Source organism: Lagopus muta, chromosome 20 (assembly GCF_023343835.1).
Source record: "Lagopus muta isolate bLagMut1 chromosome 20, bLagMut1 primary, whole genome shotgun sequence".
Taxonomy (NCBI): domain Eukaryota; kingdom Metazoa; phylum Chordata; class Aves; order Galliformes; family Phasianidae; genus Lagopus; species Lagopus muta.
Window position 1 is genome coordinate 1,950,671 of NC_064452.1, and position 1,132,066 is coordinate 3,082,736.

Genomic DNA, 1,132,066 nt, shown 5'->3' on the forward strand with positions numbered 1-1,132,066 from the left:
GGGGGAGTTCTAAGAACAAAAAAACCTGGAGACTTTTCCTGCAACGTGCCTAGTTTGAAGTGGGAAGGAAGTGAACTGACATGGATAACATATGAACCTTCTACATCTCCTTGATGTGGATATTAAAGGAACCTTGAATATAGTTTATGGGGAAGTTGTTGGAGGCTTCTAATTTTAAATTCCTAACAGGAAATCATTGAACTGTAGAGGAGCCAACATAACAGACTGTTACTTTAAAACAAGAGCTAAATGCAGAGCATTCACATGAACTTGTCAGATCTTTTTTATTGCTGGTTTATTTTTCCTTTGATGTTTACTGCAACCCAGATAAATACTTCTTTGGTTTTGGACTCTGCATCTACACCAGTTAATTAGTCACGTTTCAGATAAAATGTTAAAGCAAGGCCTCTATGGTCAGACATCAGTGAAAACGAAGAAATTGAGATTGTAATCCATCAGCTTCAGAGCTTAAGTCCTGCGTGGTCAGGCCCTGCACTCCTTCATTGACAAAAACTTTTCGAATGTGGGAACTGCTCGGTTTGGTTTTCTTTTTACCTTTGTCGTGCTTCATCTGATGTTGCTGTTGAGATGACAAATGCTTTTCACATGGGTTTTGATTCTATCAGCATGGTTTGTCGGAGCTTAATTAGGGGTAGGAAGAAGGAGAGATGATGATGTGTCTGTGAGCACTGAGACATGACGGCTGGTCACCAAACTTAGCTGAGGTGCTTTACAAAGGAAGGAGGCTTTACGAGCTTGCATTAGCTGCAGTCGGATGGGGAGTGCTGATCTCTGCTGCTTTGTGGTTATGAGCTGAGTATTAATTTTGTATTTTTCATGTCAGATGAAACTACTCGTGGCTTTTACAAAATGTAGCTGTGCATCTTTAAAGCATGCTGCTAGGAAGGGGAGGACAGGATGCTGGCCACCCAGTGCTGGCTTGTGCTGTGGAATTATGATGAATTTGAATGTACCTATGTTGGTTCATTGTTACTGTCTGATGTAGCTGAGGCAAACTGCTCTGAGTTAGTACTTGTGTGCACCTTCTTCCCTGCCACTCCTACTGAGAAGGTCGGTTTGTTTGCACACTTTGCTGAGTGTAGACCCATAAACTGACTTCACAGGCAGTGCTGTGTGACGAGCAGTGCAGTGTGTTGGTGTAAAATGCTTTCCTGCTTTTTCTGCCTCTGTGCCTCTCTTCTCTTCAGTACTTCAGATCCAGGCATGTGATCCCATCTGTCTTGCTCCCCTTTGTTTCCTCTTTCTATTTTGAAGCCTCTGAGCTTGTGGATGGGTGATTCTCAAGGATACTCCATGAGATCACCGGTGGCTGTCTGGCAGAGCATGTGGTGTCTTAGAGAACACCAAAAGCATTCCGTGGAAGCAGTGTCACTTCTGATGTCAGTAAACCTTAAAGATTCATTGTGTTAAACTTGGAGCTGCTTAACCTATTTTAACATCATCACAGCTTTTGGCTAAAGATGGTGTCATTTTATAGCCTGTTTAGCTTAAGTCCATTTGAGATTTTTTTTTTTTAAATACAGTTAAAAACTAACAATTCGGCATTCACACAAAAAGCTGTCATTTTATTTATGAGAAGTGACCTTAAATTAGCTGAACCAGACAAAGCAGTAATAATCTTTATACAGACACTCTGAAATGATTTCATTGTTTTCAGTTTTTCTTCCCTGGAAACTCAACTTTTGGATGTTCCTCTTTCTGCATGTATCTGACTTAGTTAAATCTCTCTTGTGAGCTAAAGGGCTTCACCGAGGAATAACAAAGAACCAGCAAGTTTTCAGTTGCTGGAGGACCAGCTGGTTGTGTGCCCTGGGAAACAGCAGCACCGTTGTTTTCCAGTGCTGATTTTAGGAATGTTGTTGCATCCAAAAAAATGTTAATGTACTGGAATTTGATTGGGCCTGTGAAGGAAGGTATGGTTGGTACATGGTGTTTGACCAGGAGTCTGCTGTCATAACTACCTTTTCCTCCCTTCATTTCCTTGTCTTCACAAATGACTTGTTATCTAGAATGCGGTTACACGGAGCACAGGGGGAGGAGTCAATCTGTTCTGGAGGGGCCTATGGTTTTCTGCTCTAGATTGGTTAGAAAATTATTACCTATTTTGAGCTGCAGTTCTTGGACTGGCTCCATTTATTTAATTATGAAATAGGAAGATTGCATTTACTCAGAAGTAATGCTGAGACTTCAGTTGTCCCTGCGATTAAACAGAGCTATAACACAAATTTAGCAGCAAGTGGACCTATTTAAAACACCACGTTATGAAGCTTAAAGGAGAGGTTTGTTTTCTTTTCAAGCAGGATTTCTCAGTTCTATATTTGGCTGTTGATCTGGTGATTGATCTGATGGTATAAAGGCCCGTAGAATCAGGGAGGGATAGTTATCTCATTGGATTACTGGGGATTAATTCATTTGTAACGGGTTTTCAAATCCCTACAAGCTCTAGAAATGCAAAGCTTTCTTGATATATTTCCTGTTTTTAAGTACTCTGACTTTGATGTGGTTAATGGGAGGAAATCCAAAGCGTTTGAGCACTTAGGCCGAAGAATTGTCACCGTTTTAAAGAGCGGGAATATTTTTGAGAAGTTCAGGGATCATTTCGGCTGCTTGAAGCTCATAGTGGGAAACAATATCTGGAATTTCAGCCACGAACACGACGCGCACGGGTCCTCCCGCATACAGGGGCTCCCATTACAGCCTTACGCTCCGCGAACGTCGGCGCCGTCCGGCGGGGCGCTGACGGCAGGGAGCGGCGGCCGGCGGCGCTCAGGGCCGGAGCCGCGCTCCCGCCGGCCGCCACCAGGGGGCGCTCGGGAGGCGCCGCCGCTCGCTGCCGCCCCTTCCGGCGGGCGGGGGCGCGGCAGGGGGCGCTGCGGCGCGGAGCGCGGCTCTCCCGCGGCTCCGACGGGGGATTGTCGGGGAGCGCTGCGCGGCCGCGGCCATGCCCGAGCGGCGCCGCCACCAGCGACAATAGCGCGCGGCGGCGGCGGGGCGGCGGCCATCGCGGGCGGGGAGCGGCGGGCAGCGCCGCGCGGAGCCTCCCGCCCCATGGAGGGGCCGTACTCGCTGGGGGTGAGCGTGTACTCCGACCAGGGCGGCAGGAAATACATGGAGGACGTGACCCAGATCGTGGTGGAGCCCGAGCCGCCGGCCGCGGCCGAGCGGGGCCCCGCGCACAAAGGCGGAGCGGCGCCCGGAGACGGCGTTCGGCGGAGGGCGGGCGGCCCGCGGGCGGCGGAGGAGGGAGCGCCGCCGCCCGGCCCCGGCTGCGGCTCCGGACGGCGCCCGCGGCGCTCCGTGGCCTTCTTCGCCGTGTGCGACGGGCACGGCGGGCGGGAGGCGGCCCAGTTCGCCCGGGAGAACCTGTGGGGCTTCATCAAGAAGCAGAAGGGCTTCGGTTCCGCCGAGCCGGCCGCCGTGTGCGCGGCCCTGCGCAAGGGCTTCATCGCCTGCCACCGCGCCATGTGGAAAAAGCTGCGTAAGTTCCCGTCCGGCGGCGCCTTCCAGCGCTCCCCGCCGAGCCCGGCGCTCCCAGCGCGGGGGCGAGGATCGCGGAGCCGCGGTTTGTTTTGAAGGAATCGCACGCCGGGTTTCCCGGTCGCGTTTATTGGGGGATTTCCGTCCTGCGGCCGCAGGGAGTCGCGTGGAACCCGTTTTCTTTCGCGACGGTCTCGACGAGGGAAAAGTTATTTTAGCGGCTGTGTGCTGGCCGGCACGGAGGCTTCTCCCGAGCTGTCCCGGCGTTGCGCTGCCCGGCTGCGCTGTGACTGCCGGCCGTCGTTGAGTCGCTCAGCGCTGCGGGTCGGGGGCGGCGGTCCGGGCGGTACTGGGCACCGCGGCTGGGCTGAGCTCCCAGCGGGATTCCCTTCTTCTGTAAGGTGAGAGTTACGGCTCAGAGTAGGGTTGGTTTTATGAGTGTACTTCTATATGTGGCTCGATAGGTTTGTTTATGAATTAACGTGTGTACGGTATAATGTGTGTTTCTATGTATTTGGAAGTCCCAGGAAAAGATAGTATGTGAATAGTGAGCGTATAGGGGCAGTCAGGAGGGAGCACGAAGTCAGATCAGAACCATAGGTGCAGTGCTGACAGCGGGCCAAGGGAGCAAGCAGAAAGGAATTGCATTTACAGCTGAGCGGGGTTTCGAGGAAGTCAGTTGGGCCCGGGGAGAGCTGTGCTGTCATAAGTTTCATTTTCTTTTTCGTATTTCTTGAATAGCAGAGCAGGAAAGTTGCGCAAGTGTCAGATATGGGATGGGAGTGCCAAGGTTGGGGCATGCTGGTGCTGGACCGAAAGGAAGAGGTGTGAGTTGTGGCAGCAGCGCTGCCTGCAGCTGGGTGGTGAGGGTGGCACACAGCACAGCAGTGTGGGCAACGACGAGAGGTTCTCTGCCTGTGGTGTCCCTGGGCTATTCTTTGTCACCGTAACAAGGTATAACTGCAGAATAGAGAGGGGTGGAGTGAAATGAGAGAATGCAGGAAATACTATTTTAGTTTGGTAACAGTGCTTTGGTTGTGGAACCGATTTAAGTTGTTGTCAGAAACAACAGAGCTCTGGTTATAAGTATATGGTGTCAGTTTTAGGTTATACAGTAAGCATTTCTATTGCGTGTTTGGTAACACTGATGTCTTCTGCATGTGTGGAGTTTAATGGGAGAAAAGGATGAGGACATGGACAGGGAGTCCATCACTTGTCGTGCTGTGCTTTGGAATCCTGGTGCAAAGGGTGGGCTGGGTGCAGGATGGGGCCTGGTGCTTCCAGCTGATGGCCCTGGAGGAGCAGTCTGTGCTCAGGTGCCCCTGGGAGCAGCGGGTCGTCCTGTGGCCATCTGTGATGAACAGCAAGTGTTGATGTGCTGGTGATGAGTATAGCAGAAAAACTGAAGCAGGAAAATACCCTTTGGTCACTACAGATGATTAGTGGGGTTAATTGTATTAATGACATTCCTAATTCTCTGAATGTTAAAGGGCTTCCAAGGTAAGAGTTATGATTTGAAGCCCGTTTCCACAGATGGAAGCAGTAGGGAAGCTTTCTGCATGAAGTGTGCTCAGCAGGTCCCAGGTCTTGACACTTTTAGCTATGTAAATAAACAATGCAAAAAGCTTGCTTTTAAATACACTTATCTTGATACTTTTAAAAGCTTTTTGTTTTTTTAACCACTACTAAAAATTTAAAATGTAAAAAGTCATACACTTCTGTTGTGCTTATAACTCTTCCTTTAAATTTAATTTGAGCAATAGAAGTTGAACAGTTCATTTTGTTCGTAATAAATAGAATTACTTTTTGAATTTTTGCTGTGAAGTCGTCACTTCAGAGTTGTTCTTGTGCAGGCTTACGAGTTTGTGAGCGTTCCTATCTGAAAGGGAGCTCTGGTACCTAAGGCAATACAGGCTTTCAGGATGATGCAAAAACTTCATCCTCTAGAGCTGAATTTAAAGTTCCTGTAGCATTTGCTTGTTGAAAGCTTGATAAGATTTTTGGCATCACCGTGATCTGAAATGAAATATTGTAGTTTGATTTAATGTCTTTAAAAACAGCAAAACAAAAACGAAATCTGTTCTCTAGCAATCTGTGATATACTGAATGCACATTAATCTCTTATTTTGTCAAAAATATGCAGAGACAGAACTTCCAGAGCTCTGTGTGGAAGCAGCCAATGTGCTTTAGGTCATCGGCCGCCCGTTGGAGGCAAATGCGCTGCTTCCACCGCAGCCACGTGCTTTGTTCTGTTGGAGATGGGCTCTCCAGGTGCAGGAGCTGTGTTCTGGTGTGGCAGCTGTTGACTGTGGGTTGTTAGTTTTATGGTAACTTCATGCCCTGTGCTTCGTCCCCTGCAGTAGAAGAATGGTGCAGGAAGCCATTGCAGTTTACAGTTCTGTGCACTGCGTGGTTTGTCTCTTCAAAGTGTCTGAGTATTTTGTGCACCCGCATCGCCTGGCTCCATTCATGCACTGTGCTGTCTCATGAAAGTTTTTTTCAGATCCAAGGCCCCCAGCTGTAGTGGAATTGTCCCATGCTGAGACATAGCAGCATTCCTAGGCCATAGCTTAATATGACAGCGAATACCAAACTGGGGATGTGGGCCCTGCAAGTGAACTTCTACAAACTTGTTTATCCCAGCGTGCTGCCCAGACAGGTTTTCCCTTACTGAAGGTATAGGAGTGATGTGAAATCCACAGGTGCTTCGTGTGTGGTGGTGAAGTGTGAATTTTGTTTTGAGGGCTCAGTTGTAACTTCAGGGTTTCTTTTAACTTGATAATCTAGTGCAGTATTACAAATTGTTCAGTTTATAGCAGTGGTAGAAACAGAATCCTGACCTGCGGAGGACAAGCTGGGCAAGTGGCTTCACCTGAGCTAGGGAGAAAAGTCAGGAGTTTTGATGCTTGTGTTAATTTCTGATGAGACAGTCCCTACAGAAAGGAATTTGCTGTGCTGTGTGTCGTGCTCGTTTCTAACCAAGGGTGAGATGTAAACTGCAATTGCTTCTGTTGAAGCCCCAAATTGGAGGCTGCTGTAGCAATCTTTTTCTCCTAAGTGGGTGCTTTTATTTCTGTGCTCCTCATTTCCCACAAAGACCAGTATGATTCTCTACTTTATCTTATTGCTATTGAGGCGTTGTTACACTGACAGAAACTCATTTTCTGTTCAGTCAGTTGTTGAAGCTCTCATTCCTGCTTGGCTTCCTCCCTCATTTGCTTCCATTTAGAGTGTGTTACATATACTAGCCACTGTTAAAATTGCCAGACAGGTGCTTCCACTGAGCTGACTGTTTGTGTCCTCAAAATAACGTTGCTTTTAAGGAGAAAGTGTGATTCAGTATTTACAACGCAAAGCTAGAAACCTTTGTTAGGGCTCAGAGGTTGGAATGATGCTGGATCTGCTGGCTGCTCACTGGAGGAGATGCTGCAATTGCCATCAGAGTGGCTGTGCTGTACTTATGCTTCCCCAGGCATCTGAGCAGCATTCAGTGGCAGTGGGGCTCAGTGAGTCGCTGTTCTTCTGCTCTGCATGTTTGTGGCTTTGGAGGAAGGCCTCATTTCTTTTTTTCTTGTGTGGTGCTGTGACACTAAAAGATGAGGAAAAGATAACTCAGTGCTTTGGCTGTCTGGCTAGGATATTTCCTGCAAGCAGTGTGTCACAGTGGAATTTCGGTGTTGTACAATAAGCACGGGTTGTGAAGAGCAGGAGGTAAAATGTGACGAGGAGACAAGCCCTTGCTCTTTATCTTAAGGCTGATGGGTGCAGTGAGGAAGGAGAGCAGGGTGCTGCTGGTGGGTGAGGGCAGCTGTTATCTGCGGGTGTGGGAGCAGGGAGGAGCACTGGTGTGCCTGATCGTTCTTAATTGGGACAGCCCAGTCATTTCATGGTGTTTTGGAAGAACAGCAACTTGGAAATGTAAACTTGAATAGACAAGGGAAGACAAGAGAGAAACTGGATGTGAGTTGTGAGAATAGTATAACAAGGAATTGAGATGTGTTTTGAGGGCAAATCATTTGAGTAAAAAGCAGCTTCCCCTAACTGTACACAGGACTTTTACTGTCCTGAAATCAATGGGTATCTTCTCTGCAAAGATCCAATGTTGGGTTACAATAACACGCTTAGTTTGCATTATTCAGTCCTCCAAAAGGAAACATGAATGAAACAGTTGAGATATTACTCAGCTTAAAAGTTGTTTGGCATATCAAAGTAAAATAATGTGTTCTGAGGGAACTGGGAAGGTCTGAATGGTTTGATTGGCAGCCAGGTGTCCAGGCAGGGTGACTCAGTTGGGAGCTCTTGCCTCTTCAGACAGGGAAGTGAGCAGCAGACCACTTAATGTGTGTCAAGCTTGATTGATCTGCTCAGCATTCGAGTAACACTTCTTCCCACACGTTCTCGTTCCTCTGGTGATGCTTGGAAAACTAAACCTGAGGAGACGGTTGTTGGAGTCCTATCTCAGTGTCTCCTCTTGGCTTTGTTTCCATGTGAGCTGTGGTTGTGGCAGTGTGGTATTGATGTAGGGGCCCTGTCTGTGCTGCTTTGCTTGTGGCCATGCCACAGTTACACACACCCTGGTGTAGCAGCATGCAAACCTCTCTGACACACCCTTGATCTTGAAAACACCTTTGGTTCCACAGAAGTAAAAACGAAGGTCTTTCTGTTCTCTTTTTTCCTCCCTGCAGCAGAGTGGCCAAAGACCATGACCGGTCTCCCGAGCACGTCGGGAACCACCGCCAGCGTGGTCATCATCCGAGGCTCCAAGATGTTTGTCGCTCACGTGGGCGACTCCGGGGTGGTGCTGGGAGTCCAGGATGACCCCAAAGATGACTTTGTGAGAGCTGTGGAGGTGACACAGGACCACAAGCCTGAGCTTCCCAGAGAGAGGGAGAGGATTGAAGGCCTTGGGGGCAGGTAACAACCTCTGTGCTTCTCGCTTCAGTTTTCAGTTTCCCTGGGTGCTAATGATGCTTTTGTTTCAGCTAGGCTTGGGCTTGTTAGTTTAGGGCTTAGCAGGCCAGTTGGTGAGTCTCGTGGCCTGCTTGTATTCCTTCAGTGTCTATGCAATTACTTTTCTTGTAGATAATCACAGAATGGTTATGATCTCTGCTGTGGCATATCTGTTTGTCAAATGGTGGAATAGAGCAGTTTTAATGGAAAAGACACTGAAATGTCTTTCCCCATGCATTCTTCATTGTTCCTGAGGTGATACTGGCAGCTGTTGAGTAGGCTCTTCAAAGTTTCTGTTAAAGGAATATAAAAGAGATAAAATTGAAACAAGGTACTGGTTTTGTTGCATTTAAATGCGTGCTTAAAATGTTAAAGTGCCACATCTGAACTTGTATCTCAATATTAGTACTTTCTTCACTGTCAGGAGCTGGCAGATGTTAGAACATCTCTGAGTTGTGGCTGATGAATGTTCCCTGTAAATGGGGAGGAAAGCAGGCAGCCTTGTCAGATGGCACTAATATTTTGAGACAAACCCCAGGGCTCAGATTTGGCATAGCTTCACAGGAGCTCGCTGTTCTTTCGTTCCGCAGTACTGCACCAGATGGATGGGCAGAGTTTCCTTCTCTTAGCAGTTCAGAGGGAGAGAGCACTGAAGGTTTTCCTGTTGACATCATTCACACAAGAACCCTGTCAGCTCGTTAACCTTCAGATATCTGTATCGCTAGCAGGTGGAAGCTGATCAGATATCTGTATTTGGGGTGGGAGCTTCTCAGAAAGGGCAACTTGCAGCTTTGCGAAGTTGGAGTTCATAGATGTGTGGGTTTACAGGCTGTTCATCTCAATGTCTGAAACAGGTTTTGAAGGAGTGTTCCCTGAGACTTTGTATCAGCAGGAGCAGTTAAACTTTTTTAGCTTTAACTTTTTCTGCTCCTGCTGCTTCTGGCTTTTTTTTTTTTTGTTTGCTTTGTTCATCTAGACTGGCTGGTAAAACCAGTGCAGGCTGTTGTGAGGCACAGGGTGGGAGTGTGGTGGAACTGTCACTATGCCTATTAATGTCTTCTCTTTTCTTAGAGAAAATTGGGACAAGTTAACGTGAGGGCGTGATTGTTTATTAAAAATGGAATTTTCAAAGTAACAGTCCTGGAATACAGGCTGAAATCTTCCAGATAAAGGCTGAAGTTAACATTGTGTAACTATTAGTTGTACAAATGGATGAGATGAATTTTAGGCTGTGGTGCTTGCTGCACTTTCATGCAGAAGGATGGAGCTAAACATGCCTTTGTTGTTAAGGCCTTTGAAGTCTCAGGAAGTGCATCTTGAATAGCTTCAGTATGAGGAATCTTGAGGCTGTTCCAGAGCGCCTCAGTTTCTAATTACCAATGGCTGTTCCTTGGATAAAAGTTAACTTTTAAGCATCTCCTTTTTAGTTTGACTGAGCTTTGGTCGTTTGTTGTTTCATTACCTTGCTTGGTACCTCGTGCTCTCCCTTCTTTCTTCCCTATTTCTTCCTGCTCCATAGTAGTGGGTGCGTTTGCATAGTAGCTTCTATTTTGACCCTTTTAATGCCATTTGTGAGAGCTAAAGCCATTGCTTGGTGCTATGGAGCAGGTGTTAATGCTTAAAGGCAGAGTTGTTTCTTCCCGTGTTGTGCTTCCAGCAGATAGCAACTACAAACAATTCCTCTTTTTATTTCTCCCTCATGTTGGTTCACCAGTAAGGAAATTCCTCCAGAAGACTACTCTTATCTTTTTCCTCTTCCCAACTGCACTGTGCTGCTCTTTAGTGCCAGACTTTGGCAGATGGAGAAAAGTGAAGGAGGAACTACATGATATTTTCACCCGAGTTTATGTTGATGGTCTTCATCTAAGGAAAGCAATTTGTCTTTTGCTTTTTTTGCTGGTAGATTAAAAAGATGCTCTTACATCTGGCTGTTGCAGCCAGCCATAATTTCTTCCAAGTTTTCATTCTCTTGCTTTTTCTTTTCTTCTGCCCTTCATCTCTTGCTTTTCCATTTATCTTAATGTGGAATGAGGCTACGCAAGCGGTACCAGGTGTTTTGAAGTACTGTGCTGTGCACCTCACTGAGGGCGCTGTCATTACTGACTCCGTATTTGCATATTTAATTATTCTTATGTCATTGAAACAAGCTTTCATTTCCAGTTCCTTTTTATATAACCCCTGTTCCTTTCTGGTGATTTTCAGTGTCATCAACAAGTCCGGTGTGAATCGTGTTGTGTGGAAGAGACCTCGCCTGACCCACAACGGCCCTGTGCGCCGCAGCACCGTCATCGACCAGATCCCCTTCCTGGCCGTGGCCAGAGCGCTGGGTGAGTGCCCCTGTGTGGGAGTGAGGCATCAGCGCGCGGCCCCCCAGAGCTGAATTATACCCTGCTCTGCCAAAACATTTGGCTCACAGGGAGTTGGTCACTTGCTGTGATTATAAGGCTTTCTAAAATTATGAGCCTTGGGGGTATTTTTAATACAGTGCAAACGTAACTTTTCCAGTGGAGCTGTAGGAGGTGGCATTGGGGAACACGGGAGTGGTTGTACGACGTGCAGTACTTCCATCTCAGTTCTGATAAAGACGGTACTTCCTCTTTGTTGCAAATGAAAATGTGGTGAGTGCCTCCAAGACATACAGCACAGTCAATTTCTTACTGAGACAGTAATTTTTGGCTAGGTGGTGGTGAGATTGTTTTGCTGCATAGCAACCAAAGCGCTTTGTTCTTGTGTCTCTTTGTAAATCTGTCGTCTTTCAAGACAATGTAGATTAAGAAAAGGGTAGAAGCCAGCCTGTGTGCTCTATCTATAACTCTCCTTTGCAATAGTGTTGGTAATGGGAAACTATTTTGAGGAACACTCTAATAGGGACGAAAATAAATACAACAGTGCCTAGCAAGCTTGTTAGGAATGCTTTTTTGGAAAGTACTTAATAACTTGATCTTTGGCAATCTCTTGCCCATGTGTGTTAGTATTTTCTAGCCAGTTGTTTTCCTGAAACCTTACTGCCAAATTCCAGTCTTTTGCTGTTTGCTTTCCTTCCTTCCTCCCTCAGTGAAGAATTGTCTATCCAGATTTATTCAGTATAGGCTAGATTCTATGAAAATATAGCATCGTGGGTTTTTTTTACCTGTGAAAACTGTTCTATGACTTAATTTCTTGGCAAGTGTGGTGGTTACGTGATAGTGCTGTCAGTGTTCCTAGATCAGCTGGCAGTGTGTCACAGGGACAGTCTGTTCCTGGGGCTGTGGTCATCTTGTGATAACTGCATAACCTTGCTGTGTCTTATTTCAGAGGCAGTCGTGTGTTTTGCATGGATTTGTCAGATGTCAAGAATTGTGCAGTGGTCTTACCTTGTAAAACATACAGCTATAGAGGCCACAGGTGATTGAATGCTAATCTTTTTCATAAAGAAATTTTTTTTTCCCCTCTCTTTATCTTTCAAATCTCACTGTGTATCATTGTAGACAAGGTAGCTGTTTATCTTATGAATAATAAAATCTACCTAAGATATTAAGTCCTTTGGAGTTGATGGATGGAGATCTTTGCTAGTTGTCTACCAAGTAATATCGCATTCTTTACCTCTTTTCTGCAAAGTGTCTGTGTTTGTTGTAGGTTACAAAAAGTGGAACAGTAATTTTAATAGATTTTTCATTTCTACACTTCTGAATTTGTTGTGTACAAAAACCTCAATGACTTTTGATCCAGTTCCTCTCAGCAAGTTGAACAAAAGGATTTGGCTGGGTTCTGCATGCAGATGGGAATTCAAGGAATGATGCATCTGTTAGCCCCCTAGTGCATTCTTTCCAGTTGTGTGGATGAGGAGGATTACTGGGGAGTTTTAGGTCTGAGGAACAAGAACACTTTGTAACAATACTTGGTGTCAAAAGTTAGATTTGAACACTCAAACGGGACAGTGTGCTCTGCAAATCATGTAGGAGAAACAGGTTTACAATGTGACGATATTTTGGTATTTGCCTGCTGGGGAGCCTCCAAAAGCCTCTTTGCATTCCCTTCTGAGGAGGTGTGACAAACCTCCTGCAAAAAGGAACGCAGCTGCTTTGCTCTGCAGGACCCAGATGGTGCACAGACGCTCACAGTTTGGAAACAGGATTTAACTTCTTTCTGAGGCCGACAGGCCCCTTCCACTGCTTACAGAAGACCTACCACAACTGAAACCATTTGCATTCAAGCTATTGGAGGCCTGCTCAACCTCTTGGCTGGTTCCCAGGTTGCTACCCTGATTGGCACAGCTCTGCTACGCTGGAGCTTCTCCAAGTGGAGTAGTAACTGGCAATGCTGCCATACTGGTCACCAACACTCTAGTCCATTCCCTCGCGATCTAGCACAGAGATTCTTCTTGTTAATTCCAAATTTGCTTGTTATTCTCAATAGAAACCCCATGTTGCAAAGGTCTGAGGCTTATTATGTGGACAGAAATTTTTAGGTGGACAGTGAGATTGCTGCCCTGCACCTGCAAGGCAAACAGAGTTGTGTATTTATTGTCTTTAAAATTATCTGATTTTTTTTTTTTAAAGGAAATATAAAACATAGCTGTTTGTTGTAAGAGAGAGGCAAAAGTTCTTCCTTAGGCCATAATTGTTTGTGTGAGTTTTTTGGCATCCATAACTTCGTAGCAATTGTCCACTTGATATGCTGTCCCTATAACAGATGTGTGGTAACTCACTTTACTCAAAGCCTCTTGTGTAATGCAGGGATGTGAGTGTGCAAATTGCTGGGTGCTATTCAATGTAAATAATCAGGAACAGGAAGCCATTGTGTAACTTGCTCGTGTGTTTTGAAGAGTGTGTGTCATTGCATCATGCATTACTGTCTCTCTGCCACAGATTTGCAAGTTGGATTTTTTCCAGATGGCATCCAGGAGGGTATTTTAGACTCCAGTGAGCATGCTTACAAATGTGTGTCTTGGGGAAAAGCACTGAGAGAGAAAATAACTGTGTATGTATAGCCTTGTAGTGTTCCAGCTATGCTAGCTGTCTAAGTAACGTAGCCCTTCAGTTTCTGGGACAAAACACAGGATGAAATACAGGAAAATTTTTTTATCCTTGGGAGCAAGTTTTGGATTTTGGAGTAATATCTAGCCTAGCATCTGTAGTGCTTTCAAAGATGGTATACAAAGTAGGGAAGGTATTAAAAGAAATCTATAGCCTGAGTTCTCAGTGTCTTACAGTGTAAATTGAAGCATCTTCCTTGGTTTTTATACGGATGACAGACCCACCCCCTTCTGCTTGTTCTTGGTAGAGTGCCTCCAAAATACAGAGTAGACTTTTTTGTATTAACACAAATGTTCTGCTGACCTCTAGAAGGAGCTGTGCACCAGAACAGTGAACTCTCAGTGTATGGCTGCTGTGAGGGTGCTGGCTTTGACAGTGACATGGAAGCGGTTTTCCAGAGCACTGGCTGCAGAATTGCTGCTGTAAAGCTCTCTGAACATGCGTGCTGTGAAGAAGGGTATGGCTGACCTCAAATGATCTGCTTTCATTCTTGTGTGAGGCTTTAATTCTTGGGGTGCACTTAAATGTGTGTGCATGCAAACCTTCAGAATCTGCTGCCAGGTAGAACAGACGTAGTTGCTTGATGGTATTTGCATAAGCTGGTAAGCGATATTTAAACACTGCACAGTTCTACTGATACTGCTTTCTATCCATGTGTGTCATACATATGGGTTTCTACTCTTGTTCTGGAGATGTCTTACTTCAGCTTGAACAGTTTTCTCCACCCTTGAGACAAACTGTGCATGTATGCCTGTACAGAATGCAGAGAATGCATTTAACTGTGCATACTTGTGTTAGTTACACACACAATGTGAAGGCACATGTGGATCTGTTTAGCTTAAAGGAGCAAGTTCAGGGCTTTTTTCCTGCTCGTTGCTGACTGGAGCTCCATGTTCCTCTTCTACTCTCTTTTCTTTGTCAGAATAAAAAAACTATGACGGTTGTTTCTCCTCATAGGTGGGACTTTATCCAGGTTTGGTCACTGTATTCTTCTGTTTTACCCCTTGTCTTCAGCTGAGCAAATGCTGTCTAGGGTTGAATGTCATTTAGAGACTGCAATCCCATTTTATTGTTCATTTGAAGATTTGATTCAAGGCCAGAAATAATGAGTAGCTTCCTGGGTGTCACTTCAGCTCTTCATTTCTGCTTTTGCATCCCACTTCTTGTAGGCTTTTCTCTGACACTTGGTCAGTGTGCTCTGGCACAAATACCTTTCTCCTCTCTTGCTGTGGTTTTGCTGACTTGTGAGCAGAGATGAGCACGCTTGGTGGGGCTGTCTTGTGCAGTTCTTAAATCTTAAATTTACATCATTTAGATGTAAATGTTCTGTTTGCTGTTGAAATGATGTCCTTGTCTGTGCTTTCCTTTTTTACATAGTGTTGAAGGTAAAATTCTTGCTCCTAAAGGGAACGGTGAAAGTTTTAAAACCCCGAGCACTTCTGGGAAAGTTTTTGGCTCGCTGCTACCCTCAGTTTTGTCCCTGCTCCTCAGACTGAACCTCGAGATCACCGCCGGGTCGTAGGAGCGGGGCACCGCGTTGCGTTATCGCTGCGCTGCTGGGATGACGCCCTCTTGTGGCTGTAGGGCCGGGCTGCCGCGAGGGCCGGTGAAAACGTTTTCCACCTCAGCTTGGGCTGAATGATCTGAGGTGGTTACTGTTCATATCCTCGCTGAGGTTTGCCTTGCTCCCCAGCAGCAACAGCTCACTGAGTGGAGAAAGGGAGTTCTGTAAGTCTTCTCTGTACCTAACAGGCCTTTCAGATGAGTTGTGACTTAAAAAGATCTGGGATTAATCAAACTGGGTTTTCCTCTCTCAGTGGGTCTTGTAAAAGTAACCTTTCTTCCCTCTAATAAAACCAAAAGGTATTTTGGTATTCAAAACAATGTGCTCCAGAAACGTAAATGAAGGGCTTGATTTATGACTTTTGGATGAACTGATGCTATAAGGTGGCTTTGGATTTGATCCAGTCTAGTCTCCACATGTGATGGTTTTTTTTGTTTGTAACCAGTAACTTTTCTGGCACTGTCTGAGTTGCAATTAGCTTTATCTACTATATTTTAGAGGGTAATAGCAAGCAGATAGGCAAACTGCACCCCAAAAGAAATGTTCCTGGATAGAAGTTTTTTCAAGAAGAAGGTTGAGTTTTATAGATGTTTGGTTTTTAATTCAGAATGAAAATAGTACAGCTCAAAGTGAAGCCTGAGAACCTGGGATTCCAGTTCCAGAATAGTAGCCTTTGGCATATCACGTCATCCTGCTGTCTTGGCTTTCCAGTCTGCTCAGGGGTCACTTGTTTGTCTGCTTGCTTTGGGACAGAATTAAAGACTTTATAACATTTCTGCAATGCCTGGTTTGTTCTGCTTTCTTCTCCCTTGTTTCCTTCCAGAATTGTAACAGGGAGGGCCCCGTGTCAAGTGGCTTCCTCCTGGTTTTGTCATAGATCCCTCAGCCGCTGCGGATGCTGTGTCCTCCAGCTGGCTGGGGGAAGACAGCTGACACAAGAATTCGATGTATGCAGCAGCTTTAAAAAGCATCAGCTCAGTCTGTGGTGCCCTGCCCCGTTTTAAAGGCAATAATTAAAGAGGCCTCGCCCTGGTAACGTGCCTTGGCCTTTGCTGGCTTGGAGTTGAAGGACCTGCAGGAAATGTTCTTTGTGAAGTACTCTATGCAGTGCCCTTCTGCCACGGCTCATTTGCCTGTTTGATTCATCTGTGGTGATACAACTTCTGTAGTTTCAGTTCCTCTGTCGTTTCCTGGGTATTTTAGGCCTTGATAAGTGCTGAGTACCGTTGAAAGTAAATCTCCTGGAGGTACAGCTCAGGGTTCCTCATGTGTCTTCACCCTCTGTGCACTCCAGCAGCTCCTTGCTGTCACAGCCCATTGTAACCGGCGTGACGTTCCAGGCTGTCACCCTGCAGAGCGCTCTGTCTCTTGGAAGAAGGCTCTGAGTCACTGGATTGTAACTCAGCTGTTTGCTCAGGAAGAGCAACAGATGGCCGTGATGACATGTATGTGGCTGAACCAAAATTAAATCGTGTTGGGTTATTTTTATCTTAGAGCAAAGTATTTCTAATCAAAAAATGATTCAGCTAAAAGCTTTTGTGGATTTTTCTAAACAAACATGAACAACCCAGCAAATAAAAGCATAAAAATATGAAGCTTGTTGGAAGTTGCCGCCACTATTTCCATGATCTGGCACGGTAAGATTCCAAGCTCTTGTTTATTTTATCTGCTGTGTTGATGACAGGCACAATGTGAAGAGCTGTCAGTGTATCAGGACTCTTTTTTGGTGTGATTAATGTACAATAACTGTTGTGCTGGAGCTCAGCTCTTCTGTTACAGTGTTTGTTTTGATCTTGTTGCCAGCTGGCTGGGTTTGTTGGACTCTGTAGAGGGAGAGTGCACCTCTCTCTATGTATAAACAGGGTTGGCTGTTAATTAGCATTTATTAGAAGCATGTGTTTGCTGCAGTGGAGGTGAATTGGTGCTTTAATGAGATTGGACCGTCCATGCTTACTGAAGTGGCGTGAGTTGAATTATTTCTTCTGATTCTGGAAGAGTCTTTTGAGCTGGTTCTTAGCTTAAGGCAAAGCTAATGGAAGGAAGGAGGGAAGACAAAAGCTTATGTCTTATCATTAAAAGGATGGTGATGGTTGCAGCAGGCAGCTACAAACATTTGCTGTAGTAAGTCAAAAGCCCAAAGAAAAAAACCTAACAAAATCTTATGGGAGTTCTTAAGCTTCTCAGCTCTGACATCTTCACTCATTTCTACTTCTGTAGCTGTATGTTCTGCCAGTGCTACAGATAATGTTATTCCTTTGTTGTTATCACTACAGGAAGTTACTTACGAGCCATTTCTGGAGACTTTTCCAGTCTATTGGTGCTATTTAGTATGTTGACAAAAAACAGATAAGGTAGAAGAATCCAGAATGCAGCATTAGTTTAGTAGAAAGGAGGAGGAAATGTTGGTGCAACACCACTCCTGATTTACAGGCCCAACATAAGAAAACCTTCCCTGATTTTCATGTAAACCTGATAAATTAGATTGCGTGTTCAGTTTGAATTTGTTTTGTTGTTCTGTTGGAGTGGCTGTTAATTGGGGTGATGTGGAGGAAGCAGAATCCAGGAGGTGTTTTGATTCAAACCTGACTGAAGTGACTGGGATTCAGTTCAGGCCTCCTTCTCTGCTGGGTGACCCCGAGCTCATTCACACAGCAAGAAAGATTTAAAAATAGAAAGGTTCACTGCATGAGGCCTTCCAAGGGAGAGGCTTTAGCTCTTATTTTCTGCTTTCCTGCTGGAACCCAGGCTCTACTTCTGTTCCTGTGGCTTCCTTCCAACTCCAAAATTTGGCACGTGGTGTTCAGCTGGAAAGGCACTGAGTTCTGCGTGGCTTTGAAAGTGATGCTGTGCAAGAGGAGAAAGGGGGGGAAAAAGAGGTTGATGAGGAAAAGGCTTCAGTCTCTTTCTTTGTCATCTTTGTTCTTTCTCCATGGCACCTGCATGGACAAATACACACAGCAAGAGATGCGTGTGCTTCTGCATTGGTTGAATGGCTGTGGGGGTCTCAGGTTGAAAGGGCAGGGGGGAAGGAGGGCAGTTCCACATCCTGACTGAAAGGTTTTGGATTTTTTTTTTTATTTTCAAGCATGTCTTTATAGGGTGTGCAGAGCAGCACATCATCATGGTGCAGATTGAAGTCTAATGCTGTGTGGATGTTGGGAAGAGAAGGGAGGGAAGAACAGTCTTCCTCAACTGAATTTTAGAAATGGAACTGAAACTGTAGAGACAGCAAAGATTTTGACCAGTGTTTAAGCTGTACCCGAAGCTGGAAAGGCTTTTTTTTTTTTCCTTTGCAACAGTTGAACAAAGACCTTAAAATATAATAAATTACATTGCATCGCTATCGATGGCATGAGACTGGTGGTAGTTGTTTTCACAGGCCATTTCTGGTAGTTGACAAGAATCATATTGTATGCAATATAGCAATTCAGAAACCTGTTCTCTTTGCTAGGTGATCTGTGGAGCTACGACTTCTACAGTGGTGAATTTGTCGTGTCTCCTGAACCTGACACTAGTGTGCACACCATCGATCCCCAGAAGCACAAGTACATTATCCTTGGCAGTGACGGACTGTGGAACATGATCCCACCTCAGGATGCCATCTCCATGTGCCAGGATCACGAGGAGAAAAAGTACTTCATGGTGAGGGCAGTAGGCATCAGTCACTGTGGAAATTTAATACTGTTTTCCTCGTAAAAGTTGCTTAATCTGATAGGTGTGAAATGTACCAATGTACCCAGCAATGGCAGTGCTGTAGAGGCATATTTCAGTAGTTTTGCCACAACTTACAGGTGGTGGTAACATGGCTGATAGCGTGCTTGCGTGTGCTGTCGAATACAATTCATGTGAACTCTGTTTTCAATTTACAAAGTGGACCTGATTGCTTTCTCTGTCTGTCTCTGAACATGAAGGGTGAGCACCGCCAGTCCTGTGCCAAAATGCTGGTGAACAGAGCACTGGGCCGCTGGAGGCAGCGCATGCTTCGTGCAGATAACACCAGTGCCATCGTGATCTGCATCTCGCCATTGCAGGACAGCAAAAACAACTTGGAAAATGAAGAAGAACTGTATCTCAACTTGGCTGAGAGTCCCTGCTATAGCAGCCCTGATACAAACGTCATGACGCCCTCACGCTGCTGCACCCCACCTGTCAAGGTAACTTTTTTCAATGTTTTTAAATGTTCTGTGTGCCAGGGTGGAACCCAGTAAATATATATCAATCTTCCCTTTTGTCTTCAAATGTAACTTCTCTGTGAGCAGCTTAGTGCCATGTGTAGGAGTTGGGGCATGGTGTAGCCGGAGCACTTGGAAACTACTTGTCTGAAACCATTATCAGTGATTTTGATCTAGTTTACTCTTCAAAATGTATAATTACTGTAACTTTATGCATATGAAGTTCAAGCATATTGAAGCAACTTAAAATACGCTGTTTTGTCAAGACAGACTTTCTGAGATCTCAGACAAAATCAAAACTTCTCTATTGAAAGAGGAGCCAGAAGTTTAAAAACAAACCCCAACCAAACGCAGCAGGCTGCCTGTGGAAGCGTTCTGTGTTGTGTGGGCTGTTTTTTAGGTTAATGCACAGGTTAATATAGTCAAATGCACGTTGCAGGGACAGTAAGATCTCCCAGTCTGAAAAGAAAACAGCCTTCCTCTAGTTGGTTTAATGTCCTTTGTTGGAGGAAAGGACATAATACAGAGTCTTTGTTCGGGTTAGAAACTTTACCCTTTAATATAAAGCAGATCTGCTTGGAAGCTTTTTTGCCCTAAGAACTAGAATATAGTTATGAGTGGATGTTTGCTTCAGTAATTACCAGCTGCTCCTGATTTAAGTAACTGTCCTTTGAAGTTCCACAGTATCTTTGGATAACGGTCCTTGGGGCGAAGTAGAAAAGAAAGCAAAAAATTAGAAAGGGATTCCTTCACATTCCCTTGGCAGAGAAAGCAGCTAGTAAAACGGCAGGCTCAGCCTTCCTCTCTCTTTCCCTTCCACTCAATATTGAAAAACATATGAAAAGAGCCTAAAATGGTGAATTTTTTTTGAATTCTAAGTATTCCAGAACTGAAGAAGGAAGGTAAGGGGAGAGGAAAAGAGGACTCAAATAGTATGGCAACTGAGAATATTAATTAGCAAAATAATATGTACAGGCTTTGATGCATAAAGCTAAAGGCAAATACATGATCTAAATTAGATAATGAGTTCTTAAAAACAAGAAAAAAAAGAGTTGATTTTTTCCAAAATGTCTGCAAAGAAATGAGAGATGGTTTAGCAGATCAGTCGCAGCTCCTGGAGGTCACTGTGGTGTGGCTATAGGCCAGAGCAGACAGAGGTAGCAATGAAAGGGATCTTTTCTCTCCAGAGAATGATTAGAAGCATGGATAGCTTGGATTTGTCACAGCTGCTATCTTGCAAAAACAATTTGGAAATAAATGTGAGAGTAAATTGAAGTTTTCTCAATTAAACAAAAGTATTTCTTAATTGCGTATGCTTCTGGCAGCTATTACTAATAAAAAATTAATTCAGTTGCTCCCGAGGCCAGTGATAGATAGGATTTGATTGACTAGGCTGAGAAATTACACGGGTGATTGTTTAAGGTTTCTGTTTTGTTACATCAGTTGTTAGCAGGCTTCTTGGAGTCTCTGTCTTACCAGAGCCTTATTCAATCCCAGTTATTCATCCCAAGCAAAAGATCTTGGCAATAAGAGCTGAAGTGTGAAGTGTCTTGCACAATAGGAAACGTAAAACCTAAATATTGGCTGGAGACACGACGTCAGAAGGGAAGTTGAGCTTAATAATCTTGCCAGTGCTTCTCCAACCACGTTGTCTTAGCTTTCTTATGGCTTCTGCAGGAACTGAGTTGAACAACAAACAAATACACATCTTTCTTGTGTTACTATACATGGAAAAATATTACCTGAATAGCTTTATCTATGTATAAGCAGCAACAGAGGAATAGTGGGAGAGGAAAACCAAATCTAGGTGCTAGAAACAATTCTGATACTCCTCCTTCGGAGTGAATTTTATTAAACTCTTGTATTATATTTTTCAAGAGCTGAGCAGTTGCAGATCTCTTACCAACGATGAGCTGAGGTTCCTCTGTCATGACTTTAAAAGCATGACTTCTTGATAGGAAACGTCTGGACTTGGTCTGATTCATCTGCGTGTGCATTTGAGTTTTCGGCACATGAATTTCTTAATGCAGATGGCAATAACTGCCTTACGTTCATGTTATGTACCATGGCCTTGAAATTTACTTTTGAAGGACTTGCTGAGTAGCTGGGGATTTCTTCACAATTAAATCTTTAATAAGGTCATAACTCATATCTTCAGGGCACTGCGTAAATACTAATTTTCATAATCCCCCTGTGAACAGTGAAAGTAAGCATCGTCCCCGTTTTTCATCTCAGTAAAACTGAGATTGAGGCAGAAACACTTATCAGAGGCTGCAGAAGGGATGGATGGCTGAAGGCAGGATTAGGAAGTCCCTGGTTCTCAGCACGTTGTGTAAACGGCCTCTCTTCAAAGTACGGAACAACTGCGCTTCGTGCAGGGTAGAGAGATGCGCTGTGATGGAGTTGCTTCCTCTGAACTTATAGAGCATGCAGCTAGGCAATAAAGCATGCTGCTCAGCTGTGAGGAATCAGAAACAGCAAATAGTTCTATTTTTAGAATAGCTCAGTCCAATGAATTTATGCTCCACCTTCTGGATGCGATCAGCACACCAGGATATGAAGTTTGTCCATCCTTCTCATAACCAAGTTCTGCAGTAACTGCAATGCCACCCATGACAAAGGTCAGGAGACTTCTGCTCATTGCCCTGGTTGCTTGGCTGTCTGATGAGGTATGAAATCTTCGGAAGTAATGTAAGGTGTGCACATCACAGAATGAGGGAAATCAGATATGCGTGTTGGAAAATGCCTTTAATGGAAACCTCAGGACATTGCAGGCTCTGCTTTCTCCATGGCTTCCTCAACAAACAGAAGATGTGTGTTGATTCCTTATGTAACTTGCTTTATAGCAGCAAAAAAGATGCACAGACCAAATAAGTCTGAGCAGCTCTCTCAGTGAGCAGATTGTCTGCATTGAGACATTCGCAAACTGAGCGATGGAAGTAAATGCTTTCATACAACTGTGTACACAGAGTGCCAAGTTGAGGTGCGCAGTCTGTAACTGTTTCCATCTCTCCATCCCTGCTTCTCTGGGGAGAAAAGATTGTCCTGTTTTGGAGCAGAGTTTTTCTGTCTCTGATTTAGGTTTAGAAATGTTTGTCATACTGTTTTCACCCACAGAAGGTAATGAAGGTAATATTATATTTATGCTTAAGTATACTTTTCTTTCCCCTCAGCTTTTAGAGGATGATCCGTGGCCACGACTGAATGCTTCTGAGTCTGTTCCTTCCCTCATGCATAGCAGCATGATCTCAGAAAAATACGCCGAGCTGCCAAACGAGATTGCCAAAAGCAATTTACCTTCATCAGGAGCGGCCTTGAAGGATTCAGGTCCACAGGACGAGAAGTGCAGCAAAGCGTTGGCTTTGAGGATACAGGAATCCTACAGTAATGGTTTGTCAGTCAGTCTATCCCCATCCAACTCTACAAATTCAGGCACGGACCAAAAAAGCTTAAAGGTGTCTCCTAACAGCCAAACAAAAGCCCAAGATGCGGAGAGGACACCCACAGCAAACTTTAAAAGGACATTAGAAGAATCCAATTCTGGCCCTGCTGTGAAGAAGCCGAGGCGCGGCCTGAGCCGAAACATGGGTGTCCAAGCAGAGGGCATCTCCACAACGCCGCAGCGCAAGAACTCAAACAAGCTGGCCATGCGGCGCAGCCTGCGCGGCCAGAAGAAGCTCAGCAGTTCGCTCTTCCACCCGCCCAGGAAAGCCGTCTGCGTTTGCTGAAGGGCATTTGTGTAGGGGAAGTGTATTTTATTCTGATGGGAATTTTAAAGTTGGTGCAGAAGTTTGAAACTCTTCCTGTTTTAACTTTTTTTAAAGTAGAAACTTTTTTTGGTATCCAACAGCTTTCTCCCGGCCTTGTACTTGCTTGTATTATAACTGTGAATTTTGTAGATGTGTAGGGTATAAGTCACTGTAAAATGTGTGTAAATTTGTATTCCTTCATATTAATGTAGTCTCTTTTTTCTTCCTTGTATAATTGTTAAAGCGGGGCTAAACCTTGTTTCAAAAAAAAAAAAATAAAGTCTTTTTTGTTAATTTACTAAAGTCTTGAATTTGTATACGCTTCTTGTGATGGGAATTTCACAACTTTTTCACTGAAGTAAATTATTAAACAGAATGGAAGATTTGTATTTTCATAGTATTATACGTCCCACTGGAATGTGTCTTTTAGAGAATACACTAGGTCTATATTTTGTTTTTAAATTTTAGATTTCTCTACTCAGAAACATGTGGAAACAGATGTTGAGTTGTGCTTTAGGCAGCTCGATGTCCACTTATTTGTTAATTGAAATACTATGCAGTATCTTATCTAGTTGCATTTTTGTAACATTAATAGTCAAAGTATTTAGCAAAAAATAATCGTGTTTTTAAAACTCCAACTCCCCAGTCATTCAATAAAGCCATTCCCCCATCCCTGCTCTCAGTGTGGCATTTCTACCCAGCTGTTCATGTCTGCCCTATGGAGGTTGAGTTCTCTGCTGTTCCAATACGGATGGTGCTGCTATACCTTTCAACAAGTTCTTAAGTTATTTTATGACAATTTGAGTATGTGGACCACATGTATGTTCACCTAAATAAAAAGTGCGAACTAAACTGAGTGCCTTTTATTTTTTTGCCTTCTTTAATTTCCAGCTTAAGTACGCTCACTTACTGCAATTAACACTCTTTCCTCCTTCCTGGCAACTGCTGTGTGCTACTAATTTCCATAGGACTTCCTTGGCAGCTCCGTGATGACACAGATCTGGCATTTTGCACGTGATGTGTTTGCAAATGGGGAAATGAGGAGCGACGCTTTGATCCAAGGGCTGGAGGTATTCCTAGGATCTGATTATTGCTGGAACAGTAAGGCACGGGCTGGAATTATCTCTGTGTTGCCATGGTGACAGAAATCCTCTCTGGGAATGTGTAATTCCGTTTCATCCGGGCAGTGAATGCTGCGCTAAGGGGGAAAGCAGCGGGCTCTGTTGGATTGCCTGCTGTAAGACTTCACAGGGACACAACCTATGGCTATCAACGCAGTTTTAAGCAGCATGGCGGTTCACGCCCGGATAAATATTTACTCCCTGACAGTCAGACGGTGCCTGCCGCTCCCCAGGTGCCACGAGCTGCCCGCGCTCCTCAGCACGTCGCCCTGAGAGCCGGGGATGCGAGGCTCGCGCCTCCTCAGAGCCCCCCGCGCGGGAAGGTAAACACGGCGCCTTCCCGCCAATGGGCGGCTCGGCACGTGACGCGTCACCCGCGGCCCCGCCTCCACCCACGTGCGAGGGACCTGCGCGGCGGCTCTCGCGAGATCTCGATGTAAACAAAGCTGACTGGGGGAGGAGAGGGGGCAGCGCCGGCTGAGCTTCGGCATCTCAACCGAACTTGGATGAGCGCAACCGAACCCTGCGCCCTCTGCGTCCCGCCTACTTTGGAGGAGAGGACCGTGGATTGGTCGGCAGAGGGGAGCAGCCCGCCTTCGGGGCCATCTGATTGGCTCGCGGTGTGAGGTGCGCTCCGTGTCACTCCCGGTGGGGGTCCCAAACACTGTCAGTGAGGAGCCGGGCTGAGGGGCGAGGCGGCAGGTGAGGGGTGTGGCGGGGCCGGTAGGACCGGTGTCCGGCCACGGCAGCCGGGGAGAGCAGTGCGTGAGGGCTTAGGGCGGGCTCGGGATCCGCAGGGAGTTGGTGAGGGTGAGAGCGGGGCTGTGAGGCCGGGCGGTGGCCGGGGCGCTGAGGGCGGGCGAGCTGCGCCCGGCGGGGCCGTGGCGGGAAGCGGGTAGGCCGGGGGCTGCTGGGAGCTGCCTGCCAGGGGCTGCGGCCTCAGCCCCTGCAGACGGAGCCGGGCGGGTCGAGGTGCAGCGCTCCGGTGTTGCTCAACCGCTGTGCGGCCGCCTCAGCGCTGTGGCCCGCGTTCCCGCTCGCGGCTCGTGCCGGTCGGGGCAGCGCTGTGGGCTCTCAGCCTTCAACTCCCGGTGTTGCGGTGATGGACTGAGCCATAGAGCCGTGCCGCCGGGTCGCTGCGTGTGTTAAGGTTGCTAAGTATGAAGCGAAGCTGATAACTCGTGTTGGAGCTGGATGCGGTGATCCTCATGGGTCCCTTCTGCCTTTTCTGTGATTCTTTATTGGGAGTTTGGCTTTTCCTTTGTGCTTTCTAAAACCATGGAAATGGAACGCGGTGCCTGGGAGCTGTGGTGCCTTACAGGTGTTGTTTGCCATTAGGAAAGGCATTCAGAATTCAAAGGGCCCAGTTGCATTCACATACTTTGCAGGAGGTGTATTGATACCAGTAGAGGATATCTCTATCTATCTGTATTTTTAAGAGTGCTGTGAAGGTGTGGTGCCTTATGGGTTGAGTCTGTTGAGCTTCCTTCCCCCGGAGGTTTTCGTAATCCTAAAAAAGGTGACGAGAGCTGGATTGTAAGCGGTCTTCATGCAAAGGGTTGTCATTAAGAGGAAATGTTTCTACAGGTAACTGCAGAGAAGCAATGGCGACAGAATCCCCGCGCCGCCCGAGTCGCTGCACTGGAGGAGCGGTGGTCCGCCCGCAGGCTGTCACGTAAGAATGTTCTGGAAGAAAAGGCCTTATGGGGAATGTGTTCTGTGGTCTTGCTCGTGAGGCACCTTGCCCAGACTCTCTTTCAAAGCTCTCTCTGAGAGATGATGTTGACAAAACATTGCTGTTGCAGTTGGTATTTTCCAATAAAAGGAAGCAAGCAGGTGTTGCTTTCCTGTCTCCTCTGCCTGTGCAGGTCAGACAGCCTCTCTGAATGAGATACTTATCAGCCTTTAGAGCTGTGCAGCTTAAAGATGAATACTGAAACAAATTCTCATGGAGAAGATTGTGCTGAGTAGCACATAGCTCCCTGCAGAGTTCTGCTTATGTTAAACTGAATTATTATAAGCAGAAGGTGGTAGAGAACTACAAGAGGAGTGATGCATAAACTGATCTTCTTTGAACTTGATTCTATAATGCATTTTAAGCCTCCCAATGTTAAGTGTTCTGTGTGTTTTTAGGGTTTGTTGTTTTTTAAGCAATTCAAAGGAACTTTAAGGGCTTTTTTTTTTTTTTTTTTTCCCTACATTGTGAAGGATTTAGTATACTATGGTGGATAAAACATTTCCCAAACATCAGCTTTGTTTCTAGGCATGCTACAGGGAGGAAAAAAGGCACCCCAGTACTCATTTAACAAACTGAAAGACAGAGCCATTATGACTATTGCTGGTAGGCATTCACACCAGAACTTCAGTCACCATTAATACTATACCTGTAAGATGTTATTGGTTGGTAACGAAGGACTCTGAAGGTACACAAAGACAATTTTTGTGACCTACATAAACAAAAGAAGGATCAACCCTGGAAAACCACACCTTGTTTGTAAGGCCTTTACTTAAAGCAGTAGGATGGTCTCCACTGATTCAGCCATTCCCTGGGTTGCTGAACAAAGCCTGGTTTTGTCATTGGTTGGAGTAAGCTTTCAGATATTTTAAGTCCTGTGGTTTTGATTCATCATTGTTTTCAGAGAGGAGCGCAGTAGTTAAGTTGATTGAGGTGCTGCAGCATTTGAAATATCTTTGCTGCCCTCGTTTAGAGGAGAGCATCTCAGTCTAACCTGCTGAAAGTTCCAACTTTGAATAATTTACATGGTTTTAGAGAATACAAAGAAAATGTGCATACCTTTGGCCATCAAAGTCCTTGACTGCTTGCTTTATGATTTTTCCTTGTTGCTCTTAGAAATCTTAGAGTAGCACAGGAAAAGTGCCTGGCAAAATGAAAGTGTGAGGGCTGCCAAAGCTTTGCACTGGAGGAAGTTGCTTTCTGTTTGTTTTTGAGTTTCCAGACTTTATGAACATAGGTTTGGTTGCCAGAATATTTCAGTTTTATGCATTTCAAAAAGCCCAAATTTTCTGTGTAGTTTCAACACTGTGTCGTGAGCTCAGCCAACGTTGTGCGTTGCTCAGCAGTTGCACAAGAGCCTCACCACTCGTGCGAGGATAAGCTCATAAAGACGTTTGTTTAAATCTAGCAGAACCAGTGTATCTTGCAGTACATACTATGCACTGCTGCTAATGAACTTCCAAGAAGGAATGAGCTTTCCAAGCTGTAAAACTGTATCTGGAAGTATCTCCTTACTCATCCTGGTTGGGGTTTTGTTCCACCCACTGCTGCTTCCATTCCCCTTGTCACTGTGCATTTGCACCTGAGGTCGTAAAGTTTACAGGCCCCACAAGGAAAGCTCCAGCCCTCGGTGTGAGCCCTCTTTCATGGCGTAAGATCCAGTTCAAGTAGAAAAATGCTGAGAAATGTTTTTTATGTTTTTTTTTTTTTTAAATGTTTTCCAAAAGCCTTTTTTGCTCTAATTGGTCTTTCTACTGTGGAGAATGTGGGTTCTTTCTCAGCTGTTATATTTTATCTTTTCCTGAGCAGTTGTTTCATAAATGGGTATCAATTCACATTTTACATACTTTTAGGTCACTTTGTATGCAGTCAGTGTGTGACAGCCTATTGAGTAACTACATCACATCCTTAGTAGTTTTGTGTTGTCATGTGTGTTTCCTCTGTCAATATGTCTTATTTAATATATCCCTAACCACTTCTGGACCAGTAGTAGTGAAAAATTCTCCTTCTGTTTTCAAGGGAACAGTCATATATGGAAAGTGTTGTTACTTTTCTTCAAGACGTTGTGCCACAGGTATGTGCATACCTTAAAAGTTTTTTCACTAGCAAAGCAGAAGTCTTCATTCTGTTTTCTCTCTCTCTCTGTCTTCTTTTGTCCCTTTTTTTCCCTCTGTGAGAACTGCAGTGCTTCTGTTTTTGTGGTTTTCACAGGTAGCAGCAGCATGAAATGGTCACTTCTGTATTGCTTGTGGGCCTCTCAGTAGCAGAGGGAAGGCAGTGCTGGAAAGCTGCAGTCAGTAGTGAAGTGTTGCAGCTAATTGCCCATAGCCTCAGGGAACTCTCTTGGTTCTTATTTGAATGACTATCTTGGATAACTGAAGTCAGGAATTTCTTTAATGGTAATAATAATAAGAAGAAATCCCCTTGCTGGTATTGGCTTGTGAAATGCATTTTTGGACTCATGGTCAAAATTAAATTAGTCAAACTTTCATTTAAAAGACTGCTGCATTCCTTATCCCCCCCCTTGCTGCCTTTGCTTTTCTCTGTAGTTAAAGGGTACAGTCTGTGTTTTGTTGTACAAATCAATTTGCCTTGGAAACATGGAATGCAGTCTGTTTTGAAAAGTAATACCCACACTTTTTAAATCTGTTTTTTTAGCTCACATTATTGCTTTTCTGGTGTGTATAAAGTGATTATATGGTCTCTTTTCATATTTATTCCAATATATTGCTCCGTATTTTGCCATAATTCATTTGGAAGTGATGGTATTTCTACTGCAGCTCACGTTCTTACTACCACAGTTTCTCCTGAGAACTGTAAAGCACGCAGCTTGGAAACACTGCAAGTCTCCCTCAGAGTTTCTTTGTGTATCTCATCTTATGGGAGTCTGTGGAACACAGAACTGAAACACAGATTTGTTCTGCTGGGATTACAGTTTATTCTCTATAAAATGTCTGTGATAAAGATGTCACAAATGTAACTATAATGTGTTGGTAAAATAAATTGTAGTAAAAGTCTGTTTCTTTCTTCGTTTTTGCTTAGCATTTAAGTGAAAGCATTGAAGTGAATAAAAAAGGTTTTAAGAATAAAAAGGCCTCCTGTGAGAACTTCTGATGTTGCTCTTAGAGGCAGTGTAGACTTGCTAGGAGTTAAATGTGGCAGAAGTCACTCTTTTAACCTGACTAAATTGCTGTAGGTCCTGTGGCAGTTCTGGCCTGCTGCAGAAGGCTTACTGCTGTGTGTCTGCTTCAGTGAGTGATGTTAGAATGTGTGAGTCACAGCCAGCATGCTGTGTGCTGATCATGGACTCGTTCCTTTTTGAAGCAAGATGACCCAGTAATCCTTGCTGCCTGTAAGGTGCAGGTATACCTGATTACTGATAAACTTCACAGTCTCTTCTGTGCTCTATAAAGGAAGGAAAAAACAGGTGTTACATTTTCTTATTTTGAGCCTTTTGCTTTTTGTCCAGGCCTACAGTGGCACTCCTCCAGCAGAAGAAAAGGAGAAGATCATTTGGGTCAGATTTGAGAACGCGGATTTGAACGGTACGGTTTCATTTTTCTCTCAGTATGTAAATGCTTTTGGTCAGTACCTTGCAAATGGAACAAGTAGGCCCTGCTACTGCATCTAAAGGCAAACCAACTCTTGCTTAGGAAGAGAGGCAAATAATAAAAAATCCTTTTGTTATGATAGTTGAAGACGAAGCATAGAACTGAATTTCTTTTGTGCACTGTTTGGTTTTAAAGTTAGATTATCTAACTGTGAATCCAGGTCCAAGTTGTGGATATACTATGTCCAGTGATGTGTATAATTCATAGTAACCTAGAAAGGATGAGCTGTTAGGGAAAAGGACCAGGAGATTCTATGATGTCTTTCTTCATATGATGGTAAATAAAAGCAAGGCCACAGCGTATTCTTTAAAAGCAACTTACTGCTTCTAGTGTGTCTCAGGAAGTCGTCTGCTAAAGCTGCTGACTGGCAACTGCTGTCCAGCATCAAGAAAAAATGGCAGTGGCCACAGGATTTTGCTAAGAGTGTTGAGTGAAGTGCATCTCCAGATACCATGTGAGATGTTTTACCTCAGCCCATCCCGGTCACCTTTTTTGAACAAGCAAGATTAGTGACTGAGTGGGAAGTGGTTGAACGCTGCTGTCAGGTAACTGCCCAAATGGACTGAACACTTGCAGTTGTTTGTAGTGTATGGCACGTGTGATTGCTGGAGCTGGGGGACTAAAGGATCTGCATTCCTGATCAGGCTTTTCTGGAGAGCATGAGAGTTAAGTTTTCCAGAGAATTGCTGTTGTCTGCCATCTTATTTTCCTGTCTAGAGCTCTATGATAAAGGTTTATTCTGGTCAAATATGAAGCAATAGCAGCTATAGCCAGAACCATGATGAGGAATTTTCAGACTCTCCTTAAAGTTAATAGGAAAGATTATTATGTTTTCCAGCTGTTGAAATGGCACAGAGGCTGGCAATTCATAAATTCATGGTTCTTAGAACAAAAAAGGACCTATCAACTCACGCATGGCCAGCTTTATGTCCAGCTTTAGGCTGTCAAAGCTTTTCATTGTGAACTCCTTGTCCTCTTCTGTTTATTTTTAAAAGTTCTTGGCCATTCCCTCTTTAGACTCTTTTTTACAACATAACAAAAATGGTTTATGATATTTTCCAGAATCCTTTGTATTTTGCTTATGCTTTTATGCCACGTAATGTGTTTGGACCTGAGTGTATCCTATTTCAACATCCTGAATGTTTTTCCTCTCTTTGATGCTTACGTATTTGCAGGGATCTTTTGTTCATCCTTGGAAATAAAGTTGTACAGGGCCTTACTCAAGAAAGGCTTAATTTTCTTGTTATGTTCTGAGGCACTTCTCTTCCTGTGGTTTTCCTTCTTTTCAGAAGGTTGATGCAAAGATTAGTTGTGCACTCTTTAGGAAGAGCTTTGATCAGTCTGTGCGTTTGTAGCTGTAGAATGTGTTAATGTTAACTTTATTGGTCTTCTCTCCATTTTAAAGATCTGCTGTGTTTTGTTCATCACAGGAGAGAGTTACAGAAGTTCTAGGTGTATTTTGTGATAACTCTTGTTTAATGAAGGATATTTTCCTCCACTGTTTTCCATTCTAGCACTCTCTAACTTCTCTGTGAAATTTTAATGGATCTCACCTAAAAGGATGCATCTCAGTGTTGTTTCAGCATAAAAAATGTAAACCTCATTGCTTTGCCTTTAATTACAAGAGCAGAAACATTGACTGGGGAAACACCATCCAGTACAGCTGGTAATAACCACGACCTGTTAACCAGTGGCTTTGCTCTTTAAACCCAATTTAGATACATCAAGGAATATGGAGTTCCATGAAATACACAGCACTGGGAATGAGCCACCATTACTGCTAATGATCGGATACAGTGATGGAATGCAAGTCTGGAGCATACCTGTAAGTACCAGCAAACTGCTCTTGTATGGCAGAAGTGCTGTTGTTTGTAAGGTGTGCTATTACCTGAAGGTTTTAACTTTTCCTGCTGGAGTGGCTAGAGCCAATGTTCACCATCGCTGCTGTGTAATGTGCCTGTGGTAAGGTGCGTGCTGAGCGTGGATCAAACTTGTAAATTCCAGCTCTCAGATCTGAGCGTTTTTTACAAATGATTATTTAGGTAAATTTTCAGAGGCTAATTGGGAGCAGCATCTGGCACTGCAATAGTTTATGTCCTGGAAAGACAAATCTTTTTAACTTAGGGAAAGGAAAAGAGAGCGGAAAAATATGAAAGGAATTTGTTTGTCCTGGGAATGCAAGTATGACAGTATGAATGGTATTTTACAATCACAGTGTTTGTCATGTACATGATTTGCAATTTTAATTTTATTAAAGTCTATGTGTGCATATGGGTTTGATTTTATGCTGTCATCCACACCCTGCAGTTTGTGTTTCAGAATGGTTTATGAGCACATGGTCTTAATTTGGGGGAATTTCTCCCAAATTTCTTGAACTATGGAATAAAGTTTAATACAGTAGGTCATAAAATTCTTAACTTAAAAAAAAATATTGCTCATAACACCTTGTCCTTCAAAATAATGTAGTGAGGATGGAGTTCTTTCTCTTCATAAAACGTTAGGCCTTTCTGAAATATATACATTTCTGTATTATGTAATGGTTTGCTGTGTAAAAAGGGTTTGTGTACCAGTTAGATGGTAAAACAGAAAATGCTCTTATTTTGTGCACCAAAAAGCAGGCATGTCTAATTGAGTTTCCTAGGGTGTGGGAGAGCTGGATTTTTCCCCTCTTCATTTTGCATGTTGTTAGCTGGAGCTGAGGAAGAAAAAACTGCTGAACTTTTGCATTTAAGAGAGGATTTAATAGAAGGAAGGGCCTAGTATACTTCCAAGAGTAGTAAAGTGTAATTTAGGAGCTTCTATTCTTGTGTGTCTTGAGAAATTGTGGCTAAATCTGACTTTCCTGGCTTTATTTTGGGGTTTTGCCTTCTACTAGAGTTAATTGAATACTAAAAATTATTTTACACTACCAAATTAGTTTTCTACAACGTTTTGAACGCTGATCAGTTTTTAGATAGTGTACAGATCCCCGAACAGGCTGTTAAAACAGTTCAGAAACTCATTGCTTTGTTCTTCAAAGTGTGTTACAGAAAACAAACATTAGGTGTCAGTAAGATACCGAGCTAAGAGAGGAAACAGGCCTTGAGCAGCACTCAGTTACGCTGCGAGCTGATTCCTTAAGGCAGTGAGCATTCACTTAGATTTAAGCCAGAGAATTTGTGCAGAGCAGCTTAGTTTGTCATGCTGAAGTATTCTTGCCCACATGCATGTTTCCTGAAAAAGGGGTTGGGATGCACTGTGTTGGCACTGGGTTGTTCTGGCTGTGTGATAGAAGAGCTCTGTATCTGGCAGTCATGGGTAATTCTTTGTTTTGTGTGTGTGCCCTTACTCTGTGCTTAGGTGAGAGTTCTGTGCATCCCTCTTAAGTGGCTTTCTGTGTCTAAATGGAAGCGTGTCTTTGTGAAAGCTGTCTCTATCAGTGCTCCTGAGAAATTCACCCTGCAATGGCATCTTACAGGTGTAAAGAGAGCGAGAGGGAAAGAAGCAGTGCGTCTCGTTTCTTTGATACATGAACACATTACCTCAGTGTAACCTGTTCTACATTAACTGCCTGCATTTAAGCTCTTACCCCGTGGTTCACTGCATTAAGCATGAAATGATTTGATGGATCTTACTAACAAATGAGGAGTTGAACTACTTCACGTTTATCCTGACTCATGTGAAGTAAGTGTGCTCCCTGGTCCTGACAGGTAGGCAGACGGGGTAACTTACCCAGTTTCCCAATGGGAAAGGCCTTTTTTTCTTTTTTTTGTATCTGAATGAGCCACAAGTGAGGCGACTGGATGCCTGATGTGACCTTTTGCAGGAGGGTTGCTGCTTAGTGCAGCCAGGTTGTATTTTCCCAGCGTGTTTCATTTCTTCATAACTTCTACATTTTGATAGTATTTCTTCTTTCAGAGGAATAAAGAAAATGAAATTGCAAGAAACTTACTGTAGTTCATTTCTTGCAGAGGTGTTTTTCATGGGTGGAGGGGAAGTCTGATGAATTGGAAGAAATCTGCAACTATGGAAATACTGTACCATCCATCTTAGAAATGTGAGCTGCAGAGGCAGCACGGTGCTTTGTCAGCCCTTGTTTGTTTAACCTGTGAAACTGGGAAAATGCATCTGAAGGGGGAAGCGTTGTCTTGTGCAGTGCTGCGGTCCGCATGTGTTGGTGTAATGCCAGTGCTGGGATGGGTCTGCTGTTAGTAGCACAGACTTGGATAGCTTCTCAGATTGATAGTCTTTGATATCGGTTTTTAAATATCTTCTCACATCTTATCTTACCTGATAAGCTTGGAGGTAGCACAGCCTGTATTTATCCATGCTTGTGTTTCTCCATCTATTTTTTTTCCTTACTTAGTCCAAGTAAAAGAAAATCTGGCAGTGGAGCTGCTGACTTAATAGTTAGGGTGTATTTGACAGTGCTTTGGTACTATACAAATGCATCTCTTCTTCTTGATCTTGCTGAGTGCTTAGCTCGTTATTACACAACATTATTCCAGTTATTAAGAATAAAATAGAATCTCCATAGTTTAAAAACCTTTCAGTCTGAAAAAGCAACAATTTGACATTTCTCTGAAAATCTCCTCAGTGAGGCTATTATCTGTAGCATTGTGCTATTTATTCGTACAATTGAGCCTCTATTCAGCACTTAATAAAATAATGTGTTGCAGGCAGCCCGGTTTGTGTCTGAGTGATTATGAAGTGTTTATGACAGCTCCTAAGCTGACACTCGCCGTAATGGTGTTACATTGACTTCTGAACACCTCGCAGGCTGCCTCCAGGAGTGTGTGGCTCTTTGCAGTCTGAGTGCTTTCACATTAACATCTCCTTGGAGTAAGATCTTTGACTACAGAAGTGTTACTTGCAAATGGAAGATACCATTAGGGCTGCTTCAAAGGGCTGGAATAGTGTTTGGACTGCTGGGTGCTGAAGTAACGGCTGGGGTTTTGAAGTGCAGAGTCTCAATCTGTATTGCATAAGAAGCGGAAGGTGTCCATCCAAGCGACTTTTCTTTGATCTTTGTTTTGAAATGGGGGTGGGAAGGTTAAAAGTGCTCTTAAAATATGCCTCCCTGAGTGGGGAGAAATTTGGGAATATACAAAAGTATGAGTAGAAGTTCCTATTTGATAATTGTGCCGTGTACTTTCTTGTTTTATTTGGACTTTGTTTTTCCTTCGCCCCAGTTTCACGTTTCAAATACAGTTGGAACTGGTCGTCGCCTTATGTGGTTTCCAAGTATCTGTTCTAGATGTTCCTGCTCAGTGAAACTCATGTTGGCTGCTTTTGTGGCAGATAATTTTTTTTTCATTGTATGCTGGAAGTTTCAGAAGTAGAAAATCATTGTAACGTAATGGTTCAGATTACACTTAAAAAACAAAATAAAAACTCGGCTATGAAGCTCAGGTTGAACAAAATAGAAAATGCCAAAGGGAAACTGATAATAATGGCAGCTGTCTGTATAGCAAGCTGTGAGAAATTTCTGTTTTTACACTCATTAAGTGACTGCAAATCTGATGGTGGTTTTTTCATTTATGTCATAACCTGCACTTGTGGGAGAAAAAGGAAAGTGCACGCAAAGAACTTGAGAGTGCTGCAGAGAGAGGTGTTGAAAGAGACCGAGCAGCATTTCATGGAGCTGCCCTTGGATGGGGTCAAAGCCGAGATGAAGGCTCACGGATGCAGTCTGTACCCACGTCCTGCCTGTCCCCAATATTGTTTGTGCTGTTCCTGTCCTAGTGCAGAAATGAAGCCATTAAAAAGAAACAAGAACTGTTTCCCAAATTAGGATTTCGCAGGGAGCCTGCAGTCTGATTGTGCTGAAGCTCCTTGAAATGTATGACAAATAAAATGAGAATATTGAGGACATTGTAACCGTTACTGAGCTTTCAGTGCTTTTTAAATTCAATTTGTATTGTCATAATTTTAAATGATAGATGCAGTTTGGTCACTTGAGTAGACTTGTGTAACACTCTGCACAAAGTTCTCATCATTTATAGATAATCAGATGTTCTGAATGAGAAGGGTGATTGCTTCAATTCCTAAACTGAAATAAGAATTCTTTATTTTAGGTCCTTTCTCACTGTCTCAGCAAGATGACCAGCAGGGCTCTATCCCAGCAGGATTATGTCCAGCACTAGTTTGCAGTGGTTTCAGTCATTGCTTATTGGCACGTTACATTGCTGTATTAAAGGTATACACCTGGAATTTTAAAACAGCAGCAGAACAACAAACAAATTGATGCTGATCCTCCCTGTGCCTTATGACATTTTATTAATATACTATCAGTTTACTTTTCCTCTAAACTACACAGTAGTTTAAGCATTGGCTTTCAAACTTTGCTTCTGTTTGGTGTACGTTTGGCTGATGTGAAAACCATTTTCTGTGGCTGAAAACTGTTAGTTATCCTTAGTGTGAACAAAACTTTCTTTGTTCTTATTTTTTTTCTTAATGGGTGCAAACTGGTGTGCTCCAAATGATAAAGCTCTGCCATCGAAAATGAAGCAGTGCTCCAGATTTCTGGTAGGTTGTGTTTTAAGCAGTAGTTGCACCTGGAGGAGAGGGTTCATCTTGTTCTTCCAATCTGTCCTGATTAGAAGTGAGTGATGAAGGCTTCATTGGGGCTGCATTTCGGATTGCTGTGTTCTTTGCTTGCTGCCTCCCACGTCGGTCTGTGGGCTGTGGTCTGGTACTGGGCGCTGCAGAAGCTGACGTGTGCTATCGGACCAGCTTGGAGCCGTCATCTTGGATCCACTCTTCTACAGAATGAGTGCCTGATGCTGCTTTTATAGCATAATATTCTATTCTTGAAACCTGTTTGGAAATAGTCTTGGCTTGTGGAATGGGAAAGAAAAACTTTCAGGAGCTTTGAAAGCTGCCACAGGGACTCGCTACTTAGCTGGATGAAATCCAAAATGGCAGCCACAGCCTATTTTCTTCACAAGTGCTTTTTGAAGAATTTAGAGCTCTGTTTTCAGTTCGTGAAGTCTATTTATATTTTGTCTATGCTTATGAGACTGTGTGGCTCAAGGGTCTGGTAATGAGGGATGTGGAACCTTTTACCTTAGACTTGCCAACCCACATCTTGCCCAGAGTGGCAGTGACAAAGCTGTTGGCCATTCAGCGGTGTTTGGCACATGTTAAATGTAGTTATTTGTCATGCTTTGATTCTTAGTGCAGTGAGTGTCCTGTTTGAGGGACAGGTTGGCTGTCAGCTGTTCCATCAGACAAAGCCTGAAGAGGCAGGAAGATCAGGATACAAAATTTCTCAGCCCTGAAGATGCTGCTTTTAGCCAAGAGTGATACACGTGGCCTCCACAGTGGTAATTGTGCTCTATGTTTTAGATACAACAGAACAAAGGGTGTTCCATATAAATGGTGTTAGCATTAACTGCAGTTAATTTTGAATTGTGTAAGACTGTAAATAGCAGAAGCTTCTGCAGAGAACGTTTAAAAAAAATAATAATTAATTGCATGTCAAAGAAAATCTTGAACTCTAAAGGCTTAGTGCATTTTTCAGTGCCCAGCAAACCAAAGGGGCAACCAGTACTATGTAGCTCATGGCATACATTGAAGTCCAATGACTTCCAGAATTTTCTGTTCCTGTAGAACAGTTAAGGATGTAAGATTGAAAAATAAAAATGAAATCCTTGCAAAAATGGTTCCTTTATGATAGATTCCTAAGAAGTGATGTTATAAACTGATCCATGTTGTGGTGTGATGTGCAGATTTCTCATCTCTTTTGCTGTCCATCAGTATGACTTTTTCTGAACAAAGGAGATGTCAGGGATTGGGTGGCATCTTGAATTTTCATTGCTCAGTCTCCAGTTGGGGCTTATCTTAAAATATCCTCTTTTTTTTGGCACCCTGTATAACGTGCTGAGTATGTGAGCTATACTGATGACTGAGCCCGCCTGAACTTGGATCTGTCTACAGTGTCCTCTTCCCTGGGGAAAGGCCCTGTGCACTGAGAGGAAAGGACATGTTGCACTGCAGCAGTGATGCTGAGTTAGGAGCTAAATACTTAGAACCTTCGTCACCAGCTGAGTCTCATAGCTTTGGTTGGTCTGTTCATTTTTTCTTTCTGTTGCTCCTGCCAGCAGAAAATAGTGAAGTAGTTACCTTTCAAGTGATGAATATTAATTACTGAACACTAAGAATTATATCCATGAAAAGAGCTGGCTCAAATTTTGTTGTTGTGTGTTAAGGTACAAAGAAACTTCATTTGTATTTATGCACTTTCAGGCCTTTCTGTGAAAACCTCATATTTAAGCTCTGCCAGGTCTTGGCATCCACAGGTTAAATAAACACGCTTTCTGGACTTCAGTATATTTAAGAGCAGCAGCTTGGTTAAGCAGGTTTGGCCTTCTTAGTGTATCTTACTTTTGGGACTACAACTGTATTTGAAGTAGATTGGAGTTAGAGCCAGTGTGCTGGCATACTTAAAAAGGAGGGGACTGAATTGGGTTGGATTGTTTTATATGAATCACTTATTCCGTGCTTTTGTTATGCTAGTTCTTTTCCCTCTTGTTTTCATTCATAGCCATTGATGTGTGTACACATGTGAAACAGCATTTTCATGATTTGGGGGAAAAAACCTTTAATTGCCAATAATAATAGTTCCAAAGCCTTCTGTTTTTCTTCTTCTCCATTTCCTCCTTTCTTCTTTCCCTGTGCTGCTGTGTTCCGATGAACAGAAAGCCTGTTCTTTTCATCTCTCTCACTTTCTGCTTTGCAGTGCTCTACTTTCCTCAGTCGTGTTCTCAGGATGCAGAGGTGCTTCCCTCACCCGCGTTTCAAACTCGTGATCACTTAAAAATAATCAACAAGTCTTTAGGGAGTTGATTTCTGATCTTATTTTCTATATCTGATCTAGGATCTGATCAGTAAGGTTCTCAGGGCAGAGCCCCTGGCTGTCCCAGAGGCAGAATTCAACCTGGTTTTTTCACAAGCTGGGGTGCTGCAGGGCTGTGTGTTGTTCAGGTGCTGCTGCTCACTGAGAGAGCAGTGTGATGATACCAGTGTCAGCCTGGTAAAATAAGAGCAGAATAGTAGGCTAAGGGGTTAATTCTCATATTGATTACAGTTTTAAAACTGTCTTGTCCATCAGGAATAATTCTAATCACGTCATTGACGCTAATTGACACCGGTGTGAAACTGCTAGATGCATGCAGAGTCCGAAATGGCAAAGAAAGGTATTTCCCCAAACTTATTGGGCTATACTGTGGCTTACTGTTACAGAGTGGTCAGCCATCTCTGTATCAGTGGTGTTTTCAGAATATTCTTTGGGAAGATGTGCTTGAGTGGGGTGAGCTTCACTGCTGTGTAAAGCAGTGCTGGTAAGGAGTTCGGCTTGGTGGTGAGCTGAAGCTCTGGGGCGCTGTGCTTTGGTTTGTTGTCAAACAGTAGCAGAATGTTGACTTTTTGAATGTGTGAGCTGAAGTGTAGAAAGAAATGGGAACAGCTATGAAATGACATTTCAGAAAGCAACTTGGATTTATAGTTCAGTAATTCCTAAGAACCTTGTTTCAAATTGTGTTCATTTCTGATATTCTAAGCTGCTTGCTTGGCAAAACTCTATCCAACATGTTTGCTACGTTCTTAGCCTCCTTCTGTCTGTTTTAAGTTGCTGGTTGTTTGGAAATGAGTTTCATTATGTTTGCCATTTTCCTCAAGTTTGACGTTCTGCATTGCATCCATTACCAGGCAGTTATGAAAATGCATTCTGACTGACCACTTAGAGGAAGTCTGGAAATTTTTCTTAACTACCTCTGATTTAATCTTTTCAAGATTGCTATTAGTGACAAACTTAATTAGTTTGATCCTTCTGCAATTATGGAACATAATTTTCACACCTGGTGAATATGGAATATATGTATATATCAAATTCCCTGAACTTCTATTGCCAGTGTTTGCCTCTCCTCATCACTGGCTTTTAGTAGTGTTTTTTTTTTGTTTGCTTGTTTGTTTTTAGAAGTACACACTGTGCAGAACAAATGCTGTGTTGCATACATGTGTACCTCCTGAGGTTTGGTTAGTTGGAGCCATCAGTCAACTTCAAGTGTAGTCTCTCCTAAAATACGGAGACATTCCTGGCAATGGTGCTAGGATCTCATTCACACACAAGACCCGTGTTTCTAGGGGCAGGCTTTGTTCCTGTGGAGTGTGTTATTGAAGGCTTCCAGGATATATTCATGTTCAGTGAAGTTGTGGGTGGTTGGTAAGAAGAACAATGTCTTTCCTGCCTGCCTGCCATACACTGTGAAATTTGGATTCAGCTAGTTGATCGCAAATGGAAATTGCTCAGTAAGGGGGAAGAGACAATACGAGTTTGCACCATCTCTGGCACACTTCTTGTTCCTCTGATCTGAGCCTTCCTGTACCACCACAGTTGCTGTTCATCTAAAGCAAGTCCAACAAATAGGATTTTTGTATCAAAAGTCAGCTAAGAAAGTTGTTTAAGTGAGTGTAATATGCTAGTATGGGTTTTGTTGTGCTAGATTAGGGGTGTTTACTCTGATGTTACTGTGTTACCGAAGAAACAAATCAGAAAGCTGGATTTATCAGTTTTTCAAGGAAAATTGCACATTGGAAAGCTTGTTGGATGTGTCATTATCCAGCTCCTATGAGATATCACTTGTTGGAGGGAGAAAAGAAATTTTGGAATATTTCTGAACTGACCTTCTGCCTCTGTGGTTTCTTCCCTTGAGAATCCTGTCTGTTTTCAGTATGTGTCCATTACATTCAGTGCTTATGCTCTGAAGAGTTTTACCTGTTGAATAAAACAGCAGCCCCCCGAATTAAGATGCAGATTTCAATATTCAGTAGCTTAGTGGGAATCCAGTTTATTTTTCACACGATTGTGGCTTCCTAACCATCGTTTGTGTTCTCATGGTTTGAGCGTTGAATGTTTCAGATGGAAAGTTGTCTGTATGGCAGTTTGATTTTGAGAGAGCTGACTGTGGAAAAGAACAGTTTTTTGTGGGGCTGTATAAATAGTATATCAATATATAAATATATAAATAAACAGTATATAATATATATATAATATAATAATAATATATATATTATATATATTATATATATTATATATTATAATATATATAATATATATTATATATATTATATATATTATTATATTATATTATATTATATATTATATATAATATAATAATATATATAATATATATAATATATATATAATATATTATAATATATTATATATATAATATATATAATATATATATTATTATTATATTATATATATATTATATACTGTTTATTTATATATTTATATATTGATATTATATATAATATAATAATATATATAATATATATAATATATATATAATATATTATAATATATTATATATATAATATATATAATATATTATTATTATATCATATATATTATATTATATATATATAATATATATATAAATATAAATATATAAATAAACAGTATTTTATGTGCATGTGTGCTTTTATATGTGTATATAGGCTTTTTTACATTGTACACTCATATCTGTATGTTTTGCAGATCAGTGGTGAAGCTCAGGAACTCTTTTCTGTCCGCCATGGTCCAGTTCGAGCTGCACGGATCTTACCAGCCCCACAGATCAGTAAGTATATTTCTAAATGGCTCAAAATAATCCATTATGTTTAATTATGTTATCTAATTTTTGCTTGAGCAGAACATACAGGACACTTTTATATAAGGTTGTGCTTTATAAAGAGCACAGTGTTGTCTCTAGGCAAGAGACAACATTTATTTATTATGGGCCAATTTATTATGGGCTAATGCTGTTTGAAGTAAAATAATTTACAAGCTTTTGTGCCTTTTGAGTTGTTTGGAGGAGCACTGTGTAATTTCTGTCCAGCTATGATTATTTGCTGATGTTTGTCACTACACGATGGATGGTTGTGCCTCTTCCTTCTCAAAGGAAGAAAAAAGAGGTGTTGATGGGATTGAAGTAATCAAAGTACCTACAAGCTCTTTTTTTTCCTGATGGCAAAATAGTGCTTTTTGATTTTCAGTCTAGTAAGTTACACTTTGTTACTCTTTTTCTTTCTCTAAATGGCATATATAGCATTTGACAATGATATTTGTTACATTAGAAAACTATTCAAATTAGCTCATATTAAATCAAACCTTTTAAAAACATGTTTTGGTCTCTTTTTACATAGCTTGGTTTAAATAAATCTTTGATTGAAAGTACGTGAATGTATCATTGACCAGTATTTGGAATCAGATAAAAGTAAAGCTGTAATAAGAGGCCTTAGATAACTAACACATGAGCTTTAATGATTCAAAATAAAAGGAATTTGTAAAGGAGAAGCTGATTATTATCAGTAGGCTGAAGCACTGTTTTACTGTAAAGCTGCAAAAAGGGAGTTATTGAAAGTGGGGCTCTCTGGGTGGATGCATTTGGCACGTTCCTAGAAACAGATCTTAGTTTGTGATAAGGAACTCATTCCCAGGTGTGAAAGGAAAGCTTATGGTTTTAACGTGGTGGCTTTACAGTAGCAGAACTTAATAGTTTGTCAACTCTTCTGTTAAAATACTGTAGTCTTTTGATGTTAGATTCTCTGCTGCATCATGTGCTTCACAGCATAATGAGGCGTTGTTTGAAAAGAGTTATTTCATGGAGGCTTACTGCAAAGGAGGCTGCCGATCTGATGTAACAGGTTACAGGCACTCCTGGCAGCCTTTGCATGCTGCCAGCTCGGGTCCACAGTGCTGGGTGAGGCTCTGTGCCGTGCTGGACAGCTTGGTGGCTCCTGGGAGTGCTGTGGCCTGGCTGCAGCTCTGCAGTGCTTTGTCTGAGTTAACAAAGCAGGAGGCCTGACCCTGCCCTGCATTGCAGCACTGGTGTAACTGCGGTGTGGCTGGGCTGCAGCCTGGAGAGGATGTCCATAAAGAATTGAGAGCTTGCTGTAAATAACACTGGGAAATGTAGGCACTTACTCTTCTCTGTGGACCTGCTATACATCACCCACAAAATTTAGGGTCAGGAACAGTGAGAGAATTTCTGTTTCTGATTCCCCTGAGGTTCACCTTGAGGTACCTAAAGCATAAGTAATTGGATGTAGCAGTTGCTACATTCAGCCTTTTCCATGATTCTACAGTAATATTGTGTTCTAGGTGATTGTCTCCAACCTCTTTCTTCCACTGCACTGGGCACAGGTTGCCTGATCGTGAGGCAGCAAAGATGTGATGGCTGGGGGAAAGGAAAAGGCTTTTGTCACTTGTGCAAATGAGAAACATTTTTGATCAATGATTCAAAGTGTACAAGGATCCCATTGACACTGGGAAGACTTTAAATTTCTTCTTATAGCGAGATAACAGCTATTAAATATTTTATGATGTTGTATTTGATCGTTGTAAACTCCTTGTTTTTATTGTGAATGAGATGCTTGCACTATCACAGGAAAAGAACAGCGTGCAGACAGTCCTTAGGGGGCAGGATGCAGGGAAAGGCTGGGCAGAAGGGATCATCAGAGATGGCATTTTCCAGAATTGGTGATGTCTGTTGCTGTCGACAGTGAGGATCAGAGAGTGGACATCGTTAATAATGAAAATGACAACCAGTACGGTGTGAATTTGACCATTAGCCATGCTAGCCTGCTCATTCATAGACTTTGTTCAACATCTTTTCTAATTTCTCACCTCTTTCTCTGGATGTTGTTGTTCTCGTCTTCCTGGGATAACTGATTTCATGAGTGGGAATTGTTGGGTTGAAATGATACGAAGTTTGTGTGTTGGTGAGGTTTCTGACTTGAGTATTCCTAGGTTTGCCTTGTGGTTGGTTGGTTTTTCTTTTTTTGTTTGCAGGTTTGTTTTTTATTATTTCTGTGATAACTTTCAGAAATGATATTTGCTTTTTGTTGTATGTTCTTTGGCTAAAGAAGTCATTAAAAAAAAAAGTTCCAGAACTTTTCCAGCACTTAAAAAAGCATATATTTTAACATTTTTGGAGTAGTATTGCTTTCTGAAGTGCTATGGTCTGCCATTTTTCTTTATTTAACTGAGGTCACTTTAAAACTTCTTGGCCAACTACCGGCTTCGTGCCTTGTGCTGTTCTGCTTATTCGGATAGACTTGTTTAGCTTAAAAGTCAACCAAGAAAATAGTGCTGCTTAGTAAGGGAAGTCCAAAGCCGAGTACTGGAATGGCAGCATGTGTGGTAATTCATGGTTCAGGTGTACGTGATGACTGGTTTGTGTATTGAAGTTCAGGTCAGTCATTATCTGTAAAAGCCTATTGCTGTGTCTCAGCATTATGAGAATAAATCCCTTCAGTGAACTGAATTAATTTACTGCCCTAATCTAGATTATGCCACTTCTAGAAAAGGTGATAGCATAGTCCTACGTTTTGCAGTGAGTTGATGGTTTGGTCAAGTTGGCTGATAAGACAGAAAAATAGAGCTAAGAAAGGAAAGAAAAAATAAACCAGAGGTTTTGTCTGCAACAGCTGTGACCAAAGGGAACCTCATGGACAAAGAGCTGAAGACTAGAATTAGCATGAAAAACTACAATTAAGACACAGTTAGGACACAGACTAGCTTTGCAGTTCAAAATCTAAAGCAGTAAAAGTTCCAATTCAGCAGATTGATCTCTGCTGTGTACTGCTTACGTATTTGATTTTGTTAAAATAAAATTTGAACCTCAAAAGCTGACTCAGCTTTATCTGCAGGTAGACTTAAAAGAATGGTAATAGTAAGGTTGCTTTCTAAGGGAATGCAGATGTGAGTCTTAGAGATGTTCAGCCACTTGGGTGGCTTGGTGGTTTTAAGTCCTAGAAGGCCAAAATAATTGCACAGGACGTGTGGTGGAGGAACTGCTCCTACGAGCTGAACAGGCAGTAGCAATTTGTAGCTGGGTTTATGTTGGTGTAATTGGGTCATGCAGGTGTGCGTTCAAGTTTGGCTGTTTTTTAACTGTTACATATATTGTTATGGTGTAATGAATGTTAATGTTGGTGGATTACAGAAATTACAGAACAGAGTTCTGAAGCAGAGGAAGTAACCCTTTTAATAGATGCCTTTGGGAAGAATTGCACAGCATTTGGAAATGCTGATTTCTCTGGAGCTGTGTGGACTGACCCCCACACTCCCATTTCTGTTCTGGTGACATTGCATTGATCCTTTAGGCCAGCAGACCTGAAGCCTTCACCACGTTACACTGCTATGTCTTTTAATTTTTCCAAACAGGATTTGATCAAATGAAATACTCCCATCTGTCTTCAATTAATGTATGACTCTTGAAACTTTGATCTCTCACAAATGTTTCACAGCCGTCTTTCATTTTTTCATGCAGAATGGACTTAGTTGTCCAACAATAAAGCTGTTTGCAGAAGAAGACAGAAACAAATTTTTATCAATGTGTGCAGCTCTGCCTCTTTGACCAAAATCTTTGATGTTGATGCTGAATTTTGAACCACTGTAGCTTATTAGTGATGGATACTGACATTCAGCTGGAGAGGCAGGGGGCTGTAGGGTGTAATGTCTGAGGGATGTGGGAAGCAGATCTGCTGCTGCAGGTACTGGGGAGGCGTGCTGATACTTGAAGTATCTGGGTGATGCTGGAAGTGGAGGGAGATACAGTGATGTAGTCTGGCACAGAGGTCCTAAAAGAGCACCTGAAGGACGAGGACTGGAGTCACAGCCCCTTTTTTCTTTCTGCTGAATGGAAGGAGCAAAATAGGGAGTGAAAGCCATGGGTAGTGAGTGCCAAACGTGTGGCTTCCTGTGTTCCCGGGTACTGCTGATGTGGGGCAGGACTGGAAATGCAACCCAATTCTCAACTGACAGAACTAAAAAGGGTCTGATTGAGCAGGAGATGCTCTGTGTTGTTGAATTGTCTCAATCACTGGAATCTCATACCAGAAAAATACACTCCATCATGCATGCATGCTATTGCTAAATAGGTCAGAATTTGACTTCTAAGTGGGGAATTTCTTGCTCAAGGGAACGAGGGTGCTTTTCATGGTTTTTAATTGGCTTTTGAGCTCCTGTGAAAATCAAGGGGGTTTCTTTTTCTTTTCCTCACAGGTATTGTTGTTATTGGCATTACTGCAGGCCCAGGGGATGGGATGGCTGCTCACACTCCCATCGCAAGCACCGAGCATGAGCTGCTTGGAGCTTACGTGTGGATAAACTTTTGACTTTGTTAAGTTCTAAATGTTGATCTGGATGAAATGACATCTAGCTGCAGATATTGTTTGTTTTCAGCTTAAAGTACACCAACTGAACTGATATTTTTTTTATATTAAACAAAGCACAAAGAGATAATTTATCTAAATGGAGCTGTAGATACGGTGGTGCCTGTTTAGCAGGAAAAAAAACAGTTTTCATTACTTTAATTGTGTGATTTGTCAGGATTTCCAGCTTTTTTATAAATGCTGTAGTGTTATATGACAGAATTAAAAGGATTTAGAATAAAAGGAGTTTAAGAAAAAGACTTTGCAACAGGATTTCAATACTTTTTGTATTTGAGGGATTTAGCTAGCTGCTTTTCATTTCAATCATCCTGCTGCATTGGGTTAAACACTGCGTGCAGCAGGTGTGTACAGCCTCAGTGCATTGCACATGCAAATAAACACAATTTTACAAATAAAAATTAATCCACCGCAACTTGGAAGATTAAATTCCAGCCCTGAACTGAATGGGTTTGCTGACTCCATTAAGCGCCGCAGAGAGCAGCACGTGGTGCTTTTTGCAATCTCATGACCAGAACCGCTATTAACCTGATTTAATGCCCTGCAGAGTCCTCAAAATAATGATCCTTTCCTGGAGTATTAATGTTTACGTTTCCAAAGTATGCAGTTAAGGTAGAAAATGCATTTTTAAAAAATGAGGGCTTTGGCCATTGCAGACTGAAGCAGGAGTTCCAGCACCTGTTGTGCAAATCTTGCAAAGCTGTTCTGTGGGTATTAAAACGGGTGCTGCTGTTTTTGTGCTGTTGTTTCTCTGTGCTCGCGGCCGCCTTTCTTACCCTTCATCCCTCTTCCTTGTTGTTTAACTTAGAACCAGACCAGTAATAAACAGGAATTTGCCTGTCTGATATATCCTAGTTAAGAAAATAAAAAAGAAAATGTAGTTAAATGCTTCAGGTAAACTCCTGTGTCCACTTAAATCAATGTCGGCGCTCCCAGTAGCCAGCATTTGTCAGCATTTCTCCATGAAGGCTGGAGAGCAGCAAGGTGAGCAGAAACAAACGGAGTTGGGCCGGTAATGGATCGCAGTAAACAAATTGGTTGCCAGATTCTTCAGAAGAATCTGTATGTTTCATTTATCAATTCACAGGTCAGTACATGCAGTACAGATCTGACTCATGAAAGACCTGGAAATAATAGGAATAAAAGGAAAATACGTTTGGCTGTTTTGGGTTGCTTGTAAAGCTATTGTTGGTGGTGAAATTATTGATGTGACCCATTTAACTTTGTAAATACCCCAGTGTGTAGGAGGGACGCCTTCTCCTTGTGTAGATGAGAGTTCTGGACAGTTACAAATTAATTGCATGTACCTGAGTTATTAATAATTAACAGAGGCTGTTATGTGAAAATGTATATTGTTAATTGTTGTGCCTTTCTGAATAATTGATTTGGTGCAGCTACCCCAGTATCTGGGAATTAGTTTGGAACACTAATATTCTTTGTAGATCAAAAGGTCTGATGTACAATGAAGACCAAAAAAAAAGTCCACACCTACAGATGGAGATACAGAGAGATAATTGAAAAGGCAAAGGCTGAAAGAAATTCGCTGGTCATGGTGTTGCTCTGTTTCTGTTTTTCAAGTCGGATTGGAAACATACCCTGAAATTTAGTGAAACTTTGTTACAAAGATATGTTTTCTACTCTGTTCGATTTGTGTTTCCTTATCAGTAAGATGAAGTTTTCAAAACTTTTAAAGTCCCCTTGTAAGAATAGCAGCATATTTAACAGTGACAGCTCTGGAGTCAGGGTGTAAGTGCAGCTGGGCAGCAGCTGCCCACTTCTGGTGACAAACATGCAGGCAGAGCTGTGCCAGCTGTACCTGTGAAGCTCTGCTCCTGGTGCCTTACCTTGGGGGTGCTGTCACCAGGTTGCCTGTCCAGAAGCTGAAGTTGCTTGGTGCCATGACTGTTTTGAATTCAATCCTGTATTTGCTGAGACGGGTGGTGTGGGGTGTCAGCATGGCCCTGCTAGGGCAGACACCAGCAGCATGCCTTGTAACAGAGAAACATGAGGGTGTCTGCTCTTCCACTGCATACTTATGGTTAACTCTCCTATATTCCACTTATACCCCAGTAGAGTAGATGGGAAACCAGTGTGGGAAACCCACACAGAGCTGGTGACAGTCTTCTTTCAGGCAACTTCTGTTAAACAATGAATAGCTAGCAGATGTTACTTGTCATTCCGTAGTTACAGAATTCTTTACCCCAACTGGAAAAAACAGAAAACAACTCCGAAATCCTGGCCACGTTGTGCTGCTCGTTTTGTTACTGCCTTCAAAAACAGCTCTCCCACTGTTCGTTGCTCTGCCTGTTCGTATTTCTATTACTAATCTTGCACAGGCTGTCAAGTTTTCCATTATGTATTAAATATTTTGCAGTATATTGCCTCCCAGCCCCAGTGCACAGGTACTATGAAAGGTGGCACAAATGATGTATGGTGACTTGCTTTTTCTTGTTTGCTTTCTCTTTCACTAGATGCTCAGAAATGTGACAATTTTTCGGAGAAGCGGCCTCTCCTTGGTGTGTGCAAAAGCATTGGATCTTCAGGGTAAGAATATTTTTTTGTGAATAAATTTGTGTGTAGATTGCAATGTCATCTGAAAATACAGAAGTAAACAATTATATCTTATAGTTCTATACTGTTTTTGCTCACAGAATAACACTGCAAATTGCTTTCAAAGTTTTTTTTCAGTGTGTCAGCACACATTTGTGTATTACTTTGGCTGTATAAAAAGAGTAAAAAAAAAATAATAATCTTGATATAAAATGGACGAAAAGCTATTTAATTTTGTTCCAGTAGTCACAAGTTTATGATCAGCCTTTTCTGATAATAATCCTAAAGAATTATTATTCAGAAGTGTCCGAAGCAATCTTTGTATGTTGAAAAGCAATTGGAAGATGCTTTCAAGCAGTGATTATGTTCTGGATGAATTACATGCGCCAACCAACCTCAGTGTTACAGATGTTCACTGCTTGTGATCAAAATCTGTGTGAAATCTACTTTGAGTTAGAGAATTAACAGTCTTGTTGTATGCACTCTGGACAGTATTGTTGCATCACTCAAAAGAGCCTTAAGATAGCTCATGTCCCCGTTAGTTACACTGTTCAATGCTAAGGATTTACACCTATGCCTAGTGGAAAATATTTGCTTTTCAAGGGTAATCCTCTACACCGATGCAAAGGCTAAAGAGTTGAAGTAAATCTTCTTACAACAGTAAGACTAATTCTGTGCCACACTTTTTTTTCTTTAAGAATTTAATCACTCTGGGTGTGAAGGATGACAGTCGGGTCTCTGTATGTTTCCTAAGGACACTTCTCACTCTGTTGGACTAGAATATTAATATTACTCCTCTTAAATCTATAAAACAAAAACTGTGTGGGTTAGAGAGATGCGGTTTCCATTCAGATTCCACCTGGCATACTGTCATTATATTGTCATTACCATCTAAATTGTCTTTTCTGTGACATTTATATGGAATTTGTTTTCTGTAGCTCTTCTAGGAAGTGTTTTGAAATTGTTGTTTTTATGGATGAATGTTGAAGAATAAGTGTATTTAACACCTGACTTATGATTTCATAAGATTTTATCATGAACTTCATTGCAGTTTAGCAATTCCTGTACATTACCACCTTAAGAAAACCTGTGTTTTGAAGAGTAATTAAATATATGTGTATATGCAGTACTGTGTGACAGATGAGCAATCGTACTTAAATGAATTGACATCTTTTGTGATTTTAGAGAATCGTGCATCTATTAAAATGCATTAAATATTTTGAGAAATTTAAACATCTGCATCTATTGAAATTGCATGAGGAAGTTTCAAGTGTTTAGGATGTTAAACCATTAAAGCAATATGAATTTAATAGGACATAGTGCAGTGGATGTCAGTATAAACCATCTTTTCATAATGGCATTTAATAGTACTTTATCTTTAGGGCTATATCAATGAGATACTGACACGTGTGAGTTAGGAGCTGGGACTTCCTGGTTCTGACCACTAGTCTGCATTAGTGGTTACTGTCAGGAAATTCTTCTCTTTTCCTTTAGCTGTAAAGTAGCTTAACTATAATGAGGAAAATAGGTTAAAAAGGTATTTTTTAATGCCGAACGTTAATCAGTCTGAAATACAAAGAATTTTCAAGTTGTAATTAATTAGTAGCTTCAAAAACACCACCAGTATCAAATAACTTCACTACTTTCTCTTATGTACCATGTACCTTATTGGAAAGAGACGTAATGAATAATGTGTGAGATGCAGCGCTAGGTCTTCTTTCCTTTGAAATTTTCCTTATGAAATACAGGTGGGTACACAAGTTTTATGCAAAACAATCTTTGCCTAAAATCAGCAAACTTATTTTTCAATCTTGACTTTTTTTCACTGTTGCACAGTGGAAGATTCCTTTGGTAACTTATTTCTGGCCTGCTACATTTCAGGATCTAACAGAGCTTAGCAGACCTCTCTGCTTTTAAAGTGAAGTGGTGATTTGTTAATGTCCCCTGCAGAGCCTGGTGTCATGTGGGGAAGGACTTTATTTGGGAATAAAGGAGGGAAAAAAAAGAGAGTAAAAACACTTGCACCCTTTTGGTGAAAGGGACCTTTTTTGTAATAAATTTCTTTGGACTGAAGTGCTAAAGCTGTTTTTGTGCTAAACTGAAGAACTGTTACACTGAAATTAATTTCTGGCACCTGCTTTTTGTAGAAGTGCTGCAGTAGTGCCACTAAGCTCAATCTTTGTATTCCTGGTGACAAGTATTTTACCAGGGAAGTAAAATTTTGTGTTTTCTATACTTTTTGCCTTATATCTAAATTTCTGACTAGCTTTCAGTACATACATTTTTGTATTTTAGAAGTCAGATTTTCCATCGATTAAAATGACTGAAATGTCTAGCATGATTTCACTATATAATCTTTTTGAAATAAATTTTCTCAGCCCCCCAGAAGGATGCAGCCTTGACACATAAATGGGAAACAGATTGTGTTTTTTGGCCAGTGCTGCATGCTGGTTTAGATGTTGGTTCAGTCAACTTCGGTCTTAGATTACAAGATTTGCAAATTAAAGGAAAACCAAAAAGGAAAGAACATCTGCATAGATTTTGTCTTTGTGGAATTTTGTCCAGCCATGCTTATTTTGTTCTTGCTGATAGGATCAAGGCCAGTTGAGGCCTAACCAGTAGGTCAGTAGGCTTCCTAACCTTGTGCTTATGGGGAGCGGAAGACTTCATTCACCTGACTGAAATCAGCCAGCCCGTAAAACATGTGCTAGGTTTTTAGTATATATTTTTAGAAAGGCGTATTAATTTAATGGCTTCAAGTGAGAGAAAATTTTGAATGACATGAAGAATTGGATGGAGGTCATTTGAGGGCATGAGAAGCAAGAGATAATCTTTTTTAATCGTGGGAGGGGAAAGGAAATAAGGGTAAGTTAAAGAAGGAGGAGTAGGTCTGAGCAAACAAAGGGTATAACTTCGGGTAGCCAGCATTTTTTTGCCCTGCTGACCAGTTTACAAGGCAAATCAATTGGCAGCAGGTTTTCAGGAAGCATACTTTATTAATGTGGCTACTGTAGATTAAAACCTCCTAACCTTAACACACATTTACCTCAGGAACCTTTTTATGGGGGTGTTAAAGTTTAGGGAGAAGGCAACTTTACATAAGTAAGAACTAAAACCAATGCAATTAAAGCATTAATGTTTTCTCAACTTCTTGTTTTAAAATCAGGGCCCTGTTCCTTTTCTGGAGCACTAACTGTTAATGCTGAAATCCAGCATGCAGTTTGAAGTGTCTGTGGCTTTCAGTGTTTAAAATTAGCTAGCTGCAAAATGATTTGTCAGAGACAAAGAGTGAAGCTTTCTGGAAGGATCACCCAAGAGAAGGAAATGGGCTATGATGAATGAAGTTCTTGTTCCCAGTTCTCACATTCCTCAGAGTAGCTCTCCCTGGATTATTTTTACCAGAATACCATTGCAAATGCAGTGGCTGTGCTGAGAGCTTGCCGGGTTTTGCCATGACTGAATCATGCCACTGAATGTGTGAAGGGTGCCTTCCTCATAATAAGGCATCGCAATTGGATGGGCAGCTGGTTGTGGTTTATGGTTGGATTGGACCCCATGACAAAGAATCATGAAGTTTGTGAAATATTTTTGGTCTTTTGTTGAGGACTTTGCAAAATGTTTTGTTTGAGCGCCGTCAAGGATGTATGGGCTTACATTTCTAGAGAGCAACCTTTATTTACTTTTGGATGTTTGGATGTTTGCTTCTTTTAGTGTCTTGTAATGTACCTCCCTTCAAAATAAAGGAAACTTACTGGAAAATGTAGGTTTGTGTTCCTTTGTAACATCTCAGCTTGGCTAGAACAGTCCAAACAACACAGATTTTTGTTTTGTGATAACTTCCTAATTTTTCAAATTTGTTTTCTGGTAAAAACAACAACAACAATTCCTCCTTCATCCCCTTGATTGTAGGGATTGTTTTTTCTGCAGGTTGGGATCAGGTTCTAAAGAGCACAGCAGAACCTTTTGGGCTGGCTCAAGCCCCCCGGTTTCTGTTACTTTGAGGGAGTGAGTCCCAGAGGCTCCTGCACTCATGGAAAGCTGTAAGGCATCATTAAATGCAAAGAGTGCTATCCTAACCCTGCCTTGCAAAAATTTCCTTCCGTTCTGGGGATGAAGGCCATTATCTCTGGTTAGGAGAGTAGGTTAGTGGGACAAATCAGTTTAGTTTTAACAGTTTGTGTGGTAGCTTTCAGTATCCTGAGAGACGCAAGCTCTGCGTAAAGCAGTTTAAATTCCTTCTGCTGATGCTGGATTTGATCGTTATGTTATGTGGTAAAGATAGCAGTGTTCTTTACTTTAGAAAGAGCTCTTCGTGTCCCAGAGATTTTTCTTGTAGCTTGTTTCTATAATTATATCAAAGTGCTTCAAGTATTTCTGTAATGTTTAACTAGCGGTTACTGGGATTTCTGCAGATTTTCTCACCAACTGAAATGCTTTAATGGTACGAGGTAATGCTTCTGTCTGTAAGCGCTAGGGCCAGCAAGATCTGGTATTCTTCTGATATACCGAGAGTTTGTCTGAACTATAGAAAGAAATAACCTTTGAACTACAATAAACTGCTAATCTTGGATCAAAACTGGAAGGAAGAAAATGAGTATTTGGGGTCAAGCTTTGACCAGTTGGTGAGAACTGGGGGTAGCGGTGACCTTTTAAAGCCTTGATTTATTAAGCTGTAAAAAGATAAACCTTTCCTAAGTGATCTCTGGGATTGTGCGGAGGTTCGGGAGAGCAGATTTCCGAGCTGAGGCACAGTTTCATTTTACGGCTGCTCCAACCCCCCGTGCGTGTAATGATACGGGGAGGAGATGGAGGGAAGGAAGTAGCCTTCTGCTAAATGCACGGCCAGATAAAACCAGCTGGAGCACATACCTTCCTCGAGTAACTTGTCAAAAGAAGCACTACAGGGAGAAGATAATGCACAGCGCCATTACAGGAGAGCTGCTGCTTCCAGGGCCACTTTAAATTCCACTTTAAATTATTAAATACTGTAAACGCTATAAAGTTAATTAGAAGAGGAACAAACTCTACAAAGATAAATGTGTTTTCAATATGTTTCTCAGGGAGGGTACAGTAGAAACCAGTGAATGAGAGGAAATTTATTTCTGGCAGCACTCTAGACATGGAACTGTGGTTGAACTTTTTACCCTAATTACGTCCCCGCTAATGCCTGCAGCGGTCTGGAATCAAAGCGGCCCTTCAGGCCCTGGAAAGTCTCTGATGTGGCGAGCGTTTGTTGTGTGATGAGGGTTACTTAAGAAAAAATGGAATATTGTGACAGGATTTTTCAAAATTTCTCAGTTACCACCCACCTCACTTGTTGCCTACAAAAATAGAGTAATTGTTTGCATCTGTGTGTTTTTGTCTGTCTTAGAAATAACTGTTGTAAATCAAAGTGACGCAGGCCCAGAGAACAGTTCAGGATTGTATTTTCTTTTCTTATATGTTCTACAGTTATTTCTGTTATATACTGTAAGAAGGGTTTAAAGTGCATTGCAAAGGTGTTAGAAATTTTGGGATGATTTGCTTTCGTTTTTCTGGGCATACCAACACGACAGTGGAGATCTGAAGTCAATTCAGAGATGCTGCTTAATATGTTTTTTCCTATATAATTGCTCACTTCACACTCATAGTGTGAGCAGCTAATTACAAACCGTGTTACAGCCCGGTATTTGCACTGATTCACAACTGCTGCCTCCTGACTAATTCGCTACAACTTGACAGTAGTTGAACTTTGTATCCCCTAATAAATGCCATTCACTCTCTTCCAGCAGCTGCTCTCCGCAGTCCTTGATTTCTTTCTTTTATCTTTTTTTCTTCAGTAATACTTAATATACAGAGGAAAAGTCAAATGAGTTTGAGCTCTAACATTCATGTGCAGGTTAGATTCTTTTACATCTCTGAAGTGAGAAAAAAGACCATTAAGACACAGTGGTTGATAGTAGTTAAAGAAAAGCTGATCTAATTATGCTTTTTTATTAGTTTTGATCTGGTCTGTGAAATGCAACAACAGGCATTTATTCAGCAGAGCATGGTAGCTTTAAAATGTTACCCTTAGAAACAATTTATAAAGCAAAAGACAGCATTTTTCTTCCTTAAATAATTCAGAATGCGTATTTAAAAGATTTCCTCCTTGTGAAGAAGCAATAGGGCTTGTTCTCAGAGCAAGGTCCTGCTTAATCCTCTCCTTCTTTCGGTTCTGACTAGGTAATATATTCACAGTATCACTCAGAGGAGGGGCTGTAAGGCACTTTTTGGATGGTTGCTCACAAGCTTAAAAATTATTTGTAATTTAGATTAATAAAATACTTATACAGTATAACTAATCCTACGTTATTTTTCAAGCCTTAAGAAAGTAACACTAGAAGTTGTAATCAGTGTCGTCAATGCAATTTGAAGGGCTTTATCTCCCAGAGATCAGGTTGCCCAGAGCCCAGTCTGGCCTTGGCCACCTCCAGTTATGGGACACCCACAGCTGCTCTGGGCAGTGCCAAGGCCTCACTGCCCTCAAAATGAGGAATTTTTTCACAGTATCTGATCTAAATCTCCTCTCTTTTAATTTAAAGCCATTATCCCTTGTTCTATCCCTGCGCTCCCCCATAAAGAGTTGATCAGAAGGTGCTGCCAATAAAATAATGCAGTAAACAATCAGACCAAGGAATAGAAAAACCTTGGGTGCAGATTTGGAATTTTACACACTTTCTCAATCTATAAAATCTAGAGCTGGCTGGGGCTGTGAGTGGCTCCACTTACAAAGTGCTCTGTTTGGCATCTGCACTTGCTTGGTGAAAGCTGGCTGTAGCTGAGATATTTCAGCATCAGCTCAGAAATCTGATATTTTTCTATTAAGCTGTGGCATGTGGCTGTCTCTTGATACACAAGATGTTTGTATGTTTTTGGTTTTAGTCCATCTTGTCCAAACTTGAAAATCAGTGTGGCATTTATTGCAACACAGATTGCATACCTTTGTGTCAGTGATGAGTTTTGCTTCATTTGACAGTGAGGAAAGGGAGGGCAAGACAACTCTTACATGTATTTTGTTCTGTATTTTTGGAGGAAACACATCTGGAATTTGAGCTTGATCAGCTGTTCGTAGAGATGTTAATCTTTGATAGAGGTATGACAGAAATGCAGTTGTATTCTGCACAGAAGTTAATCTTTGCTTATGCTCTCCAAGATTCACAGACATTTTTTGAGTTAAGCATATGCTCACAGAATGACCAAAGATAGCCAGGGCAAGTTCATCACTTTGGTGTAAAAGGACTGTCTGGTTGCACAGCAGAACAAAATCTGGTTCAGAATATACCAGAAAAACTGATCCTGCTCTGAAAAGCAGAGCTCCAGATGCACGTTTCCTCAGTGATAGCTATGGTCAAATAAGCCTTTTGATAAACAAATCTCTTGAGATGCTGCTTATCTCCCTGCATTAACTAACTCAAAATGCGATGGGACAGCTATATTTTGTAACATGTGGTATGTCTCAGTGAAGTGGAAAGTGTGTCACACTCCAGTCTCTCTGTTAAAGCGTGCCGCAGCTGAGAAGCCAGCTTGTGCTATATTTTACACTTCAGTGACAGGCATGCCACATGCCATGGAATGGAGCAATGTAACACAACATGCTGCACTACATGAAGGTAGGTTGTAGGCTGTTGTTTGGCTTTGTGCAGCTTCATGCATTTTGAAATTGAAAAAAACATACATCTAGAAAGTGTCTTCCAGCGGTGAGAATGAGTAATGTTATGGGCAGGCAGTGTGAGGGAGGAGGAGCGTGCTGTGTGCTGTCGGTAAAGCAGAATGTGGAAAGAGCATCTGCTGCTGAAACTGCAGGGTGAGGAGGTGGAGGTTGCAAGGCTTGTTGGTATTTTGCAAGGTTCACTTCCGTTTTGCTGATCTCCCTGAACAAAGGGTGCTGTTCTCATAATATCTGTTGTGATAATACCAACGTGCTGATAAAACCAGACGTTAAATTTTCCTCATTTTGTCACTGTACATTTAGACTGACACCTAGGCTACAAATAGAAGCAAAGGCTGAGCTATTGGTTTGGTTGAACAAAAATGAGCATCACAGTTATTGAACAGAACTGAAACGATCCATGACCTGAATAGTTCAATCTGTTCTGTGACTGTCAAGGAAATCTGTCTTTGCAGGTTCTTCCCCCACACCACCCCGCAAGTGGAAACAAGTTGTCATTCTGTATTTGGTCATGGGTTTTGCCTGTCTTATGAACCAGGGTACATGATTATATGGTATCAGTAACCTCCTTGTGTCAGCAGTGTGCACTGCTAGTTGGGAAGTGCCTGCCTGCACTGCCCTTTGGTAGGTTTGCTTTTTAATGTGTTGAAATGAACATTTTGATCTTTCTTATTTAATGCAGAGTTGTCAGTTCTCTCAGGAATTGAATCTGTTTTGCTGTCCTGCATGGCAAGCATTTAGAGCATCTTTTCTTCTGACAGAGCTGTGTTAAGTGTTAGGAACCAGGAGAATGTTGCTGCAGAGGCTGACTCCTGTCAGTATCCTGCTCCGGACCAGTTTAGAACTCCCTGCTGCTCAAACCATGTATTGAGATAGCTTCCTTCACCCACACCTCAGAATGAGTCCTTGTAGGACAAGGGTGGTAGTTGTGTCCTGGTATCTCCGTTTTCAATTGTTGTATAAGTAAACATCATGAATGGATGTCTCTTAAATGCCTGCACATGAAGTTCAGAGTGATAGCTCTTCAGTTAACATTACTGTATTGTATGATGTATAAATGCTTGACTTTTATATTTTCCGTGGAGGTAAATACTGCTCTTTGGCCCCGGAAACAAATCCTGGACATAATTATTTGTTTTGATCTTTCAACATTACGTAAAGTGTTAATTAATCTTTGTATTGGTTTATTTTTTGTAAATGTCTGTACGAAGCCTATTTATAGAGTGGCAGATCTGCCTACAGCCATCAGTCTGCTTTTAGCTTAATTTTCTTCGTTTCTTTGAAAAAAAAACAAAAACAAAACAAAAACTTAAGTAGCTTCCATGTGGACACATAGAAGCTTTGGTCTGGATAGGAAGAGCTGGGTGCTGCATGTTTGTGTAAAGTGTTTTGTATGTTCATGCCACTGTGCTGAATGCTGTCTGTGGCACACGTGTGCAGTATGTGCACTGTGCTCTGTTGCTGTGGTAAGTGGATGCACTTGATCTCCTGGAGGGGAGCACTGGCCTGGCCACTTAGGAGTGGCACTTGACAGCTGATTCTGGGGTGGTAATTAGAGCAGCTTCACAGGGGCTGGGTGTCCGCAGCAAACAGCAGCTTCTAGAGAACTGATGGATGCTGATAAAACAGTGGGAAAGAAGCCAGCTCAGAACCTAACAGAAAATAGGATTATTATTATTATTTTTAAAGAAAGGGATTTGATGGAAGAAACTGATGCTTTTAACCTTCTGGAAAAGAACAGACTGAAATATGTGTAGATAAAAAAATTTTTACCCCCAACCCCTTCAAAATAATGAATTTCAAATATTAAGCCAGTTCATTACTTTGATTAACCATATAAAGAACATAGATAGAATCAATGTAGCAATTCTCTGGCATGGTTTTTTTTTTTTTAATAGTCCTTAAATCTCTTCCAAAAGTGCATACTTTTGCTAAGGCAAGGTATCTTTTGCCATAGATTCTTAATTAAATTGATAAAAACTTAACAGATTGTGTGAGTGCCCTTGAAAAGAATGATGTGTACAGTCCAGTGTAGAACATCTTAGCATCAGTTGCCAGTGGGAATGTATTCATGAGGGTGGACGTGAAAAATAAGGCAAAGAATTTAATTGCTTTACAATAAGCTTGTTTTGATGCACCATTGCCGTTAAATCTTTGAATGATGTTGATTATGTCAGAGACTTTTGATTAAAAGTTCTGTCTTTTAATGCAGTTCAACTTCGTTAAGAATTGTATTGGTGAAAGAGTGGACCTAGCTTTGTCCTAATGCAGCACTGCGTGTGATCTGAAGCACACTGGTTTCCCTTTTAGCTATTTCCTTTTCCAAAAAAGGAGTAGTTTACTCGTATGTTGTATGGGCAGATGGCTGTACTGAATCTTGCCTAGTGGTCATTTTGGCCCAGCCACATAAGCCACATTTTCTTTATTTCACACACAGGTAACCAATAAGGTTTTCTTTTGGTGTCTTATTTTCTCACTCCTTGAGGTGGGACTTGTAATGTACCTCAAACAAAACATTTTCTTTGCAATTGATGACTTTCTGAAAATATTTTTCTTGTATTCTGGTGAGACCACAATGATGGTGAGGTGAGAGGAGGATGGAAATTTTATTGTAGACTGATGGATTTGGTCAAAATACTTGAGGAAGATGTAAGAGAGAAGTTTGTATCTTTGGGTATTTAACACAAATATTTTAGTGCCATATCAAATAATTTCCTCATTTGTATTTAAAGGATTGGATTTAGTAACATGTGTCTAGGACTGGTACAGGTTTTTCTTATTTAAAAATAAGTGCTTCCATGCTTTTTGCAATTTGTGGTACACTTAAAATGTCTGTGCTGCTTTGTGTTTCACTGCTGCACACTCATTTTTGGGAAGTGTCACTTTCTCAGAAATTCTACTCTGCTTTTCCTGATTCTGAATGAATTTCAAGTGCTGTGAATGCAAGTAAGAAAATTACTTACAGAGTTGAGTTCTCAAGTTTTCATTGTAGAAAGTTGTGATGCAGAAAGCCAGGGAATTTTAGAGGTCTACATAGCGAATGTCTCAGCAAGACCTTTTCTTCTGCAGTGAAGTTGTGAGGAATAAATGATGCCTCCTTGGATTTATTAAAAACAAAGCAAACAAAGAGAAAAAAAGCATTAACAAGGAACAGAAAAATGAATTTACTCTCCAGGGGGAGTCAATAAACTTGCAAGTAGAGTTCCATCCTGTTGTACATCCTTGAGAAAGAAGATGACAATGCTGCAGTACCAGAGAGCTCAGAGAAGCATTGCAAATATGTGCCAGGGCTGGTAAACAAACTTGCAACATAAGGCTTAAAATCTTTTCCATTTTATTGCAGATTAGCCAGTGACTGGACTGCCTTGAATACTTACTGATTTATGGAAAAGATATATGGGTACAAGTAGCTTTATTTATGTTGTTGACAGAGACATAAAGGCTGTTTTTTAAAAGCAGAATGTGTACAAATTCTGTCTTGAAGGAGTAATTTCATAAAAAAAATATTTTTTTCTAAATGTTGGAACAACTTATTTAGTGATAGAGCACCGATTGTTGCTCGAAGTCTTTTAAGACAAGGTTAGATTACTTGGTAAAAAATAAAAATACTTTGAGCTTCTGAGACATTGTGTGCTTGGCCTAGAAAGAAACGATGGTCCTTCTAGGTTTGGAAATCTGTTAATGTGAGCAAACCTTCATCGGGGTGCTCAGGAGAACAGAGTTGCCTTTGTGGTGTCAATGTGCTAAGAATTTTACTAAAAGATCATAACCTAATCTTGTGCTTTAACTTCCCAGTGTAAAGATTCAGGAACGACTTCTTCCAGTATCCAGTTAAGTAACAATACTGCACGCTCCGTTTCTGTTCTGCTTTCCTTCCCCCTCTCTGAGGTGCCAGTGCCACAGCTTGCAGAGGTTATGGGAGATCTCAGCCACTGCTGTGTCAGAGCGTGGAGCTGTCTCACTGGTGGGCTCTTCCACTGCTTTGAGGAAATGGAAACAAATAAACCATCACAAGAAGAATGTGCCAGAATAAGGAAGACAGTCTGACTAATTGGGCATCCACATTAGTGTGGAAAGTGTGTCTGGGAACACAGTGTGGCAGCTGATGTACACCTGAGGTTATATTTTTAGAAGCACTGAAAAGTCTTGTTGTTGGAAATTAAATGGCACTTCAGAATAGAATAATAACACCGTTCACCTGACCTCATTTTGAAACACTGTGATGAAAAAGGAGCTTTTCTACTGTGAAACAAAACTTCAAAGATGACAGATCTCGACAGAATAATTGCCATGTGTTTGAATTAATAATTTTATGTAAACCAGCGGTAACCGTGGAATGACTGCGTGGCAAAAGTCAAATTGCTTTTGACTGGAAGCCTGTGACCTGCTGTCTGAGGGTGGCTTAGCAAGTGCTGTTAAATTTACTGATCTGAATAGCTTGCTAAATATACTGTACTTAGAACAATAAATAATTTGTGCTAACTATATAATATAACTTGTAACTGGTACGGTTGCATGGCTCAACCCCATCAAATTCAAGTAGGAATTTGTTGAATGTTGTTATATAACTTGCCAGATAATACCTGAAAGTATCAAAACTGGAATAGTGATTAAATCAAAGACTAATTTTTTTATGGCTATATGTTAGATTATAATTATGCTGATGTGTTTTTTTACATCTCCACCCCCTCTGAAAACCTTAAATATTGTCCTGTGCATTAGGAACATCAATACATGACAGAGCAAGAAGGAATTTTCATTTTATTATGGAAACTATAAAAGAGAAATGACGATCGTTACTCTAGGAAACCTAGTACGTGTAATATTTGCTGCTAGTACGTGTAATATTTGTCCTGTGTAAACAAGGTAAGGAACTGCCTTGTGAGAGTGCAGAACAAGGCAGACGTAATGTAATTCTTTGTGTAATTTAGAAGATGGGCTGAATGTGGTGCAATTCCAGCAGGCAGAAAGAACACACAGCACTCTGCAGAATGGTACCTTAGGCAAAGATCAGTTCGTGCACTGCATCTGGAAAGAAGCTCTTTCCCCTTGTTCCATCCTACATTTTAAATTCACTTGAATTCATTTTGTTGCCACATTTGCTATCAATAATAACTGAACTGTTCTTCAGAAGAAATTTGCAGTCTCTATAAAGGACTACAGGTGATAGGAAATGGCTACAATGTGCTGTACAACTGTATACTTCTCCTAATGAAGGCTGTTTCTATTATTTTACTGATTTTGTTGCTATATAAAATTTGTTGAGATCTCCTAACTTGTCATTGTTCCAAAGGGGCCTCCCTGCACATCTCACTGTGCTTATATTGCATATAAGTAGAGCAAAAGGAGGTGGAGGGAGATGCTTTCCTTGATCTCATTTTCTAGAAATTCTGGCCTCATTGTCTGTGAAGAGAGAATAAAAGCTGTAGGGATGATACCTATGCCAGTCAAACACTGTTTGTCCTGAGGTGTTTTTTAAAATTCTTCAGTGAGATTTACATAGGAATTTGCCATTTGTAGGAAAGTACTGCAAAGGCTTTTTAGGAGCAGAAAATGACAGCCTCACTTTGGTTCCACCGATCTTGTCCATTCTTCATGGAAAAATTGTGTGTTTTGTACATTGTCTCCGTATGCAAACACTTTACATAGCTTTTATAAATTGTGAGTCATTGCTAACAAATCTGTGAAGAGGTGATACTTATGTTGTGATGCATAAGCACAGATGTAGTCAAGTGCCAGCTGTACAAGGCATCTGTTATTTTTCTTCTGTCCTTGCACTGCAGCAATCTAATACAAGATATAAGAGCTGTGCATTATTGTGTATTTATTAATGCTCATGTTTTGAAGTTGTTAATTTTTTTGCCCGTTATCTTTAAAGCAGTTGTTGTTATCTTTTCCTTAAGCAGCTATTTAACAAACAGGATACACAGCAAAAATTTGTTCATAATCTGTGGGAGTAATTTGCAAGAATTTTATTTGTGACAGACTTAATGTAATTACCAGACCGCAAAAACCAGCGCTGTCACATTCCTGTCTTAATCTTTCCTCTTTACATAACCATCACGGTACACAGAAATACGACCAGACTCTTCTCACCAATGAGATAAGCACGAACCATTGGCGCTGCAGATTATCAGAAGGAAAGCTCTTTGGCCAGAGGTCCCTCTGCTTTGTTTCCTGTTTGATAGCGGTGGTTTGTTGTCATAGGCCATCAGCTGGCTTATTTCAGGCACATTTACACTGTGGCTGTGTGAACCTTTGATGAAATGAGTGTTCATTTTGTATTCCTGAAATAGAGCAAGATGCAATATTTCTGGTTTCATACAATTCTGAGATGCTTTGCAGATTTTTTAGGCTCTGTCTGGCAATCCGTAGTGGTTTTGGTGCTTTTCTTTGGCAACTTGGATGCATCTGGTTTTGCAGCTGAAATTCATAACAGAATAATCAAACAAAATAGATGGCAGAAGTGATATCAAAGAAGACAAAATGCACTCATTCTCTATGTTTGAGTTTGGAAGATTTGATTTAATGTGCACCTTAAATAATGAGTTAAAAGGAGTTCAGATTTCAAGCTTTTAGAAATGGTGCCCAGATTATTCTAGATCTTCAACTGTAAGAACATAGAGAACATCATAGAGTCTACCTTCTTCTGCTATGTTGGCGATGGAAATCCCTGCATTCTCTGTTTCAAGAAGGTTGGGAATTACCAAGATGTCGGAGGAGCATCAGAAAAATGTGTTATGTGGCAGCTCTGTGATGGCAAGCCAGCTGCAGCTTTTGCAGCCCTGTTGCACATCCTTTATTGCTCAGTTCCTGTGCTCTTACTTCCTATCTTCCTTCCATGCTTGTTAGACATTTCAGTAAGCCCTTTTGGTGCACCAACCTGCCAGAGAATTTCCTGTACAGGGGAAAAAAAAGGACGAAGTGGTATTTGTCTGCTAATTTAACAAGCTAAAATGGGCCAGTATAGAATCCATTGCATATTGGAGTCTAGGAAGGGAAAGGACAGAACCCACCACGCTGACATCACTGAAATGGGGGAGGGAGAGCTCTTATTACTGACTGTGAGCAGTGTAGCCTAATCATGATGCTCTTATTATTCTCTAAGTGCTATGACACATAAATGAATGCTTAGATCAGTGTCTATAATCCTCATTTTCCTCTTTAGGAAGAACTGATTTTGCTGCAAGATGAAAGATATGAAGGAGGGTAAAGGAAGATCATTCAGAAGGCTCACATTTTTGGAGTAGTCAAAAAATAGTTTATTTGGGGAAGGAATTAAATTTTGAAGTGTTGGAGAATCCTTCTATTTGGGTTTGTTGAACAATGAAATTAAAATCTTGAAACTATTGATCTGACTTTTTTTTTTGGCTATTGCCATTTGTTTCTCCTCATTCAGTCCCACGAGCTTTCTGAAATCTATCTGACCTTGACTTCATACGTACTTCAGAAAATAATTAGACAAAACCAACACCAACAACCTGGCACATCATTTTCTGGTCACAGATTGCAGTGTACCAGGGAATGAAAAGACTGTTGGAAGGAGGAGTTGAGTTGGAGCTGAGTAGAATTTTAGAGTACTTTTGGCCCAGTCCACATGACCTACTTCATCATTAGCACCGAATTCAAAGGTTGCTGGTTTTTAGCCAGTGCAGCTCACAAAAAGCATTGATAGAATGTCCTCACAAGCAGCCAGAAGAGAGGTATGATGTAATAAAAATTACTCATCTGAGCGCAAGATTGATTGTTTCCAATAATTTTGAGGGTGCTGTGTGTATTTAGATGTGTGCTTTTGAATTACAGTCATGCAATTATGTACATGTCCAGTGGAACAGTTAGTGTAGTTATGTTCCACATGAGCTTTAATGGAAATAATAATGGATTTCACTTATGCAAATATAATTTTAGCTATATGAGGTTGTGTAATTCCTGTTTTTGAAATAACAATTGTTGTACTCTTTGTCAAAATAATAATTTTCTTTCAGTAGTCAATGTGCTTCTATGAGGAAAAGCTTGTACACAGACTGTCCGTGATTTTCTGTATTTTGTAGCAGCAATGAGCTTCCAACACAACGAAACTAAACCTGAGTCTTATTGTTTTAAACGTGTTTTTGAAGGGCCTTTGAAGTGCTTAAAAGTAAGAAATAGCACCCCTCTACTTATTAGCCTGAGTGTGTGCCTAGAAAAATGTATATTTTGGGAAGAATTTTCATAGGCAAAATGTCAAACTGATTTTTTCTATTATTTCTTTGGCTGTTGTCTTTTTTTTGCTTTTATGGTATATTGGCTCTCTGTTGTGTACGTATTGTGTGCAGCATTTTGTTGTCTCACAGCAGTTAAGGCAGATAGTTGGGGATTGTATTCTTCCTCTCCGGAATATTCTTGAACGACTTGAGTAGATCCAAAGGACAAGCGAGTGTTGTGTCAGGAATTGTGTTAAACTCCATAAAATAAAACAGATAGGGGTAAGGGGAAACACCCTCCTTTACCAATACTTAGCGTATGTTTGTACAGCTGGCAATTTGTGCTGCTTCATATTCGTTGACCCAGAAGAAGCCAACATTTTAATGTGTTCTTGGAGTGGAAGAAAGGTGTTATGGAAAAGAACTGCCACATCAAAGCCTCTCCTCAGCTTGTAAAATGGTTTCCACCACTACCTTCCTCAGCCCTATCGGAACACTCAGCACTTTCCCCTCTCAAAAGAAAGCAAGCCTTTTTACTAAGAAATGGCCCTATGAGTTTTATTTATATTTAAATGATAAAAGTGACATGAAGCAGTTGAAGAGATCTATATAACTCAAACAAAAGTTCATTAGAGATGTAATGTAAGTTCTGTGTAATGCGTCTCTATCAAATGAATAGTCATGTGGCTCAGCTGTTGCACAGAATGAAGTATTCCCTTAAGGGAAGTGTTACTCAGTAAGATGTTTTTAAAATGACTTAAATGTAGCCTAAAAACTTCATGTCTGTTAAACGAATAGTATTTTGTGTCGGATCTGATGTTCCAAAGTCTTAGTTTGGGACAAAGGAAGCTAAGTGCTTGCTAATTGGTTGCACAGTAAGGTTTTTGACCACTGTGGCTATCGTAACCCAGTTGGTCATCATGCCTTCCCTAAATGTAGGAAGCTTATAGTGGTCCCGTGTTCGGCAGCATTGTGCTTTTATTGCTAAATGTATGAAGGCTTGTCTTGAAGTAGTACGAAAATCACTTTACAAAAATTCCTTCTTTCTGTTAAAATCCCACGTTTCTTTATTCATTTTAGCACGAGCCCACCTTACTGCTGTGTGGACCTTTATTCTTTACGAACAGGAGAGATGGTCAAGTCTATACAGTTCAAAACTCCTATTTATGATCTGCATTGCAATAAAAGGTAAGGATGTTTACTATATTTCTTTCTATGTTAAAGCCTGCAGGATTTCAGTAATGGGTGCAGTTTCTGGTGTGAGCACTCCTTGGTTTTACTATTTTGACTTTGCTGCAAGCTTATCTTCTGTTTGCTGTTTCTCAAGTAATATTTTGAGTACAACAATATGCTTCTCCAGTGCCTTTCCCTGAAGCGCAAAACATTTTGCATATTAAATCATTTAAGCTTCCCTAAATTGTGATGAGAGTGAACAGGAATCATTGGAATCCTTTGTCTTCTGCCTATAGATGGAGAAATGAGATCACAGTTTAAATGATGTCCAACTTGGCAGTGTAGGGCTTGTCTCTTTTGTTTGTGTTTCATGGTTCTGCAAGATGTGTTACCTTCCTGCACATCCAGAAAAAATCCTAGCATACACTGTGCCCTATGGAGAACAATTCCTGAGTAAAGTAACAAAGCATCTCTTAGTTGGACTTGTCAGCTGACTTCTGACTTGGAAGATTGAATGTCAGGTTGTAAATACCTCGATTCTGTGCAGTCATGGGTTCAGATTTTTCTGAACTTTGGACACAGAAAACTGCACACTGTTGTAGTTTACTGTATATTTTTAAAGGAGACCAGAAAACCCAGGATCCATCTTCTGCATGATGATATTGGTGATAATCCTTTGGTACTCCTGGTAGAACTTCTTGACCCAAGTCCGTGATATGTGCTGCTTTGATGCTTCTTCCTGCCCAGTTTAAACACTAATGTTTTAAATTAGGTCAAGTGAAAGCAAACAGAAGAAGAATAGTACTGCTGAGCAAACACCTTTAATACCACAGCCAATTATATAATGAGATTTTGGTGGTGTAAACTTCTTTAAAGAAGTAAAGGATTGTAGTGCTCGTTATCCTCTTTCAATGTACATACCATGGGTGTGGGTAGGGTCACTGTATGAAGAAATAGATCAACTGCAGTGATTGAGTTGCTGAGTTACATGCCAGGATTTGGTCCCTGCTCCTTTAAAGGCCTGTCAGAAGGAGTTCAGTACTTATCTGTGCAACTATCCCTTGAAAAATTTAAAGTTCCCTTGTGTACAGTGTGATGATAGTAAATCTTTCCAGCCTGGCCTCCTAGCAGAAGAAAAATCCAATTGTAAAAACAGTCAAAAGGCAAATCATCATTCAAAGTCTCTCCTAACTAAAAGGTCTAATGTTTCTTTTCCTAAGTGGTAAAAATGGAAAAGTTACTTCAAAGCTGTGTGGCTGTATTCAGGGTAGCTGCTTTTCTGGAATGTATCAGATTCTGTTATTATCCACAGAAAGCTCACAATTTCAGATTGAAAATGCATTAAATGTGGCCAAGTGCAGTGCTAATGGTGCGTTAACCATACAATAGGCTAATGGAGTCCAAAGTTTTGAGTTTAAAATAAAACTTGAGTTGCAGAAGAAGGGAGAACTGTTTATTATTTATGTATTTATACTCTAGAATCATCCATCAGGTAGGTTTCATTTATAAGGAATGACAGTACCTCCTTCAAAGAGCAGAAAACAAAAATCTAACAAGATTGGGAAATATTACAATCAAATATACATAGTTTTTTATATATACATTACAGTTGCACATGCGTTGAAGGTCCTTCTATTATTCATTGAGTAACTTTTTTCTCAGCCTCTTGGAAGGAGTGAGAGTTGATAGGTTTCTGTTCTTTTCCTCTCCTTTGTTCTAGGAGATGGAAGATGCTTTGTTTAGTGAAAAAACTTTGTTTTATTTGAAGCAAATATTAAGTCATACGTGCAGAGATTATAGCATAAAATTTGAGTTCTGTAACTTGGAAAGGGATGGAGAGGCATCCTTTTGATAATAGAAGGGAGAAGCAAATAAAAAAATCCTCAGTCAATTACATTTAGGATATGTCAGTTTCTCTCATTGAGTTGTTATTTACCAAAGGAAATGTACTGAGAAGTTTCCACACTTTGAAGATGTTGCACTTTCCAAATCTACATCCTTGGCCCTTGTTCATTTGGGCAGTATGGTGTTTCATACATAGCTGTCATGGTTTTTCTCCAGGTGACGAACAGATATTTTACATTATAAAGGTGCACATGTACACCTCATAAACATGCACTTGTAATTTTTCTAATTGGCACAAATTTCTCACAGGTTTGTGCAGTGATGGCCTCGGCATGAAAAGAAATCCTGCTTTTAATAAAGAACAACATGGTGGTTTAATAAATTTGCACTGAGATGGGCAATGGGATTATTTCAAATTTAGCTTGTGTTCTACCAATTGTTGATTTGTTATTTGAGTCATTGAAAGTAATTCAGGATCCTTGCAATTCCATTCTTTCTTTCTAATGGAGCTTTTACTGCAGAAGGTAATCATAAATACGCTGTGTTGTTCTGTATCAGATCTGTGTACTTCCTGAAATGAAGGTTATGTGGTTGGGATGAGAGAGAATCCTCAATAACTGCCATGTATTGGTAACCTGGCACTTTATCACAGTAAAATTTATATTGATGCTTTTGAAATAATTACATTTAGATATTGAATCTTTAAACCAATGCATTTAATGTTTAAAGTACACGTTCCATTTCTTTGTTTTCAGGATACTCGTCGTAGTCCTGCAAGAGAAAATCGCTGCCTTTGACAGTTGCACTTTCACTAAAAAATTCTTTGTGACAAGTAGGTATCATGCTGGGTTCAGTCATTTTGCTCTAGAGGTGGCACAAGATAAATCAGATTTTTAAAAATTTCTGCTTCTAAATCCTGAAAGCATCTGCAGGTCTCCATGGCTACAGCCAAGGTTTCAGGAAATCTGCTGCTTCAAAAAACCTACAGGTGTTACTCTGTGAATCTGTGGCTCTTTTGCATGCTGTTTTGCGTTTATTGTTGCCATAATTAATTTCTCACAGTTCTGGCAAGCACCTGCATTGATGTCTCTGGGCGGCTGAAGGATTCTTTTGCACAAATACGTGCAGAGAGTTCAGGTTTTGAATTTAGGATTGTGTGTGAAAGCGACCTTTTGGAAACAAATTGGTAACAATTTGTACATTTGTTATTTTCTGTTGTTCCTTAAGCTTAGGTGTATTTGATTTTTGTTTATCCTTACTTCAGCAGGGCCCAGAGCTCAAGTAGGTCAGTAATGTATTGCAGTAGTAAAACCACAGGTAGTATTTGCCTGCAGATTCTTTTACATATATCCTGAACCTGAAGAACTGTTTGTTCTGACTCCTGTATCCGGCTGTAGCTTATTGCTTGCCTCTCAGTAGCAGGCAATTGATTGTAAAAGGGAAGGCTCTCCAACATCTATTCCTCTACAGTAAGTGTCCCTATGCTGCCCCAACATCTGTAACCAAGTAATCAATGTGTTACTAGAGAGAAGTGTATGTTTTCTGATGCTTTTGCTCTGACCTGTTGCTGATGTAGGTAAGATTAGGATGTAATTTACCTGCTAACAAACCCTGTGTCTTTGTAATACTGAACACTAAGGAGGTATTCACTGCAGAAAAAAAATATTTAATCTATGTAGATAGAGCTAGCATCTGTCAATTAGAATTGCCACTTAAAATGTGTAGATTATTAAAAGATGATAACTTAGTTTGGAAGAATTGGTGTTTCACAGTTAGAAAGGAAATTTGAAATTTCCTGGGTGTATTTTCAGTTACGAATAGAAAAGTTCTCAATTATCTTTCTGTGTTATCTGTGCATATCAAGAAAAACCCAGTTGCAAGAAGCTCTTTCCTGTAATAGTTTGGAGCACCACTATGCAGTAATATTAAAGTTGCCAATAGGTGTCAGTTTCTTCCTATATGTGGATGTAAGATGCATAAGAATCTGCTTGGGTTCAGTGTGGAGAGCCAGATGGGAAGGGAATTGTGGTGTCCTCCTGTTCCTTGCCCCTCTTTTTTATTCCACCAAAGAGAGGCAGAGTATGAGCCTTGCTTTGTTGCAGGTAACAAACAAGCCAAAACCCACATCTAGGTTAAATATATATTTTAACAATTCTTATGCTTTTCTAATTGAGGTAGCTGGTAAAAAGCAATCAAGCTAAAAAAAAAAAACAAAACCCTTCAGTGTGTTTTCAGAAATGAATTTAACTGTATTTTGAGGAATGGGGATATCCTTTCCTCGCTGTAACTTTTGAATTTCCACTTCCATGCCTTTCTGTGAAACAACAGTGGAATTAAAGAGGATAAAATAAAGCTTTTGCAGCTCCGATATGAAAATCCCAGCTCTGAGATGTCACAGCTCCCGCTGTATTTGTAACATGAGAAACCCAGGATATTCCCAACCTTTCTCCCTGCTGTGGGTCTCCATGTGCACCCAACATCCTGCCCTGTGCATGTGGGGACGCAGCACTTCCTGTGCCCACTGCTGCCCACCTGTGCCCAGGTAGCACTGAGCCATGTGTGCTGTTCCCTGGTGCCTCTCTGGAGCCAGGGAGGTGCCAGCATGTGATAAGAGTTTGGAAACTTCAGTGTTGCCCTTAATTGCTTGCACCATCAAGCAGGTGCTGTGCTTTGGCACATTAAAGGCTCCAGTAAAACTTTTGTCTGAGTTTTCAGATTATGGATGTGCTGAAATCTCCTTGACCTGGGAATACATCTTTAGAGGCTTAAGTTACTCTAATGTGTTTGAAATTTGGTACGAATGCTCTACCTGGTCAACTGCTTCAGTTGCTGACAGTCAACCAAGTAGCCAGCAGCTGAACTCTTGTGTCATTGTGGGCTTTTTTAGTTTTTGTTGTTTTTTTTTTTTTTAATATAGAAGAAGGGCAGTGTCAGTTTAAACTGGAGAAGAAGAAATCTCTGTAAAGGCAGCTTTGCAAAGGGCCTCCTTGTCTCCATGCCTGGAGCATCCCTGCAGTAGGGTTGGCCGCTTCCTCTGGGGCCATCCCAATGTGCTGCAGCCCAGGCAGTACGACAGCAGCACTGTCCACAGGATTCATCTTCATGGAGAAGATGCTTAGCTGTGTTAGCTGACAGCTTTTGGTCAGAAGTGGTGGCTTAGAAGGTCAGAAATTTAAAATGGGATCAGTAGGCCTTTGAAGATGTTTCCTTTACTGTGTAAACTACTGTGTGGAAAAAGAAAATGTTTTTAAAAGAGGACTTAGTGATGATGGGCAAATCACATCTTCCATTTGTATCAGCTGAGTAGCGTGGGAGCCCTGGAACCTCAGGCAGACAGCTAGAATGCAAACGTAATTAAGCAGAAGCTTTTGCCCGTTTTGTTGACTATTTACACATAGAAATTAAATGCAGAATGTACGGTTAAAAACAGTGTCAGGAATTCTCAAGTTTGATGTTCCTCAGCAATGCTAATGCAGCTGTGTTGCACATGAGTAGTATTTGTCTTTCTGTTTTTGTTTTTGTGGTTAAATGTGTAGCTTAATATATTGTTGTAATAAATATACCATAAAATATTCAGGATGTAGAACATAGTCAAGTTTGTGCTGTCGTTGGAATGCTTAACTCTTGTGCTTCCTGATTTTTCAGATCAACTGAGCAAATCTGATATAATTATCTTTTTTGTGTGTGTGCTTGTGATTAGATGCAAAAGTACTGATTTGCCAGAATGGCAGTCAGCCAGCAGAGCATTGTAAGAAGTATCAGTGTACAGGTGCAGCAGTCTCAGTGTTTTGAGTTACAGTTCCTTCAGCTTGATTGGAAAACCTCCTGTTGGTAGTCATAGAAAAAGACCAGGATGTCCTCTGATCTACCCAGCAAGATCGTCTCCTTTTTACTTGCCGAGGAAGGAAAGGCGTAGCTTCATTCTGCAGAGGGCTCGTGGCAGGGCTTTCCTATGGCACTCCATGCTGCTGTGCTTATGCTTGAATCCAGCTCAGTTTCATTAAGAGGAGATGTGCATGGAGGGGTGCATAAAGCCAAATAGCAGTTTTGTAACCTGCACTTGTTTTAAGTGCTCATGTGGCCAAGCATCAAAAAGTCATTGGAAGCCTATAATAAAAATACATTTCCTTTTGGTAGTTGTGAATGTCAAGGTGTGGAAAACAGATTTTTAACTGGTTAGGAGTTCACATAAGATTTCCTTCAGAGTCTTTTCTGAGTATTCTGTGATTGAACAGTCAAAGACAAAAGTGATGTACAAGCTCTTCTTCCTACTTTGCTCTAAAGGACAGATGCAGAAAAGCTGAGTTTCATTGATTTCTATTACATCAGTGCTCCCACAACCTCTTCCAAAAATGCTTACTTAGTGGAACATTGATGATTATGAATATGGCCTGATGGATACTTTCTTCTCTATAACGAATATCCTGCCCACCCCCTGGGCCTTAAGTAAGGATTATCACAGATAACATCATGCAAGTGGCATCATCTTTGTGTCCGATAACGAGTGCCTGCTCAGTTTCTCTGGCCCTTCCACTCCTGCTATTGATATATTCTCCATCCATTATTCTCCAGGGATGAAGACAGTTATTGCAGCCATTAGCAGGCACCACATTTCTATTGATGCTGTACAGCTAGAGCCTTAAGAGCTAATTTTCTAGATTTTAGTCAGAGTACTTTGTTGTATATAAAGTCTCAAAAGACTTGCCTAGCCACAAGCAAAACTTATTTGGTACATATTAAATACACCCTACCCACGTGTCTCAAAATAAGGAAAGAAGTGTTTGATACTCCATTCTGCAATTTGGATGTGGTATTCCTACTTTCATTGATGTTCACTTGCAAGAAATAATACATTGCTTTCAGTTTGTCACAGTCTGATCTGGAAATCATCTTGGCTTTTTTTGGAACATTTTTGTTAGCTTTGCTAGAATTCCTTTTCCCTGATAGGCACACAGGGAGCAGTTTGCTCTCTGCGCTTTGAAGTAAAAACGGTGGAGGTCTCATGAGAAGGTTTAATGCCTGAGGAGTTACAAACAGAACTTGCTGAGGAATGTGCAATTCCCTTCTCGACTGTGATCAGTAAGTGGCATTTATCCTGGACATCCCACATGGTATAATAATTGATAGGATTCCTGGGTCTGGGAAGGGAGGTTCTTCAATGCAAATCGAAAGTCCCGAAGCAGGTGGGAAGAAAGCTCCTGTTTCACAGTGTTTTTTGATCACTGAAGAGAAGCAAACATTCCTTTGAATTGTATCTTAGCAATTTATATATATATGTATACACACATGCAGGTATATGTGTTTATATCGAGTGCACTGCAGGTCTGAGGCTGTTGTGAACATGAAGTGGATCTGAATATTGCACTGCAAAGGCCCATGATAGCAGCATGTGGCTGTACTTTTGTGGCTGTACTTTTTTGCTTCACTCAAGGGTGGCTCTTTTTCTTTGGTGTTTTCATAACAATAAGGCCACTATCATCATCATCAAAAACAAGCCTCGGATGGCAAGCATGATTTCACAGTAGGGTGCATCCTGCTGGTTTGCTCTTTTGCTCAGTTTTTATGGGTGATATTTAAACAGAAGGAAGTACAAAAACAATAGCCAAGTTTTGGAAAGTATGTGACAGTGTGAGAGCACTAACATTTACATAGGGCCTTTCATCTAGATGGAACCCGAAGGATTTTATAAACAATATTACTTTATACAGTTTATAAACAAATAGATTTGGTTTGCTTGGTGAAGCTGAAAAAAAAAAGCACAAACAAATACAAAATATTAGATAAAACAGCTTATATGATTTGTTTTCCTTGGAATAAACAATTCCCTTCAACAAGGGTATCACTCTATCCATTATTTATTTTTAATACCCTTTCTATGCTCATTGTTATGGATCTGTTTTCTGACTGCTTTGGATTGCAATACTTAAAGTAATTTTGTAATTTCATTACTCCAGAGTCCTGTGTATTTTATAAAACCTAGAAAAAAATTATTAATTGGTTACAAGTTACAGCCAGCAACTGAAAATCAGCATTCCTCCCAAATATGAGGTGTGGAACATGCATTGAAGAGAAAAGGGCATGATGATAATAAGAATCATTCTTGTAGCTGATACCAAAAAGAATGAGTGTGTTTCAGTGCATGGAACATCATTAGAGCCAAGGAAAGAAAGGCCACCTCTGGGCACCTCTGATTTGACTTTTCATTCACTTTGCTTTATTCATTTGCACATTAATTTGCAACAGTATGCAGCAAGGTGTTTTATAACGTGCTGTAACGCAATCTGAGAAGGAAATACAGCAGTACCCTGTGGAAGGCACCCTGCTCAGCTATAGGTATGTAGCTTAGGTAAAAGAAAAACAAGTTCTGACTTAGTTCAGTCATGCTCTGACTTAGTGTCAGATTTTTCTAGAGAGAAGCATTGCTTTCTGGTGCACATTTAAACCTGAACACTTTGCAGCAATCAGAGCTGCCTTCACTCTTCATTTAGAACCGTTCAGGCGATGCAGGATGTTGCAGCAGAGGGACCAGACAGGAACGCTACAGCCGGAACTGGGGCAGTAGTCCACCTGCATGGTTACCTTTTCCAGCAAGCAGTGTTGGTTGCGTTCTATTTGGTTTGTGTGCAGCAATCTCTTAGAGTGGAGCACATCTGTGCTTCAGGATGCAGAGTGCCCGTGAAGGTGCTGCTGGATCTCGTGGTGCTATTTGTAAAAGTCTCCTGGAGAATGGAGCTGCTGGAGGCACATGATTGCCTGGGGGATTCCAAGGAATGCTTGCTTGGATGTGAAGTTCAAACTGCCAAGTTTTTATGGCCATCAGAAATCCTCGCAGCATTCAGTCCTCGACTTTGCATCTCCTACTGGGATTTTATTTCTACATCTTTTTTTTAAACTTTTTTTTTTTTTTCCACATGAAAAACCTGTGCAGCTTGATGGAGAGCTGCCTTTAATAGAGGCATGTTTGTGATTTATTGCCTTAATCTCTGTTATGGCTGACGTGACTCTATAATGGCCCCGTTTCTCCTAGCAGTGTTTCCCAACTTGCTATTTGTTTAAAAGCAAGAGGGGGAGAGGAATGTGTTGCTTTTTTCTTCTTGGCTGCTGTCTCTGTATTCACACGGACATTGTTGAAGCTAGGAGATGAGTCTCATGAAAACAATTTAAGAAACGGACTGGAGTTTTAATTTCTGTAGGAGTAAAGAGCAGTGGAAAGATCCAGATTGAGAGGATTGGATGTTTATGTGAATTTTCAGCCTAAGAAGATGAGGTGATTGTTTTTATGTTGGACAGAGCGGCAGATTGTCACAAAAGTAACTGAAAAATAATGGAAAATCAACATGCCTCCTTTTTGGTCACTCTTTAAGCAAACATTTGTATAGCTCTTTGGAGAACCTGAAGTAACTTCTAGGATTCCTAAGTAATCAGTTAAAACAAATATATAGATGCAGCACAACAGGAAGAAACCTTGGAATCTCAGATGCCAATTAATCACAAACTCTGCATTTTTCATACTGAAGTTTTATGCTAGTTTAAAAGAAGATGCTAAACAACAGAAATCGAGGTGTTGAAGAATCAACCTGTGGTACCACTTGAAGTAGGTCAGACCTGGGAGACATGGCCCGGAGCAGGAGGCTCTGGGGCACTTTGTTGTCCCTGCGTGGGGATGCAAAGTGCTGGAGCTGCTGTGCTCAGGGGTTTGTCAAGGCCACAGAAGGGCTTTTGCTTGGATTCATTTGGACTTTCAGAACAGTATTTTTCTAGTTTAGCCGTCTCACAGCTTTAAGTAGCGTATTTCTTGTGTGTGTCCTTACAGAGCACAAAGGGAGAGGACAACTGTGTACTTAAAAGCATTGTAAAGCATCTCCAGTAGTTTTTTCTTATGTTTTTGTGGGTGATAGTCCCCATAAGGCTCGCTGTAAGGTCTCGTGTTTTTTGTACTTGCTTGATTTGCTGTACTTTTGGAAGGACTTTCCCATCGTGATCTTTTCTTGGATGACCTCCCCATACTGTCATTAAAACTTGGAAACTTTGGTCTTCTTGACAGTTAGTTCTGCATTCTCATTATGTTCATTCTTATTGTAAACATGCTAAAGTTGCTGCTGTTGTTGCTTAGAATGGATTTTTCCTCAGTTGTTTTGAAGTTTAGTAGAAATAGAAGTTAATCTTTAAGAGAGCTGGGCTAGCAGGGATTGGGCAGCTGAGCCGGGTAGGTCACGCTGTGTCTGTCTTTTCATTTGCCTGGTAGATGATGTTCTGCTGACTCCAGCTGTTTTTTTGGAAAGCAGAAAAACAATTTGCTTTTCCTTCCCATAAAGTATAACCCTTTGTTTATCCTTGTACTGCTGCATGTTTCCAAAATGCATAGATTTGCAGAGAAAAGAAAAGGAGGAAATAGCTCTTTTTTTTTTTTTAACTCTGTTTTTTGTATCAGAGAGAAGAGTTTAGAACCGAGTTGAATTGTTGACCTCTACGGAGGATATTATTAGAATTGGCTGATCTGTGTGTGGAGCTGTATCTAATTGACCAAATCCAGTTCGTGGAACAACCCACCTACAATAGGTTTGGTGAAAACAGTCCATTTTTTAAGATAACTGCTTTTTGTATTTGATTAATTTTTAATTTGAAGAAGAATGCTGTTTTGTAGTTCTTCAATTACTTCAGCTCACTGCAATAATTGAGACCAGCTCCCTGTCCCAATATGGAAGTTTCTTCTTGCTGCACTGCTTGTGTTTTTCCATTGAGGCATCTGTTTAGTGATACCCTTTTGTTTCCTGCTGCATGGACACTGCAAGGTGTTTGCAGAGCTTGGGAAATACAAGAGACTGGTGATAAAGTGGCTGTAGAGATTTCAGTCATGAGAGTTTTCATCTAACAGCTTTGATGATCTATTTTATATATAATAAGGGAGAAAAATAAATAGAATTTGGGGAACCTGAATGTCTTTACTGACCCAGACAAGCACTGCTGAAGCAGAAGTCGGCATTAAAACCTTGCTGGTCGTGATCTATAATGTCATCGGAAGAATACGTTTGTATTTACAACCTAGGGTTGTATTTACAACCTTTTTTTTTCTTTCTTTGTTCCTTAAGAGTCTCTGGCTACCCACATTTTATGCACTTCTGGAATGCAATAACAATTGTGGCATCATCTCTTCAGAGTTCGTTTTCCTTCCTGAGATCAAGGCAGTGATAAGGCCTTACAAAATACTCGCTCGGTTTTGCTTTCCTGGCCTGAGATTGATGTAATTCGATGAATTGCTGCTTTTCCCTTCTCTTGCTTTATGACCTTTGAAATTGCTTGCTGTGATCTTCCAAATTTTGCAATACCTTCAGCACTCTGCTTTAAAAAGTGGAGATAAGGAGCTGTTTGTCTTTGCAGGAGCGGTAGAGAAACTGTTTGTACATGAGGACAGTGAAATGCCATCAGACATCTTTCAGTTTTGTCAAATTCCTTTTTCAAACTATACGTGCACACCTTAGGTAGCACCACCCCAGCACACCTTTCTGATTGTCCTGCAAGCCTGCAAAGTGATGCCACAGTGCCACAGGTCGAGCAGATGGCACTGTGCTTGTGGCTGGAGGCCTTTGTTTGCCAGCTGAAGTTGGAACACTCGAGCTCAAATCCCACTATCAGGACCCTAATCAGTAAACAGGTCTGTGGTTTCATCTCTGCAACTGCAGTTTGTGAACTTTCAGCCTCCCACCTTGGCGCAGCAGCCCCTGAAGTCAGCTTTTAATTCATGTTTAGCTGTTATCTAATTGTTTTTAGTGGTTTTAAATTTTCTATTTTTAATTTTAGTCGTTAATAGCATGATATTCCCAGTTGTTGTGCATTTTATTTTCATTTTATGCGTATGTATATATCTATTTCTAATGAAAACACAGCTAATAAAAAGCAGATGAACGATGGAAACTTTGCCACTGATTTTAAAGGAAAGACAAATCCATTGTGTAAGGTTAAGCACATGCAGAAGTCTTTTGGGAGGTTTGTATGTAGAAATATTAAAACAAAACCGAAGTACAATGCTTTGTTTTACACCACAAAAATCTAGAGGAGCTTGGAAGTCAGCAGAAAGTGTTGAGCAATTGAAACGTGTCAATGAAGCAAAATGAATTAGGATATGACGATACAGAATGGATAGAGTCAATCTTTTAAGTATCCCCCTCGCCTCACTGTATCAAAATGACATTAAAAAATGCCAGCATAAGGAAAAACTGGTATTTACACATAATTAACTATTCAAAATAGTTCATCTAACCACAGTTTTATCTTTCAGAACAAAAATGCAAGCATTTACTAAGTGATATTAGCAACTGAAAGGTTTCTGTTTAGACTTTTTGTTTTCTTGGCAATAAGTAAAATTCTTTGTAACAAGTCAGTAAGATATTTCTTAATGCTGCCTATTAAAACTTTTCAGGCTGCTATCCCTGTCCAGGGCCAAACATGAATCCTATTGCCCTTGGAAGCCGTTGGCTTGCTTACGCAGAAAATAAGGTAAGAAAGGACTTACTTTCTTTTCTTCCTATTCTATAAACAAAAGCTATATTGAAATGTAGAAACAATCTCAGAAATAAGCTATGTGAAAAAGATGATCTTTTCCTAGAGGACTTGCATAATGTGACAGACCTAATCTTTGACCTGCACTAGTCATGCCTCGGTATTCATATGTGTCATATCTTTGCTTTGCACATTTGATGTAAGTTCATGAACTTGGAGGGCATAAATACATAAATAGCACAGACAGAGACGAGAGCTATCAATGGCTACGGTCAGGGAGTGACTCAGTAACCAATGTGTTTTGCATTTGTAAACTTTAAAACTCCTCTGAAAGGTAGGAAGCAAGGATTCTTAAAGCCTGTGCTGGCAAACAGTCGAAACAGAGCTGTGCGTTTGTTTGATAGCACAGCAATGCATTCTGTAGATTAGGAAATCTGTCCTCGCTGAAATTTTTAAGTTCTGGGAGGGGAAAAAGAAAAAAGATTGAATTAATTTTTCTTATTTCTGGACAGAAGAAGGAAATAGATCCCAAACAAAACAATTACCACTTTTTCACCCTGCCCTGGGCCAGAGAAGGGACTGCGTATTTAAAGCTTGAAGTGTTAGGAAACTTTAAATTCATCTTCTAATGCCTTATTTTTACTTCAAAGCAGCTGTTTTTTCTCCCTTCCACCTGTGCCTGGAATAGCTGTTTTTCAGTGCCGAATCAGAAATCATCAGAGAAGCAGACTTTATAAACATGTTTGTTGTTAAGCTCTTCAGAGCACAGCTGATTTCTCTGCAAATTGGAGACTGTCTTTCCTTTAATGTCACACCTGTGTGGTTTTATTAAACACAATCAGTCAGCTTGGGATTCAGAAAGTGCTACTGCCAGTAGTGTAAACTGCTGGTCAACCAAAGAATTACATCAGAAAATGAATTTAAATAGCCACATGTTCCCAGGTATATCCTCTGTGGATTTTCCCTTTCTCCCTAGTTTAATTCTTTTCCTTTTTATCTAACTGTGACTCTAGGAACAAATATCTTACTAGCATTTTTAATTTTCTTTTAGCAAAAACAGTTAAACAGGCAATGTGTTCTGTGCACCAGTAACAAATATCCGTAGTTCTTTGCCATTTTATTTAGTAAGAAGCAGAGCTGCTATTGAGAGGCAGGGTTCAGTGACAAGAGCTGTCTTTGTAGGTTAATGGAAGGTAGAAGAGTCTTGTTTTGATTTATTAAATTTGATGGAAGGCAATATGCAGTAAACCCTACGTACATTCCTCTAATCTATTAAATGTAAAGCTTAAAGTAGCTTTCTTCCTTTGTCATTGATTTGCTTGCTTGTCATGAAAAGGAGAGCAAAGCCACATTCGGATTCTTAGAATATCAGATATTTAAAGTTACATTTACATGGCTAAAGCTTTTGATTATATTTATTTAAATTTATTTGTGGTATTGCTGCCAGACCCCAAATCCCACCGTTTCAAAGTTTATGAATTCGTAGTGACTGGTAATTGAAAACTGGAGTTCCGTACGCGACAGTCTGGGTGGCACCCAGAAGATTATAAAAAGGGGTTAAGTGTCTCAGCAGGGCTTTCTGCTGTTTGTAGGAAAATGCACACCACTGTACACGATAAACAAGAGTTATGGTAATGGGTTATGGGTTTGTGCAGTTTAATAGTAGTTACTTGGTTGCTGTCTTTCTTCTGTAGCTGATCCGATGCCATCAGTCCCGTGGTGGAGCCTGTGGAGACAACATTCAGTCTTACACTGCCACAGTCATTAGTGCTGCCAAAGTGAGTACATCATCTGCTGCTGGGAGAGGTTATCATGTAAGATAATTATTAGGTTTCCCTGCTGAATTGTACTATTTTTTCTGCCCTTCTCATTCACAAAAGAGGAAAAAAAAATGGTAAGAAGATCCTAGTGATGGGGCACATACAGGGCCTGATTCTGAACTGTTCTGAGTAGCCATTTTTTTGGATGAACCAGTTCTGTCCTTTAGAACCGATCTTTCATTTATTCAAACACGATTCATGTTAGTGACCCTCTTACAGGAAAATCACTGTGAAATGGCTGATGTTCTGGCTGTTCATAATACAACAATTTTACATGGTTGGAAATAGTGCTGTGTATTATTTGTCTTTCAGCATCAAGAAACAAACTTTACAAGTGCTTAATGCTTTTTGGACTCAGTCACACCAGCATTATGTGCTTTAATCTCTGAATGAGATTAAAGATCTCTCTGAATGAGAGAGTTTATTAATGACTGTTTATGTATAGGTTCCATTGCCTAGGAATTGTAGTTCTGATGACTTTATAACATCTCTCTGTTTTAAGAGAAATGCCTGCATTCTCGTAGCATCAAAGAATGACCATGGCTTGGAAAAATCCAAACAAGCCAAAGACCGTGCAGAGCTATCATTTGACTGCTTTCCCCCATCCCACCCTGCCCCATTCCTTTCCATGAGGTTTTGCCAAGTTATTTCTTTTTCACACACACACACACACACACACACACACACACAAGTGAGTTTTGTCATTGTCTAACAAACTTGGTGCTGATTACAAGCTTCCCTTGTAACCACTAGCCTTTTCATTTCTGATACACACAGCAAAACAAATCTAATAATAGGAATAAAATGACAGCACAGAACAAAAAGCTCAATGTCACTGAAGAAAACAACTGTTATAAATACCCACAAAGAGAAGAGACATAGGTCATGCCATCTCATGTAAAAACAAAACATAAACATGAACGTATTCCATCAGCATAGCTTTGGGTACAATCTTACTGTGGTTGAAGTGGGAGAAAAATCATGTGTTTGTACATCGTTGAGGGGAACATGCTTTTCTTCTGAAGATACTGTGTGAAATTAGCTGCATCCGTTCATTCTTTCACCATTAAGAGCAAAAAACAGGCATATTTCCCCAAACACCTTTATTCTCAACATCATTAACATTTTTTAGTAGCTTGGATAAGTTGGTAAATGTAATCAGCCGCACTTATGATCAGATGTAGTAAAAACTTACAAACACATCACTGTACTGGCAAAGCCAAACCCAGTCGTGACTGAAGAACAGTCCAAAGCTTTGTTAAACCATATAATGACTGTCAAAATATTCCAGTAGACATCTAAGACTTAAGTGCTACTCTCTTTAAATCTTTTCAACAGTCTGAAAGTCAGAAAAGGGGACATCTGGCAAAGCCTTTAGCCTCAGAGAGCGTGGATAACAGGTTTTAAGGTCCATGAAGCCCAAGACCTTACCTCCTGTTGCTGCTGTTTGAGCAAACAGAGTAGAATGGATGTAGAACGTCTTTCTGAATAGACCCTGTTACTACTGAACCATGTTAGTGATGAGAAAATCCAGGTGCTTGTTTTATTTATCCATTTTTGGATACAGCAAGAAAGGAGACATAGGAAAAGACATTCTTAGATCTCCTCACTCGTGGTCTTGGCAAACCCCTGGGTCAGTCGTGTTCCAGCGTACTCTACTCTGGAGGAGCCCATGCAGACCTACTTCCAAAATCATGAATTCCTTGCACTCAAAACTTTCCATGCTAATTAAAATCAATTTGTTAATAGTTTTCTTCCCTTTCCTGCTGCTTTGTAAGTGTGTGACAAGTGCAGGAAAGGGAAAGAACTTTGTGAAGACAGACATTTTGGCAAGTATTTAGTTTCAGTTTGAATCTATAATTGAGTGTATGTTAATTTTGTTTAGACTAAATATGAGGCTTTTAGTTATTGATCCCCAAGGCATAGCTTTTTGATATCTCTGCTTTCTATAGATTTTTTATTTATAAATAAATACATTTTATGTGGTTTATTTGTTACGTGGAATAGGAGCAATGTTCTGTTTGTCACTGAGAAGATGTAAGAACAACCTATCAGGCACTGAATGAGGCGTTTTAATTTTCTCAAGTAATTAAAGTTGTACTGATTTTTCAATTAAATGAGTTCTGAGTGCGTATATCTGATTAAATGATTTTCTTCATATTTGAATGAGTGTGAACAGCTCTTTTAAGTAGACTACAAATAGCATGCAAAGAATTTGCGTTTGCACAGTGCTTCCTTTTTGCTTCCTCATTGCTTCCTACAGGAATTGGATCAAGATTTTCCATTTTATTTGTAAGAACATTTCACTGAGCGCGAGTTGGCAGTTCCCACTGATGACAAACAAATTGAGACAGTGCAAATTTTAACATGTTTCAGTTAAAATTTACCTGGTCTGTTGAATATCCGGTATCAAAATATAAACCAAATTCTTCTCACCTAATAACTTCTTTGGTTGATTCTTTCTCCGTATCTTTTAATCCTGTGGCGGTAAAGTGATTTAGCAATGGCTGCATCTGTTTTCTCGTGTTACCTGATAACTTCTTAATGAGTACTAACAGCTTATGTGAGAGCAAGGTCATTAGCTCTAATGGATAGAGGGGACAGCTGATATGGCATGGGAAAGGTTAAAGATTACCAGAGAAGTTTTTACAAATATACACACAGCACGGAGAAGTAAGTGCTGTAATGGCTTTGCACTGATATTTCTGAGCTAATGGCCTCAGCCACATCTCTGTACACCTATTACTTCTCAGTAGTCCTGCAGTCACAGTCTGGTCTAACACAACAGTCATTCATTTTGCTAGATAAGCATGGTAATTTTTTGCTAGTGAGATTTGAAATGTATACTTGGCACGTTGTCACTCAGTTCCCATAGTTACAAATATTTTCCAAAACAGGTTGCTTACACTTTTTGTCTTTGAACTTGTGTAGGTATTTTCTGCACAGTACTTCTATGCTGAATTCTCTTTCCCTCTGTATAAACTGCCAGTGCATTTGGTTTGGTTTTAACTATTGGTCAGAAAGTGCCTTGTCAGTTTGGGTAAAAAAAAAAAAAAAAGCAAGCATCTGCTGAAATGTGCTCTTGTGATGGCACTGGGTCCCTTTTAGGGCTGCTCGTCGGATATTATTATCTACTTCGTGTTACATTTTTCAGTCTTGTCAATTTACCAGTGTTGATGTCTGCTTTATTGTCATTTGTTGCATCTGAGTATAAAAAGAAATAAGAAACAAATGGCAGGATGTTACTAAAGACTTCAAACCCCAAAGACATTCCTATGATAAAGGCATGGCTCGATTTGAAGCGGTAGCACCTCCATTAGCATTAATGGGGTGAGTCCATCAGCTGAGGCATCTGAGAGGTTAATCAGGCTTCCTGGCTGGATATTGCCATCAATACAGTGTGGCGCCTAATTCTGTTGGCCCTTCAGAGGTTTTCCTGACAACACACTAACAGACTTTGTGTAAGTCATTTCCTATGAATTATTAAAACAAACGTTTGGCTGCTAATTGATGAACACTAATGTGTTTTCTAATCACTGCAGTTTGAGATTTTAGCACTAAACAAAGCAGTTGCAATTGATTTGTGGCTGCTTCTTGGTTTCAGCCTGTGAGCTGAGCGTTTTTTCCTTTTCAATTTAGCAGGCAGCTTAGCTTGTCTTTTTAGTTAAGAATTGCCTTGTTATAGTGTCATTCCGTTCTGATCTCCTTTTCTATTTCTTATTTATATTGCATAATAAATCTGGACAATTCTTTATAGCAAATAAGACACAGTCCTTGGTTCAAGGAGAAAATATTTCAAGTTTATGCTTTGCGCACTTTTTGAATCTGTGCATTTTCCCTGATGTGTGTGTTGTCTCTCTTTCTCCAAATACAGAAAAAAACCCCACCAAACCATACAAAAAAACCCAGAACAAACCCATAAAAAAAAATCTTCAGCATCTTTAGAGAATGAAAGTGAGTGCAATTAGTATGTTTTCAATTCCACGTCTGGAAAACATGCAGGCTATGGAAAGTGACATTATTTGTGATTGGGATGGGTGTGCATTCTGGAGAGTTGTCCTTCCCAGCACCTTAGGGTCAGAGTCTTTAATTTTGCTGGCTCTGAGTCTCATGTTCAGTTTTAAAGCCTCAAGATGCATAATTTCTGAGAGAACAACATGTCTGTCCTGTCCATCAGAGGCTGAATTCCTTGAGTTTTGTACTGGAGGATATTTTCAGCATTCTCAATTACTGCACAATCTGTTTCTGTACGTAGCACTGTTGGATACTTACACGGCGGGTTCAGAGGATCAAATGGTGAAGCAAAGGGGAAAAAGCTAGAGAAAGGAAAAATGTTTGCACTCAGATAACACTGAAGTTTTGTGGATTTTTTGAGAATGTATTGGAAGCATTTGCATCAGAAATAAAAGCCAATACATCGAGTTGGTAGGATGCTAAATCTATACGAGATTTCTCTTGCATACAACATCTTGCAGTTAAAGTATCAGTAACAAAAACATTTGTGTGCTTCTCGTGTGCGTGTACGGTCTAGTTATAATGTTAATTGTGTTGAGGAAAGAAAAATTCAAAGTAGACCCACAGAAGAGCCCTAAGCATTATTTGCTGGTTCTGTTTCTTTTTACAGACGATAAAGACTGGGCTCACCATGGTGGGGAAAGTCGTCACGCAGCTGACGGGGACGCTGCCTTCGGGAGCAACCGAAGAGGAAATTTTAGCTCATAGCAATGTTCGCCGGAGCCCTCTGGTGCCTGGGGTCATCACCATCATTGATACGGAGACTGTGGCAGAAGGACAGGTAATGCAGTTTGTGCAGAAGCAGAGTGAGGATTTGTTTTGACAGAAGTCGTAGGAAAATGTATCTTATACGTCTGAAATAAGATTTTTTTGCTGGGTCAGGAACTTTCACGTGCACACACAGCTGTGACAGAGTCCTGTTTGGGGCTGAAACGACGCCAAAATATATATTGTCCTTAGAACATATTTATGTGGCACTTTGACAACATCGAGTGTGAAGTGTCAGATTTTGTTTCTCTAGCACTTGTTCCTAATTGACATTGATTTATGTTGATCAGTTGAAATGTGTATGTAGTCTGATGGTATTTATTAATATGTAATATGGCAGGAAAATGTGATTGTGTAGAAATACGGTGAATTGTTTAATTCCAATGTGAAAAGGAAGCTGGATATTAGATACAAAAGCTTGTAATTTAACATAAATTACATTTTACATACAGTAAAATATAATCAAATGTGATGCTGTTTTGTGAGGTATTTGTAGTGTTTCTCTAGTAACATTACAGTGCCCCAGCCAAAATTATCTACTGAAAAATCCATGCAGTTATCCCATAGAATTTGAATGGATGTTTTGAACTAATTGTCTCTGTGACAGACAGCAGATATCTGCTTCTTTTCTGCTCATCTCTGTCAGTGATTTCAGTTGTAAGTATCTGGTCCTGGAGACAACATTCATACTGACTCTCACAGACTTCATTTCTTTTGTAAGATTTTTTTCTTCTGAATGTTTACATTTACTGAATTTAAAAGAGAAAAAAACAATTTATTTTTATTTCTGTTTTTCCCTGTTTTTCTGTGCTTATTGCAGATAATTTAGTAAATATTAGTGTGAAGTCAGTAGCTGAATTACATTCTTTTCTTACCTTGGAGGAAAACGGAATATTTTACTTAAAAACAAACACACCAAACCACCCCAATATGCAGTGTGAAATGTAGTTGTTCTGAGGATTCATTTCAGAAGTATTTAGCCAAATAACACAGAGTCACGTTGGGATTGTTTGTATCAGAGGCCCTTCTTGCAAATATACGATAAAATGTATAAAAAAGAAAGAGGAGGAGAATGGGAAAAAGAACGTGTTTGACCTGACATCTCACCACGGCAGATCTTAGAACAAGTCTGACTTTTGGGATTTGTTTTTATTTCCTGGAAATAAAAGGTCCTTTAACTCTTCTTATCCTGCTGGGGGAAAAAAAAAAGAGAAAAAGAAAAATTCTGCTTCATAAATTTCTCATGAAGCTTTTTTTAATGCAGTCATTATTTCTGATGGTTGTCGTCTGTGCTTTGATTCCTCTTCATATACCTAGGGGAAAAAAATTATATATCTTTTTTTTTTTTAAAGGTTTTAAGCCTTCTTATGTATGATTTAAAGGTTTTATGAACTTGTCCTCTGACCTTAACAATAGTAAGGAGCTATCAAGCCTAGAGGGCACTGTGGAAAAGTAGTTGTAAAAATGATAACGCTTGCCTTGTCCAAATAATGCTGCTGTAACATAAATAAACTATCAGTTCTAGTAAAATAATTTTGGTCTTGAATCTCCAGGGAAGGAGACTCTGATTTAGATACCCTCATTGTTTGCACGTCTTACATTCATATTTTTGTTATTTGAAAATTTAAAATAGTATTAAATTAATCATTTATTTTCAGTGCTAAGATTCACTTTCAGAATTAATCTTACGGAGCTTTTCTGTGGAGAAAAAAAAAAAAAAAAGTTCTTTTGTGTTGTTGGATTTTTGTGGTACCAAAGACTTTTTACTTTTTTTTTCACATTAAAATGTAGGTCTAGGAAAGAGAAAGTTTGTTGAGAATAAACACGTTTTGGATATGCTCTGAAAAACAGCTGTCATCCAACCTGGTCCCAGTAATGAACCTCCCGGTGTGAGGAGCGCTGTGCAGCAATGCTCACAGTCCACGGAGCTGCTGTCCATCACACCAAGTGGTTTCCATTGCCGTGCAGAAATGCCAGTTCTGTGCACGCAGCTGCTCTGGAGGTGGCAGGGCCTGGCTTTGCCAGTGATACAACTTGATTTGTCCCCGGGTGCCTGGCAGCAATCCTGTGCAGGCCTGTAAGGAATGACATGCTGCTGTTTGGGTACTCCTGGCTTGTTTTTGTAGCGTAATTGGTTCAAACTTCAGTTCAGGAAAGCATTCTAGCAAGTCTGATCTTTAAATGAGGTGAGCAATCTCAATGCAGTGAATGTGATTGCCTATAAACCTCAATGTAGAATAGCAGCTGAGCGTCACAAAGACGTGAAATCTGTAGGATTGTTGGAGCTGCACTGGTTCTTTTTCATGGCATGAATTTCTGAGATTATTTTACTCTGCTGTGGCAGGTTGGTTTTGCTGCCAGTGGTCACCCAAAGTACAGTGTTGCTTTCTGTTAAAATAGAGAAGTGATGGAGAGGAGAATTGCAAGAAGTAGTGGTGCTGTCCATGTGTTCTCTGGACTGCACTTCCAGTGTGAAAACCTTTTATCCCTTGCAACAGAGGTTTGCCTAGCAACTATGTAAATGTATTTGTTTGTGCACATATGTCATTTTCAGAACTTGGCAGCCTAACTAAGAAAGGGAATTTCAGAAGCAGAGAGCTGTTTTCTTATCGGCTGTCTCCTAACATACAGGCAATGCCTCACCTCCTTTAGGTCTATAAAGATTTCTATCTACCTGTTATGATGAAATAAAATATTTCCAAGTAATAAAATATATCTTTGAGATAAAATATATAGCTGAACTAGGAAACAAAGCCATTTTTAAAAGAGAAGGAAAATGGAAAAGAAAAGCAGCAAATATAAGGCCAGTGAGTGAGTCCTTTTGAAGGAGAAAGAAGCACTTTTTCAGCGGGGGGAGATTTTTGTGCTGCTCTGCAGGTTTTGCTGCTAGCAGAAGAATTAAGGAACATGGTTTGGATGTGCGTAGGCCAAAAGGACGAAGTACAGCTTCAGGTTTTCACTCATTTCTTTATGCAGTCTGCCTTGTCAAAGATACCCAATGCAACGAATGCAGGATGGAACTCAGTGCACCTCATGGAATGCACAGTGCTACTGTGGTGTAGGTTCACATGCTACCTTACCTCTGAAAAATACACCATTAACAACCAGAGATGTCTCCTAATGTGGTTTTGCAGATCCTTGGGGAAAATATTTTTAATATTGTCTACAAATGTAGATATTGTAGTGAGATCTCATATCCCACAGCTGTATGGTAGTTCCTACTTTCAGAATTGAGGCCACTTTAAGAAAATGTGAAGAATGGTGCATTAAATAAATGCATAGGAATGCAGAAGTATTGGAGTTGGCTGTCATGATATATTTGTAAAGGGAGTAAAAATAATTACTGAGATGCCCAAGTAACTTTGTGGTAAACCAAAATATGTTAACAGGGCTGTGCGCTTGTTTAAACTTCCCTCTAATGAAGTGTTAGCAAACTTTTCAGTTAGATGTAATGACTATTTATTTGAATCCGTTAATTAGTTGAAATGGATAAAGCTAAAGCTGTACAGATGTCCTCTTTTTCAATAATTGGAATTAAATGTGTAAGACCTTAGTGGCTTGAGTTTAAACGAAGAATTATTTTCTTTCAACCTTTGTTTCTGTATCCTTAATTAATTCATCAAGCAGGCCACCCACATGTAGTCTGCAATAATGACCTTTCTCAAAAGTCTCCAGTTTTGTGACGGAATGTAAATCTGTTAAACATCCAACATTTAGTTGACAGAGAATATTTGGCCGTTTAAAAAATACAGAACTTGGTTCTCAGTGCTTTTGGTGGAGCGATGTGATGGATGGTGCATCGTTGTGTTGCTTCCTCAGATCATCCAAAATGCACGAAAATATTTGAATAAATATTTTTTAAAATAACTTTAAAAATCAACACATTATCATTTTTTTTTTTAAGTTTTAAAATGTGATTGGTCCTTTTTTTCTGTTCCCTATTAACTTTTTATTGCATTAAAGAGGAATTTTCAGAAAACTGTAGGCTGCTGCGGTTTCGAAAGTTCATTTTCACTTGCTAAGAAGCTGATAACAATTGAACCAAACAAAGATGCTTATCAGGAGCAGAATTGTAGTGAAAATTCATTCTGAAGGTAAAAAAGTATCCAATAATAAAAGTTTAACTACATACATAATTCCACAGATCATTAACACCAGGGCTTTTGTTTAGAAGAACAGCTTTCACAAAAGCTAATTTGATGTTCTAATGCTCATATATTTGGCATCAATTTAGTTCACTTTTTATATCTACGTGTATTACAGAAGAATTCTTTTTATATATAAATATAAAAAGAGCAACAGGATTCCCTCAGAGCATAATACTGTCTGCCTTACTTTATTAAAGGAGATCTGTTTTTTGTCAAGAAGACATTTTTGTCTCAGATAAATGGTTCAGGCTGAGCATGAGGCTGTTTTGAGTTTATGCTGGATTCTATTAAAAGGAGTGCAGTAGTTAATGCCACAGATTTATCACTTTTAGCCCTTTTCCACTGATGTTTGACCTTGGCTATAAGTTGGAGGAGGCTGTCTGGGGAGGTCAGCTGGAGGGGGCTGGGGTTTGTGAATGTGCCATAGGAACTGGGTTGGACACTGCCCCATCTTCAGCTGTCTAAATCAACAGAGATCTTGAGTGTATGTGCACAGATCTCTTTATTATATAATACTCATATTTATAAATATTGCCAAAGTTATTTGTTTTTATGATGCTTAGATCATGCTTTCTTAATTTTATTAAGAGTAGGACCTGCGTGATTAAATTTGTGTCCATTTTTATTTGGGTTACTTTCATGTTTTATTTAAAAACATGTCTCCACTGGGATAAGTGGTGTAATTTGCCTCTAAGGATTAAAATAATTGAAGTCATAATTACTAGTGGCTTCTGTTCAGCAGCATGGAAAATGCAACGAATGAAGAAAAATATTTCATAGGAGAAAAAAGCTTCGGCTTAAGCTATCTCCTGCCCTGAGTGCAAACATTGCTTTCTGATAGCAGATGTAATGATCCCCTAGGTGTATGTCTGTTTCTCTTTCAGAGTGAGATAAAGAGGACTTTATCCATCTCCTAACAACTGCAGTGGTCTGCTGGACTAAAACAGAGCTGGAACAAGAGCTCAGTGGGTCCAGCCAAGGCTGGGCTCCTCTTGAAAGCTCTCTCAGTGAGACAATGTTTGGGCAGAGTGGTGATTTCCATCTTAGGAGGAAAGTTGGTTTTGTTTTTGTTTGTTTAAATGGGGTTTCTATGTGTAATGATGGGAAACTCTGCAAGGAAGATACTTGAGCATCCCTAAGAACCTCAACGATGATGCAATTATAAGAGTAATGCAACAATTTATGATCTTTTTTTCAATGACAGACTTTGTAGGGCCTTTTACTGTTAATAGTACAGTGGTTAAGAGGCCTCTACCTTGGAGAACAGAGCCTGTCTGGGCTGAAAAAAAATTGCAGCCTTGGGATTCCTGTGGGATTTGTCTTTCTCTGTGCTTTGGGAAACTGAATGAGCTGCTTCCTTCGAGCTCTCTGAGAGAACGTGCACGTGTTATTAGGCAATTTGTACCACTGGTCTTATTTCCAAGAAGAATGTCCAGCTCCACTCTTTCCAGTGGTCAGAAGCCATGAACTGGTCAAAAGGAGCAAGCTGTGCAGTGTCAGCACTGGTCTGTGTGCCACTCACTACTCACTAATGCTGTTCTCTCCAGCACCTTCCCAGGAGCTTAGCACCCGTTAAGGGTGTTTTCTGAAAGCTGTGAAGCTGCATGGCAGAGGCTTTGAATATCTCCTCCATTGCTATACAGCTCCAGTCTTCTTCCTTACCTGCATGAAATCTGCACTATATATATCTGCACTATTTCATTGAGCTGTTGGAGCTGGAAAGGACCTTTAAAGGTCATCTGGTCCCACTCCCTGCAGTGATCAGGGACACGTATTTTGTTGATGCAGTTACATCCATATAAAGATCTTTAATACAGAAAATAATAAATTCTGATATAAAGCACGTATTGTATTACATAAACATAATTTGGTTTTCTTTAAGTTATATATGATGGTAAAAGCCAGTGCTGTGATTTTAGAGCTGGAAAGGCTCTGAGCTGGAAGGGACCCATCCAGAGAGGCTCTGGCTGATGGTGTGCTGAAGTCCAGTGCTGCAGTTCCTTTGATTTATTTTTTTTCCCCTCCATCCTTTGTAGTGTTGAAATTGTAAAAAGTGATGTATGTTTTGCCTAACTCTCCAGCGCAGAAGTGTAGGGAAAGGGCTTGACAAATCTTGCAGTACAGTCTGAGGATTTAAACACAAGTTGGTGATTTAATAGAAGAACGTTCCTGCTTCAGGAACAAGGATTTTTTTGTATTGCTTTTAAAAATTTGAAGACCACTTCTTTAACTTCATCCTGTGTTGCATAGTTGTGTTTCCACCTGTGTGCCTCACAACCATGTATTTGCACTCTGAGGCTGCAGTGGTGGGGAGGTCACAACTGGAGTGTTGAATTCTCCACAGTCCGAGGATTTCCAGGTTTTTTGGTAAGAAAGGTGGTTTTTTTGTTGCTTTTGTTTTGACTTGGCTCAGCTCATCTGGATGTTATGTCAGTACATCATTCTTCCTTTTTTTTCCTATCACAAATAGTGGAATTGTAGTGCAGTTAAAATAAGTTTGCTGCATCAGAAAATCAGCTTCTATAGTGAAAGTGTCAGATTTTTCAAAAACCTTGTAGCTTAAACATAAAGGTGTAATTTCAGGAAATTGATTGTAAGCAGTGATGGTGGGGGGGGTGCAGTTACCATTAGATTAAATACAACAGCAAAGTACATGCTAATTCATCCACTTTACAGTCTGTGAAAGGAGACACGCTGTGGTATGGATGGCTTTAGCAGTGACTGAGATGCTGCTGATACCTGCAAATCTCTACATTTCTTAGATTAAATAGTTTTGTTTAATGGATTGGACTTAGAAGCCCTTCAGTTTGGTTTGCACGGCTGGTTTATGTGCTACTTTATCACATGTTTTTAATTAGTGAAATGTTTTGGGTAAGTCTTTGTTACCTAAAAGTGGAGGTTGTGCAAAGACGATGCATAGAAGTTGTTATAGCAGTTTATGTAGCCTGAGAAAAGAGCACAGTTTCTTTGAAAAGCTCTTAGGAAGATCTCCAGACCCTTTGGTTAGTGGTTCTGGAATGAGCACGGAATGCTGACAACGGAAAGCAAAACCATAATTGTGCTTATGTGACAGTGCCAAGTAATTGGAACGTTTAAAGTAAGTCAGGCGCAGGCTCTGCATCCATATTACGTGACTTCTTTAAACATTTAAAGATGATTTCTCTTTTTGAAGCATAAAAATATCTTCAAATTATTCTGATATCTGTTAGGAATAGGAAGTATTAGAAACATTTTGGATTGTTTTGGAAGCAGCAAACAAACTATTCTGAACTTGAAATGGGGCATTTTGCACTATTATCTCCATATTAAGAAGGTGTTCTTGCTTACTGCAGATACCATTTTCTTAAGTGCTTTTCTGATAGTTCTTTCTCACTCTTTCTCTCAAGTTAGCCTATAACATAGTGTAACCAAGGAATAAAATACTTACTAAGCTCTTGCATATGTTACATCCACGCATCTTTTGGTTCTCTTCCACAACTGTAAGAATATATTTTCCTTTACAAAGAATTAGACACCAGTGATGCTTTTAGTTTCAGTCCCTTTCCATGGGCAGGGCTGCCAACCACTACGTCAGGCATCAGTCCAGGCTGCCCAGGGCATCCTCCAACCCGGCCTTGAGCTCCTCCAGCAGGTTATTTAAGTGTTTCTCACTCTTTATCTGACAAAATTGCACAAGATTGTATTTAGTTCACATGCAGTCATATTTCAAGTTCATTCCACTGTGTATATCCTATAAAACAAATCCTGTGCCAGTAACATGATATTTTCAATTAAGTGTATTTTAATTTACTAACCTTACTGCGCCTCCATTCCTATTACGCAGGTACTTGTCAGTGAGGACTCTGACAGTGATGGTATTGTGGCCCACTTCCCCGCACACGAAAAGCCGATTTGCTGCATGGCTTTTAACCCCAGTGGTAAGTTTCTTTACTAATTTGATACAATAGGTTTTTGTTGTGTTTTTTTTTAACAAGTAAACCACACGGACTGCTATTATAACTGACCAGTTCTGTTCAGTGTCAAATGTCATGCACTGGTGAACTTGAATTTTGTGGAAATTTCAAACTGAAATAGCTGTTCTGCTATGGTATAAATGAGACTAGCAATTCACAAAGGACTGAGGAAGTCTGTTTTGTTGGCTGTCCTGCTGGCCCAGTATCCAGATGTTCTGACATACAGGTATCCAGAGGATCAGCATGTTTATTAAATTATACTGCTTCATAAATATTAAAATAAAATGAGTGACTGCACTGACACCGGTTTCTAAGGGATCTTAATGCAATGTTACATGTTTTGTTCTTCAAATCTTCGCAGTTGTACCTCTTACTTCTAAGTAAAATCATCTCTAATCTGAAAATACTTCTAAGAAACTCATCAAAAATTCCCATTCCACTCAATAAATGAAGAATTACTGTGGGTGGCAGAGATCTCATCTGTTAATAAATCTTCCTGTGACAACTAACATGCTTATTATCCCATTTCAAGACAGCAAAAAACGGTTGATTGCAGGAGCAGCAGAAGAAATGGCCAGTGAATCAACAGCTTCCTCTGGCCAAAATGAATGGTTTCTAAAATGTAGCAAATGGTGCAGGGAACTTGGGGATGAAGTCACATTTCAAAGAATAAAGCTGAGTGTCTGTCATTTACGTTTTCACTCTGTGACCAGTTGGTCTTATTCTGACATCCCATCTGTTATGTCAGAACCCTTTAGTAGTTGTGTGCAGTTCACAGTGTTTTCACTGTGAGTTTTTGACATAAAAAACTGTATTCTCCTCTGGTTGTGTTTTCTTCTGTTACTTAAGAGATTTTGTTGTGGAACTCTTTGGATATAACTGAGAATCAACCGTGTCAATTTTTTGAACAGTATTATTTTTGCTTTGTAGTGTGGCAGTGTAGTGTGGTGTGTAGTTTTGCATGAACTCAGCTTGCCATACACTTATATGATCATAAAATTATCTTAAGAAATATGGCAAGCTGAGTTCATGCAAAAGCAAATTATCTTTTTTTTTTTAACTGAATATTTGCATGCTATTGGATTGCTAGTATCATAATCTGGTTCCCTTGCTTTACTCAGGTACTAAAATTAAGGTTCTTTGATGTGATGTAGCAGACAGTTACCTGAGGTCTGGTGGTGCAGTAACACATTTCAAGGGAAGATGCTTTTTCCAATCCTTTATTTTTGACAGCTTGCAAGTGATGCATTATGAGATGTTTGCTGGGGGGATGATTTACAGCGAGGTACTGAATCATACTGCATGTCTTGAGTACAGAGCAATACCAAAACAGTTGAAAACTATTACCTCAGCTGCTTCCAGTATGAAAGCAGCACTTCACAATGTATCCTGGGTTCTTTATTTAGCTTCAAGGCAGAATTTCATTTGAAGCCAGTATTGTAACATCATCTTAATCCATTATATCGTGGTGTATTGCCAGTCAGCTGCTTTCATTACAAAACAGAACAAAACAAGTGGCTTTTGATACTGTCATCTTCTGTTGGCTGCTTGGACTGGAAAAACACCTTTACTCATAAGTCGAAGTGCTGTCTGTGATGCTGCAATAGGACATGGTGAGTGCAAGCTGCTGCCAAAAAGGCAGACAGTGATCTATTTTAGTGAACTGCTTTATTATCTGTGTCTGATCAAATATCCTGGTTTCATCATGTCTCATCTGAAGGGCTCGTGGGTTCTTCAGGTCTGTAAAAACTTAAACATTATTTAAAAAAAAAAAGTCACAAAGCAGCAACGAACAGAAACCTACCACTGATACTGGAAGCCACTGATGTTCAGTGGACATAAAGTACAGACGTGTGTGATTTCTGTGTAGTAAAGCAACGGAACGGAGTGCCACGGCCATGAAGGTACTGATCCCCAGTCAGATAATGCTGGGGGTTTGTGCTACATGCTTTCATACCAATCAACGTGCTTGCAAGGGATGTGATAATAAGTTGTAAGGAATTAGCAGGACAAAATTTACAGATTCAGTTCTTGAGTAGTTCCTGAAAAGGAGTAATATATTGCTTTGTTGTAGAGAGGAAATCCAAGAGAAGGGAAAAGAGGCTCACTGATGTCAGTCAATGGCAAAGTCATATGTTTCCTCAGTTTTTTCTTTAGAAACAAAAAGAATTCTTTCTTATTCCTCTGCAATGCAAATAATTGGTGAGGATGTCTGAGCTGGCTCAAGTGGCAACCAGAACTTGCTGTAAGTGTGGCCCTTGGCATCAGCTGCATTACAAGGCCAAATCACGAAGGAACAAGCAGAGGTGTCTCTGCACAGTACTTCACTGTGCTCTGGAGACATTTTTGTAATGACTTACTTATATCCACCTTTTGTTCAGGTTCAAGACAAGCCACTGAATTTTTTCTTTTCTGTTTTAGAGGTATGCAAACACAGAGTAAACTTGGTGTACAGTCAGTTAGTTTATTTAATTAGGTCTATGGCTGCTCTGAAAATCCTGCTGGAATACAGCTAAGAAACTTCTGAAATAGCATTGCTGAGTGTGCATAGAGGGCACTGTGGGTGTCAGTGAAAGGCAGCTGCTGCAGGCTGTGGTAAGCATCAGGTCCACCCTTATATTTTTGGACAAAGGATGAAGGTTTCTAGCTTTTAGGAAGACTTTCATTAAAACCTTTCAAGAGGAGAGTTAAGTAATACGAGGAAGTGAAGTAATATTCATGGACTGGAGACTGTACCTCTGGCATATATGTTATGTAGTGGAAACAAGAAGTTTATACTCACAAAAAGACTCTAAGAATGCTTAGTTGAATTCACTTACTAAATGAAAATCACTTTAAGCTTCTGTGTGGGTGCTTTTACTCAGCGTTAGTATGGGATGGTTTATTTTAGCTTGAATGTTCACTTTCAGATGAATTGAGGGCTGGTTTATTATGCTTGGTGTCCACACAAAAATTGCTAATTAGCATTCAGGTAATTTAGATGAATTTTTCAGAATTCATTTGTGTGCATATCTTTCCTAATCACACTTTTTTGTGAGAAAAACATGGATAGCTTCAGTGTGGGTCCAGGAACAAGGCTGTCTTTTATAGGATCACAGCTGGTACACCTTGGCTGCACAAAAATGACCTAGGATGTTGCTAGATAAGCTTGAGTTACAAATAAGTCGTCTGAGTGATTGGTTTTATTTGATGAATGTATTGTGTGCTCTGTTAGTGTGCTTTACAGGACCACAGTCTTCATTCCAATTTGCATGCCAGAACTGTAAGATTTTAAAGACATGAGTTACGTACAAACAGTAACAATTGCACATCCTGTAAGAGTTTTATGTAATATAAAACAGCAGTACTGACACTAAGCTGTGTCTTCATCATGGTTGAATTTCTACTATATTTCAAATGTACTCAGGAGAAAAATTCTCACAAGATTTTTCGGGTTACTAGGATTTTTTCTGTCAGTATAATATTGTGCAAGAATTTGTCATTAGTCTCCTAATCCACACACACACACACACACATATGAAAAACAACAAACCACACCAACAGCTGACAGAGTGTCACAGTCAGTGCAGTATCACAGAAGAGTCCTATCTGCTACATGATGGAGATCAAGAGGAGTTTATTATGTAGGCTCTGGATGAAAATGCCATGGACTAAATTTTGGAAGTTCACAAAAGGAAGGAATACACTATAGGGGATTACTTACTTTGAGGAAAGCCTCCAAGCTTTTAAAATGATGGTGAAGGTCTGCCAGGAATTGTAAGTGTATGCAGCGTCTGAAATGGGGAGAGGAAATGAGTAAAGGGAAGGGAAAGGATTAAATGCTACCAATTAGAATCAGTTGCTCAATGATAAACTGGATTAAATCTAAAATAGAGTGTGTCTAGACTGGAGACTGAAAGAACAGTACAAACATCCTCATTTTTCATTATATTGTATTATTTGATGTTGTAACTTAGAGAGGAGGAAAAAACCTCACCAATTCTGATGTCAGCCATAGTCCATTAAAACTAATTCACTTTCTTCCATCGTAGACATTGAGATGGTTGTTAGTCACTGTTGTTAAAGTCAATAAATGCACTAGTCTGCCCAGGCCTCTGGCATGAGCTGCTATGGAAATTTCTGTATTCTGCTTCATTTAAGCGTTTTGGGGCTTTTTTGCTATTCCCTTTAATACTGGTCCAAAGCATTTGTTGTGTTACTTTCTTGTAAGGTCTTGGGACTCAAGTGAGGTTGTGGGTGCAAGTATCCCAGATTGAGAATTAAGACTGAAACGTGATCTGGGAGGCATGAGAACTGCTGCCTCTTGTTTTGTGTAAGCCATCCCAAATACAAACTTCATAGGGCATATATTATTTGGATTTTAGATTTCCATGATTAAAATAAATGCTTGTTATTATTATTATTATTTTTCAGTGAAAATTTGCTGCCCACCCCCGAGGGAAAGAAAACGTTTCGTTTTGGAGGGCAATGAGATTCTGGCTTTTTTTCTTTTCATGTAAGAACCTGAAAACTGAGAAGGGGGGAATTGTTTCATGTTTGAAAAACACATCAAAGCGTGTACTTTTTTTTTTTCTTTTCCAAAATACCATTATACTTTTCCTGTATAGCTGAGGAATATATTCCAAAATGAATTGGAAATTGTAGTTTTCATACTATCCCAATTTTTATTCATCTGCTTCTTCATTTTTATCTACAATATTAAAGGAATGTGGCCTCCTACCATTTTTAAACATATTACTTTCAAGTATGTTCAAGTTCCTGATTCTCTACCTTGTACGTATTTTAAATCCTAGGCATTCTGGCAAATTATTTGCATGGATTTTTATAAAGGCATAATGGGGAAAAAACCACCCGTGCTTTTATTTTTAAAGGTACATGAGTAAGTTTTGGGCACAGCAGGAGCTTTGTGCCGCACTCCCCGTATCTAGTTCTTGCATGGGGTTTTGTAATGCATCATTTCTATGGCATTAATCATCCCATCACTGGATGCACTTCAATGGGCTCCGCACTGACACACATGCAAATGCATTATACATACACAAAAAAATTCTGTGCCCCTTGTGTGTGAGAAGGATTATGGAAAAATTACACAGACTCTGTCCATTGCTCGAACGTGTCCTAATGAGAAACCACCAGCAAACAGTCATTGTTTACAGACCACATCTCGAAGGAAAAGTTAAAAACACAGTGAAATTTACGTGACGGAATAACGGAGCGAAGTGAACTCCAAAGCAAACGCTGCTTGGTCGGCTGGCTGGCACGCAGGCTGTGGTGTATGGCTTCTATTCATAGACGTGAAATTAAAGGATGCAGTTAAACGCAGTTGTGAAACGGCCAGTCCAACAGCTGCATTTAGTTTGTTTTTCAATTTCTCATTGCCTTTCTTGTTTATTAGCTGTGACTCTGAGGTCAGAATTAAAACAAATATTTTAATGGCAGCATTTATGATGTTGGCAGGGAGCGCTGCGGCTCAGCGCTGTGATTCGGACACGGCGATCTGGGTGGTGAGAGGAGTCCCCTCGAGTTGAAACGGAGTCACCATTGGTGAGACTCCTCCAATGTATAATGTCTGTAAATCACACAACTGATAAGCATTGGGAATCTGGGATCTGCCGTGGAGTTCTTACAGCAAAATGCACGTGCTGAAAGGATCTCGGTTTTAGAAAGGGAGGATCTTTATATGAATTTTTGCCACGTTAAAAGCTAACAAAATTCCTCTGTTCCTTTTGAGAGATCTGAGGTATAAAGGCCTTTATGAACTGTGATAATTAAAACCAACTTGTGTGTAAATTATACACGTCTCTCCGTCCTATCGAAATGGTTATATTTGCTTTTAAGAGTAATTTTAGAGACTCTGGGGCTGTGGTTTTGTTTTGGTAAATTGTCTTTACTTCGCCACATTTAAAAGAAAATTAGACCTTTTATTTGTGCTCGCACTGAGCATTAGTTGCTAAATACATTGCTGTCCACACTTGTGCAAGTTGTGTAAAACCATAGATAATGCAATCAAAATAGAATCCGTAAGGAAGGAAATAAGATCAGTGTTTCAGAAATCACTTCCATACAGATCGGGTTTTACATTATATTACCATTTCTACTAAGCACATTTTAGAATAAGCTTCCTCTCCACCCTGTTGGAAAACAGAGCATGTTATGGACACACCAGGCTTTATAAAACATTACGTATGGTGATGCTGAAAGCCTCCTTTTCTATTTTAACTTCTTATTTAAATGTGGAATGTTTTGGAGTTCAGTGTATAGTCTTACTAGTGTTTTGAAGGTGATGAATAGTCAATTACTGGAATTTGGGGAGTCGCGTAGATAAAGGGTTTTAATACAAAAGTTGTAGCGTTTGGAGTTACAGCAGTTCTTTTCACCTTCATCCTGATGTGAAGCCCTGAAATGATGCTGGGCTGCTAAGCGTGCTGGGAAGCAGTGGGCTCAGCCTTTGAGTCTAACCCTGCAACTCTTCTATTTGTAACACCATACCAGCTGTTATCAGGAGGCCTGGAAACACCCAAGCCCTCTGCTTTTTATCTCTGTACCTTTGTTATTTATTTTCACTTTTACTTTCGTAAATGTTTCCCACTGTGCTATCTTCCATCCACAAACGTGGGACAGTTTTTAAGATTATTTGAAGAAGGAACTTCTCAGTATTTACATTCAGCATTATAGCAGATAGGTAGCTTCTGTTTATTGGTACGGTTTGGGGTCCTAAAATTAGGATTTCTGTAAGATACAACTTCAGTCTGGTTTTTGACTGCCCAAGAACGTGGTTTCCAGTTGCAGAGGTTTTCTCACTGATACCTGAATGAAACGCATTCTCCAGGGCTGAGGTTTTCAGCTAATGAACGTGTGCCAGGCTTAGCTGCTTTCTTGTCATATCTAGGAAAATATTTTATAATCGGTTATAGGTATTTCAGTTTGAAACAAAATTTACTGTATGTCAAAATTATTGATCGTTGTACAGGTTAATGATGGTTTTTGGCAAGCTTTTTCTATGTTATATGAATGATAGCTGTGGTTTATAGGTTAAATTTCAGATTGTTGGTGACAGTTTTAATGAACACTTTAAAATCATATTCATTTTATTGTCTCTAACATAATTTCATTCTGTGCAATTCACTGGTTAATGGATAGTCTGTTCATTTATCTAGTGCACGGGTCAATAAGTTTCGTTCTCTCCTCCCTGTAGAGGGGAAGAAGGGCCAGATCCTCTTCTGCTTGCAGAGGAAGGTATGTTTTATATCATCTGCTTTCCCTGATGCACACTCTGTGGGAGCACAGCGGCAGCCCTGCGAGTGGAGGGTGCTGCAGGAGCGCAGGCAGCGTGTGCTCTGCTGTCTCCTTCCCAGGCAGCGCTAGCGGTTGCTGATAGGCTTTTATTCTTTCGTTTTTATTTTTCCCCATAGTGACTTTGTAAGCCTGAAGGGAAATTGCAGCCCACTTGTGTTTTACACCATGGCGTGGGCTGCAGAAGGAGAGTTTCATGTGAAAATTAGGTAGAAATGCCATTTGTAGGCTGTTGCAGTTAATTTGTACGTTCTGGCAGAGTAAGTTCTCGGTCAGGATTGTGGTGGAGTCAGCGGCGGTGGGACAAAAAGAGAATATGCTTTACCAAGCTGAGAAATCTCCTCGCTTTCTGGCTGCTGCATTCGTGCTGTAAGTGGGTGTCGGGGTGAATAACCTCCATGTCTGAAGTAAAATCCCCCGCCTCCAGCTGAACTCTGGTAGCATTTTTCCAGGCAGTGTGCTGTGTTTCTGCCAGGTTGCTGAGATACTTGCCTCTCGGCTCTTATAGAAATTTGAGACAATTAATTTTTGTTCCTAAAGCTGGCACCATTCCTTACAAGCGTTAGAGATGCCAGCTATCCACTGTGGCAACTAATCACGTGGCCATACTGCCTTTGATTTTCTGTATTCTTCTGTGCCATTGAATTGGGATAGTCTTACATAAGTGGAGAACAATTTCTGGCTTATCCCAAGAAGCAGAACCAGGCTCTCCTTAGCTGAAGATAATGTGAATCAGTCCTTCGCAGGACTGCCATACTTATCAGTTGTTTGTAACCTCTGCACAGAAGAGCACTTTGGGAGCTCTGTGCTGATTGCTGCAATGCTTCTCAGACATGAGGTCTTAAGGGTGCATAAGTGTGAGTGAGGAGAATGTGAAAAAATCATTTTAGCAATTTATTGATAAAAGCAGAGAGAAGTCAGTACTGCATTTTAAATATGTTCTCTAATTTGGAGCATATCGATGTGTGAGGTTTGATTCTGAGGAACATCTTCTGTCCATCTTCTTACTCTGCACTCTGTGGAAGCACGAGGTTAAGCACACTGATCTAGTGAATGGTTCTGTAAGCAGGCTGAGCTCCTGGGAGAGACAGAATGGGGAATGGGACGTAGGTCTGAATTCCCTTTTCCACCCATGTTCATCAGCAGCGCTGTGCCTGAGCGGCAGGCCCTGCTCCCACCTGCTTGGCATCGGGGCCTCTGTTGGCTGGCTGGCTGGCACAGCCCTGGGCATGGATTCCTGTGGAAAGCCATAGCTGCACAGTAATGCACTGGAATGGGGCAGGCCAGTAACGGATTGCAGCACTTCAGGATTTTGCCTGGTTTCTGCTGTTTGCTTTTGCTGTCCCCCGTCAGTCAGACACCGTGAGGATTGCTTTGGGAGTCAAGTTCAGAGCAGAAGCTCGTGCACCTACTTGAAATGTAAATCATTTGTGTCTGTTACTGCAAGCATTGTCTTGTTTCTCAGTTACGCTGAGGAGGGAAGGCTTCACTGCCAAGAACTGTATCTGCATAAAATCCAGTAGGTGGCTGTGGGTAGCTGGGAAAGATGAGAATTATCCTGTGCTGGATTTTTTATTTTATTTTTTGAGAGCTTGTGCTTCAGTTGCCAATTTTGTTGAGGCAAGTAGCTAGACTTACAGCCTCTGGGAAGGATGTTTTGTTACAGAAGCCTGGTGGTGGTCTTCTGGGACAGCCTGTTTGAGTACAGGCTTTTCTGTGCACATCCTATGTGTGTCCGCAGAAGTTTGTCAGCTGCAGGGTTCTGTCATGTTCTTCTTACCATCTGGGGGTATAGTTAAAAGCAATATTTTTTGGTACAAGCTCTTGAAAAGAAAGTGGAAATACTATAATTATGACATTCCTATAGCAATACTCAAATGCACCTTCAGTTTGGCAATAGCACAGCTTTTAGATTTGTAGGATGAGCAAGGTACATTCTGCTATATATATTAAGTAACATATATCGACAGTATTATATACAATTAATACATATTATGTACAGTAGTGTAAATTCATACAGCTACCTTGCAAGTTTTGGAACAGGGTGAATGTTTTGACCATGAAAATTTGTATGTACAGCAGGAAAGATTTTGGAAGTAAGACTTGATTGCTGCTGAGTTTAGAGCAAGTTTATTAATGTAAGAAAGATTCCAAAGAAACAGGTTAGGAGAGGAAGAAATGTTCTCAGTGAAAAAGAAGTGGGAGACTTTTCAAGTTGTGGGCAGTTAATTGAATGAATAGTGGCACAATTCCAGCAATGCAAGGAGAAGGGGCTAGAAAAAAAGTTTGCAAACAGTGTAGGAAACAAAGAGCAGAAATCAAAGCTATTGCTGCAATTTCAATCCAGTTTGTTACAATAGGAGTGCTTAAAAAGAAAGGTACACTGAAAATGAATTGTAAGAACTTCAGGCTCATAATGTTAAGGATTGCAAGCTACTATGTGGTAAGCCAAAAGGCTGAGAAGCTGTCATCCACTCAAGGTCATGCAGCAAGTCTGTATCAGCGAAGGATGTTACACGGGATTCTGACTCCATTGCTGAAGCCAGGAAGTGATATTCAGACACTTTTTGTACTTAGATTTGTTAGTTATGGTTATTTAAATGTCAGAGATAAAGTTTATAATAGGTAATTAAAGACTAGAAGTGCAATTCGTGATAAATATCAGGTTTTCTTTAAAATGTGGTGAGTAAATTATCTGCTTTCCCAAAGTGTTACTCCTACCAGATTAGTGACAGAGCTGTGAAGTGCAACACATCTAAATTTTAAATAATTACGCTTCTTTGGCTACAAAAGCGTTTTTCTGTCCATTAATAATAAGGAAATTAATGTTGGACCAGCAGTGAAACAGATGAAGCTGTATACTCCTTGGGATGCCTGACTGCACCTTTAATAGACCTGAAATTCCTCTGATTATTTAAATGTTCTATATTGAAATGCGATGGTGGCCTTGAGTTAATAGTTAAAGAGGTTTAAATTGGAATGTCCCTGCAAAAGGCTTTCCAATTGATCAGAGCAAGTGGGCAGAAAAATGCCTGATTTGATTGTTGGAAAGCATTGATAGTGCCATGCAGTTTAACAGATTTGGTTTTTTCTACCTCCTAAACTGTGCAATTGGACTTTTATCAAGCATGTAGGTTACTTAAAAGTTGGAGGTGTCTTTTATAATGGCACATTGATGTACTGAAGCACTGATTTCCTGCAACCAGGGCCTCATAGTGCTGGGACTTCTCTAATGAATGCAGCTTTCTTAACAAGTTTGCAAGATGAATCTTACTTTGGAACATCACCCTCCTGGATGTGTCATCTGGAGTAAAATAAGCTAACAGGTAGCTATTTAGTGACAGAATAATTCCTTGCTTTTTCCTCTATTTTGACTTCCAATTTTTGACTTGAATTGTTGCCTTTCAAGACATGTATTAAAAATAGCAGAATGGCATCGTATTCAGTGAATTGCAGATACAAAGGCTGTGTCACAGTATTGCACATGCCTGGGCAGAAGGTGAAACCCCCTGATTTTGAAAGCTATGTGGATATCAATTCAATTCATATTCATTTCAAATTCATATCAATACATAGCTTGAAAGCTTCGACAGGGGGTATTTCTTAGCAGCAAAAATGTAGAAAGGAGGACCTAGCAGTTTAGCACAAGGTGTGGTTTAAACAAATTGTCTCATAGTGAGTAGCCAGGTTGATGTCGGTGAGAATGGCCTCTTTCTGAAAATATTTCCATGTTTATTTTTATGTAGTTTTAAAATTCCAGTTATCTACATCCCTCCCTTGTTTTTTTCCCATTTTCCTTAAAGGCCACCCTGCAGGAAACCCATTTTCATTCTACAGACACATTCCTTTAAACCCACGGTTCTCTATTAAATAATCACTCTCCCTTCAAATAGCTGTGATTTAGGCAAGTATTGTTTTTAAGAGTCTGAAATAAAATCCCTCCTTGTTTCCTGCAGTTTTTACCCTGGAATTACACGGAAGAGGATCTCACACCTGAGGAGAAGTGTATATGAAAGTCTGTAATGAGGGCTTCCTGTTATGTGGATGAAAGAGATGTACTGAAAAAGAGGGCTAGTGTTGTACAGGGTGTTAATTCTCTATTTTTTAAATTTTAGAAAGATGTGATTATCAGTATTTCAAATTCATCACTTCTTAACCTTTTTGAAAGCTGCATTTATTAATCCAAGCACCAAACCTATTATCTCCAAATTTACCCCCAAGCCAGAAAGAAGTGGTGCAGCAGTAGGATTTCCCAGCAAGTTTGAAAGGAGCCCATTTCCTCTTTCAGAGTTCTGATATCTGGGAGGGGAAAGAACATACAAAACGTTTCTCAGTCATCAAATTCACATCGTCGTGCAAATATTTTACTGCTGGAATAGTACGTTTGAATTGATTCCTTACTGCAGATAGAACTTATAATACTTGATACCCACCTGTGTACCATGATAGGCTTTTCTGATTACTGCCAGCACTTCTCCCTTTGTTATACATCCCCAAAGAGGGGAATCTTGGTGTCCTGTCCTTTGCTATATGCTGTTTCTGCCCTTTTTCTGTTTCTGTGCTTTTTGTAGTCTCAGATTGCCCACCTTCAAGATCAGAGGAGTTTTGGGGCTTTTGTTTCTTTAAGCTTAAAAATATTGTCCTAATCTACTATTGTTTATAATCTATTTTTCCATAGCTAGTTTCATCCTACTGCATACAATCTCAACCTTCTTTACTGAAGGTTGCTCTGTTGTCACCTTTATATGGTCAGCTAACTTGGTATAGATTTTTTTCCTCACCTTTTTATAGAAGTCTTGCATTTTATTAAAGTTTGTCAGTTACAATTAAAACAGGTGAAATTTAATATAAGGCTGAATATATTGAAGAGACGTGTGGGCACTTGTAGAGGTTGATCTGCTCCAGTATCACTGGTGGTGAATATACTCTGTTTTGGTACTTCATGGGTTTGTAATTAATTCACAAATACGTTAAAATGATTATCAGAACACTCATTTAGCACAGCAGGCGTTGCTAATGAGTTGTTAATGTCCCTTAGCATTAAAGACGCACAAATATATAAAAAGGGTCGAATTATTTCCCATCTTGAATGTAGTGGCAAAAGCTCTGCAGACTTCAAGGAGGTCAGGATTTTATCCGCCCTCTGTAACATTCACTTTATTGTAATTCCAATTAAAAGAGAAAAACACAATAATATATTTCAGCAGTTAAATGTTTACTGCAGTCTGTGCGACTGGAGCAAAGCCTCAAACACCACTGTAATGGTGGTGGCTGTGGGTTTGTGTCCCTTGTGGAGGAGCTCAGAAAAGGAGTCTGTTCCCTTTGATCTTTTGCCCTCATTTACTCTGTTGCCCCCAGCGTGCGTTCTTTAGCTTAGGGAGGCAGAAACCCATCCTGCTCGAGGTTTACTATTTATTGGGCCATCAGCTGTAGTCAGTTAGCATTTGAAACTGCTGAGTAGGATTTAGCTCATAAAGCACAGTGCTGAGCCATCTGGTAGACATAGCAAAGGTCTGGTGGATTCCATACATCCACCCCAACCTCCAGATATTTGGATTAGATATATAACTGTCTTGATAGAGCTAAAGTGCAGAGCAGTCGCCAGAGTACACTCACTGGTAATCATTCAGATACAAGATAACTCGTTTTCTGTTTCTTTTGACTTGCTGATTCTTAATATTTATCTTCAATTTTTTTTGATATCTTTATGCACTTGACTTTTCTTAGTGAATTACAATAAAGTTAGGGTTTCCTTATTTAATTCAGCTTTCAGAGACCAAGTGTTGTAGTGATGGCATTTGTGTTAGAAGCATACGAAGTCTCAGCAGCACTAATAGTTGGGTATATTTTGATTAGTATCAGCCTCAGCGAGGAGTTAAGTGAGTAGAAATAAAGCTGCTGCTCATGGGTAGGTTGCAAGTTTCATAAAAACACAGACCAAATAAGCCTGGTCACATCTTCCATGGTTGGTTTGAGGCTCTTGGAAAGGAATAGCAGTGCACCCAGCAGTGAGAAGGGAAGGATGCGGAGTGAGTGTGTGGGTTGTCAGGAGCAGTGTAACAAGTGTGGTTCCTCTGAGTACTCTGATGCTGGTCTTTGGAAACTACAGAGCATGATATCTCAGCATTTCAAGGCATCTGTCCTCATGTTACAAATATACATATCTACCTGAGAAGTTGCTCTTATATTTTTAATACTATTTGTAAAATAGGATATTTATGCAGTGGCTGTGCAGGAAAATGTCAGAATTGCATACTTAGGTGTATCTGTCAATACCTGTGTTCTTTGTGCTATTGTATGGCTGCTTTCCTAAAACGTGTGCTCTTAGTGTTTTTAGAACAAATCCAGCACAGCTCAAATGCACTGAGCTCTTTGGCATGCAATTGCAAAATGACATTGTTTTGGAAGGAGGAAAAAAACTGCTGTTCTGAAAGATGACGTTACTTAACGTGAATTTACTCAGGAAACGTAAACCCAAGGTGAAATTGTGCACATGTCATTTGTATGCATGTAATAAACAACAATGCAGTTCCATAGGTGTTATAAATAGGATGTGGTGGAGATGCTCAGGCTGCTAAGGTTTCTCAGATTTTATAGCAAGTACCCAACTGGATTTGCTGCTCTCTAATTTTGCCTTTTGGGCTAACCAGCTGACGCCTAGCTGAAAAGAGTTATGTTCCTACAAGGCCACAGAAGCCTTACTATTCCGTTTCCTTCGGATTGTGGAGGACTCTGTGTACCATCAGCAGCTCCAATCCCACCCTTTCGGCCAACCCTCATCTATCAAACCCGGGCTGAGAGCTAGCGAGAGGAAGCTCCCAGATAAACATACAGCAGCGCCTCAACTCCTAATCACTCTGGGCTTCCGCTTCCAGGCCCTATAATTAGAAGTCCTTCTTTTCCTTGTATTCCCAGTTGACGCAAATGCTTTTTGTGGCTTGGCACCTCATTTAGGGCGTGGGCTTAGTTTATGGCCAGGCCAGAGTCTGGTTTAGTCTTCTGATACTGCATAAATAGCTCTTAACCCACAGTCTACATCTGTACTGGTTTTTCCTTTTATGCATATATTCGCTGCACTTTTTAATGTTTCTGTCCTGAAAGAAGCGCATCGTTTCCCAAACACAATGCATGGAAAGCAGGCAGGTGTGTGTCTGTCAGGTATAATGAAGGAATTTTGTTATTGTTTTTGCATCTAGGACATCAGGTCCCTTTAAACTGGGTTTTAATCATCTCTGTGGATTTGAAAAACCACATAGTAAAGCAGTCATTAACTTAAACTAACTGTACACCTCACATTACGGATTAAAATAAAGTCAGCTTTGCTGGGAGATGCGTACTAATTGCTGTCAGCTTGGTGCGTAGATTTCCGTGGGTTCTGTACATGTAAGATGTTCAATTGATTTCAGATGGTATCTTTTAACCAGGGATTAATGCCAGTTTGAAAAATAAGCAGGAAATCCTTGAGAATTACTCACTTCTCATCTATGGTTATTCATACATGAAGTACTTTGTACGAGAAAACATTTTGGAATGAGCTTATGACAACTTTAACCCCTATTTCCGTCTAAACAGCCTCTTGAGAAAACTGTCACAGTCTTTGAGAAAGTGGAGCTGAAGTTTCCTGCACATGAAAGAGAAAGTGAGGTCGGTGCTGAGTCCGGAGGTCAGGTGTCAGTGGGGTGGGCAGAGGAACGCCATTGCTGTGCTGTAGGAATGGAAAGCTGTGATCCTCTGTATGAAGCAATGAGAGGTGGAGAACACCATGCCGAAACATAGCTCCCATCTCCTAAAACGTCAGAGATTTAGTGTTTGAGTAACAGTAGTGAGTAAGATGTTTGGAAGTACAGTTTTATAAATGGGTTTTCTTGTGCACCTGTGGTGCTGTGCTTGGGATCTCTGTGTTGAATCAGCTCTGCAAGTGTATATTTGTCTTTCAAATGCAAATGTTTGTAGGAAATCATCTCCTTTAGCTTTCTGAAGAAATAATTGTTAATAGAAGTGAAGGGCCTGCTTTCTTTTGGCTTTCATCTAATAAATTGCATTTAATCCAAACAGTGGAAGAAAGGACTTTAGGTTAGACATGCAATATTGCCAAGTCAGATGCTGTTCATTTTTTTATTTTTAAGGCAATTTGTTTACACCCACAAATACAGCCTCTCTCACCTCAGTACTCCTTCAATCTAACAAAAAAAAAAAGAAAAAAAAGCATACAAAGTCCAAAATACTGCAAGGCAAGGACAGCACGTTACTGTGCAGCCAGGCAGTATTTACCTCATAGGGCAGTGATCAGAATTTCAGGTAGGTGAGCATGTTTTGCCACTTAATTACTTAATTTGTTGAGACACTGCATCTGTCATTGAAGGATGAACAGGTGCTCCTGGGTGCTGTACTTGTTTGCCTGTGTGCTCCCAAACAGCACCCTAGCACTGTGTGAATAGAAATTACAGAATTGGAAAAATACCTTTGCAAGAAGCAAGGTGAAATTATATCAGCCTGTGGGCTGCAGGGTTTATCAGTCCATCTGCAGACACCTGCATCTCCAGCCAGGATTGGAAACAGTGCTACAGAGCAGAGTGGTGTGATGGACAGTGCAGTGTGGTGATCCCTGTGTTCTCACTGCCTCCTAATTATTACACCGCTTTCTGTCTCCAGCTCCCAGGCAGATTGTTGGCTCATTCCACCATGTTTGTGTGATGGCACTGTGCCGTGTGATGGGATGCACGTGAGCGCTGCGCTCAGATCTCTGGGTGCATTCTGCACGTGCGTTTACAAAAGACTTCTGGACAAATAAGCCTCCAGGTTTGCTGAGGCTGTCTGCAGGCTGCTAAGAGAAGCCCTGTGGGCACATCTCCTGCAGCTTCTCTTTCTCCAGGCCAGAGGCCAAGAGGACAGAAAGCACACTCAGCCTCCCTGAAAAGTGGTCTAATGTGTGAGGAGAGGCAGACGGGGGGATGCAGAAAATAAATACTTTGAATTAGGTCTTTTGGAATATCCTCGCTCCAGTAATAGTGTCAGCCTAATTCTAGTGCACAAACCCTTCTATTTGCTTCCGACTTTCTCCACTGGTATCGCTATATATTATCAAGGACTGCACACTTCACTAGGAGGGAAGTGTATCTTGTGATGTTTCAGAACAGAATTAATGCAAATTGTGTGCATAATCCCACACTAAAGACTTGGCTCACTTGCACTTAAGCAACTTTAGCTGTATTTCCTATCAACACAGTCACTACAAATCAAGGAAATTGCCAGTTAAGCCAACATTAACATCCAGACCAACCTCGACTCACATGCCTTACCGCCCAAACACAATACCCAAATGCACTCATGGATTTCTGAGCTCCGTAACAAACTCTCTTTCATTTCTAACACTCGGCACCGGGGCAGCAGCCTGGAGTAGTAAAGTATGTCTCCTGGAGAGAATCTTGCTGAGGTCGGGTTTAAGATATTTAAGATTCTGCGTATGTGTGATTTTGAGGAAATAAATGTCTGTGAGCAATGTGGGTGGCCGCACTCTGCATGAGCCCCACCAGCACAGTGGTCAAGCTAAAAGGAGCTTCGTAGGCAGATCTGTTTCTACGTGCAGTTTAGATTTCTCTGCAGTTCTGTACCTTTCTGCTGGCGTGAATCGTTCTTCAAAGTATTGATATTCACAAGTTTCTTCTATCTCTAAGAGCTGTGAGGCACTGCAGTCACCCACAGGGTCCTTGCTGGTGCTGTGTCAGTGTCCGTGTCCCTGGAGCACCCTGGGGGATGCTGGTGGGTCCGGAACATCAACATTTTATCTCCAATCTGAGCTTAAAGGCAGAGAGATTTTGGAGCTATCATGGAGGAAAAGTGCTCAGAGAGTGACCTAGTGGTAGGGTGCCCTCGGTTCTGCTGAAAGATTAATTAAACTTAATCTGAACTGAGATGATTCCCTGCCGCTCTGTATGTGAATTTGCTTTTTTTCCCAGTCTAATTCTGCAATTTTAGAAGTGGCATGTACCAGGCTTCAGTGATAACATGTGGGGGGGTTGGAATTTGTACTGGATGTATTTGTTAGGCAGCAGTGAGTAAAATAGAGAGAAAAAAAAATATGAACCATGCAGTCGTGGGTAAATAAATTGAGAACATGAACACTCCTTTATGACAGAAGTAAGATAACTGTTTGTCCTTTGAAGAGGAGTCAGGTAAAACGTGGAGATCTAAATTCTCTTCCTGGAGTATAAAAGGATTTGGCTGTGTTTAAATGGAGAACCAACGCAACGTGAACTGTGCAGAAAAATCCTGGTTTCCTGTAGTGGATATGATACTCTGAAAATTATTTAGGAGGTGCTTTAATGTAGCTATTAACATGCTTAAAATGTTTTGCATCTGAAATTGATAAAGTTAGGCGTTTATTTGGGGTGATAATTTCCTTAATTTTATTAATAAGCGAGTTAATATGGACATTTATATGCAGAAAAACAGGTATGAAGTTTGCTTACTGTATTCTCAAATTATGCCATAATGCCATACTTCCATATGCAAAAACATTTCTTTGTTTGGTATAAAAACATAATGGCATGTTGGCTTTCAGTATGTGTTTGTAAATTATGAAATGCGTTACGGACTGCCATGCAGAGAAGAAGTAAGCAGCATATAGAAGTTACTGTGATTCTGCTGCTCTTCTAATTTAATCATTTCAGTACATCCATCAGTGACCCGTTTTCAATGAAGTTAGTACCTAATTTAATATTTCACTTGAAAGCTCTCAACTCTGATTTGCTGCCTTTCCAGCCATAAATCAGACAGTTCCTTTCACATGCGTTTGTAAAAAGATGCTTCTTCAGGATTGTTTTGGTATAGGTTGTTCTAGCTGTGTTTTCATAGCAATTCTACGTCCAAAGCTAATTACTGTGGAAACACCAATCTTTTGTATACAGACTCTTTCAGTGTGAAGAGCACTTTTGGTGATTCCCTGCAGTGCTCATCACTTCAGTGCTACACGATGGTCACTCAGACTCCCAGTGACTTGAAATTCTCACAGGTTCCTCGGTTGCCTTTCATAGCTTTGTGCTGTACTTCTTCAGCAGTGCTGGTGTTGTATGATGTAGGCTGAAGTTCTGTTTCATTTTTATGAAATGAATCTCTTTAAATTCAGTAATTTTCCTGCAACTGTTTTGTTTCCAGAAACCACAATGTAAAGCACTTCAGCTTTTTAGATAGACGTTCTTAAGCCTCTTTTCAAGTGTTTAATCTCTTGTGCTTTTCTTTTTTTTTTTTTCTTTTTTCTTTTTTACCCAGGGATGTTGCTGGTCACTACTGACACGTTAGGCCACGATTTCCATGTTTTTCAAATACTGACACATCCTTGGTCATCATCACAAAGTGCCGTCCATCATTTGTATACACTTCACAGGGGAGAGACTGAAGCCAAAGTAAGTGGAACTATTTGCTGAAGAATAATCCCCAGACACCTTATACATTTTGTGTATGTTGGCACTTTAATGTTTGTTTCAGCACAGAAAGAGCCTTTCTTGTGTTACAGCCGCAAAAAGGATAAGAGCACAGCGTTTAACCTGGACAATAATAAATTCTTGCCCTTTACAATGAGGTGCTGTCAGATTTATTCAGATATGACTCTACCTCCAAAGAGCCCAGATTATTAGCTGTGTTTGCACTTAACCTTTTCTCATGTAACATTTGTCTAGTGCCTGTGAAGCAACTGTCAGGGTTTGCTTGACTTTGGTGGTAAAAGCCAAAGAAAGGCGACCGGAGAGTTGAAAGCAAAAGTTAATCCAAAGACTGTAATTAACTTTTATCTACACTTCAGCAGAATGGGGGAACTTGCTGGAGATTGGAGGGATACAATTTTAACTTTCCAATTAGAATCCCATTCCTAAAGATGGGAGGTTAAAATGGGCTTGCTTATAATAAGGTGAAAAAACCTGAATGCACATTTAAAAAATGTTCAATAAGTTGTTTTAGTAAAGTTAGAGATGCCACTCAATTGCTATTTGCTAGCATTGCTGTGACAGCAGCAGTGTGATGTATTGTGGCTGGATCCTTCACTGCACTGCTTTTAGGCATCAGGAGAGCTTCACCTTTGTAGCACTGAGTAACTGTTGAAGAACCTGTTTTAAATACATAAATAAAAATGTCACCAGAGGGTAAGAAATGAGTATTGCACTTGCTGATGCAATTACACACTGAAAGCACAGACTTGTGACAGTCTGGCAGATGTAAGCTAGTGTGACAGGGAGAAGCCTCGGGCACTTTGATTGTGACCCTGATACTGGAAGCCTGGGTGGCTGTGGTACCCTGATTACAGTTGCTTCATACCTTCATTTTTCCTATGGGTTGCACAGTTGCCCTTAAGTTTGCCTTACCTTTAGCAAGCAAAGATGATAGCTTTATTTAATGCGGTAGAGGCTGATAATATTTCAATCTGTGTGAATTTAAATTCCTGGTAGTTTAAAAGGGCTTCTGCTACTGTGCTGGCAAAATGTAAGCACTGTAACAGGCAATGGTTTCCTTCCTGCATAGGGAGGAATAGCCAATGTGAAAAGTGAGATGAAATTAAACAAAATGGTTCTTTATGTGGGATCATACATATAGTAATTATCTTGTAAGTGGTTTTTATAAATAAAAAAGGGCAAACATTGGAGATCTGTGTATATAAATGCTTTGTTATCTACCAGAGTGTGATATTATGTCTTCAGTGTGTCGTTCTTGTTTTGCTTCCGTAGAAAAAATTGGAAATGTCCTGTAATCAATATTCAAAGTATCAGTGCAGTCAGAAGGAACAAAAACGTTCTTCTGTATTTTATAGCTGATGAATTTATTTTTAAAGGCATACACTGGAAAGCAAACATGTGTTTTGAGACTAAACCTTTATTGATGCAAGTCTCTGGGATATAGCATTACTGTCTGTGTGAAGGTATTGTGTTAACATTCTCAGGATCAACATAGTAAATTTTTTTCCACATTTGCCACATAATTTTCATTTGGGACACGAACAGTATAGCTTTTGGAATGGTATAAAACAGAGAAAATCCTAAGCAGTCCCACGCATATTGATGGATTTTACCAATCCCCTGATAATTGAACTATCCAGCAACAATATCACATTGGTACATAGGGTTCTCAATACACATATTTAAAACATTTACATAATATGATGCATATTTCTGCTTTTGGAACAACAGTGCTTTCAGTTTTGTAGTGAGAAGGGCAGTGTGTGGTGCTGTTCTTTTGTTCCATAAATTTCATTAGACAAGAATTTTGGAGGCTGCTCAATTTAAAATTCTCACTGCAGATATTCTGAGAGACACACGGAAGCCTCTGTACCTCCTTTCTTGAGCAGAACAGCATTTATACATTTGCAACCAGACTTTTTTCCCCCTGGTTTGAAGCTAATTGTGAATCAAGGCCAATGGTCTTAAAGGTCACCTTCTGTACTGGAGCTATAAAAAGTTCTAATTTTTGTTGATAGACATGAGTGATTATCAGTGTCAGAATTTGTTTCGTTAGTTCCCGTTATAAATTGCTTAAACGTCATCATATGTCCTTGTTATACGTGGTAGTTGAATATCCATACTGAAATAATCTGCTTTCGTATGTGAGATTCTGGGCAATAGTGCTTCACCATGTATTTCCCCAGATGCCCCTCTTCCTGATGCATGACTTTTTTTCTTGCTTTTTGATTAGTTTGCATGTTTTTAGCAAGTGCTTGCCACCAATACCACAAAGCCATTCAGCTCATGGACAAAGCACTGGCTCAGCATAACGGTCCAAGCAGCTTTGCATCACTCTGAGACCAAAAGTTTGGGAACGGTGTGCATTGATGTTCCAAATGTTGAGGGGTACACCCGGAGTTACAGCAGTGCTTGACTCCACGCATCAGCCCCACAGCCTCCCCTCCTGCAGGGTCGCCCCTTTTCCTCCACCCTGAGGGTCGCTGGGCAGGCAGGGCTCGGTGTGTCCGTCTGTCTGCCAGGAAATCTGCTCTGTCCTTTGTGCACAGGAGCACCTCAAGTGGATTACACTGCATGCTTGATGCTTATTGAAGAAAAAGAAGCGAGTGTTATGATTTAATAACGGTGTTTTCTGATGGATTTGCTGAGCTCGAGCAGTGTCTCTAAGTCACCAACATGTCTTTCTGCTGAGTTAGATGTATTGGTTGTACTCAGTTCCTGGCAAAGCCCCTGGCTTTTTTGTGTGACCGAGATCAAGATGGGTTAAGATGGAAAATGGACCTCTGTCTCCTGAGGGAATTCTGAGGACAACAGCCTGGAAAGAATGTGAAGTGCTCTGATACTTTGTTGGTTTGAGTGATGGGAGTCCTAAGGTCACAACTTTCCAAGTTACTTTCCTGCAAACACAGTCAGAAGCCACTCTGTCACTTAGGCTGGATTAAGATCTTTTAGTCTTTAAGACCTACTTATGCTTTAGAATTTTTTTTTCTAAGGAGATCAAAACCTGGTCTGTTTGATGCACTGTGTCACATCATGAAGGCCCATTGCAAGTGCTGGTTGCATGTAGCCAGACCCGAGGGAGAACTGAAGCCTTTAGAGAATCCACGCCGCACAGTTCAGCTGCAAAGGGAAGAATGTGTGTGCAGCACACCTCTTGGTTAAGGATACTTTCCCTTGCCTTGCAGTTCTTGCATTGTGAGTCAACACCTACTGCACTTGTATTTTTATCCAAGAGTGCATTAGAAAACTTTTAATGAAGGTATAGCTTGCTCTGAGCCAAGGAAGTTCATTTACTTGCAGATGAAAGTTAGGCTGTCACCTGATGATCCTTTCCTTTTGATCTTAAATTGTAAACAGAAAAAAAAATCCCCGAAAACAGTATTATCTCCACCTAGAACAAATAAACGTAACGATAGCATCAGTGGGCCGCTGGCCAGGGCCCTCTGTAATCTTTTACGCTGTCAGACTTTTGTTATTCTGACTCTCCAACTGCTGCTAGAGCTGACTGCAGGCAGCAGAGGTAAACAGAAGGAATGATAAAAACATTCCAGCATGGGCTGCCCCAGAACATGGGCTGCTTTACTCTTCTCTGCAGCATGCGTTCATGCTGTGGTTTCATGGGGGTGCTTCAAACCTGTGTCACATACCGTGTCCGGGTAGCATTGGTTAGTTAGCAAACATTGGATATCAACCCCATGGGTGGTTAATAGAAACATCTTCCTGTCTTGTGACATGGTTATGTATTTGCAGTTGTTGAAATAGTCTCTGGAAGAGAGATTTTCTAATTATTAGAAAACCTGGGGGAGTCATGAAATAATATTGATTTAGAGAAGGTGATCAGTCTTTGATGGAAGCAGAGAAAAAAGCTGAGCAGTCTGAGGGCACGGAGCTCCGGGCTGAGTGTCAATGCTTAATGCAGAGCAGCTCCTCTGCCTGAGGGACCTGGTGTGAGTGCCATGGTGTGCCCAGGTTCTGCAGGGCTTTGTAGGGTTGAAATCAGTTTTGAGTGCTGAAGGAGACAGAGTTATGTCTGTGTGGGTCTGATAAATCAGATCGTGTGGCCCATGATTGTATTATTTTTTCTTTTGTGTTTGTTGTCATGTTGTTCCCTGAATTTTCTTGACCAAAAAAAGTCAAATGCAGACCAGTTCTTTGATTAATTTTGGCTCTCCCCCCCTCCACACTGCTGCTCTCTTGTTGTATAGCACTGGTAGTTTCTTTAATTTCTGCTATCTCTCTGCTCAATATAATTCAATACTTAAGTCTTGTCCTTCAAATAATGGTATGCTTCCTGTGTGACACTGCACGATGTGCATGCAGTAATGCTGCTTGTGCTTCATTGTCATTTCACTACAATGTTGAGATGCAAGTTAATGCAGTGAAGTGCACAAGGATATACATATTGCTATTGGGGTAATTTACCATGCTTGAAAAGGAGAGATTAGGAAAGAAAGCACCAGGAAAATAGAAATGATTTTCAATTGCTGTTTCTTGTAATTGCTATGAAAATACATGGTGCAGAGCTGTGAGCTTTGTTTTCTAACTCTTGCCTCGTGCACACATCAGTGGATGTGCACAGGAAGGGCACGAGCCCCGGGTTGGCAGCTCTGCATCACAGCTGAGGGCTGCAGATTGCATTCAGCTCACTTATCTGTGCCCCATAGCTGCTGTGACAGCCCCTATAGCTCCTTCTCCTTCAGCAGAAAAAAAGGGATGGTATAAACATAAGCGTGGTGCAGCAAGTTAGTACAATATTAACTTTCAGAAGACATGAAATCCAGAGGCTGGGTATGGGCTGTCAGTCATTCCCAGGGGTAGTGGTAACCAAGGTCACTGCTGTCCCATGCACTTCCTTGTGTAATCAGCCATACCTCTGGCTATTCCACTTTAATCAACTGCTTTTAAAATAGGTTTTCTGTGGGCTGCTCTTGCTTCTGTTTTGCTTTCTTCCAGTTATGGCTTAAACTTTAAATATATATATATATATATTCTCCAATTAACATTATATCTATATTTGGACAAGCTGTGGGAATAAAGAAGAAAAGATAGCAAAAACTTCTGTGTACTTCCGTTGTATGAAAAAGTAAATGTGTCTCAGCTTTGAAGCCTCAGCTTCAGATATTTCCCTCCATGTTTTTATCATATCAGAAATAGCTGTTAGTCTTGGAAGCAGATCTTCAGTGGAGCTGTTGGTAAATGACCTATCCTTGCAGGACTCCACATATTGCATTGCCCTACAGCCTTACTCAGTTCGGACTGTGAAGAAATAGTCGTAAAGACAGGAGGAAGCACTGATAATCTCACAAAACTACGTGGTATTGCAATTTAAAGTATCTTAAGTACTCCTGAGTTAAATAGAATCACGGGTCTGCGTTGCCTTTTATTGGCATGGACGGAAGAGGACAGATTAAATTCTATAAAGGCACGGGTATTAAATCTGAGGTTGACCTTGAGCTAAAGAGTAAACTTTGCATCATGAGAGATCTAGTGTACTTTGTAGTTTATTAACATATATCTGTAAACACTATGGGGTCTTGATTGATCTTTGGTATCTAAACATTACATCATAATTAACAACAAATCCAGAAATATATTATAAATACATGAAATAATAGTCCATTAACCTAAAGGACAGCAATAAATTGCAACGCTTAGCATAAACTTGAAAACCACTAATGGGCCACTGTGCAGCTTGTTTATACAAGGAGCAGTCAAGAACTCTGCACAGTGTGCAGTAACAGTGTGGTGGATAACAGCAAGTCTGATACGATAATTTATATATTCTTTTCATGACACACACGGCTGATTGTTGAAGAGCATGCTGCAGTGAGCGTTCTCCTTCTGGCTTGGACTGCTGCTTTCATCCAGGTCTGCTGAAAAGGAGCAGTGGGCTCCTTCCCATCACAGAAGGACTGTGCCCTTCTGGTGCTAACACACTTTAACCTGGGCCTTGCATGAAGCTGGAAGTATTTTCTGAATTAACTCCTTGAACTGTGTGTGGTACTGTTGCTCAGCACGTACCTGTGGAAGTGAAATTAGGCCCATTTTGAGACAGGTAGGAGATGCTTGTGTACAAAGGCAGCTTCCAGAACACAGCTTGTTACTGCTGAGCAGGCTTCGTAGGCGTGCTTCTAGAGAACTTTGTTCATTTCACACCCATCTGTCTACACTTCTTGTCCCCCCAGTGTGTCTTAAAACCCCATTCTTAGCCTCAGTGCTTTCTGTTTACTGAGAGTCATCAGGACCATGGAAGGCCATGCCCAGCTGTGGTGTTCGTGGTCGTTATTTTAAGAGGACCTTTTGGATGACGGTGTTCCAGGCACATTCTTCCTGGAGATCAGGAATACTTTTCTGTGTGATGTTTACATTGAGAAAAAACATCCTGCTACGATTGTTTCCCAGTTTCTTGGCTGGAGTTGTCAAATGCCAGGGCCTTTGTATTTACATGTATTTATTTTTTCAAACGGCGTAATCCTAAGGATGCATGCTGACAGCAGAGTATTAATATGGAAACATACATTTCTGGTACGCAGTACAGTGAGATACATTTTCTTCTTTATCATCTCATAATTGGAAGCTGCATCTAAAATGAATACCAAATATTTGGCAGCCAGTTGTGCGTTCAGAAGGTCAGCATCTGAAGGCAGACGTGGCTGTTCTTCATGTTCTTACAAATTGAAGATAGGGCCTTTGATAGGATTGGAGATCTATTCCAACAGACAGTGATTTTATTGTGTTAAGGATCTCCCTATTGTAATTGAGAATGGTGATTTGTATGCAGTTCTTACCTTTGGTTTGGACCAGTCCACGTTGCCTCTTCACACTGCAGGTGTGCAGGCAGTCCTGGTGCCGTGGCTTTGCTCAGACCCCACAGCTTTGGGGTTTCTTTTTTTGCCTCTTGTTAATCCCCGTGGGGTCTCTAATCCTTTCGGAGCAATCTGTAAAGGTGAAGCACTTTGTAGACAAGCCAGGCTCTGAGTGCTGTGACTTCATGTCAGTAATACCACAATCACCATGAGTGCTAAAGCTGCCAGATTTCAGCTGGTTGTGGAGCTGCATCATTAGCAGATCATTTGGGTGCATCCCCGTGGTTGAAAGGAGCAGGTGTGTAGGTGTGCTTTTTAGTTTTTCCACATAATGTCGATGAAGCACTTTGTTGGTGGCAGTCTGTCAGCCAAATATCGTGTCACAAGTCACAAGGCTGAAATCCTTTTTTATCTCGGAGGCTCCGGGGCTCGGTTGGAAACTCGCACTTTGATGAATACTTGCAGCTTTTGTCTGGAATAGCTGGAGTGCATTTCTGGAATATTTGTCAAGATTTTATCAGTGTTTACTCCAGTTTGAGTACCTAGTGTATTGTAAAACTGCCTTCAGTGAAATCTTAAAGAATTTTATTTAGTTTATGCTATATAGTAATATAATGAAAACTAATCCTTCATCTGTATGTTTGTTTGCCGTGTTAAATCCCACTTGTGTATGTGGATCTTTTTAGTCAGCTTTTACCTTTAAAAACATTGTTGGAAGGATTGTTTTAAGACTTCTTTTCTATGATAAATCATTTTAGCCTAGACTACTTGTTTTCTTGAGTTGTCTGCCAGTATGGGGCTGGAAACAAAGTTTAATCTCTCTTTTAAAGCATTCCTTCAGCAACAAGAATTTGCTTTCCATCAAAGTGTTATGTAAAGCACACTTAAAAGGGAATTATATCCTTCTGGACTTCATATCTGAGATCTGTACAAGCAGTAACTATGATAGAAAATATTTAACTGTATCACTATATTTGCTTCCACGCTGACCATTTTAAGCTGAAATTAAGGGTTGCATTTTTCAAGTGGTGGATAAGAACTAGTATGTGTAAGAAGAATCCTAACTGGGGTCTTTCCTGGGACTTCAGTAGCCGATTAATGAAGATTGTTAGCTGTAAGATGGAGTGATTTATATTGAGAAATTACCAGAGTTACTAAATTTCTTCCTGACTAAATTTTAAAACCTAAAAACAGCATTAGTCCCAAGGTAGCTGAATGGATGGTAGTTCCACTGATGGACAAAGTGAGGGTAGCAGGAGACCATTAGAGACAGCTTTTGAAAATACTGGGCATTGATTTTTGGTTGCTTAAGTTACATGGTAACTTAGGACATGGTTTTTCTGTTAACTTTAAATACAGTTTTGGGTGCCAGTGTTTGCCAAAATCGGGCTCAGATGTATTCTTTCTCTTGTTCTCATCCTTTCCTTTTCCCCTTTTTGGGTAGTTTCTAAAATTCAAAGTAAGAAAGCAAATAACAAAGCATGTAATTGAAATGATTTCCCTGTTCTTTTCAGAAGTAAATTCTATTTGAAAATTATGCCAAGCTCTCGTGGCTTTAAGTAGTGCTTTGCATCCTGGTTTGTTTTGATGAGTTCAGGCCTGCTTATAAGAAAAAAAAAAAATCAGAATCTTTTGCTAAGTGCATCTGATTTGGAACTGGGCATTGTTCTGCTGCAAGGCTCACTTGGTATCGATGAGAATAAAACACTTGGTGGGTGCTTTTATTAACATTCCCAGTAAAGATTTGTCTTTTAAAACATGTCGCTGTTTCCTCGTGTGCGCCGATGACTACATTTGCATTTCACTTCTCTGCTCTCCAGGTACAGGATATCTCCTTCAGCCACGACTGTCGCTGGGTGGTGGTCAGCACGCTTCGGGGCACTTCCCACGTTTTTCCCATCAATCCTTATGGGGGACAGCCCTGTGTCAGGACACACATGTCACCGCGGGTGGTGAACCGCATGAGCCGCTTCCAGAAGAGCGCAGGGCTGGAAGAGATCGAGCAGGAGCTGACATCTAAACAGGGAGGCCGCTGCAGCCCCGTTCCAGGCCTGTCAAGCAGTCCTTCTGGCTCACCGCTCCACGGTAAACTTCTTATCTCCCTGCTGTGTTGTCAGGAAGCCTTTCCCCCGCTCTCATTAATGCCCGTGTCCCCCAGCACGTTTCAGCACTTGGTGTGTGGCTGCCCGACCCCAAGAATTTGGTCCCTAAATATCGTTGGACCTGTTGGCCTAAAGACCTTCGTGGTCTTCCAGCTTCAGAGTAATTGCTAGAAACCTGAAAAACAGGAATGCTGAATTTACTGGAGATTGCAAGAATTGATTAATTTCCTTCTGTTTGCCCGTGTAGATGGTGCCACTAAAAACTGAGTTTCATAAAATGAGGTGCAGAAATATTTGGGGTATGCAGGTTTTATAGGAATGAGTCAAGTATAAATACTTAGGAAAGACAGTTCAAGTTTTTCTCTTTTTTTGATCTTGCAGTGTGACTGCTTAATATACCAAGAGAAAGAAATCTAAAGAATGTATCTATAAATCCTACTTCTGGGTGGATATGTTTTTCATGGTAGTGAAAGGGAGCCTCTAAAATAAAGGCTCAGCAGTCATCATTGTCTCCACTTCTTCAGTTTCTCCTTTTTGTTGATTTGCCTTCTCTTTGATGAGGTCTCTACTGGCAGCCATTTGTTTGCCTTCAGAATCAGCTGCAAACGTACCCCCTTCTTTCTAGTAAGTCACAGCTTCCATTAAAATGAGAGTTTAAGTATCAGTTTGGGACAGCTAGCCACATTTTTTCCTGTGTAAAGGTATTAAAAGCCACAGGGAACAGTTCCTCTTGCCTAATTACGTGTAGGATAAGAAATGCTTGTGAAACCTCAACTATGTTCTGTCACAGTCCGCATCTTTATTGCTAGAGATAATCCTTGTGAGATTTCTGAATCAGAGGAACACATTTTTATACATAGACACATCTATGCAGCAGTGTGGACAACAGATCTTGGAGGACAGGCAACATGGAGAGCACTTGGGGCCTCCTCATAGACCAGGTGTGTTTGTGGGCCAGCTGCTGCTAATCCTGCTGTTATTTCCCTAGCATTACAGTCACTTTGCTGCAACCTTGGGCCAAACAAAGGGGACGTTGCGAGCAAAATCCTGGCTTGTTATCTTTCTTTTTTGATTCGCTGTTATAACCCCTCGATGTGAACTTGTGATTAAGCTTTGTTCTTGTAAATATTTCCAGACTTCAGATTTTGTAACATTTTTCTCACTTGTTTTTTTTTTTGTTGGTTTTTCCTCTCAGTTTCAAAATGGAACTATTTGCTGTGTATATAGTAGGAAAGCAATTTATTTACATCTTGTTCTGAGTCCCCCACAAACTGTTTACCCACACAATGTAAGCCTTCGCTGGGGGTGGGATGATTTCATTTCCAAATGAATCATAGTTTGGCTTTGTTCTCTAAACTGTTCAATAGAGGATGATAAAGAGATGTTTCCTTGCACCTTTTATAGCTAACCCGGATTTTGTTTGGGTTCTTCTGCCTGTTAATCTGTTAATCCAGCAAGGTTTTTTTTGTCATTCCTCTGAGTTGCCAGAGTGTGTTGTCAGTAATATCCAAGTTTGGTTGACATCCTTTTATGGGCTTTTTCTATTGTAAGACTGTCACGTCAGCGGGTTGTGGGGCTGGAATGGCAGTGGAACGGCCTCATGTGACCCCTCAACTTGTTTGAGATGGGGGAGATGGTGCTTACCACCTCCCAGGTACACAGCGTGCACTGATCAGAGAGCAGTCAAAACAGATCCCTGCCCTCAATGGTAGGTGTGTGTCCCCTGGAGTCCGTGTGGCTTCACTCTGACCTTTCTGTTCTTGTTCACTGCTGGATTTTCCAGAATCAGAACTAACTTTAAGCATAGGGAATTAAGCATACATTGGAGCTTTTGCTGCGCTCCAGCAGCGACTAGAAGCGCTCGGTAATATAACATTGTCTGATATGTCTTGTCATTTAAGTGGGGATTGAAGTATGTGTTTGGGTGGGACAGCTTTGCTGAAAGCACTCATAATACACAGCCATCCCGTTCTGAATGCGTTGCCTACTCTGAATTGCAGTACATCGACTTAGAGCTGTAAGAAACGAGCTGTTCTGTGCATATTGCCTTCAGACTCCAATTTCAGGAATATTTGAGTATAGCCCGCTTTTCTTGTTTAAGTATCAAAAGAGCCCTCTCACTTTGCCTTCGTTACGATTGCAACAGATTAAAATCCAGGCTTGAATCTGGAGCTTCGATAAACACACAGGCTGAGATGCTTTAAATATTTTCATGTTACTTTTCACTATTTCCCAGAGTGGAACTCCTTTTACTAGAAGAATTCTTATGGGAAAGCGGAGCTGAAGCACTGACATCATCAGCCCTTCCTGAAAAACAGATTGGTTTCCTTTAAGTAACACTCACTTAAGAAACCACCTATTTAGAGAAAGGCAGACAAAAATAGTTTCAAAGAAAATTAACTGTATGATAACTTAAGGCACTGGAGGGCAGATCCTTTGCAGTGTTTGAGAGCAGGCACTGGAGAAAGGTTGCTTCTGTTAAGGTTTTGGTTTCCTCCTTTTGCAAATCCCAATCTATCTACAGAAAACCTTTGTAACACATGGATGCAAACAGCAAGGCGTGCTGCGGGGCAGCCCGGCTTTGTGTCGCCCCTTCGCCGTTCCCGTTTGTTCCAACGGTGGCACCCATCGCCGTGCCGCCGCACGCACTGCCCCGCGCTGCCGGCAGGGGGCGCCGCGGCCCCGGCCATCCGAGCGGGGCGGCTGCTCCGAGCGCTGCTGCCCGGCACCGCGCCGTGTCCGCCTGCGTCCCGCTCTGCTCGCCATTCGTTGACTCGTGCGGGATCAGCTTTAGAAGTGAAATTAATCATGCTTCGGGAGAATTTAGAGTGCGGCTATGCATCCCTCTTTTTATGCTGCTGGCTCTTAGCAAACTCTGATGCGTGCTCGTGGTTGTTTGATGGTAGGTGTGAAACACCGAATGTTATAAGAATAGAGCTTTTCATTAACTCGGGAAGAGTCGTAGCTCTCCAAATCCACTGGGCAATGGGCTGCCTGCAGTGATTGCATTGGTTGCACACGCTCGTTTGGAGTCTGTCTGTACAGGTTGATGGCAACTGAAAAAAATTACCAGGTGGGAATTTTCTGCTAGCAACTTCTAGAATCCATTACTTCCGTCTGGCTGTGTGAGGGTGGGCAGAAGCCTCCCTCTGTGTTTGCAGCAGCCCCAGAAACACGTGTGAGCAGGGGAGCAGAGGTATGAACAGCCGACCTAAGCACTGCTTTGGGCACTGCTTAGCAGCGTACTGCTTGCCAATAAGCTGTGTTTTTTGCTGCTTTTCCTTTTTGGTAATGGATGGAGAAGCAGTGAAGTGAATGAAGTGGGTGGTATGCATTGGATAGTTTCTGAAGTGGAAGGAAAAGATCCATTCCCTTCAGATAAGTAGGGAAGCAGACTGATAAATTCTGACACAGGGGAAGTTTGTGTCTATACATAAAGTGTTTTAGAAGTGGGCTTGCAAACAGTGCTGATCTGAGACTGGGGCAAATATATATTTGCCTCTACATTTAGGATCGTAGAATATCCTGAACTGGAAAGGACCCGCAAGGATCATCAAGTCCAACTCCTGGCTCCATACAGAACCACCCAAAATTCACACCGTATTTCCCAGAACATTGTCCAAATGTTCCTTGACCATGGGGCTGTTCCCGTTATCCCAGAGCATTGAAGAGAACCGGCCTTAACACGGATCCCTGCAGAACCCTGTGAGTGTAGTGGAACATGGCTATAACCCTTTGAGCACAACCTATGAGTTGTTCACCCATCACACTACGTTTTGCCAAGGATGCCGTGAGAAATGGCATTGAAAGCTTTGCTGAAATCCAAAAGGATTCCATCAGCCTGCTTCCCTTGGTCAACTGGATGGACAGCTGTGCATTTGGAAAAGTAGTTGCAAGTTTTCCATAGAAAGTTGAAGAAGGCTGACATCAGAAGGGAATTGAAGTTCTTGAGATATGAAGAGTAAAAATATACGACTGGGTGATTTAGCACAGCAAATGCTGAAGTAATGGTCAAAGCAAACTGTCTCAGAAAGATTGTGGGTCGTCAAGCAGAGGGGAAGTAATAGGTGTACACAGGAGACTGCAATGTCAAAGCTGGATCATGAGGTGAAAGGAGAGAGGAGCTGGATTGCCACAGATGTGAGCGTCCCACAGAATGGATGATTTCAGTCTTGGTAGCATCAAACTGCAGAACATTTCTGTAGGTCAGGTATTGGAGACAGCATTGGGAGGGAATCCAAGGAGAAGTGGTAGCCAGATTTTTAAGAGTTTCTCTGAGAATGATTTCATAAAATTACCCTGTCTGATTCTTTCTCACCAGTTAACCAGGTGTGTAAAAGGCAGGCTGGTGTATTTCCTTCTCATATATTGTGAGTAAGAAGGACAGCCCTGTTGGTGGGGTTTTGCAGGCTGCTCCTGGCCACGGCCACTGCTGCTGGAGGGGAACCTGGGGCAGATCCCCCGTGCATGCAGGCTGGATCAGATTGCCTGTGTATATGATCAGTGATTGATTAAGCAGTAATGGATGCTGCTCTTGTTGTCTTGGAGTTTATTATTCTTAAGTAAGGCATTTAAATCAACCGTGCATTTTTAGGAGTCTGAGAAATGTAAACACTTTATGGAAGGAAACGTAAGCATTAAGTTTGGAAATAAAATATACTTGTATCTTTTAAAAGGTTTATCTTTACCCTTAAATATGCTGATTTGGCTTATTCTTTTTGCTTAGTCTTTGTGGGCTGTTAAAATCAGTTGCTTTTTCCCATCTCGAGGAAATGCATCTTTGACACTTCTCATGACCTGAGTCACGATGCTGTCACAGAGCCAGAAAACATCCTGAACGGTCATGGGTAAAAGAGCAGAGCTGCCGAGGGTGTGTGGTGGGTGGAAGAGGGAGAGAGATTGCTATGGCTTGCTTCAGTTCCTATTCTATGGGTGTTTCAGACAAGCCATTTATTATAATTATCCATGGATATTATTATCAAGTTCTCATATGCAGTGGTTCTCAGGGCACTTTTTTTTCCACATAACTTGCCATAAATGCTGTGTATTGAACCTGGATTGAATTCAGACATTAAACTATTAGTGCTGATTGTTGCAGGCAGAGCAAAGGAAAATACAGCATAGGGAACAAGGTGTAAAGAAAGAAAAATGAGCCACAGGTGTAAGATGTATTTTATTATAGGTACTAAATCCTGATAAGTTAAATTTGGGTAAAGGCCTGCTGTTTAACATTCCCTGTCTCCTCACCCAACACAACTGCATAGAGAAGCGTCCTTCAGAAATTTCTGGATTACTCAAATGTGGTTTTCTAACACAAACCAACCAGATTTTCTGGCTCTGCTGTCCAAACAGTAGAAAGCTCCATTTGTAAAAATAGTTTTATTCTGTATCACTTGGTAGAGAAGTCTGAGAGACCCAACTTTTCCGAAGTTCACTATTCTGAATTGCCTCAGAGTCACTCCTGAAAGAAGGCTTTGTGTTCATAACTGTGTTGATGGAGTCCTGACTGATAGACAGGGTGAGGAGGAGGAGTCCTGGGATGGCTACAACTGCACGGCTTCTGCTGCAGGAAGGATTTGCAAAATGCTCCATAGCGTAGAAGAACTCAGAAGAAGCCAATCTTGCAGTGCATTAATCTGTGTGGAGTTGGAGGTGCAGTGCCTGCTGCAACCAGCATGGCAACTGTCCGGCCCCTGCCTGTGGCTGGCATTTACTGGAGGTGACTTAAGAGCAGAAAGGCCACTTTGGCTCATTTTGCTGGTAACCAGCATCTGGAGCAAACCAGCCGAGGTGTTACTGCTGCAATGGCAATGCAAAGCCTGGAGCCAACTGGCCTGATTGCCAGCTGGCAATCAAGTTTTGCTGTTTTTACTTTAGGGAGAGTTTTGCCCATAAATGGTCTTGAACTTAGCACCAACAATATTTTTAGTTAAATAAATCCTGAAGGGTGATTATGAGGCCAGATTTGTATGTGTGGCAGAGGGGTTGTTTTCTAATGAAATGATTCAAGGCAGCTTTACCAAGCAGGTTTGTGAGCAATGTTAGCATAGCAAAGTGATATCAGTGCAAAATGAGGAGGGGAAACAGCAAGGGAAGAAGCAGCCATTTGTTTCAAATGTTCAAGGAGACGTTTTTTACACGAGGCAGCTAAGAATATGGATGTCCTCACAGCTGCTGGGAAGAGCTGCCACGAGCCTGGGACAGTTACTGCTCTGGTACAGGTGGCTTCTTCTCCTCCTTCCAAACCACACATGTAATTTCTTTTCTGAAAAGAAATAACACAGGTGGAGGAAGGAAAAATGTCCAGCTGTATGTCATTAGCTGTAGAAGTAAATGACAAGTTCAGATCCCAAGTAGAGCTTGCTTAAGGTTAGAACCATTCCTTTATACCTTTTGGACAGTAGAGATAACTGCAGCAAGGGGGTCTCTCATCTAGAGAGGAAAATCTTATGTATTGATGGGATCCTGTAGCTGAAGTACAACGTTTTTGAAACAGAAGGTGGTTGGAGAAAAAAAGCTTCAGACAGAAGGAAGTATTATGGAGAAACGTTCCAGTTTTGAGAGGAAGATGCTGACAAGGAGTTGGAGGAGATGCAATTCAAGAAGGTTGGATGAGAAGGCAGAGGAGCCTGTTGCATCTGTGGCTGAGACACTTGAACTGGTTCATGCATGCCTTGGCAGGGCATTCTCACTTAAGAGCGACTCTGTCACCATCACGTGCCTTGCCTGGATGTGGAAATACAGAAAGTTTGGCTTTCGTAGAGTCATCGTGAGATTTAGTGCAGCTGTGTTTCAAAAGGTTCAATATCAAGCAGTTTTCAGTGATATGAAAACAAATGCCTGTGTTATTTTCTCCCACCAGTTTGAATGGAATCAAGTTAGTGATAGGTTTTGGACTCGCATCAGTTCAGCTGAGAATTGCTCCAAGTAGCTAAAAGCTGTGTGCATACGTGCTGTGGCTAATTTGTAGTATTCTGTCTTTAATGGGCTTGATTGTATTTGAAGTACTGAGGTATGGGTGTGAAATGAAGCTAATTTTGGTAATATACAATTCAAGGAAATTGCAGTGTAACTTTAATATAGTTAGATTGATAAGTAAAATACTTTGAGTTTCCTGACTTTTTCTTGGAGAATGGTAACATCTTACAAATCAAGATAAACTTGTTTGACTGCGTGAAACAAAACAGAAGAGGAGAAGCCCATCTTGGCAGCAATCAGTGCTTGTGGTACTGAGTGTGCTTCTCTGGACGCTGCTGGGTTTGTCTGTCAGACTTCTGCACACCAGCCTTGCTTCCACAGGGTTCTCCAGTCAGGTCACAAGGCAGCATTTCTCACCAGGGCGCTGCTGTTTCCTCTTCCGACTGGAGAAGATTACGGATTATACTGGAACATGTCTGAGAGAAGGTCAGAAAAGAGGGTGAAAGTCTTGGAACTGTAGCTGGGAAGCTTTCCATTCTCATCTGTGAAACTTTTGGTACTGAATCAACAGCAAAGCAAAATAAACCACCACGTACACAACTACACAACACTTCTGTTTTTTTCTGCCATTTTCTGTTTGCAAGTTAGAAAGGATTTCATTTCTGTTGCATTATACGATTAGTGAATGTTTAATTCAGGAATCGTTGGTGTTACACTTGAACAGAACTAATGGCCAAGCACTGCTTGTTTTCTTAGAACTCAGCCTGCACAAGATTGCAAAGCCTCAATTTACTGCATTTTTACTTAGCAAATTAAAGATGTTTACATGTAGTGCTAATGACGTTAGACTTGTGGTACACTTTGAAATGCAGTCTGTTAAAGACTATAAGACAGATACAAAAGCTAATCAAGTGGGGTTTGAATTTTAATGACACTGCACCACTGAGCTTTTTGTATTGGAGTAATGGAAGAAAAAAAAACCAAAAAAATCAACACGGAATCATTTTACTGTGCAGCTGAGAGGTGCTCGATACCACTTCAGTTTTTTCATATGAAATGTATAGAGAAACTGAAATGCTTGTGATCATTACTTTCCTAGCAGAAAACCCTGTCTGGGCCAAGTCCTGTTGCCCTGCTTGCTAATTGAGGGAAATTTCACAGTGCAAGAGTGTCAGACAGTGCCGTGCACAACTGAAACTGCCAGGGAAAAGTCAGTGGGTAAAATTGTTTATTTTCAGTTTGGTGTTCAGTTGCCATTTTGCATCCCTTACGTGTTACAGAGTATAGCTTTGGTGCTGTGCTGGACTCTGGGTTGCTGACACCTTCCATCCAGTTGGCTGGGGCTGCTGCCTGTGTGCAGGGCCGTGCTCCTGGTGTGCTGGCAGCAGGACGCAGCGTGGTCAGGGCTGGGTCACCTTTGCATGGGGCACCGAGGGCTGCGGCACAGGAACAGGGCTGGCTTTACCTGGGAGCTCCTGCTGATGTCTTTTCCACAGATGTCCAGCTTTGTGACCAACCAGTAAATCTTGTGAAGCTTGTTTTCCTTAGAGCATCTGTGTTTTATAACAGCGCTTTTGATTTGTTTTTCCTTTGTCTGGTGAGGTTTCTTTGGTCCGGCACGGTCAGGCCTCCCTTTCTTCCTGGTGGATGTGAGCCCGCCGCTGATGGCTGCCCGGGGATCGCAGCACGGCCCGTGCTGTGTGCCTTCTTCATTCCATCCTCGCGTTAATCCGTTTTCCTTTGGAGCATTTGTGGAGTAAAAGGTCTGGAAAAGCGTGCCTCAGGTTTTGGGGGTGGTGTGCTTGTGGCAGGCTTTCAGCAAACAGAGCTAACGGATGATACTGCCTGTGTCCAGCAGGCAAAGGTTATCCTGTGTAATGCTGCACTTGTAAATAAAGCTCTGCTATCAAAGCACCAGGGCACAACACCCTCAGCTTTCAGCTACTTGTCTGCTTGATCTCTGCCTGCAAGTCCCTGAGTAAAATTAGTAAGAGATTTACCAACAGCTTAAACTGAGACATATTTTTTGCACTGGATGTCTAAAATGCTGAATTAGGATTAACTGTAGGGAGTTTGGGGTTTAGCTACGATTGGGATCTGTGACCTTGAGTCTATAATATTTGAGTGGAAATAATCAGAGTCATAGAATGCTTTGGGTTGGAAGGAGCCCTTAGAGGCCGTCTGGTCCCACTCCCCTGCGATGAACAGGGGCAGCCACTGCTCCATCAGGTGCTCAGAGCCCTCCAGCCTGACCTCGGGGCTGTGCATGGATGGGGTTAGCGAGTGGCATCCTGAGTTGTGGCCCAAGCTGGGAGTGTTGGCAAGTGATTGCAAAGAGAGAAAGTAAACTGGGGCCGAAACTGGCCTCGATTTGTTCCTTACACAGCACTTGAACTGCCATCTGAAAATCTCTTTTGTGGCAAACACTTGACCCAAAGGACTTGCCCTGCTGTCCTGGGGGCTGCTGATACCATGGCCTGGCTGATTTCCAAGGGAAGAGCCTCACTGCGACGGATGCTGTGTTGAATATGTTATTGTGGGGATACAATTGCCCCCATATAGCAATAGTGATATTGCTATGACAATTTTTGTTTTCCTAGATTATTTGCAATATAAAATAATCCTTGCAAAGTTGATATGTAGCGATTTATGTTTAACTTGCAATATACAGCCAAGTTAGCATTTAAAGTTCAATTGTCAGTGCAAAGTGAAACTATTCCTCTGAAGGTATCATTGTGAAATATGCTTCCTTACAGGAATTAATGTGCTGTCCACATGTGGCGAGGTAATCTGAGCACAGCATCCTGCTGTATGAGGAACGTTTGATATTTCTAGTGGACTTAAACCTTGGCTTATTTCTTGTGTGTCCTTTGACAGTGAATCCACAACTGCACCAAATGCAGCAATAACGTTGATGCTTGCCTGCATTCTTTGTGCTCTTTTGGCCCTGTGTGCAGAACTGCCGTTTCCTGAAGGAGGGGATTCACATTTGTGAGGGCTGCAGGCATGCAGGGAGACTTTGTGAATTTCTGGACGGGCACAATAGGTCAATATACAATTATGGGATTTTTAAAGGACCAGTTAAATGTAATGTGTGATGCTGTTTTGTTCCAATGAAATCCAGTCTCCAACATGGCTTCTGCCAAATGCTTGGTAAGGTAGCAATCCTGGGCACTGAGTGCCTTTTCTGGATCCCGAGGCAGTGCAGGTCTGGAAACTTGGATGCATGTCTCTGATAGGCCCAAGGCGAGATACAATGAAGATGTAAGAGCATAGAACATTTCCATCATAGAAATAACTAAAAATAATTCAGTGCAAACCAAAGCACATCTTTTTACTTCTTCCTGTTAAGCACAATATTCTTTAACCTTATTGTGCCCCCTTAACATCCCTGTAATCAGATATTCAAGAAAAACTTTACTGTAATTTATCTCTTTTTTGTAACATTTCGATTTTTAATTTTTGACTTCTACCACTGTTAATTACATTTATTTGCAACAAAGCAACTAAAGGTTGCTGCAGAAGTGATGGATTGGAGAGCAGTAGCTATCGGGATATGTTTGGTATTTTCCCTTTTATTGTAGCTGTGTTTTTAGACTTAGGATTTTAAACTTAATGCTGTAGTTTTCGGAGTGCCCTCGACTGCCTTGGGATTGGTCACCTTGTGTGGAAATGGGCTCATCCCCATGCAGGAGGCACAGCTGTAAATGCCCGGCTCTTCTGCGTGCAAACGATGTGTTGAATCAACAGATAGCTTTGCACGTGGAAAACAAGGTGATGTGAAGAGCAGAAGGCACTGGGTAATTAAATGTGCCTTTAGAGAGAGGGAAGCTGTTATGCCACAGTCAGTTCAGGAGTTCGTAGTTAATCATTATGTTCCTAAGAAATAAGAGAAAACAAATTGCAGCCGCCCGGAGCCCCTGCAGGTACGCTCTGTGTGCTCTGTTGCTCCTGGTGAATACAGGAGAGTGAAACACTTTCAGAGAGGCCTTGATTACATGCAACAGTGACTAATTAGACAATAAAGCAGCAGACTATTCATACTGCTTTCTACAAGAACCAAGAATGCATTATGAAACTAATCTTAAAAAAAATTAATTGCATCTCAGTCTTAATTTAAAACTGAGGGTTCCCCCCTCTCCCCCCCTCCCCCCTTTCCTGTTTCTTTTTATTCCAAGTTGGTCCAGGAAAATTGCTATTAATGAAATCTGCTCTCCGAGACTTCAATAGGCTTGTTATTCATTAAGGCCTCAGTATTTCTCTTAAAACGTATTGACCAGTGCTCAGGCCAGATACTTAACACAAAGTACACTTCGTAATTTCATCATTTTTGTTGTGCTCCTCTGAGATGCAGAGGTCTGCAGACTGCAGGAAAACAAATAAAAACCCCGAGCTTACAGTTATAGAGTATAAAAGAGGGGTAAAGGAAGCACTGAGTGTCTTTAAGATGATGAGACATTCATTAAGATTTTTCTGCCTTCCTTTTCCTATTTGCAGCCCATCTGAAGTATCATTAAAGCTTTTCAGGCAGCTTCCTGTGAGAAACCCTCTTCTGCGCTGTTTTTCTTCCTTGAAAAAAGGTGGCTGCTCTTCAGTCAGATTGTATGGATTTGGCCTGGGATTTGTATAATAACTATGGAGAATGCAGCGGTTGTTTAGGAACCTAATTCCCAATATGGCTCCCTTTTGATTAAGAACAAAGCAAGCATTTCACAGCATTATAGGAGCACAGAAAAACAAGTTAATGATCTAAACCTTTTAATTCATGGTTGCTTGTCTATTTAAAGTACTTCTGATTCTGCTATAAACAGACTGGCCCCTTTTTTGTTTAACTTCTTTCTTTGGTTTCTTCACATTTCTTTCTTTACTGTCCATGAAATTTGCAGCGAGTTTCCTTTTCTAACTGAAGAATGAGAGGCTGTGACTATAGAATGATACAGAAAGTAAGAAAGCGTATCTAAACCGGGCGTATATCCAGCACAGACCTCTTTGAAACAAGCTAAATTTAGGGTTGTTTTTGTTATGCTTTCTCCTTCCCTTTTTGAATACTGATCTTTTTTCATTTTATTTCTCTCTTTTTTTAACGAATATCAAGTCTTTGACTTTTTCAATACTTGATTTTTAGGTGATGCTGGGTATGGCTTTACTTGAAGCAGTTACTTGTGGTATTTGCTTTCTTCCTTAGCTCAGCAGATTGCTGTTCTTTGTGCCTTTATCTAGAGAGACAAGAGCGGCCTTTTCAGAACTTTCAATTACCAACACAGAATGTGGTCCTTCAGGAAGAAGTTCCCTTCCAGAATATTCTTTTTTTTTTTTCCTTTTCTTTTTTCCCCCCATAGAGATCTGGATCCAGAGTCTGTTCTTCAAACCTAACTCCCAAACTTTTTGGTGAACAAACCTGCCAGGGAAGCAGCAGCGGCATGAAGAATATCCTTGCCGTGGAAGGGCACCTTTCCCCCTACATCTATATAAATAAAGATTTGCTGCTTCCCTTGTCATGATGTCTTTTTTACCTGAATTGAAAGCGACTGTTTTAGGTTGGTTTTTGTTTGCAATAGGAGCTCATTATTTCCTTTCTTTGCCAATGGCTTATTTTAGATACTTGTTAGAAACGATAAACGAAGGAGCAAATTGCACTCATACGTTTTATTACGTCTCTGTCCCATCAAGGTAAATTGAACAGCCAGGACACGTACAATAACTTCACAAACAACAACCCTGGGAACCCTCGCCTGCTGCCGCTCCCCAGTCTGACCGTGGTGTTGCCTCTGGCTCAAATCAAGCAGCCAATGACGTTAGGGACCATCACCAAACGCACAGGGTAAGTCCACGTGCACAAACCTTTCTCAACCTTGCTATGTGTCGCTTCTGTGGAAATAATTTCTCTCTAGTTGTATTCCATTTAAATTAATTTATTTATTTGCAGTGGCAGTGTGTGTAACGTAGTGCTAACAGAGCACTTGGGTATGGGGGAAGGAGAGCTCAAGAAAAGAAAGCCAGCACAGATAGGCAAACAAAAACTGAGCATAGATCTCTAAGAATTCAGGAGCATTTCGGATGAGACGTTTTCTTGCAGTCTGCCATATGGGAAACACCGCATGCTGACATCAGGAGAAGTTTCACACCAGGAATTGGTATGAAACATAAGCAGAGCTGTATTCAATCAGAATAAGTTATGGGTTTACGTTGTTGGGTTTGGTTGTTTCTTTTTTGAGTTTGTTTCTTTTGATTTCCAAGCTGCTCAAGCAGAGATGCTTTCTGACTATCAGAATCTGAAAGACAGTGAGCCAGGTTGAGTGGAGAGAAAACTTAATCCTGATGTTTTCTTGGCCTTATTTTTCTTCTGGAGTGGCTGTTTTGTACTATGAAATTCACATGTGGGTTTTCTTTCTGGAATCAGTGGCACTTTGCTGCTCGCTGATGTGCTGTGATAAAGAACTGAAAAATGCTTATTCTGCAGAGCTCTACTAAATACATTTACATTGAAACTAGAAAGAAGATTCCCCGAGTTCCATGAACTGTACCAATTTTCAGGTTACTTCTTTCTGTTCAACCGTTATTTTTCTCTTGCTAAAATTCAGTTCTTCAGTTTTTCCAATTAATGCATAAAACCAGCAGGTGATTTTTTTTTTAACCCCTCTCAATTTTTAGTAGTTCAAATCCCTGAATATTTTCTGGTTACAATTTCTAAGGCTGATTCATGCATTGAGTTACAGACTGCTTTTGTATTTGCAAGAAAAACAGATCAAGTTTGGCGTGTGGTTGGGCAAAACAACTGTCAGTCCTACAAGTTAATAGCATTTTCCTGCATTTTGGTAAATGGGTGCAGGCACTGCTTTGCTTCAGCGTCTTCTTGCTTATCAATAATGAGGTGAATTCCACCTTGTGTTTCATGGTCTGGGAATTATTTTTTGGAAGGAGAGCTCAGGGATATTTCCTCTCCCCTTGAATAATTCCCACATTCTGTGCTGCAGCATTCTGTGAAATCTGTTACCGTTTCTTTAGTGCTCTAAATATGCATGATGGGCTTCCAAAACTGACATCTGTATGCATGTATGTCCATGAATGTCTGTGTGTCTGTCTAACAGGCAGTCCTGCTCTCACTGCTGCGAACAGCAATTTCATTTCTAGAACCAAATCATGGGCTGCAGACACTCAGTTGCCCAAAGGAAAGAGGCTACCTGCACCCATGTCCCTGACTCCCCAGATAATTGTAAATGAGTGCTAGGAAAGAGTGAAGTAGTGCGAGGGTAATGCTGTGATTTACTTCTTCTGCATATATATTTCAATGGTTTATGTTTGCATTTTATTTCTACTAACAGTTTAAACACTTGCAAGAAGAATAGATTGTGTCAGCAATCTAATTTTGTAAGTATAGAATGGTGAGATTTGGAATGTGGGCAGGAGGGAAAAGAAATTTAGGGAAGGTGCATAGAAATAAGCAGCAAGTTACAGCTCCTGAAAAAGGAAAAATGCACAAAGGTTTCTTAAAGAGTGCAGTCAGAGGAGAACAGAAACGAGGACACAAAGGAATGCACTCTTAGAGCTGGGTGGGATGAGATGTAGGAAGAACATAAGAAGGCATCTGATGGTCGGTAAGGCGGCGGCAGCAGCGGCGGTGAGGGGTGATTTAAACACAAACAGCCTCTGGTGCAGCTTTGGAGGTGCTTGGCTGCTTACAGAAGCTCACACAGCTGCCTTACAGAGGCTGCTTCTTTATTGCCACGATGATACCTGCACACCTCACAACGGCCATTACCAATAAATGGGCATTCTGTATGTAATGTTTTATCCTTATTTTTCTTAAATGTACTCAAAATAGCGTCCGTATCCATAGTTTTCTTTGATGAAATTCTACAGTTCTCAGCCCGCCCATGCCCTATTATTGTGTGTAATTTCTAAATTTAATTAAATTTAAAATACTCAGTGAGGTTTATGTAAGGGGAGGAAAAAGCAGTCATGGGAAATACCCTGCTGTGTAAATAGAGTTTTTGTGAATGAGGATCATAATTTTCAGCAAAGCCGGTGTAGATGTGTAACGTTCAGCTGAGTGCTTCCCTCATTTGTTCTGCATCCAAAACATTTGATGAAAGTACACAAAATTAACATGAAAAGCTGTATTTATGAAGTGGGGATTTAGGAGGAATGACTCGCATCCAAGAAGCCTGGCATGCCTAAAATGACCGAATTGAGACAGCAGCCTTAACTTAAACCTCCAGGGGGCAAAGCGTGTGTTTAACATATTTAACATCTGCCCTCATATTTCTGCAAACACATAGCAATGTAAGTCTGTACAGTGTAATATTTAGACAGGACAGGGACCATCTGCCTCACTCTGAGAAGTGTAGGAGGCATGTATTGCTGCAAATGGCAAAAGACAGATGTATTTACACCTACGTGGTCAGCACCTTTAAGCAGCGCTCCAAGGAAACAAGGCTCTTCTTTGGAAGCAGCTGCTTAACCTTGTGATTGTGCAGTGATCAGAAGAGGAGGAGGAACGGCAATCGGTTGGATTTTACCATCTCTGCTCAGTGGCCCTTAAAGCTGATTCCTTTTCCGTTGTTTCAACATTTAAAGAGTGACACATTTCTTCTGTTACAGTGTATTTTGAAAAGTAAAAAGCAAGCCAAAAAGAGCGCTGTATAATTTGCCCACTCTGGTTTCATCCATTCTATTTGCTTTTAGCTTCTGTAATACAAGATATCTTACTTAAGTTTTTCAGGTTTTATTAACCATGTAGAGGTTTGTTTTGCCAGTATCCGGGACAGCAAACTATTTTTCAGGTGAAAGGACCTATCACTGCCCTTAATAGGATCTGTCTCCAGCAGAGCTCAATGCGTGTCACTTTATTTGACAAGTGGAACGGCAGTAAATTCTTTACAAGTGGTCGCCGTAGCCCCGTGGGAATGAAAGACCAGAATCTGGAGCTGTGTCATGATGGTGCTGTTCATCACAGATATTTTTTTCGTGTAAGCTTGTATGTTTGGGAGCATTATCTGATGGGACATTGAGCTCTGATTCTGAGCAGTTTCCATTCTCAGCACTCAGTACCTCTGTGCAGTACCTCCCTTACCCATCACCATCACACGTTCCCTGCCCTCCATTTCTTTCCTTGCTTTTTCAGGTCTCCCAGGGCAACTCCCCCACCTCCAGAAGCACTTCATTTTTGTCCCTATGTTTTCTCATCTTGCTGACTCACTTTCCTGCAGTTTGTGCTGTCAGTGCATTCTGAGGAGCAGATAGATGTTCCCAAAGGAGCTCTGGCACTAATGAGGAAGGAAGCATCTAATGTTTTAAAGATTAGGGGGATGCAAGACAGCGAAGGAGATAGGTTTAATAAGTCCTTATAGATCCATGCCTCAGTTTCCCTCTCAGAATTTTAATAGTTATGCTGAATTCCTTCTCAGGTCTCGTGAATGGGTTAATTCATTGCTCCTGTAACAAAGAGCTTATAGATTGGAAAGAGGAAGAGCTGTGCGGTCCATCTCACGCTTGTCTGTAACAGGGAGTGCATCCGAACATGGCAGAGGACAGCTTTGTGCTGTGCAGCTTCATAAGCGTGCCTTGTGTTTGTGGAATGAGTTGTAGTTTGTTTCCAGTGTAAGAACGTGGGGACACAGATGCACTGTAATAGGAAGAAGGGAAAAAAACGATAGAGGAACGGCCCCAAAAGAAAAACCATTTCAGAAATGGAATTCTCTGGCAGCAGCTGGAGAACTTTCTGGTTTTAACTTTCTCGAGCCGTTCGGTCGTTATATTTGTATCATACTTCATTCTCAGATTCATTATAGATGTAGTGAAACACAAAGATGTGCCCTACATTCGTTGGGTCTTGTCACAGCAGAGACGTCCAATGCATCTTGCAGGAAAAGAAACAAACTTTTTATGTTTGCCATCCAATAACCATGGATAGTGAGCTTTTAAACATGAAACTCCATCCGTTCTTCATCCAACTCCCCATTTTCATTCCTCATTACACCCTGAATAAGAGGAGGAGTAGGTTAAGTGTCTGATGTTGAAGCAGGCTGAGATATTATCATTTTAATGTTTCTCTTTGCTTTTATTTCATGTACTGAACATCACTGGTATCCATTTATCGTATTTGGCTCAGAAAGGCTTGGTTAATCCCAGCTTTCACTACTGGGGCAAGCAAAAATAAGGTGTGCAAAGTCCTGTCGTCGCAGTGTAGTTATGGAGGTACAGGAACTAAAAATCAAGACAATATTAAAAGCAAATCTGAAGAATTCATTGAAATAGGTTGGCTGCTGTGCGTGCTGCAGGCACTCAGGCACATTTCTCAGGCGTGTTTTACGTCGCTTTAACATTTTATAAAATATATTTTGGTTGTAAAGCAACTACTGTAAGTGATACCAAATACAGTCAGGATGGCAATGAGGGTTTGAGTAAATGAGTGTCACGTGTTTTATTAAAAACTTAAATAGTTGCAAGTTTATATTAAATGTAACAAAGTTGAATAATATTTCAGTTTTGAATTTGCTGAAATTCAGAAAAGAAATTAAGAAAATGCTGTTGGAATTTTGAATCATAAATCATCTTCAGTTATTATTTTCCTTTAGAATTCCCCACTAACCACGAGAGCAGAGAACCTCAGTGAGGTTTCTGCCTTGGCATTGCTGTGTTACTGCCATCGAGCGCAGCCATCTGCTGCTGTCTTTTCAAGGTTGGGTTATCCTGTAATTTGTTCTCCCCCCATTAACATGCCATCCATATTGTGTGAAGGAAATACTGAAAAACAATTACTGAAATAAATGTCTTAAGAAAAAAACAGTCATTTTCAAAGAAAGTGGAACTCATGAATGTAAAAATCTGTGTTCATCTTTCTTATGGCTATAAATAAGACTATGGCTTAGTCTTGTGACTAATTACATTTCCTACATAACACAAGATTTTGAGTCTATGTATGGAAAAAATTGTTGCTAACAACAGCAACACTATAAAACAAGAAAACATCTTCTACTGAAGACTGTATCCCCCTAGGTAATTTATATTTAAACTGGAAAGAATTTCTTAATGTGCAAATATAACTGGGTCAGTATAGTATGGTGGGCTAAAAACCCAGATTTCCACACTGTTGTAATGCACTCATGTGAGCATCATGAGCCTGCTTTGTGCAGATACAGAAACTGAGGCAGGTGGAAAAGGAATTGCTTGCTAAATGTCCGGGGTCAAGCGATTCCAGGCTCCCAGTCAGAGCTGCCCACCTCCAGTGACTCTTTAAATACACACAGGATAGATTCTGGGAATTAAACTTGATTGGTTGTGGGCTGTACAAAAACCTTAGCTTTCCAGTCAGTGCTTAAAATGTGCAGCAGTGCTTTGCTGATGCGATGCTGAGCCATGAGAACGGCCCTCAGCTCCACGAGGCGCTGAGTGTTGCTGTATGGCACGTCCTACCACTCGTACACTGCATGCAATTCATACATTCCTGGCACTGTAGTTGGGGTTTTGTTCAATCACCATGCATTAGGTCTGGAAAGGCAGCTGGTTCCATCAAATGAGGAGCGGGCACAGGATTTTTTTCCACAGTATTCCATTCCGTATTGGATTTTTACATCCTAGAATGTAGAATATACATCTTACTTTTCTACCTTCACATTAAAGGTGTTCTTATGAGATGTCTGCATTCCTTGATGTTGCACTCGTGCCAGATTTAGTTTTTTCAATTCTTTTTGTGCTGCTCTAACTTTAAATGTTTACGCATAAGGCTGAGTGCACGACACCTCGCAGTGGTAGACCTGCTGGGTTTAGTTGATTGCCTGAAAATACTTCAGTTGTTTCAACTGGCCAGAATTCATCCCTGAGTCCAGGTATGAAAAGAAAGATGATGCATTGGCATTTACCAAATCAGTCATTCAGTACTTTTGTGGGTAACATTACATCCCAAATGGGAATCAAAGGAGCTGTGAGCACATGAGCAGCTCCACGTTTACCTCCTGTTTTGCTTTTCAGATTTTATGCAAATGTCAGTATGGCAATGGCTGGTGATGTAAACAAGGGGAAATTCCATGCAAAATGCTCTAAAATTAGTGGTGTGTGATACCACTCTCAGAACTATGCACTGTACCAAGTAGTTCAGCTGCAACCACATCATGGTACAGATACATTGCAGAGTGGCCAAAAGCACTAAGCTCTACGAATTGGGTGATTTTTAACATCAGGTGTATTTGAAGTAAGTTAGGATTCTCTTTCCTGCATTCTGTGCAAGCTTATAAATGGGGGAATAAGATTTCTGGGTCATCTAGTCGCTAGAGGTGATTAATTTGATAGTATCTTTCTATCCTAGGAAAAGGGCTGCAGAGGTTTCCCACACAGGAGTGCCTTGTGCTGCAGTCTCTCTTGCCCAGTGCATTCACCAAACTGTCCCATGCAGAGCTTCAGTGTTTCACGGGGAGCAGCCACACATTTGTTGCCCGTGTTGCTAATTTACTCTGTTTACCTGTTATGACTTCCAACGTCTATTTAAGGCTCTTTTGACTACATTTGCCTAAGAATCGTCTGCAGACTAAACTGTGTCTAACTTGTACTACCACGCCAGAGCCCACCTGCACGTGATGCATTGCATGTGTCGCAGCGTGGTGCATGGACAGGGAGCTGCCCGTGAGCCCTGGCCGTGCAGCCGCTCGCGCTGTGGCCGCGTGCTCTGGGCAGGCGCCGCTCCGTGTGTCAGCATGCTGGTGATGTGAGAGGTCTACATCTCTTTCAGGGCATCGTGAATGGTTATGACAGTTATTTTGTTTACCTTCTGCGTAAATCTTAATAGCATGATGTAGAGTGTACTTGTTGGTAATTGAGTTTTCATCTAATTTCTGTGCATTTTTCCCCCTTCCGTGAAGACCTTACCTGTTTGGAGCAGGATGTTTTTCCATAAAAGCTCCATGGTGAGTTCTCAGTTCAATCCCAGCATGCCTATAATTCATTTGCTGTACTCACTAAATATAACTCTGTGTTTAGACTTTTTGTTTGGGATTATTTATTTTTTTTCCACATTGTTCACTGCATGGCTGATCCATAGGTGGAAGCACTGCATAATTTCACTTTTAAGCTGTGGATGCATATTCACCATCGAGTGTTGTCAAGCAAATGCATTCTGTTTTTGTTGTTTTTTTTTAACCTTTGACGGTGCATTTAATTTTTAAGTAGCAAAGAAGCTGAAAAACTTAATTATTTTCCAACAGGCAAAAAGGATTGCAAGTGATTTTCAAAGCAGGTCTGCTTTTTTGTATAGCTTCCCTTCCTATAGTGGCACTAAGTAGCTCACAGGCAGAAATCATCAGTGATGACCTCCTGATACTAAGCCAGATTAGCAGTGAGTAGACAGTAAATATTGCAGTAAGAGACGTGGAGCAAGTCAGGTGGGCACTGCAAAAGAATAATAATTTACAAAGCTTATCACACCTGAGGAAAAAACAAACCACAGTTCCCTTAATGTAAGGATATTGGAAATAATAATGTATTATTTTTTATAACATGTAAAATGGAAGCATATTTCAAAGGAAGAACAGTTCATAAGTTTTGTTTTGCCGGGGCTCGGTTCAGGATTCATACAGAGCTTTGTAACAGCCAGCCACATTTTACCACGTGAGGGTTGGGTGGCTGCAGTTATAAGCATCAAGATTGGATGAAGTTGGGGGTTTTCTTAGGAAATGTACATGGTCTGTGTGTCTTTGTGAACGTATCACTTCAGCAGAGAGGTCTTGGTAGGAGGGAGGCTGAGGGTGGCTCACGAAGGGTGCGTAAGCTCTGCAAACTCTCAAAAAGCAAAGGCACTGTGAGACAAAAGGAAAGGGAACATTTCTTTACTCCTTATCACGAGTCATTATTACGTGAGCATTGCATGGGAAGGAATTAACAGCACAGTATTTGGCTCCCAAAGCAGTATTCCTATGGAGCGTTCCGAAATGCAGTCTCTGATGCACCCAAATTTCGTCTGGCAGTGATCTAAGGAGTGAAGGGCTCTGGAAGAGGAGTGCTGAGCACGGCATGCATTGGCCAGTGCTGCTGGGGGCTCCCTTCATAGCATGGGCTCCCAGCCTTGTCAACCAGAAATGACTTTAGATTGAAGCAAGATTAAAAGGCCGAGATTAAAGAGGGGAATGTATGAAATAGACTCAGAAATCGTTGCCTGTCTTTCACAAGACTCTCTTGTGGTTTGTTTAACGCCAGTGCTAGCTCACAAATATGGGCTTTCCTAGCCTACAGAGAAATTAGGATAAAAAACACACTTTGGGCAGGGAAAGAAGTCATGTTGTTCCCATTAAAGTCTTAATGAGACCTAAATTATGTAAACAGAATGAATGGAGATTTGACAGCTTATTGCCTGGCGAATAAAGGAGCCTGCTATTTCTTTCTTGCTTTCTCTTGTTTTATTCATGATTTGACAACTGGGAACATGTCTTTATTTTCCTTTTTTCGGCACAAAGATAAAGTAATGAAGATGTTTGTATTTTGAGGCAGATAGGAGTTTTCAGTAATTTTGCAGCTATAAATTTTGTGCAGTGTTTTTCTCTGGTACTTTTGTGGCCACTTATGAGAAAACTTTTCCCTTCAAAAATGGAGCGTGCCCATTTTGGTGGATTTCTCTGCGGATGATTTGTGCAGTGACTTACAGATCAGTGCTGTGGTTTTTATGAATCTGATGTGTTTAAAACCTCGTCACTGGTGATATAAAACCAAACAGGGGCTGCAGAGAATGAGAATCGCACTGTTTTGTAGATGATACTTCGTTTCATAAATCAATTTCTTCATATCGTGGATCTGAAATTTGTTTTTTACACATTTAAAGCCCTGTCACTTGTTTGCTGTCTGAAACTGAAGACATTGAACAGCCTGCAGTATTCTGAAGGACACGGAGCTCTGTGAGGCACACTCCATGCCTCTGTTGGTACCCTGTGGTTTTCACCAGTTGCCTATGATTTTCAGAGCATTTAAGTAGAATTAATTCTTTTTTCTTACCTCCATAAAGTGGGAAAATAATAACAAATGAGAAGTAGCTGAGATAAAGTTACAATGTTTTATGATGATCAGTTATGAGCACACTTCAGAAGCTGTGGCAGACCTTAGGGTTGGTTACAGAAGTCAAGGAGTCTTAGTGCTGAGTTGGTTCAGAAGCTCTTCATCTTTTGTTCTTTGTCAGCATGAAAAAAACTTGCACGCTCCTGCTGCAGTCTTCATTTTTTTAAGGAGATGACAGTGGTGCCTTAATTATCATCAGCTTCCTCTCAACTTTTGTGCCATTTCCATAGAAAGTGCACATGTGTGTTTTTTACTGGTTATGTACACATCTATTCTCAGTGTTCCTACATTGAAAATGGGAATCATCCTCCGAAATGATGTCAGAGAAGTTAGTTATTATCAGCAGCACGCATTTCCCCAGATGCCCTGTACTGAGCTGAAGATTGAGTTCTAGCGGGTGCCTTTGTCTCCATCTTCAAGTGGGACAGGTGCATGGGAGCTGCTGGAAACTGAAATTGCACTGCATGGCCTTTGCTGAGGCAGAGATCTCCCGGAGTGTGGGTGATGTAACGCCAAGGTTTTTGTTAGCACTGTTCTACAGCTCAGCAGCTGCATCGTGACAGAGAGGGGTCGGTGTGCTGGGCAGGAGGCACGGCCATCTCCGTTCCTTTTCTCCTCCGCAGTGTTCTTCATCCTTCCTGCAGCAGAGTTCACCCAATGGAAGAAGCCCCACGCCGTGCCCTGCAGTTCGCTGGGCCTTTCCTGCACCAGGGCCTCTTGCAGAGGGGCTGCACAGGACTTGGAGAACAGGGGCAGCTTTCTGCAAACCCAGCAGTGGAAGTGGATGGCAGAGCCTGCCTGAGGTCCTCAGCTCCCTGCTTTGATGGGCACAATCTGCTCGAGTGACAGAGGAAAAGCCCTTATTGCTCTCCTAGGGTGAAACAAGCAGAAATGGTTCTTTTTTGCAGATAAACTCTGGGACCGTTAGCTCTTTCTGTGTTATGTTTTTTCTTTTTTCTTTAACCTTCTGCTGTAGGTTTCTGCATCGATACCATTGGGATAATAACAGTGCTGTGCCGTGGTGAGTGCTTGGTGTAGGTGGGCAGACCCAGACGGGAAGAGGTCTGCCAGCAATTTATCCTCCACGTCTCTTATAGGGCCGTTGTGTCTCGTGATGGAAGACTGAAATTAAGAGCAGAGGTTTTGGTCAGATTAGTTCAACTTTTCTTATTTCTTCTGCCCTTCTTCCTGCATCATAAGCCTTTCCTGCAAAAAGATACAGCGTAATATTCTGAATGTCAGTATATTGTGAAGATTGCTTGAAATTAACTGTTTTTAAAAGTGAGCCCAAATGTGCCTTAATTTCAGCTTATGGAATAATTTACGAAGTGCTGACAGGCTGAGAGCAAGGAAAGAGCAGAAGTTCTTAGCAGAAAGCAGTCATTCACCACCTACCTTCAACATTTCTGTTTTGTTATCGTTTATAAAGCTGAGAGGGTGCTTGCATCTACGTAATGATGAGGATTTATAGTTTTCAAGTTGTTAAAATATCATAATGACATGAAAATATATTTTTCTAATGGCATTACCATTACAGAAAAATAATTTGGCTTTTGAGATCTACTGAAAGAAAGAAACTCGAGTTGGAACGTATTGATGAAAACTCAGAGGTTAAAGTGAAAAGGTGGGAAACCGAAAGGTTCCATAGTTAGAATAATTTCAGTGCAGACCTGTTGACATCCCTGCACTTATTTCAGAAATATGCAGAAACCAATGTGATGCAGCAGCAGTCCTTGGCTTTTGTTTTTTGCAGGACTAAGTTGAAGCACATGAGTGCTGATGTTTTGCAGGGTCTGCTCTCTCTGACTACAAAACACCACTCTGGGATGGAAAATGTTTTGTCACTGAAGCCAACACTTCAATGCACGCCTTGAAAGATGTACATCTTAAAGATACAAAGTAAATAGAGTGTAGTCCAGAGCATTTCCTCCAGCTGTGTATGCCTGTGTTTGGTTGAGCAGAGCTCTTTGGGACTCAGAGCGGCCCAAACTCAGCAGAGATTCTGTAATTTGTTGTTGATCTCAGGTTCCCTTCTGCTGAAAGGCTCAAAGCAATGGTTGAAGCCCATTGTGTCTCTGGTTTATGTTTTAGGATAGCATTTGCTTCTACTTCGTTGGTGGTTTTTTTCTCCTTTTTATATCATCTCAGTAACCTCGGGTGTGTGGTGAGAATATTTAGAATATTAGGAATATTAGAATAGCATAGAAAGATAATTTTCAATAGTTTCTATGAGGAAGCAAATGTGAGTGAATCCTGTTGGTACGCATAGTTGGCTCTGTACTGATTGAGGGGCAACATCATCCTTCTTAAATCTTGTTTAATGTTAAGAACAAACATTTATTGTTTGAAGCACGGATCAGTAAGAAGCCCGTGATGAGTGCACGCATTGCAGCATCATTTCTGCACTGGTGTCCGTGTGTGAATGCTTGGAAGCTGAGAACTAATAATAGTTTTCAACACACAGTTTGTCCCAGAACTGATGGGAAGGGCTGCTTGTGGGACAGATGACTATTCAAAGTGAGCAAAATCTATTCTGAATTTTTATGAGCAGCTGACAAGTAGTGTGTTAATATCAATCAAAAATTCTGATATTGTGGTCAGGAACTTTTTGGAACACAGAGTTTGGATCCGGTGGTCTGTAATTGCAGATGTAACAGTTGGATATGAAGTGCTTTGTGGTAGTTCAATATCGGAGTTACTGACTATAAATTGCAATTGCTCTTCGGGGACGTTCCACCTTCTGGTGTAAGCAGAAGAGCTTCAGGACTGGTCTGAGTCCATGAATGTTCATTTGAATATTACAGTCAATGTAACACAGTTCCTTTTGGAAGGTTGTTTTCATGCTGTTATTTTATTTTATTTCTTATTTTTTCTGCAATGAAACACGTGGCCACAGGTTTGCTGTATCTGTGACCTGTGGCACATACGTATCTGCACACACAATTAGGATTTAAGAACTTAAAAACAAATAAGAATGTGGCAGTGTAATCAGAGATAGATATATTATGGAATAGGAATTAATGAAAGAAAAAATAAAGCGGGGAAAGGTAAGAAGAGAAGGAAGCAATGACATAGAATATAAGAAAGAGAGAGAAAGCAAATTGCAAAGATGGAAAAAAGAATAGGACACGGATAAGAAGGAATCCTGTGTGAACTTCTCAATCAGTGTTCCTGCTGAGGAAGAAATGAGATCCAGGTTTGCTGGGCAGTGCTCTAAAAAGAGCTTTGAATTCATACAAATCTGGAAGGAGCCGAAGAAGAAAGTAAAAATGCAGTCGTGTTTCAGTACAACACAGTGACAAGCCACTCGATGTGCTACTTGTACATTGTTCAGTATCATAGGAGAATTTTTCTTACTCTTTTTATTTGGTGCAATTACTGATTTGTTTTAACATACAGCACGAGTGTGCACATTCTTTCCCTTCCCTCCTGTCCTCTGCATGCTGTTCCCTCTTACCTGTTGCTCACGTCATGTCTATTGCAGTGGTTTCAAGCCATCCTCACTGTCTGGGTTGTAGCTGAGCAGCAGTCAGTGTGAGTGTCAGCTGGATGTGGATCTCCTGCAAATGCTGGGAAAGACCAGCCGCCTTGGGTGGCTGCCCCAGACTCTGTGTTTTCATTCCCAAAGGGCTTCCAAATGTCTGCATTCCCTTTGGAATTTGTTTCTATTGAATGCAAATGTTCAATATTGGGTCTTTCAAACAGTCTAACCAATTCTGCATTATGAGCAGTGCTGTTCTTCAAGTTAATGAGTTCAGTGATCGAGGGGAATTTGGAACCTATTATCCAGAAACACTGAGCATCTGTAAGTCCTGCCAGATCATAGGGGAACTGCAGATATTCAGCACCTCCGAATTTGTACCTGAGAATGGCTGTTAAGCAAAGGACATCGTCATTTTTTAAGAATCAATTTGTCTAATTTGTTTTTTTTTTGTTTTTAATTTAAGCAAAACCAAACCGGCTCCACAAATTTCACCCAGTAAGTCTGTGGGAGGAGAGTTTTGTGTCGCTGCAGTCTTTGGATCATCGAGGTCGTGGTTTGCAAACAATGCTGGGCTGAAAAGAGAAAAAGGTAGGGAAACTTTCTGGAAATTAACTGTGCTTCTTATGATTTTCTTTTTGTCTCCCCAGCCCCTGCAGTTCTTTTAGTTGATGTATTTGACCACAAGTTTATTAAGCCAAGTGACTTCCAAGAATAGTCGGCGATTTCAGTAAATATTTTTTCAGTTTCTGTTCTGCTGTTGCAGTAAGATTTTCTTTCTTCTCGCCAACAGATCAATCAAAGCAGTTTGTAGTGGAGTCACTGTACATCATCAGCTGCTACGGGAGCCTCGTGGAGCATGTGTTGGAACCACGTCCGCTCAGCACTGCTCCCAAGATCAGTGATGACACCCCTCTGGAAATGATGACGTGCCCGAGAGCCAGCTGGACTTTGGTTAGGTAGCTCATTTCTTTTGCTTTCTGTCCTCCTTTTTGTCCAGTAAATGAGTATGAACTTCTTCTTTTTTTGAAAGGAATGAATGAACTGCATCAAGATTTTTGCTGTTATTTTTATCTGTTACGGACTTTCCATTGAAAGAGGACTCAATAGCAAATTCAAGCCTAAATTTTCATGCAGTTCTGTTAGTGCTTAGACACGGAGCTATGTGAACATGTATAAGATCAATAGAGATCTTTATCAGTTGGTGATTTTAAATGATCAGTTTGTAATTTAGTTTTTTATATATTTTATATTTATAAATACAGAATTCTGCCATGAGAGATGAGTGAGGTTTTCCAGATGAAGCATTGCAGAGTTAGGCGAGTTATGCTGTAAGTAGCTGAAGGTAGCATTTCTTGAGGTAGCTGAAGAAATTATTCCTGACATGTGGAGGAAAGTAAACAAAAATTGATGAGAAACTGTTGTCAGTGCTTTTGACGTTTTAAAATATTTTCTTATCGATTTTTCTTGGCTCCTATATTCCTTAGTGCTGCTTATTGCTGGACTGGATTGATCAATACTTGATTTACCAAGCTATTTAGGAATGGCCCACCCTAATTAAAATTACAACACAGACTTCTAGACCATTATTGTTGAAATGAGTAGGTTGTAATGGAATTGAAAATTCTAATTGGATCAATAGTCCATAACTTTACACAGCTTTATTTTCACAGTTTGTAAATGCTCAATGACTTTACAGTATTGAAGCAATGCTAGTTAACAGAACACAAAAGTTCCCCAGGTTCTGTAGTATGTTTATATTAAATAACGTTGCCGTGGTCCTGAACATATTTACCAGCATAATCTGAACTGCCTTCGTCGTTTTGGTGTGCAGTATTTGCTGCAGCTGACAAGCAAGTATTGTCTTCACAATCTGCACAATTTGGCCACGCTGCACAGCTGCCTGTGGTGTATTTCAGTGTTTGAACAAGCTAATTTAAGTAATTACAAACATTTTGTGAGCTTGTATAGATAATTACACGTGATGACAGAAATGCTGATTTACATTCTCTGTATTAGGCTTAAATATTAATAGTCTTGTGTTTTACCTCAGAACTCCTCAGTGGAATGAGCTCCAACCACCATTTAATGCAAACCATCCACTGCTGCTGGCTGCCGATGCAGTACAGTACTACCAGTATCTTCTTGCTGGCTGTAAGTAGCTGACAACTTTTTGTCTTATGTGCAAGCTGTGTGCTGAGCATGACTTTCTGAAAGGGATTTTCAAGCTGCATTCTTCAAACAAAATGACAGCAGTTGGCCAAAAGACTTTCTAAAAATTCATTATGAATGAACTAGGAGGGGCAGGGTTTTTGTGTGAGATGTAACTGAAATGTGATGAAGACTCAGAGAGAATTTACCATAAGGGATGAAGTTTTAGAAACGTAACAGTGTGCCAGTAATGATATAATTAGAAGGAGGTAAAATGTTTCCATGCATTTCCATTATAAAGTATAAGTATATATGTATACTTATAACATCTACCAGAAATAATGCTCTGATGTTCTTTATTCTTTTTAGTTTTCTAATATATATTCCGAAAGATGTACATTGTGTTAGATTGCAGCAAACTGTAGGGAGAGGACCAGCATTGGGATGCTGTACCTCCTGAGTAGTAGCTTGCACTGAACAAGTGCGTGTTACATCAGAGGTTGGGGATGGGAGTGCCCACCCATGGTTGTGTGTTTGGTAGTATCACAATGAGCTCTTCTGTGCAGCAAGAAGCTGTGCTGGTTTCAGTATGCGTTCACCTTCAGAAAAGAGCTTCTTGTAAGCAGCTGTGCTAGCAATGGCAGAATAGTAGATTTAGATTCATTTCAATATGAGTCAAGCTCTTCAGGCCGTTGTGTAGGCAAAAAGTGAGAGCTTGGCAGGCCTTGCAAGTGTGACCCGTTAGCTACCCTAAAGACTGAAGGGTTTCTTCCCCTTACTTCTCTTGCTTTCAGCCATTTCCTCATGAAACTTATATTCAGAGACAAACAAGTGCATCTGCATTTTCCCACTTCCCTGGAAATCCTCATTGCTGGGCTGCTTCCAGCTGCTTCCCTTGGGAGCCCTGGCCCCACTTCCAGGGGTGGCTGCCCACCATGCTGTGCTGCCCAGCCACGCGTTTACAGGGGGTGATACCCATCCTATGGCATATCCACAAACATTTGATTTATGTACCTGTATTTACAGATAATGCACGGATATTATACAGCTCTGGTATATATCACATATTTTTAATAGACAAATGAGTACTTTTATTTATAAAAGTCACATTTTTTTTTATTCTCACAATTCAGAGAAGACTGTTAGTAGTGATTATCAAGTCTCTTCTTTATTATCGAGGGTGTAGTCAAGACTGAAGTGATGTAACAGGCTGAATTCCACAACTCTTGGCATATGCAGAGGTACCCAAGGGGAAATCAGAGCCTCTGTGCAGTTGTCAGTGCAGCTAATGCCAGCAAGTTACGTGACACGAGCATTCAAAATGCAGAAAGTGGACACCTGGGCCGAGAGGCAGGATGGCTGAAGGTGGCTGTAAAAGCGACGTTGGCAGCAGACCAGATCTGTTGCCTCTACCTGTCCATCTGTTACGTGCACTGAGAGCTCAAAATGTTGGGAAACCTGCAGGTTCTTCCTTTTTCCACGCTGCATGTAGGAAAGGGAAGGAAATTCACACTGTAGAAAATAGAAGACAGAGGTAACTAACAGCACACAAAACTGAGTGAGCTGTGCTTTGTAGCCAGAATGTTTTCTGATATTTCTGTGTTGTTTTACTTTCACATACAGGTATGTGGGCTCTGCTTTGAGAGGAAAGGTCATTGCAAGGATGCATGCTGGTTGTATAATACTTTATGATACAAATTTAAACACAGATCAGTATTTTCAAAAGAGAGTGAAAGGATATTGTCCATTGCTGTGTACGTTTATTGTTCTTTAGGGCTGTCAGGCCTCTTGCTTTGCAGAATTATCTAACCAGGCTAACAAACACAGTGTCTTCAGGGAAAACAGCAATACTAAGTCATCTTGAAGTGCTCTCCAAAGCCAGCTTTTATTCACAGATGCTCGCTCTGTTTGTGAGTCCTTGCAGCTTGTCTGTTCGGCCAACATTCCATTCCCCCCTTCTCCCCTCCCCACATTCTCTGCTCTAGTTGTGGACATCTTTCTCTTCCATGCTGTCTTCAGCTATTTCTCTGCCGGCTGTCAAGCCTATAAATTATTGCATGTAGTAGGCAGTTATTGCAGTACACGTCCAAAAGCACAGAATGCTGTCTGGGGAATTTTGGACATTCTGTACAAGTATTTGTAAACTTTTTCATTTCTGCAGAAATGTAAGTAATACATGAATACCAGCTGAACAAAAGCCTTTCAGAGAGCACTGATGTGCAGATGCACAGATACACTTATTTATTTCTCTGTATTTCATTAACAACTCAAGGACTGTCTGTTTCAAATGTCTTCTGTACTGGGACCTTTTTAATGGAAGAGCAGTGATGGCTAGATTCCAGCAATATAATGAAGTTCCATTATTTGAATAACAGCAAATAATTTTAAGTCCGATGAGTTGGAATTGGGACAGTACAGAATAATAAATACTATAGACAAAAAAAAAGTGGAGAACACGGTAAAGTTAACAGTAACAGAACTTTGTGTGTATGTGATCTTTGAAGCTTTATTTGTCTTCTGGAATTGCTGTATCTGAAGCTACTCAGTGAAGTCTGTGAAGAAGTGGAGTCCAAACAGGATTTGCACACATCAGTCCCAAGCACCTGTTAGTTTTCCCCCCTCAAATACAGGCTGAAACGAAGTTGGCTGGCTCTGCTTACCTGGAGCAGCGTGATGGGCTCGCATTAGCTGCAGCCTGTGGTCTGATGGGCTATCACTTCCGTCAGTAAGTTTAATTGCCAGCAAATGGCTAAATAGGAGGCTTAGGGTGAATGTTACATCTGTCTGCCACGTTAGTGGTAAGAGGAATTCTGGCGCCGTTTCAGGGTCACTATTTGTATCTGTCTATCAGAGGTAGAATACAGCAGTTTCTCTCAGTTTCTGTATAGCATTTCTGCCAATTGTTTGGCTCCATTAAGTGTGCAGTGGAAATAAAAGCCTGAATGACCAAGTCACAAGGGGGTATGGATAGACCCTTTCTTTGTCCACACTCAGAACATTGCATTAGGTCTCATTATCCATTTATAATAAGTGACCTTTGCCCCCTGGGTCATTGAAAAATACTCAGTGTGCTTTTTAGCACAGAGTACCTCTGTCAGCAGACGGGCAGAACAATGAAACGTCTGGCAGGCTGCTTGGAGAGCTGTACTTTGCAGGTTTTCTTAACTATGCAGTTTGATGCCAAAACACAGAACCGAAATCTGTTTTAGTTTCCAAAAAGTATAAAACTCTTGTGATAAAGAGGTTTCAAAAATGCTGCGCGTAGGTATCCTTTATGCACGGTTCCACTTGTAATATTATTAAAGGATTTTAGAGTTATATTCAGAGCTGTTGAGGAAGGAACAAGGAACCATTGTTTGAAGAAATATTTTGTACAACAAGTGTCCAAGACCTTTATCCCAAGGGTATTTGTAAGTGGATTAGCACAGCTGTTTCATTGCTTTGAGGTCATCAGTGACATCTGCTGCAAAAACCTGGATCAGAGCATGCAGTTCTCATCTACCTGAGTGCTTCAGTGCAGCCATGGCTGGCGTGGAGAGGTGAGGGAGTGGGTAGTGAGAGATTTGAGCCCTCCTGTAAGTTTGTAGCTTGAAAGTGAACTTGCGTTTTAAGCTTCACAACCTGCCGGTCGGCAGGAAGCATCAGCATCCCGCTCCTATAACTGTTTTAGGCTTTTTGCAGTTGGTCTTTGTAAAAATAATAAGTCATGAGGACCTCCTTGGCTTCTTCTGGAGCAGATTTCAGACGTTCTTCATGTCTGAATTTATACAGACACGAGCGTGATATGTAACGAATTGCAATGAATTTGAATTCCAGCAGAAAGTATTACATCCTCATTTCATACTTCCCTTTCCCCTTCTTCCTTTCTGCTCCCCTTTGAATTTCATCGCACTGAAGGTGTTGTGGACCATAGTTCAGATATCTGACACATGAATGATTAACATGTTAATGAACCAAAGCTTGAAATCAGAGCAAAAACTGATCCCAAAAGATAATAACATTAATTACGATTTCTGTCCTTTGGCTCTGGAAGGGGCATCTTCATGTTCCTGGCAAGAGTTTTGGCTCCTCAGGACCAATTTTGTGGAGACGACCTGCAGTTGTCAGAAGCAGGCCAGTGACAAGAATTAATATATTAACTGGTATGCAGTACTCTTTGACAAATTGCTTACTAAATACATCAAAATTGATTGGACGTTCTGTGTTTAAATTGACAAATGACTGCATTAGGGGAAGGAGGGAAATCCATTAATTACAGCTGCCCTCAACCGTAGGAAATGTAATCGTATAAATATAGATTTTGTTAAAACAAAAGTCTCTACTTTACTGTAGTGTTGCTGGTAAGTGTACTTGCACCTCCTTGCTATTAAACTTCCAATAGGAGGTTCTGAAGACAGATCTTTGCAACTGGCTTTTAAAGCATCAAAGACCATTTCTGTTTTTTTTCTCCCACTCTGACCACTTCTGGAAATTGTGTTTCCAGAAAAATGGGCGTCTTGCTGAGGCTTCTGCTGTCTCAGTAGCTGTTTAATCTAAATGCTAGGTAATTCCTATTTCCATTTTAGAACTTGGAACAGGACTGCGTATTTTTGTTCTTCGTTCTTGCTTTGGTCTCCAAGTAATACTTGCATGGCTGTTACTTATTTCTGAGTAAGAATTTTCACTTGACTTGGGCCCGAAGATATGAACGGTTTTGTAGACTTCATTAAGGGATTCTTGAAAGGAGTAGGGTCTGTATTTATAGATGCCTTTGACTTTTGGCTGTTACTACAGATTTTCATTTCTGGACCAACTGTTGTACATATTTAGCATTTTACTGAAAATGGCTTTCATTAGAAGTCAGACTTAATAACTGCTTGTTGTCTTCAAAGGAAGGGGTTAAGCTCTCTTCACTGTTTGTTTGGGATAAATGATAACAAGATTTATACTGATAGTCTGAACACTGACATCATGTTTGCACTTCCTGCTCCCTTGAATGAAAGCTACGCACCCTGAGCGAGACTTTTGTCTCTAAGCAACGTTGTGGCTCTTTATTGCCTATTTTATATTCCTGCTATACATTCCATTGATGGAAATAAAAATTCCATACATACAACTAGCGAGCATAGCGCAGAGGAAAGCAGGACTCGCAATGAGAGCAGAGAGTGCTAAGTAACTGTGAATGTGTGCTATGAAGACCTATGAAAGGCCCATGAAGAACAAGTCATGATGCATAGAATCCCTCCCAGCCTGGAGCCGTTTGAGTGCACTGGGCAGGTACCAGGAGGATCTGGTTGTTCTGCTCCACAAGGCTTCTTCTGTGCCCAGCAGAGCACGTGGTGGAGACAGGGAATAAGATAATGAACTGGGGCTGATAATTATGTTCAGTGCTCTACTGCTTCTCAGCCTTCTGTTTTTTTGTTGTACTCTTTTGCATGGATGGTTTTAATAGTGAATTTAAGATGAAAGAATACATATTTTGGTACGTACCACACAGTGCATGAGTTGCTATAGCTGTACGTACCGCATGCTCTGTGGGCAAGAGCCGTATCTTGCTATGCGTATGTTCAATGTCTGTCACAATGCAGCTCAGTTTCAAATAATAAAACTGATCAAAACCAGAGCCTGTTCTGTAACAACAATTATGCTATCATACAGTTACGAGGTGTTCAAAGCCTTTTTGCTGTGTTTCTGAGACATCCCTGCATGCGGCGGTCAGAGGCAGTCGGGCTCAGAGCAGAGCTGGCTGGGCTGGGTGAACAAAGCACTCTGGCCGTGCTGGGGGTGGGCAAAGCCCACTGGAGGGTTGGGACAAGCGGCGGTCGGTGCACTAACATTCTGAACTGCCCAATTTCTATCTGCCGATCATACGAACGCTGCCTCAACAACGTAGCCGTACACCAGGGATGATGGTCTTTCCACAAGATCGTGTCAATTGAGTGTTCTGGGCTTAAATCTGCAGCTGCAGCACCAGGGGAGTACACACAATTGAAGGAAAGGCAGAGGCAGAGATGGGCTTTGCAGAAGTAAGGACAGCCGGCAGGGAGTCAGCAGGGAAGGCTCCTCTCTGCACTGAGCTGACGTGCAGGCAGCAATTTGGAAGCCTGAGTGATCATGGGCTCTGTTTGCTCTGAACGACTCCACCAGGAAGAGCAACCCTGGGGTGGTTGTTATACTTAAAGATGGGAAACAGCGTTATGTTGTTTTGGTATTTCGTGTACAACCAGCACACGGCTGAGATTTCACGTACTTACTGCACTACATATGTTTAACTTTATTATCCAGATGGGAAATTTTATATATATAATTTATTTATTTATGTTTTCTGGATTCTCAGTTTGCCATTATTATTCCTCCTGCTTGAAATTACCTCTAGTTAGTGTATCCTTCTCATTAAGTTCTATTTTGTTATTGCCATGTAATAAATGAATTCAACATACTTCTAAAAGGAACTTCCTGGATCTGTACACCAGTAGTTTCAAAGGAGTTGTTCAAATGTCCTTTAAAAATCCAGATCTTTGCAGAATGATTTTTAGTTCCTTTGAATTTTGTGGATGATTTTTAATATAGTTACAGGAAGCCTCATTTCAGAATTTCAGAACACTAATTCTTAATTGGTTATTGCGTTATTGTGACTGATGCATTCTCTCCAGCTATCACGTGAAAACCGTAAGAGATCTTAATGAGTGTTTTATGGCTATAATTAAAAAAAAAGAGACAAGTGAAACTATTTGCAAGAGCACATTTATCTTAGAGAGTTCTTTTATGGTTTACCCTCAATGTTTTCAAGAGTTTAGAAGCTAACAGCCCAAGAAGAGGGAGTTCTTGCAGTGGCAGCGCAGTGTTTCCTTAAGCAGTCACAGCTAATGAGGGAACTTTGTGCCCACCTCTCTGCTAATTCCTACTCTTCCGACTGCATTTCAGCAACTTTATAAACATTTCTAAGAACAGATTTTATTTTCGTGACGTCCAATTTTTTTAAATTAGGATTTCTATTTTCATGTAATGGGATCATTGAACAGGGATACCAGGCCTCGTTTTCTTCTGTGAGTATTTGGGTTTTGCTGGCAGGAGTTGCCGACAGTGAAAACAGAATTTTCAGGTTTGCTTCTTACATTACAAGGTGTAACAGATTGCAAGCTAATCTGTGTCACCTTCCTGCTCCAAAAAAAAGATGTTTCTAATGAAACTGCAGTTCATGGTGTTTCCTAAGGGGAAGCGAAGTTTCCCTAAAACTAACCTGTACTTCCTGCGCCCTACAGGAAACAGGATTAAGTGGTAAAGGGAAGCAAATTTAATTTCTGACTGAGCATTGGATTGATTGGGGTAAACAGGAACAGGGCAGATACCGTTTCATGGGGAGCTGCATCATTGCATTCGAGCAGTGTGCTGAAGCCTGATATGTTCTTCAGCCGCAGTCGCTGTTTGTGAAACAGTACTGGCAGGCAGATAAATGAACTCGGTAAGGTGTTTTGGGGGCTGCCAATCTGTGTTAATTTTTGGATGCCTATTGTATACCTGTGTAGGACTTTGTCAGATTAGCCGGGACTTGCCCGTCTTGATCCGTGTTTTATATACTAAATGCTGGAAACAGCACTGTGTATAGGAATTAAAATACTTTCAGATGTGTACAAACAACAATAATGAACAAGGGCACATGCTGAAACAGTTCTTTACTATTCTTACATGGTCATCTGGAACTTCTTAGAGAGGAGTCCATCAACACGGAGGGGTCAGTTTTCAAAGCAGTGTACAGGGATTTAGCCGCGCGACTCCTATTGACGTTAATGGGAGTCAAACGGGTAAATCCCCACGCACCGCTTTGAAAATTTACTACTAAGCCTCTTGACTTCTCACTACATACTTTGATTGTAACAGTAATCCATGGTTAACATAATTTTCCCGACAATAATGTCAAACATACTTTTGAAGTCAGTGAATTATAGAAATAGTTACCTCTTCCATAATTCCTTAAAGATGGCCATCAGATGGATTTCACCACAGGTTCATGCAGTTGAAATTATTTTTTAGCTCGGGAAAGAATATATGTGTTATCCTTAAGTACAGAGCTGATAGTCTGCTCACAGTCTCAGTATTTGAAGTGTTGAACGGCCTTAAGGTACTCCATCCTGAGTGTTGGGTTCTAGCTCTGCCCAGACTTAAATGCTCATTGTAGATGACTGCTTTCCAATGGGAACACGAGAGAGGAAGCTGGAACTTTAGCACAGAGAACATTTACCTGATTGCAGTGCAACCAAGAGTAACAGTAAAGCCTGAGTACCTGACCAGTACTGTTAGGGAAAACAAAACGTAGCTGATGACTGTCAGACCAGTGTAAGGTAAGGAGCAAGTAAAGCAGTCAGCCAGGCTGGGGTAAATCGAAGAATTCATATCCTGCTTAGAGTCCTGGCTGTTCCTGGAAGATTAAAGTTCTGATACAGAGAAAAGGATGGTCTATAAAGCACCCAGTAAACTGGAGTCAATATACAAATAATGAATAAATCTGTAAGTCAATTGGTGTTATGAAATAACTCATGGGCTGGGTAAAATCCTGGTTTACGGATTTTTTAATGTGTAATTTTATGATGTTTGTGCATATAAGAATCTCAGAAACAGTCGTAACATGAGAAAAACTGAGTGGGAAGAAGCTTTGTGTAGAAGAGGATATTTTAATTTGCATGGAATGCTTCTGCAGAAGTTCACATGCTAAAAAATGCATTGAAAACAGAACATCTATCACTAACGTGCAGTCATGAGTAGAAGTACATAGAGTATGCCAAAACAGTTTGTTTTAAACATGACTGTACGAATCCTGTTTGAAAGGAGAGCTTGGTCTTTGCTTTACCGTCCAAGATAGAGCAGAGGTAGAGCCAGCAGTCAGATCGGTGCTGGAAGGGAAAGCAGAGGAGTGTGCCTGCATGAGACTGGATCAGCAGTTGTCAGACTGGAAGTGCAAGGCCCTCAGTGACGTGAGTCACCTGGCTGTGGGACACCACATCCACCTCTGGTGGGAGTGAGATCACATTGTCAGATGGAGAAAAGTGGGACCTGCTGGTTTGGGGTGGCAGCACGCAGACCTGCATCACATTCTGCTTGTCACATGTGGCGTGGTGTCACCAGTGCGGCAGTAGTTGCAGCAGTGTGAAGTTGGTCATTCAGATTGAGGCGCTTAAGAGTAGTCCTGAAGTCAAGAATGTGGTTACTGCAGGTCTCTCAACCATCTCTGATCATTTTAGTTTTAACTTAGGAATCACAGAAAAAACATCAAAGTCAGATGTTAGCATGTGATTCATATGAAATCAGTGGTGTGTAATCTGTGTTTTTATACCTGTTTCCCTCGGACATCGCTACAGCCTGCATGTAGAGGAAGGTCAGGCTGGATGTGATGAACTGGTTAAGAGCACGTTGTGTCTGTGCCTACTAGATTTTACCATCTTATTTCGAACGATAAATTTTGTGTATTCAATTGGGAAAAAGAAAAGCTTTCTGGGTGTCTGCACATGTGTATGGCAGGCAGCACAGAACAGTCTTTATAGTCTGCAAATGCCGTTGTTTGCTCTTAATTTGGACGAACTTACATCCCTTGGAAAACAGCACATTGGAAATTTCATATATAACTCAATTAAATTGAATTGTCTAAAGCTTATTTATATAAATGAGAAAATTAAAACTTTTTGGTTCAGAAAGTACACACAACTGAGTAAAACTGGTGATTTATTGTTCACAAATCAAAACCATAAGTGTGCACACCAATTGAGCTGTAGTGTTTCTTTGTTCCAACACTTCTTTGCTGCTGAAAGATGTCAATTTGTAATGTTTGAATGAATAAAGATTTGTCTTTGGTCTAGGTATTTATCATATAATTATCCCATCCATGAACAAAAGCACCGTTTGTTAATTCCAGTATTTGCCAGGCATATGTATTTCTCTAGGTCTTGCTCACGCGTCAAAAATGCCTATGCAAGTTATTCCCAAGTTTAATATAAATTGTCTGTTTTCTAATTTATCAGTAATGGTAAAGTTTCAAAACATTTTTTTCTGTATTAATCATTGAGCTGTGCTAATAGGAATGGAGTTTCAGAGGACACTTTGTTTTGGCTCGTGAAGCGTTTCTCTCCACAGTCATTTCTTGCAGTTAACACACAAACTCCAAAATTTGACCCTTGCCTTTAGTGATCTTCAGTGTGGTAGTAAGATTAATCTTGCAAATGCAGAGAACGGAGTCTGAGGATTTATTTTGTTACTTTACCTTTACACTGATAACCACCTGCAGCTTTTATTTGGGGGATGAAAATGAGAGGGCTGTGTTCAGGTCAACAAAGAAGGTGAAGAACAATAATTTCCACTCCAGTTCTGATTTTCCTTAGTTGAAGGTGCAGTGGTTCAGTAGAGCCAGTCGGGAAAAGAGATGAGAATGCATTCCAGATTTAGAGCTGGTGTAGATCAGTCTTCATTGTAAGGAGGACGGAGTCTCAGGTCCCTAACAGTACTTCCGAGCAGCTCAGAGGTGGTTTTGCCTCTGACCAAATGTTTATGGCAAAGCTCAGATTTCTGCTGTGGGTAGTGCTCCAGTTTTTAAAGCATGACCTTGAAAGCATGCCAGCGTGCTTATGTTTTCTGTGGTTATGAATTAGCCTTAGAAAATCGTGTTCTGCTCTACTGCTTAAATAAAAATGGCATGTTTTAATTCTCACCTTGGATTTCTAATAAATGCTCAGTTTTGTTGTATTCTTCTTCAGTCTGCAGATATTTGTAAAAATTCCTGAATCTTTGTGCATTTTTAGAGTAAGTGAACTGAGTTGTATTCTGACATTTGGCGTATGTGCATTCCAGATGATGGAGCAAGTATGGCAAGAAGTTAAAAACTGGCGTAACTCAGACCCTAGATTGGATTGGATTACTGACACCTGAAATTGCCAGCAAAATATCTCTGGAGGAAGGGCTTGCTCTTTACGCACATGTGTTACACAATGTTTTCCCAAAGAAAGAAGAAGGACAAATGTGAAATTAAAAACACGGCTTAATACAAAGCTTTTGAATTATTGTGAACATTACAGAGAGGTTCTCTGAAAACTCAAAAGCTGTGTGGTACGGTGTAGGAATAGCAGCACTGATGTGTGTGGGGCGGTCGTATCTCCAGTTGGAACTCAAAGATTTAGGCAGGAAGATATTGCATTACTTTGGAGCTGAAGTTCCTGGAAATGTCCCCCTGACCGTGGACTTGGTCTTGTCCTGGAACTGAATGCTTGATAGCGATACAAGACGTGTGTGACCCAGAAACACGGAAAGAATCTCTTACATTTTTAGGTCGTATTTGCTTCTGTAAATTCAAGGCCATTTTTAAGCTGGAAATAAAAAAAGTCTGTATGTATATCTGTAATAAGGAGCACAGCCATGGCAAATCTCCAGTGAGGATCACTTGTCTTATGAGGCCATATCTCAGAAAGTGCTGCTTGCTCCACTCGGGCAGTGGGAGTAAGGCGTGCTTTGCCTGCGGCGAGGCCGGGCCCGTCATTATGGGATCCTGCTATCGAAACCAGACTCTCTTTAAATGCCTGCTTTTGTGATAGGTGTGGCGCATAAATGCTATTTTATTAAATAGCAAAATAAATTATTGAGGTTTGACCTCAGCTGAGGCTTTATCACTGTTGCCCCGCTGGTGAACTTGGAGGCAGAGCCGTCCCGTGGAATTCCGCATGTCGTCACTTCTCGGTGGAAAGAGTTAATGCTGCGTCTGAGCTGCACTGAGACGGGCGCTCCTGCCTACGCAGGGCCAAGCAGTGCTGTGCTTCCGCAGGGAGAGAAAGGCGGGAGTGGAAAACCAAACCTGTTGTTCGATTTGAACAATTTCTTTTTTACTCTGAAGCAGTCTTGGGCTGCCCTGCAGCTCAGTGTGCCCTGAGGGGCAGGAACGCACCCACAGCGCCCTGCGCTGCGCTTGGCAGCTGAGGCGTTGCCCCTAGGACAGAAAGAACAAAAAATTCACAGCAGTCCATAAAGTTCCTGTTGGTTGGAAAGCAGAAACATCTGCTGGAGATGTGAAGTTTGTTAGCAGAGCTCCATAAGGGAAGGCTGCAGCTGGCTGGCTGTGCCCTTGGAAGCAGGCAGCTCTGCAGGCTGCATTTCTTGTGGGGCGTGGAGAGCTGTGGGGAAGTTTGGGGCCACAACAGAAGGCGTCAAAATAATGGCAAGGAATTAGAATGGGCATTATGGTCGCGTTCAGATGCGTGCTATGAACCGCCAGCTGTTTGTGGTCCAGGATGGTACCTGTGTTTTCTTAATACCACGCATGATACAGGACAGACGGACCCATCTGTAATTACAGGACAGGGGCGGTGCTGCTTTGTAAGCGCGCACGTGCAGCGCTGTGTTGCCGCAGCTGAGGGCGCACCGCGCTCCTCGGCACCGGAGCCTTTCCCGCCCTGCGGGCCGGCCGCGCGCTCAGCCCGCCCCGCCCAACTCGCACCGGAACCTCTCGCGAGCTGAGCTCGCAGCCCCTTCCTGCGTTGCCGCCATTGCGGGTATCGATGTCGATGTGCGCGCGTTGCTGTGCGTTCCTCAGTTCTGCCACAGGTGAGACCTGGAGGTGACTTTGGTACATCGCAGCCTTCTGAATAAGGATATACTGCGATTCCGAGGTGTTCAGAACGGCTCCATAGCTGAGGCTCCGTTTAGAAAACAGACTGAGAAAACAGGATGGAAATTCCTGTTTTTTGTCACATAATAACTGGGTTTGTGAGAACGCCATGCTGTTTATGGTGTGGAGGCGCCGCTCTGTATTTACTGGTCCAGCTGTGTCTGCTTTGCCATCCCGCTGTTATCGGGGTTCCCAGTCTGTGTGAAGTGCTGGCTGAGCAGCTGCCGTGAACAGCTCAGCCCTGTAACACTGGGGTTCTCAAAACTCAGTTTTAAGAAATCAGAGTTACGCTCAGGTGATGCTTATACAACAGTACTGGTTCTAATTCTTGTTCACTCTCCGATGTGCTTGGGGATCATCCCATGGCAGCATGAAGCCGCCCCTTCATGGCCACACACTGCAGCCCCCTGCGCTCAGCGCTGCCTGCTGCCCTGTGCCACACACGGCTCTACCACATGGGGAGTCCTTAAGGCCGCGCAGTGCCTCCACCACAGACTGTGAGCTTTGCTGCTGTGGCTGAAGGACTCAAGGACTGTGAATCATGAAATATGTGTCTTCGCAATATTGACTCTCATAGCATCTCTCTTGTTTGCGGTAGTGTTTTCCCCAAAGTTATATGATTAAATGGTGGTGGCTCTCAAGGTGCTTTTGTATGTTATATGGTCTGCAGAGCTGAATGTTTAAAGGTAATTTTTTCCATTTTCTCATTTTTTAGTGGTTCCACCAGGGAGCCCTGGGCCTATCACTCGACACGAGTCCTATGACAGCTTGGCATCCGACCACAGCGGGCAGGAGGATGAAGAGTGGCTGTCACAGGTACGTTCTGGAGAGTTCCGCTGCAGGAACCAAACAGTGCTCATCTCCACTAGGAGGAAAACTCACAACTTCACTTCAGAATTGAAAATAAACTTTTAAATTAGCATGTTTAAGATGGACTTCGCTCCCCAATTAACGTTGAATGAGTTTGATTATCTCTGAATTTTAAACAAACATATTAAAAGCCATGTACAACCCGTTTTTCTCCTGACATGGATCTTTTCAGATGTGGGTACAGAAGTTGGCTTGGCAAAATGGAGATGTGTTCAGTGTTTCACATACTGCATTTTAGCATAAAAATAGTAGATAATCCTGCTTGGTGGGATAGTTTCTTATGAGGTGAAATTGTGGCCATTTTAGCCATTCTTGCTTTGTTTTAGTGAGTGAAGATTCTTTTAAGAACCCAGTAAATACTTGATGATGTGGCTCAAAGTACAGCTTCAGTTGAAGAATGTAAGTTGTGAATAATATTCTGAGAATTAGATCCTGTTAGAAGTAAAAGTCTTGACAGGAAAAAAAAATAATGTATGGCTTTACCAAAGCAATTCTAGAGTACCTGATATGTGGATTTCATTCTGATGAAGCAGGTGGGTTTCCTTCTGTTTAAGGACAACATTGTTATGGGAGTGGTGCGTTAAATATCTTGCTGGGGTTTGTCACATGGTTTAATGAATATGAAACATTTGTAGATGTGATTTGCTTCTCCCAGTAGTGAACAAATCACAGACATTTTCCTAAAAGAAGAAGTTGGGTTTCCACATGTGTCCTTCAGGATGTTGCATTCAATGGCAAATCTATTCTTGTGAATCCACTCACCTGGTCCAGGTTTTCAAATGCAGCATCTAACTTATCTGCCTAGGCTGTCTCTAATTTCCCAAGGCATAATGATGGTAAAACTACCAAATGGCTGCGTGCGGTGGGAGTTCTGTCACTGTGCTCGTTGGGTCCAAGATTCCATCTGTAGTTTTACTTATTACCTGGTAAAGCCTCTCCAAAACTCTTTAGATAGTTGTGCTTACATCACTGTTGTGGTGACTTTCCAGTGTATAGTGAGAAAAAGTAAACAAACCTACATGATGGGCGTTCAATTGTTATTATTTCTTGGAAAGTAGGCGAGTCAAAGGAATTTAAGAATGCTCAAACTTCATCACATCCATCGCTCTACAAGACTAAATATATTTGTAATATAAAATGGGAAGTGACATCACTCAGAACACGTATAATTTGGAGATTGCTTCAGGAATGTGAAATCTTTGCTAAGTGACACGAGCAGTGATACCTATTTTGAGCACGAAGGTGCGAGCATTCTCTAAGCAAGCCACTTTAGATTAAGCCTAAAGTGTAAGTATGTTTTTCAAAATTAAAGTGTTGTTATCAACAGTAACAGCATGCAGTGAAAAAACACTGCCCTTCACTTCAACTTTTCAATTAGAACAGTGGGTAATGTGTGCTGTCAGTGTGAAGTAGATACAATATGTTTGTCCTGCACACAACAGGAGAGTGAATAGGAACATCTGGCCATAGCCTCAGTAAAATTGCAGAGGCATCTGTTTACCTCTCGGCTCTGTGACACTGATGGTTTCAAGCTTAAAATATACAGATTACTTTATCTGTGGCCTAATTTACACTGCTACATAAAAGCTACTTGACTCAGAAACATCTACAGTCAATCTGAGTTACGCTAGGATAAATGCAGGGATGGAAATAGTGCTAAATAGGCTGTGCATTTGTCGCCTTATATTAGCAGAGAACTTAGAACAACGTTATCCAGTGTTTAAAATTCCTTCTTAAGGAATTAGAGTCAGTGGTACGTGTATGCATGCACAAAGAAAACCCTAAGATACATATCTGTGTCAAATAGATAGAAAAATATATTTTCATGGGTTTCCTTGCTAAATTGTATTCCCATCGTGGAGCTGATAGTTATTTTAATGTAGAAGTATAGGAAGTTTGCAGTCTATTTTTGTCATTGTAAAAACATGAGTTCAGCAGAGCTTAATATTTTCATATTGCCTGCTTCTGATCTTTAAAGGCAGATTCTTTATTCAGTTGTTACTGAGGACTGATGCTTTGTTTGCCCTTCTGATTACAAGGCCCAATTCTGATCACATACATTTTCAGCAGCATTACCATCTCAGTTTCACAGTTGTTCACACTCCTGTAGTTGGCTTCTTTAGGACCCTGCACAAATTTCTACTCAGCAGTTTATAGTTAATAACATGGTGAGACATTTTTCAAAATATTTTGGATGCTTCATTTACTAGAATAGTTTGTTTTCTCAACTTCATATCTAGGCTGTCACTGGTAGAGAAGATTAGTGTTTGTTAGGTGCACCTCCTGTATTCTCTGTGCCTGTTGGAAGTAGGGGTGGAACTGTGAAGCTCTGTGTGTGTATCCACACACAAACATGCCCACAGGTACATATCTCAGATACACCTATCATGTAATGGATGTGTGGTTGTTCAGTGCAAACAATCACCCCTACCTCTGTCTTAATTCTGAGAATTCATTTAAATGAAGGTGTGTATGTAACTGTCCTTCTAAACTCAGTAGCTGCACACACACACATCTGTATTGCATCTGCACAGAAATGAACTTGACCCGAGGTGCTCAGTGTCTCACAGTGCACGTCACATTGCTCCCTGTCACCAACCTTGCTGCTTTCCAGCAAGATGGTCTCTGCCAGTGCTATCCTCAGTATGCCAACACTAATTATGAGCTTCGGTTTGAAATACAGTTCACACTATATGCCTGTGAAACAGTGCTGTTTGGAGTGTGAACTTTGAGAAGGCAGCCGGAACAAAGCTGGAACAGCTTGTTTTTAGAAAGTGCATCCCTTAGACTGACACGAATATTTGGGGAATGCAGACTTCCAGTTCCTCTGCGCACTCCACGTGGATGCTGTCAGAAATGTGTTCCCCCACTCGCTGCCACAGCACTGGCTGTTTAGTGGTCGTGCTACAGCATCTATTTGGTGTGAGCCGTTCCCTCTGTTCCCACAGGTCGAGATAGTGACCCACACCGGGCCCCACCGGCGCCTCTGGATGGGCCCTCAGTTCCAGTTTAAAACCATCCACCCCTCAGGCCAGACCACCGTCATCTCATCCAGCTCCTCAGTGCTGCAGTCACACGGTCCCAGCGACACCCCGCAGCCGCTTCTGGACTTCGATACAGATGATCTTGATCTCAACAGTCTCAGGTAAAAATAAAATGAATTTCCAAGCTGTTTCACATTTGTTGTGTGAATCACTTATCTTATGCTTAAATGAGGCCATCTGTATAGAGCACGCAGTGCTTTTCATCAAGCTTGTCCAGATGAAAGTCTTAGAAGTGTATGACAGCAGCAATAAAGATTCATCCAGGTCAAACAGCTTAGATTCACTTTTGCCACTTCTTGTGTAAATTACAGTGAAAGATCATACAGAGTCTGGTGGCCTTGCTCAGCATCATCTTGGCTTTGCAGTTTCTGCATTGCTTAAAAAATTAATTCTCTCAGACATGAGTAGGAATGTAGTGCCATAGATCTAGGTGCTGACTAGATGAAGCAGTCAGAGTGTTGGAACAGTAAGGGAGAGTAGAGAGATTAAAACAAAATGAACATGTATGTATTCATGTGCACATACTACAAAAGGAGCAGGCGGTTACGAAAGGTGTCTCTTCTCCTGAACTGCTGAAGAAATTGGTGTTGTTCAGAAGGGCCTGGAGGAACTGTAAGCAGTTCAGGTCAGTTGGGTGTTTTTGTGGGGAGGCAGCTAACATCTGAGATGCAGTGGAGAGGTGCTCACTGGGTGTACCATCCTAACCTGCCTGCGGATGGGTTGTCTGTTCCTTGGCCCCTGAAAGCAAAGTAAAATTCCAGCAGGGCAGTTGATTTGAAAATAAATAGTTGCTCAATTGCTTGTTTGTTTTTGGCTTGTGATTTAATTACAGCCCATGTGAGCGCTGATTTGACACAGGTGGTGACTGTAACTTATCATTTAGGATTCAGCCGGTTCGTTCAGAACCTGTTAGCATGCCCGGCTCATCGCGTGCTGTTTCTGATCGCAGAGGAGTTTCAACAGTGATTGATGCAACTTCAGGTAAGAAGGTGCTGTTTTTTGTTTTCTTTGGTGCTCGTGGCATTCATCGATCTGGTTTTCTCTTTGTCTGGTAACACAGTCACTAACAGTGCTGTACACTTGAAGGGTTGTCACAGTTTTCAGCTGCGCTCACTGGTAAGTGCTGTCTTACACAAATGTATCTCAAAGATTGTGATGACTTTTCCTCTTACCACTCGTATCTGAAGTCACAGCATTGTCATAAAACGCAAACACTGTATTCACATTAAGCTAGAGAATGCTTAAAAATACCCATTCTAAAAAGCAGAACGTTTGCAAACATTGACACTGAAATGCTTTTATTAATGAATGCCTGAAGCCTAGGATATTACAATTCAATCTCATTTATAAAATACATTTCATTGAAATGTAATCATAAATGTAATTTATTTCTGTGAACGGTCAAGACAACATGGAAGTTTAACTGATGTTTGTCTAACAGAGGCACATTTTCACTGCTCTGCTCTGGAAGAGTGTGTGTAAACGTAATATTGCAGTGGTTCATTAATATCAACACAGCAATGTATGCGCTGTAAAGTTTTTCCTTTTTCATGGTGCTGGGATATAGTCTATATAAAGAAACAAAGACAACAGAGCTTTATATTCCAGTACAGCTGTATAGCGTCTGAAGGTTCCACACAGCAGGATTTTGTCAAATAAAATCTCTCACAAGTAGAATTATTAAACACACAGCATTAGTCAAACAGTCAAGTCAGAGAGGATTTTAATCTGTAGTGATTTGAAAATCCCTCGAGACTGCTGATTGGATTGAGGTTAAACTGTAAAAGGAGACTGTAACACATACAGAAACTGATTTCTGAAGGTTGTTTTAAAGAGTGTTAAAATAAAAGCTCCTGTTCCAGACTCTGTTTGCTGTACGTGTAAATTCCGAGTCCAAGATTCTGCATCGTTTGCCAAATTAATTTATTTGAGTATTACAGGATATTTCTTAGATCTGTTTATAACTGTGTTCAGTAATAACTGCATTTATGTTGGATATTGAGGATTGTCATTGTAAATTCCATTTTCAAGTATCGAAAACCAGTTAAATTAATTCCCATTGAGCTTGGACATCTGATGGTGGTTCTTTAAAGGGAATTATATTTGTTTTAGTGTATGTGAGTGTAATTTTGAAAGTTCTGATTTGCTGTGTAATCTGTGTGCATTACCTCTGGAAGCTTCAGTTACAGCAGTGCTTCTGTCTGTATCTGACACTTCAGATTCAGAGTGATTAATGACATGGCTGTCCCTTGCTATCAGTGTGACTCTGCCAGGTGATACAGATAGAGGCATCTGCATTATCAAGGTTGGCTTCTTTTGTATTTTTTTTTCCTAAGTGTGAATGGAGCAGTGCAGTTCCCTGGAACAGGGATATGTATTAATTCTGAAACACAGCTACTCTGTAACAGTACCACATTCCAAAGCTGTTTTGTTCCAACAACACTGGAAACAATGAACCACATTCGGACCCTACTTCTGTGCTGAGCAGCCTTTCCTATAGAATAGAGGGGCCTTAATGTGAAATGGCTCATATGAATGTGATGAAGCTCCACTGGTAATGCCTTTAACATGTGTGTCCATATTAAAATTGCCAAAGTCAATTTTATACATTGTTATGACACTAAAAATATATTTACTGTACAGCAGTGACTCCATTTTATTATAACACCTCATAAGTTTCTTATAAACAATACATGGGTTTTGTTAGAGACATGCTGATAGCAGTATTTATTTAGCTTCGCTGCCAGGCTGTTGCAGTTTGAATTGATTTTTGATTCAGGGACTTGAACATCGATTTGCAGTTTTCATATTGCCTGGTCCTTAGTTCCTTCCCATGCAGAAAGTATTTGTCCAAACTTAGGGTGGATGTGTGTGTGTGTGAAATGGTGTAGGAGTTCTACAGGGTCAAGGAGACATGAGAAAAAACACGTGTAGTTTTTTGAAATCTCGTACTGCCCTTGTAATAGAGTTGGGCAGCAGGAAGAGGAGCAGTGCTTCCTTTCTTCCTACCTTGGAGGCGTGTAGAGGACTGCATTCAGCTCAGCTCTGCATGTGAAGGTTTTATTTCAAAACTTTATATGCAGCATTGCGTTATTTTAATACTGTATCCCACTACAGTAAATATGCTCACTTCCTGCTAGTACTGAGGCATACTGTAAGTGGTTTGTGTTCTTTGTGGAAAATGAATTTATTGGAAAATACGTATTTAGGTTTGAAGCATTTTTTTAAGTAGGTCATAAATTTTTGCTGGCTAAGTTGAACCAGGAAGTGATCCTTCAGCTCTGCCCCGTGCATGCGAGCCTGGTGCACTTTATAAAGATGTTTATCTGGTGTTGCTTAGAGACACAACCAGCGTGGCGCCTCTCCTTATCTGACTCCATCGCTTGTTCTTCCTATCAAAAGATTTCAAGTACATGTTTATCATCTGTAATTTTTCCATCATTCTTTTTAGCTTCCTTCCGTCTCTCCGTTGGTGAGAACTTTGTCATTGCAGCTAATAAGACATCTGTGCAGGTTTTTTAATTGTGATTTGTGCACGTGTCTGTACAGTGATGCTGTACTAATGGCAACGTTCTCTCACAAAGGCATTTGAAAAAAAAAATACTCATTTGAACGGAGCAAAACTTAATTATGAGAGTATTTTCAAGGTGGATATCAGTATCTGTAAAGATAGTGGATACATAAAGAAAAAAGGTAGAGGTCAATATAATTATCTCAGTTTCACTTAAAATTTTTCTAAGCTATTGTTCTCTGTGTTTGTTTTTTTATCTTTAATCAGTAAGATAAGTTTGCAAAAATGCAGGCACCTGAAGCTGCTGGACGTGCATCCTAAGCACACACGTATGGGTTGGACGCATCACAGAGAACATACCCTCAGGGATTAAATGCACTGTAATTTCAGATGTTGTTCCAGAGCCACAGTTTAATGTTGAAGGGACAAAACTTGAGTTTAAAGCTTTGTAGCACAGGAAGTTTATAATATGCACTGAAGGGAAGACTTTACTCATGGCAGAAACACACTGTATATGGGAGAGGCGTGCAGTAAGTCAGGTTATGTTCAAGACTTCCTTTGGACAGCAGAGTGGAATAGAAAACTGGTAAGTGTCCATCTGCAGGAGATGCTGCAGCTGAGCATCAAACAGTTCAGACATCTAAACCAACAATCTCTGAGATCTGTAGGGCAACAAGAGGTGTCTACCACAGAATGATCTGGCTCTATTTCAAACTATTCTGCTGGCATGACTTTAAAACTTTAACTGTAGACGTTGATTGCTGTTCCTTTCTTTGGTGTGACTTGAATTACATATGATTTTTGGATAGCTGAGGTATCTACAAAATTACTGGAACTAATGTGGGAAGCAGCAGCATCGCCTAGGTAGGCAGCTGAGTATCTGCAGTGATGAATGGGTGCTTTTCAGAAGTTTTATACTCTAACCTGTAGCTGAGTAATGTATGTGTTACCTGAAAAATCACAACTTACAGAACTCTGTTACAAATAGCTAATGGAGGAATTGAAGGCTGCAGGAAGGCTGGAGAATCTGCATGGAACAGCAAATCTGAACTGGCAGAAATAGAAGAGCTCTAGAGCAAGGATGTTGCAGCTGTTCCTGATCACACAGCTGCACTGAGTCTGTATGGGCAGACATTTCCTTTAAGCTGCAACAAATGTGTTGTTGAAGGGCGTGGGTATTCAGGTGTGCTGTCATACCTGTAAATTCAGTCCTGCTTGGTTAAGAAATCTGTCTGCATCTGTCTTTTTTTTATGAAAAGCAGAGTGCATTCCCTCATGCAAACAAGTTTTTGAACACTTAGCAGTCAAGTAATGATTTTGTTACATTGTCAACTCAGCAAAAAAAAAAAAAAATTGGCCAGGAAGAAGCTGTCTGATCTTTCGCATCAACGTTTTCCTTTCCTACGATCCGTTTCTTTCTTGCCTAGTACAGAAATTGGTTATGGTAAGAAAATGTTGATGAATGAAATGTGGTTTTTTGTGCTTTTTTTCCCCTTTGGTTGTGTGTAGGCCAGGCAGAACATCTATATTCTCTTCTAAAACCTGGCATGCGCTGTGCTTCTTAGGGACGCACACATCATTTTTTAATGAGGATTGTTTATTACTGTTGTATGAAACACTGACAACACGAAGCTTTCTTCTGGTTACTTCAATCAATGCCCTCTTAAAGCTGGCTTATAGTTTAGTACTTCCCTCCTCTTTGTTTGCCACCAGTGTCTGTGAATAGATGGCAGTGGGCTTAATGAGCAGAACTGATGTGGGACTGGGGTTTAATGGGGGTGGGAGGTTGCCTCCCTCCCTCTGCCTGTAAGGGATCTTTCATTGTTCATCACCACACCTGTGAGACAGGGACCCTGGGACAGATTCTTACTGTCCAGCAATGCTCTCACTTGGAATTTAATAAACACTTCTGCTGTCACACCTTAAACCATCTGAGCTCTTTTCTGTTGTACGTGCGATCAAATATTTATTCCCAAACGCTGTACATCAGAAAGTGCTGCCTTGGAGTAGCGGAGATCAGTTATTCAGGTAGTAAAGATGTGTGAATGCAGCTGGCAGATGAAGTCACCAACATTATGAATTCCCAGGCTGTCCTTATTGCCACAGGCAATAACTGACAGGCCTGAGCGGGCGGCGGTTTCCCGTTACGGGTGCTGGTAGGGCCCGAGGATCCCGGTGTCATGGATACTTGAGCTGCCCTGCTTGAGTGGAGCCGGCCAGCGCTGCGGGGCCTCGCACAGAGCTGTAACCGATCCGGTCTGGAATCCTTGACCCGAACCTGTAATTACCTGGATGGTATAAAGGTGGATTGTTGTTGCAGGTAGAGATTGCGCTCAGATCCTCCGAGCATAATGCTGAGCTTTGAAGCCAGGGAACAGCTTTGGCCCTTGGTCTGTTCTTCACAGCAATCGAGAGGTTTTAATAATGGTCATATAACAAGCTGTTCTTAGGGGGCATCACCTGTGCAGTAACAGAACACATGCCCAGCACTTTTGTTCCTCTGCGCTCCGTCAGCTTAAATTTAAATGTGTTGAAGTTATGTTTCTTTCCTGTAACAGCTTGCAAGCAAATTATATTAATGAGATACCTATTTGAAACACTTAGTATGTTTCTCATTTGAAAAGTGTTTTTTGGAGTATTTCCAGGTTAATTTATACAGTTTGGGATATGCTCAGGTTTTCTTTTAGTGACGAAATATCACACGCCTGCATGTGTGTGTGCTTCCTCCATCCTATTTGGCTGCCTTGCTAAATGAGTGTGTGTGTGTGTGTGTGTGTGTGTGTGTGTGTGTGTGTGAGCTGAATACTACAGAATTCTGGTACTTAGATATTTTTTTTTTTTCAACTTGATCTAGTTCATCTAATTTGAGAAAATGTTATCTGATGATTTCTAAAGAGGGCCTTAAGACTAAAGCGAATTCATCAGGCTCCAAGATGCCACTGCAGTGTACGTGATTACATCTAGAAACAGCTATGCCCTATAGACTATGAAGATGTGAAGAGAAATTAAAACGACTTGACACTACGACTGGGCACTTGCTTCTGGATCGTTGCCTGGCTTGGGAAAAGACTCAGCTGCAGGGATACATGGAGTAGCATTAATGTCTTGAAACACCAGTGGGTGTTTACTGCAGGCAGGAAGAGTATACTGAAGAGGAAGTGCATGGGACAGTGAGCAGCAGCAGATTAGTTCTATAGTAATCTATTTTTGCCCCTCTGATGTTATAGGTGGATTTGCCTGCTGTTTGCTCTGTGCAGCATGGTGTGGGACTCTGCCCCATGCAGGTGACAGGGAAGGCTGCTGATCCTCATTCCATACTGCCTTGGGTTTTGCTGAGGAGCCTGGTGGCAGCTAAAGCAGTTCATCTCTTCTAAGGTGGTTGTGCTTTGACCAGTGTGTGTCCAATAGCTACCACAGGTGAGAAACTCACAATGGATTCTCCGAAACAATAAACGCAGTGCTTTCCACATTGCTGTCATAGCTGGATGGTAACGTAACTGTGACCTAAGCAGCATGCAGACCAGGTACTGGATAATGAGTTTTCTTCACATACAGAGATGAGTCACAGTGAGGCCTCCAGGGGTTACGTTAATGGTCATTGGTGCAGTCCTCTGCTGCTCAAAGACAGTTGTTCTCGTGTCACACAACCTGCTTGATGCGTGTTCCAGTGGTCCATTAATGCAGACAGCAGAGTGTCTTATTGCTTAAGTGTTACATACTGACTTCCAGCTGGGAAAGCCACCTTCAGTTCATATAATGGCTTGTCAGCTGAAAAATAGCAGTGTGCTAGAGCGTGCTCTATTCCAAGCACGTAAGTGCTGATTGTTTATCTATGGGGAAAAAAATCCAAAATGCACAGTGGTATTTTGCATATCAGTAGCTAAAGCACATTCATTCTAAATATTAGTTTGCCTTATATATCCTTTTATTGCCCTTCATTAACAGTTGTTGTCAGTGTTTTGCATAGATAGCTTTATAGCTCAGAGTAAGTGGAAAGTGTTGATTCTAATCATATCTGACACCACAATCTTCTGTGGAACAACACATGAGCTGAGAGTCCCGATGGGCTCCTGCAGGATACAATATTTATTATAGCTTGAGATCTGAGAGCTCCTAGCTACTGTTCAACTTACTACAGACCCACAAACCTCAGTGTCTGTGCTTGTGTTTTTCTAGCTTGCACAGAAATAATGCACTGTGCAGTGTTGGCAAAGAGGCATTGACATTTCTGTACTTTTTATACAGTGCTTAGAGAGGTAATTGTATGAATCTTAATGTTTTTATAAGTTAGTGTTGTATTACATGCTCATCTATTAATCTAAAGTGTTTGAAATGTTCTTAAAACGTTATTAGGTGGGCAAGTTAAAAGGCCATCCATTTGCAAATGAATTTTAGAGTCAAGATTTTTCATGCAGAGTTTTTGGTCAGGAAGTTGTCCAGTTTATGATAAGGAGGAGGCGCTCAGGGCATCAGCCCCTGTCCTCAGGGCTTCCTTTTGTCTTTCAGCCTCCTCTGCCTATCAAACACCCAGAGGCTTGATGTGCACAGCCCTGTAGCACGGCACCTGCCTCAGCATTGTGTTGTGTTGGTCATTTCAGAGTGACTAAATCTGTAGGTGTACGAAGCAATCTAGAAGAATGCTTTTTGGGGTTTACTCTTTTAAAGAGGCTTGGGAGTGGTGGGGCAGCTGCTGAGCGATGTCTCCTTGTTTCATACTGGCTCCTAATTTCTTTTTTTTTTTTTTTTTTTTTCAGTTCTCTTCATTAGAAGGCAAAAATGCACCAATTTTCACCATTGTTAATCCAAAATTAACTATTGTTCATTGGAGTGTAATATGGAGTGAGCAGAAGTGTGCCATCAGTTGAGAAATATGCCATATGAAACTGAGCTGGTGTGATAAAGTAGTCAGGTGTTTGGTGTGTCCTTAAAGTGGAGTTTAATACTTTGAGAGTGTGTTAATCACTGCCTCCTCACCGTCATCTTGCAGGAGTAGGGATGTCCTCTGTTGGAAATAAATATTTATATCTAGGTAGAAATACAGTCGGTTGATACGTACTTGTATATACATTTTATTGCCTCAGTGATGTAAGGAGTGAAAAAACAGATGGAAAATATTTTGTTTCTCTTAATTATCCAATGCTGTGAAATACCCTTCGGCTTGCTCTTGCCTTGGCTCCTCCCCCTGTCTTGGCCTCCATCCCTGGCGCGATCCCAGCCCATTTTTAATAGTTCTTTATCCACTGCTTGTGCTGCATTTAGCTTTCACTTTTCATTAGAACAAAAGCTAAATGGGGTGCTGGTTAGCAGCAGGGCTATGGGTGAAGAGCTGCAAAAAGCCAGAGCTGGTGCCAACAAGCAGCTGCTGCAGAGGGTGCCCAGCATGGGGTGAGCTGCACTGGGAGCAGGGTAAGGAGCCCTGGTGAGTCCCTGTCCTCAGCCTGTCCCCATCTGCAGGCACTGCTGAGTGCTGGGGATGGCCTGCCCAGGGCTGGCCTGCCATGACAAGGACACGGAGTGCTGGAGGGAGCATGTAAAGCCAAGTACTGCATGCACGTACATAAACCATGTGGTACTGTTCCCCTTGTAAAGGTGAAAACAAGCAGGTCACACTTAGTTAATGACAGAAAGCAGACTTGGGATTATTCACATCATTAGCACAGGATTTCTCCAGATAAGAGAAGTGGGATATGAGCCTCTACTGCCCCGAGGCTGTCTTTGGTTTGCTGCACGGGGCGTCGTCCTTTAAAATGGAGCAAGAACAGGGGAAAAGCAAAAGGTGGTAATATGTCTAACATATGGTTTTCTCTGGAGTTTGGCCACAGATTTTAAGGCCTTGGAGTGGATTCCTCAGGTCTTCATGTGCTATCCCAAAACCAACAGAAAAGCCTTTCCAAATATGATTTATAAGCTCTGTGATTGTAATAGTCCTTCTACCCAAAATCCCATGTCCCCTGGTCAAGTGGGGCGCAGGCCCTTCTTTTCCACAATCCCAACCTTGCTAAGTCTCTTTGCCTGGTGTTTCCCTCCTGCAGCAACAGGCAGCCATTTGTGTCTGATGTGCAGAGTAGCTGTGGGGCTGTCCAGCACAGCTGCTTTCCCTTGAGCCCACGTCTGCTCAGAGCGAGTGGGACCTCCATGCGCTCACTTACCCAGGCTTTTGTCCCAGATGCAGCTGGTCCTGGCTGTGCACAACCCACCTGTATTTCTGGATGATTCATAGAATTTGCTAGGCAGTGGCACAGAGACCCAGTGCTTGCTCATGAGTATCTGGTTGGGTTTGAGCATTAGTTTGATGACCAACTGCTGTCATGGTCTTCATTTTACTTTTCCATTTGCTGAGTTATGGTACCATTAATGAGAGAAAAATGCAGTGCAGGAAATGCACGCTTTGCAGTTCATTGCCTCTTGTTGTTAGGACTCTGGTTTCTGGTCCTGACTGTACCACTGCAGCAAACGAAGCCTGTGGGAAGATTGAAGCAGTAGAAGGCACAGATGCAGTAAGATCTTGCTAGCTTTTCACATCTTTAGCTGTATTATTGAGTGATTCACTTAGTGTTACACAGTTCAACCATCACTTAAAATATGCTCTGAAAGTACAACATTCTCTGAGTGTATTTGTGATTGAACCTTAAATTCTGTAATTGACCGTAGATCATCTACAAGGCTGTTTGTGTTCGTTGTGATATTTTTTTAACAAACTGAAAGTTGCCATGAAGGAGAGCAAAGGAGATGCTGTTGTGCTGGTCTTTGGTTTGTTTATGTGGTTCTTTTCTCCTTTTTGAGCCTTAAAAAAGCAAGTAACCAACCAACCAAGAAAACCAACCCAGCAACAAGCAATATGCAGTGAAAGATTTGCATGGAAGGACATTTTACCACTGAAGTTAGATAAAAAATTCACTATATCATAAGCGAACCATTTCCCCCTTGATTTGTGTCCAAAATATGAGGAAAAACATTGCAGATGCATTATGCATTTTACAAAAGAACATATGCATGCATTTAAATCATTTACATTTCATCTTTGCTTTCTCTTATTTTTAACCCATATTATGGTGAGTGACAGCATGTTTGGAAAACTGAGGCTGAAAGCGGAGCTTAAACTTTCATGCTCAATAAGCTGAACTGCAAGCAGTGCTTCACTATTTCATGATTTTATTTCAAAGTTTTGCTCTCTCCACTGAAACATGTGACCAAAACTTTGGGAGTCTGTGGGTTGTAAAAAAGATGATGTGTGCATGGTACGTGCTGGTCCTACAGAGCCTGCAAAGCAGGAGTTCGTCCTTGCTGAAGGAAAATACGTAAGCATGTGCCTAAAGATGTTCTGAATCAGGGCTCAGTGAGGCTATTAGTGGTTCAGTTGCTAGTATCGAGCCCTCTTCATATGCTATAAGATCCTTTTCAGTATGGGGATGAGGAAGGCAGCAGCTTTGTGATGCAGCACCCCAGCATGGCTGGTTTCCAGCACTGCCCTGCTGTGCATTCAGGCAGGAGCTTCTGACTGCCCTGCTTACATAGCTGGTAGGTGAAAAAGAGTTGGAATCGTGGATGTGGTGTTTTGGTGATGGCATCAGCAAGCACCACTTCCCCCATTGCTATGAGCGGACAAATAGAAGTCAGCTCTGCTGCCCTAACTGTAGCATTTAATCACACTTCAGTGCAAGACCCTGCATGCCATGGAGTGCTGAACGTGTGCTGTGCAGCAGTGCGGTGTGCGAGGAGTGCTGATACGTGTGCTGGCTGGCAGCCTGCGGGCAGGTGAGTGTGGGCACACAGCCGTGTGCAGGCAGTGCTCAGTGCTGCCCTGTGGCCTTCCCTGCACTCTGGCCCATGCTCTCCTGCTGTGGCTCCTTGCAGAGCTGTTCGGAAGCCTCAACACCAGCATCGCCAGCTCTGATGGGAACAGCAGCACCGTGCTAGGACGAGGGGTTCAGTGAGAGTGGCATCTGTGGAAGTTTTGTGTTTGATAACATAGATGTTAAAGTTAGATGTTTACACACCTCCTGACAGCTTGTAGAGATTTTTCTTCGTTGTTCTCACCTTCTTGTGAAGAGTCAAACTCAAGAGTTCTGAGTGACTTTTTGTAGTAAAGGATTGACTTGTAATTGTGGGCGTGATTGGGAGGACCTGTAACTTGCTTGTGTATCCATCCCTCCGCTCTTAAAGCCAGGACGTGAAAGTAGAGAGGTTAAAAAGATATTGCTGATACTGAAGCAATTATATTTGGAGAACATACACTTTGGTTTTACGTCTCTGGCTCTAAAAGGTGACATTTCCCCTGTTTGTCATTTAATTTAACATTCTATATATTTTTAAACGGCTGTATGATTTGAAATCTCCAGATGCAATGCTTTATGCTAAATGAGGTTGACAGTTCAGTGATGTGGAAGGCCATTATCTCACCTTTGTGCTTCTAAACTATAGCCACTTGCTTTTGCCTGTTCATAATGCATTTATTGCATTACAGCATAGGAATTTTTAACACCTATTGAAAGCATTAATTAAGTATGCCATACTGATGAGCACTTTGAGATGAGCAAAAAGCCAGAGCCGATCATGTTCTTCAAGTTTGTTTTTCTCCTGTTGCTTGCAGTGGGAGTCATTACATGACTGATGAGCTCCAGTAATACATCTGGGCTGGAATATTCTGTGTTACATATTTCTGTAATCTCAAATTTCACCATGGGCAACAATTACCTGTATTAACTATCATGTGCTGAGGCGATATCTTTAACGTGGCACTGCAGGATGAGTGCCTGGTGGCCCTGTGGCAGCTGGCTGAGATGCTGCCTGGGGGATTGAGGACTTCCAGGCCACACCACAGGAAGGCCACAGGGTTTTCAAGCGCACAGTCAAGTGATTTCTGTAAGTTCTCTGGTCACTCACGTTATGGCTGTTGTATCCTAAAACACTGTGATTTGGTTTTAAAAAAAAAAAAAGAGAAGTAGTAACATTGTAGAGGTTGGATTTGTAATTATAAACAATACATACGTTCTTATCTGATGTTTAATTATTAGTGAAAGGAATTTAATGTATTTTCACAAACTTGACATGTAAATACCTGCATAAAGCCTCAGCAGCTAGGAGTATAAAGTGATACATTTTTTGTTCTAAAGAGTCCAAGATGTTCCATTTTGATGTTTGGGGATTGATGGGATCCCATTCCCATAAACTGGCATCCCTCTAGGAATGTACCATTTCCATATGTTTTGTCCCCTGAGAGGGGAGTTGGCTCCCTGTCCTCAGATTATCATGAGGTAAAGCGACAGGATAAGGGGTACCTGTGGAAATAAAGCCCATTTCCCCAGCTGCCCTCCATGGTGAGTGAGCCCCACTGGCTGCAGTGCCTCTCTATAAACCAGTGAACCAGAATTCAGACTTTTGTATCCTGTGGTTGTTGTCCTGAGTCAGCAGGTCTCCTATCAAGGCATTTTTCTATAAACATGGAAAATGGATAATCATTACTTTGTCTGTTAGAGCTCAGTAATACAAGAATAGGTCATAAAAATGTCACTTGTGTCTTAAAACCTAACCAGCTAGAAACTCTCCCTCTTGTCTAGTGCGGCCTGCAGTGCCTTTGATCACCTTTTTCTCCTCTTCCTCAGTACCCCAGCTAACTTCATAGTTTTTCCCTTTTTCCTTTGCCATTGTGACAGTGCTCTGCTGCAGATTACAGCTGTGCTCAGACTCCATAAGGTTTATATGATTAGTCAGCATTTGGTTTCCATATATAGCAAAAGTGCGTCTGGAGAAAATATTCTTATACATATTTCCAGGCAGTAGGATCAAAGAGCTCTCTAGGTTCTCAGTTTTAATTTATCTCTTCATGCACGTTGTATAAGGAACATCAAAAAGAATCCGTGTTTGCAGGAGGGAAGGGAGGGAGCCCTTTGCTGTGTAGCTCTGGGAGCGCCGCTCTCCCAGGCCAGTTCAAATCCTAGCCTTTGTCCTCCATGGCATTGCTGAGATGCAGACTTGGTTTTTCCTGCCTCCATGTTTTGTGCAGGCAGGATTCCTTTCTCGTCTTGAGTCCTGTGACCTTTCCCATTCTTGTTACCCCAGTGCTCCTTTGGCCCCGACTGAGCTCCCCTTCCTCCATTGGGGCTTTTCCCTTGGCTCTCCATCCTCACGTTGGCTCCTCTCCTGTTGTAGCACATGCCAGGTTCATGTGGTTGTATCTAATCCTTTGAATGCTTGTTCCATCTCACTTTTTTATCTCAGTAATTATTCCTCGTACTCATAATATCTCTCAGTATTTGCTTCTACTCAAGAAACTCATCCTCCAGGTGTCAGCTCCTAAACCACACCAGGCCTCTCTGAGATTGCATCTGCTCGGATGTGTGCCAGGTAACCCACCATGCTGGGAGGGACTCTGCCATGAGCTGGGGGGGGCTGTGTTATTGTGTTGGGTGCTCTATTCATGTCAAGTTTTCTCTCACCTCAATTAGATCCTTTTTTTTCTGTACCTTTTATTGAAATTGTAAAGCAACAATTTGTAAACTTTTGTGGTTTTGAAGCACATGGCAGCATGGGTGCTGCTGGGGGCAGGCATACATTGTAGTTATTAAATAAGCAGCATACTTGAATCCTACCAATCCCTGCAGTGTTTTTCTATGAGATAATGTTCTGAAATATTACTGTGCATAATAAGCCAAGACATGTGAGTCTTTTTTACATCACATTTTTAGAAAAGTCTTTTTTTTCTGCTGATAGAAGATCTGCATTAAAAAAATGTAATGGTTTGATTTCAGTCATCTACTCAGCATTTCTAAGCTACTTGCCAAACGATCCCAGGTGTGGGATTGCAGCAGGTAATTTCCTGCGCTGTATTTGTGCGGATGATTTTCTGTGTTAGAAGATGATATCGGCTCACCTGGCCTCTCAGTGACAGAGAAATCCTTTGTTTATTCATTTAGTAGGCAGATTAACCCTAATGAATATGGCTTCCTGGAAATAGATACAGGGGACAATAGCAAAGTGAGGAGTGGGGAGAAATGGGGCAAATTCCCTTTTCTTTCTTCACTTGTAAATAATGGTAGCTTTCATGGCAAAGTGTTTTAAATGAGAAAGGAACGTGAAATATGTCAACCAGAAATTCTTGATTTTAAACAAAATGCTTTCTTTTATGGCTCAGGACAGCGCTGGGGATTTCATAGCGAGGTAGAGGATGTGAGAGCATGTTTCATGTGGTTGCTGTTCGCTCTTTTGTGGAACCTGTTAGGTTTTGCATTTTGTGAATTAGTAGTTAACAGTAGACTCTTCCTTCCAAATGTATTGTGAGTTTTATGAGGTGAATAGAGAAAGGTGTTAACCGTAATGCCTTAAATTACTTCCGTCTATTTCTTTTTGTTTCTTAGGAGAAATAAGTCTGGATGGACATGGCAACAAGTGCTCTGTGTGTGCTGTCTGAGCAGCTGTTCTACAGAAGAAAGCTGCGTTCAGACAAGGGTCACGCTGTGTTGGTTTTTTTTCCCAGTCATTCTCTTGCCGTGAGTTGACGCAAAGCTTCTTGCAGGCGTTTCGTACAGCACTGCTCGCTGTGCTCAGATGTGTGTCCTCTGCGCTCTGTCCGAGGCGGACAAAAGGCTGCGCCATCATCAGTTCCATTTAAATAAATGGGTGGGTTCTCCAGTGCTGCTGATGTGACACTGGATTATAGTTCCTAACCGAGTTGGAATCTGCCTGGAAAGGTGGTCAGCGTGCACGCAGAGCCCTGTGAAGCTGGGGGAAAGATGGTCCCTGACTTGGTGGGGTGTAAATCAGGCTGAGCAGTTCACATTGTGGTGTCGCACGCTGTGGTATCGCTCCGTCTGGTAGAGCGGCGTGACTGAATTATTCAAGCTCAGAGTGAATAATGCAGTGATGAATTAAGTTGTGTGCGTGTTAGTGTATGTTTTTATGTATACATATTGAATAGCTCATACTTTAAATGAGGGGAAAACACTGTAGTTTGCTAATTCAGATCGCTGCTACAAGCTACTGGTCGAAGTGTAGACATAAGTACAATGAATGGTTTTGCTATGTTTGTGAGAGGAGCGATTTCTTGCATTTTTATGTGACTGGTACTTGAGATACATTATTCCCAAGACATGAATGTGTAGACACAGATGTGAAAATCTCTTAACTTCCAGCCAAACTTTTCCAGATCTTATCACTGTAATTTATTCTTTACTCTCTGTAGACTAGAAAAATGTCTTCTTTCACATAACTTTATACATTGGAGGAAAAGGAAAGTTCTCTCCTACCACATGCAAAGTGTTGAAGATAGGATACTGTTGGCTTTACCGTGCTGACTTTTGTAGTCGCCTGTAAAAACTCCAGAGCCTCAGAAGGGAAGTGAAAAACCAGAATTTACCTTTCCATGAAGAATAAAAGTTTCCATTGTTTCTGAGTTACGTTGCTGAAAGTATAAATGTGCAGGAACAGATAATTTTTTGGAAGTATACATTTGTACGTGTGTGTGTGTGTGTGTGTATGGGGCGGCAATAAATTACAAATGAATTTGTTTGCTTTGTGTGGCGATTGTTTCATCCTTCTTAAAACTACTATTTATGTAACCTTTAACCAAGCGGAGAGTAGCCAAAGCATTGTCAGGAGTGAGGATTGTTTTTCTGGCTGGTGCTCATAACAACTCAGAGCTGAGCAGTTGTGTGGCACTGCCTGTGCTCGCAGTGAGCAGTAACTGAGCATGTTGAAATGAGGACAACATGCCAGTGTTTTTCTTTTCTGCATGTTAAAGATCAAAATAGACGTGTGTCATATTAGATGTCATTAGAATAGAGCTTGTGATAACTAAATAATAGATTTAATGCTGACTCAATATCTTCAAAGATGTCGGCACAGTTGCAGAAGAACGGTGCAAATTGCCTTTTGAAACATGTAGACTGTCTGCATTAGCAGGGTTTTTTTTTTTCCCTTTAGCAAAAACCAAAGGACAACAGTCATTATACGATTCTGTACTTTAAGTATTTTCATAATCCAACATAAATTGGCCCACCCAAGGATTATGTCTGTCTTATAAGGATGTGTTTATATAGTCATTGGGTGAAAGATTGCAGAAGTTGAACCACTAGTTTTGAAAGCTGAGCCAGACCAGGAAAAATCAGGATACAATTTGGCACTTATGGAGACTAAATGATTTCCTTTTTAGCTGCTGATTTCTACTGGGAAATGTATCCTTGGACTGAAAATTGCATCCGGAAAAATGTTTATGTAGTGTTTTTCAAATGACTGATTATTCCTCTAACCTTTAACACGCACTGTGTGTGATTTTTGTTCCTTATTAACTCTTTCACAACCAAAGGAATGATTTCCTTCGCTGTAAGTAAAATTGAGTGTATATTTCACATCATGCAATATTTTAATGCTGTAATGACACAAAAGAAGACAAGCCAGGGATTTTATTGAGTTGGTAGCACTGGGAAATCCGGCTCATCTTCTCTGTCAGGCTTTCCTGGAAGACGTGTATCCTCACACAGCAGCGAGTCAGACAGAGCACGATGACATTTTATCCTGATTACTGCAGAGAAGGAGAGCAAAAATGTTCTGAACATACCATTAGGTGCAGTTTTCTGGTGGCAGGGGGAGATTTCCCCATGGCTTGTGTCTGAAACAGGGGGAACGTGCTGCCAACTACTGGCTGTCACTTGCTGCTGAGTGCTGTGAATTAATTCAGGGTGGGCTTGGGGTTTGTTTTTGGGGTTTACTGATTGGTGCAGCCTTAACAGAATGGGCAGTTCCAGAGTAGCTCCACAGATAAATGCTGTTTGGAGTGAAATTGACTTCAGTGGTGTCGTCTTCACATAAGGGTATGCCAGAGCTCACTGTGATCCCTCTAGCGGGTATCTTTGTGCAGAGCCTATTTATGTTTGGTTTTCTCCTGCATCCAGAACCTCCGTGATGCAGGATGTGAATCTGCCTGCTGGCTGTTGTAATCCTTGCCTGGGCTGGGTTCAAGCTGCTGACTGTGCTGCCCATAGCAGAGCGAGGAAGCTGCTGGTGACCTCGTGAAGCCACGTGTTATTAAAAGGCATTCCAGGCAGTGAGCATGGAGTGAATCCCATGCTAACAAATGAGCGTGTCTACAACATTGTTTCATTGTGGCCCAGCTGTCTGTAAGTCATGTGTTTTTCTATGTAAAAACATGCAGAATTTCAAGATAAATAGAACTAGTTTCTGTAAAATATATCACCCAGCCCATCACAAGCAAGGTACTCAGTAAAAATCGCTAGAGTGGAAATGGGGACCTAAGACAAGCATAGCAAAGATGGTCTTATAATGGCTGTTCCTGATGGTCTCATCTGAAAGGACAGGTTTGTATCCTGAGAGAGGAAGCAGAGTTGGAGAGAAATGAAATCCCAGTCCCTCAGATCCCAGTGAGTTCAGGCAGAGATGTCTGCTTCTGCAGCCTCGCCAGGCGCCATGCCGATAGCACTGATGGTCACAGGGTGATTGTCCTTCTGACATCCACTGGGGAGTAGGTGGTGAAAAACAAAAGCTGGCATTCCTCGTGGCAGCAGTGGTCATTGTTCCTGCCCTGGTGGGGTTAAGTGGAATGCCTGGCAGCTGCCATTTTCTTTGATTTCTCCTGGTTCTTTTTGATCACTTCTCGTAGCTTTGTTTTCATGCACATCAGGGAAGATCTGCATTTATAAGCAATCAGAGGATGCAGCCCTGCTTGCTTCAGATGTCTTTTACCAGGAGCAGCAATTCCCAGGCAGTCCCTTTCATTTGAGGTAATAATGGTTTTAGGAAATACACAGAATGTATAACAGTCAAATGTCTTTTAACCACCTATTGATGGAGCGAAATTCGGCAGATGACAGGGGGACCTTTCATTTTATTTCTGAAGTCTAAATAGCTTGACAGCTGTGCAGAGTCCCCTGAATTTACGAGAGCTGAATGTTGGGGTTTGGGGTTTTTTTCATGTGGAACCCAGCAGAGACTCTGACGGAAACTGTTGACCCTTCTTTGTGCTGTTTCTTTACTGTCTCGTCAAACATCTGGAAAACAGCATGTTTGCAGTCATTTCACAACATAATTCTGCATTTACATCATGTGTTATCTGGTAAAAGTTTTCTTGTTTTTTCAAGGGGAAAATAAAAAAAAAAAAAAAAAAGGGAAAAGAAAAATCAGCAACTTGAAGGCTGCCGTAAGGTCAAGTGGTGATGGTGGATGCTGCCTGTACTGAACATATGTTTAACTCAGAAAAGCTAAGGCAGTTCCCAAAAATTTGGTAACCATTAGAGTACTTCCTAAGTCAGTTCCGGATGTCAGGCCCTAGGTGGAGGGGGATGGGGCCGTGCTGAGCGTTGTATGGCTTTCCACGAAAGGGATTTGGTCTGGCAGCCGATGCAGCCAAGGAGCAAATCACGCAAGGCAGAGCTAGACAGGAAACGCTTCTGAAAGTGCTGTTTTGAGAGAGGATCATGAGATCAGGCAAGAAGCTGTGAACTTTACATGCAACCAAGGGCAGATAGCATTGCACTAGCCACCTGAGGGCTTAGAAATAAGAAAGGAAATTAAAGGATCATTTAAGTGGAGTGGGACCAGACAACTTAAATGACAATTTTCATCTTTGAGAAAGGAACACTGAAGTATATTGAATTCTTTGAAGTGAAGTAGTGCAATTGAATATTTCTGTTACATTCCATGCTCTGATTTAGCAGCTCTTCTAATACAACTCATCTCTGACTTTACTGAACCACCTATTTATAGTACTAACAGATTGTTGGTCTCCCTGGACCGAATGCTGTGTGCTCCTTTTAACAATCTGAAGTTACTTAGGTAACTCCTAAGTTAAAAACACATTAATTAATAAGCATAGGTAGCAGATTTTTTTATTGTTACTTTGATTAACGTAAAGTAGTCAATGTTTTTAGGTTGCTCACAGTAACCCCTTTAAATGTAACAAACTTGGGTGTGAGCCTAGAATCACTTAGTAGTTCATGACGAGTGAACAGCAAAGGTTGTATCTCTTTCCTTGCCATCCATTTGGGATTCAGCCTACTCAGGATTAAGCCTTAGTGTCAAAGCTGCTCTGTACCTGTGGTTCTCTGCTGCTTGTGGAAAGGCTCAGCAGGGAGGGGTCAGAGCAGTGTGGTTCCTGCTGCTCTGGGTCCTGAGGAAGCCAGCCAGTACCTGGCAGAGCCCGTGCCTGATGGGGCCCTTGGAAAGCGGTGAAGCATACTGATGCTAATGCACGTGGTCATTATCCTTCCTTAATTTAAATCAGAGTTAAACCTAGAATCCGTAACCACATTAAAATGCTGTGTGAGATACAGAAATGGGGATGCTGTGGCTGTACACCCCACCACAGAATTACCAGGGAGTGAGGCGCACGAATGGCAGCAGAGCTGAAAGGTTTGGCCACGTAGCATTTGCAGGTGCCCTTCTTCTCCTCCCAGTTAAAACCAAAGACAATTTATACAGTCAAAAACATCAAGAAAATTAGTAAACAACAGTAAATCTGTTTTGTTGGTTCAGGATTGTGGAAGGATTTAAGGCTCAGCTTGAGCACAGGAGGCTGGGCACTGGGTGGGTGTGATTGCTGGATGCTGCTGAGCTGGGGAAGTAGGCGCGGTGCAAGATTCTTTTTGTGTGATCTTTCCTTCTATGGCCATAATCGTTTATCTACACGGGCCAGGTTTCCAGGTACCATAGAGATGACTCTTAACAAGGAAAAAATTGTGGATGGCTGCAATTGTGGTTTTGGAAAAGCTTGCTCTGGGATTTTTGTTTAACAGCTATTGGATACGAGGATGCTTAGTTTGCTAATTTGGATGCCAATACTTAGTATGGTTTTACAGCTCTCAGTTATTTCATAGTGGTGCTGGCATTCAAACTACTTGGGAAAAAGCAGAAAGGTTTTGGGTGTGCATTCAGGATTTTTTCTGTGATGTGTTTGGCAAGCGTGGATGTGTTTTTGGGATTTTGTACAATTCTAAGGAATAATAATGACTATTGAAATACTAATTGTTTCTATAGTTGGAACCTCAGGCAGTAGTTTGAAAGAGATCAGATGCAGGTTGAACGCTGTGAGTGAGGATACTGTGTGCTGATATTTTCCTTCTAAGATGGCAACAGCTTAAGAGTTTTGCTTGTAAATAACCTTTAAAAACAAAAGAATAATAAAGGAAGTGTCCTGGGAATAAGTCATCCTGCAGCGATTTCTCTTTCCACTTCTTTTGGTTTTATTACACGTGGATCTTCCTCTCCAAAAATTGTAGGTCTGCAGCACAAGGTGTCCATTACTGAGTTTTTTTTTCCTTGAGCGCTTTCTAGTAGGAAGTAGAGGTGAAATTCTCTGTATGAGCTGAACCAAGCACAAAGGTGGTGGCACATTTCCTCTTTATCAATAACCCTTCACACAGCCAGAACCATCTGTGCGCAGGAGGCTTTTAAACGATCGCTCTGAATGCAAGTCCCGCGGAGCCTGGAAGGTAGTGATGGTTCACTGCCTTGCTGTTTTTATGTAGGCCGTTCTTCCTTGAGGCCACTAAGCCCTCAGGTTTCTCCAAGCCTTTAGTGGTCTGCACTTCGCTGTTATTCTTTCCCTGAGAGTGCTGATTAGTGACTTGCGGTATGGATGCTGATTTATCGCAGCCCAGAGTTGCCCCTTGGGGGCTGAGCAGAAACACTCATGAAGGAGCCCTGATTAAAAAGAGTGGTAATGAAGACAAATGTTTCAGAGGGAGTCAAGAGCAAACCAGGCCTTGGCATTCCCACTGTTCCTCTGAGCTTTTGGAGAGGAGGTAACAGTGGCCAAAGGAAATATTTCCCCCTTGTTGTTTATTTCTCATGGCACTGGAAAAATTTTTCTTTTCCTCCTGGGTGTTCTAACTCTCACTTGTTAACTGCTTTTCATGCAGGGTTGCAATTAACCCTTGGCAGATACTTACCATGTTCCCTTTATATTCACTCTATACATAAAGAAGTTTTTATGTTTTGACCTGTTAACCATTTTAAGATTCTTTAAACTTGACAGTTTCATCTAATTTCTCACATCATTAAATTGTACTTTATTTTCCAACAGTCCGTTCACATGAGGTTTGGTGTTTGTTTGATATCTTTAATCATCTTTTTTTCTCCAACTACCTTCTTTAATAAGGAAAAGGAATGACAACAAGTAATGCTTACAGGCAAGTTTTAAATGAGAGAGAGGTCAGAAAGTTCCTATCTCGCGTTGGGTGCGTAACTCAGGCCAGATTTCAGAAGCATATTGGTAGGTGCTGGATGGTGCAGTGTTTCTGCTAAGTAGAAATTCAAAACAAAAATCAACATAATGCTTTTACTCTCTTTTGGATTTGGGGTGTTCTTGTGGTCTTTTGAGTTCCGTGGGATTTTTCATTTTTAGAGATCAGCATGGGCTGTAATTGGTGTACGAACTGAAAAGCTGAGTGCGTAGAAAAACATTCCATGGCTTTATTGGCTCTTGCACTGTGCATACAGGAATTAGGTAGGCCTGTTACAGTCCATCCTAATCTCCTGCTGTTGTGCCAGGTTTGTGCTTGCATGAAGGGTACCCATCCACCAAGGAAGGGTTTATCAGAGAAGTGCAGTGCTGTCGTGCCCCGGGGAGGCTGTGCTGTCTGCTCTCCATCCAGCTGGAGTGCAGGAGGAGGTTCCTGCATAGGGTGACAGGGAGATTTGGGCTGGAGGGGCTCCGAGGTCTGTGAGCCCATGTCCTGCTGGGAGCATCAGCTGCTGTTCACACTGGGCTCTGAAAGGCATACGAATGGTGCTTTGCATTCAACAGGAGTTTCAGAGTACTTTCCAAACATTAACGAGCTGTCGTGCAAAATTTTATCTCGCTCTTTGCCTTAGAATAGTGTTTGAAGCTATTCTGCAGAAGGTTTGTTTCTCCTTCTAAACTAGTGTGGCAAAGAAACAGTTCATCCAGGGAACGAGCAGGGAGAAGGGCTTTCCCTGATTGACTAGCCTTGGTCATGATGCACCTAAAAGGTCAGAGATTGTTTTGAGAAAGTATTTTAAAGGATAGGTCTGTGTTTTCTCTCTGTCTGAGAATCTACTTAGAACTTGCATGGTAGTGCTTGTAGTGTTAAATAAACTTACTGTACAAAGGCATCTACAGCTACTGTTCAGTTTCATACTTCAAAAATGTTAGAATTTTTCTGCACTAGGTCTGAAAAATGAAAGAAGATTCTTTAATATCATTTTGTGGAACATCTTTGTTTTATGGTAGTGACAGAGGATGAAACAACTCCAGGACAGGTGAAAGATCGTGTGTGATCTGCTGCTAACTTAACTGAATTGCTCCACAGTGGTGTGGGATTCAGGAAATGCTGGTTGTGTGTCTAAAGGAAAAGTGTGAGTCTTTTGACACTGACAGTTGTTGAGTGTAAATGGGAGCTGTATGTAGTTAGCAGTGTCTGGAACATTGGATGTTCCCAGCAACTGGTGCACACTTGATGGCACCAGCCTTTGTCTTTGAGCCATTGCACTGCTCAGAATTTTGGAAATTTTTGTTTCTAATTCTGATTAACTTGTGGGTGTTGTAGAGCTAGTTTGGGGCTGGCATTGCTGCACTAGTCAGACTGCATCACCATCAGCTGCCCACTAATTATCAGGAAATTTATAGCTGCATTAGGTAAATGTCACTTCACTGCAGTGGCCTGGAATAAGAGTGTTTTCTGCTCTGAATTAGCACCATCGGCACGTCTCACTGAGAGTCTATCCAAGCAAGCTAAGGGCTTTATTTATGCACAAGCATATTAGGGTTTTAAGAAAGGGTAGCTGAAAGATGTTGCATTGCTTTTTTTGAACCATAACGTCTCTCCATCACAAATGTGTATTAATTTATTCATTATGCATAATCACATGTAAAGTGTTTAAAACTGATTTGCTAATTTGAGAATGACAAGATCTGCGTTCAACAAAGTAACATACTTGCTGTGCAAGAAGTCTTCAGAAAGATAATACAGAACAGTGATTATTTGGTCTGCTTTCCTGCTGGTAAAATTCTTTGTTGGGTGATACAACACTGCTGGGAATACAGACAAGTGTTCTCAGAAGTTGTGGAGTGAAGAAATGTCTGTGGGATTGCTGTCTGTGCACCAGTGAGTCCAACAGGCATTGACTCAGCTTTGGGCAAATCATCACCACGACTTTGAGGTGTGGATGCAGGATCACAGTTATCTGTCCTGATGCACCATCTTCTCTCTTTGAAAAGCTGAAGGATTTTCTAAATCCCTAATTTCTAGAGAGCTGTAAAGAGAATATTTGGCCTTTCATTTGTGTTGTCGCTTGCTTGCACCTTTAGAGTAATAAAATTCAAATGGACAGAACTGGTGTAGTTTTTTGCTGTTTCTGCTCAGTGATAACCTGAAATTATGCATATTTTACATTGGTTTAAGGTATCTTTCCAAAACACTTCCTTATTTATATCTCCTTACACAGATAATGCTTGCCTGGAATTTTCTTTTCTTGCTTTATAAGATCACTTTTATCCATTGAGCCACAAAGCATTTTCTCAATGTTTGGGTGTTACCTGTGCAGCAAAGGCACTGCACGCTGCTGTTGCATAGCAGATTCACTGTAGTTGATTGCAACGTTGAAGAGATTTAAAGGAAGTTGCTGTCCATTGTTGAGCACTTGGCATCTCTTCTAGTTTTATTCCTGTTGCTTTTACAGTTCAAAGTGATAGAGATGAGACAAAGCTCGCATACTGAATTCAGCGGGCCTTTCTTCTAGGTTAGTGACACAAGCATTGGCACAGGCCAACTGAACCACTTACATCAAAAGGATCTTTTTATTAGATAAGAGCAGATACTTACACATCGTAGTGAGTATAATTTGTGCAAAAGACAGTTCTGCCTGAAGGTCTATTCCATGATTGTATTGGAGTTGCTTCCCTTTGTTCTCCATAAAATGCAAAACCCCACAACCTCCCTGCTGCCATGGCTCCCAGCTCCAGCATGCAGTGAAGAAATGAAATTCTGGGAGTCAGTTTGGTCTGAAACAGGAGCAGCAGGGCCTCATCTGTGTGGGTGCTGGGCTGGGTGAGCTGCAGCAAATGGCACAGCCGTGTGTGTGTGCAGCAGGGCCTCGTCTGCGAGAGTGAATTAATCAACAGCCAGCCTGCTCCTGCATAAAACTTTTATACCTCTACTTTTCTCTAAGAAATGACCTGATGCAATTAGGTACATTACAGTAGTATGAATTTATAACAAATATAAATATAATGTGGCATTTGTATATTACATGATTTAAAGTATCCTTATGTTGTAATTTGGAGGTATTATGACAAATGCTGACTGGGTAAAAGATGCTTTTCCCTCTAAATTTAATCTGATTCTTCACCTGGTGAATGTATTTATTATTGGTTTGATCCAAGCAGAATGGATTAAATAACTCCTCGTGCAAGACAAAAGCATTTCTGATGATAGTGACTTGTTGCTAGCTTTTAACATGTTTCGTGTAGCTCTGCTGGGTATTAAATAGAACACTTTCAAATATATTATACAGTATGCCGAGAACATACATAATTTTGAGCAATTTTACTGACAGTTGCATTTTTATGGGCGTTATGGAAGTGAATGATGGTTTTCACATCCTGGGGAGGCCGGCCTTTGGTTACACAGAGCCGCTGTTACCATTGCATTCCTGATGGAAGTGCAACCTCAGAACTTGTGCTGAGCAGAGCTGGCAGCTGACCTCTGTCCTCCGTCACCTGTGCTGGGGCTGCTCCTTGCCCCTCATCCCATTGCCCCATTTCACTCCTAGGTGTGAGCTGCAGCATTTCCTCCCCCCCAGCTCTTAAATCCTCACTAACTGCCTTGGCACAGTGCAAGACAGAGTGCTTGTAATGGGGTGAAGCTGCGTGCTTGCTGTCATGGAGTCTGTGCTTCTCCTTCCCATTTAGAGCAGCCATTCCAGCCGCGTTCAGCTCTCTCCGTGAGGTGAGGACTTTTGTCCTTATTTGTTGTTATGCAATATTGTGCTGCTTTCAGTGAAGGAAAGGGAAAAAATTGTCTGCCAATATGACTGTGATTTTTGGATGATTTATTCTGTACTTCTTCTGAATAACCTAACTTTGACATTATTTGTGAACTCCAAGCCTTGCTTGCGTTGTTCTTGCTAGTAGAAAACATAGCAAGGATGTAGTAGGTAATTGAACCCAGATGCACCGAGGGCTGCTCAGCCAGACTGTTATTTTAGCCTACACTAGTAGGTTTTTTAATACGAGTTTGACCTTACTTTGAAACATTCTCAAAATACCATTCTTTAATATCAATTTATATACTCCTGCTTTAAGATGGGGTAGAGTCACTTGAAAAAGTAATGAAACACTTTCTACCTGTTAATATAGGAGATACAGAGTGAGTTTTGGAGTTAGTTTGTGTACCTAAGGAACAAGGTTTACACGCTGCCTCTCTAATTGGAGCAGTACTGTGTGTCTGTAGTGGGTCGGTACCATCAGGGAAAGGCTGTTGGTCAGTCTGACCTGTGCCAGGTATGTGTGCCCACTCTGCCATGGGAGGGCCTTAGATGCACAGTGCTACAGAGATTTACCAACAGGCCGTCCCAGTAAGTCATTAAACAGAGTTTAATAACTGTGGTACATATTCATCTTAATTATTTTTAATGGGAGGTAAATGTTTAGTGTATGTGTTCTGAGAGGTTAAGCTGCCTTAGTTAAACAGCTTAGAAGTGCATTCCTGAGTTTCCCCCCAGAAGAGTCTGACTCCCAGAATGGTGGTTTGGTTCTGACATACATGTAATGTACTTTCCATATCCAAACTGTATTTTTCTAAGGGAGGAGCTGTGAGCAGCAGTGCAGAGCGGAGCTGTAGTTCCTTCTTCAATACAGGCTTTGTCAGCAACAACTGAGCACAAAAACCTTGGGTATAATTAAATTTCCTGTGAAGATAGCATGTTTTTTCTGCTTAAACAGAACTGGTTTTCATTCGTTACTGCTCTGGTCAGGTGGAACCGGGGTTGTTACCTTAATAACTTGGCTGTCTAGTTGTTCTTTGTGAAGTGATGGCAGCAACTTGCTGTGGTTGTGCATCAGTAGCTGGAGCTGAAGTGATAAATAAACAAGACTTTGGGGTAGATCTTGAAGTTGAATTCTTAAATTGATTAATCTTCTCAATTTCACTCCAGCATAGTGATTAATTCCCGTAGCTGCTGGTTGTGGAGCACAGTGGGTGCTTGCACGATACCCAAACCGAGCGGGCTGCAGCTATACTGAATTCCTGCCCACGTCCTGCTGCCATCAGCTTCACACCGGGTTCCTCAGCTCCGTGTGAGCGCGGGGCTGCGAGCGGCTGCTGGTGGCAAACTGCTTCCAACCTGGTTGGCTTTGGGCAGTGCAGCTTAAAATATAGAAGGTGAGAAATTAAAAACGGTTTGGCGTTTTTCTTTCTGTTCTCTTATCAGAAATGTTCATTCAGACTATAACAACTGTTAGAACAAGATAGCAACTTCAGGCCAGCTGTCAAATGTTTACCATTATCAAACCTCTCCCTAGGGGAAGATGCGACTTTGGCTCGCCTCACCGGCAGTAATTTAATTTTTCCTTCGTTCTGACTCGGAAATGGCAGCATTTTTCAAAGCTTCCTCCCACTGATGGCTGAAATTTTCCTTGTGAAATGATTTCCACCAGTCTTGAATCTTTCTTGCTTCTGCCGTCTTCACCTTTACTGATGGTTCTGCAACTCATCACCAGCTATGCAAACTGACAGTTCACATCCTGGGGCAGCAGCCGGGTCTGGCCTGCAGAAAGGAGCAGCCTGACCAAATTTACGCTCACAAGATCTCTTAATTCACAAAAGCATTTGCTCTAGTTCCTGTTCTCTGCTGCAGGGTCTTTTGGGGGGGCGAGCAGGAGAGCGTTCAGAGGGGAGAGAGGCACTCTTCACACTCTGCTGAGTACACAGGCTTTGAGATGAAAAACAGACGGAAAGAGACATTTCCAGCCATCTTGCTGATCTATGCAGGGGTTCACTGAACTGTGCAGCGTAGCACCAGACCCATGTATCATTTAATGTGCTAATTTCTTCTTTTTTTTTTTTGACTGAAGGAGTTTTTCACATTGTCAACAAACACATTAAAATTAAAAGTGGAAGCAGTTAAAAGAACCTAAGATGTAAATTCAGTACTCACCGGTTACCCCCTCCTTTGACATCCAGAGCTATGGAGAGATCTGCTTAGTTTTGAGAAGCCTCTGACAAATGAGAATAGTCAGAATAAGTTTTCTGTTTGGTCTGAACTGCACGTAACATCATGAGGTTTTTTTTTTTCCCCTCACAAGCTGAAACACATGCCATATGCTTGCCCAAATGCTTTCCCTTCTTGCACTTCCAGACAGATAGCAAACTTTTGTTACATTCTTCTCACAGGGAAATATTTTGTTCCTCCTCCCCTGCAGCCACCCAGGGCAGTCAGCAGCTGAGGAAAGTGACGCTTCCCCGAGGTCCGGCCGCAGCGCTCTGTAGCAAAAGGTCACTGCTACACTTTGGGTGCTGGTTGGCTCTCTATTGGAAGCTTTTCCTAAGAATAACCCATTTTACATTTCTGTGATTACTTTGGAGAAAAAATGTGCGCTAACACCAGAATGGAAATCGGGGGGAGGACATTCCGTGTAATCTGATCGCGCTCCTGTAGCGTTTGCTCAGTACTTTCCTATCATTAGCTATCCAGTTGCTTGAGGAGCAGCTGCGCGGTCTGGTAAATTAATATACGTTGTAGTCAAAAGTTTAGATGAAAGGAGAAGTGAACCGAGCTTGTGCTGACATAGAATAGCAGTTAGAGAGATCGGGATCTCATTGAAGGTGGAGGATTTGGGGCTTTTTTCACGTGTGAAGTTGTTCCCTCTCAGTAAAGATGGAGTTGTACAAAGTGGATCTACTTCTAATGGCATCCTCTGCCTTTAGCGTGAATTCTGCCTGCGTATTTGTTCCCTGAGCCTTTGGGTGTATTGAGAAATACGTGGAGATTGGCACGGAGGGGTGGGACGTGTCAGGTGGAGGACTCCAGCAGGCAGCGTTTCTGGTGCCATAGCAGTGTGACAGCATGGGCCTTGAGGAGCAGTGAGGGTATTTGTCATCTTAATAAACGGACAAAAGAGAAAAACAAACATGAATCTTATCAGTCTGCATTTTTTTTGTTTGGGATGAAAGTGTTTGAAGAAAAATCGTAAAGGAATCCGTGGTAGCTCAAGGAGGTTAAACTCAACAGTTGTTTCCTTTGAAGTGTATGACCACGAGGTTAATTGCCAAAACTGCTTGTGGAAAAGGTGGTAACAATTTAACAAGACTGTACAACTGCAGGACTCAGATGAGTATCAGGTGTTTGCAGATGGGTTTTTGTGTTGGTTTTTTTGTTGTTGTTGGGTTTTTTTCCTCTTTTTTTTTTTTTTTTTTTTTTTTTTTTTTTCTTTGGCCTAACAGGAAAAGGGGAGGGAAAAAAAAAAAATCCAGAATGAGAAACAGGGGCCGGAGCCGGAGAAGAAAAGCTCGATTAAACAGCCAATAATTCGTTGTTTGCTTTGCCAATGAGGCTGTAATTGGCCGGGAGGTTAATGGCAGCCTGTGGATTGGCGGCCAGGATCGCTTGCTGCCGCTCGCTCTGTGCTGTTAGGCAGGAGCCTGCAATTACCAGGGCCTGCACAGCTCTTCTTCAGCCTCACGACGACTGATTTATTAATCCCAGTAAGACTGCTGGGAGAAGTTTACAGTTCAAAGCACGGTTTTGGTATTTCTGCTGCTTGCAGTCAAGTTTACTCCAGGGTTTGCTTCCCAGCTTGGGATCGTTAGGTTCATTTGTCCCTTTCTGAAACTGCCATGTTTCTAAATCTTTCTTAATTTAGTGAGAACAAAGTTTTTAAACTCAGAATTCCCCACATCCCTCCGGAAACCCCGATAGGTCAATTCAGTATCATAATTGGAAAGCTGAAATCCTTTATCATTTACTCTGGGCACAGAGAGACTCAGAAGTGTGATATACAGGGAGCTAGAAGAAATTGTTTCGATAGACCTTATTTTTGTGTAATATTACTGGGGTATTTTAATTCAGTTTTGACATCTATTCCCAGTTCAGCAGTGTGGTGTTGTGTTTTTTTTTCCATTTTGTATCTGCAGCAATTTGTGGAACTTGGAAAACACGGACAAAGTGCAGCTTTTTCAAGCTTTCTATTTCTTGTAAACAGAGTTGGCAACTCCTGAGGGCAGTGAGATGAGGGAGTCTTTAAATAGTTAACTGCGCTCTTTTGAACCTCGAAGAAAGTTTGGTTTTGACAGAGAGATTGGTCATCAGCACTAATCCCCACACACAGATTTTTCTCTGTCAGATAACTTTAATGAACTTCATGTTGTTGTTAACAGCAATCCAAATGATATTTTTAGGGCTTGATGTTTAACTGAACAACAAGCAGAACTCAAACCTTTTTCCCACAGCGTAATTCACTTGCTCATCTGTGAAGCCAAAGCAGCAGCCTGGATCCTAAATGTAATGCACGCTGTCAGTTTTCTGTCTAGTTTTGCTGTTTTTATGTTGTGTGTATAAAGCAAAGCTTCTTCTGGGAAAATCCCTGCTTTGCAGCAGGCCGAGCTCTGTGCTCCAGCTGGAGAATCGCGGCGTGTTGCTGGCCACTATTCACAGCAGTCAGGAAATGTTGTGCGCTAATGTATGTGATGTAATTCAAAAGATCACATCTCTCTGGTCTGTTAGAAAACCATGAATTTGGATCCTGAAGGAATCGCCCAAACAGTGACACTTTGAAGTACATTACTTAACCTGTCATTTACTTTTTATAAACAGAAAGTTCATTAAATCGCAAAGGCAGGCCTCTCGAGGAGGTGGTTACAACCGAAGGGCAAGCTGTTTGGAAACCTCTGGTTTCTTCCTTTGCTATGGGATCCGACTGAGAAAAATAACTAAATTGGCTGCTGAACATCTATAAACCTGCTGTGAAGTTTATCAGTTTTAAGCTGTTCACATTTTCATGGCCAGAGTATGGCCCTGACACTGTTCTGTGCTGGTGACGTTCTGCAGGTGGCAGAATCCCCATTTCCAGCCCTCCCAAAGGTACCTGCTTTCATGCTTTGTATCAGATGCCGTGTTTGCTTAACACCCTTGCTATAAAATGAACATAATTCACAGTTCATAGAGCAAAAGAAATCATTTTACAAGCGCTACATCTCTTAAGCATTAATTTAGACTCTGCAAATCAAGACACTGGCATGTTGAGAAAATATGAAAAAGGCTTTGCAATCTGCATATGCAAATCTTGCCATGTTCCTCCAAGACGAGAGGAAACTCTAACTCTCAATAGGTATTTATTTTCTAAATTGGCGACAGACATGCAAGCGAGAATGTTCAAATGACTTCAGCTCTCTTTCTGCCTTCATTATGTCAGGCTAGCAGATCACATATGGCATTATGGAAATCAGTAAATGAAAACCATATTGATCAGCATTGAGAACAAATGTAAAAAAGCTGGACTAGAGGAGGAGAGGTGGAGAAGTATGCTCCAGTGTTCAACCTGATAGGCCCTCGTTAAGGCCTTTAATCATTTATTAATGTAAACTCCCTCCTTCCCTTTCCACTCAAATTACCTCAGCCATAGAGCATCCTGCTCCATTTATCTTTTAATGTTTCCTTTATTTAATTTATTTTTAAGCTATACATTATACTTTTATTACAAAATCAAGTTTTTTCTTTTCTAGAGGACAGTATTGAACGACCAGATTTGATATAAATGTCCCAGCACGCTTGCTTGAGCATTAAAGAGGAAGAGCAGCGAGCAAGGATGCTTTTCATGGGATGGCAGATTTGGAGTGCAGGAGGACCCGGAGTGAAAAGGAGTGTGTGTTACAGAGCCTCCCCCCCTTCTCGCTGTTGGCAATTAAGGTTGTGTCAGCATTTCCATCATAAACCCTTGTTTACAGGGTTTATAATTCAGCTGTGAAAATTTGCTCCAGGCCAGATTTGACATACAAGGGCTCAACCTCACAGAAAAGGAGACTTCAGCCCTCCTTCCCTCCCCCAGAACGAAAAGCTCCTCAGTCATTTCCTGAGATAGAAAAGGAAGAAAAGATGAGGTGGTGGTGTTTGGGGCAGTGGAAGAATAAGACTGTAAACAACAAAAACAAAAAGCAGTGGGACCAATAAGCAACCACTTGACTCCTGAAAAATGCAGCTGGGAACCCTGCTTTCCTGTGCTGGCTGCCAGTTTTAGCAGAAGTGAGGTTGGTTTTTGGGTTTTTTTTGGTCAGATCTCTAATTTTCAGTCATTCATCAAAATCTTGAGTGATGGACATGGTGCTCCCGGTAGCTGTTTGCCTGAATACTCTGTCATTCTCTCACAGTTCAGATAGAAATTTCCATGACAATAATTAGGGGGTTGTGCTTTGAAGTTGGTACTGTTTTATTCTCCAGACAAAGCCCTCAGTGGCCCACGGGGTATTTCCCAGTGCCATCTCTGCTGTGTACTTCAGGCTGTTCTTAGAGATAATCATATACTTTTTGCTCGGACTCCACATCTTTCCCACAGCAGCAATATTTTCACTGGCATTTCTTTAATCTGTTTGTTGCTTTTTATTTCAAGTCTGATTTTTGCATGTTTTTGTAGCAGTTGGGTGTCTATTGCACGTTTGTTTAAAAATAACTAATAAAAAAACATGAAGAGCAGCCAGCGTCGCATCCTCTTGCCCAGCTGGGATCAGGGAACAAGCAGGGCACTGCAGCAGCTCTGGGGGATGCGTGTCAGCCTGGGCTGGGGGTGAACCCCAACCGTGGTGGTGTATTGTGTGCTCCCAGTGATGATGGCCTTCAGGTGTCAGTCACGGCCATGGCACCCGATGGGTGCAGAGCCCTGCAGGGCTGTGTGCACCTTGTGTGTCCTAAGTGGTATTTGGGGTTTTTGGGGTGATATTCCTGAGGGGCAGCAAAGATACGTGTGGCGATGTATCTATGGAAGACGTGTATGAAGTGTGTTCTGTCCTTCCTCTTCCTTGCACACTCACCCACCTCCAACTTCTTTTCCTCTTTGACTCGCATTACAATTCTACTTTCCTTTCTCTGCTCTCAACATCAAACAGTATATAAATTACAGCAAGAGTGCTGTCTATGGCAGACATACAGCCCTTGTTTGTGGCAGAAGAGCAGAGCATTAAACAGTGAGTGGACTATGCAGAGAGCTCTCTCTCTCTCCCCGTTCCCAGTGGGAGTGTTGTTTATAGAGCATTATAATTTATAACTGAAGAGAGTGGATTTAATTTCAGTGGAGGGGGCTCGCCAGCAGGGCGCCAGCCTGCAATCATATGAATCAGCAAGCTGCAAACTCTATTGAATGGAAAGTATTATCGCTGGCCACAAACGGACACTGTTTCTCCTTAAACAACTCCCTCGGTGCAGGAAGACGTTGTCTTCATTCATCTATTTTACATATCTACTCGTTTTAATTTTGCTGTTTCCTAAAAGTATTTTCTTTTTCCAACGCGTCGTTTCTCTTACTGCCCGACTTCCCCATCTGACATTGGAAACTGATTATTGTGTGTATGTTGCTGATTTTGTTGCTCTTCAACTTGCCTTTCCTTTTCAGCGTGCCTTTTGTGTTTGCTTTTTCAAATGCTGTTTTCCTCCGATCCTGTGTACAAGCAACTTGTATGGAAACCGAAGTTAAACATGCAAACAAGAGTACGATATCCCATTAGCATTAATATTGTAAAATGGCAGTCAGATTCAATCACAGAAAGTTTTATTTAATCATGGATGTTTTGTGCGTTTCCTCAGCGTTTCTCTGCACAAATGGAAGATCTCTTCTCCCCGCTTTGCTCTCCTAAGCTCTGCTCTCTGTGCTCTGCGGGCCGTCGTTCCGCTCCGCGCGGTGCTCGCAGCGGCAGCTTTGGCCGGCCGTGCCGCGCGGTTGGTGCAGGGCAGGTTGGCGCGGAGCCGCTGCTGGTGCTCGCGGGTTCTCCACAACCGGGCTTATTTAACTAAATGGTTGCGAGCAGAGCTGCAGTGCAACGCAATAACGTCCTGTGTCAAACGGCGGTTTCACGTGAGGTTTTTTTCCCCTTCATCTTTTTGCAGACGGGGAGCTAAGATGTGAAAACAGCAGAGACTTGAGGGGCCGGACGGGCCGCTTGGCTCCCGGTGCCGCCTGCCGTCCTTGGTGGCAGCGCACCCGGCTGGGTCCCGGGCGGCCCCGCTCCTCCCTGTCCTACATAGCGATCTTCAGACCTGCCTAAGGAGCTTTGGCCGTCTAGCGCGGATGGCGGGGGGGCGGCCGGGCCGCGCTGCTGGGCTGCGGGAGCGGCGGGGCGGGGCGCGCACCTCGGGGCGCTGCCGGGAGGTGCCGACGGGAGCGCGGCCCGGAGCGATGATCCAGCCCTAAGCTTCGCCAAATAGCGGCTTCTCGAGTGTGTCTGAAGTAATTGTGGCTTCGTTTCGGTTACGTAAGCTCGGTCGTTTTGCTCCGTTAAAGGAGTTGCGCGGCTCCGCGGTAGCGCTGCTGCTGGGAGCTGCTGGAAGCGGGGCTTTTGTTCGGCGCGCAGGGCAGTGCCATCAGTCTCTGTTCGCAGTGCATTGCATTTACAGAGATAATAAAGTTATTGCCCTCGTTTTCACTGAGACATTGTCCTGCATTAGCAAAAAAAGCCACATAAATTATTTGCAAACGAGCGCCTTGTTTTTACTTATTGATTTCCCAGAAGTGGCAAAATGCTTCAGCTTCTGTTCACGGCTGTTTATAAAATGTAAAGTGTATTTTTCTCTCTGTGTGCAGCCGGCGAAGTTTGCAAACGGATTGAGGACTCTGTTGTGCTGCTCCTCTCTTCCCATTGCACAGCCCTGTAAGCAGTCTAACTGTATTTCCTACGATTGGCTTCATCCTAAATTCAAAATGTATGAAATAACCCTGTTCAATTCCGTATTGCCATATACGGCTCTTTTGGTCCCCTCGGGGGAAAAAGTGTAGCAAACCCCAAACCTGTAACTCCATTGGCAGGGCAGAGCTCTGTGCCTTCCAGTTTCACATCGCTACCTCTTTTGTGTGTAACTGTTTTACTGATCCTACTGGATATGTCTCAGATCTGTTTCAGAGCTGGTAAATATTTGGGGTGCTGGTTTAATGTGCAGAAGCAAAGATGATGCACAGTGCTTGTGTTCTCATTTCTTGTTTGCTCTGAATGCAATAGGAATCAATTAGATTTCCAGCTTTCTATCATTAAGGATTTAAGTTCTATTCTGCCTTTCTCTATCATTTTTTTTTTTCAGTGCTTCTTTTCTGAAATTGTAAAACACTGAAGTATTGCAGCCAGCTTGCCGTGAAGCTGCTTTTCATTCCGGTGGGAAGGATGCTCTGTTTCCCCACACTGTTATGTCCACAACAGACATGAGCACGAACTGCTATGCGTCACACGTGAGCCGGGGCTGCAGCACCTGAAGCACAGCGAGGTGGGCTGTGAGCAGTGCCTGCAGGAACGCCGGCCGGCAGGGCTGCCTGCTTTTATATAGTTCAAAATTACTCGATCAAAGAATCGTAAGAAGTAAAAAGCAGAACTAATGTTTATTGAAAATATATTTTATTTTACTAGGTGACTTACTACTGTATAACACTACTTATTTTCGGTTACGTGTGCTTCTGCTGTAGGTCTCGCTACAATAAAGACATTTTTGGGCTCGCTTTGATGAAACTTCACAAGAGCCGTCTGTAGGGTAGAAATATAATTTCCCCTCTGCTTTAATTGTGCTCTGTCGTGCATTTGGCTCGGCTAACCAAATCAAGGGAGCTGTGTTCGGCTGAGCCGAGCGTATCTTATCAGCACTGGACTCTGCCATATTTTTAACTCGTGCCCATTTGAGAATTAGGATTTGCTGTGCAGTTTTATTCTCCCTCTCAGCCCCTGCAGCCAGGATCGGTTCGGGGGAAGGCGTTTGCGTGAATATCCCCCTGTTCTGCGCCTCCAAAAAGGTCGTGTCCTTATCGGCGATTGTAATTGATAACAATGTGGTGGTTTCAGCCCAATCTGTGACCTCGGCACCCGGGGGCCCCGCGCCGCTCGCTGCTTTCCTCACTTCCCGCGGCTTTGATGTGATCCGGCGGTGATGGGGACGCGTGGGGCAGCGACAAGCAGCCGGCTGGCAGCGCCAGATTAAAATAGTTCTGACCCACAAAAGTAACCAACTGCCCATATTTCTTCATTTAGCGTAATTAATACCTTGTATTTCCAGTGACTTTGATAAACTGACTTTTTTCCCCCCTCTTTTTTTTTTTTTTTTTTTTTTTTAATTCCCTGTGGCTTTCAGCAGCGATTGCAGATCTGTAGTTAAAATGTTTTACAGGCTAAGAAGAATAACATTTCTAAAAAGCTAAGATCAAAAGTCTCAATTAGGTCACAGCCTAGCGGGAGGCGCGTGGCCGCGTTAGGGTGGGAAAGTTATTTCATTTTCGGTGCTGTCGGTAGCAGCTGTACTGAGCTCAGTGCAGAAGGAACATTTTGGAGCCCTCACCAAGGAAACCCTCTTGCTCTTATGAATTCTTAATTAGGGAAGATGTGTACAATTAGGAACAGTATTCAGCATGTAATGATGTCTTCATTTAAAAGTAATAAGAGTGGTGAAGCTGGGCAGCTGGGGGCTGTGGGCAGCGGGGTTCTGCTCTCTGTTCGTAGGGTTGGGAGCGCTGCTCTGCGTTCCTGGGGTCCGGAGCTCTGCTCTGTGTGCCCTGGGTTGTGGGCAGGCCGATGCACCCAGCGTGGCCGCGGGCAGTGATGATGGATGGTGTTTGCTCTCCAGGGGCAGGGGAGATGTTTTACGCCGTAACCAGATTTGATTCCTTTTTACTAATAAATGTAGAGTTGCATTTAACAGCCAGATAAATGTAGAGCTTGTTTTATTGCAGTTATGATTCTAGATATCTCTATTACATGTTTTTCTGTTGAACTTTATATGAAGCCCAGTAGCTGTTCTCTGCCAACAAATAAATTAGACCTGGTCCAAGTAGTATTTTCATACAGGTGTCACGGATCTGGTTTTGCAATGTTTTTTTATTTTGCAGTGATAGAGGTCATCAAAATACAGTGCCTACAGGGCATGTGTACCTTGAAGCACTCCTTAAGTGAAGAGGTCCTGAACTGCTACCCTCGGTAGAGCCCTTGCATTGCTGTTGGGAAATCGTCTTTGCCATAACCATTGCAGAAAAATATATATGTAAGTGGGCAATTAATTGGCATGTGCAGAAGGATGAATGCGGGGCCAGAAATCTTAGCAAGTTAATCTTGAAGGCATTGGGCTGTGATGAAACAAGGAAATCAATTGGCTTTAGTGTAGGCACAGTTTCAATATCAGAATTCACTGTATTTTACTTGTTTTGTGTATTTTGAAACAATAATTTTGCTATACTAAAACTTTGTTTCACAGATAATTGCAGTCAGGAAAGGTGATGGTGTTGTTTCTAGGTGTTATTGCTGCATGGGGTTACACATTAACTGTCTTTGTGACTATAAATATGATTTGATTATGTATGTCTTGGGAATTGCTATGTACTTGTGGGTACTTTCCATTACTGCTTAGTAATCCTGTAAGTGACTGAAAAAAGAAAAACAAGAAGATAGGTATAAATATGTCAGGTCCTTCCGTACCTTTACGTGGGTTTGCAGCGTGCTCTATTAACAGCAGCAGCATGCATGGTATTCCTGTAGCAATCCAGCGAGGCCGAGCACATGCTGGGTGCACTCACTCATTCCCAACATGTGCATCGCATCCAGGAAGCGTCCAGCTACTGTGTGGGGCTGCTGTGCACCACCGCCCTGTCAGCGCCGGCTCCTGGCCTGGCTGCGAGTCCCACGGCCTGCCTTTCAAAGCAGGGCCCTGCCCGCAGGCTGCTGTCACGTTGGCCGGGCAGGGCTGCCCCCACAGCACGGCTGTACCCCCGGCCTGCTCCCTCACAGCTCCTTGGGGCCCCGTCCTGAGGGGCCCTGTGGCTGCACCTCGAGCTCTTTCTTCCATAGCGGCATAAATACGCTTGCTGTGTTGAAAGAGGGAAAAATTAGGCTCAGATCTTGTGGACATCTTAATAAGCATCTCACTTCAAGTGTGAGCAGTTTTAAGTCTGTGAAGTGACTTTAATAATAACCATCTGTGTAGGTTTGTGTAACGAAGATTTCAGCCACGCAGCGGCCCAACAAGCTCACAGCCACCAGGTGGGTGACGTAAAGCTCAGGTCAGCATTCAGGCAAAGAAACATACAGAGCACTTGGGGAAGGAAAAACAAAAACATACAGGGAAACTATTTCAGGGATAGCATTAACAATTGCAACTCTGAGCAGCATGTGACATAGAAATGTTTAGAAAATCAGTTCAAGTGCAGAGAATCAGTTGAGGCTTGGTGAATCCACTCCTTAGGCGTGCTTAGTGCTAATTCTTTCAAACGAAGCCTGCATTCCAGCATGTCTTCATTCAGTAATTTAATTGGGATGTAGGTCTTTGAGCTGGTGGCTGATTAGAAAACATGACCTGCTTGAGAGATCAAGAAGGTAAATTGATAAATGTTGTAGCAAAGGTTAGTAATGTGTGAGAGAGTAGAAGCTGTTCTGGGCTTTGAATCACTGATCAAGGTCAGCTGCAGTTCATTAAAATCTTTAGGGATTTAGATTCATTGTAAATATAGCTGCATACCATAGTTTATCTTGTAAATCCTCTCCATTGGTTGTTCAGTAATATTGCATATTATTGCGACAGCTCTGCGGTGGCAGATTTACACCACAGTACAAAGTCAGAGCCCTGTCAGTGAGGTGAGATCCCACCCTGCCCCGTCCCACAGCTGTGCCTGAGCCCTTCAGAGGAGCACCTGGCGCTGTGCTGCTGCTGCCATTCGACTCAGATAGTTTTTCGTTCCCTGATGTTGGTGTCCCTGATGTGCTGGCTTGCAATTGAAATGGCAGAAAGCTTTCCCTGGAGGAGCCAGGCTTCCTGTTCCCCTCATCTTGCTGCTTTGCATCCCCTTTGACTTTCAGGCTTCCAGTCTGCCCACAAGTGATCAGCACATAGGCTTGAAGTGACAACGCTGTGCTGAACAGCAGGATATTTCTGCGTGTGTGTGATGTTGGGTGCTAGAGCCGTGCTGCTTCTGCCCACGGCTGCCCCGTCTCCTTCCCATAGCAGCAGGACTCTGCCCCGTCTTGTCTGACTGCTGGGCACTCACATTTCACATTCCTGACCTTGCACTTTCTGCTCGTATGTCTTTGTCCTTTGTTGAATGGAGTCCTCCCTCTCTTCTGCACAGTCCACCCTCACTGTGTCTGGTTTGGTTCTTTCCATTGACGTTGGTCAGCAGGCCCGTGCTTGCTGTGTCCCATGGCATGGCAGCACAGAGGTGGCAGCACAGAGGTGGCAGCACAGAGGTGGCAGCCTGCCGTGTCTCGTGGGCAGCATGCAGGGCAGCACAGCTGCCTGGGCTGAGCTGCACTGCGGGCAGTTGTACTGCTGAGTTAAATGCATCTGCAGGTGTTCTGTTCATTGCAGAGCAATGTTCTTTCAAACTCGCCCAGATCTCTTCCCTTTAGGTTATCCCTGATTTGAGTCTGTCGCCATGAGGTTAAACTGATGTTAAATCTACTAAAAAAAGTGCCTAACAGAAATACTTGGAAAGGACTTTTCTTGAAGCATAACTGTGAATCACTTTGAGCTTAATGGTTTTAAAAAATCTAGAACAAAAGAGTTTTTTTTTCCTGCAACAGCTGTGCAGTTTTATTAAAAATTTAAAGAAATCTTATGTGTCTAATCCTTTGAGCGGATGTGTAATTACTTGGCTTGGGCTCTTACACATGGATAACCTAGCTGTACTGTGAGACAAGATTCTTATGTTTAATTTAAAGAATCATGGGTGTGCTTTGGAGATTATCAACACCGAGCCTGGTGAAGGAGCACAAAACCAGAACAAGTCTTATACATTATCATTTGTTATGCAGATGTTACAAGCCATCTGACTAGCAGGTAGTGTCGTTTGCAATTGTATTAGCAAATGATGGCAGAGTATATTGGCAGAAAAAAAAATGAAATTCCGTTGTTTTGAAGAGGTTTCCCCAATTTTAGATTTTTCTGTGTATACAAATCTTTCCATTTAGTCTGTGTTCCCTTCTAGTTGAACCTGTTGCTTATATGGTCCATTACTCAGACTGTGTATCAGATTTTATCTGCACCTGATTCCTTTTTCAGCTTGATGGTGACTTTTTGATAGGGAGCCCAATTCAACAATGTTCTGGGGCTTGAATAAGCTGTTTTCTAAAGCGTGCAAAAGAAATTAGAGGCAGTGATGTATCTCTCATAATGTTACTGCCACAGGTTACATTTCTGTGTTGTAAAGGTCCAGGAATGCAGTCGTACAGAGGCAATGAGGAACCGACTCCTTAGCTTCAGGTAACTTTACCAGGACATGTAGTTGAAATGCAGAATATGTATGGCTCGTTATTTACAGCTGTGGAGAACGAACCTGCATCTGAAGTGAATTACAATCGCGTTCAATCAAGTTTGAGATATCAGTCAAAATCACCCCTAATGTGAGCAGGTACAACTCCATTGAAGTCAGGTCTGCTTACAATCAACCTGATTTTAGCCAAGGGACATTTTTTCCTTATTTCCCCTTCTTTCTCTCCCTTCCTCGTCCCGATCAGCGTTCTTCACATTAGTTGCATTTTTTTCTATTACATTTGGTTGTAGCCACTTTGCTAAGACAAACACATGGCATACAATTTTATTCCATAGAAATCACGTGTGCACGTTATTTTCAAAATCTGTATTACGAAGTCTTTCATCCTTTTATTAGTTTAGTCTTAAGCCCTAGCCATATCAGTGAAAATCAATTGAAATGCAGTTAGATACAGATCTGATGTACTGTGCGAGGAGGCTTAGACACAGCACAATAAAATCAATTAAGGCCTTTCCAGCCCCGTACAGTTTTACCCATCCAATCACTTTTCACACGTTCCCTCCATTAGTTTTGCAAGAGGTTTTTTTAATATGAATTATGATGAATGAGACCCTTGTTATCAATATATAGATGGGTCATTACCCTATGAAAACCAGACTGTGCTGGTGCTCAGTGATTAAGGCTTTCTGCTGCTACTGTCAATAAAGTTCAAATTCATCCGCCTCAATCTATGATAGGGAAGCTGTAGTCATTGTTGTCTAATTCACTTAACGACGTTGTAATTGTGATTTGTTTTTGTTCATCATAATAATTTACATAAACCCTTTTGTATTTGTTAATAATTTGGATTAGTCATCAAGCTTAAGGAATGCAGTAGATCAAATAAACAAAAGGGAAATAATAAAAAAGGCACCAGGCCTAGCCAGACAGATGTGAGGAGCAGATTAGATACTGGTTGTGTGCAGTGCCATAGGAGGGAATTGCTGGAGCGAGGCGCAAATCCGTACGAGGTGCAGGTCGGATCGTGGGGCAGAGGTGTGACACTGCGCTCCTGAAGCTGCTCTTCCTATGGCCGTGGGCTGCTTGGTTGTATTGGAGTGCATTGAAACCTGAAATTGTACCCAAGCCGGGGACAACTGGGCCGGCAGCTCTGTGTGAATGTGTATGCAAATGAAGATGCAATCAAACGAGGCTCCTTGAAAAATCTGCCCCAGTAAATTAGCGGAAAATGCACCGCCATAAACAGCTGTTGCATTTTAATCAAGCATCTGTAGAGTATATTTTGCTTTGTGTTACAAACAAAACAAAACAAAAAACACCCAGATTGTGGCAACCTCATTTTATATTCAGAAATTAACCCATTCTGCACTGCTGAAAACGAGTCACTCCGTTGTCAGGGCTTTAACTTGCTGAGGGGGCAGAGGTGCTTTTCACTCAGTGACTTCCAGATTGCTGCTTAATTTAAAGGCGACGTTTTTGAGTGGAAGAATAATTAGCAAATTTTACTTCTCCGTAATTCTTGGGAGGTTTTTGCTTGTGCAGTCTCGTAGTTTGAGGTACGTTTTAAAATGAAATCGATCCAAATAGATTTAAAGAGTGCTTCTTCTGTATTCCCGGCTTGGCACAAATTAGAATTAATCTTGCAAAACAGTTCAGCTGTCAGCTCTTGTTAGAAAACGTCCTTTATGTGCGTGTGATACACAGTCATACATTGTGGTTTTCAAAGAGTTAATAAACACCCCGAGCTGTGCTGATCTTGTAGCTTTAGCGAGCCTTAATCTGTAAGCTTGATTACCTCCTAACCCTCAGTCGCCTGCCTCCCTCCTAACACAGCGGGAGTTTTACGGCAGCATTAGTGGCATTTTGCCCAGCTCTGGCTTTAGGGAAATCATTCAGTGAGAAAGAAAAGCAGAAGGACTGGATCTGTCTGCTGCTGCGAGGTCATTAACACGTGGCACGGCAGGGTTGGAGGTGCGGTCCCACTGCCACCGCGCGGGGCACGGGGCTGTGCTGGTGCTCCGTGTGCCAAGGGTGCCTTGTGCCTGGCCCAGCAGCAGTGGGGGGACGGCGGCCGTTCCTGTGCGGCCCTCAGTGTGTAATTCCCGGTCCTCTAAGAGTAATAGCACTCCAGATTTATGTGCGCCGGGCGTTCTGTGCACACAGAGGCAGGCAGGAATATTTAGTGAAGTTTGCTCTCGCTCCAGGAAAAACTCACAAATGGGAATAACTCTTACCCGCTGTATGAGCTGCTGTCCCTTATGGACTGCGCCAACCAAGATGAAGAGCCCTCTTCTGCCTCCCTCCCCCACGAGGAGCATGGCACAGCTTTGTGCTGTCTGTGCTTGATGTGAGGGGCAGCGTTGGCCTCCTTCATTGGTGCGGTGTCTCCTTACAGCTGAAAGTAGTGCCTTCTGGCTGGCTCTAGCCACGTTCTCCCTTTGCATTCACAGAACCTTCATGCTTCTGTCACCTGCTAAACAGTGCTGGTTCTTCTCACTTAAACACATTAGTGCTGGTAGTCGTTGTGCTGGACGTGAACGGGGGCTGCTGTGAGCTGTTGGCTGGAGCAGGCCCCTGCAGCACAACCCCTGGGTATGCTACATGGTGAGTGATGTCCCTGCACCCAGAGCAGCTGCTGCCCAGGGCTGGGCACTGCATGACGTGAGCAGGGTCTGCTCCAGCCTCTGTGCTATGCAGGTGCCAGTGGGGGCTTTGGAAGGGAAGGAGGCTGTGGCTGGGTGCTGAAGAGAGGGGTATAAAAACTGTTGGGGTTTTTGTATTTTCAGCAACCAGTTTTTCTGCAGGAGTACAAACACCAACCTGATGAAAATGGGTTGCGTTCACTTCTACCCTCAGTATTTGTAATAGGACGAGTAACTAAGACCACTGCTCTAAAAAGAGCAAAACTACCACCCTTGGCTGAGGTGAGACAGTCCTCTTTCAAAAAAAGTGTTCTGGGAGAATGCCACGTGTCTTTTATTCCCTTCTTGTATCTGAAAAACAGAGCAGCTGTGTGCCTCTCCCACTCGGAATTTGTGCATTTCTCTGGTGGCCGGTTGGAAGTGCCCCTGGCTCTGCTCTGTGCCCCCCAGCTTGCTGGAGGACTTCTGGCATCCAGGAGGCTCGCAGGCAGAGAAAAATGACACAAACTGCAGCCGTGTTTTTGAAGTGAAGCAGAGCTGTTGTGCTGCTGATGTACTGTCAGGTGGAATGGGAGCGGGACGGACTGTCAGGGATCTGCAGTGACCATGAGCAGGACAGGTTTGGGGCCTTCCTGATAGGCAGGGTTAGCACATTCAGTTCTTTTTCATCTCTGATATGGCTGTTCCACAGGTGTGCAATGGGTGCTGATGTGCCCTGCTCTGCAGCGGGCATTCAGCCTCCAGCCCCTGCGCTCCGTGACCAGCTGGGTTCAGGCAGCCTTCACACCAAGGGCATTCCTCATCATCCTCACCTCACTGCTGCCAGAGCATCTCGCCCCTGGGCTTCTGTGAGGTTGTTGCCATGTTTATTTAATAAAAGTTCAGCCTTTGCTGCTGTTTTGAGACAGTAGGCATGTGTTTACCCTCATTTCAGCATGCTGTCAGCAAGTATTGCCTAAAAAATGATCCTTACTGTAATGTTCCCTCCTCCGTTATCTACTGTAGCACCTCTCCTGTTAAGCAGTGAGGTTAAGTGCAGTGTCCAGAAGGTGCAAAGGGTTTGATTCTGCAGGTGATAGGCAGCCTATCATGTTAATTCATATTTCTCCTCCAGTGGTCATCTTTGTCTGACAGTACTTCACAGGAGGTGCTGACACAGCCAGCGCTCCCCGCACCCTGCCTGCCTGCATGAGGCTGGTCAGCTCTGTGCTGTGATTTCTCCCCCTGCTTTCCAGTGCAGGAGCAGAAGGCTCACATGTGGGGAGAGGCTGAGGATGGAGAACTTTCCTCCTTGACGTGGAAACAAATGCCCTCGTTATCTTCACAACTTTCTTGATGTGTACAAGGTGGATGACACCATCTCCTCTAGATGCTAGGAAAATAATAGAGCGTGTTTAAATTAAGCATTGAAGCTGAAGATTCTTGCTTCTGTTCCACTTTTAACCTCTTTGCTGCCTTTAAATATATACACTGGTATTCCTGGGTATTCCAGGTCAGCATGGAGGCTGCAACTCAAATGTGAAGGTTACCCTGCAGTTCACAGCAGAACTCATAAGTATTGATTAGTGTGGAGACACGCAGGTGCTGACCCAGGACAGCTGCAGAGCACAGCCCATACGTTGCACCTTGTCTTTACACAAAGCATTTCAGTGCCACATGCAAAGAGGGGTTGCTTTTAACTTCAGCTACACCGAGCTGGGGCTAAACACAGAATGTCTGCGCATAAATCGCTCCTGAATTTAAAGCCTTTGGCTTTTGATGCCAGCCTGAAGTTCTGCACTACTATGGAATTCTTGCCAGCATTTTGTAGAATAGTTTTGCACCATTATAAAATAGTTGCCAGCATTTAATATCCTCTTTCTTTTCTGTGACCATGCCGTGACCTTTCAAAATAAAAGTTGCAGATCGGAAGTAACTGGCTGAGAATTAGTGGTTGGTTTACTCCAGTTTACATAGAAATGTCCTCAGTTAAAATATGGTTCATTCATCGGTCAAACCGTCCTTACTTCCTTTAATTGAATTAAGATGGGCAAATGAGAGATGTGTGCAAGACAGAAAAAAATTCTTCTGCAAATCACTGTTATCCTTTCGATAGTGTAAAACGAATCAATTAGAAGCATGTCAAAGCATCTTTTACACATGCACAACTTTGAAGCAGAGAATATTTCATAAAAGTGGAAATTTAAATTGGAAGTAGGAGAATATAAATTAGATTTTGCAATTACACGTAATCAAATTTTTCTTCTTGAGAAAGAGAGATGACCATTATTTGATCATGTTTTATAGGCTGTTACATCTACTATAATCATTTTTATAACTTGTTCATTTTGCAGACACACTCGTGTACCTTTTGTCTCATTGAATTGTAGACGCAGCAAACAACAAAACATAGATTTTATCTGTTCACCATTAAAATGAAAAAGATTCAGCATGTTAGAAGCAGAACCAGGCAGGCACCAGGCCCAGCATATGGCTGATAATAGCACTTGGGGAACTTCTTACATTCTGATGTTCTTCTTCTAGAAACAGATTATTGAGTTAGAAATCAAAACAAGACATGGAACTTAGTTTTAAAACAAAAAGTGAGCAGTTAGGGTCTGTCCTTTCTGTCTCCTCCACTATTTTTATGTCAGAAGTTTTTACTCTTCCAAAAAGGTAATTTATCATACAGTTGGCTTCTTGTGGATCCCTGCGGGCTGCAGGAGGACAGCAGCTCTCACAGCCCGTGCTGTGTTGCACCAGGAGCCGTGTGCTTTTCTTACCTGCAGGATTTTCAGTGTGCCATTCAGTTTGCCGTGTGTTGTGGTGGATTTTCACACTGTTTTGGAGTCTGTTGGAAGGTGGAAATTCTGGCTGCTGTGCAGTGCTACCACTAACCCTTATCCACAGGCTGACTTATTTTTGGCTGGTTTCCTTGTTGGAAGCTTTCTGTTTGTCCCATAAAGATCCGTGAAGAGGAAAAGAGGAAAACCAACGAAAATGACACGATCAGTGCAAGAAGCTCTAAACACATTAACAACAGATTTGGAGTTATTTATTGATGTTTTTGCCCACTGGCAGTGTAAAATGTGTGTCGGTTGTCATCACCAGTAACAATTTCAGCACATTGTGTTCCTTTTTTATTTACACCAGTGGCAACATGCTTATAAACACCGGCACCAGGGGTGGGTCAGGAGGTCAGCGCTCGGGGTTAGGAATGGGAAGGGTCATCGGCTGTTAACCCAGGGCTGGCAGCGGCATTGCAGCCCTGTGCGCGCCGGGGCCTTCGGGACTTTGTGAAACTTCGGGGTAATGTGGCTGTGAGCTACTTGCTAGGATTTGAGTTTGGGTGTTCCTGTAGGGGAGGGGGAAAAAGAGTCTGAGATTTTGTATCTTCATCTCTTCTTGGGGTTTCCTGGGGTTTTGCTTTGCACCAAATTTTAAACTATTAGGGCTGAATTCCCGCCTGCTTGGAAGCAGTGGGAGTTTTCCATTGGCTTTGGCTAGAGCTGGGTCTGGCCGAGCCGACTCATCACAAAATAAAAAGGATTGGTGGCAGCAGGGTCTGAAATGTGAACTGCGGCCGCCGAGGTAGAGGAGGCACTGAGAAAAGTGCACAGCTTCTCTTTCACACTCAGAGGGTTTTCCACTTCTGTCAGGGCTTTCAGGAACACACAGACCTGGGCTCTCGAGGAGAGCCTGGAGTCACAGTGTGCAGGAGGAACACGGGCACGCAGTGCAGCACATTGCAGGACCTGCTGCTGAGAAGCAGCTCCCCGGGGTGCTGCTCTGCGCCCCATGGGGACGGCGTGCTGCACTGCTCCATCCTGCAGCACTGCTGCATCCTGCACTACAGCTCCATCCTGCACTACAGCTCCATCCTGCACTACAGCTCCATCCTGCAGCACGGCTCCCTGCTCCTTGCTGAGCACACGCACTGCAGCTGCTGGGTGTGAGGGAGAAGGGTATTCCTCCCAGAGCCTTCACCTTCCTGCCCTTTGGAGAAGCTTTTACTTTTAATGCTCAAAAGCCAAAGTGACTTTTTTGTTATGTTCTTTATATACTCTGCTTTCTGGAAGCCAGTTCAAAATTCATAACCAAAAAGCCATGCAGGGCTTCACATACGTATTGCAGCGTGTTACCACAGTAATGAAATCCACCAGTGCTGTTAAAAGTGACAAAACTGTTCCCATTAACGTTGCCTGTATTTACAACTTACACTGTGTTTTGAATCGTGTACAGTCCTGAACATCTCTTTGCTCTGGCTGTTAATGTACCTGCCTGCAGTCCCCCTGCTCCATCCTTCTCTCAGTTCTCCCATTGCCTCCCTGCCATGCGCTGTTGCTGCACCAAAATACTCTGTTTAGAACCCTTTCAAGAAAGCTGAAAATTTACAGTTGCAGTTAAACACATTAGCTTAGTGTTTCCAAAGATACCTTGTGGATTTGAATACACAGATCTAATGAATTTTAATGGAATGAGCTTTGAATTATGTAAAATATAGTAAGATGTTCATCTTGAACCAAACTAAAATAATCTTTTAAAGTAACATTTTAATACACAATTTATCTAACATAGATAATTCATAGAAGTTTCTTTTAACCATAAGTTGCTTCTGGCAAGCAGTGCTCCTGCTGAACAGCTTTCCTGCTTTTCCATACAGAATCGTGGGTTTTCTGAGTTACTCAGTGAAGTTGTCTGAAGCCACCTTTGCACCCCCCCGTCCTGCCCTTTTGGTGTTCTGAGTTAGAGCTGTGCACAGGACGTGCTGTCTGCCTCTCATGCATCCTTTGCTCATGTGAGAACGTGTGCAGTATGAAAGAGCAAATGGAATTTGTAGGCCCATAAAGGCTGGATAGCACCAACAAGAGGACAAAGCCACATTACTTATAGATATTACATTTGCATAATACATGAAAGTAGACAAACATTTTTCCCTTTTTGTTCTGAGGGGGGTGCCCAGGTCGGGTGTTTCTCCCCACAGTTGGGGCAGCGTGGGCTGTGATGGAGGCACGGCTGACAGCAGCACCAGGCAGCAGCCCTCACACATCCGTTGTGTAACAGGGCCGCGTTGCTGGATTGTGGCAATGTGTGCACACCCGTGGTGTTGCTATTAATTTTCTGAATCAAATCCTGCGCGAGGGGCCAGATGGCTTGGGAGCATCTTGTCATCCCAACCGCTGCAAACACGGCTAGCCACAGAAAAAAGAAGATTGAACTGTGATTTCACAGATTTTTCATTAGTTAATCTGGGATAGAGAGGCTTCAAAGATCCCATCAGTTAATTCTCTCAGCACTTGTGGAAATTTCTGGCACATCGTGCTAAAGCTGGTTTGAAATCCAAGCTGAGAATCGCTGCCTTACAGGAGCTGATCTGTGCGTGCCGGTATTAAAAATTACAGTAATAACAAAAATACGTGTGTAAATAAAGCTCCTTTGGGCAGAACTGCACTGAGACTGATGCTGTAGAAAACACTTGGAATGCCCTCTGTTACTCAAAGTAACAGTGAGTCTGTCATGATCTGTAATCTGCTTCCTTCCAAACGCTTCTGGAAAGCGTTTGCTGGAGGCACATTTTTCTGAGCACACTGGTTATAACAGAAAGGATTTTTTTCCTTTTGGCTGGCTGCAGTGCCACCTTCACCTTTGCAAACAGACCCACTAAATAATAATCAGTCGCAATCTGTGAACTTCCCTCCTCTTATCAATTATTAAGTATCATAAACCTTCTGTTTGGATAATCTTGGCACCACTTTAAGCGTTAACAGTAAATTTATTTTTAATTAAATCTGTGCATTGAGAATAAAATGAGGCTCTTCTGCATACTAAACAGAACACAAACGCCACCTCTACTTACTATCAAAAAACCTGATAATGCTTATGAAAGTTGTAAGGGCTGCGGCTCATTGTCTGTGTCCCATTTAACTTCAGCAGTATCAGTTAATGAGGGAGCATTCGGAGCTGTGTTTTCCTTAGAAGCGTTGGTGAGGAGCATTCCCTCTCACACAGACCTTCTCTGTGCAGCTCAGAGCTCCTCACAGCTACAGGTGACCGGCAGGGAAGGGAGAGTTCAGCATCCTGCATGTGAGCGCTCTGGGATACAGAGAAAGCAGTTTTCCTTGTCAGAGGTATCGATCTGAAAACTTTATTGCTGTAGGTCACTATTGATTTTTTTATTGTTATTATTTTAGTGGATGATTTAACTACTATTTTTATCAAAGGTTTTGGTGAAGGCTGATCAGCTCCTCGTTCCGCAGGAGGAAACGCAGGTCGAGGAACACAGCTCTGCAAACTTACGTCAGTTCAGTGCAGAAACTTTCTGCTACCTGACATGAGACGTGGCCCAGAGAAGGCGCCTTGGCCTGTGCTCCTGTTGGCCTTTGGGCTGAGAGGAGCTCTGTCTGAGCCCCCGCTGCTGCTGGACGGGGCAGGAAGCCTCCCGCCAGCACTGTGAATCTCAGCATTTATTTTTCCAAAGCGGCGCTTCCAGCCCTGGGCCCTGTGACAGTCGCCCAAAGGGAAACACCGGTCGGCGGCTCACACTGGGCACCCATTGTCTCGTCTGCTCCGGCGAGAGCGCGTGAAGCTGTTTGCATAGCGTGCTGACTCTGTCAGGGTCAGTTCCAGTCTGTGGCCGCTAAAAATGAAAAACATGCCCCAACCGGGACAAGAGCAGGGTCAACAGCTGGCAAAGGATATGGCAATCATTTATATAAATATGCTTTCTCAAGCCCGCAAAAACAAAAAACCCGAACCCAACAGCTGGGAAGGGTTGGAAGTAGCCCCAAGGCTGGTTAGTTCCCTTCCAGATGGGGAGGTTAGGCTGGGGCTAGCCAGGCTGCTCCACATAGACTTCCGATTCGCATTAGGAATAAAAAGAGTGGAGGAAAGGAAAAAGGAAGAAAAGCTACAAGCATGACTGCTCTGTTTTTCACCTAACTTAATCAAATAAGTGAAGAGTTTCCGAGACGGAAGGCTTGCATTTATTGGTATTCACGCTCGGTTTTCTGTGTTTACCATGGTGTCTGATACACTCCTTAGCTGTTTGAAAGGGAAGCACATAGATTGTATAGAATAGTTTATGTGTAATGACATGGTCATTTGTAGACAGATTGAAGAATCATGTGAAGATTTATGCTCCATTCATGTCCCCATGTACCAAATGCACTGAATGTATTCAGATCCAAGGGAAGATAAGACAAAAGGTTAGGTTGGCTTTGCCTCTGAGTTCTAACTGACGGTTGCAGCACATTGCTGTAATTGGCTTTTACCTGTAATTCTGCTCTCAGCACGTTCTCAGCTGTCAAGCCAGAGGCAAATCCTAAGCAGAGATCTGTTCAAAACCCTGTCCACAAAGGTGGAATTTCCCTGGAAATTCAGAGTCTGCTTTCTTCAGATGGTACCATAATTTCAGTTATTTACCATCTTCTTCCTAAGAGTGATAAATTCTTAGTTTTAGTCTTTAAAAAGTTGGGGTTTTTTGATCATTAAACATTCTGTCCTTCAGTGTCACTGCCATCCACATGGTGGTGTCAGGCAGGTGCTACAGCTGCTGTTCTGTGATGGTTCATTTCACACGGTGGCTCCTACATCCCCATGGCCAGCAGGAGCTTTGCAGATCGTGCAGTCATGACTCAAGCACACGTGTTGAAAACAGGGACTTCACTGCTTCATCAGTGATGGGGAGAGGATTTCTGTTCTTTCTGCTGCAGACGTGTTAAATGCAGAGCCAAAGCTCTGATTTCCACATACAGTTCGTTGTACTTGTGCCTACACTTGCCAGTCCATGGAAAACAAAACTGCCCCATGGTCCTGCACATTCATCTTTTGCTTCTGTAACTGTTCCTGGGCAGACTGAGAGCTTCTGGATGGCTTTTCTGCACTGCAGTTTTTCCAAATGTGAAATCACAGCGACGTCGTGTGATTTTTCAGCTTCAGAACATTGACTGAAACTTACAGTCAACTACTTACAGTTAGAAAAGGAAGCAATATTCGTGTTAGCCCTGTGAGTATATTCACGTATGCAATATTAATCTTCTGCTCTTGATCTTATCTCTCTTCCTCTTGGAAAAGACCAGTAAAACAAGGTAATTTAAAACTACCTGAACACATCCTTCCACCTTACTGCTAGGCCCTGAAGTCATACCCTCTTGACCCCAGGGGTTATGGGTCTAGTGCCTTTTATCCTCCCTGATTTCTCAGTATCTGCCCACTTCCTGCCCAACATTAGAGCCTTGTTATATAAGGAAATTGGAAACACCACCCGGCCCGGCCCGGGCCAGCAGTCTGTGCTGGAGATAAGGCCAGCCTGGGTGAGAGCGGAGTGCTGATGTCAGGCAGACGTGGGCAGAGGGTGTCAGAGAGCTGGAGGTGCTTCGCAGCGACCACTGAAGTATTTACTGGAGAAATGAAGATTGTCTGGCAGCATTTTTACTCAGAAATTGTCGTTTGACTTTTAATGAAAATTGAGACTCTTGCAGGGTAATAGAACACATACTAAAATCAGATTACTTTGAAGGTTTTAGTAACGTAAAGGATTAACAGAGGAATTGTAAGAAGAAAAACTGATACAAGTATTAATAAGCTGCTTGATTTCCTTCTGTAGTTTCTAGCTTCGTACTTCTGACTTTTCTCTCTTAACTCTTGTCTTTCTGAAGCGTGCTTGCAAAGACCAGATACCACGGGTTAATTTTAGAGGGGGAAACTTGAGCCAGGGTCTACCTGCAAAGCAGTGAGCTCAGCAGAAAAGCTCAGCAGAGAGAAAGAAAACAATAATTTAAAGGGCGAGCAGCGACGTTTCCTCTGAAGGTTGCTGTTTGGTTTCTGTCTTGACAAAGTTAATTTTAATTTTTTCAAGTTTCAGTTCTGTAATCAAACTTCAGAGACTGCAGAGCTGGCTGGGGTCGAGGGAGTCTAAATAGGACAAGAATTTGAAGGCAGTGGGTGGTGGTGCACCGGATGAAAGGAGCGAGGGATGCATTTCCTCCAAACGTTGAAGCAGCCATTAGGCCGTTTGCATTGAAGCATCTCTCTGCTTACAAAACAACAAGTCAGATAAGCTTCTGTAATATTTATTGTCTGTAAATCTTAGTAGCCGTAAGAGAAATGTTGAGCATGGCAGTGTTACATGGCAGTGTTGCTGCAAACCCTCACAAGCAGCAGTAGTTTGAACAAATATTGAAACTCACTGGTGTGAATTTGGTTACTTACTGTCATGGTTTTGTGATTTTTGGCTTGACACTTACAGTGTTGAATAGAAGCAGAGAGCAAGGTGAGAGAAAATGTAAAGTATTTCAAGCATTGTTGAGTGAAGTAACTGGTAGGAAGTATTGGTAACATCCAGGAGATGTGCTTGAATAATTTCAGGTCCAGAATCCAAGTCAAATAAATACCTTTCTCTGGACTCAGTCTGCCTTACAGTTTGTAGGGGGGGGGGGGGAGGGAGGGAAGGGGATGTGAGGAGGGTAGACAAGGGGGGGCAGTGGTAATTGTTATCCCTTATAACCGGTGCTTAGAGGAACAAGCAGGCAACGCTGCTGTTCTGTCTGAGGGGAAGCTGTGCTGGGCTAAGGATGCACGCTTCCTGCTCTGGTGAAAAGAGGAGCACCCACCTGTAACAGCAGGGCCTTGTGAATTTCTGGACTCTGTCAGTTCCTTCAGAAGCATTTATCCATTCAGTTTTCGCTGCATTGGTAACAAATAAATTGCTGTTTGTGCAGACTAAAACAGTGTGGATTGGAAGGGGCTGCTGAGTGTTACAGCGATGGTACAGACACAAATGTCCCGTGCAGAAGTGGAAGGAGGGGTTGTGCATTAAACAGGAGGTGGCAACATAATAACAAGAGCTTTCCTTTGAACTTTTGGTAATTAAATGGTAAACGTATTGTCTGTTAATTAACATCTCTGGTTCTTGGAGTGCCACTCTAGAGCACATTGCATGGATTAAGGGAGGTAAATTTTAACTTATGTACCGGCAGTTTAAAACGTATTGTTGATTTAATCTCCTTGAACTGCTCAGCAGAGAACAACTGACCCATATTACTGAACAGAACTTGAGCATGCAATACCAAAGAAGAAGAAAAGACTGAAAAATAAACTGTACGGTAGCTGACATGCTGAAAACTTCATGTAATGAGCAAAGAAGAATCCATAAAATGGAACACTAATTCCTTTCCAGAAGATTGGCCACATGGAAATGTGCAACACACAGAACTGGTTAATTAATAGTCAGGGCCATCATTTCACTGTAGGATTTTCTCTTTAAGGAGTCTCTGCTTAAAACAGAGATGGGTAAAAGCGATTGAAGTTACACTACTGTGCTTAAACTCTCTTTCAAGTTTACATAATTAGGAACTGACCATCCTGACTTGGGATTTTTTATTTAATTTCCTCTGGAATGAGTTTTCCCTTCCTGCTGATGCACTGGTAGATGTGGTCAGCCAGACTTCTGTGGCTGTGAATATGATGTGCCTTGCCATAAACATACATGTACAGTAGTTGCCCTCAGTTTTATTCACTTGCTTTTAACTTACTTTTTCCTTATGAAGACCCTATCAGTGAAGCTTCACTCATGGTTTCTTCTTGAGTGCTTTTCCATATTTATGCAAAGGATAGCTTTTCTTTGTAACTACCTTTGGTTTTGAAGCACAAAACCAGTGAAGATACTATGGCTTAAGGCATTCCTTCTTGTAGGAAGGAGCCTGCATGCACTCCAGGGTTACTGATGCCCCAACACACGAATCTCTGATGCTGGGACATCTGTTTTGGCCAATTCTCACATCTATCCTTCTGTATTCCTGGTTTTTCCTGCTATATGAACCAAGAATGTGTTCTGCTTTGGCGTTAAACTCTAACGGTGTGGTGTCATACTGTAGCTCTTGCATTGAGGATGCCTTGATAAAATAATTTCCTGTTTAATTCCCCACCTCCTGTGGCTGTATGAGTGCAGCATGGCTGTCCTGTGCCTGCAGGAGGGAGCAGTGCCGTGTGGGTGCAGTGCGTTGGACCGCCCAGGAGACCAAGGTTTTGTCTCCCATTCTGACTCACACTGACGCATAATGCAATGAGTGGAGGAATGAGGCCGTTTGAAACCTCGTCGTAAACTGTGATTTAAAGCCCAACATTATAATAGACACTTAATATAGAATTAATTTGGAAGGCATTTTTTTCTTTATATCATGGCTATCCAGCATGTAGGCCGCAGTCCAACAAAGCACTTACATACATGCTTAACTTCAAACATGCGAGGAGCTGGAGTCAAGTATGTGCTTAAGTACTTCCTCTGCTCTGTGCTGCCTGCCAGTGACACACCGCAGGATGTTTGATTTCCACAGTAGCAGGTGAGTCATTTATAAATCTCTCCATATTATGAAGTGATTTCATGACAACTCTTCAACTTGAAATAATAATTCCTGGGTTTTTTGGCATGAGATGAATTACTCTCCCCGTATGCATACATGGGTTTGCAGTGTGTGTCCTGAAAAACGTGTAGTTTCACCTTCAGTCTGTGCCACTTCCCAGAGACACACGTTTGCTGCTTTTCTTCCCTGTGTGTGAGTGTGGGCGCACAGCTGAGCACACACTGGGATCTCTGCTCCGCTTTCACAGCTCACCTCCGTTGGGTAAAGCAACGGCGGTTCTTGACGCTGTGATGGATGGATGTGTCAGTCCTGGCAGACGTCCCCAGTTTGAAACCCTGTCGATTTTTGCTGTTCCTAAAGAAAAAGTTGTTTTTACAAAATCGAAAATCAGATCTGAAGAGGAGTAAGCGAGACAGGAGCCCGCGTGTGTGTGCGCCCTTTCACAGCTGGGGTTTTGGCAGAGTGTCATTCCCGCTGTTAAACACGGTGACCTTGCTGCCTGTGATTTACTAACTGTTTTACAAACATTTCCTCACTCTGTGAGGTTTGATATGTTCTCCATCCTCAACAGCTCAACAGAGCCGCTCCACCGCCGAGCCAAACCTGCCTTTGTTTACAGCTTTTCCGGAAATTTTCGCAGAGAAAAAAAAACTTTCTCCTTTTCCAATGTTTTATTTTTAAGTCAACACTTTCTGTGGTTTATTTGTGCAGAGCAGCATTTGGGTACAAGGTATTGCACCGTGTCCAAGAGGGAGCTGCTGCCTTTCTAAAAATAAGGCGGGGGTCATGTGAACCAGCGCAGAAAAATCTAAAGATACCAAATATTGCAGGACCTTTACATTTGGTGCTTCTTTTTTTCCATAGTATTTTGGGCCCGGATTTTTCTGAACTTTTTTTCCCACATTAGTTTCTATATTAGAACATAACGTAAAATGATGAAACACAGGAAGGAATCTTCTTTTAAACAAAATTATCAGTGTTAAAAATAACAATCTTTTTTTCCCTCGGTGTGCGTTTTTTTCTTGTAAGGACTTTATTTAGTCTTACAATTCGATGTAGCCAGGGAGTCGAGCAATACTTCAGTGGCATTTTACTTAGTTAGACCTTAATTTTCATACGTGCTGCTTTTGCCCTGTGTGCCCAAAACTCGCCATGACTTCATGCTGCTCTCTGGGCACTTGGAAAGCAATGCGCTTTGCAGGGGGAAACCCGACTGCTGTCTGCAGTGCTTCTTTGCATTGACTGAGTGAAAACGGAGTGCAGATTAAAATCGGAATGGGATGGGAATGTTTTTATGAAATGTTTTTGCAGTGGAGATACGTTTCGTGGAAATGTGCTTGTTTGGAGGACTGTGTTCCTCAGGGTCAGGATGGGATTTCTGCCGAAGGGAGGTGAGAATGCTGTGTGCTGGTTGGGAAGGGAGGGCACACGCAGGGCTCCTCCATGCCCGGTGCTGGTGGTGCTGTGCCCTCCGTTCCCTCTCTCCTTTAAAGCATACCTTCATTTAACCTGTTGTTTTCTACTCAGAATGCTCCTAGTTCCAGCATAGGAGACACATGCTGTGAAATAAGACTCCAGCATACGAAATCCCTTCGTTGTTCTCACGCTCTGGTGTTTTAGAGTAAGGAAATAACATGAACTGTTTTATTAAACATTTTATTGTGAACTTGTTATGGGTGATACAGGAGGTAAAGAAGTTTACAGAAGATGTGTTGGGTGTATGGGCCACAAAAGATGGATTATTGCACTATGAAGGTACTTGGTGACGAGAAACCTGCGCTCAGCTGTGTGTCCTATGAGTGTTTTCCGTACCCACATCCAGCTGAATGCAGATTTTCATACACACTTACCTGAATAATAGAAGTTCCCTTGGAATTCTGTATCGTGGAAGTAGATTGAAGCAAAGTCTGAGTGACCTACAAAGGTCTCCATACTGCAGTAATTCCCAACAAACACAGATGCTGTCAAAATGCCTTGATGTGTTTGCATTTAGGTACTGTGAATTTATTACATATATTGCATTTTTAATCCTATGAAATACAAGTGAATTGTAGTTCTAAATCTTCCTTTTAAATGCATTAGATTATTAATGCTGTTAAAGGAAATGCCCACAAATGGAATTACTTCTGGAGGTTTTGCTTGCTTGTTTTAATCACTCAGAATCACTCATGCGTTTGCAGTGAATTCCTGTACCAGGTGCCAAGTGGAAATGACAGAAAGACAGAACATTCACCAAACTAAAGCAGCCTTTACGTACTGACAGATATTTTGAGAACAAATTCTACATCTAGACACTGCAATTAGTAATTTAATATTTGTTACTTAATGGCAGTGTTTTAATGAAAGCTGTTGGGAAGTGTTTTTGAGCACTGTCTCTGGTTTTCTTACTTAATATGGGATGGAAAATTAAAATAAAAAAAGTACTGCAGAGTTCATTGCAGCAGGCAGGGGCAGAGCACGAGCAGTGCCAGCTCCTGGCTGCCAGCAGCAGCAGGGCAGGCTTGCATCCTGCATGGCACATTCCAGCTATTTGCTGTTTTAGTTGCCTGTAAAGTGGTGGTGTGAAAAATCCAAGAGTAAGTGACTGTGATGTGGGACAAAAGGATCAGGAAGTGGTGGAAGTTTGCAGATTCCTGTGGTACCCACAGCCTTAGAGCACCTCTGTGTCCCATGGGTTTCTCCCATGGCAGGTAGGTGTCCTGCACTGTTCCGGTCCTGCTTGAGGGAAGTGGAACATTAAAGTTCATTAAAGGAGCAGCATAAGGGCATAGCCCTTTGGAGACAGGCACTGGCTGCATCTTGCTTTGACCCCAGGATGCTGGTGCCGTTAATTGTCCCAGAAATGATGAAAGCAACACAAGCAGCACGTTGGTCTTGGCTTTCGTTGGCAAAAGAAGCTGTTGGTCACTGTCTTTGTACAAAACAGATGTCTGCAAATCAGGAAACGGGGTGCAATCCTTACCGAAGGTGTAGGGGTGGGTCTGGATGGAGGTAGGTGTGGGGAAGGGCAGACATTTGTGGCCCAGCAGCCCGGACGTGGATGGCTGCCGGCTCCAGTCGGCTCCCAGCGCTCGCAGCGTGCTTGTGGTTCAAGGATATGATCTAAGTAGCGTAGGGTGGTTTTGTTGCTATGGGAAAAGTGCTAAAAAAGGCTGTATCTCTTGTACAGCTCAGATCCTTTGGGTATTTAACATACAATTTCTGCTAAGGACACTCAGAATTATACCTCTGATTCTAAATTGCTTAAATGTTGAAACATATGGTCTTGTGTGCTGTTCGCTAGGAAACAACTGTCTGTATCCAGGCTGCCAAATTCAAACAAGCCCGTGCTGTAGGAACGTGAGGCGGCTCGGCAGAACTTTTGGAAAGAGTTGTGACCAAAAGGCAAACCTGATGTATAGAGAAATGCTAATTAAACTGGTGCCGGATATCAGTAACAGATAATTAAATGTTAATAGCTGAGAAGTTTTTCAATTACAAATGAACTGTTTGTGTCTTCTTGATTTCTTCTGGGGGCCAGGTTCGTGTAGCTGTCATTTGTTGATTCTCTGCTACGGTAATCATTTTAATAAAATGCAATTATCTGCATAATTAATTTCTTTGACTGCTCTGCTGTGTCCTTCTTTAGCAGAGGCCAGAATGTCAAAGATCAAGTAGATTGGGGAAAATAAAAAATTCACATTGTGAAAGGATATAAAAAATACTTGGAATTTCAATGCATTGGCTTCTATTTATCTCAAATGTCAAGGGCAGTGTAAAATGTATTTTTAAAATGTGTTTTTGTATGGTTTGAGCCCATTCTTGGCGTAGTTGTGAATCTAGAGGGACCATTGTTCTTTGAGAGAGTTTGAGGGGGTTTCTTTGTACAAAGTGACAAAAAGAAGACTTAGAGTACTGGGCTGCCATTGTTCCTGTGCGGCGCTGTAAAATTTGATTTGAAATTAGGACCTCGGGGCAAGCTCTTCAATAGCCAGTTTTTATTTTCTGCCAGCATTTTAATCACTCTTGGGCTTAAAGTGGATGACCAACATAATGCCTCTATGTTTAATAGAACAGTTCATATCTTGAAGGCCAGTTAACTGAATTCAGAGATCTGTCATCTGCCCAACATTAGTCTTTTCTGTTTCCTGTCTATTTATGAAGATAGCTCTCCATTCCAGCCAGCTCTTAAAGAAGAGCAACTCTTTCTTTTTTTTCTTCCTGCATTTCTTCCATGTTCTGACATCTCTCAGCCCTCTCTTAAAGGAGCCGGGAGGCGATGCTGCGGTGCAGATGTGTGCAGGGCAGATGTGCATCTGGCAGAGCAGCAGGTTGTGGAGATGCAGCACGCTGATCCCAACAGCTGGGCAGAGCGAGGGACGGACGGATCCAGTTTTGCAGACACGTGGGATGACGGGAAGGGAAAAGTGCCATGTTGGCCTATGCCTTCACACCTCATTGGGGTTGAGATTGCAGAGATGCCTGAGTAGGGTTTGAGGAGCACTGGGGAAGAAGCACTGGAGTTTTTGAAGAGCTGACGACAGGTCATGGTGCTGTGCTCAGGAGGGACTTTCAGAAGGATGGTGCAATTGCACGGTGCCTTACTCAGCTTGTGACGTAGGGCGGGTTGTTGTGTTCAGGTTACCTGAACGCTGTGGATGTACTCCTGTGTATTCGGGGCAGTTTCTGCCCTGTTTGCTGGGGAGGCAACAGGCTCCTTGCCTGGCTGCCAGATGCACAGCAGGCACATGCTGGAGCTCTGAATGTTCAAGGCTGTGTCAGAACCAACCTGCAGGCACGTTCACACTAAGGAGCAATTATGTTCATTCAAGAGAGGACAAGATTGTAGCTGTATTTCAGGTTTAAATAGGTTGGCAAGTAGGATATCTTGCTGTTCTCCAGAGGAGCTACCTGTGCAGCGTGCATTTTGCAGGCATCTCTCACCCCAAGGTCAACAGCACACGTGGGCTGGCTCTTCACTGTAAGATAAATAGCTGAATTTCAAGTTGTTTGCTGTGTTGAAAGACACAGATTGGAATCGACGTTCATTGAGGCATTTGGTTCATGTGCACTGAGCTTCATGCCTGGCAGGCAGTGTCCCTGCTCTGCTGGGATTGCTGCCGTGAGTGCTAATTAGGATGGTGCTGGTACACATGATTAGGGAGTGGACTTAAACCACCAGGCTGCTTCACCTAGACCGCTAACTAGTCAGTAAGTGCTGCTGGCTTCTGATCGCCTTTGAACTGGTCAGAGCTTACACCAGTAGCTTAAAGTAGAAGGGAGAATGTTTTGTACCCCGTTAGTAATTATGATCTGTTATACATTATAATTAATTCCTAACCAGCTTAAATTTGCTTTTAGTTTGCCAGAAATGGAACAACTTTAGACACAGATTACAGTCATCAGAAATCGCTTCAGTCACAGTCATCTGATGCCTTTGTTGCCTTCATTTGTGCTCGGTCAACAAAATCCAGCTTGTGTTCAACACTTCTCCTTGGGCAGATGCGGAAGAAGAGTGGCTCAATTGGGCTGGAGAACAGTGAGAGGTTGACATTCGGCATCGTTGAGCACAGCTTTTCATTCACTTTCAAATGTAGCTGTGTGGGTGGCTACACAATGTGGGAAACTCTTTTCATTGAAGAATCTGAATATTTTGTAAGGAAGTGAATAGTTGCAAATAATCTTTTCTGTGACACTGAAATAAAGAACAAATGAGCTATTCTCAGAATATACTGAAGCGTTATTGTCTTCAGTCATTTAACAGAGCTGTAGAGAAAAAATATTCCAAACTTGACAGATTCATATCCTCATCTTTTCTCCTTCAGCAAGAGACTGTAGCTTGTATAGCTGATACTGGTTAAAGCAGAAGGAGCTAGAGGACTACATTTGCTGCAGCGCTGTATGAAAGTAAACATATTAAAAAATACAACTCTAGCTTTTCAATAAGGAATTCCAGGTGGAACCAAGGAGAAAAGAAGTTTGGTAGTTACTCCTTATTAAAGGGGTTGAATCAAAAAAGAAATCGGTTTCTGCTGATTCTCCCAGAATCACAGAATTGTTCAGGTCAGAAAAGACCTCTCAGACCCCCAACCCATCGCACTGTGCCCACTGAGCACAGCCCTCAGTGCCACACATCCCTGGCTCTGGAACAGCTCTGAGAATGGGGACCCCCCACAACCTGGGCAGCTGTGCCACGGCATCACCGCTCTTCCTGAGAAGAAATTCTTCCTCATATCCAACCTGAGCGTCCCCTGGTGCAACTTAAGGCCGTGGCCTCACACCCTATGTGGCTCAGATCTTGTTTAAATAAATTATAATGAAGATATCACCGCAGGAGTTGGGACGGGCCCAGGGATGGAGCCGTGCGTGGCAGCCCTCCCCTGGGTGAGCAGGGTCGAGCTGGGGCTGCTGGGCTGTGCTGGCTGCCTCTGGGGGAGCAGGCAGCCATGTAACGTGACAGCGAAATGTTGCTTTCCTTCCTTCAGTGAGGTGAAGGATTTTATCCCTATTAATTAAACATGCCGCAGCCTGCGCTGTGATTCGCAGGCCTGTGCTCCCGTGTTCCTGTGGTGACGTCTGTAGTGATGCTGCAGGGACGGCGGTGTTTCCTGCAGCTGGAGGCGGGAGGTGCTGCAGGGGGTTCAGAGGTTCTCAGCTGGTACGGCGTCGTTCCTCTGCAGAGGCAGCTTGGGGCGCGGGGCTGAGGGCACCCGAGTGGGTCTGCATCACCCGAATGGAGCGCCATTACCTTTATCCAGCTCCTGGTGTATTTCTTCCCAAGCCACTCCAGAGCCTGATTTAATTTTCTTTTTATGTGAACTCAGAGATTCAGCTTCACAAGAATGATTGCGGAGATTTGCATATGGCCCCTTGATTTCTTTATCCTTCAGGGTTTTCTTACCGAGCACTTGAGGCCATTGCAGCTGGGGGGGATGTTTAAGAAGTCACCAAAGCAGGACGTGAAGGAGCTACCACAGAGTGCTGCGCAGAGAGGAGACCCGGTGGGAATCCTGCTAGGACAAGCAAGGGCTCTGTGGGGCTGCAGAGGAGGAACGTGTCCTTGGTGAGCCCTCTGTCAGCCCTGCTGCCAGGGTTGCAATGCACAGGGAGTCAGTTAGGGATCACCGAGCTCCATGATCTCAGTGCTGTCAGTACAGGCTCTTTTCTTCTTTTCCTTAATTTGGAAAAAGTAATTACAAAATGATTTTGGAGAAATGTTGTAAAAAAAAAACAACTGTGTGTGCACTTATGAAGTACCTGCTCTGCACATCTGCAAAAGCCATCCTTGCATTGCACATTCCCCCTTCTATTTGTTTGTACCTTCTACTTCAAAACCCAGTCTGCAAGTTTTAGGAGGTTAATATTGCATAGACCATTTTAACCACCGTTTTAAACTTGTTTTCTTATTAAAAAAAAGACTTCTGGCTTTTTCCACAATATTAGATCTATCATATCAGAGTACTTTATTGAATATTTTATTGACCGTCTGCTTGCCCTATGCTAACCTGCCTGACATCCAAAGTTTCCTTCTCTCTGGAGATGCGATGTCAGCTCTCATTAAGCAGCTGAGCGTGAATTTTCTCTTCATATTTCCTGTGAATAAAGCTCATCCCAGCAGGCAGGCGCTGGGCCCTGCTGCAGTCGGGGCATGCGGCTCCTCAGCCCGGCGGCGCGGGGCGGATTTAAGGTGGTCTCGGCAGGGTGTGCTGTGCAGCCAGAGTGCTTTCCCTTTGGGGCTGACATCAGCACGCCGTATAATTTTGCTTTACACAAATGTAAAGGTATTGAAGAGGAAAATTCCTTCCCCTGGCAAGATAATTACTTGACTTCTCATAGAAGGAAAGCTTGAAGCAAAGGCTAAGAGGAGAGTACATCTTTCGCTTAAAGTAGGCAATCTACCCAAGAACATGGGTTTGATTTACCGAGCGTTTACAGTTACAAGTGCATTTTAATTGTCTCAGTTCATCTCCCAAAATTTGATGTCTGTTGTTAATATTTCATTCCAGTTTCTGTATAGCTTCCTTTTTGAATTTTTAATTCCGCTTTTTCTTTTTAAAAACCACAGAACTGCGTTCCGTCAGCCCGTGGTGCTGGGATCACACCAACACCTCGCTCACAGCCTGCTCCCATTGCCAGCACATCTCCGAGCCCTGCGCCCAGCCTGGCCTCACTGCCTCCCAATAACGTGACCACAGCTTTTGCTGTGCTATGTGGTATTTATTAAATCAGTTTAATGTGAGGCAGATATAAATGTTTCATAGTTCAGTAGGCGGTTGATAGTTTCATTATATGTGCTCCTTAGCATGTAATGATTTTTTGGCAGGCTAATTACGATGTCTTTTAGCAAGCATTCCAAAGAAAGGCAAGGGGGAGTTTTCTTCAGAAGCCATCAAATATCTTAGGCCACTTTTTTCATGCAGGGTGATTTCAAAAGCTGCCATTTTTGAACAGACTTTTAAAATCATAAGAAAATGGGTTTTCCTGAAAGACATAGGAATTCAGAGCAGAGCCTAGCAGAGTGCAGAACAGCAACTTCACCTGAGCTGTGCTGTTGTGGCACGGCTCTGGGAAGGAACACCGATTCGGAAGAACGGATTGCTGCTTTGTGGGCTGTTCTCATTGTTGTGGAGCTGAAGAGATGAACCCCGTTGGTTCCCGTGTTGCTGTGACTCCGCCATACGGCAGATCTGCATTCACAGCAATGCGTCTCAAACGCAAAATGAAATAAGAAGGGGAGGCAGTTTAATTTTGCTCTGTGGTTATGGAGGTCTGTGCAGCGCAGTCCTCCTGCCACACGCTGGTTGAGCACCTTTGGGGTGTTCATGCCTTTCTTTTTTTCAAACTTGGTGTCAAATGTTGAAAGTCAATTTATTTTGCTATTACTTCTCGCTAATGATACTAAAAACTTTTTTAAAAGCTTTCCTAATTAATGATCTTGTTGCTCACAAACAAAACCTGTATTGTCTTCATGAAGTGCCTGAGTGTTTTAAAGCAACGGGCTGCTGGAAGGTTTTATTGCCTCATGAATTTAGGGTCAACACACCTATTATTTGCCGGAGTTAATTTGTGCCGGGTTATTGACTGTCTGGGTTGTAAGGGTACGCGACTCTTGTAGAAGTTACACTCATCTCAAGTTGTTGTCGTTCTCTTCTTTGTGCTCTGGTTGCACGGTGCCCCAATGTTTGGCTCATACGAGAAGAGACAAGGTTGTGCAAAGGCAGGTATTTAACTTCGTGCTCAGGAGACATGGGAAAATAAGGCTGTCATGACTCTGAATTGTTCTTCAGTTATCTTTATGTAAGGAGGAGGAAAATACATCTTTCTAAGTCATAAAGGCCTGTGAGAATGTACAGGATGCTTAAGATTTGCAGAAGTGCCTCATTAGGCTTTTCAGATGCTCTCCCTGAACTCAGCTCTGTCTACCAAGGGGGGTAAGGCCAGCTGCAGGAGTTCAGCAGCACTGAGTAGTGCAGCCAACACAGACTCCCTACGGGAAAATTGAAGAGCGGAGTTGCATGTATAACTCTTTGTAAATCAAGGTGAAAATACACCCCTTGGAGCTCCAAACTGCCAACACAACACATAGTAAAACCAGCAGCTGGTTTTAAAGATTTTGCAAGAACTCATCCCTTCTGTGTTTGCAATTGAAAAGTGAATTACAGTCCTGTTGAATTATTATTTCTTCCTTTTTCCAAGTGTCTGCTTCTTTCACAAGTGAATGTGAGCCGCGTGTCCTTGTGGGGTGAAAGGCTGGCCTTCAGGCACACAATGGCAAGCTGCAGTCTCTTGCTGTGTCATACCATCCAGGATGCAGTGGGTGAGCAGGTCCTGAGCAGAATGCACATTTGCACCAGTAAGTCACGGCCTGCAGTGTGGGGATCAGAAGAAATGCTGTAGTGCTGCAGGCTGCGCTGGGCGGTGGTGCGGATCTGGGGAGGAAATTGAGAGAGTGGTGAGCTTGGTCATCCTGCCCTTTGGTTGCCTGGTTGGATTTTTATGCCCAGATATATTATTACCGCTTTGAGTGAAGGTAATGTGTTTCTAGAAATAACCTTTGCCTCCATCTGGGCTGGTAGAAATAATTTAAAGTCATTCCTATGTATGCAGGATCTGTATGCAAATCTGGAGTACGCTTGGCAGAAACTCGTTCTTTGAGACAGCGAGTACTGGCTCTTCATGTTACAAAGCAGACGGATATTCTGACCTCTGAACAGGACTGCTGAACAGATGATGGTCTGATTCTTTGCTTCATTTCCAGCGAGCTCTGTCTTTTGGCTCTCTGCGGTGAATATTTATTGCATAAAGAGGGGGAAGCATCTGATCCTGGTTTAAGATGATCGGTCTCGGAGTTTCACCAAGTTCCATCGCAATTCTGAGGACTAAGGAACAAAAGCATCCAAGATTATCTTGCATTTAGCTGGGATGCACATGAGTTCTGTCATGGTTGCTTTATAAATAGCTACACCAATCCTTCCCAAATTATTATTACTCATTTTTCGTGGGTGTAGAGCTTTTAAAACTGGAAAACTGAAAGCTGGCTGTGTTTGTTTTCTCATGAAATCGTAGCCAGAGCAGTAAATTCATAGCTAAACACTTACTCATGGGCTACCGTATTATAAATAACCGTCCACCTTGGCCCTGTTTCTGCAGCCATTACTCACTGCGCTCAGTGCTCAGGAGTGCAGGGCAGTAAGTGACCCTGCTCAGGGTGTGCAGCGTCAGCGCTCCTGGAGGAGGGGTGGCACAGTGTCTGCTCAGCAGGATTGGATTTGCAAGAAGCACCCCAAGGGATGGCAGTGAGTCAGTGCTCTCCAAAATGCAAGCAGAGAGGTGGGAAGGAACAGCATGGCTACGGATGGGGCATTGGGAAGTTTTTATACCAAAAGGCTTTGCTAGGCTTTGTTGTCAGGCTTTGGACATGCAGGCTTGTCCCTGAGCGCATGGGGAGCCGTTCCACACAGCAATGCTTTCCACGTGTAAATTAACTGAAAGGTTCGAAGCTTTCAGGATGGATTCCAGACCAAAGGTCATCCTTTCTGGATGATTTGTTGACTGTCCTGTGCTTGCCCACATCTCCAGTGTTTACCAGCTCAGGGAGTTTATGAAATTTTGATGTAGGAATTAGGTTGTTGCTCATCTTGTACCTTCTTGCTCATACTATTGACAGTAGCACTGAACTGCTTGAGGCAGATAGCATCTCAGTGATCACTGTGCTATTTCAGCTCTCCACTGCTGACAACATCAGAAGTGTTTTAACAGGGTTTTAATGGGCAGCCTCTGTATCTCCTTGGAGGGTTGCAAATAGCTGCCGTGAAAAACCTTTTCTGCCGCTCTGAGCTGACATGCCCTCCTTTTCCCATCCAGCTGCCGCTTGTTTGTGTGGCTGCAGCACTGTCGACAAGCACTTCTCATTTGGGCCGGGCACCGTGCAGGCCGTGCGAGTTAAGCAAGTTCCTGCATCCTTGGTGTGAGCTGCGAGGGCTGACAGCATGGATGCGAAGGCAGCGAGAGGGCAGCAGCTCGGGGAGCCCCGCTGTGTCCTGCCGGCTGCTCATGGTGCGCAGCACGCAGCTTTGTGCTCTGCTTCTTACTTACAACATGTTCCCAGTGATACCGCAGCTCAAGAGTTAATCGTTTTGAAGAAACCTTCTTTTTTCTAGCAGAAAACAGGAAGAAAAGGAATAAAACCACTCACTATTTCTCAGGACAAAGCATTGATACGATAGCAGCAGTTTCTAGCTGGCCGGCTGCTCTGCTCTGCTTGTTACCAGAAATGAGGCTCTGCGCACGGCTTTCTTTGGGCTATGAGAAGCTTTCTCCTCCCTGTTTTGCTTAATATGACTATAATGTACCCTTTATCACACTTCGTGTCGAGGACTCCCAGTTTAGAAGCAGAGCTTGATGCCCATGGGAAAGAGCACTGCAAATGTACGTTATGAAAAACATACAGACGAAGCTCAAAAGATCCACTGACATGTAAATTGAATTAAAAAATTATAGCTTTTCAATGAGGGCTTGTGTCTTCGTTTTACCAGTTTCCATGAGTTCTTATGAAAAAGTGTTTCTTTTTGCATTCTTGGTGGAAAACATCTGAGGGATATTACAGTCCCCAGAAGTGCATATTCTGTGTCATGAAAAGAAAATTTTACCCAAAATATATACAGTTGAAAACTAGGCTGTAAGAAAAGTACCCATCTTCCTGTTTTATTTCTGTCCTCTTTAACAAAAGTAACTAACACTGCATGAAAAAGCACACCCAGCTGCGGGTGTCAGCTGCCTTTCATTGCATGCACATATCTAAAGTATTTCAGAGCTTGCCATAAAAGGAAAATGAGTTTGTGTTCAAAAAGAAGCGACAGAAACCTGTGCAGGTGAGTGGACGAGCAGGAAGGGAGCCCACGGCCACGGGAGGAGCCAGGCCAGAAGCAGGAATCGGAGTAATAAGTGTTGCTGTTCAAAGAGGATTCTGGCTTACACGAGGCAGTCGCAGAGTATAATGAAAATCTTATGTATTGCTCCATCTACTGCATGTTTAAAGGAAGAAGTGGGCAGCACCAAACCCCACCTTGCAGGCTGTTTCCTCTTGCAGCACAGGGCAAGCAGGGGAGGTGCTGCTGATGCTCTGTGCATGGGGTGCACGGGTGGGATGTCCATCTGCTGGCTCTGCTAAACGGGCTCAGTCTGACATCCTCAGTGCAAAGCAGAACCTGAACTTCTCAGCTGCTGGAACTGAAAAAGGAAGGTCCCGGGGTCTATTAAAATTGCCGTAAATAAATGCCTTTCTTCACTGTATTCTTCAGTCTACTCTGCATTCAGCAAACCCGACCCCAAGCCAAAGCACTTAAATACCAGTGTATTATAAAAGCTACTTCTCCTTAATACCCATTATTTCAGGTTTTAATGCAGTAAAGGCAGTGGCTTTTACGGTGTTTTATTAAGTCTGAAGCAGCTGTTCAGAGGACCAAATCCTTCTGTTAAGGGACAGATAACTCCCTGTTCCTGGAATCGCATCCTGGAGGCCAAGGCAGCAGGGAGCTCCGACTTCACGTCGCTGTGCCTTCCAGCACCACACACTGCTCCCCTGGGGTTGTTTCTCTAACTTAATTAATAAAAATAATTTGTCAGTAGCACACGCCTTCTACAGGGTTTTTCCCTGAGTCATCTTACTGGCAAAGAGATTTGTTATATATAATAATCAACAAAGAAAGACACCCTGATGGGGTGGGATTCCCTTTGCGCAATGTCTCAGCCCTGTTTATTTAAAGAAATCACTAGCCAAATGCTGTAATGTGGTTTATATACTTTCTTCAGTGTATAAAATAAAAAGGTGTAAGTTAACTTACGATCAGTAACAGATAACAACAGCTTGGGGATTATCTGCTTTAAATTCTAGAAGAGTGTATTGAAACAGCAATTTCTGAGATGCTCCACCTCCTGTTTGCAACTACACAGTTAGCAGTATGTATCCCACAGCTCATTTGAAGCTTTGTTTACAGCACTAGGTGAGCAAGCAGTGTTGCCTACACAACATGTAGCAGACTTCCCTCAGCGTGGCTGCGCTCCATAAGGGCGCAGTGCCCGGTGTCAGTGTGACAAAGTGCCCCCGCTCCGTGCTCCCCTCCCTTTCCCAGCCCTCCATGCTCGTGTCTGAGGGCTTTGCTCTCAGCTCGGGGATGAAGCAAGTGCTGCTCTGAGGCTGTTATTATGCACGTTGTTTGTCACTGCTGGTGGTTCGGTTGCTGCTTTGAAGCTACTCTTGTATTAGCATTGCGCCTTAGGCAGAATTGTTCAGTGCTTCACTGTTCGTGTAATTTCACTTGCTTTTATGTTCTCCTCTGTTTTATGGTCTCACTCTGCCAATTTGGATATAATTGTATGGAACTTTGCTTTTGGATTCATTCTGTAACTTTTTCTTACAGGAGCTCTGCCGTGCAGAACAACACGTGTATGAACTCAAGGCGTTGGGCCTGGTGTTGCTGAGTTCCCCGCTAACAAAAGCACCCAGTTTTCATCTTGTTTCTTAGCATGAAAACACAGTTCTTTTTGAAAGGTCAAAAACAACTGGTAGTCAGAGCTGCATTCATTCAGGAGGTGGCTGGTGCAGATGCCCGTCAGAAGCACATGATGAGCCCACCTGAGATGGCATCTCAGCAGGCAGGGCCAGGCCTGGGGCTGCAGAACACGGGTGCTGGGTGTGCGCTCAGCTGGCGCTGCCCCTTTGCTGCTCCCCAGGCCTGGAGCAGAAGGGAGCTCCTCCTGCAGGTACCGAGGTTCGTGCTGCTGAGGTTTTTAGGCAAATTTTGTTTAAGCAGCTGTCAGATGAAAACTCTCGAGGCTCTGTTTTGTTTCTGTAAATCTCGGAGTATTCGTCATAGGTTGGTGGAGACGAAAGCAGTCGTGTGGCAAAGCCGCGCTGCTGGACTTGTGCTCAGGAATTTAAGGGAAATGAACTTCATTTCCCTCATTTGCTCTTCTCTCCTCATCTTCCTTTGTTCCCATGCACTGATGTCTGGCGGTCTCAGAACCAGGCAAATAATTTATTCAATGCAATATTTCCCTGTGCTGCTTTTCACAAGCCTGCATCCTCCGTGACAGAACTGCTTCCCGTTGGTGCTGCTGCACTTTTAATGTTACCTTTTATGTTCATGTTTGTTCCAACAGAGTGGCCACTAGCACAGACGACTTGAACTTGTATCACCCGTAAACTGACAACGCTGGAGCCACCAGTTTGCCATTATCCCTACTAGTGTATCTGATTTAATTTTGTGACAGTGGATTAATTCTTAAAATTGCAGTGCTTTTTGCTCGTTAATGGTCAGTAAATGATTCTGGGGGATGGGGGAATGGAATTCATCAGTTTTGTAGTCATTTTAATTCTTCTAGTTTTAAGTTGTTCTATAAATATGTCTTTATGGATGGAGTTTTACTAGCTTAAAAACATCTAATTGAAAACAGTTGCTTAAATCTCTTTGGATCAAGAAGGCAGTAATAAGCAAAGAGAGTATCTTATCCCTCCAATCCAGGAGTGCTTAGCGACTGGTATACGTGGTGCATGTGTAATCAGCTTCTTGTTTCATCTGAAAACCTGAGCTCTGCTGGTGCGAGCTCGGACTTCACCAGCAGCCTATTTTTCCTTGTCTCTACGATGACCAGCTAGTGAAACGAAATATAAACAAAAATGACACAAGATAAAATCACAATCAGTTTGTTTATGGCACCATTATATAATGCGTTGTACAATATCACTGGCTTCTAAGAAAGAAGCTCTGGATTTGCCTTCTTGTAAATTACCGTTTTGCTACCCATTATGTAACGATGTGACGTAACGCTGGCATCAGGCAGGGCTGATCTGTGCTGCTCTGGAGGTGCCAGCAGCTGAACCTGGAGCTGAGATCAGTCCATGTCCCCTATCCATGCTGCTTGCACCTCCAAAACTGACCAATTTTGAGGGGTAGAGATGTGGCTGTGCATGTATTTTCTTTCCAAAACAGCTGAATTGTGTGTGTTGGGGTTGGGGGGGGTTGTTGCTGTGATTTGGTTTGGGTTCCTGGTCTGTTGTTGGGTTTGTATCAGAAATGCAGGTACTTCCTATCCTGAGGTGCAATGATTGTAAATCCTATGTATGACTGTGAGGTACTTGGATCACTGGAAACCACCTTTATTTTGATAATATATTTAAACAAATGCTGACGAGCCTTCTGGTAGTGGGACGTTTTTATATCTGCCTCCCCCAGCTGAACTGAGCTGTGTAACACCTTCCAAAGGGACCCTCTGGAGGTTCGCTGGCAAACCTGGGAGGTCTTAAATAAGGACAGCTCATTTTTGAGCAAGGGAAGCAGAACCATCCGTTCCTGGGGAAGGGAATAAAGAGCTGCAAACCTTTGGGTCCTTTCCTCACAGGCTGCAGAGGTGGTGGCCCCACGCAGATGCAGTCTGACCCCACTGGTGTCAGTGCAGGCAGTTTTGCTGGGCTGCCTTCAGCGTGCACAGAGAGCTCAGCCCCTGCACTCCTTCTGAGCCTTTCTGACAGGCAGGTTGCACTTCACACGAGCCCATTGTCCAAAATCACTTGCTGTTTGGGGCTTAAAGAAATGCGTAAGTGTTCTATCCCTCTAAAAGCCATCCATTACCAAAAATAATCAGCAATCCTTTTTTCTCGTACCTTTGTGTTGTTCTGCGAGTCAGAGCATGTTATGCACCAGGGGCATGTGCTCTGCTTTTGGAGTTGCTGTGCTCACCCAACCCCAGGGCACGTTCAGTGCAGGAGACCCGAGGTGACCCAGGCACAGCACCACGGCCCCTCTGCTGCTCGGAAGGGAGTGAAGTGTGGAGTCCACATACAGCACAGCAACATCTTGGTCCAAGGAGAAGAGTAGCATGGTAATGTGTGAGCTCTCAGAAGCGCACAGGGACATTAATTATTCCTCAGCTTTCCGCTGAGAGGAAGATGGGCAGTTCCCTCTTTTTTAAGGGAGAAACCCGCAGCACAGGCAGGATGGGGTGATCCTTCTGAGCGCAGAGCAGGAGCTGGAGCTGGAGAGTTCTGTGCAGAGGACTTGGCAGGCGCCCGGCTCTGAATGCTGAGCTCTCTCGGAGGCAGGAGAGGTGTAGGGGAACGCAACATCTTTTTTGCAGATTGTTTTGCTTATGACAATGCAGCGTCTCATTTGCGAGCCAGCCTTCCTGTCCTTCCCGGACTTCAAATAAAGTCATCGTTTTTCTCCTAAATCCCTATGATTGACTGTCTACAAACATGCTGACAGTCTCAGAAATAACGATGAGGAATCTGCTCACTGTGTGCTGTGTCCAGCAGCAGGAAGCTCGCGCCGTGCTCCCGCAGCTGGGCTGCCTGCTTGTCTGCAGCTCCCTGCAACGCTGTCAGCTTGCCGGGGGAAGGCTGCCTGCTCGTGTGCTTGCCAAGTACCCAGCACCAGGTTTTAGAGATCCATGAGCTGCATGTGTTTCAAAATGCAGCTATTACAGATGCAATGATAGGAAAGTATTGGGCCGAGGCACAGCTTTGCAGAGCAGTTTGGGCGCTGCTCTCCCCGCTGCGTGGCAAAGCAGCACCTGGAAAGTAGCAGAGCAGCTCCTCACCTCAGGGCAGTGCTGAGGCTGGAGCTGGGTGCTGCTCCTCCGGCTCTGTCGTCACCTCTGGTGCTTTTCCCTGCGCTGAGCAGAGCACTGCTGCTAGTTGGTGCCGAGCACGCGAGATGCAGAATTGTGTTCTTGTATCAGTTAGGAGTTTCGTGGCATTTGCTCCCATTTGACAGCGTTTCCAGATGGAAAGGAGCAACGGTGGTTTTTTTCTGTGCGGTGCAATTTTCATTCACCTTAAGTGGTTTTGAGTTTGGGGAGCGGGGTCTGGTGCTTTGTTTTCACTAGAGAAGGCAGATGTTATTTCAGCAGAGGAGCAGGAAGCTGCTTTCCCCGTCTGCAGCTTGGATAGAGCGGTGCATCTTTTTGAGCAAATTCCACTGGAAGCGTGATGAAGTTAGTTGCATTTGCAGCTATTTTAATGAGTCTTTATTTTTGCAGCACAGTAGGCTAGAAACGTGTTAAAGCCTGGTGGTAAAGTAATTTATGAAGGGCAGATGGAGTTCAAAAGGTTCAAATATACACATCCAGTGCCAGCGTCATTTGGATCTTCGCACCTCGGTGTCCCAATAGAGAAACTGGATACTGAGTTTTTACAGGTTTTACTGTAAAACCGAGCCCTGCACAACTTTCAGTAACTAATGGATTTTGCAGAAATGATTTCACTGCTCTGGATGTCCATTAGCTGTTTTGCTTTTATATGTCTTTGCTGGAAACCTAAATGGCTTTTACCTGCCCTTTTTTAGTAGTTCTGTGTTTGCAAGAGGAGACTTTTGTGCTACAGTAGCCAGTAGGAAAAAAGCTCTGTACTCAAAAATGGTAAGAATATTTAATCATAGTACATCCTACCTAGAATTTAAACTGTGTGTTGTCCAGAAAGTTTCCATCCCTCCCGTTCCAATCCCAGCTGACTACATGCAGCTTTAATCTTCCCACTCTTGAATTCATTCTTTTTGTGTGTGGCTTTGCTGGTGTTAAAATTTAATCCTCAGCAGTTACATTGTATTAAGTCTATGTTTCTCTCCTTTCCTTGCATGTCCTACTTGATTACTGGCAAAGGATTTTGAAATATCCTGAAAATCTGTGCTTTCTAGTATGGGGGATGATTGATCAAATACCTTTCTACCAAATGGTACTTCAGGAAAGTTTCCTCCCTTCTTTATTGAGCTGCTAGATTCTCAGTAAAATTAACCCCAAAATGTATTATTGCTATTAGAAACACACGTCTGTGACAAACAACTCTAGAAAATACCGTGCTGATTTAAAAGGGCTCTTCCATCCAGGTATGTTCTCTCCATTCAGTATCACTCCTACTACTTTTATCTGTGTAACACCATAAATGAGAAGGAATTCTGTTGGCTAAGCACAACCTGTGCCATTTCCTATATTGCAAAACTATACAGAATAAGGAAAAAAAAACAGATAAATCCACAGATTTCAGTTGCCATTCCTCCCTAGTTTTAGATACGTGTGGAACTGTGGAAGTTTTACACGTGGAAAAACAGGCTGGGAAGAACACAGGAGTGACAAAACCACTTCCATCGTGGAGCAGAGGATGTGGGATGCCTGTTTCCCCATGGTGAAGAAGCACTGAGGAGGAAGGTGGTGCTGAAGCTGGTATGGCTCACCACACAAAGGTTTGATTTTGTGGTGCAAAATCTAATCTTTCCGAGACCATTCCTCTTGGGTATAAGTCTGCAGTCTGCTTTATGCTGGGAGATTGGCACGAGATCTGCAGCATTTAAGAGGATAAGGCCTTTGTCTCCAAAATGCACTTTTTTTTTTTCTTTTTTTTGGAACTATTAAGGCAGAGGAACAAGAAATGGTTTTAGGAATATAATGTTAAGATCCAGTCCTGTAATCCTTTCTCAAGTAAAAACACGTTACAGGTCACTTGTATCGATTCGTATCTTCTTCCACGTGTTTCAGAAGATTCTTTCTTTAAAAAAAAGGAAACCTTTCTTACTAAACTGATGATTAAAGAATTAAAGGAAGAAGAATTATAGGGACCCACACTGATTAGCCAGAAGGACATCATCTGGTTCCTCATTAGGCACCGTTTGTGAAGTCCTAATCTCCTTCCTTGAAGCATTTCAGAAAGGTGGACAGTAAATAGCAGCAGAACATGGCAGCCAAACAGCTTAGGAAGAGGAGCAGCGTGTGAGGAGGAAGAGAGGTGATCCCTGGTGACTTTGGGGGGGGGATGTGGCTGCTCTGTGATCAGAGGTGAGCAGCCTTCAGGTGACAGGAGTTAGAACAGAAGAAACCAGAAGGAGGAAGAGAAGGAGTTGAAAGGAAGGAAAATAGAGGAGACCTGTTCAGTAAGTAAATTAGAAATGAAATCAGATAAGGAGATGAAAACAAGTGAGCGCACCCCTAGCTGACAGAAGTTGTTCTGGCTCTGCTGACTTCAAGTCAGTGTACGCTGTGTGCTCAGGATCTGGACAAACTCAGTTGAATTGAGACCACATACTAATTTTTAATCTGAACTTCCTTGTTTTTTATACTTAAATCTGATGTTTTCTGACAGTGGAATTGGCATGGATACTCACAGGTAGAGAAAAGCAATTAAGAAAAGATAAAAGTGATCTTCAGTGTCAGAGGGTCATGGCTGTTAGCTTATCAGTTATAATGAACGTTTAAAAGGCAACTTTTATCTCAGCTGGACTTGATTCTGCATCTGGTGAATGTTGACACAATGGTAGGGAGATTACGTGGATCAGTTGAGGTTCTAGCTCAGTATTCACAGTTGAAGTTGCTTTGTCCCACCTGAATGTTGTAGATTTCTTGAATAATATTAATGACTTTGGGGTCATGTAAGATGTGGAGACTATTCTGATATTTTGATACTTGATGGAAGTACCCGAAGTGCCCAGCATTGGCAGACACACTCTGCTTTCCAGTAGAACTACAGCCTGTAATGTTTCAGAATTTGGTTTCACTCATCAGAGAAAGCACAAAACAAAGGCAGACAGCAGCAGACAGCATTTCCTGTTTGTGTTTAGCTGTGAGGAAGGCAGCACCTTCAGCACGTGCCCTGTGCCTGGCCACGGCGCTTTACCGAGCCAAGGCGCATTGCCAGCATCTGACGAATGAAGAGTTTTCTGCTCTCAGTGGCTCTTTTTGACTGCCAGCTTGTTGGCCAAGCACTGATTCTCTTCTATTCAGACACAGAATTTATAGCAAACAATGTGCAGTGTTCTGCTGTGAGATGCATTTTTTGCCTGTGCTTCGGCCATCCCTGCTGCCTCCTGCTCAGGCACCTCCCAAAGTCACCCTTAAGCTGCTTTTGAAGTGAGCCAGCATCACTTGGATGTGGGTGAGGTGCAGCAATTTGGGAATTGCTCCCAGCTGGTGGATAAATGATTTCCAAGCAAGCTGGGTGGCTCCCTAACTGCTCCTCCCAGTAGAATTGAGCTGAAATATATAGAAATTGTTGCTCTGACAAATAAGCTAATAAGCCACTCAAGTTGCTTTATGCATTGAATATAGTTGCTTGACAGTTAGTGTTATTTTCTAATTATATTAAGTTATAAATTATTAACAAGTGTTTAATTTGAGTCCAAACAGATTGAACAAAAGGGATTTGTACAGTTATGAATTGCAGCAAAATATGAAATTGTTGAGCTTTTAATGTACGCAAACTTGGAGACCCTGCTTATTTCTCCCTCTTTCAACAGCCAGTCATGAAACTTTCTCGACCTTTTCACCTTTAAACTTTATTTGAACTTGGAAAGAAGACTTGTGAATTGTGGAGGGGGAAAAAAAGAGGAGAAAAGGGGTGGGGGAGCAGGGGGAAGAAGGTCTGATTATACGTTACCGTAACAGTAATACTAGCAAAATAATCCTCCTCTTGTGCATGAGTGTCTGCTACTGCAGGCTTCGGGGTAATAAGCTCACATGACATGCCCAGAGGCTAGTGCTGGCCTGTGCTCTTTTTTTTGTACATATTTAAACAAAGGTTGATTATCCAAACAAGAATTTGGACTGCATCAACTGGACCAGTTAAATTATAGTTAGTAAAACTTGGCGCCTTCACAGCTTGGAATGTTACAATTACAGCTGGATCCTCATTTGTTAGGCAGCCTTACAAAATAATAAAAGTGGAGATTTTTATCTTTATAGGACATAGCTTAACTCTTTGAATACAGCAAACTATGTGCCAAATATTGCAGTTTCTGCTTAGACATCCTGTTCCAGGCCAACAGACACAATTAAAGAGTTCTCCCTGTGCTCCGTAGGTCGTGGGGCAGCCTCAAGGCTCTCTGCCGGCACGCAGATGCGCACTGTGACACTTGCAGGGGACATTTGTTATCCTCCAGCATTTCTCTCAGATAAAAAACAAGAATGCAACAAGCAATTTGTTACTTGATCTCCTTTATCTTGATGCTTTTTGACAGTATTGCTGGGTTTTATTTGCATTTCCTTTCCTGAATTGCCTGTCACTGTGAAAAACGCCTCTGCCCATGTAGGATCTGGATGGTCCGTGGCGATTTTCACCTTGCAGAGGAGCTGGAGAGCTGCCTTGCATTGGCTTCACACCATCAGCAAACTTTTCCCTGACATCCCCTTGAGCCTACAGGGTTGCCTTTCCTTACGGCCGTTCCCTGTGGCCGGGTTGGGTGGCATGGCATGTGCTCATAGAAATTGAATTTCAGTTAAAGCCATTCCAAGCTTCTTTTTCCTTCCTCATCTTCCAGAGGTAGATTGGTTTTGATAAATCACTCACAAAACTGAACTTTGGCTTTCTGGTCATGTAATACAGAGATCTGGTTGACAATCAGAAAATGAAAGTTCCTTCCAAAATGAAACAAAGCATCCTTATCTTTAACCAGGAGCAAAGCAGTGTCTGCAGGGCCAATGTACGGCTGTCCAGATCTCCCAGTGGTTTTTTTGCTCATAGCTTGGTCTCAGTTTCTCTTTAAAGACAGCATTTTGTGTTTGCATTCTGTGCAAACTCTTGCTGGGTAAAAGTGGTGGAAGCTTGAGCCATCAGACAACTCGGTGTGTTTGCAGGATCCCACCAGCTGCGTGATGTGCACCAGGCCGTGCCAGGACAGTGAGTCAGGAGAAGCATTCCCTGCACTGCGACTGCTTGACCATGTTTCAGAATGCTTTTGCAGTGACAATAACACGGGTAATCCGTGATTGCTGCAGTCAGAATACGTGGGAGTTAGGAGAGCAAGGAGCAGGTATTTCTGAATGGAGGGACATGAGTTTCCTTATGCTGAAAACTGAGAAGTTAAGATTTTTAATCAAGATAAACTTGCAGATTCAAAAGCTGCAACTCAGTCTGGGAGAAATGATACCAACTGGAAATAAGAAAGACCTAAGGAAAAACTGTGAGTTAATGTTTACTCTTCTATTACTATTTTAATCTAGCGACTTTACAACATGACCTTTGAAAACATGGCAGTATTCAAAAGGAGCATTGCTGTGCTGCGGGCCCCACAGAGCTGGGCTGGGTCAGTGGGTGCCTGAGTGCCCAGACTTGAAGCAGCAGTGCTTGCCCTCAGACTCCTGGCATTGGGAAGCTGTGAGCCTGCAGGAGGTAGCAGTGAAAGAGGAGCAGAAGCCCAGATTCTGAGGGCAAATGTTTGAATTTTGTCTCTTTTGGAGGTTTTACCTTCTGTGTTTATCAAGGGCTTCTTCTCCCAGTTGTGAGAAGCAGCCTGCTTGTTGCTCCTTGCTCTCCCAGTGATCTGCCTTTCGCTTAGCTCTTAGCCGTGCTGTTGGTGAGAAGTAGGGATACCCCAGTTAGTCTTCTGCATGACAGCATTTGGTTTCTGGCCAGGAATCCTTATTTATTGCTTCTGCTGCCCTTGTGTTTTTTGGGTTTTTTTCTGCATTGGAAAGACTCACGCCATAGTGAGATGATTGAAATAGTGCTTTCCTGATTTAAGAGACCCAGGTTTACAGCCTGTACACAAATATCTGTAGTACCTGGAATAGTCATCAAGAAAATATCATTGATACTAAAACAAAAAAGGAAGGCTAGCTGATCCATCTAGGTATTGCAGACGAGATGATCACCTAGCTGTTGACAGAGGGGATCTTAAATTTTGGAACCTGTCCTCAGATAGTCTGAATGTATTTTCAGCTGCCAGAAAGAAGTCAGCAGGAATGATCTGCGGATAGATGAGAGTAACATCCTATCTCTGCATGAGCCTGTTTCACTCCAGCAGCCTTGCTTTTCAAGTATTTTTTAAATCACTGATTAAGAGCTGTCTTGGATCACGTTTAGCATAGCCAACATTGTATTCAGAAGTTATTCCATCTCCATTTTTCTCATCTGTGGCCTTATGTAATTAATCTCTTTTCCCTCCTCATTGGTGTGGTAGGATCTTGGAAGGTTTGGAGAGAGGAGGCAGGGCAGAGCCAGCTGCCGTCACAGGGCTCTTGCTGATTTATAGCTCCCACCTGATTCTGCTTTCTTACATTGTGGTCTTATTTTGAATTAATATTCACCTTAACCTTAAAACAGTTCAGATTAAATAGCAGAGAAAGAAAAGAAAGTCGAGGTGAGAAGAGCTCCTCAGCAGCATTTCTTTAGATAGCTATCAGATGGAGATGCTATTTATGCCACAAGCTAAGAATTGCCATCACTGGCAGATCTTAATTGACTTCATCTGATTTCTGATGGGAAAAATCACATTGCTTTTGTCCTGGAAATAAAGTTGGTTGAACTCGGGATTTTTCCAGTGGCTCAAAAGGTTATTTCCCAAGCAGTGCTCTTTTACAAACTGCAGTGTTTTGTGTCTTATCTGCTTCTGCCTGAGGTCAGCATTATACATTGAGATGGCCTCTTGATACTAACAAGAGGTGGAACGTTATTGGACGTCCACAGTTTTCCATGAAATCTTGTGTGCTGGACGTGGCAGCAGTGAGAACCCTGCCATGGAACCGTGTGATGCACAGATCACTGCGTAATCTCTGCTTTCCTTTGCTCCACATGGAGCTCTGTAATTTCTTTCCAGAAGAGAACGCTGGAGGATCGGTGCTGCCTATAGGAAGTGCTCAATCAGTATTAACGTGCAGCTTGTCAAGAACTGTTTGTTGTTTTGTTTTGTTTTACTTTTTAAAATAATTATATAATTTCCATCTGTTACAGGAAACGAAAATTTGGAAATATTTTCTTTGCCTTTTTATTCATTCACTCCTTGGAGTGGTTTCAGCTGACCTTGTTATTACCTGCTGGCGAGAAGAGCCCATTGTAGCTTTGTCATTGCCCACACTGTGTAACGTGACCAGTGAAAGCAAGGTTTGCTTGTGAGATGCCCAACCCTGCCTGGTTTTGGCAGATGCAGAGCTATTTGAATATTTGTGCTTCTGGAGTGAAGTTGTGTCTTCTGTAGTCAGTCCAAGTACAGATGTTTGAGGCAAGACTTGCTAGTCTTTAAACTGTAATCAGGCTTCGCAAACCTCAGAGGTTTGTACCAAAAGCAGCGTCTGAAAGCTTCAATAAGTGTTCCTTTTATCAGGACCCTTTCACAGAACTTTTTCCATCACTTCCATTCAGTTATTTCAACCAGCGTGAATAGACCTACCCTCAGAAATGACTGCAGTGAGTAATGGTGGTGGATTTTGTGTGCAGCAGAAGTGAGGAGCAGCACAGTGCTGAAAATGAGTCAGAAACACACAAATGGCAAAGGTAGGGTTTGCTTCACACATGGCAGAATTACTTAATTGGTGGAATTACTTAATTCAAGAAACCATTTCTTTTTGTAATTACGGTAACATTTTTGCTTGCCAAGTTACCCTCATGTAGCAGGTTTAAACGGATCCAATTAGTAACAAAATTGGTGCAGTTAACATAGTCGTTAATTAAATGTATGCACGCACACAGGCTGAATTTCAGTCATTGTTTGGGGTGGGGTCTGTCTGCGTCATCGTGCTGCAGACAGCGAGCTCCTCATCACACGTCATGGGCATTGAAGCACTGCTGGGGGGGTGGGAATGCTCAGCTGGTGGGGGGCACAGCCCTGCTGGCACTGCTGGCTCTGCTGGCTCTGCTGGCTCTGCTGGGTGGCTCCTGCCTGCACCATGCCCAAAACCCAGCTGGCTCAGTGAGTGGTGAACGGGAGGCTGTGTGCTGGTGGTGAGACTTGCTTAGTGTTCAGGTAGGACACGGCAGCCAGTCGTGCATGAGAGGTATCTCAGCAAAACCTGCATTAAAGCAGCTCAGGAGTCCTCCGAGATGAGGGATGTTCTCTGTGCAGCCCGTGCTGCTGCCGGTTAAACTCATGTGTGCAGCGCTGTGGAAAATTTTGCTTAGCAGTTGCCTTCTCTGTAGTTGATTAATACAAGATTTCAGCGTTCCCAGTCCATTAATCTTCACAAGCACATCTGCATACTGAAAAATATTTTTTAAAACAACATAAAAAATTACAAGCGCTGATAATTTTGGAGATAAAAAGAACTCAGAGAACAACGATAAACTGCAGTTTACATGCAGTTTGTGAATCCCGGTCCAACATGAGAGAGGGGCTTTGCCATTTAAAATATTTTAATTGCATAAGAAGGAAACTTGGAGAAGTGGATGTGCTCCAAGCACTGCATAGAGTTCCAGCCGAGAAATATCCGGCCTGCCTTGTATCAAGTAATAGCATCTTGCATGTCAGAAAGGTGCTGGGGGGGTGTCAGACACGTAACACGAAGAGTTGGTTGATGTTGGGGATTGAGAAAGTTAATTGTCCTGAGACTGATGCTGAAGGTGTGTAGGAGTGGAATACTGGGGGAGCAGGCTCGGGTCTTTCCAGGTGCGCGTATCTGGAAGTGGCTACCGAGCCCTGCCCCTCTGCAGCACGTTGTTGGTACAAATGCAGTAAGTCATGTCCAGATGCCTGATTTTTCCTGAAACAGCACCTTTAATGGTTCCCATCATTTGTTGAAACTGCAGCTTTATGACCAACAAAACCCGCATTTGGTTCTATGACCTTGGATTTGTGTTTATTTTTATCAAGTACTTTCCTAATAAGGGACACTTGGAAAGTGTGCCAGGTGGTTCTGTGGTCCCTCAGAGACCTCAGTGCCTGGCGGCAGGGCTGTGCTGACACCCAGACCCACTGCCTGCCCCCCACACCTCCCCATGGCAGCTTGGAGGCTCAGGACCCCGTCAGGTCCCACCGCTGGGGATCTGTGCGCGGGGCTTTGGCCACATGGGGGCACGGCCCCGGCCCTGCTGGGTTGTGTCCCTGAGCCAGGATCTCCCAGCGGCGATGAGAGTGAGCTGGGGAGGGCAGGACTCGGTTCAGCCTTTACTTGGATCAGGCTGTTACCAAAAGTAGCAGGATTCTAAGTTCATTTAGAGAACTAATTTTCTGGATCCAAGTGTTTTTACGGTGAGGGGATGTTGTAAAGAAGTTGTTTATAATGGAGTTTATCTTAGGCTCAAACGGTTTGCCAGCCCAGTATCAGAAAGGGTCTGAAAAAGCCTTACAGTGGTGGTAGCTTAAGGAAGGGGACCGGAGTGGGGGAGAAAACCTAATAAAAATAGCTGAGATCATTCAACAGTTATCAAGAAACAGATACTGCAGTTTTATAACAGAGAGCACTAAAAGTATATGCACTCTTAAAAGGCAATTAAAATGTATACTCCAAAACTATAAAACATTTTCTTTTCATCTGGAACATTGAGGGCAGATTACAACACATTAATAACGTTTTGTTTAGAGTTCAGTTTCTGATGGCTTCCAAATGCAGTCTGTGTAGATTAACCAGAAGGAGTCCAGTTCTCTTTTAAGAGAGCTTGTAAAGGAAAGCAATGTGGTAAGATTGTTATGAAAAGCTAGTGTATTTAGGAAATAGCACTTAGCAGGGTCCCTCTGAATGGCTGCCAGGTCAGGAAGCTGAAGTGCAAGGCTTGGCCCTCGTTCAGGCCCCCCAGCCCCGGCTCCTTGACCACACAGTACGTCAGGAGATGTCACGGCCGCGCCACGCCTCCCCGCTTGGCACCCGCGCGTTCACATAACCCGGGGCTCCAGGGAGGGCCAGGGAACGGGCTGCGATCTAAAATAGAAGTGGGTAAATAAAAGAGGCATGGGAATGGGGCGGCCGCTCGCCGCTGGTAGCCGGGCTGCTGCTGCAGCAGGGCCTTGCTGCGGGGCCAAGCCCGCTGTGCTTCAGTGCAGGAGCTGGGGGCTCTGGGTGCTGCCCGTGTTGGACACGCAGCGGCTGTGGGGCAGATGGAGTGGTGGCCTTGTCACTGCACTCCCCATCGGGATCGGGAGCCACGCAATGCTCGTGCACGCAGCTCTGTGGCTGCGATGTCCCAGCGAGGTGCCGGCGGCTCCTGCTCCCCACAGGCGCTGGTGGGGCCCTGCTGAGCCCGTGGGCTGCTGTCGGTCCCCCGCTGAGCATGGCCGTGTGAATGCTCCTCATCCCCATGTATTTCCTCTGTCATCGTGGTGCCGTTTTGCAACACTAATGAGGGAAAGCAGCATACTTAATTAATCCTAGCAACAAGTACAAGGTTTCTCTAAGGCGTACCGGCTTAGGGACAAACCGCGTTCTCAAACAAAGCCTCAAACTGCGTGCAGGAGATGGATCTGCCGACTTCGCCTTCCCATCTCCCTGACATCAGTGGTCTGGTGTCCAGGGCACTCAGCACTGTGATACGGGAGCAGCTCTGCTCTGAACCCCCTAACTGCTGGGGGTGCATTTGTCTTTCCTCGTAGCCATGTTATATAAGGAAAAGGTCAGAACTAGTGCGCTCCTGACCCAGCACACGGTGTCATTCTTCAGTGTTTTGTTGCCCACGTTTCCTGCTCTTTATGTTGCAGCCAGCTGCCTATGAAACCCATCAGGAGCTGAGTTGGACACTATGGCAGACAAGCTTTTATTTTTTCTGAAGTGCTATAGCAGTATATTTTGTATTAAATACAAAACAAAAGTTATTGCTCTTCAATTGCTCCCTTAAGATAGAGCTGTCTTTTGGCCACGCTTTGTAAGTCAATGTTGATCATTTGTACAGGCTGTAATTGTGGCTATTGAGCTGCACTCTCAGTCTTGTGTTTGGATCCCCTGGTTCGAAAAATCTTCCACTATGTTCACTTCAGAAATATTTTCACACAGTGTCGAGGGGAATAAAAGGAATGGTTACATTTAACACTTGGTAGCTGATGACTGCAGCCTTTTTCGGAAGGAGTATCGTGTAATCCCAACATGTTGTGCATTAGCAACTTGTGCGTTTGATGGGAAAAAACTAATAAATTCTCATTACTCAGAACTGAGTAATTATACACAAAATTAAATGTGTGCGTGTGTGTATGTGAGAGAGGAACTTCAGCTTGCTGTTGGTTTCAGACAGTGACTCATTAAGCCATCCTAATGCCTGGGCTATGCAGCAGGGGACTCTGAACGTTAACACTTACATTCTCATCTCCATACGTGAGGATTTGAACACGTAATTCCCTGAGATGAGACTATACCTCTTCATTTTTATTTGTAAATCTATCTATGCTGGCAGATGTTAGGGAATAGCTTTTAGCTATTTTTCATTTAGGTTCTGATTAGGAGATAAGTTTTTTTTTTTCCTTAAACCAGCAAAAACTAATTATTCATGAGCGCAAAAATCATCATCCCCGACTAACAGACGTCTCAATTTCGGGTCAGCAGCAGATAACATGAGATCTGTAACAACTGTTAGATCATTCGGAACGCCTCTGAGTCCCAGAATGGTGTTTCTGTTTTTCATTATCCGAAGGAATGGAGGAGGAAGTTCAGGAAGCTGCTCTCGTCCTTGCTCACCCCGTGGCCGTGCATGCGTACCAACTGCCGAGCCAGCACTGAGCCACAAAGCTGTTAGGCATTGCAGAAGCCTTGTGAGGCCTTGCCCTGCTGGTTTGAGGCTAGAGAGTCCACAACATTAAAACGAGCCCTGGTGAGGAGTGGGGGTGGCTTGTGGCACCGTTCTCATCCTCGTGCCTGTCAGCTGTGGGGGCTGGGGCTGCTCCCAGCTGCAGGTAGGCACTGCTGCTCCCCACTGCGCTTCGGCTGCGGCTCCAGGGATTGTTCCCATGGTATGAAGTGCTGAGAAGTGAAAACGAGAGGAAAAAAATTTTTTAAGTTGTTCCAGTTTCCAGGGTGACTGAATTCCTTCAGCTGTCCCTGCACTTGAAGTCCCATTACTGGAATAACAGTTTCCCAGTATTTATTATTCATATCCGGTCCTGTTATTGGCTATTTGTCACCACACTTTCATTACTGTCAGGAAAGAAGTTCTCCACTGGCAGAATGGGAGCATGTTTGGTTTCTCAGAGGTTTTCTGGTTTTGCTTTGTGCTCTTTCACAACACCTGAAATCCTGATCCTTCAGACCCGTGGTAGTGGTGGGCCTGGGCTGTAGCACTGCGCTGGTGAAATGCGTGACTGGGAGGGAAAACGTATCTGATTTCACTAGCTGACATATCATAGCCCAATTACTTTGTTTTTAATTTCTCTTTCCTGAGCTTTTTAACAGATGCTGCTTTTTGGCCCTTTGACAGAAGCCTTCCTTATGACAATCACAGACTGCAGCCTTCTGCGTGGGTATCTCTCAAGTTGTGCAGTTCACCTGAGAAGGCAGGAAGAAAGGTGTTATTACCCTGCTACAAGTTGCCAGCTCCTTGCTGGTATTTTAAAGGTGTGGGTCCACGGGTTGCTCTTGTGTAGTATCAGTTCCCTGTGATTCCATAAACAGACCCCCGTCAACCGTGAGTGTCCCAACTGCAGTGCAAAGGCAAAACTAAAATTACTCATTTAAGGTCATCTGTTTTTACTGACACACCAAAGGTCTAGGAGAAGGAGTGAGCAAGCATCATATTTCTCAAATACAGATTTTTACAGTGGGAACGTGTTATAAAACATTCTGCCAGTGTTGTTTCCCTTGGGATTTGGAGTGAGAGACATGAAGGCTGACAACTCTCTTCCTGTTGTAGGTCAGAGCTTCAAGGAACTCTGTAATCTTCCCACCAGCTTTGCTCTCTCCTGGAACTCACGGTTAAAATTAGATGCTGGCTGAACTTTAGCAGTTCAATTTGAAAGCTTTCAGAGGCAAAGTAAAACAACTGCAGAGGAGAGCTTTCTCACAGTGCCATTTTGAGAAGCCACTTTGTACAGAGTAACATGGTTTTGCTAACCGATGGGTCTCTTGCATCGATGTTACCATAAATCACGATTAACAGGAGAGGCAACTGGGCATCATGGAAACAATCTGTGTGTGTACTTGCCTTGTAATGAGGTATCTTTCTTTAGGCTATTACATTACCTTTTGATTTGATTTTTTTCCCTTTCTCTTTCACCTCTTGCCCCGGCGTTTCTCTGTGACAGAAGTACACGAGCAGTTGGCTGCTTTAGTAGAAGGCAAAAGATCAAACCAATGCAGGGAAAAGAAGGGCTGGTGAGGCCTTACAGCACACAGCGTGAGCTGGTAGCTGCCAGGATTAGCTGGAGCTCCAGCACTGCAGGAAAGCCTCGCCGTACAGTAAAGGAGGGCGAGGTGTTCTGCTTAGTCTCTGCTGCAGGGTGCCGTACCCTTCCCACTCACAGCTCAGCCTGCCTTGATTACCCTTTTGATTCGGGACTCGAAACAGCTTGTAAATTTTTTTTATCATTCCTTCCCAGATTGCACGGTGTGTACTGTAGCCTTTTCTTTCCTTTGTCCACATCTGTTTTCCAAACTCATTACTTTCATGTTATTAGGTTCATTTAAAAAGTTGTGTTTATTTCCATCCCACAAGTTCATTTTCTTTTTTTTATCTTTCGAAATAATGCAGTGGTTCCATTACACCATTTGTTTTAGAATAATCACTGTGTACCAGTTCTTCCTACATATTAACTGCCTCTGGCACTGCTTCATCAGCAGGCCAATAGCAGCAGCAGCTCCCAGGACCATGGCCATTCCTGCTGTGTCCTTCCTTTGGGCAGGTGGGTGTCATTGCCACCACCTCTGGTTTCTAACCTGCAGGTCGGGGCACAGGGGCTGTGTGCATTCCGTTTTGTGCTTACAAAGCACTCTGGTGTGCTGTGGGAACAGAAAGCAGAGATCTCAAAGCCCATTTGGGAACAGGAGGTGGGGCCAGCAGAACTTGCTTGTGTTTAATCCAGTTTGGAGTTGAAGATAAAGAATAAAAAAACACATTATATGTTGTTTATCATCAGTTTCTCCTTTTTGACATCAGCACTCCTTACATATGAGAGAATGATTTATTTGTGGTTAATTACCACCAGAAACACAAATCACTTCTGCTGCAAAATCCACATAAGAGCCACGAGGCAGGGAGGGTCGAGGCCTGGGAGGTGTCCCCCAGCTCAGCCCTGGGCTGCTGGCTCTGCAGCAATGCTCTGTTACACCACAGGCAATTCTCAGTCCATGGGTCAGTATGTAAATCAGTGGAGGTTTATGGCTGTTAGTGTGTACGATGTAATTCCCAAAGGCCTTCCGAAGGCATTTGCAGTGCTCCTCTTTATGCTTCTCCTGGCTGGTTGTGCTGGTGCAAAGCACTGTAACACTGCGCTTCGTGAAAACTTGCACAGTTTTCTGCTTATCTTCCCCACGTGCTTATTTTTGTTCCAAGATGAAGGCACAGCATCTTGACTTAGAAGCATTTGCTCTCCATTAGTATAGAATAACCTGTATTTGAAGTGCAGGAGAAGCCTTTGGCGGTCATAAGCAATTGGAGGTTATTAATGCCAAAGCTGTAAAAATGAACATAGGAAGTCACTGCAGAGGCTCTGAGTGTTGGTGTTGTTTACATTCCCGATTTGATCCACGTATTAACCACAATTAACATGCTAGCTACATTTCAAGCATGTTTCTTCCATCACGAAGTGTTTTGCGCTTTACTCCAAATTATGCTTAGCTGGAAAACATTTCAACAAATGCAAACGGTGGGAATGGCTTTCAGTTTGCGTTATCTGAGGGCTGTATTTATTTGAGCTGGGGCAGCGTGGTGCACGTCTGTGCTGTGACCTCTCTGGGTGCTCATGTGCTCGTGCTGCTCCGGCCGCCGTAAATCTTTAAGCCCGCTTTCAGCTCTGCTTGGGAGCGAATTCCCTTCTTTGTGAAGCGTTTGCCTTCTCTCCCGCTCCTGGATGGAGGTGTGTTCTTGGTTGCAACTGGAACAATAGTAATTTAAAATGTTAAAGATGATAGTTCCACATCCACCGTTTGAGTCCCGGCCTTTCCCCATTGCTGTTAATCCATTTCTCACCCAATCCCTGCAGGCCAAACTCCCTCATCCCCCCGTTTTGTTATGTAGCCTTGTGGGCTATGGAGGGATTAATTGTACCAATAAACACAACTTTATTTTATGGTTTTATAGCATGATTAGCTATCAAATACTCTGTACTAAAATAACATTTGCTGGTCTGCTTCAATACAAAGTTTTGTTAGGCACAGCGGGCCTTTAATCCCTGGAGGAGTTCAACTAACTAAATATAATATTAGTTAACATATTTTACTGATGTTAAGAAAATACTCCTGCTCTACAAAAGCTCTCCTCAGTCATCGCGTTCAGTTTGCGGTAATGGCTGTTCTCCTTTGGACTCGGTTTGTAAACTACCAGAAGAATGTGGTTGATTAGTTCTGTTCCTCGTATTTTTTAAATGGTGATAGATATCTTTTATTGGAAATTCCAGTTAGTGTTACAGACAGAGCTTGATTCTATCACCTATTAATTAAGACGTCGTAGGAAATAGTTGTTTACATAAGCCTTTCAGAGCTGACATTTAGGAACAGAACTTCATCTCTCTCATGCCATTTTTCCACTGACATAATTCCACTGCCTTGGTGGGGCTCTTCTAGATTTCTTGATATAATTGCCCCTCATTCCGTGCCAAATACGAGGTCCTTTCTGAAATTACTGCCAAGGCAGTCTGTGATTTTTGAAGATGTTGAGCTGAGATGTGGGCTCAGACAGCGGTGACGTTCTTTGAGAAGTGCATTCTGGACACAGTAACTGCTGAGTTGTGTGAGACGGCAGAACCACCATCCAAGCGATGGCAATCTTGCCATGCAGTGCTGCTGAGGGGAACACACTCATGGAAGGGGAAGGTGAGCTGGGTTGAGGGGTGGCGCCCTTTATGAGCGCGGTCCTACAGCAAAACCGCATGAGAAGACTGAACCAAACCCAGGAAAACCTGAGCAATTCGTGCGGAGCAGCAGCTGGAAGCTGGGGTTTGGTCCCTGCAGAATGCCTGCGGTCCATGGGAGCAGGTGGGCACACGCAGGGCTGCCCGCTGTGCAGCCTCGCATGCTGAGCGCTGGGTGTGCGGCTCCAGCGTCTTTTAAGTGCCCCGATGGTTACACAAAGCATGACTCAGTGGCGCCTTGCCTTCTGTCCTCGTGGTGGTGACCGTTCTTTTATGCTATGTTAGAAACTCGTATGTTTTGATCTAGTATAATCCAAATGTATTTAGTCTGTATTTTATTCCACTTTGTAAACACGTTTTTTCCATAGCTGCAAATGTCTCCACAATTATTTGTTTCAATTTGTAAATTGAACAAAAGGCTTTAATAAACAATGTCCTCAGGCAGCCTCTCCTCTTCATCTAGCGAAGAAACGCGATTTCTAAACCGACAGCCTGTAAACTCTGACAAATTCAAAGGGGAAACTTCCACCATTTTGTTCCGCCTGGCCATTTAGAAGTTCAAAGCACTTCTTGCTATGAATAAACTGTGCAGTCACAATTGTAAATAAAGTTTGGAATTACAAGATGGTGTTCTGCAGCCTGCTGCTGGTGGCATTGGTCTCATCCAAAACGTGGCACCATCTGTGATGTTGGAGCACAGCGGAGGGGACTCGAAGGACTTGGATTCCGTGCTGAGAAGATGCACTCTGTAGCTACTCAGAATGTTTCATTTTTATACTCTGGATTTCTGCTTATAATTGCTAAGCTGTAATTAGACAAGTATAAGCTCCATCAAGCAGCTTCTGGCTATGGATACTATAAACATGCAAGCACAGAAGTCGCAGCGGGCTGGGACTGCCAGGCAGCAGCGTCCAGGAGACTTATGGCTGCGTGGCTGTGCTGGAAATTAAAACTTGTTTGTGGGATTCCCAATGTCCGCAGCTGTTGCGCTGCGTTTTCACAACTGTGAGACAAACTTTAGCTTCCCGAGAACATAACCAAGTTGAGCTGAAGAATTACCGATTCCAAAGGTAATGAATGTTGTTTAAATCACTTTTACGTAAGCGTATAATACACTTACTCATGTGTGTTGATAACACATACGCACACCCTTCCGTGGAGGGGAATTAAACCTACCAAACATTGGAGTCATTACAAAAGAACACAAATCTTCTGATTCAATTCAGGCCGTATCCAGGAGGGATATTCCTAAGGAAATTGAGCTATCAGTTGGCTACGCAGCTGGGTAGTGATACAAGATCTTATTTGTATTTCCTGCTGCTTCCTTCCCAAAGGCTGCGTTCTGCTGTAAGACAGGCTGCGTCTCGCTGGCATTGCAGCCTCCTTTAGGTGTGTCTGGAGCTGATCATGATGTGAGCTGGCCATGATGTGACGTGGATTTACTCTTTCTATATGTGCCAGTGCTGTTAATTGAAAGAGAAATGCTTGTTTCAGATAAACTTCTTAAAAGGTGTTGTGTCAGCCTGTGGCGTTCTGAATGCTGCCATCCAAGGGTGCAGGAGGGAAGAACAAACACTGCAAACAGGTTTGGAGTCATTTCACTACGTTGTGCTGCAGTTAAGACTTTAAAAGGAAGAGTTTGGTGTCTCAGAGGCATTGCGAATAGGTGTGAATCTCCAGCAGCTTGGTGTTACACACCATGTTTCTTTGGGATCCACAGTGCAGAAGGAATCCCTTTATTGCAGAGCAGTGGCAGAGGTAACTTGCTGGGACTCGCACAGCTGATCCTCACACACCTGATTTTGCTGGGAAGAGCTTTTGCTTTGAGAGTTAACTCTAGTTAAAAGCCAGAGATTATGATTCATTCTTCTATTGATGAAAAGTGGGGCCTACATCTCAGGAAGAGCCACATTATAAAAAGGCAAGATGAATAAATCAGAAGTTAATTGCAGCGTATAGAAATACCTTGACATGAACAGTGGTAGTGCTCCAAATATTCTGCTTTTAGCTTGTGGGTTCACCTTTTTACCCCCCACTGTACAAAAATAAAGCTTTATCATTTAAGCTTCCTAGGCGTTATTTTTCTGTTGCATCTTTAGGAGTGAGAGAAGGATGATTACTACTTTTTTGATATCAGATTATTAGCAGCTCAGCTTAGTCCTTGCCTGCTGTTCACTGCTGACATTGCGTGTCCTTGTGATCACTGTGCCTAACATTGGAACCTGTGGGTCCGTCTGTGCAGCCCCTGCTCAAGCAGGGCCACCTAGAGCAGCTTGCCCAGGACCAGGTCCTGACAGCAAACATTTTGTGATTGATCTTGGGCTTAGAGCAGAAATGGAGAGAAGCAGAGGAGTAGAGTCTGGGCTTGTTTGAACCCTTCTCTCTTTGGATCACTGTTGGGCAGAACAACTTCTCTGTCAGTGTGTGCTTAGGTACCTCCTGCTTGGCACCACAACGCTGTTAGTCATCAGTGCTGTTGGGAAGTCACAGGTCAGGTAAAGAAGCAGAGAGAAAATGGGATGGGTTCTCCAGTGCTGTTAAATTTGGTGCATCCTTCTGCTTAACAGCAAAGTTAACTGTGTCCTCTCCAAATCACTTCTTGAGCTTTTAAATTTGGTTTCAGAAGACAGGAATGGGAGCTGTGGTGACAAATCACCAGCTGGTTTTCAGAACTCAGCCCTTCACTGGAAAGAAGTTTTGCTTCTCTCTACTTGGTACTGGTGGCACACGTGCTGGGCTTCAGCCTATTTGTATCTGCCCATCTAATCTCTGGCTTTTCTGTGAAGGAGGGATGGATTTGTTCTGCTCTCCTGCATTGCATGTTGTTTTTGCCTTCTTTTTTTCAGTCTTCTCTGGGGGAAGGCGGGGGTAATATACAGACAACGTGTGTGGCTCTGAGCTAGGTGTTACTGTCTTCTTTACAAGAGTCTTTTGCTCATTTTGTGCAAAATACGGCGTGTGAGATCTGTTTGTGTTTTGGCCAGATTCTTCTCCCATTGACTTCATTGTTAGTGCTAATAAAACCATGGGAAATGTTTTGATGGATAGGAGATTGCAGTGACTTGAGGTTTAAGCTTTGATACTATATTAGCTGCTGCATATAATCTTTGGTAAACCAAAGATAAAAAGCATAGCTTGTTTTAGAAAGTCATGGGCTTTTCAGAATGACACTTGGCAAATTTCGATACTTGCGTTGTCAACTATTTGTCCACATCTCTGTTGTTTTGTGCATATGTTTACACTCATTTTGCCTTAGGGCTTGTTTTACGAAGTTGGATAAAGTGTTTATTATGTGGGCTGCAAACTATGTTCCTAATAGCATACTAAACCGTGGTGCCACAGTGGCTAGGAGTTGTTGGAGTCTCCTGTTGTGCAACAAGGAGCAGGGCAGGTAACCACAAGCCAGCGCCAGCCATCGCGCAGGGCGGCTGGATGCCTGCGGTAGCGCAGGGCTTTGCTTTCCGCTCCCCACTCTCCCTCAGCACTCCCTGTTTGCTTGCTTTGGCTGGTGGCAGCTGGCAGCGCCGTCTCACAGAGCGAGATTGGACTCTTCTGCTTCCAGAGCCTCCCCTCCTCACAAACCAGTGGCAGATCACTGCAGCTCCGCAGAGCCTGGGCTCAGATCGCGATGGTGTCAGGAGTTGGTCGTGACTCATTCTTACTGGGAGTGAGGTGCTCCCTCCAGCAAGCCAGTGTCTTGCTGCTCACCCTTCTCATTCTGGGTTGATTTGAAACTCGTCTGCTCATAGCCCGTTTATAGCAGCTGTGCCAGTGGAAGAGATGTGCTTTGGGTGTCTGTTTCCATCTCCTGGAAGATGTGTCAGTTTTCTTGTTTCAGGCTCTCTCACACCACCTCTCAGTTTGCTCCACTTGCTCAGAAGCTTTTTCACTAACAGGTAGCTCTGACCATAGGACATTTGGCCAGCCTGCCTAATGGGGGCTAAGGAATTTCTTCTGACTTACACATCTGGAAGGACACAGCCCTTCCTTCCAGAGCCACTGTGCTTCCTGGAGATTCTGCTCGAAATAAACACATTGAAAAAGTTTGTTTTCCCTAATGCAATAATGTGTAGGAAGGTAGATCTTGTATTAAATTACTTTGGATGTGATAAGATGTGATTATAATAAAGAAGGAGATTTATGTTTACTATAAAAAGAAATGTGATTGCATTACAGTTTAAATAAGTTATTTGCATTTCGTATTTGTTTTGGAGTGGCGTCCTCAGGCACCAGCTTAACACTAGGTTCGTGTATGCCAGGAGCTGTACAAGAAAAATAAGATTATTGCTGCTTCAGGAGCCTTGAGGGAAGTTGTGGCTTCTCAGGTAATATCCCTTCACTCTGCAGAGTTTCTCTATTAGGAAGTAAAAAATTGATCTTTGAGAGGGGAGTCAAAGGCTGCCTCACAGGTTGTTCACCTGACGAAAACCGAGGGGCTGCTTTCTAGGGCCTCCTAGAAGCCATCTTAGGAGGACCGTTTTTCCCCCACTCTTAACATGAGCTACTTTTACGATTACATTAAACGTGAGGATTCATCTGGCAGCAGGTACAGCCGAGGTCCGGGCTGTGTAAATAATGTTGCTCTAGTTGACTTGGATGAGGTGCAAATTGGGATCACACGTCTGTCTGCTGGGCTGGAGTGATTTACATTCTCTGGTTACAGCAGTTAGTTGTGGGGGCCCTGATAAGACTTGTTTACTGCCAGATCACTTTGTCATAGGCCTGCTGAGCATCAGGACCTGCCGCTGTAAAGGTCAGTTACCTGCTCTGCATACTATTTCACATAAACAGCGTAATGCAGAAGAAAACTTAAATGCCTTCTCTTTTCTGCTTCAGGTTTGTAGACTTGAAATTCATGTTTCAAATCCTCCTCCACAAAGACATCCAAGGATCAGAATTTCTAAAGCACCATGTCTTCTAAAATTGCATGTTTTTAAAGTTTTTAACTACTACCCCATTTTCTGAGCTTGTGAAGGGTCTGAATCTGTCCATCAGCCCGTTCCACAGCGTTGTGCTGCTTATGGCTGTGCCAGGATGTAGTGACCCTGCAGCTGCAGAGAATCTGAGCACTGAAGAAATAGCTGTGGCCCCAACCATTTTTAGGGCTGGGAAATGAAACCAGAGCTCTCTGGAGGAGATGGCGTGGATCATAGCACCCAGCCTCGTGCAAGACCAACTCGTGCACTGGGGACAGTGCTGAGAGGCTGCATGGAAAAGGCAGCACGTTCCCAACTCCTTACCTTTTTGGTGCAATTCCCACAGGGCAGGACGGGAGCACTTGGGCTCCGCTCCCGACCCTTGACTGCACTCTTCTTTCCAGCCTGCCAAGTTTCCACTCCTTTTGTAGGCACATGCTCATGCCTGGAGATAGGAGAGAAAGGGCCGGGCCCATGGGGCAGCTCGAGCACCCTTCCTTCCCCAGATGCTTCACACAGCACGTGGTGCTGGGTGGCATGATGAGGCCTCATCCACCCGTGGTGTGGGTCAGCTGTCCTAGCATCAGCAAATAGAGCTCATAATGACTGCCATTTGTACTTTGATTAAGTTGCTGTTAGGCACCATTAGACCAAGTGAAAGATGCTTCCAGGCTCTTCCAGACATCCACCAGCCTGCCCATCCTGCCCTCACCTGCCCAAGGGAGAAGCACCTCGGAGCTGAGCGCAGCCTGTTCTTGCAGCAGTGACTTTGGTCTCCAGGTCCGTCCCTGAGAGTAGTGCACAGTTGGCAAGAGGAAGGGTAAGGGATGAGCTCAATCACTCAAAGGAAAATTCAGCAAACTTTGAAATAATGCATCTTGATTGCCAATATTTTTGTGTAGGTTGCAGTATGCTGGCTAATGAATGTTAAATTAGTATGTCAATACTTCCATTTCCCAACCTTTTAGGGAAGACAGGGCAAGGTAATTTACCATGAATATAAAAACTTAAATCTCCAGCACATGTTTGTGCAGGGTTCAGCTTTCAAGGGCAGCTTGCATTGGCCAGAAAGTTTCCAGTGCAGGTAGTGGCAGCTAAAAGATCCCACTGTGCCCTTTGTGGGTCTGGAAGAGCGCAGAACAGTTCTGCACATGTCATCATTCTCCATGTGTTTCCCCAACTAGGAAGGTCAAAACCCACTGAAAATATGATGAATTTTAGCCTGATTTTTCTTGTTCTTGCGTGAAGTCCTGCTATGTTGACATTGCCAGAAATCTGGGCAAAGGAGAAGACATTCTGTAAATCTAGTTCCCTCTAGTTTGTATGTGGAAGGCAGCTTAATTAAACCCACAGCATCTCGAATGGGTCCAAATTTGATTGGCATGTTCATATAATTTCCACTGAAATCAATTAGGGCTGTGTTCCCGAGAATACGGGACTGCTGAGGGTTCCCTGAGGGCTGCAGGACTTCTCTTGCTTTGTTTGTCCATCACTACCCTTTAGGACTTGTTTGCTCCCTTTTTATTTATATCTCTGTTTTCCTGGAAGCGCTCATCACAGCCCAGGATCTCGCTGTGCAAGGCCCAGGGAAGGTGCAGAACAGAAGGGCGGTTGCTCAGTGAGGAACTGCCAGTGGTACAGACGTGTCCATTGGGCCTGCAGGGAGAGCAGTCGCCTGGCTTTGTGGGAACGGGCTGTAAGCTCCATTGGCCCCAGCATGGCCACTTGTGAGGGGGAACGTGTCCAAGTGCCTAAGCAGCGTCTCACCAGGGCCCTGAGTTCGGACATCTGATCCCCTCAGCCCTCACCGGTGGTTATGCGAATCTCCTGTAATGGAGCTCACATTAGAACTGGTTTCGGTGTTTTACATCAGTAACGGAGGTTTGCGAGGTTTCGCAGTGCCAAGTGACTGGTCATTTCCCTACAGAATGATGGATTTGAAATCCATTAAAAGGAGATCTTTCTGTCTTGTGACAAGAGCTTAATAGCTTCTTGCGTTTGTGTTTGGAAACATATTCTTTGAACTTTTGTGTAACATTCAGGCAGCGTAAGGCAAACATTCTTCTCCAGTGGGTAATAGGCTGTCTGGTATCTGTAATTCGGTTATTTAGCTTTAAAATTAACTGTATATATTTGTAAGTTTTTAATTAAGATGTGTTTCTACTCGGAGCTTTTCAGAGCTTACTTAGATGAGCATCAAACACTCCACAGTTTTGGTCTTTGCTTTCTGCCTATTAGCTTCTCCCTCTCTGCTTATAAATTTCTGATGACAGACATAAACATTTACCTCCGTAGGCATTACTTAACTCTGAGCTCACTTTGTTCTATAAATACAAATAAATAGGGAGCCCTTTAATGGGGGCCGGGCCAGCAGCGAAGCGGTTAAGGCCGGCCTGCGGGCTGGCCCGCGGCAGCAGGGCCGCCAGCCTGTCTCTGGCCTCCGCGGCCCTCCCTGAGCGCGGAGATGAAGGAAGAGCCCTCCATAAATCACGGGAGATTAGAGACCCTGTTCTTGCCGACTCTGCAGGGTTGCGCTGCTTAATGTCAAAGCCTCACGTATTACTTTAACAGCACTCCTTTTCTTTATTAAATCCACTTTGAAATAAAAAAATGATGATCTTTCCAGCGAGGGGGAGAAGGCCTAAAAGGATTTAGAAAGTATCTGTTATGTTACATTACTGAGACTAATAACTGCACAGGGAGTAGGTAACATTTTTGCACCGTTTCAGAAAGTAAAATGAATAGAGTTTACCGAGTTTTCTTCCTTCAAAATATTTATGGCCGTCGATTTTGACGAGCTCCTCGGTTGAGGCGGAGCGGCGAGCGCTCGCCGGGATTTCCTTCCAGGTTTGCAAAATGAAATTTGCATCCTCGCTTTTGCACGTTCTGCCGCATCTGGTTTCAGATGAGGTTTTTTCAGCTTTGCATTCGGCCCGGCTGAGTTTTATTCCGTCTTCATCTCCATCTGATTGTGATGAAGACATATTTCAAACAGCTGTATCTGTGTCAAATGGCAGCCCTTGCTCGCAGCCCCGCAGTCTCGAGGACATACGGAGGTTCCCGGGCGCTGCATATTGACCTGCTGGTATGACCTGATTTCCCTCTGATTTCTGAAAGTGGCACGGAGTGGCACACTGTGTTTTGTAATGTGCCAGGGCATTGTGCTTGTTTATGCATCAGATGCTGCCATTTCTCCGCATGACTTTCGTTATCTTCCTTAATGCGTTGTGTCCCAGCTAGCAAATACTTCAAGCCAAAGGAACTGCACGTATGTATTTTTTTTTTGCACATAAGTGTTTCAGATCCTCCAGGTCATTTAGTATCCATTAGGACACTAAAGCTTCTTACTGTCTTCTCATTAATAGTCAAATCTGTTACCACGACAAAAACAATTTCTGCGAGATGAGATTCTTTCAGAAACATCCCTGATGAAAGTCCTAGAAATCCCAACAACAAATGTTGTCAAGTTAGATTTCAGCGAAGCATTTCTTTTTCGCTGTACAGCATTATGCCCCAGGAATGTAGTTTTTCTTTTAGTCTCCTGACTTTAAACACAACATTGGCATGAAACCCATTAAGAATAACAGATTTATAAGCTTTTGTTGATGGATTCTGTTCAAATGCAGTAGAATGGAAGCTGAAAATATTTTTAGTCTTTAAACATATTAAAAATAAACTGTGATTATTTTAATTCTGTACATTTAAAGTCATTTGCTTCTTTGCAACCATACCCAGAGTGTTTTTCTACCCGTTCACAGTTCATTTAGGATCCAGTTTTGAAGTTTGGACATAGTTCACACCTATAAAATGTGGTTTTGCATTTGCCAGGGAAAATGAATATTGTTTTGCAATGCATCTTGTCCAAAAGTTGACAACTAACAGCTTTTTTGCTGGTGTATTCTGACAAACAGCTTGAAGGTATCACCTTTGTAGGCGGCTGCCGCAATGAATTGCAGATATTCATTTATAGCTGTTTGTACTCTGTGTGTTCTTTCATGTGCTCAGGAATATTGCCCAGTTCGAAAGTATGAGCTCTTAAAATAACTAGAAATGGGGGTGGGGTCAAGAATTTGTATAAACACAGCAAATTTCTGGGGCCGGCTGCATGAATATTTAAGAGTACAGCCTGGGTGCTTAGCGTTTCACAAGTGTAGTTTTAGCTGAGCAGGGAGGAGAGCAGGAGGTTATCTTGAGACCGTAAGCAGTGGTCCTGAAGCCGGCTTTCAGACCAGCAGTTAGTGTTTTATTAGGAGAGAACAACTCTATAAAAGGAACAGGAGATTCAATCATAATATAGTGGGGTGACATGAAGGCAGCTGACAGCATGGCTTCAAAACCCATTTAAGATCCAAGAAAAGTTGCCACAAGTAATGTGCTGCAGCTGGTGAGATCGTTTCGGAAAAAGCAGAACCTGCCCCAGCCCTGCGGCTTTGCGCTGTGGGGCGGACGGGGCTGGGGCTGAACCACACACAGACAGCGGGGGACACGGCCAGGGCTCTGCCTTCGGCTCCTTCCCTCCTCCTCTCAGAGCGGTTCTGCGAGAACTGATGCCCAGTCCTGTGGTTCGGGTTGGAAAGAGAGTGAGTAAAGCGCCAGCTATGAAGCACGGGAGCTCTTACTGCTGAGGGTGTTGCTGCCGTAAGAACGTGCTGCCCTAAAGGCCGTTTCAAGCTGGGAAAGGGCTCCAGTGAGGAAATGTTAACAGTACATGAAGGAGTGAAATGCGCTTTTAAAGGAAAAAAGTCCTGTTTTCTTGCCCTTCCTGAACGTGGTGGTTTAACCAGTCACCGTTCTTTAAGCAAAGCAGCTGTTGGCTTTGCTTGATGCAGTAACAACTGTAGCTCAGCATTTGCTGAGGCTATTGTGCTCTTCTCTCCCCTTTATGTCCATGACTGTGAAGCAAGTCCTGAGAGGTGCTAGGCATTAATCCATCTAAGGTAAAGAGGAAAACATTTAGAAGTTGCAAGTTTTGGCGTGCCAAAGCTGGCATGGTTTGTGTTGCTCATACCCAAATCAGTGGTGAGCTGGAATCGTTTGGGAATGGGAATGCTGGAGCGTGTAGAGCTTCCAAATGCGTTTTGCAAAGCTTTGCTGCTTCACTAGTTGAGATGGACTGTTAAATTTGCATTCTTTAAACAAATTTGGGAGAAACCTTACGCCTGCTCGAATATAAGGAAAGCATCTGGCAGCCTGTAGCCAGAGCTGTAATTTAGAAGTGGTCGGCAGCCGGCTAGATGAACTTTGAAGGAGCAGCAGCGTCAGCCAGGGCCATGTCACGACTTAGAGAAAACATTTATTCTCATTCGTGATCAAAACCCAACAGTGCCTTGTATTTTGACTCTAGTAGCATGTCAGTTGTGAAGACAAGATCACCTGTTTCCTGGCAGAAGGTAATATGAATTTAGAACTAAACATTTTTATTAGTTCTTCTTGCAGAGATTGCTGTCATACAAAAGCACACTACGTGGGAGGGCATGAATTGAAGAGATATAATTGGTTTTACTGAGTAATTAGAGGAAAATTGATCTTTTCTAAATAGACAGCAGAAATATCACGTGAAGGACGTTCAGAAATAGCACACAGGTTGCCATTGGTTCCCAACAGGGGAAGAAGGAGCTGGTACTGCAGGAATCCCCCAAACAGGCAGATCTTCCATTTTTAATTTATCTGTACTAGAAGCAGAATCAAAATAGTTACAGTAAGTGTTTGGAATTCCTTTTGTTATTAAAAAATTCCATCCCAATTGTATTTTTTGAAAAAAATAGAAGTGTAGGTAGAATTAGGAAATCCAGGCTGCCACTGTCAGCCTCAGCACTGCATTGAATTGACTTCAAAATGGGCAGCTGGTGACAGTGGTGCAGATATGTGAGAAGCGAGCTCCGGTGCGTGGAGAGGTGCGCTTGTCTTTGCTGACGCTTCCTTTCACCTGTGCCATCTTGTAAACACTCAGTTGGTAATTTGGTGTGGTTTGCTCCTTCTGAATGCAGCGGGGTTTTTGTTTGTTTGCTTTGGTTTGGGGTTTGTTTTTATTACAAGCCTGTGGCTTTATCCTCTGTCCCGTTCAGTTCAGTGAGGGCATTGAAGGGTGCCAGAATCGAGTGCTCCCACCCATGAGCCTTCCGGCCATCCCTCTTGCCTCCATTATGGCAGCACAACACATCGCCCTGCAGCAGCTTTTGCCTGAGATGTACGACCCAGAGAGCTGCACCTGAGCTCTGCTTTGGCCCTGTGCTGGATGGTGCAGGACGAGCAATGGCTGCAGGGGCACAAACCTGTAGATTTACTTGCCTTGCTGGGGGCAGCGTGGCCTTGGAGCAGGAATGCTTCCTGCGCTCCGCGTGCTTTGGGCTTACCAGAGGCTGTCAGCTTTGGCACCACACATATCTCCAATGTTTACATGGATTTATGTAAGAAAAAGGATAAAAGGACTTGATTAAAAAAAAAAAATCTTCTGTCTTCTTGCTTCTTTTGCTACATAGCTTCTTGAGAGTTCTTCCCTCCTGAAATTCTTTAGTCTCTCTGTTGTGCTGCATCGCTGCATCCCATGCAAAAGAGAAGTGAACTGAAGTGAATGATTGAAGAAGTCCTATCTTCTGTGTGCATAAATGGTTGGGTTCTGCCTGTTGTCATTGTCTCCCTCCCATAGTTATGTCTGGCAAGGTAATGAGAAGTGTGACTTGCTGCTTTGGCGCTAAGGGAATGCAACAGCACAAGGAGGCTGGAGTTGTTAGCAAAGCAAGCCTCTATCATCCTGAAAACAAGATGGCTTAAAGATTATGTACTAATTTCACACTTACTATAGCACAGCATTACTGGTGCAGAAAATGTTGGAGAATAAGCTGAACACTCATTTGCCCATAAACCTTCAGGGGAGTAATGTGCTAAAGAGCCATTGAAATTGGATATCTGGAAAATGAACTCATTTTTAAGTGGGTCACAACATCTGTGATTATCTTGTTGGGATTACTAGCGGGATCGTGCTGTGGGAGCGTCGGCTGTTCCTGCAGACCTGCCCTGTGCTGCCTGCGGCTCAGGGAGCTCTGGTGGGCCGGGCGGCATGTCAGGCTTGGCAGGGTGGATGGGAGAAGTGTGTTGGGATGCTCTAGAAATGCTGGATGTTTCATCCCTGGTTAAAAACAGCAGCCTTGATTTTAAAGTAGGGATGAATCTTGATTTCTTGTCTTCCACTTGTTAAAATAATATCGTGTTCTTCTGTGCTTTTGCCTTCCTGCTTTCTAGAAGATGATTTAGATGTACCCAAGTCTTGGAAACTATTAGAATATGGGAGGGAATATATTTTAGCAAGCTCGTAGGGCTTTGAGTCAAGCTGTGTAGTGGTCCTCGGTCTTCCTTCCCTTTCCATCACCAGAAGTCCTGCTGAGTCAGTGGATCTGGGTAGGGAAGAGAGTATTTTCTCTATGAGACATGAGTATGGACAATAGCCTACTAGCAGGGTTTGGAACAAACTGAGAATCAGAGCCTCTTCCAGACCAGCACATTCACATTTCTTTTGTGTTGTTCTTCATGTTGTTCTTGGTAGTTCCCTTCAGGTTGATGAGATTTATTCATTCTCACTTAGGATGTTCCCATTTTTTCAAACAGGAGCCGATCGCCTTTGTTTTACCCCACGCTTCCATCAGGATTTGTCCTCTGCATAGCACCAAGGCCCTGTTGTTCTGTAGATCCACTCGTGGGTTTCTCCATGGGTAGGGACAGGCTGTGTCTGGCACTGGGGTCCCTCGATCAGTCAGCCAAAGGACATGCTCTTGTTAGGTCATTGCCATCTTTTTTTCACCCCATCGTCAGAGCTGTATCCCATTCTTCCTGTTGAAATCTCTTCTTGAGCATGTCTGTGGGGCAGACTACAAAGGATTTAGGCTCTTAGCGGCTCTTCCTACACAGCCTTCTAAAACAGAGCCTTGCTATAGGGCCTCTGGGCACTTTAGACTATACATGTGGTGACTTAATCCTTGGAAGATGTGGGAATCCTCAAAACTATGTGCTGGGATTTGGGGTGGAATCTCAATTTCCTTCCTCTGAGATAGAGCACCCTGAGAACAGGCCGCGGCGGCTGCAGAGCCATGTGCCAGAGCAGCGTGCCGGCCAGGCGGCCTGCGCAGCTCCTGCCATGGCTGCTGGGCAGCAGGCAAACCATCACCGCTTGGAAAATTCAGCCCCGGTTTTACCTCTGTTGTTTTTCTTGGCAGGAATGGTTGAGGTGTTGGGCTCCTGGAGGTTATTTCCTGCTGCACAGAAAGCGGCCAAACAGCACTGTTACTGGGCAGTGCCAGCTCCAAACTGCATGATGCCCCCAAGTGATAGTTTTCCCAGCAGTTTCTTCTTTGCTTTTCTTCTCATGCTACTTTGTTTCTGCTCAGGCTCCCACAAAAGGTAAGATGGGAAATGGTAACACACAAAGAAATAGAAGAGATGTAGCAGAGCAGAGCAAAGATTGGTGCAGATTCAACCATGGGAAAAACATAATGTGTACGAAGGTCTCCGAAACCCAAAAACCTTCAGTTTTCCAGGGATCCATTTCAGCTTTGAATATAATCAGCTTGTAAGTTCTTCATTATTTTCATGCCTAAGACAGCACAGGAGTCTGCAGAGGGCTGGAACTGATTGTGAGATTTTAGTAAGGCATGGCCTAAAGAGCTTTCAGATGCTGTTTTTAAGTGTCATCCATGTCGAAATACACTGTGGACTTGCATGGCAGCCCAGAAAGAGAGAGGTCTTGTCATGAAGCATGACAAAGCAATTATTGATCCAACCTAAAGGGAAAGTGGTGCTAAAAATGCACCAGGGATAGCAGAGAGAGGGGTGGAACGTGACAAGGAGACAGAAGGAGAGGCCAAGGACAGGTTACCAGAGACACGGGCCTGAGTCCAAATTCCCCAGATGCAAAATCCCTCAATTTTGGTAAACTTGGATTAGCATTTAAGAACAAACAGAAGAACACAGCTGGCCTTCTAGCTCTATCATTGATTAAACAATATCTGAAAGGCTTTGAAGTCCAGAGAAGTTTGGGGAGCTCAGCTTTGCAGTTTTATCTGGAAGCCTTGAAGTATTCCTTCCTGCTTTTCTGCTTTAGCACCTCTGGAAAGGATCTTCCTAATGAGCTAAATATATATGAAGGTGTAGGAAGAAACTTGGGATTCGTGTATGGAAAAGATCTTTCTGTTCATTGAAACTCGGTAGCCGTGCTGAAGCCAGCTTGTAGGCGCCGCGTCCGGAGCCCTTCCTGCTCGGCTCCACGGTGCACAGCTTTGCTCTTGGCCTCTCTTTGCCTGCCCACTCACAGCCTGAGAGAGAATCTCTTCGAACTAGAAGATTTCCTTTCCAGACCCAATCTGTGTGTAAACACGACGTTCTTCAGTACCAGGAGAGCGCGGGGGACACATGCATCAAATCAGAATTTCAGTCTATTGTTTGTATGGGCAACTAAGAAACTCACTGGAAGAAATGAGATCTGGTGGCCAGAATGCAGAATTGTGTTGCAGAAGACCAGAGTTTTGTTATTTTATTACTTTATAACTGAACTCTCTTTCCCCTCTTATAAGCTGGGAAATAACACTACCTCCATAAAGTGTTTAGAAGTGACCAGGGGGAGACAGTAAATGTGAACTATTAGTTGTAACTGGAAAGAAATCACAGGTGTTTATGAATGCCCTAAGGCAGCATCCATCCCATGTGGGCTCATGCGCCAAAGGAAATGATCTCATCTTCTCCACTGACCTTTTAAGAAACGTTCAGAAGCTGCGTCCATGGCTCTGCCAGCACAGGTGGGTGCCCAGAGCAAAGCAGGGCAAGGTGAGCCTCGTGTTCCTCCCACTGAGATGCTGTGATCCCACATTTCCATCTGGCGTTAACACTGGGCTTTCTCCTGGCACAGCTGTTCCACAGCCGGATTTAGGAAGCCTTCATCTAATGCTACCTATTGCCCTCTTGATTCCACATAGTTAACAAATAGGGAAAAAAATTACAGAATTGTTATTTCGGGTTGCACCAAGCGTTGTTCTCTTTTCAGATGGGTTTCTGAAGGGTTTTGTTGCACTCTGTCCCTGCGGAGCGATGGCTTTGAAGCTCCTGCCCTATCCTTACATTCTTTGTACCAGAGGTCTTTCTTTTCTTCTCGATAACTATCACTAAATCATTCCATTTGAAAGAAGATGTATAATCTCTTAGCGAGGACTTTTTTTTTGCCAGGACTGCAGATTTCAGTGCTCAGGGGTGTTTTGAGTGCCCTTAGCACTTCCTCTCTGCGATTAAGATTTTCCTTTAATTCACCATCATTTCCCCCTTCAGATTAGCCTGCATATCATCCATTCTGTGACTGTCCTGATCTAATACGTTTGTCTGTGCAGTGTGTGCCACAACGCAACCAGATCCAGAAGCATTGCAATGCTCTGCCTGAAAGCTCTGGCATCGGTGCGGAGGATTGGAAGCCCCAGTCTGCGATGAGCTGCATGGGAAGGCAGCGTTTTGCTTGGCACAGCACGCGGCTGTGTGAAATCGTATACGATGGCGACTTACTGTGCGTAACCTCAAAGCAGCTACTTCTCTCCAGGTAGCAAAGCTGTGGTGGAATGAATTACAGTTTTACTAACTGGCTTCAGAGCCAGATCAAAAGGCCTTTACGTGAGTACTGGGAGTTTTGGTAGAATAAGATCTCCAGATCTTCAGTGACAAGTGTGAGTTTTGTTAGCTCCATTGTACTGCAGACAGTAAAATCCTGGATGCATTGAAATCTCTGGCAAAACCATCGCTGGCTTCAGTGGAGACAGGACTCCCTCATCTGATTAAATGATATAGGACCATTTTAAGCCTCTGGTCTGGGATCTTAAGTTTAAAAATACTTTCCTAAAGTTTTTTGTTTGTTTTCTCATCTGTTGTTAGCAGTCAGTGGAATTTTCTTCAGATAGGTTTATGATGATGTGTGATTCCAGTGTCTGCAGTGCCAGCTTCCTTAGTGCTTGCACTGTGATTCCTACTGTTGCAGCACATAGTTACAAGTCAAAATGAGGAGATGGACAACCTGTGGTTTAAATATTGGGCAGATGCATCTCAGGGCAGTGGTAGCACCTCTGTAATTAGGCATAATCCCAAACACCTCGAAGGAGCTGCTCCTGCACTGGAACATCATCCAGCTGCCTTTATTCACTGTCTGTAAGAAATGCCACGTGCACTGCCTGCCTTCCACTGGTAAACAGTGACGTGGCTTTGCTCAAACTTGTGATCATGGAAGAGGAATGAAAGAAGGAAAGCTTTAGTTGTGAGCTGCTGCCTCACGGAAGGTGTCTTTATGGGGCACAACACTCCCTCTGTGAGAAATGAGATTGCAGTGGTGTGACTCTTTCTTATGAGCTTTGGGATCTATGGATAAAAGCTGCTATACAGCTCTGGAAGTTATCATCATCATCAAGTACTTTTGTGCTGAACAGTCGACTGTTCATACAGTTCAGGAACTACAACAGTATCCCTGTGTTTCTCAGTGGCCACCGAAATCTTTATGGCTAATCTGAACAGGATGTTGTAAACCAACCTGATAGTGCAGATGACTGCGCAGATGCTCTATAGAGACATCTTCCTTATCAGCAAAAAAATAAAAAAAGATGTGTGGCCTAACATGAAATCATTGACGAGAGTTGTCTCAAGCCAGCGCTATTAGGAGTCTGAAATAGATCTGACATGGAGCTCACTGTGATTTTTTTAGGGGAGTCATAATGCGCTTGCGGAGAGGCAGTGGGTCCCGCAGTCACAGCTTGTTTGGTATGTTCTGGTGACACATCCTGCCAGGCTGCTCTCTGCTCACTGTTTTGCTCTAACAGCTCTCTTTGTTCCGTTCTCCCCCTCAGCCTTCCTTACCCACTCACACGTGCCCGTTCCTCAGGTTTGCAGCAGCCCTCCCATCGCGCTGTCCCTTCCTTTGGACCCCTTCTTAAATCACCCATCTTCCAGGAAGTCCTTCCTCCCGGCCTGTCACTGATAATCTCTCCCACATCCTCCTTTATCATTTTTCCTATGTCCTGCTCTCTGTTTTCTGTCAGGGGTTCTGCTGGGCAGGGAGTGTGTCTGTTCACATTGCTCTGGACCATACATACTTTAACTATCACGATATGAAATATTGCTTGTATTCAAATCTTGGGAAAAAGAACATGAAGCCATTATGAACTTCTGCCAGCAGACCTCCAGGGCTCTGTAACATCTTCCTTCAAAGGACAGAAGATAAGGAACAAGAGGCAGAGCATCAGCTCACCTGGTGCTGGAGGCGATGAGCGCACCTGGTGCAGTGATAGGTACAGTGAAAAAAGCTGTTCAGCAAATGAAGTGAATGAGGAAGTTTAATGGCATGAGCTGAATCTGTATTTGTTTTTGGAAGTTGTTACATTGAGCAGTCAGTGTGTCCCTGTGTGCATGTATGTGCTACATCCATGCTCATCTGTTCTTATACATACGGTGTCTCTGTGCACACGCTGGACATCACAAGACTGAAGTAACATGTCCAGATTCCTGTTGCACTGTGAAGTAAGAATTTGTTTGAGTTACATTACAGTAAAAGGGTGATAAATAGACCAGATTTTAGGCCCACAGATAATTGGTGAGTTACACATAAACACACACACGTATTTGGGAGAAGAGGAGGAGTATGTGGGGAATAAAAGAGAACAAATGGACAACTTCTAATTACATGTATTTTAGTTCATCTGGTATCCAGATGATCATCCTTGATTGTGACGGTTTTGACAAATCAGTTTATTAGAACTGTAAATGTAACCCAGGACTGTGCAGTAGGCAAGGGAACACTTTTTTGTTTTGTTTTGTGTTTTTTTTAATATTCAGTCATTTCATTATCAGAGGTAAATACTGCTTGTACTTAGAAACACAACAGCTGGTCTCATGTGAGAAGGCAATCCACAGATTAACTTACCAAATGTATTACCAGTTCATTTCACTGGACTGAGAACCTAAGGGTATTTTAATAGTTTTGACCTTGATCAGACGAGGAAAAAAATGCCCTCATTCTCAAGTTGAACCTGCGACTTAAACACTGATCCGGGCTTGGCAGTGTGAAGGGACCCCCGGCACCGCGCAGCTCCTGCTGCAGAGCCCAGCACTTGTCCTGTGTGGGTCGGCTGCTGCCATGTGGGGCAGTGCAGGCAGGCCTTCTCGCTTGTCCCCGGCAGCCCAGCCCGCTGCTTTGCCCTCCCCATCACCTCCCCAGGTGCTTCTCACGCCCAGCCTTGCCCAGCTTTGACAACTGGGCTGGATCAGCCTGGTCTGCTCAGCAAACTGGCCTGTTTGAGCTCATCCGGGTGCAGCCCCTTGAAGCGAGCTCTCTGGTGCCTGGGAATGTCCGTGGGGCTGTTCTTCCCTTCGGGAAGAGTTACGAGTGCTGAGGATTTAAGGGTGGGACTTCTGAAAGCTCTTGACATTGGCCTCGCTCAGTTCCCTTTGAAGTACAGGAGCTCCCCGCTGGCTGCGCAGGAAGCAAAGCACGGCAGGCAGGGTGCTCCCATGTAGCATCCCCAGCTCCAGCACAGAGCAGGAAGGCTCTGAGCCTCCCAGGCCCGGCCAGAGCCCCAAGGGCCGCTCAGCAGCCCCTCCTGTCCCTCCTCGGTCTCCCCCTAATTCTCCTCTCCTGCTCCGCTCTGCTGTCCGGGCTGCAGTCAGGTGTGAGTGCACAGGGGTGAGGTGACAGAGCGCAGAGGGCATCGATCCATCCTGACAGTGTGACAATTAATGCTCATCGTGTCCCAGCTTCTTTGTCTCATTTCTTAATGGAGTGTTTTTCGGTCTCACAGTCGCTCATCATTAATTCTCTGTAGTAACTTCTAGAAGGAATCTGGTTTTGAGATGCGGGACGGCCAGAAATGCCGTAACACTTTTTCCACAAAACGTACATCTTATTTCACAGTCCCATGACTGCTTTTAAAAATAGCTTCCCCGACATCTTTGAAATTCCTTCCCCTCCCCCTCGATCTTTGAAGTGAGATAAACCAGGCAAATATGGCAAATATCAGGAGGTTTTTTTTCACCTTTTTATAACATTTACCAGATTAGCAAATAGGGATTTGCTTTGTGCTTCCCTTCTACTGTGCTGTTGCTGTGTGAGCTGCACAGGGCTCTGCTCCCGCTCTGCTCAACCCTTGTGTCTTCCTGCATAGGAAGAGCAGTTGTGAACTCGGATCTCTGCACCAAGCTCCTTCCATCTGATCTCTAACTGCCAGATCTACAGACTTCAGATAACAGATCTGTAAATACATCCAGGTCTTTTCATTTCATGCAAGTAGGCTGTGGGCTGTCTTTGTGTAGCGTATAGCTCCGCAGTGCAGACTGGATCCTGCCATCCCACTGCTACTAACAGCCCCTCTCTTACCTAACATTCAGTCAGTGTAGTCGGATTGAGGCACTGCGTAAAGAAACAACTTCTGAACTCTTTCATGTAAGCCCCATTCAGTCTGTTTGGGAATTGCTGCTCATCTTTTTGCTGATCCTTTAGTTCTGCTGCAGGGGAAACGTGCGCTGGAGCTTGAAGCGAGGAACTTGGAATGGTTGGAGCAGGAGGCTCCTACGATCCCAAAAGAAATTTGATGTTGTGCTGTTTTGCTGTTGGATTCATTAAAAGCAAGTTGGGGGGGGTTGCTTCTTTGATTTTAAATAATTAGACTAGTGAAAATAAAGGCTCTTTATTCCACGATTTCCATATGTTTAGAATAATTCAGAATGTAATTTAACTGAATGTTTAGGCTTCGTTTGATAATAGAAGGCAGGAATAGTTTCCTTACCACTTTATTCTCCAACTGTGTTTATGTTCTCATAGTAACACAGATTTGTATTTCAGGATGATTTAAGCATCCATTAATGTCCACTTCAACATGTTTTCACTAGTTTTGACGTGTAATTTCCTGAACGCACTTTCCACCCTTAATTTTTTAAGGCAAACAGTGTTCCAACAGCACCAATTTTCTCACTAAATTTTCTTTGATTCTGTCCGTTGGCGATGAAAAAAGTCGGATTTCTATTATCAGCTCAGATCAATAAATCTGAAGGAGAAAAAAGAGGAAACCTCAGCTCAGGGGAGTCCCAGTCAGCAAACATTTGCTGATAAAGAAAACACTCGTATATCTGACACGTCATCGGCTCCCAGTGTTTGCTTATGCCCCAAGTGCTTGTCGCTACACGGAGAGACTGAGTGCTACCGAGGGGGGTTCTGTGGTGTGCTGGGAGCTGCCTCCAGCTGGGCTGGATGGGCAGTCGGGGCAGACTGCTGCCAAGGAGCATTCCTTGGGGGTTGGGGACTCACTGGGTGCTTCCAAAACCCGACCGGTTGCACCCACTTGGTGCTGGCAGGTCAGGACTGCTCAGTCCGTTGTCCGAATGCTGCGTGAACTTTGCTGGTACAGAGAGCGAGGTGCAGAAATGTTGTTTTATGGCTACTGCGGCCCGTGGGGTTCTGGCCCTGATACTGCAGCTTGATGGATAGCTGCTGTTGTCATTGGAATTGGATGTTAAAAAAGAAAAAAAAGATAAAAATGATGCTGATAAGAGCAGCAGGCTGACGGCCGCACACTGAGGCGGTGGTACAGCATTGCTTCCAATTGGGCCCAGTCATGGTTCAGAGAGCCAGACATCCTGACACAATTACAGTGGGTTCAGCAGTGGTGTCCCAGCTGAGAGTGTCACCAACACCGCACATCTGATCAGATGTGAAGCTGCTACAGCCTTGGGCTTTGGTTTAGACATAGTGCAAGTGCCTGGAAAGCAATGAAACCTCCCTTTAGTTTGCCGTGTGTTATGCCTTCTTTTTAATTATTCACTAGACCTCTGGCAACTACTTTAAAAAATGAAGCAGCTTGCTCTCATTTCTCTTCTCATTCTCTTGCTGCTCTGGCATTTGATTTGAAATGTGACGGCCAGTTGTTGGGGTGCTGTCTGTGCAGCTGGATTCCCTTTTCCCTTAGGGATGCCCATTCTCAATGGCTGACCAGTGCAATGTGGGCACTGCATCCTGCTGTTGCTGCTGCCCCAGAGCTCACCAAATGTGTGTAAGTTGGTGTCTGTGTGGAGGGGCTCTTTGCCCTCAACCCATCTCAGTGTCTCCTGGGACAGAGCAATACTTAATGTTGTTATTACAGAGGAAGCCTGAACATCTTGTAGGCGACTCTACATGCAGCACTGTACCCTAAGTGTAGGGATTTGAGCTTTCAACCTTTTCCATGCAGCATGAGGCAGCACTTGGACCAGGCAGATGGCTTAAGTGCTGTGCTGGAAGGCACGAGGTTTGCAAACAGGTCTTTGAAACGAGGGCTAGCACAGCTACGAGTTGTAGCAGGCTGCTCTGAGGAGTCCACCTTCTTCAGTTTGCATTGTTTTAATTAGGTTTTGTAATTTACTATAGATTAGGGCTTCACAGTATAAACTGGGTGAAAGTCGAGGTCTTTTTATAGAAGATTGGAGGCCTCCAATACACTGATACACCTAATGTTTCCTCATTATTTTTGCAGGCAAATAGAGATTTAGCTTTGTTTATCTGCAGGATTAGTTGTTGGGATTGGCTTTGGAGCTCCGAGGATTATATTATGATGTTTGTGCACAACACTTTAGGAACTCTTTCATCCCTGTAACTGTTACAAACAATGCCCATCTGTAAGGTAAGAGCAGTGAGGTGGGAGCGGATGGAATGATCTGAACCCTCCATGTCCACACGGGGGACCAGAGCAGGAGGACCCACGGCTGCCTGGAGGAGTGGGAGCCAAGGCTGCCCCATGAGCTGTGTGTCAGCTCGGTGCTGAGCCCTGCCTGCAGCACGAGGCCCGCGCTGCCCGCGCTGTGCCATGGGTGCAGGGCTGAGACCACCAGCACTCCTTGGAGGCGCAGCAGTGACAGATGGTAACTACTTTCAATCACGACGAACTGGGCTGGATTTAAACTAGTGATTTAGAGCTGAAAGTCACTGCATCCTATTCCCATGAGCCCTCAAGTACTCAGTGCACACCTCATTAGTTTGATGGGCGAGATAGAGTTTTGAGTCTACCGTTTTTGCCAAATGCCTGCCCTTTTTGTCTGCTTCTCTTTCTCAAGAGTTCCCTTTGATAAATCTCCATCTAATTTGAGATGAGGCTGTTAATTGCCAAAGGGCTCATTTCAATTCTCAAAGCCTGTTGCGTGCTCAGCCCCTGGGCGGTGTTGAAACCAGTTATACATCTTCCCAATGTGGGCTCCAGGTGACGGCTCCTGCCTGCGGACGCACATGGCTGCCTCGCAGGGAAGCAGTGGGAGCTGCTGTGAGCTCTGGGTGGATCAGCATTTCTCGGACAGCTGAGTTTTGGGCTGCGTGGGCAGAGCCACTCTTGCTGTTGTTCCAGTGGAGTGTGACTGCTGGATGCAGACACCTGAAATAAAACCAGTGACTGCGTCCTGTCTTGCTGCTCAGGGTGGTCAGAAGGGCTGTGCTCCCAGGAGCCACTTCCCTGCACGCCCAGAGCGGTCCCTGGGGAAGCAGCCAGCTCAGCACTGCAGCTCAGCTGCCCTTTGCTCACCAGAACCAGAGCTGCTGGAATTGTACTCTGTGAGATCAGGACGGGGGCCAGAACCTGAAATGATTGTGGGATTATTGAGAGCTGCACACTTAAACCACCTGTTCCAGAGGCTAATGCAGCAATAAAAAATGGAAAGCAGAGATAAGAGTATGTGTTTGGTAATAACACAAAAAAGCCTGCTTTTTAACACTTTGGTGTCTTTAACTTCAGCAACTTACTAACCAGTAATAGTCTAACGGGTTATTTCTTTTTATTCTTATTATCTTCGTTTTTGCATTTGAGAGTTTATTCCCTTTTCCTTATTTGGGTTACAACATCTCATTTTTCTCTGTCCTTTCCTCTAGGAATAATGAAAACCAAAAATACCACACAGTAATGAGAAACAATAGTGTACAAAGATTAACGTCACAAACCCATCGCTGACCTCAATAACATTTCACAACATTTAGTTTTCATTACAGTGAAATGTTACTGCATACTTTTTACATGAACTTCTGAAGAAAAATATATGATAGGGCTTTCCAAAAATACACATATGCTGGGGAATAAGGCTGTTAAATCAAGAGTTTTACACATACACTAATCACATCTGACGAATCAGATGTATGGTATTAATTACTCTGAGCTCACAGCAAACCATCTTAAACGTTTAGAAAACAGAGATTTTCTGCCTTGCTGATACAGACACATGTCACACATTCTTCAAAAGGTGCGTTCTGACTTTTAATGCGATTTGCTCCCTTCAGATGATGAAAGAACATTCAATTTTTAAATTGTATTTGTAAAAAGTATTGCTTGGCATAGAGTTTAGGAAAGAACATTTAGAACAGGTTGATCTGTAACACCGCAAGCAGTCTGTTTTCTATCAATGATTCCTAGCCAGCTTATTAAACAGATTTATACAATGAAAGAATCTAATAACAAAAACATTCACCTCCTTTATTACTTGGCATTATTTATGGCTCTTACTTTTTTTTAGCTACCTTTTTATATATCGGAATCTGCCAACATTGTATTTATAAAGTTTATGTACTAGCAGCATTTGTTGGGCAGGGATTTGCGTTATTTTATGTTTCTTTCCTCCTACACTTACCATTACTGGATCTACATACAAACGCTTGTAAAGATTTGTTTTAAACACACAAAAAGAAGTTCTGTAGAAATGGGATGTTTAAGAGATTGATTCTCTAGAAGCTGAATGCTTAATGTGTTTAATTTCAGATATTCTCTGAGCAATAATCCCGAGTGCCCCGCTTATGACAGAGCCTATTCTGAGGCTGGCCGTGTTTTCCAAGATCTTCTCTGTTGAATCATAGATCAGGAAGCGTTTACATACTGAGAAATCCAAAGTTCCTCCTATGGCTATCAGTTCCAGTCTCTAAATATCCGTAATTACTGTCCAAAGAACAACTTTGTCTTCAAGAGCTCCTTCCTTTTTTTCCTCCTTCCTTCCTTCTGTCCGTCTGTCTTAGGGCAACGCGGCTACAATGGGCTGTTTGTCAGCTGTGGCTGGCAGTCAGCGCGGGCATCGAGCCGTGCCCAGCCCCAGTGCCAGCTCTTGGCTCAGCAGCGCAGGGCTGGGCTGGCACAGCCATCCATCCAGGACCTGTTCCCTATCCTATGGGTTGTTCTTTCCTGACCGGCCAGATCTGTGGCTTCAGTAGTGGCTGGGGCGACCTCTTTCAATGGGCCTGCTCAGGAACAGAACAACCTGGCGTGGAAACCTCTATTTCTGGAATGCTTTCTTTGATGCCCCTGTGTAAGCACAAGGCAGAGCTCCTTCTGCGGTTAGGAATGCCTTGAAGTGCCTCTGCTGTCTTCAGAGAGAGAAATAAAGGATGGTAGTTGGAAAAGGGACCTGGGAGTCGTCCCACAGCGGGCAACTTTCAATCCCCATAAGCAAAATAGGCCCAGAAAGTTCATTTCCCTGCGCAAACAATGGCAGCAAACTGTTAAAATAAATAAAAAGGGAAACATAGCAGTAGGGAAAGTTTGGTATTGAATTCTCCTGATGGAGAGCTGTGGCTGCCGGAGCTCGGCTGTGTGCTGTGCCACGCAGCATTGGAAGGGGCACTGCAGCTCTGCATTGCTGGCCTTACAAGTGAAGGGCCCAGGAGTGGATGCTCCGATTTTGGCTCTGGGTTTCTTTTGTCTCACCCTTCCAGACACGTTCCCCCCGAACGCCCCTGTTATTTCAGAAGAAAACCTTTACTTTTTCCACTGAGGTTAACCAAACCTCATTCTGTTCTGCTGTGCTCAGCAGTTAAGGCCAAAGTTTACAATAAAAGTAATTACAGTCTTACTTTTAATTGTAATTAACTACGAGTAAAGAATCAAAATACTCCAGCTACTCTTTTGCTGAACCGAAACGTTATATATAATGTGACAAAGAAAGTGGCTTGCCCTTCAGCCATTAATTTTAGCAGCTCTGTTATTCCCGAATTGCATAAACCTCTGGTGTCAGAGGGGAAAGAATATGAATCGATGCAGATAATTCACTGAAATATGTTGCCTGTAGTTGTGTCAGAATTTGCAGTGCTTCTGAGGCACTTCAGATGATGATAAATAAGAAACGTGTAATTAGAAAATGAGGAACTCTAAATAAAGAGGTCATGAGTGAAAAATGTCAGTAATGAATTACAAGTGTCTGTGGGTTCACGAGGTCTGTGCAGAAACTCGGCCTTTCTGGAGGGAGCCTTTGCCTCCAATTGCACAAGCTGCAGGGCTGCGGGAGCACGGCCAGAGCCGAGCATGGGCTGCTGCAGGATGGCATTGCAGGACGGCCAGCAGCCTGCAGGCAGAGCAGCATGGGTGCAGAGTCAAAGGTAGGAAGCATTCTAAATCCCCTGTTCCACGCTGTGTTCATTTGTTATTACCCAGAATCAAACTCGGAGTGTTTTTCTCTGATTGTGACAAATGCAGCTCTTCCTGAGCTCTCCATTTAACTGGAAGCGAACCGGTGTTTTCATATCTGGCATTTCCCTGTACTCTGGTCACTTTTCTACGTGGCTGACAGCCTGTCCACGGGGAACTGAGGAAGCACGAGAATCAATGGCACCACTGGTGACAAATAAAGAAGCTGAACCAATTCTTGAAAGCGCAGTGAAATGTCAGATATCCGTGTTTGAGCCTCAAACCAAAGCGGATTTTACTGGTGCTGCCAGCCCAAAAGCCAAGCTGACACGGACCTTGGCAGCATCATTAGGGTGACCTTCATTTAAAGATGAACTATTCTTGAACAATTTCTCCACTGTCTCTGACACAAACAGGCTTTTCTTCAACACCAGACGTGCATGTCTTCTTGCTCCAGCTATTTTTTTCTTGAACAAACATATGTATTGTAGCCAATGCAAGGAAAATCCCACTCGCTATTTATGTTTGAGTTCCCTGTGTCCCATTAACAATATCCCAGTGTACTCATGGCAGCGTAGCATCTTGATCTGAGTCCAGCGCTGTTTCCCTGGATTCCCTTTTGGAGACTTAAGTGCCACAAAGTGGTTGGTATTATTTAATGATCTTCCATCCCAGAGGCTCTATTTTGGGGGCATTTAAATAGTTTCCTGACCCTCTCTACAATTTTTCCTAAGAAGAGAGCACCTCTTACATTGGATCTGAACTAAGAACATCCATCCGGACTAGCAACAGAGCTTGCAGTGTTTGAAACTTCTTTATCTGCTCTCCTGTGACTCTTCTGCATATAGCGAAGGTCTCGTTTGGGGGATGTACTCCCAGTTAGGCATTGCCAGTTAGAATTGCCTGCTTGTTTTTTCACATGTTTGGATATTCTAGAAGCCTGGGTAGCCCACAGCTAATACTTCAGAAAGGTAATGCGAAGAAAGAAATGCCTTGCCCTGCTGCATACATTCAGATTCTATCGGTGCTTGGCAGCCAAGGCTTTGAAGGAAGGCCGAGGCTGGCAGCAGATGCCTTGTGGTTACTCTTTGTTTTTGTGGACGCACAGACTTGGGCATCTGCAGTCCCTTCCAAAGCAGCAGGATGTCTGCTGGCTGGCTGCTTCATTCCAACACCGCAGAGCACGCCGCTGCACTTCACTCCTTTGTCAGCAGCAGAAAGGCTGGGATGCTCTGCACAAGATTTGATGACACGGTCAAAATGTTTGCACTTGAAGGCAACCCGGTGGCGACCCCGCCGTAAAGCGCCGGGAAGGAGCGGTGTGGGGATCAGACACCAATAAAGCCAGCAGTTAACCTCTGCATCCCGACTCGAAGGCGCTCTGCCTGAGAATGTGTCGCTGTATTTTAGCACCTAACACTGAGGGATCTGTAAAGAAAACCGTTCTTGATTACCCTTTCCTAGTTTATAGCTCCTGGCTTTTCTTCCTTCTTTTCTCCTTTAATGTGAAGGACAATTAGGAAGACTCTTCCTTGGTGTGAGTACAGCCTTGGCACCAATTAAAAATGTAATGTAATGGATTAGCATCATGTAACACTTAAGCATTCATGCAGATTGACTTGGGGGATGGAGGTGACTGTTTTTGTTAGATGTGCTTTGGATGTCGGTGCTGCCTTCAGCTCCATGAGTTTTCTGCCCTGTCATTGTCAGCCATTGATTTATCCAAAAAATCGTATTGTTTACAGCAGAGACATTAAATCATAAAACGGCTTTCATTGTATCCTGTGCTCAGAGAGGCAAAAACATTTCCTAACTGTTAAACCAGCTGGTCTAATCTTTAATGACTTTGGTTCTGTGGCCAAATCTACTTCTTTGTGCTGTTATAATGCAACATTAGATTAGTTACTGTCTCTGAAATTGCTGTTATTCAGGCTCTGTTCAGGAAGGATCATGTTATTTTTCGTAAATCATTTTTCTCTTCTTTTACTGTTTAAAGGATAATAGTACTGTAGCTTTGCAATTGTTTTATGAGGCCGTAATCCTGTTCCTGTGAGGATAAAGCAGGAGGCCTGAGGCAGCACTGCTCTCCCAAGGAGCCACTCACTGCACAGGGAATGCCAGAGCTTTAGAGCATGAGGCTTTGCCCTTTGATACGTCAGAGGTAAGGACAAAAATCTGTTCCATAAATCGGTGGTATGGTCAGCCCTGTGAAGCCAAAATGTGGGATCTGAAGAACCCCTGTTGTTGGAAAACCAAAGCCCAGCTGTGAGGTGTTACATCATTCAGGGTGACCCACACCCACAGCACCTCGTGAAGGTTTCTGCTGCACTCCCACTGCTTCGTGCAGGAGGAGGATTTGAGGATCTGCTCTGGGGCTGATGCAGCGCCATGGCCTGGAGCAGCGGTGCCTGGCAAGCTCATGCTTCTACCTGTCTGCAGAGCTACAAATGTCTTCAAGCCTTTCTGCATTTAAAAATCTCTTGGAGGAAGGCGCCTCGCAGGAGCTAGCACAGCACTGAGGCTAACCATTGCAGACAGGGCTATGAGCACAGGTCGAGCCCCACGCGGACAGGCCCAGCCACACACCTGGACTTTGGCTATAGGTAACTGGTGAGCTGTTAAACATCCCGTGTTGATGCACTCCGTCCCTAAGAGGTTTATTCAATTAACAGTTTAAACTTTCATTACATTTTACCATTTGGTGAAAAGGATTCTCATGCGTTTAATAGTTTTATGCATTTACCCATTAGTCTCCTAAGTGGGCTTGCTTGGACACGCTTGGCCATTTTCCGAGCAGCGGGTGGGGGCCGAGGCAGCGAGCAGACAGTGATGCATGGCACGTGTCGGGGCTGCTGGTGTCTTCCTGACCTCCTCAATCCATCTCTGAAGGTTGCTGCTCGTTAATCCCGCTGGCACGGCCGCCCGCAGGCAGGTAGCCAAGGGCTCAGGTAGCGCCGTGCGCACCGGCCACGGAGGAGCCCGGATTGGCAGTGTGTTTTCATCAGAGAAGAAACTTAGAAGAAAATGACATATGTTCTTTAACCTAAGGACTGCTGATCACTTTAAATACTTTAAATTAATCCAGCTTCATTTGTTAAAACTAGCATCATCTACTTAACGACTGTGGGTACAGTGTTTGTACTTACAAACAGGCGGCATAAAGAATCCAAACCTCATCCTGGTGCTTTACACAAGGTTGCCTAAAAATCCCTTTTGATGTTACGTGTCAGCCCTTATCCATATTCCTTTTAAAATTCCCACTACGTAGCCATATGAAGTTTTCATTTCCTTCCATGACAGATCGTTCTGGCCTTGTTCTGTAGCGCAGAAAGCTGGCAGGATTTGTCGTCATCCTGTTGACTTTGCAGGGGCTGGAGGCAGCAGTTCAAAGCCCTTACTGCTTAATCAGCAGGTAAACTCACAGGCAGAACGTGGTATATTCCTACCAGTGTGAGACGTCTGAGAGATCATTTGGCAGCTCTCTGTGGCTTTTGATAATGGACGAGTAGGAAATGTTTTCTGTCTTAGAGAGAAAGAAAAAAGAGAGGAGTAAGCAGAGGCCACGGAATTACAAAACTGTTCAGAAATGCAGTAAAAATTTGGATAGTTACTTCTTTGTATTGCAGTAACTCCTGCTGGAGGTGGTTGTTCCAGACCCTGAGGAAGAACAGATCTATGGCCTATTTTATTTCTGGCGTTTGTACTGAAATAACCAGCACATCACGTCGTGAAAATAATGATGGTGAGGTCTCAGACCTTTGAGCAGCTCTGTCCTCTTGCAAACAGACCTTAAATCTGTGGCCACCAGGGAAAAGGCGTTCCCAGTGCCGTGCCCTTGGAAATCGCTTCCATTTGGGTTTAATAGAGCTGGAGTCTGTTCCCTTAGGGAGCACTGCCACCCTTTATTTGCCATTTGTCTGCGCATTGAAGTCGAGGTTGCAGAAAAAAACCATATTTGTTAAAATTTGCTGATCTTTTTTTCTACTGTACAGAGACAGTGAGTCTGTACTTTCATCCCAGTTCTGCGAGTGCTGTTTGTGAATTCTCCAGTCAGCTTAGCGTGGACAGGGGTGCATCTTGCTGTGAGGCTGCGCGGGGCGCATTTCATATGAGATTGGTCCATTGGAAATGCATCATCCTGCAGCGTTCGGTAGGGATCCTCATGGAAATGTTGGATGTTGTTTATCTCGAGGCCTGGTGAATGTTTTCCTTATTTGCCAGTCCACTTACAGTAGAGAGCAACACAAGAAAATCCGTGAAGCTCCAGTAACAAAGCATGGGGCTGTTTGCTCAGTTGCTTGGCCACTCTGTGGCCTGCAGCAGGATCGTCTCAGGCATTGCCTCACAGCCGGCTCATCTACTGCAGATGTATTATTTTCAGCCAAATATGACCACCTGCAAGTTTGTGCTGGTGTTAGCATTTTCATCTCCCATTATTCCAATCCAGCTGGCTTTCCTTTGAAGTCGGTTCCCTCATGTTAAATGTTAACTATAATTTCTCTCGGCCAAAAAGACAGATAGTGCATTCTTTCCTGTCTGCATGATAATGGCCACAAGTGTGCTGGCTGCGTTCGGCCTGGCCCACCGCTGCAACTGGGCTGTGCTAGGGGAGGAGTGCCAGGCACAGCTCCCAGCTCCGTGCACGGGACCTCGTGTGTCCTCAGCCCAGGGCTGGTGTTTGCTGAGGGCGAAAATGGCATCTAGGGGTAAACTGTGAGCAACCCCAGAATTCAGGGTTTCTTCGGGTGCACTGATGTTGTGCTTCTAACAGCTGCACCAGCGTTTTTCTAAACATATTTCAGTGCTTATCCTTGCATTAAGCACAATAGCAGGGGAGGGGGAGACTTGTGACCATTTGAACTTGCAATCCCCAGAGAGCTTTTTATTCTAATAAAACAGCAAAATATTGGATACATGACACCCCTTACATCAAACTCTATCATATTAAGGAAACCTTAGAACTCTGCTCTGCAGCCTGGCCTGATACATTACAATTCATCTGGGATCGGTATAAGAAATAATTACATCTATTTATTTATTCCACTGTCAGAATGTTGACACTAGTTTTTCATATTGTCTCTGTCATGAAGAATCATAATTAAATAACATGTCAAATGTATTGATCATACATTTATAAATTTGTTTGATATATCATAGAGGCCTTTTGTTATTAGGAGATATCACAGGATTAAAACTAAAGTTCGTCAAGCCATCTTGCTCATTCTGCATAGGACTTTTTCCTCCTAATTAACCACAAAATTTTGATGGCTTGTCATTCTGATATTAAGCAATCTCTTGCTTTTTATTTCAGGTTCAGTATGCCATTTCCCTTGGACCAGAATCTGGCTAGATAGGTACAGGCTGCAAAATGACATACTTCTATTGTATTTTTTCCATTTTTCTGTCCTAATTTCTCTGCTCGAGATGCTCTGTCTTATAACAAAGAAGATCAGCTGGTGCTCGCCCTTGGTTTTCGTGTTCTTTCTGCACAAAACAGAGCAGGAATCTCAACCAGTGCCATTCATTTCCCTCTCCTGATAGCAGCACACGAACGCAGCTCAGATGTGTGAGTGCGTGCCATCAGAGCACATGGAGACATGAATGTCTTCCTCAGCTTCAGCTCCTCAGCACTCGCATCTCTGGATAAAACAAATTTTTAGGGAGCTGATGGTGATAAGAAGAATCAGTAGGTTGTACGTCTGTATGATGCTGTTTCTTCCAGACAAAATACGATTTGAACAGAATTGTGTGCTCATTGCATCCCTTGTGCTACTTCAAAGGTTAAAAATCTGTAAATGAATCTGCATTTGTTGTCCCTTTTTGATGTGTTTTCTCCTGTTTTCTTTAAGAACATAAGCTAGGAAGGTTTTACTCAGATTTGGTGGCAGAACACATGCATTAAGATTAAGTTTCTTTTTAAAATTTGCATTCTTTGCTTTGTGTGTTTCCTAAATGGGGCAAGAGGGTTTCTTAGTATGTCTTAGTATTAAAATCTAAAGTAACAGACCTTCATTCTAATGAGCTTTGTAAATCTGACCTAAAAAGTGTCGCCTAGAGTCTTTGAAATGAGTTTCCTACAACTTCCTCTGATCTGATTGTGTGTTTTAGGGGAGGTTAAATGGGTTAAGATTCTTAGCTGTCCTAAAGCCATTGGAGTGATTCCTTATTAATCTTTTTCACCCCCTAAGACATCATCTACAGATCTAGGCGGATTTAGTACATAAGATAACATAGTCAGCCCTGCCATAACGATCCGCACAGCTCCTGAAAGGACAAAAGGGTGACAGAAATATGCAGGAAACCTTTCCAAAGCTCCGTGTTAACAATCATTTCCAGTCTTTCCTTTGCCTATATTCAGTTCTTACTTGTTGCATAAGATATGTTTCGTCGTCATAAGATAAGGTATCTTCAACTTGTGATCGAATTTACAAAGAAGTTTGTTGTGCTCTGTGTCCTATGGCAAAACTTGTGAGCATAAGGCAGGGTGTGCAGTTAGCTCCGTTACCGCTGATAACCAAGAGCTTCTTGTTCCTGCAGCCGGAGCTCCGCGGCCGCGCCAGCAGCTGCTCCTCCCCGTGGCCCCCGCTCCCCAGACTGCTTTTCCTGTTCTTCTTCTTCAGGTTTGCTCTGAGGGGTTGTGCAGAGGGGAAAACATTGCAGAACTTCGCTACAGGGGGAGGAGTTTCCTTTCCACCAAGTGAATAGCCCAGGAAAAAAAAGAAAAAAGTGCAGAAAAGGATGCATTCATTTCAGTGAGTGATGCTTCTGTCTTTAGACAGCCTTTGGCATGAAGGGACAGTTCAGAGCCCTTCCTTGTGGTGGGAAGGGCATGGAGTGCTTGTACCATGAATGTGCTTTATGTGGAAGAATCAAAAACCCAGTTATCCCTGTGGCGTTGATGATGTATTTTACACAATTCCTTTTCACCCCACTCCAGTTATGTCTGCATGGTGTTTGCAGTTCAGCCCTCTTCTGTTAGTGCTTATTTACTCATAACCATTTGCTGGGCAATAAAACGTAAGTGAAGTCTGTGGCCAGAGGATTTTTATACAGCTGTCCAGGACCTAAGAGCATTTGAGAACATTAGGTGTTGTGCAAATAATAGTAATAGAATTTCAGGGATCAGCTGCCATTTAATCAATGTCCGGAAACTGTCAATTGCTTCCATGATTTATGGCTATGAAAATACAGAATGGTTTGTGGAATAACAAGAAGCTGGCTTAAACTGCATCCCCCCTGAATGGGGTACGTAGAAAACACTACAATCTGAAACACAGAACTATTTTGGAAGAATTTTCTCAGGATTTTTAAGTGTTTGCCTTCGCACTGAGCTCCCTGTTGACATAAGTGTTCCTTAGTCCTTTGCAGGTGCTGCCATAGTCTCATGGAGATCTCATGAACCCATTACAGTCTTTTGGCCTCAAAAAAAAAAAGAAAAACACTTAAAAACACTGAGTGGCTTCTTCAAAGCCAGAGCACCCTGATAAGTAACCTAAGTGTGTGCTTTTCCATGTGTTTTAACGCTTTCTGCTGTGTAAGAGCCCAGGCCTGCAAACACTGCTGGGCCACAGTCACTGCAGTTGGTTTCTCACCATGGTGATCGCTTGCCCTCAGCTTGATAATATACTTAAGCATATGCTTAACTTCTTCCATGCTAAGGAGAGCATTTAAGCATGGCTCTTAAATCTCAGTGGCTCTAAATCAAGCATATCTTTAAAGTGCTCTTCTCAGTTGGCTAAGTGTCTGGTGGCAAATCTTTAAAGGAAGGGATTCCTAAGGACTGTATGTAAATAAAATATTGCATACCTTGCAGCAGACCCTTGTGCAGGCAGGCAGGCACCTAAGCTGTTTGCAGGGCAGGATTCTTAGCTTGTCTACAGATTCGCCCCTACCCCAGGGTGTATCTTTTTAGACTGTGCTGGTTTGCTCGTCTCTGAAGTGGGGCCGATGATTGTATTTTCATACTGTGCTGCTGTTATTTTAGGAATTCATATTTATAGAGTGCTTTGAGGTCACCAGGTTCTCACCAGATACAGTAAGTGCATACGCTTATTGTATCTGCATGCATTATTGTATCTCGGAGATACAGCAGCAGAAGCAGCACTTCTCAAAGTAAATACAGTAGTTATTCTTCCTCCTTAGCAATATTTAAAACAGAAATTATTAAATTATACAAGTATTTGAAAAGCAGTTAGCCCTGTTTATGGCAGAAGATTAAAAAGCTCACCCTTTTCCAACAGCAGCAAAGCAAAAATTATGACTTGTGTTGCACTCTGCCCAATAAAAGCCCCCTGCTTCCATAATTCTCCTTCTGGTACTTCTGACACCAGCGTGCCGGGGATTTTTGTCTGCATGGAGCCGGGCTTTGGAGTCTGCAGAGATGTTTCAGGCAGAATCTGGAAGAGCTCAGGAATGCGTGCTTTATTAAAAAAAATACAGTGGAGGCAGTTTAGGTATTTAGCCTCAGAAGCATTTTTTGTACCTCTTAATTACTTATAATCTGACTTTTCTTTCTAATTGAGGCTCCCAGCATCTGTCTAGCTACCAATACTCTTAACTACTAATTTACATTGCAGTTGGCACCTGACCTTACATGACACACGTAAGACTCTTAGACAGATAATCCTGGCTTCTTCTTGAGAATTATGTCGCCATGGAAGGGTCAGTGGTGTGAGACAGCACAGCTTGAGGTGCGAAGTGCCGCGGCGGCTAACACACTTTACCTAGCTGAGTCTGGGAATCCCTTAACAGGCTGATCCGGGCTTTTACGCTGCGAGTCCTCCTGCTTTTGTCCCGGGCAGGCATTTCCCTGCCTGTCACTTACAGGCCTTAAAGCGGCGTGTCTACGGTGGTTAATTTGCAGACATCAGTAGACACATTTCACACTGAATTCCACCCCGTGGGGCTGTGTCTAATTGGACAAATTTGAGCAGCAGGCAGAAAAGCCACCGCAGCATGGAGCATTGATATATGGGCACAGGCAGAGGGTTCCAGTCTTAAAGACACAGCTCCTCTGCTCGCCGGCCCACATCCACCAGGCTCCCAAATTCAAAACAGAGCTGTCACGTTGAGTGAGGCTTAACATCCATACCCAGAGCATCACCTGGGTGCTGCGGGGCTGCAGCCGCGTTTCTCGCCTCTTATTCACTCTGCTAACGTAGAAGTGCGCTCTGAACAATCAGGAAAGTGTTTGCAACTTTGCAGTGTGTCAAGGTAGCGTTCAGTCCAGCTCGAGCCTCTGAAATCAGAGGTTTGTTTGGCTTTAAACTGCACAGCTGCAATCCACATTAGAGTTTCTTTCTGGGAATTTCCTGCAATATCGCAGAAGGCAAGGTGGAGCAGGGAGGCATTGTTATTAGCGAGAAGAAAAAAAAGGATTTCAGATCCTTGGCAATAAAAGTGAGTTTAGGGGTTGTTTCTGGTCATAGATGTTTCTTTTCCATTTTATGTTTCTTAAGGATAATAAATGTCAGATGGCTCGAGTAGCATGTTTTATTAAAATAAGTGAATTTGGAGTTCATGAAAGAGTGCGGCATCGATAACATTGCATGCAGGATGGCTTTGTTTGTGCGGGGAATAGGGAGTGGGGTCTGGTCTGCCCCTCACCCAGACTTGTTGAGACCATTTTTAGAAGGGAGAATTTAGATTAAAACCCTTGTGTTTGCTTCATGTTTGTATCTCTGCTGAGATCACGATCAAAAGTGCCATCTCATGACAACTGTGAAATGGAACAGAAAGTTGAAGACCGTTCTGTGGTTTGGTTATGTTTTGGTTGGTTGGTATTTTGGACACTTTCATTAAGAAGTTAATTGAGATGTCAACTTCTTTTTCATAACTTGTGAAAAGATGATGATCTTCCATTGTCATTTCTGTGTGTTGTGTTCAAGGTGCTGATCTCGTGTGGTGCTGCTCAGCACAAATAGCTGCTGTGAGAAATGCAGTCCCTGAGCGTCTTGGTTTGGGGTTTCATCAAAGGAATTTGGAAAATATCAACTCCCGTCCCCACTGTAATTGTTTCTCAGAATGCATAGTTTCATTTTGTGATTTTTCACACATAATGGTCGTTTGGAAAAAGATCTTATTAAGTGCAAAAGAGAAGTGCTGAAACAGCTTCCCGTGGTATGGCTTTGGTGACGAGTATTTGCATTCTACATCAGTCAGACCATTACGTCCGAGTCTGAACTTGGACTGAAAATCTTTGTCCATACAGGGAGACCTCTGGGTGCAGCAAGCTGCTCCATAGGGAAAGCCTACAGGAGATAAGAGGTGGGTGGTGGTGGTGAAGCTGTCTGGGCAGAGATGTGTGCTAGCACTGTAATGCATGGATGCTTGGGAATGTCATAGTGAAACATGGTGCAGAGGAGTGTGTGCCAATGAAGGCTCCTCAATGCCAGTATGTGGGTATCATGAAAAGGTTTCTGCCAAACGGTATGGAAGAGATGGCTCCTGTTGGCAGAAGTAGGGGTTGTTATCTTTTTTCACCATGGCTGATATGTGTTTTTATCTAATGGAGTCACCAGAAGAAAATCTGGAGGTCTCTTTGGTGTCAGAATCTTTCATGTGGATATGATTGAGTTTCCTCCTCTCCTTGTAACTTGTTCCTTCAGTCCCGTAGCGTTGATCTGAGGGTTCGCTTTACTTAACCTTTTCCAAACTGGAATAAAAAGTAGCTTACTTTAACTCATACCATGGGAGTACTGTGAATTTTTCCTCTTTGGGTTACTCAAACAAGCCCTAGGCCTGGCAACTCTGAGCACTTACGAGAAGCTGCGAGTGTGAGATTTAATGCCTTGTAACTTTAATCTGCCTCCACAATAAATTATTTATGCAGCGTGTGTCAGCAGCACCGTGTGGTGAGGCAGGAAGGCTCCTGTGAAGGCAGGCAGGCTTGGCTGCCATGCTGGGGGGAGCAGGGCAGGCCTGGGCACTGGGCAGAGTTGTAGCGATACGACCAGGCTCTGCTCTGTGTTTGTAGCCTTGCCTTTCCTGCAGGCCCTGTGCTGTTCCCCACAGAACTAAGAGACTAATAACGCCTGCAGGCCCAGCTGTCACGTTGATGGGTGAGAATCACAGGCCTGCATGAGGAAGCAGACCAGTGGGGAGCCCAGCCGGGCCCTGACCACACCATCCTTCAGGGGTGCCCAGTCCTCCCTGGCCCTCTCCTTTGCATTTTTCTCCTTCTGTAAGATGCACGCACTCAGATGGCTGAGGAGGTGCCAGCTCTGTGCCCACACAGCCCCAGCTGTGCGCATCCATCGGAGGGAGCACGAGTAGCTTGCATTGGGGTTTGTAAATAGGAGTCGTTGCTTAAGTGCCAGAATTATAATTAAAAAGGTTTTCTCTTTTGGCTTTTGTCTACATACTTTCCTAATATTGTCATTTGGCAGAGCCAGGGTGTCTCTCACAATGTAATTGCCACAGAACATTTCCTTGAAAGAGCAGCAACACCCCGCCTCCTCCTAACACTTGCATGTGGAAAGCACCAACTGTTTTATAGGCATTAGTGAGTTATGCTGTTCAGTGCAAGGATGTATTAACTGTCTGTGCAGCTGAGACAGCTGTAGAACAGCTTCGGAGATGAAGTGACCTGCCCAAGGCTGCACGGCGGGTGCTGCAGCAGAGGCAGGGCTGCGGTTGTGCCTCTTCTACAGGAAAAGCACAGGGTGTGCATGTGTCGTTCCTCCTCCCCTCCTCCTCAGCCATGGCCATAGGTTACAAACAAGCAGTAGGTGTCAATGCGTAGCAAAGGACCACAGGAGCAGCGCTCAGGCTGCGTGTCCAGTGGCAGCAGGACCACTGTGCCACTGTCCCAGGAACAGAACCACCCCAGCTGCTGCTGTCAGTGCTTCTCTGCCTGGTTTTGGTGGGGAAGCCACCTCGAAACATCACGCTTTTAAAGAGCCATAGTGATAATAGCAGAATTAGAAAATAAATAAATAAACAGAACAGATCTTCAAAATCAGTTGCAGAACGTATTTTCTATTTTTGGGCTAAACTTGGAAGATCTGGAAATTTTCCAGCTGTTTTGAAATGAAAACCTAAATTAAAACAGTAGCTTTAGTGAAGGTGAGGGGGGGGGTTGTTTGTTTTGTTTAATCTTTAGTACCAAGAAAATTAATCTTTTAGACAGGTATTACATTTGTGGGAACAGTAGTGCAAGGGGCAGTTAGGAACTTGTCCCCATTCAGACTGGTGAGAGTACACCAGTTTAGGTAATACAAGCTCAGGTCTTCAGCTGGCCTAAATTAGCACAGCTCCATTCTGGCTCCAGCTGCAGTCCCATATTACTGTTCCATTGCAGCAGATCTCATTTATGACATGTTTTTAAAGCAGATCTGAAATGATCCAGCTTTAAAAAAATAACACTAATAAGGGTGTAGTTACATGAGCATCTTATCCTGCAGCAAAGCCAGTTTAAGAGGCTCCCAGCCCTTCCCTGACCCTGCCTTCTCCTTTCAACCCCACAGTTCATTTCCCCTCTGCTGCTGGAAGCTTTTGGTGTTTGTGGGTTTGGGTTTTTTTTTTTCCCTTTCTTGCATTGTTTCAGTCATCAAGTGGAACGCGTTTCCTTAACACATGCATGAGCAGAACCGTGTGGTGAGCTGTCGCAATGGGATGGCAACCAGGGGAAGGGCTGGGAAGCTCATGGCGCGGGGAATCTTTCAGACTGGCTCTGGTGCCAGAGCGGATGCTCCTGCTGCTACCACTAAACCCCAGCAGCTTTGCAGGGCTTTTACTCAAAGACCCAGCCATGCAAACAGCTCTGCGGGCACTCACTGCTGGGCAGACAGCAGCCTGTGGCAGTGGGCAGGAGCTCACATCCCAAAGAGCGACGTTGGCTTAGGCTTTAGCTCATGAATTCAGCAAGGCATGGTCTTAATCAGCTCCCGAACCTCTGCTGAATTAGAGCCATAGTCCTGATGAGATTATTAAGTAAATTGTGCTGATTCTTTGCTCATGACAGTGATTTGGTCTTGCCTGAGCAGTGCTTGTGCTATCGCTGGAGTAGCTGAGAGTCGGGATTTCAAGGAATCTAAGAATAGTTCCCTGTACCAGGAAATTTAGTCTACTGGGATTCTGCACTACATAGCAATGAGATCAAATGCTTTCCTAACCAATTTACTTTAAATGTATCTTGAATATTAGTAATGATGGAGTAAACAGATCTTTAAAAAGCATGGTGCCTGCTGAATGTCTGACACGACACTTAACGAGTGCAGGAAGGTTTTCTGTCCAACTGCCTTCAGTCTGTGGAATGTGTTTTCTCCGTGTTGTTTTGGCTGGATTTATCTCGGGCCGATCTATTCAAAAATAATTAATTGAACATTTGCAGAAACAACACGGTATCTTGGTCTTGCACATGGTACAGATTAGGTGGAAACGCCAGGCGTTTCTTCATATGTGGTGTGGTTATCAGTAGCCCTCCAAACAATGCCTGCTGATATCCTTCCTTACACATCTTTTTTAAAGGAATTGAAAAACATGATGACATGTAATGAGGCCTCCCTGGGGGCTGCGCTTTGTTACCCGGTGGGAAGCAGTGCTGTCTGCAGTGCAGGGACAAGGAGCTTTGCTGGGCTGCTTGGGGAGCAGGTTGCTCCCTGCTCCTGGCACCTGCTGGGCAGACCCCACATTGTAGCACATGATCCTGGCAACGACGACCCGGTGTGTTTGCTTGCCTGCTGCTTTCTGAGTGCAAGGTGTCTTACTTGCTCCTCTTCTTTCTTTATACGTTATATTGGTTGGAAACAGAAATCGGAGACAAACATAAAGTCTGTCAGTCATTACTAACCTGGAAGATAGGCTGTGATAATAAATCTTCCTTTTTCTTTCTGGTCTTTACACACAGCAGTACAACACGCCACACAGCATGAGGAGAACTAAGTTGCTCACACACGAAGTGGAGAGTAGGAGCAGCGGTGGATTCAGGCATCCCTTGCCCACCATGCCTGCTGCTGCTTGCTTGGGGTACAACGAGGTTTCTCAAGTGGTCTGGATGACCCAACAGGACTGCGAGACAAAGCACAGCATTTTTGGTTTAGCTGAATCAGGAATAAAACATTTAACCACACTCCCAGGTGGAGGCAGTGCCTAGAATAGATCGCTAAGTACAGATCCACGCTGGTGGCTTTGCCGCTTGTGGTTCTTTCAGTAATAATTTTTGCAGTAGTGCCAATGAGATTATCGTGGTAAGAGGTGCTTGTTTACATTTGGTGGTTGTTAGTGTCATTTATTTTTTGATTAACCTTTTGTGTACTACAGCTGTTCCCTGCAGTCCCGCAGGGGTTTTATGATTTGAGAATTTACGACAAAGGCTCTCTAACGCAAGGAACTTGAGCTCGTAGGATTATGCTGGACATGCATAGGTCACTGCAGGAGCATTCGCTGGTTTTCCTTCTTCCTGTAACTCTGATAACAGTTCTGTGATCAAAAAATTCAAATGAGAGCATTAGCAAACGCAAACATGCAGCTGCGTTCTCATCATTTAGACTAATTTTAAATCTTTGGAGAAAGTGCTTCAGTTTTATCTACTCACAGATAGGGAAGTGACAAGCCCGTTTATAACTATCTGTGATACAGAGCAGCAGCATCAGAGAAGCCATGGGATTTTGGAATCGGCACCGAGAAACTTTTCCATAAATGCCAGGAATAATATTATATTTGAATATTTAACCCTTACACAGGCAATTTGAGGACTGTAAACCAGATGTGCTTTTCATAATGGGAGCCAAGATGACCCTACATAAAGATAAATATAACTACATAAAAGCATTCAGGAAGGATGGTGGTGTGGCTGGGAGCTGGGCAAGGTCCGGCCAGCCGAGGGTCTGATCCCCACACAGCCACAGGCTTCTTGGGTGATCCTGGGCACGTAACCTAATCTCTGCCTGCTTCAGTTTTTCCATTTGGGAATGAGAGATAATAATACTGCCCCACAGCCACGCTTGGGGAAAACACATTGCTGCCTGTGGGGTGTGTGCTGTAAGATGGAGTCGTCAGCCCGAGCAGGATCTCATCATGCTGAGCCCTGCTGCCCTGGGCAGCTTCACCTCTGCTTCCTTAGCGGCTGCTGGACCAAAATCCTGCCAGGCCTGACAGCACACCTGGGGCTTCCTCCAGGAAGTCACATCTCCAGCAAATGTTCCTGGTTTGAACATAATTTAAGTTCATAAACAGTGAAAGGATAATATGAGAAAAGGGAAATCTGCAGTAGATGAGAGTATCTGGTTTTGTTTGAGTGCTACCTAAGTAACTTGTGTTTATTGGTTATAGAGGGGTGTTTTCTTTATATGGGCTCTGGCCAGGTAGCTGGTGTGGTGCTCGTGACTTGGCGTCCGCTTCTGCCCATTGTGAGTGCGCTGAGGAGAGAAAAATCCCAATTCCCTTACAATCCATTGAAAAAAAACGGGGTACTTCAAAGTAACCAGAAACAGAGGCAGGTCTTAATGGGAGGGGGAGCGATACTTAAGGGTAACAGCCCCACTCCGATGCTGTCCTTGCTCTGAGTGGGTCCATAAGAGCCCAACGATGGCTCCAAGTGCTGGAGCACAGCACAAGGTGCGGGCAGCGCAGTCACCCCTCTTTGGAAGGAAGAGTTTTGATGTAATTGCACCCTTCAGCCATTGCCACACTTTCCTCTCTTTCAACTTCAGGCAGGTCCACACGTTGAGATGTGAAGCTGGAAATGAAACACATCTGGATATCCAAAAATGACAACAGACTTTTCTTTGCTATTTTTGGTATACAACAAAAGCTTTGTATCTTGCTAATTGAACATATGGGCTCTCGGTTGCTTTTTTCCCCTGCAAAACTCCACTTTTCCATGTGTCATCATATGATTCCAACATTTGATCTGTCAAGTCCATCTTGGCCATGTGTTTGTTGTAATCTGCTACACATGTAGGCTTGTTTTCGTGTGCGTCCTGACCTCCAGTGAGAGCTGCAGTTGTTTCCATCATGGGTAGTGTTGAGGAGTTACACATCCTTTTTATCAGTATATTTGGCCACCGGCAGCTCCTCACAGCGCAGAGCAGCAATCCTGCCAAGCCTCTGAAAGCTCCGTGTTTGGGGCAGCCCTATCTGTTTACATTGTGATACCAGATGCTGTTGCTTTTCACTGGAACAGAAGTAGAAGGGAGCTCACCAGAAGTAGCAAATAGCCCCGTGAGTACAGTCCAGCATCTGACCAAGGGAAGTGATGGGGATTGGGGTATGGGGTAAACAGGGTGAGTGCTGCATCTGACGTGGAGATCTGAGACCTTCAGAGCTGCCCATGCCATGCACTCCCAGTGGGAACTTGGCCCTGCTGTTCGTACGTTCTTGAGACACGACGCATTGAAAGGCAGGATCTCTTGATTAGCATGAGCAATTCGTCATCAGGATTTTTTTGTGCCTGTGGGGGATCCACTTACTTATTTCAAACTGCAGTCCTAAATTGTTCCCATGCTTCATCGTGCTTTGATTAGCTAAAAAGTTGGAGTAACTGTTTGAGGAACTTGGCATAACTGAAAAACAGGTGATGCTGATCAGAGCGCGGGCGCGGAGCAGACTGCTGCTGCTCTGCGTGTTGTGGCCGAGTGCAGGCAGAGCGCCTGTGCAACCTCCTGAGCAATGCAGTGCCCAGCACTGCTGCATTTTGTCCTCCAGAATAAAGGACAAATCGAAGCAAAAAAGCAAAAAAAAAAAAAAAAGAGGACAACTGTGCGTTTAATTGCCTGCACCCATGTGTGGTAGCCCTGTGCCACCTTCCAGCTGTGCTGATAGTCACCTTTCTTGCAGTAAATACTGGGCCAGTTTCATCACATTTGGGTTACGTTTATAAACAACAACGCTTAGGCAAAGGGCTTTGGTTGCAGTGAGGGAAGTGGTTGATTCCTGCCCAGCAGTGAGGTGAGGCGATGAGAATCACAGAATCACAGAATTGTAGGGGTTGGAAGGGACCTCCAGAGATCATCGAGTCCAACCCCCCTGCCAAAGCAGGTTCCCAACACCAGGTCGCGTTCCCTACACCCAGAAGCTGCATGCAACAGGCAACCCTGTGTCCGTGTTGCAGCACTGCACAGCTGCCGTCAACATCAAATATTTGTGCTCGAAGTCGGAGCTGAAGCAGCTTCCAGTAGGAGTATGCTGTCCCTCCCTGGTTGAACAACATCACACATGCATCCTGCAATCACTGTGTTCGGCTCCTGACATGCACTGCCTGGTGATTTTCTACCAAACTTCCCTTTTCTTTGAGCCAAGAACGTAGCATTAAACAAATCCGAGGTCGCATTTGAGGACTCTGATGGTCATAGAAGTCTTTTCCAACCTGAATGATTCTGTGCCTTCTCAGTCAACTGAAGAATGAACTCTGAAGCAGAAGTTGTTTTTAACAAAACGAGCTTACAATTATTATTCATAAATGCACATGTTATGGCTGCAGTTGTTCCACTTCTTTCTTTTACAACCCTATAAATTGTATACAGAACATGAAGGCTTTACTTCTTAAATAAATGTTTTGCAGCCGCCATAAATTATCTTTCTTGCATTCATAATGAAAAAAAAAATCTCTGTTTGATGTTTTATATCCTCTTCCCTAAAATGTAAAATATGGTAGTTGGAGCCAGATTTTATCTCATTTGAAAATAAAAGAAGGTTCATTTCCTACTAATTTTTTTCAGTCTTGAGTTTGGAGTTCCCATGAAATGCTGCCCAATCTGCAGAGCAGTGTTACAATAAACTCTGCATTATCTGAGTTTGACTTGTACCACCGTGAGTAGTTGTCGCCTTTAGGTGAGTTATGAACACAACCTGAGCCTCCTGTATTTCTTTTAATCCCTAACACTGGTTATATTTCATCTCCCATTGCACCCTGGTCGCTGGCTGGATATTGAATTGTTGAACTTTCCTGGACACAAACCCACGAGGACCCTGCCCCAGCATTGCCGTCCTGGAAGCGGGCCGTGCTGAACTCCCAGCTCACTGGTTTGCAAAGCAAACTTCAGCCTTGTACTATTTACCTTGGCAAGTGCCCGACCAGATTGATGATCTGTAAAGTGGATTTGTTATTTGGCTGTTTGCTTTGGCAGCTCTTGAAAGCAGTTTGCTGATTACAGTCCCAGATGTCATTGCATACATTACTGCACTGTATAAGTTCCTTTTAAAGTTTTAATTTCGGCTACAAATACTATTAAGCTTTTTGCACCTTTCCGTCTTTCAAGTCGTGGATATTAAATATCAAGAGCCGGCAGCCTTGATTTCTGTCACTTCCCTGTTATTATCTCTGTCAGCCTTCTCTGGGCATCTCCATAGCACCAGCATCTGGGAGGAGAGCCCCGGATCAGTGCTTCCCATCCACAGCACAGCTGTTTGGAAGTTGCTCACATGTGCTGATTTCTGACTGTAGGTAACCTGAAATTTTGGCATTGCACTCTTGCAAACAGTTAGGCTGCAAATGAGCAAAGACTCAGATCGGAGGAGCTGACAAGGGCAGTAATAACATCAACTAAAATCGTGCTGTGCCCCGTCTGTATGAAGGTAGACAAAAAGCAGAGTGTGTGTCTCTGGACGTGCTTTACTTAGCTTATATCCATCCCCTCTGAACCGTGATCCTGGTCTGCAAGGCCTGCACACCCAGCACTCAGCAGGTTGGTGCACAGATGGGTGCAGTTGGACTCAGGGAAACAATTGGGGTCCTGGGCTGGAGCAAGCAAGCAGTGCTTCACCAACAGCAGCTTTCTTTTCGTTTGCTGGGGGCACTTTCAACTTTGAAATATTCAAGTTGGAGAAATTAATTCGCTTTAAGTAAGTTTACTTTTCAAGAGGAGGAGATCATTGTAGTATTTTTGGCCACTGCTTGAAAATTCCTCTAACCCTTTACTATAATAAGCAAATTGGGCAGATTAAAGACACATTACTCTGCCAAATGGTTTTTCTGAACTGTGCAGAGCTACCCAGGGTGACATATATTTTTTTTCTGTGGAATAGGTTGTGGGGGTTTTTGTGAGCTGCTATGCTTTTTTTAGCGCTTCCTGTTTTATTGTGTTTGAAGTGTCTTTGTGGTGACCTGTTGGGGTAAGATTCTTCCATATGGAAGTGTTTCTTCAACTTTTAATCATTTTTTTTTTTTTTGCCTTTAAAAAAAAAAAAGATTTTAAATCCGATTTGCAGATGTCTCTGGTTTTGTGCATGGAGAGCTAGTCCAACTCACTGCAGTGTCATAGAAACACGAGTTGTGATGAATTGTTCATAAATGGTGTAAAGATGACATCCAGATATTTGCACTCAATTAATTAAGTTTCAGACCTTCTTTAAAATCTGTTTAAAATAGCCTTGGAAGAGCTTTTGTGTTTTAATTTATGTTTCTCTTCAGCAAATGGTGCCCCTTCACAGCTGTGGTGTGAAATCCTGCCCTCGCTGAGCACCTTGACGCAGCTCCCATTGGCTTTGGTGGAATGGGATTTCACCAGGAGACCCCTGCTCTGCTGTGGGCATCTCTGAGCCCAAATCATATTAGGATAACAAGCAGTTCTGTCCTCAGCCCATACCTGGAGAAAATCTTGCTGGGATTTTACGTAGGGTCAGAAAAGGTTACAAGTTTATTTTTAAGTCTACGAGACAAAATTCCTCATTAATGTGCAACAGAACGCGTTTTCCCTGCGCTCGTGTTGGACTCACTGCGTTGTAACTGAGTGCAGAGTTTGGACCACTGTATGTGCATTATAACTGCGTCCTGTTTCCTATTAGTTTTGACACTAACATCTGAATTTCAGATTTCTCCTTGTTTAGGTTTAACTGCTTGATCAGTGCTTGCAAAAGACATCCTGGGACCTCTCTGCAGTGCTCTGACTTGCACAGGGTGCGCATGCAGAGCCTGGCATCTGCCCTGGGAGCCACAGCAGCCCGCGGTAGGGCTGGTGGAGCACGACGTGGCCCTGTAGGCAGCTGGGGCTGTCTGTCAGCCGTCTCTGGGCCTTCTCTCTGCATCATATCCTCAGCGTTTTAACCAGAAGAAAACTCTCTTTGACAGCATTTTTGAGCCCACATGTGAATACCACATGTTGAGGTCTCATGTCTGCAGTTTCACTCCTAATTAAGTGTAGATGTAAGTACTGGATATCTTATAAGGTCCTTGGCTCTCTGCAATTCACCACAGGCATCTAATTTCCACTTCCTTTGTCTTGGACCCATTATTTTTAGGAGAGGGGTAGGTGGACTCGGTGGTTACGAGTCGATTGGATTATGGGGCTCCTGCAGCCGTCAGCCTGTCAGAGGTCCTGCAGGCAGTTGTGCTGTTGGCTCTCTCTCGTTCATTATGGGTGAAATCCCCTTCCGTGCCGAAGGCTAACCCAGGCTCTGCACACCACTTAAGTCATACTAAGCCCTGAAAATGGATCTTAAATGGTATATTGGCCTTGTGCCTGTTCTCAGCACGGAGGTGAATTTCATTCTTTATGAACAGTGAGATTTCCAGTTCGGCTTAGGCTGTTTATCTTCACTGCTATGAGTATTAGCATGGTTTCTCTAAATCTCTCTAAAACTTTTGATGCCTGCAGAAGCGAAGGCTTTCTGACCTAACAACAGGATGGCTGGAAAAACAGCAGCTTTTTGATGTAGATGGGCACAGCACTCATCTGGTTTGGATTTTCAAGGTGTTCCGAAGTCATATTGTTAGCTGCAGGAGGTCTTCTATGAGCAGTGGTCTGTGCTGACTTGCTACTGAGACCTCAGACCATTCCCAGCGATTTCTTCAGGGAAAAAACAGAGGCAAGGAGCTGTATTGTCCTACGTCCTTTGTACAGATGGAGAAAAAAGGCAGGAGGAGGAACCGGTGCAACCTCTTCAGGTGGTGCTTTCTCTTGTCCCGCCTGACAAACACCTGTAATGATACAGTTCAGATGTAGTGCTGCTTTCAGAGTTGCCATGAGGAGCGTGAAGATGTGCACCTGGCAGGCTGTGTCGTTACAGGGCAGCTCTCCTTGTGCTCTGGCAATGCTGAGCCTTGGGAAGCCGCTTCCAGCACAGTGGGCAGCTCTCCAGCGTATTTCACAGAAAGTTAGGATAGATCCCACTTCCTCTGTTGTTTTCAAACAGTGTCCAACTAGATGAAAATTAGCCAGCGTTTGATTTCATGGAGGTACAGAGGTCAGGGGTTGGAGGTGCTGAGATGCTAATTCCCCACCTTGGAACGAGAAGGCAGCTCTGGAGTTGAGGAAGCAGAAAATGCAGGTGGTCTAAAAGATCCCTAATCTCACTTCCTGTTTTGGTTGCATCTAAACAAAATCTGGAGGGATCACAGGGAGGAAACCGGCTTCCAGTGCGTGCCCCCATCCCACCCCAGGCTCAGACAGCAGGTGAGCAGCTCAGGAAGCAGAGTCCCTGTCTGCCCTGGGTGCGGGAGGCCAGCCCCAGCCACTGCTCTCACTGCACCTCCTGCCCTTCTCCTCTTGGAATCTTGTTTTCCACTTTTTGGAGATTTGTGAAACACATGCTCTGGAGGGGTCCCAATTTTATTTTTTTTTTTTTTTCACAGCAAGAAAAGAATTACTCTTTGCATTGTAAAATGCCTCACGGAAAAGTATGCTCCTACTTCATAACGGACTCGCCTGGCCCAACTCAGCAATCCGCGTTTCTCATCACTTCACAGTGTGCTTTTATAGGGTATAAAAGCAGTGTTATGATCCATGTTCCCAAACCGTGCCTGGGCTAGCAGGAACATCCATAAACACGGCAGACAGGCAGCAGAGCCGCGCCGCCATCTCCTCGCGTTGGAGCGCTCCCCAGCACCGCTTCCCCGCTGCACTGTGGAAGCCACTCGTGCCTCTGCTGACCTTTTTAATGATCAGAGGTGCCTCGTCGTGCTGGTGTGCTTAGGAAAAGCTGCTTCTCCCAGGATGCGTTTCCAACGTGTTCACTTGTTGCACTTAAAAGTAGTTTTTCACTTAATGCCCCACTTTTTTTTTCTCTTTCCCTCGATTTAAATCAGTCTGCACACAGAGAGATGATTGTACCTGGCATTGGCAAAGATTTTATTTCATTTCCCCCCTTTTCCTTTTTCTCTCAGTCTGTGAAGTGGTGATTGTTGTGTCTTTGCTTCACTGCTTGATGGCTGGTTTATGTTTGAACAGCTATGCGCTCCGTTCCAGGAAAGTCTGTCTTTGTTCCAGGGCTTCCAGAGCAGAGGCTTTTTCCACCTTGATCTTTCAGCAGCACACTAAAACATTTGGCAAGTTTTTTGTCACATTTTTTGCTGCTGTCCAGGGTTTCTGAGAGATTCCCCTTGGACAGCTTCCACCATTCAGCTTGCCCACTGCAGGAAGCACCGTGCCTGGATGTAGGCAGCTCCATGCCAGAAGTACTGCGTTGCTCTCAGGTCTCCATCAGCCATTGCCAAACCTCTCAGCTCTCCTTGGCCATCTCAGGAGTGAGTTCCCTCCCGTGAGGGCATGTGAGCAGCTCCCACGTGACCAGAGGATCCCCTGATAGTCAGATCTCTGTTCTGTGTTGAGTTCCCCAGAACCTCACGATTAGCCCCACTTCTGAGAGTTCAGAGAGGCTTAATTCTACTGTAAAGCTGTCAGCAGTGATTTTATTTTTTTTAAGATGGATTTTGGTTCTTGTACAGAACTACTTCTCTCTAAATTCCTTTTCAACCAAACACACTTGTCATTTCTCAGCCATTAAAGACAATAAACTCCATCTTTGGATTTTTACATGCTGCACTTAGTTTATAATGATAGATACTTGTTTATAACGCACTGAAGATTTTTGTTAGCTTTCTGGCATAAAAATCAGAATCTTCTCTTTTGATTCCTAGTTATTACTAGCAGGTTTATCCTTCAAAATATGCTCAAGTTATGATTTCAGTAGAATATTTATTGCCCACCATCATGGCAGGCTGCAGCACTCTGACTCTGTCTCACCGTGTCCAGCAGCGTGATGATGATCATCTCGAGCTATTTCCAGCAGGCAAGGAGAGTTTGCAGGGGGATTTAGGGATTGCATGAGGACTTAAGGTACCTGATGGAGCTATGGGTTCCTGTGAGGTTGGATGGCTTTCCTGCTCAGCGAAGGGACTTTGTGAGGCAGAGAACAGCTTTATCGCTGGCTTTAAATGCTGTGAAGGTTTGCAGAGCTGGGTGGCTGCATCAGCCCTCCTGGGGGAGCTTTGCTGATCCCAGAGGAGATTGGAGGGAAAAGCTTGAGGGTTCTTCCCAGCACTGTGCAGGGATGGGGCCTATGGGATCAGTGAGGGGTCTGGGGCATTGAGGTTTGGCCGTGCAGATGCTGAGGTTCCTCCTTTGCCTCTCGCTGTATCCCTGATTCCTGTGGTTTTTCGGTGGCTTCTGGTTGAATGGTCAATCCCAAATTACGTTATAGGTTACACTGCTCCATAAATCACAGCAAAGCATGCCCTTGCTGCCAGTGCTCCAAAATGGCTTTTCCTGAAGGAAGAAATAAGAACGTTGACTATAAAAACCCATTTGTCCTGCTTCAGAGTTAGAGTGCACTGCATTTCGTGAATTAACAGCACAACATGAATGCCCAGACCTTCCTCTTACACTTGGTTCTTTTGCTTTTGTTGGGGCTGTGTACCCACTTTCTCTCCTTCCAAGAGCAGCAAGCCATCCTCGCCTCAGTCCTCCTTGGGTTGGAGTTGCTGCAAATTGCTGAGCGCAAACAGGAGGCATGTGGAAGGGTGAACCTCCTGCCCTCTGCACACTGCCGTGTCTGAGGATGAGAGCGCGATGAGTTAAGTGACCGAAAGCTGTAGGCTAGGACACGCCAGCCGCAATAATTTTTTCACTCCATCATCTCACCTTGCAGTGTCACTCTGCCTTACGCAGCCAGCAGAGCTCTGATGGATAACACAAGTGACAAGGGCAGAACCTCCGCAGCGTGTTCGGAGCAGCCGTCGGGCCGCGTGGACGGGGTCCCTCCATCCTGCAGCCATCAGTGGGGATGCAGCCCCGCTGCTGAGAGCCGCCGCGCGCTCTGGCCCTGCTCCAGAGCACATTTGAGCACACCCATAACCTTCAGCATATATATACGATCCTTCAAGTCACTGTGGCCGTTTGCTTGCTAAAAATGAAGTATATACTTAAGCTGGCTTGCGACCAGAGATTTCAGTGCTTTGTAGGTCCAGTCCTTGTTGGAGCTAAGATAGCTCGTGCAGCTTGGCACACGCTTTTAATGAAGTCAGAATCAGGCCAAAAGAATTTATCTATCCTGACTTGGAAGGCTTACATGGAAACCAGTTGAATGTTTTTCGAATTTTTATTATTTTCTAAACATAAAATTTCACATTTCCTTCTAGTCCTTAAAGAAACACATTTTCTTAATGTTCTTGGAGGAACATACAGACTTGGGTTGGGCCATTTCCAGATCGCCCGGAGCTGGCTGGGGGTGTCTGCTCAGCACTGCACGGCCCCTTCCAACTCCGTCTGGCATGGCCTGTGTGGGGCACTGACCTGCTGCTGCCCTGGGGGCTGCACCTCAGTCTTCCAGCTCTCCCTGCCTGTGAGCAGCACAACTCCTTGTTTCAGTGCTCATAGCTCGTAGGATTTGGCTGTAGGTATGTTTTGTATATTCGCCTCCATTCACTGATCTCAGTAGCTCAGTAGCAAGAGTGAGTTTCCAAAGCAGTTTTGATGTTGGCAGCACTGTGCTCTTACATCAGCCCTGAACACGGGCATCTCTGTCACTCCAGTTCAGTATCGGGATCCATCTCCTGCTGTTTGTGAAGTATTGCAGAATATGAGCGGGGAAGCTGTGGTTACAGCAGGCTGCGCACCAGGTATTAGATGCAGTTCTGATACACCGAACGTTAACACAGGGGGATTTGCTGCACAAAGCATCAGAAGAATGGTATTTCTCCTCAATCATGGGTGTCTGGCAGGGAGCTGCTTTACTGACATGGAAACCCCTACTACAAAAGACTCAGATACAATGGTTTCTGCACAGGGGCTGGAAACCACAAGTGCTCAGTGCTTGCTGACACCAGGGTGCGGGGCTGGCTGTGCTGTGCTGTGCTGCTGGGCAGCAACTGGCCCAGGCCATCACTGCAGCCCGGATGGAGTTGGTCTTTCCAAGCATTACATTCTTTGTTTCTATTACACACAAAAAAAGATTCTCCTGTTACAGAGTGAGTGATATATTAGTATATAGCACAGTTCCAATGTTTTTTCAACACTAAGATTTTTTTAATTCAAACGAAACAATCAGAATTAAATTCCCTGGCTCAGAGAGTTACCACTAATTCTCAAGCAATGTGACAAATCCACACTTGTGTCTCAAAGTGTAACATAAGAGCCTGGTTATCCGGAAAACCCCAGTGAGTTGTCAGGCCTTTCCTTACACATGGGCAGACATGGGCCCTTCGTGGTCTGTGTCCTGGGTACGTGTGTACATGTGTGTGTTTGCATGTGCCACAAGGTTGGTAGCAAGCACCATAAGTCTTGCTGTTTTCTTAAAGGAAGTAGCAGTAGATAACTCAAGTCCCTCCAGTAGAATTGGGCAATTTCTGCCTTGTGAGATGAGGGCACTGGGGCAGCGCAGGGCTGCAGACAGCCACACAAAGTTGGGAATTGCCTTGTCCTGTGGATGGGAAGCCAATAAGGATCATACCTGTGCATCACAGGTGGATCCTCCCTGTGTCTTACAGTTTTTACCAATGGAGCATTGTAAAACTGCAGGTTTTATTCAGGTGGGAAGCAAAGCGAGATAGAGGCTAAAAATGCCTTTGCTAAGATGTAATGGAGTTTACTGTGCAGGTAAATTTCTGAAGCACTGTTGCAAATCTCAGCCATCAACTTGCTGTAAGCTTAACTAAGTCCTGAGTCTGTGAGAGTGGGAAATTTCACCAGGAGAAAAAAAAGTCTCTGGATTTTCTAATTTTAACCAGGACTGAGAATTATAAGTATGTGAATACCACAAGAAAACACTTCCAACTCCGCTAAAACTAAAAAGTGCCGCAGATCTCTTGTGAATCCTTTTTTAATGAAATTTCCAGAGCTGGAGGTTGCAGGAGCACCAGGTGGAGTGCCTGGCGTGCAGGGCACGGCCCACAGCCACCCCATGCCCACAGCCCCATGCAGAGCTACCCGGCTATGGGATGCTCCATGAGCGTTGGGTTAGAGACACGCTCGGCTCTAGGGGCAGCTTGGCACTGCTTGTAGCAGTCTGGATATTTTCCAGGCATTCTGATGTTCCAAAGCTGTAAAGAGTTAAAATAGGCAAGAATCTTGTATTCCAGAGGAAAAGAATATTTTCCCTGATAATTTATTTTATTATCAAAGGGATATTTTGTTCTTAAAATGGTATCCAGTTCTACTGTAGTCACCCTGTCCCCACGGCAGAGCCAGCGCTCATCTCCACCTTCTGAGAGATGGCAAAGCCAACCTCTGTACCACAAAGTGACAGCACAAACAGCCCCAGACCCCCATTTCTTGGCTTTTACCCTTGAAGTCCTGCACTGGAGGGGCATCGCATCCTGCTATGGCTCTTTGCCTTGTCCTTCCGCCAACGTGGGGAGTCTGAGCTTGGCTGTGGCACTTGGGTTCAGTGCAGCAGTGCCACGTGGGTGCTTCAGGTCAGTGCTGTGGTGCCACGTGGGTGCTTGGGGTCAGAGCTGCGGTGCTACACGGGTGCTTGGGGTCAGTGCGGTGATGACACGCAGGTCCCTCCATCCCACCGGGTTGGCGTGGAGCAAATTGCAGGGAGCGTCCGAGGCAAAGGCAGCTGTAGCAAATGCATTTAATCATTTGTGTTCTGACCTTAGCCCAGACGCAGAGCTGGAAGTTGGACGCGTCCTCCGTCAAGGCTCCTTTGGCTGATGGTAACGCGGGGCAGCCTTGCTCTGAGGAAAGGCAGATCCTTCAGAAAGGAGAGTAAAAGGTCAGAGCTAATCCGAAAGGACAAGCAGTGTATGTCTGTGTGTATATTGGGTTTCACATATGAAATCCAGTCATGATAAATCTGATGGCTTTAGAAACATCTACTTTGATTAATGAAAACATAGTTCCCATAGACCGTGGGTTTCATACTTCAAAGTTCTCCTGGATTTAGGACCTTAGGTTTTGCTTATTCATATAACATGCAGGAAACTATTTTTAAATGAATAAGGGAGTTTAAAAAAAAAATAAGGCAACATCAATGTTTCAACATCGGAGGCAGAGATAGACTGGATAATAAGGAGCAAAATTAACAAACAGCAGACGTTTTATTATGCATTTTACAATAATGTTTACATTCTTTCCCTTATATTTGTTTTTCCTTGAAAAGATTTATGTATTTATAAAAACATCTCACTGTTCCAGCTCTGAAAATCACAGGCTCTTCCCTCCGTTCGAAAGCCTTCACCGTGGCTGTGATCACTGGCCCCATTCCTGGGCCCAAAACACTCACCCTGAGCCCTGGGTTAACCCTTCGTGCAGGGGGAAGGAGCTGAGCAGGAGGAGGAGGAAGGTGAGGCAGTCCAAAGCTTTCACCATGCAGGCCTGGACACTGCGATGCACTGCCAGCTCCTTTGTCCCAGTGCCGTGCCTTTGCTTGGAACCCATTTAGAACCAGTGGCAGAGGAGTGAGAGGTGTTTTTGTTTGCAAGCTGCTGTGCACCCAGAAGGCAAGCGGGAGCCTCGCAGCAGCGCTCATCCCAAAGTCCAGTGGGATTTGAGTGTTCACTGCCCGTGAGATTGGGCATCCCAGCAGAAGGCTCTGTAAGTGAAATGCCTTTGCAGGAGACAGAGCTGGTGAATAATGCTCTGTTCATGGCAGAAGCGAGCAGTTCTGAAAAAAAACACTGTGGGAGGGACAGTGGTAAGGAAGCAAAGGCTCTCGCTCCTGCCATCGTGTCCAGGGGCAGCGGTCAGCACACACAGCTCTGTTCACAGCTGGACATGGCTGAGTTGTTGCAGTCGCCAGCCGGGACGTGCCCTGCCCAGCAGGGATCAGCACAGAGCGTGGGCAGCAGCACAGGGCACTGCAGGTCTGAGCATCCCTTCCCACCGCAGCCACGGAGGGGATCTGTGCAGCTCCCAGGCAGTGCTCTGTGGCATTCCCCCCTGCAGTAACAAACTTACGGCATGGAAGCAAGTTGGCAAACCTTGTAGGAAAGTTCAGCCACTCATATTTAAATGGGCTGTTATAATTTGACTCACTGCTCTGGGCAAGGAGTTTCCATGCTTGGTTTCTAACATCCCGTAGGGCTCTCGCTCGCAGCTGAGGCGGCGCTGGGCAGCTCAGTGCATCCCCTCTGCTCCTCCACATCCAGCACAGCAGCACCCAGCCTACATCTTCTTGGATGCATCTTCCACTGCTTAAAATGGACAGATCGTTTCCTTTGCTGTTTACTCAGTTATTTTTGCTCACACCTATGTTGCAATATGCAAGGTGAGGCTCAAAACTGTCAAGCTCTTTAATAGAACCATTACTGTATTTTTGGAGAACGTTCTCTTTTTGATTTACTGTTCCTCAGAAGACAGGAAATGGAGCTACTTGATTTCATACTTTAAACAAAGCCGTCCAGAGGTTTAATGAAAAAAATTTCCCCTGGCTTTCGAATTAAAGCGCTATGGTGAAAGATTTAGCTTGGCTGTTTTGACTTAGAAAAATAACATACTAGAGGCATTAAAATCTTTTGTAAAAATACTTCTTAGCACTAGATTTTTTGGAGGAGAAAATAACCTGGTTTTCTCAGCCTCTGTCGCTAAGGCTAGCTGTGAAACAAAGGGAAGCTTCCAAGGCTGGGGTGTTTTTCTTTCCTTCTGTAGAATTTATTTTCCTTTTCTATTAAAAGCCTTGAAACAATTGCAATGTGAAAGACAAATCCTGTGCTTCTGAGCAAGGTAATTTGGTATGAGTGATGGCAGAGCCTCTGCCATGAGGACAACGTGAGGCGTGTTGGGCAGAAGGATGCAGGGCCCAATCCTGCACTGCTGCCTTCAGAGCAGCTCTGCTGGGAGGCCGACATCAGTGGGAGGACATGGGTGGGAGATTGGTACTGGGAGGAAATGGGTTTTAATGGGAAAGTTTTGTGTATGGAGCAGGATCAGCTGGGAGTGTTTGGGGCAAGGGAAAGCTAAACACGCCGGGATTGCAACACAGAGCACTTTTGACCTAAATGTTTAAGCCAAGGTTTCTGCTTGTTCCCTTTCGTTTGGTTTGACGTTGGTTTGTGTTTGTAGTGCAGTGGGTCTGGGAGGCAGGGGGCATGGCACAGAGCTGCCGATGCTCTTCATTTCCACCCGATTTCAACTTCAGTAAATAAGGAGAGAAGGAAACATCCTGCCAGCCTGAAAGCAGTGCGCTGTGGGCTGAAGCACTCACACACATTTAGCCGGTGCCATTTTTTTTCAGTGACTTCAGTGAGGTTTCACCAGGATTTCACAAGTAGCTGCTTGACTACAGTAGCACCTGATTTGCTTTGAGTTGTTTCTGCACAAATTGCTGCTTGCGGGTGGAACTGCCTCCACCATCAGGTGCCAGTTTTGGGGGCAGCAGAAGGGCCAGCTGTCACACAGCGGGGTCGTGCACCCATGGCTGGCTGTAGGGTTTCAGCAGTTGGTTGGGGATGTACCTGCAGCCACCTGCCTCCCTTCAGCCTTTGTAATCCCAGGTCTGCAGCAGTGGGATTTGGGGAGAGGGACGCTGCCCTGAGACTGATTTGTACACTTCCCTCTGGCCGACGATGAGAAATTTGATACGTTATCAGCTGAGATGCTGGGACTGACAAAGGGAGAGCGAGGCAGCCAGAGAGAGATTACAATTTAATAAATAGCAAAGATAGGGTTAGCCACTATCAGTTTAAGTTTAATACCATTAGCCCTTGTGCTGGTGGTAGTGATGTATGTAGGACAAAGCACCCAGAGGCTCCGGGGAGTAACCGGCCCGTCTGCGGTTTCAGGCACTTGGCAGGAGAATTTCCCAAGGTGTAAAAATACCCAGGATGAATCAGAATGATAACAATGATTCCTCTCTGATACTTCTGCCGACTGTCGGTGCAGCAGCAAAAAACATAGGAAAAGCTCTCCTAATCAGCCTCATTTTTCCCAAAACAGATTTTTGTGTTGCTTTTCTTTTCTTTTTTTTTTACATAGGAGGGGCACAGAGGCAGTGCTTGGTGCTGTGTGGGACCTGCCTGCTCTGAGCAAAGTCCCTTTCTCCCCGCAGCAAGTTGGGGAGTTGTGACAGGACACCCAGATGGGAATGATGCTGCCAGACCTGTGCTCGTAACACGGAAAGGGAGTGCAAAGGGAGGGAAGATAAAAACCCGAGCGTCAGCAGCCTTTCGGTTTTTTACAAGAAAGCTTTCTGTGCAGTTAATCCCTCCAACCTGCATCTACATTAACACTTGCACCTCACACGTTGCTGCTAAGAAGTTTTGGCAGCTCCTGGCCCTGATTGCAGAGGTAACGCTACACTTGTCTCCTTTGCTCTCACTCAAGTATCTCTGGAACCAGAGACCAGCACTCTCCGAAGTTTCTCCTTGTACACGTATGCAGTCAGCTTGGCAGAGCTTCAAAAGCCATTTGCCTTATTATTCATATGTCTGCTTATAGGAGCAGAAATGCTCCCATTTCTCACTTTCAAAATAAGAGCAGACCCCAGCAGAGAAGAGATTTCTCATCGGTGTTTCTGGCACAGCAGTGTGAGCTCATCACTGCCCTGCTGGGTGTGGGGAGCGGAGTTAGAAGCCCCCGATGGGCAGGAGGGCACATGAACAGCCTTATGGAGAGCACCCAGAATCAGCAGGCTCCTGAGGTATGAGCAGAGCGGGGTCTTGGGGTCTCACAAATCCCTATGAAGGATGACTTGAAAAAGGAGGCTTCAAAAAAGACCACATTTTGCTTTTCCTCCTGCAGCAAGGATGGCTGACAACGTGGAAATGTTGCAGAGACTCAGACATAATAGAAATTACTTAGCCTCCTCGCTGCATTTTCTCAAACAAGCTTCAAGAACCCTTGCCTTTAAACAAATTAGGAGACTGAAGTAACCTTATAAATCCAAAGACCCATTAAAAGTTGAAATATTTGGTCATTCCTCCTCTCAGTTCAAACTGGGATTCATCCAGAGTTCAAGTGCGTGTATCTCACGAGAGCCACGGTCCCATTTTGTAGAGGTCCATTTCAGTGTTGATGGTTTTCTAGTGCCAGGAATCTACTCTGCAGCCAGGCAGGGAGATAAATCAAAGCTGTGCGCGCTGATGAAATTCAGGAGCCAGAAGTCACCATTGCAGCCCATATAAATCCCTGGATGCCAGCCCTTGTGCTTTTGTCCGTGCCATTAGAGTTCAGAATTATCTGCCCCTCTTTGCTGATGTATGGATTAACCGGCTGCCCGAGTGTTTACTAACGGTTATCACCCGGTACTTTGGACGTTATCAGAGGAAGGGACGCCTGCCGCAGGGCTCGGTCTCTCACCCTTTCTATTACCACCTGTCAGTGGCAGAGAGTGTGCTGTGAAGCTGTACAGTCACAGAGCACAAGTGTAGATAGTTTCTGACGGCTGATCAAAGGGGAAAACCAAAGGCCTGATAACAAGGACGTGTTTCATGTACTTTTAACTTTGAGAAACATTGGCATTTGCATTTTTTTTTCCCCTCTGCAGGCTGGCAGAAACCAGGCACAATAAATACTGCGTATTCAGTTACCTAATAGTGGGGTAAACGGTATGTGCTTGAAGCAACAAAGCCTGACTGCAGCCTTGCTCCAAGTGGGAATGGCTTCAGAAGCCTCCGCAAAAGACTTGCTGTACAACAAAGCAGAATGATTTTAATTTGTACTTTGAAGTGATCTTGAATTCAGAATCTAATCTTTGCATTCGGCAGAGCATCTTATACTGCTGTGAATGAGGTAATAACTGTAAGCCAAAGGGTTCCTTTCAGTGTCTCTGTAGGTGCATGCGCTCCATCGTAGCCAGCATCCTGGTAAAGCTCTGCTGATGAAAGGGTCTCTGTTAGCTCCAGTTTCAGGTAACATTTCCCAGTGCAGGGATAGAAAATCCACACAGCCAGGCTGAAAGCAGGGCTCGCTGTTTTCCTTCAGTATCTATACCTCAAGCACCAAACAAAGCAAGCAGGCTGGTTGCCTTTCCCTCACCGGTGCAACTCTGCACAAGAGCAAGAATGGGACAGAAACTGCAGCTTGTGGCCAGCGGAGCACAGGGGAAGGTGCTGGACAGCAAAGCAGTGAAAGACAAATCAACTTTCAGACTGATTTCTACTTGTCTAAAGTACTTAATAACCTCTGCAGGTTTTTTTACAATTCCTGATTCTCTTGCCATTTGCATTGGGGTCATTGTTCTGATTGCAGTGACTGGTTGGAGTGCTGGTGGGGTCATTATGCTGGTTGGGAGCTTTTCCCAGCTCTCACTATCAAGAGACCAGAACTGTCTGTGTTTGCGATTTAACATTTTTGCTTAAAGCTTCCACATACCTGGGTCCCTGCTTGCTCCTCCGGTGCTGTTAACGCCAACATTTTAACTAACATGCCAAAATTAGCTTTTCAGGAACTCCAAACGCGAGACCTTCTTTCTTTCAAATGCCATAAGTATTATAGATGGAAGTGCTGTGGTCCCAGGGTCTCCCGAACATCTCCCATTTGTTTGTTGAAGGTGCCTTTGACCGGAGCGTGACCCTGCTGGAGGTGTGCGGGAGCTGGCCCGAGAACTTCGGTCTCCGTCACATGTCTTCCATGGAGCACACTGACGAGGGCCTCCGGGAGCGCCTGGCCGATGCGATGTGCGAATCCCCCAGCAGGGACATAGTGGGATCAGGAACAGGTACAAAGAAGAGGTGTGATCAGAGATCACGTACATCTCACCCAATGGTGATTTTTATTTTTATTTTAAGCTTTGCTTCTCTTTTTCCTCTGCGCTCTACCTCTGACTTTACGGGGGTCTCAGTGTGAGAAAAGTCAGAAGCCGCTGCTAGGTCACATAAATGTAGTCAGGGAGGCCTGAAGGGATGTGAAATAAAATGCTGGCTTTAAGCTCCCTGGCCCTGCTGCAGTGATGAGGACGCTCCTCCCTCCCCAGCCAACACAGGAGCGTCGCCAGGCTCCGTGCAGATTGCTGCCCTTGCCCACGCTGATCCAAACAATGTCATAATTGCACACATCCTAATTTTGTGTCCTGAATAGAGCCGTTGTGAAACTGGTTCCGTAATCCAAATTAATCCATCTTCATCAGTGTCCATTATATTGATAAATTATATCATCTGTTTAAGTAAATGGAATGGCACGTCAGAGATTATGCTGCTCAGAAGGGGCCCAGCGGTAGGAGATGTTCAGAAATGTGAAAGCTCAGTTGTTGTGGTTTTATTGTCTCCATTAATTTTGACTTGTGTTAAAAATGTCCTCTAGTAAAAGGTCTAGGCCCATCTTTGATGTGTGCACCGTTTGTGTTGTGACCAGCAGCTCACAGCCATGGTGGCTTCTAACGTCAGCTGCCAGCTCACTTGTCACTCTTTTGGCAGACTGCCTGGGAAGGAGGAAAGGAGGAACTCAAGCAGTAATGTAGGGCTATGCCAACCTCCTGACATCACAGAGAGGCTGTGTAGGGCAGGAGTTGCTCTTCCTTGCCCTGCTGTGAGCACTCTTAGCTCTGCGCTGCTCCAGCTGGAAGAGGCTCAAGGGCTTTCCCATCAGGGCTTGTCCCTCACTTTGCAGCTCACAGAATCGTAGCAGGTCACCACACTGCTACCACCTCCCACTGACTGGAGGAGATTGAAAATCAGCAGTTGAAGTCCCTGCATGTAGGTGCAGGCAGCAATAAGCAAGCTGCCACGGGGTGCAGATCACCCTTTCTACCCCAGCTTGTCATTTCTCAAACTCTTTCCTCTGTAGTGCTACTGCTGAAAAAGATGCAGTCATGGGATGGTTTAAGATTCAGTATTAACAGAAAGGTTGAACTGAACACTAAGTATGGGTCTCAGTTACAAATCTGGTGCATGTTCTCGGTAGTTTGCTGCCTTGGACAAGGCACTGAACATGCCCATGGTTGCTCCATCACTGCAGTGGGAATAGAGATGCCTCACATTGCAGGTGTGGAGTTTAAGAGGCTCCAGTTTTCAGAGGGCTGTGAAGATGGAAAACCAGGCTGTGCAAATGGAGAAATGCACTTATTTCATCACTTAGTGACCCATACTGTGAGCAGAATGAACTTCCTCAGATGGATTGGCTCCCCTCAGGTTGGGTACCTGAGGGGAAAGGTGAAGGGAATAATTTCTCTGGAAACTGAAGCTATCTAGATGTGACAAGTTGAGGTTACTGACTGCCCCAGAAACTTTATATTACACTGCAAAACAAGGACTTTGTCAGGGTATTTTCCTTCCTGTATTTTCCTTCCATTTTCACCAGTGCAAGCCAGCTGACACCAGTGAGTGCCAACTTCTTTGTTGTAAGCTCAGAATACTGCAAGTGTAAAGACAGAAGGGGACTGTCTACAGAGATGCCATCAATCAGCTAAGATTTCCCCCTGCTATTGCTTTAGACACATAAATCCTCATCATGAGTGTAGGATAGATGCCATCTCAAAGCAGCAAATGTAATCACCATCGCACAGTAGTAACATGAGCACTGACCCAGCTCACCCCATCCCACTGCCCTGCTCACACTGCCGTTATGCTCTGTGTTCTTCTGCCTGCTGTGGGATTCTCTCTGTCACTAACGCACATTATTCTTAGGATATGGGCATGTGGTGACTCAGTGCAGCCGAGGAAACCTAGTGATAAGGCTGTGAACTCCCATGCCCTTTCCACTTCCATTCCCTAGCAGCTCTTGAACTGTTCTTCTTAACCAGATGCCCATAAAAAGTACTCTCCTGCTCTGCTGATACCTGGAAAGCTGCACTTGCTCAGGGAGTCGACTGTTGCTCATGCAACATGCGTGACTGCACTCCCGGCAGGCTGCCAGCGGCCGTTTGTCAAACTGGGGATCGCATTAAAGCGCTAGCATCTGTCTGCTGCTTAATAAATGGGAAAAGATAAGTTCGGAGGTACGTTACCCCTGCTGCAAAGAAGAGGTGTCTTTGTTGGCTCCTAACAAGTAGGATAGTTTTAACTTCCCCCAAATCACTTACAAGCGCAGGCTGAACTGAATTTATCTTCGGAAAACATTCTGTTTTCTGGCCCAGCTCTTCCTCCTTTGGATTCCCTTCCACCCACTCACCTCAGTGAAACGATAGCAAGGAGCTCAGCAGAGAGGATGCCATAAATTTGCTTGTTGGTAGTTGATTTCTGTGTTGGTACTGCTTCCAAAGACAGTAATTACATTTCTGCATTGGACTCAAAATTATGTAATTTATGAACCTCACTCTAATTATCCTAAAATGACTTACTGTAGCTTGGAGTTATGCATGCCTTTAACCCTTATTTCTGCTCCTTTAACTCTTTTTAGACCTTAAACACATTAGTGGAATTTACAAAGTCTTTTTTGAACTGAAACATAGTTAAATATCTAACTCTGAATGTGAAAGTACGTGCTTGCATAGTGCTCAGGTCCACAGTGTGGACAAAGAAAAAATGGGCAATTGGATGGACACTGAGACTTTATCAAGTGCTCAGCTGAGCCTGACATGCACTTAGTGGCAAGAGATAAATAGATTCTTTTAATGCCTTAACTGTTAGGACATAGCTGACACGTAGATTTATATAGTAATCAGGGCTGATATGCAGCAGTAGTGCAGAGGAAGCGCATGCTCATAGTACCCAGACCACTTTGGGAAGCAGATATTAATGGTATCTTTGTTCCTTACCTACCCCATTGCATTGCAAAGCTGGATCAGCAACACCACACTGGTTCAGCGCCCCAAGCTACTGGCTGTGGCAGAAATCACCCAAAAGTTGGTTATATAGGAAACATCAAGCTGGAGGACACAAAAAGCGTGAGTCATAATGCAGCCTTTGCAAGGAAGGGGAATTAGATGGCCTGACAGGTCCTTCCCATCCCTGACTCCGGCTAGTTGCCAAGGGCTGTCGGACTGTGGATGGGAGAAGAATCAGGTCTGGAAAATGACCCCCAAAAAGTCTACTTTCCTTCTGACCTAAATGATAACTCCAGTCATCCAGCTAGTTGACTTGATTGGGAAACCAGCTTTGCTCCATGTTATGCAATTATCCAGACGACCCATGTCTATCTTAAGTGGAGTCTGCTGTACATAAGCTGTCAGCCTGGATACACATTTAATTCCAAAGGAGGCATAAGTTGGCAAAGATGCAAAAATATGTTTTTGCTGTTTCACTTTCTGCCAAACTCTAACTGAAAAAAAAAATAATTGAAAATCTACTCACCAAATGTTAGTGGTCAGTGACCTCTTGCTTGCGAAGCTTTGTTTTCAAGCAGCTGCATGTTTACATTTGCAGTATAGTTTCTGAGTATGTGCTGGAGCTCCACACTGCATTTTCAATAACAAAAGCAAAGCTAGTATTGTGATTTATGAAACTGTGCTTCCAAGGGACAGTTCTCAAACTGGACACACAGAAATCTCCAGTCCAGGAGCCCAGAAATGCTATAATCAGTAAATTCTCTTATGTAGTCCTTCAACAAGTACATTTCTTACACTTTCAAATGTACTGTGGTCATCTCTAGGCACAGTACTGAAAATCAGCTGTAACATGGGGCCAGGCCTTTACAGTCTGGTGGAGAGGATGTGTTCTGAACTACACCCATGGAGGACGAGTTCTGCAGCCCCATTTCTGTGCACATGCTGAACCTGACAAGAGAGATTCCTCTTGCACCGTGCTGCTGGTGTGGTTTCTTCCCATAGAGGTGTAGCTTGGGAGGGTCTGTGTACATCCCAAGAACCCGAATTCATGAAGTCTTTGACCACATCCACTTTAGGCGTAGGCTGGCCTTAAAGAAAAGCAGTGGATCTGAACTCCCTGGCTGCCGAGCAGCAGAATGGAGCATGAAACTGCAGCTGTGGCCCTAAGGAGAGGTGCTCCCTCAAGCTCCACTGTGCTCCTCTGGGTGTGCTCCACTGTCACATGGCTTAGCAAATCAAAACCCATTCCCTACATCTTCCCAGGCTTATTGCTACGAAGCTCACAGCACAGTGACAGCAGGGTAGATTTATTCTTCAGGAGGCTTCACACAACACCCGAGTTTCCTATGGAGAATTTTCATATATACAATAAGTAAACATCACTGTGCAGGTTACTGTCAGGACAGGCAATGCTGCAGACTTTGTGTGCAGTGCTTGTGCTGCTGCAACTGTCAGCCTCTGCTTTTTCTACCAGGAACACTCGAGTTTTGCATCTCACAACCCATGTACTGGTTCTGAACAGGGAAAGATGCAACTGTGGCACCATTGTGATGAATAAAACCCACAAGAGCCAAAGACTCTCTACACCATGAAAAGCAAGGTCTTTCAAGCCCTTTATTTTACTTTGGGGAAAAAAAAAAAAAGAAACAGCAGCAACAAAACCTATTTATTTTCACTTTCAAAACCCCTGAAAACAGTGTCAGCTACCAGCAGTGGCACGGCAGCGGCAGCGGAGGTGTGAGCGCAGCAGAGCCCTGCGCAGGCCCTGCGTAGGAACCTTCTGGATTCCTTCCAGATGTCATCAACAAACTCCTAATGCAATGAAGGAGGCTCATATGTTGAAGCAAACTCTTTAACCTGATTAATGGGGTGTAAGTAAGTGGAGCTAATTAGAGTTGCTGGTAGGGAATGCCCGTCCGAGCACCAGGAGCCGCGTTCCGGCCGCTCTGGCTCCCAGCAGCCATGCAGGGCCGAGCTGTGGCTGTCCCTCAGATGGTCGCCACGGCCCAGAGCCTCATGCAGCTCCTGGCATCTCCAACCTTGGCAAGCAGGAGCTTCACTTGGTGCTTTTCCTTCCTTCCTTCCTTTCTTCCTCTTTTCTTTCCTCTTCCTTCTAGTCTTTCTAAGGTTTTTTTCCCTTCTCTCCCTTCAGTTGGTGTCGGTCCTAACTCAGATGTGGGGAATACAAGAGCACAGATCAATTGGTTTTCCTTTTGAAAAGCATTTCTGCAAAGAGATTTCTGCATAGGTTCAATGCAAAATCAGCTCAGGCAGCAAACACAGTGGCATATCAAATAACATCGATGCTAAAAGCAGCCTTTGAACTTTTGGAATATTCATCCCAGGGTCAGAGATTAAATTACCCCCTCAATTAAGTCTAAGAGCTCAATGTTCTTCCTACAAAAGGTTTATTTGGATGAGACTCTTTAAAAAAAAAAAAAACAAAAATGAAACTTCAGGGCTCTTGAGGAGCCGCCATTTTTGAAGTGCCAGATGAGAAGAGCAGCGTTTGCACTGCACACATCTCAATGGGCTTTTGTTGCTTGTTTCCCGCAAGGTGCAGCAGCAAAGGCACCAAGGGCTCCTCCTGCCCTGCCCCACTGTGGGGCTCTTGGGGCCAGAGGGCATTCAGTCCCCACTGCGGCCCAGCACCCGGCTCAGGGCTCGAGGTGGGATTTCCCCTGGGTCCTACGTCCTTTTAGTGGGAGGGGGAGGGAATGTTGATTCCACAGATGTCTGGTGTGAATTTGGGTTCATTGCTGCTTGTGGAAAATACCCGCTGGTGGTTCTGAGGGGCTCGCTGATGCTGAGAGACGACTCTGACTTTCTGCTGTTTGATAACAAGTTGGTCGGCTGTGCTTCTTTCTTCTCGCTCGTGGTTTGGGGAGATTCCTTGTCTCTTTCTTCTTATTAAATCAAGGCACTTTTTAAGAAATATTTTATTTTTGATACAGAAACAGCCGGTGAAGTAGCAGTAAAAAACATCACCACAAAGAGGCACATGGCTTTGAAATGTTTTGGTATGTAACATGACTGTATTGTTCTCAGGTCTGAACTTCTGCACAAAGGCTATTTCTCCTTGCTACAAAAGCAAACTCTCTGTCAGGTTTCCAAGGGTTACGCACATAGCGTGGTTGTAGGGGAACAAAACAAAAAATATCTAAGTGTTTCAAATCATTTTGCAAATAACATTGTTCTGTTTCTCTCCTTAAATGAACAAGAGTTCCTTTGATTTTATTTTTTTTTTAAGTCAAATTTAGGATTCTGCTGTTCAGAGCAGAGAGGTCACAAGGCCCTAATGTATTTAGCATTGACTGCCCTCTCTTGTAGTGCGTCTATTAGTCAGTAATTTGATTTGTACCTATTCATTTGCAGTCCCTGCAGGAGCTCTGAGCTGGCCCCAAGTATAATTGGTGCTGTCTCTATTTTTACATCATTAGATTAGCCCCGACTCCTGGCCACTTGTTGTCTGCGCTTGTCTGTCCATTTATACAACCTAATGTAACACAAAATTCATTACTGATCACATTACTTTCAACTCTGAAGCCAGCTTTGTGATAAACATTTTGTTAACCCTTTCTTGCCAGCACACAGACCTGGGGGATAAATGCACTTTCCCTTTGCAGAAAAATCAATACCGTAATAAAACAAAGTGCAGTCACATTTCTAGATTTGTTATTCCTCCCAGAGAAAGTAATGGGGAGAAACAAGCACGAGATGACTAAATGATGTCTGTACCCAGGCATCCTGGGCTGCTGTATGCGAAATGAGCTCAGCAGTGTCCTTTCTGCTGGAATATAAAGAAGTGACACCAGATAGGGCCAGCACTCAATTTAAAACTTAATTTCTTACTCATTGTTCTGCAAGTGTTTTAGCTCTTCTGTGCAGGCTGTAATCAGGTTATGACATTATTGGAACTGGACATTTTTCTTCCAGTGCTTTGTCTTCAAGTAGTTAACAGAGAAACAATTCCCTTTCTCCATAGAGATTTGTTATTATGTTGGGGTTTGGTTTGGGTTGTGGTTTTCCTTACTAATCATTAAGCAAATTAGTTTTCCTTCTGCAATAATCCAGCACTTCACAGAAAAATGTGCAGCTCCTTTCTGTCTAGCTTGGTTTTGCTCACGTATGAGTGTTTTGCTGAGCACCTTGTGAAGCATTAAGCTTTTTGCATCACTGAGGCTTCTGCTATCGATTTCAGTGGGAGCAAGAGGAAAGCACGGTAGGTATCCATTTAGGGCTGATTCTGCAGAGAGCTGCGCATCCTAACAGCACTGTTTGCAGTGTCCTGACCATGAGGTGGTGCTTAATGTTGAGAGAGATGTGGTTTGGTGCATGCAAAAGCTGTGGATTCTTAACAGTTTTGTTTTTTTTTTTAATTGATTTTCTGTTTGTACAGCTTGGCTTGGGAATCTCTTATCTGGGGATTTCTAAATATTTAGAAACATTTCTCAAGTTTTTGTTAAATGTTCCTGTTAAAAGCTGGAGTTCTGAAGCATGCCCCACGTCGAGGAGTCCTGCACTGAGCAGGGTGCGGGAGGCGAGACGGCCACATGGGATTTTTCCATCTCTCATTTCTCTAATTACCCTGCTGTTCGTTTTACAGTCTTCACGTCATATTTCTATGTAGGATTCAACTTAAGGCAAGCATGTATTTCTTAGTAAGTAAAGACCCCCCATCTCCCACCGTGTGAAGCGGGTATTTTCACAGCTGTTCGTGAGCCAAAGCTTGTTGCAGCTGCTGACATGATGGCAGAACGAAGACAAGACAGTTCTTCTCTGTCCTCCCAAAGCCAGCAGCCCTGGAGCAGCTCTGGGACAGAGGCTGGGGGTGTTTTGCTGTTTGGGGATGGTTGGGCACACTCTGCTCCCATTTCAGCTTGCTGTGCAGTGCAGATCTGCCATGCATCTGGTGTTAACTCTTTGAAAGTTCGAGCCTTTTGTTATCTCAGAATGGCACGTGGCCAATCTGCCCGCTCCCTGTCCTGCCTAGGGAGAACATGAGTGTCACACCAATGCACAGGAGGGCATCTCCTGTTTCCTTGGTTCGGGAAGCAAGATGGCCAAAGTCATGGCAGAGCTCTCATCAGGGGAGACAGGAGAGGAGACTGGAGCACAGAAACCCATTTCTGCAACAAATTGTTAAGTAGTCAAAACGCTTCTTGTTAGAGAGATGCAATGAAGGATGAGTCACCGAGCAGCAAAATATACACTAACACAGCAAAACTCCTATTGGTAAAGTCCAGATCAAAAGCTGGAGCAATTAAAATGTTGCAGCATGTTCCAGCTCTTCAGCCCTGCAGCTCAACCTGCAGAGATCCATCGCCACATCTGCTGCTTGGCTCCAGGAGGCAGCAGTTGCTCAGCAGGCTCCTGGAGTGCCACCTCGGTGACTCTGAGGCCTTCTTCCATCCGTTTGTATCATTTCCTATCATCATACTGTGTTCCTGCCATCACCTCTCATCACCCCCTGCGTTTTCCTAACGGAGTATCAGACAAATAGTAACCTGATTGCTCTGATAATCTAGCCTCACTATCCGCGTTGGAGTCTCAGAGAATCAGGGCTGGGGGCCGTGTCCTTGCTTAACAGCTGTGTTGTTGGCTATCTGATGCTTGTCTGGTGCTGGTCAGACAGAATGCAAGGAGCAGGGAGAGGCAGCAAGGAAAAGAAAGAAAAAGAAGGGGATTTTTGCTGGGACAACATCTGCATTGCTCCCATGGGAGCAGCTTTGGTGGCAGCCCCAGGAGCTGTGCTGTGCCAGCCCACGGCAGTGCTTGGAATGCTTAGCTCTCCTTCAGGTATCTGTCCTAATTCACAGTATGAAAATATTATCTTTCCCTCCATTCCTAGCCAGCTGTCTCCCCACCATGGATAATACATAAAACGGTAGACTTTTATTCATTAACATTTATGGGAAAATGTTAATATTAAACTGTAAGTGAAAAGCCCTATCTTATTGAATTCTTCTGCTGTGTTATTGGGAGCCTAATTACATTTTGCATTTAAATAAAAACCAGATGACGTTCAGGACGGTCAGGCAAGCATTCTGTAAGTGAGAATTTATCTTGCGATCTGGGTAAACAATGTCTCATCATTTAACAGTTATTATAAATAATGGGTTTTTAAGCACTTTGCTGGGAGTTCATATTGGCTCCACACGGGTTGCTCCGAGAGAATCTCCATGACATCTTCCAGGCATCCGGTGAGGAGGAATCACATCCTCAGCTCACGTCTCAGGCTGCAGCAGTTTTCATCCTGCTCTCCTCTTGCTGCACATTTCATGCACAGCCCCATCAGACCTTACACTGCCTGCTGCCTTTTTAGAGAGACGTTCTAGCTCGTGTTTCAAGATCACCCTTGCAGTCAAGATAATGTATTCTGTGGGGGTTTTTTGGTACTTATTTGTTATTTCCTTGATTGGGGACTTTCTTAGTATCTGCCCATACATGAACTCTGTGTTCACTTCAAAACCCTGTGGTGTTGTGAAAGACAAAGGGTCAGTGTCACTTCTCTGACTGTTTCCAAAGACATTTTTCTAGGAAGTACACAGCAGTGTTGGCAGCCAGGAGCAGCCCCAGGTGAGCAGGACGGAAGCAGTGCTGGTTTCCCAATCCGCTTGAGATTCCCTCTGAAACTCCTGGTTTTCTCCTATCCCAGAGCACAGCATTTCCATGGAGGGTATCTCCCTCCTGCACATACCTCACCAAGCAGCTCTTCCCACTGGCTGCTCCATCTCTGAGGCCGGGCTGCCAGGTAGAAATGAGGCATGGTGGCAGTAATCAAAAGGCAAATTAACCCAGCAGCCTTCCTCCCTAATCTGGATGCAGCAGTGGGCAGATGAACTGCGCAGGGACAGGTCCTTAACCTGAAATCCGGACTTGAGCTTCAGATGTCACTTCTGTCAAGACTCCATATTTATGTCTAACATCAGGATTTGAAGCTAAAAAACAATGCAGGGTGACCAAGAGCCTGAAGCAATTCTGTGAGCAAGGAGCCCACCAGGTGGGCTGTGGTTTTCCAGCTAATACCCAATGCAGGACTTTGATTTTAAGAGTGCACCTGCAAGCTCTGAGCACTTTGTAGAATTGGGTCTGTTCAGAAAACAAGTTTGCTTTAAGCAACATCATCTTTAAAATAATTGGCTAAATAGACTGAATGAACTGGAATTGCTAGGATGTTTGGAGTTTCTCAGTGATGCTGATGGGGATGGAAGGGGGACAGCTGTGCTCCATAGGTTCCCACCTGAGCTGCTGAGGTTGGAAAGCCCTGAAGTGCTCAGAGGAGCAGACGAGGCTCATCCTGGTGACATCATTTGTGTGGCTGCGTGCACTTTAGCACAGACCTTCTGATTTGGACCAGCTGGGCATCTGCTCCCCCCAAACATTCAACTTTTCCCTTCGAATCAAACCCAAATTCCGCTCCATTCCAGCTTCCTCATCATCATCCCTCTGTGCTGGGGAGATGGCCTGGAGCTGCGCAGCAGCTTTCCTCACTGTCCAGAGATCCACTTTGTGTCAGAAGTGCTACAAGAGGTGCCAGAATGATTTGCTTTGTAATGTTATACTTTTAAGATGAACTCAGCAATGCGTTTGTGTCAGAAGCACATAATCCTCCCGACACATGCGAGGTGCACACGGGGGCACGCGCTGTTGTCCTCTCATCACCTTATCTTCCTAATGGCAAACTTAGAAGGAAATCCAATAACCAAGGCAACCTCACAAGAGGGGAAGAAATTGGTCTTAGACATGAAATGGGAAGAGATTTATCTCCTGCAGAACCCCCAAAGGCTGTGGGTGCCGTGGACTCCAGGCGTGGTGTGTGCTGCGAGGCTGCTAGGTGCTGAGAACACACAGATTGCATTTCCTTCCTGCTTCTCTTTGTGGAGGCAGAGGCTGACAGAGGGGTCACTATTGAGCAACCCGTAACCTGGGAATGAGAGCCCAAACCCAGGAATTTTAATGCAGTGTTCTGTCAGTGGTGCTTCTGGTCTGACCTACACAGATGTGCTGCTTGCGTAAGTGAAGGTGCACAACCATTCTGCCTAAATGTGCTCACAAATGTGTGCTCTGGCCTGCACAGGGAAGTGTGTGTCCCATGTAAGGCACGTGATGGGCCTGACACCTGCAACATGCTGCAGCCTACAGGATGGGATAGGAGGGAGTGCCTTTACACCACAGCAAATGAGTGTCAGCATCCCCATGTTTAAAACCCTACTGGAAATCTTGCATGAGGAGCTGTGGGCTGACACCGTGAGCACTGGCCACAGAAATCTATTCTCTGTAACCATTGCAGTTCTTGAAATTTCACATACTGGCTGCAATGAGTGACTCATCCTCCTCAATTGCCATTCAGGTAGGAAAGCACCCTAACCCTCTTCCCAAAAATATATACAGCTCGAAGGAACTTGAGATTATTTTCTGAAAGCTCTGCTGTGAAAGTGCCTCTCATGGAGATTATTGTCTCTCTAAATGCTCGTCCTTTATCTGGTGCACTTTTCACCTTCCATAAAACGTTTGGCGTCAGGTCTGGCAGGATGCCGGAGCCTTGGGGCTCATGCTGCATGGAATCCAGAGCTGTGGAGCTTTTGGGTTTCTCATTTTTAGCAAAAAAAAAAACAAGCTTTTTTATTATTTTCCATAGACCTTTTAAAGAGTTTTGTAAATTCTTTGGAAGTTCCCACATTGAAATCTTTTGTCGGTATTTCAGCAATCTCTCCATGTGTGGAGTAAACCCAGCATTTCTGTAAGCTCAGCTCTGTGTGTGTTGGATGTTTGGCATCCTAGCATTGAAATAAGGCACTTGAAATGAAATGTGCAGTCTCCGAGGGGTTCTGATGTGCAGAAGTCTCAGTCTACGTCCCCCTGGTGATCCCCTGCCTTCCATATTCCTGCTCTACCTGCAGCATCCTGCACCTGCTTTCCAAGATGCCAGCTTCCATCTCCAAGTGCATCACGTTAACAAACTCTACGTGGACTCAGCACTGGAGTTACCATAAGGTAGTCTGACAGCAGCTAATATTTTACATAGGCCATGGAGCTTCAGAGGAGCTGTACAGGCAGTGGTTGCAAGTCTTCTTGACTTTGCAAATTTAATGTGGGTGCTCCCATGGTGTCTCAACATTTTGAAAGATGCAGCAGGATGAAATGCTTTTAATACGGGGGTTGGTTTTCAGTGTTCAAGTGCCACAGTGCTGCATTTGTTTGGAAAAACGAGTTCTTGGGGCAGGTCTGGGGAGGCCACATGGAGCACTGCAGGGAATGGTCCCTGAGCTGAGCAGGTTGAGAGAGCTTGGAGACATGGCAGTGATCATCCTCCTTTTTAAGCGTGAAAAGAGATCTGTTGAGTGCTGAGTGCTTGCACTTCAATGTATTGAAGCTCATTGTGTGCCAGCGTACCCAGCCCTGCTGGTCCTGCTGCAGGGTGCGGGTTGAGCAGGGCTTTATGCTGAGCTCCCTTCTCTGCGTGATAGTGCATCACAAGAGCAAAATGAAAATGTTTAAGTAACCCCTTCTTTAGGGAGTGTTGTGTAAATTGCAAACAGTTTAAGAGATCCTCAGGACTTGCACTGTGTTAATACAAACTGCCTTTTAGTGTTCACTCTGTATAGGATCCTTTTGAATGAGAATCCAGATGGCAGAAGATACATAATTATTATTCATTGCACTTAATAAGTAACATTCGGGAGCCCCAGTCTGCTCTGCAAGTCCCCTGTGATGGGCATTGAGCAAATATACAAGTAACAATTAGTCCTTGCTGCAGAGTATTTCACAATTTCAGCTCCAGAGAAGGAGGTGAGAGGAACCTGAGCGTTCATCAGGGAGCGAGGAGCAGGCCATGGCTTGGGGCACGTCTGCAGGGAGTGCTCTGCTCAGGAAGGAAGGGAGAAAGTTATCTGAGATTGTAAAGCAGGGCTCTCACTTCGGCCTTGTAGCTGCTGCTGCAAAACGTGACTGGGGAGAGGCACAGCATGCCTGCTGCTTCCCCAAACAGCCCATGGGAAATGCCCTCTTTGCCTTGCACCCTGTGCCCAGCCCACATCCCGCATCCACCCCATGTCCTGGCTCAGGGGCCGGGAAGCTGCTGCCCAGCAGCCCCAGCTCATAGGGGAGCCCAAAAACTTCCCTGAATTAATTGCAATGAATGACAGCACCAAAATCAAGGAGATGCGAGCCCTGCCGGCCATTACCCCGCTTCCTGCATTCCTGCTTGTTAATTGTATAATTCCTAACGAGTCTTGATGCATCCGATGGACTTTCCAATACGTGCTCACTCTGATGCTTCCTCCCCTCCCCTCCCTCCCTCAGCAGAGACCTCGTTCCTTTAAAAACCCCATCCTTAAAAATCAGAAATACTCAGCCCAGAGAAAGGAAAAGGGAACTTGACATTAGTTGAGCTTGAAAGGCTTGGTGCTGTGAAAAGTGACTGACGTGTGAAAAGAGGCTACAATTAGTTCTTTCCCCGAGCGCTCTCCCATTCAGCGCAGGGTCACTCCTTCAGCGAGCCGCGGCTTTGAGGGTAATGTGTTGTGACAGTTTGAGATGATGAAGAATAATTCTTGTATTCAGAGTTGCTGCCGCTTCCCCGCTGCCCCGACACATCAGGCTGCTGTCGTTGGATCACTCATCCCGGCCAGGGCTCGCACAGCACTGGGGACGAGAGGGGAAGGGCGGCTCTGCTGGCACGGGGGGCTCCGGGGGGGTCTGAAATGGTGCGTGACCGCCTGGTGTAGGGGAGGGGGCTGAGGAGAAAGGGAAAACCATTAGAAGAAATAATGCACGGGAGAGGAGATTTTTGAGTAGGCATAAAGGAGATACCACGGCTTCGAGTGGACCGCTGCGGCGAGAGCACAGATCAGAAAGGCAGCATAATTTATGAGTGTTCCGGGCAAAAGAGGGCTATATAGATTTTCTTCAGGCATTGAATTAATGCGCCACATAAAATGGTTTCACATTTAGGCTTGGCAGGACTTTCTCTCTTTCTAATCCGTTGACAGTTCCTAGAGCTTTCTGGAAGCGACGGCGGTCTCTGTGGGATAGGGGGTCATCGTGCCCCACACCCCGAGCATCCCGGGCTGCTCCTCCTCTTCCCCATCCCCACATCATCTCTGGGCTCTGGGGAGGCAGAGTGGCTCAGCTGCCAGTTCGGGGACAAGATCACAGGAGGTTGATGCTGCTGGTGCTGCTGCCCGGGCATCACACTCACTGTGGGCTGGGGGGTAACAGCAGCAGTTCCCCCGTTGCAGGCACAGTGCTGCCAGCTGCCCTGCAGTGACTCTCCTCATGGCTTCAGCAGATGTTGCTGCTGCTGCTCCTTCATCTTCTTTTCCTGTCTGTGGTTTTTTCTCTTTTTTTTTTTTAGGCCAGGCAGAACTCTGCGAGCCGTTTCCTCCAGGGACACGGGGCAGGTTTTAGTATTTACGTTTCCAGTATTAGCATCTATTTGTATTTGTGTTTGTTTTTCACGGGCTTTCGAATGCCTCAGGGAGCCATTTCTGGGCCCAAAATCATGCAAGTGCTGGTCTTCTCACAGTATTTCATTTCCTTGATGGTGGAAACGCAAGGAGAAGAGCAGGTCTCATGTTATTTTGACCCCATGAATAGCTCCCAGGGGCCCCTTTCTTCCTTCTCCCACCCACTCTCCCCCCAGATCAAATATTTAGGTTTCTGCAAAGCCTGACTTCTCAACCCTGGCTATCTTGCTTCAGCAGAAGCAAATTGCAGTTATTACAAAATAGCCAGAGAGTCTATAAGGCAGAGTGGGTTTGATACGATGCACAATTTGTTGGCTACCGTACAAGTTCATTATAGTGCATCATAAGCAGTTGTTTTACTGGTACATTTAAGGAAGTTAATGCATCTCGACAGTGTGTGCACGGGGGAGTGCAGACACAATAACCCTCAGACATGCTGGGGCCGAGGCTGTCCATGGCAGAACTCAGCCACAGCTGCACAGCCCTCACCCTGCACTGCATCCCCAGCTCTCCTGGCTGTGTTCCTTCCCAGCGGACGTTCTCCTGGCACACAGGGCTGGTGGGCTCACCTCCTTCCAGTGGTGTGGGGCTGTGCTGTGGTCATGCTGTTGTGCTGCAGTTCAGGTGTGGGGGCTGCTTCCCTCTGAACCCAGAGCAGGCTCTAGGGCTGGAAAACTTGCCTGGCAGCAGCGAGGGGAGCTCCCTGCTCCCAGCAAAGCACTGTGCCCATCCTGTACCTCCGTTTTCCCAGCTGGCATCAGCCTCCACAGTGCCACCCCCTGGCAGGCCCCGCAGAGGTGACACAGCTGCCACAGCCCCAGCATGCAGCATCCCCCAGATCCCATCCCATGGCCATCAGTGAGGCCACAGCGATGCACAGGATGGGATGGAGCACAAGAAACGCACCCCCGCTGCCTTTTGCTTCAGTTACTGCAAAAACAACACGAACCTGAAAATCCATTAGAGCCAAAAAAGAGCCAGGGGACATTGGGAGCAGCTCCACAGCACGAGGCTGGGATGCAGTGAGTGAGTGGCTCTGCCCATGGCTGCCCGGTGCAGGCGTGACGTGGGGTGGTAACCAGAGCCAGCTGTGCAGGGGAGAGAAAAGTGCCAAATCAGACAGGATAAGCACAACATTAGTGTGGGATACACTGCTCAGTTCTGATTCAAATTACTGTTTTTACTTCCTGAACTCATGGGAGAGTGAGGATGTGAGGAAAATGAAGAGGTTTATGCATGCACATTCCTTAACGAAACACTGGTGTGGAATGGTGATTAATACAGCTGATGTAATTATCAGCACTGCTTGGAGAGTGACCCATTTCCTGCAGGTTTGTTCTCCATCTACCCTGGGCAGGCTGTCCCCACTGCAGGGCACTCATCCCCACTGCAGCACCTCCGGACACAGGGCTGTGTCTCGCAGCCCTGGTGGTGGCTCTGGGAGATGCCTTTTGTTTAGATGACCTTCTGCTTTTGCCATATACTTTGCCTATGGACACATCCCTTATCTCAGTCCATCGCAGCAAATGTCTGCAGAGCACTGTGCCCAAACCTCTGGCCTGTGCCCTGTCCCCTGTGTGTGCTTAGGTTCTGCTTGATCTCATGGCTGTGTGTCGCTGCTGAGCGTCAGGCAAGGTGATGCTGCCCAGCTGCGCCGCTGCACACTGCCTCTCAGTCAGCTGCAGGGTTCAAGTGGCTCACAGGGAGGGCACGGCTGCAGACAGTGCTCTGTGCACACAAAAATCCTCGTGCTGCAAGATTAGAGAGTGGGAAGGACTTTGAGAGGTCAGCAAGGGCAGGAGGTGGCACGGTGAGTGCAACTGGGAGGGGGAGAGCTTCGGTGAGTTCTCTTGCTGTAGGGTGCATAGCAATGGGGGCGTTTTCTGCTCCCTCACAGAAGCAGGCACTGATGCCCGGTTTTGTAGGAAGTCCCTACTGGGGAGTTAAGGACGTTCCCTCCTCTGCCTCCCTGCCCTTCGCACCCTGCTCAGTTCAGCTGTGAGCACACCCACACCTGGATCCTGCAAGCCCCAGGTGGTTGGCCGCACTGATGCCCACCTAACAGCACTCGGGGTTCTTTTATCTGAAACACTAACCAGGGCCTCTTCTGTCTTCCTGTTGCAGAGCTTCAGCGAGAGGGAAGCATAGAGACGCTCAGTAACAGCTCCGGGTCCACCAGTGGAAGTATTCCTCGCAATTTCGATGGCTACAGATCGCCCCTCCCGACTAATGAGAACCAGCCCCTCAGCCTCTTCCCCACAGGCTTCCCCTGAGTTCGTCAATCGCACGAGGAGAGATGGGGACGGGGTAACGAGCCGCCTCTCTGCCCAAGCAATCCGATGTGCCCGCTGCCCGCTGCGCGCTGGGTGGTTCTCGTTACCCTGATTGCTGTCGGCGACTCTTCCACGTAAACCTTCCTGGAACGTACTCACAAAACCTTGACTTTGTTTTCTGTGCAATACGAAGAGACTCCATCTTCGATCTCGCTAGCTGCGCGGCCGCTTTGTTCGCTGTGTTCGGGAAGAGATTGGTTGAGGAGGAATCTGTCCGAGCCGTTCTTGGCCGAGCACGTGGTGTCACAGCTGCTCTCTGCTTTCTGTGTTCAGAGACGAAGGCAATCTCTGCACTATGGGTGTGCACCCGCCGGGAGCTGCAGCTCTCTGCAAAGTGCCGAGCGGTAACGAGTGAGCTCCAGAGAATGGGAGTTCAGGGGCGTTTGTGGACAGGGCTGGTGGTGTTTTCTCTCCCCGGTTGTGCTCCTTGCTGCCCTCCTTCCCCCTGTACTGATGCCAGGAGTATTACAAGTGGAAAATGTTTCTTTTTGTTCTTTGGAAGAATGATCTCTCTTGCTCCAGTTTTATTCTAGCCATGTATTCTAGAAACATACATAATTGACTAACTGCAGTCACAGATTTCTCATCTTTGGTTATAAACGTTGTTCACTGGAACTCGGCTGTCTGTCCAGAAATGCATGTGTCATTGAATAAATCGAAGTTAAACCCGAAACTGCTCAGATGTGCGTGTTGGGGCACCACGTGTTGTGGCTGTGTCCATTGCTGCCTGCAGCACTGCAGGGCTGTGGGGAAGAGCTGTGCGCAGCCCCCGGAGCGCATCACACTGCAGGCTCACACTGTAACCACACAAATTCCTACATCCATCTCAGCCAGCTCCTGTTGGGAACAGAGGGTGAGCTGGGACTGTCAGCTCGTGACATTTCCTTCCCACTGCTTGTTTGGAATAGACGCCGTTTGAGTCATGGAAATGAGAGGAAACTGTCGAAAGCCACAAATCTTTGTGCGCTCCGAAAGCCGCCCCCAGCGGCACTGAGCGCGGCAGGACTGACCACCCTCTTCCTCCTCCATCCCCAAACACCAAATATCAAATTCACTCTTGGGTTGGGGATTTTTTTTAGCTGTAGCACTATTCCTCAGATCTCCAACAGTTTTTTTTGTTTTTTTTTTTCCCCTCTATCTTCAGATTTGGAAACCAGTAATAAAAGCTGTGAGTCTGCAGTCGGCAGCCATCGCTTTGGTTTCTTGCTTTGGTTTTCAGTCTGTCCTTTCTCAGGCAAAAAGAAAAAAGAAAAAACTTGTTTGGGATGGAATCAGAGGAGAGTTTGCCCGTCGGTGCAGCACACAGCTCCAGCCCAGTGGCTATGTGCTATATCTGCACTCACAGGCTCTGCTGTAATGCTGTTTCTTTTATGTCCATAAAGTAATGGATGGAAGCGAGCGCTGGGGCAGGACTGCCATTGTGAGCAAATGGAACCTCGGGGTCAAGTCAGTCCACACCAGTTGGGGTTTTGAACACGGTTCAAGCCAAGGTCAGCTCCAAAAGTTCAAACGAAATCCAGATTAACACATACAGAAGGGATTGTGCTGTCACCGCCATCCTTGCTTCCTTTCAGCCTTCCCAAAGAGCAAACGTAAGGGACAACGTTCCTCCCGAGCAGCAGCCGCCACTCTCCTCTGTGTGAGCACACGGCCGGCCGGGTGGTGTCACTGGAAATGTATTTGTTGTTGGCAGGCATTAAATCACTTTTTATAAGTGCTGCAAGAAGGCCATGTGGAAATTCCCGGCCTGCGAGAAGCTCCTCTGAATCGGGATGTTTTGTTTAAAGGGGGGGAAAAAAAAACTACAAACTGGGGCTGTACCAAAATATTTTCAGTCTGGTTCATTGAAAAGAATGTCCTACATTCCCTGCTGCCGATAGCCCCGTAGCCAAAGGGGGAAGAAAGCCGAGAGCACAAACAAGACCCAGCCCAGCACTGCAGTGAGGTGGCTGTTCACTCTGGTGCGATGCTGGCACAGGTGACCCAGCAAAGAACTGAACCCAGCTCCCCAAAACCAGCACTGTGTTGTGGCAGCAGGCACACACTGCGGTGCAGCGTGCTCCCAATGCTGTGTGCAGCAGCAGAGCGGGGCCTGAATGGTGCCCAGCCCTGGGAGCAGCTGGCTCCGGGTGAGGCTGTGATCTGAGAGACCTCCACCCCAGTTCCTATTGATGGTGGTTTTCATCTTGCAGGCACGATGCAGAGCTCAGTGAGAGGCACGCAGGGCTTCAGCTGAGCGCATCCCACAGCAGTGGTGGCCATGTGGGTGAGGGTCTGCAGTGCCGTTGCTGCGCCCTGATAGAAAACACTGCCTCGCAAGGACCCCACAACACAGGAGGGGCTGCGAGGTCTGAAACTGCTTCCAGTAGTGGTGAGCAGCGGCCTCCTGCTGAGTTCAAAAGGCAAAACGTCTCATTCGGAGCAGGGCAGACTGTATATCACTGCGCACAAAGTGGAGCTCTTCTATTAAAAGTTGAGTTCGGGTTTCAGGAATTAATGTGAATTATTGCTTTCTCCTCCCGGCCCTCTCACTACATCGAGCACACACGCACCGCACGCTTCAGATGGAAGCAGCAGCCCTTCTCACAGGGCTCCATCTCTCCGTTTCGGAGGATCCGAGCGCTGTCCGCGTTCCTCGCTGCTTTCCTTGGCCGGTTGCTGCTCAGGGTAGGAACGTTTGCGCCATTTCCTGTTGTCTCTCTCTTCTGCTCCTGAGATATTGTAAAAATGTTCGGTATCCTGCAGTAGGTTGTAATCACTTCGCCTTAATGTTTCGCAGCTGCGAAGCGTAACTTTAAACCCGGCCATTTGGACGCTCGCAATTAGCGGCTCAATGGGGGCCGAGAGCTTCTTTGTGATTGCAAAAGGAGAAAACGAAACTTTTTTGGGTGGGTTTTTTTTTTTTTTTTTTTCCAATTTAAATGGGGAAGGAGGAGAAGGGGGGAAATCAGGGAACAGAAGGGCTGGAGGTGAGGGGTGTTTTTAACACAGTAAGTGGTTGGTGGTTGATGTGGTGGGGAGAAATAACCGAACCGGCCCTGCCTCGGCTCTCCCTGCCTCCTGCCCAGCACTGGCACTGCTGTCCTGTACAGGACCAGGAGAGGTGTTGCATTCCAAGGGATGCCAGAAAGCGCTCTGAGAGGCATCAATCAGTCCAGAACATGGGGTGTGGGGTGAAGGGTAGCACTGTGGGTGGAGGAGGGCGGCTCAGCCCCACTGTCCCCATGCTGCCCAGCTGTCCTGCAGCACTGCCCCGTTCCCATGCAAGCAACACCGTGTGCATGAGCACAGGGCCAGGATTTGGCAGAGCTGGTGGCCAGGTTTAAGCAGAGCTGTTTGTGGACAGGCCATAAGCCTTTTGAAAATGGGGTCCATTGAACCGTGTGCTGTTCCTGATTGAACACAAGTATAAGCTGAGGCTTGCGCTGCAGCATCCTCATCTCCTCTGTTGGACAGCAGTGTTCCTGCTGTGTTCTCCCCTTGTGCACATTTCTGGAGCAGGTCTCACACCAGGAGTGCCTTTACCCCATGAAAGCAGAGGATGCGATTCAGAGGGGATGGAGTCACCATGGCAGTGGCAGAGCCGGTGCCTGCCTGTCCCTGTGGGTCACCACTGCTGCCAGGGCTGATCCCAGCTCTGACTCCTGGGGATTTCAGCTCTGGATTTCAGGTTCCCTTTGTCTGGCAGTGTCCTGCATGAGCCGGGTGCCACAGCACGGCCACGCTGTGCCCATGGGGACTGTCCCTGTCCCCATCTCCTCCTGCCACCATGTCCCCACAGCCCCTCCTCCATGCCCAACCCACCACCTGACCACACATACTAATTAATAGCGAAGCCCTGCCCTCCACCAAGGAGAAGGCTGAGAATTTCCTTGGAAACTTTGCTGTCTGAAAGGTGTCTTCAGTATTCCCCCACGCTCAGCCCCTCCATGGGTCAATTACACGGTGAGCAGTCAGACGGAGTTAATTTCTAATTTAATACAATGTTAAAAGGTTGTCAGGTTAAAATCTAATCTATAAACAAGGCACAAAGCATCTCTTTAATATGGGTGTCACGGAGCGGCCCTGGCTCCGACCACAGGCTGCTGCTCCTTTTATGGGGTGTAATTACTTCCCGGTGAGGATTTACAATATTATTATAGGGCCGTAAGATGGGGCCGGTGCCAAACGCATCCCAGTGCCAGGAGGGTGCCAGCACACACAGCCCTTGTGTGGAGGGCAGAGTGAGCGAGTGGGGGATCCCAATGTCGGGATGGAGGGACTGTTCTTAAGGTGAGATTGGAAGGATGGGAGACAGATGGCAAGTGGGGAGGACAGAGGGATCGAGAAAAGGGTTTCAGCATGGAGGGGAAATGCAGAGCAGCTCAGGGCAGCGCTGCTCTCTGGAGATGTGAATCAGAGCAATGATGGATGGTTGTCCACGCAGTGTTGGGTCCCAGCGACCGAGAGCAGCGTGAGGACAGGTGCAGCACTGAGTGCTGGCACTGCCGCGGGGATTTGTTTGGGCTGCCTTTGTTTTCTCAGTCCCCTCCTGCAAACCCAGGACAGTGCTGTTCTGCAGCCCTAAAGCTGATGGAGAGCAAAAGAAAACAAACAAACACCAACGTGGTAGGAGAGCAGCAGTGTGGCTCCTGGTTCAGCTCCATACCAGATGCATTCCCGAATCTCCTTTGAAGCAGAAGGGCCCGAGGTGTGAGCCCAGGAGCGCTGCACTCGGGTGCAGCAACTCTAACCCCAAATATTTTGGGGTTTGAAAGGTCCGTGCCCTGTAGAGGGGCCAGGGCCAGGGCCAGCTCATCTGCCAGGAGTGCCGTGGCTCTCCCTTTGCCCACCGCTTCCCAACCTCAGGTCCCATCTGATGTACATTGCTGCCCCTTTGCCCACATCTCCCAGTTTTGCTGCTTTTTTGGTTCCCTTCAGCCTATCCCGGGGCTGTTCTCACAGCGATCCAGGTCAGACTGTTGGACGGCCTCAAATCCTCACTTTTAATCCCGCAGGGTAAGGGGGTGGCAGCCATAACAGCATTATTTTATCAAATAACGGCGCTCGCTAATCTCTTTTATTTAAGAGATGAACAGACCACGAAGCGTAGCTCCCGATTTCCCCTTTTGGAGTCGGTTTCATTCCGAGAACCCCTGGCAAAAACCGGGGCTCTGCTCACCTACAGACACCGCGGGGCCTGGGAGGGAGGGCGGGGGGGGTGGGAGGTAGGGCAGCGGGGCCCCGACGGGGCAGACGTTATGGGGCTGCGGTCACGCGTGGCGGAGGGTCTGGGGGATGCTCGCCCCCGGCCCCATCCCATTACGCCGATGAGGCGGCGGTAATACCATTAGCCCGGGGATTACACGCCCGCGCCGGGATGTGACACACTTTCTCAAATGGAAGTTTTTTAAACAGAGGGATTTGCATGATCCTCCCCACCTCCCCCCGCCCCGCCCCGCGCCGCCGCCCGCCCCCCGCAGCGCCGCTCGGGTTTCACGCCGCTTTTCTCCCCCCCCCCCCCCCGCGCCGCGCGGGCCTCCCGTCGCCTTTTAAGGGAACGGGCTCGGAACGGCCGAGGCGCCGCGCCCCGACGTGCGCAGCCCCGACGTGTGCGGGGTTACGGCCGCCACCTCCCCCCCCCCCCTTAATTGCAAAAACTCAATCAAGCGGCGGAGCTCGGAGGGCTCCGGATCAAAGCGGCGCGGAGGTAACGAGGGCGGAGCGCGGTGCAGGCCCGGTGCCGGGCAGGGGTCACTCAGCGCCCGCCCAGCCGAACGGGCTGGAAATATGTTTATATGTTGGTCAAACTCCGGATAAACTTCAGCGGCGTTCGTGGCCGCGTCTGCCCGCGTGTGGTTATTTTCCAGAAATCAGGATTACGGGAAACATTCGGAGAGAAATCTAAACAGGCTGAGGAGGGGGGGAACCTTAGGGGGTGCCGGGGTTCTCCCCGCGCGGACGGGGCGCACAGAGGGAGGAGGTGTCGTGGCTGGGGCCGGGCATCACTATCCGTAACGCGCATCCCCGGGGCCCGGGACGGGGCGAGATCTGGGTCCCTCCCCGCCCCACCTGTGAGGCCGCCACCGCCCCTCGATGGGCACCTGAGCGCGGGGCAGGGACATTCCTCCGCGTCCCTTCTGCAGGTGGAGAGGGAGAAACGTGGCAGAGAGCTTCGGGGCCGCTCCTCCCATGGCGAAGGGCTCTTTCCACGAGCTCCCAGCCCGCACCTGCGGGATTACGCTGTACTGTGCGTGCAGAGGTGTCTGGTGCCCCACGTCCGGTAACGAACAGCCGCTCCGCCCGACCCTCGGCGGCCCCGCCGGGCTGAGGAACCCCCCCACAGCGGGCCCGGCTCTTTCCCGGCCCGGCCTTTTCCCTCCTCTGGAAAGTGCACAACGGCCGCAGCTGTCCGGCCCCGTTAGGGCCCAGGAATACAGCACCCCTCATCTCTGCCGAGAAGCGGACCCCGAAGGCTCACTCCCAGCACGAGAAAACCCTTTTTTGCCTCAATCCGAGAGCCGTTCCAGAGGCGGCCGGCGGCTGTTCGTGGGGCGGCCCCACACGGTCGGGAGGAGAGCCCCGGGGCACGGAGCCGCCTCAGCCCGGAGGAGCCGGGAGGAGGGGAAGACGGAGGCTCGACTGCTTGGGAGAATTGTTATTTTTCATCAATCAGCCGCAATTTGTGTAAGTGCCCCGGACAGGACACCAGCCGTCCTGCTGGCTGGGGTCACGGAGACAACGCAGCGATGGAGAAGAGCAAATTGCATTTGCTCACCAGCTCACAGATCCAAATTACGGCCCTCGCATGGCGCGGGGAAGGGAGCGAAAGGTCCATGTGACATGAGGGAAATATGAAGGACTTTGACAGGTCTTAAACGGCCTGGCGCCAAGGCCTAAGTCTACCGGCTAAAAATAGAAAAGAGATGATGAGTGGAGATGGGCAGAGATGAAAGGGAAGAGGGAGTGGGGCCGCAGCGCTTGGGCGGCCGGACCGGGCCCGTTCCTCGGAGCTGATCTCCGGAGTGGTTCCCCGGAGGAGCCCAGATGATGCCTCCGAGTCCGGGGAGCGCCGTCGGGGCCGCGCACGGAGCCCCGAAGGAAGCAGTGCCCGGAGACGGGAGGCACTGTGAGCGAGATGGCGCGGGGACCCTTCTCCCCCCTCACTTGGGAAAGGGCCCACGGGCTCGGGCGGGGCTCGAAGCAGCGACTCCCCCTGCCCATTGCCCGGCTGTGGCCGAGGAGCGTGTCTCGGGGTCCGGCTGTTCCCGCCCCGTCCACGAACACGGGCTCCCGATTGCGGTTTCACGAACGGAGCTGCCCCTAGGAACGGATGCGCGGCATCCCCGTGTGCCCCACCTCGGCTGTCCCACCGACGGGCGCTGCCACAGAGGATCGGGGAGACGAGGCGGCTCTGGATCGGTTTTTATTCTGCAGGCGAGGGCGTTTGCGATGTTACAGCTTTGCCGAGGGGGGAGGGGGTCCCAGAACCTGGGCCCGGGGGGAGGCGACGTTTCGTTGCGGGGCCCCGCTCTGCCCCTCGGATCTGCGGGCGCGGTGTCCGCAGGTTTGCGTAGTACCCTGGAGCGGGGTGATGCAGCCGTGGGGCAACGCGAGGATCCGGGCGTGCTTGGAGGGGGGGGAAAAATGGGAAAAAAAAAAAGCCCGAGCAAGCCCCATTTTTGCCAAAGCTGCTGTCAGCACATTTCCGCGGTGTCGTGGAAGCAAAGTCCAAATGAGGTCTAAATTTCAATCCCCGCTCGCCACCTCGCCCCGTTCAATGGTCAGTGGGACCGATCCACCCCCCTCCCCACCCGCCCATCAGCCCCACGCGGTGGCCGGGAGCCGTGAGGGCAGCCCCGCTGTGGCCGCGCTGCGGTCGCCCCGTCGGGAGGCGGCGGCTGGAGGTGAACCTGCCGCGGGATGGGGCGGGATGCGGCCGCCTCTGGGGTTTCTCCTCGGGCCCTTCGCAGCACCGGGGTTTGCTGGCAGCACGATAGAACACGGTGTGAGGAGAAACAGCGGAGAGGTGGCGATGGGGAGAGGGCTGCCGGGGGTCCCCGCGTCCCACCCTCCGCGGGGAGCGGCCCAACGCTGTCCCCGGGAAGGCAGCGTGTCGTTGCGCACCCGCGGAGCCGTTGGCAGAGGAGGGGGCCGCCTCCGCCCCCCCCCCGTCAACGTCCCGTCTGGCCGCAGCGCAGGCGGCAGGCGCAGGAGCCTTCTAAGGATCGCAGGGCGCTTTTTGAAGATTTGGGGGTAAATATGAAGTGACAAGAGACGGGTCTTTATTGTGAGGGCTCAGCCGCCTGGCGCCAGGGCCCTCTTCAGCCACCGCAGCCCTCAGTTAATCAGCGCAGATCTCCAAACGGACCTCTCCGCGGGGACACCCACCGCGCCCGCCGCCTCCCCCCCCTCCCATCCCGGGCCCCGGCGCGGCGGGACCGGCCCTAATCCCTCAGCAAACAGCCCCGGCATTTCCCCTCCGCCTTATCTGCCTCCCCCCGCCCGGGTAAACAGCCCCTCGGGCCGGGCAGAGCAGCGCGGCCCCGACGGGAGGGCACCTCGCGGGGCGCCCCGACGGCGGGGTCCGCGCGGAGCTCCCAGCGGGACCCCCCCAGTCGGAGCGGCCTCGCGGGGCCGGGAGCGAGGGCAGGGCGCGGGTCTCCTCCACTCACCCGCGCTGGATGGAGCTCGCCGCTCCGGCCTCGCTGCCTGCAGCTCTCCGCCGTGCTCCCGGCGGCCGAGCCCGGGCCGCCCCGTCGGTTGCCGGCGGTGCGCGGCGGGGCGGGTCCCACCTTGATCCTCTTTCCAGGATCTGTCGTAAGACGGCGGCCGCCGAGTTCCCCCGGCCGCTCCCCCCGGCCTTACGCCCCCGCCCGCTGAAACCGACGGGACGGCCCCCGCCTCTCCCCCCCCCTTCCCGCCCCCCCCGGACGCCCCCCGGCTCCGAGCGGCCCCGCGCTCCCCGCACCCCCGGTCCGGCCCCGGCTCCGCGCTGTCCCCGCACCGGCGGTGGCCGCTCCCCGGCCGCGGCGCAGCCAGGGCTGACCCGGTATGCGGAAAGGAGCCGGGGGTGGGATTTCGAGCACTTTTCTCTGTCATTGGTTAATATTTTATTCTGTTGACATGTTTTCTTACTGCCGATGCTTCCGACACCTTCTTCTTTTTTTTCTTTTTTTTTTCTCTCTCTTTTTTTTTTTTTTTTCCCTTCTTCCCGTCCTCCCTCCCTCCCCCCCCTCCCCTCCTCCCCGCGCCCGGAGCTTGGCCGGAGCTGTCAAAACCACGCCTATGCAGATCCACAATTGGTCTGAAACGCGTAAAATCAGCAATCAAGGGGGCTTGGCTCATTAGCGGGCGGATCAGAGCAGGAAGGACATGTGAGATAGTCACAGTTTTACAGAGATCACGACAAGATCCGACCGTTCCCCACTCCGGCTCCTCGAGCCATGAGCGGCGCTCGGCCGAACCGCGGAGCGCGCAGCGGTGCGGAGCCCTCCGGGGCGCAGTCGGAGCCCGCGGGGGTGTGAGCCGTACGGCCCGACCGCCGCTCCGCTCCGGCGCCGCTTCAGTGCCGGGAAGGATTTCTCCGGGAGGGTTTCGCCCCCGCTCGCTTCTCCCTTCGCCGCAACAACAACAACAAAAAAAGAAGGACGTACTCTCTGCCCTCCGCAGAACGGGAGTCCCAGGAGCCGGGAACTGCCTTTATTATTATTTTTTTTTAATTCTGGTTTTAAATTTTTTGTTAATTTTTTTTTTCCGCACATCTTATTCCGCTCTTTTTCACTTTTTTTTTTTTTTTTTTTTTTTTTTTTTTTTTTTTTTTTTTTTTTTTTTTTTTCCTTGTGTGCGTCGTTGGGTTTGTGGGTGTTTTTTTTGTTTTTGTTTTTTTTTTTTTAATTAATTTTTGTTGTCGATTTCCCTTCCTCTTCCAGTGCGAATTCGCTGGGCAGGAGAGAGGAGAAAAAATAAAATAAAACAAACAAGCCGAACCGCACACCTATTTTTTATTATTATTGCTGTTATTGTTACTTTTTGGTTTTTTGTTTGTTTGTTTGTTTTCTTTTCTTTCTTTCTTTCTTTTTTTTTTTTTTAACAAAAGGGAATCCCTCTTTTTCTCCTGGATTTGTGGATGCACCGATGAGAGATCCAGCCTTCCCAGGGACTGCCATGGCTTACCACCCCTTCCACGCTCCCCGGCCGGCCGACTTCCCCATGTCCGCTTTTCTCGCCGCCGCTCAGCCCTCCTTTTTCCCCGCTCTGGCTCTGCCCCCGGCGGCTCTGGCCAAGCCCATGCCGGACCCGGGGCTGGCCGGGGCGGCCGAGGCTGGGCTGCACGTCTCGGCTCTGGGCCACCACCACCAGGCAGCCCATCTGCGCTCCCTCAAGAGCCTGGAGCCCGAGGAGGAGGTGGAGGACGACCCCAAAGTGACGCTGGAAGCCAAAGAGCTTTGGGACCAATTCCACAAGCTGGGCACCGAGATGGTGATCACCAAATCCGGGAGGTAAGAACCGGGATTTTTTTAAACGTATTTCGCTCCCCCCCCGACCCCCCCCTTCGCCCCCTCTCCCCATAATTATGCGCGATCCCAAATTAAATCTGTGCGCACTCATTCAGTGCCGTCGTATTTATTTACATCCCTCTCTGCAGCCCCTCACTGCCAAATTTTCCCCCGGCCCCGGTTCCGGGAGGGGGACCCTAAAGAAGCGCAGTGAAAAAATGATTCGCGTTTTCCTCTCTGCCCCTTCATCCCGCAATGGGACTCGAAGCTTTTTACCCAAGCGCTGGGCACCCCTCAGGCCGGGGCTGGGCCGGGGGGGGGCTGCGGCCGTCGAGGGTCGCTCCCTGCAGCGCTGCGCGTCTCTCCGCAGGAGGATGTTCCCCCCGTTCAAGGTGCGGGTGAGCGGCCTGGACAAGAAGGCCAAATACATTTTGCTCATGGATATAGTTGCGGCCGACGACTGCCGGTACAAATTCCACAACTCCCGCTGGATGGTGGCCGGAAAGGCCGACCCGGAGATGCCCAAACGCATGTACATCCACCCCGACAGCCCGGCCACCGGGGAGCAGTGGATGGCCAAACCCGTTGCCTTTCACAAACTCAAGCTCACCAACAACATCTCGGACAAACACGGCTTTGTAAGTGTGACCGCGAGGCAGGACGGCCCGGGTCCGCCCGGGGGCAGCGGCCGGGATTTAGCGGCCCCCTCCCGGGCTCCGTCCCCGCTCCTCTCCGGAGGATAACGGGGCCGAGCCGGGGGAGGCCGGGCCGGGGAGGCGGCGGGGGCAGCCCCGACGGTGCGGCCGGGCTGTGGCAGTGTAACCGGGCAGGTACGGCCCGGGACTCCCCTCGGTCCGGGTCGGGGCTGGAGGCGTCACCTGCGCGGGGTTTGCGCGGTGGGAGCTGAGCCAAAGGGGGTTGGCTGCGGCCGCTCCATACCGGCTGTGCCTGGAAGGCTCCCGAACGCTTCTATTTCCTTATTGATCACATCTGCATCACCTTCCGGAGGGGGAAAAAAAAAATAGCAAGAAAGAAAGATTAAAATAACCCACCAAAGCAAAATAATAATAATAATAATAATTTTAAAAAGAGAGAGAGGGAGAAAAGGAAAGAAATGCAGCAATCGAAGCTAGTAGTCTTCAGAGGAGTGCAGAAAGAGGGACTACAACGCGATCCTGTGGGGAAAAATGCCAGCGGGCGTCGGGGTGAGCTGGGGGGCAATGGGGCCGAGCCCGGAGCTCAAATGGGGTCGGCGGCACCGAACCCTCGGAGGGGACCGTCGGGGTCAGCGGCCCGGGGAAACTTTTCTCTCTTTCTGATTTTTTCTTACGATTTAGAGAGGAAACGGTGTGTTGGATAAATCAAACACCGCACGGCTATTTAGAGGCAGCGAAGGGAATCGATAGAGAGGCTCGGAAATCGCTTTTTTTGTTATTATTATTTATTCGGTTCGCGGGGAAAAATCGGTTCGGTTCAGCGCTCGGTCCGACTCCCGCTGGAAAGCATTTCAGCGCCGTCCGAGCTGCGGGTGCAGGCAGTGCCCATCTGCTCAGGGTGGGAGGAGGTTTGGGTAAAGGACCGCGGCTCTGAGCGCCCGATCGAGGCGTTTGTGCACCATTTTCACGCTAAATCCCGCCTAGATGATATCGGTGTCCTGGAGACCCGACAGCCCATCAGCAGGTGATTATTGCCGGGGTTAAAAAAGGGGGATTATTATTATTATTATTATTTTATTGCCTTCTAAAACGAAATGAAGTGATAATTATTCGGCGGTTTCGGACAACAATCACAGCAGATTTCGCCCTTCCCCAACCAAAGCGGAGCGGGGAGAGCCGCGCTGCGGCCCGAACTCCGCACGTCGGGATTTATCGGTGCGTTTCTCAGAGGGAAACGCCGAGGGGACAGCGCTGAGAACGGCCCCGGGGACCGAGAACGGCGTTGATTTGTGTTAAATATGGAAAGGTTGCGTGGGGGTGGGAGAGGGGTTTGGATACCTGGACGGGAAAAACGTCCCACCGCTCCCGGCGCCGCTCAGCCGCGCGTTGCTTTGCGCGGAGCTCTGCGCTTCGTTTGGTTTTTTGTGTTTTTTTTTTTTTTGGTGGAGGATTTTTGGTAGAAGGGATTTTTATTATTATTTTTTTAAAAAGGAAAAAAAAAAAAAAGGACGGAAATATTAAAAGCGGCTGAAAATGCGTGGCAAATTCACCTGGCGTTGTCAGGGCGGTGATAAATCGGGGGGATCCTGGGCGCTGCTTTCTCGCTGTGCCTTCCCCCTGACCTCCTTCTCTGGGGGCAGATCGGGCCATGGCACCAACGAAAAAAGAGATCTCCCTCTCTGGCTGCTGCTGCTGTTCTCTCTTTGCAATGAATCTGGTTGTTTCTTTTTATTTCATTTTATTGTTTTCTGAGGAGAAATGAAGGGTTTTGCAGGGAGGTGATGGCGGTGGGGCTGAACGCAGGCTCTGCTCTCTCTCCCCCCTCCACCACAGACCATTCTGAACTCCATGCACAAATACCAACCCCGCTTCCACATCGTGAGGGCCAACGACATCCTCAAGCTGCCCTACAGCACCTTCCGCACCTACGTGTTCCCCGAGACCGACTTCATCGCCGTCACCGCCTACCAGAACGACAAGGTAGGGCCAGCAGCACCCGACCCCAGCCCCTGTACCGACCCCCAGCCCCACGCACCAACCCGAGCTCCTGCACCCCCATCCCCTGCCCCTTTTTGGGTCTGTTTTCATGATGCTGCCCAACCCCAGTGGCTGCTGACATGGAACGTTTTGGGCAGAGAGGCAAAAAGGCAGCAACAGGAGAATGGTTGGAGCCCAGACCCTCAAAGCAGGCACTCTCCATGTTACTACTATTATTATCGCTGTAACCATTCCTAAAATTAATTTCCCCTCAGTAGCACCTTCCCAGCACGGGTGGCCTCTTGCAGGTGCCACGGAAGAGCCAAAAAATCAGAGCTAGAGAAGCCCATTTCAGTCACTTTCTGTGATTTAGCGATTGTCACCCATTGAGCCGTGGGGGGGCGCGGCCCCTCCGAGGGCTCCATGCCCGCGTGTGTGCCTTAACCCAAAAGCTGACCCCCACCTCCCGCCCCCCCTCGGCTGCTGATGCTAATTGACAGCTCTGTCTGAGGGTCCTGGTGGGCTTGTTTCCCTCGTAAAGTTTATGACGAAGAGTCACAATCGATTAACGAGCACTCTGTCTGCCCGCCCGCCGCACGCTGCCTGCCGGTGGGCTCCGTCGGGCGGTCGGGGGCCCCGTCGGGCCGGGCCATGCATTTTTAAAGCGTCCCTCTCGGGGCCGTGTTTCAGAGCCATGCATTATTGAGCGTCCTAATGTCGCCGGCCCCAGCAGTCCGTCGCGGGGAGGGATAAGAATAGCTTTTAACCAGCGCGGCGCGGGCTCAGTCGCCATCTTCCCTCCGGGGGGCCGTGAAAAATAACTTCCTATCATTAAGACGCTATTAATAATTCAGGCGAAACCTCAGCATCATTTTTAATAAAGCATGTGCTGTGTTAAAGCGGGGACGCGGCGCGTTTTGCAACGTGCGCCGTGCATCCCCTCCCGGCCGCGACCCTCCGACGGCCCCGAAGGGACGGATGGGCCTGAGGGCACGGCGGGGGCGGGCAGGGGGCGCCGGGGGAAGGGAGGGTGCGGGGAGAGCGGGCAAGGCGTCAGTCGCTTCTCTCCGCGTCCCCGCAGATCACGCAGCTGAAAATCGATAACAACCCCTTCGCCAAAGGCTTTCGGGACACGGGCAACGGCCGTCGGGAGAAGAGGTAAGGGCGGCCCCGCGCCCCGCTCCGCGCCCGCGGAGATCCCCGCGGAGGGCTGAGCCGCGTCTCCCCCTTGCGCAGGAAGCAGCTCTCGCTGCCGTCGCTGCGGATGTACGAGGAGCCCTGCAAACCCGACCGAGACGGCGGCGAATCGGACGCGTCCTCCTGCGAACCATCGGCTGTGCGCGACGCGCTGCACTCCCCCGTGGGCCCCCTCCCCAGCCCCCTGCGCCTGAAGGCCAGCGGCAGAGGTAACGCGGCCCCGCTCCCCCCTCATTGCTTTGCCCGCACCGTCGGGGCTGAGCCCAAACCACGGCCCCACTCCCTGCCCTGACGGCTCCTGCATGGGGTGGGGAGGACCGACTGGGAGCGGGGACACAGCTCCCGAATTACCACCGTGTTCAGAGCGTTCTTGATGTCTGCTGTTAGTGGGGAGGGGATCAAAACACCTCCGCTGTTGCGGCGGCAGCGTTCGCAGCGCTGGCAGGGAAAGGCAGTGGATGGGCACAGAGGGGATGAAGGGCTGCGAGGACGGGAATGGCCCCAGCAGATGCAAATGGCATTCATGGTTTGCAACATTTTCCTGTTTATACATCGATGTAAACAGGGAGCATTGGTGGGCAGGCCCTGTGCTGTGCAGCTGTCTGGCGTCGCTCTGCCTTTCATAGCCAGTGCAAGGCTCCCATTCCCCCCCCCCCCAAATTAATACATTTAAAAGGGCAAATAACACTGCAACACTCAGAGCTGGGCAATGAAAATAAGCCAGCAGTTCCCATGTTGTGGTTTTTTGATGCAGGACTTTGTTGCACTGCGCTGCCCATCCGTTGCTCTTTCAAGTTCCCACCATCCTGATTCCCTGCAAATCTTCATCAAAACCGCAGCCCCTGCCCTGGGCTGAGCTGCTGGGAGGGTTTATGACACCCTCTCTTCTTTCAAAGGGTTCTCTGTAGGCTCTCCCTGGCCTCAATCCATCGGCACTGGGGTTTCGGTTGTGCTGGAGGGGCACCACGAGTCTCCCACCACCCCATGCCCATCACCATCCCCTCACCTCAATTCCCCCTTCCTCTGAGAGCTCAAAGCCCTTCATTTACATTAAGTTAAATTAAAATTCCCTGTATCAAAGATGGCGGTGAATCTTTCCTCTAAATCTCCCTCCTTCGCCCGACCCAACCTGTGCATCCACAGAGCACAGCTGATCAGCCCGGCATAATTAAATCTATACAGAGCTACTCCTCAGCCCGCTGCCCCCATGCTCCCCATCTCTCACCCCACCACCCTCTTTGGGTTCACAGCTGATGGCAGTGATGCCGGTGCGCAGCTCAGGCCTCCTGCAAACGTGTTTTTCCTGTTTGGCAGAGCAATGGGGCAGCTGCTGTTAATCCCTGCGAGCCCCCATGATGACCGCGGCACGAGAACACATTTGGTCCCTTCCAACTCCAATAATTCCACGATTCCATGATTTCTACTTTCTCATTTAACTTCTCCTGTTAATTGCAATGGGGCTTTACCTCTGCCGGATTTCCCTAGCTTGGGGACAATCAACTGCAGACTCTCTGATCTCTCCATCCCTTCACAGATGAGATACTACAATTCCATGAGTCTGTGATTTCCGCCTTCCCATTTAACCAAGCTCTCCTGCTAATAGTGACAGCGTTTTACCTTTGCCACATTTCCCCGTGGCGAGGTCTGTTGACCCTCTCGTTGCCTCTCTGACCTCTCCATCCCTTTGCAGAGGAGAAGCCGGGGGCTGACAGCGATGCGGAGGTGGAGAAGGTGCCCGAGGAGCGGCCAGCGGGCGGCAGCCCTGGTGGGGAGGACACATCACCCCGCGGCAGCCCACGGTGCACCGACGAGCGGGGCAAGGAGAGGCGCAGCCCAGAGAAAGCCAAGGATGGAGCATCCCAGGGGGACGGCCCTGGTGAGGGTCTGTTTGGAGCACGGGGCATGGAGAAGGACAAAGTGGAAGGGAGAAGGAAAGAGCCGGAGCAGGGCAAGAAGGACGCAGAGGGAGTCGGGCTGGGCAAGGAGGCCTTCGCCCCGCTGATGGTGCACACGGACAGCCCCCCGCACCTGAGCGCCGGGCACCTGCAGAGCCTTGCTCTCTCTGGGCTCCATGGGCAGCAGTTCTTCAGCCCGCTGGGTGCCGGGCAGCCACTCTTCATCCACCCGGGACAGTTTGCCATGGCCCCCGGGGCTTTCTCTGCTATGGGCATGGGACATTTGCTGGCCTCGGTGACTGGCGGCGGCAGCCTGGAGAACGGGGCTCTCTCGTCTGCCCCGGGCGCAGCGGGGACGGCCACCCCCTTCCCATTCCACCTCTCCCAGCACATGCTGGCTTCTCAGGTAAGCGTCCACCCACAGCCCTATCCCCATCCCCACAGTGCTGGAGCCCTCCTGCATTTTTCCTCAAAATCCCTGAAATCAGCCAAGCACATTGGGGCACAGACCCAGTGTTACCCCTGGTGGGGGGGGAGACATGGAGTGGCCCCAGCGTGGCTCTCGTGGGGCCTTCCCCAGCCCATGGGGACAAGCAGTGACACTGCTTGTGTTGTGACATGGGGAGGATGTGGGGGGATGCTTGGAATGGAGGTCCCAGGGCTGATTTAAGGAGGAATTCCGATTTATCTGTAGTTCCACCATGGGCAGAGCAGCGTGAAGAGCCCTGCCTGCTGACCCATCCAGCACCTCTCAAGATCCCCACCAGCCCCACAATACCAACACCCCTGTTGTGTCTCTGTGCTGAAATGCACGAAGATACCTTGAACTCACCTCCTTTCTTGATACGACCCATCAATGGGTTTTAATGCAATCTGGGCTCAGTGATACCATGCAGCCAGGCATACCGAGCTCTCACAGGGACCAGGCCCCATTGCTGCCCTATGGTGCTGTGCCTCCAGCAAGTCCTGGAGAGAGCCCCATGCCTGACAGCTTGTGCTCAGTTGGCCGATGGGGGTCCCCAGCCGTACCCACCCAGCAGCAGTGTCACCCCACGCTGTGTTCACATTACTTCTCCTTTTCCACGGGGCAGGAACCGTGCAGCTCTTACCTCTCCCATCTCTCCTCTCTCTGCAGGGAATCCCGATGCCCACTTTCAGCGGCCTCTTCCCCTACCCCTACACCTACATGGCAGCAGCAGCAGCAGCCGCCTCGGCCATGCCGGCCACCAGCGCAGCCGCCGCCGCCGGGCCGCTGTCCCGCAATCCCTTCCTGGGCAGCAGCCGCCCTCGCCTGCGCTTCAGCCCCTACCAGCTCCCTGTCAGCATCCCGCCCAGCACCAACCTGCTCACCACCGGCCTCCCCTCCAGCCTCAACCCCGGCTCTGAGAGCTCCAAGGCGGGCAGCAGCCGTGAGCCCAGCCCCATCCCCGACGCGCACAAAGCCCAGCGCCCCGCCGTCTCCCCCCCCAAAGGTTCCCTGAAGGAATCCCTCAACGAACTGCAGAACATCCAGAGACTGGTGAGCGGGCTGGAGAGCCAGAGGGAGCTGTCGCCCGGCAGGGAGTCCCCCAAGTGACCGACGGGGGGGCAGGCAGCGCACCCACCTCCCCCCCCCCGGGGCTGAGAAGCACTGGTCTTTTGTACAGCACAGTATAAATATTTATTAAAGGTGGGGGCGGATGGGGAGGGGGCTCTCCGTATAGCCGCCCCCCACCCCGAGTGCCACCCCCCCATCCCTGCTCCCTGCCTCGGGGCACGGGGCTGCCCTGCGTGCTTTGTCGGATGGGGAGGGCGGTGGGGCTGAGAGCTCCGTGCAAAGGGCGGCGGTGGGAGGGGAGGGGGGGGAAGGGAGGGGGGAAAAACTAAACACAAAGGAAAAGAAGCAAAGCATGGAAAGGAGCTGCGCTGCCACCGCCACGCAGGGAGCGAGCGGCAGGGCAGGTATTTATGAAATAAATGGTAATTTGTGTAAATAAGCTATAAGGATCCCAGAATATGCAAATTGGTATTAATTTATTCAGAGTTGTACATTGGTGTGTACATAATATTTAGAGTTTAACTCATCGCATTTAAGTTTTTCGTTGTTTTTTTTTTTTTTTTTTTTTCATTTTACATGAACATATATATTGTAAATGAAAACTATTTAGCTCTTTGTGATTGAAGGAGATATTGGTTTCTTTAACTGTGTTTAAAATATTGTTTATCCCACCTGCTCTTCAGGACAATCAGTGCCACCGGTACCACAATGTTTGGAGTCGTTGGAACAAAGAGTTCAATTCTTTAATGGACTTTTGCAAGGAAATAATAATTATAATAATAACAAATTGAATCCAAAATGTAGGAAAATGTCTCTCCAGAGCGGGGTATGCAGAATGCAGGAATAAACCTCAGGTTTTTATTTTTCACTCCAGAACAAAGCGAAACAACAACAATAAAAGAAGTATAATAAATCTAAATATCACAGGACTGTGCTCTATATTTGTTTTAAAATAAAAAGATACAATGATTTGAAACGTGCTGGTTGTTTGGGTGTCTCTCTGTTGGGTTCCCATCACTTCTCTCGCGTCTTTCAGTAAAAAAAAATATACCCGGAGCGCTGCCGGCTCCCTCCTGATTCATTCCTGGCGCTGCGGTGGGAGCACGACCAGAGCCGGACCGCCCCGTCGGGGCCGCCCCGTCCGCAGGTGCGCAGCGCTCGGTTCCCGCAGCTCCCCCGAGCTCCAGCGCGGCACCGCGGTCCCTACCCGCCCCGACGGCCGCCGCTGTTACCGACGGAAATCTCCGACGTGCGCGCACAGCGCTGGATGCGGCTCGGTGTTTCGGGCCGTGCCCCCGCCGCAGGTGCGCAGAGCGGAGCTGCCGGTCCGCGGAAGGGCTGCGGGAAGGCATCGGCACCGCCGCGCAGTCGGGGATGGTTCCGCGGGTCTCCCCCCCTCTCCCGGCCCCGGCGGCCCTTTTCCTCACCAATTACCCTTCTGCGGCGCCGGGGAAGATTTACGGCCCGCGGAGGGACACGGACTGCGCAGCGCCGTGCGCGGGGCTCCCTCTGGCGGTATCGCCGCGCTCCTCCCAGCCCGGCCCCGTCGGGGCGCTCCCCCCGGCTCTGCCCGGCTCATAACGGCGCTGCGGGGTGGCGGGGGGGGGGTCGGGGTGGAAGGAGGGGTTTGGGCCGGGCTCCCCGACGGCGGGAGAGGAGCGCTGCTCCCGGCTGAGCACCGCGGTTGTTTCTGCCAGGAGAGGGGTGGAGTGAGACAGACTGGGAACTGCTTCAACAAGGGGAGGGAAGGGGAGGCCCTAAAAGCGGGCTGGTGGGATTATTTCCGAATAAACCCAGCTCCCGAGGAGCATCTAACGAGTTCTAGCGGGGATGCACGTTGGGGTCTTGCTGTCCTGGGACAGTCTGGCCTGGGAGATACAGGGGTTTAAATGGATCAAATAGCATTTCACTGATTGGGGTGAGGGGGGAATGCTCCTTGCAGAGGTGGTGACAGTGACCTGTGGGAACGGTCTGCAGCTCTACATGCAGGTAGGAGCAGAGTGTGCAGGATTTGAGCTGCTCCAGGTGCCCACCATGGCCAAACCCAGGTGTGAGGAATCCACATGGCTCACACTGCAATAGGGTTGTGCTGTGACACAGAGGGTTTTCCTTGGTGTCAGCTAAGGTGCACACCAACACGCTGGCCTGGCACATCTTTGCCAAGTTCCTTAGGCCCAGTGGCCAAACCCAGGCAGGGATTTGGGAATGGGATACAAACCCAGTATAGTGCTGCTGCCCTGTGTGTGTTATCCCAGTGCCATCACACTCCTCAACGCATCAGATCCACATTGTGTGGCTGGAGGGGACACGGTGGCAGCACCCATAGTGCCGCCAAGTTGGGAGAAAAAGGGGGAACATCACTTTTGGTCACTGCCCTGTGGGGTTTATAGGATTTCACCACTTCCACGGTCCACCCCTGCAGCTCCATGCTTGGCACCGAGGGGTTGCTCTGTCCCGATGCGGGGAGTGGGGGTGTCTTTTTGTGCCATCTCGGCGCCCGCCAGCCGGGCGCGCAGCCCCTCGGCAGCCACAATGCTCAGTGCCCCTCACCACCCCCCCAGCTCCCAATTAGGCTCCGCTCGCTCCGCTGCGCGCACGGCCCCGCAGCCCCAATTACCCGCGGGGTCGCCGCTCTGTCTGCCGGCCCCGGTGGCGGGGAGAGGCACAAAGGGCAGCGCCGGAGCCTCCGTGAGACTCCACTGCGCGCCCTCAGCCCCAATTACCCGCGCAGGGCTCTGCGCACCCGCGCACCTGTGCTCGGGGCAGGGCGCGCCCCGACGGCAGTCCTCGGCCCCGCACCTGCGGCCGTGTGCGATATATGGGGCAGCACCCGGCATCGGCTCGTTCTGTGCTGCCGCTGTTTTTCTGGAGAAGGTCAGTACTGGCTGCTCGAGCCCCCTTTTTCCTCCTTCACCACTTCTTTTTCCTCCGCTCTGCTCAGCGCTGAGGTTGCCTAGCCTAGCCCAGCCGCGATGTGGTGGAGGAACGGGAAGCCTGGATTTGTACAGGGATGTTTGGTTGTGAGATGGGAGTGTGGGGGCTGTCTTTCGGGCTGTCTGCCCCCCTCTGTTCCCAGCGTTGCTTTGGTCAGTGCGGGTGTCAGGAGTGGGGGGTTGGAGAGGGGGGTTAGAAGCGTTATTTGGGAAAGAGCGCTGTTTATTTGGACCTAGAGCTGCCTACGAGCCGCAGGCACGGGTTGCATTGGCTTCACTGTAAGGATAGGGTGGGAAAGGGGAGGCTGTCAGTTTATTCCTGTCGCCTGTACCAATGGGTGATGCTGGGAGAAAGCCGGGCCCGAAGCCCCGCAGCGCCCACCCGGCCCTTTCCCAGGACGGCCCGGAGCCGCGCATCCAACGGGGCGGGACGGGGCTGCCAGCACAAAGGTTGCATCGCTCCTCTCTGCGCGGCCATAGGCACCGCTAAGGGGCAGCGGGGTGGGAGCAGGAGGAAAAACACTTTTTCTTTTTTTTTTTAAGTGGGGGGGGAAAAAAGGGGAGGGGGAAAGGGAAGGGATTTAGGGAAGAAAAGGTGGGTAAAAAGACTTTCCCACAGGTCCTGGCCGCCCCACGCCGCCGCCAGGTGGTGCCGTCGCTCCGCGCCGCGGGCAGATCAGAGGGGGAGGGCAGCTGGGTGGGACTTCCCCGACGGGGCGGACGGATGGACCGCGAGCGGCCGCGCTGCCCTCTTGCTGTGGGTTTGGCTGTGCCCATCTCGCCGTGGGGAGCAGGGGATGCTCGCTCCGAGGCAGTTAAACGTGAGTGAGCAGCCAGAGGTGGGGCTGCTCTGCCTTCTGCACGGTGGGTTTTATACCGCCTGGAGTATTAAGGGATGAAGTCATGCAGAAGGGCTGCTTTTATTCCCCATCGAATCGGCATCGCTGTGAGCGGTGACATAAGCACAGGTACAGCTGTCCTTCAACTCCCATTGATTTCAGTAAATGGCCGTTGCCTCCAGCCCTGGGCCTGGCATGCTCTGTAATTCTTAGGAAATGAGATCTAATTAAAATGAGACAGCGCTGTCAGGGGAGCACCTAATTGTCTTTGCAAAATGACCTTGTGGGGATGCTGGCTCCGTTCCCAGCAGAAAGGTGTTGTCGGTGCAAAATCCCATACAGCTGGGGGAATCAGTTAAAGACTTTTGGGAAATAAATCCCTGGGCTGAGAAGTAACGAGCTGCAGCACCACTCAGCTCTGCAATCCTCCCGCTGCCCCTGGCCCAGGTGATGTCAGTGCTTGGGGACACCCCCCCCAGAATGGCTTTAAAAGAGAAATGGCACCCAGCAGGGATGGGTCAGGGTAAATACATGCAGGTGTCTCTCACTTCCCAGTCCTGTACCTTCCTGGTTCCTCAGTAGGAAATGAGGGTAGTTTGGCCATTAAAGCCTCCAAGTTAACAGGGCTGGGCAATGGGACGAGCCTCCACAAGAGGGAGTGTTTGCAGGGATTTCCATCCTAGATGTGCATTCTTTTTCTAAATATCTCTTTTTGTTTCTTTTCCCCGTTGTTGTTTTCAGGCAGACCCACCCCTGTCCGCAGCTCTCTGAACCCATTTCCTTCTGATGGGGAGGGAAAAAACTGAGCAGAAATCTCAGCTTTCCAAAGCAAATTGCTGTGCTTCTGTCCTGTCATGTTGGTGACACACTGGGACACCCCACTCCTTTGTAGGGTGGTTATGTCCCTGTGTCCCACAATGAGGACATGGTCCTCTTATTGGTCCTCCTATTGGTCCAACTGGTTAAGAAGTCTCTGGATTAAGGGCTCCTCTATTTTGGGGCTCCTCCAATGCTCCCAGAAAGGTGAAAGGATGGTGGTGATTGCCCCATCTCCAGCCCAAACTCCACGTTCTGTGGCTGCAGGAGCTCTGAGTGCTTTGTAGGAAAGATGTACAAAGGGGACCTCACCCCTTGCCCCATTCCTGGAGCCTCCACTGCCCTATCTGCAAATTGCAGAGCAGATTATCAGGCAGCAGCGGGGAGATTAGAGCCCTGTGGTCGTCTGTATCCCCCAGAGCTGGGACTGAGGCTGGACCAGACTGTTTGGCACCACGGGGCTGGGGCCAGGGTAACCTTTTCTTTTTCTGGGAGCTCCTTAAGGAGCACTCAGATTTGCAATTAAGGAAGAGGGGAAAAAAAAAAAAGAGGAGGGAATGCACCATCACAGCCAGCTGAGTCCATCAGGGCTGAAATGGGCTGGCAAGGAGGCACTGGTGGGTCTGATCTTGGGTGCTACAAATCCCCCATCAGAGAGAAGCCCACAAATTGAAGATTTGTGCCTTGTGAAGGAGCTGGATGCAGAAGGGCTGCTTTGTGGGTGCCCAACATAGCATGTGTGGATGCAATGCTTGGTCTAGTGCCACGCAGGGAGTGATGCTTGTCACACCGGGATGGTTTTTCAGAGGGTACACCCAGGGAGAAATGACAGACGCAGCTCTGCTCACTGGGTTCTTCTGGACACTATGTCTGCCCACTGCTCCAAGCCCAACTTGGTCATGGGGGGTGCAGATGAGCAGCAGCTTTGCTGGGCAGTCCAGTGCTGCAGGGCCCTGATGAGCCCTAATGGCTTAACGGGCTTAGGGAGGGGCTGCTCCTATAAACAATCACGTGCATTAGTGCAGATCTCATTAATCCCTGTCTCCTGCATTCCTAATGCCTGGGCATCCCCTGTGCCAGGAGTGCAGGGCCCTGAGGCTGCCATCCCTGCAGGGCTGAGGTGTTTGGAGTCTCAGCTCCTAGAGCCACATCCATTAAACTTAGCTGGAGCAGAACCCAATAGGTAAAAAGCCATCTGAGGTTCTCAGCTATTTTAAACCTGGTTTGCAGTTTTGCTTGCTCTGCTAGCAGGGAAGCAGCTGATGTTGCCCGTGGGCGCTCCTGCTCCTTAGTGCTGAGCTCTGTGGGAAGGGAATGGCTTTTCTTTTAGATCAGCAGCAGCAACCAGGCTTGGCATCCTGCACGTTGGTTTGGGCAGGGAGCACCCCAGCATCTTCAGCCGGAAGCCCTCTGTAGCCTCATCTCCAGGGAGAGGGCAGGCAGCAGATCTTGAACAAGCAGCTCCCAGGGGAGTGAGGCTCTGGCAGAGCAGCCTGGGCTCAGCAGACTCAGAGCAGCAGCCTTGGCCCTGCAGTCACTCGTTGGATGAGCTTCCGGCTGCTTTTCATCTCTCTCTGAGTTTCAAAGGCGTCCATCCCTTCCAGCCCCAGTGCTGCTGCCAGCCCCGGCACGGCTTCAAAGCGGGGCTGTGTGGGGTGGCTGGGGGGGATGGCGCCGGCAGGACGGGGGCTTCGGCCCCACAGGCTGGGTGCTAGCAGAAATGGGTCCCTGCAACTCCCTGTGCTGGGATCCCATAGGGAGGAGGAAGGCTGTCCTCTGCCCTTGGCCTTGGGGTGGCAGTGGGTGCTGTTGGTGATGCTCCTGGTCCAAATCTCTCTTGTCCCCTGCTGAGGGATCAGCAGCAAACCTCAGGCTGGGACTCGCTGCCCACGCTGCTCCCTTACAGCTGGCTGTTTGCAGAACACTCGCTAGTGATGCTCTGCTTTCTCTGGGAGGTTTTTCTGGAAGCTCTTGCTGCCTGGTGGCAGAACGCGTTCCTGAGATGGAAAACATGACATTTCGATGGAAAAGTAACTTTGTGCACTGTTTCTAATTTTAAAGCTCTGCCTTGGAATGCTACCGTGGACTTTGAAATCAGAGCCGGCCCTCATGCTTTCCAGGTTTTATCCACCTTTCCCATAGAATTACAAATCACTCCTCCTGTTAACGAGACAATATCCATTCTTCCTCGGTTGTTTTTTGTATCGATTGCTTCCAAAGCACAGCTTTCCTTATCCCCTCCCTTCTTTTTTCAGCCCCTGCCTATCAGTACAATCGAGGCAGAACCTGGGAACCTGACAGAGAGCTGAAACTGGCTGCTGCCCCCTGGGCAGGCAATGAATGAATGACTGAAGCAATGAATGAATGAAGCCCCCTCCCAGCCTGGCTGCTCACTGAGATCAACTCTTGTGGGTGTATACTTTAAATCCACTTGTCTGCCCGTTTTATCCCCGTTGAATGGGGGAAATTAATGTAAGTGTGTTTATCTGAGCTGTGTTAAGGGAGAAATGCAGTGTTCCCTGTGTTTGGAGTCCTCCCAGTTGGGCTCTCTTTGCAGCTGGATGCTGCAGCAGGATGGAGCCAGCAGAGGGAATGCGAGAGCACTGATGCAACTCCATCGTGAGCCTCAGGAATGGCCACTGGGTGACTCCTATTATTATGATTATTCCTAAGTGTCGGTGATCCAGGCACATCAATGAGAGCAAGGAACAGCCATCAGTCTGGTAAATGTTGGGGATGCTGCTATTGGAGAGGTGTCCCCATTTGGGAGCCCATCCCTGAGCACATCTGTCCCATGCTCGGTGCCATCGTGGTCCCCCCAGCCGCAGTGCCACTGCACTGCACCTCATGCAGAGCATCCCTGCCCTCCCTGTGCCACAGGGCACAGCATCTCTTTGGGGCTGAGAGCCCCCAGTAAAGCTCAGCGACCACCAGTGTCACCAATTTGGGACCCAGTGGGACCCATCACCAGGGGGACGGTGGTGGCAGTGCTCCTTTCCTGGCCCAGTTCCTGATATCCCATCTCTGTGGATGTTTGGGTCTATTCACCCTGGCAGATGGTATCTCAGTGCTGTCCTTTTGGGTGACAAACAGGGCTGGTTAAACACAGTCATCCCTCAAACAGGTTTAAGTGGGTTTTGCTGTAAAATAAATTTATTTCAACAAAACCTTTTTTGATAAATTAAACCAGCACCGCTCTGTGTATAATTTCTATAAACAATCTTCCCCAGTGTTTACCTAACCTGGGCACACAGAAACTCTCGCACATTAAATATGAGATGAAAAAGGGCTATGAAAGCTTTACATGCATCTTTTCATGTCAATGTGCCATGGGGAAATGTTGCTTGGCTGGTCTGGGGCTGCTGTTGGAGGAGCAGGATTTAATTCCTGGGGATGCTATGGGTGCGCAGTGCCGTGCATCTACATCTCTGTGTTTGGAGGTTGCTGTGGTTTATTCCCCATAGCTCAGGTCTGTGGGTCACTTGTGGCTTTCCCCAGCTTTATTTGTGGGTTACTGGTGGAGAAGCATCGATGTGCTCTGGGCTGCTGTTATATGATGGAGCAGTTCAGGCTGTGCTGGTTCAGTGCTGAGTAATTCAGGTTCTTCCCTTTGAACACCCAATGCAGAGCACGGCTTTAATGAGGACAGGTGCTTTCCTGGTGTTTTCCAGCATTGTTTCTAATGGTGCTGTGCTAGCAGAGATCACTTCTGGTGGACGACAGCGCATCTGTGGAGAAGCCAACTGCTCAACCTGGTTATCATTGGAGCCTCTTATAAAATACACACAACAATCGTGATGACGACCATGGTGGTAAACTGGGACTATATTGAAAACATAAAGTTTTTTTGTTTTTTTTTTCTCAGTTTATTGGTAATATAAAAAAAAAAAAAAAATTGGGATATTTTTCTGTCCCTGCTAAGAACAAAGAGAAGCTGATGTAGGGAGATCTGTAGTAGGACTGCTCCAAATTTTGGTGGGGTGTTTGTGGGATTGCAGAGAGCAAACAGACTGCATGGAGAGCACCAAATGCATGGATACAGCACAGGGAATGGGGCTGGGGGTACTGCTGGGTTGGTAGGGGGACAAAGAATGGGGCTTCACCCCCTGGTGCCAGCCCAGGGCACAGAGGTTGACCCCAACCACTGCTGGTAAGTGTAAAAATATTAATAATGCCGCAGCGGGTCTCCAAGAATGGGAATTTACGGTGGTAGTCAAAGCCAATGTTTCGGATCAATGCAACATCCCTACTCAGAATGAAAAAATAAATTAAACGGACTGTCATGTGGAGGCTGTGTAACCAAATCAATCATATTTATGGCGTTTAATCAAAACTCGGTTTGGTTAAATGTATTCCATATGATGGCTGCGGGTTGCAGGATGCTCAACTCAAGGAAGCCACCATTGGCTTGCTGTTGAGCAGAGGGCTCAGCCCTGGGCTGTTGCCTTCAGACCAGGTGTTCATTTGCTGATGATGCTTGTGTGTGTGTGTGTGTGTGTGTGTGTACCCAGGGCAATGCTGATGGACTGCTCCTGTGGAAAAATGATGCTCGTTCTGCATCTTGAGGGTGGGATGCTGCCATGCACGGGTAGGTGTGAGGGGTCCAAACCTACACGAATCTCCCACTCCTGGCTGTGGCGTGGGCTGTGCTGTGCTCCCATCCTGGAAGGAGGATCCCATCGCTCCGACCTTTCCTTTCCTCCTGGAAGCTGGATATTGGAATTCCTCCTAGCTGCATACATAATGCACGACATTAATCTTCCCTTAAAGCGCGCTCCTTCCACAAAGCCCCTCTGTATTGATCCAACAAAGACAATTATATATTATAGGGGGGAGGAGGGAAAGAGCTGAAATATTTGAGATTGGCCCTCCGCTTGGATTTATGATGTGTCTGCCCCACAGTGTCTGCCTATTTTTTACTTTAAGCCTCCACGACAGGGGTCAAGTCTTCCTCCACATCCAGCACCGATGGGGCTGCATGGAACACTGCACCACAACACCGCTGTGCCAACAAGGCGTTGGGGTGGAGGTGTGCAATTGCCACCTGGGTACAGACCCCATGGCCAAACCCAATGGCAATGCAGGGCGTAAGGGTGGGTGCCCATCACTGCTCCCTCCAGAAAGCAGCCAGATAGGAGAGAAATCACTGCCGTCCCATGTCCCAAAATCAAGATGTGATGTGGACAAGGTAACAGAGTTTGTGTGGAGAAGGAGAAAATAATGAATTACTGGGTCTGGCCGTTTGTAAACGCGTGTGAGATTAATGAGCAAAGTCTTCTCCATAACACAGAAGGCATGAAATCAATCCCGCACCCGGAGAATAATGAGGGAATCAATAGGATTATGAGGTTAAGGCTGGAGTAAACCTGAATGACAGCTGCAAAATAAATTTTATTTGGAGGACGTGGCTGGGGTTAAATGAAACATAATAAATAATGTAAAGCATTTAAGGGGTGGAGAAATGGCTCTGAGATGTAAGGAAGAACAGAAGGACCCACGGTTGCTAAACCTGTCCCGTTGCTATTTGCTGTGTGTGACAAAGCCCATGGCCCTGTGGGGCTGCCCTCATCCCTGAGCCACAGTGGGAGCATAGTCGTGACAGTGACACTGAATGGGGAAGCGATGGGTGTGTGGGAGCCACGGTGCCCATCTGGTGCTGTGGGTACATCACCTGTGTGCTGCAGGATTGTGACCCTGACCCATCATGTCCTCCTTGCTCTGGGATGCTGCTGGTGTCCAGAGAAGGTGATCCCATGTAAAGTAAATCAACAAATAAATCCCCATCAGTGACCGTGGGAAGGGCTACTGTAGAGGCTGAGCTCCCCATGACTGTGGGTTGGGGATGGGGTTCCAACTGGTGCATGGCCCAGGAGGGCTGTGGAGCTCAGCCCCCACACAGCAGATTGCTTTGGGTCAGGGGCTTCCAGTGAGAACGGAGCTGGACTTGCCTGTTGCATTGGTTTGCAGTGGTTTGTCTTACATTGCTAATTTCTGCTAATGCTTCTCTCCGAAAGGCTCTGTTCTGCTGTTCCCCATGCTGAGATGTCAGAGGAACTCCCCAAGCATCCATCCACACTGCACATAAGGCAAACCCAGTAACGGACTGTGCGCAGCCCCGTGTGTCCACAGCCAGCTGTGCCCCAAGCAGCAGCCCTTCGAGGTGAGCAGGCTCTCATCTAGCCCAGCACCATGCAGACATGGGTGGGATGGAGTCCCAGCTCTGCTCTGGGCTGGGTTTTGGGCTGGGAATGGATAGGAATCTCCACCTGAAAATGTCATTTCCTTCTGGGGCCATGTCCCAGGTGGGACTGCATGGGTATAAAACCAAGGTCTGCCTTTTGCAAGTGGCCCCCCATGCTTCAGGCCACCTCACCCACCTCCAGCTCACGTGGCTGTGTCAACTTTGTTGCCATCAGTGTGGGCCATGGGCACTCCATCGCAATGCTATTTGCCACAGTCCCACCTGCAACCTCCATGAGACCTCTCTACCCCAGGAAGCAGGAAGATGCCTTTATACATCCCCTTTCAACTGCTCCTGCAAACTTCCTTTATGCTAAAGCTAAAGACGTATTAATTATTGGCATAAAGGAGGAGGAACCGCTGCTGCTCTGAGCAGCCTGGGGTTGCCCTTCACCATCTGGCACCTGTGGGGGCACAGCTGGGGCCAGCAATGCTGCTGAGCACCCCAATGCAGCCCGTGGCTCCTGAGCACCAAACAGGACTTGGTGAGTATCTCCTGCAAGTTTCAGTCCAGCATCCTCCTTCCCTCAGGAGAACAGCACTAGGAGGCTGTTTTGCAGGGTGTATTTTTTACTATTGTTATTATCTTCATTAATACTTTTGAAACATTGCACAGACACTCTCTGCCCCAAATCCCAGAGGTCGGTGGGGAGTGGGCCTCGCACCTGCAGTCAGCTTGTGCTGGTGGCTGCTGCCCTACAGTGCTGCTAGTGTTTCTTTCTGTCTTTATTTTGTGGAGCTGTTTTTGAACAGGGCGGCCAAGAGCGGGGATTTCATACAGTAAACAGAAAAGCTGTTCTGAAGTTATTTATTGGTTCTGTTTTCCAGCACGTGGACCTGCGTTGATTTATTTCGCAGCGTCTCTGGAGGCTTCTTCAAGGTTAAGATGTAGACATCGCATGTTAGGCTGGGCTGAATGCTGGCAGGAAAAGACATTTGGCTCTTCTAATTGGAAAAACACGCTGCTTTTATCACCCCGAGGCCAAGCCTCTACCACAGCCACACAGCACAGGGGAACACAGCGGCTCAGCCCTGGGTCCCCAGAAAGGAGCACTGTCCCCTCACTGCCCTCCAGGTGCCTTCCAGCCCACGTTTTGCTGATTGTGCCCATTTTGGGGGGCTCTCCCTAAGGCACGGCATGGCAGGAGGTGCTGGCTGGGCAGGGATGAGCCAGGTCCTCTTCCCTATGTCCCCATCCCCATCAGTTCCAGTGCTGGCAGGCTGGAGGTGGGGAGCCGCGGCAAGAAGGTGCGGGCTGAGGTTTAGAAATCATGATGTGTGAATTGAAATGGGAAGCAATGGATCTCGGGAATCACCGCAACTGCTACAAGGTGTTCCTGAAGCTGTCAGCAAGACATCTGCCCGCTCGCCGCGGCCGCAGGAGGACGGGGAGCGGAGGAGCGCTGGGAGCGTGGGGTCCTGCCGTGGGGCTGGGGTGACCCCAATGGGGCAGCGGTGTGGTTCTGGGTTGAAAAAGGAGGAGAACGGCTCTTGGGAGGGCCCTGGAGCAAAGCCCTGGCTGCGGAGCTCGCTCCTCGTAACTCATCCCGGGGCGACCATGGGAGGGATGCCGCCCGTCCCAGCCCGCGATTTACTGCTCAGGGGGAAAAAACGCAGCCACTCTGTGAGTGTGCTCCAAACAGCTGCTGCTGCTGTCTTCCTCCATCCGGAGCTCAGCACTCACGCTGCCCATCGCAAGGTGGATGCAGTGGGGCATGGCTGGGGGCTCCAGGGCAGAAAGTCAGCCCTGATCCCATCCCGCTGCACATCCCAGCACCCTTGGGCTGTGAGTCCCACTCCCAGGCCACGTGGATCCATGCTGCACTTTGACTTCAGCCATGTGCACCTCCAAACGCCAAGAGGGCTCTGCGGCCATCAGGAGCCAGAAATAACCCTGCCCTGTGATGCTGAAGAGGCATGAACTGGGATTGACTGCAGGTCAGCTCTGTTGGTACACCCATCCCTGCCGTGTGCTCAGCACTGGTCACTGGGCTGTCAGCCGAGCTGTGCTTCAGTTTCCCCACTGCTGCTGGCTGCCATGGGCTGCATGCTGAGTTTCGGTAAGTTCTGATTAAGAAAAGCAAAAGAAAAAAGTAAATCTTCTTCACAACGGGGTGCTGACATCCACCTGAGCCTGAAGAGGGGTGCACTGTGATTTCAGGGCTGGGGGTGCTGTCAGTGCCAGTCTGCACCCCCAGCCCTCCCTTTCACTCACAGCTCCAAACCAACCCAGGGAGCACACGTGACCTTCAGTGCACAGCTTAAGGCTTTTAAAGCTCTGCTCTGATTCTTTTCATTCCCCACACATCCATCCCCTGCACCAGCCTCCTCATTTCTCTTTCCCTACCGTAAACTTATCCCCTTTCTAAAGTGCCTGGAGAAGATGCTGTGGATGAAATGTTACTTTAGCTTAATTTCCTATTCCTAACATATGCTTTAATTAATGTCATTTTCTTTGATTCGCTGCCAACATGCCAGCACAGCACTTCCTTCTTTTCCCAACCTTTACCATAACCCTGTGGCTAGGGAAGGGTGCTCACATGCGAATCGCTCACCAGTGTGTCTCAGTGAGGGTTCTTGCAGCTGAAGCTTCAGTGCAGAATAGTAAAGCAAAGGAATGGGGAAGGGATGCCCAACTGCTGATTTCCCACTGCACTGATCACTGGGGACATGGTGGGTGAGAACAACACCTCCTGCCACCCTTTGTGGGCTGTACAAACTCCATCCTATTCATTTATTTCAAGCACAGTGTGACTAAGAAGCCCCTTCCCCATCCATCTCGGTGTTTCCACTGCACAAAATGGGGCAGTATTCCCATCTGGCCAAGCTGCCTCAGCCATGTTGGTGTCCAGAGCCACAGATATGGAGGTGAGGCTGCATTTTTGGTGATCCTTTGTCCTCCATTTTGCAGGAGCCAGCTGGGTCTCCCACTGCAGGCTGGGAATTGCTGTGGGCTCCCTGTGCCCCAGAGCAGCATTGAGGCATTGAGCCATTGCCCCTCCTGACCCCCAGACCTGGCACCCGCACACAGCAGGGCCTGAAATGGCCCTTTTCCAGACATCTCTGTAAGCAATGCCTTCAGTCTCTGCTTAATGACTCCCAGCCATCCTTCCTTCTTGCATGAGCCAGCAGCACAGCAGGCAGGGCAGACCCCCAGCTCCTGCTCCCCCCATTCCAATCAGCAACTTTGGGGTCTCACAGCAAACCCCATCCCACCAGCAGCAAACCCCCTGCTTCCAGGCCTGGCCCTGGTTTGTTCTCATTTCCTTTCCCTACTGAGCCTCCTCCCAGGAATGGACAATGGGTTTAACAGCTCTCCCTGCTTTCTGTGGCAGAAGCACCCCAGGCATTGCCTTCTCCCAGGGGTGAGGAGCAAAGTGCCCAACATGGAGATGAGAATTGATCTAGTGCTGCTGCAGCAGAGGGGCACAGTGCAGGGCCACAGCCACGTGGGGACTGGGATTGAATCTGGTGCAAGAAGCCTGGGAGGAAATCGCATCCCAGTGCCATGGGGCAGAAACCCAAAGCTGCCCCCAAAGCCTTTCCCCGCAGCCCCCATCCTGCTGCCTTCCTCCCCAGTCCTCCTCCTCTCATCTTGCCTTCCTCCATTGCATCTCTGGTACCTCTTGCTCCATCTCTGGGCACTGCTTTCCTCTCTCCCCTCCTCCATTCCCAATCCCTGAGCTCCAGCAAGTTTAGATTTGCCCCGGGGCGACGTAGGGAGGAATAGGGGCAGCACTGACCACTGTCCATACTCCCAGTTTGTCTCAGTGTGAGTCATATTGTTGGGATGTCCCTCCCATACCCAGGGCTGCTGGCAGCATCTGGCCCTGCTCCAGAGAGGAGGAGGAGGCAGAGGAGGAGGTTTCCCCATGGGCAGCACCGTGGTGCAAAAGGCTGAAAAGAGCTCTGGCCAGGAGTGAGGCCTCGCATGGAGGTGGTGGGTATGAGGATGGCTGAGGATGCTTTTGCCTAAAGAGCAGCGGGATGCGAAGGTGAGCAGTGGGAGAATTGCTCCTGCAGCGGGGTTGTGCTGCCCAGGCACTGCCCTGCTCTGCCTGTGGGCACTGAGACCTGGCCCATGCTGTGGTGAGTGCATCATTTAAATGTGGCCAGCTGATCCCCAGGGTTTCAGGCTGTGCTGCAGAGCAGTGCTGGGGCTCACCATGCATCCTTGCTCAGTGCCAGGGTGTGCACAGCAGTGGGCATGGCTCACACAATCTCTGCTCACCCTACAGGGCAGGGATTGCCCATAGCAAAAAATGACCTCCATAGGAAAAATACAACAAACTCTACGGCCAGGACCCATTCTGAGCCCTCCATCCCAGCATGGTGATGCCCACAGGGCTCCCACAGCACCGCAAGGCTCCTGTGCAGGGCTTTGGGATGAAGGTCCCCTCTCCTCCTCCTGCTCAGTGAGCGGTGCCTTCACGTTGCTGTCCCAAAGCTCCGGGCCCACTCAGCCCCGTGCTGCACTGCACAGAGCAGAACAAAGCCGTGCTGCCTCAGATTCCTCCAGCACCGGGCTCGGGGCTCTGCGCTGCTTTCATTTCCCAAAGCCAGCTTTGTGTTGTGCCCTGTTGGCCCACTCCCACGCTCCAGCACGGAATAGCTCGAAAGATTTTTTTTTTTTTGTTTGTTTGTTTTCTATTTTAAAATAAAAAGAAAAGCGATTGCAAAGCAGAAAGGACCATTTTGGGGGTACATTTTGCAGTGAAATCAGAGCTCGGGCTGGGAACCAGCAGGGCAGCCTCCATGCAATGCTCTCCAGGCACCGATCCCTGCACCACTCCTTCCTACACCATCCCCACACTCATAGCAGAGACTTTTATTTTCGTACCCACACACACCAAGAAAAAAATGCACAACGGATTGGAAGTGATATTTTCTCTAAACGCTGCTTTAAAGAGCAAAAATCTGAAAGCACAAATCCGAGCATCACGACACAACCCGGGCTCGGTTTAAAAACTACAAGGATTCTGCGATTGTTTCTTTTCGTTTGTGGAATAATTAAACCCTCACAAATATTCCGAGCAGATGAGTGTTCGTTTGCCGTTTAATCTCAGCGGTCGCACAACGAACTGAGATTCCGAAGGGGGGTGAGAGAGCTCGGCGCGATGGAGCTATCAAACATCCCCCAAAGATTTAAAGCAAAGCACACGTGGCTGCTCCTCTCGCTGCCCCACCGCCCGCAGCCATCGGGGCAGGACGGAGGACCGCAGCGCTCCGCCGTGTCCTTTAGCATTCGTTAAAACATCGACTCGATGGTCCGTAACAAAGCGCTGGAGCTGCGGGCGCACACAAAACAACTCCATCGGACGGTTCTGCGGTGCACAAGCATCGCATTTAGAGCCGCTCAGCCTTCGGTCCGCTCTCATCGCACCTCTTTCAGGCAGATGCTGGAGATGGAAGGGCTGCTGCTTACCCCGCTTTCTGCCGTCGGTTCTGTCCGTTCCGATTTCGGGTTTCCCTTTCAGCCCGGAGCGCGATGCCCGGCCCGTGGCATCGGAGCCTGAGGGATGGAGGGGGGAAAGCAACGTGAGCCAGCAGCTCGCAGCGAGGTCTGTAAGTCCTTGTATGGCAGAAATAAACGTATTACACAGTTATTAGAAATTTGGCGCTTGCCCTGTTGAGAAGCCCGGCTCTGGCGCTCTGTAATTCCTCCCGAGAACAGAACTCAGCGGTTGCTCTCCGCACTCGCCGCGTTTTCACTGGCCAAATCCTGCCACTTTTTCTCAGCCCTCGGCCACTCAAATCACAGCAGCGGTGCGAACCGCTGCGTTCCCGCTGCAGCCCACAGCTCCGTGCCAAAGCGCACGGCCGCGGCTCCCCACCCCCCGTCGGGGCGGCCGTCGGGGCTGGCAGCTCCGCAAGGCTCATAGGATTTGGGGGTAAAAAGAAACAATAAAAGAGAGCCGCATCGGCAAGGGCTGCGCGGCGGGGCATCCCCGCAGGTAGCGCGCAGCCGCAGCCCTTTCAGGTTTTGTTTTGTTGGGTTTTTTTTTCTTCTTCTTTTTTTTTTTCTTTTTTTTTTTTTTTTTTCTTTTTTTTTTTTTCCTGGCCGCGATTGTAATTATTAGAGAAAAAGCGACAGTGAGCTTTTATTAATCGCCGGTGTTCAGGGCCAAGGCATGAGCTCGGTGACAGTGATGAGTGGTGTGGAGAGCCGGTCCCTGGAAGCAGGGCTTATCCTCCCCCTTTGCCTGCTCCCTGGACTCGGCGATGATGAGCCACGAATAGAAGCCACCCTGCCGTCGGGGATCCGGCCGTTTATCTGCCGGGTGATGACAGTCGGGGTGTGTTGGAGCCTCGCCGTGGATTGCCGGAGCCTTTTGGAAGCACCGCGGATACGGGGACGCTGAGGTGGTGGGAGCGGCCGCGGCCTCTCCCAGCCCCGACGGCCCCGGCCCCGACGTGCGGTCGGAGAACAGCGGAGCTCTGAGCGCTGTGCGCAGGTGGACGGGCACGGACGGCCCCGGCCCGAGAAAGGCCCGAAGCGGCCCCGCTTCTACAGACGGGGAGGGCCGGGGCTGGAGGGGAGGAGGGGGAGACTTCGGCTTTGTTGTAATCAAATAGTCCCCACTCGGGATCGCCCCCCCTTCCTCCCCCCAGCCGTTTTTGCTTGAGAGACAAAAACAGCGCTGAACGTAGGAAAGAGGAGGAAACGCCCGTGATTGCAGCTGCGGGAGGAAGGGGTGGAGGGAGGCAAAACCCAAACAAAGCCGAGCACCAGCACACAGCCGACACCGAAATCACATCACCGCGCAGCCGCTGACCCCGAGCAGAGCCACGGGCAGAGCCACGAGCCCGGCTCCGAGGTCCGGTACCCCTCGCCCGACCTCCCGGGCTCACGTCGGGGCTCGATCTCACCTGCCGTCAGCTCCGCGCCGCTGCCCCGCCTGCCCGGCCCTCTCTGCCCGGCCCTGGTCGGTCTTTCTTTCTACTTTTTTTTTTCTTCTTTTTCTTTTTTCCCCCCCTTTCTCTCTCTCTCTCTCTCTCTCTCTCTTTTTCTTTCTTTCTTTCTCTCTCTTTTTTTTTTTTTTTTCCTTTTTCCATATGAGTGGAGAAAAGGTTCATTAAGAGGTTGACCCCAGTTTACTTTTTATTCCACTCCTGTTCCCAATTTTGGCACCACGTGACGGTGGGAGTGAGTTTGGGTTGAAATTCACTTTTAGGCAAAGAAAAAAAAAAAAACATATTTAAGAAACCATAAAAAATAAAACTCCTGCCCCGGAAAGGCCCGGCGGCCCATTGAGCCTGGTTTGTGTAAGCAGCCTCCAGTTCCAGAGGGGCTATCGTGATATAGGAACACTGTGGGTTGTCACGACATGGGGTAGCACATCCCTATGGCTACGCGTTTTGGCTGCGGGTGGGTGTGAGGTGAGAGGGGCTGCTTTTGGTAACCACAACAGCAGAGAGATGCGATCCATTGAGTCACGACAGCCCTCGGTGACTCTGTCTCTGCTCTCAGGGTTTCTCTCGGCGGTGGGAATCACGAGAAGGCTGCGGGCAGAGGCTGTGGGGGCTCCAGCCCTGCGCTGTGTGGGACCTGCAGAGCATCCATTCCACAGCCGCGCTCACCTCGGGGCAGATCCGGAGAAGCGGCCCGGGCCGTGCAGCCCCCCCACAGCAGGGGGTCAGCTGGGGAAACCCGCACCCAAATTCTGTCCCAATTCCCCCGCTCGGAGCGGCAGGGACGGTTCGTGGTGCAGCAGGGCCAGAGGTCTCACACCCGACCCCCGACCCGTGGATTCTGTTCTACAGCCCCCGGCCCTCGTCCCTTTGCAGATAGGGAGCACCGGGCCCGCCGGGGTCTGGAGGGGTCTGCGGGGCTGTGGGTGCACCCTCCTTCCCCGCTGCCTCCTCGCAGCAAGACGCAGCCCGGGCGGCCACGCTCGCCGAAGGCCCCGTGCAGAGCTAAGGAGAGGCCTCGGGCCGAGCGCGGTGCGCAGTGAGCCGGTGCCCGGTACCCAGGACCGGTGCCGAGCTCTGTGCCGGGGCCGTCGGACGGGAGCGGGGCCGGGGCGAGCGGAACGGGCCCGGCGGAGCGGGCCGGAGCTGCTCTGTGGGGACGTGATTGACAGCGGCAACGTCAGCAACAGGAGGGGAAGGGAAAAGGGAGGGGGGAGACAAAGAGGGAGGGAGTCGAAAGGCCCCAAACTGGATCTTTATGGAACATTTTTCGCGAAGATCAAGGGAAAGTGAATCCGCGCAGTGGGGGATGCCCCGCACGCCGCTGCCATCGGGGGCCGCCGCGCCTCGCCCGGCCTGAGCGCCCCGCGCAGCCCCGCGCTGCCCCGCGCTCCCTTCATGCCGCAGCCGCCCCGAGGCGAAGCCAGGAGCCCCCCGCTGCGCCCGCTGCCCCCCGGCCGGCAGTGTGAGTCCGGGGCTCGGCGGAGGGAGGGAGGCAGGGAACGGAGGGAGGGAGCGCGGTGCGGGTCAGCCCCGCACGGGTGGCAGTCCCGCAGCACACCGGGCCCGGCCTCTGTCCCCGCGGCCTGCGCCGGCTCTGTCCCCGGCTGCTGCCTCGGCTCCTGCCGCCCCGTCCGAGGGAAGCGGTGCAGAGCTCGGGCAGAGGGTACACACAGAGCAGCCGCTGCGTACGGTACAGCTCGTGCAGATCCGAACGTGCTGCGTGTCCCCTGCACGGCCCTGTGAAGCACCGCTGAGGCTGGAGCTGGAGCTCTGTGGTACTCAGCCCTTCATATGGAGGCGTGGGGCCGGCAGCGGAGCGCTCCGTCGGGGCTACGGCTCCGGGGGACGTCAGCCGGTGTCGGGGCGAGCACGGCAGAGGCTGGGAACCCGCAGCTCCCCGCGTCCGTCCGTCCCTCCGCGCAGTAAAAGTCGGGCTTGATGCGCGGCAGCCCCGGCGGAGCTGTCAGGCCTTATCTTTATTGGCTTTTCCCAGTCTCCTTCCAAGTTTAAGAGGGGCCCTTTTATCTCAAGCCCTGCACTCCGCCTGTTTACGCTGCCCGGCTCCGCCGCAGCGCTTTGCCTGCAGCCCCGAGCGCCGTCGCGGAGCCCCGACGGGACGGGGACAGAGGAGCGGCCGGGCCGAGCCGCTCTCCCCGGCGGTTATCGGCCTCGTACGGTGACATAAATCGGAGAGGGGAGGAGAAGTGAGGAAGGGTCGGGGCGGGGAGGCTGCGGTCACATCTAAACGGAGCTGCCCGGGCTTCGGGCTGGAGCACGGCCACGCGTGGGAGGCCCCCCGGGGAGGGCAGGCGGGCCCGGCCCGGCTCGGCCAGGCTCTACCGGGCACAGCGGCTTCCCCCGGGGCCCGGGGTGTCACGTCCCAGTCTGCCGAGCTCAGGCAGAGGGACCGCCGCCTAACGAAGCACCTAGGGGCCCGACCCCCGCCGGTGGACGTGGCCGGGACGGGGGGCTCGATCTGGACGAAGCCCCCGGTGCTGCGAGCTAACGGTGCACCTCTCTTCACCCCCTAAGGAAATGCTCCAGGAGAAAAGCCTGTCTGAAACCGAGGAAGGGTTTCCAACAGCCCCCGCACCCGGCCATGCGGACTCCTCCGCGGGCTCCCCCGTCCTCGGCGTAGCCGGGGGCAGCAGCACTCCGCTCAGCAGCCCGCAGCTCCCCGACCCCGAGCAGGTACGCACGGACCGCGCCGTCGAGCAAACGGGCACTGCTGCCCGTCGTGTCCTGCCGGGCCGGGAAAGCCGCTTCTGCTCCCGGTGAGGTGCCGGAGCTTCCCTCGGCCGTGCATCTTTCCGGGCTGTGGGTCGAAGGATCGCGATGAAATCGATATTTTCAATTATTATAATTTTTTTTTCCCCTTCGTTTATTTATTTTTTCCCCTGCAAGCATGCCGCTGCGCCCCTCGGTGCGGTCATTCTGCACGGACGCTTCCCGATCAGTGTCCGGCCCGGCGTTGCCTTTCGGCACCGGTTTTGATGTTGCTGCTTTTTGTTTTTTTGGTCTTTTATTTTGACAAAACTAAACCTGGGCCGTTTCGCGGCTGCTCAGCCCCAATTCCGCGGAATCAGCCGAGCAGCGCAGTGCGGCCTCGCCGCGTCCCTACGGCCGTTCCAGGCCCCGCTTTCAGGGAACCCTCGGGCACCGTCGGGGTCCGCCTGTGCCGCCTGGGCACAGAAAGCCCTAAAGAAAAATAACAATAATAACAAAACAATTTAAAAGTCCGTTTGGCCGCATTGCCCGGCCTGGATGTGAAGCTCTGCAATTCAAAGCGAGCTCCGTTTGTTGCTTTTATTTGTGGCAGAGGGAGGTGGAATTTTCGGGACCTTCTCCTGCCCTGCGCTGCAGCTCTCCCCGTTGCTCCGGTGCCGTCGGACGGCCCTTCCCAGGGCGCTCCCTGGCCGTTCGTTGCTATTTCTCATTCTCTTTATTTTATTTCATTTTAATTTGCAGACGATAGAAAATATCAAAGTCTATCTCCACGAGAAGGAGCTATGGAAGAAGTTCCATGAAGCGGGCACCGAAATGATCATAACCAAAGCAGGCAGGTCAGTGGGCATCCCCGGGCTCTTTTGTTTCTGATCCGTACGAAATGTCCCCATCCTTCAGCCGCGAACGGAGCACCGCTGCGATGCTGCAGTCGGTGCCATTAACAGAAATACACGGTCATCGTCAGGGCGGATTTCAGGGCGATCGTTTTCTCTCTGCAAACTGCATGTGTTGGAGTGGGGCGGCAGCGAGGAGTGGCTGCAGGGAAGCGCTGGGTGCGATTAATGCCCGTTCTCTTTGGTGCTGCTTCTTTTTTTTTTCTTATTATTTTATATTTTTCCAAATTATCCTATCAATTAATTTTTTTTAAGGACTTTACCTGAATTGCGGCTCCACTTCTAGATATTTCCCCCCCCCTCCCCCCCCCCCCCCAACTCTGCACAGCGGGATTTTTTGGCACCAAAATGGTGTGCAGGTTTAGGCTGTGCTTTTAGGCTCGAAACTGGAAGATTGAGAGCTCACGCTTCTCAGTCCCAAATCCAAGGGAACAAAATTCTGCGTTTCCTTAGAAGCGAATTGGGTCCGAATTGGGTCCGAATCACAACAGCTTCACTCGAGGCAGGCTCGGGGGAGTGGAGGGGGGTGCACAGGGCCCGTCCGTGCTCGGAGCGCTGCGGGGATGGCAGTGGGACACAAAGCACAGACAGCGTCCCCCCCCCCCCCCCGATCCTCCACACGAGCAGAACGCAACCGCTGTGAGCATTCGGCACCGAAATACTTTTCTATCCAACAAAGCTGCGAGGTGCCGGGCAGCGGCAGAGAACCAACATTGCCGAAGTTGGGTGTTAAAATGAATTTAATTCATTTCAACTCGTCGAAACTTCTATGGGAGCAGAGCTGGGGGTTGGGGTTGAGGGTAGGGGGGACGTTTCCCTTCTCCCGTTGCCCCCCAGCCCACGGCCCGCGTTCGGAGCTTCTCTCTGCCCCCGGGAGGAGGTGCCGGGCCGGAGCTGCTCCCTTCTGTCGCTCTTTGTTTTGTATACGAAGCGATCTCTCAGGTAACTCTGCCCTTATCACGTTGTATGAAATCGTAGGGCTCGTTCTGTGGCTTCCGCTGATGGGAAGAGCCGGATCCGTTCTGATAGGGCCGCTACTTGAAGCAGCCGAGGCGGGGGGGATCAAGACCTCAAATATTTTACCCTTAATTTATAGAATCTGAGCGTGTCTGCTCGGGACGTGTAATATCTTTACCAAATTCTAGACCCTAAGCATCTCAAATGTGCATGTTATCTCTTTGTAAGACTTAACGTGGATTGTTTAAACAAATCCATATGGATAGGGCTCGGCCCCACATTCTTTGTCCGGAGAAGCTGGCAGTGCTCACACACCTTCCTCCAGAGATGGGGCAGCGGGGGGAGCACGGCAAATGGCAGCTGCGTGATGGGGCACCGTGCTGCTGGGCGACAAGCAGAGCGGCTTCTGAAATTCGGATCAGTGAAATAAATAGATGAATAGATGCAGTATTGGCAAGAAATTAATAATATAGATACATAAAAAAAAAAAAAAAGCAAGAAGAAACAAAACCAAAAGAATTCTTTCGTGCTAAAATCCCCTGAATTCCCCGAAACAAAACGGGGATTTCAGTTCTTCTCCCTGCATCCAACTGAAAACAGTCTGAAAATGCGGGGCAAGGTTTTGTCGGCTCGGGCCGAGCAGCTCAAGTCCCGCAGCCCCTTCGTTTCCCATCCCATCCCATCCCATCCCATCCCATCCCATCCCATCCCATCCCATCCCATCCCATCCCATCCCATCCCATCCCATCCCATCCCATCCCATCCCATCCCATCCCATCCCATCCCATCCCGTCCGGTCCCGCGGACCCCCCCGGTGCCGCTACCGGGATCAAAGCTGCCCCGAGTTGCGAATGGCGAAACGCAAACCGAGATTTACAGCAGGTTACGTTCCTCTTTCCACGCAAGCCGTTTAATAACAAAAAGTGCCAATAACAAACCTCCCCTCGACCCAATTAAAAAAAATGAGGGTTGATGGAGAATTGTGTGTACTCGTATTTAGCACTGAGGTGGGAGGGGGGGGGAGGGAAAGCGGCGGATTGCAGGCATTGATGGGGCCGCATCCCCTCCCAGCACACACTGAGATGCTCTGCGGATGGGAGCCCGCGTCGTGGGGCTGCTCAGCCCCAAGGGCACAAACGAAAAGGGATCGAATCCCAATTTTTTAAGTTTCAAGCCCTCGAAAAAGGAAAGAAAATGTGACTTTCGTGACAAGTTCGCTCCGTGGGGAGGAAACGCAAAGCTCAGCGGAAGCGCTAATTCCGCGGCCGCGGTGTAAAATGGGCTCTCTGTCTAAACAAGGCAAATATCGATAACGCTGGGGGGGGGGGGGGGGGGGGGGAGCGGGGCAGTCATCGGTTTCGTTCTTTGCGGCGCTCCGCAGAACGCGGCCACTATAAATTATGGGGAATTTAGGGCTGAGAATTACTTTGGGGGATTATTACTCCCTCTCAGGGCTGATCTGTAGGAGACATTAGGAGAGCGCAGCGAGCTCAGCGCTGCAATAGGAATCGCGTTGTTGCCAAGAAAGCGTGATTTATAAAGTGGAAACATCTTTAAAATGCGCTCGCTATCTTTTTAATGTTCGGCTGCTTCATTGTGGGAGGGAGGGGAAAAAAAAAAACAAAAAGGGAGAGAGATTATTTTATATTAAAAGGATCATCAAAAGATAAAAAGTTTATGTTAGCAAAGTTCCCTGAACTCTGCATCCAACCGCGCCTCCTTCGGCCGTAAAACCCCGCACCTCTCGGGCCGCAGCTCCGAGCTCCGTATCTCAGCGTTCCGTCCCCGTTTTTCCTCCCGCAGCTTCGCCCTAATTACGAATTCGCTCTCGGGAGAATTTTCTCGTGCGGCTTTTTGGAGGATGAATGCGTTGCTCCGTGGGCAACCGCGGGCTGAGGGGGGGCCGGGAACGGCCGTGTCGGATCCCCAATCCCAGCCCCGACGGGGCGGCCGCTGCCGCTGCCCCGCGCCGTGCCGTGCGGGACCCCGCGCCCTCAGCCTCCCTCAAACCCGACGGGGCGGCCGCTGCTCCGGCTGCTGCGAGCACTCACCGGCCGTTCCCTTTGTTTCTATAGGATACGAATATCCCCAAATCCTCCCGAAAAAGAGTTTTCCAAGCTGTTGTGTTCAGACAAACGAACGAAATCGAGCTGGAAGGGGCTAAAGGGGACACGCGGGGTTGCGGCGTGCAGCGGAGCAGCGGGGTCCTCGCAGCAGCACAGTGCTAGGTGCGGGGCTTTGCAGGGGCTCGGCAGTGAGGGGACTGCTCCGGGTGTGTTGGTACGGCTGTTCAGGGCAGGGAACACATGGGGTACTTCTCTCTAACTCCTCTTTCCCAATGTGACTTCATTTAACTGAACAATTGCTGCTGTTGGTGGTGGTGTTGTTTTTTAACCTCGCGGCAAAACCCGCTGTGTCTCCTAATTCTGTGCTCGATCTCGCCTTCCAAGCGTTGTTTTTGCAGGAAGTGAATGTTCCCGTATGCACTCGGGTCTCTGCTTTCTGCCAACCTTCATTTAGCTTTGGCCGTTCGCTGGGGTTTCCAGGTGCCAATTTCTGTAGCTCTGCAGTTTCTATCCAAATATTGCCAGGGACAAAGAGTTTGATGCAGCCTATCACAAATCCCTCATAAACAGCAGCTGACCAAGAAGAAAAATAGGTCGTTCTTCTATAGCAGCACCACCTGCTCAGGGGTGGGAGCAGGAGATCATAGAGTCGTTTGAGTTGGAAGGAACCCTAAAAGGTCACCCAATCCAACTCCCCTACAGTGAATGGGGATGGAGGTGCTGACCCTGAGCTCTGGGGGTGTTACAGGGACAGCCTCAGCCCTACGGTAGCAGGTTCTGAGGGGCACGTGTAGGAAAATACCGTGCAGGAAAAAGAAAAAGAAAGAAAGGAAAAAAAAGGACTCAATAAAGTGGTTTGCATGTGTGGAAAAGACACCCCCCCCCCCCCTTCAGATGTTCAGGTTTCATTTTAAAAGTGGCTCGTTTTAGTTTTAAAAAGAAAAAAAAATCTGTTCCTAATCAACTTTAGTAAACCAAAATAAAAGTAGTTTTTAGGACATCAAGGTCTGAAGAAGTAGAACTGCTTTGGCTGAGCTGGTGCAGCTTTCCTCTGTGAATAATCCCTTAAAAGTTACATTTTCCATGGCTCCGTAGGGCATGTGGATGCCCAGTTCTCATTACAATAAAGGGAAACTTTTGTCCAGAACCTTCTGAGGCAGCTACAAGAATCTCTCCTGAAGGTTTTTGATCCGAAAGCAAACCTTAATATCTGAGCTGAGCGTTGGAATGTGCGCCATCAACTTAAAACTTGGAAATAAAGCGGATATTTCAGGAATGTTTGAGCTGCTCAGCACAACATTTGGGGTTCTGGAATTACCCTCTTAGGGCAAAGTCTTGCTTGGGGGGGAATGGAGATCACTGCCGTGCTGTTGGCTGAGCTGCTAACGATGTCGACAGCTTTGGCAAAGGGACGGAGCTCTGGCACGCCGGGCAGGGATGGGATTTTGTTTTTCATCCTGCGATCCTCGCCGTTGGGATCATGAAGCCTTGGGATGCTCAGAGCTACGCCCGTTCCCAAAGCCTTCCCTGGGTTGGCTGCGGGGTTTGGCCATGCACGGAGCAGGGATGGAGGTCCCAGCACCACCTCGGCACCCACGCAGGGGAGGACATGTTCCTCAGCCACGGCCGCAGCCCTGCAGCTAACCAAGTCCTCAAGTACGTGAGAAACAATGTTTTATTTAAAAATTGGATGCCAGAAAGAGAGAGAGAGAGGGGAAAAAAAAAGAATAAAATAAAGCCTCGCCATCCCAAAATATAAAAATCCCTTAACTGTCTGACCTCCTCATCACTAGGTCATGGTCCTGCCACCAGATAAATCTCTCCTATCTGCCCATAGACTGAGAGTTCAATGTTGCTTGTGTTAGTGACAGTGAATTTGGGGCTGAAAAATGAACTACTGATGAGAACTCCTGTTGAACCTGTATTGTTTGTTATTCTGAGGCAAGGATCTGGCATGGGCTAATCCAGCACTTCAAAGTTAACTGCTCTTACTTTGTATACAGAGCGTCATAGCGGAGTGGCGTGGGTGATAAGAGAAATAAGGGACTGAGGTTAGGAGACACTGGGAAAATGGGACCCTGTTGGAAAACTCTTTGATCTCTTGAAAGTATTTTCTGAAAGCAAGAATCTATCAAAAAGGAAATGCCATTTAAAAGCCTAAAAGAAACAGCTGACATCCCCAAATTTGTTTTCATCTGCCCCGGAGAATATTATTTTTAAAGATGCGTGAAGTCAATGGAAGAAATATTTGTCAGAAGAAGGGAAATTAGGAAAAAGAGGAAAGTTCATCAGAATGAGAACGTGGTTCTTGGGGCCTCCACGCACCACTCCTTTCTCTCCTAGCCATGAAGACGAGCAGTAACATCCATAGGCAGCAATTCTGATGGGGAATTTTAGGCCAAGTTCACGGGGTTTTATGTGTGCAGTCTGCATTGGTGCTTTGGGAGCGCGGCTGGAGGCATCTCTGCCCATTTCTGAGGAGGCAGCCTTCAGCACATTGGCCAAGATGTTGAGTGATTTTTTTGTTTTTCGGGTTGTTTTTCACACCCCAATGCTCTGTGGGGATCCCTTCCCAGATAGGGCTGTGCTGAAATGTCTGGGCACTCAATCCCTGCACTTTTCTTGCCCACCCCAAAACAAAGGACTGCAAAATCACCGCCTGTCCTTGAAAACCTTCATCCTGCTGGAAGTGCTGTTGGAAACAAGTCTTCACCTTCCGAACAGCTGAAGGACTTTGGCAGATTTATACCCCAAAGAGAAGGGAGCCTTGGCAGCATCAGTGCCAGCACAGGACACAGGGAGAGCTCCAGTGCCTGTGTTCCCATGTGCTTCAGAGGGCACTGACTCAGCCCTTGATCTTGGCTTTGCAGGGCTGCCATCCCCTGTTCCCTGTCCCCTCATCCCAGTGCTTTACACCGACCTGAAGTGAGATATGGGTCAGATGCCCGTGAGCCTGAAGGGAATTGCTGCCCCAAATAATGAAAGCAAATCTTTCCTCTTATTGCTCTGATCCAAATCCAACCAACCAATTACACATTAATTAAATTTTGTTTGAACATAATAGGAGCCTTGGCTCCGTGTCAGTAAGTGCTGCATGGCTGAGGGGATTGGGTAGCAATAGAATAAATAAATAAACAAGAGATGCTTATTCTAACAGTTCATTTTAAAACAATTTGTGAATATCACATAGAGATAAAATGTGCCTAGCATAAACTTAGCTAAGCAGTGACTGCTTCATTATCAGAACAAATAATTCACCAGCACATCATCTTTGAAGCTTGGGAGGGCTCTGGAATCATGCTGCTTGTTTATTTTCCTGGCTTTTGCTGTTTTTGGTACATTTCATCTGCACCAGAGCTGTGCCAGAGCCCTGCCTGTGGGACACAGCAATGTCCCCATCCGTCCTGACGTCCAACAGGGGGGTTCAGGAGCCCCTCGAGGTGTGTCCTGCATGGTTCCTTCTGCACTGGGAGGGGTAGGGGATGGGGAGAAGAGGCATTTAGACATGTCCAAAATTGGGGTCTTCCAACCCAGCTCTTGCTGGGTGCTCATGCAAGGTCACGCCTGTGTTGGTCCTTCCAAAAAAAGGGCATAAAGGGGAAAAAACTCAGCGTTTTGGGAAAGTGGTGGCATTCACATATGCTGGGGGCTTTCTGCATGCTGGGCCATTACCTCCCAGGGCTTTGGATCCAAACCGAAGGTGGACGGGCAATGGCTGAAGCTCTACTTGATGTTGGATTCTCCCTTTGCTGCATACCCAGCGCAGAACCCCACCGAGCTCCCCAGAAACCCCAAGTTTACCATTTTCATAACCAATCTTGGCAGGATAGAGTGCAGCAAAGCACGCAGTGGAGCTCTTGGCCACTCTCGATGATCAAGTGAGCTATTGTCGGGGAAAGTTGGCCAACATGCCCCATCCTCTGCGAGAACGCCCATCCACAGGGGAGTTCCTGCCCGGAGCCATGAATTGGGCAGGCAGATGCTGGCTGTGTCCCAGCGCGCGCCGGGAGCCGCACGGAGCCACACGGTTCGGTGCTCCACGTCTTTTTATTCCTAAGCAAAGCTCTGTGACGGCTTTGAGTTGGACGCGGCGCTGCGCTTTGCCATGCCTCCCCACCAGCAACGCACAGCCCGTGTTTGTATCCCATTGCAAGGATGTATTTACTAAACCAGCCCCTGCCAAGGGGTTGAGAAATATGTTTTCATTAAGAAAATTAAACTGACAAGTCCCTGGATGGCGCGTTAGTTGCATATATATATATTTTTTTTTAAAGGCCAAAACGCAGCAGCTAATAATAATGATGAAATGGTCACGAGCAGCCAAATTACTAAAACCTACCCCGTGTTTTCCTGGAAAAGAATGTGGGGAGTTGGCAAATGTGGCGGCGGCTGCTGACGGCTGAGCCCAACGCTACCACCGCGAGATAGCGAGCGGCGCGCAAGTTAAGCAACACCTCCCATCAGATGCGGGTCCCCATTTGTTATCCTGAAAGAATTCCGGCTGTATATATTATAGTAGTACTTTGGCTCTTTGTATTTATTTTAGAGGGCTATACGAAAGAACATTATAAACTCAGGCATGTCCACGCTGTATGAACTCCATATGCTGAAGCTTAATTTTAAACGCCATTAAAAAAGCACTTAACATTTACAATATATCAGTCCGGCTACTTTAGCAGCTTGGATGTACGTCGGTAAATGAAATGATTGGGGAAAAGAAAGAAAATCAGAAGCTCAGTGTTGGAAAATCCGGGTACGACGCAGCGACCGCCGGATCGCATCGTTCCCTTTGCTGGTTTTTAATCCGTTCCTCCTCTTTTTGGTTTCATTTTTAAATGTAATTTTAAGGCTTTAACGCTTGGCATTCAGATCGGATTCCTCACACGATTTTTTTCAATGTGTGAATCGGGCTGTGTATTCACAAATTGAAATGTCCTACTGTATTTATACAGGTGCTTACCTGTATGAGGGCAAGGTTAAGAGGAGCGCAGAGTTTATGAATGAAAATCAAATACGGACATTGGTAAACCACCCCTTTTTAGTCCCGGCTAATTACATGGTAAACATCTGGAATTTATGCAGGGCATGTAAAAGAGTCGATTGAGATGATTTCAAACAGGGCCCATTTTGTTGCCTTCTCCTCACGCTGCTACAAAATGGTGCTGCTGGACCAAGGGAGTGGCAGGAGGGCCTCCAGTGGAGCAGTGACATTAGGGCTTAATTAGAACAATCGATGATCCAAGCACGGAAACATTTTCATCTCCCCTCCCCTTGTGCTGATGGCAAGGAGACGTCACAGCCCATTTGGCAGCTGCCTTGGCCAACTGATGGAAGAGCACAGTGAGCTGGTTTGCTCCGTTGACTTGGTTGGTGTGTTTTGCTTTTTGACTGGGTGAGGAGGAGACTGCGATGATGGAGCCAAGGGAACAGCGGCTCAGGGGATGTGAAGTGCTGTATGGGAACCACACAGTCATGGCCTGAACCACTGACTGATCACCTGGGGAAAGGATCCGTCAGCCCTGGGAGCACAGGTGAAGGCAATTCAGCTGAGGCTGAAAGGTTGGAGCCTGGCTGCACCTCCCTCAGACCCCATTTAAGGCTGATTGCCACTAGGGAAGGATCTCTGGTTGGAGATCCCTCATTGTGGAGTCTTTTCTGCAAGCTGAGCTCTTCAGGGATGAGTGAGCGCATTTGCTTTCCTGTGAAATTCCCTCCTACCTGCACTGCTCCCTTTGTAGTTATGTTTTTATATTGCCCTTCTGCTGTGCTAATCTTTCTGATTATAGCAAGTGCCTAGCTGTGCAAACACCAGTGCTGGTGATTTCTGAACAGCCAGAAATATTGGGTCACATACATATTGATCGTGTATACTGATAAGATGCAATATTAAATAGTTTGTTTTGGTAAAGGTTTCTTAGATATGTGAGATATACTCCCCTATCTTTAATAACAAGTGATTGTAGTGAAGCTCTCTGTTCCCATTCACAGCTCACACTTGGAGAAGGGCAATGCTCACTGTGGCAAAATGTAGGCAGCAGTTTGCTTTACACCTCCTTTGTCCCAGCTTGGATTCACCATCTGCTGGTGCTGGAGCTGCCCTCTGGGGCACTGCTCTGTGTTTCCATCTACTTTAGGCTGCTCCTTCATGTGCTAACCCTTTGCTTTTCCTAAGGAGGATGTTTCCCAGCTACAAGGTCAAGGTGACTGGAATGAATCCCAAGACCAAGTACATTCTGTTGATTGACATCGTCCCGGCTGATGACCACCGGTACAAATTCTGCGACAATAAATGGTAAGAGGACGTTCTCCTGTTTGCTTTCCTTTTATTATGAATTGTAGGTGGATGGATGGTTCCACTGCTCATGGGTGATGCTGGTGTCCTAGAGCTCTGGCACAGAGCAGCCATAGACCCAATGATCACCAGTGGCTGAAAGTTAAAGCCAGAAAAATTTGAGTATTCTGGACAAGCCAAGGGATTGCCTGCTGGTAGATGTGGATCTCCAAAGGACAGGAGGTCGTATCAGAGGAGATGCCACAGATTGCTTGGCCTCGTGCAGGCATGTGAGGGTGAGCCTGCAGCCTGTGCATGCCAGGGGCTGGAAGCGGTGACCCAATGGTGCATTTTGGCCTTAAAATCATGAATCCATGGGAAATGAGGGAAGTTGTACACTTCTTCTTTTCTCCAGCAGCAATATTTTGCACTTGGGGATGAGCTATGTAACGTGGGGGAACAGCTCTCCCACCCACTGCCTCTTTCCTTCTCATTCAGTATTCTTCCACCAGAGTTTCTCCCTCTTCTGTAATTCCCTCCCTTTGCTGTGTCTTTGATAGTAAAGTTGCTTACCCCAGAGGCAGATGGAGTTTTGCTTTCTGACAAAGGGAGCGTGTTTTTTTCCCCTTTTGTTTCTCCCCAGAACAATGCCCAGCAGCCTCCCTCACTGAGAATGGGCCGTGCTCATCTTTTCACCATGCAGCAGTAAGCAGAAAGTCAGGACAAGCCATGGAAAACTTCATACTCATTTCAATGGGAACAGCAACATCCTATAAAACTGCAGTAATTCACTTGCACATTAGGGCTGCTCTAGATTTCAAAAGTTTCTTTTCTACTCCCTTTTGTCCTGCAGTGCCTTTGGGTAAGAGGAGTAGATGGAGCACGAAGCCCACTTTGTGCTTTAACCATTAAGCCCTGGATGATGGATAGTTGTTAACTTTGTTTAATTTAGCTTTTGCCAGCCCTAGAGCTATTTCCCCTTTTCATTTTATTGCTGCTGGAAAGTCTCTGTTGTTTTTGGTCATAATGCCTTTATTGGTGTTTTATGAGAAGAGAACAATACACAGTAATGGGGGAGCTGCCACGAAGCCATGCATCGCAGTGAGGTTTCACATCCATGAATGCTGGTGGAGGGTTGGATATGTGGGAAAGGGGGGATGCGGGGGCAGAGGGGCAGCGCCCAGCCCCATCCCATAGGAACTGACACTGAGAAGTGTTTTCTGCTGGATGGTCTTGGAAGGCTTCATCCGTGGCCAGCCTTCTCCAAAGACCCAAGCAAGGTGTCCTCCTTGGCTAATGTCAACACAGTGACCCAAGGAGACGGTGGTTCAGCCAGCTGTGACATTGGGACAAAGAGATCCCATGGGCAGCGGGAGCCTCTTGGAGACCCAGGACATGGCTGCACCGTGGTTTGCAAGGGGAGGTCAATGGCAGTGCTTTCCGTGGGACAGACAGTGCTGCAATGTGATCACTGTGCTTGCAGGATGGTGGCTGGGAAGGCAGAGCCGGCCATGCCGGGCCGGCTGTATGTGCATCCTGACTCACCTGCCACTGGAGCACACTGGATGAGGCAGCTTGTGTCCTTCCAGAAGCTGAAGCTCACCAACAACCACCTGGATCCCTTCGGGCATGTAAGAGCAAAGTTCTTCGAGGGCAATCCTTTGGGTTGGGCCCATAATGAGAGTGCTGGGTGGGATGCGGGGATGGACGCTGGATGCAGTGCTGGGTGGGATGCAGGGGTGCTGAACAGGCTGTTGTATGGTTGCAGGGATGCTGTGGGGTTTTCAGCCCAGCCATTGTTCCTGCAGCTTGCAGAAACAAGTTGCATGAAGGTGTTTTTCTCCAGGTTGGCTTTGGTGGCCTTGTAAAAGACGGTATTTCGTTTGGAATATATTCATGTTTATGGTGAATGCAGAAGTGGGAAATGAACATTTATTGACCTCAGTGTGTTAAACAACATACCCGATGTTTTCCACTGTCCTAGCTGAAAGTCACATAGAAACAAACCAACCTCAGTGACTGGAGAAAGGGAAACAGGGCCCAGGATTTTCTCAGTGCACACAATTTTCTGTGAATTTCCCACTCCCAAAGCCATCTACACGTGTCCTGGTGCTGCTGCAGAGTGGCTGTGCCAGCCCTGCCCTGTCTGCTGACCCCAAAGGCTCCATGCTGATGTTATCAATCACAGCCACCCCCATCTTCCACTCATCTTTAAGGGTGAAAGCACCGTGGCATGAAATGGGAACAGCCCTATGGAGTTGTGCAGGAGGAAGCAGAGCTGAGAGTTTTGTGCAGCCACCCTGCGCTGCTCGCTGTGCAGTTTCCCTCCTGTGCTCCCATTGCATTTTTCCCCTTGCTTAGCAGTGCAGCTTAATATATATTGCTGTTTATGTTGTAAAATGCAAGCCATAAAACAGGATGCTTGGTGTGCCTGTGGAACAAACAGGATGTGTGGTGTTGCTTTTGCAATGCGAAATGGTTGCTTCTCCCAACTGTGTCATTACTTAACTGCAATTTTAACACTGCGTTTGAGTGGGAAAGAGCCTTTTCTCCTCCTTCTGGCAGCACTGTCTTCCCACAGAGCCTCACCACAACATGGATGGAGCTCACTTTGCATGGGCTTCGGACACTTCTCTGACAGCTCCTCTCGAGGCTGCTCAATGAGTGATTTGCTTTTGAACAACCTGGGCTCAGCACCTGTTCAGCATGAAGGTTTCAGGGCTGGAAACACAGCGATCTGTGGTGCTGCTGCCCCCATCCCACTCCTGCACAGGGCCCTGCATTATGCTAAATCACAGCTTCTCCTTTCTAGGAATCCATCCCAGCCGTCGCAACCCTTCTCTCGAAGCTGCCTAAAGCAAACAAGTGTGGAAAGCCGCACGGTTTGTTTGCTTCTCGCGCTCCAGCTCTGCTGGCTGCCTGTTTCCTTTTGTCACTGATTTCCTCCAAACCTCAAAACCCGCAGCTCCGGGCTGGGCTGGGGCAGCACTGCAGGGCATGGGCAGCAGCCCTTGTTCTATGAGCCGTGCCCTGCGTGGGTGCTGTGCATAATGGCACAGATCTGTGCAGTTTGTCAGGAAGGAATAGAATAGAAATTGTATTTTCGAGAAGAAATGAAGCGTAGAGCGCTGTGATCTGCCTGCAAACTCCCATCATCTGCTGCAGGAGCAGAGGGAACGTGTGTCCTCATGCAGTGTCTGTGGGGTGGGGGATTTTCCAACCGTGAAGTGTTCCTTTCACATCAGGCTGAGGAACAAAGTTGAGAATGGATTTAAGAAATCAGCAGTCTGCCTGGATGCTTGGCTTTGCAGGTCGGTCTGATGCTAAAGAGAGCACTGAGACACCAATGATCTGAGCAAAATCCTGATGCTCATGATTTGCAGAGCAATGTGTGCATGCATAGAGCTTTGGGTGACCGTCGGTGTGACTTTCTGGTGGGCATGGGGACGTGGAGATACGGTGGCACCTCCTGCTCGCAGTGCTCCTGGGCACAGCATGAGCATCCCCCCTCCCTGGGGAAGCAGGCTGTGCCCTGCCACGTGCTATTGGAGCCCTCAGTTGTTTGAGCCATCCTTACATCACAGAAACAACTGCTTGCTGGAAGGGATGCAGGATGCTGGTGTCTGTCAGGGGTTAGCTCAGGGAAAAACTGAGCTAGCTGCAACAAATACTTCCACAGTGATAAACGCTGATGAATGGAATTCCACTTTCTCCAGAGGTTTCAAGTATGTAAACAACAAAGTGGAGGGTGCCTGTGAGATGGCCCTTATGGCCGGGGGTGCTCGTTGCAGGGACCTGAATTCCTTTGCTGTTGTCTTCCTGGTTGGGTTTCCCTTCACCTCTTGCTATGAGGTGCTGCTGGAGCTGCTCACAGTGGCAGCTCTCTGATAGAGAAATCACCACTTCTGGTTTTGCACACAGTGCTGAGCGGTGCAGCATCGGTGTGAATGCAGAGCACTGAGGTTTGGTCTTTGGTGTTGGTGGGAGCCTCTCTGAGGTGCAGCCCCTGCCCTGGCCTTTGCTCGTCCCCTGGGCCAGCTGGGTTAGGGTGACTGCATTGCGTGGCTATTTCTGGCAGGCTAGTATTGGTTGGAAATTACACTCTTTACAGAATATATAAAAATATTCCTATGGAAAAACAGACAAGGAAACAGAGATTAGAAGTGGAGATCGGCACAGGTGGCAGCTGAGGTTGAATTTCACCCCCCCAGCACATTGCTGCTGCACCTGCCCTGCTCCCTGGGACCTGTGAGTCACTGCAGGGCTCTGTTCCTGCTGCCCATCGCAGTGCTGGTTTGGTTTTGGAGATGTAATCTCCCAAGGCTTAAGGCTGCAGAGTGCTAGGGGTGATCTATCACTTCTGCTGACATTTCGAGTGATATTCTTGATTTTTCTTGGCCCCAAACATCTGTTTTCTGGCTTTACTCTTCAATTTTGATGAGTTTTTGTTACTTCCCTCTCTCTCTCTCTCTCTATTTTTTTTGTATCCTTGGTTTTATTTGATTATCACTCGGTGTTTCCTTCTCATTTTTTTTCTTTCAATTTCATCATCTTTCCCTTTGCTTGCCAGGAACACCCAGGCCATTTAGGTTCATGTCCTCTTAATTTTACAAAACCCCAAATTCAACTTAGGATTTGTCACTTTCTTGCTCCATGCTTTGTGACCAGGCCAGGTGTGTGCCTTGGGCCACCACCCAATGGCACAGTAGTGGTGACACTGGTGGCAAACAGTGCCTCCTTTCTCTATTCATTTAAAACATACAAAATGCAACCCTTTTGTGTAAGTTTGAAGTCAGTTTTCTGGGGACATGCATGAAGAAGAGCTCAGTTAGGATACGCAAGAGATGGTATTGCCTTCCTTATGACCCATTGATTTTAGGTGACATCTTCCAGTTGTGTTATGGTTGAACAGTGGCATCCAGCAGAGAGCTTTGTGCTGGTGGCTTTGTTCTGCTCCTGCACCAAGGAGCAGTGCTGTGCTGAGGTCATGGTGCCTGTCTCCATGGTCATGGGGCACAGTATTTGTTCCCCTCCCCAGCATCTCTGCGTCAAGAACTCAGGAAACACCACTGCCCGTCTCAGTTGATGTTAGGCAACAAAGGACCAAGAAAGAAAGAAAGCAAAAAATATTGCAGCGTTGGCCCTTGTGTGGGAACAATTTGTCTGAGCTCACGTTGAATTTTTCCCAGGATTTTCCAGCATTCCCCTCCATTCCCTGTTGAGCAGACTGCCAGGAGGTACTCGGCGTGGGGCGGCTCCTCCAGCACAGCCCTGGGTTCTGCTCCTACAGCAGCGTCCTGGGGCCAGACGGGAACATGGAGGGTTGGGACAGGTGGTGATGGAGCTGTGGAGGTTGCACATAGCATTTGGTTGGGGCTGTTCGTGTTGTCATGGGTAGGGATGCGACCCACAGGCGTGGGGCTGGGAGCTTCAGTCTAAAAAGAATAGAGGAAAGGAAGAAAGAAGCGGAAAAATGTACAAAAATGAGAGATTTTCTATTAGTTATGATGTGATCCCATGGGAGCAGCCATAAAATTATGTGGCTTTTTCGTAGACGTTTACTATTCAATATAAAAAAGGCAGTTGCCGTGGCAACCACTGCATCATATGATATTTGATACCTTGGAGAAACAGGGAGTGCTCTTAAATCAACTCCCCAAATTTCATATGGAAGTAAATACGTTTTACTGCTGATTTTTTGGGGATTGTGATGGGGCCGTGCCCAGCTCTGACCCTTCAGGCCATGTCCTGCAAAGTGCCAAACTCGGACCCAGGTTGAGACGCTGAGATGCTCATGCAGTGTTTTTCCAAGTTGGCATTAAATGGAAGGAGCAAATGACACCATTTTTTGACATTTGCTCTTGAGTGGGGAGTGCCAAAAAAAGGGGAAAAAATGTTTAAAAAAAAAAAAAAAAAAAAAAAAAAAAAAAGGAGAGAAGAACGATATTACACTTGAAGTTCCAGTTGCCAACAGTGTGATCACCACGGGGGGGTGGAAAATCCCATATCTGTGGGCCTGGACTTGGGGCCATCTGTGGCCATCAGTGGGGCACAAGGCAATGCCCATCTCAAATCTGAGTTCTGTGCTGCCGAGCTCTGTCCCATCAATTAAAATGCCTCTCATTTTTTGACACAATTCTTTAAGTTAATCTTTCCACTGATGTTCGTCACTGCAGTGGAATTTACATTTGTTTTGTGTATTTTTAGCCAACGACCGGTTTTCCACAGCAGCCTTTAAAAGTATTTATCCCAAATTATTGGCGTTCCAATCGCGCAGGCGCCGAGGTTTACAGCTGAGGCCGAGGAGGATTTTTTTGAATGATTTTTCAGGGGCTTTGAGTGCACGGTGCTTAAAACAAGGGCAAGCAAGCAGGGTGTGTGTGTCTGTGTGTGTCTGTGTGTGTCTGTGTGTGTCTGTGTGTGTCTGTGTGTGTCTGTGTGTCTGTGTGTCTGTGTGTCTGTGTGTCTGTGTGTCTGTGTGTCTGTGTGTCTGTGTGTCTGTGTGTCTGTGTGTCTGTGTGTCTGTGTGTCTGTGTGCTTCTTGCTTTCCAGAAAGTTGTTGGTGGGAATACAGGCAGTGGGCAGGTCAATTCAACACTTGCTTCCTGCACCTGGGACAAAGTGCTGCGCATTTCACCCTGGGGCAAGGGGCAAAAGCACATTGCAGTCGGTTAGATTAAGCTGTTTTGGTGTTTTCCCCCCCCATAGATATCAAGCAGCTCAAAGTGAACCTCTGGGAGGATTTGTAGCCATGGATGTAACCATGTGCATCTGTCAACAATCCTTCCAAAGGCTTCTTCCAGTTTGTGTTGGAGCTGGAAAAGGCTCAGGCCAAGAAAAGGGTTTTAAAGGAATCTTTATGCCCTCGAGGGTACTGTTTTGGAGAGGAGGTAGGAAACAGGCTGCTCATCCACCCGCTGGAAATCTGAGGTTAAATGCCATTCACTTGTTCTGATTTGGAGCCACACGTTGCCTTGCCAGACCCGGGCAGCTGGGGACAGGAGGTGAGCAAAGCTCAGCCCCCTTCAGCTTCTGCTCCAGACAACCCATATTTATCAACCCTTAATTATTGAAAATTGACGTGCCCTTTCTTATGAGCCTCAGCCTTCTGGCGTTGCTCATCTCGGCTGTTTTACGAGAGGCCGCCACATGAAAGCGCAGCAAAAGCTGCAACCCAAAACCTGAGCCGACCCTCTCAGCTCTACAGCCTGCGTATCAGCAGCCACAAAGTGCTTCGGAGACGTGATGCAAAGCTGATAAAATGCCAAAAATTCCTCATTCTCTCTCTTGGGGAGCAAGGAGGGTTGTCTGGAAAATGTCAACAATAAAAATTGTGTTTAAGTGGTATATATAATGCAGCCTGCTACTGTGGGCAGATCCGTGTGGCCGGATGGAGGGGCGTGGGGAGCACGAGCCCTGAGCAGTGCCTCCTGTCCAGCTGCAGTGCAGCACTGTGGCACTGTGCATGACCAGCTGATCTTGAGGCAAACTTCTCTTTCTTATTATTTTTCATTTAAAATGGGCTAAATCCACACTTTGTGTGAACTAATGCAAACTGTGGTTTTGTCTGTCCATGTATCCTTCTGTCCTTTCTGTGCATCAGTCCATCTGTTTTTCCATCTGTCTGTCCATCCATCCGTTTGTCCATTTACCCACCCATCCATTTGTCTGCCCATCCATCCTTCTATTCATCCATCCATCCATCCATCCACATGTCCAATCCACCTGCCTGCACGCCCATCCCTTCGCCCATCTCACCACCACCTCCTGCAGACTCAACCTGTGCAGCATTCCCTGTTGATTCCATATCTCCATGGGGCTGAATGTGTCCTGCTCAGGGTGTTGGCCATGCTGGGGACAATCCAGCCCCAGGAACAGCTGGAAGATGGTTTGGGAGTGGGAAGAGGCTGAAAAGTGCTGTGTTGAGGAAACCAAAAGCAAATAATTTTTTTCTTTGTCCAGAGAGAGGAATAGAGGCTTTTCTTTAAACCCATCCCACTCCTTAGAAGAAAATCCATTTCTTTAAACTACTTTGTCACATGTGGGCACAGCCATTCTTGTGGCAGAACAATGAGGCACCAGCCCCTGCGTGCCTTGGCAGAGCCCAGCGCTGTGCCCTGCGTGCACTGGGGGGGCTGAATGCCCACTGCGTCCCACAGCCCCTCCTCACCATTCTCCAGCCACGTCTCACCTGCAGGGTTACCCGTGGGATCTGCTGCACGACCTGCAGAAAACCTTCTGCTTGAAGCTTTCTCTTAGCGGCCGATGAAAGGAAAACACAGACTTCTTTTTTTTTCTTCTTTTTTTTTTCCCCCTCCGTGGTTTCTGTGATATATATATATATATTTTTGCTTTTGCTGTTTTTCAGCTCCGTAAAGTATTTTATGGGGAAGCTTTATGGACCAGTCTGCTGGCGAATTATATGTATTTTGCAGCTTCAATGTGAGCTGAGAAAAAAATTTACGGCTTTGTTTCCACCCAGGCTGACTCTGTCCAATAGCAATAAGAAAAGGAGCGTTCAGCAGAAAAGCTCCAAGTTCAGCGCAGCATCGCTTGCCAGAGCAGCAGAGACCCACTCTGCTGTGGGTTGTACATGTTATACAATGTTGTTTTCCCCTACAGTCTGAAAGCAAAGCTGAAGTGTAGCGCTAGTGGGACCAAGCTGTCAAGTGGCCAAGACTTGCCATTTTTTACAAAATCGGATTGTTCACTTTAGCACCAATTGTTTTCCAGATTATCCTCAATTCAATGCACAAATACCAGCCACGGCTGCACATTGTGAAGGCAGATGAGAACAACGCTTTTGGCTCGAAGAACACGGCATTCTGCACCCACGTGTTTCCAGAGACGTCCTTTATCTCGGTGACCTCCTACCAGAACCACAAGGTACGGCACTTTGGGGTCCAAAGGGGCTCATTTTGGGCTGTGTGCTCCTATAGCTTTGCTTGGGGAGGGCACAGAACTGCTCGAAAAGCTGAGTTTCCATTGCAGCCCATTAACCTCAAAGCATGGCTGATGGGCCAGAGGATGCAGTTAAGGGGAAGCACAACAAGCACTGGGCACCTGGCAAGGCCTGATCGTCCAGGAACTAATGAATTGGATTATAATAAACTCTAAGATGTCATTCAAAACAGTGAGCAAATCCAATAACAGCTGGGAAAAGCTTGCTCATAAATCTACAGCAAAAAGTAATTATAGCATGTGTGTTTAGCAAGGCACACAAGGAATGCAACCATAAAACCGAGCTAGGAGCCTGCGCTGTGGTTAGGAGGTGAAGGTAGGAGGGGGCTCCAGGTGTTTGTGTTTTGCTGGGGAGGGGGAACACAAAACACAAGGGCCTGGGGCTGTGCGTTGGGTGTGTGGCACAGCGATGCACTGACTGCAGGGTTGTCTCCACATCTTTTCCATGCACTGGGTCAGGGCAGCACTGGGTTGCGGTCCTATTTGCGGTGATCCCTGGGTGCCTCTTCCTCCTGAACAGATGGCTGTGTGTCCTTTGAGGCACACAGTCCTTGCAAGATTTTGCAATTAGCAAGCAGTTAAAAGGCTCAGAGTGGCAGCCTGGATGAGTGTGGTACGGTAAGACAGGGGAAAAAAAGGTACGTATTTAGGCACCAAAGTGAATCCTGTTTGAAAAGTTGTAGACATTGGTGTAAAATGACCAATTGCCCAAACGTGGTTAACCAAAAAGACTCAAAAGCGCTTATTTAATACCTCCTTAAAATATCGAGGTCAATGGTGCCTTTCATCCCTGAGGTCCCCAAAGTGCTCCATAAACTTAATACTCCCACTGTCACTGCTGTGCATGGGCAGGGGCTGGTGGCTGAGCAGCAGTGCAGGTGGTGGCAATGTCTTCTTTTGAAGGAACCCACCGGGTACCAGAGGACTCAGCCCCTCCGCACATCATCCCATCAGTTTTCACATGATTTCTGCTTGCTTTCCTTCTCTTAAAGATAACTCAGCTGAAAATTGAGAACAACCCCTTTGCGAAGGGATTCAGGGGAAGCGACGACAGCGACCTGCGCGTGGCACGGCTCCAAAGGTATGGTTGGAGGATGGATGGGAGGGCTCTGGGTCAGCAGGCTGAATTTGGCTGCTGTGTGTAGCCGTGTGGTGTCTGGCATGAACTGCTCAGCCCCTTTGCCCTTTTCTTACTGTCAACATGCTGCACCTCTTTGAAGAAAACTGTTGAATGCTGTGGGGCATCCAATTTTCTTGTATTTGAGGGCATTTCATGCCCTCCCTGCCTCTGACAAGCTCTTCCTGTAGCCGAGTGATGCATTTTGTGTGCTGTTGCAATGCTTGCCCACGCCCGGAGCGTGGTGAAGGTTAGCTCATCGTGCTTGGCAAAGGCGTGGAGCCGTTGGATGGGGATGTGCTGGGGCAGCCAAACTCATATTTCATCCTCCTGGTCATGCTGATGCTGTCTAACCGGTAATATTTTTCTCGCCTTCTTCAGCAAAGAATACCCAGTGATTTCCAAAAGCATCATGAGGCAGAGGTTGGTGTCCAGCCATGGCCAGCTCTCCACCAAGCCAGATGTTAACCCACTCCATGGCAGTCACCAGACCCTCCAACACTACCAGTACGAGAACGGTGCTCACATGCAGTTCGCAGCCTCAGATACTCAAGATCTGTCACTCAACACCTTCACAGCACAGAGAGATTCAGGGCTCTTCTATCACTGCCTGAAGAGAAGAGGTAACTTGAGTTTACACTGAAAAATATTGCAGCAAATAGGCCTAAGAGCACTGAAAGTTTACCCATAATCCCAGTTTGTTTTGGATGTGTCTCTTAGACCTTAATCTTCAAAGTGATCAAAGTGTTTTGGAGGGTCAGGGTTCACAAGCTGGATCTTTGGGCAGTTGTTAGTGGTTTTGTCCCATAGAGGGCAAATTGAGGCTCTGAGCTAAAAAAAAAGCAAAACAAAACCAACAATCAGTACACATAATTTAAATGGAATGAAGCCACACTGAAAAATTACCACTTGATAAGTCATCCGAGTTAATAATATTTACAGGGAGGAGGCCTTATCTATCCTGAAATGTCCTGACGTGGCCATTAGCATTAAGGAAGTTGCCCTGAACGAGCACTTTGCAGGAGGAGCCTTTGTAGTTATCCCAGTGCAAGCAGTGGGGCGGTGGAGGCCACGCATCCTTCTCCTTATCAGCTGGTCCTAACTCGAAGCGAGCTGTAGCTGCGTTGTCTTCCTTTTAGTCCAGATCAGATGAGATCATGGCATGTTTCAAGTTAGAAGGAAAATTATTCACGCAGCCAAATCCTTCTATTTGCATGTCTCATTGGCTGCTAATTTATTTAAGCTGTGAGAATCCTCTGATCATGGGCAAATGAGGAATTCAATACCACCAGAAATAAGGACTGTGAAGCAAATGTGTTCTTCTAGCAGATGTTTAATTTGCAGATGAGTTCATAAATGCAGCATTCTGACCAGCTAACGAGCTCCCGCATGTGAGGCTGAGAAGAAGAATGGGCAGCTGGGAAAGGTCTCCTTTATCTTGAGATATTTCTGCAGCTTTTGACATGAATATCTGGGAAATGTACAGTGATTTTGGTACTGACAGGAAGGAGGGCTGTGATAAGACCCTTTCAGAGACTTCTTGAGTTTGTCAGGAGTAGTGCTGCAGGAGTGCCACGGACCTCTGTTATCTGGATGAAGGTGAAGTAATCCCTGATGTGAGAATAGTCACTTACTTACCCTGATAAATGTCATCAGCATGCTTGGGAGGATGATGGAATTACTCCAATATTTTGCAACATGACACCTTGTTGGTATTGCACGTTGTCTGAAATGGTCTGAAAAAGAGCACTGGTGGTGTAGCGGAACAATCCTGCTTTCTGAAGTCCCATCCCTGAGCTCTTTTTCTTTTCCCGCAGAAAGCGCGCGGCACCTGGACCTGCCCTGCAAGCGTTCCTACCTGGAGGCCTCCTCGTCAGTGGGTGATGATCACTACTTCCGCTCCCCACCACCCTACGAGCAACAGATGCTGAGCCCGTCCTACTGCAGCGAGGTGGCCCCACGGGAAGCCTGCATGTACTCTGGGTCAGGGGCTGAGATCGCAGGCGTGCCGGCGGTGGATGACTTGCCGCCTCCGCCTCCCCCGCTGAGCTGCAATATGTGGACTTCAGTCGCACCTTACACCAGCTACAGTGTTCAGACAATGGAAACTGTGCCCTACCAGCCCTTTCCAGCCCATTTCACAGCCACCACCATGATGCCGCGGCTCCCGTCCATCGCGGGGCAGGGCTCACAGCCCCCGGGGAACAGCCACTTCAGTGTCTACAACCAGCTGGCCCAGTCTCAGGTTCGGGAGCGCGTCCCCCCATCGTCTTTCCCAAGGGAAAGGGTGCACCCGTCCGTGTGTGAGAGGAAGCCGCCTTCCCCACACCTCAACGCTGCCAATGAGTTCCTCTACTCCCAAAGCTTCTCCTTGTCGCGGGAGTCCTCGCTGCAGTACCATTCAGGAATGGGGACGGTGGAGAACTGGACGGACGGGTGACTCCGCGGGCCCAGCGGTGCCGCAGCTTGCGTTACTGCTCCAGGACGGTGCTAAGGCAGCGTTATACCTGTGGGTAACTTGCACTTGGGTGAGATGAGCATGCATTTCCCAGGGGCGCGTGCGTGCGGGGAGAGCCCATCTCGGGCACACTGAGAATTCCGACTCCTGGATCCATCAGCCTCTGACTCACTTCCGAATGAATTAATTCTCACATCTTCATTACCGATCTGATAGAAACCATCTTCTGGACTAACGAGTGAAGTCGTCTGTCATTCACTTTTGCCTGTAACAGTAAACATCCATGAGCAAATTTTGGCTTTTTGGGAAAAACACGAGCTTCATTTGTATGGTACTCGGTTGGCAAAGTTACAGAACCCCCCAAACCAAAGAAGAAGCGATCCGTTGGGCTGTGTAGCTCCAGGACTGCTGTAGCAGCACGTGTTAGGCTCTGTCCACCTGCAGGAATTTCCTTTCCCCTGATGCCAGTGGTGAGGTGCCAGTCCAGACCTTCCCAGCACAGCGCAGAGAGGAGAAGCACCAGTGCTCAAATGTCCCTTCATCCCCCATCGATCATGGCTGTGGGAGACTGAGAAGTGAAGCGTTACGCCCCGGGCCAAACAGCAAATTAATTGCAGCATTAGGAACATACCCAGTGTCTTCAGACTCTGTTGATCAAATCACACTTGCTTATTGCAATATATTTATGAAATTTAAGCTTAAAAGTCGCTAATACTTTCCAGAAAGGGTTTCTGTATTTGCTGGTCCTTCATTTCTTTTGCATTCAGCTGAAATGTGCTTTTTGTGCTATGTCTTTTTTTTTTTTTTTTTTTTGCAGCTAGCTTGGGAAGAATTGTTTTCGGCATAAAGAAGGCATGGAGAAGCGGTCTTTAATTGTGGGGTGGGAGCAGAAGGAGTTCCCATTGCCTGTCAGGCTTTACAGTGTACAACTATTTGTAAAGCAGGTAAAAATCCATGACCAATGTATAGGTTGCTACCACTGCTTACCGTGGAAGTATCTTGAGCTGACTCAGTCCGTGCTGACTTTGCTTACAGAGTGCCCCCAGGAGGCACTGAGAATCGCTGAGCCGACTCATGTGGGAGGAAGCTGTGCTCCTTACTGAACAAATCTCTCTCTGATCTCACCTGAAAAGCCCTGCAGCAGGGACTGTGCCCTCCTCCGTGCTGCTGAGCGGTGGCGCTGGGAGCTTTTTCCATTAAAGAGCGCAGTACTGAAGCTTCAGTTGTGATCAGAGGGTTGGGTTTGTGCTTCCACCCCTTGCTTCCCAACTGGGTGAAGGCAAAAGGCTGAAATACACACTTAGAAGTCAGGAGGCACTTCTGCATTTGGATGAATCCATTCCAACGAAGAGAGGCTGATGATCGAGGGCAGCTGCTCGCAGCGGGGCAGCCCTGAGGCCACCATGGAGGGCACGCTCCCACCTGGACAACCTACACACATGCAGCAGACGGTGTGTGACTGGTGTGCATTTTGTAATCAGATTTTCAAAATCACTACAATTTTTGCATGCTGAATAGCTATTTATATACATATATATATATATTATATATATATAAAAATATATATATATATATCACAAATGCAGGCCACGTGTCCAATTCAGCTTTGCTTTTTACAAATGAAATACTTAATAAAAATGAATGTTGCAAGGTTTGTTTTTTTTTTTTTTGAAAGACATCTATTTAAGATTTTTTTTTTTTTAATTACACACCTTCGATGTAAAAACTAAGGGTTGGTTAGATAAAAACCATATATACTACAGATAAAATTTTATTAGAAACCACAATAGATACAGGTGGTGTGGAATTTTCAACTGTTTGTTACATAGCATGGACATTTTATTTTACATATCAGAACATAAAGTCATTTTACTACTATTAACTGTCTCTGGCTGCATTTCAGTAACAAGCATAAAGCTGTTCTGTGGTGAATTACTGGATGATTGCTCTGTCTTCTCCCTTCTTCTGTCCAATTACACCAATCCCACACTTTATCCACATGTGCACTTGACTCTTTTTGGGATATTTTACCTGTTTCACAACTATGGCCAATAATAATGCCCTTTTCAAGGAGTAGTCACTGCTTCTTTTTTTAACTTTTTTTTTTAACTTTATGTCACTCAATACAATATTTATGCATCTAAGGCAGTTTTGGAAGCAGCTCCTACAAGAATTGGCCCAGCAGCTTTCTGTCAAGGCAGTATAGATGAGCCCTGAACCTGTAAGCAATCCAGGTTTTAAGACTGAGGCTGAGGACACATGCAGCAATGCTCACAGCCAAGATTCATTGCTCCAGGAGCCACGGGAGCTGTGCAGGCACTGCGTGCAGCCCTGTGGCACACCGTGAGCTATGAAAATGGTACCTGGTATGGCCACTGCAGGGATGATTGTAAAATGCTGAGTGAGCACATATGTGTCTAAAATTTGGGTATATGCTAATCTGGTCATCCAGGCCCCTTTTATAGTCAATGGAGAGAGACTGGGCAGATTAAAATGGGATGAATCATTCTGCAGTGCTGATATTTTCCACTCGCAGAGGAATCTAGCTCAGGCAGACTAGATTTCTCATTTCTAAATGGCTAAAGTTAAGTTAGGAGGATCCCACTCCTACTTGACCTTTATAAAAACATTTAGATAGCATTAAACAGCATGCTGCTTACAAACCACAGCTGAACTGAGCACAGATCCTCAGCCAGCACACCCCTGGGGCATGCTTTGGCTGCATTAAGGAATGGAAGGGTGGTGGTTTTCGTCTTGCTCTTCTCATTGCACAATGCCTAACCTGTTTTTTGAATCCAAAACCAGAGAGAGCTCATGGGCAAAGCGCAGGTGTGACCAGATGAGGAACCGAAGCCCCAAGGCAGGTCTGCATTTCCCATCTGGTTGGTTGTTTGTCTATTTGCTTTACAAACCAGAAACAGTAAACTGAAGGCATCATTAAAAAAAAGCAACCTATGCAGCACTAAAATCAATCAAATATGCTCACTGTGCCCAGGCTCTACTTACTACAGATTTCACTTCTCAAGAATGCAGAGAACTTCACGTGCATGAAGGCTTTTCCAGCTCCAGCTCTGACCTGGTGGCTGCATCATAACAGCAAGTAGCAGCCCAAGTCCAGAAAAACGTGGTCCAGTTCAAATCAGATTAAAGCAAAAATTAGCAAGTGAGGAAAACTTGGCTACACACGAGTTCTGTTTTCCATTGATGTATTCTAATCTGTACCTCAAAGGTTGTTTTTCTTTAAGGTAGGTGTCCAAATTTAATACTGGCATGAGCAAGATTAGTTCCACCGAGTCCAGCAGCACTGGTGCCAGCAGTGAGTTTGGACTTCACTCTAAATAGAACAAATATTTGTATCAGTTTGCTGAGTATATGAGTAATACGAGTATTTGCCAAAATTTAAACAAGCTAAACTTGAGTCATGCCAGAAACCCCACCGTTCAGTTTGGTATCGTTGGCAGCTCCCAGGCTCAGGAGAGGCCTTAGTCTGGAAGAGCTTGGGTGTTTTTGGCAAACGATAATTTTTTTTTTTCTCTCTCTCCACATTTTGGAAAATTTGTGCCTCTCTGTATTAATTTATGATGTCATTAAATAATTCTTTTTGCAGCTTGTATAGAAGGAATGTTTCTTTTGAAGATGAGAACTCCCCTGAGGATGGTTATAGTGAAAAATTCCAGCAGGAGGAAAAAACCTCCTCCCCCCTTGGCCACTTGCATTTCTGCAGTACTGCTGGAGCAGCAAAAAATTTACAATATTTTAATTTAAGGTTCTGCTCCAAGGAGGTGCCACGCACTTGCCTGTGACAAGAGGCAGCCCAAATTCAATGTGAAGCGAGGGCTTTCATTGCTTTGATAGTTGGTTGTAACAGAAGTCATGAGCCAACAACTTGCTGCTGGGGAGAATAACGTTTTGACCTATTTCCTTTCTACAAAGTACAGGTTCAATATTAAAAATGAAAGAGCAGAAAATGTTGGGAGCGGTACAACCAAAGCAAAAAAGCCTTTTCCGACACGAATTCAAAACAAAAACAATGTCATGTGTGAAACTGCTGCCCAGGTGGTGCCCATCACAGAGCCCCCCCCTCAGGAAAAGCCTTCAGGCAGCAGTGTCGTGGCAGATGCACGCCGTGTGCCAGCTCTGGGTGGTACAGAGCAGCCTGTGTTGTGTTTAAATTGAGGTGAAGTTTAAAATTAAACTTGGGTTTGGGCTTCATGGCCCAGCTGAGAGCTGTCTGGGCAGTGATGCAGCCTAGTGAGGCCTAGTGTGGCCTAGTGAGGCCTAGTGTGGCCTAGTGATGTCAAGTAAGGCCAAGCAAGCCTAGCGAGGCCGAATGAGGCCTAGTGAGGGCAGGCACCTGTCTGTCAGTGAGCCCCTGCTGTAATGGCAGCCAGAAAGCATCCCTGACTGACAGTTTCTGGGACTGAGCCGCAGCAGTCATGGTGGGTTTGAAGTAACAAGCCTTCAATAATAAAAAGATAGCATAAACCTCCAGATCTTCATACAGATGCAGCCCCCCTAGGGGCACGCACAAAGCCACCTCCTCAGTGCCAGCAGGGCTGGGTAGCAGCCACTCCCTGACCGCTGCCACTGCCAGCTGTTCTTCACAGCACAGAGTTTAGAGAGTCCCAGTATCCCTGAGGTATGCCATTAGCAGCCAGCATGGGGCTTGGACACATTGCTTCTTTCCATCTGCATGACCTGGGCAGTGGCCTGGGGCCTCACAGTCCTTGCAATGCTAATTATTCCCATGCGGGTGGAACAGTCTCCTCCAAACCATTAACTCTCCCAGCCCATGGTACACTGCAGGCTGTGTCCGTCAGGAGTTGAGGAGTTGACCACAGGTCCCTTTAGCCACGGGGTGCTGTAAGTACCAGGCATAGGTAGAGAAGGCGCAGCTGCAGCTCCTCAGGTTCTCTTCCAGAACAACTGCACTCCAAAAGAGAGATTTCAGTTCAGGCATCTGGTGGTAGTAAGCCCTGAGGCTTTGGGATCCAAGCCCTTTCTGCTCAGCCACCACATCCTTTGCACAGTGTGCACCAAAGCACAGCCCCAAGCCTAAGTCTGACCTAAAAAGAGCTTAAAAGAGGAAATGAAAGGGTATATAAATTAGTGCAAAGTGCTGATAATGCTAACTCAATTAAAATCAGGCTTATTTTATGTTAATTATAAACTTGTTCAAGCAAAAGAAAAGTAAAACACACTGAACATGTGAGGAATAGCTAGAACAGGTCAAAAGAGTCTAGTTCCACAGACAAATAGTAGAGGGTAAGAGGCCTGAACAAGTATCCTGCAAGTGCCAACAAACTTTCATCTGGTTTTCTTTCTGTTGCCGTTTTCCTTAGTTTTCAGCAAATACAAATTTTTGGCCTTTAGCCGTGCTTTGTTACAGTTTTGATGAATATTTTCAGTGGGGCTGTACTTACAAGCTGGAGGACGTGCCTTTTCTTAAAGAGTATTTCATCGAATGACCATTTTTGTCAGCACTATCTACTTGGATAAGAATGATTTTAACAGTTTTGAAAGACGAAACTTGATAAATTCAGCTTCTAGTTGGGAGGTTTGCACTGACAGCAGGAAATCAGGCCAAATTTGTCCAATGCCTCGGACGCTGCCAGCAGGAACGGACGCATCCTTTGATAAATATTTACTGAAGAACAACATGTGCAGAGAACAGTATGTGCAAAACTACTGTCTTTCCTTAACAGTCTCTGTCTTACATAAGGCTGACAACAATGTATTCTGGAGTTCAACATTCAGTAGAGAGCTGTAAAGGAATATTCTCAGATTTTCCTGCCAGAATCATAAGGCTTAGTCCTGTTTCTGTTGAAGTCAGTAGGAAAACTTTTATAGATTTCAGCATGGCAAGACCAGGCCTCTGATCTTCTTTTCAAGGCTTTCAGCCTTGGCTTTGCTGCGCACAGGTTAGGTCTGAGGCAGAGAGTAGTTGTGCTTGATGGATGACGCAGACACACTCTGCAAATCATGGTTTAGTCATGCCCAGTGCGTCTGAGCAGCTACTGAGGGAATAATAACATTTTAAATTTAACATATTATATTTAATATTAGTTGTGTATCTCATAAATAGATGAATAGTTCATAAGAAGAATAAGTCTTAAACCACTGATTATCCACACTAAATCCAAGCACTCATTTTAGCCTGAAACTTTAGAGCATATTTCCCCAGACATGAGGAATCAATCACAAGACATCCTGGAAAGGTGATGAACTTGCTTTGTGCTGCAGAGGTAATGGGAAACAGTCAGCAAGCACGCAATGGATACCTTGACTGAAATAAAGGTGACTGCTACCAAGCGACTGTGTGCAGGACAAACTGGAAGTGGGAAAGGTAATCAATTAAATTTAAAGTGAAGAATAAAAGTAACCACATTGTCTTATCCGATGAGACATCTTTGGGTAATGAATTAGCCTTAAGCTTACTTACAAGAATGCAAAAAATGATCAAAATGAGAAAAATATCAAAGATTTTAGCCATATTAAAGTTCTGTTTTAAATGAATCAACATTCTCCCTTCCCATCCTTCTACAGACACGATCAGTTGAATGCTTAGATAGTTTCCCCCCTCCCTCAGGCTTTCCCATCATTTATCATTATGAAAGAAAGTAGACAGGTTAGAGGCAGGAAAAACTTCCACTGGGATTTCTGTCGAGCGTCACAGAAAAAGACTGCATTTACACTTAGTGCTAGAAGTGAGCACATGGCTGTCACACAGACTTTTGAATGGATGACCCTTAGTATTTCTACATTTCTTCATTCGGAACATGCAAGGAGAGATGGGGTTTAACTCTCTGTGTAAATGTTGCCTAAGCACTTCAAAGGTGGGAGGTGTTAATGCAAGCAGACTGCATGAGTGTGCATGGAAAAGCAAAAGGGCAAATCTCAGCCTCCAACAAAGACTGCACATATAGAGAGAGGCAAGTGAGCGCCCCTGTGGATCGTCTGACCATTTGCCCCAGTGTGACACAGGTGGGAAGAAGCAGGGTTGGCTACAGGATGGCACTGATGGAGGAACGTGTGGTGCATGCTGTGTTTCCCGTTCCCAAGATGGTGCACAAGGAAGAGCTGGTCCTGCAAGCTGCACAATTAACTCAAAAGATTTCAAAAACAGCTTTAAATGGTTGTCTAAGAATTCTAGTGAAGTTCAAGATTTCCAGTCCTAATATACTCAGCAGTGATTCAGCTTACAGCCATTAGTAAACTACTTAATTTTTGCTTTGTGTCTGTCACGCACAAAATGAAAATAATCTTTACTCACCTCTGCAAAGCACTTAATCAGATCGCCTGAAAATCAATATTCATACTCCAGACAGAAAAGAATGGAAGCAGGAAGTCAACAGCAAGGAAATAAACACAAGGAAATGGTGAACTTGAAAATGATGAGGAGGAGAGAGAGAGGGAGAAAATGGTAACTAGAAAATAAAAATATTCTTCTTGACAAAGAGCAGAAGCAACTGGCAGCATGCAAACAAGCCTTCTGAGGAACTGAGTTTTGATGTGGAACACATGCACTTTTCTTTAATTTCAAAATGACAGGGTATTCTCCTACCACATACACTGCATGCCCCACTCTGAAAGCCTAATGCAGTAATAATTCTTCACTTGGCTGTAATGCTGTGCTCAGATGTTTCTTTGGAAATATTTTCTTTTTTGTTGTTTCTTAGTGCAGTCTGAGACTCTCTGTTTGGCAGTGGTTTTCCACAGCCCAGCTTCTTTTGTGTCTTTCCCAGTTTTCCTTTCCACAGATACTGCAACGCATCAATTTGATGAATCATGCTTTCTTCTAATAAAATATTATCTTAATCCAGTGCCAAAGGCCAGATTTCTATGATAGAGATTCAGAATGAGTAATAATTACAGCAAAAAAGAACTTCTGCTGCGCATTTTCTTTTCCTCTGTTTTTGAGGGTGAGAGGCTTCCCAAGTGCCATTATTTTCATATAAGAGGTACCTTTTCAGCTGGAGCCCATTAGCTCAGCAGGGCAATGGATTGATTGCCTTCGGCCATTGCTCCTGGGCTCCATTGCTGCTGGCCAGTGTTCTCTAAGTGCTCAGCTTCTTTACAGAGCTGCATGGTTGAGCCCAGCTTTCTGGCAACCCCCTTGAAGAGCTTGGGTTTAAGTCTGTGATTACTGGCTGTGAGTATCCATTACCCAAATATCTTCAGTAAAGGGATACAAGTCAGTAGGCAGTTGAGTAGGGCTTTGGCGTATAAAAGTTGTTATAACTTACCAACAGGGATACAAGAGAAGATTTGCTTCCTGCAACCCACCATGTCAAGGAGCCAAACAAAACTCATTTGTTCTGGTTTTGTACAGATGACCTGGTTGTCTGTGCAATAAGCTTTGCATATCTCACTGCCTAAATAGGCAAGATCTGAAGATCTTCAGGGTATCAGCAGTGGCTTTCATGTGCTGGTGCAACGCCTCACACAGAGGAACCGCTGGGAACTACCAATATAAAGTGATAATAATGGCTGTCTGCACATTTCATTTCATAGGATGCATTCCTTTTTGCAGCATTACTGAAAATCACTAAAATATAAATGAAATAAGAACCGTTCTTTTACTTACTGCTAATGGCAGCCAGTCATACTACCCTTGCTAGCTACATATAATGACATGCAAGAAATATTTTAAAATACACTGTGGCAAAATACTACACTATAAATGAGACTTCTGGAGATGTTACCTAAATTAGTCTTGCCTTTGTGATATTTAATCATAATAATAAAAGTTAGAGCGCTTTTGCCCTTCCATCAGAAACTGCTCTTACTTGTTTTGCTAGCCTCACTCTCTACTGGCAGTGTGGTGTCGTGGTGTATAATTTCATAGACACAAAGACACTTCACTACCATAGCTCTCATTATTAAACAATATATTTTAATTGTCACCACCTTTCTCATATAGACATGGGCCAAATCTATCCTTATTGGCTTCAACTCAGCTCCACAAGGGATGGATTTGGCTCAATATATATAAAAATACAGCAAGTCAAGTCATAAAAAGAAATGTTTGGGTTTCTTTTTTTATAGCAGCCAATGCTTTTTGCCATAAGAACACACATGCCTGGCCAGTAAAATCCCATGATAAAGGACTAAAGCGTTTAAGACTTCATATGCAGAATAGTCCGTGGTGTTTAATTACAATAGCAAAAGATGCCGTGTTATAAAAGCATTTCTTACCTGGAAAAGGGATCCATGCTCTCCAATGAAGCTTAATTACCCAAAGCATGCTGAGTTTTTCCCTCCTGGCAATAACCTCTAACACCAATAACTCTGCTGTTTCTTTTGACATCTGAATAGCTGAATATTGTTAATTTTTGTTCTAATTTCCTTATTTGGATTATAGCCTTCCACACTTTTACTTCCGAGGAAAGATTTGAACATTATAAGAGCTTCATTCCTGGGACATTCCTCTTTCTTTCTCCCACTTTTCCCTGCAGAATTTCATGCTCTCAGCCCTGTTCTGGCACTCCTGCTTCCCCATCTCTTTACGCCTTCCCAGCATACTTGGCTCCAGATGTAGATTTATGCATTTCCCCTCTTGCAACTCTTTCCAACTACACTAGGAAGGTTTCAGCTTCATCATGGACCCAGAATATCCAAACTTCTGCAGCAAGAATTTGCTTAGAAGCATTAAAGAAAACTCCTTGCCTGCCTGTAAGTCTGAAGCACTCTGGAGTCCTTTGTTTTACAGCTCTCACAAACACAAACGTGCACAGGGCAATAACGCTGTGTACTGAGCAGTGGAGCTTATAAGGAGTCATGTTTTTCTTGTGCAAAAAAACCCCACATCCAACTGATATTGTTTTGGGGAAACTGAGTCTTCATTATTTATTAAGTCATATTAGATTTATAGCTCAGATTTGTGCCCAACTTTTATTAATTCATAAGGAGAAGACTATTTTTATATAGAAAACCTGCTTTCTTCAGGGCGGGACGGAACCTCTCCCTTGGAAAACGCTGTGATATTGAGCCATGATTTAGAATCATCACCTGTATTATCCTCCTCATCCTCACGCCTGCATCCTCAGCTTTTGATGAAGTCAATTTCCTGAGTGCATGTGAAAGCCTGTGGCTGCAGCCTGGAACAATCCTGCCTCAGTGCTTCCCTTGTGTTGTTGATCCTTTAATTTCCTCCAGCCGACTCCTGCAGGGGACTCGCTCGAAGTTTTATGCTACTCTTTTGGACTAACCATTTACGACTGACTTAAAAAAAAATAAAAAGTCACTCACATACAGCTACTGCTAGATAGAGGGGTCACTAATTGGGATGTACTGCTAGCCAATTGGCAACAGAGGTTTAACAGCAGTTCCCAGGAACCTAAAAATTGTGCCCAAAGCTTTATAACCAGACCAGTTATTTAGAATTTTATTCAGAAATTATGGTTGCAATCTATAAAATACCTCTGCAGTGCAAGTTTTCACACCTTTAAAAGCAAGGCTAGCAGAAAGTCATATAAAACAGATTAATAGAAGAAATCATAATATCAAGAGAAAGATCTCCTATTCTGCCTAGCTATGGGAGTTACACACAGGGTTCTCATCTGTGTGAAATCCTGTGTTAAAAACAGAAAATCTAAGAGTACTTGAAATTACAGATCTGAAAGAAAAATTAGAGGTTTGAAAGTCTGTGCCTTAGGCTAATGACAGAACAGGAAACGAGACAAAATGCAGAAGGACCGTGCGTCCATTTATCCAAGGTTATCGATGTTAATGCACAGCAAAATGGAGATCAAAACAGTAACTTTACTGTATATGAAAAGCAATATTCATTAAACATTTCTTTTGTGAAATGTTATTAAATTCCAGCTTAAAGTTGAGAATTTGATGCTCATCTCTCGGACAACATCGCATTTACTATTTTTTTTCTAGTAATGTTAACTACACTGTCATGGATGCTGTTGTTTTAAACATGCTCTGTGTAACTAGAGCGTCTTCTGTGAGGTATCCAGGCAAGGACAACCATGACAGCAGTGATCCAGGAGTAAATACACAGACATGAATGGGCAACTTTACTTCTTGTTTTTGTGTCTGCGTACATTACAGGTGAGTTGAAGGACAGATTTATATCATTTTGATGCATTATAAACACCAAGTTCCTTACTTCAAGTGAAAGCAAAGTCACACTATGTTTTGGAGAACAGAACTGGGTTCTGTTGCTATTTCTGGCTGCATTTGGCTCAGATTCACTTATGCAGTGTGGCAGGAGCTGGTAATTCAACCCTTTCACGTACTCTTGATAAAAATTCAAGATTCAATTAAAAAATTATTCTGGCGCACTAAGTCAAATGTGTTTCAAACTACTCTAGGAAACAGAAAGAAGGAGATAGAAAGTCTGAAGTGGCCATTTAAATGAATGGTTATGTATGGCAGAAACAGAAAAATCTCGAGCAGCAGCCGATTTATACGCTGCTAATTCCTTCCTTAGACGATCAGACTTAGGCTGGTCTGATTTCAGCAGGAAAATCTCTGCATAGAGATCAACACTGGTCTCAAGCATAAGATCCTAATTATTTGAAAGGCATTTGTTTTCATAGCTTTTTTTTTTTATGTGTCCAAGTCGATGGCATTTTAATGCCTTATTAAATGGTTGTTTTACAGCAGCCCGTCTGTTCAGTCTCTGTGCCCATGTCTGTACTTTGTGCTGCAAGATTTCACCTTTCATGCTGGCCAAAAAATATTTTCCAAATTCCCTATAAAAGTTTTCGATATTTCCTAAGACAAATAGAGTGGGGTTTTTTTACGTACTCCAAAATGTCATTGATACGGTAGATATGATATGTGCAGCTCTGCAGTTACAGCGTGCTTGCAAAAAGGTGAAGGTTTGTGTTCATTACAGAGATATTCTCAGCTAGCTCGGGCCCAGCTTTATGTGATTTTTTTCTAATTACATAAACAAATGCAAATGTTTTCATTTCTGTTTTTCTTTAATTCAGTTTAAATCCCAGCAAGACAAAATATGTGAACATTCCCCTACTGTGTTTTTAGCCCAGACATTGCCACGTGGGGTCTCTAAAAGCACAAGAAGTAAAAAATGAACCAATTCAAAACCTACCTGAAATAAAATGAAATTGAGGAGAATTTTTTGTATCAAATTACATCAAGCATAGGCGAGGTGAACAAACATTCGAACGTGAAAAAGAAGGCAAATTTTAAAATGGTCTATTTACTAGCATGCTGACAACAGTTCCAGCAAAATATTCCTGTTAAACACATGGTGAAACCCTTTGCTTTGTTGAAGGCAAATGGCAGAACCCCTGCTGACTTCAGTGGGGCCAGAATTTGTAACCAGGTAGCTCTTTCCCAACCACTCACAAGAAAGATTGTACCACCTCTCCGCTTACCCCAGAGTATCTTTATGGAGTTAGCATGTAATAACAAAATCCTTTACTTATCTGTCTCGTTAGTCCTGATGAATCTGTGGTAGAGATCAGTAAAATCTTTTAAGATAAAGAATAATCTGAATTGCCTGCTTTCCGTTTTTGAGGGTTCTGTAGCAGTAAGCAATAACGAACAGACGATGGGAGCAGCCAGACCTACAAAAGAAATAGTATTTTAAGAGTGCTGTACCTAAGGGGAAAAAAAGGTTTGCTTTTTTGTACATAAAGAGCTCTATTCATTAAAAGAAGTTTTTACAAATGTGGTTATTTCAAATAGTCAAAAAGTGTGAAATACACTTAAAATGAGTAACATTTGTGGGCTTTCCTATGGTTTAAATATGTGCCATACTAATAAAGCTCTCCTCACACCTCTTCCTCAATCATGGTCTTCAGCCTCATTCTGCAAGGTGCTTTGCTGCGAGGGAGCTCAGCACTTTGCTGGAGCGGAGCACTGGCTGTTTAAGTCCCTGCTCTGCAAAGAGGAGAGGAGCTTACTGGGATCCAGAAGAAATCACCCATCCCTGACATCCAGCATGGCACATACCACAGTGCCCAGCACTGAGCCCATCAAGAGCGCCATGACACTGAGGAGCTAAGCAGGCACAATAAGGCTGAAATGAGAATGGAGCTGGAGGCACACAAATCTGAAACCCTGCAGCCCCCACCAGGTCAATTGTTAAAGCACCGATTGCCTTCTGGAAGCAGAATCCAAGCACATCCAAGCACAGCCAGACCAGACGCCCCAACACCCGCACAAATAACAGCCGAGCCTACTGCATAACAGCAGAGCCTTGCTTTTGCAGGAAGCCTTCCCATGTCCCATCAGTTTTCTTGTCCTTCCCACTCTTGGTTTTAAAGTGGACCTGGCACTTACACTGTATACAAAGCGTATATCAACCGTTGGCACGTGGAACAAAACTGCTTCACGTGTCATTAAATGTTTCCTCTGCTGATACTGGTCAGTGTTGTTGGACAACCCATAGTAACTCTGCAGTGCTACTGATTTAGATTCAAGCTCATTCAGCTGAGGTTTAACAAAGTGATGAAAATCTTTACAGAACAGATTTTCCAGTATGCGATTCCTCCTGCTGTGTGAAGAAAGCTTTAAATAGCTTTGCAATGAAACAACCACATTAAAGTAAGATTATTCAGAAGTACTCTTTTTTGCTTTTGTCCTCTCGGTTCTCAGCTCCCTATGATGTCCAATACTTCAGATAGCTGTTTTTAAAAGAAATCTCTCAAAACCATGACCTTATTTGCCTCTCCTTCCAGATCCCTGCTATCACGCTCTGTTGCTGCACATCAAGGAACTGAGTGAAACACAACGTGACAGCTCTATGATGGTCCAAGTATGAAAAACATGACATGCTTTGGAAAGTACTGCTTTAGATACAATAACTTTAAAACCGAACGCGTTTGCAATAGCACAAAAAAACTTTCAAATTATGATGTGTGTAGCAAGGAAATAATCAGACTATTACTTAGTTCACACACAGAGACCCAAGAAACTATCACAATATTGGACAGATAGTTAGACATAAAAAGACGTGTCAGTCAGTATCTATGTTTTACTAAAGCTTCTTTGCTTCTTTACAACCAGAGAGGAGAATTTAATGTCAAAATTCCTTATTGAACACTAACAAATTAAGCCCAAAGCACCCAAAACATTCAACAGGAGGAAGTTATGAACAATAAAGCCATGCTTATCTACTAAAATGCCCACAGCTCAGCCCCAAAGGAGGGGAGGACACCTTTGCCCCCAGCCCAATGTCTGTCCCAGAGAAGACAGACGTCCATCAGGGCAGTGTCTGCTGGATCCCTGTTGCCTGCTGAAGCTCTGTCCAAGCAGTATAACCTTTTTCAAAGAGACAGCAGTGAAAATGTTCTATAGGTTTAACCACTATCAGATGTTCTTTGAGTGGAATATTAATTTCTCTCCTGAGAACATAAACGTTTTGTTGTAATAAGCCACCATCCTCTCAAGCCCTTTGATTTGCTCTGTCAATGCTGCCCCCATCACAGCATCTGTGTCCAGCCTGGAAGGTGTCTGAAATGTGGGAGGCAGGAGCGGAAGCAGGAACATGGCTTTTTTCAAAGACTGAAGATGTTAAATCACACCATACTGGCCAGTGAAATGGTTTCCTTCTCGCCAAATGCATGCAGTGGTTTTACAGCATTAATAAAGCCACAAATAAGCTGTCTGAAATAGCAGTAGCAGTAATCTGTAAGAAAACCCCAAGCCTTTACCTGGCTGCCACTGTCTGGGGAGCTGGTTGGGGCTGTCCTGCCTCCATTTGCTTTTTGTCTGTGCAAGCCATTCCCTGGCTGACTGCGGACTCATAATGAGTTACTTCTGCCTGCAATGATTCACTTGCCTTTAGGTTTGATTCCAGGTTGATGACTTTCAGCACATTACAGACCATTTGCCACCACATCAGGTCCTGTCTGAGTGTTTTCTTTCATACTGAGATATCATCTAGAGATAATGCAGAACAGGCATGCTGCACAATACCTGCTCCCCATCTTCTATGGCTCACAGGTGTGGAGCCAAAACACGTCTTTTCAAACCACAGTAGGTCCAAGTCCTGCTCTGGAGGCTGCTCCCTCATCTGTTGCTGTTATTGGCTTTGCAAGCTCTGGTCAGGCCACCATTTGACTTTAATCAGAACTCAAGTGAGGTCCAAAAATTGTTGAAAGCTCACTTATCCCATCCCCATTCATTTCCTTGATGCCCAGTAGCACTTCTTTCTGCTTTGCTTTCGCTGAACAGCAAGGTGCGGGGTAATGGGCTGCTTTCCCTCAGCATCAATCTGTGGTAGACCACTGTGTGCAGGCTGTGTATTTATTGGATCCAGAGAACTGATTTTTAGCTGGAAAAAACTTTCAGGGAATCTAAAAAGTATGCCAAAGCCTTGACCGTGGCACAGTCATGCCTTTATCCCTGCTAACAGCAGCACTAATGGCAGCAGTGACTCCAGCCTCAGCGGTCCCAGCAGAGCAGGGGGGTCCGGCATGGACCAATGTAACTTGCAGTCAATTCAGCATTTCAGTGTATTAGCATGGGAGATGATTAAGCTCTTCCTCAGACTTGCAAGGGCATGAGCAGCTAACACTTCTGCAAAGGCCTCTAAAATGAGATTTCCTCTGCGCTGCCACAAGGAACTGCTGTACCAGGAAAATCTGTGCAATGTGCAGACACTGCGCTTCACCTGGGCCACATAATTAAAGAAAATTTCTGGAGATTTAATTTATAAGGCAGCATTTCCAGCAGATTTAAAACTCTGTTACTAAGCATAATGAAATCCAAGTCCTTCCTTAGCTTATCCATCATTTTAGCCACATTTCTTGCTCTGAAGTAGAGCTCTAGTTTTCAAAATCAATTTTACCGATGTTGGGATGTGTCATGTCTCCCAGCAGTCACTGTCTCTGCTTGCAACCAGTTTATCCTTTTTCAGTCTGCCTAGTCCAATAACTTCAGTTTGAGAAAGGGTGCTTTATTCCATTCATTTCACAGATCCTCATATACATTCAAAAAGTAAACTGACCAAATCTAGAGAAAAGCTATGAGCTTTATCCTCATTCCTTTGGAGCTCAGCACTTTCAGCTTCATGTCTTCACATTTCCTGAACTGATTGAAGAACCTTCCCTAGACATTTCTGAGGCTCTGTCCTGGCCAGCCTCAGAAAGCTTTTATGGCCAATTTTTTCATAAGTCTAATATTTAACTGAACTACTTCCTTTAATTTTTCCACAGCTGCCAATTTTCCTTGTTTTACAAACCAAGATTATCACTTTTCCTAATTGTACAGTAAGGCCAGGGATCAGATTAGGATCGCCCCTTTTCATCGTTCATTTTATAAAGAGTACTTGAGTTACAGGATTTGGCTGCAAGGAATCCCAGTTTCTGTCCATCTTTCCAGTCGTTCAGTGGGGCTGGGATTTGAATAGACCATATGTGCTTCTTATGAAGCCCATAGCTCGAAAGTAGAAGGTGTTCTATTTTTTGAGCTGATCTATTTCAATTTCAAGTTACAAGTATATTTTCCTCCTAATTTCCTATCTCACCGAGATCATCAGCTCACAATCTTTTTGTTAAGCTAGATTTCAGAGGTGACCTAAAATTCTTTGATTTCATTCCAAAATTGATATTTTAGCTCATATCTTCATAAGTACTGGGCAGCTAGCTCCAGGCTAGCCAAAATTGTTCCACTAAAATTTCCAAGCGATGGTAAGCAGTTTGTTGGACAAGACAGGGATCTTGTCAATTCATTTTTGGAGGTTTCTATGCAGCCTTACCATCTGCCCAGGGAATTTTGTAGACGGCCCTCACTTCTGAAGAGGACTTCCAGACATTTCAGATTCTTGTTGTAAATGTATTCACCCATCTTTGATTTCTGCAAGTCCTGCATAAAACAAGGTACTTGGGAAGGGGAAAAAAGAAAAGAGAAGCACCAATGTTTCAGATACTGGTGTTTAAAAACGTTGTCTGGATGTTCTGAATTAATATGGTGTTAGAAGCTGCCAAATGGCTGTATGCCAAGACTCAACCCAAGGTGTATTTTTATGGCAAAGCTATAAACCCACAAAATAAGTGCTTTATAATGGAAATTCTGACACACTTTTAGTATTAAGAGCAGAAATATACTGGTTGTGGCAAGTAAGTATTTGACAGCTTTGGTACTCCCTTGTCAGCTGTTCTGCCTTAGCAAGTCCAGTTTGATGGTGGGATTCCTCCTTTATCTCGTTGTGTTCCAGCCACATGGTTCTGGGGCCAATGGGCTGAGCTATGATCATTCTGGAGCCTCTCAGTACCTTCTTCTGGGTGATTACATTGAAAAGCAACAGCTGGGAATCAAGAAGTACTGACATCTGCTGCATTCTGGAGCTCATGGCACTGACCTGACTCCATGCAGAGAGTGGCTTTCATCAGCCAAGGGATGGGAGGTTTCCTCTGACATCGTTCCTTTGGAGTCCACTTGTCACCTGGTGACAAATTACTGTGGCTGGGAAGAAGGCTGAGCACAAGGGCTTTGCTTTCTACTTGAAACTGACAGGCAGAAACCATCTTGGGATGCTCACTGATATTAGAGCTATGAACTAACCCATGCACAGTGGGAGAACAGAGCCACCTCAAGTGATATCGAGGATAATCCATCACTTGAAACATCACACAAATACATACAATCTAACAAGAGACTGTTTAAAATTGCTACCCAAACACTACACAGCAGCTCTGCATCTGATCTGTCTGTATTGCGTACGCTAAACCTGAGATTTCCAAATACAGGTAGGGGGATTATGGATACCTTTTCCATTCCACACTTCTTGATTGGCAGAAATAGTCTTTGGGAAAACCACGAAAAAAATGAGTCAACCTCTGACTATCAGAACAGAGTTTGAGACACCCACCCACAAACTCACGTACATATTGAACTTATTTCATACTTCATACACAAGTTGGAGAAAAAAAAATTGCAACTTAAAGTTAAAGAAATCTAAACAATTGACAAAGAAACAATGATGGATTAAACTTTTCAAGTAGTATGCAAGCTCTGTGTCAGAAAAGTAAGTTTTCCTACTCTTTATGCATAGATTAACTGCAGCAGCAAATAATAATGCGGAAAACTGTTTCTTTTAAATAAAGATTGAGAGGAAATGAAAACCAAATTACACATTACTTTAAAAGAATCCGTCTGAAGATGAAATAAAACATTTGTGCCTATGAACCAAGATTCATACCCTTACTTCCAACATCTTCCATTAACGCCCCTAGGAAATTTAACACAATTAATTTAATGTTCTAAGGGGTATGCTGAATGGAGGGAAGCAGAGCCTGGGGCATACTAACTGGCTGCAGTCTTTGAAGGAAGCTAACAGCTTAAAGACATAAGTAAATTTTACTTGTATCTTGAGGATATTATTCATAAATTTACATTAGCTTAGTTTGGTAGATTCTAAGGGCGTTTATGGAAGGCCTAGAAATCAAAGCCTTAAACAAGAGCATTGTTTTGTTTCAAATCACAAGCCGCTTGCTCGTCAAATTTGGAAACTTCTGTGGTACTCCACAGAACTTCCTGTAAAAACAAAATTCTGCATAATGGTTTCAGACGGGACTGAACACTATTGATCAAAACACAGAACTGCATGCAATTCAAGAATCAGATGGAAGCTGCTAGCAAGACAGAGGATGAACAAATCTTATGGGTACATCTGGACACATCAATAATTATGCAATTAGAGTTTTTAAAGGGCTGCAAATTCAGAAGAAAGTAAGGCATCACTTACAAAACTTGTGCTTTTCATGCTGGACGAATTGGTAGTTAGCTGAATGCCTGCAATCTGTGACAAGGAAGAAATACCTTGGTGGTTTTGTGCTCCAGTGTTTATCTCTGGAATTACATCTGATACAAGAAACACTGGCTTCAATCTGAATTAAAAGATCATTCAAAAAGTATGTTGCATGTATACTTGCAGTATGTTTTAAGATACTGCTTTAAAATGTGGCACAGAGCTCTACTGCTGTTCTGTCTATTAAGTCTACCTTTCAAGTCTGCATATTTACACAACTACTCTACATGCCTTTCAGGTTTATTATTTTAGTGGCTTGTTTTTTGTTGGTAGATAGATAGATAAAGCACTGCTGTATTTTCAATGATCTGGTAATGAAGGGTACCTTCAGGCAAACTTCTGTCATCCAGCAGCATGACAAGGTCCCGACTCCTGCCTTCAGATCTCTTCTGAACTAGCGGTACCTGTCATATTTTGGGCTTTTTTTTCAGTAACCTTTTTGGATGCTCCAAGTATATACACACACATGGTTAAATGTTAATATTCATTTCTGCAATAAAAAGTCAGCTCTGATGCAACTTCACAAGCTGAAGGAAAATATCAATGTGTGGGGAAAGAGCCTTTGGCACGACAGTTTATTTTTCTTGCTGTGAAGATCAGAATTTTCTTTATGATTAGTCTCATATGTTTCATACTGGTTACTCAGGATATTTTTCTATTTAATGCAAATTAATGTTTATGCTGGTTTAATACCTTTATTTAGAGGCCATGGGAAGGGAGCCTCAGTGTGGGTACATGCCCAACTGTGCCTTGGGACTGAGGACAAAGAAGATACGGTCAGCAGCCCTTGTTGCTTCCTGGACCTGCTCTGCAATCCACATCACACACAGTGCTTCCTTTGGACAAGCCTTCCTCCTTTTATTAGCTCTTCTCTGCTTTTCTGAGTTAGAAAATCAATGGAAATTTGATTAAAATATTTGGTTTTGGTATAAAACAAAGATAACCTGGGAAAAGTACTTCAGGCAGAACTCTCACAACTGAAAGAATTTAAAGGTTTTCTCAGTTTTACTTTCTTTGGAAGAAATAGAAACTAAGAGGCCCTTTTATTGGTACAGTGATGCGGAGGAACCTTGAGGGTCTAAGTGTCTCCTTCTGACATGACTTAAGTCAACAAGCTTTTCATAAAGAGTATTAACTATTAGATTTGAAGAAAGGCATACAGCTTTCAGCAATGAGACATAAACACCTTAACAGTTCAGTAGACCTCTACCAGCCAGGGCAGAAGAAGAGCTAGAATATTTCCACGATGGTATGGGAGCAGGATGTGGAAAGTTGGAAGGTCATTGGAAAAAAATATTTGCCACAGGAACTCTGCTTTGGAGTCAGCAGGGAAAAACTGAGGGATGCAAGCCACGAGCATGAATGCAACCCCAAGCAGGGAGTTACTGCTCTTGCAAAACTGCTGCCTCTCCCCATCTACAGTGAGAATTTTGGGGGTTCCCCAGAATGGCCACCCTACACCACTGCGCAAGACCCATGTGCCTGGGCATTGTACTGACACAGAGAACCGTACCAGCGTAAATCTGTCCTGTGTAGTCAGTCTGGAGGGAATAGCAGAGATCCTAAAATCACTCAAAGGCAAATCTGCTTCTTTAGCCCTGTCTAGACTGTGAGAAGATGGGTTCTGCCCTGCACTGCCAGGGCTGGAGGGGATGTGGTCAGCTGGTACGTCTGGTCATGTGTGTGGTTGGAATGCGCTAAACTGAGATCGTTTTGCAGAACCAGTGTTTGCTGAAAATATTACTCTAACCCTTGCTGGGCAGACAACATCATCCTGCCAAATACAAAAAATGAGGTTTTGTTAAGCTACTTGTTATGAGCTGCCCAAATCTTGACTGCAGCTGAATGAAGAAAGCCCAGCATTCCCACGACGAACACATGGCTTAACCAGAATATGGGAGGTCCTTTCCTCTGAGAAGATGACAAGCCTAGGAATAATTGTTAAAATAAATACTTGAAAACTTGGCTCTCTCTCTTCACCTACACAGAAAGGAGCAGCTAAATCCATAAGCCAAAGTTTTTGAGTAACTTTTAAGAAGTATTTCTCCTTTGAAACAGTTAGAAGCATACTTTGATCTTTGCGTATGAAATAGTCCAACTTTCAGAATAATCACAGTCAACATCCAGTCTCATTTCGACATATAATTTGTGGCTTTAACATTTACAATGTTATTTTGAGGAAATGTAAAAAATATAATTCATTCGGTATGGTTTGAAGTCACAGATGTTACAAACTGAAGATATTCAAATTTTCTATATCTTACAGAATTTTAAGTTGTACCTGTGGGACAAAATTTCTTTCTTCACAAGGTTCCAGTGTTCCCACACTGAACTCCAGTTGATTTCAGGATGATTTGATTTCTACCTCCCATATTAGAAGACAGAAATTGTCTAAAAGTAAATTCTGGCTCTTATTAAGAACTATTATGCTTTCCAAGTAATACTATCCTTTAAGTATATATAATATAAACCACTGTAGTAAAGGAATATTTATACGAGTTATTTCCATACAAAAAAAAAAAAGGATCAAGAGCACACAACTTCTTATACTGCTACTGAACTACATGTACAGGCCTGTCTGAAATGCAAAAGCTTGAGATAAAGACTGGGACACACCACAGTTGAGACTATTGGAGCATAGATAAATGGAAAACTAAGATAATGGAAGACATTCATTGTGTCCAGTGCAAAGCACAACATAAATATAGAACAAAACAAATAAAAGGTTATATCAACAGAAAATTTACCTAATGTAACACACAGTTTTATATTTAATAATACTTAAAATGCATAGACTCAAACTTTTTAATGGGAGTACCTATCACCTCTTTTTTGTGATTGTTTACATGAAGCTGGACAAACTGTATTATCTTTAGTTGCCTTAGAAATAACACCTGTAATGTTTTGACAGTATAAGCCATGCAATACTGCTCATGCAAAGGAGGACTAAACTAGAGGTTGGCAGGAGCTTTGTTCAGAATAGCTTTAATGCACGTTCCCCAAAAGAAAACGGGTGTGTGCTCCCTAGATGGTAAAATACAACACGCCTTCACATACCAACCAGTATAGGACTCAACCAAGACAGTTTTGAAATAAACAAATGCAGAGGACTCCATCTTCAGGGCCCAGAAAGAAAAATGGCTGACGTTCCCTAGAATTTCCACTTCCAGAGAGTGAGTTTTCACGAGAGGCACCAACAAAATTAAAAATAGGTGGCAAGGACAGAACTGATTAAACGCTTACAAAAAGTAACATCCACTATCTCCACTCCGTTCCAACAGACATCCCCATCTGGAATTTATTTTTAGGATGCTCATTCCTTCTCACAGGTTCAATGCTACCCGTTTCACACCATTTAACTATTGAAAGCTCTTGAAATTCCGGACCGGAGCAGCCAGAGCCCAGTGTATTTCAGAGTGATGTAGCTAATGTGTCAGACTTGTAAAATAGCTCTTAGTGGTAGACCTCCATTTAGAGAAAGACGGAAACTAGCTTTAAATACTTAAGGCTTTAATATCTAGTCCATTACGCTGCAGCAAGGTCTTGTAAAGAGTCAATTATGGGATACTTCTGATTTGATCCACATGCAAGGGAAATCCGCTTCTTTGCCTTTAAAGCTCTGTAGTAAGTGTCCTGTTTAAATAATTAGTGACACTTTTTCTTTGATCAAATTGATTCACATTGTTATTCTTTTATGTTAATTTAAAGCTTAATCCACGTAAAATCCAAGACAGATCTTAATCCATCACTCAGAGAGCTTTTACCAAAGGGCACTATCGTGAGATTGTCCAGAAAACACGACACGTTAAAGACAGTGGTGAGCTAACTTGTAATGTGGGGGCTTTTCCCCCCTTCTGGAAATCTGTGAATCACCAACTAAGTTGATACTAGTAGCTCAGGTAAACAGTAGTCAATTCAGAAACAATTGTGTCTGGAGACACAAAGCTAGCAGCTACTATGGGACAAATTCTGTTCTCCTGCATATTTAATGACTAAGCCAAAATCTCAGCATTTCCTTCCATTAGAAGTGCGTTTAATCGTGGAAAATTTTCTAACGTAAACTGCAGTTACTTTAACTTATATTCTTCCTACTAAGTTTTCTACTCAGAGCTTAGTTGCCCAGGTTACAGGGAAGTTAACAGCAACAAAGTTGAAAGGGATTGCAGGCCAGACAGAGCTGGTTGAGGTGCTCAGCCAGTAGAGTAGGTAGAAGAAAATGTTCCCTCAATATTTATAATTTCTTGTCCATGCTCTTCTCTTTGGTATGAGTAGGACTCTGGTAATAAAGTTACCTATACAAGTAGATAAATATTTAAATGTTGTCCAAGCTCATAAATTCAACAGGCCATGCAGACTCGACTTGCTGTACGCGTGCACAAAAAATTGCATTAGTAACTCTACAGTGAAGTAAAAATAAGCTGCAACGTTAACTGAACATGAACTGATCATTTCTGGATAAAAGAGTTAGACATTAGGATAACGTTTGGGATATTTGCATGGTTCCTAATGATAATTTTTTAAAATAAAATGCTTTTAGAGAGCAGTAGTGCCCTTTAATGACAAAGTAGGCACAGGAACTACTCCGTTAAAATACTGCTGTATGTTTCTTCTAAAGGCTTGATGAAACAGTCAAATGCTTTCCCAAAATGTTACTGCATCACTACAAAAGACATAAGTTAATATTTCACAAAGATTTAAAAATATTTAAGGAAAACAAGATGACCATTTTGTTTAATTTTGTGACAAAATCCTCAAGTAAATTTTTTTTTCTATATAATAAGGAATGTAATTACTGTAAAATTTCCACTTGAGCATGAAGAGCTGGGTCTTGAGGACCTCTACTGTTCAGACTGTGCACTGTACAACTATGTTCAGATCACCATCTGTACTCCGTAGTAAAAGGATTTCACCTCTTCAGCATTACTGTAGCTGTGCATGTCACCATCACACTGAAATCTGAGCAATCTCTTCTACGTAGTGTGATAACCTCAGCACTTGTGGGAGGATCTCTCACTTATCCACCATTTATAAAGTCAGACAAACAATTCCCAATCCATATGCCTAAAAACGCACACAGACGATGGAAATGAAATACTTTCCTTTCACCTTTTCAGATAGAGTAGAATAAGAGGAATCTCACAAATTCCTCAATAAGATACAATCAAGAAGATACAATCTGATCTGGCCTACACTGAGAAAGCAAACTGAAGGTGAAATCTTTACAGAGTTCCTTCCATAGAGGAATATTCTCCATCTTCAAGGAATAGCAAATCAAAACATGTAACACTCAAAAGCTTGAACAAGAGCAACATTGCCTGCAGTGCGGACGGCTGACAGAATGGCACGAGCACTGACTGTGACCCGGCCACTTCAATCCATAGATGCAACCAGCCACAAACTCCTCTTATGTACAAGGGAGGAATACTGAAGTTAGGGTAACAAATGCAAGTGAGAAAAAGAATGCATTGTCACTACAGAGGCGCTTTTGGGGGAGCACGAGAAAGGCAAGCATTTCATTCTGCCCCTTGGGTTTTGCACATCTAAGCATTGCGTGTGCAGAGCTCTAGCAGAATCCACTGACTTCCACGTGCTATGTGCATATAAAAGCTGCTGAAATACATTGCAATATCAAGTGGCTAATTAGCATACATTAAGGAATAGGTTTCTTGATTTTTCTGTAAAAGCCAGGCAGTGATGGTGCTCCAGAAGCACTGTCTGCCTTCCAACCATCAGATGGAGGAAGCCCAGCCCAGAGCGCAGGCACTGCGCTGGCTCCGGCTGCCGTGTCCTGCCCTCAACAAGTATTCTCCTTTTAGAGGTACTAAATCTTGGCAACATCCATCGCAGTTCCCACTTAAGCTGAAGTAAGTACATGTACAGAAGGGCTCTGTCAACATATCTGAGTGGAAAGATGTTTGGATTAGCTAAGAAAACCTATTCCAAATCTCAGATAATAAAATGTCCACCTAAATCCTAATTGCAACTTTCATCTTGTGTCTTAGACTTCGCCACCAGCTGATGTGCCGATACAGATCAAGTGTTTAGTTTGATAAATGCGGCTTACCGGGGGCTTGGTATTGCTGACTGACAGAGTAGCTGAATAGGATCCAGGCTTCTAAAGGTGATTATCTGCCTAAAGAAGGAAGAAGATGAGCACAGGACAACCTTGTTTGTCATTTTGCGCACTTAATCAGACAAAGCTCATAATACCAAGAGCTTCTCTATACTATCAAAAATAAAACAAAAGCAGCTTTAAATAAATTGCACTACCATTTTACAGAAGGGAAATCCATATGCATGCACTGAGAATTATCTTTGGTTTTGCTATTTTCCAGTACTTGTAACAGGAACACGACATCTTGTTGAAGAGTCTTTCTTTACTTAGAGCACTGAGTTTGGAGCACTGCGCAGTACACATAAAGCAGCATTCTTATTTTAAATTGTGTCCAGGCAGAAATTTACTAGATAGCAAGACCTGTCTTGTTAGCTCAGTTTGTTACCTAACACATAGAAATATAACATCCTTCCAAAGCAGGTATCAGACTGTCAGGGCTAAAGCACAAAGGCCACTTGGTGTGCAGAGATAACACCAGAGCTATTGAGGCACTGCTTTGCCTTTGTGTCACTACATGAAATGGGTAAAGCAAACGTTATGGGACACAGTGGAATATTTCTCACTTATGGGTTTAACTTCACAAAGCATTATTTTTAAAGAAGGCCAGTGAACACTGTCCCTTTACACCTTAATTTCAGGCCTATTGCTTTATATGAGAAAGAAAAAAACAAATAGTTTTCATGAGTCATTTTGATTTCTCTTCCCTCCCAAAGGGAAAATCTGAGAAGGGAAAAAGAGAAGAATTATCCCTGGTTCTGCCTTAGGGTTAATGTAGCATCTACCTCTGTGTCACAAACTTTTGTTATGTTAAACACTGTTCTATTTAATCTGCATTTCTTAACTAACAGCTTGAATTAAATTGATTCAGTGCTGCTACAAATACGAATCAATTATTAAGAGCAGACAATCAGAATATGTCCAAATAAAAAGCTACTCTGCCATTTAAATGAGAAATAAAAATAAAAACAAAACCTCAAGCCTGAAGAAGCAATAATGATGCCTAAGTAACATTGCATTCAGCTTCAAAAACAATGGGGGAAAAGATCTCAGCAGAAATACAGAAAAAAAAAATCAGAAGAACACATTCAGAATTGCCAATATCTTGTTATCATCATTAGTATTTCATCTTAGCAGCAACTGAATCCCTGTTTTGTATTGAGAGGTCTCAGTCTTCACCCCTATCTCCTATATAGCAATTATCAAAGCTGGCTGTGGTCATAAAACAAATTTCCTAAGTAAAGGCCATTTTGCTCAGCCTTCACCAGTGATGTGAGTGCAGCTTTGCAAGGGCCAGCACTGACACTCAAAATGGTGCTTTTTGGTTGTTCAATGGTATCAGAATTAAAAGTATGTTAATTCAATTTTTGAAATTTATTTATTATTGGCAGCATTATTCGTTACTATTAATTTCACAGCTAAAGCTTTTGATTATCAGTCCTGTCGATTCAAGCAATTTCCAAGTGTCTTGTAATCACACCTAATTCTACATGTAGATCATTACAAGGATAAAGCTGTTATACTTGTAATGGTATTTGTCCTGCTTTGAACATTACCAAACTGTTTTATCTAATCCTTTAGGAAATACCATAATGAGGCTCATCTAATGGCTCCTATTAGTTAGGAAGGCAAACTAAAAGATTTAGCTCCTCAGTCTGTCTCTAAATCTTCTAAGTGAAAGATGATTTACAGTTAAGCTATGAAAAATGTGACCGCTCTCAAGTCTGGAAAGTCTCAATCTGATTTCAACAAACTTAAATCACGAGAGAAGATTGCGTCTCGCTAACTATGGATTTGCTTACCTAAGGAACCAGCATCTGGTGAAACATTCATTAAGTTATAAAAGGTTTATAGGCTTGCCCAAGCTTCTACTGGGAAAAAAAATTGTTAGATTTTTACTGAAAACTCTTGTCTGAAAGGTTATGTTTATAGTTTGCATACGATACCTGAAAAGCTTTTTGGAAGAGGTACAGAAAATATCATATTATAAAAGCAAATAAAATATAAGTAATTATTGTGAGGAAAAAAAAAAAGCAGCATGATCTCAGTAATTTAATACAAATATTAATGGAAACTAGTAGAAAATTGAGGTTATTTTTGCTGTGGTGAAGATAAACACCCATCCTTTTTGAATTACTTGATCTCCAAAGCAACAAAAGAGAACAGTAGTGACATTACAGAAGCCATAAGACGTTTACAAAGGCAACACAGTATTTTGCTTAGAACTAAAAAGTAAATATTTAACAGGTAATAACTTCAGAGCTTGCAAATGATGAGGTGAGAAGGGGAACGGAGCCTGTGTAATCAAATTAAAATACAGGTTTCTTTGCACCAGGCTTTTGAAGGATGCTGCTTGCCCTCTCCATAGGTGGAGCATATCACACCCCAGTACCAGCTCCACTCCTCTCCCTCAGGGCTGGAGAAGGCTGACACCAAAACATTGCTGGTATCAGCAAATCCAAAACAACCAGCACCTGACTGTGACCAAAGGCACGGCTTGTCACAGCTTGTGACAGCACAGACCTGGGCTTCATTTCAAGCCTCATGGGCCAAAATTCCTATGATACTGCTGTACAACAAATAGTAGATCAGCAGCACAGAATTAGAGAACTGCACAGATTATAACAGTAAACCAATAACAAAACTGTCGTTTCAGAGCCGTGTCCTCTCACTCCTTTCTCTCCCCTAGGCCCTATTGACTTCGCCACCCCAAGCAGATGAAGCAGAACATAGCGGAATGGTGGAAGGTCCCTCTTCACACTTCTATCCACAAAACAAAGAAATTGATTGTCGAGACCTAACAAATACTTCATGTCAATATCTGACAAATGGCTTAAGCAAAATATGCAGTTGCAAATAAAACTACTACTACTTTCATTACATTTCTTGTGAGTCCTCCAGAAATGTAGTAAAAAGTACATACTAGACCTCACAATTAAGGATGAGCTGACAAAGAATTTGGGTTTTGATCAGGAGCTGTGATGACAAATACATGAGGGAGGTAACAGCTGCTGTCAAAAGGTGCCATTATTCCAAGTATCAGCATACTAGTGTTGGCAATTCAGCTCTTGTTCCCAAAAAATAGGCTTCAACTATAAACATTTAAATAAAAGAGCTGTGGGATTACACAAACTACATCTCTGTTAATTTGGCTTTAATCCCAAGAACCATTCCTAATTAGAGTGTCAAAGAGAACTATTTCCTTGCAAAAATATTCTTCTCTCTTAAAAAGAGAGTTCTGTAGATTAAATGGGCATTTTATTACAGGTTTGATGGGCAGACGATAATCACCTCGCTATGTAAGCAAGTCAGCTGTAGCTGAAATAAAGGAGAAGGAAAGGGCTAGGAGGAAAATCAGAATCTCAGAAGAAAAATTTGAAAAGGTTTTGGAACACAGGTGACTGTGCAACCAATACATTTCTCTGTCAAAACAGTGCTTGTAATAGCCACGAGCTCATCGTTCATCACATTCAAATGAAAATTAAAGATTAACATATGTAAGTTTAGAGCCATCAGTTAATACACCTATTTTACATTCCTCCCCAAAAGCATATTCCAACAGAAATCTGGGAAAGAAAATGCTTTCATGAACGGGTTCCAAGGGCTGAGCTTTGTGCCGTGCTGAGTGCTTTTCAGCGAGCAGCAATATAAGCACACCTGCTGGAATGTTATGCTGCAGTTAATGTTTACCTGGGGAATAAGAGTTTGGTTTTCAGAGTTTCTTGGTATGACACCATTGAAAATGTGATTTGAAAAGTTTATTTCATGAGTGCCTTTTCAATGATCTGCACCTGACAGTTGATTTGTTCTGTGCTTTTCTCTGTTGTTCCAGCGTGCTATGCAAAGCTTTTGCTATTAGGCTTGTTATTCATAAAACCTGTGAAAAGTTTGGTGTAACGGCGAGCAAATAAAAGCATCTCAGAGAATATGATCACTTTTGTGGCTGAGGGTGTGACCTACCTTTGGAAGACTGTTGTGCTATGCGTTGTTACTTCTGCACGTAGATATTGTAACTAAATTCTATATGAAACCTTGATCATGCATGAAAAAGCCCTTTACGACCTAAAGCTTTATAAAATCCAGCTATTTATGTTCAACACAGTGAGGACAATAACAGTACAATGTGGTGCATGACTAAGGCAGATCAAAACGAACATCTGAAATGCTCCATGAGGGGCACTGAACTGCTTGCTGATTCTAAAGAATACATTGGTTTGCTTTGAACTTCTCTTTGCTGAGAATGAAGAACAGGAAGAAATACAGGGAGAGAGTAAACAATTCATTCCCTAACCATCAGCTCCAGTACTCGAATGCCTGCTTTTCTAACTTGGCATTAGGAAGAACACAAATATTACAGACAACCTTCCCTCCAGATTGCCATGAAAAGGTTTGATTTGCAGCTACACTCACATCACAGCTCTGTCCATCTATCCACGAGACACGTGAAAAAAAAGTTGCAGTTATTATATAAACATTTCTACAGTTAAAAGGAAAAAATGAATGCTTTGCAAAATAGGAAGTAACTCACGTGGCCCGTAGCCAACCAAACCAAACCTTCCAACAGCATCATCCACAGGGGTGTACGAATCCCCCAGCAGCCTTGGACTGGGAGGAGCAAAACTGGTGCACTGCTGCCACCTGCAGCCCAGCGAGCTGCTGCCCGAACTCCCAGCTCACGCTCAGCTATTGGAATGATTTCTCCCTGCCGGACTCCTTGAGAAGCTTTGTTATCACTCAGCTAAAGGAAAGGCGCAGTATTACAAGCGGTGCATTTTCAGGGTCTGGTTTGCTGACAGCAGACTGCAGGCACATGAGATGCGCGCTGCTCTGCGCCGACGGGGGGATCACAAATTCTTCAATCTCAATACTCTGCATCCATTAACAATGCCCTGGACATCTTGGGGAAGCTCAAATATTGCAGGATCCAAAAGGAAAAATTATGACTGATGGACATCCTGCTGTACTGACACTCAGTGGTCACTGAAAACTATTACAAGTCTTCATGCAGGACTCCAGCATAAAATCAACAAGCTGACGGCCAAGAACAGCTCTGAAAACTATGGACTGAAAACTTTGTGTAACAGATCTAGAGCTTTGAATGGTCAGTTCTGAATGGCCTCAGTTCTGATATGATGGAAGTTATATATATGTATATATATATATATATCCATATATATATGTATGTGTGTGTATGACCATGTTTGGGTACACGTGCACATGTTCATATATTTTTAAAAAGGCATACATGTACACCCTAATAGAATGCAGACTCAAGGTAGGAGCACCAAAACATTAAGTGGGAAGCATCCTGCATAACCTTTCAAGTGACATTTTAAGAAGCTATAAAAGAATAACAACATTAAACCAGAGGAGTGTTGAAGAACCTAGAAATAATGCACCAACATGACAGAAAAAACATGTTGCAATAGTATCAGGTTTGAAAGTTAGTATATAAAATGTGCCCAGACATCAAATAGTGCAACAGGTGGTATCAGTGCATGGAAAATGAGCATCTCACCCAGAGAATGAGCACAGAGTGCTTCACACCTTTGTCCACGCAACCCATCCTGTTGGGCACACCAGAAACACGGCTGCCACCACAGCCCCACTGCCTCCCTTCTCCCCAGTGTCACAGCCCTGAGCTCAGCACTGCTCCTCAGCTCTCTTGTCAATCACTATCTACCACATAAAACACGGTGAGCTCCTAATGGCATTATAATTCAATCACAGCAAAAAGAAGAGTGACTGTCATGCTGACAGGCAGTGATTGACATGGCCTGGATTTCTGCTGTCAAAGATTTGCATGTCAATCAGTACGAACCCATATGGCATCTGTTTACACTGATCATAAGTCATCTCAGAGAAGTATTGTAGCAAAGCTCTGACAGAAATGAAATGAGACCCCCATTCCATGTTCCCAAGCACGCAGACTACAATAGATTCATTTAGAGTTCTCAGCAGCTGAATTAATGCACATTAATGCTGAAAAAGGTTTGAGAACACAAAAGTTTAACAAGAAAAACATGCTTATTAAATTCAACGAGGATGCCATGCCCACTCCTGGCACTGTCACATGTTCCTATCGATTTTGCAGCTCTCCATTTTATGAAATAATACATCTCCTCTAAACGTGTGCGTGTGTGAAACTCATCACCTCTGGTAATGTCATCAGCCGTGAGTTACTGCAGGGCTGCATTGAGACTTCTTTCAGGGTTTCTTTTGGCACTTCAGGCGCTCACTTCCACTTTCTGTCTGAAGCATTGCAAGATCGTTAGTTAAATTTGGAATGCAATTGGAGAACAATCAGGCTGACAGAAGGATCTGAGTGCTGGATTCCAGAGAGAAAAATAACTTATCAGGCAGATATCCTTAAATACCTGGCATGGTGCTCGCCGGGAAACCGTGTTGGACGAGTGCCACAAAAACTCACATGAACTCATGCTGTTTTTATTGCAAATTCTTGATCGCATAAAAATGCATGTCTGGTAGTAATCACAGCTGGGCATAATACCATCCTGTAATGCAATTCTGTGCACCCAAAAACTGATAAAAAGCACCTTGCCCCTTTTTTCTTGTGGCTGAGGAGGCTGCAAATTTACCCAAGCACACTGTCAGAGCAATAAGGCTTTACTCTCTATAAGTGAGATTCATGTTCTTTACCCTGCCTGCACACGGATGGGTCATATCTGAGCATTCTTTCACACTGATATTCTGATTCAAAACAAGTATACAAGAAACCCCATCAAGACTGCTGAATGTCTGTAAAACTCTTTTCTTTTTTTGTGCAAGTGCTTCCTGTTTCTTCTCACAGAATATCTTCTAATGACTGAGCTGCTCCAGCTAGCTGCTAGTGCCAGTTCTTCCAGATAAGCCGAATGTGCGACATCCAGTCTCAGTCTAGATGTGTGAAGTGCACTCACATTGTATGCAGCCCTGTTTGGACCATTCACAACAAGGCGGATAACTGTCAGATTTTCCATGTCTCCCAGGGGACACATCCAACCACGCAACCAAATGAGTTATCCAGCAGTACAACAAGGATTTGAAACCTTTTTGATGGGAGAAAAAAAAAAACAACCCAAAAACTGGGAGAAAAAATGCTAGGAAAAGGGCCACATCCGTGTAGCCTTGCTCTGTGCCATCCACACTGCCTTGCCTGTATCAGCTGTATGCGTTTCCTGGATGGTCACTTAATGAAGTAATTACCTCATCATTTTTAAGACTAAGTGCTATGTGCCTGGACAAGTTTTGCTTCTGAATATATAATTCCTTTATTCTTTTATTGGCTTTAGCACAATTCAGCGGTGACTCAGTTTATGAAAGAGAGATGCATAGCTTTGGTTTGCATAAGAATTAACTGACTATCCATTAGTAGCAAGTTTTTCTTCTCTGCACAAAATGTTTTTTCACTCTAGCACATCATTCTTCCATTGTGACCCTCATCAAATAAAGTGATGAATGTAAGCACCTGTAGTTCAGGAGGCATTTGATCACAGCCTTCCTCTGCTTTGAACCCAAGGATTCTTTTTACAATTTAACTGCACTCTCCCAGGGTGGCACAGATGATTTCCCAATCCCCGTTGTCACAACAGACATGCTTAAACCACCCATTGTGTGCACCATCCGTAATGATACCTGTGGTTTTGTACAGCACTCTTTCCTGGTCTGTGAGCTCCTGCCTCTCCCAATCCTCCCTCGATGCATGACGCACAGCTCCAAGGGCCAGAGACCTCGTTACCAACAGTTACCAGTTTCTGCCTTTTTACAACACTGAAGGAATCAAACGCACAAAGAGGATATTAGGATCCTTCAAATAAGGGAATCAATATCTCACGTTGTGTACACAGATTAAAAGAATCTATTGGTAGCCCTTTAATAAATCTGGAAGCATTAAAACTATGAAATATTACAGTGACCCCAGGTTAAGTACAGGGGAAAATAGATGATGAAATACGCTTAATGATTGCATTCAATGTGTGCAGAAGAGATGCTAGAGGCTGAAATCGCAGAGCCAGGCTGTTCCCCCTGCCCTTAACCTCATCCCATACGATTATTTTCATTGCTGTGATATACCATGAATGCTCAGCCTGTGAAACTAATTAGAGCAAGGAGCCTACCCTAAGTAATAGAAAGACTCTACATACTTGCATCCCCACAGTCTGGTTCTACAGCAGTTTCTCCATTTTGTCTTATTTCTCTTACTAAAGCCACCAACTAGGACTCCATTGATTTAAAGAAATCCTTAAAAACAATACATGCTGAATACGTATTTGTTGTATTTCAACAAGCATCAAGGCAGTGTCCCTACAATAATAACCATTCCAGAGATTAATATTTTATAGACAAGCTTTACAGTACAGTTAGTATATTAACTGCATTCTTTTTCCAAGCACAAGAGACAAATTAATACACACATTATGCTGACTACCACGCAAAAAAGAAGTAGTTAATTTAATTGGAATATCTGGTAGAATAAAAGTATTAAAAAAATTGCAGACAGCACAGGAATGCTAACAAAACTTTACAATCTGCAGTACATTTATTTCCTTATTGCCCAACTCTGATGGTTTTGTTTTCTTTCTCCCATATAGAGCTTTTACATTTAAGTTGGATCGGAGAGATTAGAAACCGGCTGGAGAAATTCATTGCAAGCAGCCAAGTTCTGAAAACCCATACATATTAAATGCATTTTAGAAAGTGTAGGTGGACCTTTATGAGTGCATGTATACATGTCAGCCCATGGGAAGTGCATGAAGATGACAAGCAATATCAAAGTTCAGGTATGCACAAAATCCCAGCTCCGGACCAAGCTAGGCACCCATCTGAATCCACTGCACCACTCTTCTGAGAGTTGCCAGAAGCAAATGAGAAAAGGAACACTGGGACAACTACAGTGACTCCAACACATATTCCAGATCATGGATTTCAAGAGGTGCTGCAGTGTTCTCCCTTACTGACATCTTGCCTTCAGTTCTTGAAACAATTAAATCAGCTCTTGTTGAGCTTTCTTCCATGAGCATTCCTAATGGAATCCATTTACACAAACGACACGTGTAACAACCTGTCTTAAGAAGTCTCACAATTTAATTCAGCAATGCATGAAAAGCATCACAGTCTCACGTATTTCAAACACTCCTCGTGCATTGTTGAACTCCTCTTTTTCCTCAATAGAAGCCTTCTTGTGTACAAACAAAGCCATCAGAATTCACCAACCTCACTGTGAGTGCTTTGGAGGGCAGTCCCTGCTGCCTGGCTCAGGCAGGCACACACATGGGCAGGATCAGGGCACAGAAGCTCCTGCAGGAGCACACAGTTGTTCAGGATTTAGTACTGTATGCAATTCCTTATTTTGAATCCATTTGTTCTTGTTACAACAAAGAAGAGAGGCTAACAACAATAAAGGGCTGCCCTTGTCTTTCAACAGCTCTCAGATATTCCTCTTCTGAACATTCTTACTAAATTTAACCTCATATTGTTACCAAATTAGACTCCTCCCAAATCTTTCAACATGTTTTTGATTCCCTGTCATTGGAGAACTCTTCTTTTTCTCTGCTGCTAAACACACAAGAAGAAACTAGCCTAATCTGCAAAGATTAATGCTGCCTGTAGGAAACCTCTCAAGTTCTAAAGGGAGTGCAACACTCGAACAGGCTGCCCGAGGAGCTTACAGAATCTCTTTCACCATAGAATTTTAAGATGACAAGTATCTGGCAAAGATGGTCTAATGACATTTGATCTTGTCTCTGCATAAGGGGCCAAAGCAGAATTTCTTTCTAGTCACATCGTTCACTGATTTTTATGATGGATGGGTTCCTTTCAAGTTCCAGCCTCTGCGCATTGTGCAAATAACATTATTAATTATTATTAATTTCAAACAACTCCAATCGCTTGCTCATTCAGTCTGTAAGCTTACAGACATCACAACGCATAAGCAACAGACACTGCATGCCATTCAAACTCTGAACACAACTGAAGTTTATGCACTAGTAAATCTCAGGGCATTTTCTTCTTTTTAAAGAGAAATAAAGTAAGCCAGTAGAACTTTGTCCTGTACCCCTTTAAATGCGGTCTACACATGCTCCTCAGAGACCTACCATTCATGCAGAGACCAATACAGTCCAGGAAGCTGGAAAGACATAGGTTGTTAAAATATAGTTACAGAAACAACAGCATTTATTGAGCTCGCTGATTCTACTAAATGAAGTTTGATTAAATGACTGTGGCCTGTAACTTGGCATTAACCACTGCAATGCAAATCACTTGAAAATGTTTCACTAACAGCAGATAATTTATTATTTATAAATGAAAGTCTGCTCTAAAGCACAATACCTTGATATGGAAAAATGAAACTTCATGTTCAGTTTAATCCAAACTGACCAGCTTAAAGCTGGGATTTTTAAGTTTACTAAAAAATACAAACCTAATCATAATCAAAACGCATATATTTACATATATTTTCAGACAATTAATTATTACATCATGTAAGAAAATAGGGTAATTTAAGATAAACTGAAACATGGATTTTGTTGATGGCTTCCACACTGCAGTTGACGTTGGTTTAACAAACTCTTAATAGAACTTCAACCAAACAAAAAAAACTGCATAGCATATCTAAACCTCCACTGGGAGAACTACTCAATTATTTTCCACGTGTACAATGACACTGCATAATAATACTAAACTCACATACAAAAGGAGTTTAAGATTTTAACTGGGGATTTAGTCTCACTTCATCAGTATTATATTTACATGAGCTCAGCCAAACACAAGTGAAAGTTTTACTGTCAACTTACTTTGCATGTACTGTTATTAATCCACACAAAGTCCATTGAGGTAGTCCCCAGGGCACAATCAGTTTCCAAATACTGTGAAGAGTGTTTAAAATCGAGGCTAAATGGATTTGCCAAGGCATGAATTCTGTCCTACAACAAGTTTAAAATGCTGAACGCAATTGAGAACAATCCGCAGTATCAGCTTTAAAGAAGGAGAGTTATGTGGGATATTGAGCATGAGAACATCGTGCGTCTGTTCGATCCGTACGTGCATATTACATTTGTACACCTATGCATTATATAAATGATATAATGCATCATTATGAATACCATCGTATACAAAGCAGCATAATCCCAAAAGATCCCAAAGGGTGCAGTCTCATCACACTACATGTTGTCTAAGCTTATAGCATGTAATGGGCTTCGAAGGATTTGCCATCCAGACAGAGGAGTCCCATCTGTACTGATGGATATATAGATCCTACCATGCCCCAACTATGGGGCAGTACCATCAGTGGGTGTAATAATGCAAAATATTTGATGCAGATTTCTGCATTGCTACAGTACTTTGTAGCTCTTTATTATCAATTACCAGAGGAGATGCACAGGTGGGAATCTAAGGTTTAAAATGTAGGTGAATATGAGCTACTCTTAAAGCACGTCACATAAAACTGAGCATTTTAGCACCATAAACTTCCCAGTCTATTAGAAATAAAGCATGCTTGTATTTTAAGAGGTTTTCCAAGCGCAAGTGTGATTTACATTGTTCAGACACTTGCAGTTATTATTCATTTCCGTGAAGCAATGCCCAGGAGAATGGCTTTGCATGATTCATCTGAAACTTGTGCCATTTCTGCCTTTTCTGTTTATACCTGTGTAGATGGCAGTTTCGCGGTGCTTCGGAGTTTTTTTTTTTCTCTCCAAAAGCCATATTGTCCCTCTGAAATACCCAAACAGACACCTTGTCCTTTATGTTACAAGTATCTGCAATTCATACACAATTCTTCATACGTTCTATCTGTTGGCTCTAAAAAAAATCAAAAAGTAGTCAGGAACTATCAAGGTCATTTCCTCTAGAAGAATTATGTTTTGACTGGATTTTCCAATTTTTACTATGGTAACACATGGCCAATCAGAATAAGAAAGCCCATCTGGTTGCAATTGGTTTCAGCTACTATATTTTAGACTGCTGGTAATATTTTGCATATTAAACAAGGACTTAAGATTTATGCTAAATAGTCCTCTACAAAGGAGGAGATTCCTAAGCAGCTTTAACTCAGTAGTGGTATTTTCAAAAACAATTTTAAAGTTTATTTTCTCTGCTACGATTAGAATCAGTACAATTGCATTTGCACAGTATCTTAAGTTCTAAATATAAATGCACAGAGGAAAACAAAAAACCATCCACAAATACTTCCAACATAAATACTATATACCTGCAAATGTACATTGCGCTGAGATCAATACTTTTCCCAGGCTTTGATTTAAAGTATTTAGAGGAAGTACATTACAATAAAGCATGACTGCTTCTGACATTGAAACTGTGTGACACTGGACCTGCTCAACCAGCTGGGAGTGAAATTTCTCTCTCATCACATCTCCAGAAGACCTCCTGCTAAACAAACACCTGGGTGGGGAACGGAGCTGGTTGAACCAGGACTGCAAGCCTGGGCCTACATCCATTTTTTACTGGCTTGCTGCAATCCACGCCATTGCTTCTTTCTACAAGTCTTCCATTTTACATATTCTTAGAAACTTTAAATACAACTTACCCCTACTTTTAAAACCAAAGCTGCTTTAACAAACAACAAGGAAACAACAATGGCAGCAGCCACTGTATGATCAAATGTTAATTCTTGTTTCTATTTTTTAATGAAGGTAATATTTATCACATTGAAGCTTATGTTCACTTCATGGCGTATTATGGACCTCTATACCTTCTGAAGCAATTAACCAAGCAGTACATGAGATGCTAGGAAAAGAGATTTATAAGATTGTTGTACTTACTAAGCATCAGCTACAACAAGTTGCATACTCACAGAACATGGAAGTCTTTTTAAGATTAGTGTCTGATAGGGGAGTAAATAAACCATACACCAAACAAGAATAAGAATCTAAGCACTGAAGTTATTAAACCTACTGTGCTTCAAATCATCTCACCACTGTATATGATGAAAACTTGTGAAAATAAACACCTGATAAATCATTCATGCAGAGACACCATTAAATATCAACTTATACAATGTACACAATCAAATGAAAATTTCAGGACAGATTTATTAGCTTGTGGATGTTCCTAATTATTTGAAAAACTGTAGTCTTGCTCCCAATAGTAATGGCAATCTGTAATAAGACTCTAAATCTCAGGGATAAAAAAAGAAAAGAGTCACTTAGTAAAGAAACGAGGAATAAAAAGAGAGAAAATTAAAGAAGTCTTGTAATATAAACCAAACATATGGTGGGCAAGGGCAGCGTCCCTTGCATCAGCACTGTTACCTCGTCACTACCAACAAGGCTTACTATAAGCATGAACTCTAAGATACAATGCAGAAGGCATAGCAGAAGGAAGGCAGGGGAAGATTTATTGCATTCAATTATTTTTGTTTAAAAGTTTCCTCTGGGGCACAAGCACATAATATATTGTACTTTCCATTACCTGGCGCAAATGTAAAACATACCTGAAAAACACATTTCATGCTTATAACATATTAAAATAACAAGTAAGATGTCATGGCATGAGTTTGATAGATTAACTGCCAGTTACTGATGTTGTACTATATTAGTTAACAGCAAATTAATATCATCAGGCATATTTCCTCTCTTATACCCAAAAAATATTAGTATGGAAACAGTGTTTCCCATAAATTCTTTCCACTAGATTTCAGAATAGGGCTTTTAATCTAATCTGGGACAAGATAAGCAGCAATTTATTCCTTTATTATCAGAAGCACTACCCAATTGAAACTCCTGCCTCTGTTATCTTTTGCAATTTAAGAACTGTTAGGAGACTAAAAACCTACACGGATGTCCCCATGATTTTTTCACTGTGATATTGATTATACTTGACACACACACACTTGTACTTTATGAAGCAGCCCTTAAAAACCATTTCAACAAATTGTACTGAGCCGACAACAACTGTACGTGCAATAAAATGAGACCAGATGCTTTCATCAACGCCTTTCATTTACATTTATGTAGCACTGTAGATTCACCATTACTAAAAATAAAATGAAAATGTACTTATATAGGCTTTATACCCCCAGACTTATTTAAGACGCAAGCCTAATCAGCTGGAATGCACTGTCACATTATTCCCCTTTTTTTGCTGGCCACGTTCTTTTTCCTATTCAAGGAGAGCAAATAAATAAACATGAAACAACTTGACATAAAACTTAGATGTAAACTAAGGTCTAAAGAAGAATCATGTTGAACATCCACTGAAGCTTAGTCTTTTATGCTTAGCATCCCACGTGCTCCAGTGGATGTGCATTTTGGTATAACATCAGTGAAATAAGAAATACATTGCTACTTGATTTTCCTGTTTCCACCATCAGAAAAAGTCTGCATGTTAGATATTGCTAATAAACTTCAACTTCCATTCAGACGAGAGTTTGTTAAGCTTCAATCAAGTTCTTCAAAAGTTATCCAAAACTCACCAAGTCACCCTGCTGTATTTACTCTGAATTACAAAGCTTTGTCTTCCTCTCTAAAACAATTCCATTTCTCAGTTAGCACAACATATCTTCCACTGACAAAATTAATAGGTGCAAACGTAAGTTCTCTAACAATTAGTATTAACAGCACTAGATAAGCCAGCCCTTCTAGGTGGGTAACCGTAACTACAAGCAGAGTCGCCTTATGTGACTGGATCAGGAGCAGTAATTCTATTTAAGACAGCCTTGGGACAACAAAGCAAGCCTGTGGCTGTGGCTCCAAGCAGCACTCCTGACCTGTGACTTATGCATTAGTTCCTAGCTTAGGCTGCCATACCCAGGCTGCTATTTTGGTTCCTGTCTGGCTCCAGAGCCACTGTCTACAACCCCACTGCTCCCGCCACTTACTCCTGCTTCCTGGGGGCTCCAGGGAAGATCCTATTTGTCCCACACACTCACAGCTTTTCATCCAGTTACTAATTTTCAGTTGGGAATCATCGAAGTTTCCCCCATCGTCCCAGGTTCTGAAGGTTCATAGCATAGGGTTGATACGATATGGCTGACTTACATATCGGTAAAACACAAGCAGGACAGAAATTTCGTAGCCTAAATTCATTAGTTATGCGTACATCACCTCATTAGCAACAGTCCAAAAATCATGACTCAGGTCTCTGAAAGCCTGAGAACGAGACAAAGTCTACAAGATTGAATTATACATCTCTGTTCTGCTGCCTCAATCTTTACTGTAAAATCTTGAGGATTAAAAACATCATTTCATCAAAGAAAACTGACGTTCATCCATGCTCACTCAATTCTAGGAACTGAAGCTTCATCAAAGCAACCAACTGCCCAACTGCTCCTTGCACTTTGTCTCCTTAACATCATCTACAGAAATGAAAGTAAAAAAGTACCTTGGCTGTTTAAAAGGAAACAGAAAAAAGACAAACTGGAAGGATGTCATTTAAGTGCTAACATTAATACCATTTTCATGTAGCACGTCATGCAGCAGCTAGATGACAGATATTCATGCTCTTTCATGGGAGCAGTTAATAAGATACCTTACCCCTCCTTTACAAAACAAGTACTTTCCAGGGTTCTAACATAGATTAAGTTATGACAACATAAACCCAGCAGACTTCAGAGTCATGCTATTGAAAAACATGGCAAAGAAGGAAGATTCAATCTCCATCCAGGTCATTGAGGACAAATGAGCTATATAAGTTGACATACCTAGCTTTTGCCAAAGGAAAAAGAAAATCAATAGCATCTTATGTGACTAGCAATCATCTTTAATCAAACAAGTGGTTGAGAACTCTCCTGTGATAATATCAGACCTGTTAATGCAGTAAAATATGATGTGCTACAAAACAGATAAATGGTTTCCTTTGAAGGCTCAAGATGGCATTCATTACAAAAATACTGGTAATAAGATGATATGCAGAGAAAATACTTTGGGTATATTCACTTGTTCTGTAAGCCCAAAGCCATAAATAAGTAAACATGAATCTCTATTCAATCCATATTTTCATATTTTACAGATCCAGACCACAAGCAAGGATATATTGAAAGAAACAGATCTGATAATTAAAAAAGAAGCAACAGAAGACTGCAGCTGTTCCTGCTTAAGCACATGGTTTCGGAAAACTTTGTTTGGTTTTGCAACCTGGACTTGAGGCATCTGTCCTGGTTTCCTTCAGCAGAAAAAGAACTTCAATAATGCTGTTCAAGAAAGCTTACCTTTCATTCGTAACATCTCTGTTTCTTTCTTTTAATGAAAGAAATGCATTTGTATAGAATTTAGGGGGAAATAATCTGATACATATAAAACCTAGGTACTGAACTAAAAAGAATTGTTATGAGATTTTGATTTTTTTTTTTAGTGCTAAGCAAAAACTGTCAAAAAATGTCAAACTGCACTTAGAATATTTTAAATAAAAACGGACTGTGTCTACTTTATTAAGAATCTATTAAGTGTTCTTAATGTAAAGGGGGGGAAGAAAGAAGTTCTGTGCAAGAATCCTAAAGGACCAAGAATCAGAAAACTAGTGGAATGTGCAGCCCAGTGAAAGGTTCAGTATCTAATGATAACAGCACAGCAGTGATCCAAAAGCAAATAAATCCTGCTAGAATGAAAAATCAATGAGCTTTGAGAAATTCTGACAATGACAAGGTCTCTCTCCGTGTGAGATCAAGTGGAGAAGCCCCATTAACAGAGCAGCCATCTGCTTTTTCCTGCTTCTTATGTACTGTGCAACCATTTACGCTACTTTCTCCTACATCAATACAAAGGCATTTACAATTGAGCAAATAGGTCCAAACCTTGCAAAAAAAACCATCTCAGGTGACACAGATGGGAGCCAGAGAACAGCCTTTAAAAACAAAAAGCAGAGCATTTGCAAATCACAGGAACAACTTCAGCTGGCTGCACACACGATCTCCGGTGACAGGGAACCAACAAATCCACAAGGCTCCGAGCTCGATGCACATCCCGTTGAAGAAACCAATTGTTCACACACCCAGAAACCAAACATTTGTGGAAGTTCTTTTGAAAGAGCACCATCTGACACGACAGTGGGGATGGAGTTTAAAGAAGCCAACAGCTTCCTTGTCGAGCAGATAATAGAATTTCTGTGAAGCTGCTAAACAAAACCTCTTTGGAGGTTTATACTGCTTTACGTCCCTCTTGACTTGCCTCCTGTGACTGCCCACCAGCTCACCGTCTTCCAAGGCACGATGAACCTTTTCACACAGAGTGAAGTGCACAACATGGAGTAAGAAATTTTACAGGAGGTTCAGTGTAACAGGAGGGGACTAGATAACAGAAGCTTAAAAGTTAAAAAAAAAAAAAAAATTAAAAATCCCACTGTTGTATACTAAATTGGCTTTGGTTCATTCCTTAAAGGTGACACTCGCAATAAACACCAGCACAGCAAGTGGTTTGGATTTGGTGTCTGTTTTATCTGATGGTTGAAGTCTTGCTACAAGAACGTAAACATTCAGGTTTCATTCCTGGTAATTCCTGCTTTTCATGCCTTTCAAAGCAACAAAATATTTGGGAAACCAATTAATAAAAATCTAAAGAAATGCACAATATATGCAATATAATTAAACATCTGCATTTACTCAAACACCCCAATAAAGCCAGGTTCTTAATCCCAGCCAGTCATGTGAATGGTACACTGCGGAGGAAAGTAATGAATGTTTTGGCTACAGCACTAATTCTTTTAAGTGAATAAATATATTTGCTTTAAAAGTAATACAAAACATGCATGTTCCTGTCCACATTCTCGAGAGCTGTCTCTTCTTCCCCATCCTGTATTTAATGTACAAACGTTTCTTCAATTTAGTACTGTTACACAGCTAATTAAGAGGGTACACTAGTTCTTTACCACTAGCATTCAGATCTGTTTCTCTTCAACAAACAATATTCTTCAGAACTGAAAGTATAACGTGAGCAGACTGACTTTATAAGGTTCTCAAGTTTATGGCATGAGAAAAACATTTTCTCATACTATAAATTCCAATGATTTATTTTAAACTAATTTTTCTAGCCCCACTGATGAACTTACATGTACAATACTGGTTTACCTTTTAAACAGCAAAAGTAGTAATGCATCAGAAAGAAACAAACCCAACCACCCACCACCGGCTTTGTGACTTACAATAAAAATCCAAACTATAATTCACATAATTGCTGTTTGTATGTTTATTTTTTTTCTTCTGAAACGTCCTAAAATGATGAAATTTGCCATGGTATACAGATACACATCAAGCAAAACAGTGTTTTATGGTGATAAGAGGGATGACAACAGTTTAAGAGATAAAAGTGATAAAAGTGCCTGTTTGCGTCCAGAAGAATGAACTGTAACCTCTCAGTAGGGAGGTTCAAAGTAAAGCTTACTCAAAAAAACCCCCAAATTTCTCTGTAAGCTACGTATTTCTTACAGCTAAAAAGAATGTACAGTACTATCATGGCTTACTACCATTTCTCAGATGATTTCCAAATGTTTCATTACTCCATAGCATGGGATACAGTTTCTGATCCAGATGCTTAAAAGAACAAATCTAACAAAGAAACTTAATCTGAGCTAGACTTGGCAAATTTTCCAGAAAAGGAGTAGAATGATGTTTTGGAAGCTGCTCAAACAAAAGCCAAAATGGAAATATGCCTCTTTCAACCATACCCTAGGCTGCAGTTAAAAATAAAAGGACACTTATAGTTTCCACAAGTGTGAACTGCAGCTGAGGTTTATGAAATATAAAATGTAGATGTCAGAACTGCCCAAGGAAAGTTGTTTGCTTTTGTGGTTTTTGTTGTTTTTTTGTTTTACTTTTATCTGAAGTTACAACAACCACTTTTTCCACTGCATTAAGAAAAAGTAATATATAAATGAAAGGTACAAGAAAAATTCTGTGCAATTAGGAGGAATATACTCATTAGCTTTATATTATTACATCTTTAAAAATAGATCACACAGAAGGATATAAATGGGAGAAAACAGACATAAGTCCACTAAATAATCCGCGTGCTGCTATATGAACTTCAACCTGACCGTTTCAAAGCACTTAATGAGCACAAGCTAAACGTATGCAGAAGTTTTTCCATTTACATATCAGGAAACCATAGGACAGAGAACTCAGAGAAGTTGGGAGTCACGTACGATTTACGTGAATTCAAATGTGCTGAGGTATTGTTTTATCTGATAGTGTTCTTTCCTTCCCTGAAGACAGGCACGGCTAAAAATCTTTGTATAGCCACGCATCTATCTATAAACACCATAAAAATCTTTAAAATCGTGGCCAATTTTTTTTATTATTATTATTTCAAGCCCTTCAGAGAGGAGAAAACCAAATTTATCCTTGGCTCCAATGACTTCAGGCAAAGAATTTGGCCAAGTGTTTGTATTCCATCAAGAGGAAGAAACTATGAACTTAATAAAAATAACCAATACCATATACAAATTACATATGGAAGAATGGTGGTAATTGTCTGTCTTTCTACCCCCTACCTTATATTATTGCTGTATGGTAACAATTTAAGGACTAGAAAAGTTCCCAAGCTAAAATTCCTGCACTGAACAACCCAGACATAGACACTGCAGAAAATATTCCTGCACACTGCACGCCACAGCCTGCATGGGCTGAGGCATTCTATAGAGTTTAATTATGTAAATCTATGTCACACAACTTAACTTTCTTCTAATTTCCCAGAAATGAGGAATGCCTTACAGAACCCAGAGGTATCCAACTCAGAAAACATCTGCATCAAATCTAATTCACTCTTTCATTCTACTACAGCCACTTGGCTCTTAAAGTGTGAAAAATGGCTTTCGCTTAGTAAAATTAGTGTCAGACTACTTGAAAGTACCTTAAGAATGAAAGTCAAATTGCAAAATTCTTACCTTGACTGCAGATTCGCGTTTTATGAGAGAACAGAAATTTGCAAAAAGGTGGAGTTCAGCATACAGAACTGGTGAGAAATTTCAGTGCCTCTAGCGAACGAAAGTTCTGTGGCACTCAGAGCTTCAGCAATTTATAATTTAATTATGTAGAAATGTACAGTAAAACTTCAAAAAAGGACTCACGTATAACAATGTGTATGAGATGTTTAGACTCATGTCAACGAATCATGGAGCTTTTAAATTTTTCCTGTGCATGATTGCTATTCTGTTTTGAATTCACACCCATAATGGCCAAGATATTTCCCATACTGATAACAAAGAGGGTTTTTGTTACTGATGATCGAGGGGTCAGTGGCAGCTGCACTGTGTGACTGACATAATCAGTATAAAATACCAGCTTGTCACAATGGATGTTCATTAGAATATAAAACAACCAGAATGTTGAATCTGTAATTTCAGCAGCTGCTACTGTACACTTCCCATAACTCTGTAAGCATCAGCTATCGGTGCAATAGCTTCTTGCTTTCCCAGATCTAGTTTTGTTGATAAAACTGTTTGTGGTCTTATACCATAAATCAGAATCCTGAAATGAACCAGCATAAAAACACCCCCACAAAACAATGGTAATATTTTTAATCCAAACCATTCCAGAAATACATTTTCCAGTGCAGCTTCATAAAGAGCTGCCCTAATGCAACAGAGGACTACACTGCTCTCAAAGTCCAGCCTTGGGTTTTAAGAAAAGAAATAAAATATGGCAATTGGCAAAATTAGCAAGAAATATGGCAAAACATGAACTCCAAACTATTCCTTCTCTGCCCATGCTTTTTTTCTCATACCACTTTCACAGCAGCCCCACAGACTGGTGTGCATCCAAGCAGGCCCATTGCCAGTTACTTGGGTCCATTTGGACAATGCAGTCCTAAGGTGAGAAGGGCACAAGATTATGGGTGCAAGAGTACATCCAAAGAGCAATTGTCTGTCAGCACCAGTGATTGAAGATTATCCTCAGGAAAAGCATGTTGTGTGGGATGCTGTGAAATCATCCTGCAGCCCTGAAAGAGGCATACACAACTTCATGCCTCTAACCCAGACAACAAAGAAAAATGGGAAAGAAAATGTATCACTGCATTTACTGATATCTCCTTATTTACCCTCATAAAGACTCCTTACACACATGAAGACATTTACAGAAGCTGAAGAAATGGTACTTCTGGAGTGTAAGTCAACTTGGCTGACCACCATAAATCGTACCATGATAAAACCTGGAAGAAGAAATGGACTTGGTGACCTAAGAAGTTGGTTCTGTCCCTGTGCTTTGTAAGCCCCCTTCTGCAGCCATCCTTATCTGATTAGAAGTTACTCAAGAGTTCTCTCTTCTTGCCAGCATGGCAAGATGGTAACATTCATCTGTCAGCTGTTAAGTATCTGGGTCTGTAATTTATGGGGCGGAGGAAAATTTAAGTCTTCGAAGACAACAAAAGCACAAACAACTGTAAGGTGGCACTCAGCGCCTGACATGTTTCTCACTAATGAGGATTTAGTTTCACTTAAATATAGCCCTCAAATAACTCAGTAAACAATAATATAATCAGTCCTTGATACATAGAGCTTTCAGGCTTATCAAAGAATAAGGCAAGCATGGATACGATAGTAAATACAAGGAAGACTTTGCAATGACAACATGGCATACACATGTATCTATAAAGACATTTGATAAGACATCATTTACCCTTATTTCCAGAGCCATAAACCCATTTCTTCTTCTTTAATAAGGTACGTCCAACAGCTTTAACAATATTCACAAAAAGGCCGCAAGCATTCTTTAAATGAGAAGGTAGGAGTATCCTGCAAGTACTTTTTTCAATGCGTTCCATAAAATTCAAACTTTAGTGCCATATGAAAACAGCAAAGACAACAGAGAGAAGACAGAAGCAGCAGAAATGAATGCATTTTTGGTAAAATGAAAATAAAAAAATACGGCGGATCCAAGGTTTCTTTCAGCCATATGCCCAAGAGCGAACAGCAGTGCAGTAAAAAAGAAATTGGTGTCTGCATTAAAAACTTCCATTTTTATTTTTTGGAAGATATCTGTCCCTCATAAATATTCAGTAATGATCCATTAAACATGAGATGTTTAAAAAATAACTTCTGACTAACCTGCCCCATTTATTTTAGCTCTGTTTGGAGCAACCATCACACTGAAATGGTGCCAGCTGACATCAGCAACTATTCAAGACTAGCCAAATACAGTTAAGACTCCAAAATATTTAATGTAAGTAATGTTGGATGAGTGGTATCCTCCGACTCTCAGAGATACCTTTTCCGTTGCTCAAATGTAACAAATAATTGCCAGCTATGAATGCTTTTCTTCAGAAATACTCACTGCATTTAGGTTAGATTGTCAACAACAGGCTAAGAAAGCATAAGCTGTTGTAATTGTTTTCATGATGCTTTTTCGACAACAAATCTTGCATCTGCAATCTGACTACTCACAATTTCTAAACCAGATTATAAAGCTAAACCCACACAAACCCTTAATGGATCAGGGTTTTATTTCCAGCGCTGCAAAAACTTCAGTTGTGGCCAAGTCTTATCAGCTATGGTGGCAGACAGATTACAGAAGATGTGCCACGGATAAGTACGAAGCACCACCAGCTTAAACCAATTACACACTTAGCACAAAGTTGTCAAACTACAGACAAATGCCAAATCCTAACATTTAATTTCTATAATGCTTATGAATCTTAAGGAGAATTACACTGAAAAGAGAGCCTGTAATAAACGCAACGACTGGGAGAACATGAGGTGGAAGGAGCAGCATTGGGAAATGGAAGCTTTTAATGGTGTATAAGGGAACCATGCTCACTGAAGAATTACCATTAAAGAATCGACACCGTTTTTATTTTACTGTAACTCAACAGTTCAAGCCTACCTGCGTATATTCATTGGCTGACATACCTACTAACATACTTATACCTTAGGCCAGCTGACAGTACTTTCTTACGCAGTATGAAACAGCGTAAGCAAAAACTATCCATAGCTGTCCTAATTACTCCTTACAGGCAGGAAAACGTGTGATAAAATGCATGTTTTGTGATTCACTTCCTCTGGTTTACTTGCTTCAGTGCTGCTAACCTGTAGCTTCTGATGGTCTTCCACAGAACTCTGGATTAAAAAATCTAGACAATCACTGTACCATTTAAGGCGCATAATTAGCAATTATTTCATGCACACTTCACAATAATAATCTGTTACATACTAAGGGGAAAGAAACATTAATGAGCTACTTCTGGTGCCGCTCTGTGTACTGTGTTTGCATAATAATGAGGTCCAATCTGCTGGAAAACACATAAAGGACAAATTAATAAGGTCGTCATTTTTGTCTAATGATGCTTAATACAGTTTTAGCAATCTGCTCAAGACAAAAGACGGTCACTCAGACATAGCCGATTATGCATTCGCGTGGCAGATGAAATCTTTATTAAACAGAATGATGAATCTGATTAACATGCGATAACAAATATACAGTCTGTGAAAATGACCGCGCCACCTCCTGCAAGCATCCCTCACGTCGACTATTAAGGCTTTACTCAGATTGAGGTCAGACTGGTATTCCCGATAGGCGCATTAAGATAAAAGTTTGCCAAATGTGGTAACATGATGAGCAAAACAATATCCTGTTATATAAAAGCTACTGCCTCAACAGCTGACTGTCTAATCAGTGATAGCAACAACTCCTTAATAAGTTTAAAAACTTAATCGTCAAAGTTTCCTTCACCTTTTCACATAGAGAAGAATTATATTAACTCGGCTCCCTCTTAAAGCATCCTGCTTCTGAAGTGCTGTCATCTACCAAGTTGTTCTAGTTGCACAAAGACCACAAACATGAATACACAGTTATTTAGAGTCATCTAAGGAACATAAATAACAGTATGAACTTATATGCCACTGATGTCACATAAAGCCTGAATAACCTAATGGAGGTTTCTAGGTCAGCAGCTAGCATGTGATGTAATTGAATTTGTAGAAACATAACAGCAAATCTAAAAATCTTATTTTCAGCATAAATGTGTAATTTATATATAAGAAAATAGGTTCTCAAAAAAAGATTTACCAAAATTTAATTTGATAATCACACCTGCAATTTAACTCATGAAAATACAGCATTACATCTAGTGGGTTACCAACCCTAGAAGTAAATCACAGATATCAAACCCAGTGATTCTACATTAAGCTTGTTTTGCTACATACATTCTACTAAAGGAATAATTCCCCATCTTCCAGAACTAACTGTACTTGATTTACAGAGAGCACATGACAGAAAGTACATTAAGATGACTTACGATACCTCGTGACAACAAACGTGATTTAACATAGGGTAGGCAGCACTACAGACTACAACGTTAATTTCACTACCAGTATATTGCTCAATAACAGCAGGATCTGGTATTCAACGGTACACAACTGGGAGCTAAAACTGACTCGATCACACTTCTTCACTTTAATGCATGTGTGTTTGTTCTGGCATATGGCAGCATATAACAAATCATAATTTTATACTCCCTTTACTCGTTCTACATGTCTTCATTTACATTCACATACTCCCAATTAAGGAAAAACAGCCACTTGATTTAAAGCAAGGAGATGATAGAATTAAAGCTGCATTTACCTCTAACATCATTCATTGCCAGCCCATTCCACCTTTCTAAATAGGGAACGTTACTTTTACCAAAGAGGAAAAAAAGAAGAGTGGCTTCTCCACAACTCTCACATTCAAGTCATCTGCCATATAAATCTAGTCATGGCACATACAGTTTGCAACAGATCCAAAGGAGAGATGTCAGTTCTGACAATTGTTTTACGGGTCTATTGAAGATAATGGGATCTTTTTTTCCCTCGAGTCTCTTTGAAACAAAGACATGCATTAAGAGATTAGATATGTTTCTACTGAAAGCCACCAGCTTGCAGAATGACTCCCTAAAGCCAGATGTGGTCTTTTTTAGCCTGTGTTGCTCTTCCCTAGCCTAGGAGCTTACCAAGATTTCTTTCCACTGGACGGAAACAGAACATAAGAAAAGAGAAAGAGACATATTCAGGAAACATAACAATTAACCACATCTTTCTAGGAAAAGAAACAGAAGAAGTTAGGAGCTGCAGGTAGGCAAAGAGCACAACACTTGTTTATGTTAGACCAGCAAAAGCACATACTTGTAAACCCAATACCAGCTGATTACACATTTGTACCTGCTGCATCTGGTAGGAAGGGAGCCCCGTCCCCCTTCAATTGCCTACACAGAGAGCTGCATGAATGAAACTGCTGACACGGTTCAGTTTGCACAGCTAGTATTGAAAAACATCAAAGTGGAATTAAATTTGATTCTCTATCACAAATTAAATTCAATTATCTTTCTACCCACAGTATAAATGGAGGAAAATTCAGGAGATAGGTATCCTGAGGTTATTTGCAAAGTTCATTCACGATGAATCCTGTTCTTTACCTTAAAGCAAAGCATTATTAAATGTACAATAAAGCATACATACCTTTCTCATCTAGATTTCAAAGAGTTCTATTGACTTTGCTAACAGTGTTTGCTAACCTTACTGGAAACACAATATGTATAATTTTTGTCCTGTTGACTCCTTTAGACCTTATCCATGTTAATTATTCAGGGTCTGATTAATATTTTTGTGTCTGATGCTTTGTTCTGATTTTCCCTTCATGAAAGACATGGATAGCTGCTGCCTCTTTTCCTATCCCTCTTCATAAAGCATAATACCACAGACATTGCATCAAACTAGATGTAAATAATGCAAAAAGTATTAAGGTATCTGAATACAGTTTTTAATATAGAAAATAATTTCAAATCTCTGTAGTAGAAATCAGATGAATAATATATAATTAATCTAGGTAAAATTTTCATTCTATCTGTAAAAGAAATTATATTTTAATATTTACAGTCACTCAGTAACCATTCTAGTGTACAAAATAAACCAGTTTACTTACCCATGACTGTGCTTTATTGCTGAAATGAATAACCTCAGCTCCTATCAAAGGGCATGGAGACATTGACTGGACGAGGCAGCTCCTGCACTGTAAGTAACTTGTCAGAGAATATTCCTTCTCATTCCAAACTGCATTTAAAGATAAACTGGCATTCGTGCCTTTCAGAAAGAAAGAAAGAAATGCTTCACATCAGCACTGGGAGATATTCTAAAGAAGTTAAGAGATCCTAGGATGCACTTCACAATTCAAAACTTAATTTTCATATTTTAGCAGAAAGTCACAGGATAAGGAACTCTTACTCATCTCTGTGAATTCAGTATCATTTAAAATAGAGCCTGTGTGAAAAAATCCACACACAATTGTGCTGTCCTAATAGTAGAACTGTCCATGCACTTGCAAATACCAATACTTTCCTTCTGGCTTCTGTCACCTGAATGTTGCTAAAGGATCACACACTGCAGTCTGATACCTGTCTCCATTTCCTATCAAACACACTGCAGCTATAGAGACCTACTTTATATATCCACCGTGGCTGGGTATGCACCTCTAATTCATAAGTTTTATTTGTTATAAGGAATGTGAACAATTATCTTTTTGCTATTCTTATGCTTTCTTTTTGATGAGAATATTACGTAAGGACATGAAGGATTTGGGAATGGAGAGGAGCCTGGTGCCCATCGTCAGTGTTTGATTGAACATAAAGAGTTCCACAGATCTCAGCAGAGTTCTGCTGCTGGCTGGCTGGAGCTGTGAGCAACCTGGTCTAGAGGAAGAACCAGTGTAAACTCAAACTACCACACTGGCAATAAAACATAATATTGTAAAAAGAATTATTTCTTAGCAGAAGCATCATGAGGCAAGACGATAAAGAGGTGAATATCAGAAAAATGAAGTCAGGGTTACACAGCAACAGGTAACTGAAAAAATCAATACCCAGATCTGACACAAAGAAAGCAATGATTGCAGCAACCACACTGAGCCAATGGGTAATGAAAGAAAACAAGTAGAGGGTACATTTTATAACTTGGTATTGTGTCACTCAAAAGGAGGAAATTTCCTAATAAGGAAAATATATAGAAAAAGATTTAGTATAGCTTTGAACGTTTTATGGAACAATTTAATGAAAGACAGGTTACAGTCTTTTTTGAACACTCAGGCGTTTCTCTTGGCTTATAAACATCTTCCAGTAAAAATATCTGCAAAACTTCTAAGTATATTGGAGACTAAATGGGGCAAAAGACTTGTACTGGTCCTCTCTATAGAAGGAAATTTCATATGTAGATCAAGAGATAAAAGCATGTTACCAAAATCAGGAGTAGCTGGAGGAAATGAAAAGTACTTCTTTTAAAGCTGCAGGGTTTGACAAATGCTAAGTGGCATTTACCAATAATCAGTACAATTTACCTTTGCTTTTCACTGGCATCTGATAAATCTTCAAAGTTTCTTTAAGATGACTGAGACTTGCAACATCTGTGATGACCAACATCATGTTATCATCATCTGAAGTGACATCTAGTTCACATGTACAGTTATTACTGGATTCCTTACTTCTTACATGCGTACTTCTGAAGAGTTTCAAGATTACTTTCATCTCAATATCACCATAACAAGTTTTTCTCAAAATGCCTACAATTTAGAAAGTAGGGCATAAGACTTACATATACACATGGTTTTGAATGCAGCACTGTTCAAACATACTGCAAACTTTCCACATTCACAAGATGGTAACTTAGGCCCTGATCCAATACTGCCTTAAGTCAGTGAAAAGACTTCTAGTAATGTAAATGGACCTTGGAAGAAGGCCTTATTTAATTTTATTTTTTTAATCCATCCAAAATTTGCTTTTCAGCAGATAGTTTTCCTTTTGCTATAACTCCCAAATTGACTAAGGAGTTCGAATTCATTTTGGATAAAGTCACATATTTAAAATTTTCTTCAAGCTATGTCAGATTATTATGTTTTAAAATTCTCATCAACTGACATTTGAAATTCAATTTAAACAGCATTAAACTTCTTAGTGACAATGGACACCATGGTAACTGTTAGCATTAAAGTACCTCAGCAACTTTAAGTGATTTTATTTAACACATAGGATTGCATCAAGAGCTTTTCTTCTTGCTACTATCTCTTCTTTGATGCCAGTTCTGTAACTGTTTCATTACTCAATGAGCTTCTGGGGCCATTAAGAAGGGATGCTGTGGGACTATCCCACATCATAGTGGTTGCTGTAAGCATAACTCTGGGTAAGAAACAGGTCCCTGCTCATGTCTCCATCTCAATCTTCTTATCATTTCTAGCACCATCCAAAAATCCAGCATTCTGGCTTTCTTTCAAGCTCCAGAGATGTACTTCAATGCATACAAAGTCTTCTTACCTTTCGGTTTGTAAAACTGGGACCAGTTAAACCCACAACTATCAACTATCATAAAAAGATCCCTACATTCTCCTGGAAGACAATGATTGCATATATCAAGTGTGTTAAGCACCTATTTCTAATTGTTTCTGCATGTAACTGATGACAACGCCCTATAATTAGATCATTACCACATATGGCCTAATAGACTGAAAATACAGGGCGTTCTTAAGAAATAGAAGAGTTATTACTAACATCAGCTTTTAGACTTTCCCAGAGTGAAGGACATCACAAAAATAGTAGAGGCAACTTTAGAACACATCTAGTTAACATTTCTTAAAATGTACCAGCGGAAGGCATAAAATCAAGCTGAACTAATATGATGTAGGTTACATAGTGAAGAACAGCAATGTGATACTACAGTTCCAGTTTGTCAGTAGAACTCTCGATGGCTTCATTACAACTTGTATTAGCTCCCTAGAGTTACTGTGACAAGACACTACCAACTGGTAGCAAATTAACACTTAATCCTGAGAAGCAACACACCCCAGTGAATGGGCAACTGTGCTACAAATAATCTCTTTCAGCCTTCCATAATGCCAGGACAAGTTGCCTTCAGTTAACTCTTCAATGCCACTCAGACTACCATTGTATTTCAAGATAAATCAATATATCTGGAACAATCAAGACTTATCAAGCAAGACAAATCTGTCTGGAAAACTACAGTAAGAGTAATTTATTTTCATTGAAATACCACTTAGAATTTCCAGTAGAGAAATTAACCAATTATTCTAAAATACGCCCTCAGTATCCAACATTGTGAAAGTAAAAGGGTGAAGAATCCTACAGCTCTCAACCTGAAACAAATGATCAGTTTCATAGGTCTTACCTTCTGCTTTTGGTAGTATTTCTGCTCCGCAGATAATACAGTGAAGTCCTCTCTTGCAAGGCTGTTGTTGGTTTTCCTTCTAATAAGCCAATATACGAGTTAATGTGAATAGCCCTTTGCAGATACTAGCTGTGCATCTATGTACATTCAAGGACTTTAAATATAAACACATTAATAAATGTATCAAATCTGCTTGAGATACGAAACGCTCAAATTTATTCAACTCCACGTTTATCATTTATATTAACTCATAATGTAGTAAATGCTAAAATCATTTAACCTAACCTAAATAGAAATGGCTTTGTATAAAATATTTTACAGCCAATAATGCTGCAGACTGTCTGTCAGAGATTTAGACTGGAATTCTGCAGAGGAATCTTGAAAAATGGCCGACAACTCTGATTCAGTACGGTTATGTTCTTATACTGCAAATCATAGAATCACTAAGGTTGGAAAAGACCTCTAACATCAATAAGTCCAACCATCAATCCTGCCCTAAAAATTAGTTTTGAGAAATTGGAATCGTGGCTTCTATTGAGGCAGGAATCCCATCTACAATGGGTTACAAGATGAGTCTATATGCTGGCAATAGCTGTGGCTTCCATCTATGCTAACAGGACTTGGTAACACTTGGCCTTTTTGTTTCACATGGAAAACAAGGGTTTCTATTGATTGTAAAGACCTAGAGCAAACCATACAGACTACACACACACTGATGCTGTGTGTTTATCCATGGATCATTTAAAAGATCATATAATAGACTGTATTTCCCCTGCAGCTTAACATTCAACAATAATCACCTCAACAGTGATATTTATCTACAGGGTACCTTTTTTTCACAGGTGTTGTCTCTTGCCCTAACAGTAGATTTTCCTCTTCTGTACTGCCTCTGAACTTTCAATCCTTTAATAAAGTCAAGATACTATGATTAGACATAAGAGATCACGTCAAACTAATACATATATGAAGAATTTTCAGTAATTTTGCTTTTCTACATTTGGGAAATCAAGCAACTCTAGGAAAGCTGGTTCATTGATTTTGCTTCCCTTCCACTTGCAGACTGGCAGTATTTAATATAATATTCTAAATTGCCATAAATTTTTTAACAAAAGAAAACAAATATTCTTACCCACTGAGATACTGAATGTTAGAACTAGTTAGAAGGATCAACAAAGATAGAATTTACACGGCTTTTACACCAAAAGAAACTCCCCCTTTCCTCTTCTTCCTCCTCTCCACCATTTCCTATGGGACAGTTCTTTCCAGAAGCCAGTCCCACAGAGAACTGCAACCTTCAATCAATTACTTAAATTTTAATCTGAAGTAGCTACGCTTATCTTTAAATAAGTTTTATGTTTAAATGGCTCCCAACATTAGAGCTCACTTCTACCCTATCAAGTGGGAGCATGCACATAGTTACCATCATTACCTGATGACTATGGGAATTCCATAAACCTAAACGTGATCCTTACATGGCACCAGTAAAAGAAAATGCTTAACCAAATGGTAAACACTGCATCGTAATACTGGTTACAGAAACTGAACAATATTCTTTCCATCCTTGGACCTAATTTTCTAAAGTTGTATTTATTACACAAACAGAATTTAAATCACTTTTGACACGAACACATTCACAGTTATGTAGAGGTGGACATCAGAATGCTATTTGGATAAAATTCTGTAGAAAAGGACCAGTAAAATTTTACTCAGCTCTCACTCAGAACATACAAATGGCCATAAAGCAGTTGTAAAAACCTTGCATCTGCATATTAATACACAATAGAAACAAACAGTCTTTTCTTGAAAATCATGCCTGACATTTTATTACAGCAAAATCTTGGTTGGTGTTTTGACTGCAGTAAATCAAAGAAGTTTTTAAATGATTAAAAAAAAAAAAAAAAAAAAAAAAGCAGACTGAGGCAGATTTAAAGTTAGTTATGTACAAATTTACATTGTTATATATGGCATGAAGGGCAAATGAGTCCTCATTTTGATGAGTACATACGAAATCTGACCCCCAAAGGTTATTACCTCCCAAAAGGAAATTTTAAAGAAACCTCAACTTCCATATAAAACAAAAAAAGATTAATTCAGAAGTCTATCATCATCAAATATCCAAGTGTGCAAATGCTACTATTGCACAGCCTCTGTTTTAACACACTCATTTTAACAGAAGACATGTGAGGGAAGAGAGTTCTGAAGAACATACACCTATTTCAGTATCCATTCTCAAGCTACAGTATTACTCGATCTGCAAAGCTGCTGTTATACATTTTTAATTAAAAAAACCCTAACAAATGCAGAAAACCCTAATTTTATATGGATTTTTTTGCTTCCTGATGTAAATTCAACTGCTTGTGTTTAATACCAGACTAATAAAACCTGTAAGACTCAGACCTCCTCGCTGTACAAGCAAGAGAATTTTCACACATGATACCTGTCCTTTGGTCATACAATTAGGGTGAAGAATCTTATATCTGCAGATAACTGAAGGGTGCATAATTTGCACAGTGAAAAACAAAAGCAACATGATATATTGAACCTGATAACAGCATGTGAAATAGAATGTGAATTGGAAAGCAATCGTTGCTCTCCAGTGAGGCTATGTTGTAAAGACTGCTCATCACATTTCCTATGGAAGCTGTCACTATGTGCTAGTATTGTCCAGTAAAAAAAGTGACACACCTTTATTTCTTGATCTGGAAAGACTGATTTTCCGTTTTTTGGTGTCCACCTCTTGAGATTCTACCTGTTCTGCTTCTTTTCCATTAGTCACCTTTTCAATATTAACTGCACTATTCTTACTGATATCATTCAGCATTGTTCCAAGTAAACCTGTGTTTCTGACATCATCATTAGTAATTGCTTTTGGCTCACTTAGTGTTTTTGAGGTACTGATTACAAAAAGATCATCAGCTACTGTGGGTTTTCCACATTCAATCTGATTCTCATCTGGATCTAGTGGTCTCACTTCCTGTTCCTCAGATTCTGCATCATCATAGAGCTCTGGAGTGAAGTAAAGGCTCTCATCCTCATCCTCAGCTTCTGCAGACATGTCTAACACTGAAAGTTCAGGCTTCCCTCCTACTGAAGGAAGCTCACTACTGGGCTCAATGTGAAGCTTTTGCTCATCAAGATGCTCCTCAGCAACTGGGGCCTCTGTATTTTTGACTGAAAAATCAGTTGTTTCCAAATGTGACTCTGGTATACTTTGTTTATGTTCTAAAGTGAATGATGACTGGCACTGATTTACACCACCAATAAGTTCACTAGCACTGTTCACATTCTTTCTTTGTTTGCTGCTTGCTGTGGACACGCAGTTCGTGGCTACAGGCAAAGGTGTTGAAGTCAGTGGTTTAAAGCAGCAGTGCTCTTTCATAAAATCAGAATTAGTCCGATCACTCTTTTTTTCTCTCTCTGTTTTAGTTGCAGGCCTTCTGGGTTTGGAGTCCATATGTTTTCTTCTTTGTGTTGCATTGTGAGAATGACTCTCCACATCAACTTTCTGGCCACCTGTGAAAAATCACAACACATTAATTAATTGTATATGCCTTCCCCCTGCTGATTTACAGCATGTTTAGCACATCAAAATTACCACTGTTTTATTAGGTTTGCAGATATTTTATAATGCTCATTAAGATCCAATACAAACAAAAGCCCAGATGTTACAACTATCTTTGCACATGAATTGTCTTAATGAAATCAATAGATTAACTGGCCCATGTAAAGTGAGAGCATATGTACAACTGGATTTCAAAACCTGTCTTTTTTACTCTTTATTCTCTTACATGATTTACATTTATCTTACTAGAAGTGAAATGACAAGCTTTTCTAAAATTGAGGAATGGAAGGATAGTTGCTTGTAAAGCTTTTATAGGAATTGATTGTACACAGGGAGTCTCACTGTATCTAAACAGCAGAGACAGTTTGAATCAAAGCAATAATTAAACCTTGCATTAATGCTCAAAATCACGTTTCAAGCATATTTTGAATTATCTTCATATTTTTCCAATGACAAAATCAATTTAAGTGAAAGTAATTTTGATTGCACTGCAAACCTTTCAAACATTATCAGTTGTTTTAAGAGTAACTGCAGTGTGCTGAGCACAGCTCATATACATATGTGAATAATTATTTTCCATCATAGCATTTCAATACTTTAAAAAAATATATATTTGTTTCTTCCAAGAGAGATACGAGTGAACACTTGAAATTGTTAATGAAGCCCTTTTCCCCCCCACAGGAAATGAACATACTTTGCTGCATTATTGCTGTGATATTACTTGGCTGATTTGATGGTTCGGGATTAATTGAGTCGATGGTTGTAGTTAAATGAGTTCCTGGGACCAAACTTTGCTCCTCAGTTTTAACAGGAACATCTGGTGACAGGTGAATAGTTGCCTCCTGTTGAGAAGCTGATGACAGCTCTTTTGAATTTAAAGGTACATGGGAAAATTCATTGCTACCCTGTGACGAAAAATCAATGCCTTTCTGGTTTCTTTCAGCAAATGCATGTAAGGATTCGAGTGCACTACCAAAATTTTCATGATGCTGGACTTGTTGACGAATCCATTTAGATAATCCTAATGGGGGAGGAAAAAAAGAAGCGTTACAACAAAACTACATTATGCATACCCAGTTTTATTATTATATATGCACTGCTTTTATGCCTGGGTATTCATTTTTCTTGTTATTGAGAATTATTAAAAAGAAACTCAGAGTACAGATATTTATGACTGTACTAAAAAGTTATGACAAAAACTAGAATTTAAGTAAATCAAAGCTTGATTTCAGATTAAGCAAGATATTCAGAAATAACCACAACTGTCAATTGCAAAAAAATAAAATGCAATATGCTTTCATACAGCAATCATTTTTACAGCTCTCAAATAGCAGAACAGATACAAATGTATCTCAGGAAGCAGAAGGGATATAATTTGAATGCATTTGTTGTGCAAAAGACATGTCAGAAAATGGTTTGACTCATACCATGGCAGCTGAGCTCCACCTGCTGACTAGACAGCAACATTATCTGTTGACTCCTTCACAGATCTTTTCCAAACCGATCAGGAATAAAGACACACAGTGCATTGCCTCCTAAGCAATTTCTTTTCAACTGCAGATTTTTAGTTTCATGGCTATGCTTTGTTACCTCCTACAATCATATTTCTGTAATCTTCATTTATTAATAGCAACTTTCCCAAAAAGATTTATTTATTTTATTATTTTAAACAGCTTACCAGTTATGTACTTGTTAGGGTTGTTCCGGAAGCGGTCATCAACTAAGATAAGGGCACCCCAATCACTCCTATGCCTTATACACCTACAGCAATGAAAAAAACAATGTCTGTATAACTGGAGGCCATATAGTAAAAAAACTGTGGGGATCAGACAGGAGAAATAGTAAAGAGGCAGCCTGCTGGGATATGCAAAAATATACAGAGCATCTTCCTACTCCCTTGCAGCAAATAATGTTCATTCTGGATGCACGAATGGTACTACCAGAGTGTATCACAGAAGCTTAATTTTCCTTCATTTCCATTACTATGTGGAAACAAATTAAAACCAAACAAATATTCAGCATCTAATCAAGCCATATATTTGTTTTCTACTCTTAACTGGACAAATTAAATACTGAAAGGAGAAAAGGTAAGAAAAAAGGAGAAAAAATTAACTCCAATGCAATGGCAAGCATGTGGGGTTTTTTAAAATGACCTAGGCATTTTCATAAAGCAATGTATAGAGGTGCTGATCAAAGCTGCGGGTGATACTGTTTAGTTTGTAGCTGAGGTTTTATAGACCTCCAAAAATGTTCCAGTATTCACTTCTCACGCATTGACATTTTTAACATTATTTGGATTTCCATACTGCCTCCCAATAATAACATGAGTGAAATATGGAAAACAATCTGTCAGTGATAGTTCAGGATTATTACCCCCATTGCTCAAGAAGTGGACAGTTTTTGAAGACGTTTGCAAATGTACATGAAAACACAAGTGTATCAGTCAGGGCTTAAAGTGGCAACACCGAAGAAACGATAATTGTTCACATTTGAGATGTCTCCACAATGAGAAGAGCTTTATTCAGAAACAGGCTTCTTCCCACTTCTCATTTTTTCACTGCATGGGTAAGGGTTGACTCATAGTTTAGATGAATGACACACGCTGGAGAGACATCCTGCACTTTTAGGAGAAGCAGCACTGCAAGGAATTCATTGCATGGTGTCACCTGGCCATACACACCATCTGTTCAATTCCCAAAGGCTGCTGCTTCATTTCAAAGACTCGTGTTACTTCATATACTGTAAGAGCACTGAATTAAGAGAAAAGTGCCAGACTGAGGACTAGCACGCTTCTGCTCACTTCCATCCCTGCAGGCATCTACAGCAACTACTGTTTGTGTACCTACAGCAACTACTTCCTGTGTCTGCCCCAAGAAGCTATACTTTATAATAACTTAGTAGGCTGTTCTGTTTTTATAAGAACTGTCATCATTTGCCATCATTCTTCACCAAACCTCAGCCAGTAAGGACTTAGTCCAACAATAATGCACACCATTTACATGTTTGTTTCAGAATGGAAGCCTATTTCCTCCTGTTAAATTTCAACTAGCACAAGTTTATTCACATGACAAATGATACAACAAGCAATTTCACTAAAGCTAGAATCAAGTTAAAATTTATTTCACAGTGACAAAGCTTCAAATCAGTTTCTTACTGCTAGCATTGCACCACTTCTATTAGCTTTTTTCTTAGCTAATTGTAACTAAGAGGAACTTAAGAATGTACGATCTAAAGCAACAAGAATTTACAATGAGATTTTATTTACTTAGACTATATTGTCTCAAGTTTGTCCCTAAACCTTCATTCATATCACTGTACAGATGTATAATATACATACATGTACAGCATCTACATTAAATGCAGCTGATAGATAGCTATACAGTAGCTATCTGCATACAGTAAACTCTGTTGGGGAAGGATGAACTAATTCTGTTCTGTTAATAAAATTTGAGTGAATTATTTCATTTGAGAAAGTAAGCTATAGCACTTCTAAATCTGGAAAGAGATCAGCAAGCATGATAACTGAATTGACCTTTAGCAAAGGCCTGCAAAAAACAGAACAAAACAAATATTTATTCCTTTCAAAAATACTGTAGGCTAAACATTAAAAAAAAAGTTCTAAGCTCACCAAGAGTATAATTAGTACATTAGAAAAGACCTAAGATTTTTTCATTTGATTTGTAAGCTCAGTAATTATTCCTCCTCTGCAGATGCTTTCCTTTCTGTATCTGGAGTAACAACAAGTGAACCTGCAGCCTAACTTTGCAGGATGAAAAATGAAAATTCTGAACTCTTAACAGTGCTCAAATGCACAACAACTGGCAGACAGCTGCCAGTACAGAGCAGCTGAATACCTGATATATACAGTATCAGTTTTCTGGTCTGATTTACCCCATGTTAATAATGAGGAATCAGTCATTGAAGATGTCATATACAAAAATATGCATGTTCTTAATCACACTAGGTTTCTCACCTTCCCAGGGCCTGATTCAGAGCCCTGTAAGCCTGGATTTCATACCACTGGCTCCCTGATAAAAGGCCTCTTGTAGTTTTATGCTGATCATTATACTTCCTCTTTAATTCAACCTAAAAAAGAAATCACAAAATATTGTTTGCGATTATGCTCTTGAAAAGAAAATATTCTAAAATGGAAAAAGAATCAGAGCCTGATTTAATCAGTGGATATTATAAGGTAAAAAAGAGAGTTTCTTAGATAAAATAGATCAGAAACAACATTGATAGAAAGTCTTCCAAGTTTTGTCTACAGTTATCATTTATCCACAATTGTGATGCAGCAAAGGCTTCAACGTTCCAAGCTGCCAAAGTCAAAATATGCAACTGATTCATACATGCAATTTAAATGGACCAAGTACAATAAACTGGAAACATATCATCAGATCTGCTATGCAGCAATCGGAATTTGAAAACATTCAGTACAAATTTCACAACACAGAAGACTGCACCTGCATTACATAAACACTTCAGGAGCGTTTTAACAACAATGACTTAATACACAGAACATTTCTAACCATAAAACATTTGAAAGGTCTCATATCTTTGGCCAAGAGAGTCCCTTAACTACAAGGCTCAAGTTTGCAATCAGTGGGTTATGAAGTTGGGAATTCCTCCGGTGTGCCAAAAGGAAATGCTGGAAGCTCCAGAAGACAGCAGCTCTATAACCTATTTTGCTGCAGAACCCCCTGAATGTTGGTTGCCAGTAGCTGTACTTCAATTATTAACCAGAGTGCGTGCCAGGACACTGCCTTACTACCCAGCATCAGTACCCAGCAGGCAGCAAGCTGCTCTAGCCACAAAAGAATGAATTCTACCACGCTCATCGGGACGACCATTAATACCCCTTTCACTCACAGATCATACCAGGCAGACGTAGAGGGTTCTAATATTTAATCTTTGAAGGCATGTTTGAAGTGCAGAAAAATACACTGTAACAGCACAATTTGAAGCAAAGACAGAGGGGCCACGTAATACAAGCTGCAACAGTACCCTCAGAGTGAGCTCCTGCTGCCCACTGCCTTTTGCTGTATGATGCAGTATTAAGCTACCCAGTATTTCAGGCTGGGAAATAGTAGAAGAAGCGGCCTCTCCCACTGCTCCAAAGGCAGCTCTGACAACAACTGCAAAATAAATTCCTCGATTCCCTTTTCTGATCATCTGGGCAACTGCGCGTGAACTGCCTGACCTGAACCGGAGCAAGAATTGGTTGAACTAACATTATGCACAGTTATAATAACATATAGCAAAAGGATTTCTCCTGACCGTGGGGGAGCTGATGGTTGCGTTTGTTGAGGTTTTTATTTTTAAACAAACAAAACTACACCAACAAGGGTCCTTCCTTTGCTCTTTTGTACAGTATTAACCTTTCTAAACTGACAAGTGAAAGGACACGCTTCAGGAGAGAAAACAGCAGACTTCTAACCTCTTCTGACAGGTAACTTTCAAGTTGGATTTGGGTAAGAAATTTTATTTTATGTACTTATGCCCTTTAAATTGCCTGTCAAATTTACAAATTCAATCTTTACAGCCAGAAAATAAATTCAGTTTGATTTCACAGATTTAATATTTGTTCCAGTCACCCTGAATTTATTGACTGGCATATGAGGTCTCCTTTGTAAGTTTCAAAACAGAAGATGATTTCTTCCGAGTAGCTTAGGAGCATTAATACCATTCTTTAAGAAGGAACCAAAGCATAACTGAGCATTTCCACATATGTAAGTGCTACTTGGAGGAACATCAGGGTACTCCTCAACAGTGGAAGTGAGGTTGGAGAATTTCACTCAAGTTTTTAAAAGCCTAACCAATGGCAAATGGTAACAGGAGAAGGCAGAACAGCCAGATCATCTCCATCACAACGTATTATCCCATAAATAAAATACACTGATACTACAAGCCAATACATGTCAGCATTATGGAAATGTATACAACTTGTAATGCCCATCAACAATGGCATTTTGTTTTTCAAATTATAAAAAAATAAGTCACTATTTGCGCTGGTCTTTTCTATCTTATTGAATAAAGGGTTAACAGAAAATAAGCACTGGGTTTTCTCACTTTGACGATCATGTCTCAGCATGAGATGACAACTTACGTTGCTGAGAGTTCAGTTTTCATTATAAGTCTACGAAAGGTAAAAGGCCAGGGCATGTCATTTTAATGCAATCAGAATCTATTTCATTGTATAACTCTTACATTACCAAACATCAAATCAACGCCCGATTCAAAATGACATGTTGCATATGTGAAAAAGCCAGTCTCTCCTGCTAGCAAATATCCTAAATGCGCAGTAAACCACAGGCTAGAAGGGATTAGTTAAAATGTCAGAAGACAGCCTTTTACTTTTACCTGTTCATCCTTAAAAATATACTCTTAGCTATCAGGCATGCTTTACAGACAAATAGCTTCAGCAGGCAGCAGCAGAAGGCCCGTGGCAAGCTCTGCCATCTTGTAGCTGTCAGACAGATTAGGCTTTGATCTATCTGGGAGGTCACGGTCACATTCACATTTACTGAAGTCTAACAGCATTATACCTGCTAACCACTCGTTCTTTTAATGCTTAATTAGTTCGACATCTTTCACTACAGAATATCAACTGAGAAATAGCAACAAAAAGTAAATGCCATGAACAAACTTTCCTATTTAAGACTTGGAAAAATCTTTGGAGGCTGTTTCTACTACCACTCCAAAGAATTTTTGAATGTTTTTTTTTTTTTAATCCAACTTAGTAAAACGAGTTTGCTTTTTTCCCCAACAACTGCATTAAATGTTCTACAATTCTCATTATACCGCATTTTTAAGTGTTGACAACTCAGGAAAAGAGGATAAACAACAAGTACACACCTGAAGAAACCCAGGTTAATTCAAATGATACGTAAATAAGTAACAAAGTAGGTTTATACTGTAATTAATATGGACTGTATTTGTCAGCCTATGACACGAATCTCAGAAGAGTAGAGATTGTTTCTGACCCCCAAAATAACATGCACATGTACATGCAGAAGCCTGCAGCCTTTCAGCAGTATGCCTGCCTGACCCAGATGTATTCAAAATTAACATAACGTGGCTGTATCTAACAGCAGGATATAAAAATAGTTATCTATTGAGCTGGTTGCTTAAACAGGAAAAAAAAAATCAGTGGAAAAAACACAAAACCAGAAGAGGCATTTTTTCTTTCCTTCGAATTGAGTTCTTTCATTTCTGCAAACAGAATTCTGCTCCTTACCAACGTCTGCCCTTAGGTCAGCACCCAGCAGTGCTGTACTAGGCTAAGGAGTCAACTGCCGGAAGGACAAAGGCAAATAACCTGAGAGCTGTATGAATACAAACACACACACACAGGCAGGGATACAAAGACACACTTGGAAACTCATGCCCAAACCTCCTCAGCATTCTCCTGCATGGAAATGAAAAACAGAAAAGGGGTATGAATATTTTCTGGCATTTCAGTAGCTTCTTTATCACAGGACAAACGGCAGTGGAAATGAAGACTACTGTCTGTGTCATGCAGTGAACTTCGCAACATGCATTTAAGTTTAACATCTAATTCCCTGCCTCCTGAAAACCAACAAAAATTCAGGTGATCACCTCATTCCCCACTTTCACCCCTTGTCCCCTAAAAAGACATAAAAATGGTTTTTAAGCAAATCTGTCCTCTTAAAAACCTCATGCATCTCTCCCCCACCTGAAATAGCAATAATCAGGATTCTCCAAGAATATGCTTGCCATCTACTTTCCTCCTGACGAATGCCAAAGAATCATAAAAATCATGCAAGTGCAGGAAAGTAAAAGACACAAAAACCTTTTTTTTTTTTTCTTTTACATGTGAGAACTCTTAAATAGAAGAAGCATTAAATGGCACAGCTTTTAACTTTTCCCTCCTTGCTTCGAAAGTAGTAACAACATCTGAGAGATTTAAGACTAAATAATGCACGTACACAGACACAGGCAAGGCACAAGACTCACCTATCTAAACACAGCACCTCAACTTATTAGCCCATTATTTTAGATGAAAAGTATTACAGTAGGATATTATCTTCAAATGCTCCAGGCATTCCAAATACAAACAGATTTAACATAACAGTACAAAATAAGCGAATGCTCATCATCTACAGTTTATTAGTCTGTGTATTGCAATTACTTATGAAGGCCATTCCAACCAATTCATGTATCTAAATATTGCAATCAGATACATAAATAACACTACTCTGCTTTCACACACAATGCATTTTAAAAAAGAAAACAAACATAACTGTGAGCAAAGTAACACTGTATACTACGAGAAGGTTGATAGGGGCTGGAGAGGCTCAGTGCTGCAGCTCCATCCTGCACAGGTCTCTTTACCAGGTGAATCACCTCTCCCCTTGCAGGGGCTTCCAATTCAAACCAACAGTTCTGAGCAGCAAAGCCACACCATGCCATATCAGACTACTAACTGGCCAACCCTACCTTCAGGGAAGAAAAGCAGCAGTACCATTTTATGCAAAGCCGTATTTCCTCCCTTATGTGCTCACAAGTTATTTTATGACTAAACGCTTCCCAAGTATTCTCGCTCTTAATCCCAGTGTTAAAGAGATGGGAAGCTTATGTAATGCTGCAACCTCTGAACACTTTGAGTATTGTCAACTACACCACGTGGCATCTCCGATCCTGGAGTTTCACAGTTTGACAAACCTTGTAGCACATTCACCCCAGGCCCATCTACTCATCTCAGTCTTGTAGGCTTGGAGGGACTGTGAACAAGTGACTTGATTAAAATCTAATGCAACCAAAACTGTGCTCTGAAGAGAAAATTCAATCCATTTCCACTGAAGCAGAAGTGAAAAAAATCAAGCAGCTTCCCCTGAGGTACAAGGTTGCTGTGTACGCTCGGTGCCGCTGCGGCAGAGGTGAAGTGGTAAGTGTCAGTCATCCTTACAAATCCCCAAGGTGATAGCTTCACTTTTAAAGCTTTCAACATACTTTGACAGTGAAGTAAAAACTTAAAGGTCAACGCTACTTGCTAAGGATAAGATAAACACAAGAAAATCACTTCAGAATTTTTTATGGATCATAAAAGTAAACTATTAAAGGTAAAGGAAAAGTTTTGATTTGCGGTATTATTTATCCAAAGGCTTAACTTCCAGATATATTCAGAGATGATTTCTGTAATCTATGGCAACACATTGACATTAGCCTTGCACCAGTAGAAAAAAAATGCCATCCAGCAGCCTTACAAGCAAAGCTGAACTGAAACGTTCCCTTGCTTAGCCACAGGAATGCTCTATTCCACAGGATTTTGCAGCTACTCCCACAGATGGAGCCTCCACTTAAGAAAAGTGCAGATGGCTTTGACTTTCTACAACCATTCTTGTTTCAGGAAAGGTGGGAAATGAAAGGCTTCTGTGATATTCTCCTGCTGATATAAGCAGCTGTTACACCATCACCTATTTACTGCATTGCCTGCGAAATGTTACAGCAAAGCAGAACGAGACCTCACCTCTACCAAAACTTTGTTTGAAAAGAGACATAAAAATAATCTCAAGGAAAAAGCTTATTTTAATATACACTTCCACATACATACTTGGTAATGGAAGTAGCTCTATATCCTGACCTTTTCCTTTGGGGAGAAGAAGAAAAGTGATGGAGGTGTACAATATCCAGAGCCAGCCACCTTGTGAATGTGCGACCCAGCACGCTGCCTTAGTCCTTCATGAACATCAGAGCAGATTGAAATATTTACAGTGTAGTGCTGCAAGATACTACCACAGTTGGCTGATTTTTAAAATAATAATAATAATAATAATAATAATTATTTTTTACAAAATTTAGAAGTAGGTTGCCCCAGTAAGTGTATAAATTTAACACTCAAAGGCTTACCAAATAATATTGCACATTCCAATGCTCCATTTCTTCCTTACATACTTCTTGTTTTACGAAGCTACTTTACAATTAAAGCATAAAATAAAATTGAATATGAAGTGTGGCATGGAAGAAAGAAATTTAAGTGTGCGCACACAAGAATGAATATACACTGCACTTTTACCCTACTCTATATGTTCCTCTTAAAAGGCATTCAATAAATAAGAGGACATTCAATAAATAAAATACTACAACGCATGGCTTTCCTATGAAAGTTCCATTCATTTATCTCTGCTCCTTACTTCATTTCTTTTTTTTCCCTTCAGTAATAGAGTGAAGGAGGAAGTAAATACAGATCAGGTTTAGAAAACCATTAAGATAGATGATCACACACAAAATAAGACCACTTTCTACAATCATTTAAATCACACTGATGCCAGGTCATCTGCAAATGATATCTCACACATTTTAGGCTTCTATGACATCAAATTAGACAGGAAAGATCACAGAATCACAGAATCACCGGGTTGGAAGGGACCCCAAGGATCATGTAGTTCCAACCCCCCTGCCTAGCAGGGCCACCAAACATACACATTCAGATCAGGTTGCCCAGGACCCCGTCCAACCTGGCCTTAAACACGTCCAAGGACGGGGCATCCACAACCTCCCTGGGCAGCCCGTTTCTCAGAAACATCTGAAATGATACAAAGATGTCAATTTTTTCGATCCCTCCAGAAGAAACTTCAGCCTTTCAGCTGCTTGAGGTTGCACGTAACCAAGAAAATTGTAACTGAAATTGTGTTACTTCACATTCTACAAAATACGATCACTGGAAACAGTGAAGAAAAAATGTGCTATCGTAGTTCATAATCACAGCATGGCAGTGGTGGGAAATACTTCTCATTAACAGCAAACGCAGCTACAGTTCTTGAGTCATGTCATTGCACAGGACATCCAGCCTTATCTAGTTTCTTTCTTTTGCACATCTATTGCTGCTAAAGGGTTTGACTCTGTTTTCCTCTCTATTTTGCTAAGTTCTCTTTGCTGTTATATGATTATTTACACTCTACTGTACTACGATCAAAAGCATCTGGAAAGGTGGAAGTGAAGAAATGCTCTCTGGGAAAGTTAGCTTAATGCTTGCACTTCAGAGCCGCCCATTATCAACATTTCATAGCGAGTTCCTTTATTTTCAGGTCCCCAGGGTAAAAGTAGTAAATTATGACTTGAACTACACCAGTCACACTTGGCTCCAAAATCAGATTTTCCTACCTCTAGTTTCAGGTCCCAGAGGTGGGCAGAGGAAATCCTGGTCACAGCCAAAGAAGTCATTTTTGGCTCTGAAATACATTTTCCTGCTTCACAAGAGCCAAACCCTACCATTGAGAGCACCGTAGCTTTAAGCAATACTTCAACATTTCTTTTATATATTTTGCTTTAGCAACCTGATTCCTCAGCAATACGAAACCATTTTCAATCATACAGAATTACAGGTTTGGTCTCCCTTTCTTAACACAGTATTGTTATTATGAAGTACACTTATGAAACCTAATCATTGCTTTCTTCCTAACACTGACAAAGAGTTTTAGACTCCTCTCTTTGTGACAGCGATTGAATCTAAGTTACCATGGGCTTAAAATTCTTAAGTGAAGCAACTGGAAAAGAAACAAAAATACATTCCTTAAAGGTTCTACACAAAATAATGCACATACAAAAGCTTACAGTTACTGAAGGAGACCAAACGCTCTCCTTTTAACACCTGAAGTTGTAGCATTTATTTACAACACACATGGAGAGCATAATATTGCATATTTTACAACATATTTGGTGATGAGTTTCTTGTCCAAGGAGATGCCTGGATCCAAAATGCTAAACAGTGGGCCTAAACAGTATGTTAGCATCAGATAACATGTATGTAGGACTACGCATCTTTTTCTGCCACATTATTTATGTTCTCTAATATTACGGTTCACTGGAAGTAGCATCAAGTTACAAACCATAAAATTTATTTAGAAAGCAGGTTGGTCACAGACAAGTAATATTAGTGGAGATGAGCCAACATCAAGCTGCCAACATAAAATACCGGTCTCCAAAGGCACAATTCAATAAACCCTTATGACTGCGCATAGTCCTAGTAGTATTACAGGGATTACTCACACAAGGAAGAGCTATGTGCAGGAGTAAGGGGTTGTAGAGCTGAGTCTTAAGAGGACTTTTACTAGACTTCTACTAGCCCAAAAAGCAGACAAGCAAGTGTGACTGTATGTAGAGAAAGCACTATTTTGTTATTTACCCCAATTCCAGAAGTATCCCATGAATTTCCCTGGGCAATTATTAGCCACTTGCATTTTCTATTTATAAAAGGATATAATTACTATAATCTTATCAGTTTCTTCAGTAGAGCTACCAAGCATCAGTTGCTTTGTAAAACAAGAGATGCAACTCTTGTTTCCATAGGTGTGGACCTAGGTTCCATAGGTTCCACCTACTTAGCTCTAACTTGACTTGCATCGCTGTGTTTAGAATTATCTCCTCAGAATTTAAACACCATACTAATCTTCAAAGCTGGAAGTTTTAAGGTTTTCAGTATTTAGCCTATCTTCTGATGTAGCTAGCCATGTATACCACAAGAGCAATTGTCTTAACTATCCTATGAACTCTGAACCATTTCAGTTAGGAACTCACACTTCCTAAAATCCTACAAAAAGAAAAGAAACAAAGCAATGTTTTCTAATATTTTAAAATCTGGATTCTTCTAATCCCAGGAGAAAAAAGGGTTTCAAGTGAAGAAATTGTACATTCAATGAAGATCGAACACCCTAAAAGAAAGTCACTCGCTTGTACCTGCAAGAGAGAATTCCTCTATTCTTACTATGACAAACACAACTACTATGTCTTGAAAACAACACTGAATAGGAAAATGTATTTTAATGAAATACTGCAATTATCTTTCATGATAACTCTTATAAATTATTTCCACTGTTTAAAGCAAGTATTTGAACATCAACTTCCACTTTAAAACACCATTCCCATCTCAGTTTCAAAGGATTAAGATCTAATTTTAATAAGTATGGATAACAAAGCTGCACCACGAACAGAATGGTGCAAATATCATTTAGCCCCAGCAATCAGATATTACATTAGTTTTACATAAAGTTTATTATTATTTTTTTAATGATGTAGCACATACTTTTTTATGCCATTTTTATTACATTTCTTCCACTCCTTTGTGGGAAACAGCACTATAGCTTTAGTATGCTTTCTGTGTAGCCTCCCTTATCCAGCTGACTACATGAGCTGAAGTGGTAAAAGAAGCATGCAGTAATCCAGACCTTGGACCAAACAGAGCATTATTCAACTTGCAGGGAAGTACTGCTAGTTGGAGATCATTTTGAATCCAAGCTGTTGAGCAGAAGACACACTGACAGTAAGAACAATTTCCCCTAGCACCATTCCAGCAGCACTACCACACACCAGCCAGCTTCTCAGATCTGATGCTAAGAGACCAGTGCATGCCCTTCTCTCATTTAGAATTGATCAGTGCAGTGCTTTGTGCATTACTGCATCTAAATATACGCACACAAACCTTTAGCTGTGTGCAATTTGGCAGCTACTGTTTCTATCCTTACTTAACAATTTAGAGGTTTTCTTCAGTCTGATTTAAAAAATAAAATAAAATAGATAAACCTAACATTCGTATTTTGGAACTGTTATCAGTAATGAGGTGCACTGCCCAAATTTCTACTATACTACATATTTGGTCATATCCAAAAGAAAATCAAAAGCAGTATTTTTAACCTTAAAGAAGATAATCCATTGTGAGCATAATTCACCATGGACCCATACTTTTCAATTCAATTTTGTACAGTTTAGAATACAAAAATATTGACATTCTGGAAATTGTTTAAAGCAAAATGTAACAGTTCCAGCTCTACTACAGACCAAGTGTTTCCAAAATATCATTTCAGAGTACACTTCTAAAACAAAGCATTTCTAACTCTAGAAACTGTGATGAATTTTCTTTGAATGTATGTGTTTTTATACTAAAGGACAGGGTATTATGTTCTAGTAGAAGAAAAATGTTATGGCTGAATAAGCGCCTCAAGAAAGTTATGCAAACATGGAGAGAACACCACACCAGGCAGCCACTGCTAACACAACCCTACTAGTCCTCATAGGATGTGGGTTTTTCCTACCAAGGCTTTAACTAGGCACATGCTGCAGACAACAAAGAAGTCTTTGGCTGTTCACTTAAGCTCAGAACACATCTCTAAAACCAAAGCTGAGGCAGCTTGAGCTTTCAAGTGCAGACCCATGGTTTTCTTGTTTGATTTGGCATTATTAATAACAAGAATCCAGCTGTTTCTGATATTTATTCTGTAATACTTTTTTCTTAGTTTCACAAAGAAGTCTAAAAATGCTCTAAAATGTACACAAAAAGAAGGACAGACACAGTGGCCATCATACTGAGAAGAAAAGTGCCAGCCGTGAAGCATCATGCACTTAGCTTATTTTTAGTGATCTTCCAGATGAGTTAATAATACATATTCCTTTCATTAAGCAGAAAGAAAGTCTAGAAAAATACTTTTCCATATTCATTGGCTTTCTTTTCCTTAATAAATGCCTGGTCTCAGCTAGAAACTGCCAGCTCTCATGGAACATTATCTAACTACACCACAAGCTCTGCTGAAGTCAAAAGAAAGGAAGTGTTGATGTGGGCAATTACACAGCAATGGAAAAGCAACAGGATGTTACTTTGGCCACCTGCTGAATAATACAAATAGTCTCCAATTTCTTTAATTGGAGATGCATCAGAATACCACTTTTAGGCAGAAAAGAGCACTTTAACAATATAAAAGCCTTCACTAGCAGCATCAAAGGAATCTACAGTATTTTTCCCTTGTGCGATATACATGTATTTAGAATTATAGAAATGGGTCAACAAAACATGCTGAGCTGTTCCTCCTTTTAACTGCGTAGAAAGCAATAAAGGGTTCAAATAAGACTGGAGTCCAAGGGTAAACATTTCCAACAAATGTTGTGCATATGTCATATTTCAAACAGGATACAAAGAACAACATACAACTCTTTCAATTAGACATCCATGTCCTACCTGAAGGTCTTTCACATTTGGGAACGGAATACCTATGGTTATAACTGCTCGAGCATTCTCATCACAGAAATCCAAGCCTTCACTAACTTTTCCTCTGCACACAGCTATTAGGAGTGCTCCATCTTGAAGAAGCCAAAGAGGGACATGCATCATTCCCAGAGGTAAAGTAAACATCAAAAGAAAGTTTCAGCAATATCTTTTAAAAGCTCAACATAATATAGCATAATACATTGTGCATCTGTCTGGAAAAGGTGAGGGGATTTAAATTTAGAAGTGTTTTTTGTTAGAAAGATGAGATTAACTGTATTTTCATTGATAAAATTGTGATCTTTAACACAAGTAGTAAAATAATTTCCATTATATAAGACAGCGGTACTTAATTATGCATGAACTATATGCACAGTGTTTCAAATTGAAAACTTTCAGTTCTGTATTCCAAAAACTATGTTACTGTTGACATGCTATCATGCTTTATTCTTTACCCTAACATTCAGGTATTTTGAAAAGAAATCCTACAGGAGCTGCAATGTATGGTAAAAGCGATTCTTTGAGAAGCCAGTCTGCACCCTGCTGGACACACAAACCCACATTCCTACACAGTTCACTGCCTCTTGGACACCACTATCAGGATTGTGCATCATTCTGTGCGTCCCTTTCTCTGCATGCAACAATGAAAACAGCTCTTAATCTTCCTCATTTATAACAATAATTTCTTAAGATAAAGTTAACTTCAGTATTTAACCATATCTTATAATTGTTAAGAATAATTTATTTCTTTTTTTAACTTGAAAGGACAGTGTAACTATTGTCTGCAGAAAGTACCTTTTTCTCCTTTAAATTTTATTGCATCGTAGTATATTTTCAGCAGTTCATCGAAGTCACTTTTTGCTCCTCCTTGAGGCTCTGCAATGACTGTCTTAACAAGCTCCAGGTTTCTCCACAAGCCAGTGTGCATCCAGCGATCTTTCAATTTGTCCAACAGCTGAAAAGAGAAAAATCCAGAAGAGCTGAAATAAATTGTCACTTCCTCAAACTGTTCCAATACAGACACTTACTGTAGTGCAACTGCATTATTCAGTTTTTGCATTTATGAAAACAAGTTCCACAGTTATGCAATACTGGTATTGAAGTCAGTATTTATCAACAGCCTCCTCTGCTTCAAGGCCTATCAGTTCTGTTATAGCTACCAGATTCTGAGCTGCACTATTTTACTCCAAATCAGCACGCAGTCAAATCTTGTAAGCTTGTTCTATATATACTGTGAGCATAATAAAAATATGCATTGCATTACATAAAGCTAAGTCTAGAAGTATCACAGAAACTGAATTCAGGTGGGCAGGGGTCAATTTTGCAATTACCTGCTGTCATGTCTCTTTCCCATCAGTTTCTAGATGGAATATTATGAAGTTAGGGAGCAGAAGTCATTCCTTCACCTAATACATTTGTTTGACAGTGCACAGCACTTCCCTCAGACCAAAGAAATGCAACCAATACATTTGAGCACGAGCTGAGCTGATCCGGTTCAGTGGACAGAAGGTAAATACTTGATCTCACTCATCATAGCGTTCAGTGTGCCATCACTAACTGCTGGGCAGTAGAGCTGCTACACTCTGCAGGTACAGAAGATTTTAGACTAACAAATTCCATAATATGGGTTACACTCCTAATTCGTACTTCCCTCAGCTCCACTCATTGAAGACTTGCTCACTACTTTGCTCCAGGCTGTATAAAGTGCTCCAACTGGATCCAGCACCAGTCCCAGCCCAGTGCTCAAGAGCTGCAGCATCCCTCGGTCCCTACCCCACTCGCCTCTTTGATGCACTCCAGAAAAAAAAATAACAACAAGGGATCCTGTATGCTTGCAAAATTCATTTCTTAAAACAAGAAGAGTATGTTAAGAACATATTTCACGTTCTTAACACTAGATCTGAATTTATTCTCTGCTGTTAAGTACTAGAGTTGATCCCTTTTGAGGTACATCCAGATCAGAGGGGACAAATAGTACACTGCCTTCGGTACGATGACTAGCTTTGTTCAAGCTCCTATTCAGGAATACTGATTACACACTGGTGTTGGGACACTGTTCTCAAACAAGCACAGAAAGACCAAATGATGAATAGTACTAACACTTCCTATGTGTACCAATGTCACTGCAAAAGAAAGCATCTCTTCTAAAAGTGCCTGGCCCTGTGTTCATCCACTTCTCTGCCAGCTTGGTCATTTCCTGGCAGCATCCTATCTGTAATCTCTTTTTGTAGAAAGGGTTATATTATGAGCAAGCAATGAAGTGCATCTGGCCATCCACAGCCTGCCACTAAGTCCTCAGTTCTTGGACATGATGTGAAGATAATTCTGGTAAAGAAGAGAACCGAACAAATGATGCACCTAAGGACATCCACTTAAGGTGTATTAGAGCTGCCACTGACTGTAACATTATCAGCTTTTCAGATTTCATTCTTCCTTCTGCAAAGCTAATATCTGCCCAGGCACCTACTCGATGGGCTGTGCTAAATCCACTTCTGCCTTCTCTCTGCCATGCCTGACAAAAGGAAGCTGGGGAGATACCACAGACAGGATGCACTGGGGTATAACTGAACTTGAACTTTACATCCTTAAAGCTACTCATGTTCTGGGGATCATTTGCCCCAGCCTTCTCCTGCTCTTACCATCTCAGCTACTGAAATCACTGGGTATTTTTCGCAAACACAGCCGTATAAAGCATCCTTAGTAGAAAAATCATTTCCTAATTTGAATGAATCAAAGCCTCAGAAAGGACAAGATTCCTTACCAGAAGTACTTAACACCCCTCAGCTCCACCGGATTTCTCCCATAGTTGAAAGCAGCATAACTTCCATGCATCACCAAAAAGATGGCACTAGAAAACCTCCCTCCAAATTCTTAAGAAAATCTTTTCTCCTTTGTGTTGGCCCCTCTAGGCACACATCTATTAGACCATATGAGGTTCAAGTTTTAATCAACAGCATCATCATCTACAGGTTTTGATCGAAGTTATTACCTCTTCTATTTAATGGCACTTCCAGGATATGAAAACTTTCCTGTGCACAGAAAACTATGCACAAGCATATACAATGCCCGGGCTATTGCCACAGGCACTAAAACAACCAGAATTACGGACATGACTGCGTACAAATAAATAAAATATGAAACACATACATGGCTCGTAAGAGCTATGAATCAAAGGCAAGGTTCTCATAAAAAATTATTTCACTTCAGATTGGAAAAGTGTAAATGGGAGCAAGATATAATGCCAGGAATCACAAGGAGCAACCATTAATGCCCACAGTCAGTCACTTTTTCAACCCAAGGGAATAATAGCTTCTGCAGTGGAAGGCAATCTGCGTATATTTTATTAAATCCCCTAAAAATGGATTCTCAAATGGTTTATTAACAAACGCTCTTCCTCCAGAAGAGCAGAAAATCTTGTTAGAAAGAATCTGTCATCTTCCCATGCACTGAAGAATGTTTACTTTGATAGCTTTTTCCTTGTTTTCCTTCCTGCAACTTGAAGACACCTGTAAGCTATGACCCACAGAACTTCTGAGCTCAGTATTTAGATTTACCATTCATCTTTGTCAGCGTTCTCTTTTCGAGGCAGCTTTTGAAGCACTCTTGAAGTTTAGGAATGGAGGAAAAGGTTTTCTTAACATCTCTTGCCATTATGTTGTGCTCCTATGCTAAATCCTCTCATCCTGTGTCCATGAAGGAAAAGCTTTGCCCCTTTCCATTTGCTGTTTTGTTTTATTCGATGCCAAAAATTGCATTAGGGGTTTCCCATGTCATGAAGCGAGACCAAAGATTTGTTTAATGTGTTTTACCCTGAGGCAAGTTCACTGTAATTTCCAGCATCTTAAAGAAGCCAAGAAGCACTAACTTGCAGCACTCACACTGCTGCACTGTAATTTGGGAATGCACTTTGTTTTTGCAGCATTCAGTAGCACTTGATGGCGATTGTTAAAGCAGCAAATACCTGTGATGAGGAAGGGTCTCCTGGCACACACAACACAACAACACAAGGAGTTACATATCCTGATCTACAGCTCCGTAACTCATCCTGCTACAAGCACCTGTTACTACATTTCTTTATATAGATTATTCCTGCAACATTTTGGCTTTGGTTCAGATCGTGGATGGATTGTACCTCGGAAATAGCTTAAAAAGGGAACACAGAAATAATCTGGCCATCAAAAGTGCTTGGGAAAGCTTTGGAACACTTAAAAATAAAAGAGGATGATCAAAGGCAATACAGAAAAGGATAAGGAAGCCATCATGACCCAAGTAGCAGCTGATATAATAAACTTAGGTTTTATTAGCTAGTTTAACAACTATTAACTAATTTAATAACAGCTGCAGTGCATATTCTTGTGCATCTTTAAACGTGCTATCTTGTTACCCATACATTTATGTAACAAAAGGTATTTCAAGGGACACAATTTCCACAAATCTCTTGTAACCCTCCTCAATCTGGCATTTAATACCAAAAAAGCACTTGTCCCAAACTTCAGCATTTTTCATCTCATTTGCATGAGATTCATTTTCATGATAAAATGTTTGTTTTCAACTGTTAAGATACTGAACGTTTTCTTTGTTATCTGGATACAGAAGGTAGCTGAGGAGAAAAAGGAAGCAGACATTAGGTTTTTCTTAATAAAAATCACAGTATTGGCACCACTGTTAGTGCAAAAAGTCAGAGATTCTCAAGAGACTAACATTGATCTAAAAGCCTTTTCCCATGCAGAACTCTTCATGTGTTTGCTACTAGAATTTTCTTTTTGAATAAGCACTGCTTCAAATCAAAGTGTGCCTCCAGTGGGCTGGAAACGTGTTTGAAGGGTCAAATAGAAGTTCTACACACAGTCAGCACAAAACTTCAGAAAGGGAAAGCAGGCATCTCCAGCTAGCCCTGAAGCTGAGCAACAGAAGTCCATCACTTGCTTTGCTCTGGTAGAACCAAGAGGGCTCAGGACTGGGAGAATGGGAGATTGCTTGCAGAAAACAGGGTTAGCATTCAATCCACCAACATGTGCAAGTGACACACAAAGATGTGGAGCTGCTATAATGAGGAACATTTGCATCATCTTTTGAGCATTACTTCAGTAAGGCACTTGTTACTCTGCAGTACCAAAAATTAAGAAATTGCATGAAAATGAAACACAGTTTTCTCATCTTACTACAAAATGCTTCCCACTATTTGGGCTGTCCGCAGGTAAACAACACAGGCTGCTTTATACATCACCAGATAACTCACACTGCATTTGCATTAGCTGCATCCTCTTCCTGCCGATGGCAAAAAATTTATATATATATACACATATATAAATACATATAAAATCTATAGGCTGACAGATCCTTCTGCAAATTTAAGCTATTACGAGAAAGATCATCATATTTTCCACAGAAGTAATCCTCTGAAGATCCCAAGGCACAGATGTTTTTATAATGTATCTAATTCCATAGGCACTGCATTACCTTTAATAAGCTCTCAGGACGAGGCACAGCTTGCTGAATCAACTGCTTAACTACAGCTCTAACTTTTTCTAACCACTCTCCTCCTGCTCTGAAAGCTCTCTATTCAGCATGATGGCTAATTACCTGGTCAAATGTTCTTCTACTATTTTGAAAGAATAAAGCCATTTCCATATTAGTGATAATCCCAAAATAAGGGCAGTAAATGAATGCATTTAATAAGTTGCTTAAACACGAGTGGCCTCAAATTCATGTCATTTCAAAGGAGACTTGGAGACCATCCTTTGCCAGACTCCCCCCTTTTCCAACATCACTTGCATTCTGGTATTACAGGCTCTACTAAAAATACTTCTTTAAGAACTCAAGACGTTCTGGAAATGGACAGAGTTGGCAGAATGTATTCAGAAGTTCTCTGAATGTCAAAGAACCTCCAGGACCTATTAGAAGCCTTCAGCTTGGGGAAAATGATTGTTTACCAAGTCACTGTGGTGGCACAAGAACAGTAGTTTCATTCTATTTCTATGTTTAAAAGAAAAAAGCCGTTTGAGGTTAAAAGTGAATACAAAGGAAACAGAGTAATGAAATGGGAAAAGAGGACTGAAGGGACAAGAGACAGCCAACTGCCTGGAAGGGTTTGGGTGAAATGAAAGAGCTGAGATTCCTTCCAGAAACAAGGAAGAAAACATTTGGATGAACTGATCAAGAAACTCCGATCAGCATTACTCCAAACAAATCCAGAAATAGTACTCCAAAACTACTAATAGAGAGTGCTCTAAAAAGCAGAACATCCTTTAAATAAAAAAGAAGAGAAAAAGGTCATGTATGAAGAGAATACAATCAAACCCGATGTTTAGGAGTATCATCAAAAATATTAGGTTTACAAAAGGGTGTGAAGAGCGTGCACCTCTCAGCCACAAGTCATCTCCTATGTTGTCAGAGCTAATCCATACCTTCATCTTTTTACCTTTTTCTTTCCAGACTCTGTGATTTTTCAACTGTGATTTTACTCTTAATCACATCCATCACCACAACAGAGAAAACTCAACTCCGCATGACACCCAGTCACTTGCATTGCACGAGGCTGAGGCTACACCAGCCAAGAATAACGCGGCCCATTGAATTATTCAAGCAGTTGTTCGCACTCAATTAGATTTTCATGAAAGGTTAAGCAAGAGACTGATTCATGGAAATCTCTTCATGTTTATGGAACGTAGCTAACACAATACAAAGAGGTCTTTAAAATTCATTCTTTTGAATGACTAAGCTGATACTAAATAATAACTTATCTATTCACACGCAAAAAAAACCCAACCTAGAAGTATTTTAAGCTTCAAATTGAAGGAAAGAAATAAAATACCTGTGCCCCAAATATTTCACTTGTCAAGAAAATTTGGTTTCAGAATAGAACATCAATTCGCCACTGTTAACAGGTAACTGAAGAAAAATACCAAATGCACACATAAATGCATACGAAGAGGTACTGCTTTCTTTACGTGCCAAAAGTAAACTTATTTAATATAGAATTTTAATGGAAACAGGCCACACAAAGATGCTATTCTTACTCAAGAGAGGCTGTGCCTCCCTTCTAAAGCACATTTCCCCAGCTATTTATTATCATTGTGGGGCTACAAGCAGCAATGAAGTGAAGTGTTGCTTTTAATCAGCTTTCCTTTACAGAATACTAATTCCAGATCAATTTCTATCTCAAAGTGTCATAGAATCTCTGTAATGAAACACTCCATAACTGTAAAACTGAAAATACGAACAAATATTATCAAGCATTTTTCTCCTGCCAAGAAAAAGAGCATTGTACTTTAAACCCAAAAATTAAACCAGGAAACACAATATGTTTAGAAACTTGAATTTCTTTGTTCTAAGGAACACGAAGCCTAGGCAATACAGAGAGGAACTCTAATGTGGAAAGAGCTTAGACAAGTCCTGAAATCAAAAGGATTGCAAAGGAACAAGATCTGAATGTATACTCAGATGAGTACAACTTTCTAAAGGAAAACATGTTACACACTTTTTTAAGTGCTTCTCCTTTCCAGCTGATAGAGATTTTCTAATGTGAATTTTACCACTAACCCTTCCCTCTTATTACAGCAAAACGTAAATCAAGTGCATAAAACAGGAGTGCATCTATTTAAATAAAGCAAAAGGAGTTAGAAGGAAAGTCACTTCACAAATTCAAGCCTTGCACCGACAGCCTTGATTCCAAAACTCAAACTGCTGAAGTTGATCAATACTAAGTAGGTTAATCTCTTCTCCATGAAAAGTCCATTTCAGCAGAAAGAACCCCAGCAGGATGGAGGCAGAACACAGGAAGCTGAAGAGAGACTTCGACCCAAATCTCACACTTAACTCTGACATTTTGCATTCCTTCCCTGAGTTATGATGAAAGATCACGCAGGCTGTTTTCTAATCGGCTGCTCTGCCATACACATCTGCCAGGAGAAAACTGTCCGCAACAGCAAATCTATATTGCTACCGTGTGATCCATTGTAAGAAATTTCTTAGCTAATTTCTCAGTCTGATATGCTATCTTTACAACAGAAAATCAGCTTGAAGAGTAAAACCTCATAGGTGTCTATGATTGCCAAGAACTGGTGCAGAAAATGTGTTGTCTTAAGTTTAGAAGTACCATGCTTACTGCCCCAAGCACAATTTTATACAATCATCAGAGGAAAAAGCAAACATTCAGGACCAAGTCTCATGTGCTGAGAGAGGAAACGTGGGGTAAAAGCTGTGCTGGGCCAGGCAGGCTGGCAGGCATGGGGAGGGGGGGGGAAGAAAAAAAATAAAACAGATAAAAGCTGCTGTGCAACTCAACTACATAATTAAACTAAACCCTGAACATGGTGAAAAACTCTGTATTAAGAACAAGATTCTGATCACCATGTGCTCACTCCAGCACAATAAAAGGTGAATAATTCATAATCATATTTGAAGGAAAAGTATGCATCACTCAACCTGGGGGAAACACAGGGGATTTCACTGGTATGATTTTTCTTTAGGGACAGTGACAAAGTGCCGCTCGCCAGCAGGAAACTGAAGCACTGAACTGTGTTCCATGTGCCATAAATCAACACTGCAGCCTACAGGATGTCTCTCTGGTACCAACATACCATCAATTTTTCAATAACCTCCTTAAATAATGGAATATGTGAACGGCGACAACAGTAATGAAAAATGAAATGTTTTGCACGCCAAAGATTCTAGAATAACATGGTTAATATGTTACTTCTACAGTTAACAGAGGTGTTTTTTTTTTTTTCCTAATACATAAAATCTTTTTCAAAACACAACAACTTGTTTTACCACAAAACAATTTGGAGGCTTTGAGCTCTGTCACAGCTGTTTCTAACCAACCTGGTTCAAAACGGTTTTGTTTCCTGCGGTTTTAAAATTAACCAAGACAACAGCTTTCTGTGTTACAAGAATTGCTTGTACATCCACCCTAGGCTATCGCTGCACTTCCCAACAAAAAAGCAATCCTTCATGCATAGAAAACTCTCCAGGAAAATCTGCATATAAAGGAAGCGTTTAGGATCCTGGTTCTGAATCAAAATATGAACGGCTCATTAATGAGGTCAGCATCTTGTATTGCTCTTCTCTCCTTCTGCAGCCCCAAATCATGCTCAGTCATCCCTGACCTCTTTTCCCCATCCCAAGGAGGAGGAAGGGATGAGTGTGGCTCGGCAGCAGCGAGGCGTGGGGCCACAAGGGAGAACCAACCTGAAAAAAGAGTTAGGTCATTTTTCCCTCATTAGGCAGCAAATCATGGCATGCAAAAGGACTCGGATAATTTCTCAGCAACAACCATGCAACGTATGCACAGAGCTCAGCTCTGAATCGGTGATTATGGAAAAAAAATTAAGGAATGATTTTAAACAGGGAACCACATCAGCTCTGATTGTCAGAGACATCTGAAACCTGTCCTTTGGGAGTGGACCACATCCTGACAGATCCGTGCAATCCCAGCTCTAAGTGAAAGAACGGAGCAAATGTTAAAACACAAAGATGCAGAGTGACAGAACTTTCTGTAGTCATGGCAATAAAGAATTACTTTCAGAGGCTATGCAATGACTTTAACAAAAGTTTTAATCAATATACTGCAGCTAACTAAGTAGATAATATTTTGATAACAAATGAGAGATAAGATAGGGTTCCTTAGACAGAAGAACAGAGGTTTCTCACCAATGTTTTTCCCCAGTTGGAAACTACATCTTGGTTTTCTAAGATACGATTTCGTAAGCAGTTGCAGGTTGCAATGGTACAGAACAACATTAATGGCAATGTAACCTGTGCAAGGTGCAGCCTCTTAAAAAAATGTTTTTTATGTATTTTGTTCTTTATTAATAAATACTTCTCTCCAGCCCACTTTCTCAAGGAAAAAATAATTCCGAGTGTAATTGTTGTTTATTGTTTGGACTTCATCATCCACAAACTGGGTGCAGTCACTCCTTGACTGCCTAAAATCATTTCCAATTACTGCTTAGCAAGTAGGAAAAAATATGGTAGGAAAAAGCCTTATTACAATAGAAATGAAAGTACATGTTAACTAGGTACAACAGTTCAGCTTGCAGCACTTTGACAAGTCAGAGCTCAAAAGTGAGAAACAGTAATAGATTTTTAGTTTATTTTCCTCATGCTGTATGCTAAGGGTATTTAAACTAACAGTGCAATAAAATATTAAACTGCACTGCTCTCGGGGTGTGAAATTCACAAGGAAAGCACTCATCTACCAACACAGCATATAATTTTTTAATGCATTATTCCCAATAATCTGCCGCAGGCTGTCACTGCAGATCCTATTCTCTATCAGATGCAATCAGCAAGTCTATCTGCACTGCGTAAAAAGCAACTGCCAGAAGGCACTTCTTAATTTCAAGTCTCTTGCAGTACTGATTTCCACAGCCCAGAAATTACCTCCCAAGCTTGCATTCATATTCTGCCTCCATCTACTTGATATTTATTGTGGCACTACTCTGGGGAGGAGATACTACAGTAATGCTCAATGAAGAACTGAGGGCATCTCATCCTCACTTCTCACAGAAAGCAGCAGTTGTTTGGACAGCTTTGTAACCAAAATGGCTCCTGTTGCCATTTTCCAACAGGATTACGTGAAAACTTTGTTAGGCAGTTCAATTTCCCTGCTCCTCAGGCAAAATTATTTGGCTTACAGATTGAAAATGCTATGAAGTTTCAGAGTCAGAAAATAATGAGTCACTCAGACTCTGGAAACCAAGAGGAACTGGAGACCCATTTATCCTACAGCTCAAACTTCACTGCTCCTTTAATCTAGTCCTGGAATTCTCACTTCTTCATGTAAGCGAAGTCAAAACATCTCATTTCTTTCATATCACTTCACCCAAATTCCCACTCACCCAGAATATCCACCTGAGTAACTCTCCACTTAAGACACAGGCTGAGATTACAGCGCTACAGTTTCTAACAACTTGATTACAGACCATACTTCATCAAATTATCACACCTTCCAAAGCAGCACCTTCACAGATACTCATATTAAGGTCAACCTTTGAAAAAAGCATGTTAAAAAAAAAGCACAGGCATTGTTCCATCTCCAAGGCTGAGCTCTAGCTGTAAAAGGGGTGACCACGCTCACAGCCATGGGTACACTACATGAGCTCTTCCCTTGAGTCATCTCTGACACTTTTCTGACCTCTTGATGAGCCAACTCAGTTCACAAGGCCAGAAGAAAACTAACCAGAAAAGAGGAAAAAAAATAAAAAGAAAGAAATCCCTTCCCATTGCTTACACGAAATTTAGAGCAGCAGGAAAACAATCACAAGGAGAAAGAAGGTCCTTGGTCAGCAGTAAGCTGTTGGATCATCTCGTGCATGGATTACTTCTAATTCCCCAGAAATCAGGAAAATTACTGCCATAACCACAGCATTCTTAGGAGCCGGTCATACTACTTAGAAAAGAAATCTTTTGCAGCTATTCAGATTGTCAGTTGTAAGCCTGAGAAAGTATACAAATTATCTTTGACACATCTTTTCTTAGCCTGCTTTGCAAGTACTGCAAGTGGATGGTCAAAAGCAATCAGTAACCAAGCAGTGGATTCAAAAAACTCAGAAAGTTAAAAAATTCTAACTGAAAACACTGTAATAAATCTTTACAATAAAACAAGCATCAGCTTTGAAAGCTTAGGAGTTATTTTACAGCGCTTCAATTATTCATTTTGAGTGTAATTCAGCACGACTCTGGTTTTCTTATTTTAGGGCAATATTTCTGCTGTAGCCTCCAGGATTATCTAAGAAATGATCCTGCCAAGGTGTGATCCACCTGTGCTCCGTCCCCAGGTTTAGTTTGGCAAAGCAACTTGACTGAACTGACGACACGAAGCAGGGAGGCCTGCACCAGAACTTGAGGGCAAAGATTATACACCTGTTTACAGAAGAATCTTTACTTATCTTCTCGTATAAACTTCAATATTCCTTCTGCTGCAGTTATTTCTAGTTGAGGCAACACCACCTCAGCAGTCTTCAGTGAAGAGTTCTGCGATGCAATGGCTGAACACTTCCATCACATGCAGGGCCTTTCACATACCTCTGTGCTCGAGTCAGTGCGATAAACTGAAACTGTAGACTTCAGAAATTGCATTAAGATTTAAGGAGCCATTGTAGCTCTCAGAAGACACCTCAGATAATGCACCCCAAGCCTGAAAATTGGCCTTTTGGATGAAGGCAAGGGCTCCAATATCAAGACAGTTTATATTACAGACATTTAAAGTTCTAAGTGACGAAAAACTGGAGAATAAAAATGAAAGAAAAGATATTGTATATGATTAATGGGAGCAAGAAAACCACAAAACATGAGGAAGTTGAGATAAAGATCAGAAAGAAAACTACTAGTACAGAGTGAGAGTAAAAAGCAATGAAAAAAAACAGTGGTCAACAAGAAAAGAAAACTTCATCTGCATTTATTAAGTACCAATGTTGAAATGCACTGTTCAAGTCATTAAAATTCAGCTTTTTTAGACCACTTATTTTCTGCCCCATCACACGAAAATCGGTCTGCTAAGATTTTCATCATAGGAAGGCAACAGACACAGCTTTAGAATCTGGCATAAGTCTTTCTTCTCAAATTAAACCCACACCAAAAGGGTCACTTCGGTGTCACAAGACCAACCTCAGCAGTCTGCAGTCCCTGAAACAAACCTTAGTGACTTCCAAGGGGCACCGCACAGAGCCACGGCAGCCAGGACACACACTGGTTCTCACTTGTTTAGTTTCTCTTCCATCATTTTACTCTACCTCAGCTGTTAGGTATGGGCACATAATTTGAGTCAGCAAGGATGACAGAACTCTATTCCCTAAAGCCTTTTCTTGGTTTTAGGGTTTGTTACATACTGTAATAGCAGCATTGCAGCTGTTGGACTCAAACAAATACAGCTTCTGAAGTAAGAGAATGCCTTTCCCTTGAGAGTAGCAAGCAAATGCTCTGCAGAAAGTGAGTATCATTATTAATTTACAATTATTTCATAACTTGTCTCTGATATGCCAGCCTGCTTAAAGGCCTCCTTTCTTTTCATCCCAATGAATGTGATGCTAGATATTAAGTATGGTTATGACATATGAAACTATAGACACATTGAAATCAGCGGGCTTGATAATCTCCAGAGATCCCTTCCAACACCTACAATTCTGTGATATGAGAAACAACATTTTACAGACTCATTTTTTAGCTGTAGATCTCTGAATGACATGTTATAATATTAAAATGATGCAGAAAGTTAATGTTTATGCAATTTAAAACTACATATTTGTGTCACAAAACATGCTGGGTGCAAACAGATTCCCACTTCCTGCAAAGATCTACACATGGCAGCACATCTCTTCCTCAGAGCACTCCTGCAGCTACCAAACAAGTACACCAAGGAGAATGTTAGTCCTGGTAGATTATTCATCCCTGCAAACTATACCTAAATGCAGCCAACAGAAAAATGTGAGCAACCTTGTGGAGCCCAGCCGGTGGCATCAGGTAATTCCTCTGCAATCAGTGCAACTGCACCTCAGAGCCCCATCTGGGTGCAAATCACGATTTTCCTCTTTAATTCCAGATTCACCTTTTAACTGCACAAACCTAACGGTCTCCAATTTTTCCTCCACATACACTGCAAGCAAAAAGGCAGCGTGGAATGTTTATCTCTTATCTGGATATTGTCATTTTACTGTCTCAAACTTCTTAAAACAAGCTTTTCGCTGGGGAGGAAATCAGTCAGCATCAGACCTAGTGGGGAAACCCTGCACTTGCTCAATGTCTATGGCTCTTACACAGTTCCAGATGTTCAGAACATTAATAATGCACTAACTCAAAACCTCTTTTTGAAACTTTAGAACGTGCAAATTGCATTAAAACCTCTTTGCCCTCATTAATGGTATTGTTACAACCCCAGTACTCTGGAAAATGTTTTTTGGCATTTGTTTAACTTTGTGATATTGCCATTTACTCATTTTAACAGCCAGTGCTCAAATCTTAATGCTTTTAATAGGCCTGGCCAAACAGACTACCATCTTTTGTGAATGTATTGAAGTAATTCATTAAATAAATAGAAGTTGTCAGAAAGCAGCATTTTTTCTTATTGATGATAGCAAAAATGGGTTTCGTATAATTTGTTTACAAAACTGCATTTCAGGAAAGTTTTAGAAATGAGCAGATTCTGCTCTTTTTTCACCGTTAGGCCCAATTCATTTTCTGCCACTATGACAAAACTCTGAAGATTATTTTTTTCCTACCAACCTCAAACAAATCTCAGTAAAGAAAAAAAAAAACCAACAGAAAACCAAGTCTTGAACTAAGAAGAGACAGACATTCAGAATTAATGCTGAAACTGGATCCTCCTCCAGCCTGTCATATATGGAGGTGGCACATTTATGTCCAGGCCAGGAGACAGAATATCCCAGGATTTGGGCTCATATCCAATGCAGACACACTGCTGTGCAATGGCAGGAAAGTCAATAGCCAGAGGTTAAACCAAGGTCCAAACTACCTACCTAAAGGGAATCCAAAGAGCCTGCCTGCTGAAAACAGCCCGAGTTGGACCAATTGCTGTGCTCTGCTCAGAGAGTTAAGTGATGTTGATGAGGTGTGCTTACCTGAAGACAAGTAGCACTGCCAAGACCAGTACACCAAAAGAATGGGAAAAAACACTTGTCTGTAACGGCACCTCTACTTTGGCTGATACCTAATTGTGAAGAGCCTAAGTGACAAACGTAGGTGCTCCAGTTCAAGCAGGTTAGCTGGCTGCCTGCTCTGACTGTCCTTACTGAAGACAAGGTGACCAGTCAAGACACTCAAGAAAATGGAGTAAGATCGACAGAACTTCCATCAGGATCCATGGAAACTCCAAAATGAAATTCAGCATTTATTTCTGCCAGTGAAAAAGTGACTCTCATAGTTTAAAACTCAACAAGGGTGGAATTCTTCCACATAGCAGCATAGCTGCAAACCCCAGTCCACTGCCACCTGCATTTTAAAACACACTGCAACACAAATGGTATAAGAAAAATCTCTGCTACAGACATTTGAATATAAATAAATCATAGAGAGTACAGCAAGTAGTATTTAAACTGTAGATTTAGGCCATTTGGCCACTTCTTAGAGGTTCTCCAAAGAAAGAATAAAGTTAATATTTCTATATTCTTAGGCTTGTACTCCTGGAATTCCCTTATTTTCCCAGCTATCCCCCCCACAAATCTATTTGAGGCAGCATAACAGAAATACACAGCAACACTATGCAAATATCAATTAAAATTGGTATCTGACTTCAAAAGTTAAAGTTTTGTAAAGGAAAGGAGATACAGAAGAAATATGATCAATCTGAATCAGTGGTGGGCACTACCTACTTCTTAAAGGTGCAGAGAGAAAGTAGGAAAAAAATCTGATTCTCAAGCGAATATTTTAAGAACCAAATGATCCAAAGCCTTTTGGCCACCTATTTTAAAGATTTTACTTCTAAGTTATGAGTCAATAATTAGCAGATACAAATTAACAAACATCTAAAAAAAAAAAAAAAAAAAAAAAAAACCAGAAAAAAAACATTAACATTATTGTCCAGAGCTTATTTTGTAAAAGAGCTACTAAAGAAAGGTCAGTTAATTCATCATGATGGATTATCACTAAAATTTATAAGCATTAGCATTTTTCTCCTCGCTGGATACCTTGACTTTGATATGACACATATTGAATGAATCATCTAAGATGCAGGCACCAGGCAAGATATATCTTAATGCAGACAGGTCGGCGACATGAACCTTAATGGTCCTTATCTTAATCTTGTTTAAAAGCATCTTAGATTTCTGAGTAATCTTTTCACCTTCTGATATTCTCTTTTATAGAGTGTTTTTCCTGGAGTTGCTACTGATTTTCACATAAATGCATTTTTGTTGCACAGTATCAACGGTGTGTTTTTTAGTAGCCCTGAAAAGCATCTTGGTTTGCAGTTTAATAAGTTCAGTTTATATTAAAAAGAAAAAAAAAATCAACATGCTGGAACTTTGTTAATTACTGAAAAATAATGTTACTGGAGATTACTCTGTATATTAAATACATCATCACAGCTCTTTATAACAGAAGACTACAAAATGTGCACTGTTTTCTGCTTGTGCATGCATTTTTGTCCATTATATTATTGATCTCAGGTATTTGCTGTACATATACAATCAAATGCTTAATTAAAGGCAAGTTTCTCTGCTACTGTTTTTGGAGTTTTTGACTTAAATGCTAGCTCCTATAGCACCATACCCTGGTGACATTCCTACTGTTCCATAAGAAGCATCTTGTTCTCTCACGATTAGGTTAAAGTTGCGACATTTAGACATGTGTTTGCCTTCCATTTATTTGCACACGGAAACTTTCAAGTACTTTGGCATCTGCACTTGTTGAATAGACTTCTATTCAGCACTCGAATAGTCTGAAACAAATCACTACATCTCTGCTCAAGTTTCACAGGCTCTGACATGAATACATGGCTCATCACTTTCACCTTGGTGCATTACTATTTACAATGCTACCTGAAATCCCAGGCAAAATACAGAGACATAAACTTATAAAAGCCCCTTAAACTTCAAGAGCTGAAAGAAGATTAAATGGTTCGATTTGTTCTACTTTTGCCATAAATTTATTCTTTTTCTGATGTTGAATAATGACATTGCCCTGCCTCAGAGGACAAGCAATGACAGAACAGCACCTGGCTCCTGGCTCCCTGCTCCCAGCACAGTCCATCACAACACACCGTGCCACACAGACCGGCTTCTCTACCTCTGCTTCCTGTGGGCAGTGGTACACCTCCATTCCCTCTGTTCCCAGTGATAAAGGCTAGAAAGCACACCATTCTCATAACAGAACAGAAAACACACTCATATTTTATTAAAGCCTAAGATGCAATTTCTGCCTCTTTTTTTCTTGTCCTTTTATTTTTAAAGGAGTAGAAACTGAAATTTTGGAAGTAACCTAATTTTTGAAGATATCAGACCAACGCATAATCATTAATTTAGTGAGGAACATGACCAGGTACATTAATCCTATCTCTACAGCCTTGAAAAATTTCTTGAAAAGGTGCAATCTCCCCATGAAAATCTCTCAGAAGCAGTTTTGAAATGCAAATCTGCAGGTAAACCATATTCTGTATGACGATGAAAGAAAAATATCTTCTTTTCCCTGTACTAATATACTTATGCTTACATTATTCTGTATTTTCAACAAATTAATCTCTTAGTTTTAAAGGCAACCCAATCCAGAATAAAAGCAGCAGCAGAATGAAAAAGGGCATCCATAGAAAAATATTGGCAATGTGATTTTAAAATATCATCCTTCAATTGTCTGCAATTTATATTTATCAATACTTTTGCTGGGTTCATGGAAGTATTCCCACAAAGAAAAAACACTCAACGTGTTTAGCTGGGTGACCTTTAGCAAAGCATAAGGGCAGTGAGAGGGGGAAGGGTACCAGAGCTGTCCAGCAATCTCTTTCCCTCTTTACTAAATGTCATTACAAAGTCTTTCCATACCTTCAATTCAGATTACTATTCTCCTAAAAACTTCCCAAAGCATTTGCCAGGTCTGTATGCAACAAGATCAACTGTCACATGCTGCTTAACATTAAACGCTAATTAGAACAGCGATGATGGTGGAAACTGAAATATGCCCACAAACTCCTTACGAAAATGAACTGAGTACAAAATTTGTCCTCAGATTGTTGCCTTTGTGTATCAGCAGAGTTTTGTGAGCTAAGCTGAACAAATTTATAGTCAGCAATCCACTGTTTTCACTGACTGCACATTACCTGGTCTAATGTGGTCACCTAATGGCTGCAGCCAGTAACTGCACTGATGACTGGAATCCTTTAAAGACGCTCAGAAATAAAAACGAAGAAAAATCCTTGCTTTGCTAACCCTTGTTGGTTTTATCATTTGTCATTCAGTTAAATGATCAAACTAACATGAAAGCTTGGAAAAAAAATAATAGACAAGTCTTCTTTCACTTTAAAAAAATATTCTCTTGCAAGGAACCCTGGAGATGAGCAAAAGGGTCTGAAATCTTTGTTTTTCCATTAGACTGCAGGGCTTTTTTTTTTTATTGTATAGCAGGGGCTTTCATGGTTTTATTGTGGTTGGTTGTTGAGTTTGGATTTGTTTATTTAAGCATTGCTAAGATTTTTTAGAATTTAAAATGAAAAAACCAAAAAAAGTCAAATTCTTGCAAATATTACCTGAAAAGTGGGCAAGAATAACAGCTTAATATTGCAGGTTAATACTCCTGTTCCCTAGAGCTGACCATAAATAACCAGAACTAACGGAGAAGAAAGCAGAACTTCTGTGAGGTACAAATTAACCATAATTAGATATCTGTTGTTAGTGAAATTTGATATCACATAGTCTGAAATTGAAAGATCTGATTCTTTTCAGCTGATGCCAGAGAGCAATTCCCATCAGACTCAGGAAAAAATATACCACAATCTTCAGCACAATGAAAGCAAACAAGAAAGAAGGAAAGCAATGGATGAACACTGCATTCAAATAGTATACAAAGAATATGCAGAGTTGTTCTTTTTACTTCATAGGTTCGAAGCACTCAAAAAACAAAGAAAAAATCGTACTCCTTTCATCATTACTGAGATGCAGACATTGTTGAAAACAAACACAAGCCTGCTGTTTCAAAAAACAAATCAGCATAGCAGCCAACACGAGCCTGAAGAAGTTGCAGTGCAATATAATTATGTTACTGCAATATATTTATTCTATGTACATCCACATGTTGATGTGTAGAACGAAAAAATTCACAGTATGTTTTTCAAGTACAGCAGCTGTTTTTTAAAGGAAAAATATGAAGAGAGATTTCCTTACCTTATAAGATGGCAAAAAACACAGAATTCCTTGGCCAACTCTTTGACACACTGAAAGGAGAAGTGCTCCCACCTCATCTTGGAACTCAAAGGTCTCTGTATGCTGGAACGTGGCGCACAGCTTCCGACCATTCGGGCCTGCTCCAATGGTGCCAACCCAAACCTTGTGTATTTCACAATTAAAAAATTAATACTAAAGTAAGTGACACAAAATTTGCTAAATTCTATTATGCTAAACAATGAAACTTTAAAGACGAATTAAAATATTGAGATCTCTCTCTAGGCAAATGACTCCTGGCACTTAAATACTTCAGAAGAGCACAGTAACTGAGATGAAACTGAATTACCAAATAGCACAGCATTACATCTTCAAATGGAGGGGGCACAATCAAAAGGTTACTTTACAATTGCATAATTCCATGTACCAGCCTGGTCTGCACATTTTTTTCACACTCGCAGAACGCATCTGTCAGTATTTTTATTTGCAAGCTACCTTTATTTCATAATGGCCAGCATTATACCTGAAAGGAGGGAACAACTCTGCAGGAGCTTACCTGTGAGTTCCGGACAACATGATTGGCCTCCAGCTGAATGGAAAACTTCACACCAAGTTCGGAAGAAAATGAATCCATTGGAGAGAGCGTACCAGAGGTCAGAACAATTGTTCTGACATCATTTAGGTCTGAAAAAGCCTAAGTTGGAGAGAGAAATGAATTCAGAAAACAGATGCAATCAGCTACATCTATTTGCTATCATTCAAAATTAGTTCCTTCACACCCAGCTTACCACAGCAGGATTTAAGCACCAAAAATTAAGCATGTGGACTGCAGTTTTATGTCGCAAATTCTTTTTATGTTTGGTCTTTGCAAGGAAAGCACTTGTATCTGAAACATCAGGTTGGTTTTCATTTGTCCAAGCGTAAGTTTGTTGCAAAGCAACTCTGTAATCATCTGCAAACCTACGAAAAGGCACAGAATATTAAAACTACAGTTAAGCAAATTGTAAGCATTAAGTCCATAAAAGGTAAAGATGATATGTTGCCACAAGCCTTTACAATTTAAGTATAAATAATTTTATATGCTGCAGTATCTGAAAACAGAAAAGCTGTTCGTGCAGGCTGTGAAGGCTTCTTCACTACAAGAAGGTAACTCTGCAAGAGATGTGAAGTTTCAATAGTTGTCAGTTCTCCTTTTGGATAAATAATGAAGCCTCGCAGTAATTAATATCTTTAAATATAAGGTTTAAAGCAGAAAGCATTACTAGCTGCTGGAATTTAGTAGGCAGAAATCAAACAGTAACAGCTACATAGAAAAACAAAACCCATGCACATTTAACTTGGCAATGCATCAAGAAAATTCATTTCTAACCTTCAAATAAATTTCCTTCAACACTTGAATTCATTCCTGAGTGAAACCAATATAATTTGATAGTATTTAAATTAGTTCTCAATGAACTCTTCCCACATAAGTAAATTTCCCAAAGCTTTTTGAAACGTTGGTTTCTCCTCAGAGTTCAGACACTATAACAGAAGTGTCACACAAATGAAACAGACTGTTTGGCAATGCAGCTGAATTGACCACCACCACTCAGCTCAGGCTGTGTGTTTACACTGACCTGCTGTTATCTTTAAAAAGATATAGAAGAACCATGAATAAACCTTTCAGCACAATCTGAGTGGCAGAGCTCACGATAGGGATCTCAACAAGCTCCTCTTTACCAAACATTGATACTTTTTCTTCTTTTTCCAAGACAGCAGAAAGGTGTTTCTATGAGAGGCAAACAAATTCCATGTTAACATTCTGATTTATCTTCCCAAAAGCAAAATTAGTACAGATGCAAGACAACCTGCTTTAAAAGTTCACCTACGACACCTATAAAGTCTGACTGAAGATAGAACTGGAAAGGAAAACTTACAGAGCTTTTGGCTTACACAAAAAAGAAAGGATAGGGTTGAAAATACTCTAAGTACATTTCAACAGTCAATAAAAAAAATGCAGACAGATAGAACAGACAAAGCTATCGGTGACTAACTGGCTCAATTTAAGATAATTGTACATGATCAATTTTAACCTTTAAAACATGGATTTTCTGCAAGTTGCAGCAGCTCAGATGGATTACTCCTGGTTTTCATCACATATAATTTTTAGACAGCTTTTCAAAATTGTAGTAAAGTAACAGATGTGTTAACATTTAGTTTACGGGTATTTTAAGATGTTCAACAACTCTGGTACTCATTTATACAGCTTACAACATTACCTGTAAAATGGGAAAACTAATATTGGTTATTCCCATTTCGTGAAAATGGTTGAGCATTTCTTTTCCACTCCAAACCTTACAGGAGGTTTCATACCCTGTTTCTACCAGCTGACTAGAGCTTGCCCGTAGCCAGCTATAAAAGAAAGAAATCAGAATCAATTTTAACACAAACTTTGAAATACATTCCAAGTACCAGAAAAATTGAACCTTGAATTGCACCACTCTTCCATAACCGTGATAAATACTTGACCACATTTTCCTTTCTGCCAGCTGATCTCTCTTGAAATGAGTTGCTCTTGATGCAGCTGAATGACAAGAGAGGAAAACTTCTCCCTATGCATTCATATTTTATTGTTATGTATTATTTTTACAGTAAGGAAAAGAGATTAAAATAAAATCTGTTCTTATGATATAAGATGTCAGGCTCATTTAGGAAAGATTTCTACCGTACTTTTAAAGCCACTCGTGACTCTAACTGATAAAAGTTGGATTGTCATCCTCTCAATTACAAACCTCTCTAAAAGAAATAAATCTTCAGACATGAAATGACTCCTTTTAGTTCCTACACAGATACCTGTAACTCTGCTACAACTTGAAAATTAAGCAGAATTATAACCACAGTGACAATGCAATACATGATAAGGCTTTCTAAAACCAGGACCTAAGCAGGCACATCATCTCATTTGTGGCAGTGCTAAGATTTCCACTACCTAAATATGTCTTTCATCATCTCTGCACCGTTACAAAGGCTCTCCCCCTCTGTCTAGAAAAGCAGGCAGGCTCCTTCTTTCTCAGGAAATGCCGAAGCTGTCTGTCTCATCAACCAGCAGGAGGCATCAGAAAGACAGCTGTCATTTCTACAACAGTTCAAAATATGTATCTGTAAAATCAGTTAATCATTATCAAATAAAGCAACAAGGCTTAGTAACTGTTTCAGCTCCAGATTTCCTGTCCTGTCACTGCAAATCATCTGCTCAACAGAACAATTAGAAAACCTTCCTTTTTGCCAGGTTACACACAAAAAAATAATCTCCATAAATACTACCAGAACAATCACTCCTTTGGCCATAATTTGCTTTATCTTGTTGAGGAATGATGATCACTAATACAGGCATAAGTTCAACAGTGTACTACTCAGCCCTAATTCCTCAAATGTATCAACAAAAAGACCTGGAACTAAAATTAGGAAGATGCAGACAGAAATGAATGCGTGACAGCATGCATGAAACGAATGGTTAAAACATTTCAGGAAATGTAAAACCTCTGTTTCCCTGTTCTAAGCCTTAAATACCATCACATACTTTAAAGATGGTTTTGCTATAAATGCAAATACAAACACTTTCCTAATCTAATGCAAAAGGGCAAATTCTAGAAAAGAACAGCCATCCTATTAAATCTAACGGCAAAGCATTTACCTGAAACACCTGTTCATTATTTTAAATAAGTATTTATTTCCAGAGAAAAATTATAAGCATAAATAAAATCAGCTTCATTCTCACATATCTATGGTACTGAAGTGGAAACAGCAGCATATGCAATATTTTGAGGAAAGGATTCAGCACATGTCACAGACTGCCTTCAGCTCAAGCATGTTTACCCCTTCCCTCCCTACCAGAAAATCCTGTTGTTGACACCAAACGACCAATTGAAGGAGTGATTGATTGGTCTTCCACTGACCAAGCCATTTGCCCTTTTTAACCTGCATTTCATCAGAAGAGCTTGCTAGCAAACCTCCATTGCTGTATCTTCAAATTCCTCAGAAAGGTCATTTTGGCACCTCAGTGGCACAAAGCCCATTGCTTAAGTGCTGCCTGGAACGAGGGCCCAGGACCTTTCCAAGTGAAATCAGATTTTTCTAATTACCCATGCATTTGGCAAAGCCACTTCACTTTATGCAACAGCACATTACCAATTACTGGCCATTTACACCCAGTCCTCTGCTTTCCAACTGCTTTCCTTATTGTTGGCAGTTGCCAAGACAATCAACCTTCATTTTTCTGATAAGGTTAAAAGGCTTGGGGCAATCAAATCTCCAACCATGCTATTTCCATTTTGTACTAAAATACAGCATCTGAAATAGCTAAAGTAGGAGAACTAGCTTCTGCAGAAGAGAAAACCAGAAGCCATTTCTCTGACACAAGCATTAACTCTCAGGACAGAGCATAGGAAAACGATGAACTACTTGCTGTAGTGCTGCACAGTGTATTCCACCAGCCACTGACACAACAAAACAATGATTTGACATGCACTGCTTCAGAGCTCAGATCACTTCAAGGCCATGGCGTTTAGCTTTCTCACGTTCCCACTCCACACAAAACACCCTTGTGCCCTCATTTTCTCCCCTTCTTCCCAAGCTTCTGCCCCTACTGTACTGGTTTATATTCCACTTCCTCTGAAGATTTCCAGCTTCTGTTGAGGCCCCCTCTTCCAATCCTCTCTGTGCTTTCTGGATTTTACATGCTTTTTTCCTCTTACTACCTTTTCCTTTACATGAACAGCAGTAAAAACAAAGCAGGGGAGAGGAGAACATTTTCTACTTTCTCAGCTTCATTCTGCCTTACTTATCAACTCTAGCTCCCAAAACTACACTCTCAGTTACTCATATTTCTCTGTTCACTGAACTCCATGACACTTGTGTTTCAATAAGGCAGGTGCGCAGAGATTCAGCACATCCTTGGTTTCAAATTCAGTACAAAAGCAAATCATTAAAATCATATTCTGCTGACATAACGTAGGGAGAAAATGATCAGGAACAGTGCGTGGACAACTTGTGCCTGAGAATGATCAGAAAAAAGGACAGGGTGAGCTTGTGCAAAGTGTTTGCTGACGGAATCCTCTGAAGACTTAACAGGTCTCTACTGCAAATCTGTACATGCTGCAGGTTTTCAGAGCTCTCCACTCAAATTTGAGCCAAGTTTTGCAGGGAAAACAAAGGGAATGAGTGATAAATTCACTTTCAAATATGAAGAATCTGCAACCAAATCAAGAAGGGACTGAGATTCCTACTATTGCAGATTGTGAACATTTTAAGATAAGACAAAAGGAGTCTGAATGCCCTTATCTAAATACTAATTGACATAAAGCAATTAAAAAGGATTGTCTTACTTTGTCAAAGAGTAGCACACAGCCCGCAGGTGCTCATGATCCTTCTGTCTGATGTTGTTATTGACCATGAAATCTAGCTCTTCTCGAGCAGCATTCAGCTGACTTTCTGTAACACTGTAGCTCACTGCCTCCCGAGCACTGTCCTCAATATTGTGGGCTTCATCCAAAATGACTACCTGGCCTTTCAGGTTAATTTCCATCTTAAAAAAAAAAAAAAAAAAAAAAAAAAAAAAAAAGTAATAATGAGAAATAGCAACTAATAGGATTCTGTTCAAAAAAGGTCTCCATGAGCCCAACAAGTGACTGATTAGCTAAGCTATATGAACAAAGGAAACACTGCTTGAAATACAGAAACATCCATTCAAAAATAAATCAATAAATAATTTAACCCAGGAGTTACTTGTAGATTATATCTGGATACAAATAGGATTTCAGTGACCACTGAACATTACAGTTTTGTTTTTTTTAACTTCACTTATTGCAGTGACTCTTACAAATATACTTACACTCTCCCTTATCTGTGGATCTAGGAGGTAGTTATAAGGACAAAATACAATATCTGCCCCCACCATGAGTTCTCTGGCTGCAAAGTATGGACAGGCACGAAGTTTCTTTCCCAGGCTCACTAGATCCTCAATGTCCCAAGACTGGTATGTGTTATGTGCAGAGTGCAGGGCATAGTGTTCAGTGAGTTTATGAACACCATGATAGTAAAGACAGGACTTGCCCTAAAAGCGAATGAGCACAGAACATTTCAGGTTACAAAAACAACAAAAAACAAGCAAGCTTAAAAGCCTCATAGTTGTTACATACATCTGACTTTATTTCCTAAAAACATTTCTACCAGTTGCTATTCTTTAGTAGGGGCAATAATGAAAAGCACATCTTGAAGAGATTAACGTGGCCAGATCTGCAGTTCATTCAATAAACAAAGGGCACTTTGCATTTATGTATACAAGAAACTAAATGCTTGCAAAAATAAAGATAGCTACTTCATTCCACACGTTGTAGACAACATTTTCAAAGCCACATACAGGCCACAAAAATACAGTGCAGAGGTACCAGTCCTTGATGTGTAACTTCATAATTTAAAGGAAAATATTTTTAATAGGACTGTAGAAATTATAACTGTGCTCACAAATAGGATGAGCAATAGAGGTTATTTCTAGTGTACATTTTTCAACATAGAAAACGTTGATAGATGGTGTCTGTCAACTAAAATGTAATTTTACCTTAGTTACCAGAAGAATTTAACCAACACAGCATGAAGAAATAAAAACAAAACTCAACTACCTTTCACTCTACGTTTATAATCATATGCCCAAAATTACTCACATGCTTTCCTTCTAGTAATTCTACACACAGTTCATTCCTGTTGCTACTACTACTGGACACCACTGGGTGAATACAGCTGTAATCCCGGCTGGAGAGAATCGTCATAGAGACACCGGAATACGCTGTCCTCTTCAACTCCCTGCTAATCTGGGAAATCTGTTTGTGAGTTCGCGTTCCAAAAAATATTTTGGGAATGAACGTTTGATCTCCATTTGCTTTCTTCTTTGTGTTACCAGCATCTTTACGAGTTTCTTTTCCAGAGGAACAGGAACACTCCGTGCAAGGGATGGAAAGCTGTAACCCAAACCGAAAAAAGATTAGCAAAATCCCACTGCAAGATGAACAAGCCAAATATTTTTACGGTCTATTTAGAAACTGCCCTGTGGGACAGTTCAAGATATCCTGTTAAATCATCACACCGGCCTATCAGTGTTAAGAAATGTTAAAGAACATCACATCCTCTCATGCCTCAAAATCTTAGAATACTTTCTCCTATCACCATATTCAACTTCATCAGAACCCAATCTCAGAGAAAACAGCTGTCCCCACGGAGTGCACACAGGTAAGACACACAAAGAACGTAAAGGAACTTCTGACATTTAAACTTGGGCAGAAGGATACTGTTTCAAAACAAGAAGCATCCAGAAACTTAAAGGGAGAAAACTTTGGGATGTGACACCTAAATGGAACTACTGAGAGCACTTTTCCTTAAAGCACGCAAAAGGAATCCAGACAGTTTAATGAAATCCGCAGAAAAAATACCAGACTACCTCACACAGACTCAATTAGGAACAAATTTGATGTGCTACTACGTGAAAGGCCTTCTAGTAACTATGAAAAAAGACAAAATGAATAATTCTAAGCAGAACCCATAAAATATTTGTTAAAAGCATTTTCTTTCTTCTTGAGAAGCACCGCCTTTCTAACGTCTGTCATAACACAGGATAGTGGAACAACTGTCTCCAAACTGTAACAATTAGCACAAAAAGAAGCACGGAAAACAAGAAACTCATGAGTAACAGTGCCTACGTATGCATCTCTCATAAAAATAATGAATTCCTCCAGTGTACCAGGATTTGTATTTGGTTTTCAGCTTGATAGTGCAAGTACCAACACATAGCTGCCAATATTCCTCCCTCCCTTATTAATTGCAATCAGTAAGATTATCCATTATAAACAAATGCTAGCCATGCTGTGTGTTACACCACAACTGCGGATCAAGCTGCCTTTTAGCCTCCACTCCGAGGCAAAGCAAGTTCACATTACCCTCAGCCCCACTCAGCCTTGTCCACCATTAAATATTACAATACATGATAGGATGCATGTAAATGTAACCCTTCTGGGGCTGTCACTCACTGGGATAAAAGGTTCACTGATGTGCCAAATAAACAGGCCCTCAAAGCAGATACAGTTACACCCGTGCTGGAATTGTTACATTCCCCTCTCAGGTTGCCAGTAACAGCAGATTTCGTTACCCTGTGCTGCCACATTAAATAGCCAGTTCCAAATATCCTGCCTTCAATATTGAATAATTACTTATTCACCGAAAGGATAAAAAGAAGAGTCATGAATGGGGCTCTTGTCAACAGCGAGGCAGGAAACAGCTGACATGTGGTGTATGTTACATACGTGGCAACGCTCAACTCTGTTTGTACTCAACACACAGAGCTGCAAATTGCACCTTGATATTTCTACTTTGCTCTTTGAAACAGCGAACAGCACGTCAACATTCTGACAATTAATGCATAAGAAGCAGTTTGCCTACTCCACGAATGCGTTTGGCTTTTCAACTCAATTCAAATTGATTTGCAGAATTCAAAGATAATAGTTATCACTGATACTTGGTGGAGCTTAGCATGGGCATATTTCACTTATGAAATAAAAGTAATAGAAAAATATTACAACCAGTCGAGCAGCCATTTTGAAAAAGTTGTTGTAACAATGGGAAAATGCAGCTCAGAAATATATAGAAATATATATACACACAAAGGGAAATGATGTGGGAGTGTATAAATAATTAAGAAAGTAAAAAACTATTTCACTGGGGCCACTGGCTTTAAGACCAAACCTGTCTTCAGCTGTATGAATCCGGGATAAATTTTTAGAGAGGAAAAACATATAGCCTTCTGCAGTACTTCATCAGTGACATCCAGCGGCAGATGTTAGAGATCAGATACCAGCTATATGGACCTGGGGCAATCCAGCTTGCTCTCCTTCTGTCAGCAGGCAGATAAACTGCCTATCGCATCAGTATTTATACAGCAAAAACGCCCAAGTCAGATTAATGAAAGAACAATCAAGTCTGCCGACCTGTCCTACGTGTAAAAAGGAGCAAAACAAACACTGAGGCTGTGATCTGTGAAACGCAGAGATAAGAGTTCTTCATATCTGCATCTACATTTCCCAGTTACAAAGCCATCTAGATGATAAAACAGTGAACGCTGCTTGTGTGAAGTATCACACAAGCACAATCTAGGAAGATATCAGCAGCGACATTACAGAGCTTTTCAACTCCTCCTTTATGGGCCTCGGAAAGCACAGCACCCTGCGGCTGCTGCGGCCCCTTGATTAAGGCACACAAAGCAGCTGTTTATCCTCTGCACTAACCAGCAGGTGAACCCAGTTCAATATTTATCACAGGCTTTCACAGATCACTGCTAACCAAGCAAACGTTTTAATTAAGCTGGAACCTGCTTCAAAGAGCTCATTCAAAACGTCAATCAGCAGGTAAAGGATCAGATACGGTGTCAGGTGAGAGCGTGTAACACAAATCCACAACTTTCTTCATCCCATTGCGGTAAATTAGCCTATTCTGGAGTCCAGACCCTGATTGTAACAGGCTGCCAGTCTCCTGGAATGTGTAACAGAAGTCACTCAAACTCCATTGTGAAGGTTGTAAGCAATATGTTCGACTGCAATAGGCTAGCACATTAAGACAGATTCTTTTCACAGCTGTTTCTTGATACCCCAAGTGTTTGTTACCCTACTCTCCATTTACTGTTTACTTTTCTTTTTTTTTCAAACCGAGTATAAATGGGGATTCCTCAACCCAGCTGCCCCAGTTTCTCAGACCATGTGCTTTCATGGGAGAAATAAAGAGAGCAGCTTAAGAGTACGATTTCTCAGCCGAAGCTCCTGGAGGGCTGCCCCCCTCAGCTGGGCACGCAGCAGTGGGCACCTGGCCGTGGGTCCTGCAGGTGCACAGCAGCCCACCCTGCCTCTGCTCGGAGCAGAAGCAGAAACCTGACAAAGAGACAAGGAGCTGGTTTTGCCAAGTTCCTTTGCCATTCAGCAAGTACCAGGCAACAGCGTTCAGGCGATGCGCACGCCTGGAATTAACAGGAACGACCTGCATAAAAACAAGGGACTTCACTGTCTGTGAACTGATGCACTGTTATGAAAAATGGCCTTATCTTGAAAATAATAAGATACTGATTCACAGTTGATTTTTTAGTAGAGATCAAGCGACTGTTTTCAATTTTCTTCGCTACCTAAAATTCCTTGAACTTGAAAAAAAAGGAAAAAAAAAAATAGAAGGAAGTTTTGCACTACAGTACCAAAAGCAAATCTGGCAATCAAATAAGAGAAGCCTTTTTATTTGAAAATCAACAGCACACTCTGCTGGCCTTTGTATTTCAGAGTGCCAAATGAAGTTCAGGTGCACAAAGCACTTCACATCCTACTCAAAAATCTATGGAGCTTTCCAAAGCTCATGAAAATCACATCAAAAGACCCAGAGAATTGCTTCCACTCATGATAAGACTCAGCTCCCACTCTCTCAAAGTGATACCAAAGCTTGTGGCTCCTTTTGCCAAAGCAGAGCAACACCGGAAAGCAGCTGTTGAAGTGAAAACAAACAGCAATCAAAATAAAGGCTACTCTGAGTCATACAAAGGCCCAAGTCAAAATCATTTCAGAAAACTGCCCCTGACCTAATAATCATGGCATCAGAGCTGTTTCTACGTTACTCACCGTTTTAGGAGAAGTGTTTTTCACACTTTTTTCAGAATGAACAACCAGCTCTCCATTTTTTCTCTGATTATAAACTTCTGAAGCATCAACCAGTTGCACCTCTTTTGAAAAGCAATGACGTTTTCTAACCTGTTGGGGTGAAAAAAAGGTATTGTGATGCAATCTATTGCAGAAATACTGCACTCCATGCTGCAGGCCAGCAAAAACTACATTTGCAAGGATACAGTACATAGTTCTAATAATGTATTATTTGTACTTTTAATATATATTTGTAAGAGCACCCAACTCTAAAATCTCATACTTCTTCAACTTCATATTACGTATCTCCTAATATAAATATACTTTGTGGATATTGTGCATTTAAATAGGCAAGAAATCATTTAGAACACGGTACTCTTCATAACTTAATGCAACAATGGGCTCTTGTTACAACAAGAATGAACAAAATCCGTCCACCTAAATCACAGCCATGCCAAGGATTCACCTTTCACTGAAACACCTTTTTCTCTGAAAAGCTGTTTTTGAGGGCTGCACCTGGATAGCCTCACTGCCAAAGAACTCTGCTCACCTGCTGCTCTGTTTCTAAAGGACGAATCCTCTTCCTGTCTACTTGAAAGTCATCGCTCTCGTTTCCACATACAGCTGCCCTTTTTTTGGCAGACAATTTTGAAGCTAGGGTATTGTTTTCCTTGCATTCTGTAAAAATTAAAAGGAAATAGTGACAAAAATCATGTTCCTTTGTAGAAATTCATAAAGCAAGGGCAACATTTTAAATATATCATTTATTACAAACATAGGGGGATTTCTACATAACAACATCCACGCAGGGCAGAATCACACAGCACTCTGCTATTACAATGATAAAAAAGTCCCTGACTTGAAAGCATGAGATGTGACACCAATGGCAATGCCTTTTAGTGCTAGAACTGATTTCCATCTTCTTCTCTTCAAAATTACCTGTGTCTGTTTGTTGGCCTCCAGTTTTTACAGAGCCTCCTGTTTCATGATTACTGGAACACGCAGCACCATGACTCGCTCCTGCAGCCTCCTCGCTGCTCTTGGATAGGGAATGACAAACACAGCAACACGGTGGGGAGGCTGCTGGCTCCTTTCTGTCCTCCTTTTCACATGATGATTTCAGCAGTGATTTCTCTAAGGAAGATAAAGGACGCAGCTGTTTGTCTTCCAGAAAACTTTTTCAGGCTTGTAGACGAGAACTAGACTTTAACAGCAGTTAAGATGAAAGGCTTCATGTAAGTATCAGTTATAAAACTCCCTACATGCTACACAGCCTGAACAAGCTGTCATCACTCATTCAAGATCTGCTGAGCAAAGAAACTGTAACAACTCACACAACTAAAAAAACCAAACCCCTCTTCTGCAATTCAATCCGCGTCACTGCAAACCACAAGTATTTTCCTTTTAAGTCCAGAAGCCATATCATTCCCATACGATAACAGACAGCTAAATCCACTTGAACGTGAAAGTTATTTTGCTCAGTGCTACTGGCAATTAGGCCATTACTCCTGTGTTTGCCTAATACCACACTGCCAAGGAGGAAACACGTATAACCACAGATGGAGCCCTACCAATATCAAGTATTTAAGGACTGAAAAGCAACAAGAGCAATTCATTCCAATACATTTTGGTAATTAAAAGCTATGCAGACAGATGTTACACTTACCATACAGAGCCTGCTGCCATGATAATGCAGAACAAAGTAATGCCAAGCTTTTGCCACTTCCTGTGGGGCTCTCCAACAAGCAGTGCTGCCTGTTATTTAAGCCCTTAACGATCTTGAAGGAGAACAACAAGAACAAAACTAGAATTACTAAGGAAAAGAAAATTCTCAGGAAGGTGAGCACTTACTGAAACACTAACATTTTGTTTCAAAGGTGTCTTGTATTAAATTATTCTCTCCTTATATATTTGCAGAATTATATAAAATCTAGATTAGAATACACATGTATTACAAGCATTTACAGCATTACAGAACTTTCTTCTTAGCATGAATGTTGACAAACCCAAAAATGCATTTCAACATTCCCTACCTGGGGCCATTATTATTGCACAGCACAAAAAACAGTAAGGTCCATCATGAGTGAAACTCTCAAGATGCTGGAGAATTAAATATGTTATTGGTGAATAAAAAATGAAATTATTTTTCTACAGGCTGATGGGTACTGAAAGCTGGAAGCTGTTTGCTCAGTGGATGGTTGTACAAATGCTACTTACAGCATTCATCATAGCAAGCTGTGAAGGGTAAGCCTTGCAAGGGAACAAAATCTTCACTCCCCCAATAGTATATTGTGACACGTCAGAAGACATTGCTGCTTTCTCCTGTTTATTTCAGGTTTAACTGCAGTAAAAAACAGAATCAAGTCAATGTTACCAACAAGGAAAGCTCAAAACAACAAATGCCACCAAACCAAGCAGGAAGAGAGCTGAAAGCTCTGGACATTGGCACGCAGGAATTTGTATTTTGTGTCTTCTGTTCTGGCTTACTTGTTACAATGAACAAGTTACTGCCATCTGATGAGTAATTCCAGCAATACAAATAAAACAAAAGATATGGGCACAAAAAGAAAGAAAAACACTATGAATGAAATGCACGCATCATTTGAGTCCATTTCTCAAACTGAGTATTTTTGAGATAACAACCCAGATCCCATGGGAAGGAAGGCAGAGGTATTTTAGGGGATTGAAATAACTACTAAAAAGAAAATGAAATAATTCTTTAAAAAAATAAAAATAAAAATCAGCTTTCCAGTCCTTCAGGCTGTTAGCTTGAACTTCAAGACGCTGTAATCTACAGTGACACAACTGGCCAAGCTTGCAGTGCTTGTTTCATAGCTACAAAAAGGTGAAACTGGGCACTGATGTTAAAAAGGAGATGCTTTAAACCAATACCACCTTTATATTAACAGTTAATCGAGGGTAAATGGGCTGCCATTAACTTTGCTGTTCTACTCGTGTTACCTTGCATTTCCCTCACTCTGAATGATAAAGGAAAGCCTGCTTCATATCATGCTAAAATGCTGAGAGTTTAAGATACTGGAAAATACATATATGGAAGGAAGAAACAAAAAAAAAACCTTATTCTTAAAAGACATAAATCTATCTTTTTTAGCATGTACAAACCAAGAGAGCAGCCTGATATATAAAACGCATCCCCAACTGACTTTTCAGGAGGAAACAGACATCAGAAAACCAGCAGCACAGGGCACGCCTCCTCACCGTCAGCTCCCAGCAGCACAGAGAAGCCCCGCCAGCAGAGGATCGCTGACGGGTTTCTGCGGTCACAGCCCCTCCTCCCAAAACGCAACCGCGACAGTCGAGGGGCTTTTCTCTTAAGACACTCGGGGGTCTCCCCAACGAACAGCTCGGAACTGAGTTTATGCGATCTCTGCCAACGAACAGGGGTGGGAAGGACTCCCTGAAGGACCGAACGGGGCAGAAGGCGGCAGCAGCCGGGAGCTGCGGGTGGGACCGGGCGATTCTACTGCTGAGGGCGGGGGAAGAGAGCGTCGAGGGAGCGACTGCAGTCATCCTCCCGAGCGCGTCATCCCCGCTCACGCTGCGCACCTGGGCGTTCCTTTCATCTTCTCTAAGAGGCCCCCAGAAAGCCACCCCGCGGCCTCCTCCGAGCCCGCTCCCCTCAGGGCCGCGCTGCGCTCCGCCCCGCAGAAAGCGACGAGCGGCTCCGCGCGGCCGCTCACCTGAGGCGACAGCTCTGTCAGCGTCCGACCTTCCCGCCTCCCGCGCGGCCTCGGCACCGCCCGCCAATCAGCTGACAGGAAAAGGCGCGGAGCCACCAATCAGCAAACCGCATACTAAACAGCGCCCGCTCCACCGTTAGAACCAATCGTGGAGGACCTTGCTGGTTTCCGCGTTGTGCTCGTTGCTACGCAACCGGGCAACGCGGCTCCCTAGGCCGTGCCCCTGCTGATACCAAAAATTCACTCCAAATTAAAAGTTTGTGCAGCTCTGAACCGTTCCGCACATCCACTTTTTTTTTCCTAAAAATTATTTATTTAAATATCAATACTGCATAGAAAATCGAACATACGAAAAAAATATATATTTACATACATTACACCGAGATGACAAAAAATATAGCCGGGTGTCACCACATGGTTACGCTCAAACAATCCTGGAATGGTGGTGGGAACTCAGCATTAGCCTCCCAGTTAACATCCAGCAGAGGTCAAAGACAGCTATGCAGGACTTCCTCCAGCCACACTAAAAATTAGACCGTTATTTCTGAAATATAAGCTGATTTTAATGGAAGAAAATATTGTACTTAATGAGGGATGCTGAATGCTGTCACTTCAAATCCAGTAAAGATAGGCTGCCAAGCTTAGCAAGGCAAGTACAACATCCAGTTCTGGCACAACAGCCCAACAATTTTATCTCTCTGCTGCCTCACACCAGAGCTTGCGCAACCTTCAAGAAAATTGCACCATAAGCCTCTTCTGCAATGCTACAATACATCCATCAAGGCCAAATCCTGCAGCTGTAAATGAAAGAACATGTAGACACATGGATTTAGCCTTCTTGTTCTCTGAGCTGGAACTGCTGTGGTCTGGCTGAAATTCATCACCCTTCTCACTCCTGTGACTTCTGTCACAGTCATCTCCAATACTAATTTCTTATTTAATCTTATCCTGATGACAAGTTATCTCTATGCTTAATCTAACAACATTCTCATCTCTCTTAAACTGAGGTTTAAAAATACTGAACAATCTGTGCTACAGTTCAGTTTGTTCCTACACCAGGAGGTTTTTGCTTGGGTTTTCATTTTTTTAGTTTGTCTCTTTAGTTTAGTTTGAAACCGGATTCAAACTTTTCATGAAGGCTGGCTGATGTTTAAATCTGTTTTGAACTTACAGATCTCGAACTGTCAACAGTTTACAGGCCAGTTCAGCTCAGTTCTGTGACTAATTCACACTGTGACCAATGATTCAAAAGGCAAATAAAAAAGTTAAAGCTTTTTCTTAGTAATCAATGTGATGGTGCAAGTTATTTACATAACTCTTCAAGTGTTCCTTGGAATATTTTATTCCATCTTGCTCTGCAAGGCTCTGAAACAGTCGTTCATTTGAGTTCTAGTAAAGCTCTCCAATCTCAAATTTTTCTTACCCATCATTTTGCATTTTGCTCAACAAATGAAGTCCTCACTTCACAGTGTTACAAAACCCATTATGGGTGTGTTGCTGTATCAAATCAGATATAAAGCAAACCCAAAAATTCATGCCTACATTCAAACAATCTACCAAGCAAAATAAGTCCCTTTGAAGTATTCTTTTCCTTCAACAAGGTTCAGCCGTAACTGAATCCAATGAATTAAAAACACAGATTTGTGCTTCAATCCACTTTGGCAGCTCTCTCCAAATCCAGATACCATTTGCATTCTCCCTAAACTCCACTTACACTCATGTTAATAATTTCAATTATAGTACTCTCAACACACTGGCACAACTGAACATCAGGGTCCACACTTGTAATGTCCCTTGAACAACTTTTGTAAGGCGAATCTTTACAAAGTCCCAACACTTCATTTGGTCTCTCCTTTAGCTGCTGAAGACCTAAAAAAAAATTAAGTTAGAAAAACAAAGTGCAAATAAATAAATAGTTACATTATATCTGTAACACCATTAAATTACTTGTGAAATACAAGCTGCCTTACTTACGTGTAATTATTGGGTCAAAGTCTCTTGTCTGTGTAGCAACATCAGAGGCACAAACTTGCCCTATCTGTATCAGCAGAGACATAATATCCTCATATAAAGGAGGGAAGGCTTGACAGAACGACACCAAACAAGGCAGGGTTGGCATGAAAAAGGCATAGCGCTTCGACTGGGTTAAAACTATGGGGAAAAAGGAAATAGTTAAGTAGAAAGGAACTATTACCAAACTCTAGTCAGGAATTGTTTTGTTACCTTTACAGTTACCATTAACTTGTTGGCATTTTGGTACCACTGTACATGACCTAGACAAATCTAACTTGCACAGCAATGCATTCCGGCGTTGCTGGACTGCTCACCTGTGAGTAGGGTTCCCATCACATTGATAGCCAAACGAGCCACACTGAGAGATTTTGGTAGAGCATATTGAATGCACAAAAACGAAAGTAACTGGATGGCAAATATCTGGGAAGTAGGTAAAAGGCAAGAAAGAAATAAACAGTGAGTTATACATTGCTTTGCAATTACGATCCTCTCCACATAACTTAGGAGTTAGTAAATATTCTCCATTTCACAACAAGGAAGAGAAGCCTTAAAAATAGTTATTGCAAAATTTTTCTGCTGACTTTAAAAAAAACACAACACAGATGTTTAACATTAGTCAAGCATCAGTTAGACTTCCACAATTTCCCTCACAGACATAATTTGTTCCAACACTTCAATGAGCAACAAAGGAACAAACAATTTACAATGTAATCCTTGTAAAAGCTGTTAAATATCCCATGTGTTCTAGCTTAAATTTCAGCTGAATGCCATCTCACGAGCACTATTTAAAAGGGATTAAATAAACGCAAACAAGAAATTTGTTTAACACAGAAAACAGAAGAATCTTTAGCTTCCAACTATCCAGCTACCTAGGACTAGAGAAATTTGTTATCTCCTATGTTGCAGTATACCAAATCAACATTTATCATTGCTTCAGGAACTACTAATTAACAATTTTTTGCCCTTGTTTTTCACAACCATCACAAGAAGGCCTTTCAAAAATCAAATTTCTGACTCTTCCTTTGCTAAGCTTCAATTATGTAATAATATTCCTTGGGAAAAAAAAGGACTTGGTGGTCAAACCTTTCACAAGGAAAGATAAAATTTTGATCCTCAGGCTGCTCCATCCGTTCTGCAGAGCATCTCTGCAAAAAAAAGCTTTTCAAAATCTGAACACTCGTGCAAGTTCCTCTAGCGATCAAGTATCAGCTAAAAAGCTAAGTAGGCAAAACTTCTGCCAACTGATAGATACACAATATAGAAAATGAAAGCTGTTACTTAAAGAGCTTTTATTCCCGTTCTTAGAGGTGAAGTAACACCGAAATTCAGGAGCATCTGCAAAACAAATGTACAGAGCTATGTTGGAGGAGTCCTGGATTTGGTGGCAGAGCCTTTAATTCAAGCTAAAAATGCTACAGATACTACCTTAATATACTGGGCAGGTTAGAGCAAGACTTTTTTTTAAGGGTTCTTTTTCTTTTCTCCCCCTAAGACTGTATCATGGTTAATTACTTACAGTGATTCTCTGACTAGATGATTGCACAGTACCTGTTTTTCAAGTTCAGGCTGGGCAATGAGCTCAGGTATGAAATCCAAGCAGATGTGCATTGATGGAATCCCTGCCACTGTCAGGGCCAGCAGTTCACACGGATAACCCTGCCACATTGAGAAAACAGATACACCAAAGGTGTTTTAAAAATTGCTTCACTAATGCTTTTTTCTAAACAAACATACACTTTCAACTTTCCTTCGCTCAGAAAGACAAGCAACAGGCCTGCACCTCTAAGGCAACTTGAGGGAGGCTTGGTGAATCTGATCCACAGGACTCCAACATTTAGTGTTTGCCCTAACTTGCTTATTTCACAACAGAACCATCAGGACTTTTCCAGTCACTTAATCAATGCCAGGTCGAGGCAAATTAGCTGCTTTTAACGAGACTGCCATCTGGCAACGTACAATTTAACACACACCAAAAACCAGATTTATATTAAAAAAATTGCTAAGCTTCCCAGGCTTCTTTTTTTGAAGGCCTACAGTTGCCCTGACAGGGGCATTCTTTAGCCTTCGACTCTGAGGAGATTAAGTGTGCCCTAACAAAAATGAAAGGTAAGAGGTTTAAATCTGAAACCACACGACGGCTTTTGAATAACGGATATTTGAATTTCAGATCACTGCCAGAAAAAAAAGTAAACCCCCCGCAATATGTGGAACAAGTCATTAAAAGATGTGCATGCCAGTTTTCTTTGGCCTAGAACGGACACGCTATTTCAGTATATAATAGGGCAAAGGCACAATCAAAGCTTGTGTTTAATGATGAGGAACAGACATGGCTTTGCTGCTCCCTCTCAGCTACAACAGTGAGCAAAAGCTCTGAAATTTGGAGGGAATGTGGTTACTACAAATGTGGGAGGACGGAAAGAAGAGTGTTTTTGTAATTTGTAAGGAACACAACAATAGCACCCAAAATCCTTTGAACACTTTGTTTGGCTCTTTCCTAGCCAGAAAAAAAACAAAACCACCAACATAAAAGAACTAAAATAATGCAAACCAGACCTGGAAATGAACTAGCTTTACTATGTTGGGGTCAGCTATATACATCTGATGCAGCAGACAGCAGATCAGACACTGGACCTCTCGAAGGTTACACAGCAAGCTATCTTCCTCTTCCTCTAGATCTGAACTCTTAGGACCTGTGGTATTCTGAACACTCTTTAGCAAACTGTAGGTACTGCTGCTCTGGGTTTTCTCCTCTTCTGTCGGTAAGCAGATCTCTAGAAGAATCTGCACAGCAGCGCTGTCCTGTGAGGAAAAGCAGCGGGAGAACATAAATAACAGAGAAACAAACAAGGCACAAAACAAAATACAAAGTAACGGCAATTGGAGAAACTAAAGGCAATTAGATTGCTGTAATTTCTGGCCAGTGAACTCTTTTTTTTATGGAAAAACAAGAAGCAAGAAACAACAGATCAGGAAATATAAATCCCAGAAAACATTAAAATGTTACCTGAACAAATGCTTAAATCCAGTACATTAACATAATTATAGATTAGAGCAGCCATTTCATGGGAGTCAAGTATTATTTCAAAATGTATCTTCGACAGACCATTAAAGCACCCAGATCAAACAGAATATGCATATGCCATGCAATTCACAGTATTCAGAGGAGACTACTCATTTAAATATAAAAACTTTTACTCACTGAAAAATCATTCTCTAAGGGACAACTTTGTATGTGACATGCTCCCAGACAAAGGTAAGGAAAGAATGCCAGTGAAACACAGTTAATCAAGAACTCCCCAGAAAGTATTTAACAATCTGAATGCAGAGACTGCTTTTTCTTTTTCACCGAAAAAGAAAGTCAACTAAAACAAAGCAAATAATCTATTAGGTCCCCTGTCTTTTTTTCTTTTATTTTCTATTTCTGTATTTCTGTTACATCATTTTCTTTCTTCATGACATTGACTGACCATTTTCCCTCTTTACCTGAGCAGCAAGCAACGCATTTTTCAATTCTTCCCTTGTAACTTCTGGGGTTTCTGGACCCATGGCATTGTTCTGGGATGGCCTAATGTCCTGCTCTGCTGTTTCTTTCAGGTGAGCATTGAGGTAAGCTTTTGAAGCAAGAAGATATCCATTCAACATGTGCAAAGTTATATCCATCAGAGGAGGGCTCCTGGTACAGGAACAGATCAAATGGAGCCTTTTCAGTAAGCAGAACAGTAAGACAGTAAAAACAAACCGAAAGAACTCAAAGATGCACTTGGCTGTACTCTGAATCATATTACAGCTACTTTCCCTATCATCACAGAATACTGAAGGTTATAAGCCCTTCTGCTGCCCTGCTGTTTATTCCTGCTTTTGTCACACACAAAACAAGGAACTACTGAAGACAGTAATGCTTGATAAACAGACAAAACTAGAACAGAACCTGCAATAGTGATTTAAGTAATCAATGCTCTGAATGATGGAGGAAAAACAAGCTCCACAAAACTGCTCCCACAATACAAAGACGACAGCTTTCAAATCACATCGTCTTACAGATCTCTCTCGGTATTGGAAATGTGAGATTTTCATCCTAGGCTGAAGGGACGTACGTGTAAATATTTCACCTATGGGTTGACCTTAAAGATGCCTCCAACAGAAAAGTCCAGCAGAGTTGTAGCTGAATGAAAATTGGATTAACAGTTCAATTGCTGAAAGGCTAGGAGGTAGAGATACACACAAACAAGAACACATCAAGATGACTGCCACTCATTTATTACTAACAGCAGGGTAGTAAAAAACAAAAAAGAGTAAAAAGGGAAAAATTAAACCACAATTGACAGAAGACATAAAAAAGTTTACAAAAAGGAAAAAAGCTGGAGGCTGAAGTACTCCTAAAAAGATTAACCATATCCTTTTTAGAACAACAAATGCAATTTTCATCAGTACTGTGAAAAACCGAAGTTATAATGTACAAATTCTGACTTAAATTTTTTGCATTATTTATTTCAGGTTCTCCTTACAAGCTGCTTTCTTGCCATCAGTTACGATAATTTCCACTACTAACATTCTCAACTAGTTTTTCTGCATCAGAGCCATAACTCAGCTTTACACATCCTCCTCTGTCACCATGACAGCTCCTGGAACACATTTCTGAGTGCTGCTAAATGAGTTACTTGAGAAATGAGGCAAATCTACCTTTGTTACAAGCACCAAACACCCTCTGGCAGAAACCATCACCCAAAAAGATGCAGTTATCGACAGGCCCATGAAGGGTGGTAGAAGACAGCTGTGAAGAGGCAGGATGCTGCAGTGACAACCCTCCCCACCATGTGGCAGCAGCCATTTTAAGCATATTGCAAGATCTAGAACAAATTCACACAGACATATCTAAAATGGATGACCTATGTGTAAACCCAGAGTTTCCAAAACAGAGCAATGTGTAAGACTATTTAACAAGGCATTCAGCAGGACAGTAAGAGATGCCCAAGCAGCACGCACGGTTCACTCCTCAGACCAACAAGTTCAGCACAAACAAAAAGGTGCCCTCAAAGCTGGAACTCACCAGCTCATGTGACAAGTTTGAAAATATGCTATGAAGTACTGAAAGTTGTTGGGTTTTTTTATCAGAGACCTCGGGGCATAAAAACTAACGGGGATGCTTACCTATGAACTCTCTGATCACACCTCAGCACGATCAAAGGATCAATCATCAGATCATTCTGAGTGTACTTCTGCTGTCGGACCATCTTCACTGAAGGCTGCAGAGCATTAACAGTCATCACCCACAACCTAAAATGAGATTATTTTTAAGATATATATATTTTTTAATACAGAGAGGGCAAAAGGCTCACATAAGCATCCAAGTACTCACCGCAGTCAGCTGTATTTTTCTGCTCCCTGACAGGCCTACAAAAACCCACACTGCATTTGCAGATGTTGAAGCTAACCATGATACAGTTAACTTACATTCACACCAGAAACACAGCACTCTGTTTTCACTGCAGTCGTGTATCCACTTCCTCAAAAAAGGCCCCTTCTTACTAGAGTCAGGTCCTACTTCAGAAAACAATCTTCCTATACTATAAGCAAACGAGAGACTTCCTTTCTCCTGAAAACAGGAACTATCTTCCTCTTCAATATAAACAGTTAAACATTTTAACAAAGCAAAAAGGAATGCAACTCCAACACATCATATTCAGTCATGATCTACACTTCCTCAGACAAAGGAATTAAGTTATTACTTACAGAACAAAAAGTGGCATTCCACCTCTATCTGCACTAACAGCACCTCAACCCTACCTTCTTGGCATCACGGTGTTAAGAACCATCCACAGTTTGTTGACAGTCTGAAGAATCCTCCGTGGGACTCCAGCATTTAGCAAGCAATTCATATTTGATGTCAATACTTCTGCATATGGGATCAATTCACCAGCCGAGAGAAGTGTTAAGTGTTCTAAAATCTGCATCAGCTGGGTGTGATTTCCAGGCAGCATGGAAAATGCTATAAAAGAAAGACAATGGGAGCTTGGTGAAACTGCACTTCTAACATCCTCTCTGATTTTGTGACCTGAAGACTCACACATTAACAAGGCTGCGGCAGAACGTTCTCATTACACAAATGCAGTATTACGTTCACATGAACCGAATGACTGCAATTCCAAAACCCCCCACATTCTACCAACTTGAAAAGAGCACTGCACAGTATAGCTGTTACCTTCCTGGAGCTGTTTGGGAGAATGATTCTTCGCAATGGTTGTGAGGAGCATCCTCCTCAGCAGGGCGTCAGTGCCCGTGATCTGCTCCTCGCAGATCCAGTCTTCCACAATGCACAGGTGTGGATAGTTAGTTGCAAGAAGGCGTAGCAGTGCAGAATGCAAACCTGTAAGAGTATTAGGGAAGTACACACCTTTGATTCAAACAGCTACATCACTCACTTGAACATAATTCTGCCTATTATTTTAACAAGAGACCTTAACAAACACCGCTGAACATTTCTATGAGCTTTGCACATTTACTGCCTGAAGTTCTACCTCCAACAGAAAGGGAACGTTCTATTTTGGAGACGTGAGAGGACCCTACAGTAACACTTAAGCACAGCCTGAATGAAAACTTAATCCTGAGGTCATTTCTACTTTAAAAACTAGTTCATTACTCTTTACATTTCCCTCTCATCTCACTAGTTACTTCTGACGTTTCAAAAGAAGCAGAAAGGCAAGCACACTATGAAACAGACAACAGCAGCAGAGCTGAAAACAAGCTTAGCTTTCCATCCTGATGCACATTAGGCTTTCACAGACAGCTGTACCTCCCAGTTCCTGCTGTAGCCCCTGTGCCTGCCGGATGAGGTACTTGATGGGAATCTGATCCATTAATGCTGAAGAGTAAGACTTGGGTTTTCTTTGCATGGCAGCTATAAAAGAAGAGGAAAAACAGCCACATGTAGCAGTTGCAAGACAGCATTTAATACAAAAATCTAAACCTATTCACAAATACCCAGTATCTTTGTGTTTGCCAGAAGTGCTTCTTCATATGACAGGACATAGTAGAGGACAAGCAGTTGTGTTGTGATGCTGTACCGCTGAGTAGGACGAGCGTTTTCTCCCTGTACAGAAAACCACATATAAAGGTCATATCACAACCCCAATAACAGGGAACAAAAATTTGGATTTACCTACAAATAGGAAGAAGGATAAGGCAGCAAACCTTGCATAAGACTGTCAAGCCATATGAGGTCTAAGCTGAAAGCTGTAGGGAATTTTGTTTTTTAAATTATCTTCAAACATAAAATGTACTTTTGATTTCTTGGAGCCCCAGGATCCCAGCACAAATCAATGCTTGCCACTCATTGTACACGTATACACGTGACCAATACTTCTATCAAAAAGGTGTTACAAGAACAGCTAGAATGTTTCAGTTAATTTATATTTTTGACCTAAGAAGGCCAATAATAGAAACCTTAGATAAACACTACTCCTTTTCAATCCATTTTACTGCTAGAAAGAGTTCATGACTTTTCAGTGTTTTAGTTTCTATTCTGAACAGCACAAACTGATCGCTTCCAAAGGAACAGCATGAAAGAGTGACAAACAGCAATCCTCCTAGAGCATGGGCAGCATGAACAAGATTCACTTCTGTACACATAACCATCACTGCAGGGCAAAGCAATTGACCACGCAGGGATTAAAGACAAAAATACAACTTTCACCATGTAAAACAAGCATACATTCAATGTACTGAACCACACCCACACTGACTATAAAAAAATGAAGAGTTTACCCCAGTGAGCCCTTGAAAAACATTCAGTATCTCCTGTTCTGTGACAGGCTGGTTTGTGGCTTCTGGGTTGGATTTTGATGCAGGAGTAAGAATGGAGTTAATGTAGACATCAATAAGAGGAAGCAGCTGAGGGTGGAGCGGAGTGGTGGTTTCACAGAGCTGCCGGTAAATCCAGTCCTGGAAAAAAAAACCAACCATGCCACTATGCTTCATTCCAGAGCTGAAAAGAACCACGTTTTTTGTTGGTAATGGGCTGTAATAATCACAAATAACACTGGTCATATTTTAATTTTTTTAGGCAATTCTTATTGGAAAAGCCAAACTTGAGAACAGAAATGAAATGAAGGTCATACCTTAATGGATACTTTGTGCTTGGTGAATGATCGGCTCCTTAACAGCTGGTAAATGCAGTGAATGGGCAGAAACCCAGTAATGTTGGCACTGAGGCTGCCTGTAACGGGCACACGGACTGCGTGGGCTGTGACAACCTAAGAGGAAGTTACAAATGTCATGAACAATAACACAGCTATTCACCGTGTCACAAAGCAGCTCAACGCGACGAAGCTGCAGAGCTGCACCCTGTTGGACATTGACTCAGTTTTGATTGTTTGGAAACTAATGAATGTTTTTGTGTGGTTTAACACAGTACATATGGGATGTAAAACTGCAGCACAAATACATTGAAGAACAATTTCCCACTACTACATTATTTATGTAATTGCATCAACGTGCAAAAGAAAAGGCCAAAGTTTTTCAGTCCCGGGAGGGCATGAATTCTTGTAGGTCAAACTTAAGTGACTGAAGAAAAACAAACAAAAAAAACCATAGAAAGGCTACAACTTAAAGTACCTGTTCAGTGAAAATCTCCTGTGTGAAGATTGTCTTCATTCTGCTCAGAGAGCTGGGCTTTATAACAATCTGAAACACAGAACGAAGCGCTTATGATGCTAAGTTCTAGCTTTAGCACTCCAAAGACAGATATTTCTTAGAAGTACTTAAAATAAAACCTTAGCAGCTCAGTTTGGAAATGAATTCAACCAGTCTTCTTAAAAACATCTTTTCTTGCAAATGATTTCTACAATCCACTCAATAACTTGATAGTATCTTTTATCATAATGTTCCTCTTCCAATTCTACACACTGGGCAACGTTTTCTAGATGAGCTTAGATACTCTCTTCTTCAGTATACATCTGCTGAGGTACGTCAGCAAAACTGAAGCTTTTGTATAAAAGCAAAGTAAACATAAGAGTTTAAAAACACAGAAAAATAAGCTCATTTTAACAGAGAGGTACGTGTCAGAAACAGCTTGGGGTTTACCTTCATTCCCAGCGTGGAGCAGACCAAATCAATGATAGCACTGAGCTGATTGCTGTGGAAATACATGGCTACCAAGAGAAGCATCTCTCCGAAGGAAGCAGACACACCAGAAATGCTACAGCAGCAAAGAGGAAGAGTTAATTTCCAATGGAAATAAAACCGAGATTACTGGAATCATTAAAAACAAAAGCAGCCTCCTCTCACCTTTCAAAGTAAGCCTCTTCCTTTATCATCCAGCTAAGCCACATCACCATGAGCTGCTCCTGTTCTGGTGTACTGCACAAAGAAATCACATAACAGATTATTTGCCGCAGATTACAGTTGGTTTTACTACCTGCTACTAGCAGAAAGAAAAAGTAATATAAAAATGCATTAACTGGAGAAGTACCTGACAAGAGTGGAGAAGGCCAGGAGCATACAAAAGGAGAGAGACACAAAGCGAACACCAGCGGGGGTTGCAGGCGGCCGGCTGGTCATCAGCTGCAGCAGCTGCTCAGCTTCTTCATCTGTTGGTCTGAGCAGGGAGAAAAACCACAGAGAACCACTGAGCATTTCACAGTGACTTCCACCTCATCAGAAGGTTAAACGTGAAGTTTTTGCTATTATTCAATCTGTTTATCAGGTTACTATCAATATATGAGTATTAAAATTCAACGGCACTTCTCTTGAACTGAAGAGTCATGACACAAATTCAAAGTTCATCGTGTGTGTGTTGCTACAGCTTTCTGTTCTACTCTGCTCCAAATGCTTAGGCTTCTTTTAATGAGTCTGTAGAACTGATGTTGCAGCTTTAAACAGAGCAGCGCATTTCCCACATTAATATTTTAGATTAAATAAAACATGAGTGAAGTTCATACATGGATCTTCATCATTAGAAGGAAAAACTTTTCTGGTAAGAAAAGTACCAGAAAGTAAAAAGCATACAACGTCTCTGAAGGCCTTCAGCATTAAATAATAGTCACTCTCAGCACTCATTCACATTTCCATCAGCTCAGGCAGCCCTGAGCACATGAGAAGTGCCTCCTTCAGTACTCAGTCTGATTCTACCAAGAAGGGTTTAAGGATATTACGATACAGAGACATTAGCAGTGCCCAAAGCTCTCCTCCTCCGTTTCAATGAGCAGACAGTGAGTAAAAGCACAGCTCATTACTTCAGCCCAGCAATTCCCATCAAAGCGCAGTAGAGCCGTAGCAGCGCGCTGGCTTTCACAACGTGCTCCTCCTTCAGTCCAGAATACACAGACACATTTGGCTCCGTATCAACATCTGCTTCCTCAACAATGTGTGTGCTGCGAACCGTGGGAAGGATTCCCATGAGCTCCAGGAGCAGCTGTCTCCTCATTTGCCAAAGCACAGAACTGATATTATCTCTTTTTCTCTGTGAGGGAAGTTAAAAAATGAGAACAATATAAAACTCATCAGACACTGTATAAGAGAAGAGCTTCTGCAATGATGAACTCGAGAAAAAAATAAAATGAAATGAAGGAGAGCAGGGAAAGGAGGGTTTTTTTAAATAAAAGTTCAGTACTGGGGGAACAGGCAAGACATGACTGTCTCACAATGCTTTATTTCGAAATAAACACAAACAGCTGCAAGTTGGGATTCAACTTCTTATTGTGAACACTGAGCATGAACAGTAATCACTGACACCTCACCATTCACTCGTTTCATGGCCTGTTTGCTTACGTACCTAAAAATCTCTTAGAAGCACAACTGAAGAGCTGCCTTCAGCAACTCCAATTACAGACCTGAAGATCCCTTACCAGCAAACTGCCTCGCGAAGAGAGAGGACAGATGTGCATTCAGAAAAACATGGATGGCCACGAGCGGAGGATTTACAGCAAGAACTACTTGTTAAAAGCATTTCATTCAACGACTGCCTTACCTGCTGGCCATTTCGGATGAAAGTTCCAAACCAAGTTCGAACTTTTGCATTCGTTCCAAGCAGCAAACCACTCACAAAACACACCAGGTCGCTCACTCCATCATCCGAAGATTCATTTTTGGTGTGATCCAATGTCAAAGCCACACCAAGACCCGGTAGGTGGCACTCTTCCACCTAGACGAAAGGTCCACACTAATCACCTTCTTGTTGTCAACATTCCAGTAAGGACCACAAGAAGTCTCACATCTCGTCTCACAAGAGATGTGTGTCAGACTCACCACCATGCCTCGGACCCTCAGAGCTTGGGAAGGGTTCATCTTACAGAGGTGACGGAGCGCTTCTGTTCTGCGACGGCCTCCAACGCTTTCCTCATCTTGCCGTTCCCCGTTCTTAATCAAACCCCTACAGACTGAACAACCAACAGGAGGTGAAATTTAATCTCATCTCTCCAATAGAAAGCCACAAACACACAGAGCCAAAACATTCTGCTGAGCTCACTATGATCTATTAGCTGGATTACACCAAGAAGCAGCGATCAACACTGAGTAGGAAGAACAAGGAAACGGTCTTTCCTTTCTTCTCTAAGAAATCACAGGATGTTCACAGATTTATGCATCACCCAATTACTGCTTACACTCTGCCTAATGCAAGCTGTGCATCTGACAGCACTGGAGAATGAAATTTTATTGCGTGGTAATAGATTCTGTGCAGGCATCGTCCTGCAAATGTTTCACCTCATAGTATGGCTCGATCTGAGGGGCAGGTACTGATAGCAAGGCCACACCAGGTTCATAATCCCAGTAGCAGCTGGGATTGGACTGTTGGAAGCAGCCTTAAGAAAGGTGGCCTACAAATGGGAATGCTCACACAGTGATAACTACAATTATGCTGATAAAAGGGGGGTGGATGTACTGAGAAGGAAAGATCTACCAGCATCCCAGTTCTAATATCTACAATAAATAATTTAGCCCAGAATCAACTTTATTACAAATCTCCAGAACAAGTAAGCTAGACAAGAAAGAACCTTAGCTCACCCTCATTAAAGCTATCAGGAACATTTGCCACCAGCAGGCAGAGGAACCAGGCTCCATTTTTAACGTGCAGCAGCGCTTCAGCTACATCAACTATAGGCAACAGCGATGGCAGCTCTGGACAAAAAGAGTTTTCACAGTTAGAGCATTTCACTACAAAACAAACGAAAACATGCTGAGATACATGAATGAAAAAAATGCATCAATCCGTGGTTTGTTCCTCTTTCAAAGAGGTGGAGAGCCCAGATGAACATTCAATCAGCCACAGCAGCTCAAGAAGTTATTTTTTTATTTATTTGTAAAAAGTTATGAATTCAAAAGCAAAGCAAAGCAATATTAATGAACACAGCACAACAGAGCGCCATACCTGCTTGCAGAATGCAGAGAACATCTGCTGCCTCCTCCAGATAGACAGGGCTCTCAAAGAGCTCGGAAGATTTGAGAAAAAACTCCCCGTTCGATTCCGACACCTACGAGGCATTTCTCATCAGCACACAGGATGAAGAAGTTTGTCTAATCAGACTTTCATGGCATTGAATTCAACAGATACAACATACTAAAATTACCAAAAATGTACAGTTCTAATCACAGAATAGTCAAGATGAACGTTAAGAATAATTAATATCTACTGGCAGAAGTACTCCAATAAAACCAGTATTATTGTTTCTTTCCAGAAGAAAAACAGCTCAGTGAGAGCTCCAGAAATACAGTAAGTTTGCACAGAGAAAACAAAACACAGGCAGAAAGAACAAGAGAAATGTGTTGGCCAATACCACGTTGCAGCAAGACTGAAGAATAAGACAGAAACAAAAGGCATGATTTCATTTTCAGATATGGTTTCTGCACTGAAGCCTCACAAAATCACATTATATTTGAATGAAGCACATTATGAGCCGTATTGAGTCTCTATCATATTAGAGAAGATTATCCTCATTTGTTCTGAGCAGGAAAGGTTTCCTCCAGGGCGCTGGGTTCACACAGAGTTGAACCGCAGGCCGGTGCTCAGTAAGACTGAATCTTTAAACCTTGGTGAAGCAGACCAGAACCAGAACCAGACACACACTGACACGACAGCAGCAGAAGCAGGCAGTAAGTCAGCCCACCTTGTTCATGATGGCCAGCAGCTCGCTGAGCACCAGGCGGAGCCGGCGGGGCGAATCGCTGTGCTCAAACTCCAGTGTCAGCCCGTGCTGCAGCTGTGACACCAGGATGCTCTCCCCGCTGCCTCCTCCCAGCTTGTGCCTGCCAGAAACGAAAACACAGCGATGCCATTTCATGCAAATTCCAGCCATTTCAGCAGGGATTTTTTCTATCACGCTTATAGTCGGAAAAGAGCATCGGAACTGCGCAGTATTACGAAGTCAATTCCGTATTAAATCTATTCAGGCATTAAAAGAACGCACCCGGAGAACAGAGGCAGCATTTCAAAGGCCTCCACTCCCCAGCTGCACAATGGAAGCGCTGCCCCTCGGTCTGTCCTCAGCACCACGCACTGCCAGGTCACATAAAGCCATTTTCGACAAATTGAATAAATAAAACGATCACATTAACATAAAACCGCGGGGAAAGCGGCCTCGATCAGACCGCCACAGAACCCGGGCGTTACCGGAGCTGCTGCTCTTTGCTGGCGTCCTGCTCCAGCGCGTGGAAGTCGACGGACAGCAGAGCAACGATGGAGTTGACGGCCTCCACGCCCGAGAGGAGCCGCAGGATGAGCTTCTTGTCCTGGGCCCAGCTCTGGCTCTGGTCCGCGGGAGCGCAGAGAGCCATGCGCACCAGGCAGGGCAGGAGCAGACGCAGCTCGGGGTCGCTGAGCGCGGCCAGGCGCACCACGTCCACCTTCTGCATCGCCTCGAAGGCGTACGGACTGACGAACTGCAGCCCCGAACACTCCGCCATGGCGGCCGCAGGGCCGCGGCCCCGTCCCACAGCCGCACCGCGCTCACTTCCGGCGCGCGGTGATGACGTCACGGCCGGAAGTGGGGCGGGCTGGGCGCGGGAGGTAGGCCTCGGCGCGGCCCTGCCACCTCCCGCCAAGGAGGAGATACCGCGATCCACTGTGAAATTCTTTCCTGTTATTAAATAGTATCAACCTTCTTCCCCCCCCCCCCCCCCAGTTTCCTCGATCCCAGTTCCCAGCTCGATCCCAGTTCCCAGATCCCAGCTGTAAACTCAGTGTTTACAGCATCGGGCAGCGACAGCGGCCGTTCCTCCCAGCGCCGAGCCCCCAGCTCCAAAGGAGCCCACAGCCCCTCCTGCTGTAAATTCAAAGCGCACCCCATAACCAGTAATGATTAAAAACCAACAGCCCCTGAAGGATGAAGCACAGTGCCGGGTCCTCCAGTCAGGAAGAAGCCCTCAGCTGGGGCTGGCACTGAGCTGACAGCAATGCCACCCAGCCCAGCTCCCAGCAGTGCTGTGCAGCAAAGCAGAGGGGGAAACAGCCTTAAAAAAACCCAAACATTTCACTCTTGTTGATAGCTTTAAAATAGCGCTGCATCGTCCTGTGGTGGGACAGTGTTAACAAAGACAGGAGCCGTCTTCATAGCAACACATGAAATTAGAATTACCACTGGAGACAAATATAGAAATACAGTGAACTTGTGCCATACTGACAGCTAAGGAGGAAGATAGCTGAGGATTTAAATATAAATTCATTTTTAATTATTTTAGGAAACGGCAGGAAGATCTACACGTGAGAGCTTCTTTAAAACAGAAGCATTACTGACGAGTGTGGGCCTGCTGGTCTGCACTGTGTGCTCAGAACAGACCCAAATAGCAACAAGGCAGAGGTTACTATGTGACTTGATTCCTGCAGAGCTCGACTGAAATACGTATTTTTAATTGGAATGGAAGGATCTCAGATTCCTCTTCGTTGGACACACAGGAGTAGATGTAGAAATTCCCCTCAGCAGAGCTCTGCCAGAACAACATGTTTTCACAAGACCACTTTGAGAAGCCAGGGCTGAGGTTTTCAAATATTTAAGATTGCACTTGCTAAAGAACCCGAGTTATTGGCGCGTGACAGTTTTATTTATAAATCTGCAATTATGTGCACTTAAAATAGTGGAAAGAGAGCAGCTAATGAAAAGGTTTGCTCAGTGTAGCAGTTAGCTGCACGGTGTTGGCAATTCTGATATGCACACCTCCAGCTGTGACTATCGCTTCAGAAATGGCCCTCCTCATTTTTTTTAGTAGTCGCAGTATTAATTTAATTATCATTTACTTTAACTGCACTGGAGATGGGAGGGGAGCACGTGCGAAACTGGGAACTGGCAGCTTTCACGACTGGAGAGTTGCACAGGGAGGGTTATGGTCTGGGTAACAGAACTGAGTTATATCACTGTTTAGGCAGCTGATTCACTTACCTGTATGAACGACACAAAAAGCCACACCAATCCCAGCCCTTGGAACTTGGCTAGCTGAGCAAGGGTTAAAAAAGACCATTTAAGCAACAAAACTTCAAAAAAAAAAAAAAAAAATGAGGACATGTACTTTGAAGATTCAGGTTTAGGAGCAGTTCTCCACTTCTACAATCTCAACCAAATGAGGGGAAAAACCCTCTGTAAGACAAAAACAGGTGCTGCTTTGTCAAGAGGAATGAATGGACAGACCCAGTTAGTAACTACGTATCAAAAGATGCTAACTGCTGATTGCACTCAAATTACTTGGAAGAAATGACTGAAAGTTTTCATCAATTGTACAACTTCTTTATACAAAACAAAAGAGGCGCTAATAATGTATATACATAATTCAAGGAGACATTATAAGAAAAAAATTCTCAGGCAGGTATTTTGCATTTACAAAACCATAATTTTCATTAACATAGTACGTTTTGTAAATACAAGTGATTCTTCCTTGTAGAGGATTAACAGTGGGTGCAAAAGTGGATCTTAACTTGCTCCTGTACAGGTTTAACCAGCTCGACGGACGGCGTTAAGACCCAGGACATGATTACAGCAACAGACTCACGTGAGCGCTGCAGGAGTTGAGCTTTCAATCTGGCAGTCAGAAGATGAGGAACCAAAGAAAAGCAGGTGCAGTTGCTCTCCAGCACCCGTAGGGGCTATTTTAGAGCACCATCAGACATTTGGTGTCTGCTAGGAGGAAGAAATGGTGAAGGAGGAGAGGATAACCAAAGCCTTGTCATTTGTCAGGCCCTTCCTCAGGGAGGGCTGAGCCTCATTAGCACACACACCCCATGAAAAGGGGACATGGGGAAGGCCATACACTGATACTTGGAGCCTTCACCACAGTGACAAAAATACATGAAAAAGGAAAGCATTTGGGGCATTTTGTTGTTGTTTCAGGTTTTCGGGGATTGGGATTTATTTTTTCTTTTAGTTTCCCCCTTCCCTCCCTCCCCCCAACTAAGGGAATAAAATCTGAATACCAGAATTCACCGAGAATCTATTTACATCACGTTTTAGTTAAACACACACCAATCTTAAAGTCAAGATTGACTGTTTTTGCATTTGTAAAATGGCTAGAGCTGGGCTAAATTTCAGCCTCACCGGAGACTTTGGGTAAGATTTGTGTTCCATGCCTTCTGCTTTAGGTTTGTGTTTCATCGCAAACAGGAGGAAATAATGCTCACCACAGTGCCAAGAATATCTAGCAACAACAATGCACAGCAGATATTCTTGCAATAATTAAACTAGGATACTGGAAATAGATCTGAGAATCTAGCCACAGCCCTGAACCATAACACAAACTTCAGGTGAAGAGTTTATTCGCTTTATTCTCACTACAAGTTAAACCACCTACAATATCACTGATATATTGCCATTGTTACTCTGTAAAGGTGTGATATAAAATGCTGTAAGACCCGGTACCTTTTCAATTTATATAAACACAGTGAACTTCATTACTGTACATGTACTCTGCAACTACAGCTTAGCTGTAAATCCCCCACACACAATGGTATGGACATTAACCCCTCTATACCCATTAAACTGTACATCAAGACAATACAAATTTACTGTCCCCGCCCACCCCTTACAAAAAAATAATACTCTAAAAGCAACCTACTGCAACTTTTAATTAAGACGATTACATATATTTTAGACCAATTGCTTTAAAGCAAGAAGGCAGTATAAACCTTCTAGGAAAATTTTTATAAAAGAGGTTAAGAAATATAAGACAATTTATACATTTAAAAACTTACAATAAATAAGAGATGCAGGCATTTTTGAATACTAGGTACTATAATCCAATACAAGAACATCTTGATGTTCTGAAGCCATAGGGTGAAACTCATTGTTCCTCACGTTTCTTCTCATCTCCATGCTTTTAATATTCATTAACCGTGACTGGGTACTATGGCTCATTACTCTTCACAAATACTGTGACTGGGGAAAAATGGTTAATTTTGCTACTAAAAAATGTTATAATACACTTTCTGATCATCATTCTAAAGCGTCCCCCGTAGTCAGTGACTCAAAGACAGCAGGTGATAAGTACCCCTCTCACAAGTCAAACCAATATTTGCTGGAAGTAACAAGATTCATACCCCATCACAAACAACTTGCACTGAGAAGAATTATAACTTAGTCCTGCAGTGAAATATCCCTTTTCCTCATTTTTGTCTTGCAAAATTCAGGTGAAGATCACAGCATATTCATGATAAAGTTATACAACTGATTCAGCACCACAAAATGAATCGGGAGACATGACCGTCTGTCCTGGGTTGCAGGATCACAGGTTAGCCAGGAGAGTGCATTGTACTGTTCCAGAACAAACCTGAAAAGCAAATAAGCTTCCATCAAGCCAACAGATTTTTCTCACCAGCATTTTACAGCACTAGTTTAATGTGATGCAGTTGCTTTGGTATTAAACATATCAAATGGGTTTGCCAACACTTTGAAATAACAACTGTAGAATTATTGAGAGCAGATCAAAGCTAAACTTCATTTCAGTAGAAAATACTCTATTATTTTAATCAATAATCTAATCAATAATTAATCTAATCATAGTTGTTGATGATAATTAATGCTGAGAGATTCACATAATAAAAAAAACAAATAAATGTGATGCTTTCTCATTAACAAGCGTCTTATGTGCACACAACTACCTGCAAACTCCTCTACTTCAGTATTCCCACGACTCACATAAGATTCTGGCTCAAGTATTATCATCCTCCTCTCATTTATGCACTATTTTTTTAGTGAATTTAATGTTTTTCAAATAGCTTCAGTTGTAATCAACATTAATTAGTTAAATAAGAGTTTAGAGATATTTGCATTTCACCGCTGCCTTGCGGTGAAGACGTTTTTTCATTGCTCAGTGCCCAGCAGTTTGTTTTGTTTGTGATGTTCTAAGGGCAGTGACAATGAAAACACCAATGGCAAGAAAAACAAATATGCAGATCCACTGCAGCACTATTAAAAATGAAACGCACAACTGTTTTTGCAAGCAATCATAAATACCTGAGCACATCAGAAGTTTGATTAGAATCAAGTGGATGGGAGTGTTTACTGTGGAGTAGCTCGTCTGATTGCACTGAAGGCACGTGGAGGTGCAAAGAGGCCTAAGGAGGAAGGAAGATGTTAGCAGTCAGTGTCTGATTCAACTATAACTTCCTTCCCTTTGTTCTGCTGACCCAAATATTGCAGCCACTTCCTATTCTCCGGCATAGAAATTAAATAAAGCCTATCCTCCTGCAGCTCATAAGTGCAGGAATTCTTTCTCCTAGAAGCACAGTGCTAACAGCGTAATGCACCTTAGGAAATTGTTTTTAAAATATTTGTGCCTACATTCAATGATGACTAAAAAGGCAAACTCCAGTGGCACAAGATGTCTAATAATACGCAGACTTTAAAGTTCACTTGCTGTCCCCTAAGGTCAGATTATTACATGCAAAAGGTACTCAGGGAAAATAAATTCTCTGTTCAAAAAAAATAATAATAATAATTAAGAAATAGAATAAAAAAGCCAGTGCAGCCTGCTGAAGGAACAGTACCTTAAGAAACAAGGGACACTGATTTTGTGCTTGAGGACACGCTGACCAAAACCAGTCAGGCAAGGGACCTGCTTTGGCAGTTGACACAAAATAACCAAGGGCCAGTGGCTGCTGCAGTATGTTTGTTACTTCGTCGTGAGATTCTGTTGAAAGCAATCGATCTGTACCTTGACCCTATAAAAACAACAGGCGACGGTTTTACTATTAGGAGACCGCAAAGTTAGGAGAAATTATCTGCAGCTTTCAACCCACAAAGTATTCTGAAAGATCCAGGATTTTGACAGTGACAATCCAACACCCAATTAATGCAAAATATTTCATAGAAACCTTCTGTTCCAGAAAGGAAATAAGCAGGTGTCAGAAAGCAAACAAACACACACACACACACACACACACACACCCCTCTATATTTACTCTAACAGTTACCTTGCCCATATCACCTCCATGGGGGTAGTGGGACCCTGGAGAATGTACAGGGGATCCAGTAGGGGATGCAGGAAGAATATTTATAATATCAGGATCAAGATCATCTCCAGTGTCTAACAAGTCAAAGATGCCCATTCCATCTGCTCCATCTCGAAAAAGAAAAGGAACAGTTAATTTCTACAGCTTCTCAGCTTACCTATGGCACATGACAGCACACTGAAATCAAGTGATTTTCCACATAAATGTTGTGGTTCAGTAGAATAAAGTCTTATTCCTCCTACGGTGGGAGTGATGATGGGTTTTTAGTTGGTTTGTTGTTAAAACAAGAATAAATCCACTCTACTTACCATTGTTTGTGTTGAAGGCCAGATCCAAATTTTCAGTGGTATAAGTTGACGATGCTACTTGCACAGAAGCAGATGTGGGAAACACAAGTATGTGAGTGCACGACGTGTCCTGTGGGGTATTCAGCTGAGATGTCTGCATATTTAAAGTGGTGCTGCGTCCAAACACAGAGCCTGTCGATACAGAATCTTCGGAAGAAAAATATTTCCTTAGTTTTGCAAAAGCAAACTATAAGTTTCCCCCCACCAAAATATGCTTTCTCACATACCTGGCATAATAATGAAGGACCCCTGTGGTTCCATTGCTACCAAACAAGCACTGAGAATGCTGGGAGAGTCTGCAGCAGAGATACCACACATTCTGCACATGTCTTTCAGCCTCTTACTGAGGGACTGAAGATTTCGGCGACTCAACAAACAACTCCAGTCTGAGGAAACAAAGGACACACATTTGCCTAGAAGAACAGTGCTTGCTGAAGAAAGCTTATTCTACATATGACGTAGTATTCACGTGTGTTAACTTAGAGCTCCTTTGTGGGCTTTACCAAAGTTTTCTTGCAGAAAGAGACTGGCGCTATACTATTATACTATTTAAAACGAAAGCTTCAAATTGAGTTTTAGCCTCTAAAAGTCAAACATTACCTTTCAATTCCCCATGCCCTATTCTTCCTAAGCGGCCTATTACGACTCTCCAAGGCAAAGAACTCATCTGCACGAGTCCCAGGCACCATTCCCAGAGTTTCTGAAGACCAAGCCTGCGGGCAGAGCCCTTTTTCCTGCGAGCTCTAGAATTGAAACAGAAGAGAAAACAAAACTTGAACCCATCTGCAACAAACTTCTATTGCCACCTTCGGAACTTATTTGCACTAACCTGAACGTTCACAGGACACAAAAATGTGAATACTGTGGCTCATTAACAGCAACTTCAAATCAAAAAAGGTTTGACTGGTTTGCCTTTCATTCATCACATCTTAACACTGACATCAAAGTCAGAAGAAGGAGTGGAAGGGGAAATCACGCAAACAAAAGCACTCACAAAGCACAGGAAACCATATGACATTCCTTCTAGAAATTTAACTCAATATACACATAAGACTGAAATTATCCACTTGGTTTAAATTTACAACATGGTGGGTCTACAAAAGCAAAAGACATTCTTACATCATCTTGATGAAAATAATTCTTAAAAAGAACGAACATACACATGCTAAAAATAAAGGAGTTTGGCACTTACCTGTTTGGTACATCAATATTTATTATGCACGTCTCTAACTGTTCTCCATAGAGATCTGTACAGGATGCAAGAAGCCATCTTTGATCATGAGACAAACAGTAGCCTACAAAAAGCACGTTATACTTCTGGCCAGCTTCTCCAAAAGTTTCTCCAAGCTCTGTTTGCTTGTCCTTTACAGGAGCCAATATAAAAGGAGGGGTGTACAGTCGAATACACTCAGGTCTCTATAAGGATGACAGAACAGAAAACCACGTTTCAAGTAGTGATTACTCTTAAGAACTCCGTTCAGTCCACATGAAAGACACCAACAATTGAATAAAGAGGGACGTTTCTCTCATCTGCATATTAACAGAACCACATTAATCATAAGAATACTCACATCAGGGCTCTTAAGAGCCGTTTCCATGGCTAAGCCTGGGCCAAAGCCAGTTAACGTTTTCACGTTGGTGGAAGATGGAAGAGGTCTCCGACACTGAGTAAATGCTGAAAATGCTAAAGACTTCAAATGCTGAGTGTAAATCTGCCGGTCTTCGTGCTTCACAGGCTGCAGAAGGTACTGACATGGAACGATCTAGAACAGGTCACACAGGGAAATAAAATGGTTTCATTACTACATTTGGGCCCCTCACTACATTACTACATGTTTCATTACTACATGGGCCCCTCACTGCAAGGAAGATATTGAGGCCCTGGAACGTGTTCAAAGAAGGGCAACGAAGCTGGTGAGGGGTCTGGAACACAGGCCATATGAGGAGAGGCTGAAGGAGCTGGGAATGTTCAGCATGGAGAAGAGGAGGCTCAGGGGAGACCTTATTGCTCTCTATAACTTCCTGAAGGGAGGTTGTAGTGAGCTGGGGGTCGGCTTCTTCTCTCGTGTCATCAGTGATAGGAGCAGAGGGAATGGCTTCAAGCTACGGCAGGGGAGATTCAGGCTGGACATGAGGAAGTATTACTTTTCAGAAAGGGTGGTCAGGCACTGGAATGGATGCCCAGGGAGGTGGTGGAGTCACCGAGCCTGGGGGTGTTCAAGGAAAGACTGGATGTTGTGTTGAGGGACATGGTTTAGTAGGAGCTATTGGGAATAGGTGAACGGTTGGACTGGGTGATCTTTTAGGTCTTTTCCAACCTTAGTGATTCTATGATTCTATGATTTCTTGAGATAGTATTTGTGTATGCTGCTTTCAGGATTTAACTCTACAATCATTTCTAATTCTTTGAGGTCTGCCACTTCTACTAAAGCTACGTGGTGCAGGAACATGATTTAGTGTAGGGTTGCTAGAGTTAGCGTAGTATGGAGAGGTCGTGGTTGGACTCGATGGCCTTAAGGTCTTTTCCAACCTGAGCAATTCTATGATTCTATGACTCTCATTGAAAATTTCCTCAGAGAACAGAAGGGCATTATCACCTCCAAAACACAGCTAAAGCCAAAGATATTTTGTTAGGCACATTTCTGCGGATGTTTGCTCACCTGCACAGAAATTATATTCTTGATGTTAGGAGGAAGAACCTGAACCATCTCTAAAAAGCAGCGCAGAAGTCCAAGTGTCCACAGACTAGATGAGCTACTGTTCTCATCCTTTTTTTCATATGTGAAAGGATCGATTATGTAAACTACAATGGCAGGTGGGTAGGTGATAGCATGTGAATCTCCATCAGTAGGAACTCCAACTTTATCACGATCCATAGTGCTGAAAGTGAGATTTTGAAAGCAGTTACAAAACACTGAGCTTTAGAGTGACTTATTTTTACTTACGTTAGAACTAAGACAAAACCATCAAAGATTAAAGACCTTTAACTGTGGCATAAGAAATCGTGTTCATAATTCAATTTGGTATGTGAGCTTGCCAGCAGCTCAACATTACTTGTTTTTTTTTTTTTCTTTTGCCTTCTTTCTTACAGAAGCTCATCAGCACACAGTTCTGTTGGCAGACTGAGTTTTAACAGCTCCATTACCTTTCAGAAACCTCCGGGTGGGGCTGTGCAGGTGCTGCAGTAGCATCTCCAGACATCCCTGCCGTTTGCAGCACCGGCTGTTGCTGCTGCCCTCCTGTTTGCCCATTTTGGACCGTTGCAGCCTGAGAGGGCAGGGAAGCAGAAGTGGTATTGTTCATACTGCTAAAAGGTGGAAATGAAGAAGGCTTGTTTGTTGGGATCCCACTGCCTATGTTAGCAGACGAGGACGACGTGGCAGTGGTAGTCAAAGTTGAGTTAGCTGTGGTAGCTGCAGAAGACATGGCACTGTTTGACGTTGCTGTCATGGTACTACTGGTAGAAGCTGCAGGAGCAGATGGAGTGTTGGGATTTCCAGTGCTGGCTGTCACTGGGGGCAGGGCAGAGGCTGGCTGGCTAGAGGGAGGGACCAGATTTATTTGGGCAAGTAACGAATTGTCCAAAGGCTGAGAAGCAAGATAAGGACCTAAAAACAGGAAAAAAATGCATACGTTTCATATTGCAACTAGTTTTGTGTATACTTAAACTAAGCCTACAGCAGTTTTAAAAGTTAAGCATATTTTATCTTTCAAAAAAAAAAAAAAAAATGCAAGCATTAATATTTCAACTTCTAAGAGTCTCATAACACTTCCAGAAACACTCAGAAATCCATTTCTAAAGTAATTTTTGTTTTCAAGTCATTAGAACTTGAAGAAATCACTGCCTCAGAACCTAAGACAGCAATGGAAAAAGCCAGTAGCAGTCTCTATCAAGCAAGAGCACTGCCATTCCCTAACAAATACTGATAGATAAGCAGCCATTTTAGAACGTATCTGAAGATATGGATTTTCTGCCTTTTTTTTTTTTTTCCCCTAGCTTAAAATCAGAAAACTGCAACAAAGAGTAGATTCAATAAGTAAATGCAATGACTTCTCTTCTTCTGCAGTGGATTAAGCATTAACTCCATGAAATAAGAACAAAACAAAAAATATTCATACCCAGCTCATATCTGCAAACTTGGGCATACAGTTTGAGTTTGGAAAACGCTTCACTGTTGGCATTCGCTGTCTGTGAGAACCATTCTGTGACCAGCTTCTCAGAAAGTTTCTTTGAAGCAGTTGGTCCAACTCTCATGATTCCATCAGGCAATAATTTACAGATAGGTCTATGCTGGCCAAGTCTGCATGACTGCAAAGGCAAAATAAGATGTAAGGTAAGGATTAAAAAATAATAGTAATAATAAAATATCAAACAAACGAGCAGAGAGAGACAGAGACTCATAGCTTAGTTATGACATTCCTCAGTAATATTTTAATTCTAGAAAACAACATCAGTATGAAATGCTGTATAATGATTTTATAGCACCGTATAATGATTTTATGGTTTATTTTCATGTTTTACTGAGTACAAGAAAAAAAAGCTTGACCTGCTCTAATCCTAATCACAAACTAAGTAACACAGGCGTTTCATGAATTCACTGAAGTTAAAGTGGCAATACACAGTTTTACCACTGAGCGGCGTTCATCGGATCCACATTACATCTATTGCTAAAAGGAAAGATGAGCAGCGTGAACAGCCCTTATCTTTCGAGTGCCCGTTCCTAAAATCCTTTCTAGCAGCTTTCTGAGATAGGATTCTGTGCAAGCATTTATATCACAGGAGACAAGCCTGATAAGTAGTTATGAGCGTGTATTAGAAACAGTTTTTCAAAAACCCATTTCACTGCTAACTGCCATAAATAATGTACCTCGTATATTGCAGTCAGATCCCTAAAGAAGCTTTTTGCTCCATTTAGCAGAGCCTCGTTCTCAGGGCACACCACAACATAAGCAACATCTCTTTGAGATCCATAAGGTTCCAGCATCAGCCTCTCCCAGTACGGCAGCGCAAACGGAGACAGCACCAGGAAATCGTAATCGTAGCCCAACAAAAACGTTGGGATTGGCAGCGGTTCTGGGGACTCATCAGTTCCTGGAAAAGCAAGATAGATTTTTCCAATATATTAAGCAGCAAGCTTAAAAATTAACAACCTGCTTCTAGGAAAACATGAAAAGAAGGAACACCAGCATTCCCAGCATCTAAAAGGAAGTAGCACTGATTAGAAATGGAATAGTTCTCCTCTTAACAAACAAACAAAAAGCATGGATTGCACGATCCAACCCCCGGAAAATAAGCACACAAAAAAGAAAAAACAGCTAATTATTCTCATCTGAAATCTCTCAGGGCCTAAAGAAATTACACAGTTGTTTATTATGTTCACCACCATACAATCAGGAACAGATCTTCACTGTCTAGGAAGCCTTCCTCATAGAATCTAAGGAGTCAGCGATCAAAAAAGAGAGGGAAAGAGATGCAAATAGTTTAAGTGGATACATGAAGGACCACAGAAGGAAAACAGTTAACAACACACATTTGCACATATCCTAAATGTGTAATTAGGGTGTTCTAAATACTTGAATAGCTCCAAAAGATCCACTGGTGGAAGGCTGATCTTTTCCATGTTGGCAAATGAAAATCTCACACACACAAATGAAATCAGAGTTTAAAGCTTCAGGTGAGTGCACAAAATTGACTGCCTTATCTGTAAACACGCATCACATGCTGGCTACTCCAACTGCTTGTAATAGTCATGGCACACTGGATGATCTCAGGTCTTCACTATAATCCAAACCACGGATCAATAAAGCACACTTTACCAAGTATTTCAAAGCTAATATTTAGTAAACTGCTCCATTTTCAACACTAAACCCATCCTGATAATTTCAGTCCCTCACTTGGATGAGCGCCAAACACACACAAGCAGCGCAGTTGGCAATTTTAAGTACACAGACACTTTAAATTCATTTACTGCTTAAAAAAAATATATATTTTCTGCTCCTGCAAAGAGAAGAACTCCCCCCAGTCTAATGGCTCTCATTAGTATAAAGAGCCGTCCAGATGCTGCTCAGAATTCCAACAGGCTGGGCAGCATCCAGACAGTGAGGTTTGGTGGCCGGATCAAGCAAAGGCCAGCAGACAGGAGTCTACACAGCAGCTTACCATAAGAGCCTCTGCCAGCCATTTTGTGGAACTGCTGCCACGTGAGGGGGCCTTGCACACCCCACGACCGGACCGTGCGCTTCTTCTGAATGGCGTCTTGAAGAACGGGCTGCAGTGAGAGCAGCATACGAAGGATGTCCTGGGAACACTGCATGCTCACGTCCACAACTGAAAGGACAAAAAAGCTGTCAAGGCCTGCCTCTACAGTAGGGTAAAATACAACTTCCACAGATCCTAAGACACCTTGACTTTAGACAACTGCTTTCTCCCAAACAGCGCGTGCTGTTCATGCAGGTCAGCCAAAGGCCAAGATAGAAGAAGTTTGTACGCAGATTTAGAGTTTTCTTCTTCCTCACTCAGTCATTTAAGAGTAACAAACAGTTTCTTGTCTGTACAGTTTCTTCTCCTGAAAGCCTTAATATCTTAGCGTTTTTTACTTCTTAGTCTAAAATCACAAAACAAACCACCCCATCAAGCTGTGCAAGTTAAAAACTATAGAATTTTCCCCTCCCAACAAGGAAGTTTAGGCAGTCTGCCACCCAGTGCTCACTCCAGAGGAGCCAACAGAAGCTTCTGACGTGGTCCATTTCATCCTATTCCCACCACTATGCCATCTAACACACAAACTTTAAGAATAATGAATTGAAGTAAAATTTGTTAGGGCTACAGTTTCACAGCCGTCCTTTAAAAAGCATCTTGACATCTTTACATCCCTAACTACCAAGGTCACATAATATCAAGTGTTTTTTCTCCTGGGTGCCTGAAAGCATTGAATTATCTAGAACCAGAACCAGGGACTTAATAAACTTTAATGCCCCATACAGATACACAGAAACCCATTCATGCTTTGCTGTTCACCCTCTTTGCCCTCACCAATGACTATTAACTGCAGCTAACTTCTTCAAGTTCCATGTTTTACTGTTTACCCAGCTATAGTTGCTACTTGAAGGACTGCTTCTGAGAGGAGAGGTAGATATGCAAAGATCATAGGCTGTACCATGAGACAGTACATTAGCAGACAAGGCACGGAAAGGAAAGTCCAAGCGCGTTTGGTAGATCCAACATACAGCAAAGGCCACAAAGAAGCACTGTTTACCACACACACCATTAAACTACCACCCCCTCTTACAGGGGGCAGAAGCCAACTGAATCACACATCTTTTCACTCTACTACAGTAGCCTTTCAAGGCACAGTCCCCATTTGAACCACCTACACTTCCCAACACTCACTCATTCCACAGAACCTCTGTGGATGCAGTCACCACGAGTTGCCTAAAGAATCATTGTTATGAACACAGTTCAAACATGTTTGGAACAAGACTACATCTATGCACACAGGTGGAAAAGCTGTTTTTTAAGTATCCAGTAACCAACAAGGAAAACACACAAATAAAAATTCATAGGTGGACAAGTAGTAAATAAGTTGTTTTCAGTATTTACCGTTTCTTTTTGACCAGTGGTGCAAGCAAGTAGTTTTCACAAGTGCTTCATCAACTTTCCCTCCTGACATATTGTCCATGAACTGGCGTCCATGTTCCAAGGCTAAGTAGCAGTCATTGCAACAATCCCTTTCTTCTACGCGTACCAGGTTGCTAACTGCACCGACTTTGGGAATAGGATCTTGATCTGCTGCTCCAAATGGTGAGAACAAGTTGGTGCATTGATCTTGCAGCAACAGTATTAACTCATCAGGCAGTTTCTCCGGTTCTTTCAGTCCTGCACTGCCATGTTCAACAGAAGTAGCTCTGAGAGCTTCAAAGCGTTTTTCTGCTTCTTTGCCACACTCTGTGTTACGACCTAAAATATCTAATTCATCTTCAAGAAACAGTCCAGAACTGTTGCCAAACTTCCTATTCATAACAGCACTGAAACCACAGGTACACCGATACTGGGCCTCTTGTGTTGGATCAGGAATGTAAACTCCAACATCAGCACCTTTGATGTTCATATTGCAAACGCATATGCAGCAGCTGTCAAAGTTACAGTCTTTGAAGAGGTTCATGACAGACTCTGAGAGGATGAGATTCACGTACAGACTGTGTGCCTCTGGGATGGAAGGCACAGTTGCAGGTTCAACAGAGTTAAGTGGTCTACACGTCGATGGCGTGGAAGCTGGTGAGTACAAATCAGAGTTCTCGTATTTGACTGACCCCTGCGCGCTCGCCGGCCCACCAGCTCCACGAGGAGTCCGAGGAGTCCTTGGTGTCCTGGGAGTTGGGAAACGAGGGGTGGAAGGAGAAGGGAGAATCCCAGCTCCACCATTGCTGGGTGGTGCGCTACCCGGGGGCATTCCAAACGGAGTATGAGTCTGCGGTGTGTATGCAGGGCCATACTCTTGATCCATAGTGCTTCCGTCACTGATAGGAGCCACGGGAAGAAAGAAATACTTTAAATCAATTTCAAAACCAAGGAGTCAGTCTCAAATTGCTAAACAAGGACCTCCCTAATTAATATTTGCTTTTTTTGAAGTAGGCTTTCACAATCTACAAAAAGATTTTCATTCCCTAAGGAACTTCAAGTGTGTTTGTTCTAAATGACTTTGCAGAATTCCCATTGTCAGTGCTGTTAAAGAATCCTCCCCCTCTTCCTTTCTTGTCTTTTTCTTTCCACAAAGCTTCCAGGAAACAAGTGTAGACAGTAAAAACTACAAGTTCTGTGGCTATATGGAGCCTAAAGGGCACCTCTTCCTTTTCATGCTTTATTTTTATGTTGTGTTGACACACAACATTAAGAAAATATACTGGGTCTACCAACAGCAGACTCAGCCAGATCCATGAGGAATCACCTGGAAATGTTTAAATTCTTTTTTTTTTTCCCCCTAAGCAGCTGAATAACTCCACAGACCTGCAAGACTGATGAGACTTGAGAACGCACTGATTATGAATAGCCTTAATAGAAGCAGCAAGAGCATTTACACATAAATCGAAATTCACACACTTTTTTCAATAAATACACAGCCTCCTTGTTGCCTAATCTGTCTATAGAAGTCACTACTGCAAAAGAGAAGGAAGAATAAATATTTTCTTCAAGTGCTGCCAACAAAACCATCACTACCAAACGCAGATTACAAAAATGCCTACTGCAGTACTGGTGTTACCAGGCAGTGTCACACTGGACATAGCTTTCAACCAAAGGACATGTTTTTTCTGGTCCCAGTATAGCTGACATGATGGCTATTTAAGAGAACAGTTTAAGAAACAAAAGAATCACCTATGAAGCCTTTACAGTACCTACAACACCACTGCAAAAAATAGTCCCAAGTTTACACGCATCTTCATTGTTACCATCTCCATTACTTATTTAAACACTGGACTTCCACCATTAAGCTTCCCCAGCAAGCCTTTAAATGAGACAACTAAGATGTATGCACAGTTAAGAAGCCATTGAGAAGTCAGCCTCTTGCAGTAAGGTTTAAGTGTGAAGTTCTATTAAATCTCCTGTCAGTTGTCTGAACGCAGTGCCTTTATAAATTTTTCTCGTTATGTGCATAAAAAAAAAAAATAATAAAATGGAGTACTTGCTATGTTGTCAATAACTTCAAGTCTTACAAAGATTAAAGATAATTCATACCCATCTTTGATAAATGGCATGGCAGGTCCTGGAGGAAGCAAATCCAGCTTTCCCACAGTCCAGCTCTGGCGATATATGCACTCTTCTGGCAGTTTGATGGGAGGGAGACACTGGCTGGGAAGTGTTTTCAGTGGTGCAAACATGGAACATCCCACTAAGGCTTGGCAGTTCTCAGGTTTATAAACATAAGAATAATCCTGGAAGTTATACACAGTAAAGCATCAGCATGCGAATTAGGTTATATCAGCAATTAAAACACTTCTTATAAAGAATGGCTGAATGAAAGTTGAGATTTACACATTTGTTGTTTGCACCCAGAAATGATACCACTATGCATTACTGCAATTTACTGATGGCTAATTTGAGATCACGCTTTCTTGAAGTTTAAAATATTAAATAGTACATGGTTTTCCAGATGCCTCTTACCTGCCTCAGTGTAATACAAGGCACAAATTACAAACTGCACACAATTCCCCACAGTTCTTATTCAGGATTAGTTCATAGATTGAACAGTACCACAAGAAACATATCAGGGCTATCAACACTACCCACCTTTATTTCAGCAGGTTTGGGGCTGCAAAAACCCTCATCTACTTCAATCCTGAATTGAGCTCCCATACTGGAACTATTCCCTTCAAGTACTGTTCCTCCAAGTGTAGTGTCCATACTGCCATATTCCTTGTTATTCATGTTCATTGGAGAAAATCCCATGATGTGTTGTTCCAAAGAAGGTGGAGTTGGATACATTTTATGGAGATCTGCAGTGCCTAATTTCAGATTAGAAGTTCAGATTAGGCTTTAGAATACGACAACATTTAGAGTTATTTCCTTTGTCTTAATATTTCAGTAGGGCAAAGGAAGCATATGCTTCCAAATTCCCACAGCATATTAGCAATTAAATGTTTAAAGCTGGTATTCTAATTAGAGAAGAAAATAAAGCGTACTTATGCATGACAGTGGATCTAAATTTCCTGCTTTTGCCTCTTTGCAGTTGGATTTGTCATCAGCACCATTCACTGTTCTTTTAGATCCAGGCTAGGAAAGAAGGGAAGTATTGTAATAAATCATTTCAGACACAAATGCATTCATTTTTCCTGCTAACAGCAACTTTCACGTGTAGTGGATGTGCAAAACTGGGATTATAAACAAAATAAGTTGAAGCCTAACATTAGTATTTGGGGCTGTGCTTGTAACTCAGAATGCTCTCCCATAAAATCACAATGCTATTAAAATGAACACCCAATCACAAAGCAACTCTCAGCCTGTTAGCAGACACTAAAAAAGCAACTCAAGAGGGCTACCTACAATCTCTCAGATAAAACATACATACTCCCAAAGCCATGCTAGCATTACTGATGTTAGCACACGAATAGAATAGAGAAACAAGTGCTGGAACAAGAGGTATAGGGAAGAAAAGGCATTGAAATTGAAACAAAAGATATTTTACAATGTTTAGACAGTACTGTAATCTACAGAAAAGAGTCTCCATGCTGAAAATCAAATACACTTGCTTTATGCTTTATATAGTAATGACCTTTGATGGCTATTAAGATCCTTCACACAGCTCCCATTCAAGCTGATGGGTATTTTGTTTGAGTAAGGGAATATAGATTTGTTAACTGAACAAAGTCCAACTCAAAAAAGACAACCGATTGCTAACAGTACTGAAACAGAACTGTAGAGATGATGAATTCAGAACCATTGGAGACTGCAAAAGAAACTGCACTAAGAAAATAACTACTGCAATGAAGCATCTTATTCTGCAGAATGTCCACATTTAAATTCCTGTTTTCCTTAATGTTTTTGTTATGTTTCAGTATCACCTGTGTTGACAAGTTAAACAGTACCTAGGCCACAGGAAAAGAGCACCAGGATCAGTGCCAGATCTGTGAAACTATAACTAGAGGTAGGAATGTCAGAAGCATATGCTGACTGTGTAGTAAAGATATAAACAAGTTTTTGATCTTGCGTATCAGAAACGATTGCATGCATCAATCAGAACAGTGCATCTGCTGTATCTGCTATAGAGAAGTCATGGCACTTGCTTATTCACATGTGTTGTAAAAGCCAACACATACACATTCCCTGCAGTTTTTTGTCTAGCAGCTGCCATTACTTTTGCACATCACTTACTGTTAGCTCATCCTCATCAGAATTGAAGAGATTGTCAAGGTCAGTGTAAGAGACCACCAGGTCTGTTTCATGGATCAGGCTGGTTGATGCAGTGCGAGCATGAGCAGCAATACGTTGGGCATCTATAAGGAATGATTACAGAAACACTGGTGATAAACAAAACTAAACCACATTTCAATTACCACTCTGACAGCCAAAAAGAAAAATGTGTAAGATACTTGAGTGATATTGAGAACAGAAGTGAGATCCCTACAACTTCATTACGTTTGGATTTTATAGCCATCTTTTATCTGCAAGGTTCAACAAGTAAAGTATGTTACTGAAGAGATTCTGAACCAATTACAAGAAGAAAAAAAAAAGCCTCTTTACCTTGTTTGACAGAAGGACTAAACAAAGACATAGCATCCTCTCCTTCATGGGACAGAACTGTAACACCAGACGTACCGTCCTCAGCCTATTAAAGAAAAATGTAGGAAAGTTTGCTTAAAATCAGTTTGGGTGAAGGACACTTCATCTCCCTATGGGAATTCTTGCATGTATCAGAAGGATCAGGTTCTCATTAGCCTTCTAGCCCAGTAAGGTGTAGCCTGGGGCTCTGGTTAGCAGTACCTGCTCAGGGAAAAGGAAGTCTGCAACGCACAATGCTATCAACACAGAGGGAGAGCAAAGATAAGAAATAAATTGTAGCTTTTGTCTTGGGGATAAACAAATTTAAAAAGCAAGCTGAGGATTCTTGGTACAACACCTCACTGAAAAAAGCACGTTATATCAAACACTATAAATTAATTATACTGGTAATTATTAATGAAACTCAATACCAGGAGAGCATATGATAAAGAAATTGTCCTAATAAGCGAACTTATTTCATATGCAACCTCCCAGCACAGCTGTATTTTCTCCCTTTCTGGAGGTGTAGGGATGTAGGTGGTCCTTCTGCTTTAAATACAGCCTCACCAAGTCAGCAATAGCTAAAATAAAAAAAAATAAAGTGTAATCCACTTCCCAGGCAACTGTTCAGAGCTCACCCCAGCTACCCTCAACCTTTCCACACACAAACAAAGCATTTGCCTTGGTTTTAACCTCTTGCACAAGCACCTGCTATCACCCATTTCTAGATAAGCACATCTCTGTTGGGATTCAGCTGTGCTCTCCTAGCACAAGCCATCAGCCCCAGTGCAACAGCACCATCAGCGTGCAGTCATTGAGGGAACGCTGCTTGCTTTCATTGGTTACTTCTGCTTGAACACATGTATTTAAATGTACTTCTTAACACATAGGAGAAGGATTAAAACTGTATTTAGTGACTAAAGCAATTTTTTCAGTCTCTGATTCGCACTCTCATTCCCTTACCTTGTGTTTCTTCCCAGTTTCCCTCTCAATGTTCTGTCGGTCTTTTTTGCTGTCAGGAAATAAGAACTCCACGTCACCTTCAACGAAGGCATAAGGATCAATTTCAGGTTCCTGGTCAGCTTCTGACACTACTGCTGCTAGGTACTGGTTTTTACTCTGATACTGCTGCACCAGTTCATCCGAAACCTTTAAAGGCTTCCTACATTGCACCATTAATCTGTGCAGACGAAAAAGGACAAGATATTATTTATCACTAATGTGCAAATAATGTTGCTATCATGCAGCCCCTTACAAAAACAACTTTATCTTCCCTTCCCCCTTTCTTCCCTTCCACTCCCAGCTTCAAAAAACTTTTTGGGAAAAAGACAAAATCATTAGTCACGTAATTCATCCTCCATACACGTGTCAGCTCCAGCACTGTGACTCATTCTGACCAGCTCTCCTCAAGCATTGTCAACCCAGATAAAGATTAGTAATTCATCCCAGGCTATAGCTGTCACTTATTATGAAGTACAAATGGATTAAACAGTCCATTGCCACTGAAGGAAACTCACCAGGTTAGAAAATTACTTATTGCCATTCCCCATCCACATCTAAACAAATGGTCAGAAAGAAGTGGCTCAAGTTTTCCGTATTTTAAGAATTTAATTCCCAAGCATTTAATTCCACATAGAAAGACAGTATGTCAGCCTTTCCAGTAACACCTGGCTGTGCCTAACCAACAAACAATGCACGTCAGTTGGTTTGTTGGAAACTAAGGCAGGCTATCCAAAAATCCCAAGAAATAACAAATGCTGCTACGTTTAGTGGTCACTTATGTCACTCCTATAAATACCACATGAAGGTCACAGCACACCAATATCTAATTTACTAAGAAACAGAATTCTCACTGTCAGCATTTTTCTTTTTGTCATTCTTGGAGCCAAAAAAGGAGTTGATAAGCACACAAATTAAGTTTTTGCAACATTTATTGGTTTCACCAATGTAATATTGCACAAGCAAAAAGAATTTGGGAAATATAAAGCCCCGTTATGAATATTAGCTACAGATACGCCTCTCTCTCTTCTACTTTATACATCACAGTGCACAGGAGGTACCATGGGAGGAAGATATTTCCTCAACAAGGCAATCATTCCAGCAGTGTCACACCATCACAGCTGTACAATTTCTTCTTGCTCAGAGACCCTCTTCATCCCAAACTGACACAGAACAGCCAGTAAGAAGTGTTCACAGGGATTTCACACATGAAATCAAAAGGCATTTTCCAAGAATGAAGATTACAGGTACTTTGAGTACAAACACAGGTTCCAGCCCATCTATTCTTCACTTGCTTAAGCCACCAGTTAGAAGGAAATGCTACCCCATAGGAAACTAATGCCCCTCACAGTTAGCAGGGCTTGGTTTTGACTGCCTAGATACTATCTGGAGATCAGAATAAGGCTTACATTTCTCCTTGAGGAGACCAGAAAGCAAGAAAAGTGTTACAGAACAATTCAAACCCGTAGACCTTGAGATTTTGTATAGAAAGATACACAGTTATTCATGAAGAATTTCCTCACTGCCTTGTATATCCCTGTCAACTTAAGTAGTCTGCAAAAGGACACAGTGGCAGTTTTACTCTGTCAAGCCTTCCTAGAAATAAGCTTTCCAAAGAAACATCTCACAGCCAACAACATCAAATCCATCTATGCTGGTCGTGGCAACAGCCCCAGTAAAATCTTTAACATCACCATTACCCCCAGCCAACAGTGCTGTGAGCGTGGCTTCATGTCAAGAACCATTGGCATTTATGTATGGAGTAGCACTCAGAGCTGAGAATTTCATCTTCTATAAATCCCACAGAAGGAAGAGATGGAAGACAGCTTTCTAGGAACAAGGAATTCAACACCAAGAAAAGTACACAGCAAAAGTGAGCAGCAGCTTCCAGTATTTTCTGACAAGCAGAGGAAAAGAAATTAATGGTAAAATACTCCAGGAGAAAATACACTCACACACACACACAGTAAATTGTTAAACTACAGACCATGCAAGGAAAGATCATTTCTTGAACAGAAAAAGGAAAATACTGAAGTTAAGCATGTCTTTGGCTGACTGGAATTAATTTGGGGTGAAAAATGCTAAAATCCTATAAATTCACATCTTGAAAAAGCTGGAAAAAAAAAATAATAAACCTAGCTAATGTAAATTCTTAACAGTTAGAAGATACGGCTTAGAACACGTGTATGACAACAGACCAACAGCTACAGCAAACGTATCTCTTCTCACAGCTTTCCTATGCAGCAAATGCAACATGACTGCTCTCTGTAGCTTTCCACTGCCAGCAGTGAAACAGAACCACCACGTCAATTTTCAGCCTCGCAAGGAGCTGCTTCAGCTCTATCACAAATTAAGCACACCGTGTCCTGGGGGTGGAAGGGAACTCAATTTGGTATCGGTCACGCTGAGATTCTCCTTTCACCTGAGCAAAAACACAATTCTGGATCAAAATAATCAACGGCAATTGAGTTGGCAGAGGCAATTCTTGGTGCACTCGCAACGAATTTTTTTGGCCACAGATCAGACCCCTAAACCAAAGTTTGTCACCTCCGTGCCTACGACTGCATCAGTACAGTTTACACAACTATTCACAGCCCTATCAGCACCTGTTGCTTCCCATTACCACCCCTATCCTGCAGCATTCCCACTTCAAACTACGTCTTCACCAGGAGCTGAGCTAAGAGGGATGGCGAGAAGAATTTCTTAAGCAGTTTGACAGCAAAGGAGGCAACACAGAGGCAAGAGGCTCGGAGGGGGGTTCTGCAAAGCTGTTTTTTGTTGTTGCTGTTGGCTTTTGTTTGTTTTTAATTGTTGTCAGTGGTTGTTTTAGGGGTTTTTTTTTGTTTTTTTGTTTGTTTTTTTTTTTTCTTTAACTGGGAGAGAAAACCCACGTTGATTCATTCTGCAGCAAAACAAAACTCACACAGCTACACCCCTGCTTTGATGGAATCAATACAAGCTTTAACACTAAAAACACTATTGTTGTTTTTCCTCAACTGCCTCTAAACTTCACAGTTTATCAACACTTAGACAATAAACCACCACAATATCAGCTTAAGCAAAAATAAAAAGAATTCAAAGATCCCAGACACGTTTCCTGTAGCTTCAGGCCTGTGGTTTTAAGACAGAACCAGCATGACTCTCAATTTAAACACGCTTCATCTCATGAATGGGGGTTTTCCATCTGATCTGAGGCCCAAAACAGTAAGAGCAGACAACATTGGTCACTTTTTCCATTTGAATGATAACCTGAAGCCCTTAAACCTGCTAAACAACAAACCCAAGTCACAGCAAGAACATGTTATATAGAATCATAGAATGTTATATATGTTACATACTCTTGAGAAATTTCTGGTATTAGAAAGTAGTTGTCATCCATATTAGAGTTAATGTCTTCCAGGAAAGCAGATTAGCTTCTCCACTGTTCTCAGTCATTTAAATAACCAGCTTTCAAAATTAAAGAATAAAGACAAGAGCAGAACTGTTTGGGACCGTGAGTCTCAATTTGGCTACAGATTAATCTTTGAGCAGAAACATAATATTCATTATCATCTGCTAATTCAGAGTTCTAACGAGGAAAAGCTGGAAAGTCTTACTACATGTTTGACTGTGCTTTGTGCCCACATCTCACAAGTATTACAACCTTATGGACAGACAGCACTGAGAACAAGGCTCATTCAGCAATGCTGCTCAAGCTGATGAGAGCAACATTATGCTTTAGTGTCAAGTTTGTTTACTGGGAGAAACCACTGCCTTTGGCCTTTCACTTTCTCACATTAGTACAGTAACTAAGTATTACTTACTCTGTAACTGATGTTACGTTCTCCTGTCCAGCAGGTATTACTGGATCATCTCTCAACTTATCATTTGGAAGCTGAGGTGGTAAGAATTCCATATCCTTTTTCTTTGGAACTTTGTAATATTTCCAAGTAGTATCAGCTTCATCTTCCTCCAAATTCACTGCAGTACCAACATACATTGTAGGCTCTATAACTTCAGGGAATTGAGCTGGAAAAGGCTGAGACAAGCCATCAAGTCTGTCTTCCATTGCTTTTGCGGGAACCAAGGGATCTGGCGTTGGCATCTGGTAGAAATGTTGACTCTGAGGAGTAGAAGGAGCTTTAGTTACCCCTTCATCAACTACATCACATGGGTGAGGACTAAGTGGTGGTGGCTGAGGTGAATTTGCCATTTCAGCATTATGCATCTCAGCATTATGCATCTGAGGAGTCTTTGCTACATCATTAGTTCGGATATTTGAAAATCTCACTTGACTGTCTGGTGCAGTCATCACAAGCCTCTGACTTGCTGAATCTGCCTCCATGGCAACATCATCACTGATAGATACACGATGATGAAAAGGAGTCAAAGGGCGTTTTTGTGGTTTATCCCCTTTGTCTTGCTTCTCATTTGTCTTGTGCTTTGGAGCTGCTTGCTGTTGCTGGCCCACAGGTGGTGCCTGCCCCTGTTGACCTGAATTCCTTGGTTTGAGATTTTTGTGCCTGCAGAATTAACATAGGGGAAAAGACTTCACGTTAATCTTTCAAATGTGCCTATCATGGCTTTTTCACTAGGTGAGAACTGGCTTCTAAGTCATTAAAAATGTGATTATAGAAATCTAAAACCGATACCATTTTGAAATGAAGCTGCCTCTGACCATAGCTTAATTTGAATGACTCGACTATCACTGCAATATCTCAGAACACCAACTTAAAAAATGGGAAAAGCTGTCCTATGAGCCCAGCATGCACACAATCCTCAAAGACAGTTCTAAAATATCATCTTCCACTAACAGAAATAGATAGTTATATGAACAAAACGTTGCTTTTAACTTCCACCAACACTGCTGAATCAATAGAAAAAAGCTAAGAATTAGCAAGTGACTTCTTGGATTCAACCAACAGTGTTATGCAAGCCCCTGTGTTAAGGAGTTAAAAGTCAAGCTGTCAGTCCCACAAAAGCTACAAAATATTTTGCACCTTTTGTAGCTATTTACCCCTGAGAAAGGTTTCATGCCTCCACTGCATTAATTCAGATAAATTGTTTTTTTCCCCCCAGCCCCCTTCCCCCAGTATAAATGCACTTGAGATTAAGCATTTCGACTTCCAGTTCAAGAGACCAACTTTCAGGATGATCTAACAGAATGAGTGACACAAAACAACAAAGCCTAGAATTAAGCATGTAGGATTATGCTACTGAACTGCAGGGCCCGGGTACTCTCTGCCACTCTTCCATTAGTAAAGTCACAAAATACACAGCTCACATTGAAACCAGAAAGCTAAAACATATTTCAGTAAAGGAGAAAAATGCATTTCTCTCAACACGCTACACCCTCCAGACATGAATTCTGAATATTCTAATACTCAATTTGCAAGGTAATAACGGTAACAATTTAAATCAGAACAGTTTTGAGCCTATGCAACACTTCAGTCACCTGAACATTCTACAAGAGTGAAACTTTGGTGAAATAAGCTGTGAGTCTGCCGAGTACCATACCTTGAACAATTGCAATTTGTCCTCTGTGTGGCTTCAACAAAATCCCAGGATGCTACCTTGTCAGCTGTCTCCTCATCACACAAGCTGTTTGATGTAGCAGAATATTTCCGCCTATGATTCAGTATGGGAGAGTTATTTGAGATCAGCACATATTACCCTCTGTCAAGCCTCAAGAACAGTTTTGTGACTCAGGATTCAGCAAAGAAATTATAAATAACCATTTACGGACACATTAAACTCGAGAGATAAGAAATCCACCAGCTAGGAACAAATTAACTCCTTTAAAATGTGTTATAACAAGAAGAAAAACACATTCTACTAGCAGTCACAGCATATTTACCAGAGCTACCTTCTACAACACACACAAAATATCACATTTCCCTCTGTATCACAAAGGGAGAGTACATACTTGTTCTGAGTTCTATTCATATTGCATTCTTGCCAAACTCTGTCCACCACCTGATTGGCCAGTTTTCTAGGTATTTTGCCACCATGATGGCTAGTACTGTCAGAGATAAATCCATCAGAAACTGAAGAAAACTTCACCCATTTCTGGGCAGACTGAGCATCAACTGAAAAGCAGTCACAAAGGAAAGAGTTTTAGGCAATGAAGTGATATGCTCACAACCACTGTTCAATTCAACCAGCTCTGGAACATTAGGTAAAATAAGCATCTTCTTCAATTATAGGCAATCAAAACAGACAGAAAGTTTAAGTATAGCAAGAAAAGAAAAAAAAAAAAAAGAAAAACCCAAACCCACAACCCCCCACCACAAACTGCTCACACATCCCTCTTCTGAAAAGAAACAAAAAAAAAAAGCCACACTATTTATAAAGCTGTCTGAAACTACTGCTAAGTCTTACCTGCTTTGACTTAATATTTACTGTTCACACGCAGCCTATTGGAATCTCAACTACAAAGAAAAGGCCGAGGACTGTGAAAAGGCTGAATGCCATCTTGCCAATTTCTGAGCTACACAACAATGCTTATAAAACTTCTCCAAAATGCTTGGATACACACCACACACACAGAGGAGGAAAGTAATAGACTACACAGCATCAGGTACAAGAGCTTGATCTAAAGAAACGTCCACACGAAGCGAGTTGCACTGTACCTGTTTGAACTTCCTCGGGGGATGTTGGAGGAGTCAGAGTGACTGAGGACATGGCAGGATCTCGTGTGGAAGCAGGCACTTGGTGGACACCCAAGCAAGTAGTTGAACAGTGAGACGTCCCAGCAGTGCTGGGAGCAGGGATGTCTGTTTGGGGAACCAGGACGAAGCACGCTGGATACACCATTCGCACACCAGCTAAGAAGGAAAAGAAAGCAGGCCTATTTTACAGCTGTTCACCAACAACTTACATTTAAAATAGCCAACCAACCTTGCACAGTCTATCATCATTACTTTATGCTTTGCTTTATTATATGGAAGATTTAGGTGAGTGAATAAAAAAGGTTTATTTTGTATAGCCAGAGACAGCCCTGTCACATGCAGCCAACTACTTGTGTTCATCTTTTTTTTTCATTTACAAAGAAAACTGAAGACAACATTTTTTAAGTATAATATAAAACTGACAAGATTCCTATCCCCATCAACATAACAGTCTCCAGCTACCACTGCAGTACAAGCTTTTAGCACATATTACAGAGAAATGATTACATTTGTTGGCAAATCAAAGGTCAATAGCCCACCGCAGACAAACAAACTACTGTGTCCCAGGAGCTTACACTTTAGGAACAGCAGCAGATAAATGCAGTGCTTGAGTACATTAAGTTCTTTAGGATTGTGGTTTTGAAGAAATCCCTGAAAGGCACGTCTGTTCTGTTTGAATTTGCACAGATTCCGAAACAGCACAACGTGCTTTTGATGCATCTCAGATGCCAACAGTGATAGTCTAGTGGTTTGTTTGTTTGGGGGTTTTTTTGTTTTGTTTATAATATAAAATCAATTGTTTCGCTTCTAAGGGCACAAACTGAAACTCCTCACCCACCAGGTCTGCAGAACCCAGTTTAAGTAACCATTCATTTTAGACAGGCCTGAGAATAAACTAGAAGAGCAGAATGGTCACAAGAAGTTGCAAAAGAACAAAAGCTCTGAATGCAAACGTGACCCCACTTCAAACCTAACCTGTTAATTTCAGTAATCAAAAGGTAGTGAGAGGACATACCAACAAGGACTTCAACAGCAGCTAAAGAATCATCCTCCCAATCCATATCTTCTTGTTTTTCCTCAGACCCCTCCTTCAAGTTCGAAGTGACAGGATAGAATTGTTTCCATTCACCAATAAGCTTTTTGGTAGATGAATCAGAGAGCTTGAATGACTGCCCTGTGAGCGTGCCATTTAATCCAAAGGGACTTAGAATAACTAAAAAGATAAACAGAAATAAATTAGATTGTATCTAACCAAAATTTGCACTTGCCCATTAAAACAGCATTAGTGTTATTTCAGCCACACCAAATTAACAACTTACCACTGGCAAGTCAGAATGCAACCTGATCACATTTTACTACATGGCACAAGTTGTAGGCAATGTGTATGCAGTTAAATGTACATGTACTGTAAGAATCAAGTTACCACAATTACAAATTAATCTGTTTAAACAAGCAGCAATCAAGTTTTGATCTTGACCAGCAAAGACTCTGCAATACACAGGTGGGATAAAGAGGACCATCTCAAATTCTGGCAGAGTTAAGGTGTTTCCCCATCCTTTTGTTCTGCTGGGTACTGTAACAACAATGCCACATGTACAGAAGGAAGTAATCTGTTTCATGTTTAGTCTTGTCCATATTAGGAAAGCACAGCTGCTGTTAAATTGCATTCAAAGAAAGCAAGTTTGGACAATGAGCATTAATAAACAAGGGCAGCACGTGGTCATGCAGGAGAAGTGATTTCTGTAGCCAACATAAGTGTGTCTAACACAGGGAATGATCAAACAGCCCACTAACCAGACTCAGGCCCCATCACTCCTTTGTCTTCGAGAGCATAGCCTGCATCTGCTGGTGGAACCAAAGGAATTTACAGGCAAGGGAGAGCCAAATAAAAAGGGGGAAGGGGAGTGAATAGATTACTTAAGTCAGGGCAGAAATGGACTCTTAAAATAAGAGTCGAGGAAGGTAGGTGGGGGCTATAAAGCATGTTGAAAACACTGTTGAAAAAGCTAAATATTCGAGTCACCAATAGGACAGCGCCTGGAAATTAAATTTACTGTGCCATAAATCACTTTATTGGGCAACATGCCAGAAGAGGAATATGGAAATCATCCACCTGCAGAAGATCTGAGATAGACCAAATACTTAACCAGCTATGTCAATACAGCAGACGTTTGAGTAGAACACAGCATGTAACATCCCTGCTCCCACTCCCAGCCTCTATCAGAAATCCTCACTCTGAACAACTCAAAGGACTGATTTATTTCAGCAGACATTAGTGATAAGGAAAACCTACCTTGAAAAGGGCTGTTAGACTGCTGGGCAAGGGTGAGGTGTTCTTCACTAAGCAGATACACAGGTTGATGCTGACTGATCTCCACACTGGTGCAAACATTACTATCCCCATGTAAGAAGAAGGTGAATGAGCAGGACAAGTGCTCGCTGGAGAGAGAAAAAGAAGACAAATCCTAAGTATATACATCTTAAAACAATAGGTTGATAAGTTTTTTCGCTAATTTGAAAGAATGTCATTCCAGAAGTCTTAATTAGCACAAAAAAAACCCAAACCATTCTATCTGAATAACAAGGAAATGCTAAATACACATTCCTTGAAGTACTTACAAAGTATTTCAGTTTAAAGATAAAACCAGAGATCAATCAGGAGGATTGATCAAACAGGAGATGCTAAGTCTTCAGTCTCTTTAGATTGAAACTTCACATTTTGATTTCTGGAAGAAATTTAAACTCTGCTTTTTGCAAATCAATTAAAAGTAAACTGACAGTATTTGTATAGTGTATTTATTTAAAAGCTGCAAACGTATTTCTGAACATTCATTAATTTTAATGAGGTCGTATCTAGTCCTCTTGCCACAGATTCAGTCAGCAGAATTTATATTTTAACATTTATATATATTTTAATTAAACTTCAGGCAAAGATTTGGAAGGAAAGAAAAGCAGAACCCAGTGAGCAAACTGCAGAAATAGTGCATCTAAGTGTACAGTTACATCTGAAAAAAAAAAAATCACACATATATACATATATATATATGTGACAATTTGAGTTCTATAGCTATAAGTTATCTCAAGTGTGTGACAGACCAATAGATGCTCATAGGAAGACAGGTGTTAGAAGCAAGATGCTGTTCACCTAGGACATCAGATTACGGCCAACATTTCAGCAATAGAAGGATGAAAGTCAAGGAGAAGCTTAAAAAATCCTTCATAAACTACTGATCAGAAAATAAATCTTTCTCTTTAAGGAGGGCAGCATCAAGCACCTGCTCAGTCTCAGGAAAAGAAAAGATACAGGTCAAGGGAAACAGACTAAATGAAGCGAGTCAAAATAGCAGATGGCAGTGCGTTTTTGCAAGGTCAAACAGAAAGGCACTTCACAAACATACCCTAAAAAGACTGTATGAATGCAACATCACCTTTTGCCCCAAAAATAAAATTAGATTCTGTCGATTGAATAAAAAAAGTCCCCGGGTCATAGAAGAACTGAAGTATCCCTATTAAAATAAAACCTGCACAGGCGTGGTTACCAGATACACGAGTGTCACTGCCAAGGCATTTCCTCCAGCAGGAGGTAGATGGTAAGAGACTGAACTGTGTGGGGAAAAATATTTCTGAAACTGGCACAGCCTGTTCTATGTCACCAGAGATAAATTGGTTTACTGATCCACACCCCAAAGAGCAGCCACCAGGATGGGCACTGCAACAAGACCACTGCTGTAGTGTAAAATACATGACTCTGACTATCAACAACTTAAATTTAGGGACCCAAAGCTCTTCAAGGATGAGAAAACCCACAAACTGGTTGAGGAGGAAGAGCAAGTGAAGCACAGGTTTTTTTTATTACAGTAACTGAAAGCTGCAGGCCATGAAGTGAACCAACAGAAACCTCTATGGGAGTTTGCCCTGACTGCACCATGACCATTTTCAAGGTGCATCAAACCTGTGACAGTATGCTCACCTGCCCTTCAATTTTATTTCTTTTATTTTTAAAGAACAAAAAGAGCCAGGATCCAGACATACAAGCGAGTTATCACTATTCATTGACAACTACTTAGCATAATTGCTTCAGTAATCCAGCTCAGGACAACCTACTCCCTGCACATGAAAAGCTGCCCAGGAATCCCAATAAAGATAGTTGACAAAATCCTGTGGTGTTGGAGCTCAGCATCATCTTGATGACTTCAAGTTCAAGCCAATCCACATGGTTATCAAACACCACCGAATTCCTATATAGAAATCTCATTAAACTTTAATCCTTATGCAAATAGTTGAAGACTGATCTTGTCCAATTGGATTCTACTTTCAAAATATTGGGTGGTTTAAACTGAAATAGTGGATAGTGTTGTTGGTCCCAAGTGACAGATACCACTTCAGAAGCTTAGCATACATGAGGAAGAGTTAAAAATAAAAGCACATATTCTTTAAATACACTTTAAATGGGATTAAGCTATGTCTCTAGTTAGCTCTACATTACTACACAGATAAAGGGCAGACATCTGTACTATTATCTGAGAGAATTCAGATAAACCAAGACAAAGAGAAGCATCAGCATGATAACAGAAGCACATCAATTCATTATGCTGCAAAACCATACCTAAATAGAAGCAAAAAGTCAAGGTCATCATGCAAAAGCCACATAAAACAAACCAAGAATTTTTTACATAGTAAAAGAAAAAAAAAAAAAAGGCATTCCTCCCCACATTCAGCAGGTGGGAAGTTTCCATCAAAATTTCATTAGTAAGACAGTAGCCATTGTTGTTACCAACATCATTCAAACTGCTTCGGCATGAAAGCTGCAAGCAAGCTGTTTCTATGGGAGGAAAGCAGACCCACTGTGCTACAACTGATTCTTGCAAACCTGAACATCAATCTGTAACCCTGAATTAGCGAATAGTCTGAACACGAAATAAAAGCTATGCACATCACCTTCGATATTTGCCTCCGTATCTGCAGCGATATTGTTTCATGCACAACAGAATAAAACTGCTACATAGTAGAAATACAGTAAAATGCTGCTCCTTAAACACGAGCTGAGGGAAAGATTCCACATGGTATCTCCTGAAAACACAGATCTTCTTATCTAAAGCTTAAAGTGAAGGGTAAAACCAACTCTTCACGTACTCAAACACCGCATTTTTGTCCTAACTAGTCACGCTCCGAAATCCTTTCTTCACATGTAACATCGTTGGCACTGTGATATTACACAGCTGCAGGAAATACTGGTGTGCTTGTAAAAAAAGTCACAAGTAATACAATAATAAAGCCAGAAACACACTGAAGCTCTTTGTAAGGGGTTGGAGAAGTGGTGGTAGGAAACATAGAACCAGAGTTCTAAGTGACCAGCAGTCCCCATGTACTCCATTTTACAGACCAGCAAGATACTGCAAGCATGTTTGCTTTTTGTTAAGGATTTTAACACCTTTGCACATTCTCCAGTTCTCTGCATTTCCAGAGATTCATTGCTGCCTCAACCTCAGCTCCAGAGTGCTCTCCTCAAACCCTTCCAAAAGCTATTAAAAAGATCCCGCTATTTCTCTAAATTCCTCTCCTGTTCTCAATGATTCACACTGCAGCCAAAAATCCTAATCAAACAAAAAAAGCACAGTAATTAGCAAGTCCACTTAATTGGTCAAAAAGCATTTCACTTAAGGGTAAATAGGCAAATTGCCTTTACAATTTAGTCAAGCATACAAGAACAGTGAGAAAATTGGTGGTTTCCTGCCCATCAACACAGAGTTCAGCCTACGCTTCTATTTGCAGACTTGTTCGTTTCTTTAAGCAGCTCAAAAGATCATTAGATAACCTGTGCAGAGCATCTCACGACTGCAATACAAAGAACACCTGTAGCACAGTGCTCAGAACTGACTGTACGTGCAGAGGGCAGTCCTTGAGGTGCAGACAGACATCCCCTCCCAGCACCAGAAGCTTGTCTAAAAGCTCCTGTTCACAGCCCACTCACTTTCTGCTAGTTTTTTCCTATGATCATGCCTTGCCACATGTGCACATGTAAGAGTAGTGCACAGAATTTTAAATAAAGTTCTGAAAACAAACCCCTAATTCTGCCCAAATATCTCATCACCTTGCCCCATCCTGAACAGCGAGTTAATTGCAGGGAAGTCCTAACCATAAATTGTTAATAGTTATCATCCAGTATTGGTAACTGGTCACTGAATTATAAAACATCATCAGAATGAGCATTCCTGATGAATGGAAAAAAAACAAATCCTTCAGAGGAGGAAGATTATGTGAAAAGCAGCTGAAATTCATATGGACAATTTCAATAAATTTCCACTTCCACCTTTGTAAGAGAAGTGGAAGGAAAAGAGGGGAAAGCACACAAAGGAAGTGCATATACATGCTTCTGCATCTCCATTAGCAAACATGAATGCATCTCCTTGATAAAAAGATAACTGGGTCTGAATTTTTCCCCCTCCCCTCCTGTAGTTGCATATCTTCAAAATGCCTCACACACATCAGCTGCACCAGAACTTCCCTAATCCTAATCACTGATGTAATTCAGTGGATTACATCAAGTCAGCACTATGCTGAAAGGTAAGGAGACTGCAACAACATCAACAGCAATGAGAAAGTCTCCAATTAAAAAAAAGAAAGAAAGAAAACCTACAGCAAATTTGACGTTAAATTCAAGAAAGCATCCAAACGTTTCCACTGCAAGTGTGGCTGCTTTTGTTTTTATAACTACCACCACTTTTCTTCCTAGATTGCCTTTCTGAATTACTTCAGAGCTGAACCAAGTAGCTGACCATGCCAGTGTGCTTCCAGCCTACCAAAATACCTACCATATTCTCACTATGTATTTTTCTACTCCCATTTTGTAGATCAGGAAAATGGACACTGCAAAGCTAAAATCACCCTCCCAGAACTAATGACTTACACAATTACTTTTCAGCTGGGAGGAACAGTTCATTCAGGAGCACAAACATACCAGATAGAGTTAATATCCTATTAATATGCTTCACTGTTTCTGTTATGTTTGCTAGAAATCAGTATGTAGTGGCCAACAATCCAAAACTTCAGGCTGTTTTGACCACAAATCATTGCACTGTGACTGGCTGACAATGGCCCACAGCAGCCACTGCCCAGGGAACTCCCAGCCAATGCATTCTATCTGCCTAAATGAAAGCATCTCCCAACAGTTATTCCTCATCACAGCCAACCAGGGGTGGTATGTTATTTAAATAAACGTCAGCATCAAGAAGTTTCTATTTAAAAGATAACAGTTGCTTTCTGTAGTGAATTAAGTAACCAAATACTTCTGAAAGAAAATCCTTGCATGCTCAGTTACTCGGTTCTTGGTTAGCCTGTTGCCTGTTTTTGTTGGAGCTTTTGGGTTCGTTTGCTGTTGTTTGTGTTTTTCCCTCTTTAACTTCATTGGAAAACAGCACTGCAGCAACCAGGGTAGAACAGAAAACAAAACAAATGCCAAAGAGCAAGTCTGGGGGAATTGTGTACCTGAGCACAGGCTCAACCTGCACTACCACTGCACTCTGATCTCTGCTCTGCCTTCTGTTATCCATCAGGCAGCACTTCAGGCTTTTCATGGTGGAGAAGGAGCAAAGCTGCTGAGCCACCTGAGGATGTCTGGGCTCACTGAACACAACAGGAGCTACTCCCTCACCACAGCCCACCTACCACCCTGCCTTTGGAAGTGCTTGCTCAGAATAGTTCTTGGGGACTATATCCATCTTCCACAAATAACCCGTAATGCACTGATGCAGAGCAGCTTCCCGTGCTGCCACATTCACACCTTCACTGCTATTTTAAGCGTGGAGTCTTCAATTCCTGCTCACCACGCCATAATCCTGAATTAGGAGACTCCAAAACCTTCATTCAGACTAGAAAGGAACAGGAAATTAAATATGCATTTGCTGTAATAAGCAAAATACGAATGTAATTAAAATACTAAAATTAGGTTGTTCTATTAAATCAGCATTAAAAAACAAAAAACATGAAAAATATGTGGTGGTGTGGGTTTTTGCTTTGTTTTATAATTGAAGAAATGGAAAAAAAACCCATAAGTCTGCCTACCTGTCCATCTCAATTATGGAACACTCTAGGAGCTTTCTTTGTTGTCTTTCTGTTGTTGTTTTATTTTGGGGGGTTATTTTTGCTTGTTTTGTTTAAATGCTGGGGGGTGAGGGACACAGAGGATAAGTTCTCCAGGAAGAACATGCTAACATACATACTCATTATCACAGAAAGTCGTGCTGCTATGTCAGAGCTGGAATCATCATTAATCAAGTTCACAAACATGCCTCTCTTGCCCTTGGCTACAAGTTTCCCCATAACATCAGGGTTTGCATCAGCCCCTATCGCAGGGTCTGCACTTCAAGCAGACACAATGGCACTAATATCCCCAATGTGAAAGCTCAAGGAACTCTAAACAAATGCACATCTACATTTTTCTAGCAAGTTACATATTCTGTTTCTTAACATGAAGTAATAGCATCTCAAAACACAGATGCTTCTCCAACTACTGACACAAAGATGGCACAGCACACATCTTGCTAAGCATCTCCCAGTAACTCCCTATGGTCATGAAGGTAAACATAGCAGGAAGCTGATTTTGATGATAACACAAAGCAAAAAATGTAGCTAATAGCTAAGCAGAAAAACTTCCAGCTCAAAGCACATCATTAATGACTACTGTCAAAGGCTCTCCAAAATATTTTTCACATAGCTAAGGACATTCTGATGTTAGCTAGAAGTTAAGATAGATCAATTTGTTTATTCCATAAACCAGCCATGTAATCTACAACAAATACTAATGTAGGAAGTAACGCATCACAGAATAAGTCATAGCCACCCTAAAGACTTCTACATTTAGTTATTAATTACATTATTAATGAGCTGAGCTTCAGCCCTGTAAAAAGGGTTGAAACAAAAAAACTATTTTTTTAATACACAAATAAAATCATAGAAGCAAAGCTGATCTTTCAGAATGCAAGAGGAACTTTAGATATGTATATGCACATAAAACATGCATATTTCTCCAGGTAGAACAATTGTAAGTAATATTTAGAAAGAAAATACCTGGTTTGTGCTCCAGAACTTAGATGAGACTAACAAAGCTGTTATCTTACATTTTAGCATCCCTGCATTATTCAGGATGCAAATCTCAATTATCTCAACTCGTGCTTCACAAGGAAATATATATGTGCTATAAAGAATATAGAATTTATTTGCAAAACAGAACAACCAGATTTTACACTATTTCAAAGCAACAGCTTTCAGGGAGTTGCTCAGCCCCATTCCGAAACCTTTAGAGACCATCTTGTTAAGCCAGATTTTTCCAAGCTGAAAACTGAAATGCGTTATAAAATTTTCATTTGACAAAATCTGACATATCTGTATGGCTTTTGTATTACCTTACTGCTCAGTGAACAAATACATAGGAATTTATTGTTGAAAGCTAAAAACTGAGAGCCACATTGCTACCAGTTTTTCGTGATGAGCCAAACTAGCATTGTAACTTAAGCCAAATAAGAGAAAACTGCTTTCTGATGTAAAGTGCTAAATTTGTCTGCTTGTAGTCTCTGTAGCAACCCAATATTCCAAAGAGACAATCATGTGATCAATGCTCTCAGCTCCTGCTGTTTATCCTGCACTGTCCTACTTACAGCAGCTCTCAATTCCAGCTGTCTACAGTAAAAGGAAAAACATCACCTGCTCTCCTGCCGGTACACGATGCCAGAACAGCCTCATTAGAGCTGTTGTAAAAAAAATGTTGACTTTGTTTGATTTGAAGATTAACATAGGGAGGAAATTTACACTGCAGAAAGATTGAGCAGACTTAAAAGATGGCAGAAAATACTCCAGTAGTAGCAAAGAAGAGCCACTTCATTTCAGGTATTAAGGTTTCAAGTTAAACATACAGAAGTGAAGGTAACCCACAACTACAGGTTATTGTATTTTATAGTTATAACTGTTATTATGTACAGTTAATTCTCAAGTATGAACAAGATCTGAGTTTTAGCACTCAGAAATGCTGCTTCTGAAAAGAATTATTATTAACAGTAATTTGGAGCATCCTCCTTGAGGAAGCAAGAAGAGCTATTTCATTGCTACTGAAAGAAGTCCCCACAGAAAACAGGGAAGACACCAAAGAGGGGAACGTGGCAGGAACCTGGGCTGCAGCACTTCATTTCCTTTGTCCTAAGGGCAGCCAAGGCCAGACAATAGCCAGTCACTTTGAGTAACTGCTGTTACATTACCAGCACTCCTGAAGAAGGCAGCAATTGCTACGTCCCAGTTAAAAAACTGCCCCCCTGCACAAGCCATGGGCATTTGGGACTGCACAGCTGCCAACACACTCATGAAAGATGCCCACCGTGGCTGGTTTTACCTTTTCCTCTTGGTAAGACAAGGCAGAGGAAAAAAGCACGTGCGTGTGTGTACATACACATATACATACACAAGACATAGACACACACACAAACACACACGAGGAATATTTCTCAGCAGTCATTTCCCTTGAAGCTCTGCACTTGCATTATATAATCCCTCACCCAGGCTAAGGTCGAACAGCACAACTTGTGAAACTTGTGCAGCAAGTTTTATTTTGTAAGCTATGATAAGCTTATCGCTTGTGTTTTTCCAAGTGGTGGGAGTGTTGTGTTTGTGGGTTTTTCTTCCCCCCCCCCCCCCCCCCCTCCACATGAACAGATCAACTTGTTTACTATTTAAAAGGAATCCCACCAAATCAGTATTGCTCAATTATTTGCTTACTGGTGTTCCAATTATGTTAAAATTTAGCAAGTTTTACTTATTGCCTAAAAAACTGCAGCAGATGAGCTCCACATGGGCCCTTCATACTTTTCAGTAGGAGTGTCAGATTTAATCTTCATTAAGGAATTTTGCCTGGAATAGCATTTACTCTGACAAGTTTCCTAATAATATTTATGCTAGGTATATGCCACTATTTTATCATCCAGCTGGCAGGAGGAAAAGCCTCATCCAAAGGCTGGTATTTCAGCAGTCCAACCAGAAAAGGCAGAGCTGGATGCAGCAGATCCCGGACCCTGTCTCATATTCTTAAAGTGGGGAGTTTTGAATAAAACATACACAGCTATTTCTGAACGTGACAGTAACAGCACAACAGGTTGGAAAGGAGAAAAGAAAAAGATGTGTTTATTAGTCAAACTTTGTAATTTAATATGTGGTCACCTTAAAGGTAGATTACAAGAGCTCAGTAAGTTATTGAGAAAGGATGTGACAAACACTGCAGCAATTTTTTCCCCATTTGGTTACAACTAGGGCTATTAACAAAACCTTCCCTTCAGTCTTTTATCCTACTGTTATCCCTGTAACTCCCATCACCCATTCTTGAACGTTTTGGAAATTGCTTCCTTACATATTAAGAGCAACAAAGAAAAAAGAAAGAAAAACCAAAAAAGCAATCGCCACACACAGCCACTTTACGGAGCGGGCCGCTCCATTCCCCTGTCTCTATAAACAGCAGTGGAACCAACACGCTCAAAAACCTCCAACAGTTTCCTCAGGCATGGCAATCGTGACTTGCACTGGCAGATCCAATTTCACCAAATACACGACTGTCTCACTTTTCCCAGCGCTGGTTTTAGACTGGGGGGAAGCAGGGGGAGGAGGGAAGAGCAGCTCGTGGCGATTGCCTTGCAGCCCCATCAACCTGCAGCCTGGGACCCATAATGCAAACATTTGACTTTTTTGCTTTACAAGAATTTTTTTCTTTTTCTTTTTTTTTTTTCCATCCCACCACAACCTGCAAGTCACAGCCTGGGACAATGGGCAACAAAACCTCAAAATTCAGGTGGGACCAATCATATGAGGGGGAAAAAAAAGCTCTATCTGTACCTGGTTCAAAGAGAAATAAAGTGAGGAAGTGGGACGAGGGTTCTACACAGCCAGCTCTAGCTCCAGCATACTGAAATCAGCCAGTCACCTTTGCAGCCAAGAGCATCAGCTATTCAGGCTCTAATCAAAGTCTTTTGAGATTGTCTACAAGAACATCGAATCTTATCTAAATCTGCAGTTATAATACACAGAAAGCCAATCTACATAGTAACTAGCCACGTCCCAAAGTACAGGGTAGCATAAACTCTGATCTGAAGCAGACTGGTAGCAGATTTCATACCCAGGATAATAGGCATCTCTAAATTATATAGGCACACTGATTCTATACTCAGGGTTTCTGAAAGTCAATGCAAAGCACAGTCCCACAGAACACAAAGCACAGAGGATGAAAGCAGCCACTAAAGATAACAGCAACAAGGGCTGAAATGAAGCAAAGCAATGTTCATTCACTGACTCTACAGAGCAGGGAAAATCCTCCCTCACCTCACCCTTTCTCCTGTATTTCCCCCATTATTCCCTATTTTCTAGAACCAAAGGGAGGAATAAAAATACACCACCATCATCACCAGGTAACTTTGTTCATTCTTAGTAACAAGATAGGCATTTAGCGCACACAAGCAATATAGAGAAGCAATCACAACCCTCCTGAACAACAGCAGCTTTATTCTCCATGACACGTGCAGCACCTGCCACGTTCATCCACGACCACCTCCACACAGGAGGAATACTGCTGTGTCAGAGGGAAATATCTGCATATAGGAAGAAGCAGTCTTCTGAAAATGGACTATGAGGAGTACGACACGCTTTTGAAATCAGTGTGATGAATTTATGAACTGCTATTCCTATTACTAGGAAAATGGAGAAAATCCAAAAAAGAAAAATACAGCTTCAGAAAGAGTGTTGTGTTTTTTTAAGATAAATGCCTCTGTTGGATCAACAGAGGCCTCAGCAGATACCTCTGAACAACCTAACAAAAATTAAGGCATTCCTAGAAGGGATGAGCAAAATATGCACATCTGTTAATTGCTCCCCTCACTTTAGTGGTTTATTTCATCCAAGCCACTACTCAGAAAATCAAGTGGTTGAGGTATCTGGTAGAAAACACAGATTTCTCTGCAATAAAACTTGCCCTCTATTTTTCCAGCAGTTCTGAACTACTTATGGTGAAGTGGTGTTGTGGGTAAGCTCACAGTTCCTTCAGCTATTCTCATCAAGCATGCTGACCTTCTGAGCTTCTTAAAAAAAGAATCAGTTTCCAAATTAAACAAATGCTGCTATTTTATTTTAAAAGCTTTCATCAGCTTTTCCAGCTGCTGCAGAGAGCTTTATAGAATTACTCCAAGAGATGCCATGACATAATGAATGCTGGTTTCAAACAGCAATTTGGAAAACTAGTTCCTCAACTGAGGAAAGCCCAGAGTGTGCCAAGACAGTATCAGTCCAAATAGGTAAAAGTAAACTCTTTATTATTGATTTATGGCACCAAGAGAGAGAAGAAACGGGTGGACAAGGACATTCCAGAAAGGAAATATCTTTCCCTTAATGAGGGGGGGACAAAGAGAGGCCTGGAATTAAAAGGACACGTTTACCCATAAATTAAAAGCAGCAGTCCACAACTGCTAGAAGCACACAAACATGTGCTTCTGCTGCAAAACAATTCTAATTTCTTTGAGGTTTAAATTTACTGCAGAGATGCCAACAAAGGCTGAGCCCACATCCAAAAAGTAGAGCCACCGATCTCCAAATATTCTAAATGCAGGGTTTAACAGATGCATTTAAAAACAAAAACAAACCAAAACACAGAAAAACAAATAAGAAAACCCACCACCATTCTCTAAGCTTTAAATTACTTTGGATTTTAAAAGCTGATTTGGGAACAGAGATTACACTTGTTCCAGATAACCTAGTTTTTATTCATTTCATTACTTATTGCTAGGCAACATAGACCATGCCAAACCACGTTAGAACCACAAGGAGAAGTCCCTCCAATCTAGATCAGAAATTTGCTCCTTACCCTCCTCCCCCCACTGTGGAGGCCATATGTATTCCTCTACCAGTAATGTCCCCAGATGCAACTTTCTGGACAGGAGCTAACAAACTCTTTTCCCAAAGCCCTCTGCATGCAATGCCTGTAAATGGTCCCTAGATTCCACTTCCCCAAAGAACAAGTGCTATTTAGTTAGAATTAGTCCTGGCCACTACAGCGGTAGCTTCACAGCAGCTGTCCTCTTCTTCATTCCTAAAAGACTCAACTTCTTTTACAACCCTTCTTATCCGTGGTGTCCAATACAGAAGAGACAGGTTATTATCTTCAGTATTGCTGCATTTCTTCATAAGAAAGTTTTGAAGAACTCCCAAAAGGCAGAACAATAAGAAAGATCAGAGATTCAGGATCCCAAGCAACCCATAAATAGAGCGCTCTTAATTAAACGTTCCTTCCAGCGTAAACCTTAAACTCTACAGCTTCTTTAATAAAGCAAAATAAAGCATCCTACCTTTTGTTTATAGGTTTTTCATCTTTCTCATAAGGCTTCACAAACCATTTCCCAATGCGCACAAAGTTCCTGTTCATTAAGCACCTCTCCAACAGGTTGTGAACAGCTTTGAAAAGCAGCGTGCGACATTCATAAGAAAGTCCATTCTCCCAAACACCATCTTCTTCTTCTACAAGGCAAAGAAAAAAAAGACAAATTAACATTGAACTACATCCTATTACTTCACATAGTAGACATTTCATGAAATTGTTTCCTCTCCCACGAGCTCTTAAGGCAGTCACAGCATAACATACAACCAAAGAAAGCCTATAACATGAGCAAGTGATTTGAATGTTACGAGAGTATATCTGCTAAAAGTGATCAGCTATAAAGTCTCTCCCCCACACTCCGTCCTTAAAAAAGGAAAAAGAGATTCAAAGCTATTTGTAAACAGAAGGAAACAACCAGCACCAGTATGTTACATATTTCAGTCTGCAAAACCACTGATCTGTTTGCAGGGTGGCTCATATTTGGAGTATTTTGATCTAGTTATCCTGAAATGCTAAACAACAGTTGTGTTTAATAACAAAATAAATTAAATTGCTCACAGCCACATTTTTAAAATATCCTTTAGCTATTGTTCATTGAGGAGCTGGGCAAAAGTATTAATGATTAACTGACCCTTAATGGTCATCCATTTGCTAATGAGGAAGGGAGGTATGGGGGTAAAACACCACCTAGATACAGAGAGCAGTGGTAGGAACCACCTGAACCCTCTCCTCACAAGATTCACACAACTGGAATTTTCTTTAAGATTTTAAAAGAAATAAACAAGAAAGATAGAAAAATCAGGCTAGTGCCACTTTCAGATCTCTACACAGATCTATAAACAGAAAAACAAAGCTCAGGTCATACTGATAGGGTTCTCAAGTGAAACACCGAGATCTGATCTGTGGGGCACGTACCTAAAACACAGGCATGGAATCCAACTTAGTGAGCCGAGCTGATTTTCCAAGTCAGAAAGCAAGATTCATTACAAGAAGCTGTGAACTCTTCAACCACTCTGGCTGGCATTTAGTGCTTTAACATACACTACAGGCCCTAGGAGTGGTAGTCCCAAAGAACTACAGTGGCAGCTACAGCACACAAGTGAGAACATTTCACAGTTCCTGTAGCATCTCTCAACGGTTCACCCTCACCAGAGCAGTGGTACAGAGGGCGATACAGGAAAACTCAGGATCTTCTTCCATTACGGCAGTCAGGTCCTACCTTCACACCTACAACCCTTGGACATCACGTTTGACAGATATCCCCAAAGATCTGCTACTGGTCACCTTGGACCAGCTCGGCAGTTATTCTTACAGCTCCATTGCTTCGGCACTCCAGGTAACACTGCAGACTTAAATGAACTACCTGACGTGGATAAAGAGACATTTTTACTTCGGTCTCTGCGTAGCTGTGGAACAATGTAGGTTGAATGGGACCTGTGGAAGTTCCTTGCTCCCACCTACACCCGCAGTTCAAAGCTACACCAGGCTGCCCATATCCCTTATCCATCATCCCTCGCACCTCCAAGACGTGAGTTTGGGCTCAGACTTCCGTTCCACACGAGGTTTTACAGAAGCAACCTGCCTGCTCACCCCTCTTCCAGAGAGAATTTGGGCTCAAATAGATTTCCTCTGGACTGCTTCATGGTCAGAAAACCTCAGCAACGCAGCCACGTCCTTGCATTGTAAATCTCCCTTTGAAATAAGCCCCTTCACCTTTCTCTGAAAGCCACTTAGAAGCTTAAAAGGTTGCAATGGTATTAAGTCTCAATAACCTTAAATTAGAGAGCATATAGAAAACCAAACACCTAAGGGTTTCATCTAGAAGGAAACCCTTCAGCTTATTACAACCAGCAATGTCTAAGACAAGGGTGAAGAAAATAGAATTTCAAAGCACTACTGCAGCTAGAAAATGGGGGGACACATCTGTGTCCTGTTTAATTCCACACAAGTAAGTGCACGCTTCCACTCCACATCACTGCTGTGAGTTACAGAAGATTACTCACTGTCCCAGAATCCTTCTCTGAGAGATAGAAGAAAAGTAAACAGACCTGCCCCATAATTTGTGAGGGAAAAGATGCACATCACTACAGGTGAATCATTACATGAAATACTTTCCTGGTGAAGAAAAAGCAAGGAACTGCATTTCCTCAAAACGAAACCCCACTGTGAGTTTCTCCCCTTCCATCACCTTAACTCCAGTGTTGAAATTCAGCATGAACTTGTTTTGCAAACCATAAAGCTACAAGATAATACAGTAACTCACTGAGGAAACATCATACAAGACGCTTGCAACAAGAAGCAACAAAGGTCCAAAGTCAAAGGGCATAAAACAGCGGTGCCAAGAGGATGCATTTTTTCCTGGCTCAGAGATTTGGAGACACACGCAAACAAGCAACCCTATCCTACAGGCAGCTTTGCTGCTCAGCACACACTGCTCAACTGGTGGCAAACAAGCAGCTCAATAGAGCAAACATTAACTACAAAGCTTAATGATATTGGACTTTAACTGCACAATAAACTCCGCACCATTTCAAAGGTTAAATACTTGGTTCCTATATGGCTTTTGTAATTTTTAAAAAACCATTCCAAGAACACCCCCTGCATCAATTACCCATTACAGGAGGGCAACAAAGACAAAGAATTACCCCCCAGCCCTTATGCCCAGTTTTGTTTTGGCATATCAGTACCAACGGACACATTAGTGCGTGTCAATGAGCAGAAAGACGCCGAAGTTGCACATAGACTGAGTGTAACTCTGCTTTTATTTTGATGGCCATACTACAGGCACACAGGAGAAGTTTCACTTTTCAGAGGATACTACAAAGCCCTGAGTATTCCATTTAACATTAATAGTTGTGCTGACAACCAAGTTATTAACAAAAGTTTGCATGCAAGAACTTGCCAGAAGATTGTTTCAGCAGCAAACTAAGCTAGGAGAGCTCTTAGGAAATAGAAAAGAGGAGCATATTATGCAGGTAAGTGTAAAGCTTGGGTGGAAATCACAATTAGAGCTCTAGAACTTGAAAGAATAGCCTGCTATAAACATACCTGCTGATCAGAAAGAGCACCTGGGATCAACAACATCACACTTGCTATGGAAAGGGAGCATGAAATAAGACGGTGGTTAAAGATACTCTCACTTCAGAGCTTTATTCAAATTTGTGCAGAGAAACAGCAGTAAGTGTCCTGCAGAGTTGTGAAGCCTGTTTATCCATCACCCCCACCCCTCTTATTTTGGTAGTGGATGGAAGGAGAGAAATACACAGGAGGTCAGAGCCCACGTCGTATTTTTCTTCTTTATTCAAACGGTTGTTTCTCAACATCTGAAAAATCCTCTTACTTAATAGGAATCATAAAAAGTAAACCATAAAAAGACCCTTTTGTGAGGGGGATAGGAAGAGACAGTTTCATCTTCTAATCTTTCTTAAACTGAATAACGGTAAGCGTTCAACCTGATAGCAGCAATAAACCAAAATAAGTCGCTGATTCATTTTAAGAGGCGTCGAGCCACAGCTTTGCTTCAGACAAGCGATATCCACACAAGTGCCCTGGTAATCCAGAGGTTACAAACCTTTTGTTGCTATTACAAATACTTCTGGTTATTCCTCTCGCTCTCCGATTCAGTCAACTGCTCTGCAGCATCTACGCCAGCTCCTCAGACAAGTATTTACATCAACTGTCCTCTTGTCATTAATTTTCTTCCTCTCTCTTTATATCACATACTAAGCAGAAAGTTTGCTTTACCTGAACCGAAAGTCAAGCCAGCGCTTTGGGCTACAGCTTCCCCCTCCCCATTACTTTAACTACACAGGGAAAAAAAATCCATTCCTTCCTATCGTGATTCAGAAGCATTTCTAAAGCACTGCTTACTTTCATGGGCTTCTTTTCTGTCACCATTTGACAGCGAGCCAATTATAGAAATAGACAGATGCAAAACTGATTTACACGATCAAATCCCACTTCCTATGTAAGTGTCAGACTGCAATTGTTGCTGTATATTGTAATTACATGATAGTAACACAGGGCGATATTTCCTTTTAAAAGGATGAAAGAATTTAAAAATTCAAATACTTTAAGATGAAATAAAATTGTTCAGAGTAAGAATTACCCTGCTAACCTACAGAAAAACAGTTTTAAGGGCCTATATTCCCTACAAAACTAAGTGAGAAGCACCAATTTGTGTTTAGACGTGCTGACTAGAACTCAAAATACCAGCTTCAACATACATTTTCTTACTTGGATTCTGTAGGGTTGTATCTGATCTACATTCACTGAAAACACTCCAGTTATCCAAACTTGTTGCAAAATTTCATCCCCTGAGAGACAAGCCAAAACACGAGCTGCTGTCCCAAATACCATCCTCAAAATACTCAGCACCACTACAGGTCAGCATGAGCCCTTCACCCGCACCACATGAACGTATTTGATGCTTTTTCTACTAAGCAGAAGTGGTTGTTCTCTAAGCATTAAAAGCCTGAAGGTACGACCTTTCTGTAAGTACGTAACTACGCTTGCCTACAAATTGCCTTCAGAATCTGCTAGCTCTGAATTCCCTTGCACAGAGACCTATGGCCTGGCCATAACTAAAGCTGAACACCTTTTTCACTGCGTGCTTCATTAATATCCTCCTCCACACCATCTTTGAGTAATTCCATAAGCAGATGAATTGTTAAATCTCATCCTCAGCGATCGTAGGCTCCCTGCTCCTGTCTATGCAGGTGTATTATGCTTGTGATGCTGTACCTGCCGCCAGTTGCAGAATTTTTAAAGAATGCATCCTTTTCGTAGTAGCTGTAGTAGTAAAATGGGTTTAGGAAGCAAGTGGTATCTAAAAAACAAAACCAAACCAGCAAACCACCAGCTGAGCTGTTTTCCAAGCTCACTTTGCTGAATACTTGCAAGCAGCAGGCTTTTCTGCAGAGCTCACAGTATGGGAACTGGCTCAGACTCCTGTTTCCATTGTATTAGAAGTAATGAGACACCCGATGCTGACATCAGCACAAACCAAGCTGCTCTCAGATCTGTTTGGAGACAAGGATATGACCTATAACGCACATACACCGAGAACCAGACAACACACAGAAAGAAGCACTCGCTGCTATCGCCGTGGCTGTTTTTCCCACTCAGGATCAGCATCAAGCCATTGTCACACAGACCTCACTCCTCCTTCCTTAAAGCTCTCCCAGAGGCTCAGCACGGAGCTAAGACCAGCATTATGCTCATACATTTATCCTTCACAGAAGTGGGAGGAAGACTGCTCGGCAAACAAAAAACGGATTAACTCGATATATGACAGATAGGAGCAAAACACTCTAAAGTAAATTAATGAGATTTAACAGACACCAGAAGGAAAAAGCTGCATCTTATAGCTCACCATTTCAAAGATGCAACTTGAAGGTCAATGGCACATTGAAGCTTTCCCCTACCCAAGCATTAATCAAAACGTAACCATTTCCTTGGGACTATGTCTTGTGCATAATTCATGCCCAACTGTTCTCAGGTTTGAAACTGCTACCAATTCCACCAATTTAAAAAAACATATAGGCAAGCACTTCAACAGAATTTAAAGAGAAAAGAACCTATCTAATAAAAAACAAAAAAACTGTTGACTAGACACCAGTGAGGGCTCACTGCCTTCTGAAGTTCTCCAATACGTCCCACGTTAAGGTTTGAGCTGCAGAAGTTCCTATAATCAAGCCTCATCGTCACAACAGAAACACAACCTTTGAGGTTGTTGGAGGATAAAAGAACAGTTGGCTAACTTCTGTCTGCCTCTGGCTATGTTGAGGGAGAAACAGACCGACGGGTTTTTTGGAAATACATACAATAAGTAGCTTCTTAGGGAAGGAAAAGAGAAATGATTGAGTGAAGTCAATATTACTGATCAATTACTAACTCTGAACAAGTCTCCTTTTGACATGCCCCCAGGCAACAACAATCCCTGACCATCAACAAGACTGTTACCTAAGGCTCGATACGAGAATTCAGATACAGCCAGTAGCAGTCATTCAGACATACCTCTAGGGCAAAGGCAGAACTTCTAGAACATGCTGGCTGAAGAGAGAAAGAAACATCTTTTTTTTATCTGATACACACAGGTGTACACCCACAAATCTGTATGTTCCCTTCTGAAGTGATCTTGGGAAGATGCTTCTGCAGGGGATAAAGAGATTCTCGAAGGCTGCCATATTTCAGGTACTGAGAGTTGATGACTGAGATGCATTCCAGACACTGAACATCCATTATTCATTGCAACAACAAATCACAAAGAAATCATCAAAAAACTGCCAAAAGTACTGTCCACTCCCTAACGAAACCAAAGGAAACCAAAACCAAAGCTGCCTCCCTTCCCTGTCTGTGGGCAGCAAAGGACATGCCAGCAGCAGCAAGCTGCTCCTACTCCACTCCTGCACTTGGTTCTTTAGGACAATTCTTCTCCTACTGAGTAGAAAAATTCTAAATGAGGCAGCACCTCAACCATCAGCAGCAAACAATTTCCAATCAATTTTGAAGGTAACAAGCCTCTGCCAGGAAGTAATTTATCTTTTCCATTGAAAATGGGACAAGCAATCATTGGGAGAACAGAGCAATGTGAATTACTAGGAGAAATTGTCCACCAATGAAAAAATCCATTAGGTCTATGACAAAGGTCAGATAACATTGTTTGGGTTCAGCCGTAATTCTTTCCTATATGAGGCTCACATTAAGATTTTGTGTAATGGGGAAGAGAAAAAGCACAGGTGTGGGCACTCCTCAGACAACACAGCTACTGAATATCTTTATCAGCTTCTGGTCATGTAAGAATCAAGCAGGCTAATATGTTCTAAGAGATTATAGCATCCATTTTAATTAAGAGGAGACAAAAAAACAGCCTGTTAAACTACAATGTCAGTACCTCTACACGTGGGCATAGGTAACAAGTATTTAACAGCAAAACACATAGGATAACCTGTCTGGAAGGACAGACATCCACAGGTGACCTGAGCAATGGCAGACAGCCCTGGGAGACACTCACCTGCTACTACATCTCCCTTAGAGCACAGCAGGGGTTTGGAGTTGGTAACCACACATCGGGGTTTATCTACATCCCTAAATACAAACCCAAGCTGACCTAAAAGCTCAGCTACAAAACAGTGCTGCTTCAAAAGGTACCTCGCCATTAGTGGGTAGATTGCAAGGGAATGCAGAGAGGAAGTCGTTCAAACGAGACTCGGAAGGCCACCTAGAGCAGAAACAAAGTCTCCAAATGGCTTCACTTGTAACACACAGACACAAATGTAACACGCTTTAATCTCGCGGCCAACTGCACGAAAGTTCTACAAGGATACTCTCCCACAACAGTTGGTCTTTGCTCAGGGCAGGCCCAGGCCAAAAATAGCCTTTAGTCTAAGTTACATCTCAGCTATACAAAGGATGTTTCCTGCAGGTCAAGACCGAGGTTACTCATAGGGCAAAAATAAGGAAGCCATCAATGCACTGAAATACCAAGCAACCTACAAAGTCAATAACATTTAAAGACACACAGTTTTTATTTCCAGGACAGACAGGAATCCCAGCAGCATCCCAACTCTGAAGTCCACTATTCCAACAAACAAACACTATTTCAGTATGTCGATTCTTTTCCAGATCACATCATGGGTACAAAAACCCACACGTTGTTTCAAGTCTGCCACAGTAGCACTTCAAATCTGTGTTTGTTCTTCAGCTTATCCACAAACACAGCATTAACAATGTCTGGTTAGCAGGTCACCAAACCTTGGTCTCGTTTCACACGTCAGTAACTCAAATACCATACATTGTTTCAAAGGAAATTGCAGTGATGCAGCTTTCCCCCCCGCCCTGAATCACTGTAGTCTCACCAACAGATCTACAGATGGTCTAAATGCTGAATTTCATCACATAGCTTTCCAGTTGCTTATCGTACTTTGGGAACTGACATCAACAAGTAAACGTTTTCAAAACGAAGTGCCAAGTCTCCAATAGAACAGTGTTGAGAAATATAGATAGTGTTAGTCTTTCAGAAGCAGCAGGTCTAAGTTTGAAAGCATGTACAGGTTCAGAGCACTGGTAAAGGGTGAGAAAAACACAAGGTGTAAGGATTCTCACACAAAGCCATGAAGCAAATTGTCTTCTTTTGAGGACTCTCCGTCAACAATTTGACTTCCAACCCAAACAATTCCGTACAGTTCAGAACTGCCCAGGTCTCTACAATTTTTATTACATAATAAAATGGGATTTCAGTTGGAATTTTGAAGTTCCAATCACCCAACAAAAGGGACCTGATCAAAACACATTTAAGGCATCACTTCTGCTTCTGAATCGCAGGCACAGCCTTGGGCACAAGAAGTCCCAAGAAGCTGCCAAAATTCATAGGTTTGCTTGCTTTGATGGTTTTGTGCATTCCAGTTCCCCCCACCCCCAAAAAAGAATGAAGTATAGAGGAAAAAAACTTGTTTCTTTATTATCCAGCAGACCAAGACCACCCTGATCAGTGCACTGCCATCGTAATTTGGCTTCTGACAGTTCTTCCCATTATCATAAAATCAAAGTTGTAGATTATGGGGATACATTTATCTTATCTCCAGACAACAGTTTATCTCACACAGACTTCTGTAAGGAGGCAGGAGAACACCACGAGCAACAGCACCCTTGCACTGACCAAAAGAAGGGATTCATTTCTTCCTACCTGAGAGATCATGATGGATAAGGTCAGCAAAGTTGGGGTCATCACCCCACCAAAATATCCACAGCTCCCTGCGTCCAGGCCTCTGGTCTCGGCGCCAAACACTGAGCACATCCGCCTTCAGACAGCGACTGAAGCTGCTCAAAATAGGGTCCTCTTCCGTGACCGGAAAGAGAATGGGGGCAGATGTTGGACCCTGCCATACGTATCGCTTCCATTTAATCCCAGTTAGATCAGCCTAAGGGAAAGAAAAAAGAAACCAACCGTCAGACATCGGGGTACGTCACCAACAGAAACAGCCAGCTGTAACAGAAACCACGCTTCTATGTTCTGTGCACCTGAGGAGATAAATTGGAAATAACCAGGCACCCTGTTTCTAAATCTCTTAATAGCTGCAGCAAAGCAAGAGCTGTGCATTTTCACTGCAGCCTTAAAGCAACAGAGAAGAAAAAAACCCCTCCTGATCTGATTTAAAACAAAAAAAGAAAAACGAGTGACAATTATCTAATTATTTGCAGGTTCCAAATGTCCCATCTTTTAAGCGCTCGCCTTAGCAAATAACTACTCACTTCATGCTCACTTATGCTTACGCTGCTTTTTGAAATCCAAGATTACTCTGAGGATACAGGAAATAGGGAAAAATCGAACTCAGCCATACGTTCTGCCACTCCTCTGCTATTTCAGAAAAATTCACAGCTCCCCTATTGTAAAATTCCCTATCGCGTGCAGGAAGCTTCTCAAGCACACTTCTTTTACTCTGAGCCATCACGCTTCTCATTTCCCACACCACATTTTAAGAATTTAAATCCTGTTTCTCTCATTAAATTACACATCATTGGTTATGATCCACTAAATCCCCTTCTGGGCAAAGCTTCATCCGACTTTATAGAGCGAAGAGCTACCACCGCACCTACTGGGAAAGCGACAATTCCTGGATTATCCCCAAACCCAGCACCTCACTAAGTTCCAACACTGAGCTTCTCCCCCTCGAGCACTGCAGCCTCAAGGCCCTTTGGGGCCGCATCGCCCCTCGGTTCCCAACAAGAATGCAGCACAGAGGCGAGGTGCTGCTTGCCAACAAGTCACTGATTTCCCTCCTAGCACACAACACACCTAAGATCACCGCAACATTTAAACCTAACATGGCAGCCTTCTACCTTGAGGAGGAGAAACGATTTAGATGGAAGCTATGGGGGCTGCAACAGTTGACATCCAGACAGCCAGGATTTACAAAGGCAGCAGCAGGATGGGGTGCAGGCCCCAAGGGGGTCCCCCCTCCAACAACCCCCACACAACAGCCTGGCACGGTTGTTTTGTTTTGTTTTTAACTTATAATGATCTCCAGAATTAAATATATAATATATATATATATATTATATTATTATATATTATATATATATATATATATATATCAGGCAGCCATCTGATATAGACTGATTTGCATTAAGCTGATGAAGGAGGTGAATGCAGCACCCAAATTGCATCACAGCCCAATGAAATTCAATCTGTGTCGGGCGCTACCAAAATGAAAAAATCCCAACAATTTCATCCTGAGGTTGGGGGGAAGAGGGGGGGAGGAAAAAGAGCACAAAATGGTGCACAACGCACAGAAGGCAGCAGGGCTCTGCAGAGTGCTTGGAGGTCTTGGGGTAAAGGCGATACGGGGGGGGGGATTTAAGGCAGGGAGAAGGGTTTGGGCCGAGGTTTGTATGGGATGCGTGCAGCGGGGAGGGAAAGGAGAAAGTTGGCCGAGGGGAAAAGGCGCAGCTCCCTCCCGTAAAGAGGAGAAAGAAAGCCCAAAAAGTTGAGGGCAGGGCAGGAGCCGCGAAGCCCGGGCTGAAAGCAGAGGGAGGGGCGAGGCGAGGCGGCGGGGAGCCGGGGGAGGGGGGGGGCACGGAATGCTGGCAGCCGCCCGGCTGGGCCTGCTCCGAGGGCTCCTCCAGCAGAAGCTCTGCTAAAAATGGCTGCTTGCTGCCACTGCCCGGCCTCCTCCCCTCCCCCGGCCGCCTCCCGCTCCCACTCCGCGCACGTCGCGCGTGTGCGCGGCCGCGGGCGCTCACCAGGCAGAAGAGGTTGGAATGGCAATCCTCCAGGCTGGCCCCGTTCGGCACGAAGCAGGAACTCATCCTCACAGCCACAACCCACACGCCATTATCCCACAGCCTCCGACAAGAAAGAAAGAGACAGACAGAGAGAGAGAGAGAGAGGGAGAGGGAGACAGACACTGCGAGGGGACGGGGGAGGGGGCGAGGCACACGCACAAATAATAATGCGGTTAAATAAGGGCTTTACGTACGCACACACACACGGAATAGTGGCAGGATAAATAACCAGGGAGGGAGTAAGAGAGGGGGGTTAAAAATTATTATTATTATTTTAAAAGAGAAACTCAGAGCGTTTTCTCTGGATATGAAATGGGGAGGAAGGGGGGGGGGAGGGGGGGCAAAAGGGGAGGACAGAGGGAGGCAGTGGGAAATGCAGCGTAGATTGGGATCGATCCCCGCTCCTCTTCTTGGAGGGGAGGCGAAGGGGTGATGTATCCAACAGGAGAAAATGGGGTAACGAATCCGGGGATTAAGGGGAGAACCCGGCCGGCATCTCTCCTTCCTCCGATCGCGGGGAAATAAATAATCCAACGGGGTAATTAATCCTCTTCCTCGGGGAGAAAAGGGCCCGATCCGTGGGTTTCGTGGCTCCGGAGTCCGTGGGCAACAGGGTAATATGTGTGTGTGCAGGGGGGAGAAGACGGGGGGGGTTCCTTCGTCCCCCGCTCCGGAAAAAAAAAAAAAAAAAAAAAAAAAAAATCCCAATAAATTAAAAATGTAAAATCATCAAAACAAGAGCGAGGGGCCGGCGGCGAAAGGAGCCGGAAGGATTGGAGAAGGCCGAAGCGAGGAGATTGTCCCGGGGGGGGGCACCCCAAAAACCATCTGCGGGAGCCGGGGGGGTTTCCTGGAGAGGAAAAGGTCGTAAAAGTCTCCTGGGGGGGGGGGGGGGGAAGAGGGGGAAACGGCCCCTTCCCCGAAATCAGCGATCTTCGTGGAGAGGGTGAAAATCCGTCCGTGGGGGGAAGGAGGGGGAGGGGGGAGAGGGGTGGAACTGCGGGCGGCCCTCGGAGTCTCGTCGGGCGCGGACGGAGCGTCCCAGCGGTGCCGTCGGGGGGAATCGCAGAGTCTTCAGGGGGCGGCCAACTCCCCCCCGGCGCCGGGTGACGGCAGGCAGCGAGGGGCCGCAACGAAACCCTCACAGCACCCCCCTCTCTCGTTAGCCCCCCCCTCCCTCCTAAGGGACCGGTCCCTTAAAAAATAATAATTAAAAAAAAATAATAATAAGTAAAAGGAGGGGGAAAAAAGTGTGCGGGGGGGGAGAGGGGGAGGGGAAGAGAATAAAAATATAAAATGATGATCTTCAGCCGGAGCGATCTCTTCTGCGATGGGGGGCGGTGTGTGAGGGGTTGGGGGGGGGGGGGTTGCCCGCAGCCCGCCCGCGGGGCGCGCGCCGCCGCCGCCGCTCTCCTCAGGTGCGGGGGATCCGGGAGCGCTGCGCGGCGGCCCCGCGGGGGCGGAGGGCTGAAGGCCCCCTCCTCTCGCCGAGGTCTCTCCTCAGGAGGGCGGGGAGGCGGCGGCCGAGCCCCGGGCTCTCCTCAGGCGGAAGGGCCGCGGGGAACGGGCTCGGAGCCCACCCCCCCCCGCCCCCCCTCCTTTCACACCCCGACTGAGGGATGCGACGGCTGCTGCTGCTGCTTCGCTGCCCCGAAGCCCCCGAAGCCGGCGGCTCTCCTCCTCGCTGCCCCTCAGCGGTGCCTCTGTCGGCGGCTGCCCGGCCGCGGCATCCTGTTCAGCCGGCTGCCTCTCAGCACCTCTCCCCCATGTCGCGTCGCGGCCGGAACGGCGAAGATGGGCCGGGAGGGGGGAGAGGGGATTCTTCCGCCGTTTAATTCTGAGCCCCTTTTTCTTTAATGGCGGCCGCAGGGACGAAAGTCGGGGCCCCCTGCCTCACGCTCATTGGTCGGCGCGCCGTCACGTGGGCCCGCCCGGCCATGGCCGCCGTCGCTGCCGGGGGGAAGCAGGGCGCCGCGGCGCGGCCGCCAGGCGCCTCCCGGGCGCTGCGGCGCGGGCGGCTTCCTCGTTGGGAGGCCGCCACCTAGCGGCCGCGCCGCGCCGCTGCGCAGCGGGTTGGCGCCGCAGGTCTGGGAGCAGCGGCGGCGGTACGCAGGGGTTCGAATCCCGCGGCCCCGCGCTAGGCCCTCCGCTCACTGCACCCCAGGAATGACCCTGAGCCAAAGGCCGGGCTTGGGCGAATCTCCTTCTATCCCTGAGCAACTGGAGCTCTAAATCTCAGCCCTTGGTACGTTCTTCCCAAGGTCTGCGCTCCAAACTATGTAGCACTGCAGAACAGATTCCATATTAAGAATGCCAGAGCAGTTTTGAAACGGCGGAGCGCTTGCAGTGAGCTTTAATTCAGCATCACATCTGTGCTCCAGTTCTGTATCAGAACCGTGCTCCAAGAAGCAGCGTTTTCTCCACACAGATATACGTAGTGCAGCCCATATAGACAAATCAGGTGGTGGCTTCTCTGCCCCCATGCACAAGACTTATAGATAACTCCAAATTAACATGCTACAGCAACAGCAAAATCTAGTTTTAAAAAACACTCGTAAAGCAAACGTATCTCCTTCACCCTCTCCTATTCCATATTAATTTTTTAATGTGTACGGAATATAAAACATTCCGATCTGCATGCAGGTTTATTTTGCTGGTGAAGTTGAAGTGGAAATTCAAAGTGCCTGCAGTGAGGGGAAGCTGTAATGGCTCTGTTAATGTGACATTCGCATGAAAACCTGATCTGCTCCCATAGCTGCAACACAGCTATGCAATGCGATGATGTTTCGAAGGCACTGCAAATTATTTCAGGGCTGGCGAAGGAGACGAGTGGCAACCTCCTGCCTGGGGGAGTGGGAGGGAAGGAGAGCTATAAATATGTCTGTATGGTGAGATGGGAGAAAAAATGTGCCGTTGGATATTTTCACAGGGAGAAACTTTGGAGATTTACTCACACTCGGACTATTTTTGTATGGCGGTGTAGGCATGCAGGATCCTTCTTTTTATGTAAATAGCAGCAGAGTATTCTTATTGCAGGAGGTTCATTCCCTCGTTGGAGCACAGAGCCCTTTCCACGCTGCGGGTTTCTCTCTGTGGTGAGAACTGTGGGGTGATGGGTTCTGCTGTGTGCCACCAAGAGGCAGGGAGAGGCCTCCAAAGCTTTGGTCAATAGAGTGATTCTCACCATGCAGAGAGAGATGTGTGGTATTATTGGGTTACACCTCAACAGGGAGAAACCCAACACTTCAGAAGGAATAAAAGAAAGCTCGGCGTTAGCACATGCAGTCCTCTTGATTTCATAGAGTCACAGACCCACTATGGTTGGAAAAGATCACTGAGGGCTCTCAGATGGCCAAATCCAACCCCAGCACACCTCCACCATGCCCACTGACCGTGTCCTTCAGTGCCACATGTGAGCAATCCAGAACAGCCCCAGGGATGGGACTCCACCACTCCCTGGACATCCTGTGCCAGTAGGATGATCCCAGTAGGATGATACCAAATTGTTACTGGAGGAGAATCCATTGCTTTTGCCTTCAGCAATGCACATCAGTGTCTGGAGGAGAAGATTAACCCAGTGTCTAGTGCAGGTTTACTTCACAGCTTTGAGGAACCCAACCTCGGTGTAGGTTGCTCCAAAAGTAATGCTTTCTATTTATTTCCATGGAAACTACCACAAAGAGCTCAGTAATGCTATTTGATGGAGCAAAGTCTCAGCTACAAAATGCTGATTTACAACGCATTCACCACCATTAGCTGTGCATCTTCACGAGTGATGAAAAAGAGCCTGCATGCCATGCACATAACAATCTGCACCAGCAGAGGTGCCCCACTGTCACCATCACTACTGCTGAAGCACGCCACCACCACTGTGCTCACATCCACTGTTTGGTCTCCACGAACATTCAGCAAGTGTTGATGAATGTCCATGGGTGGGAAGGTTCATCCCATACTCCTGTACCACCACTACCCACTTTTCAAGTCGTGGGCCAACGTCAACAAATAGGAGGCATTACTTTTGGAGGAACCCTTGCATGTAAAATGCACAGATCCAGTTTGTGAGCACTTATGTATTAACCACAACAAACACCTCTACAAGACCCCAGCGCAGCCAAGTGCAGAACATAATTTTTCCAGTAGGCATAAATATAAGATGAAGAATATAGAAAACACTGCCGAAAGAGGAAACAAAACCAAGCCATCAACTGGAGATGTGCTTCAGGAGTCATCCCCTTCCTGTCTCTGGGTTACAGAATCTTCAGGCCACCACTTTCCTAATGACACATACCCTCAGTGACGTTTGGGCAGGGTGGTAATGGGAAATATTGGACATGAGACACCGCATTGCCCTTTGCACACAGCAGCTGCTGTTTGAGAAAGGAAACCTCCTTAAAAAGGGGGAGGAGGCAGATTTGAAAAAGAAAAAAAGAAAAAAATTGTGGGGAAAAAAAAAAAACATTCATGAAAAGATGCCATTTTTCAGAGGGGTTTTTTTTTGCATATTTTTCATCTCTGCAACTTCCAGAAGTGCATTAAGCAGCATAACCAGCAGCTGTCACATGCAGCCTTCTTCTACCCTCTTCCGCCCCCCCCCCAGAGGAAGGCTGCCTAGGGGAAATTTAACATGTATTTCTGTGTATACATTGTGGATACATTGGATTTGTATTGCAAGTGATAGGGCCAAGTGGGGTTGTGCTTGTTCTCAGGTTAATCTTTCTGCAATATAAACTTGACCAGATTAGAAAAAAAAAAAAAAAAAAAAAAAAAAAAAAAGCTACTGTTTAAATTTAAATATTAACCAATGCTTTGGAAAGGACAGGAGTGGGGGTGAGATGATGGAACTGCATCACATTGAAGCCAATGGATTTGTTGGGAACTGGGCTGTTACAGCCACTTGTCCTGGTAGCAAGGTCACATGGAAACATCCATCCAAGAGCAGGAAGGGATGGGAAATTTCCCCTCTGCTCAAAAGTCTTCATTTGGACAGGAATGCAGCAAAACAAAACATGGAGTTTTATATATAATTTGCATTCCTGATCTGTTGCTTTTTCATTCACACTGAAAGATTCCCCTACTGAATATGGAGAATCAGTGGTCTGCAGCACCTCCTGCATCCCTGCGGACCAAGAGATGCCACCTTTTAGAACCACAGACTAACAAGGAAGAAATGCAGCTTAAGGACAGCAAGACACGAAGAACAACGCCTCTATTGAGCCTCTGCTTTCCATTCAGACTCTCTCCCAATTTTTAAGTATTTATTTTCTACTTAATTAGTTCAAAGAAAACTGAGATTATAGGATGGAACACAGTGCCAGCAACCTGAGGTATGGTGTGCAGACTGACTGCTTAAACATCAGCTATTGTGGTGGTAATTATTGTAATTGGTCCACATGAAGGAAATATATCAGCAGAGCAGAGTTCAGGCTTGTGCCAGCAGCCCCGACTGGCACACAGGGTTCTATCAGGAGGATACAGAGGTCTCAGCAGGCCCTGTTGCTGGCATCTGCTCAACAGTTCTCTTCTCCAAATGGTTTCAAAGGGACTTGGGTGGGAAGGAGGATAATTTTTAACAAATTAAACTACCTCAAAATGGCTGAATGCCCAGAGCCGTTTCGTCTGCAGAGTCACCGCTACCAAACAACTGGCAAAAGATTACAAATATCATTGCTGGAAAGAAATGTCTGTCAGGCTTTAGCAATACGATGAGATCCTACAAAGTAGCCCCAACCTGTGCTGTGTGTGATGCTGGAGGTATGTACACAAATGGTACAGCAGTGTATTTACACAATGTGTTTCTTGGAAATAGCTCTCTCCAGTTACTGGAATCCACGTGTTCCTATAAGGCCATGCCATACAGTTGTATGAATTTAAAAGACCAGTTACTTTTTAATTAAAAAAGACAATAGCAATACTCCCACAGGAGATTAGATTAGGGGCATTGTTTGTTTCCCGTTAGTCACATACTTACAAATCTTACAGTGTCCACAACTGTGGTTTGGATTTGCACTGTTTTCACAGATGTCTGTTGATGGCACACCGATGCTCAGCTGCTCTGTTTAGATATTGCAAGAATGCTTTCTGTCCAGTGATGAAGATGTCAGTTTTATCAGAGGCCTGTAAGAGAAGAGCTGAATTGAATGCACGGCAATAAAAAGAGGAATATGAGAATTTCTGCTCTCTTTGGTGTCAGCTTTGGTTAAGGCGTTTGAATGCACATGAATGGTCCCATCAGGACCTCTGGGGGAGCTGACATTCAGGATCTAACATGTTATTGCTTCTGACCACAGCATTAGCTGCTGCTTAGGAAGAAGGAAAGAGAAAAAGATACGTCCATCCAACAATCAAAGATAAATCTTTCTGCATTTCATGGCTTGGACAGAACTCTGCTGTGAAAATACTGCACTTATCATCTCCAGTCTGGGCTGAATGACTGCGCACACTCCTGAAATCTGCAGCAGGAAAACCAAAACAAATCATTGCTGCATGTCTGATCTTGAACCTTTTATTCACGGAAAGGATTCTGCTTAATTCATATGAATAAAGACAGCATGACCAAGTGTGACATCCTTCATGGGATGTACGCTTATCAGAAAAAATACTCTATCATTCCCATCTTCTGAATCAGCAGTTTACCAAAAGACACTGAAAGTTAATTTGAATTACTCTGAAAAATAAGCTGACAGATAAAAATAAGGCAACTGAAGAATTCAGTCCAATCATCTTCATTCAGATGTTAGTCTCTATCAGATCTGGATACCACTACAATGGACAGGTTCATTTACCAGAAGCAAAAATCTTACAACGTGCTTACGGCACAGATCTCAGATTTTTCCCATTATTGGCATTTCCTGACAAATAAGTGGAAATTACTTAAAAGTTTAATCATTATATGTTTGTCTTCTGAAATTGGAGACAAATGATGACCATTTGTAACTCACCAGAAGGGATTATCTCCCACTTTGCAACGGAACTCCTGTGGTCCCCATTTGTGAGTTGCAGCACGTCAGAGCAAGAAAGAGACCTGTTTGATCCAGCAAATGATAGCAAGCCCTTTACGTGTCTGAGGTGCAACAGATGGTCCTCCAAGAAGAGCACACTGAGTGGCAGCACTTCATTAGAGCAGCTTGGAACATCATCAGCAATTACGCAGAGAACTTTGCAGGGGGAACCTCTCTCATCACTGTGTTCTCTCTTAAATAGTGTTAATTTCCCTGTTAGGTGATAGAAAGTTGTATCATCCACAGCCAGAAGAGCTGGGCAAAGGACTGGGAAAGGAAACACCTTTGGCTCTCCCAGTGCTATGCAAAGTGAAGCACCCAAAATGGTGTCACTTGTGAGAAAAGACATAAATAGAACAGTAATTAGCAGTAAGAGGAAACGAGTTTTGGCATGTGACTGTAAAACTACTCACCTGCAGCCAAGTGTTCCATGGAAATATAACTTATGAAAAAGAAGAAGAGTTGAAACAGTGTCCTTCAGACTGGTAGAGCTGGGAGGTCTGCAGATATGCAGAATCTCCAGGAAAAGCAGTAACAACAACAAAGGCATAATTACTGAATGACAACCACCTTCCTTTGGGAACTGGAGCAACTACAGGGACTTTGAAGAGCCAACACAAAATGCTGCAGCTCTGCAGCATGGGGCAAGGTGAGATTTGGGGTTGAGATGGTGTATTTCCATTTTTATAGATAAACTACTCTCCAAGCCAGCAATTGAGTACACAGCAATACGTTTAGAGTTATGATAACCAAGGAGAGAAATAAGACGTTGATCATTTAGCTTCCCTCTCTCCCTCTACTCCTGGAATTTGTTTTTTCTGTTGCAAAATCTTCTCCACTCTGAGTAACATTTGATGTGGTGGCATAAACACAATCAAAATGCATCCTTCAGCGCCGTAACTTCAATGCTGATGGACTCATAACTGCATCGCTCTCTCCCCAATGAGCAGCAGTTCCTTTATGTTTGCTTATGAAGCGTAAACCATCCGCTTGTCACTACAGAGACCTTCTGTAGAGGACTTTGAAAAACATCCCCAGCAATTAAAGTGACATCAACAGAGGTGGATTGGTCACATTACAGCAGAAAATGCCCAGCTGTGTCCTTCCAGCCAAGCAGCAGTCTTGGAGGGTTCTGCGACGAAACAAAAGATTTCAGATGTGGAAGGCATGAAAGCTCCATCCCAAAATGCACACAGAGCTTTAAGCTGAGGCTGCAGTGTACATGTGGAGTTGGAGGACCAGCTGGAGGCCGAATCAAATCAACCACTATTTAATATCATAGTAAAGAAAAAGCTGGGTTTGATGTGTTAAGATATCAAAAGCTCCAACGTGTGCGGTTGAAAGAAGTCTTTAAATAACTTTCAGGAAGTCTGACTGGTGTTTGAGCAGCACTACATACAGTCTGAATATTTCCCCATCTCACCAAGGCATGACTTTGCAGTGTAATTCCGACAAGGCTGGGGAGAAAGCAAAACACCTCCCATGCCATGGAGACCCTAAAGATTCAAAGGAACCGATGGAAGTGCCCTTCATCTGCAGGCAGATATCTGCAGACACAGTAACAGCAGTGACAGCCCAAGGACAAGGCAGTAGAGCAGCCACACAGCAGTACGTGCACCAGTGGCATCTGGGTCCCAGAAACACAAACTTCTAGGGTGTAGCATCTGCAGGGCACCAGAGAATGAAAACTCACCTTGGTCAGGCAGAGCTACGTCAACAAGGATCACGTTTGTATTATTACTCAGCAGAGGTACTTGGACTAAAGAGATCAAAGGGACACTTAGGGAACACGTGGGACGTGTGTGCAAACGTGTGCAATCAAGTCGGCGTAGAGGAGCTGGGATTCTGAGTTCCTTCTTCTTCAGTAAGTGAAGAAAACAGAATAAAGAAGTCTTGTCAAAGCACAAAATCATCAGAGTGTTGTGAGAAGATGGAAAACAACCTTGGTGAAGCACAAGCGCAGATAAATCCGATATATATAAAAATTAGAGTACAGTAAGTACTCTTACCACTGCAAAAAAAGAATTAAAAGAAATTTCTCCCCTAAGGAAGGTTTTAAGACTATTTTCCTTTCCTTTGGATCTGCGTGGCTGTGAGGTCCCGTAGGTAAAGACTCTCTTGCAAATAAAGCGGTCGTCATCACTTTATTGCAAGTGCAGTGGAGAGCTGCCTTAAAAAATAGATCTTGTAAGTAGGTTTTATTCCTGTGAGTAATCTCCTCAAAGGGGGGAAAACATGAGCTAAAATTACTTGCACAATCACATTGCATAACTGTGCCTACCAGTGGTGTTGGTCCTCCCTTTTCCCAAGTGCAAAAACACACAGATTTTTCTCTCTCTTTTACTGAGTGGAAAAAAAATCCACATGCACTCAGATACTTGCAGACTTTGGAGGAGCACAGAACAACGGGGCACTGTGTGCCCCACTCAGCACATTGCTTCCAAGAAAAAATGTAAGGAGAAGAATGCCCAAAGTATGCAGTGATTCTTTCAGGACATGGTTTCATTATTAATACATCCCCTAAGATGGCGCGCGCCGTGCTGCGGTTTAATTAGATGTTAACTGGAAGGGGGTTTGAATTTATGAGGTAATAAGTGTATTTTGGACTAATAAACTCTGAGGCTGAAACGTTTATTTATTTAGAATATAAAGATTATAAAGCTGATGGGAGACACGCTCAGGTTGTGCTGAGATGCTGCTGTTTACCCATTGACTCTGCAAAATAATGTTTTCCTTCTTTTGGGACGTAGAGCCAAGAGTGCTATGATGCTACTGAGAAACCATCCAGCAACTGTGTGTTCTCACAGGCACAGACAACTAACGCTTACAAAGATGTTGCAGCTTCAGAAGTTTCACCCTTTCATCATTTTGCCATTTCCCAAACTATTACGCACTGCATACATAAGGTGCACACTGTGCCTTCTGATGGCCTTACTGTGATGGGAAGGAAGGACAGATTTCCTACTGCAGTAACCACAGCCTGAACAAGTGCAGCAGATCCCTCACGCCCCCTGAATTCGGGCTATGATTGGAATGGATGATCTTAGTGGTCTTTTCCAGCCTCAATAATCCTGTGATGCTCTGAATTCCCAATTCTCTCCATTTTCTCCCTGCAGATTTTCCTTTCAAGGCTACACCAAACAGTTGGCCACTGTGAGGATTTCCATCCCAAACAGCCGTGCCAAAAAGGAGGAACCAAATGGTGCAATCCATTATCCTCAGGCAGTTGAAACCAGAGCTTCATGCGTTGCCACAGTTCTGCTCACCCAAGGTTTCTCTGTTATTTTAAAGGTGTCAATGTACCACATGGGCAAGGCAGATCAAATTTAGTTCTGGCAAAAGGGAGCACGACTGAAGTAAAAGAGTGGGTTCCTTCTGCCAGAGCTCAAATTAGGCCTGAGAGAACCACAGAGGAGATAAGCAATAAGAAGTCTGCAACACCAAGGAAACAAGACTGACAAATGCAAGGGGACCCATCAGAAGGATGGCTGCTGTGGCACCAGTGGATAAAATCAGAGAAACTGGCATCGTGAGGCAGGCAAGGAGAGTGGGACAAACCATGTTGTCCATCTGTGAGTAAAGAGAATGATAGAGTCATAGGTTCTGCTTCTCTGAGCCCATCTGTGTTGAGTGATGACTGTGTGAAAGCTGTGCTGCTGAGGGCTGGGAAGACTTAAGCAGGTACACACATATATATGAAAGAAGAAGGAAAATGAAAGGTGCTTGTGAATTGGTTTGGGGGATCCAACTGAAATCGGCTGTGGGTTCAGGCAGCCTCCAGTCTGACTCCACAGGTTGAAAGCAAAGACCTCAACGCTGCTCTTGAGGAGGCTCAATGGACAGTGAATGGAAGGTGATGGTGACGGCCGTGTCCCAAACTCCTGCTTTTAATTCCCAGGCCTGTACACTCTCTCCAAATGAAGCAATCAATGGAGAGAACTTTCCAGCACTAAGATCTCAAGGCAGCATGTTATTCATACAGCTTACGTAGATGTCTTTACCCTCTGGAAAAACAAAGTTTAAGAAAAATGGTTCTATCTTTGGGGAACAGTTTAAGTCTCGGGATAACTGCATTAGGAAATCTAGCTCTATTACTTCGTATCTTCCATTTTATTACTAGATTGGTAATAGGAAATTACCAAATAAAATTGGTATTTTACTTGGTAATTTTTTACTGTGGGCCTTGTCTAATATAAAAGATGGTGATCATCAAATTTATTCAAGTTTTCCTGTCAACAACATCATTAACCAAATCCCTCAATTTCAAAGTAAATAAAAGCATCTGGGTTTCTCGCACAGCAAGACTGACTTGCATATTTAAGCCTCATATATAGATGGATTTGCACCGGACCAAATTTGCATATTAATGAAGGGCTAATTGCTCTTTGCAGTCAATTTTATGCAAATGAATTTACTCCTCTCAGTACAATTTTCATAATGTGCAGAAAGGAAAAAAAAACCACGCAAAACTTTTTACAAAGTAGAGAAATGTGAGACAATCAAGGAAGAAATATCATAATGGCATCAAACAGCTTTACATTAAATTGTATATAATTCATCTTTTATACTGTTGCTTTATTTTAACAGCCTCCCACAAAGAAATGAACAGTTCATAAAATAACTTCAGCCTATTCCCTTCCCTCCATCTCAGACCTTAACAGCTTGCAACAACACGTTATATCATCTTCTTTCCAACTGGAAGGACGGAGCCAGAATTTTGAAGGGAAGATAATTTGCTCAACAGGGCCATTTTCCCTCAGTTCTGAGCACTTGGGAGATGCCCTCCTCAGGGATTTGAACATCATTTCTACCCACTTTTGCATCGTTACCAGCTCAAGGTCCAAATCCTACTTCAGTCTGCAGGAAAAGTATGTGGGGAAGACAGACAGCAACCAGTGCTGAGGGGAAAGAATGGTGAAATTAGGGAGGAAAGGGGAAAATATGGGTTCTGGGGGAGAAAAGGAAAGAAAGTGGAAATGGAAGGGGTGAAAAATGGTGTCTCTGTGTATATTTGAGTCTAAGCTAAGAGGAAAATGGAAGGGTTTGGGTGTATGTTCAAGGCTAAGTAAACAACTGAAAGAGAAAGATGCAACTGCAGAGAAGTGAAGGAATGAGACAGATAAGAAAACAATAAATAAAGTGAGAATCAATGAGGACAGTTAAAGAAAGAGATAAAAGGAAGCAGTGAAAAGGAGAACATAAAGGCGACACACAGATGTGTGGTGTAGGTGGGCATGGCAGCGATGGGAGGGCAGTGGGACTGGATGGCCTCAGTGGTCCTTTCCAACCTTAATGATTCTGCTATCCTATGATGTACTGTGGTAGCAGCACGTTCCTTGAGCCTTTTCTCTTTTCTTCTTATTCCTGTCATCCCATTTTCTTCCTGGGTGCCACAGAGTTTTGTCAGCAGATCTCCTACAGCCCCAAGGTTTTGCTTCTGACTGCAGCATGTGGAGGATGTCTTGTGGATGTGCTCCTCATGAGCAGTACAGCAGTGGCTGTGTGTAGGTAAGACCTTCCACTGCAAAAAATTGGGCTGTAGGGCAGAAGGGTTGGAGTTATAATAACAGTAATGATTGAAAAGCAAGCAAAAAAAAGGGCAAATCCCACCACTTAACCAGGAAAATATCACAGTGCCACACTTAAAGAACTGTGACCAAAGAAACAAGACTTCAGTTTGGCTGATCAGCACACAGGACTTGCTGTTACAACTTATTTGAAAGGAAACTGCAACTCCTTGCGTTCCATCAAATGACAACTTTTATTCTGAACTGTGAATTGAGGACACCTTCCAGTTTTTCAGATGAAGAGCAGAGGGGAACACATCCCCTTTTGTAACTCATGGGTATGGCATTTGAAAACCTGCTCTGGGCACTGCTCTGCTTTCTTCTTCCAAAGGATGTCAGGTCCAAGCGATGAACGCCGTGTGAATGTAAACTCAGATCATTACCCAAACAAGAACAAGATGTTCCACCTAAAAGGATGCTTTTCAGCTGATGAGGTGCCTACTTCTAATTATCAATAAAGGTTAGTCTGACCAGATGTAAGTAGGCACCGAATATACTGATAACGATGCAATCTTAAGGAGAAGACTGCGGAAGCAGAGCTGAATCCAAACACAAAATCTCCATCATGCAGTCTGAAGCCACACGAGCTGCAGTTGCACGATGACACTGCTGCAAGAATTGGTCTTCCTTTGGCATTTGTCCCCAGTAAAGAAAAGGAAGCTTTCTACCGCAGTAACAGAACAACATGCAGGTATTAGGAGGACTTAAAAATGCATTCAGGTAACGGCAGGAACATTTCCTGGCCTTGTGACTCTGGGTAACACCTGCAGCTCTCGCTGTCTGAGCTGGGCTGCATCCCAAAGCACCACCAGACGATGAGCTCTGCAGCAGGACAGCGGGCATCAGAGCTCCCGTTCCTGGAGATGAGTTGTTTCTTCCAGTACAGCTTTAACACCCGTTAGAATAAACAGTAAAAAACGGATGTACCCCATATTGATTTATTCTGTTCGTAAAGAGGAATGGCGTAACGGTAAATCCAATCCACTCAATGAGAAGTTTATGAGCTCCAATCTATCAAAAGGGCAATGAAAGCTCACAGACGGTGATTAACTAACGATCTGCTGGGAAGAGACACACAACATTCAACTCTGTTACAGCAGAATCATACCCTGACAAAAGGCTCCTGGGTTGGCTGCCGCCATCCATCCTTCGTAACACCTTGGAAGTTCATAAGGAAAGGTTTGTTCACCATTTAGCCAAAGTGCATCTCAAAATAAAGGTTTTGAGGGGAATCCACATCCAGATCTGCACCAGCACAGGTGACCCACAGGGGTTTTTGTTCCAGGCCCTGTTATCACATCAGCATCCCTGTGTGAGCTGCAGCCACGTGTGGCAGCAGTGTTGGTTATGGGAAGCTGAACCTCCAAGGTAACTTTCATGATCCAGATGAGCTATCAATAATCATCTCTTTTTAAATACAGCATCCTGTAAATCCTCCTAATTAGTAAATGAGATGTCAGCTTTTTAGCAGCCGGTCCCCAGCCTGCTTCCTTGTTTATTTTCTTGAATTCAATTACGTTTGCCACCTGCTGGCCCGATCACCTAAATGACACATTCTGGATGTAAGGGAGGAGCTGGGCCATAAACAAGAATTTCATTATAGTTTAATACAAACTATCATCTCCCTCACCCATTTTATCTGCTTTATGAGAAATGTTTGTGCTGTTTTCCCCCTCCAGGGCTCTGCTGTGGGATGCTGCATTCCCAATGGCAGACGCAGGGATGCTGCACTTCTCAGACCATATAAGAAACCCAAACAGATTTTTCTGGGCTGGGATGATGGCAACAGTGACCTGAACGTACAACTTCTTGAGGAGCACATAAGGTAGGATGGGAGGGTTGAAAAATGAGTGGGGCGAGTGAAGTGCCCTCCGGCTGAGGAGGGGACCCCGTGCATTGGGGTGGTAAAGGGCTGGGCAAAGATTAAGTTTGTGATCCCTGATCTGCGCTAAGAGGGAATCATGGGGCCACGTCAGGATTGCCGTTTGTTCCAACATCGTTTCATATACTTATTAACCACGATGGGAAAAGCAGACAAACAGCGGCAAAAGCTGCCGATGGCATTAATGACGGGGGCACCGCCTCGCAGCTGGGAGGACGGCAAAGCCCGGGGCTGCTCAGATCTCAGCGCTTCTCTCCCGCCCCGTTTCCCCACCGGACAGCGCGGCGTCAGTCCGGCTCTGGGTGCAGTTCCGGACTCATCCAGCAGGAGGCGCCAAAGCACCGCTGGGTTAACGCCGTCATTGGGCACCGCGGGAAGAGCCGCCAACGGTGGGCGAGCGTCGCGACCGGCATCGCGCGTGAACGTTCGCGCGCCTCCGGGCAGCGCGCAGAGCCGCGCGTTACGGCCAACGGCACAACGCCCGCCCTGCTCAGCAGCACCGCCCGCCCGAGCCGCGCGTCGCCACAGCGACGCCTTCCTTCCCTCCTCCTCGCGGCTCCTCCTCTTCCTCCTCCCTACTCGGCGGCGGCAGCGGCGGCGATGGAGGTGGCGGCCGCGCGATGAGGTTCGGTCGCGATCGGGGCGGCCGGAGGGAGCGCGCGGTGCGGGGCGGTGCGGGGCGGTGAAGGTCGGTACCTCCCGGAGGCTCCGCCCGGAGCGCGTCCTGCGTGGCTCTGAGACGCGGAAACGGCGGAGTTCGGCGGAGCCGCGCGCCGTGCTGCGCTGCGCCTTTAAGAGCGGCGGCGGCCTGCGGGAACCGCGCTGCCATCCCGGCCGCGGGCTGCGTGGCGGCACCGAGCCCAGATCTGCGCCCGAAAGCCGACGGACGCTCCGTTCCAAAGGCTGAATGAAGGCCGTCGGGTTTTGCGAGTTCCTCTCTGCGCAAGAGGAGTTTAAGCCTTCTGTATCCCCGCAGCCACCGCGCGTGTGTGTGCGATGCGCTCTGCTGTGTTTCGGTGCGTTTTTTAACCTCCGGAATTCGTTGTGCTCTTCCTCCAAGTGTGACTTTTTGTTTCCTTAGAGACAAAGCATTGAGAGCCCGGCCCAGGAAAAGCTCCCACCATGCAAGCGAGCTGCAGCCATCCGCACAGCACCCAGGGGAGCGGCGGTGACCCTTCGCCACCCCAAAGCGCGCACGCAGCCGGGCAGAGCTCGTGCCATCCGAGCGGAGATGTTCACATCCAGCTGAGCTCTGCTGGGGGAGAAGGCGGAGAAAACGCGAGTTGGAGGCGTTCGAGGCTGAGTTCGCAGAGCCGCTCGCACGGTCACAGCCACAGCGAGGGGGGGAGCTCTGCTGACGGCGCTCCGGACCCGGAGGAACACAGCAGTTCCATCTCCGAGCTCAGATGCGTCCTCCAGTGGCTGCACAGAAGTCTGCCCTATGTTTTGATTCTGGGCGTCAAGTTGATCGTGCAGCACATCATCGGTAGGGTGTAACAGGGCAGAAACTCCCCAAGAGATGGGCCAGTAGAAATGCCTGAAATAGCATCCAGCTCGTTTGTAGCTTCCTTGCTTTGTTCATCAGAAACAAAGAGTCACTGAACTGTCTTTCACAGAATCCTAGAATGGTTTGGGTTGGAAGCAACCTTTAAGATCATCTAGTTCCAATCCCCTGCTATAGGCAGGGACACCTCCCTCCAGACCACGTTGCTCAAAGCCCCATCCAGCCTGGCCTTGAACACCTCCAGGGAGGGTTCACAGCCACAGCCCTCTGGGCAACCTGTTCCAATGTATCACCACTCTAAAAGGAAGACTTTCTTCCTAATATCTAGTCTAATTGTACCCCTTTCCAGTTTAAAGGCATTTTCCCTCATCCTGTTGCTACATGTCCTTATAAAAAGTCCCTCTCCAGCTTTCCCATAGGCCCTCTTCAGGTGCTGGAAGCCTGCTAGAAGGCCCCAGCTCTCTCAGCCTGTCCCTGCAGGGGAGGTGCTCCAGCCCTCTGATGGCCTTCATGGCCCTCCTCTGGACCTGCTGCAACAGCTCCATGTCCTTGTGTTGGGGGCTCCAGAACTGGATGCAGTGCTCCAGGTGGGGTCTCATTGAGCAGAGCAGAGCAGAGGGACAGAATCACCTCCCTTTCAGCCCTTTCCTGCTGTTTCCTTTTCTGGCATACATAAAACGTGCTTAATTATCAGCGTTGTAATCAAAGCTATTGTAATCACACAGAAATACAACAGGGGCTGGTTATTTTAACCCAATTCCATTTTCTTTTCTCCTAACAGGCATCTCTCTTGGAATCGGGCTGCTGACAACCTACATGTATGCAAACAGAAGCATAGTAAATCAGGTTTTCCTCAAAGTAAGTATCACCCCCTGCAGCACAGCTCTGTAAGTTAACCACAGCCTTTATCCATCAGCTCTTGAGAGAAACGTTAATGGAGGTGCTGGATCTGGCACCATTTGGTACAAGGCAGAAGTGGTTTTGTAAACTCAGTGCTTCTGTATGGTATGGAGCTTTGCAAGTAAGGTGGCAGAACTCAGAAAGCTTTTCTTCCTTTCCCTCTTGCTATTCTGAGAAAAGCTTTCTGCAGTTTAGAGGAAAATATAACTGTGTTTGTGGCCTGAAATCGATATGATGGAATCTTCCAGTAGTAACTGTTCAGGTGAGATGGAGAGTGCTTTGGGGATGCAGTTAAGATGTAGATAAGGATTGTGATAAGTCCTGGTTACCTTACAGGAACGGTGCTCCAAGTTGCAGTGTGCTTGGCTGCTGCTGTATCTCACTGGATCCTCTCTCCTCCTGTATTACACCTTTCATTCTCAGTCTTTGTACTATAGGTAAGTAGAGAAACATCACCATTCATGTCACAATCCACACAGATGCAAACTGGAAATACTTTATCTGTGCTGCTGCCACTTTTCTTTAATTGTAGCATTGGTTCCTCTTTCATTTTCATCTCCATTCCTTCTCCCCTGCTCACCTGGATGGTGCTGTCCTTAAAAACAGTTCCTTTGAATTTGCAAAGTAATACTGCAAATGCAGTGGAGGCTCTGAGCCATGGGGACGTGGCTGGCTGTGATTCCCAGCTCTGAGCCTTCCCCCTCATCCTCAGCATACGGAATTCAGAGCAGTCTGAAATTCTGTGGGCTTTATGCGTGCAGTTTTCCTCCTTTGCTGTTCTGTAGCTACAGTCTTGGGTGTGCATCAGTCAAAGACTGTAACTCAAAAATAGAAAAGAAAGCCTTTCTGTAGAGGATGGGGGTTGTGATGAAGGTTCAGAAATGGAGAGGCTGTCAGAGGTCACAAAGGATCCATTTATGGTGAAAAGTTCATTTTCAATTAGTGCTGCTGTGATCATCCTCAGTTAGCTTTCCTTTGAGCAGGACGCTCCGTTCACTTCTGATTCATTGGGGTCGGGTTTTTTGTGTGCTTTGTTTTGTAGCTTAATCTTTTTAAACCCTACTGTGGATTTTAAGAACTTCTGGGAGGTACTTTGGATTGTGGGAGTCACAGACTTCATTCTAAAATTCCTCTTCATGGGCTTCAAGTGCTTTATTCTCTTGGTGCCTTCTTTTATGATGTCCTTTAAATCCAAGGTAAGAAAACCATTTCTTTAAGAACATCTGCTAAAATAGCTAATGATTAAATTCTATCCAGAGGAAAGCCTTTTAATTAAATGTCTGTACATCAGCCACCTCTGCACCACGGGCAAGAAAACCCTGTAGATTTCTTGTTCTTCTTACAGTCTGAACTGAGAAAAAATTGCTTGTATTGTTTCATTGGATAAATGGTTTATTTCTGCTGTAAGAGATGGGATGAAGAAACCTTTTATTTGAAGCAATGGAAGAATGTGTATGCAGGCTGTTAGCACAGCAGCTGCTGTACAGTATGATTTTACTAAGTTCCTGCATTGGGTGGTGGGGTATTAATGTGCATCTGCTTCCCAAGGTGAGACATGCAAAGAACAAGCCGAGTTCTACATCCAAACAGCAAATAGCACTCGTAGTTACAATTACTAACAATGTGAACAAGTGTAGGTAGCATGTGATAGCATCTGAGCAGGCAGTGTGGGTAGATTTTCTCCTTCAAAATGTACCAGGACTTTATTTCTGAGGTACGTTGTGACGCAGTCATTTTTAGGCCATCGTTAACGCAGTTTTCTTTGTTCAGTTCAACTACTCTGTGCTTCTTCCTCTTTAGCAATGAACTGTACACGTTTGCATTTTACATCTTGTGAGATTCTTTTGCATGTCTTGCTTAGGGCTACTGGTACATGCTGTTAGAAGAACTCTGCCAGTATTACCGTATGTTTGTCCCCATCCCAGTTTGGTTCCGTTATCTTATCGGCTATGGGGAGCCACACAGTGTACTTGGACAGAGCCTTGGGACATTGCTGGGCCTTTCCTACCTCATTCTCAAGGTGGGTAAGCTTTACAATCCTCTAAACTATTTTGCAAATTAGCACTAGAGCCATGTAAGCCAACACGTTTCTGGTTCCTGTATCTGAAGTGATTGAAAAAGGGAAGAGTGGCTCAGAGCACTGCATTTGTCTTTTGTTTTTTCTTCTCCTCCCCTCCATCTGCTCTGGGCATGGATTGGGGTTGTGCAGCAAAGAACTCTGTTGCTGTGGGTCTCTTCTCAGATCAGACATCGATCTGACTGTCATCAGAAATAGAGAGGAGGAGAGCTTGCAAAAATAAAGGTGAAACTGATGGTAAAAAGGAGGTCAGCATTTTCTGGGAAACTCTATTTTTCTCTCTGCTAGAATTTGTGTGCCATGTTAAACAAGCCAGAGAAGCATTTAAAATAGCTCTCTCATTTGTTGAAGAGCTCAGCTGCCCCCAAAAAACTCAGTACAAGTTCTGCTTTGAATGTGAAAAATATGTGATGACGTTACAGCGTCTTAATCACAAGCCTAAGGACTGCTGTACACACAGTGATAATTCTAATATATCTGCAATTGAACAATTCACATCACCCATGGTATTTTTCTTCCAAAGAACAGCCACCCAGCACTAAAAAAACCTTCAGGCTGAATGAAGGATTACATCCCAAGCAACTGAAACAGGGTTGGTCCGAACCCTTTCTTACCTTCCTGCTGACATCACATTGGCAGCACCACTTCTGCTGCTGGGATCTGCACAAAAACTTGAAGTTTTCTTCAACTCTCAGAGAAAAACATTAACCAGCACTCATCTTCTTCTCCTTCCTGTTTCAGCTTTTGAGCTTTTTTGGACAATGGAGAAACTTCAGAAAGGTTTTGCGGATATTTTGTACGCGACCAGTGAGTATTGAATGCTTTTATCTAAAAAGCAGTAAATCTGATATACATGAAGATGCTCCCCTTTGAAATAACACTTTCCTCTATGACTTCGTGGATCTCTCTCAATGGCAGCTGTGTTTTTAAAGTAATCCCTCTGTATTTGTTCCCTCATTTTGCAGTTCTGACTGCATAATTATGGGGTAACGTGAACAAAAGCAGTCTGTTCTGCATGCCTCTTCACACACACTTCTGTCAGATAACATCACCCTTTTTCCCTGCTTTCTAACTGGAATAAATACTGGTTGAATACAGGCAAAGCTTGTAGCAGAAATATAAGCGAGAAATGAAGCTTGCCAAAACAATTGCCATGTAAGTAACTGCTGTTAGAATAAGTTTCTCAGTTTATCTATCTGTAGGGACAGGTATCATTATTTAGCCTGCTGTTTGCATGGGAAAATACACAAAAGATTTTAGAGCCTGGTATCGCTGACTTAAAGTGCTTAACTATTATTTTAGATAAGTGCTTAAGTCCTGCAAAAAAAACAAACAAACCTGTTCAAAGTTTTTCCTACAGCCGTGTTCAGGGGAAGAAATTAACTTAATTAACTGCATGCCCTACAGGAGATGGGAGCGTGTGATCTGTAGGCCCCCTGCATCAGCTGTGGAAAAGTTCAGCAAAACCTTGCTGGATCAGGGATTGGGTGCTTTCCCTGCCATAGCAGCCCTGATTCCTTGTTCCTTTCTGTGCTTTCTGGTGTTTGTTTTTTTTCTCCCCACTTAGAAACTAGTATGTGCTGAAAAAATGTTGTTTTGCAGCACTACGGGGTGACAGCAAGCAAGAAGCAGTGTTCTGAATCAGATGATATTTGTTCTATCTGCCACACTGAATTCCAGAAGCCTATCCTGCTGATCTGCCAGGTAATACACACCATCAGAATTCATTTCTGCAAAGTTAAAGTGTTTTTAAGAACTGGTAAACAGAACTACATAGAGTTAGATCAGCGTTTGCCTTCTGATGATCTTTAGAAATCAGGCTGTGCAAATAATGTTCCTCCTTACGAACAGAAGAGCTCAGAAGCTCTAAGCTGTCATTCTTTTCATTACAGCACACATTCTGTGAAGAATGCATCTCTTTATGGTTTAATAGAGAAAAAACATGTCCACTCTGCAGAACTGTTATTTCAGACCATGTTAACAAGTGGAAGGATGGAGCCACATCAATGCGCCTGCAGATTTTCTAAGGCATGTCAACCAACTTGCTTTAGTTTACTCGTTCTGTACAGCTCACTGCAAATGGGAGTGCAGGTGGCACAGGGAATGAGTTTCCCAAATTGAGGTATCTGGGATTTCTTGCTTCTAGGAAATGTTTTAATACTTCAAACAGCGCAGAGTGCCGACTTCTTAAGTGTAGGAAAATAAGTTTATAAAGTGAAAGCAGGAAAGTCAGCATTGCTTCTATTGTGATTCTTTCAGAAAGCAATCAAACTCTTCCAGAACGCTGTGTTTGCAGCAGCTTCTTAAATCAGCATTTAATTTAAAAGCTCACGGAGTGTTCCAGGCTGTGCTAAATTGTATTTATGCCTCTAACACTGCCCAAAAACCCAGGGTGAGCAGTGAATTTCATACTCTGGACTACAGTGGGAGCTAAAGCTACCTGTCACACCTGGCATTGATGATGTCTTAATGCTACAGCAGCTTCTCCCTGCATCAATACTAGCAGCTCTCACTGCACCTGGAGATAAAACAAGATGTTTCTCCCTTAGGCTTGTGCAGATTTCCAATTGATTTAACAGATTCAACACAGAAAAGCAACCGGTGATGTTAGTTTTTTACTGAGCTTTTTCTGAGATTGGTATTTTTAAAAGATCTTTAATAGTCTATTTTTGTCACAGCAGGAACCAGATTTTCTTACAGGGGAGAATATTTTATACTATACATGCCATTTGTAGTGTGCATAAGAATCAGAGGGAATAAAGGCATTTAAATCTATTTGTTTGGTGCACGTTGAATAAAGAAATGAGATTCATTGCAATAGATGAGATTCATAGACGAGAACTGAATCTGTCATGGAACAAAAATGAGCAGGGAGGACTTTAGGTTGGGTTCTGAATCTGTGATGCACCCCTATAAACAGGCAGCTCACGTGGCTCTCCAGACACACAATCATATTTGGACTTAGCAAACAGTCTGAACTTGGTGCTTTACCTCAAAGGTGCTCTGTGCCTTTAGATGTTTTTAAGCAGGTATTGTGTGAGTACTTTGTATGCAGTTTGAATGCCATATTTCACTCTGTCAACAAATAGCACCTTTAAAAAAAAAAAAAAGCTGTGTGTGAGCCCAATGCACAGCTTAGGAGAAGGCAGAGATAATAACCAACTTAGCCAGTATTCTACAGAACTAAGAAATGTCACTTATCCTGGATCAGGTTTTTTCCTGAAATGCTAATGCCAAGAGTTTACTCACTGTTTTAAGTTGGTTGCATTTAGGATCAGAGAACAATTTATCTTTTTATCTCCAAGTTAATGAATTTTCTTCAAGATCCAATGACTATTATCCAAATCCAACAATATTATCAGGCACAGTTTATTAAAAAACGAAACTGAACAAGAGCTTAAAAGAGATTTGGATCAGCCAGGTTAGATTTACATTTCAAAATTGAAACAAGTTCATTCTCATCTTAGTTAGAGAAGAAAGAAGTGAGTAACTTACAGCCATGAAGGACATCCTCTCTGATCCTGCAGTCAGCATCATGCCATTGAGATGCAGCTCTACCTGGAGCCAGAGCTCAGGTGAAGGTACTGCACCTGTAGGACAGACTGATCAGCATCTCTGGGTCCTTAAGTTCTCAACATAATTCCCCCTCCCTCCTTTTCCCTTTGAAGATGTGTAGACCCACACTTATACTTAAGCCCTACTTCCTGAAAAAAAAAAAGTCTCTTGGATGAACATGTTTAAATTTTCAGTCATTGCTGCCCATCTTATTCTGCAGCACGTTTAGTTCCAACTAACTGAAAGATGAGAAGCAGAACAGGGATTACCTTTTTTTCCTCCTCAAGCTCAAGTTTGTTTCTTGAACGCGGCTACAAAGCCAAGTTAATCTAGAAGAGAACAAGCTCTAGAAATTCATGTATAGAAACCAAATACAGTAAATCATCGAGGATCTGCAGGAAGAACACTGAAGTCAGGTGCTGTGTTTTTAAGAACTTCTCTTCCTCCTGTGCCCATCTGTAACAAAGGCTAGGGATTCCTCTGTAAAATAGGCCATGGACTCAATTAACAGCGACAGCAGTTTGGCTTGATTCCCTTTTTAACGTTAACTCCCAAAGCAAGCATCCACCATAAGGGGTGGACAAACATATCCTGTGTTCTCTAGCAGTTCAGACATAAATGCATTTGAAGAAAAGGGATATCCCAAAGAACCACTGACTCATTTATTTGTATCTTTTATTATGAGCTAATACCAGGATGACATTCAGATGTCAGATGGCACAATTAAGACAGTCTTGGTAGGAATTATTCCAGCATTCCCAAAATTACAATTTAGTACACAAATGGCATCAAATGTATGCATCACTCCCACAGAGAAAAATGATGAAATTCTGAATATCTCATACCAGAATCATTTCTGCATTAAATGGGAAAAGAAAAACTGCTGGTAATGCAGCTGACCTATTAGAAACCTTTTGTGGTAACGACTTGCAGAACAAAATATTGCCCTATTTAACATCTAGTAAAAAAAAATACGACTTTTGTTCAAGATTTAATACTTTCATATGGTTAGCCAAAACAGGTATTAACCTCAGTTTTACTATATTTTTGTAATGCTACAAAAATTCTATAAAATCAAATTATAGTGAATTTTTCAGTGATTATAATTAAAAAAGCGCAGCTCGTACAAAATAAAAAAAATAAGATTCTATAGTCTAATGAAAAATTTAAGACATTTTTAAATGAACAAAAGAAAGCACTTGTTAAGCTCTCCAATATTCAATGCATTCTGCACTTATCTGAAATAGCCAGACAGGAGCTCGAACTCCACTCCCCTCGGGTCGTGACTAGTCATTTTGACACTACTATATATATATAGAGGATCTATGTCTGATATTTTTACAAATAAATACAGGATAAACCATATTGCATAGTGTGTGCTTGCTGTCTGAGTCACACTCCAGAAGTTTCACATTTGTGGTAGGGAACTAAAACTTAGAATCTATGGGGTGAAAGATGGACAGGATATGATATTTCCTTTCAAAAATGATAGCCTGTGTCTGTAATTAAGCAGTGAACTCAGACAAACAACTCTTGCCATTCTTGCCAGCCATACCAAACCAACTCTACTGGACAAGTCTATCCAGCCAACCAAAAAGGAACTGTTAGCTGTAAGTAGGACCAAGAGATCTGCCTCAAAAAATTAAATTAAATTAAACTAAGTTCATTTACACTCAGTAAACATGGCAGGAAACCTATGTTAACGAGTGACACAGAGCAGGCACTGCTTGAAGTGTTGCCTCTTTGCAAATATGCATAATATACACACACGTAAGCACTCTGATTTCAGTTTCACAACGTGTCACCAGCAGCCATATTACCCAATGAAAAACATCAATCTTCCAGTACAATTTATGTCAGTGGAAGCTAACTTGATTTTCCTTACAAAACTAAAAAAGAAATTCTCCAACAAAAGGCTTACCAAGAAGAAAACTAAATACTAATTTTTGCTCAATCGCATGTATCTTCTTTTGTTGGCTCTTTATTAGTATCAACAAGATATCACTGAATCCTTCTGGCTTGCAAACTCTGATCGGATTCAACGTGTAGAGAGTCTTATGGCTTGGATCCTATGGCTCAAAAAGATTCAGTACACACAGAGTAAGCAGAATCTATAAAAAATCCCTACTGTTGTGAAACACTAGAAGTAGACTTTGCACAGTTTGACTAAAGATAATGCAACGTGTGGCAGGCAAAAAATGACAGGACTTGTATGCAGTTGCATGATCATATACACACACACACGCACACACCATACACACTCTAACTAGTGTAAAGCTCTGCAGATATTAACCCTTTCACCAGCTATGCTCATGGAAATGCTTTCTTTAAGGCAGGAAGTATTAAGTAAGGTAAAGTTACCTTTATTTTATTCTTTGTACCTGTAAGCCATTTGTACAGATTGTGACAATTTTAAAAACATAAATAGTGTCCTTAGAACATGTTTGCGAAATTAAGTTGCTGAAGTTCTGACCCACTGTGGAAGACATTCGCTGAAAGGCCATTTAACGTTTTCCTCAGCCTCATACAACCAGCAAATTTATTGCCCCAGCATAGAAAAAAAGATAAATTTAGAAATATGTAATGGCAGGGAAGTCTGTCCCATAAGCAAAAATTTATTTAAAAAAATTTCCTGAAGTTCTTACCCATTGGTTACAAAAAGGTTTGCTTGCTTACATGACGTCGAACTTGCGTACATTTCCTGTGGAAGTACAGCCACACCTCCTGACCTTGTGTTCAGATGCACTTTTTCCCAACCTTTTCTATGGGTAAGAATCTGAATGTGTTCAGCCATCTCCAGCTATGTGACTGGCATATGCAAAAGTGATGTTTCCCAGTGAAATGTCTGCTGAGGACAAGGATGAAATAAGCAGGACGTGTATTTGAGCCCATGGCTTCCAGTTAAGCCTAGAACATAGCAGCACTGTGATTTGATTAGATCCATTCGTCTTTGCAGGAACAGGTATTTCAGTTGGGTAAGCAAGTGAAACAGTTCTTTCCCACCCCGCGTTGCCAAGCTGGTAATTGAGTAACTCACTGATTTTTTTGTTTCATGAGGAGAATCAGAACTAGAACCTTTACTTTCTTCACAGCAACCAATTATTCTGTATTCTAAATTTTGGGATATTTTCCATAATGAGCTGAATCAAAAAAATCTATTCAAAAAATATATATTTTTTTATATATATATAAAAAAAACTCATTCGGTTTTGAATGTGAAATACCAATTAATTTTATCTCTCATCTTTGATTCCACCCCATTGCAGGAAACAGCTTAACCAAGCTTGCATGCTAATTATTCCTCGGTCGCAAGCATATAGGCATTTCATACTTTGCCTAGTGAAAGGGCTAACCCTCCTTGACACATTCACAACTAGACCAGTGATTCTGAAGCAACATCCTGCCCCTTAATACTGTCAGTTTCAAGCTACCAAGCTGAAAAATCCTTGATAAGGTGAGAAGATGTCACTGCGAATCAGTTAGATGATGTGCCTAGAGTTCTGCAATACCATTTTCTAAAGTTTTTTTATGCACCATTGATTGACAGAAAAAAAAAAAAAATCCATTTTTCTTTGCTTTCCAAGTCGCTCTGTGCAAGGACTGACTCTTTGATACTGTCACTTTTTAAAAGTAAACCATACAAGCCCTCGTATTTCAGCTTCAAAGGGCTTATGTCCATTCTTTGTTTTCCACCTTCAAAGGCTTAAAAAAAATTGTGTTGTCATAGATTCATGCGCAAGTGCTCTGGTCGTTTGGAAATCATGGGGAAAGCTTGTTTTTTGTATGGCCCAGAGTTTGGTTGCCGGATTGGAAGCGGTGCCGAAGCCTCTCCACAAACTGTCACATCCATTTGTTCTATTCCACTCGTCTCCATTGGATATTCCACAGGTGTCTGAGTATTTGATGCGCTGGCAGAAGCACCTCTTCCCCAGAATTCCCCAGGGGAAAACTTTACAGGGCTTTAAAACAAGAAATACAAAAATCAGAAATGAAGGTATATGCAGCACAAAGTTATGCCCTTCATTCTGCAGAAAGCCAAATTGAAACGCCTGCTGAGAAGCATGCAATTCTTCCCTCCACTTTCAGAAGGTTGGGAGAATTCTGAAGTCTACAAGAGGCCGTGGTAGATACTAAAGTAAAATTCTCTCCTCTGATTAACTGGGATATATTTGTAGATTGCCAAGTTTTCATTACTGAAGTGATTCTTTAGCAGCACACGTTCTGAAACAGTTTTAGAGGAACACATAGCGAAGTCACCAGACTGTGAGGCTGCACCAGTACTGCACAGGTGGCCAATTAGTACCTCCTGTGCTGCCAAACACCATAAATTTGTCTTTAATCATGTAGTTTGTAAAACAGGATTGATACTGCACTTCAATGGAAGCGACAGGCTCGCTAAGAAGAAAGGCAGTTTGGTTTTATCTGTTTTTTACCTACTTGCTAAAAAGTTGATAAAGAAGGAGAAAGAAGACATACCTGACTGGTGTCCTAGGGCTACCTATGAATCTGCGAGGTGATCGAATTTTTGGTTCAAAAGAAAATTTCTCTTTTACACTTTCAAGTACAGATGGAGCCACATACGTAAAACCCTGCAAAACAGCAATGAGGGCACCGTAACTTAGAGGTGAGATTGACATTTCTGGTGACTTGCACATTTATTGCCATCATTACATAGAAAGTTACAAAAAGGGCAGTAACTTCAGACACATGAACATCTGCTCACTACCTGATGCAAACAGCAGGACTTCAGGGAATTCCCTACCTGGGTGCCTGCTCACCCCAGATATTTCTGCTTGGATCACAGATTCACTGATCTGTGCTCAAACCAATTAATTTTGACTTACAGGATGGCTTGTCTGAATGTCAATGGAAACAATCACATCCCCAGGATTCTTAGTGCAATTCTGAATTAGAATGCTGACATTTCAGAAATCGAGCAATGTTTATGTGGGTTTTAAGTTATCTATATAAACAAATGTTGAAAGTAACTAAGTATAGTCAAAATCCGCAAACATGTAAACCTGTTGCTGTATATGTCTGCAAAATTCTGATAATTTGCTTTGAGTATCAGATGGTAAGAGTCAATAGATATAAATTACCTGAATTGCTCTACTGTTCCCAAGTAACACTACAGATCTCTCCACATTGAATGCCTGTCCCTGGCTCACTTACCAGAAAGACCTGGTTGGCACTTTCACTGAGAGTAGAGTCATCTGGGCTATCAACAGGTGTCTGACGTGTAAACTTTGAATCAAACTGGCTCACATCCTCTTCAGATTGCTTTGCAAAAACAAAATGATTAAGGGTTTATATTACAGATATCAACCAAATGGCTTAGCGGTGATCAGTGTAGCCTCTGGATGGAGTTCATTCCATAGGATTTTGGCAGAGCTCTGCTGTAGTAAAGCCCTGGAGTGGTGTCGGAATCCTGTCGCTGCCAGTGGGAGGTCACTATGGGCACTGACACTGAGAAATAAAGGCAAGGGGGAGGGGCAAAAAATCATGGATCAAAAAGGAACACAAATTAAAAAGATGCCTTTTAAAAAAAAAATCTCAAATTACAAACAAAAAACTTTTAGAAATACAACGGCAGTTTCTTTCAAGTTTAACTCTGGTCACAACCAGTATAGAACAGCTGCAATTATTAATTTCTGGAAGTCTTTCTCCAGATAATTTAATCCCAATTTCACAGGCAGAGAAGTGTTTACACTAAGGGACAGATGACAACTGTGGAGTAACTGCCTATGAGGAGTAACTCTTCAATTCAAAGAATAACAGACATCATTTCAAGATTGTTTCTTGCTAAGCGTCACCAAAAAGACAAACATGTAACCCATTTGTGGAGGCCTTTGTGTAACCAAGGAAACATGTTTTTAAAAACCATCTAGTCAGCACAAACAGCTTTCATAAAGTTTGCTAATAACAGAAAACTATCTTTGGATATTTGGTTTGGGAATACCAATCTTTCATGTCATTCCAAATGTCATTCAAAAAAGGAGAGGATAAAAGCTTTGGAGTCTCCACACTGTAGTACACTCAACATGAGTGATGCATAAATCACTTTAAAGTGAGGTTTTGAATCAGGAACTATCAAGGATACCTATACCTTTGCTTCTGTAGCTAATTGGACCCAAAACAAAAGACATTCCACATCACCAAAACACAGGGTAGAACAATATTGGCTTATTCACCACATCCTTGCCTTGAGGTGCACTTCAATTACTGCATGGAATGTGCTAGATGCAGTGTAAATATTAATAAGCAAACATCTAAACTTAACTAGGTGACTTCATTCAGTTTTGCTTAGCAACTATCACCTTAGTTTCAACTAAATACTGACTTATGTTTAGAAATAATTGCACTTCCAAGTCTGAATAATCTACAGCATAGAAGCAGGGGGAATTAAAACTGAAGTAGAAGTTTCTTTCTTCAGGGGACTGAACAGATGGATAAATCAGTTCTTAGGTGTTGTTGCCACCTTCTCTCACAAAAAAAATCAATATCCTATTCTGGTGACAGATGAATACCATGACTGGAGAATAATAAGACAGAACAGCATGAAAGGGCTTTTTGTTTCTTAAATGTTGATAACACCATCACCTCTCAGGATAAAGAAAAAAAAAAAGAAAAAAAAAAAAAAAGAAATCTGCACCAGTAACTTCAGTTGATGCATTTAACTACTGAAGTACCAGAAAGCAAAGGCACTCTGGTTTTTAAGAGTGAATGTTTCTAAGTTTTAGATACCACACTGTTTCAGACCTTTCCTAAAGGTATACAGGAGAAGTATCTCACAGCTCTCTGAGTACATACCAATAAGGGCTTAAAAGGAGGTTCCACCTTGCGTGCCAACAGCTCATCCCAGTTAATGTGTCTGAAGAACGGGTGAGCCTAGAAGGGTTAGCAACAACACAGTCACGCAACAGCCTTCTGGATATAACTTGCAAAAATCTAAGATTAAAAAGGTAAGATCTAGATTTTATTTTAAGATATTAAGATAAGAAGAAACAGGAACAGGAACTAGGCCTCTGGTTAGGCTTTCTCTATGCAAAACATCAGTTAGTTAGACTTCTACCCTGGGAAAGCTGCACTGTATGCAAGGACCTGCAGGTTTTTCATCAGACCGCTACAGTAACTTCACTCTTACATGGTGGACTGTACAACTCACCGCTGTAAAACTAGCAGAAAAGATCTACTGGAACACAGAGCTAAAAAAGTAAGCTATTTCCAAATCACAAATTATCAGATAGACAGCTGCTCTTTTGTTATATTTCAAAGCATCCATGTTTTGATCCCCCATCATGCATGGCTGCCTTTTTGCCCATTACATTTCAAGTCAGATGCACTCCCCCTTTCCCTGATGTTCCCTGTAAGCTACTGCATTTCGAGTGAGGTAGTTTAACAATTCTGAAGTTAAGCAAAAGTTACCTGAACTTCTCCAGCATCTCCAGGACCAGCTCCTAGACGTGAGGCAGCATTTCTTTTTAGCAGCTTAAGAAGAAATAACATCCAGAATTAGTCATGCCATTATGATTAGACAATCCTGAAATGAATCATCATGATTGAAAAGCACACAGAATGGATATGGGACAATCAGAAAATTTGCATTAATTGCAAAACAATCAAGTTTGTCACACAAAATCAAGACTGAGTTAGCAGCAGTCAAAACAAGCACGGGATAGAGAGCCACAGAGGTATCGTTATGTTTCTGTTCTCCACATACAGGTGCAGTACTGACATTTATTCAAATTCTACCTTTTTAAGCAGATCTCTGGCTTCTTGTGTGAGGTAGGGAGGCAAGTTGAGTTTACACTTGAGAATCTTGTCAATTGTTTTCTTTCTGTTCTCCCCGGTGAAAGGAGGCTAGAAAGCACCATTGTAGTGGAAGGAAAAATACAACTTGTTCAGATCTCTTACTTGTGTACAAAAAAGCCCTAATTTCAGTAATGCACAAAGCAGATAAAATTATTGCAAGTAGGAATTTGAAATAATTCTTTGGATAAGACCAGCTCATGACTGTAGTCAAAGTAAGTGTAGTTGTATTTTAGTTATGTCTATACAAGTGTATTCATATTTATACATGCATCTGAATTAGAAGACAGGTCACTTCAAAAGCTATAAAGAGAAATACATGCAATTATAACTGTGCACCTACTGCTCCAGTCAGCATGTCATACATTAATGCCCCCAAACTCCACCAGTCCACAGCACGATTATGCCCACTCCTCATCAAGATTTCAGGGGCCCTATAATAAAAAAATTGAAAATATAGAAATACTTTAACAAGCTTCGTAGTAATTCTGACTGCAACTTTTCAAGTACAATTCCTGTAACTGACTGAACCATCAGTTCTTAAATACTTCTGCATTTCATCAGGCAGCTCACATGTATTCAATTGTTCCACAGAACGTGTGTGTGACTGTTCCATCATGAATAGATTCTTTACATAATCCGAAGTCTGTCAATTTTACATGACCTGAAATTAAATAAATAACGTGTCAGACAGACAAATACCAGAATTCCGACATTTGTATCAGCAGCATTTAAAAATAAACATCTTTTTTAACATTAACATGCAATAATCTGAACTACCTTCAGTTGCAGTTAATGCTCTGACAAAGCAGTACAGTTAATAAGACAGAATGACATAATTATATACAAAGACTAGAGGTGTTCCATAGCACATGAAAATACTGGATGGTACAGATTGCCAGACTAATCCCTGTCATGTAGCAATGCAGCAGTGCAATCCAGAATTGCTGCTACTGTCAGACAAAGTGTCAGCAGCCAGGTAAGTCATTTCAGCTGCAGGCTGGCACCTTACCTAACTTGTCCCTAACTAATGCCTTGTTACCCCATTACTGAAACGTCACTGATGCTGTCACACAGATATTTAAAGCTTCCGTGTGAAGACACATGTTTAAGTATTTCACAACGATCCAGAAGAATTATGCTCAGATCTCAGAGATGCAGCAGCAGCGAGTCAACCATTGAAGAAATGCTGTGCTTATATAAACACAACTTGCAGCTTGCTGGAGCCTCTCTATTAAAGCTGAGAAACCTATGTTTTGAAGGCAAGCAATTAGCTTTGGCAGTTATTCAGTTATACCAAGCACAATCATGAGCGTGCCACTGTTACTAGAAAAGTCACATATGAATGAAGCATAGAGTGACCTTTGAAGAAATGCTTAAATGACTGACAACATAATTATTACTATATTCCTACCTTGATGATTAAGCATGATATTTTCTGGCTTCAGATCACGATAAATGATTCCTTTTTGATGCAAGTGCCCCAGTGCCATTGAGATTTCTGCTAGGTAAAAGCTGGAAGAAAACACACGCCAGGCAATTAGATGTATTCAGTCATGCTGAGCCTCTCAAGCACTAAGGTTACTATGTTCACATCAATAATTCCTTGAAAATATTTGAGAGAAGAAATCAGAGAAACAATGATACCTTTGAGATTGGTCTGCCAAAAGGCAGAGAGATTCTAAGATGAAATACAAACATTTGCCACTAGATTTATCTGTTTGGTAGCCACCTTATGTATTCGGAGGAATCTGAGCTTAACAGTTACTGGGTAAAACGTGCCTCAATCTGTATTACCACATCTGGATGTAGAAGCAGAAGGAAATTCCTGAAGCCAAGAAAGTAACCAGCATCATCTTCAGTGCTGTTTGTGGAACAGTGCAGTACTACAGCCTCATGTGCACATTGAGGCTTTTTCTAAAATATTATCAGCATGTGCTGGGGAAAGATACAACCATAACTGGTTGTGCAAAGCCTAACCTAGTTAGTAGGGGTAACTTCAACTTGTTTATCTGTAAAATATTGCTACTCAAAAGACTGTTTCTCATCCATTAATTCATTAGAATACTTTGTTACTTCACACATTCCATCATTAAGAGCACACAGTCAGTAAAGAAGTTTGCAAAGTCAGTAACTGTCAGGTCAAACTGTGTGTGGATGAAGACTTTCAGTCTTTTCCTGAACACCTGAAACACATCACACTCCTATGAGACAGTCACACCCAGCAACCAGCAGTGGAACCTCTCCTGCATTAAGACTGTTGTCTCAAGATGCCATCACAAACTGCTAAGTATAAAACACACACATCTTCCCAAAACCTGGTAACTGTTTCTTTCACTATGCTACAAAATGGTTACAGTTCTCCAAGTCAGAATGGATACTTCCAAGCACTCAAGAAACCCTATTAATTTACCAAAATAATTTCACTTACCAAGCCGTGTCTTCCATAAATATCCCTTCTCTCTCTAGCTGCATAAATAGTTCTCCTCCTGCCACGAGAAAAATGAGTATTATACTCTGTCAAAGTGCATTCTATCATCTTAAGTCAGTCAAAAATATGTTTCCCCCCAAGAAATGTTAAATGTGGGTATTTTGTACTGCTCTGCAAAAAGCTGTTTCACAAAAAACCACAACTGAGAACATAGTATTCTGATATTCACATAATGCTATCAACTTAAAGAATTACCAAATACATCAAAACTTCATGCTGAAAAGAAAACCAACCAGCATTTCTGCCCTTGCTTCCTTCTATAAATCCAAGTTCTAGGTTACCTAGGCTACAAAGAATAAAGAACAGAATTTCGTTTACTGACCACTGAGATACTCAAGGATGAGGTAGAGTTTTCCACCAGTCTGAAAGGCGTAAATTAAGTCTACGATGAAGGGATGTTTCACTTCCTCCAGTATATTCCTCTCTGCTTTTGTATGCGCTGTATCTTTTGCGTTCCTTACAATCATTGCCTGCAAACAGCAGAAACGTGAGCATAAGGAAATGGTAAATTGCAGACTTTTACATTTAACTCCCCCTGAGTTTATTTTGAGTCAAATCACAATGCTACGAGTGAGCAACATAACAATTTTTTAAAATCCCCATTATATGTACATAATGGGTTTCTTGCCAAAGTTTAATTCTTTTATTTATGTCATAGAGTAACTTAGATCAGAAGAGATCCTGAGATATTTAAATTATCCACTAAGAACTTTACAGGCAGAACCACTTAAAGATTCATGATAAATTCCAGTGTACCATGTTAATAACTGTACGTAACGAGGGCAAATATCAGTGTCAAGTATATTAAATAATTACATAATTCTAACAGCTGATGGGTTGATTTGTTTTTAGGTAGTAGCATGATTTGAACACTCATATTACCTTTTTAAGAACTTTCATGGCAAAAATTTTCCCGGTATTTGCTCCAGTTACTTTTCGCACTTGAAATACCTACACAACACCAATACAAAAAACAATGATTCATTATGAACTGCAGAGGAGGAACTGCTCAGAACACAGGATGGAAAGATTAGACCTTCCCACGTGTGGCAAGCAAGCACTTTGACTGCCTTCAGCATAATGGGTTTACCTTTGTAGAAAAGAGTCCCTTACCTTTCCATAGCCACCTTTGCCCAGTACGCGCAGTAACTCAAAGCACTCCGGTCGGATCTTTTCTGGACCTCTGTTTACACTAGTTTCTGAAATCTCAAATTTTTCACAATGTTCCATGCCACTGGATAAAACCGAAACAAGAATATAAGACTACCTGATAACTTGACAACGACCAAGAGAAAGTAAGCAAGCAAACTACTTACGGCAAAACTTACACTAAAACTGACATGCCTGAATGATTGCTTTGGAGATAAGGAGAATTCTTAGCATCACAAACTGTAGTTATGTGTGTGCAAAGCTCTACGTTTCAGCTTGCACAAAAGACAATCTGCCTGTATCAAGATTTCCTTCAGATGCCTTCATTTTAATGCGTAATATATTTCTGTATTGTACCAGAATTAAGTTTGAAGGACCAACAACTCAAACTGACTTGGACAAGATTACAGTGCTGTAAGGTGTGTTTTAAGTTTTAAATCACATCCAGCAGTCCCCACAGTCACAATACAACTTCTGTAACAAATACTGTGCAGAAAAAGCTGGAACAAAAGAAGTCACAACTCTGAACGTGCCACAGAAGACTGATCCACAGCTTCAGGATGTTTCTAAATTACACCACGCTTCTGTAAAAGAAGGGTGAGGCCAACACCTTACCCTGCTACAGAAAAGGTAACTGAACTGTTTGAACTATTGCTGCTTTCCTGTTACACGTGGCACGCTGAAAACAAGCTGGGTATCTATACATGAAGCACGGCTAAAGGGAGCTGTCTCATGAAATCAAATCAGAACTGAATTCCCATCTGCTTCAGACTGCTATGCAAATATGCAGACAGAGCCTCTGTAAACCTGACAGAACATAGAATGTTCTGCAAAGAGGGCACTACACTCATACTGCAAGCATTATTCAAATACAATACAATAGCTATGTTAGGAGAAACAAGGATTAAAGACAACAGCAGGTTTTGCCAGAATTTGTTTTATTATTATTTTGAGATACAGTCACAAATTTTAATGTGAAGAAATAGCAAAAGAACTAAAACAACTCAAATTGAACAAGAATGACAAAATTTTCTATTCAACTTAACAATGTAACAAAAGTAAAGACTATATGTAGTTGGCATGAACATTTTCTTAGCAGCAACTTACAGGTCATATTGGCCAACTCCTCCATGGTCCATGCTCTCACTTAACTGACCCTGGGAACAGGAGGAGTAGAAGGATTAATTGCAACATAAGAAATAAAGCATAGTAAAAAATAAATGTACTGATATCTTTTACAGCTTTTTCACATGTATGGATACATTTACACATATAGATTTTGTTATATATGCACACACATATATGTTTATGTATATATAATTAAACAAGTGTCAAGAATAGTAAATTATGAGAAGATAACAAGGCTACAGAATCCAGTGCAAGTGTTGCAATGCTTCCACATATCTTAAATTCTGATACAGGAGGTCTGGTGGTAATCATATCCCAGTAGTAAAAACACAGTTAAGCTTTACTCTGGTCCTGCATGCTTTTTCTGAACAATCATTCAGACAGATTAACACACAAATATTTCTAGAAAGGCTCGAGCACTTCAACACCAGGACCAGACGCCATTAAAGAATGTAGTTCAATTCTGAAGACATATTTTCTTCAAACAATTTTCAACTTGACCTCTTATGCAAGATAATACTTCTCTCTAAATGCGGCTCTACATGGCAGAAAAAGTGCAAAGCAAGCAGACAGCTGGAAGGAATACAAATAGAATTTAACGGGCAAGCTTCTAACAAACTTCAGACTATGACAGGTTATATTTTCAGTTTTAAAAATATATACATAAAACAGCAACTGCAAGTTAGCGAGGAACAGCCTTGAATCTATAGCCTGGAATGCACAGCCAATCACGGAGTCCTGAAGTTCAAGTCTCATTCCAGGACAGAGGTTTGCTTGCTCACATCTCCTTGCTAACATTTATTTGGGAAATCCAGCCCCCTGACATCTGTTTCACAACAGAACCTACTAAATGTGCCCTTGACCCTACCATTAAACAACAACGAACAAGTTCAAAACAGCCACCAACTCAACAAACAGAATAAATGCCCACCACATTCCCAGAAGAACATCAGTGTCCTTCAGATCTCAGACAGACACGCACAATCACTGCAAAAAACACCTTTCCCTTACACACACTTTTCTGATGCTCACATATTCCCCTCTCCCCAGTTCTGTTTTAACCTCTATTCCATCCTAATCTCCCAAAAGGCACCCGAGTACTGCATTAGGTTGCCATTGTGCAATTGTATTCACAGAAGCTGGCCCACAAGTATTTTCTGTGCCACCCACTAGAACCTGTTCTTGGCAATGCAGGCACTGTGACACAGCTGATGCTTGTAAACCAGGACCTGTATTGATTATTGGAGTGGCAGACAACGCTTCTCCTGCAACCTGAGAACTGCTGTGCCTTCAGCTGTCAGACCACATCTCTGCAGTTCACATGCAGCGTGGGTATTCCAGCTGTGCTTTGGAGTGTCTGCTAATCCCAAGGCCTCCAGTTGGTATTCAAACAGCACAGCACGAATGCAGCGGCAGCAGTTTAAGCAGTAGCAAACATTTAATATCACAAAATGGTCCGGGTTGGAAGGGACCTTCATGAATATCCAACCTCCTGCCACATGCAGGGCCAGCAGCCTCCACATTTAATACTAGGCCAGGCTGCCCAGGGCCCCATCCAACCTGGCCTTGAACACCTCTAGGGATGGACGGGGCATCTGCAGCCTCTCTGGGCAGCTGTTCCAGCACCTCACCACTCTCTCTGTAAAGAACTTCCCCCTGACATCCAACCTAAATCTTCCCTCCCTCAACTTCAAACCATTTCCCCTTGTCCTGCAGTTATCAACCCTTTCCAAGAGTTGACTCCCCTCCTATTTGTAGGCTCCCTTTAGGTACTGAAAGGCTGCAATGAGGTCACCCCAAAGTCTTCTGTTCTCCCGGCTGAACACATAAAACAACACATAAAAGCAACATCAGCACTAGAGATACTAACAGCGACCTTGTAACAAGATACCCAAAGGCCTCAACAGCATGTAAATGAACGTTACAAAAAAACAAACTACAGATCACCAAGTGGCCCATCCGGGGAGGTGTGAGATGGGCACACGCGTTGATCCGCGCAGCATTTCAAAGCTTTGCTTTTGATTCTGGCGCCAGAGCGATCCCTTCATACAGTGCCAGACAGACGAGCACTCCCGCACTGACGTCCCCACATGTGACACCAAACCCCGCCGCCACGCTTGTGCTACAAAACCCACCGCCAACACATCAGGGAGAAACGCTCCGCCTGAACGCGACCGCCGGCGCCGCGCTGTGCGGCGGAGGCCCCGATCGGGGCCGGGGCTGCCCGGGCAGGGCGCGGCCTCACCTGCATGGGCCCGGGCCTCCACCTCGCCTCGCCTCGCCTCAGCTGCTCCGCCGCCGCCCCCCTCACGCCTCCCCCGTGCTCCGCTCCTCCCGGCGGCCTCCCTGCCCGCCCGCTCCCCGCGCCGCTAAGACTCTCCGTTCTCACCCCCTCCTCCAGCTCCTCATCCGAACCCGCGTCCTCGGGCTGGTCCAGATCGATGTCGAACACGCCCGCCATGGCGCGGGTGTGAACCGAGGCGTCGCCGCCCCTTCCTCGCTGCGCTGAGTGCCCGAGGCCTGGGCCGCCTCATGGGCCCGCACCCCCCAACTCCGCCACGGCCGCCATCACGGCTGCCCGGCCTCACCGCGCATGCGCCCCCGCTCCGGCTGCAGGCGCCGCGCAGGCGCACAAACCCATCCTGCGGCGACCGGGGCCGCATTGAGCATGCGCGGCGAGGGCCTCGTCCGGGCGGCGGGCGTAGAGCTGAAGCTGAGCATGCGCGATACGCGCCCACCTCCCTCGCTCCTGGCATGGAGCTTGCGTAGATGGTGCGGCGAAGCCGTTCGCTTAGTGCGTGCGTATTGCCCTCTGTGAAGCCCCGAAGCCCGCCGCTTGTGCCTGAACTACCCGAAGTTCCCTCTGAGCATGCGCACAGCTGAGGGGGGCTCGCTGAGGCGCGCGGGTGCGCGTGCGCTGCTGATGGTTGAGCGGTTCTGCGAGGTCAGCCCTGAGGAGGGGCTGCGGCGTGGACCCCGCCCCTCCTGAGCCGACATCGACCTGAGGAGAGATCCGGGCGGGAGGGACGGGCGAGGAGAGGTGGGCGTCCCTCCTAAGCTGGGAGGGGAGAGGCGGTGGGGGCGGTCCCAGAACATGGCGGCGGCGGGGAGCGGGCGGGAAATCGGCGGCGCGGAGCTGTGAGGGACGTGCGGCAGCCCGGGGGCGGGAGCGGTCTGCATGCAGAGGATTGCCTCTAAACTGCCATCTGCGTTCTTTGACGTTCGGGCTGGAGTGCTGACGGTCGGTATTTCACCAGAAATAGCCGCTGGTTGTACTGCAGCCTTTCCCTCCTCGCTAGAGGTTGTAAAAAATTACAAAAATGATCAGAATTCTGCTTGTCAGAACCTTTTTAATATGGTGGGTTTTTCTTTTTTTTTTTTTCTTTTTTCCCACCAAAGGCATGATTTTCTTTTTTCTTTTTTAGAGCTAAACACGAGGTGAATTAGAATGTCAATAGTTGCAGTCCAGCTTGGCCAGTGTGGTAACCAAATTGGTCATGAGGTGTTTAACACCATCTGTGCCGATGTCCGTGGCACACACGGGTTGTGTTCCAAGAAGGAGAATGAAGCCTACCACGATGCTTGTACAGAACGGTTTTTCAGCGAGGCAGAGTCTGGAGGTACAGCATCTTGGTGTTTTGTGTCCCACAGAAGGTCTGGTACTGACATCATCCAAGTTCTACCTTCAGTCTGGAAGAACTGTCCCAGCTTTATGCCTTCCTGACATTGCTTACAACTACAGAAGCAAAATCAAAACTGGTAGAATGCCTGAGGCCATGGATCGTGTCTGCCAGTAGTACAGCTGTAAATGGGACATGTATGCATAAACAGTCTTCCCTTCCAAATATCCACATTTCCCATTGTAGGCAGATAATACCATGGAGTAGGGTCTAGACTATTTGAATCTAGTGTTAACAAGCAAATTAAGACATTTCTTTCCCAAAAGATCTGTGTCCCTGTTATTCAGATCTATCTTTAGTACTATCAGTGGTTCTCTTGAAATCCAGGACACTGCTGCATCCTGTTTTCTGTTCTAGTTGGGCTTATGTGGGTGTAAGGAATACAACTTGGGCCATGATGCAAGTCGGTATCTCATATAAACAAGTTGTGATGTTGGCACTTAGTTTTGTTTCTCTTCCCCATACAGTACCTGTTGCCCGGGCTGTGCTTGTTGACATGGAACCTAAAGTAATCAGCCAAACTTTATCGATAGCTGCCCGGTCTGGCCACTGGAAATACGATGATCAGTCGCACTTCTGTCAGAAGCAAGGGTCTGGGAACAACTGGGCAAATGGGTAGGAATCATTTCCAGCTTCGCTAGCGGAACTGTAGGGGATAATAAGCTGTCTATGCTCTCTAGGAGTGATACTGTTGCAGCTGTGTGAGAAACATTGTTTAATGACTTAAGGTAGAGAAACAGTACATACAGCAGCAACGTTTCTACACTGCTTTTTGCAAAATGAAATTGGTATTTACAGGGAAAATGTAATGGCTTAGAATATGTTTAACAATGGGTTAACAATAAGTTCAATTTATAAACAGCTCTTTTGCAAAATAAATGCCACAACTGAGGATTATTTACTACAAGTAGAATGAGTGACACAGTGCCAGGTTATACTGGTAATACAAAGAAAAGTACCCTTTATGAATAGGCTGACCTTACTGCCTTTATATCACCTGCCATTTTTTTTCCCTTTATTCTACAGTTACTCTGTTCACGGGCCTAGAAACAAAGAAGTAATCATGAATCTAGTGCAAAAAGAAGTAGAGAAGTGTGACCGACTCAGTGGATTTTTCACAATAATGAGCATGGCTGGTGGTACAGGTTCTGGCCTAGGAGCATTTGTGACTCAGTGTTTAAGAGATGCTTTTCCAAGCTCGTTTATACTAAACCACGTTATCTGGCCCTATGGCACTGGTGAGGTGAATGTCGTTTTTCCCAGAGATATTTTGCAAGATTATAATTGTGATCACAGAGGAACGGAAACCTAAATAAACTGCTTGCTTTTCATGAGTAAAACAGAGTAGATGCAACTGAAATAAACTAGAAGAGAAACACTTCATTCTTTGAAAGTTCCACATGACACAAAATAATTTGTTTGCCTCGTATTTGGTAGTTTAATGTAGTTTCATTTAAAAGAAAAAATCAAAATTATCATCGATCAAATAAAAAAACTGTGGATATCTCAGGCTTGTAAGAAAACATTTAAAATTTACTTACAAAAGCACTGGGGTATAATGCAGTTTCATGAGAAGCTCTACTAGCTATCTAGAAATCTCCTGTTATGACAGTATCTGAGCATGGTAATCAGTTCCTTCTGAACTGAGATGAGTTAACATGATTTTCATAGGTCTTGCTCCATTTCCATGAAAAAGCTGTGACAGCTCCTGACCTTATTCTGCACTTTGACAAAGATGAATCACTTCCTTAACTACAACTGAGTAAATGACAGTAGCCAGAGGAATATATTAAACTATAGAAAGAGATCAAGTTGTTTGACTCTCATTTGGTGTTTTGTTTTTTTTCTTTTTCCAGGTCATTGTTCAAAACTACAACTCTGTTTTGACTCTGTCACATCTGTATCAGTCATCAGATGCTCTTCTTGTTCATGAAAATGATGTCATCCACAAGATCTGTGCTCAGCTGATGCATATTAAACAGATCTCCTTCAGGGATGTAAATCAAGTCATTGCACATCAACTGGGGAGTGTTTTCCAGCCTGCTCACACAGCAGAAGCTGGCTTACACTACAGCAGAAACCCTTTAGGTATCTAACTGCAATGGAGATACTTAAGGCATTCTTACACATCTTTCTGTAATCATTTCATTTTGGGAATTTAAGTTCTTCAGTCTCTTTTACTCAACTACTTGGATATAACCCAAGGCTTACGATAGTAAAAATAGATAGGGAAGCGAAAGACTAAGTTAGTAATTCAACCCTAATTTTGTAGCAGAGTCAAAAATAGATAACCAGCTTCTCGTTTCCTTCTTTACCAGAAGACTCATGTTCCTCCTTTTTCAAATGACTACCACTCCTGTACTCATTTACCTTTCAGAGGAAATTTCTGCCGGGCACTAATTTTAGACTGAGTTTTAACATTTAACATTAGGTTAGAAGTTTGTACAAACAAAAGGCTAGTTTTGTGTTCAGCTCAGAAAACACACTAACATGCAACTTGGTAGCAGCAAGCAACTGGCTTGCCAAGATGCTGCTTGTAAAATTAAGCTCTCATTTCCCTTTCCACCTCTTCAGAAGCATAGAAGGTCTTTAAGATTCTGAGCCAGACTAAAAGGAGGGCAAGTCTAAATTGTCAAATAAGAGCTGCTAACTTGCCTGTATAAACCTCAGTGGTAGGTTGTAAATCTTTGCATTTTGTCAGATGCGTCTGTATATTTGTTAAATTTAAACTTTACATATTCTGCTTTCTTACCTTCAGTTACTATCTTTGTAAAATCTTCATGCTCTTCTTTTTTAACTAGCCTATGCAGTATTTTGCCAAACATGAGCAGCTGTTATTTCTTTTTTTTTTTTTAAGGAGACTTAATGGAAACTTTAGTTCCACATCCTGAATTCAAGATGTTGGGTCTCCGTAACATACCTCAGATGCCTGAAAACTGCCTTGCATATAGCACGTTCAGTTGGCCTGGACTCCTCAAACATCTGAGGCAAATGCTTATTGCTAATGCTAAAATGGAGGAAGGTAAGAAGCGTTCACTCAACCATCATTCTTTAAGAATACATCTTTACATTGAAATAAAGCTTACTGCTTTGTGGGGCTCACTGATTTCAGTCGCTCCTTTCAGAAGCAAGCTGCTGCCCTCAGACAGCAGGAATTTGTCTCCACATAGCCAGCTGCTTCTGCACTACTCATTCAGCTGCCACTCCTGGCTTGCTCATGTTTTTGCTCCCAGACATCTCAGTTAATTATAACTATTGAAAATATGCAAAACAACAGTTTTTGGTCATGCACTTAATTTACATGATTCATTTGGAACATTCTTTGAATCATTTGTTTTGCTATGCTTTTTCTTGTTATACCTACTAATAAAAATCATATGCTTAGCTTTCCCATATCATTTACATTGAGAATTCAGCAAAGCTTCCACTTATGCAAAGAATGGGCTGGCAGACTGCTAACTATAGAAAAAAGTATCCATTTTTCTGGTAAGATTAGTGACTACCAGGAAAACACTGCTGGCCAAGCTCGGTTTTCCTCTGAGAATTGTGTAATTGCTGCTTAGCAGACATACAGAAACTACAAACCCTAGTATGATCTCAGCTTGGGGCACAGAGTTGGTCTGAATCCGTATTTCATGAAACATTAACTTTGTTTTATAACTTGTTTGCAAAAATCTTGTAGGTATTGATTGGCAAGTACGGCCGCCATGCCCAGGCTCCTCCATCTCCTCCAGTCACTCCACAAAGAAGCTGCTGCATTTCAATACTTCCATTGCCAACCTGGTCATCCTGCGAGGAAAAGATACACACAGTGTAGACTTAGGTGAGAAGGAAGGGCACAACATCTCAGCCATTTGTTTCACATCTCAGCTGTTTTCTTTGCATGAAATTGAAAATAAAACAAGGTCACGTATTTGACTAATAAAGTTAGTATTCCCTCTAGAAAGATTTTAATGTGCAAGGCCATGTGTAATTAGTTAGGACTGTTGTATTTACAGCTAAGGCTTCTATATTACCTGAAGAGTTGTAGGGAAGGACAAAGAGACTGAAGTCTATATATATATACAGTAGAATTCTTAGCAATATTGTCTGAAAATATATTTTGCTGCTTCTGGAATGACAAGCACACCTCATACATGAAGTACTGACAGCAGAGTACATTCCAGGATAGTATAACTGTTTCAAACATTCAGTACACTTGAAGCTGACCAGCAGACTTTTCTCAAGGGCTGAACTGATCCACCGAGCGCTGATTAGGTCAGATGGGACTAATGAGATCAAGATGCAAGTCCTTGTAGCTTTACATTTATCAAAATATCCACGTTTATCTTATTTCTGCTACAGGAAGTTTCCGAGATCCCTCATTATATACATCATGGCTAAATCCTCAGGATGCTTTTAATGAGTGGAAAACCCCAAGAGCATTTAATAAGTATGAAAAGTCTGCTTCTCTGGTTAGCAATAGCCAGTTCCTGCTGAAACCTCTTGACAACGTTGTAGGAAAAGCTTGGAATATGTTTGCTTCCAAGTAAGTGAAAATAATTCTGTTCATTTCCTTTATAGCTGACATTATCTTCAATGGTAGCAAAATCCTTGCAGAGAAAGGTCATTTTCAGCAAAGTAATGGTGAATGAGCTTGAATACTGTTCCCACACTTCAGCAGAAACATTTTTTTTACTTCAAACATGATGGCAGGGTGCTTACCTTGCACAGAACAGTGCATATTTCCTGTGGATTAGCAATACCACATATTCTAGGGCTATCGATTTGGCTCCCTAAACTTAGTGCATTACAGATTGCCCATTCTACAAATAATACATACAAACTCTTTTACTGATCATACAGTTTCTAAATTATATGCAGACATGCTTCACATTCCAGGAAACAAGTTCCTGGCTCAAAAACACAAAGTTCAAAAACACTGAGGGGATAGAAAATGACTGCCTCTTTACTTGGTCACCATGAACCCAAGGTAACTGAGTGTCACAGCAGACACCTGATAAACAGGAATTCGGTGATTAAAAGCCAAAGGAGAAATACTGCATCTACTAGCAGTATTGCTATTTTTATCACCTGCTGCAAAAACAGCAGTGATGGGAAGCAAGCTATCCTGTACACACGGGTTTAGGCTCTGCATCTCAACGTTATAAATCACTTTTCTCATTTAATCATCATAGCTCCTTCTGTTTCCCAGTTGACTGATTTTGTTAGATACAATTCTGTCTCATTAAGCAATATACAAAGTAATAAATGCTATTAGAAATAAGTCATGATTTATCAGTAAGTACGAATTACAAAATGAGTTCAAGAGAGAAAGGTAAAACCTAAGCACCAAAATCCATTTGGATTTGTTACAGCAACCATACAGTCTAATTGAATGTGTCAGATTCTTCACAGATTTCTAACATCTCGTCTGTTTTTGTACTGTGACTTTGACACACAGAGCCTACGTTCACCAGTACACTAAGTTTGGAATTGAAGAGGAGGATTTCTTGGACAGTTTCACAGCTCTGGAACAAGTTATCTCCAGTTACACCAACCTTTGATTTTTGAAATGGTTTCTTCCTGAAAGAACCCAGCACTGGAAGACCTTCCATCAACTATCAAATATATAAATTACTGGACTACAACTATTTGTTAATCTTGTGAGCAAGGCATGTATTAGAATCAAACTGGATGAGAACTGAGTATGCTTATGTGCACAGATATTATTCTTATTTAACAGATATAGTAGCTGTTTTCCAAAACAGCTGATATCTGTTGTAGCTTAATCTTTGAATGTCATTTTCAGAACTTGCATATTTTTAATAAAGAATTTCTATACAGAAGGGCTGCTCTCTAGGCATTCCAGCTTCTCCAGTTCCAATTTTTCATGCTATCACTTTGCCCTGGAATGCTTTAATACTGATAAAAACACACACTATCAGAATTATTAAGCCAAACTCCATTTGGGTATCATTCAAGAGACAACAGTCTGCCACATGGTGCTTTAAAGCGAAGTAAAGCTTAAATTCTACTTCAAGGCTTATAGCTTTGACAAAACACTGGAAGTTCTGAACCATCTGAGAAGAAAGAAAAACACAACAAAACACCTGTGAATGGGGGTCTTCATTTTCTTTGCATCCTGCAGTTATATTAAAGATCACAATGGATTCCAAGTTTTCCATACACTTACAGGGAAAACCACAACTCTTGCTCTTCCTCCTGTGTTAGGAGAGCAAGCAGGTGTTCTTTTTTAAATCTACTTTTTAGTACTTAAAGAGATTTGGGAGGAGAATTGCTGTTAGATTACAGATGGATAACACTGTAATCTTGTCATGTAATTTCAAAATTTAAGAACCAGGCTTTTTATTTTCCTGACAAATGTTACAACGACCACAAGGTGGTGCCACCGTGAAGCTGCAGCCTGCAAACACAGCAGCCAGGTACAGGAGCAAAAGTGACCAAAAACCACTCAGATTAAAAAAAAAAAAAAAATCAGATCAATCTCAAGGACTTTTCCTATGAGAAGTGGGCAAGTATTACAGTTACAGTTTAAGCCTCAGAGCTATTTCACTCCAGGCCACTGAGCTTTTAACTAAAAGATGAGCAAGCATGCAGAACAGTAAATATGTTAAGGACATTTGCAACTTGGCCTGCATAGAAGTCTTGCCCTGTTAGAAATTCTAATCTAGATTTTAAATCTGCAGTGACTTAACACAGCAGTAGATGCAGAAATGCTCTTGTAATTCTGCTGGGCTTCAGTTAGAGGCCAGCAGACACTGTATATTACTCTTATCTCTACTTTCTTTCCTAGTTTCATTTACCTCTTCATTTTTGTTCAGGTCAGGAACAGAAGCGCTAAAATCCATCCAGGAACAGCTGTTCTCAAAGTAGCTCAGGAGCACGAGATCTGGAAAGGCAAACAAATCTGACACGATCCAAGCAACTGCACAACTGACTCTGGAGAAAGTCTTGTGGTAAGTTCACAATTGCTCAAATACAGAAGCAGCAACAGCTGGCCACTGCCATGGCTGTAGTTTCAATGCATGCCACAATGGGTTCTGATACATTTCGTGAGAGTTTAAAGATAAGCAGTGTTAATCTCTAATGCCTTCCGAAAAAAAAAATAATACAGGACGGAAGACAAAGAAAGCAAGTGGGGTAAATGCACTCAATTGACTTTTCATATTAAAAGATGCTTGATGTGTATGACAACACATTTTGACACTGTTCATACAGACCACAGCGCACAATCCAACAACTCAGCTCATTTTGCCTTCTCTTTTCACTCAGCTGCTTTAATTCCGGTTTTAGGAATTCCTCCTCAAAGGGAAGACATAATAATCATGGTTCAACTATTCAGATATACTTCATTTAAAACCACATATAGTTTTCATAGGCAATTATTTGTGATTATTTAATATTTTTTTCACTAAATTACTTCCTGTCAGCTCAGAGATAAGGGACTGTTACGATCAAAAGGGATTTTCTAGTGTTCTGTTTTTGTCAATGGAACTATTAAGCTGGGTGGGTATTCTCATGCAATAAACTGGAGGAAAGATTGCACAAAACACCAAGAGAACCAGCTCGGGCAGTTCAAGTTTGCAAATAGCAAAGGGTCACGAAAGCAAGCAGAACAGCAAGGTTCTCCTTCTTCCCTCCTTCAAAAGGCACAGGATACTTAACAAAGGTAGAAATCATTTTTCCTAGTGTTAGCTATAGATACTGTTGTCAGACTAAGGATTTCTTCCAGTGTCAGAGATGAAAACAGGTAACTCCATTTCTGAAAAACAGTGACTGAGTCCCAGGGATGGATATTCTTCCTCCTTGTGACGCTGTGTTACAAAAGAGCTTTTAAACAGCTAGGACAGGTAAGTCCTCTCAGCAACAAGGAGAGAGCTACAGGCTATTGTACTGCTACATAAGTAACTTGCAGAAATACCACTGCATTATGTCTGTGTATTTACAATTCCAAGCATGAAGCAAATGCAGCAGCACTTATTGCAGCCACAATGACAGAACCATTCACCCGTCCCTTACAGCTGCATCTGTTCTTTAATGGAGTATGTCACTTCCAGTTAACAAAGGAGCATATTTGGGTTTAAGTTTAATGGCTTAGCTATGCCACAAAATTCATTGCTGCTTAACAAGATGCCAGTCAAGTTTTGAATTTTGACAATGCAGATTTCTCGAAGCTACAAAAATTGGAGGTAAAAACAGAACTGTAACTGTTGCATTAGTTCTTATGATCACCTTGATTTCACTGGAGGCTGACAGGAATTATTTCTGGCTTCTCCAGGTCTCTTCCTGCCAGCGTTTTTTGCAGCTGACCTCAGTTTTGAGACTCTCACCCTTTCCCAAACTAAGCCTTCATTTTTTTTTTAATCTGTGGCTGAATTCCTCTATTTTTTCCCCAGGATGTGGAGAGCACAGGGTCAAGTGGCAGGAAGTGAATAACTATTCTCAAATTTACATCATCTCAAATTATATTAGAAAGTGGAGAATTCTTTCTTTATTATTGTTTTATGGAGAAAATTAGTTTTGTAAACAAGAGCCTGAGCCTGGCAGAGGGCCGTTACTTCATTAGCAGCTGAAATAAGCAAGGTAGATCAAAGGCAATCCCAAGGCAATGGTGAACTGAGGGATGGCAGCACCAGTGGCCCTCACCCCACTGCTTTTAGCAAAATACCCACAGGAAGTCCATGAGCCAAGGAACAATGCATCAAATCTCACTATTGTTTGTTGTCACAGACAGGTGCAGGTCCCCTGGAAGTTGATTCAAGGACTAACTATAGCAGAAATACTGAGTGAACAGGATAAGTTTATTTGGTCACCAGAAAATACAGGGCCTAAGTTACAAGTACTTTAAAGACAGTGACTGGCCTGTGACAGGGCACTGATGCAATTTATTTGGACTTGCTTGTAAAGTAAGACTTCATAGCAGTAAAAAAAGAATATGAACAATGAAAACAACATGGAGATAGCAGCAAGAACAGTTCTAGATTAAGGGCAAAAACCAGAATTCTGCCAATATGGAAAAAGGAAGTTGTGTGCGAATTAGCAGCTGGTGCACGACTGGGAAACGTTAGGGTGAAAAAGGTATTGAATGATTCATTCATTTCCTTTGGCATTTGTTAATAAATTCAGTTTAAGTGCTATGAAATGACAACCCAAACATCCTAAAGGAAGTACTCTCGGATGTCAAAGCGCACTTTAAGGAAGCCTGAGATTTGCCGGACACTGCTTTAAAAGCTGAACAACAGCCACCAGGAATGTGATTCATGGATCTGCTGTATTACGAAAAGCTACAAAAAGAGCAGTGCTGCTGCTATTTCTCTACTGCTTTCAAGTGCACCCCAGCCACACCTTTACCAGTGTAGCAAATTCCAGTGTAAGCTTCTTCCTCAAGCCAGCAGCACGGCTTGGACACTCTGACAGCCTTTAACCCGCCTGGATGCAGAGCTGATAATCCCAAATTTTAACTGCAGAGCCTTTCCGGTTTTTTCACTCAAACTGGATGTTCACAATGGCCCCTTCTGAGCACACATTGTATGAATCCTCTCCCTCCAGACAGCCACTTCCCCTCTGTCCGGGTGGGTAATGAGTCACCCACCTCCGTGAATCAGCAGAACATGCTTAACCCCTTCCCAGAAGCACCAACAGCTGCACATTGGGTGGTGTTTCAAACAAATGTTATTGCCAATGATACAGAGCAAGTTGGAAAAGTCTGGAGATGGCTAGGTGTAAGAGATTAGTAAGGCCATATTGTTCCATCAGATAGAAAAATAAGAAAAATGAGGACTTTCTCTTGGCCAAAACTCCTCTCAGTATTTCCTGTTTCAGCTTCAGGAAGCCGTGAGCTCCCTTCACTAATTATATATGATGAGAAACAAATGCCATCATAAACAGTATACGTGCACTTCAATGAGTGCGTTCTCCAGACACCATTATTGTACCTATTTGGTTTGGCATACGGAATAATATTTGTTCAAAGGCTCACATGAGTACACTTCAGTTGCCTGAGAATGGTGTAACTGTGGTCAGATGACATGATTCAGTTTGAGCCTTTGCCCAGCAAGCTCCTATATGTAACAGATCAGTGACTGGAGCACATGAGCAGCACACCACCCAAGGAGCCAAATGGAAAGCAGCCTCATCCCACACTCTGAAGGTGTAATGAAACACTGACTCCGTAATCCTTGGTTGGCAAGGGCAGCAGTAGAGTCATTGTGGCAGCCTCAGTCAGAACAGTGAGAGCTGGGCAACAATTCAGAGCTGCCACTCAACTCCAAACAATACTGGGTTCACTATGAACTCCCATATAAGAGTGCTGTGGGATGGCTGTTTCTACCATTTGCAAAGAGTACACTGGGACATTTATTTCCTCCTCACCCCACATGGAGCAGCTCCTACATGACTGAGTCACCAGGTCTGCAGATGTATACGTGCAGCTGTTTGATGCTGTAAATCACGTCCCTCCCTGCAAGAACTTAACTCAGCTTTTCACATCATTTTCCTCTGTAAGACTGTCTCCAAACTCAGTTTTTTCACTGTGGAGTATTATTGTGTAAAAAAAAATAGACGTGAACCAAATGCGTACTGCGATAAAGTAGCTTATTTTTCATCAACAAAGGAAACCTGAAATCACACATCTATGTGGGATCCCACTCAAACTGCAGAAAACTCCATTCAAGAGCCAAACCTCAGCTTGTACAGAGAGCACTGAGCATGACGGGCAGTTGGGACTGCAGGAACTGAGCAAAGAGCCATCAGCTACCAGGAGTGAACATCAGTCTGCCATCAACACCAGCACCTTCATTACTCAATCAGAATGACCAGCTCTCTGTCACAGCTGAACCCTACTGCCAAAGGACAGCACAGGAGATTTCCAACTTAAAGACATAGGGAGTTCACAATCTCCTGGATCTGAGATATCTTTCAGATATTCTCCATCTCTGCAATTCTCCATTACAGCAAAGAACAGGGAAATGACACACACTACCAATGCCGTGGGGAAACAAAATGCTTTAAATCACTTGGGGAGACAGAATCAGACCTGTGGGGCTCCTCTGTCACTTGTACATTAAAAAAAAAAAAAAAAAAGTAGATTATGCCTTAAACTGCTGGTATTAAGGACAGAGTATCAGAGTATCACTCAAGCAGAAGCACAGAAGTCACCCATCTGTACTTCTTCCACAGACTGAACAGAAGTTTCTGGGGCCATAAGGAGGCGGGTGTGTAGCGGAGCAGTTATCAGAGCAGGAACAACACACAAAGCTCACAAGCCCTATCTTTTGCCTTTCACCAGGAAGTATCAGTTCATTTCCTTATTGCCAATTGCCTGGGCATCACATTTCAGCTTCTTGGGAAACCAGAACAATTAAGGGAGGAGCAACTCCCCCGAAACTCGGGAGGTGCTGCACACTTACATATCCGTATCTGAACAGCTTAAATAAGGTTTAGAGAGAGGCGACCTTTGATTTAATGCTCATGTAGTCAATGCTCTGAATCATTCCTTAAGTGAACAGTAATAAAAACCCCTCCAGCAAATTAAAGAGCAATGTGAAAGGCAAACTAAAACAAAGCATAACCTCCTTAACAGGTTTGTGTGTGTTTTTCAAACAATTGAACATCACCGACAGTGAATATGCAGAACAACTTCAGAGCCCAACAGCCTGAACCCAGCACAGAGCTGCCAGCTGCATTTTTGACCAAAATAGCATCCCTGGTGTGTGCCCAAAGCCCATCAAAGACTGCTTGGCCTTTCCTGTCTGCTTTCAGTTGGAAGGGCAGATGGTTTCCTGGACATCTGATGACCATTTCTACATTTGAGCTCCTGTTACTGGCCCAGGTTGTGACACCTCTCCTGCTCACACTGTGACCAAACAGCTGCCTCTTGGGAACGCTGAGTGCGTGCAGCCACCAAGTCAAACAGAGGAAGAAATGTGAGGCTGCAGCTCTGTCCTCAATGGCACATGAGAACTTCAAAAGTCACAGCAGGATCAGGAGGTTCCTGCATAATCCCTTTTAAAATGAGTTTGCAAGGGCATAGGCAAATATCTCCCCTCTATCTGATTCAGGAGGCACTGGGGTGTTCCACACAGAGAGCAAGAACTTCGCTGTTTCCTGGAGAAGTTCCAGCAACAAAGTCTCCCCTGGACCAAACCCCCACTCCCCCCCTCACGCTGCACTCGGCGCTGCAGTCCCATGATCCCATTGGTAGGGGAAGCACTTACTGTTGGGAGGTTTTTTCCTTCTCCTGCTCCAAGAAATAAAAAACACAAGCTTGCAAAAAACCCCTCAGAACTCACAATCCCAGATGAGCCATCTCCATTACCTCCATGACTGCTGATGGTATTTTTTAACCATGTGTTCCAAAGACAACTGCTAGTATTTTTACCTCTAGGACCACCCCCAGCCACCACTTATTTTTACACCTTCAATACACTTTGCCCATTACCATTTGTGTTTGTGCTTGATAACCATGTAATGATCCACAGCGTTCTTGTTTGCAATTAGTGCTGCTTGGAGTGCAGAGGAAGCTGGTTCTAACGAAATAAATAACGAAACCCCAAAACACAGCAGAGAGAAAGACTGAGGAACAGCACTGAGCCCCTCAAGTATCAGTGATGGGTGCCTGCCAGCACAAGCAGCAGCAGGGCAAGCTCAGCTTGCTGCAGTACTGGGAATCACTGGGATGGAGGTAGGGAACTGCAGATGGAGCAGTTCCTGTTTGCTGTGATGGAGCAGAGTGGGACTGGTGATTCCATTTAGCATGGAGAAGTGGGGCCTTTTCAACTTATCCATCAGATAGAGCATGGTGAAGCTACTGAGGCTGTTGCTTTTTGCAAACAGAGCTCACTTTGGGCCTAACCCACATCAAACTCCATGATTGACTGCTTCCAGTGCACAGCTGAAAGTATTCCTGACAAAACTGTGGGCTAAGGCAGCAAAATGCGTCCCGATGAGATGTGAAAGGCTCTGGACCTTTCTCTGTAGCCACAAAATACACTGCAAACACAACTTCTATCTTCACACTCATCAGAGAGCACAAAAATGGGATAACAAATTTCAAAGTGTAACCAAATTCAATACACAAAAAAAAGAAAACAATCCAGCTGGAATAAACATGAGGAATCTGTTATTTATTTAAGCAAACATAGCACTCTCCATTTTCACAACCTTACCTTGTATTAACTTTTAGCAAACTTTGCTATGTCCCATTGCTGAAAAGGTAGGAGGAAGGAGAATGAGCAGTTGTCTGTTAAATACTTTCAGAAAGAATCAAAACAACGGCACAACTCATCTGAGTGGTCATGTACAACGTGACATGAAGCACTGTATGCTTATACTTCTCACTTTTCAGTGTGCAAACAGACTGAAATAAAAGGGGGGAAGCTGGGCAAAGAGGCATCATTACAAGGAGACTGCTAGGGCATTCAGAAAGTTATCATTTATTGGCTCAAGGGGCTTCTTCCATCCCTTTTTAATTATTAATACAATCTCAAGATGCCCTCAAGATGGCATAAATTTCAGTGACTCCTACGAAAGGCCTTAAGACACTACTGGAACTGCAAAGTGAACAACAGCATCCTATGAACAAATGGCAAATTTGAGGGAAAAAACAATGGCACAGAAGCAAGAAAGGTTGCAAACAGCTGTTTCACTAACCCAAAAATGCTGAAGAAAAATGAAACAAACAGCCATGAGCTGCTGACCCGAGTTATTACAATGTGCAAAATTAAACTTTTAGCAGACTGAAAAAAGCAAAGTACAAAAAAGAGCTTATTTTTTATTAGTATTTTGTGAATGTGTATTGCATTAGAACAAGTTCTTTGCTATTTAATTGTCAAAGAGCTTATTTAGACCCAAAAGAGAAAAAGCCATTAGGGCCAAGAATTCAGAGGAACTATGCACCTCTTAAAACTCATCAGAGGCAAATGAAGGGCCTTATTGCTTTTAATGGCCTCATGCTGCCTCCCCTCCTGTTGCTTTTAACTACCTCTCAGCACCCAGGGCTCAAATATTTAAATGTAACACGTTAAGAAAAGTCCATATTTAAAGCCTCCCCGTTCACTCAATAATGTTTGAAGTCATACACGAAGCATACAAGATAAACGTTACAAACCTGACACACAACCGAGATGGAGCTTTAAGAGATGCTTCGGATGCAGCTTGCCACACTGCATGGCTGGTGTGCTCATTTCCATCACAACTGAAAAACATTTATATGCCACTGATGTTCAATGAAAACAGCTGGAGATGGATGAGGGAACGGTCAGATGAGAGATACCAAAATGTCAGACAGCCTACCGACTGTTGTTGCCATGAGATCCAACAGTCAACATCAGTCTGATAAGCTATCCGACAGGATGGTACAGCCATGGGGATGTCACGACGGCTGGCAACACAGGAGGACATTCATGCAGGATTGAACAAAATCCTGATTCTCACACCTTGCTCATGATCTGCCCTAACCTAACGCAGGCATGAATATACAACCCAAACAAGAGCAAAATCAAGCCTGCCTCGTGCTTGTGTGCCACCTGTTGATAATGCTAACTGAAAGTCAAATTAATTCCTAATCCCCCCTAGGCTAAAAATCAAAAACAACAGTTCTAAAATCACAGGAGTAGTAATACATATACAGCAGCAGTGGTGTGGCTGTCTGTTTTCAAAAGAGGGAAGAGATCTGTTCTAATATGGATTACGTTCACATACATTAAAATCAGAACACTGACTTAAAGCAATATTTTATAAGCGTCTGAATTTTCAAGCCCGAGTGTGAGGTTCTCTATGGCTCCACATACAATTGCTGGGTTTGACACCAATTCTCTGTGCTAATCTGGAATCTTTATACTTCCCCCTTCTCTTCTCCTTCACAGCTCATGATGTTGTGATCAGTGGCAAACATCAACCAAGAATTCATGCTAACAATCATAGCTAAACTCGCCTATTTTAAGCAGTGAGCCACACTTCACTCAGTGATACACCTTCTACTTTGTTCTGATAAGAAGTTCTTAAGAAAAAGGGAAAAAAGAATCAAGGGTGCTTTCAGCACCATTTGTGCAGGAAGGATGAGTAAAGCATGCAACCCATGGGCTTAAGGCTTAATAAAGACGAAACTCAGCATACAAAAGGGGAAGGGAAAAGAAACAGCTTAAAAAGACTGACACAAGAAATTCTGGAATGATCAAAGATGACTTTATAAAGTTTTATCTTAACTTCATTCTAAATATACAGAATAAAAAAATGTCAGCTTCAGCATTTTGACATCAATCATCTCTGCTAACATCGTGACGATTAAAGGGCGGCTTTTCCAACCAAGAGCACGTGCAATGCAATGGGACACCGGAGAATTCAAATGGAATAACCTTACCACGAGGGACATGCAACAGTTTTTATCCAATTTGTATTCATTTATATACATCTTGATGGTCTTGAAAGTTAAGGTAAAAAAGCAAAAGAGCCGCCCTTCAAAATAAAGGTTACCCTTAGGTCAGTCTGAAATGAAATCAGGAAATACTAAACCATTGGTTTTGGAAGTAAATTCGGATGGACAACATCTGTGTTAAGCACAGTTTAACATCACCTTGTCCATGCCATATGATACAGCTCAGACGTATAAAGCCTTCATACCTTACCTTAACACCAACATGTTTGTCAGTGAAACGTCTGTTCTAATAGCCAGATTATTTTCAAAATAAAATAAAAACCTGCCTTAGTTCAAAGTTGATGTTAAAAAGTTTTCCCCCATTTTGAATAATGCTGAATTTTAAACGTATGGAAAGAAGCGTCACTTTTTGTGTCTGCTAAAGCCCATTCCCAGTCCTTTTTCCAAGCTCATTTGGTTTTCTCTTCGGAGTACATCTTCTGTTGCAGCCTTTTGGCATAGCTTTGGGCCATGGAGTTGATTATGGATAAGATAAAATAACAAACCATGACAATCACCAATTTTTCAAACATCCACGACAGCCAGTTTTCACCCTGAAGAAGACAAAGACAAAACAGAACAAGGAGGAAAACGGAGATTAGTGGACAGCACAAAGGCAGTTCTCTCCATTTTATAAGTGAAAGGGAAAAACCTGAACATCTCTTTAGAATTCATCTATCAAATTGAAAACAGGAACCAAGCTATCTGTACAGCTGAGTTTGGTCCCTGGAAAGACAAGGCACTGGGGACTGCCACCCACACTGCAGGGCAGACAACGAACCCTTGCTTTCTCACCCTGTGCTGATGAAGTGATGCATTATTCCCAGCGTTGGCTGGTCTCTGCTAACAGTTCAGAGAGTTTGGAATTAACAAATTAACCCCTGACTGCCAGTTGTCTTGTTCATTGCAAACAAAACAATAAGGCCACTGGTTAACAATGTTTTTCCTAAACTGTGCATCTTCCCATCAATATCAGATTCTTCTTCGTCTCAATGTTCACACGATGACATCCGCGGTCCCACTCCGTTTCCCTACTGCTCCTCACTGCTGTTTTTTGTCAAAGGAGGGCAGCACTGCACTGCACAACAGTCACATCAATGCAAATGAGAGGTATCTCAACATCTACTTATCCCAGACTGATTCTCCCTAATTGAACCTCTTTCTATTAAGAAATGGGTCAGAAAATATTTATAAGAGCTCTAATTACCACTGATCAGTTAATTAGATTAACGGGCTTGGGTGAGTGGAGCTCGTGTTGAAGTTACAAACTTGCTCCATCGCCACTAAAAATTGTTGGTTTTTTACACTGCTTTGTATGAAAGGATTCTTCTGCCCCTTTGTCCCAACACCAAACACTGCATCTTTCTTCTCCCTTTTGGACACTGATCCCCGGGGGTTCTGTTTCTCTCACTGGCCATTAAGTGACAGAACCCACTGCCCTCCCAAGCACTGGTGCTGACACAGTTTACCATCACTCCTCGTGTAAGCATGACTTCTTTCTGCTTCGATTTCTCCTTCAAAATAGACATGCTAACAGAGAGGCAAGATGAGCCATCGGCCTTATTTTATTGTTTCCTATGTTATTTAGGAGGTTTGCAGCCAGTTGCATACAAATTTTTTGTTACTGTTAATTCCCAGGTTGCTTTTTAAATTAATATTCAGCTAATTCCTGAGCCACTGCAAAACCCTTCACAAAGAATAAAAAGTTAAACCTGCAAAGCTGACCCAGGGAGAAGGCAGATAGAGGAAAAGTTCATGGGGGAGGCAGAGAGGCTCTTACCTGCGGCACACCGGCGTCGTGTTTGTGGTGGAGTTTTATCCTCTGAGCTTCCAAATATTCTTGAAATGGCTTCTGAAGAGAAGGACCTATACTTGGAATAGCACTGATGCAATATTTTTTCCCAGGGAACAAGACAAAATAGAGGAGGAAAAAAAAAAACAGAAAAAAAGCCATACATATTAAAAAAAAAAACAAAAACAAACAACAAAACTTACCACCTTGACCCAAATAGAACAAAGTTCCAACTGAGCTACAGCTCAGAAGTGCTTTGCTGCTTGGGAAAGCAGATAAGCACAAAATAAAGTGTATTTTATCTTTAATCTGATACTTCTGGAAGGGACATGTTTCCCCAGAGCTTCAAAGTGTTTAAAAAGAAAAATATTTCAGAGCGAATCAGTGATAATACACTGTTGGTAACACAGAAAGAAGCAGTGAGCAAAGTTTCCTTAAAGCCTGGGAGAGGGCAGCCAGGGCTGTGCGCTGATGTGGTGCTGAGAATGAAATGAATGACTTCTCAGAAGTCCCACATTTATCACCAGCAGTTCCTGTAAGAACTGGTTTGAACCGATTAATAAGGAAATGACTTGTGCTTGTGTCATCCCTCAGTTAAAAAAGAAACTGCTCGCCCTATGACTTGCCCCTATCTCCTCAAAGGAGACGGCCCCTTTCTCAAACTAAGTCCTTATTAGGACAATCTGTGCGTCATCCTTATCCAGAAAGAATGCATTAGCAAATTCTGCAGGCTCCTCCCATCGGTCAGTGATTAACAAAGGAACAAAGAGAGAACTATGAACCCTGTTCTGAATCATTTCATGCTTTATGGCAGATGACTCGCACAAAAACTGCAATATGTTACTGAACACCTTGTTCCTACATTCACGTTATAAAGGTTGACAAGAGGTTTTCGGAGCTGCGAACGCCCTCCCAAAGCACAAAGGTGCTAATGCGGCACAGAGCGGCCACCGACTTCCATCCTGCTAACACACAGCCCATCCACATCCAGCACTGATCATTTTCCTGTAGATCTGAACACCACTCTATGAAGAAACAGGACTGGGGAGCTAAAGAAACTGTTGTCACACTTTAAAAAAAAAAAAGCTTAAGCGTTACACAGCAGAAATTACCACCAGCAGCAACTGGTGTAGTGGAGCCAGGCACAACCTGAGCCATGCGTGGACACCAACACTGCTAATAGCAGCTTAAGGTGGGAGATTTCCCACTGCTGCCAAACATCAGCTTATTATTATTATTTTTTTAATTATTAAAGAAATCAATATGGTCTTCTACATTACAAAAGTCACCTGCGATTCAGTGCTACGGTTCTGAGTCTTTACACCACCACTTCAGGGAGAAGTCAGTAACATCTGCTTCACCGAGCCACACGCAGACAGGGCTAAAAACCATCATCTCCTCTCTGAATTACACGCTGGGGGGATCCAGACCCCTGCAGTCATTTCCCCCAGCCTCCCATGTTAACACAGTGTTTGCTTTTCCACGTTAAATCCCAATCCCTAAGTAAGAGCTTTCTAATCTTTAAAAACTATGAAAAAGCACAAAGTGAAGCAACAAAACAACTCGCTCTCCCCACTCTATTCCCTCCACTTGCCAACAGGACAAATTGTTTTTTAAACACATTTATCTGAAGAAGATTCTGTCCTCCATGATTCACCGTACGCCGATACCAAAGGGTGAGCAAACGTTGTGCCCGGCCTGGTACATTTTCAGCCAAAAAAAAAAAAGGATTGAAACTAAAGCACATCGAGGACACATCCTGCATTAGAGCATGTCGACATCTACAAACGGTTCCCAGCTTTTCGGAACCCACCCTTCAGAATCTGACTGTGTCTGTGGTGCAATGTTCTCGGAATGACTCGCTGATCGCTACGAGTTACCGCTGGAAAGAGCAGTTATGCTTCAGGTTTCTTTCCTTTTGCAAATGGAAGCCCAGGAAAGATCCTGAAAGGTAATACTTTATTTCTAAAATTTTGCATGAATATGAAGAGTATGAGAGCTGTGAGAGATGAATGAGTAACAGAAGTTATTCAAATTCTCCATTATTTTGTTTTTGGAAGCTGAACCAAGTCGGTGCCAAATTAGTGTTAGACAACAGAACTAAATCATAAAACTAAGTTAGATGGCTCGGAGGGATTCTGTGCATTGCCACCATTTCAATTTTTTACCCACTAAAAGTACTCAGCATTTTCTCTTTTGTGGGCATGAATAACAGTGAAGGGTGTGACATTGGTTCTATCAGAGTTATTTCGAAGAACTGTAAAATCCTGAACATAAGGACCTTTGTTTCTTTGCACATTCAATCAGCTTTAATACTACCAAAAAAAAAAAAGAAAAAAAAAAGGCAAAAAAAACCCCGCATAGATTTAAAAGAACAAATATAATGAAGCAGAATGGCACTAGAAAACCAACTTTCACTGCCGCCCCAGTACTAGAAATAAGATTTGAACTCCCATCCCAGTGACTTAGTTTTGGTTATTTGCACTCTTTCAATAAAATTCTGTGACTTACTGATTCATCATCTACAATTCAAAGGGCAGCAATTGCTTTAAAATGAATTTACTTATTTCTTTTTAGAAAAGACCCCTCGTTTTCATTTTAAATACTAAGAAATGAGAGGTGCCCCTCACAAAGACAGCGAAGCTCAACTCCCATCAAAGAGGGAGGGAGGGGACTTTGGTACAGTTTTCGGTATTAGACTGAAGGCAGATGCAGGCACAAATGCCAAAGGAACAGATTCACATTAGAATTCTGCACCACTTAGCAAAGACCTTAAGGTACATCTTCAAAAGCTGCCGAATGGTCAGAAGGCCCATGGAACCACAGGCGCTGACACATCTGACTGGAAGGAAGATGCTGCGAGATAACCCTGCCTGCAATACCACCTACAAGGAATTCCTTGCATTTCCCTGTGAGAACGGAGCTTGTCTTTCAAATAAAGAATAGGAGAGGACAAGAAAATAAAAGAACCGAAATGCACAGCAGAATTGATCCTTACTCTGCAGTCTCTATATGCCAAAAATAAGAAAACACTGACAAAAAAAGAAGTAACCAACCCCTGTCCCTCCTTAAGAGCTAAAAACGTAGTGCATGTGAACTGCTGGAGGACTACAAAGATAAAGTCACTCCCTAGAAATCGTTTGCTGAGCAACAACCTGATTTCCCCAGCTGCTCTCCACCGTTTGTTAAATTCGTGGTTAATTAGTCCTAAAACTTCCATTCCAGTAACAGCAAAGCTCTGCTTATTACAGCCCACTCTGCAATGTATTCATCTGCTTTTAAATGTAAAAGAACGACCATCGATATTTGAACCTCAAGGGCACATCAGTAGGTGTGGAGGGTGGGAAAGGTTTTCAGGGAACTTATTTTTGTTACAGAGCCTTTTGAACTACAGGTGGGAGCTTTGCAAATGCAGATGGCACAAGCACCAAACCAAGAGGATAAAACATTCTCCCTATGCTAGCTTAACCCTAACCATTACCTTCTTCAGGACTTCAGTCAACTCTGTATTACTAATATTAAGAATACTTTCTAATCATTTAATCACAATATTTGCACTTTTGAAAGACATATTTTCCTCCTGAAGTGATTTTAAAGAGTGTGGGTTACTCTCGAGTTGCTGATTTCACAACCCATACCTCCAGAGTTCAGGCACACACGGACCATTCTGAGCTGTGCTTAATGCTGCAGGATAGTTCTGTACCAAAGCTGTGATTGTTAATCCCGTGCTAACATTTCACAGATAACCACGGGTCTACAACTCAGGATACAAATGGTTAAGCAGCTGATTAAGCAGTTCTTAAACTCCATTTACTGTGATGGAAATTAAAAATGTAAATAATGACTTCAGCGGCATTCAGTTCTGAAATCCTTACTCTATTCAGCAGCAACTGGAATCGGTCCCTCTATAGCTGGAAGGGAAATCAGAGAGATAAAAACTGAAGCCGTGGCAAACAAAGCGTCGAGTTCCCAGGATGAAACCCCAAAGCCTGCTTGGAAAGGTGATGCAGCACTGAGTCACAGCCCCATTTGGTGGATCGTCTCTCAGATCCACAGCTTCATTTGGAAAACCCCTTTAACTCAAGGCAGAGACGGATGTTCCCAGACCCTTTGGCTGCCAGGAGTGCACCGTCCTTGTCTGAGCCCGGAGACACAATATGGTGACACATTTTGCTCAGATTCAGCTATCTGGGCTCATCCCACAATGGAAAAACATCCTTTTAGGAAATGCCAGCGCTACAACTCAAAATGAAGACAACAGAAAACCCAGCTAACAGGGAAATTTCATTGTGTGCTCGATCAGCATGAGGTGCACGCACTGGTATCTCATCCTGCTGTTGGAGCAGCGTGGTCCTGGGGCCAGAGATATCTCCTGCTACAAAGACGTGGCACTGGAGAATGCAGTGAGCTGAAGGAGCGGTATGCTGGGACACAGCAGCCCCCTCCAGTACTCCCAACCTTCTTTAAAAGATGCACTGACCTTAAATCAGGCACTCTTCTGACAGCTGGGCCAGAGGACTGGCCAGAGGCCTTCACCTGCTGAGCAATTACACAAAACTTCCTGAACCCAATACACCCAGCACCCATTCCTCCCACACTGAGTGTCTCTGTTGGATTTGCACTTGACCTTCCCCTGCAGGAACACAATAAAATCCACCTCAAAAAGCAGTGAGGCACTCTGTAGGAGGCAGCACATATGGTTACTTCTGCCATTCTTCCTCACAAAGAAACCACAAATTTTGCTCAAATATGGCATCAACTTCTTTAAAAATTGTATAAATGCTTGAAAAATAGATAGCAGTGGAAATATTTATGTGGCAGTGGACAATCACCAAAGCTGGTGGATTTGCATACTGTGTTCACTCTCCAAACAGTGCACCTTTCTTCCTGCAAGTTATCTGAGCCTTCAATGGTTAATGTTCTTCCAGACAGTGATCTAAACAGGCTTAACGGTTAGTATTTTAATGAGCTGTCATTTCCTGTGCTGATAAAGATTCTCACAGTATTTAAACCATCAATTTCCCTGAGGCTCCACCAATACCCGGACACTGCCGAGTGACTCAGAGCGGACCTCAGACTCTGGGCCTGACTCAGCCCTGATAGATTGCACTGCAGCAGATCTGGACGGGCTCCCAAGGTGCTCCAAGAGAGCATTGACACACAGCAAAACCTGGGCTTGAAAATCACAGAGGGAGGAACGGCAGCTCCAGCTCCTTGCTGCCACTTTGGCTTCAGAACACTGGATGAAACTTACATGCCATCTGCATCCAGTGTTCTGAAATGGTGGAAATACATCTCCTTTATGGTCAGGACCGAGAGAAACACTGTAGGGGTTAAAGGGCTGCCTGGCACATTCACTTGGTTTTAGGAAATGAAAGAAAACAACTCACTTGCAGATTACTAAGCTGAAATGGTTACACATTCGGCATCATTTCTACCTGGCGCTACGCTCCAGTACCCGTGCTGACCAAGGCTGTCTGCAAAGCACTTCTTGGGACATTCTGTTACGTTAAAATTAATGCTTTCAAAAATAGGAATTGCAACATCTTCGAACGGCTCGTTCCTAACTCTGCTCAATGTTGCTCTTTGTAAGACAGCTCCTGGTTGTACCTTAAAGAGATAGTGCTATTTCTGTACACACTTTATAAAAAACCTTGCTTGTTCAAAGCTAAATCCTACAAGCCTTCTGCAAATAAACTTTTTACAGTTCTGCTGTGATCCACTGGAAGGCTTTCAACACCAAAGCCGCTCAAATTTCCCTGACATCCGCGTCCCTTTCAAGATGCTAAAGCCTATTTTTGTGCAGAGCTGGTCTATTGTACACAGGGTGTATTACAGGGCACGGTCCCACAGGTTTCTGATACACCCGTGGGAGGAAAGTCATTGCTTTGTTGTCCCAAAGAACATCAGGTGTGTGGCAATATGCTCCCAGGAGCATTCATCTCAGGAGTTTTTGAGATCACTGCTCAGTTATCTGTGTTCTCGGCCACTTCAAGGTATTTTCATTGATTCCCACTACACAGGGTTTAACTTAAATGCTGATTGGAAACTGTAATTCAAAATACCCTGTGACAAAAACAGGATATAGTCACCGGATATGGAATTTATGGCATATGCAAAACAAAGGCCCACAGGGCCGGAAGGCACGGCTGGCAGATCTGCCGTGGGGAACTCACCTGGCCAGGCTGTGCTCTCAAAGGGAAGGGGAATCATATGGCACTGTGTGAATCACCAAAAGGACCTCTCCACCTCAGGAGAGCTGATCCCTGGCGCAGCCCTTTTCCCATCGCTGTAGCTCCTTGCCTTGCTTATATTCTAAAGAATTTATCTAATCTATGCTGTATGCAATTTTTGACAAAAACAACAACATAGTGACCTTTAACCAAAGCTTCCAATTACATCAGTCACCATAATTCCACATGTACTTTTTTCACAGAAGGAACACCGTGCTCCCTACAAGAATCAACTGAGATCCAGTTGTGAAGCAAAGAATTATGGCACAATAAATAGCAGCAAAGTGGTTTGTAAAGGCAGTGGTTCAACGACCTATTACCAAAATGTTTTTCCTTCAAGACATGCCATCATTCACACTGGCCTGCACCACTGGAGAGCATTAAAATTCGTTCCCCAAAAACACCAGATTAAGAAGCCCTTCAGAAACTGCTATTTTTGGGCAGCTTTTCAGATGTGAGTTTGTTGAAATGGATTTCACAGCGTTCACATGGCTCACACGTCTCACCCATGGAACATGGCACTAAAATTTAATTTCTAAAATCTATGCAAGTATGCAATTCTTATTTTTTTTTTACATGCATTTTAGTGGCTTCTATCAAATTTCAAATCAGTGTGATGCCTCAGTTCATTAGTTCATCAACTACATCGGTTTGACCGTCAGCAAAGGATCTGCTACAGACAGCAGCAATTCCTGCTGCACGGAGAGCTCAACCACTGCACCACACGAAACCGAAGCAGCAGTGACACTTCCCCTCACCCTCTGTGGGTTCACCCCAAGGAAGCTGTGCCCGAAGGGTGAGGTTTGTCCCGCAGAGATGGAGCCACACCACTGCTGGTGACGTTCGGCTGCCGCGGGGGTGAAGGCCACGGGGAGCCTGGTGCTATATAAAACACATTGTTGAGTTTTTGAGATTTCTTTTGAAGCTGTGGAGTTACCAGCTCGTTTTCACAAAATATGAACCAACCACGCTGAACTTAAAAGAGAGTAGCATTTTTCTTAATATTTACCCAGAATTGATGGCAGACGGCTGTGGGGATGGTATGTGTGGTGTGTGCTTCGAGTGCTATTTCTTTAGTAGTTTTCTGGGAATTCTTAATCCACATTTGAAACTACCACTTCAAAGGAACTATGACGGTGCTTAGAAGCAATATGCTCAGTGTGACTGCACAAACAATCCTGCAGCTGTAGGTAACGAAAAAATTAAAAGGAAAGCTTCAAGAGCCCCAAGAAAACCCACAACACACATGATGATTAAACACTAAATGAGCTAGGTCTGGGCTAAAAGCAGGATCCAAGTATTCTAAGTGGATGATCAATAAGCTGACTTCATCTTTCAGTGACAAGAATGCGAGAAAAACCTTACAGACCATCCTTCACCACCAAGAGCCTATGAAGGCAATACAACAAAAAAGGCCTTATTCTTTCAGCATTTTAAACAGCAGTAATACAACTTCCTCAACTGGTAGAACAGGTTGATAATTAGCAGCCCCATGTGAGCTACCTGTGTCTTTGTAATCCTCTCCAGCTCTGACTGCAAAGCTTCTGCTGCCTTCACTCCTTGAATCCTTCCCATCCCCTTCTGTCTAGCTACCATGGCTACTGCATGGTGCTGTTGCCACCAACCAACCCTTCTCATCCCTTCTTTACATTGAATAAGGCCCATGTTTTCAAAACAATTTTCAAAAAGCTTCTCAGTTCCATGCCCTTTTCTTCATATATTTAATCAAAGTAAGGCACATTTTATGATCTTTTAGTAATAGACAAAACTACCCTAAATTATACCCTAAATTATATTTAAGAATGCTGGTTACAGCAGGCTTGGCCTGCAGGAGCAGCAGCACTGACAGAAGCAGACAAGCACTGAACTACAGGGACGGTCTGCAGGTGAATCATTTTGCTTACTGCCTGCGTCAACAAGAGCTGTATCGTTATTGAGAAACTCTCTGGTTCAAAAAAATCAAATGAGACTTCATCTCACATCTCAACTTCATCTTCTGTCCAGTTTCTACTTATTCCACATACTGAGATTCATTATTTTAGAGTACTGAGCTTAGACATTTTCTATTGTGTAAAAGCAATACCTCAGACAAAAAAAGTCTTAAGTCACACTGCTGGATTGAATTTGATTAAAATAAAGTTACTGACCATTACACAGATCTGTATTTTAATGGATCTATACTTTAACTTAATAATAAGGGGTTTAATGAAAACTATTGTTTAATATGTTTCCTACTCCACTCTAGGAAGGAATCGATGAGGTAATGCTAGCAGACAGATTGAGAAAAGTCAGGGGTACCGGGACATTCCAAAAATCTTACTGTCTCTCGAAGACATTTTTTAACTCTGACATCAACCACCTAATAAAACCCAAATCCAGCAGAGGTCTTGTGAATGCATTCCATGTAATTGGATGTAAAATTATCTCCAAGACAGATGAAGTAGGAAAAAACTACCAGTTTTGGCTCGAAGATTTGCAGGAGAGAAAACCTTTGGAAACATACCTAGATTTGTAGCAGTGTTACTATTAAGTTATCTGCTGGAATACATATTAAGAGAAGCTAACTAATGATTGCTAAAAGTCACCATGTTTCCCTTGTGTGTTTTTCTTAAATGCTGAAAGCCACAAATTAATTCTGAAGGCTGTTACAAACCAGACACCCCATCAGAAGATGAGGAAGCAATAAAGCTGGGATTTGTTTCATTAGTAAGCTGCCCTACCATGTTTCTTTCGACACTCCTTTTCCTTTGTACAGCATTACTACTTCAAGTTTACATGCTTTAAGAGCAATTATTTCCAGACACCCCTCTCATGAAAATGTTCCTGAGCAGTGTGGCTCTTTTTTTTTGTTTGTTTGGTTGTTTAAACGTGAACAGAGCAATTAAAGTCTGGGTGCAAAGAATCAATCAATTTGTTCCACATGAAAAGTGAAAGCCTCTGGAAAAGGAAGCACAGCTAGGAATTTATTTTATGCTTGGGATATCCATAAAATAGAAACTAAAAAACAAACCACCATCACCAAAAACAAAAGTTTTCTATAAATGTTAATTGCATTCAAAGTTTTAAACCTCCTCCCTGATACTGCAGAAATCAAGCAGTGTAATGAAAATGGCCACAGCTTTCAACCTGAGCACAACAACTGCTGCTTTGAAGAATTAAGCCCAATTTTTAAAATGAGATCCTTCTAATTTGAGCCCCACTGAATGCATTTAAGATGAATGAGCTGCACGTTTGTTTGCATTCAAGAAGTTTGAGAAACTTCTCCACAGTTAAATAGGCATTGCTGAGATCTCAGCTGCTGGATTACCGGACTGGAAATGTCGTTTCATGAGAGATTCAATATATTTTATAGATACAGTGCAGTTTAAATTTCAAAAGGTGTTTGTTATTATTATTGGAACACTGCATAAATCCCAACAACTCTGTCACTGCTTTGTTATGGGATCACACACAGCACTGAGGAAAGCCATCAAGAACAGCATTTGCTGCTCAAAGTAGCAATCCATAACTGGGATAGCAGTATTGTGTTGCTGGGTGGAAGCTCAATGGAGGTATTACATACCCAGGCCATCTGACCTTCAACGCTTTTACACTTGAAGTACTTGAGACCTCTGAGGTGAAGAATGAGGTGACAAACAAGACCGAACCCAGAAGCACAGCACCATTTTCAGTGCATCTGATTTGACTCCTCCAGTACTTTTCCGTCTACTGAGCGAAGGCACGACGGCTAAAGAGTTACTCACCCAATGAGGGACACCATCTGCTCCACTATATGTTTGCTGAATGTTATAATGACGAAAAGTTTCTGTAGGAAGGAAAACATCAGTTAGAGAAATGTTTGATTGAAGGGCAAGCAAAGAATGGAACAAGACAACTTTTGCTCCTTTCTGATCAAACAGCTTCTCCAGCACTCAGGCACAGCTTTCCCCTCACTTGTCTGCTTTTCAATACACTTTTCAAAAATAGAGAAGAGAGGAGAACTATTTGCTTTATTACTCTATTTCCTCATGGATGTCATTTCTTGCAATGTTTTTGTAGCCTGTGTTACCAGCCATACGCATCCTCCCCAAGCTTACATTCCCAGAAGCTCAAGGTCACTTTACTCCATCAACAATGTTTTAATGGAAAAACAGTCATCACTGCACAGAAGAGTTCACATCCCCTTACACAAACACATGTACTTGAAGATCACAGAACTGAACATTATACATCTTGCAGTCCCCTTGTCCATGTGATAACCCTACCATAGAAACACAAAGTGGAGAGTGAAGCGAGAGCCCCCGGCTGCCTACCCACTCAGAACAGTTGGATTAGCACTGTCTGTAAGGCAGCAGATAATTTGAAACAGAATAATTCTGGAACACGTGGCTTAGTTTGCATGAAGTCCAGATATCTGTAATTCTACCTCTCCCTTCTAAAGTGATAATTTTGCTGAAGTAGCTTTTTCTGATTTCTCTTCTGTCATATCTGACAGCTTGTTTGTTTGCAAAGAGCAAGCGAGACCGAGTGTGGATGTGCGTATTCAGGCACACAGTTCCCACAGCCTCCTTAAATCAATTTCAGCATGATCTAACGAGAAATGCATTCACTAGTGGGGAGATAAGGGCAGTGACCACAACTGTATGAAATGATTTTGCAGCCCAGAGGAGGAGGTCGGTTACAGGCAGCTCCAGGACGGCCACCGTGTTCACTTCCTTCCCGTCCAGAGAAAGGTTTCATCAAAAACCTTTTCTATGACCATTACATTTCCTAAATTCCAAATTGCAGCAAGATCACTGCAAAAATCAGGGCTATTGCACAAGAGTATGTCTGAAATCAAACATCGCAGAGAATTCTAATAGCAAAACTATTACAAAATAGGATGATTTTCCAACACTGCAAGAGACAGAATTTTTTTTAACCCTACATTTGATCTGTGTAGAGAACCATGAACTACACAGCAAACATTCTCCTACCTAACTGAAGCAAATGAAAGAAGTATTTTCCAAATGCCATTTCAGTTTTCAATTTGCCAGAACAAATTCTAACAGCACATGTGTTTAAAAGGAGAAGAATTCAGGGAACACAAAAATAAATACGGAGAAAAAGCAGTTCTGTCACAGTAAGTGAAAGAATGCTCCCATCTTTTTGTTATCTTCTGTTGAAAAAGTGTGCAAAGCAAAATAAGCATTTACAAAAAGATGGAAGAGAGGGTGGAGGAATAAAGCCTCTGTTTAGGGCAAAAGAGTTTTTTAAGCAGCCTCATATGGGTGCTAGATGAGGCATCTACTGACAGTTTCTGTTATTTTAAAGAAATGACAGCAAAGACTTCCAAGGAACAAAGCTACAGGCACAGACCTATGGATATGCTTTAAAAAAGCCCAAGCTGAAATCTCAGGCTCTAATCATTACAAATGGAGTGCTGTAGTTCATGATGCTGCCACAAGTGAACCATCATTGGAGAATCGATACTTCATCTTTCATTGGACAAAATGGTGGTGCATCTTAAAAGCAAGACTCATCCCTTCTGAAAGCAATTTGCTTTCAGAAGGGATTCTGATTGCCAAATTCAGAACATCCAGTAAGACTCTGAATTCGCAAGAAAAAAAATCAAAAAGGCCCTCTCTGAAATCAGGCCCTTTCAAAAGTATAGACTGAGAACACCAACAATTGCTAACCATGCCTGGAAACGATGGACAACACTCTCAGAGATACACCCAGAGTGCTTTCTGCAGGGGGCAGGGAATGAAAGCAGTGGGGTTTTCCCTGTACTCAGATAAAAGGGAGCATTTAAAAGTGCCACTTAACTGGTGAAGGCTAGCTTCACTGCCCTCTGACACGAATATTTCTTACCAAAGTTAAGTTCATTGTGAGTATGAACTCCTTTCAGTCTGGTAAAAACCGTAGGTAAATAACTTGGCTAACCACCAATTTCCTGAGCGGTGTGGGCAGTGAGCTCATTAGTTTGTAGCTATAAATTATTCAGTTGCCTAAGTTTCGAGTGTAAGAAGCCTAGCAGATCCTTTATTGTAAATCCTCTGCACCAAATTAATTTCCATTACTTCAGGTCAGGAAAGGAGACTCCACAGTTCATTACGAAGTAACACAGTGTAACAGTCAAAGAAAAAAGAAGAGTAAGAAAAGTCTTCAGCCCAGAGGCTGGAGGGAGGTGTAGCATGTACTTGCCTGGATGTGCATTTTAATTACTGCTTTCCCAATCAGAGTGGCCCCGAAGAAGGTCCAGAAGGGAACCAGAAAGTGTCCACATGTTATCCCGGCCAGGTCAAACAGAGGGTTGGGAATCTATGAAGTACAAAGGAGAAAAGGGCATGCATTGAAGTGTTTTACTTAAAGAACAGGAAAAATGAACTTTTTCCCCTTATTCGACTCGATCCAAAACTCTTGTGTCTTAGTACTTACAAAAATAAGAGCATTACAACCCATAACATAAGCCTGAGGGATTCAGCTAGACACATTGCAGACAATTCCACCCTGAAGGTCCCTCCTTACCCCTTGATTTTAAAGAAGCCTAAAAAAAGTATTCCCTGTGAAATGCACAGAAACCACAGCAAAGCCATTCTAAGTGATTTATCAAATTCCCCCCGACAAGCACATCGCTCCTGGAAGCCAGCGGTCAAACCATCTCCAGTGATTTCCATCTGAGAAAGTGCATTAAAAAGTGGCATTTAGAGTCATATGCATCCAGTTTAAAAGCACTGATTAGATTTTTATTAAGCATATGCATTTAATTTAAAATTAGAATCTTTTTTTTTATTGTTAAGCCCTTGGCTTGACATTTGGTATGGTGATACCGTCTGTGCAATATTTCTGAACTTAAACCAAAAAGAATCCAAACTGCAACCTCTCACACTCGGTCAGAGTAACACAGGGGGATGCTTAATTCACAGTAGCGCTGTTGCTGCGCTAACAGATACAGAGTGTAGATATTTAAGATCATAAAAAGTAGAGAATGGTAATCTGAAATCTGTGACAAAGCTCTGGGGGTTATACTTAGCTGTCACAGACAGGCAATTCAAATTTATGAGCACCCACACCACCACCTGCATAGGAAGAAATCCGAAACGATCTTTAAATATGCCTCACTTAACTCAAATCCTCTTCACCTCTGACATCTGTCTCGGGCACAGGAGGATGGTAAATGAGTTACCCACACCACAGCCTGCTCTAGGGCTCAGTTATTTCCTTGGCTGGTTGCCTTGGGTTTCCCCCACCTCAATAAATTCACAGTGCGTTTTAATTACTGTGTTGCTATCAGCATAGAGAGAGCAGCATGCTTTGGGTACAGGTACCTGTGATACCACCAACACATTAAACGTATCACAGTAAAAAGATGACTTAGCTGTTGGGTTGCATGTTGGGTTGTGTGAGCTGGCCAGTGAGGGGCTCTCTCCATTTGCTTTTTCTTTTTTTAAACACACATGTGCAGTACTGAGAAGTGCCAAAAACGCCCACAGAGACAGGAGGGCACGCTCACAAATTCCCACCAACCACACTAAGAATCTCTTCCTTGCTCCATTCCTTTCCCAGAGCTGCCTTTACATAGCAATTAGGCCTAAGACAATAATATGGTTTTCCTATTGCCACTGCACGTTACACTCAGTTGACTTCACTGCATACATTTGCAGTTTTAAACTCCTATTTGATTGTGCTTTTATGTAGCATTTAGAAGCCATTACAGCTTGGAATCCCTATGCTTTTTTTAATGCCTCCTCCCACACATCACCTCTCTGCTTGCTGCTGCTCTGCATTTATTCTGCAACCAACATTTACAAGTCCTCAAGTGCACTGTGGTAGATCCACAATTTCCCATCCCTCCCCCAGCCCAGGGCAGCCTGCATACAAGCAGAAGGAAGCTGGAGCTTGGGGCACACAGAGGAAGAGTGCACCACGTAGGGAAGAAGTTAGGCAAACGTTCATCACTAAGCAGGAGCTATGGAGAGCTTACACATCACCTCTCCCATCTAGCAATCCCTTCCTCACGTTCCCTATTTGTCCACATTCCACCTCGCCCAGCTCCCCCAGGAACTCATCCTGCTGACCACAAGCTGCTCTCGTTACACAAGACAGACAGACGAGGGGATGGCTCACAAGATGGGGACTGAGAGCGGTGAGTCAGAGTGCAGGAGCAGCTTCACAGAAAGGCTTAAGGAACAGCTTGTAACCTACATCTCCACTCTAAACATTAAGGCAGTTCAAAAGATTAGTAAACACAAGTTGTGTGCCAGCTGCTGTAATCAGCTTAATTCTTTCCAGCTAACACAGGTTACTTATGTTTGAACAAATAGCTAACACTGTCATCTCTACAATTTAGGAAACTAAGAGATGCTAGACAAGTGTGGAATTAATACCTCATCAGCTGAGCAGCTGGCTAATGGCTGTGGTTATTCCAGAAGAATGGGATCATAGGGGACCTAACAATTCCCCTCTTTGCAGTAATCACATTTCTGTGCGTTTGTATGTGGGATTGGAGAGTAAGGCACATCATTCCCACTCATTCTCTTCGAGCTTCCAGAGAGATTTAAACCTCAGACAGTAACTCAAAAGAACAGTATTAGCTACTTCAAGCGCCAAAATAGCATCAGTGGAAACGCTTATACCACGTCTGTCTTAAAGAAATGGATGAGCAACTCAGATAGCCATGGCTGAAACTGTCTGCTGCATTCTGCTCCTCCTGGCTCCTAATAACCCACTGACACCTCCTGAGCAGATTTATGAGAACTGCTATGGATGGATATCCCTGTCAGGGTTTGTACAGGTCACTTTCAGTTGATGTCTATCTTTGAATCTGAAAATGTCAAGCCACATGACACAAGCATCTGAAGAAATAGCAGAAACTGTAAGTGTAGGTACAGCAATTCCAGCAGAAACTGCAGGTAACAATTCCAGAAGGAACTACAGGTAACAATATAGCTCTTGCTGTAACTTGCCAGCTAATAATCTGGGCTGTGGCACATGATCTGATCTGCCAGATACCCACCAACAGAGCAGGGAGCTGCAGCATGCATTTGACATTCAGTCAATTTTGGGAGCCTTAGCTCAGTTCCATCTAAGCCTGCTGCGAGAAGCTGCTTGCACCCTGAGTGAACTAACTCTTCTTAGCAGCTTTCCCTGTGCATGCTAAACTACAGAATAAACTGTTCTATTAAAAAAGCCACCCAGGAACTGAGGAGATCTCTGTGGCACGGTACTCTTCTGATGGATTAAAAAGGAAATGGTGCTACTCCAAGGGCACTATTTTGCCAGGAGAACTAGAGCCACGAAGCCCAAAGGTAAAGCTGAAGGAAGGGTAACTACTGCCAGCTGTGCATTCATGCAGAAGTCACTGTGTTTGGTACTAATCTAGGACTGGAGTTTCTCCATCCCATTGTACTTTGCCATACCACAACCATCCCATTTCCCTGCGCAGTGCAGAGAACACAAATAGCAAACAAGATGCAAAGATCCACACGGACTCAAACAAAACACAGCTCAGAGCATTAACCTCGCTGTGCCACAGTCAGCCTGCAACCATTGATCACAACCCCTCTGTCACTGCAGTGCACTTACGGAGGCGCAGGCCAAAATGCCGAAGAACCCAACTTTCTGTACCAGGTTCTGGACAGCCAGCTTAGCCCGGGAAGCAAAATCCTGCAAACAAACAGGAGAATGTTATTAGTGAGACAAACCTAAACTGAACACACCTCAAAATGTACGTGATTGCAGTATCCTCCTTGCTTTGGGACTTTCTCATTAACAAAAGACGCCAAACTGAAATGCTGTGCTTAGAGGGAAAAGGAGAGATGGTCAGTGTCAAATCCTCAACATTTTGAGTTTTTGGTGCTCCTTCCAGAGATTGCTCTCCAAAATTCTGCCAGCAGTGATGAGTTCAATTACTATGAAAACACGTTTCTAATGCTTATTGCTTATTTGAATCCTGAACCAAACAACAGACATCACTTCTCACGCCAGGTTAAGACCTGAGATGATCTGCTGTGCTTTTATACCCTCTTCAAGCAGCAGTTTATCAACACTTCAAAGCTGTAAAAATCATTAACAGCTTCTCAAGAGAAATCTTATTGACACTAGAATTCGATTTCATAATAAAATCCAATAAATTAAATACAGCAACTTAAAGGAAAAAGCCAAAGAAATGACACTTCCTACATCTTGGGACATTTTTTACCTCAGCAGAACATGAAAGGTTTTTAGAAGAGCCCCAAAGGTACAGATTTGCTATCTGTAACATGGAGCAACACCTCAGGATGACACATCCTGGTCCGTGAACGTCTCACTGCAGAATGGAATACAATGATTTACAAACATTTTTTGTCAAACGCTGCTACTTATAACAAAATCCCATAGCTTAGCAGTGAGCTAAGTCCAAAAATCTTCCAACGTCGAGGGCAGCTCCTTCCCAAACTACAATTCCCTCGTCGTGGTTTTACATCCAACAGCCCAAAGCAGCCGAAGGAGAGATGAGCGCAGATGGAGTGAGCAGCACACAGCACTCAGCCCCACGGAGCACCGAGATGTGAACTGCAAAGCATGCAGCACTGTGGTGTGATCGCAGCTAGAAGTAAAGGCAATAAACTCCACACGTGGGGGAGGCAGCATGTATTCCTGCTCCTACACCCACAGCTAACGCAGCAATACATTTGCAGTGCTATTTAAAATGAGAAAACATCGCTGTCCTTCCAATATAGCATTTCTTCTTTGCCAAGGTGAACAGAAGCAGTGCCTCCTCTGCGGGGATTTCATAAGATGCCTGCCCCAAACTAACTGAGCTGAATGTGACCATGGCCTTTTCAGTTCCTAATTTTTTTCCACCATTTCATGATGCTCACAGTGAAAACACAACTTACTCTTTCACAAGACAAGCCAGAATTTCTCACAGCTTTGTAAATCTCATCTTAAAGGATGTTTAAAATAAAACATCCCATCATTCAGATACATCCAGGATGTATTTCAATGGAAGCAGTTAATGTTTTCCTTTTAACATGCTGACCCATTACCAGTGCACTTCTGTATTACTGCTCACAAGCAGGAATGAACTCTTGAGCAGGGGATCCATACATTAACACCTGCAGTCCGGCTGGTTTAATAAAGCAGTAAGGTGTAAGTGTCATTTGATTCAACATACTGCAATTACTCAATACACCACAATTCCATACAGGCTGACTGTATCACCCTCATGTCTGCACAGGGCAGCAGCTTGGTCACCTTTCTGAAGAGCAAGCAGCTCTCCTCACAGGATTTCTACACAGCTGCAAAACGCCAGGCTGCCCGAAATCCCCTCTGCTCACCTCCAGCTAACAGCCTGAAATCCATTCTGCTCACCTCCAGCTAACAGCAGGACCTGCTTTAAAACCAGCAACCAAAGTGCTGCAAAGAGGGCAACAGATTTGCTTCAGGAAAAAAAAAAAGTTGTGACCATTTTTTGTCACCTCATTAATTTGTGAGTTTTTATTTTTAATTTAAAACTTAGATTATTATTGTTTTTAATAGTTTGTGGGGTTTTTTGTTCTGTTCTGTCCTATTTCTTCTTTCCACATTCCTTATCTGTTACACAGTGACCCACGGACAGCACAGCGATGGTCCTTCAAACTGCACTGGGGAATTTTTCTTTCTGTTCCAAACTTTCTAAATAAGCCAAAAAAGATAAATTTGGGACATTTTTCTCCATTTCCCATGGTGTGGCGTCGTCACAGAGAGAAATAATTTACATGGCAATGTACACAACAGGATCACAACAGAAGTATAGCTTTGAATCTCCTCATTTACTTCAATGTGAACAGGTTCAGTTCTGCTCGTTTGCTCCCTTACATTTCATTAGTCAAATCTCTGCGACATCTGCAATAATAAAAAAACCTTCCAAGTTTCATTTCTCAGAGCATACAATCTCCAGTTTCACAACTTTTACCTATTTCACAACACATTTTTTGCTGTTCCAAACCCTGCACGGGGAACATTCTCTTCACTAACATTTTTTTTCTAAGCATTCGAAAGAAAAGCCAAACAATTTCCATTATTTACTGCTTTAAAAAAAAAACAAGAAATATCAGAGAAAGCCATAAAAGATCAGCTACTTACAGGCACAACATATCCCCCACAATGAGAGCACACGGACCGGACCCGACTCTCAGCTCAACGTGATTCATTCCCTACCGCGATTCGGGACTTTTGCTCGCTACGTCCCTCTCAAAGATGATTTGTTATTTTGGTTTGGAAATAGATTTCCTGTGACTGCTGCAACACAGGCGAAGGAAGGTTAAATGATTAAACATTACTTCATTGGGTTAATCATAAGATCTCAACAACTGGAATGGAAATCAGAGGCATCGAAAGGTCAGAGCTGGAATTCTGATTCACACATCTCAGCCGGCGGCCTCGGCAAGCTTGCTTCACATCTGCCTTTGTGAGCATCCACTCCCATAAAGACAGCCCTGCTTCTGGGAAAAGGAAAAGGGAAAAGGGCAATCTTGTCCTGACTGCAAGGCTTCTCCCATTCTCTATTTTACCTCGCTTCCATTTTATCAGTTAAATCACTATTTCCTCTTTCTCCCTTCACTGTAAAATAAAATGCACAATAAAACAACTCAGTTATTTCAGCACTGAATGTTTCACTGCATTTAGTGAACAAACTCCAGCACACACGAAGTTGTGACCCTTTCTCCTCTATCACGTTGACTCAGTATCAGCACACAGAAAGGTCACATTTATTATATATAATTTATTGTTCACAAATAAATTGGGAATGCCTTTTTTTCTTTTCTTAATCTCCAAAAACTAATTGCTGATGGACCAGAGCAATGAGCCAGCTGATGGCGAAGGAGCTCTGAACAGGACTGGATCCCAGCCCTCACAGGAACAAGCCACTGGGACTTCAGCACGAGATATTTCCTTGAAAAGCCATGAGATGGGCCTCTCACAACCACGCAGTGTAACAGTTCATCTTCCATCACGAAGTTACAATCCCTTGTTTGGAGCATCAGGAAAGCCGTGACCCTCCCCAAACCACGAACCCCATGGCACGCAGGCAGCAGTGATGGCTGTCAGCTTCTGAAAGAGATGATTTGAGGCTGACCTGAGCCTACGAGAACATTTGCTCTGTCAACTTCTTTCTGCTATCACAATAAGCACTTTACAAATACGTTGTCAGCTGTGCTATGGGCACCAATAAAGCAAGAAGAGGAAGGCCAATAAAGGTGGGGAAGGGTGGGACAGCATAGCTTCCATGTGAGGAAGAATCAGACAATCACTCCAATATTTGAGCATAATATATTATGCTTACCATATTTTCTTACCAGAAACAAAGTTTAATAATACAACTAGAAACTTCAGAGGAGAACATTTTTCTCCCAAGACTGAAGGCACCGTATGAAGCTACCGTCTCAGATTATGAAAATGATAAATTCCTCAGCATCTAAAAAGCTGCTTACAAAGACAGCGCTCCCTTTTTATGTAAAAATCTGAGTTATGTTAAAAATGAGCTGCACGATATTTTGTCTCTTCAGCTTTCTATTACAGCACAATGGAATCAAACACAGCTTATGGGAGAATGACCATTTGTGGTCAGGCAGTCAACTCTAGAATTTCAGAAAACTGGGAAGAATTATTAACTCATTGAAATAACACATTAACTGCAAAAGGGCAGCTGGAAAGAAGACAGACAGCTACCTATGGGCTGAGAGGTTACAACAAACATCCATGCAACAGAAGCAGCAGCTCAGTCAATGTTTAATGATCAGCACAGCAATCTGGAATTAAGATGAGAAGAAGATGAAGATACAGTCAGTAGCTACTGCCTATCACTGCAAATAGATCCCTACTCAGGGAGCAGAAATGCTGTTTCATACCCTTCCTGCATGACATCAAAGGTGACAGATGTACTAAGCTGCAAAGGGGAACATTCTGCTAGTGGTGCATGGCATCCTGATCTCCCACTCCTGCAGCTGTGGTGACTCTCAGCATCTTCATGTGCACAGAAGGAATGTGGCCCCACACTTCTGTTCTAACTTTCTCAAAAATAATCCCAGGTTCATGCAAGTAAGGGGAAACGAAGAAGGAGTATTTCCATGGAGAGAAGAGGGGGGAGAAGTAAGGTTTAAGCTTACTTATCACTAGGAAGGTCTGGAAAGAAAGGCCCTCTAATGAAAACTGGGCTGTTAGAAAGTTACAGGTTTTCAAGACTTACTGAAAGCAGCTAAGGGAAGGTGGCAGAGCAAAGCAGCACTGGCGTTTGATACAAGGTGTTAACATGTGACAGGCATAGGACAGCCATTGTAGATTAAGAGAAGCGGTTCAAATTCTAAGCTTGAGAAGGAAATAAATTTCACAAGAGGTTTGGGTCTTTGGTGACATTAAATTCAGGAAAAGGAACAGTGTAAACATACAGAGATGCTAAAAGACAAATACACATCTGTGGTGAAAACGAAAACACCATTTTAGGAAGTCCCGTATGAAATAGGATGAACAGCAATGAAACGAGGCCCTTTCACAGGCTTTACCAGGATTAAGCAGACTATCAGCATCAAGAACTTGTGGGTATTTTTTCAGTTCGTCAGCCAGCCATGGAACAGACCCAGCCAGCTGTGCAGTCTCCTGTCTTGGAGGTTTTCAAGAGCAGACCTGATAACACCTGAGGAACCCGACCTCATGGCTGACCCAGCCTGGAGCAAAAGCCTGGGCTACAGACCGCCTGATGTCCCTTACAAGATTAATTTCTCTGTGATTCCATAGCGAGATACGAGCAGCCACCTACAGAGAGAAGAATGAAGCAGAAGGACATCCCAGCACTCCAGTTCCCACACATCAGACGTTGACCCCCGCAGCCTTTGCTTCTGCAGTTGGAAGCGTGCTCTGGCATTGCCTCCACCAACGTGCCGGCTGCCTCAAATACCACTGAGCTGCACAGTGAGTGCTCATTATCTCAGGGCTGCAATCGCAATTAGCTGCTGTGGCCACAGCACTGTCAATCTGCTTACAGAGCACGATGTGTGCTGCGGCATTCCAGGATATTGCTGACTTTTTTTCTTTAAATCCCTTACATATTATAAAATCCTATTTTTGCTGGGTTTAAGATCCGGGCATTGCAAGGAGGGGCTCGAGAGAGTTGGAATTAAGTGAGTTATTACTTTACTTTAGCCATCGTCATCAAGAAAGGAAGCAATCTGTGATAACCAGACACACAGATTGACCTTTTCAATCCCTTACAAAACAGAGCCACAGTCACTAGAAGTGAAAAAAGCCACACTTTCCCCAAAGGGAACTTAGAAATAATTTAAGGAAGAAGCCCATGCACAGAAAAAACACTTGTTTAATAAAAGTAAACGATTTCATACACAGCTGAGAAATCCTTTTGCACACACCAGTCTTCCTAGCCAACCTAGGCAGCAGATGTGCAAAGCTAAGCATACCTCTGCTGGTTTGCCCTGGGAAGGAGCAGAGGTTCCCAGACAGCTTAGAGAAGTGGTCTGCATACCAGACTCTTGTACAACACGGATATTTAAACAGTGTCTGGAGCAGGGAAAACAAAAAAAAGGCCATGATACCATAATTAATTTGTATCAGTTATTGAAGGTGTTCCCTGAAAAACAAATATTTGAAGCAGCTTATGTGACCCTAAATTCTGATGGCCTTTCTCAGAATACTGAGTTCTTCAATTCAAATTGTTCAGCCTTTCATTTATTCCTTATCTTCTTCAAAATATTTCTGGGCCAACAGTATTTTAGAAGCGACTTCCTGCACTGCAACACAACCTGTCTGTCCACACAAAGTGAAAAATAACTTCATCTATTAATCCATCAAATGAAATAGTAGAAATTCTTATGTTAATCTGAATATTTCCAAAGAGCCCTATGTGAAGACATGAGAGAAGAACAGCCCAGCTTTCTTCCCAAGCAGATCTGTAAACAATTTTATTACTTTTTTTTTCCCCTCAGATCCAAATTCTCCAGAGAAACTCACCCATGCCACACACCACTTATCAAGCAGTAACTGCTCCTTCTCTTTGAGAAGCTCACAAAGCTGAAAAAGCCCAAATGACTGTGAAAGAGTGAAACAGAAGTGCTCTAGTCCAAGCAGCATGCAGGAGTTACAATAAACTTGGTATATTCTTTCTTAAGAGGTCATTTCTGTTGCAGTGTGACTTATTTGGCACTACAGAATTGCTCTGAGCCAACAGCCAAACACTGAGTGAAAATACTGCAAAGCAATCCTGATGTCTTCAGTGCTTTGACTGATTCATGTACTTTCACACTGAACACCAAAAGAAGGCAGAAGGCCTTGGACTTTTAGCTAACAGAGCTATCACAAAGAAAAGCTCAAAGAAGAATGTGAAAAAGTCATCTCTAGATTACCATGAGCAAAGCTAACGCTGGGTTTTCCTTATCTGTAAGCAGGTGTGCAAATGAACAGAACAGTGCAGGCACAATGCAGGCACAAGACTGCCAGCTTCCAAAGAAATGCAGCAAGGAGGCTGCTCACACATTTCTTACTCACAGCTCCCATTGTCTGCCCTGTGCAGATATTAACTCTTTGCTCCCCCCTTCCTGAAGAAGGTCCCTCTACCAACAGTTCCCCTATTTAAAGCTTTCACTGACCCACTCGAAGCTCCAAAGCTTGATTCATTTTGACTTTACATTTAATTATGGGCTAAGATAAGGAGGGGAGAGACCTCAGTCCACGCATTAACAAAAGCACACACTGATCTGCATGCAGACAAGCCTCCTGGTGGCACCCATCGGGTTGCCCAGACCTAACAGAGGAAGCTGATGAGAAAAGGAGATTGAAAGATCGAGCAAGAAACACGATGAGCAGAATTTGATGTTGGGTTTCAACAAGTTACTTCTGGGGGGAAAAAAAAAGAGAAGTCAATGTTTTCCAGTTATTGTATACGACTTTACCACTTCCATTTTTAAGATAACTGCTTTATAGAAGGCTCTCTGTGGTCTGCTTTAACTTCTTCCTTCTTGTAAAGAATACCCTCAAAAGCTTCTGCTTAAGCCAGCAGCAGCCCAGCAGTCTTTCCCAAGCAGAACTCACCAGATACCAATTGTTAGTTTAATCATGGGAGAGATCCACTTTTTAATTTGGCCACCTTCACACTGCTAATTAAGTAATATTTTGCCGATTAGTTGAACCCAATCATTCCATTTCAGTGAAGTCACGGTGTCGTGTCGGAACACAGTGCTGGGTGCTCCGAGTCACCACGGCTGGGTGTGGTGAGCGTACTTTGTTCTGCTCCTGCACTGGGAGACCTGCATGAGGACATGGAAAAGCAATCCAGCTCAAGGCACAGGACCTCTCAGCAGAGCTGCAGAGATGGGTTTCGCATGTGTCCGACTGCCACTATCACAAAGTTCATCTCTTTAACTCCTTGCAGACAAGAAGCCGCCTCTCTGAGCAGGAAGTTGTTTGGTGGAACTCCTGACGCAATGCAAACCGAAGCAGTTGCAGCTTAGTTTAATACAAACCCTCTTGAGTCCACGTTGACAAATTCTTTAACAAGCCCTGTGGTTACAGGGAAGCTGGTTTCAGTCTGAGTCACTCCTGTTCAAACAGTTTACTGGAAATGGAGGGGAGGGGGAATTTTCAGAGAAGTCATGTGATGGCCAGACAAACCACAACCAGTAAAGGTTCAGTGGAGGCAAAAACAGGTCCCAGCAGCAACGGGCAGCCAGTGTGCAGATGGCACTGGTCATTTACCAGGGGTCCTGCTGCATCCCAGCATTTCTGCAGATTTAACCCTTTGTCAAGTTTGTGTCCTTGCAGAGGCAGGATGCAGCCTGGGCAGTCAGCAAGCAGCAGGGGCTGACAGTAACACAGGCAACTCCAAAACATTTTCACGTGGAAATTTGGCTTGCAGAGAAGCAAAGCCTAATGTGTAAATAATTAGTTTTTTAAAATATGCTACTTAATGAATCCAAGCACTTGGAGTCATTAAGGATTAGACAGATAGCAAAGATTTTGGTACTTCTCTTAGCAAAGAGTGCTGTGGCACTGCAAGGCCCACGCAGCATCCATCAGCAGGAACCTCGAGGGCAGCTGGCACTGAGCTCCACGTGCACCAGAAACCTCTGCCAGCTTATGGCACTTCAGCACAAGAAAACTCAAGAGCACTTCGCAATCAGCAGCCGTTAATCACGAGCAAAGGAAAAGCCCTGCACTCGGGTGCGTGGCCACGAGGCACAGAGCTCTGCTCGCACTGTATGATTAGCAATGTGCTGCCCCAGCACTGAGCAGCAGATTCACTTCCCCTAATTGAGAGGTTGGTTTGAACGCAGTGCTGCAGATCCCTGCTGCCACGAGGGAGCCCTGTAAAAATCACCACTGCCCTGGAGTTTGACTGGAAGAGAGTTCAGAGCAACTTAAACATGTATAATTCTAAAACAGTGCCTAAGCACTAACAAATCAGAGCAAGCTCTGCTCCTATAGCATGCTGGGCTCTGCATCGTGTGCAGCTCTGAGAAACGAGAGCCCTGCCTGTAAGCCACACTCCTTCTCTGGGACAAAGCCACTCAATTTGAACAAGAGCAGCCACAAGGCAGGAGAAGCTCTGGAGCTCAGTGTGTGCAAACAGGACAGGCTCAGCAGCACGCACAGATGTGTGGAAAGGAGAAGTGAGTGTGCTTTAAAATGAGGGGCTTTTCCAAAGTACAGCAATGGGGAAAGTACGAGGCAGACTCGCATCATCTGCAGGATAATGGGTTTTCTCAAAACCCAGCTCAAGGAGAAAGGTCACTTGGATTTACAATTGACACAGCATCACCCAACAGACTCTTCAAAGTAAAGTAAATAATATTTCACTCCATGCAGTTTTGAATGGAGGACTAAAAGAGAATTAACAGTGTAAAATTTTAAGTTCCCTTTTTTTTGCTGGTTGTTTTTTAAGCTGCCAAACTAGCAGGAACATTCCCCCCTCAAAGATCAGTCAGGCTGGATGTTCAATTCATGGTCTATTCTCACCATAGAAGATCCTCATCTGGTTCTCAAAATTACCATTGTTTTTTGAGAAACAGCAGCAAGCAGCTCTAAACAAAACACACGCAGGCAGAACGTCAAGCTGTTTGGCTGTGCCTCGTAGGCATTCTCTACTGAGCAGAAGTAGAGGGGGAGGCTATTCTTCCAAATGCAACACACCCGATTTCACGCCCTTCAATACGGCAGGCTGAAGCGAGACCTTTCTGCTGAGAGAAGGCTTCTGCCACTTGACGTCAAACAGCCGTGCAGCCTCCATGGAGTGACACACTTGTCACATTCCCTGCTTTCATGGCCACAAGACCTAAACCTGCAGAATGGCACAAGCTGATGTAGGTAATACAGACTGTTACTGAGCAATTTAAAAATAGACTTTATAACTGGTCACGGAGTTGCAATTACAGAACAAATAGTGATAAGCTGTGCTAACGATTGGGATTTACTCAAGGTCATAGGAATAGGCAGGCCTGCCTCCCACAGACATCTAGCAAAAACACGATCGATGCCAAAAGCCAAAAGGAAGTCGTATTATTAAGTGGAAAAAACTCAACTGTCAGTTTTATAAGTGCAATACAATTTAATCAGACTGTCAAAGCCTCATGTTAAGAGAATTTTATAGAATCCAAACCACAAGTGTAGTTCAAAAAGATTTTTTTTCTTTCTGGCTATCCATCCACAAAACATGTTTCACTCCCAGCTCAACTGTCAAGAAAATAAAATCAAAAATACTGTTAAATAACAGCACCATTTTCCCTAATGAATGACACAGTGCCACCCTTCTGCTCAGAGCAGTCCATACAGCCAGCCACGCTTCGGCCTGTCCTGACAAAACGCTCTCTAGCAAAAACGTTCTGCCCAAGAATCTCACTGTGCATTCTGGAAATGGCTCTGGCTGCTCCCAGAGCTTTATGTGCTGTAATTTGCTGGGAGTTTCAGTAAGCACAGATAGCGCCTCAGCTCTCAAGTCATGCATTTGACTGTCGGTGTTGTTTCTTTAAATGGGACGTGCTTTTTATACAGCTGGGGATTACTCTGCCAAGCAAAGACTGACAGCACAACAAAGACCAAAGCAGTTTTGTTTTTCTTTTTGCCCCCTTCCACTACATCTTCAAAGGAACAGAAGAATTTACTAATGAAATAGCAGGAAAACCCTATGGAACTTTTTAGCAGGGGAAGGCTCTCATAAAACACAGGGCTCACTGTTATCATTACTAGATTGCACTCAGTATTTCCAAAAGCTTCGTCCATTATTGAGGAGGGGAAAAGAGAAGTATTTATTTATATCAAGAAAGTTTCCTAGCAGAACAGTTAATGGCTATGGATGGCTTCTGAAGAAGATGCAAACTCCTGTCCTGAATGCAGAACTGTAACATCTGACTGACATACAGCATCAGTTGCAAACTATGTTATCACACAAATGGTATTTAATCTTTCAAGAGAACAAATCACAAGATCAACAACATAAAGGGATTCAGGGCAGTTTCACTGCATTTTTCACATCAGGAAAAATATGTTTCCTCTGACTGATGAGGCTGTCAGCAGCCAAGGTCATGTGGGGAGGGATAAGCTGACTGACAGTCACCTGGCCCAGGGAGGCTTTAAACGCAGCTTTTCCATAATCGTGGTTGTTACAGCCTCTCCTCTGTCACCAACCTGTTTGCTTTCTCTCTACCTATACTGTGCTGCCTTTAGAACTGTAAATAAATGCAGCATTCGTAGCAAATGCTTTGGCTGCACTACCACACGTGCTTCAACAAGCTCAATTCTCAATCTCCTACCCCAGAGGTATCTCTACCTGACGGAGAATCTCCCTCCACCCCTGGGAAGTCCCTTGTGTACTTGCACCAACTGATCTTTGGCCTATTCCCATTTCACTGCAATGGTTATTTACTCCCATCTAGTAATGCTGTGTTTTATTAATTCTTTCTTTTGCACTGTTCTTACTTGTGCAGTCTCTGCATGTTCCAGCATCTCCTCAAATTCCTGGTACTCTTCATCATCAGGTTCAGCACCAGAGAGCCGGGCTGCCCTCGCCATGAAATACGGAGGCAGCTCTCCGATGGCTGTGCCAGCACCCTGGGAAGAGAATAATCCAGACTTATTTCTCTGCTCTCAAATGGGAAACGCGATATGCATAGACAATTCAAAAGGTTAGAAGCCAGAGATGTGTGCCACGTTATAACTGCAGAGCTGTGCTTTGAGGAGCTTGCTTTCATCCACCAGGACAGCTTTTTCCTGACATTAAATAAAAGCCACTAGCTTTGAGATCCCATTTTTCCATATTAGGGAAATGCAGCTTTTCTCAATGCAGAGCCACACTGCAAGGTCACTGCCGTGAGCCCTGCCTGCCCTGGGGCCAGCAGTGTGCTGCTCTGGGGTGCTGCAGCCCATCCCCATCCCACTTTCTGGCCCAGCCCAGCCATCTCGCCTCCTGCACGGAGCCAGGCACACTTGCCAGCATGTGACAGCTCCTGCACAGCCTGCAGAGCGATCTGGGAGCTCCTCCCCTGTGCCGTCATGCAGTTTACTTACGGTTCACAAAGTCATGAGACCTTGTGCAAGTGTTTATTAGAAAACAGGGTCAAGTTTTACTACAGCTATGAGCAAGGAAACAAAGCTCGATCTGGAGATTTCTCTCTCCTTAAGATGGAATAAAGAAAGCCAAGAGAACCAGAGATGAAAGCAAGGTTCCTTTCTCACCACAGGAAAATTATATTTGTTTTCTCAAGACATCAAATGACTCATTTCAGTCTTGTGGGTAAATACAACTTTAGCTTAACCAAAGAAAAAGAGTAGAAAAGAGAGACGACCGAGACTGAACATATGGATAAACAGAGGCTAATGAAACAGGAACTTGGATTAAACTCAGAATAGTTTAAATATAGGACAGGTAACACACAATAGTCGGGCAGCACACTGGAAAAGTGCTAAAACTGAGCTGCACGCAGATGGCTTTTCTTTCTTAGGGTTGAGAGTGAGTAACAAATGCTTTTCTGTGCCTTTGAAGCTATGTAAAAGCCTTTCAATTTCCTTTGTTCCCACTCTATATGCAGCTGCATGTGAGGGAGAATTCCAGCTGCTGTGGGTACTCCAAACCAACAGGTTGTGGCTTTCCATCCCGCCATTCTCTGCAGTTACCCCACCTGCTAAGGTCTCACTTCAAGCACATCATCACACGTTCACGCCTCGTTTTCCACAGCAGAAAAGCTCAAACGGGTGCAACAAGCTGAACTTCATTAATCTGCCTGCTGCTGGCACAGGGGGGAGATCAGTCTGCACACAGTAGCAAGGATGGTTCAGAAAAATTCACTTGAGGTTATGTTCTCGGGGTGATGCAAGAGCAAAAAGTCACATTGCTCCTCCAGGCTCTGCCAATTCGCCTTGGCTTCGTCCTGCTAGCTGAGGAAGAGGCTTGCATGCGTGTACTGGACGTGAACTTTCATTAAAGTGGATCAGTCACATGCCCATTACAAAACATCTCCGAGTTGCAGCAACATCATATGATTTCAGGGCTACCCAAGATAGGTTCCCTAAGAATGCTTAAGGAAAAAAATAAAGCAAGCAATTAAGGATACAAGCCAGTAACTATTTAACTGCTTTCTGTAACATTAGCTCTGTAACACTGAATGCAAGTTCTGCTGGCTGCAAATTGGAAAAGCAAATAGGTGCTGAGCAAAATTCTTTTACACAGTATATTGAGAAAAGGAAATGGGGAAACGACTCCACTAGAAGAGTCGTTAGAGCTGATTTTGTCCCAGTCAGGATACAGGCTGCCTGTTCTGCTAATCCCCAGCAATTAAAGATTTTTATTCTTTCCTCTCCTTACTTGTACAAAAAAAAAAAAAAAAAAGAAAGAAAAAAAAAGCTGCAACACATTAAAAACGTAGGGCACTATTGAGTTCCTCATCCCCGTGGGATAGCAGGCTGTGAAAACTGGCATACACCTAGCAGATTGTTTAGAGGAGTCTTTCTGCAGGCCAGGACTGGTGGAGCCAATTTTTATAGTGATTTTTAAAACCATCATTTCCATTTCACCTAGTAATTCCTTAGATACGGTGGTATTTAATCCCAGCAACACTCATTATCAGCAGAAATGAGAATCACTGACGTGCAGGGGAGCAGTAATGATTTTAATCTCTGGAAAAAGCTGTACCTGGTTTAGGTTGGCTGGAACAGATGCTGATGTTTTTGTGATCTGAACCCAATCCCTTCTGCAGAGCAATCCCTGCACTCAGGCCTTGCAGGATGCTCAGCCTGGGCCGCCTTACAGGCTGAGCTCTGCTGAGTGCCCCTGTGGGACCATCCCACTTTCAACATTTTACATGAAATCTTATCTTCCTACCCCTCTCCTGCCTCCTTCCAAACAATCAAGGAGATCAGCCAGCTCTCACTGCAGCCTTTTGACAGCGTTTCACTTTACAAGGCTGAAGGAAAGAGGCTGGCAGCGCTGCTGCACCTCTTCCTCTCAGAGCTCCACGTGCTGTGCAAGGAGCACATCTGCACACATCCAGTCACTCCTTTGCTTTTGCATCTACCCACCGATACATTCAGATTTCACATCCAATTAGAAGTTCCCACTTTCACTAAAAAAGAACAAACCAAAAGAGTTCAGTCAATGAAATCCAATGAGGAATTACCCTGACTATTTCCCATTTCACTTCCAAGCTGAAAATGAATTCAAATCAAGAATTTTTAGTAAGGTTCTGAGTTGTAAAAGCTCATCTTGCTTTGTCTTCTGGAGGCTGCTGTTACTTTCCATTTCAGTGGGATCTGGTTTAGATACGACAGAACCCAGAGTTTCTTCAACAGTTTCCATAAAACATGAACTGGAATTAGGACAAAAGAAACACACTGGAAGAAGCAGCAGCAGTCGCCAACGTGATCTGGCTTACAGGAAATTAGCAAGCGATGTTTATGTACTCATGAAACATTCCAAGAAAGCATAACATTACACTAGACACCACTGAGAGACTGGGATGCTCCCGAGGGAAAAGCGAGTGGAGACAGAGGTCAGCAGCAAGGTGGTGGTCAGGGAACTCCAAGGCGAGAAGGGAAGGAGGGGAGGGGGATGGTTTGCTCCCTTCTCCTTTCCACAGCCTGGACCAAGAAATGCTGCTCTCACAAAGGACTGGAGGTACTGCTTGCTCTGCTCTGAAGGACGCAAGCTTTCAGTGCTTGCAGTGCTATTAATTCATTTCTGAGCTAATTCTCATCATTGTTCAGTTATTCTAGATGCTGAAGATTAAGCAGCGCGTGTTTACCCTTAGTTGCGTTTGTATTTTGCAACCTAGAAACATGATTATAAATGCCATTTTTGTCTGCATTAAACAAACTCAAGCAGAGGCAGAGCAGCAGCAAAATAAAAAAAAGAAAAAAAAGCTTACATTTGTGGTCTTATAAGTACTTGCACCTCCAGCCACCCATCAAGCATTCAGGGGAATCTGTGCTCTCATTAGATAGACTGAACATTAAGATGCACTTTGCTTCTCGAAAGGGCTTCAAGTTCACTTTTTCCATGATTAAAATCACAATGGATTTTGTAAATTACTCCACATGAACACTGTGAGCTGTACATTACTTTGTCTGACAAGACTTGAGTCCATGATGTCACAGCCTCATTCCTGTAGGCAGTGGAGCTGCTGATCAGTTCTAAAGCTGTAGCCACCAAAGTTCCCTTAAGATGCCTTCTTGTACCACTGGGCAGACAGCAAATGCTATTTGTTTTCAGGATTTCCTCTCTGCACATTTGAATTTGACATTTAACTTAACAATTAAATGGTCCCTCAGAAGAGGAATCCAGCAGTAAAAACAAGGTGAATTGGCATACAGTTCTCAGCAGATCCATCTGTGTAAACTGGGATTTAAAGTCACCTATTCAGAATGAAACAGACTGATCAAAGTCATCCAAAAAGCAAACTATACAAAAACTGCAGAGGGAATAAAAGAAACAGAAAGGAAGTTCCAACGACAGCATTTCCTGATTCACTTAGAAGCCAACCTGCTTTTCCTGTTTGAAGTGAAGAGTTTGCCCTGATGGAAACAGGCAGAGAAAAGGAAATAATATGCAAAAACATGTAACACAGCACTGTATTTAATCTGATTCACTGACAGAACCCAGAATAAACACCTTGGCTGCAGCACCAGGGCCTGAATCCTTTTATAAGAGTATCTGCAGCTTGCCTGAAGATATAAATTCCAATTCTTTTGAAGCTTAATGCTTAACTGCATGCAGTGTAACAGTTCGTAAGTCAGTCCTTCAAGAACTTTAAGATTAATACTACAGGGGATCAGTACTACACAGCCAGCGCAGAGAAGGTCGATCAGGAAAGCAGCACTTTGTACCACAGATGTAAATGCAGCAGCGTTAAGCCATCGTCATTTGGCTGCAGTAAGCAATTGCTGAGCGTTGCTGAACAGAGAAATCAGGTGTGTAGATTAAAGCAAGCCTTACCCACATGCAGGCCTCCAGCCTGACTTTTGAGATGATGGCCCACAGGGAGATGGATCCACTGCTCAGCTCCTCGTCAGGGCAGATGATCTGATCCGGGTACGGAGGCTCAGGAAAATTAACAGAGTTACATTCATAGGCAGCAAGAGTAACTGATGCTATGTGTGGACCCTGGAAAAACATAATTCCAAATGGATTTCATGTGAGTTGTAATGAAGATCAAAAGAAAATACCTGCATTTACCCCATTTGTCTCTGATGCAAAGAACGTAGGCTAAAACTTTCTCTCTTAGGCCACTGATGATGTTAAATATGTTAAATAACAAACAGACTTTTTCTAAGACCATCTGAAGGGCCACCTAAGCTATTAATACTTTTTCAAAAAATTCTCCCTTGTCATCAAATACCAACATTAAGGAGTCTTTCAGTTTCTGCCATGGCATCGCACAGCACGGCACTGCTGCCAGGGCAAAGAAAGAATCCTTACTTCTTAAAACAGGAACATTTTCAAAGCTTTTAAATGGTCTCATTAAGGCATTTACAGCCAGCAGCTTTATTGGAGCAGGTGTTCTCCCTACTCTTGTTTTTAGAGGATGAAAGCATTTAAATTCTATGTTAAGTTTTTTAACAACCAGAGCTTATCACATCTTCCATTGGAGCTTTGCAACTTTTAGATCTTTCTCCAAAGATCTGTGGCTTTAACTCATGCCTGTATTTCTGCATGTAGCAGAAAGTGACCTCACTGCTGTTTGCTAAAAGTGGTCTGAAATATAAATCAAAACTGTGGTGTTATTTAAATGCCACAGAGATGGATTTCTCCTGCTCTCCATCTTACATTAAACGATTTCTGGGGCAAACCACCAAAAACGAGCATCAGTGTTGACTGAAGAATTCAATGCTTCAGCCTTAAAGAACTGCTGTTATTTTAATAGACAAGAAGTCGAGAGGCAATCCTACAGCTACATTCTGTACTCTGAACCCAGCACTAGGAGATGTAGAAGAGAAATCCTTTAAGTGAGGTCTATTAGACCAATAACCTGATACCTCCCAAAGCCAGATTTCTTACAAAATAACGAGGGAAAGAGAAAGTACGATAGAACCCCACGCTGCCATTTCCCCTTTTGAGGCTCCCAAAGCTCACTTTGAAAAGCAGGAGCCTGAGGTATGAGAATCTTACAGTCTTCATTTGCACATGAGAGGGTGAGATGCTGCAGCCTCGCACTAAAGGTGAAGCCTCAGTGCCTTTCTAGACTTAGGGAAGATTTAATTGGGTTCACTCATGCCAGCATTTTAAGCCTCAATGAAGAGACCAGAGCACCTACACAGCCACATCCACACAGCAACTTATCTCATGGCAACGAGATACAAATTCTGAAGTTCACTGAAGTAAAATAAGAAAGAAGAGATCCAGAACTTGATACACAAGAAGTGATTTGGAAGGAAGAATGAACAAGTGACTTGTAGCATGTACAAGAGACACTGTGAGAAGTCACACTGACGATGGGCTCCTTTTTGGTAACAGCTGCAAGATCCTCCCCTCCCATCCCAGCAATTACTGACCTAAACAAACACTGCATTTCTGTTTTACTCATGGAGGACAGGGGCAAAGACGGACTGAAGCTCTCCTCAAATCACCAAGTGCATTCATGGCAAACCTGGTAACTTTTCTCCACCACGTTCTAAAGCTCGCAGAATTTAGTTGCACCCCCTGCTTCCCCTCCCCAGTCTGACAGCCAACCTGGGACAGACACTCTCTTGAGCCATCCTCCTTAACTCACGGATTTCACCTGCAGAAATTGGCAGTAGAAGTCTCTTGAACATGAAATCTGCACGGAGGAAATCCCCATGCACTTGAGTTTAAATGACCATTTCCTACGTTCCCTTGAGATTAAGCGCAAGCTTGCTGCCGAGGCAGGGCGACATGGTGTGTGAATCAAGAAGTATGATTTTCAGTTCCACAAAATTTGGCAGGTCAGCCACACTACGGTACAGCCACAGCCAGCTGTGATGGCAGGCCGTTACTTTCAGTTTTACAGTAGTAAAATATCATCTGTGCTGTAATGAAGCTCCCCCATCCTCTTTGCAAGGTTTCACTCAGAGCGCTGCCAGCATCTCTTCTCAAACTGCACACTGTGGTGTAAAGAAAGCTCTGTGCTCCCAAGAGGATGCAAAGACAGAATGCCTTCTCTGGGAGCTCCTTGCCATGAGCTGCTTCTTCCAATGGGGTTACCACCCTCAGAATGGCCCAACAGTCCCAAAGCATCACCTCCTGTTAAGAGCTTAACCAACAGACGTCTGCAAAAGGAAACATCTTACTAGTGGCAGCCTGTGGAAAAAATAAAGGCATTTGCAAAGCTGCTGTAAATAGCCAATGAGCCACCTGGAGACTACACCAATTGAACATCATTCTTCTGCTGCAATGTGAACAATTCTATAATGGAAAGAAGTTGGATTTATGGAACCCACTGAAGCCACATTTTAACTGGAATAAGAAATAAGCATAAGCAGTTCATGTAGAGCGATGAAGTGCAGGGTCTTCGAAATCAGGGAGAGCCAAAGGAGAGCAGAACAATCCCGTGTCCTCGCAGTGCAGCCCAGCTGTCCTGCGAGTCAAAGGGCCAGCAGCTCGCAGCTCGGCAGCCTCATGCATCACCCCCACATCTGCTTTTGTTCAAGTGCTGCTTTGAGAGCTCACACAGAGCACAGCACTTCCACAGAGCCCGGTTACCAAGCACCTCCCAAAACAATGGCTGGCTGACCAGGGCTGTGGCCGCAGGGAGGGTCTGCGTGTTGCAGAACAGGCACCATTTTGCTCTGTGGAGCTGTTTTAACTCTGCTTTAAGAGCACGGGGAACCAACTCCAGGTGCCACCTTTGGGAAATCCCAGGCAGTCCACACTCAGATGCACAATCTGTGCCCCTTTGAGTCACAAGGACTCATTTCACACTGGTTTTTAACCCTCTCCAAGCAATACTTTCCCATCACCTTCTCCCCCTCTGCACATACTCTGAGGTTTACCTCTTTCAATGCTTTAGGAAAACCTCTAAGACCTCTCCTCTGCAACTCCACCTTTAAAAATAGCTCCATAAAACTACTTCAAACCCTCATACCAGACAACAAACACTAAAACCAGCCGACTCAGTAGACGTGCTGCTTGCCAAACCAGGAACAGTCACAGAAATTCGAGGCATGTAAGATCCTGAACACAACTGTCTTTTCCTCACCCTCTTCCAATGAAGTTTTTCTTCCCCCATTGCAGGAGGCACTCACAAGGGCCAACGCAGGAGAAATTGAGAAACGTTCTGCTGACTCGGGCTAGAAGCATTTGCTTGCCACTGCTGACGACCAGCAGGAGCCTGTGGTCAGGCTGGAATGCCATTTGTTAGAAATATCTGTGCCATTTAAAATCAAACAGGACAAGAGCTGGTCACCAAGAGCAACTCAACATAAATCTATGCTTTACTAATAGTAATCTGGGGAACGGCTGGAAATCCCTATTTGCACAACTCTTAGAGAAGGCAACCTTGAACTCCTGAACTCACAGCCTTCAGAGAATTTGGAAGTTTAGTGACTGAAGTCACCCCAGATAGAATAGATGCTGCTAATCCTTAGAAACGAGTTCAAATGTGTTATGAAATGTCTAGAAAGTAGAGTCTTTAAAAAAAAATAAATCTATAAATCACATTTGGAAATTCACCTCTGCAAGGCAAGACCTCTAAAAACACCCTGATGTTCATGTTATTTACAACAGAGAAGTCTTTACCAGGAGGAGAAATGACTGCACCTCCAATTAAGAGTGAATCACATTTTCACGTTATTAATCACTCTGTGCATCCAGACTGTGAACAAACCCATAGCTGCAAACAACTGCATCTCAAAGGCAGTCCCTGCACACAACAGCCATCCTGCGTGCGTGCTGCAGCACAAGAACAGCATCTAATTTTAACTTTTTTTCTTTGGAGAAGACATAATTTTAGACTGATTCCAATTTAGAAATATTAGAAAAGTGATACGTCTGCCAGCAGGAAAAATATTACCCTGAACTCACTGCTGAACTTAACGCACTAAAAATCTGTTTTCCTTCATGGACATGGAGCTTTTCACACTGGCCTCAAGACTCAGCCCTTCCACAGGGGGGGAAACATGTCATTTTATATTTGATTAAGATAAATTAGAAAAGCAAAAGCTTGCTTCTCATGGGAAACATCCTGCAAGCGTTGCCCCAGGCTGCGACTCATCTCATACTTGTCTCTGAAGCCACTACACCTCTCCAGAAAGTAACACCATCTTACAGCACTTTTTTTTAATCTCCAGGAGCAGCAAACAGCTGCCCACAAAACAAACTGCTCTGTGATTACAGGAGGAAAGCTGGGTCTGGAGGTGGTCAGTAAATATGTTGATCCAGTCTGTCTGTGTGACGAGATTAAAACGTCTCGTGATTTGATGTGCTGTCTGGTATGCAGTATAGGACATAGAAAGGGTCTCAGAATGAAGAAGGATCCCATACCTACAGCATCCTCTGGTGACACAAGTATCCATCAGGCAGCCAGGGCTCTAGCACACCATCATGGCATTTCAAGCAATGTATTAACTTCACAGTCACATGTCTGTTAGCAAGTTTCCATTCCCACTTCAGTCAAGCCTTGCCCCACGGTGCAGAGCTGATGGAAATTCCAAACGATGAGCCACAAGCTCTGAATATGACTGAACATGAACCACCAAGGGAGCAGGCACGTGGTCCTACGGAATGCAGAATGGGGCCATGTTGCTACTTTGAGGAGTAGCAAGAAAAGCAGACGCTTTGTAAAGCTATGCCCGCACTGCTTTCTATAGGAGCAGTCACACGGAGCCACGTCAGGAAAAGGCACAACTGGAAGAATCCAAGTTCATACTCTGGTGCTGACAGAAGACAAAAATAATCTGTCAACATTTTTTCCTCGCCCTTCCTTAGTCAACCACTTATTATTACTAAGGAATAAATCACAGCATCTACTCAAATTGACACTAGCAGTGATGATTGGCTTTAATGCCTTCAATTAGAGATTGCCTTGCACTGTTATCATTATTTCCAGCCTGCTCAGGGAAGCAGGGACGAGAAAAGCACAAAGTTCAGGCTGCTCATTTGGAAAGAAAAAACAACCAACAGCACAGAGACTGCGAGAGCAAAGGAGGAGAAAGCATGATGTGACCTCCCAGCAGCCAGGGTCAGCCACAAGGAAATCAAGAGCAGATCATGAAAACCAAGTGTCAGCATCTGAAAGGTAAAGTCCATCAACCACTGAAAGGAAGAGAACGGTGCACCAACCGCCTCACTGACCCTGCAGCCTGGGGCAAGCTCAGACCCCACAGCTGCCCAGAGACTCAGTATGGTTTAAACATTAACATGACATGAAAATTTTGCAGGCTTCTGAAAAGTCAAAGTAAGGAAGCTAACCCCACACAGCTGGAGGAGCTTCCCATTAGCAGTTTACTACCACAGTTCCAGCTTGAGATAAACTGCCCAGCTCCTGACGTGCAGCGATTCCAGCAGCACTGGAGGCCATGTATGGCACTGGCAGTCATCCTGCTTTGGGTGCTGACTTGGATGGCCCAGCAGCTCACAGTGGGGCAGGAGGGAGGTTCATGCTTCCAGCCTTCCCCCAGCTCCCTTTGAGGCTTTGTCACCCTCACAGCAGGATGAGCAGCTTCTCCCTGCATCCAGGCACCAGCTGGAGGGGAGGTGGGGTCGCAGCCTCCCAGATGGGGCTGCAATATTTGTTACCTCCACAGCATAATCCAGAAGAACATAAAACAGAGGTGCTGGCTGTATCGATCAGTATTTCGACACGTAAAACAACAGTGGGTGCACTCACTGCACTCAGTCTCTAGATGAACGTTTTCCCCTTGCCACATTTAATCTCAGATGTTTTAAATGCAAGGAAGGCACCCAGGTTACTACTCAGCTCATCTGGCAGCAGTGCCCATCTCAACTCATGGGCACTCCCAGTTCATCAGCACATCACAAACACAGAGGCTGCAGTTTCAAACAGAACAGAGCCCATGTGAACTGGAGGCAGCAGTTCCCAACAAGAGATGTTAAGCAAAGAAGTGATTTTGTGAATTGTGTTGATTCAAGTATTCCAGGATGTTCCATTGTGCAGAGTGCAGGACAGCTGGAGGAAGCAGGTTTAAAGGCATGGAGGAAACAAATGAAAGAATACGTTGCATACCAGCCTTACACAAACAGGCTCCATTTCAACTTGCTTTACAATTGAATTCTGTCTTCTGCACATATTTTCCCTTAAGTGCCTTAATTCAATAGCAGTAACCTGATCACAGATATTAGACTGAACCAGGTTTTATTTCCTAGGCTGATGTGAATTGAAGAGCTGCAAGGAGTGGATATGAACACTTAACAATAACTCAGTGCTGAGAGGGGGAGCGTGCTTGTGTCCCCCCACCTGGTTGGGCAGCTCAGGTTCTCCTGCTGGCTTTTTTCCTTTACACACAGAACACATCACCTATCAGTTATTCACGATCATTTTGAATGATTCCCCCTACAAAAAAAAAGCAAAAAAAAAGCAAGTTTTTTTATGAAGCAGAAAATCACTGAGAAAATACTCCTGTATTAAAGTCACTCATTAACAGGGGAAAGAATGAGAATAAATTCTGTGGATTTCCAAATTATAACGCGTACTTCACAATGCTGGAGTGAGCCCTGCTGTGTAAGCTTTTCTTTTGAGAACCACTTCTGTGATTTTACCTCGGGTCTCCTCACAAGTTTGGCTGTGAGGGCCTGGATCACTGAAACAAATGCGATTTTAAAAAGCGTTCAGTAGTCCTGGCAGGAAAGAGGGGCGTGGGGGTATTTGTTTTGTGATGATGCATGCCAACAATGCTTTGGGGTTTTTTTTGGGAAAAGTTCACAAGCTCACGACTGCACGACGTGTCTGATTCTCAGTGCTCTCATTCTAAGCTCAGCTCATTTTGCACTGGGCCAGAACGTGACTCCCTCTGGCTGTGTGCTGCTGTGCTCTCCAGAGGCCAAAACGCGACCTCTGGCCATAGCCAAGCCCTGGAACCAATTCAGAACAAAAGCAAGATGTTGAACCCTCCAGCCCAGATAAACCCCGGAGGGCTCTCCAAAGTCAGCCCAGTCAATGAAGGCACTGTCTTTGCAATGTGCTTCTCTTTAAAGGCAGTTTTCAGTCTTTTCTCAAGGCCTGAAATTATTGCCACGCTCCTTCTCTCTGCTGCAAAACACCCGAGAAAGAATGAGGTGACAAACCCACACATCTGACAAAATCCCAGCTCTCTTCTGACCTCCGTGCACAAAGCATTCCTATTGTACCTCACATTTCCTGTTTGTGTTGCTCTGCAGCCCGGCCACCGAGCAGAGCTCTCCGGCAGTTGCTCCACTTGGCTCTATCAGCAAGAGAGCAGAGATGGGGATTTAAAAAAACAAAAACACAAACAATTGCAGGCAGCCAGAACTTGCGCCGCACTTCTGACCTGTAAGGAATTCGCTCCCATTCATCCCCCACCACTACAGATTGTAACACAGCATATATACAGAAGGGACTTGTATCAGCTGGCTCTCGCACGAGGCTTTCTGATGGGCATGAATTCTAAGCTGATGTCCTTTCCCTCGATCACATCATCTGCAATCCATTGCCAGAGCTGAACTGAAACCAAGTCAGCAGTATGAAGATGGCAGAGGGCAGCTCCAGCCCAGCGCCCCACCAGCACTGCCTGCTCCTTCACTCCACAAGCACGAGCAATGCCTGAGAAGTCATCTCCCTGCAATTAAGCAATTCATGCCACTTGTCTTTTAATATGCCACCAATATAAGAGCAGACATATCAAGTCTAAACTCTGCCCCCAGAACGACAGCCCTGTATGCCGCTAAACCCTTGGAGTCATTAATCCTAATAGCTTTATTTCCTACAGCACCATATCGTGATTACTATTTTTAAAGTGTTTTTAAAGAATCCTGAAATGACTTTAATGGGCTTTGGGAATAAAAGCCAGCAGACTTGTTTTGAATGTGTCAGAATAAAGAGGATTCTTGGAAGAGCAGACTGCTTTCACACTGCTGTGCTGAAACCTGCTCTGTGCCAGCCCTGTGCTCAGTGCCAGCTGCAGCTGGAGGATCCTTTCTCAAAAGCCATGTCGAATTTTACACTTACTGCTGGCTACGACCAAGCAGACAGCACTGAGCTGGGAACCAACGCAGCAGATAACATGAGGATCCTCTAATTATATATAGCAAGTCCTTGAACTGCAGAAATGTCAGTTTGATCGCAGGCTTTTTGTTGCCAAAACCCACCTTTCCCTCTCAGACCAACATCATTCAGCAAGAGCGTTCTGGTGACCAACAAAATCAGAAGCAGATGTGAGCTGACAGCATTGGGGGCAGTGCTGTGCCCCCAGACAGAGGCTGCTCAGGATTGCAGGCTCTGCTTTAAGCCAGCCCGTTGTTTCCTGACCCTCAGCCCTGGATCTCTCCTACAACAAAGTGACTGGCGTAGATGCTCTGAAGAATCCAGATAAATGATAGTTCTCAACACTGGAAAAAAGCTCACCGGGCCAGGAGAGCAAACATCAGAGTCACTCACATGCTGCACCTATTGCACAAGCAGTGAAGTGCCCAGTTAGCAGGCTGTGCTCACAGACAGCACGCTGTGAATGAGCTGCAGGCACCAGGAGGGTTATATTTACAAGAGATGCACCTGTGTCACAGCTGAAGCAACTCAGCACACTGCACCAACAGGTGCCTACATGCCAGCAATTCCTACCCCTCGGCCCTCGGTGGCAGAGACAATGCTGCAAGCACCAACAAGAGCCCAGCAGCTCATGGGTGGGCCTGAGAGCATTGTTCTCCAGGCATGTAATTGCATTCCCAACAATCTCACCCTACACACAGATTTGAAATGAGCAATTAATTACGAGCAATTTTAAAACACTTACAGAATCTGTTCTCTGCTGCCTGCAAATCCCGGCACTGAAACAGGAGGGTTTGGTTTTGTTTTGGGTTTTTTACTTTTAATTTCTTTGAATCAATGGAAGAATGAGGTTTGCCATAGTCAAGAAACATAATTAAAGTATATGGAACATGGGAAGCAGATATGTATTCATGTGAAAGTTAATACAGTGGACTTGGCCACAGCTACTACATTTCTACTTTTAGAGGAGCCTGCTGGACAATTAAAACAGTAAATTATTTTAAAACTCCTCCTGAAAGCTGGAGCTCCTGACTGCTTTGTTCACAGAGGGTTAAATCCAGGAGTCTGAAATAATTTACCCGTAAAAGTGGCAGCGACTGCCTCAAGTTCCTGTTCCCTTTCACACAAGGTGTAGCCTCAAGCTCAGTGGCTATCAAGGACTGGACAATACTGCTGAGTGCCTTACTTATGTGTATTGCTGCTGCTGTACTGACAACAGTAACAGATCTGGCACTTAAAATGGCAACGTGCAGTCAGGGCAATCAGCCCGTGTTCCTACACTCCCACTGCCATCTAGTGGCACGCAGCCACGCGTGTTCCACCACGTTAAGTTCCCCAGAAGTGCGTTTGTTCTGAACTTAACACCCTCGCTAATCGCTAATTAAGCCAACGGAGACTTAAATGTCAGAGCAGGTTGTGGCCTAACACAGGGTTCCAATGAAACTCGAGCGATATGTTGTGACACTGAATGGAAGTAATTCAGAACTAAGGAAACAGCTTGATTTCCAAAAGCAGAGTAAAAGAAAGCTCAGTCCATTCCACCATCCTTCAGAGAAAGAAAATAAAAAGTGCTTTCCTTACAGGATAGCAGTGTGGGAGCAGCCAATGGTACAGAATGGGAGCCTTTCCTATTCTGCTTCCTATCGATGTACACCAAAACATAACCCAGTGTCAGATGCAGTTTGCAAACAATGGAAAACATCAGTTAATGACTAGATTTCTGACAGAACTGTGTAAAAACCAAGACTAGGGACAGCACTATAAACTCTCCAAACAGCTCCCAAGAGGATGCCATGCCTTTGGTTAGAAGTCTTAATCCATAAGGTGTGTGTGCATTAACTCGTTTCTGTTTAGCAGCACTCTCCTTTCTCCTGCACTTTCAGCCTTTAGGAGAGAAGCCACACTGACAGGCTGACACTGCTGCAAACGCAGCTGATACAGATGCCACTGGATTTCATAGGCACTGCTTCACTCCATGGAAAAACACGAGTTCTTTGTTTCCTGTAGTGCTTTCTGTGTTATTGTTAATGATTAAAGCAGTTCTGAAAGTAAACATCTGTAATTGTCCCAAATACAAGATGACATTTGTTGCATAAACTGGTTTTAATTATTTCGTGGCCATGAATCCTTTTCTTAAATCCAGGACAGTGGTTTCATAAACAAGGAACTAATCCAATGGCCAAAAGCAAAACACAGCCAGACATTTCCCCAACTTTCCTAGCTGAGCTGAGATAAACAACATCAGATACACTTTCAGAACAACACAGAGTATTTTCTCTTGGTAGAAAGACATTTTTCTTGCCATTATTATCAAAGCAAAATGAATACAGACTGAACCTCCAAGCAGCTGCCTATTCTTGGTCTCTCTGATAGAAAAGTGATCATTTTAAGCTATGAAGAGCGGACTGAAAAATTGTTAATGGAAACATTTGAGCTGAGCACTACAAAACGTTTTATTTATAGCAGTAAATGACAGCACAGAACACTGCTGATTTTGACTCTGTTTCACAGTGAGAGTTAACAGCATACAAGCTACACAGCAGGGCTATGCAGCACAGAGCAAGATGAGTACTCATAGTGCACTGCAGTATTACACTGAGTATTTCTTCTCCTTCAGAAGTATTTGACATTTGCACTTACGAAAGATCCCTTATTCACAAGATCTTAAAACCACACAATTGAAATACATGATTCAGATAAAACATGGGGCATAAAATACGCTTACCAAATAGAGCAGAAAGGTGTGAAGACCTGTTCCAAGTCCGACAGAGGACAGGATGCCCAATCCCACCCAGTAGGCACACCAGAAGAACTTCTTCTCCATGTACCGCACATACTGAAAGAGAAACCACCAAAGAGAACAGAAACAACTGAGGTGATGTCTCTCAGAGGAGAATGTTAAAGCTACAAGCTAACACAGGTGATGGTCTGCATTATAATAACTGAACCAGGTTCTTCCATTTGCAGCTTACTACAATTACAGCACAGACTTGTACAGAAAACACTTTTTGACAAGAAAAGCCTACAGGCCTTATGATCAACAAGTTCTCAAGGAGAGGGATGAAGAATTGAGGACACTGCAGGCTGCACAAGCCTTGCCAGTCCCACAGGTGCCAGGTTTCTCCCAGCAGCTTCCTGCAGAGCTCTGGGGAGGCGCTGCCATGCCCAGCCCATGGCCAGCAGCAACCTCAGGGCAGTGCAACTCAACCCCAGTTTGTAAGAGCCATCTAGTGGTGATGAGCATCCAGCTCTGCTCTTCGTGCTGATGAAGGCACCAAAGCAGGATTTCTTAATGAAGGAGGCGTTTGGGCATCAGGAAGAAGAAATGGCCACTGCTTAAGGCTCAAGCATGGGATTGAGTGAGGATGCTATGAGCTGAAAAATCATTTCACTGCACTATGAGACCTGTTCCAAAAGGCCAAAACTCCTGTTCCAGATCCATGTGTCCACCAGTTAGAAACACAGCATAACAGTAAACAAGTTCCCCGAGTTTGGGAACCTGCTGATTTTCACAGTAACAGCACTAAGATGAGTCAGCTGCACAAGGAAATGTCCTGCTGGGTTAACAAGGGCTGCCTCCAGGGAAAATATGAAACTCGAGGAGAAACGGAGAAGGGAAAGGAATAGACATCATCTCCTCATGCTTGGGGCAAGCGCCTGCACTTCTTCAAGTGATGCAAAAGCATTAATCATCACGTAACCCCAAACAACTAAGTTTTTAAAACAGCCATTTTAAGACAATAGGCACATAAGATACAACAGAGAGAGAGATCTGAGCCATGAAGCCATTTTATGTCAACATCTATGCCTACCCTGATTGGTCAGGACCCCCTTCCATAGCAAGAAACATTTCTTGGAAATCCATTAAGTTCTATCATGACTCAGATTTTCTCTCCAGAGCTCACACCACTGTTGAAAACTTGTTCACAACTAAGGAGTGCTGCAGCATCAGAGGTGTGCTTACTCAGTCAAGAATAGCTGAGAAATGGAACACCTACGTATGCAACAGAATAGAAGACATACACAGCTGATCCTCCCCCATCCTTCAAACACAACACACCCACACTCAATACAAGGGGAGTCATGAACAAAAAGCCTTCAGCAAACAGGGGCTCGAAAGACACATTAGAATCTCACAAAGATCCGATTCAATCCCCAGCACAGCTAGTTTAGCACAGGTACAAGTATCAGTCACTCGAGAACCTCATACCTGTTGATGTCTTCCTTCAACATAATACGTAGCTGTAAGCACTGCAAGCATCAGTAAAAAAGACACCAGGATACTTCGCCGATGCCACAATCTTAAAAGACAAATAGCAGTTAGAGCCTTTCATAACTTAGCATTCATTTAAAAGTAACTTATTTTGTGGAGTGGGATTGTGTGGATGCAGTCAGTATGGCAGGTGAGAAGTCTGCTATTATAAAAACACAAACCTCCCCAAAAATACATGGGGAGCCTTTGTTCTTATGGAAAATCTCTACTTCACTGTTTTGTTTGTAAATAAAGAAAAACAAAGGCGCTGTCTGGAAGCAAACACAACCTAAACATCAAATGTTCAGCTTTAACAAGAGCATTTCATACCCAGGGCAACAGTCCTGATCAAGCACAGAACAAAGCAGGCACTGGCCCTGGGGAGGGGATGGGAGTGGGTAACAGCAGGGCTCACTTCAGTCCACTTGTTGGTGGGCAAAGCCACAGCAAAAATCCATACACTACTCTGGTTCTCTTGATCTGTTGAAGAGAATCTATTTTGTGACAGCTCAAAGTTTAGTATGTATGTTTTAACTGACTGTGAAGTATCAGCAAGCTACTGCAGGTAAGGGGGAAAAGTGTTTTTCTATGTAATTTGGCAGCCAGCTTTTGCATGTGACCAATTTTACAAGGTTGCAACAACCCTGCTTGATACAAATTCCTTGATTGTGTGGCCACATTTATTTTCTGTCATCTAATGCTATAAAATCACAGACATAGCAAACTATAACTGTAAGTTATCAATTTAGATGGAAGACAGAAACCTGTAGAAATACAAGAGGTGTAATAAAGAAATACATTCAGAAATGTTTCAACATTTAGCAAGCTGAAAAAAGTAGCTGTTCATATCACTGCAAGAATTAGATTTTCAAGTGACTCTCACCATTTAAATAGCAATTTACTCAAGTGGAACACAGGAAACCATTAAGATTCAATTTGAGGTCACCTTCACAGCTCATGGTACAGTCTTATTTTCTGCAAATATATGGTCATGCTACACAACACAGCTGTGGTTGTGTAGCTCTGTGTTGGGTAGTGGTACATAACACAGATGTGCTGTGCAATCCAGGATGCAAGTATTATCTGTAATAAAATGCAATATCTAGACAGCTGGGAAATAGCCTAAAATAACACCTCAAATTCTATTTCTGTGATGGTTGGAGATTGTTTGAAACAGCTAAGGCAAGATGTGGGAAAGCACTGCTCAAAGAAACAGTTTCCAGTGGTAGCTGAAAGAATGTAAAATAATTGGGCTTTGGGGAATAGATGATTTTGGGAGTGCAAAATGGGATTAAGCCTAAGTAAATCTGCTATTTTTCATTGCAGAAGATGAAAATGGAAAACAGAAGTTTGTATCAACTGAACTTATGTGTCAGCACATCAAACCCAGCCCAGCAGTCTGTGAACAGAGCCCATTATCACCAGTCTCAGCTCTCTGCAAAGGAGCATTAGCAGAAGATGTTGGAAACATGCAATTAGCAGTTACAACTAGAATAAAAGCCCATTCCATCCAGGGTGTAAATGATGCTAGAAATGCTTTAATAAGTAATTTCCTGCTATGAAAGGGACCACACAGCTTAGAAGCAAAGTCCTCCTTGCAGCACCAGAAATAAACACCAACACAAATTCCACGTCATCCTGAACCTTGCCCTAGCTAAATTACTCAAAGATCATAAAGTGATACTAACACACACATTAAAAAATCAGTGCTTAACACTGCAGTCTTAACTGCAAGATCTCTTGCCTTCAGGATCCCTAAACACTGTCCCATTCTTTCAAATGGAAGCACTGCAATTATCTTCCATTGAGACCTGACCACGTGTGCACTTCTGTCACTGAGGCAGAAGGTCTGGGTATGCAGCTGGAAGCGTGGCATGTGCCAGTGGCTGCCTTTGAGGGACAAACATAAATGTTTTCTGGAAAAAGAGCTTTAAAGCTATGAATCATCGGGGAAAGTGAGATGTCAGAGTGAGCTACTGAATCACAGCATGGGTTTCCCCAGAATGCTTATAAAGATAAAGAAATTATCTTTACTTTATGGTCCATTCCTTCAAGTTTATTAGAGTTTCCAGGAAAAAATACTGCAAGGTAACAAGTGGTTGCCTCCAGAGGACAATATTCAACCTCTCTTCTCGGTCCCTTCGCTTCCGTTCACTCAACAAAGAGGAATCTGCAAATGAAAAGCAACAGAAATATGAAAGCACAGGCTGACAGTTCAGATTCCACCCCACCCAAATTTACACAGTTAATTATTTGCTTTGTTAGGGAGCGAACACGAGCTCCACTCATCACCTTCACTGATCACAAAGCATTTGCTCCAAAGCCATGAGAAATCACGTGTCCTCCAGTAAAGAAATGTGGGGATTTTCCCCTCCATGTAGCTGACAACCATTCCAGAATGGGTGCAGGGTGCAAGAAGTCTGTTAAATGTATTAGCATTATGCACCATTAGTTTCAGATCAGCTCACACCAGGTCAAAGGCATCTCTATCGCCCACTGCACAGCCCACATTTCACTCTGAACTTTCAAGTTTGGTTCTCTTCCAAAGTTATTCTCAGACTGCTCCAATCGAAGCAGATTGAATTACATGTGCTCTCCACACACCCAGTCACCGTGTAACTGGATAACAGTATCTGCCCTCCCAGTAAGAATCCCTGGGTTATGTTAAGCCTTGCCAGGCTGTTCAGCTTCTCCAAAAGGAGCCTGCCAGAAGGGAAGTGCTCCTGTGCTCCTGTGAGAAGGCTTTGCTCACACACCACAGCCCCTCACTTAAACTGACACGATACATTTCGTTGCTTCTAACCACAGTGATTTGGTTACATTGCAGTGCAGTACCACCATAACAGCAACTGCACCTCAGTCACGGTGCCCATCTAATTTTCCTCAGCTGTAAGTGCCTGTTGCTTCAGATGAACTAACAGGAATCCCACAGCAGCAAGTACTGGACGCCCACACTCCCCAGGAAGGCTTTGGTTGGCTCCATACACACAAGCACACGCTTCTCTTTCAACCTCAGCTCATTCCTTGCTAAAGAAATTTTGTTCCCCACTTTTTCCACTTAATATGTCTAATAAAAATGCTTCAGCCCTGGGTTTTTTGCAACTTTGTATGATTTTAGTAAACGTTGTAAGAGACTGCAGTGGTGTAAGCCTGTGAACAACTTGAGAAATCACTTGATTACAAAACTCAATTAAATATGGAACTGGCACATTCAAAGGCAGACAGGAAACCAACTGAGATGATAACCATCTCCACACCACACAGAGCATTCAGTGACAAAGGTCTTCATTAAATGTTCCCAGGTTACCTTTCACAAATTCTAAACACCAATCCAAGCTGATTTCAGACATACCAGTAAGAACAACAGAGGCAAGGCAGGAGATGAAGCTGTTAACTATTTTTACCAGCGACGTACAATTGAAAGTGATGCATTATAGTGAAGTTGTCAACAGAAAAGCTAGAAACTGGGAGACTGAAAACTGGATTTCTCCCAGAGCATAACAGATTTTATTACCCATACCAACTCTTCAGCTGTTAGCTTGCAGCCCCTACCACTGTTAGAGGATCACATGCATACGAGCTACAGAGTAAGAACACTGGAAGGAGAAGTCTGTAAGAGAGAAGCTGAATGGCAGCAGATAGCATGAAACCATTCTGTGGCTTTACATTACAGAAGTTCTCCAGATTTCAGATTGAAGTTTCCAGTAGTAATTCAGGTGTCTCCTTTTGCATTATCTGGGCATAAAGCATACCAACATAAATTCCTTTCAAATCCTGTGCTGATCACTTACACACCAAGCTGACCAGCTGAGAACATGAAGACATTTCCTACCTACCTGTGAAGCTCCCATTGTGCTGTTCTTTGCTCATTCCTATGCGTCTCTGGTCACAGTCTGTTCCATTCTCTGCCATTTCATAGATCACTCACGTACAGGGATCTAACAGAACAAAACTAAAGAGCATCATGTCTCCATTGCTGTTACAAAGACTCTGTTTACTCAATAATCAAAGGATGCATGCAAACACCCAGCAGCTCCCCAAACCACAGTTATCCCACATTACGCCATGAAAAAGCAGAAGTGTTTCCATTCCCACAAATGACAAAGTTGAAAACCTTTCTACCTACAGAAATCCGAATTTTTGCACTTCAGTGACAAAACTCCCTCATTTCTATGACTGAACAAAAGCTTGTGAAACAGCCCTTGCACCCAGCAGCCCACTGCTGGCGCTCTAGGAGGAGCAGAGCATTGCATGGGCTCCCATTCATTCCCAAAGTGAAGCTCAGGCTTTGACTCTCACATTAGAGGATCTATTCTGTGGGTAAGCCACATGCAAGCAGATCTCAAAATGCTCCCAGATTCATAAAAAGAACCCCTCAACATGGTAACCAAGATCCAGAGTTGCATCTCACATCGTACGGTCTAATATCTCTAAAGCAGAAAAGGAAAGCTCTGCACTGCCTGATGAAAAGCATTTGGAAAAGCCAACGTTCTCTGCAAGTTCAGTCTCTCTTCTGATGAGATCAGCCTTAAAGTTTCACGAGAACCACTGTGGTTTTCCTTATCCAGGAAAGGAAATTGCACAGCAATTGGAAGCCAGCATAAAACGGAACATTGCAAGAGCTGCTTTCATTCTGCACAGTTGACAACGCTTGTGCAACTGAACACAAGCAGCAGCCAGCCAGAGCCACGGCGTTAAACACCCTCCCATGAATCTTAGACCAGCCTCTGGAATTTCATTTTGGAGAACAGAGTCCCACAAAGCTAAAGCAACTCGTTTGCATTACAATTCTCACTGCCAGGAAGCTTGATTTACAGGGTTTGATACGGTGCTTTTGTTGGGAAACAGTGTGATATTAAAATGACAGGTTATATAAAACTGCCCAGTGCAGGAAATTAAAATTTTATAGCAAAAAAAAAGATATTTCCCCTTTGATTTACACTGGCCTTCAGAGCCAAAGCAGCACTTTAAGTTTGGTAAACAGCAGTGAGACCTTCACTCCCATTTAAACTGCAGCTTCTGGGCCCAGCACTGCAGGGCTCCCCAAGGAGCTCGGGGCAGCAGAGGACTGAGGTGGTACAGCAGGAGCTCTGCAGCCATTCATTCAACAGCAGACAAATGCAAAATTCCTTCCCTCCCCCCCCCAGCGGGTGGCTGGAGTCAGCAGAGCCTGGCTGCAGGGCACAGACCACTTGCTGCAGTGACATATGGATCATATGCTGGGCCACCTCCTGGTCTCATCAGAGCACCGGATCCCCACAGGCTGCGGAGCATCCAATTTCTAGTGATGGCACTTACATGGGGGTTTTGCTTTGTACGTGCATAATGGTATGTATTTATGCACATATATCAGATCCATGTACACACACACAAGCCAGATGTGCACATACTGCACACAGAAAGCTCCTTCTCTGAACAGCATTGTTGGAAGTGGGCATCCACACTTGCCAGCTGCACAGAAGCTGCTGCTCCTGGGGCACCACACAGGAGAGTTCCATATTAGGGAACTGCAGTCACATTCTTAAACACCCCAAAATTTTACTCAAGCCATCAGTGGAAGTCACACGTTGCTCATTACAAAACTCACCTTTTTCCTTTGCAAATCCAGCCTTCAAAACTGAAGTCTCAGTTTGTTCTCTGTATTCAGCTTCATTCCATTTCAAGCAAGCCAGTTCATGCAATACAGACTCTTTCTGTGCTGGACATGAAGGTCTCGGCCATGCACAGCACTCCCTCTGCACTGCACTCAGTACCACTGCCACACAAAACCCATCCATCTCTGCAGCTCCCAGCTGTGCTGCTACCTACACACAGCCTCCACGACCGCAGCCAGCAGAACCAGTTGCATCCTGCCTGCCTGGGAAGGCCCTAATCTGGGATTAGCTCTGCGTAACACTACCTCGAGTACACAGATCAGTATTTACATCAAAGACAAATAACCCCCTCGCACACTTGTGTAGGCTGAGCACTTGTTAAGAAGGTCCTGGAGTCCCACCACTCTGCAGAAGTGCTCTGTAAAAACTCCCATCTGAGAGCACAGGTGACTGGGAGATCTGGTGCCCATCACAGGGTCAGTCCCAAAGGGCAGCGATTCAGAACCCAGCCCCTTCCTCATTGCAGAAAGCCCTTCTCAGTTGACCGCAGCCTAATTATACTTAAAGTATATTAGCATGAGGGAAGGAGGGTGTGCACACAGCTCAGCACCCCAGTCTGCCCACCTCTTTGATACCAGTAAGAGTTATGGCTCCTGCAGGGATGTCTTCACCTGGGGATAATTGGAATAGCAGACTGAGCCAAATTGCAGTGACCTTTCATTAACTGAGTCCACATCCTCACGTCCACACCAAACCTATGGAAGCTCACCAAAGAAAATCAAGTCCCAGCTGCTAAACAGATCATCACTCCTCACAAACCCTGAACAATCCCACAGCTCATATTCAAAAAGAAATATACCCAGTGCACTGAGCAGCTACCAGCAAAAATAGATATAAACTATTTAAGAGAGTGAGGAAAACAACTTTGAGCTGTTGTTGTGTCACACAGAGCTTCTTTGTGGGGCTGAACAAACAGCCCACAATGCATTATTCAGCCGTAGTGCAATCCATAACATTAAGCACAAAAAGACAATTATTGCTGGGCAAAATGTAAACTGGCCAACGGGAAGGGCTTGTCGAGGCTGTGACTGGTGCTTCAGTGTCAGTGCAAGCATAACAAGCTATTGGAGCAGAAGAGCAGGAGGCACTGCAAGTTCTGCACTCTGTGATCACAGAGGACAGAAGTCCCTTCTTCCTGCTGTTCGGAGGCTGCTCTGTGCTGCTGCACTTACGTCAAAGGAAAGAAGAGGCAGCTGGGTGCTGGCAGAGCTGACTATCCTTACTTCTGCACTAAGGATGCTTTGAGGACTCCTTTCTATGGCTTTGGAACAGTGAGGAAGCTGTGACACGAACTTGGTGATCTCACTGCTTTCCCACATGGTGTCTGATCCCTAATTCTCACACTTCTGCCCCTGCAGAACCCTGGAGCAGAACTCTCCTTTCTAACAGCTACAAGTCACTCAGCTGTTGGAACCATGCTTATAGTTCAGGTTGCTCTGCTGAGGTACCTGGGGGGAACATCAGCAGCACACCATTTTCTGCCTTTTCTCATTTCTTGCATTTGAAGCCACATGCTCCAATCCAGCCAATACTCTGCTTCTTCCTTCTCCTCAACTTTTCTGATAGCGATTTCTTCTTCACCTGCCTCCCTGCTCATCGATCACAATAAGAAAACAAAGAACAGAAGCTGGGCTTTCAGAGTTCTCTCAGATCTCAGACACCCCAACAAAGGCAGCGCTTTGGACAGAGGTTACATTCACAGCTCCTTGGCACAGCAAAGGTTTGAGAGCACCTTCCTGCAGCAGGCAGACCGCCTGCACACCAGCACCTTTAAACACGGGATGAGATTGGCCTCAAAGCAAAGCATTACATACCCCTTAGGCTCCGTAAAACTGTGCCACTCTTCACTACTTCTTCTGCCTTTGAAGCCAGTGGAACAAATACGTCCTCAGCTTTGGAGGCATTCAAGACCAAAGTGAGAGCTCTCCCAAACCTACAGAGAGACAGTGCTGCTCACCATGTGATACAGGGCTGACAGGCTCCCTCACTTGAAGGTTAACAACCCTCCTAAAAGCCACAGAAAATATAGAAAGTAACTACTTTATTTTTCCAGTCCTTTAACGCTCATGGGAAGCGTTCAATTAAAGTAAATGAGGACACATCTGAGAGATGTACAAAGTCTCCACAGACACAGCTATAATGGGCTACTTTGATAGGAGTACTTTTATTCCCACACGAAAAAAACCCACGTTTTTCTAACTAAAATAGTTTAATCCCTCAAAGGAAAGAGCAAGTAATTCAGTTAAAGACCGCAGGTTTCCTTTTTGTGGGTTATGCCTCTGTACACCAGACCTATTTTCCAATTCCTAGCCAGAGGAAATCACCAAAAAAAGAAGTGTAATGTTACCATTTAGAGATCAAATTTCTACTTTTCCAAAAAGATTTTGGAACATCTTTGTTAGGAAAGGATGTTAAGTGAAACAAGTTGCAGGGGTGCCACGTGCAGACATCCTGGCAGTGTCACAGCTCTCCGTGGGCAGGCTGCCTGTGCCCCAGAGAGGAAAGGAAGGTCACTGTCACAAGGAAACACATCCACACAAAACAGAATCCTGCTAGAAAGCAGCTCGGAAAGAACCCAGAGTTAGAGACTGATGGAACCAGTACAGGTCACACTAGGGCTGCCTCAGCTATCCAGTAAGAACACCCTGCCTGTAATGTGAACCACGGAGCTCGACTCCAAGCCTTTTAAGTGGGGACAGTATTCTTTCTACAGCTTCCAAACACGCTGACCTACCCATCAGCCTGCACTGTTCCCCAGGTCTGCCTGGTCAGCGTGGCACCAAACCTCATGGCTGTGCTTCCAACCTGCTACAGCAACAGCACGGTGTTGCAACAGCCCTGAGGCTGCGCCCTTCGTCCTCCTGGAACAGCAAAGTCCATCCAGCTGACACTTCTCCAGCCAGCTGCAGTTAAAGTTCTAACTGAAGGTGATAACTTCTCATTGCAGTTGTACCTGAAAAAAACAGCCTCCTCCTTCTATAGACCAGGAATAATAATTGTTTTGTTTTAAAATTAGAACTTATTAAGGAGAAAAACACACACAGAGATCCCAAAATACGCATTAAGACATTCTAACAAGTGGCACTAATATGATGCAGTCAGAAACAGTTATGATAGATTGAAAAGGCATTCAAAGGCAACAACTCAGAAAGCTTTGAAGCAGACATGGCAGTTTCCAGCCAGAAGGGCAGCCCCTGTTTCCAGCACGCTCACCTTTCCCATTCCCAATTCCCACTTCAAAGCCAATGAGTGCTCTCCTCTCCCTTCCCACAGAGCTTACAAGTCCCACTGATTTCATTGCTAAGTAGCACAAGGAGCTTAGCTCAAACTAACAACTAGTACTAACCACCCATTGCACAACTGGAAATGTGTTTGTTCAAACCCTCCTCTGAAAACAAAGGATGAAGTAATCTTTGATTATCTATTGCCAATAAGGAATAACAATAATAACAAAGTCCATTCCCTGCTGCAGAAACAATGAACTAAAAGAAAGAGGAATGTCATTATAAAGCCTTTTTCACATGCTCCAAGGCATCAAAGGGTAACGCTGCATCCCCTCCCAACCCGCTGCATCCCCTCCCAACCCACGTAATCAACATGAACTAAACCAGGATACCCACTTGTTGGCAGAGCAGAGAGAACAAGGGCAGAGAGGACCCTGAGGATGTTTCACACATGCAGCTCGAGGCAGATAACCCGCTTTCACAGCACTTTGCAGACAAACTGCCACCCTCACACACAGCAACACATACAGCAACCCTTCCCTCAAGTCACCTATGCGACTTGTCAAAGTGTCTGAGCAGCAAAACTGGAAGAAAGGAGGAATCTTATTGCTTCTGTCATCGTTAGCTGCCAACAGATAGAAAGCAAAGAAGCAGACAAACACACGTGAATGTTAACTTCCATCAACAGAAGGTAACGCTGAGACACCTCGGGGATGTGGGCTTACCCAGCTAAGCCGGCAGGACAGAGCACTGCTGTGCTTTGGGAGTGGAGACAACAGAGAATGGGGGGGATGACAGGGCAGCCAACCAGGGGAGCAGAGTGCAAGAGAAGCAGATAGAGACCATCGGAACGCGACCCATCTCAAAGGACAGATTTCTCCCTGTGTCATCAGTCACCATCCCTCGGGAGGCACCGGGTGATCCCGTCACAGGGTTGCCGGGCTTTTACCCAACGAGACGCACAGATTCCACGCGGCCCGGTGACGAGCTGCCCGCAGCACTGCCCGAACCCCACAGCTCTGCGGCCCCCTCGGGTTCTCCCAGACCCCACCTGGGCCCCTCCCGTTCCGCTCCCATTCCTCCGCCGACCCCGGGCCGGCACAGCGCGGCGGTTCCGCTCCCCGCAGTGCCCGCTGAGCGCTGCCCCGGCCTCTAAGGGCCGCCGGGCGCTGCGACACCGCACCTCCCTGAGGGGGAGCTGTCGCCATAGAGACGAGGGCTCGGGGCTGGGGCCTGAGGGGAACGGAGCCGGGCGGCCGCAGCGCTGAGGAGCACCAAGAGGAAGAGGTGCCTCCGCGAGGACGATAAAGGCAGAGCCTCACCCGGCAGAGAGCCGCGCCGAAAGCCGTACCGTGCGGCCGCTCCACACTCACCACGCCGCGCTCCGGCTGCTCCTGCTGGGCCCGGGCCAACCCGGAAGTAGAGGTGGAGCCAGCCCGCCTCTTACCCTCCTCTTACCGAAGTCGATGAGTGCGTCACTTCCGGCGCGCCACGCTCCTTTCCCCGGCCCGCTGCTGAGCTGAGGCGGCAGGCGCTCTGATCCTCGTTGGCGCGCGACCGTGGCGTCACCTCCGGGCGGCAGCGGGGCGGCAGCAGCGTGGTGGGCGCGCGGAGGTGGCAGGTGAGCGGGGCGGAGCGGGGCTCGGCTCTCCTGAGGGCCCTGAGAGAAGCCGGCCCGTTTCGCCTTTCTTTCATTCGTCGGCCTCGAATTACGCTGGTTGTGCGAGGCCTGGCGCTGGGTGAGGCCGGTGAGGTTGCGGTGCTTCTGTCGGCGGCTTGCAGTCACATGCGGCTCCCGCTTCCTGAACCAGCGGAAGTCGTGCGGCTTTGGCTGTTGGGGAGGCGGGGGAAGGCCGCGTGCTGTGACCGTTCCTGCTGCCTGAAAGGGGAGCGGCCTGTTAGCAAATACGGCCTGTCGGTAAGCAGTTGATCACGGTAAGCTCTGTCTTCACAGCCCGTCTCCTAAAGCCGCCATGGATTACTTCTCCAAGCCCGGCTTCCTCAGCATCCTGGCGGGGGTTGCCTGCGGTGTGTGCCTGGGATGGGGCATCCGCGGTCGGCTCCTGCGGCAGCACCGCGCCATGGCGGCGTCCGCCGGCGGCTGTGGGACCGAAAGCAACGTCATGGGAGAGTCGGGAGAGTTCAAGATGGTGCTGATCGTCCGCAACGATCTGAAGATGGGGAAGGGTAAAGTAGCGGCACAGTGTTCCCACGCGGCCGTTTCTGCCTACAAGCAGGTTCAAAGGAGGAACCCCGAGCTCCTGAAGCAGTGGGAGTACTGCGGGCAGCCCAAGGTGGTCCTCAGAGCTCCCGATGAAGAGACTCTGATTCAGCTCCTGGCTGATGCCAAGCGCCTGGGACTGACTGTGAGCTTAATACAGGATGCTGGTCGCACTCAGATAGCACCAGGCTCCCAGACCGTCCTCGGTATCGGGCCGGGACCTGCTGATGTAGTAGATAAAGTTTCTGGTCATCTAAAACTCTTCTGAGCTGGGGAGCAAAGGAATTTGAGTGCACTGGTATAGATGGGTGCTGAAGGGATAAAATCCCAGATTTGGGATGTTTCAGTGTGTTCTCCAGTAGAAATAAAGTTACTGTTTTTTGTAAAAGATGTAAATTTGCAAAGCTTAATGCTGTTGATGAGTTTTTCTAGCTTGTGTATTGCATTCTGAAGTGGGAAAGAAGATATTAGGAGGAAGTTTTTCACACAGAGGGTGGTTTCGCATTGGAACAGGTTGCCAAAGGAGGCTGTGGATGCCCCATCCTGCAGGCATTCAAGGCCAGGCTGAATGTGGCTCTGGGCAGCCTGGTCTGCAGGTTGGTGACCCTGCACACAGCAGGGGGTTGGAACCAGCTGATCATTGTGGTCCTTTTCAACTCAGGCCATTCTATGATTTTAGGCTTGGTGGAGTTGGGAAAAATAGTGCTGACAGTTTTACAACCCAAAAGAAGGAATCCAGTATTTTTAAAACTTGTGCAGTGAATGGAGGATTTTGAATTGTGTGAAGCTCACTGGCTGAAGAGCAGCTCCAAGGAGGCGTAAGTGAATAAGGCTTGTGCTAAAAAATAAGTTTCCACCCCACCCTTTCCTTTGTATGAGTTTTGTTGGGTTTTTTTGTTGGTTTGCTTTTTTGAAAGACATTTAATTCAGAGAATGCTACATCCTGGAGCAGCTGAAGATTGCCCCACTCAGATGGAGAGAGCTGGAGCTGAATTACTGTGTTGTTTCCAATATGGCAGCTGATGCAATACCTTGTAACTGGTATGAGACTGAACAAGTTAAACAGGGTTTGCAGCTCAATACTTAAGAGCCAGTAAACACTTCTAAAGGGAAGATGCAAGCTGTGCTCCTTTCTGGATGAGGCTGTGCAGCTTCTGCATCTGTAGGCAGGTCAGTGTTCCCAATTCAACCAATGTGATGGGAGTTACCCACACGTTAACAGTTCATCCTATAGGAAACTAATTTTAACCTCTGAGGAGCTGCTAATCCTCAGTAAGATACGATTTCAGGAAAGACTCAATTTTGAGATTTAACTGGGCAGAGTTAAAATCACACTGGTACATAGGTTCTACCTCTGCTCAACTGACACCCAGTACAACAAAGTTCACGTGAGCAAGCAGGAAGGAGACAGCCTCAAATCTGGAACCTGATGTTGACAACGACTCCTGGTTAAGAGAAAGAAGTGTCTCCAGCTCTAACAGGGTCAATGCTCTAATATCCATCACGCTCAAATATGACAGTATTCATAGAGAAACATTTAAGTCCGTTTTATTTGAAGCTAAATATATTTAAGGCAACTTACATACCTAGAACATAATCTCAATTTAACTGACACACCCTACTACAATCCTAATGTATCATCTGGTCAAAGATGCTGCAGTTGACCACAATGCAGCCCACTATTGAAAAGTGCCGTTCTCTTCTGTCTGGCATAATCTTTCTGTAGAAAAAGCATTATGTATTCTCTTGTATCCTCCCTTCAGTGCAAGACACCACTAATGGTCTCCACTGCTGCTATTCTAAATGGCCCCTCCTACCCTTAAGTGTATGCACCTGTATGCCCCATACTGCTAGCGTGGTAATACTTGGTTTGAGGTTGAAGGTCCTTTTTTGAAAACAGTAAATTGAAGCTACTACTATGCAGCATGTCCACAGTCCAGTAATTTATTTTTAAATTGAGTAATTTCAAATTGCACAAACAAAACTGAACAGCAATATGCTTGAATTCTCTCTTCTGTACACTCAAAACAGTGATCTAAAACACCACAATATCCAACATACACAAACCTCAGGGCAGGGTTAGTAAATACACAGATTGGAATCATGGTGCTCTGTTCCTGAATGGAATGTCCCACAAAAGCACAGGATACAGCACAACATAAGGTCATCTGTTACATATGGAGTGAGCAAAAAGACACTAGCATTTTCTATATGCATAACTGGAAAAACCTGCATAGGTTAAGGAAAAAAACTTTTACTCATAATTTTAAGTCAGGCAAGGTTGTCTGTATGCATTTTAAATTCTTTTAGAGCTATGCAATCCATCAGGGTAGGATATGCTGATTAGTGTTGTCTCTGTCAGCAGTCTTGCAAGGTCAAATACAAGTATCTTCACTTCAGCTTTCTCTGAATATACAGTGAGACTTAAATGCATTTAGAATAGACAGTACATACTGTAAGCTGCTCACATACGATGAACTTAAGATTCAATATTAGAGTTTAACACTATAGAGTGCAAATCAGAATCTTCACAATAGACTTAATGGTAATAAGCAGTCCTGCAAAAGCCCACTTGAACAAAGTTGTTTAAACTATTCCCCCTTTTAAAGTAAAGTCTAAATGACATGGAATGTGAAAAAGATTTAACAGAAGTGATTCAAATAGTTTGCGCTAGAAAAAACAGTCCTTCATGAAATAAAGGTTACAAGAACACGAGGCAGAACTCTTTGCTTTTTCCCTGTTATGAGTTAAAGCGGGGAGGGACGGTGGAGTTTCAGTAAGAAAATATGCTAGCTCCAAACAGACTTGTGCTGCACCTTACATGCTGTACCCAAAGCCTGGCTGCGGTTGCCCGTAGGGTGGTGCAGTGTAACCATAGCCAAAAGGTGCTTGTGGAGGAACTGCAACGCTGGGTCCTGCTGTCAACATGAGTTGTGGCTGACCTGGAAGACAGAAGAGACAGAAGTTGCACCTTTATTGTTAGGTACTGACAGCTCAGATGGAATTCCTGCAGCCTCCCTGTTGACTTCTGTGCGTTCAACAATAATTCCCTATGACTGACTTAGAGGCTTCAGCAGCTGGGATGGATATTTCCCCAAAAGATCTCAGATGCTCAATTGCTAACCATGCCTAAAGAAACACTGTTATGAGATTTTTTTTGCTTTAGAGAGAATATAGATCAGACTACTCATCAGCTTTGTACTCACAGCTAGGTCTTGAAACATCACACCCAGTGGCTTTACAGCTAATAGTCCACAATTATCACACTGCTTCAGGATGCAGTGCCTGGGGATGCCAGCCTTGGACTGAAGGCCCCTTTATCACTCGTTAGAGTTCCTATTTGTAATTAACTAGAATCAGTGGAATAATCTAGCTATGAATATCTAAGATAATAAATAGCAAGATCTAAATAAAGCACTTCTAGTACAGCTCCCATGCTACTTCCCTCAAGAAAACCTTTCTGTAATGGGACAGTCTCAAATCCTGTAGTCCCCATACAGTCTCAGCAGCAATACTGTAGTTATACTTCAGAACACGTTTCCTTAAGACTTGCTTTCACATGAAGAACATTTCTTGGAAGAAAATCAAGAAGCGTTGATATAAAAGCCAAATATATTACAACACATGAACCAAAATATTACCATAAACAATAGGTTGTGTTTCAGTAGCTTGCTCCTCTTCCTTTCTCAAGGACTCCGATGCATCCAGTTTATCCACCTGGAATCGAGACCAACAATTAAAACAACAACTCTAGATGAGGTACTTATTCATGGCAGAGAAGTGGAAAAGCCTTAGTGGTATGTTAACACCCATCAAGAAAAGGAGACCATTTACAAATTCAGATCAATTCAAGTAGCAATGTTGGTACTGGTGCAGTCAAGATTGTCCGTTTCCTGAAAAAAACCCTTAATTGAGGGATTTGTGGAACTTCATTGAAAGTGGCTCCAGGCTGAAGCTCTGTATGAAAGGTCCCATACTGGACTAGAGCTACTTTGACATCAGTAAGCTCGTGAGTGACTGTTGCTCCAACGGCTCCAAACCAACAGCCTGAAGTCACAAGCTCAGATTTTGGCACAGTGTCAGCTGGAGATCTTTGGTGCTGGAGCAACTTCTAGGACAGCGTTCAGACCTGGAGGGGTTTCCCTGAATATAACGTTGAGGCAAAGTAATCTGAAGTTGGTATTTGTATGAGCAGACTGCAATAGCATCCGACATGTCACTTGAGCCTCAAGATTTCACTTTCCAAACCCATTCACTCATGCAATTTAAGTTCAAATGCAGAGAATGCATGTGTATAAGACTTGCTTTTTTCCACTCTAGAACTGTGTGGCAGTCAGCCTAAACCCACAAATACTCAGCTTGTGTGAGCTTTACACACAGTAACAGGACAAGACTAGCCAGCTTCACTCTGCTGCACAGCAAGTGGGATTGTGCTGTTAGCCCCCCCTACAAAAAGGAAGAGAAGAAACTTCTTCTGCAGTGAAGTATTGTTTGCTACTAAAACAGATACCAGGAAACTCAGCATTGCTATGGTCTAAGGCAGGCCCTGAAACTAAAACCGTACAAATTAGGTACTGATATTTTACCTGAGAGATAAGATTTAGAGTGAAGTCAGAAACAATCACGCCAATTACTTTGTAAAACAGTAAGACAACTCGCAAACCAGATTAGTCTTTCATTTCATGTGTCCTTAATAAAGGAGCTTGAAGATAGGTCCTCCTGTACTTACACAGGGTCAGCATTACTTGTTCAGTTGAGTTGAACAGTTTTCAGTGTAACTGTGCTACTTAGCAATTACCGGCAGGCAGCACTAACAGCTTTCTTCCTTCTGAATTGCAAGTTACAACATGCCTTCCTTAAACCTGTTAATTTGTAACCTCTGTTAGAGGCAATACTCCAGGAAGTGGCGTAAGTCCCGAGCTTTGAGTTCATTCATTGATCTGGCTTCCACGGCAAGCCTTTCTGTTGTCTCACACCGGTATCTGGCTTGCTGTTGTCAAAGTGCATGAGTGTATCCTTTAAGACTCATTTCCAGAAACCGTGCTGAGAATGCACTGGTTTCAGCTCAAATAGCAACACAGTGAACATAAAAGCACAAGTTTAGAGATGCAGATCCAAGGAGAATGTGCAAAGATCGCTAATCAGCAGAGGCTTTTGGTTTACATACACTTGGAAAGCCTCCAGCCCAGGACATTCCATGCATTTTTGACCCAGTTTTGATGCCTCTCCTCAAAGTTAAACAAACAATTCCAAGAACAAGTCTGCAACCAGCCTGCAGGATGGTTCTTACAGCACTTGCTTGAGCTTCATCAGGTTCAGTACCCTAGCACACTTGTTACAAGATTGTTTAAAAGGCTTTTCCACAGGGACTGCAATAAGCTGCAGAGGAAAAGTAACATGCATTCAATGTTATTGTGTTATGTGTGCATGAAAAAGAGGCAAAAGTACTGAAGCAGGAGTGAGGTCTGAAGATGACTGCCATACAGGCTCCCCCCAAAAACCACACGCAGCCCACAGCAATGCCTTGTAGCTTAAGGATAGTGGGATGTAATTGCAATGACTGCTACACATGCGTAGTTTATGCAAACACTGCAGTTCAATTACCTTTTTTCACACACACGCTTTCTTACTGCCTCACTTACTAGCTGCTGAAGGACCTTACACTACACATTTTAGTCAGGTTAGCCTTGAGTTCCAGTGGTGTATTTACAGTCATCTCATCACCAAGAAGCAGTTTGCACATAGTCCATCTTGAAGCCATTTGTCAGTTTGTTTGCCCTTTGCTCAACCACGTTAATGGAAAACTAAAACTTGGGCTGGTTTTAAGGAGAATTGAAGTGGTATTTGTACAGAAGAAGATGGACAGAAGCCTTAGAGATTGCCCTTAGGAGGGGCAACATTGCATAGCAAAAGGCAAATCCCAGAGTAGCCTCAGAAGAGCAATTACTTTTTTTTTTTTTTTTTTTTAAACAGGTAGCAAAAGAAATTTAATGAAGCTGAAGAGCTTGGAAGGCAGTCTTGATTCTTTTTGTACAACTAAAAGAAATTTACTACAGGGAAGGGAACCACAGACTTGGTCTAAAAGCTGGGGTTTTAAGTTACTGCAGGATCTAGAGCACCATGTGGATTAAACTAGCACCATAAGAACTGGAACCTGAATGAGGAAGAGTCTCTTCTGAAGCAGCTAGTATCTATTCTGCCTACTGTCAGCACACATTAGTAGTGGTCAAGAGATCAGAAACTGGATCACAGTCCTTGTTACTAGCAAATGCTATACTGATTTATGGCTCAGAGACAGTTGAGAAGACTTTATTCCTTACTGTAGGTCATTCTTCTGGTCAGTTTGGCAGTCAGATAGCAAGATTTTTTATCCCTTTGACATCAGGTTGACTGTGATCCAGCTGATCACCTGTACGCCCTTCCTGAGGTTCTATTAGCTTATTAGTAGCAATGAATCTACTTTTGTCCTACTGCACTAGCTACTCATAAAGTTAAACGATTTGCATATGCTTTAGTGATATTTTGTTTGGGGAAAAAGCAGTAGCAGCAGTGTAATAAACGTAGGAAAGAAAAAAAACTCATGCAGAATCCTTAGACTTAGTCCTCCAGACTTAAAGATGGAAAACAAGAATCAACTTTCACCTTTTCCTTTATTGCATCAACCTGCAAAGGAATTCAGAAGGTGCAGCTTAGAAAAATCAAATTCCATATTTAGCATATAAGAGGTAGAAACAAAAGTGTCAGGGAAGAAATAATTAAGGTACAGGAGAGTGAAAATAAAGATACACCAGAAGTATCTGCTTTAAAAAGGCAGCTCTGCTTGTTGCCAGATTGTACTGCATTGATTTCATCAGCTAACTAGAATTATAACCTAATCTTTCAGTAGGTCACATTTTAATCTAAGAATCCTTCTCCAGGACTACCAGTCCCAAGAGAGGCCTAGTAATACCTCAGTACATCAGGCATATCTGATAAGCAACATTATTGCTTACATAGCTCCCACCTCCCCCAGGGTACAGCACTCAAGGATAGCAGATCTCTATATGACTACAGAGTCTTGCCTCTGTGTAACAGCCAGTCAAGTCTACTGGACAAAGGGGCACTGTGGACTTCACTGACTCAAGCACTGAACTAAAATTTTTACTTCTCACAGAGAAGAGTTTTGAACATTAAGGGATTTAGGCCATTTTATCCACTAACATAGCTTCAGCAGGACAAATTCTGCAATTGACAGCTAGCATTTAGCTGTGACTAATCTGGTTCAAGTCTGTCAGAAAACTACCGAGCATTTTTGCCATCCTAATGTAACTTCAAGCAAGAATTGAGTCATACAGATAATTAGTGTCATTAAGCATCAGAGCCATATTTTAAAGTTAAATGCACAGCAGACAAAGTTAACTCAAGTTCTAGCAATAATCAAGCTTTTTTAGTACACAGACTAGAATTTAGTTAGCTTATTCCCTGCTGGGATTTCCAATTGACGTGGCATATAAAAAGCCTGAATCCTGGAGCTACTTAAGACACTGCCCATGGTCAGGCAAATACTACTGATGCATGTTCTGCAACTGGTAGAAAGGGCGGAGTCTGCAAATGTTTCAGTCTCTTAGAGGGCGAAGTCTCTCCCCAGATGGACTGAAAAATAAGTGTGGACATGGACAGACAGACATTTGACAAAGCCCATATCAATGTTAGTAGCAAGCAGACAGTCTCAAGGCATACGCACCACAGTGACTAACGAGCTTTCAGTGGTGGAGAAGCACCTGCTCTTACCTTGGTCAAGTACTCCTTCATGACCTGAATAAAGTATGGCATGGCAAAGTCCATGATGTTGTGCCTCCACGCTGTTTCCAAGACAACGTCAGGCCTTAAAAGATCATAGCAGGTAAAGAGACAAGCACCAAAGCATTCTTTCTTGTTCTCCTGCAAGAACCACTGCAACAATTCTTCTGCCAACTCAGTATCTTTGGATTCTGAAGCATATTGCATTGCATCCTACAACAGGAGAGAGACTGGTTAGCTTGATGTACCAAGGTACACTCACCGACATGGATGCGGTATTTAACTAAGCTGCAACCTATTACTGACATTAGCAAAGAAGAGGATTCTACAATTTGTTTCCAAGAATTCCTCAGCATGATTTGCCAGATTACTAAGAGTACCAAGAGGCACCACCTAGTGGCATTAAAAAGATGCAGCTCGACTGGAAAGTTAAGAGATCAAATTTGAGAGTTTGGGAGTCAGTCGAAAGACCTCAAATAAATCAAGTATACTAAACCTGATCTGCATATGTGTCTGACCTTGTACAGTCTGTCCTTCTTACAGAGTTCCACACTCTGCTTCCAGCGATTGTTTCCTTTGAACAGATATGCAGCAATCCTTCGGAACTCTATCAGCTCGTGTTTCTCCAAACGTTGAGCAAGAGAAATGTTGTCAAAGTTGTCATAAGCATCTATAGAAGTCCTAAGGGCCTGAGTCAAGAACAACAAAAGTTACTCACATCTCACAAATACAATTGCATCCTCTAAGATGTATGGAAAATAACTGCATCTTTGTTCTATATTTGTAATTCTAAGAAGATCAGGTATTCTAACTAGACCTGCAGAAAGATCTATATTTTTTGGTCAAGCTAGCATTTGACACATATGGAGTTCAGAGTATTCCAGTTTATACGTTTCAGCAGTGATTGTTGAGGTTAAGAGACTGAATATCTACTGTACAGCCTACAAACAGTACAAAAGCTAGACATAACTGTTTGACCTTTCTTCAAATTCTTTCTTTAGCATCCATTGTTTTCTTAAAATAAAGGCTAGATCTGTAACACTCAAGGTAGGAATCTGCCACTCTCCTCAGCAGGAACAACCCAGAAAGCTCCCAAGAAGTCACTGACAGTTCTTCACTTAATCCTTCCCTAGCCTCAGCTAACCCTGCTTGAAGCCACAGAGAACACATTCACTTAAGGAATGTAGGTTAACAGCAAGCAGGCCAAACCGACTGAAAACAAGACAAACCTGTGTTTCTAAACATTAAAGACAGACTCAGAACACTAGGTTAAGGTTAATACTGACACAGAAGCCAGCTAGAACTTCATCTGAAGTTCACAAGTAGATCCTTCTGTTTTGGATCACACACAACACAAATCCATTTCTGTTACAGCAGCTACCCTTTCTAGACAATACATACCTGGTAGTCTTCTTCAATAATGAAGAGGTTGTTCAGGGACTCATTCACTGATTTGTTGTTGTGATTTTGAACAGAGCGCAAGTAAGGTTTAACCAGGGGTAACTGTTTAACCTTCAAGGAAGCAGACAGATCAACTTAAGTCATGGTAACTCTTTCCAGACACCCCCTAGCATTCTCCCTGAGAGGCAGTGAAGTAGCAGAACGTTTTGAAATGCTACTATACCTAAATGCTTTTCCAATTGCAACTTATTTTTGATCTGAACAGTAGAAAATTTACCTTTGTGAAGAAGGTAACAGCACGAGTATGGTCAAGTCGAGGGGACAACACCATCAGCAGATCATTGAGCAACAGAGGTTTGAATTCCAAATAGAATTGAACTGCTTTGTAGTACAGCTCCACATTGGCCACCTAGAAATGAACAAGGATATACGTTAAGAGCAGAAACTTGATTGTAAAGGAATCCAAATGAATTATGGACATAACCTTAAGACATTCCAGCACAACCAAGCCACAAATGCAAGACTGTCTCTAGAAGTCGTCTTAGTTACTGCAGTTGTCTTCTTTTGAAATTATGTGGCAGTACCAAGAACTTTCAATTTTAAACAGACTACAGGTGAAGAATGGAAGTGCACATAAAGTTTAAAAGTTTACCTCCTTCCACTAGGAAAGTAATACCTTAGTTATGATATCTTTGAATTGTCCTTCTTTCCAAGCATCTGTTGGGTGATTCATCATTGTGATTATGGCATTATCATATTCTTCATACTTATCATACAAGAACACCAATTCAGCCCACAGATGGGCTTGTTCTGCAGCTCTCAGAACCTAAGCAAAGAGCATTTTAGAAATTCCAATCAATATATACATATATTGCTATCAGCATCCAACACTACTCAAGTGTTGCTATTGCAAAAGCTAGGGGACACACAATCCTGAAGATGTGTTTTAAGTTTCAGGTTTAACAACTCTGAGGTGTCTCACCTTGGGGATGTTGACTCTGGACCAGAACAGTTCCAAGTGCTCCCTCATCTTCTGTGGTTTGAACTTGGAGTAAAGAATTGCTAACTCTGTAAACATCCCCATGTGTGCTCGCTCAAGTCCAAGTGCTGCTTCCAACATAGTTATCAGCTCTTCAAAGTAGCCACGATCCTAAAAAAACACAGTTAGAGATGTTTCACATTAGGAACAAATCTCACTGACTGTCAGCTTTACTCTGCTGGCAACGCAGTCTTTGACTGTACAATAGCAGTCAGCTTAATTACCTGGTAATAATTGATAAGCTCTTCCAACTCATCTGCATGCACTACAATATGAAGTCCACACATCTGGGCCAGGCGGAATTCTTTTCCATCAACACAAGCAAAGCAGACCTGGAAAGAACAATTGTGTTATAGCTTGTAGAAAGCCTCTGAAGATGCTAGAGCTTTGGAGTTCTTTAACTTATTCAAGCAGTAAGTTTACCTCTTTCCATGTGCGAGTACTGTTTGCTTTCCGAGCACCATCCACAGCTGCCTGGTATTCCCCTAGGTGAACTAAAGTTGAGGCTAAACGGCCAAAGTTGGACACATTGTTATACAACAGCTTAGCAGCTTCATACATCTTTTCATCATAACAGCGATCACCAACCTGCAGGAGAGCATAACCGAGTTATAAGAGCTGTTCAGTCAGACTTAAAATACGTAGCATTGAAGCCATTATCAAAATGGAAATGCCTTTAAGGTTCAAGACCTACATATCCAAAGAGATAGAAGATCCAATGCCACTTTATAACAACCCCCACTGCTGACACAGCACAACTGAAAATCAGTCTCACTCACTTGCTGGATATGTGCATTGTTGGGTCCATTGATAAATTCTTCTAGCTCTGCCAGACGGTTTGTTTTAGCAAGAGCAAAGATTAATTCTGTTTCCACATATGATTCCCGGGCCTTCTTGCGTGCCATCTGAAGATATTTCACCAGTTCTTCCCAGTTTCCTATCAAACAGAGTTCAGAATGTTTACTTCTCACCATTGAGATCACTGGTGCTTTAGTTATACTACCACCTCAACCTAGTTTTCCATAAACAGTTCAATAGACATTCCCCAATAATTAAGGCCAGCCTTCATACTGCATGTGCTACATTAGATAAGGTCACTTTATGACAGGCCCAACTGAGTGAATTCTGGTATTAACTGCATGCAAAGACCTCCTTAGAAGCAACTGCTCTGACAGAAGCCTCCAGCTATGTAAAAAAGGTAGCCACAAGACAACTAATTATCTGCAAAATCAGTACAGTATCTTCTCCCACCCTTCTTGAGGGCAGTCTTTGAAGCATCAGATTCTTCTGCTTACATCAAGAAATAGGTTTGGCAGAACTGCAGTTTCTGAGGATCATGCAAAAAACAAACAAACAAACAAAAAAACTAAACAAGATCAACAGCAAGATATTATATAAAACTTCATCATACCACTGGCATTGGCAGCTTGAACAACTTCCATGTACGAGGAAGGATCATCTGCTTTAATGTATGAATCAATTGCTTCCTTTACCATCCCTTTCTGAAGCTGTGCTTTAGCCAGCTGACTCCACACAGCAGGCTCATTGCAGCGCTCAGCAAATTCATATGCACGATCCAGGTTTCCAATGTGCTCTATTAATACCTACAGAGAGGGTTACCATGATCAGTCACTGTCTATTAAGTTTTACAAGATACTTAGATACATGTTTCATATTACAGCTCTTCAGTGAATCCACAGTTGCTTTTAAAAAACAGACAACACTACACAATGCACACAGTACTAAGATTTTATGCTTAAGAAGTTTCCCTCACTACAGGATTGGATACACACCAAATACTGGTTCTACTTCACAGGACATGACACAGAGCAGCTTTTGGTGCTAACTGGTATTAACTACCAAAGTCACAAGTTAACAATAAAATCCTCACATGAGGATGCACATGTCACAGTTATCATGGGCAGATTTTAGGATACCTGTACAGCTGATGTGTTCACATCAAACTTCCTGAAGATGGCAAACGCCTCCTCAAACAGCTCATTGCTGATAGCTATATTGGCTATGTCTGGAGCATCATAGTTATCCAGGCGGTTGATGTATTCCATGACACGGGTGCGATCAGCCTTAATAGCTGTGAGAATCAGCAGGTTCTGCAGGTTCCTACACAGAGAAAGAAAATACTACTGTAAATCAAGTAAAGAACAAGAGATTCACCCTCTCTTCTGGAGAAGTTCCTAGATTGCTTGCTGTTCCACGTTACAGCAGTTCAACGCTCACATCAGGTATAAATTCAAGTTTCTTGTGACCCAGTTTTGACATGACACACCTGTGCTCACTGAATACAGAGTTATCGAGAACTATTTTCTCCAACAGTTCAATAAGCTCATTGGGAAGATCTGCAGTCATGAAGGCCTTCACAGTAACAGACACCTCCTCAGGATCCTGGGTCTCTGACAGTGCAGTCTGCACAACCTGTGGGCAGAGTCATTGACAGGTCAGGTGAGTCAGGTGCAAGTCAGGTTAGGACAGTAAAGGCTTTTAGCACTGCAGCTGTTATACCTGGTCAATTAGTGGTCTTCTGTACGGGTTGCTTTCCAGCAGCACACTGGCCCACAGCTCAGGGTCTTTACGGCGAACTAAGTAGCGGGAAAGGCTTTTGAAGAGAGAGTTCTCATTGCACACCTAGTGAAAGGCAAAGGCTTTTTAGAATGAAGCCACAACCACGTAAGCCTACTACTAGCCGACAAACTAATTGTACTGCAACATCAAATCAGCTCCCCTGAGATGCAGCCTAGAAATCTCAGGCTTTGATACTACCACTAGCCCCCCATTCTAGAATTTCCAGGGGAAAGTCCCATTTCTCATTCATATGCAGAGGGTCAATCAAACAGCTACTATTCTGTTGCAAGTGAGCAGGTTCTAGCTTAGTGTTTTTTAGGAAGTAAATGCTGCTGTCAGCTATAAGCCTGAAGTACTCATCCCCGTGATATTCCTGCTAGCACTTGACCCACAAGTCCACTGTTTGGCCATACGTACATTGATCAGCTCCAAATCACACTGTCCACGTTCATAAGCCACGCAGGCCAGGTGCGGGTCCCTCTTCTCACAGTACTTGCCAACAACTCGGCTATCATAGTAAGGATTCTCACGCAAAAATCTTTCTGGGTTGTTGTTGCTATCAATGTATATTTTGGCCAATGCATTGTGTGTTGCAGGCTCCTCACAACCCTCATGAATTCTTGCCTCCAGCCAGGGCAGAAGTAGTTTCAGCCTAGAAGAAAGGTGGGTTTTCTCACATTAAAGGTTGAGTAAGTAACCACTTGTATGGTTTCTTCACTGTGAAAGTCAGCTTTAGTGTATGAAGAAGTCAGTAATTAAACCAGAGTTTCAGTACTCCATTTTGGTTTAGATTCTGTTTCACTACTGAAGGCTACTTAATGAAGGTCCTCACATCAGCCAAGAATGAAAGCAGACTGCTGCTGCTTTCTCACCCAAAGACAACTTCTGGCTGTCATCACCAGATTTAGTTCCTTAATGAGGGCATGCACGGATGAATGAACAGTATAACCATTAGCAGTCTAGCAGTATTAGGAGACTTGCAGAAATTTAATACCTGTTTCTTTTCTCAACCTCTGCAACAAGTTCATCAGTTGAAAACTGGCCTCTCACTACAAGGATAAGGTTCTTTATCACATCTTCAGAGCAATCCACATCAAGCAGTCCTCCAATAACAACAGGCAGGCGGCTTGGATTCACCTAAATAGGATCATTTTAAGAAGTCAGCACGTTGTCATGCAGCACAGGTATACTATACTATACTATCCAGGTTCAATACTTCTCCCCAGAACACCACATAAAGGGTACTTCGCTCAGAGCGACCTCACCTTCTTGCCCTTTTCTCCCATCTCCCCAGTTCTGAACACAGGAAAAAAAACAAATCAATTCTCCAGTCGTAACAGCCAGTGGCTCACTAGTGCTCACTCCCCACAGGAAGAGCTGCTGAGCAAACTAATTTGTCCCTGGAGGAAACTGTACAGGAGAATTGCCTGCCCTCTCTCTGCCCCAAAGCTGGAAGTTAAAACCATCTTAAGAAACCCACAGCTATTCTACCAAGCCTTCTTTCTTTATGAGGTTTTATTACCAGGGTTACTGCTCAATTTGACTGGAGAATAAAAGATATGACTCCCATAAGGGTTAGCTTGTCAAAGGCCATTAGTAGATACTTAGACATCACTCAAGTATGAGACTTTTTGCCAAATAACTGCAAACATTATGCTTATGGTCAGACACAGTACTAGAAAGGTTGATCAGTTTGACTCACTAAAGCCAAGTGACCAGTTGCAGCTTACCTTCTGTACATAAATCTCAATATATTTTTGGAGATTATTTCTATATAAGTACAGCACCAAGTCGTGGACAAAGTCGAAGCGATCACACACAATGATGAGTGGTAGCTGGTCAGTGAGTTTAGCTTCCTACAAGGAGAAGAACTTCCATTATTTGGTTTTGTTCTCAGACTTTAGCAGACAAATACAATTGAACTTGAAAGTTCAAAACTCAATGGTTGATCAAATAACAATGTATCACTCAACTTCATGTTTGCAATATGCAGCATAAGAGAGTACTCATGCCCCTATCAGGGCATACAGCAAGAAGCCTTCTGAAGGTTAATCGTGGTTCTTTGCATGGCAAGATCTATGAAGTTTTACAACACAGTACAGCTATTGTAAGCCTAAGCTCTAAGTAGCATTTTTAGTTGCCACTGATGTTCAGTGTGCAGGATTAGCACTCTGGGATTTCAAAAGGAATTTAACCAAGACTTGAGTTGTAGACCAGAACAGAAAGCTTACAAACAGAATTGACTTTAAGCGTCACGTGTCCTGTGATACCTTGCAGCAGTGGATTTAGAGAACAGTAAGAATCAAACTAGTACTAAAATTGTTAACCAGATTAAGATAGCTAAAACCATTCCAAGCATCAGATTACAACAGTTACAGCACTAAAGCTTGCCTATGTGCTGGACACTAGTCCAGACATGCATTTCAGATCACTTATTTGAACATGCACATCCCAGAATATAATCCTACATGTACAAATTATAGTTAAGGAGTTTACACAGGGAGGCCTGTACTGGGAGATTTACCTGGTACATGTCCTGCACATTCCAGACACGGAACAGCACAAAAAACAATAGCTTTCATCAGGAATTTGACAGCTGGATAACTTAACTTAGCTGGCTTGATCAATTTACATACCTTACACCTCAGTGAAACCAGTTTGTTTTGTTTTTCTTTTAAAGAGAATTCTCATTTCAAATGAGTTTTGCCATCTTCAGATACGATCAGCAAAATCTAAGACTATACTATGTAACTGACAAACACGAAGGCAGGAAATGTTCCCAGATAAAGTTTTCCCCTCCCACACTGCTTCTACTATTTCCAACGAAGTTACATTCATCAATGAGCTCAGTACTGATCATAGGCTATAGAATCTGAACTTGAGTGCGCTGTCTTTTTTCACTCTTCTGAGCTATGTCAGAAATGCTCTGAATCCCAGCAGGAATGGTCAGTTATCATGGATTTACACTGACTGGCATATCCTAGCAGAGCTAAACCACAGTTCACTTGGCTCAAGTTTCCAAAGGAGAAGACTTGCTTTCACAAAGCTGCCTTATTTTGTTAGCAATACAGACAATATTTTTTATCAGAACCCCAAACAATTCAAGGCAATCCACCCCTATCCAAATGTTACCTTGAGGAAGTTTTTAACACGTTCTGGATCATAGCAGTTGCTTTCCCTGCAGATTCTTTCTACTTCTTTAATCTGTCCTGTCTTGCATGCAGCTTGAATATATTTGAAGTGCACATCTGGATCCTGGCTAAAGTTTACAATGGAGCCCAGGAAATAGAACAAACCTTGAAGGAAACAGTCAACATGTTATTTTGCTAGTATTTGATTGGAGAAATACTAGATTCTGAGAAAGTCTGCCTAGTTTTGATTACAAGAAAACCCGAAATTGGATCACTGCAGAAGTTTACAAAGGCTACACAAATTTATGGTGAGCATTTTGGACAAAGGAAGAACGCTAGCAGTTTCTTCAATTGCAATACTTGACTTTTTAGGTTGCCCACAGCTCAAAGCTTTCTGGTAGCATTCAAAAGAACTGAAATATTCCAGACCAACAAGATATGCAACACTGAGTGTTGGTGGCAACTTGAAAGAGGAGCTTTAAGCTTTAGGTCAGGTTTCAAGATAGTTTTGAGGAAGAGGTTCTTAAGCTAAATATGGCTTTCAACAGGTAAGACAGCCCTTCATATACACTTGTACAAAGGTGAGCACTAATTCCTTTTGCTAGAGACAGGAGCATGAACTCACCTTCAAAGCTCTTGAAGGACTCAAACAGCTCAATAAGTGACTGTGTTGACAGCTGTTCGTGGTATTTTGAAGCTACCTGCACACAGATCTGCAGGTTCTGGCGGATGTTGGCAGACAACATAGCACGCAGACACTCCAGAGAATCTTCTACTGACAAGGAGCCAAAGTAGTTCACTAGCCACTGCAGAAACACATCAGCCATTTCAGACCCAAGTGAAACACTGTACAAGCTGAAATCAGTGTTGAAAGAAATTATTAATGGCCTGGCTTTTACTAGATTCAGGATATTTGATTTCATACCTCAGGATTGAGAAGATGAGTGTGAACTACTGCACGCTTGATGTCATACAAGTCTGTGAAGTGTTCGAGTGCTCTCTGCAGCAAGCCAGCTTTCTCACACAGCTGAGCTATGTGAGCCCGATCATAATGAGTAAACATTTGGTTTCCCAGGATAGCATCTGCAACCTAGAAGTAATAAAGATCAGTTGCTACTGCCACAAATCATTGCTTAGCTCCATATAAACAGCAACACACAGAAATTCTATCAAGAAATAATCTGAAGAGAAACTATCTTAGGGGTTTGAAGTAGTTATTAAGAAAAAAATATATATATAATTTTACAGTTAAAGCAGAGATGCTTTCATAATTTTACTTGTTCATCAGTGCCATTTGATACAGACCACAAAAACCAGTGGCTAGCCCAGCTACAGACAAGCCTGATCCAGCATAACTCTCAAAGCATACCTGGGGTGCATGCATGAGGTTCATCTCAAGTAAACGTGTTTGCAGGGGACCCTCTGAGGGGCGATTATTCTTCAGTGCATCCAGTAAGAAGGCTGTACATTGCTGAATTAAGTTATATTCCATAAAAACATCCACAATCTGCAAGAAAAAGAAAAAGCAGGCTTTTAATTTGAACCTGGAAACACACTTAGACAAAGGAACATCAACTGCAGCTTCTACTGCATTAAGCTGCCACTTATATTCTTAAAACTAAGCAAGAAATGGCATTGCCCCAGTGAAGTGAACCCCAACATACCATTAGGGAAAGATTTTGAACTGTATGTAATATAGCTCCTTTTACCAATTTAAGGACTCAAGAGTTAACATTTCATAGCAGTAAAGTTATTTACTTGTGTTATGTCTGCAAGAGGCTCTTCATCTTGAACAAGCATTTGGGCAAACTGCTGTCCTTGATCAGGGCTGATTCTCATTACGTTCCTCAGCAAGAAAATCCAGTCTGGAGTATACCCAACCTGAAGAGATAGTGAAAAGTAGTAATTCAGCAAGAGAGCAAGTTTTGTTACATACAGAGCTCAGTAAGAGCCTCTGTCAGCAGCTTACACAACGCAGTCACAATTTCCTCATTTGGAGGAGGCTACATAGGGAAGTACAAGAGGATGCACGTATGAAGTCCAGGAGTAATTAATAACAACAGAACCTTAGATCTAAGTAGGTACCACATAGAATTTAAAATACCAATTATTCTTAAACAGAGAATGGATATAGCACTCAAGTTTCCTCTTACCTTCTTAGCATACAAAACGATCTTCTGGACTTGTCCTGTTTCAGCAAAACACTGGATGACTTTGTTTGGAACATTGGCTCTCAGATAGACACTAAGTGCTAGTGTAGGGTCTACAGATTTCACAAGGTCTCCCAGCTCCTCTGAGCACTCCAGCTGTTAAAAATAAATACAGTAAGTCAACCCTGACTGTGTTACACTAAAGTGCATTATTATCTTCTTCCTTATTTTTCTTCTTGTTTATTAAACAAACAAGAAAACACCAAGAATCATATTGATAGCATCATCTTGGAAGAAAATTGATAGATATTCATCTCATCTCAGCCATTTGATGACTCTAGTGCACTGAAGAGCTGCCCAGCTGAGTTTTCCTCCCAAAAAAAAGGCATTTTTAGGCAGTTATGTCCCTTCAAGCCTTTACAAATATCCACCCCAAAAATACCTTATCTTCTTTTAACCATTTTTCCAGAAGTTGCTTGCGTCCCTGCTGAAGCACCGGTCTGCAAAGTTCCAGAGACTCATACTTATTCAGTTGCCCTTGGTCAAGCAGAATACCAAAATACTGGAGTAAAGGGGAAGTCTGTCCTGGTTGTGCTGGAACACTCTGGAAACGGCGTATGGTGTCTGGAGTACGCAGAATTCCCTGCCAGAAATAGAGATGCATTTCAGTTCTCTGTTCTGCTATTGTGGCTTGGCAAGAGTTCCTCCAGAAAGCTGAAGTTAGAAATGCTTACTATGGCAACATTACCTTTTTCCAACCCAGAAAAATTGCCAGAAGCAGTATGGCTGAACACTGCATTGGAGATGTTTTGACAGAAGGCGTGCAATAATGACCTATTAAATATGTATTGCTACTGATACTAGACTTAAGTTCAGAGGACAGTCCTATAGAATTAAGACATTCTTCTCCTTGCAACCAGTTTCCTCTCATCTGAATTTAGCATGCTAAATACTCTTTGCTCTTAGTCACCCTTTTTTACCCTATTTACAGGTATGGCCCCTGCTAGAGGCTGTCCTTTCAGAGACTTTTCCTATCACTGGGGGAACTAAAGTACATACTAGAAACATTAAGCCACAGAGACATTACCTCAATTATTCCTCTCTCTCTGCAGGTTCTATCCCAGCTTTAGAACCTTCTGGCATACAAGTACTGTCAGAACACCACGTACAGGTTCTTCATAGGTATGTTAAGAAGCACTATGATAGGACAGCAGGATTAACGTAGCCACTAATGAAGTCCAGTGAACCTTCCTGAAGTACAAAGCTTAAGCCAGCAGAGACCAGGACCATTCTGGATGCTCAACCATTACCTTTGGGGCATTAGCTGCCACTTTTGCTGCCTCTGAATAGTTCCCTTGTGCAAACAGTGCATTGAATTTTCTGGCAAAAAGTTCCTCAGCTCCGGCCAGGTTGTTGCGGACAGCCATTCGTAAAGCTAGGTCAGGATTCTGCAGCACGTTTGTAATGTAGGGAATAATATTCTCTTCTTCCACACAGACTGATAACACCTGAATAAATTATCAAGGAAAGCTCCCAGTTAGTTCAAACATAAGAAGAAAGCCAACTGCTAAGTTCATCTCTAAAACAAAAGCTATAGCATACATGGAAAGCTTTTCCATCCCTTGATAATGGCAAAGCTTTGCCATTATTTGAGAAACATACCTCTAGCTGGAAAGAACCTCTATTTAACCACTTACTGCACAAGGGAGACGAGTAACAGTCTGTCTGAACTGTTTATAAAAGTCAGAAATAACAGAGATCTAAGTATCACAATTGTGTAACATGCACTCAGCATCTTAAGTAACCAATCCTAAAGGGTGAAATAGGAACAAATCTGCTCAGTATTACTAACACAAGCAACAACAGGTGAGATAGTTCAGTCCTGAGGCATAGCTGCATGTCAGCAGACTGTTCAACCAAATTAGATACTTATGGAGACATGTTAGCATGTTTTCACTGGGGCTCACAACATGATCAGAAATGAAATGCCCTGAATGAAGAATTTCAAGTTAGTGTATTAAGACTGCATTAACGTGTGCTCTGTAATAAGGCAACATCTACCTTAAAGGAAGTATATCTCGTTCTATCCTCACAGTAGGATGGTGCTTAGATCCACTGATTGCCATTAAAAATACTTAATTATAATTATGCAATGAGAACCTGAGTTGTAAAAAAACTATTAGACAGACAAGCTGCACTAACGTTCAGATAACTGATATTACCATACTCCTCCCTCTGATTTCTGTCTCATTCATTTGTGAAGACTTAAGTACCAATATGAACTCTGTAGCCTTATCATTAAAGTTCACTGGGATTGGCTAAGCAAGTGGTTTCCATTCCTTACTTGTCCCTTCCTGTTTACTCCTATAATTCCAGCTGTTGCTTCATGCTGTGCAGTAACAAATATGGTCTCTCCACTGATTCTGTTCATGTAAATACAGGTGCCAGTTTCCAGGTCATACAAGTGAATATAGCCATATTTTGTTATCAGAAACACCACATCATGCTTGTCACTGATCTGCAAGACAGGAATAGATTAAATCAATTTTGGTATTGAATAAAATGATTGGATGCTTTTGAGAGTCAGATAATTACATCACTTCAAAAGAACTAAAAGTGCTGCTACATCTTTACTGAATACTTGAGTACTCTCACAGTAGACTAAGGCTTTAATAGCTCGGAAGTCTGTTCAATATACATGGATATTTGTTCTATAAATAAGAATGAACCATCTTCACACACTGCTTAAGTCCCCATTTTGATTTAGCACTACTGATGCAGAAGTAGAAATCACACTAGTTAAGTTCAGGTTTATATTGATCACCTGGCTCCCAGTGCCCTGCTACTCAGTCATACCCACCAAGAGAAGCTGCAGATTGGTTCCTGTGTATGGCTATCATACCTGCATTGCAACAGGAAAGTCATTCTGTGCTTCAGGAGGAAAGAAGACATCCACTGCTTTCTTTGGGAATGGCTGATTGCCAGTTGGTGGTGTGCCAACCTCGATGATGTGCAACTGTGTAGTAGGTAAGATTAGTTTGTTAGTTACCATGTAACACATGTAACAAGAGATTTAACAATAAAGATATGGCAACTCTTTTGCTGCCAAGCCTAAATCCAAAGCTTATGCAAGCAGAAGAGCTAAACCAGTCTTCCTGAATATTTGCACAGGTGTAAGGTGTAGCATATTGTACTCACGCTCCCTGCATAACAAAAATGACTTGAGCATGATCTTGAGTTATTTCTAGCTACTTAGAAGCTTAAAGTTCTCTTAGGTCACTTTTTATTGCACTCTTTCAACTTGGCTCACATTCTACAGAGACAGCTCTGAAAATGTTTCTCTGAACATAGCTTTAGTTTTACTTTGTTTCAGCTTTCACTTACAGTAGTTCATATAGCTCTGGTGTTGGCATTAGACTGTGGCAACATCACTGTTTCATTTTCTTCATCCAGTAATTTGGAAGTTAAGTCTGATACTGGGAATCAGCACAGAGATTACGACAGCTTTTCACTTCAGCTTTACTTGTGAAACTGGGATTCACATCCTTCAATTCTGGTAACTAGTTTGCAGTCACAACACGCCACCTTCGCTTCCACTTCATGACTGGAAACAGGCTTCCACATCAGGTAGTCCTGCTGTGAAACTATTCATGCCCCAGTTTTCATACACACTACAGAAGCAGCATCCAGACTAACAGACAGTCCTTCACTTTTTTCTTTATGGCAACCTGGTCTATTAAGCCACTTTGTTTCCTGACAGCAGGTGATCAGGATCAGTCACTGAAGACTACAGCAAGTAGAACCAAGTCTTACCTTACCCCCAGCTTGCCCTCTTACTGCAAAACAGAAGAGAGTGGATTCTTCAGCATTTCCTTCCATCTTGAACTGTGCAAAGCTAGCTGCATGCCCCTCGATCGGCTGTGAAACTTTTCTGTCTACAGAATAGAGCTGCATTGCTCCCACAACACGGTTTTGCTAGATGAGACAGAACAACAATCAGATGCAGCCCAGCAATTTCACACAGGTTAATGTTACTGAGCACCCTGTCATACTAAGCTGAATTACCTGTGCAGATATGCCTGTTAGCAGCAGCCATTTCTGCTTCGCATCAGTACGGTAGTTGATGATCTGGCAGCCAGCAAGACTAGAGTGGCGATCAAACATTTTCACAGGCTGGGACTCTCCCTCCATACTCCAATGGTAGACTGCATTATCCGTTACAAGGGCAACAGTATTCAGGGAGATCCACTTCCAGAAGGTGACGTCATCTGTCATCGTGTGAGCCTTCATTTTGCTCTTCATTTCAATGTTAAATATTTGAAGTGTTTTTCCAGCTGGAAAACATCATGTTGTTAGCCAGGGTGTTGCAGTTTCCACCTGTCACTTCAAGCACTGGTTAAAAGTAGAAGAGCTGCATTGTGATGTTAATCTATCATGACTTTTTTAGACCATGCTATTGTATATTGGCAGCATCATTTAGTGATTAATTATTACTTTTAACCAGACTGCATTCCTAATTTTACCACCACGTATTCATATGCTTTTTGGTCTGAATTTGCCATTCACTGACCAAACAGATGTGGAAAAGAGCTTGGTAGAAGACAAAAGCTTCAGCTACACAAGCCCTGTGATACTTATGCACATCAAATCCAGGCCATGGTAATGCTGAGTCTCTCAGAGGTCATGAGGAGAGCTATGTCAGTGCCATTCAAAATGAAGTCCACATCTGTTTCAAGAATAACACAACATAACATGGAAAAGTCGAGCTGCTAGACAGCTGTCATAATTCAGACTCATTAACCAAAGCCCTCAAGTCACACTATAGGGATACACAGAGCTACTGGCTGCAAACCAGACTAACACAAACTGTGCAAGGAAAGGAATCTAGCAACCAACACAAGCTCTAAAAGGCAAAAGGACAAGTTACTTTAATTACACAGAATGGTGAATGAAAAACCTCAGAATGTTAGGCTTTCAGCTGTTTAACATGCCTAATCAGCCATGTCCACCATAAACCTGAGCTATTTGATTCTGCTTTCTGTTTTCATAAGACAAGACAGCAACTAGTACAGTCAATTGAGATAACTCACCATCTGCACACACAAGAAAGCATTAAAGTTGTAACAAAACAGTAGCACAGTATTAAAGTCAAACTTACATAACATTGAGCGCATTTAAACATTTTCATTAGCAATACGTTCATTTTAAGAGCAACAGAACATTCAAAGACTCTTGGGAGGAAAAGAACAACACTGCTGGAGACTTCAGGGGCATGTTTGTTCACTGTATTGCCAGAGATACCAAGTTAGGAGACCTTGTGCTTCCTGGACTAAACAAGTCTTCCATGGGCAGTTTTACATCTCTTATCTCTGACAGATACAACAAATATGCACTGATCAGTACACCAGTCTCTTCCAGCAAGGACAGACTATGGCCTTCAGGAATATTTCCTTTCCTCCCCAGTCTTTGTTTCCCAATCTATGAAGAGAAGTTCAGTTAACAGACCCTGTATGCTCAGGAGATCAGCTCTTTCTTCTCTCCAAGGTCACTCCAGAACTAGTCTAAAGCCTGAGCTTTCCTTCCAGCTCTCCCTGCACTGACGTTGTAAGCATTCTGACTGCAAAGCAGAAAGGTTCATCCTGATGATCAACAAAATAGTAGCAAGCTTTAACTAAAAATTATTACCCAGCTACTTTCAGAACAACTGAAAAAAGCATTGAACTCGAAGCTCCCATTAAGTTGTGGAAAATTGGAAAGGCATCCTCCCACATAAGCTGCCTGAGAGAATTAAATCAGTCATAAACTAGCACTACAGAGAGCTCTGCAGCTACCTCAAACCTTTCTTTACCAGGACTTGCATACCTTTTAATGCAATGACTTTACTGGCAGGGTTCATGATAGCACTGTCAGCTGAAATTGGTCTTCGAATTGGGTTGCTGGGGTCATTCATGTCAATGATCACCACTTGAGCCTGTTCTCCTACTTTCTCTCTTATGCAGATGAATTTGTCTGACTCCATCGTCAGAGTGCTGAACCCAATGTTTGCTGGGTTGATGCCCAGATTTTGGAGCTGAAAAACAAAGAAGTTTAGCATTGAGTTACTACATCAGCATAACCATCAAAAGCTTTTGTGAAGACTGCAGAAGATACAGGAGATAGGAAGCCTTCCTGTACCTTCTCATAACAACACAATTAAAAGCACACATCCCATGAATGGCACAATGTAAGACTCCTTGCCCACCCTCAGTTACTCCCAGTTGGCTCCCCAAAGAAGCTCTGCAGTGCTCAAGCACTTGATTCCTTGCCTACAAGGCCTGGTGCAACTTGCTTCAAGTGCTCAGGCTTTGAACCCTTCAGATGGTTTAAGGGCCATGGAACTTGGCAGCTCCCAGCGCAGTGCTTGGGTCACAGCTTCAGTGCTCACTGCCATCGGCTTTGCTTCCAGAGCCCTATCTCACTCCATTTGATCTTGGCATCTATCACTATTTCAAGCTTAATGCCACATGTGAGGTGCCTGAGCTTTATCTTTATCCTTGTGGAGTTAAAAAAAGCTACTTGTCTAGCATTTAGCCTAGTCCTGTCTAGCAGTGAGGCTGTATATCACCAAGAAAGCAGATCCAACCAACAGGATGGACATTACTGCAATCAGAAATGGCTCATCACAGCCTTACTTAATACTCAAGATATCCACAAGTCATCTCCTTTTCTGCTGAGCCAGTCTGCTTCTGTAAACTGTGAAATGACAATTCTAGCACAGCTTGCAACAAACTGCAGTTTAGTTGGTGCCTCTTCATTGTGCTTTTGGACTAATGTATCACCACGGCAATACTGAAACAACATGTACTCCATTTTTAATAGGGGAAACCAAACTAGTTACTCCATACTGCACACAGACATCCAGCTTGCAGCACACACCTTAAACATAGCATCAGTTTTCTACCACCAGAGCATTCATCCCTCCCAACACTTCATGCTCCCAAGGAGGCCATGAGAACTTCTGCCCCCTGGCATCCCCCAGGGAGACGTGGCTCCTTCAGAGCATTGTTCTCATTCGAAGAAACAGCCAAGTCCTTATCAGCCTTGCTTTGCACAGGCTTGGAGGTGACCACACCCCAGACAGGCTGTCTCAGCCTACTTGCAGCTCCGGATAAAGAGGGTGTTTTACTCCACTTCTCTATGCCCTGGCTCTCAGGCAGCACATAGGAGGAGCAGCTGAGCTGCACTGCACAGAGTTAGCAGAGCAAGCTTTGCTTACAGGCATTGCTATGGATGGGCAGCATCAGCCAGGGGATGGAGATGGCAGATCTCAGCACAGTTAGCTCTGAGGCCCAGAGCAAGTCAGCTCTATCTCCTTGGGTGTGCTGAAGTGTGTGTACTTCTGGAAAACGATTCAGCCTTTGTGTTTGTGCTACAGTCACCCTGCATTAAGTCCCTTGTCTCAAAGGGCACTATTTCACTACGGTTCTCTGGTTAGACTAGAAGCAAAACTGATTTAAGCAAGCTGATTCACATCTCCATTTCACACCATTATTGGTAGGATCCTCCAGGCCCAAGAGTGGCACCTGAACACATGACCTGCACGTATCCTTGCAGGAAGAGAGGGTCTGGAGACCTAACAGTTTCTTCTGGAAAACACTCACAAGGATGCAATGCTTCCTCCTTCTAGGGCTGCAAGCTGAACAAGTGCTGCTTCATTCAGCAAGAGCTCCATTTCCTTGTTCGAGGAGAGCAGTTTGAGAGCACCAGGCACTCCTCCTGGCTGTGACTCACAGCACCACATTCAGATGGGCATGGTTAGCAGAATAAACCAAAGCAGCAAGTCCAAGCAGATGGCAGAAATCTTACGGAGGTCTAGACGTAACCACCGGATCAAAGTTGTGTAGATACTGCAGGACAAACAGATCTGAACTGTGATGAAGCTGCCATCTGCTAGGGGTCACACCTGAGGCATCCAGCCCTGGTTAATCATGGAAGATGTGTTGTTCTTAAACTACTGAGATTTTCAAGGGTAAAAAACAAAAAGTGAGTTACCACTGGAGTTCTGAAGCAAGTCCAGGAAAACTTTCTGATGGAGGCATGGCCTTTAGCAAGCTCTTTAAGCACACAAGGGCCTTTTGCTTACATCTCTGAGCCTCAGCAGACTGACCCAGGTGCATGAATCAAGCACCAGGACAGGGTTTGCCCTGCTGGTGGCAATCTCTGCACTCAATCACACAGAGCTTCACCAGCCTCAGTGCCATCTGCTTCACTGGTAAAGCTTACAGGAACTCCCCTGCCTCCACCCAGACCCGATGCCCACGGCTCCTCAAGCACAGACTTTTTCCCCCAGTACTGGTAATTCCCTTCCCCAGATGGGCTAAAGTTCAGCTGACTGAGGCACAAGAGTTTAAAAGTTAAGTAAACAGAGACTAAGTTTACTACCAGGGAACACAATAGTAGGCTTTTATTAGAAAGATTTCAATACTATTTCATGGATGAGCTTCACAGTTCACAACTAAAAGGATTTTACAGCAGATTTTTTCTTCCTCTTATTATTGAGGGAAAAAAATAAAAGCAATCATTTAACACAACACTCATTCAGGTCCATCAGCTTTCACCAATTCAGGAACGAGTCTAAAAAGAAGGAATCATTAAACACTCTTACGTTATGCTATGAAAAACACTTCCTTGGCTTTCACACAGATACAAAAGCAGAACTTGCTGGAGTGCTTGGGCAACCAGTTTCCGGTTCAGGCTGTTTTACACACTAACGTTTGTGGCAGAGCTCAGCTCCAGCAGTGCTCTGAAAACACAGTGAAAGAGAGGCTTCTGTGTAGGAGCTGCTCCATCGATGGATTGCCACCGACAGCAGGATCTGTTCTGCTCAGCAGACTCAGTCCTGAAGGAATCCTCTAGCTCCAGGTTAGAGTTGAGTCAACTGTGGGCTGCACTGAACCATCAGATTCCATGATGGCATTTATCTGGGCAGTGTTGAGAAGCGAATGGCTCTAACAAGTAAACGAAAGCCTGATTAGCAAGATGATTTTTTCACTGCAGTATGCCTCAGGTATGGTAACTTACCCAGGGAAGCTGTGGTAGCACACGCGTGTTTGACATCAAACTGAATAGTAAAACTGCTGACAACAGTCACTTTGATGACCCTTTCCTGGAACATTGGCTTTCTTGTGACAGTTTGCTTAGTTGTCAAATAGTTTCCCTCTGCCTACAAGGAAGGGTGCAGAACTGCTGAGCACGCATTCCACCTCGGCTTTTATACCCAACAGGATGCAGCACAGGCAGCTGCAGTCTCCATCCAGACAGCCCTTATCTGTGTGCTGCTAGAAGTCACATCACTGAGATATACCATCAGCAGAGGCATTCCCAGCCCTTTGAGAAACCTGCAGGTTTCTTAGTGGTTGTTTTGTTGTTTAAGTAAAGCACCTTGGTGTGCAGTGAGTCACATTGGTTCTACTGCAATCGGCCACATCTCAGCCACTAATCTAGTTCCATCCATGAAACTTGGCAAAGCAGACCTGAGTCACACAGAAGATTCATGTCCACGCTGATCTGTTGGAGGTAGTGACCACACAGCTGCACCACAGTATGCTAACAGCTCTGAAGCAGCCCATGTTTACTGCTGCAAGGTGGGAGTTGCAGCTCGAGGCAGACTGGAAGGTCACTCTTTCAACAGATAAGAGACCTCCATCATATTGAAGACTTCTACATCCTTCCTATTCTCTGCCTGACCCTCAGTAGCCTGAGGCAACCCTCCACCCCCCACCGCTACCAATACACTGCAGGACTGTCTGGGTTAGAAGCCCTGCAGCCTGGGGCAGAGCTGCTGCTGTGGCCATCTCCCCATGGGGAATCCCCCCATCCCAGCACAGAGCCCTGCAGGCTGCTGCCCCCACTTCCCGCTGGCAGGGGCTTGGTGAGAGGCCTAGCTTATCAACTGCTTAACTAATTGCTCCTATCCAATTAGTCGGCGCACATACTCAGCTTGTCTGGATTCTTCATTACAGATTTTCCCTACACCCTCTGTCAGAAGATTCCAAGCTTTAGGAATTCACGTCCATGAAGCAGAGGGGGAAGCCCCACCATAACAGCGTCAGGCACAGCAGTGCTGCCTTCCATTCCCATCTTCTTAAAATGCCAACAAATACCAAATGTTGGACCCACACAAGGGGCAGCCAGGTTTGTGTCACCAGTGGCAGACACAGGAACACACTCCTTAGTTAGAAAGGGTGGCTCTGCCTCAGCATCAAGTACATAACACGCACTGGCGGGTTTCAGGACTGCCTAGAAAGGTCTACAGAATAATTCTGAATGTGTTTTATATATTCATTTTCAGACAAATTTTTTTTAATGTCCTCAGTCACACCAGCACGCCCAGTCCAAGTTCAGTTTTTATGTATTTCAGGATGGTACAGCTCAGCTAAATCACAGTTCATCACCTACTAACCTGCCTGGTTCCTTCTCATTCAGCACAAACAACTTCCCCACGCTGTGCAAACTGTTTGGCTTTTCTTTCATCCCTTAAACTCAGAAGCAGCAGCTTGTGGAAACACTAAGCATTGGATGCGAGCAGCCAGATCTGCAATCATTCAACATACTGAACTCTGATCTTCCACTGCATGCCCATTGGACTCCTTCCTCATAGTTACTTTAAATAAAGGCTTTCACTTTGAGATGTTATGGCAGAGTCCGGTAGTTCTGATAGCAGAGAAACCTCCCAAGGTTTCTCCCTACAAGTTCCCAAGGAAAGTTTCCCCACAGCATATTGTTGATGTTAGTGCGGCAAGACAGGCGCCTGCCACAGACCATACACAGATAACATCCAACACATCTGCAACTGCTGACATTTCAAAGCCCCGTAGCAGGACTGAAGCCTGGCAAACAAAGCCTGACTACACATTTTGATTTTATATTTAACAGCTGCCTTAAATGCTCCCTTACACCTAGGAAGCTAAGTAGCCACATCTCACTTGAGCGCTCTGACTCTTCAGTTCAAGTTGTGGGTATAAGGCATGAAGTCCTGGGTAGCCAAGAGACACGGCATACAGAGGCAGAATGGTGCAGAGCTTCTGGGGCCCTTCCCTGCTCATTCCAACATCACCTTGGTGAGATGCTGGCAGCAACAGCGCATGCCAGCGTGCCCTGAGAGGCGCAATATGCAATGCAGCAGGGTTGGAGCTGCAGATCAGCACAAGCTTCACACAGCAGCCTGACCATACCCCGACCTGCAGGAGGGGATCCATGGATAGCTATCAGCATATCACACACAGCACTGATTGTCGTTCTTTGAGATTAATTCACATCATCTTCCAATAACAGCCTGACGGGAAGTTTCCCATTCATATCCATCACCTGCCCTTTCAGGAATAAGGCTCTGCTTGGGTGCCTTACTACTCTGTTAAACATTAGCTACAACTTGCAAGTGTTGCCCAATGCCTAGATGGCATTCCCCTATGTGGAGTAGGTCAGGCACAGCTCCAGACATTCTATAACTGAAGTCCTCTGAGATTCCTACCAACAGCCTGACATGCTAAAACCATTCTGGACAGCAAAACCAGAGCAATGTCAATGCTCCCACTCTCCAAGTTTACTCCAACAGCAAATCAGATGCCTCAGCACAAAAACAGCACCCCTGAAAACTCAACTTCCTCTGAGTTTTTCAATGAAATGAAATGAGGAAGTTCAGCAGTTGCAAAAACTGAAGCATTACGGGCAAGAGTCACACGTAGGCAGGCTCAGAAGCGTGGGCACCAAGTCTTGCAAAAGACCAGCTCGTGCAGGCAGTTGTAAGAGATACTGGTTAAGTCAACGTTCCGCGTTAAGTAGGAACGGCAATAAACAGTTAAATAAATCACTCTTTAGCCCAAACGATCATGTCCTGCAATCGCAGTGGCCTGAAACCTACCAGCACCCCTGGAGTGCGGCAGATGAGCCCCGTTATGTAATTGCACTCATGTCATCAGACCCAGCACTGGGTCCCAAGCAGCGTTTGTATCTTTAATAATGCACCAGAGGAGCGCCCTGCTGCCACAATACAGAGCCAGGCTGCACAGAATTGAGTTTCACCTGCGCACATGGAGCTCACAACACCAGCCTGTGTCCTGTTCCTGTCACAGAGAGGGGCAGTGCTCAGTGGTGGGCTATGCCACGGAGAGCCCACCACCCACTAACAACAATACAGCTATGGGAATTTATATCATAAATTTTAACAGGGCATCCAGAAAGTAAGTTATTTTTATTGGGGTGAGAGAAACGTCACCGGAACCCTGCAAACCCATTGCTGTGTCAGCGTTTACCACAGTCACAGCCAGCTACAAGCGTGGCACGCACATAAGGTGACAGCCGGGGCAGCGGGGCTACGGGAGAGCCACAAAAAGCCGCTCACAGGAGACCCCGCACGGCTTCATTACACGGGTCCTCCACCGACAGCCGCTCCTCCGCAGAGGACGCGAGATCCAAACCGCCGCAGCAGCGCGGGGTGCAGCCCTGCCGCCAGGTGTAAGATCGCATCGCATCGCACCGCACCGCCCCCCCCAACCCGCAGCAGACTGGGCTCCGAGGCCTTCACAAGGCCGCCGGGAGAGAACCGAAGGCTCTTCCGTGCCGAGACAAACGGGGCAGCGCTCCAGAGCTCGGGGAGCGGCACAGAGCCGACACGGCCGCGCCCGCACGGCCACAGCCGCAGCGCAGAGCGTCCTGCGGTACTTTTACCGCAACGCGCGGCTCTCCTCGAGGCGAAGGACGCGCCTAGCCCCAACCCCGCGTTACGGCTGAGGGCTGCGGCCGGCCCTCCTTGCGCGGCTCCAGCCCGAAGCGGCTCCGTCCCCCGACCCCGTGCGGGCCCCAGCGGCACTCGGCCGTCTCCCCCCACTTTCCTCACCCCCCATCATCCCTTCCCGCCCGCAGGTGACAGCCGGGCACGGCGCCAGCCTCGCCCGCACGGAAGTCGCCCTTCGGAGCCGCCCGCAGCTCAGAGCGAACCAACGCGGCCCGGCCGCGCGCTCCCGCCCCACCGAAAGGAACGGCCCGCCTCACCTCCCCCCCCCAAGCACCTCGGCTCCTACCTGGAGGTGCTCCTGGAAGCGGATCGGCAGTATTTGGGCCATGGCGGCGGCTGCTGGCTGGGGCTCCAGGCCGGGGCCGGACCGGCGTCGCGCCTCAGCGGGGTGCGGGAGGCGCGGGGAAGCGGCACCGCAATGGCGGAACGGGCCACAGCGGGAGAGGAGAGCCGCGGCGCTCCGGAAGCTGCCCCCGCCGGCGGAAGGATACCGCCGCGGAAGGAAGAGGCCGGGCCTCACCTGCCGGGCGCTGCCTGCGCTGCGCGGAAGGATCCAACCGTGCTTCGTCACTCACACGCCGCAGCGCCAATAGGAGCGGCGGAGGGATCGGCCACCGGAAGGGACTATTTCGGGTCTCATCACTCCTCCTCCCCCCTCCGCCTCCCTTTTTTTTTTTTTTTTTTTTTTGCCACATCATGCGACCGAGGTGCGGCTGCGTCACTTCCGGTCCGCGCTCGCCGCCCCGGTTGGTCACGTGCCGGGGGCAGCGCGGCCGGGCAAGGTGACTCGAGGCGGCATCGCAGCCCCGCGCCCGTGTCCATCCGCGCGCGGGTGGGGGGCGGTTGCCATGGAGATGAGGCCGGGCCCTGGGGAGGGTCCGCTCCCCCTCGTTGGGCGCTGAGCTGCGGGCCGTGCTGTGTCATAACCGCACAGTACGGGGGACGAGGGAGGGAAAAGCCGCCCTTCTGCGCTCCTCCAATTAAATGTGATAGTTAAAAAAGAAGCATCGGGGCAGCGGTGCTGGGAGCTTCGGCTGGCACTGCTAATAGAGATGGGAGAAACGGGCAATCATGGAGGGGTTTGTTTGCAAAACATCAGGCTCCAGGGGTAGGGAGTGAATAAAGCCTGCTGGCTTCTCCCCTGCAGCACTGCGGCCCCTTCCAGCCCCACAAGGCCAGACACAAAGCATGCTCCTTTCCCCTCCTTCCATTTTAATAAGTACAGCTCCCCTCTTTCCTTTACAAAGAGTGAGGTTGCCACAACACCCACGAAAGAACCCAAAGCTGACACCCAGAGACACAAAACAATGACAACAGCTCATTCCCATGCTTGGGAAATCATCTTAGAGCACGGCTTACTGAAACATTGACATCCTAGGATTAAGGTGAGAGAAGGAGACTATTTCCTCAGCAATGAAGTTAAAATGACAAAGCATCTTTACTAGGGGAAGAAAAGTGTAGTGGTTCTTGATGTGTTCTTTATACAAACAGTCATTTTTCAGACCCAAATCCATACAGTTCAAAAATAACAGTCACCAGACTGAAAATTGCAGCCCGCTGCCAGACTGCAGTGCCTGCTGCAATTTATCAGAATGGAAAATACCATCCCTGACCAAAAAAAAAAGTTTACAAAATGTGTTATGTACAAGGACATCTTCACCCCAAACCATTGCTGTACACAGTAGGAATATACAGTTGGAAGAAAATGCACGTGGCAAATGTCCTTTTGAATCTGGAATCATCTTGATCTATCATTAAAAGAGCACTTCCTATACGTTTTCCTTAGTATCAGATAAAGAGGGTACAGCCACAGCCATATAAGGTAACCTGGACAAAAAGTGACAATTCCACAGGTTTAAAATCCAAAAACAACTTTAAGAAAGTTTTATTAAAAGGCACTGAGCCTGTCCTAAGTCAGCTAAATGCCACAGAATTGGCACCACAGTAGGCATTGTGTCTTCATCCACATTTGAAGCCACGAGATCGTTGCCTGTGACACATGGCAACAAAGTTCAGCTTGGTAACTTTTCCTCACAAAATGCAGGGAAGATGATCATCGCTGCACACGTCAGCAGTCCAACTTACCACACAGAACTTCTCCATCATCCCAGATAGCTGTTTTGCTCTATGCAAACACAACCAGAACAACCGCCTGTCCTAACACTGGGAGCAGAGCAGTCACAAGCATTAGCTCACTTCTTTCAATGGGCCATTTAAACCCTGTGCTCTTTGCTGCTTTCTCTCAAGATAGCGAGCTCGGGCATCCTGAATCGATTTATCATCGTTCCTTTTCTCCAGCTTTTTGGCAGGGCTGTCTTTGGCTCCTTCTGTGGGGAGAAAGAGGAAGATATATTATTCGTGTGCAAAAAGAGCATTACAATTCTTCCTATTTGTACAATGCCCCCCCCAAAGAAAGACAGAATTCTAGATGTTCCCCAAGCACCAGTCAGTCATTCAGATGTCTTTCAGAGAGGACAGACAGTACCATGAAAGGGAGAAAAATAATAAATAAATCATGCTTTAAATCCCATGTCAATATTTGCAGCTGGGCTCATCCTACCCAGAAGTATATCTTGCTTTTTCTTGTAAGAGTTACTATGCATCTTTGTATTCTGTGCAGTCATTTCTTCTCTAAATTCCACATCTCAAACTCAGATTTAGGTGGAAGGACAGCAATGGGAACGGGAAAAAAAGTTTAAAGAATAAAGAATAAACTATAAGTTTATGGAGATAGGAGGGAGAGGGAGGGAAGGTAACACACAGATAAAGCAGTGGGAAGGAGTGTTGTTCAGACTTCCTTAGAAATGCATCCACTGAGCTAAGACCTTGGGAGCATATTTTTTCCCAGAAGGAAAGAAAAGCAGGAGACACCTTTCAGGTTTGGGGTTTTGGGTTTTTTTTTTTGCACTAATTCAAAGCTTTTGTCAGCCCTTCAAACCCCCATTTTTACTAAAGCTGGAACACTTCTAAGGATGATCTCAAACTCACAATCGCCAGGTAAAGTCAAAAAGCTAAGGGAGATAAGGAGAACTAAGGTTACTCTCAGCTCTCTGGATTTAGGATTAATAGATGAGACCCCCCCTGTTTTCCAGCAATTCAAATATCCTTTCTATCAGTTTTAATCAACCAAATCCAATTTGTATTTTTACTGTTTAAAGTGCCTGCTTTATACAGTAGCACAGGAGAGAAATAGTTGCTGGTCCCAGCACAAGAGTCTGCAGTTTTTCCATTTTAAGGAAACTGAAGAGAGTTTAGATTGCTAGTGCTGTGCTGTACATTGCATTAACGTTTTAGAAGGGTCAGCTCTGGAGTAAAGAGGCCCTTTGAACATCTGGCTGCTCTACAAAACCTGCTGACAGAAAAATCCAAAGAATGTCAAGCAGCCAGATCAGTTAGCATGCACCAGTTTTAATTAAATGGCAATTTATTCAAACACATGGCACTAAATTTACTGTTAGGAAGAGATCTTCACCAGAATGAGTTTGTTTGCTTTTTTTTTTTTTTTTAATAGTCCTTTGGGATTTTCTCCCTCAGGTCAGTGTTATTTTAGCAACCCTAATTTCTATGACTGGATATCCTCTGCAAACTTAAAATAGCAGACAAAATGCTTTTATTCCACTCTTGGCTAAGTTCTGCTCCTGTCAGCAACACTAAAGCAAAAGGAAGAGAGCGTGGAAAGGGCCAGTAGATAAACACCACTACAGGCACAAAAAGGAGGATCATATAGCAGTCAGACAGGAACAACATATATCAAACATGTGAAGCACATCAAAATTAACACTAGTCCAGAATGCATTTCATGGCACAATACACACAGATGTTCAACATAACCAAGAAAACTACATGTGACATAGGTGTAGACCAGTAATGCGCTTACCACACTGCCTTCTGAGGTCCTCCTTATGCTTCCACCTGGTTATTTCCTCTTCAGTTACTTCTTCCCGTGCCACACTGCTCAGTTCATACGCATCAATCTGATGCAGTCTGGGCAACAAGTCTTTCACCCACTCGTAGCGAACAGGACACACTGTCCGGACATAGATTTTGGATGTCACTGTGACATCATGGAAGATAATCCACTCAAGTCGAGTTTCCTGGTTATATAGCTTGAAAAGATAAAGGTTATTTCAAAACTGATTTAAAAATAAATAAAAAAAAAAAAATCAAAGGCACTCTCAGTATCTTGCAAAGCTTCAGATCCAGGAATGAGGCAAAGCTGACGTTACCTTAACTCTGCAGAGAGAGAAACTGCAGCAAGACTTGTTCAAAATTGCCCAGGAAATCCAAGAACAGCCAGAGGGAAAGTTCAGCCTATACAGCACTCATTTCATAAACCAAACATTTATCTGGTTTGAAGACGCAAGTCCCTTCCTCGCTCTCAGAATGAACTCTATTCTTGTGACACCACATCAGTGCTTCTCCCAGACAGAAGTTACCACAAATCAAACCAAGAGGAGGAATTTACATGCACTCTTTTATAGAGTTTACATGGATTCCTTTTGCTACATTATGAATAGAACTTGGCAACTTACTGTAGATGAAGGATGGATATAGACTATGCTGCCATGTCCGTCCATTGTGCAGAAGGTCCTGGCTGCAGATCTAAAAGGGTTGTGAAAAATTCTATGTACTGAATCATGGTTTGCTGTAATTAGACAGCAAGGCAAACTAAGCAAGTCAGCAGCAGCAGAGCAGAAAGTATTCAAATTTAGAAGGAGGGGAAGAACCTTCCAGAATTAAGTGCACAAAACAGATGAGGAATAGAACATATCTAATTTACTACAGTAACATTGTAGGTATTGCAACACAATGAACAGCAGGGTTTGAGATGGCAGTCTTTGACAGCCATGATAATTTGACATCTTCAAAGTGTTTTAGCTTAATACCTGGAAGTTGTCACCAGCCTGCAAGTTCATTTAACAGATGTTTTAAAAACTATTGTTGCAAGGAGTAAGCAACTTATCCAGAGATGTAATGAGGGTTAGAAGGCAGAGCAGACTTCTAGCCCTGAGCTACTTTTAAAACAGCACACTGTTGCTATTCTGTTTCAACATGCAGCTAACATCTTTTAATAGTATCTTTTCCTCTCAAGTTTTCCAAGACTTATGACTTACCTCCTTGCTACATTGATAAAGTATCCTGCACACAGGCACCTCCTTAGTAGCTCAGTTCTAGAGCCTTCAAAAGTCTCTTTAGGGAAGTCTGGCAGCTAGATGAATAAGAAAATAACTTGAGTACGGATCTTTGCCAAAGAAAATCTCTGTAATCTCTCCATCCCACAGATTCCATCCCATCCCATCCCACTCTAGGTTTCTCACCCCACAGAAACCACGAGGAAAGGAAGAAAACACTCCTTCCTGCATGTTTCCACCCCTAGACACGTTGGTTACACAGCTGCAGCAAGGCGCTCTAATGAGTATTAAGTGAACTTGTTTCTACTGGAGAAAGGTATCGACCATCTGACCACGTTTCAGTACAATCTTCAATACAAACTTGCATCACTTTGATTTGCAGTGTATTTTCTCACCTGTTTCAGTTTATTGGTTATTTCCCGAAGTTGTTTCTCCACACTAAGAGCAGATTTTACAGCTCTCCAATGGATCCAGTATTTGTGACACCATGCTGAAGGAGACTTGCTGGGAACAGAAATACTTGCATTATAAAGCAGCCCTTTGTAAAGTGAAGGCAGAAAGTTGCCTGTATTTTTGTCACAATCGTACAAAGAAGGCAACCTTGCACAACCAGACACTGTTAGTTTAAATAATAGGTGTTTTGATTCAAATTACAGATCACAATACGAAATACATCTGCAATTACAAATGAGCACATACACTTGCATATATGGAATGTATTTTAAAACCATCAGCAGCTGGGAGCTGTCAGCAATACAAAGCCAGTTGTTATCAGGAATCACGTTATACCTTGCTTTGCACTGTTCAAAAATGTTTAAGAGAGTTGCAAAGTCATTGCATCCTCCCACTTGTGAGGAAAGCTCCTGGTGTTGAAGTTCTGCCTCCTTTTGCCTCTGAGGATCACCTGAGGAAATAAGTTACATCTCACATTAACAAAGTCATTTCTATTTATCACTCCTCTTTCTCCTACAAGCCTATCTCCAAAGTGTGGGAGCTTTACCCGTGCTGCACTTACAGTTCTTCCCTCCCTTCCACTACAGAGTAACAAGAATATGTAGGTGCTATTAAATCAGCCATTAATCTCATCAGTTAGCACTAGAGATGAAGACTACCAGTCTCCATGAGAAGTTATGTGTATTGCTCTCTCGCAGTCAATTCAGATGCCAACATGAAAAGATCAAGGAGAAGCAATGCTGAACAAACAGCTCACAGGAATCAAGCAAAAGCTTTGCCCTGAGGCAAACACCCCAGCATAGCATCTAATCTATGACTCTCAGCTTTCGTTCTGTACCGTAATAACAGAGATCTTAAAAAAATAAGTCTATGTCCTCCATGAATTTAGTGGGAATTTGCCTTCACTGAATGCTAGGAATGTACAAGGTAAAAGCAATATTTCCAGAGTATTCTTCCAAGTTCTGAATACTCAAAGAATTCCTTCCCCAGTACAATCTATTCCCCTTGGCACAGAGTGACTGGCAAAGGCACACTGCATTGTGGCTGTATTACAGATGTCAGAAGTTTGTGGGCACTGTGAGTAACACTGAGGAATGAAGTAAGGGGGCCTGTTCACATCCATATCACACATGAACAACTGTCTTCAGAATGGAAAGTCTGTGTTTGTGTCCTAATGTGTGATGGAGAGTGATGATCATGTGTGCCTGTGCTGGCTGAACAGATAACAAGTGCACACTGCCAGATGGAGGATGGGAAAGCAAGCTCACATTTGTGGGACTGGGAAAGACTCCTGAACAGATCCAGACTATCCATGCTATTAGCAGTGCCCTCAGCCCCTGCACTAATGGGTACAGTTAATAGACTACAGAGATAACGGGACATGAGCCAATGAGCAACTTGAAGGGACAAAGGTCTCCCACACAGACTGTGCTACATACAGTCTTTACTCACTTGGGGGTGGGATGTCAGCTGGAGGATCAAGGTGAAGGGAAAACGAGATGGGGAGGAGGACAAGGGAGATTGAGATTAACATCTGAGACAGGTGCTAAATCAGAATGGCAGCAAAATCACCTTTCCCATTTAGAAAAACACTGGAAATGCAGGCAGTTACATACTGAGCTTCCCACAGTAACTTGAAAGCTTTAATCAGTTAAACAGAGGTTTGAACAAATAAACCAATCTGTAGGTGACCCCATTCCTTAAAATGTAATTAACCAGTCTATCTGATCTATAATTAGACCAACAGCAAATACCACCAACAAAACATCTGCTGTGGTGTGCTTTTTGTCTTTTTCTTTTTTCCCCTCCTCCTTTTGCACAGCTTTCCCTCTCATGACCTCTCAGCAATCCATTAGTTACCCATATGTCACTTTACAGCTCACAGCCTTGCAAAAAAATACAACCCAATTCCATGCTCCTTTGGACAATGGCAATTCCAAAGTCTTCAATTCCTAGCATGCAAAAACGTCCTGCCTCCAAGAGCACAGAAAGCTGCAGGAACATTAAGGGCACCTGCATATTTGTCCTAATCTCAACATTCTTCCCTACAGATCTGCCTCTGGGAGACAAGGCACTGCACTTGAGGAATCTTCCTCACACTGCAATATACAGGTTATTTAGGGTATTCATTTAAGGCAAGTACTTACTCTCCAACAGTGTTGGACCAAACTGAGGAGACCAGCTTGCTCCCCAGCAGGGTATCTTTTGTCCTCAAGTAAAGGCTGGTTCTACCACTGTTCAAACTGCAAAATCAGCTCCCATTTTAAAACCTTAAGATACATCTAAGATATGAATGACCTCAAACTATTAGCACAGAAAACTACATGATAACACAGCCCAGAAAGCACCCAAACAAACACAAAGAATCTGTAGAAAAGGTCTCCAAATGAAGCACTGTGTGTTGCCTAGCCACTGTATGAGAAGTTCCCATCCAAGCAGAATTCCCCACCCATCCAAAGCTGCTTTGAGGTAAGGGGCTTCCTACCTGGACGAATGAAGACATTTTCCACAGACAACATGGCTGCAATGGGAAGCAGCATATCTTCACAATCAAGAGAAGCAGCTTTTATGACAGCACAGGACAGGTTGGGAGGGAGGGGAAACTGCACCAGGAATTCACCCAGTCTCGTCACGCGGCCTCTCCTTATCCCAGGAAAAAGATCCAAACACCAGATTCAACAGAAGTAGGTTTAAATGTAAATCAGAACGTGCAGGTACAATGTCAGCCACCAAACATGGATAAAGAGCAGGAAAGACAAAAAGTATCACCTTCCTTCAGATTGCCTATGCCTACCTCAGGGCAGGCAAAGCTGCCTTTTTAAGTGTAGCAAATACTTCAGGTTTATTTATTTGCAAGAAGAATTCCTGGAAGCTAGTGCTAAGATCTCCCTTCCTGTCTTGAGTTCTTGGATGGGCCTCAGAGCCACTGCCTCAGCATCTTCGTCACACTACTTTGGGATCAGGAACTATTCACAGGGAGTTGAAGTAATTTCTACATGGTTACTCAGGAACTCTGGGGCAATGCAAAGAAATTCATCTCTCTGAAGTTCTAAGCCATGCTCTAACCCTAGTTTTTTTTACAGTGTACTAACATCCAGTAGCTAACTTCCTAGTGAAATGAGGAAACGATCTATTGCTAGGGGAAGTCCTTCCACCCACATGAATAACTCATTAACAATAATTAAACCATTAAATTTCAATTCACGTAGTTACCACACCCCTTCAGTTTTACCTGTCAATAGCATCACACTGGTAAAGTTGTTTGAGAGCTTCTAAAATATGCCTTTCTTCAGGACGGTCCAAGTAGGGAAATCTACGATAAAAAATGAAGTAAAAATCTAACTGTTCAGATTCTGTTTAACTTCACTATTTTTCATATTTATTAAAATGCTTTCCCAACCTTCCAGTAGAAACTACTGACCACAGTATGCACTAGCAGTCTCAGTACACGGGTATGATAGCACATAGAGCCTCATGGTGAAGAATTACAGCTAAAGAACACAGGGAACATTAACGATTTCAGAGATGAAGAGGCAGCTTCAGCAGAATCTCACAATGAACCTGGGCTCAGGATCCAATCTGTCATTAAAGACTCCGAGAGGAACAGAAAAGCTGACAAGCTGATTGCACTGCACCATCACACTTGGCCAGGGATCTAATCCTGGCTCCTGCCAACAGGCAGCCAGTGCCTGTGCTGCCCTGCCTCCCAGACACAGGAAGAAAACGATAATCCCCCTTCCTCAGAGAGGTTACCTTATGACATCATGCACAGAAAGGCACTTCAAGGTCAGGATCACAGATGTCAGGCTGGTTCTCTTGATCTCGGGAACTGTGTGATCAGGCATGCACTGCTCCCAGAATTCTGTGCTGTAGAGCCGGTAGCTCTTTCCAGATGATGTCCTGCCAGCTCGGCCAGCTCGCTGCATTGCTTCACTCCTGCCAAAAAAGAAAGGCGGGGAGGGGAAAAAAATAATGATAAAAATTTAAAAATGAAACCAGTCACAAACAAACCAAAACAGATCTTGGGCCATTCTGGTATTGTCCAAAACAGTGCACGTAATTATGACAAACAACAGCAATTTCTTGCTTTTATATGGAAGGCATAATATGATGTGCAGCAACTGAGAAACCCAGCTACAAGAAACACCAGAACGAAGCAGCATTATCATGCAAAGGAAGACTTTTATTTTTTTAAAAACTTCTCTGAATCAGGCTGTTATACTCTGCAAACATAAGACACTATTCAGGAGACAGACAGTGCATTCTCAACTCCTTCTTAATGCCTGTATCTTTAAGAAATGATGTGTCCTGAACCACTTCTTAAGCACCAAACAAAATGGCTTTGTGCCCCCTCTTTTTTGTTCTATTATTTTTAAGAGCATCTGATACACAACACTGGCAGAGCAACTCCCAGGAACACCACACAAATTACCTTTATGAAACTTACTTTGAAATGGGAACCACTTCCAGTATGTCCAAGCCAACCCGGGGGTTATGATTCAACTGCTTCACAAATCCACTGTCTACCACGTACCTGGAAAAGATCTGTGATTTGTCAGAGAAACAAACAACAGAGGTCTCAACAGACTGACATGCAGCTGCCACATGCGTTCAAGCAGAGCCAGAACACATTTCTGCCACAACTGCTGCTAAAAGGAAGTTGCAATCTGCTGGCTAGCTGCAGCCCTGCCATGCTTCAGTCTACAGGATGTTACAGATAATACTTCCCCACACCCAATGAGATTATGCTGATTGAATGGAGCTGAAATTGAATTTCAAACAAGGTTCCAACAATATTAGTCATCTGTAAGACTATCCAATAGCATCGAGGGTTTTCTTAATCCAACACACACACACACACACACACACAGAGGCAGCAGAGTCATTGCTGCTCAGGTACAGAAGCAGAAGGAATTCAGATAAGCTCTTCCAAGCCTAGTACAGCATTCTGAATTACTCCCTCTGTTACACCTTTTGTGAAGGACAGGAAACAATACCTGACTCCTTCAATGGTCAGAGATGTTGCAGCAATGTTTGTAGATACCACACACTTCCTGATTCCTTTGGGAGCTGGCAAAAATATTCTCTTCTGTTGATCTAAAATGACAGGCAGTCAGTAAAACAGTGCTCTGACATTGAGTCATGCCTCTGACACTAGACAAATTTCCCCAGATATTTAGTGAAATTCATTTCAATGAAATTTGAAAAGGAAACACGAAACATGAGTTCAAGATTTTAGCATATGTTAGGAATCCGAGAGTTTCTGAACACTTATTCAGCCTCCTGATCTACAAACTGCACCTCCACATTTAAACACTGCACTCAAGATCATCCAAAAATACAGCAGTTGTGTCCAACAAAGGGCAAAGCGCTTTGTTTTTTAACTCCTCAAAATTATCTGCTGTATTGCTGCCAAATATGAGTGACTCACACTGATAATCCATACTTTCTATATTGTGTAACTCTGCATTCTTTCAGTTTTCTGTTACAGGTCAAATTTTGTCTTTGACAAAATACTGGCGATGCCTTTCCCACATAAAATGAAGTGTGAGGGCCTAAATAAGAGACCTGACCTTTCAGAGTTGCAACGCTTCGTTCTAAGCTGGAAACCTCGATATTATATGAAGCCATTCCTGCCATTTTCACCACTTCCAGAAGATAGGAATTTTGGCTGGAGCTTTCTGTGCCAGTTCAGAGAAAGCTCAAGTTTGTTTAGCTCATGAACACGACAGGAGCAAAAAAACAACAAAATAGAAGAGTGCTAAAACAAGCGGATTAACGAATGCCATTTCTTCCAGTCACAATGAAAACATTTGGGTAAGATGCTGTTTGTAATAACTCCTGCAGATACCATTTACAAGAATTAAGTTTCACATAATGCTAATGCTCTCACCTGTTGACATTGACCCATACAATGGTAAGATAAGCAGTCCCTCAATAGATTGATCATGTACTTCATACCGGTAATCAATAGACTCTGCTTTCTTGAAAAGGAGATCACAGGCTTTTTCTATCTCAATCTGACCTAAAAAAAAACACACAAAAGAGCATTTAAGTGACCTATTTAACTACAATTCTCTTCCTCAGTTGCAACACCTCTGCAAGACTGACTTGCCCATGTTACAGTCACCCAGCCCACTGCAAGAAGGAAGCAGTATTTGTGAGTTAGCTTGGTGGTGACAACCCAGTCCTTCCATGCTGCCTCTTACTGAGGACCTTCCTTAAAACATAAATGCACTGTGTGTGCCTGCTCCATATGCTGATGGGTTTTTTTGGATTTTTTTTTTGAGATGCAGAATTTTCACCTTCTTGAATTAACATAAAAGAAAAAAAAAAAATCACACAAATAAAGAGTAAATCTGACACAATATAAATGCAGAGTAATTCTGGCAAAGAAAGAAAAGAACATGTACCAATCCTGTAAATATTTTCCATATCTCATAGGGCCAGGTATACCTACACATGCTCTAAGAACTCTCATTTGAAAGAGCTGCCTGTCACTCTGCAGCTTTCTTTTCTCTACTTACTGCTCTGAGGCTGACTGGAAAGTCATTGGAAGGCTGCAGTGTTTTTGCTGACAATGCAATGCTCTGCCTGAAATAACCATCAGTTGTTGAAATAAAAATTCTCACCTGTCAGAAAAACCAAGATGTCACCTTCTGCTTCATTTAAGTGGATATCCAATGTCACTTTTACAGCCTGAAACAAGCAACAAACAAGCCAACATCAGCTGGGAATACTCATTCAAAATCCTCACAATTGCTCCCCATTATCATGGGAAGATGTTAAGAACACAGCAACCCAACAGATGATTCTTGTGGTCTTACACTGACAATAATCATAGTAAGAGCAGAGAACGTGACACAAATCAAGCAAAGCAGGTCAAACCTCTGTAACATATGCAGAGCTTCCAGTGTCCCGTGGGCTGAGCAGGTTGCAGAATATCTCCTTTACTGGGTAACTTCTTCCTGGAATATGCAGCACGGAGCAATGCCCAAAGAACTCTGAGAGCTTATCCACCTCCAGGGTGGCTGACATCACCACTACTTTCATTTCTGTCTTCCTGCCTGGTGGCTTGTTCTGTAGAAATAGTTTCTTCAGCAAGCCAAATAAAATATCCTAATAGAAAACAGAAGCAATTTATATTAGTTCCTCAGTCCTTCTAGAAGTGCCTGATGAAAGGTTTCCAGAATTTAATGTTTCATCAGCGCTTCTCACAGCCTATAAATCAAATTCTTTGCTTTTCATTTTTATATTCACATGGTCAAGTCAATGGCAAGCAATATTTCACACCAATTAAAAAAAAGTCATCATATTCACCCAGGATGCTACCTGAGTGTGCATCCTCCTTTGTTCTACTTCTTGTTAAGACTTCAGTAAGCCTACTTTACTGTGCACTACAGAGGATTAAAAACCTGCTCCTTTTAGTTACAGGTGTTGGAGCAGTGACTTCTTACATCACTCTTGCTCATTTACTTGCAATACCCTCGGATGGCCAAGGACAGAACTTGGATTCAGAAAGCATTTTGCCTTTTCCCCAGCCTGACCCACGGGTTGTTTGCTTTCCTCCACTCTCATGGCACACTCCTTAGGACTCTGCAGACATAGATGTCCTGCTATTGGCAGTTCTTTGGCTTCCTCGTGTTCCCTCTCACCCACCCAACATCTGTGACCCACAACACAGACTGGTGAGGACTGGGTCACTTGAATCCCACTTTTCTTGTTACAAAAGGGTCAGACTGACCTTTTGGCACTTAGGCTAGTCTAGATACTTCCATAAGCCCAACGACCATAATCTCTTAGAGCAGTCAGACACACACCCTACAAAACATTAGGCCTTGCACTGAGATGTTTCAGAGCCTTCCTTGTTAGCTGTTTTGTTGCTGCTTTTAAAAGTACAGTGGAGTTACTGTTAACTGTACTGACCTCAAAACCCTGACAACCCTGTGCAGGTGCAAAACGCCAGCCAAGGTATAACTGTTGTCAAACAGAACAACAGCTACAGCAATTCCAACTGGACTACAGGCAGCAACTTACTTTCAGGATACACAGCATGTAATAAGCCAAGCAGTGATCCTATGCTCTTAGGACAACAAAAGAGTAAAGCACTTCTGGGAAAATAGACCAGAAGGAAGAGAGCCACAAGACCCAAATTACCCATGAATTCCAAATTCCCCCTTACCAATACCAAACAAACCCGGCATTCAAGAAGGCAACACTCACAGTGCTGAGGCTTCGCTCATGAGCTTCATCCAAAATGATGATGCTGTACTTGCTGAGAAGGGGGTCTGCCAATATATGCCTCAATAAGCAGCCATCGGTCATATACTTGATGGCAGTCTCCTGAGAAGTTTAATTAGACATTGAGCTGCTGTGCTGGATATTTACAGCTACACAGATCAGATATTCACTCGGCACACACACACTGACATTGTTTCACACACGCTCAGGCGCATCATCACTCATGCTTGGCAACGATTCATTTGTAATGTTTTCAAAAACCTGATAAAATGAATTACAGGATACATATCATAGAATTATATAGGGCTGCTCCAAAAGTAATGCCTCCTGTTTTATTATGCTGGCCCAAGATACTGGCAGAACTTCCCACCATTATCTCATTACAGGCTGTTGCTGTGCAACAGATGGCAGCAGAGGGGCAGACTGACAGATTGGTGCCTGACATGGAAGTGTGTAACTGCACCTGCTGACATTCATGACGCTTGCTGAACTTGGATGGACACAGAGCAGTGGATGTGAGCACAGTGAGGCAGCAGGTGGAGCATCTCAGCAGTGATGACAGTGGGTCACTTCCACTGGTGCAGATTTGCACAAGTGTAGCACAGAGACTCTTGTCCATTGCAAGCAAAAAAGCATAGGTAGTGGTGGTGACTACACTGAAAAATAGCATTTCACAGCTGAGAATTTGCTGAATCAAACAGCGCTGTTGTGCTTTTTGTACCTGTTGCAGTTTCCACTTAAGTCGTATAATGGGCTGAGTTGAAAAGGACCACAGTGCCCATCTCATCCCAACCCACTGCTATATGCAGGGTCACCAACCAGCAGCCCAGGCTGCCCAGAGCCACATCCAGCCTGGCCTTGAATGCCTCGAGGGATGGGGCATCCACAGCCCCCTTGGGCAACCTGTTCCAGCGCAACAGCATCTTCTGAGTGAAAAACTTCCTCCTAACATCAAAGTATCAGTTCAAAACCATTCTCTCTCTACCACCTACCCTCGTAAACAGCCCCTCCCAAAGGCGGGTAACGATAAGACGAGGAGGAACGGTTTTAAATAAAATAGGAGGCATTACTTTCGGAGCAGCTCGGGCCGAAAGGAAACCTCACAGCTCCCCCCGCTGGGTCAGCCGGCTCCCCGCAGCACGGCGGGCCGTACCTCAGAGCTGCAGTCGTCGAAGCGGACCTGGTACCCCACAACGCCGCCCAGAGCGCAGCCCATCTCCTCGGCCACGCGCTGCGCCACAGAGATGGTGGCAACGCGCCGGGGTTGGGTCACCCCGATGGCTCCGTGCTGGGCGAGGCCTGCGAGGAGGAGAACAAGGAGGGCGGCTCAGGGCGGACAAGCAAACGGATGCGCGGGACGGACTCACAGACGGAGCAGGAGCCGCCACAGCGGTGCGGCCCTCACGGCGCGGAGCCGCGCCCGCCCCGAAGCCGCAGCGCGCGGGGCTCCTCACCTGCCTCGTAGAGGTACTTGGGCAGCTGCGTGCTCTTCCCGCTGCCCGTCTCGCCGGTGACGATGAGGAATGGCTGCTCGCTGACAGCTCGCACCAAGGCCCGCCGGTGGCGGCGGATGGGCAGCGCGCCGCCCTCCATGGCGGGGGGGGCCGCGCCTTAGGGACCCCCGGCCCGCGCGGCCGCCCTGTCAGGTAAGCCCCGCCCCCCGTTTACGTCACGCCACGCGGAAGCGGCGCCGTTGACACGCGCCTGCGCAAGCCACGCCCCTCCGCACAGAGCCACGCCCCGTGGTTTATCCACGTGACCCCTCCTCAGGGCGGTCCCGCATTGCGGCACGCCCCGGTTATCGAGCAGGGGGCTTTGATTTCCTCCTCAAATTGCCACGTTCCCCCTTCTAGGGCTGAAGCGCGGTGACCAGCGTGGGCAGAGCTCTCCTGAGCCGGGACGTGACATCAACGCACCCGCAGCACTTCCCCTTCAGGGCACGCAATGCCGCTGACGCGCGGTGCGGTCGGCACGCAGACCGAGAAGCCCGCAGCAATCCAGCAGAGCTCACTGCAGCACGGCTGTGCCTCCCGGGCCTGCTGCCCAGCACCGAGCTCACGCACAGCCTGAAGGTGGCACGCCGTGTACGCGCAATGCACCGAGCGCGCAAACCCGCTCCCAGCAGCCCCAGCTTGCGGTGCTGGTGCTGCGGGAGGGAGGCTCACCTGCAGGGAAATCCTCACCTCGGCCCCACCACCGCTACAGCCGGGTCCTGAAGCCTGTAAATATTTGTTTCTGCTGAAGGCACGTGTTGCTAAAGCCTCTGTTTGTTCGGTCTGTGCAGCGCCTGGCATGGTAACTGGTGGCTGCTTTCCTGCCTTTACCAGTACAGCTGGAGAGGAGGAATTGCAGTAACTGCTCCAGCACAGCACTGCAGATACAGAAGATATCCGGGGTTTTGCTATTTTGAAACAATTTGTGCGCAACAAATAGACAGAAAGACAAATCCCTCTCCTGAAGCTCCACCAGCTGTCCACCCACTGCAGGAATAATCATTTCTGTGCAGATCCCAGCTTTGGACAACAAGAAGGTGTTCTGCTGGGAAAAATCTGCTGTTCTGGATTGTGGCAGTCACATAGCAGTGACCTGAAGTGATTTCACTGCTGCTCTTTGAGCCCTCGAAGCCACCAGCCCAGCAGTGAGGTTGCTGTAACTGATCTGCAGCCCTGAGTGCTGAAGAAGATGCAGACTGTGCTGGCACACATTGGGGTACAAAAGGTTTTTCAGTTTTCTTTTTCATCCTCCTAATCTATAGCAGGTTTGGGTCTAACCAGCCTCCCAGCAGCCCTGAATTTTGTCCTCCTGCAATAGAGTGCCATTCATTTAAGGATTTCCCTCTGTCTAATAAGCATTAATGAATCACATTCTATGGTTCCCTTGTGATGTTATCTCAGTTTCACAGATGGGGAAAACAGAAACAAATTAAGGGGGCTGAACACACCCATAAATCAAAGGCAGAGCTGGGAGAGGAACCCAGTAATCCCAGCACAATGCCCTGCTCTGAGAACTGTAAAAATGCATCTCTACCCACACGGCTGCTCTGCCTGCCACTGTGCTACATGGAGAAACTCAGTGACTTTCAGGCTAGAAAAAAAGACTGGGATTGCTTTTGTCCTAAGGTTGAGCTTTGTGCAGGGTTGCAAATTACACGTAGAGGTGATAAAGGGCTGTAGCTCTGCCAGCTTCCTGTGCTCAGTTACTCCCGGGGATCTTTTTTCCTTCCTGAGCAGAGGATATCTCTTCTCTTCTGATGAGTTATAGTGGGATATAGGAAATACTCTAATCCCACAACTCGTTCATTACTCTTCCCAGAGGAAAGGCCTGAGTTCTTGTCCCGGACAGAGCGTGCCACGATGAACGTGGTGTCCCTTGATGCACGTGAAGGAAAGTACAGCTATTAATTACACTGAATGAGTGAAGGCAGATAATTGCTTTGAGCCTGGAATCTCAAAGTGGGGCCACTTTCTAGAAGAAAGATCCCAGAGCTTTAATTTCAGTGCCAACCAGCAGTGCAGCCCAAAGCTCCTGCCTGCCAACCAGCAGCTCTGTCAGCTGGATTTCTGTGGCACCAGCTCTGATTCCTTATCAGAAAAGTGTTATTCTTAAAACAGAGGATGAGCAGTGCAGAAAGAAGGCATCACCCTTTTTATATTTAAGCACAGTGCTGGAGCTGCAGCTGTTTCAGAGTGGCTGCATGGAAAGGCTGTGGGCGGTGGGATCCAGGCTCAGCTGTCTGCATTCCCATATGGGGCACTGTCTGTCTGTCCATCCATCCTCACACAGTGGACAGGTGAGGGTGGAATGTTGGAAACGATCCTGCAGTGCTGCTGCCCTGAGATGTGCACCAATGGGTTTAATGAAGGGGCACCAAAAGAGGGGAATGGTCTCCCTAGAGCCTGAGCATGTGCAGAACACCTGGGTTGTTCAAATGAGCACCAGCACTGACCTGGAATTGTCCTATGAAACAGAATTACAAGAAAGCAGCCCTTGTATTTCATCTATGACCATGTGGAGCAGAGGTTGCATTTTGCAGTTTCTGCTTGTCCCCATGTTTATCTCCTTGGTAACATCAGCTGTTGGTGACCAGGGCAGAGCCACACGTGTCCTGCTAATGGCCAAACAGAAAGAAACCCAAACCCCTGTGCCTGTGTCATCGTGACCCTGTTATACATGGACCTTAAATTGCAGTCCTTCATGAATTTTAATGGTCTTTTCTCTCCACTAATCTCACATCCAGCCCCAGCCTTTGCCCTGTGCAGCTTCGTCCCCCAGCAGTGCACTGTCCCCAGGCACTGCCCCCAAGCAGCTGCTCCAGCAGCGAGGCTCAGTGACACCAATGTGCTTCTGCATGGGATGTTCCCACTCTGTGCCCCCACAGCAAAAGCAGCCAGGTGTATTTCAGCTGTGAGCTGACACTCAGCTGCACACCAGCACAGAAAGGTGCTGGGCAGCTGTATTCCAAATGGCATTTCCCCATGGAAGGCAGGCAGCACCATGAGATACTCCAGCCTGACCTTCTGCAGAATGCAACCTGAGCCCGTGATCTCACTGCTAAATTTAGTGATTTGTTCAGCTGAAGTGATGCTTCCGAAGGGAAGGCAGTGGATGAGCAGGCAGAGCACGCAGCCCTGCCAGGAGCTGTGCTGTGCTTCCCATTAATGGCCACGGGTACAGCAAGTGCTGCACTTCCACACACTGCACAGAGAAGGGGATATTGCACAACCCTGGGCTATCATGCTCTACAAATAGGGGGAACTTTGATCTGTCCATGCATGCTAAGGGCCTTTCTGGCCTTGACTACAAATGCTCCCAGTTGCTGCTGACTTCACACTGTTTGCAGAACCAGCAGTCATGGTCTGAGCCTCACAGAGCAGATGTGGTGCTTTAACGATTCCAGCCCTGGGGATAATTTATGCCATACAAGCAGAAATGAATTGAACTTAAAACCTGATTTGACTTAAACAGCACCGATGGGCAGCGTGCAGCCTGAGCCAGGCCTGCAGCCCCCCCACCTGTTCCCTATTTCTACAATGGGCAAACTAAAACGTATGATGCAGATTGGTGCTGAGCTGTGAGGCTCCCAGTGGATTTCATCCATCTCTCTTTAGATGGAACACAAAGTTTGGATGCTTCCCCAGATGCTGAGTGCACCGTTGAATTCTTTAAGCGATGCTGTGTTTATAGAGCTGCAATTACTCCGTATCTGCCTTTGTTTGGAGATGAATCCTCATCCCTCCTCGCTAATGGCTTCTTCTGATCTCATCCAAAGTGGAGGATTTCCTGAGATGCTGAAAAAATGACTCACTGTGCCTTTATAGCTACGCCAGAGGTTTAATGGCTTCGGCAGCAGAACGGCGGCTGTGTCTGAAACAGATGTACCCAATGATGGCTGATGCTGTGCACTCTGCTTCACACATACGTACGTAGGAGCTAAGGGAGTTCTGGAATGGGTCTGCAGATGATGTAGGGTGATGGCCCCAGCTGCCATCACTTCCCATTCCGACCCCCACTGCTCCTGGAAAAGCACAGTGAAAATACAGCCTGGTTCACCTCACATCTGGGAGAGTGAAATTTCATCTCTCTGTAACAGTTCTCTCACGAAAAGCCCATCAGACACGTCTGCTCCCTGTGTTAATAACTCACACAGAGATACGGATTTTTCCCTAATTAATTCTTTCCGCCTCAAAATATGTTTCCCTCATCCAACCGTGAGTCGATCCTCTCATCCCATCTACTTGGCAGAGCTGCATTTACTGTGCAATTAACATTTTGCAAATAAAACCAAAGAGAACAAACCATGGGGAGCTGCTGGGCTGTGAGTTGAATTCTACCTTTGCCAAGGCAGGAAGGAGCATCCCATGATCAGCACCAGCAGCACCCCATAACCAGCAGCAGGAGCATCCCATAGCCAGCACCAGGAGCACCCCTTCATCAGCACCAGGAGCACCCCATCATCAGCACCAGGAGCACCCCTTCATCAGCACCAGGAGCACCCCATCATCAGCACCAGGAGCATCCCATCATCAGCACCAGGAGCATCCCATAGCCAGCACCAGGAGCATCCCATAGCCAGCACCAGGAGCATCCCATAGCCAGCACCAGGAGCATCCCATCATCAGCACCAGGAGCATCCCATAGCCAGCACCAGGAGCATCCCATCATCAGCACCAGGAGCATCCCATAGCCAGCACCAGGAGCATCCCATGATCAGCACCAGGAGCATCCTACAGCCAGCACAAGGAGCATCCTATAACCAGCATCAGGAGCATCTCATAACCAGCACCAGGAGCATCCCATGATCAGCACCCAGGGGTGAACCACAGGATGAGGCACCATGCATTGGCTGGGAAGCATCCAGGAGAAAAGCACTGAGCAGGAGCCTAAAAACATGAGCAGCACTGAGGCTGCAGGAGGACATGCTGTGTAGGGACACACAGACTACCTTGGAGTATGTAATAATGGGCAAAAAAAAAAAGGGAGGAAAGATGCAAAATGTGAAACCAAACCCAACAAATGTCTGGCCTGGTTGGGACTCACAGGGCTGCAGTTCTTTGGAGATGTCACGCATCTCCTCCAGCCCCATCCCAATTAACTGCCTCCTAATGACTTTCCAAAGCAGGAAGATTTCCTTAATTATATCACCACGTGTTAGACTGTAATCAAGAAATCAATCCCACTGCTGCCCGGAGCGGGGCCTGTGCTTGGCAGCACAGCAGCTGCAGCCACCTCCAAATAGACCCTGGCTTTGCAGGGATGCAGCAGCACACGGACAGGGGATCACAGAAAGGGTTTTCCATTCCAGGTAAGGGAAGGAGGGATGCAACACTGCAGAAGGAACTCAGGAAGAGCACTGTGCTATTGTGCAGTGGAAGGGAAGGAGCTGATTGCTCAGGGCTGGGGAGCACGAGGACTGGCAGCGCTTATGAGCTGCTAAAAATAAAAAGCGGCTGCTAAAAATAATGAGTGATCGGGACCAAAAAAAATGCTAAGCCCCAGAGATCTCCCCAAACTCTGAGGATTAATTTTAATTTCCCTCTAATCCGGACAGAAATAGTGACGTGCATGGGCATGGCTCAGCCCGCATGTCCCCAGCACTGTGCTTTGGGCACAGCCTGAGCAGCACTGCTCCAATGCCCTGGAAAAGAAAATGAGGGATCAGAGAGAGCTGCTCAGGCTGTAGGCTTCCAAAGAGTCCAAGAATGTGTATATCCTGAGCATAGGCTTTGCAGTACGGAGCACAGCTGAACGTGAATGGGGCTGAATTTGCCCTGGGTGTTTCCCAAAGCGCTGCACAGCAACTGCAGAATGCTGCTTTCCAGCAAAGAGGGAAGGCTGATTCTCTGCAGGGTAGATATGAGGGGAACGGCAGTGCAGTGCCCTTTGTGTGGCTGCAGGAGGTGGTTGGGCACCACTGAATAGAGGCAGCACTGCCACCTCACCAACTGCATTCGGATGTATGCAAATATATGCATGTAGGATTTGCATGCAGAGCTCGCCCGGGGCTTTGATGGCACATGGGCTGTTTGCGCAGCCTCAGCTCAGCAGTGCTTTGTGCTGAGAACCCCCAGACCGGGGCTGTAGGAAGCCCTGTTTGCCCCAAGGCTCCCTGCGGTGATGTTTGGGGGAGAAAAGCTGAAAAACCCATTCTAAGCCATTCCATCCAAGCCTGCTCTGAATGTGTTTTCAATTTGAGAGTGCCCAGAGAGGCAAGTAAATATTTTTCTGGAAGGGAAACGAGGTCATGTTTACCCCAAACGCAGTGTGCCAAAGCGCTGCCTGGTGTTTATGCAGCTGGAGAAGCAGTGCTGGCAGTGCAGAGCCGTGCAGGAAAGAATGCAGCACTGATACCCATAGGAAGTGCTGTGGCTTTCCAGCTGCGATGCACAAACTGTGCTGCCTGGGGAAGCCGCAGGGCTCGGCCAAAGGGCTGCTGTTACACCGCGCTTCTGTGGATGCTTCGCCAGGGTGAGATGGAGAAAAAGATTTAAAAGGTTGAAAGCAGGCAGGCCTGCAGATAACATTGCTTGGCAGTGCTGCCAATGCAGGGCACAAGCCCCACAGAACTCATTTACAAGACCCTGAAAGCAGTGGCCAAAGCCTGAATATTTTGTTTGGATGCACACAGGGCAGACGCACTCACTGTGCTCAGTGCCAGGACCCCACTAGAACCACAGGGCTGTGCTGGCTGTGTGCTGCCCATTCATTGACCCCACAGCCCCAGCTCCTCCAGCACAGCCACAGACAGCAGTGGGATGTGCTCCCACCATCCAGCCCTTAATCAGCTTTCACCTGGGATTAGCTCCAACGTTTCCAGACTTGAATTCAAAATAGCTTTTCTTACTAATCCAAACCAAACGCTCCCCTCCATCAGCCTCGCCAGCAATGTTTGTTTCCCCAGGTTTGAACCTTGCCTGGTCCCTGGATTTTTCATATCACAACGTGGGGCCATGGGGTGCTTGGGGAGGGCAGCAGCAGGGCAGGGATGGTCACAGGGAGAACAGCAGCTCAGCACACGCTGGGCACAATAGGGCTGGGGATGCTGCAGCTGGGAGAAAGGTGAGCTGTGCCCGTGTGTGCTGGCAGCTCCTGGCTTTAGGACACCAAGCAGCATGGGATGGGATGGGACGGGATGGGACGTGCGAGTGGTCACACGTGGGAATGCTGGGGGTGATGTGGCTGTGACTAAAGAGGTGGCACTGAATGAATGATGCTGTCACTGCCCTGCTAATGACCCCAGTGCCTGCAGAAGCAGCACTGCGGGTGTGGGTGCTCATCCTCACTGGGCATTGGTGCATGAGGTTGGTTTCACCTTCACACCCTGCCTGGTAGAGAAAGACTTGCAGTGATTTATGATGAGCTCGCAAGGTTTGTGTTACAGCCACAGGGAATGCATGCATGGAACACCCCGTGTCCAACCCTGCAGGACGTGGGCACAGCCAGGACCCCCACACTGCAGCCCTTGGTGCACCGAGACTCAGCCCCTGCCCTGGAACCTCTGCAAAAACAACACCATTCTGAGAAAACCCTCATCGAAGCGGAAAAAAAAACACCACCAGAGCCTGACAAGGAAGCAGAGCTAAATAAAAGCACGCTCCTATACTTCTCTGTTATTTCTGTAAAGCGTCCAAAACGTTGCACAGAAATTCTTTATGTTTCCATGAGGTGAGGATGAGCCCCTGGGGAAGAACTTTTTTTTTCCAACCTTTCACTGCACCCACACCAAAGTTTCCATGCATGGAGAACAAAGTGAGGAGCAGTTCCTGCCCAGGGCAGAGCCAGGAGCAGTGGGGCTGGGAGGTCTCCCCATGGGGTTTTGTGCAGAATGGGGATTTCATGCGATGTTTCAGAGGGAGCAAAGCTTGAAGCCATTTCTGATGTGCACTGAGTGCAGCCAAGTCTCCTGGTGCCACCAGCAGAGCACTGCTCCAAACCTATGCCTGGAAAAATCCAGGGAGGCAAAGGGAATCCTCCTGTGGTGGCTGAAAGGTGACATTTTTCCCACGTAGGGCTTGGGAGAAAGGACACGCAGCCTGGATGTCATGAAGGGACACAGAGCATCAAGGACACAGAGAGAAGGGACGGCAGGGAAGCAACACACAGCATCACCCGCGTCCCTGCAGGAATGGGGACAGGGACGTCCTGGTCACCCAGCAGCCAGGCTCCAGCTGCCCCGGGTGTCCGATTGCTCTTGCCCCGGGATGAAAGGCCACAGCACTGCAGTATTTATAGCTCCATGATTGTCTTCTCCAGAAATCATTGTGGCTGTGACGGGGGCTGCCCGCGCTGAGCCGCGTTTCCCGTTATAGCCGTCCTCCGGCTGCACAGAAAGGTCACAGCAGCCCCAGGATTTCAGCCTTGGTCTGTCCTGCCATGCTGGGCAATGGGCTGTGGTGAGCTCTCTGTTAATGAAGGAAATGCTTGTCTTGACCAGGGTGCAAAAACCACGCCTGTGGCCACTTCCAGGCTGTCACAAAGAGCCCAGAGGTATGGCTTCATATCTTGGAAACACAGTCATCCTCGCAACCACATCTGCTTGTAGGTGGTGCTGTGCTTGGGGCATTGGCCCCACCAGGTCCTCCAGCTTACCTGGCCAGCTCCAGAATCCCAGAGAGCTGCAGCCACAGGGTCAGGGCACGGGGACAGAGCCTGCAGCAGTGCATTGGAAACACCCAAAATAAAGTGCTGCTCCCAACCTGACCAAGGCTTCACTGGGGTTTCAGAGCGGTGGATCAGGTCCCAGGGATCAGATAGACACTGGGAGCACCGGCACCTGCAAGAGACAACTCAGAAAGGTGTTACAGCATGTGCAGGATGGAGCAGCTGCCCTGCCATCCATAGGGACTGCTCCACAGCAAACCCTCAGCCTGCACTCCCCCTGCTGAAGCACGAGCTGCTCCCCAGGTGGTGGGATACTGCTCTGTGAGCACGGCCTTCATGTGCTGAAGGGGTTTTGGAGCACTGATGGCACAGCAAGGAGTGCAGATGGACTATTTCCGAGTTAAATGCACCATGTGCTCCACAGCCAACTTCTGCTGCCATCAGCCTTTAAGAATTTGCACACAGTACAGGAGGAGATGGACGCAGCAACCCAGAACAACAGCTTTAGTACTTGAAAATTTTATTTTCTCAAATGAGCACCGACACATATTGTAAATATGACAAACAATACGGCTCCCTCTAATACTGAAGAACTATATACAATGTACAAATACATGGAAAGGTGGAAACCAATGACTTGAAAACAAACAATCGCATTTATTACTGAAGCAAATGACCTGAAAGAATACGACAAAAAATAAAATTAAAATAAGATCAAAGAAATAAAAGTATACACAATTTGTAAACACGAGAGCATCAATAGACAGGCTGGTATTGGAAACACTGTCCTTTAGTTTTGTCAGCGGGGAAAGCATTCCCATTTCCTTACAAGAACAAAACAAAGGATAAATACAGTTCATAGCTACGAGAACAGCTTCTTTGTGATTGTACCACACACAGTGCCATTCTGCTTGCATTAAATACGTCCATTTCTTTTTCGAATTCACTATGATTTCTTTTTTTCCCCCTCTTTTAAACAGGATTCTTCAGCCTCTATGTGTAACATCATTGTTTCTGAGTGCTCGGCCCCCAAGGCCTGGCCCTGCTGGGAGCTCCTTCCCACCGAGCAGAGCAGAGCAGAGCACACCTCCCACCCAGCACAGTGCTGTCTGTACACTCACACACCAGGCAGGAAAATGCACACAGAGAAAATCCTCACCACGAGAACAAGTTTCACCTGTAGGTTTTCTGTTTTTTTTTCTTCCCTGTCTGTCTTTAAATGATGTGTGCCAGCATCAGAGGATCAGGGAGCGTGCAGCAGCAGTTCAGTGCTGGAAACAGCTCCTTGCTCAGCAATGCAGCCCAGCTGTGCAGGCTGTTGGTCCACTTTGGGATCAAACAGAGACCCAACGAGATAAAAACAGAAAGAGGGGAGCAGGGGGGGGGGGCACAGGGACAGAGGGGAAAACAAAGAAACGAACTCTGCTGCCTGAGAGGTAAACTTGCACTCTAGTTCATTATGTAGCAGCCTGGTTTAAAAACAAAGAAAAACAAAACAAAAAGAAACTCGGGATCTGTGTCCAAAGACTTCCTTCAGTTTAAAAACAGCTCCTTACGAACCTCCAAGTGGTGATGCTGAGCTCACAGCTGATCTGTGCTCCTGCACCTGGAGCCATATGCATCCCTGCCCAGCACTGCATGGGCAGCCCCCACATCCCCCCCAGCCCTCAAATCCCCCAAACCCCCACATCCCCAGCATGGGCTGCCCAGCAGGACAACATCCATGCGTGTGTTTGTTTCCCTCTCAAAGCATTTCCCAACCAATGCAGAAGGGAAGGGGATCATTTATAAACAACGAGAAAAGTGCTCGCAGGGAGGAGCTCCGAGAAAACGGCACCAAATATATTATTATTATTATTTTTAAATTAAATATTATTTACAAAAGTATACTTCACAAGATAACATGATTATTATTATTTTTTTTTCTTCCTGCTTTGTATATATTACCATCTGGGTATTTATTACAGGGAGAGGGATCTCACAGCAGATAATCCACCCGAGCACAACCAATTTGGAACTCGGCGAAGGCTGAGCTTTGGGGTAGCGTGAGGTGATGGAAGCACAGCTCACAGGGCTGAGGCTGCCCCACATTACAGCCCATGCTTCCCCAGGGGGCATTTTTGTGGGCCACCCATGGCCCCAGCACAGGGTGCAGTCTTTGGTTAAGCTGAGCACGCTGCTTTCCATGCCACAGGGCAGCCTGTGGTGACTGTGCACAGTGTGGGCTCCCATGGGCACACAATCATGTTTTCCTATCGGGACATGAGGCCACATTCTGGGCAACGTAAATCTGTGGATGCTGACGAGACAAAGCCAATTAAAACCAGATTAAGATCTTGCCATTTTCAGGCTCGGACTGGTTGCCATTAAAAGCGTAACCCCAGGGAACGGTTAAAAACAGCCTGATTGACGAACATCATCCTTTCCTGTCCCAAATATAAGGATAAAAGCATTTGTATCTGGTATCTTATCTATAGGTGATACCAACTTAAAACCATGAACTCACGCACGGTAATTTTCTCAACCTCATATTAACAATTCTGGGTTATCCCTTACTTCTCCTCCCAGGTACAAACAGATCCCTTCAAGGGCTGTGTATACGGGAGACCAGGAGCTCTTTGAAGAATGCATATTACTTCCCACTAGGCAAAACCCAATCAATTGTCACAGATCAACAACCAAAGGACAGGACAAGGGGACCAGGCCAGTGCCAGTGCCAACAAGCTTGGGGGTACTGCAGAGCTCGTGATTTTTTCTGGGTTTTTACTGCTTAAGGCAATGTGGATGATGGAAGCAGAGACAATCAGAAATGAAAGCTGAAGCAACCGCTACACAACCACAACAGAAAGGGTAAAGGCAGAAGCTATCTCCGAACAGGCTGGCCACAAAATGAGCCAATTCCACCCATTCCAGCAGCCTACAGTTCACCTTCCCCTGCCAGGTGTAACAACACGCTGTCACAAAATAGTGGTTCAAGAGAAAAGCAGCTTTTGCTTCGACAAGCCAGCAGGCCGGGGCTTCGGTCCAACACGTAAAGCCCACCCCAACCCATGAGCAGCATCTCTGCTCACATCTCCTTCATGAACAGCAAATGATTTCGTTGCCAGCCCCTCCACTCTGGTCCCCAGCTCACGGGATCTCGGGGTGGGGACAAGCAACAAGAGATTACAGCTCCAAAGCTTCGGTTTCATAAGGAGCTACAAACCCCTGCACAATGCTCTTTCTTTCTGGATTAAGAAAGATTTCCCCCCAGTGGATTAACCTACTTGAAAGAATTCCACAAACAAAAAGAAAATTCACTCAGAGAGATAACACTAATTCGGTTCAACAGTCTTTGAGCCGTGCACCAGATAGTGGCTGGACTGCTGCAGAGCAAACTTCACATTGTGTTCTACGCCTAACGCAGCTCCCTGCTCGCACACGGTGCTCCTTCCCACCCATCACCTCGGGAAGGTCCACACTCATCGGTCTGAAAAGCTTCACAGCGAAGGACTTATCCTTTGCAGTTACAATAACCACATCCACCTCTCCCACTTAGACTCCAGAGCACAATTTCGGGGTAGAGGGAAGATACTTTAGTTTCCTTTTTCCTTCTTGTCTCCCCTGTGCCTCCAGCGGGCTTCAGGGAGTGGGAAAAGGGGGGAAGGTTTGGGGGATACCTCATGGCCTGAAATATCCACCTGTGCAATACTGCTAAACTGCCAGCTTCCTCTGCTCCCCCTTATCCCCCCTCTCACAACATTTGTCTGAAAGGCTCCAAAAGCAGAGCTGATGGCTGGGGCGTGGGACTGAAAGATATTCTAACAGCACTTTCCTACTTGTACTTGTGAAGGCTTGGTTAAAAAAAACCCCAAGGACACCTAGAGGAGTACAGGAAGTCAAAGGGTACCCTACGTTACTGAGTTTGTCCCCATCCTCTCCGACATAATTTCCTCTTTCTTACTTAGCACCTGCCTTCGTTTTTTTTTCCTGCTGTATCTTCTAAGCTCCAGCTCCAGCCTCCTTGTGCCTTAAGTGGTTTTCTCCTTCTCTCTGAAGGGCTCAAGTGTCAGGATTTGGTTTCTCCAGCTGTGAGGATGCTCTCACAGCTGTGCTCTGTTGGGACGTTTGGCCTACCTCCCCTGAAACAGAGAGAAAAAGGAGAGGCAGGGAATCTCTCCAGCCTTCAGGTTTCCCCTACCTCCCCTAGACAGCAAGTTCATAAACAGCAAACAAAACACAGATCTGCGACTTGCAGGAAGAACTGGTTACGTCTTGTGCTCAGCCAGCTTAGACTGAAGCTCCACCAGTGGAGCAGCAGTTTTATGCTTCGGAGAGAATGCAGCCGTGAGGTATTTTTCTGTCCATTTAGACAAGCAGACAGTTTCAAGCCTTGGTTAACCAGGACTTAAAGGAGAAGTGCAGTTTTACTCCCAATGACCTCCCTCTGGGCCCACTCCCCACCCCCTATCACGTTCTCCTGCCCAAAACTCAGGTCTTCCTCCTGCACCGAGACCTGCTGATAAAATGCCACCACAGAGCCAACTTCAGTTCGTACGTAAGCATTCGTCAACATGGAATGGCTGTCGGGCATTCGGTGCATTCTCTTAGCCAACGCCAGAACAGAGAGAGAAGCAGCCAGGGTCAACTCACAAACAGATACAAAGCAAAGAGACAGAGAGACAGAAATTTAGAGGCCAGTCACCAATAAAGATGGAGAAGGGTGTGAAGATGCTCCCAGATTGCAGAGCCTCTAAATGCATGGAACCAAGCGTTCAGTCACTCTCTCACTCTTGGATATAATGTTCGGTTGGATGGCATTCTCTTACACACTGGTAGGGCTGGGCTCCCTCCATTCAATCCCAGCCATTATCCTTGATCATGTGAGCTAGTTCAATGATGTATTTGCCTTCTTTATACTTCTGGCTGCTTTCAAAAGCGTGTTCCTAAAGGGAGAAGAAAGAATGCAATCAGTATATCTGAAGGTATGGTCACACTGACAGAACCTGGAATGCTGGTCTGGATCCCAGCCTGGCAAGGAGATGTGTCTGCTGGGTAGGACAGTCAAACTGCAGGAGCTCCTGAGGTTGTTCTGCAAAAATTACATTTGGAATGATCTTAAACCTGACTCTAGTCGTCTTCATAGGCCGAAAAGGCACAACCAGCACCTTGTGAGCATGCAGCTTTAGGCAGGCTAATGGCAACTGCTCCTTGAACTATGCCTTAGAAATGATCACTGATGAAATCTGACCCTCTCTGGAGGGTTCTGAGGGTTTATTAACATTAGGAATCCAGAGCTACTCTGGGGAAATTTGCTGCAAAGGCATTGCCACTGGGAGTGAGCTGGGCTGTGGTCAGCTTCACTTGGAAATGGAGCTGAGGGGAAGCATCCATTCTACACAGAGGTAGGATGAAGGAAGCATAGGATCTCTAAGCAGGAGAGACTCCACTTATGCATTCTGGCTGCATTCTCAAAGGCAGTTCAGCTCCAGCTCAGGCTCATTGTTTGCACGCACACCTGTGTCATGCATCTGAGAGGATGTAATTCTGTTGCTGGAGAGACCTGAGCTTACTGCTGCGTTTATGGAATTCTGGATTGTGTTTTACAATAAACTCAATTTCTGCACTTAGCGTCCTTCTCCATTTGTGAGATCCACGCTGTGTTTCTGCACGGATTCCCACCCCATCAATTTTTGATGCTTCGCTTTTTATAGCCTTTTGACTGACTTTAAAGAATATTTCTGTCCAGAGGCCGCAGATGCAATAGATGCTTTGTTTAGAGTGGTCAAAATGTTCTGACAAACAAGAATACCGCGTGCCTCCTGGAGCAGAAATCAGAACGTAGCATAAGCCTTCATTTGAAGGTAATTGAATTTATGGAGCGCGAGAGACAGCAAACAGATCAACTCATGTTCAATAGCATTTCTAGTGGGAAGGACACGGGATTAGCAATATGTGGATCCCTCTGTTATTCTGAGATGGTCTGGAAAAACAGACAACGTGAACCACAAAGGCTGAGTGAATTTTACATCAAGTGCCGCTGAGGTTTGGTTGGGGGTCCCAACCAAAACCAAACCCACACCAGAAATTCTTAGAAAGATGAAACATCGGCCACAAAGAGCTCACGGTCTGAAAGGAGAGAATAAACAAAGGACAGGAGGGAAAATGGAAATGCAGAAAGGAAAAACAACGTGGCTACAGACCAAAATCCACATTTCTGGTTCCTGAGTCGATGTTCTTTCCACCAGACCACTTTCTACCACACAAACCTTCAGCAAGAGCTGCAGCAAAGACATCCACAGGAAAAACAAATGATGCTGATACTCACATATTTCCAGCCCAGTGTGGTTTTGCAGTTTTCACAGTAAATGTCTGCAACCGCATGTAATCCTGTTAATAACACCCGCTCCTCTGCAGGGCCACAACCCACATTAACTCTGGAGAAAATGGAGAGAAGCTCCCTGTTAGTGCATCTTCCCACAGCAAGACGCTGCTGCGAAGCTGAGAACTGCAGTGCTTGAAAGCACAAGCAGGAAATTCAGAATACTGAGTACTATGGCTGTTCCTGAAAGAAGTCTCATGCAGTTCCAGAACAGAATGAAAAGGTAAAATAGAATCTTTATTTAACTCAACATTCTAACAAGTTTTGAGCAGAAGATTAATAACATTCTAGTACATTGCACTCATGATGCACTTGAGAAAGATTGTTGTTTCCAAACTGCCAGAATGGTACTTCTACTTTCCCAAGTGGGAATTTGGGAAATGCAACTGAAATAAGCAGTTCTGACAGACATCCCAGCAGTAGTCTGACCAAAACTACTTTCAGTTATTGGGTAACTTACAGTTAACTTCTATGCCAGCTCTAAAAAGAAGTTTGCACTTGGTTATTCCGTATTCTCTGCATTTACAAAGCCCTGACTCTCTGTCCGACTTCCCTCTCTGGGAAGAGATGAGTCACCCCTCAGCTCTGATTTCTCAAACTGATGATGAAAATGAACACCTTTTCCTAGCTGCTTATCTGAAACTTGAACATAAAATCAAACATGAATCAGTGCTATTTCCTGCCTTCCTCCAACTGTTTTTTCAGCAGGCTCTTAAGTCTTGGGCAGAGGTTTTCTTACAAGAAAACTTTTCTGTACTAGTTAGGAGAGTTTTCTTAAATGCATCATAAAAACATGCAAAGGTGACATGCATAGAGTTCTACTCACACTGAATTGAAGAGGTATGCTCGTCCTTGGCTTCCTTGAAAGGACTGAAAGGCAAGAAAACAAAACTCAGCCTGGGTTGGTTGGCAGAAATAAGGCTAAACCAGGAACTACTCCCAACACCTTAATTAATGACCACAGATGGTCAGTACTGCCCATTACCAGGGCCTGAGTGGTGCCTCCAGGTGGAAGAGGCACAGCGTCAGGCAACAAGCGCAGATAAAGAGAGGCCCTGTCCTGGAAGGCTGCAGCTGCCTCGGGCTCCTCTGCCCACACAACATCTTGCTGGCAGCCTCACCTGCTTTATCACCTGCTATCTCCAGCATCTACGTGCTGTGAGAGCCTATTTCCAAGAGTTCAGCTGTTCTCTTGCTCATGGGCACGTGCCAAACTGAACCAAGCGCAGAAGCTCTGTGCAAGACACTGAGCACACGTCTGCTCTCGTGCTATCTGGGCACGTCCCCTCTGCCCCACATCTCCCAGGGCCTTGCTGCAAAACCAGGGAGTCCTGCAGAGCTGCCACGTGGTTGGGAGCCAGCAGGCTGCTCTGCTGTCCCATCACGCTGCCCAGAGCCTCGCAGGCAGCAGCAGCTCACACACAGCAAATGCTACCTGCAATGTGAACGCGCTCTGAAAAGCATGTGCTGAATTAAACATTTGGTGCTTATGAGCAAGAGCACAGGTGCTGTCTGAACACAAGTTACCTGAGGAGATACCTCAGGGAACGCACGCATCAAGGGCTGAGGAGCTGGGAGAGCTGAAGAGAAGCTTTTCAGGATCATTTAACTCTTTGACCAGGAACCTTGGGCTATGTAATGGTTTTCCTAAACCTCAGCTTCTACAGACGGAGCTCTTTTCCAACCTGAGTGATTCTCTGCATGACCACAGGTGGCCTCATGGAGAAGCAAAGTGAGAGCCGCTTTAGGAGCAGTTAGCCCCATCCACACCACCAGCACTCACAGCTCCTGCCTTGACCAGCGTGAGAGATCAAAATTCACTGAAGGAGCAATTTAAAACCACCCTGACAAGGAACAAGCCAGTGCCAGGAAAGAAGAGTCCTTGAGGAGAAGCTGCTCTTCAGCTGAGTCTGGAGTCCCACGTTATTACCTCCTAGGGCACAGGAGAGGCACTCGGATGCAGAAGGAATGGATGCCTGGGGCACGAGGATATCTCTTTCACTCAGACAAAAGCAGTGCCTTGAGGAATGCCTCTTTTCTTGGGAAGGAATTAAATAGGACACATGGCTCAAGTATGTTTGTGTAATTGCATTTGTTAGAGGAGCTTCTTTTAATCTTTCTGCAGCCCTCAAGCCCCTTATTGTTGCTATCAGCTGACTGATACCCGCACACCAAGCAGGGCTGGCCTGGTAACTCTGAGGTGCAGGCAGCATTGGCTCAGCACCTGGGTGGGAAATGGGAACAGCACGAAGCCCACTGCCCCCTCCCAGGGCAGGAGACAGAGGCCAGACCCACATAACACACAAACTTGCTGCCCTGAACAGCAGGGCCCTGGCAGCCCTCGGGCTGTGGATGGGTATGGGATGAAACAGAAGGTCCCCCAGGAACATGTGTGTCATCAAAGCAGAATGAAAGCAGATGAAGCCTGCTAGCCATCCAGCTCTTCCAGTAAATACTTTTCCATAAACACCAAAGAGAATAAGTTTGCCAATAAAAACAACCATGGGAGAAAAGTTTTTATTGGTACAGAAATAGGATTTTCCATTACTGCTGTGCAAATGCCTGTCTTTAATAAACAACAAAACTATACCCACTGGCTCTGTGCCTGGGGCTCCCTGGGCACTCCCACAGGACAGTGGCATCCCCAGAGATGCTTTTCCTTACAGCTCAGCCAGGGCTTTACAGGGCTTCAGGGTATCTGAGGTGGTCACCACGAAGAAGTCCCACAAATAACCTTCTGCCCAAGCAGGACCTCTCTGTGTGCCACCACGCAGCTCTCAGTGCTGCTGCCTGTCCTGATATCCACCCGCCAGCTAGTCAAGGCCTTGGCAAATCACATCAAAAGAAGTGAGGAAGGTCTGGCAGCCACCTCAAAGTCACTAATGCATTTGCTGTCCACAACAGCAAGCTGTCAGTATCTTTATAAAGGCACACAGACAGGTTTTACCTGGGTGTTGCAACCTCAGCATTTATTGGAGAAGTCCCCTCTCTGCTGGGGCTCCAGAAAAAATGGTACATGCTATAATGGGCATTACAAAACCAGATGTCCTGATTTACCCAATCAGATGTCCTTTTCTTTGAAGTGAGTTGTCTGTTTTAAATGCACACAGAAAAAGATCTCTGCAACACGCTTGGTGTTTGCTGCACAGTGAGGTCAGCAGTAAGATCTATATTCTGTGCTGTATGTTCTCTCTGTGTAGATTTTCCAGGCATACATTCAAAAGTGTATCTCACACATGCATATAAATCCAGACTTCAGATTCTCTAAAGGAACAGCTCCTGGCACCACTTTCCAGCTGAAAGAAACGGAAAGGATTTTTGGTTGTTGTTTCCTGCTGAAAACCCAAGCACATATTTTTCTCTGCACCGCTAATACTGAATGTCTGGCTGGAAACACATCTGTGTATATGCCAGTAACAAAGTGCTCCCTCTCTGTTCTCCATGAGCCCTCTAAAAAACAAAACAAGCTTTTGTGATGTGCAGCACACAACAGCTCACTCCTCCTGATTGCTCACATCCCAAATCCTTTGCTGTTCCAGTCAGCAAAGAGGCACCCAAGAACTGCAGGGCTGAGCACCCAGGTGGAAACACCTCCCAGGCTGAGCTGCCTCTTGTTCCAGCAAGAGCTCCATGTGAAGATGCCTTTGGCAGCTGCTGTGGTTGAAGAAGTACCTGTCATTCAATCTATAGACCCTGATTACAGCCCCTCAGCCACGTTGATTCCAAACAAGATCTGTGAAATCCTTATTTTTAAAAAACAAATACTTCTTTTGTGCATGCAGGGATTTAAATATCCTTTTCTTTCTCAGCTTAAAGGACAATAACACAAACTGATAAATAATCACAGTACAGAGGCAGAGGAAAATCACTCTGTGTAAGGAGTTCTTAATCTAAATTTGCTTGCAGAGACTCACAGTGCAGAATGAGAGCTCCAGCAAGAAGCAGACTGCAAGGCAGGAGCCGGGGCTTCACAGCAGATCGGATCTGCTGCAGAAGCAAGCATAGTGTGGATGCAGCATCTAAAGTGGGAGCTCTTTGTGGCAGGCACATGCTGCTTGCCACAGCGCAGACAGACTAAGCTTGCAGGATCCAGAGCTGAATCCATACATATTCAATACCCACGACCTTGGGAGCTGTCATTTCAGTTCAGTCCATTTGCTATATTCTGACCTCAAGTGGAAGTGCTGACTGCACCGCTCTGTTTGCACTGCCTGTGGTTCCTTGGCAAGATGCTCAAGTCCTTCCAAGCCTTCCTCAGTACAGCTACAGCCCTTGGAAACCCTGGCAAACACGAGAAGGGCTGCGCCCCTCCACCATCAGCTCTGCACTCAAACCTTCCTGTCCCTGGTGACCACTGGTGACAGCAGGGGATTTGCAGGTTCAATCAGCACAGCCAGGGAACAGCACAGATACTGAATGTGCCCACACCTACACACCCCATCCCTCAGTACCTACAGCTTCCCATTCACCATGCATGCAGCCCACTCAGCAAACAGAGGACAGGATTAACATCCCAAGTCTTTGCGATAGCTTTGACAATAGGCTGAACACAAAAAAAGCTGTCTGGAATCATCTGGAAAACCAGGAAGCAGCTGCCAGGACTAAACGGCTCCATACTGCTGCCTGCTCTCTGCAGGCTGAAGAGAGCGCTGCCCCTTACCTACGTCCAGCTGGCAGTCCTTTAGCAAACCAATAAAACAAAAATGAAAAGGCTACGGGTCCCAGGGAGGGAAGAAGGAACAGAACCTGCCCCTGCAAGCTACCCCTGGGAGAGCTGCAAACAGTTCTCACTGCAAGCACACAGACAGGACTGGAGCCCACAGCCTGCCTGCACCTCCAGGCACGTTCAGGCTCTGAACGCCTAAGGATGACATTTCAGCTAACAAAAAACACAGCCTGCAAGGGGAGTACAGCCCAAGTGCAATGGCCATCCGACTGGAGTGAGTTTGCTACAAAGCTGTGCCCTGTGACACAGGCTCCCCATGCCCAAAAAGAATGTGCGGAAACCCAAGGGAGCCCCATTACACCAAGAAAGCTGCAGTTCTTACACTCAGCAATTCCAGTTCACTGTCTCTGGCACTAAACCCCAACTCTACTCAGCTGCTGTCCCACCCAACAACCAACATCACACTGAAAGCTCTGCTTGAATGGCACCTCTCAAGCCCTATTAATTATGGCAAAAATGAATGGATGAAAAATAAAAAGCTTGCTATGTGTTTACAGCAACCAGTACGCCTAGTAACAGCACTAGGTATAGGATGGCTCTAACAGGAGATTACTCATGAGTCACTGCGCAGTGGAAAGAAACTGGAAATGGAATAAGGAAGAGGCGCTGCAGCTCTGGGGGAGCATGAGCTCAGTGAGCCAACCCTCACACCCACCAGGCTGTGCAGGGTTCATTCATTGCACCCAGCTTTCCCCACAAGGGACAGCCAATGATCTGATTTAACTGAGATTCAATTTTGCTCTGCTGATGCTGGATATGGACCCAGGTCAAGGGAATTGCTTATGTTCTTCCACCTGGTGCACAGCCGTGCCCCTGCCCTGCTCCAGCTGTACTCCTGACTTCTCATTGAGCTTCAACACCAACTAAAGCCCAAAGTCAATATGGAATTAGTGGACCAAACTCATCTCTGAAGTAAATTCAATTAATTTGGCATGGTCTTATTCCCTAGCAGCCTATGCTGCTGTAGCACAGTGAATAACTGCTCTGTGCTTCACCCTCAAAGTAGCAGCTTGCTACTGCCTGCATCTCAGGCTACACAGGCTGTGGGAATGGAGGGGAGCTGCAGCTCAGAGATGGATGATGTCACTGTGATGGTTCTTCATGCTGACAGGAGATGTTATCAGCTCCTACCCTGCCAGCAGCAGCGCTCACTGAAGCCCTTCGTCCTCTCTGCAACCATGAGCCTTCTTCAATTTTCTTTTTTTGAGATGCTTTCATCTTTTCAGGTTTCTAGGAGATAAAGCTAAGAAAAACCAGCATTGTTCACAAGACTCTCCAAAGTGCTAGGGAACTGTGTGCTCTGCAGCGTGCCACTGAGACTGCCCATTATCAGCAGTGCGGAGAGATTTCCCTGCTTTGCAGTAATGAAAAATCAGTATTTGAGACAAGTGAGCATTCTTTTTGTTTTTCTTTTTCCCTATGGTACAGATTTCCAATACCTATTTAAACCATCACACTGCTAAGCTAAAGCCAAAGTTCTATAAAGCATCTCAACATTCAGAAACTATATGCAAACAGCTCTGCCCCATTCTCCCTCCATTGGGCTCCCCACATTGCCCCAAAAGTTCTGACACAACCCAAAGTCCCATCAAGTTATCACGAGCCCTATGCATTTCAGCAAGCCCTGAGATTCTATATTCTGCTTTTATTTTTGTGTTTCTAGCCCACAGACTTCAAAAGGGAAATCTCAAAATGTGAATGCTAAAGGCACAAACAACAGAAGACAAATAAAATTATACCAAATTTATTAGGTCTATATGACTTCATAGTATTTTGGGGCTTCTCCTGCCATCTCTGGTGGCCTCAGGTTGCTGCTGGTGCACTTCAAAACTTGACTTTGGAATGAAAAATGATGGGAATACAGAGAGAACGAAGCAGACAATCTTTACTTCCACATATAGGGAGGCACACAAAACCAGAGCAGCTCCATGAGACAAAGAAGGGGTTTCTCTGAGCTGAGAAGAGGGTGATGGATGTGGAAGAAGCTATGCATGCTCCCATGTGAGCACGGAGTGACTGCTGCCCACATTCCTGTACAACTCCCCTATGTCAAAAGAAAACCCCCAGCACTTCAGCTACCAACAACATCCACCCAATGCAACCCTTTACAGTTTGGTGCAGAAGACAGCAGCGCTTTATTACTTACTGTGGAAAAATCTACAGGGTGAGAACAAAGCCCAGCAGTTTCTTCCTGGATACAGAATGATGAAAAAAATGTGTGTGTTCCAGTGAATCTACAAGTGCTACAGCAGCAGTGTGTTTTTCTTTCCCCTCATTTTCACGTGGGGCTGTTTTCCTGTTGGGTGATGGTGGCTCAAAGCATCCAACAAAGAAACTATTTGGAAAAGGAGTGGCAGGGAAGGGGTAGCGCCCTTTCTTTCCACATTAATTATTGCTACTATATGGGCTTTAGAGATAAACACAAGACAGAACTGGAATAGAAGATGGAAACTGCTAATGCAACAGATATTTAATTAGCAGCATAATAGCAGCTATCCATAGATCAGCAGAACACCGTATCCCATTAATGCAGCCACTGAGCTCACAACAGCACCAGGGCTGACACAGAGAGCAGATCTGCTTCTCAGCAAAACCAGTGTGTCCACAGCAGTTCCCCGGATAATAAATGGGAACTCTCTTTTATTTATGCTCAGATCATCAATTTTAAGGCAGAGGAAGCAGCAGGTGAAAGGAGACTTATTTCCATAAAGAAAGTGATTGATGAGGAAATCCATTTTTATCCTCCCTGACAAGGATTTCTGAACCATTTTGAATTACTACCTTTTTTTTTTTCCTCTCCTTTTTGGAACAGAATGTAATACTTTAAAAATCACACAGCAATTAATTGCTGTATAAACACAATTACACAAGGAGGCACGATTTTCCTTGGGCTCTCTCTGCTCAGCAGCCACATCCTGCTCCATCAGAGACCTGATCCTGACCGCCTTCCACTCCCATTAAGACCAGCTGGAATGGAGGAAGCGCAGTGACTCGCAGGCTAAGCCCCAGAGGAAGCAATTACACAGAACAAAAATCTAATTTAGGTAGCTGCGCTATGGAACAGGTACTACAAATACTCATTACGCTGCTCAGATTTCATATTCTGACTTCTTCCAGCAAAGGGCTCTTTTGTTTGTTTATTTTCCCTCTCCCTTTCAAACACAAGCTTTCCAAAGCTGCCAAGACCCACTCCTGTCCCCAAGCTTCAATTGAGGCCAGCAGGCTCCGGTCTGTCCCTAACAGCACCCTGCCTGCAGGAGCTCTGCCCAGCCAGGGCTGTCTCCTGGGCAGCACACGGAGGGAAGAGGTGCCTCCTTTATTTTAAGCTGCATGGAAACCTACTTCAAAGTTTATAGCAGTCAAACAGGAAGCAGAAAGCAAAACAAAACCAAGACCCACTTGTGAATTCTTCCAGAACCGCCTTGCTGCTCATCACTTACAGCTTGAATTCTAGTAATACTTGCAGCTGGGAACAAAGCTCCAAATAATATCTAAAAGACAATTCATTAGGGAACAAAAGCAGAAAAGCAGGATGGAAAAGCCTCTGGACAGCTGCAAGAAATGTGTGCAAAATGGATAAACCTGGTGGATAAGGAGCTAACAGCAGAATAAATGAACAGAAGCTTACTGTGCAGAGCTGAGCCAGTAAGACTAATGCAATTATGAAATGCATACACTGTGAAGACATTACTGCTGTATGCTGTTCAGTCTGAGGTTGGAACAATGAGACCAGCCCTGTTTCCATTTATAAAATGATGTTGAAATGTAGAAAAGAACCACAAGAATGATAAAGAACTGGAAAAAATAATATCTCATTGTGACAGAAAAAGTTGCATCTGTTTGGCCCATCAAAACAGTGATCAAAAGTGACCCGGGTCACTGCGTACCAGCAGCTTTTACATTGAGAAATAGTAGGCAGTATCTATCTATTCTTTAATAATGAAAGGAATGGTCAATGACTAGAAGCACAAGCCAGACAAGTCTAAATCTGATGTCTCCAACTTATAATAGTAAGGATGATTAACCACTGGAATAAATGACCAAGGAAAGCAGTGAATTTTCTCTTGAAGTCTTCAAATCAAGACTAAATGCTTCTTCAGGACGACATGCTGCAATCATGATGAAACCCACTGGCCTGTGCTAGACATGATAGTCCCTCCTGACCCTAAGAGTTCATCAGCACCGAGCTGGGAGCTGAAGTTCATATTTGGGAAGAAACAAGACCTACTTTTAAAGGAAGGACACAGCGGGATGAAAAATGGCAAGAACTTTATCCCAAAAAGGGAACGCACACTTTTCCCCATAGTATTTAGCTTGTCCCCACATTAGAAATGCAGGATTTTCCCCTTGACTAGCTTTGGAACCCTTTTTCTATCAGATAAAAGTTTTGAAATACACACATCACCTTTTTAGGGTTATTCTTCAGCTTGCGTGCGTGCTCTCCCTCCCCCCCAGCAAGTAACTTCATGTCTTCAAGGTGAGCTGACAAACAAATGCTGACCTGGCAGCACTGCTGCATGAGAAGCCAGGCTCTAAGAACATCACACACTGCCTTCCTCTGTGCCCAGAGGGGAAAGACAAAAGGAAAGCCCAACAACTGCCACTTACCACAGAGCCACACACAACACCTATACAAGGTGCAGGGGAATGCTCTGAAGCAGCTAAATTCATACATGACTTATTTGAAAGCTACCACCAAAGTCTCACATCCTTTAAGATCCCACAGTTGTAACACAGAGCAAAGCTTTCAATATGCCATCAGGATCACTGAGACTACTGTACCAGCAAGCTCAGCAGCCTGCTTGCCAGGCATGCACAGTGTGCAGGGACGCATAATGATTGGGAGCGAGGTTTGCTTGAGAACCACATAACTCCTGTCTCAAAAGACAGCAAAGAGCTTGTAAGTGTATTCTACAGCCAAACCCAACCCAGCTGAGGAAGTCAAGCACACACAAGTGTTGGTTTTTTTTTCCTAAATTCTCTGTGCTGGCATTGCCACAGCCTTTTGTGTTGGAGGATTTCGCATTCATGTTCAGTATGGGTCCCAAGCAGACATCAAAGGGAAACATTAAACTTCTTAGGCAAGCCTTAGGCCAACTTCAGAGGATACATCACTGCATAATATTTAGCATTTGGATCAAGTAATGCATGGAAAAAGAAACTGCAAGACGCCCACAAGACATTCCCTACATACTTCCATAATCAGGGACATTTCTGCCGGATTACTGTTCACATGGCAAACAAAAAAAAAGAAGTCAGCAACCAAGACACCAATGTGGCTTTATTCAGCCCTTCTGCTCATTCCCATCCTTCTCCACCAGACACCAGATCCATATGAGCTCCTACAGAAAAAACCTGACAGCTTGAAAGGCACAGAGCAGATAGAAACCAGCACTGCATCTGTGGGTCTGAAAAAAAGAGAGGAAATGCTCTTTACACTGTTGAATGTCTATTGTGTTAGCTGCTCCCCAAGCCACACTAAGAAGTCTTCTTAAGAAGACTTCTCAAGAGAAGCCCCTCCATCCCCTTCCCACAGGGGCTACACCATCACTGACTACAGAACACTTCCTTCTTAAAGGTTCCAAAATCCATGGGATGTTGTGCCTGAGAAAGAGAAATGTAACAAGTACTTTGACTTGGTTTTTTTTTTTGGCAACTAGAAATAAGAAGCACTGAAATATGCTTTTTAACTACAGTTGCCTGGCACGATATTCGGTTTTTACAGTAAAGCCAAAGGGGATTAGGACATACTGTACTAATTCACAAGAGCAGACAGTACCTGCTCCAGAGCTTTATCTTCCAAGCAGACTGGAGAAAACAGCAGCATTTCAATGGTATGGTAGGGAAAAGAGGAACAAAGACATTCAGTGACTTATACAGCATCACACAGGAACTTGTTGCAGGCCTAGATTATGTTCCCAGAGTCTCAGCCCACTCAGGCACTGGAAAAAGCAATGAAATAAGAGTATGCACTATGCTTGGCACTCATTCCTAAATCATCCATTGCTATGAGGGAACAAGAACCTCCACTCACGTTAATGCAAGGCACTGAAGGAATATCTAAATGAGAACTAGTTATCCACTCCACCCATCTATCTGATCACCTTCTATTTCCGAAGTCTGTAAAACCTTTCTTGGCCAGACGACCCAGCCCACAATTGGGATCTCATTACAAATCAGACATACTAAACCACTTTCTCTCTTTGGCTGCAGAAGATAAAAGGCCAAGTGCATGGGCAACATTTTAGTAACAGGCTTCATGTAACAGCTTCAGATTTTCTTAAAAGCTTCAGCATCGATTATTTTCCTTAAATAGCAATGGGTTATTGAGAAACCTTCCATCCATTTTAATGCATAAGGTTTTCCTGAAGAAGGAAAGAAAGCAAAAATCAGTCCTGCAAAGGCGTTGTTGTTGTTGAAGAGTTTCTGATATCCAGTCCTAGCAAAACACTGAAGCCAAAGTTTAACACTGGTGCTGAAGGACTAAGAGGGGAAACACAGGGATGAAAGGGAAATAAAGTATGGATTGACCCAGAACAATAGTGGGATTCAGCTCCAGCTAGAGCTTCAGCCAGCAGCACGAGCCCAAAAGGAGCTGAAGGCTCACAGCACGCGTAGCAGCACAGCTCTCATGTGGTCTCTGTACAACTTGGAGCAAAATGAATATAGGAATTAATTTATGTGAGCAAAAACACCGACACCCTGCTGTTACATAAAAGCCTGCTTTCTGGGGAGGGCTTCCAAAGATGGGCCATTTGGGCTGTTCTGAATCAAACGACACTCAGGTTCAAGATGGGTGCACTGCAGCCTGAGAAAGACTGGTTTGAAATAATCTCCTGATCCTTTTTCAGTCCTCACAGCGCTTGTTCCTTCCTTCAGTTTGTTAGATTTTCATATGGAAAATGAGCGTGGCAATTCCACCTCCTGGTTCTCAGATGCTAATATAAGTCTGTGATGAAAGCACTGCAGAAGGCCTCGGGGAGATGTTTAAATCCTAACTCAAACAGATAAAAAGATGACTATTTAAGTTTGCCTGGGAAAGTCTCTGCACATATTGGAAACCCCTTGAGGCAGGGACTGCCCTTCTGTTCTCAGTTTAATGGTCTGTTGTACAAATTACGATTGCACAATTATTTTTATAAAGTTTCCAATTACACTAAGAATGTATCTTACTGAGGTTTATAACTGTGAGAAATAAAACCTAAAACCCCAAAGCCTCTGGATTGAAGCTGCACGACCCACTAATATTCCATCAGCAACGCTCTCTCCCAACTCTGCTACAAGGTTACACCCCAGTCCACAACCAGCAGACACAAGCATCCCAGCACAATGTAGCTAACACTGCCATAATTCAACACACAGCTTTGTTTCATGTTTTCCAATCTTTTCTTCTGCATTCATATTTTAGCAATCAGCATTCCTGGGCAGATCCTGCACACCTTGATGGCTGGAAGCTCAAATTCCAAGCAGGTATTGCCCTGTTGGAAGCTACTTACCTGTAAAGCTGGCTACACTGCACACAGGAACATAGGGGCACAGACGTAGAACAAGGAGGAGAAAGAAGTGTCAAAGATAAAACCAACGGGCATGCATTGCTATGTGTTCTCCCTCACTCAGCACCAGGCATGTTGGAAAGAACAAAGCACAAATTCTACTGCTTCATTTTACAAATATCAGAACCGAGCACAGGAGCAAGGGCCTGAAGGCACCCAGCTGGTCTGAGAGGCAGGATGTGCCTCATGCCCAGACCTGGGCACACACTGCTAACTCTGCTGTTGACATTAACATTTCAAAATCTTTTTCTGTTGTGGAAATGTACAACCTCCTGCTCTTTAGAACCTGGAGGCTTTATAGCCCTCCTCTGCTGAGAGCCGCTGCCCCTGTACCAGAACAAGAGCAGCCCCAGGAGGCCCAGAATGACTCAGATGCGATAGCCTTAGAGGAGGTTTGTCTACAGAAGCTGAAAACAAACAAACAAAACAACTGTAACAGTCCGCAATCAGCGTAATTCATAGCAGAATGTTGAAATTCAACTGCTAGGCACACAGATAAAACATCACAGAGGTGCAGACCAACCCAAAAAGGCAACAACCAAGAGAAAAAGGGAAGAGGCAGCCTCCAATGGAAGACGATACATCTGAGCAGCTAACATAAAGAATCTGAGAGGATCTTCCCAGCTGTACAACCAATGCCCTTGATGCAAGGTGACACATTCTTATCTCTGCTGTGCAAACAGGAAGGGGGAAGCATGACACCCTTTCCACTAGGCAGAGCACCTCTGTGCCTTGTGATCCTGCCCTCTCTTAAGGCTGCTCCAGAAGCTAAACTCGTTGAAGCTGCACACATACACACAGCTCGAGTGCAATTTCCTCTCATCTCAGCTAATAAATCTTACAGTGCGTCTGCTTTTTTCTGAACACATATTTTATGAGCTGAATAAACTTTATGGAAGAGTTGATTGCCAAGGCAGCCAAAAGCTGGAAATCTGATGCTTGACCACAGCCAGGCACAGCAGGCTCCAAGAAAGTTTAGCAGCAGCTTTTGCACCTCAGCTTCTCTAACTGGCCTGTTTCCCCTTCAAAGACCCCTAACTTATTGGCTCTGAATGCTTTTCATTCAGCTTATCCTCAAGACTCTTTCCTTTGTGACTGAGAGATCATAAGAGAGAAAGCATCCTTCCAGCCTTACCAGCACAGAGCACAGCCCAGCGTCCATCCCTCGCATTTTCTCTACAGATTTTTTAGTTTAGAGGCTGTCAAAATGATGTGGATTTGAACAACAACTCAACAGTCTTCGTAAAGACATCTAACATTTCAGTAGAAGCATCAGCAAATCTTCCCTCAAGTAAGGGCTTTAGGGAAGTTGCTTGGAACAGATCAATGTTTAACAGAGAAAACACTTCCAGGCACTTCTACAGCTCTTGATCATGCAACAACCCTTTGGCAATGCTGACAAGCATGTACACAAACAAGTACTGGGAAGGCAACTTGCAGTCCTAGCCATCAGTTAATGCAGTTTTACAGCCAGAAATGAGAGGGAGAAGGCAATATCATGGGAAGAAACAGACCCCCCAGGAAGCACTCTAAGGGCCCCCATTTTGGAAACCCATCCCCTGCAGCTATTTTCCAAGCAACTTAAAAGAAAAACAGCAGCTTACATACAGATCCGATAGTCTCATAGCCCATTTTCTGAGCAGAAACTGCAGTGCTGTTGAAGGCCAGGCCTTCACCTGTACACAGACTGATCTGCAGCACGAGCAAACGCACCGCACCTGCAGGGTGAGGTCACGTACGTACCTTGGAAATGAGTTCATCGTGGTTAGCAAGATGAGCCCTGCAGTGAATGCAGCTGTAGGTCCTGTGGCACGAAGGCAGATATGCCTGGAAAGTCTTGGACCTTGTCATCTTCACCATTGGAGCCACCGAGCGCTGCGTGAACTCCGGGGTAGCCCAGGAGGCACTGCCGCAGGACGGGTCACACGGGAAACACCGGAAGACACAGGTAAAGGCCGTGGTTTGGCAGGGGATGGGTGTGGGGCAGGCTCCACACGCTGGTGACAGCTTCAGAGGAAGAGATTCAGGTCTTGGGAACGGAAGGCTTCACGAAGACCTACATTTAAAACATAGCAGAGATGGAACACTCAGCACAGGTGTCGCAACGAGCTACAGTGGTCTCCTGGCCAAGAGTCTGATGGCAAGCAGAGAGGAGTGAGCAGCCAGGGAGAGGTGAGCTGTCTGCAGGTCAGACTGACACGCATTCATGCCTGCTGGCTGCCTGCCCTCACATTTTCCCACTGCTGCTATCTACCATCTTCCTATCACTCAAGCTCTCACCATCTCTGTTCATTCTTCCAACACTTAATGGATTTGGAAAGAACTACAGGCATACAAAGATGCTAAAAAGCTCACTTTCATCAAGTCTCGTCTCCCAGACACCTCAGGGAACAGCACACACCCAGGCCCAGTGCTGCAGAAGCCCGGGGAGCAGCCAGACTCCAGCAGCTCCTGAGAAAGCCGGGCCTGGCGCAGTGCAATGCAGCACTCCGGGCTGCAGGAAGGCTGGGAGCTGAGCTTGGGCTTCCTCTGCCACCAACAAGTGCACGACTCACCAGACCAGTTCTGCCCTCCCATCTGCTCCAACTTCCACATGGGAAATAGAGGATTACTTCACTGTGCTCATCTTTGTAGTTTGCTGTGAGCTCTGAAGGCAGGAACTACTCCACCAACTGCACTCTTGCGTTTTTTTTTTTACCCTCAGAATATCTGACAGCAGCCAAAGTGAGGATCAGCCTCCAAGCCTACCCCTGATAACAGGGGACACAGCTACAAATCCTATTCAGGATGCAAACACCCATTTACTTCCAACATTACCCGATACAACCTGCTAGGCAGCTCAAGCCTGGGCTGTTTTGCTGGCAGAAATCACTTTTTCAGATCCTGCCTGCACAAACCTTACCAGGTAACAAATGCTTCTCTAAGGATGAAAGCAGCAGCAGAAGTGAAGCAGCTCCCCTCCCCGCCTGGTACATGGTGTGCATGCATGCTCCAGAAATTAACGATGGGCTCTGGCTGCTCCTGCCATGAGGATTTTCCCTTCCATACAATAAGTGATTGTGCTCACTTCCTGAGTCTGCACTTGGTGTATCAAATACTGCAACAATCCCCTCTTCTAAAATAAAACAAGAAAAAAACATCACCCAAACCTGACCTGCAATGGCAATTCCTGAAGGGAACAAAACAGAAAAGTAGAAAAGCTTAAAGCTGGTCTCTAAGCCAGTATGTCTAACTGACCTGAAGTGTATCTGATTATCTTCCAGGTTACAGTAAAGCCAGCTGAGGTCCCTGCAGGGCCAGAAGAGCTCCGTGGAGCTGCATGCTGAGCTGGCTGTGCTGCAGCTCACCAGGATGGGCAGCCACAGGCACAGCCCCAGTAAAGCACCAAGCTCAGGGTTCACAGCACAGTGCTGCTGGATGATTCTAAGCAAATGCATCTCTATTTACTGAAGGGGAAACTGTTCCATCAGTGTGATGGAAACCAAAATGTTTATTAAGGCACTGCAGGCAGGACCCAAGAGAATTGCAGCAGGAGGTGGTCCTGCAGAACTCCTGCCCACAGCCCACTTACTGAACAGCACATCAGACTGAAAGAGCAGTAAGAATCAGGCTGTGAATCCATTACTGCTGCCTGCTGGAAAGCTTCATGTGTGAGCACTGTCAAAAAAACAAAAAACCCACCTCAAAACTCATCACCTTGGTACCAAAGCATCATTTATGGAAAGCTGTGTCTCTTAACACTTCTGCTCCTAAATCTTCCTGTCACTGCTGAAAAGGAAGACTCAAGGCACCAAAGATGCATTAGTGCTTCTAAAGGCATTCCCCTCCACACCTACTGCAGGCTGGGCAGCCCTGCAGAGCCTGCCTTGTGTGCACAGCTTCCCAGCACAGTACTGCAAGCATTACAGTGGGGAGCTGCCACAGATATACATGGGCACCATTTAGCACAGCCCAATGCTCACCACAATATGGTCAATAGGAGGCAGGCACTGGTAAGCCAACTTGATACTTGGTTTGTTGGTTTAGGTTCCCCCCTCACCCCCTAAAAAAAAAAATATATATTTTTTTTTCCTGCTTTTCAGAAGGCAGTTCCTCCTCTACTCAAATGGGAAAAAGATTCTTATTCATCCTGCAAACTGCTGATAAAGCCCATCTATCACCATCATAATAGTCAGCACTTACATGGCACTTTTCATCCTTAAAGCTCTTTGCAAACACTAACTAATCAGATTAACCTTTTGCAATTAAAGTTACAGCCAGTGCTCTGGAAGGCCCATCCTGACACAGAAGGGCTCACTCCCCAGCTTGTCAGAAACAAAACCTGCTCCTGTTGAGGCAGAAAGGCTCTGTCAGGGGTGGAATTGAACAACCTGTACCCTGTTCGGCGCACAGCTGCATCTCTGGACCTCAGCAGATCAGAATGGGGACCGAAAGCAACCAGATTCCAAGGCAAAGTGGTGTCAGAAAGCAACACCTGACAGCAGACAGACCAGGTGAGGAACAAGCAACATTTCACCTGACTTCTGATTAAGCAAACAGACTGTTAAATCCCATGTCTACACTGACCTCATCAAATGGTGTGATCTCTCTCTCTTTCCTCCCTTTTCTACAAGATGAGCAGCTAAACACACCAGCCAGCAGCTCTACTACTTTCCCCCCAGGCTGCTGTGCCAAAACGTTTCTTTTCCCATCAGCTGCCCACCACTACAACAACTCAGCAATGCAGCACTGAAAAGCACTCCACAGGCACCTTACAAGCCAAATGGAGACACAAACAATGCCCAGCCAGAATAACATAAGAGGAATGCCTTGTTTTTGTTGTTTGCTGACCTAAGCATCAGTGCTCTGGAACAATGAGTAGAACAGGAAGAACTACAGCTACATGGCATCACAGAGAAACCAGAGTGTACACACACACACACATTACCTGCTGCACCTTTATGTGCAGAAAAAATATTTCATGAGAACTCATTCATTCGATCTCATAACACATTTAATGTCAGCAAAAACATGCGGCCTTTCAGAAGGAGACAAACTGAAGTGAGAAGGTATCTGTGCACAGATTGAGATGTACTGTGATTCTTGTTCTCAGTACTGTGCTGAGAAGGCAAAACAAATGGATCACTTCACCAAAGGCAGGAGATGTGGGAGGTAAGGCTCTGATGGGAAACCTGGCTGAGATGCTGAGTAAGGCTTTAAAAACAAAAAAACTAAACTTGAGATGAACTCCACAAATCACAGAAGCATTGCCTTAAAAAAAAAAAAAAAAAAAAAAAAAAAAAAAAAAAAAAAAGCTTTGGTGACTTCAATTATTGTGCCCAATATCATTAGAGAGATGAGAATCTGCATTCCACATAATCCAGTATTTCTTTTTTATAATTCAAGAGAAATTCCATTTTGGAATGTATGCAATTGAGTCAGTGGAACAGAAATTTGTACGCAGTTATTCACCTGCAAGAAGTCAGAAAACTGGCTGAGACAAAAGGAATGAATTCTAGGGAAAGGCTTATCTGCATCATCTACTGTGGCAAACAGAACCATTGGAGAGCAGTGTGCATGTCACAGCTGCCCTGCCTAGTCCTGCACAGGCAGATATCACCCCAAGAAGAAAAATCCCATGACGTTTTGCTATTCGGACAGCTTTCAGCTCAGCACTCAGCCTTCATCTGCCTAACAGCCACTTTTCACATTAAGCTGTTCAGTAATTCAGGAAACACAAAAAAGGAGAAAGGCGAAGCCTGTGCCAAATGCTGGCTACGTGAGGTTACTGTTGGTACAAGCCCATATGCCACAGCAGCAGAGAACAAAGGCTATTATACAGCCTCGTTTTGCATGAAACCCATGTGCAGTGCAGCCCAGAGGCAAGTGTTCCTGCTCACTCTGAAAGGACAAACAGCAGGTCTGTTGGGTTTGAGGGTTTGTATTACAGATTATTTGCTTTTTAAGACTTTAGCTGGTAAAATGCTTAGCAGAACACAGCAAATGTCACAGAAAGCTGCCTGGAGCAGTTCTGAAAAAGCCCATCTGTCTGGAAACCCAACCTTCCTTCTTTGGTGTCTCTTCTCATTAACATAGGAAGAACTAGAGATGTACTTATGCTGAGTGTAATTAGAGCATAGGGGGAATCAGACTGGGGAGTTCTTTGTTTCCACAAGGTCACCAACCTTAGCAGCCAACACTGCTCCAGGTTCTTAGCATGGTTTTAATAAAAGGCTTGTGGCAAGCACATGTACTTATCAGTGCTTTCTTCATGTGGAAGCTACCTGAACGATGCTTAATGCACTGCAGCTTGAGAGAGGCTGGTCTCTAACACACAGCACAGTAAGAGGGCAGGCTGGGTTCTCCCATTCCCTGCAGGATTAATATCAGAAGTGCAGAGAGAGCAGGCAGAGCTGGCAGTCTTTGCACTCAGATGATGCAGTTCTGTAGTGAGGATCCTGGGGCGGTCTGGGAGACTCACACCACAGCATAGGTCAGCAACAGCTTTGGAAAGTTGAAGCCAGATCTGAAGATAGCAAAGGATGATACATGTAGCCAAAAGCCCTGAAAGAAAGGGTGATCATCTTGAAATTAAGCATGGAACACGATAGGAAAAAAAACAATAAAAGATGCTTAAGTAAAATATGGGGGTATGTAACACTCCCCTACTTCTTCAGTATCTGAAATGCACCAATTTCAAATGCTTGGTAAGAAGTGCCAGCAGTACTGTCATGGTCAACAGAAGTCATTACTGATACATGAACTGTGTCTTCTCTTAATGCCCGTGTTCCTCCAGCTCATTCCCCAACCTCTGCAAGCCCACAGAGAAAGGAAAATAACAGTGAAACAATAGACTACATTTACCTTTACTCTGTTCAGGTTGGTGCACATAATTGCACGACAGAAACAGAATGGAGAAGGTTTCTCTCTTAGATCACCCTCAAAATGAAATATGCCTCATTCCCGTTATTCCTCTGGACACATCCCCATGAGCCACTCATCTCTGAGGGCCCTGGCTCCCTCATCCACAGCCTGGAGACAGTCCTCACCTCAGGAAGCACTCTGTGACGCTGAGAAAAAGCATCTGCAGAGGTGGATGGAAATACACCACGCTGACACCAAAAATACTGCAGACAGCCGGCACGTAACCACTAGAGGGCATCAAGAAGAGATGCAGAAAGCAGCAATCAGATGCTACCTGGCCATCACGAATCAGGACAGGCACACCAACCGTGCTGCACCTGCCGTGTTCCACACAGCTCGTCAGGAAAAGCATCAGTTACAGCTCTGCTATCCAGGCTAAAAACATCACCACAGTTGTATCGATCAAAGGAGCAAACAGCAAATCTTCACATCTCACTTAGGTTAATTTCCCCTCCTCCCCTCACCACAAAGTCTGTCTGGCATTGTTACTATGCAAACTAACACTTTGTCCACAAACCAAAGTAATTTATGGGAAAAAAAAGAAAAGATTTAAAAATTGCACTTTAAATAGCTGATTTACCTTTGGCTAGTTTGGAGATTCAATCAAATTAAACAGGAAAAAAAAAAAAGGTTTAAAAGAAGCCAACATCCACATCAGTGCATTTTCAGGAGCTCAAGTGCAATGGTGTCAGTACAGCAATTCCAGAGGATGGCTGCATTCTCAGCAGAAGCTTTCTTGCATTAACCTACAGCTCACGACTGACTGGAAACAAAAGGAACAGGTTAAAGTATCTCAGCAAGATGCTGTAGAGATGTGGCTGCAGACTAGCAGAGAACTTGCTGGATTTATTTACAGTGCTGGGACTGGACTCAGCCCATTCAGGCCCACCGAGCGTCAGAACTGCTAACTCATCTCTCCCTGCACAACAGGACAAAGCATCCTGTTCAAAACAATCCAATACACTACAGGCACCATAACGAAAAGCAAGGGAGAAAAATAAATCTGGGGAGAAGAAAAAAAAAAATCCAGAAAATGCTTCTCTCTACAATTTCATCAATTCAAAAAGATGCAGGACAGCACAGCCAGGACAGGCGTACAGGGTTGCCTTCAAAATTAGCTACTGTTTTTGGGCCTGCCTCTGAAACGACATGCACACGGACTGCAAGGCTCAGCCTCTGCCAGGAGAATGACTGACACTTCTGCCTGTATTCTCATCCCACTTGCCTGCGAGTTGCCTGGCAGCAGCATCTTTGCAATGCAGAAGAGCCTGCGCTGCTGAGGACAGGAGCACTGCAGGCATCAGAGCTGCGCGCTGCCCACCTGTGCCTGGCAGGTACCAGGCATGGCTGAGCTCCACCATCAGTCACAACAGATGCCAGCATCACTTTGCCAAGCTGGAGGAGGACACTAGATGCAGAAAAGCAGCACGGCAGCCTGGACAGATTTGGAACAAGCCAGCACTTACTTTTATTCCTACCAGCAAATCCCACTTGTGCCACAAATAAATAAAAACTGCACGCTGAACTCATTTAAAACACAAACGACTCCATTTCCTCCTTTACATTTCAAGAAAAGTCATGCCAGCATCCCACACTGAGGGATGGCAGTCCTTCCTCCAAACTGGCCAGGTACATCCAATGCAGCAGGGCAAGGGAGCAGCCGTGGCTCATGCACACAAGATGCAGCTCTCAATCCACAGCCATCTTCCTGCTGAAGAAAGCTGTGTGTTCAACACGGTGGTGGCACGTGGAGGATATTATGCTCTGCTCAAGTTATGCACATATAGCATCCTACAAAACAGAAGGCCCCATCACTTTGGGCCTGCACTGCCCAGAAGCGTGTGCTGTGGGAGAGTCCATGCCTTTTACTTTTTACCAGACCTCCTTTTCTAACTAATGCAAAGGATAACAACCCAAATTCTGACCAACCTCCTTCAGAAACACTTTCCTCTATGCAACAGCTACCACACTAACAAGGTACATGCTTTCCATGGCAGTTCAGTCATCATTCTTCTAGCTCACATTTCCATTGACAGCACAAAGTACCTACGCCAAGGGAGAAAACACAGGTGAAGATTTACAGCTCCATTCCTCAGGCACAACAGATACTTTATAACCAAACTGAGTTTAAATGGTCAAGTCAGCTGTTACCCTACCAGCTTGTGGTTTAATTCCTCCTGGATATCCTCACCAGCCTGCACAGTGCTGCCAAGGTATGCGAGCTGACTCGCCTCTCATAGCTCCATGCCTACAGACAAATGCTTCTGCAGGGAGTTCCTGGGATTCTCATTAATATTTTTCTCATAGTTAATTATTAACTCTTTTTTTGTGAGGCTGGACTATCTGTTTTTAATACCACACTGCTTGAGCCATCCTCTAGTAACATTTCATGAGTGAAATATAACTCTTGCGGAGTTCTGAGGCTGAGCTGTGCAATCTCTAGGTCACACCACACTACATTTTTCTCCTCATAATGAAGTTGCTGCCAATGTGAAACAGGAGAAGCAAGAGTGCAGTTCTGACACCACTCTGCCTCCCCCCTCAGAGGATCAAAAGCTCCTCTGAAGGGCAAACTCAAAGCATCCTCAGCTTTTCCAACTTTTAATAGCTTTAGCAAGATGCAGGGAGATCGGTTCTGCACGAGGGCAACCACAGTCAGGTGAAAAGTTATCTATTTCTGTGAGTCAGCAGGACATCCCACCTTCTAATGTGCTGGAACAGGCGTAAAGAAGCCACGTCCAGGCAGACATGTAAGCAGGCCCAAAGACAGGAAGGCATCATGCACAGGCTGCATTCCCACCACTGCCAGTGATTCACATCATCTGACACTGCCATTCATTAAAGCAAGAGTGAAGTGGGGATAATAGCTATTTACTAAAAACAGAGGAGCGCGATTAGCTTTAATTAGCACTGTCAAGTGACTGGAGATTGTCAGGTACAAGATGTGGGAGAGCTAAGTCTTATTAATTACGTTACTTCCTGCAGCCTTAAGTGGCTCGGCCAGTCCAGCCACGCTTCCGATGTGCCGTCCTGCCCTGGTGAAGGTGCTCAGACAGGTCTGGCACGACCAGAACAGGGGAGCAATCAGCTCACACGCTGCAGAGCCACTGCCTGGACAGCATTTTCTCCTCCCACCAGAGGCCAAACTACAGGGAGGCTTTGATTCTGTAAGAAGAGGTCCATCACACCACCAGCACATGTACTGATTTTCCAGATAAAGATGTGTTCTAAGGAAATGAAAAGTCCTCCAGTGTGAGTAGGCAGATCTCTTCTGTGGACCTGCCCTGGCTTCAGGAGAAGAAAACCCGTCCTTTGCCTTTTGTTACTGTCATTAGATCTAGAAGACAAGACCTCAGAATTAGCAAGCACAGAAAAGAGGGAACTAACTGAAGGACCTGCTTACAGAATAGAAGGGAAGTTGTAAGTCTGCAGTGGTTTCAAAGTGATAAATCCACTCTGCTTTGCAATTCTGCCTCACACCTCACTGATGAGCTTCAAAGCAGCTAAGAGAAACAACTCTCAATAACTCTCAATTTTTCCACTCAAAGCTCCACTTTGTGATCACTCATGAATTCCACTTTTCTGGCACTTCTCAGCTGACCTCTAATGAAGACTCACTTTAACTTCAAGCTCACAAAGCTTTGCCAGCTCAGCTCATGACCAGAGCACAATGAAGGCCTGTGTTTTATTGACTTTTCTTCAAGAGCCTTTAACACATGGCAAAAGGTAAGATCATGATGCAAGAACAACAAATAAATGTTTTTCACTCCTCCTCAATCCTCGTAAAGCTTGTATAGCACCACACTAGATCAAGGAGCTCCCACTTTCTAAAAAGCTACACCAGAGTGACCAGTTCCTTAATTAAATCCTCTCTCAGCAGCAGGTATTCATCCATGAGCCTTTGAGGGAATGTGGAATTACAGGTAGCAACGCTGCCTTCTGCAGGGCAGCCCTGACTCAACTGCCCATACCAAGCAGCAAGGAAATCACTTAGTCAAGATCTGTGGTCCAGAGAACACAAAGGAGATCAGTGACCAGTTTTTGCCAGCTGTTCCAACACTGGCAACATGAAAGAAAATAATTTAAAAAAAAAAAAAAAAAAAAAAAAAGAAGTGCTGGACATCATCACTATTCCCAACGTTACCTTCAAAGAACCAAGGGTTCACTTTTAAATATTTGAGGTTCTTTCTCCCCCCAGCAGGGGAAAAGAACATCCTCTTAATTCCCCATTCAAGCACTGCCAAGCAAGCAGCATTTAAAGGAAACCAGAGACATGGAGACCTCCACGACGAGGTCTTGAACAAAACAGATAGGGCTGCTCTGCAAGCATGAAGTCACCAAACACGTCCCATCCGGGCAGAATCCTCTCACGCACTGTAAGCACAGCTCTCAGCATCTGCTCCTTTCCAACCTCCTAACTCAGCAAAGGCCTCTCTGTGCTACCCAGCCTAAGCTTTAAGTAACTGTAAACGCATTAGCAGAAAATCCTTATTGGGAGCACAGCCCTGGGAAGGCACTGCGTGAGCCCAGGCACGGCTCAGAGCTTCCTCTCTCCGTGCGCTCACGCAGAGGTGGCAGAGCAGCAGATTGAGCCGTAGGGCAGAGGCCAAAATTCCTTTTTTCCTACATCGCTACGACCGCGTTTCAAACTGAAAAGAAATAAAACAATTATAAATAAAACACGGATTCTTCGGGATTCCAAATTCAACACCGCAACCTTCGGCTCCAGACCCGCGGCTCCTTTTGCCATCCCCGACTTCTCCGCCGTTTCTGGACCGAACCCAAAACTTCCCGTCGGAAGGCAGCAGACAAAGGAGCGGCCCTTCGCCCGCCCCCCCACAGCGAACCGGGGCCGGAACCCCTCCGAGCCCCCGCAGCCCTCAGCTCAGCACGGCGGGCCTCACCCCAGGCCCCGCAGTTCACCGGTGCGTTTCCCTGCCCGCCATCCCCACTTCCCCCGCTCCTCTCCATCTCCCCCCCCCTCAGAGGTACGCGCGGCGCTGAAGCAGCGATGCCGGGCGGAGCGGCGGCCCGCGCCGCGATAGAGGGACGGGAGGAAGCGGCTGTGGCGCAGCTCGGTCCCGCCGACCCCGCTCCCGGCCTCGGCTCTCGGCCCACCGCCCCACCGCACTCACTCGCCGCTGCGCGGCCGCCTCGAAACGCGTCCCCAGCGCAGACGGAGCGCGGCCGCAGACGCGCACCAGGCAGCCCCGCAGCGCCCTCCCCCTCCCACCGGCGTCCTCCCCTTATAAGAACGCCCGCCCACCCCGTCGGCCGCGAGTGGCGTCACCGCCGACCAATCGCCATTCGCTGGCACATAGCAACAACCCGTCGATTGGTTAGATACGGCCGCAGCCCATTTTTTCCTCACCAATCGGAGCGCGGGGCAGAGGGGCGCTCCCGCCCCCCCCCCTCCGTCTCCGCCACACACAGACAGACGCACGCAGCGCTCCCCCCGCCCCGCCGCCGTCGGGCTCGCGCAGGCAGCAGCTGGGCGGCGGGAGCCAATGGGAGCGGCGCTGGCCGTGCCGGCGTGCAGCGCGGAGGGGGAATAACAAACAGTGCCGCTTCCTCTTAAAGGCGCAGGCACACGGGCTCCTCCCAACAGCCCTGAGGCCTTTTAATACAGATCGGTGCCTGATCCTGGTTAACGTGATAAACCTGGAAAAGGGCAATTATTCAGGAGACCTCGCGCTGCCCCCTCTGAAAAGACGTGCCTTTAATTAATGTTGCTATTTGATGTACCACAGCAGCACTGAGATGGGAGAAAGCACCAAATCCCTCCGGTTAACTCATGACTTTTGGTGCTGCACAGTACTTAAATCGGTCGCCATAAGATCTGTTAACAGTCTTCTGTCAGCGCTCACAAATTCTGTTTGCAGCTGATGCCGCCGGACTTGCGAATCGAGATTCTTCAATCGAGAACGCCTCAGCTTCTTCAGTTATACAACGAAGCCACCGCAAACCTTTTCAGACAGCTCAAAACGACACCTTCAGGTACGGCAGATCAAAGAAAGACGCTTTCAACTGTCAGCAGCGAAAGGTTTTTCCCCACTCGCAGCACCAACGAACACACAGGCGCTGCTCCCCCTACGCCGCACCCTCCGTAACCAGCGCGGAGCCGCCAGCAGCTGCCCGGTCCCGGTGGGCTCCCGCGGGGCTGCAGCGCCTCCTGGCGGTCTCCAGCGGTACGACAGGGGCGGGTGGGAGCGCTGGGACACGAGGAGCAGCCCGCAGCCGCCGCGGAAGCCGCCTCCCGTCGGCCTGCCCAAATTCTTTCCTAGTTACTAACTGCTGTTGCTTACAAAAAGCCTGCTTCGCCTCTTAGCTAATACAGAACCTCGAGGCTCTACGCTTGACCTTAATACCCAGCACTAGATGTAAATCAATGGCAACCCAGCAGCAAAGCTGTAGCTGTACTTGGCGGAGCAGAGGAAATATTCATCAGCTTACCATGAGGAAAAGCACTTTGGCATCAGTGCTGTGCTTATAGCAGGCCATCACCTAAAGACACACAACCTGCACAGAAGTTTGCACTCACGATGCTATCCAGCAGCACCAACCACATTCAAAACACAGCTGGTTATTTGCCACCAGCTCACCAGCAGCTCTCTCACCTGTTAGAGGCTTTTAATACCCCATAATATGCTGATCACATTTTTTTTCCCTCCATTTATGATCAAGTTTATCTTCTACTGCTTCTGTCTTCAAATGAACTGTAGATAAATTGAGTAGGAACTGATTTCAGAGGTTTGTTTCCGAAGGCTCTGCACACAGAAGGCAGGCTTACCTCCTTTGCAGGCTTTCTTTAGCCACACAGATGCTGAGGTATGGGATGGGAAAGCCAATATAAGTGCCAAAAGTTTCCAAAGAGTTCAATGCATATAAGATAATTCATTTTCTGAGCATCCATCCAAAGGCCACCATTAAGAAATTTACTACATTCTAAGCACAGCTTCATAACAGAAATCACACAAAGAATTCATAAAGAAGTAGTATTTAGTTGTAGATCTTTTATGAGCAAAGATATCTGAATGTGTCACATTTCAAGAGCATCAACCTTTACTTACAAGAAAAGAAAAAAAAAATATATATCAATTCACAGATTTTCAGCTAGAGGTCCAAAACTGTTTCTGCAGATCAAAAGTGCATGGAATACATGCATCATCCTTCATACATCACGTATTTTGCAAAAGATTGAGAACACGGTACGTATTAAACAATACTTAGAGTTAAAATTACCCAAAGGGAAAAAAAAATCTCTCCTGGGAGACGGAGATTAACTGAACATCCTGCTGGGCGGCTGAGCAAGACCTCAACAAGTGGTTTTCTGTCCAAGTGGTTTTGAAATCAAGCGGCAGGTTATGGAACATTCAAACAAAGCAATTCAGAACAAACATCCTACAACTCCCTCAATTCCATGTTATTTTGTTACAGACAGTTACTGCGGCCTATTGTGCACTGGAGCTCAGAGCCATGCTTTCTTCCACACAACACTGTCTGCCTCAAGAGACCAAACTTTAGCTCCTTTACTGTGGTCCAAACGAGTGACTGAAGGAATTCAGCAGTTTTTTCAGCACTCCTTTCCATAAATCTTACTTAAACTTCAGGTATCAAGTAGCAGATTTATCAAAGAGAGCTCACGTATGAACAGCACAGTCAAAAGCTACAGCAGACGTAGGAAGAGCAGTGGTTGAAAAATGTGTTGAGCATCTTTGAAGGCACAAGTTCCCAACACCGCAGCTGCAGCAAAACAGGTAGCATATAATGTAAAAATAAAGTCCATTTTAATAGCAGTGTTTTGTCAGTCAGTGTGGAACAAAGCAAGATAGTTTGCTTATGCAGCAATGGGGAAAGCTTAAGAGAAAAAATGAAGTCATCATTGTGTCCCATGAGAGATCGAGTCCAGAAAACAAAAGTGGTGTTTTAAAACTCAGCTATTCCTAGCCTAAGAGAAGTCCTAACTTGTGCTATTCAGTAGCATCTGATAAAACCAGAGTTGTACTTGTATCTCAGTGGAGATGTGCATGTTGGAAATTGGACAGCAATAAAACTGAGTAGAAAAAAAGTATATACTGCACAAAAATGTAGGATCTGGAGCTATAATTGAATAGTAGACCAAATTTGAACAGAGAGGGTAGAAGGTTTTTCTTTTCCTATTGAGACCCATATGGAGCCTATTCTGAAACTATTCTGTGAATATTAGAAAACAGGAAGAAATATTGCTAGACTGATTATTAGCAGTTACCTGACCAGCATAACTGGTCTGAAGTGGAAACAAGAAGCACAGCACATGATAAATCATGTAATCCTTATTCCTATGAGCAGGTAGGAAGTTACATTTTCCTCTCAGCCATTCAGTATACAACAAGCCTGATTAAATTAAAAGGAAATCGAATCTACAGCCATCTTAAGTAGGCAGACATTGAGAAGGACACCATTAACTCACTTGCCACCACTGTCACACGTTCAATTAAAGTGTAAATGCAGTAATGCCTTCTATTTCATCCGTAAGAACTCCTTGGAAAGGAACTTCCATGAAGTGGACATTGCACAACACAGATGAATATCATCCATTCAGATGGACGTGACATTCTACCACGGATGGGCATAATGAAATAGCAAAGATGCTCCATGATTACAGGTATGGCACAGCAGCCTTGCAGTGAAACAAGAGCCCTTCCAAGTCTGAGATGGGAAGGGAAAAAATTCATTGCTTTACAAACTTTTAGAATAATGAGTATATCTTGCAGTGAATCTCTCTCTTGTTCTGGCTACTGTGTTCATTATTAAGTGACATCATTTTCACATGAAGGTCCATAAGGAATTAGATACTATCATCACAACACAACAGCTGTGTTCCAGCAGTGCCACCTGATGACTGGGCTCTATACATGTCATCGTGAATAACTGAGCTAAAAGAGTCAAATTCTTTCTGAAGAACCCTAACATGACGATGCCAAAACACAGGGCATCACAGGCTCAAATGTGTCTGGCACTCAGAGCATCTGTTCAGAGGGGCAGAACAGCACTCAGCTTCTAAAAATACATTCCTGTCCTTCCCCATTCCATGACACCTGGGGATTCCTGGCTTCTGCTGGTAAAATTACTTCTGAGTCCATGCCTATAGACTTCATCAATATTGAACGTGGAGAAAAAGACTAAAACTTACAGGCATCCTAGACTGATAGCTGCTCCTTTTACAGGCATATATATATATGTATATATATATCTGCTTTGGGTGAATTCATTTAAAACAAACCTTTTACGTTGTTTCTAAAACTCCTGACCAAATTTAAAATCTTCTTTGGTCCCTCATCCAAAAAACAGCTTCCCGTTAAACAAGCCAAGAGGTGTCAGAACTATGAAAGTGCAAAAGACTCCTAAAAACATCGGTTTCCTTTGTGAAAAGAGTATTTCAAAGGAAGTGTAGTCTACACCAAGTGCAATCTTCCTCTCTGGGCAGCTCACTGCTGCCAGGCCATGGCAGCCTGACAGGCAGCTCAGAACCAGGGGCAAACCCAGATCCTTGCAGAAGAACTAAGCAAACTCAGCAGCAAGCTTAAATGCTGTGTCTGGACATTGGCCAGCGAGTCACTGTGTTACCATCACATCAAAAAGAAGTCTAAATACAGCTGAAACTGAAGCTCAGCATTCTTATCAGTAATAATAATTGAGGAAACCTGCACTGACCAAATTGGTTAATTTTGGTTTGGAAAAAAAAAAAAGAAAGAAAAAAGTGACTGCTTTTACTACACTTCACAGGCTGAACTGTCCGGCTGTCCACAGATTCTGCTCTCTATTTCTCCTGTGCATTTGTTTCTCTTTCTCACCCTTCAAGTTATTCAGAAAGTAAAAGCAGCACAAGCAATACATACACAAAGGGCACACTTCCAGAAGCCCTTTAGTTTCTGCACACTAAAATATAATTGGAGTAACTGACGTGTCTTGACATCTGCTTAGGAACACTTGTGCCTGATAAAACAACACTTCTATCTACAGGTATCCTATCCAGCAACTTTCTTCTTAGTCACGACTATTAGTGAAGTGCACCTTTGCTACATGATCTATTTACAAACGTAAACTATGTAATTAAAGTCTTAAAATAAATAGACAGCCTTTCCATTAGGTTGCAACCTGACAAGGTCAGGAATCACCTTCCCAACAATGTGATTTGTGTACGTTGCTCAACTCTTTTTTTTTTTTGATTAAATTTCTTGGCTCCATCTGTTCTGCAAAGTCTTCCTTGTTTGCCTGTATTTACACGGGATAGTTGTGTAAAAACTCCTTGAGCTTTGTTGGATAGTCTGTCATGACTCCGGTTGCTCCCAGATCAAAAGCTCTCTTGTATTCTTGTTCTTCGTTCAGTACCCAAATATATACCTGCAATACAGAAAGACCCATTATTACAGGAAATACTCAAATAAAGAGTAGTGACTGCTGACCTAGATTGTTTCATGTGTGACAGCAATGATGCCACATGTATTAAAACCATTACGCTGCGATGCCAAAGCATGTATCCTTCCTCAAAGGCAAACAGTGTGTGGGAAGACATTTTCTGGCTGAATTCAACTCCAGTGTTACCCAAATCTTCAGGCATCTCCAAAAGTCAAGAAAAGCCCCAATCAGGAAAGCAGCTTTGCACATTTTGTAGCTTAACTTTGTCCACCCCCAACCTTCCCCCAATCCAAGTAATGGAGATTTGCTCCAGGTTATGTAGCTCTACAAAGGATTTGAACTGAAATAATCCTCACAGAAAGGGACAGAGAACATGAACCCATCTTAAGGCCATGTCTGTCTTGTTCAGATTCAGATTCAGATCTAAAGCAGATTTCCTCCAGCTTTGCCACACTGTACCTGAATGCCCCGAGCAGTGAGGTGATCAAAAAGTGCTTTCCTCATTAGCAATCTGCAGAAAAGAGAAAGATATTTGTTCATGAACATAGATGGGATTTTTAACATCAATTGATGCTCTGCAATACAATTACCATATAGCAATTAGATTCAATGGTTTCCACAAGAAAGTGATTACTACAGAAAGCTTGAACAACTCAAGTCCACCTAACATTTCCAGTCTGAATTAATAATGGGTATTTGTATCAGTGTTCTGAAGATCAAATCCCTGTTTCCTGTACAGACACCTCTGTATCATGACCAATATTTTGCCTTCAGATGAGATTTCTGCTCTTCACATCAGATGAGAGAACTCTCCTGATGTGCCACTTAATGAAGCAAATGGATGGCAAACCCAGAAGCAGCACAGACTCTCACTGCATCTTGTGAAATCGTCCAAATAGCCTTAAAATGCAAGACACTCAGTGTGAGCCAAACAGCATCTCCTCTGACAACATCAGTAAGCAGTCACAACCTTGTGAAACACAACAGAGCTGTGCTGTGCATCTGCCTGCATGGCAAGCAACCGAACACACACTCAAGTATTTTAAGTCACACTGGAATGCTCTGCACTGTTACTGTATCTCAGGGTGTTTCTGTGTGTGTGTGCATGAAAAAATAAGTATACAGGAACATAAAGGAAAGATCTGAATATGATTTATGTTGCACTGAAAAAATGCTAGAGGAATCTGCAAGAAATGACAGCTCAAGAAATACCTGTCGCCATCATTTGCTCTTCACTGCTTAAGCCAACTGTCAATACTGAGACTAAATATGATTAAACATTTAATCAGGTTAAAATCTTACGTGTCAGCTAGCCAGATAATAAATTTCTGGCTTCTTGACATCTTTTCTGGTTCTTTCAGTCTGTTGAGGAAGAGAATAAAAAATTAGCAGGGCAGTGATTAAAGAATTGAGATGTTTCTGCAAAAGAAACGTGAAGAATTAGTCCTGCAGTTTCTCAGAGCAGTAATTTCCCTTTCATTTCAAGACAGTGACTTGGAATTGGGTTACAGAAGAGAAATGTGCCACGCTTAAGAGGAGCAGCAGAGATGGGTGTTACATTTTCAGTATAGCATGAGAAAAAAAGTGCATGGGAAATCTCAGATCTACCCTGGTACCGACTTCCCCCTGGCCTTAAACTAATTTGTTCTGTTCCCGTATCTAAGAAAGAAGAAAAGTGCAGTTATTTGTCCAGCATTGCAACATACTGCTGTCTGGATGGCACCAGCACCAGCAGCCTGAAGGTGGCATTTGCAGGACATGCTACCAAACACTGATATGCACAAGGATGCCACACTAGCAATAGTTTAACTCAGAGCTGGCTAGAGACATGTTAAACATAGAGGACCATAAAATTTGCATAACTTTCACTTATGAATACCCAAAAGCAGCTGACCTAACAAGAAATAAATACTATTTGTTATCATCTGGGATAGAACTATAAAGATGCTGAGCATATTCTTTACAATCACCCTTTGCACCTGATGGACAGAAATGAATGGACTGACTTCTACCTCTGCAGGACAAGCATCACTACAAAACTTTTGATACGATATGGTCAAACCACCAGAACACTGACAACTATGGAGTCATCACTTCGGTCATCGATTCAGATAGGTCTCAGTGCCCCTTTACTTGATCAGGAAATGAAAATTTCAGCAACTGGGAGCCTCCTATCTCTCCAGTCTGAAGTAAAAGCACTCCTTGCAACAGAGCTTCACTGTAAGTTGTGGCGCAGCTCCTTCAGAATGTACCACATCTCTGTCTGCCCACCTGCTTGTGCAGCGTGTTTCCCTCGGAAATGTTCCACCTCACTCTTTGTTCATGGCTCAATTTACTGCTCAAGCTGCCATGATCATCCACTTGTTTTACAGTTATTCTAGTGTGGCGCCCACCAACCAGCTCCAACTCACTTGAGGATGATGGAAGGCATGGGGATTTCCAAGAATTCCTCCTTGAAAGGAATGAATGGCAGCAGACCAGTGTAGAAGAGTCCCAGAAGCAGAAGGACACGTTGCAAACAGAAGATGATGGGAATGTCAGCATTCTGCAGGAACCAGGAATGAACAATTATACCTCATCGTGGTCAACATAACCATATCAGCTTCCCTTTGGACTAGGCATAATTTAATTTACTTCTAAACTGTATAATTTCTTAGCACAAAAAGGAATAGCAGTTTCAGCTGTAAAACAGCTTTATGCCAATATAAGTTAGTGGCAACTAATATCAAAACCCATTACTTTAATAAAAAGAAACATGCAATAAGCAGTCTTTATAAGAATTGCTTTTGCACCAGATGAATGATGCACAATCCTGGCAACAGGAGGTCCTGGCATAAAAAACATAAGATTCTACATATTACAGAACAATTAAGCTTTGTTCCCTAAGTGTTGTACTGCAGAATACATGGGTGCTAGCTAAGCGTGATTTGTTCTAACAGTTCTTATTGTGCTTACAACACTAATGCAAAATTTGAGATCATTACTAAAAGGCTGGCATGGCTCCATCAGTCTTGATTTGCGGGGTGCTTTCTGTACATGTCATCACACAGCAACAGGAGGGCAAGAACAAAGCTCAGCTGGATCCATTCTTACCTCCTTAAGACACTTGGATACCACCTCGTAATTGACATTCCCCCATACTGTCAAATGCTCTCGTTTATACTGACTCACCAGCTCTGAGACCTGCAACATAGAATCCAAAAAGCAGAAATCTAACATGCTTTCATTGACTGTTACACGCAGAATAATTTAATTGCTACTTTTTTACTACATCAGTCACCACAGGAAAGACAGATCTCCTACATCCTCTCCCATTTTAAGATAATTACACTACGTTTACACTCAGGACAAAGAGAGAAGGATGTCAAGGGAGGCAGGGCCAAAGGCCCTACTGTTGGCCAGATAGATGACACCAGGGGCTCTTCCCTTGTCTGCTGACATGGTTAGATCTTGCACTAGATCTCTATGTTCCACATTATTCCATATGCGGTCCAAGATCACAGAATCACACAGAATCACAGAATTGTAGGGGTTGGAAGGGACCTCCAGAGATCATCGAGTCCAACCCCCCTGCCAAAGCAGGTTCCCTACAGTAGGTCGCACAGGTAGGCGTCCAGGCAAGATCTAACGTGAAGGGTGCCAGCAGTCTGAAATCCATGTTCTAGGAAGACTTCAACTCCAAGAATCTCTTTTCTTTTGGAACTCCAACGTCCTCACACGAGGTTCAGCCTCACATCTTTACACGCACCTTCCTGATCAACACGTTGTTGTTCACTTTGATGTCAATGTTGACAGGAGTTTGTGGAAATGCCTCAAACACCTCCTTCAGGAGAGGGATGCGGTTATCTTTTCCCTCAGAGTGACTTTCTGGGGAAACAAGAGAATTGTCGCCACTGTGGCCGTTTATAACATACTGCAGGCAAAAGCTGAGATGTCAGAGCATTTCTTATCTTAGCAGTAAAAACAGTGCACAGAAATAAGCACGTTTTCCAAATTCAATCAGCCATCCAACGAAACAACACCACCACCTTCACTCATAGTTGTAAATAATTATGAAAAGCTCATTCCTGTAATGAAAACGCACTGAGATATTTTGATGTCTAGGTCCAAACAGCACAAGATTTAGTCATTATTTTTGCAACAGCAGGAGTCCAGGCATCATTAAAACCAAGAATGAGCCAGCATGGGCTCAGCTGCCACATAGCAAATCTTTCCTTCTAGGAAAATGCACCACAGAGCACTCCCTAAGCAGAGGGGACAGATGGCAAAATCCCCAAATTTTAATGTCTGAAACTGCTTGTGGATCATATGTGTGAGTCACCACACATCACCAAAACGATTGTATCTGCTTGACACTTCTCCAGATCCCGATGGAAGCAAACACACACTTCTCCACTCCCTTTGCCAAAATAAGACATTGCCAGATGGAAAATGAGTTACCAAAACCGCAAACCCAAACAGCAAAAGACAAAAGCTCACCTTTCTGAAACGAGACATCCAACTTGCAGAGATATGGTGGAAGTTCCTTAAAGGGAAAAAAAAAAACAAACCACCAGTAACTTAAATGCAGGGATACAATCATGACTCCTCTTGAAAAACACATAGATATTCATAAGCCAGGTAAGCTACCTTTAAAGACAAAATTAATCAATTCTCTTTCTTGCCTAGAAAGCAATTGTGCATTCTGTTCATTCATTCTGGAACTATGTGGCACTCTTGGAGCTCTGCTACCTGCTGCTGAATGAGGCAAAGTGTGTCCAGACACCCCCTGAAAACAGAATTCCACTTATATTGGATGGAAAGGCAGTCCAGCAGAGCAGTGCGGTGCGATTCCTCTTCCAATTTGCCCATCAAGTAGCTGGTTATAGGATACCTTGTTAGCTAAGCTTTCCCTCCTTAGGCTCTGCATGCACACACAGCCCTCCTGCCCACCCCAACCATTCTACAAACACACTCCTAAGCACCACTGAGCACTAAGATTTTGCTCCAACTTACAGAGTACTTGAGGTCAGATATGTTGACATCGACTCCTGTCGATCTCTTCAGATTCTCATCATGGGACACAACCACTTGCTCATCTTTGGTCAGGTGACAGTCCAGCTCCAGCATGTCTGTTCCTATGTTAACAGCACTGGAAGCAAAAAAAGTCTGCCTTGAAGCACACATGTACTTTGTACAGGTCCAGGCCCAACACACGTGCGTTATTCAGCTGAAGTAATCTCAGGGAAGGCACTTTGTCTGCTTTATGATGTAACAAATCCTCACAGCTGTACTGCCAAGCAAGGAACAAATAACTCTATTGCAGCAGAAAGCTGATGCAAGAATAAACAAAGCACTGTGAATCAGAGCTGGGATTTGGACTGGGAGCCCTGGCACTGCAACCTACCACTCAACATATAGCAATATCACAGTTTAATGGATCATTGGCTCTACAGCTCTGTACCAATGTGAGATCTGTATCACCACAGAGCATGCTCCAGATTCAGCAAAATGTGTCCTGAGTTCAGGTTGAAAAGCAGAACGCATTTGCAAACGAGGATGGCAGAGTTCTTTGCTCACTGAAGTTCAACTGTTTTCAAGCCATGGCACATAGCAAGGCCTAATAAAGCACAATGTATAGATTTTATAAATGCTGAGCTGACCAGGAGCTTTCATTGCTGTGCACACTGTTTAAAACTCTCTCTCTCTAAAGTAAGCCTGATCATAAAAGAAATGGAAATGAAGCAGGATAAAAATATCTGGAGAGTTTACTTAGCAGCTTCCTGTCAGGACAACACTAACCTACACTGCAATGAGGACAGCTGTGTCTGTGAATGAACTGCTGGGTTCTCTTTTGTGCCAGAGCCCCAGGTACTTTAACACAGTGCAAATGTCTTCTTTAGCTTAACAATAATTATTCTAAAATCTCAAACCACCACAGAAGCATTCACAGCATACGATGGTAAGAGCCCAATGAGTCCACAAGGATGTTTTTAACCACTTTGGCACAAAGAACTAATTGCTCTCCAGAACGCAGTGATGCTATCTGCAATTGGCAGCTGTGATCAGTGTAAAACTGATCTGGACCTGAGTGCATGTGTTATTCTATGACAGTAAGGTAATTAAAGTGGTCAGAACAGAAGCAGTGTTATCACACAGCACGACGCGAGTCCCAGGACAGTCCTTAACAGAGTTTAGCTCTGAGAATTAAATACAAGCTGAGGCATAACTTTTCTTTTTAAGACCTCTGTCCATATTAAACCAGTGTGATGCTACATCACAATTAAGACACGGTTGAAAAAGGAGCACTTTCTGGAAAGCATCGTAGCGGAGTTGGAGAGAGGCAGGCCAGCAGGAACCAAACACACAGCTCTGCTCAGCTTCCATGGAGATAGAAAAGACTGCAGCACTTTCAATGGCACTGTTTGGATGGGGAAGCTGGCACAGCTCCGCCTGCAAGGCACTGTGCAGACTGCTGAGCCCACTCTGTGCAGTTAAACCCAAACAGCAGCCCCAAAGGAACAAAGAGGAGCCCACATAATTTGGTTGCTGCTCTTTGGCAGCTGTGGTTTGAGATGTGCTGCTTTTCCAAGGGCTTTTGAGAACGCTGTTTGAATGCATTGCTTCTTAAATGCTTGGAGGCTTAAAGGGCTTTCCAGTACCAACTCGATTGCAAACCCGTAGATAAGAGGCTTTCACACATTGTGCAAATGAATTATGTGTGTGTGGAGAAAACAGAACTCAAACCTTCCTAACAGCTTTACAGATGGTATATTAAGTTCATTAACATTAAGACTTCAGTCCTAGTGGGAGATGAATTCTTAAACTTCTGTACAGAGGAGGAAACTGAACGCCATTAAACCACAGAGTATGGAGAGCAGTGCATCCAGCAGCCAAAATTCAGATGGCCTGAAGGGCAGCAGCACGTGGGTATCTGAATTTGAAACACCTTCTGAGAAGGTAAAAAAGCATCTGGTGCTACTTACAAAAACAGCTTCAAAATGACAACCCAACAGATGTAATCTCCATCACACGTAGAAGCACCACTGTTTAATTTGCTGGAAGATGAGGAAATGAGACCCCAGATTTCCTCATGTGAAATTAGAGCCACGTTAAGCAACCCATGCAAGTCATGCACAGGAGATGACTTCAGTGCTGTAACCCAAACTGGTGGAAGTCAGGTCATTAGTGATTACTTCACTCATTAAAGACAATGAGGACACCACAGATACAGACATACAGGTTCTATTTGTACTCACTGGTGAAAGGCTGCCATTGTGTTTTCCAGGTTCTCCCCAGCACCTATAAAAATAACAAGAACAGGCACTGAAACCCTTTCCTTCACCTCAGTAGAGGAAAGAAATACAAAGGTTTTAGATTAGAAGCACATTTTGAGGAATTAGGATGAAGACATTAGGAGGAATTAGGATGAAGAGATGGAGGGGGGAGGGAAAAGCCAAGGCTGTCACCTTGGATCTGCATACTTTGAATACACAAATGAGAGCATTTATTTTAGCAAATGTGACAACTCTTCTGTCAGTGCTCCTGAAACAGCACCAACCTGTCAGCAAGGGGCAACGCTGCTGGCAGAGAGCGGTCTCACACACGGGGAATGAAGCACATTAACTCCAGTGGAGAAAAGAAAGGAGAAGCCAATTCATTGCTTCCTCTGGCAGAAATAAACCTTGCAACTCGTCATTCTTTACATAAAAACCTTTGAAGCATCAGCACGGTGAGGGCTGTGCTTTCACCCTGCCTCAGAAAGGTGCTACGTATGGAGCAGCAGAACTGCAGGAAGCTACAGGGAACAAGGAAGGATATTGATGCAAATCCTAACTACTCTGCAGCGAGGAAGGACAGGCCCTGTAAACAGGAATTATAGGAGCTGCAGCAAGGCCCTGCCCGTTAACGAGGCTTTGTCAATACACACTTATCTAAATCTGTGTTTAGCCAGTAAAGCAATGAAATTCTACGTGCATCCAATCAGCAATTTACAGCTGTGTTCCTTGAGTTACCTGTGCTGGTAAGCTTACAGAGAGGCTTAACTGGCAGAATCCAAATGACCAAACCTCTGTGGTTTAACATATGGTAAATCCACTGCAGCTTCTGCAGTTTGGCATTCGGTGATGTTTTATGAAGTTTGGCTTTAGCATTAGCAAGAGGTTAAGTGGTAGAAATGACACAGGGATAAAGGAGAGCATGAGAACCCCATCAGACACCTCTGATAAGTGCCTAACAGATGGGAAAGCCCCGCATAGCACACAGATTATTAGTTATAAATTAACTACAATTAAAAAGTTTTAGATAACTTATCAACCGTGACAATACAGCCCTATATCCTGAGCTGGGAGAGAGGGAAAGAAAACCACAGCCAGAACATTATCCCAACATTTATGGGCAGAAACGTACAAAAAGAAGAATTGTGATGACTCCTTTCACAAATTATGCGTTGGGCAGGGAGGAGTGGGGAGTCAAACCAGCTGGAAGCAAAAAGCCTGACTTGTGTTATGGGGAAGTGAGGAAAAGCACTCAGAGATCAGCTGAAATGGGAGCTGTACGTCAGCAATATGGCTTCTGTAAACCACTCTCAGAAAAGGGAACTACAGCAAGCAAGCTTTCGTGTCCCACAAGCAATGACCCTTACTAAATTTGGTTTCTTCAATACAAGTGAGACATGGATCCACCAGAGAAGAGCTATGAAAGTTAAGCAGTGAGAGATCCTTGGTTGAAAGCACTGGGATTATTGCCTGGGGGACAGAAGCTCAGGGGAGATCTTATCCCCAGGTACAAACACCCAACGGGACGGAGGCTGAGCCAGCCCTGCCATGGGGCACCACTGAGATGCGATGAAGCAATGGGAACAGACTGAAACCCTGGCATTCACTTTAAACACAAGGAAAAAAACAACCTCTTTTTGGAAGAGTGATCAAACACAGGTTGCCCAGAGAGGCTACAGAGTCTCCATCCTTGGATGTATTCATCACTAGGCAGGGCCCTGACCAACCTGCTGAGGGTGGCCTTGCTCTGAGCACAGGGTTGGACACAGAGACCTCCAGAAGGTCCAACCCACGACTGCTAGATGAAAATATGTACCTGCTGAGTGGGAAATCACTGAGACACGTTCCAACTCCAACCACTCTGCCATTTCATGACATCTCCCACAGACTGATATACATCTGAGAACACCACCTTGGTCAAACAACAGCTCTGCCATTAGGTCTGTGCAGACAGAGGACTCCAGCACAGAGAATCAGGATCTCATTATTGACCCTGGCAACGAGCAATTTCAAAACTACGCCAAAAGCAAAGAAATAACTCAGGGATGCATCCAAGAGGAGCTATGAACTGAGATAACAAAGCTCCTGTATGAAAGAGGTCTCTGTTGAGGAACCATAAACTTAGATAAGAGAGTCCTGCATGAAGAAAGAAGCCAAACCAAAGCATGCAAAGCCTCACCTCAGGGAGGAAAAAGTCAAACAAGCGTTACCTTGAGCTCTGCAGTCAATTGGAGCAATGCAATAAAGAAACCTGACACTGCACGTAAGGCCACAGCACGAGGAGCAGCAGAGTCCCACAGGAATCCATCCTGAGGTAAACACTGCAGGGTATGAAATGTAAGCAATCCTCAGCCCCGTGGCGGGCGATGAGCAATGCTGCCCCGACGCCACTCAGGCTTTATTTCCACCGAGGTGCACTTGTGCTGCTCACACAGACACAGGGCAGCTCCGAGAGCCAGACTTTGTCTCCAAGCACCCGACAAATAATGTTTCCTTTAGGGAAAGCCTTCCTGCCCTTCTGGTGGCACTCAGTGCTCCCTCGGAGGCTCAGGGCTGCGTCTGAGCTGAGGCTGCAGCGTAGAGGCGTGAACAAAAGCAGATTAAGGAGGTCACACCGAGTGCCTGCAAAGTCACCCGCAAGTTTGCAATGGCTTCTCAATTAATGAATGGGTGGTAATCAAAATGATCTGCTCAGCAGGAAACAAGCAGCAGACACGTGCCGAGTGAGGCGTGCTTTGTGCTATGTTTAAGGTGATGAGTTATAAGAAGCTCAGCATGTCCCATAAAGCAAAGGAAACAAATCCAAGCAGGAAAAGCTTTCAGAGCTCAGCTCCGTGTCGTGTGATTTAATAACTCACAGAAAAGGAGAGGCGATGGAACCGCACTCAAAGCCCACACAAAGCACATCCAAAGCACTCAGCCTACGGCACCTCGCACCGAATATAGGGCAAAAAAACCAAGGAGACAACGGGTGGCGTTTCTACCAACGGAGCACGGCTCGGCGCTGACCCCCATCAGCACAGGACGAAACCTTCTCTGTAGTTCCCCCTTTGCAGAAGATAGAGGGAAAAAAAAACCAACCCCCAACCCCAAACTTTTGGGGTCTTTTAGAGGAGCGCTTTTAGCACCGCGCTCATCTTCACTGCGGAGCGGCGCTGAGGGCCGCGGAGGACGGAGCGATCCGCGCTGCCGGAGCGGGGATCGTCAGCGCAGCGCCCGGAGGGGGGAAAGCATCGCACGGAGCTGATCGCGGCTGACGCCGGGAGATTAATTCGGCTCTGAAATGAAGCGGCGGTCAGCAGGTGGCACCTAAAATTAGGCGGGGGGAGGAAGGCTGGGCGCGCAGCGGGCACGGCTCGGCCGAGATCCGCACTGCCGGAGGGGCAGCGCCGAGCAATGAGGGACCCCCATCACCGCCCCCCACCCCACTCACCGCCGCGGTGCGAGATGTGCCGGCAGCGGAAGCGCTGCCGCTTGGGCCGGTGGAGCAGCCCGGGGCATTTGAGGAGCAGCGCCGAGGTGAGGACGTATCCTCCCAGCGTAGACAGCACGTAGAGCGTCGCCGACATCCTGCGCTCCTCCGGCCGCCCCGAGCGCGCACTCCGCCCGGCCGAGCCCGCCCCACCCCCGGCCCTGCCCTGCCCGGCTCCCCGCGGGGCGGCGGCGTTGCGGGATCCGCTACCACTGCGGCCGCGCAGCCGCACCGCTCCCTCCGCCTCCGGGCCGCGGGGAGGCGGCAGTGCGCATGCGCGGAGACCTGCGCTGGGTTTTGCGCGGCTCCGCGGTCGGCTCCCGGAGCGCGCTGCGAAACGTGCGTTGCAAAGCGGGCAGTGAAACAATGCGCGCCTAATTGGAGACCGAGAGCGGGGAAATGGCGTAAGGTCCCGCCGCTCCATCTCAGTCCAGCAGACAGGTCGTGATCTTAGGCTGTGCTCGTTGCTAAGCGTTCTCTAATAGTAACCTGGCCTGGGTTGAAAAGGACCACAGCGCTCATCCAGTTCCAACCCCCTGCTGTGTGCAGGTCACCAACCAGCAGACCAGGCTGCCCACAGCCACATCCAGCCTGGCCTTGAACGCCTCCAGGGATGGGGCATCCACAGCCTCCTTGGGCAACCTGTTCCATGCTTCATCACCCCCTAATAAGTATTAGAAAGAGGGAGAAGCAATATCACCCAAACATCAGTAGTACAGGCTCAGTGTATTGTGATAACCAGCTTTTATTTTTTACATACAAAACCTGAATAAACAGAAGAAAAATCGCTGTTTTCTTGGACTGCCTTCTTCACTTTGCCTTTACTTCCAGTTCTGTGTTCCTGGGAAACGCAGTGGGAGTCACAAAATCAGTGATACCCAGGAATCTAAATCCATAATTTGGATTGGGACCATCTTTTTAAACTCAAACCCATTTCCCAGAGCACTCCTTACTGAGTCATCGCTTTCAGTATTCCTCGGAGAACTTTGTAACTCATCAGTTGTTGGCTTTCCTTTGGAGGAAAGCATGGCCCACGCTCCGTCACGTATGCATAGGGAAACCTGAGCACCCACAGCCCGTCCGATGGAAGCGTGATTTCCTGCTTCTCAGGGTAGAACACAGGGCAAGGTGGTGGCCCAGGTTGAACCTGAGAAGAAGAAGCAAATGAGTAGATCGTCAATCACCATCAGAATCATAGAACGGCCAGGGTTGAAAAGGACCCCAACGATCATCCAGTTCCAACCTCCTGCTGTGTGCAGGTCACCAACCAGCAGCCCAGGCTGCCCACAGCCACATCCAGCCTGGCCTTGAATGCCTCCAGGGATGGGGCATCCACAGCTTCCTTGGGCAACCTGTTCCTCTGCGTGAAAAATGAAGACTTAAGAGTCAAATGAATCCAAGGAAGTCTACTGATCTTGCCTACAGTCAGGATCTCATCCACTTCAGCAGGCTGCAGGAAACCACTGTGCCTCACTTCTGTGAGCCATCCATAGGCTTCCACCGTAGGCAAGATGCTGGATTTAAGGCTGCAGCTCTCAATAAACCACAAGCCCACCTCCCTCCAGGCAGCACTAATCACCACATCAATGGGACTTCAATGCTGTGGCACAGAGACACCTGAGCTGTTACTGAAAGCCAAGTGAAGGATGTCAGCAGCACTTACTCTAGGTCATCTATAAGCTACATTAGAAAACTGAGAAAGCCTTATTCACACAAGGAACTGATGCATGGAACTTACAATGCATAGCATAGCAAATTTTCCAAATATTTTTACACTTTTAGGAGTTATAAGGTGTCATATGGATGCAAGCTGGGAATAAGCAACAAAATGGTGCCAGCAGGAACAGAGCCTTCAGTTCTTGCCTCAGTTTCAAAGCTGACAGATTGCTTACTGCATCTCCTTGCTTCCACTTCATTCCACCTTCCTTTAAAAGGATAAACTGAAATGCTTCCTGTGGAATCTGGTGGCTTTCACAAAAACATCAGAAATGAGTGAGACAGGAGGACAAGAACAAAATTAAGTATCTGTTGAGCTAAACTGCATGCTTTTATATTACTGCTGGAATTCTGGTGTTGAGTCAAGGCTCAATTAGCACCCTTCCTTAACTTCTAGCAGAAACAGGTTCCTATGTGAGTAGTTAAATGTATCCCATCATAGAAGCGAGTTCCATTGTCAGCATTAAGGAACTTTTCCAACTCAGGGAAAAATCCCCAGCACCCTTTGGCTCCCACTTTGTGCCCTCTGGCCCTGCAGTTAATGCTTCAGCACTCAACCTTTGCTCTGCAGGTAACAGATTCCATTTCTTACCTGAGGTGTCAGTGTTATTTGCAGCGGAGCGTCGGGAACCACCACAAAAAGTCTCATGAACTGAGCATAATGGGGCTTGAGTCCCCGTCCCTGAGTCGAGGACAGGATGTAGAGCGGCATGTCAGAATTGAGGGCTTTGATGGCGGACTCCTTCGGCCCCCCTCCCATCACTTTCATGACCTTATCAGGCCCTGAACACATGAACCTCCTTCCACGTGCATCTTCATATTCAAACCCTACAAAAGCTCGAGCTATGTCATCTCTCCGTCTTCCTCTTCCCATCACCACTGCACTTCTTTTGGCAGGAATAGCCTTGTTAGGAGCGGGCCAGGAATTGGTATCTAAGTCTCCTTCGTCCTCAGCTCTTGTCCTGATGACAATATCCCAAGGCATTAAGTAGTTTGTTCCTGGGATGAAGCCTTGCTGGTCCAGGCCTGTGTGGAAGTTATAAGCCTTAGCAGGCCCCAGCTTAACCAGTGACCAACTGGAGAACTTTGGCAGAAGGCCTTTGGGGCAATTCGAATGGAGCATCCCAGGGAGGTACTCGACAGTGGATGCCTGGCGATCCACCAGGCTCGGCCTTTTCTCACTTTTGGACTCCCCACTCTGTCCCTGGCCTTCTGCATTGTCCCCTCCTCCCTGGGCATCTGGTGGGTAAGTGCCCAAGCTGCCCGTTGACTGACCCAGGCTGAGGGCTAAGCTCAGACCTGTGCTTTCGCCCTGAGTCTGAGGTTCTTTCTCTTTAAGTTTCTCAATTTCGCCCTCTGGAGGGGCAGGCGATGCCTCATCCCTCGCAGGTGCTGGATCAGGTGTGCTTGGCTGAAATATGGGAAAATTGATGTGCTCCAGTTTCCCGCAGCATTTTTCTTCCAGCAGCTACGAAAAACAAAACGTGGTTAACTTTCCAACTTGTCACTGGCATGGGAGAGTTCAGCCAGACCGTTCAGAAGGTACAATTCAGGCTCAAGAGATCTGTGGTACGTGAGAATCAAAACAGCAAATGGAGGACAGTCTGAGCAGGATGGATTTAGCAATTAGCATGCAGTGGAGAAGACTTTAATTGCCCCCTCAGCCCATCGTGCTTCCAGGCAGGCACGTTTTCCCTAAGCAACATTTACATGTTGATAAGGTTAAGAGGACATTGATTTGTGGTCCTTTCCGAAAACAGACTGTGTTGATGATGCAAAAACACCGCGTGAAGCAAAAAAATAGAGACTCAATAATTACCTGGTAGAAGTCGTAATTAGCTGCCTTGATGTCAAAGGGGTCATCACGAGGAGCTTGTTTTCTTCCACAGTTACAGGCACCAGTGGAACGAGCCCGGCTGTTGTGGTACAGGATTGGGGGATTTCTGTCTGCTTCTGGCTTTTCCCCTAGAAGCAAAACCAATCAGATAAAATGCTCCCTATTTCTAGAGACTCTTTGATTCTCTTCCTTGCTATTTACCTAACAAAACCAGTAACTCCTTTTCTCTTTCCCCTCTTGTATACAAAGTTCCAGTGTGGATTACACCTCTGAACTGTATTGTCTTTGCTTTTAGAAGCTTCTTAGAAGACATAAGTAGTTCTTCTGCCTGCAACACTTATATCTCAGTTTCCATTCCTTGATTGCACTCAATCAAGCTGGGTAAAAGGAGTCAGAGGGCAAAGAACTTTACCCAAAGAACTTTTCTATCCCCTGTATCTCTTGTTAGAAGAGCTCCAGTGTAACACCTCCAATTAGCAACGCACAATCAAAGTTATCACTGAGCAGGCTTGCTCCTAAACTTTACTTCATGTGAGTGGAGCCATGGTGTCTGTTTTAAATAGAATTCAGAGGATGCAAAGGCATAAGGACGTGAGAACAGTTACTGGACATTATGCCTCTGTGACACTGACAGCATGAAACAAGGCCTTACCACCTATAGTTCCTTCTATACCCTGGTCCTGTGCATTGCAATTGCACTGTACGTGCTCCCACTATCTGCAACACAGTGCTCAGAACACAGGGCCCAAATTGGTCACTGAAGCTGAAGGCGTTTTAAAGGAGGTACAAAATTAAGCAGAGAGAACCAATCACAAATGAGTTTCTTTACCTGCTTTGGGGAGCAAATGAAACTTGTGCACGCAGTGCTGGTCAGTTAAACTTCGTTCCTCACAAAGCTGGTGCCCGTTGCTCCAGAACTTGTAGCAGTCCTCATTCAGCTGCATGGCATACTTATGGAAGGCCGGGCCGCGGGCGTGCTGGCTGTACACTCGCAAGGCCTGGGCCAGCTGGTTCTTATGGACTGTCATGGTGTAATTGTGGGGCAGGTTGGACTGATAGGCACTGTGGGCCATGGGAAGGGCTTTCTGGCAACGGTTTTCGGAGAACTTGGTGTCTATATCTAAATAGCCTTCCAGAACTTTGATGCTGCCCATGATTTTTGAGCTCAGTTCACCAGTGAGTGAAGTCGGGTCGTCATCTTTGCCTTCGATGGTCACTTCGTACAGCTTTAGAGCTGCAGCAACCCACTTCTGGTAGGTCGGGAGCTCAAAGTGAGAGGGCTGTGGGTTCCTCCCCACGCTGTCATCGAAGCCCTTCTTGCTGAGCACCAGCTCCACGTGCTGCCACAAGAACTCCTTCAGGGTACAGTCCACCAGCTGCCCTGAGGAACTGGAGCTGCTGCTGCTGCTTTCTGCATAGAAGGAGAGCTGCTGCCTGCCATGACGCATCATCTGGTACCTCCGGGGTCCCGACAGGGTGGGAGCCAGCAGGGAGTCCGTCTCCCTCATGGTGCAGTTGCTCCTGAGCTGATCGAGAAGCATGGCCACGGGATCCTCGCCGTCCTGCGCCCCTCCGGCCACGATGTACACGAAGGCCTGGTTAGCAGGCACGGTGAACAGGCAGTTGATGCTTTGGTTGGTCAGCACCCTGCTCTTGCGGAAGATACGGTAGATCTGGTCCTCCAGGGCGTGCTGCAGCCTCCTCTTGGGGGAGTGCTTCTTGGGGGGGGGCTTTTCCAGGTGGCCGCAGGGGTCCTGGCCCCTGCCCGGGGGGGGATCCACCTTCAGGGCCCCGTTGAGCTGGAAGAGGAAGAGCAGGCGCGGCGGGCAGGGCCTGCAGTTCAGCTTCCACTCCTTGCCCACGGGGCAGTCCTTGATGGCAGCTTTCAGGGAGGGCAGCACCTTCTGCCGCAGCCCATCCAGCGCCCTGAAGACGCGGTCGTAGGTGATGTCGAAGGAGCAGGTGGGGTGCACCAACAGCAGGATGTGGCACACGGAGAAGAGGTAGAGGAGGCTGAGGCAGTGCAGTTTCTCCTGGTGCTTCCAGAACTCGTGCGCTTCGGCGTGGGGCAGCGGCACCCCGGGGCCGTTCTCCCGGCTCTCGGCCGCCGCCAGGTCCCCGCACGCCCGCAGCAGCTGCGGCGTATCGCAGATGGAGGTGAGCACCAGGTACAGCACGCGGCTCTCCTGGCTGTAGTACGCCTGCAGATGGTTGTAGTCCCTGCCGGCCGCCTCGCCCTCCCTCCCCGCGCCGCCTCCCGCCTCTTCGGCCTCCTCCCTCTCGAAGAGGGGAAACACCTGCCGGTCGCACACGGTGCTCACCAGGGCCGCTTTCTCCGAGCACAGCTGCAGCGCGGTCTTGCCGAAGATGCCCACCACGCACACCTCCTCCTCTCCTGGAGCCGCCGCCGCTCCCGGCCCCGCCGCCGCCGCCGCTCCGCTCGCCTCGCTGCCGGCCAGCAGCAGCTCCCGCAGGCTCACCGGCCCCGCCATCGCTCCTCTCGGCCCCGCCATCGGCCCCGCGATTTGCCCCGCCATCGCTCCGCCCGGCCCCGCGCCTGCGCCAACGCCGCGCCTGCGCCGCCCCGCCCCGGGCACTGCGAGCATTGGACGCGCGGCGATTGAAGCGCGCGTATTGAGGAACGAGCCGCGGTGACGGCGGGGGCATTGAGCTCAGCTTAACGCGGGGTCAGTCGATTTGAAACAAGCTGAGTTTATTCCACGACAAGCAGTGCAGGAGCGGAGTGTCAGGCAGCGCTTCATCATAGGGTGGTCCCAGAACTGCCTGCAGAGCATCACCAGTCCCAGGACGGCCCCGCTGCTCTTCATCCTCCCACGAAGCTCTGGGGTGATGCTCCAGTGGCAGAAGCCACACAGGATGCATGGCCAAGCTCTGGGAAAGCGGCCCGAGTGCGGCTGAAACCCAGCCCTTGTAAAGCAGGGCTCTGTCCCAAGGCCATGCCGTGTCCACGCTGGGCAGTGAGCTCCATTGCTGTGCCCTGGGAGCCTTCAGCTGCCCGCCTCCAAGCAGTGCGGCCTTTAATAGCAGAGGTGACCTCATCTGGCCCCAAAGCGATACATATTGCAGTTGTCTCATGTGCTTTTAACCATGTAATTGTTTGTGGAAGACTGTAAACGTTCACTTCAGGAGCACCAGAGGGCATAACTGCTGCTTTGCTTGGAATTTGTGCAATTGCTGTCAAGATCAGTCTTGTTATAAAAAATACTGAATTTCCATAAACAAACACACGTATATTACAAGCAGAATCAGCACCAGGAACAACAGTCCCTGTTTCAGCAGCAGCCAGGTATTAAAATACTGAGAAAACCTCATTTTGTCTTACAAAATACAAAACCAGATTGAGACGCAGTGGAAAGACGTTGCCTTTAAAAAGGGCAGACTTTGGATATAGTGTTTTCAGAATGCCCTCTTCCTAAATGCACTCACACACATTCATTGTGCCTCAGTGACATTAAAATGTGATCCAAGGAGCTCCCTGACCATTAATGAAAACACATTGCTGTGTAAACCTTACTTGTGCTCATCAAAGCTGCTGGCAGCGCTCAGCCGGGCCGGTGAGGGGCTCTTCGGATGTGCCATCTGTTAACACAAGAGCTGGGTCAGACCTTGGGATGTGAGCTTGGTACTAATTGCTACTGAGACAAAATGTAATTCTTAACTGATGTTTCATAAAAGAGAACAGATGTGGCCAATCCTTAAGGTAGAAGTTATGATGAATCCTCAGGTTCTGTTCTCCTGGTACCCAGATAGATCTCTGATCTTAGAGATAGTGCTGACAATACTGGAATGGTGATAAAGAAAGCCATTTTTGTCCTTAGCCAGGTCAGATCGCCTGCTGGAAGAGGGGCAACACCACTCGCCTTCTGCAGTTTCCTCACCAATAAAATGGGAGTGATAGAACAAACACCTTTATCTGTGGGTAATGAGCACGCTGGAGTGATACTTATGGACTGGGCACTGATACCACTGCACTGCAGGAAAAAAATCCATATGAAACTGCATGGATTTTAAAGCCTCGTTCCAAAAAGACAGACATCGTGACTTGCCTGGAATTTGCGCCGCAGTGCCTGTGTCATAATGGGTGTCAGCCCAGTCCCACATTCAGTGTTTTCTTTATTTAGTGGAGTGCCACCAGGACTTCTGAAAAGGTTGGAAATGAGGTCAATTGGGATTAGTTCTCTGATTTTATTTAGAATAACAAAGCAAGAGAACAGAGTGCAGCTTACCTTTGTATATCGACTTTCTTAAGATGTTTCCGAAGATCTAACTGGTTTTTAGGTGGGGTTCTACTGCAAGAAAACAAAACAGGTTTAAATGAAACTGCTTCCACTGTGTGAAGTGTTCATCATTGTTCTGAACAGAAAGATGTATTTTGAAGGGCAGAATGTAATATTGAAGAAAGAATGAAAGCATCTTACGTTAAGGAGCTTGTAATGTGAGCTGATGGCTTGGATTTGGATCTCAGATTAACACTCTGTAAATCAGAGACTGTAATTAATGCCCTGCGTGTCCTCTCTGGGGATCCTGCCTGAAGACAGAAAATAATGTTACCACAGATAAACTTTAGAAGGCCTCACTGATCACAGATCCATTTCAGATTCACATCCTGAAAGATTTCAGTGACTTATGGCTTTCATGCATTTTTGAATGATGATTTTAATGTCTTGGCTAAACTTCTATTTGTTTAAAAACAAACAAGTGCAAACAAGACCTCAATTAGGCAAAAGAAACTGCAAAATATATTGATACTGTAAAGCCCTTCATCTAAAATCAGAAGAGCTGTGCTGCACGTGAGCTGACATTGGCATTAGTCATTTAATTTGTTCATTTCCAGCGCCAACACACAGAATTAGGATTCCTTAGAGCTGATCACTGAGATTTTGAAATAGTTAATTTCTTGAAGAATTCTCTGAGGGGCCAAAACAAGCACTGCAGGACAAAACAAGCACTGGTTCCAGTGCACAGTTGGCCCCAGTGCACCATTATCCACACATCCTCTGGTTCACCTTGTTTGTTCTCAGGCTGCTGTCTGTCTTCCTTAGCTTTACATTCAGGAGATCTTTGAGAGTGATGTGCATCGGTGCATCTTTTTTTACCGATGGCTCCTAAGAACAAAACATGGTTGGAAGGGAGATGAGGATCAGCAAGGGGCTGCTCGTTCACAAAGATTTGTTCCCAATGAACCCACAAAAGAACTCAGCCATGAGTAGAAGAATCACCTCAATCCTTACCAGCAGTGCTTTAGAGCCGTTGCCACGTTTGAGGAGGAGAGGTGCTGCAGGCAGTTTTGGTGGTGGCAGTGGTGGAGGAGGAGGAGGAGGAGGAGGAGGAGGAGGAGGAGGAGGCAGCACAGCTGTAGGCTGCAGCTGCACTGCAGGAGGCCCAGGAACTGATGATGGAGGGTTTGGCTGCACTTCGACAGGAGCACCCAGAACTGTTTTACTGCATCTCTGACAGTGAGAGCTTTCTGCAGACAAAGTCGTAATTCCACTCTTCTGAAAACAACAGAAATAAAAGAATATTAAATCCACTGCTAAAAGCATATGCAATTTTTTGAGAAAGGAGATTCTGGCTTCAGTTGATCCAGAAAGAGGTAGAAGGTCTCACTGGACAACCAGCTCCCTTTTGCCATTAAGTAACTGCAGCTTAGCAATGCTGTATGTGGAGAGATGAAACACTCTGCAGTGAAATCTTGACTTCCTCCTCACTGACACAAAAAACCACCACCCTGCCCCACTGGGATTGAGACTGACCTGCAGTATTCCTTGTAGTCTAGAAAATTCAGTTTCCAGCTTTTCCAGCTGCTCTTTGAATGCATTTAGCTCCCTTAAGTAGACTTGTGATGGAAATATCACCTCTTTAACCACTGTGAAACTCTAGAAATAAAGAGAAACTGCATGAATATTTTCACTAAGTTGCATTTCCAGAGAGCTCTGATCACCATTGGCAGTTCCAGCGCAAAGTTCTCACCAAGGCCAGCAGAACATACAGCATTAAGATACACAGTTTCACCAAACAGCAGGAACTCAAGGAGTGATTTTCTCAAACAGACCTTCTCACTCCATTTATGAATTCTAAGGCTTGATTCACATCAAACGTGAGCAGTCATCTCTGTTACTAAAGAAAGGCTGTGCCTTCAGACATTGCAAATTCTCTTGATACTGCAATACAAAAGCTCCATTTCACACATTTAATGTATATCTTTCAGATATTTGAAGATGTTACGGAATCACAGAATGGTCCGGGTTGAAGGGACCTCAAGGATCACAAAGCTCCAAACCCCTGCTGCAGGCAGGACCACCAGCCTTTCATACCACATTTCATACCAGCCCAGGCTGCCCAGGGCCCCATCCAACCTGGCCTTGAACACCTCCAGGGATGGACGGGGCATCTGCAGCCTCTCTGGGCAGCTGTTCCAGCACCTCACCACTCTCTCCGTGAAGAACTTCCCCCTGACATCCAACCTCAATCTTCCGTCCCTCAACTTCAAACCATTTCCCCTTGTCCTGCTGTTATTCGCCCTTTCCAAGAGTCGACTCCCCTCCTGTTTAAGGCTCCCTTCCTTCAGCATCCAACACAGCCGTACTTCAGGTGCTGCAATGGACACGGCTGCACTTACGGCTCAGCCCCGCAGCCGGGCGGGCAGCACAACGAAGCAGAGGACGTACCTGCGCGACGGCGCTGCGGCACCAGCACAACAGCAGCGACGCGACCGCAGCCAAAGGCTGAACCACGTGTGTCACAGCGGGCAAAGGCAGCGGGCAGAGCGAGGGCCGGGCTGCAGCTGCGACCGGAGGAAGGTGAGCCGAGGCGGGGCGGACGGCAGCGTCGCGATCGCAAGGAGGCGCCGGGCGCTGTGACCGCGGGACGGCTTTGGTTTTGCCTCTCGGCCGTCGGCGGCGCCGTTTGCGCTTCACCATCGCTGCTGTAAAGGAGGGGGTAGCCGTTAACGCGGACCCAGCCTGAGCCGCTCCCAGCGGACACACGGCGCAGCCGCCTCTCACGGCGCCATGACGGCACACAGCGGGACATCCCGCTCCTGCAGACCGCCGGGTGCGGCCCCAGGCCCGGCGGTCCGTTACCGCAGGGTCTGTCAGCACAACCCTCCACCCCCCCTCAGTCCGCTCACCTCCTGCCCGGCGCCGCCGATTCAAACCGCTCCTCGCGCCGCGCGCAGCCAATGGCAGCGCCGTTCTCCGCCGCCTCCACCCGCGGCCACCGCCAGCCGCGCGTTGATTGGCCGCCGGGCCTGAGCTCGACGGGAGAGGAGAAAGGGCCAATCGTGGGCCGGGCGCTGCTCCGCTCCGCCATTGGATCAAGGCGCGCCCTCGCCGCGCTGCGATAGGCTGCAGCTCACGGAGCTCCCCTTTCTCGCCAATAGCAGCCCAGTACCCTCTTCTTCATCCAATCGCAGCTGGATTCCACTCTGTCCCAATGGCGGCTCGCGGACTTCCCTCCCCCAACCACTCAGCGCCCGCAGCCTTTCCACCAACCAATAGCCTCTCCTCTACCTCAGAGAGGGTTTACATTCCTTCCCGCCCAATAGCGAGCGCCCTCTGTCAGCCGCGAGCCAATGGGAAGGGAACTCCGAGTGACAGCTGCCCAATCGGAGCCTCCGGCTCTCCCACCCCGCGGGGCGGGGGGTGGGCATCTCCCCGCCGCCGCCTGAGGAATGTCAACTATTCAACATGGAGACGGCGGTTACCAGGCTCGAGACCATGGTGAGCGCGGGAGGCGCCGGGGCCGCGGCCGGGGGGCGGCGGCCGCGGCCCGGAGAGTTCCGGGGCCGCGGCCCAGGGGAGCGAAGGGGCCGCGGGCGCGGCCGGGGGCGCGAGGGTGGAGAGCGGCCGTCCGCCAAGCGGAGCCGGGCCCCGAGCGGAGCCCGCGGGAGGGGCAGGCCGGGGGCGCGGCCCTCAGGGGGCGGCCGCCGCCCGCCGCCGGCTCGGGCGGGTTCGGCCGGTCCGTTCTGTTCGCCGCCCCCCCACACCCCGGGGGGGCGGGGTTCCCCGCGCCGCTCCGTTCCGCCCTGAGCGCGGCGGCCGGGCCTCGCCACTCCCCTCTACCTGGGGGGAGCCGCGCTCCGCTCCGATCCGCTCCGCACCACCGCCCGTTGGAGGCCCCGCGGAGGGATTGGGCCGCGCCGCTCCATTTCCCCGCCGCCCCGTGAGGAGGGGTTGGGGGGGCGTGGAGCGCGGCGCGCTCGGACGAATCCATTTTCAGTCAGCGGTGGGGGGGCGCAGCTCACACCTGGGCCGGCGGGTGGAGGCCGGACGGCCGCTCCCATCGGCGCTCACAGCCGTAGGGGGGAGCGGGCGGCGGTTTCCCGCCCAGCGCTGAGGCGGCGCCGCGCCCCGGCCTCCCCTCGGCTCCGCTTCTCGCCCGGCCTCGCGGTCCCGGCCCTCACCGCGCTCCGCTGCTCTCAGGCGGCCCGGCGGCGCAGCGCCGTTATGTAACGCTGCCCGTCCTCCGGCAGCGGGAAGAAAGTTAAAGAGTGAAGGAAGGCGGTGCTGTGTCCTCTCACACTCTCAGGGCTGCCGAGCCCTTCAGCCGCAGTTCTCTGTGGCGCCTTTCGCGTCCCAACCTTTTTTTTTTTTTGGGCTCTGTTTCATGTCGTTTTGTGACATGCATAGCTCGTTTGGTTTTGTGTTTTTTTTTTTTTTTCTCATCTGAAGCCCTTTGGGAATATTTTATGCGTGTAGATGCTTAATGAGATCATTTCATTCCTTACACGAGTTAAGTGCTCTCACTGGAATTGCTTGTCAAGCACGGCACTCCTTTGTGTCTTTTCTCTGTGTGGAAACTTCCAGGAATTCTTGGAATCCCAAACATTTAAAGTTATCATAAAATTATTACGAAATTGCGCATTAGGTACCTACAAAGCAGAAAGGGGCTCCACATGAATGGCAGAAGGACATCTCAGTGCAGAGACAAACACAGAGAAGCAGCCCAGCCGATTCCTGCCTGCTGTTCCCCCATTCTGATAGCACTGGTTTCAATTCCTAATTAAAGAAAAGGAAAAATGAGTATAATAGTCTCTTAATTCTTATCAGAACGCAGTAACATCGCTGAAGGGACACAGAGTGGATGATAGGGGTTTTGAGATTATAGCTGGGTCTTTATCCAAAATCATTTGGGGAATCCATTTGGAAACTGATTTCCTGTATGTAAACCTCTTATAGAAACGTAATAACTCTTTGTCAATAAGTTTATATGTATACAGTGGCATCTGTGTTCACTGATGCCTCTTACTTTCCCTTCCGCTTGTTGCTTCTTCCTCCCATGAGGTTGGCTCTCCCCACAGAAGTGTGGTGAAATAACACTTCTTATTTCCCCAGGGGTTCTGACACGCATTTTGTGCAGAGCTTCGCCTCAGCCTCTTGGAACCAGGGATGAACTAACTTGTAGGAGCTTACAAAGCAGTGTGAATGGTCCAGTTAACCTCCAGTTAATGGAGCCCAGCACTCAAGCACAGTAACATGAAGAGTTGAATGAACCACAACATCTACAGTGTGAGATTTATTATGCAAGAAACTGTAAAGCTGACTCACTCGCAGTGCTTTTCAGTGTGTACTTCAGCAGTCTGCACTGAAAGGAACTTAAATTCTGCACACGTCCATTTAGCACAATTAGCAGAAGTAGAGAAGTGGGCAGGTGCTGCACTCAGAGCCTTTCAGTTGGTTTCTGCTACCATTGGTAGAGGGGTGAGCCTGCCTGTTCCTCTGAGCGGTGTCTGTCCAGCGCCCTTTTTATGTTGTACTACTAGTGATCATACACAAAGCAGTGCAATGTTAAAAGGGCATTGGCCAGCAGTGCTGTCTGCAGTGCTCCCTGCTGTGGAGCTGCATCCATAAGTGCTGTTGTGTCTGAGACTGGAGGTGATTGGAAAAACAACTCTCAAATTGGATTTGGTGAATTCCCTTACCCAATGTCCACGACCCACAGCAAGCACCACCTGGTTCAACTTTCTTCTTTCCAACACATATTTTGGGTGTATTGGCTTGTTGAGAATTGTTGCTGCTAACGAATGCTCTGACTTTATTGCACTACTGTACTTCACAGCTAGCAGTGCAATAGTATTGTCAAAGCATCTGAAAGCAGAGCGTGCAGCGATGGCGTGTGTGGTGCCTCCACTTGTATTGCTTTCCTCTCAGCCTGTGAGTAAGTTACACATTTACGTCTCAGAAACTGCATTTCCCACATGACTGCTGTGCAGAACTCGTCATACAGATGGGCACAGCCCATAACCTTCACTTGGGGGTTTGGAGGTGTATGGTCACATGAATACTACAAGAAATAAACGGTTATAAACTAAAGGCAGGTGGATGATAATACATCCTTGGGCCTATAAAAATGTTCTGAAATTGCTGATAGCAACCTTTGTCTCTTCTGTAGTTAGCACAGTTTCAGGAGAAAGCAGGAATGCTGATCCTGCGCTCGTGTTTTCATTGAGCACAAAGGGTGAAGCCAGGGCTGCAGGATGGATACACAGCACATTCCTGTCCCCATTTCTGTCCTGAGAGACAGCAGCAGCACAGCATTCATGGCTTATCATTCACTTGGCGTTCCCACGTGATCGATACTGAAATATTTCAAGAACAGATCTTCATGGACAATGTTGAAATCCACCCATATTCACTGTCTGCATTCCCAGTAGTTAATAAGGAGCTTTCACAAATACAGCCTTATTTTGATCCTTACAAAAGTTGTATTGATTACTTCAGAGTTAAGCTCGATACAATTAGTGACAACAACACTGAGCTAAGTAAATTACAAGAGTTTTGACTTACTTTTATCACAGTCTGTTCTGTCACTGTAAAACCCCCCAATGATTTCACTGAATGCCTTCCCTTGAAGTCTCCAGAGGTGTTACAGGTGCTGATTACAGTTGCAGTGCTGATGCTGTCAGCAGGCTGCATGCAGGCAGTGGCATCATCCTCTGGTGGCTTATTTATCCCAAGGAAAGCAATGTGTTGTCATCAGCTGTATTATCTGTTTGTCAGTCTGTTTTAGTGGGGGATAATGGAATGTGTGACAGTCACTACAATCATCTGAGAGAATTAACTCCTCATGTAATTAACAGCCAAATCTGTTACACTCGACTCCTCCAATTTTTTTCCTACTTTCTGCTGTGTAAATAATGGAGTGTTACAGTTTTGCTAGCAGAGTTCTTAATGTTTGAAAAGCAAAGCAGCTGACTGAGAAAAAGCTTTACAAACTGCTGGGAAATATGTTTGTGTCTGGGGAGAACAAATGGAACATCTGCAAGCTGTGAAGACCAGTTTCAAAAAGCTGCATGGTTGTGGTGCCCTGAGAGAGCTCCCCCTGCAGCAGGACTCAGCTTTGTCCTGAGAGGTTTGCATGGAGGGGCAGGGGGGGCTGGAAAGACATCAGCCTTTACAATGCAGGCAGTTGTCTTCTGCCTTCCTGAAATACAGACAGTGTATGCAAGTGGCTGAGGTTGGTCTTTGGGTTTTGGTTGTAATACATTGTGGCTAACCCTGAATGTTTCAGTTCCAGAAGGCAGAATCTGATCTGGATTATATTCAACACAGACTGGAATTTGAGATAATGAAAAGTCTTCCTGATAATCCAGCAGCAGAGGTAGTGTTTTCAAATTAAATGAATAGATTTTATGGCGTTCTACGTGAAATTGGTAATAAATAGTTATTTTTCCTTAAGCTGAAATTATGTGAATGTTCATCTAGTTGTAAGATGTTTATTGCATGTACACCAAGGTATATGAGCTGCAGCAATGAGCAGAAAGTGTGCATCTCTGATACAGTGAAATTCCCCCGGGTTTTATGTTGAGAGGAGAGCAGTAAGGTTAGCAGTAATGGTAGCACATGATGTTAGAGATGGTTCCTGAAGTGCAGCCTCTTTGTGAGAGCAGAGAGGAGCCTGCTGGTCAGCAGTGCCGAGTACTGGGGAGGGAAACAGCAAATGGCAGCATGTGAAAATCTCATAGAAAGCCCTTGTCGCCATGTGCATTGTGACATGTAGTCTTGGGTATACAACCCTTCTATTCCAAAATCTCTACCTTCTTCCAAATCAGAAAAGCCATATCATATTTGTCGTCGCAATAAAGGCCTCCTCTTGTATTCGTTATAGAACCATGGAGTTGTACAGGTTTATTGACAGCATCTGCCATTTGTGCCTGTGAAAAAAAGAGATACTCTCAGCTGCACCTTTTATTGTAAAGAGTTGGTCTTAATCTCATGCTTTTAATTCTCACGTGCCCAGGTATTTTCTCTTATTGGACAATTTAAATGGACCTTTCCTTTCTACATAGGAAAACCCAGTTGCTCTCTTGGAAGAACTCTCTGTGGTGAAATCTCGTTACAAAACGTTATGTGTGCAGCTGGAAAAAGTTTCCTTAGAGCAGAGAGAATCCATGAATGGCATCCGTGCTGCTCTAGAGAACACCATGAGGATCGTTCAGGCTCTGCAGCAACGCACTGATCTCCAGGTAGTGCTTCCATGTCACTGACTTGGGTCTCAGTGCTCTACATGACCAGGCATTTGTGTAACCTCTGTGTAACATGGGTAGTTTAATTGGAAACTATTGCATGCATGGATGCTTTGGAGATAAGACAGTGTACCAGTAGAAATGTAGATAAGATTGAAGCCAGCCTGATTCATTGCTCAGTGGTTAAGCCAGTAGTATTTACTTTTGGAGTTAAAGTTGTCCTGTCAGTGGCTCGGATGACAAATGTCTTTTTTTTCCAGCGCTTGCCTCTGTCAGAAGAAGAACAGGCTGCAGCACAGCAGTTAGGCTGCCAAACTGCTAAAGAAATGGAATCACTGGTTGAAAAGGTAATTAGGCACAGAGCACTGGTACTGCAGAAGCTGAGTCCCGAGCAGCTGACATCAGAAGGGCTGCTTTGGCACCTTCACACCTTGAGTAGAGTTTTTCAGAAATGGTGCTGAAGTTCCTAACAAACTTTTTCTCTTCTGTTGTTGACTGGTTAAGTTGGTTATTTCTCCCCATTAAGTTGCCTAGAGAGGAAAAACTGTTAAGATAGAAGATTTTTCTCCTTGTTTGTTTGCTTGGTTTCTCTCTTTTTTTTTTTTAATTAATTAATTAATTAATTAATTAATTTTTCATTGGGAAATGTTCTTTTAATACATTATTTAAGAAGACTTTGGATGGCAGCGAAGAATGTGATGGATTCAGTTCAGTGCAGTTTGGGACTAGCAATAATTTAAGTGTATTTTAACTGTAATGCAGTAGAACACAGATCTAAACTAACACTTGTTAAAAAGTTGGATATTCTCCCATATCTATTTATAGCACAACATTTTAATATAATTATCTGCAAATATTTGGTCTTGGTCTCATAATAACAGCAAAATAGTGAAGATTTGGGGGGGATTTTTTTGGCTGCATTTCTAGCTGAGGTTTGATGCAGCTCCCTTTGCTTGTTGGAACTGTCAGCCTCTGAAGGTTGTTTGGGAATAGGAAAGCCATTGTTTTCCTTTTCTGCACGTGCAGTGATTTTTGCAAGATCTGCACTGGAATGCAAAGGAGAAAGCTGAAGAGCTCTGTCTGACTTGCATTTGAATCCTTCTGTTTCCATTTTAAGCATGTTTTATTCGAAACCAGGATTTGTTCAATGCCTAAGGTTCTGCTGTTGGCTTCAGTGGCTGCAAGATCCTCAGTTATCCAAATAAGACGTAATACCTCACACAGAAATGAAATTGTAAAAAAACCTAATTTCTCAGCCAAACTCACAATAAATCCTGACATTTTTTTGTTCATTTTTAGCCATTCTGTTCAGAATCTGTAGACCCTGACTCAGCTGAAGGTGAGTGGTGGAAGATTCTTCCTGCTGGCTTTTGTGTGTGTGTGTGTGCGCGCGTCTGTGATTTGTTGGGTTTTTGTCTTATGTTTGTGGTCTGGAAGCAGATGGTGTACTATTTTACCACAGAAATAACCCTTGTTTAATCCATTTATCCTTTACAGAAAGGAATTTTTGTTATTGTTGTTTTCCAAATGGTGTCTGACAGACCACGTCTATTAATGCACATCAGATCTCAAATCCACATCAGATCTTAAATCCATTATATTTCACAGTGTCTGTAGCAATAACGACAGTCTGGGGGGAGTATCTTCCTCCTCTCCTTCCTCCTTTAGACTCATTTGGGAGCTTTGTTAATAAGTAGTGCAGGTATCCTTCTTCTTTGCCCTGATTTCTGAAGCACCAACTGTCTTCTATTTGCAATTTTTTAGAGTCACAGTTCAAACCACTGACTGAAGAAACACTTCTGACTGTGCCAAGGAGTATCAGAAGCACCGTTAAATTAGCAGACCTGAACAATTTGTACAGGGATTTATTTAACCACTTTGTTGTAAATAAGAACAGGTAAGACTTAAAGCTACTCATTAATAAGAATTGTATATGCTGCGTAGAAATTCAGCATTTTCAAATGAAACAGAAACAGCTCATTTACCACCTGCTGCTCTATAGTGACTGGCATTTCATCGTGCTCCTCTGCACCCTTCTGGGTGGGTGTGCAGCACAGAGTGTCAGACTAAACCCTGAGTTCATTTGCATACAAATGACTTTTATGCTCGTTTTCACTGGATGTGTTCTTTCTGGTGACGAGATAACAGTCAGGAAGTTTTAGATGCAGGAATTCTGTATCATGAAGTTGTGCCAGGAAGTGACTGTTCCAGTTTAATGCAGCCTGGTAAAGCTGAGGACAGTTTGAATAAATGTTGAGAATGGCAGAGCACGTGCACAAATATTTCCTTAAACAAGAAGTGCTTTTTTGCCATTTTCTGTCAGACCTGCTGCTCCACGCCCTGTTGTGCTCAGCACTTTTCTTGCCTTACAGAGCAGCACTGAGCATTTCACAGATGAACAAAATGAACATGAGAGCCACTGACACAAGGATACGGATCTTGAAAGAGCTTGCTATTGTGGAACTTGACAAACAAGGCAATGTTAAGTTAGTCGTGTAAATGAAGGCCTGGTCTGCCCTCACTGGGCGCACAGCACCTTGGCCGTGTCACTGACGGCTGTTTGGTGGCTGGGAGTTACAGAGCGCTGCTGAAGGCTGTTAATATTTCTGTACACAAATGCTATTTCTGGTACTTGAAGAGCTGCAGAATGAAACCTGTTGAGGTTGGCATTTCCCCGTGGATGTTTACACGACTGCAGCCCGTGCGGTTTTTTGAACAGCGCTGTTAACCAGGTGTCATTTCCATGTGATTGCTTGCATTCCTGAGCCGGGTTTTTGATACAAATAACCTGGGCCACTTCGTTGTACTCACATTCCTGAATAAATAAATGATGGAAGCAAAGCACGTCCACACACTCATTACTCTGCTTCTGTGTGGGTGACTGCTGCCCTGTCCCTGCCTTTGCTGCCTTTTGTACACCCTGGCTCAACCGCAGCCCCACACAGATGGGAGGTTGTGGCCCCGTGCTCGGAGCTGCCTTTGACCGCCCTCAGTTGTTTGGTTCATCGATTTACACCAAATTTGAGAAAGCAGAAGGTCTGAAGTTCGTTAAGCTCCTGATTTTGTGACAGATGAAGGCCGTCAAACGAGAGAGCTCTCGATCGGCGCTCACGGGGGGGAACGGCGGTGCCATGCCGTGGCGGTGCGGGCTGTGAGGCGGGCAGCTCCCCGCACCTCACACACGTTCCTAGCAGGCGTTCCCGCGCCGCACACGCCGCCAACGCCTCACGGCAACGGACAGCGCAGCGCGCGCACAGCGCCCAGCCCGCCCCCGGCCCGTCCGCGCATGCGCAGTGCGTTGCGCAGGGCTGGCTCGCTGACGGGCGGCTCCGCCCCGTTGCCGCTACTATGGCTGCGGCCGGCCGGGTGCGGAGCGTCTGTCCGCCGCCTGACCGCGGCGGCTCCTAGCGCTTCCCGCGTCTGCATTTTGGCCGTCGCGGGGCGGGAGAGGCGGGGAGGGAAGGGACCGCTCCCTCCGGGAGAGCCGCGGCCATGGACGAGCAGAGCGTGGAGGTGAGCGGCGGTTGCGCTCCGTCAGGGCGCGGCCCAGGTGCGCTGTGCGGGGCGGCGCGTGGCTCCGCGGTGTAACGGGGCTCGGAGAATACGGAGCCGGGACCGCGGGCTGCGGTGCCGTAACGGAGCCGGGGGGCGGGCAGGAGGTGCGGAACTCGGGAAGAGAAAATGATCCAAGGGAGGAGCGGGTCCTTGAAGAGCGTCGCAAAATGGGCGCGAGGTGTGCGGGCGGGATGTTACGGGATGGCGGTGCTGAGCTCTGCGTGCGAAGCAGGTGGTGACAGTAGGAACCGTCTGCCCTTTTCCAGAGCATCGCCGAGGTGTTCCGATGCTTTATTTGTATGGAGAAGCTGCGCGATGCGCGGCTCTGCCCTCACTGCTCCAAGCTGTGCTGCTTCAGCTGCATTCGGGTGAGTTTGCTCCTCGCTATCGTTAGCTTGCAAACATACGAGCATAGGAGCTGCTCTTCAGCAGGCGGTGTGTTCTGTCTTGCCCTCCCTGTGGGGTTCTGAGCGTTCCCTGTCTCTGCACGGTGCTCTCAGCAGGCCCTGCTGTGTTCAGCAGCCCTCTGCTCTTAAGGCACAGCTGTGTCGTGACCCTTCCTTCAACGTTCCTTCCTCAGCCACTTGTCTTTGTGTGGAACTTTCTGGTGGAGAAACATTCAGAGGTTCCACATGGGGTTGACCATTGGTCTGCAGGTGTCTAACTTGTGTGCCAACAGGGGGAAATAAGTTACAGCAGGAATTCCTGGCCTTTGAAGTATCTTTTGCTTTCTTTTGTTGCGATGTATTTGTTAGCCTGGAGCTCTGGGAACCTGCACCAGGTATGTACGTGGCTGCTGCTGGAACTTTGGGTGCTGCAGAATTCCTCTATTCGTTTTAACTGGATTGATTTGAGGACTGCAGCTGTCCTGTTTCTAAGATACAAATAGCAGCTTCTTTTGTAACAAGTGGTTGAATAGTTTGATTTCAAATCTCTAAAAAAGGAAAAGTAGAAGACTAATGAAAAGAATTAACTCATAAATAACAATAGATTGTTCTTGCTTGCAGTTCTTTCCCTGCTGTTTCTTTAAAAACTTTCCTTTTTACTTCGTAGCGTTGGCTGACAGAACAAAGAGCTCAGTGCCCTCATTGTAGGTAAGGGATTTTGAACACCAGGAATACATTATCTGTGTGAATCGAAGGTGGGATGTATTTTCCCCTAAGGAAGGGGAGGTATTTGAGAAAACAGCCAATCATTTTTGCAGAACCTCATATTCAGCTTTGAAAGTATTGTGTAATTAATGTGTAATTTTAAAAGGCTTGTAAGGAGGTAAGTATTTCCATGTTTTACAGAGGTGTTCATTGAAGCACAGCTGTAGAGATGGCTGAGTAATGGGAGAATTGAAATGCTGAGAAATGAAATATCTGCCAAGTGTTATCCAGGCACACGTGACTGTAAGGGTAGTTCTGGAGCCCCTGTGTAGCTGTGGGGTGGTTTGACCTTTCTTCCTCCAGTAAGAGTAAGCCAGCTTAAAACACCGCATCGCTGTGTGTCTGAAACAACTACTGACTTTTTGAGTGATGTGGATTTGGTGAACTGATCTCATCTCAGTGTGCTCTGCTAGCTCCTGCAGCCTGGTTCTCGCTGTAACTCTCAGCAATGCTTCTTGCAGAGCCCCACTGCAGCTCCGAGAGCTCGTCAACTGTCGCTGGGCAGAGGAGGTCACGCAGCAGCTCGATACGCTTCAACTGTGCAGCCTCACAAAGCATGAAGAAAATGAGAAAGACAAGTAAATAGAGCATTCCTCACGTGAAGGGTTTGCAGTTTGCCTTGTGGGAATGAGCTTTTAATTTCATCTTGTTTTTGTTAAGTCAGGGGACAGTTTTCTGATTTAAAGGCTGAATTGTGCCATTGCTTAATGGTCGTAATCAGTGTTGTCTCTGAAAGCTGGAGTTCATTTCTGGTCATAGTAGAACATAAAGCTCCTAAATTATACTGTTTCTCACTTGGATGAATAGAGCTTAAATGAGAGGAAATGTGAGCAGAAGCATTGAAAAATGGACAGAGACTAATTGTGTGCTCTGTGCCTTCTGCAATACCTGAAACTTGGTGGAGGAGCAGGGGAGACACTGGAGGTTTGCCTGGGCTGTGCTGGGCTTGCTGATAGGATTCTGAGCTTGATTCAGGGATGGTAACCTCTACCTGCTGAGCATAAATCTGATTTTTATTAATACACTTTTTTTCTGTGGGATACTTCCTGACAGTGCTAAGGATGTTTATTTTACAAAAGATTTTTGACTGTTCTTGCGAATCTATGCTAATGCTTTATGCTCTACTGGAGTTCTGGGCTTTATTGTAAGCATTCTCTGTGTTTGATACGTTGTTTTTCTGTTTTGCTTGAGGTGTGAAAATCATCACGAAAAGCTCAGTGTGTTCTGCTGGACCTGTAAGAAGTGCATCTGCCACCAGTGTGCGCTCTGGGGAGGAATGGTAAGAGCAGCCTGCTGGAATGCTGCAGGGTGCTGCAGTGAGGAGTGCCAGCATCGAGTCCAGCTGCAGTCTGAGGAAATGGAGAAGCTATGGAACTTAATTTGGCTATTGAGTTACCATGCCAGTACTATAGTTGTGCATGCTTTTATAACTCAGTGTGAATGTGGGTTTTGAAATGTGGGTTTCTTGTGTTTCTAATTAGAGAAGCAAAGTGAATATATATGTATATATATATATATATATATTTTTTTTTTTTTTTTTAAAGGAGACTAAAATAACAAGGAAGGTAACAAGCTTCAGGATGGGCAAACAGTAGGTGGTGAGGAATTTTATGGGTAAAGGAAGAAATCTTTCTCAGAGTATTTAGATAATGTTATGGGAGCATCCTGGGTAACATTCCTGAATATCTGCAAAGGTGTTTTAGCATTGCAGTTCACCACGCCGTTTATTATCCTCTCAGTAGAATATTTCAGGGAGAGACTGCTGCAGTGCCTTGGAATATCAGTGGTTGAATGCTGCTTTTATTTGGGAAGGCTGTTTTAGTAGGAATAATCCTTCTGTCTCTATTTGATTTGTTAGAGCTGCCCAGTGAATAAAGCAGTTTATTTTTGGAGGACTTCTTGAAGGGAAGTTTGGATGTTATGAAAGCCAAATTCATGACTTCTTATGAAGGGAAGCGAGAGGCAGACTTCCTACTTGCTGTCTGCTTTGGAACTTTTCCAGAGCGAGTGATACATGAGGAGGCTTTCTTCCCCTCTGTCAGTAATTTAATAGGAGCAGACTGAAGTTAAAATGATATGTTCTATTCTCCTCTCTTGACTTATTTATTATCATTTTTAATAGCATGGAGGACATACTTTTAAGCCACTGGCAGAAATATATGAACAGCACGTCACGAAAGTGAATGAAGAAGTGGCAAAGCTTAGGAGGAGACTCATGGAGCTGATCAGTTTAGTGCAAGAAGTGGTAAGAAATTGACTCAAAATAACACCATGTCTTCCTGCGGTGTGCCATTGTCAGAGGATAATGGAAATAGTATTCAATTTCATATGCTCAGAGATATTTTTGGTGCCTGTGCACAGTTGATTCTGTGAAAGTAAACAGATTATCTCAGAAATTTTCACTTCTTAGTTGCATTTACACATTCTCAATGTTTTTGCAATTGTCAGACAGAAAGGTGTGTGTTGGCTAGCAGGGAATGTATCTCTTGTGCGTGGTATGTCAAACTCAACTCAAGCAGTTCTTTGAAAGGTTATTTTTATAAACAGCAAAACATAAAACGTGCAGTCTGCTGTGCCAAGCCAGCACACAAATGCTTTGTTATAGCAGATCTTATTCCCTTTCCTCTGGGAAAATGAAATACAAGTGTACTTGAGCTTAAACGCAGCCTGTTCTTGAACAAGTGTCAGTGGTTCCTGGGTGTGCTGCAGCTCAGGCAGCTGTGAGCTGCACGCAGTGGTGGTTTAGCTCTGCTTCAGTGCAGAACTGAGTTCACTTGGAAGTATTTGTAAAGTGTGGAGAAATCCCTTGCAAGAAGAAGGGCACAAGTTCTGTCCAACTGTTCCTGTTTGCAACAAAGTAATTCTTTTTTCCTATACTGCTGAGGTTACAGAAGAAGCACTGATAGTTGTATTTTCTAAACTGGATGCTGAATAATCTTTGAATGGTGAATTTGTATTGAGAAAACGTTGCTCAAGTTTGTTGTTAACCTTTGGTTACCCACCAGAGGGCAACACTTCTGTGTTCAGCAGCAGTTGAAGGATGTGTAAAACAACATAATGAAGTACTGAGTTTGGCAACAGGAATAACCTGTAATGGAGCTCATCTAAAAACACATTCCTGTTTTCTTATTCTAAATGTGCACGCTTGAGTTCCTTAAGACCAGGATTTTTATTTTTTTCTCAAAGAGAAGGGCTGGAAGGGGCTCTAGGAGGCCTTGTTGCATATTTAACGTGTGGCAACTCTGCCTTGTGGCAGCAGGGCTGGAACGAGGTGATTTTTAGGGCCCCTTCCAACCCATTGTATGGATTTATGATCTCCGGGCTCTGGAAGATCACTGTATAATCGCTGGGGTCGTTTCAATGAGTAAAATGTGCAAAAGTGTGAGTAGTTCCTCTTTATCCATGTTTGTTTGTTTTTTTTCCTGAACCCTCTTTTAGGAGAGGAATGTGGAGGCAGTGCGCAGTGCGAAGGATGAACGAGTTCGGGAGATCAGGAATGCAGTGGAGATGATGATTGCCCGGCTGGACACTCAGCTGAAGAACAAGCTCATAACACTGATGGGTGGGTGTTTGCCTGATCTGCTGTGAGTGGGAGCAGTGTGTTCAAAATGTGTAAATGTGCTGAGAAACTTCCTTAGCCTTGGATCGTGACTGCTTGTGCCATGTAATGGGGTTAAGCTGGGAAACTGACAGAAAACCACCTACAGTAGGCCTTGTATTTAATATTGTAGTTGCTGTGCTGCAGCCCTGAGTTTCTGGAGGTAGCTTGTTCTGTTAGTTACAAACTCCTGTATAATAAATAGCTCAGAGAACACTTAAACTTAATTGGAAGATGTTTAGAGCTTTGTCTCACAGTGGCAACCTGTTTCCATGATCTTTGGTGTTAGCCCAGAGAGACATCTTTGTTATGCTGCCTCCTCTTAATGTAATTGAAAGAACTTGAAGTTTCACTGTTGCCTGCTAAGCAGCCATTCAGAGCCACGTGTGTGGGCAGTCTGCAAATGAAGAGCAGGGCATCTGGAATCAGAGTTGTAGTTTAGTTCCTAATGCTTTTGCTTTTGGAGGCTGGAGTTCTTTGGTTTCAAGAGAGGCGAGATGGGTGATGATTGCTGAAGCTTACAGGAGCAATGCTTTTAGAAAGTGTTTTTATTTTGACTTTGAGTTTTCCTCTGCAGGCAGCAGCTCCCTGCGTGCTTTGCTCACTCAGTCTTTCATCTGTGCTTCTGTGTGCCTTGTTTTTTCCACGTGTGCTTTCATGCTGATAAGTACACAGATAGCAGCTCATACTGGAGATGGCAGCTCTGTGAGATGCCAGTCTCTTTAGACAGCCTTGAAATGTTACACATCTGAACTCAGTCTTGCAAGGTACACAACCCTCACATCAGAGCAAACGAACAAATACATTGTTGGCCCTGTATCTGTGTTGTAAAGTTTGTTTTAAGGTGTATGGCTTGAAGATCACTCTTAGAATTGTGGCAGAAAGCCTTGGTTATTTGCATGTCCAGGTGACCATTTCCTATGTAACACCTCTTTTTCTAAGGATTACCAAGCATTCTTGGGGCACTTAATGTGTGATAGTGACAAAGTAAATCCCCATGAGAAAAAAACAGACATGTGACAGAGCTTTTTTGCTCTTCCTTGTCTCAGGCTTCATGCTAATTGAAGTTCACAAACACATTTAAATGTGTTTTTTTTCTTTTTTTCTGTTTGTTGGCTGTTCTTTTTGTTGTTGTTTTTAATGAAGAAAACAAAAATCAAAGTCTGGAGAAATGGTGGACTTACAAAGTGTCTGCTCACATTAAAGAGATTTCTGGAGGAAAGCAAATGCAGTGAAGTCAGTCCTGCTTTTTTTTGTTCAAAAAAGTGCCCTGAAACAACAAACCTGTCATTTCTGGGACACAGAGAATGTTTCAATATTGTCTTAACCTCAAATGAGTTCATTGCTACAGCTCTAATTAAAAACGTAGGCTTGCTTTGAAAATGCTTTCTCAATCAACCTTGGGAATGTGTCATCTTGTTTTTAAACAGGTCTTCCTGTCTTTAAACAGGTCAAAAGACATCTCTTACCCAAGAAACTGAACTTCTGGAGTCCCTGCTTGAAGAAGTGGAGCATCAGGTGATTATGAAAACAGCTGAAATGTAACGTTTGTATGTATAACACATGGACAGTTCTTCAGTTGACCTTCTTTCTTATTTACTTATTTTTCAAGTGTTACTTGAAGGGCTGACTATTACCTGATATAGAGCTATTTGTTTGAAATGCAAAGTGGCCACCATCTGTTCCACAGTGATGGTGCAAGCATCCTTCTTCTTTCTGTGTTCCCTGATAGTTACGGTCATGCAGTAAGAGCGAGCTGATATCCAAAAGTTCAGAGATCCTGATGATGTTCCAGCAGGTTCACCGGAAGCCTATGGCCTCATTTGTCACTACTCCTGTTCCTCCTGACTTCACAAGGTAGGTGTTGCATTTCCTCTCTGCTGCAGTTGTGAGAGGCATCTTGTAACTGCTTTGCTAGGTACAAAATAGAGGAGGATTTCCCATGTCCTGAGAAACAGATTTCAGCTGTATGGAGGAGGATGTTGTAGTGAGTCTGGGAGGTAGGATGTATGTCATGTGCATAAACCTTGTGTAAAATGAGGGCAGGTATAGCAATGTGTGGGTTTAAAGGAACAGGTGATGAATTTCTGATGGTTAGGTTGGTTTCAGAGAGATTCCCTGATAACCACCTCTGGTGCAGGGGAGTTGTACCTCTCTGCCATGTGAGAGATCTGGTAGCGTGGTTCCTTTCATTTCTTGGCGTTGAACTTGGTGTCCCTGACTCAGTTTGTGTCCAAGTTTATACACCAGAAATGTCCAACTGTGTGCCTTCCCTTAGCAGCCTACGCCTCACTTAGGCTTTCTGTTCCTGCAGGGCCTTTGTCATTAGTCTGTATCCCTGCTGGGGAGTCAGAACAGTGGGTTCCAGCTGACTCGATTTTTTTCTCTTTTTTTTTCCCCTTTTACACTTAGTTTACTGGTTTGTCCTTTTTCTCTAATTAATGGGATCATTCAGTATATAATTGCAAGGCTCTCCTGAGATGCCTCTGCAGGTCACCTTAATATTTAGACAAAATCACTTCCTAACACTTCTTCATAAAGAGAGTGCTGTTAGTGCTGGGCTCTGGGGAGGTTGCAGAGTTTGAGAAAGCTGGCTGCCAGTCATCCCCATAAAACTGCAAGCCTGAGAAATCTGAGCAATTGATTTGAATCCCTCAAATCAATCTAGGCTGCTTTTAAATGCAGTCTCAAGTTGCAATAGTTGTATTGTCCTGAAGTGTCTTCTGAAAAAAATTTAAAGATCTCTCTAAGGTAAACTTAAGCTGAATGCTCATCATCCAGTGAGGTATCTTGTGCTCTTGAAGCAGAAGCATTTCAGTTTTATACTTAACAGCAACAGCTTCATGCTCCTGGTGCTACCACTGAATTTGATATGAAATTCAATCTATTAAGAGGTTGTTATTCAATGTATTCTAATGTATTTTTTTCCTCCCAGTGAATTGGTTCCAGCCTATGACTCAACTACTTTTGTATTGGAAAACTTTAGGTAAGAATGGATCTTGTGATATTTCTTGGACTCTCAGGAGCCATTTTCTGTTTCTTCTGTTCATGTGTGATATTTTCTTTTAAACACTGAGTTGCCTTTGTTGAAAGCTGCTGGATGTGACAGACTTGGTCAAAATCTGATTTCCCAGGTGAACAGCAGTTAATCCTAGCTAAATTGGAAATTGATAAGGATTTTTGATTATAAAGTCGAGGTATTTACTGCTCCTTATACAAAGGATTGGGTAACTTTGTAAGGAATACATATATTCTTAAGGACTTAACATTGTGTGTGGCCTCGTGCTGCTACACATCTGTGCAGCAGGAAGGATGGTCCTACAGAGTGCAAGTGTATGTGCAGTGTCTGGAGGGTTTTGCTTTGTGCCAATAGCAAATGTTTTCTCTCCTCTCTCAATAGTACACTGCGTCAGCGAGCAGATCCTGTTTACAGCCCACCTCTTCAGGTGTCAGGACTTTGTTGGAGGTTAAAAGTTTACCCAGTGAGTTACGTTTTCAACTGAAATTGTCATTGCATCCAAACTCCCTGAGTGACCTGCGTGTGCTTCTGCTGTGAGGAGACATCAGTTAGTTTCTCTTGGTGGCAGACATGGGCAGAGGGACGGGGAGGGGAGGAACGTAGGGCTGCAGAATTAATCATGAGCAGGCAGGGCGTTCCTCTGCCTCCAGATATCCTTTACTGAAGGCTCTCAGGGAAGTTAATCTGGTTAACATGTATGCACAGTGCTGTATTCGAGCAGTACACAGGTGGGCTGCTGTGCAAGCCTTCAGGGTGACGGGCATTCAGGATTGGCTGTAAGGTTTGCTGCTAGAAGGCTTTAAAACTAACTTTCAAACGGTAAGTTGAATCGCTTCTTCAATCCAGAGGGTTAAAGTTGAGCCATTCCTTGTTCTTGATTGCAATCAGTGTAGAAAGTTCTGTCAAAATGTTTTTTTCTGGTGATTCAGACATGGTTTCTCTGTTAACTGACATAGCTTTTTCATTGTTTGTTCTTCTGAAGAAGTAAAAATGACTCTTCCTTCAAAAATCAAGTGACTTTGAAGTGCAGCTTTACATAAAGTACTTCAGAACTAATATTTGACCGGAGCTGTTTTCATCTTGAGAATTCAAGTGGAAACTGGACAGATACAAACTGATGTGTAAACTTGCAGCTGTTTTTACTTCTTTTTCATTCATATGTTAATTGTGCTCCAGTGCACTGACAGCTGTTTGTCCATTCAGTCTGCCACTCAAGTGAACTCCTAATTTTTAACAGAATAACTAAAGCTGTGCTTTGAGTTTTGAGTGATACAAATAAAGTGTTTATGCATTTCCAGATGAGAACTCTACACTGATTCAAATTACAGGAAGAGTTCTAGGTCACAAGAGACTTTAAAAAAAATAAAAATCAAAGCTGTAGTGTATGAAACGGGCTACTGCTGAAAATCTGATGGAAACTGCTTCCTGAAACTACTTCCCAAACCTTCAAGAGTGCATAGAGGTGGGATTTATCTGGTTTTGGCTTTATTTGTAATCAGTTAATTTCTTTATTTTGTTTTTTCAAGGATGGAAATGGAGTCGTACGGGGCTACTACCTGTCTGTGTTCTTGGAGCTGTCAGCTGGCTTGCCAGAGACATCCAAGTAAGCAAACCTCCTTTGAGAACAGCAGTGACTTTTGATGTTGTTGTGTTTTCTTGGTGGTTTTTATTTTTCTATTGCTAAAGCATCTGAAGGGTTTGGAAAAGAGCAGCCTGGAGTCCTGCAGTGTTGCAGGGGACTGGTGAAGTCGGTGCTGAAAAGACTGGTGAGATTCCTGTTGGCTGTTGAGCCTGAAAATATTTTCAGTCTGTTACTCAGTGGCTCATTCAAGGAATGAAGCAAACTGGCTGAACACCTGATAAGAGACTCTGTCTCGTAGCATTCCGTTGTAGGCTTGGTTTACCAGATGACTCCCTGTTACTGCCTTCTTTCCCCAGTTCTCTTATCTTCAATAACATCTTACAACTGAGTCACCTCTCCAGGTGGACGCAGCTTCTCAGGGAGGGCAGCTTGCTTTGGCCCGGTGCATTCAGCAGTTCTGACCTCTTTGTTTTGATCTTTACCTTGTGATCTTCCTACATGTAGGTATGAGTACCGTGTGGAAATGGTTCACCAGTCCACCAACGATCCCACTAAAAACATAATTAGAGAGTTTGCCTCTGATTTTGAAGTTGGAGAATGCTGGGGTTACAACAGATTCTTTCGTCTGGACTTGTTAGCCAACGAAGGCTATTTGAACAGACAAAATGACACTGTGATCCTAAGGTAAGGAAGACATGGTGGGGGGTTTTGTGCTATTTCATGAAGTATATGTACTACTGAGGTAAAAAACAATTAATTGAACTTAAAGTAATTCTGACATGATTTTCATAAATGGATTTTACTGTCATAAGTGTAAAAGGAGCAAGCTTGCTAAAGTGAGTAGAGAAAAGTTGGTATTTATTTGAGAAGGAGCTATGCTTGACACTGCTACTCCCTGAGTAGAGATCTGTAGGTAACTCAAGTGAGAAAGAGGATGTATTCTCTCTCTCTGGGTAGTGAGCATGGGAGAGCTTTGGGAATGAAGGAATGAAGTCTGTAATGTAAGAGGTAATGCTGCAATATCAGGACAAATGTAGGAACTTTGTTCATCTACTTCAGACATCACTACACAGACCTTCTCTTGCTCCTGTTAAATGCTTTGTAGTGTGTTGATTTTGCTGGTGTTGGTTTGGGACAATAATATAATGTCTCCTATAATTGTTTCTGCTATTCATTGCATTCAGGATAGTGAGTACAGAAGTACTGTTCATGGAATCACAGATTAGCTTGGGCTGGAAGTCACCTTAGAGATCATGTAGTTCCAACCCTGCTGCTGTGGGCAGGGTTGCCCTTGCATGATGCCTGTTACAATGGCATTTCTGGTCATCCAATGTTCTTAGGCAGGGCTTTTCTGACTTTGTCAGAAAATTGAGACTTCTCAACTGTTGTTTTGAAGGTTTCAGGTGCGCTCACCAACCTTCTTCCAGAAGTGTCGAGATCAACACTGGTATATTGCTCAGTTGGAAGCTGCTCAGACAAGTTATATCCAACAAATAAATAATCTCAAAGAAGTAAGTTTGATGTATATTGATATAAAATCACTTTTTGTTGCCTTGTAATTAACTGTTCTAAGTTATGGAGCTCATATTTGGCATTTTTGTTTACCTGGACAGCCACAGGTACTGTGCTTTGATGGCATTTAATATATGTGCAAGTCAACAAGAAGGGTTTGATGCAATGATGCTGCTCCATTGTTATCTTCTGTGTGTGTTTCTGTGTGTCTCTCTAATCAAGAGGCTCGCAATTGAGCTTTCCCGGACTCAGAAGTCACGAGGCATTTCACCCCCAGACACTCACCTCAGTCCCCAGAATGATGATGGACAAGAAACAAGATCAAAAAAGTCTGGACCAAGCACTGAAGCACTGCTTGAGAACGTTGCTGCTCCAGGGTTAATGCGAGATAACAAGGAAGAGGATGAAGAGAAGATACAGCATGAAGACTTCAGTGTAGGAACTGTCTTTATTTTGCCTTCTCTTGTGTGGCTTTTTATAATAGGTTAGCAGTAGAAACACTTGTGAAGTTTTGAATTGTAAATGAGACTTAATCTCTTTGTGGAAATAGGAGACAATGGGTTTGACAGTTAGCAGGAGGTGTCTTAGGGATGTTCTGGAACAGAGCTGCTGTGATCCTGCTGTAAGGAGGTTTCCCAGTTGCAGCTGAGCAATATAACTTTCTTTGTCACCAGCTCTTACTGTGCTTTCAGACCCATCACTTCTATCTGGCAGGGTGGCACCACTGCAGGAGAAGGATTCTGTTTGTAGCTCTTGACAAAAGCAGTGCAGTCTGAGTGAAATGTTCTTGTTCTTCAGCATGAACTCTCTGATGGTGATTTGGATCTTGCTGGAGAAGATGAAGTGAACCACCTTGATGGCAGCAGCTCCTCAGCTAGTTCAACGGCAACCAGCAACACTGAAGAGAATGATATTGATGAAGAAACTATGTAAGTAACTTAAAATCCCAGGTAATCACCTTGTGTTTCCCAAGCAGTAAAAATTGATTTGTTACACAGAGTTACAGTATATTTGGGAGTCAGTGCAACATAAGGGATGTTTCCTGTACTGGAAGCAACATAAGCTGATGTTAAAGAATTTTCAGGCACTGGTTCTTTGCTTACTGGTCTCTTCCTTTGCTTTTATAGTGCTTCTGTTTTTGGTAGCCTGTAAAGATTCTTTGACAAAACAGGAAGGAATTTGTTTCTGTGCTGATCAGCACCGCAGTGAAATAGAGCTTGGTATTAGAAAGTGATGCAGTAGGAGTGGTGATAAGGTGGTTTCTGAAAAGCAGAGACTTCGTTTTCTTAGCTGATGCACTGATGCCAAATCTAGAGCATCTGTTAAAACATGAGAATGTGTTGTAACAAGTAACAAGCACAGGTAGAGAGGTTTGCAGAATGAGATTTTACAGCCTGGATCTGTGTGATACTTTTAGACTCCTGGTTATTGGTTAGCTGTTTAATTAACGCACTAATTTGTGTAGTTTGGAGTGCAGAAGGAACTATTCGTGGTGCTTTGTGTTTTTCTCAGTGGTGCATGCCATAATGTTTAATGGGAGCAGCCAGAATCTGATAACTGTATTTTGTATGTAATATGAAATTCTGCCATTTCCACCCTAATCTTCTCTTCAGGTCTGGAGAAAACGATGTGGAATATAGCAATAATATGGAGTTGGAAGAAGGAGATCTCATGGAAGATGCAGCAGCTGCTGCTGCTCCTGGGGCATCAGGTATGAAAAATAGCCTTCAGAATTCCTGTAGATGCAAAGCACTGCTGGATTTCTCCCCCTGTTCTTTTTGGAAGCAACATCAAGCTGTGTGTTCTGCAGGCATTTCTATTTTTGGAAGTGCTGCATCATGTAGTTTGTACTGATTATTGCAGCGTAGCAGAAACATCTCGTTGGTTTGGTTTAGAAAAAAAAAAAGCATAAAAACGGTGGGGGGAAATCTGGAGATGTTTAAAATGATGTGGAAGTTAGGAGGGAGATTTCTCTGCCTCTTAGAAAATCCTTCCATTTCAATAAAACGAATTTGGAAGGCTTTTTTTCACTCATCTGTGTGGCCTCCAAGCACATGATGCATTCACTCTGGATTTTTATGCACTATAAAACCTGAACTGTGTGGAAGGGAGTGAATAATCTTAAAAGTCAAGAAGAAAGATATTTAGATTGTTAAAATAGAAAGGTGTTCTAAGATCTCATGGCTTCTGGAGATCATTATAACCCAAACTGTGAGCTGTAGGCTAAGACTCTGAAATGTTGAATGTATGCATATTTCTGTATGGTAGAGATAACCATAGAGATGACCTGATCAGAACTGACACCAGAAATGCTGCAGAGGAAGTCTAATGGGGCAGGTGAAAAAGGTAGAAGGTTTATGTGCGTGCCTTGAGAATAAATGCTGTTTGTATTGATTTGTTAATTAATTGATTCAATCTATTTATTAAGAGATTTACATGGAAGATATGAGCCAAACACTTCTTTTCCTCCCTTCCTCTCCCATGGTGGTGCTTAACTTAAAGATTGTTGAAGTATATCTGACTGCTTTCAGAATGCCTAAGGGGATGAAATAATACTGATACCTTGTTACGTTTCTTGGAGTGCTTCTGTGCCTCAGCTGCTTGAACTCTCCAGCTCTCATCATTTACACGCATGCTGTGTCCCCATAACTCTTCCTTAGGTACCAGCCATGGCTACACCAGTGCAAGTGGAAGACCTTCCAGGCGAGGCAGTGCCCTGGGCTCAGCAGCTAGCAGCAGTTTACTGGATATTGATCCCTTGATTTTAATCCACCTGTTGGATCTAAAAGACAGAAATGGTATGGAGAACCTCTGGGGCCTCCAGCCACGTCCACCTGCCTCTCTTCTACAGAGCAGAGGTAACTGCACATCAAATCTCCATTTCATTCCAAACTGGAGCTGTCTCTTGAGAATGCAATTCCAGAGATAGAAGTAGATTTGTGGAGAGGGAAAAAGAGAATGAGGGGCCATCATTTTCACTGATAGCTAGACTTCATGTCCTTATCTGTGCTCATCAGAATGCTGCATCTCAACACGTTCTTTGTCTTGGTGGGTGACCTCAGCATGAGAAGGCTGTATGACTCAACTGAAAACAGAAGTGTTTATCAGGGAGCATCTTCTTATCTCGTCTAGGGGGATGTGACTGACCTGGCTGGCTGTTTTGTGTGGTAACATTGTAGTGATGCATTTTGTGCAGTTCATTTCAAAGTTGCTGTGGGGGATGCATGAAAGGCCCTTTTCTAGGAGGGGTTAGCAGTGGAAGACAAAACAACTCCAAACAGCTATCTGCTGAGAAAAAACAGTTACACCTCGTGCTTCACACAGTTTGTACACTTAGTGGTTGAGATTACTGGGAGCACAGTGTATGTCAGCAGGGATATAAATCCTGGAATTTACTTCTATATGAAAAAGGCACTGAAAAGTGGAAAACTGTTAAAAAGCAAGCAGAGGGCAAAAAGGAGATGGGCTCAGGCAGGAAAGTGATGAAATCCAATGGCTTAAACTGAGATGCTGCTGCATTTTGAGCTGTACTACTTAGGCAAGATTAGGCTCATCTTTTGTATTTAATGGGTTTTTGGTGATCTGAAGCTACAAGCCATGCAGCTGGAGTTACCTGCTGCTGATGAACGTGTGTGGCTTGACTGTTCCCAGATCTTATTCGAGTCATGCAAACAAGAGAAAGCTGTGGTTATATTTGGAGTTTGCTGAGCTTCACTTTCTAAGTTGAAGGTGTTGAAAAGCTCTGAACAGCTGAATTTGCAATAAAACGGTTATAGGACTTGTAGCACTTCAAACAGACATCAAAGGTGATCAATTTCTATCTAAGCAGCATGCAGATTTTCTCAGGTCTTGTTTCTTTGGCACAATTTTGTGGTGCTATGTTCTTAAGGGGATTTTTCCCCTAGTTCCAGATTTCAATGAGTTTTACATGTTAATGTGAAATGGTGGTGGTATGAGAATCTTATATGGCTTTTAACACATTTTATAGAAAACATTTAACAAATTTGGTGTTTTAATTAGAAACCAGGCTCATGAACTCAAGCTTATCTGGCAGCATAGGGTACTCAGCTGTCATCAGAATTTATGCCACAGTATCAGAGGTCCTGCTGTTTGTGAAGAGCAAGGTCTGTGCCCTTCCTCAGACAGAGGATAGAAATGTGCTGTTCCTTGGTTGTGCCATACTAGTATCCTAAATTACAGGGCTGTAGGCGTACAAAAGAAAGCATCTCATCTCTTGTATCTACAGTAGGGCAAAAGGTAGAACTCTCAGGGCTGTTAAAAATGCCCATATTTGTCTGAGAACAGTTTACTGACCTGTTGAGTTCAACTCTTCCCTTTGGTGAAGCGTCGTCGTACTCTCTCAAAGATCGAGAGCTGCGGAGGCACCAGGCCATGTGGCGTGTGCCGCCGGACTTGAAGATGCTGAAGAGGCTTAAAACTCAGATGGCTGAAGTGCGAAGCAAAATGTCTGACGTGAAAAACCAGCTATCAGAAGTAAGGAGCAGCAATGCTGGCTCGTGCGATGGGCAGCCCAACTTCTTCTCCATTGAGCAAGGAGCTTTAGCTGCCTGTGGAACAGACAGCTGCAGCAAGCTGCAAGAAATAGGCATGGAACTACTGACCAAGTCTTCAGTGACCAGCTGTTACATCAGGAACTGTGAGTACTCAGAGGAGGGAGTGGGACATAGATGCTCTGTAAAATAGGAACAATCTTGTGGCTTGCATTGAAATGTGGTCACAGCAAAGCTTGGCAGTTTGCTGTTCCAGTTACCACTCCTCATTCCTACACTTAGAGAAGTTCCTGCAGCACTGCCACAAGCTCAGGGAACGGTGAATTTGAGAAGCCACAAACAGCATGAGAGGTGCTTCTAGTTATCCTTATCCTTTCTATCTTCCAGCTTGGGGGCTGGAAGCTCCCAGCTTACTTAAGCTTTCCTCCATCCCATTTGACAGGAAGGATGGAGGAGTTTTGTGCATGATGGGGAGCTGAGCTTCATATTGGTCTCATTGGTCACTAACCTCCCTTAAAATGAGCACAAACAGAATGCTGTAAGCAGTTTGGTTGAATACTTGTTGCATCTTAAATTGTGTTTGCAGCTGTGAGTAAGAAGAGTAATTTACCCAAACCTGTTCGCTCCGGAGCAGCAGGGAGTCTGTCTCTACGAAGAGCTATGGACTGTGGGGATAGTAATCTTCGGTTAAAGGGAGATGGGCAGACTTGTGAAGGTAAGCAAGCTCATCTGTGCTGTGTTGTATTTGTTGTACAGGAGGTTTTTGTTGTTTTTTTTGAGAAGTCCTGTGTGTGGCAACTGAAGTTTGCCTGAAACTTGGCTGGGTCTGTTTGCAAACATAACTAATACTGCTGTGCCAGCACAGACCTGTGGTAGTGGCCTGCTGTGGGAAGCACAGGAAGATGGTGCACACTGTGACCAGCCACTGTGCCTGATTCAGCCTCATTCACCACTTGCGTGGCTGCTTTGCTCCTGCCGAGCAACCTTGCATCTGTAGCTTGGAAAAGTAGTGAAGAGAGTGTGATACTAGAAGTTGAACTTTAATTGCATGAGCTGGGGAAATAGAGACGGTGTGTGTGGTCAGAGAAAGTGCACAGGTGGTACCTGCATCCTGTGTGATGCTTAACATGTGAGGTTGTAGGGGAGGGCGTGCTTGTGCACGTTGAACTGAACCAGGGATGTAAACTGACTGGATTGACTCTTCTGAAAGTGGGTGGGCTTTGAGCTTTTCTCCCTCTTTTCCCAGGTGGAGTTGGCAGCTCAAAGTCAAGCAGTCGGCATCACTGCCCCAGGCCCCTGGTTAGCAGTAATGCTTCTGAGGCACTGCCTAAGCCAGAGGAAAGGCCTTGTGAAGGGTCAGATTCTGATGCAGGAGTTTCTGGCTTAAATAGTTTGGCTGCTGTGGAGAAGACCAGAAAATCTGGTGCTGTAGGGTAAGGATTTTTGTGTGTTCTCCCCTTCGTCTTCTCCTTTCTTCTCTCCCTTCCCTTGATCTTTGAAGAAAAAATGCCAATCTGCTGAAATGAGTGCTTGTAACAGCGAAGAGGAATTGCTTCAAAGTTTAATTGGCTGCTGTTCTTCCGTATGGATATCAATTTTTGGTTCTGTAACCAGAGTACAGGTTGTACTTTTCTTTTTTTTCTTTAATTCTGATCAGCTGTTGGTGTGGTCTGCTACTTTGATTAGAAAGGTGGGCACAGTCTCCTGTTCCACAATTCCTTGCCATAATATCATCTCACTGAAGGTTTCTTCAGAGAAAATTCTTTGCTGTGACTCTTCAGCAGTTTCATAATAACTGTTGTGTAACTAAGCTGAGTGCAATGGAGTACTTGATTTTTTTCTAAATAACAAAAAATCACTTTTTTAATATATATTCACCATAAACTTTGAGGGATTTTTTTTTTAGATTTTAAGTACTTTTAAATTAGCCAAAGCTGGAAGTGGATGTGGCTTAATGAATTAAACAAGATGTGGCACTGAAAGGAGTTGGTGTTTTTTTCCAAAGCTGTATGAAAGCCAGATTCCTAACATGGATTTCTGTATCTCTCCTGAATTTTCAGATCAAATTCCAAAGGATATCGCACTGAGGGGACGCAGTCGGGTGGTTTGGAAGGCAGCTCTGAAACTGGAGAGCTGCAGGCTGGGCTTCCTGAGGGAGCTTCAGCAGGACCAGAGGAAGGTAACTTGGATGTTGCAAAGGAAGAAAGCGGTGTTACAATGCTTCCAGTCTACGGTCATTTGTTTCTGTAATGGAAGTAGCTTGAAGGGGAAAGGATGAAAAAACAACAGCTGTTTCTGTGGCTGCTGAACTTTGCTGTAACGTTTAGCAGCTGCAATATAAAGCTAAATGGGGGGGGAGCACCTGTGTGCCACTGGTGTCCATGAGCAGTGATATTATGGTACAGCATGAATGCAGGGACCTAGCAGGTAATGTGACACAGTGCCTTCTGTTTCTCTGGACTTGCTTTTTTTACCTCTTGCTGTGCCTCAGGGTCTTTTGCTGTGCTGGTTGTTATTGTGACCTTGAAAATAACTTATCTAGTTAAACCAGCAATCAGTGACCTTGGCTTTTAAGTCTTCTGCTTTCAGGGATGCACCACAGTGGTAACTACCTCCACACTTGCACTAGAACCCTCCTTCAGCAGTCCATTTGTGCTGGGTGTTGTGGTACATAAGCCAGTTTCCTTAGAGACTTAGAGGAAACTTTCCCCCCCCTCCCTTCCTGCATCCTTTCCATGCTGGAAAAAAGTATTATTGGCATTCTTTTTGAAAGTCCACGTAGAAGAGTTTTTTCTTATCTTGCTAAAACTCTCCTGCCTTCCACCCCTGCACTAATTTGAATTTCAATGACTGAATTGTAGCACAAAGCCTATATTAAGGTGCCAGCATCCATCTCTATCTGCAGTGTGCAATATTGTGTGGGAGTTGGCATTTACAGAAGGTCTCTCAGTGACAAAACTGAATTTCTGCTCTTAGTCACTGCAGCGTGATCATGATGTGCTCCTGCAGTTCTCCTGTTATAGCAGAGAGTCTAAACAGGAAAATGTTTTAAAAACTAAAATACTTCATTGTTAAAAACACCAGGAAACAAATATTACTTTTTTTCCTTTCAGAGGGAAAACTGCAGTAAAGTTGGCATCTCACTTCACTGCTTGCTTTCTCTCTGCAAAGAGTGTCAACTCTGGAGAAGTAGAAGAGCAGAATGTACTCCTTTGGTCACCCCTAAAATTGTTTGAAAGGGAGGTGGAGGTCTTTGGTTCCATTGTGCTCCCATGTTCTGGCAAAATAAAACAAACCACCTTGACTTTGAGAGCTGTGGTTCCCTTGTGTAGGAAGGACACGTAACAGAGTATTGCTGCTTGAGCAGCAGGTTGGTAGAGCTGAGTAGATGGTCGAAAAAGCCACCTTCATATTCTGTCCTACTTGTAGGCAGAGCAGCTGGCGGGGAATGCAGCTCAGACAGGAAGGAACCTGAGTCTGCTCTCAGCTGGTGGCATGTTGGAACTACTCCTCTTAAGTTACACTGCACAGCAAAACTAGGCTGGTTCCAAAGCTGCTCCCTGCTGTTCTGTCGATTTCATTAGTGCTCTGGTAAACACAGTCAGTTTGGAACCTGCTTTTTCTCGGTCTCTGATAACTCTTGCATGTGAGAAAATCAAATGCTTTAGCTATGAGATTTACCACTGTTGTTTTTGCTTTTGTTTGATTTGTTTTGTTTCTTTGGCAGGTGGGTCATGTCAGAAGCACGTCCTTCATCTCCTGCCAGGCATGAGCAGTGACAGTGACATTGAATGTGACACAGAAAACGAGGAGCAGGAGGATGCCACCTCCACGTCGGAGGGGTTTAACCATGCCTTCTCTGTGCAGTCCTCAAGTGAAGGTAAATGGGTTGTGTGAGAAACCTTCCCAGGTGCTCCTGCAGGTGCCTCTGTGTGCCTGTTAATGCAGGCTGCTCCTGCAGCAGAGATTACTGGTGATGCTTTAGAGGTATTAAGCACAAGTAAGAGCCAATAAGATTTAGAACTCCTCTCTTGGGATCCTAATTAAAAACAGATCAAAACGGGAGACGGGAGCTCTTTGTAGCCTTGAGAAGTCAGCTTAGGTGAGTCTCCCAGGGGAAGTGTTGGAAAACCCACAGCTCTAGTCCTTCTGAATTGGAACTCCCTGTGTACCAGCACTGATACTAAGTAGGCTGCAACTTCAGGGACGTAACCACTGTCTTAGGCATGAATTTGCATCTTAATTGGCAGGAGTGTGCTTTGAGAACCTGAGATGAGTTTTTGAAACGGCACTGATGTTTCTCTGAAAAGCTTTAACCTTCTGATGAAATTGCAAGCTGTAAGGTGACATCTGATGCTGGATGAAGCTGGGTTTTGGCTTGAGTAAGCATCTGGCACAGCATTAGCAGGTGACCTAACGGCTCATTTAAGTAATTGGTTTACTGCTTTGTTGTATGTCTGCAGCAGGCACTAAAACTTGACAACTCATCAGAATAATCAAAGCATCACTCATATCTGTTTGACTGAAGTGACCTTTAAATTAAAGCCCCATGGCAGTCCTAATGTGGTGCCAAAGGCATCGGGTGCAGCTGTGTTGGTGATGAAGTACAGTACAGCAGTGCTTGCAGCTGAGGGAAAGTGAACTTGCTCTGTTGCAATTGCTCACCTGATGAAGGTAACAAATGTTGGTTGGTTTGTTTTCAGCTTCAGAGCGGTGCTCAGTGTTCCCAGGAGGTGATCAAATGGGTTCTGATGACCGCAGCTTCGTTAATGGAGAAGACACCACCAGGTATTTCTAACTGTTTGCCTTCACTGGCTTCTGGCGTGGCTGTAGCCCTGGGATGCACCTTTCCCTGCTGCTCCTGGAGCTGCAGAGAATAAAGGAAACGTTCCTCTTTTATTTCCAGTAGACAGATGGGTGTTTGCACAGCCTGCCACAGGGGGATGACAGTGTGGCTGACCTGCCTCCTTCTGGCTGTTCAGCATCTGCGTTTTTAAGGCAGTCCTCAGAAATGAGGTGGTGCTGAGGAGGGAGCAGCTGAGTTGAGCATGCTTATGTAACTGCCAGGAGGGAGCTCCTGTTGGGTTTTGGAATGTAGTGTAGGATTTTTGGATTGTCAGGCTGTGTCTGTTGAAGCCTTAGTGCCCTGGAATGAGGGCGTCACTGAAAGCTGGCTTTCTCTGCTCCAGATAGAGGACGGCGCTGGGGCCTTAAGACTCGCTGGGTCACGTCCTGGGAAGACATACATTTATTCACTGGAGCTTAGTCCAAGGCTGTTGTTCATGGCTGTGTGTGCACTGCATTCTGTCGTACCATTGTGTGGTTCATCTGCAGTCATCTTAAGTCTGTTACTGGGGCAAAATGGCCTTTGAAGGCCTCATTGTAAAGGCTGCATTCCTGCTGGCTCTGCCAGCTCCAGCTGCTCTGTAAAGATGTCCAGAAGGTGCTGGAGCCCTGTTCCAGGATGTGTTCTGTTGTCACTGGAATAATAGCTGATGTCTGAACGTCCTTGCTGTAAAGGAATGGATGGTGTGAGACTGCTGCCTCCCTGCACTGCAGCGGATGGAGGCAGCCTGAAGTAGTGGGCACAGAAGTTGTTTTCCTCAGTCTGTGATGTGGACCAACCTGAACTCATTGCCAAACTTTCTGCCGCTGTGCATTGCATTTTGAGCTGCTAAACTACTTGTGAAGCTACGATGAAAGCCGAGTAACTGGTTAGTGGAGAAGCATGAATAACTGTGTCTGATAGTTGTCCTCGTCTCATCTGACTACTGGTGTTTGTTTTTATATGAATGTCCCACAGTGCAAGTGCTGTACAACTCGTAGTTTAAAACTGTTTGCACTTTGTTAATAAAATGAATGTTAAAATCTGATGCGAAGTTTGAGGTGTTTGTGTGTAAATATGGAAAGTAACAGAGACCATCTGTTGGGAGCAGCAGCGCCCTGTTACCCCCTGTTAACTGACTGGTTCTTCAGCAGTGAATGGTGGTGATGCCTGGCTGAGTGCAGAACTTTCTTCTGTGGTGGTGCTGACTTCTTTTTTTTTTTCTTGAATTATTTGGTGAATGTCCATAGAGAATTCTGAAGCTGTGCATTCACGTAGAGCCTCCTTGCTTCCTTAAGAAGCCCCTTGCTTGCTCTTACTGCAGTGAGTCTTTCTGCTGCTTAACTGAAGGAAGGAGCTGCAGCTTTGCTGTAGGTTATGCACCCCTTGTTCCTGCTGCTGAGTTCTGGGCCTGCATTGAGCTGCACGCCATGAGCACAGAGTGGCATGCTGATTATCACATACAGCTCAATTAGCTGTGATTGCTGAGCTCTGCCTCTTCAGCACTCGCGGATGCTTTACTCTTACTGAGGGCCCAAGCTGAAGGAAATTATTTGAATTGGCCACGTGATCTGGAGTTGGTGCCCAGCATCTGCAGGGACAGGAGGAAGCAGTGCTCTGGTGCCTTGCTGACCTCACGAAGAACTTGTGTGCTGCTGGGTTTTATCCCAGAGGCACGGAAACGGGTTCCAAAGCCTCAGTGAAGCGACTGATTCTGGAGCTGGTCCTGAAAGTGCCTGTGCTGTAACAGCACATGGCCTGTAGAACAGACCCCCGAGAGCTGTAATGGGCAGCTTTTCTCCCAGTAGCCACACCTGGTAGCCCAGCAATGAGTTGGGGTTGGACTCGATGATCTCTGGAGGTCCCTTCCAACCCCTACAATTCTGTGTGATTCTGTGAGTTATGTTTTCTTCTGTATGTAGAATTTCTTTATATAGCACAAAGAAAATCTTTCACCAAAATGAGGACAGCAACCACCATCTGGATGAAGTCTTTATTAGCTTTTAAAGAAACAGACGAGCTGGAGCGTGGTTTAAATTACTGTTTTATTAAGATACTGGTAAAACTTCAACAGTTTTTGTATAAACAGCTTCATAAATAAAATATGGGTGACTAATACATGGTTATAACTATAAACTCATATGTGAACTGTGGAACAGAATCGCAGAGGGAAAGTCCCAACATTGCTAAATGATGAGCTTTAACTTATTCATGGCACAAAGAACATGTTAGTTTCACAAACAGGTACTACAGGTGGGTGGACAGGAGCACCCAGTGCTGCAGCTGCCCCACGCCTGGCCATCTACAAGTGGAGGTGCTCAGGGTGGGCTCAGCCAGCTTCCCCTGTTCCCATTTCAGGATCTCTGCTGGAGTGAAGGAGAGGGAGAGAACAAAACAAAACCCAAAAGAACCACTGACAAGATGCAGTTGCGACGTACAATAGTTGTACTAGGCCCTAAGAGGTGGGATTCATATTTTCCTTTAGCTTTAATGCTGGCGAGTATTATAGTGCGACTGCCTGATCATCAGGGACTGGAAAGAGTATGTACAGTTGGAGGTTGTGTTGGTGCTTCATTCTTACTTATTGCACAGTACGAGGGTAGAACGTTTTTGTTCCTGTTGTAAAGAAGGTATGGATTAAAGAAAGATTGCCCTAAATTACAGGCATGAACAAAGCTGGGGTATCCCCTTTAATGGCTTTGTTTATGGGACTAGTGCTGAGTGAATAAATTGTGCTAAAATAGCCCCTAATTTAGACCAATCTTTCTTATATTTTTTCCTGCAGACCAGTGCCAGGGTAGGGAAGATTTAGTGAAGAGAGAGTGGAGCTGAACTACAGCAGTCGTATCTCTAAGCACGGAACTCGTTATGCCTCATCTTATCTGCCCATAGGACAGTGCATTTCTCACTGACACACAGTGTTCCAAAAACAGCGTGGAGTTTCTATGACAGTGTGCCACCATAAACGTGGCGTAAGTTCGTCTGCTTTGACATTGTCCTTCAGTGTTCATAACGCAATCTAACTCAAATGCTGAATGGTTTTTAGTTGCAAGGACAATTGATGGCACTTCTAGGTAAAAGAAAAGTTATATACATGCGTTTCCACCCACCTTTAGTGCAAATTGAAATGGGTTAACAGCTCCCTGGTCTGGTGCTATACTGCTCTCTGCAACGCAGACATTCCTCAGAGTTGCACGTTCAAAAAGCGTGCACAGGAGACTTATCAGAGGGGGGATGAAGTGAACCCCTCTGGCACTCACAGTGAATAGCATACAAGCGAGTTTGGAGCGGCTTCAGACAGCCTGAAGCCCATTGCTCAAAACCAGCATCAATTAAAAGAGAAATGTTTTCACTGCCTACCTCCTGGTTCTGCAAACACGCTCAATACGTAAACTGAAACTGATGCGGGTTGTGTTAATGCAGAGAGGGATACTTCAGCTCTTTATTGGAAAGATTTGTGATACAAATTCCACCACTAAGATACACGATAAAAATACAAAACACAGGTCACAGACAATCTCAGTATCAACAGTTAATAAATACAATTAAATACTTTTATATTAGCCTAATATTTTTACATTGTCACCAGATAGACAATCAAAGTACGAGATACAGAACACTTAGATACCATTAGAGGGGGATTATTGCTTACGTTAGCAAGCAGCAAATAAGGGCACAGGATTCTGAACTGAAGAGAACTACTTCCTATCACCAGTGGCATTAAGAGAAAACACTGCATTTCACAAAGCACTGCTTTTTTGTCTAGTGTGTAGAATCAAGAGCAGCATATATCAGACCAATAACCACTACTTTAATATTATAGAACTTTAAAGGACTTACCTTACAAATGGTTCCTATCTACTCTATAAATATGCAGTTAGTGAAGAAATGAACACTTGCTATCTATACAATGGTTTGTGTTTGTGTTTTTTAACCTGACCACACTGGAACTACGATGGCGGATTGTTCTCCTGGCAAGATGGATGGTGTGAGCAGCAGAGTTGTTGATGAATCCACACCTAAAAAGCTTTATCCTTCCCAAACAGCACACATGCAGTCCAGCGCTCTTCAACCGCTCCAGCAGGCTGGGAAGAAGTTTTGTCCTCCGTGACAGTTTGCCATTCTAGTTCAATCGGACCAAGAATCGCCCTTACACCACCGCCGTTCTTCTCAGACCAGTCAGCTACAAGATGGACTTTCAATGCATTATTATTACTGTGAATAATTTTAAAACAAAGGCACCACAGAGATGCCCCAGAGTTGCATATTTCACCGTTTCTCAAATTTCCTTAGTAAATCTGACTCGGAACATATGCTGCAGCTAAAGAGAACACAGAAAACAGCTAAGGCTTACTAAGATGACAGATAAGAGCCAATGATCCCACAAGATTTAAAAAAAAAAGTCTGAAAAAGATCAAAGGAATCTGAAGCCACACTCCAACTCCTGGTTACTCACAAAGCCTTTTGCTATTCATAAAATTGCTTTTAAAATAGTGCATCAAAGACAGAAGAAGCAGAAATTGGCGGAATTCAAACCTTGCCATCTCTTTGTGTTGGATAATCTCCTGACTACTTAATATTAAAATACTTTGCAAATGCTAGCTAGGTACTAATACTGTTATTAAATTATTACTGCTAAAATGATATGAATTGTACAATAAATGCTCACAAAGACTTATTTATTCATACTCCTCCTTACTGTAACAAGTAATAGTAACAGGATGCCTATTCAGTGGAGCTGATGGGAATAGCCTGCTCACTTACGTCCTCATTCAGTGCTCCCTTGAGGGTTTAACATCACCTCGAGAGCAGGGCAGAGCTGGTGGGCACTGTTTGATCCCAAGTTTGATCAGCAGCCCTCTGTTATTCAGTATAAGGTCTGCTGCCATTCCTCACTTGTCTTTCTGAATTCAGGGTGGACCAAAGCAGAGCTGTGGATTGTCAGAGAATCCCACTCCTGCACTAACCCCCTACGCATCCCCTGCTCATAGGCATCCATGGCATTTCCATTTGCTTTGGATCGCTCCAGCAGCCCTTCTGACACACTGTGGAAAGCATCAAATTGCAGCACTGATGCTCCTGGCAGGTGCAGCATCTGACTGTCCTTCATGCTGCAACCCGATGTTCAATTATGCCACTGCCATCTAGAAGTCATTGCTGCGGCCAAACAGCTCCTGAATTGCTCGTTACTCCTAGCAAGCAGCTCTCTGATTTGCCTTGTGGAGCGACAGCAGTGCTGTACTGAACATCTCCACAGATGTGGTTTCTTTTAAGACCTGAGATGAAGTTACGGTGGAGAGAGGTTGGCTCAAAGCATGAAGCACAATCATATTTGATTAAAACCAACTGAGAACAGTTTCCTTAACTGACAAAGAAGAAAAATGCCACTAAAAGCACCAGAAATATACGACATTCCCTATGCTGCGCCTCTAGCCATAGGAAATATTTGTTTTAAAAACTACAAAAACAGTTTTCTTCATATTCCACATTTTATCTTACAAGAAAAAAAATAGGTAAATTATGAGTCTGTACCTCAATGGGAGTCTGAGAACAGAGTAGCAGGAGCTTAGTTTGTCCATTCCTAAGGTACCTGGTAAAACCCTGTATGGCTTTTAGTCTTTTACCTGCAAAAGTGGATGTGATTTTCTGATTCATCTTAATGATAGCCTGAAATAAACAGAAAGCAGAACAGCAGAACACAAAATAACCCACGCAACCTGGACTTCTATGGAAACTTCCTCCCCACTCTAAAAAAAAAAATATCAGCAGTTCTAAACCAGAACCTTTCTTGACATATTGCTCCATAGATGCATCTCAGGTGGGTTCACCTTCCTGCAGTTCCAAGGACTGTTCCCTCCCAGTGTCTGTTCCCAGGACCCAGCTATTCAGCTTTCACTGGTGAGTGTGACTAATGCTGTGTGTGCGGGTGGCTGTTGGCGCTGCTCGGGCGGCACCACCAGCAAACCTTGTGGAAATTGAAACAACTACATTTGTTAATTCCTAGATCTATTTACACGTGGTTTGAGCTTTGCAGGAGACTGTAGCACACTTCTGAAATGCCCACCTTTTTTCGCTTCCTGATGATGCCGGTTTTATTTTGGGAATGTCTATTTTGGGAGTCTGAAGGGGAAACACAAGGGAGACAGTTACATCTTACAGCATTGATGAAGGTACGCGTCTGGTATACAATGACTTTGTCTTCGCGTCAAAAACATGCCCTCACTGTAAGCGGTAGCACTGGGCAGCCTCCACCACGGGGAGTGTCTGACCAACAGCCTCGTGCTACCACGGCTTCGGACAGGCGAGGGCAGAGCCGACCCCTCAGTGTGGGAAGGCTCGCGAGCCAAGAGCGGCGTGTGAAACTTTGGTTTGAGCCTGGCTCCTCGTCGCCTCTTCCCAGAACAGAATCGGAAATGAAAGAATGCAACTCGTTTTCCCAAGGACTTGAACAGTTCGTCTTCCAGCCCAAAGGAGATGGGGGTTAAACCCTTCACCCTGTAGATGCTCCGCTCTGCAGCACGCAAACCAAGAGGAGCGCTGTACTCCCTGGGGTCGCTCTGTCCGCACATTGATGATGTGCTCTCTGGTGATTCGTTCTTCACTGTCAAGCCATTAATCAAACTTGCATTCTTTGGTATACCAGGACTAAACACTTCAATTGGTGGCAGGTATTTGGCACTATTAGGCGTACTAGTTTCTGTTTTTGTCAGGTCTAAATAGCCTTGATCATCGAATGGGTTAATGCCGGACCCTATGCTTAAGCTAGTTCTATCAGTGAAGGAATCCACTCGTCCTTCATAGCCTAGGTCAGCAGGTGCTGAGCACTGGTGCTGGGGCCACGGTCGCTTGCATTCTCCATGGTTTTCCTTATCCTCCCCATTGTCTTCTTGCCCACCTTGAAAAGAGTTCTCTGTCCAGTCCGACTCCTCACTAACGCTGACTGCTGCATTCATGTCCCTGAGAAATACCACAATGACAGTAATGTTGTCGCTGGAACCGGCATCCCGAGCAGATGCCACTAATTTATGTGCTACCATGCTGCTGTCACCATTATTTTCCTTTAGATGGTCAGCCACCACTTTGACTGCCTCATCGGGATTGACCGTGTCATAGAAACCATCGCAGGCTAAAATGAGGTAGTCTTCAGAGCCATCCAGTACAGTGGAGGCAGAGTCTGCGTCCCCACAGATGTATGGCTTGTGCTCAGCGTCCCCTGTGGAAAAACAACACATGTACACAAGACCGTGGGTTTGCAGCTGCAGCATCTGGAAGCCTTTTATTAACACAGCATGGAGTGAATGGCTCTCTCTTCCTCAGGTTAGAAACTATTTTGAACAGCCCCTCAAACTAGAGGCAAAAATAGAGGTTCGGTGCACACGGTTCTGTCTTCAGCTGCATTTCATGTTTGGATTACTAGAAAAAAATTTTGATGCAAAGCAAAAGCAAGGCAGAAAATGGAATTAAAGCCCATTCTTACCAATAGCTCTGGAGACTGACAGGCTCCCATTCACCCTCCAGGCTCCAAACCAGACCACACAGCCACCAAGCGCCTCGATGCGTTTCTTCTCATCCTAAACAGCAAGACAGCACAGGAGTTGGTTGAATAGAGCTCTTTAGTGCTTTCCCTCTGAATGCTTCCACGAGTACCTGGTGTTTTCACAAACACAGCAGGGCGAGGGCTGCAAGCCCCTTCTGATGCGAACAAAGAGTTTGCACACAAATTCATAACCACTTCCAGTCAAATCAGATAAACTGCAACACGCTCTGCCTCTCTGAGAGGCATTGAGAAAATGACACTCAGTGTCCAAAAAGCCCCTATCACAATGACATCTGCCAGCTTCCATGATAAACACTGCCCAGGTGGATTTAAAACAGGCCGTTCTCACCTCTCGGTCTGGTTTGTGGGGTTTCATCAGTTCCACAGCTTGGCCTCTCCTCACAAGCATAACCTGGGAGTCCCCAAGCCAAGCCACATGCAACATATTCCCTCGGATGAAAGTCACCACCCCAGTGGTTCCACAACGCAGGCTCTGGATGGGAAAAAAAAGGCCTGTAGTGTTAAGTGAGACAATGAGAACAATTTCAGAGCACTTTTCTGGTTAACTCAAAAACGTGTTGGTTTTTTAACGTGCATGCAGCCTGTTCCCAAGGAGAAACAGGGCAGCACTTTCCTTACTGTTCTGACTGTTAGGAGCCCCTCAGGGCCACTGCGAGTCACTGATTTTTGCCTGACTTGCCTTGAACTGGAATCGCATTTCAGAAGCCGGGCTGTTCAGAAACAGGGCTAAATGCTGCTGTTTTAGTTGACTTCCTATGCCAGATTCCTATCTGCATCTCAAGTTCTCCACTTAACCCAGCCGTTATATGAGCTTAGGAGGCTGAGGAAGCAATCAGTTTATTCTAGCTTTTTAGAACTAAGATTTACGTAGTAGGAATGAGGGGGGGAAAAAAAAACACAACACCCCAAGGACTAAACCTAGTTAGTGCGTGAGCATAAGAATAGCAGCATCCTTCTTAATGAACTGGCTGTTGTAAGCGCATGGAGCGAGGTTCTGTGGAACATGAAGAACATGGGATCAGCTCTACAGACTGTGCATGGATGGCCCTCTGCTGACCCCAGGCTGTGCACAGCACTTAGTGCACCCCTGCTAACACAGTTCCTGTCAAAGTCCTGTTTCAATAGCCTGATGTGCCAGAAAGTTCTTGCCTCCCTCATGAGATGATATTCACCCAACTTCTGGTTGTATTTTTGTTCAGTTTGATTAGTCAGTTAATACTTTCAGAGTCAAGCCTTCGTCCCCCTGTCACTCAGTCACCTCTCTGGCTGCCTTCTGGACAAAGCGCTCATCCGTCACACGGAAGGCTCGGCACAGCGCCTCCGCCGGGTCGTGCTGAAACATCTCCTGGTGCACCATGTTCACGTGGAGATGGATGGAGGCATAGATGGCAGCATCCACTCCCCCATGGCCGTCAAACACCGCAAAATAGGCTTGCTCTTCTTGGTCCTGCCAGTGAAAACACATTGGGAAAACAACTAAAGGAGAAAGCAACGCAAACAGTTCATTAGATTGTCTCTAAGATTTTTGAACTTGGGACTTGTTATGTCCTCTGCGAGCATTCGCCAGCATTAAACTGCACTTACAGGCAATCTCCACTGGAACAACAAAGTACAAAGACTATTTCCACTTGCATCAAAGGGAAATATGGATGAAAATTCCCACTTCATTGCTAATGAATTCTACCTGCAAATGGCAGGAGATGCCCTGCAAGAATCACCTGTATAGCTCTCTCAGTGCTCCTTATGTTCCATTTGCTACAGTTCAGTCACTCAACTCAAATAGGAAGTGCCATTCCCATCAAATAGAGCAGAAGTTTTTGTGACTGTGAAAATCACAGAGAGTGAAGAAGAACATCTAATACAGTTTATGTGAAGTCTCCATCAAGACTGAAATCCACTAGGGATGAAATGCCAGAACAGTTAAAATGTGAAGCCAGCTAACCTCTGCTTGCTTTCTCTTTTTTTTTCTTTTTCTTTTTTTTTTTTTTAATTCTAATCCACATCACTTCAGATGCCTGTTTTTAAAACACCCGTATGTAGTCGCTCATCAGACAATGAAATGTGATTGCATTCACAAATCAAGTACAGCAGAATCACTCATCCTGGAGTCACGTTTTCTCTGCTTCCCCTTATCTGTTCAAACAAAGAAACAATGCTTTGCACCCAGAGACAGCAGCTCCTGTGCCTATTCACACATAGAACACACCAACCCACTGTCAGTGCCAATTCAACCTTGACAGCCATCTCAATGACTGGAGTATTTGTACATTGTAATTTTTAAGTAACAGGCTCCAACACAAATTGGAATAAGAAAGCTGACAATTGACAGGCAGAGGAAACATCTGCCTCTGCTTGCATTAGTATCATTTAAAGGTAAAATTTGGAAAGGGCACAGAAAATGGTTATTAAAGTGACAGAATGTAATAAAGAATCAATTATGCAGCAATCTGATCTCAATGGTAAAATTCTTGCCACTTTCTTCTTCTTGATCCTCCTCAGTGTCCAGTTTTATATCTGAAGGAAGGGCAAGCATGAGCACTTGATGGCTGATACAAAAGGGAAGTCTGGCTGCCAGTTCCACCAAATAATACTACACCATGCTTTCTGCATGATGGCAGGTCACTTCTTCAGCCACTGCATGACTGGTTAAATAAGGATGGGGCACATACATGCTGTGTTTAGTTAGCTGGCGTTTTAGCAGACATTGCTCTTTTATTCTGTATACACCACATAGAAACTGCATGTCATACAGCTGCTATAATTACAGAATCAACTGAACCAACTTACGACCAGGCTTGCCTCCTGACATTCAATCTTTCCCAGGTCCCTCACAGGGATGGCTTTCATTTTCACAGTAGAAGACTGTCCAGTTGCCCCATGAATGGCAAACGTATTCATAATCTTCCACATAATCTCACTTTACCTCAAGGTTGAAGAGCATGTTGAAGTCTGGAATGCAGACATGCTTGTCTTCCATTTTCCTCCGCATATTCTTGATGGCGTGGATGGACGTCTCATAGTAGCGGTGTGGCTTCGGCTGGAGGGGGAATTCTTTCACCCAGTTGCTGCAGATCTCATGGAGTTTGCTAAAAACTAAGCGGGCCAGTTTCACTGTCTCAATCTCTGGGGAAAACAAAAACCACAAATAAAAGGCTGAGAGTGTTATTGAGAGTTTTTCTCTTGCATACATTACAAAGATGAAACAAAACCATTTTTGCCAAGTAGTTGAGATGGATGTCAGCAGGGAAATTCTGGCTGCTGATACATGAAAAGAGAAAGCCAAACTTATCATGATCAGCATTCATCAGTGAGAAGCTCATTGTTTGTCTTTTTAATTTAAACATGCCCCCGTGCCTTTGGGGAACTCATTTGCAGAATTGGGAAAAATGAAAAGCAATGTGTTTCCCTCAGCACTGGATCCCCTGTGTAGCTCTGCACAGGGTGGTGCAGCCACTCTGATAGGGACTGCATGGCATACAGGATCACACACACAGAGCACAAACCATTACAGATTATCATTTGGTTCAAGACCAATGGATAAGTTGGAAATAAGCTACGTATGTAATCAGAAGGAGGAGTCCTGTCTTCTTGGTCACGTAGCTTTAAAAAATAAAATGAATAAAAGCAAATGACCAGGTCATCCCACCACCATTACAGTAACGCATACCAATTCTCCCATAACACCTATACCACTCCCACCAGTGCCACTAGGAATCTCTTTGCTGGATAATGTATTTAAAGAGGGAACACGTACAGCCTGAAGCATCCAAGTTTTATTTTCCAGAAGGAAACTCCACAGACTTACTCTTCCATCTCTTCTTCCAGTGGGCCTATATAATGGGAAACACCGTGCCCTTCAATGTCACGTGGCTGTTACAGTTCAGAGCATGACTCTGAATGCAGTAAATGGATTTGCTGTGTTGAAATCCTAAATACCCTTCCCCAGCAGGGAGTATGGGGAGTATGCGTAGTGTCAGCCTCATCAATAATCGCTCCTGAGGTTAAAACAGGAGAAAGGCCCACAAAAGTCAAACCACCCCCTCACAGCTGTAAATTACTCATCACTCGTTAATGCTGCAGCGCTGAGCCAGAGCTGACTCAGCTGTCACTGTGGTTGTGTCATGGAGAATTTCATTTCCCTCCTGCTGCTCCAAAATCCCCAGTGTTGGAGGCAGTGCCTAATTGTACCACGGCTGGTAGGAAATCCAGCTCAGGCATTATTGTTCCTAAAGGCTGCTGACATGGTTTAGAGGAAAATCAGAGTAAAGAGAATACCGGTAATCAGATTTTGCTTTTTAGTACCTACATTTTAAGACCTCTCTTGAAAATCTGGGCAGTGTGACAACAGGGATCAAAACTCGGGTTTGACACGCCACAGAGATGAGATTAAGGAAAGCCCTAATCATAAGAAGTCTGGTTTCTGACCAATGACCAATTTTGGTCTTGGTTAGAGAAACCTTGTACATTTCCTGTGTGAAATTATGTGAAATTGCAGCGTTTATATTAAGCCATTGCTTTACTGTGGTCCAGAATACGTTCTCTATCTTTCTCTCCCTCCTTATTTTCACATTTTAATACCTTACAGTGAGTCTGCAAAGGTATATTTCATCTTTAAGTACCTTCATTATGACAATTGAGCTCAACATACTGTCTGAAGCCTCAAACTTTCAGTGTCTGCTGCATACAGCCCGTACACATGCCACCCAATCTCTGCTGGCATCTGTGTATTACAGATTTAAATAGATTTAAATGGAAATTTCTGTAGGTGTGATTTTTTTTTATTGTTGAACTCTGTAGATATTCAGCGTGGAGGCTTAGTCAACATTTCCTTGGAGACTGTCAAATATTTATGCAAGTCTCTGAGATCTCAATTTGAAATTAATGAAGGCTGCTCAGCCAGAACAATGACAAATCTATTCCATTTACCTGCTCAGCAGGAGGAGGCAGCAATACCTACAAAAGGGAACCCATCGCATCTTTTTCTTTTTCTCAGTTTTCCAAAGGCTGAGAAATTCACCAGCATCTGAATCTCCAAATAGCCAGTTTTATATTTCTTACTTATCCCCAGAATCTTTTTTTTTTCTTCTTTTTTTCTTTTTAATCAGGAAAGGAGAGAATGGGCAAAGTGGCTTGGCAGCGGTATTTTCCAGATGGAATGGCAGAATTCCTCTCAGCAAGTATGGGGAGCGTTGCTCTGTGTCATAATGAGCATCCCAGAAAGTTTTTCAAGACTGTTTAGTCAGCAGAATTATGAAATTATTTAATGCATGGAAAGTACACAGCCTGGAGCCGGACGCTGCCAAAATCTTGATAGCTAACAAAGATATATGGATAAAAGGAGACTTTCCTCTTCAGCATGAAATATGTGTGTATTACTCTTTGCTGAAAGTAAAAAATAAATAAATGAGCTGTAGTAAAAGCTAAACTTAATTCTGAATTATTTTCAGTTCCTCTTCCTACACGTATTTGACTTTCCTCTAAGGATGAAGAACAACTTGTGCTTGCCAGGAGGAAAGCAGCAGGGCACACTGTTACAAATGCTTACCAAGAAATCCAGGGCCACCAGATATAGTCCTAGTCCTTACAGAGATGCTCTTAAAATAAAGGAGTGACTTAGATCTGGTCTAAAGAGCAAAAATTCAATAAAAGGCTGAAGCGCAGGTGGAGAAAGGAACAAAATGAAAAAAGATAATTCAATGGTAAAAGTTGAAACTGGACAAGAGTCAAAACCAAGAAAGTTTTGACAAAGAAACTAACCACTAGTGCTACCTGGGCTGTGGTAAATTGTCCATTAATTTTTTTATATCACAAGGGAGGATGATGTCAGGAGTGAAGCCCAACCCTGTTTAGCTAACTGACAGCAGGAGCTAATGTGGGGAAAATCTAGTACCACATCACATGGTGGGACTGGATGGATCGCTTAAGGCACTGAGGAATTTAAAATCTAAGAACTGTCTGTAAGACATTCTGGTAAAGAAAGATGCACAAGGCGTGCAATTGCACGCTGCTGAGCACTGATGTACGTACGTATAATGCCATCGGCGTTGTCCACGTGCTTTGGTAAGTAGAGTGCTGAAAGATCGCTCTGGAGGACTTCATCTGAAGTTGCTCTAGCTAAAGCAGCAGCCAGAAATGAAGGGCAATTACTGGAAAAGAGAAAAAAAGAAACCCATATAAAGATATTTAGCAAAGCAATTCGCAGTCACGGTAATACATCACAATCCTTTTCCATAGAAAATTGGAACCTGGACTTGTCTGAGACTTGTAAAACCTCTGAGTCTTTGTCAGACAGCACCACAGTCCCACAGCAGGACCTCCCCAGGCTTACCACATAGATTTTAATAGCCCATTTCATTATTATTTTCTCCATTTCTGATGCTTTCATGTTTCACGTCTTACCCTTTATTTGCTTTTCAAATCTAGACCTTAAGCCCCTGCATTTTGCACACAGTCCTTGTGTACTGCATATTTGCTGAGTGTCCGTTATGCACTTTATCGTAAGTCCACTCTGTCCAGCTAGAAATGGAGCCAGGATTCCAAAGGATAAGAGAACTCTTCAGTTTTCAAAGTTTCCAAAATCTAAGCAACACTGAGGAAAGTTAGGGCAAACTCACAGGAAGTATGAAGAATGTGTGCATTGCATAAGGTTAAAAGGGAATTAAGCTCCCTCGTGAATGTTCTCCATCAAGAGAAAAGTGGCTTTAACTCACTGTAGCTTAATTAAACCTGATAAATCCCAAGGTTAATTAATCTATAGCAAACCAAGGCCACTTGAATGTACATTTTCTCATTCGAGAGGAGTTTAATGCCCCTTAATTTACGCATACCTTTGTATTTCCCATTTGTCTGACTTAGCTTTTCCACGTGCCTCCTGCTGATGCAGCCTGAATGCATGTACCAATGTCCTGCATAGGATGTGTCTACCATTGCAGGACCACACAGAGATATATGAGCTAATTCCATTTTCTGAAACAGCCCATCAACCACAGAACTGCACATCAGCCAGTCCAGGGAGCAGGCAATGAGCAAACGCTTCCTGAGCCTGTTTCTTCCACTTAGGACCAGGAAGTCTGTGCTCATACTTTTACCAAGGATGGGGAGGAGGCATCAGCCTAGAAGTATCCACCCAAGATCCAGAACATACCAACCCCTACACACGGACCTATCAGATTAGTTCTGGAGCCCGAGAAGCACGTGGCACCCATCCCTTGTGCTCACATTTGATTTGCTGCAAGGAAAAGACAACTGCACTTGGGGATTTTTGAAAAACCATGATACTAAAACATTTTCTGGATTACTGACACCAAACATCGCTACAAGCAGTAGGATTATGCAGCAGATTCAGGAAACGTATATGAAACGCATCCTCCAATCCTTGTTATTCAGAATTCAGCATATCTACAAATTATTTAAATATAAGATTCGCATTAAATATCTTTTTGCAGGTGATACATCATAACAAGACAAGCCCCAGCCCTCCAAGCAATGCCGAAAGCCACTTGTGTCACTGCACCATCACTAAGAGTATTTCCTAGAATTAGCAGCTGAGCATTCTGCTCACGCAGCACCTCCAGGCCTCAGCAGCACGCCTGCTAATGAAGCACGACGGCTCGAGGAAATCAGCTGCCTTAGGACTGGCTCTTCCCAGCACAGCACAGGAACTCTGATGCCATTTGCATACAGCAGTGCCCGGTGGTAAGAGTGATCAGCAGGAGGAACGCCGGGATCTCCTTTACTTCGGGCGCACGTGGAAGCTGATTTTCTATTGAGTCTTGTCTGCCTTTATTTAGCTCACAAAGAACAGGTTTCTCATTTCTATTATTAGCTTCAATACTCCGGAGCAGCAATACCGGTTGCTGTTCATGTTACATGCAATTTTCATGTTACAACAAAAGTGAGAGATTGTGACGCCTGGGATGGGATAATTATGTCTGCAGTTAGCAACACCACCAGAACAGCATTCTAAAAAAATCCACAGGAAGATTATTTATTATGGTACAGCCTAAATAAAGCACAGCAGAAGAATCCATGCTGAAAGCACTTACAAACACACCTCCCTCGGATGGAGCTCACTACAGGCATGAACAGAACAGGCTGCGTGGCATCTGCAGGAATCCCAGCTGATCCCCAGTCCAGGGCTTGCCCTCAACCTGTCAGTGCAGGAAGCTTTAGAAGGACCAAACTTGTTTCCTACCCCTTGTAAACGAGCCCTCAAGAATATCTACTGGGCAAAGAGGGAATACTGCTGAGAACTGAGACGATGGCTGCCAAAATGGGATGGGATGGGATGGCCACCTCTGTAAGACACGATTGTGAGTGTTTATATCTGCAACTTTAGATGTCATTCTAAGTATACTAAGTACGAAACTAAAATACACATTTACAAGTTATGCAGTCAGAGCATCTCCCCCATCAGCTCCCAATGCTGTTTACACAGCCCTGCAGCCAGTGCTACTGGTCTCACACAGGAGCTCTTCATCCAGCCAAAGAATGTATTTCCATCACAATACTAAACCTACACACACACACAAAAACCTGCTGGAGATGTTATTAGATAAATTAGGGGGTTTAAGTACATCCTTCCTGATTCTCTGGCATTGTGGGCGTGTTTAGAACACCCACAGATGCACTGCAGCAATCCTGGAATAACTCTGCTAAGGTAATAAATCAAGCCTGAAAGTGGGCAGTTTCCATCAATTAATTCTGAGAAAAACAGTCTGAAGTGGGTTTAACTCAGCCCACATATTATTATGTTACCGACCTAACACACAACTCTTCTTGTTGATAGCATTAAAGTGGAGAAGAATTTCCAAATGTTTTCTCTGAGCTATTCCTCTGTGCTCTAAACCTACTAAAAGGCCTCCTGCTTAGAAAAGGGAGATGGCAAATTTAAAATTCTCACTGCATAAAAGTTCTTCGCTGGGGTTTGAGTGACTTAACAGTTTTGATGGAACAGGTAGAGAATACTAAATCAGCTGAAGGCTTTCCTTCTATGTCTGGCCATTCTTTGTCCTAATAATAACAGCTGCCTGCCAAAGAATTAATTGCCCTTGACATTTGTTCATCGCAAAGCTTCTTATGTAGCCTTTATAGGGCTATGCCATGTAAGCAGCAAAGCGACCAGCTGCAGACAGATGACTTCCTCTTCCTGATTAGCACGACAAAATTCACTTCTTATTTCTCTTCTCAGAGGACTTTAGTGGAATTACTTCTCCCCTTCAGCAAGCAGAAGAGCGCACTGGAGTTTCTGACTGCTTTTAAAACAGATTAGATTTTGAAGTCTGACTTTTGTCAGGATACTTCATTATTGCTATAATGAGACAAATGAAGAATCAGGTCCATCCATTGCCTTCATTTTTATCATGAAAGTGAACGTTCAGGCAAGTACCGACCACATCCCACCAAACAACAAAGAGCCACGCTCAAGTGACAACTCTTTCTCGTAGTCCTCAGCTGTCCTCACATCTTCCCATGCACAAAGCAAGCAACAGCAGACAGGATCCATGAGAGCATGGAAGGTACTTTGTGTCCTGCTGCTGGTGTAACAAAGGATTACCTGTTGGCTGGTTGAAAATTAATTCTTCTGCCATGTTCTTATGTTCAAATATGAACAGTCATCAAGTTATGATGAACTGAAACCAGGAGGGCACAATCCTGTTCAGCAGAGCTGAGAGCTAGAATGTCTGTGTCCATTCGTAGCCGTGCCACTAGCTCAGGAGCTGACCTTGGACCAAGCACTTCACTATGCAGACCTTCAGTTCCTCATCTACAAAGAGGGGGTGATAATGTCATTTCCTGAGGGATAGAAGGAGGAGGAGGAAGACTGTAGGAGGCTTAATTCAATGTTCATGAAATATGCTGAGATTTCAATATAAGAACACAAGCAAAGGGAAAAATATCAAGATGATAGCAGGCAATATCTTCAATCTATATAAGATTTATGGAGCTTTCATAGCTCTTACTTGCTCCATATTCTCTGTTCTCATCTGCTGCCAGAAGCACTAAGTGCAATGTACAGACAAGTAAGAGCTCCAGACAGGCAGGTTTTGTCTGATGGGGGCTGAAGCATTTCAAAGATGGGAAAACTGTGAAAGTAAGACAACCAACCAGTTCTTTAGATTTGGTAATGCTGGTGTTGCCGGAGCGTTAGCACTGCTGATGGAAAAATGATGTTGCAGGCACTCGGAGCAAAATCCACAACCAAGAGCCACCAGAGCTGAGCACACCCCCACTGCATGGTGTGCTGAGACTGATGAGGCATCACTGATTCAAACAAAGCAAGAAAAAATGGACTGAAGGGTACTGATGGCTCTCAAAGGCTGAAATGGGCAGTAAATCACAAACCATACAGTGCTCCTATTACCTCAAGAATCTCCTGACACTACAGAACACCAACTGTTTTAGTTGGAATGAAACACGATTTAAATAGAAATACTATTCAATCTGCTGAAACACAAAACAAATCCACAGGCAAACAGTATAAAGCATCGTATATAGTTTCACACAGTAATCCAAGACCAAGAACATGGCCTGAAAAGAACCAACTGCAGCACATTCCCATAAGACCTCTAATTTACTGCGTTAGTAAAAGTCTTTATAGGGATGACAAGCTAACTGTACCCTTTCCAAAAGGCATTACACCAGGGATGCAATTTGGTAAACATTCCTGTGCTAATGTGGCCTGCTGCAAGTTCTTCTTAGAAAGCAAGTTTTGCAAGAATTCAATTTAAGAAAGCCCTCATTTGTCCCCAGCCTGTATTTACAAAACACTCCAAAGTCTCATGAGATCTTTTCCAGATGGAGCTTGTCGAACAGCCTGGAAGCCCTTTGAAGAAACCTTTAAAGTCTTTATTACTGAAAGTTCCCATGCTGTGAGCTGCAGCAATAACGGAGAAAATTCTTTGGGAAGATCCTTCTGCTTCTTACCCAGCTCTGTTCAGCCACCTGCTGGCTGTGGGGATAGCCACTGGAACAAGGCACAAGCCAAGGGCTTTCTGTTTGTCTCCTAGCGTCTGTACATCAGGAAGGAATATTCCACCAAGCAGTCCTCAGATCCCACAACAATTACGGGTGCTATTCTAATTATGCCAGACAAATGCTATTTCCAGCTCCTGCCTCTGAAGGTTCTCCTCTCCGCACTCACAAAGCACCACTTCCCCCGTGAGCTCACTGCTCTGCCCTGTGCTGTCCTGCTGCTCTGACAGCAGGTGGAAGCTTGGAAGCTTATTTAAAGCCTTGTCACGGTGGACAAATGGGTATGTGTTTCCTAAAACACACTGAAACCCTGCACTACATTTTAGCTGTTGCAGGGAGTTGCTAAAACAGAGAAAAAGCAGACAAACAACAAAGAGAAGAAACAAACAAAAACAACAGTGCACTTCTTAAAAGATTGCATAACCAAAGCTCCTTGAGAAGTCATTTGAGCTGGCAGGGTTGAGGCAGTAAAGATGCTTGATAAATCTGTTTGAAGGAGCTGAAAATGCTCTACACAAGGAAGCTGCTATCTATAGGCTTCACAGAGACAGCTGCCTGGTCACATTCAAAATGATTCTGTCCTTGTGTTGACAGTCGTAAGCAACAGAAATATAATACAGAACCATTACAGAAATACTCCGTTTCTGATGTGCCCATATTCTGAACAGAAACTGCAGTGGTCTGTGTTTACTACATAATTAACCTTTGGGATTGCACTCACTGCCATCTTCTAGAGAGCACGCAGCAATTTATATTTTCCTGTAATTAAGTCTATCTTAACTAGACCTAAAAAGATATTGTACACTGCTCAGACAGTGCCTTTAACAGCTGGATTAAGAAGCTTCAATATGCTCAGCAGACTTTGTTTTAAAGCTGTATTAATTTTGTAATAGCTGCATCTTTCTTGTCAAGGCATTCAGGGAGGTTATGATCTCAGAAACGTCCCAATGCCCCACAGATAAATATAGTGAATGAGGATGAAATTATTCTCATGGGAACAATAATTTTCTCTTTGCACGTTCTTATTAGGTTTGGAGATTTTTGCTGATGGTAAACAGTACAAGTTCTCCTTAATTGCAATCATGAAACGCTATATCACAAAATAGAATGAAACCTTATTGTTAAGCTTATATTTGGCAATTACTCCTTAGTTAAAAATACTTTGTGCTCTCTATTTTAATATAATCACCTTAAAAAATAAGCAACAGTAAACAGTTTTAAAAAGCCCTTGGAAACAATCTATCACTTGTTAACCACTGTAAGGACATACAAAGACATTGGGTTTTGTCTTGTTCACAAACTGAGATAAGCCACCCTTACCTAGGAAAACCAGATTTGTTTTTTTTCCTCCTTTTTTTTTTCTTTGGTAAAGATTTGAAGAGGCAACAAACTGTTCTCCCCAGTAAAGCATGTGTGACATAGGAATAAATGGAAAACTCTAGGAAATTACGTTTGGCCATCAGATGGGAAACATCTGCAAAAAACACAACTCAATTAGAGTGCGTTGGCACCAATCCCACAGAAGGGCTCAGGTGCTGCCTTTACCTGTCAGGGCTTTTTGACAGGAACTTATAAATAAGGAAGTAAAGAAACCACTGTGCTGCAGGGGACATCAAACTGTCTAATTAAAAAACAAAACAAAACAAAACAGGGCAGAGAGCAGAATTAAAACATTGGCACAACACTGGAAAAAGTCAGTCATGAAAGTGCGTTTGGAAATGATGGTTTATGTCCTCTTCTCTGTGACCCCCTGGGGGAGCTGCCTGCAGAGGGAACCCCAGGCACTGCAGGGCTGTGCTGACTCCCATCACCGAGGCAGCTGGCACCAGAGCTGTCAGTGGGTGCCAAAGCCAAGACTTTTCCAGCTGTGCTGCCTCGCATCCAACTTCCCCGTCCCTGCCATATTTCAGCACACTTCCCATGCAGGCTTCATAGCACACTGCTCCAACATCTGGCTCACCAGAAGTTCCTGGTGGCCAAGTGAGAGACAGGAGCAGCAGGAGCAGACAGGCGCACACACGCTGGGAGGCTGCCAGGTGAATGCACTGGGGCTCAGCCCTGCCCGCTCTTACCTTGGGCTGCCATTCTCACCCATTCTGCCTTCAGTTGTCAAAAAATTATGTTTAGTTAGACTTCAGTTCCTCTTTCAAATTAGACTGAAGACAGTCTGCAAGGCTAGGCTGATTGGTGGGAGGAACCTGGTGGGTAGACAGGACATGCAAGCATTGCAGCCTTCTTCCATTACAAACCAGACTTCTGAAATTAACTTTCAGAATGGCAATAGTAGGATTGTATCCTGTGGTCATACGAGGTCATACAGGTCACATGAGGCAGCCGTTGAGTTTTAGCATATGGTCTTCAGCACATTAGATTAGAATTAGATTGTGTGCAGCAAGTTGCTCCTTCCTTCCTCCAGAGGGGTAAGTGTGAATGACAGCACAGAAAGCCAGAAGCTAAAAGCAAGACAAGATGGCAGGATCACCTGTGTCTCTGTGATGAGGTAAAACGTCATGTAGACTGGTGTACAGCTAAAAAAACAAATGGCTACCGATCACAAACCATTCACACAAACAGTCATTAGATCACAAATATCACTAATAGCAACTGATGCTGAAGGGGTGAAATGTGAAGAGTACAAAATACATAGAACAGCCTCTACAGAGCTGTAGGGATTATCTGTGTGTTATTTTTGAAGCCTAATTCTCTGATTTCTCTGACTCATTCTCACAACATGGCAGTTCTGAGGCTACCTGTATTTCAGTCTCTGCAGAGCTGATGCCACCCGCATTGAAACCTGCCTTTAAAATGACAGAAGCCCATGATAACATGAACAACCCTTAGAAAAACAAGATGAATCTTCAAGGAGCAGCAAGCAAAATTACTGCAAGAAACTGAATTCCCAGAAGTGATGATACAATAGTTGTCTTCATTACACCAAAGAGCTGAAGATATGGAGTTTGCTCTTAAAATCCCATTCCAGGACTAAAGTCCTTCAGAGGTGAATTATATCCACTTGTTATTAAATGAAAGGTAAACCTGAACTTTGAAGGAAGGCAAAGAGAAATTATTTCATCACAGACATGGACCAGCATCCATGAATCTCAGTCACAACACTGAGCTGTTGAGGCTGCATCTGTGCATTAGTCTCTATCTAAATGAGAACCTTTTCCATCTGAGCACCAAGATTCTGAAGGACTGGACTGTCATTTATTAAATTATAGCTGCTGCTATCAAGTATATTTTTACAAAATTATCAAAACATTGCAAATAATTAAAAATACCAGCAAGTCACTTATCTGACAGACATTTATCACAATGCTGAGATCTTTGGTTGTTTCCCATAGCTGGTCTCTAACCACCCGAGTCACTGTACTTCCAGGAATGTATGTGGAAATAGAAGATCCTTCTCTGCTTTAATTTGCTGTTGTTCTTTAAGCCAAGCTCTGTAGAAAAATATTCACACAGCGCCTTCTCTGTTCAGACACAGATGCTTAACATGTGAGTGACATGCATAGCTTGTAACCAAGATCCTCTGACTGGCATCCCAAATACCAGCCACTGCCTACTTAGCATCCCTGTGCTCAGAGTGATAACCATGTCTATGACTATGCAGGATGCAAGCTTACCTGAAGAACACATTTCTTAACTGGAAAACCAAATGCCAACAGCTGTTATCTCACAGTGTGTTTCCCTGCTAGGCTGGGGCCTGTTAAAAAGCTCTAAGGGACATCAAAAATGTCATTGATTTTTTCTCTCTTTGGCTCTCAGTCAATTTGAAAGTCAGCATAATTCAATATCTTTCTACTGGTTCCATTAGCAAAGAAAGGAATCCATGCCTCAATCTATGCTGCCTTATTGGAAAAAGTAATTTAATTCTACATCTGAAAGTGTGCCAACATCAGCATAAAACCATACATAGTATACATAAAATTTAATTTATACGTTCTGTATTTTGTCCAGCCAGAATGAGATGCCAGCTAAAATCAATGAGAGAGTCTGAAGTTGTCCTGAAGACATTTGCCTATATTCCTTTTATTTCAGTGTTTTATGCCCTACTTGGAGTTTCTGATGATCTCTCCTTAGTAAATCATATTCATGTCATGCTACCTAGAAAAGTTTGTGCTGCAGAAAGCCTTGTTGCAGCAGGCACTCCTTGCCCTAAAAAGTTCATGCGTATCATTTAATTATAACTGATTCATCTCTTATTTTTCTCTCTGTTAAAAATAAGCTATCACTGATATTTTCCTCACCTTGTAGAGAAATACCACAAATTCAACATGCCCAGAAACAAAAGCTCAATAAAAATCACCCCATGCAGAGCATCTACTCTATTTCAGGTCAGATTCCCATGCCAAAGTTCTCTGACTGCTGGCCAAAAAGGAAAAATGTACTGAGCCACGCTGTAGCTTACTGCTCCATTTCATGCAAATGAAACAAAAGGCTTCATAGCAGAACACACTGCTCTCCTCCTTTGTATCTCCAGTGTAGATCATTATTAAAGCAAATAAATGTAAAATGAGTTCTCAAAAAAAAAAAAAAAAAAAAAAGGGTGAAGGTAACAAATCTGCAGTGCCCATTCAGCGATAGCACAGAGTTACTCCCCAAATAATTGTGCCTGTACTGGAATATTTGTCTTCGGGTAAATGAGAAAAATAGAAGCTGCAGGCCAGGATTTTCAAATGACATTTGATCACTTTACTTCTTTCAGCCCCTGGGGCAAACATCAAATATAAGCAAAACACACCCCAGAAGATTTACGACCACTGAGTCAGCAGAGAATGTTCCTTTCTCCCTTCTCTCTCTCGTGAAATGCAGTTCATTGTACGAATGGCTTGGGTGTTTATGCCAGATGTAAGATTAGATAATTAGTCATCCGAGCCCTGAATGTCAACTCTTTTGTGATACAGAATTTATTCCAAATGCACCATTTATAATCAGTTGACTTGCAAAAGCGTTCTCACGTTATGCAGTAATACATCTTATGATGTACAGCCAAATATCTGCCACTCCACAGCAACGTTCTCTATTTCTGCTGCAGCAATACCCTGCCTGAATTTAGCCCTTCCAATGGATTAATTTTTTGTCTGCAGAATTGGGATAATGACACCGACCTTCAGAAAGCCATTCCAACTCTAATGGCCAACAGCACCAAGGAGGGTGGGTATTGTTAATTAACCCTAAACCAGGAAAGAAATGAGAACTGCAATTCACTTGGCACTGATCACTAGAAATTACTGCTGCTTTTTTGCCTACTAAAATAAAACAAAATCTACACAGTTTAACAAACATTCCACAGATAAACACAACCACAAATACGTACATATATCATACACTGGAGCAAACTAAAGATTTAACTGTAACCTCGATTTCTAAATTACTGATAACGATGCACACCGAACAAGACACTGAAGGGGGAAATGGTGCTACAAGATCAGCATGCATGCTCTTGTATGTGAACAAACCCTTGCTTACTCAGGGAAGATCACATCCTGATTCCCACTGACACTTGTCCTTTGCAGAATTGTAAGGGATACTGGCAATAGGTTTTAAGATCTTTTTTCTTCAAAGGATAACCAAAATGTTTTAGCCACTCTGTTTCATATTGAAGTCCCAAATGCATTCTACTCTACTGAGCTACATAGTTATTTCAGTCATTCTTAATAAATAGCAGTTGCCAGTCGTAGTTAAGCCAACAGATCTGAATTATTTATAGTGTTGAGGAACAGAAAAGGAGATGAAATGCATAAGGGCTTTCAGTTGCTCTTGTCTGAATGACACAATGGCAGCCTTCAGATGTGTTTCCACAGGCTGGTGCTGTAAAATCCTCTGCTTCCAATGCTGGTCTAGAAGATTTCCTGAAAGTACAACAGCCAAACCTACCACTATCTGTCTTCAAAGGTGATATTCACAAAGAGCAGGTAAGAAAGATTTGCCTAAATATAATTATATATACATACATAGTAAGAGAGAAAGATACATATATATGTTGAACATGACCTGTTTGATCAAATCAAAACCCATGCCATGAGATACATATCTATCTAATTATATTGATCTTAGTGTTGTTGTTCCCCTTCACCTATATTCCTTCATCTTTCTGCTGCAAAAAGAAGCCCAGCTATCATCTTCATTTCACAACAGCAAATCCAACTTCACATTCAAGAGTGCATTGTGGAAATCTCGAGCCTCATCTTTGCTCCCTGGCTGTGTTTTAAAGAGACCACACCATGAAACACTGCACACATGAAAAACAACAGGGACAGAAATTATCTTGGCTACACTTGACAAATGATGTCAAACATGGCAGCTGAGGTTATGCTCTTTGTGGCTTAAAAATGCATAGAAATGATCTGTCTTGAGTGACTGATGGGACAGTGTGTGTCTGCTGACCTGTGTCTGGGGAACGTCCTGCTTCCCCACCATGACACATCACAGGGGATTGTGCCAGTGTGAAATCCACTACGCAGGATCAATAGAGCCGTGCCCACAAATGACAAGAAGAGATTTACACTTGGATACTGCAAAGAGAAGAACTGGAGGAGTAGTTGTAGCACCATAAGCTTAAAGCAAACAGTTTTCCTTTTATAGTTCACCTTCGCTTTCTATACGGATCTATTTATAGCAGGAAATGCTGCAATTTGTGGCACCTCTGAGGAGCAAAAAGAAGAAAAAAATTGAAAATTTGGAGAGGTAAAAAAACCTAAACCAATACAAGAAAAACAGAAACCTTTATCTACACAAATACTAAATAAATAGGGGGAAAAAAATCACTCTCAGCTCATGTGAGGATATAAGGCATCTGAAACTGTCTCCATCACATGCCAGGTTGTAGGAATAAGCCATAGCATCCAGCTGTTAGGCTGAAGAGACACACAGGTCTCTGTGCTTCCCTACTCCCCTCCATGGCTGAGCCTCCAGCATTCCTGTACAAAGACTCATTTAAAACCTGCACTCCGATTTTACAGTGACAGCTGTGCTGAGGATGCCACGGGACACAGGAGGGACCATACTCAAAAGAACATGGCTTTTGCTTTGGTAAAGCAGGTCCTGAGCCTGCACAGCATACAGCTCGCCTGCAGTGTGCATCTATAGATAGCTCTTCCTGCGCACAAAGGCCGTGTGAAGCCGTTCCAAGCAAACACAGGACTTCCAAGTCTGCTGAGCTGCAGCCTCTCTCCTGTCCTGACAGATACAGAGAATTATTTAAAACTCAGAAAACATGCTACAAAGTTATTTCCAGCACCACTGAAAGCCAAATCTGCTATAAGGTCAGGTGAAAATAAGAGCTACCACCTCTAACATCAACGGCATTACTAAGTAAATCTTGTAAGAACTACAGACCTTGTTTTCCTACCTCGGACTGCTCAGTACTGCTCATATTCCACCTGTCCATTCATCACAAACTGGATCTGTGCTAATGCAAAAGAACCAGTCTTCTCTTAAAGTCTTATTTGTGGCTCGTTACTGTGCAGGAGCCGTGTTGCACCGACCCACTCACCTCACCCACAGCAGGACAGTAAGGCTGCCCCCACTCTATGGCAGCTGCCACAGAAATAACCCGACCCTTGGTTGTTCTCTCTGCTTCTCTCAAAGAAGATTGTTGTCTTTTCCATTTAGTTTATTATTAAACCTGTGATCTCTTCAGCAGGCAGACAAGCTCTAAATATAAAAAAGATTCTGTTACATAATACCTCAAGAAAGGCAGCAGCACACAACTGCCTGTAGACAGCATGACCCTGTGCAATGGAAAAGTGGGAAGGGGTGAAGGTCTGTGTTACTGTCCTGCTGTCACCGAGCTCCTGGACCTGCATCACCCATGCTGCATACAGCCAAACAGAGCAGAATGTGGGATCATGTATTGTCTGTGTAAAACTTAGGTTTTATTTTTGCAGAAGATAAACAAATGCAAACAAGCAACATTATCTGAGGTTAATTCAGGATCTAGCACAAACTTGCTCAGATCAGAAGACATCTTCCTCAAACAAGAGGACTTGTCTGAAGCTCTGTGAAGCATGATTGTAAATAATACACTGCTGAGGACTGACTCACCCACAGGGAAGAGTGGGCTCAAAGCTTCTCCAAATGGAGCGACATCACAGGATCAGCAGTTAGGAGAGGTGCTCAGAGTCACACCATCAATTACAATGGTGATACCATACACAGGGAGTGATACGTAGAGAGGATATGAAATCAAAATATTAACAACAAATAAGGAAACTTTGGGGACAAACGATTGTCTCCAAAAGCACCTACAGTGCTTTATGTGCACCCAAAGGATTTATAATCTAAAGGTAAATGAGCACTTCTATTTTCTACAGACATGCAGGCTACCTTGGATGAAAAAGAGCAAATTCCTGATTAGGGATGGAAACAAGACACAGCTGTTTTGAACAAAGAGCAAAGAAATGGTCCATGCTAAAACAAGAGGAAATCTCTATAGGAACTGGAGTTTTCCAGGCTAAAATTTAAACCAGTAATGTGAATGTTCCATGATTGAACATTGCATGATAGGATTTTCCATGAAAACAATGAGATTCGTGCATACCTTGGTGTCTTATCTCCCAGACATCACCATCCTCTCATCATTCTTATGAACACTGACTTGAAAGTAAACACTCAGCATCTGTAACTGAAATACAGGCACACACATCTGTGTCGGTGTGCTTTTAAATATGAACAATTAGCACAGATTCTGTGGGTAAAGAAGGAAAACTATTAAAACAGACAGAAGATCAAAGGTCACACAGAAGCATGTAGTGAGCCTGGAAACAACATCATTAAGATGCTGTGCCAAGTGATATTTTGAAAGTGAAGAAATTCAATCAATTCTGCTCCCCAAACACCCAGCAGCACCAACCCCACCAATGACAGCAGCCTTTGTGAAACAAAGAAATGTAAAGAGGGCTCCAAAAAGCAGAGTTCAGGACTAGGGATAACAGTAAATTAGAATAGCAATTGCATAACCATGAAATGCCAAGTCAGGAGGAAGTAATCACATGCAGATGAAACCCAAATGTGATTTCTTCGTTGGAATAGAGAATTCTGTGACACTGTAGACAGGCCATGAGAAGAGCCAGGATTGTGAGAATTTCTCATTATCAACAAAGCACCAAGTATTAAAAATAAGCGAAAATTGGTATTTTAATCCATACTGAAAAATAGCAATGAATTTTGCTGGATTTAGTTGTAAGAGACTGCTAGTAAAATGCAACTGGATTTATCAGAAGTACAGTCAGGCAGTACAAAGATTGCCTTGAGGGCAGACAGCTCTCAAACAAACATACAGGTGGTGCACCTGCACCAGTGAGCTCTTACTGATGCACAGAGTCAGCATAAGAGATACAACAGTGAGCAACTGCAATTGGTTAGACTGAAAATAATACACCAAGAAAAGAAAGATTAGGAACACCAGCTGAGCTCCGAGATAACGCAGGAGAAGTAACTGTTAAAGCAAGGTTTAAGTTATAATAACACAGCAGTAGTAAATTGGAAGATGTAACAAGATAGGAGACTAAGCACTGCTCCCAGTTCCGCATCTGACAAATGACACTTCTTCCAGCAAATCATTTAATCTCCACACATCCATCTATCTGGGTGTCAAATAAGTTTATTGCTTTCAAGCTTTGGAGGAACACCATGAAATTTAATTCATTAATACCTGGAAACTATGTTTTAATCCTTGGCTAGAAGGTGATGGGAAAGGACACCGTATTACCACACTACTAATATACTGCCTCGTAAACCAAGTGCACGCAATAAGCACTGCATAATTCTTGCTTGTGTGCCACATATGGCGCAGGACAAAACTAGTTATCTTTATACAGTAAAACACACACACAACTGCAAGATATTTTAACACACAAATACTATCAACACCTCGCTAGCAACACAGCTGTGGCAATAAAAAGGTGGCAATGAGGATCCTCAGTGCGCAGCAGTGGCAGACAGCAGAGAATCTCCTTTGTTTCATTTATTTTAGTGAAGTCTTCATCTCTCTCTCATGCTCTCCTGCTTCAATTTCCAGGCCCCACAGAGCCTCAGGACTTTCTCTTTTCTTTGTCTCAGGTTATGCTGTAGGATGAGTGCTCTGTGGGATGGAGAGCGATGCTGCTGCTCCAGACCTACACAGAAAATGTAGGAAGAATCCTGCTTCGTCCATGCAGTCGCAAATATTCTGAAACCTTATTGTAAAAAGTATTTGAAAAGCAAATAGAAAAACTACAAGGGATCTGAAAGAGTCATGTGGGTCCAAACACTTCCTGAAGCTACTGAGAATGCTCAAAACTTTCAGAAATCTTAATGAAGCACTTGCTGTGATTAAGTTCAGTTCTTCCTTTCAGTACAAGCAAAAAGAAAAACCTTCAAAACCTTCACAAGTGTAAAATATTGTAGACTTTACTGCCTTTAGAAAAAAGGCATATTCAGTCCTACGCCTCCTTTAATGGTTACATATAGCCATTACCTTTGCTTTTCTATTTGAAAACATAAAAACTAACTCAAATTAGAGCAGTAAACCACAAATGTGAAGGAATGCAAAGGCAGCAACGTGAACTCCTCAGAGATCAGGGAAATTAAACGAGTATTTCAGAGCTCCGTTATAAAGCAGTAATGCTCTGGTGACAAATACGTCATCCTCGTACCAAAACTCTGCCTTTTCTAATATTCAATCTGTTCTTTCTGATCAGAGCTGGTTATAAAATCATCAGCCATGCCATGTTGTTGCTGGACTCGTTCATTTAAATTATAGATTTTTATTAGTACCAAAGACAGAGAAAATCATCTCATTCCCAAATAAAATACAGAAAGGCTGGAGCCTCAGCACTGATGCACTTTCACAGCGGCTAGATGGTGGGAATAGAAAATGCTTATGACAATGGAAGAGAGAAATAGGTTCAAGTAACCACAAAACAAAGAAGAGGAAAACAATGCCCACAAGAATGCAAATTGGAATGGCTCTGCTGCTAAAAGCCAGGACAGAATGTGCTCTCCTACCCACAAGGACAGCCTGTGGCAGGAAGTCTGAGAAATCCAATAAGGAAAACTGCCTGGGTCTCTGCTTATGGCTTTACATTAATTCCTGATATTTAGCATGGCTTGTCAAGGACGATGCAGTACCTCACCATTCTTCTGGAGTCTCTTCTGCCTTTTAGCTATGAGTCACCATTATAACAGGAAAAATGAGCCTAGTTTAGTAAACACAGAACAGTATATTACTTTTTTTTTAAGAGTTTCTGATCCAGGGGGAAATTTTGATAAATATTGTTAAGTAACTGACTCATTTCTCTCATCTTCCTCTTATTACATAAACCATGAAAAATTAATTAATCTCCAGTGGGCGGTGTGACAAACACTCCTAGTCCTGGACAGAAGGAAAAGAGGTTTCCACGTCTGATGGAGGACTTCAGATCTCAGCTATGCTTTCTCCTCCTAAGGAATGTTCCTTCAGTATATTTCCTCCTGCAGAATACACTGCCTCAACCATTCTAGCAAATGGCAAGAAGGAAAACAGAAGAACTGCAAACAAATATTTGCATTTACAGCAACTTCTTAAACAGTCTTGGTACAAAGAAAATGTCTGTGTTGACAGCAAACTTCATTTAGGCTGGAAAAGGATGAGAGTATATGTGCCTTTTTTAGTCCACATGCTGAATTTACTGTGATCCCAAGTGAAAACAATAGTGAGTCTTACTGGTTTTAACACCTCAGTGATCAAAGTTCTCTCTCATGTTCAGCAGTGATTACAGAAGGTCTGCAAGGACAGAAAACAGCACTGTAAGTAAAACAAGTCTGAAAACTCTTCAGTTTAGAGAGCTCCCATGCCTTACCATGAAAAAAAAAAACAACAGTTTTTTAATAGAATGATTGAGATCAGTTTGCATACCTGCTACTACAAGAATTGAACATACCTTTCTTATGACGTGAATGTCCCAGGCATTTCCTACAAATGCAGGTGCTGTGGTATACTGAGAAGGACAAGAAACACGAAGTGCTCAGGAATCAGAGGAAACCAGGGGAACAAAAGTGTGGCTGTACTACAGGATGTTCCCATAGCACTTCAACGTTTAATTACTGGAAATAAAGGGCATGCTGAAGTAGTCTATTTCAAAGAATCTAAGAAGGCAGATTTCTCACAACATACTGTTTCATGATGAATCCCTCAGTAAGTGGGAGACACTCAGATTTACATACATTCAAGACCAAAACCTGCTGTTAGACTGACTTGGGACTGAGCCTTCCAGTAGAGTCTCCCAACCAGACCAGCCTGGAGGCAGACACGGCTTCCTCTGGAAGTGCCCTCAGTCTCATGCACAACACTGAATCTAACCTCAGAATACCTTATTAAAGCCATTCCACACCATCTTGCTGCCATTGGCACAGTATTCAAGGTTGTTCATGCATAAAGTTATCTCAATGTTATTATTTTATCTTGATATAAACAAATAAACATGAAGTCCATTCCATCATCATCACATAAGTTTTAGATCTGCCTTCATGCCACTTCTGACAACCAGACTTTTATCCCCCTTTCACACAAATCACTGAAACACTAACTTAATTTGACAGAAACTACCCAAAGTTTTAAAATAAAAGGATAATTTTTAAAAAGTGTAAAAAAAAGATCAAAGTATGAGGGGATTTAGAGGCAGTGACAAAAAGCAGCAGATGGCCAAAGAGAGCACACACGCCTCAGTTCACCTCTGGGCCTCTGGTACCACTCACAAAGCAGTGACGCCAGCAGAGCCCTCCCAGCCAGTGCTCAGCTCACTTATTTTCCTGTCTGTGCTGAAGTTCCCACCAGAAGAACTCTCAAGCTGCAGCCATTCTGGATACACGTGCATTCGTCCTGTGATGCCCAGTGGGTTCAAGGAGCAACGTCTGTTTTGTGGTATTTTTTCCCTCCAGTCAGATCACGGCCACGCTACTTCAGCAGCAAGAGCTTAGCTTAAGAACAGCAGATGTCAGAGGGACAGTAATAGGAAAGCAATGAGAACGACCAAAATTTAGAAAATATTACCCATACAGGGCATGGGGAAATCTGAAAATTCACATGCAAAACAATGAGGCAAATACAGACTTTATATAATCTTCTGCGTTAGTGAGAAAGGGGCAAGTATTAGTGAAATAACTCAAATATAACAGGAGATCCAGAAGAGGTGTTAAGGAAAACCTCCCATCTGTAAGTAAAAGTAGCAAGAAGTGAACGTCCCACCTCAGGAGGCTGTGGGATCTCCATTGCCAGACATTCAGAAGAGGTCAGAAGAACACCTCTCAGGACACGGTTTAGATTTAGCTTGTTCTACCTTCAGGTAGAAATGTGGATAAACGACCTCCTGAGCTTCTCTTCAGCCCTATTTTCTACGGTTTTTCTATTCTATTAAAAACATGTGAAATTTCCCTTAGCTCTTTTCCTTAGAAGGAAAGAGGGTAATTCAAGAGACACGGTATCTCCAGAGCACAGCCCTTATTAATTAACCTCATAACGTAACCTGCAGTAACATTGTGCAGTGTTGTGTGCCCCTTCCAGCATCTGTCCTACATAAGAGTGTCTTCTGGATACAGAATTTAGAGCTTGATCACAAAGATACTGGTGTGTCCTCACTGAAATCAATGGGTATTTAGGTAACGAATTAAGAATTACAATCAGGCCCTTAGTTTAAAGCAGAAAGACATGCCTTCAGAATCAGTTCAGGTAATTCCTATTGCTTAATCTTCCAAAACAGGCATCAAATAATAGATTGGCTTATCAGGAAAAATGGACCTTTTTCTGAGGTACAGAGCCTCCCTGTCTCACCATTTCATTTAACGCTCAAAGAAAGAGAAGGCAACCTTCTCTCTAGCAAAGCAAATTCCATCAGGCATTACTATTGGTGATACAGTCAGAGCTCAGCTGGGGTTCCTCACATATGGCTGTAGAAAGACATAAGACTGCAAAGAACCAATCCTAGAAGCAACACTTCTGTATCTGTCTGTAAAAAAAAACAACCCAGCACCATGATTCTGTAATGAGAACATATCCCCCCCATGCAGACAGATGCTAGGTGCATCACAGGGGCAGCCTTTTGCTTGAATTATATTCTTTTGTCTATCTACTGCTCTCATCCCTGCTGGTAATAATCAGAACTGAGAGACTTAATTACTGTACCTTTCAATAAGGCTTTAATTTTATTTTCGTTCTTCCTACTGCAAATGCCCATGAATCAGAGGGTCACTTGAAGCACAGAATTCAATTTAATTATACTCACAGGCATTTTTATCCTTAAACAGGTCAACTTATTAAAAAAAAATCTTGATTATGAATAATGGGAAGTCTGGCAGACAATTCAGAGTTTCACTTTGAAAGCTCTCACATCCATTTGTGCAGTGCTGGGCAAGGTCCCACTGAAAGACTATGGTGGTATTAACTGAAACTACATTCAATATTTAATTGTAAGTGGATTCTAACGCTGACTTACTGGCTGTTTTCGTGGGAATATTTACCAATATTTTTAAACTGGAGTATTATTTGCTAATTAAAGCAGGGAATGCATGACTGAGAATAAGATGGTCTATTCCTGAACTGAATCTGGTAAAATTATCCCCAAGTTACAGAACAAAATTATTTTCTATGTAATTGGGACATTTTCTAAAATAGGATTCTTTTCACACAGGATACATTTTATCACATGCCTGACAGGATGCCTTTCATGGACTATCCTGATACAAACCAGACCTCAGACACTGATGGAAATCTCACGGGTCAGTCACGGCTTTCTGTGCTTACTCAGGATCGTGTACACTTTAAGAAACAACATCTCAAGTTGGTTGGGACTTCAAGGTCTAAGCAGAAAACTTCAGGTTTTTCAGAAACCAAGATTCCTTTGAAAATTCTGAAAGACAATTCCATGCTTTGCTCTCCTCAGGTTTTGACCCTTCTTGCAAACAAAACATCTGAAGAACTGTTTGGTACGTAACCATTGCCTCCATTCATCATCTCAGCTACAGCAGTACAGCAACTGGAGATCTGCATGCCAAGCAGGGCAGCTTGGAGGCACAGCACAAAGGCTGAGCAGGATGAAGCAGCAGCAAAAGCAAAGCACGAAGCAACAAATGGTGCTGACAGCAGTGTGGTGGTGACTGGAAATGAAGGGCTTACTTAACACACACTCCTCAGTGGCAGTGCTTTTACTTTAGTCACCCATGAATGTACAGGAAGAAAACCAAGACTGATGAGGAGGCTCAGTGTCTGAATGGTTATTTCTTATATTCCAGAAGAATTTCAAATAATAGTTACTATGCACAGCAGAAAATGTTTCCTGACCCAAAGAGCATACAGTTTAAATACTGAAATTGACAGTCAAAGGGAGAAAAAAAGAAGGGCAAGAGAAGTTAAGCATTAATAGCATGAAAAGAATAACTATTTGCCACTCAGGCCAGTTCCACAGGTAGGTATACGGGATTTTAATTTAAATGTTGTTTATGTTAGTACTAAATTGGCCCAGATAAAGCACAGATAGAAATGGAAGCCAATAACGGGAGGCATTTTACAAACCCAATGGCCTAAAACATACAAGAACAATGATAACAGCAAGCACTCAGAATGACAAGATTCTCCATGAAATCCTGCCTTGTTGTCACGTGTCAGCACTCGAAATTTAGGGAAGGGAACCACAGGGCACTGCGCCAGATGCAAACCATCTTGGTGCAGAAGCTGATGGAGAACAGAGGCTCACTGTGTGAGGCTCACTGCTTTGACACTTCTGCAGAAATCCATTAATTGTGGAGCAGCATTCATATATTGAAGTCAAAAAAACTAGTCATTAAAGCAAAGTATCTGAATAAATTCCTCAACACACCTCCAAACCTTCGGCCACAATGCACTGCTTCTTTCAGGAGTGTGACTGCAATCTCCTGTGTGTGCACAATGCTCCAGATGTCCCACACCAAGAGATGCTCAGAATGCCACACAGGTAACACGAAGCATATTTCAGGCTGACCACACATTAACAGAAGCTAGCTCATGGTTTGGATCATGCAAGAACACCAGAAATAATCTGCAAGTTGAAATCTATAATATACTGCATAAGTTCTTGCCATGTAATCTGCAAGCAAAAAAAGCTAATTATTTGGCATGCTTCTCAAACTACAATTTGGAGAAGAAAAAAAAACAAACCACCATATAAAAAACACACCACATCTAATCTTAAAGTTCTACTGACTTTCTGTTGCTATAACAACGTGTGAAAACCTTTTCTAGTTGAGGACATCTGCAGTTATTTTTACATGCAACAGCTGGATTTGTCTGCCTGAATTTCACTCATAAGAAAAAGTGTTTTATTTTTTTCTAAGCTTTTAATGAAATGACAAATGTCAGAGTCCAGAAGGTTCAGGAGCTGAATAATCTCTGGTAAAAAAAGAAAAAAAATGCAGAAAACTGCAAAATGAGCAACAATTTGGCTGGGAGCAATGAGAGTCTCACACTCTCCCCATACAAACACACCTCCTCCTCTCCAGTTTGGCACTGGAACAACAGGGGCACAACAAGCCTTCATAACTGAGATCTTTGATCTCAGAGATACCACCTTCATATTCTAAATTTGTCAAAACTTTAGCAATACAGGAGAGCACCAAGAAGCTGATGTGTGATTTTCTGTAGAACAAAGCATGACAGCTTGAGACAACCAGCATTTGGCTGTGCCAGCCAAACAAATGTAAAAAAGCAGCTAACCGTCCTCAGCTTTCTCTACAAAACTTTCCCATCCAATCAAAACTGGCAAATAAAAAGCGTGTTGAACTTTCAGAATTCTCCAAAAGAACTGTTTAAAGATATACAGCACTCAAAATAACCAGGAAATGTAGGCAGCAGTTGGCAGGAAGGGATCCTCCTCCTGTGCACCTCATCCATCCCTCAGCCCTTGCTTCTGAGTTCTACCTGGTCAGTCTGGTGAAGGACAAAGATCCAAAGCAATTCTATATCATTTCCAAAAATGTTGTGTTGTAAAATCTGAAGAAGTTATGGAGGAAGAGCCCTGTGCATACTGCACTACTGGATAAAAATCAAGATCGATATTTGAGAGCACAATACAGGAGTAAACTTATATTTGGGATTCACATCTCATCAGGCCTCAGGAAAGTCTCCTCCACAAAGTTTAATACTCTGTATGTGCTACAGCTTAACAGATTTCATAGCAACAGAAAATAGGGAATTCTGGCTCAGTATATTTGCTAACAACCAAGAGCCTCTGTGGAGCACCATGCTTCCTCACAGGGGAGGTGTGAAACTCGCAGCAACAGAAGCTGATCCACCTCATCCCCTTGCAGAATCAGGCCCCCCACAGATATCACTAAGGCTGGAAATAGACATTAGGAGCTCTGGTCTTAATCACACATAAAATGGAGATCAGACAGCTACGCAGTGCAAAAATTGACATCTGAATTAGAAAACTTCATCTTAAAACTCACTTTCTATGCAGCAACATATTTATTATTTTTACCCCATAATTTGGAATATCCTATTATTACAGCGAATTGCTAAAGTGAACTGTTCATTGCCCCTGAAGATTGGGAAAGAATGAATTATATCCTAGCGCTTATTATAAACCTCTGCTCCCATAGCCAGCAGGGCTTTGAGCAGCCTGGTGAGACCACAGCCCTGCCCTCCTCCAGCAGAGGTAACCTCCAGCAGAGCAAAGTGTTTGTAGAGTCACAAAGCACCGTGTGCATTCCTGAAAAACCCTATCCCACTGTTTCCAAAAAGACCTGTTACTTCTGAACAGAAATCACAGATAAGAGATTCCACTGTGATGCTGCAAATAGGCAATGCGTGCATTGTGCAGAGGCAATAAGTGCCTGTACTTTTGTTCAACACAGATTTCAAGAATATTTGCTTTATTTTTTTTCAGTCACAAAAGAGGAGGGCATGACATCCTGTGAGCAGGGTCCTCCTGAATCTATTTTCTCCCTGCTCTGATTTTAGCTGTAAATACGTAATTACTGTAAATGCATCCAACGCCTCCACTGCCTCTAAAACAGTTCAGAATTGTTCATACTGCAGCTGCTGATCAATAATTACTAATGTCATACAGAGACAGGTAAATTGCCAGTGCTTTAGCCTGGGACTTTGCGCATTCACACAGACGCCTACAGCTTAAGGCAACAGTTAGCAATAAAAAAGGCAAAACCAGTCTCAGGTTTTTCTTAATAATTTGCTTCCAGCTGATTGCCCAGCACAGCCAAATGCCCGACTGTATCCAGTAAGCTCTTCCAGCCTGTAACTTGGTTGCCTGGAGTATTTACAGCCCAGGGGTGGACAATAGTTTTGCTCACACTTTCTAAGCTTAGTTTATTGGAAAGCTTCCCGAAGAGAGAACGTTCAATTACTCGGTAAATATCAAAGAACATTCTTGGTGTTGCTCTTCTCTCAGACAAGAATTCCACACTTTGAAGAGCGATCTTTTGTGCAGACCTTCTGAAATCTGTATTTAAGCTGCATGCTGGAGAATTGGACACGGTGCTGATCTTTAGAGCAAATTCCACGCTGTTTAATATACAAAGCATGAAGAATCACAGACAGCATAGACCAAATGGCCCAAGGCTGTAGTTTCTCCACAATTCTCTAGAACAAAACAACAACTGAAAAGAGCAGAAATCTGAAATAGTTGAAACCCAATGTCTTAAAAATGCACTGAGATGCTGGCCAGGAAGCCCTGGTAGCTAACCAGCTCTCTGACCACTGCAAGACCAATGGACATACCTAGATGCTGTGCAGTTATTAGGTAAGGAAATAAAGAAAAAAGCCCTCAGCAGAACAGCCTCAGAACACAGTCAACATGTTACAGAATACTTCTGCTCTAGGGTCACAATCCATGTGCAGGATGATCTGAAGGGTCATCAATCAACCTGGAGATTGCAGCACATTTTATCCATCTTTGTGATAGAAGGCCAACGTATAAAGCATGCAGAACTTGGAGGTGTGACACAATGGGCAACCTACTTGTACAGAACAGAAGGCAACGTATTTGTTAGGATAAGGCAAAAAACAAGTAGTTCAAGCAACTTAAAGAATACGAGAATGACCTTGTGTTAATCAGGTTAGCATACCCATGGGAGCAGGAGGGAAATCTCCTTACTTAATAAGATAAGTCTTGATTTTAGAGATAATAGGGACATAATTACAAGTTGGTGAGGATGATGTGACCTCCAACCCATCTTTTTAATCCTCATATAGAGATACTTAATGAAGCTAGTGAAAGTGGAAAATAAAATGGGGTAAGGAATAATTCAGTAACCACTATACCAAAAGGAAACACTTTCATATCAGATGAAATAAGATCTGCATCCAGGGAAATCTTGAGATGCATTTTGTTAAATAAAACATTGTAATAGACAGCCTGTGGTTTTGTGGCACAAAAAAATGAGGAGGAAGCAGACAGCAAAAGGACTGGCCTGCCTTTGTAGGTAATTTCAGTAATTTTATGAGGAACATTTCAAAAATAAAAAGCAAGAGCAATGCAAGAACATCAGGAAAAATATTTCCATGCCAACACAGACTTCCCAACTGGTTTTCTGACCAGTAGGTGGGTGCCTTACTCAGTATTAAAGGTATGGTATAAAGCAGACACTATGTGATAGAAGATCAACAGTTCAAATCAGTATTAAAAAAAACCAACAACTTGGAATTAAATACCATTAGCTATTCTATTTGTTAAATGTTTGATATCAGAAGTCAGGGCGCTGCAAAGACAGCGCATGGCCTGATACCACAGAAAACATCACAGCTTTTCAGTAGGAATCCTGATCTCTTAAAAACTACCAGCATTCAAAAATTAGGGAGGTGACACCGATCCATGTGCTGAAATTCTGAAAAGTTCCCGTTCATAAACAGAATCAGTTCTTAATGGTCAGCAGTAAAATCAAATTTAACACTCAGTCTCTTTCCTCTATTTTTCCAGGTGATTTAGTAAATATCTAAAACCAAACAGAAGTTTAGAACCCGGTGAACTTCAATGTCATATGGCACTGTTTGCAGTTACTGTGTGATTCATAAGACCAGTGAAAGCTGCTATAAAAATTTAGTAGTTGTGAAAACTAAGGTTTAAATACATTTCAAAGAAAAACAGCAGCAGAATGGCTTAAAGAAACAAAAAAAATCAATGAAAAGCCATGAAATTTCTCTGCATTTTATCCCTCATGTCACTAAGAGCCTCCCTAGAGATAACGACATGCACGCACACAAAATTAAATTAATGCTTTCAAACTGACAACTGTGGCTAAAAATAATAAAATGAAACCCTTTTAATCAGAAAGCACTGCCAAAAGGTGCACTGGCTGGAGTTTGCCACCCATAGCAAAGGTCAGGCCAATCTGGCTGTTAGGAATATGACAATGCAATGCAATGGTGTTCTGAAGCTCCACTTCTCTTCCAAGCCATGACCTCCTGGCAGAGCTCAGGGAGGCACTGGCAGCTCTTTGCAGCGCTCTGTGGCTGAAGGCTGAGTTGCTATGGTTTGCATCCACAGCACGAGAAGGAAAAACTGTGGAAAATGTGAAGATCATAGGCACGGCCCCTGGAAAAAAGGCAGATCTGACGACAGCAGTCAGAAGCAATCCTGACCCATGAATACCTTACTAATGCTCTATAAGGAGAGAAAAGAGAACCGTTTTTCCAAACCATCGCTTCCAATTCGTACCCATTTTGATATCAATCCAAAGAGCAAAGAGAGGGGAAACCAAACAAGGACTTTGCTGAAAAATACTAAGTTACTAAAGAAAGAGTTTTTCTGTTGTTATGGAAACGCAGAAAGTAAAGGCTAGGAAAAAGAGAAGTGAATAAAGAAGCAATTTGAGCTGCAAATATAAGCATGTTCTTGCTTCCCAAAAAAGTCCTTCCAAATGATTTGGTTGCTGCTATGGAACCAAGCAACTGAAAGCTACAAATTTTCCCCACAGATATACAGATAAAAACATGAAATCCACTGTAGCATAATAAACAGGACAAGCAACAAAAACCAGGGAGAGTCACTGTAATGCTATAATGTGATGGAAAGTACAGCAATAGAAGTGGGGTGGCAAAGTCTTTGGCTGCAGCAAATGAGGAAAAGCCCAGAAGCAGCAGCTGACACAGAAACAAAGCTGTGCACACAAAATCTGCTTACCTCTGAAAGGCCTCAGGTAGGCAGGGATCTCCAGCAAGATGCCCTCACCTCCACTGCCAACCCTTAAGGGGTGAATCCTGGCTTCACCCCTTCTGGTCACTGAGATACATCGCATGCACCTGAGCTCTCCTGGGTTTATCTGGATAAAAAATGCCTATTTTTTCCTCCCTCCTTTGTTATTGCATTTCATACACGTTGAGCAGGTAGCCGAGGAAATAATTCCCTTCTCTGAATATAAAACACTTGTAAAAAGTGGCTGGATTGCTTTATATGAAGCTACTCTGACTGTCCAGAATAGAATGTGAAAACTGACATGACCCATTAGTCCCTTCTCACATTAAAAAAAAAAAGTAAATCTAAGTATTTTTCGGACACAGTCCTAATTTATATCAGTAAAGAACATTAAATAATTTTACACACACATAGCTGACAGCCAAATTTGGTTTCAGCTTCTAATTCTGTCCTTAAGTAATGCTTAATGAGGTGGTACAAATGAGTCGAGCTAGCAGTATGTTCTTATGTACCTGAATCATCTACAGTGGCCAGGTATGCCAGAACTTCTCAATGCCAATGAGAAAAGCATTCATGATGGATTCTTTATTGAAGAGTAGGGGAAAATGCCATTTTCTGCTACAGACAGACAGCAAATGCAAGTGCCTTTGGGTCTCACTAAAGCGTCTTTCTGCAGTGCCAGAAAAAGGAAACAGATTTTTCACTTGAAGCAATGACCACATGTTTATATAAATTAAGAATAAGAAGCTGTGATGCTGGCTTTTCATCGTTCCTAAATATTTGCAAGAATGACTGCAAGCACATCCTCAATTATTTCAGTATGTATTTTCAGTCACATATCCTGGCTGCACCCATGGAACAATTCTGCTGCTGATGGAATGGGCAAGAAAGCAACTTCACATCCATCAGTGCTTTTGTAAATACGTTCATCTTTGAAAATTGTTTCTCCTCTGCACGAAAATAAGTTTTAAAAAATAGGATACAGACATACATAAATAAAACCAAAGGCAAGAGAGCACGGATTTCATACTATAGACCTAGTGATCTCTAAATTAATTCTGGAAAGAAAACCACTGTTAGTGTGGTCGTCTATCAGTCATGCACCTCCATAGCTTTTTACTCCCTGCAGGGCATGGTCTGTTCATCCTCACTTCTGTCATTTTAAACTACACAAGGGAACAAATTAAGCATTCAAGACCACTGCTACCCTTTTGTTCTTTCTTTGACAAAATTTTCCCTTTCCAAACAAGATTTTACCTCATTTTGTGAGGATGGTCAGAGATGGCCTCTGTATTTTTCCTGTACTCGCAAGCAAACACTCCTAGAATCAAGTCCCCATATATCAACGAACGCAGAAGAGCCGCAATAAAACACTGTGACATCTCTATTTGACCCACCGTATTTTAAGAACAAGTTTACAATTCTAAAGCCCTGTACAAATCCTGCTGGCTGCTGGGGGAGCTTTGCTGCTGGTTGGAAGCCAGAAGAGCGGCTGCTGCAAAGAAGCCTGAGGGAAACAGCCGCAGGACACGGCTGTTCCTTTGGGCTGGGGGTGAGAAAGACTTAAACACCATCATGATGCACCCCGCTGATTTCCTGTCTCTACTGAGCTTTTATCTTCAGTGCACGAAAATCACTCACAATCTCTGCCATAAGAGACGCGATATAGTGATTTCGGCCTAATTAAGGATGAAGGGGAGAAAGAACATTTGATTGTTGTTTACCTTTCAACATCTGTTGGCCTCTTTCAAATACAGTGATTTGAAAAAAGAAAAGAGAAGAAACCTCACTAATTGCTCTTAGTGCTGTGTGAAGAGTTCAGGCTTTCTGTTTCGGGGCTTTTGTAGGGATGAGCTCTGTTTCGGATGTAGTGTGTTGCTATGGTAATTATTATTTTACTGAATGATATACATTCAAAACTGATTTCATATTGTCAGGCAGCAATTAAGCAGATTAGACTGTGTACACTCACAAATCTGAAACATTTCCAAATTTGTTTTAAATTTTACAGCGTGTGAAAAGCACTGGTCTGACAGCCCTGAAAAACACAACGCTAATCCAAAGGGCAGCTCCAGCTGCACAGGTTTCCTCTTACCTCCACAGCGCTCTACTCTCAGCCCAGTGCAGAGATGCAGCAAGACATTTTGGTGCCTGCAGTCAGCCACTCTCTCAGGCTCCTCGCAGGTACAGCAATCTTCTGCTGATCCTTCTGCTGTACACTTGAAATCTCTCTTTCCAGATGGCTGTAGCTGCCACAGTAACTATCAGAGATCAAACACTTGGGCTTCTGCCTTCCACTGTATTACAGTCCCAGGCAGTTTTTTACCTCTCAATTGCTAACCACTGAGGAAATCTAGTTAGTGGAGATAAATCACATTCCTCATCCTGCAGTCCCTCCTGCAGCCATGCAACTCCCATGGACGGAAAAACACTCTGAAAGCATATAAACATCATCGGCTGCTGCCGTGTCCTGCTTTGATATCAGCAGATCTGTGCAGTAGAACCAGAGCATGAAACATCTATTCTTACTCACATATCATCCACCACCTGTACCCAAACCCAACACATACTTCAGGCTGACAGCAGTACTGCCCAGATTTACCTTGCAGTTACAGAAGGAAGTGGTCGAGGTAGAGGAAAGGGAACAATGTGATTTAATTCTTTAAGTATCTCAGAGTAGAAGAAAAAATATTCCTGTGATACCAAAAAGATGCTAAAAATTGTGTAACCAAAAACATGAAACCTTTTGGATTTCTGCCATGCCTTAGTTTGGCAAAGGAAGAAATTTTCACAGCCGGAATAGGAAATCAGGACAACCCAGGCTGGTGCCGAGCTTTCGGTAAATCAGTCAATTGTGGAACTACATTTCTTTCCCATGCTAAGAAATGACTCAAGGGAAAACCTTAGTATATGTGAGGAGTATGAACAGACGGGGAGATGATGATGGTTTGAAAATTGAGGGATGAAAAACCACTAGAAAAATGCACAGAATCTTATGAAAGGGAAGTAGCCATGCACCTCTGAACAAAGTGCGATTATCCCCTCCAAAAAAGAGTGAAGTTCAGCATCTGCCTCAGTTGTCGGCCCATAACAGGATACATGCAATCATCCAGACAAAATTAGGCTACATCTTTAGCTTAATTAGGAGGACACTTGACAGACATAGAGCAGTAAGGGAAATTATGTTATTTTAATTATCTGTGTATTTCTTGGTCATTCTCCCTATCGAGTAAATATATTTTCACAGGTTGGCATATTACAGTTTGAGGAGGAAGTCAGTGAAAAGATCAGAAAAGTGTTAGAAGGAGGACAGAAACATTAACCTTGAAGAAAGGGCTGACAGACCAGAGGAAAACAGAGCATCATTCAAGGGCAGAGGAAATGCCATGGGCACAGAGGGTCTGAAAGGTGAACAGAGGGACTGCTGCACAACGTCAGACTGCAGGAAGGGCTGGGACAGGCATGAGCAGAGAGGGAAAACATGACTAAGATAAGGAAAAGCCCTGAAAATTATGATAAAAGTAGTTTTGATTTGGAAAAGAGAGCATAATTTACCCAAAGGAGGTCATGTCATGGCAACACGACTGGAACAATTGTCTAGCACTCGCTGTTTCTCTAAGTGATAAGGAATCAACATCATCTAGTCATTTCACTAGCAGCATTTCAGAACGTTCACAAAGGATTTGGCATTCGCTCAGGAAAGTCCTGACTTCTCTCTTTGTCCCAGCTCCAGTCCTGTGAACAGCGGGGGTTTTGGATGACATCAGCACACCAGCAAAGTACCTCATTTGTTCACAGCCGTAATTACTACCTAAAACCACTAAAGCAGGAATGGCTTTTTGATGCCTTTGGATTGGGCTGTCACATTTACAAACTATAATTTGCTGAGCAGCCCTGACATATGGTCAGAATAACTGGGTTTGTTTTCTCATGTGATCATTTTTCAAAGAAAATGTACTATATGAGGGATATGCAGGAAAAAAGGATGCAAAATTAACAAACATGCAGTTCCAAAGGGACCTATAAGACTAATTTAATTGTAACAGTGATTGAACTGCTTGCTGGGGCTCGCATTCAGGACAATTATGACTAAAACAAACTGTTGATTCCTTCTTGAATCTCTCAAAAAAATATATTTTGTCTGTAGAGAACAGGAAAATACAAACAAAGGTGTTCAGATCAAGCAGACACACAGCTGCCAAAAGAGCTTGAAAATGGAACCTTCGCTGTCATTTCTACAACTGAGGAAAACAAACCAACAAACACCAGCAGCCAACTAAGGGCAGGAGTCCACAATACAGCTTTAGTAAAGCTCACAATCCTCGTCCTTCTGAAAGGGCTGCAGCATGAAAACTCAGCAGTGAGCAACCAGGTTGTTCTTTAAGAGAGCCCTAGCTGAGGTGTAAGTGAAATGGCAGGCACAACAACGGCCTCAGCTTCCTCTTTTAAAATGGTTCCAACATCATCTCTCAGCCTTCGCCTAGTTAACCTGCCATCAGCACCCGTAAGACTGAATTAAGCTATTTTAGGAGCCAACTGGAAAGGAGATTCAGCTTTTTTAGAATTGAATTGTTTCCTATGGTTTAAGACTGTTTCCATGGAGAGACCAGAGCACAGAAACATCTTTAGGCCAAGCGCTTTGCTGCGGGCTTATTTGAATGAAGGCACCACGGCAGGAAGGATAATTGAGGCCGGTTGTTTAAAATTCATGGGCGTTCTCCTATACTTAACAGAGGAGCAATTTATTTTCACTATTTTGATCCGTTCAGCATTCGAACATTAATCAGCGCTACAAATGCCTTCTCTTAAAGGACACATCTTAATACAATCTTCCTTCAGGATACAATAATGTTAGATGCAGCAATGCCACGATATGAGAGGATGGGGAAACTGACAACAATTCTGTACTTGGATAAATGGAAGAGGATGCATCTCAAGAAAAATATCCAACTCCATATAGAAAACAGTGGGCTCTGAACTGTCTATTACCAAGCAGGAGAAACATCTTGTAGGCTATAATAAAGGGCTCTATAAAAATGCCAGCTTACTCTTCACTAAAGCAAAAGAAAGCAATAGAATGGTAGCAATCACTAGAAACAGAAACACGATTATACAGCTTAATAAACCTCCAGCATCCATGCAGCTTGAATGCAATCTCTGATTGGGGCTCAGTTTCAATTTCTTCCTTCCACTTTCCCCCTCCTAATGTACACACACAGAAGAACAAGAAAAAGTACAGAAAGGGGTAATAGAGGTAACTGAAGGAGTAGAACTGCTGATAGGAACACCTAGAAGCTTGTATTTAAAAAAAAATAATAATAATAAAATAAAATCTGAATGCACTTCTGAGAAAACAGCAGCCTGGGAGATAAGCTGCACGCTGTTGCGCACCTTCACAGTGCAAAGCCAAAATTCAGCCATTCACCCAAAACACTGCAGCAGCAGTGCCAACAACTGAGCAATTACTCAGTGCCACAGTGCTGTAGGCACATCCCACCCCACCAAAAGAAAACCAGATTCAAAACACTGACATTTATTTTGAATCTTTGCTAAAGAAAGATATCAGCGGCATTCAACCATACCGTCCAGTTCAAGAGCCTTCATCTTCTGTTTTGCTTTGTGCAACAAATAATCGTCCATCCTGTGCCTGTGGTTTGAAGGACATCTGCACAATCCCCAAGACAGAACAACGATGTAAAAGCTGAATGTAGGGAGGAGAGCAAGGAAATTTTCTTGGCAAGTCAGGACGTTGCCACTCGCACTGGTTTTGCTCCTGGGTCCTGTCCACAATAAATGTTAGTGTCAAGTTCTCGCAATTTAGCTCCAAGTCAGATAAGCTGATCCCCAGAAGATGATAACTGGGGCTAACAGCATTTGCTACAGCTGGATAAATTCCACAGCATTTAATACCAGGATATTTACCTTTGACATCAGAACCTATGTATACATGAGAGGAACACTTTCTGCTGATGTTTTCCATAGCAATGCTCTTCTACAAATGCATCACCTTCCTCTCCCCATTTTTATGCATAAGAAACAATGACCTTAAAAGTTACCTTTCAATTTTCAGGAAGTTTGAACTAGTAAGACCACTGTACCTAAGGGAATGTGATGTTAAACTATTATTCTTTTGAATTTTGAACATCCCAGTAAGATATCAACATCAGTAACAAGCATTTAGCTGATTTAATACATAAGCACCATTGTGAGGTTTTGCAATTAAAAGTTAATTTGCTTCTCACTGCAGAAATAATATTGATAATTGATAGCCAATATTCACTCACCCAAGTTGTTCAGAAATGAACAGCAATGCACAGAAGCAAAACCACCAAATTTCAACCAGTTTTTTCACCCGTATTTCTTCCTCTAAGGAGAAGCACCCTGTTAAGATAAGCACTCCATATGAAAGGAATTCCAGCCTACCAGTTGCTTTTGCAACTCCCTGCGTTATGACAAACATTTCTAAATACTAGCAGATATTTTCTCATCCCTGACTGCAGACTTGCACATCAGTGCATAGATCAGGACCGGTTTCATTATCAATACATTCTATAATTCACACAGGTAACCTTCAGCTTGTTCTTCAGAAGAAAAATCCATTGGATGGCAATCGGGCGGAGGAAGCAAGGACACCGATGAGTCACAAAAGCACTCTCAGCCAAGACCGTGCAAACAATGGATGCCTGCTGCAGAGAAATGGGAATGCTAATCTATTCCACCCCTCAACACACTGTTCCACTTCCATATTTTTATTGCATCTTTAGGGACAAACAAACAAACAAACGAAGGTTTGCTTTGTCAAATCTCTTCTCTGGAGAATTTGGAAGAATCTATTCGTACCATTGCAGGATGAAAAAATCTGAATCAACGGTGACTCGCTCTGTGAGCTCCTGACTCAAAGACAACTGGATCAGGAGGGCTCTGCATCTCCTTTCCAAGTGTAGCAATTACCCCCAGTGGATTTTACACATTCAAAACTATATTTGTGATGCCTCATTAGTTTGACACGAGGAATAAATTCCATCTATCAACATTTACTTTGCTAGATTTCACTTCTATTACACTTGACTTGAAAAGAAAATGTAGAAATATCTGAGCTTGTAGGAGCTGTTTGCATGAGGTCTGTGATACAGGTGAAGAAAAAATCTGTTGTAGGAAGAGCAGAAGAATTATTTGTTCATCTTAGTGGGCATCTTATGGATAGGTAAGGAATTGAACTACTGTATTCTCTGCAGTAAGAATGGCAAAAGTTAATGGCAGCTGTATCCAGACAGCTGAAAGTGATGACCATCTACCTGCTCATTTGGCAAGGAACCGAGAATGGTTCCAATGAATTGTGGCATTGGTCTGGCTCTTCATATGCAACTGCCACACAACCCACAAGTGCCAGCAGCATGCAATCTTAGCTGAGCACCGATGGGCAACCAGCAGGAACCAGGAAAGCAGCTCTGCACTGATCCTTACCTCAACAAGAATTATTTGTGTTGGAAGACACCGTAAGGACAATGCATACAGCATTTACAGCTGTTACAGCATTACCATTAGCATCAATTTTTCTAAGAAATAACAGAGCACATCACCTCCAAGAGAGAAACAACAGTCACTATCAGCCCTAAATTAAAATGTTTTTCTTTATAGAGCACACCTGCATGTGCGTATGCTCTTAAAAATAGCAAGCAGACACAATGGAGAGCTGGAACTGAGCTGCCTGCAGAACACCAATCAGCACCGGGTTGTTTGGTTCTTTTATGTTAATTTAATTGATGAATACTGTAACACTGTCTTCAGTCCGGTGTATCTTAATACCACTTTCACAACACCTCCTAGGTACTAAATGGCCATTTCACAAGTCGGTGTATGAAGACTTCCACCATGCAAGAATAACTACAGAATAGCTGGTTTGTGTCTGTGATACTCTGTATCTCCCCATCTTATCTCCAATTCAGAACTGAAACGGCTCGTTACCAAATGGAAAAAAAGTCTGAGTTTATGCTTTGCCATACTAAAAGCCCAGTGTTATTTGATTAAATAGCTACATTTGCCTTCTTTGGTTCTGCAAACACAGTTCTTACTGTGTCCAACAAAATGTAATCCAGGATAGCTGGGTCTATCAACTATTCCAGACTAGGAAGGATTATAGATGCACTGACAGTTAAATGGAGTTAAGAATCCTCTGCCAAAGATAGATAAGTAGCGAGCACTCTTTGATAAGTCCTATCACAGCAATGGTCTGACAGGAATTCCTTTCAAATGCCACTAAATCTTAACGCTGTGAACCTCATTATGCACCTTGCCATTTGCCCCCAGTAGAGGCCGAACTCCCTTGCCACCAATAAATGTATTCCTTTCCCCAATTATGCACATGCTGCTTTATATTCAAGATCCAAAAGAGATCAGGCATGATGGGATGGGGAGGGGGAGCAGATGGGATGCTTTGTAACAGCATACAGAGTTCCAGCCAGCACGCTTCACCTGCTTAGCTGTCCAAGGAAAATCTGTCTGGTGGCTTTGTGACAAAGGCATGGGGCTACAGAATACAGTGGAAACACAGTGTTTACAAACAAGCAGTAATTCCCATCTTTCGCATAGTGTCACTGCTCTGATAGAACATTTTGAACATTGGAGTTGGGGGGCAGATTAGGTCTTAGCTCTTTAGCTGCAAAGATTCTTCTGCGCACCACATTTTTACAATGTAATCATCCGCAGTGGAACACGAAGGCATGAGGATGGTTGCCAGTACCATTCAGCAAGAGATCATGTTGGCTGAACCTTCCTCTTTGATAAGAGTATCATAATGCTAGATTTTGTGGAATTTGGTCACACTTTACTCACTTAGCTGGATGCTACATCATTACAAAATCCATTCTGAAATCGCTTATCAGCTTCAATACCATTCGATAAAATAACAGAGCTCTAGCAGTAAAAGCATTACTGTATGTGTAATGAAGATCTCAGATCAAACATCTCAACAGCTTCATTTAAAATAAATGTGTTATAATTTCCTAGATTATTACCTGCCAAAGCTCAGTGGGCGGTCTCTGAAGGCCTACGCTGTCAGGAATCCCAGGTTCTTAGAATCTTGTCATATCTGTCTGCATCCACCCCCTCAATGTTTCCAGCTTCCCTTCTTCTGCTTCAAAAACTAATTCCCTTGCTAGCTGTCACATGAAGATACTGGGATACAGTCCTGCTGCTGCACTTTTGCATTCTAACTGAACCCAACTGTCAGGTTGGCTAAGAGAACATGAGTACAACCTACTGCAGTGCCTTGAATTAAGTTGCCCTGAGCTAATGAAAGTGAATTTATAATTTCAACCCTACAGGGCCTGAATGAAACTTGCACAAATAGAGATAACTGACAGGAAGAATTACAATTCCATGTGGCTACTTAGGATTATACACCACCCAGATTTGTTTCTTCAAGTTTAGATATATTTCAGGAGGAGGGAGGCAGCAGCTCTGCGTCATCAGAGTAGCAAATATGGCCAAGATAGAAGTCAAACCTGGGGAAAACTGGGATGGGTTTAGAGTCATCTGTGGCCATATAGCAGTTTGAGACACCATGCTGTACTCTGCCATGCCACTTACCCTTATACTGACAGCAGTAGCTTGTAACTTCTACTCATATCAGCATCAATAGACTGTTGTTATCATGGATAGCACTGTATTTGTTTTTTTTTTTAACTGTGCACAGTAAGAAATGGGGATTTATACCATTTATACCATTCAAAATGCACATTAGTAACACTGCAAGACCTACAAATCAGAAAAAAATCCAAAAAATTCCCAAATCCCAAATTCTGAACTGTACAGAACCTCAGCTTATACCATCTTCTTCCATTTCTTCAGTGCTTCTCACATCATCAATACATGGCAGACAGCAACCTTCATATTTAGCCCATGAACAAACACCAGAACCCCGCACACGAGGCACACAGGCACACACCTTTCCTGCAGGTCCTGTTTGCAGAAAGACACGACAGGTTTGCAGGAGGGGCAGAAGGTGGGGAGTGAAGATTCAGAAAGAAAATGATTTTCTTAAGCACAGATGAACTGTTATAAATGTTTACTTTCAAATCAAGACAAACTTGCTTTGTTTTGACTACAAAGTTTCCCAACCTCCTGCCCTGTTTTATGTACTTAGTTTTCCTTATTCAGAGAATGGAAAAGTCTAACAGATCTTTACCTTCACCAACAGGATTAATATGTGGGCAATTAACCAATGAAGTTCTGAAACCTTTATAGAACTACAGGACATGTTCTTTTATTCTCGGATTCAAAAGTAGCAGTTTTTTGAGCATCTTCTTCCTTTTTAATCTACCTCAAACTTCCTCTGACATCACTTGGAAGCTGCTGACATGCAGGAAATGCAAATTAACCTCCAAACACGTTGTCTAACTTGGCATCTTCCTGAAATTTTCCACATTTATTGCTGCCACCGGTGTTACTACAAGGGTGGCTGTTTTAGATTTCTCACTCTAATGGTTTTATCGTGCCTCTTAACCTTGCTCTAAGTGAGACTAGCAACTGCTCCATGGAGAGCACTGCTTGGTTACCAAAAATGAGCAAGTAAGAAAAGTAAACACCGGTTCCTGCTCAGTGTTTTGAAGAGCTTCCACAGGCTCTCCAACTAGATACAATTGCGTGGCACTGCTTCTAGCAGAAGATCTGCTTAGCCTGCGTTTTCTTGATTATCCTCACAAGATCTATTTTGCAGCAATCTTTCTTCTTTTTTCTAGCAAACACTCTGACTCTTTATTCTACTGAAAGTCTGAATACAACCTTCAGATGCCTATCATCACTACATGCAACAAGATCCCATTATAGAATACACCACAAGGCTAACAGAACAACATGAAGCTACAGCGTTTTTCATTTTTTGCAGTACTGAACATATTGGAAAATGAGGAAAACATGCTGCTGGCATACTGTATTTAAATGCTGTATGATCGAATGCTAGTATTTGCTTGTTAATTCCAGCAAATCTAATCTAATTTCATTTTCCAGCCTACAGAAATGCGGGGTTTACTCCCACACAGAAGCAGCCTTTATTTTTTTCTCCCCTGATTTAACACCTCACAACATTTTCTTTCTATCTGCTAGATAGCCACAGGCAATGCAGAACGGTATGGTGCCCCTCTCAGCACTAAAAGGAAGCAGCTGAACGGCTTTTCAGTCCTTCCAAAGAAAACTTTGAGGCCTACAACAGCTCCTTGAAAAGCATCCGTTAACTGCTAACGGGGTGTTAAGAGCACAGAGAAGGACATAAGGAAGAACCAGATCTCCGACTTGGAGCACTGGCACAGCCCGAATGCCTCCACACGGCCGAAGCAGCTGTGAATACAGCTGTGCACCACCAGCCCTCAGAGCCCGGACTCGGTTTAGGAAGACTGCTGTAATAAAACGGGGGTAAAATGGACCTCAGATGAGGTTTGCTATTTTGCAGGTCCATTTCACAGACTGACAACAAGTCTCTAAAAAATGAATGCGAGGCCCAAGGCTGAGTCAGATCCTGATATCAGTTACATCTTTCTTCCCCTTTCTGTTTTATTATTTCATGCTACCCGCAAAGACATGAAAAGCACCTAATCAAATATAAAACAGACTTCCTCAAAGTGCTTTCCTTTTTCTTTCTCTGCTTCTCAACAGATGTTTTTTGTTATCTATTTCAATGTTCTCAGAATTGATAACTGCCAATAACCCCCTATACAAGGAGCTGCTTCCAGACTTAACACTTCATTCTGCTCCATAATAAAGAGGATGAGACTGGAAGACAGCTTCTCACTCCCTTGTTATTCCAAATTTCTGTTTGGTTAAGCCATTTCTGTTCATAAAGGCACTGATCAGTTGCTGAGAGTTCAAAAGATCTGGGGGGAAAATTTGAGAAGGTTTGATTATTTCATTGGATAAAGTGGATTTTCTCTAATGTCCAGAGTTGGATTTTGAACTTTGAGACCCCAAGTTTTAAAAAAGGACTCACCTGTATGTCACAAACATCAGCAGCACTTACGGAGACAACCTGAATGCAAATGGCACCAACTCCATTTCGTGAGATGCTACACCAAAAGAATCTAATACCCAAAATTATTATCCTAAAATTAGCGTACAGTGCAATTAGCAAGATTTTAAATATTCTATATGATCGTTTGGGTCATTCAGAATCAGCCAAACTAAAAAAAGGTTAACACCAATGAGGAAAATGTAAAGCACTTAAGGTTCATTCTCAGCTCTGGGGAGATGATCAGATTGCTTACCGTGGGCTCAGCTCTTACCAGCAGCCTTGGCAGAGGGGTTTTCTCCAGATTCTTTTCTCCACGCTTCAATGGGAAGTGCACAAGTGCTGCACAGAGATGAGTCTAACCCTGGTTAGCTGAAGGAAGCCTCTTTCCATGAATTGTACATGGCTGCTAATAATGAGGTAAAAAGTTAAAGGCCAGAGAGAAGAGCTTGCTCTAAAAATATTCATTATTTGATTTATTATTTTAAAGATGGTCAGTGTTTGGTCTGGGGGAGAGAACGAGGCTGCTCTGAGAGAGACAACGTGAACTGACAGTACATCTCACTTTGTCTTCTAAAGAGAAAATGTAACTCAGATTTCACCCTTTTGGGGTACATGAGAACTAGCAGAAGTATGTGGAATCACTCCTGAGTCACATTTTTAATATTCAATAAAAATCCAAGATCCATCTCTTTTAGACATCGTAAGAGATGTTTGGGTTTTTTAGTAAGCATGGACTAACCCTGGTTGTTCAGTGAGGTTTTTATACCAGCACTTGTTTCTGTCAGGACTGATTTTAGTAACAATTCACATCTGAATGTTAACCATTTATTTCCTTGTAAAACCTGGCCCAGCTTTTTCGAAGGGTAAGGAAGTGGTGAGATTAAATTTGTCTGATAAGGGAAACCTCCCTTCTTCCCCATGGAGCACAGTGCAGAGAGAGCAGGAGTTGGAACAGCCCAACCAGGCACGCTGTGTGCGTGAAGCACAGACACACATGGATACGTTCACTGGGCAGCAGAGAGCCTCCCCACCTCTAGAAATGTTGGACTTCTGACTTCTTGGGACTCAGCACACATTTTCATGCAGTTTCCGAGAGGAAAACGGCAGTGACACGTGAGAGCATCAGATCTTTGGGATGGGAATCCCTCCATGTAAATAGCTGTGCTCAGTCAGACTTGCCTCCAGCACAATTAGATGACTTCAGAGTGACACTGCTCACAAGAAAAGCTTTAGTTTAAAACACATATCATGCTTTATGTGTAAGTGTGCATGATTCATTTTATGGGAAATACTTCTTTTTATGCAGGTGGGAATTTCAGATACTTTGCTGCTATTCTGAGAGGGTCTCATAGGTTTCAGAAAAGAACTGAATGCATCACCTGATCTTCATGATCTATTATCAACTAACAAACCCAATACTTATTTAAAAATATAATTCCTACTGTGGGATTTAGCAGAGCTATCACATAATTAAAAAAAAAAAGAAATCAAGCAATGGCTGAGGGAGCAAAAGTTTGTTATGTGTAATGTTGTACACATGGAAAAAAATGTAGTTGCCTCATCTGTTATCTCCTGAGAAACAGAAAAAGCAAAGCATGACTGCTTGCTGGATTCTTGGCTGCAGTGGGGGGGTTTGGGCCCTGTACAGTTTCAAGGTGAAAATAAAAGAATCACACTGGAAACTAATTAATACAATGCACTGAATGCATCGTTATGGTAACACTGACGAGAAATAACTCATCACGTTCATCTCAGATCCCTGAACCTCAGTAAGAAGGTCACAGCCCGAGGTTAAAGGAACAGCCCCAGAAACAGCGCCAAGAATCCCAAATGCCAAGTCCTATTTTTATACACTGCTCCTATTTTTAGTCACACCGTGATGGAAGAGCACAGCCCATACAAAACCATGCTCCCAAACGAGGGAAAGGTCTCAAATTCTTTGTGTAAAATAAGAGCAAAAGAAACTAAATGAAAAAAAAAAAAAAAAAGGAACAATTTAACAGAACTTACAGGATCACAAAAGATAATATTAAAAAAGTAAAAATAGTTTCAAAATCACAGCCCCTGGGAAAATGAACTTCAAGAAGCTACCCACCATTTCACTCAATTAATCTGATATTCCTTTCATTACAACTACTGCTGTAACAAAGTGCGAATGTTCCTAACCCAAACTCTCCTGCATCCAAGCACAGCTTTCCCATGCCCAGAGTTTGGCAGCTCACTTTGAATCGTGCTCCACCGCAAAGCATCTCAGACTTCGCCAGCAGAGCTCAGAACTGCTGAGCAGTGCTGCACCTTGAAACATTGGTTCAGTTACTCAATCCTTAGTTGCCCTGAGCTGTTCTGCATCCAATACAAACATAAACTGAGGTAATCCTGCAATCTAGCGAGCTCGTTTAACTTCTGTATTAATTATTGAAGTACCCAGGGGCATCTATTTCCCTTGCAGTTCTAATTTATGAGACTGATGATTGCTTCTTTATAAAATGCCTTATTAGTTGTGGGTGATGTTGTTTCTTCCTAATGAAGTACAAAGACACAGCAGAAATGTTGCTGTAAAACAAGCCCACAATCTGCATTCATTTCATCTCATCGCTAAACGTGCTGTAACAACCAAAATCCAAAACATTCCTTTAGCAGCTGGTTTCAGCTCAGCGGAGGATGAGGAGCCACGTGCTGCTGGGTAGGAATTGCCCAGTTGGAGTTTGGTAGTGTGTCAGAGGTTCCCAATGTGGCATGGACACTGACTGTTCAGGGCATTTTAATTGTGGAACCATTGGCATTACATAATTACGGCCGCGTTGCATAAGGCAGCCGTGCAGCATGGTGCAAAGAACAGCTGATGTTTTCAAGCATTAATTCCATCTCATCTCATTTTTCACCTATCTTTGCTAATCAGTGAGAATATTACGAGGAGAAAACCATTAAAAAAAAAAACATGAAGAAAGAGAATGATGCAGAACAGGCAGAGATTAGTTCAGAATGACATCAAATAGAGGAATAAATGCAATTCTCATTATGTGTACTATATGCCCTGTTGCTTTTGCTTTTAATGCGATCATGTAGGCAATTTAGCAAGACAACAAAAAATGAATGAAAACACATTGCAGTGACAGAGCTGTCAAGACACTGAAAGTTCTATTAACACAACAAAAAGCAAACTAAAATTTAATTTCAGCATCAAGAAACATAATTTTAAAAGGTCTTGTGTGGAAAGAACCACGACAGAAAAGGCAATGGGTTCTTTGGGTTCTTTGAGGAGTAGGTGGACAAATTCTGTGCCATTGGTGAAGGTAATTACAGGGAGGAATTCTAAGGATGAAAACATTCTGCACACGGAGCTTTGTGCTGTACAGCAGAATCACCCAACAAACTCCAAAGGAATGAAGCCTAACTCGCTCACCACATCCCAAATGCCAGTTAGAAGCAATTTCATGAGACAGACAAAAGATTTTAGTTAAAGGCTTTCAAACATCTTACCAATGAGAAGTATCATATCACAAAGAAATGTTATTACACACATTCAAAAACTCATTTTTTCTTGATAAGCCAAACTAGTTTTGATAGTGGTATACAAGATTGAATAAAAGAATGTGTAAACATGAGACTAATTGCTTAATTAACGTGTGAGCAAAAGTGAACAGCATGACCGGGATCAGTAGGATCTACGTGCATTTCATGTGGGTCAAAAAACCTTGGTGTGAATTGGTTCTTCATCAAATGAATTTCCTTTGGTTTGTTGTACTAGAAGCATTCAGAGAAGCAAAAGCACTGGTATGAATGCAGTCCCATAATCTGTTTGCTGAGAGTGAGCTTTTTGAGTGCTACACAAAGCAGCTTCCAAGCAGTCACCACCACACTTGAAAAACTCCACATCCTTTTACTCATAAATTAGTAAGAAGTTTGGAAATGTCACCATATATGTTAACCATTACTCAGTGTAAATCTGCAATTTAAATAGCTCATTTCAGCGGATGCACTTTTTTTAGCAGGCAGATCAAAATATCTGATTCAATTCAGTAATTCTAAACGCGTGGGAGCGTGAACTGAAGATGCCTTGAAAGCGACTCCAGGAATCTCTCGCTGTGGGACCATCACTGGGTTCTGAATGCAATCATCCCCAAATAGCAATTTGCAGAGTGCAACCACTTCCAGTTTCAGGTGCATGAAACGTGCCATCACTGAACTCTAACACAGCACCGTCATCTGGAACATGGGCAGAATTCAGTAGTAGCACAGGGAATTCTAGGACCAGACCTCGGGTGTGAGGATGAGCACACAGCCCAGCCCTACCTCAATGGCAGAGCTACATGCTCGCTGCTGCTCCCCAGCACTGCTTGCTAACGGTGGCAGGGCAGCAGCCTGCCTCAGAGCAGCACGGCCCTGCTGCCATGCAGGAGCAGGCTGAGGTACAGATGGGACTGCAGCAGAGCTGTGGGTGAAGCCCAGTGGCCCTGGTTTGTTAAACCTCCACACAAACCAGCATGGAAATCCCCAACAGAGGTACAACCAATAGCCACTTCAGTTGTTCGTTGTGAATGTGGACCAACATCACTATCAGGTTTCCATTGTAAATCCACACAAAGGAAGATTAAACAAGTACCATCCTAAAAGGGGGAAAACTACTTTGTGTGTGTGCGTGACAAATATTAGACAGCAAGTAGCATAATTATATTTCCTATAAGGGCTTTTAGATTGCAATCAATAGAAGAAGTGATGAAAGACAAGTAGAAGAGTAAAACATCACAGCCCATTTAGAGTGAAGTTCAAAAAAACCTAGCACAACTCACGAATTTCAGTTCACAGATATTGACAGCAGTGCCAGCTTTCATACAGCAGCAGTTAAGAAACTAAATTAAAAACATGCAGTCTGCTTTGTTCTGAGGAAAGATGCGGCCCCTTTGCTCCACAGCGATGGAGGCAGCAGGCAGAACTTCTGTTTTCTGCTAGAGAGTGTACTTTACAGAAAGATTTCTGCTCACACACCATGAAATGTTCTTCCTTGTTAACACTGCAAGTTTAGGGGAAGAAAAAAAGACTGATTTAGTGTCTATATATTACATAATTCCAAGCCTACATTGCTCTGTTTGATCTTTCATGGTAAGAATATATGGATTACTCAAACCTAAGTCAAAATATACCCTCTCAGAAATAAAGAGATTAAAGTTAAAAATCTCACCAACTCTTGCATTATTTCAATCCTAATCCTGGGATCTATGATACCCTGGAAATGTTGCACAGCACTCTGCCAAGAGCTCTAGGAGAGCAATGCTCACATGTCTCTTCATTTTCCAAGTGTAAGATTACCACTTGGCCATCAGCTCTTCAGTTAAGCAATGAAGATGACTTTTAAGCTTTTGTTGAACAAGGATCTTTTTCAGATCTGAACGCTGCAGAAATAGGTCTGCTTCCTCAGTTTGAGAAAGATGGTTCTGAGCGAAAGCACCACCAAAGTCCCTGGAAGCAAACCTGAACCAGCAAATGGCACAGACTATTCCCAGCAAAGCTCAGGGAAAGAAAAAAAACAAAAAGTGAGGGACAGTCTGGAAAATATAGCACTGGATTATTTTTTTTTAATGTCATTTGTACAGGAAAAAATGTAGCAGCAAGATAAATTTGTTCCTCCCAGTGACACAGCTTGTACGGGTGTGTGACTCCACGCAGCCTGGCCCTGTCCTGCCTCAGCAACCACAGCTTTGTTGATCAGCTCCTCAGATGACCTGTGAAGAACCTGCTTCTTAAATACATGGCTTTTAATACAGCATCAGTAGGAAGAGGAATATAAAAGGTCAGGACAAGCAACTTCACTTCAAGTTAGTAACTTCTTCCTTTAAAAGAAGCCAGTAATGGCCATTGGGCCATTGCAAGCCATGGGGGCTCATTGAACAGATGTGGGACTAAGTCCTTAATATATGGGCTGCTACACTGAAATGGTTTAAAATACGCAGCTTTCTCTGCAGTAAGACTCTACACGAGACAATCACACACACACAAACAAACCAGCCCCACTTTCAAGTCACCATCCAATGTTCCAACGCAACTCCTCAAACTTATTCCCTTTTTGCTCCTTTTCTCCATCTAACATACTCCCTATTAATCACCTCCATGCTGCTAAGGATCACTGAGAAAGCTCACATGCTTGTACACATTTTGTGGCATTTAGATAGCACAAAGATTACATTAATCTAATTTTCCAAACATATGCTGTCTTTAGAAGGAAATCAGGAACTGGAAATCTCAACGGGGGCTGTGAGTCCTTTGGAAAACAGCAGGACAGTCTCACAAATAGGAACTCTTCTCATACTGATCTGTACAATAGCACTTGACTATTACATGTTTTCATGACTGGCGATGTGCTTTCAATTCTGAAACGGTCTCACTTGCCTTAAAAAAAGAACCAAAGTAGTGCCCTTAAAATAGCTGAAAAACAGCTGTTGGATTTCTCACAGGATGAGGATTTATGCTCATTCTACACACGATGCACACCAACCATTAGACTAATACATAGTTACAGCTACAGAAAGCGTGCCTTCCCAGTACAGCCTGTCTTGCTAATAACACACCAATAAAACATTCCCTCTGCATGAATTCCATGAGCACTGTTTGTGGTTTGCTTGGGTTCTGTTCTGTTGTTTACTTCAACAAAACCACAACCACTTGGACAGAAGAGGCTTTGCTCACATGCACGAAGTTTCTCATCTCTGTGACCGCCCAACCATTGGAACCCTTTGCTGCCAATGTGGAAATCATTCTCCTTCTGTCAGCGTTGTGGCCTTCTGACAGCATTAGGTTTCTGACAGCAGAGTCAATGCTTCACAGGGAGAACACTTTTTCAGACTTGTACTTACCTCAGTTCAGCCCTCTGTATTAAATTCGGTTTATAATACTTAAAATGTTTCAAAGAAATACGTCTTGCAGTTATCTTAGACAGCTATACACAAATCAATGTCTACCAATCAGATAAAACACATTGATTTACTCTTTGAAAACGCATTTTCCAAACATGAACAAGGCATTCAAGCCTCTGGCAAACAACTTTTCCAAAACGATCTTCTGCTCCCTCTATTGTGAGGCAGATAACCGCCTTCTGCTCAATAAGGCAGATGCCTGCAGAAGGCAGCCCGCTTTGGTTTCACCATAAACAAAGCCACAAAGATCAGCCATTCAATAACCAGTAGAAGATTCAAGCAAATGCTGGAGGAAAAAAAAACCCAACAAAACAAAAACCCTGGCAAGAGCTGCCCCTACATAAGGAATCCTCTCAAAAGGTCTTTTGCTCAGTAATTCAGTGCACGAACAGGGAGGGACCCCAGAAACTGGGGCAGAGGAGCCTGCCTGTCCTGGGTTATATGGCCACGCAGAGAGAAACACACGGAGCCACGATCAAAATTACCAAACAGACGCACCTTAAATAACATTGTAAAACAATCCGTTCTCTACCTAAAACTTTATTGGGACTGATCTGGTATCACAGGCGCGTTTAAAAGCAAGCGAGCGCTGCGGACGGGCGGTGGGATGGGATGTGCCGTCCTTCCCGCGGCTCCCCGCACCGTTCCCCGCTGCCGGCCGGGACGGTGCGAGCGGAGCGCTTTGTGCTCGGCTCCCATTGTGCGATGCCCGGGCAGGGCAGGACCGAGCAGAACCGTTATCCAGCAGCTGTAAAACCCCGTTCTTTCCCCATTTGTTCGGTTTTTGCTCACCTCCCGTTACAATTACCGGCTCACGTGCGGATTTATCACGGCTTCATTCGCCTCCTCTGTGCCTCCAGCCCAACGGGGCTCGCAAAGAAACGCCTCCCGCTGCCCGGCGCAGCACAAAGCGCCGCAACTCACCCTCAGCTCTCCGCCCGCAGACTTTTCGCTCTCGGAACGGATCCCCTCCGCTCCCTCGTTGCGCTGCAGCCTTCGGGACGGGCGCAGATGGGAGCAGAGCAGCGCGGCTGGGGTCAGGGGGCGGCGGGGAAGCGCTCCGCTCGGCTCGCGGCCACTGCAGCCCCGCTGCCCCTCACGACGCCTCGCGCCCTTCCCGCTCGCGGCTGGGATTATTCTGCCCCCCCCCCCAGGTCCCCTCGGCCCCTCACGCTCCGGCCCCGCACTCACTACTTGTAGAGCTGCTGCAGGCAGAGGTCCAGGCACTCGCCCTCCACCTCCTCCTCCGTGATGTACTCCGACAGCGGCCGGGGCAGCGGGGGCAGCGGCGGGGGGGGCGGCGGCGGGGTGGGCGGCCGAGGGTCCGCGGCGTCTCCTTCCTCCGCCTCAGCGGCCGCCGCCTCTCCCTCAGCCCCGGGGTCCTCCTCGGAAGCGGCGGTGTCGGCGGCGTCGGCGGCCGGAGGGGGGGGAGCCGGCGCCGGCTCTGCCCCGAAGGGCCCGCGGAACTCTCCCAAGAACAGCTCGAGGAAGCGGCGGTAGCTCTTCTCCTCCGCGCCGCTTCCTCCGCCGCTACTGCCCGAGCCGCCCGCGGCCATCGCTTCGCATTCCCGAGCCGCCCGCCGGTGGATCAGCACTGCGCCCGCAGAGAGCTCCCTGCCCGCCGCCGCCGGCTGCCGCCTCCCGCCCGCCCGCCTGCGCGCGCGCTCCCGAGCAGGACATGCGGGGGCGCGCACGCCGCGGGGGGGGAAAGGGGGCGCTCGCGCGTCTCAGAGGCGGGAACGCGGCTGAGCGCTGAGGGGGCCGAGGTGGAGGCGGGAAGGGAGGGGAGGGCCGGGGGCGAGCAGACGGAGTGCGGCCGCGCCGATGTGATGAGTCACGCGAAGACAGCCAGACGCGTAGGTTCCTCACAGGAACCCGGAGGAAACATGAGAGTGCGTTCCTTATTACCTAATCCCCGCCTCAGGATTTCCCTACGCTCATCGTTTCCGCAGCCGCTGTCGCCTACCGCGGGCTCTGACGGGACAGGGCGGGGGAAGGGAGCGGAGCGGAGCGGAGCCCCACAGGGCCGCTTTCCAGAAAAGGAGCAGAGCAGAGCCGATTTCCGTGTGGAAAACGAGCGCTCTGGAGCCCCCGAGGGGCTGAGGGGCATCCCCGGGCCGGAGAGCGGCCGCTCTGCTGAGCTCCGCCTGACGGGCCGGCTGTGACGCAGCGCGGTCGGCGTATGGTGGCGGGGCGATCGCAGCGCACGCAGCGCCCACAGCGCTCATAGTGCCCACAGTGCCCACAGTGCCCACAGCGCCCGCCCGATGAGCGCCGGCCGTTCGCGGAAGAGGTTTCTCGGCTTGTTTTATTCGCTGCTGGCAGAAAGCTGTTCTCAGAGCTGTGGGGTCGGTAAATATCAGCGTTGAGCAGCTGTGACTGTCGTAGGGTTGGAACAGCTTTAGCGCGGGGGAAGGAATGACACCCCGAAAGTCTGCTGCGCCCTGAAAAAATGGCCACGTGCAAAACTGTTCCCAAACGGGAACGGATTGGGGCGAGAAACGGATTGGGGAGAGGAAGCTGCTGTTCTCCGCCTGGCAGGCATTGCTGCGGTGCCCCTGCTCTGTGCTGGGCACGGTTACTTCGGAGCCAAACTGATGGCAGTGTTTGCAGCGTTTCCATCGGCTGATCGCACTGCAATCTTGTGAATACGTAAAAGCCCCGAGAGTTAAAACTGCCATTTGTCACAGTTGGTCTGCCGCTGCCAAAAGCTCTTAACGCGGCAGCAAACGGCACGGCTTCTCCCCGGAGCATCCCTCAAAGTACGTCCGTCACTCTGCCGGTTACGTATTTTCAGTGTAACGTTATTTAAGGATGCCAGGTCGAGCTGAGGGGTACAAATGATTGCAGCTCTTTCTGAAGAGGCAGCCCGTGGCTGCAGCTGATGACATCATTGCTTTTTTCTTTCTTTCTTTCTTTCTTTTTTTTTTCTTTAGGTTTGTACTGCATCATCCATGAGTCACAGCCCTCGGGAGAATATTTTCAGTGCAAGCATCCGAAATAACAGTTCTGAGTTCATTATTAGGTGTTATTCAGTAGTAATTCGGAGACAGTCGGAGTTCCCAAGTAGCTGTGATCTAAATAAGCTTCAAGGAAAAAGCAGCATCAACAAGATGTGTGATAAGCTTCATGTTGTGTGACAAAAAGCAATTAAGCTATCCAAGAAAAGATTTTAAAAGCATCTAAGATAGTCGGTTTTGTTTTTGTTTTTGGTTTTTTTTTTTGTCAATTGCATATTTCTGAATTGTTTAAGATCAAGAGTATCTGAGAGTAATAACCTCCTCTGTTTCACGTTGAAGTGTTAGTTACCAGATGTCCTTGATTCATCTTGTCAGTCCCATGTGCTTTTCATCATTTGTCCAATTGCAAAGGATGCTGCTTAAAATGAAATAGAGTAGAACTTTGTACTCGGGATACTTTGTCAAGTTTTGGCACCGTGGTCATGTTAGTATCGTTTGGTTTTGGTATTAAGTCAAGAACTTATGGCCTTAAGCCATGCCAACATTTGTTTCTGGGAGGGAAGGTGAAAACCCATTCTTATTAACCTGCAATGTGGAACATATGGTGACTGTGGGTGGTAGGGCTAAGTTAGGCAGCCAGGAACCTGCTCTCACTTCGCTGTGCAGAGACAGCAGGGAGGACAATTGCCACAGAAGGTGGCCAGAGTGCTCTGTGCTGCTGTCCAGAAAAGGAAGCTCTACATGCAACGTGTTATCAAGTAACGCTCTAAGCGATGGGAGGTGTGCTTGGTACTCTTAGAGAATGCTTTTAGTGTTTAGTAACTCTGGAAGCTAAAATTAGAATGCTTGCCTGCACTCTGGGTTGCTGGGGAGCGGCAGCATGAATGGTTCCTATGTGCTGAGGTCAGGTGAATGGAAGAAACTCACAATTCATAAAGTTTTGAGGCTGAAATCATTGGTTTACAACTTACTGTCAAAAGATAAGGCTTGCACCTGACCTGAAAAGGAAACGCGTGTGTTTGTATTCTGCTTTGCTTCACCGTGTTGTGTTTTAAGGTTTTACAGTCCCATGTTAGGAAAAGATTGTTTTATTTTAGTCTTGAAAATGCATCTTCCTCTTTCTTGTTATACTGGGGAGAAATAAGCAGGATTTAAGCAGGCCTCGGGGAGGTGACCTGAATAGTATGGAGTGCAAGGAGAAGTGCTTTTTAATTCTGTGTAACCTTTGGAAGTAATTCTTCTGCACTGACAAGCAGGGAAAAAAAAAGACGGGTTGTTGAAAAGCATTTGACAATAATATACCTGTGTTGTATGTTCTGATACTGTACAAAGGAGTATAATGGGAAAACCTAATGGTGAATAAATTGCAGTCAAAGGTGATCTCTTAAAAATGCAGGGCTTCTGTAGCAAACCAGAGGTAAATTTAGAAGCTATATTCTGTTTTGCTGGTCAGATGAAACCATCAGAAATGCATGTATTTCAAAGCCTTTGACTGCTCTCATTTCGAAGGCAATTCTATTGTGGAATTCCTGCAGTGTTGTATATGGGATAATATATGAAATTATACTTGTAATATGCTGCTGAAAGAGCTTAAAGTTCTGTGTGTTCATATGATCAATATCTGTCACCTTGTGAATGTGAATACAAGCCTGCATTCTTGTTATAGCTCTTAAAACTCAATGATGTTATTATTATTCAATTTCACTGAAATAATTTCCATTGTTTAAGAGTAACAACAGTGAGAATTTTGAAGGAATACAGTGAGAAGGCTCTCGTTAACAAGCTTCATCAAGCTCTAAATGATTTTCTTAGCTTCAGCCTTTGTGCCCTTGCAGTTTGAAATAGCACAGTATCTTCAGTCCCCACAACTGTGCTGGAACCTTCACCATAGAATGACTGAACAGTTATAAATTAACAGTTATTCTATTCAGATGTTCCTATGAACCAAAGTCTCTCTCCCTCTCATGGTTTTTGGGGCCAAGCCAGCATTTTAAGTTTATTATTCATTGACTATTTTGAGATAACCATGTTCATTGCAAAATACAGGATTTCAGGCCCAAATCCCACTTCCAGCTATCACGGAAATTTCCAGTCCCGTTCCAAAGGAAAATTCCATTTTCAGTATTCCACTCATACCCTTGCTTAGGAAAGGGGTTCCTTTGCATAGCAATAATGAGAAATGGGATATCGGTCTGTGCCTGTTCAGCTAGACTTGGAAATCTGTTGGAGAAAAATATGTGGAAAAAAGAACAACTGAAAAGTTGCCTTTGGAAGTGGTGGGACGTGGCTGGAACAATCTCAGGGCAGACATAGCGAGATACAGCACGACATACCTTGTGTCCCATTAACCAAGGTCATTTGTTGCATCATAAAATCTTTGACTGACTGGTTGAAGTGTGCCTGTAGATCAGTGCCCAGGGATTTACCTCAGCCAAACACGGCTGACCACGTAACAATAATGTGGTCTGGATGTTGTCAAATCATGAGATACCTTGCAGGCAGGAGCACACCACAGTCCAATCACTTGTTAAGGTTGATCCACTTCAGCTATCAGTCACTCTTCATTGTCATAATTTCCTTTTACTGCTAAATGGAGCTGAAGGGTGCAGACCTCCTGGATATCAGCAAACAACAGACTTCACTGACGTTGCTGTGCCAGGCTCTTCCCCTATACTTTCCATTTTTGTAGCATACTTCATCCGCGGCTGACGTCCAACAGCACCATACTGTGTGAATGTAGCACTGCTGGAATTTCTAAGCCTGAAGCTCACTTTTGTTCAGCAGAGGCAATAAAAAGACTGTATGCCACTTAAATCACATTTACACCCTGTTCAGGGGGTTCACAGCATGGTGTGCATATTCTGCCCTTTCAGGATAGAGGTGAAGTTCATCCTAAAATGAAAACAAAGTGTGAGCCAGGCTCGTTAAGGTGCCTGCTGGGATTTAAGGCTTACTTTAAATGACTTATCGACATCTTACTGCAGAGTCACTTCTTGATTCTGTAATATCCTTCTCCAGTCACAAGACTTTAAATTTTACAGTCGTTTCTCTAGAAATGCCCATTAAAAAAGGGGAGAGAAAAGAAGAAAGAAAAAATATCACTGACTTCCATGAGTTCCTCCATGCAATCACTGCTGTGGCCATACAGGCATTATGTTTATAATATGTGTGCTATAAAAGTACAGTTAAAATCGGCAGGATTCACAGACTTGAAAATAGCTATGCTAATTTCCTTTGAACAGCCTCAAATACTATGCTTCAGTGATAGGAGTTTGGGTTAACTATACAAAGTGAATGAATGAATGACTTTAAAGAGAGACATTTATGTAATGCCTCCCATAACATTTTATAGTCAAATGTGCAGTGAGCCTGCATAGTGAGAAAAGGTGTGACAAATAATGTTCCAATCTCCTGCTGACTCTCTCTCACCGTATAGGCATAATTTCTATGCTAAGGAGACAACTTGTTCTCCAGCCCAAAACATTTTATTTTAGCAACATGTATAATAAAAACGGAGTCACTAAGGAAATGTAGTTGTAACTATGTTGCTAAAAGTGCAGTGGTTCACACTAAATAAATTAGAGTATTAGAAGTACACAAGTTGTGAATGTAGAAGTCCAAAATAAAGTCATGTGCGATACCACGCTGAGCATGGACTCAAACAACGTGCCTGCAGGCTGCGAACAAAACGCCCACCCCCAGTCAGAGCTCTTACTGCGGCCCATCGTTTCTGCTGTGTGTTCCTGTCTACATTCCTTGATATTTTATATTTTCAACACCATTTCTTCTCATTGTTTGAAAATGAAGTCTAATTATTTTTCTTATCCTGATGCTTCTCGAGCTCCATTTAAATCAGTGGCAAGGATTTTTAATTAAAATAAATTAACATTACTAGCTATAATTCTTGGAGTGTGACTGCAGGAAAATATGTATTTTTCAATGCATCCTTTTGGTATATAATCTGATTTTATACTGCTTATGTAGTGATTGAACGATTGCTCTTAACACCATGCATTAATTCTGTAGATTGTTACAACTGTGTGGAGCTTATTAGCTCTAATAAATAGATTGGGCATACTGTACAAATACCCCTTGCTTGCAGGGAGCAAAATGGTAGCTTACAATTTAACAGTGGGTGCATTTGTGGGTGAAATTCAGAACTGGGAAGTGGGCCAGTTCCCAGTGATTTCATTTTTCAGTATAGAGCATCAATGCAGAAATCTTTCACTGGCGAAGGCAAGCCAACTTTCCTGACCCTAATGGTCCAAAATCGCTCTATGGCTGGGAGCCACAAGACACTGAGTACGCAGCTTTGGGAGCCAGGGAGAGGGGAAGCCCAGGAGCAGGGAGCAGCTGGCACTGGTTCCCAGTCACAGGGAGGGCTGGTGTGGAGGAGGCCTGGGCTGCTTGGCAGCCCTGTGACGATGCCAAATTCAGCAGCCGGTGGCTCATGTTCCCCTGCCATGGGTGGCACTTGGAATGGTTGGGAACCACAGGTTAATTTCTCTAGTCCTCATACTGTGAAGTACAATTTCCCTTACGTATTCTGTTGTAATATTTGTATTACTGCAACGTAAGCACTCCATTTAATTTCCATCTACGTACTCCGTTGTAGAGCAAAACAACATCAAACCATAAGTTAAAGATATTTCGTATAAAGTTACTATATGTTAAACCAATATAATATAAATTGCTGTGCCTTTCTAAATAATTATGGTCCCAAGCATGAGGCAATCACTTCTGAGAAGCTGGAACACAGTCACTTGTCCTTCCAGCTGACGAATCTTCTCTTGTTCAGAAAAAGGGTGGAGATAGAAAAGCAGGCAGTAAAGATTTCAGCTCTGTCATTAATCCATGAAATGCCTTCAAATAAATCTCATTCTAAATTTAGTGACTAAAAGAACGGTGACTGAAATTCAACAGAAAAATAGGTGTTTCTCTCCAAGCTGTGTCTGACATTTGGGTGAGCAGCTCAGCATCCATCCACTTTAGTCAACCAGTAACCGACTTTAAGGCGAAGCTGTTTGGCTGCATAAGTTGAACCTTGGCTACATCTTCTTGTCTTCCATTCAGCTATTTCCTCTCCAGGTTTTCTTAATAATATTCTACACGGAAATTGGTTGGATTCTCAGTGTCTCATAATGGAAAAGGCACAGAACACATGAAATCAGGAAGAAATAAATTATTTTCTGTATCCAAACTGAAGAGTTTCAGGGTAGGATTCTGGGTTTGAGAACTATCTCCTAACCACAATGTTTTCTTGTTGCCAGGCCTTGCGGTACATACTGTGTTCTTGTTGTGGTGACAGACAAAATTCCTACACCACGAGTAAATGTCAACCCGACGAAAGTGAACAATATTAAACTCAGTGTGACAGTTAAATCTGCCGCCTTTCAGAACAGTGGAACTTTAGCAACAAACCAGACGACCTAGTTTAGTTTTGATTCATTGCCACAAAGGAGCTAGATCGAATCTCACTTCTTGAGCAGTCGTAAAATTCTCTTCTGCTGCTCACTGTTGTGCACCGACGCTCTGAAATGCAGAATTCCAGGCACATGTAAGAAAACACCAACTTGCCATGGAAGATTTATTGGTAAGGCAATGGTCAAATTGTTTCTTTATATGCAGTTCTAAGCCTGGAACAGCTTCCTTCCTTCTCTCCAACAGATGAGAACAAAATCTGGCTCATTTAATCTAATTTTGCCTCCGCCAACAGATCCTTCTCTCTAGTTCAGGTCTGCAGAGCTGATTTTTAATATAACTTCAATTAGAGTAAATATATAAATAAATCTCAGCATAGAAGCTTCCAATATTTCTCTGGATGTTTTATAACTCCCTCTGTTAAGCAAATAACTATTTTTTTTTCTTTTCCTTTTTCTCAACAATGGCGTCTGTGACACCTGGAATCCTGGAAGATCTAACATTTGCTTGGCCAAAAGGATGTGCCTTGGTGTAACGGGATCAGCGTTCAGCTGGGGCTTCTGGATGCTGCTCTACTACAAGCAAAACAAAAAGAGCAGTCAGATGAAATGAACGGTATGTTGGATATGTCTTTGCACGTGTAAGGATGTGCTGAGGATATTAAATCAAAACAATATATTGACAGAAAGGGATGTTCTCATAAAACCAAACGGATCAGGTAGCAGCCATCACTAGCAGCCAGCAGCGCTCCTTAAATGCTGCTACGCCATTCGTGCTGCATGGTTTTCCTTGTGCCTACGTAAGCGTGTGCACTGTGCTGGCTCCCCCTCCTGCACTGCAATACGTAGGAAGCTGTTATTCCCAAATGGAGCATTTGCTTGCTGACATCACATGCAGCAGGACCCTTTTGTTTGCCTGTGTCTCCTGCACTGAGATGTTTGCCTGAGTCACGCATCCCGCTGCCTTTCTTCCTCTCCGTCTTGCTTCTGGAGAGCTTCTCCCTGAGTCATGGTTTTAAAATTTTCATAGAGCCCAGTTTGCAGTATGGCAACTGACTACTTTTCCTTTTAATATTTTATTATGTAAATTATATCTTAATACTATAATGATCCAAAAATCACTGTCACTTTTTTTTTTTTATTGCAGCTTTTTAAATAGAGAGTTTTGTGACTCAGATTCAGCGCTGAATTTTGTTTCAAGGCAACGTCAGTTTAGCATTACTAAATTAAAAATTAAAGATAGTGACTCCCACAACTTCAATTTCCTATTTACTCTTCTGGCTGAATTTCCTCAGCTATAACATCATCAAACTGTGCCAGAAAGGGGGTCAGATGTGTGCGTGTGCACTGACAAACGCTTCTCACAACTGAAGAAATTACCATTTCGCACTGCAGTACCTTTTTTCTCCTCAAATCATCTTATTGATTTGTTTTGTTAATAAAAAAGGACAGATCCCTGCTGTTTTTTCAGTGGATAATCATTCATTTAGTTTAGATTCTGAAGCTGCTAATATACTGCTGGTGTCTAAGAAGCCTGGAACTCCTCTTTGTTAAATGAAAGCCACAAACAAAGCACATTCCAGTTACAGAATTTTCATTCTGAAAGCTTTGGTAAAAGAATATGGAAAGCTAAGGGCTGAACAGCAGTTTGGCTCAAGCTTGAGTAGAGATAGAATGTTCTCACTTACCAAAATAGAAACATAAAATTGCATTAAATTTTTTGTCCTTCAAATCTAGCCTTTTTGTCTCTATTGTTATCAACACGAGATAAATGAGAAGTTCAGAACAGTGCTTGACTGCCCTTGATCAAGGACTGAGCAGCAGGTAAGGGCTAACGCCCCATTCTGGCACAGCATAAAGCACTCATTTATCTTAAAGCATCTCTCAACAGCTCCACAACTTTCTGCCCTGATTTGAGGCACCTGAGCAGATTGCTGCATGGAACCTTGCTACAATTCAGATGCACACAGAAACAGATGACTGACCAAGAACTGTGTCATTAAACATACTGCACTGGATGCTCGCATTTCCTGCTGTTGTTTTTAACCCCAAGCAGCTGTGTCCTTCATCTCAAAAAAAGCTGAAGCCTCATCATATAAAATAATTTTATTATAAAAGTAAAATTATGCCATACACAGGTAATTTTTCTGCCAGAAAAAAATTTCATATTACAGTTTTAACAATAAAATAAAGTCCAGAGTAGGAATTTAAAGAACCTCTCCGGCTGCCTCTGACTGCATGCTCTCTCCATGGTTGTTCTCATGCAGCACAGCTTTTTGGAATGGTTCTTTTGAATCACTGTTGCTTTTCCTCTTCTCTCCGTGGCCGTTTGCGAGGGTTCATTTCAGTACCTTCTGCATTTTGGGTGACAGGTGGAGGCTGCACATCTCGGAAGCCCTGAGGCTGTAATATATAAGTGAAATCACGTGATATTACTTCTATGGATACAGAGCATGAGTAACTCTAGTTCCCAGAAGATCAGAATGAGGCACGATGCTATCATTTATTTTAGAAGAGTGGATGCAGAATGCTTCTAGATGAGGTTAAGCTCAGAACTGAAAGGTTTTCAACACAGGTGGCCACTACTTACTGTCTCTGCTTCCTTTCACCAGTGATGCTACCATTTGCATTTTACTCTAACAACCCCTGACTACATAGCGGTGCTTTTCTGCAAATTAACTTATGCTGCTTATTTAAATAAATTAAAAGCCAAATCCTTCAGCCCAGATTCAAGCCAGACTCCTGCAGAACAAGGAGATGAGCACTGGATTAACTGCCTCAGCCATCTTCAGAAACAGCACTGAAAATCTTCTGAGACCTCCTTCAGTTTCATGTGTCTATTTAATGAACTGAAAACACTGAGGAGACACTGTAAGAGAAGCGGACACCTCATCTGGCCTTTGCAGTCAGCAGGGACAGTCCCAGCACAGTGATTTATGGGACACAATGGGCTGAGTACTTTTAACTGCCAAAACCTAAATGTGGAATTGAAAACTAGATGCTGCTACATAGTAGAGAGCTTAAGGTGATCTATTCTGCTTCGTACCATTGGTATTTTTTGTTACATTACCTCACAGTTTGATGATCTTACAAGATTTTAGAAGATGGAAGAGCTGAAAAATCAGTTAGCTAAATGTCATCAGTTATTACATAACACTGAGACGTTATGTGAAGCCTTCAACTGCCTTATCTCCAAATGCTGTGTAGGGAGCATTGCTGACAGCTGAGTGAAGGACTCACTGTACTGCAAACTCAAGAGAGGAAAAAGTGTTAATCAGAAAAAGAAACTGTTCTGAGGATCCTAAGTGCTCAGGTTGAGACAACACAGGGCTGAGCACACTTCAAGAAGGCTGACACTTTGGGTTACTGCAGTGTGAAAAATCAGGGAGAATTACTACCAGATGTGTGACTTTTTCAAAATGCCACTATGTCCTGCACCAAAATGAAGCCAAGATAAGACCAATCACAATGTTTTGCTTGTGCCTCATCTCTGTATTTCTATTTCTAAATGCCTCACCTCATGTAGCCTGCTATGTTTCGAAGGGAGCAAACAGCAAGAGGTGCCATGAGGGCAGGACCTGTGCGGTCCCTCTGCTATTTTGAGCAACTCAAGTGTTATTCTAAATAGCATAATGGGGAATCTTCAAGTTTAGTGTTTCACTGCTGCTTGCATCTAATCTCTGCTATTTCCCTTAGGCACAAAGGTGGATCAAAGCCAAGAATCCACTTAATCTAGCATGCTAGACTCTCAGTAAAAGCATTCCAGGGGCTATAAAGGCCAGAACAAGATGAACCAGGCTGCTCAGTATGGTCGTTTTGCGTTTGGTTAAAGGCATGTACACAGCCTCTCTCCAGTGAGAAAGAAAACATGGCTAGCAGAACTAAGGCTGAAAAAGGCTCACTTGGACCTGCACAGCTCCCACCACAGACGTGCCCATCTTGGGTTGTTCTTCAGTGTTTCCTGGCACCTACAGACTACACCAGAACTGATGCCTTTATTACTTTAAAGGCATTCTCATTGTTAGTCTGACACTCTGCAAAATTCAGGGAAATATGAACAATTCTTACTCACAATACAAGTTCTGGATCCCTATTTTTCATGATCAAATAATCAGGTCATATTACCTGGGAAATTTAGATGAATCAGATGAGCCATTTACTCCTTTGTGCTTAAATCAATTCACATTTCTATACTCTGCGCTTAAGAATGAATCCTCATCAGCCTATGAAAGAATTATTTGATAGGTGTTCCATAGCTTCCAGGCTTGCTCAGACTGGTGGCTGATCTGCCAATGTGCTGGAAAAGAAACAGCTGGAAAAGAACTGGAGCTTCAGGCACTCAGTCCCATACTTCTCCACCAGTGTACAAGCACTGGTCAACCAGATGTCAGAAGTACCAAACTATCTGATTTGCACTGAATTTAATGGCAGCTATAATCCTATGCATCTTAGATGTTGTTGTTTTTTTAAATTGTCTGCTGTTTATACACAGATGTCCTGCATCATACTTGGAAGCACTGAACACATATTTACATCTTCCAGTTTAACTACTGAGATGAGAATGAGAAATGGTAACAGCAAACAATTATTATCAGACCTGCTTTTCATGACAGAAACATTGATAATGCGTTTTTTACTCATAGAAACATCTGAAGCAGCTCAGCAGGATTAAAGGAAAAAACACAGGGCTAGTCTGAAGTTGTAAGTAATCTTTGGTTAAGATACGCTCTCTAGTATACATCAAGATTGTGTACATTCATGTGGATGAAGACAGCATAGCTGTTCTATAATTTGCATAAAGCTGAAATGGCAATTAAACTAAGAGAATCCAATATTTGGCAGCTGCACAGACAGGGCTGCACAGCTGCATCACATGATCTGAACAACCTTGGGATGTGGTCCCATTTTCCTGTCCAGTCTTTACAGAACTGGTAAACAAATAAATAAGTAACTAAAAATAGTGGGAGCATTTAGAGCTGGAAAAAAAACCCATGAATTCTGCTCAATATCTTGAGGACCTCATTTTAGGGCAGCATTAAAATCTGCAGGAAATGCTATGGCAACGTGTTTCCATGAGGACACAGAGCAAACAGTTATGGCATGTACCTATGTATCTGTCATTTGAAGACACAAGAACGGAGTGCTTGTTTTTTAACCTATAATCAGCTTAAACAATATATATTCTCAATATGTATTTAAGCACTCAACAAAAGTAAACTATCACAGGATTTCCCTAGGGCTGAATGAGGACTCCAGCTGGAATCTCATCATACAGTAACAACAGAAGAAAAAATACATACTTCTGTATATATGGCCTGGCCATAGGGTCACCAGTAGGACAGAGCTGTGAAAGACAGAAGTACAACCTGTGTTGTGTCAGGCAATGAACAGGCAGAGATCTGGAGGTCTCTGGAATGCCGTGAATGATTCTGGTCAGCCTTGCCCTAAAAATGACAAATCGGAACAGATGCAGTTTCCCCAGCCACTGGGGAAACAAACAATGTGACGGGAGAAAGCAGCTTGGCATCCTGAAGGAAGGCTCCAAGTGCAAGACTCTCCTCTGTAATTGTACTTAGGCCAAGAGTTGACATGAAGGGCAGATAAACTGTGCAGCACTGGGACAAGCAGAAATGGGCACAGGTTGCCTGTAAATCTGATGGTTAATCTGGAAACATCCTGGTGTTCCTGGCTACCTTCAGGAAGAAGCTGAAAGGCAGCACGAAGAAAGCGAACAGCATTCTCAGGTCTGCCAGCGTCTGACAATTTCTTTACATCCAACACTTCGTTCCCATCTCTGTATCTCCATCCCAAGAGAAATACTAACTGTAATGTTATATGGTATGGTTGACTCCTTCTGACTCGGTGATTTGTACAATGTTGCCAACCTGGTTTAAAAAAAAATTAAAAAAAAATTAGTGTCAGTGAATACGATATTAAAAAATCATAAGCAACCAAATGGCCAGACCCAAGTTTTCCCACAGTCATTGATAGGTGACCAGTGGAATCCATGTGTGCATTTTCACAGTGGTCAATTAAATTCTGGATGCCAAAATCCCACCCCTGTGCGACCTGTCAGCTCAAGTACAGTTCAGACCTGCTAACGAAGAGCAATCAATTAGCCTTGTTTCATTACAGTAATTCCTCACATTCTTGGAACAATATCAATTCTGAATTAATTTCAAATGGCACTTTCTTAAAATGCAAACAAAAACGATTTTAAGCACAATTCTCCATAAAGCAACTATTTTTTGCTTGGCCTCTCAACGCTGGGAGATACCCACAAGAATTCAAGAACTTCCAGGGAGTTTTTCTCCCTAGGTGTTTCACAACCTGGCAATAGAACCGAGCGGATGCAGAACGAGAACAAAATGTTCTGTTTCCAAGCCTGACCTTGCCAGTGACATACAGCATAACCTGGAGTAAATAGCTTTTCTTCTATTTCTTCTCTAACACTTCCTTGGCTTCATGCATTTAGAGTCTAAGCAATGCATCCTGACTTGAGCTCACGCTGCACGTAGCCCAGCAGGTACTTGCATCATACAGAGAAGACTGCAAAACACCTTAACAGCAAGGGATTTTTCAACCAGCTCTAAGGCTGTTAGTTTGCACTGTGCCCACCTGCACAAAACTACACCAATGCAAAGCCAATAAAGTGTTCTCTCTGTACCAGGACAGTCTGCCAAGGATCCTGTTAATTATTTTTGTTTTTTTCTTTTTTTTCTCCCTGAGGTGCCATTCTATTAGACAGCACGTAATTACAGCCTGAGGAACACTGCCACTTCATATTAGCCACGCAGGGAATTCCTCAGAACATCTAAGTGGTGGGTTGTACTTTACAAAATAGCCTAAATCCAAAGCTGCAGAAGCCATGCTTTCACAAGCGCTCAGCTGGAGCTCTGCTGCATAACTCTGACTCAAAAGGATCTTTCCTCACTGCACTGAGAACCCTTGTAATTAAGCTCTGACATTTCCTGTGCCAAAGAAAAGAGATGGGTCTCATACTTAGAGTGCAGTAAAAAAAGACAAATGGATTCTCAAATGGTCATCTTTGCACCTCAGGAACCCAAAAACAAGATTAACCACAACGGATCATCAGGCCCAAGTAGCTTGTGCTACAAACGCAGCAGAATCTAGCTACTTCTGCTTTTTACAGACATGCAACTGCAACCCAAACTGCTCTGCTTCCGCAGGCCTTGCTCCCTATTAGCTGCATATTTATAACGGTAAATGAAACATGTCTGCCTGTCCTTGGCTTTATTTCTGGAACCGACACCTCCCAAATTACTAGCTGCGTTGCAGAAGGAAAGGAAAAAAAGCTCTTCACTTCTGATATACAAAATTAACTTTTGTTCATTCTGTAATCATCATGTTGATGCAATTTCTCCCTTATAAAGACTTAACTAATCAGTGCAAATTTAATTCTAAACTAAACAGCCAGCTGTAATCATTCTGCATTGCCTTCACCCTCGGAATTCTTAGAATTTAAAAAACAAAATTCCACAAGAAAGTGTCACTGCTCTTCAAGTTTAACAAGCAGAACTGTGCACTACAACATTCCAGCAGCGTTTTTGTTCACTGTTTGCAAAAGGATTAAAAAATCAAATGAAGGCTTCTTAAGTCCCAAGTTGCAGCACTGTGATACTAAAATGCAAGTTGAACCCAAATGACCAAGGAATAAAAATATGCTTGTAATGCAGCAAAGAGGTGAAAAACATACCAGGAAACAAAACAGATCTCACTGCAACAGGCAAAACCTTGTACCATTTTTAGAAGGGCCATCTTCTCCCCTTGGGCTTTTAAGCCCATCTCCCATAGGTGCACTCTACACTGTGAGTAAGGTGGCTCTCTTTCCAACCCTCCACAGCTTACTGTAGCTTTATGCAGCTGCTCAGTTCTCCAGAGCCATCGGGTCACATTTAAAAGCAGAAAGAGCCAACAGCTGCCACTGAGGTGCAGGGCTCAGTGGGCCTGTAGTCTTCCTAAGAATTAGTATGTAGATGGAAAGCCCTCTTGAGCATCAAATGAATTTACACGGACTGCACCATGTGGACTGAAGTCCAGAAATTCCATTCCCTGCTTGCAAAATATGGTGAGACTGAATTTTTGATAGAGCCAAACTCCCATAGAAGCAAGGATTCTTGTGTCTGAGCAAATGCCATTACAATGACTTGGTCGGCCATGGCACAGCACCTCAGCAACAAACCACACCAAAAAGGAAAAGCACAACGGTGCAGCTCACACTGCTTAGTTCAAACGAGACTTTTCTTGATCACAGAAGACCAAGGACAAAAGTCAAATTTAAAACCCTGCTTGGCCATTAAAGCCCATTTGAAAAAGATCCAATGTCACACTTGTCAGTCCTACTGCATACCTTTCCTGGCCTATATTTTCACTCACCTCTGAGTGTTGTCCCAGTGAAAGATTAAACGCACGGTAGCAGCATGTCCCCAGCTTTCTCCTGCATAACAGAAATTTATTCATCTCCTTTAAAAAACAGCAGCTTCATAAATTGAACTGAAAGCAAACCAGTCTTAAAAAGAAAAAAACAACACCAAAAAAACATGATTAAGCCCATGTATCTTTCTTGCAGAAACAACTCCCATCTTTTTCACACATACAAGGATTCCACATCTAGTTCACCAAATAGACCAAGACAATGAATAATCTCTGTGTTTTATAGAAAGCTTGATGCAACACCTCTGTATCTGTAGAAGAAATGAACATGTACCTCATGAAGGACAGGTACGAGACAAATCCTGAAAAGAGGCACCATGAAGAAAAGATCTTTCTTATTACTGTAAAGAAGTCTACGTAGTATGACTAAATCCTACTTCAAAATTGTGGTGTTCTCTCTCTCAAGCATAGTCATGAGCAAACATCACTCCCTTTGGGATACATGCTTTGGGAGAAAGTCAATGATTATTGAAGTATTAAGGGCCCCTGACGCAGTCTTCCACTTCTGACAGAAGAATGCAAACGAACACAACCGTAAGTGAAGGGAAAAGAAAAAGAGAAGGAAGGTTGGAATGTATTTCATGGGAAATGGCCCTACTGTTTCAGCTCAAACCTGGCAAGCTCAGATAATTTACAGACAGATTTTTTACTGGGTGTTTTTTTCTGTTTGTCCTGTGAGACATTCAGCAGTCTGAAGATGGATTAGATTTTAAAGGAGTCGTTTGGGTTAAGTGCCACAAGCCTGCAGCAGCTCTAACTTCTGAATCACTTATTTGTTGGATCTCCATCATGTCAACAGGCCCACATGCCCTGTGTGCTCTGGTATTCATTAAAGCATGGAGAAGGAAAACGTGATTCAATGATAGGGAAGACCTGGACCCTCTGGGCGTCCTGCCAGACTCTGTTCCATTATGCTGAAATTGAGATTAGAGATTTTGGTTATCAGATACAGTTCTGAGTCAGAGATCAAAACGCATTTTACAATGGGTATAAATTCCACACCAGCACGTTTCCAACTATATTGAACATGAGCGAAAAATGCTACCGTAAAATGAGACATTTCTGAGCTAAAACTGTTTGCAGATTAATATTTGACCTCTTTTCTAAATATATCGAATAGAAATGTCTGGGAACAGCCAGCTTAGCTATCACTAGTGAGAAAGAGAGCTGCCTTCCATAAGGCTTTGACTTAATACCTTGCAGCATCTGTGCTTTTTTCCCCCCATAATTAAGAACTTCCCTTCTGCTAGGAAGATGAGTAAGAGTTTAGAGATTAATGTTCCTGTAAAATCTTAGAAATTTCTAAGGCTTACCAGTCAATGAGGGGAAAAAAAATATGTAGGGGAGGCAATAGGATTGGTTTTACTTGGGTTCTGCTCCTGACCCTCCCCTCAACAGCTTCATTGGCTAAAAGCAACCATAGAAAAGCATGAGGTTCTTCAGCCTTTACAATGAGGCTTTTGAAACAGCGTCCCTTAAGAGTGGGTCATAAAAACCATCCTGTAATCCATCAGCTCAACGTTTGTACTGAGTCTTTGGAATAAATTCACATCCCACTGAAAGCAGCTCTGGAGCACTCCAAAGTACTCCACTTGAGATACTGCTGTTTAGGATGAGCAGAACACCTCCTCGCTGAATCTTTTACCAGCTGCTACAAACCCTCAATTCTGCAAGAGTGCATCCCATTTAGTTTAGCTACACCATGTGGTTGTGCATATTCTGGTGAGAGTCACCATCAGTTCATGGTCAATAGGAAGTTACGTCAAATTACACATTTGTAAAAATAAGTACATGCACCAGACAATACCTGATGTCTTTGAGTTGTAGCCTACTCTGAATCCTTTCACACTCCTTCCTGTCCCTATGACTTAAACACAACAGATCTCAAACACTGCTGGTTATTTTTTTAAGATGGAATCTATCAGCTTTAATTCAGCTTATAGCCAGAAAGGCTGCTAAAAATAACTAATACTTCAGAGAGCAAGAGGCAAAAACGACAAAAAGGGTCAGGTACTGAAAGCTGGTTCTTTATCTGCATGCACAGCTCAAAGTTCCACATTCTCCAAGGAGATGATCTGTATTTGTTCATCTTATCTTACATCTGTGCCAAATGGTTCAATGCCTGCACAGACACTGAGAACATCTCTGCTTTTGTTCTGTCTCCTTTCTCTCCTTCCTCTGCAGAACAAGAGGTTCATTACTTAATTCACAGAACCTGAAGCAGTGCACAGATAATTTGTGCCCTTTAACTGCATCACAAAATAATGTAGTTACAACCTGTAAGAAGAAAAAGCTCAGCATTTAACTCCTAATTTGTCTACATCTCTACTTCAGAAGAACTGTTCTATTTTCCCCTATGACCACAGCAGAAGACTCCATCTGAGGTACTCTGCTCATCACAGGGCAAAATGGAATAGTCTGAAAAGAACTTTAATTCTCTATGGGCAGGCTGTAGTTGAGGATCTCACACAGAACTTCCCTCTGCATCATAACTGCAGAGATTAATGGGTAGATGGTTCCAGCTGTGCACCAAATATGAAACACTTCTGTTTCAAGCAGTAAATGGAAACATGTTCAAGTGTAATGGCAAAACAAACGATTTAAATTTCACTGGAGAGGCAGTGGATGATTCTCTGGATAACTGCAGTGTATTCTGAGGTGTGTGACCACAAAGCTGTGGACATGAGTTCTTGTTATTGTTTAACTTATTCATCACAGTCTTTCTGGTAGAAGTTTAAAGCCCATACTGCCATTCCTACATTCTTTGTGTGATCCATCACCAGCAAGTTTCATCTCAATTACCTCATCTGCCAGCAGCTTACTTATTATTTAAACAGTTGAGGCTTACCTGGCCCACTTCTGGCAGAAAATGGGTTGGGAGACAAACAGCTCAGCCAGCACGAAGGATGTGGCAGCAACCTCCAGCAGGGCTGCTGGCCTCCTTAGCTGACACTGCTGCAGCTGGAACACCTCCACAGCCTACCATCCTCAGGGGAAAGCTGCAACGCATTTGCTGCAGGTCTAAATCTAGCTCCTAGTCTTCATACCATGTGCTTCTCTTAGGGTGTGACATTGTCTCCTTAAAGAACACTGATAGATCTAATTCACAGTTTACTAATAATTTTTTGTTGTTGTTCCCGATGCCAAAAGTAAGGAAATCACGCACAGTGCAAAAGCCAAACACCTACCTAATGCAGGTACCAACATGGACTGGTTTTGTCCAAACCTGGTTGTCATTTGGTTTGTCAGAACAACCTGAAAGAGGAAACAAGCAAATAAACAACGTTTCCAGAAAACAGTTTGGGAGGGAAGGCTGGCATTTCTAAAAAGTTTTTATCAATCAAGTAGTTACTTGAGCAAAACTCCTGCCATTGAAATGAAGCGTTTGTGTTAACAAGAAGAAACTAGAAAGGCCCCTCATCTTTTCCTCAATAGCCAAAACAAAATAAGAAAAATCTGAAAAGTGTATTTTCAGTTTGCATGAAAGGAGCATTAATTTCATTCAGGGTTAAATAAAAATAAAAACAAAACCAACTCCCCCTAAACTTCTTCCTTCCTGAAGGACATAACTTGTATCTTCCATTGTCTTTGTACTGAATATCATCTGGATCTGTATTTAGATGCATGTCTTGTACTAGCCCTCTATAAAGAGATAACAGTTCAGTCACCGTGGCTAAAGTGAACCTGATGCTGCACAAAGCAGGGATCAACCCGGTGATTAACAGAACTGCTGCACCTCGTAGTCTAAAAATGCGCAAGAGAGTACAACACAAAGCAGGATGGAAGGGAACAGACAGAGCGGGGGAGTGTTTTCGCAGCACGAATCACTCGTAGGAGGTTCACAGACAGTCTAGGTTAGATCTCTGGTAGAAATGAGGGTGGGTGAGACAGAAAAGAGCCAGGAATATTAATTGCAAAGTTCATTAAAAATGAAGAATAAAAAAAAATGGTATCTATCTTAAACTGCAGGGATTTTCACTCTCTGTCATGCCTGTAGCCAGAAAAGAGCACTGAGCACACAGGGCTCTCACCAAAACACTCCTATAGCTGAAAGCCTTGAGACACAGCCAGCACATCTGAGAAAGGTTCCTCATCCTGAGCAGATGATAACAATTCCACCAAGGCTGCCCATCTCATTGTTGCAGAACGGTTGTTTCTGGGCATTCCAGCACAACCCACTGAGTTCAGCTTTAGAATCTAAAGAAACCTGCTTCCTACCATATCAGAGCACTCAGACTGCCCAGCTTTGCTGCCAGTCAAGCAATTTCTGGCATGCCAGTTAAATTTAATTCCATATAGCTTGCAAACAGTCTAACTCAAATACTAACAAGAAGGTCACCGAACCAAACCATTTCTGAAGCCCTGTGATTGATTACTTCTTTATCAAGTGTTTATTTAGCAACTGTTTGTATTAAACTGCTCACTTGTTCAATAGAAAAGTTATGTTTCCCTTGAACAAAGAAAAAGAGGCTATACAATGACAACCACTCCCTTTCAAGGTCACCAGGTACCCAATTTATGAGTGAAAGCACTCAGAACAGGAGGCTGTGCAAACAAAGCAGTCACATAACATTTGTCCCCCTTGGTGCCCACACCAAAAGGAGGAACCTCCATAATTCACATCACGAAGGAGAGGGGGAACACTTCCAGCAGTAAGCACAATCACTGAACCAATGCAGAGCTGTGCTTCTCTTCCTGCAGCTAACAGAGGATGCACAAGGGAAGGCTTATTTTTAGCAGTTACGAACAAAACCAATTGCATGAGAGAGTTGTGGGCGACAAAGAAGCAAATCACCTGGAAACAGCTACAGGAGCAAGCACCATTTTGAGACCGTGTAAGCTCTAATTCCTGAACAATGCTTTTCTGTACTTCAAAAGACTTGTCAAAACAACTTCTGGAACGGATGCAGCTTCTGAGTGCCATCTGCTGGCTACCGGCTGCACCTTGGTGGGCCTCCACACCGGCACAAATGGTGCAGCAACAATGCCCAGGAAGGAAGCAATGGGTTTCCACGGGTGCCAAAACAGCAAACTCAACTCCAGCAGGTAATTGTTTTTCCTTCCTAGGAACAGATTTATTTTTAAACCAACAGGAGTTGTTGTAACTGCTAAATATTCCAAAGTATTTTATTGCATGTGCGCTTTGCAGGCAGGAAAGAGTAAAGAAGCATTCTATTTCCAACCTTGTCCTGCAAGAAGATTATGTGAAACCACGACAGAAATGACATGCTAGGATTTGAGATTCCCAGGACGCTTTTTATTCAATTTTTACTTATTTTGGCAAGACCACAATTTTTCCATCTACCCAGTTTTGCCTGTGCTATCTATCCACACTTCCAATCAAACTGACAAACACAGTAAAGGACATCCCTTCAGCTTTACTTTGCTGTCTGCAGACAATTACAGATCACACTGGCTGTATTCTTTGTTATGCATTTATTCTCAGGTAACTCTTTTATGGTGTAACTCTGCCCCAGACCTACCGCTGCTTTGTGATCATTTGCTATGATGATCAGCTGCTGTGCCAGACCATTCAAAAGCCGTGTTCGAAGCGAGAGGTCCTCAAAATCATGGCGAAAGGGAAAGGCAATTCCATCAATTACCACCAGTCGGACCTAAATACAGAAGGAAAGGAAAAAACGACCATTGCTTTCATAATGTAAGATTCCTTCTTAAGAGCTTCGGAATGTTTTGTACGAGGTAACACAAAATTTGATGCTCTGATGTGTGTGACAGCACAATACTGTTACTGGAGACAAACAGCAGCAAACCAGTGCAGGGTAAAGAGCCCTAAGCTCCAAACACGCTGGTAAGTGCAGTACTGCATTGTGCACACAAAGCTCAGAATGCATCTGCATTAGCTTGAACAAAATGTTGCTCTAAACCTTTCCATTATTTAATTCAGAACAGAGCTGCTGTTCCAACTCTTTCCAGTTTCAAATCTCATTCACTTAGAGCTCACTTATCTCTGGTACAGAATACAACATGACAAAGCTGGACTTAAAGCCTTGAAGAAAAGCTGTAGAGAAAAATCTGAAATGTACTTTTGTCAGCTCTCCACAAACACTATTTCACTTTACCTTCTCCCTCAAAAAATAAAGTCCAAACCATAGCTAGAAGACGTGCTGCTTGCAGTCATCGTTAAGATCATCAGATTCTGTGGGTCCTGTCTGCTTTGCAAACATGCATTTTAACAGATGCCTTAAGATATTCCAGATGTATGTAATGGAGCTGAGTATCTGCCTTGCCTGGAGATGTTTGCTTTGCTTATTAATTATCGCTTCTGTAGTGATCGTTAGTTGAAGGTAGAATAAAATGCTGCTGCAGGCTCATCACACTCGAGACACCATGCAAACATTAGTGTGGGATTTTGATTTCTACTAACTTCATTTGCTGTGACTGTTCTGATGACACAAATTTGTCTGAAATACAGAAGGGAGATGGATTGCCCCAGTGTTCACATGTTGTCTCTGAAGTCCCAAATATCTACAAGTTCTTGCATCAACGTATAAGACAAGCTGGAAAAAAGAACATTCTGATTTTCTGTATTATTGATTTAACTTGTTACAGGAAAGTAGCTTTGTGGCTGGAACATACAAGCCTGCAACAAACATCATGCTGTGAAATGGCCCTGAGGCTGCAACTGAAAAAAAAACCAACAAAAAACCAAAGAACACCAAGTAGTCAGAACTAAAATATGATGTTCTCCTGTTAAAATTCGTCTTTCTGCAAATTCATTTCTATGAGCCTCTTGAGTAATTTTTTGACTGGAAAAAAACAATCAGTTCAACAATCTGCGCATGACTCATAGTAGAAGGGAATATTTACATAGTTCAATTACTTGCCTATCAGATTAATATAGCAAGGTAAGATGTGAGTTAGTTTACTTTCTCCTGGTTGCATTTGTTTCAAAATAGCAAATAATACGGCCTGGTTTTGCTTTAGATCTACTTCAGAAAGCTTGATAACACGTGCCTTTCACACATCAGTTTGTCTTTACATGACATAATAAATTATGTTTATTATGACAATGATATTTTCTAACTTTTTTTCATATTATTGGTATTTTTCATACCAACAAGCTCTGAAAGTAATGCATATTACCCACTGTCTCTCTTACAACTACGTATCCTCTCCTTGGAGGTATTCCAGTAGTTCCAATCTCAGCACCAGATCTGCAGAGGGATCACACTAATTTTAATGAGATCTGGACTTCAATGAGCAATCTGTCAAGTCACTTGCAGCCTGTCCAAGGAATCACCAGAAGGTCGTACGGTTTTCCTGCAACCTTCAGTATTTCAGGCTCCAGGCCAAGCATCCATAATCAGCACAGATGGCACCAAAGAACTGCAGCCCAGCGTAACCGCGCTAATGAAGCCATGTACTTTCCACAAGAGCAAACACAACAGGGCACCGTTAGCAACTGGCAGAGAAAGGGAAATACCAGACTATACTAAGCAAAGGCAAGACTCCCATCTGTGCTTTCAAGATCATAACAGCTTCCAAAAATGGAAATGAGATGCAAAACACAATTTAACTAAACAACACTGATTTGTGCTCTGATGCAATGAGGCAGAAGTTTTGTTCTCCAAATCCTGCTAGGGAGCGATCTGCTATGTAGAGATCTGCTATGTAGAATCTAGAAATCTGGGAAGGAGGTGGAAAAAATCTGCCTTGCCATAGCATTCCACTAAGAACTAGATACTAGGCAGCTTTTTGGCTGCAGTCCACCCAAGAGTTAAGCTGCAGGCTTTCGTTGCTTGTAGCAACAGAAGATGTACTGGAAAGAAATCAGAGTCACTTTCTGGATGCCAAGATGTGCAGGATGCTCTCAGTTCCTTTTCTGGGAGGAAAAAACTGGCACTAGGTCCTTCTGATCCCCTGCACAGTGGCCACATGCAAACAGTTCAGCCTCCTGTACAGCAGTTTTGTGATGATTTCTACTTGAGTGATTGAAGAAATATAACCTTTGTGGCAACACCAGATCCAGTACCTTTGCCTGAAAGCTGAGATTCAGGATGGTGGCAGCATTGGTAACCAAAGTTAATTACTCTCAAGAGTCATGGGGACTGGAACAGAAAGCAAACAAGTAAGCAAACTTTACATTTGTACTCTGGCATCAGCCAATACATTATTGCTAAGCTGATGAAGTACCAATGTGTTACTCTTACTATATCAGAGTATTCCTGAAAGCATCTAATGCAGAAGTGAGTGTTATCTTCTGGTAACTCCATGATAACCCTTACCTTTCAGTTCTGCAATAACTCTTACCTTTGAGTGCTCTGAAAGAAAGTCTGGGAGGAGATAGACCTGTGCTAGAAGCTCTATGTAGTCACGGCAACGGAAGTAATATATGTGAGAAAGGATACTTTCCAGAGAAAAAGTCTCCAAAGCTTTAAGATGATCTGAGAATAAACAGATGAATAACCAAGTCAACAACCTGTAGGTACAGGCATACTGCTGCCCTAGTTATTCCACCATTCCACATACAGCAACAATAGCAGCAAACCTCCCAGAAACTCTAAGATAAACCAGTGAAGGTAAGGAGGCAGGAAACATATTTTCCATCTGGTTTGAAAGTCAGGAGGGTAGTGAGCAGATGCTCGCTCAGCGTTAGCACACGGACACACTGGAGCCTCCAAGGGAGTGCTCAAAAAATGAAAAATTAACTCACGAAAAAGAACTCTTCAATCACTTTCAAACCAGAGCACCACAATGAAACATCACACAGAAAAAAAAGTTACTCTTAGATGAGATCAGCTCAGTCTGCAGTATGGCTCTACAGTCACACTGACGCAGTTGCGGGTATGATACATAGAGATGGAAGTAAAAGGCTGGCAGCAAGAACTGCTTAAGCAAGCACTGCTTCTGAAACCCTTCAACTGCAAAATTCACTCTTTGGAAGTGGCCCACCAGACAGAAAAAAATGATTTAGCAACATACCTTCTTCTTGATGAGCTTCAGCAATAAGCTGGCAATGCCGCACGCAGGCAGCTGCAATATCTGCTGCTCTGTCTACCATAAAACTGCCTTCAGTATCAATGAACACTGCTTCCCCAGCTACACCCCCAAAGCATTCCGGGATCTGGACATCCACTGCCAGCTGCATACTGCCATGGAAAACAAAGACAAAAAGATAAATAAGTACATTACAAATCTCCCCCTCCAAACTTGTTACATTTCTGCTAAGGAACAGTGCCAGGAAAGAATAGGGCCATAACAAGATGAACTCTCACCATCCTTAAATTCAACAAAGAAAAGTGATTCTCAGTTGCACAGAAGTAATCTAAAAAAACCAAATACCATAGTTGTGTTTTCCCAACACCAGGTGCTCCACAGATCTCAGTAATTTTTGTCAGTTGCACACCACCTCCCAGAATGTTGTCCAGCGCTGAACAAAAGGTGATGATGAAGCCCTGTGCTTGCTCTTCTTCCAGAAGTTCCAGAGCTGTGCACTTCCTGGTGCTGTCTGACCCCCCAGCCGTCTTTGCTGCATCGCCAGTACATTCCTGCCTGACAACCTGTAATGCTTCCAGTGCCTCTTCTTTGGAGACCCCAATTTCTAGGAGAGACAAAGTCATGAGAAGTTACTTTGTTTTTACAAACAATTTATTTAGAATACAAACAGAAAACACAGCTTGTTTGGCAGAACCCGATACTTCTGTTGCGTGACTCAGAATTATTAATCTTTTTAGTATAAAACGCTTGCCAACACATTCAGAACTAATGATCCGATCTGCAGAAGAACTTGGAGCAGCTGAGGTTTCAGGAGGCAATGAGCAATCTGCAAAACGGCCGTCCACAGCCACGCTTAGGATCAGGGAGAGCAGTTCCCCTGCTGTGCACTGAGCATGCTGCTGAATAACCTCGTCTGAAGCAAGAGTCTTCACATGCTTACAGCGTGTTACCACTGAGGGCCGCCCAGCAGACTGACAGGCAGGCTTCAGCCTCCTGAAAAGCAGTTCTTGTAACTTCATAAAGGTTCATTTCGTGTAACGCGTGCAGCTAAGAGGAGGAACGTGACAGTGTTTTATTTCCAGTGCTTATCGCTCAGTATAACCAGCGACTGCTTCATTTCCCTCTAACCTGGAGGTGCCCCAGGTCCCACAGGGAAGCTGCCACAGTACAGACCTCAGGACGGGTAACACACTTCAGCCTCTCAAGGTGCTTCACGAGCATTAAGCCCTGACACGAGCATTAAGCCCTGACACGAGCACAGCCCCGCCGCAAGGCGCTTCCAGCTCCCGCACGGGAGGCGGGCCGAGCCGAGACACGGAACGGCCTGCAGGCCGGGGAGAGCGCGCCCCGCGCCGGTACCTTTGCTCAGCCCGCACGGACCGGTCTCCAGCAGCTCCTGCGCTGTTTGGAAGCCGGCTGCCAGCAGGCGGGCGCGCAGCGCGGGGCTCAGCGGCAGGCTGCCCACGTCCCGCTGCATACCGCGCACACCGCCCTGCGCGGCGCCAGCGCGGCTCTGACGGAGCGGCCCGTGCGCATGCGCGATGGAGGGGAGGGGGGGGCAGTGAGGGAAGTGTCTGCGCGCGCGCGGGCTGTGAAGGCGCGAGGCGTGTGGGCACGTGACCGGGGCTGCGGCCGTTGGGCGGTGGCGGCGCGAGGCCGTGAGGGAGCGGCGAGTAGCGGCGAGCGGTGCTGTGGCGGGTTTGGTGGCCGTGCGGAGGGAATGGATCAAACAGCAGCGGTGCCGAGCTAGCCGTGAGCCAGAGGCGGTGCCGGCTCTGTTCTGTCTTTGCTCGTATGCCTACGCGGCTCTCTGGGTGGCCCGGTGGCCTCCTGCGTCTTCTCCCTTAGTAGGGCTCTGCCCGAGCCCGCAGGCAGGCTGTGCTCAGGCGGCTCGGAGCAGCCAGCAGCCACACCGTGCTGACGGCCATTCTCTTCTCTCTGTGTCGGCAGGGCTTTCAGCCACTGCTGACGGCTTCACCTCCTGAAGTTCTCGAAGCCTGAGGTAACTCGGAGCCGTGGCACCGTGCAGCCTGGCCTCGTGCTGAGGGAGGAGGATGGCTCACGTGCAGCCTCTGCCCATTCCCTGCCCTGTGCAGCTCGGGAGTTTGAAAGGAGATTCTCTGGAAGCTCAGCTGCACGAGTGCGTCCGGCAGGGGAACTGCAGGAAGGTGAAGAAGCTCCTGAACAAAGGTAAAAACTTGCTTAGAAAGGGCCTTGTGGAAAAGCTCTTATTTGAACCACGTGCTTATATCTGTTCAGAGGGAAAAAATAGGTAGAATCAGAATGCTGTCCATCAATACAGTTGTGGAGATATGTTTACAAAAACAGTTACCTTTGGCCTTCTTGGCAAATGGCACTAATTAATAAAATGTGCTTTTGGCTGTAAGGCTTACAGGACCTCAGTCTCAAGTGATGGAGGTTCCGTAAAACTAAATTCTGAAGGTCTGCTTTAGGAATGTCCAGAGGGCATTTTAAGTCTTTAACAGGGTGGTTAAAGTATAGACTTAGATACTGGTGTTTTTAATGACATGGGGACAGGAATGGCACAAATGAAACCTGGTAGTTGGTGCAGTTGTTAAGTAGAAATGTTCCTAAATCAGTGAATCAGAGCAGAATGCTGATAGCCTGGAAGTGCTGAACACAGCAACCAAAAGGAAGCAGCATGTATATATGCTGTGTGTACGCTGCATAACACAGGGAGCTTTGGACGTGATATTCTCTAGAGATGGAAGAAATATGACTGTGAAGATTAATTGCAGGCTTGAAGGTAGTTTTTCCTAAATGTTATTGAACATTTAAATCTCATGCTCTGATCTCTGAGTGTGACTACGCAACACGAGCGCCTGGCTGCTATCGAGGGCTGCGCAGCGGCTGCAGCCGCCGGTCACCGTCGCGTCCGTCTGAGTGGAGCGGCCCTCCAGCAGGGGGCGGTGTCCCCGCCCCGTCCCTAGAGCGGCGCTTCTGATTGGTCGGCCAGGGCGGACCATGCAGATGAGGGCGTATGTCCGAACTGCAGTGCCGCGCTTTTGGGGTTCCAGCACCGGGGCCGGGGGGCGGCGGGAAGATGCGGGAGCGTGCGTGTGTGCGGGGAGCGGCGGTGCGGGGCCTGGGGCGGGACTGGAGCTCGGTATAAGCGGTGTCCGTGAGCTGGAGGGCGGTGCGCGGCGATGGGGCGGGCGGCGTTGGGAGTGGTGGGTTAGGACTATACTTTCAGGGATCATTTCTGTAGTTGGTAACTAGAGGAGTGTGATCGAAAGTGTCCGGCGTCACAACCCACGAGGAGGAGCGGTGTGTTCTCTCCTGAGCGTGAAGCGGGCGGGCGGTGCTGCTTGTGCAGGAGCCGCCCGTCATTGATGATCGTTCCCGTCCCACACGTTGGGTCTGGGAGGGAGAGAACACAGGCTGAGTGGTTTGTGCCTTATTATTAAAGAGGTGGAAAAGCAGAGCGGTTTGTGGCTGTTGTGAAACGCAGCTGGAAGTAGCGGGTCTGTTTTGTCCCGTGCCGTAGGACGTGCGCGCTGCGCTGCGGATGCTGCCGAGCTCGGAAACGCGGTGTAATTGCGGGGCCTCTGTTTGGCTGCTCTCGAGAGGGCCGGTAGGAACGCGCTGGGTTTCAGCAGTGCCTGGTGGCTGTTCCCGGTCTTGCAACGCTGCCCTGGAAGCGGGGCAGATTTTGGGCCGGGTACATCACCCGCTGGCACACGAGCGTTCGGGCAGAATCACGCAATCACAGAATCGTTGGGGTTTGAAGAGACCTCTGGAGATCCCCCAATGCAAACCCCGTAAAGCGGGTTCCATGCAGTAGGTTACACAGGAAAGCATCCACGCGGGTTTAGAGTACCTGCAGTGAAGGAAACTCCAGCGCCTCTCTGGGCAGCCTACTGCAGTGCTCTGACACTCACAGCGTTCCCGTTTGTGCGCACTGACCCTCGTCCTGTTGCTGGGCACCAGGGAAAAGAGCCTGGCCCCATCCATTTGTCTCCTGCCCACTGTATATTTATAAGCATCGATCAGATCCCCACTCAGTCTTCTCCAGGGCTCCCAGCCGCTATTCATCAGCGCGATGCTGCACGTCCCGCTCATTTTCTGTACCTCTGCTGGATTTTATTCAGCATTTTCGCGGCTTTGGATCCGCGGTACCGCAGGCAGTGCGGTGGCGCCGCGCCTGCGCGCAGAACTCGAGCCCCGCTGCGGGCCGGGTGCGGGATGGTGTTCCCGCCCCTTCCTGAGAGCGGCGCTTCTGATTGGTCGGCCAGGGCGGAACATGCAGATGAGGGCGTGTGTCCGAGCTGCAGTGCCGCGCTTTTGGGGTTCCAGCACCGGGGCCGGGGGGCGGCGGGAAGATGCGGGAGCGCGGGTGTGTGCGGGGAGCGGCGGTGCGGGGCCTGGGGCGGGACTGGAGCTCGGTATAAGCGGTGTCCGTGAGCTGGAGGGCGGTGCGCGGCGATGGGGCGGGCGGCGTTGGGAGTGGTGGGCTAGGACTATACTTTCAGGGATCATTTCTGTAGTTGGTAACTAGAGGAGTGTGATCGAAAGTGTCCGGCGTCACAACCCACGAGGAGGAGCGGTGTGTTCTCTCCTGAGCGTGAAGCGGGCGGGCGGTGCTGCTTGTGCAGGAGCCGCCCGTCATTGATGATCGTTCCCGTCCCACATGTTGGGTCTGGGAGGGAGAGAACACAGGCTGAGTGGTTTGTGCCTTTATTAAAAGTTGGAAAATCAGATTGAAATCAAACTCGAATGGTAACAGCTCAGAGGGAGCCGCTCGGTTTCCTGGTAGAGCGCAGTGTCTGTTCCCAGTCCTGTCGTGCAGCTCGGGGCGACGTTCGGGGCCGGGTGTGTCTCCGCTGGCCTAGAAGGGTTGTGGCGGCAGCTGCTCGCTGTCAGCGCAGCCCCACTCACGGCCGTTTCCGGTCCCCCTCGCTGAGGCAGAGCCGAGAACAGTCCTGAGGTCCGGGTCCCCTGCGCTCGGACAGCGCAGCCGGAGCGGCATCAGCAAGCGATTTTGCGCATGCGCGGAGCCCAGGCCCCGCCCCGAGAGCGGTGCGTCTGGTTGGTCGTCCGGGGCGAAACATGCAGATGAGGGGGCGTGTCTTAGCAGATTCCCAGGCTCCGTTTTCGGGGTTCGTTAGCGGGATGGGGGTCACGGGCGGCGGTGGGAGCGCGGGTGTTTGCGGGGAGCGGCGGTGCGGGGCCTGGGGCGGGACTGGAGCTCGGTATAAGCGGTGTCCGTGAGCTAGAGGGGGATGCGCTGCGATGGGGCGGGCGGCGTTGGGAGCGGTGGGTTAGGACTATACTTTCAGGGATCATTTCTGTAGTTGGTAACTAGAGGAGTGTGATCGAAAGTGTCCGGCGTCACAACCCACGAGGAGGAGCGGTGTGTTCTCTCCTGAGCGTGAAGCGGGCGGGCGGTGCTGCTTGTGCAGGAGCCGCCCGTCATTGATGATCGTTCCCGTCCCACATGTTGGGTCTGGGAGGGAGAGAACACAGGCTGAGTGGTTTGTGCCTTATTCGAATCGAAGTTAGAAAGCAGGTTTTAATGTTAACGCGGAGGGTTTTATTCGTACAGAGTTTGTTTTGCTGTTTCAAATGATGGAATCAACTCTGTTAAACGTGTCAAAGCTCTGCTCTTAATGCTCCCCTAGAGGCATAGTCTCTTTTTTTAACCAGCGGAGTGTTGTGCTGTTAATTGTGCTGACCTGTGAGTGCTTTGCTTCTGGCGTTTGGATTTCATTCATATAGAAAGGTTGCATCAGCTGTGGGTGGTGTGTATGGAAAGCTACAAGGGAGATTGCTTATACCATCTTATCAACGCTTTTCAATCTATCTCGTTATATTTCTTATTCGCAGCAGGAACGTGGCAGTCACCTTCACTGTCAACAATCCTGCCCTTCCCTTCCTCTTTCCCTTTTCTTTTAGAGGAGGAAAACACTTCCAGTCATCCTGATTTCTTTGCAGGTGCTTCTGTTGATGCTGTGAATTCCATGGGCCAAACCTCTCTTTTCACTGCTGCATTGTTAGGCCTTGGTAGAATAGTGGATGTGCTGTTGGATTATGGCTCAGACCCTAACCAGTTAAGTACACAAATATTTCTTTCTATTTAAATTGAGACTAGTAGTTAATCTGTTAGAGTTTTCAGCTTTGTTATGCAAAGCTCCTCAAAGGTAAGCAGGTGGTTAATTTTCCTTGTGTCATGGCACACATTAATGATTTGCTATACATAATCACTATCAGTATGCAGCTTTTCTTCCCTCAGGCTCAGCTGTTTGGTGGTGGTAGGGGTTGGCTGTAACATTTCTGCTTTAATGCTCCCCAGTCGCTGTTATGATGGAAGCACTCCAGTCCATGCAGCAGCTTTCTCAGGAAATCAGTGGGTTCTTAGCAAGTTACTGGATGAAGGAGGTGATCTGAGAGCGCATGATGAAGGTGGGAAAAATCCACAGTACTGGGCTATGTCAGCTGGAAAAGAAAGCAGTGCTCAGGTAGGGGTTTGTGAAGTGTGTACACGTTGAGTGTGTGCTGCGTGTGCGCTCACATCTTAAGGTGAAGAAATTCCAGCCTTTCAGAGATAGATGGCTTTTCTGTATTTGAAAAAATATTTAACTTTCTTTTTTTTTTTTTTAACTTTCATAACAGCATTTTGAGTCCTAATGATTGAGATTAAAGTCAGGTTTGGCTGAGGCTCTGTCCATGCCCATAACTTGTTAGGACCATCGTGTGTACCTGTAAGAGAGGAGAACAACAGCTCCTTGTTTTTAAATTCTGAGGTAACCTTTTCCCTCCCCCACCCAGATGCTGGAATTCATACAGCGCTGTACATTCCACATGCAGGCTGCCATTCAGAATTTTCCCTGTGATCCCCTGAGGAAGATTTGCTCATCAAAAGCACTGGTTTCCAGTCCATCCAGGTTTGGTGGCCTTGTTCAAAGGTAAGAATATATTCTCTTCATCGAGGAATTGGCTTTCTTGGATTCTTACCTCCACTTTATCTTAAAAGTAGCTTATTCCTGACCTCATTGGTCACTGTGAATCTTTCAGAGGTGTGTTTCCAACCACTCATGAGCTTTTATATCAGATGATAGGAAAAATGCATATTTGTGAAGAAAAAGTGATGCAGGGTGTCTGTGTGTCTGCATGACTGGCCACCTGGCTTTAAACAAAAGGCTCTCATAACAGTGGTTTTTTTTTTTTAAGGTCTTAATTACTTGCACAATAGTTTGGGATTTCAGCCTTTGCATTACACTTGCTGTGTGGAACCAGGCATGATGTTTGAAATCCATGACTGCTGCCTTGGTTCTGTGCCCTGTCTTTGCCTCAACATAACAGTTACTGCTCTTGTTTGTATGTTTTTGTTACTTAGAAATGCTGACAGTCCTCTGGGTAGATTTCTGAAAGGTGGAGTTAATGCAGCCAAGAACATCTACAGCTTTGGTTTTGGGAAGGTAAGATGCTATGGATAACATTTTTCTAATATTATTAGGACAGTTTTCCTATTTTTTTTTATTTTTAGTTGTGTGTTCTTCACAGGAAAAAGCTGTGGAAATCCCAGCTATTCAGGCCTCTATTAATGGGCCTTACTGGAGGAGGCTGATTTAGAACAAACAATAAAACCTTTGCTGTGATTGTTTCTGCTTTTCTGTTTTCAACTTCACCAGGAAGTTAAGCTTTTTCACTGGGCACCTTAAGATTTTATTGCAGTGCTTTGGTTAACGTTCCCATTGCAGCGATTGCTTCAGAGTTTTTGCTGAGTTTTGGCAGATGTGGTACCTCTGGAACTCCTGCACGTTCCTTTTGGTTTATGTGCTGGTGTTGTTTCAGTTCTATCTTGCAGGCAGCGGGCATCTGGGCTACTTGGCATCTCTCCCTATTATTGGGGAAAAAGAAGTGGTTCAGGCAGACGATGAACCGGCGTTTTCTTACCGTGTTGGACCATGCATGACCATGACAAAGTGAGTGGCATCAAAGGGACTTCAGCCCCTCTCCGTGTGCAGCTGTTGCTATAAAGTGGCAAATTGGCAAACAGGTGCTTTGTTTGGATTGTTTTCCTTGTGGGTTCTGTACTCTTCCACCACCTTCTGTCACAACTTTATTTTGCAGTCTACTGATTGTCATGGACTCCTTTGGTTGCTCTTGTCCCTTCCACACATAGGTGGTTATTCACTGACATAGTGACAGCAATAAAACGCTGATATACTGTTGTCTGGATGATCAAAATAAGGGCAGTGTTACTAACATCAGGACTCTTACAGAGGTCCTTGTAGGTAGTACTTCAACGTGGAAAAAAACTTCTGTAAAAAGCATATTGCAGATACTCTTCTCCTCGTAGCTTGATGTGGGGGAGCAGCAGAGTGACAGTGAAGGAACTCAGCTTTCAGCCCCATCAGAACTGCAGTAAGCTACGCTTAGCTGATCTTCTCATTGCAGAGCAGGAGCACAGTAGGTAAGAGACAATGAATGTGCTGTCAGTGCTCCTGCGGTCTGTGAGTGGGAGAAAGTGTGATTAACCTCAAGCAGGCTGTCAGGCTGCATTTCTGGTTTCTCTCCAAATTAGAAATACAGGTTTTTTCTTCTTCTATCTCTTCCTACTCTGTTTTCTCCCCTATGTATAATACAGAAAAAAGTGATATTCCCTTCTCCCACAAATGCTTCACTGCATGTTTCATTCATAGCTTGCTTAGATTCCTCTAGAAGCAGCAGTTTGTCTATGCAGATAAGTTGGAAGTATTTATGTAGAGAAGACCCAGAAGGGCAGGACTCTGTTTTTTGGTCTCAAATTCAGTGTAACTTATTTCCTTTGCCTTTGCAGTAAGCTCCGTCATCCCCATTTGCTGCAGTTGATGTCTGTTTGTCTGTCCAGTGATTTGGAGAAAACCCGTTTGGTGTACGAGAGGGTCAACTTTGGTTCTTTGTACAGCATCCTGCATGAAAGGGTAACTGCAATACTTCTTAAGCAACACTTATTTGAGTGTTTGAATACAAGCAGGTAAGATGCTGTAGGGACTGCAGCTGAAGACAGAAGAGTCAGAAGAGCTGACTGTGCTACAGGGAGAACTTTGACATAGTCAGTATCTCTTAATTACTGTTTAATGTGTTACTATGGTTTGGTACCCAGAACATGTACATTATTCAGCAGGTGCACTTTGTGTTGTTTTTACTACAGTATGTTTCATTTTGCTTTCTTTGCCTCCTAATGTACAGCAATGGTTTCTCACTGCATCAGGCTTTGAAGTCCTGCAGTGCAAAATCAATAACTGTGGTTTTTTTCAGCGTACCGAATTCCCAGTGCTGCGCATGGAGACAATTCTGCATGTCCTCCTTCAAATCAATGATGCTTTACGTTTTCTGCACTCCCGTGGATTTATCCACCGTACAATTACCTCCTATGCTGTTCAGATTGTTTCTTCTGGTGAAGCAAAGCTATGCAACATGGAATACATGATAGAGAGGTAGAGAATTGCCTTACTGTGGAAACACAAAGTCAGTGCTAAATTCTGCTGATTAGTAGGTATCTAGTGGTCAAGAAGGACATTCCTCTGCCTCTGAATCAGGCAAAAGAGTTACAGGAGAGAAACATTTTAAATTTTTGGGTAAACTACTTTATACTTACATACATTTTTTCCTTCTTTCCCGTAGTGCAGTCTGATTAGGAAGGGGTCAAAGATCAGTTAGACTTCACTGAGAGGAATATTGGCAATAAGCAAGATTTTCCAATGGAAATATGCAGAAAGGAGCAAGAATACTTCTTAACTTCTTTTTCTCCTTTCATGTAGCAAGGATGGTGGAGAACACAGTGATCTGACACGTATTCCTGTGCCAGCCCAGCTATATAAGTGGTGCTCTCCTGAAGTAATCCTTGAAAAGAGTGTCACGGTGAAATCTGATGTTTATAGCTTCTGCACAGTGATGCAAGAAGCCTTGACAGGTACGTGTGTAGGCTTAGGCTGTTGTCACCACGGGAGCTCACTGAATGTTTTCGGAGCAGGCTGTTTATTTGCCTTATGTTGCTGCATAAAACCTTGCAGTTATTGCACGTATGGAGCTGAGGTGGGGAAGGAACCCTCCTGACAAAAAGCAAATGTTGATGATGGTGGCAGGGACTGCGGGAGACTTGTAAAGTGTATTGAAAAGCTTTAAACTGCTGAACTGAAGAATGAGATTAATGGTAGGTATTGCAGAGATAAAATCTTGTTGAGTGGTGTTTTGCTGCTGTTTGTCACCTTCATGCAAGGACAGCAAAGCATTCAGTTCATTATTTGCAGTATGGAAGATGAGCCTGTGTAGCTTTTCTCCTTTTCATCGTTAAGAAAACGTATGGGAAAACTTCTGTTATATGCTGACTTTAACTGTTTTGACAGTGAAGTATAATAAGCAATTATCCTGAAAATTAAACCTAGAAGGTGAGCTGATAGGGAATGAGCAATACAAAGTGTGGTTACTGTGTGACTGTCCTCTGCTCAGCTCCCTGTGTGGGTCTGCGTTTGACTGAGATAGAGAGGATATGCTAGGCTGGATTGAGTGCTGTTATTATAGTGAAATCTAGTAATTTTACAAACAGTAATTATAGTTTTATAGTTTTAATTAGAAATTACAGGACATGTAGACAGTAATAATTCTTTGTTTCCGATTCTTCTCTTCCTCTCTCCATTAGCATTAAGGTACAACTTATGACATGAAGTGTATACTTATGTATTGCAGAGACCCTGCCCTGGAAAGGTATTGAAGACTCAGTAATTAAACAGCTCATAATTTCAGGACAGCAGTTGGAAGCAGATGTCAGACTTCCTGTACCCTATTATGACGTTGTGAAGTCAGGGCTAGAATCCAAACAGAGGAACCGCTCCATGAACCTCCAGGATATTCAGTACATACTGAAAAATGATTTAAGGGTAACTTGTGGAATCGTGTCCTTTTTGTGGTTTTGAATGGCAGTTTCATGTCTGTTCAGATTCAGGTTGTTCTGCTTAAAATCTGCGTGAGAGGCTTTTTTGTGTGAAACCTGAACATTGAGTGTCTTTGTTTGATGATGGAGACAAACCGCTTTAAAATAGAAGGTGAAGTCACTAGACTTTCAAATACAGAAGTCATTCATAGTCTGTCTTGTCTTTCAGGACTTGACTAAGTCTCAGAGTTGTCGTGCTGATGAAATGGCAAAAGCACAGAGGCCTGCTGTCTTTGCAGATATAAACATCTGTTTGTCATCAACTTTCAGCTACCAGAAGAGAACACTGGAATTGAACGAAAAAGGGGTAACAGAGGCTGGTAAGTTTCTTTTAGCAAGGTGTCATGTGTCCTTTGCTTTGTGTGTTCCCCAGTCCATGAAGATCTGATGTAAATAATTAAAATGTGAGCATCTGGAGATTTTATGACATAGTTTGAAAAAAAGAAAGCATTTAGACTTGAATTATAGCTAATAATTAATGTAAACTCAAGACTGTTTGTTTGTCTGGTTAATAATTGAAGTTCAGGCACACTGCTTTCAACACAGGTGTTAAGTGCTGCTTATGTAATCTCTCAAAGGTGTTGATTCCTTAAAAGTACAAAAGTATTGTGTCTGATAGGCATCTGGAGGAATAGCTAAACACTAACATCATATTTTCCAGACAGTTCTGCTGTCCCAAGTTACCCTGTTTTTCCTGAAGAGAATAATGCTTTAGTGGACGTTGAGGCACCCACCAGTCTGCAGCTAGTTGTGCAGGAAAACAGTCATGATGCAGCTTCTGAAACCCAGATGACCTGCAGTGTGAGTGATGTGGATGACAGCCTCTGTAGCTTTGAAATGAATGAAGTCTTTGCCAGTTGTCCTGACTTTCATGAAGACTTCCTGGAAGAAGGAGCTGAATTAAGTCGAACAGTAAAGGATAAAAAAAGACAGCAAAAGGAAAAAGATGAGAATGTCCTTGGAGACCTGTGCCTGTCCCCTGGAATGTACTGTGAGGAAAAGCCAGGTTATGAGGAAGGCAGCATTTCAGAGTCAGTGGCAGAGTGCACTACAGAAGAGGAGGAAGAGAAAAATGAGGCCTCTGACCTGAGCATGCTGGCACAGGTGAGAGGAGATGCTGGCAGGAGGAGGAGTACTCTGTCTTCAAATGAACAGCACATCAGTAAATGCGTCCTTGATTTAAAGATTGTTCAGAGCATGTTGCAGCAGGCAGCAGAGTCCCTGTGCAGAACAGAGGAAAAACTGGACAAATTAGAGGCAGCTGAAAAGCAAAGGAAGCTTCTGCAGGGAATTTGGACAAATCAGCTTTCTGAGCAAGTTTTTTGTGACAGACCCTGTAACAGATCTGATAATATTTATCAAAATAGCAATAACCCTTTTTCAGGAGCTAACACTTCTTTATGGAAGGCTGTAGGTCCGCCATCGAGTGACTACATTCCACCTCTGATGACATGCCAGTCACAAGGAGCTCTGCATGGAGGTGGTTTCCAGGCTGCTTCAAATGTGACTGAGGAAACGTGGGCAATTCAGAATGAAAAGTGGAAATGCTTTCATCAGAGGAGTAAGAGTGAAAATGAGAACAGCCAGCATGACCTCAGCTTCAGTGAGGTGAAAAGCCTTGATGATCAAGTGGACCTAGAACATGAGGTAAAAAGTGGGGCATTTATCACTTTCCTGCTCTCTATCAGGTTTTTGGTGAAGAGTTATGAATGTGGTAGTTATGAATGGTTCTCAGGAAGAGGGAGGAGCTAAAATGTGTATGTGTAACAGTGACTGAGGAGGGAATGAAGTCTTGTGATAAAATGGGGAAAGTGTGGGGCCTTTGTTTTTTGTTGTTTGGTTTTTTGTATGTTTTTATTTAAGGAGATATGAGCTGTCACTTCATAAAGACTTCTAGATCATTTTCATTATTAAGAATAAACAGTTGATATGCTTAGCAAGACAAGAATGAGAAATTTGTGTTGTCTGCTGTGGGACTAATCTTGGATCATTTAAGTGTACTCATTGCCATAGGAACCAGATGTTGTGACAGTCTGCCTGCATGTGTGAAACCTGGTATAAATCCAGAGAAGAGTTTCTGCTAGGCTAAAGGCTGGAGCTGCCATCCTTTCAGCAAAGAAAAACATAGGGAATGAAGTTTGTCTTGTCCAGTTCTTAGTAAATCTCATAGACAGCTCTGCTAGTAATTAACAGAGTGCCCAGTGTGCTGAATCATGGCTTGTTGGACTCATTTCAGCATTTACTCCCACGTGTATCTGTTAGATGCAAAAAAAAGTTCAACTTTCAGATTCAGAGAGGGAGTGACTCACGTTGTGCAGCAAGTGGAAGCAAAGAAGAGAGGCGGTGAGTTTTGATCGTATTCACCAAAAATTAATTGTAGTAATTCATCTTGCTACAGCCACTGTCCAAAGGAGATACATCCAGGATTGAAGATGGCATTGGATGGGGTTTTTTTTCCCAGTAAGCCAAAAGCCATCTGTCCAATTAGGTCTCTTCTGTGACTCACTGTCAGCTGCAGAACTGACAAGTAACTGCTGCAACTGGGCACTTCTAAAAGTGGTGTTCAGACAAATTGCAAATGGTTTGCTGATGGAGGTCAGCGTTCTGGAAGTGTGACTGTGCTGCAGGAGAGCAATCTAATATTGAAGTCAGTAATAAGGGTTCCTCTCTGCACACAGCCTCATTCAGTTCTCAGTAGAAGCACCGTAGCTTTCACTGGTGTAGGACTAGGCCCTACCTCACAGGGACAAAAAACTGTCCTGTCTCATGATTTATTACAGGTGCTATCCAAAACCAGCATCTGAAATTTGCAGCACAAAAATAAACGAGGAGAGAAGGATGATGCAGCCAGAATGGAGAAGTAAGTAAATCAGTGTTACCTCAGCATTAGTGGTAGCAAACTTCAGTGTAGTGGAGTGCATTAAAACTTCATACATTTTTGTCACCTAAGAAAGGTCTGTCAGCCTTGATTGCTGTAGCTCTGTTAGGCTATTTTTGGAGAAAAAAAGCACATTTTGCGCATTTAAGATATGAAGTAATCACAACCACACTAAGACAGTTTGACTATAAAGCTCAAAGAATATCTGTCTCTTTTTAGAAGGATGTGAGAGTAGGAGACCGTGAGTTTAGAACGGGTAGCACAGCAACGACCAGTGGATGGCAGTACAGAATGAATAATAGAGAATGCAAACTAACAGAAGTCGTTCATAAAAAAAGGCTTATCTGTATGATTTATGCAGATTGTAAACTTAAATAGAAGGAAGCTTCCAGCTCTTTCCACTATAAAGGAGCACACAGGCTGTAACTTCAGCATTTTCAAGTATGCAGACACAAAGAAACGCAGGGAAAGGTTTCGGAGTCCAGATTGTGTTTTGTGAGCTGGTAACTTTGTTCTTTTTGTGTAGCTGAAGTAAGGCAGATGGCTAGAAAAGTGGCCTCAGGACAACTAGAGCTGATTGCCCCGTATCTAACCAGTGATTGTACATCTGAAAGTGAAGTGGAGAGTATAAAGGAAGCATTTCCACATGTCACCAGTAGAGTTCAAAAAGGTGGAGACCAACGAGGATATAGATGGCATACAGGTGACAGTGCTGAGCCTTGGGATGTGGGCTGCGAGGATGGATCTGAATCTGAGGAGAGTGATCTGGAGTCTATATTCAGAAGTTCTGGAGGTAGGGCTGAAAAAGATTTTCTTTTCTTTTCTTTTTTTTGTCTTTTTGTCTCTATCTCCCAGCAGATTTCAGCTTCTGTGGTTTTGTTAGAGTAATTGGCCATTTCTCTTCCAGAGTTCTTCCCCAAAAGCAAAGCCAGTGGCTCAGTCATTTCTGAATGTACTGAATATTACACATTAACAGATGGAGGAAATGTCCACTGAGCTTGGAGACCATTCATGATCACTGATCACCACATACCAGCATGTGAGAGCTAAAGCTTTCAAATCCATGAATATGCTCTCTTGTTTCTTTCTATTGGATTGCTACCAGTTTTCTACCCTACCAGCAGAAGTAGTGGACAGTGCTTTTATAATGGTTATGGATAAAGGAACAAGGAAAACTTTGCCTGCTTTGATTAATAATATCTTTTAATTTTTTTTTTTTGAGACTGTGGTTTTATTCCATCAGACCACTCATTTCCTATTATTTTTGCCTTAATGACTGCATTCTATTCTGACATTCTAGGGGGAAGTTGCCAGTCACCATCACAAGATGAACAGACAGAATCTGGACTACCTGTTGATAAGAATTCAGTCATTTTGCAACAAATTGAGACTGTCTCTAGGGTATGTATAATGTTCTCAGAAATCTAGTTGCTGCTGGTTAGCTGTAAAACAGTTCAGAACAGTCTCTTCATGTTACCAAACTACTGAGGCAGCCATCTTTTGAGTTGTGATCTGACCAGCAGTCATCTCAACTCTTTCTTTCCTCTTCTGTGGACAGTCAGAGTAATGCAAAGAGTAGGAACTAGGCTGAAACAGAGAACGATCAAATTATGGATCATTGCATTTAATGCAGTTTAACGTTATGGACTAAAATGTATGCTCAAGAGAGAGTGGAGACAGCATCTTAAATGCTAGTGTCTTTCACAGGGGCGTTCAAGAGAATTACCTTGTTCCTTTAATTCATATCCCAGTGAGTCTGAAGAATTCTTGACTCCAGATTCTGATTATTTCCTTCCTCCTGCTGTTCAGGAAAGCTCAGAACTAAAGGTAAAAGGCACAAACACAACAGGAATTAAGTCTGTGTCATGAATGTTGGACGTAAGTTGAATTGCATGTGATTTTATTATGCTCCCATTTAATTTGAACAAGAGCTGTAGAAAATGTGAGAGTAGATTTTTATTGTCTTCTGAAGGAATATCTACAAACTGAAATCTATCTAAAAGTAAGAAAATTCTGACCCTGCTCCTTTAGAAACAAGCAAAAAAACCCCAACAAACAAAACCACCAAAAAACAAGAGGGACATGTTTACTTTATTTGGTTTCCCAGTGACCATATTATCTGTGGAGCCCTAAAATCACTCTCTTGTCGGTTGAGAAAAGTTTGAGGCTGCTGATAATGTCAACCTTTCCTCTCAGCTCTGTAAGCCATAGTATTCAAGAGTCTTAAAACAATCTTCATTCAATTCTTGAAATTTTGAAACTTAAACAGGCTACTAATTCCAGTCCTTGCTGCATGCTGATGAGCTCTTGAAAAGCTCTCTCCATTCTGCTGGTAGTGAATATCATCCTGTGTGAGTTGTCCTACTTGTTGCAGTTTACCAGTGAGAAATGACATTTGTTTCCTTCTGCCTTTGCTCCCTGCTCTGGACCTCAAATCCTGGAGGGAAATTAGCAGGCACTCATGGTTGTTTTTGTTTTGTTTCGTTTTACAGAAACAGAGGCCTGAAGATGCAGGATCAGGTATTCAGGTATCAGGTAAAACTGCTTTTCTGAAGTTGGGGAGACAAGTCTTGTTGCACTCACGTATTTTGGCAGCAGTTCCTGTTAGAAGGCTGACGCTGGGTTTCCTGGGGTCACTTGGTGTCTTTTCTTTGTTACACTGAGAGCTGATTTTGGAAGATGAAATTTGGCCATTGCAATCACTGAAATATCACTTAATGCAATGATGATGTTCTTGCTGTTTGATGAAGCAGGCAAGCACATCCTACTCTTCGTTTTATACCTTCAGGCTAAGTTTAATGTTTTCATGAGGCTTGCTGTGGTGCTGGGAATTAGAGCTGTATTTACACATTAATATTATTAAAAGTATCTTGAGCATAAAAGCTTTAAGAGCTGACATTCTGTGTGCAGAGTAATGTAATGATCATTGTTGTCTGCTGCTGCTTGTCTTAGCTCAAATGTGTAAATGTTGTGATATTCCCCAGTGCTTTAGTGGTTGACTGTCTGGCAGCTGTGGTATGTTTATGAAAATGCATCTTTAAAACACATTTGTCTCTTGACAACAACAAAGGTCAGAAGAGCTAAAAAATTTAATAAAGTTGCAATTTCCTGTTCAATGAGTTGTGTCACTTTCCTTTGTACTTGCAAAACCCAATAACAGGGAACATTTGTTATTTGTATTCAGGAGGAAAAATATTACTCTGCGGCACAGCAGCACAGAACTCTGGCAGTAACACACGAGGAGTGAATCAGCTTATCCCTATGCCTGTAGCCAGGTAGACAGGCTTATTTTCATAGTTACTCCAAGCATAAATTGGGTTATAAAGTATGCTCTCATAACTAAATCTGCTTAATATTCAAATAAGGTGCCATTGGTGTTTTTAATCATCATCTACACAGCGTAGTTCATTGCAAAAAAAAAAAAAAAAGGGCTTTCATGGGTCTCTTGGGGTTTTGTTCTTTCACCATGTTCACTGTATTTGTTTTGTTTGTTTCCCTCATTAAGCAGTAAAATAGGAGAGGTAAATCATGTACATAACAATTTCTTTCACACTCATACAGTATATCAGTTTTAAACAGAGCAAAGATAATCCACATTATGGCTTCTGTCATCTGTTTCAATTTTGTTCTGCTGTGGTTTCAGAGCTCAGGTGGCATGGAGATCATGCCTTTTTCCCTTCTCTGGGAAGAGTCTTGCAAGTACACTCACTGCATTTTGCCTGCAGATAACAGTAGCCTGTGCTGGGGGACTTGCAGTCTCCCTTGTCAAGCATTGAGGTTTTTTGTCCATTATTTTTGTAAATTTTGTGTTCCAGTAGTGTGCAGAGATGTCTGCCAGCATCACCACCCTGCTGCAAGGAGTAATGTCCTTTAAAAAGAAAGTCTTCTCCCTGAATGTCTTTCAGCAGAGGTTTTTGGGCTTCTTAAAAGCCTGTAGCCTCCCTGTGGTGGTCAGCTTGCTTTGTGTTCCCCCAGTTAGCAGCTGCTCAGTGGGAGTGACAACTGCTTTTACTGTCTGTCAGTATTTGTACTCTCTCCTCTCCACTGGAGGAAATGAATTACCAGTGTCAAAGGTTGAAGGTAGGTAGCAAGAACATAAATATTTGGCCTAAAGGTAAAAAGTAATGTTTCCTGTTGCTGTGTCACTTAGGAACTGAGCTCTGGCCATCAGGACACAGAGACCTTTTGCTCTCTTACCATCAGACTAATGCCTCCCTGGCCTTGAATGGGATTGTTGCAGGTTGAGAGAACAGTTTACAATGTCGACTGATCAAATGAAGATAAAGCAGTGTAGTGATGTATGTTTACAGATGTGTAGTTAACTTTCAGTCTGTTTTGAAAGCAATACAAGCTGTGTAGATTTTTTTTTTTTCTCTATACTGGATACAACACACTGAAAATACTTTTTCCCTAGTGCTCTCTCTCCAATCTCTAAGGTTTTGAGCAAAACGTTTGTATGAGCCTCAGAGTGAAGGTCAGCCTCTAAACTTCTCAAGTGGAGAAACAAAATGCATTTGTTTTCATAATTTTTCTGAGAAGATCAATGACAGTGACCTTCTCTGTCTTCTCTTCCCTTATTCCAGTGTTGAAGCAGCACAAGAAATGATGTCAAGGGAGCCGCAGGAAGACTCCAAAGAAAAAGACACGTAAGAGCCACAATTTGCTCTGTGCTGAAGCCTGCAGCAGGCTGGCTGTTACCACTGTGAAAGTGCAGTGTTGATGTGAGACAGGAAGATGTGACAGACAAGCTGAGAGTTGGAAAACTGGGAAGTTGGAAGAAGTAGGGAGATGGCTGTAAAAGGGCCATTGCGTAGTTGTCCTCAGCTTAGATCAGAATATTTTCATGTCCATGAGTAATTAAATTAGTGTAACAAGTAATTAACCCAGTGCAATTTGCATGTGTCTCTTATGTTAGCGTTGCGATTCTTTGGTTCTTCCATGCATGTTATGCAGAAGAAATAAAATCACTTTGAAGGGTGGATTGTTAGGCTGCAGTTAAATAAATTGCATTGCAGAAATAGTGTTGTGATTTATCTTCTTAAGGAAAAATTACAAGCCAAGTTTGTGACTCAACTCTTGAAGTTGCATTTTTTACAGAAAATGCAATTTTGCATAGCAGTCATTGACTTGATAACAGTGAATTCATGATCATGTGAAGATGCTGTGAGGACAGCATAATGTAATCCAGGGTATATCTGCAGTGTATTTGCCTTGTGTCATTCCAGTCCAACAGCAAATCAGGAGTTTTTGTTACTTGAGTGTCCATCGCTTCCTGTGCAGAAGCTGAGCAGTTTCAGTTAATCTGAGTAATTCTTTTACAGACTCCTAAGATCTTAGATTATTCTTAATGAATCTTTATTTTTTCTGTGAAAGGTTGAGGATTTCCTTTGACTTTGGAGGCAGTTTTTTTCCTAGAGGTTCACAGTTGAAGCTGTTGTCCTTTCTGGAGGCAGTTTCCTGAGGTTTCTTTTATAAGAGAGTTATTAAAATGAAATTCTGTGAAGAAGGGGAAGGCTAATAATTAACCTTTTGTCTGCAAGATCACTGAAGATGATGATCTTTAGTCTTTGAATTCTGTGTGAAGTTGTCAAAGCCATTGTCTTCTGGAAAACTGGATAAGACTGAACAAAAGTAGAACATAAAGAACCTGAAAGTAGCAGAATTTAGTGATTTACAAGTAAAAGAACTGGCTATTCTAACATGTCAGAACATCTTTCAATGCTTCAGATCAGTGGCAGATATTCAGGATTTGTCAAGTATTCCCTGTGAGGAGGAGCACTGCTACAAGGACATAAGTTGTAAAACACCTGGAGTGAGTCGTGTGCCCCCCAGTGTCAGCACTCCAATCAGTCCAGGTAACTGCAGAGAGGAAAGGAGGGAGGACAAATTGCTGGAGTGTTTCATGCCAAGTAGAAACTGTTTATGCAGATCACAGAAGCTCCATTCATGTAGTACCAATGCAGAAATGCTGTTTTCCAGTTTTGCTATCATTTTTTTTTTCTTTAATTCTAGAGGAAAAAATTGCAGTGTCCTTTGAGAAGCACAGATGCTGCCATGAAGTAGTTTTGGATTCTTCCTTGTGCATTTGTCAAGAGGTTTCTTCTGCAGTGTCCCGGACGTTCACCACAGCCTACGGAGAGGAAAGGAGCACTGAAGTTCTCTCTGCTTTTCCAGGCGTTTGCTCCTCTGGATTGAATGAGCCTGTAAGTCCAGGGAATTAAACAAATTACACTTAACTCAGTGCAAATATTGACCAGCATCAAAGTGGCCTTGCCTGATGATAAAGAATTGCTGCTTCTCAGCATTAGATCCAGCGATCTTGCAATACCAAAGCAATACAAATTGGCAAAATTATTAGGTAGAAAAGACCTGTTTTGTTGGAGGATGGAGTTGTCACAGTGGTCTTCTGGTGTGTCAGCAGCTGGTGGCTTACCAGAACCATTCAGAACTATGAATTATGGGCACTGAAGGTATGGTGTGGCCACAATATAAGCTGGCCACACCAATATGTCTGTCCAGTCAGCTTATATATAAAACAGTTGCCTGTATGTTTTCCATGTGTGATGATTCTTGCTCAGTGATGGAGTTGTCATTTAGATACTAAATTAGAATTTGTTCAACCAGAACAGTAGCGACTGCATTCAGTGTCATCAGGTCAGCTCTGTGTTTTTAGGCTTGCATAGAAAACTGTTGAAATTCATTAAGCCCATTAGCAGCTCAGTGTGCCTTGATTGGTTACAGAGACAGTTGATTGTGTTGCTGCTTTGCCTAAAATTTTCTTCTAGGACCCAGGTGCCTGGAGTACCTGCTTCCATTTTGAGGTCTGTGAAGACTTGCCTTTGATTACAAATCTTTGATTTTTAGGGGGTTCTTGTGGCTTTAATAATTAAAGGTTTAAAACAGAACGAGAAAATGGAAGTTGTCAGATCTGTCCTTCCAGAGAGCTGCTGTCCAACTGCCCATACACAATGTCAAACTAAATGAAGATTGTGTGGCTGACAATATCTTAATGACTAGCAAAAAGATGAGTAAAAAACAGCTTAGGCAAAATTTCTGACACATCTTGCGACCTGAATGTTTTCTCATTGTCTGAACCAACTGAAAGGCTTATTGAGAAATTTAAACTTATATTAATTCTTACCTCATTTTTGATTTGGCATGTTAAAGCTGGTAGTGGGGGAACAGCAGTTCTTCAGTTTGCCCTGTATTCCGTTCTGTATGATCTTACACAGGGTGGATTGTCAATCGTTGCTTCATCCTCGAGAAGCACCAGGAAGGCACCTGGTAAGTCTCTCAACCCACTCCCAGCCCAAATAGAGTGATCAGAAAATGGATAAACACATTTGAAAAGGAATTTTGTAGAATTTCTTTTTCTTTTCTGGGTATTTCTTTTTGTAAGGGTAGCTAATTGTGCACTCAATTGTATTGCTAGTGATGGTGACATTAGAAATTGTGTGTTTGCCCTCGCAGGTTAGGAACTCTGACCTTTAATCTGACCTTTTGTTGGCTTAAAATTAGCAGTGCAAAATTGAGAACTGTATGTGCAAGTCTAGCTCTGAATACTTTTTCCATTTTGGTCATGCTTAAAGATATTTGATAAAATGTGAATGAGCCAGGCTCATGAGGGTTGAGAAATGAAATACGTCAGCAAGATGCTGTCATAGTCTGAGTTTATATTGCAGTTATTAAGAATTAATCACTGCTAATTAATTTCCCCCCCATCTCAGCGCTCGCTCAGGCACCTATCCACCTCCTGGATGAGCTCCCTGCACCAGCCCAAGAGCTGCTGGATGAAACTGGTGAGAGACACTTCACCCAAAATGATACAAGATGTGCCAGCTGCGTTTCAAAGCCAAGGACAGTACTTCAGTACACAAATCATTCTCTACTAAAATACACAAGAGCTTCCAAATCGGTTGCAGTCAGGTCAAAATAAGAATAGGAAGTTAGGCATCAACAGCTTAAACAACCGTCAGTTATTGAAGTTTGTCCTTGAAGCTTCTGCATCTCACGTAATGGGTAGTGGCTGTTGCTGACAGCAGCTTGCTCGTTGAGTACAGATGTAATTAAGCACTGGAACAAATTTGGCGTAGACTGAAGTTTTCAGAGGTGTCGTGGAGCTGTGCATGTTGTTCATTAAAACCAAGGCAGACTGGGTGGCTGCATCCCTGAGGTATTTTTGCAGAACTTAATCTCAGTGAATTACATTTATTTTTGTAGTCACATTTTTATGGCATTGTCTGGAGATGTAATGAAAGGGGTTTTTTTGGTGTAAATTACGGAAAAGAATTTCACTGATTTTTATTTTTTTTTTCAGCCATAAACTCTTCCTAAACAAACACCAGACATAAGGACAATTAAATGTGCATAGATCCTATCCTCTTTTGGAAAGGAGGCACTCAGACAATTCTAATCTTTTTATTTCCTCATTCAGCGAAACAGGGATGAGTAGAGACTGTCAGCAAGTAAATAAACAATGGTCTAAGACAATTTGTAAATTAATAAATGAACTAATTTATGTAAAAATTTAATCTGTGTTTGGGTGGATGAAGACAAGTGATATGTCAGGTTGTTTAGAAGTAAGGAAATGTGCTGTTTCTAACAGAGTGTTTAAAGCAGCGAGATTCCATTGCTCAAGGCTTTGTGGAAGAGGGATTGTGTGACTGCAGAGTACAAAAAATGGTTAGCAGGAGTCCTAACGTGAATATTATGGATTGAAAAATAACTTTGACATTACTGCAGAACTACTTGAATGCTTGTCATGGTGTATCCAGCTTTTAGAGTTATTTTCTTAATCGTGGTTGTTTTGGAAAATCCATCAGAAACTTGAAAAGGTGTTGCTCAGTAGGATCACATTGGCTGTTTTCACAAACAGTGCCTCCTCCATCAGTGTTCTGTGGCTTTTTCTGGGCATTCACCTCTTAAGTTTTGATACGGGAGGCTTGAGATCTGAACTATCCAAATGAATCTGCTTTTGTTGTGTCACTGTAGTGTATGCTGTGTTCAGATGTAAGTGATGAAATACACAAAGGTATAGGTGCTGTGCAGCTGGTGTAAGATGTTCCACTGAAAGCAGCCAGTGCACACTACCTGCTTATCCTCCTGACTCACCATGATGAAATAATGCCTGTGATCTTATGGCATAAGAAAATAGCATCTGTTGGGATAATCAGTGCCGTGTTTCCTGTTCTGTTACAAAGGTACCACAGATAGTGGTGTATGTTACTTCTGAAGCTGTATATAGTAGTAAGTGGGAATCATTTTTAGACTTTCAGCAAGTAATGTCAGGAAATCTAAGTCTTTATAAACTGTGCATTTGTTTCCAATGAGTCAGAAAGGGAAGAGTTTTTAAAAGAAAAATAAAAGGAAAGAAAAATCAACAGAACACGAGTTGGCTGAACAGTATGGTCACTTGAGAATGGAACTGGTACTTGTTTGTGTTATCCTACAGCTTTGTTACATCTACTCTCATTTAAAATTGTTACCCAGAGGGTAGAAGCTACAGTGACTTTATTCATAGGAGTATCCTGGGTTTAGGTGGCAAAGAATTACTGGCTCTTCAATCACGGTGGTTTTGTTGTATTTGCATAAAGTACAGCTATTTCAGACTCCATTTTTGTGACAGCCTACAGCTTCCTGCTTATCGTAGCTTAGCAGAAGGTGGCTGAATATATTCACATGCTGTAGAGAACAGAACTTAGTGAGATAAGTCTGGGGAGTTGAGAATATCATTGGATTGTGCTAAATAGGGTAACAAAGCTAACATCCACAGGTTTTCTTTTGATTTTTCTTCCGTATCTTGGATTGTAAGGGGGAAGATTAAAGATTAATTTCCACATGCATTTTTCATTTAAGCGTGAGGCAAAATGTTCACTCTTGCGAGTCTAAAAAATGTGCTGCAGTAAAATACTTGTCTACATCTTGCTATTGGCCACCTATTGCTGTAAATAATTCAGATTTTCTTAGTTGGTAAAAGATCAGATGGCTGAGGAAAGAGTAATTCAGCAGCAGACAACTGCATGTTTCCTGAGCATAGTAAATAAAGCCACAGTTTATTTACTGTCTTCCTTTCATGCCTTTGACTTTAAAATCTTTCTGTGGACAGATTCTGATCGAAATAAAATGGAAGGCATAGAAGCAAAAAAAGAAATTGAGATAAGTGAGAAGTGTGATTGTGGTGCATGGACTATGGAGACATTTAATCTAGCAGAGGAAACAGAAAGGTATGAAAAACACAAGGATGATAGCAGCATATATCACTTTGAATTACCAAGATTTAGAAAAATGGTTCCAATACATCATAACAAGATCCAGAGCTGGTAGTAAATCAGCTGTTGTAAGAACCGTGATCACTGTGGCTGTTTTGTTGGAAAATGTGTAGTATTAAAAATGGCAGCATGCATTTAAGCTCTTTCATTCAACAGGGCTCACTCTACTCTTGATGACGCTTTAGGAGTTCTCTGTGCTGTTTCTCCAGATGAGCAAATTGAAGAACAACAACAAGATGAGGAAATTCAGGGATATGCTCTTGGGTTAGCTGCTAACTGCTACGTTATTCATAACTTTGTGTTCTGTGTTCAGACCTATGATGGGCTTGTCAGAAAATGGGCTGTTGCTCTTCAGGAAGTAATGCATCGAGGAAGTCTGCTTGGAGGCATCCATCAGAACTTTCAGTACTAAACTGAGAGAGAAAAGAGTATTTTGTTAAGAGAATTTCCTATTAGGTAGAAAGCAACCATTTCCAATCAGCCTGGAAGGCAGTGCATTATCTTCACAGAAATTGGAGAAAATTTGCCAGATAAGTAGATAATTTTTTTTTCCAAAGGTAGTGAGAGGAATGCATGTGAAGAGAATAGAATCATGAAAGCTCTTTAGGGAGAAAGAAGACCAAAACACTTCAAAGAGTTTGGGAAGGCCAAACTGCCTTGGAATATAGAAAGAAATGAAGAAAATGGCAAACACCATATCTGTATCACTTTAAGAACTCAAACATGAGAGCTTTAAACTCTGAACAGCTCCATGGTAAATGCACTGAGTGATCATAAGTCATTCCTAACATATATCTTACTAAAGAACACAAGATAAATCCTGATGCTAACAGCAGACTATTTATTTTTAAGGCAAATCTCATGACAGCCAGGAGAATCTCGCTGATAGGGCAGTGTGATTGCTGCAGTCTGTGTTTTCGTATTTCTCTATATATATCTATTCATAAATGGCTCTATCCAGAGCCCATTCACACAGTCAAACCACATTTGTGTAATGCGTGCAGGGAATCACTGGAGTCTGCTTATGGATGTAAAGGTAAAGCATACCTACAGATTTAGTGGGAAGAGGTTGTGTTAAGGTTGGGTTCAGATGCCCATTACAGCCCAGGGCCAAAATAAGAAAGCATCTTGTATCTCCTGGCTTTTGTTCTGGTACACTGTATTCATCCTCTCTAAAAGAAAATACAGAAAATGAGATGATATGTAAATCTCTGTCATTTCAGGGCTGCGAGCCTGAGAGATCCACGAGGTGTTGGAAGGAAGAAGGGAGTAGAGGAAGGTGGAGCCAGGGCACGAAGCAATGAGGCAGACGGCTGTGCTGGGAGTTCAGAAGGTCCTCTTCATCTGTGAAGCTCCTGGGTGCTGTACTGCACAGTATCTCATTTATTACGTTCTTAGCACTGAATTTGCCAAGCATTCACAGTGTAGCATTTTGCTTTTCCTCATTTTTTCTGTCTGGATATTGCTTCTACCCCATGGTTTTGAAAGAGAGGAAGCTGCTGCAGACTTGAGCTCTCCAGAGATGCTTGGAAACTTTTGTTTTTTAAATCACTTTAGACTGACAGTGCTCTGGAATGCATGCAGAGAGTACGTTTCATTGTGGGAGTGCAGTTTCCTCTACTGACCTCCACTGAAGGACAGTTCACATTACTGCACCTGTGTCCCATTTAGTCCTTGGCCCCTCTGGCTTAGGCACCTAAAGGCTTCACATTGTAAGCACCTTGGTCTGTTACCACCCTCATTTGGTATATACCTGTGTGGCATGTGCTAATGCCATCAGATCCCTAAAACAGCTGCCTCAGTCTAGTCTCTCCAGGCTTTCCTCTAATAGAAACTGGAAGCAGGGAGGAAGACTCAAATGAAAGGGCTTTCTCTATTCTGTGTCAGAGGTGAAGTCATTTTACACAGTTGGCAGCTGAGGTATCTCTGCAAACAGGTTTCTGATTGCAGGTGAAACTTAACGGGTCTAGCCAAAAGAATCTGCAGTGCTGGTGAAACCAGAGCTTTCTCTCTGAAGGGTGTGACTGTGTTTTGAGCTGAATTGAAATGTGCTTTTAAAATTTTGTTATCTGTTTTTATTTTTTAAGGCAAGCACTCTGAAAGTCAGAAATTCCGCTTACGGGAACAGCAGTCTGCAACTTCTCCATTCAGGTGAGCACCTCTGTGACTTAAACTGGGCTTTTCACAGAGATCTGTGTGTCCTCTGGCCCTGTGAGATCCATTCTTCTTTTCCATGCCCAGGAGGGGTGCAGTATGAAGTCCCATTCTCTTCCACACTTGATCTGATACAAGGAAAAAAAGACCCCACAACTGTGTGACTTTTCTCACTGTCTCCTTTCTTTCCTACAGGGTAATTGTTTTGGATCAGAACGGTTCTCCTACGTGATTAGAATGGATAGTGAATACATCTTAGTGCATCAGCTGCTTGCTGCTGCTGGTACAGTATTCAGCCTGTGAACTGCAGCCCTTTTTTGGTCGCAAAGACTTCTGATGCTCAGACTTCTTTTATCTGCAGCAGCAAGTACTAAAAGAAATCGCAGTGCTTTACTTTATAGTGCATTTTATACTGTTTTTTGCCACTGTTTTATATCAGTTATACTGCAAAGGTGATCTGTGTTCGGAATAGAACAACCTTAGTGAGCTGGCTGTTTGTTTTTCTGTATGCACACTTTCATAAGCAAAATAATTTTTTGCTCTTTTGCATTACACAGTTTTCAGTGTTACAGACAAAATGACTGTAATTCTGTGAACTGCTGTTACTGCTCAGACTCATCTAATTTTTCCTTGCTGGAGTGTGGAGTGCTGTGTTGCAGCCCACATGGTGTATGTTTTTCCTTGCTCATTAAATTTAACAAGGGTAATTTCTTGTTTTCTCTTCTCTTAGTGCTTTTGTGATCTAGTGTTGAACTGATTTGACTGATAAAGGGGATTAATTGCTGTGCAGAAAGTTAATGAGAAAAAAGCAGTGTTCTTTCAGAGATACAACTGCACCAATATTTTCCCTGTCAGCATTCAACAAGAATGCAGAAAAGTTAGCATTACTGAGATAGCTGTTGTTTAATTAAACCACGCTTTCATGGCCCAAAAAAGGTCCCTGGGAAGTAACTGACTTCTGGGTCAGGCTTTTGATGGGCACAGCGAGTTCATGTTTACCTGTTCTTGTGATTATCACTGTCCAGGTGCAGATGTGTAAGGATTGTCCTTATCTCTATTGAACACAGTGCAGTTCTATGGCATTCTTACAGTTTTGTGTCCCATGTGTTTCTCTTCCATCCTTGATCAAGGTGGGAAATTTTGCCTATCTGTAACTGTTAATTTGGTTTAATGACAGTAATAAAAATGTCTAAGCTTAATGTGCTCCCATGTGATTATTCTTCTGGTTTTTTTTTACTTGTTACTATTACTCCCTATCATCAAGTTATGTATTCAACTGAGGTGATACTGAGGGAGATGCTGCAAACTGGCACAGCTGGGGGAGCTTCCTTCAGAAGAAATCAAGAAAAAGCAAACATCTGATCCTTTCAGGCAAGCCCTGTGGTGATGGGTCAAAAGGACCAGCAGCAAGGAGGTGTGTGGGGTAGGAGCTGTGTCAGTGCACAGAAATAGTGTGCAGTGCTTTAGACAATGCCACGTGCAAGTGGAGTGTTTCCTGATCTGGGCTCAGGTCAGCTGTAGTTTGCTCCACGTGTAGGGGGTTCTGTGTCCTCGCTGCAGGCAGTGGAACATCATCCTCTTGATACACAAAGTGCTGCAACAAGACCTTGCTCTGCACAGGCAGGGGGCCGTGGGGAGCCTTGTGTGGCAGCGAGGAACATACAGTAGTGACAAAAGCATGCAGAAGTTAAATCATGTTTGCTGTGTGATCCTGCCCTTGTTACCTGTAGCTGAGAAGTGCCTGAGGACCATTACCTCTTACTCTGGACAATGTTTGTGCAGTGTCTTTGTGGACGAATTAAAGAAAGAACAGCTAAAACTTGCTGGTCTGCAGCAGAGCAGAGGAGTGGAGCAAGCACACGTGAGTTTTAATGCACGTAATTAAGATCACTTTGGTTTGCAACATGTGAAATTTTCCTTAGCTCCTTGGATTTTTTTTTTTCTGCTTTATCTATCAAACCAAATGGTGAGCAGACTGTGAACCATTTTCCTATCTTTTTTTAATCTTAATGTGGAGAATTTTTATTTCTGTTGCTAGAGAACCTTTCTAGCAGTCCATAGCCTGTCTGCTCTCCTTATCAAGGCCGGAACAGAGCAGTTGGAGATTTCGGTTGTTAAGCTGCTTGTACTTTTCCAGAATTAAGTTTAGCGTGAATGTAAATCATCCTAATAACATAAAGCATGGACACAAAAGCTGTAATTAACAGGAAGCATAAAACAAGGACCAACGGAAGACAGCAGAAAAGATCAGAGGCAGCACCATCTAATGCTGCTTTTCAGCTTCCCTGAGAACGAGAGGCCAATTAATTAAATTAAAACAGGGATACTGAGCTGTTCTGATGTCTCTCTGAGGCACCAGCAGGGAGGTTTCCCAGGGGGAAGCTGGGATGGGAGCTGGTGAGGATGGGTGCCCTGTCCCCCTGCTGCTGTGGCTTTAGAGGCCCTTGCAGAGCCCTGCAGGGGGTTCATCAAGTGAAGGCATGCAAGGACAGAAGCAGGTGCTCATCCCGTGAGCAGTGGCTGTGTCCTCAGTTCCTGTGGACTTACCATGCTGGACTTGGCTTTTTTTGGATGTGGTTTTGTTGGTTATGGTTTTGTCTCGAAGCTGAAACTCAAGGAGGAAAAGCCTCTGTACCCAAAATCTCACTGTATGCTGGTCCAAATTACCTTTCGCTCTGATCTTATCAAGATGCAGGCTGCATACTGGTGGGGGAATATCGTGCAGCTGTTCCCTTTGCTTCCCTCTAACCCCACCATGTGTTTGCTGCCATGGGTGAGCAATGCTTTTCAGATTCCCAGCAGAGCATCCTAGCAGCTGTGGAAGCCCATGCAGGTTTTTGGGGTTTTATTTCTTTCTATTCTGAAAAGCATTGGAATCTTTTGCTTCCTGTTAATGCTTCAGCCATGTGGGCAGGGGCTCTGCTCAGCTTTGTCCTTGTGATCCCAGAGCCTTGCTGGGAGATCAGTGACCTTTCCTTACTGCCTTAAATATAAATAAATGCCTTTGTATCTAACTTTTCTTGCCATGTTGATCTTCCCCTTTGTGAGTGTCTGTGGCACCTGCTATGAGAGCAGTCGTGCCAGCTGTAATAGCTGGAGGTGAAACATTTTCTGTGGGACCCTCTGCCAGCTGGTAAAGCAGATGAAGGTGAGCTACTAAGTTTTTGTTACTGTTTATTAACGCAGTCTGCACTTAAACATACCTGATTGACTCCTGCACTGTGACTTAAGGCTTCATAGCAAGCTCAGACAATGCAAATGCGATGCCAGCCCAACCCAGGCCATGAGATCCGTGTCCTCCCCTGTCAGGGAGAACATGAAGCCCTCCAGCTCACGCATGTTCCTGCCGAACACGAAGAAGCCATTGGTGTTGGAGAGGCTGTTGGAGCTGCCCCCAGCATCACCAGCAGCTCAGCCACGGCCCGGTTCACCAGGATGTGATTCAGTGGGGAGCGGAGCTTCTTGTAGCAGTTGGACACCACGATGACCAGCCTGTTCACTGCTGGGGCACAGGCGACCACTGTGCCCATCAGCACAGCCCTCCCCACATATGTGCTCTGTGGGGCCTGGTAGGTAGGGCCACTGGGGGCCATCAAAAGGCCCTGGGTCCCATTGGGAGGTGCCTGGGAGCTGTTGGAGGACATCGGTGCTTCTGTAGCACAGCACCTGTTGACCCTTCCCAAAAGCTGCCTCTTTATAAAGCCCCAGAGAGGAGCTTTGTGTTGAAACACCTTAAGCTTTTTCTTTTTAATCTGAATAACTCACCCTCCTTGTTTTTTGTTTTTTGTTTTAAATAATCAGCTCTTTATTCCGGAGGGGATAAAGTGTGACTTAAGCCAAAAACCTGCTGCCTGCCTTCTGCCTCATTTAATCAAGTAAATAGGTTTGGTTACGTGAGCACTGCTGTGACAATGCAGCCCGGTGCTGTGGGCACAGCGTGGGGTGATGGTGGTGGGGGGAGCCCCATAGGCCATGGCTGTAAAGCCATGCCATAAACACGCTGTATACTGTTGATATAACCACACTGCCTTTGATATAGAGTACAAATAGATAGTATAAATATATAAGTATATATCCACTACTACAAATACATAAAGCCATATATTTATAGCTCTATAGATACAGTGCGGACAGGGCTGGGGTGATAAGTCTGCTCCTTCACAATGTCTGCAGTGGAACAATTCATGCAGAATGTGGTCTGAATGCAGCACAGGGCATTGCATGGCTCATCCCCAGTGGCCTTCTGCTGATGCAGCACCTCTGAGCGATGCAACCCTAATGGGAACTTAAAGGTTTGGTACCTAATCCTCCCTTGCCACCCTGAAATCCCCTGGATTCACACCCTGGGGATGTGGCCAGCAGAAAGGAGCAGGCGGTGCAGAACGATCCCCTGGTTTAGAAGCATCAGGTGGTACGGCCAAGGCGAGACTCATAGGCTGCACCTCGTTTTTTCTCTTTTTTCCCCTTTTTATTTTGGGTTCTTGTTATAAATATTAACAAATCTGACAAAAAGTACACAGAGAGATAATACTGAAATACAAAATTCCTTTAGGATGCAGGTAAGGACGATTTCTGCAGCCTTCACATGGTAGCAAAACATCGGTATCAAACATGTCACAAGGCGGGCGCGACGACCACCGCTCTGCATGCAGCTGGGATGCACGGACAGTCTGCTTAGAAAAGGCTTCGGTACAAAGTGAGGAACCCCACGTGCCACAGTGGGATGTGCTCCATCCCATCGCTTCTTGACGGCCTTTCCATGAGCTCCCGCACCCCAAAATCAGCCCCGGCAGCATGGGGCTGGAGCACCAGGAGCATCCTCATGGGCACGCTGCTGGCATCCCAGTAAAATCCATGCATATCTGTAGAATGCATTACAAATATGAAGTTATTAAAAAAGACCCTATGAACGTTTTTCTCCCCCCCCCCCCCCCCCCCCCAACTCCAATATCAAACATGGTGTAACGCTATCGGAACTTGGAAAAGTCAACAGAGGTTTCCAGAGATCTGATTGCTTTCAGAAAGGAAGTCGTCGACACCAACGCGCACACGGCTACACGGATCTGAAGCTGGAGGGAAGAGATCGAGACCGGACGGCACAGCAGATCCTCCGAAGGAACTGTGGTTTATAGGCTTCTGATATTCCTGCCAAGTTGCAGCATTTGGCAGAGTTCTCACCCGCCGGTGCCTCATTGGGTTCTGTGTGCTCGGAGGCTCCGGGGAAGGGTTTGCAGGGAGAGCAGGAGGGAGCAGGAGCCGTTCCTGCTTTATTCCTCGTGGCAGATCCCAGGGAGGCCGAGCTGCGTTGTCAGAGAGGGTGAGCACAGATTGTCTGGAAGAAAAGCCAACAGCCTTCCCATGTTACCAGAGAACGCAATCGTTCCGACGGAGGAGCTTTAAATGCATAAAAGACTGTTTAGGCCCAGACCACAAAGACTGACAAACCACCAGGAACGGGGCACGGCGGCCTCAGTAAAACAGTCCCATGTTTTAGTGATGCCTTTTGCTCGTAGTAGATACACAAACGAAGACTGATGCATTCATTTTTGCCACTGAATTGCAAGGCAGCGAGAAGGTAAGTCAGTACAGCGACGAGTTCGGGAGAGGAGTCAGACCTGTGTGCATGCAGGTGTGTGCTGAGTGCGTGCGTGTGCACGTGTGTGCAAGCACGTGGTTGTGCACGTGTGTGCGTGTGTGTGTGCACGCGTGTGCATGCCTGTGGGTGTGTGTAAGGTGCACAGAGGCGTTCTGGAAAAGCTGCAGGGGATGGGACCCATTGAGCAGAGCTCATGGCCTCTGCCTCGCTCCCTGGGAAGCGCTCCCCTCTCCAGCACGGAGCTGTGCCCTGCAGCCCTGTGAGCCCAGCACTGCGGGGTGCTCAGTCGCTGAGGACGGCCCCCGGCAGCTCGTTTGTCAGCGTGTGCCAGCGCTCGATTTTCTTGTCCTTGTTCTTCAGGCAGTCAAACCAGTGCTTCAGCCGCTCGCCTTTGGCGTTGATCCCTAGCACGACTCCACCTTGAGAGAGACAGAGAGGAGAGGTGGGTGTGCAACGGGACGCGTTGGGGCACAGCAGGACACAGCCATGCCAGCCCTCCCCAAGGCCCCCGCTCGCAGGTCCCATTTGCAGTTGTGGCAGCAGAGCTATCGGGCTCCTGTTAGCAATACATCACCACAGCTGCTCACAGCATCGCTTCGGTGGTACTTTGAAGCCCAGACATCCAACAGAGACAAATGAAACCTCCCTGTTCAATTGGATTTTTTTTTTTTTTTTTCCAGGAAAAATAATCTGGAAACATGGAGGGGGGGATGAGCTGCTGCTGCCTGCTTGGGTTGGGGAGAGGAGGCTCAGGTGCACAAGAGGAGGAAAGCAGAGCAGAAAAGCAGCAGGAAGGCATGTAGGGATGGAGCACAAAGCAGGAGGATGGAGAAGGGCAGCAGATGAAAAAGGAGCAGGCATATGAGATGGAGATTAAAAAAAATGAGCGTGAGAAGAGAAAAGGTAGTGGGAAAAGGAGAGAAACCTCAGATGGAGAAAGGGAAGAGGAAGAAGTGAAGCATGAAAGAAGCAGCAGGGATGGAGGGACACAAGGTGCAAGGGGGGTAAAGTGGAGAGCAGCACGGCACAGGGGGCAGCAGGAGCACAAAGAGAAGGAAAAGGAAGGTGTTGAGTGAGGGGGAAGAGATGGGACAGCTTCTCCATTGGGAGAAAAGCCAGGGGAGAAATTGGGAAAGGAGAGAAAAACAAGGAATGTTTGTTCTCCACAACAGCTGTAAGACATATGGTGCTCCAAGGGGCCCCACTCACCTATGAAGTCATTTGATTTCCCGATGTCGTAGTCCCACACGGTGACTTCTAATGTCTTTTTGGCCAGGTCACCATGCTTTATCTCATAGCAGAACTCCTGCAGGGAGACCACGAGTGCTCAGCCTGAACGCACACAGAGCCCAGTGCTCACGGAGCTCACCTCCATCCCTTCCCAGTGACCAAGTTGGTTTATTTTTCCCTTTCACTCACAGCACTGAGAAAAGCCCATCGGGTGAGAACCACAGACCCACCTCGTTAAATTCAGGGTTCAGCGTCTTCTTCTTCACTGCCGTCTTATGCTTTGACTTCTTGTCCTCATCTGGCTTCAAATAACTGCAAGGAAATGGCTCGCACATCAGCACACAGCTGCAGAGCCAGCAGGAGCATCCTCCGCATTGCTGTGCCCCGGCTCTGTTCCCATGCTTGCACCACTTTCCACCTCTTGCTCATCATTAAAAATCAGGGTTTGCACTGAGAAACATCTCTTGTCTGCCTGCTCAGCTTCCACCCCTGCAGACACGATCTACGTCCAAAATACCACGAAAACTGAGGACTCATTCTTTTGCTTTAGGGATTGAGCTGTTCCTCTGAGCATTCAGAAAAGAAGGGGTGGGTTTTTATATAAATGTCTCCACTCCCGAACAGCGATTAAAGAATCTGGAAGCATTCTGCCAACAAACTCCACCACTGAACTCCCACAGGCTGCATTTTATCTCAGTAGCATCATCCCAACAAACACCATCCCTGTAAGTGCTGAATTTTGGGCCAGAGCCACGGGGGACAGGGACAAGGGGTGAGGGATGGGTGTGAGTTGCATCCCTTAATGAGATCACTTAATTTTCACTCAGGGGAGGGGCAGGGTGGGGTGCACTGCCAGCATCACTCACGTCTTGACATAGGGGTCTGAGTATCCATTGGCATCCATGGCAGCCAGGTGGGCGCAGCGGATGATGCCCACCAGCAGGCCCTGCTTCTGCGAGCTGTACTTGAGGGAGATGAGGATCCGGCCGCGCTCCTCCAGCGACTTGTCCTCTGTTTTGTCTATCTGGGGAGGGAATGAGCCCAGTCTGGGGCTGCTCGCCCGCTCCATGAGCAAGCACCGCATTCAAAACCAGCCCCAGTGCTGTTTGCAACGCGCTTTTGGTGTCACGCAGCCCCATGGGGACGTCGCTGTGACCCCTCCCACTCACCGGCAGCTGCTTCTCCAGGCAGATGCTGAAGTTTTTGGTCTGGTTGGGCTTCAGCTTCTTCAGTGGGATCCGCGTCTCCCCGATGAACTCGTTGTGGCGGAACTTGTCCTCATCACAGACAGAAATCCTGGGGACACAGGGCAGCATGAGCACAGCACAGCTATCTCTGTGTCCCTGCTGCTGGGGACACCACCGGGGGTCCCTCTGCCTCCTCTCCCACCAACGTTTCCCTGCTCTTGGCCTTAACAGTTTTTGGTAAATGAAATTTATTTGGGAGAGGGAAGCTTAATTACAGATAAATAGTGCCCTCCAACCCCATGTCAGTGGAACAAATGTCCCACTGTGGTTTATCCACGGGTGGAGCATCTCTCCATGGATGGTTTTATCCATGGGTAGGTGATCTCTTCTTGGGAGTTTTATCCACGGGTGGAGGATCTCTCCGTTGGTGGTTTATCGGTGGGTAGTTTATCCACGAGTGGTTTCTCCATGGTTGGTTTCTTCAGGGATGATTTATCCATGGATAGGAAGGTTTATGTGCGGGCTGTTTATCCATGGGTGGTTTCACTATGGATGGGTGGTTCATCCACTGCCAGTTTGACCACCAGAGGACAAGGACCTGGAGAGGTGCTGTGAGGGATGGCTCAGCAGTGCTGCACAGGGAGCACCAGGCCAGGGGAGCGGGCAGAGGGAGAGGGGTTGGGAAAAAAGACCAAGGGTTTTCACCATGGGGAAAGCACTCTCCAGAAAACCATCCCCAAATGCAGCGTTACTATAGATACTCCTGGAGAAAAACACCCCACCAAACAGCCGAATTCTCAAAGAGAATCTGAAATGCAGGCTCGCTATTTTTTATTCTACTTCCCCCTCTCTTTCTTTCAAAGACCCAAACCAGCAGAGGAGCAGCAGTAACTCCATACAAGAGGCAATCACCTGTGTGTGTAGGGAGAGAGCACTGAGTGCAGAGCCAGCTCTGCTCTTACACCAGGCCAATGCAGATTTTACCTTCTGATAATGTGAGTAACATGTGCCCCTGCCCCACACCCTCCTGACTGCCTCCCCAAAGCACCCAGAGGAGCCAAGGCAGCCTGCTGCTCTGCCAGCCCCAGCCCTGGTTCTTCTCTATTGAACCACGTTGGGCTGGTGGTGCCTTGCCCCATCAGTGCCGAAATGTGAGTCAGATGAGTGCAGCTCCAAACCCAGCCCTGCCCTTGGAAATGGGCGTAATGCAATTACACCAGCTTGAATTTTATTACAAGGAATCGTTGTGATGGAATTCATATACCCTGGGTTAGAAAATCAGCTCTATGACAAACAGAGAATCCAGCAGCCGCCCTCGCTCCCTGCGTGAGCCCTGGAACGGGAACATCACCCCCGTGCCTCTCCCTCCAACACAACTGGCTTCCTCATGCTCTGACACCTCCCAGCGGGGGCTCTGGGCTGTGGGAGCACTGTGATGGGGTATTGGATGCCCACGAGCATCCCCACTCGCTGCCCTCCCACTGCTCCGGCCCTGACTCACTGCAGCTCCAGCCGCCCCACTGCTGACTCACGGCGTCAGCCCGCATAAGGAGCGGCTCTGGCCTTATTGCTGGTGCAGAAAGAGGAGGATGAGGTCAGTGAGGAACTCATCTGGGGCCCCCCACCCTTTTCTGCATGCACAAAGCGGGCAGCGGATGCCGGAGATGTCTCTAAGATCCCGTGCGGTCCCTATAGCAACTTGCATAGCTCTCAGCGGATGTGCAGGACGTAGATGATGCTTACATGTCATAAAGAACACGGGAAGAGACAGCGGCCTGGAACTGCCCAGCTCTCCCTGGAACAAAGTGAGGTTTCATTGCTGGGCTCCATCCCAAAAGCTCTGCATCTGAGAGCACAAAGCACAGCAGTGCAGTGCCCGCATGGCTCCAGCACAGAGCAATCTGGGACCCCACGGCCCAGGGAGCTGTGCTGTGCCTTTCGGACCTGATCAAATACTATTGTCTGAATAATATCTGTAATGAGTCATGATGTTTGTCAAACACATGATTAAACAAAGAATTCCTGGCATTCGCGGGCACGCTGAGTAGCACATGAATAATGCATCGCTCTGCCAATATATCTAGATATGAATAATCAGATCCTGTCCCTGGCCAGCTCTGGTATTTATTACCAATGTGATCTATTTACTGCCTATTACATGGGATTATTTAAATGTAGGTGATCGAATTCTGCCCACATTCATGTCCCTATTGGTTTCCCATGCCCCTTGCATGCCCCCCAGCCCCATAGAGCAGACAGCCCTGCTGCTCAGGCTGGGTCTGGATGCAGGGACTTCGCTTGATGAATGGATGAGACCTTTCAAGATCCTCCCACCTGCTGCATTTCCTGAAACCCGAAGGATGGAGGAGTTTGAGGGGGCTGCTTCATTAACAAAATGCTGCTTGCTCATCACTTGTATATCACTGCTGCACCGCAGGGCCACGTTTGGTGCTGGGTTCCCAGCCAGGAGCAGCCCAGCTGGGCAGGGAACACTGAGAGCCCTTTTGCAGCCCTGAAGCCCTGCGCTCCCTGGGCAGCTTGAAGGCAAAGACTGCGGTGCTCTGATCCACACTGTTGTTTTCCCGTGGGAGGGATTCCACAATCACAGCTCTGCCCCTCTGCAGCCCAGCACCAACAATGTGCCTGGAGCCCCTCGGCCCCATCCCATCAGAGCTGCCACCCAGACACATCTGCCTCCATATCCATTGGGAGCTGCAATGCACGCCTTCTGCCCGACCAAACATCGCTTCCTCCAAAAAGCAGGAAATCTGAGAGAGGAGTTACACCAAAAGCTGCACTTTCTACCTCGTGCCTTGTTTGTAATGAGCTACATCTCATCTGAGCGTGCCTCAGGATAAAGAAAATCTCCTTCACCAGTACCTGCTGCTGTGAAGGTGGAGAAGAAGAAAGAGGAGGATGGGAAACAGCTCTTGGGGAAATGAAAAGCAGTCAAATTTTGAGTGCTGGCTCCTTCATGCAAGATTAGGAATGGAGCCATGGGAACCCAAAGCTTTGTATCAGCAGAGGAGCAGCCCATGCAGTGCAGCAGCCCTGGCCAGTATGCTTCTTCTACCCTAACGCCGTTCTTCTCCAGAGCCACTTGCAGGCAAAGCAAAAGCTCCACTGCTTCTCTCTGTTCTCCTGGCACAAAAACCATCCCAGGGTGGAGCTCTGACCACAGCAGCCTGCAGGAAGGGACACCACAGCACCGGGCACAGCATCACTGCATCAGCCGTGTAGGGAGCCAGCACTGCAAGGCGTGGGTCGGGGCTTTGGGCTCCCTGCTGCATTTCAGCACATATCTCAGCAAACATCTCCCCCAAACTGATTTCCACGCTTGAAAGGCTGCAAACTTCAAAGCCCTCAGTGGAAAAAAATAAAAAAAAATCCCCACCGCTAATAATAATAAACCAGAGGCTTTCCAGCCCGGCGAGCCTGCGGCACTTTCAGCATGACTAATATTTTCCATGTGAAATAATAACCCGCGGTGCTGAATTCCTCATCTGCACACACACTGTGACAACAGGTGGGCTCTGCTCCCCCAGCAGGGCTGCGCTGAGGGCATGGGGGAAACCATCAGCTCCAGGGGCAGCTTTGGAGCAGCAGGGCCGGGTTCCGGCTGCGGGGTGGATCCATGATGTGTTGGGGCCAGGATATGACGGCCTGTCTGCATACGGATCCCCATCTCCCAGCCTGCATGGGATGCTCTCCCAGCACTGTGATGCCGTGCGATGCTGAGCACACAGGGACCAAACCTCAACCAGAGATGATGAGAAATATGTCCGAATGCACGTCTCTTATCGCAACGGTTCACTGCTCCATCCCAAAAGCTGGGACAGGAGGAACCCATGTCTCCAAAGGGGAATGATTGAGTGGTGCAGGGAGAGGTGCCAGGGGTCCCCAAGGCCCTACCGCAGCGTTTTGCGGATCATGTCCTCGTCGGTGATGCCGTAGTAGGTGAGGGTCTCATTCCAGGTGGGGTTCAGAGTGTTGCGCAGCGTTTTGGTCCGCAGCTTATTTGCCTGGAAAAGTGATGGAGGTGAGTGGGAGCTGGGCAGCCCCACGGGGAGCCCCCCATCCTCTCCCAAAGCGCCCAGCCCTGCATCCCCCCTGCTGGTGCTCAGGCAGCAGAGTCTTGGCAGAGGCAGCGAGAGCAGGGATTGCATTTATACAGCAGGAGCGAGAGGGGGGTGGGAAAAAAAAATACCACGTCTTTTCAGGTTCATTAAAAAACGACCAATTTGCAGTTCTGGCTGGTGCTTTGCATTCCTGCTTCCAACACAGCTCCCAACCCTGGCTGACTCAAAATAAGAACTGTAAATAACTTCCTTCTAATGCGTTCTGTTAGCGGGGGGAACACTTCCCAGCACTGCAGCCCTGCAGGCGCAGCCACGAGCGTGGGACCCCCACTTTGGGGGCGGGGGAGAGGAAAAACAGACCTTGAGCCTTCGCCCTGGAGTGGAGGGGTGATACTCAGCCCTGGTGTGTGTGCCTTCTCCCCTCTGCATGGCCCCAGTGCTGCCCAGCCCCCCTAAGCTGTGTGCCTACAAGAAGGGGAGCGGCGCGCAGTGGAAGCGCTGACAGCTCTCCTATTTCCCACGGAACTCAGAATGTGGTTAAAAACTCCCTCTGCTGCCCTGAACGTTATGAATTAATTCGGCTGAACCGTAACGAGTAAACACGCCTCCCCCCAAAAGGTCTTTCCTTCAGTGGTAAACTGAGAGCGTAATTAATATTCATCACACATACATTTAGCATTTAAATTCCGCATCCCCATCAGTTACACCGCACTCTCACTACACATCAATATCTTTAATTACTCTTCTCTCCAGCAAGCACTGAACTTCAGGAGATGGAAATATTTCCCTTACGAGTGATACCACGCGTTATTATGATCGGAGGGGCTCAACATGCCAAAGAAGAAAGACAAAACCAAAGCAAAGCAGAACCGGTTTGCTCCCAGCGGGGAAACCCTCACTGCTCCAGCAGGGAAAGTGATGGGGAGGAAGGGAGAAATGAGTGCTTCTCACCTTGCTGGCCCCGGGAAGCAAGTGCAGCTTGACATAGGGGTCGGCCAAACCGTTGTGATCCATTGGCTTCAGGCCCTGAGGGAGAGAGTGAAGAGCAGGGTTAGAGCAGCTAACAATCCCCAAACCTGTTTGTGGCTATGCTGCTGCTCCCTGCCCTCACTGGAGTGGCACAGCCATGGCATGGTCACAGTGCCAACTGGTGATGGGTTTTGTGTGTGGCTTCCAAGCAACCACGGGGCTGAAAGCAATGGCAGGGCAATGCCCCAAACCTGCACAAAGCCAATTCCACAGTGAAGAGGAGCAACTGCAGGAGCACAACAAACAGAGCTTCTGTTCCCAGGTGGGAATCACAGCCCTAGAAATGCCACCAGGCTGTGTGGGAGATTTGCAGGGCTGTTTCATAGCTGCAGCTGGCAGAACTGTGCCCCTACGGCAGTGTGGGATGAGAGCACAAGCAGGGGCTGCTTTAGGATGGGTCAGAGTGAGGAGATGGGTAAATGGCCGCATGCTCCATGTGCATGGGACAGCACTTCCAGCCCCACCTGGGCTCCATCTGCAACTTGTTGAGCCTGGTGCCTCAGGGACCATGTGCTGACTTCAGGGAGGGCTCTGCCCTGCAACCAAATGGTGCCCAGCAAAGAGGATTTGGCTTCTCACCCAGAGCCAGCAGGATAAAAATATCAGCAGCGAATGTAGGCTGCATGGCTCTGCCTCAACAGCACCGCAGCTCGCATCACCTCCCCAGCACTGCCATGGGGAGCACAGGGAGAACGGAGCTCCATGGGCACTCACGGCACACAGGGATGGCCCCAGCACGGGTTCAGAGCTTGATTTGGGGCTCAGCACCTCATCTGGGGCTCAGTGCTCATTCACAGCAGAGAGAAGCGAGTTCTGCCTGCAGGCTTCGTGCCCCACCTGCCCGGATGCTGCACGGCAAATGAAATCATAAAGCGAGCAAGCAAATTCCCATGAAAATGGATGGAGAGAGAGAGGCAGCACTGTAATTCACCCATCCATTCAGTTCAATTAAATTACCTTCTGAGGAGGCTATTAAAGGCTTTTTTAACAGATGTGCTATGGAGGATGGAGTGACAGGAGCCTGCAAAATGGGTCCCAACGCCATGTCCAACTCCGTGAGAGGTTGGGAGTAATATGAGGACCCCAGGGGTGACAATGCCATCATCCTCACTGCACGGAAAGCCATAAAACTGCTCTGAGAGAGCCGAGGGATGATCAGTGGCAAGGCAGGTATCCCTGTGCCCTGTTAGGGAAACTGAGGCACAAAGAGACCCATCAGGGCAACCCCTGGAAGGATGAGCCCTGAGCTCCTGCTCAGCACAGCGCTTGATGGCTGCAGAGCAGAAAAGGGCCATTGGGCCACAGCTGGTTGGGTTTAATCCAGGTTGGTGCCTTCAAGAGCTCACGAACCCCCTCCACAGCAATAACGGGACTCAGGACTAGAGAAGCAGGATGAACGAAAGGAAAAGGGAGGACTGTCTGAGGGGCGGTGGACTAAAGAAGGAAGACAAATGTTGGAGCAGCACAGCCCAGCCCAGGGCAATGCGTGTCCCAGCACCACCCTACAGCTCTGCAGCTCCTGCCCAGCGCCGCCCGCCGGGGTCCTGGCCCTTACCTTTTTGTAGTCAAGTTTTGGCAGCTTTCCCCAGGCGAGAGATGAAATGAGAGCGAGCAGATGGCGATGTAAATAAAAGAGAAAAATGGGAGAATGAGAGCAGAATGGAAATGAACAGGACTGCAACGCTTGAATGTCAGCGTGGTGGGGGGGTGTCCCGCACGGCGAGCGAGGCGATGCCGCGTGCAGGGTCAGCTGCAGAGCGCACAGAGGGAAACTCAGGGCATGGAAGGGGATCCTGGCCCAGCAGCCCCAGCCCTTCCCAACCTCGTGGGGAGGGGTCCCTCCAGGCCCCAGGGCTGGGTGAAGGCCAGGAGTCGAGCAGCGCCTCGAAGCTCCATGCATTCAGAGGCACAGTCAGGACCTCTGCTGGATGTTCTACTCTGAAATGTGCAAAAAAAACCCAACAACCCAAAAAACCAACAAAACCAAAAACAACCCACACCAAACCAAAATAAAAAAAACCCACCCTAATTGCTTCAATCATGCAGACGGCAAAGGAGCTGAGGCAGAGCACTTTGTGGCAGTGATTAGCAGCATTTAAAAGAGCCATTTATAAACTGACAGCCGGTCACAGCGTTAAGTCAATAACAACATCGGGTTGGGAGCTTTGCTAAAAAAAAACATAAATAGCTGCAGCCAGCGAGGCATGGGGATGGGGCTGGGATGGAGGGGATGCAGGCATGGGATGGAGCTGGAGGAGATGTGGGCATGGGATGGATTTGGGGCTGGAGGGGATGTGGGCATGGGGAAGGGTTCTGTGCTTCCAGCAGGGCTCTGATGGCCCCATAATGCCCACTGCAGCTCTGCTCCTCACTCACCCGGTGCGATACGTACCTTGGCCTTGTTGATGGTGCAGTGCAGGGCGTTGTTCTCTTGGTCATAGAGCAAGCTGAAATCCAGTGTCCCCAGAGCAGCTGTGAGAGAGACATGGGGCATTATTCATCAGAGACATCCAGTAAGAGCTGGCCTCTCGCCCAACAAGTGCAAAAGGGGTGAATGAAAGTGTTGGAGGAATGCAGAGCATCGTCCAGTGAGCTCTGGGACAAAGCAGAGGGTCTCTTGGGGGGCTGTTCCCCATTCCTGGGAAAATTTGGGCAGTGTGGCCAAGTCACCATGGGGACACATGCTCAGCGCACCCCGCAGCACTGCTGCCATGCCCCTCATGCGTATTTTCAGGCTGACACCTTCAAATTAATGCTCTGCCAATGGGATCTGCTCCCAGTTCCAAACTGTACGTTAAGCCCAGTGAGAATGGAAATACTTTTGTGATTGAGATGAAAAAATGCTTTCAAATAGAGCAGTGTTCCCTTACAGCACTGGCAATCTGGCTGCAGCTGTGCATGGGTCCAAGGGGAAGGGCCAGGAGGGCAACGCATGGACCTCAGCAGCAGGAGTTCAATGGGTTTGAGAAATTCTTTCCCTTTGTTCTGAGCAAGTCACACCGACAGAAGAAATGGAAAAGCCAGAGCAACCTACCATCCTGCATCCCCCCCAAAACAAACAAACAACAACCAAAAAAACAGAGCAATTTTGCTTAACATCGAGGCAGGGCTCGCTGCCCAGGAGGTAAATTGCACAAAGCATGTGGCAGGAAATTGGGGGTTTTCTTCCCATTGCAAAGCCTCTGCAGAGCAGCTCTGCGGGGGTGGTGGCCATGCAGGGGACAGAAAGCTCTGTGCTGCAATTTCACAGCCATCTTCCAGCCCGGCCGCACGCAAGCTACAGGTTCACTTGCTAGCAAACAGAAATCACTGCTCCTGAGCAAATATTTCTCCTTCAAAGGAAAGCAAATATTCAGAGGGGTTTCTGCCAGAGTAATGCACCTCCTTTGCTCTGGAGTAATTTCATGGCACGTTAGCTGCCAGTTCAGGTAAGTCATAAATCAGTGGAGTTCACCCGCAGGGCTCAGGAAGATGGCAGGGATGCAGGTTGAGGCTGAACACACCACAACTCCTGAGTTCCCCATGGGTTCAGCCCAAGAGATGCTTCCACCCAAACCATCAAATCATCACCACCCGAATCATCCAAAACAACCAAATTATCGCCATCCAAAACATTGCCACCCAAACCATCACCGCACAAACCATCCAATCCACCCAAGCCATCACCATCCAAACCAACAAACCATCAAACCATCCAAACCATCAAACCATCACCCACTCCATCAAACAACCCAATCCATCCACACCATTGCTACCCAAACCAACAGGCCATCAAACCACTCAAACCATCTCCATCCCAACCACCCAATCTATCCAAACCACCCAAAATATCACCACGGAAATCATGGGCTTATGCCAAAGTCAAACTTTACAAATCCAGCCTTTTGCTTATGGAAGATGAACCCTCCACAATCACAGTCTCTCCATCCCCACCTGCCCTTCAGCCAGCCACAGCACACCCTGGTATTGATCATACAAAGAGGCTCGGATGGCTGGATTTGGTCATTGATAAAACAAATTAAAGGCTTGGTGTGGAAACTGGATTTGGTCAGGAAATCTTAATGGAGCTCCATGTCCAGCCATGCAGTGCTGCAGCAGATGCACACTTGTGGCTTCACACCGCACGATGGGCTTTGGTAGTGCAGGAGCAAGTGAGTTTTGATTCCCAAGAAACCAAGCTGTCTGCTTTTATTGCTTTCATTGCTTTCATTGCTGTTATTGTGGTTATTGCTTTCCCCCTCCCAGCCATCCTCGCAGCTGAGATGGAAGTGGATTGTGCTTTTAATTAGGGGAGCAAGTGCCTAAAAAAGAAAAGGGCAGCAATTAGGCAAGAAGCACTGTTACCAGACATATTTAACTCTGCTGGACTATTCTGAATGCTGCCCTCTAATCACACAGACTGCAAATAAAAAATAATGTAAATAAATGCCTTTGTCAGGCGTTACAAAGGCAGCTTAGCGCTCACCAGACAGCAGGCAGGAGGTATCATTATTATGATGATTACTCTGCTCCAGTGATAAAACAACCATTAGGAGCTGTGAACTCATTAGCAGGTTCTGACCCTCCTTCCCAGCCACCAAGTGGGAGAGATGGATGGGGAGGTGCCACCAACGGTGCTGGGAAGAGAACCAAATCTGACTTGCGTGGAACGTGGCATCTTCCACCATGGACCTTTGGGCACGGGTGGCCCCAGAGCAGCACAGAAACTTGGGCACAGCTCACAGAGGAAAGCAGCGATGGTGTTTTCCCTTCCAAAACTGAGGAACCTTCTGCATCGTCGCTGCCATTAGAAAGCCCAGCAAAGCGGCGCGCTGCGAAAAAGTGCAAAAACCCACTACAAGACTAATTAAAAAGGAGCCCAAAGGCCTTAAGTCCCTCTGCTTATCAGTGCTGGTGCTCCCAAGATAATCTGCTCATGGATTTTGTGCCAGGGAGATCAGAGCGGAGCGGTAAAGAGACGGCAGGGGATTGTGTGGATTAGGGCTCCCTTACAGAAGGCGCGGGTTCCGTAACCTTCAAACCGGGTATTTTTTAATGTGCTATAAAAGATTGGTCCCCATTCTTCCATTGCTTTCATTTCCTTCTGTGACGGGGATCCCTTTAAAGGTCCTGAAAGGCAGCGACTGGTTCTGTGCGCTCACAGCCCCGTGCAAAATGTCAGCAAATGACTCCGCAGGAAGAACAGAAAGGATCTGTGCCATTTCCAAGCTGGGCAGCCATGGATCCCCACAGCCGGTGGGTTCTGAGAGCCCCTGGGTTCACCCCTGGCCAACAGCCCACTTTGCCCCCAAATTGACAGCAATGGATATTTCTTCATCCCTGGCACGCTCTGGCGCAGGGAGCTGCTCCTTCCTGGAGCTGTTTGATGGATGCTCATCAGCTCCTCTGTCTTCTCCAGGAGGAGTGTTCAGAGGAACACTTATCTGCTCGGAACAGTTCAGAGATGCAATTATGTTTTACAGCACTAAATGGTCCCTGATGTCAGCAGCAATTAGACTTTCAGCAATTTCAATTTGGAGATGGCCTTCAAATCTCTCCCCCTCTCTCCCTTTAATGAAATACAGCATTGCAATTAATAACACCTCCCCCCCTCAAAAAAAATAAACTACTCTCCATCTTAAACACAGAGATGAAAGATGCGGGAAGCCCCTGGTGCTGGCACTGGCCCTTTCCTGGAGGATGGATGCTGACCAGAGCCCTGTTTGTCCCCATGCTGGGGATGACACCAACACCGCGCATGTGCCGTCAGCACCAGCAGAACCACGGCGTGATTTGGGCCGATCCGGGTGGGGGTTGGTTCAGTTTGCTGACTAAAACCTCTTTTGCCCTTCTCCAGATCGAAAAGATGATTCAAAGGTTATAAATGCGTGAAGGAGTTGTGATCAGACGTAAATATCTCCATCCCCACAATGTGTGCCTCTCTTCCATGCATCCTCCCCCCTTCCCCCGTCTCCTGGGTACCCCACAACACCATCATTATCCTGCCCGTCCTTAAGCAGCCAGTAATTAATACCCACGTTATCACTTTGCCTCCCTAATTATAACTTTGTGATAAAGAAGAGCCTTCCTAAATAACCCCAGTGCCCCGACCCCAGCCATGAGCTGCAGACTGAGCCCCCTCATTTCCATGGGGTGGGAACCATGGCTGGCAGCTGGTGGATGGGCAACGGGATGGGGAGGGATGGCGGCTGTGGCTTGGAGCTGTGGAGATAACACCAGGCAGGAATATGTGTAGGGAAAGCTGGATAAATGCTGCATCTCCCCAACCAGAGGCAGCTCGAATCCTCCCAGCACTGTGACTTCTGTGCTCAGGAAGGGACACTCACAGGAGATGGGACAAACCCCACACCTCTGTGGGGCTGCACTGGGAGGGAGCATCTCTACGGAGTGATGAATGGAGCATCCCTTGGGATGATGTCTGGAGCATCCCTAAAGAATGACACTTGGCACATCGCAGCCTAGCTGCACCAAAGCAGAGGCCAAGGTGGAGATGTGAGCACTGAAGACACCCACAGAGGTGTCACCTGGGCACTGCAGTGGGCGGCCCATGGGTGCTGTTCCAGCCCCAGCACTGCCATCCCCACACCCCCACCAAGGATGGTGGCTATACCACCACCACCAGCCGGCCATCCACACTGGGATGGGTCCCAGGGAATGCGCAGTGCAGGTGACTAATGCAGCCCTGAATCACCCACTGAGGATGTGGGGGACTGCAAGACACCCCCCAGCCCAGCTGAGCCTCAGATCAGCACAAATCCCCACCCAGCTCCCTGGTGGTGAAACGGGGCCAGCAAGCCCTCGGCTGGCTTTGTGGATGGCTGCTGACCCAAGACGAGGAATAGGCTCACCCCATGCATTTGTGTCCTACAGGGCCACTCTGCTCTGTCCCCTGGCTGAGAGCCTGCCATGCCAGGGGAGGACCCAGCACATCTGACTAAGGAGCCCAGCAGTGCTGCTGACACCTGTTACACTGCAGGGAATGCTGCTCCCACTGCTGGCACCCGGCACACAGCCCCCCTGCTTCCAGCACCACCAGTGCATGGATGGCAGCACCCATGGGTGTCAGTGGAAGCGACGTGGCCCTGAGCACATCAGCTCCCAGGCACCCTTCTGCCCTACAGCCCGACTGCCCCCATTCCTATTGCCAGCACGAGCCAAGGCAATCTGATAATTAGAGCAGCAAATAACCCAAATCCAGTTAAAGTCGCTGCTAACTGCCTGGCTGGGACAAACATGGCTTAGTGGGGAATAGCTCCCCGGGCACATAGCTGCTCTGCTCCTCCTCATGGGGTGACATGACTCCTACTCTGGGCTGGGAAGGAGGCAGTTCCTCCGTGGGGCTCACACCCGTAGCCCAGCATCCCCTGGTCGCAGGCAGCACAGGGCACAGCAGCTCACTGCCTGGGACAGTGCTCAGGACCCAACTGGCAGCCACCCAGCGCCGGGAGAGATGCCCAGGTGGGGCTGGAACATTTGGCACAGGAAAAGCCAGCACCTGCCTTGCACGGGGCCATAAACAGATCTGCTCAGTGGGAGCTCAGCCTGCCCCTTTCCCTGTAGATGGGCATGCTGCACCGCTCAGCAGCACTGCCTGCTTCCCCCATCACCTCCGGGCTGCAAACTTTGTGCTCAGCCCCGGGCAGGATCTGGCTCCTAAGGGCTGGGCTGAGCGGAGACCTTGATTTGTATCTGAGCTGGAGGGCAGTGATGCTACCCCAACCACCAGGGCTGGCAGAGCCAGACAGCAGCTGCTCTGCAGCCTGCAAGCTGCACTAAGCCGGGTGGGAAGGACGTCTTGGGTGGGGAAGGGTTAAACCGAGCTGCAGACACCTGCATCTGCTCGAGCTGGGCTCGGATGCCCCCAGCCCCTATGATGCAGATCTGTGTCAGTGGGTGAGAAATGGTGAGAAGAGTTTGCAGAGGCTGAAGGCAGCGATTCCCGGTGGGTGCCATTCCAAGCCGGGCAATGCCCATCACTGGCTGAGCACCCCTCAGGGATGAAGCAAAGAGTCCAAGCCCAGCCAGCAGCCACCGGAGAGAGCAAGGAGCCGAGCGGGGCTGAGGCAGGGAAGCGGCCGCAACGGCAAACGCAGCAACTGGTGTCTCTCAGGAGACTTCCCCAGTTTGGGTCCAGCGCCCAGCCTGGCTGCGGCAGGGATGCTCCCAGCTACCACCCCCGTCCCCCTCCCCCCCAAAGGGCAGCACCACGGTGACAGCACAGGGTTTGTCACCGCTGCAGTGCAATGCCATGACAGGCAGTCGGCACCCAGGAAGGTCAGCGAGACGGGGACCGACCCGCAGACCCGCACCCCGCAAACTCCCCGCGCCAACTTGGCGACTCACTGCAGTCGTCGGACTCGTAGCCCTCCGGATCCACCGCCTCCTCGGCTGGAGGGCACTTGGCTGGCGGCGGGGCGGGCGTTGTGCCATACGCCCCAAAGAGCTGGTCCACATCCTCGTCATCCTCACGGGGCGTCTCGGTGGGGCCGACCGAGGGCTGACTGACCGCAGGACGCAACGTACCGCTGCGGCCGACGGCAGCGGGGAGCCCGCGGGGGAAGCGGGGGAAGTAATCTGAAATCTGCTTGATGGGTTTGATGGGGCCGGGGCAGACGTCGATAGCCATGTGCTCCTGGATACTTATGGTCGTTTTCTCTCCTTTTCGGAGTGTCATGCATGCGGCTGTCCCGGCGTCCCCGAAGAAGCGAGGAGGCCACGACGGTGGTGGCGGTGGGCACGGGCTCCGCCGGGCTCCTACGTGGTTCTCGTGCCCTCAGCCTCGGCCGCCGCACGCATGCTGCTGCCGCTCGCCCCGGCGCTCGCACAGCCCCGATCCTGCCAGCTCTGCCTGCGAAGGAGTGAGCGAGACGGAGCGACGGCTGGGAGGCAGGGGGTGGGCTCTGGGTGATGTCACCAGCTAGCAACAAAGCGGCACCGGCAGCGGAGGAATGAGGGCTGTGGCCGGACCCGGGCTCTGGAATGGGCATCTGCTCGCTGCCCCTTCCCCAGCACGGCCCCGGGGGGCTGAGAGCCCTCGCCGATTCCCTTGGCTCCCGGTTGCTCTGTTTCCCGAGCCCCTCAAAGGAAGGAAGGTCACAGCCTACCACAAGGAGCCCCGTCCCCGCTGTGCTGCATCCCCACAGCTGTGGGTTGGGATGGAGCTGACCTGGCTTCAGGGGACAGCGTTGTCCCTGTGCCCCAAGGCTGTGCCCAGGAGATGCTGTGCCACGTGCTGAGCGCTCAGCCCTCTCTGTGCCCCCTGCAGAAACGCCTGTACCAGGGGATGGAGCAACACGTGGTGCTTGGATGCTTGTGGCACAGAGCGAGGTAGAGGGAAAAGCACTGTGGTGTGATGTCCCCATGTGCTCCTGGGGTAGGAACAGGGACATGGACGTGGGCAGGGATAGGGACAGGGACATGGACAGGCTGCCCAGTGAGGTAGCAGCAAGAGAATGCTGCAGCATGCTGGCAGAGCTGCCTCCAACTGGTGCTTCCACCTCAGCTCCTGTGCTCCATCAATACATATGCGCTTCCACGCGATGCCAGGAGTGGATTTTTGAGCAATGAGTATTGGAAAAGAGCAGCTATGAGAGCATGGTGCAAAAAGTTCCCCCTGCGTGTGACAGGGCAGCTCAGTGCTGGCTCTGACGTGACGTGGGGACACTCCAGGTGTCACGGCCATGTCATGCTAACCATGGGCAGCACCACCAGGTGACCCAACAGCATGCAGAGCCCATGGCAATGTGTACAGAATTGCAGCCTCCTGCAGCCTGGCATGCAGATGTCTCCTAAAAATAAAGCTTCGTTCTTTGGAGATCTTCCTCCTAAACCCAGCAAAGTGACGCAGCACCTCTTTGTCTAATGAAAAGTTCCATTTCTCATTCAGGTTTTGGTAAATGTTAATGGACTTCCCTGACTCATAACGCTCTGACACTCGGCAAACTCCCCTCATTTGTTCCTCGCCTGGAAGCAAAACGTTTCTCCAGAAGCATCCAAATTTGTCATTGCCCTGCCTGGACACAGTGCAGCCAGGTGGTGCTGAGGGTGAGGAGGGGAGGCTCCGTGCTGCCCGGCCTGGAGGTGCTCCCACATTCAGTCTCCATCTTTGGGCACAGCCTCCAGGATGCCGTGCAGGCAGCAAGAAGCAAAAATTGGGCCCGAAGCCCAGAAAATAGCAGCAAATTCCCTCTTAAATAAAGGGCATTTAAATAAATAAATAAAATCGAGTTACGTACGAGCGCCTAATGTCGTTATTGCCATTACACGAGCGTCATTATTTCAAATGTTTTCTCCAATAGCTTGCGACTCAAACACAGAAGGATTGCTTTGCAGAGTCAGGAAATAGAGGCTGTGGGGTTGGGGTGAGGCCCTGAGCTCTGCAGCCCCGGCAGCACAGATGGGTGATGCTCAGCCCCCCAGGCTGCAGCCGTGCAGGCAGGCTGCACGTGGGAATCAGAGGGGGAAAAGCGAAGGCAGCACTCGGGGCTGGCAGAGCTCCCTGCTGCCAGGACAGCATCGGCCCTGTGGGCAGCCCTGTCCCCAGACACAGAGATGGAAAGAAACAAAAACAAGGCTAACAGCCCAGGTGGGAATTTCCAGTTTCCATCAGGTCCCCAGCCTCCTGAAAGCAGCTGGAGATTTTCCTCATCTTTTGATGAGTCCCCACCTCACAAACCAAAGCAGATTGTCTTTGCTAAGCCTCCCCTTCCCACCTGCTCACCCCGCTGGGGCCGCGCAGCCCCGCAGCCTCTCACATGTGGGCTTATGTGATGGCCAGCAGGTAATGGGACAGAAATAGCACCAGGCTGGGAGACAACCACAGGGCTCGGGGATACAAAGCCGGCTGCCAGGTAAAGCCTTTAATTCCCACCGTCTGTCTAATGCCCTGGAATGTGGCTTGCTGTGATCCCTCACCTCTCCCTGAGAAGGGCAAAAGCAGGAGCTGTTTCAGCTCCAGTGCTGGCACAGGGATGGATCCTGCCCTGGGATGGCTTCAGCTTGATTTCAGTGTTTTGAGCAAGGGGCAGAAGCACGGCATGCACACATCCCAGCCTCCCCCTGCACCACACAGCTCTGCAGTGCTGCACAAACGGGATGAGGCAGCACATAAATGAAGCACGCGCCCGAAAATCCAGCCTGCCCTCAGCACACACTTCAGCCAAAGCTGTAGCAATCGCTAAGCGTCCAATTCTGCTGTCAAACTCCAGGTTTAAGTCGGCAAAATTGAGAGCTGATTCCTGCTTAATCCATTCCTTTCCAAATGGAAAGTGCGGCGATGCGACAGCGCATCTCCATCGCTTATCAGAGACTCAACAAGCGACCCCGTGGTTATTTCATACTCTGTCAGCTCAAAACCAAACCTCTGTTGGAACTCAGAGCTGTGACACAGGGCAGCCCCATCCTGCACAGCTCAGCCATCCCTTCTGCTCTTGCCCCACCAGTTTCAGGGCTGACTGAAGGCACAGCAGACGTTACAGGTTGCCTGCTTGAGATGGGAGGAGCAGAGGACACCAGGAACCCAGCCCCTTTGTGACCTTGGGGTGTTCAGGACTTGCCTTGTCCTCAGCCTGCCCTGCTAATAGACAGAAAATGTGTTTGGCTTTCTTCAAATGATTGCAGAAGGGGCTTAATTGATTGGCAATGCGTGCCCCACAGCAGCAGCAGTGAGAGATCCTGCCCTCGGCTCTAGGGAAGTGTGTGTCACATCCAACCTGCTCCAACACCCCCTGTGTGTGCTAAACAAAGCGACAATGGTAATGACAACTGGGGAATGGGGCTGAATTGTGCTGAGAGGCTCCATCCTGGTTGGTGTCACAGCTTCTGGAGGAGCAGGGGTGGCTGCTCCCTGGCTGTATCCAAAGCCATTTGGGATGGGCCCAAAACAGCCCGACTTTGGGCAGGGCGTGATGCTGAACGCACACCATATGTTGCCATTTCCATGCGAATCCCAAAATAGTCGGCGTTTCGTTTTGTGATTTTCAAAGCACCGGGTTGTGGGGATGCAGGGCAGCAGTGCCTGGTTGGCTCCATGGGTTCGGGATGCAGCGGCACACCAGGGTTTGGGGTCGGGCACGGAGCTGTGCCAGCACTTTGCTACCTGGAGGCACAGCCACCACCTGCTGCACTGCTGAGCCCTCGCCACCAAGGGAAAGGAGAGCTCTGTGCTGCATCAACTCCTATTAGGCTAATGTTATCTGCTCCTGGTGCCTTTCTGAGCTGGAGTCAGCATCCTCTGAGGTTACCCAGCTGTCTCGCCTCTGTGCTGGTTTGTTTGCCTCTCCCAGCAGGACCTGATGATGGAGAGCAGAGCCACCATCCATCCTGCAGCAGGGCCCCAGCAGGGGCTGTGATTCGGGCTCAGTTTGTGTCCAGGAGCAGAGTTAACATCAGCATTTAGGGCCTGGCCCTGTTACCATGGAAATTGATAGACTTTCTGCTGGCATTTTGGTGGGAGGAGGCATTTTGGGTGTTGTGCATTTTGGGCAGGGAACTGGATACCAGCAGAGGGAAAGGCCACCCATCACAAGCAGCGTCTTGAGCTCCGGGGATTCGTGAGACAACATTTCAGTTTGGCAGAATTAAAGAGCAATTGGGCTGCATTACGGAGCGTTATAACAGCTCCTCTCCCACCTACACATCAGGCTGATATCCTGCCAGAAGCGATCCAACCTGAGCCCCTGGTTAGTGCTGAAGGTGCCTGTCACAGACCCAGAGCTCTGCACTGAGTTGTGCTGCATGCTGCAGGGCTCCCTCCTGGCTCAGCCCCATACCTGCAGGGTCCCCTGGGTGGGATGTGGAGGGAGAAGCGGGCAGGTTTCAACCATTTCTTCTGACGAACCCGTCTGGGAGGCACCTCCCAGGTCATTAAGCAGACAGAGGAGTCACTAGATGGCCCTGCTAGTCCTGCTCATCTGATCACAGCATGGATGCTTTGAAATGCTTTTGCTGATGCTCTGAGGGCTTCTCCCGAGCCTGCTCCCTGCTCCCAGCCTCCCTGGGGGTGGAAGGGGCTCTCTGAGACCACATTCCCAGGGACCATTTCCTTGCCAGCATCCCCAGGACAGCACTGCTCTCGTCAGACATCACGGGTCTCTGCTCGGTGTAATCACACTGACAGTGATGGGCATAAGAGCCAGGGAACCATACACTGAACATCGTGTTGCTGGCTAATCATGCCATTAGCATTATTGGATTAGAACATTTGAATAATTTGGGTACAAGGCTACCTGCAGCAGGACATATGTTGACATGAATTTACATCCATTTGCATCCCAATGAAGCTCTTCTGATCACATCATGGGAGAACACCCAGCTGTGGACAGGACCAGCACAGCCCCATATGTGTGGGTAGCCCTTCCTGAGATCTTACCCTGTGTCCTTTGATTAAATGATTTGATTTTATAGGAAGGGAGGAGTGAGATTCGATTACTCGATTCCTGATTCCTAATTTCCAGAGCATCCCTGAGTGCTTTCTAATGCACTTGTAGTAGAAATGCTAAGTCACGGCTGGAAGAAGTAATCGAGCACCTGGTGAGAATGTAGGGCCAACCTAGGGGAGCTCAGGTGTTTGCAATTCAGAAGGGGTAAAGCCAGGATCCACCCCTTCCCAGACCTCATTTAAGGGCTGGCTGTGGAGGTGAGGGCATCTTGCTGGAGATCCCTGTCTACCAGAGACCTTCCAAAGGTAAGTGGATTTTCTTCTTTTATGTCTGTGGGTGCTCCACTGTTGCTTGTTCTCGTTTGCTGTAGCTTAGGATTGTGCCACCCTGCTGGTATTGCTGTAATTTCCATCATGTCATATGCTGCCACTGTATGCCTCCTGGGTTCTTCCAAACACTGATAGAACTGGGTAAAAAGCTTGGATGCAGCAGGTTGGTTCATTTCCTGATACAACTTGCAGCCTGGACACCGCTGCATGCTTTGCAAATAACAGGGACTTAGCTGCAAGCCTGTGAGGTGCGCACAGCTTCACATGGAAGGCTATTGGGATTAAATGTGTGAGCACAGCCTGAAGTGCTCGGCTGCTGTAGGGAGCAATGCTGCCATGTGGATAGGAGTGCTTCTCCAGTCCTACTGCCTGATGTCACTGGCCTCTCTTCACCCAAACCAAATATGTCTGCTTAGCTTCTCTTTTCTTCTTGATTAGAAGAAGTTGAAAAGCAAAGAAAAGGCATGAAAATGCAATTCCTGTAGGGGAAAGCAGTGCTGTGCTCTGAGCATCCCAGTGGTGGAGGAACCCCACTACCAACATGTTGAGCTGCAGAGCATCCCTGCAGCAGGAAAGCACAGCCCTGGTGCTGCAGCACAGAGCAGAGGGATTTGGCCTCAGCCACAGCATCTCCCACCCATGTGCTCTGAGCATCTTCTGGGCCTTCAAAGCCTGCCAGTTAGCATCCCTCTGCTTTAACAGCCCAAGCTATTAAAGTGGGGGATGTTTCAAGACTTTAAACAAACATGTCAAGAGCGCTGGCTGGAGGGCAGCTGGGAGCTCCATGTGGCTTTAGTGAACTTGCAGCCCACGTTTTTGCTGGCATGCATGGTACTTCACCTCAAAGCAATCTCAGTACCTGGAAAATTCTGGACTTCTGTAGGAGAAGTGGAGGCAAACCTGTCTGAGAGGTCAGATGGACCTGGTCTTAATGGGAGAGAGGAAGAAAACCAAAATTTCTGGCTTGAAGAAAGAGCATTGCTTGCATGGCTGCCACCAGGTGCTGATGCCAAGGGCCATGGGCAGTGAAGATGGGAATACAGCACCAGGAGGAGGGGATGCACATATGCATCACTGCTGGGACGTGGGGCATAGCACCTATGTGATTTATGGCTGTGTAGATGGGGCACTGAACGCTGACTGTCGGAGTGTTTGATCAGCCTGGGGCTGTCAGTGTGGCTCCCAGCTGGAGGCACCAGATAACAGCAGCAAATTAACCCCATTCCCCTCCCTGCCTTCTGCAGTGGACATCTCAGAAAGGAAAAAGCAGGGAAAGGAGGCAAGCTCAGTAAATCAAACCTGCTGCTTCACAACCTGCTTCTCCTCCTGCAGCGCTGGGGGTGCTGCAAGGACCCTGGGGCAGAGCCTGGGGAACACGGACCTGGGAACACAGCTGCTGGTGCCTGAAGAGGTCAGAGCCCAGCTCTTCCCAAAGCTGTGCATGAAGTGGATGCAAGGCAGCACAGTGAGAGCAGAACTGGCACCAAATACACCAATATGGGGCATGGAGCGTGCTGCAAAAATCAGAGTCCCGTATGCTTCCCAATTTGCAGAGGCACTGAGATGGGCTACATCTGATTTCTGCCTTCCCTTTCCAGCTCTCTCACCCTCCTCTCCCCGCCTTTGAGAAACAGATGCACCCATTCATAACCATGCAAAAGCAAGTGCGCATTTGCTTTTCCGACTGCAGTGCAGCTGGTGAGGCACAGGAGGGAAAATGATGCTCTGTATGAATACACAAATTATCCGCGCTGATCTTATTACGCTCGAATGGCAAACGAGCAGAAAAAGAAAACATGAAAGAGAGAGGCATTGTTTGGGCGGCGCCGATGTAGCATCATTATTGTTTATCCTCTCAGAGCACTCCGTCATCCTAATCCCACTGCCTCCTGCAGCGATAGGTCAGCATGGAGCAGTAGGATGCGGTGCTGGGAGCCCCGGCAGGTCGAGGCCAAGCATCCCATAACTCAAGGCGTCGTCAGTGTTAAAAAGATCCCTGTTCTGCAATATGCAGGGGTGAGATAAGAACGCAAATCCTCTCAAAGGTGTTTTTATTTGTCCCGTGGGTAACAACCCAAAGCCACAGCACAGTGGTGTAAGAGGGAATAGAAAGCAGCTGTGCTCAGCACCAGTCCTGAGAACATCACATTGACTACAGTGGGGTTCTGGGATATTAAAAGAGCTTTGCAGCCCCCCCCAGCTCCTGCACACCCAGAGGGCTGGGGCAGCTCCTCTTGGTGCAGAGGCATTTGATGAGCCTAGCAGCTCGTTCCTTGCATAGCAAACAGCAATTATGGGGAGTGCAGGAAAAAAAACAGTCACAAGGTGGGAATCTGAACAGCTCGCAAGTCATCTGCTATCAAAATGGGAAAATTAGTGAGTTTCCTACTTAGCACTTACTACATCAAGGTGGTTTGGTGATGCTAATTAAACAGCTATCACCCAGATGCAGCCAGAAAGATTTACAGCCCTTGTTTGCATTTCTTGGTTTATTTTTTCCATCCTCTGAGGCAGCATGAGAATGACCATGGTGCAAACCAAGCCCAGAGGCAGCAGCAGCTCCTGTTGAACAGGTTGCTCCAGCAGGATGGGGCAGAGGTCTGTAACTGTGTGCAAGGAGAAGTGAGAACTGCCCAGAGCTGCAGCCAGCCCTAACAGGAAGGCCCTGTGGCAGCACCCAGGTGGCTCTGAGCAGCAGCAAAGCTCCAGCCCAGGGACAAGAGTGGGAAGGGGCAGAGGTGCTGCCTATCTGCTGCATGCCAAGGTTTTACAGATGGTTCTCAGTGCCAGGCAGGGATTGGGAGAAGGAAAAGAAATGTAAGGTGGGTGCCTTCAAACAAAAGCACAGAGCCTTGGTGTCACACAGCTGGGCTGGATCTATTGGTTCACTGCTATGTAGGCAGTAAGAGGGATTTCTTCTGCAGTGTGAAAGTGTAGAGCGAGGGTTTGGGTGTGGGGCTGCCTGGGTGCTGGCAGGCAGCACGCATCGTGCTCCCACCTCCGGGCTGCTGTGGGTGTACACTGCAATATCATCATCTTCTGCCTCTGAAGCATCGCAGGCATCTCAGTGCTACCTGAACATACTGCTAATCAGCCCGTGGTCAGGGATGAATGTGAATCGACAGCTCTAGAGAGGAGCCTCCTGCGAGATACTTAGCCATTGCCTGGCTTCTTGCACCTGCTGAAAGCCTTGTTATCTGATTGCAGCATCAGCCCTTCCAGACAGCTTCTAAACCTCTTCTCGCATAGCACTCATAAAAAAAATACCATCTGAATACCAGTGGGATTTATGTGCCCTGGTGTGCTGAACCACGGTGCACAGCTCCTACATAGGGAAGAGTTCCCTTTCCCTTCAGTCTGTAGCTGCACAAAGCAAACCCAAACTTGGCAGCTCGCACCCAGTGCTTTCAGCTCTGAGGTCCCACAGCTGACTTTCTCACATGCTGGTTGTTTTCATGGCAAGCAGAGCATGGACAGGATGGCACAAGAGATGCTGGGTTCTGGGAGTTCTCTGTCCTTGGACTAACAGCAGCTCTCCAGCAGAACAACCCCAACAGCAACCATCGAGGTGTTTTTAGAACAGGAAAAGCCAAACAGATGGAAAAGCCGTGTGAAACCTTGAAGCTGAACGCAGGGTGGAAGGGAAGATTGAGCAGGGGCTGTGCAATGCAGAGAATGCTACCTTGAGCTGCGGGGTGACAAGCTTTGGGAGGCCCAGGATGACATCTAGAGCTGGTTTATGCTCAGTGATGACATGGCAAGCCTTTCTCTCAGAGGGGCTGAGGAGCAGACCTGTGCCAAGGCACCAAAGAGGGGCAATACAACAAAGGACAAGTTTCAATGCAGAATTCAATTACACTCCTGCTGTGTGAACCACTGTTCCGTGGCTGGGCTGTTCTCTTTCCCCGCTGGAGCCAGCTGAAGGATTTGGAGAGCATCTGCAACCTGGGAATGGGAAAAGTGCTTTCCTGTCTCAAGAATGGTAAACAGTTGTTCCAGAGCCAAAATTTTATTGTTTCCAGTAGTAAAACACTACATAAAAGTTGTAAGGGAGGGGGATGAGGAGAACAACAAAACAATAAAAGCAACACAGCCAGAGTAGACTGAGCACCATGCACTGAGCCCTTCTTGCCCTCTTTGAGCCAAGTGAAAAGACATCAACTGGTGCAGCTTTAGGATAATATTCCAACCAGAGCTACAGAATACAACAAAGAGAATTGCAACAAAGGGAAAGGAGAACTTGAAAACAGGAACCTGGGGGCAGGATCTGTGTCACCCAAAGGCTTTGCTTTCATTTACCAAAGAGCAGAAGCATAACGGAAGAACAGTTGAAAGGACTTTCCCAGCAACATGAGCTGGAAAAGCAGTAGAGGAAGAGTGCTCTGCTGGACCATATTCACTTAGAAAGAAAGTCAAGGATTGATTTCCAATCTCCTGTTAGAGTATTCCAGCACCCGATCTCATTTATCTTCATACTGCAGCCATTTGTAAGAGCATACACTACATGCACACGAAGAGCCCAGCAGCAAAGGAACACTGAACAAAAGAGTAATAACCAAGGGAACAGGTTGACATTAACAGGCATGAATTGTTTTTAAATCCATGACTGAAGAGGGAACTTTTTGGAATCCTTCGTATCTTCAGCAAGACACGGGTCAGATTGAAAGCATTTCATAAAAATGCACAGACTCCTACTTGCAGAGAGTGAGCTTTTGTTCAAGCCTTTAAAGATCTAATTGCTCTAGAAATGTCAGGTAATTTGATTTTTCTCATCAGCCAGGACTCAGAGGGAAACTGTCCGTCCCAGGGAAGCAGCAGGACTGGGGCAGAGCTCTCAGCCTGACTCACTGTGACACCATCACTACAGCCAGATGCTGGAGACTTCCAGGAAAAAGGCACAACGCAGGCCTCTGTTTGCGCAGGAGATTACAAGGTGTGCATGTGGGAGGAGAATCTGCAGAGCTTAATGAGATAAAGTAATTGGAAAGCTTTTAGCTGATTTGGGCAGCCAGCTGTGGGTGTTTGGGGGGGGATGTTCTCCCACCCAGAGCTGCAGTGCTTGCACTGCTCCTGGTCCTGCTGCATTGCCCACAGTGCAGGGCATGATGACCAGTGGGCTCACTGCAATCTTCACCATGCCTAACCAGAAGCAGGGCTGGCCTCACGGAAGTCCCCATTGGCACCAGGCAGTGTCCATAGTGAGGCCTCCAGGAGAGGGCAAGAGTTGAGTTCAGGCAGCTCAGCTCCATCTTCACCTCTGTCAACAGCGGGTTCTGCTGTGGGTGCGCCGTTTACCTTCAAAATAAAGACAAGCAAAAGTTTGAACGTAGAATCATTCAGATTGGAAGAGACCTCTGGGATTCCCATATCCAGCCCCAGTCCACCGTGCACAATGACCACAGTCCTCAGTGCCACATCCCCACGGTTCCCCAGGATGGGGACAACCCCACCTCCCTAGGCAGCTGTGCCACTGCATCACAGCTCACCCACACTTGTGTTCCAGCCCCTTCACCTGCTTTGTTGCCCTTCTTTGTGTGAAAAAGAGTGGAGAGATTTGATAAAAGTTATCTGAGATTGCTTTTAGTTCCTTGGTGCCATTTTAAGAGCTTCCTAAAAATAATAATGAAGAGAACGTCTGTGCATCATTACTCCGCACGCTGTCAGCAGTCAGGGCCCATTAAACTTTATTAAAGAAAGAAAAGACAGGCAAATTGGGAAAGGAGGAGAAAGAAAACACAGTGCTGATGGAGCTGGTGTTCTGGTACATCACTCAGGGCAGATAGAAATTCAAACCTCAGCCCCAGAGGTTTCCAAACAGCACCCGCTGAGCCAGCCCTGCCCCAGCTGGGCCAGAGCAGGGTGGTGGGCACAGGACAGCAAGGCTCATGCCTAACAGGATCATTCAGGTTGGGAAAGACCTCTCAGATCCCCAAGTCCAACCCCACCCCACCTTGCCCACTGAGCACAGCCCTGTGTCACAGCCCCATGGTTCTTGACAGCTCCAGGGATGGGACCTCACCACCTCCCAAGGCAGCTGTGCCAACGCACCGCTGCTCTTTGGAGAAGCTGTTGCTAACATTCAATCTGAACCTCCCATGGCACAACTTGAGGCCGTTCCCTTTTCTACGTGGGGCCCAAAGGACCCTTTTCTGGGTTGAACAGGACACAAATTATGCTGGTTCCAGGAGAGACAACCAGGACTGTCTGCGAGAAGCACAAAAACAGGAGCTTCATCTCCAGCTGCAGACTTCTTTCCAGATATATTGAGTGAAAGAGACAAGAGAATGAGTCTTTGTCATTCCTCTTTTTCAAGGAAAAAGCCTTCAATTTAAAACTCCGTGAAGAATTACAGAAATGGTGAAAGTAATTTATTTTTTTTAAGCGAAGAAAGGCTTGAGAACCCGACTTCAAGGCGAGGCTCAAAGCAATGGAAATGTTTTGGTTCCACCACTGGAAAATGAAAACATTTTAATTCCTTAAAACGTGGGAGGGGGCATTGGCTTCTTCTGAGGTTCCTATTTAGCAGCGCATTGTACCTAAAGCAGAAACCCTGAATCACTTCCCAGCTCTGTCACTCCTGGAAGACATGTTTTATTTATAAATACAGCGGGATCATTTGGTGCTCTGCAGCACTGATAGGGGAAGGCAGAGACAGCTCAGAGCTTCTCAGCCATGAAGGCACAATTCCGTTTTTTCCACTTGTGGAAGAGGGGCAGCTCATCCTCAGCAGCAGGAAGGCTCAAGCCCACAACAAGGGGGCACAAATGGGGCGGGAGAGCAATTAAAGGGAGAAAAGATAGCAGCAACTTTCTTGCCAAGCACAGGAAAACAAAAGCCACCTCCCCAAAGACTGCCACCAAGAAAGTCATTACAGAAATTACTCTCTCATTCAGAGCCTAATTAATGCGAGGACAATTTTGTGATTTTTTTTTTCCCCTGCACGGAATGAAGTAGACTCAATGAAGTGAAATGTCACTTCCTCATCATCCCTGAGGGAGCAAACCAGACATCCGAGAGACAGCAGGAAAGGCAAAGAAGATGGTAACGCTTCAAACTTCAAACACGGCCTGAGAATTCCCTGTCACAATAACGTACAGCAGCTCTGCCCATCTCCTGCGTTAGCAGCTTGCATATTTATGAGCCAGAATCGATGCCAAGCCCAACCAAGGAGGCACTGAGACACAGGGGGAGTGACACCACCTCCTTCCTAAGCCTGATCGGTTCCCGAAAGATGGAGCATAGATTTCCCCCCAACGGATGAGTGCTGGAAGCAGTGCTCCCTGCCCAGCTCTGGGCTGTGCTCCCAGCTCCACGCAGGGGGATGGCACCCCGAGCTGCAGCTTTGGTGCATGGAGAGAAGGGCTCTGCACCCTGGCTGCCTCTTTTCTCTGAGCCCATCCGGTTCTGCCATTGGTGCTCAGCTCTGGCTCTGTTTAACCGCCAGCTGCTGCACCTCTCTTTAAGTATTAATGATTTAAACAACATGTTGGCACAGGAGCAGAGATGGAGAGACTGTGATTTGCACTCAGATGCGTGCTACTAATAAGTTTGTCTTGTGGCTGCTTTGCCATATCGAGGGGAAGTGCAAATAACACCTTTCTCCAGCCCTGCAGCCCAAACTCCCTCATCTTACCCTGCCCACGGACCATCTCAGTGCCCCAGTGACCACCCATGGGATTCACCCACCCCTCTGAAAGTGCCCTGCAGTGGGGACCCACCAAAGAAGAACTGCAGCCAATGCCCTGTGCTCTTAATCAGCTCCCTGCAGCAGCCAAGCCCCAACCCAAAGCTGTAATCTCCATTAAAAGCTCTCCGTGGGCTAATGAAATCCATCAAAATATATGGCTGGTTTCTTTGTTTAATGCTGTTTAATTTTCCCTTTTGTTAATAAAAATGTCGTAATTAAGAACAGGGAGGCTTTTGCTCTTCTCCCCTCAACTGCGCAGCTGAAGAAAAAGGAGTCTCTCCCCCCCCAGGCAGGGGCAAGGAAGGGGAAAAGGGAGAACAAGCATTTCTTATCTGCAATTTTCCTTCTCTTCATGATAACAGTCTGCTGCAAAACCAGTGCACTACCTCCCCTATATCCATCCACCCATGGTGCTCGATGGAAAGGAAGACAGGAGCCACAGAAAGAGGAAGAAGAGCCTCAGAGCAGGCACAGAGCTTAAGGTTGGAGGGCACCTCCGGAGGTCTTCACTTGCAGGAATTGGACCTTCACCATGAGAAGAGACAACAGGACCCAGAAAACAACGCTTCTGAAAACAAGCAGTAAAACAAAAACCAGCCCTTGGCAGCTCCTCAACTCACTGCTCTCTTCTCCAAGTTTGACTCAAGGGCTGAGGCTGCCTAAATCCCGGCGCAGCGCCGACAATGAGTCACTCCATGACAAAGCCCAGACTTCATTACCTGCCTCACCAAACCCCAGCCGGAGCTGGAGCACCATGCTGGAAACCTGCAGAACTCTTCCTCACAGCTCCTTGTCTTCCCTTGGCCATGTTGGCTGTGTGAGCACACTGCTGTCTCGGCCTTTGGGCCTGAAGAGCTCAGGACTGTGCTTGCAGCATCGCTCCCCACAGCCTTGGATTTAAGGGTGCTGAATGGTTCTGCCACATTGTGCTTGAAAGCAGAGGTGAGAATGAGAAGGAAGAAGAAAAGCACTGCCAGAGCAACACCTGAGGTGCTAATACAAAGCAAAAGCTGCTCCCCAGCTAGCACTACAAAGTTTCGGAGCCAAAAAGCAACAGCAAGATCTGCCTTTAACATCCTTGTGGTGCCACATGGCACGAAGTGTGATGCACCTCCACCTGCAGACCCTGAACTGAGCAGCCTCTTTACAGCAGCTGAGACATAAACAGCCCCAGCCATAATGAAGGTCTCCACCAATATTCTGGCTGGTTTAACCTTTTCCTCAGCAGGATGCCCTTTGCACCTCAGGGACTGTTTTAACTGGACTCATGTGATCATCACAATTTCCAGGTTTTTTAACGTACATCCATGCTGCATGGCATTTTAGCTCCCTCCTGCCAGCAATGAGAGATCCCACTGGAAAGCACTGACTCCTCCTGCCAAGCTTTGCATAAAAGGGCTTTTTTTCCTGAGGAAAAAAAAGGCACTTTGTGCCTATGAGACAATGTTTGCACTGTCATGGCCAGACAGCAGCCAGCTTAAGTAGCAGGAAAGCTCCAAAGTGCTGTACCTTGTACAGACAGCATCCAGAACAGCCATCACCTGCATCACAGCACAGCCACACAGCACCACGAAGCAGTACATCCACATAGAGCCCTCTGTTGCACAGCACAGTCCACAGACCACCACTCCATGGGAACCTAAAGCCAGCAAGGGCTTAAAAATAAATCACCAGTCTGGGGCAGCACTGTAATCCAGAGGATGGATGGAGCAGAAGCATCACTCAGCTGAATTGCTTTGCAAGAAAAACAACAGCAACCCCCCCCCCCCTAAAATTAAAGAGAACTGCAAATCTCTGAAATTTGCCTTCAGTTGAAGGCTATTCCTTGCAGGCAGCGTGGGGAGGGGAACCACAGCTCCACGTTGCACTGAAGGATAAGCCTGCACTCTCTAATCCAATTTACACCCCAACACGTGCAGCACAAGAAGGGCTCGAGAACAAAGCAGTGGCAGCTCACAGGGTGCAGGAGCACTGGAGGGAGCAGTGCTAAATGATAACTTAAGGAGTTTATGGAATACATTAACAGGAACTGCAGAGAGCACATTTGCATCTCTTTCAGCTGCTCCAGATCAAATGTGATGGCAGCTCTGCTCTCGCAGTCACTTAATTGTTCCAAGGTTGGCAAGGGGGAAAGGTGTCTTATTTTTTTTTCCCCCCTTCACTGCAGAGCTCTGCAAGTAGCCATGCTCAGCTTTAAGAGCTATGTAACATTAGGAAGAATTTCCTTCAGTCTCATAAAGCTGCTGGATTTGTGCTCTGCTCCAGTAGCACTCAGCTCTGTGCAGATGCGAGCTCCTTGCAGGGAACAGCTCGAGGCTCCTAGTGCTCCCTGGGCTGGCTGCAGGAAGCTCCAACCCTGGGCCATTATTCATGTTGTAGAATAGGTTCTGCACAACAAGAGGAGGGAAGGAGTGAGCTGTAACGCCGTGACAGTGCCGGCCACCAGCACAGCACGAAGAGGTGATGCCAGGCCACAGAGGTGCACCTTGCAGAGGGCTCAGCTTAGAGGGACAGCAGCCCCCAGTCAGGGACAAGCCCCACAGGGGATGCTCTGCTTACCTGGGCCTCTGCCGCCGCTGCTGTCGTGCCCATCTGCTGCCTGGTCACTATGGCAGCTCTCTCCCTGCCCGCTGCCTGCACTGCTGTGGCTCCCAGACACCTTCATGGGATGGCCAGGCTCCCTGGAAAGCACTGTGGGACACAATGGAGAGAGGGTGTTTAGCAGGGAAAGAAGCATATGGGGCCAGATCTTAAGGGACCCACCAGCAGTCCAACCCATTGCTGCTATCTGAGTGATAACAGGCCAGCCCCATGCAGCCAGTGGCATAAGCCACATGGAACGTTAGCTCCTCACCCTGTCCTGCTTGCTGCTTTCCTCCTGGAGAGTCTTTTGACCCTGCAGATGAGGGCCTGTCCTCCTGGCTGGAAGAGCTGAGCTCCGAGTCGCTGTCGCTAGAAACCACTGTGAGAAAGATGAAGGGGGAGGAGAGGAGAGAGACAGTTATTCACAATGTTCATAACACTTACCAAGAGGGTGCCAGATGGATCCAAATAAAACACGAACAAACGCTGACTCGCTGATCACATCTCCCTCACTAAAAGCAGCACTACCTGCAGTTCTTTCCCAGCTGTTTGTGCTTCCTCTCAAACACCAGGCACATTTTTTCCAGATGATTTACAGCTCAGCAGCACAAACCTTAGCAGTGCCAGCACCTGCAGCAGGTGCACACACTGCCAGTGCTCCCCTCCTGGTCCCATCCAGGATCACAGGCAGCACACACTGCTCCCACTGACATCAGAGAGTCGCTTCCTGCTGCAGTTTGCAGCCTGGTCTCAGTGGTCTGTTCCAACTTTAATAACTCTATGATTCTATGCTAAAGGCTGGGCTGGGTAGAAGGCAGGGTCCTGGCTCCACAGCAAGAGGATTGACAGTTGGTAATTGAGGCTACAGATCCAGCCCTGGGCTCCTCCAAGCTGCAGAACCACTGCAGAGGCTCCAAGATCTATAAGGCACCAGGTAAATACAAAGCACATCAAACAAGAAAATCCCACAGTGATGACACGAAGAACCCACCCTTATCAGCCCATCCCTCTCTGCACACTGCCCAGAGCTACATTACTCATATGCCCCCCACGCAACAGCATCTCCTCTTCCTCAAGGAGACTCTCCTCCCATTCCAAGGTCTCTCTGTTTCCATGAATCCCAGCCCTATTCCTGCTGCTTCCCACCGTCCATAGTTTCTACAAAGGCTGACAGCTTCATTTAACCAGATACAACCCCGAGACCAGCAGCTTGCTTCCACTTCTCCACGCTGTTATGTGAGCACCTCTCCTCCTTACAGATAACTGGGCTGCCAGCTGCTCAGTGCAAAATGAGAAAGGTGTTTCCCAGCAGCTCCTGGACTTTACTAACAGCCTGATCTCGGAACAGAAGTGCTGAGGCTGAGGATAGAGGTACCCACTTTGCCCCTGCACTGTTACTGGCACAGCCTGGATTCACACTGCTGCAGGGCTGTGGGTGCAAGGGTAGAGGTGTCAGTTCACCTCTCTTCATCAGCATTAAACTCACTGCATGCAGCCTGCTGAGCTGCAAACCCTTTACCACAGCCCAGAGCATGAGGGCTGCTATTCTTCCCCTTGCACAAGCTGTCCAACACTGCTGCCAAGCACCTCCGCTCCTGCGTTCAGTCAGCAATCTGTACTACACAAAATATTTTATAAAAGAGAAAAAAAACCCAACACGTATTAATACTTAAAACACTGCTTTTCCAGAGCTACCATCTCTGAGGATATTAAAGCCGGCTGCCAGCGTTATTGCAAACTGTGATGGATGCTGTGCAGCTCCCTGTGCATGGGGTGCTGTGTGCTGGGGACAGGCTGCTGGTGCCCTACTGCCAACCCCACAGCACGGCCTCCTGCCCCCAAACACTTCACACCAGAGCAACACTAGCAGAGCCCTGGCACAGACAATGAGTGCGTACCTATCTTGCTGCTACAAAACCCAAACCTCAGCTGCCAGAACCATTCCATTGTCCTACTGCACAATTCTCTTGGCACTCACAGAGCCACAGAACTGTAGGGGTTGGAAGAGACCTCTGGAGATCACCCACCCCAACCCCCTGCTAAAGCAGGCTCCCTACAGTAAGTCACACAGGTAGGCATCCAGATAGATCTCGACTCCAATCCTCTTCTTTATTTTTTGCCCCCATCGCTTCCCAACAGCTCCTTCCTCTGTGAATCTTTTAAAAAATGCTGGAAGTCAGGATTTATTTAGAGAAGGCCCCAATGAATCAATGGAGGTGACTTTAGCTGCCTACCCTTCTGCCACTCAGCAGTTCAGAGCCATCCAGCACAAGAGGAGAAAGATATTAATGACAAGGAGGAACCTGCATCACAGGAGCAGCCCTGCTTGCTCTCATTTCCCTTGCTGCCAATAGAAATGTGTTTTACCCACTGCACTGGTGCTTCCCTTTAAGGTAATTTTTCTCCCAAAGCTCCCAGACCTTCTACTGGCACTTCCCAGAGCCCAGAAGTCGTAAATCTGCTCTTGCAGCAGTTGCTGATATATCAATAAGAGTCGTTGGGTGGCTGTACTTATAGAAAACATAACAGATTTATTCCTCTCCATCTCCAGCTGATGGGAAAAAAAGCTCATAAAAATAATAATAATAATAAAAAAATCCTAAAAAAGCCAAAATACAGCTTGCAGCAAAAGCAATATCCCCACAGGGCTGGGTCACTCGTGGAACAACTCCCTCCATTGCACAGCTCAGCCTCCAGCAGCACAGGGAGCACAGCTGGGCTGGGAAGGCAGCACCCAGTGAAGGGAGCACTAAGCTGGGGTTCAGCTCTTGTGTTAAATGCATGCATCTGGCATGAGCGTGGCTGCACGCAGTCCTCATGCCAAGCAGCACAATGGCTTAGGGATCATGCTTCCTTATTTTCCTATTTCCATGCAGTTGCTTCCCATCCTCCTGCAGAACTCAGAGCTCGGAGCCCTGCTGCTGGCTGCTCCCCGTCCCGCTGACCCGGTGCAGAATCCCACCCACATTCCACCACATGGAGCAGAGCTGCTCCCCAGCACCAGAAATATTACTGCTATTCTCCCCACGACAATACATTTGTGCCTTAACTAATAGCAGGGTTCCCATGGCAACTGCTTGTTTATTACAGAAAAACTCAAGGCAATGGCAAATCCCAGCGTTAGCGAGCGCGAGAGAAATAATGGGTGTATAAAAATAAAACTTCTTCCTGGTGGGCTGGCTCTGCTCCCATTAGGCACATTCTTGCAGTTCCTCAGTCCTGTGCAGCAGGCACAGTGGGGAGTTCCTGAACCTCTCAGTGCTCCCTTCCCCAAAAAGAGGCACTTAGGTGTCGTCCTGCCCCCGCTGAAAGGCTGCATGTGGAGGGACATCACTGCTCGCCTCTCCTGGGCTTGCCCCTGGACATCATATAACCATTAAGATTGGAAAAGACCCCTCAGATCCCCAGGTCCAACACCAACCACCCCACCATGTACACTGACCTCAGTGCCACATCCCCACGGTTCCTGAACACCTCCAGAGATGGGGATCCCAACACCTCCCTGGGCAGCTGTGCCATTGCAGCACCAATCTTTCTCCTAATATCCAACCTGACCCTCCCTGGTGCAACATGGGAGCAACCATTGCTGGTTACACTGCTACATCACATCCACATGGAGAAGAAAGCTTGCCCTGCTCATCACAGCCAAAGAGCAGAAGTCCCAGTGCTGGCAGGTACAAAGAAGAGGTAATATGTACAACCTCCCAGCTTGCATATCCCAGGGATGAATTACAGCCACCAACATCCACTGGAAGCCATCCAGAGGACAGGAAGCCTACTAGAGAAGGGCAACAAGGGAAGAAAACACCATAAAATAAACCCATAAATCGGTATTATCCCACCCATAAAACAGCAGCCAGTCAAAACTTGGAGCACAGCAAGAAAGACATCTCAACACTCACACCAAACCTTACCAAAGGCAGCTGTGTCGTCCCCACCTGCACCTGCCAACATGTACAGGAAGGCATTCCCCCAAAACAAGGCTCAGCTACAACTCAGGACAGGTCTGGGCTCAAGATCTTTGACCCGTGGTGTTTTCTTCATCATGTGCACAGAGAACGCCTCATCAATCAGTTCATTTGCTAAGACAGCCCCTTCCAAGTGTCTCCTGGAGGGAAGCACAACCATCTATTGTTGATCTAATTTGCCTTTAATTACAAAAGTTACAATCGGGTTGGGAGTGCTTTCCTAGCTGGAGCCTACAGAAAAGCCTTGTAAACCTGATCCTCTGGAGCCCTGTCTATTAAAAGGTTATTTCCCCCTGCAACACTGATAAGATTTAGCTTGATGTGGAAGAGTGTATGCAGCCGGTACACCAGAGAGGTCTTCTCCAATTGAAGGGGCCTAATAGCAAAAGACAGAAGGGGAGACAGGCCAGCCAGATCTGTTAATGCACACCAGCAAGAAATGAAGAGAAATCAAAGCAGACTGGCAGCAGCTTTAATTCGGCAGCATCCATCCACCGCTGTGCTAATGACCCTGAATGCTCAGCTCCTCAATGCCGTGCTGCTTCCCCCCAGCTGACTCCAGGCACAGCACTGGAGTGGGTGTATGAGCAATGACAGGGCGGACAGATGGAAGCGAGGGGGGGGAAAGGCCCTACAAGGCAGTGCTGTGAATGGGAACCGATAGGGCAGCGATCCAAGATGCCACATGTGATACATCGGTCTACTTCAATCAAGGTCTACCTCAAAGAACAAGGATGGGAGTGCTGGAGCTGATAAATCTTCAGGCTTGTCAGTGCTGCGGCCCCAGCCCTGCGCAGGGCTAAGTTAATCAACAAAGCTCACGTAAAGAACAACTTGGCTGCAAAGCTCAGCCCCCTCCCCAAAGCCTCCACTCTTGGCTGACCTCAAGGAGCGCACGACCAACCTTTGCCCCTGGCCCAGGTGAAGGAGCGACCCGTCGCCACGCTCCCTGCCTCCAGCACGGCAGCCTCGCTCTGCCAGGGCTGCGAGGGCACCTCACCAGCTCTGCTGCTGCTCTTCAGAGGTGCGATGTACTTGGGCAGCCCTTTGTAAAACCACGCGCCGGACCTCTTCCAGACCTGTTGGAGACAGAGACACAACCAACACCTGAAGCCATGATGAACAAGTGCTGCACTAACGAGCGTGCCTGAATCCCCCCAGAACAAGAACACTCAAGCAGTCTGATCTGCAGCAGAAAGTGAGCTGAGAGAGCTGAGCTGTAATATTTCTTGTAAGAACGCCCTCTACTCTTCAACTGAGTTTTAATGTGGCTCATGATGAAAATGCTCTTATTAAGTCTATTTAATACAAAGCCTGCTGACAGCCAAGAGGAAGGGGAGAAGATGGCAGCTCAGACAAGGAGAAATGGTCTCCAAAAACGCAATTCTTTTGTGCCTTCCAGCAGTCTAATAATAAGCTAATGAGGCAGCCAGGGCAAAAAGAAGTTAATATTACTATTTCATGCAAGGGGTTAGAAGCCTTGTACTTCTGTTCAGAGCAGAGGAGATCATAAAGGTTTCTACTTCAAGTTCTCAAAGCATTTTATATGTAGCATCACCACGATGGCAGCAGGTACAAACGCAGATATCCCTAATTACAGCAATAAGTTTGCAGCTTGCATTTTAACCACAGGGCTCAATCAAAGCAGAGGGCAGCAACAACACCTGGCGCTCACCAACAGCTCTTTCAGCACAAGCACAGAAAGCAGAGCACTGCCATCACCATCTCACTGATGGGAGGAGATCACTCAGCAGATTGCCTGGTTCCTCCTGCAGAGCCATCAACACAGAGAGCTGGAATGGTCGGGGTCGTGAAACCCAGGTGAAAGCGACGCGCACATGGAGCAGCGCGGTGCTGCAGGAGGATGCGCGGTCCCTGCAGGGCAATGCTGGGGAGGAAGCAGCCTTTCTTGACAGTTGTTATTCGAACAGACCTTGCAACATCTGTAATTTAATTTGAAGCACTGGAGAGACCTATTATCTCCAGGCGAACTACAATTTCAGCAGAACATAAAACCAATCAGACACAGCGAGGACTGCGGTAAGGAAAGGTTGGTCACCTCCAGGTTCTCCCATTACCCCCACAAAGCGAGCCCAGCTAGAGAAAGAGTTCAGTGATACAAAACACCCAGCTCTCATCCAGTAATACCACATCGATTCCGAGCATTCACTTCCAATACTTCACTCTCATTACAGCAGTACTGAAGTTGTTCTGAGATCAGTTCTAAAATAGCTGCAGCTTTAGGGAGATGCTCTCCCCTGCAATAACTCAGCACATTGCTCCCTGCAGGTTTCCAGCACAACCCCCCCCCACAACAACACACGGTTCCAGTGCTGTTCTGCACTTGGGCACGCAGGTTGGGTTCAGCCTGCATCCATCACAACGAATCGATGCCACTGACTGCTCGTGATGCTCGTTTCATTGATTGCCAGAGTGGCCCAACAGCAAAGCTCCTACTTGATTTTAAATTAATACATCTATAACAGTGCTTTGGAGTCCTGTTTATTAGCAGGTTTGCTCTTTGCAAGGAGAAGAGTTTTGCTCTCATAAGCCCTTGACAGAACAAAGATGTGCATCAGTGCCATCCCAACCCAGGACACAGAAGCCTGGAGCACAGAGGATCTTCCCTGCAGTGGTTCAGGAGCAATCCTGCTGCGTCCCAGCCAAGCACAACAGAAATCCATGCTAAGTATTGACTGCCTTCAGGCTGCTGTCCTTCTGCCTCCCCCGACGACTCATCCACCCAAAAGCAAAGCGTGGGGAAGAGGAATTGCTTGAGCCAGAGATCCTCTCTGCATTACTTTGAACAATTCAACAGCCATGACAAGACTGGAGAGCTCAACACATTTTGTGACCCCAACAACACCCCATCACAGCTGCACCAATCCACCAGCACAGCCACAGGATGAGGCTGCATGCTGGCAGTCAGCAGCAGATGCACACTTTATCCAGCACTCTCAGCACAGCCTGCAAATGGAAAATCACCAGGTCCTGCTGACACCCCGCTCAGGGCTCTGCAGAATTCTGCTTTCCCCTTCCTCTGAAAACACAGGTACTGAACAAGCCCCCAACCAGGCCCAGCCTTCGGGTTGCCATAGACCAACAGAATCATTAAGGCTACAAAAGACCTCTACAATCACCCAGTCCAACCACTCACCGTGCCCACAGACAACACCCCCAGCTCTGCAGTCCCCATGCAAGAGGGAAGCCGCTGCTGTGAGTTCCTGTGGGCTCTCTCAGCAGAACAAAGCACACCTGCAACCCAGGAGGACACGGTTGCCATTGCCCTCACGCAGCACATCCCACCCACCCCGCTGCCACAGCTCCAAAACGCAGCAAACCGCTGGCAGGGAGAAAGAGAGCACGCTCCTCAGCCTCGCTATTTGCATTCATCTGCCTTTCCATAACACAGAGCTTTCCAATTACATTATTTACAGCAATCTGTTGTCAACTCCCACATTCGGCACTTGAGGATGAAGAAAATTAAAAGGCGGTGAAATTGTTTGGGGCTTTGTTTCTGGAATAGCAGAACGCGTTTCACCTCCGACCCCAGCGCTCCTCCAGCAGCAGTGCCTGCCGTCCTCCAGCCATTGATCATTCCTCTCTCAATCACACTCTGGTTTTTTCCCCTGTGGCTCTGTTCTAAGGACACTATTTCGAGTCGACCCACTTGCTGCCGCCCCCCAAAATAACACGGCAGGCTACTGATGAGTCCTCTGAATTGCGAGCAGGTGCACATCCATTCCACCCAGAGCCACCCGAAATAAACACTCCTCTCCATCAGGAGGTTTGTTTGGCCATACCAGGCAGGAATAACCCTGGGCTATGTTGCTTTATGATGTTCAAAGTGCACAAGGGAAAAGGGAAACCCTGGGGGCAAAAGGGGAGGAGATGGCTGCTTGTTCCAGCACAGTAATCTTCCTTTCCTCTGCACGGTTTATTTCGATAAACCCAGAGATGCAGCCAGCCATGAAAATGTCATTTAGCAAAGGAGAAGAAATTAAAGGGAAAATGAAGCAGAGGGGCAAATTAAAACTTTAGCAGGTCCCGAGAGCTGACACGTTCCTTCATATTTGATGGGGTTTAAAAAAAGCCATCTCCCCCCACCCTACTTAAACTGTTTTCATTATCACTACAATTTTGGATGTGTCAATTCAAATGTAAATGTGTACGAATGCTTCCAAGAGGGTTTTAATTACGATGATAGCATCGCTAATTATGGATATGAAAAAAGCCCGTACATGAAGCGGTGGTTCAGCGAGGTGCTGTGCACAGCCTGCTGCTATCAGCCAAAACATGCAGCAAACAATGCATGCCTGACCCTCCACAGTCAGTCTCCAGCTAGGCAGAGAAAGGTGCAAAGCCAAGAAAGGCGATGCAGCACGTAGGGAAGAAGGAAGGTCCTGCCCCTTTGAAAGCAAACATAAAATGGATGGAGTTTGCTTCTTGAGCAATAAAACACAATCCATGGCAGTGATAGCTCTGCCACACTCGGAGGATGTCGCAAAGGAAAATGCCCTGGAAGAACAAAAGTGTTTTTTCAAGGGATGTTTCTGCAGGCAGTGGGACAAGCGGTCTCCTCTCTCCAATAGGCTGCTCCTGGCTTAGCAGTGGCTCTGTCTTATTTAGAAGTGTCTGCTGCCCCTGGGGATGTTCCCTTTGCCAGCAGGCTCTGCCAGGTCCCAGCATGGTGACAGTGCAGTGCTTTCCCTGTGCAAGCACACATCACACTGGGCAGCTCCAGTGCTACCCAGTGCAACGTTTTGCTTCTGGATGGCTGGGATGCAGGCAGCAGGCAGAATCCATTCATCACCTCCACTCTCCAGAAATCAAACTGTCAGAGCAACTTAGCTCTCACTGCTATGCAGCACAGCCTTCCCAGTGGAGCTTTCCAAGGAAACAAAACAGCAAAGAACACTTTGGAGCTGCTGAGGCTGAGATTCCCAACGGGATCTGTGGGCATCGAGCACTTGACTCCCACTGAAAAACCGATGTAAACAACTGCCTGTTACATTGGTCTTTGTTTGACCCAGGTCACACACTGATGGTTTAATCACAACTGAAACCAGCACAGATTTTGTCCGCACAACGAAGGAGCGAAGAAAATTACCATGTCACTACACTTTCACTAGCTTCAGCCAAGCCTACAGGGATAAATAACAACAAGATGGAGGGATGAGAGCTGCACGCTTTGGCTGTTAGCTAATGTATGTGAACATCCAGCACCACCACCCTGCCTTCACATTCTGACTTGTTCCAGGGGATCAGCTCCCCACGTTTGGTCTCCAGAAAGGCAATGCAAGGTGCAAAGCCAAGAAAGGCAATGCAGTGCAGAGGGAGGGAAGGAGGAAGGGCCACAACCTGCTCCTCTGGTGCATGGCAGGGGCTAAAGAGACAGCTGCAGTCCAAGTGGTGGGATCACCTACCTCAGAAAGGTGACAGTGGCTTGCTAATGCATCACACGACCCCAGGTGTTTTTGTGGCCTCCTGTCTGGATCCCAGGACACAAAACTGGGCCAATATCCCCTCACCACAAAACAGATTCAAAGGCCAGACAGAAACAAGACTCCGTGATCCCAAAAAAAGCAGGTGTCCATCTGCACTCGTTGATGGCAAATATAAACTTCAGTGACAAGTGTAGCCAAATGGGTTTGGTCCAGAGCAGATGGCAACACAAGGCAGATCCAGATCACAGCAACAGACAGAGACACGGAAACAGTGGTGAACACAATAGATATTCTGCATGGACTCTGTCCTATCATGGCACCCAAAATGGCTTCATAGAACAGCCAGGCCACTGCAAAGAAGGAAGGAGACAGACCTGACCTGACCTTTGAAGCAATCAGAATAAGACAGACGAAGCTGAGGGCTGTGAGGTAAGATGTGGGTATGTTTGAGGCTGTCTCAGGGGGAAAGTTCCATCCATTTTCATTACAGAAGTGCTCTGGCCGTATCTCTGAGGGTTACCATACCCTGACACGGCCGCACATAGCACTGGATAATGTTCTTCTCTGTCTGTGGCTGCTCATTATTTTTATAAGAAAAGTGGAACAAAAGAAGAAGAAGAAAAAAAAAAAAGCAATTATACATTGGGGAGTGAGGAAAAAAATACGAAAAGAAGAAATGAAGTAATTTTCAGTTCCATACCCATCTCCCAGCACAACACTGCCCTGACCTGCCACACTTCAGAATGGCCATCTGGATTACACAACATCTGGATGAGTCAGTTCATTAAGCAATTAGCAGCACCCAGGGAGCAGGATGCCCTCTGTTTGCCCCAGCCACGCTGCCACCCAGCAACCAAAGGTGGGCACAGCCCTCATCCTACCTGCACAGCAGCTTTCCGGGTGCTCCCACACAGATCATCTCCTCCTGCTTAAAACCTGAGCTCTGCTACGCTCCCACAACTCCTACAGAGACATTCTCTGCCTCAAACACCTGCAGAAATGATCTCACTGCACTTCAGAAACTGACGGACGGGTTTCAGGAATAGCTGTGCTGGGTGGATGCTGAAGGACCACGAGGGGTAAATCCTTCTGTCATCACCAAATTCAGCAGCTCCACCGCAGAGCAGCGAGCCCTGGGGCTGGCTGGCAGAGGAGGATGAAGCAGGCCATTACTTATGGCTGTGTAAAGTCAAGGATGAAGGATACAGAAATGCAGAGACCTGCATTAGACGTCTCACAGGGTGGCGATAGGATTTTACAGGAGGATTTGGGGGGGAAAACTGAGCTGAAAGCTGCAATTGAGTTATTTTTAGAGGGACAAATATTGCAGATGTATTAAAGAACCAACGTTAGCCAGGTTTATTTGCATGGAGCCAGAAGGAAAACAGCGTGGCAGCAGAAGGCAACAGCCTCTTTATAACCACAGTAGGGAAACACCACAAAGCAACGCACAGGGCAGGGGACAGTGCATTTATTCCCCATATCCCATCACAAACTGTCACCACCCTGTGCATGGCCTGAGCCCAAAGACCCCATCCAAGCCTCCATCCCAGTGAAGCCCACGCTCTCTCAGCACAATGCTGCATTTTACCTCTCTTTGTTCACTGCAGATCTTGCACAGCCAAAGGGGACGTTTCTGGGCTCCAAAGGTTTCGATGCCACATTTGGTGCAAACTTTCTGAAAGAAGGAGGGGAAAAAAATAGGTGGTGTAAGCAACACCCCACATCCATACAGCCCTCAGCAGAGGAAGGCTGAGAAGCACCTGCCCCACCAGACCTGCTCTAATACGTTCCTTAAAGTAAATAAAATGGCACAGTTCTCTTATTCATCCTGGATAAACGCATCCAAAAAGATGCTTCAGATCTATAGGGGTCCTTGACAAAGGCAAACCTACAGCAGAGCCCTTGGCTGCGGGTGAGAAGAGATTCGGACAGCACAAATCAATCCTCACAACCTACAGACACTCCCAGGGCCTTTTCTTTTTTATTCCTCCAAATCCTAAAACCCAATCGCCGTGGTGAGGAAAGCAGCTGCAACCAAGCACAAAACGAGCACAAGTTTGTGCAAAACCATAAATCCTTTCTTCCCTTCCCTACACACAGCCTGAAACCCCCCGGCTTCCCCTTGCTTTCAGCAGCTTGGCAGTATTGATTTGTGGCTGCCGAGGCAGCGGGCACGGACGCACGTTGCCTGAGCAGAATGCTTGATAGCAGCACATGGCAGCTTATTGCTGCACGAGGGAACTTTCACATCTCCACCAGCATTATGAGCCATTTACAGCCCCAATCACCTCATATCATCTAATGAAGCGGATGTGTATCAGGCTTGGCTTGCAGTGGGGAGAGAAATGGGATGAATTCTTTGATCCTCGCAGAGCAAAAGCTGCTCACAGCCTGGAAAGCAAAGCCTGGCTTAGAGAGTCGATGCCTGCGGTGCTTTAGGAAGGGCAGAGGAATAAAGAGCAGCCTAAGTGCTTTGGTGCATAGATATTCAGCGTGGTGCTGCCCAAGCCAACAAGCGCAGGCAGCAAGCGGTACTGCAACGATCACCTTCACACCTACCCCAAATTCTCCCCTTTTCAAAACAAAATCTGGGGGAGCACCTCAGCCATAAACACACCCTCACAGATCCCGATCCCTGCACGTATAGGACATTCAAACGCTCCCTCTAGCGGGAGCTTCCAAGTGCTTTTACTCCCAGCCATAAATACTGAAACCTCCAGCACAAAAAGAGGGCTCTCCTCCTCCCTTCCTCGCAGCCTAGCTGGAAAACTGAGTGTCACCCACAGCCTCAGAAGACATAAAAAGCAAGGGCAGTAAATACAGCCTTATTCCTAATTAAACACAAGATAAAGCACTTTCTTCTCCTTTTATATGTGGACCTGATACCCTCTGCACGATAAACTGCACATTATGCTCTAACTACTGCTAATGTTAACACATCTGTGTTAGCAAACATCTTTTTCTTGCCATAATGCATTTATTCCCAAGGTAATAAAAAAACAATATTAAAATCATTCTTCATTTTGACCTATAAATGCAGAAGCAGGAAGTGGCACTTAGAAAATCCATCAGGCAACAAGAGCTATAGAGCCCCTGTTCAGCAGAAGGGATTCGTGGAAGATAAGTCCTCTGCTGCATCTCAGATGTATCATTACAGCAGTCCCTGTCATTGGGCTAAATGGGCTGCAATGACTTTCCAGTGAGATGGTAAGAGAGCAAAGCTAGCAAGAAAAATACCAACTTATAAAATCCATAGCTTATAATGCTAAAACTGCATCAGTGATGGATACTGCTGGGCTGGGGATGAGCTTTAAGTACCAGCCCACTCTGCGTGCTCTGCTGAAGGGTGGACTGCTGTGGGCTGACACCAAAACAGAGAGGGGACGAGCCCAGGGCACCCCACAGCTTTTGCCTCCATGCATCAGTGCATGGGGCTCGCAGGGCAGAGGTCAGCAAGTGCTGCAGCAACATGACCTAGCTGGCTTCAGGTGAGAGCAGAACGGCCAGGGGAAGGAGGCAGGAATACGGCACATCCTGTTATTCTGCATGCTTGAAAAGCAGGAAGCAGCCAGCCGCCTCCTGTCTGCCCAGCAACCCTTTATTCTCCCCAGGCACGTCTGCACAGAGCCCACGCTCCTCTCCAAGAGCTGTCCTGAAGCTCCCCTTTATGCCAGACCCTTTGCACCTCTGTACCTTCCTGCTGCTTCCTTTCCCAGCCCTTCCTATAAGATCTGCTTTCCTCCCTGCTGAGGACCCAGGGGTTCAGAACTGGGCGTTTGCCACTGCCTTAAGTGTGACCCTGTGCATAACCCCAGCCTCAGCCACTTCTGAGAGCAGGAGCCAGCAGACTCAGTCCAGCAAAGGCAGCAGTGCTCACAGCAGCACGGATGGAGTGATGCTGGCACCTCACAGGAGCTTCTCCATCACAGCTGCCCAACGTGGAGCTCCCAACACATGCCAGTGCATGGCACAGGAACAAGATACACTCAGAGCATCCACAGGATGTCTCAGTGATGGGGTGAGTGGCTTAAGTGAGAGTCCCCCTAGCTACAGTTCCCCAAGGACCCTTCCATCCACCCACGGGGACCCTCACCACACTGAGGCAAAGCCACTTACAGAGACATCTCCCCTGGCAAAGATGGCCTTCAAGTGCTGGAGAAGCAGCCTCCCAGCAGAGGGAGGATCAGGTGGTTGCCTTGGAGATCATCATCTCCACAGCAGTGAGGCTTAACCCCTGCCTGCCTGGGATCCCAGGCTGCAGCGCAGGGTGTGGGGAACACAGCATGCTGATACTCCAGCATCTGTACAGCCTTCCCACCAACACACCCCACCACCAACACACAGGGCAATTCGTGTGTCAGGGTCAGGAACTTCACACCAGTTTCGAACATCAATCATAGAATCACAAGGGTTGAAAAAGACTTCTCAGATCCCCACCATGCCCACTAACCACGTCCCTATGTGCCACATCCCCACCTTCCACAGGCCAGGCACTCCAGGATCGTGAGCAATGAGGTAAGCAGAGAAAACAGCTTGACAGCACCAACCCAGTTATGCAGGACTAAGATGACCCCACAGAGCGATCCATCTCGCCACTTTCACAGAGCCCTGCTGGCTCCAGGCAGGATCCCCTGGTGAGCAAACCCACCTTTTTGCAATCCTGGCAGAAAACTGACGTGCTCCCCAGCAGCCCCAGCAGCTCACTGCACAGCAAGCACTGCGACAGGCCGTTGCCCATCGCGTTCTTCCTCATGTTCTCCAGCCGCTCCACCAGGCGCCTGCAGGGAACAAAGCCAAGTGGAGGTGATTCCAGATCTACAGGAAGAAGGCATGCCAAGAACCTGCGGGTGCGTTGCCCCACTCAGCCTCCTTGTGGGATTTCGGGCCTTTTGCTGGGACTGAATGTGCTTTCTCTTCAGCCTCTGTACTCAGGCATTTCCTCAGGCTTGTTATTAGGAAGTATTTTGCTTTTGGAAGAGTGGTGCTGCAGTGGCACAGCTGCTCAGGGGGGTGGGGGAATGTCCATCCCTGGAGGTGTTCAGGAACCGTGGGGATGTGGCACTGAGGGAGGTGGTCAGGGGGAATGGTGGGGTTGGATTTGGGCATCTGAGAGGTCTTTCCCAGTCTGAATGATTCTGTGATTCCATGAGCTGGCTTTTAGTCTCCCTGCTTTGGGATGACTGCAGACCCAGCTGAGGCCAGATCTCCAGCAGGACTGAGAGCAAATAGAAATCTGCAGCAGCAAAAAGGGAAAAGGTGCCAGTAAATGAAATAGTTCAAGCTAACAAACCCTTCCAGAGAACTCAGCCAAGTAGAACACAAACCCATTCACTGCTCCAGGCAAAATCCCACAGGGCTGCTGCTGTAGGCAAGGGAAAACCCGAGTGTGCTGCCAGGGATGGAGCCGTGCTGTCCACCAGCAGTGATGCAGCTGCACAGCTCTGCATTTCCCTGAGCCCATTCCACAGCCACTGCCTCAGCAGCTGCTTTATCACAGGCTGCATTCAGTGGCTGCAACCACAGCAAGCCCCAAAGCTCCAGAAAGACATGGGAAACCATCTTCCAACCTTCCCAGTGCTTGTTGCCTCCAAACAAGCAACATGGCAGGGGGCAAATGAGCTGAAGGGATGCTGTAAGGGCTGGAGGCTGAGCTCAGACACTGGGAGAGCTGCACCTCTGCCTGTACTATTCCCATAGGGAAGGAACAAGCAAAGGTACCCGATGCGCTGCTGCTCCACAACGTCCAGCTTCTCTGCCTTGCGGATGACTTCCAGAATGACCTCAAGCTCCTGCGGGCTCAGAGCCTGCATCTTCCTCTGCTTCTCTGTCTGGAACGTGTGCACTGACCAGCCTGTCTGGAGCCTGTGGGGAGGGACAGACAGAGAAACTGAGCTGTGAAAGCAAAACCCAAGCCCTGCTATACGAAGTCATGCCCACCGACCACATCCCTCAGTGCCACATCTCCACGGTTGTTGAACATTCTCCAGGATGGTGACTTCCCCCTTCCCTGGGCAGCTGTGCCACGGCAGCACTGCTCCTTCAGACAAAAAATCTTCCTAATACCCAACCTGTCTTTGCAGTGATGGGCACTGATGCCAGGCACCACAGAAGCCCTCAGCAGACTGCAGCGCACAAGGACTACCTGCACTGTCTTCCTTCCAGCACCTGAAGCCTTTAGGAGCTTCCCTCCATGCCTATGTACAAAGCTGACATTTCTCCTTGGCTCACTCGGAGCTTTCACAGCTCAATTAATTACCGTTTAGTAGGAGTTTAGAGGTCACTGGCTGAAGTCAGGGCTGCTGGCAGAACGCAGGGCACTATCAGGCCTGGCTGTTGTAATGAGGCACTCAGGTGGAGGCAGAAGCACTCAGACAGCCATGGAATGACCCATAATTTTCCAGCAGCTGACCCCAGTGCTCAGCCAGGAGCAGTAGCAGCGCCAGAGAAGCAAAGCATCTGAGTAAGAAATGCAATTCTGGCACTTGACTCATCTCCATCCCTTCATCTTTAGGTTACGCAGTCATTTAACTTCAGGGGAAAATAAGACCGAGTGACAAGATCCTAAAACAAAGGAGCACTGGGGGCTGCTATCAGCTATACAGAGGGTGTATGTATACAGCTGCAGAGGTGCTGCTCTTCCCTTCAGCCAGCTGGGACTCACTTGGCACGCAGAGCCAGCTGCCGGTCATTGGGGCACACCCAGGGGCCGGTCCCACTGCCAAAAATCGTGTCGGCCATGGCACACCTGGAAGGAGACAAAGCACCGTGAGGCACAGCCGTCCCAAAGCGATGTCCTGGAGGCGACCCGCTGGCGTCACACGCCCGCAGACAGCAATAAAAGCATGCCATCATCTCCGTGAAATACGCACCAATAAATAGCTCCTAACGCTGCACCCAGACAAAGCTGGGAGCTGAGATTTTATAGCGCTCTGCAAAAGGCCACGGGCTGTCAGATCCGCTGCCATTTTTCATTTCAAAGCCAGAGAAAAGTGTTGTTTGCTACGATCTCTGCCCCGTCACCTCCGGAGCCCCAGCACTGCGGTGGCTCTGAAGGACAGGAGGACGCGGCGCTTGTTGGGTTTTCACCCCTTAATGGGGGTAACAAGCAAAAGCCCACACGACAATCAGCACAAACAGTGGCAAGTCGCTCCGTTCATCAAAGCTGCCACTGTAAGACCCAGATATTTATAACACAGCCCACAATAGCAGCTTGTTTGCATGTGCTGGAGGCAGCACCTCTCCCAGCAGCGCTCCTCCTGTGCTCACACCGGCACCCAGAAGGGCAGCCGGCAGATTTCAGCACACACTGCGATGCACCGAGCCTTCCTCCCGCTGGATCAGCTCCCTAATGCATACATTTCCAGGTATTAATACTTACCTTCCCCAGAACAGACACATGCCAGCTTTGAAACCATACCTGCTGAGCAGAGATAACGCACTTAATGCTGTTTGGCAAACAACACATCAGATCCAACAGCAGCGAGTCCCACCACCTGCCAACCGCGCCGTAATTCCCAAGAAAACACATGTTCCAGCCTCAATTCACAGCACACTCACCCGGCGCTGTGGCTCTGCGCCTGCACCCACGCCTGCTGCTGACACTGAGCTTCCGTGCCAGGCACAGAGCCCTGCAGCACACACAGCCTTGGCCCTTTTATAGCAGCAGCAGCTCGTGCAGATCGATCCAACCGTGTGCTGCAATCAGCCCCGGCACAGAGCGCTGACCTGGGCTGCACAGCACGTGATGCAACCCATCCTGAAGGGTCAGCTCTAGATCACACAACTGTAGGAAGGGACCCTTAAGGCTGTCTGGTTCAACTGCGAGGTGCAGGGACACCTGCAGCTCCTTCAGGAGCTCAGAGCTGCTCCAGCCTGGCCTGGCCTCCCACTCAGGCACACATGGAGCAAAGCAGAGCCCATGCACCACAGTGCCCAGCACCTGGGGGTGCCTGTCTAGAAGTCAACCCCAGGACAGGCACGTTGCTGTGCACACAGGGTGAGAAACAGCTGAATGCATCCTGCCCTGTTCTGCAGAGCTTTACCTGCTCCAACGGGGCTGAAGGCAAAGTCAAAATGTTGCTGGCTCTGCACTTTGCCTCTGTGAGATGCCCAGTTGGATGCAAGTGCCTCAGTGGAGGAAATGAGAACACTATGGGACTGCAGGCTCTGCTGGGGGGGAACAGGAACAGCAACGGGGTTGGAAAGAAAGGAACACACACAGCCACAGGACTGCTGACACCAGAATGGGGACAGCACAGAGCATCCTCCTTCTTATCTCTGTCCAGGACATGGAGTGCAGCACAATCAGCCTAATCAGAAACACTGATAGCAGAACCACACCAGGCTGAGGAGTCGTCTCCATGGTCTGCATTCTTTCCTTCCCATCATCCTGTGACCTGCTGAACAGCCCTCCACCTGTTTGCTCCTTTCCCTATGATGGAAGAAATCAGGCGGAACAAATCCTCATTAAAGCTGTGTGCACCTGGCTGTGCTCAGCAGTGAGCCAGCAGCACGAGGGGAGGGGGAATGTGGAACCACACCACTCTGCAGCTCCAACAGGGAGCAGAGGGGAAGCAGAAGCAGGGCTGTGCTGGTGACAACCCTGCAGTGTAGAACTGGAAGTCCCTTCCTGCTGGGCAGCCCTGAGGGATGCTCCAGGTTCACATCCTCCTCCTCAAACGGTGACTACATCACAGTTAAAGCCGAAAGGTTTTGCTGACATTGAGCTGCCTGCAGGTGCCCACAAAGCATGAATTCCTCACAGCCCTGCAAACACCACAATGCCCTCCACAGACCCATCAAGAGCTCCCCAGCTAGTTTTCACGGCCTGGTTATTTCAGCTAAGCAGCTCGCAATCTGTTTTAATTTGTTTTTATAGGAAATTAATTAGGCAATTATTTTTTCTTTTAAATACTTTAAAATGAAACAAAAACGAAGCAGTGGCACAGAGCTGAGCTCCTGCTCCCCAGCTGCTGTAATTACCTCTCCTGCTCTGAGCTCACGGCTTCCCCCAGGACCACCACACACATCAGAGCCATCCCAGCCCCACATCCCTTCCAGCCACTCCCGCAAAGACGTGCTGTAATTACTCTCTGCTCCGGCACCAGACCCCATTATCCCCATAACCTTAGCAACTGAGCGAGCATTCGTTCCAGTTGCTATGACAGAGGAGAAATGAGGGAGATAAGGGCACCGGGCTCCATGGGTGCAGGAAGGCTCCTTTGCAGGACATGAGGCTGTTTGAAGGCAACGAGTGGTGTGACTGTGCCCAAACAAGCACCAGCCTCAATCAGGGCTTTGCTGCTCGTACAACACAGAACAGTGGAATCATTAAGGCTGGAAAAGACCCCCCAGACCCTCGAGTCCAACCCCCACCGTGCCCACTGATCACATCCCTCAGTGCCACATCCCCACGGCTCTGGGACACCTCCAAACAGAGCACGTGGGGAATAAAACAGAAGGTTCCCATGCCCCACAGCTGCTCCCCAGGCACGGCAGCAATGGCAGAAGCCCAACTGCATTAAGACGGCGCTTATTAAAGACATTACAAAGCAAAATGCCCTGCAGGTCCATGCCAGTCCTGGGAGGGGGAAGATAAAATCAGCTCTACAGGAAAACCGGCACACGGCACCAACGAGCCTGTATTAATGAGAGGCACCCATTAACGTGGCTGCTTGATACGTGGGGAGCCACAAAGGAGCAGGCTCTGCCCAAGCAGATCCACTCATCCTGCAGCCCGCAGTGCAGGGGAGGGCAGCCAGGTGGGTCTGCAACGTGGGTCCATCCTTACCCATCCAGCCTGAGCCCTGCAGGTGCTTTGCTTGGTGCATAATTCATGCTGCTCAGCTCTTTGACTCACGTTCTGGAGCAGCCTGACCTGGCACAGGGCTCCGAGAAGCAAATTAGCATCTAAACGGCCAATTAGAGAAACTAATTTCTCTATGCTGATGCACTACCCAGCTCAGGAGGCCTGGGCAGAACCCGCAGCTCCAGCCTCGAGTTTCTTAGAAAGAATTGGACGCAGACGGGAAAGGCAGAGCCAAGGAACCGTGTGCCAACCCCCGCGGTGATCTTGCAAGAACCAGGAACTGCCCTGCCAGCCGCCGGCTGAGGCGGCCACGGGCTCTGCCGCTGGTGAAATGCCGCCTGAGCATCACCGAGGTCGCACCGCCCCGCTGAACGCGACTCCCATCCGCCGCCGGGGCGAACGAGAGGGAACCGCGGACTTTGACCCAGAGCTGGGGATGTGCGCAGACCCAACGCCCCGGGACTGGCACAGCGCGGCACCCAAAGGAGCAGCAGCGGGACGGGGCCCGCACGCGGCCGCCCCCGAAGCCCATCAGCCTCACAGGGAGCGCTGCCTCCGGCCCCGCACCTCTCGCCCGTTCCCCAGCCCTCCGCCGCTCCCTCCCAGCCCCGTGAACGTCACCCGGCCGCGTTGCAGGCGCACTTGGCAGCGGTTTACGGGACACCCTCCCGCCCTCGGAGCCTCCTCCCAGCAGTAGCACGGGGTCCGGCACCCCGCCCATTCCCCGCGAGGCTCCGCCCGAAGTCCCGCTCCCAGCGCAGGGCTCAGCCCCACCACCCGCGGCTCCGTCCCCTCCTGGAGCCTCCGTCCGTCTTTCCGTCTGTCTGTCCGTCCCCGCGGGGCAGCAGCACAAACACAACGCACCTGCACTGCACCGCTCCGCTCCGCGCGCCCCCGTGGGCAGAGCGCCCCCTGGCGGCACCTCGCCGCTGCACCGCCCCGGAGCGGAGCGGGGCGGGGCTGCAGGGTGCGGCGTCGGAGCCGGGCGGGGGATGAAAGGCACCTGTAGGGAAAGGGGGAGGGCAGGAAGGGAAGGGAAGGGGAAGGGAAAGAAAGCGAGGTAAAAGGAAAAAGAACCGGAGTAAACGAAGTGAAGCCAAATAGTAAACAAACAGAACCAAAATAAACCAAGAGAACCAAAATAAACAAAAAGAAGGAAGCAAACCAACCCTACCAAGCTCCGAAGGGCGGAGCGTGCTGGCTGTGTGCACGACTGGGAAGTGGCACGGATGGGGCTCTGTGCAGAGCTCTGGGCTCGGATTGGGTTCAGAAAATCGGATTTTGTCTCAATGAAAGGAATTCATGCCGTACCTGGTGGCAGGAGGTGCATTGCTTCAGTAAAATGTCACCTGGGCATGCTTTTCTACCAGTCCCACAGCAGTCCACCAGCTGCCATTGCAGCCCTCCATCACCAAGGAGATGAGGGAATGGCAGCCCCGTGGTGCCCCATGGCTGAGCTGCGGTCCCTCTGCAGCGCTGTGTGTCACTGCCATGCGCAGAGCAATGCTGGGTCCCAGCCAAGAGGACAAGCCCAGGCCAGCCCTGGCTCCATGGCTGTCCTGGAGACATCACCAAGCAGCAGGAGGACGCGGGGAGATGGAGGGGAGAACGCTGAGGAGAGGAACAAAACAGGGAGGTGAGCAGAGAGATGGATGGGAAAGAAGGGGATGGGTCGAGATGGAGGGGCTGGGGAAGAGGAGGTGATGTGCTGAGGGCAGGCGGATGGGGATGTGGGGCAACGAACATCTCTCCACTGAACCCCTCCTTACCTTCCCAGGCTCGGGAGCTGCCACAGTGGCAAGTAGACGTCAGGGGGCCAAGGGCTGCACACAGGGCCTGGAGAAGCCAGCAGAGCAGAGCACTGCTGCCATGCAAGGAGGTGAGATGGGCTGGGGAGAGATCACACAGCCACAACTCGAGGCCAGATGTGAACCTACACAGCTCCTACCGAGTGCTCCATCTGTGGCCATATGGGTATGTAAGTGCATGGTGCAGGTGTGGGAGTTGTTAGGTTAACCTAGCAGACAAACCTGTGCTTCCCAAATGTCGGTAGCATTTGTGATTCCTTATTAATGGACACGTGCATGGCACAGCAAATATAGGATTATTTCATCATCTTTGTTACAAAGAAAGAGCAGGAAAGCCTCAGGGCTGAGTTTTAGCTAATGGGGCTGATATCTCACCAGCAGGAAAACACCACCGCAAACCCAGAAAGCTGAAGGCTCGCCCTGCTGCACACCGTGAGGACTTTGGCCGTGGGAAGAACTCTGACTCAACCCAAAGTAAAGCCAAAGGGGCACAGGTGGGCACGGAGGTCAGCACTGTTTCATCATCAGCTTCCACCGTTCCAGACTGCAGCCAAACAGCTCTCAGCCTTTCTGCTCAGTTTAAGGAAAGCCTTCGGTGGGATGGGATCCTGGAGGACCCCGCAGCGGAGGAGGAGAGGCTGCAAACCTACAGGCTGAACAGAAGGAAGCGGTATGAGCTGTACCTGCAGCAACACTGCCCCACTGCAGGGCATCACCCATCACACTGAGCAGTGCTGCAGTTCTTTTCCAGGGCAGCAAACAGCTCCTGAATACTGAGCGAGCCCTCCGAGCTGCAGCCTGAGCTGTCAGCAGAAAGCTCTCAGCGAGCTTTGCAGCTCATTGCTCACCGGTTTGTAACCACACAAAGAATGGGATATTTGCAGGGGGGGGGTAAATGATGTATTTATTTCTATGCAAACACCATAAGAACCACGGAAAAGCTTTGAGTGAAAAAGAAATGAAGGACAACGAGGCCTCCCTGCATTACGCTTTTCAGATGGTTTATTATCAGTAAAGTAAAAGACAACTGAAAATGAGAGGGGGGGACAAACTCCACAGCCATCAGAGCGTTTGCACAGAGCTGACCAGAGCTTTGCAGATGTTGGAGCATAAATAAAAAGTAAAAAGTATCTCTACTAATTAAAATACATTAAAAGGCATCGGCTTGCTTCATAAAAACCAGGTTGTGCCACCTTGGGGTTGTGTTTAAGGGACCATCTTGGTGTGGATTTGAGATGCACCCCCTAAATTCCGCTGTCTGAAGCTGATGTGTTTAATGACAACACCGTGCTGCTCTTCATCCTGGAGCAGAGCCCACCTGAACCTTTGCCACCCTGGAACTGTTTTGGGATTTGGTTACCTGAAGCAAAGATGAAGGACGTTCCGTTCTGAGCTAATAAATAAGTACAAAACCAAAAGGACGACAAAACAAACCGCACCAACTCACGCCTGCTTCCCTGTTGCAGTCTCCCAGATCAGTTCATGCTGAAGTACATTTCCACACCACTCACCCCATGTGCACATACACACCCTAAGCACAGCTCCAGGACAGGCTCCCGGGTCTCTAACTCACTAAATCCTCATTAGATGCAGGTTGAGAGCTGCCAGTGCAACCTGAAGTTGTTCCCTTTGGCCCCACAACTCTCCTGCTGCACATGGCAGCAGTTTCCTGCAGCCCAAGCTGTTACCCCGTCCTCATCCCTTCTCTGCTGCCTGGAGCTGCAAAAGCAGTTTCTCTCCTGCTCTACACTTCTTTCCAAATCATACCTTCAGAGCAGACACGAATGCCATTGGATAACATTTCAGATCTGTTAAGCACAGCACCCCAGACTTTCTGTTAGCTCTTTCCAGCAGATTCCAGGAGGCCAACTTCCAGATGAGAGTCCCATAATCCAAACCAAAATGAATGACAGCTCTGGCTGTACGTAACCCAGAGACCTGGTGGTTTGTCCGCAAGACTGAACAGCCCTTATCTTTGCACATCCCCACAAAGCATCCAATACACTTCCCCCAGCCCAACGCTATCCCACATTCTATTATTGTTTTCTCCGGGAAAACGCTTCCCCTTCTTTCCATCTGCACTGCGGGGTAGGGGAGGGAACCCTTTAACAGCAAAGAAATCCCTCACTGAGTCACACCCCCACCGAAAACCACCTGACGCTTAAAGTAGGAATAGGAGCTGAGCAAGAGGTGGGGACTGCAAAGGTGGGCTCTGCACCCAGCGCAGCAAACAGAGAGCGATAGCGCGGTGAGACGGGAGCGGGATGGATCGGAGCACCGGGATGGATCGGAGCACCGGAATGGATCGGAGCACCGGGATGGATCGGAGCACCGGGATGGATCGGAGCACCGGGATGGATCGGAGCACCGGGACGGATCGGAGCACCGGGGACGGCCACCGCTCAGCAGCCATCCAGGACGCAATCGCTCCCGAAACACTCAGAGGTTTCCAGCTCGACGCTGGAGAGGAAACGCCGCAGGGATTTGCGGCAGTTGTAATCCAGGGTGGTGGTGTACACAGTCTTGGCGTGCTTCGGGTAGACGATGGTGGTGCTGGTGAAGCGCTGGGCTTTGTTGCGGGGCTGGAAACGCAGCTCGGCTTTGTAGCTGCGCCACGTGCAGTCGGGGACGCAGACGATGGTTTGGCTGCAGGAGGAAACGCTGAAGCCCACGGGCATGTAGACGTCGTCGATGAAGTGCTTCTCTGAGTCGTATTTCACTGAGGAGGTGTACCTGGAACGGAGAGAGGAGGGGAGAGATGTGGGAGAGCTCTGCTTGTGCAGCTTGTGGGAAATGGAGTATCAGCGCTGCTCCTCAGCTCTACTGCCAGCACTGGGAACCACCTCCCCACCACTGCTGTCAGGTCAGAGTGTGGGAAGCCTACAGCCATCCAGTGCCTCAATCTAGAGGGCTGCATTCACCCTTAGGCTTTGCACAGAAGCATCCCTACTCTGTGCTGTGCTAAGTCCATATTGTACTCTCTGTTTTTCACTGTCAAGAGTGATCTTTCACCCCCTTTACGCTGCAGCAGCTCTGGGTTGGCCTTCACTCAGTGCAAACAGCCCCACTGGGCTCCTTCCCACCTCCAGGCCTGCAGATTTCAGCCCCTCCTGCACCAGGCAGAGGACAATTCCTTCCCCCTAACAAAGAGGTGGCTTCTGTGAAGGTCCTCTCCTGGTTAATGAATTGAGAGGCAGCATTTAGGAGTAAAAGCAGGGCTGTAAAACACAGGAAGTCTTCCTGGAAAAAAACCATATGGGATTAAAGAGAGGCTGAACACTCCTTCAGTCTGTGCAAATGTCCAGGTCCAGGAATGTACAGCTGCGTGAGCAACAGCTCTGCAAATAAATTAACTTGACTCACACACTGATAAGGCCCAGCTACTCCTTTATGCGCTAGCTCCTTCCAACCAGTGATGGTGTAACACAGTATTTACCTTATTTCCTTTGGTGGCAAAGGGTCAAACTCAACGCCTTCACCAAAGGATAAAGGACACAGTCTTGGAGGGCAGCTGGAGAGAGCAGGGCTGGGAGAGAACGTGGAATTCTGCGAGAAAAGTAAAAGTAACGCCTGTTAAGTCACAGCATTGGCATATTCTGTAGTGCTTCCTGTTATGTGCAGGAGAATCTGCTGGGCAGAATGCTGGGGGTGCAACCCAAGGGCACAACACCACCCCAAGGAGGTGGGCAGGGGACAGCTCTGGAGAGCACAGCGCTCCCTTCGGGAACAGCGCAGGGCACAGGGAAGGCACAGCCCACAGGCTGGCAAGGAATAAACTTCACGTGGCTGCTGTACCACAGCACCGTCCCAAAAGCATTCAACCAAAGCAGCGACGGTCCTGTGAGGTCCCACACCGGGAAGGACCGACTGCTGCAGCACAGCAGCCCCGTGCCCTCTGCTGGAAGAGCAGTGCCGAGCTCCCTGCCGTCCTCAGGGTCTCCGATCCCCCTCCGGCGCTCAGTCCGTCCCAGTTCCACCTCTGCCGTATGAACGCTCGTACCGTAACTCAGCAGTAACGCTCAGGACCGCTTCCCGCAGCCTTGCGCGGACGCTGCCGGCTGGGAGCGCTTTGGCACACCGGCTCCAGTCCCGGCACGGACTCCGGACACCGCGAGCCGTTTTCCGCGGGGCTTTGCGGGGTCACACAACGATCCCAACTCCGACGGGAGACCGAGCTGCCCGGGGCTGGGAGCCGCCAACTCCCTCGGCGTCAGACCCCAGACTGCGGCCTCACCCGCCGTTCCCTCGAGCCGAACCTCCCTCCCGTTTCCCCCCCAGACGGACCCGAACGCCCGGGACGTACCGCAGCCGCGGAGACGGACGCGTGGGTTTCGGGTTCCGGCAGTCCGTTGTGCGCGGTTCGCTCCGGACTCCCGGCGGAGAGCGGCCAGTGTGGATGGGCGGGTCCGGGGCTGGGGGGCAGCCCGGAGTCGGGGCTGTCGAGCCCCGCGTCGCCCCGCTTCCTGGCGTCGGGCAGCTCGGGAACTTCGCGCAGGCTGAGCCGCCCCACCATGGCGGCGCCCCCAGCCCGGCCCCGCTCCGCGCCCTGCGCCCGGACAGCGGCGGCTAGAGGGGCGTGGCCTATGGGGGCGCGGTCACGAGAATGGGCGTGGTTACAGCCACATGGGCGTGGCTTAAGGGGGTGTGACCCGCGAGAAGAGGCGTGGTTAGCGCAAAAGGGGCGTGGCTAAAACAAAGGGGCGGGGCCTACGCGGCGCTCGCAGCCCTCACCGAGCAGTGGGGAGAAGAGCCGTGGGGCGTCCCGGTGAGCGTCCGCTGTGGTGAGCTGAGCTGAACGCCCCGCGTGCGCCCGGCTGCAAGGGTGGTGAGGCAGTGGGGAATTGTGAGTCAGGTCAGAAAAGACCTCTCAGATCCCCAGGTTCAGCCCCACGGCATCCCACCGTGCCCACTGAGCACTGCCCTCAGTGCCACATCTCCGCTGCTTGAGATCACAGAATCACAGAATGGCCAGGGTTAGAAGGGACCGCAAGGATCATGAAGCTCCAACCCCCTGCCACATGCAGGACCAACCTCCCTCTTTAATACTAGACCAGGCTGCTCAAGGTCCCATCCAATCTGGCCTTGAACACCTCCAGAGACGGGGCATCCACAGCCTCTCTGGGCAGCCTGTTCTAGTATACTTCACCACTCTCTCTGTAAATAATTTCCCCCTGACACCGCACTTCCTTGTGTGCCACTGCAGCACCACTCCTAAGAGCAAATGTTTCCTAATAAACCTGACCCTCCCCTGCGTGACATGAGGCCATCACCTCTCTATCACTGGGAGAATAAATCAACCTCACCTGGCCACAACGAGCAATAAGGTCCCAGAATCAAAGACAGGCTTCAAACAAAGACCCTTCAAACATCACAGAGCTGCCCCCAGCTCCCGCTGCAGAGCTGAAGCCATGCGGCTGCGCTGCCGCCCTCAACCACATTATTCAGGCAAAGCTGCAGAAGGTGAAAGAGGAAAACAGGAGAGGCCTTTCCAGCACTCAAAGAGACTAAAGGAAGGGTTTCTGGAAAATCCTAATGAAGTAATTGCGCCGTGTCATCAGATTCGGTGGGGGAATACTCGTGTGGATGGAAAGCAATGCCTGCAGGCAGCCAAAGCAAACAGCCCCGTGCAGGAACACGCTGTCTGGCCTGATGGGCCCAGCACCAGAGAACCCAAAGCCTTAAAAAGAATTCCTTCGCTGCCCCCAAATTGAAAGCAGAGCGGAGCTTTCAGCCGTAGGCGTCTGTGGTTTGCAGCTATGCTGTGCTGGGAACTCCGGATACTTCCTCAAGGAATTTACATTCCTTTGAAGAAATACTATGAGGCTGTTTGTCTTTGCTGGAAAAAAAAAAAGAAAAAAAAAAAAAGCAGATGGAAAGAAAAAAGACGTTGAAAAAAATAATTGATTGAAATCTTTGGGGTCTGAGCAAATGTGCTGGACAGGTGTTCGGTTCCTTTTGATTTAAACACATTCCCCAAGAAGAGCAGTGGGAAAGCCGATCGCCTCTTGCTCCAAAACCTCCCATAAAAGCCCTCTATGAAATGAACTGCTGGAGCAGTTTCCGGATGAACACAATTGTTGTTTCAGAGCTGCTGTGGAGCTCCTGAGCTACGACTGCTCTGCCAGTAACCAAGTCAGCATTGTTTACAGCAGGGATGACCTGTGGCATTCCCCCAGCAGCTGCCAGAGGTGTCTCCAGTGCTGCTCCTGCAGTGCTGGGCCCCTCCTGGCTCTTGTTTCTGGGTTTAGCAGCTGAAGCAGAGGGGTCTGAGCAGCCTGAAGTCACCCTGCAGCCCGTGCCCAGGGCTGATAACTTCTTTGCTAGGGTGAAAGTGAAAGGGTTAAGCAGAATTGTAGCTGCTCAATTAAAAGGACACTTGCTGACAGCCTCTCTCTTTAAGCCTCTCATACTGTGTGGATCTATACATCATCACCAATGGCCCTGGAAATCTTTTCCCTGTTTGTCCACATTATTTACTTTTTAACTGCCTGCCCCCTGGCTGGGACAAAGCAGATCTGAGACTCTTATCAAGCTCCTCTTTCTATAAAGGACTTTCCACCAGGGCTGGGCTCGCTCAGTGTAATCAGTAATCAAACAATAACTGCATTGACAGCGAGCCGGGGGGCCATCCCTGAGGGCTGGTGAAACAAATCAGAAGGATGCTGTGTTATTTGATAACGATGGAAAATTATTTCCAAATGATGGGAAATACCAGGCTGCTCCCGTGGGTGCAGACCACAAATGAGCTGGACACCGAGCTCTGCTCGCAGCCACGCTTGGAAGCAGCAGGAATTGCAGGGATTTGGGAATTGCACAGCCCTGGGAATCAGGTTCTTCTCTGATGGATGATGGTGATGGCACCGAGTCATGCTGGCACCTGGTCGCCACCACCCCAGAACTGATGGCACCAGCTCTCTGCAAAGCAAAAGCTGGCAAAGCCCCAAATCCAACCCCATGTGTTCACACCTGGGAGCTCAGGGCCAGCAGAGCTTCTCTGGCTGAGATCCACAAATGAGCACAGGCAGTAAACCCAGCAGTCCCAGAGAAAAGCAAATGAGGCTCTAATTCTCCAGGCTAATTCTATACCAAGCTCCTAAGCGGGGCTACAGAGGCCAACGAGGTGGGAAAGCCAGGAGGGAGCAGAGCTGCCAGGGAGTCACAGCAATCAGGAGCATGAGCCCCAGCACAGTTTTGGGTGAGGAACTGCTGCACTTTGCTGTGTGCAGCTGTACAGAAAGCATCCAGAAGCATCCAGGAAGCATTTAATTCAGTGTCACAGTCCAACACACAGCCAGAATTACACCTCGGCCAAAGCACGTTAAAAGTGACACTGTACACAGGAAAAAACCTTCCTTTATTCCCCAGAGAAGTAAATGCCAAAAGCTGACACATATGCATACAGACGTGCCAAACCCCAGAAGTACCCAAAAGTCAGGGGGACAAAATCCTCAAAACTGGCAATAGAAAAATGCAGAGTGGAACTCAAAATATCCAGACCTGTAGCACTCCTCAAGGGCTGAAACTAAAAATCCACTTCTCCTTTTATTTCCTCTTATTTCCAGAATGAAACACAGAGAATGAAACAGGAGAAGCCTTCAGGGAAAGACACATGACGATAACTTGAACACCATCTTCAGCTATTCATAATTCAGTGAGAGAGTCATCCACAGACATAGCGAAAATTTATCTCAAATAAATTATTTCCCCCCTCTGGGAATAATGAATCTCTGCAGCACCATGTTCCCCCCACCCCAACCACTGCATCCAACAACAATAATTCACGTTGTGCCTTGAGATAATGTGTCCTTTAAGAAGGGCTGCTCACAATCCCCATGAGCTTTCCAATACCCTTCTTTTGTCACCCAATGTGAAATTAGGAGAAGAAATAAGTGAATAAATGGGTTTGGGGAGATCTGTAATGCTGTCTCTCCTCGTTGCTACCTCCCACTGCAGGATCCTGGCCCGGGGACCCCAAAAACACAGCCAAAAGAGACAGTGTTACCTCACCTGTTGGCATGCACCTCACTGCAGGGCTAAGGCGTATGGAGCCGTTAGGAGACACCTGCCTAGTAAGGATCTCTCTGTGGGTTTGTTCGTTCTGCTCGAATCCTGTGACCATCTCCTGACTGCTTGGAGCAGGCTGATTTGCTGGCTGTGCAGAAGGAGTACAGGGTTTTACTATGCTGGGCACACATCCTGCCTTCCCAGTGTCACCAAATGGGCAGAAGGAAGGGGTGCAGCCCATGCCCCACAAATACAGCCCCTGCAGGGAATGGCAGCTGTGCTGGGAGCTTCTCATTTTCCCCTTGCAGTGAATCTTAGGGGCTGGGTGGACAGAGCTCATTTTCCTGCAGTCTGCCTGGCCCCTCCCTCCCAGCTGTGCAGCAATGAGTGCTGATGTCCACAGTGACACATCCATAGGGATCAGTCCCCTAAAAATTAAAGTCACAAGACCCAAATTCAATGAAGTTGGGACCTCACCTGGAAGGCATCTGACAGTGCATTCACTCCTCACCTGCAGGACAGTTACATGACATTTTTCCTGCAAATACCTGTGAATCTTGAGTTAACATAAAGCAGGCACAGCTGGTCTATTGGCCCCAAAGTCCATGTGGGATTCAATTATTTACTGAGTGGGCACACAGTTTCAGAGTCCCAGGAGAAGGGTACAGAGGAGTTCAGGAAGAAATCCAGCATGGGTAGAGAGGAGGTGATGAGTGCCTGCACTGAGCCTCCTCTGGGACCCAGCACAGGCAGGGCAGGGATGCTGACACCCCAGCAGATCCTACTTGGTGCTGGCATCATGGCTCTGTCCCGGGCCTTTCCAACAATTGCAGTTGAGCTTTCAGATGCCTGAAAGTTGTGAAAGATTATTATTATCATCATCATTGTTTCATTTCTTTCTGTCCCTCCCAATCCCCAAATAAATAACGAAACAGAGGAGCAGCTCTGCAGCAGGGAGCAAGCAGTAACACCAAGTTCTCAGGCAAAATCCATAGTGATGCAGCAGGTGAGCCTCACTGGGCTGGTAGCTGGGACAAGCACATCATAGCCAGATGCTCTGTGCACCTAAACCCCTTTTGTAGCTGCTGACTTCAAGGTGCCTCTGTTTTCTCCACCACGGTGTCCTGGGTTTCACCCATGCTAAGCTATCTAAGGGCAAACACCGTGGTCAGATTCTCCCTTGGTCTGAATGGAGCAGCAGTGCCACAGCACATGATGGGCAACAGATCACAGGGCATGAGAGCGATGGGACACGGATCTTCCAGCAGCATTCTGTAAATATTAACTCCCAAGAGCTGTGCTCTCCCAGTGCCTGCAGTTAGTCCTGAGCAACAGGTTCCTTTTGCTCAGAGTCTTTTTTTGATGAGTTTCTCCAGTTTCCGTATCCGGGAGGATTCCTGCTCAGGGGTTGGGGTGCTCAGTGAGAGTGAGCTGCTGTTCTCCACCCCAGAAGGAGGTGCTGGGAGGCGCTGGCGGAAAAGCTCCAGCATGCTGCTCTGCTCGCTCCTCTTCAGGCCCTGCCACAGCAAAGGGAAGCAATGAGGTTAGATCGAGGAGCAGGCACATGGGCTGATGACTGCAGGAAAACTCATTTCAAATCTCCTTTGTTCACCCCCCAAACAGCAGATCTCTCAGTGACACAGAGACAGCTGAGCTCTGCCCCTTGTATATAGCTTATATAGCTATAAGCACGCTAACCAAACTGAGGAGGTGCTCTTCAGGAGCAACTCTACACACTTTCACGGTAGAGAGGACACGTTTGCCTTCAAAAATGTCTTTCCTGCTCCCAAATCCCTTTTATTTCTACTGAGTCACCAATAATCTCAGAGCAGCTCTAGAAACGAGTAGAAGTTCTGCAGGACTGTTTCTAACCTTCATGTCCAGTATCTTCTGGAAAGTGTCTGTGCTGCAGTCAGCAAGAAGCTTGATGTAGTTGTCAACAAACACAACTGGGGGCTCATGCGGGGCCATAACCACCTGCCAAGGCAAGAACAGAGGAGCTCAGACAAATTCTAGGAACTAAAGGCAGTGCTGAGTTCAGGCATGAGAGTGACAGCAGGTCTGGTTTCTCATAAAATACAATGTTTAAGGAACAAGTAAGGCGTTGCATGTGCCAACAGGTAAATGTGAGCTGAAGTCCCCTGCCCAGCAGGGGACCAGGCAGCAGGAGTCATGCATGCATGTGCATGGCAACATGTAGGGCAGGAAGAGCACAGGACCAGACTCTTCCCCATCTCTGAAAATGTTTCCATATGTTTCCACTGACCCATCTCACCCCACACTGCATTCTGTCACTGAGACATTTCTCTCTTTCGCTGCACTTCAGACCAATGAAACATCATAGCCATGTATATGCTTATAAATCCTTAATTTACAGCCCTTGTAAAAATCCAGTGCTAAGATGAAAAGCTGGAACTTCAGACACTGCAGCCAGAGAAGAAAGGAAATGGCTCTGCAGGATGTGCACTCCTTGACTCCCTCCTCTGTGCTCACATCTGAGCTTTCTGCAGCTTAGCTGAATTAACATGTTTGTGCCATCCGTGGGCTTAATGATCCTCCCACTGAATTAGCTGCACGGGTACAAGCCAGGACTCAGTGCGTCACAGTGGCACTGTGTGCAACAGAGGCATCACTTCTAAACCATCTCAGTAATACGGAGGAGAGCCTGTGACCCTGAGTGCATTACTCCATCCTTCTGACGGAGTGAATTTCTTAGGGAAAAGACTCCTCAATGTACAGTGTAAGCATCAAGGAAAGACTGGATTCCGTGCACAACTGGCAACACTGTTTCCTGCTCCTGTTGGCAATAAAAGGGTATTTTTCTTCAGGCTATTTCTACAAAAATTTAGACTTGCTTTAACGTATCTAATTACACCTCAGTCATTTCATCCCAAAAGCAGAGAATTTCAGAACTGATTTACGAATCCAGAACACAAACTCAGCCATGACATCACCCTGGGTGGGTGAGCAAAGCAACATGGAGAAGCGGCCGAGCACAAAGAGCCCAAATCACTGTCAGAAACATCCTCACAGTGTGGTCATCGAGCAGGGGACAAACCCACTGCCCAGCACAACTGCAGAGCTCCCTTGGCTTCCCCTGGGCTCAGACCTACCTTCTTGCTGCAGAAAGACAATGAGGGGGAAGGGGAAGCAGGGGAGATTGCTTTGCTCGTTACTTTTTATGAAGACAACACACAGCTTTTGGGTCATTTTCCAGGCACCAGGTCTGGAAAATGAAAAAGGGCTCTGGTGAATACAGTAACCCAGACATGTTTGCACTGGCTGTTGCACTAGACAGTAAACAGGTGACTCAAGCACAGCTTGGCTCCCCTGCGGGATGAAGTCTGCACAAAGGCCTGGAGTAACCTGAACTGGAGGGTCTGCCCTAAGACAGACACTCATGGATGTCAGCTCTCATTTTCACAACCTCCCAGGGGAACCTGCTTGCCTCAGCTCTCCCAGTAAGCAGAACCTGAGCACTCAGCTATCTTGAAAAATGAGGACAAAACCCCAAATGTGGTGATAAAAGAGAAGCAGCAGCAAAACCAAGGCCAACGAGCCAGGTTTCTGCAGCAGCTGGCAGCACACCCGTACAAGCACGCATACATTCACGTGCAATCTGCAGTGCTGTGTTCAGAGCAAGGGCCCCCTGGAATTTGCTTGCTTGGATTCCCAGGCCAGCAGTCTGGCTGGCAGGTTATCAAAAGCCTTGAGTTACCTTCAGGATCATTTCAGCCCGAGTCATGCCTTTCACCACTATCCTTGTGTAGCTGGCAGGAGCCTTTCTCACCACTTGGGACCCGATGGAGGGCAGATCCAGGAGGACCATCTTCAGAGAGTGAGTGTCCAGCAGCAGCTGCAATAGTTAATCACACCCTGTTACGTGGGTCCCTTCTACACAGCTCCATTAGCTGCTATAATCCAACACGCCAAAAGTTTAATACTTCTCACGCTGAAAGCATCCTGGTAATGGGACTGCAGGGACAGGAGGGGCTGACCCATGTAATGGCACTTCAAGGAGACAAGATCACCCACAGCTATTTATCAGCACCAGCTGTTGGCTCTAACAGCACTGCTCTGTGGCCTTGGGGCAGCCCAGCACCTGGCACACACAGCCTGCATTCCTCCCTCCTCTTCCTTCTGACAGTATGAACTGAGAACTATAAACAGTACAAACAATCTTGATTACCTGTAGCTGGATCATTATTTAAATACCAAGGTCAAATGAATTACCAACATGCTTCCTCTTGCAGCTAACAAGCAATTACATCAAGTTTTCTGCATTTACTCAACCAATTGTTTTTCCACGTTAAAAAAGAATTACAACACAACATCTCTACCCTAAGAACTGCACAACATCCTGTGCTGACTGCAGCTCTCAGCCTGCTGCATGGTGGTTTTCAGCAGCCCAGAAGCAAGCAGCAGCCTCTGTGTTCAGCACTGACTGCTCAGCCCCTGCCTGACAATCCACTCCTATGGGTTAGGATGTCACCAAGTGAAATTAACCCCAATACTGCACTCTTCCCATACGTCTAAAAAGGCGGAGGTCAGAAACTGCAGGAGATGAACTGATGTTATCAGTACGGTTCTGGGAAGCCAGGAAACCACAGCACAAAGGGGCAGTTCTGTGCACAGCAGAGCTGCTGAGCCTGGTGCTGTCAGGCTGTCCCTCAGAGCAGGATTCCTGCAGATCCTAACAGACCCCATGAATTTTTTTCCTGGCGGAGGAATTCTCCTTTCCATGTAGACTTCTTCGTGCTCACTTACATGGAAAGGAAACCATTCTGCCTTAAGGCTCCCCAGCACCTCTTGCCTAGTAAGACTCCAAACTCCCACCAAGTTCAGGTTTGGCAATTTTGGGAACAAAATAGAAAAAATATCCCACTTTGTGACCATGACCCCAATCTCCTGGCACAGTTCTGAGGAAAGGAAGATGATGGCCATTCTTACATAGCAGGAAAATCATAGGAGGCAAAAATCTGTTTGCACTCCCTGTTGGCCAGGACACAAACTCTGTCATCAGCCCTCTGGCTCCTTCAGCTTCATTTCCTCCCAGCAGAAGGGGCCAGCACCTGGGGCCAGTGGGCAAAGCCCCTGCAGGACATGGCATCCTTCTGCTTGATGGCTGAGCAGGCAGTGAGTGTACACGAATTCTGCCCCTTTTACCAACATCTGTATGGACTTCTTGAATACAGAAATGGTGAAATACTACTTAGAACACAACTACTACTTCTTACCTGTTCTGCTCCCACCATGCTGATAGGCTTGCACTTAAAGAGGTGGTTGATGAACTTGGGAATGAAAGAGCTGCAAAGAAGAGACACAGAATGACAGTTAATGTCAGTATCTGGATCATATGGGATGCTGGGCTAACAAAGCATGCAGGACCACAACAGCACCTGGCTTTCCACAAATGCACAGTAGGTGCATGGCTCTCTAGCTGACTCTAGGCACGTTAAGAATAATAAATAGAAATTAATTATTCTGCTTTACTCCAGGATGATCTTTAAGTTGAGAATCTGCACATAAATGAACTGCTGTAAATTATATATGAAGTACTACAGCACAAGTTAAAGAACAAGAAAACCAACTATGGTACGTTCTACACACCAGGCTTAGTACAGCTATTCATGGACATGGAGTGGAAGCATCTAGATTGTATCCAGAACTGACATTTTATTGCACACCAGTAATTCCACAACACGTATATTACAAACTGAACTTGAGATCCAGCCAGGGCTGGAGGTCTGCAGGGACACACGCAGGACAGCATCCCTCCAGAGAGCTTCCAGCCAACAGAGTCAGGACAACACATTCTCCTATTTTGCTATGATGCTCAAGGTACATACACTCAATAGCAGAGAATTTGGTAAAGCTGGAAGCCAAGCCCAATATCCACCACGTTGCACAAAGCATCCCAGAATTTTGGTTTTGGCTTTTTGCTTCTTGTTAGCAGGCTTTGTGGTAGCTTCGTGCTCCTGTGGCAAAGCAGCAGAAGATAAGAGCCCTCATCAGCTGGATGCAGCTCACGTTATTTCCAGGGCCTTGTCCCAACATGAGGCAATTCTTCAGTTTCAGCATCTCTGTCCTTAGGTCTCACAGTTGGGTCTGTTTTCTGAATGAGGCGCTGCTTTTGGTGATGATGTGAATTCAGTGTGGTTTCCCCCTCCCATCTGTCAAGCTATTTTTTCCCTTCCAATGAACAAAAGAGCACCGTCAGCGTCTTGTTTGTCCTGACACCTGTTCTCCAAGCCAGGACTTTTATTTTTCACCCTTCCTCATGAACAAATGACAAAAGCATAACTCAGGCATAGAACATGCCAAGCTGCTGAGCACAGAGCACGAAATGGCTCAAGGAAGAGCCTTCCCAAGCAAAATCTCCTTCCCTTTCCCTTCGCTCAGACACAGCTGTGACCTCTCACTGAATCATCCTTTCCTGGAGAGGCATCAAGTAGAACAAGTTCAAACCATTGCTGAGAACCAGCTACTGGGCTGCCCTAAACAACATTGAATTTGGCCACTGGAGAAACAGCCTTGGCAATAGAACGTAAATAAGGGGAGAAAAACAAGCCCTGCCTCCTCCTGTAATAAAGCACTTAGAGATAGCTCAGGAGGCAGGTTATACCTTAGAAGGCCATTTTTCAGGTGTGTGAATGATTCCCAGAAAGCAATTAGTGAGTGCTGAGCACAGCTGGAGCTCAGGCAATGCCACCAGCTCCGGGTGCAGCAGTGTGTCCAAGGGGAAGAGCACAGGAGGTCCCTGTACCTTTGATCTGCATGTGGGTCCAATGCTCTTGCTCTCTGTAAGGTCAGACATGGAGCTGATGCTCACATTGTGCATGAGAAACTTTTTAGCACCATATAACCACGTGGTATCTCACAGCCAGCACTCTGCCTCACATAAAACCATTCCCAGGCCTTTTAGGATGGCCACCCACAATCAGTGCAGAAGGAGAAAGCGACCTTCCATCCCCGCATGCCTGTTATTTCATGCTGTCTTATTGGAAACAGCTTTTCAGCTCTAGCAGGACAGACGAGACAAACCATGAGATCCAAAGGCTGCTCTGTTTTTTTAGGGCTTTTTTTTTTCTTTTTCTTTTTAAGAGCAGTTGCCCTTAAGTGAAAAAAAAAAGAAAAAATCACTCGACTTTCTTGTGTAGGACTCAGAGTTTGGCTCTTGGAAGCAAACCCAATGTGAGCGATACGTGCACGTTCAGCAGTGAGTGCTCAGCACACACTTTTGTGCTCTGAACGCCTTTAACTCCCTGCACATCCACAGAGCTCCACTGGATGCCAGAAATCATTTGCAGCTTCGGCTGTAAAACCAGCTCCATCGAAGCAGACAAGTCCCTCGTGTAACAATAAAGCAGACGAGGAACCTAAAGCACAGAAACCACAGCATGCGAGAGGCTCCCATCCGATGGGAGAGGCTCAGCCCTGTGTTTTCCCAATCCCCCACGCTGATGTGCTGAGCAGGGCAGGCAGGGAGATGAGCAATGATGGGATGTCATCCCAAGCATCCCGGTGTCACTGCGTCACCGCAGCGCTGCACTACGCCGTGCCCAGCCCTTGTGGACTCGCCCAGGCTGAGCTCAGCATTCTGCTTCCAAACCAACAGAGCTCCTCGCTGCAGCCCTCCTCCATGTAACCCCCAGGGCCCGCTGCTGCACGCCTCTCACTAATTCAGGGCAGTGAGGGTTGCACATGGGTCAAAACAAAGCGAAAATGACAGATGAGATTAGAGGATTGATGCAATTCCTGACGGTAATTCTTCTCCTTCCAGACTTGGCTCACATCTCTCTTTTAAATTTGGTGACTTTAGCTGCCTTCTCCCCCGTGGTCCTGTAACTCAACCCCAGCCCTTGATGCAATCCATTAGAGCAGAGAGTGGCTGGCAGGTCACAGAGACGCAGGCATTAACATATAGAAGGCAGCTTTCTGTGGTGTTCCATGGAATAAGCTCTGATGAAGGCACACACTTCAGATCTGGACTCCTCTCGTATGTGAGACTGAGGTATTTTATGCAGAGCTTACAGGGTATGTGCTTAGCAATAAAGTTAAAAGGGAGACAACTAAGCTGAGGTATTATGAGTGTGCTGTGAACAGCTGAGTAAATTTTTTTTCTATTATTATTTATCACTATGTGAGCAATATAAAATTCAAGCATAACCACATAAAAGGCTTAAGTGCAATACATTTTCACTGGGACAGCTTTTCAAACAGTGATTATGGCCAATGTCATAATATGATTTATCAGTAACTGCTCCTTAATGCAAACTAATGAGTACCCAGAGATAGAAAGGGGGAATGAAACGCTGAGGCCAGCCTCCCTGCTGCGAAAGTTAATGGTTCTCAGGAGAGCCTACTGCAGCTTTTCCTGCTGAAGCAGGAACTGGAGCACTGCTCTCAAATCCACACAGTAACTGCCAGGCCATACGGTTTATTTCAGGATGATTAGCTTATTATGGTTGAATGAAATGTGAAAGATTTTAAAGGGAGACACATGATATGTATGGTGCTGCTCCCAAGGCTCTACCAGGATAGCCACATGCAGCCACAACTGGCCAAGTCCTCCTGTGCCTTTTCCCTGGGGCATTGGATGCAGAGCTCAAATGGCCTCAGGCAAGCAAGAGTTGAAAACATCTTCCCAGAGAACTGAATTTTGGTTTTGGATACATAGCTTCAAAGCTTGGATTTCCAGAAGTGCTGGAGAACGACACCCTCAGCCCTGAATACAAAGGCAAGAGGAAATTTCTGTCTCATTTTCCAGTTACTTCCACAGTATCAAACAATTTGCCTGGAAAACACTCAGATATTTGCATTTTGGGGGTTATGATGTTTCCAGACCTTTCTTGAGATAAGAAATTGAACTATCTTTTAATTTTGCCAGCAGCTGCAGGTGTTTGCTGCCCTACCCCATGTGCCTGGATGGGGTAGACCTGGATTGGTCTTCACCCAAGCACTGCCTGCACATTAGGAAGCAATCAATGGTCACATACTGACAGACTGGTGAACAGCAGAGGAATTCTGTGCCACGTTGGTAACTTACTTTGCAAACTTTATACAGAACTGAGTGAAATACTTTCTGGTGGATGCCAGGTTGTCACGGATGATGGGGACGTTCTGCTTGATGTGGAGAATCACTGAGGTGACATAAGGACTCTGGTCACCAACATGTTCCACGTTCTGCCACTGCATCTGCACAAAGAGGAGATAACAAACAAGCAGTTTAACTCACCAGGATTCAAGCAATACATAAGGAAAACTGTGCAAGCTTCCTGCAGAAGGATCTCTGAGGAATTATCAAGAGACTGTCTCTGCAATTCACCACCATCGAGGTCATATCCCTTGTCACTGCATTGACTGAGCAAAACCAGAACAAAATGCAAAGAAGGAAGACCCAGAACGGCCCTTTTTGCACCAGAACAGAGAGACTATGGCTGGTAATGGGAAACACCAGCATTAAAAGAGGTTTTTGGAGCACCCTAGGCTGCCTTAATATTTAACAGCTCCCAGTTTTTTGGGATGAAGTGCCCATATAAATCCTTATTACAGGCATTTGAGAAAATAACTGCAAGCTTGCAAAGTCTGGATTCCTGCACGGCAGCCAAGGCTTTAATATTGGAGAGACCGATGACAGATAGGTGGAGGAGGTAGAAATGAAGTCCAAAACACTCTAAAGCAATGCAGCTCACACTGAAATACTTTCAGTGTACCAGCTGGGATGCCAACTTCAGCTCAGCCCAAGCACACAAAGAAAAGAAAAAAAAATTACTCAAGCTCTCATTTTGTCTTCATTTACTGTCAGCAGAAACACAACAGACCATCCCCTGTCAGCCAGATGTGTGACTCTGTTGGCTTTCTCAGAGCTCTGTGAAAAAAACATGAGGAGCACACACAGCATGAGGCGTTAGGAAAAAAAGAAGCGCTTGGGTTGGACCACGATGGCCCTGGCAAAACATCTGTGTACAAAACTGAGTCCCAGTGAGGAACACAAGCAAAGTGCTCCCAGCACGGCTGCTGTTCATGCACCCTGCAGCAGCTTCATGGAGCTCGCTGAGAGATGCAGCTCCTCGTGCTGGAGATGGAACAGGAGGAAAATGTGACAGCCAGGACAGATGCAGAAGGTGACTATTTTTTCTTTCCACTGGGCATTTGTTCTTAAATATTCCTCCTCGAGTTCTCAATTTTGCATGTAAAGGGTTTTTTCTGTCCTGTTTTTAATTTAATTACAGCTCCTTTGTCCCCCAGTTGATTCAATCTCATCCAAACAACATGCAGCAGCAGTGAGTTAACAGGCAAAAGAAGCCAAATTCTTTACAAAACCACAGTGTCTGACAGTCTGCACGCATCCTACCAAGGCTGTCCTTATGTACAACCAACAACCCAGACTGCTCATCTCCCAGGAGCTGCATATTCAGAAGGGATATTTCTCCTGTCACCTGCTCTACAGGCTTTAATTCCTCCTTTTCTCTGGAAGGCTGCTCAGCAGGCAACTGCTTCATAGAAACTCAGGTTGGAAAAGACCTCTCAGAGCCCCAGGGCCAACCCCAACCCACCCCACTGACCGTGTCCCCTCACTCCATATCCAAAGATGTGGAACACCTCTAGGGATGGGGACATCCCCACTCCCTGGGCAGCTGTGCCACTGCAGCACCACTCTGAGAAGAAACACTTCCTAATATCCAACTTCTGGAGAAAATACTCAGGATTTGGGCATTCTCAGTGCTGGCTCTTCTCAACAGACAGCAGTCCTAGATGAACATTCCCATCTGTAGGGATGGCCAAAAAGTGGGAAGGGACTGCTGAGCTGACTTACTACAACAACAACAGAGTAATCTTTTTCATTTTGTTGGTTTTCACTCCAAAAGCAATACTTTACAACTGAGACTTTAAGGCACGGACAGTAAAAATAGCCCTTTTTGTGTGTATTTCACCAGCAAAAAAAAAACCCCAGTAGCTGCAATGCAAGAAATCGTACACATACTGAAAAGTCATCAAAAGAAATATGAGCCCAACTCTTCTGGTAAAGCTTTGTTCCTGACATTTTCAATTTATACCTCTTTTTCCCCCACCGTATGTTTTTCTTGGGATATCCACATAGTTTACATACACTAGCTGAAAATCACTCAAAGGATGAGAGCAGAGGAACCAGCAGATCCTGTGTCTGCAGCAAAACGGGTCATATTGTGGATTCATTGGGGATGAACCACATCTCCCTTGCAGCATCCCACTGCCAGCTCAGCATTCCTGGGCACAGGGAGCACCCACAGCCCCGGATCAGTGCACAAGGAGGGAGCAAAGTGAAGGCAGGGGGCAGGGAGCACCAGGATCCAGGCTCCAACATGCTCGTGCTGACTTTAATTAGCAGCTGGCAGCTCTGATCGCTCTGCTCTTGGGTTTTCCTCGTACGCATTGGAGATGTTAAAGCTGTGCTTGTAAAGGCTTGCTGCTGTCCATTCAATTGTAAGGAAGTGGGAAATTACAGCTGTGCCAAAAGGTTTTCAGCAAAATCTAAAAGCAGCAAGCGATCTACTTGAGTCACTAAAATATTCCCCAGTCCCTGTTCTGCATGCAGTTTTACATATAAATCGATGTTTAATTCAGCAAATAAACGAAACCTTATCCAGTGCAACCCATAAGCTTAATTGGGGCAAAAATACCTCATGCAGATTAGCTACTTCTCATCCCAACAATTAAAAAGCACACCAGGTAATTAAATGCCACAACACGTTCACAGCGCTTTGCTATCCACAAGAAGTACTGTGTGGCAGCAAGCCATTTCTTGGCAGAATTTCCATCCTCTATTCACAAACGTACATCAGATTCAAAGAAAGGATCAGCACTGTTCAGTCCTGGGCATCAGGGCTGGACATCAGAGCGAAATAAATGAGGAGGAACTGAACAGTGGGAGAGCCCTAATGGAGCAGCAGCCTTGAGATACATCTTCACGTACAGAAACCTGGAACGGGTCAGCCCAGCAGCTCTTAGCACAGACTGAGATTTTAAGCTTCCAAATATTAAATGTTAAAGAGAGGGAAGAAGGGGGTGAGGGAAAAACTCTTGCACCAAACCCAGGTCTAGTAAAACTTGTATAAAGCCAATAGGGGAATGCGTGCACAAGTGACAAGTATTTATTTAGTTAATTTTATAGCACTTCACTTGTTTATAAATCATCAGTCCCATCACATATGCTGCATCTTACTATTTTTCCAAAGACAAAAATAAATGGCTCACCAGCTGCTGCTTTCCCAAGGCTGTGGTTTACTTGGGTATAAACAGAGCCGAGTGATTCCAGCTCTGCTATGCTGGGTGGGTTCAGGAGGATCTAAGGAACTGTCATGGCAAAGAAGCGACACCTGAAGCACTGAGCCCTTCCTAATGGTGTTACTTTACTGGAGCAAAAATCCCCTTTCTGTGGGGGACTTGTGAAAGCTCTCTTGCTAGCTGCATTCCACTTCCAATATTAGCTGGGGGTGGTGAGGCTGGTGACAGCTGGACTGTATCATAAAGAAAAAGTGAGTAAAATTCAAGGCACGATCCTACCAAAATGGAGATCTACATTTAATATTTCTGCTTTAAAAACAAAAAAAGTTCAATTCACTTTTGTTGTCTTCACCTTTGTCCAGAGCCCTCTGGGTTTTCACAATACTTTGGCAAGAAAACACAGCTCTGCATTTCAAACACATAAAAGCCAACAGCATAACTGCAATCAAATCCTTCAGCTCAGCTCATGTGGGCCTCTCTAGGAATGGCTCCATACATCCTCAGGAGGAGCACAGAAGCAATAGGGCTCAATATCCCAATTCCACATTACTCTCTGACTGCCTCCACCTAACAGCCACAAACCAGCAGCCAAGTGAAACTTCTCCTCCAAGAATACAAGCAAGGCAGCAAACGAGAATGGAGATTTGAAATTTCATGCTAAAAAAAGTTCTCTACATCTTGAGGACTCTCATTAGCATTAGCACTGGGAGTCTGAGGTAGATACACAAAATATTCAGTTGTTTGTGTGTTTAAAGAGCTGCAAAAGAATGAAAGCTCCAACATGAATTTTAGGTTTTGGAGTGAAAGATATATTTATAGTTACAGTAATCGCTGCTCCAAGAAGCAATCAATATATGGATAAGACTCAGAGTAAAGAATGAAATCAAGCAATCACAGCAAACAAGACCTCTAAGTAAATGATGTGCATGTTAAGGTTACCTCTCCCCAGGCAAATCCACCCTTACCTTGCTCATAGCAGTCAGGGCAGGGTCACAGGCTGCGTCCAAGTCCTGCACTAGCAGCTGTATGCTGTTGGAAATCACACTGGAGAAAGAATCAAGCATAAGTTTCAGGATAGAATTCAGTGTCAGAACTGGTTTCTTTGGCTGTGGAAGGAAGAAAACTTACTAGATGAACTTGGCATTATGTTGTGAATTTACATGGCTACAACTTGTACTGAAAAGAACCCAGGAAAATCTGCACGTTGTTCATCAGGAGCTGCATAAGAGAGGACATTTTTATAGCTGACCAAAAGGTTGCAAATGGTGAGAGATACCTATTTGACTACATTTCAAACTAAACACACCTCCTGTAAAGCAGCAAATGTGTTGTAAATGCAATGCATCACAACACACCATGAGAGATTTGATGCTGGTTATGCTGGAAGCCACTCGAAACCTTCACTCCAGACAGCATAGAGCAGTACTTCAGCAGCAGGGAATGAAACCCATACAATTCCAGGCAGATACACAGGAGTTTGTAGTGAGGGAAGCCCAGGCCATAAGCAAGCAGCCTGCATTCTAACAGAGCCTACAGAGTTCAGGAGTTCAAAGGGACTCTAAAGGCCACCCATAGCCTCACAACAGAGCAGGGCACAGATTTAAGTGACAGCACTTTTCCCTCAGTTGAGCTTCGAGAAGAGCCTCCCCCCAGAAATGCTTACCTACCACAGAGGTAAAAACCTCCCAGCCCATTGCTGTAAAAGTGTTTGGTGGTAGCTCCACGCTGTCTGTGATGAAATAAACCCTTCCTAGGGTACGTAAGCAGCAACATTTTATTTTCTTTATGACCCTGAGTAACAGGATGTCAAATCTCAGGAGAAACAACTTGTTTGATGTTGAAGGAGCGAACGCCAAAGAGAGTTTTATAGCTATGACTTAAACTGACAGCAGACTGAACAAAGTGCTCTCCTCTGGAACAGACTGAACCTCAATTAAAAGGTCTTTGCTACAAGATATATCACATCAGGCCTGACAGTTTAACTTTAAAGATGTCTTAAAACAGCAAATACAAGCCACACATTAAAGCAGTCTCCAAAACATGCAGTATTAGCTGCCTAGGACCAACTTCATTGCATGGCAGCCACTGCTGAAACTGAGCAGTGACACAAAATATCTCCTGACAGGTCACAGGGAAACGCAGAACTCACTCTTGCCTTGCTCACGATAGGAAAAATCCCATTGCACGGTGTTATTTTATTTCTACTCCCAGTTACCTTGCTTGCTTTGGCTTAGAGGACATAGCAGCCCTATTTTGCAGTCAAGGATTCACTCTTAAAAAGGTCTGAGAATTATCTAGAGGAAAGGGAGTGTGCAACATGGAGCGGAGCCCAACACCACATGAAAAACCTGGATGGAGATTCAGTGAATCCTGCCCACTGGAGTGAGACAAGAGCTATCACAGGAAGGAAGTCTTCTGAAACAAACATAATCTTGCTGCTATCCGGGCTGAATCTTAGATTAAAGGAGAACTGGCAATCCAGATTATTTCCCCATCTTTGCCAAGGTTTTCTTTTATCTGATATGAGGCAAAACAATTTTTTTTTTTGCCTCAATTTACTTCTCTCAAAAAGTATTCTATATGTTGATGGTAGTGGAGAGCAAATGATGCTAGAGGAGAATATTTTTAGCATCATTACATGAAAAGTTATTTTAATGAATGATAATCTTCTCTCAATTACAATCCCTGAATGTAAGATTGAATCAGTCTTTTATGTCATCTGAAACGGGGTTTGATCATACTGACAAGGCTGCTGATTAACAGTGGGAAGTTAAAGCAGGAAGGAATGTACTGAAATAGCTTCCTTTTCTGAAATGTAACAGCTACCTCACAGAGCTGCCAAGATGCAAATGATGTTTCAACTGGAAACTCACTATTTCCTCTCCTCTTTCCAGTGCTCTCGTTCCTTTGGCTAGGATGATGAGGAACAACTACATCTGATGTCTGTACTACTGTAGACCATTCCTTCTCTGGACCATTCCTTCACCAAGGAAATGCCTATACCTAGACTGCATATCTGAGTGGGTCCTATGACACTGGGATTTTTGGGTTAAACGACTCCAGCACCATCTGGCTGACAAACGAGGATGTTTGATATAGGGAGGGAGGATGCATCTGCTCTACATACATGCTGAAGGTGTCCGTCTCTCCTGTTAGGTTGATTCTCTCCACCAGACTTGCATCCACTTTTTCTTTGAGTTTCTCTTCCAACTGTTAGAAAAGAAAAAAGCAACAGAAAGACCAGAATTCCTACTTGTATCCTGGAAAAGTCAGCTTCTTAAAACCTAAGCTGTGATCAAACTGCATCCACAACTCAGTCAGTGAACCTGGGTGTCACCTCAGAAGTGCTCGAGAGGAAAGCTCACCTGCTGAGTCGTTGCCAAGCAGTACTCTGCAGTACTAAGGATACTGCAAATGAGGCAGAGCTCTTCTAAAGTAAACTTGGCTACTTCAGAGCCTTCCTTTTCTTTCAGCAAACTAGTGATGGTGAGCCCGCCGCTGCTGCTCGTTGTCCTGGAAAAAAGACAAAAGCTGTAAAGCTTTCATGTGTACACAGAGACATACTGCAAAATTACTTCAGTGCCATAAAAAGTCTTTATGACCATTAAGCCCAATGCCTCACGCAACAAAGTGCAGTGTGTAATTCTTTGTGCATCAAACATGCAATTGCTGTTTTGGTTAGGGAGTATCTTTTAGAAAGACAGGCAGAACTCGATGGCAAAACTTCAGGCAAAAGGACAACTCAGTTATTCACAACATGTTAAATTAGGACGTAGATCGAACGCAGCTTTCTCCAGCTAACTTCACCTTCACTGTCAGTTACTCAAAATCTAATTAAAGATTACAGGAAAATCTCAGTGCCCATCGGGTTGCTTCTCATATTTATCTTCTCAGTACCAAACAGATGTCAACACAAATTTGAAACTTTGGTAACCCATTTAAAAAAACCTGATGATATCAACGCAGTAAATTACAGAAGATGTGGCTTTTTCCCACTCTGTTGCAGTGATTAACTGCAGCATATCAACAAAGAAAGAACTCTAATAGCTCAGAGTGAAGAAATTCCCTACGTCTCAATGATTAATAATCCAAATCCATTAAAAAAAATAGGACACCACTATTTATCTTGGACAGCAAAAATGGAGCACACCAAAAATACGTGTACAAAGAATGCAACTGATGCCTAATGGGGAATGCACATTACATTGATCTTTCCAATTCTCTGGACACAACCCTCTCCCTTCCATCTGTGAAAGACTTTACTGGCTTCAGAAAACTCATTCTGATGGTTCCAGGTTTACAAGGAAACAAACTGAAGGTGGTAAATAGCATACAAAGTTATCTGTAGTTAAGGTGACTGCATCTCAAAGACCTGAGTAATGACCTACACGTGATTTCCTTTATTTTCACTGCATTTACATCTTCATAATTTATTCATGCGTTTATACAACTTCATAGAGCACAAAGCTACAGGTGAGCACTCTGGCATCACACAAATAAACCCCCTTCATTATAGATTACTGTATCTGGGCACGATGCTGAGCTTTTAACACAACAGAGCTGAAAGTCTCAATGTTATTTTTTTCCACCCAAGTAGCAGAAGTCTTGGGCTGGTATTTCAAAAGGAACTCCAACAAACTGTAAATCTGACTGTTAATCAAAGCCAAATACAAAACTAACTTCTAGCAACCCTTAAAATAAAACAAAATAAACAAAGAAACCCAATGCCATGAGTGACCATTTGGTCCCTAGCTGTAAATGTAGCCACAATGCTGCTATGTGGTTTCTGTAATAGCAAAAACTAAGTGTTAACAAGTTTGTATTTATTAATTATCTTCACAAAGCATCTGCTCCTCACTGGAATGTCTCACCAGACCGTGCTGCAGCATTTGGGAAGCTCAACTCACTTGGGCAGGTTGCCAGACAGGATTTTCCAGGCATATTCCCGAAGGTACTTCTGGAAGATGGTGGTCAGGGCTATCATGGGTTCACCTGTGCTGAGCTGGGAGCACTGCACCATGCACTTCTTATAGTACACAAAGAGGTCAGCACAGCTGGGCAGCACGGCTCCTCCTTCATCCACGTTGGGCTTGGGAGGCCCTTGGGCCTTGAAGTCAGCCACAAACCTGTCGATCAGCTCGCTGAGATTCCTGTCACAGAGAAACAATGGAAAGACACTTTAACATGTTGGGGAGAAGCCCTGTCTTACGACACCAAAAAGCACATTCCAGCAGTCCAGAATTCCAGCCCATTCTCATCTCAGCACAAGCCTTGTGCAGCAGTGAGGACTGCGTTGGTGCATTTGATGCAAGTGCATGAAGGTTATGCTCAGATTTCATTGCTGGCACCAGTAGAAGCAGCAGGCAGACTTTGCAGATCAGTGGCCTCCAGAATTCAGCTTTCAAAGGGATGTGCTTGAGATGGCACTCCATCAGCCATCATGTGGTTCTGTTTGAGTACCACCTACTCTTGTCGCCAGTGATTTATTATAACCTGGTCCTTACTCAAACATTTTGGTGTTTAGGCAACAGTAAGCTTCTCTCCATCGTTTCATAGTGACAAAAACACTTCTAAGCATGGCAGAGGTCCAGAAGGAGAGGTGATGTGACTCCTCCCCAGTAAACATACAGATCGCTGCACCAAAAGGATGAGCTCCTAGCACAGATGATCTGCCTGGGCCAAGCTAATCTACAGAGCTGTGCTGGTAATGCCAGGGCTCCAAAGTGTGAAGCAAGACTCTCAAGCTTGAACTTGGCTCAGAAGCTATTCAGGTAGATGGTTGCTTTCTGCTTTGATGACTTGTCGCAGCTCTGATTCCACAAATACACAGCTCCAACAAGAACTGCAAAACCATCAGGCTGCTAAACTTACGTGACAGATCTCTACACTGGCAAGAGCAATTGAACAGTGAACTGAAGCATTGATTGTACTTGACCACAATGAAGCAAAATCTCCCTTCCCCCGTGGCTGTACGCCAACCACACAGATGGTGCTGCAGGAGGGCTCACATGTGCTATGAACTGCAGCATTCCTTCAGGTTCCCTAGCAAAACAGACGTGGCTTGCCCCTTGTCAAAAGTCCCACTAAATTAAACAGCTGCATCTCTACCTCTGCATCTGCACTTTACTCCATCTGTGCAACAAAGTGGAGCTTTCTTAGCACTCACCAGCCACGTGTTTTTTTCAGGCTCTCAGGGCACAGTGAGGAATGTCAATGGCTTTTCATTATGTTTACTCCACATGCTCTCCTCCACTCTGAGGCAAAGTGAAATGTATCTGCATTTCTCTGGTTGTCGTCCCCCCCGTCCTCCCCCCAGGTCTTGTCCATGGGGTGCACAAGCAAATGCAGCTGTCCAAATTGCTGGGAGAGCAGTGCCAGAACTTTGTGCTTCTTCTGATCCTAACCTGGACAAAGTGCCTGGCAAAGAACGTGCTCAGTTTATTGCAAGATGGAAACAAGCAAAACATCAGGATACTGCGCACACACCTGATGTCAGTGATTCTTCCTCCTAAGTTTCAGCTGGCTCAAAGACAATATGAAGGCTGACAGCCTTTTGTGAGTGTTGGACAATGGAAGCACAAACCATGTGGCAGAAAAACCTACTGGGAGACGAAACACAAAAAGGGCAGGAGAGCAACAGAAAATGAGCATCCTCTCCATGCAGGTTCTGCAAAAAGGCTCTGTTCTCCGGTAGTGCAGATGTGATACTTCCTAACAGTAGCATACCTACTGGGAGCAAGAACTGTCCAAACTTAACCAGGAAAAAACATGCAATGAAATCATATGAACAGAATTGTCTTCTGGCTTCCAAGCCCAACCTTCCTATTATTCCTCTTTTAAATTCCACTCAATTTATTCAGCGATTTTTCTGCATCTCTGGCCATTGCAAGAGGAACTACGCACTCTTCAGAAAGAAGAACACAGTGCCCAGTCACTCGATCTGTTGAGTGGTGTGAACAGTTGGCATCAGTTGGGCAGGGGGGAAGGGCAACGGCTCTGAGATAGCTTGGATCACTGGCAGGATATTTCCCACGGGCTGGGTGTTATGGAAGCCCCTTTGCTCATGATGCTGCAAAGAGCAAGTGCCAGTTTTCTAAGCAATCTGAATAAACACAAACACTACAGCATGCTTGCACACAACTCTGCACCCTCTCTGCACTGCAGACCCGACAGAGCCATTGCTCCAGCAGAAGGGCTTAGCTCACACATGTACACATCTATTGCTCCAGCAGATCACAAGGAAGAGCTGAAGACGTGTATCCCTGCGGGGAAAGAAATGAAATCTGCTTCACTGTTAAGAAATCTGATATTTACACTGCAGTTATGAGTGGAGAACAGCATCTTTAAAGCTCTTCTATAGCAATTTAACAGGAGACACCTGAAAGATTTTGGCACCGTGTTTCTTTAAATGGGTATGGAAACAATTTTTCAGGAGGAAAGAACCAGGCAGCTTTCTGCCACAGACTTAAGCCAACGGTGAACTGCCACACTGCCTCCTTTATCCAGACACCCAGCATACAGTTATCTAAGGAACTCCTCATTTTCAGACATCAGTAACAGATTCCTCACAATTTCAAAGGGGGAAGAAGAGTGAAGAATCAAAGAAAAGCAATTTTTGGCAGCCAGGGCAGCATGGGGAATACTGTGGCAGTTTCTCTTTGAACTCCTTTCAGCCTGTGGCTATAAAGCTAATATAAAACATCTCAGGATTGAAAAGGAAAAGGAAAAAAAATAAAAGCAACTGAAAGGATTGGGAGCACAGTGGGGTAGAATTACCAAAATGGGGATTCAAATGGCCCCCAGTGAGATGGGCAGAAATATTCAAGCAAGTTAGTGCTTGGATCACTGAGAAGGAGGAAAAAAATCTGCTTCCTTTTGTTTTACAACACAGTGAAACCCAACCTCAGCACAACAAACTATTGTGTGCAATTGTAATTTTCATTATTAGGCATAGAAGCTCTGAAGCCTTTCTCAGGATGAGTATTTTGCAGTATGGACAAAACCAAGACTCTGAGCTTTACCTTCTGCACACTTGTGTGTAAATTCATGGAAGACAGAAGGGCACAGATAGCTGAGGTACACGAGGCAGCCGCCTGACTTTATTTTCCCAGCCACTAACTCACACTAAATGATTGCATTCAACCTTTTTCAGCTATCTCCTCTTCCAGCTGACACTGCAGTTGTCACAGAGATGGTTTTTAAATCCTGGCGTGAATCAAGTTGCACAAAATACGCGATGAGAGTTCTAAAAACTTCCCCGAGTTGCAAGCTGAAAGCTCCTTTCATTGAAGTTATTTTGCTGTAAGTCAGAGGAAAATGAAGTAGGGTTCTAGGGATTAAAACCTCTGACAAAGCCCTAATCTGTGACCAATGATAATGTTATCTCACAGCCAGCTCATCTACAGCAGCTTTCATCTGAAAATCTCAAATAACTTCTTTCTTTAAAGCAAATCTTGAAGCTCCTCTGCCACGGAGCCACTTGTGTATTTTAGAGAACGAGCAAACCTACTATTTGTGGAAGATGTGAGACAGAAGGAAGCCCTGTGTCTGCAGTGGGAATTGCAGAGGGAACAGGAGCAATTTCAGAAACACTAAAGCCTCTTCCGCAGAAAGGCAGCGGGCATCATTCCTGCAGGCTTTGGTGATTTCAGCTGAAACCAACATCCACAGCCCTTGGAATGCTCAGTATTTCTTTACTGCTCTCCAACCACGAGTTTTGCTCGTGAACTGAAAATAAGAAAGCAAACTTTTAAGAAATGCACCTTCTGTAGCTTGCATACGGAACCCAGAACAATGCAACAGCAAAGCACATTCAAAAGCAAACAAAACTGGAAGAGGATGCCATTACTCACTTGTCTTGGGACTCGATATACACATAAAGGTGAGGCTCGAAGCACTTGGAAACAATGCCATGGAAAGGATTGTCCGGGACTTTCGGCTTCTTTGGCTGTAAGAAAGCAATTACAGCGTTGGCTTTGAACCTGCCCTGTAAGATCTAGGAGAAATCATAACGCAGCAGCATGGAGGATCTGAGCGTTCAGAAATACAGCACTGAAATTTGTTGACAAATAACCAAAGGCAGTACAGACAAGGTCAGTGTGTCCCAGCCTCCCTCGCTCTGAAAGAGCCGTCAGCATTCCAGAGTTATTTTTTTACTTGTAAAGTACCCTCTATCCTTCAAGGGAAGACTTTTCCATGCTAAAAGATATCAGTAGGGAATAAAAGCTTAATGCAGTTTGTAAATAAGGAAACCTCACTGCTCTCTTTTAGCAGAAGTAGTCACCACTGAAATGAAATGCAGCAGTTATCTGCAAGTAACCTTGAAAAATCCCTATGTTTTAGAACATTAAGGAAAATAACTACAGACTTCATCTGAATGAATATTATTTAGATAAACGGAATGTAATTACTGCACTTGGAATCATCCAGGCAACGTTACAGGATTGCTTCCACTGTAGAACATGTTTCTGGGGATGCAGAGTTCTACTCTGAAGTCACATTTAGAGTATTAAGCACATACGCCGTTTGGGAGCCATCCAGTTGAGTTTTAGTTTAGCACTGTGCTCTGTAAAGTGGCCAAGCACATCTCACTGAAGCCACTGAGTCTACTCCCATGCTTAAATATGCACATGCATCAGGCTGGACAGAGGCTTTAAGCTTTGCCTTACAGCCACATTTTATTTTTGAGATGACAAACAATTCTCCCCGTTGCTTGCTGGCGAGCTGACAGTTTTTTACTGCCTGCAAAGAACTCTGTGCAGAGAGGCAAGAGTTCCATTCCAAGGAGACAGGATCAGCTCTCAGCCAACGAAGATACGATTTTTTCCAGCTGATTTTTCTTTTTTTTTTTTCTTTTAAAGCATTAAAAAAAGCAAAACAAGAGAGCCTAAAGGACACCCTCTCTTAAATAACAGGAATGGTGGCACCGAGCTGTTGGCAGAAATTGCAAGGCACAGATTTCTCAGGAATAATTAAGACTCAAAGACACAACGGATATGAACCTATGGCTGCAAACTTAAAGCAAGAGAATGGTTTCATGGAGGCCAGAGCAGCCCTGGCAGCCTTGCTTCATTCACCTCCCCAGCAGCAGCAGGACTGCAGAGTTCTACAGCGCTGGGAGAAAGCCACTGCCCAGCACTCCCTGCCCAATCCTCTGCCAGTGCCTGCCTGCTTCTGCCAGATGCACGTGCTCATCAGAGCTGGAAGGAAAACAATAGGTGGTAATTACAGAAACCTTCCAGCCGCCAAGCCTCAGCAATGGCAGTGCCAGCACAAGGTTGCCCATTCATTATATTTATGATTTACCAGGCTGGAAGAGCTGAATCCTAAAGCACAACTGCTTTTTTGTGTGAGTGTGTCTTTGCATCACGCTGCTCCCAGCATGTCTGGTGGAGAGAATACTAAATCTTTTAACAGTAGCGCTGAAGCTGTATTTTGGTGTGTGCAATCCTGTCCAAAAGCTGCAGATGTTTAAGCTATTTCCTCCTCGAGTTCGATGGAAATAATAAAAGGTTACTGTTGTCACAGTAAGGAGGCCTGCAGCTGGCCCAGTTTCCTTTCATTACCATCCAAAGTAAACAGTTTAAATCTAACTGCTAGGATCACTCAAAGAGGTTCTTTTTAACATGGATTTCCCCCCCCCCTCACTCTTGTGTTTCTCAGCACTGATGTCTTGGGGCAGCTCTACCACTCAGAACTCCTCCTCTTCAACCCTTCCTTTCCCTTCTCTTCTTCAGCTGGTGTCAGCAGCAGATGAGTCCTCCACCATCAACCCACCAGCACTAAGCAGCTGCTGGCATTTTGGAAATCAAGTATTGAGGTGTTTGGTGGAGGGCAGAAGGCTGCCCTGCTTATGTAAAAATCCAGATGGATAACACCCAACTCTGCTGAAAAGTGAGCTACTACCCCACAAATTATTGGGACATGGGTGTGAGGAGGTCCTAGGGCCCTCATCACGGATCAGGATACCACCTGGAAATACACTGTGAAGTCACTGAGCACAGAGAGGTTACCTGTCCCAAGCAGCATACAACTGAATGCTTAGAAAATGCCTGTCTGCTGAGTGAAAAATAGAGAGCTCACACACTTTGATATCCATGCCAATTAAAACAAAAGTGCTCACTATTCACTCCTTTAGTATTTGCAGAGGGCTTTGGAAACTCAGTGCTTTTACAAGCAGTTAGGTGTTACCTGCAACACAGAGGCAGCGGATGAAAAACACCACAAATATAAATCCTAGAAGTAATACCTTTGGAGCAAAAGTCTAAAACTGACATTTGAAAGTTCAACGAGGTGTCTGATGGCTCCAGACTTAGTTTCCTTGGCTGACAAGGCAAAATATGAATTGCAGGTCTTTTTGGGATCTGAAAACCCAGCCATGGCAGGCTCTCTTTCTTCGACAGAAATTCTGCAGTTACATTTGAGCTGTTGCTGCATGAGCTAGAACAGAATCCTACTTGCTTGGTGGGACTGTCCCTGCACTATTAACTGAAATAAAGATTGCTTTGGTTTCAGTGAAATGAGCCGCAGCAAATCAGTCATACTGGGAGCTAGCATGCTGCCCAGGGAACCAAAACTGTGCTAAATTAATTGCTGTGAAAACAAACCTTTCCAATCAATGTCATTGGAAAAGCTTAGATGCCACCTGAGATTTTGACACAGAGACTGACTCACTGACAAGTGGAAAGCTCTGAAGACTTACTTTGTCTGTATCACTTTTTTCAATTACAATCTCATCCGTCTCTGCCCCAGTTTCATCCTCTAGAAATGGGTTGGTGGAAGGAGGAGGTGCTTCTGGCTTCTTCTGTAAAGAACACACCAAAAAAGGAAGCTCCTTAGAGAACAGCCTGCTTTGTCTCCTGTCCACACGCTGCAGCCATGTGCTGCTTTACTGAGACCTTCAAAGCACTGACAGCAGCCTGACTTCTCCAAGCACAGAGGCAACTGCAGACCTCCTCTTCAGCATTTGAGCTGCGAAGCTCTCTATGCTCACACTCACTCACTTAATCAGCCCTGGAAGGGGCATTTTGATTAATGAGACATTTCCACCCCCTCAAAGCCCACACACCAGAGCTCAGAAAGCTTAAGAGGCAGCAGCAGCAGAGTATTGGCCTCTGGTTATTCCTTAGTAAAGGACCAGAGCTGTGGAAGTACTCAGCTGTGGGCAAGCTGCATAGCCACACTGAAAAGGGAACCAAGTGCTCCTGCTCAGAGCTGTGGGTGCATCTTTTCTTGAGGAAACAGATTCTAATGTGGGCTAGTGGGAATAAGCAGTACCTTTACTGGCCCCACCACACATCAGTGTCAAAGCTTGAGGGCACATCACAAAGAGGGAAGGAGAAATACTTTTTCTTTTTTTCAGGCCACATACATCTTCCCCTTCTGTTTTTTTTCTGTTACAAAAGCTTCTGTGCCTACCTTTTCCATAGGGATAACAACAAACCAGTGAAGTAAATCTAATTAAAGCTGCAAATTTGGTATGAAATTTGTCATAAAAATAAGGCTGTATTCTTGAGAGATTTAAATTCAGCCAGGAGGAAAACCTTACAGGACTTCCTTTTTTAATTAGCAGCACCTACTGATCCACAACAAATAACAACCAGGCCCGGCAGGCTTATCTTGTAGGGGGAATTAGCACATCTAAGTAGGCTTCCAGACACCAGCTGGACAGAGCAGCGAACCTCAAAGCAGTAGCTTCTGAGTCACACGTGTGCTCCATGCTCCCAGGGCAATCAGCTGGCAGAGCACCTGCCTGAGATTTCAGGCTGAAAAAGCACAGAGATGACCCCAGAGAAATTCACTGAGGAGGTTCTCTTGGCTCTGGCTTTACAATCTGTCAAACGAGACACTGAAAAATGGAAGTTATCAATGGCCCTACAAGAAAAACTAACCCAAGAGAATGTGGGATTGAAAGCTGGTACCTTGTGGTAAACGTGGTAAGAAGAAATGAACAAAAGAGACAACTTTTGGTTATAACGTGTCATCAACACGCAGAAAACAAACATTATGATGCAGTCACCACACCATAACTATTTTGTGGCTCTCCATACCAATGTGGCTTCAGTTGCAAACAGCAGTGCCCAGCAGAACCAAAAAAGTACACAATCTAGTTTCCTTCCCAACTGCAACCCACTGAGCACAGTCACACTAAATGTTCTACCTGCCAGGGGAGGCTGCAGGTGACATCTTTTCAGGTCTCCCACTGCTGCAGCTGTGTGTGAGTTGGGCCCTTTTTTCCCCCTAGGAAGCTGTGGGTCTACTCTTTAGAAATCCCCTTACCACTGTGCCATCAGCCAGAGTGCAGCCTGAGAAGCGCTTAGCCAGAAGTCCTTCAAAGTTGGTTGTCCTCTGGATTGCAAACAGAAGCAATTTCACTTCAATTTCCTTTGCTCTTGTACGCATTATCTTGGCAAGCTCTGTCCTGAAAGAGGGTGACAAAACAGGAAAAACAACGTGGTTTTCTATAAAGAGAAAGATCCAAAACTTGAGATGGTAACTCATTCTATTCCCTAGCAACACTTTTCATCACATAAATCAAGTTAATTCTTAAAGACGCTCTCTTCAACAACTTCTCAAGTTCTTCACTCTTGCTCTTAACCACGGGCAAATTCTACACAGATATCTGGATGCTACCTTTAAGGTCGCACAGCTGTGTGCCCTGTTTGGCAGAAGAGATGCCAATCCTCTTCCCAAGGAACGTGGTTCTGCTGGGGAGCACCACGAGCCTACCTGGTGACGTGGCAGAACTCCACAGCGATGCGCTCCGTCATGCACCACTCCTGGGGGAACATGCGCCCGTACTTCTCCTCATAGTCCACCAGCTGACGTTTGATCCACGCGTAGCGCCTGTCTATCTTATCCAGCCAGGCAACCTGAGGAGGAGAACACCACCCTTAACAGCAGCAGCTGCCAGTAATTCTAGAAGTGCTCAAATTCATGCTAGACTGAAAATCTCCTCGTGCACGAAGGTACTGCTGAAAACTCAGCCCAATGATAATCCATTCTGTCCTACCATCCGCTTTGTTTCGCTGAGAGGTTCAAGAGGGATGAGAATGCTGGAACTCCTGGAACACAACTGTGGGGTTGTGCTCCTACATACTTCTAAAGGAGTTCTTGCAACATGCACAGGATGGAATGTTTCTACCATCAGGACAAGAAGCTGAAAAATTAGCTACAAAGACCGATCCGTTTCCTGGAGTCCCCCACCCCCCTTTTCCTCCTCTTAGTGTTGTTTTACTTTTAAGATTTTTGGGTTTGCAACTATCAGAATAAATTTCCAACACTTCAGAGGGCAGAAAGCACATCTAACTTGAATTTATTTATTTGTTACAGTGCAGACCTCTGAACTTAAGCTCTAAGAAGAGAGGAAGTCATTCTGGTAGCCTCCCAACCCACCAGCCTGTCCATGTCAGTGCTCCCAGCCCTCAGGTCAAACCCAGATTGCCACAGGAAGCTGAGGAAACATGAACTTTGCGTTTTGCTCTGCAGGAGCATTTACAAAATCCCAATGCAGCTCACAATGCTTTCCTTACATCTTGATTTTCCTGGAAAAGGACCAGATACTCTGAGAGGTGTTGTTTAATAAATTTCTTGATGATTTCCTGCTTGATTCTGGGATCCAGGACATTGGCGACGAGACACGCATCACGCAGGACATTGCTGGGTCCACCAGGTCTCTGTCAAAACAAACAGATGATTTAAGGTTAAACAACAGAAGGGGCAATTGTAAGTTGTACTGCATCCACGTTACCTTTGCTTTAATCCTTTTCCATTACTCTCTTCTCATGCTCTCAGTGTTATCACTTAACCATCTTTCTTCGGTTGAATGAAAATTGAGCTCCCTCCATTTCCCTGGCCATAAAAGTTGTTTTGTGGCTCAACTACTGCAGAAGTACTGCAACCTCCTTCCACAAATAAGAACAGTCATCCCATCTCTTCTGCAAACCCCTTCATTGTCCTACATATTCTGAAAAGCAGCTAAAGGAAAGGGGCTGCCATGGGACAACCTCTTTTCTGCAAAAGGAAGGCCAAATAAATGTGGAAAATACAGCCTAGGGATGATCAGCTTGCAACAGAAAGCAGCACCTGCTGGTCTGTTTTGGCCCATACGAAGATGATAGTGGAGAATAAAAAGATTTAGAAGCATTTAAAAAAAAAAAACCAAAACAATGCTCTTTTGAAGCTGCTTCATGTACACACAGATCCATCCTTCACCAAGAATCTGTTTCAACTACTTTCCTCCTTTCTGTACTTCTGTTAGTTTTGTGAAGAAACCAGTAAAGCTGGTATTTTGAAAGACAGAACTAGCATTTTCTTTAGAATAAACTCTATTTCACACCTACTCCCATATTGCTCCCAAACGTTTGGATTCATAATTTGGGGGAAGCACGCTTGCTGCCTTAGCCTTTGCCCAGATCTATATCTGTGCTGAGTAAACCAGAGACAAATCTGATGGCAGCATGTCAACAGACAGCTGGTGCTTGGCTTCCCCTAGACATGCACAGACCTTTCGTGTCTGACAAATAAGCAGCAATATGGAGAGACACACCTGGGTTAGATGCTAAGGGTTCATGGCCCCACTGCGGTCTATATGGTCACAGAGTGTTTGGGGTATTCCTTGACTAGCATGCAGACCTCACTACAACAGTTGTGTTCTAACAATAGTCTGACTTTGAAAGTCACCACGATGATCCAGAAGTAAAATGAGGTAGAAGCTGAGGACAATTCTGTTGGCAAGGTTTCAGCAAGTGAGAACTTTACCTTTGTACCTTGGGAAGGAAAGGCTTCCTCAAAGTCAGCCAGGATCTGCTGTCCTAATTCATTCTGTGCTGCCTTCACCCTGATGATGACAGAAAAGACACAACGTTGTTCCATTTGCACACCTTGCTCTGAAGGGGACTGAAAAAGCTAGCAGCTCCACAAGGTTTTCTTAAAGGACAAAAAAAGCAGCCTGAAAGAAAAAACCACCCACACTAAGAAGGCATTATGTCAAAACTGTGAAAGTATTTTCTCCCTGGATGACAACTCCATCTGTACAGCATCAATACAAGTCCTTGATGCTCTCGTGCTGCTGAAATTTAGTATTTCAATAACAGCCAGTTAATCAGCTGAGAAATCAGCACAGCGCCTTTAATGCCAGGTCTTTACATTTGTGGATGTTGATCGAGTTTCAGAAAGCACGTTTCTAACACGGACGTCTCCATCTTCATAATGAACCTTTCACAGTTCCAGGTGCACCGACCTATTTTTAAATGCATCCATGTGAATTGTGCTGGCTGCGGTTTTATCCTATAAATCCCAACTTAAGAAGCATAAGAGCAAAGGTATGAAATGGATGAAAAGGTCTGACGAGACCACAATCATGCTCTTTATTTAGCTGAGAGAATAAGGCTTCCAATTTCCAGAAATAAAAGTCAATATGGCTTAATTGATACTTTGAGTGAAATGGAAATGCCTACACATGCTGGAAAGAGCCAAAACAAACAGTCAGACCCTCACACCCCTCTGCAGCCCTTGAATTCTTCCATCACTTTTTATAATGCTGGAAACACTTGAAGGACTAAACTGATTACTCAAAACAGCAGATTTTTCCATTGAGGCTGATATGTTTCAAAGGATGGGTTTTGTGAAGGCATTTGATCACACTGTGGAAAGAATCTGTTGTTTGGTTTCTTTTTTTGTTTACGAATCCTCAACATCAACAAGGACTGATCTGTTTGTTTAATCTGCCCATTCCAGGTTTGTTTCACTGGAACACCAAGAGCTGAGCTGACAATGCTGGAGAAAGGCCTGGCTAAATGAACGCTGCCAAATGGAGAAAGTTCTAGTCCTTCCAAAGCTATGGTTGAAATGTGACTTCATAATGATTTAGCTGTATGTACGACCTGTCTTATCTGGGATTTCTCTGTGGAGGTTCTGCTTGAAAAGCCTCCTGCCTGTGATGTCAGACACAAGTCTCACTTAAGCTCTCTGCTTCACAGGAACGTTTGGAAACCCAAATACCTTTCCAGGTAGAGATCCACAGCTAACACCCTCATAGCTGCAAAACAAAAGAGATGCGCTATATGCTGAAATAGAATGAGCAAGAAATTTAAGCAAGGACAACTCAGCCCAGCAGCCAAACTACAACCATAATCCTGCTTAGACTGCACAAGTAAACCCCATCAATTAATGCGAGAAAGCATCACAGAACAAAGCCCTCTTATCCTCCTCCAAAACAAAACAAAAAGATGCTTAAAATGGATTGAAAAAGTGCATCTTTTCAATGAAGAAACAAGAAGTCTTGAATTTCACAGGAATGAATGAGTTTGTATAAATAACTGCAGCCATTAGCTGTGGAACTTCCCATCAGGCAGCAGCTGCAGCACAAGCACTGAAGAGCAGAGCAGCCAGATTCCTGAAGACTCAACAAACCCAAGAGAGGCACGGTCAGGCAGTTAAAAGCCCTGTCCACAGGCTTTGTTGTTTTAGGCTTTGATTCAGGAAAGTACTTAAGGGTATTCTTAATGGGGATTCTCATATCCCTCAATTAAGAAACTTGCACGAATGCCTTGCAGAGCTGGGATGCTAAGAGAAATATCTTCTTTTAAACCTGACCTGCTTAAAAATAATCTCTTGATGGCAAAACAGCAAAATAAGTTCCAGCACATTCTTGCGTGCTTTGCACAAGAAGGGTAGTGTAGGGAAATCAAAGCAGCTGGAGCTTTAGGTACATGCAGCCAACCTCCCCCCAAACATTTGGTTACACGAGGGTTAGAGATTTTTGTTTTCCTGACTTTTGTTTTACTATTAGTGGCTTTTGTTCTGTTTCTCCACCACAAAAAAAATAATATTAAAAGAAAAAAAAAAAGCACCCACGAAACAAAACAAACCTCACACTTAAATCTCAAATGACAGAAATTATTAGAAGCCATAATTGCTTCAGCCAAAGCTACCAGAAATCTTAAACCATGCCTGGCATCTTGTTGGGATGCAAAGGGGCTGAGCGAGCCCGTTTTGCTGGGGCAAACAACTTAGCATCATCTTTGTTGGAAATACTTTCCAAGCTTTTCTCCACTCTCTGCCAGGCTTCAGCAACATGCATGGGTGGGTTGGTGACCGCTAATTGTATGCTCCTTCTACAGAGGGAAAACAGAAGGGAACTGAGAACAAAATATCACTTTCTGCTATGACAAACAGCTTCCATTACACCAAATTTGAAGTCATTTTAGGAATATCATTAAGAAAATATCCTCTTTTGGATGTCAACTGTGTTATTTTGTACATGAATACCCAACAGGACCTCCGCAAGAACCCAACTGAGCGTTCAGTCAGGTTTTCAATGAATGCTTACAATGGGATTTTTGATTGTTTTCAAGGGTACAGAGCAGGTGGAAAGCAACCCTGAAAACACATCATTAGTTTCACAGCATCCAGGAGCAGAACTTCGATTGAATCGAGCACCCCATGACAAAGCTCCCATCCAGCAACACCAAGCAAGCACTTCTCCTTCCCATGGCCTCCTGTTTATATTTGGCTTTGCTCCATCCACACCAAGGAAGAAAGGCTCTTTAATAAAGAGAGAATCTGCTCATTCAGCACTGCATATAATAGATTTACTGTATATAATAAACTTTGGTTACTGTCTGTGCCAAAACCTACCCATGCACTTTTGCTTTCAGGAGAGCCTTCAGCTGCACTATTAAACCAACCCAGGAGATACCAAACCCCAGCAATTTCAGTCTGAAAATAGCACTGAGAGGAGCCCAGTACACTTCCTTTGATGTTCCATGAATCAAGAAAGTGTTTCCAAGCAAAGAGAGAGGACAGTCAGCTCCAAGCTGGGCCCTCCTACCTCCACATGGAGTCAAGCTGCAACTGGGCATGGCCTCAGGCAGACCTCCCTGCCCCGGGTGTCAGCAGTGCAGAGCTCCCAGCACCAGCTGTGCAGCCCTCCTCACCCCACCAGCAGCATCTTCCATCACTACCAGATGGTGCAACTCATGCTGTGTAAATACTGGAAGAAAAGCCCTAAAAGCAGCGCTAAAAATAGGAGAGCCTTGAGCTTTTCTGACCCTCATCTTGAAAGGAGACAAAAACAAAGGAAGTTCTCCTCCACGCCTCTGCCAGTCTCTCTGGTGCGACTCAGTATCTCTTTAATTATCAGCAACTATGAAAGCATTAAATAATTGTCCATTAGAAGGGGAAAGCCAGCCAGAATTCTGCACAGAGGCTTCAATTATCTGTGGCCTTACCATGGCCAATGACAGCAGCTTTCTGTCACTACCAATCTGGAAGAAAATAAATCAAGTTATCTTCCTGAGCATGAGGTCAGAACAGACAACAACCTAAACAAATGTCAGCGCTCTTCTGAATTTATCTCTCTTTGATGCTCATTTAAGCAAATGCTTATGGCCAAATACTTTGCTGAAACAAGGCTCCACCTCTCCCTCTCGATTTAGGGTGGATCTTTATTTTGCTCAGTGTCATGAGTTCCACCTGGGTTTTCTGGAAGAGGTATCCATACCACAAAGGAAGTCCAACAGACTGACAGTGAATTATTACAGTTATCACTCAAGCACTGCTTCCATCACTACACAGTACAGCTGCCATCTTAGCAAAGGGAGTCACCACTAAATTAATTAGTGCCTGGAAGACTCCTCTAGCCACCCTTGTAATGAGCAAAGTAGCCTCACATATCAACAGGATGGTGGTGACAGATGTGCAATTTGCAAGCTGGAAAGAAATGCTATCAGATACGATTGCATTATTAAGAAGGTTCATCCCTAATGTTAATAAGTGGTTTTAACCTCTGAGCTGTGCTCAGCACTACAGCAGGCTGTTAAGTAAACGTCAGGCATGTGGTGCAAGGGAAGTGAAGCCTGCTGTAAAGCAGGAAGAGTAGGTTTGGGCTGGGACAGACATGTTACCTAGAAGAGGGAGGGCCCTGTTCCTGAGAAACCCAAATGCGAAGTCAAACCAAAGCCAAGACCCAGGAGAGCTGGTGGCTTTGTCACATCAAGCTGCCACGTTCCACTGCTGAGAGCAGTAGGCACTTCCTTCTGGATCTGCACTACAACTCACCCCGTCACCGACTGCATCACTGAGGGTAAGGAAGCAAAGAAAGCTTCACCTCAGGGTTTGCCACAACCATGGGTTCAAAGGGCCACCATCTTTAGGAACTGCTTCTGCCTAATGCTTTGCCTAACTTTCCAGCACAGCAGGGATGTGAGCAGTCAGTGCTTGATTGTTTTACCTTTCAGAAAGCTGTCGAATCTGAGGAATCCCCATGTATTTGTTGAAGTGCTCCAACACATTCACAACGCCTTGTAGAAGGTTGGCAACTTCCCCGTATTGTCTCCTTCTGGTCATAGCCCTGCAGAGGAAATTAAACATTTACAAAGGGGAGTTTGATGAAAATCCTGGGTGGCAGTTCCCAGGTTACCTCATCCATATGGCCTTTGCTGACATTCATTTTTCTAAAATACACAATTCTTCATTAACATTCCAATACAGCATTAAAATTTCACTTAACTGATGCTAAAATAAACCAATCCAGCACACATCTAACAACGCTGCAGAAAACATAAATGTCCAAACCAACACTTGGCAAAGAACGTGTAAACTACCCAACGCATCCTCTTCCCAGCAAGGGTCCAGAGGCAGTAAATGCTATTTCACTGTAATGACCTGAGTTATGCTGTCCATCATGGCACACAAAGCGTGAGTTAAAGCTTCACAGGGAGAACTGTTACACTGAAAAGCCATTAGCCTTGGCTTTTCTGTTAATAATTTTCACAGGGAACTGATAGAAGAACCAACTTGATTTTTATTTCAACCTTTCGGATCATTCCATCGGAGACAGCAGCCCAAGTAAAATTTAATTCTGACCACTTGACAACCCAGCGTTCGTGCAGAATTTGCTGCAATCCAAGAACAGGCTGTGCTTGGGTCTTGCAGCTTCACAGATGCAACATGTAAAAGCTGAACTTCCTCAGCCTGTGCGTTCCTCAAGCACATTAGAAAAAAAAAAAAAGACAACCAGGAAGGATTATTAGAAACATCTAATCCCACTTTGTACACAGCACAAGCTGCAAGGCCTCTCTGAACTTGTTTTCAGAACTAGAGCAGACCTTTCAGAAAGAGAGATCCCACTGTAGTTTCAGACTGCTAAGAATCCCCCAAACCTCTGAATTGCACATCCTTGGTGATGACACCTAACTCAACAGACTGCCTTACACTTTCATGAAGCCAGACTCTCATTCCCAACCTATTAAGTAAACTTCCCTCCAGAGATGTAAGCAGCTGTTATAGGCCTGCTCTGAAATCAAGAACTCAGCAGGGTCAAAGTGCCACTAAAATTCACGTGCTTACTCCAGTGAGTCCACTCCCCCTGCCAGCATGTGCAGGTGGTTGAGGGTGGTGATGGAGGTGGTCAGATGGCGCTTGGCATGATCCAGCTGCTTGATGTCCCGTGTGATTTCTTTAACCTAGTGAGTGAAAAAACAGCAATCTGGCTAAATATCAAGCACCAAAACTGTAAGGAGCCAAGAAGGGCTCTCTCTTCCCTTAGGAACTCCATGTTAGAGTTCTACAGCCAAGTTGACACAAGGACAAGGGTACAGGCTCAACACAAGCTTGACAGCAAATTACATCCAAAGACAAAAATGTTCCCTTCTTAATAAGGACTGAAGCAAAAATCAGTGTCTTATCCCTTTTAAAGGCTAAGGGGAAACTGCTACTCACCATTTGTTCTGATTTTTCAGCCTTGTCTTTAATATCCTTAATTTTACCAAAGAGTTGCTGAATGGCTTTCTGGGCTTCTTCCAGGGCCTGAAAAAAAAAACAACAAGGTCAGAGTGGGGAGAAAGCTCACAAATAGTTTTCACCTTTAAGAATGTACAGCTGTTCCTCACAGCATCCTGGGCTGGGTCAGCAAAGAAAAGATCATCAGCACAGCAAAAGCCAACCTACAGCAAGGGGTAGGGTGGGATTTCAGCCTGAGTGGACTGGTGCTTCCATAACCACCTCACAATAATGCTCAGTAAAATCTGATTGGGATGTTCCATGGAAGCACTATGGTGACATGATCCACTGGGGTTAAGGTTGCTGCAGTGCACGTCCACTCACTAAGTGCGGAAAAATAAGTAGAGCTTCCTCCTGATCAATAAGCATTGAGAGCAGGGAAAGGAAACCTCTGATTAAAAGCTCTCTGCTTGATCAATTCTCAATCAAAAATGCACAACATACAGAGCACAGAGTACTGTCAGCAGGATACCATCCTGCTGGAAGACCAACGCCTATTCTGTTGATCCCATGCACACAAGCAAAAGGAGAAGTTTTGCAGGACAGTTTTGCAGTACCTACAGAGATCTAGCATGGAAAAGAGCTGGTTTGGATTTTTGTGCTATTTTCCTGCAAACTTCTGGTCCCCCTCATGCAGCCGTGGTGCATCTGCCCTTACACAGACAGTGCAGATCCACGTGGACTCAGGGAGTGGAGCCACACATCCAAAAATCACACATTCACAATCTGCTTTCTGCAGTAACTCATCCCATTTTGCTTTCCTGCTCTGATAACGTTCCCAGCTCCAGTTCCACTTTGTTTCCCGCTGTTAGAAAGGCTTCTGTCCCTCCTTTTGCATCCAGCCCCATGACCAAGGTTATGGTGCTAGCTGCAGGCTCCTCCAGCAAAGAAACATAACACATCTTCCTTTAAAAACGCATCAGCAAACTATCTGCCAGGAGGTTTTGTTGGAATGTAGCTGCATTACAATAAAGTCTAAAAGCTGGAAACGCTTGATAATTCATTTTCCAGAGGAGGAAAGTCTCCTCTGAAATATCTTCTGAATCATGTGAAAGTTAACACTTTATCCATTAGTGTCACACAGCTATCGCACGGCATGCTCAATAAATGAAATGAGCACTCCACCAAGCTACAGGGACAGCTCTATTAGAAATGAACACCACCACCTTCTCATTTGGCTCCAGCCTGGCCCCCTCTTGGAATAAGGTTTTCTATCCCATTTAAAGGCACGTGAATTAAACACAAACCAAAGAATGGTCCTTTCAACATATTTAACTGCAGCCTCTGTGCTCAATCCCAGCCCCTGGCTGCAGCACATGCCTCTGTGGGCCACTGAGCACACAGCACTGCTTCTCCCAGGGTCTGAGGAGGCCTGCATAAAGAAGCCAGCTCTGTACCTGAGGCACGTGGTCCTCCTGCACTCTGGAGGAAATGAGCACGCTGCCTCTGGTATGCTGAGCAAATTAAAACAGGGTTTTGTTCTGGTACACTGAAAACTGCCAAGAAAAGGCAAACTGGTGTCATCACCTTGTCCTGACACTTGTTGCTTTTACCTCCTTACAGACTCTGGAAAGCACAAAGGAGATGACATGCACCCCGAGGCCTCTTGCTGTTGTGCAAGCAGCACAGCCAGAACGTGGGGAGAGACTGATCCATGTTGTGTGTGCATCTCAGGGGAGGGCATGCATTCCTACAGCTGCTAAGAAAAACAAAAACCACACACACAGAACTGCTCATAAACACTCATTTCATCTCTTGAAACTTGCTTCCAAACACTTGCCCAGCCATCGAGACATAAATCTGCAACTAGTTCAAGGGGCTGCTCTTGTGAATGAGCTGCACATTTCTTTTTTTGAGTTAGAAGAAACTAGTTCATCAATGTGCTTGCAGGGTTTTTTTTAATATAGTTTATATAATAAAGATGCAAATATTTCTCTTGAAGCATGCATCAGATTTGCCCAAGGTAACACTGTATGTAAATCCCTTTTTCTTAATCAGAAAGGCACTGTTAGATAGATCTGAGGGGAAGCTGAGAACGAACTGCAAGTGTTATTCAGCTCACAAAGCCTAATTAAACCTTGTAATGGTTCTTCTTTCAGGAAACCAATGAAAAATGTTGGCTGCAACATTTCAGCTGCAGCATCTGAGAGTAAAATATTGCACGTGTGGGAAGGAAATAAATTAAACCAAATCACTCCACCGTTCTGCTGAGTGTGAAGGTAGAGAAATGCAAAGAGCAAAACCACCTCATATTTGATCAGCAGTGCTCCTTACTCAGGGAGAAGGAATCGACAATCTAAGGAAGGAAAGCAGGTCTAATTCTTTAAGGCATAATAAAGTTGTTGGTTTTTTTTTTTTTACTTCATATAAACGATTATTCTCTTGCCTATAAAAATGAGAGATGGGAAACTGCAGATGTGTTAAAGACCACACTTTATATTTTGGTAAGAATGCCTTTCCCTTCCAGTAAAGCCACGCTCTGCTCCTGTAAAGACAGTGAATCACGAATGTTAAAAGCATTTTGTTACAGCTTTTGTTTTTGGACAGAAATTCTAAAAGCAGAACAATACCAAGAGAATAGGAATTGCTCTCAAGGACAGAACTGGTTTACATGACAAAGAGCAGCAACCAGCCTTGCTCTGTGGCTTGACGCAGGCTTTGCTGTGCAGCACCAATTTGTCTCCTCGCCCTATGTGCAAATTGATGGCACTCCCAGCTGACGTACAGAAGTTATTGCACTTCCTTTCCTAAAGCATCTCAAGGGCTGAGGACTACTAATAAATGAAGAAATACCCAGATATGTCATCACCCATGGTTATATGAAACGAGGATGTTGAAATTAAGCTTGCGATGTACTGGAACAACATCATATGACTCTAATCAGCAACTGAGCCTGCAAGCTACAATTAACCCAGCAGCATTATTTATGAAACCTGATGCAACCTCTGCAGTCCCCAGTCGCCCAGCAGCAGCTGAGAACAGCCCTGGCAGGAGCCTGCTGCCCACAGAGGCCACAGCTACTCGTCCCAGGGCACGCAGCAGTGGTACACTGAGGAAAGAGGGCAGCAACACTGCAAGAGGCTGCAGGGAGAGCATGCAGGACAAAGAACAGGCTTTGGGCATTCTGCTTTTCTCCTCCTCTGGCTTTCTTCAGCCAGTTCTTGGAGTGAGGAAGAGGAATCTTTCCATTTAATGGGATGCACTTTTACCTGGCCCTGTTTCTCAGCCACTCTGTGTTAATGCAACAAAGCTCCCCTGCTCCTGGGTTAACAGCAGGGATGAAGAGCAGAACATTGAGAAGTTCACCCAGGAGCTGGAAAGCCCAGTTGCATCCAGCCCAGGTAAGGCAGGCAGACACTGAGCTCCACAAGTCATCACATTCTGTAAAGCAGCAGGAAAAAAGCACAGCACACCAACCAGCCACAGCTCTTTAAACCTCTTCACCCTGAGATGCAACAGGAGCAAGCCCATCAAACACACTACAGAACAACAGGGGAGTAAAGGTAAAGCATGAATCACTAAGAAAAAACTGCCTGCAAAATATCTTCATTGGCACTGACCCAAGCAGTTGTGAGGGCATCATCTCTTGTGGCATCTTTCAGCTTGATCTCCCAACCAGCAAAATGGGGAAAATAAATAACCTGAGTGAGAGGTGGGAAGAGACTGAGTTTAACAGTGCCATGCCAACATGAACTTTAACTCAGTATTTCAAAGTGAAGCTCCTTTGAAAGTTAACCCTGCAGTGATTTACAGCCATAGCAACAATGGCCAAGCCACAAAACAAAGCCTGAGTGACAGCCTGCAAATCCCCACAGCTCTGCAGGGGAACACAGCCATGGTGGCTGTCATCCCAGGAGGACAGCAGGTATGGCCCAGGTGTCACGTCATGGAGATGCAGCACTTGAGGACACGTTTATTGGGCGTGATGGGGTGATGGTTGCACTTGGTGATCTTGGAGGTCTTTCCAAACTTTATGACTCTATGATCCCTCACTCCACCCAAGACACAGCTTCACCATCTGCCACGGTGCTGCCCCATCCCTCCCAGCCAGGCACTGCATGTCCCTGCACTGGAGCAAGTCAACAAAGTGCCAAGAGTCACACAAACAGGGCAGTTAAAGGAGAGTGTTATTACCAGATGTCATTCATTTGGGGAAAGAGCACATTTTCAGAGGCAGCTTGCTTGCTTTGGGAACTCTGAGATTGAGGACTGAGTCAGCTTTGTTCTGTCCCAGTAACAGTTAAAATACCTTGATAGCTTCCATATGCTCACTGGTGGTGTTCTAGAGACACGCTCCTTTTATTTGATTCTGGCCAATATATATTTCAATTGGATGTCATTACTCACATCAGAAAGCTGCCCTCTGCTAAGTACTTTATAGACACTTGACACATCTGCCAAATTCGCAGCATCCAAATGAATTTTTAATGTTACAAATCGGGCTGCGGTCAGGATGCTGAGAATTTAATGCTTCTGGATTGGTCCCCGCTCCTGAGCACAGAGTATTAATGCTCCTTTCATTTGCTGCCACGCTTACAGCCCTGATCAATGAACGCCTCTGGACCATGACTGAAAACAAGTTCCCATTCCCAACTCTCAAAGAGCCTCAGCTGCAGAGATTTCAAAGCAACTCGTGCTTACTGTGACCAGACTCCTGATTTGTGCCACTGAAATATCACACAAAGAGTCTCTCCAGACTGAGAAAGGGTGGAAATACATTTTTATTCTCAGCCTGATTTCATTTTAGAGAAGACTTTAAGTTTCACAGCTATGGATAAACCACTGCAGCTCCAGCTGTAGCACTCAAGCAGAGGGGCTGGTCCACAGGAGCTTTCTGACAGCACACAGACAGCCAGATGCTCCCCTGGGCAGACAAATCTGATGGGCTCAGCACCCCTGGCTTTAATTTTAGCAAATTTCAACCTTAGGACTCGATCAAATACTATGTAACTACCACAATCATCGCTAAAGAATACAATTTTCTGTCATCAGTTCTAGTTCTGACCACTAAGGCTGCACTAAGGATGCTTTAAATCAACAGATTATGTCCAAAGCTGCACCAAGCTTAAAATTGCTGCTTTTGTTCCTTCACTTAACCCCTGAATCATGCTTAGAAATCAAAACCTGCGCTCAGAACAGCTGCACAAACACTGGCAGACAGGAGGTGTGAAGCAAAAGGTGATACCTCACATAGTGCTCAACTCCTGAACACACATCAAAAATAGAAGACAACAAAAAAAAGGAAAGAAAGAGGGAAAGATTGAAATGAATAAGTTCCACAGTAACACAGAACCTCCTGCCTGTTGTCAGGACTGCTATTTCCAGGCTGGATTTCTCGCTTTGCTGGCATCCAAACCAAACTGGGCTGTGGCACAGCCCAGCCTCATTTTGCAGCTTGCACTGTCACAAACAAAATGTCTTTTGCCTGCACAAAACGTGAGCTGGTGCCCAGCCCTGGGGTGGCAGGGCAGTGCCATGGGCATCCATCACCTCCTGACATGGGAGCACAAGGCAAGGTCACACTCAGACCTGCCTTGAACTGAGCGTTGTGGCAGATGGCAGAAATTCTGCCCGACCTCTCTGTGCAGTTGCAGATGCCAGTTTTAATGGCCAGGAGCCAGAAGGATAATAAGCAGCACTATTTCTTCTTGGCATTGCCAGGCACCTGAAATCCTTTTCAGTAAACATGTTCTGGGCTAGAAAAAGCTCCGCGCCTCTTCAAGGGGAAGGACATTGCCCAACTGTCACAACTCACTAGGGAAATGGCTGTAAATGATTCTCACTTTTTATTCATTTTGGCAGCTCAATTTCTGGTGATTATTCACTGGTTATGAAAGAACATTGGGACTTCAGTTGCTGGGCTGGAATCTTAGAGAACCTGTGGTGTGACTTTTCCTTTTTAATATATAAAATGACACAGCAATTTATCCTTCATCCATTCATCACCTTAAAACACACAGTGAAAGCTACCACTTGCCTGTTTGTGTTTCAGAATAGAATCAAAGAGCCACTAAGGCTGGAAAAGACCACGAACATCATCAAGCCCCAACACAAACAGGTGGGGGGTGGAAAGGGACCTGAAGCAACAGTGCTGCTTGCTAAGCATGGTTATGCAATGCAGGCACTGCACAAAGACAGCTCTGCCTACTGCTGCACCCACCAGTGGCCATGTCAGTAAGAACGTGGGTAGCCAGGCTGACACCACCAGAAGGGGAGCACCATTCTCCTGCTGCCATCCTCAGCATCTGCACATCACTCTCTTATCCTGCTCGCCACTCATCTTCATCTCTCCTTTCCTCCCTGTATCAGTTCTGCAACACGTTTCCTGCTTGCTATTAAAACAAGAAAGAAGTCTTTCCCATCATTCCATCTATGACCTTGTCAATCCCAATAACCCGTGGGCATTTCTCTATGCCAGACACATCTCCTCCTTCCACGGAGGCTGCAGCACACAGGACCGCCTGGGACTCTGCACAGCTGCAGAGCTCAGACATGTTTATTTTTACATGCAGTGAGGGAGGACAGCAGTGGTTACCGAAGTATGGGATGACTAATTAAGCCGTCTACTGCTGTGCTGAGTTCAGGCTGGGCAGCAAGAATATATTTGTATTCTTTAACCACAGCAGCTGCCACCTCTTTTCTGCGCCGTTGTAGTTCAGAAAAAAAACAACTTACTGTTCTCATGGAGCAAAGCAAAGAAGCAGGAGCCAAGCAAAGCAATCTGAGCTATCAGCTACTATCTTCAGCCATGAAAAACACGCGAGGCTTTCCCAGCCCAGGGCACTTCCACTTCCTCTGCAGCACTTTGACTAAGCCAGAGTCCCAATGCACCAGGGTACGCACAGTGCTGCAAGGTGTCTGGGGAAGCAGCGACTGCTGCTTGGCCCTGCAGGGCTCAGGCTGTTGGACTAGGTGGTCCTGGAGGGTTCCTTCCAGTGGATCCATTCTAGGAATGGCAAAGCTTTTCTTTAGAACAGTCTTTCCCTACTCAAATTCAGTCATTTTGGGTGTACAAGTTAAAAAGGGAAGGTGGACCAGAGCCAAAGGGTTTTTTATTATTATTATTGTTTTGAGATTCAAACTGTAAAGCCATAAAACCAGAGGGGATGCTAGAATTCCCCCTAGGTTCACACTTCCTTCCCCAATGGACTGCAGAAAGCTGCCTCACCTTTGCTGATGCAGGCACCTGTGTCTGGCTGAGCAGATACAGCCAAGGGTTAATGAAGCTAGATGGCAAATGCAGAGACTGCTTGTTACAAGGGCAGTGCGTGATAGGTGAAGCAGCTTCAGCCAAACAAAGAGCACAGGCATGTCAGCAGCTGTCAAAAAAATTACAGCCAGGCGATGTAGAAGGTTCAGCAATAAACACAACTAAAGAGTGACAAATAAAAACATACCGAGTGCGTTACACATCCAGTGGAAAAATCTATGGGAACTTTTTATACTACACCCTGGGGCAAAGAGGAAATTATGCCACAACAATAAGAGCTCTCAGCAAGGTCAGCTCAGACTCCAGCTTAGCAGCAGAGCTGAAGAAAAACCTCACTGAGGGAAAACAGGATAATGCTGGCTCCCAAAATCTACAGGCTGGAACCATGGATTGCTACAGCAGAACCATGGCAGCTTCTGCATTCCCAGCCTCTCCCAAGGCATCAAAATAGCCCAAGTCTGGGACTCCCAAGGAAAATGCTGTTACACCCTGCAGAGGAATGTTCCACCCACAACTGTTGTTTCCTCCCATAAAAGGATTATTAGTGAGTTAATTTCTGGAGTTCACAGTATTGTCTGCAGATTTCTCCACTGAAATATCTCACCAGGAAGGGGAAGCCAAACAAGCCAGACTATTTTAAGGCTCCTGCACTCGGAGGAAATTCTAGGGCAAAATTTCAAAGGCAGATGCTTTGAACCGAGACACTCCAGAGACAAGAGAGCATTCCTGCCTTTAGAGCCACTTAAGTAACTCTTTGGGGCCACATCTGTTTGACTTTTTTTTTTTATTGTAGATTTAAAAGGTGCTTTTTCTAACACCTAAATGCCATTTGATACAAGCACGTGATGAAGACTACTTGGGAAACTGTTTCAAACTTAAAGACTAATGATAAAAAGCTGCTCTGGCATCCTTCCCACACCAACCATTCACCACCCAGACTTGCCTCCTTGTCTCACCCCAGAGATGGGACACAAATGTCACCCACTGCCACACCACCAGCACAGGGGACTCGAACACTGGCAGTGCAGGGGCTCAATCTGCAATGATTTTGAACTCACTAAACCCTGAGGTCTCTTTTTGCTTAAGGAGCATGGAGAGCACGTTCCCACAGCTGCTTTCCACACACTCACCGCTGGGCCTGATGGATTCAGATTGTTCTAACTGGGAGAACAGCACACAGCATTACTCAGACAGCTCTGCATTGGTAGCACTCCATTATCGTGTAAAACACCACTTTGCTCCGAAAAGCAAGGCTGGGCTCCCCTCTCCTGGACAGCTGTGAAGGTGCAGCTCTCAGCAAGGCTGAGGAAAGCTACATTGCTGGCAGCTTTGGTAAATGACACTCAAAGAGAATACAAACTGTTATAGGCTAAATAGCCTTGGTTGGTCTTCTAGGTATCACTGGATTCCTAATATGCTATCAAAATTATATGTAATCCCAGGGATTTGGGCAGTACTTGAACCAACAGCCTGCATGAGACTCCCAGTCCTCCATCTGGCTGTTCAAGCTGGCAGGAGATGGAAAAGCCAAGGCTGAGTGCCCTGAATCAGCTTCTCTTCCATGGCATGTGCTCTGCAAGGACAGTAGCTGCTTATGTGCCCTATTTGGGTGCCCCACACATACACAGTGCTGGCACAGTTAACACGGACAGCACAGAAGGGGGCTTGGCAGGGAATCTCTCCTGGCTCCCCTGGGCTCAAAGAGGAACTGTTTTGCTGTCCTATCCCTGCATCTGAGATTGAGGTTTCACTGGGAAGTCAGAGATCAAAAAATAACAGTACTGTTTCTCCCCCCAGACAAGTACAGCTCCTTCAGCTCTGATACCACGAAGTCAGATAACTCTGATTACCATTTGCATGGTGCAGTGTTAGGTGAGAACCTCACTGAAGGCAAGTGGTATTTGCAAAACACCTTCCAGATCCAATCTCTCAGTAACCACACAGCACTCTGAGCTCAAGCAGCTGCAGTAGCAAGGTTCATGGGCACTTCTGTTCACAGCACAGGTTTCCAAGGAAAGGATGGACTGCACCGTTTTGGGGTCTCATTGTGTCAAGGAGTGGAAATATGTCAAAGCACAGGAATGGCTTTTTGTCTTTCTTTTTTTTTTTTTGGAATACAGGGCTGCACAAACAGCCCCTTGGAGGTCAGCCAACGATGTATGTTTTAATTTCAGTTGCTTCTGTTCCCCATGCAGAGCTTCTCACCGCTTCCTGCTCAGCCTTAATGTCCAGTCTGCACAGAAATTATTCCTTCAACACAACAGACTTTGTAAGAGGGAAAAAAAAAAGTGAAATTGGAGCTGGTACTATCACAGGAACAGAACAAATACACACCAGTTGCTACTGCAGCAAGGAGTAGAATTGCTGGAGAAGCCCTTCTGGATAGGCAATGACCCAGCAACTTATTCTTAAATCCAGCACTAAAACACAAGAATCATTGTTTACACAGAAGAAAGTAGAATGATGGATGATTCGAGACATTAATATTCCTGGTCTGAACAGATACAGGAAATACAGATGCACCAAATGATACCTCAAAATCCAATATCACAGAGTCCAAGCTCAGTGTTCACAAACACCACAGCCATAGCTGTGCTGGTCAATACCATAACTCTGAGCAAACACATTTGTCAAGACAAAGACAAATGAAAACCTGGGAGCTGAATAAGATATGCAAGATGAACTGGCAGTCAGTCATCAAGCTTAGTCACAGCAGCCCTGGATACCTCAGCAAACAACCTAGTTAAAAGGCAAAATATCCTTTTATTGATTGTTACTCAACAGCAAATGTGTTTTTACCTGTTTAATCCAGTTAGTTTATAATTAGCCACATAATGGCACAGCTGCAAGCCTCCTGTTCTTGCTCTTGCTTTATGAAATTGATTTCTCATTTGCTTCCCTTTGCAGGGCGATCAGAAAGCAAGTTAGAACAGCTGCTCCATGAGCACCTCAGGAAGTCAGCAGGGCAAAAGGCAGCAGAAACACCCCCCTCATGATGAGAGCAGGTTTCTGCCCGCCAAAGCAACCCTCAATGCAGCATCACAAGATGAGAACCGCTGGCTTTGCCTGTGATGAGGCGCACGTACCTGCCTGCCATCCTGACCCACGTTGGTCTGTCCTCTCACTACAGTTCGAATGCTGTCATCCAACTTCCTGGATAAAATAAAACAAAACTATCATGTCAAATCTGTTCTCAATACGCCCGATCAGCTGGGAACTTTGAGACTTACACAAGGCATTAAAAAACGGAAAGCTGCTGTTACCAACCAACACCAAACTCAAGTTTCTTCCTCCCTCTTTCTCTCTGTGGGACATCAGTATCTTACACAATTTGAAATTCCTGTTGCAAAAATAAAAACCCATTACCTAACTTAACATTTCTTCTGTTAGCTGTTCCTTGTCAGTTTCAATTTCTTTTTTTCCACATAGTAAAGAGCAGTCTCAATTCTTTCAAGTTGGCAATGCCAAACTGCACAGAAAATCTAAGGGTTTTTTTCCTGCTGACATTTTATATTTACAGTATGAATAACAATAACCAATGAAAGGAGAGCCTTTAACAATTGCTATTTTGACCTCACAAACAAAATAAACTTCTCAGCAACCAAATATTCTGGATAGTTTGTCCTTCCAACCTCCAAACTGTACTAAAATTTGGTACCCATTGCTACCCAGCTCATTGCTTTTCAAAGGTCAACATTGCAATTCACCAGCTAAAATAACCTGAAGGGGACACGTTACAAAGAGGAGCAAAATACAAATAACTACCATTAGTGATATAGTTTTGTCTCTTTCTCACTCTATTAGACTTGAGGTTGATCCTGTCCTTCTCTTTTAAGCAAATTAACTCCAATTAGCTACAGTATAAGCTGTACTTATGAAGCCCTGGTGGCAACCAGACTACTCCATCTGAGATGCAATGAAATGGAGAAACATTTACCTTATTTTCAATCTGATTTTGTTGACAACTTCATCGATGTTTGCCAAAGACTACAAGAGGAAAAACAAAAAAGAACGTTACAAGGAGAAAACTTCTGACCCACATCAGCTGTGACAGCTCACCCTTTCTTATGCACCACACTTTACAAAAAGGAGAGCGATGATTTTTACAGGTGGAGAAGGAGAAAAAGACACAGAACAAGTCAGCTGCAGGGTGTCCCTGTGATTGGAGGAGCTGTCCTGAAATGCTGTGGTGACAGTGACCTCCAGTGGGCAGCACAGAGCTCTGGCCTTCCCTGGCCTGCTGCTGAACCCAACACCCTGCACTTGGGTGCAGGAAGCTGCTGGAGATACAGCAGGTATTACTGGGAGGAAAAACAGCTCTGCACTAGCAAAGGGAAAAAGGATGAGCCAGCACCACCAGGAAACTAAACAGAGACAGCTGGAAGCCAAGGAGGCAGCTTCTGCAGAGGGTCTTAAACATGGAAACACCTGCAATGGAACTGCCTCCCAGTCCAGCCTTCAGCTGGGAAATACCTCCTTTCACAACTGCCACTGGGGTTGATGAGTGGAAGACCAAAGGTGGATAAAGACCCTGTGGTCAACTCATTCCTTACATCTCAGAAGAAGAAACAGGTTTCAAACATGGATGACCCTTTGGTGACATCCCACACCCAACAACTGTCTCATTTGGTGAAAAATACTGAGGATTCCTAACGATTAACACACAGCAAGTTATGAGATGTACTGCCAAAGTACAGAAAGCTAATTTATGCCCCCAGATCAAAGCAGAACTTTTACTCCAGCAAACGCCTTGCGTATAAAGAAACTGCATAATGAGTGAACATCATTAAATGCTAATTTAAGAAGTGATTATCATCATAGTATTCAGAGTATACACACAGTAATGTTTAGAAGAAAAAGCTGAGATATAGGTTTAAGCATGCCTTCAGCCAGGTTACCCTTCAAACTGAGGAGAGGGATGTGCTGTGAGCACAACTTACTTGCTCAGTGGGAAAGAGAGTGTTAATATACTCCACAGCATTGAAATCTGCTCTGTCCAGGGGGTCTTGGCTGGGAAATACCTGAAGGGTGAAAGGAGGAAAAAAACAAACAATCAACAACACATCAACTTTAGTTTTTTAACTTTATGGAGCACTGCTGGGCAACAGCACCATTCTGACAAGGCTGCACAAACAGCAGTGCAGTGTTCTCCAGGGGTCCCCAACCTATTATAGCCCCTCATAACACAGAGATAATGCACATGCATGCTTCCAAAGCCAGCATAAGCATAATCTATCATGTACAAGAAACTCCCAGGACACATGAGCCATTAATTATGCATCTCAAAGCATTCCAATGCTTTTGTGTTGTCTGGAAGTGGCAGCCCTGCTGAGACTTTGCCCTTCTCTCTGCCTGAGCTTCGGGGGCCCTGTGGTAACAGACAGGGGAGTTGCTTTTTGCAGTCATGTAATGCAGAACATGATAAATTGAGAAATGGTTGTACAAGTTGTCCAGAGACTTTGGGCTTGCCCCCCTCACATGAAAAAGGAGAGAAACAGCATCTGCTGAGTGATTCCTGCAGCCCATGGAAAACGGAAGGGAGAAGCTGTGGTGCAAACAGATCTCATCTGTCCTCAGAACAGCTCAAACAATGGCAATGCAGCTGTCAGGCTTTGTTTGCTCTTTGTCCCCCACACTAAAACATGCTGCATTTCCTTCTCTGGTACCGTATTTATTCCATGCCTACACAGCCATCAGTTCTGCTCTCTGAGGCCAAAACCAAACCCAGTAAACACAGCAGCCCTCTGCAGGCACTCAGAGCCTCCACAAAGCCCGGTGCACATGCACTGTTCACTGTACGCCTTTTAGAGAATAAAAGCAGTGTTTTTATGAGGTTGCTTAAAGGAAAACCTGGAGGTGGTGAAGTCTCTGGGGGTGTTTCAGAAGCGTGGGGATGTGGCACTGAGAGATGTGGTCAGAGGGCACGGTGGGATGGGCTGAGGTTGGACTTGGGGATCTGAGATGTCTTTTCCAACCTGAATGATTCTGAGATTTATGACCTTATACAACCTACTGACGGAGTACTGCTGTCCCAGCTGTCCAACACAACAGCTGTGCAGCGGCCAAAAAGAAGCAGGAACCTGTTAAGTACACAAGAGGTCATGCCTGGGCGAGGAAAGTGCTCTGACATCAGCCTGTTCTAAGAGCACAGACACAGTACCACAACCAGCCCTGCTCTGCACGTTCAGCTCGTCCCAAAGCTCCACAGGCATTAACAGCAGCTGAAGCAAGGAGGTGGAGGGGAGATAAAAGCCAGCAAGGATTTCACTCTCAAAACGCAAACAGACACCAATGCTGCCAGCAGCCACACTGGCTGGGGAAGCTGCTACTCCTGCATCTTCATCACAACTCACCAACCAAAAACAACTGCCCTAGGTTTGCCAGCATGCTCCCACTTGCTGAGCAAAGTCAGCAGGTGCCGCCCAAAACAACGTGAGGAACACTCACAGCAGGACTGGAACACTGGGAGGGATAGGAAGCAATGGAAGGCGCTACCATCCTCAGCAGGCCCTTCATTCAGCCATTCCTGAGGTAAGAACTACCCAGCAGCTCACTGCGAGGTACGCCGACCCCACGTGAAAACAACAGACGTGCGATTAGAGCCGCGAGGGTCAGAGATGTGGCTCCAGGGACACGGAGCGCACTGCAGGACACAGGGCTGCCACGCGCAGCGCTCACCCAGGTCAGCCTGAATTTGAGTGAGCCGCAGCCGCTCGGCTTAAAAAGGCACTGAGAGCGAGGCTCGGCGTTACCAAGAGCCTCCCGGCCGCCAGCAGAGCGGAGCCGCCCCTCACAGGCCGCTCACTGCGGCGGGGAGCGACAGCGGGCCCGGCCCCGCGCAGCAGGAGCCCGGCAGGCCCTCACCGGCGGCCTCCCGCGCCCGGCCCCGTGCGGAGCGGCTCCCCCGGCCCCACACCTGCTCGATGGCGGCCTGCACGGCAGGAGCCAACTCCAGCGCCGCCTCCAGCCCAGCCGCCAGCTCCAACTCGTCCTCTTCCATGGCGCCGCGCCGCTTCCGGGCCGCGAGGCACGCCGGGATGCGGGAGGACCGCCCCGCTCCTCCTGCCGGGCTGGGGGCGTGGCCTCGTGCCGGGCGTGGCCTATGGGAAAAGCCGCGTCTCTAAAGGGGCGTGGTCTGTCGTCGGGGGGCGGGGCTTGCTGGGGCGGGGCTCCCGCCGCCCGGCGCCGTGGTCCCGCGGCGGGCGGTGGAGGCAGCGCGGGCCCCATGTGGCGGACGTTGGCTGTCGCGTCCGCCTTCTTCCCGGGGCTGTTCGCGTTCTGCGTGCGGGCGCTCCGTTGGGCCGCCCCGGGATGGAGCCTCAAGGACCGCGTCCTGCTCAGCGGAAGGTACGGGCGCGGGGTGCGGCGGGGCTGGGGGACCGGAGGGATGGGCCCTGACCCGGTTGGCCCTGATTCGGTTCCCATCTGCTGTTTGTAGGCTGGTGTCGACGGTGCAGGCTACGATGGCCACGGTGTCGGGCCTGACCGTGGTGCTTAGCTGCGAGGATGTGGTGCACGACAGGTAACGGGACGGGGGGGGCCCTTCCTGCCCTCCGGAGTCAGTGCGGAAAACCCATAGAAAACGGTCCCGAGGGCGTAACGGGGCCGGGCGGGGGGCGGCGGGAGCGGCGGAGTGCGGCATCTCCGGCCCTGGGGATGAAGGAGATCCGGTGAGAGTGGAGCGGAGCGAGGCAGCTCCCGCTTCCTGCACACAGAGCAGCCCGGGATGGGAAACCATGGCTGGAGAAAGGCACGGAGATGAAATGGGAAAAATCACCAGGCCGGGCTGCCCGTGCTGCTGGTGGGGACGAAACAACAGCGATGGCTCTTAAGCTATGGTCCAGAACAGCAGAGCTGGAGGTAGGGCGGCACCCGGCTGTGCAGGGTCCCGTCTGCTGCAGCAGTGTTGGACTCAGCCCTGCTGGATGCAGGCAGCCCCACGCGGTACCGATAGGGCAGATGAGAAGCCCCAGCCCGGCTGCTACGAAGGTTGCTGGCTTTGGGCAAAAGCGCAGCCCGAGCCCCAGATTTCCTTTGAATCTGGAGGAGCTGCAGCTCCACGCTCAGCAGGGAAGGGCTCAGAGAATGGCAGCGGGACAGGAAGCACCGTGAAGGCTGCCAGCTTATTGACACAGGCAGAGAGCCGTCGCGTTGCTGGCACTGCCTCTGCCCTCCAAAACCCTCTGAGAAGTTCAGCCTTCCTGCTTTGCATCTCCGATAGCACTCTGAGCAGGAATGCATGCAGGGGAATCCCTCTGGGATGGCAGGAGAGCAGTGGAAGGCTCACTGGGCCCCGAGCAACGTTTCTCCAGCAGCAGTTCCCTACCAGCCCCATTCACGTGGTGTTTTCTGAGGCTCCCTGCAGAGCAGGGGTTACAGCTGCCACATTGTGCAACTGGGATTCCGACATTCTTTGGGAACAGGCATCTGCGTGCAATTATTTCCCAACAGACAAAACGTCTCCCAGGGATTTATTGCCGCTGTTACAGGCTTTGCACTTCACTCTCCAAAGCCTGGGCATCTTTCATTAACTCTGCTCTCTGGGTGTGTTATAAACACTCACCTCTGGGTGGGCAGCTGACACAGACGGTCACAGTGTCGTTCCTACCATCGGATGCAGGGCGTAGGGCAGAGGATTACCTGCTGCAGAGCTGCCAGATGAGCACTGACCTGGGGAGGTGCCACAGCCCCAGCAAACACCTGCCCCAGGCTGAGGGTGCTCCTCAACTCGTGCTGTTTGCACTGTGCCTTTGCTCCTGACGCAGGGCTGATTGCACAGCTCAGGCAGGCACCAAACAGCACCGACTCGATAAAGGCAGCCGTGCCCCACTCAGTGCCTGCGCTCAGGAATCACCCATTGTACCATTCCTGTTTCACATAGCTTTTCTCTGGGATGGCTGAGCTGAAGGTCCTCGTCCAGATAAATCAGGGCACCAGGCACCCACCCAGCTCATTGATCATAGAGTTGTTAAGGTTGGAAAAGACTTCAACGGTCAAAGTCCAACCCCAACCCATCCCCACTGTGCCCACTGACCACATCCCTCAGCACCACATCCCCACGGTTCCTGCACACCTCCAGGGATGAGGATTCCCCCCCTCCCTGGGCAGCTGTGCCACTGCCTGAACACTCTTCCAGAGAATAAATTATCCTAATATCCAACCTGAACCTCCCCTGGCACACAGCGTGAGAACATTACCTTGTGGGCCTCCCAGACCCATTGCTACACATCTGTGCTCTCCCTCCCTAGGCACTGGCTGGCTGTGGAGTACGTCTGGGTCCTGGTTCCCTACATGACCTACGACATCTACGTCATGTACCTCTGCCACTGGCACAAGAGCCGAGAGAAAGGCATAGCAGAGAGGAAGCACTCGCTGAGCAGTGTGCGGAGCTTCCTCCTGCAGGAGCGGCTGATGGTCACCCACCACCTCTTCATCCTCATCGTGCTCACCCCTGTCACCCAGGTGAGGGCCAGGCATGGATGTTGTGAATCCAGACAACTGGGAGCCCTGACTGGGGGGGATCATAAAATCATTTAAAGGCTAGAAAAGACTTCTAAGATCACCAAGCCCAACCCCAGCCCATCCCACCATGCCCACTAACCATGTCCCGTGGTGCCACATCTCCATGTTTCGTAAACGCTTCCAGGGCAAGGAACTGACATCAGTTGAGAATAAATACAGTGACCAAGAAGGAGCTTTCCTCAAGCTGTGTGTGTTGGATCTGTGCCTGTTACTTGGCTGGCATCACGATCAACACCCTTTCAGCTGACTTTGGAAAGCATCTCTGCTTGCCAGGAGATGTGAGGTGCTCAGTGTCAGCTCCCAGCTCTCCTGAAAAGCAGCAAGGTCCATTAGCAGATCCCTTTGTATGAAATATGCCACAGTGGGGAAGGCCCTGTGTTCATTAATGTTGTTATTTGCAGCACTTCAGGGGAGAGCTTGGAGATTTTTTCGTGGGCTGCATCTTCACGGCAGAGTTGAGCACTCCTTTTGTATCACTGGGCAAAATCCTCATGCAGGTATGCGAGGAGGGTGGGTGCCATGAGGTGGGTGCCTGGGTTCCTGCTGCCTCCAGGGGATTCAGGGAGCCTGCAGGGGTTTGCTCCCCTTCCCCACCCCAGGCAGTCCCCCTTGCATTGCTCACAGCACTCACCTGTGCTCGCCTTCTTCCTTTCCCAGCTGAAGATGCAGGACACACTGCTGCACAAGGTGAACGGGATCCTCATCCTGGTGACTTTCTTCCTCTGCCGTATTCTCCTCTTCCCCTTCATGTACGCAGCCTATGGCAGGCAGGTGGGAATCCCAGTTTACATGGTGCCTTTCCGCATCCCCCTGCACTGCAACATAGCCAACGCCTCCCTCATCGCCCCGCAGCTCTACTGGTTCACACTCATCTGCCGCAAAGCCGCCCGCCTCTACGGCAGCTCACCTGCTGACAAGAGCAGGTAATGGCTGGCAGAGCACGAGGGCTGGACAAGGGTTGTTCCCTCCCCAGCTCTTCTGCCTGCAAAGTCAGCGCTGCAGGAACCATCGTGGGAGCACAGCAGCATCGATACCATGAGGCAGCCCTGCTGTCAGCAGTGCCAGCCTCAGCTAGGGGGAACTTTCCTCCCACGCTGCTCCTGCTCTTTGAGCAAGGGGGAGGTCTACCCATAAGCATAACTTATGGGGTTCAGTGCTGGGCACCAAACTAATGGTTACATGAGAGGGGATTGTTACAGATCCCCCATCTTTCAGGGCTGATGGCAGCACAGTGAGGCACGGCACAAAGGAGCTTGTGGAATGGATGCAGCAGGGTAGGCGGTGCTGGAGCGTGCCCAGCCCCAGGCAGCAGTGCTGAGGATGTGGGAGCTGTGTGCTGTCCGTGCTGGGCTCAGATCTGCTCCTCCAGCAGGGAGCAGAGCCAAGCCCCACGATTCTGCACAGCCTGTTCCCCAATAGTGCCTTTACACTACAGCTGCATCTCTGACTTCCCCACACCTCACTGCTGCTGGGCACCTGGGACTCTCCACTTAACTCAAAGGGGATTTTCAGTACCACTGTCTGATGTCTGTGGCTGATGGTGTAGGGCAGCTCTGGAGCCCCCAGCAAGATCCTAGGATTGGCTGCACTGCAAGCAAGGCAGGCAGAGAGCCGTCGCTGAAGGGTAGGACGGGGCAGGAGATTGTCCCCATCCCACCAACACAGAGCCCTTCCGTGGCAGGTGATGGCTGGTTTCAACCCCCCTGCCTTGATGCAGTTGCACATGGAGATGCATGCATCTGTCTCATTACCTCTATAAGGTAACTGAAAGCCCAACACATTTCCTTGCCCCTGCTCTCCCTTCAGCTGACACCAGCAGCACTGTGTGGGTACAACCTGAGCTCCAGCTGCCCCTCCTGCCCCATCCGAGTCTCCCACAAAGGGAGGCCTGCCTGAAGCAGGCAGGGAAGGAACTGGTCAGTGCATAAGCAACCAGCAATACCAGAGCAGGGTGCTAAGCTGTGTCCTTAACCAGTTCAGCCCATTTCCACCTTCAGTGCAGTGAAAAAGGGGCAAGGCTTCTGTGCTCACCTTGCACCATGACTGCAGCCCAGCAGGCATGTACAAGCTGGACAGCAATCCTGCCTTCTCTGAGCACAGCGTAAAACTGAGCAGCCAGGTTTTCCCCACTGCCTCCTGCACAAGCCTGGAGTTTCCTCTGTTCCAGGGCAGCCAGCTGCACCAGCACTTGACAGACCAGCACCCACTCTGTGCCTTTCATTCTGTCTAAAAGCTAAAAAGGATGGCTGGAAGAGATCTAGTCTGGGAGAATCATTTCTTTTGGGTGTCAGATCTTGTCCCAGCCATGGCTGTGCAGGCTGGAAAGAATGATGATAATTTTAAAAAAGCCTCTTCCGGCACGCAGTCGGTTATTGCACAAGCACTACTGTTACATTAACCATTGAGACAAGCTGCTGTTATAAACCGCTTGCTACCCATTGCAAATATTTGTATACTGCTGTTTTTATTACAGATAACGTGCCTTATGTAAAGACAAAAAAAAAAAAATCCACTGAGGCATCTCAGTTTGCACTAACACTGCCCCATTTACTACTGCACCTATCAGAAGAGATCAATAAAGACTTCTTTCCTGAGTCACACCACCGGATGCCTCCCTCCCACGTGCCATTCATTTCTGGGTGGGGAGGCACTTAAGCAGCAGTTGCCACTGGGCACCCACCCCAAGGCAGCAGCCCACACCTATTGCCCAAGGTGCCTGCTCATCCTGCAGAGCACGCTGCTCTGACACAAACAGCAGTGTGGCTGTGGTGAGGAGAGGGCAGCCCAACAGAAGTACTTCCCTGATGCCAGAGTGCCAGAGCTCACTACAACTCCAGACCACTATTGGGCAAGGTTGGGGCCAAGGGACTGGCAGCTTGCAGCAGCAGTAGTTGTCTACAGCTGTTTATGTGGCTGCTTTGCTGTTTAGAGAGGCTTCGAGAGAACAGAGCAGGGAAGAAATGGGTTCGAAAGTGGAAAATAGATGAGGTTTATTACAGATCTTACAGCTTTCCACATAGTGGTCCCTTGCAGCAGGGTCAGTGCTCCCCTATGATTCTCCCTTTAACTCTTCAGGCTATCCCTGGCCGAGTGGGATGCCTAAGCACCCAGCTTGCTGAGCTTCTGCAGGAGGGGGCTGCACAGTGCCTTGTCCCTGATGTTGTCAGTGATGGACTCCAGGAAGTGCCTCTCGTTGGCTCTCCTCAGCACATTGCTGGGGGACGAATCTGCAGAGCTGAACACCTCGTACTGAGAGAGGACCTCCAAGGCCACCACCACCAGCAGCTCAGTGCACCCACTATCTGGAGGCAGCATGGCTGCAACGTGCAGGAGGTGGCAAAACACCTGGATGCAGACAAAGGACACCTCCTCTGTGGAGCTCCTGTCTTCAGCGGGGTGCAAGGGAGACCCTGTGGCGCTCTTGATGGAGCTCAGCAGGTCTGTGAGGCTGCTGCAGTACAGCTGGACCACGTGGAGCCAAGCCTGTGGTGGCAGCCAGGTGGAACAGCTGGAGCTGCAGAGGAGCTGGAAGCCCCTCAGGAAGAGCACGGAGAGCTGGAGGTAGCAGGCAAATGGCCGGAGGTTCAGCAGGGGCATGTACTGCACGTACTCCAGTGTGTAGGGCACATGCAACACTTGCCTCTCCAGCAGGTTTGTGACCACATGCACAAGCCTCTTCCATTCACTGTGGCTGCACCAAGGGAGGACCTGTATGAAAGCCACCAGGAAGCCTTTGCTGAAGAGATTCACTTCCTCAGGGTTGTCCACGTTGACCACGAGGAGTGAGAGCATCGTATCTTTGAGCTCAGTGGACACACAGCAGCATTCCATCCATGCCAGCAGCCCGCTGCCCGGCCCGTAGGCTGGCAAAGGCTGGGATGTCCATTCATCTTCAGGGAGCGTGCAGATCTCAAATAGCGTTGCTGGGACCTCATTCTTGAAATGCTCTCCATAAAACTTCTTCAAACGGAGACCGATGGTCCAGTCCAGTGATGCCACCTTCCTGTGAAGCCAGGCCAGAGACTGGACCCAAACCTCTGGGGAGGAGGCAGTTTCTGGAGTCATTACCTCACAGAGCCGGCCGAGGACATTCAGCACCAGGTCTTTGATCTCCAGGGATGGGAAGAGCTGCTCCTTGGGCTGATGCCAGTACTTTGTGTAGCCATCTAGAAGCTTGCAGAGGCTGAGGAGAAGTGGGAACGGGTGGCAGGACTTGATCCAGTGCTCTTCTGGATAGGACTGTATCTCCAAAACTTTACTGAGGATCTGCAGGCTCAGCTCAATTTGAGCACAGTCTGATTTCAAATAGGGAAGGACAAAAGCTTTGGTCACTTCTGCAGGTGATACAAGTGGGGCAGCTGAACTTGGCTGCATGAGAAAGGCCAAAAACTCAAGAAACTGCTCCTCCTCCCTTGCAGAGGAAAGCTTCTCCCATGCTGCCTCCTTCAGGCACCGTACCACCAGACTGCGTGGTCTGCCTGGATCATCATGCACCTCTAGGAAGCTCAGTGCTGGGAAAGAGCAGAGGATTTGTGCCAGCAACTGGTGTGCTCCTAGGTTGACTACAGCAAGACTACAAATCTGCTTCACAGTGGCCTCAGGGTGCAGCAGAGCAAGCCTAGCCACAGCAGCCACAGCCCTGGTAAGGCCTTCATCAGATACACTTTTGGTGATCTGGTTGAAAGTCACATTGAGGTCCTCCTGGAATCCATCCACGACAACCTGCAAGTTCAGGGAGAGCCCTGGCCCACCCCAAGCCTCCAGAACACCTGAGATCACTTCGTTTTTGTCTGCTAGTGAAAGCTCACTGTAACATTCCACGATGGTTTTGGTCACTTGCAACTGCATCTCCTGGGCCTCCCTGTCTTTGCAGGATGTGGCAAAGTTCACCACAGTCTCCAGCAATTTCAAAACTAGCTCTGGTTTCTGGAAAAGAGCTCTGTTTTTCACAAGGCAGTCAACCCAGTCTTTTGAAAAGGCCCAGGTCTTTTCAGAAGCAAAAATGGAGCACACCTCCATGTGCCGGTTCAGCTTTTGCTCAATGATTGTCATGGCAACTGAAGATGCAAGGCTGGTGTTCAAATCTTTGTTCTTCTGAGTGGTGCTTATCTCCTTGAGAAAGTCATCAATTGTCTGTGCCAGTTCTAATGCAACACGCATCTCATCCTCACTCAGGTCTCCAGTCTCAGAGAAGCAAACCAGGGCCTTCCTGAAGGTGGGAAGAATATCAAGGAGCCAGCAGCTCTCATAGCATTGATTCTCTGTGCTGCTCAGGACGCCCTGCAGCTCCTCTCCCCAGGCACGCAACAAGCTGTGCAGAAAGTCCAAGCCAGCTATCAGTTCTTCACGTGACAGCTTAGCCATGGATGAGAAGCTCACGGTCCTCTCAGCTTCCTTCACTTTCTCGTCCAGCCCGCTGTGGTGGTGCTGGCTTTCAGCATCACTGTTCCAGAGGCTGACCACCGAGCTAATCTTGGCCAGGTACTCTGCAACGGTGAGGGGGCTGCCCTGCGGCTCCAGCTCGGTGAACACAGACAGCAGCTCCACCAGGTTGCCCAGGGCATAGCACTTCATGCGCGGTGAGGCGATGCTCCCGTAGGTCTGCTTTAACCCCTCGATGAGGACCACGAGCAGGCTGTTAGCGGCAGAAGAGCCATCCAGAAAGCCGGGGTCCTCCTTGAACCGCTTCGGGGGCCGCAAGCCATCATCCAGAGCGCGCTCACAGCCGTGCTCACGCACGAGGGAGCCGAACGCGGCGACAGTGCCCTCCTCCGGATCCCGCCCTTGTCTCATCGCCTCCCACCACACATCCAGGAGGAATCCGACATCCGACGGAGCCGTGTCCTGCCCGACGTACCGCACCAGGCGCCGCAGCTCAGCCCGGCACACGGCGTGCGGCAGCGCCAGCAGCAGCTGCACGAAGAGCCGGGGAGCGGCCAGGGCTTTCACCAGCTCGAAGAGAACCGTGCGGTTAACGTCGGGGATCATCGCGCCCACGGAGAAAAAGGCGTCTTCCTTCCATTCCCGGTCCAGAGAGGCGGCGGGAGGGGCGGGCAGCAGCACCTTGGCCCACACGATGGCCACGGCTTCCTGCTTCCACAGCCTGTGCTGCCGCGGCGAGGGGCAGCGGGCGCCGATTTCCCTCAGCGCGTCGGTGATGGGCGGCCCGACCAGCGGCCATTCGGCTTTGCGCAGCTCCCGCAGAGGCCGCGGTTGGAGAAGCCTGGAAGCCAGCAGGAAGGCGCCGTGCAGGATGGCGGTCTCCTCGCATACGCCCCAAGGCGCGACCCGCTCCCCGCTCCCGCCGCCCGGCTCCATGGCGGCGGCTCCGGGCAGACAACGCGGCGCGCGCTGCGCTCCGTCAGAGCAGGCGGCCGCCGCGGTCCCACAGCGCCCCCTGGCGGAGCGGAGGTTTCCCGCCTCCCCCCAATTCAGCCGCGGTTGGAAGGACACACAGAACGGCCCGGGTTGGAAGGGACCTCAAGGATCAATGAAGCTCCAACCCCCTGCCACGTGCAGGGCCACCGATATTCCCTTGCACTTTGCTGTGCTGAACATCAGGTTCACCCGGGCTCACCTTTCAAGCCTACTGAGGTCCCTCTGAATGGCATCCCTTCCTTCCACCGCATCAACCGCACCACTCAGCTTGGTGTCATCAGCAAACTGGATTCCGTTGTTGATGTCATTGATAAAGATGTTAAAGAGCAGCAGTCCCAATACAGACTCCCAGGGGACGTCGCTCGTTACTTTTATTCAAGTAAAGGCAAATTTCCAACAATAGCACCAGCCCTGATCCAGCCCCAACTCATTGACTGCATCAACGCCAACGCAACACCGTCACATCAAGCACTGTTTCCATTCGGAATATTCACTGCAGGCACTGACATGGTGCAACGACTGCCAGTGCTGTTGATTTTCATCTAGAGAGATCAAAAACAAACAGCCTGCCCAACAATGCCAGGCACTACAGCTGCTGATACCCCAAAATCTCAGCCCTGCACTGCAGTCAGGAGGGCTACAGCTCATTAATTACAGATCTGGATATTCTAATCAATCTGGCAACTTCTCCTTCAAGTGCAACCACACTAGAGATACACGAGGTGTTAGCCTGCAGCTCCCCTGTTGGAAGCCACGTGCTCAACATCCTCCTCACTTTTCACATATGAAGGAGCACATGATATTTGATTGAAAATAAAGAGGAGCTTGAAATGAAAGAGATAACAAGCTGAAAAGGAACCAACAGAAGAGTATGGGACATGACTGCACTCTCCCATGGGACGGACAGCACAGCAAGTTTTGCCCAGATGAAAACTAAGGCATGACAACCAGCCAGCCCAGCTCCTCCTCCAGCTATGCAGACACCTTCTTCATATTTCGGGCAGCAAACCACGTGTCACTCTTGTCAGCTGCCATAGCCTGCAAAATGAAAACATGAGCATGTTTGGCTGACTCAGCCATTCCAAACACTGGGCTGCCCACTCTCACCACCCTGCCCCACAACAACAGGCTGTCTGTAAGGCTCTATAATCCAGAGGAAAGCTATCTTGATGAAGAAACTGTTTCTTGTGTACTAGTAATGAAAACAGGCACTGACAGCCAATATTTTCTGCTGCAAAGAAAATGCGATTCTACAGGTGGCTGTGATCAGGATGAAAACAAAAGGCAGAACATTACTTACATCATCTAACAGTTTGTCACCATTGGGATCCACTTTGGACAGATCTCGAAATGCTTCATCTCCCACAAAACAGATTTCATGGCCATCCTAAGCCAAATTTAACAGCAAGTCAGGCAGATAACCGGGGCAGAGAAATTAGAACTGACTTTATTACTATTTCTGATGCTACTCACAGGATCAGCCAAAATGACCACTTGCACTGTAGCTTTGCCAGGTGTGTCCAAGCTAACCAGAGGCGTTAAAATTTTCTGGTTCTCCTTTTTCATCAGTGCTTCAATGTTTGGCAACTTAAACAGAAAACAAACAACACCAGCCCCAGTCAGATGAAGCCAGGATGTATTCAGGCTGTTCTCAGTTACATTTTCCTGTTACCTGCAACTCCATTGCATTTCCACTGTGAGAAGTTGATCAGTGTTACTTTGATCAATTCTGAGAGATTTTGCTAGTAGTAGACACCTATCTCCCACTACTCAGCTGGATGAGAGGTAATGAAAGCATGATGATTACCTCTTCCTTGGCACAGGAAAAGGCAATCCTTCCAAATGCTGTTCCATGATCCACTGCTCCTCCAACAGCCTTCAGCTCCAGCTTACACTGAAGGAAAACGAGAAAACCTAACAAACTTGCATGGAACACTGCTCTCAGTGCCACATTTGCTCCAGCTTCTCATTGTTGCAGACTGTTTCAACACTGCCCTTACAAGTATTTCCCAATGAATCAAAATTCCCAGAGCAAACCACAGCTTTTGGTTGTAAAAAAAGAAGAAAAAGCAGTTAAATTAAAGCATTCAGGCTCTGAAGTGCACAGTTGTTTCTATCATGAGATTTAGATCCTGTTCTCATGAAATGAGAGCTTTCTATGACGTGACTCTTAAAGAACTGGAAGGCTTTCTACAGAACTAACCTGGTTATCCGCATAGCCCAGCAAAACCCTCTGTTTTTCTTCATCCTTCTCATATATTTTCATCCCAAGCAAATGAGACCAGTAATTAACAGACTTGTGCAGATCAGAGACACCCAAGGTTACCTTTAGCACAGGATCTGTGGCAGTGCAGTAAATGGAGAATAGTTACAAGATAAATCATGGTTTTAATTGCATTGCTTTATAATCTTAAGAAGTAATAAAGAAGTAACAATATAGGCCCTGTTTCATAAAATGCCATTGAGACAAACGCACATCCAACTTGTAAATATCTTCTGAACACAAAGAAGAGCATGTGTACATTTATTTCACCTTGCTTTTTCTGTTCCTTGTCTTCCAAGTAGAACTTGTATCCACCTGGGGCTTCAGTTTCAAACACACCGGCTGTGACTTCTTTGAGGGGCCACCCCATTTTCTTAGCATTGCTCACAGCCTGGCTGGACACCAGGGTTATGCCCTGCCAAGAACAGAAAAGACAACAATAAATCCACTGGTGCAACAACAGCTGAAAAACCACCTCCCTCAGCTGTGCTGACAAAGCAACTCTCACCCACGTGCATCAGCAGGAAGACCTCACTCTTCACTGCTTTCACCCTTCCAGGCTCTGTTAGCCACAGTCTGTGGCTGTGGTCAAGGATATCTGACCATCCCAGATAGGGTGAAGCCCTACCTTTGGAAAGTCTGCCTCTACAGAAACAAGCCAGATTACTTTATAAAGCACACTGACCACACAACCTCCTGAGAAGCAGGTAACTTGCTCCTAGAAAATAAGCTTAGGCTAACCCTGCATCTCCCATGTTTCTGGGACATACTACTCTACTCTTCTTTCACGCCAAAGGAAAATGTAATGGGAAAAGAATTTGTGTCAATGCACTGTACAAAGCAGAAAACCAAATCCCGGCTGTTCTACCAGCTTAGGGAGATGTTTGTGGCTCCATGCACCTGATCCTCAACATTCTTCAAACTCAAGGAAAAACATGAGCTCAACAGAAACAGTGAGCAAACACATTAACCATCAGCTAACAAATGAATAAGTAATAACAAATGAGTGTCCCTATAGCATGATTCTTCTTAGCTGACCACTTCAAGCTGGATCTGTCAGCAAACACACAGCAACCACGGATGGGGAAGTGCTGAAGGATGCGTTTCCACAATCCTACATGAACACAAAGCTCCTCTACCTTTTGCTCTTCCAGCTTAGAGACAACTAAAATGCACGAATAAGAAGGGTTCAATAAATCAAATAGTATTAAAAAAAAAAACTGTTATAAGCCATATAAGAGACTCCTACTGAGAAAATGAAAGCACTGATCATAATAAGGTTTTGCTGAGCTTGGCACATACCAGAAAGTCATTGCCAAGGCGATACTCTCCAATACCATAGTTGTAAGTCAACTCTGCAACAAAGTGGTCATCTTCTGGCCCATAGCCCACCATTGTTTTGCTCCATTTTCCATCGTAAGGGCTAGAAGATTTATTCGGAATGAATATGAGAAACAAACACCAAGAAATGCAACCATGAAAGCTTCAGCAAAGAACATCATTTCAAGAACAAATGGCACAGCTAACCTGGCACCTCCCATTGGAAAGGAGCTGACACAGAGAGTTCTTGGGGCTGTTGTGGGTAAAGCTGCCATGACTGTAGAATCATGGAATCATTCAGGTGGGAAAAAAACAACCAAGATCCCCATGTCCAACCCCCACAGTTTCATTCTGGAGGTTCGGTATTAGAACACAACATAACACAGCTATAGCAGAGCCCAAATGCAAACCCCATGCTGACACAGAAATGGCACCACGGGGTGAATTTTTAATACCACGTGGATTCATCCGTTAAATACCGGGGCAGAACAGGGAGGTGCCTTACGGGAAACGAGCACTTCAGGCAACGCACTTACCCATTGCAGCTGGCCTTACAGCCTTCATCAAACTCCTCATGCCTCAGAACCTTACGAATTAAACGTACATATATTAAAGATAGAAGGAAAAAAAAAGGGGAGGAGGAGGTAAACGGGCCGAGCTGGGGGCTGTGCTGTCTAAAAGAAGAGCAAACGCGATTCTGCCCGGTTCACCCTCCTCCCGCAGCGCAGGGCGTCTCCCCGGGGCTGAGGGCCGCGCTCCCGCTCAGTCCTCCCGCCCCCCGCACGGCGCTCACGCTCATGCCCAGCAGCTCCCGGTAGAAGCGCGCAGTCCGCGCGCGGTCGCCGACTTTGAACACGAAGTGCAAGGCGCGCCGCACCGCCATCGCTCCACCGCCGCCCCCTCGCGCAGAAAGATGACGTCATCGAGCCCGACCTTCCCGCCGCGCACAGTGATGATGTTCGGAGACGGCGGCGCAGCTCTGACGTCGCGGATCAAGATGGCGGCGCTGAGGCGCGCCGTGCCGGTGCTGAGTCGGGCGCTGGCGGGGCCCGGTGGGGCGGCCCCGGGACGGCGTTGGGTGCGAGCGCTGAGGCGTAGCCCTGTGCGGGTGCTGCCGCCGCTGAAGGAGCAGGCCAAGGCGCGGCAGAGCCCCGTGGAGCACCATCCGCCTCTCCCGGCTGTGGAGCGGGACTCGGCCGGGCCCGGGCTGTGGTACGAGAAGGCGTCGCCCGGCGACAGGAGCCTGGGGTGAGGCGCGACGGCGGGAGCGGCCCCGTCCCGGCAGCGCTCCCCTCACCTCACGCTTTCTACCCTCGTTTTCTCCCCAGAAAAGTGGTGACCATCGCTAAGTCGCGGAGTTTCCGCGACCGCCACGGGAAAGTGCTGCTGGAGGGGCAGAGGCTGATCCGGGACGCGCTGGAGGCGGGCGCCGTGCCCCAGGCTTTGTTCTTCAGCACCGCCCTGCACCTGAGGGAGCTGCCGCCGGCACCGCTGAAGGGAGCCCGCCTGGTGAGGGTGAGGTTCGAGGACATCAAGTGCTGGTCCGACGTGGTGGCCCCGCAGGGGATGATAGGTGAGATGCGATAGAAACAGTGACAGCGGTGCTCAGAGGGAAGTCATTCCACAGCTGATAAGCAGATAACGACGATCTCTGGCTTCTAGCAGCTCTGGCAGCGTGTCAAACACAGCGTAATTGGAGAGCTCCCTTCTGCTGTGAGAGCTGTGAAAGCGGCTGCTGGAGTCGTACAGGGTGCTAATGCTCAATTGTCACAGCACGCTGCTTTAGCTCTGCTGGGAAACGGTTCTCTCTGTGGAGTGACAAACTCTTCACAGATGTCCCTTATGCAGTGTGTCCAAAGATGGGCAATGGAGCTGTGCAGGGTGTGGAGCAGAAATCTTAGAGGGAGCAGGTGAGTGAATTGGGATGGTTCAGATCCCTTGGCCTTGTGAGTGAGGCCTCATTGATCTCTACAGTGACTTGAAAGATTGTAGTGAGGTGGGGGCTGGTCTGTGCTCCCACGTAACAGCAATAGGACAAGAGCAGATGGTCTCAAGTTGCACCATGGGAAGTTCAGGTTAGATATTTGAAAGCTTATTCTCTGAAAGAGTGGTCAAGCAGTGGGACAGGCTGCCCCATGAAGCGAGGGAGTCCCCATCCCTGGAGGCATTTGAGAACCATGGAGATGAGGCACTGAGGAACACGGTTCAGGGGGCCTGGAGGGAATTAGGTTAGGTGGGGTTGGACTCAGGAATCTTTATGGTCTTTCCCTACCTTAATGATTCTGTGATTCCCTGGGGCTTTCTCCTGCACATCTACAGCTATGACAGCCACCCCTCTCTTTGTGGTGCATCACCCAAAGCTCATCAGCACTTTGTCTCTTCAGGGATCTTCTCCAAGCCTGACCATGCCAAAATGTCCTACCCTACTGCCCAGCTGCCCCTAGTTCTCATCTGCGACAACATCCGGGATCCAGGAAACCTGGGGACTATTCTGAGATCTGCAGCAGGAGCAGGTTGTGAAAAAGTGTTGCTCACCAAAGGTAAGGGCCTTTTTCCCAGGACAGGTGTTTAGTTTGACAGATCTCTGGGGTAAGGCAGTGCTTAAAGATGTTGTTTCATGGAATTTGTAAGCAGTGTCCAGCACAGACAGGTTTTGCTGTGGGAAGCAGTTCCTGAGTCTTTGCTGGAACTGCTGCACTGTCACTGTTTTCCTCCCCTGTCTCAGGCTGTGTGGATCCATGGGAGCCAAAGGTGCTTCGTGCAGGCATGGGAGCTCACTTCCGAGTGCCCATTGTTGCCAATCTGGACTGGGAATCTGTTCCCAACAACCTTCCTTCTGGTGTGCGGGTCTGCGTGGCTGACAACAAAGACCCAGGGGTTCAGGCTGAGACAGAACCCACACCCCAGGGAGCTGGCAGGTTTGGCTCCCCTTCTGGCAACCCAAAGGCTCCTGTAAAACCCAAACGCAAGGCTGCTCCTCCTGAACATGAGGATGAGGAGGGAACGGAGGGCGTCTGCACCTCGGAGCTTGCTGCACAGTATTACTATGAGAACTGGATACGGTCCCCAGCAGCAGTCGTGGTTGGTGGAGAGACCCATGGCCTGAGCCCAGATGCACTTCACCTTGCAGCCAGCACAGGTGGGAAGAGACTGGTCATCCCTGTGGTGCCTGGTGTGGACAGTTTGAACTCTGCTGTAGCTGCTGCCATTGTGCTGTTTGAAGGGAAGAGGCAGTTGCAGTGGAGGAAGCACAAGCAAGAAGATGAAAGGCAGAAGTTCCCAGTAGTGGGATAAACTGCTGAGACTCGGGTGCTCAAGCAGCACCCCTTCCCTTTGGCACTCCGCAGAAGAATTAATTAATAAAAGAGCAGCCTGGTCTGTTTTGTTTGCTAAGAGATTGTTAAATAGCTGTACCTGGAGCTAGCCTCTCTTGCTCCATGCTAGTGCAAGTGGAGCATGAGCTCCCCAACTTACCTGTGTGTGTGTGTGCTGGGGGTGGGAGGAGGGACACAGCTTGCCCTGTGCCTCACCAGGAACGCTGCAGAGATATGAGCAGAGCTCCATTCACACCAAACCCCACGTAGCAGCTGCAGTAGCATCAGTGCCAGCCTGGCCAGGGTGCTGCTGGCAAAGCATGTCATTCCTCTTGCAGCCCTTAGGCTGTGCAACCACCAGTACTGCTGGACTGCTTGCCTGGGGCCAAAGGAGCCACTGTACTTGTGGCTCTGGGTTAGGAATGCCTGACAGCTGCCACCTGAGCAGCTCCTGTCCATGCTTACACAAACCCTGTGCCTCATCAGGCACTCCACCGTGGTGCAGGGCAGCAGAGCACCAAGAACTGTGCTACTGCCAGGAGGTGGCAGTGCCTGTCCCAAGCAGCTCAGCTCTAGCAGCTGGGCCTCAGCACTGATAAATTATGAATGAGGGACTGGAAGAGGGAGCTGCAGGCACTGCTGCTCCTCAGATGGATGTTCACAGTGAAATAAAACCGGGGGCCCTGTCCATGTCTCCTTGAGGACAGTATTAGCTTGCACTAACACCCTCCTCCACTGCAGGACTGGGGGCTCCTGCCCACGTTGCATGATGCTCTCAGCTTCCCTGACAGCTGTGTGTTGACTGACAGCTCCTGTGACAGCGCTGGCTGCCACCTGCCTTCACTGGCTGTGAGTTGCATGAGCTGCTCACTCAGCCACTGCTGGCTCCTGTTTCCTGTTACCACTGAAAGGTCATCAATAGGTCTGGTTGTGAGACACCCAGACTGCCAGCCTCCTCCACATCTAAGCCCTGATAGCTGAGGACTAAGCCGGTGTTAGCTCACAGCTGAAAGTGCTCCAGCCAACCAGTTCTATCCCCACAGACTGGTTCTTGTGCTGGTTCCCATCAAATCGACCCCATACAACCCAATTCTAGGGCAGAAAATTGCTGCTTTGCTCCAGTTCCTACCAAGCAGTGACCAGCGTGACCGTGGCAGGCATTGCTGCCTCTCTGGGAGCCCCAACCGCAGTGTCCAGAGGGAAACAAATACGGGCTCTTCCTGCCTACAAACATCAGCCACTGCTGCATGACCAAACACTACAGACACCGCGGTTCCAGTTCCAACCTCACTGTAACCGTTTTTCAAACCACAAACACATCGAGATTGCCCCCGAACCAGCAGGACCTGCAGTACACAGACAACGTGCGCTAGGTGGCAGTGGGGTCTGGAAGTGATTCTATTGCCTAGCTGCTCCACACGCAGCAAGAATTGGGACTGCAATCGCACTGCGCGCTCCCTTAACCCTGAGGTGGATGGTAACTCACCAAAGCATTATTCCCTCAAAAAATCCCCAGAAAAGAGGGGATCTGAGTTGATTCAGCTCATCGGGGGCACTACGGAAGCAGGGCTGAGCCCACCTTCCAGCCTAGTGCTGGGGAGGGCAGTGAGCTGTGGCTGACAGCTCCACCGTGCTGCTGCTTCCTGACCGCCTCACAGCTCAGCTAACCAGCACCGAACACGAGAATCTGAAACGTGCAAAACAACAAGAGAGATTTACACCATTTCTGCCTTTCCCGCACTTGGCTGCTTTTCCCAACTCCTGCCAGGGTGGGTTGCTGTAACAGTGATAAAGGGAGAGGCTGTAATCCTGCCATTGCTGACAAACGAGCTGAAAGGAAACGTGGTAGCTCACACAACGCCCACTATTGAGCTCCAGGACACCGCCCTGATGGAAACAGCACCGGGGTCTGTGCTGGGCTGCGGGACGCGGCAACCGGCACCTCCCAGCTCGGTTATTCGATCAGTTTTATTACAAAGTTCCAATCACCATGTACAGTTTTTACAATGTCACTTTCGGGAGGGCTTGGCTGTGCTGCTAAGGACTGGAATCTTTTTTTTTTCTTTTTTTTTTTTTTTTTTTTTAAAGAACAGCACCATTACTGTCAGGTTTGGGACACACCTACAAAAAACAACTAACATAGAAGGGTCGACAATTCATACCAGAGAGAAGGAACAGGAAAGGGAGAGGGGATAGGGAGAGCACAAGGGAGAGACCACGGGGAGACAAGGGCAGCCTGGTGGTGTTCTGCTCCTGGCTCAGTGCAGGAGGGATATCTGTGTGCCACGGGGGGGTTGGACTGCCCCAATGTGTGCAGCCAATGCTGCATAAGGCTGTCGGTGTGTGGGGTGGGAAAACTACCCAGGAAGTTCTCACCCCGAGGAGGAAAAGCCCGGCTGCGCTGTGGTCTTTCAGAGGTTGTCAGCAGTTAAGACTTTGTTTGGCCTCATCAGGGCACTGTTACTCAAGTGGGGAAGGAAGGTGGGGCAGGGGCAAAGGGGACAATTTCCTTATTGCTTCCTTAAAGTAATTTAGTCAGCAGAGGTTGTAGGAAAGGAAAGAAAAGGGAGAAGGAGAAAAAAAAAGAGCCCCGAGAACCCCATCCACCGCCTGATGCATACGTTGGGAAGAACACCATGCAAAAAGATTTGCCTGCTAGCTAGTGCCATGTATAAAGTAAGTACGGTAACAGTTCTGGCCTGGTTATTAGAGAATATATCACCACGAAGCACAAGCGAAGTCTCCGAACGCCAACGACTCCCTGCTGAAAGTGCATCTCAAGGAGTTTGCTTAGGAGAAGGATTCACTGCGTAGAACAAGGCACCACAAGAAGGTTGGATACTGGGTCGGGCGTGAGAACACGCTGGAGAATCCATGAGCGGCGGAAGAGAGACCTAGTTTTAAATAATGTCCGTGGGTGCAGAAGCTCCCTTAGATGGGCTCGGGTTTTAGCTTGTCTGCTAGAAAGTCGCTGACGAAGGCTTCCACGATCTCCGGCGTGATCTCCTCCACATCCATCACATACTTGGCTCTGGCCGACATGTCCAGGATGGTGAGCAGGGGTGCAGCCTCAGGCAGGTTGGTGTAATCCCGGAGAGAGTCAGTCATGTCATCCTGGAGGCCAAAATGAGAGGGAGAGAGGAGCATCAGCAGAGCTACACATCCAGGAGCAGCGCTGCTGCCATGCTGCACATCCCACAGAGCGCTGTGCTGCGCCGTGCTGAGCCCTACCACCTACCCACAGAGCAAACCCAGGCTTCACTCTCACCCTGCTTCTTCTTACCCCTCTCCAGCCCCTTCCTTCCTCTGTTTCACACCCCCAGGACCTCTCACCCCACAGGCAGACCCACAGTGTGTGTGAGTGCAGGCCCAGAACCCACAGCACACTCAAGCAACGCGCTCAGCAGCCAGACAAATCACAAAAGGGAAAAACTCATTTATCACTGCTGGGGCTGTGGAATTCAAATGTCGGTGCTGGGGCAATTGATTTCCTGAGCATGGCAGGGAAATGTGGGGACACACAGGGGCCGCGTCCAGATTGCCTGGTCATTGAAACCGGGCATTTCTCTGAGCAGTTTTCCAACAGCAGCGATGGAAATAAAGGAATCCAGAGGCGGCTGGGAGCAATGCAGCACGGGGCGGCGGCCGGCAGGGTGGTTCCTATCGCGCCTCCCCTTCCACTGCAGGGTTTTCTGGCGCAGGACCACGTGGCAGGGAAGGGAGAGCAGGGCTGGGCCCGTGACCTCGGCCCCCAGCGCTTCCCACCTCTGGGACCAGCCAAGAGCCGAGGTGTTGGGATGCCTCGTCCTTTATGTGATCGCTGCAAAGCAACTGAAACCTTTTAATCAATGCAAAACCGGCCCAAAGGCGCTGGCAGAGGAATGGGAGGCGCCTGCTCTGGCCGCGGCCTGGTTGCATTGTGCACTGGGGCCAACGGAGACCCGAGGCCAGCAGCCAGGGCTATTGAGGTGACGGATGAATGGGACGTGCCGGATGCTCCCCATTCTTCAGCCCTGCTGCCGCAGGGATGTCGGGAGCCGCATGAATAGCAGCAATGTTTCAGCTGCAGCCAGCAAGCAGGAGGAAAACGCTTCGCAGGCTCTGGGGGAGGGGGGCAGCTCCCAGACCCTCACCATAGAACCCTTCCAACAAGAGACTCATTCAAGGGCGTGGGGCCGAGTTGGGACTTTCAGAGACCCGTCACGGCCATGGGAGCACAAGTGCCTGGGTGGAGGGGGCCCAAGGGGCTGTGGGTGGTGGTGGGGGGGGCTCAGTGTGGGGGGAGCCCGGTGCAGCATCGCAGGCCTCTTTGTGTGCTGGGCGGCTCCGGGGGACCCGCTGGTGCGCACTGCGGCTGTGACGTGAGCATGGAGGCCGGGCGGGCGAGCAAGCGCACAGCAGCTTGGCAGTTCCCACCTTCCTGGGTCCCACAGGAGGGGAGCCAGGAGCTTTTTTAGAGCCTGATGCAAAACCTGTCCGGTTTGCAAGCCTATAGAAGGGTGAAATGCTACACACAGGACAAGAGTGTCCCGCTTCCCTGAAGGCCAAGAGCAGAACCCTGGCTCTGGGCACTCTGCACCACATTCCCAGCCCCAGTCCAGCCACCAGTAGCGTGACAGCTTGGGAAACACTCATTTCGCACAGGGTGGGTGAAGCCCAAGAGGAGGGAGTGCTGTGACAAAGCACCTTACAGCACAGCAGCCAAACCTCAGGCCTTGCAGATCTGCTCCGCAGGCAGCCCCTGCCCATTCCCAAAGGCAGTTTTGTCCAGCATTATCTGCACGGCACAGAAATCATCCCTCCCCATGGGATCGGGGCTGCCTCCACAGGAACTGGGCAGGCAGTAGCATGCAAACCAGCTGCAGGCCAGGCTCATCCTACACCACAGCCAGGGGCTGCCCCATCAACTGGGTGAATGCACCCTGGGGTCCCTCACTTCAAAGCTGGGATGAGGAAAACCCTCTCCAGCGACGTGGGAGGGCTCTGTTCTGCTAGCCTCTCCCCTTCCAGGCAGCCTGGGCTGGCCTGGCCCAGCTCCCAGCAGAGCCCATGCTGCCAGCTCGCGCTGGCACCACCGCGATGACTTTGGGCAGCTGCCAGCCCATTAGGGAAGAGGCTGGAGTGTTAGTCCCTTCCCTTCACTCAGGGTGGCAAGAAAAGCAGCAGCACTGCAGTGAGGTGGGAAGCACAGCCAGGTTGACCTGGCTGCCAACAGACTGAAAGCAGAGACTGACTGGGAGTGCTGCCCATGCAGCCAGCACACATGGCCCCAGTGTTTGAAGTGGCCGCATGGAGCTGGGAGCCCCAGCGTGGGAGCTTGCCACCCACTCCTGTCTCCCAGCGCCCATCTCTGCCTGTCCCCACCAGTTCCCTTCCTGGCCTTGAGGCTTTCCCACCTTTGTACAAGCCCAAGACTCAAAGTACTGAGGGCAACCTACAGCAAAACTTGGGAAAGAATCCCTCAGCTACTAGAATCCAACCCAGGCTGCGTGGCTGCACTCAGCTCAGCTGAGTTCCATGACGAGTTGCTGCAGCTCCGTGTCTCAGTTTACCCACCTGGAGAGCAGACAGCACTACCCAATCCAGCTCACATCCTGAGGCCCGTGGCTCAGCAGCACACAGGATGGAAACTGCTCTGTTTCCACCAGCCCCAGCAGCGCAGGATGCAGCCCTGTGCTTGCAGGGAGCCCTCACGTTCCCCTCCTGCTTACCTCGCCTGCCACAAAGAAGAGCAACGGTGCCTCCTCCTCTTTGGCTTTGTACTTGGCAATGATTTTTTCAGCTATGGGCTGAATCAGTTGTTTCGCTGCCTCCGACTCTCCGTCATCCTCTGAATCTGCAGGGCACAGACGTGGGGAGACGATACAAAAAGGAGGTTAGGATCAAACAGATGCAAACAGCCCGGGGCACGGGCAGCTCTACCCCACAGCAGCAACAAGGAGGAAATAGGAGTCTGAACACACAGCAGCAACTTCAAAGCCATGCGGCTGTGTAGCAATTAGGGAGCAGCTGAATTGCACTTTTCATGTGAGACAGGGAAACATGTAACAGAAGAGCAGCGCCCGCTCCCAAAATACTTCACCGCTTGCTCCCTTGGTGCTGCTGCTGCTGCAGCACAGGGACAAACAGAAGCAACAAAGCTGGTGTGCAGCTTGAAAAGGTCGGGCTGTTTTGAAGACCAAACGAATGAGCTGCCTGCCACCCTGCCCGCCACCCACCATCCCTCCGCCTTGGGACGGCAGCTCAGCAGCTTTTCTGCTCGAGTCTCCGCGGTGGCGGCTCTGTAAAGGCAGCTTTGATTTGCCAGAGGTAGAGTAGAAAGAGATGGAAACATCAATCAAATGCCAGCCACCGCTGAAGTTCAAATACTGAATTGGAGAGAAGAGAGACAGCGTCCTTGAGCAGCACCTAGATGAAACGATTTCAATTTGGGGACAACTTTCAGCGAGAAAAATAATAATAAATCATTAAAACAAAAACCAAAAAAAAAAAGCCAAGAAAACAGGCTCCTTGTTGCCTGGCAGTGTGCAGCTTGTGTGAACCCCTGGAACCACCTGTGGGCACTTCCCAGTACCAGAGCTTTTGCACAGTGCTTCCCCACCTCCTCCCTGGCTTCTTCAAGCAAAGACAAGAACGCTGAGGACACTGCATGCTGCATTGTTGGATGTGTCCTGTGTGGACGACAGAGATAAATACTTAGAGCTGTGGGGCTTATGCAGTGATTGATTTTTCTGCTAACAAACGCTGCTGGCTGCACTCCAGACCAGCCCTCAACATTCTGGCTAACCCAGCCCTAAACTCTCCAGCGGCAGATGTACATCGCTCAGCATTTATTCACCCCCGATTCTTGCTAAGCCCACTGACACAGCCCCGACCTCACACACTGCACTCAGCAAATCCCACGTCCCTCCCAGTGCCTCAGGCTGCTTCTTTCTGGGGGTGCTGCTGTCTCCAGGTGACCCCAACATCAGCTCAACACGGAAAGCACAACTGAGCTCTGCACTGCCCCAAAAAGCAAGGACACTGCTGCTGGGGGTCTCTCAGCTGGACACAGGTTGGCCAGAAGCCTCCATCCCCACGTTCCCAGTGCACAACTTAGTGCAGCACCAGCAGCTTTCACCAAGGCTGAGCATCCCCTTGGACCCAGGCGAGAGCCCTGGCCGCTGTTTGCAGAAAGGTGATAGAAAAACTTTGCTCAGAGCAATACAAAAATAACTCTTTCTCGAGGCCTGCAGCGACAGCCCCCATCAATCACACTCAGCGTGGAGAGCAAGTCCTCCCAGCTTGAGGAGAGTATTTTTGGCTCAGTGCTCACATCCCCTGCTGGGTTCTACTGAATAAATAATCAGGGTCAAAAGGAAATCTGAAAGGGAGGAAGGGAAAGAGCAAGAAACACATCATAAATGCTGCAGAAAAGGGTTTTTCGCTAACAAAGGGGGCATGAGGAAGCAGGACACAAGCCCTGACTGCGTCCCAGCAGCCCCCAGCACGCTCCAGTGCCTGGCAAGCAGGCTCGGGGTGACACAGGCTCTTCAGCAAACCCACTGCACTCTGATCAGGGCAAGTGCAGCTTCCCCACTGGGCTCTTCTGCTCATTGGGATCACTGGTGAGATTTCACCATTTCCTGCTGGAGAGGAAGGACTAGGACAACCCAGCTGTGCTCCAGGCCCATCTCCAGCCACAGCTGAGCTTCATGGGTGGGTAAGCAGCAGCAGAGGAACCCCAGCTTGGGAGGGGAAGTCTGTTTTGTCCTGCAGCCAGATCCCCATGTAGGGGGGACACTCAAGAACCAACAAACCTTGCTCAGCCATGGAATTCAAGCCCTGAGCTGCAGTTGCCAGCATACAGCTATAACTCTTCTGCCTCCCAAGCTTCAGGTATCAGCTCCAGAAAAGGCCTTCCTCCTCTCAGCCACCACCAGTGCATTTCCAGCACTCTTCAATGTTCATTAGCATGCCTCACCACAGCCACCACTAAAGCGTCTTTTATGACAGCTCCTCTCTGCTGCAAATGGCTGCTCTTCAGCATGTCTCGCTGCAGGGCTGGAGTTGCAGAGTTGGAGGTGCAGACACGGGCAAGCTGTGTCATGGGCATGCCTCTGGCAAACCCCTGTGAGCGGCAAGCAGCCTACACTCCATTAGGAAGCAAGTTCAAGGACTGTCACCCTCTTGAATCCCCAGAGGGGAGGCAGCAAGCTGCAGAGCCCTCGCAGCACACAGACCCCTCCCTGCCAGCATTTGGCTCCATACCTACAAAGAGAACAAGGCAGGGGCCCTCGTTCAGTTGCACAGCGTTGGAGTCCGTCAGCTCCAGCACAGGTTTGGGGTGCCAGGGGAACTCTCGGCATTCGATGTCATTCAGCACCTCCACCCGCCCCTGCCGTGTGATCACCTCTCCCTGGGAATCCAGCACAATGAGTGTTGGGATGCCTGTGATAGGAGAAAAACAGGGATTAGTGCCAAAGTGCTAATATGGGAGTAAAAGGGTGTGGGGAAAAGGATCCGTCCTATTGCCTCTGATCTGGCAGGAGCCCAGCGTCAGTGCAGCCACTGCAGCTTATGTGATGGGAAGCGGGATCCCTGGATCCTGTTTCTGCTCTGGGAGAGCAGTAATTGAGGAGCCAGAGCAGGAAGCTGGAAGACAGGCTCCGGCATCGCCTTCCTTTCCTGTCTGACTACAGGGAGAGGTCACTTGCTGCTGCCTGACGCTGATGTTCCTGCACACAACCTGTGGCACAGCAGACAGGACCCTCCTCAAAAGCTCACTGCATCTCACAAAGCATAGACAGAATTCTCTCCCGTGTGCACAGCAGAGCTCAGCACACACACATCACCACCCCAGCCTGGAGACTCGTGGTTCAAAGCATCACAAGCAAACCTCGTGGCAAGGCAGGCTGCAAGCAGCAGCAGCCAGGAAGCAGGGTGTGTTTGTTCCCAGCAGAAGCCCACATTTCAGCAGCCATGAACTCCTTCATGAACCCCCCACACCCCTTCCGACACAGAATTAATCATCCCATCATTTTCACAGCACACATCTGGGTCCAGCAGGCCACGAATGTTACATGGCTGGGACACCATTCTGTGTATGGAGAGGCAGACACCTGAGGTCCCCAGCTGATGAAAGGCTGAGGAGCAGAAGGCAGCTGCACAGCAAGCACAGCCTTCACTGAATGAAATGGCCAAACAGAACTACTGGTCCTTACTGGGAATGCTCCAAGGAACTGGTGCACTGAGCAGGAACAGAGCTGGGAGCTCTGCTGGCACCACCAGCCCAGCGGTTAAGAGAAGGGGAAGTTAAGCTCAGTGCTAATTCATTTGTGCTGCTCCTTCCCTCCCCAAGCCCCCAGGGGACCAAGGGGATGTGATGCTGGGACCCTGCTCCAATGATTGTGCAGCTCCTGCCCCAGCACAGCACTGCAGCTGTGGGGAAAGCTCCACAGGCACAGGGCTGCAGAGCTACTGGATACTTCCTGCACTTCAAATCAATTTTGCAAGTAATTATTTCACCTTTTATTACTTTGGAGCCGGCTCCTAAGTTATTAAAAATGCTGTCCTGCTGGGTTTGCACATCGCACTTCTAGCTGCGTGTGCACCAGCAGCTGCTCAGACTGCAGAACGCACCATTATTTACTGTCCCCTGGAGCTGAGCAACACCAGATGGCACAGGGACCATGCAGAGCTGTGCCCTTAACCCAAAAAAGGGCCTTCTGTCTAGGGCAGAAAGCTGGCATCCAACAAACGGATGTAGGTGCACACCAAAACTGCAAGATTCAGGATGAGTGCATGCACATGGATGCGCTGAGCCTTCCCTGGCTGTGCTGCCAGCCCATAGGATGCTGCCAGCACCTCTGGGCAGGGCCACGTCCTTGCCAGGGGACAGCGTGGGAGCAGATGGGGAAACTGAGAATCCCTCACACCAGTGCCGGCCTGCAGATCACTGGCACTCATCCAAGCTGATTTCCCCAGCTGGGGCCCAGAGCCGCTCATTGCTGAGCACAATGCAGCTCCTCCAGCCCCAGTACAGCCAGGCTGAGTGCTCTCCTGCCTGCAGGATGGGGGTCCTGAGTTGTTTATTTCTGCAGCAGCCCTTGGGAGAGGGAGGAACGCATGTTCTGCTTCATCCATGGAATACAAACAAAGAAACAAACTAAAACCAGAGAAATAATCAGTTAAATATGTCCCTCTATACAAAGACAGATAAGGGTAGATGTGGCATAGCCCCTCTCTCCTGAGAATAATGTGTGGCTATGTGGCAGAGAGTGCCAATTTAGGCCAGAGCACCATTCTGCCCAGAGCTATAGGGCTGGAAAGCCCAAGGATAAAACAAAAGCCTTATGAGGAGTGCACTAAAATGAGAACCTGAAAACACAGCCAGGATAGGTATGAGAAGAGAAAGGGATCCCAGCAATTGCTAAGGGACTTTTCTTCTTGGTTGCAGAGAGCACGGCTTTAATGATGCTTTCATTCAATCCCACCTGGCTGCAGCAACGTCTTAAGACAGCTCTCCCAGGAAGCCTTAAGCACAAGCTAGAAAAACACAGCAGATGTGACACAGGCTCAGAAGAACTGCAGCTTTTCACATCAGGACCAGCTGCAGCTCTGCTCTAACGACACACAAGTCAAACTGTTGGGAATAAAGGCAAGGTTTCACCAGAAGGCAGTGGGCTGCTGGCTCTGCAGGCTGTGGGGCCTTGGCCCTGGGATTTGCTGGCTGGGACAAAGCAAGGAGTGGCTGCATGCAGCTGAGATTTAGCACAAGTCAATTCCCAACATCTGACCAGGTACTGTGCAGGGGACACCAGCTGGTGACTGTCCCAGCCAGTAGCACATATAGGTGGCTTCCAGGCCCCAGAACTGACAGTTGTGGCAAGCCCCTGCAGTGTGGCCCTGGGGGTGAATGGTGCTGAATGTCAGTGAGATGCTGCTTTTGCAAGGCTCGTTCTGCACTGACTGCTGATGGCTGCCCCTGACCTGCAGGAGGATGGAGCTGCAGGAGCTGGTGGTCAAAGCCAACAGGAGTGGCTCATGCTGGTGATTTCATCTGGGAAAAACACTGTTTTCTGTCATAAAGGACATAAAAAAACATCCCGAAAGGAAGGAAAAGGGAGACAATTTGATACCGGGCCCCAAGAGACAGGGGCCAGGCAGCCAGTGTCAGCAGCAGGCTCTGCTGTCAGATACTCATCACTCAGTGCTCAACCCAATTGCTATCAGGCATTTCCTCATCCACCCAGCAACAGCCTCCAAATCACAGCAGCAAACTGACACAACAAATCTTCCTACCCTCGCCTCTAAGCCCAAAGGTTCATTTCAAGCCACGTTTATTAGAAATACTCGATCAAATCATTTTCCGTGCAGGAGAAACCAGCGTGCTACTACTGCCTCCTGGCACTGTCGTCCTATACAACAGTGGGTTACTCACGAGCCCTCTGAATTCTAGGCATTTCTCTAGGAAATACACGGCTGACTGTCTGTCCCAGCCTGCCTGCAGGTCCAGGCGAGCGGCTGCATTCCCCTCATTCCAGCCCAGACAGGGCTGCTCACATTCCTCCCATGCACGGGGCTGCACTTGCTGGGTCAGCTGCAGGGGCTGCACAGTAACACAGCGTGATGGCTGGGCTTGCAAATCCTAAGGGAATGCCAAGAAAGAGATTTTCTATCACAGAAAATCTTATTCATTACCTTCTGGTATTCAAAATAGCTCCAGGGTAGGGAGAGGTTAAACAGAGTGGAAGCAATTGGGAAAACTCTCTCTGTCCCTACCCTGCAAGGCACAAAGCATCAGAAATACTACTGAAGCCAAGAGAAGCACATGATGATCAGCACCCCACATAATTCAGGTCTTCATCCATTTACGATTCACATCCTCACCCTGGATGCCTGCTATTTGGTCCCCTCCAGACCTGCATTATCTGAGAGATGCAGCCAGCCAGCCCACAGCACTGGGTCTGTGGGATCAGCTCTCAGCAAGGCCACAGCCCTTCCTGCACCTCCTTTCGCCAGCAAGCCCTGAAGTCCAGCAGACTGAAGCAGGCTGCAAAGGAGCCTGTCTGACCTGGGAATAATCAGGGCCTGCTTTAGACACAGGTCATTCTGTCAGTGCTACCCCACAGACACCAGTGATTTCATCTGCTATTCAGAACAGTTAGATCTGCATATGCAGACACGCACCAAAGCACCCAGCTGCTTAAACTTCCAAGACTCAAAAAATAAGACTCTAAGATAAACCACCCTGTGTTTTAACGTTTTTGGGAATGCCAATAACACATCTGAAATCTTGAGGCCGATTTCACGATTTGCAGCCTGTTGAGAGCCACGTGACATGCAGGATCCATAAATTTCACCTTTCATTTGGCATCAGAAGCTCCTCATCAACCACAAAGCTCTGCTTTCCTTTCTGGATCCATACGGTGAAGGCTGAGGTTGCTGCAGTGCATCTGTCCCTGTTGCCACGGCCACCCCAGAGCATACTGAGCACTCTCTTGGTCTCCTAAGCTCCTTCCCCTGCATCTCTGGCTGGGCATCCTTAACCACCAAGCCTTAAACAAACCCACACCTGCTAACCTGGGTGCTTCCCCCCCCCCCCTTACTCACCTACAGCCACTACGTGTTATTTTAGAGCCTTTTGGGGGCTCTGGTAATTGCCGTGAGTCATAACACCAGAATTTAGTTATCAAGAAGAATCATAGATCAGACGTTCTGCAATGAATATTGTATAAGCTTTAGATGAGAATTAGCATAGACGGGCTCAGTTTGACTCTACGCATTAGAAAATGGATTCAGTTCCCACGAGGCGAGCGTTTTGCGAAAACATGGGGGCCAAATGATTTGTTACTGAACCTGGCAATGCATTTATTTATATATTAAAACCCATATCCGACATGGAAATCTCATCTGCATTAAGTCTGCTGGCTGAGCAATCAAAATCACCGTGAATAAAACGCTCGGAGAACACAACACTGGGGTTTTATTGCTGGGGTTTTTTTTTTTGACCTCTTTAGAAGAAAGCTTCAGAAACCCAGCACAGGAAACCTCTCCTGGCCATGACTTCCCAGCTGGGCTGTGGAGTGACCAGAGGGTGTCTGGAACAGAGCCCAGGGCTGAAACAACAGGTCTCTGAAGCTCCCCCAGGTAACTGCAAATCCCACAGTGCTGCAATGCATCCCGCAGGAAACTTCCAGGATCACAAAATCTCTCCTAGGACATGGCAATAAAGGACAATTCCCATCTAAGTACAGCATTCATTACCAGTCCCTGCCCAAAAAGGAGAGTTAGGAGACTTCATCTATGACAGCCACACAGAAGCACACAATGGAGAATTCCTTATAAGAAGCTGTGATACGAGAAACAACTCTCTCTCAAGACAGTGCTGCACCCAGAAGCAATTTAATATAGGTGGGTATGGTACAGCCCACTGACTGCACGTGGGTTATGAATAGAAGCATTCAGGTCAACCCAAATAAAGGCCAATAACTCAACTTACATTTTACACTGACTTATTTGAATGCTGTAGGGGCCAACACAGGACTAAAACAACATGAGGTCTGACTGTCTTGCTGCTTTCCAGCAGCCCAGAGCTGTTCAGGAAGACAAGTTCTTTTGTTGTTCCAGCTCCAGGAAGGGCTCTGCTGGCCTGAGAAAAATCAGAGGAAAAGCCACCCTGCAGACACAACCCGAGGCACGTGCTCCTACACAAGGGATGCCTGGTGTCAGAGGCCAGCAGGGCTGCACAGGGCTGCATGGATGCTGCTCCCTGCACAGTGCTGTGAGGACTGAGAACAAAGGCAGCTGCTGGAGCAGCACAGCGTTGTCCAAGTTTGGCAGGAAATGTGGGAAGCCAAGCAGGCACTCACAGAGCAAAACTGCTCGAATGCTCTGTGAGGATGAGGAGTCATTGCCTGTGCAGGAATAAGTGACAACCCAGCAACCGCTGGGAGCAGAGGAGGTTCCCCCCAAAACATATAAACCAGTCCTCCTCTACACTTCAATGTGACTGCCCATCACACTTCATCCTTGTAGGGAGGTTCCTACTTTATGAAAAAACTGTGAACAAGTAGGGTTTGCAGTCAAACGTGCCCAAATCCCAGCATCAGCATCCCCAGTAAAGCATCCCTGTCACGTGGGAATACGAGGGGTAAAATGGGAGCTATGTCAGTGAGGAAAGGGTCAGGGCACATGGGAACAGCAAATGTTTACATTTTCAGGTCAGCACACAACCAAGAGAGACATTTAAGGAGACAGCGGCTGAAGTTAAAGGGAAGGCTGTTGTTACTGTTTCCCTGGCTACAGCATGCTCAGTGCTGAGTATCCATGTCTGGACACCTTATTTACAGAAAGTCCCAGCGAAACTGGCAGCAGTCCTGCAGGGCTCCACCGAAACCAGCGCTGGAGAAGGTTTTGAGCAGGCTGGGGAAAAGACAGATGAACATGGAAAGCTTTTGCCTCGTGGGAAGGTAATTAAGAAGCAAAATGATGGCTATTTAAAGCAGGCTAACAGTTATTCTTGATTTGAGGTCAGAGAACAGAGCACAGCGTTGGCACCTGAGCTCACCCCCGAAGGGGTGTTTGGGGAGGATTCTGAAGAGGGATCGTTTCTCCTGCTCGCTGGGTTTCTGCCAAATGCTCTTATCAGCAAAACTATCCCACTAAAGTCAACATGGATGAATAAGCTGAAATGAACGCACTCAGAGGTTTGGCCACTCTGGGACCCTGCTGCTGCTGGTGCTTTGCAAAAGCGATGCAGGCAAATACAGGAGGGTAAAACGTGATCACCAGGATGGTCCATGGACCCTCACTGATGTCCCCAGGCACCTTTGGCAACATTCCTGTTTCTCTGCCTGCCTCAGCCTGCACCCACCTGGTTGATGTTGCACTGAAACGATGAGAAACACGCAGTTTGCAGCAAGACTGGTGGCTCTTTGTCTCCTAATTCCTTATGTACAAGGAGAAATTCGATGTATACATGGAAGCTTCCTTGCAAGCTATTTACCTTTCACATCTCTGCAGTGCACCTCATCCCCTGCACCAACAACATACCGGTTCCCAGGAGGGCTGCTGGGAACTTTTATCATCTCTGGGACACTCTCAAAACACCCAGACAGAGAGAGCCTCTCCCTGCCCTCTGAGCAGCTGAGGCTGCTGGATTCTGGCACAGACGCATACAGTAAAGGCAAAGCCATGGTTTACATCAAACATGCACTCTTCTGTAATTCATGCTGCTAACATAAACCAGATGCCATCTTCCTCAGCCTCTGCAGAGAATGATCGCCTGCCTTTGCATTACATAAAACAGCAAGAAAATGAAATTTAAACCTTCAAGAAAAGACAAAATAAATAAATCAGTAATTAGGTAAAAAACATCCAAGCCAAAAAAAGCTTCCAAGTTTCCAGGAAGAATTAGGTTGTTTATGGAAGTCCTGTTTCGATTAACAGCCTGCCTGGCAGGTGGTAGGAATGTGAGCTTGCAGAGAGCAGAAACACGAAGCAGCTCTGCCTGGGGGCACTGCGCTTTGCTTTGCCATTTTCTTGTTTTAGTTAAACAAGAGGAGACACCACAAACGTTCAACAAAAGCAGCAGAAAGGAGAGTTGCACCTCAGAAGGGCCTTTCCTACCTTGTATGCCATAGAGTCGATTCAGGCGTGACCGTCTGGCTTCATCCGCATACGGCACAGCTACCCAGGGCATCTCGCTGAAATACTGCTTGAAGGAATCCTCTGACCTGTGCAACAGAACAGTGCAGGATCCTCAGTGCTGCCCCACTACCTCACACACCCCTTATCCTCATAGAAAACCTGGCCTACAAAGACCTTTCCCTGTTGCACTAAGCCCACCAGCAACTGCCTCTGGGAAACACAAACCTGGGGTGAGCTGCACTAAATTTCAAGCCCAAATTTCTCCAGAAAGGGTCTGCAGCACGCTTTTTGTGATTAAAATACCTCCAAGACTGATTGCTGTGTGGCAGTCAGCTCTGCCTGCACCAAGAGGTACCGCTTCATTACCTGTCTGCACTAACGAAGAGGATCTCAAATTTCTGGCCAGCCTCCTTGATCTTCCGGTACGACTCCACCAGGACCCGTGTGAGGCTTCGGCAGGGAGGGCACTGCAAAACAACACACACATGGGCACACTGTCTAGATGATGGAGCCATTGCCAAAAGCCAAACGTGATCTCTTCTCTTCTGGAGAGCCAGGAAACAGCTTTGGATGTGGCTGGTGTTAACGGTAGGAGGTCACCAACTCCTGAAATTGCTGCCAAAATCTCTCCCACTTTCAAAATGCTTCCCCTTCTGAAGAGTCAGATGAGGATGTCATGCAATTGTAATGCTGCTGGCTTCTACCAAAAGGACCAGGGCATCTTAACTGCTCATGCACCAACCATCCTGAGGTCTTCAGCCTCTTGCAGAGGTTCTGCAGAGGTTGGCAGTGATTCCTCACCTCGCCCAAGGGCTGCCCAGAGCTCACTGCAATTGCTCTGCAGAGCACCCACCACTCACCCAGTGTGCAGAGAAGTAGACTCCGACATGAGAGCCCTCCAGAGCACTGCTGTCCAGTGTCTGGCCGTTGTTCCTTAGCAGAGGTCCAGCAACAACTTCACTGAAGGGTTTTGGCCCCCACGGGAACTCCAGTCCTAGAGAGGGTTGGGATGGGAGTAGAAAAAAAAAATACAAAATACAAAATAGGAAGCATATGGAGCATTTACAGCTTCAAAAGCTCCACTAAAAAGCCATCCTGCCATTTGAAAAGATACGGGGGGGTGCTATTTGAGGGACCCTATTGAGGCTCACCCCATTAAAGGGGGATGTAGAATTACTCAACTGCCCTGGCACCACCACAGTGTTGCCTTGAGCACCTGGAGTGACCTCTGCTCCACAGGTATCTGCATCCTTGCCCAAGTCAGAGCAACTTCTGCTCTGGTTTTGTGCTTGATAATGCATCTTTTCCTTATCCATAGTGTTTGTTTAAACAACAGGGGCAAGGTGGTACGTGCTCAGGAACACAGGCAGACTGTTTGCCACTTACAGATTAAAGCCACTTTGCTGATTGCAGTCCTTGCACCCACCCTGCCTCCCAACCAGCTGCCATTCTACACAAACAGAGAAGCAGATGGTGCAGGACACTTCATCACAGCTCTAATTCCTCTAAATTTAAAGCTTTAACCATAGCAATTAACCATATCACTGGACTGATTTTTTTTTCCTCATGTTGAACGCACACAAACTTCTAGAACTTGCACTAATCCTCTGCACCCCAAATAAAGCATGTCTGCATACATGCAAACACATGCTCAGAATCATCTGCTGCCAGCTCCTACAGAAATTGATCTGAGATATTCAGCCAGAGATGAGGAAGCAACACAGATGGCTCAGGCCATAACTGGTATTTGCTGCACAGTTCCTGCCAGCAGCCACCATTTTCAGTATCTACTGCGTGGAGGAATGTTTGCATGGGCAGTTTAACAGCCGAACATCAGGTCTGCAGAACGTGAGTGAGGGTGTGCATTTTGCACATTTAAGTTTTTACAAATATAATTAAGAAGGATTTAAAATTAACTCCCAACACAACTTTGGGAATCGAGAGCAATAGCATTTTTCTGTCTCATTTACAAATAATGGAGAACTCATCCTAACAGGCTGTGATGCCATTGATAAGCACCCACTCGCTATTCAGGAAAGATTCTGCTCCTGAGGTACAGAAAGTCAGGTTCTCTCTGTGTGCCTCCATCACAGAAAATCTAAACTTTGTGTTTCACTTAGTCTTTTTCCTCATTAGCACTTCAGACAAAAATCCTGGAGGGGAAGTCTTTGTTCTTCTGAACAAGAAAACCAAAACACAAGATCTGGCAGGAATGATGCAGAAAATGTTATACTGAAAATAATACAGTGCCTTGATTAGTCAAGTATGACAATAGCTGTTTGTTTCCTCTTTTTGTTGTTTTGTTGGGTTCTTTTTAAACCTCCAAGGCAATTTGGAGCGTGCTAAAATAACAAGGCATTGCATAGCCATGCATCTAGGGCGCAGGACGACAGGCCTTACCTTCTGGGTCATCACGGATTACCAGGAGGCCGTTCCTGCAAACCACTTTCCCAGTAGAGGCATCGATAAATATCAGGGAAGGAATGTTGGAGACTCTGTACTTGTTCCACAGTTTCAGCTGTAACACAGAGGGAGGGGAGAAGAAGAGAAAAGAGAGATAAGCTTGGCAGCGTGACCAGGAAGACTCTGGGGCACTACCATCTTTTAGACAAGGGCTCAGAGATAAGCAAAGAAATGGAGTTGATGCAGGACGATGCTGGAGCCACTGCACGCTGCCTGCCTCCTGCTGCAGGCTTGAACAGGGATGTAGGCACAGGCTTCTCCTTCAAACACATCTGCCTCTCTGCAAGTCAAAGGGGATAAAACTTACCAGCCCTGTACTGTGCTTTGAGGGCTTTGCTTAGAAGATACGGTAAGCACAAATACTTTTAATGCCACTGCTCTAAAGCAATTTGTAATGCTTTCCTGGCTGCTTCCTCTTCTCCAATTTCGACGTTCATTAAATAAATTTAATAACCTCTGCCAAGACACAGCCATGCTGAAAACAAGGCCAACACACAGAAACACGATTCTGCTCTAACTGGGGCTTCCCAGTTTTGTTCCCACTGAATGGGTTTGGCATCAGCCTGGGGGCTGCACTGCATGCTGCCAGCCTGGCTGCAGTCCTCTGCCCACCCCAAACAAAAGCCCTGCAGGCTGGAATGGCTGCACACTGCATGTCCCAATGCAGATTTTGCTGTCTCCTGGCCAGTTTGCTTTGCAGCTGCTTCCCACAGCATTTGGGTCTATGCAGCACATTTAGGTTTCACTGTCACTATACTTAATGGTTTTTCCAACATAAAAGCCATCTGAGAGAGTTACAAGAACTAACACGCTTTCAGTGTATTCAAAATCCTCTTGGCTCTGAAGGAAAGTGTTAACACAATCAAAGAAGATGCTACTGATTTCCATTTACCAGGATCTAGAGAAATATATGGTACTGTGCTTGGCCCACCAGCCCTGAATTTCGAATAGACACATTTCCTGGGATAAGCCAACTCATTCATAATGCTCATTCACAAACCAAATAGCTTTGGGCACATAGAAGGGGAAAAAAAAAAGATACTAAATGCAAACCAGCCCCCTGCAGTGAGTGTGGTCAAACCACAGAAGGTAAAATCCAACTCTGTGAAGTTTAAAGGGTGGGGGAGAGCTCTTTATAAGGATCACAAGCACATAATAGGGTGCTGCAAACAACGAGGAAATTACAACTAGCAATTGGATAGTTCTCCTCAAAGAGTTGCTTACATTTCACTTCATTTCGCCAAGCCTTTTGTATATGGAAAGCAGCTCCCTTAGGGCACTGCAGTGTGTTGTAGCAGTTTGGCTTGGCTGAAGGAGCCCAGCAGGCAGAATCAGCTCGCTGCCTCCAAGGAAGGGGGCAGGGGCAGCCAGAGCACGGAGTAAAAGCAAACCAAACCCACTCTGGCTGGGATGGACCGAGCACACACACACCTGGCTGTTGGTCCCTGGTCTCCAGCTGACCTGGCAGCCCTTACCAAGCAACCATATGGGGTTTCTGAGGGTGCAGCAGCAGCAGCTGGGGCCCAAATCACCCCTTGAAGAAAGGCTGCTCAGCTATTGACGCTGCCAGAGCTGTCATTCATACCACTGCTTGGCACGGATGAACAAACACATCACTGCCTGTAGGACGACCTGAATCACGTTGCCATTTTAAGGCCAGTTATAAAAGCCTTGAATTGCAAATTAATGGTCCCAAAGCATTAACCATATTAATCTTGATGCCTGTATCAGAAAGCACACGAGCGCACTGTTAACACTGGAGCAGTCCGATTTGATGGCCCTGCTGTGCATTAGGAAAGCTGACTGGAATCGAGAACTGCATGCTCTGAAGGATGACCACCAAGATTTATCACCATCCCCATGGAGGTGGCCATTCCCACAGGCTCAGCCTTCCAGAGCCCAATGGCTCCTTGTACTGCAAGTCAGACTTGAAGGGACGCAGCCTGGATGGGAAACGGGCTCAATCATTTTCTCATGTATTTAATGCTGGAATTCAAATTCCCTCTAATTCTACCCCTTCATGGAGGAGACCACTCTGTGTTACGTCTGAGGCACCTGCTGCCACCTCTGCTTCTGCCCTTGAATCAGAATGTTAAACATTTTGTTGGTAGCAGTCAATACCCTCACAGGATAACTAAAATACAGGGAGACACCAGAGGCACCCTGGCACTGGTTAGGTATCTTAAACAACGAAAATCCAGGGAGCCGGTCACCCCCCAGGCACAACACGGCATGTCGGTGATGTGCAGAAAGGTGAGCCCAAGAGGAAAGAGGCAGCTGTTGTGCAGGTATCTGGGCAAAGACAGGCAGATGTGCAGCTCTCCAAAGGCCACGTGTCGGGCGAGGCGTGGGATGCAGAACGCAAATTACGACTGGCTCTGAAACCGCAGGAAGATCGGATGATAGCTCAGGCAGCAGAGCTGAGTGCTGCCTCAGCAACATTTAAAAGCTGTTTTTCCTGTCTTGAAGAGGATGACATAGAAATAACGCACTCCACACTCGGAGGATTTGATCATCCATTTAAAGAGGGGATCTCTGCTCCGCTTCCCAACAGCTGTTGCAAATCTGTGGGATCAAGCCAAAGCTAACACAGATGTGGAAATAATCTACAGACTGCTCAGCCTGAAATCAGCTGATCCTCTCCGAGTGCTCCTCACTCCCGATCACTGTGCACGCCTGCTGAATTCAACATTCAACCCCAAATTCCTGCTGGAAAAGGAGCCTCTCTTAAGATGCCATGTAGGCTGATTGGCTTTACAGAACCCGATCTGGCTCCTGTGCAGGTGGTTAAGTCAAGCAGTCCAGCGGAAAAAACAGAGTCACTGGATTCCACCAGTAACCTTATCCATAATGCAAAGCATCACCACGCCATGCTGGAGGAGTTGGAAACCACAGTCCTGGGGCTTCTCCGTGCCTCCATCCACAACCAGCTGCAAGAGACTTTAAAACCACCACTTATTACTTGAGGTTTGAGGGTCCTAACCATCTGGGACCTGAGGAGGGACGTAACCAGCAATGCTGTAACCAGCTCCTGTTACCCTCTGGCAGGTGACAGTGATCCCAGACCGCAGGCACTAGAGCAGCACAAAGTATCCACGTTGGTCACCAGCAGCTCTCCACACTAGTGCCACATCCCTCATCCCTGGAGGACTTGGAAACGTCTCACCTTGAGGCATGCTGGAGTAATTTTTCCCAATAAAGGTGTCAAACCAGAGGTCTCCCGGCTAGCAAACGGCTGGTTTTTGTTCACAGCAAAATGGCTGGAATCTGGCCGGGGCAGATGAAATCTCCTCCTGCTCAGTACACACTGCTGGAAAAGGGAACTCCTTCTCCTAACAGCTGCAGGTCGCTATTTCTGGTTCTGCTGATTGATTTATCAGCCCTGGTCACATTAACTTACGAACATAAATTCTGAGCTGTAGCGGTTAACACTGGCAAAGATAAAACACAACTGTTAGCTCTGCAACATGGGGGGACTGGGATGCAGCCCTGCTTTCACAGGAGGTTTGCTCACCAGTCCCCTGGTAGCTGCATTTTTCCACTGTTGTGCAAACTGGGACTGCAACAGATGCTGCACTTCCATCCTCCATAGCTTAAAGAGCTGCCTCCAGCCAGAAGTGGGAGCTTTCAGCGATACCTGCCTGTGCCAGAAGGCATGGAAAGATTAATTCTGTGTGTTTTGCAGCTCTTACAGCTCTCGTCATTTCTCGAAGATACCATAACTAATCCTGTTTGGATTTCCTCCTCTCCTCCCCATACCTCACTCCAAAGCACATCAGTTCACAAACACGTGAACCAGGAGGACAAGCTGACGAACACACGCCATTCAAGGTGACTAAAGTTCCTGTGGCAAACGAGAATAACAACTAGGAAACCTGCAGTGGCAGAGGGACAGTGGGGAGGCTGCAGCCCCTCGAAGCCCACAGCACCCTCGTTCCCCACTGCCCCGCTCCCACGGCCCCGCGCTGCAGGGACCCTTCAGTCCTGGCTCGCTCTCCATGTTAAATCACAGCTTTTACAGCGTGCCTTAAAGGGTTTACAAGCACCAGGGGCCACCCAGGCTCTGCGAAGAGCAACAGACTGCAGAACAACAGGCAGCTCCCTCACCCCGTGGATTTAAATCCACTTAACGCCTGTCCCAGCGATTCAGGCTGAGCTCAGGAGAAGGCTTCCCCTTCCCTTCCAATCTGTAGGAAGGGGGCATGGTGAGGGAACAAAACTCAGCTGAGTATAGAAGGGAGAGTTTTGGGGCAGATGGTGTCTGCCAGGTTCTGATCTTGTCATACAGGAGACCAAACAAGTGGGCTTGAGATAAATTCATGGCTGTGGTGCTGCTGCTTCTCTCTAAAAGGAAATTAAAATCTAATTACAAAACGCAATGGTGAGAGAGATGTTGTCTCCTTCATTAATAAAACGAGGAGAGAGGATTTGGAATTGCAGTCAACAAGATTGCTGTAAATGCAATTGTCTGCGCTTCCCCCCGCTGGCTGCAGCCCAACTGCATGAGCCGTGCAAGCAAAAACCAAAACCAAAGCCCCAAAGGCTGAATGTCAGAGCTGCCCCTCTGCAAGCTGTGGGGCTGGCTCACATCTGAGACTGGCACCGCTGCATGCCTGCAGCTTTCGTTCCTCCCTGCTGCACACAAGGCCAAAAGCTTCCAAGGTAAAGCAGAAGGAATCCCTTTTGTTAGGGTTTTTTGACCAAGCCCCTGCCAGCAGAGGTCTTTATGGATTTCCGAGGAGCACAGTGGTCAAAATTCTTGACCAAGGAGGGGCTCAGCCAGCACAACCCTATGCTTCCCATTGCATCGTTTCCTCCATTTTCCTCTCTCTGACCACTCTTGGTTTCCAGCCACTGTCCCAGCACCACCATCACAGGGTTCTGCACGTGGCAGCTGCCCCCACCACCAGCACCGTCCCATGGCCACGTGCAACCAAGCTTTGTTAAATCCCATCAGGATTTGCACGGAGGGTCCAGGTGGACCCTCTGTCACCCTGCTGTCCTTCATCAAGGTGAGAAAATACGCTCCCAATGAAGCGTCCCACTTACTGCAGTAATTCCCGGATTAAGCAGCCCTGGCGGCTGAGATCTGAGCATTTGCTGTTAGGGCAGAGCAGCATATGGCTGCCAGGCCCTGGCGCGCACACCAGACTCCGAGCGCAAGCTGCCTCATTTCCTCCTGACACACATTCAGGCTGACAGACTGGATCTTCCACAACCCACATCTGATATGAAAACATTTAATTTGAGCAGGACTTAAGAGAGGTTAACATGATCTATGGCAAGCAAAGCCTCGGGGCCTGCAGCCGCGGCCTGCCCTGTGCGCAGGCTTCAACGAGCGGCTGCACTCGGGGAGAGCAGAGCAAAGCAGCGCCTGCCTGAATGCCCACACAACAACCCAGCAGCTCACTTAGGGAGGATGCTGTGAGACAGGCTGCTCCTCGTACTTCATACACCAGGAGATATTCCTACAAGCATTCCTCCAAAATGGCTTTTTTCTTCACGAGCATGACTTTGTTTACTTTGTTTACCAGGAGATCTGTACCGAAGTACCTCCAGGTATTTTGTAAGCCATGTTTTACTTTCCAGAGATCACGCGTTCTTTCTTTATCCACAGGAAAACAGAGGCTCAGAGCTCACCGAGAAACCCACAGCGCTGACGGGTGCAGGACCCAGGAGGTCTGTCAGCATCTGAAACCCTCACACACATTTACTCACGGTCCAGCACACCCAGCAGACAGCCACGTGCCAGGACTGGTTGCTGAAGGCTCTGATCTCAACCTTTCTGGTTGAGCTCTGTTCTGCCAGCTCTCTGTCATCCCATTTGCAGAGCTCTGGCAGTAAGGCAGCAGGACATGCACGCAAACAGCAGTAAGGATGGAGGGAGCTCAAATGTTTGTGAGAAAAAGTCAAGACACACGTAGAAGTGTATCATACACGGCCCCTATAAATTGTGCCCCCAGATGACTAGCACTAAGTAAGAAACAGCTATGTAAACATAAAGGTAATAAGAAAAAATAATAATTTCTCTCTCTCTGTGGGGAAGGGATATTTTTCCATCCGTCTGTAGGAAAGGGAAGGGGTGGGGTGGTCGGTTTGGGACATCAAATGCAAGTTCAGAGTCTCTCCTGGTCCCAGGTCTCATCTGTCATCCGGAGCAGGCTGGCTGCCAGAGTTACCTCAACACTGCAGCATGGATTTCCTATCGGTCACGTTCACTTTTGCTGCTACCGTTCACTTGAAGGCAGCTGGTATCCAGCGCAGATAGTCATCGTGAGGTCAAATGCCCTGCAATCCCAGATCACCAAGAAAGAAAACACTTTTGAAAAGCCCGAAGTTTAGATAGAGTTCCCACCAAACACAAAAGCCTTTTAAATCGGCAGGGACACAGGGATTTTTTGCCGTTGTTTAATAAACACAATGAGGTATTGGTGTGGTTTCTGTTTTGTTTTCAGCACTTAATCCGAAAGGGAACTTTACACAATCAGATAAAAAAAAAACCAACACCGTTGCTGAGAAGACAATAGAGCATTTGTTGGTGCTGTAAGGAACCCGGGGCAGCCACAGCCTCAGGATGCCACGAGCTGCCCCAGGACACCCCACAGACTGGCAGCCTCCACCACGCTGCTCCCACGCTTGCATGGCCTCCGAAGAATGAAGGTGCTACCAAAGCAAGGGAGGAGTATTTTGCTAGCATAGAATAACAGAATCATCTGAGCTGTGAGGGACTCTTAAAGGTTATCTAGACCCCTGCAATGAACAGGGACAGCTACAATAAGATCAGGTTGTCCAGCTGTAGCATCTTCACCAACGCTAATATCTAGCCAAAGGGACAGATAAGTCATTTTTATACTTGTTTGCATTTAAAAATATACCTAATTTAGCTTTTATCCAAGAAGTGTCATACCAAGAGTCTTAGCAGTATATGTATATCACAGGGAAATGATACAGTGCCTGAAATACAGCGTATTTAGCCAACCCTTCAGATCTCAAAACAAAATGAGAAAGTTTACTGCAGCTTGGAGCTGGCATGCACTCACACAAAGTGCTGGTGACCCAACTTGCTGATGCTTTGCCCAAATGTATTAGTTTCTGCCTCTCTAATTAACAGCATCTAGAAAGTCAGAAGCTCTGCAGCGTTGAACTGGGTACAAATGAACAGCTCACAGTTATGGTAAGAAACAGCACTGTAAAATTACGAAGGCATCTACCTACTGTTGCTGACATATGAAGAACAACCAGAAGATGGGAAACCTGCTCAATATGCAGCACCTTTTGGAATGAAATAGCTCATCCACAGCATCACTGGTGACACTTCATTACACAAAGCTGCACTAAACAAAGCATTTGCATCACTGCAAATATACACACTATTGAAAGCAAACAGGTTCCTGCAGGAGCTCCAGTGGTTCTGGGAGTGAATGATTACAGCACGCTGGGTCGAGCCACTGCAGTTGCATTCACTGCAGCCTCCCCAAGTAATTCACTTAGCAATCTCAGTGTTCTTGAGTCAGCCAGCCCCATGTGCTGGAAGTGATCCCCTCCAGTGACAGCATGGGGCTACCTGGGGCTCAGCCATCACCTGAAGGCAGCAGCTGCTGCAGGATGCACCGTGCAGGCTTGCTGCACTCCCCTCTTCCTCCTCTGTCCCAAGCTGAAACCCAATCCTTCCTCAGAAAGGCTGCAGGTTGGAAATGTAAACCCGACAGGAGCCAAGCCAGTGACGTCCAAATACGAAAATGCAACCGCGAGGCCAGCATTAGTAATTAATCAACTGCACATGTTAAAAACCAGACTAGAATAACCCTAAACACAGCTCTGGCTAAACTAATACCAAAACAGCAGCAAAAGCCAGCGTACAGCAGAAAGAGAAACCCTTTCCTCACCTGACCGCTCCTCTACAGGACAGGCTTGCCCATTGAACTCTCTATTCAAACTCTTCACAGAATTAGCTAAGAAAGTAGAAAGCAATGCAGAATGGGGCGGGAGTGCAGCTTTGCTTTGCAACACTCAGCAGTGTGGTTGGGACCACGATCTCATTGACAAGAGGTCAGGGCTGCCCTCGGGGCTGAAAACCTTCATTTTCAGCCTTAAGTGATGCTTTGAGATTGCTGAACCAATCGAAAAGAAGAAAAGGAGCGGTGATAAATCAGTTGCAAGGTCAGAAGCTCCAGCTCCATCCTGGCTCGAGTCATGAAGTCACGAGATAAATGGCTTCTTGGAGAAGCGAGTCCATCAGTCAGTGTGCAGACACAACATGGCATTTAGGACACCAATCCCCCACCGCCGACTCCACTGAGCAGCCTCCTTCTCCCCAGGCTGCTATTTTAAACAGAGACTGAGCACGGTGCAAAGGGAACCTGCCAGGAACGAGACGCCGCTGTCAGAAACCGATGACACCACGAATCCCACAGGGGCGGTTGAAATGTCAGATAAGATGCAGCGTATTCATTACCTCCTCCGACAGCCAGACCCAGCTGGAAGCTGGAAGGAAAGATTTCAGCCTGCTCGGTGTGCCGCGACGCCGCTGAGCTCCGAACCCAAAGGGGATGAATGGTAGAGCACAGCCTTGTCTTTTTGGCACAAGGAGGAGGATTCTGTATGAAGAAAGAGCCAAGTGTGTGTTCCTTTATGGAATGCCTAATGCTGCTGTGCACTGGCAGCAGCCTTCCTCAGATGTGGCTGTCTTTCAGCTGTTACTAAATTCAGAGGTTGTAAAATGCTTTGGGATGATAAAAATCACTCCAGAAACAGTTACTAAAACTATTTCCAGGAAATCGATCCATAGAGACAGCGAAAGAGAAAGTTTTGCACTTTCACAAAAGCTTCAACGGGAGAAATAATCGCAGCTAAAGGAAGTTTTGCTTCCTTGTCTTTTCGGCAACAAACAGGAGCTGCACAAGGGTTTGACTCAGAAAATGCAAACCACTGACATGAGACAAGCTGAAGCCTTGGGACAAACTGGGCACTCCCTGGAGGGTGTGCTTTTCCAGGAGCCTGACCCACACTTCACATAGCAAAAGGCAGCCTGCTGCAAAAGCAGCAGGAAAAACCCCTCCGAGGTCACCTGGAGCTGCAGCTGTCTGCTCAGCCAAGCTCCGGATTTGTTTGTATTTTTGCTTTCTTCTGTTGGTTTTTGCGATTACTGATTGTCCAGATAAAGATCCCAGGTTAACAAAATGCACACCGCAGGAACAGCATATTTATACACAGAAATAACACAAACCATCTTCACAGCGTGTTTTGCTTTCTCGTCCTCTGCTCTAAACTAAACGTTAGAAAGCAGCGTGCTTGGAGTTGGAGGAGCTTTGGAAAATGCAGCAAATCTGCTGCTGGCATCCGAGCAGCTCCTACCAGGGCTCTGCCATGAAGTTCCAGGCTGGGCATTCCCATCCAGCCCTTGGTCAGAGCTGATTAGATGCAGCCACAGAGTCAAACTTTGACATATTCATCTCATTTGGCAGCTCCGCAGTTTGACTATTAGCTCCAAGCTTTTTCCCCTCTCCCTCCTTCTTGTTCAATTATCTTGCTTCATCTTTATTCCGTTTCCAGGAACACTTAGCAACAGGCTCTTGCAATCAGCCGCCAGCAGGCGAGGATCTGAGGAGCAGATTCAGCACTTACGATGACCTTTTACTACACTCATGCAAATTTTAAAGAAAGTATGTGAGCAATTTGCCTTTTAAGTATCCTCTGGTTACATTCTCCAGGAGTTAATTCTCCTTCTCTCTCTAGCGACATCGGAAACATCAGATTTTATGATTTTACACTAATGAGAACAAAATCTTTGGCTTATTTTGTGGAATTTTGTTCTGTCTGTATCTTGTGCAGCAATCAGACCTTGTGCAAGCACCAATTCTGTGAGGGACAAGGTGTGGGTCCTTCTCTTGCCCAATGGCTTTTACAGGCGGAAAATCAGAAACCTTCCCTCCAGGACATCCCAAGGAAAGTCCTGCAGCTGTGATCTCAGCCACTCAGACACTTCTCAGCCAAGGCAGGAGATGAAAGAGCAGATCCAGGGGGTGATGGAAACCCTTACAGATCCACTATAGAGATGCCAGGGGAGCTACATCCAAATCTGGGGACTTGGTGACCCTGAGGACGTCTCCATCTGAGAAATAATGCACTGGACACCACAAGGCTGGCAGCACTGCTACAGATGGGAAGCAGGGATACAGTCAACCTGCCTCTGGCAAATCCCATTGGCAAAGTGGCACAGAGCAGCCTTGGCAGCTGCGTCCCTGCACCAGCAGCTGACCACAAAGGCTGTTCATGGACTTAAATCCCAAAAGCCTTCCTGCACTTTCCCTGCCTCTCAGTGATTTTCCCACACACACAGATGTCTGCACACAAGTACAGCCTGCTTGGCAAGCTGCACGGAGGGGCACTGCTGCATTACACCTTTCCTCCCTGAAATGAAATCTTTGAGTTAAATTCAAAAATTTCTGTATTTCTTGCAGTGACAAGAACCTGAAGGGAACAGGAACCCATAAAGAGAGGCAGCTTACTTCTTCCTGCTTCCTAAATGGTGCTTGTAAATGGGGAAATAATTTGCAGCACTCTACCCCAATAAGAGAGGGAAGAAATGCTTGCAGATCCCTGATACTTCAGATAACCTTAGTGCAAACTACTTCTTTCCTTCTTTAAGAAATGAAAAGTCTGAATAAGGATGTCATTGATCTGATTGCAGGGAACAGCATCTGGAACATCACTCTCTGCCTGAGACTGCAGAAGCTACACGAGAGTTCAAAGCACTCCAAACTCCTGAACCAGATGCTGCTCACTCTCATAGAAATGCCTGTGGATCTGTGTGAAAATGATTAAGCAAAACTGCTCCCTCTTTTTTCAAATTTATAACTCCAATCTGTTTTCTCTTAGAGGGCAGATGCTCATTACACACACAGCACATCAAAGGCCAGGAAGTTTAGGACAGTCGTCCCGCCATGCACACCAGCACACATCCTGCTGGAGTTGCCCAAAGCTGCATTGTGCAATAGCCCTGCACTGGCCCTTTGAGGAAGAAGAAATTCTCAAACCCAAGGGTTCATTATCCAGCAGCTGCTGCTCAATTTTCACCTCCAAGCACTGGCATGGCTGCAGAGGGAGCTCAGCAGGAGACCCCCAGATCTTGTATAGCTTCGGGTCGAGCTCCAGCCCTCTGCAGTCCTACTGGGAACCGTGAGGACAAAGTGCTCTGAATGCATCACTGTTAAATCTGCCCTAATGCCAACCATCATCATCACAGCAGTGCAGTCAGAAGATTAAATGGGGTTGGGACCCCATTGTCATAAAACACCAATCTGTAACCAACAGGGACTACGAAACAGAGAAGTACAGGTCAGGCATTTGGGAACAACCTGACACTGGGATTTATGTACTCTCACTGGTAACCCCGCCATCAGTGAGACAGTCAGAAAGGTCTCTGTCCTGCCAAGGCTCAAACTCTGATTTCAACTCTGATTTTCAGAAAATAAACACCATCAAGAGGTCCCAGTGTGCCCTGTTTTGCCATGTGGCTTCTGCAACTTCCATCCTCTCAGGGACACTACAAAGGCAGGCAGCCAGGGGCTATTCCAACAGAGGCAACATCAGTAAAAAGCAGTAATGTGTTTCTATAGGGAATTCTCCTGATACTTCTCAGTCCAAGTCTTGCCATGACAGCCTCCCCAGGCAGCCCCATGCATTGGGTGCTGAGCATCATCCTGGGTTGGGAAAGGCACTTCCCCCAGGATCCCTGCCCAGGCTTGCTGGGCCAAACAAGAGCGACCTGCGTCTTCCCCAGCCTGCACCGACAGAGCCAGTGCCTTCCAATAAAGCATCTTCAGACACTCATTAACAAAATAACAACATTAAGAGAGCGTTACGCAAAGAGATCGGTGCCAGGAATCTCTCAATCATCTACAAGAGGCTTATCCAGGAGGCAGGACAGGGTGGACCTGCTTGCACAAGTAGCAGAACAACTTACCCAGAGCAGTGATAAGCACTGCTGATGGACATGAGGCAGGTGAGAGCCAGCCTGCTCCCATCCCTCTGTGCTTCATCACGACACAGGATGCAGAAATATTTCCCTGTCTGTGAAATCTTGCATTAAAAAAAAAGAGCAAATTAAGACCCTGGAATCCTAAAGTCTAAACACGAACACAGCATTGCCTCTTACTCAAAGCCTGCTTTGCCCTTTGTTTACCTTCAAACTCTACAGAACGGTGCTGGGATCTAAAACTCAGGTTTCCCAGATCTGAGCCAGCTTCTGCAGCCTGCTCAGGACATGACCTGGGGGGCACCAAACCTCATGCATTTAATCCCACACCTGACTCAAAGCCTTGCCCCAAGAGGTGAGAGGTGAGCGCCTGATCAAAGGCCTCATCCGCGGAGCCTGTCATTTATTTCAGTTCAAAGAGCTCAGCAAACTCAAGGCAATAAGTCACCAGCTCAGATATTTAAAGAGGAGTTTGGGGAAGGGAAGCAGGAAGCACAAAACTTGTTTGGGCCTGGAGCTACTTTGCTATTAAACAGCATCGTGCTTTTTTGGCAGGGCTCTGCAACAACTGTGCTCAGCCCATCAAAAGCAATTGAGCAGAACTGGAGTTCAGCCTGCAGCACCAGCAGTATCCAGGTCCATGCATACCTCCTGGGCAAGGTTGTGCTCTGGTCCTGCAGCCTGGTGGCACCAAGAGATGGCTGTGACAGGGATTGGCAGGGACAGGCAGAGCTGCGAGAAGCCAGATCAAAGAGATGCTGAGTTGTAACTTCTTCCTAACAGCTACTCAACAGCTGTGCAAACTTCTCTCTCCCTGGTAAATGCTGAAGAGGCACGAAAGATTTAGCTTTGCTGGTGGCATGGTTTGCAATAGAAATGGTTGTGTTATTTCAGCCTGAGAGGGTACACGCCTGGAAGAAAGGCTTGGGAACATCAGTTTCTGCTGTGCCCTCCTGCAATGCACTGCCATCACAATTTAAACATCGAGGAAACAAGACTTGCCTCATTTTCACTGCAGTAAGCACAGGGCCAGGCATAAATTGTCTCTGGCTGTCTGAGAGAACCCCGTTTTAGAGGAGCACAGCACCGGTGTATCCTGCTCTGCCTGACCTACCCCAAAACTCAAATAGGGAGCAGCTCAAGGCTGGGTGAGCCTCCATCCCCCTGTGCCCTGCTGCCCCACAGCTGGGAAAAGGCTGCCAGGAGGACACCAGGGTCTGAGGAGGCAGGGATGCAGCTGGGCTCCCCCTTTAGCGGCTCCTGCCAGGCAGCCCAGCGCCCTGTCCAGCTTCATTTCCGACCAAGAGATAAAAATGATTCATACTCAGTCCCTGCTCTTACTGAAAAGTTACAAGAAACAAAAGTAAAACTAAAACAAAGATCAATGTTATCCTCCTTTGCAGACAATCTGTTAGTGACCTGGTCTTTCTCAGCAGCCCTTTTATCTAGCAAAGTGTTTTGGCAAAAGCTTTGCAGGGAAAAGCCATGTGATCCAGCTGGTTAAAAACCCAGTGCTTTCATGTTTATACAGCCAGCTGAGCAGCACACCACAAAGCCTTTTATTCCAACCTTCTATTGACAAGCTAGCGCCGATAAATTACAACTGCCACCAATAATGAAGAGGAATGGGAAAAAGAAAAGGAATTCCCTAGATGGGTTTTAAGAGCTGAGAAACTCGGGATTCAAGAAGACAACGAGGAAAATCTGTGCAAAAACTGTCCTGAGATTCAAGGCCAATTTGATTGGACTAAAAGTGGAGAATGAACACAGCTGAAGATAAAGACAAATTCCTTCTCACTTCCAAGAATTCACCAGGTCTAAGGGGTTTGGCGGACACTGAAGGTTTAGTTGTAACTCTTCTCCTAGATTCCTCTATTTCCATGGAAAAAACTGTCTGGAACAGCCCTGTGTGTGCTAGTGAGTGGCTGGGGAATTGGAGGAGCCGAGCTGCGGAGGTGTAATGCAAACCACAGGCACAAGGCAGTGAGTAAACACTGACAGCACTGCGCAGCACCGAGCGCCCCAGTTCCCTGCTGGCAGCAGACTGCATGCTGACCCATGTACTGCATCTTGTTGGTTTACGTACAGTACATGCAAGAGCCAGGAAAAATCCATCTTCTTTGTCATAACAAACGCTAAGGTAAACAGAAAGGCAAGGCCAAGCAGATTATCCAATTTACCAGGCATGTGAAGGAGAAAGAGAGCGCTGGCCAAGCGGGTACTCCAGGTTTTACTGTCTCTCAGCATGCACAGGTAAAAGGACCACGAGGGAAGTGAGGTGTGCTCCCCACACGGGTAAACCTGCTGCTCCTGAATACAAACAAAAAGTGCTTGGTAAGGGAAAGCAGCATTCAGCAGCATTCCGCTGCAGTGCTCCCACCTGCCCTGCAGCAGGCAGATGCTTGCCCTAGGGGCTGCTATGGGTTCAGCACATCGTGCAAACACCCTGAGAAACCCACACAGGGCCATCTGCTGTGCAACACTGGTCTCCTACACCTACGGTTTCCAATACAAGGAGGAGAAGGGACTTCTGGGGTCAGCTCCTACAGGCTATGGGAGCCAGCAGCCACACCTGGTCCAACCACACACCTCTCCCTCAAAACCAAATAATTAATTTCCTCTAAGCTCAGACTTACTTACAATAGAGATTTAAACCAGTTTGTGCAGAAACCAAGCACCGGTCCCAAACTCTGCTCTGAATTAGGCTTTTCACCTCGTGCTTCCCAGGCACTCAGCAGGTGGCATATTGCTGAGGTCTGAACCAAGCACATGGCTGCAGGGCTGCGGGCTGGAATCTCTCACAGCATCCCCCTCCCCCCTCCACAGCTCTAAGGAGGGTCGCAGAAAAGATTTAGCATGTGCAGCAGGTTGTTGTGGTTACCTTTTATTCAATTCAAAAGAATAATACAGCATATTCCCAAAGGCAGTCCATAAATAGTGGAAGGATTCTGTTTTAATCCCCTATCTATTCCTATCTGGATAATATGGCATTTTGACAAGCGCTGCCAAAAAACAGATTTATGGCAAAGCTGAGATTCTGCATAGCCAGCACATGCTCTGCAAATTCTGGATTCCAAGGAATAAATGCAAGCCTCCTCCAGGATACAGATGGCTTTTCGGGTTCAGAAGCCTCAAGAAGCTAAAAAACTGCCTGCAGGAATTCTGCTTCCCTCTCCCACTCCAAATGCGAGCATTTTTATACCCCCACCTTCCTCCACACAAACACCAACTGCTACCATTGAATGCTTCTGCAGCCACCACACCCCACCAGGACCACCCTGTGCTCCCCAGGGCTAACCTTCAATCATCCCCCCATGGGGACTGCACACCTCCTCCCTTGATCCTGTAGGGACTGCAGCAGCCAGGTACAGCAGCAGGACTTGGGCAGTGCATGCTAGATTACAGAAAGACACACAAAGCCACTTCTGACAAAGGGGAAATGCTGCATCCTTGCCAAAGCACTGTTGTTGGCTGCATGTACTTTGGATCCTGTCTACTTGCAGGAAAAATGCAAAGTGAAGGATATTTGTTTAAACCCCACAGGCGGACACTAGGATTCTATTAAAAAAAAAATACAACTGGCATTAATTCTAAAACTTCTCACCGCTGGGACTGGGATTCAAACCCAGCAATGGACAGTGAGGCCAAAACACACTCAGAGCAGACGCCTGCAAAAGATTCCAAGGGAAATTAGTTGTGTGGTTTTCATAACAAAAATAAAATCCAAAGTTCTACAGAGGGGGGGGAAGAAAAAAAGCAACTTCTCTAGCAGACAGTGCTGCAAATGCACTGCACTGTTTGCAGATCATTCAAGACCTGTCAAGGTCTGAGGATTCCTCTGGCCCCCGCAGAGCTCTGGGTGAGCTGTTCAGGAGCTGAAAGCAAACACAGAACCCCAAGCGGGCAACAGCCTCCTGCTTAACCCCAAAGCTTGCAGTTTAGAGCCTGCCTTGTTCATCAGGCAACACCAGCTCTTCTGTGGCCATGGGAAGGACATTCCATCCATCCATCCATCCATCCCTGCACACCACCAGCTGCAGGGCGCAGGACAAACTCTCAGGCTGTCCCCTCCCAGCTTCTCCCATCACCTCTCCCTCCACACACATGCATGGTGGGCTGACTGGCATTTACAGAAAGCCCCGACTTCCCATTTTGTGCGCTAAATTCAGCCTCATACCATCAACTTTTCTTTTTCCTAAGTAATTTTTCTGTAGCTGACTCACACCGAGCTTCTGCCAGGAATTTTTGTAATTAGTGAATGAGAGCAAGGTTTTGCCTGTGCATGCCTGACAACATCTGCTGATTTAAGAGCGCTGAGCCCAGAACTTCACATAGCCCTGGAGCAGCACAGCTGAGAGCCACCCTTCAACCAGCAGCATGGCCAGTGCTGCTTCTCCTGTACAGCGCTTGCAGCTCCTAAGCCACGCTATGAGAGAAGGAGATTGGGCTGAAAGAGAAGAAACACAGGCTGCCCCTCAGCTTAGCAAGCCTCTCACCAGAGTATCCCTATGACAGCATAGGCAGCTGCGTGCCTCTCCATCGAGCTGCATAGTTGTAAAGCCATCGTGCGTCACATCTTCCTTAGAGACAGACGACAGTATGAAGTTCCAGAAAACCACAGAAAAAATAACTTCCTCAACCTCTGACTTCGATGGACACATGAGCTGCTTTGCAAGTGAGGCTCCAACATGCAGCAGTGGCCCAGCCTAAAGATGAAACAAAAGCCACGGCCGGTAAGCCAAAAACAGACATCTGGCATCAACTGCACACAGGATCCTTCCTGGAGGGTCCCAAACTATCCTGCTTTCTGCTACAGGTCAGAAAAGCAAATGAATTACCACCCTCAGGATCAAGCTTCCCTGTAAGGTATGCCACAGCTATGCCTGTACCCTCCACACACAACTTCTTACTCACCCAGCCCTCTAATTTATACCATATTATATCTGTAGGGCTGCATTAAGGTTGCCAAGCCCTAAACAGCCAGGATGCGCTGGAAGTAAGTTTTCTCTATAGCTTCACTTTGATCCACTTGTGCATGGTCTTTACAGCATGGACAAATACCACGTGTGCATGAAGTCCTGATGCAGTCGGTACTGAGCTCAGAAGTGAGGAACCACTCACATTCGCTTTGAGAAAACAAAAGCTGCTTCCAGTCGTTCACTGCGTGGTGCTCAGCTCCCTTCACTTCAGGTTTTCCATGCGCTGCTCCGAGGCAAAAATGAAGGCATTTTGCTACAGCAGAGCTGGGATACTTCTCAAAGGACTGTACATTTATTTTCAGTAAAACCTAGAGAGCTACATTCATAACACCTCTGTTTTATAGCTGAAGAAAAGAGGCACAGACGCAGTTCCAGAAGCAGCCTCCAGCTCACTTTTTAAAAAATAAACAGCAGTGAGCAGTGCCTTAAATGTCTGACGCAGGGCTTCCCATGAGATCATCTGCAACAGGAGCACGCAGCACTCCTAAAGCAGCCCTGGGATTGGGACCCATGAAATAAAGGCATTGATTGTGCCTGAAGAGCCCCACACTGCACACAAACCCTGCGGCAGAAGCTCAGCAGGGCTCCAGGCTCCTTTACCATGGCTTTATCCCTCCTTGCTTCCCACAACTCACCCCAAATGCTGCACCATCCAGGGCAGAGGTCCCACGCACACGGTCGCATCCCCTTCTGGGTTGCTTCCATTTCCTTTCCCAAGCTCTGTCAACCCTGCGTGAGCAGCAAGGGCAGGGGTGCCATGGAAAAAGCAGGACGGGATCTCATAATTAGAAACTGAATTGTAACGCATGCAGGGGGCTGAATTAAGGCTGCAGAGGAATACTGTAAATTGGATGCACATTTCTGGTTCCATTCTACTGCTTTTTCTGCCCTCCCCCTTATTTGGCTTTGGCCACGCTTCAGATTAAGCTCCTAATAAGGGCTGCAGTTGGACAAGATGTTTTGGCCCATCAGATTGCAGCCTTCCAAGCCATTGAAATAAGATTCAAGCTGAACTTGAAATTTCAATAGTTTGGCCTAAAGGCAGGAGTGTTAACAACAGACCTGCCAACACCTTCTCTATGAGAAATGTCTGAAAACATGTCTGCACATCAAATACTGCTCAGGCTCTGGTAGACAAAAGCCACAGAGCTATTATCTCAAACCCACTGCTAACTTGCTCAGCCAGTTCTCCTGTCAGTAACGCTCATACATTTCCTCAGAGCACCCAGAGAACCTTTATATTCTCTCTAGGAAAACTCTTCCTCCACCCAACACCACTGCTGTTGTTTCATTATGCCAAGGTCAAATGGCATCTGGAGATGCCAGGGATACCCAAGTGGACATGAAGAAGCAGACACCAGCAGATGCATTCAACCAGGGCAGCATATTTAAATCATGCACATTACCAAGATGAAAGCTAGAAAACAGCATGTCCTGTAGCCAACTCTTACATGCAGCAAAAAGCAAACTGTAGGCTTTCTTCTCCTTCCTAAATGTACTTCTCTTTTTTTTTTTTTACAATCTGTACACTATGATCATATGAAAGGGTTCACCCAAATCCTAAACCCAAAGGAAATACAATAAAACTGACACACACCCCAGTGCTGAATGAAGTCTTCACCTTCAGATCCTCACATCTGTGGAGGAGGGCTTTCAGCAAGACCTCTGCCAATACCCTGAGCAGATCCAGTATCGTATTTTTTAAATTACTGAAGTATATTTTCTTGAGGATATGAAGGCTTTGACTCCTTTGTCACCGAAACCTTTTCAAATGGGTGTTTCTGGTCAGAGGTCTGAGGAGCGGACACGCCGTCTGCTCTCCCCAGTGCTTGGAGGCAGCAGGGAAGTGCAGGGAAAGCTCCTCTCGCTTTGATGACAAATGATAAAGAAAAGGAACAATGGTTTCTTGAACTGCATCCAAGGGAAAGTAACCCTGCTAGAGTGCCTGGCAGGGCATCAACAGCAATGGAAATTTCAGCTTTCAAAGAACAGAAATAAGATTCCAGAAAGGGGGCAGGGAGACCCTGCAGGAGCTGAGGTGCCACTAATTCCACGGATTGTTTTACAAACCCCCGCTTCTCTCCAATGAAATTATATCCTCCACAGGAAAACCATCTGGCTCCAAGCTCTTTAGGTAAGTGGAGCGTAAACAGAACAGAAAAGAGCTCATACCTGAACAAAAACAAAGCTCGGCTGGGGTATGCCAGCCTGGTCCTGGACAGGCAGGGGGACAGGGGGTTGGAAGCCAGACCACCGGGGCTTTGCTCCTTTCTTCCGAGGGCTCTGAGCCCCACAAACAGGCAGGGCTCGACTGGCACAACAGGGGAGCGCTGCCTGGGACGGCACGGCGCAGTGGGAAGAGCACAGCAACTCCAGCAAAAAGGTCTGGACTTGATTAAACTTATTTTCTTTAGTAACGTTCAGTTCAGCAAGGTGAAAGAACCTGCTGTGCCCTTCAATGGCTTTTAACAGGGAAGGCTGGAGCACAATCATTCACTCGCACAAGAGCTGTAAGTGCAGGATGTGCTGAACAACAAGCTCTGTGCTGCAGCTGGTGCTTAGCACATAAACACCCATCTCTCTGCTGATAGGAGCTTTCAAAGGTAGAAGCAAGGCACTGGAAAAGTGCAAATAAGTGACAATTCCCAAATCAGTTGTCTGGCAGCTCTGCACAGCATGACGTGACCTCAATGGGAACGGTGCAGCGCTGCGTCTGCACCCTGCACAACACTTTGTGCTGCTGGAAGCTCCGGACAAAAGCAAACACCTTTGATAATGATAAGAGAAAACAAACAGGACAGCAAGAGAAGTGACTGCCCAAGCCCACACCTGGCTGCCTCTTGCCACCCCTCTGGCAGCGCTCAGTTCTCAGAGCTCCATGTTCTTGCACAGATCACGAGTTGTCAGCATCCCTCTCGGATCCAGGGCTGCCAGGCTGTGAGCACATACGATGTGGACAGTGAGTCACTGGTGGTACCTTTTCCAAGTGGAAATGGCCTTCTGCTGGGTGTCTTCCCATGGCTAGCAAACACTGCTAGCAGTGTGCAGAACACCAACAGCAAGGCACACTCTGTAACTGCACTAATTGCTGTAATAATTAAAAAGCAAAAGACCAGGCTAAATACCAGAGGCGTGAGCATCAGCACAGAACTGCCTTGCTGTCTCTCACGCAGGACTTCCCTCACCACAAGCTGTACCTGCAAGGCCATTCCCACGGTTCCTAACAGCAATCTGAGCAGATGACAAAAAAACATATCAATAATCTTCTCAATAGATTTGAGCTGATTTTCTCTTTAATGCGGCCGGATGAAAAGCCATTTCTATTGAGCAATTGAGCTCTTCCTACAGCAGACATGAGCTAGCATGTTCTGAGCATTCAGTATTCCAATCCCAACTTAGTAAAACAACAAATGCTACACTCAAGGGTTTCTCAACCGCCTAAGAGGAAGCATCCAACACATGCACACATTTTCCCAACTCTACCATCACATACTTCATGGATGAATCACATTTTTAGATTCTTCACTATTAAGGCCTGGTAATGAGCACTGCTACATCCTGGCAAAGAAAACCTAAAAACTCCTGATCTTTACCCATGGCATCCTCTGCAAACAGCAGCATGGCTGCCTCACACTGGGCTCTGCTCTTCGCTCCATGTCACTCAGTGACACGGTGGGTGCCCACCCCAGGGGTCTGTGGCTTGCTGCAGGACTGGCTGCAGACAATCTCCACTCCAGGACCCAATGGCCACATGCAGCTCGGGATGCATTTGCCCAGACAGCAGCTATGAAGTCCCCTTGCTTCTTGTTGTAACGTGGTTTTGTGCCATCAGCCATACATCTCTCATAGGTAAGCAGTTTTTATGGCACTTATTTCCCCCAAACGTATCCCAGAGCTCTAAATCAGATCTCCAGTTTTAACCAGCAAGAAGAAAAGGTAACAAAAATGCCTGGGGGTGTTAATTCAGTAATTAGCAGGAAGGCCACAGATGGAGGTGCCATTCGATGGCTTCTCACCCTATCAAGTTTTATCCTAGCAAAGTTTTTACACCAGAGACTTCGCTGTTTCAGCTGTGAAGGCTGCAGTAAACCTCACAGACACAAACATCAAAAAGAAGATGTTGGATGGGGCCCAGAACAGTGTCGGACAGCCAAAGCCAAACAGCAACACACAGCACACGCTGCTCATGGGGCATTCAGTTCTTAGACTAAAATCTGGAACCTTCCTGCAGTTCAGAATCAGGCTGACACCCCAGCCAAGGCATCGCTGCCACCCTCCTCCTGCTGCTGCCTGTCCCCTGGGCAAAATCTCTCCCCAGCCTGCCCTGGCACTGGGACAAGGCTCTTCCAGAGCCACTGTCACCACGCAGCCGGCAGGAATTGGCCTGCAGGGAAAGGCAGGGACAGCCCCATCCCCTTCCGCTTCACAACCTGGCAATTAACTGGCTTGGAAACTGCCTCTCTAGGCAAAAACCTGTCCTGGGAGCAGGCTGCTGTGTGCAGGCTCCTTGTGTGAAATGGGGTCCTGCGTGCTCCTGTCACATCAAATAATTAAACCTGCAGCCAGGAAGCGTGAGAGTCAAGAAAGCACTGCAAGAGAGGTGGCCTGCAAAGCTCTGAGGATCAGCGCAAGGAAAGCTGCTGGTCAGCAGCACACGGCTTCTTCCATTCCTTTAAGGAATCCGAAATACGCCATACATTACCACTTAAGTAATCTCTGCCCTTCATTTCAGCCATCTGCATTGCTCTCAGGAACCCCCCACCTCATTTCATTTATTTCTGCGTGTCTCCACCAAAATCAAAGAAATAAACAGCAGCAATGGTGGGAGGCATCCAGCTGCTCCGCTGCATTACAGGAATAAAACATGCTTGTGCTAACCTGCACCGCAAAGCCAGGCGGCAAATCTTCCTATGAAAAACTTCCCATGCTTTCCGATTAGCCGATCAAGCACAAGGCATTAAGGCCTCTCCCCTTATGTATCTGTGAAATCCAGTGCTTAGGACACAAAAAGGGGTCTTTTCTAACCCTGGAACGAAGCGATTTGGGGAGCGTGCAGCGCAGCAGCGGGGGGCAGCAGGCAGCGCTGGCCAGGCTCACATTGCATGCAGTGGAGAAGCCACAGAAGCATTGGAAAAGCCCCTGGCACCAAGAGAGCTCCCAGAGCACAAAGATTACAGGCAAGAGGTAGTTATAAGCAGCTTGTAATGTGGCAGCAATGCAATCTCTGCCCTACAGCCACAAACCAGAATTAAAGAGGGAGCACCCTTAAAAATAAGCTCGTACAGTCATCAGCTTAGAGTGAAATCAGCCTAGCTCCTTGCCCTGTTAAACAGTAGCTATCAGTTGATAAAAGAAGTGCACTCCTGTAAGCTATGCACCCATTACTTGTATGGCAGGATTTGCAGCCTGGTGCCCTTCAATTTGCTCTAAGAGCACCAGAGCAGTATCCAGAAAAACCTGATGAAGAAAAAAAATAATAATTCAATATCAAGAACAGTCCCACAGCCCCTTCCTGCACGAACACAGGAGTGTTCGTCCCACACATCATCCAGCCACACTGTGCACACTGAGGTAAAGGAGAAGCCATGCCCACAAACTCCTCCTGGTGCACTTCTCTAGGGCTGAAACAACCAAGCAGAGATGGTTTAGGTTGTTCCACAGCTCAGACCATCAGACTGACACTTTGGAAGAGTCAGAATAGTCCTTCTGAACCACCACAGAGGGTGGGGGGCGAACCTTTGGATTCTGTTCTTCTGCCTCCACATCTCCTGGTGGGGACAGGGGATGGCCCCAGTGGGGAATGGGCTCAGAGCAGAGAAGAGGCAAGCAAAGCTGCTGCAGTAAAACTGGGGGGCTTGTGCCAGGAAACCAAAACAGATCCAGGTAAAACAAGCCACGTTCTCTTTTGCATTTACATACCATGCATTTCCACAGCGCAGCGTTACCGTGGACCAGTTCATCCACCCAGCAGCCCTGCAAGGTAGGTAAAGCAGATAACCACGCTTTCTTTTTTTTCCTGCTTACCTATGGGGTGAGACTTCTGCTGGTTGACTTAAATCTATTTAAACAAAAGCCAGTTCAGAGATCAGCCTTTGTACAGTGTCAGCTGCAAGAAATGAGCTAACATCCAGATACAGTGGCATGTCAGGATTAGCCCAGGCTGGGGCAGGAATGCTTCCATGTATGGAAAAATATTGGAGCAGTGAAACCATAAGCTTGGAGCGGAGCAAAGTGAGAGGCCCTGTCAATGAAGCCGTGGGCTCAGGTTTAGAGGACTTAGCAGCTCAGACCTGCCATAAGATCCTCAGCACATATTACCATAAATTTCACACTTTTTCCAAAAGGGACTCTCGTAGCGATGCTGCAAGTTGCAGGGCTGAGATCCTGAACCCATTTGTTTGCTCTGGAAGCAGGGCTCAGACCATGGGGTACAATTAACACCCCCTGCACAGGGCACAGGCTCTGGTGTTGAAGGAGACGTCCTGGCAAGTCGCACTCGGGCGATTACAAGGAGAGCTGCTCATGCCTGCCTGCCTGCCCACCCGTCCATCCAAGGCTCCATCTGCCTTGTACAATTTCTGGAAGCTACTGTGACTTGGCTCTGGAGCTGCCCGGTTGAGAGCTGGCATGCCTGCCAAAGCACCGACAGCTCAGAAGAATACGCTGAGCTGGCAATTAGCGCACCATGGCCGTCAGCACTTGCTTCTGCCAGCCCTGCGCCGAGGGCAGCAGCCTCCAAGCAGAGGCAGGGGGAAAAGCCAGGGGCAACATTCTCCCTGACTGGTCAGGCACTAATCACCAGCGCTCATTTGTCAGCATCCTGAGTTAATGCTCGTGAAGTAATGGCTATGACTTCATCTCTCCACTGGAAGTCTCTTGGGAACATGGCAGAAGTAGAATTTCTCTCAGCAGCTCACTCACACAGTTGCAATTAGTTCCAGTTGTACTTTACTCTCCTCTGCAAATATTACCTAATTCTCACCCAGATTCCTGAATCCTTGCACTGAGACATAAAACAAGGCTCCTTTCTCAGCAGCCTATGGGGTCACTGAGCTGCCCCCAGCCAGCACACCTGGGCATCCCTGGATGCCACTAGCCAGTTCTTTTTAATACCTCAGCCACAAAACAAAAAGCTGGTAACTTTGGCAAACTGATTTTAACTGGGGACCTTTGCACCGTTCCTCCATTAACATATTTTAAACTCAAATTTCATTTAGCCGCAGTCGTAAAGATGGACAAAATGCTTCCAGAGGACTCCAAACTCCCTCCTCTTGGTTGGGCAGCACAAGCTCCAGCCCTGCAAGGGTGGAAATCACAAAGCACAGCCTCATAAACTGCCCTCCTGCTGCACTTCTCTGCCTGGGAAACTCGTCTCTGCCCTTGCCCCAGGCAGCAAGGAGGTCTCTGGCTCTGCTCACCCTGCTGCATTCCTCCTTCCAAGGACTCCGTGGGCTTCGAGCAAGCACTGCAAGATTTGCTGTGCCTTGAGTTTGCTTTTGCAGTGCAGGGGCTCCCACACTCACGCTCCTGGGGCCTGGCACAGCTCACCTGAAGTGCAGCCCTTGGGATTTCACTCCACAGACCAAGTTCTCACCATGGTAGCACAGGGAGCAGGAACATCCTCAGAGCTCTCTCGTCTTTGTTTTGAGAGCAGAAGGGCTTGCTGTGCTCCGGGCAGGGGGCTGATCATATTGCAACATGCAATGCCCTGACGCAACAGCAGCAGGCAGGCAGTCAAACTAAATAAAGACCACAAATTCTTTACATATTAATTGTTGATTTCAATTGTTCATGGTGTTGAAAGTCAGGCGTGAGAATACGCTGAAAACTGCATCTGTTTAGTTCCACCCTTCCATTAATTCTGTGTACTCTAAACCCAAACAACAAGACACTGCATTTTCTTCAGAAAACTTAAGATGATGATGTGCTGAGCTGCCACACAGCAGAACATATGCACAGGATGCTCATGCTTTAATCTGGATACTTGTTTAAATTCTCTAGTGGGAAAGAGAGCTGCTCTACTGGCCTTTTTGCTTATTCATCAACTCCTCATCTCATTCCCAACATTGCTGCAGCCCAATGGGACAAAGCCCCCAGCTCCCCTGAAAAGGAACCAAGGGAAGGGGACCAAGAACCAAGAACCAAAGAACCAAGGCTGGGCTGAAGGCACAGGTCTGGAATGCATCCAGATTAAATGCCCTCCTTTGGAATGGATTTCCTGTATGACTTCTCTGGGCTGTTAATCTCCCCATGCCTTTTGCCCGTGTTGCCTACTTGAAATACAGACTCACCGAGGTGGAGGGGTTTAATGGTCCCAGCAGCACAGATTTGCTTTCTGCAGCCATGGACCAGGTCCCTCAAGTGCCTACAACTGCAGCTGCTCATCTCAGAAATGGCTCTGAAAGCGCATCCCATAGCAGGGCTGCATGGCATGGCTGGAATTCAAACAAATCAGATGTCCCCTGCTGAAAGCTAAAATAAAACCCAACGCAGAGAGTGAAGGCATGAAGAACAGAAAGGGCCGGGGGGAAGGAAACTAAAGGAAATCAATGTATACAAAGCACAAGTCACAAGGAATCCAAACACCCTCACCACGTTTGCGTTACTCTTCCCTAATTGTTCGTGCATGGAGATGGCATTAGCACAAAGTAATCTGTCTGGAGAGCATCTCAAGCACGGCGTACTACGCTGTGATGTGTTATGGAACTGGTTTAAAGAACACATACAGCTACAAAGTCATGATTATTCAGTATTCAACCCAGCCTGAAAGCTCAGGAGTCAGCTTGTTAGTTGCTGAAAGCAGGGGGCCTGAAATTATCCGTGAATAGTTCAAAGCAGCAGTTAATTCAACATCTCTCCTTTCAAAAGCATAAAAATCACAGATTCCTGGAGTGTGTAAGCTTTTTAAAAATGACAAACTACTCACTGTCAAATCAAAGCAGCAAACAGAAATCCACATGGCTGATAAGACAAATAGTTGCATTTTAAAGAGTAATTAAGTATCACTTTGGAATATTTTGCTTGGAACTTGTTTCCCCGATAAAAATAGGAGCGGAAGGAGAAAAAGGAGGAGGAAGCAACTCACACAGACCAGCACAGCCAGCAGCTTCTCAGCATGCAGAGGTTGCCCAAAATTGCTCTCCTGGGCTCAGCTGGGCAGCCCCAGCAGCACCCCACTTCACCTGCACCCCTCCATCTGCCAGCACAACGCAGAGCAGATGATGGCTTTGTTCCATCTGCTTTGCTGGGCAGCAGGGCTGGCCTGCTTGCTGTGAAGTGCAGTATCTTTTGACTATGCTTAGATTAAAACCATACCCCAACTTCTATGCTGGGAACGTTGCTGAAAAGGCAAGAATGTAAAACACAGAAGTGAAACCTTATCCTGGCCAGCATGAGCTAACCTCACCATGAGCTGCTTTGAAACATGACAAATATGTCCGTGAGAAAGGATCAAAAAACTCCCCAAATCCCTCGACACTCTCAAAACTTTTATCTGCTAACAATGAACATTTCACACAGACCTTCTCTAGCACTAGGAAGTACCTACAGAAAACTACAGGTGATGGTACAAAAGGGAGCGTTTTCAGTATTGAAAAATGAGCATTTCCAACCTAAATGTTATCAAGCTGCTTGAAAAGCCCGGGGCAGTGGGGATGGGTCACAACCCAAAGGAAATGCCAGCACGAGACCCAGCTGCAAGCCAGCAGAGCTGGGAGGAACTGAGCAGAGCGTGGGCCTTATCCAGAGACCCCTGAGGTCTGGGGAATGATGCCAAAGGCATCAGAGCAGCACCTCGACTATCTGCTCTTATCAACTGAAGGATGCAATGAACAGCACAGCAGATGACACATCAGCAAGACATGCACAACACGGATTTTCCCCTGAGCAAGTGCTCACTGAGCCACGTTTTGGATGCAAAACCCAACCTCCAAGGACGTCAGCAGTGGTATTGTAGGGCCTGGATTTTATCCACAGCCTGTGAACGCTGGCTGGGATTCTGCTGAAAGACCAGGGGCTTTGCACAACTGTGAGCTGCACAGAGGGTCAGTGCAAAGCTGCAAAGCTGTCTGAAACATGCTTAGAATTAATTTGCAAAAGCGTCATCAACGAGAATTAGAGAATGTTTTGGCTTTGGTGCTGTCCTCACCATGTGGAAACACTGAATCGCCATTCCTGAGTCATATTTAAAAGTTCACTGCTGTACTTCTCAGAATTGATCTTAATTCTGTACCTTGTCCTGGAAAGCAGTTCAGCTTCCAAAAAAATGCACTGTTGGAATTGGGCTGATTAGTTTAAAGAGTAAAGCTGCCTCTGCAACCCGAAAGCAACAAACAAAACTGTCAGGCTTGCATTTTTAAACATCTTTCATTTTCAACATCTGGATTAAGATGCCACAATGAAAAACAGCACACGGGCTCCTCACTGCTGCTCCCACAGATCTCCCATCCCCGTGCTGCAGAACCAGTGAGTTTCAAAGCAAACAAAGCCATCAGTTGGTGCTGTTAATGCCTTGCTTCTTACTCAATAGCCTGATGTCATGAAAAGTCCATATTTTTCAAATCCATGTCTCTGCGAGCCAACAATTTCACACACATTCCCACCCCGAAAACACAAAGTCAGGGATACAGCTGAAAGTTATTAACTGGATAGTTTTATATGATGAAACTCAAAAGCTGCTTCAAGTGATTTACCAAATCTTCTGTCAGACAAATCCCACATCTGTGCTGACCACTTTGCCTCCCAGGCCTCAGCAGATGGTGACTGCAAAGAGGAAAGTCCCTGAAAACCAGGGTACATCTTAAGCTGTATGCAAAGGTTGGAGTCTCCCCACCTCCCCAGAAAACAAGCAGACAGTGTAATTTAATGGCATCTTCACCTCAATAACTGCAGCCCAGTTGGTGCTGCAATGCATCCCAGATCATTCTCAGTGCAGTCTCATTAGCAGAGCTGGAGGTGTTCTTAAGCAGAAAGACAGAGCTTTTTTCTTGGGGACAAAGGACAGAAAACGCTAAAAAATCTACTAATAATGAGAAATGAATATTTGTTGTAAAAGACTTCATGAGACGTGGTCACATTTTAGCCTCCATCTCACGACCAACCTTCTACCTGCAGAGATGGAGATGCACTCACAATGCAGGCTCTCCCAAGCCTGTCCAGTCAGGTTCACCCATTGCATTTGACTAGACACTAAAATAGCATCCAAAAGGAAGAGTCAGCTCCTTCCACCTCCTGAGGGCAAAACAAAGAGGCTTTTCTCTCATACAGAGACAGACTACACGCCTCTCTGTCACAGAACTCACATTTTGTATTAGGGTGGGAGATAACACGCAGACCAGCATACACAAATCCAGCCTTAGGATAAAGGAAAACCAAGCAAAACATATTTACCAGCACGAGCAGAAAGAGCTTCGAATTGTTTTCAGAGACTTCACAGAGCAATCACAGAAATGTAATAAATGTGCTTTGCATTTATTTAAAAGCAGAAAAGAACTTTTTCAGCCCCACTGGAAGCAGTTCTGCCTTGCCAGGACGCATATGGGCAACATTCAAGCAGACACAGAAATACAGTAGAAAGAAAACAGAGATTGGGAGGCAGAGCACAGAACAGACACTGCTGTGCTCAGAATGGCTGCACCAAGACAGTGCAATTAGGAAAAGCAGGATTAAAAAGAGAGAGATGACTGCGCCAAATAAGTAACGAGTAAAAACAAAAGCAAGGGCAAAATAACAGCAGCAAAAAATGCAGTGCTTCTCTCCCAGTGACGATCTCTGATGGTCCCTTGGCAGTTTCTTCCAGCTCAGGATATCAGTGCAGACCCAGCAGCACTATTTCTCCTCCACTCTACTGACCCTTCTGCCATGCTGCCAAACGCAGGGATGTGGGACAGCACAAAGCTGACACCAAAACAGGGCACTTCTGTAGCAAAGACCACTAAGAGGACACACAGCTGGGGGGACAGAATCACGCTCTGGAATCCTCCAGCTCCCTGGGCAGCTGTGCCACTGCAGCACCACTCTTTCCTTTTGCTGATACCCATGGCATGCTCCTGCAGAAGGCTCTGTGCCATAAACATCCCGCAAGCTCCTAAATTCACCCAACACAGGTGACAGGAGACCCTGGAGATGGTCCCAGGAGGTGGTGGGGCTGCTGTCCCATCTCATCCTGGGACAGGACATGAAGGCAGATGGGGCTGCAGACATTACTGAGCTGGGGCAGCAGTCAGCAATTACTGCCATCATTAAACCAATTCTCCAAAACTTGAGCAGCTGTTTGTGCAAGCAGATAACGACAGGGTGATGCTAAACCAAAACCCCCAAAAAAACAAAGGCACGGATCGACATCTCTCTCTCATGCTCTGCTCAGCAACTCTGGGCACTACCAGAAGATAAATCAATTACCAACAGCTGCGTTATCTGTCCCCAAAGCCAAACACAAGCTGCTTCATTGAGGGATGTGCATGAAGAGCCAAGGCCTCCGATCTCATTCGGTGCTCTTGAAAAAAGCCACTAACATGGCTGTCTGTGGCTCAGACAGAGGCACGGTGCCATCCTCCTCATTAATCAAAGGCTTTCCCCACGTCCACATGTTTGCTGACTTCTGCTGCTCTTTTATTACTCGTTTGGAAACAGAAATTGCTAGATGCTGAAGTTTCCCCAATTCAGCTGGTCTCTGCGGACTGTTCCGCCCTTGCTATCTGCAGCCTGGCATTATTGAGTTACTGAGGAATTCCATGAGGAGTGGCTGTTTCCTTTGACAGCCCATACTGCTTGCTCCAATTACCATAGGAGCAAGATGCTGTTTTCCTCTGAGGACTGTGGGAATTTTACTGCCAGCCCCAAAAGGAAGCTGCTCCTTCAATCCAGCGCCTGAGCTTGGAAAGAGAGAGAAATACAAAGAACAAAAACCAACACAGAGTATCACAGAATGGCCTGGGTTGAAAAAGACCACAACGATCATCTAGTTTCAACCCCTTGCTAAGTGCAGGGTCACCAACCACCAGGGCCAGGCTGCCCAGAGCCACAAATGTGCACCAGAGATAGGCAACGCCTGCACTGATAAATATTTCAGCAGTCTGACAGGCAGGAAACCAGCACCGTAAGAGCCATGATGTTCAATAATTCCGAGCAGCAGCAACATGGACAATAACTCATCTCCAGCCAACGCTGTCACAGCCTCCAACAAACCAACACGCAGTGGTTCTCCCAAGCCTCCAGGCTGGGCAATGCACTGAGGCCGAGCGCTCAGGGATGAGGTTCAGCTCCCTGCCCAAATCTCCCACATCTCTCCCTCTCTCTCATCCCTGCTCTGTATCCACACGATGCCTTTTTGCCACTAAATCTACACAATTCTCCAGGGCTTGGCTCACACCGAGCTCAAAAAGAGCCTTTAGAGCAAAAGAGCCATAACTCAACAAGACGGCCTGCGTTTTTTTTTAATGCTTTTGTTTCAAAACAAATTAAGCCTGCAAGGTACTGAACATATGCTGCACACCCCCGGCTCCTGCTGGCACATGTTTGAAAAATAGAAAGTTTGTGCTTTTCTAGACAGCCGGGTCGTTAGCCCGACTATTTAAAAATCAGCCCATTATACGAGGAGTCTTGGAGCTGCCTGAGCTACAGATTATAAATCTCCTGTTTAGAAACCTGATATCCTGACATAATTGCCCTTATAACTTACAAATAGGTTCTCTGTTATCCGCAGATTAAACTTCCTCCAAAGCCACATCACATCTGCTTAGTTTTGAAAATATACAGCACAAGCTTCGATTACTTTACACTCCACACAAAAATAATCCTGAATTTAACTCAGGGTTTCTTGGAATAAGAATTTAAGACCCTATAATCTTTTAATTGCACGTTTTCTCGCAATCTAATAGATGGAAGCACTGACCAGAATATGAAATTAATGCCACCTTCCACTTTAACTACATCCCAACAGTTTAACTCTGTTGAAGTGGAATCTTCAAAGCAAATACGGGAGGCAGAAAGTCCCCCATCTAAACAATCTGCAACGTTCTGCAGGGAAACTGCCAGCTTCTAATTGGAACCACAACCCTCCCGTGCCCCTGCACTGAGAGCTTTTGGCTCTCAAGACAGCAGCTTTGGATGCAATTCCTCTGAGGGACGAAGCAAGTTCCTCACTGAACAAACCGACCCCAGCGCTCACACAGCAGCGCTTTGGCTTCCAAGGGAAATCGGAGCCTTCAGCACAGCACCCAAACACCAACCCTGCACCGAGCAGAACGAGCTGAAATGTCACCACTGACGCTGCTCAGGGTAGGGGACACCCAACAGCGAGCCCAGATGGCAGCGAACGTCTTAAAGATGTCCGTGCTGATGCAGACAGAGGGCTCAGAGCCCGTGGGGATGGAGGAGCTCCTCTGCACCAGGGATGCTCAGGCACAGCCGCACCTTACAGAGCTCAGCCCCAAAGCTGTGGGGTGAAGCTCCCAGCACTCAGCCAGGAGCTGCAATTACGCTCCAGCAAGACGCTGAGAAATGGCACGGCGGGGCTCCATCTTTCTCATTATTGCTCAATGGTTTCAGGGAAGATCGGATTTGTAGAGACTTTTTTTTTTTTCTTTCTTTCTTTTAAATACCAAAGCCGGGAACTCGTCGAAATCTGAAAATCTGCTCTTTCCTTCGCAGCCCGGCTCTGCGTGCTTTACGGAGCTCTTTCCGTCTGCCATTTCTCCGTCTTTCAGCCGAAACGCCGCCGATGAGGGGCCGTAACTTGTAGCGCAGCGCAGCGATCAGCTGCTATGCAAACACCGCGACCGAGCAGCGCCGGCTCAGCTCCGCCACCTCGACCAGCAACCAAAGCCCGGCTCCGAGCCTCCCAACCACTCGACCCCCTCTAACAGCCCATAGAAACCCAAGCCCCCCCCCCCTTCACCCCCCAGCTTCACGCCCGCTCCCCACCGCCCGCCCCGGGGTCTCGGAACTTTCCGGAAGCTCCGCTCCCCCCCGCGCTGCGTTCCGGCCCGCCGCCCCCCGGACAAAGCCCCTCTGCCTCCCCGCGGCTTCGATTCTCACCTTGCGGTGTTTCTCGGCGAAGGGCAGCGCCAGCCAAGGCATGGCCCGCACGGCCTCCTGCCACTGCTGCTGCTCCTGCTCCGCCGACACGAAGACGATCTCGAGGCGCTGAGCTCCGCTCGCCGCCGCCGCCTCCCCCCTAAAGCGCCCGTAAAAGGCGGCCAGGCTGGCGCCGAGCTGCGCGCAGGGGCCGCTGAGGCTGCAACCGAAATACAGCCCAACCAACGAAACCCCGCGGGCGGCCAACGCCGACACCGCCACCTCCTCGCCGTCCGCCGACACCAACACCTCGCCCAGCACCTCCGCCAGGGCGCCCGCCATCCCGCGCCGCTCCGCTCCGCTCCCCGATCCCGCTCTGCTCCGCTCCGCTCCGCCCGGCCCGCCAGGGGGCGCTGTTGTGCGGTCAGGCCCGCCCCCGCCGCGCCCGGCCCGACCCCCGGCGGCACCGGGGTGGTGCTGAGGGGGGGGGGGGGTGGTTGATGGCGGTGAGCGCTGCTCGGCCCGGTGGGTCGGAGCGGACGAGGAGAGCTTTCGGGAAGCCTGGAAAGTGCTCGTTGTTTTTCACAAAGCGACTCGAATTGCGGCGCAGCTCCATCCGCGGAGCGAGGGAACCGAAAGGGAATCCTGAAGTGCACGGGATCGATGGGCTGCATCCCCAAGTGCCGGGCTGTGGTTCTGACAGCACGCCCGAGTTAAAGAGGGTTTTCTTCCCGGTTTTTGGATGGCAGTAACAGCCCCATGTGTGGGCCGGAAGGTTGCGTGGAGGAAAAGGATCTGGTTGGGTTTTAGGAAACGTTTCTCTTCCAAAACAGCCGTGATGCTGTAGCAGAGGCTGCTCAGAGAGTTGGGAAGGTCCCCATCCCTGGAAGTGTTCCAGGTCCATGCAGATGTGCTGCTTAGGGACACGGTTTGTGGGCAGAATTTGTGGTGGGGGCACTGGTGGACTGGATTCTGTGAAACTACAGCTTTAACTCGTGTGGTAAGATTATCTTAGAGGTCTTTTCCAGCCTTTATTCCACCTGGCTGCAATACAGAGAGGAAATAACGCCTGGGTCGTGACACACAAATCAGGAACTGGAACAGATTTGCTCCTCACGACCCAAATGTGCTCCCCTTATCCCCATTTATCCCCATTTATCCCCATTCACTTTCCTTGGTCAGCCCTGCAGATTCTCCCAATGGCTGCTGTGCAGACACTGATTTCTGCAGCCCTTCCTTATTGGGCCTCTTGTTATTGCTGCTTCCAACGATGCTTAACATTGTATAGCATCCAGAACCATCAGGGGATGCTTTATAAATACAATTAATTATCACTGTTATTACAGCATTACAATCTCTCTTTTCCTGTGCCAAGACCTGCTCCCTCGGGGTGGTTCAAAGCCAGAGGAGTTTTGCCTTGTTTTTATTTGTCCCGCCTTATCTACATTAATTAAGTACTGGGGCTCATTAGGGCAGGGGAGCTGGTTTTGAGCCTGTGGCCCTGAACTCAATGAACCTATGTAGCAGCTGTAAAAATTACGGCTGCAGTCAATGGGCCTGACCTGTGCTCGTTGAACCAAGTAGAAGAGACACAGAGCAACTAAAAAGCATTGCTTGCTCTTAAAGAGCAACCAGATCAAACGGGGAAAGGGCTGGCAGCCCACCTGCAGCCCCATGGGGTGAGGAGATGCGGTGTCGGAGAGCGGAACCCTGCGGATCGGACCCCGCTTCCTCCGCCCGACCCACCGGCTCCGCACGGAGCGCGCTCCCCGATCCTCTGGCGCCACCGCGCGGCTGAAGGCGGAACTGCAGCCGGGACCTCCCGCTGCCCGCGGAGCTTTACCGGGCGCTGCGCTGTCGGATGTCCTGTTATTCTACAGCTGGCAGTGCAAACAGCAGCGGAACACCAGTTCACAGGGGTACAAAGAAGCCAGGCGACCTGCAGGATGAACTTATGGAGTCTGCATCCAACCCGCACTTCCCCTGGTGCAACACGAGACCATCTCCTCTCATCCCATTGCAGTTACCTGGGAGCAGAAGACTCCCACCTCACCACATCCTCCTCTCAGGGAGCTGTAGTGAGCAATGAGGTCCCCCCTGAGCCTCCTCTTCTCCCCATTGAACAATCCCAGCTCCCTCAGCCAATCCCCATAAGCCTTGTGCTCACAGCCCTTCTCTGCAAGCATCCCAGGGCCTCGATGTCTTTCTTGCAGTGAACGCACAACTCAAGGTGCAGCCTCAGTGCTGAGCACATGGGGAAACTTGAGAACACTTGTGTGAGTTTAAACAGGAAATGTGTCCCTGCATACCCAATAGAGAGGCTGCCCTGCAGCTGGGGTCACTGTAGCCTGAAATCATTAGCACTGTTTGCTATATAAGTACATACAAACAGCAACTTTCTCAGCAGTCAGATGGTTACACATGAGGAGCTGTCTGAAGATGGCTGCTCTGGGATGTCCCCTGTACAGCAGACCCAAACCTGTGTGCTCCATCCATCCCTGGCCAGACAGCAGCTCTGATCATGCTCTCCTAGGGTCTGATGCTTAAATAAAACTCAACTTCATTGCAAAAGGCTCTTTAGTTTCTAATTTAGCTGTATGTTGAACTCAGGGGGGAGTGGATTTTCCACAGTCTCTGGACATCAGCCAGCAGCAAGGTCCCTTAAAAGAAAGGGGCTTTCTTCAAACAGATGAGTGTCTGACACAAATCTGTTGTGTTCTGACATTTTTCTTATACGGCAGCTCTTAATCTTAATGGTTCCAGACACGGTGCATTTGTGAGGTTTATTTTAGTAGCAGGATGTTGGCTGCATTTCAGAATATGGATGCACGTATCTGGAGAAAACTCGGCGAAGGAAAACTCTGCTGGAAATCTGCAGAGGAAAAGCCTGCTGCTGCTCTCCCAGTGCTGCACACTGCTGGGAATTTCCTCCATTCTGGATTTACATCAGCATTGCTGAGAAGATCCCAGCTGTTGGAAGCAGCTCACAGAGGGCAGCCCAGCTGTGTGCTCCAGCCGGTTCCTCACCAGTCACACATTAATTCCTTTAAACACGTCCATGTTAGGGTACCAGGCTGCCTGAGCACATCGCTGGAGGTCTGAACTGACCCAACTCAATGCTGTTACACTCTGGAGGAATTTGACCCTTCAAATTCTCCCTGATGTTGCAACACATCCGGGCTGCTGGGAGAGCTGGGTTCAAGGCTAGCCTACCTTTGACTCTCACCATCTGGCTGAGGCTCCAGCAGATGGGCTCCACAGATGCCACGGGGCAGCTGGAACCGTCCCTATCCCTGCTATGGAAAGGGATGGAGCAAATGTGCCAGCACGAGGCTCAGCTTGCCTCATCACAACTCCTCTATGCATGTCAGGCACTCCATTAGCCCAGAGCCTGCAGGTACCACTGTAAAGAATCACAGAACCATTAAAATTGGAAAAGACCTCCAAGGTCATCTAGTCCAACAATTTTAGGTACCCCCTAAGCCCAAAGAAGCAAGGTTTTATTCTTTTCCCCAGGTTTCTGTTGGTTCTCTTTGCCAGCAAGGGATTTATTCTTTTTTTTGTCCCAGCAGGATCACAGCAAACTTGAAAGGGACTCACACACTCAGTTTGTCCAGGGCTGAATGGCACCATCAGAGCATTGTCTGTCCCCTCCTGCCTCCAGGCACCACAGGAACCCCTCTGTCCTCAGGCAGTGGACTTGTGACTGCCAGGAGGGACGTTCATCATCCACTGCTGACAACTTCTATTTCTTCACAGCTGCCCCAAAGGTGCAGATTTGCAGGCAGCTCGGACTCCTGCAGCCTCGAGGATCAGCTCACAGTGGGATCAGACACTGTGGTGACCTGTGGTGCCCAGATTCTATCATGGCACTTATCAAAGGCTATGATTCACCACTGCTGCACAGCACTGCATGATGTCATATCTTAGCCAAAGGAGCAAAGGGGAAGGTGAAACATTAACGAGGCTTTACATTTCTGGGAGGTGACTTCACAGCTGCAAGTCACTGAGACATGGTATAAGCAGTTACAGCTTCTATGTATAAGCAATCCTCCCTTTCCACTGTAGTTTTCCATATGGTGGAAACAGATCTGGGGACAGCTGCTTGGTTCCAAGCACCTGCACATAGGTAGAATTTCACCTTTGTAGGAACACAGAATCATTAAGGTTGGAAAAGATCATCTACTCTAACCATCAACCCATGCCCACCCTGCCCACTAAACTACATCCCTCTGTGCCACATCTCCCCTGCTCTTGAAAACTGTTCTAGGGATGGTGACTCCACATTCCCTCATAACAACCTGAACTCCCACTCAAAATATGGTCCTTTATGGGCATCCCAGCCGAGGTGTGGTCCCACCATTGGCAGCACCGGCCAGCTGGATGGGGGATCCCTGGTTTGGAGGATGAGAGGTGACGGCCTTAAGTTGTGCCAAGGGTTGTTCAGGGTTGGATAGCAGCAAACGTTTCACAGAATCACAGAATGGCCAGGGTTGGAAGGGACCTCAAGGATCATGAATCTCCAACCCCCCTGCCACATGCAGGGCCACCAACCTCCACATTTAATACCAGCCCAGGCTGCCCAGGGCCCCGTCCAATCTGGCCTTGAACACCTCAAGGAAAGGGGCATCCACAGCCCCTCTGGGCAGCTGTTCCAGCACCTCACCACTCTCTCTGTAAAGAACTTAATATTTCTTCTCTGCAAGAGGGGTCAGGCAGTGGCACAGCTGCCCAGAGAGGTGGGGGAATCCCTGGAGGTGCTCAGGAACCATGGAGATGTGGCACTGAGGGACGTGGTCAGAGGGCACGGTGGTGGTGGGGATGGAATTAGGGTTCTCAGAGGTCTTTTCCAACCCTGAACGGCTCTGTGATTCTACTACAAGCCCCGAGTGCCCCTACTGATGGGGAATCCACAGGGTGCTGATGGCAGGGGAGACGTGCCCGGAGTACGCGCTGAGAAATCCCTTTGTCTTCCATGGGCAAACCCTGACCACCAAACCCGCGTCCTCCTGCGCTGGGCACGCACACGCGGATCCTCCCGTACGGCAGCCCCGCTCCTCGCGGCGCTCCGACCCGCACCGCCCCCAGCCGGCAGCCCCACGGCCCGGGGGCGGGGAGGCCGTGCTCATAGGGCGGGCGGGCGGCCCCGGCGGAGCGGCGGTGCGGCCCCATGGCGGAGACGGGCGGGCTGACGGCGCGGTGCCTGCGGGCTGCGCGGCGCCTCCTGCCCGCGGGGGTCCGGCGGGAGAGCGGGGAGCTGGCCCGGCTGGCGGGGCCGGTGGTGAGAGCCGGGGATGCGGGGACGGGAGCGGCGCGGGGCGCGGGGGGCCTGAACGGAGCTTTCGGCTGAGCTTTCCGCGGAGCCGGCGTTGCTCCGAGGCGCTTCGGTGCCGCCTGCACCCGCCTGCCGATACGGACTGGGCTCGGCTGTGGTTCATCCTTTATCTGTCACCCAGCGCGGCAGATTCCCTTCCAGCCGTCTCCTTCCCCCGGCGGTGCGTTGGGAGCCCGGGCTTTGGTGCTGGCTTGGGCTGAAAATCCGTCTAACTGGATGCTCTGTGTCCTGAGCCCTCCGCCCCTCCTGGTGGACGAGGACCAAGCGGAGCAGCTTTGGGCGATGTCCTCAGTGACACTCACGTGGCCCCAATGCCGCGGTGCAGCAGAGGAAGTCACGGTGGTTTCTGTTCCGTAGCAGTGCCCATCAGCCCCTCAACGCTTCCATCCCCTGCTTGGTGGGCACAGAGAACCTCAAAGCAAACTTAGTGCTGCTTGCCAAGTTTAGCATTCTGTGCTAGAGCAGTCACAGAGGTACAGAGCTCTCCTGCAGGGATTACTCACAGCTGCTTGGACGTGCTGAGGCCTGAGACAGTGCAGCATCCGCAGGCAGCAGTGGGAGGTTTGGTTTGGTTCTTCCTCAGACCTCGCAGGAGCCAGTTCTCCACCAGCTCTGGAGCCTGCAAGGAAGACAGGACTGTGAGCAGCCCCCAGGCATGGCTCCCCAGCTGTACCCACCTGCCATGGGATCTCTTGCTCTTACCATTCTCTTCCAGCAGTTCCATGCTGCATCGGGGTTGACCTCTTGCCATGGAAAAATGAGGTCCTGAGCTCAGTGTCTGTGACAGCATCACCAATCCTTGCTGGAGAGGAATGTGCAGGCCAGACTTAGAGGAGAGGACACTGTGTTTTGGGGAGCTGAGCTTTCCCCAGATGCATAGAAGTGCAAAAAAGCACTGGGAGTTTTCTTTCTCTATTCAGCTTTCATGATGGAAAAGAGGCTTTCCATCCCAAGAGGGGAACCATTAAGCCTCAGCTAAACAAGGCCATCAGCTAAACAAGCAGATTGGCTTTGTAACACCAAAACACTGCTGGGTCTAAGGACAAAGCCACCAGCAACCTGGGGAAGCTCACTGTTGGTTCAAACCCAACTGGCCATGGCCCAGCTGCAGGGGAAGGACGGTGCTCCTCTGTCCCAGTGGTGCTCACTTCTCCATCTCCTCTTCCCATTCTAGTTTGTAGCCCAGCTGCTGGGGTTCCTGATCAGCGTGGTCAGCTCTATATTCTGCGGCCATCTGGGGAAAGCTGAGCTGGATGCTGTGACGCTGGCCGTGTCTGTATGTATTGCCCTGCTTACCCTCTAATTTGAGACATGAAAATGGTGAGACATCAAAAAAGGGGAATAGAAAAGAAGAAGGGGCAAAAGAAAAGCCCTGGAGGAATGCTTATCTGAGGATTCTTTGTGCACAGCCTGGTGCAGCACGAAGATTGCATCCTTCCAAATTGTTTCTGCCTCCTGAGCAGAGGCAGGAGATGTGAGCTGAACAGCAGTGACTGTGCAAGGCCAGCAGCTGGGCAGCAAGACCTGGCTGTGTGTGTGTATGGTGGGGAGCTGCACTGTTTGTAGTCCTTTAGCTGCTCATCCCTTGCTAGATGTTCCTTTTCACGTCATAACAAGGAATAGGTGTTTAGGTAATATCAATGTGTTATTGTGAAAAACAGAGGAAGTCTGGAAACTTCCCAAAAAACTCACAGCAGGACAGTCACCCTTCCCAACAGGGAGACATATGGTGCTTTGGGCCACGTTCCCTGTGATTCTCACTTACCCAAGTCACTCGTATCTCCTCCAGGTCATCAATGTGATCGGCATCTCTGTTGGTTCTGGTCTGGCCTCGGCATGTGACACGCTGATGTCCCAGGTTGGTGGCAGCTCCCTCTTCCTTGTTACTGGTGGGGTTGTCTCACCTCCTGTGTGGTGTGGTTTGGGGCACAAAAGGTGGGAGGATGGATAGCAGAGGGAAGCACAATCCACCCGAGAGCCAGTTAAACCCAACCAGCCTGGTGGTGGCCGCTGCTGGGAGCAAGAAGGAAAATTACATTGCTGCCCCAGCCTTGAGCATTTGCCCAGACCCTTTGGCTTCCCACAAATCTTACTTTGGTCCTCTGTCCTCACATAGACATATGGCAGCAAAAACCTGAAGCAAGTGGGCACCATCCTGCAGCGAGGGATCCTCATCCTGCTGCTGTTTTGCTTTCCTTGCTGGGCGATCTTCATCAACACTGAGCAGATCCTCCTGCTCCTCCGGCAGGACCCTGAGGTCTCCAGGTCAGAGTGAGATTGAGTGTGACTCCTCTCTGATCAGCAGCACATCAGGTCTCAGCCCTGCAGGCCCTGAAGCCCCTTGTGCTGAGTGTTTGGCTGGGTGTTTGTACTGCATAGTGTTCAAATCAAGGCTCTGTGGAGCTCAAATACAACTCTGCTTGGTTTGGCTCTTGCTTTTCTGCCCCATTAACTGGGTAAACATCTCTCTTTCCAGATTAACGCAGGTCTACGTGATGATCTTTATCCCAGCTCTTCCTGTAAGTTGTTGCTAAAGCTCTTAGAAGCTCTGCATGGGGAAATGAGGAAGGGTCCTTGCTCTGTAGGTCACAAGGCAGCATGATTTTGAGTTTTGCAATGTGCCTCTTAAGCCTTAATGGATGAGCACTGGCCAGGAGCTGCTGGACCAGCAAACATGAATTCCTTCATGTTAGTGTGCAGAGGCTTTTACTGCAGGCCACGTCTGCACAACAAGTTACAAGCTCTGGACATTGGAACCGAGTGCTGCAGAGCTCACTCAGCTCTGTGATAAAGGCTGCAGCTCACACACATGCAGCCACTGGACTCTCAGCTGTTATCTGCCTCCCTGGAGAAGCTCCTCTAAGCTGAGGCTGTGCTCCAAGGTTAAAATCAAGCATAGGCACGGGACTGTGGGCAGTGTGCCACGTTGTAGCACCCTGACACATCCGTGCAAGAGCTGTGGGAAGTACCTTGCTGTAGGTGTTAAACTGTAGCTGGCCACTGAACCATAGTACAGCAGTGCTGACCAAATGAATTCTGACTCTTGCAGGCGGCGTTTCTGTACCAGCTGCAGACAAGATATTTACTAAGTCAGGTATTGTGTAACCGAGGCCAGTTCCTAGAAACGTGGATAAGGTTGGAGATCTAAGTTCATCCTGTCCTGGGGAGAGCTGGGCTGAGGAATGTGTGATCCACAGCCTCCAGCTGGCTCTGTGGGACAGGAGGAGCTCGTGGGAATCACCTTCGGGTCGCTCCATTCTCCTGCTGCTGCCTCTGAGCTCTGCACTGAGCTGATTGTACCAGCTGCTGAGCCCTGCATGCTGTCCTCTGCATGTCTAATGCAATCTGATCTTACCTGAAACAGGAGCCACCTTCTTGGCTTTCTCCTCAAACACTGCTGAAGGTCTTCCTGGTGTTTGCTGGATGGTAGCTTGGGTCTTGGCTGCAGGCTTGGGAGCTTGGGCAGTGCTGGAAAAGAAAACTCTAAAGTCTTTCCTTGTCTTCCAGGCGATCATTTTGCCTCAGGTTGTGACAGGAGTTGCAGCCAACATCCTCAATGTGGCCATGAATGCCTTCTTCCTATATGCACTGAAGCTGGGCATGGTGTAAGTGTGAGCAAAGGTGGTGACAGCCTCTGCCTGGGTGCAGGGGTTGGCTTAGGGCTGTGAGGGTTTATCTTGGGTGCCATGTGTGGGGGGGAAGGGGCTGGTCCATACCTGCAGCAAGGGATAGGTGCTTGCCACCAGGTCTGCTGGGGCTGAAAAATGAGTGAGGGTGTTGTTTATAATCTGCCTGTTTCTCTCCCCAGGGGCTCAGCCTGGGCCAACACTGCTTCTCAGTACACTCAGGCCATTCTTCTCTTCCTTTTTGTGTGGTGGAAGAAGATCCACGTGCAGACATGGGGAGGTATTCTTCAGAGCTTAACCCTTCAACAGAACAGTGCCTGGCCCTGGGGATTTGGCACTGACACCAGCACCTGGGTTGTAGGTCTGATAAAGGGATGACCATCTCCTCACTGTGGGAGAGGCTGTAGCCATGGCCTGTGGTCCCTTACTGTAGCCCCAAGCCCATTCCTGATCCCCCCACCTCTGGGATGCTCTGTGGTACAGCAGCTCTAGGCTGATGTCCTACAACATCCCATGGGTTGCTGTCTTTAGAATGTCCACATAACCTCATGGCTCCCCTTCAGCAAGGAAAAGGAGGATCATGCACTCATGATACTTCATCCCTACGTTGCAGGTTGGACCAGAGACTGCCTCCTGGACTGGGGCTCCTACATCCAGCTGGCGCTGCCCAGCATGCTCATGATGTGCATTGAGTGGTGGACCTTTGAGATCGGGAGCTTCTTGGCAGGTGAGTCCAAATTCTCTTTCCGTGGCTCTGCAGAGCATCTTGCAGCCATGCCTGCTCTGGTGGCTGCCTCTTGAGTGTGCCTCTGAGCATCTCCTGCCAGCAGCCTCCTCTGCACGGCTGGTTCTACATGTGTTAGATGGGAACCCTGTAGTCACTGCCTTCTTGTCAGCAAAGGAAAAGTTATTCTTGTCAGCAAAGGAAATGCTAATTAAAGCTAATTTTGACCTAATTAACAAAGCGGTGAATCTTTTCCAGGGCTGCTCAGTGTGGTGGAACTGGGTGCTCAGTCTGTCATCTACGAGCTCTCCTCTGCAGCATACATGGTAAGGACTGGATGCATAAAACTGGGATCAGCTGCAGATTCCCTACTGGGGAAGAAGACAATTGCTGCAGGCTGTTGGCACTCACCTCTTCTTTGTCTGCTGCTTCTCAGGTGCCTCTGGGCTTCAGCGTGGCCGTGAGCGTCAGAGTGGGCAATGCCTTGGGATCAGGGGATGTAGTGCAAGCCAAGACGTCCTGCATCACTGCTCTGCTGTGCGCAGGTCAGCCCAGGTCCCTGCAGAGGGGAATAAAAGAATGATCAGCAATAGGTTCAGTTCACCTCTCACAGGGCTGGTGACCATTCCCAGCAACCCAAGCCCACTTGTTCAGATTACTCTGTTTGGACAGGGTGAGACCCTGGCTCTTCTGCCAGGGAAGAAGGAACCTAGTGCAAAGGCTTTGATAGTTAAAGTGCAGTTTAGCATTCTGTCTTCCACCTCCAGATGGTTGATAGAGCATCGAGGGGAAAAGTAAGGACAGCAGCCTTGTCCTGTTCTGCAGTAATACCTGGAGGTCTGCCAAGCCCCATCCCCATCACATGGAGCCCCTGAGGTCTGGACCTGCTCAAGAGCAGCACATGCAGCCTTTGAGGCTCATTCATTTCTTTTTCTTTCAGGAGTTTTTGCTGTGGTGGTTGCAACGTTACTGGGAACCCTCAAAGACGTGGTGGGCTACATCTTCACCAATGACAAGTGGGTTGGCAGCTTTCTTTGGGGTTTTGTTACTGTTTTGGGTAACACCATCTGCCCAGGAGCAGCTCAGAGGCTGGGATCAGGGTTTGCAGCTGGCCCAGGAGATGCATCAGAACCAGAGTGCCCTGAGCCCAAGCTGTGCTGCTTTCCCTGATCAGTACATACGTCTTTCTCACAGGGAGATCGTTATGCTGGTGTCCAAAGTGATGATCATCTTTGCTCCATTCCACTTGTTTGATGCAGCAGCAGTGAGTAACCCAACATGGGGAGCAATTCCTCCCTGCAAGTAGAGGTACAGTGGGGAGTGCAAAGCTATCTTTAGGTCTTTCTTGATCTATTACAACGATACAGAAAAGCAAACTGAAAAAACTGTCACAGCAGCGGCTTGCATCACCCGTAGCACCTCAGCATCCCCTGTGCTTGGCACTGCTGCAAAACAACTCTTCTGTAGCTCTCAAGTTCTCCCTCTTCCCTGCTGCTTTCCTTAGGCAACCTGTGGTGGTGTGCTGAGAGGCACAGGGAAGCAGAAGCTGGGTGCCATCGCCAACGCTGTCGGTTATTACGCCGTCGGTTTGCCCATCGGCATCTCACTGATGTTTGCAGCCAAAATGGGGGTGCTGGGTACGTGCATCCTCTGCTCAGCTCTGCAGCTCTGGCTGTGTTTGGCATTTTGACTGTGACTTTGTGAAAGCAGTGAGGTTTCCATCAGCACTCAATGAAGTTTCATTTCCATTCTGGCAGGTCTGTGGGTAGGGATGATCGTTTGTATCTCTTTGCAATCCCTCTCCTTTTCCGCTTTTGTCATGCGCATGGATTGGAAGAAAGCTGCAGAAGAGGTAAGACTTGTGCTTCCCTGCAGTAACCAGAGTAGGTGTCATGCCAGCTTTTGCCCCAGAATAGCAGTAAAGATGTCTGTGGGGAGCTAAAGTGACACCAGCTCTGTCCTCTCTGTAGCACTGGAGCACTTTGGGCTAAGCATGCTTGCTTTGGGAGGGTCAGGGAGGAGGCTCTGGTTTGCTTGGCTGGGCAGCACATCTCTGCTCTGAGAACAACTCTTGTGTGTGCTTTTAGGCTCAAGTCCGAGCTGGTCTGAAAAAACAGCTGGAAGATGTGAACTCCAATGGCACAGCTGCTAACAAAACATCTGCTATAGGTACGTAACCATGCCTTACAACAGGGAGGGAGCACAAATCCACCACCCAGCCCTTCCTCTCCTTCACAGCCACGGCTGTGGTGTCTGTCCTTCCAGCTTTGATATCTGGAAAGAGCACAGTGTCTGGTGCTGGTGGCCGTTACCCTTGTCACCACCCTGGCTGCTCCAAGGGAGAGCCAGAGCACACCTGCATCTCCCCTCAGCCCTGAGCCTCAGGAGAGGACCCTCAGGTCTGGACAGGGGGCAGATGGGGGCTGCAGGCTTTGCAGCTCAGCTTCCCTACAGCACTCACCTCTCTTGCACAGATTACATCTCTGTAGACACAGACACCATGGAGACCGTGGTGCTGCCTGACAGCATGGTGGGAAGAGGCGAGAGGCTCCCAGATCACCAGCTCATCACTCAGGAAGAGCCAGCGGATGTCCCTGCTCCTCCTGCTGTGGCATGGAGGGCCCTGATTGTCTGCCGGGTGCTGGCTGCTGCTGCTGCCCTTGCTGTGCTGCTGGTGGGCATGCTGGTCCGGCTCCTGACAGCCCACAGCTAGAGGCAATGCCAGCATGCCACCAGGGAACTGTGCAGGAGGGCACACGGTGATGCCCCAGGAGGATGGTGCAGGAAGTAATCCTCCCTCAGCCCCTCACAGAGTTCACTTTGCTCCATTTCTGGTTATAATACCTTGTCCCACACGCATGGTTCTTAAAGGGGTTGAGCTTGAGATCTGGTCACTTCTCCAGCGCTGCCTGGGGGATGTCACTTTGGGAAGCTGGAACTTACCTTTGGCGTGGCCAGGGATGGAGACAGGGACCTCGTGCTGCCATCCTGCTTCCTCCTTGCTGGGAGCACTTGTCCAAATCATTTGCTAATGGCAGAGGCCCAGACTGCCTGCTCACTGTGTTCCCTTGCACACCAGCACCTCAAGGTGTTGAAATCCACTGCTGTGCAAGGGCCACTGGGTTGGAAAAGGGCTGACTGCTCTGCCAGGGCACTGGGCGCTGGCCCTGCATGACAGGCACAGGGCCTAGAGCAACTCTTCTTTGCACTTTTGTAAGGTGGAATTTTGATACAATAAAAGTTTTCTGAGTAAATGTTGTGCTGTTAACAGGGTGTGAATGTGACCCTGGTCATTGGCACAACCGAACTGGGTGAGGGGAGGCGTGTGCTGGTTTGTGTAGATGACCAAGCCTCATAGGAATAACCTTAAACATGGCCTCTAAGTCCTGGCCTTAGGGTTGGAAGCTGCAGAAGCAGTCAGGGATCTGTGCACCTCAGCTGCTGCTGGTTCTCACTGGGGAGGGTGCTGTGGTGCTGCCAAGGGGATGCCACATGTGCTAACAGCGCTGCCTGCCCCCTGTACGAGCTCTCCTACCTCCAGCCGTGTGGCAGCAGTGATGCTGCAGGCTGTGTGCTCAGCCCTCAGATGCAATTATCACCTCCAGTGGTGCAAGGCATCTCCTGGCATGTAGCAATGGGTGCCTGTGGGTGGGATGGTTCCTACAGGAGCTCACAGCAGGCATTAAGCACAGCCCCTCTGGGCCGTCCCCAGGCGTGGGAGGACGCAGCAGGCTGTGCCCTGCTTGCAGTCACTGTTGTTTTGGCACCACAGCCCGGGAAGAGTAGGACAGGCATGGAGCCACTGTCTGCTCTGTGCAAAACAGGGGCTGCTCCCAGGGCAGCAGCTCCCAGCCATTGCCAGCACCTTGTGCTGGGCCCAGGAGGGATGCTATATTTGGCCTGGCACAGCAGTGCTGCTGAAACCCGACGCGGCCGCGCTGTGCGGGGCAGACAGCTGGAGCCAATGGGGCCGGCTTGTTATGGCCAACGCCGTGCTGAGATGAGAACGGCCCAGAACACTCACAGCCAGCCGCCAGCAGCAGACGGACCCACGGACGCTCCATCTCTGCTGGAAGAGGAGGACGACCTTCTTGCCCACCGGACACAGCAGAGCAGGGTATGAGGGCTCACAGGGACGATTTGGGAAGGCTCAGCTCCTACATCACTTTGCGCTGAGCTCCTGGGCTCCTCTGCAGTGGGACGCAGGATCTGCGCCGCCCAAAACCCCGCTCCCTGCCCTGCCCATTGCTGCTGGCCGCACGCAGCCAAGACAGCCAGGCTGAAGTTCAGCCCCAGGTTACACATTGCTCACCCTGTCGGGGCTGTGGCACCCGGCAGCTTTAACAGAGCGCGGAGAAAAGGGAACGTTTCACTCCTGGCAGAGCGGCAGAATGAAGCGGCCCGAGGAGAATGGCATCAGCGAGGGGACAGCTGACAGCCGCAGCAAGAAACCTCGCTGGATGCAGCGCCTGATCCCAGACAGCTTCTGGGAGGATGCTAAGAAGCTGCTGGTGCTGGCAGGGCCACTGGTAAGGAGCCAGAGAGGGGAGCAACCAAGGGCTGCCAAACATGCTGCCCTCCTGTCCGAACCCGGAGGTGTCCCTCACACCCATCTCCAACCTCTACATCTCCTCTCCTCATGCTCAGATCCTGATCCAGCTGCTGATTTTCCTGATACACCTGGTCAGCTCCATCTTCTGCGGCCACTTGGGCAAGGTCGAGCTGGCCTCCGTCACGCTGGCCATCGCGGTGAGCATGCTGTGGGGCTGGGATATGGGGATGGGTGGCTGAGACCTGCAGGCAGAGGGGACAGAGGAGACTTCAGCCTCCTTTGAACTGTTTTCACTTAAAAGCCTTAAATACTCACTTCTCTCAGTTTGTATTCCCATTTCCAGGTTATAAATGTCACTGCCATCTCTGTAGGATACGGTCTGTCTTCAGCATGTGATACCTTGATATCGCAGGTGGGTGTCATTGCCCTGGGGCCACCCAACAGGGCTTCAAGCATCACCCGGTGCTGCCGAGCTCCAGCAGCCATCCCATAACCAGGAGCACTAAAGTCCAGAGGAAACACCGAGCCCTTCCCAGGAGCAGAGCTCATGCCGTGCTCTCGCCCTCAGACTTATGGCAGCAGGAACCTGCTGCGCGTGGGGGTGATCCTGCAGCGTGCCATCATCATCCTCCTGCTCTGCTGCTTCCCCTGCTGCGCTGTGCTCATCAACATCGAGCAGCTCCTGCTGCTCATCCGCCAGGACCCTGAAGTCTCCAGGTTGGGTGGTCTCCAGGGGACGCTGCTTTGGTGGGGTGCTGGTGGCCGTGTCCCTCACTGACCGTGCCTCTCGTGTCCCCCAGGTTAACCCAGCTCTATGTGATGGCATTTGTCCCTGCTCTGCCGGTAAGCCCTGGCTGCTGGCCATGTGTTTTGCACCTTTCCGTCCCAGCACTGGCCCCAGCTCATGTACTTGTTTGCTTTCCAGGCGGTGTTTCTGTATAACTTGGAGACCAGGTACCTGCAGAACCAGGTGGGTCCCACACCCCATAACCACCCAGGCTCCTCTCAGCTCAGGGCTCCCCCAACCCCACACTATACAACATCATGGAGAGCTCTTCCAGAGAGATAAATCCCTCTACCCAGTGGACTTCCATCCAATGTCCCCATCTCAGAGCTATACCTCCAATGCCAGAAGTTTCCTCTGTTGTTCTTAAAGCTGTGGGGAGGTGGGGGCTGGTGGGGTCTTCCCACGGCCATGGCAGATGGCAGCCCCCATTCACCCCTTGTTGCAGATGATCATGTGGCCCGTGGTGCTGAGCGGGCTTATTGGCAACATTGTCAATGTGATCGCCAACTCCGTCTTCCTCTATGTGTTCCACCTGGGAATTGTGTGAGTAATGCCTGCGGGGGGAAAAATGAAACCCAAAAGTCATTTCTGGGGACACCACACCAGCAGCCACGGCCGGTGCTCCCAGGAACATCAGGCTCCAGCACCCCAAACCCGGGGAGATGCGAGCACGATGCCAACAGCCTTTCTCATTTCCTTTGCAGGGGTTCTGCCTGGGCCAACACCATTGCTCAGTATTCTCAAACCATTTTCTTGTTCCTGTACATTGTAGGCAAGAAGCTCCACGTGAAGACGTGGGGAGGTAAGGCATCTCCCTCCAGGTCCTGCTTGACGCATGCGTTAGTCAATCTTCTACCGCTTCTTCTGAGTGAGCTCTGTTAGTGCTGGAGGGGAAACATTAACCCCAGCCTGGGGATGCTGTGCTGCTCCAGTGGCAGCCTGGCATGCAGGCGTTGGCAGAGCGCCGTGCAGTAACCATTAATTGGGGAGGAAGGAAGCCCTTTGTCAAGGCGTTTTAGGGTTTGGCCCCGAAGCCGGATGAGCGCAGGCGTAGGCGTGAGGTTGTCCTCAGATGCTCTCATCTGGGAAGGATGAGCTGAGCATTGCAGCTCAGCTTGTATGTGCATGCTTTGCAGCTAGAGGTCACATGGAGCCCATGAGAATTATGCCGGGGGCTCTGCTAATAGCTCCTGGGATGATATTTGGCCAGTCTGGCTTCCACCAGGACGGACCATCTCCTCCATAGAATCATTAAGGTTGGAAAGACCAACAAGATCACATCCAACTACCAACCCATGCCTGTGACTGCTCTAGACCACGTCACTCAGTGTGACATCTTTTCTTGAACACCTCTACACACAGTGACTCCATCACTTCCCTGGGCAGCCCATTCCAAAAGCATCAACATACCTTCCGAGAAGAAACCTTTCCTAATATCCAACCTAATATCCAACCTCCAAACCCTCTCCTCTCTATAGGCTGGTCCAGAGAGTGCCTGCTGGAGTGGGACAGCTTCACCTCCCTGGCCATCCCCAGCATGCTCATGATGTGCATCGAGTGGTGGACCTATGAAATCGGCAGCTTCTTGATAGGTCAGCAGAGGGAGGGGGACTACCAGGGTGAGATGGGGCACTGTGGTTATCACAGGGGCTGAGCACCTGAACCTCCTGCCCCCAGGGCTGCTGAGTGTCGTGGAGCTGTCAGCACAGTCTGTGATCTACGAGGTGTCCGTCGTTGCCTTCATGGTAAGTGATGTGGGTTTTGGGTTCAGATCGGGCTCCCTAGGGTCAGTCCCAGCTCAGATACAGCCAAAGCTCAGCTTCACTCAGTTCCATTCTCTACATCTCCCCTCTCCATGCTCAAGTCCTTCCTTGCTTCTCCCTTCCCCTCCCATGGAGTAGATGACCAAAATTAAGCTGATGCTCCATTGTCCCTTCTGCCACTGTCTTTACCCCCTGTTGCTGCAGATCCCCCTGGGGCTCGGCACAGCTGCCAGTGTGCAGGTGGGGAACGCTCTGGGTGCCGGTGACATCGAGGTGGCCAAAAGGTCCTCCTCCACCAGCATGCTCTGCACAGGTCAGCAGCAGTGCTCTGCCCCATTCTCTCTCTGCCCCACGCCCCCCATTGCCATCAGGATGCACTCACCTCCTTGCTTTCCTTTCCAGGGGGGTTTTGCGTTGCTGTAGGGGCCATTTTAGCTGCCACAAAGGATGTGCTGGGATACATCTTTACCAATGAAAAGTGAGCACCCCCAGCTCCCGCCATGGATGCTTGTTCCCAAAAAGAGACTGCTGGCTCTTTGTCTGCAGGGAGATCATCGACTTGGTGGCCTGGGTCATGCCTGTCTACGTCGTCTTCCACTTGTTTGAAGCCATGTGTGTAAGTCCTTGGGAGTGCTGCTACTTTTAGGAGGGGATCTTGGTGTTGAATGCATGAGAAGCGCCGAACCTGCAGGATGGGGCAAAGAGAAATGAGCACTGGGACATGATTTGGTGGGCATGGTGGTGATGGCTGACAGTTGGAGTGGATGAGCTTAGAGGTGTATTCCAACCCTAATGATTCTATGAAGGGAGGCAGAGCAAGTCTTGTATTCAGAGCTGGTTCACAGCCCCAAATTCGGCCCCATCCTGCTCCCTCTCCCCGCAGTGTGCCTGTGGTGGGGTGCTCAGAGGCACAGGCAAGCAGAAATTCGGTGCCATCCTCAACGCTGTGAGCTACTATGGTGTGGGACTGCCCTTGGGAGCCGTGCTGCTCTTTGTGGCCAGGATTGGTGTCATAGGTACTGCCTCCCCCAGCCCCCATAGATGGATGTGGCTCCCTACTGCTTCTTCTACCTGGCTCTGCAGTGCTGCTGGGGACTGCAAGCACTGGGGCAGACTGGAACAGTCAGTGCACTGCTGAGTGCCCTAAATCACCCTGGGAAAAGCCACTGCTGCAGCTCTGCTGGGCAGCCCCATTTCCACATCCCTGCTGATGCCCCCATTCTTGGCTCACTGGCCCTTCTTAGTTGGGTCTGCCTGGTGATGCTGCCCAGCTGACACCAGCACACCCCCGGCAGGGCTGTGGCTCAGCATGCTTGTCTGCGTCTCCATGCTCTGCACCTGCTTCCTCATCTACATCTGCCGCATGGACTGGAGGAAGGCGGCTGAGGAGGTAACCATGTGTGCACCCATCCACTGGGATGGGATGGCAAAACCCAGGGCTCTATGTTTGGGGCCACGATGCTCCTTTGTGTTCTGCTTCCTCCCAGCACCTTGAGATGCCCCTCCATGCTAACAGCTCTGAGGTTCCCACTGGCTTTGGGGAACTGGGGGCATCCTTCACTGCACCATTTCTGGACTCACAAAACACAAATAGACACTGCAGGTGGGGATCCCCCCCCTCTGGCTGAGTCTCATTGCTCCCCCAGGCTCAGCGCCGCGCAGGAGTGACCCCGCAGCCGCTGGAGGAGGAGCAGCAGCAGCAGAACGCCGCACCCCACAGCAAGGGGCCAACCCTGATGCCCCACACTGACCTCCCTGCTGCAGCGGTGCGGGGCTGCGTAGGTACGGCCGGGGCTGGGGATGACGGCTACGTGCCTGCAGCGCACAGATCTCTGGCAGAGGCTCACGGCGACCTCTCCTCATCTCATTGCAGCGGGAGTGGATGCTCAGAACGGCGTGGTGCTCACGGGCATCACCAGGACGGATGGTGCCAACTTCCAGGAGGAGCCGCGCGGTGCGCTGCCGGGCGCTGCGCCCACCTGGGGGCTGATCCTGCGGCGGGGATTGGCGGCGGCCGCGGCCATCGCAGTGCTCGCACTCGGCGTTGTGATAAAGCTCGTGACCGGCAAACACTGACCTGCAGCGGGGCTCAGGGACTTGCTTTGGGGACCGAGGCCCCTCCTGGCGGATGGATGCGCAAAGTACAGACCGGACTGCACCTGGACGTCCCGTAGAGTTCAGCCTTCGGCAGCATCTCATCGGCTTCTGCTTGGGAACGGCCCCGCAGCTGCTCCGACTCCAGGAGCACGGCTCTGGGCTGCTGCACCGAGCAATGCAGGCGTCCCCTTCCTGCCTTGCTGCAGCTCTCAGCCGCCGATCGGAGCTGAGCTCACATCACTGCTCTGACAATGCCAAATAAAGAATGAACTCAACCGGGCTCATCCTTTAGGCACTGCCCTTGGGACACCCAGATGGCTTCTGCTGTGAAACAAGGCTTTATCCAGCAAGGGTCAGGCTCCCCGTTCAGCACTATGAGGTGAAAGACGACCAGTGCACCAACAGAACATAGAAATCCCATTACAGGTGAGATTGCCAGCTGCTCAGCCCAGGCTCCCATCTATAGCACACACTGTTGGGCTCACTGCTGGTACACAGCCAGGCTCAGCAATGAGTGACCTTCCTCCAGCATGATTCCCCCAAGCCCAATAACTGCTCCATGGGCTCCTATCTGCAGCGTGGAGCAGGGACTGCTCCTTTCTGCCTGGGACGTGGCCAAAGGTTTGAGGCTGCAACAGCTCAGCAGCAGACTGAGTTTTCTGGGACTCCTTTGCTTTTACTGGGTCAGTTGGTAGAGAAGAAATTGTAGCAAAGAAGTTCAGCAATAGGAATGCAGGATGAAAACGATGGGTTATGGCTCTGCTGGGTGCAGGGAATCCTTATCATAGGGCCACTACCTGCAGAAGGACAGACAGGCTGGGTGCCCCCAGGGGGAGCAGAGCCCCACAGAGCAATGGGGTGATGGTGGGGAGTCAGGTGGGGCTCAGGGAACACAGAGCACCACTCAGCTGTACCACCACTGCCACCGCAACGCCCAATACAGCCAACACCATCAGCCCAGTGCAAAGCAAGTTACCTCACGGCAGTTGTCTGCCAGCTGCTTCCCAGGCAGAGCAAGCAAGCACAAGCCCTGCTCCTCCACAGCGCTCTCCTCCCACAAGAGGATGTTTGGCCCTGGCCCAATGCAATCTGCCCTTCACCCAGCCATCCCCTGGTGCTGTGAGCTCACAAGCATCAGATCACAGCTTGCTGCTCTGTGTGATGGGAGGGAAGTGCTGCTCCTTCACTGCAGTGCTGCTCAGGCACTGGGGACCCTCCAACACCGTGCACAGCCGAACCACTGCTTGCTGCTGAAGGCGTGAAAGTGATCCCACTTGTCCCAGGAGGACAGACTGAGTGCAGGTGGGACACACTTATGGGATGGATTGGCACAGAATAGGGGCAGAAGCAGCCCAGCCACTCAGTGATCCTCCCCTGACAGCAGATCACCGCGCTGTGATCTGTGCTGCTGTGCTGGGGTGGAGGCACACGTGAAGCAGCTGCCACCTGCACACATGTGCCAAGTTCAGCCAGAGCAGGGGTGGCACAGGACAGGCAGGATTCCACAGGAGATTGCAGTGACTTACCACACCTGCTTTCTTATTTAAATTCTTAGTATTTATTTTATATTTGCAAAATAATTCATTACAAAGCCTTAGCATGTGGATTTTCACCAGACGCGAAGAAATCCCCGCTACTGCGTAGTGATCACAATTTGCTAAGAAATGCAGCCAGTCATCACTTCCAGATTTCCTTTGAAGAACATTTACAGGGTCCTCCCACCTTCAATTTCCCCACCACCATCTCCCCTGATTAGAACAGGTCCCATGTCATAACCCAGTGCAAGACCATAGCAGACCCAGAAGCTCAAACACATTGGGGTACACAGTCCCAGTAATTGCTTTCTCCTGTTCAGGGGTCTCTTGTCATTAGTAAAATACAGACATGGCTTTTATCTTCTTTGTAGTCTATCACATAATTGCTACGATGTGCCCCACTGCCCCCAAAAGGAGTCAGCCTGCACCACCCAACAGCTGTGGATGATTCTGGCTCACAGGGATCCAGGAATATTCCACCCCAAGTAGATGGCAAGTGGGAATCTCACCCCATTTATTCATAACCGACACTGTCAGAACAAAGCATGAGCCAGCACACCAGCAGCACAGCCTGTCTCATACCTGTCACCAAGAATAATGCTGGCTGGAGCACAACAGAAGAGACTGACCCCAGAACTGCAGGGAAAACACTGCCAGGCCAATTACAGCCGAAACACGAGCTCCTGTTTATCAGTGGATGAAGCCAGGCAGTTTGGTGTAAGACAGGGGGTGTCAGGTGCTGTATTTCTTGCTCTTCAGTTCTCCTTTTGAGAGCTCGTATCCACTGGTCCCTCTGTTTCAGTGTGGCTTGTTAGTAAGCAGGAGTCCAGGCCTCCTCATGATTAGTGCCTTCCCAAGGCTGCCCTGCGTGCTCAACAGCTCACAGAAATAACCCAGCTCAAAAGAAAAACAGGACTGAAGTGAAAGAAACAGACACGAAGTGAGCGCCCAAAATATGACTTGCACGCAGGTTATGGCACCTTCTCCTCTTTTCAGCAGAAAGCCATCTGTGAAAGCAAAACACAACACCACCCTCCTGTAAGGGTTTTGCTGAAACGAGACCAACTTCCTTCCTAGACCAATCTAAAAGCAACTCTCCTTGCTTCCCTTGATGTCCCCAGGGTGCCACCACATCCAGCTCGTCTGCCTCCACCCCTGGGCATGCTGGTTATCTCAGACACTGTGTGAGCTGCAGGGGAAGGTGCTGCTCCCCAGTGCCAGGAGCCCCCCACGCCCCACGTCCACTGCTCTAACAATGCTTCACCCAACCTCAACCAGGTCTGCACACAGGAAAAGAGAAAGGCTCCTACCTCACTGTAACAGCAACAGCAGTGCTCTGAAACCTGCTCCTCCTTAACACACACTGAGCCAGCCCAGCCTCTGAACAGCCAGCACAACCAAGAGAGCTTTTCTCTTCAGCACAGACTGGTGATTCTGAGAAAACCCAAATGATTTCGAGATGCTGTGAGCTCCCCCCTTCACTCAGGTGTTCACCTAAACAGGGCTTGCTTCCCTAGCTGTTACTTCAAGGCCAGTCATTGGCTCTTCTACCTCCTCCTGGACTCAGCTATGCAGGCTGATTATTTCCTCCTGCTTGTTGGGCTCCTGTGCTTCTGATCACAGCTGTCTGAAAAAATGGACCACCCCCATCTGCCTCTGCAGGGAGCTTCACACAGGTGTCACCATCCAGGACAGAGAAAGAAACAGTACAGAAGGCAGGGAGATTTCTCTGAGGATATTTCTGTTCTAGGTGTCATTGGCAAGAGTGGGAAATAGATGCTGATCATTTCAGGTGGGCCAAGCATAAGTGTCAGGAGACAAAAAAAGCACACCAGGCTCTAAGAAAGGTCTGAAATTGCAAAGAGAGGACGTGCAGAAGGTAAAACAAATTGCTCGTGCACTCAAGTAGAAAGCAAAGAGCCACAGCTCACCTTTATCACCAATGCTGCCACAACACCCAACAGGGCCAACACGATCAGTCCCATACGGCCCTTGTTAAATCGCTTCAGAATAAAGAATTTGGCCCAATCCAACTTCTTCTGGCTGCTGGGAGGGTACCGGACCCTGTTTGTGCCCTCCATCTTCAGATCCTTGATCAAGCAGGAGCGGTGGTGGGAGAAGGTGTCAAAGCTGTGTTTGCCGTGGTAGGCGCCCATCCCGCTGTTCCCTGAGACACAGAGCATGGCCAGACCACACTGTGACCTCAGCTGGTCACACTTGTGGCCAACAGCAAAGCAGCCACTGCTGTTCTAACAAGCAGCAAGTCAAAGTGATTAAAGAGGAGCTCTGGTAACTTACCAACACCACCAAAGGGTAAGGTGGCGAGGAAGAAATGCATGATGACATCATTTCCAGTAACGCCCCCGCTGGAGGTTTCTGAGATAACTCTCTTGATTAACTGAAAGAAGAGAAAACAACAGCAAAAAATTACAAAGGCCCAGAAGAGACAAGCAGGACTGAGAGGGGAGCATGGGCTGCCAGGCCATCGTATTAATTTTCTCTTGCTGACAACCAAGCCCTCTCCATGCAACGCTAACTGAAAAGTTGGAAAGACTAGAGCTCTTCTCTACAGCAAGATACTAAAAATACCAAAATCACGAACAGCTACACGACATGCTAATCACCAAACAGGAAATTCAGCTGTTATCCTTCTGCTTCATAATGTCATGCAAATCCAGAGCCCTTCAGCATGCACCAGGCAGCTCTGGGAACGCGAGACAAATATTGCAATCCACACAAAACAGGAGCCAATGCAGGTCCTGTGGGGAGCTGTGCCTGGGGCTGCTGCACAAAGAACCCAAGTGTGCAGAGCCAGCATTGTGGAGGAGCAGGGCCCCAATCCACCTTCTTGTCATTGGAGAAGACATAGAGGGCAAGCGGCTTCTCCCGACGGTTGATGAACTCAATGGCTTCGTCTACGTTCTTCACAGACACAATGGGCAGGACCGGCCCAAAGATCTCCTCTTCCATCACCTTGGACTCCGCAGAAACGTCCGTGAGGATGGTGGGTGCTGAGGAGGGCAGGAAATGTGCTGAGCACAGATGGGGCCAACACGGGACTGGGGGCTGCTGTCCGCTTGCCAGCCCCCCACCCTCCCCTGCCCAACACCTGGCACAGGTACCTATGAAGCAGGAGGCCTCATCGGTCTCTCCCCCATGGGCAATCTTCTGCCCTTCCAGCAGGCCCATGATCCTCTTGAAGTGATGCTTGTTGATGATCCTTTCATAATCCGGACACTTCTTCACATCCTCCCCATAGAACTCCTGCCATAGCACACAGCACAACCAGCTTAGCAGCAGCATTGGGGCTGCCAGGATAGGAAATGACACCTCTGTGGTGAGAGGAACAACTGCCACAGCACGAGAGCTGCCACGCTCACCTGCAGCGTCGCCTTAATGTTCTCCACCACCTGGCTCTGGATGGACGGGTGGCACAGGATGTAGTCTGGGGCAATGCAGGTTTGCCCACAGTTCATGTACTTCCCCCACGTAATCCGCCTGCAGAAAAACAGAGAGGGGTTCTCTGCATCGTCTTTTCTAATCCCACTGCCCTGTCAGCAGCACCACTCGGGAACCTGCGGTCCCTCAGACCCCACACACATCCCTCCACCCCACTGCTCAGCCCCACAGCAGGCTGACCTGCAGGCGACGGCCAGGTCGCAGTCCGTGTCGATGTAGCAGGGGCTCTTCCCACCCAGCTCCAGGGTGACAGGTGTCAGGTGCTTGGCAGCCGCTGCCATCACGATTTTGCCCACAGCAGAGTTCCCGGTGTAAAGGATGTGATCAAACCTCTGTGTCAGCAGTTCTGTGGTCTCAGGCACTCCCCCGGTGACCACCGGGTACAGCTCCTGTACATACAAACAAGAGCCCTGCATGTACCTTGATTTAAAGCAATTAAATCAAGTGAGCAGCTGTCCATAAGGCCATGCCCTCTGCTTCTTCCAATTAAATGAAGTTTTATTTACTACACTGTCCCAAAGAAATGAGAAAAAAAAAAACAGAGCTCAAGACCAGGGCTGAGTGAGGCTGAGGAGCTGCTTCCACACTTTGAGACTTGGAGCATAAATGACCAGCAGGCATTCCCTTTCCTCAGCTCTTACTCCCCACCTAGAGAAAACACTCACTGCCTAGAAAAACACACATGCTGGAGCTGTGCTGTCAAGAGGAAAAGTCTGGGTGAAACACTGCAACAGATACCAAACAAGAAGAAGGGAAAACACATCGGACTACCAGCACAGTAGGACATGAATACCAGAGCTAAGTGCTGCTAAGCAAGCAGTCCGATTCACAGGAACAGCACAAACCCGTGCCTACAGGCCAGGTCCCAAAAAGAAGGTATTGCAGAGAGAAACACCTGCACAGCCCTTAATGCTATGATGAGCATCAAAAAGAGGGCCATGTTGCAGCACGACTGTGAAGGCACAATAAGTTACATGAAAGCAGGAAGAATATAGCAGTGTGCCTGCATCCTCTACAACCAGTTCAAATATTCCTCTCTCTCCTACCTATGTCCTTTTGATGATAAGAGGCAAATAATTCAACTCTAACCCACAGCAGCCACATGAAACCAAGGCAGATATTTCCTCGAGGTATCCAAACACCAGGCACCAAGTGTACTCACCGGGTCCAGGTACTGAGGGAGGATGTCGGCGATCAGCTGGGACGTGTGCTCACTGATCTCCGACGGCTTCACCACCACCGCATTGCCTAGGAGACACACACAGCCCTCGTGCTCCTCTCGTGCCCCCACACAGACCCTCATGAGGGATGCGGGCCGCGGCGGTTCCCACCTGCGGCGATGGCCCCGATCAGCGGCTGCATGACCAGCACGAAGGGGTAATTCCAGGCTCCGATCACCAGCACCACCCCCAGCGGCTCGGGGTTGACATAAGCCTCGTCCCGGAGCGTCAGGAGGTTCTTTTTCACCGGCCGAGGAGCCGCCCACGAAGGCAGCTTCTCCACGGTCAGGGCCAGCTCCCCCAGCACCCCCATGATCTCGTGGCTGTAGGCGTTGTGACCGCACTGCAACGGCACGGAACGGGGACGGCTGGAAAGGCGCCCAGCTCCCTCCCCCCGATAGGGGAAACCTGGGTCGGAGGGAACCTTAAAGCGGGCCCGGCCCCAACCCTGCCCCCAGCACGAGCTCCGTGTCCCTCGGGGCTCGCACAGCTCTGGGCCTCCCCGCCCCGTGAGGGACAAACGACAGCACCGAACCCCAAACCTTGTGCAGATCCGCCCCGATGGCCGCCAGGATCTCCCGCTCCTTCTCCTGCACCATCCGCTGCAGGTTCCTCAGCTGCTGCAGCCTGAACTCCAGCGGCCGGCTCCGACCCGAGCTGAAGGCGGCTCTCGCCCGGCCCACGACCTCCGCCATCCTCCCCATCACCGCTCAGCGCTCAGTCAGGAGTCTTGGCGAAAGTTTAGAGAATTTGCCACGCTCGATATACGGAAAAGTTCCGAAGAGAAACGCACGGCGCACAGCGAGGAGCAGCAGGCCGTGCCGGGCCCGGACGGCCCCTCAGGACCGGGGGGTTTCCCGCCCCACCGACCCCGGCCCGTCCGCGCCCCGCTCACCTCAGCGCGGCCGCTTCCGCCTTCCGGTCACGTGACAGCGCCACGCACCACCTCCCAGCTGATGGAGCGGGAGGCGCGCGGGGAGAAGGAAGAGCGAAAATAGGAACGAACCGGACCCTAAAAAAAACGAACGGAGCAGGGCGATGCCGGCGCCGTACCTTGGGTCTCACCGTGAGGGTTTGCTGCCTTCGCTTCTGTCCGGCAGCAGCAGCGCAGCCGGCCCTGAGCCGTGAGCCGGGTGCGGGCTGAGCTCTCGGTGCGCCGGACCGGGGGGCAAATTCCAACCGTGCTCCCTTATCTGAGCAGGGCAATGCCGCGGGGCGGCCTTCACCTCCCTGCTCTGCTGCCCTGGTGAGGTGGTGTAGAACTGCGCACGGTGTCGAGGACGGCCAGGTTAAGCCTAGTACAGCACTCGTGAGGGAAACGCGGGGCAGAAAGGGAAGGGAATTGAGACGAGGCTGGGTTTATTCCAGTTAATTGGTCCTGCCTCAACTTGTTCCTCTGAGAAACGCAAGGGGATTTATTTGGAAATGATGTTCCCATTTCAGACCCAGCAGCTCCACAAGCCGCGTATCTGACACGCCTACAGGGGCCACAGTGCAAATGCTGCTCAGCCAAACCCATGCCCAGCTGAACCCGCAGCCGCTCCCTTCTGCAGCCTCCCCCGATGCCGGTTGGCTCCGCAAACAGCGCTGTTGTAGCCCATCCAGCACGGGGACGTTGCACAAGCTATTGCACAAATCTCAGCTGTAAACAGTCTGCTGGGGAAAGGAATGACAAGAGCATCTGGCAATACTTGCGTGCAGGAGGCATTATGTGGGAGAAAAACAGGCTGAGCTCCATGGAGCCCTCGCACTGATACATGGAAAGGAGCTGGGTTTGCACTCACAAGGACACAAACAGGGAAAGTGGGAACTTTCCCTATAGGAGAATCACCTGATGGAAACATGCTTGCCTTGCTCCTGTTAGCATCCCTGCACAGAGGTGAGACAAACTCTGCCACATGCCACACTGTCTGAAAGTCCAACAAAAATGAGATAAGGAGTTAATGCTGCTGCAACTCGGGTAAAAGTCTTTGAACTCTCAGAGTGGGGTAATACACTGTGCCCTGGGAAGCACTGACGCAACTCACCCTCTGCAATCAGCACACCCCCAGGGGGATGCTTGCAAGATCAGGGAAGCTGTTACCTACCTCTCTTTTCCACCATGGCCGTATTCCAGTCTGCTCTTCTGCATGTAGAATTCTCACCCTCCAGCCTGAGCATTTCTATTCCACTTGGCATCAGATGTAGCAGGCAAACGTCCCTCTTCTCATCTCATCCAGGCTTGTCTTGTGCCATGCTTTTGCAGAAACTTGGTCTTAAGGCTCCTCTGTATTGGCAGGAAAGAGCAGAAGTGTGATGCCATTCTTTAGTCCTTGCCAGGGCCATCATTTAGCCAGTTATGGTCAGAAGACAAGCTGAGAGCGTTCTCTCAGCATTGCAAAATATCAGTCGAGCCTCCCTGGAGCAGCTGGGTGAGATGCATGGATTTCAGAGAAGCCTGAGGTCTGGAGCGAGATGGAAGAAACCCTGCAGGCAGCACCCAGCGCAACGCGTGGTCTGCAGCGCACTCCTCACGCCTTGGAGCTGACAGCATCTTCTATTTTTATTCAGTCACTAAGAAACAATAAAGGAGGGAACTATTTATGGAGAAAGTAATTAACTCCAGAAGAATCAGAAGGTAAGCAGTGCTGGGGGCTGCCTAATCCGTAGGGCTTTATGTAAAGCAGCAGAAGACATTTTACTGAGAAACTGAAGCTTCAGACCCTCCCCCCCTCCACTGCAGCAGCCTCCTGCTCCTTCTTCTCTCCTGGAGTCAATTATAGCAAGGCACCACGGTGACAGACTCCTACCCCGCGCTAGGCTTGGACAACATGTCTTTGTGCTGCACCTTGCCCTGCTCACAAAGCACTCAGCAGAGCCTGGTGAAGAAGGAATTTCGTTTAGAAGATAAGCTATGCAGTATCTCGTTTCAAGAGTCCACAGAATGACACAGCTAATCAATAAATGTTTCATTAGCTCATGCAAGCGTGCTGACACGACCAAGCAAAGCTGGCAATGCTCAACTTCTGCTTGAATATCTGCCTAGTCCACATACAGCTCCAAGTGTTGTACAAAAAGTGACAAAAATCCACAGCCAGAGGCACAAGACAGGCAGACATAGAAACCCAAACAGCACTCCATCAGAAAAAGCAGCTACAGAAGATTAACAACAGGGAGTAGCTTTAAGCAACCTACGAGAATAAACGCAGCTCAGTTCATTTATGGCGTTGCTTGTTTGTGTAAGCTGTTGCTGATCTCACAGTTGCAAGAACAAGATACTTTCTAGTACAAAGCCATGGTCTGTGGGCTGCATTGTAGACATAGCTGGGGCGTGGAAAATGTGAAAGGGACACAAAGAAACAATGAAACTGATTGGCACAAAGACTGCAACAGGACTCAACAGCACCACTGGCATTTAGTTTGCTTTCAGCCGGAGAGGAGGGGGGAGCCAGCAACATACAAAAGGCTTTTCAAAAGGTGTTTGTCCAAAGCAGCATTGCCAATAGTTCCTCAGACTGGGCTCCAAGTGATTCCAAGGTGTTACTAAGATATACTTCACTGATCTGCAGAAAGGAGGAGCTAAGAGTGCACCTATTAAAGAGCCAGAGTCAAGGCTGTGGCTCGAGTTGGGCAGGGAAGTGCAGGGCATCATGGGCAGTGAAAAAAGGCAGCAGCAAGCAGGGTTCAGAGCAGATGAAAGAAAAAGTCAAAGGATCACAGTTAAGAAAGAACAAACAAACAAACAAACAAAAACAGGAGAGGAAGCAGGAGTCAAAAAAGACAAGTCACAGGCCAGCCTGGCTGAATTTTAAAGCCACAACATGATGCAAGCAGCTGCAATCAGCTTTCCTTGATCTACTTCTCCTTTCAGTGCAGTTGGGCTGCACACTGCACAGTGTTGTGACATCAGGATCACAACAACGACTGCCTCTGGACCCATAGGTGACAATGGAAATACCTTGATGTTGCTGTACAAGAGCAGCAAGAGCAATGCGAGCCTCAGGCCCAACAGCTCACATGAAAAACATTTCTTAAAGTAATGTATTAGCTGCAAGTTAAATTAACTGGATTCTATCCTCTCTCTCAGAAGAAGGGCTGAGAAATTCAACTGCTTCCATATAAAAAGCAGTAAATGTCAGAATCCAAATACATTTTAGATCCCTAAGTTGACATTATACACTATGGAGAAAGTGAATATGTGGAAGTACAGAAGAATATGGTGCTCCTGTGTAGATGCTAAGGTTGACCAAGGAAAGCACTGCACCAAGTATCTCCTTTCCAATTCTAGCTTCCAAGCGGCTGAAAGAAAAATACTTGGTAGAAAAAAAAAGCACTTGCTGTTCAGTATGGAG

General features: G+C 45.0%; 36 protein-coding genes, 3 long non-coding RNA genes and 3 other non-coding genes across 112 annotated transcripts; 21 read left to right on the forward strand and 21 right to left on the reverse strand.

Moving 5' to 3' along the window:
* The first annotated feature begins 3,031 nt into the window (after positions 1-3,031).
* PPM1D (protein phosphatase, Mg2+/Mn2+ dependent 1D) lies at positions 3,032-23,791 on the forward strand. Its single transcript, XM_048966563.1, has 6 exons — positions 3,032-3,499; positions 8,184-8,412; positions 10,651-10,775; positions 18,479-18,669; positions 18,939-19,181; positions 22,373-23,791. Exons 1-6 carry the CDS (start codon positions 3,070-3,072, stop codon positions 22,925-22,927), a joined length of 1,773 nt encoding a protein of 590 aa, XP_048822520.1. The 5' UTR covers positions 3,032-3,069; the 3' UTR covers positions 22,928-23,791.
* A 743-nt stretch (positions 23,792-24,534) lies between these two features.
* Positions 24,535-327,008, forward strand: BCAS3 (BCAS3 microtubule associated cell migration factor). Of its 18 annotated transcripts, none has more exons than XM_048967281.1 (26): positions 24,535-24,696; positions 25,657-25,744; positions 27,824-27,878; positions 29,274-29,349; positions 31,134-31,240; positions 40,940-41,021; positions 48,090-48,162; positions 65,122-65,229; positions 67,815-67,891; positions 77,477-77,553; positions 79,251-79,334; positions 84,001-84,171; positions 92,130-92,223; positions 110,821-110,954; positions 119,620-119,884; positions 132,490-132,640; positions 139,674-139,718; positions 145,800-145,924; positions 146,127-146,292; positions 147,387-147,487; positions 160,816-160,916; positions 163,919-164,115; positions 164,898-164,995; positions 308,945-309,112; positions 315,049-315,114; positions 325,690-327,008. In XM_048967281.1, the coding sequence occupies exons 2-26, from the start codon at positions 25,674-25,676 to the stop codon at positions 325,836-325,838; spliced, it is 2,841 nt and encodes a 946-aa protein (XP_048823238.1). In that variant the 5' UTR covers positions 24,535-24,696; positions 25,657-25,673; the 3' UTR covers positions 325,839-327,008. The 18 variants fall into 18 exon arrangements, 17 of the variants coding, with proteins under 17 accessions (XP_048823238.1, XP_048823240.1, XP_048823247.1 ...); XM_048967286.1 differs by having other exon boundaries at positions 24,536-24,771; positions 308,945-309,159; positions 325,690-325,752; XM_048967297.1 differs by lacking the exon at positions 24,535-24,696 and adding an exon at positions 24,752-24,771.
* An 8,741-nt stretch (positions 327,009-335,749) lies between these two features.
* TBX2 (T-box transcription factor 2) lies at positions 335,750-343,920 on the forward strand. The gene is made up of 7 exons (XM_048966940.1): positions 335,750-336,379; positions 336,747-337,014; positions 338,866-339,012; positions 340,091-340,167; positions 340,246-340,415; positions 341,897-342,507; positions 343,237-343,920. Exons 1-7 carry the CDS (start codon positions 336,015-336,017, stop codon positions 343,675-343,677), a joined length of 2,079 nt encoding a protein of 692 aa, XP_048822897.1. The 5' UTR covers positions 335,750-336,014; the 3' UTR covers positions 343,678-343,920.
* A 2,575-nt stretch (positions 343,921-346,495) lies between these two features.
* On the forward strand, positions 346,496-351,563 carry LOC125702965 (uncharacterized). The gene is made up of 3 exons (XR_007380733.1): positions 346,496-346,512; positions 350,482-350,698; positions 350,784-351,563. It is a non-coding gene; the product is annotated as an uncharacterized LOC125702965 (long non-coding RNA).
* Positions 351,564-373,622: 22,059 nt separating this feature from the next.
* Positions 373,623-388,287, forward strand: TBX4 (T-box transcription factor 4). Its single transcript, XM_048966764.1, has 7 exons — positions 373,623-373,705; positions 374,197-374,316; positions 375,779-375,926; positions 383,029-383,181; positions 384,249-384,337; positions 384,755-384,996; positions 386,191-388,287. The coding sequence occupies exons 2-7, from the start codon at positions 374,201-374,203 to the stop codon at positions 386,811-386,813; spliced, it is 1,371 nt and encodes a 456-aa protein (XP_048822721.1). The 5' UTR covers positions 373,623-373,705; positions 374,197-374,200; the 3' UTR covers positions 386,814-388,287.
* Positions 388,288-388,600: 313 nt separating this feature from the next.
* On the reverse strand, positions 388,601-492,634 carry BRIP1 (BRCA1 interacting helicase 1). 6 transcript variants are annotated; one of them, XR_007380716.1, is made up of 26 exons: positions 492,535-492,634; positions 491,051-491,174; positions 490,500-490,611; positions 489,773-489,967; positions 489,384-489,511; positions 488,816-488,944; positions 484,844-485,137; positions 484,015-484,236; positions 483,509-483,708; positions 480,404-480,536; positions 479,762-479,913; positions 478,934-479,105; positions 478,702-478,839; positions 478,149-478,310; positions 460,117-460,276; positions 459,295-459,416; positions 448,303-448,415; positions 446,008-446,090; positions 445,024-445,350; positions 443,453-444,280; positions 441,597-441,670; positions 440,768-440,846; positions 438,930-439,151; positions 437,526-437,683; positions 392,255-399,385; positions 388,601-391,907 (listed from the first exon to the last, which is right to left on the reverse strand). XR_007380716.1 is itself a non-coding variant. In XM_048966670.1 (25 exons), the coding sequence occupies exons 2-25, from the start codon at positions 491,141-491,143 to the stop codon at positions 399,293-399,295; spliced, it is 4,389 nt and encodes a 1,462-aa protein (XP_048822627.1). In that variant the 5' UTR covers positions 491,144-491,174; positions 492,535-492,634; the 3' UTR covers positions 388,601-399,292. The 6 variants fall into 6 exon arrangements, 5 of the variants coding, with proteins under 5 accessions (XP_048822627.1, XP_048822628.1, XP_048822629.1 ...); XM_048966670.1 differs by having other exon boundaries at positions 388,601-399,385; XM_048966671.1 differs by lacking the exon at positions 492,535-492,634 and adding an exon at positions 492,401-492,521 and having other exon boundaries at positions 388,601-399,385.
* Positions 492,635-492,870: 236 nt separating this feature from the next.
* Positions 492,871-508,487, reverse strand: INTS2 (integrator complex subunit 2). 4 transcript variants are annotated; one of them, XM_048966675.1, is made up of 24 exons: positions 508,148-508,487; positions 507,645-507,783; positions 506,909-507,011; positions 506,545-506,658; positions 505,789-505,919; positions 505,511-505,684; positions 504,777-505,003; positions 504,014-504,139; positions 503,830-503,901; positions 503,626-503,740; positions 503,158-503,226; positions 502,662-502,796; positions 502,309-502,485; positions 501,526-501,634; positions 501,338-501,442; positions 500,747-500,911; positions 500,332-500,533; positions 499,696-499,821; positions 498,031-498,220; positions 497,101-497,346; positions 496,096-496,203; positions 494,862-494,967; positions 494,509-494,685; positions 492,871-494,403 (listed from the first exon to the last, which is right to left on the reverse strand). In XM_048966675.1, exons 1-24 carry the CDS (start codon positions 508,438-508,440, stop codon positions 494,234-494,236), a joined length of 3,579 nt encoding a protein of 1,192 aa, XP_048822632.1. In that variant the 5' UTR covers positions 508,441-508,487; the 3' UTR covers positions 492,871-494,233. The 4 variants fall into 4 exon arrangements, 3 of the variants coding, with proteins under 3 accessions (XP_048822632.1, XP_048822634.1, XP_048822635.1); XM_048966677.1 differs by lacking the exon at positions 492,871-494,403 and adding an exon at positions 495,631-495,692 and having other exon boundaries at positions 494,572-494,685; XR_007380717.1 differs by lacking the exons at positions 492,871-494,403; positions 494,509-494,685 and adding an exon at positions 495,631-495,882 and having other exon boundaries at positions 494,927-494,967.
* Positions 508,488-510,988: 2,501 nt separating this feature from the next.
* On the reverse strand, positions 510,989-560,258 carry MED13 (mediator complex subunit 13). Of its 3 annotated transcripts, XM_048966886.1 has the most exons (31): positions 559,346-560,258; positions 557,289-557,523; positions 548,574-548,742; positions 536,507-536,652; positions 536,008-536,058; positions 535,229-535,426; positions 534,175-534,369; positions 533,469-533,631; positions 533,060-533,170; positions 531,367-532,065; positions 527,528-527,744; positions 526,547-526,631; positions 526,178-526,299; positions 524,989-525,079; positions 524,597-524,811; positions 524,045-524,241; positions 521,915-522,831; positions 520,475-520,642; positions 519,183-519,406; positions 518,434-518,623; positions 517,460-517,922; positions 516,975-517,194; positions 515,886-516,077; positions 515,507-515,730; positions 514,915-515,057; positions 514,542-514,700; positions 514,276-514,461; positions 513,929-514,077; positions 513,503-513,676; positions 512,970-513,070; positions 510,989-512,283 (listed from the first exon to the last, which is right to left on the reverse strand). In XM_048966886.1, exons 1-31 carry the CDS (start codon positions 559,409-559,411, stop codon positions 512,151-512,153), a joined length of 6,603 nt encoding a protein of 2,200 aa, XP_048822843.1. In that variant the 5' UTR covers positions 559,412-560,258; the 3' UTR covers positions 510,989-512,150. The 3 variants fall into 3 exon arrangements, with proteins under 3 accessions (XP_048822843.1, XP_048822844.1, XP_048822845.1); XM_048966887.1 differs by lacking the exon at positions 536,008-536,058; XM_048966888.1 differs by lacking the exons at positions 557,289-557,523; positions 559,346-560,258 and adding an exon at positions 549,024-549,302.
* A 14,083-nt stretch (positions 560,259-574,341) lies between these two features.
* On the forward strand, positions 574,342-582,418 carry RNFT1 (ring finger protein, transmembrane 1). Its single transcript, XM_048966906.1, has 9 exons — positions 574,342-574,459; positions 574,916-575,320; positions 576,120-576,196; positions 576,575-576,675; positions 577,281-577,434; positions 578,100-578,258; positions 579,057-579,122; positions 579,918-580,019; positions 580,208-582,418. Exons 2-9 carry the CDS (start codon positions 574,957-574,959, stop codon positions 580,340-580,342), a joined length of 1,158 nt encoding a protein of 385 aa, XP_048822863.1. The 5' UTR covers positions 574,342-574,459; positions 574,916-574,956; the 3' UTR covers positions 580,343-582,418.
* A 110-nt stretch (positions 582,419-582,528) lies between these two features.
* RPS6KB1 (ribosomal protein S6 kinase B1) lies at positions 582,529-597,064 on the reverse strand. Its single transcript, XM_048966892.1, has 15 exons — positions 596,837-597,064; positions 594,427-594,476; positions 593,284-593,404; positions 593,053-593,121; positions 592,493-592,640; positions 592,111-592,168; positions 591,094-591,194; positions 590,253-590,343; positions 590,023-590,113; positions 589,623-589,730; positions 589,296-589,358; positions 588,681-588,758; positions 587,043-587,150; positions 586,347-586,459; positions 582,529-585,829 (listed from the first exon to the last, which is right to left on the reverse strand). Exons 1-15 carry the CDS (start codon positions 596,906-596,908, stop codon positions 585,592-585,594), a joined length of 1,509 nt encoding a protein of 502 aa, XP_048822849.1. The 5' UTR covers positions 596,909-597,064; the 3' UTR covers positions 582,529-585,591.
* Positions 597,065-597,169: 105 nt separating this feature from the next.
* On the forward strand, positions 597,170-604,882 carry TUBD1 (tubulin delta 1). Of its 3 annotated transcripts, none has more exons than XM_048966894.1 (9): positions 597,170-597,487; positions 597,873-598,067; positions 598,595-598,742; positions 599,154-599,370; positions 599,984-600,215; positions 600,985-601,149; positions 601,810-601,950; positions 602,472-602,655; positions 603,571-604,856. In XM_048966894.1, exons 2-9 carry the CDS (start codon positions 597,896-597,898, stop codon positions 603,671-603,673), a joined length of 1,362 nt encoding a protein of 453 aa, XP_048822851.1. In that variant the 5' UTR covers positions 597,170-597,487; positions 597,873-597,895; the 3' UTR covers positions 603,674-604,856. The 3 variants fall into 3 exon arrangements, with proteins under 3 accessions (XP_048822851.1, XP_048822850.1, XP_048822852.1); XM_048966893.1 differs by lacking the exon at positions 597,170-597,487 and adding an exon at positions 597,541-597,688 and having other exon boundaries at positions 603,571-604,855; XM_048966895.1 differs by lacking the exons at positions 597,170-597,487; positions 597,873-598,067; positions 599,154-599,370 and having other exon boundaries at positions 598,639-598,742; positions 603,571-604,882.
* Positions 601,818-669,752, reverse strand: VMP1 (vacuole membrane protein 1). Of its 10 annotated transcripts, XR_007380736.1 has the most exons (15): positions 669,628-669,735; positions 666,896-667,014; positions 663,264-663,365; positions 661,462-661,597; positions 659,386-659,476; positions 657,901-658,011; positions 646,976-647,143; positions 642,469-642,600; positions 631,114-631,194; positions 627,733-627,849; positions 625,311-625,372; positions 615,323-615,425; positions 612,238-614,096; positions 604,934-605,019; positions 601,818-601,916 (listed from the first exon to the last, which is right to left on the reverse strand). XR_007380736.1 is itself a non-coding variant. In XM_048966899.1 (13 exons), the coding sequence occupies exons 3-13, from the start codon at positions 663,337-663,339 to the stop codon at positions 613,953-613,955; spliced, it is 1,221 nt and encodes a 406-aa protein (XP_048822856.1). In that variant the 5' UTR covers positions 663,340-663,365; positions 666,896-667,014; positions 669,679-669,744; the 3' UTR covers positions 613,355-613,952. The 10 variants fall into 10 exon arrangements, 9 of the variants coding, with proteins under 9 accessions (XP_048822856.1, XP_048822854.1, XP_048822857.1 ...); XM_048966899.1 differs by lacking the exons at positions 601,818-601,916; positions 604,934-605,019 and having other exon boundaries at positions 613,355-614,096; positions 669,679-669,744; XM_048966897.1 differs by lacking the exons at positions 601,818-601,916; positions 604,934-605,019 and having other exon boundaries at positions 613,355-614,096; positions 663,264-663,379.
* LOC125702983 (uncharacterized) lies at positions 604,995-613,515 on the forward strand. Its single transcript, XR_007380737.1, has 2 exons — positions 604,995-605,086; positions 606,861-613,515. It is a non-coding gene; the product is annotated as an uncharacterized LOC125702983 (long non-coding RNA).
* Positions 669,753-669,786: 34 nt separating the features above from the next.
* Positions 669,787-670,916, forward strand: PTRH2 (peptidyl-tRNA hydrolase 2). The gene is made up of 2 exons (XM_048966907.1): positions 669,787-669,926; positions 670,260-670,916. Exon 2 carries the CDS (start codon positions 670,279-670,281, stop codon positions 670,792-670,794), a length of 516 nt encoding a protein of 171 aa, XP_048822864.1. The 5' UTR covers positions 669,787-669,926; positions 670,260-670,278; the 3' UTR covers positions 670,795-670,916.
* A 1,538-nt stretch (positions 670,917-672,454) lies between these two features.
* Positions 672,455-701,910, reverse strand: CLTC (clathrin heavy chain). Of its 2 annotated transcripts, XM_048966889.1 has the most exons (33): positions 701,665-701,910; positions 694,469-694,676; positions 692,672-692,940; positions 692,420-692,581; positions 691,509-691,622; positions 690,951-691,124; positions 689,917-690,114; positions 689,049-689,249; positions 688,610-688,762; positions 688,215-688,337; positions 687,826-687,963; positions 687,382-687,546; positions 687,082-687,262; positions 686,458-686,621; positions 685,056-685,181; positions 684,320-684,462; positions 683,743-683,977; positions 683,266-683,388; positions 683,033-683,178; positions 682,683-682,866; positions 682,157-682,349; positions 681,525-681,682; positions 681,169-681,333; positions 680,970-681,077; positions 680,689-680,856; positions 680,383-680,532; positions 679,984-680,115; positions 679,707-679,817; positions 678,824-678,994; positions 678,297-678,518; positions 677,169-677,189; positions 674,168-674,243; positions 672,455-673,468 (listed from the first exon to the last, which is right to left on the reverse strand). In XM_048966889.1, exons 1-33 carry the CDS (start codon positions 701,704-701,706, stop codon positions 673,344-673,346), a joined length of 5,049 nt encoding a protein of 1,682 aa, XP_048822846.1. In that variant the 5' UTR covers positions 701,707-701,910; the 3' UTR covers positions 672,455-673,343. The 2 variants fall into 2 exon arrangements, with proteins under 2 accessions (XP_048822846.1, XP_048822847.1); XM_048966890.1 differs by lacking the exon at positions 677,169-677,189 and having other exon boundaries at positions 701,665-701,909.
* A 733-nt stretch (positions 701,911-702,643) lies between these two features.
* DHX40 (DEAH-box helicase 40) lies at positions 702,644-716,876 on the reverse strand. The gene is made up of 17 exons (XM_048966885.1): positions 716,659-716,876; positions 716,358-716,503; positions 715,187-715,306; positions 713,852-714,082; positions 713,596-713,662; positions 712,857-712,988; positions 711,961-712,060; positions 711,411-711,497; positions 710,717-710,899; positions 710,196-710,276; positions 709,449-709,606; positions 707,300-707,414; positions 706,906-707,014; positions 706,493-706,587; positions 705,911-705,980; positions 705,256-705,484; positions 702,644-703,705 (listed from the first exon to the last, which is right to left on the reverse strand). The coding sequence occupies exons 1-17, from the start codon at positions 716,795-716,797 to the stop codon at positions 703,566-703,568; spliced, it is 2,202 nt and encodes a 733-aa protein (XP_048822842.1). The 5' UTR covers positions 716,798-716,876; the 3' UTR covers positions 702,644-703,565.
* An 8,929-nt stretch (positions 716,877-725,805) lies between these two features.
* YPEL2 (yippee like 2) lies at positions 725,806-756,083 on the reverse strand. Its single transcript, XM_048966724.1, has 5 exons — positions 755,981-756,083; positions 745,686-745,998; positions 732,490-732,533; positions 731,610-731,718; positions 725,806-730,227 (listed from the first exon to the last, which is right to left on the reverse strand). The coding sequence occupies exons 2-5, from the start codon at positions 745,800-745,802 to the stop codon at positions 730,138-730,140; spliced, it is 360 nt and encodes a 119-aa protein (XP_048822681.1). The 5' UTR covers positions 745,803-745,998; positions 755,981-756,083; the 3' UTR covers positions 725,806-730,137.
* A 1,755-nt stretch (positions 756,084-757,838) lies between these two features.
* GDPD1 (glycerophosphodiester phosphodiesterase domain containing 1) lies at positions 757,839-772,187 on the reverse strand. The gene is made up of 10 exons (XM_048966916.1): positions 771,933-772,187; positions 768,482-768,524; positions 766,239-766,374; positions 765,723-765,768; positions 764,992-765,110; positions 764,337-764,426; positions 763,655-763,788; positions 762,546-762,605; positions 761,703-761,754; positions 757,839-761,228 (listed from the first exon to the last, which is right to left on the reverse strand). The coding sequence occupies exons 1-10, from the start codon at positions 772,066-772,068 to the stop codon at positions 761,106-761,108; spliced, it is 939 nt and encodes a 312-aa protein (XP_048822873.1). The 5' UTR covers positions 772,069-772,187; the 3' UTR covers positions 757,839-761,105.
* A 511-nt stretch (positions 772,188-772,698) lies between these two features.
* On the reverse strand, positions 772,699-778,241 carry SMG8 (SMG8 nonsense mediated mRNA decay factor). Its single transcript, XM_048966859.1, has 4 exons — positions 776,354-778,241; positions 775,507-775,652; positions 774,280-775,155; positions 772,699-773,118 (listed from the first exon to the last, which is right to left on the reverse strand). Exons 1-4 carry the CDS (start codon positions 778,128-778,130, stop codon positions 772,921-772,923), a joined length of 2,997 nt encoding a protein of 998 aa, XP_048822816.1. The 5' UTR covers positions 778,131-778,241; the 3' UTR covers positions 772,699-772,920.
* On the reverse strand, positions 778,217-783,011 carry PRR11 (proline rich 11). Of its 2 annotated transcripts, none has more exons than XM_048966861.1 (9): positions 782,675-783,011; positions 782,214-782,470; positions 781,299-781,421; positions 780,777-781,040; positions 780,552-780,650; positions 779,964-780,073; positions 779,772-779,831; positions 779,592-779,685; positions 778,217-779,124 (listed from the first exon to the last, which is right to left on the reverse strand). In XM_048966861.1, exons 2-9 carry the CDS (start codon positions 782,463-782,465, stop codon positions 779,056-779,058), a joined length of 1,071 nt encoding a protein of 356 aa, XP_048822818.1. In that variant the 5' UTR covers positions 782,466-782,470; positions 782,675-783,011; the 3' UTR covers positions 778,217-779,055. The 2 variants fall into 2 exon arrangements, with proteins under 2 accessions (XP_048822818.1, XP_048822817.1); XM_048966860.1 differs by having other exon boundaries at positions 779,772-779,834.
* A 122-nt stretch (positions 783,012-783,133) lies between these two features.
* On the forward strand, positions 783,134-790,857 carry SKA2 (spindle and kinetochore associated complex subunit 2). Its single transcript, XM_048966863.1, has 7 exons — positions 783,134-783,266; positions 787,057-787,146; positions 787,835-788,011; positions 788,272-788,358; positions 789,311-789,350; positions 789,776-789,908; positions 790,384-790,857. The coding sequence occupies exons 1-7, from the start codon at positions 783,234-783,236 to the stop codon at positions 790,508-790,510; spliced, it is 687 nt and encodes a 228-aa protein (XP_048822820.1). The 5' UTR covers positions 783,134-783,233; the 3' UTR covers positions 790,511-790,857.
* Positions 790,858-791,320: 463 nt separating this feature from the next.
* Positions 791,321-814,207, forward strand: TRIM37 (tripartite motif containing 37). 3 transcript variants are annotated; one of them, XM_048967162.1, is made up of 25 exons: positions 791,321-791,524; positions 791,833-791,934; positions 792,620-792,660; positions 793,179-793,295; positions 793,909-793,996; positions 794,840-794,962; positions 796,156-796,279; positions 797,766-797,833; positions 798,048-798,172; positions 799,251-799,301; positions 799,716-799,797; positions 800,861-800,937; positions 801,421-801,600; positions 802,313-802,427; positions 802,651-802,863; positions 803,227-803,357; positions 804,042-804,139; positions 805,089-805,286; positions 806,774-807,085; positions 807,526-807,654; positions 808,186-808,372; positions 809,000-809,118; positions 810,667-810,819; positions 811,643-811,727; positions 814,123-814,207. In XM_048967162.1, the coding sequence occupies exons 1-25, from the start codon at positions 791,504-791,506 to the stop codon at positions 814,205-814,207; spliced, it is 3,024 nt and encodes a 1,007-aa protein (XP_048823119.1). In that variant the 5' UTR covers positions 791,321-791,503. The 3 variants fall into 3 exon arrangements, with proteins under 3 accessions (XP_048823119.1, XP_048823116.1, XP_048823118.1); XM_048967159.1 differs by lacking the exon at positions 814,123-814,207 and adding an exon at positions 812,129-812,812; XM_048967161.1 differs by lacking the exons at positions 791,321-791,524; positions 791,833-791,934; positions 814,123-814,207 and adding exons at positions 791,978-792,347; positions 812,129-812,812.
* A 3,696-nt stretch (positions 814,208-817,903) lies between these two features.
* Positions 817,904-872,027, reverse strand: PPM1E (protein phosphatase, Mg2+/Mn2+ dependent 1E). Its single transcript, XM_048967163.1, has 7 exons — positions 871,540-872,027; positions 825,350-825,468; positions 822,246-822,445; positions 820,581-820,769; positions 819,651-819,794; positions 819,242-819,335; positions 817,904-818,977 (listed from the first exon to the last, which is right to left on the reverse strand). Exons 1-7 carry the CDS (start codon positions 871,902-871,904, stop codon positions 817,911-817,913), a joined length of 2,178 nt encoding a protein of 725 aa, XP_048823120.1. The 5' UTR covers positions 871,905-872,027; the 3' UTR covers positions 817,904-817,910.
* Positions 872,028-872,266: 239 nt separating this feature from the next.
* Positions 872,267-880,730, forward strand: LOC125703114 (uncharacterized). The gene is made up of 3 exons (XR_007380777.1): positions 872,267-878,901; positions 879,224-879,344; positions 879,876-880,730. It is a non-coding gene; the product is annotated as an uncharacterized LOC125703114 (long non-coding RNA).
* An 89-nt stretch (positions 880,731-880,819) lies between these two features.
* RAD51C (RAD51 paralog C) lies at positions 880,820-897,681 on the reverse strand. Of its 3 annotated transcripts, none has more exons than XM_048967164.1 (9): positions 897,500-897,681; positions 896,486-896,744; positions 896,126-896,292; positions 895,454-895,587; positions 892,666-892,797; positions 890,371-890,437; positions 887,126-887,186; positions 884,553-884,613; positions 880,820-881,131 (listed from the first exon to the last, which is right to left on the reverse strand). In XM_048967164.1, exons 1-9 carry the CDS (start codon positions 897,615-897,617, stop codon positions 881,024-881,026), a joined length of 1,107 nt encoding a protein of 368 aa, XP_048823121.1. In that variant the 5' UTR covers positions 897,618-897,681; the 3' UTR covers positions 880,820-881,023. The 3 variants fall into 3 exon arrangements, 2 of the variants coding, with proteins under 2 accessions (XP_048823121.1, XP_048823122.1); XR_007380776.1 differs by having other exon boundaries at positions 881,027-881,131; positions 882,854-884,613; XM_048967165.1 differs by having other exon boundaries at positions 881,028-881,131; positions 884,422-884,613.
* A 91-nt stretch (positions 897,682-897,772) lies between these two features.
* TEX14 (testis expressed 14, intercellular bridge forming factor) lies at positions 897,773-923,575 on the forward strand. Of its 13 annotated transcripts, none has more exons than XM_048967155.1 (31): positions 897,776-898,142; positions 898,237-898,330; positions 902,096-902,210; positions 902,454-902,619; positions 902,930-903,066; positions 903,498-903,579; positions 903,956-904,086; positions 904,464-904,577; positions 904,944-905,067; positions 905,405-905,583; positions 905,908-906,059; positions 906,833-907,023; positions 907,246-907,396; positions 907,738-908,723; positions 909,313-909,419; positions 909,857-909,936; positions 910,481-910,747; positions 911,255-911,355; positions 911,662-911,781; positions 912,447-912,489; positions 913,139-913,229; positions 914,538-914,600; positions 915,682-915,809; positions 915,967-916,157; positions 917,187-917,238; positions 917,682-917,753; positions 920,060-920,177; positions 920,379-920,486; positions 921,446-921,555; positions 922,310-922,373; positions 922,572-923,575. In XM_048967155.1, the coding sequence occupies exons 3-31, from the start codon at positions 902,122-902,124 to the stop codon at positions 922,606-922,608; spliced, it is 4,254 nt and encodes a 1,417-aa protein (XP_048823112.1). In that variant the 5' UTR covers positions 897,776-898,142; positions 898,237-898,330; positions 902,096-902,121; the 3' UTR covers positions 922,609-923,575. The 13 variants fall into 13 exon arrangements, 11 of the variants coding, with proteins under 11 accessions (XP_048823107.1, XP_048823112.1, XP_048823108.1 ...); XM_048967151.1 differs by having other exon boundaries at positions 897,776-897,892; positions 898,091-898,330; XM_048967150.1 differs by having other exon boundaries at positions 897,773-898,330.
* On the forward strand, positions 899,339-899,551 carry LOC125703205 (small nucleolar RNA U3). Its single transcript, XR_007380795.1, has one exon. It is a non-coding gene; the product is annotated as a small nucleolar RNA U3 (small nucleolar RNA).
* Positions 900,618-900,830, forward strand: LOC125703196 (small nucleolar RNA U3). Its single transcript, XR_007380786.1, has one exon. It is a non-coding gene; the product is annotated as a small nucleolar RNA U3 (small nucleolar RNA).
* LOC125703204 (small nucleolar RNA U3) lies at positions 901,425-901,637 on the forward strand. The gene has a single exon (XR_007380794.1). It is a non-coding gene; the product is annotated as a small nucleolar RNA U3 (small nucleolar RNA).
* A 3,266-nt stretch (positions 923,576-926,841) lies between the features above and the next one.
* Positions 926,842-944,361, reverse strand: DOC2B (double C2 domain beta). The gene is made up of 9 exons (XM_048966704.1): positions 943,841-944,361; positions 937,890-937,969; positions 935,420-935,494; positions 934,302-934,411; positions 930,372-930,498; positions 930,069-930,226; positions 929,433-929,514; positions 929,182-929,278; positions 926,842-928,391 (listed from the first exon to the last, which is right to left on the reverse strand). The coding sequence occupies exons 1-9, from the start codon at positions 944,169-944,171 to the stop codon at positions 928,255-928,257; spliced, it is 1,197 nt and encodes a 398-aa protein (XP_048822661.1). The 5' UTR covers positions 944,172-944,361; the 3' UTR covers positions 926,842-928,254.
* An 8,531-nt stretch (positions 944,362-952,892) lies between these two features.
* RPH3AL (rabphilin 3A like (without C2 domains)) lies at positions 952,893-980,066 on the reverse strand. 9 transcript variants are annotated; one of them, XM_048966714.1, is made up of 9 exons: positions 980,013-980,066; positions 975,555-975,638; positions 974,612-974,755; positions 973,542-973,671; positions 970,482-970,568; positions 964,348-964,522; positions 959,747-959,854; positions 959,452-959,583; positions 952,893-954,500 (listed from the first exon to the last, which is right to left on the reverse strand). In XM_048966714.1, exons 2-9 carry the CDS (start codon positions 975,629-975,631, stop codon positions 954,466-954,468), a joined length of 888 nt encoding a protein of 295 aa, XP_048822671.1. In that variant the 5' UTR covers positions 975,632-975,638; positions 980,013-980,066; the 3' UTR covers positions 952,893-954,465. The 9 variants fall into 9 exon arrangements, with proteins under 9 accessions (XP_048822671.1, XP_048822669.1, XP_048822668.1 ...); XM_048966712.1 differs by lacking the exon at positions 980,013-980,066 and adding an exon at positions 979,566-979,621; XM_048966711.1 differs by lacking the exon at positions 980,013-980,066 and adding an exon at positions 979,344-979,440.
* Positions 980,067-980,120: 54 nt separating this feature from the next.
* On the forward strand, positions 980,121-981,387 carry C20H17orf97 (chromosome 20 C17orf97 homolog). 3 transcript variants are annotated; one of them, XM_048966717.1, is made up of 4 exons: positions 980,121-980,337; positions 980,479-980,580; positions 980,888-981,003; positions 981,088-981,387. In XM_048966717.1, the coding sequence occupies exons 1-4, from the start codon at positions 980,121-980,123 to the stop codon at positions 981,235-981,237; spliced, it is 585 nt and encodes a 194-aa protein (XP_048822674.1). In that variant the 3' UTR covers positions 981,238-981,387. The 3 variants fall into 3 exon arrangements, with proteins under 3 accessions (XP_048822674.1, XP_048822672.1, XP_048822673.1); XM_048966715.1 differs by having other exon boundaries at positions 980,888-981,387; XM_048966716.1 differs by having other exon boundaries at positions 980,891-981,387.
* A 106-nt stretch (positions 981,388-981,493) lies between these two features.
* Positions 981,494-985,124, reverse strand: RFLNB (refilin B). The gene is made up of 3 exons (XM_048966718.1): positions 984,813-985,124; positions 983,946-984,055; positions 981,494-983,242 (listed from the first exon to the last, which is right to left on the reverse strand). The coding sequence occupies exons 1-3, from the start codon at positions 985,020-985,022 to the stop codon at positions 982,912-982,914; spliced, it is 651 nt and encodes a 216-aa protein (XP_048822675.1). The 5' UTR covers positions 985,023-985,124; the 3' UTR covers positions 981,494-982,911.
* A 2,630-nt stretch (positions 985,125-987,754) lies between these two features.
* On the reverse strand, positions 987,755-1,036,809 carry VPS53 (VPS53 subunit of GARP complex). The gene is made up of 22 exons (XM_048966828.1): positions 1,036,690-1,036,809; positions 1,034,714-1,034,794; positions 1,033,711-1,033,760; positions 1,032,860-1,032,926; positions 1,022,504-1,022,590; positions 1,022,132-1,022,247; positions 1,021,014-1,021,133; positions 1,016,540-1,016,618; positions 1,015,312-1,015,455; positions 1,014,509-1,014,651; positions 1,014,059-1,014,200; positions 1,012,482-1,012,583; positions 1,009,633-1,009,727; positions 1,005,688-1,005,930; positions 1,004,146-1,004,293; positions 1,003,908-1,003,990; positions 1,001,746-1,001,824; positions 997,563-997,711; positions 993,751-993,820; positions 992,232-992,369; positions 990,386-990,490; positions 987,755-990,030 (listed from the first exon to the last, which is right to left on the reverse strand). The coding sequence occupies exons 1-22, from the start codon at positions 1,036,771-1,036,773 to the stop codon at positions 989,860-989,862; spliced, it is 2,496 nt and encodes an 831-aa protein (XP_048822785.1). The 5' UTR covers positions 1,036,774-1,036,809; the 3' UTR covers positions 987,755-989,859.
* Positions 1,036,810-1,036,937: 128 nt separating this feature from the next.
* On the forward strand, positions 1,036,938-1,041,898 carry TLCD3A (TLC domain containing 3A). The gene is made up of 5 exons (XM_048966617.1): positions 1,036,938-1,037,120; positions 1,037,212-1,037,295; positions 1,039,022-1,039,235; positions 1,039,697-1,039,792; positions 1,039,953-1,041,898. Exons 1-5 carry the CDS (start codon positions 1,036,999-1,037,001, stop codon positions 1,040,220-1,040,222), a joined length of 786 nt encoding a protein of 261 aa, XP_048822574.1. The 5' UTR covers positions 1,036,938-1,036,998; the 3' UTR covers positions 1,040,223-1,041,898.
* A 326-nt stretch (positions 1,041,899-1,042,224) lies between these two features.
* GEMIN4 (gem nuclear organelle associated protein 4) lies at positions 1,042,225-1,045,861 on the reverse strand. The gene has a single exon (XM_048966612.1). It carries the CDS (start codon positions 1,045,611-1,045,613, stop codon positions 1,042,395-1,042,397), a length of 3,219 nt encoding a protein of 1,072 aa, XP_048822569.1. The 5' UTR covers positions 1,045,614-1,045,861; the 3' UTR covers positions 1,042,225-1,042,394.
* A 158-nt stretch (positions 1,045,862-1,046,019) lies between these two features.
* On the reverse strand, positions 1,046,020-1,050,181 carry GLOD4 (glyoxalase domain containing 4). Its single transcript, XM_048966614.1, has 9 exons — positions 1,050,050-1,050,181; positions 1,049,793-1,049,842; positions 1,049,239-1,049,359; positions 1,048,207-1,048,351; positions 1,047,877-1,048,013; positions 1,047,481-1,047,567; positions 1,047,147-1,047,260; positions 1,046,974-1,047,060; positions 1,046,020-1,046,711 (listed from the first exon to the last, which is right to left on the reverse strand). Exons 1-9 carry the CDS (start codon positions 1,050,137-1,050,139, stop codon positions 1,046,646-1,046,648), a joined length of 897 nt encoding a protein of 298 aa, XP_048822571.1. The 5' UTR covers positions 1,050,140-1,050,181; the 3' UTR covers positions 1,046,020-1,046,645.
* MRM3 (mitochondrial rRNA methyltransferase 3) lies at positions 1,050,170-1,054,660 on the forward strand. 2 transcript variants are annotated; one of them, XM_048966615.1, is made up of 4 exons: positions 1,050,170-1,050,504; positions 1,050,585-1,050,829; positions 1,051,641-1,051,796; positions 1,051,982-1,054,660. In XM_048966615.1, the coding sequence occupies exons 1-4, from the start codon at positions 1,050,170-1,050,172 to the stop codon at positions 1,052,548-1,052,550; spliced, it is 1,305 nt and encodes a 434-aa protein (XP_048822572.1). In that variant the 3' UTR covers positions 1,052,551-1,054,660. The 2 variants fall into 2 exon arrangements, with proteins under 2 accessions (XP_048822572.1, XP_048822573.1); XM_048966616.1 differs by having other exon boundaries at positions 1,050,369-1,050,468; positions 1,050,585-1,050,771.
* NXN (nucleoredoxin) lies at positions 1,054,521-1,103,049 on the reverse strand. Its single transcript, XM_048966613.1, has 8 exons — positions 1,102,659-1,103,049; positions 1,070,604-1,070,721; positions 1,069,064-1,069,197; positions 1,068,570-1,068,670; positions 1,068,183-1,068,289; positions 1,060,821-1,061,000; positions 1,058,282-1,058,406; positions 1,054,521-1,055,684 (listed from the first exon to the last, which is right to left on the reverse strand). Exons 1-8 carry the CDS (start codon positions 1,102,977-1,102,979, stop codon positions 1,055,502-1,055,504), a joined length of 1,269 nt encoding a protein of 422 aa, XP_048822570.1. The 5' UTR covers positions 1,102,980-1,103,049; the 3' UTR covers positions 1,054,521-1,055,501.
* A 4,741-nt stretch (positions 1,103,050-1,107,790) lies between these two features.
* Positions 1,107,791-1,115,563, forward strand: LOC125703048 (multidrug and toxin extrusion protein 2-like). The gene is made up of 17 exons (XM_048967024.1): positions 1,107,791-1,107,918; positions 1,109,147-1,109,248; positions 1,109,762-1,109,830; positions 1,110,089-1,110,237; positions 1,110,449-1,110,491; positions 1,111,022-1,111,066; positions 1,111,480-1,111,577; positions 1,111,781-1,111,878; positions 1,112,212-1,112,325; positions 1,112,581-1,112,648; positions 1,112,759-1,112,867; positions 1,113,263-1,113,338; positions 1,113,517-1,113,586; positions 1,113,827-1,113,959; positions 1,114,080-1,114,174; positions 1,114,410-1,114,491; positions 1,114,797-1,115,563. Exons 1-17 carry the CDS (start codon positions 1,107,808-1,107,810, stop codon positions 1,115,033-1,115,035), a joined length of 1,701 nt encoding a protein of 566 aa, XP_048822981.1. The 5' UTR covers positions 1,107,791-1,107,807; the 3' UTR covers positions 1,115,036-1,115,563.
* Positions 1,115,564-1,116,241: 678 nt separating this feature from the next.
* Positions 1,116,242-1,121,786, forward strand: LOC125702878 (multidrug and toxin extrusion protein 1-like). 2 transcript variants are annotated; one of them, XM_048966697.1, is made up of 18 exons: positions 1,116,242-1,116,439; positions 1,116,705-1,116,851; positions 1,116,970-1,117,071; positions 1,117,218-1,117,286; positions 1,117,443-1,117,591; positions 1,117,675-1,117,717; positions 1,117,800-1,117,844; positions 1,118,107-1,118,204; positions 1,118,366-1,118,463; positions 1,119,140-1,119,253; positions 1,119,339-1,119,406; positions 1,119,629-1,119,737; positions 1,119,827-1,119,902; positions 1,119,971-1,120,040; positions 1,120,308-1,120,440; positions 1,120,720-1,120,814; positions 1,121,071-1,121,206; positions 1,121,298-1,121,786. In XM_048966697.1, exons 1-18 carry the CDS (start codon positions 1,116,287-1,116,289, stop codon positions 1,121,498-1,121,500), a joined length of 1,908 nt encoding a protein of 635 aa, XP_048822654.1. In that variant the 5' UTR covers positions 1,116,242-1,116,286; the 3' UTR covers positions 1,121,501-1,121,786. The 2 variants fall into 2 exon arrangements, with proteins under 2 accessions (XP_048822654.1, XP_048822655.1); XM_048966698.1 differs by having other exon boundaries at positions 1,116,243-1,116,439; positions 1,116,661-1,116,851.
* Positions 1,121,787-1,123,056: 1,270 nt separating this feature from the next.
* ALDH3A2 (aldehyde dehydrogenase 3 family member A2) lies at positions 1,123,057-1,129,030 on the reverse strand. 3 transcript variants are annotated; one of them, XM_048966927.1, is made up of 12 exons: positions 1,128,789-1,129,030; positions 1,128,278-1,128,464; positions 1,127,847-1,128,078; positions 1,127,678-1,127,763; positions 1,126,696-1,126,904; positions 1,126,437-1,126,554; positions 1,126,179-1,126,320; positions 1,125,901-1,126,067; positions 1,125,355-1,125,454; positions 1,124,988-1,125,223; positions 1,124,367-1,124,490; positions 1,123,057-1,124,063 (listed from the first exon to the last, which is right to left on the reverse strand). In XM_048966927.1, the coding sequence occupies exons 2-11, from the start codon at positions 1,128,437-1,128,439 to the stop codon at positions 1,124,410-1,124,412; spliced, it is 1,533 nt and encodes a 510-aa protein (XP_048822884.1). In that variant the 5' UTR covers positions 1,128,440-1,128,464; positions 1,128,789-1,129,030; the 3' UTR covers positions 1,123,057-1,124,063; positions 1,124,367-1,124,409. The 3 variants fall into 3 exon arrangements, with proteins under 3 accessions (XP_048822884.1, XP_048822883.1, XP_048822885.1); XM_048966926.1 differs by having other exon boundaries at positions 1,128,631-1,129,029; XM_048966928.1 differs by lacking the exon at positions 1,124,367-1,124,490 and having other exon boundaries at positions 1,128,278-1,129,021.
* Between the last annotated feature and the right edge of the window lie 3,036 nt (positions 1,129,031-1,132,066).

What these genes read in the sequence shown, in the direction of transcription:
- PPM1D (XM_048966563.1), top strand. Translation starts at nt 3,070, where the DNA reads ATGGAGGGGCCGTACTCGCTGGGGGTGAGCGTGTACTCCGACCAGGGC. An exon ending in CGCCATGTGGAAAAAGCTGC is followed by an intron (nt 3,500 to 8,183) that starts GTAAGTTCCCGT and finishes TCCTCCCTGCAG; the next exon opens with CAGAGTGGCCAAAGACCATG. An exon ending in GCTGCACCCCACCTGTCAAG is followed by an intron (nt 19,182 to 22,372) that starts GTAACTTTTTTC and finishes CTTTCCCCTCAG; the next exon opens with CTTTTAGAGGATGATCCGTG.
- BCAS3 (XM_048967281.1), top strand. Translation starts at nt 25,674, where the DNA reads ATGGCGACAGAATCCCCGCGCCGCCCGAGTCGCTGCACTGGAGGAGCG. An exon ending in TGGGCTGAAAAGAGAAAAAG is followed by an intron (nt 145,925 to 146,126) that starts GTAGGGAAACTT and finishes TCTCGCCAACAG; the next exon opens with ATCAATCAAAGCAGTTTGTA. An exon ending in CATGGCTTTGAAATGTTTTG is followed by an intron (nt 315,115 to 325,689) that starts GTATGTAACATG and finishes TTCCTGTTGCAG; the next exon opens with AGCTTCAGCGAGAGGGAAGC.
- TBX2 (XM_048966940.1), top strand. Translation starts at nt 336,015, where the DNA reads ATGAGAGATCCAGCCTTCCCAGGGACTGCCATGGCTTACCACCCCTTC. An exon ending in GTGATCACCAAATCCGGGAG is followed by an intron (nt 336,380 to 336,746) that starts GTAAGAACCGGG and finishes GTCTCTCCGCAG; the next exon opens with GAGGATGTTCCCCCCGTTCA. An exon ending in AGCACATGCTGGCTTCTCAG is followed by an intron (nt 342,508 to 343,236) that starts GTAAGCGTCCAC and finishes CTCTCTCTGCAG; the next exon opens with GGAATCCCGATGCCCACTTT.
- TBX4 (XM_048966764.1), top strand. Translation starts at nt 374,201, where the DNA reads ATGTTTCCCAGCTACAAGGTCAAGGTGACTGGAATGAATCCCAAGACC. An exon ending in CCTCCTACCAGAACCACAAG is followed by an intron (nt 383,182 to 384,248) that starts GTACGGCACTTT and finishes CTTCTCTTAAAG; the next exon opens with ATAACTCAGCTGAAAATTGA. An exon ending in TCACTGCCTGAAGAGAAGAG is followed by an intron (nt 384,997 to 386,190) that starts GTAACTTGAGTT and finishes CTTTTCCCGCAG; the next exon opens with AAAGCGCGCGGCACCTGGAC.
- BRIP1 (XM_048966670.1), bottom strand. Translation starts at nt 491,143, where the DNA reads ATGTCTTCTGACGTGTCACAATATACTATTGGGGGAGTGAAGATTTTG. An exon ending in ATCCACAGATAAGGGAGAGT is followed by an intron (nt 483,709 to 484,014) that starts GTAAGTATATTT and finishes TTTTTTTTTAAG; the next exon opens with ATGGAAATTAACCTGAAAGG. An exon ending in GTGTGCTACTCTTTGACAAA is followed by an intron (nt 480,537 to 483,508) that starts GTAAGACAATCC and finishes TTTCTTTTATAG; the next exon opens with CTGGCTACGGGCAAGCTCTA.
- INTS2 (XM_048966675.1), bottom strand. Translation starts at nt 508,440, where the DNA reads ATGGCGGAGTGTTCGGGGCTGCAGTTCGTCAGTCCGTACGCCTTCGAG. An exon ending in TGCTGGCCATCATGAACAAG is followed by an intron (nt 507,012 to 507,644) that starts GTGGGCTGACTT and finishes AATGCCTCGTAG; the next exon opens with GTGTCGGAATCGAACGGGGA. An exon ending in TCCTGATAGCTTTAATGAGG is followed by an intron (nt 505,920 to 506,544) that starts GTGAGCTAAGGT and finishes TTGGTTGTTCAG; the next exon opens with TCTGTAGGGGTTTGATTAAG.
- MED13 (XM_048966886.1), bottom strand. Translation starts at nt 559,411, where the DNA reads ATGAGTTCCTGCTTCGTGCCGAACGGGGCCAGCCTGGAGGATTGCCAT. An exon ending in GTCTAACAGCCCTTTTCAAG is followed by an intron (nt 536,059 to 536,506) that starts GTAGGTTTTCCT and finishes TGGTTCCACCAG; the next exon opens with CAGATGCAGGCTATGCTCTC. An exon ending in CCCCGAGGAAGTTCAAACAG is followed by an intron (nt 533,632 to 534,174) that starts GTACAGTGCAAC and finishes ACTGCTTTTCAG; the next exon opens with TTGATGCTCAGTCTGCCCAG.
- RNFT1 (XM_048966906.1), top strand. Translation starts at nt 574,957, where the DNA reads ATGCAAGCGAGCTGCAGCCATCCGCACAGCACCCAGGGGAGCGGCGGT. An exon ending in TGATGTCCTTTAAATCCAAG is followed by an intron (nt 577,435 to 578,099) that starts GTAAGAAAACCA and finishes TGTCTTGCTTAG; the next exon opens with GGCTACTGGTACATGCTGTT. An exon ending in TTTCCTACCTCATTCTCAAG is followed by an intron (nt 578,259 to 579,056) that starts GTGGGTAAGCTT and finishes TTCCTGTTTCAG; the next exon opens with CTTTTGAGCTTTTTTGGACA.
- RPS6KB1 (XM_048966892.1), bottom strand. Translation starts at nt 596,908, where the DNA reads ATGGCGGGCGTGTTCGACATCGATCTGGACCAGCCCGAGGACGCGGGT. An exon ending in GCAAAGGTGGCTATGGAAAG is followed by an intron (nt 593,122 to 593,283) that starts GTAAGGGACTCT and finishes GGTGTTGTGTAG; the next exon opens with GTATTTCAAGTGCGAAAAGT. An exon ending in TATCATGCTTAATCATCAAG is followed by an intron (nt 590,344 to 591,093) that starts GTAGGAATATAG and finishes ATTTAATTTCAG; the next exon opens with GTCATGTAAAATTGACAGAC.
- TUBD1 (XM_048966894.1), top strand. Translation starts at nt 597,896, where the DNA reads ATGTCAATAGTTGCAGTCCAGCTTGGCCAGTGTGGTAACCAAATTGGT. An exon ending in GGCCCTATGGCACTGGTGAG is followed by an intron (nt 599,371 to 599,983) that starts GTGAATGTCGTT and finishes TTCTTTTTCCAG; the next exon opens with GTCATTGTTCAAAACTACAA. An exon ending in TGGAATATGTTTGCTTCCAA is followed by an intron (nt 602,656 to 603,570) that starts GTAAGTGAAAAT and finishes TTTGACACACAG; the next exon opens with AGCCTACGTTCACCAGTACA.
- VMP1 (XM_048966902.1), bottom strand. Translation starts at nt 663,339, where the DNA reads ATGGCAGAGAATGGAACAGACTGTGACCAGAGACGCATAGGAATGAGC. An exon ending in TTGAAGGAAGACATCAACAG is followed by an intron (nt 658,012 to 659,385) that starts GTATGAGGTTCT and finishes TTTCTCTTTCAG; the next exon opens with TATGTGCGGTACATGGAGAA. An exon ending in TAATTAAAATGCACATCCAG is followed by an intron (nt 625,373 to 627,732) that starts GCAAGTACATGC and finishes TCCTTCCTACAG; the next exon opens with AAACTTTTCGTCATTATAAC.
- PTRH2 (XM_048966907.1), top strand. Translation starts at nt 670,279, where the DNA reads ATGGATTACTTCTCCAAGCCCGGCTTCCTCAGCATCCTGGCGGGGGTT.
- CLTC (XM_048966889.1), bottom strand. Translation starts at nt 701,706, where the DNA reads ATGGCCCAAATACTGCCGATCCGCTTCCAGGAGCACCTCCAG. An exon ending in TGGCAGCTAATGCCCCAAAG is followed by an intron (nt 689,250 to 689,916) that starts GTAATGGTTGAG and finishes TATTTCTGGCAG; the next exon opens with GGAATTCTGCGTACTCCAGA. An exon ending in CTGTTACCTTCTTCACAAAG is followed by an intron (nt 679,818 to 679,983) that starts GTAAATTTTCTA and finishes GCTTCCTTGAAG; the next exon opens with GTTAAACAGTTACCCCTGGT.
- DHX40 (XM_048966885.1), bottom strand. Translation starts at nt 716,797, where the DNA reads ATGGAGGGCGGCGCGCTGCCCATCCGCCGCCACCGGCGGGCCTTGGTG. An exon ending in CAGTGTGATGCTATTGACAG is followed by an intron (nt 709,607 to 710,195) that starts GTAAAACTGAAG and finishes TCCTGGGATAAG; the next exon opens with GAGAGGCCGCGTGACGAGAC. An exon ending in ATATCCATCCTTCATCTACA is followed by an intron (nt 705,485 to 705,910) that starts GTAAGTTGCCAA and finishes TATCTTTTCAAG; the next exon opens with CTATATAACCAGGAAACTCG.
- YPEL2 (XM_048966724.1), bottom strand. Translation starts at nt 745,802, where the DNA reads ATGGTGAAGATGACAAGGTCCAAGACTTTCCAGGCATATCTGCCTTCG. An exon ending in ACGATGAACTCATTTCCAAG is followed by an intron (nt 732,534 to 745,685) that starts GTACGTACGTGA and finishes CTTGCCTTTCAG; the next exon opens with TCCTTTCAAGGAAGCCAAGG. An exon ending in GCATACCTCTTCAATTCAGT is followed by an intron (nt 731,719 to 732,489) that starts GTGAGTAGAACT and finishes CATTTTCTCCAG; the next exon opens with AGTTAATGTGGGTTGTGGCC.
- GDPD1 (XM_048966916.1), bottom strand. Translation starts at nt 772,068, where the DNA reads ATGTCGGCGACGCTCTACGTGCTGTCTACGCTGGGAGGATACGTCCTC. An exon ending in GGATGTCTCGTTTCAGAAAG is followed by an intron (nt 765,111 to 765,722) that starts GTGAGCTTTTGT and finishes TTGTTTCCCCAG; the next exon opens with AAAGTCACTCTGAGGGAAAA. An exon ending in ATTATCTGGCTAGCTGACAC is followed by an intron (nt 761,755 to 762,545) that starts GTAAGATTTTAA and finishes TCTTTTCTGCAG; the next exon opens with ATTGCTAATGAGGAAAGCAC.
- SMG8 (XM_048966859.1), bottom strand. Translation starts at nt 778,130, where the DNA reads ATGCTCGCAGTGCCCGGGGCGGGGCGGCGCAGGCGCGGCGTTGGCGCA. An exon ending in TCATTTGCTCCCCAAAGCAG is followed by an intron (nt 775,653 to 776,353) that starts GTAAAGAAACTC and finishes TTTTGCTTCTAG; the next exon opens with GGGAAAAGCCAGAAGCAGAC. An exon ending in AAATAACACTGACACCTCAG is followed by an intron (nt 773,119 to 774,279) that starts GTAAGAAATGGA and finishes TCTTCTTCTCAG; the next exon opens with GTTCAACCTGGGCCACCACC.
- PRR11 (XM_048966860.1), bottom strand. Translation starts at nt 782,465, where the DNA reads ATGGTGAAGCGCAAACGGCGCCGCCGACGGCCGAGAGGCAAAACCAAA. An exon ending in GCCGCAGCGCCGTCGCGCAG is followed by an intron (nt 781,422 to 782,213) that starts GTACGTCCTCTG and finishes CTTTATTTCTAG; the next exon opens with AGTTTCACAGTGGTTAAAGA. An exon ending in GCAGCCTGAGAACAAACAAG is followed by an intron (nt 780,074 to 780,551) that starts GTGAACCAGAGG and finishes TTCTGTCTTCAG; the next exon opens with GCAGGATCCCCAGAGAGGAC.
- SKA2 (XM_048966863.1), top strand. Translation starts at nt 783,234, where the DNA reads ATGGAGACGGCGGTTACCAGGCTCGAGACCATG. An exon ending in TGGAATCACTGGTTGAAAAG is followed by an intron (nt 788,359 to 789,310) that starts GTAATTAGGCAC and finishes GTTCATTTTTAG; the next exon opens with CCATTCTGTTCAGAATCTGT. An exon ending in AGACCCTGACTCAGCTGAAG is followed by an intron (nt 789,351 to 789,775) that starts GTGAGTGGTGGA and finishes GCAATTTTTTAG; the next exon opens with AGTCACAGTTCAAACCACTG.
- TRIM37 (XM_048967162.1), top strand. Translation starts at nt 791,504, where the DNA reads ATGGACGAGCAGAGCGTGGAG. An exon ending in CAAGCTCATAACACTGATGG is followed by an intron (nt 796,280 to 797,765) that starts GTGGGTGTTTGC and finishes GTCTTTAAACAG; the next exon opens with GTCAAAAGACATCTCTTACC. An exon ending in AGAAAATCTGGTGCTGTAGG is followed by an intron (nt 808,373 to 808,999) that starts GTAAGGATTTTT and finishes CTGAATTTTCAG; the next exon opens with ATCAAATTCCAAAGGATATC.
- PPM1E (XM_048967163.1), bottom strand. Translation starts at nt 871,904, where the DNA reads ATGGCCGCGGGCGGCTCGGGCAGTAGCGGCGGAGGAAGCGGCGCGGAG. An exon ending in ACATGCTCTTCAACCTTGAG is followed by an intron (nt 820,770 to 822,245) that starts GTAAAGTGAGAT and finishes TTTCACTGGCAG; the next exon opens with GACCAAGAAGAGCAAGCCTA. An exon ending in CCCACAAACCAGACCGAGAG is followed by an intron (nt 819,336 to 819,650) that starts GTGAGAACGGCC and finishes CTTGCTGTTTAG; the next exon opens with GATGAGAAGAAACGCATCGA.
- RAD51C (XM_048967164.1), bottom strand. Translation starts at nt 897,617, where the DNA reads ATGCAGCGGGACGTGGGCAGCCTGCCGCTGAGCCCCGCGCTGCGCGCC. An exon ending in GTTGGGAAAACACAACTATG is followed by an intron (nt 896,293 to 896,485) that starts GTATTTGGTTTT and finishes TTTCCATGGCAG; the next exon opens with TATGCAGCTGGCAGTGGATG. An exon ending in CAAATGATCACAAAGCAGCG is followed by an intron (nt 890,438 to 892,665) that starts GTAGGTCTGGGG and finishes TTCCTCTTTCAG; the next exon opens with GTTGTTCTGACAAACCAAAT.
- TEX14 (XM_048967148.1), top strand. Translation starts at nt 901,909, where the DNA reads ATGGAAAGCTACAAGGGAGATTGCTTATACCATCTTATCAACGCTTTT. An exon ending in TTTGGTGGCCTTGTTCAAAG is followed by an intron (nt 903,067 to 903,497) that starts GTAAGAATATAT and finishes TTTGTTACTTAG; the next exon opens with AAATGCTGACAGTCCTCTGG. An exon ending in ACAGCTTTGGTTTTGGGAAG is followed by an intron (nt 903,580 to 903,955) that starts GTAAGATGCTAT and finishes GTGTTGTTTCAG; the next exon opens with TTCTATCTTGCAGGCAGCGG.
- DOC2B (XM_048966704.1), bottom strand. Translation starts at nt 944,171, where the DNA reads ATGACACTCCGAAAAGGAGAGAAAACGACCATAAGTATCCAGGAGCAC. An exon ending in CTACGAGTCCGACGACTGCA is followed by an intron (nt 937,970 to 943,840) that starts GTGAGTCGCCAA and finishes TCTCTCTCACAG; the next exon opens with CTGCTCTGGGGACACTGGAT. An exon ending in TCAGACCCCTATGTCAAGAC is followed by an intron (nt 929,515 to 930,068) that starts GTGAGTGATGCT and finishes ATTTCCTTGCAG; the next exon opens with TTATTTGAAGCCAGATGAGG.
- RPH3AL (XM_048966705.1), bottom strand. Translation starts at nt 975,745, where the DNA reads ATGATGGCATGCTTTTATTGCTGTCTGCGGGCGTGTGACGCCAGCGGG. An exon ending in TCTGCAGTGAACAAAGAGAG is followed by an intron (nt 964,523 to 970,481) that starts GTAAAATGCAGC and finishes TGTCTCCAACAG; the next exon opens with GTCTGGAAGAGGTCCGGCGC. An exon ending in AAAGCAGCAAGCAGGACAGG is followed by an intron (nt 959,584 to 959,746) that starts GTGAGGAGCTAA and finishes TGTGTCCCACAG; the next exon opens with TGCTTTCCAGGGAGCCTGGC.
- C20H17orf97 (XM_048966715.1), top strand. Translation starts at nt 980,121, where the DNA reads ATGAGGGAATGGCAGCCCCGTGGTGCCCCATGGCTGAGCTGCGGTCCC. An exon ending in GAGAGGAACAAAACAGGGAG is followed by an intron (nt 980,338 to 980,478) that starts GTGAGCAGAGAG and finishes TTACCTTCCCAG; the next exon opens with GCTCGGGAGCTGCCACAGTG. An exon ending in CACTGCTGCCATGCAAGGAG is followed by an intron (nt 980,581 to 980,887) that starts GTGAGATGGGCT and finishes ATATCTCACCAG; the next exon opens with CAGGAAAACACCACCGCAAA.
- RFLNB (XM_048966718.1), bottom strand. Translation starts at nt 985,022, where the DNA reads ATGGTGGGGCGGCTCAGCCTGCGCGAAGTTCCCGAGCTGCCCGACGCC. An exon ending in CGTCCGTCTCCGCGGCTGCG is followed by an intron (nt 984,056 to 984,812) that starts GTACGTCCCGGG and finishes CTTTTCTCGCAG; the next exon opens with AATTCCACGTTCTCTCCCAG. An exon ending in TTGCCACCAAAGGAAATAAG is followed by an intron (nt 983,243 to 983,945) that starts GTAAATACTGTG and finishes TCTCCGTTCCAG; the next exon opens with GTACACCTCCTCAGTGAAAT.
- VPS53 (XM_048966828.1), bottom strand. Translation starts at nt 1,036,773, where the DNA reads ATGGAAGAGGACGAGTTGGAGCTGGCGGCTGGGCTGGAGGCGGCGCTG. An exon ending in GGGGGAGTGGACTCACTGGA is followed by an intron (nt 1,021,134 to 1,022,131) that starts GTAAGCACGTGA and finishes TTTCCTCTGCAG; the next exon opens with GGCTATGACCAGAAGGAGAC. An exon ending in GAGACGGACACCTTCAGCAT is followed by an intron (nt 1,001,825 to 1,003,907) that starts GTATGTAGAGCA and finishes TTCTTTCTCCAG; the next exon opens with TGTGATTTCCAACAGCATAC.
- TLCD3A (XM_048966617.1), top strand. Translation starts at nt 1,036,999, where the DNA reads ATGTGGCGGACGTTGGCTGTCGCGTCCGCCTTCTTCCCGGGGCTGTTC. An exon ending in TGCTCACCCCTGTCACCCAG is followed by an intron (nt 1,039,236 to 1,039,696) that starts GTGAGGGCCAGG and finishes TGTTATTTGCAG; the next exon opens with CACTTCAGGGGAGAGCTTGG. An exon ending in TGGGCAAAATCCTCATGCAG is followed by an intron (nt 1,039,793 to 1,039,952) that starts GTATGCGAGGAG and finishes TTCCTTTCCCAG; the next exon opens with CTGAAGATGCAGGACACACT.
- GEMIN4 (XM_048966612.1), bottom strand. Translation starts at nt 1,045,613, where the DNA reads ATGGAGCCGGGCGGCGGGAGCGGGGAGCGGGTCGCGCCTTGGGGCGTA.
- GLOD4 (XM_048966614.1), bottom strand. Translation starts at nt 1,050,139, where the DNA reads ATGGCGGTGCGGCGCGCCTTGCACTTCGTGTTCAAAGTCGGCGACCGC. An exon ending in TGTAAGGCCAGCTGCAATGG is followed by an intron (nt 1,049,360 to 1,049,792) that starts GTAAGTGCGTTG and finishes TAAATCTTCTAG; the next exon opens with CCCTTACGATGGAAAATGGA. An exon ending in TGGGCTATGCGGATAACCAG is followed by an intron (nt 1,047,568 to 1,047,876) that starts GTTAGTTCTGTA and finishes GTTTTCCTTCAG; the next exon opens with TGTAAGCTGGAGCTGAAGGC.
- MRM3 (XM_048966615.1), top strand. Translation starts at nt 1,050,170, where the DNA reads ATGACGTCATCGAGCCCGACCTTCCCGCCGCGCACAGTGATGATGTTC. An exon ending in CCCGGCGACAGGAGCCTGGG is followed by an intron (nt 1,050,505 to 1,050,584) that starts GTGAGGCGCGAC and finishes TTTTCTCCCCAG; the next exon opens with AAAAGTGGTGACCATCGCTA. An exon ending in GGCCCCGCAGGGGATGATAG is followed by an intron (nt 1,050,830 to 1,051,640) that starts GTGAGATGCGAT and finishes TTGTCTCTTCAG; the next exon opens with GGATCTTCTCCAAGCCTGAC.
- NXN (XM_048966613.1), bottom strand. Translation starts at nt 1,102,979, where the DNA reads ATGGCGGGCGCCCTGGCGGAGGTGCTGGGCGAGGTGTTGGTGTCGGCG. An exon ending in AATCCGTGATGACCCAGAAG is followed by an intron (nt 1,069,198 to 1,070,603) that starts GTAAGGCCTGTC and finishes AACCCTCTCTAG; the next exon opens with GACTGGAGTTCCCGTGGGGG. An exon ending in TCTACTTCTCTGCACACTGG is followed by an intron (nt 1,068,671 to 1,069,063) that starts GTGAGTGGTGGG and finishes GTTGTTTTGCAG; the next exon opens with TGCCCTCCCTGCCGAAGCCT.
- LOC125703048 (XM_048967024.1), top strand. Translation starts at nt 1,107,808, where the DNA reads ATGGCGGAGACGGGCGGGCTGACGGCGCGGTGCCTGCGGGCTGCGCGG. An exon ending in CTGTGACGCTGGCCGTGTCT is followed by an intron (nt 1,109,249 to 1,109,761) that starts GTATGTATTGCC and finishes TATCTCCTCCAG; the next exon opens with GTCATCAATGTGATCGGCAT. An exon ending in TAACAAAACATCTGCTATAG is followed by an intron (nt 1,114,492 to 1,114,796) that starts GTACGTAACCAT and finishes TCTCTTGCACAG; the next exon opens with ATTACATCTCTGTAGACACA.
- LOC125702878 (XM_048966697.1), top strand. Translation starts at nt 1,116,287, where the DNA reads ATGGGGCCGGCTTGTTATGGCCAACGCCGTGCTGAGATGAGAACGGCC. An exon ending in TGTCCGTCGTTGCCTTCATG is followed by an intron (nt 1,119,407 to 1,119,628) that starts GTAAGTGATGTG and finishes CTGTTGCTGCAG; the next exon opens with ATCCCCCTGGGGCTCGGCAC. An exon ending in ACTTGTTTGAAGCCATGTGT is followed by an intron (nt 1,120,041 to 1,120,307) that starts GTAAGTCCTTGG and finishes CTCTCCCCGCAG; the next exon opens with TGTGCCTGTGGTGGGGTGCT.
- ALDH3A2 (XM_048966927.1), bottom strand. Translation starts at nt 1,128,439, where the DNA reads ATGGGGAGGATGGCGGAGGTCGTGGGCCGGGCGAGAGCCGCCTTCAGC. An exon ending in GATCGGGGCCATCGCCGCAG is followed by an intron (nt 1,127,764 to 1,127,846) that starts GTGGGAACCGCC and finishes TGTGTCTCCTAG; the next exon opens with GCAATGCGGTGGTGGTGAAG. An exon ending in CTTACCCTTTGGTGGTGTTG is followed by an intron (nt 1,125,224 to 1,125,354) that starts GTAAGTTACCAG and finishes TCTGTGTCTCAG; the next exon opens with GGAACAGCGGGATGGGCGCC.